The following is a 1153433-nucleotide window of genomic DNA, read 5'->3' on the forward strand; positions in this document are numbered from 1 at the left end:
ACTGTATGCTAAGGAACAACAAATAGAGAAATGTGCAAAGGGGAAGACATCCATTTTGATAAAGATGGCAACTGGGCATAAATTGAGGCCTAATTAACACGAGACATGAAAACACGCTTCTACATGTCATAGGAAATGTGGTTTTAAATGTAATATTACGACATCAGTGTCTGCGTGTAAATTTGAGTTTAAAACTACATTCTGCACGTTGTTCATAATGCTCAAAATCATAAATGGATAAAAATCCTTAACAGGTGCCACAAATCCTTCTTTCCCAGTACACAGGACATATCACAGAACTGTCAAAGTACTTCAGTAAGGACCTGGAGAACTATGATGTCAAATTACCCCAACCCTCACTTGCTGCCACATTTACATGCATGCATGGTGTACTATGAAAAGGTTGTAGCAGGGATCATACACAAACCATTTCTGCAGAAAAAGTGAATATGTATACTTCATTTTCATAGCACCTCACTTTGGTCACAGTCTAGTTCTAAGACATTTTATGCCAGGTGATACAGGACCTGGGCACAGGGAGGAGAAGGGACTTTCCCAGGATCACACAGTGTGGTGAAGAAGAGGGCATATCACTTAAAGTAACTCCCACAGTGACAGAGTGGAATGTTTGGAGGATGTACTGTGATTATCAGTGCATCTTACCAGATATCTATCACCTGTATTTGTATTTTAGATACCTTTCTCTCTATATTATTTTGTTATTGTTCCTCCAGCTGTCTGTACATTGACCGCTGTGTTAGGGCTGGGTGGCGCTTTACAAACTCTATCAATGCAAAACTTCTGTATGTCAGCGTGGGTTTATGTCATGCATGTGTCAGTGTGCATCTTTGAGGATGCAATGTGTGCTTGAAACAGTCCTACTAAGAAGTGTTTGCACTGTCCTTTTAAAAGAGTATTAGCCATGCTGAAACGGGGTTAGCATTGTGTATGAAAAGTATACACTGCCTTGTCTCAAGTGACGGTTCGAATAGTTGTGATAGGTTCCTAAACGTTATTTTAACTAGGCAACTGCCTTACATTATAAACTCCTTACGCCTGCTGCTAGATATCTCTCTTCTGCTATGGTAAGTTCTCATTATAAATGTTTTACATTTCTAAAGAGAGAAACAAACAAAGAAAGAAAATATGTCTGCCCGTATGTCCATCAGGAAGAAAAGATGGGGGGTTGTCTTTTACCAGGTGCTTGGATAGCTACACCACTTTAAGTGCTTTGACCTGTGCCTGTTCAGCCAAATTTAATGCCATGCTCTGTGAAAAGAGAGGGAGTGATAACAGCACAAAGAAGGAATCTGGACCCAACCTGCAGAACTAAAACTCACGTCCAGATCATGGCCCAGACTGCAGCCAGGCGAGCTCCTGTTTCTGTGAATGGAGGTAAAGCCATTGCTCCCAGCCTGACCACGCCCATCACCTCTGGACTGGTCACACCAGAGGGGCCTGCTCCTGGTCTGGACACTTCTCATGCTGTTGGCAGTATGGCCCAGGCCTCACCATACACAGCTCTTGCTGCTCTGGCTGATGAGAGTATTGTATTGTATTGTATCCCGTATTTATATAGCGCTAAACTGTCACCCAAAGGGTGTCCTGGCGCTTTAACTCCTTGAAACCATGCGCGATGAAACACTGCCACAATGTCTACACTATCCTGGGAAAAAGGAAAGTTTTTAGCCCTTTCTTAAAAGAGAATTCCCCGACGCTTCTTAGGAACAGAGGAAGAGAATTCCATAGTTTGGCTGCCGAAAATCCAAAGGAGCGTCCACCCATCCGGGTCCTCAAGATCTTGGGAACTACCACCAGGCACACCAGAGTGTGAGGCTGTCATCCTTGAGTCTGTATCCATTGCTGGAACCACATGTTCTCGGTGCACCTTAAAAACGTATTTGTTTGTTTTATTTGTTTATAGTTTGATCAAATGCCAAACGAGCAACACAATCACATGTATATTATTCATAAAATACTACAATACACTTCATAATAACACGAAAAAGAACACTTTGAACGCAGCTATACCATTGTCAGAAAAAGCCCCTTCGTACCATCATACGACTTAAGCATATATAAAGTGCAAGCGATACTCAGACACACAGTACTAAAGTGCTACTTAAATGTTTCTAACGATACTGATTGGGACCCACCCAATAACTAGCCAGAATATTTAAAATCTCTCATATAACCCTTTTCGCTTATCCAAGACTTTACCTCATAACTACTATCCTTTCTACTTAGTTCGCTCTTCCCCTTACACCTATAAAGCATCTACGCTTCCATCTAATTATAACAAGCATTTGCAATGCAATAGGTCTCGCATTAGGAAAGTTTGAGCTATTGGTCTTGTAAATGACAATTTTTTGATTTATGTGTTGTTTTTGAAAATAGCTAAATTGATAGCTTTGTCATTTACAATGCCAATAGTTATAACTTTCTCAAATGTGACACCTATAGCATTTGTAATGCAACATGTTTTGTATTTACGTGACTTAGATGTACTGATATTACAAATAACAATGGCTTTTAATTTTTTTAAATAATTAATACTTAAATAAAAGTGATTGGAATTTATAATGGCAATAGCTTAAACTTTTGTAAATAACTTTTGTGAAGATTATGTTCAGTGTATTTTATTGTGACGAAAATCCAAGAACAGAAGTGAAATATTAACATCTTTTCTGATATTTGTAATAAAGCTTGAAACATTGAGAGAACATATTTGAACCAGTGATGCTGTGGTTGCGCTGAGTGATGCTGTGGTTGCACTGAGTGATGCTGTGGTTGCACTGAGTGATGCTGTGGTTGCGTTGAGTGATACTGTGGTTGCGCTGAGTGATGCTGTGGTTGCGCTGAGTGATGCTGTGGTGGTACTGAGTGGTGCTGTGGTGGTGCTGAGTGGTGCTGTGGGGGTGCTGAGTGATACTGTGGTGGTGCTGAGTGGTGCTGTGGTGGTGCTGAGTGGTGCTGTGGTAGTGCTGAGTGATAATGTGGTGGTGCTGAGTGATAATGTGGGGGTGCTGAGTGGTGCTGCTGAGTGATGTTGTGGTGGTGCTGAGTGGTGCTGTGGTGGTGCTGGGTGGTGCTCTGGTGGTGCTGAGTGATAATGTGGTGGTGCTGAGTGATAATTAACGAACTTTGTTTTATTAATTAAATTGTTTACTTACCTTCAATTATCCATATTCCGGTTTTTAGCACCCCCCCCACCCTGCCCCTCCCCCGCCCCTCCGCCCCACCGAAACTCCCTCCACGGGCCGTGGCTGAGTGCGAAGTAACAAAAATGCAATGCAAAGCACTCTTCAAAACCTTTTAAAATATGTCACTATACATTTCCGAACTGCTAAAATAGGAACGGAAATTACTGTGTGGTCTAAAGTCTATCACAAGTCTTAAAATTCCACGGAATTCAGAGCTACAATGTCACAAAGATTAAATGAACTTATATTCATTTCAAAATGAAAATGAAAATATTGTGTTAGATGTTTCCTCATGAGACTGGCCAAGTGCACGTGCAGTGAATTTTCAGGCCTTACCACATTTTTCCTTTGTTTGTTATTTTGATTGCATGTAATAGGTTTAGTTGACGTGCATCAACCTTTAGATTGTTTAAAAGCAGAAGCTGAAAGAAGATTTGGTTTTGGAGCAGTTCAAACAAAACGACGGGCTTTCTAATACCAACATTCTTGTGGTTACATGCACAGAGCAACTCTGGGCTAACATTCTATTTTGCCGGTCAGTGATTTATTATACTTGAGATTAGCGCAGAATCCCTTGTACTAGTGTGACAGCTGCCATAGGCCGGCCAGGTCACAGTGACTTGTTAAGTGCACTGCAACCCTCGCGTCAATACATCCTGAGGACCTCCGAGCATATTAGGGCAATTGTGGGCAGTTCTGTTTTATCGCTATATTTTTTTTCCTGCAGAGACACTGGTAGGATGGGTGCTGTCAGCCTCTTGCAATCAGCCTGTGGTGTCCTGCTCTGCTGCAGCGCCGGCTCCCCTTCAGGAAACATGTAATTGCTGCTGAATAAGGAAGGAAGGGGGCAGGAAAACACACCTATAATACATATATATTTATAGGCCCCCATTTTTGTGTATTAATCTGAGGACTCTAGGGTTCGGAAGATGAAGAAACAGTTTAACCGTATAAGGCAGCTCCCCAACCAGACAGTGGGCATGTAAGAGAGCCGAACGCAGCATTGTTTTGTACTTGTGGTATTTATTAATAGTGTCCTGTTGGTTGCAGAATTGCAATATGGAATGTGGTGTGCTCGAGCCTCCGCAAGGGTTGGCTGTTTACCTCCTAACACACTCAGCGACGCTTTTCAAAAGAAAAAACAAAAAACGAAATATTGCTGAGACCCAGGGATGAAATGAAATGAAAAAATGAAAAAAAAGAACTTGGTTAAGCGCACTGCGGCCAAGCGGCTTCCTGGCGCTGGGGGTTTGACCAGACTCACAGAGGGGGCCCGGGAAAGCTAACAGGGAAATGCCTGGGAGAACAGGAAACTTTTAAGAGCTTTTCGGAAGTGAGTAAAGATGGGGATAGAACGGATGAAAAGAGGAAGACTGTTCCAGAACCGGGGGGCCAGAACCGAGAATCGGGTGCCCCCCGTTCTGGATTTACGGAAACAGGGGACGTGCAAAAGAGAAAGAGAGGAGGAACGGCGAGTGCGACTGGGGGCATGGGGAGTGATGAGAGAACTGATAAAGAGAGGAGCAGAGTGAGTGATGTCTGTTGAAATAGAATGTAGGTGGGAGAGGAATCCCGAGGTTCCATTTTTTTCTGGGTGAGGTGGGCACTGGCAATTTCCTCGGCCCATCTTTGGGTCATAATAACACCCATCGCTCAGTGGCGTGAGTAGGTGTGTGCGCTGGGAAGCCGAGGCAGGGACACGCTTCTGGCAGATTGCTGCACAAGAGAAACTAGGGTTTGCACCATTGAAGCGCTGTGTAGATATACCCCGGAAGTCCACTCCCGCCCGACATTAGGATTCTGGCTGAGTGGGCGGCTGTCGAAACGGTAACGTAGGGAACACTGTCTGTGCAGCAGGGGGTGGCCCCCAGCTGAATGCGTGGGATGTTTACATCGCTAAAGCAGACGAGAGACTCCCCGAGAGCTAGCTTTGTGACAGTATGGAGTGCTAGCAGAAGGGAACAGCACGAGCAATATGGCCGCATACATGCAGCAATCGTAGTGCGTAGCGTACGCCACTCTTGTGTACATGCCGGAGCAACAGGTCAGCAGTTTCAGTGGGTGAGGGGTAAAGCACTCACTTGGATATAGCCTTTCTCTTTACGTAATGTGACTTCGTGCGAGTTAAACTGACAGCACTTAGTAGCAGAATAAGGGTGGCAGAATAAGACTGTTTAGAAAGTCTTAAGGGCATTCTTGTTTAAAGCAAGGTCATTGAGGAAAATTGTATTTTTTCGTTTGAGCGGTGATATTCTAGAGTGGGGGCGAACTTTATCGGTCCTCGTACTTAAAATAAAGCAGTGCGGACTCCTTGTTGATCGGCCAAGAGAGCATTCTGTACACGGTCCTTGCAAATTCATTTTATTTTGCATGTTTCATTCCCAACTGAGCTCTGGAGCAATTAGAGTCACACAGTCACCAATGCCGAATCCACAAAAAAACCAAAACAAGTGGGTGATGGGAGGAGAATGGAGGCTGTAAGGAGCTGCATGCTCGGTCACTCAAAGAGCCTGTCCATTATCAGGCAACCAGACTACAACAAGGCGCTGCCGGTGCCCAACACCAAAGTCACACACAGCCCACTGAACTGGACAAAGGCAACTCCATGCAGACCAGGGAGCCTTAACACCGCACGCAACTCCCACAAGTGTCTGTGCAAGAATGTGCAGTCTACTATTAGAAAGCAAGCATGCTTTGAGCGTGGTGTCTGTGGCAGTTCAAAACAACAAGCTCTTGGCATTGCTGTGGGGAGGGGGGGAGGAGAAATGCGAGACACGGCCTGGCGGCCGTGAAAAGTGTGAAGCAGGGGGCAGGGGAGCGGATCCCTTTGAAGTGAAGCTCTCGGAGGCAGGCGGGAGCAAATGGCAAGCGCATGCATGAGCACATGCACTCGACGAAATCCACGATGGTTTAGACCTTGGTTTGCCCCCAATACTCTCGTCTATTTATTCCTTGTGGAATAAAATAGACGAGACCTAAAAATCACTTTCAAATCTAAATAAAAGCTAGAATTTAAAAAAAATCTTAATTGATAACATAATATCATATTTTCACCGTTCCTCATCCTCAACAGTGCTTTACTTACTTTTCGTGTTTGACAATGCCTTACAACATGAATTCAAGTGCTTTTCGTTTCCTCAATAAAATTTGATCAGAAAGACCAGTCTCCTATTTTACAAAATCTACACTGATCTGTAGCCCTATTACTCTTGTTCTCCCCTGTGTTCCACTCTAAGTATTTCTGCATTTTATGTCCGTTAGAAAGGGTTGCATTTTACCTAAAACTTGAGGTGGCACAAAGAACAAGGTTGCTGGTCTGCACTAACAGGGGCATATTTACAAGCCCCTAGCGCCACCATAGCGTGACTTTTTTTTACCCTCCGGTGGCGTTCTATGCTAGCCCATATTTACAAGGCCGACTTTGTGTGGCTTAACACAGCCTTGTAAATACGGCCCTCTGAAACGCAGTTTTCTGCGGCAAAGGGGAGTGCAATGGGTGTTGCTGGGGGCGTTCCCAGCAACACCCATGGCTTTTTGACACTGCTTCAGATTTACAAGGATCTGAAAATCTGACGCAGCGCCAAAAAATAATGCCTTTCAAAAGGAGGTGTTAATGTGGCACAAAGAGGAGAAATACTTTAATTTCTCCTCGTTTTTTGCTCTTTCTATGTGTGCAGCATTCTGCAGCACATATAGAAGGAGCAAAATGCCATTAATGAAGGTGTCACTTCCTGCATAAACACATTTATCATGGTTCAAGACTGCCTGCTCTGGCGCTAGGCCGAATTTTTAGCGCCGGCGCAGTGGTGATCAGAGGGTTGCGCCATATTCTTGTTAATACAGCACATCCCTGCATTTTGAAAATGACGCAGCTCTGCGCAGCAAAATTGCTTACGGCACCATGCTGCTCCATTTTCATGTAAATATGCCTAATAATCTTTAGCATCACTAAAAAAAGGCCAACTTGCTCCACCTATCTTTTGATCAATTTCTCCTTACACAATCTTGAAATTTCCCTAGTTTTAGGTATGTGGCCTACCTTCCTCTAGTCTTGTTATTACGCTGTGTAAATTCTTCTGCCAATGGAATATCTTTTGCTCCTTCCAAAGTGAGTTCATTACTTGTCTTAGGTTACCTCCAATTTATCTTTACAACTCATCGGCCTCTGATACTATTTAAATAATAAACTCATCTGTCCCAATTCCAATTGTACACCACCCTCAGGAACTGCTGGGTTAATTTTTCCTCTAGGATTTCGCACCCATACAGCATCAGTCTTGCAACTTCTAGGTCATAGGCTTCTTTCAGTACTTCGACTGACTTATAGCACAGCTCACCATCCACCTCTGGAGGGCACTCCCTACGGCTCTTGCTTTCTGTGACACTATTTCTACATGGGACCTAAAATTTCCATTATTTATTTTAAAAACAACTCTCAACCACTTATATTCCTGAACTACTTCTATTTGTCTGCCAGCCCGCCACCACCCGAAATCTTGCTTTTACACCCGACCTTAGAAAACATAATTATTTTTGTATTTTCTATATTAACAACTAAATCATTATACCCACAGTATCCACCAAATTCATTGATTTATCACTGTAATCCTGTAATCCTACTGGCATCAAATCTAGCAATACTATATCATCAGCATAAAAAAGATGAGCTAAAGCAACATCTGACAATTTGGGGGGAATGCCCGGACTGCCCTCAGAGTCTCTGGGATAGCTGATAAATAAGTAGAAAACAAAAACGGTGCCAGAATTCAGCCCTGACGCAGTCCGTTTGGTGTATAGTCCAGGATACAGCCCCTGTGGTTCCTATTTCAACCTATAACCTATGCCCAGGAACATATGCGTAATCTAATAAACAGATTTAATAAATCTGGTAGAGGGGGAGGAGCCAAGCTCGCGACCGTGATGGCCGCGTTGTAGCTCGGCTCCGTCGACCTTCTCGCCTGTTTTCTTAATCCTGTGCCCTATCCTGCCCCGAGACGATGTATTCGAGGAAATATGGAAACATGACAGATTGCTGATACTTACCATCTGCTCCGGATGCTCCTGGGTGCGGCGGATCCTGAGCTGTGCCCTTGTTCGCTTCGGAGCCTGCGAGGCGGGTGGGCCTGGACTTGCCTGCGGCTCCCGACTGGAACGAAGTCCCTGCGCCGGCCCCTGGTGGAGGAGAGGGGTCGACCAAAGAGGCCACTGTGTGGTTGGACCGGTGGCGACTGACCGGACCCGGACTGGTGGTCCGGGGACCTGGTGGGACCTGGTGGCGGGGTGCCGCATCCCACGGACGGGGGTTGACCGCATGGGAGACGCGTCTCCCCTTTGTCTCCCAACCGGCCATTTTGAAATCCTCCGCCCGGACTCGGCGGGCGGCGCCCATGAGCCAGAGGCGCCGACTACCTCCAATGTTTTGGTGGCCCGCTTCCCTGCACCACTGGTGCGGTTGACTGTCCCCGGCTGGCTCTCGCTGAACCCCGCTGGCCACTGGATCGGGGCTGGAGCGTACAGTCTCCTCGCCGTGCTGACAAGATGGTGGCCAGCGCCCTGTATCTCAGACCCGTCATCGACGGGAACACTGGCCTGTCGCACGGCACGTTTGCTGAATACTGTAGGGGTGATCCTACGATTGGCGACGTCCTCGCTGCCTTGAGTTCCTGGCGCGAGGCCATGATGTTGAATGCCGCTGGACCGGATGATGATTTTCTTGACGGGCTCGCTGAGCCGCCCCCCACGGGTGCGGACCAACCGCTGAACTGTGCTGCACGAACCTTCTCCGAGGTTGATGAGATTACGGCTGTCACTTGTCTGGAGGTCTGGATGCCCGTTGCTCTGTTTTGTCGGGAGCGCTTCCAAGGAGTGGAAATGGCGGTGGGACTCCGGCCGGGGTCCATCCGGGCCTGCCTTGCCGTGACTCCCGGCGATTGTTCGCCTCGCCCTGCTGAGCCGGGATCCGATGTCTGTCCTAGCGGAGCGAGTGCCCCTTCTTGGTCAGCGGGGCGTTGTTCGTGTTGCCTGCTGTTGCTGTTGCTTTTTCTTGCTGGTCCGATCCGAGGCCATCATGACTGGTGCCGTGTTTCGTGGCCTGGAGTTCTTGCGTTTCACTCCTGGCCCGTCCGCTTCTGGTTCAATGTGCACTCAGTGTCTATGGCCCTGGACAGACAGGGACAGGGTTGAGATAACTTGCATCGGCGGACTACTACTTCGTGCATGGATAAATGGCGTACTTTCGATTGTACAAGTATGATCGCTTCCTCATCATGTTCCTGTATTTGACTTTGCAGTGACTTCCTCTTCTCGTAGGCTCCAATTGTACACAGGTGGAGGGTGGGAGCAGATCATTTTGATTGCATGTCTCCTCTCCCATCAGGTCTTAGTTCCTTTTTCTCCCTTCCCCTTTCTTCTTTTTCCTTTCCTTTTTCTCTTTTCTGAGTCTATATTTCGGGACTCGGTTTTTGGGCGACAGGCACACTGCTAGGGGGGGGGTAGGCCGTAGCCTCTGCATGCGTGCTGGGTGGGGGGTTTGGGGGTGGGTCTTTTGTTTCGTCTTGGTTCTATGGGCCTTATTGTTCTCCTTTCTCTCTTGACTCTTCTTACTCTTTCCTTTTTCCTTTGGGTCAGGTTGGTGGTTAGGTGTAGCGCTGCTTATTGTTTCTGCTGTTGGTCTCTCCACTACCGTTAGTCAAGATGTTCCACGATCATGGGGCGGGTACTGACCAGTATGTATTGTACTGTTTGTTCTTATCCTCAAGTTCTTCTGATGATCCTCTAATTATTGCCTAGTTTGTTGCTGATTCGCTGGGATCATTGCCCGCCATGTGTTCTCGATGAAGTGACTGCGTCTGATCCTTCTTACCTATACCTTTAAAAATTAACCTCACTTATCCTGTACTCAGTGGTCCCCCCTTTTCTTCAGTATGTGATGCATCGGATAATTGCTGTTCCTCGTCTCAGGGACTGCTGAGCTGTCTTGATTTTGCCTAGAGTGCTACCACTTGATTTCGCGGCCGGCCTGCATGGTTGTGGGCCCGTACCTGTAAGCTTTTGTTGCACAATAAAGGTTTCCAAAAATGTTAAAAAAAAAAAAAATCTGGTGGAATATTCCTATCTGATAGTTTTTTTGCAGTAATTTGGCTCTATTTATTGAATCAAAACCTGCTAAGTCAATACACACACTACAAACTTGGCAGCATATTATTCTACTATCAGTTTTAGAGCCATCCACTGTTGAGTGTCCTGCACTCATACATCAATTGGGCCATTGGCAGGATATGTTCCTTCACCACCCATTCCTCCACACTCTTCAATAAATGTTTAGCGTAATATTTTTGGGGTATATCCAAGAGGGTGATCATCCTATAGTTACCAGGAATATCTAATTTTCCTTTTTTTATAGAGGTACTCCCCATCCAGAAAGCCGGAATTGTATTATCCTCAGTAACAGTTTCAAATAGCGGGGCCAAAACTTGGGTCCACAAATTGGGTCTAATTTAAGAATTTCAGTCGACAGTCCATCTTGTCCTTGGGATCTTGATGGCTTCAATTTCTTTATTAGTTCTCAAATTGTCTGTGGGTTCACAGCATAGGCAACGTTTTCCACTTTTGTATTAACATGTTGAACAGGGACACTTGGAATTTCATCAGCTTCACCCTACCATTTTATATCATACAGATCCATAATATACAGGGCCCAAGCTTCATCGCCCACTGGGTGTGACACAGATAGTTTTACGCTTCCTATTCCTATTATAGAATAGTTTCATTTTACCATTTTATAAGGCAGCAGTTAATTTCCTCCATCTCTGTTCTTTCTCAAGTCACACAACTCTCCTAGCTTCTTTTCTATATTCTTATTCAAATGCACTTTAACGACTTGTCAAACGGTTTCCCGAGAATTCCCAAAAGAGACATCATTTAAGTCCTCTGTTTGCATATATTCTAACTATTCATAAGTTATCTTTCTGGCTAATTGTACTGCTCTTTTCTTAACAAATTGATTTTCCCACATTTGGTCTTTAGAATTTCCCACTCATTTTCCCCAAAATTCCCTGCATCAGAAACCAGAACAGCTCTTCAAAGTTATCTTTTTAGTTTCATTAAATTTGACCAAAGGTTCTGTTCCTGTGAGCTCTACATTGTATGCTTTGTCACCAATTTCCTATTGATTCCAAAGTGAACAAAATAATATCTAATTTCAAACAGCTCATTGTTCTTCAAAACACATAACCAATCTTTTACTGATCATAACAAAGCTACACCAAAAACAATGTACCTGCTTTAAAATCTTGTCATAGTGTGCCATCCTATACCTTATTACCATGGAGAATCAATCCCTGGACCTTTTGTTGTAATTATGGGGGCCCTTCTCAAAACATACACTTTTGGCTACAATCGTGGTTCCGTACACTGCATAGAAAAGTGCACTCACAAATATCTTGTTGCCGCACAAAGAGGAAAATAATTAAGGGAATATTGGCCGCTAAGAAAAGAAAAATCTTTCTGAAGACGTCTCCAGGCAACTTCTTCAATTACGCAAAGGGTCAAAAACAGAGAATTTAATTATCGTTTTGGGGCAACAAAAGTCTTTACACAGCCTCAGTTGGTATCCACATTATCAACAAGGAATGCCCAGGTTTCACTTCAAGGCATTTGTTGGAAATGGCACTTTCTGCAGGGACACCCCAAACTTTTTTTGCCTTCCTCTTCTTCTATTTCTGACCTGGTTTTAGCTAGCTTTAGGACTCTGTGCACTTTTACCACTGCTAAGCAGTGCTACCGTGCTTGTGCTCTCTCCCCTAACCATGGTAACATTGGCTCATACCCAATTGGCATATTTAATTTACTTATAAGTCCCTAGTAAAGTGCACTACATGTGCTGAGGGACTGTAAATTAAATACTACTAGTGGGCCTGCAGCACTGATTGTCCCACCCACATAAGTAGCCCCTTAACCATGTCTCGGGCTTGCCACTGCATAGCTGTGCATGCAGTTTCACACTGCCATCGACCTGGCAAGTAAACCTCTTACCAGGCCTAAACCTTCCCTTTTTATACACATTAGTCACCCCTATGGTAAGCCCTGTATAACCCACAGAGCAGGATACAGTGTATTTAAAAGGCAGGACATGTTCATTTTAACTTTACATTTCTTGGTAGTGAAGAAACTCCCAAACTCAAATGTCACTACTGCAAGGCCTAGCTCTCCCATAGGCTAACAATGGGATTACTGTATTACATCTTTTAAGTGTAACTCCCAATTGTGAAGAGATAGACGTTTCAAGTTTAGTGTCACTGAACTCACAATTTAAAATCACAATTTATAGTGAAGTTGGATTTTAAATTCCAATTTAGCAAATGGAATTTTCAGAAAGTTGGCATTTATTTACTTTAGCCAATTGGTGCCTTCAGCCTGTCTCTGTAATACACGTCTGGGGGTGGGTGATAGCTGGCTTCCTGCATTCCATTTAGACAGTCACACACAAAGGAAGGATAGGTGTGCCTGAGGGTATACAACTGTTACAACGCATCTTTTACCACGCAATACCATTACCACACATCTTTTACAACGCAAAGACTTTTACCACGCATACATTTACAACGCATACTATTACAACGCAAGTACCTTTACAACGCATGTACCTTTACAACGCATTATAAGGAAAAATTAATACTTGAGTATTTTTTGTAAATAATTTTTATTTCATTCTATTTAGTTTAAATATTATTACTAGAGAATTTTTTGAAGTATTATTATTTTAATGATAATAAATAATTATACCTTTACAACGCATTTTATTGAAAAATTAATACTTGAGTATTATTTGTAAATAATTTTTATTTCATTATATTTTGTTTAAATATTATTACTAGAGTATTTTTTGAAGTATTATTATTTTAATGATAATAAATAATTATAAAAAAAATTGAACATTTTGAAAAATTTTAAAGGATTTTTTTTAAAAAATGTGATCATTTTTAAAAAATTTAAAGGGATTTAATAAACTTTATTATTTGGTGAAAAATTAATTCTAGAGTATTAATTGAAATGTATGTTTTTTTTTCCTTAAATATTTATACTAGAGTATTATTTGATGTATTATTATTTAAAATATATGAATTCTAAAATATTATTAAATTTTGATGATACTAAAGATTACCAAAACATACTTTGGTAATTTAAAAAAAATATAAGGCATTTAATACATTTTAGTATGTGCAGATAATTTAATATTAGTGTATTATCTCTTATTAATTATTTTTATTTTGCTTCAATATTTATACTAGAGTATTTTTTAAAGTATTTTTAAATATTAGTATTAATGTATTGAAGATCAATAATTGTATATCATTATGAAATTTATGTATAACTATTATTATTTTTGAAATAATTATAATTATATATATTTATTTTTTCAAATAAATATATTATATTAAATAAACATAAATATTTAAAAAAGGCAATGTGCAAAATAATTAAAGAGTTATTTAAAACAGTTTTTTAGACAATATTTTTAAGACATTAATTAATAATCTTATTATTATTAATAAATTTATCAATTTATTTAAAAGATTATTTTGGGTTTAATTAACATTAAAAAAATGGTTCAATTAAATAGTTTAAAATGTATACATATTTATGTAAATGGATCATTTAAGTTGTTAAAAAATATAATTACATTTTTACAAAAAAGAATGTTATAGATAAAATTAATGAAAGATTTGGTTCCCACGTTTTAACATTGAATCCAATGGCTAACATTGTCCTTCTTTTATTTTCAGGTTAGTTGCTATGAGTCCCGCGGAACAGGAAAAGAATGTTGGAAAGATGAAGAAAGAAGATATAAAGAAGGGAACAGGAAACAGAAAACAGGTAAGGAGACAAACATATAAATTTACAAAATATATAATAAAAAAAATAAGTAATGCATGTTTAAATGAATACAATAAAAAGACAATAACATTGTTTTCAAATTTTTTTTATTTTAAACACATAGAAAATTTGTAGGTATTATTTATATTTTATTACATATTTTTCCATATTTTTTATATAAGGGAAACATTATGAAAAAAATCAAAAACATGTATTAAATATTAATAAATAAAGTAGTCCCTTTTTTATCGTAGCAGCATTCAATTACGTAACGACGTAAACGTGAGCGTAAGCGGCCATTTTGAAGAGTATCCAAGGTGGAAGCAGCTGGAAGCTGATCTGCGTCCAGGTAGGAAACATTTTAAACTTTATTTTAAGAAGTTAATTAAAAAAGGTATACATATATTGTAAGGGAAGGATAAGGAGAGGTTGCTATATACGTAAATGATGTAATGTACGTTAAAAATCATGTCGCTAATCTTATAGCTAGAGTATGCCTATGTCGGGTCTGGGGGAAAAAAGTTAGAAAAGTTTATCCTGTTTTGAAAAAGGTGTGTTTATTTCAAAAATTGTGCAAAGATGTTTATGTTTTTAACATTTTGTTATCGCTACGGAAGAAATGTAAAAAAATGCATTTTTGATTTTATCGACTGTTTTTGTTTCAGTTAAGAAAGAGAAAAATGAGGTTAGATAATTGTTGAAAAAAGCTTCTTTGAAAGTAAACAGTTGTATTATAAATGTTTTTGGGTAAGGATGATTTTTTTGGAATTGTTGTGTTGTTGAACACAGAACAGAGAGATCACGTGGTTTGAAAGGGATTTGTCGGTTTTTTGACTTAAGGTTTACCAAAAAAATGTGTTCGTATTTTGTTGGAAATATTTTGGCGAGTTATCCTTTTTGTATTTTGATGACAATAGTATAATTGTATAAGCAGAGTTCAGATTGAAATGTTAATAATTTGATGTAATGTACAGAGTAGGACTATAAAGATTGTTTACATTATAGTACTGTTATAACGTTGGATTTTGATAAATGAATTATTGAAGATACAAGATCATTTTTGTTTACACATGGAGTGCTTTTAGAAAAAAAATCTTGTACAAGTGGACTATGAAAATGGTATGTGATTTTTTTGGCATAATTTAAACCAAAAATATATGGTTGTTTGCATTTTAGTAAGATATGTTTGATAAAATAGTAATGTCGTGGAGTGAAGGAAGATGCATAAGGTATTGTGTTTTAAATAAAATTTTGTTTCAAAAAGGAAAAGGATCTTGTTTCACTTTTTGAAAATTTTTGATGTTTTGGAAAATAAATGCATGAAAATGCAAATGGAATGTGATTTATTGGTAAAAGAAAAGTAAAGAAAAAAAATCTCTCTTTTTTTTACAACATTTTTTGGATTAAAAAATATGTTGTGGCCTTCTAGAATATGCTAAAGGAGATGGGTGAATTTAAAACAATTCCATCTGAAAAATGATGGATTACTGTTTTGCTTTTGTAATGAAATTAACTTTGGAAAAAAAATAATTTCTGTAAAGAAAATATTTTTAAAAGTCATGCTCACTCATTTGAAGAAGCTTATTTTTAACAATTTTAGTGAAAAGAGAAGAACAGAAGATTTTTACTATTTTTCAAAAATGCATTTCTTTATGAATCAAAAATTAGAATTTTTTAAAAAAAAACAGTGGATTATTTGTAATACAAAAGGGAAAGAAGAAATAACTTGGAATATTTGGATGTTTGGATTGATTTGCAACTAAGGGTTTTTTAAAGTTGCATAAAGAAGAAAAAAATAAAATAGAAGACAACTAAAGGTAAGGAGACCCGACTGTATTTTTTTAAATTTAAAAATTTTGAAAAATGGCATAGCCAATTAAATTTAGAGAGGATATACATTTGGAGCAAAGCAGGAAAGTAATGTGTAAAAAATAATTAAAAACTAAGAATGTTAGCAAGATTTTCCAGGTAATCTAGAGCCACACACAACGTAAACTGTTGTAAAAGTGCCAATAGTCTCTCGGACATTTCCTTTGTTTTTTGGGTTATTCGTGAGTTTAAACTACCTGTAAGAGTTTGGGAAATTCTCATTTCCTGAAAACTTTGCTCCTTCTTCAAAGTTTCCAAAAAAGAGTAGAAATTAGGGTGGGGTTTACCAATTAGATGGTTGAAGGAGTTATGCATCCCTCAATGGCATTATTTGTTTTTGCCTCTCCCTGTAAGCAACTCGAATAACAGTTCCACCACTCCACATGGAAACGTGGCTTCCTCCTGCGACCCGATCTGCTTAGGTGTCCAATCCATGTGTCTTCCATATAATTTAGAATGGGTGCCAATTTTTCCTCATTTGCAATGTAATAATCAGACTCTGTAATGGCAGTGTAGTACTCGTCTACACTTTCAGGAGGGACAAAACAAAGAGCAGTCCGTTTTTTTAATTCAACTTGTAGTTTGCTGTCTGAGGAGTATTCTGTAACTAGGGGTGTTTTTTGTAACTTACGCCAGAATGCCTGGGAAAAATGGAAAAAACACCCCTGAATTTGGGTATCCGTGTACGTTTTGGTGATCACATTGATCATGCTCAATTCAAAATCAATAATAATTTTCCTAGGGCTTTGGTTTGCTTTTGATTTTATTACTGATAAAAGTTCAGTGTAGGTTGCAGAAGTCTTATCAGGCAGCAAACTATAAACTAGGGGGATCACACTATTGTTAATTTTAGCATGTATAGTATAAATTTGGGTGAATGGATGGGGTGTACTTTTAAACGTCCCATCCATCATCCAAATTTCACTAGTTTCAAGTTTTAAAAGGTTGCGGGGTGTACTAAAAATTAATATACGTTTTTGAGGGTTTTCATTATCATGCAGAAGGAAAGGTTCATCAGCAAAAGAAATAGTGAGTTTGTGAGGAATAACTATGTCAGAAAAGGTATGAGGTGTATTTGTTTGTGTATTACTTGCCTGCTTTTGACGTTCATTAATTCTTCTCAAATTATGGATGGTAGGCATATTACTAGCTACATGACTAGGGACATGCTGAGCAACCTCTTGTAAAATGGATCCTGTAGAATCATTGGAGGTGCTTGCAAGTACTTTCATTTCATTTACCGTTTCTCTGACATCAACCTCCATTGCAGAGGCAGAGTGGTTATGGTCAGTTGTTTTTATAATGATATCATCAACCGTAACCGCTCTGCCGCTGCAACGGGTTGAAAAGTATTGCACGCACCTCCAATGATTTCTAGGGAAACTTATCCTTTCCTTACAATAAATGTAACCTGCATGATTTAAAAGTCTGTTTCCTTTTCTGGATTTGATGTATTTAGCAGTTGGTTGAGTAGACATTATCTGCAAGGAAAAAAATTATTTTATTAAGTCTGTGCATATGTTTACTTTAAGTTTATAAATATAAACTTACACTTTCCCTACTGCAGCACTTTCCTGGAGTTAGAATAGTAATTGATACCCCCACACTATCCAGCACTTTCCCTACTGCAGCACTTTCCTGGAGTTAGAATAGTAATTGATACCCCCACACTATCCAGCACTTTCCCTACTGCAGCACTTTCCTGGAGTTAGAATAGTAATTGATACCCCCACACTATCCAGCACTTTCCCTACTGCAGCACTTTCCTAGAGTTAGAATAGTAATTGATACCCCCACACTATCCAGCACTTTCCCTACTGCAGCGCTTTCCTGGAGTTAGAATAGTTAGTGATACCCCCACACTATCCAGCACTTTCCCTACTGCAGCACTTTCCTGGAGTTAGAATAGTAATTGATACCCCCACACTATCCAGCACTTTCCCTACTGCAGCACTTTCCTGGAGTTAGAATAGTAATTGATACCCCCACACTATCCAGCACTTTCCCTACTGCAGCACTTTCCTGGAGTTAGAATAGTAATTGATACCCCCACACTATCCTGCACTTTCCCTACTGCAGCACTTTCTTGGAGTTAGAATAGTAATTGATACCCCCACACTATCCCGCACTTTCCCTACTGCAGCACTTTCCTGGAGTTAGAATAGTAATTGATACCCCCACACTATCCAGCACTTTCCCTACTGCAGCAGTTTCCTGGAGTTAGAATAGTAATTGATACCCCCACACTATCCAGCACTTTCGCTGCTGCAGCACCTTCCTGGAGTTAGAATAGAGATTGATACCTCCACACTATCTTGCACTTTCCCTACTGCAGTACTTACCTTGAGTTATAACAGTAAATGCTACCTCAACACTATCTAGAACTTTCCCTACTGCAGCACTTTCCTGGAGTTAGAATAGTAATTGATACCCCTACACTATCCAGCACTTTCCCTACTGCAGCAGTTTCTTGGAGTTCAAATAGTAATTGATACCCCCACACTATCCAGTACTTTCCCTACTGCAGCAATTTATCTTGCACTTTAGAAAATGTGTTTTTCGTGTAATGTTCTTTATTTACCTTTAAGATTGCTGTTTTTATTTGTGGTCTTCTTTTTATTGCTGGTCTTTGTGTTTGTTGGCTTCCTTAGATGTGGAGTTTGGTTTTCTTAAAAGATTGCTTTGAGTTTCTAAAACAAGGAAATAAGAAATGAAAATGTTTAATTTGCTTTCTGTTGAATTTTTCTGGATTTTGATTTGAAAATTACAGATTATATTTCTTCATCACTTTTCTTACAGCTGCACATTACTGGAGTAGGAAAAGATAATTATAACCTTATACTATTTATCACTTTCCTTACTGTTGCACTTTCCAGGAGTGGGAATAGTAAATTATACCCCTATACTATCCATTACTTTCTTTACTGCTGCACCTTACTTGAGTAGGAATACTAAATAATCGTATTATACTATCCATCATTTTCACTACCGATGCACCTTCCTGGAGTGGTAATAAGAAATTTTTGCATTTTACTATCCATCACTTTTTTTCATGCTGTACTTTCCTGGAGTGGGAATAGTGTATTTTACCCTTACACTATCCATTACTTACCTTACTGTTGCACCTTCCTGGAGTGGGAAATGTAAATTATTCCTTTACACTATCCATCATTTTTATTAATGCTGTACATTTCTGGAGTTGGAATAGTGCATTTTACCCTTACACTATCCATCATTTATCATATTTCTTTATCATTCAAATGTTTTCATTTTGCTTCAGGCAACAAAAGTGTAAACAGTATTCAAATTCTTGCACTTTAGAAAATGTGTTTTTCGTTTCATGTATTTTATTTACCTTTCAGATTGCTGTATTTATATGTGGTCTTCTTTTTTTTACAGGCTTTTGTGTTTGTTGGATTCCTTAGATGTGGAGTTTGGTTTTTTTAAATGATTGCTTTGAGATTCTAAAACAAGGAAATAAGAAATGTAAATGTTTAAATTGCTTTCTGCTGCATTTAGCTGGACTTTGATTAGTAAATTACACCTTATATTTTACTGCTGCACATTCTTGGAGTGGGAATTTTACATTATACTTTTATATTATCCATCACTTTCCTTACTGTTGCACCTTACTGGAGTGGGAATAGTAAATTATACCCTTACACTATCTTTCACTTTCCTTTCTGATGCACCTTCCTGGAGTTACAATAGAAAATAACACCCTTTTACCATCGAACACGTACCGTACTGCTGCAACAACCTGGAGTTGGATTATAAATTGATACCTCTATACCATGCCACACTTTCCCTACTGCAACACCTACCTGGAGTTGGAATAGAAAATAATACACTTTTACCATCCTGCACTTACCTTACTGCTGCACCAACCTCGAGTTTGAATATAAATTGATACCTTTATACCATCCCACACTTTCCTTACTGCAGTACATATCTGGAGTTAGAATAGAAAATAATACATTTTTCCCATCCAGCACTTAGCATACTGCTGCACCAACCTGGAGTTTGAATAGAAAGTAATACCCCTACACTATCCCACCTTTTTCCTACTGCAGCACGTACCTGGAGTTAGAATATAAAATAATAACCTATTATCATTCTACACACTTGCTCTACTGCTGTACGTATCTGGAGGTAGAAAAGTCTATAATTTTAATGCATAATAGAACAATTTCATTTGCAGTATTAATTTTATATACCTTTTTGTTCGTATTTTCTCTTTGTCGTCTGGTTTCTGATTTGATGGTGTGTTGGTTGGTTGGATTTTGGGTTGTTGTTTTCTTTGAAAATCAATATTTGTTTGAGGCTCTGGAGATGATTGTTATTTTTTATAACTAAGGAAAAGGAAAAGGTAATGTTATTTATATGTGAAATGTTTATGATGTAGAAAAACATATCAATAATTTGGTTTACAATAGCCTTTTACCATTCTAAACATTATATAGTGCTGTATATACATGGAGTTATAATACAAATTGATATCTCTACACCATCCCACACTTTCCCTACTGCAGCATCTACCTGGAATTAGAATAGAAATGTATACCCTTTTACCATCCAACACTTATCCTACTGCTGCACTAACCTAGAGTTTGGTTACAAATTGGTAACCCTACACCATCCCACAATTTCCCTACTGCAGCACCTACCTGGAGTTGGAATTGAAAATAATACACTTTTACCATCCTGCACCTACCTTACTGCTGCACTAATCTGGGGTTTGAATAGAAATTGGTATCCCTACACCATTCCACACTTTTTTTTACTGCATTACCTATCTGGAGTTAGAATAGAAAATAATACCTTTTTTCCATCCAGCACTTACCATACTTTTGCACCAACCTGGAGTTTGAATAGAAAGTAATACCCCTACACCATCCCACCTTTTTTCTACTGCAGCACCTACCTGGAGTTAGAATATAAAATAATAACCTATTATCATTCTACACACTTGCTCTACTGCTGTACGTATCTGGAGGTAGAAAAGTCTATAATTTTAATGGATCATAGAACAATTTCACTTGCAGTATTAATTTTATATACCTTTTTGGTTTTTTTTTCTCTTTGTCGTCTGGTTTCTGATTTGATGGTGTGTTGGTTGGTTGGTTGGATTTTGGGTTGTCGCACTCTTTGAAAAACAATCCTTGTTTGATGATCTGGAGATTATTGTGATTTTTTTAAAAACTGAAAAAGGAAAAGGTAATGTTATTTTAATGTGAAATGTTTCTGCTGTAGAAAATAATGTTAGCAAATCTGTTTATAATAGCCTTTACATATGTTACAGTTTCTATTCTGCTGTATATACCTTTATTTTGAATATGAATTGATACCTCTACACTATCCCACACTTTCCCTACAGCAGCACCTATCTGGAGTAAGAATACCTGGATTATTGTTTGAAAATAATACTCTTCTACCATCCTACACTTTCCTTCCTGCTGCACTGACCTGGAGTTAATTTTAAATTGATACTTCTACACTATCCTCCATTTTACATACTCCAGCACTTTCCTGGAGTAAGAATAGAAAATAATACCCTTTTAACATCCTACAATTACTATATTGCTGCCCCATTAGGAAATTTGAAAAGAAATTGTGACCACTACATTATTCAGGACTTTCCTTACTGCAGCATCTATCTGGTGTATGAAAAGAAAATAATGCCCTTTTACCTTTGTACACTTTTTTTCATGCTGCACCTACCTGGAGTCTGAATAGACATATTTATTTGTTACTCTACACTATTTCACTCTTTCCTTACTGCTGTACCTTTAGTGATTACTATAAATAAATGTTATCTCTACAGTTTAAATTTTTAATAAATCAATACAGTATTATTAATTAAATGTAAACATACAGTATTGTAAATAATAATATAATTACCTTTTTAATAAGTTGACGTTTCAATTTTCAAAGTAGAAAAAATTAAATAAATTTCTCCAAAATGAATTTCTCTGTAAAAAATAGATTAAATATATGTGTATTAATAAATTTATTTGCGTTTCGTGTGTTTTGAATTGTCGATTAAAATATTGAAAAGTACCTTCAAATTATTATTGAAGAGGAGTGTTGGCTCTGTAGCAAAATTCAATTTTTTTATACTGGTCTTTTGCGGCGTTGTTTTTAGTAGTTCGACTAATTAAAAAAAAAACATTTTGACATGTTAGAAAAATATTTTATGTTTATTTATTTGATTTCATTTTAAAATATTAAACAAAATTTATAATATGTATTTCTCAGCTTTTAAAATGTAGGGTTTTGTATATATGGATATATGTATAAATAATTGTAGTAATATTTTGGTGGTATAATATTTTCTTTAAATAGCAAACATCAACATATTAGGTGCAGCGTTGTAAATGTTTTAGAATATTATTCTGAAAAGAATTTAACTAACTCACTTGTATTCCGAAAAATATTACTCCTGAGATTCGATATGGTTTTCGTTTAGGTGAAGAGGTCAGAGGGTCAGCTTTGGCGTCTGGTCACTCTGGGAGTTGAGAATCAACTGTTTTAAAAATGGTGTCTGTCTCATATTTATAAGTTTTGGTCAGTGTCACTGTTTTTTTTGTAAACACAGCGTTGGTATGATTGTTTTATATACGTTTTATTTCTGTGTAAAGTTATAATTTAAAAGTTTGTTAAAAGATATGTTATTTGCGTTTTTCATGTGCCGTTTTGGCATCCATTTTGATAGTAGTGTTGTGGTATTATTTCATGGAAAGAGTTGTAGGACTAACGTTTGAACTACATATTTTAAAATGGCGACTATGTGTATGTATGAATTTGTTGGTTATAAATAATTATTTTCATTCATTCTAATATATGTTTAGTATATTTGTATGTAAATTCGTCGCGTGTGTTAAAATTTCTACAATTTAGATCACATGAGTATTATTTTTTTAATACTCGAGTATTAATTTTAATACACGAGTATTCAATTTAAAAAATGGTAGCATTTATTTCCCTTACGTTATAGTTTTTCTCATCATTTTTAATACACTTCCCCACCCAAAACCCCTAGTTTCCCTGCATCCCGTTCTAGGTTTTATTTTACAAAAAAATATATATATACTATATTTGCGTTGTAATGGTATGCGTAGTAAATGTTTTCGTTGTAATAGCACTTTACTATTATTAACACTATCTTGAGTTGTAATAGTAATCGTTGTAAAAGCATGCGTTGTAAAAGTATTTGCGTTGTAAAAAATGCGTTGTAAAGTACTGCGTTGTAATAGTATGCGTTGTAACGTCATATATCCGTGCCTGAGGGGTCATCTGCATGCATATGGGCCATCCTGAGCAGAATGGGAGGGAGGGGCTGACACTTACACCTGAAAGGGCTGTGTCCTGTTCCCACACAAAGGATTGATTACCCCCCTGTAGTGTGTCTGGAGCCAGGGCAGGAAGGGAGAACCTCTGTGCGCACCAAAGCTTTCTTTGAAGTCCCCCCCACTTCAAAGGCACCACTTGGTATAAGTACTGGACCTCTGGCATTACCAAATCAGTACACTTCTGGACCGATTACTCCTCTGCCAAGAAGAACTGCTGTGCAGCTGAAAGGACTGCCACTGTGCTAGACTGCTGCTCTGCTGGACTCTTCCTTGCTGTATTCTTGCCTTGCTGAGCTGCCCTGCTGTCTGCTGTTCCTCTGCCTGGGTGAGAAGGATTGGACCTGTATCACATGACCCCAGAGTGACTCCAAGGGCTTTCTGGATTGTCTCCTGTTGCCTAAGTCTCAGGGACGCAAAAGACTTAGAACCCTCCTGTTCCAACACTTGTGCTCATCTGCTTGCGAGTTCATCCTGCCAAATGGTACCACCCCAGTCCTGGACCCTTGGAAGTCGACCTAGAGGAACCAACTCCAGTGGAACTGACACATCCAGTGCTGCGAGATCAGAACTGACGCATCACTGCTGTTGCAAGAATTAGACCAGCGTACTGCACTTAGAACCGCCTCGTTGCATCAGGAACCACTGCTTCACAATCAACGCTTTGTCGCCACTGCGGGGAGAAAATCGAAGCATCGCTCCTCCTGTGTAAATTAGCTTGGGTCATCACCTTCAGAACTGCCGTACTCGGAACTAGCGCTTCACTCAATGGAATTGACACATCACCGCAGTTGCATGGAGAACTCCGGCGCATTGCATTCTGCGACAAGAATCAGGGTACTTTTGCTATGGGGGACCTGTGTGGGTCCTGTGGCTGGCCTGCGCTCCATTGTGGGCGGCCTGAACTCTTGACTTTGTCCCAGTCCTTGCGCGACCAATTAACTCTTTGAGCGCTATTTGCTTTTGAGCACCTTTTTTGCATTTAATCGTTACAAATTTATATTTTGACTTCTACACCTGGATTTTTGTTGTTTTAGTCTTGTTTTATTTATAAAATCATAATCTATTTTTCTAACCTGGTGTGGGGTCTTTGTTTTCACTGTGTTGTTGCATGAAGTGTTGCACAAATACTTTACACATTGCCTCGTACATTAAGCCTAACTGCTCTTTGCTAAGCTACCAGAGGGTGAGACAGGATAATTTAGGTTGTGTTGTGACCTACCCTGAATGGGATTGTGGTTCCGGCTTGGATATTGCGCATACCTCTGCGAACCAGAAACCCAATTTCTAAGACATTCTAAATATATTGAAAAGAATTGGTGATTATTTAACCCTTTCCATGCTGATGACGAGCTCAGCTCGTCATGATGCACGGTTGAGCTGTGCTGATGACGAGCTGAGCTCGTCATGAACAGTGGGGAATCTGAGATCCCAGCACCGGGGGGGAAAATGCACAGCAGCGATGTGGTTAAAAGCTTTGAGGAATGCTTATCTAGCCGACAGAGACATTTTTAAATGAAACACATAAAAGGTGATGGGAGGAGTGCTTGCATTAGATCTAACCACTGGCAATCGCTTGGGGTAGCACTCCAACCCATTGTTCTTTTCCCCACTATGCCACCTTAGTTTGGCCTCCGCCATTTGTAAAACAATTGTGACTCTGTTCCAGTAGGAACAGTTGAGCCCTAACTACCAGGGCAGGCCCTCCCTGAACCAGAACACAAGTAACTCGAGACCGGTTTTACCCTGAATGGGGCTCGTAAGTTGGGTGTAGCTTAGAGCTAGTGCCTTTATTGGGTGTAGTTTGGTTCCAGTGGCACAATAAGCACGAGGCCTATGTCTGGGAACACCCTGGCCACTTAAAGTGGTACGTCAACACATGAAAGGTGACAGGAGGAACACTTGCAAAAAGTATAACTACTGGCAATCGCTCAAGGTGTTACTGGTCCTGGGTTGCTTATGTTCCGGCTCAGGGATGACCTCGCTTGGCAGTTCAGCAAACAAAGCAACATTCTGGGATGTCTGTTATTGTTGGGTGTAAAGAAGCAGGCATGGGTAAAGAGGAGTGTCTTTAGATAATACATTATTTTAGCTATTTGCTCTGAATATCTGCAGCTAAAAGTGATATGTCTAAAATGTGCTGAGCCATTTCGTTGTTAATGTTGGGGTATCTGGCGTAGCAACAACTTTACCATGAATGGAGAGCTTCACTTGAGATCAAGAAAAACATATTTCGAGAGAGGAGCTTTAAATAGACGAAAGGAGAATCATTACAGTTGGCCGGGGTATGTGGTAAGTCATGCATATGCATTCAACATTTGTCTAAATTTGGTAATTGCGGATTTAACAGCACACAGGTTGTGGTTTCCGACTTTCCGTATAGTTCTGCACCGCATACACCCCTACATAAAGAGAGATGTGCGGGAATGGGGCTTTGTCTTTAGTGGATTGTAAGGTTAGGATAATCTCGGGGGCCTCTGCAGTGGGGGTTGAGAGAGCTTTACAACCTCTCTCCGTCCAAAGAAAATAAAAATAATTGTTTTTGTTGTGCATTTTTGCACCGGCTATTGTGTGCCATTTTCTCTCCATGCCATTAGAAGGTAAGAGGCATCAGGGATGTTACGGGACAACCTGGTTTACCAGACGCTGTTGCTGCGTCACTGGCCTCTGGGGCCAGGGACCACCTCAGAGTCCGCCGGAAGAGTGACCAGATGGCCTCATTTGAACCCTCGACCCGGGGCTGACCGTGGGAGCTCCCTTTGTCTGGGACAGCGACCCTTGGTGTGTTGTTCGCCCCTCTCTTTAATTACAGAGTTGGGGCTGCAGGAGCCGTGGCGTGCTTCACACGCGGTGCAGCCCGCCCGCTCCCTGAATGAAGCCCGCCTGACGCGGAGGCGAGCCCCCTCACCTTCCAGAGGCGCGAAGACGGCACTAATGTCCAACATAAAGGCCGGCCCGGGGAGGGGGGCCAGGAGAAGGAGGGGCGCGCCTCCCCTGAGATTAGAGCCCTGCCACTCGGGGAAGGTGTTCCGCGGGAGGGAGGGGCTAAGGAGCAGGGAGGGGGGCTGGATGTCAGTGCCTGCCTAACCATGCCTTCTTCCCCCTTCTTAAACCTGCTGCTGTGTAGTCCGCCGCCGCCTCCTCCCTTTCTTGCTCCTTTCTTGTCCTTATCGGGCGTAGAGCTGCTCCGGATGGAGGGGAGGTAGAGGCTGCCGGGCTCCAACTCCTCACCGCTTCTGCACCCACAGGCCAGGGCTTGGACCCCACAAGCAGGACCCCTCCCAGCACCCCCACCCTCCACTGCTGCAAAGGTCAGTTTCATTCTGCTTTGTTTTGAGTTTATTCGCTGCTGCTAAGGAGCAGCTCTGCAGCCCCCCTCTTCCTGCGCTCAACCTCTTCACACGATATAACCTGTCGGATCCCGTGCACTGTGTGATGGTCACTAACATTAGTAAATTATACATTCTTCATGACTTTCTTTAATATTTCTAAATACTCTGTTACTTACTGTAATGTAAAAAGTAATGCTACTTGAGAGTGCACTATGTATTTATATGTACACAACACACGCAGGTAGAGTGTAGCGCATACTAGCATGTGTACACACCTGCAAGACCACAGGAGATGCATACATGTGTAGATACACACATACAGAGAGCCACGCGCACGGGGCGTGAGTCTAGAACATAAGTAGCATATCCATGACTAAGAAATACAATATGCCTTTATGTGTGTAAACAAGACGCAGGCAATCTGTTGATGTAAGATATACATTTGTGTACACAGCACACGCACAGCCCACGGCCATATATATATATACATATATATGTACAGAGCACACACATCTTGAGTGTAGAACATGTATACATGTGTACACAGAGCCCAGGAGAGTAAACTATGTATACGTGTACATATACATATACACCAATACTGGTAAAACGGATACATATGTACATAAATAAATGCATTTCTTAAAAAATGGTTAAAGAACAGCACTTACTGTCCAAAATAGCAAGGCACGCTAAATTTTACAAAGAACACACTGAATAGAAAAATAAATGTTTTATTGTTATCATTTTACGTTTGTTGTTGTTAGCACCCACTTACAAAGTTTGGCTCCAAAGATAAAACTTTCCAAAACTCCTCCAACGCTTCTGCGTTTGCTCACAGTGGATTTCCAGTGAAACGGCGTGCCCAGGTTGCATTATGTAAAATGTTTATTTATTTGTCCAGACTTGCTTCCTTTATGCGTGCGTCTCTCGCCGTTTTCAGTGATGTGCTGCGCCGGTAATTGCCTCTTTTGGTCCCGTTTTTTTGTGTGTTTTATCGTGGGGGAGATTAGAGCGGATTATTAGCAGTGATTGCTGTAAACAGCTTTCCTCTCCCCCTCATTGTGCGAGGGCCGCCCGAGCAGCACCCCGGGCCGCACGCAGCCTTCTCACAGATTCAAAAGTTTGTAGCCCCGGGCCGCGCATTCACGGCCGAGCTGCGAGCAGGCTGGGAGCCCGGCCCCTGCTCCCGCCTCCTGTAAGCCGGTGCCAGACCCTCCCCATTCCTGAGGGGTCAGGTGGACGCGCAGGTGGAGGCGCGCACGGGAGGCGAGAGCGCGTGCATAGCGCGAGCCCCGCCGCGGCTCTCGCAGTTTCGCGTGTTATGCCTCATTCTGGAATCCAGTGCTTGAGATGCAGAATTAAAAGTGGAAAGTATTCACAATTGTTGACTTGACGCACACGCATATAATTATAAATCACAGTATAGTAATGTATCACAAACAGAACACAAATAAGTTGGGCTTCTGTTCTTTCTTTTATTTTCAAAGGATCTTCCACTGCCAAAAAAAAAAAAAAAAAAAGGGAGTGGGAGATCCTTTGAAAATAAAAGAAAGAACAGAAGCCCAACTTAGTAGTGTTCTGTTTGTGATACATTACTAAACTGTGATTTATAATAATATGCGTCTGCGTCAAGTCAACAATTGTGAATAGTCTAATCAATATCTGATTGAGTTCTTTTGGGGATTTGGGTGTTATACCCATAGTTGAAGGGCAGGCACCGCAGGACATGGAGTGTTAATTTGCATATTGAAAAAAGAAATTAGTCTGAAAGTTGTAGGAGCGATTGACTACCCTTTACACCCAATTTGGGTAAAAGTGGAGAGTACCTGCATATTTCAGAGAAGTGCCGGTACTCTTGAATTAAAAGTGTTATGTTTTTCTTGAGAAGGGCTGGTACTCTCCTACTCGAAATAAAAAAGGGCTGGCACTCAGTACTGGACAGTACCGCCCATTTAAAGCACTGGATATCAAACTAGGAGTAGGAGCAGGGCTTTAAGTGGGCCGGGTCTCACCGGTGCTGAGCACTGGCAGTTTTTTAACCCTTTGAGTGCTCATGACGAGGTCAGCTCGTCATGAGCTCCGGCGCTCCGGTGCTCATGACGAGCTGAGCTCGTCATGACCTCGCCCGTTCCGTGGAACGCTCGCATGCTGGGCTGATTCCCCTGCTGTGCTGAGCTTTCCATTGGAACGGGTGTGGCCGTCATGAGCACCGGAGCGCCGTAGCTCATGACGAGCTGACCTCGTCATGAGCATGGGGGCGCTGTACGCCCCCCCCCGCTCCCAGCACAGCGGGGGAAACAGCCCTGCACGGAAGGGGTTAAAGGGGGTTTTGAAACGGGTCTCTATCGGGCTCTGTTTTGTGCCCTGGCACAGGCGGTCTGTTTTTTCCGGACTCCAGTGACAGCAGATACATGAGGTGCACGTGCTCACACTGGTCCCTTCTCACTAGTGGAGGAGATAAGGCATGACGTCATGCCAGTAGAGGGTTTTAATGAAATCATTTAAAGAGAGTCATTTTTTCTCTGGATTTCCCATCTCTATATGAAACTCAGGAGCAGCAACATTGTTGTGGTCTCACCAGGGCTTTAAGTGGAAGCTTTTTCAATATTATATACAAGACATAGTTGCTGCTTATTTATCTTATGCAACTAACAACCATTGACAACGCCAATAGTACTGACTTATTGTAGGTATGATGTTACTTGTATCACAGGCACACAATGCCCATTGGGCTCAAAGGGCTTCAGCCCCCATAAACAGCAAAATACAAGTCTGGCGGCACACTATGCTAAGCGCAGATTTTTAGCTTAGGTGTTTTAAGCAAACCCTTAATTACATTGGCCACGCTCCTTTGAGGGACCCCCCAGTTTTTTCATCCCACTTAAAGCCCTGAATAGGAGGTAGTTACTGCTTGAGGTCAGATATGATTGGTCGTATGTATGTGGTATGCATTACCTCTTCGTAAGTCTTCCTCGCCACACGAGTAAAAAAGTGAGCTTCAGCTCCACCCCAGTACCCTCCAAAGCAAAGTTAGCATCCCATCCCTCCCTAAGATGGCCGACTCTCGTCACCTATGACCCACCATAAGAGGAGAGTCGGCCCATCCCACTATCTGTTTTTTTTTTTGTTCTTCTGGACTCTCCAAGTGCTCTTGCAGGTAAGTTGAGGTTCTGCTCTAGCAGGATCCACGACCCTAGGGTGGAGGCCCTGTTCAAGTGGGCCCATTTACTGGGGTCTGCCCCTCCTCTCTCCCTCTATCTGTGGGGGTGGGCTAGGCTCTGCAATAGCAAGCCATGGGGGTGCATAGGCAAGCGCACTGTAGTATTTTGGGTACGAAAACTGCCTGGGATCACCAGGTGCTGTAGGCTTCATTTCTGGAGCCGGGACGGGGAGTTTTTCTCCCTTCGCGTCTTGGCTCCTGCTCGCACTTGGGTCGGGTGCATCTGAGAGGTCCGCCACGATCGAGTGCGTACCTGTTGCAGGTCCGGATATTCCAACTCGCATGACGAGACGTGAGAGGTAGGGCGCTGCAGGGATAGTGGCCCCAGCGCTCCATGTTCCCCATGCGCACCTGAGGCCCGGTAGCTGTAGTGTCTGTCTCGATGCGAGCAATACACTGTTGAGGGCTCCGCTAACCTCCCTGCGCCGGCTCAGTCTGCGTATGCAGCGGGGGGCATGGGTCCCATTTCTTGTACGGGAAGCGGCAGGGAATACTATGACGGCCCGTCTCCCGGACCTATCTAGGAGGGCGGAGTCGCCCAAAGCTGGCTTCCCGCTTCTGATGGTTGCCTGGGTACGGTGTAACCGTAAGTTTTTTGCTTGATCACCTCATGATTATGACAGATACTATTATTTAAGGTGAAAGGCATCAAGCCTCTACTGTCTAGTGGTTGTTTTTTGCTCTGCTTCACTTCTCTCCCTGCATTTAGTGTCTGTTATTGCCCTGCATGGGACAGGGTGCGGATCCTCCTGTGGTGGGGGGCCCAGCTCCAAGCCTCCAGCCGAGTCCTTGTCTCTGCAAACCATTCAATTCATGATACAGGCTGGGGTGGCTGCAGCTTTCCTCTCTTCCCCTATTCAACAACAGCTGTACACCCCTCCATGCACTGCGGGTGAAGGTGAAGAGGAGGACCTCAGGGGTCATTATGTGCAGGGCCAGGAGTTGAGTGAAGTCCTTCAGCACTTCAAGGATAATATGGCCTTCCCTGTTTCTCCTGTCGATTAGATATCAGATGATTTCTTTTTGCAATATCAGCGCAAGGAGCCTGAGTCCATACCTCTGCGTCCTTCGGTGAAGAAGGTGATTGGCAATGAATGGCAGGAGGTGGACAAACAGGCTTTCCAGCGTTATCTGTCCAAATGCTACGCCATCCAGGACTTCGCGAAGGAATTTCCGTACTCCGTGAAAATTGGGATCCATCATTTCTGAGGATGCGTCTCCACTGGACCTGGTCGATAAGAAGGGTGGAAGCTGCTGCTAAGCATTCGTATGTGGCAGCCAACTTCTCCATCCGAGCTTCTGCCTATTTGTCTTAAATAGTCCAATCTCTGTTAAAAGACTTCCAATCATTAGCTGAGCTATTGGAACAGGGGGCTGACGTCTTTCCTACTCTGGCATCATGGAGCAGCAGATGCGGCTGTTGTCTGATATCCAGTAGCAGCTTCTCTTCAACGGCTAAGGGGCTCTGCCCCTTTACTTTTAATTGTCAAAATTAAAGCAATATTAAAACTGTTTTTTAAAACCACATACACACACATAAGCTATCTTGCTGCACGCTGCCACTCACAGTTATTGTTGCTGGGCAGGGCCCAAAGTGTAAAGTATTTGCTGGGCTGACGATCTCACAGCCCTGAGGTCAGTAAGGTCATCAGCTCTGCAAAGACAAAGCCTTGTAGACAAGTCTCCACCCCCTGATGACATTGGGGTAAAATGAATTCCGGGCGCTTTAAACTGAAGCCCTGTAGTGCTGGGGCTTCACGTCAGTCAGGGAGTGGGGAGCATGGTCACCTCACCCTTTCCCAACTCGTCACAGGGTGGTGGATGGGTCCCATCCTATGACGAGTTGGGAAAGGGTGGGGTAGAGGCTGAAGGCAGGAAGCTGAGGCTTCCAGTCTGCGCAGTCTGTCACACACTGCGCAGAGTTGAGGTGTCTGCTTCCCGTGCTGCAGTTAATGTAGGATGTCATTTGAGCCCAGGTGTGTGTTAAGTTTCAGTGCCAGCCAGCAGACTCCTAGCAATGGTGTTGCACACTTGCAGATTTGTGTATCTGTTTCAGTGGAGGCTCACATAGGGTGTGCTGCGGGGTGGTGGGACGGGCGGGCAGGGGAGGGGCAGAGTGGGGGGTAGTAAACTCGACATACGACGGAACGGAGGAACGTAATAATTACGTTCCTCCGTCCCGTCATATGTCCGAGTTTACTACCCCCGACACTGCCCCTCACCCGCTCGCAGCACGCCCTATGCGAGCCGCCACTGATCTGTTTGAAGTAATTATCTCTTTCATGCTGCCTTAAGGGTTTTTGCAAAACAGCAGCTGCTCTGTATATTCTTCTTTTGACTCTGCTGCATTCCTTTAAAAAATAATCAATTATTGCCAATAATCAATCTCTTTTTCTTTCCTCTCTCTTTAAAAACATCTATCTGAAAACCTCTCATTTACTGGCACCTCCAGTGCGCGACTTCTTTAAACACGCGGTTACGGTTCATGCAATAGCGGGGTACCACTACTCTTATCCAGGTGTCTCTTCCTGACCATAATTATGTGGTGGCAGCAGGTGAGCTCGCCAGTCAGTGAGAGAAGGCCTTCTGCAACTACAGGGCCTCGTTATAACCAATGGTTATCAACTCCCAGGACAGTGCCCGAGTTGACCTAAAACTAGCGCTCAACACATTTTCCCCATTGCGTGCCAAATGCCAAACAGAAAAGACCTGAAATGGCAAAGCCAGTCCATCTGCACATCAGTGAGCCAAAGGCCTGTCTGGTGAGGGTCGCATGCTTTCCTGGTGGTCCAACGATTTCTCCCTCTTTCCTGCCTCATGATGTCTCTGTCAAGGAAGCCTGGTGGCAAGTACAACCGGCTTCAGTGCTGTGAGGTAGATGTGCACAGCTGAGTAATAGCAAAATGATCAGTGGGAGTTAGTGTAATTAAAATCAGGAAAGGAATATGGCATTGGCCTGTGACTAGAGGATGTACTGAAATTTTACATCAGGCTTTTCCAACGAGTAGCTCAGGAGCTACAGGTAACTCTCCAGCTACCTATAAACAGATCTCCTGTTTGCAGCTGAGCCCACTAAATTAGAAACTTTTGTTTGTTTAAATTAATGTAGGTATACCAAAAGAGAAAGGCATGTAGTTGAAACTTAAAAGTGTGTTTTTTCAGAACTTCTAAACTAATGTTTGGGGAAAAAATGGTTGAATTTCCAAAGATTATTGGATATTGCAGAGATAAATCAGGCAGGATTTGGGAAACTTATATTAATAATATTACTAACATGGCACCAGAGGCTGTTAAATGTTACCACCCTAGAGGCATTCCACATTGACAAACACTTTTTCACAATACTGCTGGCATCCCTGCCTGGTGAACTGAAATGAAAACTGAGGAATTTCATGAATATGGTTTTCATTAATGTAATTGTCTGATGTGGTCACTATCACAACACTATATTAGTAACTTGGGATGATTTTCATTGAATATAAGTAGCTCTTGCTAAAGGGAAGGTTGGAGACCCCTAATTAAATAAACCAGTGCATTGATATATGAAAGAATAGGTGCTGGGGCACAAGGTTTTATTCAGAGGCCAGCCATTGGCACAAGAATGCTGGGGCTGCATTGTCTTGGTTCTGCCTCATGCCTCTTTGGTTTTCTGCGAGACACTCTTTGCATTTTTGGCTTGGTCTTGCAGTTTCCTTTTCCTTTTGGTGCTGTTTCTCATTCTTTCTCTTCTTCAATCTGTACCCCAAAATTCTTAGCCTGCTGCAGACATTGCTAAAGAAGGAAGCCAGGCTTGCCTACTAAGCTAGTACTTTTGCAAGATATTTTGAGCATTCTTGTTACTGCTTTTTTTTCTCCGTTTTTTTCAAATTTGTGCTGGAAAACGCATCATTTTATCCCATAAAAAAAAAAAAAAAAGTGCGGTGGAAATGGCAACTAGCTATCCACAAATAGTGGGGCTCCCCCCCCCACCTAGCCCCTCAAGGAAAAGCCTAGCCTTATCACTCTCAAACTTCACCAGCCGCCACTGCTATCTCTTTTGACACCTTGGGGGCTGTTGCCACGGCTGGTGGTGCAGCTATTCAGGCCCATAGACAGTTATGGCTCCGTCACTGTGAAGCAGATGCTGCCCAGAAGGCGATCTTGATGAGGATTCCTTTTTCAGGGACAGAACTGCTTAGTACTTCCATGGAGGAGATGGTTAAGAAGTCCCCAGAGAACAGGAAGCTATTGGCTCCCATCTGTAATCTAGTGACTCTTTTTTGGTCCTAAAAGGTCTTTTGCGCCCATTTCTACCCCCAGGGGAAGCCTGTCCTTTTGAGGTCGGGGTCGCGGTCAGGTCACCCCAATCTTCAACAAATCCCATTCTCAGCCAGCTACCTCGACATCCACATCTAAATCCTGACTATCCTCGGATCCCGGCTGTCGGGGCTCCCGTGGGAGGACGGCTGCTGAATTTCATTGCTGCCTGGGGTCCTCTGTCTTGGACCAGTGGGCCCTGCAGATTGTCCGGGATGGCTACTCGACTCTGTTTGACTCCCTCCCTCAGGACACTTTCCTTACCACCCCTCTGCCTTCAGCATCACGGAAACGGGAGGCTCTGCTGGACGGTGTCCAGGACCTCCTTGCAAAAGGGGCCATTCAGCCTGTTCCAGCTTCTCAGAGAGGTGTTTATTCCATCCTGTTTCTGGTGAGGAAGGTGTTGGGGAACTTCCGGCCAGTGTTGGATTTGAACCGGGTTAATTCTTTCATTCCCCATGTAAAATGTAAGATGCTCTTGTTGCAGGAGATCCTCCCACTGCTGGTTCAGGGGGAGGTGGTGGCTTCCCTGGATGCCTACCGCCATGTGTCCATCCACCGCCTTCCCAGTGTTTCCTCCAGTTTTGCGTGGGCGGCACCCTCTTCCAGTTCTAGGTACCTCCCTTTGGTTTGTCTTCAACCCCTAGGGTCTTCACGAAGGTTTTGACCCCCTTGGTTGGGATCCACCACAGGGAGCGGATTAGGGGTTTTCCCTACCTGGATCTCTTTCTAAGGGAGCTCTTCACATCCAGAGCGTCTGCGAAGTCCTGTCCATTCATGGATTCCTGATCAACCTCAAGAAGTCTCACCTGTTACCGTTCCAGGACTTGGTATTCATCAGGGGTCGCCTGGACGTGGTCTGGGGATGGTCTTTTTGCCTGTGGAGCAGACGAATACCTTATGGAGGGACCTGCGTTGTCTCCTGGATCAGGACTACGCCCCTGTCCATCAGTGGTTGAGGGTTCAGAGTTGATGTTGGCAACCATCAATGTGCTGCCATGGGCTCGCCTCCATTTGTACCCGTTGGTGAACCATCTCCTGTCCCGGTGGGCTCCCTGTTTGGAGAATTAGGATTTCCCGGTGGTCGTGTCCCCGCAGATACGTGCTGATCTGGGCTGGTGGTTGGTGGAGTCCCATCTCTCCAGGGGTCTTCAGTTCCTGGTGGTCATGACCGATGCCAGCCTCCTGTGCCGGGGGCGACCTTAGATTCCTGGTCTGTTCAGGGTCGGTGGGATCATCTACAGGCGGGTTGCTCCTCCAACTTTCGGGAGTTGAAGGCCATTCACCTGGCTTGCCTGGAGTTTGCCCCAGTTCTCCATGGTCCTCATGTTCGAGTACGGACGGACAATCAGGTGTGATGGGGTACATCAATCATCAGGGGGGGTGCAGGGTTCGCTCTCTTTGGCTCCTGTTTCAGGAACTCCTGTCTTAGGGGGAGACATCAGTCTTGTCCCTCAGGGCTGTTTAGCTCCCAGGGAGGGAGAACTGCGTGGCGGATCGCCTGAGCAGGGTGTTTCCTCCGATGGCTGCCATTTCCCTGAGGGCGTCTGTGTTCCGTTAGCTGTAGGTCCGATTTGGGTGCCCAACTGTAGATTTGTTCGCGGACAAGTTCAGTGCTCTCCTGCCTCGCTTCTGAACTCTTCCCTCGTGCCTCGGAAATGCCCGCTGGATGCCTTGTTGTTCCGTTGGCCGGACTCCCTGCTGTACGCATTTCCCCTGATTCCCTTGGTTCCATGCATCCTGTGCAAGATTCGCTAGTAGAAGGTGTTTGTTCTGCTGGTGGTTCCCGCTGGGTTCGCCTTCCTTGGTTTCCTCTTCTGAGGGAATTGGCTGTACAGGAGTGCTGAGCAATTCTGGATCTTTTTTTACCCCTTGCGGGCCTCCCCCCCAGCAAGCCCCCCCCCCACCTGCAGGTGCAGGTGGGGGGGGGGGGGGCTTGCTTTGTCTACTTCTTCAGGCCTGGCTCTTGAAAGGGTGAACTTGCTGGCGCAGGGTTGTTACCTAGAGGTGTTGGATTTGCTTCAGGGCTCCCGCCGTCCAGCTACTCTACTTTCTTATTCCCGCCATTGGGCTTCCTTTTCTCGGTGGTGTGTGTTGAAGGGAGTTGACCCTGTGTCTGTGGATCCCAGAAGGGTTCTCGATTTCCTTGCTGAGGGGTTTTCCCTGGACCTGGCACCTTCTACTCTGCGGGCTCAGTGGGCAGTCTTGCAGGCTTTTCGCAGTTCGTTGCTGGACGGTCTAGATCCTTTGGTGGCTAGTTTGCTTTGGAGTTGCTTTTTGCAGCGTCCTCGGGCTATATGCCAGGCTCCTTCCTGGGACCTTCCGTTGGTATTACGGGCCCTTCAGGGTGTTCCATTTGAGCCCCTGTGTTCAGTGGATTTGAAGTCCCTCACCTTGAAGTTGGTGTTTTTGGTGGTTACTGTCTCGGCTGGTCGGATCGGTCTTGGGTGGTCCGATTGGGGAGCTGGGCTCTTTCCACCATTCTTGTGGGTCCTACCGGATCATCTGGTAATACGACCAAACCCAAGATTTCTGCCCTAGGTTCCTTAGGTTATCAACCACTCCCGTGAGGTAGCGTTACCTTCTTCCCTTCCGGTTTCGGAGTCTGGGGCGGAATCTTCCTTCTCTCTTTTGGATGGCCATAGGGCGGTCTTGTTGTATTTGGACCGCACTGCACCTTTCTGTTGTTGTAACAGTTTGTTGTTGAATTTTGGTCCAGTACGGTCTTGTCACAAGCCTTCTCTCTCCACTTTAATTCAAGCAGGCTATCTTGCTGGCCTATGCTTCTCAGGGGTCTGAGTTGTCCACCATGAGTCTCTCTGTCTCTTGAGCCTCTTTCAAGGGTGTGTCTACCGAGGATATCAGTCAGGTTGCAACTTGCTCCTCCTCGCACATGTTCATGGATCATTACCGGGTGGTTTTGGGTGGTTCTTCTGCAGGGGTTGTGCTGAGGCAGTTCTCGGGGCTGGTTCTTCTAGCTTGTGATTTGCTGTCTGTTGTTATTTCTCCTGGGTGGTTTTGTCCATTTTGGTGTGCTGTTTTGGAATAAACCTGGTTATTTTGCATCTCCTACTTGTCAGTGGTTTCTCGTGTGTGACATGAAGTCGCTTGGCTTGGGTATGTGCTGACTTTATTACTCATGTGGCGAGGAAGACTTACGAGGAGGTAATGCCCCAGCTACTTGCTGTTTATCTTCATTACTTCTTGTCTTGTCTTCCTCGCCACATGAGTTATGTTCCCCTCCTCCCTGTTGTGTTATCGGCTTCATTGGTTCTTGGGGCTTGGTAGTTCTTTGGGTAGTGGATGGGCCGACTCTCCTCTTATTGTGGGTTAGAGGTGACAAGTTTCGGCCATGTTGGGGTGGGATGGGAGGCATGGATGCTAACTTTTCTTTGGAGGGTTCTGGTGTGGAGCTGAAGCTCACTTTGTTACTCATGTGGCGAGGAAGACAATACTCGGAGTAATGAAGATTACTGGTAAGTAACCGGGGCATATATGTGACCTAGGTCCTTCATGCTCACTCTTTGAACTCTGCATTGAGAGTTTGCCAGAGTCCTAAGCTGATGGCATTTCCATCATTGGCATCGTCAGTGTGTCATGGACCACAGTGCAGGGAAGGAGATGGACTAACCTGGCCGCGGTTTCAACACTGACATACATTGATAATCTGGGTCCAGAGTGTCCTTCAGGCCTCTGTGACCCAGTGCTGCTGCACCTGCTGCACCAATTGAAGCTATGCTCGTGAATACCATAGTCTTTGGTGGAGATTGAACAGGCTTTTTACAAAAGCAGAGTTCAGACACACTTACAACTAAAAATATGATTTAAATAAACTATTACATATGGAATGTTTCTCATCGCTTGAGCTGATCACCTGTGTTATGTGTGGAAGCTCTTGACTGGCCTTAAAGGCATACAATTGAAGCCTTTATAATACCCCTAGATTTACTTGTGATTCCATGGTAATACCGTGTGTGATTACCACCTGTAAACACTTGTAATGAGGATCGAAGTAGATGGGAAAAAAGAGTCTAGCCTGGCGGACTGTCATACGAGAAAAGGCAATATATTTTATTACAAATTACAAAATTAATTAAATTCAGTGCAATTCATTACATTATAAATTCAGCCAACACGTCTTGGGCTCAAAAAGCCTAATGTCTGTGCTACCATCATGATCAGTTAGTTTAGACTTCTCTTTTAGTTTGCGTTTCCTCGTCTGTCATTTCGCTTTGGTGTTGCTTCACTGCACACCTCTCAACACATGTTATGTCTGTAATGTAGACTGTAATCACTTGTGAATAACTGGGGGTGAAACAAATCTGGTAGAATTGGAGCCAACTATTTGTATTTTGTGCTTTGTATGCACAATAAGGAATCAACAAGCAGATGCATACATTGAGCAAACATTGCGCAGTGTTTTTAAACTTTTTAACCAAATGCAACTTTGTATCTAACATGACCCTTTGTAGAAACGATTCTTCTAACCATTGGTAATAAACAAGCGCAACATAGATTTAGTGCTATTAATTGCTGAGAGACATAATATAGTGGGGGAAAAACCCAAAAAGTAAAATAATTTCCTTAGACCAGCAGCAGAAAAAGACCAACATTAGAACTTTTACTGACTTTTTTGTTGAAATTGAACCTTGTCTGGCTTATGAGCGCTGTATGTAAAAAAAAGTTTATGGGTGTTAAGTATTCGCCAACCAATAAACTGTATCGAACCATCTTCGTGGGAGGACGACCACCTCCAGTACACCCGCCCACCTGGACTCACGATAACTGATCTTCTCACATACAGTAGTTGGTGTTTTATTTAACTGCCTCTGTCTGTGCTGCAACTTCCCTTTCATTTATTTCTTCACAAGTGACATACTTGGCTCTATGTATAAAGTACATTAAATGCATTCTTATTCCGGCTTTTCCATCGCACACATCACTTAATGTCCCTGGGTCTCGAATCTCTTATCTGCTAAAAGTGGAAACAATTGGAGAGCACTTAATCTTATGTAGCGTGTGAACGAATGGTTGAATGAGTGAAATGTCTAAAAGTGCTGCTCTTACCCTGGGATAAGGTTTCACGGGTAACTGACTGGAGAAAGAGTGTGTAAAAAGTTGATATATTTAATTCTTTCCTGAAACTTCAAGTAATGAATAAAAATACCTTTCATGGTGCAGAATGGGCCTCTTGCCACTTGCTCTACAGAATGAATTTTCTTGAATAGCACACCTACAACCTGAATCTAGGAACTCCCGGTTTTTATCCAATGGGGTACAGAGACAATGGAGATAAAGTAATGTGTACAAGATCATATCAATTAGTTTAGGGAGGAAGCCAGGATCGGAACATCGGTTTCCCTGCTTCAAAGTCACTAGGTTTGTTTACCTTGAACCTGTTTCTCCTTAGTAGTTCAGAGCAGTGAGCTCCACTCCCCCACCATACACAAACGTGAACACACAGACACTACTAAATCTGTCCCTCAGGGCTCATTATGTGCCAAAGAAAGGCCCTTGGATACGTATGAGGGATGTGAATAGGGCAGGTCATGCTAACATTTCCTAGAGGATCTCACTAACAACCCAAGAGGGGCCCAGCCTCCACTATTCATTCCACAGTTGTCCTCAAAGAGCTTGATGGGCGTCCATGAGCCGTGTCAAGCGCCTAGATTCATGGCAACACATTGTGCAGACAACACACAAGATAATGCTTATCCTTAGATGAGTGGACTCTCGTTCCATCTGACAACCCTACTAATGGACTTAGATGTGTTAGAGTATTTTGAGGCCATGGTGCAGGCTGTAGCCTGAGACACAGAATGCTCAGAATGTCTTCCAGGGCTTGTCCTCTGATGCAGATGCTCACTGTGGTATCGGTGACGTCCTTCATCCAGCTTTTGTTTTTGTTATCTTTGCCTCTGGTGCCTCACAGCACTCCGAAGCTGCAGAAAGCCAACATGATAGTGTAAGCAAAATACCGCAAATAGACACACTTTGCAACGTAATTATTTTTCCTAATCGACTCTACTGCCCTCACAAGTTACAAACAACATATACCTCTGGCAAAGCAGAACCACTATTCTAAATATATCATCCATGCACCCAGTCCACCCAAGGAGCTGTTTAGCGTAATCGAGGATTTACATGCGCCACTGGGAGAGAGAATCAGGTCACGCCTTCCCAGGATGGCTGTGATAACCATTAATCTTTTTTATTGCTAAGATATTATTGCAATATTACTAAAATAGAAAGTATCAGATGAAGCGCAAACAAGACCCTGCTGTTGATACCAATCTACCAGGTACACCCAAACTTATTCCACCAAAGCTAGATAAAGGTATTTTCAATTTCAAAATTCAGTCTCTGAGTCTGAGGTGGTGGACATTCTCATCACCTCACACTCGCTGCTTGCTCCTCTGCAGGCCTCTGATAGGTTCTCTCTGTCCAACCAAACCCTCGGCCAGGAAGTGCCACCAGATCAATGGAAATCAGATGAGATCAAATCTTCACTGAAAAAAAGTCTTCTCTTTCCAGGACGATCCCAGCAACTGTTGTCCCCTCTCTCTGCTTCCTCATATCACTAAAACTCAGGAGAAACGATCTTTTGTTTGAGTTGCAATTGTTTGTGGAATTTAATAAACTTCTCCACTCTCTTCAGACACACATGAGGCTACTCAGAGCTGAAAAGGAGGTTTGGTTGTGCATTTGTTGTGAGTGGGCTCCTTTGTGGTCCACTCTGGCTCTGGACTACCCTGCCTTTTGTCGTAAATGCGTTTTCAGTCATTAGGGCTACTTCACAAACGTTGGTTGAAGACAGTCAGTTATGTCAGAACATTGCCAGGAAACAACCCCCAAAGATTTTTTGTTTGTTTGTAGGTTTTATATAGCGCAAGCTTGAGCCAAAGACAACAGTGCACTTCACAGTGTTTACATAGTAGTAATTATGTGGTGTACATAATACATATTAGGGTAGACATACAGGCAAAATGGCAGCACATAGGCGTCTGGTCTGGTCGACTGGTGAGACAGAAATAGTTGTGCGGGAACCAGGGATGTGGCCATACAGGACTGTGTGTGCAAGGCAGAGTGGTATATTTTACCTTTACTTGACTGCGCACCAATGTAGTATCACAAAAGGCAAAGTGAGTGGGTCGTTGGCTTCAGTCTGAGTGAGGATGCTTGGATTTGTGTTTGTGCAATTGTTGTTTGATGGACTAAATTGCAGAAGTCTGGCAACAAAATGTAAGTCTTAGTACATATAATAACTATTAAGAAAAATACGTACTTTTGGCACTCTCTGAAACGCCTTGTTTTTCCATTTATATGAAGGTTAGGCACAAATATTGTCTTAAAAATGGTTTCCGACCTTCATAACACTTCCATGCATGTAAGCGCCCAGGAAAATGACTCAAAATTCATATATCTGCTTTAGCTAATTAGATCACGATTTTAATCTACATGTGCTATATTTTAATCTACTTGTGTTATGTTATTTAGAGTTTAACGCTATTTCGAATTAAAAACGTAGCTCTCTTCTAAATGATGTTTCAGGGCATCAAAAAAAGAAAAAGTTATTCCAAGACTTCTGCAGCGGGTAGGTAGAATTTCCAAGTGATATATGACTCGCTTTCTGACGTGCTTAGGAGCATTTTGACAGTGAAAATCAATATTTTTTCAGTAATTCGCCGCGTGAAAATTCCAGGCTGTCAAGTGTGAATCACTACCCGCCCTAGGAGACGGCGTTCCACGTCAGATAAGAAAGACACTCCTCACGTGTGTGTTCTTTCATAAGATTGCTTGGGGGCAAAGGCAGCGTGCTTCTTAAGGTGGCCCGACATCTGGTCCAGTCACCGTGGAGACATTACAGAGCTCGGCCCGTGCCACCTTAACTGGGGAGTTCTCCCATACACGACTACAGAGCTAATAATGAGTTGCGAAGGAGCGAAGGGGATATTGGTAGTTAGTACTTCTTCCAAACTACAAATATTGTGAAAGGAAACACAGTTCACTTTCTTTAACCTCATAACACTTATTTACCCACATGTATGTTTATTACAATACCTTATATTATTTTGCTATTGGCCATTTCTGAGTGGAGAATTGCACCGAAGTGTAGACTTACGTCTTCACTTCCTACTATTGTATTTATGGCCGTAAAGTTACTACATATAACTATACAACTGTATTTTATATGCCACCTACTAGGCGGACATCACTACCTACAGAGAACGTGAGCTCCTTAAGTGAAAGTTTATGGGAATTTAATAGGGTTTCTTATTTGTAAAAAAACAATAATAATATTTAATGTATAATCTATCTAAAATAATGTAAAACATTTATTATTAACTTGGTAATAACAAAGTAACATTTTGTAAAATGTTGACTCCTTAAGTTAGTTGTGCATTAAATAGTAAATACAATTAAATATATTGTTGTATTAAATGGCACTCACCCTCACTGATATTTTTTTATTATTTAGTAAACATGTGTGCAATGTATATATTTAACTAATTTAAAAACTGAATACATTTTTTAAATAAATTGAAACGTTGAAGGTATTTTAAAAAAAAGTTTATTATTTAATGTAATCATAATAATTATTTTAAGCACTTAAAAGTACATGTATAATACATTTTGAACGGATTAGTTTAACTTAATAATTGTTCCTGTGGTGTGTTTCATTAATTTCCTGCCTCCATTGGTTTCTTTGGGAGTGTATGGCAGTATCAGTTGTTCAAAGGTAGGGTTGGAGTACATTTACAACTGTTTTAACTCCATTAGGATTGTATTACATTTAGAAGTGTATTTTATGAGCTGCAATTGTGTTACTGTTTGCAGGTGTGTTTTGTATTAGCATGTCCCTCCCCACCCTTTTCTTTTTTTTAGTTTTAGCATAGTGCAAACTCGACTCAAAGGTGTTGGGGCACTTCACATGTGTACCAGATACATTATAAAAGGACATCTTCATTTTTGTAGGCCCTGGGAGATTACTTTACTTGCCCAAAATTGCAGGATGTTGAGCCGATGCAGAGACTTGAACCTGGGTTCTCAGTTTTCAAAGTCAGCAGCTCTGGCCATTGCGAATTTCCCTAAACCGCTCCCTTTTAGAAGTAAGTATTTCTCATTTTCCAGCCACACTCCTTTGTTTTTCTCACATTTACTTCAGAAACAAATACTTATGTGTGTGAGATCTGTGCATATATGGCAGAGAAACCTCCGTACAGAAAAGTAAGGAGAGTGGCAGGCATAGGTCTCCAGACGTAGGTTTGTGAAATTGCATTTTGTAGTATGTGAGCAGTAATACTGTAGTACTACTCAGTGCTAATTTTGAGCCGGTGGGTTCCGATGCTCGGCACCAGCACTGAATTGTCAACAGGGGTACTTATGACAGTCGCCACACGGTGGCGCTGGTAGTCTAATTCGAAATGACTAATACCTGCTGTCGGATCCATACTAAAAGCTTTGGGGGCCTGGAATAATCTGAATAGTCACACTTATAGGAATGTGATGGTTAGTAGTTCTGTTGGTACTGTAATTAGCAGCGCTGGTAGGGGCACTAGGTGATGCAAGATGCAGTGGCCTCCTGACGAGGGCCCTGGCACTTATTTTGTGGCAAATTAAGCACTGCTACTACTTTACGTACTACAAAATGCAGTTTGTGAATCTGACCCACAGTAGGTAGCAGTGAGTATTAACTGAGAAGACTAGATGGTTGTGCAGATGTGGCATAATTAAACAAAACAGGCATTGCTAAAATAAACCCATGGGCCGCACTCTCGGCAGGGTACAAGTGGCATTGAAAGTTTGTCAGTTGGCTGTTCATTTGGATTAGTCTCTCTCAGCAAGAACGATTTTTACATTGGCTGTAATTTTGCTTAATATATTCTTGCACACTTGTAGCATCACTCACAGGAATTGACTATCATTATATTTTGCCGTCCTAAATCATAGGCCGATCAAGGGTCCAGAGCATTTAACATCGATTAAATCACCATATTGCGTTAATACTGTCAACCCACTAGTGGGAGGTGTTCAAGTTAAAGCAAGCAGTCACCAAAGAGAAATAATGGAATGTTAGTCGGAAGCATCTTAATCGTTTATTCTAGCCCCTCCACCACACCATTGTATTCGATTGAGCTCCCACATTTCAATATTCCCAAAAAAGTTAATGAATGGTATGTTGGGCATTAGCAAGAAAACTGCCTGCCCTTAAGTTATGTATCCGAAGTTGAAGGAAAGAGTTTATAACAAAGGCAAATCAGTTTTCCTCATGATTATTTTCTCTGGAATGTGTTACTGAACCATGCTCCCTAGGACTAATAAGGTTTAAAAAACATTTCTTGAGAATTTCTACTGAAAAAAACCCACAAACAGTGTGCCTTTGTTGAATGTACTTTATAGTTTCAATTAATTTTCATTGCATTTTCCACAGAAAAAAGAGAACTTTCAAAACTATTTGATGGATGCAGCCACACATAAACTCCTCCCTACTGAAACCCATCAAAACCCATCACCTCCCACACCGGGTCACCCGTGTTTGTCTTAAAGAAGAAATGTACCATTAGTCCTTTGACGGCACTTGAGAGCGGAAGGGTGGGGTGACAGAGCGATCAGCCAGTCCCAGGGTGCGCAACAATTGAGGGAATTTTAGGTCTCTGTAGTCCTTGTTGAGATAGGGGAGAATTGGGTTCCACTGCTTGAGGAAAATGTTGGATTTATTGGCTAGCACATAAGCCAATTTCTCATGCCCCAAGAGATGCCAGAATTTAAGGATCCATTGATCATAGGCCGGGGTTAACGGTCTTGCCCCAAAGGGAGAGGATTGTGTGTTTCGCTGCCAGCAGAAGGTGGGAGATTCGTTTATCTGAAGTGGAGCCACCGGCATACAATCCCCCTGAGGTTCTGCCTGGGATTTTGTCGAGGGGGGAACCCTGTCCCTCAGAAATGGCAAGAAAGATTTTGTCATAGAAGTACCCCAAGACGGTGTAACATGCAACAGAGAAAAATGCACTAAAGTGCTTTTTTCTATTTTTTCGCAATTTACCACGAAGTCAGACTTCGTGGTAAATAGCGACCAAATATTGCGAATTCGCGATTTCAAATTGGTTGATGAATTGCATGTAAGGAATCTCTATTAGAGATTCCTTAAATCCAATTCCTCGCAAATATGCGATTTCGCAAATAGCGATTTTTGCATTTGGGATGATGAATCCCAAATGCAAAAATTGCACTCGCAAAGGGCCAGATTCTCAGAATCTGGCCCTTTGCGAGCGCAATTTAGCTTGATGAATCTACCTGAAAGTGTTTAGTGGAAGATAAAATGCAAGACAGTTAACTGCAAGCATTGCCCGGCTGGTCCTGAACATGACATGGACATCACATTTCTGTATATTAATGCAGCATAAATTCCAGACCAATAAAGGATATAAATCAGGTGCAATGAATCTTAGAAATACCTAGCGACTGAGAACTCAATGTAGAGGCCAGACTCTTTAAGTATGTTCGACTGTGGGGGGATAGACTAGGGTACACCCACATAGAGCTTTATGCACAACCTCATCACAGGGAACCACCAGGGAGCAAGAAAATAGCCCATGGTGAGCAGAGGAGGGATAAAAGGTGATGGAGATAATGCAGGTAGCTGCGGGATGGTCCTATGGGGCTGTCACAAGGAGGCAGGACAGTTCCTTGTACCTTTGCTGATGGCAATTCCAGAAGCTCAAAGGGATTATCTTAACAAACCACAAGAATTTTAAAACAACAACCCTCACACAGTTTGTGTCAATGTGTTGCAGAACTGGTGTAAATACACACTACGATTTAGGCTTAAGTGGCAGAGTTGTGAGTGCCTGGAATTGTCCTGTTCAGTTGGCAGGGACAACAGACAAAGACACTCTACAAATTACTCTCACCCAATTCTGGAAAAGTCCAAGAGAATGAGCCGCTCCTTCTTGTGCTAAGCACCGAGATTCTGGAACTGTGTTTTTTGAGACGGTCTAAGACTCAGCACCAACCTGCTATCCTTAACCCCTTCCAGGCTCATGACGAGCTGGGCTCGTCATGGTGTAGCCTCCTCGCACACTGATGACGAGCCCAGCTCGTCATGAATAAGGGGCTTTTAGAAATCTCAGCACAGGAGGAGAATTCAACTAGCGCGGATGTGGTTAACCCAGAAAGACACATCTTTCCAGAATGTACTGTAACATATAACCAGTTACCCGATATCTAAAAAACTCAAACACCAACTTGTACCAGTTTTAAAGATTCATCTGTCCAAAATGTCCTTCGCGCTTCCTCAAGCTTTCTTGCATTGTAATTTCACATATGTGAATACATAAACACCGCACAGGGCTGTCTAGAAGCGTCAATGTGTCGCCAACCTACTAACAATGTAAATCCTAACCTATGTTTCAGCCGAGGGGCATTGCATCTGTCTAGCTGCCCTTCTTCAGGGTTTTAGTTATATTGACAATGCACAAGTTACTACTTGTGTAACGATATATCTGTAAAAGACATTAGTTAGTGATAGATTCCTTACCCTAGAATATCCCCAGGCGTCAGACTGGATCCGGAAAGTTTTGCTAGTAGTACCCCTGCGCATCAGTAGGTGGCGTCCTGCGGCTCCGCGTCGGTCGCTGTTGTCGTAAGCGCCAGGATGACGTCACGGAGACTACTTAGGTGCCACCCATGCGCGCTGATGTCAGTTCTGTACAAGGCTTTCTGCGCCAGGAACGCAGAACCATGCAATAAACGGACCACTGGTGCCAAGAAACTGGGGCCCTGAAAGGGGATGACCTTAACCCTAGAAATCAGTTTGCAGAACGGGGAGGACGGGTGGGGCAGTAAGGAATCTATCACTAACTAATGTCTCTTACAGAGATATCGTTACACAAGTAGTAACTTGTGCATCTGAAAGAGACACATTAGTGATAGATTCCTTACTTTAGAATAAATACCCCAGCAATACCAACCCCGGTGGTGGGTCTGCAAACAAGATTACACCAGAAAGTCACAGAGAACACAACAGCCAAAGAAGCCGTCTCTCCGGACTTCACTGTCAAGGCAGTAATGCTTGGTAAGCGTGTGCAGCGAGGCCCACGTAGCTGCCTGACAAAAGTCCTGCAACGGAACGCCGCGGCCCAAGGCAGTAGTGGCTGCTGTTGCCCTGGTACATTGGGCACGCAGCCCCACAGCAGGCTCCTTCTTAGCCAACGAGTAACACGCTTTGATGCACAGAATGACCCACTGAGAGATGGTTCATTTGTGCACGGCCCGACCTTTTTTGGCGCCCACGTAGCCAACAAGGAGCTGGTCATCCACCCGGAACTGTTGTGTGCGCATCAGATAAAATGAGAGCGCACGTTTTGGGTCCAGACGTGGAGCCTCTCTTCCTCTCTGGAAGGATGCGGAGGCGGAAAGAAGGTGAGCAAAGTGATGGTCTGCCCGATGTGGAAGGGCGTGACAACCTTTGGCAACAAAGAAGGTCGGGTCCTTAGAACCACCTTGTCCGGATAAACAGAAAGGAAAGGAGGTTTGGAAGAAAGAGCCTGGAGCTCACTCACTCTTCTGGCAGAGGTAATAGCTACCAGGAAAGCAATCTTGAGAGTGAGAAGACGTAAAGGACAGTTATGAAGGAGCTCAAAGGGAGCGCACATCAGATATGTCAAGACAAGATTCAAGTCCCATTGAGGCATTATGAACGGCACGGGAAGAAACGTGTGCGTTATGCCTTTCAGAAAACAGTTAACAACCGGAGACTTAAAAAGAGAAGGTTGACCAGGGAGCCTTAGAAAGGCTGAGATGGCAGAAAGGTAACCTTTGATAATGTCCAGAGCAGAGTCCAGCTGGGCCAAAGAAAGAAGGAACAGAAGGACCTCAGAAAGAGGGGCAGGAAGGGGATCCACAGCTTTAGCTGCGCACCATGCCACAAACTTGTTCCACCTGCAGGCGTATACCGTTTTAGTGGAGGGACGCCTGGCTGCCAGGGTGACATCACAGCTTCAGGGGGAAGATCGAAAGCCGTCAACTGTCACCGCTCAATCTCCACGCATGGAGGTGGAGGCTGGACAGGTTCAGGTGGAGGACCCTCCCCTGCTGCTCCGACAGAAGATCCTCCTGAAGAGACAGCCGGATCGAGGGATCGATCGCCATGCTGAGTACTCTGGATACCAGTATCACTGTGTCCAATCGGGAGCCACAAGGATGACTTGGGCCCAGTCGCGTGAATCTTCTTCAGCACTCTGGGCAGAAGTGGTATAGGCGGTAAGGCGTACAATAGACCACAACTCCACTTGCGACAAAAAGCGTCGCTGAGCGAGTGCCGCCTTGGAAATTCCAAAGCGCAGAACTGATGACATTGCGTTTTCTCTTCGGTGGTGAATAGATCTAACCAAGACTCTTCCCACTGCAGAAAGAGACCTAGCACCACGTCCAAGTTCAGACGCCATTCGTGATCCATCAAGCACCGGTGGCTGAGTTCGTCCGCCCTGGCGTTCAGTGAACCTGCCAGGTGTTGAACCACCAAGGTAATGCCTTGATGTTCCAGCCAAGTCCAGAGACGCAGAGCCTCTTGACATAGGGTCTAGGACCCCACCCGCCCTGTTTGCTGCAATACTACATGGCGGTGGTGTTGTCCGTGAAGACCTGCACCACACTTCTCTGGACAGAGGGAAGGAATGCCTTCAGTGCAAGTCGGATCGCCCAAAGCTCCAAAAGGTTGATATGGAGTCGGTACTCCGTCAGAGACCAGAGGCCTCTGATCTCCACCTCTCCCAAGTGACCTTCCTATCCCAGGAGGGATGCATCCGTCACCACTGTGTGCTCCGGTTGGGGAAGGGAGAGGGATCTGCCATTGACCCAATCGCGATTCGTGAGCCACCAATGCAGTTGTCGTGCAGTGCCCTCCGAGATCTGGATATGACCGGACTGGTTGCCCTGATGTTGTGCCCACTAGAACTTCAGGTCCCACTGCAGCGCCTGCATATGCCATCTGCCATGTGTCACTTGCAGGATGCAGGAGACCATCAGGCCCAGAAGCCGGAAGCCCGGGACAGAGGCTAAAGGATCGGAATCCTAGCCTGAATATCCCGGACTCGCTGTTCAGGAGGATAAACCCAAAACAGCGTTGAATCCAGAACCGCTCCGATGAAGGGGAGCTTCTGAGAGGGACTCAGGTGTGACTTAAGCACGTTGATGTAGAACCCCAGCAAATGCAGGAGGTCGGCCGTAGTCTGAAGGTGGTTGACGACCGCCTGGGGCGAGCCCGCCTTCAACATCCAGTTGTCGAGGTACGGGAGGACTGACATCCCCAACCTGCTCAGGTGAGCTGCGACCACCGCCATCACCTTTGTGAACACCCGAGGGGCGCTGGAAAGGGCAAAGGGGAGCACGGCAAACTGAAAATGCTCCTGGCCTACCGTGAACCGCAGGTAACGCCGGTGGGACGGCAGTACGGGGATGTGAAAATATGCGTCCTGCAAGTTCAACCTTACCATCCAGTTTCCAGGGTTGAGGGCAGCCAGGAGCTGAGCCAGAGTCAGCATTTTGAATTTCTCCTTCTGGAGGAAGCGATTGATGTTCCGGAGGTCCAACATGGGGCGCAGGCCCCCCTTGTCCTTCTTGGGACCAGAAAGTAGTGGCAATAACAACCACACCCTACTTCCGGCCCGGGAACGCACTCGATGGCCCCCTTGGCCAAGAGGGCCGTCACCTCCTGCTGGAGAAGCATCAAGTGATCCCCCGACATGCGGTGGCACAGAGGTGGCATGGCTGGAGGGAAGGACTGAAAGGGATGGGAGTAAACCCCGCAGATGATCTGCAACACCCACTTGTCCGATGTCATATCACACCAGTGGGGGAGGTGGTGGCAGATCCTCCCACCCACCGGCATGGGGTACTCCACATAGCTCGGATTAGGAAGGTTTGGAGGTAGAAGCAGTAGGGGCGGAGGTGGACTGACCCCCACGTTGATTCCCAGACCTGCCCCTGCGGAAGCCGCATCCGTGGCCGCGCTGAGGCTGGTTCTGTACAGGCTTGCTGGAGGAATGTGCCTTGGCGCCCCTGCTGAGGCAACGAAAGGAACGAAAAGCAGGAGTGGCTGGGCTCTTTGCAGAAAGACCCAAGGACCTGGCCGTGGCCTGCGAGTACTTAAAAGGCTCCAGTGCACTGTCGGCCTTATCACCAAACAGGCGAGTGCCATCAAAGGGCATGTCCATGAGCTAGTTCTGGACATCGGGCGAGAACCCAGTAGAACGCAGCCAGGCGTGGCGACGCAGCGCCACAGTCGTAGAAGTCACCCTGCCCAACGAGTCAGCGGTGTCCAAACCACACCGAATAGCAAACTTAGCCGTATCCTTACCCTCAGCAACCGCTTGGGAAAGAACAGCCTGAACCTCCTGAGGACACTGTGGCAACACCTGAGCAACGGTATTCCACACTGCGTGGGAATAGCGGCCTAATAAGCAGGCAGTGTTCACTGACCGCAGCCCCAAGCTGGCTAAAGAGAACAACCACTTACTGAACTGTTCCAGCTTCTTAGAGTCCTTATCCGTCAGAGCCATGGGGAAGGCACTCTGCGAAGTCGAGGCTTGGATGACCAAGCTCTCAGGCGTCGGATGAGTGGCGAGAAAGGTGGGGTCACCAGGTGCCGGGTGGTGACGCCTGGCGACCTTCTTATCCACAGGGGCCCCCATGGACGGCCGCGACCAAGTGCCCAACAGGAGGTCGGTGAGGACGTCATTGAAGGGAAGCAGGGGGTCCGAGGAAGTAGACGCCGTTTGGATAACCTCGGTGAGGAGGTTAGTTTTGAGGGCCACTGTAGAAAGGTCGAGGTTGAGGACCTCAGCAGCCCGACGGAGCACCATTGTGTAGGAAGCGCCCTCCTCCATCGTAGGTGGACGAGAGGCAAACCCCGGGTCAGAAGAGACATCGAGTTCGTCTGCATCCTCGAGATTGTCCACCCAGTCCTGCTCGGAGTCACACTGACGGGCAAGAGGTTCCTCTGACCCCGCCCAATCATCTTCCACCTCCATCGCAGGAGGAATTGGCCACGGCAGCAGAGCCGGAGAAGGGACAAACGGCGCTGTGAACGGCGCCGGCCGGGGTCGGGCTGGTGCCATGTCCCAATGCGGATCCCAGGCAGGAATAAAATGGTCCTGGAACCAGGGCAAGGGCGGAACGAACGGCACCCACTGCTGGGGTCGGAGCCGGCAGCGCCGGACCCCGTGGGGCCGGAGCCAACGGCGTAGGATCCTGTGGTGCCGAAGCTGAATCTACCGGCGGTGCCTTCGGGCCAACAGGATCTGGACACGAGACCGCGGGGCCCGAAGGCGCGCCGGCGGGAGCCCGAGGACTAAAAAGGCGGTCCATGGTGGCAAGAAACTCTTGCAACTGTTCGGGAGTCACCAACGGATCCGGGTAAGGCGGGTAGGCCGTGGGATTTCCTGGCTTCAAGGGAGCCGCAGGGGCAGAACCTCTGACCCCCTCGTCCACATCCGAGGACCGACGAGGGGACGTCGGAGGGCGAACACGCTTCTTCGACTTTATTTCGTCGCTTACCGGAGTCCGAGGGCGAAGATTTGGATCCCGAGGAGCGACGACTGCGGCCCCACGAGCGGTCCCGGGAGTGGTCCCTAGACCCGGAGCGGCATCAGGACGAGTGCCGGGCCTCCAGCAGTTTCCTGCGCGGCTCCCTCAAGGCCTTCGGGCCATGGCTCGGCAGTCCCGGGAGTTGTGGTCGGCCTCCAGGCAGTAGAGGCAAACATCCTAGGGGTCCGCCACCGACATATTACGATCGGAGGCCCCACAGGACTTAAAACCAGGCATCCCTACGTGTACCAGTAGAAAAAAACGGGAGACAAAAGTCTCAAAAGAGCAGTCAAAAAGTGACTAAGGTATGTGCTCTATCCGGATCTGCGCTTGCTGGCTCGGAAAAAGAAAGAACTGACATCAGCGCGCATTGGTGGTGCCTAAGTAGTCTCTGTGACGTCATCTCGGCGCTGACAACGCCAGTGACGGACGCGGAGCCGCAGGACACCACCTACTGATGCGCAGTGGTACTGCTAGTAAAACATTCTGGATCCAGTCTGACTCCTGGGTATATTCTAATGTAAGGAATCTCTCACTAACGTGTCTCTTTCAGATATGAACATGCACAGTCACAAATGATTTAACATCTGTTCTCAATGTTTTCACTGCCCAAGGTAAAAAACGTAGATACCTAGTTGTAGTTTCACAGATATATTGACTGTTGTTGACAATATTTCGGTGAAGAAAATTCATTTCTATGTGAGCCCTAGAATTTGAGATATATTTAATAAAGTATAACGTGTGTCGCCAAAATCGAAGATATAACTGCAGAAGTACATCACGTGCAGGTGTTATATCTATGCAGTTCTATAGTTACTGGGAGGCACTATAATTACATTTTGTACCCTCCGCACTAGGGGACATAGGCAGATCTGCGCTTCCACGTTTCTTACAAAACTTAGTACATAATATTTTTCATGTTTTAATCTTGTAAGTTGGTACATTTTGTAAGAATAAAAATACCAAAAAGTGCTTTGGTTTTCTGTCACTGGTGTAAACCTTGACTGCCGTTTCTGTTTCTCTCTTAAATGAAGGTTATTTTGCTAGGCCCGCATTTTAAACTTTGATTTAACCTGATCAAAGTGAAATAAACAGCAGCTGCATAAATGTATACAAGATCATCCTATTTCGTATGAAGTAAGATTAGTCTGGTGCGCACACCTGTCTGTTGTGGGCTGCACGAGAGGGGTGGGTTTCTAGGCGCATGTGCATGTCTGCGTCCTTAGAAAGGGATTTGTTAATTCCATTACATCTGGGTGTGACGTAGTCGTAGGTGGAAGGTCAGGTTTCAATGGGTGTTTGAAGATAAGTGAGACTGTGCTATGCATAGTGAGGATGTCTCGGTAGTAGGAAAAGCCTGCTGTTAAGTGTACGCTGAGTGTGTGTGAGTTGACCCGGAGGTGTAAGGTGCAGTGTCATCATCTCAAGGGTGATTACAGCTGCTTTATGCTTAGTGATGAGCCACAGGGCCACTTGGAGAGGCTGCAGAAGAAGCAAGAGCAGGGATAAGGGCTCAGAACATCCATGGCCACTGTAGATAAAGTGCCTGAAAAGGGCATCTAAGAGGTCACCCTGTTAAAGGAAGACATTGAAGGTGCTCCATGAATGTAAACCTTTACCACAGTTAACTGAACTATCCTATTCCTCACGCAAGCGACACAGAAAGAGGGTGGTCATGTGTGTCGCGCAGCATTGTGCAGAGTAGCTGTATGTCACTATGTGGAGGTCAGCGAAATCGACCTATAATAATATTGTATCCACAACATCGACCTGCCACTGCTTTGTAAATTAAGTATATCATTACCCGTCTAACCTCACCTATACCTAGCTTAGGAGGTAAGTATAAGTAACATTAGGAATAGTAATTATATACATGTAGAGGATATGGTATTACTGAGATGCCATAAATCACACTTGATATAGTGAGTGTGTAAATGTGTACAATATTAGGATTGTACACATTTTGACTTGTATAGATTATAGATTTGAAGACAATGGTGTTTGAAGATTTCCTCCTCATCCAAAAACCGATTTATGAGACCTGTACACCCAGGTCATTTCCCAAGTATTGCTTTGGGTTAGAATCAGTTGGGATACCTCGGGAATTCTTTAACCGCTTCACCTGCTTATTTTTTTTTTTTACTGAGTTTTATATAGTGCAAACTTGACCAGAACCAGGTATGAGAGGCTTTCCATAGCACCAGTTGCTTTAAATGAGGACACATTCATTTCTGTTAGGCACGGGGGGGATTACGTGATTTGCACAGAATCTCAGGATGTTCAGCGTCATTGCCGAGACTCGAACCCAGTTCCCCAGATTCGAGGTCAGACGCCCCAGCCGTTAGGCCAACTCCTCTCCCAACGCTTATGATTAACCCGGTGGAAATAGGCAGAACACAAAACTCTCCAGTAACAGAGTTGTCTGTTTTTTTTCTCCTCTGCGCTATTAACAATCTATATCAGTTGATGACTTGGTAATTACATGCATACCCCACCAGTATTTTTCACAGTATCTCTGGCTTCTCTGTGGTGCCAGAGAAAGTTCTACAATGTGTGCCCGCCTTATTAATCTGGTGTGGAAAAGTCAGCTGGTAATGGCTTTACTGCCTCAGACCTTTCTGCTAAAATGCCTTTTCAGGAGTATAATCGGGTCTAGATCTCTGAAGTAATTGTCTATGCTAGGAAGAGTGCAAGGCTTCTTTAATGGAGCGTGGACCATTAAAGTATATAAGTGATGAAATTAAGATTACTCATAGAACTTGTAGAATGATAAAGTAAAATGCAAATAACTCATTAAGAAAGGTTGAGCAAGAATAAATGGGAGGTGACTAAGTGTTGCGTTGCTTGATGTGGATCAGGCTTAATGCCAAACCCTGTGGCATAAACAAGTCGAATTTCACAATCTAAAATAGCTGTTTTAAATCAAATTTATGAAGTCATACTTCTAGCTCTGCTTGAGAAAAAATATGGAATTTCGCAATTCTCAGAAACCAAGGATCTCCCTGTCTAGATAAGGCAAAAATGGGTACATATGCAGATATTAGGCACCAAAATACGATTTAAAAGTCCTTTGGTTCAAATTCTGCTCCCAATAGAAAGGTATCTGGTCCTGTCTTGATAGAAATTATAAATTCTGTGAACTTTTGTCTAATGGGTTACTTGAAAGGGGCACATATCTGGTTCCCTGGACACCTCAATATAGCTAAAGCCTGACTTCTCCACCAATGCTGTCACCATTCTAAATTGTTGCCTGAAAACATCAAGAAGAACGCAGGATCTCTGCCGCTTGGTTGTGTTAATACCTGGGGAAATTATGGTCTTCCATGTTTTATTAATGTTCAATCGTAGAAGCGTGTGAAAGTGATTTTGAGCTGTCATTTGACCAGGATATCTCACTGCTGTTGCTTTTGTAAAGGACTGGTGGAAAGGAAATCCTTTTGACCACCTCGCCTTTCATATGGAGCCTGTGCAGAGATGGCGGCATGCCACCCTGGGTCAGTCTTCTGCCTGATATTTGCCTCGGTGGTTTTAGGTCTGCCTAGATAATAGCTCATTGTACCTTGTTATCCTGTCAACTGCCCATGTTTATATAAAGTTGGCTAGGACCCCTCAACCAAATCCTTCTGAGGGTAGTCTTCCCAGGGATGGTTCTCTGCAAGACTTTACGTAGCGCATCAAGAGGTTAGCTGCACTCAGTGGTCAACTCCGAGCACTGCACGGAGATAAAGGTTGAAAGAAAAGACAATGCCTAGAAAGAGGGTGTTAAGGGGCTGGAATACAGTACTAAATTACCTGCATTGCACACCTCCATATTGTAATTCTCACACACTGATACTGACAGGTGATGCGCGGACATTATCATCCATCTTTTGGATCCATGGACCATCCACAAATGCCCTTCCTTTTAAGAGGGTCAATAATGAATGAGAGGGATTTGTCTGTGTTTTCTGTAGTTTTGCAACAGGATGTTGAAAAAGGAACTCAGGCCAGGCGAACAATGGTAAGCGCAAATACCCCACACATTTTCTAACATTGGATGCATCCATAGTTATCATCTCAAAATATATGATCCATTCCGCAACTGCAAATTAACAAATTTGAGCTAAATGTTGACAAGCTTAGAGCAGGCCAGAAATGTTACCGCAACCGCATGGTTACCTTCTTGGTTGCTCAAAACTCGTCACTCAAGGGAAGAAGATGGATCAACTGCCAGTGCTCCTTGACTTTCTCATTGTATAGTATGCACGGCAGGTATGCGGTAACTACAATGTAAACACCCAGGCAAACTCAGCATCTGTTTTAGAGGTTTGCAGGTGTTAGCCCCATTCTCCCTCTGGGCAGCAGTGGATAGATTACAAGGGCACAGGTATGCAATATGTTACGATACAACAGCATGGAGTATAAGGCCAGTAGACAAGTAGGTGTTCAGAGCATGATAAGCTCATCTAGTGAAGGCATGCCTTCCAACATGAATTATGAAGCAGGAAACCATAGGAGTGTTTAAAGTAGCTTGTTATCTGTTGCCAGAGTAGTGTCGAAGAGAGTTGCCAAGTGCTTTACTTGTAAAAGAACAAGTGCTGCTGGCTTCTGAGCACTATCGAAGGTCAGGGTGCAGAATACCAGGACTGTGTAGCCTTAATCGATGACCAGACACTCCCTGCCTATCGATTCCACTCTTGGAGGTTGTATGTTGGCTTTGAAATGTATCTTTGGAACCAAATATTCACAGTTGTTTCTAGATGCATGTTCAGTGAGTATATATTGTTAAAAAAGTAGCAGAGTCTTTTCTAATTCCATGTAATTGTCAGTATAGCAGTACTATTTCATATATCAATGAGTGCTAACACATTTTCATTAAGTAATATTGGTGTTCAGAATTTAGAAAAGGATTAAAATGATTACAAATTATTTATTAAAAATTAACTATCGTTTTCGGTGTTGTGGAACTGCATACTTGTGACTTTGTAATAATTCAAACTGTGTCTGATAATGATGTGCTGGGCTGTACTGCATGTTTATGCTTCAGATTGTTTTATCGTGTTATCAGCATAAAAACAAATAAAAAGTAAAAAAAAAAAAATAACTATCGCAGATTTAGAAATTCCCATTTTCAATGTACAAACTGGCCCCTAAACCATATTGTCGTACTGTGAGAAGAGGCAATGGTATGTGTTGACATGTTTGTATTTCCTTTAGAGCTTCCAAGGGTGGATAGTATTCGAATATTTTAATGATTGAGCAAATAATTAAGACGTGATCTAATATACTTGATGTGATTTTAATTGATTTCTAAACGCTGTCTTACTTAATGAGTGTCTTAGCGGTAATTCTCTATTCTCTTTTTCCATCATTTGAAAGTCTCATTATGATATTTCAGATAGATTCACTATCTATTTTATCAACATTATTGTTAAGTCAATGCGGTATGTTAACCCATTTGTGCTTTTTTATACTATTTCAGATATTTCTATTTATTTAATGCGTGTTTGATATTTTTACATAAACCACTTTACCGACTGACTGGCTCATATCAGAAAGGTGGATCTAAGGACGCAGATCTCTGTACATGTAGATTTACGTATATGGCCAGGTGTAAGGCTCCACCTACAATAAATGTAGGTACTCGGGCGGAGATTTATGTCTTGTAATACGAGCAAATGTCCACGCCCCTTTGAATGTGATTGTGGGGACATATATAACTAAAAATATGACTGTAAAGTTACTATTACTAACTTTGCAGGTGTAGTTAGGAGTACATCTGCCAAATGTTCTACATAGCTTAAGTGGACCTCTCTAGTGAAGCTATTTGCTTTAGAACTACAAATTGAAAGAACAGGGACACAGGCAACACTTGAGGAAAATAATGCACACCTGACAAACATTACTGCTGTCAGCACATAACCAGAGCAAACACCCTGGTCTCTGTCCTCGTTCCCTTGTGCTGCGAGACATCAGCTACAGTTGTGTTGTGTGTCATTGTGTGATTGCGTTTGCTTGACACATACAATGTGCTATGATCTGTTTATAAGTGTGTAGAGCAGTGTCAGATGTGAGAAATTGTGTTTTTCGTATAATTCATTAACAATTTACATATTTATAATTTTCTTTGACTGCATCTCAATTTATTTTTATAATGTGACTAGTACGGGTGTATGCAATGTCTAAAGTTGTATCGCAAATTTATTGCATTTCGTCTATTTATTAAACATTTATTCAACATGATTTATAAGGGTTTCTGCAGTGTCTAACGTTAAAATAACATGTTTTCTTTTCGCTTATTTTTATTAGTGCTGGGCTTGAGACAGTTTTACCTGCGTTGCCAAGTTGGCTCATGTTTAAAAAAAAAAACAACTTCTGTTATTCCTCCAACATTATGAAAGCTATTCCCTTTTTTCCCGATACTCGTCCGACTCTCACATTTACACCTCAAATGTAGTAAGTACCCCATGTGTGGATTTCTACTAACTCGATATGGAGACTCCGCACATACGAGATTAGACCGACTTTGGATTTATGAGTATGTGAAGCTTTATTACAGGAGTATTACTGCACATATTTATAAATGCCTTTGTTGATTGCCCCTGATATATTATTATTGGATGTATATTACGCTGGCTGTCAAAATATTCATTTCTGCTGTACCGTGTGAAATGAGATGGGGAGTGGTATTTAGAAATCCAGTACCAAAAAATGTAGAACAATTCCACAGCAACATAATTCAGGAGGCAGTGGTCCCTAAATGCAAACCTTCATGTGGGCATTTGCTATATGAGATATGTTTTATGATATAGGCAGTGCTTCAGAATCAGAATACGCTTTATTCGATTTAAGGGAAATATTAAACCATAAAAGCACAATACATCTTAAAAAGACATATATTACATCAAGATAATTTGAATAAAATAGATTAAAAAACACTCACAGTTTAAAAAAGGGGGGTACCTTAGATTAGATTAGATTAGATTGGGATTTATAGAGCGCGTAGCTACCCAAGGGCGTCCCTGCGCTATAGTATCAGCTTAAAGAGCACCTGAGGTGGAAATATTGGGGGAAGAGCCAGGTCTTCAGTAGCCTGCGGAATGACAGCAGGTTGGTTTCTCTACGGATGTTGAGGGGGAGGCTATTCCAGAGTTTAGGGGCGTTGTATGCAAAGCGGCGACCACCCGTGCGCGCTTTCCTTATTCTGGGGATGCTGGCAAGAAAAAGGGAGTCTGACCTGAGCTGTCTGGTGGATTTATGGGGTTTGATAAGTGGTTTTAGTATGGGTGGGCCTTTACCTTGTAAAATTTTATGGGAGATGCATAAGGTCTTAAAGGCGATACGCTCCTGGATGGGGAGCCAGTGAAGAGCTTTGAGAGAGGGCTTAGCCAAGCATCTTGATTTCGTTCCCGTGAGGAGTCTTGCTGCGGAATTCTGAGCGTGCTGAAGTTTTTTGATGACAGCTACTGGGGCACCCAGGTAAAGGGCGTTACCATAATCCAGTCTAGAGATGATAAGGCCTTGGATGAAAATTTTTCTAGACTGGGGGGGGATGAGAGGGAGGATCTTCCGGGCAGCTCGCATGAGACCGAAGCAAGTGCCGGCTGTCTTTCTCGCTTGGGATCTGAAGCTGAGGTCCTGGTCAAGCCAAAATCCCAGGCTCTTGATTTCATTTTTTGGAGTGGGGGGGGGGGGGTGCCCATGCTGGATGGCCAGGCGAGGGATTTGGGGAGTCTGTGTGGGTCACCTAGGAGCATAATCTCCGATTTCTCACCATTGAGTTTTAATCGGGAGTCACTCATCCATTTGGATATGTTATGCAGGCAGGTAGCTAGATTCTCCATGGATTGGTCGGCCTGGTTGATGGAGACGACTAGTTGGGTGTCGTCGGCGTACATGACCACCTTTAGGCCAAATGGTGAGAATATGTCGTCTAAAGGGGCCATGTAAACGTTAAAAAGTGTGGGGCTCAGGGACGAACCACCCCTTTCAGATATTAGGCGATATGATCGGTCACAGGTCCATCACTCAAATATTGCAGCTTTTCGGAAGGCAGGTAGGCATTGTCTCAGGCCATACCTCTTTAAAATATGCAAAATCCATTTTTTCCTTGGCATAGAGTAAAATTTGTAAAAAAAACATAACATGAATTGTCGACTGGACGGAGATGTTATCACACGGACTTAAGCATAAAGAGCGGAACCAATCGTTAAGCTTTGGGAAGGTGACCCTGATGTGAAAAATACCAAGGCGTAAATGGGTCAATAATAACCTATCATAACCTCCTATGGTATTTAATAGGTATAGTTGTATTTCTGGGTGAGTCAGAAGTAGTTGGTGTGCTCTCACTGATGGTTTTGCAATATTACTAGCTAAATTAATGGACTACAGGTGATTTAGACATTATGATTTTAAATTATTTCTAGTAACATTGTTCAAACTGTCAGGGTTGGAAAAATACTCAGGATGCCCTAAACCCTCTAGGAAGTTTTTAACGTAGATCAACCTGGGACTGCGTTCTGCCACATCAAGGGACAGGCAATCATTGATCAAATCCCTGTTCAGGCCAGTAGAAGTGCCGGTCCAAGCCTTATGCCACAGAAGGATAGGCTGCAGTTTGATCAAATCCGAAAGATAGGGCAAGCCCAGCTCCGCGTGGCATATGGAAATGGCTGTACTGTTAGGAACAGCTAGGAGGTATCTTAAAAAACTATTTTCTACTAGCTGCATGCACTCGACATTGGCATAACCCCAAATGCCTTCTCCATACATGACAATGGGTATACATTTAGCTTTGTAGATTGTTAATAGATCAGCGATTGGGCATCTCCCTAACTTCCTGGCAAAGTGAATCAGTGCACCAGTTGCTTTGCAAAATTTACATTTTCTAGATTCTATAGCTTTAACCCATAAACCCCTTCTTTCAAGTACAATGCCAGGTATGAAAAGTGAGCTGTAAACTCTAGTTTCCTGTTATCGATGAAGAATTCTCGGCACCTGGTACTGGGCTTGCAGAATTTTATAGCAAATGTTTTGTTTATGTTTACACGGAGATCAAGATTTGACATGTAAGCAGAAAAACTAGAGATCACTTTTTGTAAGCCAAGGTGGGTACGGGCTATTAGGACGGTTGCATATAACAATGCTCCGATTGGTCGTCTATTTATACATGGTAAGTCCTGACAGTCACTACTTAGTTTTGCTCCCAGGCTGTTGATATAAAGAGTGAACAGGAGGGGTGCTAGCATGCACCCCTGCCTCACCCCTTCTGTACAGGGAAACTGTGGCTGAGCTCGCCACCTCTTCCATAGCGCACCCGGGCCCTAGCATCTAGGTAGGACATTTTTAAGAAGTTCAGGATAGGTGGATCAACCCCCATGGTCTCTAGAATGCTCCATAGCTTTTGGTGGTTAACACAATCAAAAGCTGAACTCAAATCAACAAAACATAAGAATAGACTCCCCTTTCCCCAACAGCAAGTTCAGATTCAGGCTCTGTTCGACGGTTCCCACGCCTTGACGGAAAACCAACTGTAAATTCAGATATGATGCTCTTTTGCTCCTCCCATAGGCAATTTAGGATGATGCGCCCGGCCACCTTTGCAAAATAATCCAATAATGATATTGGACTGTAATAGGACGGGCTGTCACGATTACATTTCTTGTAAATAGGGACAGGTATCGACTCCGTCCAGGTGGCTGTGAATTCCAAGGTGAAGCAGGCCTTTAAGACCAGGGCTCACAAGGGTCCCCAGAGCGCTGAACTTGATTTAAATAAATCCACTGGTATGCTGTCTGGACCCGGGGCCTTACATTCTACGCTTTCATTTATAGCTAAAATCACTTCCTGGGCCTCAAAATCAATCTTGATTGGGAGATAATTTAGGGAAGTTGTGCTTAAGGCCTCTTCGTTTTGGGGATCCACCGGATTACTATAAAGACCAGAAAAGTGGGCCACCCATTTATCCTCCCCTATTGTGATTTCGATGCTGGACGAATTACCTGAGGAAAAAAAGGGGGCATTCACTGCCTTCCAAAAACCTTTCATGTCTTTCATATCTGAAGCTCGTTTTAGATTTTGCCATAATTCAAGCTTAATGGCCGACTTACGTTCCTTAAGGGACGTTTTGTAAGCTAGTCTAGCCCTTTTTATTGCTCCTCGATCTTTTATGGGCTTATGTAAGGCGGTTATCAAGGTTGCATGAGCTCGTGAACATTTAGAATCAAACCAACCGCTCCTCTTATCAGACCGTATTTTGCATTTTGCCCTTAATCTATTTTGTATTCTATTTGTTTTATAAACATATCTGTTAACGTCAGATTTTTTAGCAGTTTCAGCGAGGCAGACCATAAAGTCATCTTTACAAGTGATGAAAAGGTGCTTGCATAGTTCAAATAAATTTCCGCCTGCCCATTTGACTCTATAGCCATTTTGTCTGTTAATGCCAATATCTTCCGCCAGGTGGGTTGCCATTGTTTTACTAGTTAACACATTGGCAGGAAGATCTAGAAGAACGCTCATGGGGTAATGGTCACTAAAAGCAATGGGGTGTACTTTAAAATGGTGTATTCTGTCTGCGTATCTATTTGATACTGATATGTGGTCTATAACTGAAGACAGACCACATCCATTAAAAGTGCTACTAAAAGGAGTTGGGAGTGAACACACATTGTTAGCAAATCCTAAATCCAGGGTATATTTTAACAAATTAAATAGGTCACCGGGAGCGGAGTGTGAAAAGTGGTACGAATCATTGACATCATCTAGTTCTATACCACGAACATCTCCTATGGTGTAGGCAGGGTCCACAATTGAAGTCCCCACCCCTGATTATGCAGTAGTCTTTGCCAGTACTTCTTTGGATCTTATCCAAGTCTCTCTGGAGGTGCATTAAAGTTTGTTGGCTATCCACAACATGTTTATTGTTATAAACATTTATTAAAACTAGTAATTAATGTTGTCTATGTTAATTTTGAGCACCTGATAATCAATCTTGGACTCCGCAAAGTCTATCTTCCATACATTTAACCTACAGGACACATGAGTACAAAGGCCACCCTTGTTCCTCCCCTGGCTCGAGGAGACTGCTGGGCTGAAGAAAGTTTTGTAACCATTAATATGTAATATAGTATCAGTCCAGGTTTCTTGAGTGCATATGATGTTGAATTTATAAAAAGATTCCAGCCGGGCAGGTTTGGTCAATTTAGTTTTAAGGCCTGCCACATTCCAAAACAGGATTTCCATTTCTTTAGTTCTAGGCCCATGCTGAGATGTGCAATTAATAGGGGAGGGGCGGCATGGGAGCCATCAAGGCTGTTTGGTATTTCACTATGAGTGATGCTTATAGTGGATTGAAATAATCCATCCTGAGTATTGCAATTATTAGCAATATCTCTTGTCTCGGTGTCGACTTGCTCAATATTGACTGTAGGGACTATGCATGGCAAGGATATTCCCGTGGTTTGACATAGGGCCGCATTGTTGCTACTATTGCTGAGTAAATCGATGTCTTCGAGGGATTAAATCACCTAAATCTATTAAACAGGGGTATGCTGGGTTGGGAATGATTCATGGGATAAGCCAGGGTCTGCGTCAGCTTTTTTGCATAAGGAGGATGGTTAGTAGGAGGATAGAAGTAACCCAGGGGCAGTACATTTATATCATGATAGGTCACATTAATGGAACCCTGTTGGCGCAAAATCTCCTGTATTAGGCTTGGTGTTCTAAATGTAAGGACAATGCAGTCCCTGGGACTGATGGTAAGATATCTACCGAAGGGTGGTTGACTGTCCTACCATCATTTAGTGTGCTCACTGGGCGATTATGCAGTGTGTTGTTTAAGCCTGCACCCTGGATTTTACTCAGCAGGTCCTCGATGGTTGATGCCTTAGCCCACAATTTCTCTAGTGGAACCAAGGCTGAGTTTTGATGATCAAAAGCATTAACAGAGGCCTGACCCTCCCTAGGCACCTGGGGGTACACAGGGGTAGAACACAACTCTAAGCGCCCCAACAGGTTAGTCAATATGCCATCCAAATGCTCTAGACAACCGTCCAATAGGGCAAAGTTTCTATCTATGGATTCCTTAATCCGTTCAATGACAGTGTCCAGCACGATCACACCAGCAGCAGTGGTGGCAGTGTTATTCTCCAAGGGCCAGGGTTGCATTGATGATGAAGCATCTATGGTCTGTGTGCCTATAGAACAGGTCCTCACCACAGATTTAGACTGAGTGTTATGCTGAGGCTCCTTTTGGTGTATTTGTTTTAGTGGACCCGCACCCTTCTTGCGGTTCGCGGATGCCTTCGTCTTAACCCTTATGCCCTCTGTAGGGAAGTGGGAAGTCCGGGTCCTAGAGGCTATACCGGGCCCATTAGAGGTGTCCATATGTGGTGATAAGTCATCAAATGCGAGGGCCGGGGTATCCGGTGCTGCCCCCGGGTTGAGTGGTGATGAACAGGAGTGAGATTGGATTTGATTTAAAGGAATACCAGTCAGGTTATGAGTTCCTAGTGAGGATCGTCTCGGGAGAAATTAGGGGTCTAAAGACAGCCGTCTCTCTGTTAGTTCTAATTCGTGGCAGAGCAGTGATTCTGCCCTCATTATAAAGGCTTCCAAAGACCCCTTGGCCCCCTTACTCATAGTCGCTGCGGGATTGCTCTTTTTTTTTTTTTTTTAAACGTCGATGTAATTCGCTCTGCCACAACTGTACATACCAGACACACTGCACTCAGAACGAAGGCGGCAGTAAATGTAATAAAAAAACAGTATCTGTAGATCAATGAAAGTTTGTTGGGGGCCTGTTGTTAGAGGGGGGGCCCAGCTCAGCCTCCTCCGGGCTCCGACGGGCGTGAACGGGCCCGCCCTTGGCCCGGGCTTTGCCCGCGCGCGTCCCGTGCTGCGGGAGGCCAACCACACTTTTATGCGTCTCCTGGCGCGTTGGGCCGATGCTGGCAGTGCAGGCGCCCTCAGGCTGCTGGGTATTGAAGTCCTGGCAGCCCTGGGGGATGGGTCTCCACTTGCGAGACCGGGAGGACTGTTAGTAGCAGGGCAGAGCGGTGGTACCAGCAAGGCAGGGCAGAAAAGCAGGTACTCCTTTTCTTGGACTAAAAACTCCATTGGCATCAGTACTCTTCTTTAGATATGAACAGTTGCCACGCAGTTCTGTCAGAGTGGTTGCAGTGGAGAGTGATTGGCAAGGAATTTCAGCATAAAATATGAGATCTGAGATAAATATATGGCCTCAGGCAAATACATTTGTTAAATCAAGACACGACTTGAATGTAGGAATATCACATCGAATTGTTTCAGCAAAATAAAGGGCATCAAAGGTAAAGATAAATACGTTGTATGACCTCAAAATTCCTGTAGTAAATCATAAACCCTGCATTACAAATTAGCCTCACGTTTTTCTAAAATAATATCATTTTTTTCTGTACTTTTATTGCTAATTGGTGGGTGATCGTCACTGATTGTCTTATGGGCCAATTTTGAGCAACAATGTCAGAGTCCTTATTTGAATACATAAAACGAATAACACCAGTATGAGGAAATTCAACAATGACAACTATAATATGAATCCATGATGAAAAAATCTTAATTGTATATTAAATGGACAAGTACCTACAATATCAGTTTCATTATGGCAAAATATTGCATTAACCCAAACCCTGTCTCTACCCTATCCATAATTCTTAACCCCTGCCGTTACCATTACCCTTAATCTTACCAATACCAATCCACTCACACTTACCTTTACTCCCACCTACAGTCTTACCCCTCTTCCTATCCTCACCTATACTCTCCCCTCAGCATTAGCTTTTAGGTAACCTGTATTTACACCCTTATCCTAGCTTTCTTATTACCCTTCACCTTACCCTACCTTTGCGCTTATCCTTTTTCCAACTGTAACCCTAAATCTAAACCTATTTATAATCCTTAACATAAATCTAAATTCAACCATTACCATTTATAACAAATGTCATATTTGACAGTTTTAGAACTTTGAAAATTGTAACTGTTTGTTTTTTCAAATAAAGAAGCAGTGTATTCAATTTTATAAAGAATGAAACAAAAAATATAGCAGTACAAATGTACAATACAGTTATAATCTAGAGGGTGTCCAGCACAGGTGGGCAGTTTTGGGACTTATATCTGTTATAGTCGGCTTTAGGGGGTGCTGCGTCCCAGGCCCTGTATGTGCTCCCCGTCTTTATATCATCAGTAAAAGGAGAAGTGCTTTGAACAAGTTGCTCTCATGCTGGGAGATCGTATTTCAGTAGTCGTGAAAATATTACGTTTATCTGCGCAGTTCCTAGCTCCCTCGCCTCTGAAGGTAAGTCATTTACTGGCGAATACTTCCTGCCTTACTTGTGTAGGCTTCTGCAGTCATTCCAGGACTTCCCATCTCGTTGCGGTTCTTTGCAGGTATGGGCCGCCATCTTGGGGCGATTAGGTCTTGGACATCTTGGGGCTATCGAGTCTTGGATTCAAGAGGCCTCAAGGGAGACCTCAAGGCCTGATCGTTAGCAAGTCAATGAATTGGATGCCGAGACTCTGGCATTGTTGAATCAGGGTTAACAGGCAGTCAGTCCTAAGGGTGGGAGTAAAATCCGTTTCGCGGGCGAATTTGCGGATTTTCCGCGATTTCGCGATCCGTGAATCTCACGAAATCGCGGTAAAATCCGCGAATCAGCGGGGACGAATTTTCAGCCAAGCAAGGGTTACAGCAGCAGGTGCAAAAGTTGAACCTAATTTCTTTGTAACCTTTTACAAAAGGGTTACAGACAAATTAACTTCAACTTGGACTCCTGCTGCTAATTGCTTCCTGGCGCCTCGTTGCCTACTTGCAACTATTCTCTGACCCTGCTCTGACCCTTGAAGCAGGGTCAGAGAATAGTTACAAGTAGGCAACGAGGCACCTGTCCAAGGAATTAAACCTCATCAGGAAGCACTTACAGATATAAAAAATAGGAAGAAGGGAGAGGATGGCAAATACACCCATTTTGAGTTGTCAGGAGGGGTTAATCTAAAAGAGACCTTTACAGCACAATTTTCATATGCATTTTGCTAAAAATAAAAAGCTGTATGTTCTGTAGGGGCAACTCAGGAATCTGGCCCTTCAGAGATCCGGCCTCTCTTTCTTTCTCTCGTTCTCTCTCTCCCTCTCTCTTTCTCTCTCTTTCTCTCTATCTATCTATCTATCTATCTATCTATCTATCTATCTATCTATCTACCTCTCCCTCTCCCATAAACGACTGCATGGGTAACTTCGCTATGCAAGCGGCTCGCGAAGACGCAAAAATCCCAGCGAACACGCAAAAAACCCCGCGAACACGCAAAAAACCCCGCGAACACGCAAAAAAACAAAAATCCGCAAATTCGCACAAATTCGCGAATTTTGCGGATCGCGAGTTCGCAAATCCGCAAATTCGCGGATCGCGAATTCGCAAAATTCGCCCATGCTTAGTCAGTCCCCACTTGCCATATGGAAAGCTCCGAAGTGGACAGATCAGGTGTGGAGCTCCGGGGTCAGGCGGCCATCATGATCGAGTGTTAGAAACGCTCCCCACACTTTAGGCTATTACTTGGTTTAAAATTGTAATTGCCCTACACAATTTCTTTCAATGTGTTGGTTCCATAGGTAATATTTAAATCAAACATCCTCAATTCCGGTTGCTCAGGAGGACATGTTACTTTTCCTTTCACTCCCTACATGCATGACAGAGGTTGTTGCAAGATTCGCAGGAAGCTATCACTTTCTTTGATGACTTGAGCTACCAATCGCTCCACTGCATTGGCATAAAGCAATCTGAGGATCAAATTCATTTTAACAACTGCAGAGCAGCCTAACCTATATAGATGTATCCACTTTTTGATGTTTGTTGGCCTGATACCATCCCGATAGACAATGTATCAAATGTATTCTCAGATATTGTATCATCCCAGTGGTTATTTGGAAATAAACTATATGCCTGAGGGTTTTGGTGTTTGCTTCTATCAATCCCACGTATGTCATTATTTTTTGTTATATATTCCTCTTACCAGTCAGTCAAATTAAGTCACTTTGCTCATGTGTGTTATTCATTCGAGTCCCAATTAGGTGATAGCAAATTTCATGATTTTCATTTAAAACAAATGTTGCATAATTATGTGGAAAAAAACTGGTTGAGTTTTTCTTTTATTTCATCTTCATATCTTAAACACCTGGAAGTGAGTTGTACACGTTGAGTTTATATATCACAGTACTTAGTGAGACCAAATGTGTTAAATTAATCCATCAACAAACTTTATTCAGTTTATTCAGTCATAACAATAAAAGTACAAGATACATTTAAAAGCATCTCAGTGAAATAAAAAAAACATTCCAGAATTCATCACAAACCAATAAAAAATGTAAGAAGATAAAAAGATGCAATCACGCAGGTTAAGGTCAATAATTTTCTTACTTTAACAGTAGTAGCTAAAAAACTAGCACCAGCATAATAAACATGGATTTCCGGTAAAAGTTGTAAATACATCAACGCTGACCTGAATTTAATACAATTCCGTCTCTTTAACAAAGAGACAAAAAGAGCTTGTCTAAGTTTCTTATAACCTCTACAAAACATAAAGTGCATTGCATCTTGCGATGAGGTGCAGTCATACCCCAAGGACAGGGTGGTCTAGTCGGTTCCATGGGCTTTGTAAACCACAGAAGGCAGTGGAACATAAAGCAAGTTAACAAAAACTTATGGTGGACACTTGAGACTGCCCCAAATACGGCTCCATGTAAAAATATGTTTTCAAAATGATTTAGGCTCTTACTGTAGGTTTAATCAGTTCATTCTGTTCCCCTTATTGAATCTCTCCACTTGATGTAGATGGTAGTAGTCTTATCTAGGTTTGCAAACCACTTTCTCTGCTACTGAGGACAACAATAGCTCACATACCTCAACCATGGGATCAGGTGCCATCTATCTTGGGAGAGGCAGTTTTACAGGACCAACCTATTTAATTTGCACTCTGACCTGGTCCAGATAGTAAGCCATATATTAAGGGGCCCCAGACCAATAATGTTGTTCGAGTAAGGTACACCCAGGTCCGGGTGGGCAATATAAGAAGGTGTACATTGTGGGATGCCCAGCAATCTTGTGCAAAATTTATCTTCAATAACCCAGAGAAGGCCAGCTCCAAAATAACCCCTTACATTACCTCCATATATGGCAACTGCAACACATTTGGCTTTGTGCAGTTTTATCATGGTACCTAAAGTTTTTTTGCCCAACCTGGAGGAAAATCCCAAAACATCCCTAACTGTTCTCCTCAAAGTGAGTTTCTTGTTCATCAGGGAAGACCAGGTACTGTTACTGTCCAATTTTACCCCAAGGTATGGCAAAGAGGGGACACCTTCCAAAATATATGGCCACTGGCAGAAAACAACACAGATTTCGTAGACTTGGAGCCCATTTTCTTAACATGATTTACTATAATTTGCAGACAAGTCTAAATCATTCATAAAGGCAATAAAAGAATCTATTAATTGCTGAAATCCTGGCGTGGTCCTAGAAAACAGGACAGCATCATCAGCATACAATAGGGTTGGTACAGAACATAAACCCACCCGCGGGGAGTCCTGTATTTTTCAGTTATAAGAAGGATTCCAACTTATTAATTTACAAGGTAAAAAGAAAGGGGGCCAGGGTGCAACCCTGGCTCACTTCTCAAATGACTTTGAACGACTTGGTACAAAAGCCGTCCATGTTGTATCTTACCATTGTGGACATATTCTGACAGAGATCACTCACAAAAGTAGACTACCTCAGGATTCACTCCCATTGACAGCATGATTGTCCATAACTTGGCCCAGTTCACTCTGTCGAATGCAGAGGTGAGGTCCATGAATGCAAGATGAAGAGGCCCTGACCTTGTGTTCACGTATTTACTTGCAATCAAATACAAGTTCAAACATTGGTCACTACTGCTAAGACCCGGTCTAAAACCAGACTTTAACCGTTTTCATTTGTCCAAACTGAGAGTCTTTAAAGGATCACCCTCCCCACTACTTTAACAACTGCATCTAACAAATAAATGGGGCAATAGAAGCGAGGGGCTGCTCTATCACCCTTTTTAAAAATAGGGACAATGATGGAGGTGGGGCAAGATTTAGAGGGGCCCACTGCTACTGCTGCATTGATGCAGTGAGCCTGGATTGGGGACCAAAATTCTGGATCAGTCAAAAAGACTTCAGCCGAAATCCTACCTGAACCTGGAGCCTTATTTCTCGAGAGGTTTAAAATGGCATTATTTACCTCCTCCGTACTCACAGGCAAGGTAGAGACACCGACTCTGCCTGTTAGTACTTCTGATGAGACATCATCACCTAAGTTATAAATCACTTTAAAATAGGTGTCCCATAAGTCTAGTAGACTGTGAGAAGAAAATGAACTCTTATATGAGGTATTAAAAAGAGGGTGAATAAGAACGGCACAAAACTCAGCACAATATTTTGATACAGAGGCTGATATTAGATCCTGCCAGACCACTGCTTTGATTTCCTTTTTCCCTTTAAGGATTTGGCCTTTATAATCCCTACTACCTAAAGGCTCTGTGGACCCTGCTGCAATACTTGTCAAGCCATCTATAAGAAGCGGGGCGACCCTCCCGGAAAGGAGTAACAAACAAGCAATAGACCACCTTCACAATCATGGGGCAGGCCCCTAAAGCCTCCTAATGATTGTTGGAGCCTCTTTGACACTGTTCAAATTCAAAGGTGCAGTTTTCCCTTATGTGTGCATATCAATCTACAGAGGCCACGTTAGACCATCTTAATCTTCAAACTTGGTTACTAGTAATGATATCTAAGGTATTGGACTTGCCGGTGGCCCCTTCAGACTGGAGAAGTCACCATCAGTCTCAAAGTGATGGGATTATGATCACTAAAATCCAGGGGCTGTACCTTCGCATCCTCCTTGTCACCCAACAAATGAAACAATACCTGTCATGCAGCCCCTGCCCGTAAAGGTGGGAAGAAGAGATTTAGGTCCCTGTAAATCAAACACATCAAATAAGCAGATCAAGTTAAATTCAAAAGACAACCCATTTAAAAATTCCACCAAATTTGAATGCTCAAAATGAAGCTTGCCATCCTGCATGTTAAAAGACTGGGGCCAAAAACCACAACAGTGACCATGGAATGGATGATGATTGAAGTCCCCCATTAGTATTGTCCAACATTGAAACAAGTCTTTGCTACCTTGTTTGTGAAGAAGCCTACATATTACGGTCAAGTGCTGTAATGAAAAACAACCAGAAAGGGAGTTAGAAAATGAATAACTAATTGTTCTAGTTTATTTGGGAACCGCAATGCCATAGCCTACAAATTTGGTGAATACGTCTTTAAAAGCCTGGTCTTACATGATACAGATAGGGTTATCAACATTAGCAATTCACCCGTGACTTTCTCGGCACTGGAGTGTACTTCAAGGAGAAAAATGCATGGAAACCCCCTAGGGCAAAGGAACTGCAAGTATCCCATGTCTCTTGAAAAGCAATAATTTTATTGGAGGATACAAACTACATACACTCCGAATTAGTTTAAAAAAAATGTAAACCAGCCACAATCCAACTTAAAAAATATAATCCATGATTACAGGGCTCAAAGGTGGACTTCAAATGAAAAGGAAGGAACTGGGCAGGGACAGTAGTTGGCGGGTCAGCCTCTAGCCATTCAAGATCTCCCAACAGGCTCAATACACCAAAATGATTAAAAGTCTGTATGGTATTACTGTCCAAAGTAGATGGTGGTTGGACAGGATCAGGAGTAGAGATCACAAACCCAGGTGGATTTGTTATGTGACGATTGCTTGTTTCCAAATAGGGAGGATACAAGAAACCTAATTGTAAAAGCCTGATGGACGATGTCGAATGATGGTAGCCATGAGTGTCACCCAGCAGGTGAGTCACCACCCTCTCTGAACCTAAAATTCACCACCACACAAACCCCATCCCACCTTTTATGGGTGTAACCAATCCAGGGAATTCATCGAGCCATGATGATATGATTCCTAATTGATACATCTGCTTTTGTGTGGGTACTAAGCCAGAAACCTTATTCTTTAAGTGAATAAAATCTTCTGTCTCTCCTTCCAGAAAGAATTTAACATTCTCCAATAACACTACGAAAGGTGTTGCCTCAGGTGTCAAACTGAAGATATTGCTTGTTGAGTGAGGCCTCTAGTCACTTTGCCTCCTTACCCCGGGCCCAAGTGCTCTTACCAATCCACAGTGCGTTGTTGAGGCTTCACAAAGAGATCCCTGGACTGAGGTTGAGGGAGCTGTAGGGCAACTTGAACCAGGCAGTCCGAGTACTAGCGCCTAAGAGGGAGGGGGGCGAGGCACATTTGGGAGGCCGGTAGGTTCTGAAATACTTTGCTCTGCAACCTCAGTTGCCAAAAGCATATTTTGTTTTCTCCCTTCGTCCACCCCACTCATCCTTTGATTCGTAGCATGATAAGGCTATATGATTAAACCAGAGTTTGAAGAATCCGAAGACTCTGAGTGCATAAGATTAGTAACCACTTTTTCAGTCACTTTGAGCCTAGGAAGGCATTCATCCAAATGTAGATTTATTAAAGCCTCAATCCTGCCCAGCAGATTATCCATTAGGGTCTCAAGGTTTATAGTATCCGTTGGGTTGGGCTCCCCAACATATTTCGTCCATTGTCTTAATACACCTTTTGATGTACATAGGGCACCCTTGGGTCTGACCTCCACACATAAAGGCTTTGATAACTATTCCTTTCTTTTTAGGTTGAGCTTGGCAGTACGTACGCTGTCTCTTCGAGACATGCTGTACTTACTCTGTGGGCTTACAGCCTGCCCATTGCCTTTTTATTCATCTCTTTAATTGTCGTTCAAAAAATCTTGCTGGCTAATGGTTAATCCTTCCTCTTTGTCCCTACTTTTTGTGTTTGGTTTCCTCCCACAGAGCACCACCCAAACGCTGTTAACATGCTTTTGTGTTTATGTGTTCATATGGGGGGAATTTTTGGGGGGGATTCCTGCTCATGTCACTGTTTCCCCGTATTCTGTGGTTCAGCTTCGGCGCCCGTCACTTAATCTTCCCATCCCGTTCAAATACTGAGATAAAATGTCAGAAGCTTCAGACTCTGTTTTCAAGGGAACCTCTTTCATTTTCTCAGACTTCGCTACTTGTTGCTTTAGCGGACCTCAGTCATCTGACCTTCAGCAGTCCAACCTTGCAGCACAGTTAAGGGCAAGGCATGGGCAACTCCCGTAGCATTTCCTCTGATGCTTGTTTATGTAATGTGAACTCTAGCGCCCCAAATGTGTGGGAGCATTTTACGTGAGCAGTAGCTACATCACACGTCAGATTAGTTTTTGGGGGCATTTTTATAGAACACAAACTTGACTGACCCAAAGGTATTGAAGCGCTTTACAAAAGAGTCAGTTACATTACACAAGGTCATGTTCACTTTTTTGATTTTAGGTACGCGGAGATTAAGTGATGCAGACGTCATCCATATTTACTCATTATTTCCCCTCTACCTGACAAATGAGACCAGCATTTGTCCCTCCCACCTCCCCCCATGTCGCTGCATGCCCGCCTCGCTGCTTCTTCTTGTCGTCTCCTTGTCACAGAACTCTAATTTTAAAGCACATTCACAGCAGCTTTCCACGGTCTGTGAGACATTTATTATTATTTAATGTGAACTCAAGTGACCCGAAGGTGTTGCAGTGCTTTACATGAGCGTTAGTTACATTACACAAGTTCAGATTAATTTTTGAAGGCAGTTTTGAAGAGCGTAAACTCGACTGACCTGAAGGTATTGGAGCGCTTTAAAAAAGTGCCAGTGACATTTCACAAGTTGAGATAAATATTTTTGTTTTTGGGTGCATGGAGATTAAGTGATGCCAACATCGTCCCTATTTATTTATTATTTACCCTCTACTAGACAAATAGGAGCATTTTGTTGTTGTAGCTGCTTCCAGTGCTCCTATACCGAGGGGGCTGGGACAGACGGCTGCGCCGGGGACTTGCTTGTAAATGGATGGTGCAAGTAGTCTTTTGAATGGAAAACTCTGGAGAAGGGTGCCTGGTGAATAGAGGACTGGGGAAGGAGAATTGTGACATCTCCCCCATTGGAAAGTACTTCACTGCTTATTTTCATAGCCTGTTTAATACTCTAGGGATGCAGTCAAAATATTATAGTGCTGTTGTCTTGCATCGAGGCACTTGTCTTTCTGCCTGTGCTATAAAATAGAATGTGCCCAAAAATGTTTCCTGAGGCAAGCATGTATTCCTGAATCAGACCGCATGACCCAGTGTGTAGTAATTGTATAGCTCTTTAATCCTTGCCGGCACAGCACGCAGGATAATGTGCTGCATGGCTAAACACTTATAAGGGCCCAAGGGCGAGATCTATTAGCTATGCCAATGCTTGTTTTCTTAGATGCTGATGGGTCTGGGTCACAAGACAGAATTGTACCCAAACACCCTTCCTCCTCTTGGAATCGTTGCACCATTATACAGGTTGTTGTGCCCTCCTTTAAACAAACAATGGTCCATATGTATGATCATCCAGTTTTGCGATTCTGAAATAGCGATTTTTTAGAAATCGCTATTTCAGAATTGCAAATTGGTATGTATGTAGAAAATTGCAATTTTTTTGCGAATCCTTAGTATTCCTTAATTGCGATTAGCCAATTGCGAATGGCAATTAAGGAATACTTTCCTATTCATTTCTATGGGCCAGGAATTTCTTTGGGCCAGCAATTTGCGATTCGCAATTTGCTAATCGCAAATTGAGAATAATTTCAAGGGTGCATGGGTGTCCAAAGGAAACCCTGTTGCACCCCTGAAATATATATGGGTGCACATGTGGCACACATACATGCCCTAAGGGCATGTATATGCGTCACATGGCACTTTGAAAAATGCAAACATTTGCATTTTTCAAGGAATTCGCAACTTACCACCAACTAGAAGTTGGTGGTAATTTGCGATTCCTTAAGGACATTTTGCAATTTTGTTTTGCTTCATACATTGCATTTAAGGAATCGCAAAATGTGTGATTCCTTAAATGCAATTGCAAAATAAGGAATCGCAAATTTTGTGATTCCTTGTTTTGCACCAGATTTTGCTTTATACATACCATTTAGCAAATTTGCATTAGCAAAGGCCGAAATTCTGCGAATTTCGGCCATTGCAAATGCGAATTTGCTTGATACATATATTCGGACCTGACCCTGGTCCACCTGCATCCAGTCTAGTCACAAGGTCTCCTGCATAAGATAGCAACGCTGTTTTTGAGTCTGTGGGAGTTGCAATTACATGCGGCCCAAGTTCTTTTTCTACTGACATAATCTCTTCAGTGATAGCCGCCACCACTGATGTAAAAAATCCCATGATTTAATTTTTGTTACGGTTGTCTTTGCGTATGGGTAAAGAGGAGGTACAAGGGGCAGGTGACTTACGTTACCCCATTTCAGGTCACAATGTCAGGTCTTCAAGCCCCTTTCAAAAGGATCAAAAGGAAAGAGCCTCAAAGGGGGTGGCCAGTCGTTTTTTTTGCAGCTGTGGATGGGCGCAGACGGGCCTGCTCTTGGTAGGTATTCCCACGGGCACCCGCCTTGGCTCACTTGCGACACAGAGATTTCTCTTGGGGTTAAGTACCGCTGCCCGGCACACTGTCCAAGACACCCCACCTTCTCCAGAGCAGGGCGTTGTGGGCTAAGCAATCCCTGCCCATCTTGCAGCACTGCTTGATTAAAACTTTATTTTCCGTCAGAGCAATATTTCTTGTGCAATCTTCTGACGGTTGAGTAGAATTGGGGTAGCAAAAGGCTGTTTTAAGTGGAGCAGGTGTTTTATTTTGGGTTTAATCATTGACGGACATGCAGTATCCTACACACTCCTTTGATTAGCATTTTCCCTTTTCAAATATTTATATAACTGGAAACTGTTGTGCAAGCAGTGGTTATCTTTAATCTGCTGTGAACTGTGAAAGTGGCTGATTTTATGTTATCCTGCTTGCGTAGCACCCTTCTTGTATCACATGAGCTGCTGAAGAGCCCAGATTAAAACGTGAAATTCATTTTCGCACATGGCTCCTGGGATTTCTGACAGTGGAACCATTTACTTCTACTGTTAAATTCTAAAACGACAAGATTTCTGTAATTTATTTTACACTGACCCTAAAATTTTGTTGAGTGCAAATCTGTATGGCTGGTCTGGCCTAATGTTAGATAGTCATTTGCCTTTTTGAGGTGAATCAGATGTGGAGTCCAGGACATCAGTAGTGAGAGAACTTTCAAACCTTCACATCTCAGAGACGTTCAGACTGGTAAAATAGGGGAAACAGCCTCGACAACAAGGTTTTTACCAAGTTGTGCCTTTACCATGCATTTTTTACCACGCATGTTTTTAGAATACATATGTGTTTACAACGTATGCCTTTACCACGCATGTAACGTAAGTTCAGGGATTTGGGGGGTCTCCCCCCATAAATACATTGTTTATTACCTACTGGCGATAGCCAGTAGGTATATATAGTTAGGACCTACTTACCATAGGAAATTCCGAACATTCTATTGGGAGTAACTTTGGCGCCGATTGAGGGATCTGCCTGTAATTTTCCTTAAATTTGCCTCGCTGCGCTCCGCTCCTTCCCTAAAGTTTCGGGGGGATTTGTCAAGCGGGGGCCGAGAAAAAAGGTTTTCCCCATGTTAATTTCCATAGGAACATTCTGACAAGGCTACAGCTCGAACGGCTGAACGGAATTACACCAGATTTGGCAAAATGGTAGGGACTGGTATGCAGCTGTGCCTTTTGTTTGTTTGGTGAAAATCCCTCCAGTAGTTCTTGAGAAAATTGAATTTGAAGCTTTTCAAATGGCATTTTCTATGGGACCTTTAGACACGGCTACAGCCCGAACGGCTGAACGGAATTACACCAAACTTAGCAAAATGGTAGGGACAGGTATGCAGTAGTGCCTTTTCTACATTTGGTGAAAATTCCTCCAGTAGTTGTTGAGAAATTGAATTTGAGCAAATTATATATCTATATGCGCTCAACATTCTATTGGGAATAACTTTGGCGCCGATTGAGGAATCTGTGTGTAATTTTCCAGAATTTTGGCCAGCTCCTCTCCGCTCCTTCCCTGAAAGTGTTTGGGGGATTCGTCAAAACGAGTTTTTCCATGTTAATTTCCATAGGGACCTTTAGACACGGCTACAGCCCGAACGGCTGAAAGAATTACACCAAACTTGGGGAAATGGTAGGGCATGGTATGCAGATGTGCCTTCTCTACGTTTGGTGAAAATCCCTCCAGTAGTTCTTGAGAAAATTGAATTTGAAAATTTTCAAATAGCATTTTTTATGGGACCTTCAGACACGACTACAGCCCAAACGGCTGTACGGAATTACACCAAACTTGGCAAAATGGTAGGGACAGGTATGCAGTAGTGCCTTTTCTATATTCTGTAAAAATCCCTACAGTAGTTGTTGAGAAAATTTTAATTTGAGCAAATTATATATCTATATGCGCTCACCGTATGCGCAACTTACGTGCGTGAGCGAGTTTCTGATTAGCTGGCAGTCGACTGTCAACATTCCAAACTGTCCAAACCAGGAAGTGTTGGCCACCATCTTGTTTTTTCAGGAGAACTGAGGCACAAGAGAGCCCCAAAAAAGAGTGGAAAACACGAAAAGGGGGCAGGGTAGAGACCCCCAACCCTCTAGCCCTTCTCATGGGGTCCCAAAAGGACCCCCAAGGGCAAAAAAAAATATATAATTTTTTTTTGCACTTGGTGGTCCTTCTGGGACCCCTGCGAAGGGCTAAGGGGTCAGGGGGTCTCAACCCTGCCCCCTTTTCGCGTTTTCCACTCTTGTTTTGTGCTCTCTTGTGCCTCACTTCTCCTGAGAAACAAGATGGCTGCTCAGGTGGTCCCAGAAGGATAATAACATATAAAAACGTTATCCGCTAATAGAATTAGCATTTACAAAATCTTTGAAATTTATTGAAAAAAAATATAGGTTTCACGCCTGATATAGTTAGGAATTAGCATTTAAAAAACCTTGCAAATTCACTGAAAAAACAATAGGTTTCAAGCCTTATATAGTTAGGAATTAGCATTTAAAAAACCTTGCAAATTCACTTAAAAAACCATAGGTTTCAGGCCTTATATAGTTAGGAATTAGCATTTAAAAAACCATTGAAATTGCTCCTATATAGTTAGTTGTACTAACTATATTTCGCGCACCAGCAATCCACTGCTGATGATGTCACATATTACATCATTCATGACATGGTCAGTGACATCACTGATGACATCACTGATGACATCTCAAATGACATCACTGATGACATCACTGATGACATCTCATTTGACACCACTGATCACATCACTGATGACATCACTGATGACATCATCCAGTGACTGTGTGTTTCTGTAAAGTTTAAATATGTTTTACATATTGAAGAATGAGTGGATGTATAAGTGTCTGAATTAAGGATTTAGTACTCTAAATAATTTTCTGACAGCAGCCTCTTTTATCCTTATGGACACAGGAAAAAGTTGCCTCCTCTGAACTAGCCTCTCTTAACAAATGAGTGTTTCTATTAATTGTGTATAACCCTTATATGTGGGGGAACTCATTTAAACGTACTTTTAACTCGATACACAAACTTGTGGGTTTAACGTCAGAAATACATTTAGGTAGGCTTTGAAAGGTGTCAATTTCCAAATGTTTTCTGCCTGGAAAAACTGCTTGCAAACAATTTGTGAATGAATGCCCACAATCCTGTCAGTAGGCTGGTGCTCATCTACTTTTCCCCTCAAATCCACCCTAGCTAATGCCCAAACACTCACCTCTGTGATCAGAAAGACTCAAACTTAAATTCCACCAGAAAATCTCACAGAGGGGTTTAGCCTACACAAATGTTTTAGGAGTTGAATAAATGCATACACGGCTATCATTATCCCAAACCTATGCACAGCCTTGGCAAATGGCACGCATCAGATATTAGACTAACATATTTTAATATGTTGGTCCGCATTACCTCATTAAAATGCATTAATCAAGCATTTTGACCACCTGCATGCTGAGGGTGAAGGAGGTAAGTAACCGCAACAGTGGAAACTGCATTTGCAGCAGTGCAGAGAGCACAAGTTTAAAAGTTTTATTTATTTAATTACTTACCTTACTCCTGTCTGTCGTATGTCCAAGTCCACAATCCACCCGCCCTGCACCTCCCCGCCAAAGCGCCTCGCAGAACTTCCTCGGCAAGCCGCCACTGCACACGTGTTTATCATCCACTGTGCCCCTCTTACCTCAAACTCAGTTGTTATATTGCTAGACACAACTTTTTCCCAGGTGAATCCTTTTTGTGAAATATGGCGCTATGTAAGTATGCACTTTCCAAGACCTTGGGAAAACAGTTTTAAATTATAGTGTAATGCTGTAATTTATATGCATCTTGAATATAGACATCAAAGTCTTATTGATTCATCTGTGCCATTATAATTAATGAACCTCGCTCTGCAGTAACCTACAACAAGACAAATTGAAACTAAACTGGGTAGAATCACTAAGGCGATAATGATTATGAAGATAAAGTATTCTCTAGTACAACGGGGAGCTACTAAAACAGAATGTTGATGACAGACATTAGTGGTGGTATTGATACCTGAGGACTACGTGGTGATGAAGGTGTGTCTGTGGATCTTGAACTAGATATTTTCTCTTTAACCCCTTCCGTTCTCCCGTCGGCACTCCCTCCCTGGTGCTGCGAACGACCGTTGGGCGTCATAGCCCCGCCCACCCTTTAGTACGCCCGCACCGCGGCGCAATTGCCGCCGTGGTTAAGGCGTTAAGCTCTCATACTTATCAGGGGCCTATTACCAGTGTTAAAAATATATTTTACAAAGGATAGCTCGGGCATGCATGCATGCCTACACACACACACACACATTCTCTCACATGCACAACATACACATGCACACTTATGTTGCAAATAACTTTGGATGTCTGTAGACGAACCACATGTTCGAAGCCAGGAATATATGTTTTGATTGGGCAGAAGTTGTGCTTCCACAAAAAGAGCAGGGATCATTTTGTTTACTTATTCATCTGCCTGAGCTTGAATTTTTAGGAGCACACAGTGTAATACTATTAAAGGGTCTGAGATAACTATATTACATATTGGTGTTTTTCTCAGACAGCAGCACAGATAGGGGAAGGGCAGTCATTAACCTACATGGATGTTTGGATCTGTCTTAACAGGGAAACTGTCACCTACACCAATATTATTCTACAGTTCTTTGCGTCAAAATAAATACATCTTCATTCCCATGCTATTCATTTATAATGCTTCACATTATCATACAACATTCCTTTTAAGACTGACCTATTGGCATTGCCCTGAATTGTAGCTAGTGAGCAAAACAAGTGAACCTGACATCTTCTATTGAAAACAATGGGTCAAATACTGCATTTTAAGATACACTTCTCGCATACATTTGCTAAACCTGCATAGGCTCTGAACGGCCACTTATTAAATATTCAAGTTCTTTCTTGGCATACCAAGACATTCAAACATGTTGCTCCCCAGGAAGTGTCAGAAATTACCTCCATTGTGTTTGGGAAAGCATTTTGTTATGAGTAACCAATATGCCTGGGGTGCTACCTTGGAACAATAACCTCTGGTATGCCAGTACCAGCGTTTTGCCATGGTTGCCCATTATGCCAAGAAATACCCCCTGCCTGCTAGAATTCTGAGTGTTGCGTTACACTACACTTGCGGTAGTTGTCAGTCACACGTTCTTTTGAATATACCCCTAGGTTGCTTATTAAAGTCTAGTCGTGTTTAAACAGGTGCTAAATTGCTGAATGAATTCTTGTCCTCGGAGTTCGACCATTTGGGATATATTGTGTTCCACAGGTGAAAGAGAGTAATTGTTAGCTAAATAGTAGTGTAATGGTAACCTCCCTGATCGAGTATTTCTTTGAGTTCCTCAGTAACCATCGACCGAGCTGATTCCGTGCTATGCTGCAGCCTAAATCCCATTTGTGTTTGATGTAGGACATTATTCTCTTCCAGAAACTGCGAAAGGGTGTGATTGACGTGCTTTTCCACTATTTTTCCGAGAATAGGTAGTAGTGAAATGGGGCGGAAATTCCCCAGATCTGTAGAGTCTAATTGGGGCTTCTTCAGTAAAGGTCGAACTATGGTATGTTTCCACTTTTTGGGTACTATCCCTTTTGGGAGAGATAGCGATAGAAGCTCAGCTGTGATGGACAGTGTGGTGTCCCCTCCCTGAAGTAGGATATGTGGGGGCACAGGGTCTTGGGGAGAACCTGATTTATTATTCTGTAGGATCAAGCTGGTGGCTTCTTTACTTAACACAGGAAAGTAGTCTAGTACTAGCCCTGTGGCCTGTCCCATGAAGTCGTCTGTCCCTAGAGGGATGTTTGGCATATCTAGGTGACTGTTCCCTTGTAGAAAATTGTAGATGTTTTCCACCTTGTTTTTAAACAATTTGGCCAGCTTGTTACATCTCTCATTTGAGGATTGGTAAGGAGAGGTCTCTTGCTCTATAGTGGTAAGGGATTTGACGGTCTTGAAGAGTTCTTTAGGAGAGTTGAGAGCTGAATTAATTTTCTCCCCGAAGTGTTTGGTTTGAGCTTGTTTGATTTCATTATGGCAATGTCTGATGGCTTCTTATACTGACACCTGAGGATAGGATCATGTTTTCCTCCAGTTCCTTTCAATTTTCTTGCAGATTTTTTTCTGGGAGGCTAAGTGGCAGTTGAACCATGCCAGCTTTTTACCAGTGCGGTATTTACTTGGTCAGTCTTTCTGAATACAATGTTCAGGCATTTGGTTGAACCAATCAGACCACGTCATATCAGCCTCATCTAAATTTCCTGTTAAGACGGGAATGTGAGATTCTAGGGAATTAACCATGCTGTCTGATATGAGTAGACCATTTCCTGCCTACTTTCATAATGCTATGAGCTACTATTTGTGTAGGTGTTTATATCAAGGCAAATGGGATAAAATGGTGGTCCGACCATGTAACTGGGATGGGTATATCAACCTTGATTTTGGGGTCATTGGAAAAGATAGAGTCGAGTGTGTGCCCTTTTTCATGTGTTTCAAATCCCACATGTTGATTGAGTTGCATCGCTTCCATGTCTTGTGAAAGTCTATTGGTGGATGCATTATTATGTTCATCTAAGTGAAAGTTAAGGTCCCTGAGCACGGTCACACATCCTTTACTAGCAATGGTATTAGCTATAAGGTCAGTGAATTTCTCTAGAAATGTGCTATATAGTCCTGGTGGCCTGTAGACAAGATTCCCTGAAAACGTACAGGTGGGTGAGGGCGCAATACTAAATTGTATAATGTCGCAATTGGTTGCCGTCACAAGTGAGACAATGAATCTGAATTCTTCTTTATAGATAATAGCCACTCCACCTCCCACCTTTCCTTCCCGATCAAGTCTACAAATAACATAGCCCGGAGGAAGGGCCGTGACTAAATCCAGTGTGGAACTGTTCTCCAGCCAGGTCTCTGTTACAAATAGTACATCTAGGAGTTCTTCCTCAGTTAAAAGCCTACTCTCTATTTTGTGTCCTGGGGGGACCTGCAATTTATTAGCCCCATTTTCCATTGTGCTTTCCCTTCTGGCCTTAGCGGCTGTGTGTTTTTGTCATCTATATCCTTGCTGAAGGTAACATTGCAGTGGCAACAGACAGTCTTCATACCTATCATGTTTTCGACATAAACTTGTGTGCACACTGAGGAGTAGGTGTCGGCCTAATCTGCAACAGATTTCTCGTATTGTAGCTAACTCAACTCTGGTAGCCTGGGGTGGAACGGGCAGGGTTACTGGCCCCTGGCGGACACTGAAGAATGCAGATGGGCTTGACGCTGCCACCATAAATAGATGGCAATTACACCATATGTTAGGGAGAGAGCACAAACACCTTACCACTGGTTACAAGGGAAAAAGTGCTAATGCCACCAAAAATGTGTTTAGCAACAGAAGGCACAAATCTGTGGGGTGACCCTCCAAAAGGGCCAGGTCCAACACTTACATTCACTCAGACTCATTTCACACAAATTTTCACTCACTCATTCATTGATCCTCACTTGCACTCACTCGGTCATTCTTACTCTCATACTCATTCTTACTCTCTCTCACTCATTAGCACTCACTCTCATTCTGACACTAATTCACTCATACTCACTCTAACTCTCTTTTACTCTCATTTTGTTGTACTCGCCTACTTTAACTCATTGTCGCTCACTGTGGCCCACTCATTTTGACTCCTTTATTCACACTCATTATTGTTCATACTCTGACACTCCCTCAGTTTCTTACTCAATCATTCTAATTCACTCAGCTGCAGTCATACTTCGTTTAACTCACTCATTCTCACTCTTACTAATACTCACTATCTGATACTCATTTCACTTATTCTCACTCACTACCTATCATTTTAACCCACACACATGCTTACCCAGGTACACACTCTCTCTTTCATATAAACACTCCCATCCCCAAGCACACCCTCAACACACATTTAAATGCATTTTTTATTCTTACTTCAACTTTGACAACCAGTTCATCTGTTTGAGCTGCACTTTCTATTGAACTAATAGTGAATAATTCTGTATTACTCACTATTATTATAATAAGTGTAATTGTGTGTGTGTGTGTGGGTGTAGTTAGGTCAGAATTTCTATATGAAGAGCTTTTTTGTACACTAATAATTTTAGCACGAGTCAACAAATCAGCAACCTCTGTTCCTTCATGCAAAGTTTCGGGCTGATCCATCAAGCAAATGCTAAGAAAAAGGGGTGTCCCAAAACATTGATTTCCATTTAAATTCCCACCGTAAACTTTGCTATCCTATACAAACAAAAGTAACTGAATGGAGTTACACCAAATTAGGCAAAAATATATAACTTTACTCAGAAAGCATGCTTTTTGTGATTTGCTCTGAATCAGTTTTGCAGTTTTCAAGAAATTAGTGTTCAAAGTGGGGCTCTGCTTGGGCATGTCCCCAAAATGTTTGACGTATCTAGCTGGTTGGTCTCACGGGAGTCCCGCCGTAGTCCCATGGTAACAAAAATTCTAACGATATGGTACTCTGGTGCTTTGTCTCTTGTCTGCCCATTCTGTACTGCAGTATCAGTTTGCTGGCTGTGAAGGTTTGGAAGCAGGGCTTGACCAGAGAGCAGACTCTGCGGCCATCCCGTTCTGTACACAGCCAAAAGCAAAGGTCCTTTGCAGCTAGGGGTAGGCGACTGCAGAGGGGTTTGGTGTAGGGCCTAGCCAAAGGCCGTGGGCTGCAGCTGTTGGCTGCCCATAGGGTGGTCGGGCAGAGGTCATGTCAACTGTGAGCAGTACATGGCGAGGGTGTAAGTTATAGCTAGCTCAGTAAACTAAAACTTCTCAATTTCAGTGGCTTTAGCTTTTTTCCCCGCATTTTTTTAAACATAAGCTATGAATTTTTTTAATCATATTTTATCTTCACTTTAACCTTTGTTTTTATGTATCGAGAAAGAGAGAGAGAGATGCCAGTCACAACCACTAAAGTCTACTACCTTTGCAAGCAGGGAGTCACATGTACAATCTGCTCTCTCCTGTATTTCAGACCCCTCCTTATCTCAAGATATTAATAGTTTGTATTGCCTCATACACAGAAGGGAGGCACGCATGTCCACACTTTTTACTGACGGTGGCTACTCAAATGTATAAATATTTACAGCTCTTTCTCGAGAAATCCCATCACATTTGACTTTAACTTCCAAACCACATCTCTAACCTCAGCTAGGCCTTATTCAGACAAACCGCAGCCCAGGCCTGTGTGACATATGATGAAAGGTTAAAACATAATGCCTAAAGACTTCTTAGATCTTTTTGCAAAATGATCTAGAGGCATAAATGTAATCTTTTCCGAAAATGTTTTCTTTTGAGGAAGCCATTGGTAATCTAAGATCAGAAGTGAATCCTGATGCATGTCATGGTGGTTTGATACCAACATCCTTGCAAGAGAGTCAGTGAAGTTTTCCATGAGTAAGTGCGTCCTTCCCCCTAGAAATACATGAGTGAGCCTGGAGTAAATACACCTGTTCACAGAAAATGCCTTGTAAATCAGGCCTGGATATTAATGTGAAAATCATATTTAATAAAGGAGTAACCCACAACTACTGATAGAAAAAAGACTGTGAGTTGGGTCTACAGTGTCTACCCGTATGTTTATTTCTGTTGCTTTCTGCTTATGATGTTTACGGATTTATAAACATGACTGCTATTTTTTTTCTTTGCATCCTCTTATAATATGTTAGATATACTTCATCAGTGTTCTGCATCCGATATTTAAAGTTTTTAATATGAAATCAATTGTTTATACTTTGTATGGATGTCTTTTAGTTTTACTGATGTATTTGAAAAAGTCTAAATTAAGCACAAAAAATGCAATGAGGATTGATATTTTACTATGGGCCATTGTATTTAAAGGCGAAAATGAGCTGCATTTTGTGTCATGTGTGCGCGGGTAAACCATTGCTAGATGTTTGTCTGCATTCGATTGCCTATTTTTTTTCTTTTATTTTCAGGTTTGATAACAACCCATAATGATGAAGATTAGACACAAACTGCAGGCCTGTTTCCTGCTGTCCTTTGTAGCTGTGATCATACACTTCTCCACAGAAGTGCATGGCCAAGGTATGTGAGATCTTTTTAAAAATGATTCACCCCTTCATTTCTGATAAACAAGCACATTGACACACATGTACCCACCAGACACACACACACATTGCACATACAATCATACATGTACACACACCCACCACAAACACAAATGCACATAAAAGATTATTTACAGAAGCACATGGACAGACATTCACAGATGTGCACACACGCATGTGAAATACATATGTGAACACATAGGTATACAGCGGTGTGCACATGAGAACATATACACACAAGAACGGGAACATTCATACGCATACATATTTAAATATGTATTTAGGCACCCAAAACCCACATTAGCACCCGCACACAAACATAAATGTATATAAATCATGCGGAGAAGTACATGTACAGACATAAACAGATGTACACACAGGTATAGGGTTTGAATATGTACCCACATGCACGCATGCACTAGCACTTGCATATTGACACATGGATTCATGCACCCAGGCACCCATCTCACACTCGTACTCATACACACAGAAACTCCCATACATCATGCTCATAAATAATTATATTACAAGAACCTGAATTTGTCGCCGAGTGTGGCAATATCGAAACATGTACATAAGCTTTTCCCAGGTAAAACAATACACCATCGCTTATCTAGAGTGACTGTGCAGGGCTGGAAGACTGAGTAACAGAGAAGAACTATTGTGTAAGAAAAGGAAATGTAATACGTTTTGCTCTTTGGCATGCTGTCAGTATTTATACTACAGCGGATTACGGGGATTAGACACGTATGAGCGCTTTATCCTGACAGGGTGTGGATGATACCCTGAGTGGGATGAAGCATGCGCCCTGCCAGCGAGTGAGTCTAGGGTGGTTTTATGTCACAATATAGAGTAAAAGACAATTTAACTCATCGAAAAACACCTGGAAGTGATTGTGTCTTGGCACGCCCACAGTCTCCTTGTATGAGTGACATGCACGACAAGTACAAGTATTCGCATGCACCAATGGCATGGTGAAATACAAGAAGGTACATTTCTCAGTCACACTTAAGTGGTGCTATTTTCGTACACTTCTCCTAGGTGCACAGTATGGAATTCATTCAAATGTGCTTAGATCATGTATACTGCAGGCTCCCTGTACATGTTTGTTTTAAAAAAAAATCCTCCACCTATTCCTATGCTCAATTCACATCCATTCTGGTGAAGTGAGCCAGAAGCCGACCATGACACAAGATCCTGTGCAGTATTCATAGCTGGCAACAGTTTGAGAAAAAAATCTAAAATTTACTCCAATAGATTTACTTATAGCCTTCTAGCAAATTTCTGACTTTTCGGTAGGACTGGAAAAATTCCAGGAGTACTTTTATATATACACACGTGAGTAATGGATATCTAGGAGTACTCAAATACGTAAGTATTTCCATCTGTAGAATTATAACTGGTGTACAATGGCGAACCTTGATTCAAATGAGTATTTGCATTTACATTTTTATTTATGGGGAAGATCATTTCCTCTTGATGTGGCGACTGACTCCAGAATCTGGGGATCACGGTTCGATCCCCGGTGCCGGCGGCAGATTAGTCCAGCACCATGTGACTCTGGGCAATAGCTTGCTTAATCTTCCCGACAGCCCCCAGGGCCTAGAGACCCTTACGGGTGATTGTTCGCGCTTTATAAATGTGTATTTGAAAAAGCATTTAATGTGACCATGCCTAGGGTAATACTGTATGTATTTCCAGAGTGGCAAACTAACTGCAAAATAGTGTTAAATACCTACAAACATACAGGTTTGTCACAACTCATGAAACATTGCTGCTGGGCCCATTTAAATGAGTTAAAAAAAACTCTCCCCTAAACATGTAAATGCGCACACCTAAATACCTTCACACTAAAGAATTTTCTATGTGAGCAAATCGCATTTTCAATGCCAATACTGTAATTTCGAGATTTGTGTTCACCCCCACAAATATTTATTTGCACTATAGTTAAACGTATGTACACAAACACTGTTTAATCTGTATTCGGCCAAAATATTGAAAACTCAGAAATATAGTGGGACAGAAAATAAAAGTTAACAACACCTTTTTTTAGTTATATATTGTTGTTGTATTAACTATTGTTGTATATAATATCTTTTTATTTAAGATAGTTGTATAAAATATCACGTTCTTATACATTTAATTTATTAGTTATTGTATTGATAAGATGTTTGCTTATTATTTTTTTATATAGTTCGTGTTTTTTAATGTGAAATTTAAATGTTTTAAATGTAATTAGTAAATTTAGTAGCAGGTTGTTTGATTTGTATTGGATTAGGGTGGAACGTTATTTAAAATATTAATGATTATTTTTTCATTTTATTTTATTTACCAATTAAATTATTAATTGATAATTAAATATGTACGTGCTTTAATGTATTGATTGTTATTTTAATTTGTTTATCTTTGTAATTGTTACTTTGTTGATCAGGTAATTTACATATAACAGTTTGAAAACTATTTTTTTCAATATAGTTTTTTCAATAATTAATTTAATGTTTAATTTAACACTTTTATTAGAATAATCTAGTTGTTTGTGTTTTAATTTTTGGGTTGTAAGGAGGGAACTCTATTTATTTTTAATATGCTTAACTTTTTAATATATTTTGTTTATTTAGTTTGCATTATAAATATTTTATTATTTCATTTTAATCAAACTGTTTATCTTTAATTAATATATGTTGTATTTGAAATAGGTTTAAATAGTTTTGTTTTTATTTGATCATTAAATGATTTTTAAAATAATAAGGTAAGCCTAATACCTTTAAAGTCCAACACTTTCCTTCCTATTTTACAATTTGGAACTGAAATAATAAATCTAACCCTTCCGAAGTCCAACACTTTCACAGCCTTTTTGTACGCTTGAGTGGGATTAGTACATTTGACAACTCCAGCGTCCAACACTTTCCCTACTGTTGTTTAGCTTGTATTGAGAAAAACACGTCCTCTACTGTTAAGATTGGTGTGGGTATAGTAAATCCAAGCCCTTATAAATCCAAAGTTTTCCCTGTTTTGCTTATGTTGGATGAGGATAGTAAATTTGACTCATCCAAAGTTTTACCCTTTCCCTAATATTTTTATCTTAGAGTGGGAATATCAAACATGATACCCTCAAAGTCCAATACTTTCCCTACTGTTGCTTACGTTGGAGTTTAAATAGTAAATCTGACTCCTTCAAAGTCCAATATTTTCTCCACTAGTGTTTAGTTAGGATTGTTAATATTTGTTGTTGTTTTTTTTATTCATGAATTATTTTACAAAATGGATGTAATATGTTATTTATTTTTCAATTTTATTTGGTTTTGTAATAATTCTTTTTAAATTAAATGTGATATACATTTTTGTTTTCGATATTTTGACACAATATATCGGTGTTACAATATTTATTTTGCCTATATTTTGTCATACGCCTTTTTAATCATCAGGGCTTTAGTGGGTAGACGAACAAGAACAATACAACACCACAATCCACTGAACAATTCACTCCCTGATATTGAAGTGGAAGTGAACGGGGCTCTATCAGATATCAAAAACACAAACAACCTAAATTCTGTATATTACAGTTCCTTGATTTATGGCTGCAGCACAACTGCTTGGTATACACTGGGCACTTGATTCTGAAAAGACTTTATATTTGTCATATGTTTGCACATCTGCGTTTTTAAATTTTTTGAGGTGGCAAAACATGGTATGGTGAAATGATGAGTGTCCTCTGAGGGATGGCGCTTAACATTTACTAATATGACAGATTTCACTCTGCTTGTGCAAGCTGCAGAGATGGAAAGTGAAGACAGTATTCCGATGGAAAGTCTGCTGTCCCATGCAGGACTGTATCACAACACCTGGAACAGGTGCTAGGAGTTACAAGCCAATCCCGTCCCCAGCAGGGGTGTGCCTCTCAATGATGCCGCATATGCAATGGCACTGGAGCCCAGGCATCTCAGGGGACTGCCACATTCTGATTATGGCTGTCCTGCACTGCACAGACATGCGCCAAAGTCCCATTTTCTTGTTTTTCCTTTGTACAGTATGAAGTAAGGGGCTGACCATGTTTAAAGAAGTAAATGTCTTCATTGAGATACAAACACAAGTACCCACGGCAGTTTAAGGCAAACACTGACAGCAAACCACCACTCTCTGGAACACGAACAATGCAGTGTTTCAAGAGAGAATGAGCAGAATTAAAGCAACACAGCTATAAACAATTAGTATTAAAGCAGGAGAATACTACATTGAGTTTCCCTTTTTGATTAAACATTTGTCTAATACAACCCAAAAGGCAATGTGCAAAAGAAAGACATTGGAAAATGTGCTGCATTGAGTTTTCCTTTTGTATTTTTTTTAAGATGTGTTTATTATGACAAAGATCATAGCAGTCACATGTATATCAATAATCAGTACATATTCATACAAATATTGTCCATAAAGCATATATACATATATATACATAATATATAAAGCCACCTTTTTGAATCAAACCTTTGGTGTTTTGGAGATCTGTTCCTGGTGATCATGTGAGGAGTCGCATTGCAGGACTTTGTTTCTATACATATATATACATGTATATATATGTTCAAACAATGGCTCAGCAAATGAAGAGGCACTCACAGCAGGTAGGTTCTAACACCTTTATTCGTGCGCGTGATGGTGACATTTCGTCCGTGATTAAATCCTTTTCCCAACGCGTTTCAGAGCTGTACGCTCTTTCTTCAGGGGATTGAAAGCTGCTGCAGCCATTCACGAGTCTCACTGCTGTTTTATGGCATTCCATATGCCTGCTTGGTAGCGTGCATTGTGGGACTTGTATTGTTAATTACCCATAGTGGATTCCACAGCGTAACTTCCAGATTTAAAAGGTCGCAGTGATTTATCTTGATCTCACTACGATAAAAGAGACCCCAGTAGGACTAATCTCCTTAAAAACCTATTTTAAGGAGATTACATCGACAAGTTACATGCTTGCACCGAATCGAATCACCATATACTTGTATACAATTGAGGATGACCAGGTTAACCCAACATACAAAATATCAGGTAGCAACAATCCATAAAGCATATATAATAACCGTTCACTGTCTATCAGCCATTTGTTCCTTTTGTATTTTTTGATTAACCACTGAACCCCTGCAAGAGAAAAACAACAAGAGAAGAAGAAAAAAACAGCAAAAAAGTATAACAAGAGGTGGGGGGCACAATGGAAGGAAGAGAGGCAGGGGTGTACAAGAAAAAGAGAAACAGAGACAGAGTGTAAAAACAACCAGCATCACTACTGAATAAATGTATTAACGGTATCTGCTAGGAGTTTTTTGGCCCTGAGGCTCCTCCATAGAGGTCAACAGGAGCCAAATCAATTTCAACATTTCCAGAAGAAACACCAGGAGACTCGTTAGGGAACGTGAGCAATTGTGACAAACCCAAACCAGGATTGAAGGATTTATCAAAACTGCACTTAACAGACTGAGACATCAACTCAGCATGTACAACAACCTTGACGAGTTCGGCAGTGTTCCACCAATTGCGACCTTGCACCCTAACAGCATTACTACATACTTTGTCAATGATCAAAGTTTCAGAAAACTTCGGCCCATCTTTCTTCACAAACTCCGGTGTTTTGATGCGTGCAGACTCACCTACCCAAAAAGGGTACACTTTCACTTTTTTCCTTGCATCATAGTACATTTTCTGTTTGTGCTCTGCACATTCAACACTGTGTTGAATCAACTCATCACGACATTGATGTGACATTTCACTTTTTAAAAACATACTCATCCAAGCCGGCCTAAACTTCGTTGCAAGTTTCCTTCCTTTAAGAGCCTCAAAAGGGGAAAACCAGTGGTGCAATGCAGAGTGGTTCTATGAAACCACAACACTGATTGGACTGCATTGTAAACATCACGTTTATTAGCTGACGCCTACCTCACGCACTCACCAAGAACACTGTTGAAACATTCCACAAGGCCATTGGTTTGTGGTTGGTAAAGTGAACTCTTGAGATGCCGAATAGATCAAACACTCAAAAATGTCTCCATCTCACCAGAGACAAATTGCACCCCATTGTCTGAGATGATCTCCTCAGGTAGCCCCTCACTCAAGAAAATATCTTTCAGGAAGAGAATCACAGCTTTGGAGTCTGGTTCACCGATAAATTTGACAAAAGGCCATTTAGAATAGTAGTCCATAAGGACTAATGCAAAATGAAAATTGTGTTACAATACATTAAATGGTCCCACCAAATAAATGCCTCGTTTCTTCAAGGGTCCGGAGGGACAATCAATAGGTTTCAATGGTGCAGTGGACGTTTTAAAAGATTTATCAGAAGTGGAACACACAACACAACTCTTGACTAAGTAGTCGATGTCGCCATCCGTTTGTGGCCACCAAAATGACTCACGCACCCTGCGTTTAGTCAACGTAGACCCCAAGTGACCTTCATGCACTTTGGATAAAATAATGTCCCTTAGCTCAATCAAATACAAAGACTTTTCTCTAAGCCAACCAGAAGTAACATTTTCCATTACTTTTTTCATTACCCAATCATCAGCCAAATTTTTTCTTCACACTTCTTCAGTGAATTGACATGAATTCTCAACTTCCATGGCAGCAATGAAACAACATTCATCTTCCCATTCACTTGTCAACTCATCTTTCTCGACAATAGGATTTTCAGACAAATAATCCGCCCTCACATTTCTCCCTCCAGAAATATGTACAACTTCAAAATTGAATTGTAGCAATCTGGCAGCAAATCTTGCAATCCTGGGAGTGCTACTTTTGCAATTGGTGCCATTAGGAATAAAAACAAAAGGTTTGTGATCAGTTTGTAAGGTGAAACTTCCCCCCCCAGAGATAGCACTTACATTTTTCTATGGCCCACCAACACACCACAACCTATTTTTCTATTACTGTATAGTAAACTTCAGCATCTCTTAGGACTCTGGACGCAAACCCAATAGTATTCTCCATGTCAGCATCCCTCTACGTCAACACTGCACCAACACCAACCATTCTCGCTTCCACAGTCAAACAACATTTGAGATTTTGATCAAAAGGTTTGAGTACACTCACACCGACCAACTGATATTTGATGTTAGAAAATGCAGCAGAGCACTCATCATCCCACACAAAATCGGACCAGTCTTTCAATAGCAGAGAAATGACCCTTCATCTAGTTGCGAAATCCGGTATGAACCGTGAATAAAATTCACAAAGGCCCAAAAAAGATTTCACTACTGCTTTATCTACAGGGGGAGGGGCATCCAGAATGGCTTCAATTAATTCAGGCTTGGGACTCACATCCTCCTCAGATACAATATGACCTAGATACTCTACAGAAAGTTTTACAAATTGGCATTTTTCCCTCTTCAGCACAAACCCTGCTTTGTCAAACGCCATAAACACTTGCTTCATGATCTGGTCATGTTCCGAGCAAGAACTGTCATGAATTAATACATCATCCTGAAAAACAGAGACATTTGAGATTCCCTGGAGCAATTCAGACATCAGTCCCTCGAAGACGGAAGCTGCTGACGGAAAGCCAAAAGGCATGCGGCAGTACTGGAATGTCCCCAAAGGGGAAACAAATGCCGTAAGATGACGTGATTCTTGGGCCAATTCTACCTGATGATAGGCAGACCCTAAATCCAGTTTGTGAAAAACTTGGCACACGAGATTGTTGACAATAATTCACTAATCTTAGGAAGGGGACATGAATCTACCCATATTTCTTTGTTGAGGGCTCTGAGATTAACACAAACCCTCAACTCACCATTCTTTTTCTTGGCAACAACCAGGGGAGAAAGCCACAAAGAGGACTCAGCAGGCTCAATTATCCCTTTCATCCATAAACCCTCCAATTCCTTTTCTAAATAACTGCGTACGCTGAAAGGGACACCCCTCAACTTATGCTTCACCAGTATTGCATTACTCTTTGTCTTTATTTTGTGTTGAAATCCCACAATTTCCCCAAGCTCACCTGAAAATACCCTGGGGAACGCATTTAACAAATGCTCTATGTCATTCAAATCTCTAATGACAGAGACATGTTCCTTTGTACCAGGACGTAGGATCATCTCAAAGAGCCCTTGGTGGAACCATCCCAAGATGTTCAACCCCTTAAAAGCAACATACATTTTTCCACAGATACATTTCCCTTTAAAGACCATGGTTTCTTCAAAGAAACACTGGAGGTCGATCTTTCTGCCCTCATAGGAAATTGGAGATCTATCAGGTGGGGACAGTTTTGGAAAAGCTCCTGGGTGATCATGGTGTTCCTGGCCCGTGAATCCACCAAAAGATAAAGCTGTCTACCTCCCACCTGAACGTGAGGATAAGGGTCGACCCACACGTCTTACTCAGCCTTGCCCAGGTTGTCTTCGCCCACCACCAAAACCATATCATGGACTTCACTCAATAAATTCTCAACATCAACTTCGCAATCATTACTCACAGCTGATACTCTGGTTCCTTTGCGTCTGGCACTTTGACACACCTTGGCAAAATGCCCAGATTGCCCACAAAGTCTATATTGTGCATTTTTAGCTGGGCAAGCCCGACCCCCGTTTTAATGTGGATGATCACCACACCTGAAGCACATGTTACTTTGTTTAAAAAAAGAGTTCTGCTGCTTCGGGGTGACAGGTGATGGAAATGACAAAGAAGGCACTTTAAATACTCTTCCCTTGTCAACTTTGGAGAGCACAGCATTAACTTGTTCAGTGGTTTTGTCCTCTAGTTCTCGTGCCGACTTGATCAACGTCTCTATGCTCTTAGCAATCCTGATGGTTTCTGTTAAAGAAAGGCTGCCTAAAGGAAGCTAATTCTGCTTGATGGACTTGTCAGTAGAGTGGCAGATGAACTGATCATAAATGAGCTGCTCTGCAAAATTCTTGAATTGACATTCCGCTGCCAACTTGCGCAGAGCAGAGATGTGTGTATCAACGTCTTCTGTCGGTTTTTGCTCTCTTTTGAAAAACTTCTGTCTGAACACCACCAGACTGGGAGCGACATCAAATCTTTGAACTAGTTTCTTTACGGCTTCTTCATAGACATCCAGCTCATCCTCCCCCTCGATTTGATCATCAGGCAGATGTTTAAAGGTGGATCTGCCCTCAAAGCCCAAAGAGTGTAAAAGTAGATACCTTTTCCTCTCAGGTCTGAATCTTGAGGCACCAATTGCCCCCAGGTAGGTTTCAAAGGCATCATGCCACTGCCTCCATTTAATAGGTGGATCTCCTGGTGTCTCAAAAAAGGTGGTGGAGGATTTACAGACTGCATTGTATTTTGATGCACAAAACCCAGTGTAAAACATAACTAACCTAAATGCAAATTTCCTTTTTTGAGAAAAAAACATATTTTTTTTTTAAATAAATGTATCTTCTTATATGTAGAGATGAACATGCATTATTGTTGAAATAATGGCACTAACATTCCTGAAAAAATATTGCTACTGAAACTTGTGAAGATGCCTGAAGAGTAGACTAGAAGAAAGTAGTGCTTCAGTGCAATTGTTCCTGAGCTATCCCAATTGCACAAGATGGCCACCAATTTTTCCTTTTATTTCTAAATATATTAGGCACTTTTCTTCAGGATACAATGCTTAAGTATCCTTCCCAACAAGTTAGGATGGCCGCCGTATTTTATTTCTTGTTTTTGCATGCAATCGCGCTTAAATGCTAAGAAGCGTGTCCTCGACACATGGGCAGATGCCCTTACCTGGGCTAAAACGAGCATTCCACCTCCCGCAAATGATTGCTAGATTCCCCACAGTTTGAATGGGAGGCTGCTGAATTCAGGAGCACACGGTGCCAATACTCTGTGTTCCCCACAGCAGACAGAAATGGTGTGTGGTACCACACCGCAGGGGCAGCTCTAGGCTCATGGCGGCCCTGGGCAGGGAGCGTAGGTGGGGGCCCCGGAAGAGGGGGTCCGGGCAGGGCGGAGCGCTGAGGCCAGTGAAGGGGGAGGGGGGTCAGGGTGTTTAGAAGTGGAGCAGAGCCGGAGGCCACCAAATCCCTGCCAGGGGCCGCCACGCAAATATGTATCCATCCTCAGAGGATTATATTAAGGACATATATTGGCGTGGTGGCCCCTGTGGTTTGGTGGCCCTGTGCAGGTGCACAGCTTACACATGCCTAAGGCCGCACCTGCACACCAACACCTCCTTGAATGTTGCAGTAGAAAACATGACGAGTCACAGCCCTTCTGTGCGCTGATCCATGCCGACATCCAGCATTCATCACAACGAAGCCAGATTGCGCCCGGCATCACACCGACACCTTCCAGGAAGTCTCAGTACACAACAGGAATGGCGCAGCTGTGGCGATTGATAAACCCACACCCGATGCAGGTAAGTGCCTTCCATCTGGACAGTATTTCTACGTGATGATGAAGGGTTCTCTGCTCGGAGGTACAACAGTCCAGCTCATCGCAACATGGAGTAAGTGGCTGACATTTAAAGAAGCAAATGTCTTTCTTTAGAACAAATACAAGTACCCCCGGCAGCTTCGGACAAACAGTGACAGCAAACCTCCTCTCTCTGGAACACCAACAATGCAGTGTTCCAAGAGAGAATGAGCAGAATTAAAGCAACGCTACTATAAACGATAAGTATTAAAGAAGGACAATACTACACAGTGCTGTGCCGCAGTGCTGTTGATGCGGTACATGGAGTTGCAGCCTTTTGCCAATGGCTCATTGGTGCAGTGGGTGTGAACACACCCCGCAGAGCTTGGAAGAGGCAAACTCTGAGCTGCAACCATCCTCCTTTTAGAATCAGGCCCTGGATTTCTTGTCAACGGAATGATACCAACAAAGATACCCCAAACAACCATTTTAAGGTTAAAGAAGAGAGAGGATGGAATACGCATTTTTTTTTTTTACTTCAGAACGGTTTAAATTGAGGTAGATTAAATTGTTAAGTTCAACAATGCATCCCCAGGTGTGCCATAATCAGACGAATTTCCTTGCTAAGTTTATAACTAAATTCCTAACTACAGTGTTCTGTGCACAGTTAGTGCTATGCATGAGTGCGTCAGAAACTTAGGGTGGAAGACTCCAAAGTAAAAAAAGAAAGATCACGTTGCAAAATGGAAATGACATGTTTCTCATCACTAAAACCATCTTGATCAAAGGGTTACATACCTCAGATGTTTGAGCTGCCTTTTACTTGTCTCATTTTCCAAGCAAGCACATGAGCCAAGAGCTTAGAGGTTGTCAGAAGTGAAAATTCCTGCAGTTGTTATCACAGAGGCCATATCACGAAGAATTGTTCGCACCTACATTGCGAGTTTGAGGTAACCCACTCACAGAGACACTGGGAGAGGGTGTTCCAGAGTGGATATGCCTCAAAAAGTTGGTGAAATTTCATAAACTTGCAAGTTTGTGGATGTTCACAAATATTTCAAAGGCACATTTTCACTCTGGCTAAAGTAGGAGCTTTACTACTGTCAATAGCAGGAGTAAATATTTCTGCAGATTGGGGATGGGGAGGGAACACCCTCAAAATCGGTAGGGGTGTAGAGTAAGGGATATCTCTGCAGGAAACGTATATCTCCTTGTAAGTGAGGGAGCAGGAGAAGTTTTATTTTGTATCTGCAAGCATGTAGGAACGTAATTCCAAGTACTATTTCTCAGTGTCAGAAAACACCTTTTTTATTGCCATCAGAGAGTGGATTTTCGGGTCTCCCACTTTTATTGAATTTGCAAAGAATCATTGGATTACTCAAGGAATTCTATAAAGGTTGTAGGCTTTCACAAGTTCTTAATTTCACAAAATGTACTCAAATAAATGAACAATCCTCATGAACAAATCATGCTATATTGAGCAGTTTAACAATACACTTTCAGAAAAACATTTCCGCAAAGGAAATACTTTTTACCTTTGGAGAAAGTAGTTCCTCTACCCCCTCATATACTACTGTGGTCTTCACTTGGGTTTTCTATACCATGAAAAGGAATTTACATTGCTTTGCAGATTTGGAAGCTACTTGGAAGATATTTGTGAATACGCACAAATGAATACATTTGTAGCTGTTCACCTACTTTCGCAGGGTGATCTTGCTGTACCGTAAATTTACAACAGCGGAAAATCTTAGCAATATCAGATTTTCAACACAAAAAAGTTTGAATATTGGTGCAAACATATGTAAGGGAAATTCAAAGGGTAGAGTAATGCACTGACTGGCCCTTGTTGCTGCCAAAGAAGTCAAAGTGAAGAATTCTGTCTGGTGAGGTGAGTGGATAAAGAGTGGAAAGTAAAGTTCTAACAGGTTGGTCCACAAAGTGTACAATAATTCTGACCACTGTTTCTTGCATTTTCCTTGTGTGACATTTAAGCACCAGGTGACAGACTCAACACATTCTGACATTTCTGCTTAAGATATCTTTTGTTCATTAATCCAGACACTTTAGTTTTTTTTATTTTACTCTGTTGCATAGAGTATTACATTGAAATCATATAACCACCATCTCAAATGAGAACATGGTAACCTCATAACTTATTCACTGCTGTTTCCCTTGTTGTAGTTGCCCATGGCTGCAAAGGCCATAGATTTGTTTACTAAGCCAAAGGTGACTTGTTCTTTCCTATAGTTACTGTGACATGGACTGATGGCTGAAGGGTGTTAAATATTCCCTTTCAAAATGTGTCATCACTTTAAAGATCTCGATTGAAGATTCTAGGAATATTCCTAGAAGCTCTGGCTGCAACAGTTTCATCAAAACCTGTTGATATTGCAGAGATGTGAATTCACTGAACAATATTAGTACAGCTGTGGTTAAATTAAACATCTTTGTAGCTATCTATAGCCACTGCATGTTATTACCACAAAGTGTAACTGATTACATAAGTCTTGAACAACAAAATTTGGCTAGGTAAACTAGGTGCACTCTACCACTTGTTAGAAAAATGAAACATCATCAAATGTTTTGAACACAAAATGATCAGGCTGGTGCTTCAAGATGAGGGGAAGCCAACAATCCCCCTCATTGAAGATCAAGTCCTACAATAGTCCATCAAATACTCCAAGCACACAGAATCTTCCAAGCTGAGGTTGTGGTTTCAGAGGTTATTTATTCCACCGTCTTTACAGATGCCCTTTTGCCAACACGTGTTTCTTCTATAGCTGACAGGTACAGCAGACTTCATCAGGGATCACTGACAGAATATCGACAGTCAAAATATCGACTTGCCAAAATATCAAGGTAAAAATATAGAATGCCAGAATATCGACTTCCTATCTACAAACAGGTAAATACAAAAATATCGACTCCAAAATATCGATAGGAAAAAATATAGACAGTCAAAATATCGAATTTTTTAAATATCTTAAAAGTAATTTAAAAGTAATATAATAATAAATATAATTAATTTAAACATACTTAAAATACTTAAATAACCTTAAAATTAATAAATAATTCATGTAACTTAAAATTCTTTTTTTTAAAACACACATATATATGTGTATATATATATATATATATATATATATATATATATATATATATATATATATATATATATATATATATATATATATATATATATTATTAACAAAACACATAAAATATTTTTTCCGTAGGATAGCAAGAGGGTTAAATTTACTATTCACACTCCAGAGAGTGCAACAGTAGGGAAAGTGTTGGATAGCGTAGGAGTAAAAATTACTATTCCCACTCCAGTGAGTGCAACAGTAGGGAAAGCGTTGGATAGCGTAGGGATAAAAATTACTATTCCTACTCCAGAGAGTGCAACAGTAGGGAAAGCATTGAATAAATGACTATTCCCACTCCAGTGAGTGCAACTGTAGGGAAAGCGTTGGATAGCGTAGGAGTAAAAATTACTATTCCTACTCCAGAGAGTGCAACAGTAGGGAAAGCGTTGGATAGCGTAGGGGTAAAAATTACTATTCCAACTCCATAGAGTGCAACAGTAGGTAAAGCGTTGGATAGCGTAGGGGTAAAAATTACTATTCCCACTCCAGTGAGTGCAACAGTAGGGAAAGCGTTGGATAGCGTAGGGGTAAAAATTACTATTCCCACTCCAGTGAGTGCAATAGTAGGAAAAGTAAATACTTCATATATTTTTTTTTATATTTCTTTTTATTGAAATAAAACAAGCAAGTCAAACACAATATACATAGCGCTTAGTTCAAATTAGGTCAGATATACAGCGTTATCAAATAATAAGCAATCATTGTAGGGAAGGAGGAGCACAGGGGAGAGACAGATAGCAAACGAAATTACAAACAGTGAATGTGGGGTCAGGGGAAAAGTGGGATATCGATGTCATCCATTGCCGGTGGTATGCATATGTCACCTCGAAACCTGTTCAATTGTCCCCAGATTTTCCCCCATTTTCGGGGGCGACCCCGGGCCAGATACACAGTTTTTTCCCAAAACATGCACCAATCCATGTTTTCCTTCCACATCTCGACCGTAGGCGTCCTTTGGGACCCCCACAGTTGTGCAATATCACATTCAGCAATCATGGCCCCTAGGGTCGCCCACTGGGTTTGGGCCACGTTATAATCTGTGAGTTCCCAAACATTTAGCAAACAGCGTCTGGCCTCCGGTAGGAGGGGGACACCCGTAACTTCTTCCATTACATCAAATACCCCATTCCAATAGGCCATCACGTCAGGACATTCCCAAATAATTTGTAGAAACGTCCCCACCAGACCACACCCCCGCTTCCACAAACCCTCATCAGAGAAGCCCATATGGACCAGGCGAGGGCCCGTAACGTACACCCTATGAAGGATCTTAAGCTGGACCAGCCGAAGTCTTGCTGGGATCGCGACCTCCTTGGGAGAGGAGATCGCCGATTGCCTGTCCTCATCATCTAATTCAAGACCGTCTCGGACCCATAGATCCCGCAAAGGTAACAGGAGATCCGATCTATCATTAATCAACTTTTTATATACTAGGGATATTGTACTATCCGGAACATGGCCATCTAGAAATCTATCTTCCAGTGGGGAAGACTCGGGTATCGCCTCCCCCACCGAGAAGACAGACAACAAAGCATGGCGGACTTGAACGTAGCGGAAATTTTCAGAGTTCCCCAATTCAAACTCCTTCTGTAACGTATCAAATGACTTCACTTGCCCTTTGACCCATAGATCTCCCACCTTGCTAATGCCAATGAGGTCCCATCTATCAAACCCTTTTGTCTTCCACAGAGTACCAAGCCTGGCTGAGTCAAAAAGTGGGGTCGTTAAAGTCAGGCGGTCCTTCCAGCCCATAGAGGCAGTTGCATCATGCCATACATTAACCGCCATCCTAGTAGGCCCGGACAATGACCTGATTGCTGATTTCGAGTACAGTGCCCTATAGTAACTGCCCCCCGGCAACAACCATTTGTCCAGTTCAGGACCATACATACCATGATTAATGGCCCCCAACTGAGACGCCCAATAATATCGCTTGATGTCCAGGAGGCGATACCCCCATCGTACCACGGGAGTGTTAGTTTGGACAGTGCAATGCGAGGTCTACCGTCCCATATCAATTTCCTCTGGAGACCCTCGATGCTTCGAAAATAACTGGTGGGGACTATATCGAGGGTGTTTTGGAGGGCATATAATAAGCGAGGCAAAGACATCATCTTAAAAAGAGCCGTGCGTCCCAACGGCGAGAGTGGAAGTCTACGCCATTCCGCGACATCCTGTCGTAATCGAGTTAACGGCGGGAGAAGATTAAGCTCATATCGGGCTACCGGGTCTATGGAGACCCAAATACCCAGATATTTAAATCGCGATTTTGTCACCTGTATGGGGCAGTTACGTGGGGGAGGGGTGCATCGCCGGAAAGGACATAAAAATATGATTTTGCCCAGTTGATAATTAAACCGGAGTTTCTACCGAAAGAGGCCAGGACATCACAGAAAACCATCAACGACTTCCAGGGCGAGGTGAGATATAGCAATATATCGTCCGTGTAGAGCGAGATGCGGTCTTCATAATCATGGGACCACCGAATACCCCTTATCGAGGGCCCCCAGCGGATCCAGGCGGCGAGGGGCTCCAGGGCCAGGGCAAACAGGAGCGGTGATAGGGGGCATACCTGACGGGTACCACGCCCAAGACTAAACGGCACCGAAACTCGACCATTGACTACAATCTGAGCAAGCGGGTCTTCATAAAGAAGCCGGACCCAACCGATAAAACCGGGACTGAAACCAAATTTAGCTAATGCAGCCCACAAATAAGGCCACTCAATGGTGTCAAAAGCCATCGTGGCATCCAAGGAAGCCAAGATGGCCGGCTCACGTAACGTCCCAGCCCTCGCAAGAACTCCATGCAGACGCCTAAGATTCAACGCAGTGTTACGATGGGGAATAAAACCGGACTGATCCGGATGGACCAGGTCACTAATGACAGTGATCAAGTGATTAGCCAGCACCTTTGCAAGAATCTTAGGCTCAGCGTTCAGAAGAGATACAGGACGATACGACCCACACTTTTCCCTTGGTTTCCCTTCTTTATGTATAACAACAATCGTCGTAAGTCGCTGGTCTCGGGGGAGAGAACCACACTCACGAGACTCCAAGAACATATCTATCAAATAGGGGGCTATCTTATCGGGTCGCAACTTGTATAGCTCTATCGGCAGCCCATTAGGACCCATGGCCTTACCGGACCGCAAGGAGCGGATCGCAAGAGCAACCTCATCGGCGGTTAATGCACTGTCCATTCGCTCTCTATCAACGTCCGAGAGACTCGGTAATGCAATGTCACGTAGCAACAGATGAGAGTCCTCCTCCGGCCTATCCGACACGGGGGAGTAAACCACACGAAAGTGATCAGCAAAGCACTCAACTATCTCAACCGGGTCCGAGACCCGCACACCATTCACACTCTCAATCTCAGGCACGACCCGACTAGCCCTGTCCTTCTTGTCTAACCATGCTATCAATTTACCTGCCTTATCTCCTACGTCATATAGCCGACCCTGTTGCTCTCGACTCATGGCCTTAGCAGCATCTGTAACTAGAGCCCTATATTCCAACTGCTTCAATCTTAACATGTGTGTCTTCGCACGGATTACCTCATGTTCCAGGTCTAACTCAAGGTCTGCTATTTCAGTTTCAACATTCACCACCGCCTCATTGTTCAATTTTTTGACGCCAGCAATGAAAGACAGGGCATGACCCCTGAGAACTGTTTTAAAGGCCTTCCAAAGCGACACTGCGGACGAAACAGAGCCCTCAATATAGATCAAGTGACTTTATCAAATTGTTACGAGTTTTGGGATTACGAAGATACCAAGGGTTGATCGGGGCCACCCGTCCCTCGGTCCCAGACGACAATTCAATTCGAAGCCACAGAGGAGAGTGATCAGAAATTCCTCGGGCCATATGCTTAACCTCAGCGACAGATGCCGCCTGTTCAGCAGACACCAGAACGTAATCAATCCTCGAAAGGCTACCGTGGGCACCGGAGTGGAACGTGTATTGCCGCTGAGCGGGATGCAACAGTCTCCAACAATCTACAAGGCCTAAGGTATCTATGAGACCACAAAGCCAGTTCTGTGCCCCCTTAAGGTCTCTGGGTGGATGTCTATCAAAAACACCAGACACACCGCATTAAAATCGCCACCCAATATCAACGACCCTTCGGGGAGAGCCAGGAGAACCTGCCCCAGATTTGCGAAGGTAGTGGACTGCAGACCGGGAGGTACATATACGGATACCAGGGACAGGGTCCTACCCTCCCAGCGACCAGTAATGACAACATAGCGCCATCTATCATCTAAAACCATTGCATCTACCTCCAACGGAAGAGAATTCTTAATAAGAATACCAACTCCTCGGGAACCTGAGGAAAACCCTGCATGAGCAGCCAAACGATACCCCTTCCTATTCATAGCATAGCATGTATTTCCTATCAAGTGAGTTTCCTGTAGTAGAACTACATCAGGGGAATGACGTTTTAACTGCTGCAGTACCACCCCACACTTTATCCTATCCCCCAGCCCATTCACATTCCAGCTCAGAAGTCTCAATCCCCTACCCCCCATCCCACACAAGAAGTAAATTCCAACCCCAAGAGGAACCCATCGCTCTAATCAGAAAGTCTCACAATACATTGCCTTGCAGAAAACGAAACTGAAAAAACAACACAACCTCCCTCCTCCCCACCAAACAACCCGTTACAACACCCCCCACCCTGCACCCCTGCATAAGACTAGAAAGCCACCCCAACGTGCAGTGTGCCTGTCGCCCCAACATCTAAACTAATCTACAGAAAGTCAAGCAGAGGAGGAAAAAGACCCCCCAATAGCCCCGCAGCCCCCCGAGATGTCTCATAAAATCAAATTACACAGTTAGTACGCCAGAGTTCGAAACTTCCAGTATACCCCAGGAACCAGTCAATGACCAAGCTTATTCCTGGTCCATCGATTCGGCCTCTGCGCCATCCACTCCGCCCGTCCTGCGGATGATGGGCCGGAAGAGTATCAAGCCAGTCGGACACTACGTCTGGTCTATGGAAAAAAATAAGTCCACTCTGCATGTTCAATACGCAGCTTGGCCGGAAAAATCATGGCGTATTTGAGGCCCATCTCTCGAAGTCTCCTTTTCACCCCAAGAAAACCAAGTCTCTGCTTCTGCACGGCTTGGGTAAAGTCTGGATAAAAACTAATGGTAGTGTTCTCAAACTTTATGGGACCGCCTGTTCGCTAAGCCTGCAGGATAGCATCTCTGTCGCGGAAATTGAAAATGCGAGCTATTATAGGCTGCGGCGGGACACCCGTCTTGGGTTGTCCACCCGGAACTCTGTGAGCTCGTTCCACAGTGAAGAATTTGCTCAGTCCCTTGGGTGCAAGGTGATTCATGATCAGGTTTTCCACAAAAAGATCAGTTGCTGCATCCTCCGCCTTTTCCGGAACTCCTATAATACAGACGTTATTACGCCTAGACCTTCCTTCAAAATCCTCCAGCCGATGTGCGAGAAAGTCATTAGAAGCCCTTAAGTTACGAACCTCCGTCTGTATCTCGACGACGTCGTCCGTCAGGCTTGTAGTCTTAATATCCATCAATTTAACCTTTTCATTGGTTTTCGCTAGCTCCGTGCGGATCAAATTCACGTCAATCGCCACAGTGTCAAGTTTGTGGGCAAGAGTCTCCATTTGTCCCCCGAGGGACGACCCGATCCCATCAATAGCGGCCATGACGTCTTGTAGGTTAGGCTCCGTCGCCGAGGTCAGCGGATCTTTCGCTCCTTCCAGCGACCTACCCGGTCCACTGGGCGACACCTTAGCCTGGGCATAGCGGTCCATGATGTTGGTTTGGGTATAGCTGCCCCGCCGAGTAGCCTTCGATCTCTGCTTGTCCACCTCCGGCTTCCCCGCCATCGTGGAGACAGTGAAAATGAATCCAAATTGGGGCGGGGGGATAAAAGCGCAATCAAGAGGCTGCGTGGAAGGCCATGCCCGGCAACGGCCGACCTTGGTAGAAAGATGGAGATCTCTGAGGTCCCTCGAGCAACAATGCAGAATCTGCAGCGTTTGGTCCGCCCAACAGACGAAAACGAAAGTGAAAGTAGGCCAGACCGGTCGTCTCCGCTGCCTCAGGCTGATGTTGTTCAATTACAACTCGGGCACCATGCCAACTCCACAGCCGGGCATCACGGAGGCGCAGGCTGCGTTCTTCAAATCGCCATAACTCCGGCTCCCGGGGTCCGATCTGGATTCTGGTTGCAGTATTCGCCTCACCAGCGGTTCATCTTCACGGAGACGTATATAAAAGGCAGGATAAGCTACAGGATATATGCGGGAGGTTGCGAGGGTCTCGGGAGCCCTGTGCTCACGCGGCCATCTTGGTTGCGCGCGAAGCTCCTCCCAAAATACTTCATATATAAATATAAATAACATAAATATTAATACCAATTACAAAATAATTAAAATATTTTACAATTTTATAAAATGTATTAATTAATCAATTAACTTTACAAATAAAAATTAACTAATAATAGAATTGACCTACTAATACTAATTATTTACCAATTACCAATAAATTAATTTACAATATAAAATAAATAAAAGTTAGACACCCAAAAAATATTTAAAAAATATAATTACTTACAATTAAATTACTTCCCAAGCTATTCTCCTATAAACACACAACCCACTACAGAAAATACTTTAATAAAAGTAACATATTAATCAATTACAATAAATTACAAATTATATTTTAATTAATTACCAATTAATAATTAATTAACAATTAATTCTAAATAAATACCAATAAATAAAATAACATTATTAATTAATTATAATTAAATTACTTCCCATCCTATTCCCCTATAAACCCACAACCCACTACGGAAAATAAATTACTAAAATTAACATATTTATCAATTAATCAATTAAAATTAATTACCAATTATATTTTAATTAATTACCAATTAATAATTAATTAACAATTAATTCTAAATAAATACCAATAAATAAAATAAATATTTAATTAATTATAATTAAATTACTTCCCACCCTATTCCTCTATAAACCCACAACCCGCTACAGAAAATAAATTACTAAAATTTACATATTTATCAATGAATCAATTAAAATTAATTACCAATTATATCTAATTAAATACCATTAAAAAAGAACATATTTAATTAATTATAATTAAATTACTTCCCACCCTATTCCCCTATAAACCCACAACCCGCTACAGAAAATAAAATACTAAAATTAACATATTTATCAGTTAATCAATTAAAATTCATTACCAATTATATTTTAATTAATTACCAATTAATAATTAATTAACAATTAATTCTACATAATTAACAATAATTAAAATACCATATTTAATTAATTATAATTAAATTACTTCCCACCCTATTCCCATATAAACCCACAACCCGCTACAGAATTATATTACACAAAAAATTTAAATTAATATTATCTTACCTTAAAATCGATATTTTTGTTGTCTATATTATGTCTAGTCGATATTATGTCCATTCTATATTTTTGCTTCAATATTATGTCCATTCTATTCGATATTAAAATTTTCTAGCAGATATTTTGGTAGTCTATATTATGTCTAGTCGATATTATATCCCTTCTATATTTTTTACTCGATATTATGTCTAGTCGATAATAAAAACTCGATATTTTGACTCTATACCATATATTAAATCAATTAGCGTCAGTACCATCTGGTTCAAATTATACACATCAGTGTAGATTCTAATTCTGTCTGTTTAAGTCCAAATCCAAATGATTGTTTGTAGCTGGCTGTGAAGCATGGTATGCTCCATCGTCCGCCGAGTAAGCGAAAACGACTTCTGGCGTGGACCACGCCAGAAGTCGTTTTCGCTTACTCTGTGGACGACGGAGCATACAATTCTTCACAGCCAGCTACAAACAATCTCCTGGATTTGGGATTTGGACTTAAACCAACAGAATTAGATTCTACGCTGATGTGTATAATTTGGAACAGGTGCTACTGACGCTAATTGATTTAATATATTGCCCTGATGAAGTTTACATAAGTCTTATTCATCTTGATCAAACATACTTTATGACTGGGAGCATTCCCAGGTTTGATGTTCCAAGGTGACTGCTGTCCAACATCTATTACAGGAGTTGAAAGAGCAACGATTCACCATTTATTTATTGCCCATTTCTCATCTTTTTGAAAATGCCTGGGTAGTTTCTTTGACAAAGCTTCATGGGCTGGATCACAGTGAGAAATAGAATGTGGTCTTATGTGATGATGGATCATGATTTGTGGGTAGTTTACAGCCTGCACTCAATGTTCTTTGCTTTAGTCGATTAGTACGTGAACATAATCCTCACCAGCATTTGAGCATAATTTTAGTGGTTACATTTGTGATTGGCATTTTCTATAACACCTTATGGTTTGTATCAGTAGTGAAAACATGCACCATTACCTACTTCAATGCAGGCCATGGGGGGGCTGGGGGGGCTTTTCAGACACAGGTCTCCATTTTACTTGATCTCATTCAGTATGGTTAAAGGAGACTGCACCGGAAAAGGAGTTGATATGGCCCATGGCTTTATTTAAAGTTTGCTGCAGTACCACATATAACGAAATGCATGAAAGAAATATTAACTTCACAACTTCAGGCCCTCTAACCAATGTGGATTCAAAATACACGTTTGCGCATTGTTGGTTGCAGCTTTCGGATTGAGGTGGATGAGTCTATGGGGCAGACCTTCAAGGTCCACTAAAACGATGGTCTCCATTCTTCTTCCACACTGTTGTTTCCCCTCTATTTATGCTAGAAAAAATGCCATCTTGCATCCGTTGGAAATTTGGTGTGGGAGCACACTGCTGCACCTCCCAGCAGGGTCGCCCCTAAGCATCATGGTAGATGCAGACAGACAAGCGAGTACAGTTGCAAAGTCTTTAGAGTGTTTCACCAGGTGGGTGCAGATTAGTGCTGGCCATCTCTGGACACGTGTTTCTAGATTATTATCTGTCATCAGCAGTGTGAGATCTTTATTGCATTTATTATGTAATTATACTGTCACCGCCTAAGTTATGTTCATCGAATGCCCTGTGTTGAAACTTACCCTCTTGCTTTTTTGATATTGTCTCCTCTTAAATACCAATAAAATATGTTTTTTTTATCCTTATCCGTGGTGAGATATTTTAAAGCAGTACTGGCAGAGCTGCTCTCTTGAATCACCCAATTATTGCACAAAACATAGACTCACTATCACCAGAGCCAAAAGAACTGTATTTCTTGTCGCATCCACTTGACTGATATAACACAATTCAGCCACTTTGTCAGGTTGCAAATGTCCCTAAAAAGAACACACCTCCCTTGGCTGTTAAACTGACACATTGACTCTAACTCATAGGGCTTAGGCTGAGAATATATCTTATTTTCATAGGGTGAGAATATACATGCCAACTTGAGTCCTTCTCTCATGATTAGATCCCCTAATGTTCGAAGAATTCAGAGTATCCGCAGGCAGAAACGCCTTTGTTATCCATACTATTTGCTTATGGAGAACCATGACTATATGATGTGCAGCCTGCCAGTCATCGCATGCTCTCCAAGAAAGCATTTAAGACCTACCTCTTTTGATACTTCCCATCTGAACTATGCTATGTGAATTCTTGGGTACCTAGGATGTGCAGAACTTTATAGGCTTAATGAAGATGATGATGATGATGATGATGATGATGATGAGAAATGTCTGGTGGGCTATGGTTCCCAGGAGCACCACAGGTGCCACTCACACTGCCCATAGCTCTCCCTGCATACAGCAGGGTCCATGGGAAGGCTGTTTTAAGTCTAGATTCGCCCATTGCTGTTATCTGACCCCATGACCTGTCCCATTCCCCTGCTTCCCATCACTTTACCTCTGGGATGGGTGAGCTGCCGATTAGGGTCATACCTCTTTTGCTATAAAGAAGCGTGATCCATTAGGATTCAGATCTCCACATGCATTCCTCTTTTTGCTATCTCACCTGACAAATCCACTATCCAGAAAAGGTGCTCAACCAATGCTGTGGCTTTTCCTCTCCCTGAAGTCCACCTCACTCACATCCATAACCAATGTACAATCTAGATGACAGAACACACATATGCGCTCAATCCAGGAGCCCTGGTCGGTTCTGTTTGGCCACTGGATAAACATTACTGCTGGACATCAATCTAAGTTTTCCCATAAACCAATCTGACACCTCGGTAAACAGCATTTTCGTCTGTCAGCTACGTGCCCCACTGCAGATTATTATTCATTTTTTTTCGAAGAAGGGAGATTTTGTTCCGGAGAAAAATACAGTCTGCAGAAAGAAAACAATCTGAACAGGTTGGTGTCCATCAAAACTATCCATCTGATGTTGTGTTGTGTATGTCCAGATGTTAGGTTTAACAGTCTTAGAGATGTATTGCTTCTGTGCCAATCATGTTTTTTCACATGTTGAACTTGCTGTGCTTGATGTATTATTTATTCAGTTAGTTCTTTTGACATGCAAATGATGTCCCAGTACAATGTCAAAGTGTAAAGAAGGCAGGTGTTTGTAACCTTTTGGCAGCAAACATACACAAGTGCATGTACAAACCATATTGGCACAGAATAGGCTCTTTTTTGTGGTGTACATACCCCCTTTGGTGATTGATGTTCATCTTTATTTATGTTGGACTAATTAATTCTTTGATGGTTTATGGGTTCAGAAAGTTTAGGGCTTTATCTGAACTGGTGATGGTTCTTGGTTGCATGTGGTGTCTCCCAGGGCTCTGAACGGTGTCATTTTGGACTTCTGCAACTTTAAAAAGAATTAGACTCCAAACGGTTTGCAATGTGTGAAATTCCATAAGGTTATCTTTTAAAGCCTGAATCCTACAAATTTTCAGAGAAAGAAATCCCCACCACGTCGTTCTGGAATTCAAGAGTTTAATACTTGCAGCATTTGATCTGACATTATAAGTTATAAACCAGTTTATCCTTGAGATAGGATATGAGTTCATGTTACCTCATGTTACAATGTGTTGAATACATTTAATGCATCTCTTGCTAAAGAACATGTATGCAATAGTGAACAATTTGTAATTATCCCATCTAACAATTGCCAACCCAGAATGCTGCTGTCCTGATTCATTGCTAAGACGGCTACTGCCTAAATGATATGACAGGATGCTGAAGCATGGATGAGGGCCCAACCCCCTAACACATGCTTGTCGTGCTACTGTTCTTATTGGGCCCGATTTACAGAACTAATTTAAGACAAAATCCTAAACTTATTACTTTTGGTATTCACAGAAGTTAGGATTTTGTCTTAAAACAGACTTAAGACAGACTTAAGAAAGACTCCTAACTTAAGTCTGCCTTAAGTCTGCCTTAAGTCTGTTTTAAGACAAAATCCTAACTTCTATGAATACCAACAGTAGTAAGTTTAGGATTTTGTCTTAAGTTAGTTCTGTGAATCGGGCCCTTAATCTGTATCTTCGACCATGTTCGGAATAGAATATAAATTATGCTGAAATAGCTAACATTTTCTACGCATCCAAAGTATCTTCATAAAATATAATACCTCACTCCTACTAATTCACAAAGCATTACAATGTGCTTGAAATAATAACTTTTGTGTGGCTTTATTAATCTTCAATATCAGGTGAGGACAGAAAGCCAACTTTAAGTCCCTATTTCCACAATCACAACAAAAAATTGAGACTTCTACTAGGTTAAATTCTAATATGTATATATGCCTGGCCCCTTATACTCAACCAAACAGACAACCTGTCTCACCGCCCTCACCCCTCCCTCTGTGATCTTCGTCTATACATGATGTAGAATTGTTCCCTACACTCTTGTGTGGGGCATCTTTGCTTCCCAATCAGGTTTGCAGTATATAAATACCATCACTTGCGCACACACACATTGGTACAGCTTAGTTACCAGAACTTCTATTCTAGAGGAATTGTAAGTGACGTGGGGCCTATTTAGAGTTATAGTTGGGTTGTATTTAAAATAATATGGGGCATATTTACAAGACAAATGATGGAGCGCGGTGTTAGCCTTCTTGGATTAACGCTGCGCTCCGCCACTTTTCAAAAGCAGGGCTGCACCGCAGGGTGCCTGCATTGTGGGAATGATTGTTTATATGCGGGAAGGTGTCCCTTCCTGCACATAAACAATCATGCATGGCGCTTTGCTATTTTTATGTGGCTGAACAATGCAGCACACATAGAAACCGCAAAAAGGAGGAGGAATAAAACATTTCTCCTTATTGCACCATGTTAAGACCAGGTTTTTTTTGGTCTTATTTGTGGCGCTGCCGCATATTTACGTCACCCTTGTAAATATGGGCCAATGTTAAAATCAATCGGTGTTGCAGCGGAACGCCTACCGCAACACCCATTGCTCACCCTTTCACGCTAAGTATAGCGTGAAAGGGTGCCTTATTTACAAGGCAGATTTAAGCCACATTAAGTGACTTAACACTGCCTTATAAATAAGGAGAAGCCTGCATCGCTACTGGAACACTGAAAAAAAAACGTTCCTGTGGCGACAGGGGCTTGTAAATATGCCCTAGGAGTTCTAGAACAATTGTTGAATAAGAAGTGGAATCAACCAGTGTTAAGGATTTCCCCCTAACATAAGAGGATTTTTTTTATTACCGCCCAACTCTCAATTTGGCCTTTACACAAGTATCCCTTTCAAAGCAACAGGGGAGAGTATGTCCTTAACCTATAGTAACACATACACATGAGAACTCCCAACTCCTAAACCTTGCTTTTAGTGTTTTATTGGTTAGATTTGATTATTATCCAACAATAAGAACATTTAGCCTTTGTGATCAAAAACATATACTACTTATACATTTCAAACAATATCCTCATGTACTAACAAATAAAAAAACACCTTATATGTGTCGGTTTGCCTTATAGTATTCCTAACAGCTAACAACATATTGTGTCTTGTTCAATGGTGTTGTTTCTTTGGTTGTCTAAAATTGTATCAGCATGACAGTGAATGCCTTTGGTTTTTATTGTTGTGTCAATAACCAATATAACAATGTGCTGTCTTCCATATTTTGAATAACTCATATTTTGCTAACATCATAGCATTTTGGGGATGTATCTGTGTTGTTACCATTTTTATTCTCCATTTTACTGTTATTGGATATGAAATAATGCAGTGTATTCTTCTTTATAGTACCAGCACCAACAAGATTGAAATTTAATGTTTTATCACAAGACAGAATCCAAATTTCATGGAAAGCTCCGAAAGGGAAATTTGAGGGCATTAAGCTTCTGATTACACCGAAAGAAGGTATGGGCTTTATTTTTGATATTTTCATGAAATCTAACCTTTTGCTCTATAAACTCTATTCATTGCTAGCTAAAACTTTAATAAAGTACTACTTTTTAGGTCGAGCCTGGGCAGCGCATGCGCTGCGCTTCCTCCTTAGTCCCACCTTATCTTCATTTGTAACCTCCCATGAGGACTGGCCCATTTACTTCTGTTGTTACCCAGTAGGTCTTACTTTGTCTGTATATCATACTACAATGTCTCAAAGGGTATCAGTTAATAGTCAATTTCAACAGTAGCACAATTAACTACTGGGAGCAAAGGAAAAAGACCAAGGAGACACAACTAAATTCAACAAAAACTCATATATATTTCTTACTGTTAACTCCATATATTTAGACACGTATAAGTGCAGCACTGTGTTACATTAATCTGCTTGTAACCTGTGGGATACTGTGCACAAGCGCTCAGGAAATGGTGACGGCGAGAGTGACACGTGAGAAAGTATGTACAGCAACAGTGGAAGGCGCGAACAAAAGACAATTGGTGACGAAGTTTACATGGTAAGGATACCCATACAATGAATGTTAACATATACAAGTTAAGTCAAGGTGGGTATCCTCGAAGAATAAGTGCCGAAATTTCGCTGTAAGACTCGACGGGGTTTCGGCCTGTAGAAGAGGTTAGGCCATCATCAGGACCAGGTTACTCTTTTATTTAATTACAGTGGCGTAGAGTAACGTAGGGCTCCCAATCGTGGGGGTGAGGAATACCCAAATAAATCTGGTAATGCAAGCGTCTGTTAGTTCGTAAGGGTCCAGGTCTTGGCACGCTGGGAGGTCTCTGGTTGAGTTACAGAGAGTCCATTGGCAACTTGATGGGTCCACAGAGAGGATGCGCTGCTGCCTGTATATGATTTGTAAGCAGTGGAGAACTGCGCTGTAAGGAGTCACAGGCGTTTAACATAGTAACAATACAAGTTCATTCAACTACCGTAAATGACAATTCTAAACAAAAAGAGAGACGTCAGTCGAGCGAGTGTGTGTGTTTCAAGTGCCTAGAGTGCCTTCCGGGTGTAGGTATCGCTAGACCAGCGTGTGAGCATGGTGTGTGAGCTGTGTTTCTAATTATCTGTATGATTTCGTGGTCGTGGGAGCAATTTTTAAATTTTTATTTTTTCCTCCCCCTTTTTTTCCCCTTTGTTCTCCCTGAGGGAGTGTGAGGTTCCTGCCCAGCTCAATGATAGTAGTCGGGGCAGCATGTAAGCACAGCGCAGTGATGGCGGTTAGGTGGCACATCAAGTATCCAGTCTCGTTTGTTACGTTGGAGGTGTCTGCTGTGCAGCGTTAGAACATGTAAGCTTTCCTAGCATTTCGCCCCAGGTCTGCGTGATGGGATATTTTCGCAAACCCTGCCGTCTCCTCCTTGTGTAGGGTGGTGCCTTCCGCCCGCGCCGAGGTTTCAAATGATGTCACCCAATGTGATATCTCTGGTGGATCTTTATGTTTCCACCTCCTAGTTATGAGGCGTTTCGCAGTGATGAGGCCCAGGTCCCGGAACCTGGAGCCGGCGCGTCACCATTTCATGAGCACTTGTGCACAGTATCCCACAGGTTACATGCAGATTAATATAACACAGTGCTGCTCTTATCCGTGTCTAACTATATGAAGTTTACTATAACAAATATATGACTTTTTGTTGAATTTAGTTTTTTCTCCTTGATCTTTTTTCTTTGCAACCCAGTAATTAATTGTACTACTGTTGAAATTGACTATTAACTGATAGCCTTTGTGACATTGTAGTATGATGTAAATGTTTTCTCTGGTCTCTATACGGTATATGGGCTACCTCCTGTAGTCTGATATTGTTTATTTAAACCCGATTCTTTATAATGAGTTTCTCCTACTGCAGGCATGGCATGCTTTCCTGCAACATTCAGCACTCCATACACAATTTCACTTTCCAAGCAGCCCGGGACAATGGCGCCGCTTATTTGAAATAAAATTACCTCACATTTACATGAGTTTGAGCTATTGTCATTTTAAATGACAATGCCTTTTTTATTCATGTGTTAATTACCAAAACAAATAAATAAAAGGCATTGTCATTTACAATGCCAATAGTTTAAACTCTCGCAAATACGATACCTATTGCATTGCAAATGCTTTTTATATGTCTTATCGCCCTTAATTCAACTTTACTAGAAATTCATTCTCTTTAAGCTATTTAGAGATCATGTTAACCAACTGGTAAAGTAGAAGGCTCAATAATGTTGCTGAATTATCTGACCTAAGCATGACACTAAGGTCCTAGTATGAGGTTGGTGGTGTGGGTGCGGGGCGGCACGCCACAGTCCTGCTCCCACACTGCCAAACACCACCGCCGCCCGCCCGCTAGATTACAAGTTGTAATACGGGCAGGACAACTGTGGTTTTCCCACCAAACTCATAACCAGGCCCCAAATCCTCATTAACAAACCAGTGGGTGATTCTCTAAAGCCACTGACGGCCTATCAGCCATTGAGGAAAGACAAACTGAGTGGTTTGATCCATTGGCTGGTTTCACATTACAGTGGAGTATACTGGTCAGCAGCACTAAGCGGGCTGGATCACATCTGCATGGGGTTGTTACCCACACAAATGCAGCCCGGCCATCGACTCTGACAGATCGGAATGCCAAATTGATATTACGAAGGTGGCACATACAGGGTGCTGGATCCCTTGCTGGTTTAAGTAATGGTGGTTGTATGAGTATGGGGCACAAATGGAAGCCCCCACTGCCCCCTCCACCGAGTGGTGGGATTTTTGTCCAGTGTTGCAGAATGGGTTCCTACTTGCTGCCAATGCAATTAAATGGGGCAAATAATATATTATTTTGGATTTCTTTTCATGTAAAAATGTCTGAAAAAAGCAATATGACATGGAAAAAGTATGGTGACATTAAGAACAAAGGCTGTTTATATTTTCCCGCATTTGCTGGACTTAACCTATGACGTGGCTTTTAGGTACAGCACTCTGGGGTTTATTTAAACTTTATGAATAAACCAAGTGTTTATTTGAAAATGTTATGACAATAGCTTTGCGAATGGCAGAGAGAACCATCAGCTCATAGACAAATGATGCTTGCCATCAAAATAAATGAAATTTCAGTACCTCTATGCAAGCACTAGACATTACAAAAATCACATAACGTACTCACTAGTGCACTTTGAGGGCTGCAAGCTTTTCTGGCTCGTTTCTACTGCGTTTCGTGAATAGGGGAAAATCTTGAGGAATAGCACATCTACAGATGCCGATGCATGATTTGCTTTATGAATTCTGCCTAAGAACCTTAAATCAGTTTAGTTCATCACAGGAAGTCATTTACTTAAAAAACAAATCCAGGGTAATTGCTATTTGTTCTAAGAAAGCGGAATTACTTGTCTCTGAGCTGAGTGTAGTAATGGTTTCATTCTCTCTCAACTGGAATTTTCATCTTATACATAAGGATGTACTTTTAAGGCTAGAACATCGACCTCGAAGCTGGAGATCTAGGCTCGAGTCTCGGCAACGACGCTCAGCATCCTGTGATTCTGGGCAAATCACTTAATCTCCCCGTGCCTAACAAAAAATGAATGTGTCCTTCTGTAACGAAACTGGTGCTCATGTAAAGCGCTCTGATACCCGATTCGGTTCTAGTTTGGCTATATAAAACTCTATTAAAAAAAATTCAAAAGCCTTCCAGGCCCAAAATCCTGCACCACAGGATTCACAAACAGTGCTTTATCCATTGCAACCCTTCAAATTTCAGATTGGCTAAAACACTCCACTACCTTCCTCTGAACGTGAGGCCTTGGGTGTGTCTTGACAGGAAGATCGCAATTGTGGCAACTAAAATATGAACTTCCTGGGGTGGACAACACACAACAATACGGGTAGACCCATCCATTTCACACTCCACTAAAACTCTTCGCCAACCACTAGTCCTTATCGATCGTTCAACTATACTGTGGGTCCTAAAGAGACAAGGGTGGTATCTTTGCCTAAGAGAATGCTCTTGGGAATGATTGGAAATGTCGACACTGCTGATCTGTCCAGACTTCAGATTCTTCGCCTAGCCTTTTAGATTTGGGTCGTTGCTAAATAGTGATTTAACGAAGATGGGAGCATTAGATATTTTTTTAACTAATGGGAATAATAGAATCAATGTACCCTTTTTAATAGTGAGCAGTAGGGACCACTGTCCCATACAATATTATTATCTGTCAGACTTATATTTATTTTTGCTTCTTTTTTTATAAAGTGCTAAGCACCCAGTGGTGGTCTTCAGATCACTATGAGCCCTGGAACATTGTGGATAATGCCAGGTGGCCTGGTTATACTTACGAAACCCTGGCAGTGCACAGCGCGCAATGAAAGGAATACTAGGGACCCGTGCCAGAGTAAGATTGTGAAGATGGCAGAGCCTAGAGAGATGCAAGCTCTGGGCCAGGTGGAAGCTTGCCAGTCTTAGGCATCTGACCACTGTGATGAAATACTTAGACATTTAGGCATTTAGAAATGTCTCTTTGTGGAGCTGGAGTAGATAGATTGCACCAGGTATGCGGATCCCTTTCTGTTTCATGCCTGTCGTTTTTGATTGTTTTAAATTACAATGTCCTCTCTTGCTTTTTAGGTGGAAAAACAAACCAACTTACTCTCAAACCGAGCGCAACCAGGGCAATTATTCAAGACCTTGACCCCGACCAGAGCTACCTCGTGAAAGTTCTGGCCTTTAATGACAACGGAGAGAGCCGGCAGACCCAGGGGCATTTCCGAAGTAGGTGGAAGTTGCTTGTGTGTTGGTTTGTGTGGGTTTTGTAGGTCGGTGTGCATGTGGTTTAGCGGCCCTGGTGTCTATTTGCATGTATCTGTGGTTTTTATCTGTCACCCAAGTCAATGTATCCACATAAAGTTTTAAAACAATGATAATATATTAAGGTTAGATATTTGGAACAAAATGTTCTAATAATTTAACAAATTATTGATTATAAATCACGTGAAATAACATATTTAAGAAAAACCTAGATCAATTCATGAGTATTACAGTATATCAATCAGCACCGGATGAATTTCTACTCATTCTAAATAAAATACACAGCCTCAGTTGGCCCTAGTTCCTGGTGCTAAAGTGACACTTTTCTGAGGACAATATTATATTTGATGGGTAGACTGCATTAAACTTAACGAGAGGTGCTATAAGACTGCGGCAAAGCGATGGTGGGGCTGTGCAGTGGGATTCATAGTCTGACACAGAGGTAGTGTGGAGGAGATTTGGACACAGGGCTGCAGCAGAGTAGATGAAGATGGAGCAAGTAAAAATGAAGAGATCATAAGACAGCTTGTTTGTGTGACTATTTTTGAAAGAAATAAATAAAAACAATATTAGTCACGTGCAACAGAGGCTGTACTCGGTCCCTTATCATTCCGTGGTCACTATAACCCGGTGGGTCGTGTTATGTATAATATGTGTTAGCATACTTTACAATACATAATTGATGAACTCGTTTCTTTTGTTAGTCAGGGATTTGGAAGACAAAAGAAAAGAGACGGCTCCAAAGAAACTGAAGGTTGATGAAACGGAACGAGGGAACAAGAGCCAACCACAAGAAGGTCAGGTCTTTACTGATTACATGTCCAGGTTAAACCACTAAGGGCTGCCTCTCGTATGGACAGTCACACTTTTTCTTTGAGAGCTGGTTATCAAAAACACATTGCTGATATATTACAATGATCATGGCTAAGCATATGTTGGTGCGCACGTTGATGTATGTGACGTTATGTTGGCAGCATCTGTAATGCTCGGTTCTGCCATTTATAAGACCTTATTGGGCTCGATTTCTACGTGCTTCTGAAATTTCCCATTGACCAGTCATCTGGGGTCAATGTGTTTTGTCAGTGTCGATGGGTTTGTCCTGTGTAGACTTTATTGATGGTTCGTATTTTTTTGGTAGAAGGGTCATAATGTTCTGCTCTTGCAAGATATCTTTGCAGTGTTTGATGTCTGTCGGTGGGCTTGCTGCAATAATTGGCCACTTATTTCATTGAATGAAGGTGTGTGGTCGCCCAGTGCCTGCCCTCAGTTGCCTGTGTTTTTGTCAGCCAAGTTGCTTCTGTACCAAATAGTCCACATTTGGCATGCTATATTCTCATTAACATTTTCTGTTGGTTCTAGATGTGTGATTGGCTAAAAGGTGGGGTGTGCTGATGGAGCAGCAACGCTTAGCCAGCTATATGATGTTGGTGCAATGCCAAGAACATGAGGGTTTGGTATGCTCTAAGATGTTCTCTTCACTGTGTAAGGGATGAGTGTCTCAGGAGAGCGATGAGCAACATATGGGCGTTGATGCCCTGTTGTGTGCATCAGGGTGCCGTGAGGGCTGTCTCTTCTAATATTTTGAGCCGAGATTATTGTGATTACTTGTATGTCAGCAATGCTGTTGTACACACTGTGACATCCTGCTATGTTATATATTTGTTTTCAATTTATGTCATATGTATTGTCTAATGTATCGTATTGGATAGTGCACTGTCCAATGTAAACAAGGGAAGACAAGACCCTATTACCCTAATAAGGTGTATGTGTTAAATTGCTCATTTGCTTATTTCTCCTCAGTACAATTTCTTGCAGTATATTTGATGGTTTGCGTGTTTGGTTATTGCATTGCACCATGGTATTACTTTAAAATGTTGTTGTTTAGCATGGAAAAACTAGAGTGGCTAAATGGTTCAGGGATTTATAGATACATTTCCATGTTCCATGTCTCATGCGTGATAGTACACTGCGAACTCGAAGCTTATTAATTGGCCAGCACACTCTTGTGATGGTAAAATGTACTGCAGTATCAAAGCCATAGTGATATATTCGGATATCTAAGAGATAGTCAAGTCCCAGGAATCAAATTGTTATTTTACTGAATAGTGATTCCATGTAGGGTCAGCCCAGATACTAATAAATGGAGCACAGAGAGAATATGAGATTCTAGAAGAAATCTAATGAGATATGTAAAGTGAATTAAGGAAATTACCCAGATTTCAGGTATAAGGTTACAACATTAATAGAAAAAATATGTATGTGAACTTCACCCTGCTCAAACTATACCAAAGACAGGTTTTCATGCAGGCTCCACACTGATGCTTACATGTTATTCCTGTAGTTCCAGGCCTTTTTCTAGAGGCAGATTCCTTCAAGATTGACTCGGAGGATTGGTCCCCTGAAAATGGTATAGTTTCACATTGGAACTCCAGTTTCCACCCAAATTTGTATTATGAGGCCTTTCTGATCGAGCGCCTTAGTAATGTTTATACAAGTACTTCCACCGTGAGTCCGTATTTATGTCTTCATTTCAAGCTGGTTAGCTTTGAATTTCATGGGGAGCTGGCTGAATTCTTTCCTAGTTGGAAAATATCCACTTCCGGGGGAAAGGTTATAGCGGGCTCGTGGGCACTTAGGGGCTTACTTACAAGCTCCTTGCACCGCCGGTGTGTATTTTTAATATGGGAAAAAGTGACGTAAAGACTGCGCAAGGGGCCTGTAAATAGTTCTTCTGTAAGCTTCCTTGTTGTTGTTTACAACCTCACACTGCTGCCTTTTCCCTCAATATCATTCTTCCTTGTAGGCTTTTTCCTGACGCCTTATTTTGTTGTTTGGGTCTGTAGAGAGCCCAGTCCCACACGTGCAGCCATTTGGAAAGGTGTAAATAGTGCTGGGATTGTGTGTTGGTGTTAAGACAGCCATTTGAAGTTAAACAGAGCAATTGAAGTTGAAAGTTCTGCTGGTAGGGAAATGTTCTATACAAATATGTTTCCAAATGTTTCGTAATGAACCTGACAGTGTATTGACCCCTTGCCCGCGGCCGGAATTCCGCTCCTCTGCTGGACATTCAGAACGCGGGCGTGGTCATGACGGCTCCCAGCCGTCATCAGCACAGGAGCACTGTAATGCATGACGGACGGGAGCCGTCATCAGCACGCAAGGGGTTAAGAACGAATGGAAACCCTTGAAGGCTGCCAGTGAGTCTCTTCTCCACTATGCTGCAGTATTCGTCCCTCTGTTTTCATAATGGGCAGCATTTTACAGGGCTGTGGCAATTGACCAACCTTCGATTGTAAAAAAACAGAAGGACATACATTCTGTTGAACAGATGACAGTGTCAGTCCAAGAATAAGAGGAGACAGGTTGACATTCATTGTGACAAACTTGTAATTTTTGCTGGCAAATGCTTTTTGTACCTTAAGAAAAGACTAATTTATTTTTGCAATTTTATATAGCTTGGACATGACCCGAAGGCATCAGAGCGCCTTACAACTGTAGAATGATACAAAGGTACAGCAAGTTATAGTTACAATAAATACGTTCAGACATTTGCATCAGTAGCTGTGATCAGGACACATGCAGCCATTGGAAAAGGGACATACACGGCTCAAGCATCCATTACGATGGTGGGGGCACACAATGAAAGTAGTTTGTCTCCTGGATAAAGTGTTAGGTATGGTCGAGGGTGATTAACCCAGGAGTCTGTAAAATAGAAGGAGCTTGAGGTCCTTTTTGCAGGTTGTTGGGCGAAGGGAAGGGGGTAAGGAGTTCCGGATTCTTGTGGCACTACCAGAGAATGACTGGCTCATGTATTGTTCTCGACTGAAGGGGTGGGTTCCAGGAGCAGGGACTGGGCATTTCTGGAACCCCTATTTGCTCCAGAGATACCCCCTAATGGAGGGGACTTTCGATTGTGACATGTAACTATTGTAGATTACAGTTTCCATTTCACACTTCTTCACACGTTAAATGTTTACTCTGTTGGGCGTCCTTCTATAAGTCATATATTGCCCTAAAAATGAAGCAGATTCAGAATTTGTGTATTTATGTTGCTTTCAACATCCAAGAATGAAAATGTTTATGTGTGAGTAACGCTGTATCTTTCTTAGTTGCTCAGCCAAACTCCTCTTTCGGAGTAGATGCATGTCACAGAGAAACATGGTGTCAAGGTGTGCGCTGCATGGGAGGGTACTGCACACTGGCTTTCCCACACTGAGAGTGCATGCTACCATATCACAGCCGAAGTGGTGCTCAGCAAGAGTCCTAGTCAGTAAACCTTGCACCATCCGTATTGAGAGCTCCAGTTGGTACTGGTCTGAAAGCTAGTACTGGTCTTAAAGCTTTTTATTCAGGAAGAGACATTAGAAACTTGCTAGCCGAATTTGAGGCGTGTGTCAGATCTTTATGGCATTATTGATTGTTTTAGGGACTATGTGAAAATAGTGTAGTTTTCATGTTATATATACTAGGTGCATGGGGGCGTGGCTAACTGCCAAATATTGCAGCTACAGATTAGGGGAGATCGTGCTGCAAGCCCTGACTATCGGATTACATCAGCCCCAGGGAGCCCTGCACTGAAGGTCTTAGGTGCATTCAATATGATGTTTGACATTAGTAAAGGTTTTTGCAAGTAAAGAACGCATACAGTTCCTTCAATAACCCCATAATACACAGGTGTTAGTTTAGAACATAATCCTCATTATCATAGTTTTAGCTTACTAGTTGATTTGTGTTGGCAATGCATAACATCTTTCACTTCTTCTACATGCTCTTTTTCCCGATCTTATTATGAAAATTCACTGTTTCCAAAAAAGAGACATGCATAGTTGAAACAGCGAGGGACATGATACTGAATTCAGCGAAGCAAGAGGAGCAGAATTCTGCTGGGGAACAACCTAGTGCTCCCCCCCTAACCCCCCCCCCCCCCCCCCCCCCCAGCTAGGAGCCTTTGCAAGCTTTCCCTTTCTAGCCAAAATATTGGTACTGCCTGGTGGCAAACCTTACATCTTCTGGCACTCTGAGGATGCAATAACTCTTCTAAAGTCCATGCATAAAAATGAGGCTAGCATTGCCAGCCACAAGCTAAACCCCACACCAGCATGAGTTATCGATTGAATGATCTCACGGACTCCTGAGAAGCCCTATCAAGGGAGCTGACAGATACAGACTCATCTTCTAGTTACGCTGTTTTTGACTTATAATCCTTGTAGGAAAATTATAATGATTATATTCTAGCTGTTGGGAGCCAGACAATTCCAATGCCTTAGTCTTGCTGTTGTCTCCTTTATGGAAAATTGGAATGCTGTTTCTCTCTCCCGGCACCAGCGTCTTTCAAACCACTTTTCTCTAGCCTGCTACTCTAATCGGCCCATTCGACTTTCTCTACCCACATTCTGGTGCCAGTTTGAACTCCACTAACGGCACGTTTCATGACGCTTCCTGCTTATAGGGGTAAGGGACTGGAGATGCAAGGATTTGCATTGAACAGCTGTAATCACCTACAAAACAGAATAGTTGACTGCAATTGTGAAGGTGGATGGGGATCCATTGCCATGCGGATGCATCGATCTCTTGCCATGTTATGGAAATGTAATGCTTCTGGACCCCTCCCACCTTATCCCCAAGTGGTTTCGCTGAGCGTGATGTTTTCAAAATCTCATTAAGATTTGAGTTAATCAATTTTTATTTTTATTTGGGAGGAAAATAGTTTTTTTGCGTGTCATGAAACATCCTAAAATTCTGTTCACACTAACCACAGGATTCATGGTCTTCATGTTCCTTTAAATAGTATAACTTTCAGACACTTATAATGTAAAACTGTGCTACCATGAAAAGGAATGAAGCACTTGGCCTGAAGGACATTGTTCATGCCTGCAAAATATTTCTCATAACTCATCCCCTCCCTTCAAATGATTTGAACGCGGATTATGTGCGCAATACCTACAGGCTAGCAGGTGTTGATTTTCAACTAGCTAATAGTTTATGGCTTTGAAATCCTATTTATAAATAAATCAGAGTTTTTGCAACATCAGTAATGAACATCAAGTGACTAGCAAGCTACTGAGAAGAGAATTGTGGAGCGTTAGAAAGGCTGAGTATCAGCATGTTGGACTATACAACTCTCCTTGCCGCTTGCCTCTGTAATGCTACATGTTAGGCCGCAGACCACATATAAACAGATTCGACAAATAAAGCAGGCAGCACAGGTCACTGGGAGTACAGTCATGTTCTTAGATCTTTCCTGAAGGGTAAAGATTAGAAAGAGATTTTAGGATTAAGTTGAGGGTGTTCTGCCAGATGGACCCCCGGATTGAACATTATCACCACAAGTATAAACTTTGTAATCTGGGAGACACAAAAAAGAGATTTCTGTGCAGAGTGTCAGGGAGCATAATACTCCCCAAACATGAGGCAAAAGCCATGGAACTAGACAGAAGAATTAAAAAAGGGTCAATTGGCAGACTGGAGACATATGTAAGAATCTCAAGTAGAAACAACTCTCCCTTTCTAGAAATCTCCTACCTAGTGCAGCACAAAGCTTCTAAATACCATTCTGTTTTATTTTTTTTGCATTTTTATGCATATTTATATAGTGTGGCCATTACCCAAAGGTAGTAGAGTGCTTTACAAGAGATATTTTTTTACATGGTACAAATACAACTATAAGTAGTTACAAAGATTGAAAATATAACATGGTAGATCATTACAGGAAACAGAATGAACAAGAAGTATAAGGGGATTGAGGTAGTGTAGGTGTCTGTGACAAGCTGATTACAGTGTCTTAGTTAAAATGATGTTGGAAGAGAAGGGCTTTCACATCCGTTTTGAGGGTAGTCAGTGAGGTAGTTGTGTGTAGATTTGGAAGTAATGAATTCCAGATTCCGGTTGTGCTGCGTGGGAAGGATTATGCCATAAGATGTTCATTTTTAAAGGACGGGGTTTCAAGCAGCATTGCTTCGGTGTTTCGCAATGGTCTAGAAATGCCCAACAGCTTGAGTTTGTCCACCAGCTGGCACCAATGAATGGTAGTCTCTTCTGAGCAGAGTTGCTATGAGTATTCATATCTATGTTTCTGGTGTCACAAAACCAGGTAGTTGCTCTTTTTGGTTGACCCACTATCACAGTATGAGAAAGTCGCAGGGTGAAGGGAATAAGGAAGTGATCGGACCAATCTATGGGGATGGGAGCTTTCACTGAGAGCGTGTCATCTTTAGACATTACTTGGTCTAGAATGGAGCCTTTAGGGTGTGTCAGCTCAAGGTTATGTTGGATCAGACCACTGAAGATTCAAATCACCCAGAAAAATCACTTTGTCGGATCGAGAAGTTTGGCCAGTCGTGAGGTCCGTGCATTCCTCGACAAAGGCCATGTTACCACGGGGTGGGAGGTAGACTGCATTTACTCTGAGGGGAGAATTGTGTATGTCCAGAGTGAGGCATTGGAAAGGGGAGTAGGGGCCCTTGGTATCTCCTTCCATTGCAGAGTATCTTTGTAAATGGCTGTGATGCCACCCCTGACTCTGCCTACTTGGTCCTTTTTGATGATGGAGTCGTTTGGAGGAAGAAGAAGATCAAAAGTGTTTTGAGGTGTGTTGTTGAACCAGGTCTCTGTCAGGATTAAGAGGTCAAAATTGTATTCAGAGGTGGTGTTGGAGATTTCCAGTTAGTACTTCATAGCAAATCTACAGTTGTGAAGAATGACTCGTAGAGTTGAGGTAATTGATTTGATGTGAAGGGTGCCGAGGGTTTTCGTTACTATATGTGTTAGAACTGGCAATCTCTAGTTGGCAGAAATAGTGACCCTTGCTTCTAGTCAGGGTAAGAAGGATACACTCTTCAGAGAACCATTGCTCGCCCCCTTGGTAGCTTGGCACGAGCATTCAGGCTTATCGAAGGCACTATGCAAAGTATTTGTACCAACACTCACAGTAACACAGTGAAAACACCACAAACTGACTCCACAACAGTATAGAAAAAGAAAGGTATTTAATCTAAACTACACAAGACCAAAACGACAAAAATGTAACATACACAGTTCAAGAATATGGTTTCAAATGAGTTCTTAAGGTTGCGTTAAAATTGTTCACAGTTGCGTCACTTTTTAGCCAACAGTACCTTTAGTTGCAACAAAAGTTCCAAGTGAAACTTGTAGCGGTGAAAACCAAGCGATGCGTCACTCCTGAGACCCTAGGGAGGCGATGTGACAACCCCGCTGGATGTAGCGGGTGTGTTGCGGTGACTCCGGTCTGCATGAGGAGGTATGCGAAACCTTGCGTGGATTCCGGTGCACAGGTTTCGGTGGAGGCGGCTCGAAAAAGGTACGATGCGACGATCTTCGGTGCGGCGATGATGCGCAGCTCAGCGTCGATCTTCTCCTCCTGTGGCCCCTCGATGCGATGGCTCTGCGACGATTCTCGCAGCGACGTGATGCGATCCGCAAGCAAGCGGTGCGACGATCTCACCCAGTGACGACAGGCTCTGCGACGATACTCACAGCGATGGTATTCTTCCCGCACCGGACTGGGGCATTCCGCAAGAGAAGGATGCAACGACTCTGTCAGCGGCAACAGGCGCTGCGACAATCTCGGCCTTTGCGGCGGTGGGAATTTCCTCACACTGACGGGGATACGCTCCGCAAGCGAGCGATGCGTTAAAACTTGCAGAAAGTTTTTTAAATCTTGGTTTCCAGCTTCCCGACACAGAGACAACTTCCAGAGGCACCACAACTGGTCCAAGCACTCTAGGAAGAACAGAACTCTCTCAGCAAAGTTCAGGCAAGCTGGGGGTGAAGTCCTTTTGTTCCTGGGACTTCTTAACAGGGAGCCAGCTCTTCTTCAGGCAAGGGGACACAGCACAAAGCAAAGTCCCTCCCCTCTCCTTGGCAGCAAAGCAACTGCAGGTCCGTCCAGCAAAGCAACACCAGGACAGTCTTCCTTCTTCAGTCTTCCAGCTTTCTCCTTGGCAGAGGTTCCTTCTTGATTCCAGGATGATCTAATTTCTTAGGATCAGAGTCCCAATATTTATACCCCAAAATCCTTTGTCCTCTGAGGGCAGAGGGGAATTTGCCCAGTCCAAACCAGTTCTGGAGCACTCTGTTGACATGACTCCTTCTTTCCTTTCACAGTGCAGGGCAGAAACATCAGACGCCCCACAGGAGGTGGAGCCAGCATTGTGGAGGGATAGCACAGCCCTGGAGCACTTTGTTGACATGATTCCTTCTCTCCTTTCACAGTGCAGGGCAGAGACATCAGACGCACCACATGGGATGGAGCCAGCACTGTGGGGGGGCAGGCACAGTCCTATTCAGGTCCCAGATGCAACTCCTCCCTCCCATCTAGATGCAGATCTCTCTATTCACCACTGGGCAGACTCATTCTGTCTCCTGGAATCCCCCAGCCCTGTCACTTAAACTCCAGACAAGGAATACACAACCTAGCAGAGGCAGGCTTGGCTAGTTAGGCAAGTAAATACCTACTTTCTAAAAGTGGTATTTTCAAACACACAATGTTAAAACCAACTTCACTAAAATATGTATTTGATCATTCTGAGTTCAGGCATACTAAACTCGAATTTCTACCATGTTCCCTGAGTCCGTTAGGATTATAAAATGTAATATTCTAACTGCCCATTCTGGCCTATTGAGAACAGGTAGCCTTGCAATAGTGAAACACTAAAATGGCTGTAATTCACTATTAGGACATGTCACCTACATCAGGACATGCTCTACCTTTCACATACACTGCACCCTGCCCAGAGGGATACCTAGGGCCTTCCATAGGGGTGTCCAATGTGTACAGAAAGGGAAGGGTTAGGCCTGGCCAGTGTGGACACTGGTCAGGTCAGCATGGCAGTTAACAACTGCACACAGGCACTGTGGTGGCAGGCCTGAGACACCATTTTAGGGCTACTCATTTGGGTGGCACAATCAGTGCTGCTGGCCCACTAGTAGCATTTGAATCACCAGCCTAGCACACTTAGTGCACTTTACTAGGGACTTCCTGGTAACACAAATATGCCAATCATGGATAACCAATTTTATAACAATTTAGACAGAGAGCATATGCACTTTAGCACTGATCAGCAGTGGTAAAGTGCCCAGAGCCCTGTTGCCAACAACCACGGGTCAGGAAAAACAAAGGAGGAAGAAGCAAAAAGTTTGGGGATAACCCTGCAAAAAGGGCAATTTCCAACAATTTGGATATTATTTATGATAGCAGGTGATTACATTGGATGTGATTTGTGGTTTAATCGGGTAAAAGAGATAGTTGGGATTCTGTGCTAGTTGGAGTTGTCTAGAGTTGAGGTGGTAGTAGGGGGAGAAGAAGTAGAGGAGGCTGGGGGAAGTTAGCTGCTGTAGCTTGTAAGTAGGTCCCCAATGTCATCTTGAGAGAGTGGGCGGGGATCTTATAGGACGAGGTCAATGACTACTCCTATAGATTGAATGCCGAGGAAAGTGTGTCTCCAGCCGAGGGGAGGATAGTCTGGAGTTTAGCTGGGCTATAGTCTCATCAAGCAGAAAGAGTTTTATGCTGAGGAGATCAAGTTTGTGCTCTAGGTGGTTGGTTTGGGTGGTCCTGATATGGGGGAGAGGAGTTTGTAGGATGGGTGGGGGTAGAGTGGTGTTATGTGTTAACATATGGGAGGAAAGTACATTGTGTGGGTGATCGAGGTTAAAAGGAGTGCAAGGAAGCGCAGCAGAGTGAGATGATGTGTGTCGTGTGGCCTCAGTGTGGTTGTGGAAGCTGGTCTTATTTGTGGTAATTAAGTGTGGTAAGGCTGGTTACCAATTACTGTATGCTGTTCTCATGTCAGGGTAGTAGTGAAGTGAGCAATAGAGAGTATACAAATTTACCCAAACATAGTTCTCGTCTGCTACTTTTGTTTGTGATTTTCTATTTTATCAGTTTGAAGAAAATACATTATTCTGCAAACAGTACATGCACATACGGTGCACATATATATTACAGAGTCTGCAGACGTTTGTACTTGTGATTGGGATTCTCACTCTATAAGATGTTCATTTAGATCTGATTATAACTTGGCTCCATATGACGAATTTTAACAGAATCTCTCAGTGCTTTAGCATATACACCCAAAGTTCAATCTTCTACATTTCGTACAGATGCGTCAAAGCAAGCACAAATGTATTTGGCGGATCCCAAAATGTAATTTCCCCTTTTAACTTCTCTACACACTTCTGCTCTCCCATACAGCAATATCGGCTCAACAGACTTCCGTCACATTTGACATGAATATTGCCTTCGTTTTTGAGAAAGCTATATTGCAAAATGGTTTTCAGCGAGTTTTGAAGGGTTCAATTTATTGATATTGTGAGTGTTTTTTGCAGAACCAATTCAATAAGTGCAATTTCAAAAATGTGGGTTGCTGGGAAAACTTGAAAATGTTCTAGCTGCCATAACATGACAAACCCATGTTACAGACAACAGATAGGGGCTGGGGCACAATGAGCTAATGGGGGTCATATGACCACACCATTCTCGTGTGAGAATCCTTGTATGTCATATATTGTGAGAGTTTTGGGATGTGGGGAATTGTTTGAGGCAATTGGGAGGCAGAGTTTGTTCTGTGCAGTCGTGGGTTTTATCTTTGGAATACATTTGGAGTTTTTTTTAATATGCATTGACTCCCGACGATTATTTGGAATTTTCATTCAGTTCCTGAGAACCACATACTACAGTTTGTTAGCGTTTGAGGACTACAGTAGGTTCTTGTCTTCCCGCACCAGGGAAGTCCTCTTGGCTGGAGGATAACAATATGTCTCATCCAGGAAGAAAGGATAATGCATGAGCCCATTAGGTGATGGGTTCTTGTATGTATGAAGGGGGCTGTGCTTAGTGATTGGATGATAGTGCAATAATTAATGGGTATGACTACAACATTCGCGTTAACTAGAGTACGTCGAGTTATGATCTGGTCCCAGGAGAGAGACGAGCAGATCTTGTGGGCCCTACCGATGGGGATTGTACTTGAAGATGCAATTATTATTCCGGATTCTATGCCAAGGTTATGGGATGCTGTAGTTATCTTGAAAAACAATCAGGTCTCTAAAACTCTTCTGAAGTAAATATACCCCTGAATGCTTTGAATCTTGCTGATAGTGAGTTCCAGAGTGTAGTGGCTTGTACTGAAAAAGCAGTGCCTGCCTCCTATGAATTTCCTATAGTAAAGTGGTATGATGATCCATGGTGCCAGCCTGGAGGGCAGTATCCTATGTTGTTTGTAATACTTTTCTTCAACTTGTTGATATAGTGATGCTTTTCCTTATCATCTCTGTGAACAGAGCAGAGTGCCTTGGACATTGCCATTCCAGCTATAGGTAGCCAGACGAATGATTGCAGAACGGGAGTCATGCGTTTGTGTATGCCTGTAAACCCTAAAATTACAAAGGGTTCCACGAATATAGCACATCCATCACCTGCAATGGGAATGGACTCCCTGCAGCTGGCAATCCCAGTCTAGTAAGGAATCTGGCAGCCATGGAAGGTGACCTAAACAGAGAACTGATGTGCAGTTTCAGAGACACAAAACATATGTAGCGTGCCGTGTTTGTATGTAATGCCAAGAAAATTCAGCCAGAGTGGGAAGATGTGTATGCGGGTCACGATGGGGCCATTAAATCGGGTGTATAGTATTTTTTACACAGATAATATTTAAGTAATACACACTGGCAGTTTTGGGCTACGATTTTGGTCAACAACCATTTCAAGTAAAATGTTTCTTTCTGCAAGTGATGCCCTATTCTGTCTGCTCAAGGGCCTTCGTTCTGCAACAGTCTTGAAGGACTGGATAACAGTAAAATACTTTCAAGCCAAGCCAGAAAATGATGTAAATGTTCACAGTTCCAGGAAAAGTGTTATTCTAGCTTTTGCGTTACCAAAATACCATCAACCTGACCTGGAAAAAGTGAAAACAGCTCCTGACAGGTAGGCATAATAAAAATCGAACAGCTCTAATACTTCCTGGTGATTGGTGCCTAGTGAATACTCATGTGACATAAGTGTGATATGACTGATAAGATGCTACAATAGTGCAAAACGCCTTTATCAGACTGCAGGCAATGGAAAGGCAATATAGAATGCTCTTGCATCATTGATGCATTTCTCTGAAAATACCGGCAGCCTAATATATGCAAGCTTACTGTGGAGCATGGTATAGAAAGTAGGCACTGGTGCAAAAATGGGAAGTTCATCCAGCATGTTTCATGGACTCCATCACCACATGTTTTGGCGCACTGATGCCCCTGATCTTTGATGGCCCTAATTCATGTTTCATAGGTGTACCTTTTAGATTACTTTCAGGTGCTCTAGGCCAGCCTCCTTCAGCGTGTAGCTCCTTTTTCTCCAGAACCTTCAGCCTTTGTCTCGAGACATTGTCAATCACTTCTTGGCTCAGCCCACAGGAGTATGTCAGTCTCACCATGTTCCTATTAGCTGCTTGTGTGTCATTCTACCTCATAGTAAGCAATGGAAACCATTTTAGAGCCAGTGAGAGGCTCCAGGCAGTTTGGAGCGAATACTCACAAAAGCATCTGAAAAAATAGATGCTAAAGAATGAAGTGTTGTTCAATATTCCATTGAAAGCGTTCGTTTTTCCTCCTCTCTCAGGACTGCTGCTTGAGCTTCAGTCCTGCAACTCATCCTCATCTCGTCTGTTGCTTCCCCCATCTCTCACTTTACCACTCACTTTTTTTTAAAGAATTCACAAGGCTCCTCCATTGCCCAACCCAGCCCTCCCTGCTCACCTCTGCTCTTCAGCTGTGTTGAGTTCTTTGCACTACTTCCTTGCCCCTCAGTGTCCTGTTTCTTTTTTTGTTTTTTTTTGTTTTCAGAAGTGCCCTGCAGCTGGCATTTCCTGTCGGGCTGATCTTGTCTCTAAATGGTCTTTTGTGCACATATTATTATTTTTTTTTCTTAATGTTCCTCTCCACAAGAAGGGTCTGCCTTTTTACAATGGTAAATTTGAAAAAAAGCCAAAATGGCTGCCACACCATGACGTATGCGCATAGATGCTTGTTGATACAATCACAAGCATAAGTCATCACGCTTGGGATGGATTTTTTTTTTTTTATGGCCAGTGCTGGCCAGCAATGTCAACAAGCATTGTCAAAGCACTAAGCAGAAGGGTAAACATCCTTTACAACAAGTGCTGTACAACGCAAGTCCTTACCTCGTATTTTTACCCCGCAAAATCTTTTACAACGCAGTGCTGTACACAGGGGCGGCTCTAGGCTCATGGCGGCCCTGGGCAGGGAGCGTAGGTAGGGGGCCCCAGAAGAGGGGGTCCAGGCGGGGCGGAGCACGGAGGCCAGTGAAGAGGGGGGGTCAGGGTGTTTGGAAATGAAACAGAGCCGGAGGCCGCCAAATGCCTGCCAGGGGCCGCCACGCAAATATGTATCCATCCTCAGAGGATTATTATATTAAGGATATATATTGGTGTGGTGGCCCCTGGGGTTTGGTGGCCCTGTGCAGGTGCACAGCTTGCACATGCCTAAGGCCGCCCCTGCTGTACACCGCAAACCATTACAACTCATTCCCCATTAGAACGCCCTGGTGGAGTTAGAATAGTAAATTGCGTTGTAATGGATTGCGTTGTAAAGCCCTGCATTGTAAAAGATTTTGCGGAGTAAAAAATGTTGGGTAATGGCACGCAATGTAAAGGCGTGCGGGGTAAAGTGCCATATTCGAGCAGAAGGTAGGCTAATACCTTGCAAATCGTGACCTCTTGGCTTTGCCAACGCTTTTTGAGGAAAGAATCGCTCGAACAACTATAGCTCCTTAGTGTATAATAAACACCTGTTTCTTTCAGTACAGCCAGGAGGTAGCCTAACACAAAGCCTGTAAAGCAATCTAGTTTCATTGGTCGTTAGCTGGCGGAGAAGTCCACCTAATGTGACAGAGTCGACACATTTCAATCCACACTTTAGTAATGTAAAATGCCTTTTTTAAATGCGAGGTTAGATACTGAAGGCAGCTGTGGGCAAAGGGCCCACCACAAACCACAGAGGTGATGTTTTTCCTGTCTCTGTGTGTGGCTCTAGTTTATTTGAAATCAAATACCCACGTAGCTTCTGTATTGAACACATTTTGTTGTTCCCTTTCTTTCTGTACAGCCGGTCTTTCGTGTGCCAAGTAATTCCGTGAAGGATGCACCGTATATTAAATGCGACCGAATAAAGAGGTGTTAATTCTAGAAAGAAAGACTCGAGGATGCGAGATGTTAATTGCAGCTGCGATACATTCCCGCTCCTGCCGCATTACAGCGAAAGTTCTTGGAATGAAGTGTTATAAAATAGAAAATAAGTCATCTGCAAGTGAGCGTTCTTACGCGCCTATTACATCAACCGCCATGGTGTTAATTTACAACAAGATGCTATTTAGCACTACGTTGAGTATTGTAAGGGCGGGAAATCAAATAGTTTCATTTCTTATTGCACCTGTGAGTTCCATTTTGCGTTAGCAAAAATGAATGCCTTTATCAATACAAATGAAATTGCAGTTTCAAAAGGAAATACATGAAAACAGCATACCCTTCCACATTAAAGCCTCGTCGGAAGCAGTAAGCGCTATATAAATGCAATTAAATGTAATAGGGTAATAGCTATTCGATGCCACCCGCAGGATTTATGCACTCTGCCCCCAAAGACACGTTTTAATGGAAAAAGTACAGCATTATTTTGTATCCACAAAGCAGAAAATCTTTTGTATTTAGCCATTGAACCGTGGCTCAGTTACAACAGGTTCAGCCAGAGGCTCCCGTATGAGGTATTATTCACATGTGGCCAAACTATCAAAGCATTCATAAAAAAAGACTCATAAAACTCAGTGAAAGACGCCGCTACTCGCAGGAATGGTATTTCTGCCCAAGGCCCGTTGACATGACAATTATAGTTTGGTACGTTTTCTTTTTTTGAAATACAGCTAAAAACAGTGAACCTGAAGGGAAGAAAGAGTAGAGTCGGCCTGGGCTGGGATGCCGCGCGCGGACAGCCGGATGAGTCTCACAGAATGCACCACGCAGGCCCGGGCCTGCCTGGAGATGGCGGCGGTGCCCGCGAGACGTGGCGCGCTCGTGGCAAGCCGCAATTCAGAATGTGTGAAGTACACTCCGGATAGGGATGCATCCCTCTGCAAAGTAGCCTCCAGGGCCCTGGGGTGAGGATTTGAAGGGTGAACCTCCCTCTCTGTATTTACAAGGCTCTAAAGAGGAACTTCACTTGTAGGAAACCGTGCTTGGTGGGCAATCAAGAGAGGTTTTTGTGAGTTCAGCCGGAGCCGAGCAAGGCTTGGCCCTGACAGACTCTAAAAAATGTAAATACTTGTTTGAATCATAGAAAGGGCATACGTGGTGCTAAATAGTTGCGCAAATATGCCAAAATACGCCAATCCTTTAAAAAAAGATAGAAAATGCAGGACGTTGAGAAATACATTGGGAAGTAATTTGTTTTATTTCACATTTAATAATAGATTGCAAAAAAGAATACACGTTCGGTTTTTCACTCCCGTACTGTAATCAGAACTTGAAAAATATTCAAAATGTTGCCGGATCTGCAGGTGTGGAAAGTTAAGTTATATCATTGATTGAAGAGTAATGTATCAATTACCTGGATGCATTTGTGTTAAATTAATATAAGCATCAGTGCCTGAGGTACTGTTTTTTCGTAAAAGTGGCTTTGAATGAGTCTCTTGCAGCTTTACAGTTACACCCGTATACTGCGCTCACTTGAAGTATCTCCAGTAGGGAGATAGGATCCTTTTAGCATGGTTACGCCCACTGTTTGCCTGGGGTCAATGTGTTTTTGACCTGCTCTAACTTGGATCCTTCTAACCAGGACCCCAGTCACTGTGCTTTCTCCCTAAATTGACCATGGTAAGCAGTTTTGTACCTCCACAATTACCTACTGGTGTACCCATGTAAGTCCCTAGTATATGGTACGCAGGTACCCAGGGCCCAGGTACACCAGGGGTCTCCCATTGCCTGCAGCATGTATTGTGCCACTCATAGGAGTCCAAATAAACTGTGACTACAGGTCTGCCATTGCAGCATGTGTGTGTGGGTGTTTGCACCTCTCACGACAGATAAGTCTCCTTTTATCTGGGTCAATACACTTAAAACCTATAAGTCACCCTCTGGCAAGCTCTTCAGTCCTGAGGGCAGGGTGCTTGGTTATAAATGTGAGGGTGCCCCGGCATGAGCAGGACACCCCTACAAACCCCAGAGTTGATCCTCCTGGCTTTGTAAGTCGGTGAGCCATTTTAATACGTAAAGTGGACATCAAGTCAATAACGAGATGTCTAACTATATAGTGGCTGCACCAAACCCAGTCATGTTTGGTATCAAACATGTTGGAATCATACTCTAACACCAATTCAAGTGCTGGAAGTATGATCCCATGTACTGGGAGGCTTCCGGTAACAGCCTTTCAGGGTTTGACAGCAAGATAGGGTTGCTGCCGACCACATACACAATTCTGCCCTACTGCTGCTGAGCCAAGCTTGAGCAAGGGAAGGTAGAACAATAAATTTCCTGTCACAGGAAGGTGTGACCACCTCCCAGATGGGACTTAGTGTATTGGGCTGGGGTGGAGGTGCTTGCCTGCGCCACCAGACTGCTTTGAAGGGCACATTTGGTGCTCTCCTTGTATACTCTAGTTTGTGCCAGTTCGGGGAGCCTTTTGCTCTTCCGCTCTGGCGTGAAACTGGACAAAGCAAGAATAAGGGGACCACCTCTATAGCAATAATAGGTCAGGGAAAAGAGAGGAGGACAGCATATATATACATATCAAAATTTCCCTCATTGACCAACATATCTACTTCTAATATTTGAAAATATGCCAGTGACACAAAGTGATCATCTCAAAGTCTTTTAATTTTATCAAAACATTATATTTCTTTAAAAAAAAAGATTTTTATCATAGTATTTTTATAAATATTCAAAGAGTTAGAACTTCATCATAAATGGACTTAGATGCATATAATCATTGGCAAATTTCTTTTACAGCCACGATTATTGCAAGAAATTATATAAATATGACGTAAAACTATACAACACATCTATAATTAAAAAAGGTCCTCCTGATTTAATAAAGCAAACACAAACCACACTCCAATTATACACTGTCATTCATTCTCACACACTTGAAAACAAACAATATCTGTCAATGGTAGAGTTTTGGATCAGACAGAAAATAAAATAGTACTTTTCGTCTCTGCCAACAAATCGGGTCTCAAAAAGAAAATATGAGACTCGGCAGTGGGTCGACGCGCGTTTCGGTGGTCTGAAGGCTGTTGGAACCACCTTCCTCAGGACCACTTCAGATACAACGCTTTCATTTCATTTATGGTGAAGCTATAACTCTTTGAATATTTATAAAAATACTATGATGAAAATCTTTTTTAAAAAAAGAACGAAAAGAAATTAAACGTTTTGATAAAATATTAGAAGTAGATATGTTGGTCAATGAGGGAAATTTTGATATGTATATATGTGAAACTGGACGAAGGACATGGGAGTATCCTCCCCTTTGTCCTGCCCGCATTTGGGACACACGTCTGAGTCATTCCTAGCCTTCCCCTGGGGTACTTAAGGGCTTATCTTTAGGTGGTTCCTTAGATTTGTTGTGGGACAAGACTAAAGCCTGAAACCACGTCACTCTTTGACCGTCTGGACACTTTGATTAAATTGGATTTTGGAATCGAGACTGCACGAAGGAAGAATCCTCCTGCTCCTGCTTTTGCAGTTCTGCAAGTCTTCTTCGTCGTCTGTGCTTCTTCCACGATCTTCTCCAGATCTGTGAGCATTAAGGACACCCAAAGTAAGCTCCCTTGGAGTGAAGGAGTGACTCCCCTGCATCTGCAGGCACCGCTACAAAGCTGACCGGTCTGCTGCTCCTGAAGTCCCACAGACTCCCCGAGGCTCAGTAACACGTTTGATAGTTTTGCAACTCACTCAAGGCCTGACCTGTCCTCTCTGCAATTTTCAGGCTAGTATCCCTCGTTGGAATCGCTGGGACCGTACCTCTGTGCACTGCGTTGACTTGCTATTGCCAAGGCTTGTTGACTCTGCACTCCTGAGGTCTTCATGCTACAAGACTCTCCTGCCTCCAGCATCTCTTCCTCCCAAGTACAGCATCCTCACCGCATCCTCTGCCCCGTGGGCCTTCCTTCTTGGTGAGCTGCTCGAGGTCCTCTGGTGACTCCTGTGCCTTTGGCCTGCGGATCCTCCTGAGGGTTTTCTCCTGTTTCAGTAGGCTCTCCTGCTTGCTCAGGATCCGTTCTCACTCTCCTGCTGTTGGTGAGTACCTTGGACCTTTCTGCTCCCAACGTTGCTCCTTCTTCTTCCTCCTCGCCAGTTGCGGCTACCAAGGCTTGTTGGTGCTCCTCTGGACACCGACCACCTTGTCATTGACATTCGACTTTGGACAGCTCGTGCATGGCTCCTGGTCTTTCTTAGTGTTGCCTGGTCCTCACAGCTGCAGCGACAAGGTCGCCATCAAAACTCAAGAACCGTTTTACATTGGTGGCCATTGCTCTTCTGTGTCTCCTGGTCACTTCTGAGTGGCATAGTCTGTGTCCCCTCTGCTTGCAGCTTGTCACTTCCAGAATCTACCCTTGGATTCCATCGGATGTCTTCACCTTTCTCTCCAGTGGCACTTTTCTCCAAGTCTTCCATTATCATCTACAGAGGTTTCCAACATCGTTTCACCCCTATGCACCTGGCTTCTGGTGTAGGTAAGCTGATTCCCGGGACATCCACAGATGGGGTGACTCTCCAACCTTCCATCTTCCAAGGGAATTCTTCAGGGTCCTCTGGGAAAGGTCCTTCTTCTACAAAACTGCAAACACAACTTCTCCATTGACTTCCATTGGGCACGCGGCTGTGCTCCCACTCTGCACACAGCCTACCTGGGATTTCTGGGTACGTACCTTGGGTAGTTCCTTTTGTCCCCAGCTCCTTTGGGGCTTCTGGTCCAAGTCCCGTCCTCCTTTGCAGTTTGCATTTCACTTTCTTAATACATGGTTTGGTCTCCCTGGCGACCACTGTATTTTATGCTACTTACCTTATTGTAATTAAAGTATTTGTAGGAGATATACTAATGTGTTAGTGAGTGTTGTGTAATAAATAGAAGGATTTTTATATAAATACTGTTATGGTTCTTTTCTCATTTAACCTACAATACCTGATTAAACTGGTAAAACAAGCTGCTTAACACTCTTTCAGGATAAGCCTGAATGCTGCTTTCCACAGCTACCAATTTGAGAGATTTCTATGGTTATCAAAGCCCATAAAAGCACCATAAGGGTTGCCTGGATTAGTGCAAGGTGCATCACTTAAATAAATGTGCACCATATACTAAGCAAATACATATTTTTACTTCACATACCTTACTTCGCATGCCTTTACAACGCAGTTGTTACAACGACTTCGTTGTTACAACACAAACTATTACATCGCAAGTCGTTTCAACGGCTGGTTGTAGGGAGCGTGCTGGACTTAGGAATAGTATAATTTACTATTCCTACTCTAGTTTGTGTAACAGTAGGGAAGATGTTGGATTGTAAATCCGAATTGCCAGTAGTGCTCAATGACTTCTGGAAACTTGCCAAAACAATGAATTAAACAATTGTCTTGTATAGACCAATAATACAGTCTTGACTAAATCATCAAATCAAATTGATTTATTTTCACTTTTCAACTCTTCATGTGTTTTTAGAATTTTTCATTTATTCATTTTATGATACAGAACATTAGATTTTGGACCAGACTGAAAATCAGAGGGGGGAAGATGGCGGCCGAGTAGGAAGCTCGGTCGGAGAGCTCCCGGTGCACCCGTGATTTACCGCAACAGCGGTTGGAAAAAAAGCTCAAGCAAGCATGCAGCAGTGAAATAAGATGCACGGAATATATTGCGGTGCATAGCAGAGATCTACCTCAAACCGAGACAAATAATAAACAACAAACAAATAAGTGTCTAAGACGGAGCTTCTTACCTGCGAACTGTGCCTGGTATGGTGCTTTTTTTGGGACTTCCCTCTCTCTCTTTGAACGGTGGAGAGAAGGGTGAGGCTTGGTGTTCCACTCGTGGTGCCTTGAAGGCGGACGCCGCGCTTTTTGATCTGGGTCTGGACCTGGACCCGGTTTCCCTGGGAGCTGTCGTCGGAGCGGACGGGAGCCTCGGAGCGAGCCGCAGAGCGAGTGAGGCGGTGAAGGATCCCAGAGTTCGCTTCATAGCGGAGACAGGTACGGAGAAGTGGAGCGCTGCAAGGAGAGCGAAGTCGCGCTGCCGCCGTGCCTCCGGAAGACTGAGATTTCAGTTCCGGGGCACGAGCGACAGAGTCAGGGAACAGAGGCGGCAGTTCGATAAAGGCAGCAAGGGAAGTTCTGTCTCGATAGCGGGCGAACTGAGAGACACAGTGGAAAACACGACGGGGCAAAAGAGTGATTACAGGAACACGTTAAGACTCTCAAAAGAGTACAAAAGGGCAGGACTGAAAAGATTAAAGTGCGAATATGAGGGAAAAGAAACAAACAGCTTTTTCAGAGCAGAAAGTGTTTGGATATTGGAAAACTTGCATTGCAAAGATCAACAAACAAACACATGTTACAATACAGGCTATAACTTTAGCGGTGTCAATAGTCAGCTTTATCAATATTTCCTGCTCTGTCAGACATATAAACATTTTCAACCTTGCCAAGTTACAAACATAAACATAAAAGAGAAAAACTCTACAAACAATCAGCATATGAGTAAAATCACAGAATCGATACAGGAGGAAACAGAGGAAAAAACGCCTCAATATTCAAAAAATCTTCCAAAAAATCAAGCCAAATCCAAATTCGAAGTAGAACCCCTGCAATCAGAAAGTCAGCCTAGCACAGCGAAATCATTCTACAGTTTGCGGAATAGAAAGTTTTTGAGTCAGGAGCAGTTTCCGAAAGGCATTACTCCAAGAGTGAGCAGAAAAAAACAAAAAATCTCACTCAGAGGCTACCTAAAGAATAATTTAGAGAAGGAAGAAAACAACTTGGAGTCTATCCAGAAATCCAAAGTAAAAATAAAAGTTACTCCCTCTCTTAGGTCTTATTTTAAAATCCAGCATCAAGAGCTGAACTCGGAATCTTTTAGCTCCTTAGAAGCACAAAGAACATCGGAAGTTTTGGAAAGTGAGAAAGAGGATACAACAACCAAACTTACAATCAAACCACCAGATACCCACTCCCTAAGAAAAGAGAAACAACGAGCAGCCCCTATCCTAGCTGGAAAACCGAGCACAGGCAGCGTAAAGAAAGGGAGAAAACCTCGAACTAAGAAAAAGAACTTGGTAGAAAACATAAGTTTGGAAGAAATCTGGAAAATTAAAGAAAGCAGTTCAGAAGAGAGAGCGGGAATTCATATGGCGGAGGGAGGCGCTGATTCTTCTGCTGCAGCAGTAGCAAATACAACTGCAAATATAACCGAAGAGGTTGAAGATAAGGAAGATGACGACTCAAGGTCTGTACAATATAACAAGGATATAACAAAAACCCATACAGACGAACTTCTTGAAAAAATATGGGTAGAAATGAAAGAGAAATTCTCCATCTCCGAATCGAAACAAAATAAAATACAGGAAGTTTGCGAGAAATTGGACAGCAAGCTGAACGCACTAGGTGACAGAGTAACAGCAGTAGAAAATGAAGTCACCAGTTTGGACAAAAGGGTGGAGAAAAACAGAAAGGAAATAAACTCCCTGAGATTGGAAAATAAAACCATGAATGAAAAACTGGAATCCTTAGAAAATCAAGCGAGGAAAAACAACATAAGGATTCTAAATGTGCCGGAGAATCAAGAAGGTAAGGATGTAAAAGCATTTGTAGTGGTACTTTTGATGGATCATTTCCCATGGGCAGACAAAGGAACTCTAGATGAGGATATACAGAGAGTACACAGAGATCCTTATGGAAGGAATAAAGAAAGGAAAACCCCTAGAAAGATCCTAGTCAATTTCAAAACATATATGCTGAAGGATAGGATCTTGGGAGAGGCATTGTAAAAAGGGACGTACAACAAAGATAGTTGGAATTTTAAAATATGATCAGATATGTCAAAAGCCTCTCAGACCAGACAATGGGAACTGGGAAATCTAATGTCTGAACTGCAACAACTAGGTGCCACAGTGCAAATGAAATTTCCACCCTCATTACGGATTATGTGGAGAAATAAAATGCGTAATTTAAAAGAGCCTGAAGAGGTGAAAAACTTGATAGAGCTAATCAGAGATCAAATACGTTCAGAAGAACCTCTGAGTTAAATGTCCACATACAATCATATAGATAACTTGATAACTTGTAACTTCATATAATCTTGTATAAACTCTGAAATACAAAAAAAAAAAATATATAACAAGAGTATAAGGAGAAACAGATCTAAACTACACTCAAGGACAAGATATAGAATAAATATGAAGGAGCTATAAACCAACCAACTAATTCATTTTTAAATGTACATAGATAAAAATCACGGAGATGGGATCGGGAAGCCAAAAGGGTTATGAAGATAACCGAAGGAGAAGAAGATGGAGGCTTCCCCGGGGAGGGTAACTTTAAAGCACAATTTAGAAAGTATAAAACTACACGAAAAAGGGTGGGGAGCAAAATAGGGAAAAAAAACCAAAAAATTCCTCATCTGCGAACATTCAGAAAACTAAAACAACTAGGAGTGAAACATAATTCTCAACAATTGAACAGAATAAATGGGGAGTGCATGTAGGGATGTAAAAATCCTATCCTGGAATGTGAATGGGTTGAGGACAAAAAGCAGAAGGAATAAAATCTTAGAGTATATCAGAACTGGGAAAAGTGAGATAATGATATTACAAGAAACTCACCTGTTAAAAGAAGAATGGGATCAAATAATTAAGAACCTATGGTGGGTAGATACCTTAATATGCACAATACAACAGTGTAATATTAAGGGAATAGCGATAATCTTTAAAAAGTCCTTAAAAGCCACTATAACCAGTTCAGAAGTAGATAGTAAAGGAAGATGGGCCATAGCTAATGTTAGAATAGGAAATTCTCCCATTACTATCGCAGGGTACTACGGTCCGAATTTGGATGATGCTGATCCGCTGCGAAAATTGTACTCACAACTACTACTAGCTACTTCTCCCATAATATTGGGAGGTGATTTTAACCTAGTAATGGATTTAAAACTAGACAGATCACCACCGGGTAGACATACTAACTTAAAGAAAATGAGACAATGGATTGTGTCTTATAAAAGGGATCTCAATCTGGTAGACATCTGGAAAAACAAAGGAGAAAAATCACACCCGTTCACTCTGTACAACAAAAAACTGGGACATAAATCCAGGATCGACTTCTTTTTGGTCAGCAACGAACTATCAAAGAAAGTGAAAAGAGTATCTCACCTACCAGCTCACTTGTCAGATCACTCAGCAGTACAACTAGAACTACAAATCATAGAAAACATAACTGAAAGGAGATTCACAGTCGAAAGAGCTTTGCTGGAAGACGAAGAAATTATAAAGGAGCTGGAAACTGAAACAAATATCTTCTTTGAGTTAAATGCGTCAGGTACCACAGAACAGATAAGGTGGGATACTTTTAAAGCTGTCATAAGGGGTAAACTCTTGAGTTTAGGGGCACATAAAAACAAACAAGTAAAACAAGAGATCTCAGACTTGGAATCAGAGATCAGCTCCTTAGACATTGCTATACTCACAGAACAAGAGGAGGAAAAGAAACAAGATCTTCTTAATAAAAGACAGACGCAAAAAGATAAAATTGATCAAATTTTGGAAGAGAGGTTACAGAAAAAATGGGATTCTAGCAAACTGGCGAAACATGAGTTTGGTGAAGGCTGCGGAAAGTGGCTGGCATGGAAGCTTAAATCAGATCTAGCTAAAAATAAAGTGGAATGTATTATCCCGGATGATCAAACAATTCCTACCTCTGATGAAAACACTATCAAGCATGAATTCTGGAATTTTTTTAAGGATCTATACACGGAAGATATAAATCCCTCAGATCAAATGATTAATTCTTACTTGAAAGATGCAGCACTTCTAAAACTTGCAGAGAATGAAAGAGAAGCTCTGGATAAAGAAGTTCAAGAAGAAGAAGTGGCAGATGCCATTAAAAGTCTGAAAAAGGGAAAAGCAGCAGGGCCGGATGCCTTACCAAACGAATTATATATGAAACTGAAAAACTCTATACTCCCTCATATAACCAAGCTAATTAACCTAATTTTAACACAACAGAAAACTATACCAGACTCCTGGAATGATGCCATAATCACAATCATTCTGAAACCCGGCAAGAACCCTCTTAAATGCGAGTCATATCGTCCAATATCATTATTAAACGCGGACTACAAAATATTTACTAAAATAATGGCAGCTCGACTAGGGAAAGTACTATCAAAATTACTACATCAAGACCAAAAAGGTTTCATTAAAGGAAGATATTTACATGAAGTAACACAAGAGCTCCTAACTGCAATAGATATCGCAACAAATGAGAAAATTCCACTTACCATACTTGCTGTTGATGCCGCAAAGGCTTTTGATAGGGTCAATTGGGCCTTTCTTGAGAAGGTTATGGTCAAGAACAATTTCGGACCTCACTTTATCGGTATGGTAAACCAGATTTATAAAGATCCAAGATCTAAGGTCCTAATTAATGGTAGCTTAACAGAAAATATAAAGATAACCAGAGGAACGAGACAGGGTTGTCCACTCTCCCCTTTACTATTCAATTTATATATTGAACCACTGGCAAATAAGCTAAGAAACAACAACAAAATCACTCCATTCAAATATGGCACATGGGAGAAAAAAATCGCTCTTTACGCGGACGACTTAATGATTTTTACTGATGATTATCTAAAAGCTAAAGCAAGAATCGAGAAAACTTTAAAGACATTCGTGAAAATCTCAGGATATCTGGTGAATCAAACGAAGACAGAGATCATGACATGGAATTCGACCTTTCAAAGCAATTTTATAAAAAACGAAATAAGGTACTTAGGAATTCTAATAAATCATGATATAGCGAAGATTGCAAACAGAAACCTAAATAAAGTTGCCGGAGATGTAAGAAAACTGCTTGAGACATGGACCTCTCTACCGTTGAGCTTGATTGGGAGATCGAATATAATCAAGATGACCGTCTTGCCAAAGTTTACCTTCCTATTTAATGCGATACCAATGGAATTTGGAAAGACGGAATTAGCTCGAGCACAGAGAAACATAACAAGCTTCATATGGGCAGCAAAAGGATCGAGGATTGCATGGAAAAAGATCAGGAGGAGTAAGAAAGATGGTGGGTTGGCCAGCCCAGACTTGGTGGAGTATTGCAGAGCTTTCCAATTCAAAAATATTAAAGTATTACTAAAAAACCACGAATACTACCCTACCTATTTTAAAGTAATTACAAAATCAGAGGACCATGCGTTGTTTAAGTTCGGACACCCCAAATACTTCAAAAAAATAAAGCTCAAGATATTAAGAGATGCAGCAAAGATGTGGACACAAATTAGAGGCATTCTAAAAATATCGTACTATAGCAAGTGGGCTCCTATCTGGGAATCTCCTGGAACCCCAGAATGCTTAAAAGACACTCTCGCACTGGCATTAAAAAGAGCCGACATCAAATATTGGGGACAAATACTAAATGGTCCAAACTTAAAAATATGGTTAGAACTGCAAGAAATGACAAACAATACTTTATCTAAATTTAAATATTATCAAATGTTAAGCTGGTCTAGAACTTTACCCAGTATAAATAGTAACGAAAAACTGGAAGATGACATGATCAAAACAGCGCGACTACCAAAAGAAGTAGCAAAGTGGTACTGGGCTTTGATAATGGCCAATGATATTAACGTCAATATGGAAACCCAAATATGGGAGAAAGACATTGTAATTATGGATTTGGACTTAATTTGGGAAAAATCAGTAGATAAATGCTGGTCCAACTTGAAATCCGCGGCTCTGAAGAGGAATCATTTGTATACAATCCATAGGGCGTACTGGACACCAAAAAAACTCTCCAAATTTAAAAATGCTGGAATAAAGAAATGCCCCAAATGTGGGGAGGAAAAATCAGACGACATCCACATGTTTAAAAACTGCCCTGAATTGAAAGAGTTTTGGGATCAAGTCGGTAAGACCCTGAGCACTATCCTGTCCAAACAACTAACTGTGAGTATTACTCTTATTCTTTTTGGGATATTAGACTCAGGTAATGAAGGGGGGCTTACTAAGGAGCAGGAGAATCTCCTCTTTGTGTTAATAGTTCTTGCAAGGAGAGAAATTTGTATCAAATGGATAGGATCCTCTTGCCGTACTCATGCAGAATGGCTGAACTCGGCAATAAGAATCAACAAACTTGATAAGCTAAGAAATGTAAGCAAAAGATTTAAGTTCTGGGAGAGTTTTGAAACCTTCTTAAACCCCAAATAAGAATCAAACTTAAGTCCTATGATTAAAGCGATACATCTTCTGGTGGACAAGTATGGTACTTGCCGAGTAGCCAAGTTGGCTAGCACCCCTCGATCCAAGCCAGAAGCATTGATATGTAACGAGTAAAGGAAACTCCTTAAAACCAACAAGAGGTCAAAACTCCCCAGCCAAGAGAGATCAAGGGGCAGTGTCGGAAAAGAGCAAAGAGGCAGACACCTGATACTCCGTAATCATACAGTAATCGCAAGATGAGGACAATTACAAAAAAAATAATAACATTAGATTTTATTTACAAAACAAGTGGAGCCCCTATTTAATAATTTTTTCTGGGGGAGCTATCTCAAAAAAATAAGTGAATAGAAAAAAGATTATTTACATTCATTCATAATATAAAACTGCATATAAACCACTTAGTCACTCAGTGTCAAACTCATACCAACAACAAACACTTATACAGCAGTTGGAAAGAAGTGAAAGTCAAAATGAAAAAAAGAAAGGAAAAGGAAAAAGTCACACCTACGAGAAATTCTCTGTTCTTTTTTAGTAGGGGGTGTGGTACTATAATTAATTCTGTAAATCCTAAAATATCTTAATTTCTCACAAAGGCCATCTCTCCTACTCAACATTTTTCATGAAACAGTTTTACAATGAATTAATAAACAGATTAGCCATATAATCAAAGGTCGACGCGTTTCGAATTTCCCAATTGCAGAGATTATCCTCAGGACCAAAGAGGGGTACTCTCTCGGTGCTTGAATGTCCAATTCGTAGGTGTTCTGTAAAATTGGTAAAGGAGACTAATTGGTGTGTCTATAACCAACAGCCTTCGTCTCACATGGTTAAGGATTCGAAAAGATGCTTCCTTGGCAAGATTTATTTCCCGTCAAAATAAGGTGTGATTGTTGTTTGGAACGCCAAATAAGCGGAGGACCGAGTTGCTGTGCCCTCGCTCCACGAGCCCCAACAAAAATAAAAAGACTAATTGGCATACGGATTAAAAAGAAAAATTCACGCCAGCACTGGACTTGAATAAGCTCGCATCTCAAATACAGAAACAATCACACCTTATTTTGACGGGAAATACATCTTGCCTAGTAAGCATCTTTTCGAATCCTTAACCATGTGAGACAAAGGCTGTTGGTTATAGACACACCAATTAGTCTCCTTTACCAATTTTACAGAACACCTACGAATTGGACATTTAAGCACCGAGAGAGTACCCCTCTTTGGTGCTGAGGAGAATCTCCGCAATTGGGAGATTCGAAACGCGTCGACCTTTGGTTATATGGCCAATCTGTTTATTAATTCATTGTAAAAATGTTTCATGAAAAATGTTGAGTAGGTGAGATGGCCTTTGTGAGAAATTAAGATATTTTAGGATTTAAAGAATTCATTCTAGTACCACACCCCCTACTGAAAAAGAACAGAGAATTTCTCGTAGGTGTGGCTTTTTCCTTTTCCTTTCTTTTTTGGTCTCGGGCCTACCGTCCCGCTGCGTCAGCAGTGGGCGTGGCCCAGAGTCCTATTCTCAGGGCTTCGAAAAACGTACCTAGGAATTCCAGGCTGCTCGTGCTTTTTTTTTTGGTATGTGCAATGCTATTGGGCTTCGCGTGCTTGTGCTTTAGAAACAGAACACGCAATAGGCCATAGGCGGTCGAGTAGCTCCACCTATGGCCCATTGGTGTCTTTTACGCGCACCAGAAGGCCATATATCTTCAATTATCTCGGCCGTGACGTCAAAGATAATTGAAGACATATGGTGGCAGTGGCGCGCCGCGCACATCACTCACATTTTTTTTTTTTTTAGAAGAGAATTGTGAAAGCGATCGCTTGTTATTAAATGTTCGAAACAACGTGGTATAAGTCTGCATTTCCCTTTTCGGCATCTATGTTGCACATTATGTGTTTGGGGAGGGTGGCGCGCCACGCTCACCACTCACGTTTTTTTTTTTAAGAGAATTGTGAAAGCGATCGCTTGTTATTAAATGTTCGAAACAACGTGGTATGAGTCTGCATTTCCCTTTTCGGCATCTGTGTTGCACATTATGTGTTTGGGGAGGGGGCTGCGAGAGGGGGAAATATGCTATCCAGACACAGAGGGGCGCTGGGCTGGGGCATTGTCAGTCTGCTCGCAGGGCATGGTTCTTGTGACACTGAGGGGCGCTGGGCTGGGGCAGGGTCAGTCTGCTTCTAGGACCTGTTAAACTGCAGCATGAAAGCGTATAATAAGTAATAAATAAATACAATGCCACATTTTCGGTATTAAAAATGCTTCTTTTCTTAATCTTTGTTGTTAGTGTTGTTTATTTCCATTTTAGTTTGCAGTTTAAAACTGTTTTAAGTAGAGATTTCGAGTATAAGCGCATTTTATATCGACAATCATCGTTCATCGGACAGTCACAACTAGCATTACACAACACAATCACAGCTCATGAGACACCTACCACGATTACACTTTTTAAGCAAGTTTGAAGAATATGGCAAATCATTTATAGACTCAAATTGCCCAGGGACATATCTATACTTGGCATTTAAAAAAGGAAGGGTTAATTCGGTTTCATTCAACTCTGCTCCTCCAGTTCCTAAAAACCCCTGGTGCCAGCTGAGAAAGATTCTGCGCTCTACTCTGTTGTCAGTATGTCCAGTTGGTTCAGGTTGCAGAGATTGTTCCCATGATATGCCTCCTCAAAGGAGTTTCTTTTCACTGTGCTGTTCATATGAAGTCGCAGGGGGAAAGTAAACTGAGGCTAAGCACAATTTCCTCATTTGGTACCGAGTTAAATACAAATCTTCTCAAGCTCATATTTGTTAAACAAGTTCAGATAAGTCTTCTGAAAACCGTGAGTGCAGAGTGAGTGCCATACTGTGACTGCTGAGTGAGTGCGAGAGTGACTTGATTGCAGAGTGAGTGCAAGAGTGACTGTGAGTGCAGTGAGTGCAGAGTGAGTGTAAAGTGAGTACGAGAGTGACTGAGTGCATGGTTCTTGCGACACAGAGGGGTGCTGGGCTGGGGCAGTGTCAGTCTGCTTGCAGAGCATGGGTCTTGTAAAACAGAGGGGCGCTGGGCTGAGGCAGGGTCAGTCTGCTTCTAGGACCTGTTAAACTAGGAACAGTCGCGTCCGACTTAGAAAGCTCTCTGCAGCATGAACGCATATAATAAGTAATAAATAAATTCAATGCCACATTTTCGGTATTAAAAACGCTTCTTTTCTTAATCTTTGTTGTTAGTGCGGAACCACAGCTCTCTCCCACCCCGCCTCTGTTTCTTTTTTTAAAACATTTAGCTAGGGACGAAATGGGAGGCCACAGTGAAAGGGTCAAAAGGTTGGGGGACTGGAAGTGAGAGAAAAAAAACTGATGGTTCATGCTGTTTTCAAGAGGTGCATACAAGGATCCCTTCTATATGTGAATTGTGTATCTTTTATTTCCATTTTAGTTTGCAGTTTAAAACTGTATTAAGTAGAGATTTCGAGTATAATCGCATTTCATATCCACAGACGGGCGCTGGGCTGGGGCAGTGTCAGTGTGCTTCCAGGGCATGGTTCTTGCGACACAGAGGGGCGCTGGGCTGGGGCAGAGTCAGTCTGCTCCCAGGGCATGGTTCTTGCGACACAGAGGGGCGCTGGGCTGGGGCAGAGTCAGTCTGCTCCCAGGGCATGGTTCTTGCGACACAGAGGGGCGCCGGGCTAGGGCAGAGTCAGTCTGCTCCCAGGACATGGTTCTTGCGACACAGAGGGGCGCTGGGCTGGGGCAGGGTCAGTGTGCTCCCAGTGTATGGTTCTGGCGTTACAGAGGGACGATGGGCTGGGGCAGAGTCAGTCTGCTTTTACCACTCTCGAGTTTTCTTTTTTTGAATCCATTTGATGGAGCTCTCCCTGTCAGCGCGTCTTCTCTGTGAACACGCTTTCGCCATCACGTGCAGCACTCTCGGTTCTTTTCATGCCTAGCCTGGTAGTGCTAGGGATCATGGAGAGAAACGGGGGCTTTGCGGTCGAGCTGGGGAGCTTAACATTTGGGGGCAGTGGCAAGGAGCAGAGGGGGGCTATTTTCGCAAGCAGTACTTAATTGTTTCTCAGCGTTGTCACTTACTTGTAGCGATGAGGCTGGCCGAGTCGCGCATGAATGCACAACAAGTGTGCTATATGAAGTAATATGGACATGAACTCTGTCCGTACGCATGATAGTGAGAGAGAGAGTGCAGAGTGAGAGTGAGTGCAGAGTGAGAGTGAGTGCAGAGTGAGAGTGAATGCAGAGTGAGAGTGAGTGCAGAGTGAGAGTGAGTGCAGAGTGAATGCAGAATGAGTGCAGAATGAGTGCAGAGTGTGAGTGAGTGCAGAATGAGTGCAGAATGAGAGTGAGTGCAGAATAACTGCAGAGTGAGTGCAGACTGAGTGCAGAATGACTGCAGAGTAAGAGTGAGTGCGCAGGACAAGACCAAACACATAAGAACACACACATAAGACCACACACATAAGACCACACACATAAGACCGCACACATAAGACCACACACACACAAACACACACTACTCTCACCACCACACACACCACCATGCACTCACCACCACACACTCACCACCACACAAACAACCACACACACACACACACCACCAACTGTCACTGCACACTTTCACCGGGCACAAACACCACCCGCCGTCAGTGCACGCTTTCACCAGGCACAAACACCATCAGCTGTCAGTGCAGGCTTTCACCAGGCACACAACACTAGACATCAGTGCACGCTTTCACCAGGCACACACACCTCCAGCCGTCTGTGCACGCTTTTACCAGGCACACACACCACCAGCCATCAGTGCACGATTCCACCAGGCACACACCTCCAGCTGGCAGTGCACGCTTCCACCAAGCACACACACCGCCAGCCATCAGTGCACACACATCAATTGTTAACACATCCACAATTAACTATTGTAGCAATCGCAGTCTGGTGCATTTTACTTTTAAACATATTCATCTAATGCGCAGCATGCCACCATTGCTACAATTCCAATCCAACCCATATAATTCCACTACACACCACATGCATACACTCCATAACACATGGCTAAATGACATTGCCATTTACAATGCCATTAGCTCTACTCAAATAAATCCGAGACTTATTGCATTTCTAATGCTTGTTTCATTTTGACTTTCACTTCTTTCCAACTGCTGTATGAGTGTTTGTTGTTGGTATGAGTTTGCCTATATCACTGAGTGACTGAGTGGTTTATATGCAGTTTTATAGTATGAATGAATGTAAATAATCTTTTTTCTATTCACTTATTTTTTTGAGATAGCTCCCCCAGAAAAAAGTAGTAAATAGTGGCTCCACTTGTTTTGTAAATAGAATCTAATGTTTTGTATCATAAAATGAATACATGAAAAATTCTAAAAACACATGAGGCTTTGAAAAGTGAAAATAAATCAATTTGATTTGACGATTTAGTCAAGACTGTATTATTGGTCTATACAAGACAATTGTTTAATTCATTGTTTTGGCAAGTTTCCAGAAGTCATTGAGCACTACTGGCAATTTGTTTTGTTGTATACCATAGTGGCGTGGCCTTGCTGCGCTTTAGCCAAACCCTTGTTGTTCCATGGTTTTGTAAATCCAACACCAGTGCGCCCCCTACAGTAAGTTGTTGAAATGACTTGCGATGTAATGGTTCGCTTTGTAACAACGCAGTCGTTGTAACGACCGCGTTGTAAAGGCATGCAATGTTATGGCTGTTTCCCATACTAAGACAACCTCCTACACCTCCTGATAGATATGAGCTCATTTTATAATTGGGTTGAAGTCCGTTTTAGTGTGGAGAGATGGTGAAGCATAAACTATAATCAAATGCACTGTCTCTGAATGTTTACAGTGGGTCACAATGTACAATATCTGTCAAAATTGTTCATTTGAGGGACAAAAATCTGTTTACACAATTTTTTGGAAAAACAACCAAAACGTCAACTGAAATGGCAGTGACTGAGGGGCAATGTGAAATAATTTTGAAAGTAATATAGCTTGCAATTAAAGTCCAGTATTAATGAGTAGACTTAATAGAAAATAAATGTGTTTAATTGCAAAAACAAATTGTACAAAGAAGGCATATTTTCTCAACTAAAAACTTGAAGAGGCATCACTTACCCTAAAAGTGACTTGACTAGAGAATGCTGATGAAGTGTAAAATTATTTCTTTCTTGACTTTTCTGTCAATATGCTTTTCATAACAAATAGATGGCTGTATAAAATGGATCAAAACCATCCTCTTCCTAAAAATGTTTCTACTTAAGCAAAGCACACTGTTAACAAACAAGTGTTTGTCATTCAATTGGGAAATGAAGTATTCATACATGTAGAATCAGAATTTAAACTTGATCCTTTTCGACTAGCAAGTAATTTACTTTTCAGTAAGAGTTTACATATTGGTGTTTCTTTACTTATATTGGTGTTTCAACTTTTACATAGAGCATTGTTAATAAATCTGAGATTAGAATATTAGAAATGTGATTAAAACATGGGTAAAGTAGTCCAGAATGAAGGAAATTTCCCCGAGCTCTAGAATAGCTAAACATTAGATTTCAACTTATCATTTTGGTTTAAGGATTATTTTATTCTTGGTGAGAAGACAACGAGGGTTCCTTGGAGAGCATTGAATGCTGATTGGCTAATGGAAGAATTAAAACCAAAATGGTGCAAAGCTTTGTGGAATGTGATATTTATATAAGTGCATGTTCTAGAGTAGGTTGTCGCTCATTCTGCCATACTTTTCCGGACATTTGTCCTGACCATTTATCCTTATTTCACATTGCTTTGTGATTCAAGAGGCTCTTGAACCTTTCTTTATGGGAAGTTCTGCTTTATATTTGAATTGTCAAGCTGATTTGATGCTGAAGCTTTCAATCAATAATCTTTTTTCAACAGCTCGTGCCATAAAAGCAATTTTACAATAGATACATACAATATAGTTAAAATGAAAAAACATTCCATAAAATACATACCAGTTCTCACTTGTATCAGATCCAAAGTATCGCAGCATATAGGGGCTAGACAGATTACAATCCATCAACCGGATTCCACAAAAAATATCAATTGTCATCAATTAAATCAACTATTTGGTACATTAGATTAAAATAGAGCTGGTGCCTGTGTTAAAATAACACACAGACAGATTTCGTAGAGAATGGGAGCCTGGGAAACACATCAAACGACAAGTGGCAAATGCTTTGCTAGTAAACGTTCCAATGTCTCAAAATGTCACCACAGGGGACACTTTTAGATGTTAATCGTTGCACAAATCTGTAATTAAGCCGCAAAATGAGTTAGGGGACATCGATGAAGCCAGAATCACAGACTTGGGGTGGACGTCCTCGATCTTAGTACCCACATCTAAACCCAGAAACAAAGCAACGTAGCTTGCAAACAATAGTCAAGGGTAAGATCTGAAAATTCCAAGTACAGTAGCACTACTTCTGGTCCCCAATATCTTACAAACAGGTTTGATCCATTTCAAACTCAGGTCCCACATAATCGGGGTAGGCAAACAAAATATGGGCAACAGTTTCTGCAGAGCCAATGGAAAAAGGACACAACACGCCTGCACCTGGGGCACACTTTTTGGTAAAGGTTTTCAATGGCAAGGTGCCAACCCTGAATTGAAAGTATAGCTTTCTATCTAGTAGCACCGTAATAGTGTCCCAGTAGGGTTCTAAAAAACGGTACCACTTAAAATCTAAGAGCCTTCCTGTCAATGAAAAGTTTGTCACCTCATGTGCCTCACATTCTGAGATTTATATCCAGTAACAGTTCTTCAATGATTTTAGAGCTGGGGTGGAAATACGAGATGGGTTTTCCCAAAGTTCCTTTATAACTATGATCAATTAATAGCTTTTTAGTTTGCTGTAGCCACTTAATTTTGTGAAATCTATCTGCATCTATAATGTTCCTTAGGGCTATGGCGTAGTTGGCTAATTCAGGTGTAGACCATAGCCTTCTCCAGAATAATAATGGACGCAGTCTAACTTTACTGGCTAGCGCTTTCCTACCCAAGTCGAGCATCAGGGATTTCAACATGGTATTAGGGGGCAGATATGTCACACTTCTCAGAAACTTATTCTCTGAGAGGGTTACAGCTAAAATATTAGAGAACCCTCAAAGTTCTGAGCCATATAAAGCTGACCCTAAAGCTTTAGCATCGTAAACCTGTAAAGCTGGGTCAATTGGTTTGGAGATGAGCGACTGTGTGCCTTCACTAGGGCCCCAGTGATCTGTCTGTGTTTAAGAGACATAACATCCACTTGAGGCTTCTATGACATGTTTGAGGACAGGGTGACACAAAGGTAGTTAAAAACATCTGCCCTCTCAAGTGGTTTGCCCCCAGCATTGGTCTTCCTTATATGACCTATGTTGCTTGAACGACATGTATTTCGTTTTTGTGGCATTGATCTCAAGACCTTGCGTTCTGCAGACCTCCTCAAAGCGGTACAATGCGCGCTGCAAACCACCAGGTGTTTTTGAGAACAGCAGAGTATCCTTCATAAACAACTATATGGGTGTTTTAGCGCCAGCCATAGTAGGGGCATCGGTAGGAAAACGAGAATGGAAGTGAACAATATCATTAAGAAACAAGGAGAATAAGGTACAGACAAAAACGCAACCTTGGCGAACACATTGGTCAATGGAGAACTGATTGGTGAGTTCGCCCTGACCACCTTAGCGAACGTGGGCGTTGATGCAGGCGAATTACTAATGATAATAATATGAAAATTGATCACTAGCACAACTTGTTTTATCAGTTGAACCTTTTGCTAATAATGTGACACTTGTAATGTTTTCCGACTCTAGCGTGCTGTTAGGTGTCATAGGGCGGCTTATCCCTAAGTGTGTTCAATTTTAGAATGGAAGGTACGAGACAGATTGTCACGACCTGACCTAACGCACAGTTGAATCAATGTTAACTCCTATTCACAGTTACATTTTTAGTCTCTAAATCAACATATGACTCATTATCCTTTTGTCATTAAATGCTTGCATGTAAAAAAAAAATTCCTTTGATTGGTATACAAACATAGTATAAACCAGAATATACATAAATACTGTATTTACATTATACAGTCATTTCTTAATAACATAGTACTTCAAGGTTTACTTGTCATTAACATTTTGTGAAAATGCAACTCATTGGTGATAATCCATCACAGAGTACGATGGTTTCTGACTGGCCCGATGCATTTCGGGACATACAGTCCCTTCCTCGGGGGCCACTGTAGGTACAAAACATTGTAAAAACCATATCAATGCCATTGCTTATTCACATGAAATATAAATACAGTCAATATCGCCACGGACTGTCGAATCTCATACAGAGTACAGAAGTAATGTGGGTTTAGCACATGCATTCATTCATTTGTACATTAAAAGTGACATATCATTTGTGTCAAAAAGAAAAAAAGTGAGGGTCATAAACATGCCCTAAGTCTGATACTGTGTGCTTATGGTGCTCGTGAGCACGCAATGGTCGGATTAATAAATGCCGATATTGAGTGCTAACGGTGCTCGTGTGTCCAAAAACAAGCATAAGTGAAATCGGCGTGGTGAGCGGTTCTGAAATATATATAAATCTCGGCAGGCTAACCTGTGTCACGACAACAGGTAAACAGGAAAGAGTTACGTTGAGAGAAGATGCAAGCTGCCAAATTCTGCAAAATATAAGGTAAGCAGTTCTCAAAATTGGGAACCTTATCGTCAATAAAGAAGTAGCACACCCAAATTACATTGAACTGTACCTGCAGGAACTTTCTTGTACACTGATATCAAAGAATGCAACAAAAACGCGCTGCGTTATACCCCTGTCGGACACTGAAAACTGATGTAAAACACCAATACCACTATGTTTCTATATCTAATGGAAGCTTGCTCACCTTAGCCCTGTAGGTTACTGCCGATAATTTTTCTGCCCGATAAGTACCGACGCAAACTTAATGGTGAGTGCAGCAAACTCCTGCCGCTGACTATTTAGCGGTTCGAAAATGGCGATCACGTAACTTGTGACTCATGATTCAAAATAAACGTAGGACTGACAAAGGCGACGTTTGAACACCAAGCTTGATAACGTGGGGGCCATTTTAAACGGTGCTAATTGTACTTAGCAACGTCAGAGGCCTATTTAAGAGTGTTTTGCTTCCGCAATTGCGGTTGCAAAACACTCGCAATTCACTGCCCTCTTCAAGAGGGTGGTAATGCACTCGCAAATGGGAATGGGTCCTCAGGGGACCCCCCTTCCCCTTTGTGAATGCAGGAGAACATATTGGGGCAGGTAGTAGTCACAGGGACCACTATCTGCTCTTAAAAAATGAAACAAAAACGTTTTTAATTATTCTTTTTTTAAATGCACCCCATTTTCCTTTAAGGAAAAAGGGATGCATAAAAAAAACAGCTTGATTTAAAAGTAGTTCCAGACATGGAGGTCTGCCGAGCCCAGCAGGCCACCATACCTAGGAGGGCCAGCCATTTGTAAAGGGGTCGCAAATTGCGAGTGCCTCATGAATATTGATGAGGCATGCAATTTGCTACCCCATTAGGAATCGAAAACAGTGTCTCTGACACTGTTGTACATGGCAATTAGCGACTCGCAATTGAGCGCAATTTGTGAGTCGCTGAAAACCTTGGTCGTACATCTGGCCCATAGTTCCTATTGTCGCCTCTACTCCCGCTGAAAACCTCACTATCAGTTGTATAATACATAACAAATGCCTATTCACTAACAAACATACAACGTCTGGATATTTAAAGCATCTGCAATGGAAAAAAAAACATCTTGTGCAAGACAACAGCTTAACATGAAAAATAGACCTTTCAATGTTAGCATATAAATCTCTGTTAATATGGCATTGACCGTTAGGATAACTTAAATCAGCACATTATTATTTATTTTACATGCTTATAATGCCTAATTATGGTTACTTACTGCAAAAGGTTTATACATAATATGAGTGTTATTTAGTATGAACTTTTACACTTTTTATTTAAATGTAGTTTTTGTTGACAATATGAAGAAATTCGCTCCAGCATGTTCAAAGACCAAGGTCAAAGGTCAAGCTATGTTTCTGACATATTGCTACTTATTTCGAAACTGGTGCTTAAATGTATTTCTCTGACAGCAAAGTTAGAAGATTTTGTAAAAGTGACATTGGTGACAATCTTGCTGGGTTACAGGAAGTGAAAATAAAGGGTGTGGATGTCAGATTTGTTTCTAACATACAACAACATTTACATACTTGTTAGTGAACTATACGTTATGGAACTGTGTTCTAAAACGTTTCACCAGCTGCATACTATACCTCTACTGCTGAATTGGCGTGGCTCATTTTCTACACTTGTTCTTTGTGAAAAGCTTGGATTTTCCACATTCCCTATGGCTTCTTCGATGTAATATTGATAGCAGCACCCCCTCTCTGATAATTGTTTCAGCACCACTGTTTTCCAAAGACTCACCTACTTGCACAATTGGTTTTTCAATAGGCAATGCATTTGAGGGTGCTAACCCCAGAAGACGTAATATTTATAAAATGTGATGGCAGTAAAAATAGGCCCTCATCTTTTTCTTGCTCCCATCTGCCGATTTCTGTCCATTGAATTTGAATGTCTGTTGAGGAGAGGAAAGACTGCCAGGGTTCAAAGGAGCTTATCTCCTTCCTTCTCCATTAAATTAAATAACAATCACAGTTGACTTCAGGCTTCACTTACAGTTAGGGTGGCTAACTTTACATGATCACTTTCCAGGGCACCTTGTGCATGTAAAGAAACACTGTGCATGAGCAAAAATCAAAATATGATTGTTGGGGAGTAGGGAGCTGTGGGTGGGTTGCATTTATTGGTGGTTCATTCTAAATTCTCCTTCTCTAAATCAGGCCACGGAGGTGGAGGGGGAGGCTGTTTCAGGTCTTGGCGGACTGGTAGGAGAAACTGCAACTGCTGCTCTTGCTTCAATGTGTGCGGGGGTCTGGGCGAGAGAGAGAGGGAGACGGAGTGCAGTTGTCTGGGGGACTGGTGGTATTTCCCACTGTGGCTGAAGTAGGCTTGTCCCTGATTGTGCAGGGCCTTGTAGGATTGGGTTAGCAGCTTGAACTGGCACCTCTTGTGGATGGGGAGCCAGTGGAGTTTCCTGAGGTGTGGGGTGATGTGGGCCCATATTGGGAGATCGAGGACAAGTCTGGCATTTGAGTTCTGAATGGTCTGTAGTCTTTTTAGCAGGTTTGAAGTGATTCCTACGTAGAGAGAGTTGCCATAGTCCAGGCGACTGGTGATGAGGGCCTGGGTGATGGTGCCTCTGGTGCTGGCTGAGAGCCACTTGAAGACTTTCTAGAGCATGGGGAGAGTGAGAAAGCAGGCTGAGGATGCTACGGTGATCTGGTTTTTCATGGTGAGTTTGCTGTCCAGTATGATGCCGAGGTTCCTGGCGTGTTCTGTGGTTGTGGGTGAAGGTCTCAGTTCTGCTTTCCACCAGGAGTCATCCAATGGGGATGTGTTGCTCCCGATGATGAGTATCTCTGCTTCGTCGGTTTTCAGTTTGAGGCAGTTGGTTGCATCCAGTGGGTGATACTGGTCATTCACAGGTGGAAGCTGACCTTGGTGGTGGAGGTGTCTGCGGACCGAGAGAGGATGAGCTGGGTGTCCTCTGCATATGATATGGCAATCAGTCCATAGGTCCTGACCAAATTGACCAGTGGGGTCATATATGCGTGAAATAGGGTAGGGCTGAGGGAAGACCCTTGGGGGATGCCTCGCATGATGATCTTGGCATCCGAGGTGTAGGGTGGAATGCATATGCTATGGGTTCTTCCGGTGAGGAAGGATGCAATCCACTTGAGGGCATCCCATAAATCCCCAGCTGATGGAGCCTTTTTGTGAGGGTTTTGTGGGACACAGTGTCTAAGGATGCCAGGAGTTCGAGCAGGATCAGAGCGGCAGTTTCTACCTGCTCTAGAAAAGTCCTGATGTCGTCGTGGCTGTCATTAGGACAGTTTCTGTGCTATGGTTCGAGCGAAACCCAGATGTTATGGGTCAAGGAGGTCGTTGGTCTGTAGGTAGTTGGTGAGTTTGAAGTTGATGGCTTTTACCACCACTTTGGCAGGTAACAGGGAGATGGCCTGGTAGTTATTGAGTTCTTTTGGGTGTGCAAATGGTTTTTTGAGGAGTGGTTCGACTTCCACGTATTTCCATTCCTCTGGGTAAGTGGCAGAGGTTAGTGTTGAACATGGTGGTGAGTTCTTTGCTGATGGTATTGTTCCCCCGGATGAATATGTGGGGGGACAGGGGTCCTTGGATGCTCCTGAGTGGATGTAGCTCATATCGGCAGAAGTGGTCTGCCCTGTGAGTTGGTCCCATGTTGTGATCTTGAGCTCCGGGTGGGAGTCGGTGAGGTTGAGGAGGCTGTAGATGATGGCTTCAGGCAGTTGTGGGGGGGTCGAAGTGTTCATAGATGGTGGTGATCTAGTTGTGAAAGAAGTCTGCTAGTGTGTTGCAGAGATCTTGGGAGGGTGTGACAGTGTTCTCGGATGCTGAGGGGTTGGAGAACTCTTTGACAATGTTGAATAGTTCTTTGCTGTGGTAAGAGCTGGCTCTGAGGCAGGCAGCCAGGGCGCCCCTTTTCCAATTGCTGCTGGTAGTTGTTGAGTGCCAGTTTGATGGTGGCTCGGTCGTTTGGCTCTTTGCGAGAGCACCAAATCCTTTCCAGCTACTTACCATTGCGTTAGGTGTTTTTTATTTCCAGAGTGTACCAGCTGATGTGCTTGGTGGGCCTCCCTGGTTTGGAGGGTTTGATGGGGGAGATTTTGTTGGCGCAGTTGGTAATCCATGCTTTGAAGTTTTTGACAACCTCTTCGAGGTTGGAAGTGCTGTCCAGAGAGAAGGAGCTGAGTATGTTGGTTTATTGGTTTTTGGGTATCTTGCTCCACCTCCTGTAGGAGGAGCGGGGCTAATTGGTGGAGCCGGCCGGGGCAACTGTGATGGGGAAGTGGACGATTGAGTGGTCTGACCATGTGAGTTTGATAACATGGCTATACCGGACTCTATTTCTGGCTGTAAAGATGGGATCGAGCGCACAGCGATGTGAGTGTGTACGGTGACAAGCTGGGAGAGGCAGAGGTTGTTCATGCTCTCGAGGAGGTCGGTGTTGTTGGGGTCATTGAGGTGAAGTTGAGGTCTCGGAGGAAGAAGTTTTCGGAGTTGATGGACCAGTGGGGCGATGAAGTCAGGAATGGCCTCGCAGAAGGCGGGAGGTGGAGGTGGTCCTGGTGGTCTGTAGGCGAAGGTGCCTCTGATAGTGGTCTTGCTGTCTATGTTGAGTTGGAAGTTGAGGTAATCCATGTTGGGGGTCATGTCATCGGTGTCGGAGGGATACTTTGTGGATAATGGCAAATGCCACCTCCGTGATTGATGTTGCGATCCTGGTGTATAATCTCATATCCGTTGGGTGTGGCGGTGGCGATGTCAAGCGCGGATGACAGTTTGAGCCAAGTCACAGTGAGGAAGATGATGTCAGGGGTGATTGAGTTGATGGTGTCCCAGATCTCAGTGGCATGTTTGTGGAGTGATCGGGTGTTGATCATGAGGCAGTGCAGTTAAACCTGGTTCAGTATTGGCGGGCGCAGAGCCACAAGAGGGGGTTTTGACATCACAGGAATAGAGGCGGTGTTGGCAGGAGAAAGGTCCTGCTGTCGAGCGTGGGGATTCCCAGCTGCAGTTGTTGTTTCCTGATTCAGGGTTCAGGGCTGATATCTCAGTGTTGGTGTAGCTGTGGGTGGGCAGAGATACAGGGCTCCTAGTCCTTGGCACGGTTCAGACGCAGACAGGCTTGCCTTTGGCATGCCAGCAGCATGGCCACGCTGTGGCCTCGATTAAGTAGGTCGAACAATTAAAAACCAAAGTTGATGATGGACGGAGCGTTGACAATATAAACAGTCAACTGATCTGGGTTTAATCCATCACCGTTCTTTAGCTCACTCTGCCACCCCAGTTCAGAAATGGCCATATGCAAATCAGTCTGACCCTGTGCCTCATGGGAACAGTCCAGCTCAAACTCGATTAAGTAGGTTCCTGGGAAGAGCGCTGGGAGGGGTCATTGAGAGGTGCGAAGCAGAAGGGAGAGTGGTTCTAAAGGCACGAAAAACAGTGGGGGAAACAATTAAATTGTGCTTAGGAGGAGGCAAAATGTTGGAAAAGGGGGAAAGGGAAGGAAAGAACAAATTTAGAAGGAGGCAAAATACTGGGAGAAAGAAACCAGTTAGAAGGAGGCAAATACTGGAGGCAGTGCTGTGGCCTCCATTAAGTAGGAGGATGGGAGCTGGGCAGGGTCAGCGAGAGGCGGGAAGCAGGAGGGAGAGTGGTGCTGAAGGTGTGAAAACAAGCTGGGAAAATGTGGGGAAACAATAAAAATGTGGGTATGAGGAGGCCAAATATTGGAAAAGGGTTAGGAGGAGGGAAGAATGAATTTAGAATGAGTTAAAATACTGGAGGAAACAAACAAGTTAGAAAGAGGTAAAATGCTGGAGGAACTAAATGAGTTAAGAAGCAAAATACTGGAGTAAAGAAACAAGTTAGTCAGAGGCAAAATACTGGGAAAAAGAAACCAAACGAATTTAGAAGGATGCAAACTACTGGGAAAAAGAAACAAAACGAATTTAGGAGGAGCCAAAATACTGGAGGAAATAAATAAGTTAGAAGGAGGCACAATACTGGAGGAAAGAAACAAAGTTAGAAGGAGGCAAAAATACTGGAGAAAAGAAACTAGTTAGAAGGAGTTAGGGTGGAGCGCTGGAGCTGGCAGCAGCAGTGGGGAGCTGGCCTGGGGCCATGCACAAGGGGGTCACACTGCAGCCTCCATTAAGTAGGTTCCTGGGCGGGGTGCTGGGCGGGGTCAGCAAGAGGCTAGAAGCGGGGCGAGAGCGGCACTAAAGGGGCGAAAATCAGCAGTGAAAACTTGGGAAAGCATTACAAAGGTGGTTAGGAGGAGGCAACATGTTGGAAAAGGGTTAGGAGGAGGCAAGAACAAAGTTAGAAGGAGATAAAATACTGGAGGAAAGAAGCAAGTTTGATGAAGGCAAAATACCTGGGAAAAGAAACTAAATAAAGTTAGAAGGAGGCAAAATACTGGAGGAACCAAATTAATTAAGTAGGAAGCAAAATACTGTAGGAAAGAAACGAGTTAGACAGAGGCAAAGTGATGGGAAAAAGAAACTAAACAAAGTTAGAGAAAGGCAAAATACTGGAGGAAAGAAATGAGCTACAAGAAGGCAAAATAATCCAGGAAAGAAATGAGTTCAAAGAAGTCAGAGCGGAGCTCTCGAGCTGGTAGCAGCAGTGGGGAGCTGGCCAGGGGAAACATATGGTAAATACAAAATGTAGTGAAAGGAAAGAAAGAGTAGTTTGACAACCGGGCGTACAAAAAAAACAGAAACATTTTACTGATACAACAAATGTAGAAGAAAACACTCATATGATGACAAGCATAGCAGGGAGACGTCGACGTTTCGGTCTCAGTTATAACTATTATGTGAGACCATCCTCAGGACAATGCGTAGAGTAAATTTAACCCCAACGGTTTGATGTATACAGAATAAAAAGAACAGAAACCAACTTCAACTTAAATGTACTCCTTGGGAAACCCAAAAAATACAAATGAACACATTTGTTACACACGTGACCGTACAACCATATATTTGTGTAGCAAACTGGGGATACAGAATCCAAAGTGGTCAAGACCATACAAAGAGACTATGGTCTAGGTGTACAAAGATCAGTATAACGATTTCCTAATTGAGATTTTCTGCAAATCACAATTAGGAAATCGCTATTCCTTATGTATGAAACTCATTGAGTTTCATTTAGTGATTCGGAGTGGGTCGCAAATAGACCTACCTCGTGCATATTAATGAGGTGAATCTCAATTTGCGACCCACTTTGATTCGCTGCCATCACAGGAATGGCGGCCTGCTGGGGTCAGCAGTCCTCCATGTCTGTGACTGCTTTTAAATAAAGCATTATTTTTTGAAAAATGCAAAACGTTTTCCTCCTTAAAGGAAAATTGGCTGCGTTTAAAAATTAAAAAATACAACTTTGAAGTTTCATTTTTTTTTTTAGAGTAGGCAGTGGTCCGTGGGACCACTGTCTGCTCTTAAAAAATATTTGCCCACCATTCTCAAAGGGTAAGGGGTCCCTTAGGTACGGACACCCTCAACATGTCCCTTCCAAATACCGAATCATAATGCCCAAGTTACTGTATCGCAATTTGGGCTTTGTACATCCCAAAAACCATTTTTCGCAGTCGCAAATGGCCTGATTCTGCGAATCAGGATTTTTGCGAATGCAAAAATGCTTTGTTCTTCTAGTCCTATATCACATGAAAGCTATTTTAATGGTGTCTCGCTGAACCTATTTTAATGGTGTCTCACTGAACAAGCACAAGAGTGTGTTATATTTAAGTACAACCAAAATCATATGATTACATCGTTCAGTATTATATAGAAGCTGTGGGATTTCTCCAGGAACTGCGTATCTATCTGTAGAAATATATTTCACATTATTTAATGAAACAAACTTACAGAAAGCCACAGACCCACATAATAATTTTTTTATAGAGAAACTCACCATAATATTACTTTGAATTGTATTGAATGCTGAAACATGCACACAAATCCTAAATATAGTAAATATAACTTGTTAGGGAGAAAAAGACTTTGAACAACAAAGAACAGGTGACTATATTGCTTACTGGTGAGAATGGATTAGTCATTGAAAGCTACGGTTCCGGGAGCTGGTCGTGAATACTGGCAGTTGCTGAACTCAGCGCTGAGCGCGGCCAAACGGAAGCCATTAACAAGGCGTGCTCATATCTAATCAACCAAACCTCGATGTAAGGCCATATAGGGAGTGAAGTTAAATCACTTATTGGGTTATTTATTTGTAGAAATTCCAAGGTCGAAAGAATTTTTTAGCAAAAAAAGCCATTTAATGGAATGTAAACAGTGTAACCAATTAGCTTTCGACATTCCATCTACAAGGAATTAATGGAGTCATTTTCTAGCATTTATATACCATTGATTCGGCCATCTTTGAGTGTTGACAACAAATTCAATCTAACATTATATAAATGAACTAACTACCCTACATATTTTTGAAAAGGAGATATACCAGACCGAAAATTATGCTGGGTTAATAACAAATGAGTAGAGGCTGATGTATGCATCAAATACAATATACAACGGTTATTTCTGTTAATGGCTATACTCCATTTGATAATAGGGAAAAAATAAGGTGAATCGAATGTCTAACAGCATTTGTGACAAATAAGTTGGACATGCACCAAAGCCATAGTTACAGTCAAGTAAAATAGAGAAAATTTCTTATTTTAGAAAGATTTTTTCTATTGAGTCGCCATAGTCTAATTAACTACAATAGACCGAATTACTCGAAGCACAGAAATCTACACACATAGTTTGTTGAATCCAGGTTAAATGTTTCTTACAATGCTCAGCTGAAACAAGTATATCCATGTGTATCAAAGATGCAATATAAAAATGAGCAGAAGTGGTGGAGGAAAAATACTATGATGATTAATGGAATGATAGAATCACTAACCACCTGCAGAGGTGACCCCCTAAGCTTTCTGGTCAAGTAGTGGCATCATTGCTTTTTGCCGATGATACCCTACTTATTTCCAGGACCCCGATGGGGCTCCAAAATCTTGTGGGCCGGTTTGCAGCAGCCTGTGGGGAATTTGGGCTGGAAATCAATACCATCAAAACTAAATTCATGGTATTTAACCCACCTAAGTCTTTTAGGGGCGTGATAAAGTTGCGTTCCACTTTACTAGAGCAGGTGAAGCAATTCGACTATCTAGGGGTTAGGCTGACAAATTCATTATCATGGGGCCCACAAATCGTGAAAAGCCAACTCTCACTCCAACATGTAAGCTGTACTTTAGTTAATAAAAATGAGAAATTAAATTTATAGACCAGTTACCCCAGTAATCCAAGTGTATGAGTAGGGCATTCGATACGCATTGTATGGCGCAGCATTATGGGGCCAGAATAATGTAGGAACCATTGAAAAAATGAACATTATTTTATGAGATCAGTCCTAGAACTTCCTCAAAATGCCCCCCCTGACCCTTATGCGCTTGGACCTGGACCAAAAAAATATAGCACACATGATTGCTTTCAGGCCCCTCGCATATCGGATTTGAGTCTGGTAAAATAATTCACCACTTCCCATGCGAGAATCACTACTTGACACTAGATACTAAGGGAGCATACCAGGCTCAATTTTATAAAAAGTTGATTGTATAGATTGGGTATGAGTGAGGTTTGGACTAATCCCAGTAGTATATAAAAAAACCTTGCCCAACCTTAAAAAAGAGATGTTGGCTCTATGTTAATGAAATGTGGCTAAATAAAGAAGCTTCAGGGGAATTAACAAGGAGGTTTCCGAATTTTAAAGACAACATGCACTCAAATGAATTTTTGAACGGTATAGAACCTCCTCTAGCAAAATCTTTATATTTGAAGTTTAGGTACAGCATTCTGCCAGTCAATGCATTCTGTAGCAAATGGAAGGGTATTAACATCTTGTCCATCTGCCCCTCATGCATGGGTGAACATGAAACCAAAGAACATTTTTTGTTCTTCTGTCCAAAGAAGACTCAGATTAGAAGAATTTGGTTAATTACGATATGACGAATTCTAACTGCAAACCGCTTAAAAGATATTATTAGGATTTTAAAAAGTGACTGCACTGAGTGGTTAATTTTTACTGTGTCAAGATATCTGTACATGCCTGGAGACTAAGAACCAGGATGTTGAAATTATCCATTAGCCACTGAAATGAGTATTGATGCACTGAAATTTCTCTGATTCTAGATTATGCTAATCATTGTGAAATAATTTTAATAGACTTGACACTTTACTTAGTAACTTCTTTAGTGAAAATAAAATAATGTTGACATCAGCTGTGGCATAACACTGGCAAGGTGCCCTGCACTTTGCACTTTTCTTAGGGGTTAGGGGAATTCCAATCAAATTGTATGTGGAACAATTTATGTACATGAGCACTATCAATATCACTTTCAGAACGGGTGACTTGATACTATTGTTTATGCCTGTATAATTTGATGAGCTTTTATGGTTTTTATAAAATCGAATAAAGATATTTCTACTACTACTACTATGAGAAATGGGATGTGGTTACAGGAAAACATGTGATCTTGTGTGTACTTATTTTATCTATTTACTTGTACATTGCTAAATTCTGCCATTCAACTGAGACATTTAGACCAGAATTCACAATATCCACATTCCATATCAATCGATTTTCACATAAAGTTGGTGATCCAACTTGCGGTTCCTGAATGAGTCTGTAATTCCCTGATTTACCCTCCATTCCATGTCAATTGGAACATGTTTTTATTGTTCTGTGTAGTGGTCCACAAGTGGGGTGGGGGCAACATGACGTCTTGTTCTAGATTGATGTTGATATATAATTGTCTTATTTCTTGTGTGGTCTTAAATATGTTTGCCAACCCACACAGACATTTAATACAGTATACCACATTCTTTGTATTACAATCGGAATAACATTTGAGGGGGAAAGTCTTGTTATTTAGAGTAAACTGTTTTGTCACTTTGGTGGAATAGATGCCATCCAGGTCCGACGTTGGAACTGACGTATAATGGGTTGTAGGCAGAGGCTTTGTGTCACAGAGTTCTTTTTTGGTTTCATATATGCTTAAATCATTCTGTCCTTCAGGTTCTTTCCACGTTTGAATGCAAACATAGGTTTCATTGATAATGGTTTACGATTGTTAAGGAGAAGCCATTGTTTGAGAATTTTTATTTTTTATTTTGTAAGATTCCATCTCAAAAGTGTAAACAAATACAATTCTGGACTCATAACTTTAATAAAGACTCAAACTTTGTCTTGCTAGAGGTCTTCATGATTGTTGCACCATGATGTTTTCATCAATCGCCTTATTAATCTTTTTGGGCAACCACGAGTACTAATGTTTTGGCTTCCTATAAATTATCTGTATTTTTACTGCAGTAGTGTCTGAAATGTAAGAACTAGCCAAAGTGTAAGTTGTCCTTTATGTTTTTGGCTTGATGGCTGTCATATTTAAGTAATGTATTGTGAGCAGTTGGTTTAGTGAATAAGGAGGTATATAGTGAGCCATTTTTATCAAGAAAGGTTAAGGCCAGATATCATAGTGAGTGTTTGTCAAATTGCATTGTAAAGGAAAGATTGTCGTTAAGAGAATTCAACCAGTGAAAGAATTGTCTTAACAACTCAGTAGTGCTTTGCCAAACCAAGCAGACATCATCTATGTATAGAATCCATTTCTTGATGTTGTTTGTAAATGGATTTTGGAAATTAAAAATGGAATTGGATACAAAGTAAGCTGCATACAGGTTAGCGATGTCTGGAGCGAAGATGGCCCCTATTGCTACACTCTTAGACTCTTCATCTGTTAAAAAAATGAATGTTAAAAAATTTAACAGTTATTGCAATACAATTACATGGAACTAAAGTGCAAAACAAAAAGGAAATTAGTAGTGTATTGATGAACGTTGGAATGCTAGTGGTAAAAAAATAAGATGTTGACAAAGCCAATAGGCATTGGCAAGCTCGTCCAATGAGCATTATTTTTTCAAGAAACGTAGGACACAACTAGCTATTTTAGTTTCGATGGTTACAGGTCGTTTTATGTGCCTTCTACCTCTTTTTCTTCCAGTCGTGCCAAGGGTGGTCTGATGATATTTCACTTCTCAGTAAGGGGAAATGGTCGGAGATACAAACTAGTTCTCCAAATATACAGGCTTATTTTTTATTAATTTCTACAATTCCAATGGAACCTGGAATAGCTACGATATCTATGTGGTTTCTTGGAGCAGTATAGAGAGAAGTGTGAAACATTTACCTCCTATGTTTTATTGGGTGATTTTAATACCTATCTATATAGGGGCACAGCCCAAGGCCATAACACCTATTAATTGCACACCAGATGGACATTACACATGGAACATATAGGTTTTTTAAATAACATCATTCATGATTTTAACCTTGATTTTTCTTTGGATAGAATAGTTTTACATTCTCAGTCTTCTATTCACTCCACTTTTATTGGCCGAGGAAGTTCATCTATTATTGATTTTATTTTTGTTTCAGCATCACTTAACAGCCAACAAATCCCTTGTATTGGCTTTAGTGATCATAACCATCATTTCCTCCCCTTGGTTGGGGCAATGTAACCTGAACCTTACAAAGGGAAAGCCGTTTATTTAAAACCAACACACCGGCCATTCAAATGGTCCATGGTGGTTCCAGAAGATTTTAAAGGCAAATTATTCTCCTCTTGTGCACATGCGCTCCAGACCTGACCTGTCTTGGAAAGGATTCTAATGGGACACATATACTTAGTGACTTCAGAGCCATCTCACAAAAGATATGTGATCTTCTAGCAGTAATTAGAACTTCTAGTCCTAATTTCTCACCCAGGGAGTTTGATGATGATTGTTCTAGGTCTCACTGTAAATTGATGAAGGATTTAAAACCATCTCCTAGGTTACTTTCTGCACATCCACATCAAACCAGAGGTTAAATTACATTAACACACTTCTGAAAGAGAAAGCTTGGGACCAGCTTTTACAAGCTAGTTTCATCTCAAATAGTTCTCAAATAGTTCAGTGTTCTGGGAGGTTGTTAATTGCCGCTATTTGCCCAAACTGATGAAAGTTCTTTTTGTTCCAACATTTCCCTACACTCTTTGGTTAACCATTAATCTGGGATCTATATTGATGCCTATCTACCTCTCCCTGTTGGAGAGAACAAGCTAGGTGGAGAATCCAATTTCCGATTAAAATTATGAATGCGTCAGTTAAAGTAGCGAGTCCAACATCATGGTCTCAATATATCATCATCTCGGTTTTTAAAAAGCACGATAGAAGCAAACCTCATTGTTATTTACCCATCTCTCTTATCCACTCTGTAGTCAAGGTCCTTGGTGGGTAATCTTGAACAGACTATTGACCTTGGTTGAAGACACTGAAACATTGTCAGAACTGTGATATGGGTTTAGACCGGAATTGGGCACTAATGATCAGTGTCTTAATCAGTAACTTCTTGTTAATATTTATACATTGGGAAAAAAGGGCCCATCCACATTGCCTTCATGGACCTTACCTCTGCCTTCGATTGAGTTAACCTGGGTTCACTTTGAAAAATCTTATTGACTATGGGAGTGGACCCGCATATTGTGCACTTTTTAAGGGACTTGCATTCCAACATGTCAACTGTTGATATAACACCGATGACTCTTGTACCTAGGCCTTTACAATCAAACTTGGTGTAAGAAAAGGATGTATCCTTGCACCTTTTTTGTTCATGTTATATATAAAAAAAATTGAAACAATCTTACTATCCAACATCATTGATTTGCAGTGGGTGGGAAACCGTATTATTCAACAGAATTGTTTACGGGTTGCAACGACTGTGGAACCGTTTGGTCACCTTCATGGACACTTTCATGAAACTCTCCACCAGACTGCTCTAAATCATTTGTAATGGTGGTTGGTTCCAGATCTACTAACACATATACATTTTGGATACAAGGCAGAAAAATGAGTAGGGTAGCTTCCCTTGCATATGTGGGAATCTTGTTTGAATGGCAGAAATTGGTCCCCTTTATTAGCAGCTAAACACAATCTTTTTTCAATGTCTATATGTGGCGGTTCAGAAGGAGGGACTCGTACAACAGAACTAGGTAAGTGGGGTTATATTTTTATAAGCGTTTTTTTCTTTCTTTGAGACTGTCTTTCGCGTGCTCATGTGGCAGAGTCCAATGTATCAGCAAGAGCACGAAATCTGTGAGGACTGGTCCGCCTTCTCTCTTCTTCTGGGTTTTCCAGGCTTCTGTCTCGGGCCGGGTCCCAGCGCCACATGCGGGAGAGAAAGAAAGGCTTTAAGACTCTGCTCTGTGGTCTTTCGACAGCACCCTAGGACCCGTCGGGGAGTGAGGACACCGGTGACTTAGGTGCTCGATATTTTAGATATGAAGGGCAGGTGAAGGGAAAACGGTGTGAGGTTCGGAGGGTACGGGAGGGGTTTGGGAGTGACAGGGACGGAAAGAAGGATGGGTTTCTTTACAGTATTTACACGGCGTTGCCACACCGTCCCAGCCAACCCGCTACCCGGTCACGCACCTGTGTGAGCCACACTCCTCCGTGGGTGTGGCTGGGCGGTTTTTGGGAACGGTGGCCTCCAGGCACAGCTACTCTCGCTCTCCGCTCGTCTGTAAAGTCCTCCCTCGTACCTTCTTCATCCTCTGCAGTTTCCCTTCGCTCTCCTCTCTTCCTCCAGGTGTCGAGACACACCTCCTTCTTGACTTCCTCCTTTTTCTTCGCTCCTCCGGACGACACGTCAGTTGGGGGCGTGTATGGCTCCTCCAAAGGGCTCACTTGGCAGATCAGCGCGTCATACGGGGTTGTGCTTTCTCTTTCCTCCTCGGCGTCCTTAAAGGCACAGTACTCCTCAGGTTCTTGAACTTGCCTCCACCACGCTTCGGACTCTGTGTCCCATGGGGCCTGAGGCAATGAAAGAGAGGAGTGATCATTGTTAACTGACCACCAGTTAGTGTCGGTCCTTGCCACCCCGCTACACTCCTCCCCCCTTAGATTCTCCCATTCGGGGAGAGTACAAAGTCTAGAAAGATAATCAGCATTGCCATGGTCTTTGCATTTCTTATGTTGGATGGTGAAAGAGTATGGCTGCAAAAAGATGAACTACCTGAGGACTCTTTGATTGTGGGACTTCTGCCTGTACATCCACTGTAGTAGGGCGTGGTCTGTAAACAGGGTGAAGTGTTTTCCTTCGAGGTAGTATTTGAGTTTCTCAACAGGCCAGCGAATTGCTAAACATTCTGCTCAATGGTTGGGTATTTGGTTTCTCTGGGGTGGAGTTTCCGGCTTAATGTACAACAGTGGGTGTTCAAGTCCATCTTTTCCTGTTTGAGAGAGGACTGCCCCGATCCCTTTGTCAGAGGCGTCCGTGGCAACAAAAAAAGGTTTGTCAAAATCTGGGGCTATTAAGATGGGACTGGTGGTAAGGGCTTCTTTCAGCTTTTGGAACGCCGCCTTAGCCTCCTCAGGGGGACACTGTATTTGTTTTGGACTTACCCCCTTCTGGAGGAGATTAGTCAACGGAGTAGCTAACTCTGCGAAATTGGCGAGAAATTTACGATAGTGTCCTATAAGGCCTAAAAATGCCCTCAGTTCTTTCTCTGTACTGGGAAAGGGTGTGTTTCGTATGGCTTTCACCTTCTCCTCTTGTGGTGCTATAGCTCCCTCACCTAATATGTACCCCAAATACTTGACCTTTGAGTAGGCGGAACGGGAGTTCTTGGCATTAATGTGCAAACCGGCCTCTCTTAAGGCCAGCAGTATGGTCTGCAGATGTTTCAGGTGGTTCTGCCAGGTATCGCTGAATATCACGATGTCATCCAGATACACCGAACAGAACCCCCGAAAAGGAAGGAGGACCTTGTGCATTAACCTCTGAAACGTGGCTGGTGCTCCATGGAGGCCGAACGGCAGCACGTTGAACTCAAAGAGCCCTTCATCTGTAGAAAAGGCCGTTTTGTGTCTGTCCTCCTCTCGTAGAGGTACTTGCCAATAGCCCTTTGTCAGGTCTAGTGTTGTTATGAAACGGGCTTCACCGATGCGCTCGATTAACTCATTTACCCTCGGGATGGGGTACGCATCAAAGGAGGAAATAGCATCGAGCGCCCTGAAGTCCATGCAGAACCTTGTGGACCCATCAGGCTTTGGCACCATTACAATCGGGGAAGACCAGCTGCTCCGTGACGGTCTGATTACTCCCAGGCGCAGCATGTCCTGTACCTCTTTTCTTACGGCCTCTCTCCTAGCGCTGGAATCCTACAGGGTCGTAACTTTACCATCTTCCCTGGCTCTGTGTCTATTCTATGTTCGATCAACGAGGTACACCCGGGTTGATCCGAGAATAGATCAGCGAAGGGTTGCAGGATCTCATGTAGTTCCTGTTTCCTGACGGCACTTAACTCCTCATTAATAGGAAGCTCTGCTAGGGTGGAGGCATTCACAGGTGATGGTAAACTGAATTGAGCATTTCGGGGTATAGGCCCTATCCACTTCTTTAACATGTTTATGTGAAAACATTGTTTTCTGGCTGGGGATATCTGGAGCCGATAAGTTGTGGTCCCAAGTACCTCCACCACCTGATAAGGCCCCTTCCACTCCCTCTGGAATTTATGAGCTGTGGTTGGCAGCAGTACCAACGCCCAATCTCCTAAAGTCAAGGTTCTCCACCTTTTCCCTTGGTCATAGGTTTCTTTCTGTCGTATCTGGCTATGTTCGATGTTTGAATATGCGAGGTCCCTCAGTTTTCCTATTTTGCTACGCAATAACTGCGTATATTCCAGAAGTGACCTAGTTTCTTCCTATTCCTCCTTTTCCCAGGCATCCCGAGTTATTTCTAGCAGAGACCTGGGTTGTCTCCCGTAGAGAAGTTCAAATGCGGAATATCCGGTGGAACTCTGCATTTGTGCTCGCAAGACATACAAAGCCAAGGGAAGTAAACGGTCCCAATCTTGGTTTTCTAGGGACAACATTTTTCTCAGGGTGGATTTGAGGGTTCGGTTATACCGCTCGACCAAACCGTCAGTCTGTGGGTGATATGCAGACGTCTGGATTTGCTGGATATTCAGGGACTTGGTAACCTCCCGCATCAATTTGGATACGAAGGGGGTCCCTTGGTCCGTTATGACCTCCTTGGGGAAGCCTACCCTAGAAAACAACTCCAAAAACATTTCGGCCACGCTCTTAGTGGTTGGTGATTTTAAGGCGAAGGCTTCTGGGAAGCGGGTAGCGTAATCAACGATTACTAATGCGTAGGTGTTCCCTTTGGAAGTACGTGGAAGGGGTCCAATGAGGTCCATACCCACCCTTTCGAATGGTTGGCCTATTATTGGCATTGGCTGTAAAGGAACAGCCGGGGGTCTCTGTAGGTTTTTCTTCTGGCACACCTCACACGTCCTGCAAAAGGAGGTTGCCTCTTTGTACAGGCCAGGCCAAAAAAACCACTTCAATAAGTTCTGCAAGGTTTTTTCTGCCCCAATGTGGCCTGCCGTCAAGTGGGTGTGTGCATAATAGAGGACCTGTTCTCGAAACTCTTTAGGGACTACCAACTGTTTGGGATCTCCTTTTTTCCTTCCCTGTACAACCAGTCTTTCTCTATGATGAACCTGGGATATGGTATAAGAGGGTTCCCCTGACCTGAGTGGGGCGCGTCCCAAGCATTGAAGAGTGTGGCATCGTTTGCTTGGGTGAACCTGAAGTTCTGATCCAGGGCCCACGGTTCGGCGGTTAAGAGCGTATTTGCTGTTGTTTTCTGGGCCTGTTTAGAGAACATAGCTAGGAAATCTGGGTTGTCAACCCCAAAGATCCGATCTTCAGGAAGTGTCTCGATGGCTCCTAACCTCACCTTACAGGGACTCCTACCTATTGGGTGTATCACCAACTCTGCCACATCATAGGGTTTCACGTCCCCATGGACACATCAGATAAAGACCTGGGATCCTGTCACATACTGATGAGGTAAAACCAGGGATTTTTGAAGTACCGATTGTCGGCACCCCGAATCCAGTAATGCCCTAACCCACCTCTGGTTCACCTTGACTATTACATAAAAGGAGGGGCCCATTTTAGCTGTATACATGACGGCTCTAGGTGCGTAGCCCACTTCCATAGGTTCTTCAGTAGATTTTTTTTTCGGTCACAACCGGGCTATATGGCCCCACTTTCCACAATCGAAACACTGGGGCCCCCTCATCATAGGAAAGTCAACTTGGGGTGGTTTTTGCTTTAGGAGCTCTCAAACAGGCTTCCCTCTTCTCTCTGTTTTGTTTGTTATCGCAGGTTTTGGTTTTTCAGTTTCCCAGGGGTGAGTCTTTGGTTGGGCCCTGTTATAAGTAGAGGCCATTTCAATCGCCTGAGCCGGTGTTAACCCTGCATGTTGTTTCAACCACCTTTGTGTACCATAGGGTAACGCCTCCATAAACTGCTCTAGGTATATACAGTCCATAATCTCTTCTTTGGTTTTACTCTCAGGCTGAATCCACTTATCTGCCGCATGTTTTAGGCGAAAATACAATGTCTTAGGGTTTTCACCAGTCACTCCCTTCTCCTTTCGGAAGCGGACTCGGTAGGCCTCCGAGTCCAGACCTAAGTGATCCAAGATTATGTGTTTTATTTGCGCATAAGGTGTTGTCCCGCTGGCATTTGCTACTTGATACGCCGCCTGCGCTTCCCCGGATAACAGAGGAGACAAGAAGAAAGGCCACTTGTCTTCCGGCCACCCGCAGGCTCTGGCTGCCCTCTCGAAGTTTGTCATGAAGGCATCAGGGTCCTCTCCAGGGCTATTTTTCTGTAGCGACACCCCAGAGGGATGTGGCAATGGTGTTCTCCTGTCTATCATGGGGACACTACCTGGTTCCTTCAGAGCTCTTTGTAGTCCCTCCATCTGGGCGGGCATAGCTGCCTTGAACGTTTCCCGGTCGGCTTGCGCCGATGTCATTTGGCGTTCAACCCCCCATTCAAGCTTCTCTTGTCCTTTGACTATATGGTTTATCAATTGATCCATCTCTGCAGACGGGATGGACGGCTCTGATCCCACTTCTGACACCAGTTGTGGCGGTTCAGAAGGAGGGACTCGTACATCAGAACTAGGTAAAGTGGGGTTTTATTTTTATAAACCTTTTTTTCTTTATTTGAGACTGTCTTTCGCGTGCTAATGTGGCAGGTCCAATGTATCAGCAAGAGCACGAAATCTGTCAGGACTGGTCCGCCTTCTCTCTTCTTCTGGTTTTTCCAGGCTTCTGTCTCGGGCCGGGTCCCAGCGCCACATGCGGGAGAGAAAGAAAGGCTTTAAGACTCTACTCTGTGGTCTTTCGACAGCCCCCTAGGACCTGTCGGGGAGTGAGGACACCGGTGACTTAGGTGCTCGATATTTTAGATAGTGAAGGGCAGGTGAAGGGAAAACGGTGTGAGGTTCGGAGGGTACGGGAGGGGTTTGGGAGTGACAGGGACGGAAAGAAGGATGGGTTTCTTTACAGTATTTACACGGCGTTGCCACGCCGTCCCAGCCAACCCGCTACCCGGTCACGCACTTGTGTGAGCCACACTCCTCCGTGAGTGTGGCTGGGCGGTGCTTGGGAACGGTGGCCTCCAGGCACAGCTACTCTCGCTCTCCGCTCGTCTGTAACGTCCACGCTTGTACCTTCTTCATCCTCTGCAGTCTCCCTTCGCTCTCCTCCAGATGTCGAGACATACCTCCTTCTTGACTTCCTCCTTTTTCTTCGCTCCTCCGGACGACACGTCAGTTGGGGGCATGTACGACTCCTCCAATGGGCCCACTTGGCAGATCAGCGCATCATACGGGGTTGTGCTTTCTCTTTCCTCCTCGGTGTCCTTAAAGGCACAGTACTCCTCAGGTTCTTGAACTTGCCTCCACCACGCTTCGGACTCCGTGTCCCATGGGGCCTGAGGCGATGAAAGAGAGGAGTGATCATCGTTAACTGACCACCAGTTAGTGTCGGTCCCTGCCACCCCGCTACACTATAGCATCCATTTGACTGTGCCTCTAAGCTAAGAAATAGATCTGTTAATGAGATGGTCCAGTTATATCAGTCGAACTTTCTTTAGCCTTTAGCTGCCTATCGCTCTGACATTTGGGGGTATGTGGACCATTCCATCTTGTAAACGGTGGAACATCATTTCACCAGGCCTCTGTTGAGCCTAAGAGCACTTCATCCTACATAACCCATCAAGAATTTGGCCAAACCTCTTAGTCTTACATTCTTGACCCTCGTCCTTTATTAAGATGAATTGTGGTCTGGTCAACAAAAGAAACAGGTTTAAACTGGACAGTCTTAAGGGACTGCTTAAGCCCAGACATAGCGATCTATAGCCCATTTCTGAAATATATTAAGTCCTCGTTAACAGCAATGAGTCACCCAGAACATTTTGATCTTTCTGAGTCAATAACAAGAAGTAACACTGCGTTAGCAGGAAAAGCTTTTTCCTCCCTCAGACAGCAGGACACTCAGGAACGCTGCGAATTGTTTAAACCCTCTGTCCGTGGGTAGATAGGCTTAAAGATGATTCTGTTTGCCGACCCATAGGTTTCTTTTACTACCAATGACTTTCAGTGGTATTTGTTAACAAGGTTCTGGCTATAAAAGTTACACTGATTATTGGTTTCACCTAAATTGTGTAACCAAGTTAAAAACTTAGGTCCCGGTAACTGCTATTCTGTTTTCACAGGACACTCTCCATTTTACTATGTTTGTGGGTTTTACAGCAAACCTTGATTAAATTATATGAACGCCCTGCTGCAGACCCAGCGTTGTTGTAATTACAATTGTTGTGCAATAAATATGTTTGCTTTTCCAAAGTATGTGTTTTTAAAGGGAGCTATTAACCAAAGAGGATAATAAATTAGTTTTAGTAATGCACAATAATTACTTGATTATAAGGTTTTACAGTTGTTTATTGCTATTTTGGGATCCTTAGCTGGTTTTAACTTTGACGCATTTATATAATAATTGCTGTATTTTGTGACTTGTTTGTACTTGTGTGTGTTGTTTTCCAAAATTCGTATAAAGCATGATGCAAGGGCGCGACGTGATGCTTGTTGCCAATATATTATAGGGATATGTATTTATCTCTGTTTGCTATGACGAAAATAAATTAAGCCACACCTTTTCAAGGATCACCTCATTCTTCATTGAGCAGCCACCAGCTCTCTCCCCCGACCCGGCCCGGAACAGAAAGTCCAGCCCCTCCCACTACTACCTGCTACATTGTAGATTCTGCACCTGGTAGTAGTCCATGAGGCATTTATCCTGGGTGCATCTCCAGCTGACAGCAGGGAGCAGGAGCAGGTGGGAATGCACTCGCCTGACATGTAAGAAGAACTATCTCTCCACCCTGTGGCTGGAAGTTTGAAATGTGGTGTAGTACACATAGCCTTTACTTTTAAGAATGTTAGATACATTTCTCTTTAACAGTATTTTGCCCCATTTTTCCTAGTCCTCTGCATAAGGCACTTATCTTTTTTAATATAAAATAAGATTGAAGATTAATTAGAGTGCATCAATTTCAAAGTGTGGTTGTGAAAGGTGGAAGTAAAGCACAATATTTAGAGCTTCACTTTGTCTCAAGTTGGAAGTGTTTACAAATATCTACCCCAAACGCCATAGATCATGCAGAATCTGTCGCGAACGCAGGGTGGGCTTTAGCGCTGGTGGCGGCTGTTGCGACAATCATTTTTGGTGCCCACACCCCATGACTGCTTCCTCGGATTTTCTCACTACGACCGGACAAAAGTGCCCATCTCTCGAATAATAAGTTATTGCTAAACACAGCACCCCACCCCCTGAGGTCAGCGCCCCGTCCACAGGTCTGCGCCAGTGTGGCCGCACCGGCTGTACTGTCCGAAAGCTGGCCCTGCGAGAAAGTATTCTTAAGTCTTGCTGCAGTGTCGTGGTTCATCTCACACAGGGCTCTACAGCCACAATGTGCGGCCTACAGATGTTATTTTATACACATTACCTTCTATCATTTGTATGGAGCTGTAAGGCCTTAGGAATCTGGGCGCCTTTTGTTGGTCTGAGGGGTTCATTAAGTAGAGTCAGTGTGGTCTGTTGACAACGTATTTAGGTGTGCTCTGTGTTGTTTATAGGTAATAGTGGTTTGCGAGGGTAGACAGGCTTGATTCTTACTTAGTTAAGGATAAAATGTATAATGGATCTGTTTAGAATAATATATACATAGTGTACTGTTGTCCATTGTTATGCTTCAAGTTGCTAATATGTTTTGAGATATCTTTACCCATTATATTGCTCTAAATCAATTCTGTTTGGATGTGGCATGTTTTACCCTTTTTGGATGCCTGTTATGTAGACTTCTGAGAGGATGTAGATGTCTTATTGTGCAATAAACAACTTTAGCTTGGAGCCATGTTGTGCGCATGATGGTTAGAGAAATACCGTTTAATGTGTGCTGTTGGGGTGGTTCATGGGTGAGTATAACTAGATTAGATGTGCAGCCAATGGTTCAACAACTATATGGCTTAAAGTTTTGTTGTGTGCATGATGGTTCAAGGGGGTGTGTATAAAATGTACTGTTGGTGTAGGGCAGAGTTAGAGTTTAACGTCTTATAGATGTGCCATCAAAGGGGCAGATGCCTAGTCAGCTGTATGGCTTGTAGCTGGGTAGTGTGTGAAATAAAATTCATCATTTTTCTAGCCAAAGGCGCACCGGGACCTTCGTGCGTTTCTCTAAAATATCTTGCCATTTGTTTTTAAGATATTTGACTTGTGACAGAGTTGAGGTCATCACCCTCGCCCCACTAAACAATATATAGATGAATCGTTTGGTCTGCGAATAAAGAGATAGTTACTTTTAAGGAAACCCCCTGCATCAAATGGAATAGCGTTATCAATTACATTTGAGCCTCAAGTGTATACTGAGCACCACCAAGACAAGGAATCCATTACAACATTACTTTTATACCTGATATCAATTGACCTATACTGGTGGTTAGAGTGGGACGTTCGCCGTGTGCGCCTTTCCTATTCGTTTTCCCCTTTTGAACAAGAGTCAGGATCATATCGTTTCCTAAACCTCCCTATTCTATTAACGGACTGAAATTGAAAATATCGTCAAAACCCAGTGACTTCTTGTATTTATATTATAAAACTGTGTGGCTCCTGAAGAAGGCGTTGTGTACGCCGAAACGCGCGTCGATAGTTCAATCGCCACTGGGTTTTTTTTGGACAGCATTTATATATTTTTTATTTGGTTGTCCACGATTTTATGATTAGTGTCTTTTTATTAAATGTATGAATTTGTATGAAAATATGTATTTATTTGTTATCATATAGTATTTACTTTTTGTTCTACTATATGATTTTTAAACTTGTTAATTAAAATTCAGTCCTTTTTAATTTTCCTTGGGTTCTTCCTTACTGTCATTGTTTGCCACTTGTTTTTCCAATATATGACTGCCTAGGAATTTTATTTCACACATTATTTCCCTGTCCTAGGAGTTGTTCTTATGCTACTACTCAAGGGGTCCTTGTTTTTTTACAATCCTTGTAGCTGGGTAGTGCCTGTGGTGGTGCTAAGGGGTCTGTCTAACAGGTGTATTATTGTGGTATGTGTTATGAGGATAACTTGGTTTGTCAAGAGCCTGGACTGGTTCCTCAGGCGTACCATGCCTCCCCGAAGCCAGTCTCTGGGCAGATCCGACTCTGTATTGCTAGTAAGCAAAGAGGCTCTAAGTGGACCCGCGAGGGAATGGTTAATGGGGAGCGTAAAACATGGTGGAGATCTGGGATAGAAATATTAATGGAGGTAAATAACGATCCCCAATACCGCACCTCCAGCATTAACACGCAAGGTAGCCTGGAGCTTTCATTAAGTCATCATTATGACAGAAAGAACGTATGTACCTGTAAAGAAGATATCTTCAATCCAAGGTAGATAGTTGAAGTAAGTCTTTATTAGTTAGAAGTAAAGAGACCTCCAGCTCCTTCTACAGCTTCCTCTGTACTGTCTGCTATTCATATCACAACATTCCAACCACCTAGCAACATGCCCACAGTTCTAAGAAGCAGAGATCCCAACACATCTCCCCCCATTGCAACATCAGAAAAAATGTACAAATGAAACATATAAAGAAAATAAAGCATACAGGAACAAATAAAAATCTATGGAGCATTACACTTTGCAACATTGCCACAGCTCCAAGCAGAACCATCATTTAGGATGAGAACATTTTTCTTCACAAACTTTACTTGTTTAGGTTGAGAATATTTACTTTCTCCCTTAGTTACAATACCACATTTCTTTGTCACCACCCAATCACCAACACATATCATCGGATCTTTCACCCTCATCCTGAGATTGTATAAGTGTGTAGAATCACGCTGCCTACTGACAACACAATCTTTCACACCTGATCGGTCAACCCACACACATTCTTTGTTCTTCAGCCAACCCGGAACTTCCTTCAAACCTGGCTCACGCCCTTTTAGAGAGACAAAAAGAGAGATACCAGTGACCGAATGTGGAGTTATCCTGTAAGACCAGACCATCTCCTTAAGCTCCTCAGCCCACACTAAACCATTCGCTAATGACAACTGAATGTTCTCCATCAACAATCTATTGATCCTTTCCACAAGGCCATTGGCTTGTGGCCTAAACAATGCAACCTTCTCATGACAAATCCCCATGCCATCCAAAAATTCCTTCATTTGTCTTGACACCAGCTGCACACCATTATCCGATACCAAAGTTTTTGGAATACCTTCATTTAAAAATGTTCTTTCCAAAAAGTTTATCACTCTCTTTGTGTCAATACTTTCAGTGGACTCCATTACGAACCACTTAGAATGATAGTCCACAAGAACCATTATGAATCTATTCCGAGTACCCAATTTGGAAATTGGTCCCAAGAAATCAATCGCTAATTTCTCCCAGGGCCATACCGGAAATTCAACGCAGGAAAGAGAAGGCTGCCTAATGACTTTCGTTTTATCGCTAGCAGCACACGCATGACAATTCCTAACCAACTCATCAATCTCACCATCCATCCCTGGCCACCAATAGGATTCGCGAATCCTTCTCTTGGTCATGTTCCTCCCTAAATGGCCTTCATGAGCTATATTCATGATCTTTGATCTAAGATTGCACGGTGGCACCAATCGGTTTCTCCTCCACAACTTGCCTTCAGATACACTCAATTCAGCTTCTACATTAGAAAAACCCTTCAAGCGAGTGTCATTAGAGGATTCCCTAGACCATCCCCCAGAAACATGTTTCATAACCAAAGGAATTATTTGATCATCAGCCATGGCAGACTCCCAATCACTCTTATCAAAAGCAAGAATCTCATCACAACTAATTACAGGGTCTTCAACTTCTACCAGTTCTACTGAGTCTACAGGCATCCTGGATAAACAATCCGCAATAACATTTTTCTCTCCTCTTACATATTCCATCTGAAAGTTGTAATCAAGCACTGATAAAATCCATTTCGATATTCTAGGGGTGACATTACCCTCCAAACCTCTACCTCCTTTAAATAAATGCACGCGAGGCTTATGATCTGTACGCACTCTGAAGGGCAATCCCCAAAGAAAATATCTAAAGTGTTTAATTCCCCACGTGCAAGCAAGAGCCTCCCTCTCAATAACCGAGTAAGATACTTCTGCACCCTGTAATCTTCTAGAGGCAAAACCTATAATTCTTTCCACACCATCAGATATCTGAGAGAGCACAGCCCCAAGTCCCACAGCACTAGCATCAGTGGTAACCAAAGTCTTGGCCTTAACGTCAAAATGACCTAAAGTAGGTGCATGAATAATTCCTACTTTCACGCGCTTGAAAGCATCCTCACATACTTGATCCCATTCAAAAACCACACCATTCTTCATCAAACGCCTTAAGGGCTCAACCACATCCGAAAAACTTCTAATAAACTTAGAACAATATTCAGCTAACCCTAAAAAAGATCTTAGCTGATCTTTAGTTGTTGGTGTAGGAGCATCATTAATTGCAGAAATTATACTTTTTTTTGGCTTAATACCTAAACCTGATATCTCATGACCTAGATACGTCACACAATCTCTCTTCAATTGACATTTTTCTTTTTTTATGGTCAAACCATTAACCTCCATACGCTCTAAAACTTGTGTTAAAATCCTATCATGATGTTGACAATCCTTCCCAACTACTAATACGTCATCCTGAAAACATAATACATTCTCAATACCTCCCAAAACTCTCTCCATCACTCTCTGAAACACCGCTGACGCTGAAGCCAACCCAAACGGCATCCTGCAATAGCGAAATGCCCCCAGTGGTGTTACAAATGAGGTAAGGTGTCTTGATTTCTCGTCTAAGTCAATTTGGTGGTAGGCTGCAGACATGTCAATTACACTGAATATCACACCACCACCCATGGCACTTAACATTTCAGAAATATTAGGCAATGGTTGCCTATCAACCCATATATTCTTATTTAGATCGCGTAAGTCTACACAGAGACGAATTTTGGTTCCACCATCCTTGGGCGCAACTACAATGGGGGCGAGCCACTCAGATGCCTCAATAGGCTCTATAATCTTCAGATCTAACAATTTGTCCAATTCTACTTTCAGGGGTTCTCTCATCAAGTGTGGTAAATTTCTTACTTTATGAACCACAGCCACCGCATTTTTCTTAAGAATGATCTTATGAGAAAATCCCTTCAATTTTCCTAACTTTTCCATAAAAACATTAGGAAACTTCTTCATCACATCTGTTTCAAAAGTATCAATACTAAGAACAGAGAATGAAGAAACAGGTTCAGAAGCATTGGGATTTAGTACAATTCCTAGATCTTTCTGGTGACGCCAGCCAAGCAAGTTAGACCCTTGCTTAGTGAGATACACTCTCCCAAATACTTTTTTGTTTTGAAATGTGATTACCATCCATTTGAGACCTAAGATGTCAATGGTCTTTCCACCATATCCTACAGCCCTTATATCTGGAGGGGTCCAAGAGTTGAGATCCACATCACCGTCCCAAATTTCAACATACATATCTTTGGACAACAAAGTATAAAGGCTTCCAGAATCTACCAGCATGTTAACATTCCTAGTTTGAGAATGCATAGGATCTCTAGAATCAAAATTGATTAAACAATGTGGCTTCTCAAGCTTATCAGTACTCTCAGTAGTCACATCAACAAGACAAATAGGATTTTGTGCGCAAAGACAATTTTCACTCAAAATCAGCCCATCTACACACAGCATTAAATTCTCAACATTTTCGCAAGAGTCATCAATTTCATTAACATATTGTGTCTTAGCATTGCAAGCCTTAACTACATGACCCCTCTTTCCACATCCTCTGCAAATGGCATTTCTAGCTGTACAACGAGGACTTGATTCAATATGTCCTGGAGATCCGCATCTATAACATTTCACAAGACGTGAATTGCCTTGCTGCACAAAATTAGGAGGACGATAATTTGGAGGATGGTAATTTGACAACTTATTGTTTTTAGAATCAAACTTCCCAACATTCTTAACAACTTTAGTTTCATCAACAAATGCTTGTGTTTGAGATTTTACACTGGACTCTGATTCTTTTGTCACATTATCTTTTGATATTATAGAACCAGAACATTTATCCATTTCTTTTATCCATAAGTCAGTATTTTCTATTGCTTTAACGATCTTGATAGCTTCTTCTAAGTTACAATCCTCACTAAGTAACTTCTCTCGCACTCTTTTATTATTAGTGCACCTAACGATTTGATCACGGATCAGAGAATCTGTCAAATCTTTGAATTGACAATTAAGTGACAATCCCCGCAAGGCTGCCACATAAGTTGCAACATCTTCATCTATTTTTTGAACACGACAAAAGAACTTATGCCTTTCTAAGAGAGTATTAATTTTTGTAATGAACCTTTTCTCTAACATCAACATACTCATATCATAGACATTAGCAGCATGACCATCTCCCACACCTAAAGATATCTCGGGCAAATCTTCGTATAATCTTCTACCTTCCAACCCCAAATTATGAAGAAGAATGGCTTGTTTGCGAACAGGACCATATTTGTCCGCACCAGATGCTAAAACATATGTGAGGAACAATTTCTTCCATTCTTTCCAAGGTATTGGGGGTTCACCAGGAGTAGGGAGGAAGGAAGGGGGAGTAGAAAAGGTTTGATCACCCATGGTAAATAATCAATAGCACCTTTGTAAACAATCAACAGCACCTTTTTTCCTTTTCTTAAATCAAGGAAGATTAATACAGCAAATAAGTAAATACTCAAGGTAGAAGTAATTGTAATCCAATCAGGGAAGAGATCGGCAGTTCAGCAGTTCAAATTCAGTTCAACCGGCAAGCAGGACGATAACGCACTAAAGGGAAAACAGCCTTAAATACTAGACAGCCGGTATACACATCGGATTGGGCAAACGAAGCTTCCTGGACAACCAAGATGGCCGCCGCGCTGAATCACGCAATGACGCTCCCACGTAGACGCTTGCGAAGAATCCCAAACAAAGATGGCCGCCACGTTGGACTACGCAAGTGACGTCTTCAACATCACGCAGGTACGTAATCAAGCCGGTGATGTCCAAAGGTTAGGAAGCGGCAGCGGCTTCTGAGGCTTCTTAAGGCGGCGGTTTTGAAATCGCGCGAGCAAGTAAGCAGGCACAGCTTAAAAGATGCGATTTGTGAAAAATGTAGACGATCATAGAAATCCTTAAAATCTTTCTTGAACATTCAGCGTTACCAATTTAGAGATGGAAAATGCTTTAGAAATGTTCAAAGATAAAGCGCAAAGGTGGCAAGAATAATGAAATGAAAATTCTTGTCGCACAGCTGCCAGTCAAAGGATCCGAAGTTTAAATAAAACTCAATCTATCTATCTACTTCCAGGATTTAGATAGAGAGCAGTATATAGGGTAAAATGTACATACCACAAGGTTGCTGCTGCCTTGAGAAGAAAAGTAAGAAACAAAGTTGGAGGAGTAAATTGTATACCACGTCCAATCCAGTAGTAGTATCATCCAGGGGTGGAGGTCAATTCTAATCTCTGCCCCTGCCAGAGTATAGGGTTCCCTCGTCGCCAATGTAAAGAAGATATCTTCAATCCAAGGTAGATAGTCGAAGTAAGTCTTTATTAGTTAGAAGTAAAGAGACCTCCAGCTCCTTCCACAGCTTCCTCTGTACTGTCTGCTATTCATATCACAACATTCCAACCACCTAGCAACATGCCCACAGTTCTAAGAAGCAGAGATCCCAACAGTACCCTTCCTACTAACACCTTATCTTCTGCCCATTGCTGTAACAGGAAGGAAAAGACACAGAGCATGAACCTGTCTTCACTAACTGTGCTCTTATGGAAATATGTTTCGTTCTCTTATACTCACTTAGGGAGTTTTCACAAAGTTCGAAACATCCAGGATCTTTCCACCAACTTCTAAAACTGTTCTCAAAGAAATGTTCTCTCCACAAAGAAACATTCTTGGCTACTTCACCGTAAAACACTTTGGCAGGCCCTCTTCAATGTTATTCTCCATTTAAACTATCTGACAGTTCACTATATCCCAAACAAATAATGCTGGTAGGTTCAAAGAGTACATCTCAATTCTGTATTATCCTCAATCAATTAATCAATCAGGATTCTTTTAAAGCATGACTACTCACCTGTAAGGGTCTCAAGGCGCAAGGTATGAAAGGGGAGATTGGTAGTTCTTTCGAAGAGCCAGGTCTTGAGATCCTTTTTGAATTGCGGCATTGACGGTCACTGCCTGAGATGCATAGGTAGAGAGTTCCAGGTCTTCGCAGCGAGAAAGGACTTTCCTCCAGCCTATTTTTTTCAGATCCATGGGAGAGTGGCCAAGGACAGATGGGCAGAGCGGAGGTGTCTGGTCAGCCACCAATATTGACAAGTAAAACAAGCATGTGCAATGCAATAGGTCTCGCATTAGGAACGTGTGAGCTATTGGTATTGTAATTGACACTTTTTTTTAATATGTGTTGGCTTTGAAAATATATAAGTTAACAGCATTGTTATTCACAAAGCCAATAGCTTACACTTTCCTAATGCGAGTCCTATTGGCTATGGCAATGCTTGTTGGTAGCAAGCAAGGACAGTGCTGTTGTGGTGCTGAGTGATGATGTGGTTGGGCTGAGTGATGTGGTGGTGTATTAGAGGGATGTGGTGGTGTATTAGAGTGATGTGGTGGTGTATTAGAGTGATGTGGTGGTGTCCCCGAGTGATGTCCCCGAGTGATGTGGTGGTGTCCCTGAGTGATGTGGTGGTGTTCCTGAGTGATGTGGTGGTGCCCCTGAGTGATGCCCCTGAGTGATGTGGTGGTGTCCCTGAGTGATGTGGTGGTGCCCCTGAGTGGTGTCCTTGAGTGATGTGGTGGTTGTTGTAGCTGTTTTTGACATTGGAGCCTATGCTAAGCATACTTTTTATATTTGGAGCGAATGTCTTCCCTGTCCTTTAAGAAAAGATGCGTGAATCAGTGATATTGATTATCTCTCGTTTTTGCAAGCAAAGCATTACTCCCTCTTTTACTTGCATTTTATCGGCCATCACATAGAGCATCTGCTCAAAGAAAATCAGGTCACTCTTAGTGTGTGTTAGAAGACGACCTACCCAACGAGGCATTGTAAATCACCAAAATATCCAAAGAATCCTGCATTTTATCTCTACAGAATAGTCTTCTGATATGGACACTATAGAGAATTCATCAAATAAATTAATATCATGCAAAGTACATATACCACACTGTATCACTATTTGGAATATCTTGTTTTATATGACATTTAGAATAGCAGTTTTTGCGTTTACAGCTCTTGAACTGCATCGTGACCCGAATAGACCTGAGATTCTTGGCACCCTGACTCTACTGCTGATTCTTCTACTCTTGGAAACTTTTTATTGGGTTTTTTTGGGACCAAGAAGGACTTTTTTTTTACTGTTTGGGACCACTGAACCAGGTGTTGTGGTTTCAGCCTGCCGAGTTGTTCAGCATGAACTCCGAGTCAGAGGTCATTGATTAAGACAGCCAGACACATCATAGCACAGCAAGGCTGCTACACAGTAGACTGTTACAATATCTACAAAACCATGTAGTGAAAACAAAGAGGTTCAAGTCATGAGTGCTCGTAAAGTAAACCCAAAGAGATGCACCCTGGATTTATGCTGATGGCTGTTGGAGGCACGTTTGCCTCCATGCCCTGCCCCCATCAACCTCCTTCCCCCTCCCATACAACAAAAAAGCATAAGGTTGCTGGTGCTGCAGACGATGGCCTGGGGTGATTTCACACCTCCTAATGGACAGTGGCTGCTTGCACTGCTCTAACAATTTACCTTGCGTGAGCACCTCAGCGATGGGTGCTGGAGGGTCTCTGCAGACACGGTGCTCCGGATGCACTTGTTCACCCCTCTGCAGGGCGGCAGGTTGAGGGCAGCAGTTTCAGATTTCTTTCCGCAGACGACCCAGTGCACCTCAGAGACGGATTTTGTAGAGGAGCACACAGGCGAAAGGAGCATTTGCTTTATCAGTATTTTTCCATTTCTGTAATTAAATACAAAAGAACAAAAGGTTTTCCATCTGTATTTCTATGTAAAAATCTGTTTAAACGGAAAACCGGGAGCCTTATTTACAAACAATGCACAGTAGGAATTTTGTTGTGGCCAGGGTGAGTTTTAGGTAGGCGCTGGACTTCCAGGTCTGAATGTGACTGAAGCCGGATTTTAATCAGTGCATGAGACAAGAAGTTCGGCTTATTGATGCTTCTTGATTCTGCTGCCGCTAAGTAGGGTTCCAGGTGGTTTGTTCTAGAGGCTGAATTTAGTTCTTATTCCAAGTCCTCTAGGCAGTGCTGCTACCGGCTACACTGCTAGCTGCCTCTCTGGTCTCAGTGGTAATTCCTCATTCTAAGTCCTCTAGACAGTGCTGCAGCTGCTTCTCTGTCCCAGTGATAATTATTCATTCTCTGCCATCTATGCTGTGCTGCTAGCTGCTTCTCTGGTGCCGTCGGTAATTCCTCATTGTAGACCCTCTAGGAAATGCTGCTAGCTGCTACTGTGGTTCCGTCACTAATTCCTCATTTTTAGTTCTCTAGGCAGTGCTGCAACTGTGTCTCTGGTCACAATGGTAACCCCTCATTCGCAGTCCTCTAGACAGAGCTGCAGCTGCTTCTCTGGACCCAGTGGTAATTTCTCATTCTGAGTCTTCTAAACAGTGCATCAGATTCTTCTCTGATCCCAGAGATAATTCCTCATTCAGCCACGTCTTTGTTCCCAGTGGTAACTCTTCATTCTTAGTCCTCTAGCCAGCGCTGCTAGCTGCTTCTCTGGTCTCAGTGGTAATTCCTCATTCTAAGTCCTCTAGGCAGTGCTGCTAGCTGCTTCTCAGGTCATAATGGTATTTATTTATTTTATTTATTTAGATTTATATGTCAGCGCACAGCTACCCAAAAAGGGTTTCCCGGCGCTATCAGGGAACAGCAGAGAAGAGAGAGAAGCCTACAGGCTAAAAAGCCAGGTTTTGAGTGACTTTCGGAGCAATAGGAGATTGGATTGAGTGCGGAGTGACTAAGGGAGAGCATTCCACAGTACAGGACCTAAATACGAAAAGGAACAACCACCTGTGCGAGAGAGTCTAACCTTTGGGACCTGGAATATGGCTTGTGTAGAGGACCGAAGAGTGCGAGAGGGTACCTAGAGACAAGCTAAGTGTTGTAAGTAGCGAGAGGCTCTGTCGTGCTTGCTACGAACATGTAGGTCAGGGCTTTAAACATAACCCGTTTCTCGACCGAAAGTCAGTGTAAGTTCCGCAGCAAACTAGATATCAAGGTGGTTCTGGAGGCCCGACACAGGAATCTGGTGGCTGAGTTATGTACTTGCTGCAGCTTGCGCGTTACATCTTTATTAGCTCCCAGATAGAGGATGTTCCCATAATCCAGCCTAGATGTAAGGAGGGCCAGGACTACAGTTGGGTGGAGTCAGGTAGCATCCACGCAATCTTCCTCAGCCATTTCAAAATGATGAAGCATGTTGCCGCAACCTTGGTAGCTTGTTGACGCATAGATAATGAATTGTCAATGATGAAGCCAAGGTTACGAACCTGAGTGGAAGGTTGCGGGAACGTAGCCATTTCTGTGGGCCAATGTTGGGGGCCCCAGAGGACTCTATCTTTGCCAAAAACCAGAACCTCAGTTTTTTCGCCATTAAGTTTTAAAAAGTTGGCGTTCATCCAGGATGTCACTCTGCTGAGCCCCGTTCTAAGAGCAGAAGGCTCTGTGGTCTTACCAGTTGAAAGAGAGAAGATAATCTCGGTGTGGTCAGCATTAGAGAATAGCGACAAACCAGATTCCTCTACAATAGCTGCCAAATGTCTAACATAAATGTTAAATAACAGGGGGATGAGAATGGATCCCTGTGGAACCCCATATGGTGAAGAACTAATTCCAATTGAGTTGCCGGGTCCAGAGGTTCGGCCACAAATTACACGCACAACATCAACAAATTGTCCAAAGTGACAAGTGAGTGAAACCCCACGGATCACCTCACTTGTTCAAGGACAAACTAAACTCTGCATTTGGAACATTAACGGCCTGGGCGCTAATCTAGACGACCAGGAAGTAGCCAACTATTTGAAAACATTTGACTTAATACTTCTCCAGGAAACCTGGGAAGAGAACGCCAAGGATCTCCAAGGTTACTGCTCAGACTTTGTCCCTGCAACAAAGGGATCAAACTTTGGTCGCTGTTCTGGGGGACTAATGATGTTGACTTCAATTAATACAGTGGGCTCCACAAAGCCCATTGAGGTAAAAATTACATCACCCAATGCTGTTCATGCAATACTGATAAGGCTCAAAATTAACAACGCGATTCATGAAGTAATAATAATTAACACCTACGTGCATCCAAGACATAAAGAACTGGTTGTAAATGAGCTGTCAAATGAAATAAAACAGATTATGGATGAGCAGGAAACTGACCATATTATCGTTTCTGGCGATTTCAACCTACACCTCCTTGGGTCAAGCCAAGATGACGGCCCTGTGCACGAACTCACTTCACGTTGGGGGATACCGACTCAGGGTAAAGTAAACAATAGCAAACCCTCAAGATTGGCTAGACACCTGTTACAAGAACTAGAACATCTAAATTTAAGAGCACGGAATGGGCGCTTTCCTGAGGATATTTCACCAGTTGCCACTTTTCACTCGTCAAAAACATCCTCCTATCTGGATTACACGTTTGTAACATTAGCCATGTTTGATAAAATATCAACTTTCAAAATAGGTGACATGGCCCAGAGTGATCACCTTCCGCAGGAAATAACATTGAAAGCAACCTCAGCCGCTACACTAGACATCTGGAAACAAATTGCCATCGAAGAAGTCTCTAATTTAACGCGTTTAAGGTGCAATGTCAACAATTTTGAAGCCCTTTCAGCCTCTGCAAAAACCTTGTTTGAGAGGGAAAAAGAAAATGGTATCCCAATTGTAACAGCATGGGAAAACTTTATTAAGACCTTCAGTTGTAATTTTGCAACTAGGACAGGGGTCAACTCAAGACAACTTGAAGACGGATTAAAAAAAGTAAATTCCAGTCCAGAAACTAAGAGCCTCAAACGCACCATAAACCGAACCCTTCGTCAACTGCGAAAAACACCGGGGAACTTGGAGATGCAGTCATCCCTTAGACAAACGAAGGCACTACTTAGACGGAGGAAGTGGAGAAAAATAAGGCAAAAGAACGACGACGAAACGTGGGCTAAATTATTGCACGATGCCAAGCAACACAATAGTGCCAAGTTCTGGCAAACAACTCATAAGATAGATCGTCCGAACCACCCTGGAATCTGCTCCAATATAGCAGAGAACACCTGGGTTGATTACCTTTCCGCTCACTTTAATAACAAGGGAGCAGATACTGTGACACCTGTCATCGAATCCCCCAACAAGAGAAAAGTGACACACTTGGTCAGCAGCACCAACTTCCACAAGCAACAAGGGAACCCCGATGGCTGGGGATGCAGACCCCACAGACCCTATAGCAGAGGAAGGGTACGCCCCCACAGAAAAACAGATAAAAGGCCTAATAACCAAGGGCAGAGATATGGGAGCGCCTGGCGGCCCTAACGGGATACTGCAGAAACTGTATAAATATGATGCCAACTTTTGGAGCAAAGCTCTATTACCAGTTTTCAAGAGCTTAAAAAACACGGTTACCATTCCGGAATCTTGGAAAGGATCTATTATTAGCCCAATATTCAAGCAAGGCAAAAGAAATGATCCAAATAACTACCGATTGATCGCCCTCCTCGACGTAGATGCCAAATACTATGCTGGTACAATCTTAGACGAGCTAACTTCTTGGGCTTCAGCTCATTCAATCATCCCCATCAATCAAACCGGGTTTCGTAGCGGCCAAGGAACTACAACAAACATACTGGCTCTCACACTGCTAATGGATGCATCCAAAACTTTCCTTTGTTTTATTGACTATACAGCCGCTTTCGACCATGTCGACCGTTCCAAACTCTGGGTAAAACTGGACAATTGGGGTATTCCAACTACTCTTTTGGATCGGGTAAAACAGCTGCACACAGACACATGGATCAGGGTTAAACTAGGTGAAGGGGCATACATCTCAAAATGCATCAAGACCTCTAAGGGCCTCAAGCAGGGGTGCGTCCTGGCCCGACCCTCTTTAATCTTTTTTTGGCCGACCTTCCTGGGGAGTTGGACAGTTGTGTATCCCATGCTCCCAACTTGGGGAACAAGCTAATGTCAAACTTGCTATATGCGGACGACCTGGTTTTAATTAGTAGGACACCAATTGGCCTTCAGCATTTGATAAATACGACTAGCAGTTTTTCTAAGCGGAACTCCTTAAAAATAAACCTCAAGAAGATGAAAATTATGTCAGTCAACTATCATAAAAAGAAGACCCATAGTTGGTTCCTTGACGGCCAACGCTTGGACCAAGTACAAAGCTATAAATACCTGGGAATCCTAATGAATAATAAAAACACATTTAAACCCCAGCAAGAGTCCATCCGAAGAAAGGGGACCACCACGTATCTAGCCCTGAAATCATTGAAGAGACATCTCCCCGACCTCACGCTTGAACCCTTCTTACAGGTCTTGAGGGCTAAACTGCTGCCGTCACTGTCATATGGGAGTGAGGCTCTAAAAGGTAAAGATGCAGCAGTTTTAGATGTCTTAATGGCTAACGCCTACAGAGCAATTTTCCACCTCCCAAAATATGTCTCCCCGGCTCAAATCCAGTTAGAATTTGGGATTCAAAGACAAACGGTGTAAAGGAGGAGCACATAAGTTAAAAGTTGGCACAAAATCCGAAGCGCTGAGGCAGGAACCTTAAATTTCCATCTTTGGAAAGCCCTGGTCAGCCAAGAAAAATGCACAGCCAGGGATTACTTGCTCGATTCAATTGAGTTACTGGGCCTGTCTGATCTCTGGGCCGTTCCAACGGACCATCTTTCTTTCAAAAAAGCAGCACGAAAAACATCATCAATGCTATCTGTCTTAGAAGACAAAGCAATTCTCACTAATAAGGCAGACGGCTGGATAGTGCTCAGTGACTATGTAAGGCTGAAACCCCAGGCCTATTTGAGTACCGGAATCAAGATAAGTAAGAAGGAAAACTTTTTGAGGTTGCGGCTGGGGGTAATTGCGATTAAGCCCCATCTTCCACCATGGGAAAGGAAAGGTGGCTCTCCGACTTGTCGCCTATGTGGAAGTGGGAAGGAATGACTCAAAATTATTTGTAAGATGGTGCACACCCTTGTTATTTTTATCGGACTAGTTCAGGTTGCTTAAACAGTTTTATGGGTTGGTTGCTCCTTCAGGTAGTGTGTCCGTCCTTAACACGTCAGTTTTAAATGTAACAAGAAAGTGTTACCATCAGAATGATGATAGCAACCCTAAACTTGGGCACACCTTTGTGTTCTTGAAAATCAAGACTCCTTGTTGACTTCATCAAAGTTAAGATATATTTCTTAAAGTTCATTGTAAATTTATCATCATTTATCCATAGAGTTAATTCCACTCATATCGAGCTTATGGCTGATCCATTCTGCTCCAATGCATTTCGGGCTTGTTAGCCCTTAATCTGGAAGCTGAAGTAGTCTATTTTCGTTTGTGGACTTACAGGGCTGACCGCCCCCGGTCAGCCCTGTAAGCCCGAAATGCATTGGAGCAGAATTGATCAGCCATAAGTTCGATATGAGTGGAATTAACTCTATGGATAAATGATGATAAATTTACAATGAACTTTAAGAAATAAATCTTAACTTTGATGAAGTGGGAAGGAAGACATCATCCACGCTATCTGCAACTGCCCCAACTTAAAGGATATAAGATGCACCTTGTTGCGCCCTTTTTTCAGGCATTACGGCATCCGGTCCTGTAGGCAGGCAGTGAAGCTATGCTTCAAACCCACTGATGTTCAGCTCAACTGTCGGCTAACAAAATGTTTTGAGACTGTAACAAAGAGACTTAAAACCCTGCCGCTTTCCGATCCATGGGGATAAACTTTATAAGTATACTATTAACTCAATACTTTATCTTAGCTGTATCAGTATTTTACAGTGGTCTTAATCAAGCTGTGCCACTCGATCTGGGAAGTTGTTGTAGATATTGGTAGATAGCACCACATGAGATGCAAGAGCCTATGTGAATAATGTATAAATATAGAACATGAACTTGATTACTTTTAGATTACGCATATTTTAACTGTTTTAATTGTATTTAATTGTGTATAATGGGAATAATTCTAGCTATGTATTTGCAACAATTTTTATTAGTCAAGCAAAATAAAATATCTTATATGGTGAAGAATAGACTTTAGAGTTACGGTAATGGTAATTCCTCACTCTCAGTCCTCTAGACAGTGCTGCAGCTGCTTCTCTGGTCCCAGTTGTAATTTCTTATTGTAAGTCCTCTTGGCACTGCTGTTAGCTGCTTCTCTGATCCCGTCAGTAAATCCTCATTCTAAGTCTTCTAGACAGTGCTGATAACTGTTTCTCTGGTCTCATTGGTAATTCCTCATTCTCAGTCCTCTAAACAATGCTGCTAGCTGCTTCTCTGGTCCTGTTGGTAATTCCAATAGTTTAAGTCCCCTAGACAGTGCTGCAGCTGTGTCTCTGTTCCCAGTGCTAAATCCTCATTGTAAGTCCTCTTGGCACTGCTAATAACTGCTTCTCTGATCCCGTCAGTAAATCCTCATTGATATTCCTCTAGACAGTGCTGCTAGCTGCATTCTAAGTCTTCTAGATAGTGCTGTTAGCTGTTTCTCTGGTCCCGTCGGTAAATCCCCATTCTAAGTCCTCTAGACAGTGCTGCTACCTGCTTCTCTGGTCCCTGTGGTAATCCCTCATTGTAAGATTCTAAGGCCTTGAGGTAATGCTGCAGCTGTGTCTCTGTTCCCAGTGGTAATTCCTCATTGTAAGATTCTAAGTCCTTCAGTCCTTCAGGGAGTGCTGCTAGCTGCTTCTCTGTTCTAATCTATAATTCCCCCATTCTAAGTCCTCTAGACAGTGCTATTAACTGCTTCTCTGGTCCTGTCGGTAAGTCATACAATCTATGTCCTCTAGGCCGCGCTGCAGCTGCGTCTCTGTTCCCAGTGGCAATTCCCAATTCCTAGTCCTCTAGCCTGAGCTGTTAGCTGATTCTCTGTTCCCAGTGGAAATTCCTCATTCTTGGTCCTCTAGAAGGTGCTGCAGCTGCTTCTCTGTTCCCATGGGTAATTCCTCATTGCCCGTCCTCAAGACAGTGCTACTAGCTGTTATACTGGTCCCGGCGGAAATTCCCACGTTTTAAGTCCTCATGGCAGTGCTGCTACTGTGTCTGTTTCCAGTGGAAATTCCTCATTCTTAGTTCTATAGGCAGTACTACAGCTGTGTCTCTGGTCACAGTGGTAATTCCTCATTCTTAGTCCTATAGGCAGTGCTGCTAGCTGCTACGCTGATCTCATTGGTAATTCCTCATTTTAAGTCCTCTGAACAGTACTACCGCTGCTTCTCTGGTCCAAGTGGCAATTTCTCATTTTAAGTCCTCTGGCCAGTGCTGCTAGCTGCTTCTCTGGTCCAAGTGGTAATCCCTCATTCTAAGTCCTTTAGGCAGTGCTGCAGCTGCATTTCTGTTCATACATCCACTACACTTCAAACCAAAACACATAGATAAAAGACATTGTCATTTACAACGCCAAAAGGTCTAACTCTGACAAATGCAAGACCTTTTGCATTACAAATGCTTGTTCGATTCAGCTTTCATGTTCACATATTTTTGCTAACCTTTGCTTTTCTATGAAGATGTGACCAAATGCATTCCTAAAGTTTAAATTAGTAACAAAACACTTCAAGAAAATACTTACTTATTTCTTTCTTTCTTTCTTTATTTATAAAGCACCAATACACCCCAGGGGCATCTTGGAGCTAGTAAGGGAAGAGCCTAAAACTACAGAACACAACAGAATTTGGAGAAAAGATGGAGTGTCAGGCATTTGTGAAAAAAAGAGAATCTGATTGGACTAGGTGCGTAGAGAAGAAGGGAGAGCATTCCGTAGTTTAGGTTCAAGATGTAAATGAGATCAACCCCTCCATCCTTGAATGTTTGGTGAGCAGTTGGAAAGGGCACTGAACTCCACACCTAATAATTCTCATGGGAGCGCGTTTCCAAAATAGTTGCCTGAGTCCTTAGTTCTTCATGTGTTTTCCTCTGCTCAATGAGTGGGTGGAATTGTTTGCTGGCTTTGGAAATCTGTTTTAATGTTCTCATCCCAGTGACTATTCCTAAACTGAACGAGGGAGCTGTAGATCCCAGTCCATGCTCCTTTTCTGTAAAGGACCTCACTTTTCTCTCGCCGGGGACACCCCCCCACCCATTCTTCCCTCCTACTCTTCCTCTGCTGCCCCAACTGTAGCGCCCACTCTTCCTCTTTCCCCTCTGCGCCCACTTACTGACACCCATACCCACCCACCCAGACCATCCCTTTCTCTTTTTTCCAAGGAGAGGCCCCCACCGCTGCTCCAACAACACTCATCAGTGGCGGTAGCTGTACTGCCAACCTAGAGCACTAAGGATGTCTGTTAGGACCCTACCACCCTTCATGTCTGTCTCCTCCCACCCTTCATGTCTGTCTCCTCCCACCCTTCATGTCTGTCTTCTACATTTTTAACCAGTACTGTCATGCTTTGCAGGACATAACTTTTTGCACTATATTTGTACCCACAACTGTTTTTTCTTTAACTTTTTCTGACTTTTGTTTAATTTAAATTTTAAATCACAATTCTTTACTGCAAACGGATCCAGCCATAGATAGAGAGATATTTGTTGAACCAGACCACTACAGGATTTACTTTTAGGGTTACTTGAGATGGGATGATTAGTGAGATAGGCCAGGTGGGTTGTTCCCATTTCTGCATGTGACTTCTAACGAGTCGGAGCTTGGTCCTGTTACCATTTACTCTAAACAATGTCCTCCCATCCTAGCTTGGGTACCAGAAAGACAGTTACTGAGCCTGGATGAAGAGTAGGGAGCATCTTTATCAAGTTAAACCAGAAGCTGAGCGTGCATAGGTTACTTCCTTGCAACTGGGTGTTAAATCAGTTGGAGGAGCAAAGCCACATAGACTTTGAATAGTAACGGGCAAAGTGAGAATCCGTGTGGTACACCACACTCTGTTGTTGGAACCATGGTGGGCCAAGCACTGATGTTGGGTGTGGTTTGTCTAGAAAGATTCTAACTAAATTCTATCAGCACCCTCAATCCATTGGTCTTATCTAGCCTTCCGTTAAAGATGGTGTGGTCCACTGTGTCAAAAGTTAGAATAGTAAACCTCCAGACTCTGAAATCGCTCAGTCCTACTCTCATCATAGTTTACTGAAGCCAGAAGTTCTCACGCTTGAACTGTGGGCTGTTGAATTTAAGCCAATAAGTGTCACAAACGTGGGTGTAGGAATAAAAATTAGCACCTAACGAAAACTTAGATCTGTGTATAAATTGTTTGCATCACGGCCAATCACCACATGTAAAACATGTTATGGGTATCTGTTAAAATAACTAATTGGGTTAATCTCATGCCACAGAGATCTCTTCATAAGCTGTCTGTTGCCCTTGTAGGTTGCTATATATATGCTGTCCGTGTGTTGCAGAATAAACTAAACTTACTCACGGAAACCTTTGGGTCTGCTGTTTTCTGATGGCGTTGTTGTGATACGATACTTTGGCGCTGTTTGGTGAGAACCCGTGTGGATATATATATATATATAAACAATTATTAGCTTAATTACTCAACTGGAACCTATTCGAGCAAATTCAGACTTCCATTTCCTTATTGTTGATCACATTCAATGTGATATGTTTTAGCTGAAAGCCTGATTTCATCTCGGCTTCTACAATTCTTTGTTAAATGTTTTCCTAAAAACTCATGTGGTTTCTATGCAAGTGATCTTAAAAAGATACAGGGCATCATTTTGAGTTTGGCAGATGTGTGTTACTGCCAAATTTGCAGTTCCTCTAACCATTTAGAAGCGGTGGACTGCAGAATTTCTGATGACAGAGGGTCATCTTGCTCTTCCATTGGATACACTTGATATGGCTGTCAGGTCACATTGACAGTGGCTCCATCCTACATAGGGCAAGTCACACGTCACTGGACTTCCCTGACTGCAACTTCCATGCGAAGTATGACTGTCCTAGCTAGGTATATCAGTCATTAATTTGCCATGCTGCATTTTAGTACTGACTCTTGTAGTATCCAAACCGAAACCTGGGTCAAATGGTTTTATCAAATACAATGGTCCTGTGGGCTAAATTCATCCACAGACCTATCCACTCAGGACAAACAATCACATTGCGGTGTGTTACTATATTACTTAATGAATCACAGCACATCAGCACATTACCTCCCAGAGGTCTCCTGGTGCTGCCAGAAAGAGACAGAAAAGAAATCCCTGAATAGAAAGAACTAGTTGCTGTACAGGTAGATTTTCAAAGTCTTCTTAAATTGGAACAGGTCAGGAATGGAACGTAGGGAAAGAGCACAGCTGTTCCACAGACAAGCAGCTTGTACAATGAAAGCTGTGCTGCCAGCCTGAACAAATTGAAACTTCGTGAATCAAAAGGTTGGCTTCTGATGAACAGCGATTATAGGGTGGAAATTAGTGCCCGGGCTTAGATTGCAGGTCAGTGCCACGAAGGCCCTGTAGAGGATACATAAGGATGTAAAAAGAATCCTTTTTGGTTAAGCTAGCCAATACAATTTGGCTGACGCCTTCGTGGCCGATGAGCAGCGAAGGAGTGAAAATGCCTGCCGGGCTATACAAGTATTTGATCAAGGAGTCAGGGCACCTAGAAATATATAATTTTCATATACATCTGATGCTAGCTTGGAAGTATGGGGTGAAACCTGGCACCTTACTAACTAGTGGGTTAAAAGTTCTCATGACCTGACCTACCTACTTGTTCCAGGGCCGTTCGAATCCTCAGGGTTGGTTCGATGCTCAAATAGTATCCATCTCTAAACCGCCCTCAAATCTGCTATACATAATACGCAGACTAAAGGATGGTTAAGCGAGGGAAAGATGGATAAAGCCAGGAAGGAAAGGATGGGAACAGCGGGGAGGGAGACCTTAGAAGACACAAGAAGAGAGAAGAACAAACAATTACTAACCACTATATACGTTCCTCTACCCTATAACAATGCATATAGGTAAACACTACCACTAACCTGTAAAGAAAAATAAATAGGCATTCAAATGGGAGTTGTGTATAAGGAGTCTTCCTACTTCTGGAGGCTGTAACAACAATGAGGGATATCAGACAGTTCTCCACGTACACTTATATTCACTTCAACAATAGGTAAAGCACACTACCTGTCTAGTATAGACGAACCCCTTCATTCATACACAACTCCTGTAAAGAAAAGAACAGCATGTATTTCATAAAGGTTTTTCTTGAGCAGTATGCCTTCCGTGATCATTTGCAAGCGACACTATTAGACCATTCAATCGTCATGTGCCAGTCCTGGAGTTACGTCACTCCTCAACATGAAATATTATAGAAGCAATAAATGTAGCAAGGTTCCTTATCAATGATGAACGCAAATGAGGCTTTGTACATTCCGAGTCATCAAGGGCAATATGAGACTCCTTGTACCCAGATTACTAACTTGGCAACCACTAGCCATAAAGTACCCAATGAAGAATCTTGTTCCCCCTCACAAGGAAACGCATAAACCACCAAGTAGTCACATACGAGTATACAGTTCCAGAAATGAATGATCCAGAGAAAACAAAGAAAACGCCGTCTGTTAGCTTCACAAACGGACGTACTAGTTGCTCCGAAAAGCACTCAGAGAACGGTGCCGATGGCACCCTTTCCAGCCGCAGTACACCTCCGGTCCAAACACCTCCAGACGCCAGTAACACAAAATAATCGGCAGCGTCCTGCCCAGTCGCCGTGTAGATATGCGCTGCACCCACGTGACCCGGAAGTAATCCGATCACGGCCGCGCATGGCGCTGCTGCCTCTGGGTAATGTAGTTCGTGACGGGCTGTGCCCTCGTACAGCCTAGTGCCCCCTAACACTACTTTTGCAGTAGTTCCTGTTTGCCTTACTGCAAACAGTCTGAAATGCTAAGTTTCATGGCATTTTCAAGATGGTGAAAGTTTTCGAGCCTACCTAAACTTGGCCGTGAGGACTGAGGGAGTGGGTGCGGGCAGAGTACTATAATAATCCTTGTGTCCTCTCACATTTAACTCTAAAATCCAGTCTGAGACAGGCACTGTACTCACAAAAAAACTCAGAGACAGAAGTCTGGTAGATCAAAGCAGGGTTCTTCAGCAAAAAGACAGGGGATCCACAAGAATTATCTTAGCATCCTGTACTCTCTCTGTGAAATGCACCCCAAGTGTTACATGTGGCTCAACAGACCTGCAAAGCTGGATCGGAGAGTGTGCTATTAAAAGGGGGGCTACACCCTGCATATACTGTTGAGTTGAGAGTAGTCATCTCTGCCCATTCAGGTCAGCCTATTGTTTGCTCCTGGTAGGCCTTACATACCTATTTCACACCAATTCATGGCAGAGTGCTGGCAGGGACTTATGCAAATTAGTGTCCTAACAGTTCAGGCAGGTAAAGGGTAACTTACTAGATGTCTCTTTTCCTTAATATTTATTAAACATCTGACTTCAACTTGGATTTCTAATAATTATTAATCTATTTTCTTCATAAGACAGATAGGCCTGCCATAGTGAAAATAGCTTTTAGGGCAGTGTCACTGTAGGAGCATGGTAATATTCATTTTCCACATGTCCCACTTTTAAATAGCATGCACTTTACCTTGTGGCCTACAATGCCTGTATAGGGATAACTTACTAATATTTAAAGGGAAGCGTTTTATTTGTCAAAATTGTTATTTTCACAAGTTACTCTGCATCAGACAGACTACACAGATTAGGCCCGAGTCCTTTTTTCGCCATTGTAGTGTCTGGTGCAATAAGTCTACTATTGACACTTATCTTCCGGTCCCTGGGTACACTTTCTATACCTATATTAGAGACTTACAGACAAGTTAAATATACCAATTAGAAATAGACCACTTCATCCGTGTTTAAAGTGCCAGCATTTGCACTTTACTTCTGGTTAGGAGGGCTAAAGTGCACAGAATTCTAAAATCAGCAAAGATATAGGTTCCAGCAAAATGCGAAAAAACAGGGTAACCATTTAGAATAGGTGGATTTACTACATCTGTGAAATGCTAGTTGGCCAATAGTCGCTTGTATTGAAATCCCCTTGCACACTCCTACTTGTCAGTTCATTGGTGCTCTTTATTGTACATAAAATGTTAAATTGTTAAAACTGGGTAGGCTTTTATTTATTTATTAATTTTACAACACCGATGCACAGTAAAAGGGTCCTATGCAAGGGTGCAGGCAGTGATTGTTTGAGGTTCACATACAACCGTAACTCTCTACACCAAGCACAGATACCTGTTCAGTTTATTTTCTATTTATCCCATTTCTAACTCTGCCACTTATCCCAGCACCTCTCTTCATAAACAGCACTGGAAAAAGAACAGCTATGCTTTCTTGGTGCAGTATTTACTCAACCAAAGCATTTTCTACAATTTTTGCAAATCTGTGTGTTTTAAACTTATTCGTGGTTACCTTGGAGGTAGTCAAGCGGTCACCATGCCTGTAGTCAGTATTTACACACATTTACTCTCGGAAGTGATCATGGCTGTGCTCAGAGGCATCATGAATAATGCATAAGCGCTATAAGAAGACTGGAATGCTCTTTAACATGTTGGGGCAATGTAAACCAGCAAAAGAATGCAGCTCCTTATATTAAGAGCCTTACAGGGAAGGCGGTAACAAAGCAGGCGCTTTAACTAATGTGCTGAGGCCTCATTTCAGCCCAGCAACACTGAAGCTTTCATCATGAAATCGAGAGAAAATTAACAGTTCCTTTGTTGTTGCACTTACTCTGTTGGTGATGCACAATCAGTTCAAGTGTGCTTTCCCCGGGCAGTGTTACAGGTGGCGCACTTGTCGCCTGTGCCCATTTTGCACCCTTCCAGTCGATTTCTATTTTTCAAAAAGTGCCGCAGTTGTTTGTGGGGCTCTTTCTGTATTACCAGTCGCACAGGTGCACATTTTCTGCTTGCACGAGGACAAGGGGGCGCAGAATCAAAGAATGTTAAGACTTCATCAGGCACAGCCTCTCACTGAATTCCATCTGAGAGAACTTGGAACTGCAAGAAAGAAAGAGGCAACTTTATTCTTAAAGCCAAAAACTCATGCTATGCCATCTCGGTGCTCTCTTGGCACAGACTGGCACCTCAATCATGTCCTACTGGAAGGCCTACGTGAAAACCCAGCTGTGTTATGCGTATTTTCTGTCACAGGCTTTAACTTACCTACAGTATAAATAGTTGTTGTCAACTAACTATTAAACCTATTATAGGGTTAAGACTACTTATTTGTGTTTGGGTGCATATTGTTTCTTTTCGCTCTTTTTACTTAAGTAGCTTACACATTTTATTACAGATTTATTTTACTTTGTGTTTCCATAAAACGCTGCAAAACACTTTGCAAATAATGTATTTTTTTTTTCAAAAAAAAACCTAGGTCTATATTCTCTTAGTTCCTTCACTGGTTTGTTGTGTTTATGTTGTTTCTTGCACCACAATGTCTTCTTGTAAGGGTAACCATTGAGGTGAGCTAAGGTACCAAAGCATGTCCAGGGATACCAACGAGAGCTTTTACCTCACTTTTGTTTATCATTATCTGTGAGTAGCTTTGCTGACAGTTCAGGACACTTAGGGTAAAGTATAGAAGTTGTTACCTTCTCTTCCTCTGTCTGGCCTCTGACTTTGCCTCACTATGCCCAGAAATGGGTTTCACACTCGCTTTGCTACTGGAACCACTACACAAGGCTGAAGAGGCCCAAACAGGCCAAAACCGGTCTTGGATTGTTTGTGTTCTGGTTTAGAGAGAACCTGGCGTGACAGCTCGGCTGTTCATGTTGACCACAAATGTACATATTGCTGGGTCTCATCTGAGGTGGCATAGTGGGCAGAAAAACACAAGGCATTGGGATGCAGCCCTGCAAATTACCGGTGGCTGGGATTACTTGAAGCCTTCCTTCCATCATGATTTTGTATTCTGCACTTTCAGGGTAAATCAGGGTGAAAGTATTCTTAACCTCCTCTTCTCTGTTTCACTCACAGACCTAGCATGGGCATAATCCCCTTGACAAACCTGAGTGGAATAAGCTAATGAAAAAAGATCTTTACAACTTTTTAGGTGGATTTGTCAGACATATGTCTGACTAAAAAATCTCTTAAGGCAGCAGACAACATAATCAATCTCTGCTCAGAGGTTTAATAATGATGTTTCAGGAAGTCTTACACCTAGCAGTCGTTTTCTGCCAAGAAGCTTTTGGCCATACAGCCCCCATCCTGTTCTTTATATTTTCAGGTCTGGCATTAGCTAAGACACTCTAATTTACTAAAATTATATTTATGATGTACTTACTTTAGCCCACTTTATGCATTGGTCTTTTTTTGTCATTCACACTTTTATTCCACCCACTGCAGCACATGGCATGAGGCTATGGGTCAGCCCTCTTCAGTCATTAGTGAACTTCACTGTGCCAAAATTAATCAGTTCCCTTCAGTGCCAAGGATGCAGTGCGTTTTTGAGATCAAAACATATTTTTGCTTTTAGCCAAGTTGTTCTTTAGATGGACGAGGGCCTGGCAGTTCCTCAACAATAATGTTTTGCAAACAGCTTGACAAAACAAGCATTGACAAAGTCAAATGGCTGGCAGCAAGCACCAGACTTATTGGCTTTGCCAGGGCTTATTTCTGTAGTGACAGAGTAGCAGCCTCGGGGAGACAAGTCATCTACCTATAGTCATTTTTACTGAATCCCGCCATGGCGTCTAAATTAGAATGCAAACACAGTAAGATGATGGATGGAGTGTTGAAACTTTTTAGACAATTCATTGACAATTATTTCTAAGTGAAATTCATTATCGTTATTTAGCTTACTTTACCACCCGAGCCATATGCAAATCAGTCTTGACCCTGTCCCTCATGGGAACAGTCCAACCCAAACCACCAGGCCAAGTCCTCCCTGGACCGGAAACAAGCATCCTGGGACCGGTTTCTGGGTAACTCCCTTCATCAACCAGGCTAGTTTGAATACAGTGGCACAGTGAGCAAGGGACTCATTTATGGGACAATATTTGAACACTTCATTTTATGGCACCTTGTGCTATTGAAATAGACACTATAAATTAATTTAACAATGATGTGCTAGCTAAATCCACTCTACTCTATTTTACTTACTGGTCTTTTTAAGGCTTGAGTGATCGTTTGGGTTAATTGAGGGAAAACTGTTGTTGCCTAATGTGTTATGCTTGCATTATGCATAGGGCTTAACCCCTTCAGCGCGGCGCAAATTTTCGCGCTGTGCTGAAGGTTCTAATGAGCCTATCAGCTCATGACGGAACGGTTCCCTCATGAGCACAGCTCAACCGACGCTCATGACGGAACCGTTCCGCCATGAGCATGGAAGGGGTTAAATAAACGGAATCATGTCTCTCTCAGAAGCCTTTAATCGCAGGGTGATTGACGATTCTTGCGTAGACAAATTACGAAGCCGCAAAAGATATAAAAATGTGTATTCATGCTTAAGAGTATGCATGGAAGACAAGCCATCCTCAATCTTGCTTCATTTGTACGACTCCCTGTATCTTCTGAGCTTCTGTGTACATGCCGTTTCTCAAGGCGAGTGAGTGATTGAACAAGGAGAGAGCCATCTTACAAGTACACAATGCTCATTTAGGCGTACCTTGCAACCAGCAAAGATGTGTCAGTTTTAATTTGATTCTTTATTCCAGTGAGATTGATTGTAGGGTTTTCAAGAGTGGCATCAAGTGAACCACCTCACAGCTGAACAGAATCTTGGATCTGTGCTCCACCGGTTTTCTCAGGTAAATATACTGCATGCATTCAGTGATTTTTCTCTGGTGCTCAGTGCGATCACTCAGCAGAAATGGATCTGAGTGTCATGCGCATAGATTGGTAGTTGTAAGCACTGGCTACAAGAACTGTGTAAATGTTAAAAAGCATCGGCCAATAAAATAAGTATTGCTATTTAAAAAAATATATATTTTTTTCATTACAACCATAACACAATACAAATAAACATTGCACTTTCTTATTTTCCATATCTCGTTTAACTCGTTATGATTGTCAACCAATTGCCCCTCCCCTCCCTATGATGTACCCATAAGGCAATGTTCAGTTAATATTTTATCTGGTAAGCAGTATCTCTGTAGCTGTGTGACCAGCACCAGTCCCTGTACAATACACTTGCTCAACTTTTTAATCAGCTCATAAATCCCAGGAGTACAGCGTTAAGTATGTTCAAGACTTTCAACCTGAACCATGTACCCGAAATTAAAGAAGCGTGACACTTCCGCCCACACTTCTAGGTCCTCTAACAGCTTTTCAGCCCTCCTGCTATGTCTGAGATTTTCCTTTTCTGCCAGGGCCCACTCTATCACATCCCTGATCCTCATCTCTACATGAGAATTTTTCGCACCTATCCACTCAATTGCTATTTGCCAGCAATCGGGCCAATTGCAGAAACTTATATTTCATTTTTGTCCTCTTTGGCCTAATTATAAATAATACCAATTAGACAATGCTGAGGCGAGAGAGTCATCTGTAATCCAGTAACCTCCCTCCGCATGTTGGTAACCTCACCCAAGAAATCCACCACCCTCGGGCAAGACCCTACACTTAGGGCACTCAGCCCACCTACTCGTCTTGCTATTTTATAAGTGGAATGGCTTCTTCATTGATTGGTGACTTTTGTTTGGGTGAATGAAGGGTGAATGAAGGGGTGAATGTGAGAATGAATCAACGGCTAGATGGATGGGTTAGTGCATGGATGGATATACCAGTGAGTGAGCGCATGGTTCATAAATGTGGATGTTGGATGTAAAGACTTGGCTGATTGAAGAAGTGAGTGGGTTAGTGCAGTGTGCTACCTATGAGTGAGGTTAGTGTGAGGATAAGAGGCATAAGCTACCTAAAGTGGATAGTTGCATGTGGAAGGAGAAACCGCTTGTGAGTGTTGATAGTATCAGGTTTATAGGGACAAGCAACTTGTGAGTGCTAATAGGGTACATAGAGACGGCTGGTTACGTTGCTGTGAATGAGGATAGTGTTAGGGTAGTTTTGGCATTGCCTTCTTTGAGGATAATGTGGGAATGTGCTGGGGCCAGCTGTCCCTGGCTAACAAAAGTGTGAGGGAGCAGAGAGTCAGGATAGTATGATAGGGACAGAAGCCTGTGAGTAAGGAGCAGGGGAGTATTTGTGAGAAAGGTGAGAGTAATGTGTGCCTTATATTGGAATAATGTGAATCTGGGATAGGTGCCTGTCAGTGCTTGTGATGATGAGCGGGTTAGGCAGTGAATGATGGAAGTGTGTGGATTAGTGGAGTGGGTGCCTGAGGGCGAGGATCGCGTGTGAGGCTTCGGCTGTCTCTGAGAGGAGGTGAGAAGGGTCAGGTATCAGCGAGTGCATGAAGTGTTAGATTTACTCGGCTCACCCATCAGCATTGTTAGGACAACTCCTAGAAACCCAGCTCAGCCACTGCTTCTTCTCTGTGCATTCATATGGTATTTTCATGATATCTGAATACTAACAGTCCTTTGCAAATTCAAGCTTACTTACTTGAGAAGTATATAAAAGCACTCCCGTTATCATTGTGCAGCAAGCTAAAGAAATAGGTCATTGGTTCAAAGTGCTTTTTTAAGTGTTATGTGCACCTATGCAGGTATCCATAGAGTTCTGTGTGTGTTTGGCAGGGCAACCATCTACCAGCAGCTGCAGGCTCCTACTTAAACTGTGCAGGTCATAACACGCCTTTATATTTTGAAATAGAGGCAGGTGAATGTATCTAATTTAAATATGTTGTTTGCAACAGATGAGCACTGTGATCATATTTTTCAATCTGCTATATCTTCCAACGGTCTCTGTCCTGCAGTTTCTAAACATTGCAATCGTGCCACGATGTGACATGCCTGCGACATCTATAGGAGTCTGAACTTACGTTGAACTGTAGCCAACCCGCGCTCTGACCCATAAATGGTGGTTGTGGGCAAGTGCTGCTGCTTGATGCTGTGCCATGAGTGTGGAACGTGGTGTAGAGCGTCAGTAAATGCTGTAATTTTTCTGGGCATCAATTAAGATTTTGTGGTCACTGATGGGTTGAGTGGAATCATGAAAAACAATCATTTTATTTCAGTGAGGAGGGAATCTCTAATCTCGGCCACGATGTATTTCTTGGGAGGATGGAAATTGAATGATACTTGGATGACTCATTGGGAGTCATTGCAAGCTTCAGTAAGAAGTAGGCTAATTCCTGTATGCTTGAGTGAGCATGGAATGGTGTTATGTTAGAGCTTTTTGATGCATGGCTTGGGTATGCGCTGGTGGGTGGGTTGGATATCTTCTCGGTATTGGCTGATGTGAATCCCAGAATTGTTGATGTTGACTTTGATAATGGAAGAGGCTGAGGCTATCTCCATAAGTTCGGGAGCAAAGGAATCTGGTTCAGTGATATTTTTATGCATGTGTCAAAGTACAACATTTTGACATCCCATATTGCTTTGTGGTTCCCCCATCTAAATTTAATATTTAAAAATAATGTACAGCCCTTTTGTACTGTTGTTTGCCCTATATATTTTTTATATCCTTTGCATGTTCTCCAGGTCCATTTTGAACCATCTCTTAACCACCTTGAGTCCTAGCTTGGGTTAAAGAAGTTGATTCCATTGTCTCTTGATCTTGTTTGCTATGTTCTCTCTTTGCTTTTCCAAGATAATTCTTTGACGTAGTAATTGAAAGAAGAAGGTTAAAGTCAGGATCACCTGTAGAAGACTGAGTTACACTTTGGCTTCACGTGAAAGGAGCTGTTTAATCTAAGAGAGCAATGAAAAATCACTCTTTCTAAGGAGACGTGAGGTAGAGAATTCTGTGCATGAAAAATTCTCCATGTGGATCTCATATACTTCTTTCTCTCTACTCCAGCTATGTCATTGTGAATGACTGACGCTGTCTAAGAGGAACTCATTGAAAGACGCAGTAACAGTGGGTCTCTGCTAGTCTCATTTTATCCAACACATTGAGGCTCCCATATGCTTGATGAATGTTTTTGTTAAATTGTTGACTACTGAGTACCATTAATCAGTGTTTTCATTAGATAATCCTCAAAACACATTATGTTATTGTAAACAAAGATAGATATAGACATGCACATATTTCCACCATAGCATGTCCTGTCCCTTTGTATTTTGGTTTCATGTTTTAAAAAGTGTTTGAAAAGTGCTTTGGAATCTATCTGGACACTAAGAAATTTTGGAGAGGTGTGCTACTACTTGGCAAACTCCAGAGTCCCAGTAAAACATGACAATTTGTCTCTCTCTAAGAGCACTCTAATTGAACTGTTTCACAAGATATCTAAAAGTTGGGAGTCTTCAGGAACTCTAGAGGAGATTACCTCTAAAAAATGACACATCATTTTTTGTTATGCAATAAAAACCTGAACAAGTGTTCTACAGTAACCACGATCAAAGGTCATGAGAGGACGTCGCAGTCAACCACGTTATATGCTGCTGACACAATTGTGATGTCTTCGGGCAATGTCCAAGAAGAACTGTGTCTGTCCTGCAGTTGAGAGGAACAATACTCCAAGCTTCTTCATGGAATTTGCACATAAATATCTTCAGACCAGTTGTCTTTTCTTTCAAACCCACTACAGTTCGACAAATCCAGATGGTTTTCAGCAGAAGAGGAAAGTAGATTAGAGAGTACAAAAAATTGGCTAACTCGTTCAAAGGCGAGACCTAAAGGCTTTGTCAATGCCTTTTTTATTGGTTGCTTACCCAAAACAGTTAAGACAAGCAGTTATGATCATTCAGAAAGATTCAGGTTTTTTTATTTCTACCCAATTAATCAGATTTGGTGTTACCGTTTCACAGAATATCTTTGAATCAGGTTTATGAATATTATAGTATCCAATATCAAAACATTCCTTAAGGTGCAGGCTCTCCCAGCTCAGATGAGAGCTAATACTATAATATTCACTGCACTCTAGAATCTCGCCCCATAATGCTTTGCTGGACCTTTGGTTGGCATTGTATTTTTGACCATAACTTTGCTTGGGGTGGTCCTAGGAGGATGGGACCACCACCGGATTGTTCAGCATGATATGCTCTTTGTCATCAAGCCATCTGCTTGGTCCTCCCCCTAGGTTAGGGGGGGACCCCAAAATTATCACCTCTCTCATTGCCTGAGGCATGATTTAGTGTACTGAGGCTGGGTGGGTGCACTTCCAAAGTGCCTGAAAGTCTGCGTCTGGGGCACACTTGGTATTCTCGTGCATAGTCCAGTTCAAACCCGTTCTGGGAGCCGTTGGCTCCTGCTCTGGCGCGAAACTGGACATAGGACAGGGGAGTTTCCTCCCCATTGTCCAGACCCTCCTCTGGGAGGGTCCCCTGAATCTGTCCAACCCTCTCCCGTGGGTACTTATGGGCTTACCTGGCTGTAGAACCTTAGATTTGAAGTGGACAAGATTCTGATCAAGAAATCACCGTTCTTCGACCGTATAGACTTTGCTGGACATCGAGTGGGCCCAACTTCATCCCCCTCGCTGTCCAAAACATCGTCTGTGCCTGTGCACCATACAGGCTACGTGCAGGAACTGTGGAGCATCAAGGACATCTGAATAATCTCCCTTGGGGTGAAGGAGTCACTCCCCTGCATTCGCAGGCACCGTAACGGAACTGATCGGTCTTCTGACCCTGATCTCCTGAGGACTCCAAAGGCTTTAGCAACACAAGAGGTAGGTTCCGATGTTCCTTGTGGTTGATTTGCCCTCTCACTGAGTTTGAGGCCAGCATTCCTCGTGGGGACCACATAACCGGAACCCCTGTGCACCGCATACTTTTGGAAGTGCATATGCTTGTTGACAATTCCCGAGCTTGTGCATTGGACTCCGTATTGTCCTGATCCCAAGCAGTATTTCCACCAAAGAACTATGTGGGCTTGTACTTTGTGGTCTTGCTCGAGGTCCCCTCGCAACCCCAGGTCATTCGGCCTGTGGGTCTTCCTGAGGGTCATCTTGAATTCTATTGGGCTTCTCTGGTTGCTCCAGACATGCCCTGACTCCCCATTGCTTGTGGAGTCCCCTGGACCTTGCTGGTACACAGCGTAACCTGCTTGACCTTCCTGTGTGGGTTGTTGTTGCCAAGGCTTGTTGATGTTCCAGCCGGATCCCGACTCCTCAGCACTTGCCATCCTTTGTGGGACAGCTCGCATCCGACTCCTGGTCATTCTTGACATCTCCTGGTCCCCGTGGCTGCAGAGTCAAGCATCCCCTCTTCGCACTTGAAGCACCGGTGGGCATCCGTCTACTGAGCCCCTAGTCACCCTGAAGTGACCCAGATGCTGTCCCCTCTGCTTTTAGGTTCCTTACATCATAAATTCACCCTTGGATTCCAACTGACACTTTCTTCCTTCCAGGCTGCAGCTCTTCTTGGAAGTCCTCCATTGAGAACGACGGCGGTTTCCGACACCAGTTCAGACCTATACACCCAGGCTTCCCTGGGATCGGTAACTTGGGTACTCCGGTATCCACGGGTGGGGTGGCTATCCAACCTCATAAGTTCCAAAGGGTTTCTTTCGAAGTCCCCTGAAAAGGGTCCTTAAACTTTCAAACTGCGACTCTCCAATTGAATTGAATGTAGCAAGTGGTCGTGTTCTCGCACTGCACCCGTCCTCCGTGGGCTCCCTGCTTACTCACCTTGGGTGGTTTATTGGGGTCCCAGCGATTCTACAGCCTCTAGACACTGTCTTGACTCCAGTCGTGATTCTTGTACCACTATTTTAGTATATGGTTTAGTCTCCCCTGGAAGCCCACTGTGTATTGTGCTACTTAACAACTGTTTCTTGTCTGAAGTATTGTGTGCTTTGTGTTGTAGCCTCGTGTAGAGGATACTAGAGAGTGTTATACAAATGAATACATATTTTTATAATTACTATGTGTTTCTCCTTTCATTTAACCCCTTCGCCATGGGGCTAATTCCCCCGCGGTGCTGGGGGGAGGATGGGCGCGCGATGCGCCACAGTGCTTGTGAGGAGCTCAGCTCGTCACGCTGCACGATGCCGCTGTGCTCATGACGAGCTGAGCTCGTCATGACCACGCCTGTTTTTCAGAACGTTCAGCATTAGCCCCGCGTGTGAGCGCTGCGCGTGTCATGACGAGCTCAGCTCGTCATCAGCACATCGCAACTGTGCCTCGTCATGAGGGGTTAATTAATACTAAAGGTGATACTCTGGTAAAACAAGCTGCTTTACATTCCTTCAGGATTATGTCTGAAGGCTACTCTCCACAGCTACCACTAGGATAGCTTTCTAAAGGGTATCTTTCACCTCATACATCATCATGGTTGTTTGGACTGGTGCAAGGTGCTCACTTTAATTAGTGGACACCATATACCAGGCCAACTTCTCACAGTGGATTAGACAGATGATCTGGGAATAAGTAAGAACCTATAGTAATGCAGAGTATTGATTAAAAGAAACTTAGGCTGTTGTACCAACTCAACATGCAGAAGTCTAGAAAAAGAAACTATGTAAAGGTAAGTAATAAACAACAAAGTGATAGAATGAATGCTTGAATTAACCTGAGTAAATGTCAATGTCGTGTCATTCTTTTATCAACTTTCATAAAAGCTATGTTTAGTCATAACAAATTCTTCAATATTATAATTGGTTAACTCACATAGTTAAAAATTGTAACACTGTTTTATCCTTTATTTCCATAGTTGAATCTTATCGTTCACTGTTGTCTATTTCATTTTAGGGAAACTCCAGCAAATGTACGTAATATTCAAGTGAGACAAACACAAGTGAGGGCGATTGAAATAGAAAGAACCAAACTTTGTAATGTAAAGCAAAGTCTTCCACCAATGCCTTGCAGCCTTGAGAAGTTAACATGTCTTAACATTTTACAGCGCTGTAATGAAGAGCTGGCTCAAGTCACAATCATGAAACTCCCCGGGGAATTCCATAAAACACGACTCCTATTGGTCGCAACGAAGAAAATATGCGATAGAGCAAAAAGAAGATTTTCTGTACAAGCCAGCACTATTTCTTCTGTAGATGAAGTATGCGCCTACATGTCTGCAGACCGGTTATATTAAACTTTGAAGAGTAGGATTGTAAAAGCACTGTGGCTCTGATTTTGTATTTTGTTGAAATTGATATATCATAATAAAAACCTAACCATCCTGTCGCCTATGTGATGTTTTGTATCAATGGGCTGCCAGTCATTGCTCTTTTTTGTACCAATATCCAAAAGACTAGCATTACAGCTACTTCTCTAAGAATAACATCATCATGTGATGAGCCACTGATAATCTAAAAAAAAGTCGGATTTAATGACATTGAGGACGTTTTTAATGCCCATTTTAGTCTTTTTTTCTTTTTTTCTTTAAATAATACTAGACCTATACATAGTTGAACCAGTGCAGATGATAGATTTCATATGTAGCAGCTTTAATGTTGGTTGTATTACGATTTTTATAAATATAAAAAAAAAATCAAGAATCAGTTTTGGGTCACTAATAATTCTGATTTGTATGCACTTTACACGCAGACTGCAACACTGACCAGTGCAAAAGGCAGATGGATTTAGATGGTCCTTCGTGTTTCTAGGTTATTGTACCAAAGCTGCATACTGACTTCACTAAGAAGGATTGCAAAGAACATTGCTTCTGAGCTTTTGCAAGCTGATAGATCCAGGCATTCCTTATTGGAAGCAGCTTAATATCCATATACAATTGGTGGGAATTCCAGTGGATTTCCCTATTTCCATAAGGACCTTTTTATTTTCATTGCCCATGTTTCTTACATTTCTTGCTAAGAAGTTTTTTCCTACATCTGTCTTTTGATAGACCGTGTAGAACAAGCCTAAATCTTGGTGGTCCTCCTTGCGACTGTCCTTAAGTCTGCAACTCCTATGATAGCAAAAAACAATAGTATTACCATTGGTTTTATTTCTCTTAAAGATCCTTGCAAAACAGTGACTTATGCAAAAAACAAAAAAAAATCACATATAATATGATAAAGGATGTTTAGAGTTCACCCCAGCTAGATGCAGAAATTGAGGGGTACATTTACTATTATTTTACACAACGCTGTGCAGCAAGGGAAGTTGCTGCACTGTGTTGCGTGAAAGGGAGAATGCAGACATGCTTAATATTTACATAGGTATGGAGCATTTCTGCTCTCTCCTTGCACTGGTGCACTGTGTGCTGCCTAGCATCGATTCAGGCACGTGCAAGGGTGTGTGGGTTACAGATTGTTTTTGTGCAGGAAGGCACCCTTTAGAGGCATATTCCTCTTCCAATGTGTGCTGTGGAATGCTGCACCTAAAACGAGGAAATAACAAGGGGAAATGAAGACATTTCTCCTTGTTATGTCTCATAATGCTACCTTGTGTTTCAAGAATTGGAAATGTATGAAAACAATGTGAAGAACTTTGGAAAAGAGTAGCCCTTGCAATAAGTTGATACCGACACACCTATTTACACTAAGATGTTATGAAAGGCATTTTTTTTATTGGAAAATGACATGCGCAAATAGTATGTGTGCCAGTTTTATTTCTACTATTGCCCTTTGTAAAAGAAGTTCACATTCCCCAGTTTTAAGCACAGGCGCCCCTGGTCTAAATGACCTTTCCTCTATGAAAGGGCTTGACGAGACTTCTAATACAGAGAGAAGACTCTTCCTATAATAAAATTAGAGCTCTATTATTTAGAATAGAAAACTAGAACATGTTCACTTATGATTGACAGATGGTCAATGCAAACCTGTATTTTAGAGAAACTAAATGCCTATACTATGCGTGTTAAATAAAGTATTATTTCAAGTAAGCACAGTGAATTGTCTTTTTTTTGCGTCAAACATACTGATGTCTTGAAATTTATTGCATGACGAAGATCACAGTAGAAATGTTTTGCTTTGTAATGAAAAGGGAATTGTAATGTATAATGTTTATACTAATTGACTATACATGGACAGTTGTTAAAGTGTTTTACCCTGTGAGTCTCTGGCATTTTGCATACATAATGACCTTGAAAACACAAATTTCCAGCTTATAATCAATATTGTGTTACTTTGTATGATAATGTAGAACTGCAAGTAGTGACATGTCCTATCAGGTGTACGCCTGGTGTTGGCTAGGCCATCCCAGTGTTTGCGGTCTGCTTACAATTCTGTTCTAATGTTGTGATTTCCAGAACTCCAGTTCACGTGCAAAACACCAGCAATCGCCGATATTGTTATCCTGGTGGACGGTTCATGGAGCATTGGGAGATTCAACTTTAGACTGGTCCGAAATTTCTTAGAAGCCCTGGTTTCTGCGTTCAATGTGGGAAGCGATAAAACAAGAATTGGTAAGTATTGTGCGGTGACAATAATACTATTGATTATACACACTAATGCCAACTGGCGGGCCTTTATAGAGGCAGTCAGCACTGTGAGTCGGGAGCTTGTCACCACACACGGTGAAAGACAGGAGCGGAGTGAGGTCCGGAAAGAAATACACGGAGGTAAGACTGTAAGCTTGGAGATGGGCTGATTTGGCTTATAGATTGTTAGGGGCCGATTAGCAGTGCAGCGAGTTCGGTTATGGTGTTAGATTATTTATTTACAGTGAGAGTAGATTGTTTACTGGTATTTATTAATAAAACAACCGGGACATGTACAGGGTTCATGCGCAGTCAGGATTGATAAACCGAGATCTGTACCACCTTTTCCAATGGAGTGATAACTGATTCTTATGCTGTTTACACACGCGAAGCAGTGTCCAGTATATCATAAGTGGGCTGGTAATGTAAAACTAGCTCTGGGATGTGCATATGCCGTAAGAGGCGTGACACGTACTTAAGTGGTGATATAACAGGACTACATGTGGAGAAGTGTGGCTCACTGGTTAGAAGCGGCAGACCCTGAAGCAGAGGTCTGTTCGGGACCAGGGTTCAATTCCCTTCTTGGGTCAATGTCCGCAGACTCGATAATTCTCGCCTCGGTGCCTATTCCGATCATGGAGTCCCACTCTGCAACCCCAGTGGTATAGGACACCACGTAACGAGGTAACAGTGCGCTTTACAAGTATACATACTGCGCTTTACAAGTATACATACATTACATGAAGGTCTTATTTCGCCAACCGCAGTGAAGTCCAGTTGTTACTCTGTTGTAGACTCCATTAAAAGAGCTACACTGGCTCCCTGTAAGGCAGAGAGTGCTTTTTAAGGCTCTCTGCATTGTCTACAAGGCCCTGCATAACCAAGGTCCTGAATTCTTTAAGACAGTTTTAGCTGGTTTTTCCCTTCTAGATCCTTAAGATCTGCCTCTGCCAAAGTTGGATCGGTACTCAGGTATAGGTGTGCCTCCTGGGGTGGCAGAGGCTTTGTCGTTGGTGCTTCTAAATCCTGGAGTACACTTCCTCTCAAATCAAAGCCAAATTTGCTGGCTTTTAGGAAATCACTAAAAACCTGGCTCCTCAGGTCCTGCTAATCTCTTCAGGGATATCTCTCATATGATCTTTCAGCTAACGCCAAGACGCTTTGGGCATTTGAGCACTTAATAAGAGTTCCTAACAGAACATAAGTAGTACTCACTTGTCTCCACACCACCATCAGGACTCTGCCCCAGGATGCCCCAAAACACCACCTTCACCACGGAAACATCTTAATCAGCTTGATCTAAGACCGCTGGCCTGACAGTGATGGAGTGCTGTTAGCCAGCATAGAAGACCGCTATCACCCCGGAGACCTGTCTGTTGCTGCAACCTCTAAATACGACAAGCAGACCACTGTCAGCTTCACTGAGTTCTTGGAGCCGCCTCCACGGGGAACGACAGACGTGTTGCCAAGATCTAACGCAGGCCCTAAGGCACCAATGACAAGGCAAAATAAAGCTTTAGCCCCTGCATTCATTTTAGGCAGAAAATGTTGAGGGCAGATAGGCCTTTGAGCTCAAAGTCTAGGGGCCTGGAAGCAGGCAGTATCGGCTCCTGTGCCAGTTGTACTTGTGATCTTTGCCCCTGGTTCGATTGTCCACATTGTGAAAAATGAAAACAGGGGATTGTCTTTTTTGTGTATAAAATGATAAAATAAAACAATAGAGCGTAAATGGTATTTCACGAAAACTTTGAACAACTGGGTTTCTTCTTTGTCTCATAGAGCCAAAGGCGCACCATAATTTAGAGGACGATTCCTTCAAGCCTGTCACATTGTGGGTGATACAAGAGATCCAGTGGCCAAACCCTTGGCAGCCCCCTTAACTTTAATTCTCTGTAGTAAACCAACCAGACATGCAAAGATCACAGTCCTGAGTGACAACTATCCTTTGTTTACTTCAGTCGTTAATTGACCATAGACCTTAAATTGCTACCATACTGAACTGGCTGCATTCTGAAATGACTGCGTAAATTAATCAGCACTAATCCTGATTTGACTACAATACTCCAATAATTATGTTCCTGAAACTATAGACTTGAAGGGACACCAGACCCTAATTGGCAGCTGTCCTAAAAGACTGCAATCCTGAAATGAATGCAATTCTAAAACAATTGCTGTCCTGAAATAGCTGTAAGCCGGAAAGTACTGTAGGGCAGAAACGACACCAGCCAAACCGTCCTGAAATAACTCGAGTCATGCAATAGTGGCCACTGTGAAATTATGGTCACCCAGAAAGGACCTTTGTTCCGAAGCATAGCCGCAGCCCTGAATTGACTGCAGGCCTAAAATGAGTGTAGTATTGAAATCACTGTACTCCTGGAACTACTAAAGCCTAAAGATGAGTATGCTTGTGAAAAACCTACTCGCTTCTCAGACATTAGCCTCATAGCCTAAACTCTTGTTTTAACTGAGCTCGCATTACTATTTTACATGGTCTGAAGTAAACCTGGTTGGAACAACTCACATCCTTTCGTAGACAAGATACTTCCTTCATGCAAAAACTCATTGGCTGAAAAAAGATAGATTATCCACCGGAGTGACTGCAGTTTACTCCAAAATGTTGCTTTGCAGGAAGATTCAGGTCAAGTCATTCATGTGATTTGTGCATTGGTTTCTAACTTTTTGATTAATTCCACCACTTTCTAGCCTACAGAGGTAATGCATTGCATCCCAGGAAATGACACCTCTTTTTAATGTGAACTCTTCAGCTGACCACTGTGCCCACAGACCGCTTGCAAACAAACCCTGTCGATAGTTGATCGCATTATATAGGGTGTCAACTCAGAGAATAGGGGTGGATTAGTAGAGAATCAGAAGAAAAGTTATAAATATCCAGATTATATTTATTATTTGGTTTTTTTGTCAGTGTTCTTTAAATGGCCACATGTTGACTTGAAGCGACGTCTGATCACTGTGAAATAGTAGTAGAAGTTCCATTCTAGAAGATGCGTGAAAGGTTCAAGCATAGGTAGGGTGTGGCCAAATGTGAAGTGTGGTCCATGATCATGAATTCCTCCTTCACTACTCCTATAATATCAAATATTCAAGAGAATGATAACTTAAAAAGTTCTATATTCATATTTTTTCAACCAGAGGTTAGTAAGTTCTGCCCACGGACATCGATTCAAGGCATACCAGAGTGTGGGGCCCTAGCTACCCCATGTTGAGCCTCCATGTTTATGTTGTTTGAATATCTGTTGGTAGGTAAGGTGGGAGGTGGCTGAATGAAGACCCTCCCATGGGTGTTGTGCGGTGCCATATTTTGTTAGTAGGCTGGCCATTGGTTCCAAGAGATGTTGTATTTTTGCAAAATGGTTTGAATTGCGATCTGGGCTCTACTGGGAACCATTAGATAGCTTCCAGGGCTAGTATTGTACTGTCTATGGAGATTCAGGCAGTGGTTGGCCACATGATTTTGTAGTCTTCGCAATCTGTTTATAACCTTTTGTTGAGCCTTGTGTAGTTTTTGTTATAGTAGTCCATATGTGCCACTACTAGTACCTGAAACCAATCCACCGGATTGTAGAATTAGATTTGTGGAAGTTTTCTAAACATGGTTAGAAGATGGTTTACACCTTTGACTGTACTGTTGGTTTGCATATCGCATGCTAGTTCTGTGTCAACTATGATTCTCCGATGTGTTGTTTGATGTAGTTGTGGGCCCATCAGGGTTTTTGATTGTTTGAACAGCTTGTTAACTGATTTCTGGTTTTACTTCATTCAGCTAAAGGAGTTAGACTGTATGTTTGCCTCTCAGATCCACCATTCAAATTGAAGTGGGGTTGTTGGGAGTCATCAGCGTGCATATGGTAGTAAGATTTATGACTTTCTAGTATTTATGCCTGGTGAGATCATGTATGAGTGACAGTGAAAGACTCTTATAGGACATTACAAGCCGGAGAAGATCCATTATAGGGGTAAGCCGTACACTGTGCCCATTTGTTGAGCGTTCTCGGTATGGGTTTGTGGTTCATTGTACTGTAGGTTCAATGGGTATTTGAGCAACTTGCTTCCCTTTGTCCAGGGTGGTGAGTTGGTCTCCCCTTATGTTCACTGGGGCAGTCTCTGCCCCCTAAATGTACCTGTACTGTAGTTTAGGGGGTGGTTGAGCTTGATGTCGGCTTGTGGTTGATTAGTCACTTCTTACTAAATCCTGGAGAAACTGGACCTGACAAAGAAGCCGCTGGGGATTCAGGTATCTGTGCCACCAGGCCATGCCTGTCCGCACTCCTGCAGCATTGGGGGTATTAGCAAGCGCTCCCTCAGCTCTTTCCTCTACTCCTAGGCCTCCTCTTGCACATACCACTCCCCCCCCCAGCTACACTACAAACCAAAATAAATCCTCAGCATTCATGTACTACCTGTTCGAAGCAGACAGCCAGGGGATGACATTTGAGCCCTATATACTACCTGGAATTGGGACAAACACAGGCAGTTGGACCCTGCACTGGTGGGTTTACCTGCGATTCACCATTCCAGGAAAAATACCCTGTAATCCCATTATTTTGGTGTAGAAATATCAACTAGAAAAAGGTGATACAAGCCCTTGTCATTGCTGCACCAAAAAAAAACGGAAAACTCATCAGCGAGGCCACCATTGTCTCCATTTGATACATTTTAACATATAAGGCAACCTCTTCGCTGCCTGTGAGAGCCAAGGGGTTGGGATGTCGGAGGCAATTAAATGTCATTAAGCTAAAGATAACAGTATCCCCATTCTCACTGGGCCTTGTAGGAACTGTAATGCAAATGTTAATAAATAGTAGAGTACCCTGCTGAGGTGACGGGTAGGTTAATTGCACCAGAAATAAATAGGAGACAGAGCCCTAGCGACAGCAAAGTCTGCACTCTCATATTTAAGAAATCAACATTAGACATTGAGGTGTTGTCAGATCTTGAGGTTTATTGTTTTTCAAAACATATACATTGGGTATGGAATCTTCGCAAGCTGTGCTTTCGTAGACTTTTCAGTTGATCAACTGGTAAGTACCTTATTCATTTTAGAGGTATATTCAAATTGTGTGCACCAGTGACAGCAACATTAAGTACAGAAGACCATAATATCGAAATTCATGCTCTGTTTCCTTGACTAGGTCTTGCGCAGTACAGCGGCGACCCCCGCATAGAATGGCACCTGAATGCATATAATACTAAAGAAGCTGTCGTGGACGCAGTCCGAAATTTACCTTACAAGGGCGGAAACACGTTAACAGGTATGTCACGTTTTTTCATATTATCTTGAAATATAGAGCTGAACTCCATAGTCACAGTAATCATTTTGTCCCTTTCCACTAATTTGTACTTTGTAGGTATTCACAAAATATTGCCAGGTTTTTTCTCACACAAAATATATGGTAACATGTGTAACAACAACATTTGAAACTCTACACATATTTTAGAGGAGACCCTCATCTCCTCTTATTTTTACAGAGGTGTAGTGGAAAACATTTCTCAGCAGAGAAAGAAATTTTCTCTGCGAAGAAAAAAAACAATAAAAATTAAAGCACAACTTTTACTCTAACTCTAGCGATATGGATTTTCCATGGTGGGCGAAAAATCAGCCTAGTGTAGGGTTTTGGTTTCTAGGCATGCTCCTGATCTCTGTTCCTGGTGAATATTGTCAGAACCTATGTCTTAAACCAAGAAAAGGCGTGTGAACTCCATAAAAGCTGGACATTTAAGATAGAAGTAGATGGAAACTCTCTTCCCTCTTTTACACTTTGCTTTCTTTAGCTAGAGATTCCACTAAATCCACTGATGAAATTATCATATGCTCTACTTCATATGGTAGTTATATTTTTAAACCTAAAAAGTTTTAAAAGACCGGCACCTCAAATGCTATGCCTGAGCCCCAGTCTTAGCCAGTTGGGAGGGGGAGAGCATATAATGCTTGGCATGGCTACTGTGGGTGGGCGATAATGTTATTAGTACCTTTAGCTCATTGAGAATACAATGTAAGAAATAACACTGTGAGAAACAGAGCAAGAGTGATATAATGTTGGGACGTACGGTCTATTTCTGTCAGTATAAAACCTCTGCCATGGCAGTGTATTCGGTAAAGACCCAAATGTGTCTATTTTCAGTCCCTTCAATAACATTTCTTTGTGAAGCAGTTAATCAATCCTGAACAGTGTGTGGGAGGAGTCTTTTGCCAGTGAGCACCAAACTACTAGATAATTGTCCCTCAGCTAGACGAGGGGTGGGTTGGGGTACCATGTGGAATATCCTTTGGGAAGATGAAACTGTAGCCCAACCCTGCTGAAGGATGGAATCCCATGGCCTCATCCACACCTAGGCAGGTCTTTGTGAGTCTCATCAATTCTCCTCCCAAAAAACAGATAGATTTATTCTGGATGTTTTGACATGTTCCCTGTTTTGGCTTGTGGCCCATTGCACTGACACAACATTCTGACCAGATGGACATTGGGAATTTCGGTTTGACCTCAGGAGATTCTGTAATGGATCCTACCTCCCTCCAGGCAGGAGCTAAAGTTCAACACCCTTAACAAGCCCATGGGACTATCGTTAACAAGGCATGTTCCTTTCTATTTTGTAGACTGTAGATCAATGACAGTCCGACATTGTGTAAAATAGCTAATCGTGTGGCATTTTACTTAACAACTATAAATAATACATTTAAAAATGTCTAATGGGCTCTTAATTTAAATGAATGTGTTCAGGCAAGTACAAAATATAAAAATCAGCCTATCAAGGAGGACACTTTTACTAGACAATATTATTTTACTATTATCTTAACTACACAGTTACTATCTGTTCTTACATTGTGTCATTCTTTCTAGGTCTGGCATTGACATATATTTTGGAAAATAGCTTCAAGCCTGAAGCAGGCCTAAGGCCTGGAATCCCAAAGATTGGCATTTTGATCACTGATGGCAAATCCCAAGATGACGTCATCCCTTCTGCCAAAAGTTTACGTGACGCTGGTATCGAATTGTTTGCTATTGGTACGTAATCAGAAGACTTAATATTTTATTCGAAATGGAAGAATAAGACTTCTTGAAATTTCTTTCATTTTATCTAGGATGTTATACTAGAAATAAAACATACATGCAGGGTTTTATCACTGAGACAAGGGCTAGTGCATACATGGGTAATTCATTGCCTATTTTGAGAATTGTTTCACTCAATAAACACTAATGTGTTTAACTCTTAGACCCTAGTGTAATGCAACTCGAGGGGTGTTTACTACACTCAGTAAATACTGATTCCCTGGGGTGGTATATTTACTGGGGTTAGAAAATTCATTAGGTTTTGAGTTTGCTAGAAGAAACATATGAAAAGAGATGTTTTCATCTTCCCCTAATAAAAGTTGTGAGCTGATATTTTGCCTTGGAAAATTGCAGTGGTGTGGACATTACAACAAAAGCGCAATTTGTACATGGATCGTAATGATCGCCTAACTCGTAGTAGCCATATTATAACCTGCTACTGAGTTTTATACTGGTTATTGAGGGGCCTAATCCTGATCCGAGTTGTAGACCTGAGATTCGGCCTATAACACAGGAGAGAGCCTTCAATAACCAACATAGCCAAGGCACAAGGGCCAAAAGGCTATTAGAACATACCATCCACTGAGGGTAGAATATTATAATTTAAAAAGGGAGAAACAAAAATACAAGCATTAGAATGTTGCAGAAGAAGGCTTATACCAGTCTTTATTAGCCCTGAGCCACTTTATTGTCTTTAACCCCTTCGACGCTGATGACGAGCTCAGCTCGTCATGAAGTACACCTCTCGTACGCTCATGACGAGCTGAGCTCGTCATGAACCGCGGGATTTTTAAATCTTCAGCTCACAGCGGGAAAATGCGCCGCACCGATAGTGTTAATGGAGCTCCCAGGATTCCAGTGTTCCAATATAGACTTATAGCTGCTGCAGGGGGCCATATTTACTTATTTATTTATTTTAAGAGTTTTATATAGCGCTGGCTAGACCCGGAGGTATCAGAGCACTTTACATGAGGTTCCACAAAATTACAAGATTACATCAGTCCCAATTTACATCAGTTGCTAGACAAACAATTACAAGAGCATAGAAAACGAAATAAGTGAAGAGTAGAGGGGAAGGGGGTTGTTTAAGGCCCTAAACCTGAGTTATAGGCCAGAGCTGCAGGCAAGGGCCTATAACGAGGGGGAGGACATTTAACAACAGATATTGGCCGAGGCAGAAGGGCTGTAAGGCTAATAGAATCGTCCACCCATTAAGAATTAAATTAGAAACAAAACAAACAAACATTGGAATGGGAATGTTGGAGCTGAAGGGTTCTACCTGCAACTATATAAGCCCAAAGCCACTCTGTTGTCTTTAATGGGACTCTCAGCATTCCAATGTTCTAATTATGCATTATAAAGGCCTTCCATGAAACAAACTTGATACTATTGATGGGTGATTGCAACTCTGGAAAAAGGATGTGTAATTTATCATGAGTCCTAAAAAATGCATTGGAGAGCTAGTCCGTGAGGCAGATGTCATCTGTGAACTGATCACTGAACTTTCCAGGTGGCAGCTCTATTATTGAAGTACGTATGAGCACTGTTCACAAAATAAACATTGGAAAAATAATAGTAATGCAGTTTCAAAGGTGAGATCACACAATCGAAAATTACCATTATTGTCCCTTGACCATTAGACTATTATTTCCGCTTGCAAGAAAATGTCCTTTTAGTTTTTGAATCAGGTTGAGATGCAGTTTTTGGATTTCTCATTTGTAACCTCTTGTGATGTTTAGTCTTTAGGACTCAGACCGATACTTGCCACCCAATTTCAACAGCATGGATAGAAATCTAACTTGAGTAAACCTTGATAAAAACTGATGGGAACTAATTAATTAGGGCAGCAAAATCAATGGAAACAAGGAGATGGTGCACCTTCTCTAGATGTCTGATTTGATATAGCTGCTTCTAAGTTTGACTGACAACTTCGTAAAGTTTGAAAGAAGGACACTTGAGGGTATGCTAGCCTGATTTAGAGTTTAGCAGATGGGTACGCTATCACTAATGTGATGGATATTCGGTCCATCTTATTACAAGTGCATTAGGATGTAACCAGGGCCACTGGAATTATGTGGCAGAGCAGGACCAAATTATAAGACAGTGTTGGCTAAATTATGCAGCAAGGTAAGGCAAATTATGCAGTGTAGTGCAGCAGATTTTGTGGCAGCATTATTGAATTAATTTGTCATTTTTACACATAGTAACACTGTCTGGAAAAAGGTGTCACCTGATTTGCACCAATTTAACACCCAAGTACAGCAATGAGCAACAGAAATATGACAGTGAACATTTGTGAATAGTCTTTGAGTGCGCAGGAACAAGTGACACCATGTTTTTAGTAACTTTTGATCTATTTGAGCTAGAAACAAATTAGTTTTATTGAAATCTGCAGATTATGCAACAGACAATGGATTAAGGGGCAAATGCAGCAAATTCATAATTATTCCAAAAATGCAGCAGCCACAGAATCACATTATTCCTGTGAACTTGGAATAAGGAGGATTGGATATACGTCATGTTTGCATCCAGATATTATGAACTTGGAATAAGGCGCATTGGATATACCTCATGTTTGCAACCAGATAGCCGTCTGCCAAACTCTAACTCAGGCCATTAGTATGTATCTGAATAGAAATGGTCTTGGAGATAAATATGAGGAAAATAAGTGCCACTTATTGTAATCATTTTGTGGCTTAAAGCTGACCGAAGCTGCCTTATATCTAAAAAACACAATTTTGTGGACCACGTTAAGATGTTCAGGAGTAGTTGTACATAAGTTGTGAAAAGGATATGGAGCCTTTAAAACAAGGAATGAGGGTCTAATTTCACCTTTTTGTAGTGTAGGTCTAGCTTTCGAGACAGCTATAACTGTTTTGCCAGACAATGATTTCTTAAAATAAAAAAATAAAAAATATATATATATATATATATTCATTTCACCAAACGCTTCAAAAAGCGAAAATGCACTCTTAGTCCAGCATAAATCACCACTTCATTAGACCAGAAGATCGTATTTCATACTCTTCAAATTTATTTCCAGCATGACAAACAGTGCATGGAACCAACCCAACACGTTTCACCGAATACTCGGCTTGATCACGGGTGAATTGTGTTCCTCAAAACCATAATTGAATAAAGTTTCACATACCACTTCCTGGTGTTGACTTAAACAAAGGACTAAGATTCGAATCAAAATAGCGCGGACATATTGGAACAGTGTCCTACTAGTGAAAATGACAACAATTCTGACATTAATAATATGCTGACAAAAATAATAAAGACCCTGAAAGGGAATTCTAGGCACCTTGTTTTTTAACCATTCAAGCTTGTTGTTATGTCAAATAATTTTCACCATAAGTCATAAACAACAGAAAAGTTCATGTTGGTAAATCCCAAGTGGGAGATTCGACAGTCCAAACTCATTATAATGCAAAGATACCCAAGTGGAGTAGTTTCTCAAAAGTATCCGTATGAGTTGCCCATTAATAAATTCCATCTTGCACATTCATTCTTCGTCAACAGATATTGCCTGTATGAAAAAAACAAGCCATTGAGTTTTGAAATTCACTATCAATTACACAACTAAATGATTCGAATCATAGCAGTGCATAACATAACAATTAAAAGATAAAGTGATAAACATAAATTGTGAGTTAAAAACTTGAGAAGCACAGACAGGAGACTACGCGAACAAATGTATTCTCCTATACGTTAAAATCTTGTTTATATCCAGTGGTTTACTCGCCCAAGTGCCATTTCGATTCCTCTTCAGAGTTCAGCCCACCTGGTATACGGGTGTCTAAGTCCAGAATGTATTTACTCTCTAGCTGTCGCAGCCTACGTATTCTATCTCCACCTCTTTTCATGGAGGGTATTTTATCAATCACAAAAAACTTCAGAAGATTGCGATTGCTGCGATGCAGTTCTTCAAAGTGTCTGGCTACTTGTGAATTCTGGTCTTTATTTTCAACTGCCCGGATATGTTCCAGAATACGTTTCTTAGCAGGAAACATCGTGCTTCCTACATATTTCTTGGAACACGGGCACACAAGAATATACACCACATGATCGGATAGACAGGTCAGATGTTGTTTAATAGTCTTTTCTCTGTCTTCAATTGGATAATAGACTGACTTGACATTCTGGCTAAATTTACACGCCTTGCATGTCATGCACGTAAAAAAACCCTGTATGTCAGATGTTCTTCCTTGTTTGATGGTAAGCAGGTGGGTCTGCGTGTTTGTGTGTGATTAGAGTTCAGTGTGTGTGCGTGTGTGCATCCCATAATGTGTGGAACAGGTGTAGTGTGTGTGGAGGGAGCACAAAGGCATAGTGCGAATGTCAATATAAGTGGTTTGTGTGTATGTGTGCGTGAGAGATGAGAGAATAAAGGAAAAGGGAGACTGCATGCATTTGTGCTAGCTGCAGGCAACGTGTGTGACAATATCCGGGAAAATACACAATAAAAATCCTCCCAGCAGGTAATAAAACAAGCCAAAAACTTTCTTACACTCTGACCTGTCAGATTAGCCCCTCAGGCACTGCCTGATTGCCCCTTAGGCCAGTCCAACCCTGGGCAGCAGGGAAAGTGTGAACATGGACAGTGTGGGTTGAGGACACACTAGGGCATCGTATATCTGTATAGAGGAGAGTGTAGATGCGGGCAGACAGGCGTGGCCTACATGTCCCTGCGGGAAGCATGTTCTAGTGTGGCCTCACACGAAGCATGTGTGCATTCAAGGGTAGTGACTGAGTGCATACAGCGAGTGTGTTTGTACAAGGAAAGTGAGTCTGTGCATATATTAAGCGTGGGTGCCTATATGCAATAAAAGTCAGTGTGCACGTGCAGAGTTTGTCTACCTACATTAAAGAGTGTGCTGTGCTTGTGCTTACTGCCATAGTGTGTGGCTGTGTGCGGGCACATAAAGGGAGCTTGGCATGGGCATGATCGTCGTGGTATTGTTTTAACAATCAGCCCAGTCTTATCAGATTGGTGTCAGACCGCACATTTACACATTTAGTTAAGGTTGGTTTGAAACATAGTGCAGCTCTTTGTCGCCCTGACTTCTCTCTATTATCCAGCAATGTTGATAGATGCGGAGCTGTCTTCATTAACATCATTTCACTCTCACCCCTACCTTCTCTCTATCAGCACTCCCTTTAAGATTGAGTTGAATGTCATTATCACACTACTGTAAAGCCATCTTTGTTCCTTTCTGCCACACTGTATATCAGCAGTCACTGAGTTGGCTTTTAATCATATCGCATTACTTCATTGGGGTTTCTTCTCGTTCCCTGTTGGGTTGGCTTTTGATAGTCTTATACCGCCCTCTTTCCTTGCTCTTTTCTCTGGTGTGGTCCATTGGCAGCTGTTGGGTCAGCCTTTGATCGTGCCTTGTGTGGTCCTCCGTGCTCCCACTCTTCTCTGGTGTGGTCCATCAGCAGCTGTTGGGTCAGCCTTTCATCGTGTCTTGTGTGATCCTCCGTGCTCCCACTCTTCTCTGGATTGGTTCATTGACCACTGTTGGGTAGGGTGTGTTGATTGAAAGATGGTGCAGAGCTCACTGGACTTTAAGGGCAGACACTGTACCCTCATTTTGCACTCGCAAGTTTTTTTCTGCACATGGCGGCCACCTACATACAGCCACCCACCCATACACAGAGCCACCTATACACACACAGAGCCACCTACACACACACAGAGCCACCCACACAACCACAGAGCCACCCACACACACGCAGAGCCCCACACACACAGAGAGCCACACACAGGGAATAGGGGGCAGGAAAGCAAGCACAACGAGGGAACAGGGGGCAGGAAAGCAAGCACAACGAGGGGGCCGTATTTTTGGGACAAGGCCACAACATATGAAGTAGATCACCTATGTTAACTTATCACAATCTCGCCAGCGCAGCGAGGCGCACTAGCACTAGGGTATTATTTGTGGAGTTTCGCCAGATGTATATACCAGTCCTACAGTAATTTAAAATGTGTTTCTTTGCCAGAAAAGTGCGGAGTGCCTCGTTTGCTCCCACCTTAGGTGTGAATATTGTTGATCTGAGATTTTCATGAAAGTCTTATAGTCTGAATTCAGCACCTGAGCGTAATAGGACAGAATGTATGAAGCTCTGTGGTTATACTGAATAAGCAGCTACCTATGTTATGCCATCTATTAATGTAATAACTGCACTTCCACAATTGCTTTATTAACCTTCCTGCTTTCTCAAATTTGCTTGAAAATGCACGATTTTTCTTCTTTTTTTTCAAACTTTTCTTGGGGGGGTTACCCCCCCAAGCCCCCCTTTTGGGGTTTCGGGCTTGCGCGCTGTGCGCACTCGCTACAGCGCTGTATGCAAATCACATTGCGCCCCACCACTTTCAAATGTCACCCACCGCCCCTGCTGGAATCAACACACACCAGATAGAACACTCTTAGGTTAGAAGATAGAAACACTAAGAAAGGACTACAGACACCAAGTAGCCATATTGAACCAAGTAAGAATATACAACATCTATCTATACCCCATGTCTTATTTTCCCTTTACTTTAGCACTGTGTCTCTACCTTACCTTTGTCTATAATTCTTGCAATTTTACCTGTCTATCTCTACCTCTGTCTATCACCACCTCTTTCTAACTCAACTATTTTTCTACATTACCTGTCTGTAATCCTCACCACTTAGTGCACCCCCTACGTTTCCTCTTTATGCATTGGCTTTTCCCTATCTCTAGCTCTTTCTGCCTCATTTTAAAACGGTACCTAGTTCTTTACCTTCCTTTCTCTACCTACTTGTTACCCTTTTTTACATCTCTGTATCTTTCTTTCTAGCTACCTCACTGTTCTACTCTCCACCTTACATCTCTCTCTCTACCTTGCCTATCTCTCTATCTCTTATCCCTACCTATCATCACCTTCTGCTTCACATCCCACTATCTATACTGTTCTTTTTACCTTTCTATAGCACCCCCTTCTTGTTTTCATTATCCAACTGTACCAGAGGTCACTGTCTAGCCAGAGAAGATCACACATAGAAAGAGAAGAGAAGGAAAAAGGCAGAGAAAAAGAAACAAGAAGAAAATATTCAAATTTCTCCCAGTGGAATGGTGAAAATCTATTTTTTTTTTCAAGTTCTAAAGTACGTGCAGATACAAATTTACATCAAAGGTCTGACGAGCCCCCCACCCCCCTGTAGCAAAAAAATACATCCTGTAATTGGAAGAAAATGCGCAAATGTGCACTACGGAAAGAATCAAGGAAGAGAAAAGTAGCTGGAGAAACAAAGAATGAGGATAAACTCGTATATATAACCACTACATTGGGAAAGAAGAAAAAAGAGAGAAAACTGCTCGAACAGACAGGCACCGAGTAATACAAAGACGGAAGTACACAAGCTAATCAGACAGAGTCAGCCAATTAGTAAGATTTTCCCACACCTCAAGGCCTTTCTTCTGGCCCCTGCGTCCCTTTTTGGTGTTTACAGCTATTTCCAAGTGATGGGTTGCCATGAATCTAGCAAGCCAATGAGAAAATGAAGGGGACTGTAGCCACATAGATCCTCCAAACAGCCATTGCTATGAAAGTTAAGCCCTCCTTTTTCAGGTGTGGTGTTTCTGTTTGCGTTCCAAGCATAATAGTGGTGGGGTTCAAGGTTATCGGCTGAGAGGTGACTTCTCTTAAAAAACCCTGTATTCGGTTCAGAGTAAGTGAGAGTTTTGTACAGGAAGCAAATATGTGTATGGAGTTGGCACCGAATTCGGCGCATCTAAGACAAAGAGTGCCTTGGCCGCTCCGCCATTTTGCAATTTTGCTAGGAGTGATAAACAAAAAAAAGATTGTTTTAAAGTGCTGAGCTTGTAGTTCAGCTGAAAGTACAATATTTTGAGAGAGGGTGAGTGAATTAAAGAAAACATTTCTAGGAGAATCAAGTTTGATATGCCATTTGCCTGCAATAGTTTGTAGGTCGTCCGGCGTCTGTCTATTTATGATGCTGTATAGGAGGCCAATTCGAGGGGTCAGAGGTTTGCGTAGAGCATTAAGAAGTTCCACCTCCATGAATCCAGAGGCACCCCTGGCCTTCCTGGAGAGAAAAACGTAGATAGACAGATATTTAAAAGCGTCCTCTTTCTTGCGGCTAAATTTAACTAAAAGGTCAGGGAAGGGTATAACTCCCTCATTGGTAATTAGGTCACCTAATTTTCTGATACCAGCCCTATACCAATCAGACAAGTAAGCCCTTCCAAAGATATCGGGGAGGTTACTATTATTTAGAATGGGAGAATAATGATTATATCTGCCTATACCGAAACATCTACGGATGCTTCGGAAAACCTTAAACGAGTTAAGCAGAGTCTTGAATCTAACCCGTTTAAGGTATCCAAAGGTAGTTTCTCTTAGCAGACACCCCCAATGGTGCTCTCCAACCAATAATTTGAAGGGAGAGGGCAGCTCTGTAGTGTAGATATCAGGATGTTCTTTTATTAGCTCAGAGCTGTACTGCATGACCGTGGCCCAATAATACAAAGTGATGTTGGGAAAGGCCCAGCCTCCTCGATCTTTTGGCAGGCATAGTTGTCTGAGTGCCCTCCTGGGTTGTGAGTATGCCCAAATAAATTGTGTATATATTTGTTGAAATTTCATAAGGTTGGCTTTACTAAATTCTAAAGGTATTGTACGGAATAGTATAAAAGTTTGGGGAAATAGGTCATTTTTACGACATTACATCTGTCAACTAAAGTGAGGTGTAGGTTATTTATTTGCTTCTGTGCTTTCCTGGTTTGTGTAGCAAGCGGAAGTAGATTGTTGGAAACAACTTCATCCAGATTAGAAGAAATAAAAACTCCTAAATATTTGGCTTTAGGCACCACCCTATGGTCAGCCCTAGAGATTTGGCTATTTGTTATTATCTGGGTCTTGTTTTTATTAAGAGCATAGCCAGAAAGCTTTCCAAATGTACTTGCCTCAATTTCCAGGCCTGCTATGGCTCTTAAGGGATCTGGTGAGGTAATAGCCAGGTCGTCTGCATATGCTAACATTTTGGTACTACAGCCTTCGTAGCTAATCGTGGGATGTTATGGTTGCTTTCGATCTGTTTAATAAAAGGGTCCAAATACCCCTGTATTTGGACCCTTCCCAGAGGGGAGCAGGGGCAGCCCTGTCTGGTGCCTCGGGAGATCTCCAGTTGCCCGGTTAATTGACCATTTATAGAGACACAGGCCGAAGGTTTTAGGTAGAGCGCTTGTACAGCATGTATAAGCTTTGGCCCAAAGTCCATCCTCTTCATGACTGCCCACAGGTATCTCCAGGAGACCCGGTCGAAGGCCTTTTCGGCGTCCAGTAGTGTTAATGACATCGGGTCTCCTGCTGCCTGTGCGGCGTCAAATAGGGTAATGACTCACCTAACATGCTCTGTTGTGCCCTTTTTCGCGATAAACCCATGCTGCCACTCTGATACGAGGGATTCCACCACTGAGGAGATTCGGCTTGCCAATACTTTAGAAAAGATATTAGAGTTGCACTTGATAAATGTTATTGGCCTATATGAACTCATTTCAAGCGGGGATTTATCTTTTTTGGGGAAGATAGCTATCCTGGCATTAGACCAGGAGGCTGGGGGCGAAACCCCGCTGAAGATGGATGTTACTAATTCCATTAATATTTTCTGGATTTGAGGTGCAAAGACCTTATAAAATTCCACAGGGATACCATCCAACCCAGAGGCTTTCCCGTCGGGAAGGCACTTAAGAGATTCCTGTATCTCTTCCCAGGTAGGAGTTAGGTCTAATACATCGCTGGTGTCGGCGGAGAGTGTTTGGAGATTGATCTCGTTCAAATATCTGGAGATGTCATTCTCAATTATATCAATCGGGTCTTTATTCTACTCAGTGTATAATTTAGCATAAAAATCCTGGAAGCCCTTACGTATCAGATCAAAATATTTAGACTCTTCTCCTGATTGGAGTTTAATTGTGTGTATCTCGTTGCTTGAGACCTGCTGTCGGGTCCTAACCGCCAAGTGGTGCCCTATGCAATCACTACATTCATAATTTTCTTGCCGTGTACCAGCCCATTTTGCAGCGGATTTTTCAGAGAAAATCGCTCCTATTCTAGCTCTGGCTAGGACAACCTCATCTTGGATAACCTCGGTGTTTAGCCCTGCTTGGATAGCTTGGGTTAGTTTAGTTTCAGCAATCTTGAGCTTCTCCTGAAGATCGCTTATCAGAAGCTTCTCCTTTTTATTTTTGCCCACGGAAAAGCCAAGAGTCTCGCCCCTGATGCCTGCTTTAAGTGTGTCCCAGACAACAGCCAAGGAAGCTGACCCCATGTTTATTTCTAGAAAATCCTGTATCCAACCCTGCATATGTGTCTGATATGTTAGATCCTGTAGTAGGGCTTTCTCAAAACTCCAGATGGAGGGCGTTCTAGGTTTTCCCAGCCTCTTGATGTTAAGAATAAGGGGGTTGTGATCGGACATAAAACGCGGGGCTATCTCAATGGTGCTGTTGTGAATGAGAGAGGACGATATAAATAAATAGTCTAGCCTGACAAGGGTGTGGTGAAGAGCAGAATAGAAAGTGTAGCAGGGGTGGGAAGGATTCAAGCTAGCCCAAACGTCTTTTGAACCATGCGTCTCAACCAGATTAGTCAAGGCCTGAAAAACCAGAGGTTTTCTGCCCTTATACTTCCAGCTGTTATCAATCGCCCAATTACTGGGCAGATGTAGGTTGAGGTCGCCACAGAGAATTATGGGGAAGGCCAGTGGGCTAGTTCCCCTGATACTAAATTGATAACTCCGGGATCATCCATATTACTACCATAGATTGAGCATAGGGTACAGGAGGGACTACCAGGAAGAAGGCATTCGGTAATAGCCCATCTACCGAGAGGGTCCGCTTTGACCCGAGGAGTGTTAAGAAGAAGCCTTTTTTCAGCCCAGATGCCCACCCCCTTGGTTTTAGAGCCTTGAGAAGTTGCCCCCAGAACTTTGAACCCTAAAGAGTCAAGTAGGTATTTCTGTGAGCCTTCAATATGTGTTTCCTGAAGACAATAGATGTCACCCTTCAAAGTTCTGAGACCCTGAGACACACTTTGCCTTTTGGAACGATCATTGAGCCCACAGATGTTTACACAAACGATTCTTAATGTGTAAATATTAGCCATTTAAAAAAGAATTGTATTAGCCATTCGGTGCCATGAAATATACAGTCTACTTGTATGTACATATGATGACTAAATAGTGAATTACAACAAATTTTTCTGCCCATTTTTTCAATAAAAGTGTGTGTGCCCCCCTTCCACTCACCCCCTTCTTTGAGCAATCAGGTAAACCCTGAATGATGGCAATCTACATGAGCCCCGGCCGTCAGCCACGCCGGAATGAGAGAAAAAGGCCCGAGTTAATTTACTCCTCTAAATGACCAGATGTCAGAGGCCCTCATATGGTTTACTGTGTGTAGGCTGACAAAAAGAAAAAAGAAAAAAGATAAGATAATGGCACAGAGGCATTGGTGTGTGTGAGAAAAAAACAGAAGTAGTCTATAGTAGTCTATAGTAGACACACTGCTGGGGCGGGCAACGTCAGCTAAACCTTAATTCATCTGTTGCTTCTTTTGGACTTCAGCTCGTCCAGGTATTCCCCTGCTTTTATTTCAGAAAGGAAGATTTTGGTTGTTCCATTGGAGATGACTTTAAGTCTGTCGGGATTCATGAGATACACGTCCGCCCCTTGTTGCTGAAAAGGTCAAATTAGTTGTCTTAGGCGCCATCTGCGCTCAACTGTCTGATGACAGAAGTCTGGCTTAGCAAAGAAAGTTATTCCATTGGCACCTTTTTTAGAGTTGAAGCGGGCTTTATCATAAATCATCTCTCTAAGAAGGAAATTTCCGAAATACACCAGAAACACCCTTGGATGTCCTCCAGCTGGGTTATGTTGTTGTTTTAAGTGAAAGGGGAAGCGATGCGCCCTCTGCACCTCACGGTCCCAATCCCAGCCTGGTTCATCAGGGAAGGACGCTTGAAGCAGCTTGACGATGAAGCGTCTTAGGTCGTCCCCCTCCTTCCCTTCAGGAATGCCAAGTAAGTGTAAGTTGTTTCGATGCTGGCGATTTTCCTGATCCTCCATCTTTGTCATTAGGTCGACCGTGCAGGCTGTGTTGGACTCCCCAAGTTGCTTGGCGGCAAGGCTTTCTGCCTAGAGGTGTTCTGTTCGTGCCTCTACCATGGTGACACGGTCGCTGATGTCGGAACAGGTTTTGTTCAGGCGCCTTAGCCCACCTTGCAGTTTCTTGGCAGCGTTTTTGGCTGCGCGGTTATCAGCCCGAACCTCTTAATGGAATTCCTTAATTGAAGCTAGAATGGAAGCTAAATAGGGTTCAGAGGAATCGGTCAGCAGATTCTTTGAGCTCCCCCACTGGGTTGAATTGTGGTTATCCTCATCTGGTTGGTATGACATTTGGGAATCTGAGTAATCCCACTTTAGCTGACTGCGCTGCTTACTCTTGCTACTGGGCTTCTTAGAGCGCTGAACAGTGCCAGTTTCCTTGTGTGAAACCTCACTATCTCCTTCGCTGGCGCCCTCGGACAATTCATCATTTGAGGACGAGGGAGTGCCGTCTGAAACAGAGTAAAAGTGTTCCATTCCTGCCTCAGGTGTTCAGGGGTTTTGAGGGCTGGAGGGCACCACCAAGTTTTGAATGACCTTATCAATCCCATCCGATTGTGGGTTGCTAATCACCTGTGGATTAGGAGTGAGAGATGGGGTCTCAGGGGGGTTTTGCTGCCATGGTCCAGTACGTGAGGTAAAGAGAGGTCACTGGAGGGCTGAATTGGCAGGGAGGTTTGAGAGAGAATGTCTGTATCCTTAGTGACTGCTGTGGGCTGAGCAGAAATGATATGAGCATTCTCTTCTGGGTCAGGTGTAGGCCCTCCTCTGAGGCTCTCTTTCCCAACATTCCCCTCTTGCTGTGAGGCTGCTTGGTTTTTAGAGTTTAGCGTGGGGTTAAGGTGAGTCTTTTTAGTGCCCAAAAAGATTTTTGCCGGGGGGGGGAGCTACATCAGAGTTTTTAGAGTCTTTAATCACAGTCCCCCCCCCCTGGTTTAGCCATCGGTTTCACCTGTTGCTTCGGCCCAGAACTAACCTCCGATCTATGACTGACAGCTCCTCCCCCTGCTCCTCCTGATGTAGCAGCTCTGACAGCCGCTATAGCTGAGTCCTTGGAGCTCTTGGATTCGTTTGCGGCGACCGGTGTCTTCGTTTTGGAGCCTCTCCGCACCCCTCTCGAGCTCATGATTCACCAGCTGTTGTGTGAGATTATGCTGCGGTACACTCTGCCTGTACCCGGGAGTTCAGCGAGGGAAAAAGTGGCTTGGAAAATACTTGCAGCCGCAAAGTATAGCAGGATCAGATGAGCCTGTGGGCCGGCAATAGTTACTGCGAGAAGAAGCAGCGCCTCCAGCACAGAATTACCAATCCTTTGACCGTCGGGTATTATTTGTGGGGGAGCCCCCACTCGAAAGAAAGTCTTCGAGATCCAGTCAATTTCTGACCTCGCCGAGCCAGAATCAGCCTCTGCATCTCTCTCGCTCTGGCATCTGACAGGTCTGCCCAGGGCTGCTGGCCGAGCGTAACGCTTCCGGCCGGAGCGGACGAGAACTCACGAAGATTCCATCTTGCTCCGGCAATCCAGCACAGCGAAATTGTGAAAATCTTTGCTGCACTATATTGATTTCCTTTAACATTATCCACTAGTCCACTAACCGTCACCAGGTCTACTTTTGCAATTCTTTTGTCCAATGAGAGGCACAGGCTGGGGTCAGGAAGTATTCTACATATGCACAAACAGGCCTAATCAGGGGCGACAGGCTTTCAGTTAAGACAGATGGCCTTATGCCCAGCATTTTCGCATTATGTCACTCTCTGTACCTTTCCGAAGATGGATACTATACTACCAGTCACTTACATTTATAGAACAGAGGTTTCTATCACCCTCTTGACCTTGATCCCTTTACATTGCAGACAGTACCTTATATTTCCACACAGTTTATTGCTCCAGTGATATGACTCAAGGGCCTTCTCCAAACAATCTTGTCTCCATCTCTTTCCAGGAACTTTAAGTGTTCTCAAGGTGGCATAAGCATTATAAAAGAATACTACTTAGAATAATGAATGCAATACATTTTATATCCTTAATACTGTCATTGCCGTAAACTGGTTGTGTTGGTTCGGCAGTAGATATTTTATCCGTCTGACTCTATAGTGCTTGAGCCCAAGATGTGATCTGAAAAATTAAGATGGATGTTTTCAACTTTATGAATCATTGACTTGTTTCCTGGGCCTTGAGGAAGAGTCCAGTGACTGTATCCTAACCTTGGTAAGACAGTAATGGATTTTTGAAGAGAAAATGGTGGCTCTGAAGGGGTTATGGGCAGTATGACAGGTATGGGATTGCAAACTGTACAAAAATTCCAAGTGATCCTTGAGACGGGTGCCTGCTGAGTATGGGCAGCATAGGTTAGGGGCAAATACTGCATTGGTAAGACCGGTAGGACGTTAACACCAGTCAATATTTCTTAGGATTTTAATATTGTTCTACAGGGCAGCTGAGGTGTTTTCACCCAAAGATTGTGTGGAGAAATGTAGTGTCAAATTGTGAGTTTGTAAGTGCATATGGTCGGTAAAATTGGTAGGAGGTTCATAGTATTGAAAGACTACTTTAAATGTGGGATAAAGAATTGCCTCAAGTCTTCTGATTGAGTTTGCAAAATATTCTCACCAGTGCGACTCAAACATTGCTAGGTACCCAGGACCTGGGAGGACTCAGTAGGAATGCTTTGCAAACTACATCACTCCAGCCATACACCTGTTAAATGCAGTGTGTATGTGCACCTTTACTACTTATTTTGGGAAGGCAGAACTAAAATGGTCCCTGTGACATACTAGCGGGAAAGTAGGCTGGCCCTTGCCCCCTTCAATTTCCCCACAAGTTTACATCATATAGTATTGGAGCATCAGACGAGCCTTGTAGACCATGCGCTAATAAGTTCACCAATGTGTGCTTTGGCTAGGCTATCTCTGAAGTTCAGGTGTATGGTATTAGTGGCCTTGCTGTGCCATGTGTTGAGTAATTGGGTACATTCATTTTCATAAATGTTTACTGTGGTGCTACCTCATTACTGAATGCACAAACCTGTCTCCTTGAGAACTGAGTGCATGTCCTGCGTTTCTTCAAAGGTGCACTACATCTACCTCCACTGGTAGACTCAATGGACCCACTTCTCTCACATACTTCCACAAAATCCTCTGACCAAATGCAGAAAGGCGAGCTTGGTATTCACCACTGGCTTACTTCTGGGATCTTTGGATTGTACTGCATCAGCACTGATGGGATGCTATAGGATGTGCAGCCATTGTGAAGCTACAAGTATGGTGGGGCAGGTTCTATTGAAGCTGTTTATGCAGGACACCACTCTCAAATCACGAGAAAGTGGAGGCGAGGGCCAGCGGCATGAGTTGAGGATGTAGTACTGGGTTTATGGCCAGTGAACACTCCTTGGGGTGTAGTGGAAATGCTATGAGTGAGATAGGATGGCTTCATTGACTGGTCTGAATATAGTGTTGGGAGTTTATGTTGACCATGGTGTCTCCAGTAAGCCACCCTGGCGGATGTCCGATCGGTGTTGGAAGGTTGACAGTGGAAATGTGGAGCACTTCCTTCAGGCCTAAGAAGGTTAAGAGAAGGAGTAAGATGGTGAAGTGAAGCTGGCACTAAAGAGGCTAGCACAGATTGCTGGTTGACAGACTGTTGACCCGAGTCTTGCCCAAATAGAATATGACTTTGAGGAAAATCTTGAACATGTTAAGCTGTCAGTGGTGGGTGAAGTGGCAGATGAAACGATGCACATCCGCCATGGTCTTGCAGTCTTGACATGGACCTTGAAATTTCTGCCCAGAGGTGAAGGGAGAAATTTGTCAGCAAGCCTTTTAAAGTCTAGAGATAAAGTAATTTTTACAGTGTGTGTTTCATGGGGTAGAGTATCTTACAGTGTATGTTTCATGGGATAGAGTATCTTACATTGTGTGTTTCATGGGATAGAGTATCTTACAGTGTGTGTTTCATGGTATAGAGTATCTTACAGTGTGTGTTTCATGGGGTAGAGTATCTTACAGTGTGCGTTTCTTGGTATAGAGTATCTTACAGTGTGTGTTTCATGGGATAGAGTATCTTACAGTGTGTGTTTCATGGGATAGAGTATCTTACAGTGTGTGTTTCATGGTATAGAGTATCTTACAGTGTCTGTTTCATGGGATAGAGTATCTTACAGTGTGTGTTTCATGGGATAGAGTATCTTACAGTGTGTGTTTCATGGTATAGAGTATCTTACAGTGTCTGTTTCATGGGATAGAGTATCTTACAGTGTGTGTTTCATGGGATAGAGTATCTTACATTGTGTGTTTCATGGGATAGAGTATCTTACAGTGTGTGTTTCATGGGATAGAGTATCTTACAGTGTGTGTTTCATGGGATAGAGTATCTTACATTGTGTGTTTCATGGGATAGAGTATCTTACAGTGTGTGTTTCATGGTATAGAGTATCTTACAGTGTGTGTTTCATGGGGTAGAGTATCTTACATTGTGTGTTTCGTGGGATAGAGTATCTTTCAGTGTGTGTTTCATGGTATAGAGTATCTTACAGTGTGTGTTTCATGGGGTAGAGTATCTTACAGTGTGTGTTTCATGGGGTAGAGTATCTTACAGTGTGTGTTTCATGGGGTAGAGTATCTTGGTTTCTCCTGGAAATGACAAGGTCTATGTTACGTATGTACTTTGGGGGTATAATGGGCCAATTTTCTGCACCACCTAGCCACTTCCACAATGCACATGGAACCACAGATGCTTCTGTGACCCCTTTTGTAATGATGATTGTGCACCCATATAATAACTACACAAACCAACCCATGAATATTAGAGAACAGCTCTATTCCTGTACCCTTGAATGGGAGTCCCCAGGATCTGCCCTGCTGGTGGGTTCAGTCTCACATGGCATCGGTCTCTGAGGAGGGAATCCTTGAGACGCCTTGAACGGTGCCACTCCACTACCTGCAGCAACAGCGTGGTGGATTAATTCGCCACACCATATGTCACTCCAATGCTTTCACTAGTGAATTTGTGCCTGCACTGGGCACACAACATTTTTTGAAAAATTGGGGGCTCTGCCCTAGTCTGTGCCAGGAGCACCCCATAGAGATGCCTTGAGGAGCAGACCGGGGGAATGTGCCTAATGTGTTGCTTAAACACTGGTAAATTCAAACCGTCCCGCCCTTTCGCCCCTCTTCTTTCTCCAACTCTTTGTCATCTCAGTTAAACAGTTCATGAGCAGTCACGGGTATTAACAGAGTGCCTTTCTGACAGGCTTTGGTGTCATTTTACAAGCTCTGTGTTGACAAGTGAGAGATATGTAGAGAGAGTGTAGCAAAAAGGAATGCCTGAATGTAAAATATTTGCCTTTTGTCACAACATCTAGTTGATGATGTGCATAATCTTTTTGTAAGCTTGTACAATCTGTGTCTGCCTGTCAGGAATGATTGTCCTGCCTTTTTTAACTTGGAAAATGTCCAAATTCTCGAGCACCCACTATTCTGTGTACATTCCTTAAGCAGTGCTTGTACTTTTTCAACTTTAACTTGCAAAACGCTTTGAAAATCGAAATAAGAAAATAATGCTAGTTGTCCTGCACTTGCATACCATGCAGCTGGTAAATACAATATGTATATCTTGCATACCAGAAAATTATTTAAAGGTACTTGAATGTTAAATATGATTATTCCTCTATCATGAGGCAACGCAAGGAAGTGGAATGCCCTGGCCCTTCAGGTGACCCTGACGAAGGGTTGGCCCCGATAATGACCCTGACGTAGGGTTGGCTCCGATAATGGGGCCAACCTATTATCGGGGCCAAGCCTTGTCCCATTGCATGAAAGTCATAAGGGCCAAAAGCTCCCCATCACTGACTTGCGGCAGCAAAATATTACTGGGTAAGGACAGCAGCTCATTAAATAAACTCATCACAAGGATATGCAAATGTGTCCTCGGGCTGCCAAGTCTTCATCCGCTGCCCAAATTAGGTTAGAACTGGGCATCTTCGACCAACGGGCAGTCACTGGTGGTGCCTACCTTAACTTGTGTCACAAGCTGCAGGGGGGGCCAGGGCTGGCTGCCTAAAAGCATTGCTATGGACCAAAATCAGCTCTAGTGCTGCACGTCAAGGGCACCATCGGTTCCTTGAGGACTGCCAACAACTTTTGAAGGTGAATGAATTTTGGGCCATCAATCCGAGTCAATCAGCATTTAAATTGGGTACCAAAAAGGTTTCTGCCTCTGGTCATATCATTCTAACAGAACCTTCTTAGCCATACGTTAGCATGCCTGGGCATTTATCAATATATACCAGTCAGCATCCCCCAACCATTCTCGCCTGTATGCACTCGAATCACCTGAAGGCAAGATTTAGGGCACTGAGGCTAGGGGAGTGGCTTTTTTAAAGCGCTTAGCCAGCTGGCGTCTACGCACGGAGGGAACATCTTACAGGGGTTGCAGCCAGTGTGCAGAAACATTTGAACACGTCATGTGCCTCTGCCCAGCCATTGTTGGATGAGCGTAAAAACAGGTTACGGTGAGAGTGGAACAAATTGGGAGCTAATACTTGCCGACAGGCCATCATTGCAACCTTCAATCCAGATAATATCTTCTTCATCCAGCTGCCCAAATTCATCTCCAATGCATCCAACAGGCTCAGTCAACTAGGGACCATGTTGGGGGGCTCTGCTCCCACTCTGGAGTACCCCGGTAGGCCAGACCTAGTTCCCTTTGCCCCTTGGGAATCCATTTAATGACCAAACTGCAGTTATCCTGATTGTACTGTCACTTTGTGAGTTATCTTATCCCCCCTTTTTAGGTCAAGCCTGGGCAGCACATGCGCTGCTCTGCGAGGCGTGCTGTATTCAGGTAGGGACTTGAAGCTCTGCCCACTCTCCGCCCATATTTTTCATTGGCTTGTATCATTGTCCATTGTAAACTGTGGCTGTTCATTTATTAAAAGGCTTAGTAGTCCCTCCTTAGTACCGCCTTATCTCATTTTGTAACCTCCCATGGCGACACCGGCTGTTTCGTGTGTTGTTGCTCAGTAGGCTTTAATTTCAGTCTCCGAGAGCTATTTTCTCAAATAGCTTTGTCCTGCCAGCTGCTGCAGGCAGAACACGCTCTCTCCTAATGCTTTATTTTTATTTGTATTTTTATAGCACGGGTGCCCAACGCATTTGCAATGCAATAGGTCTCACATCTGTGGGAGTTTAAGCTATTGGCAATGTAAATTACAATGCCTTTTATTTATCTGTTTTAAAATCAACACATAAATGAAAGACATAATCGTTTACAATGCCAAAAGCTCAAACTCTCATAAATGTAAGACCGATTGCATTGCAAATGCTTGTTTTAAGTATTGTTGGTATTTAAATAGTCTTTGTGTGTGATATAATCACAATGCTGACTGTTTTTTTAGTACTTGCTGCTATATCCTTTGCACCAGCTTTTGCGGGTCTTCTTGGCTCAATAGCAGACCACTGAGTTTTGTTTGAAACTGGCATAGTGGCTACCTGCGTTAGGCGAATGGCACTTTATCTTTTTATCTTTTTTAACCTGTATGTGTGTTCTTGCTGTTTTTTCAGGTCCTTCTTTTAACTTGCACTTGATCTCTCATGGTAAAACTGTTTCATGTTTTAATTAGGTCCCTGTCTACAAATTTGACCCGAGGGGCCACTAAGAAATGAGTAATTACCAATTTCTAGGTTCAATTTACATGGTAATTCCTCATTTTCCCCAATACTTTTACACAGAAGGGTCGGTTGTTTCACAGCAGCCAAAATCTCTGTGTGAAGGTTAAGACACTGCGGTGTTCCAGCAGATCTCATAATTCTAACTAGGTTGTTAACTGCTGTTAATGGCCCCATCGGGATTAAGAGGCTGCTTGTAAAGAGTGCCTGAACAGTTAGAAAGCACTACACAAGTAATTACTTCTTGAATATCTTGGATTTTACTCCAAATAAGGCCTTTAGGATATAGTATGTAATGACGTTATTGACATGTTTGAACTTTTTATAAAAACATTGTTATATGGTTTAAAATTCTTTGATAAACATTTTTTGTATTTGCTATAAAGAATGTTTATATTTGGGCGGTTGGGAAATAAACACATTAGTAAAATAATTTTTTTTATTAAATTCTGTTAGAAATTGTTACTTTTACCATGATTCTATGACAAAAATGTACAATATTAAGAACAAAGATATGCCACATTGAAATACTAATGGAAAAACATACAACAATGCTGTTTTTTCCTGTAAGACAAGTGTTTTACTGTCGTGTCCTTTGCTAAATGTAAGGTGTGAAAAATGCTGACATAAATGAACTGAAGGAGATCGGCTCAGAGCCTCATAGCACCCATGTCTACAATGTGGCGGATTTCAGCATCATGCACACCATCGTGGAGAGCCTGACCAAGACCGTGTGCACAAGGGTGGAGGAGCAGGAGAGAGAAATACGAGGTAAGACCTTACAACTCATGTGGAATGCCCAGTACTAGAAAACTTGACCGATTGTTGATAGTTTTCCAACTACTGCTGTTGTTGCAGGACCAGGTAATAAATTAGATAAAAGTCCCACCAAAGTTTTCAGTCTTATTGAGTTTTAAGATCTAAAATCAAATCGATTGTATCCCATCGCCTCTTTGGAGTCTGACTGTCAGAGCCATCAACTCTCACTCTGCATGAGTGACACTCACTCATTTTGCGCGTGGGTTGAGCTGTCACTTGAGGCAAGCTAAATTTCACAGTGAGAGGCTAGAACTTGAACTTCTGATTTGACCTGAGACTTCAGGAAGCCATCACATTACAGGGGAGCCCTCTTAACGATCCCTACACTTGAAAAGGGTACCACCGTAGACACATCAAAGTTCTGATGCTCTACATTTGTTAGCAATGAGGCTATTTTACTGAAGGTTTGCTTTTGTTTTACCTCTGGATAGTAAATTACTTTAAAAACTCATCAAATGTTATATATGTACACAGTGGCTGTTTTAAATTGTTGGGTTTGCTTGAGGTGATTCACTGGGTTCTTACAGGGAGTTTACCCAACAAGTGATGGGTGAAATTGCCTGCTTCTGCCACACTCTGTTCAGTGGTAGAATGTGCCATTGTGCCCTGTTGGAGATTTCCCTCCAGATCTACTAGTACTAGGCCCATTAGAAGTTGCACTGTGAGGGTCCACTAAGAAATAAGCAACTACCAGGGAAATCATTCATTCCGGGTCCGATTGCTTAGAGGAGATTGACGAGCTGGAGTCCCGCCAAATCTCTGCCCGGCACCTCACATTGGCAGACCTGCTGCCTTTTATGAATGAATGAATGAATGAATGAAAGAGTAAAACATATAAATCTCCTAATTACCCCAAAAATGGGTGTCCTGTGGCTGCACCTCAAGCTGATCTAGGATAACCCCAGTATCTGGGGGCCTGATGACCAATCAATCAGGTGGGCTTCTGTCACCTGGACATCTTTTATGTAACTAACACTGTTGATGCATAACCTGTTTGGTACCATTGTAGGTAGTTAACCAGTAGAAACTATTCAGAAACAGTTTTCTCATTTTATGCACCAGTGAAAGTAATATGTAAAATGACATCACGATGTTTAGAAATGTGACTGAAAGGAATATATTAAGGGCAACTGACGACGGTGTTGAACATGGCCTTTGAAGTTCTACAACGTTTATCCTTCAAAATGCAAAATGTGAACAATGCGTGCACAGCAAGGTGAGGCCTACTTTATATTAATATTCTGTGTAACAGTATTCATAAATACAAATATTTAATTGTGCACAGTCCAATGCAGTGTATAATACAATCACATGCTTTAATCCTTTTCAAACTGCAGTGTACACAAACCACACATATACCTGAATTGCACCCATTTTTTTCCATTATAAAGCATAACTATTTAATATTTTGGCATTTCCTTGAGGTGTTAATGTGCGCATTTTCGAAATGTTCCGGTGTTAAAATTATCTGGACTAACTATGAATATAGCCTTAAAATGAACACCGGCCGCCCTCCCAATATTGAACTTGCTTATCTTGAGGCATCTCTCGTTCCAAAAATTCCAACAGTGTGATCCCAAAATGTGCATTAAACGTCAGCCTGGCTTACTAGACATTACAGTTGTTCCTCAGTTAGTCAGTTTGTTGCTTTCTGTTTGTGCTCAACTTCATTTTTCTTTCAACATAAAGTTTATGTCGACTCTAAATTAAACTAAACTCACCAATTGCTAGTCTACATTAACTAATACACACTCTCTAAAGTAAATCACTGAAGATGAAAGCGGTTTGTACATTGCAGATCACAAACCAATTATTGAACGAACCATTTAAAAATACTTTGAAAATGAATTACTTTAAAAAAATGTTTTTGCACGGTTAGTCAACAATTCAGTGTTCAGGATGACCACGCCTTTCCCTTAACCAAAATAATGCAAAAGGTAAATCGAAAAAGAAACACTAGCAAAAGACCCCTCCTTGATGTGGGTGCAATAGAAACATAAAATGGAGGCCTGCACCGTATCCCTTGCTGTGTAGACAAAGGTCTTGTCATCATTAGCAGGAGCCGTGTCTTTATGGGGCGGCCAAGGACAGGAGGACAAGGGTCATTGAAACAGACACATGAAATACCCATTTGTCAAAGCAAGGAATGTCTGCAGTAGCGTGTGTCCAACACAAACCACTGAGAATTCAGTGGCAGCAAGACAACTTTGGGCCTGGAACTCATCCCAGAGAACACACCGTTTCATGGGATTGAAGCTACTTTTTAATGGAGCCGGACGGGCACATTTCTTTTTTATTAATTGCCAATCTTCAGCCACCTCATCTCATTCAAACAATTGGGTTGTTTCAATGTGCTAATTTATGCGCTATATTTATGGGTATTCGCTGGTATGCTAGTGGGGCCAGGTGCCAGCTCCATGGTTTCCAGTAAGATTAGAATAGCTATGATCGTTTTAGGAATATATGTAGTTGGAATCAACATCAGCAAGATTGTTCAGCAATCTGTCTGAGGAGCAGGAAGTATCCTACGCATTCATCTAGTCAAGGGTTCTGTTACGGCTGCGTTGTAGGATTGTTGTCCTGTAGGTATTCTTATATGATTTACAGGATGTTATAGAAACCACCAGGCAACGACTAAGTGGCCCATAATTTGCTTTGGAGACAAAAACCTAGTGATACCATGCAATCTATATGTATGGGGACAGTTTCTCCAGTTTGCATCACGCTGTCATGATCTGGCCAGGTAGAAAAGCGATTACAAGGATGATGGCCTGAGGGACTTGAGATTTCTTGAGAGTAAGCAGAGAGGAGGGCAGTCTGGGCTAGAGGAAATGGACAGTTGAAGAGATTAGGTGACATCGTTACTGACAGAGTCTACGTCAGCAACTCATTCCCAAGTCACAAACACCGTATAATGAAACTCTGACAGATGCCCATGTAAACCGTATGAATGAACTCAACACCAGTTATCCCTTTAGATCCGAGCAGAGACATCTCCAATAAAAAAACAGTACTACTGCAGCTGAGACTGATGCAAGTCCCAAACCCTCCAGTGGTATTCCCTTCACTGTACACCAGTGATCTGGGTAACACCTGGCTTTAGCTGTGGGGTTCTAGGATCTGCTCTCTTTTTGTAAATACCAGCATATGGAAGAGCAGGCATCTTCACCTCCCCACAGACAGCCCACACCAGGCAATTCCACAAATACACTTTACAAAACCTACCTATGAAAGCCGGGTCAAGCAATCCGAAAACTGTAAATAGTCATGATCTTTCATTAATACACAAATCACGTGGCTGGCTTGCTGGGTTGATCGCATGGTATCACTAGATTTTGGCTTTTGTTTCATAAAAATCTAAAAATAGGGAACTGGGCTTTAAGAGCTATTTTAAGCACCATAGTGTTCTCACCGAGGGAGCTGCCCTTATGGTTGGACAGGGAACCCATTGTATTTTGTGTTTTACAGGAAGAGTCCCTCCACACTCCTGCCTAAAGTAATACAGTTTGATTATTTTCCTAAAAAAACCCTGAATTAATATAATTTCTTTTTATGTTTATGATGCTATCTGTTTGCTTAGGGACATCGACAGCCACCATGGGGGCCCCTACAAATCTGGTCACATCTGAAGTAACCGCAAGAGGATTTCGAATAAGTTGGACACATGCACCTGGAAAAGTAGAGAAATACAGAGTTGTATTTTATCCCACTCGAGGAGGACAACCTGAGGAGGTAATCAGTTTGTCACTCAAATATCATCTAATCTCACATGCTTAAAAGAAATGCACCAACAAACAGCCAGCAACTCATCCTCGGCACATATAGTTTTGGGGAGCACAAGGCAGAGGTCAGATGATTAATAAAGAATATCAGTTGTTACAACACGTTATTTATAACGCATTACCTTTTCACAAACTTTTATAACACGTTATTTACAACGTGTTGTTTTACAACATGGTATTTTATAATGCATTATGGATTGTAACAACTGATATTTATATTTATATAAATTTATATATATATATGTATATGTACACGTGTATATGTAGGTATGTTTTATATATATGTATTTATATAGTCATAATTAGTTATTTCTAATTATTCGCACACACACATATATAAATATATATTATATACCAAAGTCCCTCCACCAGGAACATAACCGGAACACTCTTCCGGGTTTAATGTTCATTTTATTTGCACTGGGCATGACGTGTTTCGGCATCAAGCCTTTCTAAAATGCCCCTTGTGAAACAATTCATTTACTTGTAGGTGGTTAAATACTCTGATTGGCTCCCCTAGAGTGGAAAGAGAGAAAGGACCAACGTTACACAATCATCCTTTCAGATTGTATCGCCTCCCTCATAGAATGTCATTGATCCAAGTATATTACAAAGTGTGTTGCAATAGCTGTGAGTGATATTGTGTGGTGCATGACCTACCCCAAGGTTGTGATGGAGTACTAATTAAACTACTTTGACACCTGCAAGGCTGTAGTAACTTTAGAATTGTAGTTTGTAAATAGCAGCAGTGTTACTTTTGTGTATTTGTATTAGCGTGTCCCTCCTTATACCACTTTCCCTAAAACCCTCTGATTTAGTCGTGTTTCCAGCCAATCCCCTCAGACAATTACTATTTAAATATATACTTATGTGTGAGGAGCTCTCCACTGTTGCAATGACTTCCAAATGGAAAAGATAAGAAAGACAGAAGCAAAGGTTGCCACCTATAGGTTTGTGAATAGCCTTTTGTTGCACATGAGTTGCATACACTACATTGTTAAACAATCAACAGCTTCTTCAGATTATATCAAAGGTCCCCCAAAAAGAAATCAGCATGTAAATAATGGTACCAGCACCTCTCATTTATTCCATTAATTCTGTATTTTTTTAATATAAAGCAAATTGTCATGTAAAGCAAGTAGTGTTTACCAGTGCAACACAGGCTTCAAGTGAACGACAATATATGCACTTATTTCAAAGTGTAGACAATCTGAACTCTTCCAGCAAGAAACTGGATCCATATGGGGCTAAAACTGAGTCTCTATATATTTTATCTCAAATAGGTAGTGGTGGATGGAACGGTGTCTACTGCAGTCCTCAAGAACCTCATGTCGCTCACCGAGTACCAGCTGGCAGTGTTTGCAATATATGTCAGTGCTGCCAGTGAGGGCCTTCGCGGTACAGAAACAACATGTGAGTATCCTCTTCCAAGAAATCCACTGCATCATTTCTACATCAATGATTATTTTATTATTAATTGTGCAGTGAAAAATATGTATGAAAAAATGTTTCACTGCCTTACTTTACTTATAAAGTGTATGTTGATCGCTGAAAATATAAAGCCCCCAAATTAATGCGGAAGCAAAATAATAGCCCCATTAAGGTGTTCTTCGCTACAGCGCTATTATGCCAGCATAATAGGAATGAGTAACATAGCCTAAGGAAATAACATACTCAGCCTGCGCCTTCCTTGCTTGCATATATTCCTGGCTGCACCTCCCTCTGCCAGTATCTCTGCTTTCTCATATATGTACTCATACATTTTAAGGCCTTAACATTAGCAACAGCAACAAAATCCAAACGTGTAAGGCAAATCTATTGGTTTGTACATCATCAAGTGTATCAGGGGAACCTCTCCTTGATCATCAATCCCTCACCAAAGCTGGCTCCATAATTTGAGTATCCTCAAGGTAAACCATTCAGCATAGAAGCATTAGCAAAGCCAATAGTAGTTGCCTTTAAATGGTAAATAGTAACCTAAAAGTCAAATTGGCAGCGTGTGTGTGCACGCATGAGTGGTCATCTTTGAATATTTTTTCTTCTGTTAGATGAGAAGAAGCATTCCTAGATTGCCACTGGTGCAGCACATACATGCAGAGACACAGAGAATCTTTGAATGGCTCATCTCCCAAACACAAACATCCCATGCATGTGCATGCTTGCACATGTGTGCTAATTCATAGGTGGCCATTTTTCCTAAAGTTTCATTTACCAGTCCAACATGGCCAACAACTATTTTGGAACAGTAAATGTTGTTTAAAAAGTATGAGCAGGAGCACAAAAAGAACGAAGCAAGTAGCCCGTAGCAGTATGCAGCTACCCGGCCTGCACCAACACATTTGAATACAAAAAACACACAAATAAAAAAATATAGGAGGAAGGGTGGTTGTGGGGGAATAACAGATGAGTGGGAGTGGGGTGAGAAGCAGAAACAGAGAGCTTGGGATTGGGATGTTATGTTATGTTATGTTATAGAGTACTTGTAGAGCGCAGCTCTCACTCTGAGGAGCATCATGGCGCAGTGCGGATCCCTATTGGGCACAACAACTAGAACTAGGAGGGTCAGATGAGTGATCTACATAGAGCGTCAGGGGCAGAAAAAATCCAGGTTTTGAGAGCCTTCCTGAAGAGGGCCTCAGTTTGAATGAAACGTAGATGACTGGGGAGCAGATTCCAAGCGTTGGTACATAGTACAGCAATAGATTTCCCACCCTTTGTGGTATACCTAAAAACAGGGGCCTTCAGAAGATTTGCATTGGACGACCCGAGTGTGTTTTGTGTCACATAGCGAGCAAACCTGGCCTGAAGATCGCAGGGGCCCATAGAATTAAAAGCTCGGAAAGTAATAATCAAGATCTTGAACAGGATCCTTGTATGGATGACAAGCCAGTGAAGTGCTTTAAGGGCAGTTGATGCTGATGAGCTTCTAGGCTATTTTAATACTAATCGAGCGGCTGTATGTTGCACCACCTGTAATGTGTTTATGACTGGTTTATTAGTTCCTGCATAGAGGCTGTTGCAATAATCATGTCTGGAGGTGATTAGGGCCACTGACATTATTTTCCTAGCCGTGCAGGGGGGAATATCGAAAAACTTTTAAAGTGATTTTATCAGAAAAACATGACCCAGTCACAGCTAGCGATTGCTGGTGAAAGGAAAGTGCTGAGTGGAATTTCACACCCAGGTTTTTTTTAATACTGTCACTGTGTTAGAGGGATGGGGGGTATCTGTGGGCCACCATACACTGGGGGAGAAGGTGTTAGATGTCCCTAGTGGCATGATTTTATTTCTAATTACATTTTAAATGATTAACTTTCATTCAGTGAAAGTCCGCAGTAAGACACTGGCGGAGAATTTCTTCAGCAAGTGTGGTGTTTTCATCTAGTACCAGAATTAATTAAGTATCATCTGCATACGAAAATGTCTCAATGTTAAAAGACAATATCAGACTAATGAGGGGGACCAAGTAGGCGTTTAAGATCACATGGCTGAGGATGGAGCCCTGTGGAACCCCAAAGATCAGGGATTTTTCTGCTGACTGATATTGGCCAAGAATAACATCTTGGCTACGATTTTGTAGAAATGGCTTTAGCCAAGCCGATGCAAGATGAGAAATGCCATATGATTTGAGACGGCCCAGTAGGCTGTCATGTGAGGCCGTGTCAAAAGCGGCTGATAAGTCTAACAAGACCAGCACAGCATTTTTTCCCTGGTCTAATGAAGATTTAAGGGTTTCAGCAGTGTACAAAAGCGCTAATTCCGTTGAGTGCTGAGGCCTGAAGCCTGATTGGTTGGGGTGTAGAATGCTCGCCACTTCTAAGTAGGGCATCAGTTGAGTATTAACTAGTTTTTCCGGGATTTTACTAAGGCATGGAAGCTGGGATAGCGGATGAAGATTACTAAGAGTGGAGGGGGGATCTGCAAGTTGTTTTGTCTGGAGCGGTTTGACTGCTGCAATTTTCCATTCGTTGGGTACTTCTGCATGAAGGAGAGAGGCGGTTATTATGGTATTAATGACTGGATTAATAATGTTGATAATAGCATGCATAATCTGAGGGTGACATGGGTCAAACGGAGATCCTGATTTACATGCAAGAATGGCCTGGCGGGGTTGTTCTAGGCTAACAACTTGAAAGGCCTGAAGAGACGGTCTATCATCTCCTAAATTAAAGGGCACTCCCATAGGTGGAACCATGTGTTCTGGAAAATATTTTTGTAGCGATTGGACTTTCCGTTAAAAAAAGTCGGCAATGCGGTCGCAAAGAGACTGTGAAGTGGAAATCTATTGTTGAAGGATTATAGGGTTGGTGAAGGAATAATTTACTATCTTAAAGATAGTTTTTTGATCTGGCATGGTCACATTAAAGTAAGTTGGTGAAATTAGATTTCTTTTAAGTTTTGATCTGTTGGGGGTAATTTTAAGGGCCGCTTTAAACAAGGTTCGTTCTTCCTGTTTGTAACCTTTGCTACCTTCTGCGTTCCAGTTTCCTGCAGTGGCTCTGTAGTTCCCTCAGGGTTTGGGTGTACCAAGGTGAACAATTTTTCTGTAGGATTGAAGGGTCAAGAGTGGATAACCATTAATTAAAGCATTGATTATCTACTGATGGGTCCCTTGTCATCCTGGGACTGCAGTCTAGAGCTTCTGCACTAAGGCCTGGAGAGGCTGCCATATTGTTCCACCTGCGTCTGGTATTTAGAGTAGCGGGGGTGTGGCCAATGGGTATATTTCTGTGCCGATGCCTAATTTCAAAAGGTATAACCTTATGGTCAGACCAGGTGAGGCTAACTGGAGCATTAACTATGAGGCTCGTTGGAGACGGAATAAGCAGAAGAAGAGAGCATGGAAATCATTCACTCCCATGGAGTGCTGAAGCATAAATAAGAAGATAGTTCCTTGCTTTTAACAGTAGAAAGATCCAAGTCAACCAGCACAAACACTGTAAAGCTGCAATGCTGCAGGCGGGACTAACATAAGCGTAGGGAGGAAAGCCATTCCATAAGGAGCAAGACAAGAAAACCATCCAATGATGAGCAAGGGGCTGACCTAAAGCCCACTCTGTGTATTGGATTACAGACAACAGATCTTTGACAAGAGATAGCTGAAGTTGTATGCAGGTGAGAGCTAAAACGACTTTAGTCCACCCTCAAAAATAGAAGTTTGCACAAGTTTTCAGCAAACACTAACACTTTTTAAACTTCGGAACTAGTCTCCTTTGCGTTTTATAACATTTTAGAAAACAATCAAATGTTATCATAGTTTGTTTCTCCAGTGATCCGGCTACGACTTGAAGCATTAACTCCCTGTTGTTCACAATAGAGCATAAAAGGCGTTTCAAAAGATTAAGAACTGCCAGTATTTTAAACTACATCTCAAACATTTCCTGGTACACTCTAAACTGTGTTAATGCAGTTTTCAAATAGTTTAGCGCTGTTGAAACAGTTTAAAGCGAAAACCATCCAAATGTGCATATATTTTTTAATCCTGCATATCTGTACAGATGTGTAAATAATATACATAAAACATTTTAATGCAAAGTCACATCTGCGATTTCACTTGTTTGTTGGAATGGTTGCTTCATTCCTATTAAATGAAAGTCACTTTGTTTCTGCTTAAATAATTATTTTTTAACCCGAAATATTTTGGCAGGCATGTGCTTTCATGAGATACTTTGTCCAGCAGAAATGTTACTTTTCAAGTCCAAATATCACGAATTTAACACAAGTGAAGATTTGGCGCTTTGAAAAGTGCCACAGGCCATTTTGTGGTTAACCAATGCCATCAGAGCAGTGACCGCAGTGTCTCATTGTATGCTTTCAGTGGCTTTGCCGATGGCATCTGACCTCGAGTTGTATGATGTGACCCACAACAGCATGCGGGCTCGATGGAACGGGGTGGCAGGTGCCACCGGGTACATGATTCTCTATGCCCCTCTGACCGAAGGTCTGACAACTGACGAGAAAGAGGTAACCATCGTTTTCACAAATGTCGCTTTAATTTGAAAAAATACTGTGAAAATATATTATTTTCAACCACAAAGTTTGTGCTTACAAATGCTTCATTCATTTCTCCAGGTTTAGTGTTGTTACTAACACAGCAAGCATACGAATCGTGTGTACAGGTATCTGATAGGATATTCGTTATGAGCCTGGACTATAAGTCGTTTTCTAAATATAGACATACTTTCGTCGATTGTATAGAGAGCCTTGTTAGACGTGCCCTAGGAATGTTTACAAAGGTTATACCAGAAAACAGGTTGTTTTTTTACTGGAATGTATGTACCAAGAGCTGTGGTTGATTTATGAAAAAGGTTAAATGTGTTTCTCTCTAGTATTGATAAGTTAGGCTGTAGGATTCCCAAACCACGGTTGAAAATGGCAAAGAATGGCTTCACTGAAGAAGAATACGTTAGGATAAAGGGGTGTAAAAAATGAAGAAGTTCTCAAACAGTTCCAAAGCTATGAAGAGGCACATACTGAACCATTACAGGGTGCACCGTCCACTGAGAGAGAGAGAGAGAGAGAGAACTCTGTTCATTTAGACCTTAGTCTTTAAACTCCAAAGATCTCATAAATACATAAAATCATTCACACGAAAAATCTCGTCAACAGATAAAACCACACAATTTCTAAAATCCAGTGTAGCTTAGTACATATGTAAGGAATAAGTAATCAGCTTCTCCCCTATTTTCAATTTTATAAACAAATAATAAAAAATGTAAAATGACTTAAAAGCAGATTAAACAGTATTATTATTGAACCTTAATTAAGTAAAAAAAAAGAAGGTACTTTATCCCAATTATTCTTCAATAGCAGCAGTAATTTAAACCCATTGAATCTATAACTATTCTTTGGGTTTAAGTGTTTGTGTGCACGGAGCAGGGAGGTTTTGAGGATGAGTAAAGGTGCTGCCCTTGCTTAACTTTTCCCTTACAAAACAGTTTATACCTTTCATGTAGTTTCCTAGTGCAATAGGGATGTCACGGCTTGTCGATTCTGTCAGTAAAACAATAGCTTGGGCTCGTGACCTATTCCGTATTTTAAGAATAGTGTGCGTAAAATCAATTTTCTCAGGTCTAAAACCACAAGACAATCTAACAGTTCGTGCAGGGAATCAGATTTAGTCCCAAGCCCACATTTGCATGTTCCATCTGGATATAATATTTCAGCTTTTATTTTCCCCTCCATTAGCCATGGCTTAGTGCCAATTCGTATCTTCAAGATTTCATATCTAAGCCAATGGTTTGGCAACGTTTCTAGATATGGATACCATGCTGCATTTTCTTATGATTTTATCATGAATTGGACAGATATTTTCTTTCTCAGGTATTCTAGGTCTTGGTTCCTTGACAGCTCCATACTTTGGTACCCGAGCATGCTCTTGGTAAAATCTACCTCCAAGGGGTGCTGTTTTGTGCTCACATTTAAGCTCCCTGTTATAGCCTGAATTTGCCTTCTTTCTGGTTTTACAAGAATGTCTGGTGCGTGGCACTGTCACTTCTACACACCAATGTATTTCCTCTGTGCATGCATTCTCTCATGGTCTTTTGAGACTCAAGTTGGTCCAGCTGTGTCCCCTCTGCAGGTGAAGAGGTTTTTGAAAGACTTGTGCAATTTTGTGGATAAATTTGCAAACCAACAGCCTGATTCATGTAGGCAATAGCGCTCGCAAAAGGGCCAGATTCTGAGAATCTGGCCCTTTGCGAGTGCGATTTTTGCAATTGGTATTCATGATACCAAATGCAAAAATCGCTATTTAAGAAGTCGCAAATATGCGAGGAATAGCATTTAAGGAATCTCTATTAGAGATTCCTCAAATGCTATTCATGACACATCCTGAAATTGCGATTTAGCACTTTTGGGGCCGCTATTTACCGAGAGGTCAGACCTGTCGGTAAATAGCAGAAACTCAGAAAAATGCTTTTAAAAGCATTTTTCTAAGTTGCATGTTGCACACACACATGTCCTTTGGACATGTGTGTGCGCAACACCTGTCCAAATGTGCATTTTAGGGGTGCTACAGGGCGTCCTTTGGACACCCCTGGCACCCTTTCAGTCGCTATCTCATTTGCGAGTAGCAAATTGCTACTCGCAAATAAGGGATACTCCCCATTCATTCCTATGGGCCTCTTGGCCCATAGGAATGAATGGGGAGTATTTGCGAGTAGCAAATTGCTACTCGCAAATAAAGAACATGTAGGAATCGCTATTTTATTAGCAATTCCTACATGAATGCCGTTTTGCGTGTCCTCAATAGCGAGTCGCTATGATTCGCTATTAGGGACACGCAAAACGGATTGTACATGAATCAGGCTGCAAGTGCATGGACACATTTTGTGACTGGGCACAACCTACGTAGGGGCCACACATTCTGTCCGCAGTGGTGCCTGTGTCAAAGTCAGGTAACGAGTGCACCAGGACAGAGCAGTGATTGAATCTCATGCTCCCTGTCTTTGTGCATGTGATCTCCGATGACGCTTGCGTAGTTCCATAAAGCCCCCTTAATTGGGGGTAGGTCTTAAACTCCTCCCGTCGTTGTGGGGGGAGGGGTGGCTTCAGGGCTGGCCTGGGAGCAGGTTGCCCGTTAGCATATACCAACATAATGGCTCCTGCCACACTTTCAGTGTCTGTGCATGGATTTTCACCATCTTCCGTTTTAAGTGGCCTTTGACTCTAAAGCACCCCCTTACCACTGTTAGGGATCCAGGGCACCCTCGGTGACCATCGCTGCTCTGACGCAAAGGATGCTCCAGAGCGCAGGGGTTAAATGTGTACCACCTCCCTGGTGGTGCTGGTTCAGCCTCTACCCCTTGGCACTCTGCCTGTGCTTCCACTGTCCTAGCTTTAACACAGGCTTTGGGGTAACTAGTGTGGGGACTCAATACCATGCAGATGAGGGAATGCCCTCTTTTTGATGCACTTTAAGAGTGTTGTGGTATTCCATATTCACAAAGGACAGTGCTGCACATTTTGCCACACATTGATATGCCCCTAGTAGGACAAATGACCTGGGGGGGGGGGGTCCAGTTTATTTTATACCTACCCTTGGACTTCGCCCAGAGTGTCTTACTTTATTTAAGGGTTGGCTTTAATGGTTCATGAGTCAATCTTTCAGATAATTTAACAGTGGTTAGTCTGGTATGGAATTCTAGGTTTGTGATTGGTTCCTGGCGAAGAAAAAAGCTCCATATACAACATAAGTAGTTTCGTTTTTGCGCAATATGGCATTAACTCAAGGTATGGCGTGTGGCTTTAAATAATTGGTTCGTTCAGAGTGGTTTTGTTGGGGCCAGGAGCTGTTTTAATTGCTTGATCTGCAACACACAGCACTGCTAGGTTAGAAAAATACATAGTTTTTCTGAAGTTGCCACTTGCTGTAGAATAGCAGAGGAATTCTCTTCAAGTGGTGCCACTCTCCACATCTGCAGCAGATTCTGACTTAAAACAGGTTTTAATGTTGGTAATCTCAGGGTTAGGAGTATATGTGCCTGGTATTCACTGCAATTGTGCATTTGAATTTGATTTTCACAGTGACTTCTATCTTCTGCAATCTCGGTTCGTTTTTTATTACTCTTCATCCATCAAACCAACCACATAGCCACCACATGCACTTATCCCTCGCTTCACTCACACCCATGCCTTCATACATACATCCGCACTCACTCCTTCATCATCCATCTCCTCATTCATAGTTTCGCCATTCACCATTTATCCAGTCCCAAGAACGTATCCATCCATCCAGCTATGCATACACCCCCATCCACCTCCATGTACTAATGCATTCATTCACCCACACCCGCACAGAACACAGCTGCTTATATTGGAACTGTAGTGAACTAGGTTTGAATCCAGGTGACGTCGGCTCAGCAGCCTGTGATTTTGGGCACATCGCTTCATCTTTGGACAGAAGCAAAAACACGAAACGTGACCAAAAGTAAGACAGGCTACAAACACATGCACTCTTAATACATGCTGAAAGCAGCAGACCAAGTTTAATTGTATTAAACTGATATTTAAAAAAATAGGTAAAACAGACCCGCTGAAGGCTGCTGGTCCCCATCACAGGAAGAGGAAGCGGTGGCTGAGGGCAACAGCAGCCAGGCAGCAGCATGGGCACGGGATAAGTAAAAAATAAAAATAAAACAATCCCGAAACAATAGATTGAACTGGCTGCTGCGCATGTTTAAAAGCAGGTGAGCGGTGCTTTCAGGGAGAGCCAACCACCGGAAGAGGCTTGATGTATGTATGTCCTTGACAGTGTGGAAGGCCCACAAAGCAGATACAGCATGTCTCAGTTCGAGACAGCGCATGCGCGCCGTCTAGAGCTGACACCTAAAAATGACTGCGCCTCTTTACACACTGTGAAAGATTCCCTAAATGGTCTGAGACCTATAACCCAATTTATGATGCCCCGAGGGAGCACAGGGTAGAAGCACAAAGATTTTGCCACAAACCACAAGACATTCTGTAAATTTGCCGCAGGCGCAAAGGTCGTAACCTTTGGGTGCTAAATTCACTACCAGACTGTACTCATGTTCCGTAATGACAATGCTGCAATATTGTATCTTTAGAAGTTCCCACTATTAGCATGCCACACGATCTTGAATGCTTACTGAACTTGTAAAAAAAAAATATTATTTTTTATTATGTTGCAGTTCGCAATTTCGCTTTCAGGACATGCCAGCTGTCAGTCTGTAAATGTAATGTTGTCATTACATCTGTCAGAAGTGCAAGAATTCCGTTATTGTTTTTTTCTGTAATTCTAAAGTATACTTGGTTCACGTTATCTAATACACTCCTCTTTTCCGTCAAAAATGAACGGCAGTCTTCGAGTTTGGCCCGGAAGCATTCCTCACACTTGACCCGGCCCAAGAAGCCTATCCCTTGTGCCTACTTAAAAATAGGATTTACATGTAAGCATATGGGGCGATTGACAGAGGTATAGACTGAGAAATGTACAGCAAGTAAGTCCTAAGTTACATTTATTCATGTATGTCGTTTAAGAATGTTTAGGTACATGCATTTCAGTCACGTCGAGTACTCCTAGTTCACCGTATGTGCAATGAACTTACATACAGTGGGCATAAAATACCTTTTCCCAAGCCCACCATGTAAAGATTGTGGGCAACACCTACATTACATACACACAAGGTTAGGAACATTTTGGGATTCTATTCCTACAAAAACACGGCATGCAGGTACCCCTTCCAACATATATGTTTGAATGGAGCGCTTGCACACAATTGCAGCACTACCTACTGCTGCTTTTTTGGGTCTAATTTAGGTGCTCACATAATGGTGAGAAATGCATGCCAGAGTTTGTGAATATCCCCCCAAAAATGTTTGTTTCTGGTTACCAAACAGGCATTATTTTTCCCTGTCCATAGTTATGTGCACAGTGATTAATTTGAGCCGGTGGTTTCCAGTGCTCTGCACCAGCATTTAATTGTCAACATAGGTTCTTGTAACAGTTTGCCACAAGGTGGCGCTGTCTGAGATGACCACAACAACAGTTAATTATTAATTCCATATACATTAAAAATGACTATTTCCGTCTCCCAAGCCATTCTTATAGCTTTTGTCACATTTACAGGAGTGTGATGGTTAGTAGTTATGCTTTTACTGTCATTGGCAGCATGGAGGGGCAATGTCTGGTGCAAGCTGCACTGGCCTCCTCACGAGAGCACAGGCACCTATGTAATTACAAATTAAGGACTGCATTTGCATACAATCTAGGTCGGAATCAATCTACATGCATTATGACACCATTTCTGACATAAACTGATACACGAGGGTGTAATTCTGATTTACCCCTTCAAAAATCGCTGTGACTCCTCTTAGCGTTTTCCTATAGTGGGTAAGCTATCTGGATTATTTCACATCACAAAATAGGAGGTATGTGTACAATGGCCTGGGACCTACCTAGTGATGGCTATGACCAGCCAAGGGATTTAGTGGAATATTGATCCTGCCAACGAGGTGTCAGCATCCACTTGCTGCACTTCCTGGAGGAGTGTGGTGTGGTCTCACAAGCATTGTTAAGTCCTATACTCCAGGGTTGCCTGCACAGATGGAAGCAGATCTCCCTGTTTGTTGACAAGCAATCAAGGCAAAAGTGAGAAGTCAGATAGTCTACAGGGACAAGCTGGGTCCTGGACAACAGGGTGGCTAAAACCACACCTTGCGAAAGGAAGATTTAGAAGATACTGCTCCTGATAAGCTTTTCAAACATTGAATTAGAAGTCAGCTTCTGATACAGATCCACGTTGGAGAGATGCCAAATATTACTGATAAATATAGATTGAAACGCTGGAAGTCTGCCAGAAATCAACTGTTCGACACAGCCTGGAAGGAGCACCTTGTCCCTGCATCCAATACACATTGGCCTGGAAAAAGCAAACATCTCTTCATTGCCTTGCAACTGAAACTCTAGAGCTTAGCCTGGTGTGCATTTCATTAAAAAGCATTGGCAATGCCAATAGATCTGACTTTAAAGGAATGTTGTTTGGTAATGGGAAGCCTTACAAGTAAATATCATGGGAAAAGATATGCATTAGTGTGGAAGCAAAGAACCGTAGAAAAATATTAGTATTGGTTAAAAGGTCAGGTGACAGTTGCATTGTCAAGCCATGCCTAAAAATCCATGGGGATTAATGGCTGCCCTCCTCCCATCTGTGCTGCTGTCAATCCATACCATACAAAGAGATCATGCTTTGGTGATACAATTTGAACAGCTCGAACTGGAAAGAACAGTTGACACCCTAGACACTTTCAATGTCAAATTGGGATATTAGACACTTCAAAATATGCGCAGCCATATCTGACCAGCATGACAAACCCCAGAGAAAGGAGGCTCCCTGGACTGAAGTGGTGTACTTCTGCTAAAAGCAGTATTGCTGTGCAATCTAATCTGGCACCTACAGATAGTTGTGCATGTTGCCAGAAAGAAGAGCTGTTCTACTTCATCTTGAAATGTTCACTGTACCATGAAAGTTGAGAGTAATAACAAACAAACAGCTGGTGACAAAGGAACAAACAGTATGTCACCTGCCCATTGACATGTCTGATTTAACAACAATACTGACAGGCACATTTTTGGCCATGACGTGAGCAGTAAGAGCAAAACCTTTACCAGAGTAGAGATGCAGACTGATCAATAAAAGAACAGTAAAGTGAAGACAGTGAAAGCAACTGCTGTGACACACCAGAACATAAATGCTGCCCATAATCGAACTGCGCTACATAGCCCCCATAGGCGCTCTACAGCCTTAACTTTTGAACTCCAATGTTTACATTTTAATGCTGTTACTCTTCTCTATCATACATAGATGCATTTATGTGTGCCTGATTCTTTGTGCAAAAGGAGCTTATGCCGACAGCACCTAAATAACACTTGTCTACATTCCGAAATTACTGCATCGGGAATTCCAATGTAGTTGGAATCAGGGCTTCGCTGGGTGAACTGCTAATGGTAAACTACATTTTAGTAAGGAAGTTTGTTTAAGTTGCTCTGTTTTTTTTATTTGAGCTTATGTGAAAAATTATTCAAAAAGGCATTAAATCTTAGGGTCCAATTTAGAATGGGTCGACAGGGTACCCTGTTGCAAATGCCACAGAGTACCCTGCCCGCCAAACCCTAGGTCCATATGCCTCATTTATAGACAGGTGGACTTTAGGAATTCCGTTAACTGAGCCTCCATGGGCTTCATTAACAGAAAACTTCTACTAACAGCACAACTGAGTAGGGGCTGTTGGAGGAACGGCATTACACCATCCCCCTATGTGGGGTAAATGGTGCAATGCTTTTTATTTCCTGTGTGTCACTGCCAGGAAAAAACTTGGTGGTGAAGAATAAGCAACACCCAAAATGACTCCCATTTCCTGTGAGAAACTTTCCATGGTTTCCATTTGTTTTTTGTTTTTTTTTAAAAAAACTCCCTTTTTGGGAATTTTTTTGAAAAATAAAAAGCCTATGAAAAGCTTGACACCCGGCTATCATGGATGACGGTACCGTTAGTCAAACATTTCCTACATTGACAGAAACTGTCATGACGATGGTTCCTTTCAATGTAGAGAGTTATCGGTAAGACTGGTGGACATCTATAAATTTGACTTGCGGAGGTCCCTCGGGATGGCAGAGATAATGTCACTAACCAACATTTACTAACACCACCATTAGAGGCACCCTTGCATACAGATCACCAGGACCATGAACCAGCTTCAGAAATGCCATCACTGAATTAATCACCCCTCTCGCCATCGAATCCGAACACTACTTCTTCCTGTGAGACCTAAACTTCTACCTGGACGACAAACCAGCTCCACCGACCTCCTGAAAAAACTGGATTGCATTGGCCTCAAGCAGCTAGTCACTGCCCCACGCAAACAAATCAGGACACACCCTGGACCCCATCTTCACGTCCATTAACAGAATCAGATACAGCCACACATCAGAACTTACCTGGTAGGACCACTCCATTGTACACTTCACCATCGCCGAAGATGCCCTCATCCCCCAATGGACAAAGTGTCCCCTTCTGCAGATGATCCAAGTTCACTCAGCAACAATGGACCGACTCCTCAGAACCACACAGCCCAAAGACACACCATACTTGGATCAGGCAGTACAGAACTTCAACGACTGGTTCACCAGCGTCGCCGACCGAGTCGACCCCACTAAATGAGCCAAAACTCACAGACCCTCCAGACCAGCCAGTTGTTACACCTCAGAACTCTGCATTTCAAAAAGCAGATGCAAACAACTAGAAAGAAGATGGTGCACAAGTATGAATCTTACCGACAGACAGTTTCAAGTCAGCCCTCACGACTACCACCAACAGATCAAATCCACGAAAAAGGAGGCTTTGCCTCTCCGAATTGACACAAGTGCCAACAAAACCCAGGAACTTTTCACCATCATCAGAGAGTTTGCCTGTCCGTTTGCCACCAAAAACGCTATCACCTCATCACAGGAACTCTGCGACATCCTCTATGACCACTAAAAACTTAAATCCCCCAACCCTCCGACCTCCTCAGCCACCGGTCAACCGCCTCCACCGCCCACCACCCTCTCGCCGCATGGGAACAACTCAGCACACTGAACACAGCCATTCTGATGAACACCATCCACTCAGGAGCCCCCTCCAATCCCTGCCCCTGCAGACTCTTCAACCTCAGAAGAGACAAGATCAGCCGCCAACTCATGACCATCCTCAATGCCTCAACCATGGCCACTTTTCCGGACCGCTCCTCAAGAAACCCTAGACAGACCCCAGTGAGTTCCTGAACTACCATCCCATTTCGTTGCTCATGTACCCTGCCAATGTCCTGGAGAAGGCCATCAACATTCAACTTAATGAACACCTGGAGCAGAACAACCTACTAGACCCCTCCCTTTAAGGCTTAAGAACCAACCACAGCACCAAGACAGCTCTAATCATCGCAACAGATGACATCTGCACCCTACTCAACAGAGGAGATTCAGCCGCCCTGATCCTGCTTGACCTCTCTCCAGCTTTTGGCACTGTCATCAATCGCCTTTGCCAGAACGGCATCACAGACAACGCACTCAAATGGATTGCATCCTTTCTAGCAGGATGCACCCAGAAAGTCAGACTTTCTCCCTTCACATCTTAAGTCAAGCACAACATACATTGCAATCCCTAGGGATCATCCCTCAGCCCAACCCTCTTCAGCGTCTACAATACACCACTTGCAGACATCATCAGATTGCACGACTTCAACATCATCTCCTATGTCGAAGACACCCAGCTCGTCCTATCACTCTAAGCCAACTTCACCATGATGAAGACTAACTTACACAAATATGAAGAACTTCTCAGCCTGGTACAGACCCTAGTACAGTACCTTGACGACGTCAAGAATTAAAGACGATGTGGGGCGCAGGGGAGGTGAGGTGTCGCGGAGGAAGTTGTGTTGTCAGTCCTTACTGCTATGTAGATTGTTGGCGTGTCAGGTGTTGGTTCCTGGAGACGGTGCAGAGTCGTTGAGCTGTTGACGCCCAGGGACGATGCGAGGTGCAGGGTAGATAATGTGGCATTTACGGCAAGGCATCAGTTTCGATCGTGGTGTGGTGTTGGACGAAAAATTGAGGGTCAGGTTGTGAGCTGTTGACTTTGTGGTGTCGATGTCACACCACGGGGGCCACAGGTGCTGTGGTGGAGTCGGAGTCGAGTGTCATGGACTTCAGTGGCATGGTACTATTGACTCACACGGGGCGTTTCTTTGGAGGCACTTCAGCCATGTTAGAGCTTGCACTGTAAGTTTGCAATTATTGCGTTGAGCAGGGACCACAGCTTTGCTGTATGCAGCGGCTCTATGTTAAAGAGCGGCACCAGTCCCAATGTCACGCTCGAAGTCGATGTGCTGATTTCTTCTTCTTAGCACAGAAAACTCACTTCCAAGGTCCCAGGAGCTGGATTTGGCACCACTTGGCAGAGTAGGGTTCTCAGCAGAGGAGCACAGGTGCTGCAGGTGAAGTCTTTGTCTGATATTTCCAATAGAAGGCAAGCTCAACTCAATCCTTTAGAAAAACTTAGACAGCAGGATGCAGAGAGCAGAGTCCAGTCCTCTCACTCCCAGGAGAGAAGCAGCAGGCAGCGGGCCAACACAGCAAAGCAAACAGCAAAGTGGCAGTCCCTCCTGGCAGCATAACAGCTCTTCCTGGCAGAATGCCATCAGTCCGGAAGTGATCTGAGTAATGGTGTCAGAGGTCCCTTATACTCATGTTAGTCTTTGAGGTAGGGCGACTTCAAAGAAAGGTCTTGTAGTGCACCAGACCCTGCCCTTCCTTGCCGTGGTCCAGACCCGCTACAGGGGGTTTGGGTAGGAAGCTATTTGTGTGGGAACAGGCACAGTCCTATTCAAGAGCAAGTGTCAAGTCCTCCCCCTAACTCTAGCTCAGGAAACCGATCAGCCTGGTGAGGGGCCATCAGGACATCAGGATATGCAGGGCACACCTCAGCTCCCTTTGGGTGTGATTGTGTAGAGTGAATTCACAAAGCTCAGCTGTCACCCTGACCCAGAAGTGTATTCTAGGGATAGGAAGAGGCACAGAATGGTTCAAGTAAGAAAATGCCAACTTTCTGAAAACAAGCATTCTCAGACCTGCAATTTAAAAAACAACTTTAATAAAAGATAGGTCTGTAAATTCTGAGTTCAGAGACATCAAACTACAATTTTAAATCTGATCCCAATTGGAAGATACACTTGTAAAGCGCTACAAGGCAGCTCCAATGCTAACCTATGGAAGCGATAGGCCTTCCTGTAGTGAAAAACAAATTTAGCAGTTTTTCACTACCAGGACATGTAAAACTTAAAACCACATGTTCTACCTTTTAAATACATTGCACCCTGTCCATGGGGCTACCCAGGGCCTACCTTAGGGATGCCTTATATGTAATGAAAGTAAATCTTTGGGCCTGGTGAGTAGGTGTACTTGTCAGGTCGACATGACAGCTTAATACTACACACAGAGGCTCTGCAGTGGCAGGCCTGAGACATGTTGGAAGGCCTACTACGTGGGTGGCACAATCAATGCTGCAAGTCCAGTGGGTAAAATAAACAATTGATGCTGGACAATGCAAACATTCGCTCCCAGTCACAAGGATCTGGTTTAATCCATAATTCTTCTGCTGACCTCACCACCCCAGGTTGGACCCAGCCATATTCAAATTAGTCTTGACCCTGTTCCTTGTGGGAACACTCCAGCCCGATCTGCAAAGCCAGGTCCTCCCTGGACCGGAAACAAGCTTCCGAGGACCGGTATCAGGGCATCACCCTTCATCAGCCAGGCTAGCTTGAATCCACTGGTCTGGTAAGCAAGGGACCCATGTCTGGGCATACTGTAGTAATGAGGTCCATGTGGGTAGATGTAGTTCAAGATGTTTTATTGTAGTAAGTTACAGGATATGTAGATCAGCCCCACCAGGAGCAGCCAGCATGCTGCTCAGCCCAATCTCAACTGTGACTTCTCCTTACAGGCTCTCAACATTTCGAAGCCATCATCACTGCAACATTCCACTTGGTGAGCAAGTGGTGAAAATGGCATAACTTTTATATGGACAGGATACTAGGATACTACTTAACCCCCTTTCTTATATAACAAAAGCAGTAAAGATGGTAAACTGAGAAGGGCGAACTATAAATGAGGTAAGAAGGGAGAACCATAAAAGAGGAATACAGAAACAGCATAAACGATGCAAAGATGTGAACAACAAGGAGGGAACAGAAAGATAGGTGGGAGTAGTAAAAGAGGAAGCAACAGATAAAAAAACAGATAAATATAACCCATCCTCCCTTCTAAAAATAAAAACAGAAAAGGATGGAAAGACACAGCGAAAGAAAACGAGAAAGAGGATAGACGTGAAAGCTCCAATGACTACCCCCCTAGACACACCTACTGGCCAGACAGGCATGCGAGGAGGCATGGTATAGCACAGCACAACACAACACTGGACTACATCCTGACACACAAAGTGGTGAAAGAAAAGTAACCTCAAGAGGAAGGAAAAACAACAAACGCATGATAAGGGAAAGACAGAGGACAAAGAGAGACTAACAACAAAAAACAAGAATCTAGGGATGACAAGGAGAAAAGAAACCACAAGGAGAACAGAAAAAGCAAGAAAACCGAGACGATGAGGAGAAAACACAATAAGATCACTCATACTTCCCTGTCATAATATTGACATTGTAATATAATATAAACATAACATTCCATTGCAAAATTGACAGTGTAAAATAATGAAGGCATAACATTGAGAAAATGACAGCAAATGGGACTGGGACCCATGAAACACACCCTATGTAAGGGTAAATATGTATCCAACGTATGTGAGAATGGGACTAAAACCCATGACCTACCCCTACCCCGAGGAAAAAGGGTGTGGAGCTACTGTGAATGGGACTAAGACCCATGAAATGATAGCTCATGTAAGGACAACCCCAGTGTAGAGGTCACTGTAGTAATGGGACTATAAACCATACAACACACCTGTAAGATAACATGGGTCTGAAACCCATGACCTACCTAAGATGAAAGGGAGGATAGCTAATGTGAACTACTGTATATGGGTCTGAACCCATAACCTGTCCCTAAGAATAGGGATGGTTAACTAATGTAACAAGGACTAACACCCATGCATAGATGCCCTGAGAAAGAGTGGGAACCGTAAGTAGCCCAATGAAGGAAAGTATATAGTGAGCAAATGGGACTAGAACCCATTGCTATCCCTATGTATGGAATAAAATTTAGTCTGCATGCATGTAAAATTAAAATGATGAACCCCTGAAGGTGTGTACCCAGAGTCCATGTACCTAAAATGTTGAGCTCAGCAAAGCCCACCATACAATCCTATGAAGGATAAAAGTGGAGAAAAACAGTAACTTTGTATATCATCGCGGTGAGCGACCTCCCACTCGAGTAGTACTTGACTAGAACACAACTTGCGTAAGGGTAACTAGGCTTACTAAATAAATGGGCAGCTAAACCCATGACACAATCCCACGTGTAAGGGATGTAACAATAGATGCAGAGGTGTGACCACAAATGTACTGTGCATAGTAAGCATGACACCTTAGTGAAAATGTGAAAACCTGGGCCAGAAACGACTCCTAATACAAACCCTGTAGTGAGGACTATGTAAACATCAACGTAACGACATAGAGTAAATACAACGTAAAGTGTCAAATTATACACTGCCATGACGTCCATGCAAAGAACAACAAGTTCATGAGAGTAATCACCCCACATAGACTATAAACGAGCAAAATCAAGCTTCTATAACATTGAGCTAGAAAGAAGACTGAGGAGCCCACATAGGGTACTGACAGCAAAACTTGAAAATTGCCTCACAAGAGTGTAACTGATTCAAACCAACCCACAGTCAATATTAGAAAATAAATTGACCCAGAGACACTGCAGCTTTACCCAACTGTTCCATTGCTTGTGGAGAGCAGCTGTACCTTTAGATCTTACGATGTTCCTGGTCATCTACAAATTCTCATAGCATTGAGCAGGTACACACTGACTAGATCTAATGTACCAACACAGACAAACACCATGGCTCCTTCAAGTTTCAATTAAGCGTTTAGAAAAAACAAGTGGTTGGCATAACGTGAGAAGAGACAGTCTGGGAACTGCAAGAAATTCCCTGGCTGGGTGATGAGTCTCCTGCCGCAATATGGCGGTATTCTGACGATGTATATGCAGAGTGGCTTTCGGTGCATCAGTGCACCAAAACATCCTTGCAGGAATTTGCACATTTTATGGCGTGACAGCAGCAGCTACAGCAAGCCCTTCACGCGACCACCATAAACAGTAAGTGGCGCAGGAGTAATTTAAAAATGTGCCACGCTGCCCTTTTCAATCATGCTGCGCTGTCTTAACTGTAAAGTTGACTAACTCCCACGATGTTGCCTAGCAGCTGGTTTGAGTAGTCAAAAAAAATGTTGTCACACGCTGTAAAAACGGTGTACCACTTTATGACAAACAAACCACGCTGTAAAGAATCCAAAATTGAAGCAGCGTACTCACCGTTAGTCAGGCCCATAAGATAGCTCCTTGTCTTGTAAGGGCAAAGTGACACAGGAGCTGGGTTAAACCAAATAGCCTCTCAGAAACTGCACACAGAAGAAGGACTAACAGTAGCCTGTTCTTGTGCCAGACGACTTCTAAAACACTAATCTCTTGACACGCAGGAGTAACTGTACGGTGAACTAGGCAGTCCAAAATGGGTAATCTAGATGAGCACAGCACGCTTAGACTAGGGCTGTCAGATGGTGATGACACTGGTTGGGCCTAGAGGTATAGTGCTTCATCTTTACCTGTTTCTTGTTGTCTTCTTTACTTTTATTTGAATGACTTTTTCTTTCATGTTGACACCATTGTAGAATTTTTCGCGAGATAGGCAGGAGGAGTACACTCTTAACACCAGCCAAGAGTTCCAGGATCTCAGTAACAGTGCTTGATGGTCAGAACCCACTTCCAACAGAATCCACCAGCAACGTCCAAGGCAGGACTAGTTGTAACTATTCAGCTGGGCACTTTCAGGAAAGTGAGTTTCTTTCAGACTTTGTGTCCCTGTTTTTTAATAGGAGGTCAACCAGCTGACCATTTCTTCCTCCTGAGCACAAAAGAGAGGAGGTCAAGCCCTTAGGGGGTCTCCTCACATGTCCAAACAACAGGTGCAGTCCGTCTTCTATCTTCCACAGGTCCGGTAGTGTTCTGAAGAGGGTGATGGGAGTGCCAAATTTATGCGCAGTGCCAGCCTGTGGATGGTGAAACGCCTGGCCACTCCCTAACCTTTGGGGTAAAAGTTACCATCGGAGACCCTACACACTTTTGCAGCACTTTCTGTGTGTTTTGCTGCAAACTATCCCTCAGTGCCCCTCTACCTGATTCGAACAAGAAAAAATATTCCTTCCCCTGGTCAGAGCTCCCCTTGCCCCCCCAGAGGCGTGGCTATGACCATCAGCAAACTCTCCCTTGTGGTCACTCCAAACCAATTCTGAGGCAGCTTCCTTCTCCCACTGGGTTAGAGCCAAGCTGACTAGCAAGACAAAAGGGAGGCAGGCCCAGGTTTTAGCTACATCTGCCATTGATAGGGTTGACCCCCTTTGAAGCTCAGGACGAGGCTGGACAAAGCCCCCAGGCCATCGAGCCCAAGGAAGAAAAACACCTCTCAACACACAAGCTCTTAGTCCACTGTCTGGGAGCAATCAACATCTCACCGCAAGGTAGTGGTGAGAAACTGGGTTGTTGGTTGAAGGAGGCGTGAGCCCTTCTCAAGCAACAGCAACAATCCTTGTCAGGGTGAACCTCAAACATTCACTAAATTAACTTATGGTAGCTTGGCACATGGTCATTTGTAGATAAGTTCACAAGCTCCAAGGACCGCTAGTAGTGCTCGATATTGGAGATGCTGAATACTGGGGCAGACTAGTTTTGATTTCAACTCACTCCTCTTCAATCAATCAATCAAAAATAAGTTTATTATGACCAATTGGTCTTTAAACTACATATACCAATATAACACAGCTAAAAATACAGTTATTAAAATGTTTAAAAGAACCTAAAACCAAAATTCATTATTTCTCATAAAAACTTGTTTTTGTAGTCTCATGCTATAAGCCAAGGCCGAATGCCTAAAAGTTCAATATTAAAAAATTACATAATATAATTGCAATCATTCGATTTGACCCTGTTTGTCCATCCGTGGACCCCTCTTTCCATTTCCTTATACCATTAGAGATCTTTTAGCTTCTTGGACAAATTTTGCCAAGGCAATTGCAATGTCAAAGAACTGCATATCCGTCAGAAGCTGGATTGCTTGCTTCCTTGAACTTATTCCATATTTAAGACAAATTGGCCTTAAAATCAATCGACGTACAGAAAACAATTTTTGGAAATCCATTACAATATGAACACAAGTACATTTTAAGCCTATCACGCAGGTACATTTACCATTATCATCTATTGATATGTTTTTTATTTTCTCATTTATACATGCGGGTTAATGCTTATTCTCACCTTTAGTAATTCCAATCTCAACCAGCGATTCGGTACAGTATCTAAATACGGATACCAATTATCATTACTCCAGCTATTTAACATAAAATGCACAGACTCTTTTTGTTTCAGGTAATCCATGTCGATTTGTCTAGATTTTTCATTTCCCAAGATTTTTAGAACACTCTTTTGTTCTCCAATACATAATGACTCTGGGTCAATTTTTACTTTTAAGGTTTCACAAATGGAATGGAGATTCTTCCTAGTAGCTTTTGCCCAATTCAATTCACTCTGTTGGATCTCCCTCCTGCACCAACAAGACAATTTCTCTACCTCTCCTGATCCTAATTGTTTCCAAAATCTACAAAGATTTACCTGGACTTGTATATTCCATGCTGGCCAATCTATTTCTAACCTAATGGCCTGTAACATTGAGGAGTTGGGCAACGAGAGAAGAGTTTTTAAACATTTCCCTTCCTCCTTATCCCATGAACATTTCCCCCCCCCCCAACCACAAGAGTTCTGCCCCATATAGCCGCATTCAGTCCTCTTTGTTGAACACCCTCAAAGTTTCTTTTTCATTCCCACTTTCTTCCTTAGTCACTCTTTTCCTAGATTTTCCTCTCTTCTACATACTCCCTTGCCTGCCTCTATCCTGGTCTTGTCACAGTCTGATGAAAGAAAACAAGTCCCAATCCTCCAAAATTGGTGCTGGTGCCCACCACATGCAGTCACACACACACATGAAACACTGCCTAGCACAAGACATCTACAGCCACATACCACCTCCAACTTTAGGCAGGGCCAGACTGGGAACCAAATCGGGCCCTGGCAAAGTGCTCGGCCTCCCCCCACCCGCAGTTGGGGGTGTGACTACGCTCTTTGCCAGGGCCGGTTTTCGGCCGGTTTTGTTACAGGGCCGCATGCTGCAAAAACGGCCCTGTAACAAAAACGGCCCCCAGGGGCCCAAAACCGGCCATCACCCTTGTGGCGCATTGGGGGATTGCCCGGTTCCCACAATGGCCAGTCCGGGCCCGACTTCAGGCTTAAGTGATCATTTCGAGTTTTGCAACAAAACTGCATCAGGATTACTGCATCTAGAATTACCGGTGCCTTGTGGTACGGTAATTACCAGGTGCGATTTCACTGCAAAATCAGTTTTATACTGAGAAATAAGGAAATAAGAGTAGGAGTTATAGTTTGCCTACTGCTTTCCGTATGTATTCCCTCATCCGGCTTCCCACACTGATAACTTCAAATGGCTTTTACCAACTTTCAGCAATCTAAGGGACATATTTACTAGAAAATGTCAGAGCGCAGAGCCACTCCAAATCTGGCAGCACCGCACTGTGACATTTTCAAAACGCAGAGATGTGACATATTTACTACAATACGGTGCACACCTGTGTTTTCCCTAGTGCTAGAGTAAAAATTAGCTGCCCAGCACCAGCGCAGGAACCTTGCACCACAGTGCAAGGGTGCCTGCGTTGCAGGGAATGAATATTTATGTGTAGGAATGGGTCCCTTATTGCACATAAACAATGCATAATGGCTATTTGTTACTTCTGTGTGTGATGCATTCTGCAGCACAAAAAGAAGCAGCAAATCGTCATTATTTATTTATTTTTTGTGCATGAAGGGACATCTTCTGGCTCATAAACAATAATTAATGTTTTTTTTCTCTTTCTATGTGTGCTGCAGAATGCACCACACATAGAAAAAGCAAAAACGAGGAGAAATGAAAGTATTCTTCCTCGCTCGCCATTCTTTTTTTTTTTGTTTAAGAAATTTTTATTGAGTGCCTGCTCTTTCATGGCGTTAGTTTTTGATGCTGCCTCAGATTTACACCTCTTTGTGAATCTGCGGCAGCGTCAGAAAGCAATGGGTGTTGTAGTGGAACACCCCCAGCAACACCCCTTTGCACCAGGGGACTGCAGCAGAAAGGGGCGTATTTAAATAGTGGCATTAAGCCACACTAAGTGGCTTAGCTCCACCTTGTGAATATTGAAAATGGTGCTGGGCCAACAGAGGGTCAAAAAAAGTGATGCTCCGGTGGCAATAGGGGCTGGTAAATATGCCCCCCCAGTCACTCCTGCTACCAGTAATTTGGAGTCTCCTCCAAGCTTGGAATGAGGATGGATGTAAGTCAAGTTTGTACCTTTTGTCTCAAACTGAGATCCTGGCTGGGCTGGTAGATACGCATGCGCCAATCATAAACAAGTAGTTGGTCACACTAGTGAATGTATTGGATCCATGGATCAGCATCAATACATGTTACATAAGGTCTTTCAGGAAAAACATATGTCTGATTGCACTCCAGATAGCAGTTATCATAAACCTCAAAATGCATGCTAATACTAGCAAAGCAGCAGCTGTGCCACAGGAACATATGGAACTTCATTGGTGTAAACAGAGCTCGACCATTTAGTCGAGTTTTACAGATCGTGAAAAAAACAAAACAGTAAACTATGTTAGGTAAAACACGATTGAATGAATGCTACAACAATATGGCAATGTCAAATGTAACATATGAAATTTGGCCTAGTCCGTGCTCTTCACATGCTGGCAACAGAAGTTGACGCCTGCTTGCATGCCTTTTATGGTTTTGACTGACATTTCTCTGTTGTTGGTTGCAGATGAAGGTTGGAGAGCTTGTTACAGACGTTGAACTATCCGGACTGTCGCCCATCACGGAATATACCGTCACCGTTTACTCCATGTTCGGAGAAGAAGCAAGTGACCCTCTTACTGGCCAAGAAACTACATGTACGTGGTAAAAACCTGCAGGCCTTTACTAGCCTGTGGACACGTTTGTATGTAGTGCTTGCATAGCGCACACCTAACTCTATAGGAACTGAGAACTTTCCAGCAGGCGTGACTAGTAGGGTACCATTCCTGATGGTTTACTAGGCGGGTACCATTCCTGATGGTTTACTAAGAGGCAGGCTGTGCATGGGGTCCTCTTGTGTGAAGGATGCTCTTGTGTCTACAATATTCTTAAGTGTGCGCCATGCTGATCTTCCAGCATAGAGACTGTGTGGCATGGTGGTATGGTGCTTTGTTTACAGTCAAGTGTAGTTTCATGCTTTATTGTCAACAGTGCTGTGAGTTTACATGGACACCTATTTCTGGTCATCTGGTGTAGCATCTCAATCACGCTTGTAGTCTATAATATTCCTTGGAGAAGCAGCCAAGCATTTAGGAAGAGCTTATCCCTCTAACCCACAGCTTTCCAAACTGTGTGTCCCGACACAGTACTGTGTCGCCTGCAAAGGGTGGGTGTGTCTCGGGATGAAAGCGGTATTGAAGGGCACTTAGCACATAACTGCTGCTAATTAAGAGGCATTCCTTTGAAAGAGTGTCAGCAAACACCACTGCAGCAGCGCGGACTCCCTGAAACTCTGCTCTATAGGGGCCAGGATATTCACAACAAAGCAGTAAATGGTCTTTTAACGACCTGCGAAGTACTGGGGTGCAGCTGTGTGTTTGTCCAGGAAGTTGTCTCTGCCCAGGCTGCCACACACGCAATGTGAGGGGACAGAGGGTGACAGACCGCGGGGGATGTAGAGGGAGGAAGACAGAGAGAGACAGAGGGCGACAGAGAGAGAGGGAGACAGAGAGGGAGAGGGAGACAGAGGGAGGGAGACAGAGGGATAGAGAGAGAGAGAGGGATACAGAGGGAGGGAGGGAGACAGAGGGAGAGAGAGGAAGACAGAAGGTGACAGACAAAGGGAGACAGATAGAGGGGTAAGGGAGACAGATGGAGGGAGTGAGACAGATAGAGGGAGACAGAGGGAGACAGAGGTAGGGAGACATACAGAGGGAGACAGACAGAGGGACGGAGACAGAGAGAGAGAGAAACCGTGGGAGACAGAGAGAGAGGGATACAGAGGAAGTCCGGGTAGACAGAGGGAGGGAGTCCGGGTAGACAGAGGGAGGGAGAGGGCAATAGAGAGAGGGAGACAAAGAGAGAGAGAGGGAGACCGAGTGAGTGAGACAGTGGGAGACAGAGAGAGAGAGGCAGAGAGAGAGGGAGGGAGACAGAGAGAGAGAGAGGAAGGGAGACAGAAAGAGACAGAGAGAGGGAAGGAGACAGAGACAGACAGACAGAGATAGTTACAGAGACAGGGACAGACAGACAGGGACAGACAGATAGAGGCAGAGACAGACAGATGGAGATCGGAGACAGAGGGAGGGAGACAGAGGGAGAAGGAGACATAGAGAGAGGGATACAGAGAGAGAGACCCAGGGAGAGGGAGACCGAGAGAGGGAGACAGAGATACGGAGACAGAGGGTGACAAACAGAGGGTGACAGACAGAAGGCAACAGACAGAGGGAGACAGACAGACAGAGGGAGGAGGGTGACAGAGGGAGGAGGGTGACAGAGGGATGGAGACAGATAGAGGGAGGCAGATGGAGGGAGACAGATGGAGGGAGACAGAGGGAGAAAGACAGAGGGAGCGAGACAGAGGGAGTGAGACAGACAGAGAGAGACAGAGGGAGGTAGACAGATAGAGGAAGACAGCCGGAGACAGACAGTGGGAGACAGAGGGAGATAGAGAGAGAGGGAGACAGAGGGAGGGAGGTAGTGACAGGCAGTCAGGGAGAGGCAGAGGGAATGAGAGGGAGACTGACAGAGGGAGGGAGACTGAGGAAGACAGAGAGAGAGGGAGACAGAGAGGGAGACAGACAGAGGGAGAGGGAGACAGATGGAAGGAGGGCGACAGACAGAGGGAGGGAGACAGAAGGAGTCGGAGAGACAGGAGACAGAGAGAGACAGAGAGAGAGGGAGACAGAGAGGGAGACAGACAGAGGGAAGGAGACAGAGAAAGACAGAGCGAGAGGGAGACAGAGGGAGACAGAGAGAGGGAGACAGACAGAGGAAGGGAACAGAGGGAGACAGAGAGAGAGGGAGACAGAGGGAGACAGAGAGAGACAGATAGAGAGGAAGACAGAAAGGGAGACAGCCAGAGAGGGAAAAAGAGAGAGAGAGGACAGGGGAGACAGGGAGAGAGAAACAGGGAGAGGGAGGGTGACAGAGGGAGGGTGACAGAAGAACGGAGACAGAGGGAGGGCAACAGAGGAACGGAGACAGAGGGAGGTAGACAGAGTGACAGAAACAGAGCGAGACAGAGAGAGCGAGACAGAGAGAGGGAGACAGAGAGTGAGAGACAGAGGGAGACAGAAAGAGGGAGGTAGACAGACAGAGAGAGACCGAGGGATGTAGACTGACAGACAGAGACAAACAGAGGGAGGGAGACAGAGCGAGGGTGACAGAGGGAGAGGGAGGGAGACAAACAGAGTGAGTGAGGACCCCCCCCAGCCCCCCGAACCCCTTAGGTGGTTCGGGCTCGCTCGCTACGATCGTTCACTACACTGCCTTACTGTGTCCCAAAATGATGCATTTCCAAAAAGTGTGTCACCAACATGAAACGTTTGGAAAGCTGTGCTCTAACCTTGACAAGAGGTCTAAAGGAGCCGCCAACTCAGTAGTTGAGTGCATTTATACCGAATGCATTGTGTTGAGATGATTCACATGACTGGACAAGAGCAAGCACATTCAGATATCTTTCACACGTTTTAGGAATATAGATGTGTGTTTTTCATTTGAATCTCGGATTGCACAGGTCAAAGCTTGCTGAAGCCTCAGAGCACAAGGAAGGAGGGTTCATGCCACGGGTTGTGTGAAGGATAAGATACTGGCTGATTGCTGAACAGTCTCACTCATCTTTTACCTTTTCTGCAGCCACTTTACGTTCAAAAACCTGGAGCAGGATTGATATTTAGGTCACACTTGAAAAGCCTCGGCTTACAATAGGAAATTCTAAATCCGTGGGCGAATCCATCTGAGAAATGTCTTCCACCCAAGGGAGAGTGCATTGAAGGGTGTTCCATCAGTGGATTATCCTCTGGATATAAACATTTCTATAAAAATCTGAGGGTTTTTCATGACCAGTGAAATCTAGATCTGTTCCTTAGTAATCTCTTTACAAACTCTCAGCCTTTGCAGGAGGTTGTTTAAATGTAAGGATGAATAGGTTTCTTTTACTTATAGATCTCAGAACTATTGAACTCTTCTATCAGATATTGATGACCTTTCCCATGAAGCTTATCGTGCACACAGATCAGAAACTTAAACTAACAGTGTTGTTGCATTGGAAGCTAGCATTGCACCTTCGAAAGTAGATGTATATGCTGTCGTTTGTGGCAGCCTAAGACCATCCCTTGATTCTGAGGGCTCACACACTCAGATCTTCTCCGCTATGCTCCATGGAGGCATTCGAGGACTCCAACATCCCACACAGACCCTAAACTATACCGGCTGGACCTGCAGTCTTCAATATGCCTTATGGTGTCTGCCTTGAACCTGCACCATTAAATCACTCTTGGGCACCAGGAAGTACCTTACAAAACACCTGTTCTGCGCTATATGTAACCCCCCAAAGGGATAGCCAAGGGATCTGGGAATGGCTAGATTTAGAGTTGTCGTAGTCCATGTTGCGCTCAGGAAGCTTCTAAGGCCTTTAACCCCTTCGCCGCGGGGGTAATTCCCCCACAGCGTGGGGGGCGGCGCCACGGTGCTCGTGACGAGCCTAGCTTGTCATGAGTCACAATGGAGCTGTGCTTGTGACAAGCTGGGCTTGTCACGACTCCGCTCTCCAGCACAGGCGGGGAATCAATTGTGCGTGGGCAGCCGTGGCCATTATGACGAGATCAGCTCGTCATGAGCACAGCTCCACTGTGACTCATGACGAGCTGGGCTCGTCATTAGCATGGAAGGGGGTTGACTGGTAGTTGCATCTCAAGTGAAAACAGGCTTGAGCATCCAAATCTGCAATGAAATGTGCATAAAGCTTGCATTGCCCCAACATTTTTTCTCTACACACAAGTGAGTGGAAAAAGTCACAAGATTCTGAGCTTTGCAGCATGAGATGTGGGAATGTGTAAAGTAGAGAAGGAGGCTGTTGTATCTCATATTGTTTATTGAGATAAATGATAAAACAGGTGGAGCCAGGAAGCACAACTCACAGCTGCAGAGGAAAGCTTCAACTGACCCTTAATGGAACAAGAATGCAAGAACAGTAATAGACATTCTACAAGGTGCCACGCTCAAGAGCGAGCCTTAAAGCAATATGCAAATAATAAAGGAAAGCACAACATAACACATCCCCCTCCATCACAATAATGGGAAAAAGGAACAGCAGGGGAAAGGCAAGGGAACAAGGGAAAGGAGGAAGGGACAATGAGGGAAATAAATAATTACTTCACATAATCCTTAAGCCAACAAGGCAACACTCGTGTCCTATTAGAAACCTTAACTGTAGGTAGTGTGGGTGCTGACACAGCATCATTATTAACAGCAGGAGAAGTTACAATTGGAAGGGGAGGTACATTGTCATGTACATGACCAGTATCAACTAAGTTGGATTCCTGTTCAATACTGTCAGGTTTACGTGAGGATTTTTCGGTTTGACCATCATGAGAAACAGGAGAAACGGTTACCCCATCCCCCTCCCTTAATTGAGGCAGAGATCCATTAGGCGCAAGTTGAGACTGCAAACTGCTGCCTTGGAAGTAATCCTCAACCCAATCAAAATCAGTCAGTTTGTCTCTTACAATCTCATCTGCACCATGGTTTTGACAAATATCCAAAGCCACATCCTTCAGGTTCCAAACCTTCCCGTCACTTAACTTGACTGAGTTCCTGAGGACTTCCAGAACCTGTTTAGGCGAATCAAATTTGTTCTCCCCCTTCAAAACCCTGTACGGTTTCTTAATCCTGACCCAATCACCACTTTTAATAATGATATTTTTCACGCCATGGCGCTGATCATAGTAGGCTTTACTCTTGTCATGCACCAATTCCAAACTTTTCTTGACCTCAATAGGTGACCACTGCTGGACGTTATCTTTGAATACCCAACCAGGGTTGAATTTACACCTAGGTAATCTACCACGCATCATCACAAAAGGGGAAACACCTGTACAGTTATTTAAAGTCACCTTGTAAGACCATACAGCTTTTTGTATTTCCAGTTTCCAATCTAAACCTTTGTAATTTGCAGCTTGCAAAATCCCCTTAATAACTCTATTGAAACGCTCAACAGTTCCATTCCCACTGGGATTGTACAAAGAGGTCGTTTTGTGTGTGATACCACATTTTGCAAAATAGTTTTGGGCAACTTTGGACAAGAATTGTACACCATTGTCCGTTAGGATGTTAACAGGTAGACCTTCCACAATAAAAATTTTATCCAAAAACTTTAACACGGTCTGAGTATCCACACTGTCCACAAACTTCACTACGGGCCACTTGATAAACAGATCAATGGCAACAAGCCCGTATTCCTTTGGGTCACCTACAGGGCCAAAAATATCTACTGCGATGGTTTCCCAAGGCATGTTAGGAATGAGTCCCTCACTCATAGCTGGTCTAAGAGTCCTCAAAGACTTGTCTGCAGAATTGCAAACAGAGCAACCTCTGACAAAAATTTCCACTTCATTGTCAACTTTGGGCCACCAAAACTAATTTTTGACTGCTAGTTTAGTCCTTACTATACCGAAATGTCCCTCGTGACATAACTCTAAGACTTTTTTCCTCAGCCCAGAGGGTGGGACAATCCTGTCCCCCCTCATAAGAACTTCCTTTTCAAATGATAATTCAGAACGTACCTCCCAAAATGGCTTCACAGTGCCCGACAAAAATCTCTCTTTCGGCCAGCCGTGACAGATAAACTTTGTAACTTCCATTAAATCCTTGTCAGCATTATGTTCTCTTAACCAATCCTCCCTGCTAATGGCTGGAAAACCAGAATCATGAATAAATGCTATACTAATGTTACCCCAAGGATCATCAACGCATTCTTCCAGAGGAGAAGGGAGTCTAGATAAACAATCAGCGACAACATTGTCTTTACCAGGTACATATGTGATCCTGTAAATGTATTCCTTCATCCGCATAGAGATTCTTGCCAACCTGGCCGAAGCAGTAGCTGTGCCATCAGTGGATAAAATGTGGACCAACGGTTTGTGATCAGTCCTAATGTGAACCATTTTCCCCCAAACAAATGCACGAAAATGTTCTAAAGCCCAAGCGCAAGCCAAGGCTTCCCTTTCTATAATAGGGTATCTGCTTTCAGCAGGTGACAGAGCCCTAGATGCAAACAAAATTATTTTGTCTTTATCCTTGTCATCCACCTGTGATAAGACTGCGCCTAAACCCTTGTCACTTGCGTCTGTTGTCAGATAACAATCTAGATTAGGATCAAAGCTAGACAAGGCGCTCACTTTTTGCAAATCCCACTTGATTTCAACAAATTCATTCTCACATTCTTTAGACCATTCAAATTTTACATTTTTCTTTAAAAGGGACCTGATGTTGTATACCTTTGAAGCAAAGCCTTTGATGAACTTAGCACAATACTCAGCCATACCCAAAAAGGATTTGATTCCTTCCTTGGAATCAGGTGCAGGTGAGTTGATAATGCATTCTATTAGTGAAGTTTTTGGTCTGACGCCCTCCTCACTAATTATATGACCCAGATATGAGACATTTCTTTCTCCAAATTTGCACTTAGACAGTTCAACAGTCAAACCAGCAGAACTAAGTGTGGTAAAAACTTCCCACAACTTGGTGTCATGATCCTCTTTATCGTTGCCAGCAATTAGAATATCATCCTGAAAGAAACTAATACCATCCATGTCACCAAACAATCTGTGCATTAGGCGTTGGAAAACAGCCGCGGCTGATGCAAGGCCGAATGGCATCCTTATAAATTGGAAACAGCCAAATGGTGTGATGAAGGCTGTTAGATGCCTAGACTCAGGATCTAAAACTACCTGGTGGTATGCAGCGGAAAGGTCCACTGTGGAAAACCAAGTCGCTCCCCTTAAGGAAGAAACCATTTCGTTTATTTTGGGCAAGGGAAAACGTTCAATCACAATATTTTGATTAAGATGGCGTAAATCAATACACAAACGGATTTTTCCGTTGGGTTTCCTCGCTACGACTATTGGACTAATCCACTCCGAAGAGTCTACCTCCTCGATGACACCTTTGGCTAAAAGACCCTGAATTTCCTTCTTGACTTCATCTCTTATCAAAAGAGGAATAGGCCTAACCTTATGCACTTTAGGCTGTGCATTGTGTTTGAGCATAATTCTATGCTCAAAGCCCCTAAGCTTGCCTAGCTGACCGCTTACTACATTGGTGAATTTATGTTTTAAAATATCTTCCAATTTGCTGCCCTCATCTACGACTAGCACCTTCTCTTTGCTATTCGGATCTAAGATGATATGGAGACTTTTCTGGTCATACCACCCCAGAACAGAAGGTCCTTTTCTTGCAATGTATAATTTGCCTCTGGCCATTCTGCCTTTAAATATAAAGGTAAGCCATCTGAACCCTAAAAGTTCAATTTTACCACCAGTATAACTTACTGGACTAACATCTGAGGCATTTAATTTATCTCCTATTTTCTGTGTAAAATTCTTTTTCCATATCTCTTCGTTGACAATCGTATATGGAGACCCCGAGTCTGCATATACCTTAACTTTAACACCGCCAAAAGAGACTTCACAGATAGGTTTGCCCACCATTGCTTCATCAGTAAGGTTTAACATGTAATTGCCTTCCTCAGTAATGTTCAACATGTAATTCCCTCTTATATTCTTTACACAACCACTTTCATCATCACTACTTCCATCAACACACTCATCCTCATTCCAAATACATTTGACATTAGTACGTCTACGGCACATTTTGCTGAAATGGCCAATGAGACCACAAATACCACACTTTTTTCGTAAAGCAGGGCATGACTTGTAGTAAGCCATATGCTCTTTGCTACCACAGCGGTAACACTTTTTGTCTTCCAACTTATTATCCATTCCTTGGTTCTTGTAAGGTTGACTAAACCCTTTGTTATAAGATTGTTTGTTCTGATATTTTGGTGTCCCTTGGATTTTGAAGACAGCCGATGACGCCTTGTCAGAATCCTTAACAGTATCTTTAATCACAGTAGCACATCTTCCCGACATCTCTGATTTCCTCATTATTGCGAGTACATCGTCGAGAGGTGCATCGCCATTAACCCAAAGGCGATCTTGAATAGGAGAATTATCATTGTGCATCACAAGCTGATCTCGAATAAGTTCGTCGTGTAAATCTCCAAATTTGCAGTCAATGGCCAGTTTTTTAAGGTCATCAATCCATTCGTCTACTAATTCATCCTTTTTTTGTTTTCTTTGGAAGAATTTGTGTCTCACAACACCTATACACACTTTAGGTGCGAAATATCTATCCATATCAGCAATGGCATTATCAAATTCACTTGAATCAGCGTCAACTAATTTTTGCATACGTGAATATGTTTTTAATCCTTTAGGACCCAGTGAATGTAAAAGTATTCTTTTCTTTTGCTCTGGTTTCATTTTAGCATTTTCATCAATAGCACAGATGTAATTATTAAAATACTCCTTCCATTCTACCCACTTCATGTCTGGTTGTGATCCAGTAGCCCAAAAGGGTTGTGGGGGGCTAATGACAAAGCTTTGTTGAGCCATTACTGTTTCAGAAATATCTTCACTGTGGAGCTGATCCCCAGAATTCATATATGTATATAAACAAATGCAAGGATTTTGTGCAGTAATCCCTTTTAAACCACAACACTAGGTTGATTAATAATTAGCAAGTGCCCCGACAGTCTCACCTGTTTATCTTTATCCTCCTTGGTAGATAGAAACGTTATTCAAAGGTGTGAGCCAAAGATGGATTAGCGCTGGTTCAATAAAGTTCGTTTTCTTTTTTTTTTTTTTTTAAAACTGCCTCGGTGACTGAGCCTCGGTAATTGAGTCTTCCGAGATTCCTTCGACCAACCCAAAATGGCCGCCACGCAGGGTCACGCAACGTGACCTAGCGCGATTGTGTCATCACGCGATTACCCAGGCGCGCGTGATTGACGTAAGGCATTCCGTGTTGGTCGCGCGTAGTCAGATGGTGCTTGGAACCCGGCTACTCGATTGAAAGATGCCGGCATGCGCGACCAACCGGAGCCTGCAAGTTAGTAAATCTTCTTTAACGTAAAGAAAAACATACGAACCAGCCTTTGAATCCGTTCCGTTGAAATGTAGATGGCTCATGTGATAGTAGAAATAAAATTAAATTCTTTGCAAAGCGATTCTCTTTTTTTTCCTTGTAGACGATGAAAAAGAGAAAAAAAAATAAATCCGAGGTTTTAGGTTGCAGGGTGTCGATCCCGATCGTCGCCAATTGTAAAGTAGAGAAGGAGGCTGTTGTATCTCATATGGTTTATTGAGATAAATGATAAAACAGGTGGAGCCAGGAAGCACAACTCACAGCTGCAGAGGAAAGCTTCAACTGACCCTTAATGGAACAAGAATGCAAGAACAGTAATAGACATTCTACAAGGTGCCACGCTCAAGAGCGAGCCTTAAAGCAATATGCAAATAATAAAGGAAAGCACAACATAACAGAATGGGTGCAGTATTACTGAGTTATTCACATTTACTCCCTACTGAATTCTTAAAGAGAGAATATCGCACCGCGGTATAATCCCACCTCTCAGTACAGGCTGCTTGGAAAATGGGCCGAATAGTTCATGACACTATTTTCTTATATAAAATCCTTTAAGATATTATTTGATTAAAAAGCCTGCCATTTACCCACTAACACAACCTAATTCCCTATTTATATAAGAAACCCTATGGGATGTATGTGTGATTTTTAAAAGGTACCTAACGTAGTATAACCACAGTTTCTTAAAAATGAATGTGTATTTATACATTGAATGTAAAGTAAAAACCTGCTCACCCCTTATTAAAACTTCTACTCAAAGTGGCAGAGGTGAAATAAAGTCCCAGGGTGAATTTTCTAGCTTTTGCCTTATGTTTTTAGGTATAACGGTCAATTGTCAAAATTGCACAGACTGTGATATGCTTGAGGGTGAAGACGTAATAGGAAGTCACTGCTTTCTAAACCAGTCCCATCAATAGACTAAATCATTTGCCCAGTTTGGAAAGCACATCCGGGATATCGCTTTTCCTTCATCTTTTGGAGAAAATAACTACTTTGAGCAGAGGAACCATTTATAAATGAAGCTATTGAATTCCTACTGGCACACAGGGAAGTAAAGCCTGCAGCTTTATCATCCCATGGTATTGTGAGGACCTCCAACCCGCCTTACTAAGTCAAGATGGTACATTCCTACAGTGTCTTTGCTTATAAATGGTGGGGCCTGTTGATAAAGGCATTTTGGAGTACATATGAACGTACTCCTGTAGTACTGTTCTATGTACTCCTATATACCATTTTGAAATGGCCGCACTACATATACAAAAGGAATATTTAAGGAATATTCATATACAATGAGTATAAATAGAAAGGACTGTGACCCCCTTTGTACAATTACAATCAGCGGGCAGGACAATGAGAGAGGATTACAGGAGTACGGTTTTATGTACTCCAAAATCCCTTCATAAATTGGCCCCATTGTATTTATTGGAGCCTTTATTACATTCTGTCTTTTTCTCCTTTTCCAGTGCCTTTAATACCACCCAGAAACCTAAGGTTTTCCAACATTGAACACAGTACCGCAGTGGCCACCTGGGACCCATCTTCGAAAAAAGTCAATGGTTACCGTATAATGTATGTGAAGACCGATGGTACAGACACTAATGAGGTAAGGAGCTGAAGTTAGATATGACTCAAAAAATCTACAGTATCTCTAAATTATGAGTGACAAATTCAGGACCTCTCTTCAGCATGAAGGAGTTTCGCTTGTTGGCTATTTTGTCATAGCCCAGTAAGTTAAAACACCTGGGAATTTGTTTTATACTTTAAGTACTGGGTAAAACAGCAGTTTATTTATTTACTTATATATTGGTGAAGAAATCTGCTGAATCCTAGTTAAAAAAAAAAAGAATAATAATTTCACAATTTTATTAATTGCAAAGTGATTAATGTTGCCTATTTGTAGCTATTATTGCTTGATTTGGCGAGACAACACTAGTTTTATTCAGGATACACTAGAGTGAACATAAGTGGCCTGTTTGTGGCACCAATAATCAGGAAATATAGGGGGATATTCTCAAGAACGTGTGATAATTACCGCACAATTACCTTAATGCGACTCTTCACATCGCAGTCTATCGCGGGAAAATAATGCTGTGTCAACGATGTATTCTCAACACGGCAGTACCATGCGATAGTCTCATGATAACTCGTCAAATGACCTTGTAAAAATTAATGCGACGCCGAAAAAACACGAAAAACGAACGCGAAAATAGTAGCAATGAGGCGAATCGCGGTACAAAGATCAGCGATAACCAGCGACAGGTCTGCAATTCCCACGCGTCATGCGTGAAAATGCAACCAGAAAAGCAGAGTTGAAAAATGGTGAGATGACAATGTACAAGCACAACCCCACATCGGTGTCGTAGAACAAATGACCAGAGCCCGCATCAAATTCACACTGTGAAACCGCATCTCCCCTTCACATTGCAGTTGGACAATCAGCGCCTCCTGCGCACAGATGTGTCATGTCCATGACCAATCAATTATGAAAGCATGGATGAATGTAGGGGCAGTGACTCCCACTTATGCACGTGTTGTCCATGTTGTGGGACTTGAGTCACAGGGTGCATCCCTGCAACATGGTGGTACATATCTGACCCCAAAAGGAACCCTGTTGTCACTTGTAGGTCACAAATGACAGCCAAAATGGAATGATTTGGGACACATGTGAAACACCGAAGAGTGGGATTCCGTACTAACTGTGACACACAGAACTGGCATTTCGAATACGTGACACCCTAAACAGCCTCTCTGCACAGAGGTGACACACCCACCATCCATTAACAAATCATAAAACTGTTAGCAATACATGTCACACTTACACTTGTCTGAGTGATGTGCTTGTACAGATGAGTGACATGCACTCGGGCAATGTTTCTTGGAATGCATTTATTTGCACATGCTGTGCCTGTGGTCATTTTGTACTGTCCAATGATTGCTATGATCTGTCACAAAGTGACGTGCTCATGTGAAGACATTGCTAATGATTGTGCTCCTACGGGCTATCCTGCTGCGGCTGCACTGGGGTGTGGTCCACCTGCCTCATCTACCTCATCATCGTCCGGTGCATCTGGCACTTGTATCCATGAGGCATTGATGCGTACACATATGTTGTGCAACACACAACATGCAACGATCATCTTGCACACAATGTCTGGGCTGTACAGGAGCCTTCCACCTGTGATGTGCAGGCACCTAAAACGTGACTTCAACACGCCAAATGTGCATTCCACGATGCCCCTGGTGCGTTTGCGGGCCGCATTGTACTGCCTCTAGGCCTTTGTTTTCGGGGCTCGGAGGGGTGTCATCATCCAAGTGCAGAGTGCATATTCTTGATCACCTGTGACAGTGCAGAGAGACGTGAGTCAATAGTACGTTCTGCATGAGGTGTTGGCAGGCTCACTGGTTTATTGGTGTGTGGTATGTGTGACTCAGTGATTCCTGTAAGACATGTACTGCTTGTTGCAACTGAGCGGCCTCATTGTGTATTACGTAGCCTCACTTCTGCTCCCCCGAGCCTATTCACTAGTGTGTGCAGCGCGGTTGCATTACTTGCACCCTACGGCACACCATTGCTTGCCTGTCTGCACATGTTCACAAGCCTGACAACGACACAGTGATTTTGTGTGCTGAAGGTGGGCGGTCACGTGTGTGTAGGCCTATGGTATGGACAGGGAGGACACAGAAGTAGAGTTCATGCCTGGCTGAACTCGCCATGCAGTTGAGGGTAGACCTTTGGCTTATGCTGCAGCAATAGCGCCACACACAAAAGTTGGCATGTCTGATCCCAGACCCTGAGCGGGCTTGCGCTCCCTCATTTACCCCTTCAACCGAGCCTGCACTCCCGGGGTATGCTACATTGCAAAATTGTCCATTGCGGGACGGGTGGCGCCAACACTACACCAGAGACACACGCATTAGTTACTTCCTTGGCAAGGCCTAAACTTAACCAGGCCCAGAGCCACGTGTTGAATTACCACACCCCAACGCTGTATTGCCGTACGCCGGTCCGGTCCGCTCCACTCCGCTTACACTCACAGGGGGGTACAACACAGCTACGTGTCTCGGGTCTACCCCACTGCCTGAGGTGACAAGGTTGCGCCCACTGTACACATCACATTGTAATGTGGTATGGCCCGGGCCCTCATGCATACATAATGACAACAAGGACACACTGAGATACTTTGTGGAACTGGTTACAGGCACCTGCGCCCGGCACCTTTTATTGCCAGGGTTACATGTCCAGTGACGCCTGTGCTGGATGGGTGTTGGGTAGTGTAAGCCACCCGTCAGGGTGATGCTGGTTGGTGCTGGCAACAACTTCAACAGTGATCAGACTATCAGAAGTTCACAGTTCAAACAGCAAGGGTCCATGACTTGAGCTGCACAGTTAGTGGCCCTGTATGCACTGCGGCAGGCACAGGCACACCGCTATGGGACGGTGACTTGTGGTGCACTGAGGTAGGGCCACACGAGCTGAGCGGGTCCTCGTTGATGTCCAAGGAGAATGTCATAGAGTCTTACCGGAGACAGTGGAAGGTGTCCATCCAGGGCATAATGCTGAGGGTAGAAGCTAGCAGAAACAGGCAATATGGAGGAGTTGAATGCTACAGTCTCCTTTTCACCAACATGTCAGTATCATCTACATGATGATGAAGACAACCCCCAGGCCATAGACTCAGATGCCACCAAAGTTCAACCAGAGATTGCCCATGACTTCTGTGGCAGAGTCAGTGGCACCAGAGTTGGAAGGGGACGCAGACTACGATGAGGTCTGTACAATGATATGAACTCTGCCATGAAGAGATCAAGACTCAGTTCCAATTATGTGACGTACTCGACCACAGTGCGTGCCAGTGGTAGCGGTCAGCAGTGGCCCACACCCATGTGTTGTTGGCTTGCGATGCACAGAGTTAGTGGTCCAAGTGCATTTGTTGGTAGTGCTCGATCACCTCCGTAACGGAGATCCTTATTACCTCTGGACTGAACCATGTCTTCCTCTTTACTACTCTCCTTGCATACTGTGATATGAACTCTGCCATGACGAAATCAAGACTCAATTCCAAATGTGTGACCTACTTGACTGCAGTGTAGGCCTGAGGCAGAACTCAGCAAGGACCCACAGACACTTTTGGTTGGAATGCTATACACAGAGTTGGTGGTACCACATCGAAGGGAGTATAGTGATATAAACTCAGCCATAAATATGTACTCTGCCATTGTGTAATCAAGACTCAGTTCCAAATGTGTGACCTACTTGTCTGCCGTGTATGCCAGTGGAGTACGTCAATGAGAAAGGAGTACCACAGTTCTTACTCGCGGAGGCCGTAATCGCCTGAGGAGGCTGCCAATGTCGCGGGCCTCGTGCTTGGAGCTTGCACCAGCATGTGGTGGGTCCTCCTTGACACACGCCGGTATCGGCAGGTGAGCAGTGGGGCCTGCTTGCGCAGGGGCGGGCAAGACGGGTCTGGGGACCAGCAGCCTGGGGTGCAGCAGGCGCACAGGAGTACAGGCATCAAAGCTCACGGCGTCGGCCTCATGGCGGGGTGAGAGGCACCGCCCTGGCAGACACGTTGGCTGTTCCGGAAGAGAACCACGCCCAGGGCTACGTGCTTTTTATTCACACCACTACGCTAGCCTGGGATACGCGGGGGCAGCCCACTCTGCACACGCTTATAGGGGGGGGGAGGTAACAAGCTACATTTCTGTGATCGTCCATACTATCTGGGGTGACATGGTTGCGTCCACTGTCCACGACACTACCACCACCAGCAGTATATATAGACATGGATATGTCTGTGGTCTGTCTACTGCAATCTGTCCAGCACATCCACGCCACACTTGGCATTGTGTACATTCGCAGTCATGGGTCACTTGCCTCCTCCGCACATGCCTGGTTCCCACCTCCCCCCACATTCTGCTATTGTGTTGCTAAGGTGCCATCCCATTGTGGCTCATGTACATAGCTAGCCCAGGTTACTGCAGTAAGTTGTGCTGTCATGTCTGGTAGGTGGGCATGTTGTTGGCATGTTTTATGTGAGTTTGTAACGTGTGCATTCTCAGAGTTGTGAGTTGCATGTTTGTGGAGTTGGGGTGTGTGGTACCATTCTGGAAGCGCTGGTTGATGATGGACTGTCGGAAGATGTAGAAATCATGCACACTGCATGGGTAGTTGGCGGCAGCATTGGTGAAGAGTCCCCGGTGGACCACTATTACCTGCACATTGATGGAATGCGTGTGCTTTCTGTTGCGGTAATTGTGTGCAGTGTTGGCAGGGGGTACAAGCAGGACATGTGTGCAGTCAATTGCCCCCAACACGTGCGGGAAGCCAGCTATGGCGTAGAAGCCTTGCTTGGTCTCCAGCTGATCCTGCACAGTGTGGGGTAAGTGTAGGTACTGGGGTACCAAGCTGATGATGGCATCCAGGACAGATGTGAGGAACTTGGATAGGGCTGGCTGTGAGACTCCTCCAGCTCTGGCGGTTGTTGGATGGAAGGTACCAAAGGCCAACAGGTGGAGCACAGCCAGCAGCTTTGTCTGCGGAGGGATGTTGATTGTCCACTGTGTTGGTACCGTCAGCCTGTGGGCAATGATGTTCAGGATGCGGAGGATGGCTGTCCTTTTGTGGGCAATGACATTCACTGGTGTTAAGTCTGTAAGTCTGGTGCTTTTCCTGAAGGTCAGCTGTCTTTGTGTGCACTACCTCTGTGGTGGTCGGAGCGGGGAGGCCGGGGAGGGTGGCGGGTGTTGGGGTGGTGGCGGTGGGTGTTGTGGCACTGTTGGGGCTCCGAGCTGCATGATTAGTAGCCCTATTGCATCTGTTGTTCTTCAGGTGTGGCACTGGGCAGGGCTCCCTTTTCTGGTGCAGGCTGTCGTCCAACTTTACACCAGGTCAGAGCAGGTGTTACATTTCTGCTGCTAACACGCCTTATCGCCTGTTTTGTGGTCTTATCCCTGGACTGGCTGGTCATTCCGAATGTTGTGGAGTGGTTGTGCGGCTTTTTGCAGGGGAACGCCTACTCTACATTTCACTAGCGATAGTTGCCGGGCTCATCTGTGGTGAAGTTTTTACGGCTGCTATCGCAGGTAAACTGGTGTTATCGGCTGTTAGCTCCAGCTTGTGAATGAGGCAATACATTTATTGCCACTTTGGCTGTGATAAAGTGCTGATAACTCGGCAATAAATCCTTGAGAATATGCCCCTTAGTGTGCCATGTCCAAATTAATTCACCGATTTTTCCAGCCGCCTCCTTATGCTAGTCTGTATTTTTCAAGAGGCGTTTGCATGAGTGCGGTTGTAGTATCGTCGTAGTGATGGTGTGCATCTTTTTTCTAGAAAAGACTACAAATATTGAGCAGTCTAGAAATACGTCAGCTAATCAGTATTCCTAAATCAAAGCTCATTTATTATGCAAAATATAGGAAGCATCGTAAATTTCAGCAGAGATTTAAACTAAGTAGGTTTAAAAAGACTAAATAAATACATATTGTTCAGAGTGAATTAAAGTGTCAGCCCAATTGAAAGAAGTTAAAGTTGGGACTGTTAGTATTATACGTGGTTTGCAAAGTGTTTTGGGGAGAAGAATTGCTAGGGCTGAGGTCCCTGCTCCGGCTCTGAAGGGGAAGAACAACCATCATCCTCAGTATTTCCAGACCAGACTATTTCTGAAAGTAGGTGTTCATTGTTGGACTGGCCTTTCGGGCAGCCTGGCACTTCCAGATTGACCAGATAGAAAGACAAGTGTGCAGGCCATTGTTTTTGACCTGGGTAAAAAAATGAAATGCCCACACACTGGCATTTCAAGCGTGCCCATCTGGCAGTGCCAGACTGCCGGATAGGCCAATACAACACAAAAGGTGTTAAAAAATTGATTTGAGGGCACTGAAAGATCTTGTATTAAAAAGACAAGAAACTTTAATTTACCATGCAGCATTGTTTGGGGCTGTCTGAATCCAATGTGGCTGAACTCTGTGTAGGAATTTCTTTAAACTGGAAATGCTTGTTTATTTAGTACAAAAAAGACAAAACCTTTTAATTAGATATGTAAAGTCGAACCATATGGTGAAATGGGCTCACCCTCTCACCTTCAATGTCTTGTGTCTGTGAAATGAGTATAAATAATACACCTCTAGCACAGTGGCTTCTGCATAAAGGGGTCATCAACTTAAATTATAGCAACTGTGGCTTCAGACAAAACATAAACACCTGTACAGATAATCGTGGCGAGAGGAGACAGTCTGTCCACAGTAAAAGAGAGAGTCAAGTTTGGAAGAATCGAAAGGCCACGAGAGGAGCAACCTCAAAAATGTGCTTCTCCCTGATGAAAGGATGGGGATTAAGAAACGTGGAAATTATTTGTTATTGAAACACCTAAATTGCTAGTTATATGTTTCTAGTCCTTTCACACCTGTGTTGAAGAGCATATCATGAAGTTTTTGCTTTTGTAAACTCATTAAACTGTGCTACAGTCAAAGAAAAGTCTTGAAAGACATGCAAAATAAATAACTAAATAATGCACTTTGACGATGAGTATGTGATGCTTGGCCATTACACGGTAAATAACACCTTGGCACAGATATATTACCACTTTGCTTTGGGTTTGTAATTGTAAGTGTAATTGTAATTTATATTTATAGAGTGCGTTATCACCAACGGTCTCTAAGCGCTGACAGAGAGGGGACCTGCTTTAGATAGGTGGCGAGGAGACGGTACTTTACTGTGTGCCCCATGCTTCCTTAAAAAGGAAGGTCTTTAGTTGTTTCCTGAAAGGAAACAAGGAGTGTTCCTTTCGGGTATTATCAGGTAGTTTGTTCCAGATCTGTGGAATGATTGTGGAGAATGCTCTGCCCCCGAAGGAGACCAGGCGAGAGCGGGGCAGACAAGCATCCTAGCCTCTGAAGATCGGAGTGCTCTGGTTGGGGCATAATTGACTAGGCTATTTTTGATGTATTTCGGTGCCTGGCCAAAAATGGCTTTGTGTGCGATACAGAGGCCCTTCAATTTTATCCTTTGCCTGATCGGGAGCCAGTGAAGTGGGCGCAGGAGGGGAGAGGCATGGGTGCGACGGGAACCTTGAACACTTATCGGGCCGCGTCATTCATAATGATCTGGAGTCTCGCTAGTTGGTAGTCTGGAAGTCCTAGGTGGAGTGAGTTTCCATAGTCCAGCCTGGATATAATAAGTGCAATTACCACTCGTTTGAGGGTCTCGAAGGCAAGGAGGGGGGCCAGTTTCCGCAGCTGCCTCAGTAGGCTCGAGCAGACACCTACTATTGTTGATACTTGTAGGGCCATAGTAATCATTTATTATCAAGCTTGATGCCCAGGCTTTTAACTGCCGTGGCTGGCTCAGGGTATTTGCCCAGCCCTTGTGGCAATAAAAGGCTGTTCCAAGGGTTGGTGTCGGTGGTGACGGCCAGCACCTCAGTCTTGTCTGGATTGATTTTAAGAAAGTTGGCCGACATCCAATTGATTGTAAATTTAAGAATGTTCTGAACTCTGGTGTGGGCTGAGGGAGAGTTATCGATCTAGATGATAATTTGGGTGTCATCAGCGTAGTTATATATTTGACACTCCAGCTGGTTTAGTGCAGCTATCAGGGGTTGGAGGTATGCATTAAACAAGAGGGGAGACAATGCCGATCCCTGCAGACTCCACATGGGAGTGTGCCTGGTCTGGACACCACATCACCCAGCTGCACTCTCTGAGAGCGGTCTTTCAGGGAGGATGTAAGCCAAGTCAGAGCCATGCCCTGAACCCCAAACCCAGACAGCCTTGACAGAAGAAGCTTGTTGTTTACGGTATCAAAAGCTGCAGATAAGTCTAAAAGGATCAGGGCATGGGGTTCCTTGGAGTCGGCCCGCAGTCTCAGTCCGTCTAGTAGAGATAGCATAATTAATTCTGTACTATGGTGTGCTCAAAAACCTCCCTGGTTGAATTGTAACAGGTGATTTGCCTCCAGATGGGATGCAAGTGAGGCGAGCACATGCTGTTCGAGGACTTTAGAGAGGAATGGACGCTGGGATATTGGCCGAAAGTTCTTCAGATTTTTAATATTGGCCCCGGGTTTTTTCAAGAGAGGTATCACACGCGCCTCCTTGAAGTCTCTCGGGACCACTCCAGTTTCAAGGGAGGAGTTCAAAAGTGATAGAATCTCATCTTCAATCCCAGGGAGGGCCATCTTATAGGTCCTAGGTGGACAGGGGTCTGCTGGTAAGCCAGATACAATGTAATAAAAAATTAAAATAGCAACCCACCATATACATTAATAGGAGGTTCGCCTGAACCCTGGTGAGGCTATTCACGTTTTCCTTTCTTTTTCTTTCATTTCTTGACTCACACTTCTTTTGATTGCGAGATGAATGTGCAGGACAGTGGTGTTGATTAAATGACAGATGATGAATGTGATGTGTGATTGTAGCGTGAAACACTTCTTAATACAATTCTTCTTTTTCTTTGTGTGTCTTTAAAAAAAAACACTTTTTCACATCCAAATGGATTATAGATTTTAACATTCCCTCTCCTCTTTGGAATTGCTCCAGAATCTTTGAAATGATACTGTTTTGAATAATTGAGAATATTCAAAAAATAAAAAAAGAAAGATTAATACAGTCACAATTTGTTGTGTTATAATGCTACAATTGTTTAAGTCATTGGGCATTCGAATGTGTCAAATCAGATAGCAGTACTGGCATCTTGTTTTGTTGAGAATCATATACGGTGTGGCCTTACTGCGCTTTAGCCAAACCCTTTGTTGTTTCATGTTGATTTGATTATAGCACGAACGCCAGTTGTGAACATGAATGTAAATTCACCAAAATGCCTGGGGTAGTGGAAGTGATATTAACCGCCCTTTGACCGTCAATTTCACTCACACACACATGCTTACACAAACACACACACTTACGCACTCTCTCATGTAAACGCACACTCACAATCAAGCTCACATACAACATACATTTAAAACGATATTTTTAACTTACCTCAGCTGCCAGTGAAGGTCATAGTCCAGCTACTTATACTCCAGTTTTTTTTATTACACTAGTAGTGAATGCTGAAACATTATTGCGTATTAGTGCAATGCAAAATATTGAGAGAAAGCAAAGATAGTGGAGCCTTAACTGATATCCATAATGACAAACTGCCACTGTGTTCCTGCCACTGATTTTGCCATCTCTGAGGCCAGGGGTCGCAAAGGCAGTGGGCGAGGTCGCAAGAGGCAAGCCGAGGGTCGCAGCTGTGACCACTGTCAACTTCTAAATGAGGTCTAAGCTGGTGAAGGAGGATTTATTTGTCATTTATACATTTCTGGCAATTAAGTGAAATGTGTATGTGTCACATTTTAAAATAATGCACTAATCAACTAAACATCCATCAAGACACCCTCACTAGTTGCAAGACAAAAAAGCACCTAGATCCAAACATAAAAAGAAATGGCTTTATTAATTCTTGTTAAAGCTTCCCATCAAAATAAGACCCAAGTCTTCCAGTAAGGAGTGCCACAGTAGTACTCCTGAGTAACATCCCTCTATGGCAGCAGCTTATCAGACCTCACACCACCACGTATTGCATACAGCACGGTAAACAGTTCACCTCCTTATATACCACACAATGTGTGCTTCCTTTTGACTAAAACAGACTGCACAGAGAATGCTACATGAGAATGCATTTAGAACAGAAAGGCCTAGCATAGTTGCAGTAGGACCGACTGATTGACAGATTTGCAGGACTAATACTGTCTCTGTAAATGAGGTCCATTAGAGCTACATGGTTATCTTGAAAATCTGCCATGGATCGGGCCATCCTGGGCGCATGGTGTCTGCCCGTGACAGAGAATTATATGTTGAGGATAGCTAACTCCACAGGGATACTATATTGAGATGTGTAAAAAGATAAAAGATTAGGAGGCAATATTTAGAACAATTTGATGAGGATTCCTATTAAATGGGGGTGCCCAGTGTTGGTCCATTCGTATTGGATCCATGCCAGATTGGTGAGATGTTCACATTAGCTAAATGTACTCCTTTACATACACAGTGATTATCCTGAACATTTCACATAGATCTGGCCATTCCGGACCCCTGTTAGACACCCAGGAAATAGCAAGACATTGCAGCCTAGAAACTCTACTTCTGTAACTTCTCCTAACTGTACAAGAGACAGGACAGACAGCTTGAGGACCAGCTGCAAAGATTAACTTTGATCTTCCGGATATGATCACAAGACCTTAATTTAATTTGAGCTTGATGTATATGACGCATATTTTCATTTTATTGGAAGAATGCAGGTGGGTAATGCTCCACCCTTTATACCATTTTCCATTGTTGAAATGGACATGATAAAATGGTATAATAGCACAGATAAATGTTGAGATATGCATTCATTTAAGCACATCTCATTCAGCTGTGTAACTCCCCATGCTGCCAATTTGTACAGCTGTTGGCATGAAAGTCAATAATCTCAGCATGGTGAGTCACTCAAATAATACAGACAGGAAAGACAATGTTTTCTATCTGTATTTATCTGTAAGAATGGAAAACGGGGAGCCCTCTTTATAATTTGGTAAACATTATGCACTTAGCACCAGCAGAGAAATCCCCTGAGAGTCCCATTTCCCGGTGTCAAGCATGTACATCCCTGGAAAGATTATCCTGTTTATTACTGTAGTGTCCGGGCCCGGGATATCCCTGGGATTCCTCATGGTTGGCCAGGAATGCAGTCTAGAACACACAGAATTTCTCTGCTTGAAGGGGTGCAGGCAGTCCTGATGTGGTGTCTGCCATTCCTGCGTTCCATCTGGTTCAACTGTTATAGCTGCACTGTGGTGCTTACATCACCAGAATTCTAGCTGCCACCAGTATTCCATTCTCCCCTCCTAGTCGTCTGACCCTGTAATAAACAGATAGCAGGCAATGCCAATAGGTCTGGCTTTACAGGAATGTTGTATGGTAATGGGAAGCATTACAAGTAATTGACAAAATGGCATGGGAGTTGATATGTATTAGTGTGGAAGCAAAGAACTAGGATACAATTGATGTAGGGTAAACGATCAGGTGCCAATTACACTGTCAAGCCAGACCTGAAAGTCCATGTATGTTAATAACTTCCCCCACCCATCTGTGCTCCTACCACAGAAAAACATCACCAATTATCTAGTTATCAAAGACACTTTAATAGCATTACAATGTTAGATGTGTAACACCCTAAAAGTTCAACCTCAAACAGCTGCATAAATACACAAAATCATCACAGCTATATGGAGGGAAAGCACTTTTTTTGTGAAAGCACACAGCTTCTGCCCAATCAAAACATGTACTCCTGGCTCCAAAGATGTAGGCAGGGCCAAAGCACCTTTCTAGTGATGCTCACAGAATTGTCTGGCAGCAGCTGCACTGTCGAGCCAGCCCATAAAAATTTCAACCACAAATATAAAGTGATTTTAAGACTGCGTTTTCACCTCTTTAAGTTGATTAAAATGTCTACTTAGATTTACAACATATAGTTACAAATGTCGAAATATCTATGAAGGCAAACGTTTGGTTGGCCGTTCCACCACTGGGTCCCAAGAAAGAACCCTTTCATTATGTGTTTTGTAGCAGTTTACATTATGTTCATATAAATATTTTAAAGCTGGTACCTATTTTCTGCAGGTCGAGGTGGATCGAATTTCAACGTACCTTCTGGAGAAGCTTGCGTCGCTCACGGAATACACGGTGGCCATTTTTTCAATCTATGACGAAGGCCAGTCTGAGCCGCTGACTGGCAGCTTTACCACAAGTAAGCAGAATTATGTTATTGAAGAATATTGACTTAACCAATCTAGGTATTATCCCTACAGCTTCATGGCAGAGTTTGTTGATTTATATGTACTATTTCATTACTAGAACTGGAAGCGGATGCCACATATGGTTTGTTCAGACGATCATTTACATTAACGTCACAGACAGTGGTATCACACATGTAATAAACACATATATTTTTGTATAACCCTGACAAGAATCTAAAACATCCAGGACATCATTTGAAATTGCGAAACGTTGAGATCAGGCATTTGAAACTAAAGAAGCGAACTAGAAATCCTTCAGAGCCATAACATTACAATTCCCAATGGTCATGCCCAATAACATTTAAATGAGAATATATAATGCAGGGCTCAGGATGTGCCTCACTCTGCCTCAGTCCCCTGCAATGTGCTGCAAGTACCGGATGAGTTAGGAGTGTAAAAAAGACATTGTTGGAAGGGATGAGTATAAATCTAACATTACATTTACAAAAGGCACTGAAAATAGTCCTATAGTAGCAACTTCTTCCCTGATATTTTCCTATTGCACCTTTGGGAAAAGTGACGCAGTGCAATCTGTATATGTGTTGTAATTCAGGAGGGCTAAGTATAAATTCAAATGTTGAAGAAATAATTGTTTAGTTTATAGTTATACATGTTTCCTGATCTTTAGTGGCAGATTAGGGTGTGCCTTCCTACTGTGTGCCTCTTGCAAATGGCTGGCTGCTACCTGGGGCAGGGGAGGCTGTGGGTCCTCTTTGTGGAGGGCCACCTAGTTTTTTCTCTGTGGTGTGTATGTGTTCCTTCCAGTGAGGGTCACTGACAGGGTGAACTGTAAGGTAAATGACATCTTCATAAGGCATCCATCTTGTTGTATGACCTGTATAATGAGATAGCTTTAAATAGCACTCAGGAGGATCCAGACGTCATCACATTATTACATTATAAATCAGTTTCCTCCCATCTGGAGGAATAACAGTCTTATAGCCCATGCAGTCCCTTCGTCTTGTCGCTAAAGAAGTGAGTGGTAGTAAAACTACCCTGATCTTGGAAATTGTTCTCTGAGGAGTCCGTCATTAAGAATTCTACATTCCTGGCCAAAGCACCAATTGCTTCTTCTAGACTACCCATAAAAGGACCTCGAAGGGCTCCAAGCCGGGCCTGACTGGGCGGCTGAACTGGCCAATCCTATAGAGTCGCGTAGGCAGGACACACTCCTTCACTACATCCACGCTTGGGTGTGGGACTTCACAGACTTATTCACACACTGGTAGAAAGAGAAACCATAAAAAACAGATGGAATAAGAAAACAATTCTTTTGATACAAAGGACGATCAAGCTGTTGTCCATTTTCTTCCAGAAAGAGTTGCAGACAGCGTGAACTGCTCTCACTCTCTCAAACAGGGACCTTCTCACCGAGTAATATCTGCTATATTCGGCTTGACTCACAAATATACAAGGCAGGCAAACTTGGAATTGACAGACGCTCTGACCAATCATTCATCAAATCATCCCTCAACGACGCCAGATTTCTGGAAGCGTGGGAATTCCACAGACTTCCACCCAATCCACTCAGTTCAGTCACTGCTGCAGATAAAAATTCACTGACTGACAATGCCCTACTTGATGTGCTCTAGACAGATACCGCATGCACCACATGGTGCTCTCAATATGCATGTGTTATCTGCAGGTTTTACCTGCAGTGTAATTTGTCAATGTAATTCCAGATCCCTTCCCAGGAGGGAAAATGTAATAATGCCCTGCCCTGATTGGCTTGGAACCTCTCGCGTGCCTCATTAACAAAAGATCAGGCACTCATTCGAGTTGTAACAATTACTCACTGTATGTATTTTGGAAATGCCTTTATCGTGTGCTTTAATACATGCATCAAAACTTTTTAAATTGGGGCCCAACCCCATGGATTGCTGGTCTTCCACATCTAGGTCTTTTTAAAGAAGAAAGCGGATTTCTTTCATGCTGGTCTGTCAATCGGTGAAGTGCGGGTTGTATGTCAGAATATACCGGACATAAATATTGTCCGACCAAAATATCATGTCATAAATATTGTTTGCAAACATATCCTCTCACTGGTGTAGATTTCCCATTACTTACTACAACCGGGTGATGTGTTTACAGCATAATATTTACGTTAAATGATATTCTGATTGCGATATTCTGCTACTAGTCCCTTATCTGAGGATGTTCACAACCTCAGGGCTGGCTCCTCTCCCAGGCCTTAGTGGATTTAAAGGATTCCCTTCTGGCTGACTGATAGTGTGATCCGCTGGGGGACGGAATCTCTTGCCCAGGCGAGGGCTGGGGGATGTGGGGGGGGGGGGGGGGGGAGGGGGGCTTTGGGAGCGCCACCCACCGTCCATTTGGGAGAGAGTGACCAAAGCTACTGGAATTAGGCAACAGTGGAGGGCCAATTTATGCGGCAGGGTTGACTAAATTATGTTGCAAGAAAAGGCAAATTAATTTGCTTAAGGGGGAACATTTTGTGATAGTTCTACTTCATTATGTTGACATTTTAAACATGTTAACACTATGAGGTGTTACCTCATTAGTACTAGTTTACACCAAAGTATAGCAATAAGGTCAAGAAAGACAGCTAGTTAATCTATGTGAAGAGCCTTCCACTTTGCAATAATGGATGTCACCAAGTATTTAGTAACTTTTAAGCTATAAACATTTTTGGGGGGTGACATCTGTAGAATATGCAGCAGATGATGAATTATGTGGCAAATGTAACATATCCATAATTATGCGGAAAACATCCCATCCTCAAAATCGACTAGAACCAGTGGCCCTTAGAGTAATTTATCTCCCAAAATCTCTCGCCATGGCACTCTGGCCAGCTCTAAATTGTCTGATTTTATCTGCCTGCTTTGTAGATGTCAGGGAGACATTTTTTAGGTAAGTTGGAGACATAGCCACTGCATCCTAGATGCTGGCACCATCCGTATCAAATACCTCTTTAGTGACTCAGAGCTGCAAATGTTGCAAGTAGATGCTGATGCTGATGACTTCTCCCACCTAGTTTCAAATCAGGGCCTCGAGTTCTATATTCCTACTTGATCAAACTACTAATTTGTATGTCTTTGTCTTTTCTCTTATTACTTTCAAACAACAATAACTTTGTGGATCGGCAGAGAAAGTTCCATCCCCACAGAGCCTGAATGTCCAGGAAATCTCGACCGATAGCTTCAGAGCCATCTGGAAACCCTTCTCCAAAGACGTGGTGATATACAGACTGACGTGGACCGCACTGAATGACGGGAAACCGGAGGAGGTGAGCTGTCCGCACATCAGGTGGCTGGGATACAGGCAGGTCCAGATAGATGGCCTGTCACAGCTGTACATGGCATTTTACGTCTCATAGAAAGGGATTATTTACTGAACTGGTAAAATATAAGTGTAATTGAGTTAACAAATCCCAGAATGCTCTCTGCCTCATGATGGCGAGGGAGTGTTCTAACTCATAAATTGCCCACACCATATAAGGCCCACTCTGAACAGAAACAGAAAGTCTAGAACAGCTCTGCCTTTGTTTTATAGCAAATGGAATTCGATTTATTTCACACAGCACATCACATGCAGACAAAGAGACAACCGCAAACCCAAATCTCAACTCGAAGTATCACCCTGACGACTTGTTTGAATCTGGAATGACTTCTAACCTGTCCCATCCTCAGAAATGGTGCTTCCAAGAAACATGTGTGTGGAAATGCCAGCTCGAGTCGAAGGGCGGGTGGTGTGGCTTCCCCACCGAGTTCTCTTTCTTCTGTAGGGAGACTCGTACCTGAACGTGGGGCACAACTTGTTTCCCGCACAAGGTGTACCAGATGTACATGAAGAAATACGGCAAACTGTACTGTCCGCTGCACAGATTTTGATGACTGAGAAAACGTTTAATAAAAATAATTAAAAAGAAAATGCCATCTCAAGAAGAGTGAAAGTTGTAGGCAGAGAACGGGGAGATCATCTTTCCACGACAATTGATCAGGCAACATTTATTAGTGTTCCTATTTCCAAATTGGAAAACACCCTTTGCAGGGTCCATTGCTCAAGAACAAATCGAAACCCTCTTGTTCCACAAATTGTCATTTTCCATGTTGAACAAGGAATACCCAGTTTTATCATGTGCTGAGTCATCCACTACTTTATTGCACAGGTGAGATTTCCTTTTTGGTCACACAAATGGGTTTTTCATGTATTCCATGACACATGTGACATCACATCACAGAAAATAGGGAAACACTTTTTTTCCCACAGTCTGCACCCCCAATTATGGGTGTAGGAAGGATTTTGGTTAGGACAGAGAAATATCCTTCAAACTGGCTGTAGTAGTGATAGAGGTGATGCCCACAAAGAACGTGGGTCGTTAACGCTGGTTTAACGCGGGTACCTAGTAAAATAGCATTATCTGTGCCCAGGGCCTGTAAATTAATTGGTACTAGTGGGCCTGCAAGCACTGAATGTGCCACCCACTCATAATTCTCTCTAAACATGTCTCAGGCTGTCATTGCAGCCCATGTGCGACTTTTTAAACTACCATGTCGACCTGGCAAATTAAATAATTTCCCATGCCTAAACTTTCTTTTTTAATACATATAAGTCACCCATATGGTAGGCCCTGAACATCCCAGAGGGCAGGATGCAGTGTATATAACAAGTAGAATATATACTTTAACATTTTAAATGTCCTGGTAGTGAAAACCTCTTAAATTCATTGTAAGGCGTATTCTTGAGTTCTAGCTGCTAATCTAGCTAGTCTAGCGGATCCTTTGCCTGTCCCACCAGACAACAGTATTTTCATCAGGGATCTGTTATCCGTGCGCAACTCTAAACAAGCACCCCACAAATAAACACGATAGTACTCTGCACCCCAAGCAGCTGCTAACGCCTCCCGTTCTATTACCGAATAATTTATTTCAGCTGGCGTAAGGGTGCGTGAAGCTAAAGCAACAGTTCTCTCTTTTTTTCCATGCATCTGCAAAAAAACAACCCCCAACCCTGTGGCACTTGCATCCAGAGTTAGGATGGGCTTCAATCTACTGTCAAACAAAGCTAAGACTCCAGCATGGCAAATTTCTATTTTAATGTCCTCAAAATACACATTCTGTTCCTTGTCCCAAATAAACCTCTCCCCTTTTCGTAAAAGCTCCTCAAACTCTTCATTTTATCTGTAAACCTGTCAACAAACTATGCATAATATTCAATAAGTCCAAAGAAAGAGCGTTATTGATCCTTCTCTGTAGGATCATGTGCCTTCCTAAGGGCATCCAACAAAGAGTGTTTAGGTCTAGCACCACCACTGGATGTGGAATACCCACTATTTGCTCTGTCAAAAATGAACATTTATGTTAGGTCAGACCAAATTCCTCTAGTTTCTTGAGAACCTTCATTAAAGTGACATTATGTGGTTCTTTAGTTTCACCCATGACCAAAATGTTGTCTTGGAAGTAGATGACACCCCTTACTCCCTCCAACACTTTTGTCATCACACGCTGAAACACACTCGCAGCTGACGCTAGGCTAAATGGCATACAAGAGAATTGGTACGTCCCTTCAGTAGTAACAAAAGTTGTGAGTTTTTTGGACTCCTCTTGCAATCTGATTTGATGGTAAGCACTCATCAAATCCAACTTTGGTATCCCACCCTTCCAGGCACGCTATACCGAAATCCCCCTCCCCTCCGCCCCCCTCCCACCACCGCCCTGTTCCGATATGACAATTCCATCATCCACACACCAAGCCACGAGCCTGGGCACGCCGACAGTGAGGAACTAGAGCAGATTATAACCCTTGTTGGGGGAGATGACTTGCACGTTCACCCCACTTAAAGGTGGGCTAGTTCGGCCTAGCAGGTGCAGAGAAGTGTAGGGCTACTACACTCAATAAAAGACGAACTGCTTGCCCGCCCTGCTGTAATTGTTTGTGTGACCATGCAGCTATAGCCATAATGGGATACCTCACTCTACACTGCACTGGCTACAGGTGAAGTTGTCCTGTACTCAACACCATTTATAAACAACACGCCTTGTATTATCCCCCCAGAGACAGTGCCTCCTATTTTTTTCTGCGTACAGAGCAGAACATCCTGAGGTGAGGCAAAGCAATCTCAGAAATGATAGGCTGCTTAATAAAACCTAAATGCCACTTATAAATTCCTTTTGTATTGTTAAAGTAAAACATTATAGACACATACATCCGAAGCTGTATGCCTCACAGGTACGCTTTAACAGCTCCATCACAGTAGCCCAGCTGTACTTTGCATGGCAACAAGACCTTAAAACTTAGATATTTACTCACAAGGATTTTCTTAATGGTGTGCACACAGAGGTCTAAATGAGCACGTTTTAACCTTTTCTTTTTAGTATTGCATATTTCTTCTTAAATAATTCCACTGCTTTTGGTTCCACAGATCTGGTACTTCTCCTTTGGCAGCTAAAACTTATCTGTAGTTTACTATTATATGTAATAGTCTCTGTGAAGCTAATTGTGCGTCTTATGTGCCTGATAAACTGGAAGTCTTCTTAACGATAATCTATTTGGATCCTCCTCGACCATCTCCCAGCATGCTCTGCTGTGCCAATCGATCAACATCTGTCTCACATCTGCGCACCTCTATGTTACCAGCCACAGACACAGGTAATACTGAATTGAACCTCTTCTAACCCTAGCTTCTGTATTCTAGATTATGTTGAATGGAGAAGTCACTGACTACCTCATCGAAGGACTGGAGCAGAGGACAGAGTACGAAGTCTCTTTGTCGGCCTTTTTTACTGACGAAAGTGAAAGTGATGCTGTTGCTGTTCTCGCGACTACATGTAAGGCCCGCCCCTGGTTTTCGTTATACTGTATAGGCCAAAACTTGCTTTCTTTAATTTTCTCTTCTAACACACAGAAGATTGTACTATCTAGTTGTGTGCAGCAAGTTTCAGGGTCAGAAATAAAAACATTCTAATAATTTCGACATGAAACCCATGTGATTGTCGGTAACAGAATGGATTATTGCTCATGATGACCGGACAGCGGTGGTGGGGTCCTCCAGGCTAACTCACTGACATTAATGTGTGGATGGTTCAGATATAGGACTCTGTGTTTTAGTACTTGTTTAACATTTAGACATGTCACAGGAGGTCTTCACATTTTATTTTTTATATCCTCAGAAGTAGGTGCTTCTTTCTTTATTGAAAGAGTTATTAAGAGCCTTGCCTATACTGACAGTTAGAGCTGCTCTGGACAACTATAAACAAACTGTTGTTAATGCAAAGTAGTGAAATATGTAGCAATGAAGCAAGAGGAGCATCAAAGGGAGGATGTATTTTAAAACAACTACACCAGTCTGCCTAATGGTCTCTGCCACAGGTTCGGTGCAGAATGTTTGGAACTCAAAATGTGATGGGAGGAATGCTTGCAATAGGTCTAACCACTGGCAATCACATGGGGGTAGCAATCCAACCCGTTCCTCATTTGTCTAACTTGCCACCTCATATTAGACCCAGAAATTTGCAAATCAAGCTTGGTCTTCCTCCATTCTGAACAGTCCAGCCTGAACTGCCTAGCCATTTTTTTGTTTGTGTAACACCCTAAATGGCCATGGTTATGCCCAGACGCCAGCCCTTCGCTTACTGTGCCACTGAGACCAAGCCACACCTGACTGTCGAGCACACTGGCATAACGAAAAGTGAGAGGGCCTCCCTGCAAGGTACTTAGGGGGCCCCCTCCGGGCTCAATCAGGAGCTCTCCAGGCCAGAGTTCAGTGCCGAGGGGGCCCCTTGGAGGTAGGGGCCCCCCTCGCACCGCGTGGGCTGCGGGGGACTGTGTTACGCCCCTGGTCAAGCACCTGACTGGGCGAAACAAGTCTTGGGTTGCTTGTGTTCCGATTTTAGGGTGGACCCTGCCTAGCAGTTCGGGCTTGGACTTTTCCTGTTCGGAGCAGGGTCAAGACTGTTTTGCATATGGCTGAGTCCAAACTGAGGTGGCATACGGATCAAAAGAGCAATAGGCTGGAATGTAACCCAAGTGATTGCCAATCGTTAGACTTAGTGCAAGCATTTCTTCCATCACATTTTGTGTGTATGATGGAACTCAGATAGACCATAACTTCTTAACAGGATTACACTCCTTCCTATGGTTGATGACGTCTAGATAAATACAATAAAAAATTATGTTTTTAGCATGTGCATACTGTATACTGTTGCTATCTAATGTTTGGCCTGGACATTACAACTGCTTTTTCTTTGAAGATATTTTGAGTCACGATATGTACTGTGACTCCTCCCTAGACCAAAGTGTGAATGGGCACTGATTCCACCGTAGATTCATTATTTGCTTTGTTGGATTCAGACCAGAAATGTCCAGCAACGGCTCCAGAACTGACAGTATCCTTGCAGCTTTTTATGCTTCCTTGCTCCACTCTTCCAGATCGACAACTCCGTTAACAATCACTGTGCGGCATCTATCTGATGGTTCTCACAGCCTGCAGACTACTTGACTTCCAACAACCATGATGTCTCATTTTGACGTCCCAGCACCTACCTCTGTTGCCTTCTTGACTCGATCAAGTCCCCTTCGATTCCTGCAGAGCTAGCCACAAATAATGAATACAGGAAGGGGGTGACACACCCTCCAATTCTTTCCAAGGTCCAAAGTGAAATATCTCTGTGTAGACCAGCACAGCGAATACAACCTTTGTCTCTCCTTCAACCACAACAAGGCCTTTTGACAGTCTGCCTCATCACTTCCAGGCCCTGGTCGGCACAGAGAGAAGGCTTTGGAGACAAACAGGCTTCTGAAAATGGTCATCAAGCTGCCACTATCATTGGCTCTCTCTCGCCGAACACCCTCTTTCTGAGCCAAAATTAACACCAAAACACCACAGATACTGGGTGCGAAGTGGGCGCCACGGGCCCCTTCAACATCGAGATCGGAGAAATCTTATGCACCCAAAAGCTGGTGGAGGAGCTCAACTCCAGGCAGACGTGCAACTTCATTCACATTTAGATTGGCAAGATCACAGCTAAGACACCTCCATGACGGTTGTCAACCGGGCTGCATCCAATTCCAAAGAAACAAAGGCGGATCTTCAAGGAGGAGCTTGCCTTCAATTCATGGAGACATCCGGTGCTTAAAAGACATAAGGAGAAAGCTACAATCCCTCCATCCCAGACACCCACACTAAGGCAATTACCAATAACATCTCCTCCTACACCGCAACTACCACCACGCCCATACTCACCTCCCCTTCCGTCACCAGCAGACTCTTCTGGCAGGTCACTGTGCTCAGGCCCAGGCAACCCCTATGGGGAGGGAGCCTCTGTAAGTAGCCTCTCGGGACATTGAATGGCGACAATTTATTTATTTATTTATTTATTTTATATTCTTATAAAGCGCCAGACTAGACCCCCGAAGGGGTATCTCCGCGCTATTGCTGCAAACCGAAAAAGTTCTGATTAAATTGCATATCCAAAATAAAGGTGGAAGGCTACAGGGCGTTATTTACTGGGGAACAGGTAGGTTTTTAGAGTTTTTCGGAAAGTCAGGTGACTGGAGAGAGATCTTAATTCCGGGGGCAGAGAATTCCAGAGTATTGGTCCGGCATGGGCTAATGCCCGGCCGCCTTGTCTGGTCTTGTTTACTCTGGGTACTTGCAGTAACTGCTGATGACTAGAGCGCAAAAGGCGCCCTGGAATGTAGGGCTGGAAGATTTTGGTCATGTATTTTGGGCCCTCCCCTATCATACTCTTATGGATGGTACATAACGTTTTAAACTGGACTCGTTTCTTCACTGGAAGCCAGTGGAGTCTCATCAGCAGGGGACAGGAAGGTGTCCTTGGAGGGGCATTCAGGATAATCCTTGCAGCTGTATTTTGGATTACCTGCAGTTTGTTGAGTTGCTCCTCAATCCCTCAAATGATAATATACATGCTGACAACCCCGATTTGGAGCCAAACTCAGCTAAGTCATCTCTCACAAATGGTACCATTGCACATTATGCAGTGATTCAGAGCTCAGCCTGCCACCATCAGATAGACATGAATGCCCTGCAGGAGGAGGTTTACCTCTTAGTGAAGACCCTATCCAGACTGAACGCACCATTCAGTTCCTCCCCAAGATCAAAGGCGTGCTAAAGTCAGACCCTTATAATTTCAAGGACCCTGCTGCTGTCACTGTAAAGATAGTCACACCAAGGATCGCAAAAAGTTCTTCTTTTTCCACCGACACACTCTCATGCGTGTCCAGGACCCCACAGACGACTAGGTGGTGCAAAAAGCACAGAAGTACACCCCGCCACTAGCCACTGGCAACAGCACCCAAGCCGACAAGAAAAGTAGGTGCCTTGATGCTGCAGGCGAGCGATTGGCAGTCAGAGGAGCCAAACGCTGCAGTGTTGCCAACAAGGTTGGCATTCTGTTGAAGTGCGACAGGTTTCAGTGGGAGGAAATGGAAGTGCTGCTGCAGTACCTCTCTGAGTACTGCAGGAAGCAAGGGGAAGAGGTGGTGGCTGAGAGTAAAATAATTTCCAATGTGAATATCGGCTGTGCCATGGATGCTGTCGGAACTGCTTCCCACAGTGTTCATACCAGTTTTTTGCTATACCTGCATGCATGACTATGCACCTAGGTGTTCAAGCCAGAGGTTCAACTGCATCTCCTCAACATCCCATTCAATGGTGATCATCTCTTTGGGCCACAGGTGGATGAAATGTTGGAAAAGATTAAGAAGAACACCAAGAGAGTGCAGTCGCTGGGTGCAGTGCAATCTGCCTCTCTAAGAAGAATCTATCTCAGGCCACAACCCAAGGGCAGGACGAAGACCACACCCCTGGATATGCATAAACCTATCACAGTCAACAGCAGGCCTTTCAGGAGTAACAGCTCGGCAGACTAAATACAGTGGGTGGCTACTGGAACAACCGACTAAACAACATAAAAAGGGTGTCCCCAATATATTTAAGAGAGAGACAAAAGTTCCAAAATATAGAAAATTACACCCACAGAACTGCTCACTTGAGTTTCAATATATATTTTTCATTTTATTTTTCATTATATTCTCTTTTTTAGAAGCAAGGTGGGATACACATAGAACAGATCATTTACAGAAATCCATTTGCATAAAACTTCACAGTGACCTAGTCTCATTTAGGTGCCCCATGGTATTTCATTAGACATATGAGGAAAAGTAAAGCAACCCATAAATGACTATTTAAAAATATCTAGATAAAAGTTCACATGAATAAGGTTCAGCAGCCAAGAATTAATAACATAAAAAAACGGACACAGAGTCCGGAATTACAATCAAAGACATAAGACAGTAAAGGCAACAATCAATAAAGCAATGGACAACTGAAAAAAACACAGAAGAAAAGCGCCGACGTGCGTTTCGGAAAATACCAAGGACAATTTTATAAAAATTCCTTCATCAGGGCGTACATATTATGTTTCATAAACAATTAGTGACCCAGGCTTGAGTCATCATAATATTGAAATATGAACCAATGTGAACATCAGGGCTGACGAAGCATATCTGTGGGCGAAAAGAAGATATTATATTTTTCTAGATACCAACTAGAACTAGTACTGGAACAACAACAACAGGGATAAGGTCAAAGGCGGCTCTGGAAGGAGCCTAGGCCTCCAAACTAACTTGCCTACTCTCGCCCGATCAGACAACACCTCTCGGGGTTGACTAAAAGATCTCCACCATCCCTCGGAGGAAATCACCTAAGAGCAATGGGTTTTAACAGTAGTTCAGTAGCATCCTCAGCCAAGCCCACCGTATCCTCCACAAGGAAGACGTTCAAGCGCTTCTTCAAAAGGGAGACAAACGGCTCATGCCACCACACCTATGAGACAAAAGTGTTTACTCGCTATACTTTCTTTTCCCTAAAGAATAATGGTGGCCTTTGGCCCATACTAGACCTGAGGCCACTAAATCTGTACATCCTGTAGGAGTATTTTCATAAGACAACAATGCAGGACGTCATCCTGCTGCCCCATCCAGGGCAGTGGGTTTGCTTAAACAGTGTTGTTAAATTAAGGAGTCTGAATTTGCCTTGTTTTTTTAAGGCTACATTTTATTTGAAAGCAAACATCTTTCATCACCTCATATACTATGCCACATATAACTTGTGATAATGTTTAAGATGTGCTGTGTTTCCAGTGTTATTTGAATAACTTTTAGAAATGTACTTAACCTGCTGATATTTTCTCCTCTTGTGCACTAGTGGCCTTTTTTTAATTGGGGCTATTGCAGAGTTTAGGGTGCATAGGTTGCCCAGTGATTGCGGAGTAATCTTGCTCGGCTTCAGTGTAGGGTGTTGTTTTTAATGGATGTTGATTCTTCTTTTTAGGATGGCACAAAACATATCCCTCAGGTTGCTGCTCACACAGACACATCTCTAGTCATTAGGATTCCAACAGGTTCCACTCATACCCTAGGTCCACGTGTCTCTAAGGCATGGTTTGGGGGATTGTCCTGTGCTCGGTATCAAATTGAAAAGTTTCAGCATGGCTGACTGAATGTATGACGTTACAACGCATACATTTACAATGCATGCCTTTACAACGCAGTTTTTACATTGCAACATCCTTTACAACGCACTCCATTACACTACATCGCATTTTTAGAAACTACCTTTACAACGCATTCCATTACATCGTATTATACCGTTACAACTCATACCATTACAATGCATACCGTTACATTGCATTTAAGGTAAGTATTGGATAGTATAGGGGTACAAATTACTATTCTAACTCCAGGGGTGCAACAGTAGGGTAAGTGTTGGATAATGTAGGGGTGAAAATTACTATTCTAACTCCAGGGGGTGCAACAGTAGGGTAAGTGTTGGATAGTGTAGGGGTAAAAATTACTATTCTAACTCCAGGGGGTGTAACAGTAGGGTAAGTTTTGGATAGTGTAGGGGTACTCTGCATTGTAATTGTATGCGTTTAATCGTATGCGTTGTAATGCCTGCGTTGTAGTGACATGCGATGTAGTGTCATGTGATGTAGTGTCATGCTTTGTAATGCCTGCGTTGTAGTGACATGCGTTGTAAAGGAAGTTGCGATGTAATGACTGCGTTGTAAGTGTAGTGCGATGTAATGGTTGCGTTGTAAAGGATATTTCCCTTGCTGACTACAATCTAAGGTTTATGTTCTACCCGCCTCACTTCCTCTTCCTCTCTAACTTACTCGTCCATTTACTCTATTGTCTTTTCTATCTCTTTAATTCTCTTTTTCTATCAATGAGTTGTGTGTCTCCCTCTCTCTAGTTTGATCTAGCTCTCTCTGTCTGTCTCTTACTTTCTCTATCTCTCTTATGACTCTCTTAAGCTCTCTTGATTTCCCTCTTTTGTCGCTCACTCCATCACATTCTTTTTCATGTTATCTCTCTCTATATATAGTCTTAGAATAAATGCAGAGAATAAAGTGGAATTTATTACCGTTGTTGTATGGGCAGAGGGGCCATGCCTCACAAGAGGATAAGCCCAGAGAGGGTTCTGGCGCCAACTCCCCACATTAAGTTGAAAGCTGGTTTAATTGCATTTTATACAGCCGTTGTGTGTGAATGATGCCAATACCTAAGACAGTTAGGTGAATGTGGCACTCATTTATGCATCAGTAGTCTGTGTCAACAATTAAATATAATATGAGAAAACTAGTGCCGCAGTCAAGAAACAGGAAAGGTGATTGTGAAAATAAAGAGCCATTGTGTTGAGGTGGTGAACTTCCGGGTTGGAGGTGAACGCCTCGCACTGCATCCTGTCTGCTACCTCCTTTTGTGACAGAGAAAGAGATTCTTGTATGCCAGGTTACATCAGCCTTCGTACCTGGTTAAGGCAGTTGCTATGCCTTTAGGCGCTTGGCATGCTTTCAGAGGGAGCAGACAGAGACGATTGTGTAAACTGAAATGATGTTTGGAAGGGGATCCGTTTAATCTTGCAGCGGAAAGGCATTCAATATATTTTTGACTTCCAGAAAATAAGCTGTCTTTTTAGATTTCTGCCAAATCGCATGCCATGCCAAGACCAACACGTGTGGCTGTTCCCAGGGCTATTTATTGTAATCCCATGCCTGTTACTAGCTTGGCTCATGTGCTGTCTGCTCTTCGAGTACCTCTTGAATTCACAAATGGACTCAAAGCAAGTTAGACAAAGGACATTTAAGTGCATGCATTGATGGCTTGAAGGGGTTTGTTGCCTATAGTCTTATAATGTATGTTATTTGTTTTATAGTGGCAAGACCTGCAACAATTAGACCTACCACCACCACTACCACTACCACGACTGCCAGGCCGGTAACAGCAGGTACTTACCTCTATACGTGACCCTGAGTCATTCCTTCCTATCGCTTGATATCTTTTTTTATACCCTAATTGCTATGTAGAATGCTCTGCTCCCTTGGTCCACAGCTTGGCTTGCGGTATCGAAATAACAAAACCTATACATACAGATGTGTATATGGGCGAAAGATTAACATTGATTGAAACAAAATTTTAAAAACAGGTAACCTCTCTAGCATTTATCGGTTTCGTATTGATTCTTTAGAAGAATTTTTCAAATACATTTGTACTTTGATCTTCATTTATTTTATTTGGATACATTTATACCGCTGTATGACGCAACATGCTTGATGACAGTGATGTTAATGTACAATATTGTGAGTGTCGCAAACCACCTCTACGACTGCACTCAAACTGAGGGATTCACTATATAGATGCCTAGAAAATCTACAGGCAGATCCTATTTCACATGCCATATCAGGACATACCATCCTGGTCTTTTAAGTAAATGATTCCGGGGTTCCAATGCAGCCTAAAAAAACCTGGGATCTGTTCCATCTCACTGCTGGTGGCTCTATAGTGATTGTCTGATGTTCTTGTGACCACTGAAAGACGACCAAGGGAAAATGTGTCCGCCTCTAAGCTATAGCGTGCTATTTATGCCGCAAACTCACAGAGCCCTATAAAGCGACTTTCATGCACATTATACAAAGCCAAACTAACTTAACATAATATAAACATAACACAACACAAAACATGGTGTGACACACAGCATAACGAAATGAGGTAACACATAACATTGTATTTTGTTCTGGCCATTTGTATAGTGCATATTATGCCTCTGATATAGATAGCTGTGTAGTGTTTTCAGCCGTGGAGTGGTTTTCCACTTGCTTTGCAGGTTCATACCAAGCCAGAGACTGTTTGAGCAGTTGATGATGCATTGTGGAGTCTGTATACTTGTCTCACTGCCGGCTAGGTGGCTATTTCTTTGGTTTGTCTTTACTTTTGGTTTTAAACGGATAAATCCAGAGCGCTATGGCAATTGTGTAGGCCTCTTCTTTGCCAATATATATCCCTATTGTCTTGCTGATGAGGATGCACGCATGCATAGTTCTTTATGTGTGTCTGAATGCGGGGTGTTCCAAGGTGGCGACTGATGCTGGGTTACATGATAACCAACTCATTGCTTGCTTGTTTGGTTTATGTTAGGATCTCTGTCCAATATGTTCCAATATGTTCTGCTGGAAGTTAGGGAAATCAATAATAGCTTAAAGGTATTCTTTTCTCGAGATAAATATCATTCCATTTCTCATAGACCCAGAACCATCTATTTGTCACGGTTCCTCAAATTGTTTATGTATAAAAATACTTTAAAAAAACCTCAAAATAATGTATCTCACTCTAGAAGATTATTGTAACAGGGCGCTCGAACATCATAAAGTTAATACATTTTACTGATAGTGTTTAAAAGAATCATCAAATATTTAAAATCATTATTTTAAAAATTCACCAAAAAGTCACTAAGGATTCCTTGGAAATACTTTTGTGCCAAACCCAATCACAGTATTGTTAGTACTCTTTAATTGGCAAGTTGAGAAATATTTACTAAGAGAAAAATTAACACATTTGTATAAGAAATGACGTGACATTTACTCCCAGAAGAGAACAATGTTACACTATTATTGATTTGAGTGTTCTCTGTTCTCTTTTGGTTACAAGGTCCATGCGATGGTCGGATTCATATCACAACAGAAAGCCCTACTATGGGCAACGTTAGAGCCAACTATATGGCATATCACTGCTGTGTGGGACATATGTGACATGCTCTTTAAAATGTGCTCTGTTGGAATTTTGTGTTACATAACATATATCAAGGTTCCATAAAATAACTTACATAACAATGGGATCATGAGAAAGGGATTGAACTTACATACTATAGGAAAGAATCCATGGCTTGATTTTAGTGTGTGCTGGGAATCCCTCTAAAGTGAATTTACCATAAACACTAGAGAAGGATTAGGGGAGAATGTCAAGATTTGGCTTTGGAGGGAAGCTGGACTTGGGGAGCAGGGTGAGTAGAACAGGTGGTATTCGCCCCAATCTATGTAACGAAAATGACAAGTTCTGAAGAACTTGAGAAAAGGGAAGGAGACGGTCTGAATTTTTAGGAAGTTGTACTTGGGCCTAAAAAGCAATGGTGGTTACAGATGTGCTCAACTAGAGAATAGCCTTGAAACTGTCACAAAAAGTGAATAATAACAGGAGGTATTAGGAGATCGTGGCAAGGCCAATACAATATATTTTAAGTATTTGAATTAGAGTCAACATTTTAAAACAATTTATATTTAATTTCCTGTATTAAATTCTCTCTAGTAATCAGAACAGGAATAAGAAATCTTGTTATTGATGATGAAACAACATCAAGCCTACACTTAAAATGGCAGATTTCCGACTCGAATGTAAAGCAGTTTCGAGTGACCTATGTATCGATTCGGGGTGATCGGGGAGAAGAAGTGGTAAGCAAACTCGTCGATTTTCCTTTCTCTAGAAAGTCACTTGCATGCAGAAGTACCTAAATACAATGATATAACGTAATTGTACTACTTATCTTCTTTTTTAATGTTGCAGTGAGGTGGCCAACTATTGACTAATAATATTGTTAAAATTGCAAAATTGTAACAATGTTCATAAAAGTAATTTCTTTAAATTTATGACCTATTTCGTTTTTGGCGCATGCCACAAATGAAGAGATCCTAGTCCTCTTTTTGGCCTGATTCGTCTGATATTTAGATTTAAAATACAATTAGGCTCTGTCACAATTTATGAAACTTTATCAAATTTGTGTTGAAATGTGGTGCAGGCTAATGTATGAGAATAGCTCTTCGAACACAAATTCACAAGAGTGATATATGTCCGACTATTAATGACCTGCCAGTACACACTCTTCGCCACACACTACGATACTTCGCCAAAGTGGTGGTGAAATGCAGTGTGAACAAAAGGGATCAGTATAGCACTGTCAGCACAAATACACGTTATGTATGTCACTGTGTTAACTGACAGCCGTTCTCCTTCCAAAAATTGGATACTTTCTAAAAGCTACCATGAATTGTTGTACTGGGAAATATGACCGTTGTACAAGCTGGAAAAGATAAGGGCAACTCAATAACCCAGTGTGAGCCAGCCTGGGAATCTATAGATGCACATGCTGCCGGTATCCCTGAGCAGTGCCACAGAACTCAACTTTTTCAGTGATTGAGTCTTTCCTGGTAATTTGGTGTGACCACATCTACGGCATAAACACCGAAACGCGTTGACGCATTGTGCAATGAGAATCCAAGTAAAGCCTAGAAGGCACCAGTCATATGCCAATTTAGGAAGTCTGGTGTGATTACATTAATTGCTTAAAGGCCATTGGATCTAACTAATTTGTAGAAACATCGTTCGAACTATCTGAATACAGGGGGGTTTTTGTCTGTTTTTTTAATATATGAAATGAATTATTGTGAAATGTATTTACCATATTAGGGTTCTTTTTATGTATTGTACTTATTAGATTTTTATGTATTTTATTTGAATGTATGAGATGTCTTTACATGTATACTTTCAGAATACTTGCTTTTTCTGCAATTTTAACCAAGTATATCTTTGAATTTTTTTTTAATAAAAGAGCGTAAACGCTGCATTTTATTTTTTGGCCTATTTCCAAAGAGTATTGTATGGATCAGGTGTGCTTAAAGTGATATTTCTATATACATTGTTGTTCAAAAGTCAGTCCAGGGATATCCCTTAGACTTGTAAAATTTGGTATGAATGCCTTAAGTGTCTCTCCATTCGTTGGTTAATTGTCAGATCACGACAGTTTTTTACACCATATTCACCAGCAACAGGGTTCAAACATTGAAACTCTAAGCATTGTTCTGAGGATGGTCTCACATATTACGTATCACAAAGACCCAGTGGTGGCTGGTAGGGAACGGTGGTGGGGCGTGGGAAGTTGAGGGAGGACTGGGGGGAGGAGGGCGGGTGGGGGTAGGAAAGAGAAGAAAAAAACTTACCTGTGGTCACCTTTGCCAGCCGTCGTCTCTCCTTCAAGCAGGTACCAGAACGAAATCACACTCTCAGAATCCCCTGACCAATCACAACGCTGCCTTACAGCAGTGTTGTGATTGGTCTGGGCGTCGGAGCCCAGACACGGGCATGGAGGCTGTGCATGTTCTCCACCCAAGCTGTATAATATAGCCTGTGGAGAACATGCCCAGTTTGGCCGGTCTGAGACGGCCGGGCAAACCATCATGTGCACTTAAGGTGCAGCCGCCTCGACCTCATGCTTTGACATCAGGCGAGGTCCCCCCCCTCCCGGTCCTAACAACCTGGCTGGCTGCAGAGCAACTGCAATACTAAAAATAAAATGATAAGGACGTTTTGTTATTATCATTTTATTTTCCGTTTGAACTGCCTTAAGGTAGTGGGGCAGCGCTCCTCTGCCTTAGTGGATGAGCCGCCCCTGCAGCCTGTGTTTGTCATAGTATGCATGACTTCTTACCAACCGACTTACCACAGGACCATTTCTCTGCAAGAGTGGATCAACACTGCTGTGGCCCTTATCATAGACTTTGTTGTCTCAAACTAATCAGGGTCACATCATTGTTGTATGCTGGAATATCAACAACCCCCATTTCTACACATTGACTGTTCTGCTGTCATTTATTTTGAATGTTTCATTCATTGGGCTAGTAAAAAGTTTCTTTTTTGCAGGCCTGTTTGAAAGAATCTTACTTCTCCCTCCCTCTACCTTTTGTTTGTACTAATCATTGAATATGTTTTATATATATATTTATTTCACTAGGGTACTAGTTGGTTCTTCAAATAACGTATTGAATGATCCCCTTGTTAGCACCTTACTATTGTTGTCGATTCACAAGCTAGCAGTTTTATGGCATGCCCTTATTGACAAACTAGTACACCGTCTAATCTACAAAGTATGACATTTCTTCAAAGGTAATGTGAACAAATATGACTAATATAGAGCTTGGAACTCAAATGAAAAGGGTTTCAAGGCGAGGGGGGGGCAGCTCCGGATCAGTTGAAGAGCCAGGTCTTGATGTTCTTCCTGAACGTGTGCAAGGTCAGGGAGCGTCTGATGTTCACAGGGAGCTCGTTCCAGGTCTTGGCTGCAATGTAGGAGAAATCTCTCCCACCTGCTCTGTTTCTGCAGATGCAGGGGACCTATGCCAGGGCGAGGTCATCAGAGCAGCGGTTCCTCTTGGGTACGTGGAAGGAGACTATCTTATTAAGGTATTTGGGTCCGATGTTGTTGAGGGATTTGTAGGCGTGCGTGAAGAGTTTGAAGGTGACCCTCTTCTCGACGAGGAGCCAGTGGAGGTCTCGTAGATGTTGGGTCATGTGTTTGTGATGCGGTATCCTGAGTACAAGTCTGGCTACGGCGTTCCGGATGGTTTGGAGTTTGTATAGAAGAGTTCTGTTGATTCCGGCGTATAGGGCGTTGCCGTAGCCCAGTCTGCTGGTTATGAACGCGTGGGTGACGGTCCTTCTGCAGTCGGGGAGGATCCATTTGAAGGTCTTGCGGAGGATGCGCAGGCAGTTGAAACTGGTGGAAGCGCCAGCGTTGATCTGGTGGTTCATGGAGAGGGAGGAGTCGAGGATGATGCCGAGGTTTGGTGCATGGTTTGTCGGGGTGGGTGGGTTCCCTAGGGCAGAGAGCCATTAGGCGTTGTCCCAGGCGGAGGTGCAGGGTCCAAGGATGAGGACCTCAGTCTTCTCTGAGTTAAGCTTCATGCAGCTGTCTTTCATCCAGGCTGCGACGTTCTTTATTCTTTCATGGAAGCAGAGTCTGGTGTCTACTGGATTCTTTGTGAGTGAGAGGATGAGCTGGGTGTCGTTAGAGTATGATATTATGCTGAGCCCATGCTGTCTGATGATGGTGGCGAGGGGGGCCATGTGGATGTTGAAGAGCATGGGGCTGAGCTATGATCTTTGCGGTACTCCGCATTTGGTATCAGTGGGTTCGCAGAGGAAGGGAGGGAGTCTGATCCTCTGGGTTCTGATGGAGAGAAAGGATTGGATCCAGTCAAGGGCAGCTCCTTGTATCCCTGCGCCGTGGAGTCTGGCTGCGAGTGTGTGATGTGAAACCGTGTCGAAGGCTGCAGAGAGGTCGAGAAGGGTTAGGGCTGCAGTGTGTCCCTGGTCGAGGAGCATGCAGATGTCATCAGTGGTGGTGAGGAGTGCGGTCTCGGTGCTGTTGTTGCTGCGGAAACCAGACTGGGAGGCATCTAGGATAGAGTTCTCTTCGATGAAGGCGGTCAGCTGGGCGCTTACGAGTCTCTCAGTGACATGGGCTGTGAAGGGGAGGAGAGAGTTGGGCCGGTAGTTTTTCAGGTCCGTTGGGTCGGTCGTTGGTTTTTTGAGGAGGGGTTTAACCTCCCCCGCTTCCAGTCATTTGGGAAGATGCCGGATCCGAAGGAGGCGTCGATGGTTCATCCTAGTTTCGGTGCGATGGCGGCAGCGGCCCTGTGGAATATGTGCGGTGGGCAGTGTCCGTTGGGGCTCCTGAGTGGGTTTTCATCATGGTTGCGGTGATGTGTTCGACGGTGGCGGGATTTTAGGTCATGATGGTTGTCATATCGGTGGCGGTGTCGAGGGGGTAGTGTCTGGCGTCTGTTCACTGAAGTTGTCATAGAGGGCCTTGATGTTAAGATGGAAGTAGGAGCTGAGCTTGACGCAGAGTTCCTGGGAAGGTGTTATGTCGGTGGCCTCGCTGGGGGGTTTGGCGCACTGCTGTATAACATTGAACAGTTCCTTGGCGTTGGTCTGGACTTTGTGTGTTATGAAGGTACGTTTGGTGTTTCTTATTCGCTGGTGGTATTCCATCAGGGAGCTCCTGTGGTTGTTCAGTGCTTCTGTGGTTTTCTGGTTTCGCCAAGTTTTCTCTAGGCGTCTGCACAACCACCTGGCTTCTTGTACTTCTCTGGTGACCCAGGCGGACTTCGAGGGGGTTGTTTGGCGGGGTGTGCAAGCTTGTTGGCGCAGCAGGAGATCAAGTAGTGAAATTCTTTGGCTGCGGAGTTGGTGTCTGTCATGGCCCTGGGGGGGTTTGGTGGAGGGTGGTGTTGAGGTGTTCCTCTGTGACCTTGCTCCAGTTCCTTTGTGGCGGGCGCAGGGTGGGCTTGGGTGCGGTGGTGGTATTGAAGGTGAAGTGGACGCAGTAGTGGTCCTTCCAGAGGGGATGGGTGGTGTGGCTGAAGCGGATGTTTGTCCCTCCTGCGAAGATGGGGTGGAGGGTGTGTCCTGCTCTGTGAGAGGGTGTGTTGACCAGCTGCTTCAGTCCGAGGTTGGCAAGGTTTTCAAGGAGAGTGGTAAAGTCGGGGTTGTTGCAGTTGTCGAGGTGGAAGTTCCGGTCCCCGAGTAGCATGTAGTCCATGGAGGTGATGGCCTGGGGTGTGGCGAGCTCGGCAACGGTAGTTGTGAACTGGGTACGAGGTGGCGGTCTGTAGATGAGGGTGCCTCGTAGCGTAGTCCTGGGGCTGCTCTGGATCTGGAAGTGGAGGTGTTCTATGTTGGAGTGGGGGTCACTAGGCTGGATGTGGAGAGTCTTGTGAGCGATGGCGAATCTTCTTCCTAGGCGGTGGGAGCGGTCCTTCCTCTGGATCTTGTAGCCGTCAGGGATGGCAGTGGCGATGTCAGGGCCGGAGGTGGCGTTGGTCCAGGTTTCAGTGAAGAAGGCGACGTCGGGCGAGAGGGTGTTGATCATGTTCCAGATCTCTACGGTGGGTCGGTGCAGGGAGTGCACTTTGAGGAGAATGCATGTCAGGGTTCGGGGGTCAGTGCATCATGCGGGCCTTCGTCGGTTGTGGGGGCTTTGTCAAAGGTGGAATAGTAGCGGTGGGGTCTAGGGGAGCCAGGGTTTCTGGAGCTGGCTGCGGTCAGGTCGCAGACGGGCTCAGACAGGCTTGCCTTAGGCGCACCTTCGCCGCGCCAGCAGCCCCCTTTAACTAAGGGAGGGGCATGCAGCAGGTGGGAAGCGGGGCGAGAACAGCTGGAAAAATGCAAGGGGCACAAGAGACAAATTACAATGCAGGCAGCAAATTAAATACAAATCAAATGCAGAGGCAAAATGAATACAATTAGGTGAAATAAACTCAGACGCAGCAGCTACCGGCACCGGGTCCTGAACCCTACCAGGGTGGGGGTCTGACACGTCGCAGCGGCAGGGCACAGCGGAGCTGCTGGGGAGAAGAGTGAGCCTCAGACCCTGGGGCAGAGGTTGTGATTGGTCTTAGCATTGTAGTTTGGTGCTCAGACAGCAACAGGGAGCCTGTGCATGTTCCTCACCAGGCTGTGTTATGCTTCCTGGTGGGGAACATGCAAAGTGCACATGTACTGTTTGGTCAGCACAAGAGGGCTTAGGGGCACTTAGGGAGTGGGAACCACTCCTCTCCTGCTCTGGCCAGCCCCGCCCCACATTAAACAAGGCCACTGAATGTATGCATTAGGGAAAATAAAATGATAATAACAGCATGTTAGTGTCTTTTTCTTTTTTCTTTTTGCGCTGTGGGGAAAACGCTCCTCCGCATTAGCAGAGGAGCCTCCACTGTAGTCCAGTAAATCAGCTAGTGGGAATACCATGGTACAAACTTCTGAAAGGTTTGCTAGGTGAATTGGGAAGAAAGGAATTTAGGATAGTTGGGGGTTCCTACAGAAATGTTCCACCTAGTCTGCTTATAATTGCAAAAGTGAAACTTTCAATCCATACAACCTTAGAGGTGTTAGCTAAAAACCAGGACTGTCTGAAAGACACTCTCATTACACGGCCACTTGGCAGTATTGCTTTTCCACAAGAAAACCACAGCCACGGCCAAATACCAAGAAAAGTAACATGATTGTTGGGAGCGGAAGGCCGAGATCTTACCAGCAGAGGCTATGTATTGTGTTTTAAAACATCTCCTCCAGGATAACAAGAAGCAGTAAGGACATATATAGATAGTAGAACATTAGCGGCAATGACTTCTTGATGAAATGGTAAAACCAATAATTGGGTTAGCCGTGGAATTCGAGATTATCACATAGATTGAGGTGAGGAGTGTGAGGAGGGCTGGTTGTGAGAGGTATTAGTAAGAGTAACAGGACTGGGGTTTCCCTATGGTAGTCAAACTACTGACCGTCTTTTTAAATACACTAACAATCAGTGCGACTACAACTTGTGCCCAAACACTTTTTCACTTCCACTCAACAGTTAAAAGTCTGATTTCCTTCGACTGTGTATTTCTGTAACAGAAACACAATGTGGGAGTTTTTCATTCCTGGTCTGAACCAAAGTCTATGAACACGGACCCATGTGTTCTGAGAAACATGCTCAATTTAATTTTTGTTCTCCCTGCTTACAACACACCTTTGTGGAAAGAATAGCAGTCTTGTTATGACAGTTCTCTCTTTGGCATCCAACCAGTACAGGTTCAAAAGGGAAACTTCCCCCAATGACAGAGGTGGGCTGGGAATGATGAAGAGGAGGGTGTGCTGTGGGATCTTCACTGCTCATGAGGAGTGGGTGTGATATGAAGGTTCATTTACAACTACTTCTCCTAAGGGAAGGTCTATCTTCAAAGTCCTAAAATCCGCTCTTCGAAATTTGTTATGTATAGCCCGAGGGCAGCCTGGAAATGACAGTAAGGTAGACAATGCACTATTATTTTCTTTTTACTGCTAAAGATAATGGTGCTGATTCACAAAAACATTTATGAGTACAGGAAATTGTTCTTCCGAAGTACTCTTTCATGTAGTATTGCATGTCTTTGTGAATTGGCTCTGAATTGTCCAACTCTGTTAATTAATAATAGTACAAAAAGGCCACTGTCAATTCTACTTGTACTAATTGTATATCAGTAGTCCCATTTTATTCCAATTGGATTTCCTCTCTAGATGCTTTGGGTCCAATTCCCTAAAGAATGTAAGAACACAAACAAGAGCACCACACTAGTGCAACTTTATGTACTCGAGAGTGCTGCTGATGCTCGCTCTTGTGCCCACGGGTTGTATCCATAGGTACAGGTCCAGCTTTACATCCCTCCGTTCTGAACAAAAGAGGAAGAGACATAGAATTCGAGGGTGATCCACGCCTTACAGCCTGCCCACTCCCTGCAGAGTCTTTACTCAAAATAATCTCTATGAACTCAATTTTTAGTATCATTACTTCTTTCCTCTTTTTTTCCGCCCCATGCCTTTTGAATTTACTTGTTGCTTTTGTTTTAAACTTTAGCCACATCACCATGTTTTCTTATATTTAATTATAAATATTTTATTCAAATCTCTCACAATTGAAGAAGAGGTACAAAAAAACATTAGAAATAGACAGTGACATAGCTATTTTTAGGTCAAAATGCACATTTCATATTTCTGTAGGTGCAAAGTCTTAATCCTAATTTGGAAAACACGGTTGGCCTCAATATGGGCGCATTTACAACAAGATGATAAAATGTTACACCCGACACTTTTATACTTTATGGAAATATGTCATGCACTGACATTTTAGAGTAAAAGGGGGATCTTCAAATGTCTATTGCAGTATCATCTTAGTGCCTGGCAACAAATATGCCCCTAAATGTTCTTCGTATGTTTCTGCTCTCCATTTCCTCCATGATACATCCAGTCTCCTTAGAAAGGATATGTACCAGTTTTTTAGGTCTCGCCTGTCGATGCGCATGCGCATCGAGCAAGCGAGACTATGGGGGCTTATCCACTCTTTATCCACTGCAAGGAATCGTGGCGATTCCTTGCAGTGCCCGTGACTTTTAAGCTCAATGCGCATGCGCATTGAGCTTAAAAGCGCGTGCACGTCCGTCTTGTTTTACCCGCTCCGCCCCCTCCCCTTCCCGCCGTGTCGCATTTCTCCTCCCCCCTCCCCTCTCTTCCCTCCGTCTTGTTTGTTTATTTTACCCGCTCCGCCCCTCCCCTTCCCGCCGTGTCGCATTTCTCCTCCCCCCTCCCCTCTCTTCCCTCCGTCTTATTTGTTTATTTTACCCGCTCCGCCCCCTCCCCTGCCCGCCGTGTCGCATTCTTTTTTAAATCCCCACTTCCCCCCTTTTTGGTTTGGTGTGGGGAATTGTGGCTTGATCTTGTATTAACATAACAGCCTACTACCATGTGCGGACTGGTTAATAGCAGACTGTTGTCTATCTTCCAGTCTTGTTCCCTTACAATTTCGAACACTATTTCAAAACAGTCCGCTGTTATCCAGTAGCATCTCATAGGATTCGGCAAGAATAACATGTATAGTATTTTTTACTGTATAAATTCAATCCTTTGCACTCTATAAGATGGCGGCCGTAAACTTGATCGAAGTCCTTCGTTGTCTAATATGACCCTCTCATTAGATTCGGCAAGAAAAAAAGCGCAAAATCTCAAGAGCTTTAAATAGAGAACCTTATCCTACCCTTCGCATTATGTCGTCTAAACGGAGCACAGGGGATTGCTGACGCCCAGGAGGTTTTGCTGGAATCAAACGGAGACACGAAGGTAAATGAATATGTTAGGGATCTCTAGTGTCTTAGGCTATAGGTAGTGCCTTACATACTTAAACTCACAAAGAGGTCACAATAAATTCAATCCTTTGCACTCTATAAGATGGCGGCCGTAAACTTGATCGAAGTCCTTCGTTGTCTAATATGACCCTCTCATTAGATTCGGCGAGAAAAAAAGCGCAAAATCTCAAGAGCTTTAAATAGAGAACCTTATCCTACCCTTCGCATTATGTCGTCTAAACGGAGCACAGGGGATTGCTGACGCCCAGGAGGTTTTGCTGGAATCAAACGGAGACACGAAGGTAAATGAATATGTTAGAGATCTCTAGTGTCTTAGGCTATAGGTAGTGCCTTACATACTTAAACTCACAAAGAGGTCACTATGGGTCTTTCAGTTCTATTTATAGCTCCAGAAAGTACTGAGTTGTCCGGTTTTCATTATGTCCACTCCCAAGTCTATGACCAGAATATAGAGCCCACTGCAGGAGGGAATCATACTTCCTGTTCTAAGTAAGCACATTAGATTGATCTATTTTTCGAGTGTTACATAGTTACACTTTTGACCTAACGGCACCTAAACTAATACAGAGGTTACGATCGTGTATTTTGTTTTATACACAGCTCCAGAAAGCACTGATTCACCCTCACTCACCCTCACTCACCCTCACTCACCCACAACCCCTCACCCTCACTCACCCTCAACCCCTCACTCACCCTCACCCTCACTCACCCTCAACCCCTCACCCTCACTCACCCTCAACCCCTCACCCTCAACCCCTCACTCTCACTCATCCTCAACCCCTCACCCTCAACCCCTCACTCTCACTCATCCTCACTCACCCTCAACCCCTCACCCTCACTCACCCTCACCCACCCTCAACCCCTCACCCTCACTCACCCTCAACCCCTCACCCTCACTCACCCTCAACCCCTCACCCTCACTCACCCTCACTCACACTCACCCTCACTCACCCTCACTCACCCTCACTCACCCTCACCCACCCTCAACACCTCACCCTCACTCACCCTCACCCTCACTCACCCTCACCCACCCTCAACACCTCATCCTCACTCACCCTCACCCTCACCCACCCTCAACCCCTCACCCTCGTTTTCATTATGTCCACTCCCAAGTCTATGACCAGAATATAGAGCCCACTGCAGGAGGGAATCATACTTCCTGTTCTAAGTAAGCGCATTAGATTGATCTATTTTTCGAGTGTTACATAGTTACACTTTTGACCTAACGGCACCTAAACTAATACAGAGGTTACGATCGTGTATTTTGTTTTATACACAGCTCCAGAAAGCACTGATTCACCCTCACTCACCCTCACTCACCCTCACTCACCCTCACTCACCCTCAACCCCTCACCCTCACTCACCCTCAACCCCTCACTCACCCTCACCCTCACTCACCCTCAACCCCTCACCCTCACTCACCCTCAACACCTCACCCTCAACCCCTCACTCTCACTCATCCTCAACCCCTCACCCTCAACCCCTCACTCTCACTCATCCTCACTCACCCTCAACCCCTCACCCTCACTCACCCTCACCCACCCTCAACCCCTCACCCTCACCCTCACTCACCCTCAACCCCTCACCCTCACTCACCCTCAACCCCTCACCCTCACTCACCCTCACTCACCCTCACTCACCCTCACCCACCCTCAACACCTCATCCTCACTCACCCTCACCCTCACTCACCCTCACCCACCCTCAACACCTCATCCTCACTCACCCTCACCCTCACTCACCCTCAACCCCTCACTCACCCTCACCCTCACTCACCCTCACTCACCCTCAAACCCTCACCCTCACTCACCCTCAACCCCTCACCCTCACTCACCCTCACTCACCCTCACCCTCACCCTCCCTCACCCTCACTCACCCTCACTCACTCACCCTCACTCACCCTCACTCACCCTCACTCACCCTCACTCACCCTCACTCACCCTCACCCACCCTCAACCCCTCACCCTCACTCACCCTCAACCCCTCACTCACCCTCAACCCCTCACTCACCCTCACCCTCACTCACCCTCACTCAGCGCAACCACAGCATCTTCACTAAATATATTTAATAAACTTTAAGCTATTGGCAATATAAATTAAAATCCATTTTATTTACGTATTAATTATTAATTGTTTTTTAAACCCATTGATTTTTTTATATCAATACATATAAGTCACATATAAGTCCCGTTAATACAAAACATGTTGCTTTACAAATGCTAGAGGTGTCACATTTACAAAAATTATAACTATTGGCTTTGTAAAGAAGAAAGCTATTAATTTAGCTATTTAGAAAAAACAACACATAAATAAAAAACAAAAAAAAAATAACACCTATAGCTCAAACTTTACTACTGCGAGACCTATTGTATTTCCAATGCTTGTAACTTAATTCTTGCTGTGTTTCTCTACACTATTCCTCGTATGGTAGACAGTTTGGCTATTTCCACATCCGTAATACTTTCCATCCTAGCACTGAGCTAAGGCTTAACGGTTTAGAAACGTATTGCTAAGTTATATATCACAATTTTTAAGCCTTTCGTCACAGGATTTCTGATTTAAAGTAGGGGTAAGCAAATTGTTTTTTTTTTCTTGAGCAACAAAAGTAATTATTACACGAATGATGGCTTGCATGCATACTACTTGCTGGGGGTTGTGTGTGTGAATATCTCTCATGCGGTATCACCTCCTCTCATGAGATAACAGCTCCAGAGAATTGTCCGAATCATTTCTCGAGTCATGCTAACGCCCCACACGAAGCCAGAACACAACTCTAGTGTCACAGATCCCGGGATACATTTCAAGTCTCACACCAATGCAAATTACACGATCAACGTAAGAGGAAATACAATCACAATTACGTGTGATATGTATACCCCAAAAATCGAGGTGTTAATGAGAATAATTTTGCTTAATAAAAACAGTGAGTTGCCCTCATTAAAGCCATACGTAATGTGCTTTGTTTACCTCTGCAATGTCTCAGATCTATATACATTAGGGCTAATTCTTCGTGGTGACTGCAGATATCTGCCTTTTGGCATTACAAAAATCCACAGATGTACACCAAAATTCAATAGCGGCTTTAAAAACGTACTTGTTGCTAAGGGAGGTGGACTGCCTTGCAAAAAACATATTGGTCGGTCGGATAATCCTTGCATCAGGGAAGGTCATGAACTCTGCCCAGTATTGCAAAAGAAGAGGTACCAGTGCTTCATCAATCTATCTCCCTTGTTCTGCTGTATCTACCTCGCCCTACACACCATGCATTCTCCAAAGGAAAGCAAACCTCATCCCTGCTAAGACTTACCAAACCTCTGAAGTAGAGATCAGCAATACGCTTGTCTCAGTAGCAGCCTTAAAAAACATATTTGAGGAGCTGTTCATCAATGGGATTGGTCAATAACACTGTTTCATCAATAACACTGTCTCTCCTGCCCAAACGTGGGAGTCAGTCATGTTTTGCTGTTGCATTCATGACACAATGTACCTCTGTTCAATTATTGTCTCTCTGCTGATATACAGCCCAGTCCTGGACATGTTTTCCACATAGCTCTGTACCATGTTGTACCTGTTCCTTGTGCACTCAGCATCTGTCAGTACCACAGAAGCAGTTTCCTCCCACGTTTTTAATTCCAAACACTGGGTCATTGCACTGCTCAACTCCTGAAGTGAAGCTACCTCATTTCCATTTGGTGTTAATATTATAGACATGAGGGAATCCTGGAATTGTTATATCCAGTGTCACAAAGATTGTGTAGCAAACCCCCCATCCTTGGGAGTGTGAGTTGAGGCTGTAGTTCTCTCATAAAAGACTGCCCTGGCATACAAACAGCTGTGCTTAAGGAGTGTGCACTAGTACACCACAGCGATCACACTATTTTTGAGGGAACAATCACTTTGTGCAAAAGGAGAAAGCGAGGTAAAGCAGAGTGAGAGGGAGAAAGAGAGAAGAGATAGAAGAGAAGGAGAGAGAAAACCTGGAAGGAAGAGAAAGAAGAAGCGACAGAGGGAGGAAAAACATTGTTTAAAAGAGAGCGAAGTAATAGCCCGGAGATAATGACTAGAAGATACAGATGAAAGGTCACTAACACCAACAATCCCTGACATAAAGAAGTACATAAGACCTATTCAGGAGGGTAGCCGAAATGTACAGATTGTTTTGTAGATAAAAGGAGTAATTGTGTAATTGGCATATTAGAATAACGTCTAAGAGTAGAGAAAGTAAGAAGAAAGAAAAAGCGATCTACACAACAGAGATGGGCCACACAACAAGAAAGGACAAAGGGAGATAACCTCAGCACCGACAGCATAGGTAGTGAAGTCTTTGGGGAGACCTCACCAACTTTCATCTCACACGAATCCATCAGGAATGAATAAGACATGCAGGTCCCCTGAAAATGCCACATGTAGATAGTCGATAAATTGGGGCCAAATTCAAACTTCGTTTAATTGTGTCTAAATGCATGTTTGAAGTTCATGGTTTTACACAGTAGAGAACAGATATCAGTTGACAGTTGTTTTAATTTTTCTGACTACCTAGGCCATAGTTCCTGGAAGACAAAGTAATCTTATCCTTCAGCCTCTGCTGTCAGATATGGAGTACAAAATCACAGTCACGCCCATCTATTCTAGCGGAGAAGGAGTCACCATTTCTACCACTGGCAGAACCTGTAAGTAAGCAGTAAGCATGTGGGTATGTTATGTAATGTTTTGTCCTGTGATGCTCTGCCATGTTAAGATATGTAATGGTATGTGATGTTATGTTACAGAGTTTCTCTGTGGAATATTGAGACTCATGACCTTTAGCCCAAGCCCATACCTGTGCAGTGTGTGTTTCTGTTCCTACCATTTGCCGCTTCATTGATGGTCTTATGTATATAAAGATTCACCCACCATTGCTGGTATCTTTGGCTCAGAAGCCACGCTAGCAGGAAGACATAGGTCTATTGCGCCTTGGGAGAAATAAAGTAGCTTCTAAAATAGCCTGTGTCTCACCCTTCTTTGAAAGTCAGTGGCTTTCAAACCAATTCCAAAAGGCATGTTTCTCAGCAGAGAAAACTAGGGCACCACAGTGGTGCTGAGAATCGTGGGCCAAAAGTTGTTCTAGTGCACAGAACACAACACATGTCTAAAGTTGTGTGTCTGTTCAAGTTGCTCAACAGTAAAGGAGAGGTCCTAAGGGCTGTTCATCCAGATGAAAACCCAAGGATCTTTTTCGGGTTATCAGAGGTGACAGGACTCTTTTTTCATTGACCATATTCAAGGGTCAACCAGACATGGGCTACCTCGACCACCGTGATGTCCTCCTTTGAACTTCAACCAAACGTAGCTCATCTGGTGTCCAAGACCAGGCATACACCAGAAACAATGTCAGATGCTGAGCAGCAAACGATGGTTATTCATATGGAATCTTTCTGTCTAATATCTTAAATCAGTCCCCTACCTGCAAGGTAATTTAAAATAAAACGTGACTTTAGTCTATTACAGAGGGTTATAAACACCCTTACCTCTGGTTGTTTCAAACTGTAACAAGTACAGTTCAGTATTAAAGAAACACTATTAGAATACTCATTACTATGCTCTACCGTAACTAGTTATAATACATTGCCAAAGTTTTGGGACTGTGGCACTCAGTGTAGTAACACACTACAAGGAGTTCAGGTAGAAGTAGGTAGGTTTATTGTAGGAGACAGCTTGAACAACCACCTTCAGCAGGATACCAGTTGAGAGTGAATGTAGGCATCACATAGAATGTTACAGTAGGAATGTATCATAACAATTCTAACACAGAATACTACTCTCGCACAGCACAGAATACAACTCTACTACTCTAACATGGAATACTACACACCTTCCCTCCTTAAAACAAAAAACAAACAAAAAAAACTGAAACAAAATGAGAGAAAAAGGTAAAAGAAAACAAGAAGAAGTTCAATATAAATAATCATGTAATTTCACATTCAATATAAATAATCATGTAATTTCACATTCAATATAAACAATCATGTAATTTCACAGGAATCTGCTTGACCCGACAACTCTTCCTTGGAATAAAATCAGGGACAGCACTGTCTTGAGAAACAGGGTTTTGGGGCAAAGGAACAATCTCATGGGAGCTGGAATTGTCAAAATTACTTTCGTTAACAAGTGTAGGAGAAACATCCTGAGGGGAAACGTCAACCACAGGAACAGGAACATTTAAATCTTGACTCTCCTGCATGAAAGTGTCAACCATAGCAGAATAAGGTGCATTATCCTCAATGGTGGGGTTCTTAGATAAGTTATCCGGAGAGGAATTGTGGGTAGGGAGAGAAGATAACAAATTCGGGTTTTTACACAGAGAAACTCTTCGGAAATTCCATACTTTACCCCCTTCAACACGAACAGCTTTTGAGAAAATTTCAATAACCTTGCAAGGTTCAGACCATTTGTTCCACTTGTTCCCAACAGACTTTCCAAACTTGACACGTACAAAATCACCAACACTAATCTTCCTACTGCGATTGCTTAAGGACAAGGAATTGTTTCTCATTTTTTCTTGGTATTTCAACACCCTATTCTTAACTTCATCACAGTCAAAGGAAGATTCACCTGGGAATTTAATTTTCATCCACCAAGGAAGGAGTTTTGAACCAGGTTTCCTACCTCTGAGCATCTCAAAAGGGGACAAACCTGTATCCGAATTAGGGGAGGCTCGATAGGACAATAAAGTAGCACCCAGGGTTTTTTTCCAATCCAGGTTGCTCTTAACGGCCAATTGGATGGATTCCTTGATAACCCTGTTGAAGCGTTCCATTTGACCATTGGCCTGGGGATTGTAATTGGATACTATTTTGTGGACAATGCCACACCTTTCAAGAAAAGACCCAAACTCTTTGCTGACAAATTGTGGACCGTTATCAGATACAATTTCAGCTGGAATCCCTTCCCTACAAAAGACTTCATCCAGAAACTGAACAACCTGTGTAGAACCAATCTTATCCACGATCTTGAGTTCAGGCCATTTAGAAAAGTAGTCGATTAAGACTAAAGCAAAAACCTCTTTACTAGGAGACAAAAATAGAGGTCCAATAATGTCAATGCCTAGTTTTTTCCAGGGACAGGTGACAAACTCGATGGGAGAAATGTCCGTGGATAAAGGTTTCACAGTTTTGTCACTCTTAGCACACGGAAGACAAGAACTTACCCACTTATCAACCATACTATCAATCCCAGGCCACCAGTAAAATTCACGGATACGTCTTTTAGTGCTTGACATACCCATATGGCCTTCATGTGCCATAGAAACAATCTTTTCCCTCAATGTAAATGGAGGAACAATCTTGTCGCTTCGAATCACAAAACCTTGGTTAAACATAAGTTCATCCTTAACTTTGAAGAAAGAGAGAACATCACCAGACAGGTACCTTTCTTGGGGCCAACCATGTTGTAAATAATCCACAACGCCAGATAAGCAAGTATCATTACACATTGCTTCTCTCCAAGCAATTTCAGAGATGCCAGTAGACAAACCTGTCCTGTTACATTCATTGACATCATCGATGTTGAAAACTACATCAGAGTCAGACAAATCGGGATAGATAGAATTAACTAACGGTAACCTGGACATGCAGTCGGCATGTACATTTAAGCGACCAGGAATATATTCCACAATACACTGAAACTCTTGAGTTTCGCAGCTAGGCGGGCCAAACGCGCAGTTAAAGTTCTGCCACCACCAGCTGCTAACATATTTATCAAAGGTTTGTGGTCGGTTCTTAAGCGAAACCTGGTCCCCCAAATAAACTGCCTAAAATGCTCACAAGCCCAGGTACATGCTAGAAGCTCTTTCTCTAAGGTGGAGTAGTTATATTCAGCGCCACGCAATGTCCTGGAAGCGTAAGAAACTACATGTTCACCCCCTTTACTCCTCTGGATTAACACAGCACCCAAGCCAGTATTGCTTGCATCCACACATACTATGCATTCTTTACCCAGGTCAAATGGTCTGAGAAAAGGAGCATTCGCTACTTCTTGTTTCATAACATCAAAAGCAGATTGTTGGTCTTTACACCAAATGAATTTTACATCTTTCTTTAATAGAGATCTTAAAGAGTGTACTTTAGAGGCGTAGTTCTGAACAAACTTGCTATAAAATTCAGTTAGACCTAAAAACGAAACTAACTGTTCTTTGGTTGAAGGTGCCGGTGCTTTCAAAATGCTTTGTATATGATTAAACTTAGGTTTAATTCCTTCTGAGGAAATCTCGTGACCAAGATATTCTACTTTGCTTTGTCTAAATTTACATTTAGACAATTTCAACGTTAAACCTTTTTCCTGGACAGACATCAGAACTTTCTCTAGATTAACATCGTGCTCCTCATAATTCTTACCATAAATAAGGATGTCAACCTGAAATGCGATAGCACCCAGGCAACCCTCTAAGACAGTTTTCATAAGTCTTTGGAACACAGAGGCCGCACTGGCTAAACCAAAAGGCATTCGGCAGTATTGAAACATGCCTTCAGGAGTGATGAAAGTCGTTAAGAACTTTGACTCTTCATGCAACAAAACTTGATGGTATGCACTAGTTAGGTCTAGAGTAGAAAATACTGATGCACCTGACAGGGTAGAAATGAGTTCATGGATATGGGGTAAAGGGTGTCTATCGATCCAAATCTCCTTGTTTAAACTACGAAGGTCGACACATAGACGAAGTTCGCCATTACTCTTAAGTGACAAAACCACTGGCGAAACCCATGGAGAAGATTCAACTGGCTCAATGATTTTCTTATCAACTAAATCTGATAAAATTCCTTTTAATTTTTCGCGATATGCCAAGGGAACATTTCTTACTTTATGTCGGATGGGTATAGCTGAATCTTTGAGAATAATGCGGTATTTGAAGTTCACGAAGGTTCCCAAGTTATCTGAAAAGATGGATGAAAATGTGTTCTTCAATTGGGTAATGAAATCGTTTTCAGGAGGAACTACGTATACAGGAGGGGAAGCATTGGGATCCAGCTTAATGCCTAAATCGTGTTGATGAGGCCAACACAAAATGGATGCCCCTTTGGAAGAGACGTAGACCTTCCCTTTAGTGGTTCTATCTTTAAACTTAATATCTGCCCACATATAACCTTCAATGTCAATTTTCTTACCCGTGTACCCACCAGGATGTACATCTGGTGGTAGTAATTTGGTGGAGTGCCAGTATCGGTTAAAAACATTTTAGCCAATTATAGTGTACCAAGCGCAAGAATCAATCAACATGGAGATTTCCTTACCATTGATGGTGATGATATCAGTAGGAAATCCTTTACATTTAGAGTCACCCACACATAACAAGATGTTGATCTCAGAAGGTTGTTCGGTATCTTCATATTCTTCGTAAGACAGAAAATTTACTTTTTGAGAAGATTTACACATTTTGCTAAAGTGACCAGATCTTTTACACTTTATGCAAATCTTGCTCCAAGCAGGACAACCTCTGTAGTTACCTACGTGATCATTAGCACCACATCTATAACAAATAACCTGAGATTTTTTAACAGGAAATTTGTTTTCTCTTCCGGGGAAATCCTTTCTGGGAGGAAAAGAAGTCTTCTTAAAATTATTAAAATTTTTAACCAATGAGACTTCAGGAATAACTACCTTGGATTTAGCATATTGACTTCTGATTTCATTCACAAATAGCTCGGACTGTTCAATGCCTTTGGCAATATTTAACACGGCACTAAGGGAAGAATCAGTACCCATCCACAGACGTTCTTGGATTTTTTTACTTTTAGTGCGCATCATAATTTGGTCCCTCAAGACCTGTTCAAAATTTATGGTTTCAAAAGCACAAGACGCAGCTAAGGTGCGCAGGGAAGCTACATAGTTTTCAATAGACTCATCGTCTTTTTGTGCTCTGGAATAGAATTTAAACCTTTCCATTACGATATTAATTTTTCTTCCAAATCTAGCACTTAATTGCTTGATGACAACTTCAAAAATGTTTAAATCCCCAGCACCTATACCTTCTACGGGAGGTAAACTTTCTAATTCTTTGAGTCCTGCACCACCTAGAGAGTTCTTTAGTAACGCTAACTTTCTTTTTGGGGAACAACCATCCTCCTCAACAACATCTACATAAGCTAAAAATGTGGGGTACCAAAGATCCCATTCTACTTTTGGATCTCCGGCTGTAGGTAAAAAGTGTGGAGGGGAAGAAATATTGTTAGACATTATAAATTAGTTATACTTATAATTTTTCATAAATGAGAAAATTTGAACAAAATATAACAAGGAACAGTTGGTCAAAATAAAAAAAAGTAGTCACCGTTGTCAGTAAGGCAGTCGTCACAAGAGAAGTCCCAAGTCTTCTTTCTTCTAGCTTTTTTTTTTTTTTTTTTTGAGAAAAAAAAACGATGTTGAAAAAACTTATATATTGAGCAAAGGTAAGTTGGTACTATGGGAAATATGGAATTATATAACAAAACGAGGTGTTTTAGTGACAGAATTCACTCAGAAACGATCGTGATAGACAGTAAAAACGATCGTGATTGTTGCCATAGAAACGGGGAAAACAAAATGGCCGCTGGAACGCACACGCAAGGACGTGATGCGTGTGTGATGACGGTAGGCAGGTGACGCGTAAGATGACTCAAGATGCCGAGTTAACGTTGATGAAGCACGGGCTGCAGCGCTCGTTCGGTAAGTCTTTTAAAAGATGCAAGTAGTGTTAAACAGTTAATGGAGATAGGGAAAAAGGCAAAAAAATAGAACACGTTGGAAAAAAACGATCGCGATACAAGGGGAGAGTTAGTAAATCAGCGCTAGTCAATTTGGGAAGACAATCAGGAACACGTTTCCAATTTCAAACGAAGGAAAAAAAAATGAACAGGGAAAAGACACAACTCCCGCTGATGCAATCAAAGCACAGAAAAGAGACAAACAGCCGCTGGTGCAATCTTTGTACACATAGGAAAGAAAATACCTTAAATTTCTTTAAGCTGTAAAGGTGAACGCTGTCAGTAATCCTTAACTTCACCAAGTAGAATCCTTGAAAAGGCAGGGTTCTTTTGTTGCAGATTTAATTGCAGATCCCGATCGTCGCCAAATTTATGTAGTAACACACTACAAGGAGTTCAGGTAGAAGTAGGTAGGTTTATTGTAGGAGACAGCTTGAACAACCACCTTCAGCAGGATACCAGTTGAGAGTGAATGTAGGCATCACATAGAATGTTACAGTAGGAATGTATCATCACAATTCTAACACAGAATACTACTCTAGCACAGCACAGAATACAACTCTACTACTCTAACATGGAATACTACACTCAGTATCTTTTGTATCTCATGTACATGCTTAATTTTAAATGCCCCACCTTCATGAGCAAGTCAGTGAGCTGAGATGGCTTTCACATTGTTTAAGAGTGCGAGGGTGTGTGCGTTCTGTCAAGCGTAGGTTGCGTAGTGGTAGGCGGAGTTTCCAGTATAAAAACTAAGCTTTCATTCTATGCCATAATACTTTTTGGAAGCAAAGTGTTAGTAAATCTTGGCCTCAGAAATTTGTGGTGAGGAATGTAGCTGGGTAAAAAAAGAGTTGATGATGTGATTCCAGCTCAGAGACAGCTCCATTGGTTTCAAGTCAAACTGAGTATCCAGATGAAGGTCCTGTGCCTTATGCAGAGGATTTTTCTATAAGCTGGAAAAATAGCATCTTAAAGACTTGTTGTTTATAGTCCTGCTCCCTTCCATTGTTACATGTTCCATGCTTTAAACCTGCTATTGGACGCTCATTGAGATGTCTAAGGCCCAAACTTTGTAACGATTTTCCTGTTGACCTTAAGGCATGATGAAATCACCTTATTTTAGGAAAGTACATAAAGGTATACTTTCTGCAGGAGTAATGTCTCACCGGAATATTAGGGTGACCATTGACCAATCACTGCTGTATTCCCACACAGGGCTCCCCCGGCCTCTTCTTTTGCTGAAGCATGCTCAACCAGCCAACGAAAAGTAGAAGATGCATATTTATGTTTCAGTGTTTTTCTTTGGCTGATTGGGCTTTTCTTCAGCAGTGGAAGGGGAGGAGCCCGAACAACCGACTGTAAACAAACAGTTCTTAATAGGATTTGGAGGGAGCACTGCAGGAGAATATAACCTTTTTTCACCTAGACATTCAGAGGAGATGCTCCTATTAAGGGACTGGTGTGTCAGATAACATATTAAAATATTTGCTTTCTTCTAGTGCCGCTGTTAGCTCCTAGAAACCTGAAGGTCACCGATGAATGGTACAATAGACTGCGGATTACCTGGGATGCACCTAAATCCCCTACCATGGGCTACAGGATTGTTTATAAGCCCATCAGTGGTGAGTGGTCTTTTTGTATTCTACTTGATTTTGTTGTAATTTTTAGCTTGTATATTAATCCATGTAATTCCGAAGAGCTTGCAAATAAAGGGTACTTTTTTTAGGACTGAAATATTCACCTTAATCAGCCTTAAAGAAAAACATATTTTGAGCCAATATGAATGCGTAGACTTGGTCCATACAATTAAATGTTTCTTTAGTAATATACAATTACATATGCCAATGTGCATTAAGGTAATAGAGATGAAAGAATCAACCATAAGTTAGGTGAGGACTTACAGGTCAGCTGAGACCGCCTTCCATATTATGTGCTGTCTGCTGGCCTGGTAGGGATATCACTGCCTTACGTGCATCTTCTGATGTGGTGGATGACATTAGGCAGAGCTGAATGTGGAGCGAGCCACCGTGTTGGAGCAGCCTGCTCTGCATTCTTTTTTGCTGTGGAAAAGGAAGCCCCAAAACTGCATATTTTATTGTGCGGAAGAAAAATGCACAAGGGGTGTCAGGAATATTTACGTATTTTCTGCATTACAGCCATGCCTCATATGGCAGCCCAGGGTGGAAATAATGAGTGGAGGAGGCCCTGTACTAAATAGGTGGGGCTACCATCACCGCAGCCCAGAGGGAAGGTGGAAGACGCACTGCCAAGTCAAAGGATTCTGGCAGCGGAGACAGCTGATTATCCTCCATTAGAAACATGGGGCTTCAACATCATCTAAATATGGGGAGACTGTGAATTTTAGTGTGGCAGGAGCACATTCGATTTACAGAGGGCTAAGGGGGGATTCTCTCACTACTACACGTTAAATGAGGATTTTTTGAGTCAGATGTCGATGCAAAATCCTCCTGTTTCTGGAGTGGTAACATTGAAGGATAAGCCATTGCTTGGATTTTAATCTGTAGTGGAGATATTCTATCAAATAAATCTCCTCGAGGAATTAGCATTTCCTCCAGAAATGTTAGGACCTTTTGTTACTACCCAGCTCTAACTCTACTTGCCGCTAAACAGAATTAAGTTGGGCTGGGCTTGATATTCGGCATAAAACGGAATATTCACTGTCTGGACACTTTCATACACTAATAGGCATGAGGATGTGCAGTCATGTGTCCAAGTTGTTAGGTCTCCACATGATTAATAAGGGACACAGTGTGTGCTTTGACACTTTAGTTCGTTGCCTCCTGCTTGTACTCTTTCCCTGCTGCACTGTAGTTCATTGACAAATGTATTTGAGCACCCCATTAGCATTCCTTTAAGGAAGCAGTTTGATGGGCATCCAAAGCTATCAGGTGGTTGTGTTCCAAACTTTTTTGGTTTGGACCTTCATGGATTTTTGCCACTTTTGAAGTGTTTTAAATTGTTATAGAACATTGGAATGCGAGAGCTGCATTGAAGCCAATAACGTGTCTCAGGTATAATAAAAACTACTAAAAGCTTTCAGCTCCAACATTCTAATGTTGGTCTATCTGCTTCTCACTTTTTAATTTAGAACATTCTACCCCCAGAGGGTGAAATGTTCCAATAGTTTTCTAACCTAATGCCTATGGCGATAATGTTTGTTAAAGGCCCTCACCATTGCTGTAGTCTCTCGCATGTAACCGGGGCCTATGACTCTGGTTCAGGGCCTTTAATAACATTATTGTCTTTGACAGTGGGTTATAGTTGCTTAATTATATACCACATATATTTTTCATATTCATATTGCGACCTGTTCATTTATGTCCATAATTTATAAAATAAGTCCACCTTGTCTATCCTGTAACTGAGCACAAGTGTCTCAAGTGAAGCTTAGGCACAGGACACTTTGCCACATATCCTGTAGTCACCCGCTAGTACTGGACATCTCCTACACCCAGTTGTAATGCAGTGGGTATGGCAGCCACCATAGGAGAAATTTATGTAGCGGCTCATGGTAATTATTTCAGAACCTTCACACTTAGTCCTGCCCGCCTTCTGTAATGGGCATGATGGCTAGGCCAGCTAAGGGACGACTCACTCCGCTTCTCAATGTCTCTTTGTCTGATGGAAGTGTTCCTTGGAATAGAAACGGGCGCTAGTCACATCTAGTCTTGACCCTCTTACATGATCAAACTACAGGCCCATTTCACTTCTACCTGATCTATCCATGGTATTGGAAAAACACCTCAATTGGCAACAGACTTCATACATCAAGACTAATGGGTTATTGCACTCCTCCCAATCAGGCTTCATGGCTGGTTACAGCACTGAATCTACACTCCTTGGTGTCTTGGATTATATTAAAGGTCAATCGGATGCAGGCTGTACAGCAGCACTAATAATTTTGGATCTTAGTGCTGCATTTGATACGGTAAACCATGTCACCTTGTTGCATAAACTGGAAGGAATGCGTATTCAAGTCATAGCCCTGATGTGGTTGAGGTCCTTCTTGTAGAACCACACCTTTCTGGTGCACCCCCATCAAAACGGATCTAAACCACATTTTATAACTTTTGGGGTACCACAGGGTTCTACCCTTAGCCCACTTCGTCTCAACCTTTATGTAAGCCCTCGAGCTGAGATTGTGGAATCCCATGAGTTCACACTTTTCTCAAATTGCTGATGACACCCAAATAGTGGTATCCTTATCTACGAAGGATAACCCCACTGCAGAGACCCTTGACATTTGTCTTGCCCACGTTTCGGCATTGATGAACACCAACTCACTAAAACTTATGGGGGGCAAGACGGAGATCCTGTTAGTAGGCAATCATCTCCATCTCTTGGGCTCCCATCTTTGGCTGTCTGATTTGGGTACACCCCCTTCTCCTTCTCAGGTGGTAGAAATGATAACCTGACCATGCATTACCAGATAAACAAAGTAGCAGCCACTTGTTTTGGTGTCCTTAAATGGCTACAAAAAATCTTAAACTGCCTTCCTGGTCCATCTCAACAAACTGTAGACCAGGCTCTGGTGATTTCAGACTGGACTATGATAATGTGCTGATAATGTGCTGCACCTGGGTGTTGCTAAATACCTGCTACGTCATCTCCAAGTTGCTAAGAATGTGTCTGCTTGTCTGCTCCTTTGTTCATCTAGGCTTACTTCTTCAGCCAGTTTGCTGCACTCTGCACTGACTAACAATTGAACGGAGAACAGCCATGACAACGTGGGGATTACCCAGCACTGCCATTACACCGCAGGTATTACAACGAAAGTCGTTACAACGACTTTCGCTGGAGGGCGCTGTTGGATAGGGAATAGTTAAATTTTCTATCCAACACCTTCCCTACTGTCAACGTGGGCTGGAGTTGGAATAGAAAATTAAACTATTCCACTATCCAGCGCCCTCCAGCGAAAGTCGTTTTAACAACTTTCGTTGTAATCCCTGCGTTGTAAAGGCACGCGTGGTAATACCACACGGTGTCATGATATTCAACCCAATTGAACAGCAAATTCAGTTTAAGACTCTGTGTTATAAGCACAAATGTCTCACTAACAAAGGACCAATGTAACTAAGACCTTTGGCCCCTGGTTATCTCCCAAATCACACACTTCAATCCAGTCATCAAAACTTGGCAGGTGTGCCTAGTTTTAGGAAGTCTCACCAAGGTGACTGTTCATTTGCATACTGTGGCCCTAACTAGTGCAATGATTTGCCACATTCACTTAGAGCTTGCAAATCTAACATAGTCTTTCTAAAGCAGATGAAAACTTGGCTGTTCTCTTCTTTATAATTTATGAGATAACTGCTGACCGCCCTGGGTTTGGTGAGGAGACCAGAGCTTGGAAACCTTACTGAAGCCATACAGTCTACAAATGGCCAATAATAATAATGATAATAATAATACTAGTTGCTGATTCTCTGCTTTCTTGAGTTATAGCTAGGGGGGGGGGCGGAATTTGCATGGTCGCGCTACGTAAAGCTCTGCGAAACGGTAAAAAATCTCAGTGAGCACGCAAAAGTTCTGCGTACATGCAGAAAGGCCTGTTCCGCCCGTTCGCGAAGCTTTTTTCCTGTTCGCGAATGCTGTTTGCGTGCTCGGGGGAAATATCTTGCGAACACGCATTTTTAAAGTGCGAACAAGCAAAAAATGCCACGGATTGCAGAATTTTTGACAGTTCTGCGTTCTCCGCGGAAGGCGAAACTACCCAAATTACGTGAACGGAACAGAATTTACTGCCTAGGCCTAGTTATAGCCAAGTGTAATCTTTGGTTGGGTGTTGCGCACCTTTATGTTATGTTTATGAAATAATTGTACAACACCAAACATGGCCTCCGGAGTAGCTGCTTGAGTGTTTTTTTTCCACTTGAGAATCATTTGGAAAGAAACCATATGACCAATTTACGATACACCTTTTCATGTGTGTGATAGGGATCGCTGGTAGAACTCTGCTGGGTCACAACACAGTAAGCAAGGGGATCGAAAAACATTCTGTGGCTCCACACACCTGGAAAATGAAAGATAGTACAGAGTCTGAACTTATCATCTACGATACCCTATTTTGAGTAGAGGAAAATATACATTATGAAACGTATCCAGAAAATGCAAGTTCACATTAGGACATAATTTTGTCATGGGGCCAACATCCACAATCAGTTTCAGTGTGTCTGAACCGTTGTTTTATCATGCCCAGACCCTGCCAAGGTCTGTCACTGGATATCAGTGGCTTCTCGAAGGCTCCTGTGTGGCTAGCATTGATAAGAGCGTGCATGAAAGAACAGCAGAGGATTTGGGTTAGGGTTAAATGTCAGTTAATCATCCGTGTAACATGTACTGCTATGGAACCAATGCTAAGTTTTACTTTTCATTCAATAAACCACAGTTGTTTTCCCTCTCAGTGCCTGGTCCAGCTCTGGAGACCTTTGTGGGAGATGATGTTAACACCATTCTGATCCTGAACCTGCTCAGCGGAACCGAGTACAACCTTAAAGTGTTTGCATCCTACCCAACCGGCTTCAGTGATGCGCTGACAGGCGTGGCCAAGACGTGTAAGGGTTTCTTACCTTAAATACTACCATTGTCCATCAACTTCATATTCAATTTCAATGTGTTGCTCAAAATTCTCTAAAATCGAGTATAAATGTTTGCACGTTGGATACAGTTCTTTATATGTTTGTGCTTCAGATACAGACACGTATGCCTGAACTGTTAATAAACCATTTTGCTGATAGTTTTATTGCTAAATAATTGTGGTTCATGATACCTATGGGGTGTTAAAATGACAACGTCTGGCAAATGGCCCACTGTTGATGGTGATATTTAGATAGCCAGTACCACCTCTACTGTTAAAGTGGAACCCTATTTTTGATAAACAGATTATAGAGTGGCAGATACTATTCATGGGAAAGCGCTAGGTAGGCTTTTCCATCATATAATAAAATGAGCTGATCAGTTGTCAAGATGACTCCGTGGGTTAAAGCTCCCCACTTACATAAGCAGTCATCTGAAGGTCATGAGTTTCACTCCCAGTAAGATTGGCTCTCATCCTACTAGGTCAAATTGAGTAACATTACATTGGATAGTAGTGCATCTTTTAATGTCGACATTTAGAAATGGCCTAAGTGCATCATGCAAAAACAAGGTTAGCTACGAATGATGGTGCTGGGCCAGGCCATTTACAATACCCATATTTTGGCACCTTGCTATCTTCAGTGCAGTGGAGAATACTCATTCAATCCCAATCGTTCTCTGCACATCCAGAAGAGTCCACACTTGTTCCAGACATTTATGGCTATACAATAAAGAGTGTAATTTAGGTGCAAAAACACTTGTAGAAGTTTGAAAATACCACCATAACTATGACTTGTTGGGTGCTTACCATCTACTTAATAAACATCCCAGTGCTCCTTCCCTGAGATTCAAGATAGCCTGCTGGATGAGGATTATGAACCCGAAACCGGTCCCATGTTGCTTGTTTCCGGTCCAGAGAAGACATGGCTTGGTAGTTTTGAGCTAAAGAATGATGATGTATTAAACCCAGATCAGTTGACTGGGGGTGAGTGCTTGCAATGTTCAACACTCCATCCATCATCCCCTTTGGTTTTGCTTTATTCACTATCATGCATCTATTCATCTATTCACTTACTCATTCTTGCATTACACAAACTCAACAACATATGCAAGATAAATTAAAAGTATAAACGTAGAAAACGCAACATGCGGCTACCTAAACATGGCTGGCATAATTTCAGAAGGCTAAGCAGAAGGATTCCAAATAGCAATTTTGTTGCTCAGAAGTACAAGTTCAGTTTGTTGGCATCAATCTTTAAAAATGTACTGCCACCCAGTCCCAGATAAAACACATGACAGATTGGAAGTTTCTCTGGGATACAAGGGAGCCATTCAGTCTAAAAAGTAACTGGGAATCATCAGCATAGTTATATACTTTGTAATCCATCTTCCCCATTGATAGAACGAGGGGTTTAATATAGATGTCAAATAGGTGAGGGGAGATAGAGGAGCCTCAATGGACCCCGCAGTCCATTTGGTTCCCTATGCCCATCAAAGAGCCCAAAATGACCGACTCACTATGGTTCTTCAAAAACGATTTCCTCCAGTCAAGGGATTGTCCCTGAAGCCCTGTAGCCTCCACATAGTCCACCAGCAAACAGTGGTCAACTGTGTCGAAGACCGCTGATATGCCCATTAGGACTAATGCAGAGGTCAAACTTTCATTACCGTCTTTACACATATCATCCACAACTGAAAGAACTACCAGATCGGTGTCGTGATCAGGATGAAACCCCTGTGGGATTTCTCAAGATGTGAACAAAGAATCTGTGCCACATAATCTTCTAATAGTTTGGCAGGAAAAGGCAGCAGAGGTATAAGCCGATAGTTTTTCTGAAGTAACTGGTCATCACCATGTGTTTTTGTATGGGAATCACTTCTGCTTCTTTAAAGGGCATTGGCACACTTCCTTGGGCCAAGGAATAATTTAAAGGAGACAAGAGAGGACCTGATGAAAGATTTGAGGACCTTAGGGCAGCAGGGAGACTTTTGTGAGCCAGACTTTAATTTGACATCAACTCAAGGAAACGTTCTTCATTGAGAGCAGGAAAGTTAGAAAGCGTAATGGGGTTCATGCTGAGGAAGACATTGGAGGCTCATTGGGCTCTAGCACAGTGCTGCATTTAATTATTTTAATTTTATCAATAAAATAGGATTTAACATATTGCTGAACTCTTCTGAAGAAACTATTAACAGAGGCAATCTATCTGTTTTAGAAAGTTCGGCCACTGTTCTAAAAATATCCTTTTATTCATTCATGAAGAAGAGAGTCTTAGTATATCGTATTGGATCTTTATAGTCCCTCAAAACTTTTTTAAAAGCTTTTTGTTATCAAGAAGATAATCTCTACGCCATTTCCACTCCAACTGGCGAAGCTTCAATTTGGCAAGTTGCAGTACCTCGGAAAACCACTGGGAAGATTCTGTTCATCTGATTATTTTGGACTTACATAAGGGGCGGGTTTATTACTAGCATTTAGTAACCAAAGAGAAACCTATTTTTCCATTAAATAAACATCTTGGTAGGAATCAGGCACAGTGTCAATGAGAGTTGCACAGAAACTGTCCTTGTCTATACGCGACCAGTTACGAACATACTGACTGTTTTTAAATTTTGTGTCAAGTTCTTGTAGGCCAAATAAGTTCAATTTAATAAGAGAATGGTCACACCAAGGCCAGGAACGTATGTTTATAATTGTAAGTGGGAGATTTGCTGTAGGTGAACTCTGTTGAGTTCAATTTTTATTGATCCCATATTTCACAATAAAAGAAAACTGCTATAATGTCACATGTTTTAAAGGGATTCATGATGGGCAGTTAAAGCAATAAAACAGGCTTTAAAATTACAGAGACTATAGCATTCTGGTCTTTTTGACTTTTCAAGAGCATTGTGTGGATGGAAGCTATTACCATTCCAATCAATGAAAACATTACATTATCATACCCTGCTTCCAAGGGCCAAACCAGTGATTAAATGCTGTCGTCCTGGGTATTTGGGCAGACTGGGCATTATTCACCCTTATACACTCAATGGAACTCGCAACATTCCAATATTCTACTTAAGCTTTAAAGGCCCCTAACCCGAGTGCATATGAGGGTGAGGGGCATTAACATGTGGTATAGTCTGAGGCACTAGGATGATTATGCTATTAAAACCTTCCCCCCACTGAGGCAGAATGTCTAAATCAAAAATGAAGACAAACATTATAATGTTTAGAGTGGAGGCTGTACACCAGCAATTATTAGCCGAAGGTGTATGCCTCTTTTCCTTTTAAACTCCAATAATTTCTTTTAGAATCGTAGGCAACCTCCCTAACTCCAAACGTAGGACATTTTGCTATCACACTTTATTTATAGCGTTGCTTTTTGGATACTGCTTATGTGTTATCTTAATTTGTGTTCTACATTGCAGTGTACCTGGGAGTGACTAATTTGGAAACCTATCAAGTGCGTATGACGAGCATGTGCGCACAGTGGCAGCTTCACAGACATGCGACGGCCTATAAGATAGTTATAGAATCACTTGTCGGTAAGTGTCTTCCTATGTATCAATGCATGCCAGATGAAGTTGGTATACGGATGTTCTCCATAAACCTGGTCAACCAATAGAAAATATTATCACCCCAAATAGAATGGCGAGATAGGCTCAGTCAACCAGAATGATTAAAAAGCTCCTGTTAACTTTTCTCATTTAATTGAGTGTGTGTGTCTCTCCCTTTTTGGGTGAGATTAGGGTGACGGTTCTTGGTATTTTTATTGCCTGCATGGTTTTGGGTCTTTGCACATGGGTATTGCTCTTTTCTTTAACTAGGCACCCACCCCCTTATCTTGGACCGGTAATTGAATGGTGGATAATGATACGCAGTTGATATCTTCAGTACGGTGGGTTAACCAATGATAAGTGGAGTGTGCGAGAAGTATGGTGGGCTTGCCTAGAGCAGACGAGGGATTGGAACCCACCTATTGCTTACCACTGGTTTCAAACTGTTTATAAAAGAATACTGTGAATGATGGAACATTTGAAAATGTGCAGCTTTCTAAAACACTGGCCTTTACCAATGGGGCACACATGACAGAGCAATTAGGCCATGTTTTTCTATATCCATGTCATAAAGTCCAAAAAGTTGATGACAAGTACAATAACATCCAATTAAAAATAGTAAAATGTAGGCCTCTGGATTTGTCAAATATACATGGAGTTACATTAGCCCCATTGTAATTCCGAACTGTAGTCTCTTCTTAATACTAACTTTAATTCTTTTTGTTAAACTATAGCCATTTTACTGGCGGGATATTCCCGGTATCCCAGTACCACCTCCCGTTCCATGTTTCTGCTGCAGTTTCTCACACCATCCCTTACACCATCACGTACATCTTCCATTATTGTACCCTAATCCAATCCCTACATCCAACCTAATCTTAACCTATATCTTACCCAAATCCTAATATTTCCCACCATCCTAATACTAACCCTTCATCATTAATCATAAACCCATTCCTTTACATTTTCCCTTTTTCTAAACCTTACCCTAGCCCAACAGATAAAGTTAATCGAACTCAAACTCCAATCTCCTCCCTCAACTCTCCCCCCAAACCAATTCCTAAACCTTTCCTATACTCTAAGACGTACACCTTACCTTACTCTAACAATAACCTTAACCCTTAAATATAACTTAAACTAACATTGAACTGTGTCGCTGACCCATGCATTATTCCATGACTTACATTCTACTTTTTTGGGTCTCATTTTTTAGTGTTTTACTATTTTGCCTTTAGTCTTTGTTACTCTACTCTTTTTCTATTTGTTTAGTAACACCTCTGTAAAAGACTGAGGGAAAGTAGGAACATGTGCAAGAAGGAATAAAATAGCCCTAACTGTACATTTGAAAGATATTACAACCCACCTTGAAGGTCTGGGACTTTATGACGGCACTCAACCTGTGACCAGCTGCCATGGCTAAGTCGCGGGATGCTCATTGACAAACTATATCCTCACTGTCAATTTTGTGTACTTTATCCCATATATAATTTTTTACCATATTACCATAAAATATGAGTCTTTCATGCACTAGAAAAAATACTCCCCTTGCCTTAAATTTTGAAGGAACTTATAGCATGGCTCTGCATTTTTAATTAAAAAGTTTGCTAAGTTTAAAGAAGTAGCTCTAAAGCCATGACCTTTTTTGGGGAGTTATTGCACATTTCTTTCTAATGTAAAGGTTAACCTACCTTACACTTCCTCAGCAATGACCCCAGTAATAAATACAGCCCAGTCTTGGTTGGAGGATTGCAAACAAAAGACTGGTTCACATTGCTTCTGGGCCGCCTCTTTCATGAACGATCTCTTTGTCTAGTGCTCCTTTCATCTCTTCCAGCGGCCAATCACTTATCCGTGCGCTTAGCTAACTCATTTCACATATAATTATATTGTTTTTAGTTGGCAACAAAAATAGCTCGCTGTAGGTTTATATTCTACTGAAACGTGTTTTTAAACGGTGTTTTTCCCATTCGGATTCCAAAGCGTGTCGCTCTTTATGTGTATTATGTTTTGCCCAGAACCTTTCTTTTATAGTTTGAGTTTTCCTGATGCAGACATTCACAAGTAGAATTCCTACTTCATCGTCTAAATTGAACGATGAAGTTCATATAGTTACAAATAATTATTTATGGCATAAAGTTATAGTTAGCAATAATTATAGATTTGAAATAGCGTGCGCCTGTGTGCATTACAACCATATTGCAAGTAACTGAGAGGTTCTGTGACCAGCAGCAGACAGACTGACCTTGAGGGAAATCAGGATGAGGCCAGGTCAGATAAATGCCACAACCATGTACTAAGCAGACTCTGCCCTGTGGGAATGACCTTTCATATGCACAGTCCTGCAGACATATGCCATGATGTGCCGATAGGCCAGTTTACCTCTGTGTCAGGAGGGTGCTTACTGGTGGTAGTAATTAGTCAATCGTGGGAGGATTATGGCACAGTGTTGGCTTTTGGGTCTCTTGAACTGCAGCAAAAAGGGAAAAAATCTGAGATGAAGGGCAGCTGATGCCAGTCTTGGTGCATTAGCTGAGAAAATGTGTTTCCATTTTTAGTATTTCTGGGCATAAACCTTTAAATGCCTTCAAAGCTAACAGCAGACTCACGAGTTCATGTCCTAAATATATGTATGTAGTTGTCTTGGGTGATTTAATCAAAGACTGGGGAGGGTGAGGAGGGACATGTCCAGCCGCGGTCTGCAGTAGGAGTACCTGCAGGGCGATGACGTGGGGAGGGGCAGGGTGGGGGGTAGTAATGTATGGATTACGGAGTTTAACAGGTACGTAAACATATAAATGAATAAAACGAATTTCGTTGCGCGCACTGCATCACCAAATGCGATGCAGTGCGCTCAACGAAATTCACTTTATTTATTTATATGTTTACTTACCTGTTAAACTCCGTAATCCATACATTACTACCCCCCACCCTGCCCCTCCCCCTCCCCACGTCACCGTCCTGCAGGAACTCCTACTGCCGACCGCTGCTGGACATGTCTCTTTAATGGATAACATTTCTATGAAATTGTGGATGATACGTCAGTTAAATTTGTACCTAAGTGGAGTATACATTAATAATCATGAGTGTAAGGCACACTGCGCTAATGGGGCATACGATGAGAAGTCACGGTGTGTGTTTTTCTATTCTTTTGGTTTCTGTTTTTGAGAGTTATTTGGGTGTTTATGGAGGTGTTTTAGAAAACAGTTGAAGGACTAGAATATGTAGGGGCTTTACCCTAAGCCCTAACAAACACAAGCAGGACGTTCCTACAGGAGTCTCTGTTAATACCTTGCATAATGCTTCTTTGATGCAGAGGTAATCTGTATACAGATTGGTATTTTTTTTGTTATATTCTTGAGAAAATTGACAATATGTACTCAGGAAGTTTTGTAAAGCATTTTTTGTGAGGGAATTAAAAATATTGTTTAATTTAGTTTGGTTGTCCTTATAATGCCTACTGATGGCGCCGGGTGTCCCGATAACTAAACAAATACTATCATAATGAGATGAAATTAAATGAAAAGGTGATTTAAAGAGCGCGAAACAATCACCCGAGGGTGTCAAGGCGCTTGCTCATTGAGACCATATATGGCTAAGGGTTCGCAGGCACTTTAATGAATAAATAACCAAGTTTTTAACGCTTTTCTGAAAGCTAACAGATGTGTCTCCTGTTTCAATTTTACAGGTAGAGAGTTCCACAATTTAGCTGCGCCCAATACAAAGCTTCCCCCCCCCCAGGAAAATGTTTTCACCCTTGGAACAATAAGATCATGTGCAGAGGATGAGCGAAGATTTCGTACTGGAATGTAGGGTGTCAAATTCCGTTTTAAAAATCCTGGCCCTATGTCCTGTGTGGTCTTAAAGACAATATATAGAGCCTTAAACTCAATATGTTTGTTTATTGCCAGCCAATGTAAATCCTTGAGTGTCTTTGACACAGATTTGTGTCTTGGGATATTCAGCAAGAGCCTAGCTGCTGCATTCTGCACAACCTGCAATTTCGTTAGGCACTTTTTCCGGAGGTTGATAAAGAGCCCGTTACAGTAATCGGTCTTGGACAGGACAAGCGATGTGACCCCTAATTTACGAAGCTCAACCGGGATGAAAGGGAGGATTTTTCGTAGGAGTTTTAACGTATAGAAGGAGAGGGAGGTGACCTGGTTGACATGGTTTTCAAATGAAAGTTTGGAGTCAAAAGTGACTCCCAGGTTCTTAACTTTGGTCACTGGTGTCGGTATGGCCCAAATTCCAGGGACCATATATCAGGTGACCAGAAGTTAGTGTGTGCACCAAAGAGTAGGACCTCCGTCTTGCTGGAGTTAAGTTTTAAACAATTAGCAGTCATCCATTCCGCGACCTGACGGAGGCAGGTATGGAACTGTATCATAGTGTCAGAGAGGGATCCTGACACAGAAATGATAATTTGATTATCGTCTGCATAGGAAACAGCCAAAAAACCTAAGGCCCTGATCAATTTTGCCAATGGTGCAACATAATTATTAAAAAGAGTCGGGCTCAGGGAAGATCCCTGTGGCACCCCACATGGTAGTGTAGAATTGGGTGATCTGAGGCTATCTAAAGCCACAAATTGTTCCCTGCCCGACAGGAAGGATTCAAGTAGGGTAAGTGCAATCCCTTTGACACTGATTCCCCTTAGAACTTCCAGGAGCTTCTGATGGTTCACCGTGTCAAACGCGGCCGAGAGGTCAAGCAGCACAAGTGCTGCACGGCTCCCCGCGTCAACAGTTTGCCTAATCATGTCCGATTATGTGATCAGTGCCAGTTCGTTGCTGTGGTGTTTTCGAAACCCAAACTGATTGTCATCTAAAAGATCATTTCATTCAATGTATTCTGATAGGACATTATTCATGGCTTTCTCAGCCATTTTCACCGGTAGCGGAAGTCTGGAGATTGGGCAGTAATTATTAGGATTAGTATCATCCAGATTTGGTTTCTTTAAAAGGGGGAGCACAGAGGCCAGCTTCCAACTGGTGGGGAATATGCCAGAGGAAAACATTTGATTAAAAATAGGCATCAAGTGCGACGCAAATGTATCAGATAAGAAATCAAATTTGTTTTGCGGACACAAGTCCAGTGGAGAGCCAGATTTAATGGATCTTAGCAAGTTAATTGTTGCCTCCATTGTCAGCTTTGGAAAAGTAGATAATTCAGGGAAATCCCTGAATTCAGCGTCAGTCCTGGGAGTGGTGCCAGCAATCCGAGGTTTAACTGAAACCTCTGGAGCAACATCTATTTCTTGATCTGTGGTTTTGGCGCTACTATCGTAGACCGCCTTAACTTTATCTTGGAAAAACGTAGCCACCTTGTCGCAAAATGCCTTGGTTTTAGGTGAATCAGCAACCTCAGCGCCTTTGGCTAATCGTTTTACTGTCGAGAAAAGTTCCTTTGATGAATTTTTTGCTGTTAGTATGGCCGTAGTGAAATAACTTGTTTTTTCTTAAAAAATGAGTTTTTTTATACTCAAGTATGGCTGATTTATAATTAGCTTTATTTTCTGGGTCGAGTGATAGTCTCCACCTCCTTTCTAGAGGGTGACATTTTTGCTTTTGTCATAAAACATATAAACGATTAATAGAAAAAGCAGAAGAAGCAGTGCTGGAAGAGCTTCCACTTTAGGATGGGAACCTTTCAAGAGCACTCCGCCAATGGTACTCTATTTACCTTGCCCAAATGGCTATATTTTGGAACACTCTTTGAACACTGTCTTAGAAAACCACTTTCCATGAACAGCTAGAAAGCAACCTAATTATTCACCATTCCAGACAAAGTAATATAGAATTATCATCAAAGCTAAACTAGACTAGAGTAAAGGCAACTCTGGAGCCTTCTTTTACTCTGATGAGAGACCCTCAAAAGATGGCATCTTGGCTCAGGCATGAGGCAGCCACCGATCATAAGTGAAACTGAACTCACACAAAACGGAGGCATGAACTAGGTTCCTATTTCAGGCCAATGCATTTAAGTTAGATAGTATGAGCCTTCCAGTGGCGCTCTTTTTTTATCCAGATGTTTCCTGGCAAGGTCGTTAGACTTGGCAGCAAAATGGAGCACGAGCACAAGAAAATAAAGTTAGAAATAGAGGCTGTTTATTTTGGAGTTTGATAGAATGTTTAAAGTTGATGTTTGGTTACTTCCAACCATTACATGTCTAGTCAGTAAAAGTCTGCTCTTAGTGAATGTAAGAGACACAAAAATCTGATCAAAGAGGTGGGAACCTTGACTGATGTTTTTCAGTAGCAAACCCATCTCTGCAAGGATTACAAGCACAGCGAGTTTGAAGAGGTCGAACAGATTCTAGTGAGTCAAACTTTGGGGCCTGGACCCTCCTTCACGTTTCATTCGTCTGAGGGTGTGTAGCTTCATTATGTGAGGTTCCTGAACATAAGTTCCTCTTTGGAGTATAGTAGGCATGGCCCGGCTGGCCATTTATTTCATCAGGCATGTCACAAGGGGTCTGGAATCATTGAAGACCTTTACTGAAGGGCCAAGACCCCCGCTTGTGCCGCTCTCACTTAATCCAGCTCCCTGAAGTTAGTTGCAAGAGGCACTGTGGGGGCTTCAAGAGGGAAAGGGGCGAAAGGGCTAGAGAGATCAGAGCAGGAGAAGAAAGGGAGAGGAGTGGGACAGAGAAGGGATGGGTTGAAAGAGAAATAGAGAGATGGGAGGAGGAGAGCTGGTCTCTTTTAAGCATTTTTGCCAGGGCTGCTTTTGGTTCTGATGCACATATATAGGCCTTTTATCCAATAGGCTTTGTGAAAAGGATTTTAACCTTGATCCTGTGCAAAAGGAGCCGCTGGAACGCTTGTAGGCATGCGTTAATGTGGTCATGTTTGCAGAGGTTCAGACATATTCTAGCTGCCTTATATTACATCTTTTGCAGATTGTCAGCGAGTGTGTTTGGTGGCCCCGTCTGTATGATGTTGCAGTAAACAAAGCATGCCGAGACAAATTGTCATGGCCGATAACTCAAAAAAGTATGTGAGACTTTGGCCCTGAGCTGTATGTTTCATTAGGCAACTCTTCCCTGCTCATAGACTTCCACGTGGAATATTGGCACATCATCTAAGAGGCATGTGCTGCTGTGGCACCATATCAAACCTTCGGCTGTTGAATTTGGATGAAGAACCAGCAGACTCCATTTCTGAGTTTGGCAGGGTCTGTCATACGTGGAAGCTTGAATGATTTTCCTGGTTTAAAGCAATAAAGCTTGGCATCTGTAAAATGTTACTGGGGATTTTCTTCACATTATGCTCCCTTCTTGAACTCACACACTGTAGGACGCCAATGCATTTCTGCTGCTCTTCAAAAAGGATTTTTTATTTAGTAAATCACTCGAAATCTGTCTTATCCTGATTGTTTCTCCTCTATTCCAGTGGTTCTCAACCTTTTATGTTTAAAGTATTTTATTAAAAGAGTACACAGATAGGAAAGACATTCAAGCAATGACATTTGTGCTGTAAATGGGAGCCCATCTTCAAGATAATGCTACGTGTCCCGCAAGTGCAGTAGAGCTCCGTTTCCATCCACATCACATTAAATAACACCCTGAGGTAGAAATGAAGTCTCTGTACCCTTTCCCCTTTAAAGAAGGAGTTCCCCCCCAACTCCACCCCCACCCCCCCTTGCCCCCCTACCCCCCTCCCAGTACCCCCATCCAGTGTCTTGTCTAGCTAAACCTTCTGAGCTCAGCCCACACCCCTATCCCCCAGCCCTATCCAGCCTGTTGTTATTAAGCGGTGAAGTCCAGCGGCGGTGTCAGTCTCAAGAGCCTCAGGTACCTCGGACAGGTTAGTTCCCTGAACTCGGTGGCCAGTAGTGCATGAAAGGGCTGCCACAACTCCTCGAATTGATCTACTTCCCCGGCCATCATCAGTGATAATTTCTCCATGCCCAGGACATGCCATAATCTATGTAGCCATCCCGTGATGGATGGAACAGTGGTAGTCCGCCAGTGTATAAGAATGTTCTGAACGGCGGAGCCCAGTGCTATAGCAATTTGTCTACCCCTGCTCGATTTTAGTGGATACATCAGCCCGTTAGGCAAGCCCAACAGGACGTATGCTGGGAAGTGGGGCAACTCTATCTCAAAGTGGGTGTCGATCTCATCTAGCACCTCCTTCCAATAAAGGCCCAACAACGGGCACTCCCACAGGACATGTGTCAGTGTACCAGGTTGCCCACACTCCCGCCAACAGGTATTATCAATATGTCTATCCATCTCATGCAACCGCTCCGGAGTGTAAAACCAGTATGTAGACACTTTAGTGAATGTTTCAGTTAGTCCTATATGGTATGCAGAGTGTCGTGCGCGGTATGAAATCTGGTCCCACTCTCCATGGCTCAGTGTTCTTCCCAGCTCCCTGTTCCAGCGTTCCCTACCTGGGCTATGAAAGTGTGTGGGGGGAGGCTATAACATTTTATAAAGATCCGTAATGAGCTTAGTATCCGAGGCTCGCGTCACTAACCACTTCTCGTACGGCAATAATTTCCTGTCTGCCAGCTCACGCACCTGTGGCTGCAAAGCCCAGTGTTGCACCTGCCAGTAGCGCATCCTATCTGTCTCAGCCAAGCCATACTCCTCCTTGAGAGTCTGGAAAGGGAGAACTCCGTCCGGCCCGTACACATGGAAGAGGGTCCTGCAACCTGCAGCACGCCAGTGTGAAAAAGCTCCCTGGGTAATCCCCTGCGTGAAGTCCGGGTTGTCTGCAATAGGTGTGAACGGAGAGGGGAACGTAGTAAGCTCGTGTGCATTGCTAGTAGCATCCCACACCCTCAGCGGAACCCGCGTTACAAAAGACACGTAGAAATTCGGGGGGCGATGAGCCCTACGCAGAAAGGGCACCTCTTGTGAGGGACGGCCCGCCACCGCCTGATCCTGGAACAACCAGTGCTTGTCCGACTCCCGTCGGCTCCATTCGACCAGGTACCTCAGCTGCGCCGCTTGAAAATATTTGCGTAAATCTGGGACCCCTAGTGCCCCCGATTCCGGTGCCAACGTAGAGAGAACCCTCCTCATCCTAGGCTTGCGGCCTTGCCAAATAAAACGGGACAAAGCCGACTGTGTCTGCTGGAGCCAGCCTTTAGGCGGCTGCAACGGCAAACCCCGGAATAGATATAAGATCTGTGGGAGAACCGTCATTTTAACCGCTGCCACTCTCCCGAGCCACGATATCAAGCCCTTACTCCACCTCCCCAGTTCCTCCTTAATCTTTCCAGTCAAAGCCGTATAATTGGCTGTCACCATGGCCTGCAATGGGGGTGCCAACAGGATACCCAAGTACTGGACCTGGTGGGCCGACCAATGCATGGGGAAGAGGCCCTGCAACTCCCGTCGTGTTGCAGGAGTCAGGGAGATGTCCAGTGCTGTTGATTTACCCATATTCATTTTGAATCCAGCCACCCGTGAAAAAGCCTCCAATTCGTCAATGCACGCAGGCAGAGCACGCCTCGGCTCCTCTAAGGTCAGAATCACATCGTCCGCATAGAGGCTGACCGTGTGAATATATCCTCCCATCCTCACTCCAATCGCGTCCGGGTTCTGCCGGATTCTCTGGGCGAAGGGCTCCATGTACATAGCGAAAAGGAGTGGGGACAGTGGGCAGCCCTGTCTGGTGCCCCGTTCAATGCAAAACCTTTGAGAGCTACAGCCATTCACCCGCGCCACCGCCGACGGGAACCGGTAGCAATTAAAAACCAGGGCGCAAAATTTTTCACCTATGCCCATCCTCGCCATAACCCATTCCAAATAGGGCCAGTGCACCCGGTCGAACGCCTTTTCAGCATCAACCGATAGGAGCATTCTTTCTCCAGGAATCCGGGAAGCCTTCTCCAGAATATGTACTACCTTCTTGGTGTTATCCACCGTCTGTCTCCCGGGGACAAAGCCAGCCTGGTCCGACTCCACCAGACCCGGCAAATGGAGCGCTAGGCGCGCCGCCAGAATTCCCGTATAAAGTTTTAAATCCACGTTCAAAAGGGAGATCGGACGGTACGAGCTGCATTGGGTTCGGTCCTTCCCTGGTTTAGGTATGACCGATACTGTGGCCTGCAGGAGATCCGGTGGGATCGCCCCTGGTTCGGAGAAGGAATTAAACAATTTAGTCAGTATAGGGGCCAACGTGGCGCTGAACGTCCTTAGAAGAGCGCTGTGTAGCCGTCCGGGCCAGGGGCCTTACCATGTTTAAGCCTGGAGATGGCAGCAATCACCTCCTCGACCCGTATCTCCCTTTCGAGATATTCCGTTTGGGATGTTTCTAGGGACGGAAGGGTGACTGAGTCCAGGTGACTCCTGCGCCATCAGGCTCTCCCCAGTGTATAATTCCGCATAAAAGCGACGGAAGGCCTCGGCTATCTGGACATCCTCCGCGACCAGCCCGTCATTTCCCACAGTCTCCTTCACCCGATGGCGTTCGTGGGCCACCCTGAGTTTGTTCGCCAGAAGGCAGCCACACCTGTCCCCCCCATGTAATAAGCGTGTTTCAGTCGTAGTGCTGCATATTCCGCCCTATCCATGTCCAGGGATGACAGGAGCTTCCTCGCTGCCTTCAGCTGTTTCCAAATCCTGGGGGCCCCTGTACGGCGGTGCACCTCTTCCAGTTCCCAGACTTTTTGCGTGAGCTCGTCCCGTTTCTGTCTCCGTTCCCTGTTCTCCGCCGAGGAGACCGCGATGAATTCTCCTCTGACCACCGCCTTAAGTACGGCCCACTGCGTCGCCACCGAGGTGTCTGCGTTGTCATTATGCGTTTGGAAGTCCCTGATCGCCGCCGTAACCCTTTGCACGACTGTTTTCTTATGTAAAAGAGCGTCTCTGAGGCGCCAGACCCCACGGGGGGCCCGATCAGCCGGCAGAGAGAAACTCCCCGAGACCGGCGCGTGATCAGATAGAGAGATGACCCCCACCTCCGACGTCGTAGCTAGATCACGGACTGGGCCGGTAACTATGAGGTGATCCAGCCTCGCGTATGTTTTGAGTGCGTGAGAGTAGAAGGAGTAGTCTCGATCCGTGGGGTGCAAGTGGCGCCAAAGATCATGAAGATCCAGGTCCACCAGTTGGGATTTAACTACTTGTGACATTTCCCCTGTCTGTGGGGAACGCTGGGCCGACCTATCCACAGCCGAGTCAACCACCATATTCAAATCTCCACCCAAAATTATGTGCCTGTCCGGGGATGCTGTTATGTCCACTAATGCTGATTGAAAGAAGCTATCCTGATGTTCATTCGGACAGTAAATCGTCCCGATGGTAAATGTCAGGGCCCCTAGTTTGAATCTATGCGCTAAGAGTCTCCCCTTCTGCTCTGCAAACTTGTGTAGTACCTCCCCCCTAAAGGAGTTAGACACCAATATCGCCACCCCAGCAGTCTTGGTGGTGGACGAAGAAAAGAACTGTGTGGGAAATGTGCGGGATCGTAATCTATGGCAGTCCCGTGCAAGCAAATGAGTCTCCTGTAGAAGACAAATGTCAGCCTCTGTGTTCTCTAGCAAGGACAGGACTGCCCTCCTCTTGACAGGGTTATTAAGCCCCTTAACATTAAGGGTCACTACCTTAAGGGTCGCCATAGAGAGTCAAAACAGAATGAAACATGCATTGGATCCTTTGCAGTGAGGGAGGGTTTGTGGGCCTCAACTGCCCAGAGCTCCCCATCGGGGCAGCGTGGAAACATCAAGAACACTGAACGGACTGTACCCACCCCTTCCCCTACCCAACTCCCAACCCCCCTGTTCCCCAACTCCCCCTCCTCCCACACCCCTCTCGGTGCCCCAACTCCCCCCCACCCCTTCCCCCCAAAACCCCCAAACCTCCAACACCCTCTGAGAAATTGTCCCAGCCATGTCCTATCCGGACAAGTCCGTGGTAACGTATCGTAGTGGACGTCCAGCCACACCCTTCCTCCCTCTGCTCCCTCCCCACCCTCCATGGCCCTAAGCCAGCAAGAACAGTAATGCAAAGTCGTTCTCCCCCCGGAGCAGTCTTACGCTGTTAGCGCGACACCTTCGTGCACCATGGTGTCTCTGGAGGCTTCTTGGATGGCGCTCGCCATATCAGCCCTGATGGTAGGCGAGCTCGGACGCTGGGATGCCGCTGACGTTCTGCGCCTCGAGACCCTGCGCCACCCGTCCTCTGTGGCGCGTCTCCTGCGTGGCGTGGCTGAGACCTCCTCCTCCGCAGTGATCCCCAGTACTTCGCACGTGTCCTGTAGGGACCTCAATTGATGTAGTACACCGTTCCACCTGAAAATAAGGCGGAAAGGATGACCCCAGGAATAAGGCGTTTCATGCTGTTTCAAGAAGTCTGTTGCGATTTTGAACGCTTTCCGCTTTTGGAGGGTAATCACAGACAGGTCCTGATATAAGGCCACGGGGTGTCCTCGAAACGTCATCAAGGATTTTTTCCGGGCCTCCGCCATGATCCGTTCTTTCAGTGGAAAATCAGGAAGAAAGGCCAATATGTCCGGAGGTGGGGCTGTTGCGCGCCTCTGAGGGCCCACTCGATGAGCTCTATCAATCCGTACCGGAAAGTCCGCCGCTTCACCCAATATGTCCCTGAAGAGCACCCTTAGGTATTCCGCTACATCCGTCCCCTCTTCCGTCGATGGCACTCCCCGGACCCTGATGTTATTCCGCCGAGAGCTGTTTTCCAGGTCTTCATTGTGGGCCTGGAGGTCCATCTGTTGGTCCCTCAAACGTAACACTTCTTGTTGTAGCTGCATGATTTCCTTGTCCTGTCTCTGTGTGGAGCTGTCCACCGTGGCCACCCTCTCACCTAGACTGTCCACTTCTCTTCGGATTTCGCGGACCTCCCCGGCCACCTCCTGTTTCAGCGTTTGAAAATCGTCTCTCAGTGTGCCAAAAAGTGACTCCAAAAAGGATCTGGTGACCGGGGGTTCACCGCCTCCTGCTGTGTGGGAGCCACTCGCCGCGTTCAGCGACGGTTGATTTCTGTCTCCCCTGGTCTGAGACCTGCCAAGCATCTTGGGGAGCGTGCGGTCGTTCCGTTTATTGCCCTTCTGGCTCTGGCTCGCCATCTTGTCCTCAAGGCCGCTCTGCCGAGTATGGGCACCGCACCGGCCAGACACCCGGGCTTCGGCCCCACCTGCCTCTTCTTGCTATGATGTCTCGGTCCTCTTCCGCGGGGTGCTCCTCCCGAACCCCCCGATTCTGGGAATGAACTCTGTGGCCCGGGCACCACTATCCGCCCCGGCCCCGCAGCGAGCAAGTGCAGGAACCCTTCCGCGACCTGTGCAATCCAAGTCCTCGCGCCTGGCTTTTCCTTCGGCGACCGCTGTTGTTGTCTACGGCAAGCCGACCATCCGCACAACTTTTTACTGGTGCACTTTCAGTGCGCCTCGTAAAGGCAGGTTTGCCTCTGTGCCCACGTGCATAATATGGAGTGGGTGCAGAGGCAAATCGATTCCCTCATAAGGGAATGCCCTCTTATGATCGTGCTGGCACAACATGTGCACCAACGCTATCTGTGTTACAGAAGGGGGTGCATGAGTGTCAGCAGCCCCCTCTGTAATACCATTGTACCCCGGAGGCTCACAAAGCGGACGCACAAATGCGAGGAGCAATGTATATACTGCCCCTGGTTTCTTCAATGGAGTTCAAAGTCTCAAGGTCAGGTTCTGCTGCAATACCCTTTGAAGTACTCAGATTGCCAGTATTGCATTCACTGGCCCAAGTCCACTGGTTCACAAAAGAATCCAGTACCCACTAGTCAACTAGGACTCTTCCAGGCAGGCATTGACCCTCTATTTCTGCGACCATCAGCTTCCACTAACCAGAGGAAAGACAGTCCACCGGGATGGAGATGGATCTCTGGCAGCACCGTAACCTTTTAGCCTTGTGGATCAGAAGGAAACTGGCACCATGAGCCTTGGGACTATTCTTGGACCAACAATTCAGGCTTGAGTGTGAGTCAGTCTCCTAGTTTAGTCAGCAGTAAGCGTCAGGAACCTTCAGCACAGACTTTTCTTCCATTCTTTTTGTAGCGATTTCTGAAGAAACGGAGTTGGAAGTTCTTCATGGCCCAATTCCCAGTTTGTTCTCAGAATTTCCACTTCTGCTTTCTCAATAGTGTGACGATGCCAAAAAACTAGAAAACTTTGATTGCAGATAATCGAAGCCGCTTTGGAAGGCCATTGGTGGAACAAAGGATTGGCTTGGCCATTGTATCCAGAAACTGAGAGTCTGCTGATTATTTCCAGCCCTGCCCCATGTGACACATACTTGTCTCCCCCCGACTCCAGTCTTATGCGGAAAAAACATTTGAAGCTAGGCTGTTTACCTAAGCTGTTTGAATTTCTCTGCAGCTTAAGATGGACAATTACAGCATTAATTGTCCTCTGGCTGGCAGAGTGGCACATCTGGTATTTCGTAACAATGTATTATGTTTATGTGTTATTAAAATCATATGTATATTCCAAATTGCACCACATATTTACAGGCTCCGTCACCCTTTCACTTCCCACCAAATCACATCAATGTCCTAACAAACCACTGGCACAGAGCCTCATTTCCCAGGAAGCACTAGCCTATTGCTATAACCAGCCCCTTATTTCTGATATTATTGTCCATGGAATGCCAGATTCATAGATGATAACATAGTGTTTATTACAGAGCACTTTGCATCCTCACCTTTGTTTTGCAGGCATCACAGAAATCTGAATGGACCCCTTTGACACCACCACGTCAGCTGCAATATGCAATGACCATCCCGTAGGTTTTCTTGGTCCCTGCTCCACTAACAAGAGCGGTGGACTCTGACCCCCTCCAAGGATCACAACCTCAGTTTCCCATCCAGTTAATTCGCTCCTCCCTCCTTCAGATTAATTTCCCTAGGTATTAAGACCTCCTTTATGACAACATATTTAATTTAACACCATACGAAAACAAGTAGAGATATTCAATATTCAGGACTAGAGCCTAAGTGATAAAATATAATATATAGCTTAATTAAAAATGTATGGTTGCAAATCTTATGATATGGAACGCAGGAAAGGCTAGCTTGCATTTCGATGAAAGCAAGGTCGATGAAACAAACAAATATAAATACCTGGGCCTCTTATTCGATAACAACAGCTCATTAAGACCATACAAGGAGGAAATTAAAGGGAAAGGGATTGCCCTGGTGGCAGGGCTAGAGGTAGTGTTTCAAAATCTAAAGAGGCACTCGTTCAGTGCCATACTAGAAATCGCCATGGCGAAAGTGGTCCTAACTCTGGCCAATGGTTGCAAGGCTCTTCGGGGCAGAGGCACAAATCACAATAACTCTGGACACCACAATTACAAGAATATAGAGGCAATTTTTCCAGCTTCCCTTCCACACATCACCTGCCCAGATATGGCTTGAGTTTGGGCTGATAAAACAGTTCTATGCCCGGCGGGCAGCCTTTGCTGTCTTTCGCCAGTAGCTCAGATCCGCTGAGGAGAATTCAAAACTATCACATATGGGAGGAAATCTCTAAAAAGTCACGCTCACCAGCACAAGACTACCTTGATGAAACGATTGACCTGTTCAGGCTATGAGAACAATGGCCGACAGCAGCAACCCACGGCGTCTTCAAAAGAGCCGTCAACACAACAACTAAAATACTATCTTCATTAGAAGACGGGGCAACTCTGGAAAAACGCTCCCATGCCTGGTCAATATTAAATAGCTACGAGATCCTGAAACCACCGCAATATCTGGGAGAAGTTATAAACTGCAGGACAAAAAGCAAATACCTGCAATATAGCCTAGGAATCTTGCCCTCCAACACTCACAACTTGCCATGGCAGAGTGGCCTCGCGGCCGAAGACTTGATTCACATCATCTGCCCAGTAGTGTAACAAAACTTGAGGAAGGCCCCCCAGGTACATGGCAGGGCTCCCCTCTGGACTCACTCTGGCCCGGTTACTGTGCTGAGGGGGACCCCTGAAGCGAAGGGGCCCTTGTCTACGCCACTGCATCTGTCTCTGCAGTTCTACTCTAAGCCTAAATCGCCAATGGCTGCATCCTCAGGGTGCACTCCTGCAGACACGCCATACTGGCCTGTCTCAACTCCTCAGACCAAAAACAATCTCCGAGACTGTATAATACCTTCAAGGAGTCGAGGGGCCATGGAGAGGGCAACTGTCGCTCGGACAGAATTCAAACTATAGTCCTTTTCACAAACTGGCTTTGTGTGCAATGGACTATTTTTGCTGTACTGATACGTTTTTAAATGTTTTAACAAAATACACTCTCCTTTAAAGTGCACATTTTAAACTAATTGTTGCCTTTCTACATTTTGCACCTTGCTTACTGCACTGATTTTCTTCAAATGACAGCTCTAATTTGCACTAGCGCTCTGCCCTTTGCAATGATTTTAATTAATCTAACAATAAAGGTTGACTTGACTTGACGTGGAACGCAAATCATGAAGTCTCTAAATCTCTGAAGCAGCTTAAAGTTGAATGATGAGTGGCTGATTTTTGTTTTCAGAAGCACCTTTTATTCAGATACATGTCATTTCTTGTCCTCTGCTGGTATGGTATTTGGCAGAAGGCCCAAATCAGATTTGCAGCACCGTTTTAATATTCAGAAGCCCTACAATTACACAAAGATGTGTTCCTTTTTCCAGATGTAACTCATAATATTACAGAATATTCTCCAGGGCTTCACAGCTTTCAGTATACAGTGGGACAGTATGAACGCTCCCAGACAGATGACCCGTGTGTCGTATTCTGACACTAATCGTTTGTTGCCTGTTTTCCTTGTTTGCACTAATCTAAAGACCCTTCAAATTGAAAGTCTGGTGTTTACAGGGTGACCCCTGGGCCATGTAAGTTACAATTTGGCCTCTCAATTCCAAAACTTAAGGGGTAACACCTTTCACCCCATACTTAGTTGTGACAGCCGAATTACAGTTCTGGGGTGCAGTAACTTCCCCGATGCCTCCTGCTATTTATGTAAAATAAGTCTAAGGACCTCTTTTGCATTTGAGTTTTCTTAAATGAAAGTTGAGATCCTTTTATGAAGTGCTGCTCTCACATTAATAATTCCGACCATCAGCACATTTGAGAGTTAAAAAGCAGGCACCTGCATCTCATGTGTGGCTGATCATGAACATCTATCATGTAATCTGGAAGTACAGAATGGAGGATGGATGCTGCCATCAGAAACCACAAGGACAGCCAACCCGTGCTTCTCTCCTCTGTGGTTATCTGGGTGGGACACAGAAGGTTCAGACTTGAGCAGCCTACTTGGGGCCAATCCTTAGTGTGGGGGAACATAGCCATTGTTGCTGCAGTTCATGCAGGATAAGTCTAATCCTGGCCAGAAGAGGGAATTCCAGTCCGACCTAACGGAGAGCCTTTTAAACTTTCGAAAAGCACTCGCTGCTGCCCAATTCCCAAGGGCTGGACATCTGACCTGCAAGTTTCCTCCATCTCATCGGCCTGATGAGTCTTCTATGTATTCTTCTTTGGTGTCTTCCTGATCATGGATCTGTGCCTGTATCTTTCACTAGATTAGGACCAATCCTGATGCCCTAATGCTGCTTTGCTGTCCAGTCTACTACTGAATTAATTTGCATGGATGACCTCACCAAGCCCAGAGGATCAGGCGACATTGACCCAGATTGTCAAGAAGCCCTTTCTACCCTGCACCGGAGATTAGAAGAGGGATGCCCAATATTACCATACTAGTGAGTGCAGTTATTACTCTAGTGAGCACATTGTCCCTGTACCTGCATCTCTTCTACAAGAGTCCCCTTCCACTACGCACTTTTCCAGTTTCCATTCATTTCAGTGGTCTCGGTGCCTAAAGAAGTCACATTTCCGAGTGCTCTTATCTTCCCTGGATATGCAAAGGCCCAGCACACAACTTACCTGCTTGCTATCCAGAAGGCCATCAGTGGCAGTGACCCCGATGCATGCACATCTTTTTTGTGGTTTCACACAGGCGGGCATGGCTCGCGGGCAGGGGGCGGGCGCGTGGACGGGTGTGGAGGGCAAGTCATGTGTGTAGGGGTGGGGGTCAATAATATAAAATTAAAAAAATTTAACCTACCTTTCCGCCGGCCCGCTCCCGCATCTTCACTGCTCCTGCTGTCCTGCCTCCGACAGGAACAGAAAACTGGCACCCTCTCTCCCCTCCCCTAAGCCAATCACAAAGCTCCAGTGGAGTGTTGTGATTGGTCGGGACGCCGCCTAGCAAGGGGCTGTAAGGGATGGCATGTTCTCCAAGTAGACATGCATATTGTAATTGTGGTTAACTGGCAGTTGTAATTTGCTCTGCGGGTCCCCTTTTCAGTTTATGATTTTCGTTATTCTTTTTAGTTCATTTGTCACCCTGGCAGAGGCAGCCGCACTGACCACTCTGTAATGTCTTGGGAATGTCTTGTGAGTCTGGGAAAGAGGCAGAGGAGGAGGAGAACAGAAGTGTGTGTTGCAGAAGGCTTTTTTTCTGGATGTTTAACAAAAGTTCTAAACCATGAGTTGGCATCCAGTATAGTGCAATTAGCAGTGTATCTACTTATATCATTTAAAAACATTCTGTCCTGCCAGTCTTAAGAATAGGATGTTTATTGATACTAAAATTACCGTGCTGAGTTGAGAGGCTTTGTCAAGGAAGAACTATTTTCAGTTGGGGAAGCTTTGGTGAAAACTGTTCCTCGTTTAGAATTGGACGCAAAATCTCAGAGCTCTTTGGTGACATTGTGTAAATTAAAAGCAGGTGCAACAAACACAGTGTAAAGACAGACAGACCCACTGAGGTGAAAGGGGTCCTTCGCCCTCCCCAAACCCTGCAAGATCTTGGACAGGCTCAACAGTCCCCCCCCCCCCCATTCCCCCCCACACACACACATTGAACAAAAGTAAAGTAGAAAATCAATAGTGTGCTTTTTCATGGTATGCATCCTTTTACCACTGCCCCTTTAGTAACAATGTGGGGTTCATGTTGAGTTCCCCCATAAAGTTATGTGGTAATATCTCATCCGAAATTAAAAACAAATTGTGTTGCAGTAATGATTGTGTCATTGCTAGTTTATGTTTCCTTGCATAATGAAGCAGGACTTTAGGGATTAGTATTTTCTGTACTGATTTCTGTATTTCTTGCCTCTTCTCGAACAGTTTTCCCCCTTCACATTTCACTAGGATCCTCGTGGTCAAATGTAAACTGGAAAAATTACTCACCTTTCAGGTTTCTTTACAAAACCTATAATCCCAGTGTGGGTGAAAACTCCTGTTTTCGCCTGAGTTGAAATTTCAACGGGACTCAGAACTAGGCCAGTGATATTTGGGGTTGACCACAGAAGAGGTCGGACATCGTTTTCATGAAAATAAAGCCCACCCTGGGTAAAAAGTGATGGATGATGTCTACATCGGGGGTGATTCCACTCAGCGGACGACAGCCACAATCTTTGCTAGGCTACTTGTAATATGTAATGTTCTCCACCAGGCATACTACTGAGTGGTACACACTCTCACTTTTGTAATCTTGCCCCTAATAGCTGAACACATCACAGCCCTACAGATCTACATCCGCCTTCTTTGCATACCTCTTTAAGAAATGCATTTCTCCTCTGCAAAACAAGATCTTCTGCCAAGCCCACTTTTCTATACCTATTTTTAAACTGTCCAAAGGGGGAGAAACATCTCCCTGTACCCTCGGACCCTCCCCCTGGAACTCACTCCCACTTTGTAATAGTTGTGAATCTGCCCCCCAGATACCATTGAAATTTCAAAACATGGCTCCTCTCCACCTAAAGTCAAAGACAGATAAAATGTAATAGACTTTAAATGAGTGCGAGCGGGGTACAAATAAAGAAAGAAAGAAACACATAAATACATTCATTCTTAATTTTAGCAGCATAGTTATGAGTTTGGCCCCGAATGATGCTGGTTGACAGAATACCTCTGCTTATTTTACTCTGTGTTTTTTAAACTTTCTTCCTAATTCCCTCTGTATGTACGTGTCTTATCGACGAAGCCTCCATTATCCTTTAACCTGTACTAATAACATACATAAATTCAGCATTTTTATATTAAAAAGTGTTGCTTCTTATCAAGAAACGATGCGGGAGGGCATAGTTGTATTCGAATGCTGGTACATAAGACAATTAGGTGTGTTTTTCCCATAGGGAGCATTGTGGGCTGTAAATGCAAAATATCTATATAAAAAGTACACTGCACATTATTTTCAGATGGGAAGCGGCAAGAGTCTACCATCGGGGGAGGAACCTCAAGACACTGCTTTTATGATCTCAGACCCAACTCTGAATATAAAATCACTGTTCAGACCCAGCTGCAGGAGATCGAGGGGCCCCCAGTGAACGTCATGTCAACTACATGTGAGTAACATGGACAGCAGCTTCCTTAAAGTATGTAAGTATCTCACAAGTATGAAGTGTTCTGACAATCATTGCTTTGTGGACTCCTATTTCAAAGCATCTGCATTTCACTCAATTTAGAACCGTGCACCATACCCCTGCTTCCATCGATTTGTTACATGGCATCTTTTAATTCACCTATCCTGGGCGGCTCTTTCATAACCCGAATTAAGGCATCATCCTCAGGTGCCCACCTCATGGTGGCACCAAGGTAATCCACAAACCCCGAAAAAGAGCATTTTTTAGTGTATGGCTCACTCTCCAGCTATTTTGCAGGAGAGCTCTAGTTTTTTTTTTTGTTTGATGGACAAGTTATTCTGCCTAATTACTCTGCCACTTGGTGGAGTGCTCACTCAGACAAACTGAGGGTCCATCCGCCCTACTTAGAAAGTTGAGTGAACCGTGATATTTCTGACAGAGGCCCTTCTGCTTCCATCGGCGGGAACTTTAGACCAGCGGCTCAATGGACCTTGGATGATCTGTGAAACTACCTCAGCCCGTCCACCTCTTTAGGGCAGATGTTCTGACACACTATGTTTTTTGTTCCTGCTCTCCCCAAAAAATCTCTGAAGTCCCGAACAGAAAAAAAAATTATCCCGTACCCTGAGAGACAATTCCCTGTGGGTCAGGGTCATTATTATTATTTTTTTTTTTTTAAAACTCCCACAGGTTTTTAAAAACAAAAAGCATATGAGCGGGCGCATGAGCTTTCTTTCATAAAGCTTTATTCGATTTTTACAATCATAAAAGCATATACAACAGCAAATACATCAGAGTTAAAACAGCTATGAAATGTAAAATTTACTCTGGCTCTAGAATAAAAATATCCATTAAAACATTAAAACCAATACATACAATGATAAAATATTAAGACATGTGCACATATTGCAGTATAAAAAATTATAAATCTGATCAAGGACACTGGGCAATTAGGCGCGTCCTCAGGATCCAGACCCAGCCTAAGAATTTCGCCAGAGCTATTACAATGGGCAGTGATGTATCTGTACGCAATATACGTTCGGCCTCCGCAGCCTCTCTGAGCGGGCGCATGAGTCATTGTGTCCGCTGAGCCGACTTTCACTGCTTTTAGAGGAGCCTTTGTGGCCACTCCGCTGAAGCATAGAGACGCTGTGTCCAGTCCTGACATTTTCACTTAAACATTATTAATTTCAGCTGTGTGAATCTAGATGTCGAATAGAATTAAAACACGTGTAGAACACCCAGAATGCATGAGGCTACCACATAAAAGTCAAGAACTGGAAGCAGTGCGTAATGACGCGGATGAATCTGATGTCAAGGCCGTCCATTCAGGGTTTTGTCCTCATATGAGACTAACAGGACCACCCCATCCATCTGGTACACAAGTGCTTGGAAGTGGCTGCAAGGGACATGTGGGAGCTCAACAAGCACTTATGTTTAAGCTACATGGCAGCGACATATGGTTTCTGTTGATGGAGGTATCTATTGTATTGTGCCTGCTGCATTTATCGCCCCTTCTCTAATAAAAGGTGTTTCATGTGCACGTGTACATAGCCACTGAGATCCAAGGGTGCCGCGTTGCTCTCCTAGACTTGACAGCTGTGGTAGGCAGCTTCCCTCTGAGGTGCTTCAATGCGCTAAAGCTTTGACACTGGGTCTTGGTCAAATGGTAAAAATCTATAAGAGTCTCTGCATTTTGGTAAGTTCTTCTTGGAGGAGTAAAATCTCTACTTAAAGAAGTTACACTGGTTATCTCGCAAACCTAGGAGCGCGTGATATCACAATCGCTCCATAAGCGAGGTGCCTTCTTTCTAAGTCCTCTAGTCATATGCCCAACATGGAGTCGACTTCTGGAAACAGTTCTTTTCACGCCGGTCATATAACTTTTCATATGTTCTCTACATCTTCCTTCCTTCACTTACTGGTCCTTTTAATCAGTTGCATTTGATGTGGTGGCTGGATGTCCACCCCGAGTCACTTAGAACACTCCGTTGACAGCACGCGGTGCTGTGTAGTAATCCTAACTAAAGCCAGTCGTATTAGAAATAGCAGGCCAGTGTTCTAAACCTTCTGACTCCCTGATATGTGTTTCGCAGTTACACTTCGAAAGATTTAACATTAAACATGAAAGGAAGGAAACAGCGGAGCACTGTATTGATTGGTTCATTTTTATTAATTCATTAATTCGCCAATCTCACTAATCCTCCTCTTGTTTTTCAGTACCAGTTCCTACTTCTGCACCAACGCTACCCCCAACGACTCAAGCCCCCTCTACGATTCCGCCTGCACGAGAGGGTAAGGGACTGGACATCAGCAGTTGATTAAGAAGTTATATTTGCTTGTGATTGTTTATTGTGTGTGAATGATATGAAGAAATACTTCATGAAATCTGTTTCTTACCTGTCAGGGCCCAGTGTAGATACCGAAGGGTCATATCCATTCCAGATTTTCAAGATATCCACATATGATAAATTGACATATAATGAATGCAAAATAATTCATTTGTGTAGTCCGCGTTTATCCTAACAACCTGGTTTTAAAGTGACCATTCTGTGCCTAAACTTGGCACGCCTGGTCTTTACCATTTAATGAAATTGAGGATTTTCTTTTGGAAAATATCACAGACAAGCTAGGCCTGTCGGGGTAATACCATGGTTCATCTTTTCTTCAGTTTGCAAAGCCGCAAAGGCTGACCTGGTTTTCCTGATTGACGGGTCCTGGAGCATTGGGGATGACAACTTCAACAAAGTCATCCAGTTTGTCTACAGTACAGCCGGCGCGCTGGACCAGATCGGCACTGATGGGACTCAGGTAAGAAGATAGGCAACAGACCTCTTCCCAATGCCACAGCTGTAATGCACCACTGGCAGTCACTGTTATGTAGTGAGCGGCATGGTGTCTGCAGTGCATCTTTTTGTGAACCAATCTCTATATTACATTAGCTGTTTTATATTTATATTTGTGTGTTTCCTAAGCATAAATTACCTTAATACACACAGGTACCTCTGCTAATCTATTTGTTATTTAACCTCTCCTTCTGCACCCCGAGGCACCAAGTATCGTTTTATCCTCTTTAGACAATTTTATTCGTTCCAGATATATTTTCAGATCTCTGCCACCTTAATTGTGGAATGGCACTTTTGAAATTGACATGCCTCTGGGTGTTTGCATGAGTTAATGGTTTGTGAATGGAGCAGACAACCCGATTAAGTTGATGGGTAGTAATAAGATGCTCCATGCTCATTCATTCTATGGCATCTCACTGCTAACTGTGTCAAACCCACTAACTAACTCATGTCACATGATACAGACCAAGTCCCCTCTTGGATTTGGAACATACCAACTTTGCGATTTTAGTCGCATTAAACTGTGATGCATTTGGTCAATTTCTTTAACTTTTGGAAAAATGGTGATTGGGAAATTATCCAGTGTGTGTTAGTTGGCACCCTTGGAAATGTTGTTAGTATTTCCGTGAAAATGTTAATTAAATTGTGTTCATTTTGTTCTCAGGTTGGTATTGCCCAGTTCAGTGATGATGCCAGGACAGAATTCAAACTCAACTCATATGAAAATAAGGAAACCCTCCTTGATGCCATTCAGAAAATCGCATACAAGGGCGGAAATACGAAAACTGGTGCGTAAGTGGGGAGGAGCTTCATGTTATTGGTTTTCTTTTCTTGAATATGAACCTGTGCTTGGTGTGGATTTCAAACACCAGAATGCTTAGAATAAAACCCGGGCTGGATGATTCCTCACACATGGAGTCACAAACCGCTCTAGAATTCAAATGGCCGTGTTTAAAGCATTGTTTTAATGGTTACTTTTATGTTTAATTCACCTAGCTGTTAAATGACACTATGTCGCGTGGGAGGACTCCATGTCAGCTTTGAATTTTTAGTGCTCTGCATGCTGGGACTTGCAGTTCGCTTTTCCTGTTCTGCTTAATGGCTTTCAGCATGCACAGCGAGGAGGGCTCCAGAGCTTATCTTGCCTGAGGTTGTCACACATGACGTAAGGCCCTGGAGCAGCTGTGCTAGTTTGAGGCTGGAGGAGTTGGGGAGCGAGGACGAAGACTTTGTTGTTATGTTCTGTGCATGTGCCTCGCACTCTTCTCTTACCCTCCCCCTCCCGCTCCACGTTTGAAGCACATACTATTTTTAGACATAATAATGTCCTTAGCAGTGTTATTCTGAATAGGCAGCCATAGACCTTGAATATATTCTTAAAGGGCTTCTCTCCTGGTAACTCCCATCGAGATGGCATGAGCGTTTTAAGCCCAGTGAAAATAAAGTGTTTTTTTTAAATTAAAAAAAAGCAAGAAAAGTGTGTGCAAAAATTGAACATACCCATGCACACTGCGTATACTTGAAATGCACATAAGGCATTATCTATAAGAGCAGATTGTAATTGTATGTTATCTAGTGTGTTTCTCTTGTTTATAGGTCTTACGTTACACCATGTCAGGTATTTATATCTCCCTGCTCATTTTAATATCTGTGCTATATGTATTTTCCCATTTATAACGGGGAATCTTGTCCTGTTTATCCCATGTTAAATTATGGACAAGGACAACAATACTAAGAAACGTCCTTGAGCTATCACACATTGAATCGGGACATTCCTTTCTAAGGCCCACAGTGACTCAAATTCCAGTCATGTGCCTTCATTTAACAGCCCAGTGCATTCTGGGAGTTGTAGTCTCGGTTTATTACAACTGAATTTCTAAACCTTAAAATATTGATAGCATCTAGTGCTGCTGTTAACCTTGAGCTTTCTGGTAATCTCTATTCTGTTGTACTGTTTTGCACCCATGGTTTTAAGTGCATATGGAATAAATGTACTCTATATAAAAATATTGAGTGTCGATGTTTGAAGACCATTTGCACCCATGAACGTCAGCCCTTTACTGTACATAATTAGTCTATATCATTGTATAGTTTCACAGAGTTTCTGACCATCGGTACAACTGTGTGTGTCTTCTTTTCAAGGCAGGGCAATTAAGCATGTCCGGGATGGCATCTTCACTGCTGAATCGGGCATGAGAAAAGCCATCCCCAGGGTGCTGGTGGTCATCACTGATGGCCGGTCGCAGGATGACGTCAACAAGGTCTCCAGAGAGATGCAACTGGAAGGTAAGATGGCCCTGAGGGATGCCTATATGGCTTTCATTTTTAGGTCTTGCTATATGATTAACAGAAAAATAGCTTGAAGAGAGAGGCGTTGTCGCTTCCCACCTGTTGGTTACCCTGACTACAACATTCAGAATATGTATGATTCCACCGACAAACAGTGCTTTCTGGAATCTTATTTGCTTGAGTGGTAGACCCTCACCTAACACTGTCTTATGTTGAAACGTAATAATGCCGCACCTGACAGACACTCCCATAGCTGGACATATTCTGGAAGGTGTCTGTGATCAGGAGTGACTTGTAATGTCTAAAGTGACGTAGAATTGGAGCATAGTCTAAACCTTAGAATTCCAAAGTGCTGATTGGTGGTTATGGAGTCTGCATGAACATGTGCAGTGTGTAGATACTGTCTGGCAGCCTGAACCTTCCTCTGCTAGGCAGCAGGTTATGTAATGTTGATTTGTATCGTGCACTAATCACTTGTGAGGGTATACAGGTGTTTGATCAGGTGTGTTGGCATGTGGTCCCCGTAGAGTTAATCGAAGAGCCAGTCTTCAGCTTTTTGTGGAACTCCAGAAGTGAGGAGGAGGCTCTGATGTGTTGTGGGAGGTCGTTCCATGCTCTGGCTGCGATGTAGGTGAACAAGCCACCTCCTGCTCTGCTTTTGTGAATGTGCGATAGTGAGGCTGAGCGTACGAGACTGGCAGGCTGGTGAAAGTGTAAACAGGTGTTCAGGTGTGGGCGCCCAGTGTGGTGCAAGACTTTGTACGTATGTGTGAGGAGTTTGAATTCGCTGTGTTAGTGAATGGGGAGTCAGTGGTGCTCTCTGAAGTGGGGTGAGATATGGGTGCTGTGTAGGGTGTATTTATGATGTCAGCTTTGAAGTAGGAGAAGGTTCTGGAGGTTTTCACCCCCAGAGGTGTTTGGAGTTTCCTGCCTCCTTGCCCTAGCTTGTCTAGAGGCACAAAAGACTAGTGTGAAACCCTTTGTTAGTGTGTGGAGGCCGGGTCATTGTGATGTGTAAGTGTGGTAGGTGGGAGCTCCTCTCCCTATTAAGTCAGAGATGGCCCATGTTAGAAATGGGATTCCTGGTTGGCGAACACCTGTTCCCCCTTTATTCACTGTATGGGAGCATTACACAAAGGCCAGCTGCCAGCAACATCCTGTCAGGTAACCCAGGATACATGAACCAAATGGTTGGGACAGGAAAATGCCAACTTTCTAAAAGTGGCATTTTAAGAAATGTGACTTAAAATATGATTTTGCCATTAAAGAGTGTTTTAGATTACAACTATGTTGACACCAATCCCAACATTCCCACCCGCTCCCAATTGAAGTTATCAGTTATTAAATTTAATAAGGTAACACAATATTATCCTATCGGAGAGGCGGGCCTTACAATGGTGAAAAAAGAATTTAAGAGTTTTTCAATACCAGGACATGTAAAAGTTAAAAGTGCATGTCCAACTTTTTAAATACACTACACCCTAGTGTATGGGCTGTGTAGGACCTACCTTAGGGGTGACTTATAGTAGCATTTAATTTACAGGCTCTGGGTACATGTAGTACACTGTACTAGGGATTTAACAAATAAATAGTGTGCCAATTGGGTATAAACCAATGTTACCATGTTTTAGGGAGTGACCACACACACTTCAGCACTGGTTAGCAGGCCAACAAAAACGAGATCAGCAAAAATGGAGGAATAAGGCAAACGGTTTGGGGGGGGAGACATCTTAAGGATGACAGGTCTAACACTCACCCTCACAAATCAGTGATCCTAAAAATGAATTAAAACATGATCATAACCAATTGCAAATATTATGTTCAACCAATAAAATGTGAACCATTTACTCTCGCACCATTAGAAACTCAAACCCTGGGTGCGTAAATTGGATTGGCAGCAAGTGACGCTGAATTGTCTACACTTTCTGTCAGTGCCTGTTTAGAACAATTTAGTTTAGTTTCAGGCTATTAATGCAACTCATACCATCACACCATCAACAGTCCCATATAATTTACATGTCAATATCCAAAATATAATTATCCCTTTCATAACACCAATGCCGTGAGCTCACCAACAGCTGCTTCATCCATACATTACTGCCCCTTATTTTAGCATATACATTCCATACCTGCTGTACAAACACTCTACAAATCATTACATTTTTACGCGGATTATTTTAATGTCCCCAAATTAGCTCCAGCAGTTGATGCCTGGAAGTAGGACTCAGGAAGCAGTGAGATCTTCTGATATTCTTCCTTGTCATTAGAGCTAATGGGGTGACCCTGTGTCCCTCAGAACTTGGGTATTTATGATATAGAAAACAATTGGTCCTGTTTGGTAATACAATTGCTGTTATCTCCGTATTTAATACAATACAATTGTTGTGATCTGTGTATTTAATACAATACAATGGCTGTGATATGTGTATTTAATACAATACAATTGCTGTGATCTGTGTATTAAATACACAGATCAAAGAAATTGTATTACCCAACAGGACCAATTGTTGTCTATATTCTTCCTTATAGCTCGTGACAAACTACACATTCATATGAATAGGATCATGATTGACGCTTTGTCCAGACACTGTCTACGAGATTAACTTAGGCTATCTTTAACTATTTTCCAGGTGTTTCAGTTTGGTGTCCCACCAAGTAGTGCCAGGGCTAGTGCAAGGGTTTCTGGCATATAAGGTTGTTTGTCATTGTGCCAACCCCTCAGCTGGCTGTAGGTCTGTATTTGACACCTCAAGGAGGAATATGGCACCCCAACTGGTGATGTCGTAGACAGCTGCCTTCAACGCTTCACTCTACTGTGGCACGTCGTGATCGCCTCAAACTTATGAAAATACGTCATCCCTGTATCATGTTATACACGATCGTGAAGCGCAGCTGTCTAGAAATGTGCAATGGGAGAAAAATATCTTTTCTCTACTTTACTGGAGTGTACTCTTTTCATATAATCATGGGATGGAGAAAGTCTCTGATGGGTAAACAACAACTCATGTTCCTGTGTTGTTTTGTAGGTTTCAGTATTTTTGCTATTGGTGTAGCAGATGCCGACTACGCGGAGCTGGTGAGCATCGGCAGCAAGCCCAGCGAGAGACATGTCTTTTTTGTTGATGACTTTGACGCCTTTAAGAAGATAGAAGATGAACTCATTACATTTGTGTGTGAGGCCGCATCTGCAAGTAAGTAACCCCTCTTACAACGTGCATCTTTACTTAGTGGTCCGTTATTTGCTGTGTGCATTTTTTGCAAAATCGCTAATTTTAGCGAATTCCAAAAATGCGATTGCTTTTAAGGAATCGCAAATTTGTGATTCCTTAAAAGCAATGCCGCCCACATGCATCAACCTATTTAGGAAGTGCAAACGGTGCAAATCGGTAAATTCGGCCGTTTGCGATTCCTAAATAGGTTTTTGGGATGCATCAAACATTTTTGGCAAAATCGCTATTTTTAGCGAATTCCAAAAATGCGATTGCTTTTAAGGAATCGCAAATTTGCGATTCCTTAAAAGCAGTGCATGATTACCATGAGGGTGAACCTTGTGGTAATTTGCGAAAAAGTATTAAAATGCTCAAAATTGCATTTTACACACTGTCATGTTACAGACACACATGTCCTTCGGACATGTGTGTGTGAAACATGCACTTTAAAATACATTTCAGGGGTGCAGGGGGGGGTCCTTTGGACCCCCCCCTGCACCCATGGAATGCATTAACATTTTGCGAATCGCTAATTGAAATTTGCAAAATGTCAATGCCTTCCCATTGATTCCTATGGGTCTTTTGGCCCATAGGAATCAATGGGAATTGCGAAATCGCAAATTAGAATTCGCATAATATTTGCGATTCGGTAAAAATTGCGATTTTTACAGAATCGAAAATATTATGCGATTAAAATCATGCATCCCAATTTGCGATTCCTTATTTGCGATTCCCTAAAAATCGCAAATAAGGAATCGCAAAACCGTACTTTGATGCATGTGGCCGATTGTATTCTAAACTTACTTTAGGGGGTTTTGCCTCCACCCTCCTTGAGCCACTAGTTATTTTTCTCCCAGAATCTTCAGCTATGGGTTTAAAACATTGTCAATCACATCTTTGATCAGACCACAGGGGTATTTTAATCTCACCATTAGACTATTGACTTTTGACCATGTGTCCCTCTGTCTTCACTGGAATGCATGAAGAATGACGTTAAAACCTTCTGTGAGCAACCCAGTAGCATTGGGGATTACGCGCTGACAAAAGTGCCTGTGAAATGGATGCTACAGAGAAGAAAGCAAGCTTTTGTGTGTGCTTCATCCCCAATTGGCAGGGAATCAAACATTGGCAAAATCAATAGGTTTGAGGTTTGTATGTCCCATCTGCATGCCATGCAAACATCAAACTATTGGCTTTCCAAAGTTCATTCAATTAGGTGTTTTGTGAAGTGCCTTGAATCCACTTCACAGTGCTGGTGGCAGAATAAGGCCTGTTATGATTGCGTGGTTTACCCATAGCTATGTTGAATTTGATATTAAGATGTAGAAGGGTCATGACCCACTCCTGCTTTCCCGCCACTCCCCTGCGTGTTTGCCCTTTGTTTTTTAATTCAACTGCTATTGTTGGTGTTACCACATCCGCTGAGAAGCAATGCCCTGATTTAATTACCCTCTCAGTGAAGATACTTACCAGTACAACCCCCCCCCCCCTCCCTCCGTGAGCCTCCGACTGCAGCCAATTAAAAGCGCAGTGTGAAATACTACTTACTTGGGTAGTGGGTTAACAGCCTTTTATATATCAGAGACATGTGTCTTTCGGTGACGCCTTTAATTGTCTGGTAATGCTTCACTAGTGCTAATAACACGTTAGCATTATCTAGTCTTGCAGAGGCCAAATTTGTCTGCAATAGTTAAGCTAATATTGGTCTTACTGCGCCCAGTCAACAGTTGGTTCGCCAAATGTGTTTATGATGCAGTAATGTCCATGGAGTGCTCCTTGCAAAGTGACCTTTGACCATTTGTACAGATGATAGCTTTAAGGGTATAGGATTTATTTTGCTGATAAGCATCTGATTAACCTGCGGTATTCCACAGTGACTGACATTTGTGCTTGGATTCTAAATGTAGACATATGACTTGGCATATATTTACCCATAAGTATATTGTTATTTACTGAGCTTTTTTTATCATTTACTTCACTATTGCACATAACTGTTTTCCTCAGTTCATGTTTTATTTCATATTTTTCTCTTTTGCAGCATGTCCATTGTCTCTGATTCACGGCAACAGCTTAGCAGGTACTGTGAGCAGTCCATCTATAACTTTTTAATTTCATGGATTGCAATGCACTTTTATTTTAAAGAAATAGCAATTTGCCTGAGTCTTGTGAACAACGCCACTGTACTGTGTACCTAAATGTCACTACTCACTTTTGAAAACACTTAGTTTTCGTGTGTTTAGACAGGCAGTAGAGTCTGTGACTCACTGAATGCTGGTAAAGTAACATTACAGCCCCTTATGTATTTTAATATTGCATTCATTTCAGTGCACTTAACTTTTTATCACTTTCAATACTGTAGAGCTTATGTCATTTATTTTACCTTAGAATGGCTTATCGCTTCCAGTTTGTATAAAACATGTTCAAGCATTAAAGAGACCGCATGCCGACCGTATTTAAGTGTCAGCTAGAGAGTACGATATCATGACACCTTACAAAGTAACATTGAAGCACAGCTAGGTAGAGTAGTTAGCTATAACAGTGACATAATACTGTACCGTCATAGTACAGGGAACTGTGGAAGACCTGGAAAGCCAAGGCAATCTCTGCAACTGAATGGGTCTCTGTAGGGAGGCCAGTGTGTATCGCCTTTACTGTCCCCAAATTAATTTAACTACAGAAGCCCACAGCAGTTATTACTGAGGTAAAATTTGTGCTTTAGACCTATCAGAGCATATTCTGCCCTGTCAAGGTAAAGGCGTTTAAGTGGGAGCTCGTTCTTTCAAGCTCCTGCCATATTCCGGGGCGTCCGTCCGTTTGTGGATAGCCTCGAGCTCCGTGACAGATTTCTCTAGAAGTTGTCGCTTGTATTGACTGCGGTATTTAGCCTCAGAGATTGCTTTGAGTTCTCCCTTAACACTACTTTCAGGGCACCCAAAAGGACAACAAGGATAGCTCCCCGGTTTTATTACCATGAAGGTAGTCGGTTATGGTCTCTCGAAGAGCTGAAACATAGCAGGAGACTATAGCAAAGAGTCTCTAACTCACCAGCCTGAGGACGGTGGCTGGGTGACATCTAGCCAGAGATATATTGTGTGGGAGGCATGGTCTGAAAGCGACCACAGGGCAATGACTGCCTCTATGACAAGGGATGCAAGAGTCAAAGTTGCCAGGAAATTATCAATATCTGCATATGTTTTGTGCGCCATGCAGTAGAATGTATAGTCCGTAACCAATAGGTGCAATTGACGCCAAACGTCTTGTGGTCCACAGTCTACCATCCACTGTAAGCCTATTGTAGAGAAGGCTACTGTTTGGCTGGAGCCCTGTCCTGGGTGATCAAGGTAGGTTTTCATTACCAAATTAATGTCCCCCCCTATCAGAATGGCCACATCAGGGGATCTAAGGGCAATTGTTAGGGAGCTAATAAAGGATTCCTGCTGCTCATTAAGGGCATAACTATTTACCAGGGTGTAAAACGGAAAGTGCCCAATTTAAGTTGGACTGCGAGTTGATGTCCCTTGAACTCAATGACTGTCTTTAAAACTTCCCCTCGGAATCTTCAATAGAAAGGAATGGCCACCGTCCCCTTAGAGAGACCCGAGGACAAGAGCTGGCGTGGGAACCAGCGGGATTTCTTTCTGGGTACATCCTTATTGATCAGGTAGGTCTCTGGTAGAAGGCATATATCACTGCCAGACTGTTCTAAAAGTGAAGCACAGCAGACCATTTATCAGGATTAATTAGGTCCCCTACTTTGAGACTAGTAACCTTAACATCCTGGAATGTGGGGCAAGGGAGAGAAAAGCTGTGAAGGTATTTATACCCAATTGACTGGATATACCACGGAGAAGTATCCCCTGCAAGGGTAAGCCCAACAATCCCTCAATGGAGGGCAAGAGGTGTAAAGACGGACAAGGAGAAAAGTCCATCATGGAATGGTGCAGATTAGAGAACATGAACCAGGCAGGAGGGTGGAAGATCAATCATGATCATAAGATTAAATAACATCCCAGAGGAGGGGGAATAGAGCTGACACATAACCCAAAAAAATGTTCCAGCCCCCATCCCCGCCACCATGTTACCCCCCCTGCTGAAAGGAGCAAAGCTGTGTTGTAAGAGTCCCCATGACTTCAGGGAACTTCAGGCTTATCAGTGTCCCCCAATAATATCTCAAGGACCTGTTGTCTCTCTTTAGCCATGGTTGCGCGGTCAGGCTTTGTGCCAGCAGATGAGCCCCTAGTGCACTGCCATCGAGAGCGTGTACTTGCCATGCAGTTCTGAGAGCTGGTGTAGCAGTCATTCAGTGAGGAATCTATGATGCCAAGTACTTTGTAGGCCCCCGTAATGGATTAGAGTTGGTTGAATTTGCCATCAAGCCAGAAGATAATCCAAAAAGGGTGGCCCTAGGAGTATGATATCCCATCCTCCCTGAGGTGAGTAGTGATAGGACAAACGTTCTGGCACTTTTGAAGAGTTATAGATGCTATGTCTTGGTATAACACAGGTGTGTGCCCTCAGAATTCAATCTGGTGGACCGTTCTTTGTGTAGAATGTTTTCTTCCACTTGAAAGTCAGGTACACAGGCTAGGATGTCGGAAGGGGGGCTTTGTCTGGTTTCGGTAGACCCATACGATGGACTCAGTCCAGTTTTAAGTCTGTGTCCTCTGAGGCTCCCAGGATGTGCCATAAGGGTGTCCCAACATACTCTCTTAAGTCTGTTCCCTCCGTGTGAGTCAGGACCCTTTTTAGACGTACATCATTATGCCGAGAGCGGGTTTGGGTATCGAGGAGTTTGTTCTTCAGGCGGAGAACTTCTTGCTGGAGCCTCTCAACGCTTGACAGATATTCCTCTAGTGAAGGCTGATTTCTCTGTGCCACTCTACCAGTACTGAGCTAGGGATTTATAAGTATGAATCCAAGGGCCTATTTTGGGGTATTACACAGAAAAACCTAACTAGCCTCACTGCATAATACTCCACTTTCCTACAATTTGTATTTTGCTGTCATTTATGTAGTACAGGAACACAAACCAGGCATGCAAGGATACAGTATGGTGAGTTTAGTAGTTCTGAGATAACATGCTTACAAAAGTTCTTAGCAAGAGCCAGGGGGCAAGGAGGGGACACACAGAGAAGCCTACCTGGCCCGTTGTTCAGGGCAGTTAGGTATGCTGGAGCATGTGAGTCAGACTTTATTGGGGCCGGGGCAGTGTCAGAGAAAACTGTGAACAGGGCATTGAGACAAATAATATGTGGCTACACAAGAGCCTTTACAGTAGAGAAGAATCTTTTGGGGATGTGAAGCATTTGATTGTTGCTTGAGGTTTAACTATAGCGAGGCCATCTGGACTGTTTTTCACAGGCTTTTTGAAAATCTCATTGAGTGTATGCAGAATCATAGTACATTTGAGCAGTTAGTGGTGCAGGGACAACTCTTGGGTTAGAGGGAACTGAAGTCTATGAGTCGAGTTAGATCACATAACTGAGAACATCCATTGTTTAGATGGTCTTAATGCATCATGTAAGACAGGGATCTTTAGTTGATAACAGATATAGTTGGATGTCATTCATGCATCAATTCAGAACAATGCCTTAGGTGAAGTGGATATTTCATTTGGTTCCACATAGAGGATAACCAGTACCGGGAACAGTATTGGGATCGGAAGGAGAGCAAGCTATTCCCCTTTTAGGCACAACGTTTTCTGTCCAAAAAAACGATGTGAAAAGCACAGGACAGTGTCAGAGATGCCCATGCATGTGAATGGGATCTCTACTGGGCCTGAGTGTCAGAGATGCCCATGCAAGTGAATGGGATCTCTACTGGGCCTGAGTGTCAGATATGCCCATGCAAGTGAATTGGATCTCTACTGGGCCTGAGTGTCAGAGATGCCCATGCAAGTGAATTGGATCTCTACTGGGCCTGAGTGTAATAGATGCCCATGAAAGTGAATGGGATCTCCACTGGGCCTGAGTGTAAGAGATGCCCATGCAAGTGAATGGGATCTCCACTGGGCCTGGTGATCAACTGAATTGAATGTCACATAGAGGTCTATAAGGACTGGGAGATAGAAGTCCCAATATTCAATGATCCACCTCACGGACACCAGATTTTTTACATGGAGTAGTAGATCACAACGCTATAACAACTCTCTATAGAACTGTCCCCAGTCGCAGGAGGTGGGCGATGTCGTGGTAATTAGGGATCCTGTCACAGTCAAAATTTCAGGTGGCCTCAAACATTGCCATTTTATATAAAATATGTTAGCCTTTTTCATGTCTTACGTGATTCACCATACTTTTGCAAGTGAACGTACAGCAAACTTCAAACGTGAATTTAAAAACTGTACAAAGTAGAAAAAATGTAACTCTGCTTTTTATTAGTTAGAGCAAAACGTCATTACAGGTGGCAAAAGTACAAGCTGGACTATTCATGGCCCAAAATGACAGCAAACATTTGTCTATTATTCATTCGAGTTGCTGCCTTCGCATGAAACCCTACACAAACAGCATAAAGTATACTTTCGGATCCCTGTTTTACAGGTTTTAAAATGATGGACATGTTTGGGTTGGTTGAAAAGGAGTATTCGGCAATGGATGGTGTTTCGATGGAACCTGGTACCTTCAATAGCTTCCCATGCTACCGACTCCATAAGGATTCCTTGGTTTCTCAGCCAACCAAGTATGTACAATGTTCACAATTTACAATAACTGTTCCTTACATTTATGCTCTTCAGCCTGAGGATGTTACACGCAGACGGCGCAATTTACATAAACAGTCATATAATATTTCATGTATGATGCACACCTTTTCACAGTTTTAATTTGTGCCATGATGATTTACTTTTTCGGTCTGGCGTTAGCCACAACCTTTTGTTTTTAGGGCCATTTTAAATACCATACATGCTTTCTTACAGGGGCTTTCAGTAAGCCCTCATCTTCTATTGGTTTGGGGTAGTGTCGTTCACATTTTGCTTCTGCGCACCACAACATACAGCACTGTATAGGGGTCTTCCCACCTAAGTCATTGGCTCACCCGTCTGTGGGTGGAGCATTCTGCTCTTACCCAATAGTTCTCATTATTGCCTGGGACTACTGGTGCAAAGTTTGCTTTTACATTACGAAAATAGGTTAATTTTGGATTTTAGACAATGCATGTTTTACGGTTACCTAGGAGAGGGACTTGGAGCTCTCGCAACACGGCTACCAGGCCAGTCGAGTATGAAGGGTATTCTTATTAAGAAAAAAAGCATTGGCAAAGCCAACAGGTCTGCAGCCAATACCAATGCTTGTTTGACTTTGATGTATTTAGCTTACCTATATTGTCAAAAAGGCATTCCACTTCATGGTACTTCACAAACAATTATAATGCTAGCCTGTTTTATTAACTCTGTATATACTGAGTACATACAATTCGTATTTTCTAGAAGCATATTATTAGAAGGATCATGTTCTTTTTATTATAATTTTCATTTGTTTGCTTTTTTCCAATGAAAAACGTTTCTCCTTACAAAATCTTTTCTTCCTACTTATCCATCCTTTCTGCACTGCTTACTCCTGTTTCATTCAAGCGTAAGTTACAGGTTTATACAGATGTGAAAAGTGCATTACAGAAAGCCTGTGTACACCCTTAAAGTTACCACTGCACGGATGTTCACCTCATTTAATATTGCATGCCCCACCCGCTCGCCTGGCTCTTCCCTAAGAATGCATCTGTATATACAGCCCTGGGCAACAAACACGTGAGTAATGAATGCAGGCTTGGCGCCATTTCCACAGATATCATCTCTGCATGCTGTGTTAGGCGTAGCTGGCTTGTGGGCCAAGTTATGCATGCATACATTACATCCTACTCCAGTGCCCTCCTTACACTGACTGGATATGATGGAGATGTGTACAAGGCGAACAAGCTCTGTGCACATACGAACAGTTTGTGAATTATGCTTGTTTCTTGCGCGGCAAAAAGTCACTGCTGCCTACGTGCTCGGTCTGGCATAATATGTCACACGGCTGTGGGTGTCAAGTCAAGTCAAGTCAAGAGATTTATATAGCGCGCTACATACCCATAGGGTCTCAAGGCGCTTGAGGAAGGGTGGGGGAATTACTTGTCGAATATCCAAGTTTTAAGTTGCTTTCTGAATGCTAGGTGGTTCCGAGTAAGGCGAAGGTGAGTGGGAAGAGAGTTCCAAGTTTTAGCTGCCAGGTAGGAGAAGGATCTACCTCCCATGGTGGTTTTGTTGATGCGAGGTACAGTGGCAAGGGCTTGGTTGGAGGATCGTAGCTGACGGGAGGGGGTGTAGAAGGACAGTCGTGTGTTGAGGCATTCGGGTCCAAGTTCGTAAAGTGCTTTGTGTGCATGGGTTAGGAGGCGGAAAGTAATCCTCTTATTTACGGGGAGCCAGTGGAGGTTTTTCAGGTGACCAGAGATGTGTTCTTTACGCGGGATGTCTAGTATGAGCCTGGCTGAAGCGTTCTGGATGCGTTGGAGTTTTTTCTGGAGTTTTGCGGTGGTACCGGCGTATAGGGTGTTTCCGTAGTCCAGGCGGCTTGTGACCAGTGCGTGGGTGACCGTTTTACGAGTTTCGGCGGGGATCCAGCGAAATGTTTTTTTGAGCATGCGAAGAATGTTGAAGCAAGATGATGAAACGGCGTTGACTTGTCTGGTCATCGAGAGTGAGGAGTCCAGGATGACGCCCAGGTTCCGTGCGTGGTCTGTCGGGATGGGTGCTTTTCCAAGGGCTTCTGGCCACCAAGAGTCATCCCAGGCGGGGGGGAGGTGCCTAAGATGAGGACTTCTGTTTTGTCTGAGTTCAGTTTCAGACGGCTGTGCTTCATCCACTCGGCTACTTCTTTCATTCCTTCGTGTAAGTTGGTTTTGGCGGTGTTAGGGTCTTTGGTGAGTGAGAGGATCAGTTGAGTGTCGTCAGCGTAGGAGATGATGTTGAGGTTGTGTTGGCGAGCGATGGCCGCAAGGGGGCTCATGTATACGTTGAAGAGGGTGGGGCTGAGAGAAGATCCTTGTGGCACGCCACAGATGACTTCAGTGGCCTCTGACTTGAATGGTGGGAGGCGGACTCTCTGGGTTCTTCCGGTGAGGAACGAGGTGATCCATTCCAGTGCTTTTCCTTGGATTCCGACGTTTCTGAGGCGCTGTAGAAGGGTGCTATGGCAGACTGTGTCGAAGGCAGCGGAGAGGTCGAGGAGGATGAGGGCGACTGTGTCTCCGTTGTCCAGCAGAGTTCGAATGTTGTCTGTTGCAGCGATGAGTGCGGTCTCAGTGCTGTGTTTGGCTCGGAATCCGGACTGTGAGGAGTCGAGGGATTTGTTGGTTTCGAGGAAGGCGGCGAGCTGGTTGTTGACAGCTTTCTCGATGACTTTGGCCGGGAATGGAAGAAGCGAGATGGGGCGGTAGTTTTTGAGTTCAGTGGGGTCAGCTGTGGGTTTTTTCAGAAGGGCGCTGAGTTCTGCGTGTCTTTAATGCCTGTCTGAGGGCCTGTCGTGACGTCTTCACATGGTTCCATCCACGGTGTCTTGCGTGTCTTATATATCAATTGACATCATCCTGGCTGTATAATCAAAGTGCAGCGTAGACTTAGCAAATACAATAGCCAGGGCCACTGGAATTGTGCGCTTCTACTGCTGTAGCTTATTGCGCATAATTATGGATTTGCCTCATTTCCCACATAATCCATCGTCTGGTGCATAACCTGCAGATATTAACAAAAAAAATTTGTTTCTACCTCAAACAGATTCAAAGTTACTAAAAACATGGGCATGTGTGCGCACAGTAGAAGGCCATTTGCAAAGGTTAACTGGTCATCTTTTAGTTGCTCATTTCTGTATATGGTTGTTGTGCAGACAGTATTGACATTGTAAAAATGACAAAATAATGAAGTAATACTATCAAAAAATGTGCAGCATTATTCCACATAATTTGCCTTTTCTTACTGCATAATCTAGTCAACCGTGCTGCATAATTTGGTGCTTTCCGGTCGCATAATTTCACTGGTTCTGACCGTAGCTATGTCCTTGTCTTTAGTGTGGCACGTGACTAAAGTCATGAATTAACCTAAATTTAAGCAGATTGTTTCGGACATTAGAAAACTGTTTCCCATGACAATTTCTTGCAGCGTCACTTTAGTCTAGTCGAAACTGACTACTATGGCATTGCCCTAGAACCAGCACTGGCTTCCACCCAATTAGTACAACATACTAAACCTATGAGGGCCCAGGACTTCTGAATTTGGTTTATTAGTCTCTTGTAGCACCAGCTTACCTAAGCCTTCTAGCAGGACGCATCACTAAATAAGGAAGCCATTGGCGTCAAAATGCGGAAAACGCCTTTGTGGCACATGAGCGGTGCTGAGAATGACACGTCCATAAAACACAAACTGAGCTCTCGCCTCAGTCTGTGGCCTGCTCCTGTTTGTTGTACTGTGAAGTGCTTGTTTTCTGCTTCATTGAGTCTGTGTCTTGTCTTTTGCAGGTATATCCACCCGGAGGGGCTGCCCTCAGATTACACCATAACCTTCCTCTTCCGGATACTTCCGGACACGCCCCTGGAACCCTTTGCTCTGTGGGAGATTTTAGACAAAGCCTACGAGCCAATCGTTGGGGTTATTTTAGACAGTAAGTGTGTTCATTATTGTTTCGAAATAGCGTTCCAAGGTTCGTCCCAACTGGAGTTTTCTGAACAAAGCTTTACACTTCTTATTTCCTCATCGACTTTACCTTTGTGATTCTCTCTGCTTCTAGCTGCTATATTCTTAGATGACTGCACCTTCTATTTCTTCTCCTTGCCACTGGAGAGGAAATTAATCAGTGGTTTGTGGCTGTTTCTGCTTTCTCGCATAATTTAGTGATTGCCCACTCGGAATTAAATAACATTAAAGAATAACGAACAGCCCCAGGTGGAGATATTAGTGGGTACAAATATCGTATCGGTGCAAGCTCCCGCCAAGGTTTCTCATACATTGTGTCATTTTTTAAAACCATGTTCTACCTTCTGTCCCTGCATTGACAAACTTTTCAAGGGTTCGCAGAGGAAAACCTGCCTCCTGAGGTAAGGTATCTGTGAATTGTTTTAAATACCCCTTGTATGCTGTACTGGATTCGTACACCCAGCACAGTAACAAGAATTGGCTGGAAGAGATATGCCATAGTGGCTGGAACTGCTTTCTTTGGAACATGGAGACCTAGATTCGAATCCTGGCCACTGCACTTAACTCTAATCTACATCGTGTGATTCTGGTTAAATTCCTTTATCTCCCTGTTCCTATAAAAGTGTAATGTAGAACAGTATTTGTGAAATCCCCACTTCATGTGCACGATTTTGTAGATTGTCTCCCACTCTTCCCAAGTAATATACAGGGCTCTGTTGCTTCCTAGCTATGTTTGTGCTATAGAAAGCCCTATAGAGTAAATAAATACTCTGTGCAATCATAATGCTGTCACCTGAAACCTTGTTGCATCAATGATAGTTAAAATGGGAGTCTGATGGCTTTGCTGACTTGTGTTCCACTAACATGAAGGACCGTCCATAAAATATGACTTCTCTCTTTTGTACGGCGATCCAGCCTGGTAGTGTTTTGAGGTATGGACTAGGCTGGTGTGGTTTATCATAAGGCACATAGGCGGCATTATGAGATGCTATATTGGCACATTGGATTCTGTAATGTGATGTTATGCAGAGCAGTGGTATGTCATATGTGGTATTGTGTATGGTGGAGGGGTGGCATGTGTATTGTCTTATTGGGGGGTGTGGTGTCTTGTATGGCATCAAGCTTTCTGGAAAGTTTTTGTTAGAGTATGGTCTAAGGTAATGTGCTTGGCCATGTTGTGTAATTTTATTACTTTTATATGCATATAACTATGAAGGAAATGACCTGAAAAGCGGGTCACTTGGGTCACTCAAGAACACCGCTATGCCTTCCCAAGAATGAAGAGTCGGTCAGACAGAGGAGAATACAAACCATACATTTATTATTAATAGCACTGCAATGGAGCCCAGCCTGACCTGTCTCCTGGGAGGACAACCGAGGGACTGACTCCCCAATTCTCAGGGCTAATAATTATACTAAACTCACACCTTCAAGGGCCCACCCAGGCTGGAAAATTCCAGTTCAGGCCAGGATGAACAAAGGAGGCACACAAGGATGAGTCATGTTACAGTGTCGGCTACTGGCTATCTCGACCCCAAGGCCACTCGGCCGGGGCCTACCATTCTAAGATGTGGGAACGAACATATCCAACAGTAAAGGTATGCAAAACAGATAATACACTTGAATAGAGCAGCAGGATTTCAGCCTTGAGTTTGCACGCAGAGGGAGGGGGCAGGAGCAGTGGCTCCGCTGAGGCAAGCACCATGAGACAGAAAGCTCGATCTTTAGTTCTGACAGATAATGGCACGAATAAACATTTTGGGCAGAATAGAGAGAGGAGGAGGAACATGTTTCTGAGCAGAGGCAGTTACCCCTGACGAAGGGTTGTAATTGCCCGAAATGCTTTGGGTCAATAAAATACTGCCTCTGATGAATTTTTGCGTCTGTACTTGTTCTTGGAAAAAAGGTCTGGATTGACAAACCTGAACATGAGATGACTTTGTAAATTGGCATGATGTCTGACGTGTGGACCTACATAGAGATTTAAGAGAAAGAGAAAAAAAACATTATGAAAAGAATGAAAACGAGGATTATAATTGTATACACAGGATGAATTGTGCAAATCGCACTCTGCTGTGCCATTGGTCGTGGGGCGGAGTGTCACCCCAGCACATAGTGAACTAGTACCCAGGTGCCATTAGGGCAAGCACCTAAACCCGATGAGCACGCCATATTGGATGAATTTTGACTAACAGTGATGAACCAGTAAAAAATAAAAAATGTTACCCCTGATGAAGGGCTGGAATTGCCCGAAATGCATTCGGTCAATAAAATACTGCCTCTGATGAATTTTTGCATCTGTACTTGTCCTTGGAAAAAAGGTCCGGATGGACAAACCTGAACATGAGAAGGCTTTGTAAATTGGCATGATGTCTGATGTGTGGACCTACATAGAGATTTCAGAGAAAGAGAAAAAAAAACATTATGAAAAGAATAAAAATGAAGATTAAAATTGTATACAAAGGATGAATTGTGCAAATCGCACTCTGCTGTGCCATTGGTTGTGAGTGTCGCCCCAGCACATAACGAATAAAAATTGTACCATCAATGCTAACATAAGAAAGTATATGGTTTACATGTGCAAGGGTTAAACGTTTCAGGCCTAAGCAACATAGCAATGAAATTTCAAATCTAACATCATACATTATATATATATATATATATATATATATATATATATATATATATATATATATATATATATATATATATATATATATATATATATATATATATATATATATATATATATATATATATATATATATATTATATATATATATATATCTATATTTCACACAAAAAAGAATTTGTAGCACTCCTCTTGGTATTTCAATAAAGATTTAGGTACAACACTATCGTAATCAGGAACTATGGTTCGAAACGCGTAGGTGACAGTCTGTAATAAATCTTTATTGAAATACCAAGAGGAGTGCCACGAATTCTTTTTTGTGTGAAATTGAACACAAGACACTGTCCTGGTCTCGACGTGGGCACCAACGAGAAAGCGCTCCCTCTGAGACAGGACATCTGGTGTGGAAATTTATATATATATATCTATATATCTATATATATTACCTACTGGCGGTAGCCAGTAGGTATATATAGTTAGGACCTAGTTTCCATAGGAAATCCCCAACATTCTATTGGGAATAACTTTGGCGCTGGTTGATGAATCTTCGTAAATTTCTCAAAGAAGATGGCTCCCTCCGCTCCGCTCCTTCCCTGAAAGTTTGGGGGGAATTCGTCAAGTGGGGGCTGAGAAAAAAGGGGGGTCCCAAAACATGTTTTCCCCATGTTAATTTCCATAGGACCTTTAGACTCGGCTACAGCTTGAACCACTGAAGGGAATTACACCAAACTTGTCAAAATGGTAGTGTCTGGTACGCAGATCACGCTTTTTGTTAAATAGTGTAAATCCCTCCAGTAGTTCCTGAGAAAATTATAAGAGAAATCAATTATATATCTATAAGCGCGCACAGTGCGCGCACCCCGCGATTTTTCGCGATTTTTTTGGGGGTGGGTATGGGGGGGTGCTTGGGGGGCTTCTCTCTTTCATTAAATGTTTTTAATTAAATTTTGAGGGTGCCCACCCCTCGTTTTGCCCCCCGAGATCACCGCCGCGGCCCGAGCCGCCTCAAAATGGCCGCCGCCTGGTTGTGGGCGGGGAGGACGTGGTTTCCGCTTCCCCCTGCCTGGGGGAAGACTTCAATGTGCCCGTCCGGTCTCCCGTGCCGAGGGCGAGACCGGGTGATGTTGCCGGCTGGTGTGGGGCTCCCGGCGATCCGCGGCCTGGGTAGAGCCGGGGCCGCCCTTCCCGGAGCGGGCGAAGTGCAGATCTGTGCCCATGGAAGTGCAGCGGGGGCAGCCCGGAGGGCAGGCGCCGGCCGCCGGGGAGGGGCTGCGGGGGCAGAAGGTGCCGGCTCCCGGGGAGCTATAGGCCTTACACCCTGGGGGTCAGATTCCGGCCCCCGGGGGGGGTGGTGCAGGGGAAGAAGATACCGGTTCCCGGAGAGTTCTGGGGGCAGGCACCGAGGCTCGGGGTGGGAGACAGCGAGCATCTGGCCAGCGGGGATGGGACACCCCAGCGGAGCCCCGCAGCCCCCTCCACGCAGCCTGTCGGCACCCCTCTATCTGAGAAGAGGAGGGGGCCCCGGGCCCCGCCGCACAGGAGGTGCCCCGGCCAGAGGAAGGAGGAGACCACCCGGGGCTCGAGGCGAGGCAGGAGGACCGTCACCGTGGACAGCTCCAAAGCTAAGACCTCCCTGGAAGCGCTGAGAACCAGCATCAAGGAGCTGTGCTGGAGGGAGTTTCCCCTTGGTCGAAGGCAACCCTGTGACATCTATTGGCATGGAGTGTCCTTTCATGACAGTGATAACATCTGCTCAGGTCAAGTCAACAAGTTTAATTTTGGATGTCAGAACCAGACTGAAATGTGATTGATGAACAATTGAATACTTCATCTGCGCAGAAAAGTTGTCAGCGCTTGATAAAGTGCATGGAAGTATTTGCTTTGCTTAATGCATAAAATGGATTTCATGTCAGTTAGTACAAAGAAAGGTGTGCACAAATACTGTTAGTGTTTTTCGAGCATGGAAGAATTATTTATTTGTTTTCATCGTATTTAACAGATTCCAGGCCGGTTAGTTTAAGTAACGTTTGCTTTGCACTCTAGGAGTTGGTGTAATTTCAGGCTCACGGAGGAGTTTTTAACACGCTACAGGTGGTGATTACAATCGCAGCAAGTGGGAAGGTAATGGGAGGAGGGGCGAAAGCCTAGTTTATAATTGGGTGGTCGGAAAGGAAAGGTCATTTCGCTTTCTGATGGAGGGAGAACGAAGTTAGCTTGTTAGCAGGTAAACAGATCACTGCTTTAGAAAGTTATAGAACGGGAGTTAGGGGGAGAATAATGTCATGGTGGGATGGTCGTGGAGAGATGCTGTGAAAGTGAGTAAAAAAAGCCTATGGTGAGTTGTTTATGTAGGTAAAGTCTATGGATTACGGACTTTGCGCAGGAAGTTTTGTTAGACTGATTGGCCCATAGCTTATGTGTGAGTCATTTAAATGGCATTAACATCAATAATTATAATCATGTGCATAAACATTGTGTTTTTTTAAACTAGCGTATGAAGTTTTAATGTATATATTTTCACTTACAGTTACCCCTGACGAAAGGCCCCAGAGGCCAGAAATGCATTGGGTTACAATTAAAACTGCTTTTTAATGGATTTGGCTTCAGTCGTGTCTTTGTTAAGAGGTTCGGATGGCCCTACACAGATATGAGAAACTTGGTAAATAGCGTTTCCTGGCTTGTGGATGTAAAAAGCGACTAATGGTCGAGTGGAAAAAGCATTTAAAAAGGAGTAAAGTGCTGAAATAGTAATGAAGTATACAATTTGGCCGCAAAAGCAATTGAGCAATGCTGTGCCACAGGTTGGAGCCTGAAGGTGTTCCATTATGATGTAGTTCAGTTTGTTAATGTGCTGTACGGGCTGGGCACGTCTCCAATGAGCACGCAACAGTTAACATTGAGGATAGGAAAACATTGTGCACACAACGGTGTGCTACCCCACAATATACATTTTTTTCGTAACCGTGCCATTGAGGAGACTCCAAGGCAGGCAGCCACGGGAAATGGAATCGTTAAGCTGCAGCTGCAAACGTTGCATTTAAGGACCGGGCAGTTTTAGAAAACCCAGCAAACCAACAAGGCGAAGGTGAGCTGACAGCATCAATGACCGTATCATAGGACTTTCAGGCTCAGGTGTTATCCTTGATCTGGTGACCTTTGGGTTAGTGTAGTTTTACATTGTCAGTTCATTGCCGCCGTATCACACCTTGTAGAGAAGTGTGGCTCAATGCTTAGAGCGGCAGATCCTGATGCAGTGGTCTGGCCGGGACCAGGGTTCAATTCCTGCCTTGGCAGGTCTTGGGCTCAATTTCCTTGGACCTGATAATTCGATGTTAACAAGAAATTATTGGTCATTATATATATATATATATATATACTTTTAAAAAACAAATGAAATTCACTAAAAAAAACATAGGTTATAGACTATATATAGTTAGGAATTAGCCTTTAAAAAAACCTTGGAAATTCACTGAAAAAACCATAGGTTTTAGGCCTTATATAGTTAGGAATTCACATATAAAAAACCATTGAAATTCCTCCTATATAGTCACTGACCATGTCATGAATGATGTAATATGTGACATCATCAGCATTGGATTGCGGATGCGCGAAATATATAGTTAGTGCAACTAACTATATGTCGAATTTCATTGGTTTTATATCAATAAAATGTCCAGCTAACTATATAGGAGGAATTTCAATGGTTTTTTATATGTTAATTCCTAACTATATAAGGCCTAAAACCTATGTTTTTTTCAGTGAATTTCCAAGGTTTTTTAAAGGCTAATTCCTAACTATATATAGTCTATAACCTATGGTTTTTTTTTGTGAATATATATATATATATATATATATATATATATATATATATATAATGAAACTTGACGCTTAAGGAATGCCCCTTCTCTCAGGTTGGGGCTTGCAAGTGGGCGTCACTACCAAATATTCCAAACGAACAACACTCCTCCATCCATAAGTACAACAAGCCCACCAGCCCGTTTTTAAGCTAAAACTTCCTTTATTTTGGCCAAGCCTCAATGCTGCATAACAAGTTTCGACCCTCCTGGGTCTTAATCATATGGAAATGCTGAGTAGTTACTCATTCGTCTTTTTCAAGCACATGGTACACCAACACTGTGTAAAGACTTTCAGGTGAGTTCAAATTCCAGTCAATGATGTTTTTAAATCACATTTTTGAAGCAGACAAAAGAGGTCTGCGGCTCCTTCTGCAAATATAAAATGACTCCTTTCTCAACATTTCAGAGATATTCTCACATTTATGTCAATTTAGTCAATAGCAAGCCATACCCAGACCACAGTGTCCATAATGCATTTAGTTTGTGCTGGTCAAGAACTTACGTCTTTTGCCTCATAGTAGTCAATTTCACTTAGGGCACAGTAACCAAACTCCCAAAAGACGACACTGCTGCCTTCACGTTTGTTATTTTTTGTAAACGAAAAGGATGTTTAAAGTGCTTTAGTGCATATTCAAAGTTGCTTGCTGGTCTGCGCTGAGTTGAAGTTAACAGTTACAGGGACGTTATAGTTAGGGTGACATCATTTGAGATGTCATTAGTGATGTTATCAGTGATGTCACTGACCATGCCACGAGTTGTGTATTAAGTGAGGTCATAGGCAGTGCATTGCGCGGGCGTGAGTTATAGTTAGATGCAGGAACTATAGCTGCTGAATTTCTCTGATTTTGTATGAGTGAAATGTGAAACTACACTACTATCTCCTCAAAGGATATACCACAAGAAAAAAAGGAAGTAAAAGAAAAAGGGAAATATCAGAGGATGAGAGAACCCTTGTGTGACGCAGAGAAGGAGCCCAGGAGACAGAAGTTGGTTTGCACAACAAAGGGTCTTTTATTATCTTTGGGCAGGTTTCCTAACATAAACCATAGACTGAAAATCAGGGAAAAACAGAAAAAATGTTATTTGTGTCTCTCTTGCTGCAGAGAGCAGGCTTTAAGTAGGAGGCCTTAATTCTTCCAGTTCCTGAACTCCGTTGGATAGGTCCACTCGTCCGTGGTTCAGGCAGAGATTGGGAAAGAGGGAAGGGGGTGGAACAAAGAAAAGACCTCGTAAGGAAACGTTGTTCAGCAAAATAAGTAGAAAGTGGGAAAAGGGAGTGAGGGAGCAAAAGAACACCCGACCAACACCAGTGATGATTAGTGAGATTCAGGCGCCGGGCATAGACTAGGTGTTTTAAACAGTTTTCCCATTAGGGTGGCTTAGCGAGTGTCCCATCGCTCCCTCCCGTCTTCCGTATACCCCAGGCGGCCCCCAGGCGGCTCCGTACCTGTGTGAAGCCACAACCCTCCTGGGCCGTGGCAGGTTTCAACGTTGTGCCGGAGTGGGTCCGGCTCCCTCTTTCTTGGGTCCCCGTTCGCGGGTCCTTCCGCCTGCAGGGCTGGTTGCTCCGGTTCCCCTCCTGCGTCTGTCACGCTACGTAGTCCTCCCAGGCCGGGCGTCACGAAGAAGGTCTGGACTTCAGGTTCCACAGGTGCGGGCGGGTGCATCCAAGGCGAGCACGCCAACTCCTCCGTCGTTTCCTCTTTGAAGGAAGAAGAGTCAGCTGAGCAGGTCACGTGATCGGCCGGAGAGGCCAGGGAAGCTGATGCCTTGAAGAGATATCGCTCTTTAGATGCAGGAGTCTGTGAATAGAGGAGGGGACAGGGTGACAGGTAAGGCGGCAACTTTTCGTTGGGAGGCTGTTCCTTGACACACCTTGTTGTCGTTTGGATTCCCATCACTCACCAATGTGATCATTATCATCATTTGGGTCTCCATTCTACCAACCAATTGCTCTCTTGATCATAGAGGGAGCCTGGATGGATTGTATCCTCTCAAGGGTTCATGTAGAGGAAACAAAACCAACAAGAAGAAAACAGAGAGAGAATTGTCACTCTCAAACAACCTGAAAGGAAATCCCAAGATATAAGAGAAATGGGAAGTGCAGTGCAATAGTGTTGTTTGTTGCACTATAGAATTCGGGACTTAATCCGGATTGTGTCTTTAAATTCCCTTGGACCCTTTATTACCTTTTTGTTTATTTCCGAGTGAAATGTGAGCCTAACTATAACATCCCTGTAACCTTTGTTTTTTCAGAGAATTTCTAAGGTTTTTTTAGTTCCTAACTATATCATCCCTGTAACCTTTGGATTTTCCATTAAATATTTATATATATGGCCAAGCATACATATATATATATCTAGTGACTTTTTGGCAAAATTAAATTAATTTGAGTGGCATAAGGACTACCTATTGATAACTATGGACATAGCCGCTCTATATACAAGTATTAGCCATAAGGATGGGATGAGGGCAATACAATACTATTTGGGACAAAGACCGAATATATACAAACAGCACAACAAAATTATCTGTGATCTGACTGAATTTTTTAACAATAATATTTTTCTTTTCCAACACGTACTACACCAGCAGTTAATGGGGAGTTGCTATGGGGGCCAGTTTCTCCCCCAGCTATGCCTGTCTTCACATGGGCTGGTGGGAGGAACTGGTCCTCCCTAGGGAATATGCCAACACCCTACAACAACATGTGAAATGCTGGTGGCGTTACATAGACGATCTGTTTTTAATCTGGCATGGTTCTAAATCAGAGGAGATTAATTATATTCGTCAATTGAACAAAAAGAACATGAATCTCCAATTCACTTTTGAAATACGTGCTGACGTGTCCTCTTTTTAGACATAGAGGTTTACATAGAGGAGGGCAAAATAGAAACCAAAATACATAGGAAGCCAAGCGCAGTAAATTCTATACTACATGCTCAGAGTCACCATCCAAGACATTTGGTTCAAAGCATCCCCTATGGGGAAATGCTACATATAAAACGGATTTGCAGCACGACAAGTGAATTACGAAAAGCCCAACTAGAATGTAAAAAGAGATTTCTGGCCAGGGGTACAATGCAAAGTGCATAGATGCCACGATTATAAAAAGTCAGAAAGCAGACAGATACAAGCTTCTAAAACCATAAGGGCCAGACAGTAATGCTGATAAGAATGTTGCTGATCAACCCATTAATGAATCCTGGATGATTGTGGGCTATAATAAGCAACACAAAGAAATCAATTGCATTATCCAAAAGAACTGGCCTTTAGTTAAAATGGATACAGTCTTGCAACCAGTTTTACCAGCTAGACCAGGGGTCTCCAAACCGGTCCTGGAGGGCTGGCTCCATGCCAGATTTTTTGGATATCCCCATTGAGATTCATGTAGTAATTTTAAAAACCTGGCATGGATCCGGCCCTCCAGGACCGGTTTGGAGACCCCTGAGCTAGACCCTCAGTTACAAATAGAAGAGCGCCAAACATGAGAGATCAACTGGTGGTCAACAACCCAATTGAACGACCCAAACCAAACTGGCTAAACCAAAGAACAGGCTTTTACAGGTGTAAAACTTGCAAAGCCTGCCAGAATGGGGTAAATACCACCAGGATTCAAAAAGCATTCGGTGGGGGGGAACACAAAATCACAAAGTCCCTGTCATGCAAATCTGAATATGTTATCTATGTCCTCGAGTGCCCCTGTGGGCTTAGGTATGTGGGAAGTACCAAGCTGCCGGGGCACAAGAGGATTTTACAGCATATCAGAGCAATTAAGAATCGCGATGCAGTGTACCCTGTTGCCCGCCATTTCAATGAAGTTCACAAAGCTGACTCCAAGGTCCTAAAATACTATATAATAGACAGTGTACTGTATAATAAAAGAGGAGGCAATCGTGAAGGGATCCTACGTAACCTTGAAACTGGATATATCTTAGAGTTGGATTCTAAACACCCGAAAGGCCTCAATACCACAGCAGATTTATACACTTGCCTATAAGTAACAAAGTGAACCCAAGAAATTACAATATAATTCTATAAGCTAGATGCAAAATTAGACCATATTCCAATCATGGGCAAAGATCTTTAAAACTGATAAGACGATAAAGACATTTATCGTAGTTGATTTTTATGAATTATTTATGGGTTTTTTCACACACTAATAAAAATGGTTATCACTAAGATACACACTACCGAAGACAGAGGCTTCTGTTGAATAACAATTCCCACTGCATGTAGCAAAGGCAACCAACAAATACGACCTCTATCTCTTACTATAAAAATTATATTTTATCTTAGTAAGTATGAATACATGAGAATAGTCACCATACATATTTATACAGGGGAATTAGGTATCCATAGAAGGCAAAGGGACTCTATGGATCATTTAAAGATCATTAGTGTCTATACAAACAATAGGAAATAATAGCCCATAATGTTGTTTAAATAAGTTCTAATTGAATTTTATGTAGACTGTATCAAATTGAAGGTATTTATACCAATTACTGCACAGTTGGAAATCTCAAATTAGGACATATTTGGGTTTAACATATATATTGTTTCAAATGAAAATTTGTAAATCAATTTTTAAAAGCATAGGATTAGCAAAGTGCCATCCACTACGAGATAGAAAAGGACAAAGTCTTTTGCCATTTCTACAGCAAAGTCTTTAAGCATAGGACGAGCAAAGTGCTGACCTTGCCGAGCTGTAAAATGACAAAAAACATTTATCACTCCAGGCACAGTATTACAGCTTTGAATTGGTAAAATACCAACTCAAGCCAACCTGAAATGAGTAAAAGCAACCTTTAAGCATAGGATTAGCTGTAGAAATGGCAAAAGACTTTGTCCTTTTCTATCTCTGCGTGGATGGCACTTTGCTAATCCTATGCTTAAAGACTTTGATAGAAATGCAGACATTTGAGGTGAGCAGATCTAGAGTGTCGCTGGTGTTGAGAGTGCTCTAACAGGAGCTGCTTTCCACCTGAACTTGAGAACTACCCAGAGTTCTCTCCTTTTTTTTTTGCATATGTTATGCGTCACTCTATGCCTGAAAGGGCTTTGTTTTGACTTATACTGGGTGCTCCCTTGTGTCTGGACAAAGCTATACCTCTCTGAAGAGCTCTAATTAGAGAGAAACACTGTGTCAGGGGTTGCTTTTACTCATTTCAGGTTGTCTTCAAAAGTTCAGGCAGCTGTGTCGACTTTATTACCATAACCCCGCCCTGATGGGGCTTCTTATTTGCCAATGCATTCTGGGGTAAGTAGTTATACGAAAAACAAATGGTTGCTGTACAGTACTTGTGATGCAAAAATAATACCCAAGTGGGTCCTGTGGCAGGGGAACGCAGCGTTGTCCACTATTGTCATGTCTCACAACAACTGGTATTCATAGCTCCACGCAGCGCCACACTTCACGGCACTGCAGGTCCACTGGATACGTGGCGGGGCGTCTCCGCTGCGAGGCTCGCCTCTATTCATATTCATATACAAGTACTGTACAACAACCATTTGGTTTTCGTATGACTACTTACCCCAGAATGCATTGGCAAATAAGAAGTCCCATCAGGGCGGGGTAATGGTAATAAAGTCGACACAGCTGCCTGAACTTTTGAATGCTGCCAGTGATCAAGGGCCGTTGGCTCGAAACATGTTTGGGTCCTCTGTTGGCAGGGAGAGCGCGACTTATTTGCTGCCCACAATAAACGTAGGCAACTTGGTTCTTTTTGGAATATATATATATATATATATATATGTATATATATATATATATATGTATATATATATATATATATATATATATATATATATATATATATATATATATATATATACATACATACATATTGCCTTTTCTAACTGCTGTAAACAAAAGTTGCTATGATTGCCTAATGTAATGCTTTATAGTGTTTTGGACTGCTAATTGGTGATGTGACCAGATGATCACACAAATGCTTTCTGGCATATGCTAGTAAGTAGAGCTGTGTGGTGGTTGTGTAGTGTGGATTTACGTGGTGTATCCTGGTGTGGTGTGGAGTTTAATGGTGTGGAAGGGAGAAGAGATGATGTGATGTTATCTTCAAATTTCTACAGGTAACCATTTCAAATGGACCTCAATAATGCTAGATCCTTTCCCTAGCACACTGGTGAGCTTTTTGACATTACCCAAGAATTCCCCTTAGAGTTTTGCTTATTGCAGAATCATGGCTAAAACGAGGGATGGAACCATTAGTTACAGAAGCTACCCCATCTACCCACCACTATGTGCATGTGGACAGAGACGTACATCAGCATGGAGAAGAAGGTGTCGCTATTTTTTATCTTTAAAACGTGGCATTTCTCCATACTCAATTCCTTAAACTCTCATTAACACTAAGATCTAACCTAATTCAAAACACGATTTGACATGTATGCTTCTGTGCTGTGCTACTTAACTCGGACTACCTTCCACACTGAATTCTCTGATGCTAGCACAGATTTATTTACCTCCCAGTCCTCACCATTCGTCTTCTGAAACTTAAAAATTCAAATGGATGATCCGAAGGAACCAACCCTGAGCTATCCACATAACTTACAACAATTCATAAATACCTACACACCATTATATGTCACACCTTAGATTTAGTTATTGGTCTTTCAGATAGCATTTCTAACATACAAGTGCTTCCAACGAGGTGCTCCAGTTATTACCTATTAATTAGAAACGTCCATAATAAAATTCCGACCCATCATTTATCTCTGCTGAAGTTCCCGTACCGTCCACCTGTGTGAACTGCATCAGATTCGCCCTTACCTGTCAGTGGAAAGTATACATATGGCTGTCTCTGCTATCATTTGCTTGAGACTGGATCTTGATCTACCTGGTTGTATGACACAACTACACGTGTCTAAACCACACAGGCTTTTAGCATGCGGTCTTTACAATGCCACGTCTTTACCTTGCATGCCTTTACCATGCATACCTTTACAACAATTGTATGTATACGAAGGCATATATGTGTGAAAGATACCACCCCAGCCCCACTGCCATGAGCCCTAAAATCCGGTCCTCCTGCGTTCTAATCTATCCGCCCCAGCCCTATTAACTAACTACCCCGACATCCTACCCTGAGCTCTAAAATCCGGCCCCCTGCCCTAATACTGAGCCTGACCCCAGGCCCCCACGCTGAGCCCTAAAACTAAATCTTCCCCTAAAACCTATCCCATCCGGCCCTCCCTCCCCAGCCCTAACCCAACGTACCATGCTGCGTCCTGGTCCTTCTTGCGATAATCCTTCAGGTTCCTCTCCCCGCCTGCTCAGAGAACTAGAATGTTGACTGCCTTAACCACGCATATGCGTGGTTAAGGCATATGCATGGTTTAGGCAAGTGTTATTCAGCTTGCGTGGAAAGGGCACGCGTGGTAAAGTCTACGTTGTAAAGGCCGTTTTCTGATCTACCTTAGTATAAAATCGTCTCTTCTGTAGACTTTCCAGTCACTTCATTCCAAGGAGAAAATCTTGTTAGATGCCCCTCGCTTGTGTTCGACCAATTCTATTAGGCAGTTTTACACTGGTTGCCTAGTCAACAGTGCATTATTTTCAAACCCTTCTGCATTGTTCGTCTTTCACTCTATAGAAAAACTCCAGATTTAACTTTCAAACTCTTGTTGAGATATTATTTTGCGAGAGCTCTGTGATATTCCAAGACCTTGCTTCCCGTAGTCCCTAGATTCAAGATAGCTTGCATCAGGGGTCACTCTTTCTCAGTTTGTGCCGGAAGCTTTGGAACAATCTCCCCATAGGACGACAACTGTACACCAACGACCCCACCTTTAGAAAGTCTTTGAAAATGCTGTTGTTAGATTAATCTGCCATCTAACATTCTCTCTGCTGCTGCCTTTTCCACATAGCGCCTGGAGGTCTTTGAGTAAAAGAGTAATTTACAAATTACATGAGAACAATAAAACACTGTATAGCTGTGGCCACGGAGATACTGTGCTATGGTGTTTTTGCTGCGGGTGGCAATGTGTCATCTGCCCAAAAAGTGTTGTGTTTGGGTTATATTCACCATGGTCTGTTAAGGATGTGTTGGATTGATGGAATGCTGGGGCAAAGTGTGGTATGGAACAGTCTGGGGTCGTATGGTGAGTACAATGTAGTGCACAGTGGTATATATGGAGTGATGAGGGCCAATAAAATGTCAATTTATGTGGTTTAGTGGTATTCCTTTTGTACGGCTTGGCATGCTGTAGTATAGCGCAATGTGGTGTGGATGGTTTGTTGGTCTCTTTTGTGGTGTACGTTGTTACAGGTGTGTATCTGAGCAGTGTGAAGAGATGCAATGTTGAACAAAGGCGAGTAGGTAAGGAAACCCGACAGACAGCGCCACCCTTACAGGCCGGGGTGCCCAGAATGCTGCAGCTTTTCACTTTCTTGTTCTCCTTGATCCCTGGGTGGAGTGAAGATATAGGTTTGCGGAAAGGGGGTATGGGGAATGAGAACAGGTAGGCGAGCGTTGTGTCTGACTGCAGGGTTTTTGGCATTGGGCCCTTTGTGGCCAAACTGGGTTATGCAGATCAAAGAGGGTTGTGTCCTTAGCTCTTGTGGTCCTTACCGAGGACTCCCCCGATAAGTAGACCCTTCGATTTGATATTATGGCATGTCACATAGCTCCATGCCAGGTAACCCTTAGGGTTGTGTGACCGATAAGCAGCCCAATGAAGAGGCGGAACCGCAGGAAGCGGGAGATGGAACACCCAGAGGAGGATCAGGGAAGGTGGACCGCTCGCCGCTCGCCGCTCGCCGCCCGCTGCGTCTTTTCAGAGTCAGGGATTTTGCTCTGGAGTCAATAAAGATGTCTTTGTGTTTGTAATAATCATAGCCAAACATCTACAAATGATGTTTTTTATTACATTTCACTTGATTAATTTACTTCATTGTCCTGATTCTTTTTTAGAAAAATATGGGCTGATTGAACTGCTTTTCTGACTGTGTCATTCTTCCATGCATGAACCCATGTCCTGCCCAACCCTCACCCTCATTTACATTCATGTCTTAAACCTTTAGACATGCCTCCTGGGGCTTGGAGATTGACGTGGCTTCCAGGGAGCAACCGCAAGGAGCCATCCCTCGTGGCCTCGTGTAGTGAGGTGTGAGAGGTCAGGAAGAGTTCAGGCAGAGTTTAACGAGGATCACCCCGGCCTCGCTCGCAGGTGCACGTGCATGTACATGCCTCGCCCAGAACATGCACCCTGTGCATAAAAAATGCAGCCGCCTGGGGCAGTGTTCTCGGCCATGGAGGTCATCGTGTTTACTTTGTCAAATCAATCACCTATCTGCACTGGGATGTGGACACGCGGCGGATTCTTTCATGTCACTATCTCTGTGTCTTGAGAGATGAATTGGTCCGAGCAGGTTTCCGTAGTCAGGCAGATGCACAGGCCAGGCAAGTAATGCATGCTCTTGTCGGTAGCAAAATGACGTCATGGCCCATTACACACGGTTGAGTTTACTGACCAGAAACAAACAGGTATAGCGGGATTATAACGTGACAAGATATATTAAGAAAATACCTGACAATGCTAAATATGCAGCAAATACCTTAAAACAAAATGTATCAGAGGAAATGATGCAAGTCATACATGTGTCTCTTCTGGTACAGTAGCCCCTCCTGCTCAGACGGAGAATGAAATCCGTAGAATAAAGCTTTGGGGAGTTTTCTTGAATCATTTTACTATGAGTTCTGGTCCTACCAAAAGATCAGTGAGGAACTTGCTAAATCATAGCAAACGAGTGACGTAGACTGCGTTCGTTGCATCTCTCATTGTTCCTCCTGAGTCTCACTATGGAGCACTGCAGTCTAATATATCTCACTATCAAGCACTGCAATTAAATATATCTTACTATCAAGCACTGCAATTAAATACATCTCACTATCAAGGACTACAATCTAATACATATCATTATCTAACACTGCAATTTTATACTTCACTATCAGGCACTGCGATCAAATACATCTCACTAAATAGCACTGCAATCAAATACGACTCGCTATCAAGTACTGTAATCTGATACATCTCACTGAAAAACACTGCAATCTAATACATCTCCCATCAAGCACTGCAATCTAATACATCTCCCATCAAGCACTGCAATCAAATACATCTCACTATCAAGCACTGCAATCACATACATCTCAATATCAAGCCAGGGAAGGATTATGTAGAGCCTGGGATTCTATGAATTTGATGTTTCTGTTGTAAGTAGGGGTGGGTGTACCGTGCGTAATTCTCTCTAGCGTATTTACCACAAATTGCTTGTAAGCGTAATTACGTGAAAAGTGTAATACAGCATGTAGTGCTGTTTTCTCAATGCAAACTGCTCCCTTGCTTCCAAAATGGGCCTTAGAATGCATTTTGCGATAAGAAAATAGCACTAAATGCTACATGACGCGGGCAACAGTAGCCGCTCGTTCTCTTAGTCCATTGTTCTTGTGCCCCCGCAGCAGGATTTTTGCCCTGAATTAGTCTTAATCACTCAAGGTGGCGTAATTGATAATTTCCGAAATTTTGTATCACTAGAGCACTGTGTAATTACTGAAATTACACCAATTACTCCGGCGCAATAAGAATTTTGCCCAGGCCTAGTTGTAAGATGTCTTCGCTGCACAGTTGTCGGATGCCCCCGGAAAAAATAGCAATATATTAATAAGTATTTGATTGAAAGTCACACAACAATATCTTGTATGAGAGAAGGGGCATGTGTCTTTAGTGAAGTTGCTATTGCACTGGTTTCTGCTGCGATATTTTGCCCCATTTCGAGCTACTCCTGATTTCATAGGCACTTTCTCAGTTTCAGAACATGGCACTCACCACAAATATTACCACTCCCCTGGGTGGACAGCACTTGTCTTCCACTGAGTAAAGAGGAATTACATGAAGCGTGGGCGGATTAAACAGGTTTTCAACAGGCAGGACTTCCAGCCAGTAACAGGACCTGCTTATTACTGCTCCCCAGTCTGTGATAGGAGGAGGAACATTCTGCCTAGCAGAGCCCCGCCCACCACGGAGCGGAACGATCCGTACCTTTCTGTAATGAGGCCTTTCAAATCCCCTCCACAGTGTGTGTACCTGATGGCAAGGGAAGTCCTTCCTCTGAGCACTAGCTGCTGTACAAGGGTGCTTGCACTGGTACCTGCTTGCATCATATACTATGTCTTGTTTGATGTAAACAAAACTTGACAAAACAGACTATTTGCATTGTCTAACAATTAGGTGTGTAGGTCTGCATGTGTGCAGTTGTTTTTTGGTCCAAGGAGGCACCTGGTCTATATAGGCCTATTTTGTTTTGGGTTTGGAGTAAACTTTATTCAAATGAAAGTGATACTCATATGCAGATACATTTGTGCTTGATGAAAACCATAAAAAATTTTCGGGCCCCTCTAAGCAAAATATGATATTAAAGGGCATTTCTTTCGTATTCTTTCGAAGTGCAACAGCGGTAAGGCAAGTCTATCTGTGGCACTTACCTCTAGTGTGCTTTGACTTTTTCTCAAAAATGCCTTTTGCCTCCTATCTGAAGTTATATGCAGCCTCTAGAGAAGATAGTCCTCCCTTTTGGTGTGCGAATTGTCACCTACGCAGACGATACCCAACTTGTGGTCTCTCTGGACCACAAGGAGGGTTCGTCTAACACCTTGGGCCCTTGTCTAGAGGCTGTTGCTAAGTGGATGCAACTCTCCCACCTCAAACTCAACGGGGAGAAGACTGAGATCATGTTACTAGGTAACCCCTCCCCAACCTCCTTAGCCTCTGGATGGCCTATATGCCTCGGTGTCCCCCCCCCTCCTAAGGACCAAATAAAGAGCCTAGGAATCTGGCTTGATAGAGTGCTGGATTTCTCAGTCCAAGCTACTAAAACGGCTTCCATTTGTGTGGGACTAATGAAAATGCTCCGTAAAGTGCTCCCCCTACTTCCATTTCAGGCGAGAAGGGTCATGGTCCAGGCCCTGATACTCTCTCGCCTGGACTATGGAAACGTTCTATATCTAGGAGCCCCGGCAGCAGTGACTAAAAAACTCCAAGTCACCCAAAACTGTGCCGCCCGTCTATTGTTTAACATCCCCCGCTGGCAATCAGCAAGGAATGCCTTAAAAGAACTTCATTGGCTTCCAGTGGCTGCCAGAACACAGTTTAAGGCCATGTGCATTTTGCACAAATCTTTCCATCGAACTGGCCCGGCAGTTCTGTACCCCCTAGTGTTACCTTACTTACCATCCAGAGCTCTTCGTTCGGCCTCATTGCATCTTGCTACCATGTCAAAAATCAAGAAAGCCCGCTGGGGCGGCCGCTCTTTCTCTCATACAGCGGCGAAACTCTGGAACTCTCTGCCTCTAACCCTTAGACAAAATAACAACCGAATGTCATTTAGGAGAGATTTAAAAACCCACCTGTTTTCAAAAGCGTACTAATTCACCCAGCAGCCCGTTACAATAATCAGTCTAAAGCGCTGCGAGGCCTCCGGGTGGTTATGCGCTATATAAATGGAATTTTTCATTTCATTTCATTTCATCAGTTATTGTATATGAGAATTTCACTACATTTGTGTTTTTGTTCCATGTGTCATAAATTAAATATTAGTAGATGTTCTGCCTTAGTTAACTTGTTCTCTTCTCTTGACTGTTTTTTACCAAAGCAAATGTTGAGCTTTCAACTTTTCTTGCTGGTGCTTGAAGTCTGATGAAACTTAGCGAATGTAACACGAGTTTTGCTTTACAGATGGAGGAAAAACACTGACGTTTTTTAACTACGACTACAAGGACGAATTTCAAACTGTGACTTTCGAAGGACCTGAGATAGGAAAGATTTTCTATGGAAGTTTTCACAAAGTAAGTTGACACAACCCCCACCTTCGTGCTCGACATACATTTATATTGCAAACATTACTATGGCTTGTAAAGACATGTCCCCTGCGGTATTGTCCTAGGCTTTATTTGATACAACTTCATGTAGACATCTGCAACAAGGAATGCAAAAAGTAATGAATAATTCCATACTAATAACGCTTCAGGAAGCATAAAAAGTATGGAATATTGCCTGCGTAGCCATGGCATGGTTAACATTGTCTTCATAATGGCTCCATTGTTAAAAATTGAGCACTAAAACACATTAGACCATTCATGCGCAAGATATAACAGAAGTCCTATAGCTGTGCAACCTAAAGCTTATTGTTTACATTAAATGAGGTTAGTAAAGAAAAGATGCAGCATTGTCGCATGTCGCTGATCTTTTCAGCATCTAAGTGTCTGTTTGTTTTGAAAGCTGCAAACTAACTGAGAAAAGGCTACCAAATGTATCAACTGCACCAACTCAGACTACACAACCCTTGAAAATTCCCTGATGTGTGATGTGTTTCTCAGATTATAATGCAGTTACAAGAGTGCTTTCCAACTTCACCTCCTCCTCTCCATTTTCAGCACTGACAACACTTATTATGGTGACTTTAACCTTCCAGGTCCACAGAACATAGAAGCTGAGAGAGAATCTCAGCTGCGCTCGTCCCTCTCAGCCTTGACTCCTGTTTCTCAGAAGCTACTGACAGCCTTAGCAATACTGTATAATGTATCTTCCAGCTGTCTTAGCAATAATGTAGAATGTATCTTCCAGCTGTCTTAGCAATACTGTAGAATGTATCTTCCAGCTGTCTTAGCAATAATGTAGAATGTATCTTCCAGCTGTCTTAGCAATACTGTATAATGTATCTTCCAGCTGTCTTAGCAATACTGTATAATGTATCTTCCAGCTGTCTTAGCAATAATGTAGAATGTATCTTCCAGCTGTCTTAGCAATACTGTAGAATGTATCTTCCAGCTGTCTTAGCAATAATGTAGAATGTATCTCCCAGCTGTTTTAGCAATAATGCAGAATGTATCTTCCAGCTGTCTTAGCAATACTGTAGAATGTATCTTCCAGCTGTCTTAGCAATAATGTAGAATGTATCTCCCAGCTGTTTTAGCAATAATGTAGAATGTATCTTCCAGCTGTCTTAGCAATACTGTAGAATGTATCTTCCAGCTGTCTTAGCAATAATGTAGAATGTATCTCCCAGCTGTTTTAGCAATAATGCAGAATGTATCTTCCAGCTGTCTTAGCAATATTGTAGAATGTATCTTCCAGCTGTCTTAGCAATAATGTAGAATGTATCTTCCAGCTGTCTTAGCAATATTGTAGAATGTATCTTCCAGCTGTCTTAGCAGTACTGTAGAATGTATCTTCCAATGTCTTAGCAATACTGTGGAATGTATCTTCCAGCTGTCTTAGCAATACTGTAGAATGTATCTTCCAAAGTCTTAGCAATACTGTAGAATGTATCTTCCACCTGTCTCTTGCCTCAACCTCATCCCTCTCAACCACTAAACAACTTTGTAATACCATTCTATAGTGCATCACTAAATTATTCTCACATTTATTAACCCAAACTCTATATGATCACTTGTAGATCCGCCAATAAAAAAAACATTGATATCTGACATGAATCCTGTCTCTGTTTCTCCGACCCTTATCAACTCCCATCTTGATACTCCTAGCTTCTCCCCATCTATACTCTCACTTCATTGTACCTTTGACACACTTTTACTCCATAAAAAGAAACAAAAAACAGTGCCTCGTGGTACTCTTAAATAATAACTTTTCTAAATGCTCAATTAGGAAACCAAAGAAAACCTGGCACTTTTCCACCTCTGCAGTCCACGCCCTTTCAATTCTCAAAACTGCACACACTTCTCACAAGCTTCTCAAGCATAAAGATAAATGTGATTTCCTATATTTGAACCACCTTAGGAGCTTATAATGAAACTGAATCTCTGTCCAAAAAAAGTAAGCACTGTGTAAATCCACCCCACACCCTTCACACCACATTCTGTTGAGATATCAATCAACATCAACCTCTTTTATACCAACAAAATAGACATATTGCCCCGTAAAATGGCTCTCCAGTCGAAATAGCATTTATAGATAGCATCCCTCCATGCCGCTCCTTCAGGAAAAGATATCCTGTGGAGTCCTTCTGGCTGATGATATCACAATACAGTAAAATACCAATGGCACACAACTGTATCTTAAACTATCAATCAATTAAACCTAATTCCTGATGTGTTGTCTGCTCACCAGCCAATGCTGGATGTCTGTTGTAAAGATAAAGCTGAATCCTGACAACACTGTGCACATGTGCTCATGAGTCCCGGATAAGCACACAATCTATCAAGTTCAGTCCTCACATGTATTTTTTTGGGGACAGAGGACAGATAGAATCATGGAGCCAAATGTGATGATCGGATGCTACCCAGCAGAAGTCATGTAAAAAATGATAAACAAACACCTAGCCACCCACTTCTCAGACAAACACCTCCTCGACACCACTCATTCCGTATTCAGGTCGACCACAGTGCAGAGACTGCCCTTCTCGCTGCCAAGGACATCCAGATGGTCACGGACAGAGGTGGTACAGTGGCCCTCATCCTTCTTGATCTTTCCTCTGCCTTCAACAGTATCCCACCCCATCCCTAATTAACGGCTGCACAAAGCCGGCTTGTAAGGTCCTGCACTTTGCAGTCTGTCAGGAAGGGGCAAATCAAGCACTTAGTCCATCAGCATGGCCACGTCACTGTGAATGCCGTCAACTTCATCTCCGGAGTTCCACAAGGATCTTCACTCAACCCAACTGTGTTCAACACCTACATGACCCCACTTACCAGCATCATCCGCGTCCACAGAATCAAAATCACATCCTTTGCTAATGACACCCAGTTCATACTCTCCCTTTCTAGCTAGATGCCAAACACCCAGACAAATTTCTCTGTCTGCATGACTGAAGTTGTCGGATAGATGAAAACCAACTGCCTCTCAAGTGCAGCACAGACAAGACAGAAGTGATCTTTGCCAAAGACACCTCACTCTGGGACTCCACCTGGTAGCCTGCCGTACTCAGAGCCACAACCCTCCTGGCAACCCACAAAAAACCTTGCAATATTAATAGGCAGCCAACTCATTATGACCTGCCAAGTGAATGCAGTCTCCATCTCCTCCTCCCACACGGTCAAGAAGGTCTTCAAATGGCTAATCATCAACACTTGCTGAAGCATCACCCAAGTCCTCATCAGCAGTAAGCTGGTCCACGGCAACACACTCTATGCTGGAATGACCAGAAGATTCCACACCATGCAAAAGTCATCCTAGACCTCCTACCCCACACTCACATCACCCTGCACTTCGAAGAGCTTCACTGGCTCCCAATCCACAAATGAGTTCTTTACAAACTCCTCACGCACATATACAAAGCCATACACAACACTGACCCCCGTGTACCTCAGAAACGTCCTCAAACAGACACATCCACTCTGCTGGGCTCCTTCCAGCACACACTCTTTGCATATGCAGAACCAGATCCAGGGGTTTTGTGTTCTCCTACCTCTCTCCTTGAGTCTGGAACGACCTACCCCTGCAGATCAGAGCCACCTCCTCAGTTCTTGAATTACGCAGGAAACTGAAGGCCTACCACTTCCTCTAGGCCCGACCTTGGCTTGGCCCACTCCTGCTTCAGTGCCAAGATACCAATCAGGGTGAGTTGTGCGTTATACAAAATACACATAAAATGAGATGGATGCCCCCATGCCTATTTGCATAGCACTTTCCTGCTGCTTTTTACAGGCCTTGCAGAATTGGAAGAATGTTTCAAATGCCTCACTTGTCAGAAACGGTTTGCTTAGCTTGTATGCCAGCTAAGCCTCACATCTCCTACTGTCAGAACTGCTGCTTTTTCAAGGGGATCACAAGGTAGCTGCAAGGAGCCCCACCATCCAAGGGGCGCCAGATTTCACCTAAAAACATAAAATCTAGACCCATTGCTGTGGAAGTGGATGGCAAAATATCAGTTCAGGTAAAGCGCCAAAAAATAGTTAGCAGCCCTGTCCACACCTCACCCTTCCTCTGCTTTTGTAGTCAGTCTTGACCAGTGTTTTTCTACGCATACAGATAGGGCTTTCTGTGGCGAGCGAGGATAAAAATGTCTGATAGAAGTAAATTAATATCTTCTTCAGTGGTACAACCTTGTGGCATAATATCTTCAAAGTTAAGATGCATCCAGGCACAACTGGCGCAATATACGTGCTTATGCAGTGAGTTCTAAACAAGATGTAATCCAGTTTCATTAAAAAATAGCCATTATGGTAATTACGGCTTAATACTTAAGTTCACTATATGGTAAAGTCACTCATTTCCAATGTGCCCCTGAGCTATTTGTCTGACTCACAACATTTATTGTCAGGAAACTCTACTAAATATTTTGAATTTTTTTTCTGTCTTCTACTGTACTCTTCCCCCTGACACAATAATGCCTCATCCGTACTCTGCAATACGTACAAAGTTGTATGGTTAATTTAACCACTTACATGTTGTAGGTTTTATGCATGTTACCCAACTGAGTGTCTTTGTCTTTGTGCAGGTACATGTGGTCATCAGCAAGACTACCTCTAAAATCATTATTGACTGCAAGCAAGTTGACGAGAAACCAATCAACGCGGCTGGCAACATCAGCACGGATGGCATTGAGGTGTTGGGGAGAAGAGTTCGATCCAAGGGTCCGAACGAGAGCTCAGCTCCAGTAAGTGGGAAATCAATAGATTCATGCCAGTATTCTGGTGGTTCTGAGGCACTAAATGTGCTTTTTGTGGTAAGACGTCGGCCACTACAAGGGTTCAAGGCACCGCGCTAGTTTAATAAAGATCTCATTTTGAATCCCTCAGTAAATTTATGTGGTAACACTGCACCTCCATTGGCCGCTGCTGCCGAATTCGGATTTTATCAGGAGATTTAATAATACATCACTCTGATTTCTGCATCTCAGACTTAGGCATAACACCGCAATACTGTGTGTTTCATTTCTTTTTAAAGTGTGAGACCTGGAATGTGTAGTATTTTACAAGGTAATTCTGTTAAGCTTTGCCTGGACGAGTTGGTGAAGGGATAAAATCACAAAGTGTGATATTGTCTGTGACTTTCCACCCGAATCAGGAATTAAGCGAAATATCTAATGAAGCCCTCAGTTGTCAGAATACTAGAACAGCAGTACGAAACAGAAAACAAAACGCAGCAAATTACATTTTTGGATGAGGGTCTATTTGTTCCTTAAATGCTTCGTTTTTGGAAAAAAGGGCATTCTGTAATGACCATCTTTTCTACGCAATGGCGTGTTGCAGGAGAAGCAAACAAAATGACTACCTACAGTCTGAATATTTTGTTTATTTCTAAATATTGATGCAGTTGCCGTACTACATGCATGGAACGCTAATATCTAAACTGACATTGCCTAAAACAACTCAAATAGTGAAAACGTCAACCTGACAAGAATGCTCCCCAATAACGGCACCACTGCTGGCATAAACAAGCGGCAGTCCTCAAGCATACGGGTACAATGAGCGCGCCCGGCCCGTGACGTAGAGGAAATTGCACAGAGTGACCTCTGTGGCCGCATTCCAGTAATGTCAGACAAAGGAAACCTACCCAGGCTGCCAATTAAAGAGTTCTTTGTGGAGATAATATGTAGGAAATTGTGGCTTTTGTGAGGGACTGAAAAGCCGGCGGGGATTAGCGGGGCAGCCCCACAGCTCTCGAGACTTTCTGAAACATGCCTGCCTGGGAAAGGAGGGGGGAGGGGCCTCACAGACGCGGCATTACGACACTAACGAGAAGGGGTTTTCCTCCGTCACGTGTCAGTGATTATCAACCAACGCGTTCATTCTGTTGGAATGGTCATTGCATTGAAGGACTGCACGAGCGCACTCCGTCTCGGCGCCAGAGCCACGCGAGGGCTGCCATCACCGGCTCTGCCCTTTCTCTTGTGCATTGTCTCGTTTTCCTATAGTTTCCTCGCAATTACATGTTCAGAAGGGAAATGTACAGACAAAGAGTTTCCTCTGAGACAGTGCTGGATTTGAGCGGGTGGGGCCCACTGGTACCCATTTTTGAGGACTGGCATTTATTTTTCTTCAACAGACTTTAAATCAGCAAGAGAGAGAACAACAGAAAAGTGGGAAAAGAGGAGGAAAATGAAGAATGAAAAACAGTGCCAAAAAGAGAAAGCAGGGATAAAAAATAATGGGCAAGAGTGAGATAAAGAAGAAGGGAGTGGCTGGTGGTGGATTAAGAAGGCATGAGGTGGAATCAGAACTATGCAGCCCTCGTGGTATTTTTCACCCGACCTTCGATAGCACCAGCCGTGAGCTCCTGAACAAACTTTGGGCCCCAGCACCTATTCTTTTACAGACTAAGCACTGCTCTGAGATAATACTGCTTTGGGGGAATGGACATTACAGTCTAATTTTAAGGATTTTTGGGGACCCGGGCCAGAGGGCCAGAAATATTTTGGGGCCATCTGTTCGGAACTTTGAATTTTATCACCTATTTTGTGCTAATTCAAGTCCACTTAACCCCTTGGGCGCGGCCGCGATTCTGCGCCCGTGCTGCGTTTTTCGAAGTGGGCGGGTTCATGACAGCCCCCAGCCGTCATCAGCACACGCCCACCGCGTTGCATGACGGCCAGGGGCCGTCATCAACACACAATATTGAATTATACTTTAAACTTTCTAAAATGGGGCACACTGAAACAGCCAAACTAGGTCTTGTTCAGGGCCCAAAAAATCCTTACAATGTCACTGAATAGACAGAAAAACAAGAGTAAGAGGTCACGGTACACAAAGAGAGGGAGAGAGGCTAAGATAAAGAAATAAACAGGGGTGAGATAGAGAGACAGAAAGATTACATTTCCGGGGGATACTTGGAAGGTGGCCTGTTCAGAAATTTTAAGGTGGATTACATTGGCTTCTGATGAAATGTAAGAAGAAATTATTTGTAAAGACTTAAAAAAAGCGACTGTACAAGAAAATAATCAACAAGTGATCTGTGGTATTGTCAGGAATAATGTCTTACTGTACTCAAAGTCAACTTCTAAGGGGTCTTAAAGGGGCACCATGTGAGTGGTTTTAGAATATGTCTTCAAACCCCAGAATACGTTGTCAAACAAAGGAACATTCTGGAATGCATAATGTTGATGATTGTCAGTGATGCAGGACTGGGGAAAGAAAACTGTTCTTTTTTTCTACGCCAGATGGCCACTTTAACACCTGCTTCATTAAAGAAATCGGGTCCGTGGGAGGCAAGGCATCATGCGGCCTCACAAGAACTCAGAGGGTAGTAGGTGTTCCTTTGTTTTGGTGCATACACTGATTGGGTGCAGCCAGCTCAGACTCGAGATGTCTGCATGATTACCAAAAACATGCATTGTCAAGTGCACATGCTAACCCTCAGAATTAGTACCTATGGCGGGGATAGTGTGGTGGCGAAAACAGAACAACGGTTCAAATAGCTGCTCTGTATCTTGCTGCAAGCTGCCATTAACCTTTGAGGGTGGTACAAAAGGTTCAACGAGGATGGCTTAAGTCAGACACTGTATCCCCCAAACTAAAGGTGGCTTTTAGGGGCCCCCGGTAAGTCACTGGAGTCTGGTGTGCCTCCGCAGAGACAGTGACAGTGCAGCTGCCGCATTAAGGAGTCTCTGGAGCAATACTCCTGACCTTCTTTTGAAGAAGGGCCATGACTGAAATTCAATTAAAATGAGGAAACATCTAGTTGATTTAAAAACTTTGCTAACTCTGCACCTGGGCACTGCTGAACCTGGGTCTGCCAGCATGCTTTGCAGTGTAACAACATAAAGAGGGTGATATCTCATATTTATTTTGTTAATGCTACCATACTTTATTTGTCTATCTGCTTGAGATGTCTTTCACACGTCCGTGTGAAAAAAACACTTTTAGGTTTTCTTAAAAGACCTCTCACCCACTAACCTAGTTGGTGACATGCTTTATCATTGGGATTCCACCAGCGATACTAAGTGCATCAAGGGTGTGCTACAACACCAGATTACAGCGGAGCACGTTTTTTTGAGTGTTCCTCAAGTGAAGAAAAGGTGAATTAAGATTGCCTCCAGGTTAGCAGCCATTGAGGTATGTTTAATAGTGGTAGCCTTTGACAAAGATTAAAAGCGGTGGTGGACGTGCTCTGAGGAGGCAAGGAACTCTCACATCCTCAATTTTGGTCAACATGTTTTAGCCATAATGTCAAAAAGCCCAAAGGGTCAGAATGGCTTTCCTCAGGACGAGTATCACTTGCACGCTAGGCATGCAAAATATCACAGCTTGTAACTTACGGTTGTCTGTGTTTACCCCATTTGAGTCTTCGTTCCTCAGTATTTCCTTACAACATGGAGGCTTCCAGGGGGCAAGCCCTGTCATAGCACATTCATCAAGGGTGATCACTCGTATGAATTACAGATTTTCTGGTTTTTGGAGCTCCGTACGCTAGGTTAGCGGGTGAGGGTCTTTTAAGAAAACCTAAAAGTGTTTTTTTCACACCAACGTATGAAGGACATCTCACTGAGACAGACAAGCAAAGTATGGCAGCATGCTCGCTTTTCTTTGTTCTGTACATTTATGCGGGAAGGTGAGGGGGCATTCTTCTCACTATTTTTGTTATTATTCGAATATTTCAGTAAAGCTCTTTAAGGACGATAAGTTGGCTAATAATCGTTCAATGCAAAGTATTCAGAACTGAGAAAGGACAACCGAATAAAGAAAGAAGATCTGATAGGGCTCTACACGTGGGTCTATGTCCCTTTTTGTGTTAACAAAGATAACCACAAGCTCAAAAATTGGCTGCAAACGTTAGTTGTATAACCAGGGGCTTTTGAGAATAAGGCCTGTCCCTCATAAACAATAATACATTGTTTTTATAGTCCTTATCACAAGAATGAACGTTTCATGTCCATTCTTTACTGAAGGCAGCTGAGCACATTGTTCAGCAAGGAGACCATCTTTACAACATGTATAGGCGGTCATCCACGTGACAATTGATGCCTGGTGCAAGAATATTTTACAAATGCCCCCTGACTATGAGATTTCCCACTCACTCTCTTATTTTGTTTCAGTTCCAGCTGCAGATGTTTGACATTGTCTGCACAACTTCATGGGGAAACAGAGACAAGTGCTGTGAACTTCCAGCCCTGGTAAGGGTCTTTTGCAGTGATACTGATCTGTGTTTTAGGAAAGAATGGAATTATGGTGTGCTTAAAATCTTCTCTTTGAAAACTATCAAATGTGATGTCTGCCCATGCAGAAATTAGACAATACAGTGATAACCTTGTTTTCTTGTCATTAGAGGGATGAAGAAAGCTGCCCGACGTTGCCTCATTCTTGCTCGTGTGCCCAGGATAGTAAAGGGCCAGCGGGACCTGTCGGACCACCGGTAAGTTTTAACTTTTGAACCCACTTGAGCCCAGGTGGAAGTCAGGTGTGCCGATAGCCCACGTTATTGACTTCTTTGGCGCTGGAAACCATTGGTAATATTTTAACCTATGAAATAATGTATGCATAGGAGAGGTTCTGACATACAGGAAGAAGGGGCTAATCGATACAGCGTCCCCCTAACCTTTACCCAAACCGTCACTAACCAGTCATCTATATTCCAACAGGCATGATACTCCCTGGAAATGAAAGGAAAAGCCCTTTGTATGTTTCTCTACCTGCCCGATAGTACGTAAAAGCTGGTATTGGGGTGGGGGATCTCGGATTCTGTGACCACCAGATAATAAAATGTTGCAAATTGGTAAATCTTCAGGGCAAAACGTTTTGAAGATGGGACAAGTGTGTGGGGAAGTTTTGCCCTTTACACATGCTCAGGCAAAGTGCGACATTGTAGAGGGCTGTGCTCGATCGCTTTACAGGTCTTTACAATTTGCTGTCTCAGAAGTTCTGTTTTGAGGGTTTAAGTGGGCAGGTATCTGAAGATCTACAAATGTAGTAAGCACTCTATTGTATCTGATGAATGTTAGTAATAATATCTACTCCAGGTGGGAGGGAGGCTCACAGTTTGTTCATGGATTAGGCTGACTAGATGATTTTCATAAAAGAGTTGTGTTGGATTTGTAGTATAGGAAGCATTCAGAGTAAATGTGTGTATGGAGATGGTAAAGGCCACATATTAGGCCAGTATTAGAATGTGATGGGTGGGAGTTGCCTGTGTGTGTGAAGTGGAGAGGCTACTAACCCACGTACACTGGAGTGGGTGTATCGTGCACAGTGTAGAGTAGAACTGAATGTTTGGAGGCCTGAGACAAAATAATATGTAATGGCTCTAATTGTCAGGTCACCTCATATTTTGAAGTCTAATATGAAGATGTGAGTGGAGTGTGAGCACGCCGTGGTCGTGGCGAAGTCTGAGAATAGTTCCTTGAAGTGCTGCTGTAGGTCGGTGGCCAGTGAATGAGGCAGAAGATAGCAGTTTGGATGTGGGAAAGGGAGAAGTGGCAGGATATGGCTTGGAGCATATGGAGAGATATGTATGTATGTATGTATGTATGTATGTGTATGTTCTTATATAGCGCTCGACTTACCCTAGGGCATCTCGGCGCTTGCATTGGGAACCCGTCCTGGCTTTTCCCTGTGAGATAACCCGTACTGGGTATCCCCAAGGTGAAAGCCAGGCATCCCGCCGCGGGGGGGCCGTTGTGGAGATTAAGCAAGCTTATTGGCCAGAGCTGCATAGTGTGAACTCGTGCTTAGAGTGGGCACCGAAGCGAGAATTATCGAGTCCGTGGACAATTGGGCTCAAGACCCTGCCGCGTCGGGAATCGAGCCCTGGTCCCAGGTCTGACCTCTGCTTCAGGGTATGCCTCCTCTAACCAGTGAGCCACACTTCTCCACCATGCCTTGACGAGGGAGCAGGAAACCTACATTATCCAATATTCAAGGCTTTTTTACAAGCCACATTCACCGTGCAAGATAACACGAGATTGGCTTGTTCATTGTGATTTATTGTTTCACGTGCATGTCCCTTGTCTGAATTCTGCATAAAATAATTGGTCTTTTGGATCATATTAAGGCACTTATGGTATTGTGATAGCTGCATTAAATTATTTCCGAAAATGTCTGTTGTGTGCGTGAAGTATACAGCAAATCAACAAAGTCTACCCTCTCCAGAAGACTGATGGGCTGGCCAGTGTTTGCAACTTCATAGGTCGCTTTATATGCTCTGTGAGCTGCTTGGCCTCCAAACCGTAGTCCTCCTGTCTCTCTTCTCATTGTGATTCCCCTCCTCACAGCCCTATAAGCAATTCAGTTTAGACTGTGTGATGATAATTTTGGTTACACAATGGCTTCCAAAAATTCATCCCCATTCATTTTCCATTTAGAAATCCTCTGATATTTCCTGAAGGCTTGCCCCTCTTTTCCAGAGGTGTACTCTTCAACAAGACTATTAATTATTTTGTTTGGCCACCAAATAATTGTGTCCTTCCCGACAGTGTTTCTTGCATACAATGTCCTAACTACTCCACATGTACTCTTTACCAAGCATAATAATGTGGGACTCCTAGATCAACATAGACCTGACAGGGGCAGCTCCACCACCTCACTGCCAGGGGAACATGTGGGAATAATCACGAAAGATGTGCACAGGTGTTTGTGCGGTGTAAAACAACACAACTATTGTAGCCATTTAACATGCATTTCGGAAGCCCACGAGAACAGCACATAATCGTGCTGTGCACAAGCGCTCAGGCAATCCATGGTAAATGTACAGCCTGAACTTTTAAGGATGCTATTGAGATTGTTTAGTGTGTCCTCATCTGAACACTATAAGGGCAGGCACTCACTTGCATCTTCCTGAGAAGTAGTGCTGTGGCTGCCCTCCATTGGAGCCAGTCTGAAGTAGTGCAGCTACTCTGGCAACACCTACCCATTTAAAGCAAGTCACAGCCTGCTCGTCTGGACCGCAGTGGGCCTCATACTCAAACACAGTTGTAAATCTGGAACTACAAGTTTATTACTATGCATAGGTGCAAATTATGCCTGGAAACTTGCTCCAGTCGCAGCCTTCCAGGTGCAATCCTGGAAAAAATGTAAATTCCTTGTACTCAAGTCAAAATATACATTTCTGTATTTTAGCGTGTATGGAAAAACGGTAAACTCCCCTACTAACTAGTGTTCGCTTTTTCTGGACAAGGAAAACAGACATGGTTCCTCATAGAGTAAAGGAAATGAAAATAAACTTGTTTCCCCAAATATCCCAGCAATATTGTGGTGTTTTCTTTTGTCCTTCCCACCCTACAGACAGATTTACTCCTGTCCTTCACATGGGTAAATCTCTGACCATTGCCAGGGTGGGAAATGGTCGAAAAATGGTTTGTGAATACCCTGAAATGTGTAAGTGTGTGGGTGTTCACAAATACCTAGCTCATTCCCACACTCAGCGCTCACCCACAGGAGCAGACTTACTCACATGGAATCCGCTGTGTGAGTACATCCTTTTCCAAGTATAAAACCGACATCTGTGAATTTTAAATGTGTATATAAACTAGTGAAAAACACGTGTTTTTCATTGCTATAGAAACCTAATATATTTTTGTTCGCCGTTTTATCAAGCGAGTGTCTTTATTTCATTTATTTCTCTATTTGCTTGTGTCTTCCGGTAATTAATCATTGGCACAGTTTTCTTTAGTGAGGAGCAAGCCCTCAAGGGCCTCCGAGCTCAGGAGAGGAGATTCAACGACTGATATGCGGTGCTGAGAGAACAGAGAATAATAACAAACTTGAAAATTGTATTCCTGATAAAGTTAAAATATCGACATCCACGCAGGCCATTCAGACATATAGTACAAGTTACATATACTGACATACATACTATGCATTTTGAACAGAAATAAGTTCATAGGTGGTAACTCAGGCCTGCTCTGTCTGGGTGAGTGAGGCGGGGGAGGGGATCTGGGGGTGGGGTTATTGGGTAGTATCACAAATGAGATCTATTCTAGGCACCCGCCGAGGAAGTGGTGTCTCAGCAAACATGAATTCTTTCTAGCGTGTCTCTGTGCCCCCATCTCTTTCACACAGATATCTGCTGTTATCTCGGACTGCGCCTGTACCTCCCTACTCTGTTTCCGAAATTACTTTCTTAATTACTGCCTTCCTTTTGCTAGTAATGATTTCCTCTGCAGACATCCCAGGACCCCTTAAGGATTTCGATATGTCTGTTCCCACAGGTCTTGCTCATCGCCCAGAGCTCTCAATATGTTTCCACTTCCTACTTACGTATCCCTGGGAACCTCCCATAATGCACAGCGAAGCAAAGCAACCTGTGCTTGGAAGCAGGCCGAATACTGTTCCCCACATCTAGGCGAGAACCTGGTGTCCCATGTAAGCTTTCAAAGGGTCCGTAGTACGGAGGGAACACGGAACAGATCCAGGGAAGTTATAAGGCACGGGGCTCTGGCCTAGGGCCCCAGCCTTTCAGGGGCCCCTCTGATAGAGCCAGCCCTGTTCCTCAGAGTTCTGCCCTGATGACCTTGAATAGTTCTTAAACATATTGTTTTAAATACCATTTTCCTTTAATTTATTTAAATGTGGGTGATGTGTGAGAGTTTGTTACAGACATTTTGCAGAGAAATGTTTTGTTTTTGATTCAGGCAACCCCCCTAAAAAAAGTAATTTTAGATCAAAATAGGACCTCACATATGAGAAATGGGAGGGGGTCACAGAGATTATTTACAGTGATATTAGTGCGCTGCAGCTGTGTTACAATATTGAAAACAGATCACTATCCGTGAATATTATATGTAAACACATTTAGCATGTGGATACGCGTGCCTTTGCACTGCCAGTAAACCAGGGCTAAGACAGCATGAAAGAGCTGAACTGAATCATAAACTCAAATCTGTTCCGAACAAGGGGCCCCAAAATACGTTTGGCCAAGGGCCCACGAAATCCTCAAGATGTCCCTGAACAGATCTCTTTGTAGAATGGGGTCCTGGGGGTGGGGGCCGACCGAAGGGAGGCCTGCCCCGCCCGAGGAAATTTGGGGCCGGGGAAAGGGGGGGAAGGGGGTAGAGATGGCGCCGCCCGGGGACAGTTACAGGTTTGGTAGCTTTTGGGCTGGGGGGCGGGGCTTGGTGGGGCTTCCTCTGGGCTGGGCTGTGGTTTCCGCCCGGCCACGCGGCAGAGACACCATTTTAAGGTGAGGTGTCTCGGCCGCCGGGCGGGGGTCGGCGTTTGGGACAATTTTTTCGTTTGGGACAAATTTTTCTGGACTTTCGTTGGACTTTGTTTGGGATGACAAGACTTTATTTGGACTTTGCTTGGGATGGAAAGCCTCGCTGCAACGGTGCAAGGACTGTCACGGAGATCGCTGGTGTTTGGCAAGGCTCGAGGGCACCGTAGAGAACGCGGCAACAACAGAGGCGAACTATGGAACTGCTGCTAATGGCACCGGATTTCCCGGCAGGCCGGACACTTCGCTGGTGCAGGGACGGGCCGGAAACATCGCTGGAGGCCGGAGGAGCTCGGGTGAGCAGCATGCGGCTCCACGCGGCCGAGCGGACGGGCCTGTTCTGCCTGGTGCGGGCGGTCAGGCTCCCACGTGGGACTAGGTGAGTCCCGCTGCTCCTACCCGATGGGTCCGTACGGCCGCTGGGGTTTTAATTTGGGGCAGGGGAGAAGAAAGGCGGCGGTGCTTCTTGGGGGATTTCTGCTCTCTCTGCGCAAGGGGTATCTCGAGTTTGGCTGCATGGCATTGGGTGTGATTGTGAGGTACTGTGGTGGGTGGTAACGGGGTACTGTGGGGAGGACGATTTGGTACACTTGGCCTTGTATTTCAGTATGCAGCATGTTATAGTGGGTACCCTGTTGGAGGATAAGAGGGACTAGTGGGCTGTGGTACACGTGGTTTGTGGTATAAGCATTGTAGCGGTGCTGGTGGGTAGGGAACGTAGCATCACGGTGCAGGTAAAATAATATGGTAATGCGTTGTAGAGCATATCCTGGGGTGGGTAGCGAACACTGATGTGGATGGCGTAAGACTGTGGGTAGCATGGTGCAGTGGGGTGGTAGTGGTGTAGGCTGGCATTGCCCCGTGATGGGCACTGGTGTGTTCGGGTATCGGCGCCACGATTCTGGGTTCACCAGCTTACGTGGGGAGTTTACAGACTGCGAGGTGGCCGTTCGCGGACTTCCGGGCACTGTTTTTAGCGGGAGGGCACTGGGAACAATGTCGGGTGACACCTCGGAGCTTCGGTCAGCTCTGCGAGTATCGCAATTAAGGGGAAAATAGGCTGCAGCCGCTGAACTGCATCCTTTTAGACGGAGTCTATTGTACAGTGGTACTTACAAAATGTGGGGGGCTGTATTCTCGGGGCAGCTAATTGGCTGTGTGAACAGTACAGGACCTCATTGCTATTCAGTGTGTACATTCTGTTGATTCTACCCGAGTGCAGCAAGGCTGTCCCTGACATTAGTGGATTGTTTTGACAGTGGAGAGTCCACCTTTCGGAATGTGGTACCCAGTGACAGAGAACCATCTGTTCCCTCCGTGCATGATTTCAATATCAAATTGTAGGTATGGGACCAAAAGCCCAGCACAGAAATTGTTTCATGAATGTGCCACACACGCCGCAGGGTCTCTTGACATTTATGGAAGGAATGGGTTTGAGGGCCTTAAACTCGAGAGCTGTATTCATTTTCCCTGTTAAATAACACCCACGATCCTCAGACGATAACTAACCATTACAGAACTCGGACATTCCAGGACCAGAAAGCTGACGAGACACGTATGCAAGCCTAGGGTAAGACAGAACGTTTAAAGCACATGGGAAGTTTAAAGAAAAACTGTTTATGGCCCATGACAATCAAAGGGGATTTAAGGCCCAATTATACTGTTCTAATGTCTGAAGTATAAAGCATGGAAATCGCGAGTGAAGCAAGCATGCTAGATGATGGTTTTTCACTATAGTTAAGAGTGGCCTTTCACAACCATTGGGAATACAGGATTAGGGAATTCCAATGAGGCTTGCACCACTGAAATGTTTGTGGTTTGTGGAGACAGTGCTTAACCCGATGACCTCATGTTTGACCATATAGGTATCAATCACATTCCAAATCACCATTGTCATCTGGGTTTACGTGCCTTCGCTACACTATGCCTAGATATTTTATATCTTCATAATATTGTCTCACATACAACAGTCATCATATTTTATATTTCTAATGACCTTCACAGCACCACCTTTATAGACAATGTCTTTGGTCTCGCTGCTCCATTATTGAGTGTTCTCTCTATGCATAAGTTACCTGGACGAGTATGCCATCTCCTATGCTAAGGTAGGGAGGAGATATCTTTCATATACAGTGGGAAAGTTTGAGTGCATCTTTCCTTGATTAGTAGTGATATCTTGTGGTCATGAACACAAAATAGTGTTTTACCGACTTCTTAGTACGAGGAATATGGCTCTTTTGGGCAACTCAATTGTGTAGGCCTAGTGCGCTCATTCAGTCTGAATCGGAATATGGAGCATATGGCCTTGCATCCTTTCATCTTGCATGAGCGATGCATGTGCACTGACAGGACTAATATAATCTACTTTACCGAAGTGGTGGGGTCCACATGTTTCTGAAGTTGCGAAAGATTGGGTAAGTGGAGAGCAGAGCGGGATCATATGCTTGGCTATCCAGGTATGGTATTGTACTTACTTTTAGATGCCGCTTACTACCCCTGTCGAGGTGCCGGAGCACTTTTCAGGGGGTAGCTTGCTACTCCGGAACCTATAAAGGATTTAGTATAGTGAGATATGAAAGTGATTGATTGGTGGATAGGTTAGTGAATTCCTTTGGTTTCAGGGGGACTGCGGAAGGATGGTAGAGGGACAGGAGAAGGTTAGTGAATTTCTTTGGATTCAGGGGGACTGCGGAAGGATAGTAGAGGGACAGAAGTTTTGCGTTTATGTAGCGCACGTACAGTCTGTTAACGCGGGGGCCATCGAAGACCTGATTGAAAGGCAACTCTTGGTACAGTTGGTGCTACACGGCTTTTTCGGTAAGAGCAATGCGGAGTTGCACTTTGCGCCTCCGTTTCAGTGAAATATATTAAATTCGGGGCCCAGGTTCCTGTTCTTGCATTTTGGGTTAGAATCCCAAGCTATAAAATGTATACATACTTTTCTTTACAGCTTACATATTGCTGTTCTTTTCTATGCAAAGGTGCATTGCGGAGTACCACGCTGATATCTTCTGTAGGACCATTGTATTAGTGTGAAACAAGGAGGCAAGCGCATAGAGTTTATGACAGTGACAATTTTCACAGTTGAAGGCCTACAGTGACAACCTAACAAAATATCTGCAGATGCGCTTGTGAATACGGCAAACAAAATTAACGTTTCAATGGGCCGCGGGCATTTCGTGTCGCACGTGGGTGAGAGGTACGTTTTTTCCATTTTATTAGTATGAAACAAGGAGGCAAGCTCATGAAATTTATAAGAGTGTCACTTTTCACAGTTAAGGTCCTGGAGTGCAAAACCTTACCGAGTAGCTGCACAGGCACTTGTGAATACGGCAAACAAAATTGACGTTTCAATGGGCCGCGGGCATTTCGAGTCGCGCGGGATGAGGGGTACGTTCTTTGCAGTGGGCTTTTTCCTGGCGGACAGGCTCTGGGGGTGACGCACTGTGTGGAGGACTTCTTTCTGGGCGCCAGAGAGGAAGCACGGTCCCATGTCGGTGTGGTCATTCTACGTGGTAAGCTCGACTCCATGGCCAGGGAGCACGCCCGCCGGAGGACAGGGGGGTCGCAACGCGCAGTGGGGTCTGACGCCGAACGGTGCCGCTGCCATGTCGGGGGCTGCGGGGTATGGTAGGTGACGGGGGGGGTTGGGGGGCACTGCGGCAGGGGTTTCTTCCTGGCGGACGGGCGCAGGTGTGGGACACGCATCCGGAGGGCTTCTCTCTGGAGGGACGGCCGGCTTTGGCGGACTGCTTGCAGGCGCGGAGCGGCTTCTCAGGCCTGGTGTGGACCGGGGGGCCCTGGGCGCCAGAGAGGGGGCACGGCCCCGTTTTAGTGCGGCATACCTGTAGGGAGCTCGATTCCGTGGCCAGGAAGCACGCCCCGGGGGGTGACGTCGACTGAGGGCATGGCCCTATACAGTTAGTGACGCCCTATACATTGGTGACGAAGGGCATGGCCCTATACATTGGTGACGGAGGGCATGGCCCTATACATTGGTGACGGAGGGCATGGCCCTATACATTGGTGTCGGAGGGCATGGCCCTATACATTGGTGACGGAGGGCATGGCCCTATACATTGGTGACGGAGGGCATGGCCCTATACATTGGTGACGGAGGGCATGGCCCTATACATTGGTGATGAAGGGCATGGCCCTATACATTGGTGACGGAGGGCATGGCCCTATACATTGGTGACAGAGGGCATGGCCCTATACATTGGTGTCGGAGGGCATGGCCCTATACATTGGTGACGGAGGGCATGGCCCTATACGTGGTGACGGAGAACATGACCCTATGCAGTGGGACGGAGGACATGGCCCTGTGGGGAGGGGGAGGACCTGCCGGCGGGTCGAAGGCATGGACCGGACAGCAAGAGGCTTGAGGGGGGTCCGCGGCACTCCATATAGTTAGGGGGTGGTTCTTCCCACGGGGTCATGCGGCACGTACCGGTTTAAGGGAGGGGGAGTCCTAGGGGGGGGTCGAGGACCGTTAGCACGTCCCTCGAGTGGCGGTTCTTCCTAATATATGGGGGAAGAGCAGGAGAACTGTTTGGATTATCGGGGGTAGGTCAAGCGCAATAAAGTATTTAGCCAGGTGGAGAGGCAAATTGACGTTATGCCAATTGTTACTGTTGTGGATTGTGGTAAGCAGTTAGGGGAGGGGGTGGGGGTGAGGCAGGAAATTACATATTCATGAGGTTTAGATTGTGCGGCGCAGGCCAAGGATGTTATTGTGTAGAATGCACCTGCTTCCAATAAAGCGGCCTTTATCACACTTACATTGAGCCTCGGGTCGGTGCTTTCTTCCCCCCCCCTTTCGCCAATGGGCCCCAATGGGGTCCTGGGGGGGGGGGGCCGATCGAAGGGAGGACTGCCCCGCCCGGGGAAATTTGGGGCCGGGGAAAGGGGGGGGAAGGGGGTAGAGATGGCGCCGCCCGGGGACAGTTACAGGTTTGGTAGCTTTTGGGCTGGGGGCGGGGCTTGGTGGGGCTTCCTCTGGGCTGGGCTGTGGTTTCCGCCCGGCCACGCGGCAGAGACACCATTTTAAGGTGAGGTGTCTCGGCCGCCGGGCGGGGGGTGGCGTTTGGGACAATTTTTTCCCTCCCACCCTCCCTGGGCATGATTCGGGGGGGGGGGCCCAAGGGCCGGCATCTCTTCTTATGGGGGAGCTCCCTTTGCGGGGGAGTTTGGGGTTGACGGGGAATTTGGGCCGTGTTTTGTTGGAGGCTGGTGCATACAGGGGGTGTTTGGATTGGGTGGGGGGGGGTTTCGCATGTCGCTGGAGCAGGTGTGGGGGTGCATTCTGTATGTAGGGGCGGTTCTTCCTAATATATGGGGGAAGAGCAGGAGAACTGTTTGGATTATCGGGGGGTAGGTCAAGCACAATAAAGTATTTAGCCTGGTGGAGAGGCAAATTGACGTTATGCCAATTGTTACTGTTGTGGATTGTGGTAAGCAGTTAGGGGAGGGGTGGGGGTGAGGCAGGAAATTACATATTCATGAGGTTTAGATTGTGCGGCGCAGGCCAAGGATGTTATTGTGTAGAATGCACCTGCTTCCAATAAAGCGGCCTTTATCACACTTACATTGAGCCTCGGGTCGGTGCTTTCTTCCCCCCCCCCCCCTTTCGCCAATGGGCCCCAATGGCTCGTTGCCAGCTATAGGTGCTCCCACACTTATCTGCAACCTGCAGTTATTCATTTTTATTTGTATTTACTTTTACAGGTACCCCATTTCTGTGTACTGATCAGAGAAAGGGTAAAAACCTAATATTACCAGTTAAGGAATGCAAAAGTGTATTCTAACTGACCTTTTGTTAGCACGTTTACATTTACTTTAAGGATTTTACTGCAAGGGACCTCCCTGTGATCCGTGAATGATCATGTAGACTAACTCATGAAAGGGCAGCCATGTAGAATAGTAAAGTAAAGTAAATTCATACTTGTATAGCGCACTACTCACCCACAAGGGTCTCAAGGCGCTTGTACGAATACTGCTGTGGAACCCATCCTGGCTTTCCCTGTGAGGCGTCCACTCCTGGGCACCCCCAAGGTGGAGGCCAGGCATCCTTAGCGTTGTGGGGGCCGTTGTGGAGATTAAGCAAGCTATTGCCCAGAGTTGCAGAGTGGGACTCCATGATTGGAATAGGCACCGAGGCGAGAATTATCAGGTCCGTGGAATTTTGAGCCCAAGACCCGACGAGGCGGGGAATTGAACCCTGGTCCCGGGCTAGACCTCTGCATCAGGGTCTGCCGCTCTAACCATTGAGCCACACTTCTCCACTAGCAGTGAAAAACAAGGATGCTGGATTTGGCAAAGAAGGATTTTGCATAGAATGTTTTCATATAGTCATATTACATGTTAACATATACAGGACTGGTGTCATCTGCCCCCGTTTTAAAGTTCACTTATCGGACTGTGGATTTAAGTCTACCCAGGGTATATTATACTTTTATATCTGTGAGCTTTTGGCTATCCTATACTGTCATAAGGCTGGCAGGGGTCTCCCCACGTTATTACGGGTAGTGGGCATGCTATAAATGTAATGATTCATTTATTCTGATCCTACTGCCACATCATGCCTGGCAAGTTCGACATCAGCCTATCACATGTTTAAGCACGCCTCCTAAAGTTACATCACCCGTGTGTCTGCTATAAAGATGCCAGTCTTAGCTATGTAACCCTATTTTTACAGGGGGGTATTGTTTTTTCTTTTCTTACTGGGGACCATTCCCTACTTCTCATGAAGCATCCTGTTGTAATTAATGTACATGTCCTGCAGAGCTGAATACCCCTCTAGTGGCTAGTGATATTTTCACATACTCTGTGTCCTTTTTCTTGCACATGTAGTTCTCGCCTTTCTATGTGTATGTTAAATCTCGTCTTCGTGAATAAATCTCCCCAGTATGGCAACATTTGGCAGTTCGTAAGTAGTTTTATTACAGGCAAGATCCTTGGAAACCATGCTATGTCTTTCTTTCTTTCTTTCTTTCTTTCTTTCTTTCTTTCTTTCTTTCTTTCTTTCTTTCTTTCTTTCTTTCTTTCTTTCTTTCTTTGTTTGTTTGTTTGTTTGTTTGTTTGTTTCTTTCTTTCTCTCTTTCTTTCTTTCTTTCTTTCTTTCTTTCTTTCTTTCTTTCTTTCTTTCTTTCTTTCTTTCTTTCTTTCTTTCTTTCTTTGTTTGTTTGTTTGTTTGTTTCTTTCTCTCTTTCTCTCTTTCTTTCTTTCTTTCTTTCTTTCTTTCTTTCTTTCTTTCTTTCTTTCTTTCTTTCTTTCTTTCTTTCTTTCTTTCTTTCTTTCTTTCTTTCTCTCTTTCTCTGTTTCTTCCTGTCTCTCTTTCTTGCCTTCTTTCTTTCCTTCTTTCTTAGTTTTTTTTAAAGCACTGAACATTACTGTTCTTGTACCCCGTCGTTCTATGTTGACATGGAAAAGGTACCTCTCTGTCGACCTCGTCTCTCAGGTTTTATTTCCCTAGTTCCTTTCCTCCGTAGGGATGACCCTTAGCAACGAGTGAAACACCTTCTCTTACTTCTGCTTCCTGTCTCTGAAACCACGTATGCAATAAGTTCATTGAAGCCCTTCAGTTATATTCAAGAAGGATTTGTCACACATTTTCCAGCGTAGAATCTTTACTCCGTCATCCCAGTCAGAGGGATTCACCACAATTAGACACAGTAGAATACAATCTCAACATTCACTGGAATTTACCAGCAGTTGAGAACAATGGAAGGACTAAGGGAAGATGGGAAACATGACTGCAACGAGAAGACATTGATAAAATAAGGGTAATATAACAGAATGGCAAGATTACAGCAGATCTTCCTTCAACAGAAAGGAAGGGGTTATTTACAAGAAACTGCAGAGCATGGCGTTAAGCCAAAATTGCTAACACCGCGCTCTGACAGTTTCAAAACGCAGGGGTGCACCGTATTTACAAAAATGCGGCACAGCCCTGCATTTCCCCTTGCGCTGGTACTAAATTTAGCTGTCTAGCGCCAACGCCGGCACCCTTGCACTGTTGAGGGAATGATTGTTCATGTGCAGGAAGGTGTCCCTTCCTGTACATAAACAACCACTAATGGCGATTTGCTGTTTCTATATGTGCTGCAGAATGCAGCACACATAGAAACGCAGCACACATAGAAACGCAGCACACATAGAAACGCAGCACAAACCGAAAGAGCAAAACTAGGAGAAATTAATAATTTCTCCTTGTTATGCCTGTTTGACCCCTTCGATGCTATTGACGGAACGGTTCCGTCATGAGCGTCGGTTGGCCTGTGCTCATGACGGAACCGTTCCATCATGAGCCCGTTGGCTCATTAGAACGTTCAGCACAGCGCAGGAATCTGCGCAGCGCTGAAGGTGTTAAGAACAGGTTTTGCCTGGTGCTATTTTTGGCGCTGTCCCATATTTACATCACCCTTGTAAATAGGGTGGAGTGTTAAAAAGCAATGGGTTTTGCAGTGGAATGCCCACAGCAACACCAATTGCCCGCCCCTTTGCCGCAGCGGACTGCTGCGGTAAGAGGCATGTTTACAAGGTGGCATTAAGCCACGTTAAGTGGCTTAACACCATCTTGTAAATATGGAGCAGGGCATTGAGCCACAGGAACGCCATTAAAAGTGACTTTCCTATGGCGTAAATTCCTTGTAAATATGCCCGAAGCTTTTAATATTGGGAGAGATTCATGTATATCATACTAAATTTAATGTTAGAATGCATTGACCATTCCTTCGCTCTTTCATCAATCTTGTCACACTTTGTATGAATAGAGGCAATCCTTGCATTACTTTCTTCCTTGTGGAGTACTTGGTCACTCTATCTGTACTCTGATCAGGGGGGGAAGGATCACTTGTCCTGCATAACTTTGGGTATGCCGTAACTGTTCCGAGTAGTCCCAATGTTAACCCTCATGCACATGCTGGTGAATGGTGTGGTATTGAGCGGTATATCTTGTTTCTCCGCCGTCCCTCGCACGTGTGTGCATAATCATCGGGTTGTTTTTTCATGCAACCTCCATCCAGGAGGCATTACCCATTGTTAAAAACAGTAGTGATAAGTGATTGTGACGCGAAAAAGTGATGGAATAAAATTGACTCTCTTAATCAGAAAAATTATTTATTAGTTCTGTATTAGAGGCAATGGATTTAAAAATTAAGTCGGTGAACGTGAGTGATTATGACTCGTTCACACTATGTGAAAAAAGGTCGACAAGTTTCAGCCCTTTCTTATGCCTGGTAGGTCATGTGGGCTTTCTTCAGGACCGTGGTGTGAAATAGAGACCTCTCACGCCTCTATTGGTGGTAAGAAAAAAGGTTTAAGTAATGGAACATAACGTTATGTTGCTCCATATGAGGTCAAATTGTACCTCCGTTCTTGGCTACATTAAGCCTCTTCGGTATCAGGGTGGGTCAGGGAGGCACACTCTGGCTCTCCATTCACTCCTTGTGCTGACTCTGCCACCTCTATCTGTACTCCATATTTGACCATTCTCCAGGATGACCACTTTTCGACCAATCTGCATAACCTTATGATGTGTTGAAAAAGCACATCTTTTCTGCAATCGGGGACTTTTTTTTAAAGTACCCAGTCCCCACATTGCAAAAATGGACGTTTGACTTCATAAATATTGCCAATTCTTTGTTACTATATTGACTGGTGGATGTAAATTGTTTTACTTATTTCTTTTCTGTTTATTCCTGAGTGAATATTCCTTGTCACCATGTGGGAGTCAATTTGGTGCCAGCCTCCAAGCCCTTAAGGGAGATACATGGAGAGATCTTAGTAATAATGTTAGGTGCAGTGCGAATAGAACAGATTCGTCCTTGTAACACTCTTTCAACATGCATTCCATTCACAATTGCTCTTATACATTCTTTAACCAGACAGTTAGTCCTTTCCACCAGACCATTCACCCTAGAACAATACAATATTGTTTTCTAGTGACAAATTTCGATTTTTTTCACGAATTTCATAATCACATCAGAGGTAAATTGTACTCCATTATCAGTAACAATGATTTTGAGTATACCTTCATTGTAAAATACTTTCCTGAGAAATTCAAAAAGCACATCTGTTGTAGTATTATGCACACTTTTAATATTATTTCACTGAGAGTGATAATCTATCAAAACAAGGACATCTTTCCGATTAAAACCTTTTTGGTCTATAAGCCTTATATATCAAGTGCTAATTGAACCTGTGGTTCATTTTGTACCACTACACGAGAACGGCAAGCTTTTTTCAGTATTCTAAATGTATTACTGGCTTCACAACCAGAATGTAATTCTACTTTACCGTCCACTTGGAAGTTAAGACCCAGGCGCCAATAATCTGACCTATTTTTATTTTTTAGCAGAGTTGTGCATATGTGGACCACATGAGCAAAGCATTTTTTTCTGTGTTGCATAGGGTTGACTACTTATTTCCCCTCTAAATATTTTCTCAGTCAGTACTAAGTTCATTTCTGACATCCCAATATCCTTTTAAGATCTCCGGAAGACCTTTGCATTTAATATGCCATCCTAATGCAATTTTCTTATGAGGTTCCTTAATTTCTTCGGCTTCTCTCATATATTCTTTCCATTCATCTGTATTCAATCCAGGAACCCCCTTATCAGAACCCCTCTGAGTGGACAATGGGGCACACAGGGGCTATTGAGCCCAACTGTGTTGGAGCATTTTACTACTGTTGACCCGGGGCTCAACCTACTATGTATCGTGGGAAACTTGGCCAAGCACCCCTCCTGCACTTGACTGTCAGTGGAAACTGTGGATAAGCAGTCAAAGGCTCCATTGGGGTTGGTGGGGAGTGTAGTTATATGTAAGTGAACACAACTCATAACTCAAAGTGCAAACAGTAGGAACAATAAATCAAAGTCCAGTCAAATACTTAAAAAAAAAGAAAACGTTGTATTTTATTTTTAACTCTACACATGCAAAGGAATAACAACGTTCATTAGCAATAACACAATCCCCTTGAGGTTATAGCACTAGTTGATCTCAGGCAAATCCCTGTCCCACCCTCCTTATTATAACGTGGTCGAAGTTATTTTCCATTCACTGGTGGCCACATCTATGGAATGCTTACTATTAGGCTGTACTCAAGAGGTCACGTTTGACTCCTTAGGATTTAGTTAAACGTGTCTATGGTGCCTCTGCACTATTAGCAGTGAGTCCTCTGGGGCCCAATAGGCCCGGTTCAAGTCTTACCCACTTCTGCAGCACATAAGTGTGCAGCGCGAGCACATGCAAGTTGTGATCCTGCTTGGAGAAGTCGGGCTGCTCGTGCCCATGCAACAGCACCCTGTGTTGCAGGGTTACTCAGCGGCATGGCTGGAATCTTCCAGTTATTAGTGCAGCCCCCAGTTCACTAACAAATCTTAAGTTAACCTTCCCCGGTGGGAGGTGGGGAGCATCCTTTCTTCAGCTCCTGAATGGATCCATGCAAGGGTGCAAAGTTGCCTGCAGCTTCCTCAGCAGTCCTTGGGGTTTCATCAGTGGCAGTTCTGAAATGCAGCCTCAGCTTTCTCCTCAAGCCACAGCTTAAAACTTCTTGTCAGCATTGGTACCGGTAGCCTCTCCTGGCATACGAGGTTGCTACGGTACTTTATAGCATGGGCACAGACTCCTCTGGTGCAAACATCTCGACCGCACAATTACAAGACTCAGCTCGCTCACAGTAGCAACCTTACCTGTGTCCCCTCCTGACATATGGGTTCCCACAGCGCCGTGGTATGGGTTTTGAAAGCCCTGCACAGTCCTGTCTCATGGCTTAGTCCATGGAGGCTTTCTCATGGCATATGGGAGACACCTAACCGACACTCCTGCACATGGGCTAATGCCCGATCAGTGCACAGTGGAATCCTTGCACCTCACACTGGGAATCCTCACAGTAGTGCTCCAACTGGGCCTCGCTTCCTCCAACGCTCCCCTCTTCCACAGAGGGCACACTGGTCTTGGCAAGCAGGCAGGAACTGATTCTCCAGGCTAGATGGTCTTTGTTTTTCCAGGATGATGTGCCCTCACCCAGAAGGTAGACTAGCAGGCTTTGGCCCCCAGTCCTGCAGCGTTTCCCCTCCTCACAGTCTGTCTGGCTGTTTGGCAGAGGAAAAATATGGGGTCGCAGCTTCCCTTTCTTATAGTCAATTTCCAGACACCAAAATGTGAATTAGTATCTGAATCCTTGAAGTTTAATGTTGGTGTTCTTCTTCTTTTGAAGTGTCCACTTTTTCTTCTTTCCCCTTGAAAGGATGTCTGTCATGGCAGGCAAGAGTCCGAAGCTGATTGAACCACAACTCAATTAATGGAAATGACCAGAGTTCACACCTGTATGTCAGCCACAGTGATATGTGCATTAAAAGGTCAATCCCATGCTCCCAGCCCTGTTCTTTATAATTCCCTTATCAGCTCCATCTCCTTCCTGATATGTGTCCAGGCCCCTTCTTTGTGATCTACCACTGAATCAAAGAGAATCCTTTTGAAGTATGAAGGGAGAGTCTCTTCCTCACTTCCTCCAGGGTGTCCCACCCAGCTCACAGGAACCCAGCAATAGACAAATCTTTATGGGAGATTCCTCTTCTCACCCTGTATTCACCAGGCAGGCCTGGGCTTCCCAAAATGGCACCCATGTCCTCCATATAATGTATCATTTCAGACACACTTACTGAGTGTACATTCATAGCACACTTACTGTCCAGCACTGTTACCTCCCTGCACTGTGCCACTAGAGTCATACTTCCGTTCAGCACCCACATGCAGTCTGCCCGCACTGTTTAGTTCTGTAGCTTTTTAGTATTTTGCTAGGGTTTGCTATTTACAAACATACGCTCTGCCAGCAAACAGACTCACTATGTGCGCTCTACACAGCACTTCACCCTTCATGTATTGTGGTCCACACAAGCAAACATATTCCCACCACATGCTTTCATTACGCACTCACTGCACAGCACTACATCTCTCTTGTAATGGATTCCCAACAGGCATACATACACTCAGTACATGCACTAACCACACATATTCTGCCCAGCACTGCTCTATCCTTGTACCCTTCCCAGGCACACATACATCCAGCACAGAGTTGCGTGCACAGCAGCGGAACTTTTAAAAAGGTGAGCGAGCATGTAGGTCACACTCCAGTGATACAGGGTAAAGAGGACCTGTTCTCTACTACTGATCACTACATGGTATGCTGCCTCCACTGCGCTCGTGCTGCTTAACTCTTGGTGAAGGCGATAGCCTACCACCCCTAAGAGTGCAGCACTTTGGGTGTCCTCCCCTGTCCAGCAAGACCACAATCCCCGAGACAGGCCTCTGTCATGGCACACAAGCATGATCCATGTTCACATATGAAAAAAAAATAACATTAGGGAATTCAAGATAGGAGTACAAGTCTTTAACCATGCAGAGGACTGTTCCATCCCAACACCCTTCAACTGTTATGACACATTCATCAACCATAGTGCCCTCTTCACACTCATATTTTAATGGCATTCTGGAAAGAAAATGTGCTGTCATTTTTTGAGTACCTGGTAGATGTTTAATTTTAAAACAAAAACCTTCCAACTCGTGTATCCATTTTGAAATTCTTGGGTGGCACGTTCAAAAACGTTAGAAGTAAAAACATAAGTTAACAGTTTATGGTCAGTGCTTATGATGAATGGAATCACCCATAAGAAAACTCTAAAGTGTTTGAGTGCCCGAGAGCAAGCTTACGCTTCTCTTTTAACCACATAATAATTGCATTCAGACCCCTCTAGTACTCTGGAAGCAGAAGCTGTCGCCTGCTCATTCTCATTCACAATTTGAGTCAGGGTGGCAGCAAAGCGTTTGGTGCTGGACCCACCAAATTCAAGCCATACATTGCAGCGCAGGACTCTGTGAGGAAGCAGTAACACCGGAAGAAGTCAATCCGGAACCATAAATAGCACACCTGGACTGCTGGATCGACAGCACTTCCGTGTGGCAGACTGTGAGGGAACGTTGGTACCACTATAACTATTTGACAGCAAATTGAATGCCAATATGTTATAGAATGTGAATCTGTAAAGTGCATAAGTACCTGCGAGTGTATCCTGGCGCTGAGCAGGTGTGTGTTCCTAGCCATGGCTATGGTAGGTTGGTTACTTGAAAATACAGGTTTTCAGCTTCCTGAGGAATTCAAGAAAAGAGAAGGAGGCTTGGGTGTGGAGTGGGAGGCCTTTAACTCTTTAGGAGTTATGTAAGAGAACACCTGTCCTCCTGATCTGGTTCTGCTCATGCGTGGGAGGTGTGCGAGTGGGAGTATTGTGTTGTGGAGGTGTCTGAGAGATTGGTAGAAGGCGATGCGATGGTTTAGGTGGGTCGGGCCTAAGTTGTGCAGTGCCTTGAATGTGTGTGTGAGGAGCTTGAAGTGAGTTTTTGTATCGGGAGCCAGTGGAGGTCCCTGAGGTATGGTGTGATGTGAGTTCTGTGTGGCAGGTTGAGGATGAGTGTAGGTCCAAGCTCTGGATGGTTTGTAGTCTTCTAGCGAGTTGCTCGGTGATTCAGGAGTAGAGGGTGTTCCATTAATCCAACTTGCTGAGGACTAGGGTGTGAGTACAATTTCTTTAGTGTTGATTGGGAGACATGTGAAGATATTCCTCAGCATCTTCAATATAGCACTGTGCCTGAAACATGCTTTTAGGACTGCATATAGTACATAAGTCATGGTACACTCCATAGAGGCAACAGAGGGGTAGTGTGCAATACACAATAGTTGCCCAATGTGGTACTGTTCCCGACACATAATATATCAAAGACTTAATACAACTCCTCCAAAATGCCGCCCACTTGAGCATGCAATGTAAGTGAGACCAGCGATCAAAAAATAATTGTAAAAAAAAACAATCTCTCCTACGTCTGCGTAAAGGAACTTCTATAATTTCCAGGCACAAAAGATATCTCAGGGAGGCATAATGACCACTGCTGTCCCCTGAACAGCAAACTTGTTGTCAGTGATATATTAAGGAAAGATTGTTCACATATTTAGCAGTGTAGAATCTTTATTCCAAACAGGATCTCAAGATTCTATGGAACTTACCTACAGGTAAGAACATTGGGGGAAGAAGGAAAGGTTGGAAACACACTTGGACTGGAAAGACACAGATAAAAAAATTATCATATTAAAGGATGGCAAGATTACATCACCTACCTCTTCTATTCTATTCTATTCTGTTGGACCCGGCCCATTAGGCAGGTTCACCCCTAGACTTTTTGCGTTTTCCTAGCCTATTTATGGAACCTGGTATTTGTGATTTTAGGCCTCTGCGCACTTTTTCACTGTGGTACAGTGTAAAGTGCTTGAGCTCTCTGTGGATGAATGGTGAGTGACCTGCCCTCCCATAGGAATGAATGGGGAATATGTATGCCCATGGTAGTTCCTGATGCGTGGGGAGTGCAGGGGCGAGTTTGGTATGAGAGAACTCGTGAGAATGAATGCCGCAAAATGATGTATGCGACATGGCTGTGTCTAGTCTAGAAGTCCTACTTTTGGAAGTTGGCATATTTGTGCAAGTTGGTGCTAGTGTGTGATTGGCTGGTGAGCCTGGCCCAGAGTGCATGGGCCTGCTTGTGGATTGACTGTCTGGTTTGAGGATGACGGGTTGGAGAGCCCAGGAGGTTGTCTGAGTCAGCCCCTGGATGAAAGGCAGCATCTGCTGCCAGGGAAGTGGGAGGAGATGGCACCTGATAGTGAAGGGCTGTTCCTGTGTAACTACAAAGCTGGCTCCACCTCCCGCTGGGCGACTGACACCTCTGTCCCTGATACTGAAGGGGACTTCCCTCTAAACCAGTCCAGCTGGTTCTCACACTGCCTGCTTCAAAGGACTTCAAAGAACTTCAAAGGTTTTGCACTGTATAAAAAGGGGTTGTATCCCCTTCCAAATTGTTCTTGTTTTCAACTTGAATCTGCCAGGGGCTGCTGCTGCTTGAGCTAAGGGGAATCCCTGGCTCTGCCCAGCCCCTGGGCACCTGATGGACTTTCCTGGACTCCTGGGGGACCCCTCTGCCTTGCTGGGCTGATGGGGGGGACTTTGCTTTGCCCCCCTGGGACTCTCTGGACCTTTGTGCAGCATGGTGGAGCTGCATTGCTGGAAGGACCCTTTTTACTTTTTATTCTAGCGCTTTGGGAGCGCTGTGGTTTGCTCATAGCGCTAAGGAGCGCTTTATTTTTACTTATAGCGCTGAGCGCGCTTTTGCTGTTGCCCCTAAGCGCTTGGTAGCGCTGGTATTTGGACTTGGGGGGTGCCTAATTCGCCCTGCTGACCCTGGGCGTCATGAAGACATCAAGCCGCAGCTCACCGCCGCGACCCGGGGGCCTGAAGCCGACTGGGGGCTTCGTAAAGCTGGTGCGAAGAGATCGCTCCCTGATTGGCTGTGGAAGCCGGCTGCTCCGGAAATGCCGCGCAGGGATTGGCCGAGCGCTGTTCCAGCCTCGCCGCGTCATTGGGGGCTCGCCGCAAGAGCCGCGATGGGATTGGCCCATCGCTCGTGGCTTCCCCGGGTGACGAGAGGAGGAAGAAAGATGGCCGGTGAACAGGGCTCCCGTGTGTCGAGGGAGCCCTGCCACGAGAGGAGCGAGAGCGGAGGGGGCGCGGGGCACCTGGTCGGTTCCCGCCCCCGTCGCCGGTGAAGCTGCAGCACGAGGAGGGCGCCGAGCGAAGGCCGAGAGCAGCTGAGCTTGCAGGCGGGACTCCGTGATGGAAGAGGAGCCCCGCGCTGCACAGAAGAAGAAGCCGCCGCCTGGAGGAGCCCCGCCCAGGAGAGCCCGGTGAGTTAAAGGGCTGGGGGGCTCCGCGTGGGCCACTGTTGGTGCCTGCTGAAGGCACAGTGACTGCAACGAGCGGCCCCACTTGGCAGCGGGCCGCTCCAGCACCTGGGGGCATTTTGAGAAGTGAACAGAGACAGGGCGGCCCCGAATGGCAGTGGGTCGCCCCAACGCTGAAGAGAGCCTGTAAGGCTCCCGCGAAGGGCATTGATTGTGTTAAGCCCTGCGTGGGCTCAAGAGGCATTTCGTGAATGCAGAGTCAGGGCGGCCCCAATAGGCAGCGGGTCGCCCCAACGTTCTAGAGCCCCGAGAGGCTCCCTGACGGCATGTTTTGTGCCAGAGCCTGAGAGCTCCAACGTGGGGGCATCATTGTTTAGAGAGCCTGTGTGGCTCAGAGGGGCCATATGTGTTTTTAAGAGCCTGTGTGGCTCCAACGTTTGTTTTAGAGTCTGTGTGGCTCAGGTGGCGCAGATTTGTTCTGGGGGCTACTGAGAGCCCTGCCACAACTTTTTGATCCCAGCTGTCCAGCACTTTGTGGGCAGCTGCCACGTTTAGGCTTTTTGTACTTTGGACTGGCGCTGCATGGCAGCGCGCCCTGACTTTGGACCCAGGGCATCCTTGCCCCAACAAGGCCAGTTGGCCTAGGGACTGCCACAGGTAGTGGCTTATGTAGGGTAGGCGCAATGTGATTTCTATGCTTTTAAATAGTAATTGCCTACTGTGTGTTTTTGCGCTATTGATTTATTAGGCACCTCTGAATGTTTATGCATTATGTGTCTTCCTTTCCATGCGCTGCACCTCTGAATGTTTAGTCATCATGTGTCTTCTTGCGCTGCACCCCTGAATGTATTTTATTGCATCATGTGCCCTATTCTTAACACCTCTGAATGTGTTACTGCATCATGTGTCTTCCTTTCCATGCGCTGCACCTCTGAATGTTTAGTCATCATGTGTCTTCTTGCGCTGCACCCCTGAATGTGATTTTATTGCATCATGTGCTCTATTCTTAACACCTCTGAATGTTTAGTCATCATGTGTTTCTCCTTATTACTCCTCTGAATGTGTTCATGCATCATGGGTAAGGTGTTCTGGTTTATGCCCCTAAATGTGGTTATTCTTAGGTGGTTGTCTTTTCTACTCCTCTGAATGTAGGTTTATTGCATCATGAGTAATGTATTCTTTCTTAGACCCCTAATGCTGTGTGATACTTAGGTGGTTCTTCTTTCTTAGTACAGGTGGTCCTAGTAAGGTCCTGGTTCCTGTTACCAGTGGTTACTGGTTGTTATCTTTGTGATTACCATTTTATGTTTTATTATTTCTTATTCTAGAAGTGCTATATCTGACTATGACAGTGGCCCTTGTGGCCCTGTCTTGTGTACATAATCCCTGTGAATATTGCCCGTGCCAGTTGGCACCATGTATATGTGTGATTTTATCTGATGTGTTTTTACAATACAAAAGTTATTTTTATAATAACCTTGTGTGGAGTCTCTTCTGTGGTGTGCCTAGTATGTTGTTGCTGTTGTGCGCTGGCGCAAATGCTTTACACATTGCCTCCGAGTTTAGCCTTACTGCTTGTGCCAAGCTACCAAGGGGGTGAGCAGAGGTTATCTTGGCGTGTGACTTCCTTGCCCTGACTAGAATGGTGGTTTCTGCCTGGCTTTGGCGTCAGCCTTAGCCTACCAGAAATAGCCAGTTCTAACATTGGTGGTCAGCGGTGCGGATTTTGGACTTGTGTTTGCGCAGTGCCATAGCGACAACTGGCTACATTACAAAACTCTACAATTGTTTTTTTCAGATAGTCACATGTTTGGGATTATTGTTTTTGATTTTTTTCCTCAAGAGTGTCATTTTCAAATGTGTTTCTGCACTTTATGTTTAGTGGCAGATGAGAGAAAGTGACAGGGCGGGACGCCATTAGAGGGGGGAGGTTCCCATAGATTAGGAATCCCTTGCTGGGTCCCGTGTCCAATCCCAAATCCTGTCCCTGTGTGGGTAGATGGAAGAGAGGGAGTGTGAGGAGAAATGACTAGCTCAGGGGGGTGGTTGTTCCCTGAGTGTAGTGTGTGTGTCTGGATTCCCCAGTGTGGTAGGATCCAGTGGTGGCAGCTTAAATGTGTCCAGTGTATTAATTCCCATTCCCCGCTCCCAGAGTTTGGTACCTGTGTCACGTGTGGTCAGGTTGAGTGATCAGGGGTGGTGGAAACTGCCTTACCAGTCCGAGGGGGGGGAGTGTGCGAATGAGTGATGTGCTGAACTGGAGGAGTTGGTGTGAGTTTTCTTTTTGTTAAAGAGCTTGCATGAGAGGTGTACCTCTGGTGGTGTGCAGGAGGTCCTGCAGAGGCACTGGACAGGAAGGTGGATGTCTGGCGGTGTGCTAGATGTCTTGCAGAGGCATTAGGGAGTGGTTCCAAAAGGAGTGGCTTGTGTATCTGATGATCCTGTAAAGGGGAAGAGGTTCATGTGTAACCCAGCTTGGTCCCAGTAGTATGGTAGGGGTGTAGGGGCTCACGCCCTGTCTCAGTGGAGGCGGAGTGAGTGTGGGACGGTGTGTCCCACGTTGGCCTGAAACCCTATCTCAGGGCCTGGAGGGTTCCTTAAGGGAGCGCCAGGTCAGGGGCCTAAGCTGTACATAGGTCATTTGAGGAGGATCTTCCTGTGTCTAGAGGACGGGGAGTGTCTGTAACCAGAACTCCGGCGGTCCTAGTGTTGGGCAGTACCGCTCCTAAGTGGAGGGTGCAGAAGTCCTGGCTCGCTGAGCATTTGACCGTCTAGAGTGCTTGACCATTTGTGGGGCCTCTGGAGGTCGTTCCCCGAGGAGGGGGGAAAGCCGGGTTGGGGTGTGGCCTGACCTGATAGGGAGTACTGGAGGAGAGTGTGTCGCTGATGCGCCGCTGGCGTGTGCTCTGTCTAGCCTGAGACATACTGGAACTGGAAGGGGGTGCAGAGGGACGGTGTCCTTCCTTCTGACCCCGGTGTAACCTGAGGGTTTAGATCTTAGGTTGGGAGATTAGGAAACTTCTAGGTCAAGAGGAATCTCTACCAAAGTGGATCAGCTGAAGAGACTGAGGGGGCTGCCCTTGCTGTGTGTTCTGGGGCTCACCTGCAGTTTGTTGTTTCCACCAAGGTAGAGGAAAGGGGGCTTTGCTGTGTGCTGTGTCCCCCCACCTGCTTGAAGAGTAACTGTGCTGTGTGCTTTGTACCTCAGAAGTGAAATAGTTTCCAGGTGGTAGACCAGTGATGAAGTGAGATCCTGATCTGGTAGGAGAATTGTGTTCTGGTGAAGTGCTTTTCTGTGAGGGCGCGGAAACCCAGAAGTAGAGGTAGGGTGGGGCATTCTTGCCCGTGACCTCTGGTCAGCCTGAGGGTATGGTCCCTAGGTTGTTGGATCAGTGGTGGTTGTAGCTACACTGAGAGAGAGAGTGGAGCATGGCTATTGTGTGCCAGGGGTTACTACCCCCCACTCTGTGGATTAGTTAGGACCTGTGATTTGGATGGCCTATGGCCTGGTCTTGGCTGTGGATGACTAGTGTGTACCAGTGGGGTACCCTAGTTGAGTCAGAGAGTTATTATTTGGAGGAAACCATGTAGGTTCAGAGTGGCGAAAAACTGGACGGTGTCCCTGCTGTGCGAGGCCGTGTCCGTGGTTTTGTCGCCCAAAGCAGTGAAGCCCATCAGTGGTGTGATTGGTCTACCCTGCGTTTTGGCTGGAAGGGGGTTGTGTTGGACCCGGCCCATTAGGCAGGTTCACCCCTAGACTTTTTGCGTTTTCCTAGCCTATTTATGGAACCTGGTATTTGTGATTTTAGGCCTCTGCGCACTTTTTCACTGTGGTACAGTGTAAAGTGCTTGAGCTCTCTGTGGATGAATGGTGAGTGACCTGCCCTCCCATAGGAATGAATGGGGAATATGTATGCCCATGGTAGTTCCTGATGCGTGGGGAGTGCAGGGGCGAGTTTGGTATGAGAGAACTCGTGAGAATGAATGCCGCAAAATGATGTATGCGACATGGCTGTGTCTAGTCTAGAAGTCCTACTTTTGGAAGTTGGCATATTTGTGCAAGTTGGTGCTAGTGTGTGATTGGCTGGTGAGCCTGGCCCAGAGTGCATGGGCCTGCTTGTGGATTGACTGTCTGGTTTGAGGATGACGGGTTGGAGAGCCCAGGAGGTTGTCTGAGTCAGCCCCTGGATGAAAGGCAGCATCTGCTGCCAGGGAAGTGGGAGGAGATGGCACCTGATAGTGAAGGGCTGTTCCTGTGTAACTACAAAGCTGGCTCCACCTCCCGCTGGGCGACTGACACCTCTGTCCCTGATACTGAAGGGGACTTCCCTCTAAACCAGTCCAGCTGGTTCTCACACTGCCTGCTTCAAAGGACTTCAAAGAACTTCAAAGGTTTTGCACTGTATAAAAAGGGGTTGTATCCCCTTCCAAATTGTTCTTGTTTTCAACTTGAATCTGCCAGGGGCTGCTGCTGCTTGAGCTAAGGGGAATCCCTGGCTCTGCCCAGCCCCTGGGCACCTGATGGACTTTCCTGGACTCCTGGGGGACCCCTCTGCCTTGCTGGGCTGATGGGGGGGACTTTGCTTTGCCCCCCTGGGACTCTCTGGACCTTTGTGCAGCATGGTGGAGCTGCATTGCTGGAAGGACCCTTTTTACTTTTTATTCTAGCGCTTTGGGAGCGCTGTGGTTTGCTCATAGCGCTAAGGAGCGCTTTATTTTTACTTATAGCGCTGAGCGCGCTTTTGCTGTTGCCCCTAAGCGCTTGGTAGCGCTGGTATTTGGACTTGGGGGGTGCCTAATTCGCCCTGCTGACCCTGGGCGTCATGAAGACATCAAGCCGCAGCTCACCGCCGCGACCCGGGGGCCTGAAGCCGACTGGGGGCTTCGTAAAGCTGGTGCGAAGAGATCGCTCCCTGATTGGCTGTGGAAGCCGGCTGCTCCGGAAATGCCGCGCAGGGATTGGCCGAGCGCTGTTCCAGCCTCGCCGCGTCATTGGGGGCTCGCCGCAAGAGCCGCGATGGGATTGGCCCATCGCTCGTGGCTTCCCCGGGTGACGAGAGGAGGAAGAAAGATGGCCGGTGAACAGGGCTCCCGTGTGTCGAGGGAGCCCTGCCACGAGAGGAGCGAGAGCGGAGGGGGCGCGGGGCACCTGGTCGGTTCCCGCCCCCGTCGCCGGTGAAGCTGCAGCACGAGGAGGGCGCCGAGCGAAGGCCGAGAGCAGCTGAGCTTGCAGGCGGGACTCCGTGATGGAAGAGGAGCCCCGCGCTGCACAGAAGAAGAAGCCGCCGCCTGGAGGAGCCCCGCCCAGGAGAGCCCGGTGAGTTAAAGGGCTGGGGGGCTCCGCGTGGGCCACTGTTGGTGCCTGCTGAAGGCACAGTGACTGCAACGAGCGGCCCCACTTGGCAGCGGGCCGCTCCAGCACCTGGGGGCATTTCGAGAAGTGAACAGAGACAGGGCGGCCCCGAATGGCAGTGGGTCGCCCCAACGCTGAAGAGAGCCTGTAAGGCTCCCGCGAAGGGCATTGATTGTGTTAAGCCCTGCGTGGGCTCAAGAGGCATTTCGTGAATGCAGAGTCAGGGCGGCCCCAATAGGCAGCGGGTCGCCCCAACGTTCTAGAGCCCCGAGAGGCTCCCTGACGGCATGTTTTGTGCCAGAGCCTGAGAGCTCCAACGTGGGGGCATCATTGTTTAGAGAGCCTGTGTGGCTCAGAGGGGCCATATGTGTTTTTAAGAGCCTGTGTGGCTCCAACGTTTGTTTTAGAGTCTGTGTGGCTCAGGTGGCGCAGATTTGTTCTGGGGGCTACTGAGAGCCCTGCCACAACTTTTTGATCCCAGCTGTCCAGCACTTTGTGGGCAGCTGCCACGTTTAGGCTTTTTGTACTTTGGACTGGCGCTGCATGGCAGCGCGCCCTGACTTTGGACCCAGGGCATCCTTGCCCCAACAAGGCCAGTTGGCCTAGGGACTGCCACAGGTAGTGGCTTATGTAGGGTAGGCGCAATGTGATTTCTATGCTTTTAAATAGTAATTGCCTACTGTGTGTTTTTGCGCTATTGATTTATTAGGCACCTCTGAATGTTTATGCATTATGTGTCTTCCTTTCCATGCGCTGCACCTCTGAATGTTTAGTCATCATGTGTCTTCTTGCGCTGCACCCCTGAATGTATTTTATTGCATCATGTGCCCTATTCTTAACACCTCTGAATGTGTTACTGCATCATGTGTCTTCCTTTCCATGCGCTGCACCTCTGAATGTTTAGTCATCATGTGTCTTCTTGCGCTGCACCCCTGAATGTGATTTTATTGCATCATGTGCTCTATTCTTAACACCTCTGAATGTTTAGTCATCATGTGTTTCTCCTTATTACTCCTCTGAATGTGTTCATGCATCATGGGTAAGGTGTTCTGGTTTATGCCCCTAAATGTGGTTATTCTTAGGTGGTTGTCTTTTCTACTCCTCTGAATGTAGGTTTATTGCATCATGAGTAATGTATTCTTTCTTAGACCCCTAATGCTGTGTGATACTTAGGTGGTTCTTCTTTCTTAGTACAGGTGGTCCTAGTAAGGTCCTGGTTCCTGTTACCAGTGGTTACTGGTTGTTATCTTTGTGATTACCATTTTATGTTTTATTATTTCTTATTCTAGAAGTGCTATATCTGACTATGACAGTGGCCCTTGTGGCCCTGTCTTGTGTACATAATCCCTGTGAATATTGCCCGTGCCAGTTGGCACCATGTATATGTGTGATTTTATCTGATGTGTTTTTACAATACAAAAGTTATTTTTATAATAACCTTGTGTGGAGTCTCTTCTGTGGTGTGCCTAGTATGTTGTTGCTGTTGTGCGCTGGCGCAAATGCTTTACACATTGCCTCCGAGTTTAGCCTTACTGCTTGTGCCAAGCTACCAAGGGGGTGAGCAGAGGTTATCTTGGCGTGTGACTTCCTTGCCCTGACTAGAATGGTGGTTTCTGCCTGGCTTTGGCGTCAGCCTTAGCCTACCAGAAATAGCCAGTTCTAACATATTCTATTCTATTCTATTCTATTCTATTCTATTCTTTACAATTTTCGCTTTGCTTGTTTAAAAAAAAATCTAAATTATCACTTGCTAAGCAGTGCATACTTTTCTACATCCTATTTGTTTTGATGACTCATGGTGGCACCCATTCATGTATGTGACATTATTACGCAAACCATATTGTGTTCTGCAGCCTGATCTTTGGCCCTGTACCATCGTGTGCTGCCTGATATCCTTCAGCCTTCACTCCACTCCAATCCTGTCACTTGGCACCAGACCCTGCAGCTGTAGCCCTGGTCCATCGCTCTCACTTGGCAACAGACCCTGCAGCTGTAGCCCTGGTCCATCGCTCTCACTTGGCACCAGACCCTGCAGCTTTAGCTCTGGTCCATCGCTCTCACTTGGCAGCAGCCCCTGCAGCTGTAGCCCTGGTCCATCGCTCTCACTTGGCACCAGACCATGCAGCTTTAGCTCTGGTCCACTGCTCTCACTTGGCAGCAGCCCCTGCCGCTTTAGCTCTGGTCCATCGCTCTCAGTTGGCGCCAGAACCTGCAGCCTTAGCTCTGGTCCATCGCTCTCATTTGGCACCAGACCCTGCAGCTTTAGCTCTGGTCCATTGCTCTCACTTGGCAGCAGCCCCTGCAGCTGTAGCCCTGGTCCATCGCTCTCACTTGGCACCAGCCCCTGCAGCTGTAGCCCTGGTCCATCGCTCTCACTTGGCACCAGACCATGCAGCTTTAGCTCTGGTCCATTGCTCTCACTTGGCACCAGACCCTGCAGCTTTAGCTCTGGTCCATTGCTCTCACTTGGCAGCAGCCCCTGCAGCTGTAGCCCTGGTCCATCGCTCTCACTTGGCACCAGACCCTGCAGCTTTAGCTCTGGTCCATCGCTCTCACTTGGCACCAGACCATGCAGCTTTAGCTCTGGTCCATTGCTCTCACTTGGCAGCAGCCCCTGCAGCTGTAGCCCTGGTCCATCGCTCTCACTTGGCACCAGACCATGCAGCTTTAGCTCTGGTCCATTGCTCTCACTTGGCACCAGATCCTACATCTGTAGCTCTGGTCCATTGCTCTCACTTGGCAGCAGCCCCTGCAGCTTTAGCTCTGGTCCATCGCTCTCACTTGGCACCAGACCCTGCAGCTTTAGCTCTGGTCCATCGCTCTCACTTGGCACCAGACCATGCAGCTTTAGCTCTGGTCCATTGCTCTCACTTGGCAGCAGCCCCTGCAGCTGTAGCCCTGGTCCATCGCTCTCACTTGGCACCAGCCCCTGCAGCTGTAGCCCTGGTCCATCGCTCTCACTTGGCACCAGACCATGCAGCTTTAGCTCTGGTCCATTGCTCTCACTTGGCACCAGACCCTGCAGCTTTAGCTCTGGTCCATTGCTCTCACTTGGCAGCAGCCCCTGCAGCTGTAGCCCTGGTCCATCGCTCTCACTTGGCACCAGACCCTGCAGCTTTAGCTCTGGTCCATCGCTCTCACTTGGCACCAGACCATGCAGCTTTAGCTCTGGTCCATTGCTCTCACTTGGCAGCAGCCCCTGCAGCTGTAGCCCTGGTCCATCGCTCTCACTTGGCACCAGACCATGCAGCTTTAGCTCTGGTCCATTGCTCTCACTTGGCACCAGATCCTACATCTGTAGCTCTGGTCCATTGCTCTCACTTGGCAGCAGCCCCTGCAGCTTTAGCTCTGGTCCATCGCTCTCACTTGGCACCAGACCCTGCAGCTTTAGCTCTGGTCCATCGCTCTCACTTGGCACCAGACCATGCAGCTTTAGCTCTGGTCCATTGCTCTCACTTGGCAGCAGCCCCTGCAGCTGTAGCCCTGGTCCATTGCTCTCACTTGGCAGCAGCCCCTGCAGCTGTAGCCCTGGTCCATCGCTCTCACTTGGCACCAGACCCTGCAGCTTTAGCTCTGGTCCATCGCTCTCACTTGGCACCAGACCATGCAGCTTTAGCTCTGGTCCATTGCTCTCACTTGGCAGCAGCCCCTGCAGCTGTAGCCCTGGTCCATTGCTCTCACTTGGCAGCAGCCCCTGCAGCTGTAGCCCTGGTCCATCGCTCTCACTTGGCACCAGACCCTGCAGCTTTAGCTCTGGTCCATCGCTCTCACTTGGCACCAGACCATGCAGCTTTAGCTCTGGTCCATTGGTCTCACTTGGCACCAGATCCTACATCTGTAGCTCTGGTCCAGTGCTCCCACTTGGCACCAGACCCTGCAGCGTTAGCTCTGGTCCATGATCTCACTTGGTTGTAGGACTAAACAACTACCTACTAAATCACGAGTACCTGAACCACGAAGGCTAAACAACGACCTGTGCCAAACAACTAACTATTTATCCACGACTTACTGAACCACAGATTCCACGTTTAACCACTACAAAAAATGCACTGAAAATAATCCATCAATCATAACGTCAAAATCCTCGATAGAGTTACCAGAGGCGCGTGTTCAAGCTGCTGCAGCCTTGCCAGGTGAAAGCAAGAAGTTTCTTTAATCACCAAAATGTGTGTAGGCAAATCCGCAGCCTCTCGTGCAGATAAACTTAAAGAAGAAGAGTGCGCTGCAAGCACCGAGTAGCTAACCACTTGTTCTTCCAGTTGTCAGTAATATTGAAGCACATTAAAGCAGATTATTTATAAAAAAAAAAATGCAGTCACAAGCATCCACTCTCTCATGTCCCTACCTTAAAGTTTTATTTTTTAAAAGTAAATGTTTGCATAGAGCTACTACGATGGCTACGAAGTGAAACTGGTCAACAAGTGCTTTTACGAACCACACCAAACACTTAAAAAATGAAAAATAATCTGTGTCCTGTGATCGGTAATACTCCCTGTGAAAGTTTGCCTTAGGAGTCCATTTAATGCGTTAAAAATCAAGAAGCAAATAAGGATGAGGGAAGCGGAGCTTTCCTGTAATGGGTTTCTTCTTAAAAATCCGTAGAAACTAAATTAAAAGTATGGTCGGTAAATCTGCTTAGAGTAATGGGAGAGAAAAGCAGCACCATCCGAAAATTTCTGCTTAAGCAGCTGAACCTTGTGTGAGACATCTACTGCTGCGAAACTTTTAAAAATATTTAAAAAGGAACGCAATACTGATTTTTTTAAAGCGATCACTGAAATTATTTTTTAATGCAGCAGTTAGATTTTTATTTACCGTCACTTTGTATTCAGATCAGCGCCCCTCATCTGTCCATAGCCCCTCACTCATTTATTTTATTTCTTTATACAAATACAAACCGAAAAAACAAACTAACATGTCCCCCCCAAACCCCTAGAAACTAAACCCTCTTACCTGTTCCTGTTTTGAAGCTCCTCTGAACAACCACTTGCACGTGGTTCAGGCTAAGTCGTTGTTCGTGCAAGTCGTTGTTCAGCTTTCGTGACTCCGGAACCCGTTGTTCCAGAGTCGTTGTTGAGGATGTTTCCCCTCTCACTTAGCACCAGACCCTGCAGCTTTAGCTCTGGTCCATTGCTCTCACTTGGCAGCAGATCCTGCAGCTGTAGCTCTGGTCCAGTGCTCCCACTTGGCACCCGATCCTGCAGCTTCAGCTCTGGTCCATTGCTCTCACTTGGCACCCAATCCTGCAGCTTTAGCTCTGGTCCACTGTTTTTACTTGGAACCAGATCCTGCAGCTTTAGCTCTGGTTCACTGCTCTCACTTGGCACCAGACCCTGCAGATTTAGCTCCGGTCCACTGCTCTCACTTGGCACCAGACCCTGCAGATTTAGCTCTGGTCCATCGCTCTCATTTAGCGCCAGGCATCCTGCAGCTTTAGCTCTTGTCCATTGCTCTCACTTGGCACCAGACCCTGCAGAATTAGCTCTGGTCCACTGCTCTCACTTGGCACCAGACCCTGTAGCTTTAGCTCTGGTCCATCACTCTCATTTGGCGCCAGGAATCGTGCAGCCTTAGCTCTGGTCCATCGCTCTCATTTGGCGCCAGGAATCCTGCAGCCTTAGCTCTGGTCCACTGCTCTCACTTGGCACCAGACCCGGTAGCTTTAGCTCTGGTCCATCGCTCTCATTTGGCACCAGACCCTGAAGCTTTAGCTCTGGTCCATTGGTCTCACTTGGCACCAGATCCTGCATCTTTAGCTCTGGTCCATTGCTCTCACTTGGCACCAGACCCTGCAGCTTTAGCTCTGGTACATCGCTCTCATTTGGCGCCAGGCATCCTGCAGCTTTATCTCAGGTCCATTGCTCTCACTTGGAGCCAGATGCTAAAGCTTAAGCTCTGGTCCATTGCTTTCACTTGGAACCAGATCCTACAGCTTTAGCTCTGGTCCATTGCTCTCACTTTGCAGCAGCCCCTGCCGCTTTAGCTCTGCTCCTTCACTCTCATTTGGCGCCTGTCATCCTGTAGCTTTAGCTCTGGTCCATCGCTCTCATTTGGCGCCAGAACCTGCAGCCTTAGCTCTGGTCCATCGCTCCCATTTGGCTCCAGACCCTGCAGCTTTAGCTCTGGTCCACTGCTCTCACTTGGCACCAGACCCTGCAGCTTTAGCTCTGGTCCATTGCTCTCACTTGGCACCAGACCCTGCAGCTTTAGCTCTGGTCCATTGCTCTCACTTGCACCAGACCCTGCAGCTTTAGCTCTGGTCCATCGCTCTCACTTGGAATCAGATCCTACAGCTTTAGCTCTGGTCCATTGCTCTCACTTGGCACCAGACCCTGCAGCTTTAGCTCTGGTCCATCGCTCTCACTTGGAGCCAGATGCTGAAGCTTTAGCTCTGGTCCATTGCTTTCACTTGGAACCAGATCCTACAGCTTTAGCTCTGGTCCATTACTCTCACTTGGCACCAGACCCTGCAGCTTTAGCTCTGGTCCATCGCTCTCACTTGGAGCCAGATGCTGAAGCTTTAGCTCTGGTCCATTGCTTTCACTTGGAACCAGATCCTACAGCTTTAGCTCTGGTCCATTACTCTCACTTGGCACCAGACCCTGCAGCTTTAGCTCTGGTCCATTGCTCTCACTAGCCACCAGACCCTGCAGCTTTAGCTCTGGTCCATTGCTCTCACTTGGCAGCAGCCCCTGCCGCTTTAGCTCTGGTCCATCGCTCTCATTTGGTGCCAGAACCTGCAGCCTTAGCTCTGGTCCATCGCTCTCATTTGGCATCAGACCCTGCAGCTTTAGCTCTGGTCCATTGCTCTCACTTGGCACCAGATCCTGCAGCTTTAGCTCTGGTCCATTGCTCTCACTTGGCAGCAGCCCCTGCCGCTTTAGCTCTGCTCCTTCACTCTCACTTGGCGCCCGTCATCCTGTAGCTTTAGCTCTGGTCCATTGCTCTCACTTGGCACCAGACCCTGCAGCTTTATCTCTGGTCTATCACTCTCATTTGGCGCCAGGCATCCTGTAGCTTTAGCTCTGGTCCATTGCTTTCACTTGGAACCAGGTTCTGCAGCTTTAGCTCCGGTCCATCTCTTTCACTTGGAACCAGACCCTGCAGCTTTAGCTCTGGTCCATTGCTCTCACTTGGAACCAGATCCTACATCTTTAGCTCTGGTCCATCTCTCTCATTTGGCGCCAGGCATCCTGCAGCTTTATCTCTGGTCCATTGCTCTCACTTGGAGCCAGATCCTGCAGCTTCAGCTCTAGTTCATTGCTCTCACTTGGAGCCAGATCCTGCAGCTTTAGCTCTAGTCCATCGTTCTCACTTGGCAGCAGATCCTGCAGCTGTAGCTCTGGTCCACTGCGCTCACTTGGCAGCAGCCCCTGTCGCTTTAGCTCTGGTCCATCGCTCTCATTGGGCACCAGATCCTATAGCTTTAGCTCTGGTCCATCGCTCTCATTGGGCACCAGATCCCATAGCTTTAGCTCTGTTCCATTGCTCTCACTTGGAACTAGATCCTGCAGCTTTAGCTCTGGTCCATTGCTCTCAATTGGCACCAGACCCTGCAGCTTTAGCTCTAATCCATCCCTCTCATTAGGCCCCAGGCATCCTGTAGCTTTAGCTCTGGTCCACTGGTCTCACTTGGAACCAGATCCTGCAGCTTTAGCTCTGGTCCATTGCTCTCACTTGGCACCAGACCCTGCTGCTTTAGCTCTGGTCTATCGCTCTCATTTGGTCCCAAACCTTGCAGCTTTAGCTCTGGTCCACTGCTCTCACTTGGCACTAGACCCTGCAACTTTATCTTTGGTCCACTGCTCTCATTTGGCAGCAGCCCCTGCCGATTTAGCTCTGGTACATTGCTCTCACTTGGAACTAAATCCTGCAGCTTTAGCTCTGGTCCATTGCTCCCACCTGGTCACTTGGCACCAGACCCTACAGCTTTAGCTCTGGTCCACTGCTCTCACTTGGCAGCAGCCCCTGCCGCTTTAGCTCTGGTCCATCGCTCTCAGTTGGCGCCAGAACCTGCAGCCTTAGCTCTGGTCCATCGCTCTCATTTGGCACCAGATCCTGCCCCTTTAGCTCTGGTCCATTGCTCTCAATTGGCAGCAGCCCCTGCCACTTTAGTTCTGGTCCATCACTCTCATTTAGCGCCAGGCGTCCTGTAGCTTTAGCTCTGGTCCATTGCTCTCACTTGGAACCAAATCCTGCAGCTGTAGCTCTGGTCCTGTGCTCTCACTTGGAACCAGATCCTACAGCTTTAGCTCTGGTCCATTACTCTCACTTGGCACCAGACCCTGCAGCTTTAGCTCTGGTCCATCACTCTCACTTGGCACCAGACCCTGCCTCTTTAGCTCTGGTCTATCGCTTTCATTTGGCACCAGGCATCCTGCAGCTTTAGCTTTGGTCCATCACTCTCACTTGGCACCAGACCCTGCAGCTGTAGCTCTGGTCCATTGCTCTCACTTGGAATCAGATCCTGCATCTTTAGCTCTTGTCCATCGCTCTCAGTTGGCGCCAGGCATCCTGCAGCTTTATCTCTGGTCCATCGCTCTCATTTGGCACCAGACCCTGCAGCTTTAGCTTTGGTCCATTGCTCTCACTTGGCACCAGACCCTGCAGCTTTAGCTCTGGTCCACTGCTCTCACTTGGCAGCAGCCCCTGCCGCTTTAGCTCTGGTCCATTGCTCTCATTTGGCACCAAATCCTGCAGCTCTAGCTCTGGTCCATCGCTCTCACTTGGAGCCAGACATCCTGCAGCTTTAGCTCTGGTCTACTGCTCTCACTTTGCACCAGAACCTGCAGCTTTAGCTCTGAATGGAAAGAAAGGAGACAAGGAGAAGGCAGAAACTGCAGTATACGCAGAGGGTGGAGGGAGAGACATTTAACACCTCTGGACTTTGGGGTTAGGTAGCCTTTTTTGGATGCTGCGGTCCCCTCTTCAGCCAAGCATCTTCCAAGCTCTCCTCTGTCTATCCGTCCGTGCAACTGTCTTGGTCAAAGGTGGCTGATTGGTCGTACAGTGACACTAAGTGACAGGTATCCGGCACCTTTATCTCTCGTGCTTTACCTTCACTCAGTGACAGGAATCCCGCACTTTTATCTCTGGTGCTATGCCCTCACTCAGTGACAGGTATCCTACACCTTCACCTCTGGTTCTATACCCTCACTCAATGACAGGCATCCGACACCTTCAGCTTTGGTACTATACCCTCACTCAGTGACAGGTGTCCAACACCTTCACCTCTGGTGCTATTCCCTCACTGAGTGACAGGTATCCAACACCTTTACCTCTGGTGCTGTGCCCTCACTCAGTAACAGGTGTCCAACACCTTTATCTCTGGTGCTTTACCTTCACTCAGTGATAGGTATCCCGCACCTTCACCTCTATTGCTATGCCCTCACTCAGTGACAGGTATCCAACACCTTCACCTCTGATGCTATGTCCTCACTCAGTGACAGGTATCCGCACCTTCACCTCTGGTGCTGTGCCCTCACTCAGTGTTACAGCAAACAAATGATGGACGGAATGCTGACAATGCAAACATTCTCCCCCAGTCAAAAGATCTGGGTTAAATCCATTGTTCGTTTGCTCACCATGCCACCCCAGTTTAGACCCAGCCATATGCAAATCAGTCTTGAATCTGTGCCCCATGGGAACAGTCCAGACCGAACTGCCAGGCCAGGTCCTCCCTGGACCGGTAACAAGCATCCTGGGACCAGTTTCAGGGTATGTCACCCTTCTTCAGCCAGGCTAGCTTGAATCCAGTGGCACAGTGAGCAAGGGACACACGTCTGGGCATACCCATCCCACTTAGGGCGAAAAGTGTTACAGCAAACACATGATGGACAGGTATCCCGCACCTTAATTTCTTGTGCTGTACCTTCACTCAGTGACAGGTATCCTGCAGTTTACCTCTGGTGCTGTACCCTCACACAGTGACATGGATCCTGCACCTTCACCTCTAGTGCTGTACCCTCACTCATTGACAGGCATCCCGCACATTCACCTCTGGTGATATACCCTCACTCCATGACAGGTATTCTGCACCTTTATCTCTGGTGCTATACCCTCACTCAGTGTCAGGTATCCTGCGCCTTTATCTCTGGTGCTGTACCCTCACTCAGTGTCAGGTATCCTGCACCTTTATCTCTGGTGCTATGCCCTCACTCAGTGACAGTAATCCTGCATCTTTATCTATGGTGCTATGCCCTCACTCAGTGACAGGAATCCTGCACTTTTATCTGTATGTAATGTAATGTAATGTATGTGGTCTTGTAAAGCGCACTGCTGCCCTGAGGCGTCGTGGCGCTGTAGACCGCTGGGGAACCCGTCCTGGCTATCCCTGTGAGATGGTCCCTACTGGGTATCTCCAAGGTGAAACCAGGCATCCCCGGCGTCTGTGTGGGCCGTTGTAGAGATGAGGTAAGCTAATGCCCAGAGTTGCCGAGTGTGATCCCTGGTTAGAGTAGGCACCGAGGCGAGAATTATCGAGTCCGCTGACCCTGGTCCACGACCCTGCCGCGTCAGGAATTGAACCCTGGTCCCGGGCCGTCCTCTATTTCCGGGTCTGCCACCTCTAACCAGTGAGCCACACCACTCCATCTCTGGTGCTATGCCCTCACTCAGTGACAGGTATCCTGCACGTTTATCTCTGGTGCTATACCCTGACTCTGTGACAGGTATCCTACACCTTCACCTCTGGTTCTATACCCTCACTCAATGACAGGCATCCGACACCTTCAGCTTTGGTACTATACCCTCACCCAGTGACAGGTATCAGACACCTTTACCTCTGGTGCTGTGCCCTCACTCAATGATAGGTATCCTGCACCTTCACCTCTGGTGCTATACCCTCACTCATTGACAGGTATCCGACACCTTCACCTCTGGTGCTATACCCTCACTGAGTGACAGGTATCCAACACCTTTACCTCTGGTGCTGTGCCCTCACTCAGTAACAGGTGTCCAACACCTTTATCTCTGGTTCTTTACCTTCACTTAGTGATAGGTATCCCGCATCTTCACCTCTATTGCTATGCCCTCACTCAGTGACAGGTATCCAACACCTTCACCTCTGATGCTATGCCCTCACTCAGTGACAGGTATCCTGCACCTTTATCTCTGGTGCCATACCCTGACTCTTTGACAGGTAACCTGCTGCTTCACCTCTGGTGCTATACCCTCACTATGTAACGGGTATCCCGCACCTTCACCTCTGGTGCTATACCCTCACACAGTGACCAGTATCCTGCACCTTTATCTCTGATGCTGTACCCTCACTCAGTGACAGGTATCCTGCACCTTTATCTCTGGTGTGGTGGCCTCACTCAGTAACAGGTATTCTACACCTTTATTTTATTTATTTATAAAGTTTCATATAGCGTGAACTTGACCCTAGAGGGTATTAGAGTGCTTTACATTTAGGATTGTTGCGTTACAAGGTACATCAGATACAAAAGCATAGTAAGGAACAGTACACATAAACAATGTAACAGTAATTCGAAGGAGGGAGGGGAGGAAGGAGTAAAAGCGGGGAGACCAGGAGGAACAATGCCCAATGTCCGGCTGGGTAGGTGACGGTCAAGGGGGAAAACCAGGGCCCGACTCCTCATTAGCTGTCAAGCAGCTCCACTGGTCATCAGCTATGTTGCTCAGGTCTCAGCATTCAGGAAAAACCAGCTTTTAGTTTAATTGATTTGTGAAGGTTATAAAGTGCAATTTAGACCCGGAGGTATCAGAGGGCTTAACCAGGGGAATGTTGCATTATAAGATAGATCAAAAGGATTATAAAGTGCTGGCTAGACCCTTGGGTATCAGAGCGCTATATCAGAGGAAGATTGCGTTACGAATTACATCAGTTACAATGGCGTAGAAAGGTACAGTAAACAAATAACGAGGTTGAGAGAATTTATAGGAAAAGGAGGGGAGGAAGGAGCCATAGCAGGGAGACGAGGAAGAACTGTGTCCAAAGTCCGGAGAGAAAAATAGAGAAGGGAAGGGGAGAGGTGGAGTTAGAGGGGAGAGGACGAGGGGGAAACGGAAAGGAGATATAGGGAAGGTCAGCCCAAAGACCGTGTGGGTAGGTGACAGCCAGTGAGATAATACAAGGCCAGTTTTCTCTATAGCTTTCTAGGAAGCTCCAACGGGCATGGGTCAGAAAAATGGACAGAAAGAAGACAAGGAAAAGGCAGAAACTGCAGAATACGTAGAGGGGGAGGGAGAGACATTTAACAACTTGGGGCTTTGGGGTTAGGTAGCCTTTTTTGGATGCTGCGGTCCCCTCTTCAGCCAAGCATCTTCCAAGGTCTCCTCTGTCCATCCGGCCATGCAGCTGTCTTGGTCATGGTGGCTGATTGGTCGTACTGTGACACTAAGTGACAGGTATCCCGCACCTTTATCTCTGGTGCTTTACCTTCACTTAGTGACAGGTACCTCGCACCTTCACCTCTATTGCTATGCCCTCACTCAGTGACAGCTATCCGACACCTTCACCTCTGGTGCTGTGCCGTCACTCAATGACAGGTATCCTTCACCTTTATCTCTGGTGTTATGCCCTCACTCAGTGACAGGTATCCTTCACTTTTATCTCTGGTGCTGTGCCCTCACTCAGTGATAGGTATCCTGTACCTGTATGTATCTCCTGTGCTGTGCCCTCACTCAGTGACAACTATCCTTCACCTTTATCTCTGGTGTTATGCCCTCACTCAGTGTCAGGTATCCATCCCCTTTATTTCTGGTGCAGTGCCCTCACTCAGTGACAAGTATCCCGCACCTTCACCTCTGGTGCTGTACCTTCACACAGTGACAGGGATCATGCACCTTCACCTCTGGTGCTGTGCCCTCACTCAGTGACAGGTATCCTTCACCTTCACCTCTGGCGCTGTACCATCACACAGTGACAGGGATCATGAACCTTCACCTCTGGTGCTCTGTCCTCAGTGATAGGTATCCTGCACCTGTGTCTCCTGTGCCCTCACTCAGTGACATGTATCCTTCACCTTCACCTCTGGTGCTGTACCTTCACACAGTGACAGGTATCTTGCAGTTCACCTCTGGTGCTGTACAGTGACAGGTATCCTGCACCTTCACCTCTGGTGCTGTACCATCACAGTGGAGAAGCGTGGCTCAATCGTTAGAGCGGCAGACCCTGATGCAGATGTCTGGCCCGGGACCAGGGTTCAATTCCTGCCTCGGCGGCTCTTGGACACAATCTCCTCGGACCTGATAATTCTCGCCTCAGTGCCTGTTCAAATCATGGGTCCCACTCTGTGACTCTGGGCAATAGCTTGCTTAATCTCCACAACGGCCCCAACAGTGCTTGGATGCCTGGCTTCACCTTGGGGGTTCCCAGGAGTGGACATCTCACAGGAAAGCCAGGAAGGGTTCCACAGCGGTATGAATACAGCGCTACGAGACCTCTGGGTAGAAGGCGCTATATAAATACAAACACACACAGTGACATGGATCCCACACCTTCAACTCTGGTGCTGTACCTTCGAACTGTGACAGGTATCTTGCAGTTCACCTCTGGTGCTGTACCCTCACACAGTGACAAGTATCCCTCACCTTCACCTCTGGTGCTGTACCCTCATACAGTGACATGGATCCCGCACCTTCACCTCTGGTGCTGTACATTGACCGGTAGCCTAAACCTTCACCTCTGGTGCTGAACCCTCACACAGTGACATGGATCCCACACCTTCACTTCTGGTGCTGTACCTTCACACAGTGACAGGTATCTTGCAGTTCACCTCTGGTGCTGTACAGTGACAGGTATCCTGCACCTTCACCTCTGGTGCTGTACCATCACACAGTGACAGGGATCTTGCAGTTCACCTCTAGTTCTGTACCCTCACAGAGTGATAAGTATCCTGCACCTTCACCTCTGGTGCTGTACCCTCACACAGTGACATGGATCCTGCACCTTCACCTCTGGTGCTGTACATTGACCGGTAGCCTGCACCTTCACCTCTGGTGCTGTACCCTCACACAGTACCAAGTATCCCGCACCTTCACCTCTGGTGCTATACCCTCACACAGTGACATGGATCCTTCCCCTTCACCTCTGGTGCTGTACCTTCACACAGTGACAGGTATCTTGCAGTTCACCTCTGGTGCTGTACAGTGACAGATATCCCGCACCTTCACCTCTGGTGCTGTACCATCACACAGTGACAGGTATCTTGCAGTTCACCTCTGGTGCTGTACCCTCACACAGTGACATGGATCCTGCACCTTCACCTCTGGTGCTATACCCTCACACAGTAGCAAGTATCCTGCACCTTCACCTCTGGTGCTGTACCCTCACACAGTGACATGGATCCCGCACCTTCACCTCTGGGGCTGTGCCCTCACTCAGTGACAGGTATCTTGCAGTTTACCTCTGCTGCTGTACAGTGACAGGTATCCCGCACCTTCACCTCTGGTGCTATACCATCACACAGTGACAGGTATCTTGCAGTTCACCTCTGCTGCTGTACAGTGACAGGTATCCCGCACCTTTACCTCTGGTGCTATACCATCACACAGTGACAGGTATCTTGCAGTTCACCTCTGCTGCTGTACAGTGACAGGTATCCTGCACCTTCACCTCTGGTGCTATACCATCACACAGTGACAGGTATCTTGCAGTTCACCTCTGCTGCTGTACAGTGACAGGTATCCCGCACCTTCACCTCTGGTGCTGTACCATCACACAGTGACAGGTATCTTGCAGTTCACCTCTGGTGCTGTACCCTCACACAGTGACATGGATCCCGCACCTTCACCTCTGGTGTTATGCCCTCAAAAAATGCGTGGTATTCACTGTCTGACAGGTTTCACCCAGCAATGTTTGGATCTTTTATTTATCAGTTGTGGGTCATGAGAGGAGAACCTATGAAGCGAAATAGCACAGTAAAGAAAGATGCATGTTTCGTATTAAATATGACCCTTACGTCTCTCACTTCAGACGGGAAAGAAGAAGATGAGCTCAGATATTCCTTGCAGAGGCCTGGGTATTCCTGTTTCTCTGGTCTGTCGTATCCCACTACCCATCAGGTTTGAGCAGTTTGTAGGTCTGGCAGATGGAAGGTTCCTTACTCTCCTGGGATCATAGGTACAGCAGCATCCAGATAGTGGTGCGCAGTATGTGTAACTTTGCTCCTATTTCAGGGCAACATGGCTTCTGACCTGTAATGCGTATACAGGCGTTCATTATTTATGTAAACAGACTGCTATTGCGTCACGTCCAAGATACCCAGTGGAATAGGGTCTGTATCTGTACCACGGTGTCATGCAGGTGTGATTCAGACTAATTCCATTATAGGGTCACCCTGCTGGGGTTTGTTGGATCTCCAAATGTGCTCGCAAGCAATTTTGGTAAAAGCAGAATAATTTTTTTCTGTATTATTTATGTGTTTGTTTTTCTCTCTTTCTCTTTTTTCTTTCTCTCTCTTCCTTCTCACACTCGCTTTTCTGATTCTCACACTAACCCTCTACCTTTCTACCCCCACCCCTTCTCTCTGTCTCTGATTTGAATCTCTGTCTCACGAACCCCTCACAAAGACACATTCAGCCTTTTATAGACCAGTGCTCCTCACCAACAAAAGTAAAATAACAGATAATCATGCAGAAGATGATTGTTCTGAGTTCTTTGAAGAGACTTTGAGTTTGCTTGTTTGCATGCAGTGCGACAGAATAACAATTGTTTTTTGTGTTGTCTACCTCAGAATGATAAGCTAAATTCATGTGGTCGGTATTTCAAACCATGATTATTATAGCAAACCCGCAACATAAGCATAATTAAAATTGCTCTGAGAATTTAAATACACTCTTCCTGAAATAGATATAGCATCCTTCTACAGGCCTCAGACAACATCAAAATAAATACTGTACTTGATTCCTACAATGCTTTGACTATGTTGTGCAAGAACATCGGATTTTGGGAGAAGTAATAATGACTATTTCAGTCCATAGAGCCCCCCTGCCTGGAGGAGGCTGCCTTCAACTGCGCGCTGCTCATCGGCCTTGGGAGCAGATTTTCATTGTTACTTATATGTCTAGATTTTCTGCTATCAACTCCAATGGGGTGATATTTGTGTTAACAATATTAGGACTAGATGCTTATAGCAATCGATTTCCTGACTACAATTCAAAGGGACGAGAGAAGGGTACAAACATGAAATCAAAACTGGCAACAAATGAGGTCGTAAAACAAGAGTTTTTTCAAAGCTATTGGAAACACTCTGGTGCAAGTTTGGGGTGGGGGCGGTGGCACAGGCCATAAAATGTCTTTTAGGAAGTGCTGTTATAGGTCCCTTTTGAAAGCAGAGATGAGGCCTCTCAGATATGTTAGTATGTCCGATGCTTGGTCCATTTCCAGAGTGTGGCCCTTGGTGGAAGTCTTTCTGAGTCTGGGAGCGCCCACTTTATCGTGTACTCCAAATCTGCTCTGGGGTAGGGAATGGTCAGAAAGCCACCACAGTCTTTCTAACCTCCCAGGCAAGACTGGAGGTTTACTACCTCTCACTCTCGCGCTCTCTCGCTTCTCTCTCTCTATAAATATATATATATATATATGTATGTGTGTGTATAAATAAATATATATATATATATATATATATATATATATATATATATATATATATATTGTAATGAAATAAATGCACGCGGCTGCCCGAGCCGCGGTAACAGGCTGAGCACCATTTCAACACGCTTGGAAGGCTGCAAAGGACAACTCTCCTTTTGAATCAGCACGCAGTTCTTATGCAAAATTGAGCTCACTATCCCACCAACTCCGTCCTACTATAGGAGAAGACAAGCTGGAAAATGACATTGGGGCATGTAACCTACGAAGGGGAAATACTAGTACTCACCTGAAAGAACTACAATATCCAGCGGGCAATATAGTATGTCACGCCCACTAAAGGCCACTACACCGTAATAAAGAAAGAAGAAAAAAAACAGGTGATGTGAATTCATGCCCTTCTGTTCAGCCCATGAGGAAGAGGCGCGATTGCCTCGAAACGCGTCGGGCATGGCGGAATCAAAGGAAAAGTGACAGTGAGCAGCAACGGGGCAGAGAACACCGTATGGTGCAGAACAGCGTTGAGTGCCCGTCTGAGCGCCAGGGCTTTGTAATGAAATATATATATATATATATCCAAACGAAGTTGCTCCCAACAATGAAAGTGCCACCACACACTGTCGTTTAGCAGTCCTTTTATTGCAGCACTCGCAGGGCACGTAACATCACAGGTTTCAGCTTGGGATTAAGCCAACAATTCCAAACACCTTTCGGGTGAGCTTTCACCATTTGTCAATGGTTGTGGCTTCAGGGTAGATAAAGCAGCACGAGTTCAAATCGCACTCGCGATGGTCTTATAGTCCCGCCCATGTGGGCGTGCTCAGCTTTTGCATCTTGGTTGTCGTAGTTCGGATTACTCCATGGTGGATGCCGCAATGTTCTCCATATTAAAACAATTATTGCCATAGTGGGTAGCTGACAACACGTCAGGTCACGTCTCTGCCTCTTATAGTCCATGCAAATCGGACACGACGTTCCCGAGCACCATGTTGCTCACGACGCGGGACCCGCATAGGTAGCGGTGGGGCAACCTTCGCGACCAGAGCAGGTCGCTAAGACATCCAAACAAAGTTGCTCCCAACAATGAAGGTGCCACACACTGTTGTTTAGCAGTCCTTTTATTGCAGCATTTGCAGGGCACGTAACATCACAGGTTTCAGACAGGGATTAAGCCAACAGTTCCAAACACGTTTCGGTTGAGCTTTCACCCTTTGTCAATGGTTGTGGCTTCAGGGGAGATAAAGCAGCACGAGTTCAAATCGCACTTGCGATGGTCTTATAGTCCTGCGTGGGCGTGCTCAGCTTTTGCATCTTGGTTCTCGTAGTTCGGATTACTCCAATGTGTATGCCGCAATGTTCTCTATATATATATATATATATATATATATATATATATATATATATATATATATATATATATATATATATATATATATATATATATATATATATATATATATATATATATATATATATATATTCACCACAAGTTGTCACAGGACACACAAGTCTGCGCACTCCGGCTCATAATTCATTACATTAATTTATTCCAGAGAACACATAGAAACTTGTTTCTGCAGTACAACTGCCTTTCTCAATCAATAAAAAAAAGGACTAATTTAAGAGTTTTATGTTGAAAATTCTGAGAAGTCGTAGGAATGTGTTGTATTTATTTTTAAATGTCGTACACAGTCATACATCTTCTTTTAAGAAGCTACTGCTAACTAGTTCAGTATTTTGCCTATGTTCCCGGTTTTTAAAGTTTAAATGGCGCTTCAAGACGGTGTATCACAGATTGAGACAGGCAGTTGTAATGCCGAAACGCGTCTCTGTGCTCTTACCCTCGGTATAACCTGACCCAGTAAATCGGTTTGACTCCCTTAACTTCGAGCACGGGCTTTCATTCTCATATTGGAGTTTGGAAGCTCTTTTTATACATTAGCACTTGCTGTAGCTCTGTTTCTGAGCACCACCAGTGATCAGGCGGCACACCAGCATTCAGCACTTTTTGTCTGATTATATTTATATATATATATATATATATATATATTTATATATATATATATATATATATATATATATATATATATATGTATATATATATATATATATATATATATATATATATATATGTTCACTGAAAAAAACATAGGTTTCAGGCCTTATATAGTTAGGAATTAGCTTTAAAAAAAACTTTGAAATTCACTCAAAAAAAAGTTTAAGGGGTGTTATAGTTTGCTGGACATTTCACTCATACAAAACCATTGAAATTGCTCCTATATAGTTAGTTGGACTAACTATATTTCGCGCACCCGCAATGCACTGCTGATGATGTAACATATTAGATCATTTATTACATGGTCAGTGACATCACTGATGACATCTCAAATGACATCACGGATGACATCACTGATGACATCATCCAGTGAATTTGGTTTGCTTCTTTATTTAAGTATGCATTATATATATAGCAATTTGCATTGACGAATGAGTGGATATTTATAAATAAATATTTGGATGGAGGATTTAGTAGCAGTGTAATTGACTGTTTACTTGACCAATTTATATAGTGTCTCACTAAATATAGTGGATAGGGACTAAACTGTGCGAATATCTGTATCACTTTGTCAGTTGTTGTGTAAACTGGTTCTCCAGTTGGTTACTAGCTATGTGAAAGTATATATTAGTTATTGATTAGATAACTGAGTATTTGTATGGGAGAGTGAAAGTGTGTGTCGTTCGGTGGGGGGTGTGTGACTGCCCAAAGATTTGTGAATAGTTGATTCAGTAGATATATGAAGTTAAAATTACATGTTCTAACAATTTGGATGAGTGAATCTCTTTTCACTGTGTTTTCCACTCTTGTTTTGGGCTCTCTTGTGCCTCAGTTCTCCTGAGAAACAAGATGGTGGCCAACTCTTCCTGGTTTGGACAGTGTGGAATGTTGACAGTCGACTGCCAGCCAATCAGGATCGCGCTCGCGCACGTAAGGGTACGAGCACATACGGTACGCGTACGGTACGCGTACGGTGCGCGGACCCGTAAGCTCATATAGATTTGTGAATAGTTGATTCAGTAGATATATGAAGTTAAAATTACATGTTCTAACAATTTGGATAAGTGAATCTCTTTTCACTGTGTTTTCCACTCTTGTTTTGGGCTCTCTTGTGCCTCAGTTCTCCTGAGAAACAAGATGGTGGCCAACTCTTCCTGGTTTGGACAGTGTGGAATGTTGACAGTCGACTGCCAGCCAATCAGGATCGCGCTCGCGCACGTAAGGGTACGAGCACATACGGTACGCGTACGGTACGCGTACGGTGCGCGGACCCGTAAGCTCATATAGATATATATGTGTTTTTGAACCTAATTTTCATAAAAACCACTGGAGCAATTTTCACCAAACATAGCAAAGGCACATCTGCGTACCAGTCCCTACAATTTTGCAAAGTTTGGCGTTATTCCGTTCAGCGATTCGGGTTGTAGACTTGTCAGACCGTCCTATGGAAATTAACATGGGGAAAACACGTTTTGGGACCCCCCTTTTTTCTCAGCCCCCACTTCACGAATCCCCCTGAAACTTTCAGGGAAGGAGCGGAGCGGAGCTGGCCAAAATTTTGGAAAATTACACGCAAATTCCTCAACCGGCGCCAAAGTTATTCCCAATAGAATGTTGCGGATTTCCTATGGTAGCTAATCCTAACTATATATACCTACTATATATAATGTGTGTGTGTGTCACAGATAGTGAGGCTGGGAAACATTCCGTTTGGCCACAGGATTTCTTTTGAATTTTTTTGTGCTAGATGCAGGTGGGGGTTCGTCTAGTTGACTCACTACTTTTCACAACTTTATTGGAGAAATAGGAGGAGAGGCCTTTCCTTATGGATTTTGCGAGGGAAGATGGAGCATCCTCTGTAGCTTGATGCGGTCCAATTTGGAAGCTTTTTCAGGAGTCATTTGTGACACGGGCAAGGTTTGATCGCAAGATTGTGGTATGTGGTCCATTTATAGAATTTAATTCCCATTTTGAGTTTGATGGGATGTGCAACTGTAGATGCATTTATTCATCGCAGTGTTTGTGCTCTTAGGCTTGTCAGCATTGTGTGCAGGTTAGATAAAACTCTTATATCTTTGTAGTGAAAGAAGTTACTTTGTCCAAGGCGGCGAAAATCTACTCCAGTAATTTGGCAGGGTCGGCACCAAGCTATGCTGGTAGCATATTAAGCCTCCTGGCATGGAAATGACATGTAAATATCAGTGTAATACATTACTAATTTAATATTTGTTTTCAGCATTTGCTATAATGCACGCACAGCTAATTCTGAGCATTTCAGACATTATGAATCAGGATTACATTAATGCAGATGTGGTGTAAAGAGCAAAGGAAATATATTTCTGCCAAACCACCACACTACAGTTATTTTTTACATTACACATTTATTTTTGTTTTTTTACTATTACCAAAGAGATAAGACGTATTGCTATCACACGGTTGTGGTCAAATATCAAAATCAGAATTAGTAATTTTTTGCTGTGAAACATAGCTGCAACTAGGCCTGGGACATGTTTCTTTCACACAGAAGGTACCTTCAGTATCGGTTCCATGGTTCACTCGACATAAAAGGACTCAGACCAATCATGATCACAGAATAATGTGACGCAAAACGCCAAGAATAATGTGAGACCCCTGGAATTTTCCTGAAAAAATGGTACAATGCACACCATATTTTCTAAATGCTCAGAGGCAACTTTTGGCGGGCAACCTCGGCTCTGCCTCGAAGCACGTGAAAAATTCCAAAACTAACTAGTGCGCCATCACGCACCACCCAAGATGCACAGCCACGCAAAATGCGAGTCCAATTTCATCCAAGTAATTAAATGTAATCAATATTCAATCCGCATTCTTCAATATTTTCAAAATTCATACAGAGGCAATATGATTCCAGTCTTCAAATGCAAATGAACTGCTCATCTAGGCTTTGTTCTACAGCATGTAGGAACTCATCTTTCATCCTGAGTAACCAACTGATGTACCCAATGAATTTCAGGCAGAATGCCCTTCCTCAGGGGTAACTACAATGTGCAAAGAAACCCATCAGTAACCAACAGTAATTTTGTGTCCATAACCATACATAAAAAATGAAGTAACTATGTATTATTCATTGCATCAAAATAATGTGGAACACCACCACAAATCGTTTTTTACATGGGCCATGTTTTCTGGCATTCAGTAAAGGTGACATTTTGATCACTATCTATGTTTTGTTATTTCTCTAACTCTTTGGTGTTCACCTATCTGCGAAGGAAATTGTTCACAGCATGTGCTAGTGGTTGTGTTCTAATTATTTTGGACCTCCCGTCCTTGGCAGACTCTAGGGCAGATCACATCACCCCATTTGAGTTCGATTTCCTGAACTCTCAAGGTAGTCCGAAATGAAGTCGATAGTAAGTCACCATTTTGCAGGTACATACATACATCGTACTACTACCATGTAGTGGTGGGGGGTGTAAATTATATGATGGATCATAAATGTTATTTGGACGTTAACATTGCACAACTATTGGTAGCCACAAATGAAGGAAAGGTGTCTTCACAGCTGTTAACCGTGGTCGCGAGTTCTAGTACTCCAGGATCCTGCCTGATTGTTATAGGCAGTTAAACGCACACTAGGTAGTGCTGGCAATTGGCTGGCACGTTCAGTCGTGGGCTGTGCAGGTAAGAGAGATGGGGCTGGTGTGATGGTTTCAACATATGACGACTAGAGATAAAATAAATAAATAAATAATTTTCCCTCACCGATGTTTGTCGAAATTCCGCCCACCGCCCCACTGCTCTTACCTGTACGGGCCGCGGCTGGGCAGGTTATTTAAAATGTTATGTGCTTGGTTTGTGCTGACCACTAACCCAAGGTCTCGGTTGAGATTGCTGTTCCTCCCATGCCAGCTCTCACCTGATACCCCTCCGGAAAGGCCTGAGGTTTGCTGAGATTTGTAACTTTCACGCTCTGCAGTCAGCTGCCTACGTAGACAAGAGGCGTGCAATAACACATCCGGTGCAGGAACCTGTCCTGATGTGATGGGTATGGCTGTAGAATATGGATCTGCTGCTACCGAAACCCTCTTGAGCTGTGGAAACCTCACGGAGTACAATCTGTAAAGACCTCACCGCTGATGCAAGCCTCACACTTCCATCTAAAGCATTCCAATGCCCAGAGTCACATTAACCCATGGGTAGGCAGCTGCCTTATGGTGCTACCAGAAAACACCACATGAGGACGCCTGATTGCTATAGAAAGTCTCAAAATTGCCCTTGTGAGTCTGTGGCAAAGGAGCACCCAAATGCCAAACAGTTTTTTTCACTGAGACTCTTCACTGTAACTGCTGCTTGCCTATGGGCCTAGGTCTGTGCAATAAAAATACTACCAAAAAAAGAAATAAAAGAGTATGAATATTTAATCCAACTGAAATGAAAGAACATGAATATTACAAATGTAACTATGATATGATTTCACAGCGTATATTGTTGTGACATCATCGGTAAATGTATTACACATGTTAAATGAAGATGTGCTACCTCATGTCTGCTGTGCCTTCCACTAAAGCACTTTCCTTATGTCTTGCAGGGTGGGCCTGGTATCCGGGGTCCAAAGGGCCAGAATGGAGAGCCTGGTCAGACAGTAAGTCATCTGCATGGTATACAATCCTGGCTGATCTGCTTCATGCACAGTGCTTACTTACAGACTTTGCATGCTCATTTTGTTTCTGCAACCTTCCATCATGGGCCTTTGCTGCACAGCAATGAGTGCACGATTGTTAGCAGAGAAAGGAAAAGAAAATAACATAGGGCTGACATTGGGAAGCCGAAGGATTAAAAAGATCTGGTATGGGGAAGAGATCTTTCAGAAGAGGAGACAGCGGGGAAAGGTAGATCTGAGGGGAGGCTTCAGAACAAAGACCACAATTTTATGTCCATTCAGTCAACTGTTCTGTGTTCAACGACTGTTGCAAGCAGCTTCTCCTCCATAAGGAGTTTCACACACATAGTCTTCCCTGCCCCCCACACTTTGTATTGATCTAAATGACAAAACACAGAAACGAGGTACACACCCTCCTTCGGGGTCTTGACGGGCGGGGGTAGAAGTGCATGGCTGAATTATGTAGAATGTGCATGTTTTGGGATTCAACTCCAAACTGGTCCAAGAACGATATCCGCACCAAATCACCTGCAGAAAACAGACAGGGGCACACTACATTCCCAACTTACGAGCGCTGAAATTGCTGGTCGGGAAGTCGTAATGTATACAAAAAGTGATGGATGGAATGCTTGTATTAATCTCAGCCGTTGGGAATTACTCGGGCACATCACAGTCCATCGTTATTTTGCACACCATGCCACCTCAGTTTGGACCCAGATATTTGCAAATCAGACTTGACCCTGCTCCTTTGGGAACAGTCCATCCTGAACTGCCAACCTAGGTACTCCCTCAACCGGAACACGATCAACCCAGGACCTGTTTCGCCCTCGTCATGGCCCTCATCCGCCTGGTGTAGCTTGTTCCTGGTGACAGTGTGCACGGGACCCACATTTAGACTAACCCATCGCACTTAGGGTGACATACTAAAGTATACAAAAAGTGATGAATAGAATGCTTGAATTAATATTGGCCACTGGTAATTACTCAGGGTTGCATCCCAGTCCATTGTTATTTTGCACACATGCCATCTCAGTTTGGGATTACCGACATTGCCAGGTGGTCCAGCTAGGAAGATAGGCTGTTTTTTACTGGCCCTTTCACGGCTCACAGGACCAAGGAATATGGCCCACATATGGACCCTTTTAAACTGCACCTTTTTGCAGTGCCAGTCTGCCCGAAGGCAGGCACAACACTGAAACTTGTGCAAAAACAACATTTAGTGCTGGTTGGTGATCGATTGACATTAATATAGCATCTCTTACGAAAAGGTCCTTTTTCTGTTGGTTTAGTGAATGCCTGAGTAAAAAATAGGATTCAAATTGTTGCCTGATGCTTAGTAGTGATGTAGAGTGCTTAATGTCGAGTGACTACCATGGTCTTGGGCCCTGTAACTATTGCTCCAGTTGTCTCTGGTAACTTCCAACAGATTTGCACCTGCTACATTAAAGACCTGCTTTAGAGTTCTGTGGGTGGGTTACACAGTAACAAACGTGAGGGATATCCCGTCTGCCATAGCACAAGTGTAATTGGATATGGGGCACGCGTAATACAGCGGACGGGATATCCGTTGCATTTGTGAAGTAGTATCCCGCTCGCCAAACTCTAAATCAGGCAATACGTAACTATGCAAAACTGGCTACTCATTGAAAAAACAGAGTGCAAATGACAAAGGGCCATATGTATCATCATCCAGTTTTGCGATTCTCAAATAGCGATTTGTAAGAAATCGCTATTTGAGAATCGCAAATAGGTATATATGTACAAAATCACATTTTTTTAACGATTTCTTAAAATTCCTTAATTGCGATTAGCAAATTGCGAATCGCAATTAAGGAATACTTTCCCATTCATTTCTATGGGCCAGGAGGCCCATAGGAATGAATGGGAAGTTATTCTCAATTTGCGATTCGTAATTTGCTAATCGCAAATTGAGAATAATTTCAAGGGTGCAGGGGTGACCAAAGGACACCCTGTTGCACCCCTGAAATATACATGGGTGAACATGCGGCGCACATACATGCCCTAAGGGCATGTATGTGCGTCACATGGCACTTTGAAAAATGCAAAAATTTGCATTTTTCATGCAATTCGTAACTTACCACCAACTAGAATTTGGTGGTAATTTGCGAATCCTTAAGGACATTTTGCAATTTTTTTAGCATCATACATTGCATTTAAGGAATCGCAAATCTTGCGATTCCTTAAATGCAATTGCAAAATAAGGAATCGCAAATTTTGCTATTCCTTGTTTTGCACCAGATTTTGGTTTATACATACCATTTAGCAAATTCGCATTCGCAAAGGCCGAAATTCTGCGAATTTCAGCCTTTGCGAATGCGAATTTGCTTGATACATATGGCCCAAAGTCACCTCTGCAGTACTGTTAAACACCAGAGTGATCTATGTAAACAACCCTCTTGCTTGGAAATAACAGTGCAACAGGTGAGGGCTGTATGTCAGAATGTGACTTACTAAAATATCATGACAACAATATTGTGTCCTAAATATCATTTAAAAGTATTATCTGATTGAGTGTAGACTTCCTATTATAAATCCAAAGGGGTGATATTTCCGTACAACACCGGGGTGATCAAAGTGATAGTTTTGTTTTCAGATGAAGTGTGTGGGTCATTCCAAATATGCATATAAGGCCGTGCTGTTTAAATGTGGGCTCTACTCTGTGTCCCTCTCTGAAACTGGTTATCTCGCCACCCCAAAGGCCATCATTACATGTGGGCTTGTAATCCTGAGTGGGGCCAGTAACAGATGTTACAGGCCTGGAAATTACCGCCCCCATCGAGGGTTCCTCTGGTCGGGTATTGTTTTGATGAAAGCAGGTGAAGTATGAGGCAAACCCGTGTAGGAATAAAATCAGAAACACCTTATTCCTGCATGCTGTTCCCTAAAAATTGTAATGTGGATCAATTCCGTTCCTCTGCCCCGAATTACAGGCAGACTTGATATTATTAATTACAAGGGGGAGGGGAATCAGTAGGCCATTCTCTGGCAAACTCATAATAGATTTCATTACAGTCAAGGGGCTTGAGCTTCCATGGTATTCCTTACATGAGTTAAAACCGCCTTGTCTTCCTCGAGCAGGTTTTTGGTTGTCCCACCCTTTTTACGCGACCCTATGCAAAGCTGTGCATACAGATATCTGTTATGTTATGTTATGTTATGTTATCCTGATTTATTGAGCGCACAGCTGCCCCAGCAAAGGGGCGTCCTGGCGCTAGAGCAGAACAAAAACCGGACAGGAGGTGGGAAACACAACACAACGGCAACAGAACTAAGGGGCGATGGGGAAAAGAAAAGTTTTAACCGCCTTCCTAAAAGTAAGGAGCTCATCGATGGCACGGATGTGGACGGGCAAGGAATTCCACAGTTTGGCGGCAAGGACTCGAAAGGAGCGGCCGCCAATCCTAGATCTCTTGAAACGGGGAACAGTGGCAAGGTGGAGAACAGAAGACCGCAGAGAACGAGCTGGAACATAAGGAGAAATGAGTTGCTGCAGAATCTGAGGAGAAGAAAGCTTAAGGATTTTGAATGTCAAAATCAAAGATTTAAACTTTATTCTCTGTGCCACCGGGAGCCAATGGAGATTAAAGATGGTTCTCCTAGCTGAACAGAACTTAGGCAGACCAACCAGAGCCCTGGCGGCAGCGTTCTGGACGCGTTGGAGACGGGAGAGCTCAGCCTGATTGACTCCAAGAAAAAGAGAGCTGGCATAGTCTAATTTGGACAGAATCAGAGCTTGCACAATGAGTTGACGTGTAGGAGCGTCAAAGTATTTGAAGGTGGACCGAAGCTGACGCAAGATTCCAAAGCAAGATGCTGCGGTCTTTTTAGTGTGAGTGGAAAAGCTCAGTTGGGAGTCAAACCACACCCCAAGGTTTTTGACTTCAGTGACAGGGGTAGGGGTAGGACCGAGCTCGCGTGGCCACCAGCTGTCACCCCACAGATGAACTTGTTTCCCCACAATGAGCACCTCAGTTTTTTTAGCATTCAATTGTAGGAAATTATCATTCATCCAGTGGGCCACAGATATGAGTCCCTCACGGAACTTGGCTGCCTCGAGATCGGAAGCCCCACTAATCGCAACCGCAAGCTGCGTGTTGTCTGCGTAGGACACGATGGAGAGGTTCCCACGCATGGCGACATCAGCCAGCGGCTGGACATAAAGGTTAAAAAGAGTGGGGCTTAAGGCCGATCCCTGGGGGACGCCCTGGGCAACCGCATGAGGTTTGGATTCAAAGGGGGGAGTGATGACCCTGAAGGAGCGATCAGATAGAAAAGATCTGAACCATTCAAGGGCCAGCTTATCCACCCCTGCCTCAACCAGACGTTGGAGTAGAATGTCATGGGAGACAGTGTCGAAGGCGGCACTTAGATCGAGAAGCACAAGTGCCGCCGTGTGACCTGAATCCTCTAACATGCGGAGATGTTCGGCCATATACAGGAGCGCCGTCTCGGTGCTATGGCCGGGCCTGAACCCATTCTGCGAGGGATCTAAAATATTCGCAGAATGGAGATGTTTTGCTAGAATAGTATTAACATGGGCCTCAGTCAGCTTAGCAGCCCACGGGAGGAGAGAGATGGGGCGATAGTGTTCAGCTTTTTTAGGGTCCAAAGCAGGTTTTTTCAGGATAGGAATTACCTGCGCCTGTTTCCAGGCAGCTGGTACAGAGCCCGAGGACAGTGATAGATTAATAAGTTTACAGAGCGGAGGAAGGCAAGCGGAGGATTCTCTAAATTGTGAGGGCCGCAAGGGATCTTTCGGGGAACCTGATTTCACCCTAATCGCGAGTTTGTCAAACTCCTCCGTAGAAAGCTCCGGAAGATAAGATAGCGAGAGAGTAGTTTTAGAAGTGGCTGTGATACGCTGCCGGGAACCTGTAGAGCTGGGAAAGGCTCGATAAATTCCTTCCACTTTATTGATAAAAAAAGCGGCCAAATCCTCACAGTGGGAGGCAGAGCAGATCTCAGCGGTAGAGGCTCTACAGGCAGTAAGATCTTTCAGTGCTTTAAAGATAAGTTTGCTAGGGTTGGAACTAGCACTGAATTCACGTGAGAAGTAGGCGGCCCTGGCCCTGCAGATGGCTCTATGATAGGTCTTGATGGTGGCGAGGTACAAAGCTTTCCTAGCCGGGTCATAAGACTTGCTCCAGGCTCTTTCGGCTTGTTTGCAAGATTTTCTTAAAAGTCGAAGAGCATCATCATACCAAGGACTGGGATGGCTGCGCTGTTGTTTAGTCAAGGCATGAGGAATAAGCTTGTCCAACGCATTAGTGAGCCAGCGGCAGTATAGATTATAGCCGGACTCCACATCCGTGAAAGGAGCCAGAGGGGCTTCAGCTAAAAGCAGATGGAAATCATTGAGTTTCAACTTTTTCCACGGGCGCCTGGAAATAATAGGAGCAGGGGCAGCTACAGGAGGATCTTCAAGTAAGAGATGACATTCAATTAGGTGGTGGTCAGTCCAAGCCATAGGTCTAGGAGGCAGGACTTTGACCGATGTAAGAGAAGTAAAAAAAGGGTCAATGGTATGACCACCAATATGTGTGTCATGAAGAACTAGTTGAGAAAGTTGGAGAGCCTCCAGATCAGCACAAGTGCTACTGGCCGCCGAAGGACAGGGGGAGTCAAAGTGGAGATTGAGATCCCCAATTATGTTAAAATTGGCCGTCTTTAGGGCCAGGGAACTGACTGCCTCAGGGAGAGCAGCCCTGAAAGCAGCATCAGGGCCCGGGGGTCGGTAGATAAGTAAGCCGGAAAAAGAAAAATGCGGATTAGCGGAGACAGAGAAGTAGGCACTTTCGCAACCCACAATATCCATAGGTTTCCATGTACAGGGATACCTAGTTTTAATAGCGGCAGCAATGCCGCCCCCTCTAGAGTTGCGGTTAAGAGTATAGATGGTATACTCAGGGGGAAGAGCCAAGTTGATAGCAGCAGAGGCATCATTATGAAGCCAGGTTTCCGACATAAAAAGAATGTCAGGGGCTTCATCAAGAAGATCGTGGACCTCAAGATGATGTTTTACCAAAGAGCGAACATTGAGATGGTATATCTTGAATATTGTAGGTTCTGGAGACAAACGAGGAGCGGGGCAGTGAGTAGAAATCGGGGTAGGGGTAGGAAGCGCAAAAGCGCAGTCAGGGCATCTAAAAGGGCCACACAAAGGATGAAGAGAGTGAGCTGGGCAAGGCCCTAACGGAGAGCGAAGGCGAAGAAGGTCAAGATTAGAATACATGGGAATGGAAGGCCAGTGGGGAAGAGCAGAAAATGAAAACTACCGGCCAAGAGACAGAGCCCTGCCCTAGCGCTTCCTCAGCGCTGACGGGCGCAGACGGGCAGGACTCTGGCTCGACTCAGGCGCAGGGAAGGCGCGACCCGCTGCGCGTCACCGCTGCGCGCTAGGGCAGAGCTTAAGTAATAGAGATCACAATTCTGCCTGCCAATACACCCCCAAGTTTAAAATACAAAATGCACACAAAAAAGACGAAGCATAAGTATTTGAAAGCACACCGTGCAGCTGCAGATTATTAATCAACACAGTGCAGTTTAAAAGCAAAAAACATCACACACAGCCCAGCGCCTAGCTCGCGCTGCTCTCACCGAGCGCGGCTGATCACCGGCACCTTTGTAGGCAGTGTGTGGGAGGAGTCACGTCCCTCCGCTCAAGCGGCACGAAAGCCGTGGCGGAACAGGGACGGACCGGGTAAGTACAGAGGGGCAATAGAGATCACAATTCTGCCTGCCAATACACCCCCAAGTTTAAAATACAAAATGCACACAAAAAAGACGAAGCATAAGTATTTGAAAGCACACCGTGCAGCTGCAGATTATTAATCAACACAGTGCAGTTTAAAAGCAAAACACATCACACACAGCCCAGCGCCTAGCTCGCACTGCTCTCACCGAGCGCGGCTGATCACCGGCACCTTTGTAGGCAGTGTGTGGGAGGAGTCACGTCCCTCCGCTCAAGCGGCACGAAAGCCGTGGCGGAACAGGGACGGACCGGGTTAGTACAGAGGGGCAATAGAGATCACAATTCTGCCTGCCAATACACCCCCAAGTTTAAAATACAAAATGCACACAAAAAAGACGAAGCATAAGTATTTGAAAGCACACCGTGCAGCTGCAGATTATTAATCAACACAGTGCAGTTTAAAAGCAAAAAACATCACACACAGCCCAGCGCCTAGCTCGCGCTGCTTTCACCCTCACACTCTCACATATCTTGCAAATAGCTGTCAATTACAGAAGACATATTCTTCCTTTGGTTACCTTTATGGATAGAGTGACAAAATGAATTCAAATAAAAGCTTCCTTCAGAAGGGTTCACTCATTTTAAATCAGGCTTGGATACTCCTTTCTACTCGATTTGATATCATGAGATGTGTGAACTTTGCACCTTCCTGAGATTTTTCCTCTCACAGATTTCGTCAGGAAAGTCCTAGAGAAATTTACATCTGTAAAATATCCTGGAAATAGAGAAAATCTGCAGTAACTGGGGTGTGCAAACTCCAGTGTCACAAGTTATTCCTCATTGCGACCTCTTTAGCCGAATGGGGACTGAGGCAATGACTTGTATCCTGGGAAATACCTCACTGTGCGGTCCTGGTATTTCCCTTGGGTTAATTACTTGGTATATCTGGCGAGCTGGGAATTGCTCTCGAAGTTGTCTCTCAGCTTGACACCAGAGGCCCTGCAGGCACCAAGGCTGAGCATGATTGTTGATACATTGCATTAAATGGGGATGCTGTCTAGGAAGAGATTTAAGGCTGTTGTCAATGTCTTTACCTTAAATATATTTCAGATATGGGCTTGTTGTCTTCTTAACATGTGATTTTGTTTTAGGGACCAGAAGGGCCACGTGGGGAACCAGGCTCAAGAGGTCAACAAGGACCGCCAGGGCCTCAGGGTCCGAGCGGGCATTCGATTCAGGGACCCACCGTAAGTCTCCTCTGTGCTTTAGCGCCTTGTTTACTTATTTTTCTATTGTTTCTCAGCGCTAGCATAACGTTTAGCTTGTATTGAGCTAAACTAAACCAAACAACCGTGTGTAATCCTAGTGTTTGGAATAAATTAATAGAAGTAATTTTAAGTTATATTCCCAAAAATCCTTCTTTAATTGTTTAAAGTTCGTGGTATTACAATGCTTACTCCTGCAGGTAAGATAGTGCTGCAACCAAGTGAACCCTTCTATCCAGCGATCTGGAGCTCTTGCAGCTGAGAGTGGCTGTGCTGCAAGTTGGTGTGTCTTGGGGCGATGTGACATTAGTCACCCGAAGCGTCATATTAGCTCCTTGGTTTCAAGATACAGAAGCACTCAGTAGTGACTTTGAAGAGTGAATGATCAGTAAAGCACCTTGAGCATGAAGGTACAAGAATCCAGGAGGGCATAACGCCTGCAAGAGGTTGACAGCACAATAAATCCTGCAAGCGTGCCTTTGCAATTGATGTGTCGGTTTCTTTGCACGTAGTGTCTGCTCCAGTACATTTTATCCCATGTAAATCACAATGGCTGCAGGTCACGGTTAAAGCAGGTAGCCATGAAGATGAGGTTGCTGTCATATGGCTGGGTGAAGTGAAGGGGACTGGTGGACGGAAATGGTTCTCTGTGGTGTGTGAATGATTAGAGACCGAGGGTACCTAAAAATAAGCTTACACATGAAGCGTAAATCAAGTACCTGGACACTTGAGGTGGTACCGCAGCTGCAGGACTCACGTTCAGAGCAAGCCTGGACACTTGAGGTGGGACCGCAGCTGCAGGACTCGCGTTCAGAGCAAGCTTGGACACTTGAGGTGGTACCGTAGCTGCAGTATTCACGTTCAGAGCAAGCCTGGACACTTGAGTTGGTACCGTAGCTGCAGTACTCACATTCAGAGCAAGCCTGGACACTTGAGGTGGTACTGCAGCTGCAGGACTCACGTTTAGAGCAAGCCTGGACACTTGAGTTGGTACCGTAGCTGCCGGACTCACGTTCAGAGCAAGCCTGGACACTTGAGTTGGTACCGTAGCTGCCAGACTAACGTTCAGAGCAAGCCTGGACACTTGAGGTGGTACCACATCTGCAGGACTCACGTTCACAGCAAGCCTGGGCACTTGAAGTGGTACCGCAGCTGCAGGACTCATGTTAAGAGCAAGCCTGGACACTTGAGGTGGTACCGCAGCTGCAGGACTTGCATTCAGAGCAAGCCTGGACACTTGAGCTGGTACCGCAGCTGCAGGACTCACGTTCAGAGCAAGCCTGGACACTTGAGGAGGTACCGCAGCTGCAGGACTCAAGTTCAGAGCAAACCTGGACACTTGAGGTGGTACTGTGGCTGCAGTACTCACGTTCAGAGCAAGCCTGGACACTTGAGTTGGTACCGTAGCTGCAGTACTCACGTTCAGAGCAAGCCTGGACACTTGATGTGGTACTGCAGCTGCAGGACTCACGTTCAGAGCAAGCCTGGACACTTGAGTTGGTACCGTAGCTGCCGGACTCACGTTCAGAGCAAGCCTGGACACTTGAGTTGGTACCGTAGCTGCCAGACTAACGTTCAGAGCAAGCCTGGACACTTGAGTTTGTACCGCATCTGCAGGACTCACGTTCACAGCAAGCCTGGACACTTGAGGTGGTACCGCAGCTGCAGGACTCATGTTCAGAGCAAGCCTGGACACTTGAGGTGGTACCGCAGCTGCAGGACTCGCATTCAGAGCAAGCCTGGACACTTGAGGTGGTACCGCAGCTGCAGGACTCGCGTTCAGAGCAAGCCTGAACACTTGAGGTGGTACCGCAGCTGCAGGACTCACGTTCAGAGCAAGCCTGGACACTTGAGGTGGTACCGCAGCTGCAGGACTCAAGTTCAGAGCAAACCTAGACACTTGAGGTGGTACCGTAGCTGCAGTACTCACGTACAGAGCAAGCCTGGACACTTGAGTTGGTACCGTAGCTGCAGTACTCACGTTCAGAGCAAGTCTGGACACTTGAGGTGGTACTGCAGCTGCAGGACTCACGTTCAGAGCAAGCCTGGACACTTGAGTTGGTACCGTAGCTGCCGGACTCACGTTCAGAGCAAGCCTGGACACTTGAGTTGGTACCGTAGCTGCCAGACTAACGTTCAGAGCAAGCCTGGACACTTGAGTTGGTACCGTAGCTGCCAGACTAACGTTCAGAGCAAGCCTGGACACTTGAGGTGGTACCGCATCTGCAGGACTCGCGTTCACAGCAAGCCTGGACACTTGAGGTAGTACCGCAGCTGCAGGACTCATGTTCAGAGCAAGCCTGGACACTTGAGGTGGTACCGCAGCTGCAGGACTCACGTTCAGAGCAAGCCTGGACACTTGAGGTGGTACCACAGCTGCAGGACTCACGTTCAGAGCAAGTCTGGACACTTGAGGTGGGACCGTAGCTGCAGGACTCACGTTCAGAGCAAGCCTGCACACTTGAGGTGGGACCGCAGCTGCAGGACTCACGTTCAGAGCAAGCCTGGACACTTGAGGTGGTACCGCAGCTGCAGGACTCGCATTCAGAGCAAGCCTGGACACTTGAGGTGGTATCTCAGCTGCAGGACTCGCGTTCAGAGCAAGCCTGGACACTTGAGGTGGTACCGTGGTACCGCAGCTGCAGGACTCACGTTCAGAGCAAGTCAGGACACTCGAGGTGGTACCGCAGCTGCAGAAATCACGTTCACAGCAAGCCTGGACACTTAAGGTGGTACCGCAGCTGCAGGACTCCCGTTCAGAGCAAGCCTGGACACTCGAGGTGGTACCGTAGCTGCAGGATTCCAGTTCAGAGCAAGCCTGGACACTTGAGGAGGTACCGCAGCTGCAGGACTCAAGTTCAGAGCAAACCTGGACACTTGAGGTGGTACCGCAGCTGCAGAAATCACGTTCACAGCAAGCCTGGACACTTAAGGTGGTACTGTGGCTGCAGTACTCACGTTCAGAGCAAGCCTGGACACTCGAGGTGGTACCGTAGCTGCAGGATTCCAGTTCAGAGCAAGCCTGGACACTTGAGGAGGTACCGTGGCTGCAGGACTCACGTTCAGAGCAAGCCTGGACACTTGAGGAGGTACCGTGGCTGCAGGGCTCACATTCAGAGCAAGTCTGGACACTTGAGATGGTACTGCAGCTGCAGGACTCACATTCAGAGCAAGTCTGGACACTTGAGGGGGTACCGCAGCTGCAGGACTCACTTTCAGAGCAAGCCTGGACACTTGAGGTGGTACCGCAGCGGCAGGACTCACGTTCAGAGCAAGGCTGGACACTTGAGGTGGTACCGCAGCTGCAGGGCTCACGTTCCGAACAAGCCTGGACACTTGATTTGGTACCGTAGCTGCCAGACTAACGTTCAGAGCAAGCCTGGACACTTGAGGTGGTACCGCAGCTGCAGGACTCACGTTCAGAGCAAACTGGACACTTGAGGGGGTACCGCAGCTGCAGGACTCACATTCAGAGCAAGCCTGGACACTTGAGGTGGTACCGCAGCTGCAGGACTCACGTTCCGAACAAGCCTGGACACTTGAGGTGGTACCGTAGCTGCAGGACTCACATTCACAGCAAGCTTCAGCTTTTTCCTGGGCACATGGGGCTGGATGTGTCACTGCATTTTGTAGTTGCAGGGCCTATAATTAGCAAAATCACTGGCTTTGTGATCGCAAAGTGCAAAGATGAAATGTATGGAAGGCATTTTGAGAGCAGGAAAACCCTTTTTGACTCACAAAATACCCTTTACGACTTCCGCACCGGGACACTACTGAGTAACCGTGCGCGTTATAAATACATAATAACATAGAATAACATACAGTATTGCAATTAGGAGGTTGCATTAAAAGCGTGTCCCCTGTCAAATTGCAATTTGCAGTGACGTGTCACTGCTTTCCGACAGCAACTGTAGCCACAAATCATTGATCGGATGCTGACACCTGAATTTTAGAAGTACCTGAATGGGGGGAGGGGGCTAACACAGGAGGAGGTATGTTCCAGGGAAGCATTTTTTAAAGCAGCACCCACCCCTTCAATGGATATGGGCTGCTTTCCGATATGGGAATGCATATGCATGAACAAGTCTTCTCTTGCTGTCCCTACATTCACGGATTGCAAATTGCGACTGTCGGCCATTTCACAACATACAAATGTAAAATTTGTGAAGCAGCCTATCAGTTCATAGGTACATTCGTAAATTGCACCCCTGTTTGCAAACCAGCTGATGCGCAATTTGCAAATGCTGGTTTGTGAACAGGGATTAGTACAAAAGTCCATAGGTTTCATGGCGAATGCTACTGCTCCAAGAGTGAACAGGCACACAGTGCTGCTCCGAAGCCAAGCAGCAACGGCGGACTGTACCAACCGCACACACAGTTCCAATCAATTAGAGCCTGGTGCACTTCATATCCAGTACCAGCAGTTGTGAAGTAACACTGTCAAGTAGATCCAAATTCTAAATAAAGCAATGTGCTAGTCCACAAATCGATGGTTTTGTAAAAAATATTCTTTTATTAAATTTTCATATAATGTATAGCATCCATCAAACGAATATCCAGCCAATACGTTTCATTCAAAAAGACATTTGAACTTCATCAGGATTTTTGTGTCTTAATAACCATTAGATTCCTGGATCGTCAAATTGAATTAGCAGTACCATAGTCAATAACCATGTTCAGCAAGATACAACTCAGTGATATCAATGTTCTAGGCCACGTTTGGCAAAGAGTTGCGGTTAATCCAATATTGAAATGCGCAGTAGTGTTCCCTAATTGATACCAGTTTTCATCCAACGTAATGAGTTGCGTGTCTTGAGACTGGTTCCAGTTCAGCCACCATGGGGAAGTACTGAGTGACCTGCCAGAGTTCAGTAGCACCGCGGCAGCCGCTGTTTTTCTCATCCACACGATATGCCCCAACACCGTGATTATTAAGACACAAAAGCCCTGGTGAAGTTCTAATGTCTTTTTGAATGAAACGCGTTGGCTATATGGTCGCGTGATGGATGGATTATATGAAAATTAAAAAAAGAATATTTTTATGACACCAAGGCTTTGTAGACTTGTATATCCGTGGGTGCACCATTCTGCTTTGTTTCGAACATAGTGCTACTCCATCTGCAGATGTTGCTGAAACCACCGGGGCTTCTGTTATAGCACCCGGTCCTGAACATTGTTGGATTTCTGTCTGCTCAAGTATTGTTTAATTGCCTTGCTCTATGGTTCACTTGAAAAGTACAAAGAATCCTGTTTTACTAAAGGGATACTGTACTGGAGTATCACCTGTCCTGGTCCCACCGGTCACCGTTGGAGAAAGAGGTCACGCAAGAGAGAGGCTGCTGCAGCCTTCGGGCTTGAATGAGAGGAACACGTGTCTGCCCATTCTTACAACTGAGAGTGAGGGGAAGCCTTGAGGCTATCATTGGTGCTGACTCTCGTGGTGGAGCCTGGATTATCATTTTTGTCTGGGTACCCATAATGGACCCATCCCTTACGGGCTTGATCAGTAGCTCCTAGATGCCTAAAAGTGTTGCGTAGCTTTGCACACTGTGCATCCAAGGCATCTGAAGCGGTTAACGCTCTGCCCTTAGGCTTTATTGAGTGTGAGTGATGTTAGTGGTCATAAAGGAATATGCTATTTTGTTTTGTCCTCTTGTTTGTTTTGGTGCTGTTAATCGCATATGTTTTTGCTCTACAGCTACAGCTTTAAACTTCCCTTTGGGTGCAGCTGGCTGGCAGCCACATCGCCTTATCATACAGGTGCCCAGTTATTCCCGTTGCCACCACTGCCCTTTTTTCTGTGTTATAAGTCTTCAGTTGCCTTCACATCAGTGTCCTTGGGGCAGCGAGCAGCTGCATGTTGGGTGATCTGATTGGGAGCAGACAAAGGCTTGTGCCACTGCTGGTCTTCCCTTCACTTTAAGAAAGAAGCAGGGTTGGATGAAGAACCGGGTTTTAGAACCCAGCAGCGCCAGGGATAACGCTCGATGTCTTCGGATTCCCCTGCCTCGGCAAACAGAGACACGGGACACTTCTCGATGACGTCAAAGACCCAAGTTTATTGGTTGCAACCAGGAACAGAGGTCTACGAAGCACAACACAGGTGGTTCGCTAGAGACTGCACAATTTCAATGAGCAAAGCATGGTCTTTTATGCCAAAAATCACATTCCATAGTAGCATCGGTTACATACAAACTAACCAATCACAGTGTGACATTTCAAAAGTAGCGCATGACGACAATCCCATTTTCCGTTGTCCAGCCCACCAGAAATGACCAAGCACATTCCAATATCCTGTTCGATCAGGCTGGACAAACCCATCATAAAACCTCAACCCAAATCAGTGATTATGTCGTAAAGGAAGGAGCAGAAACAGATGAGAAGCAAGATAGAAAGTTGGGTGCAGTGTACTATAAACTTCGGCATGTCCTGCTCTTTGATCTTTATCTGACCAGCTGCTTAACAAGGAACTGGCTCAGCGAGGTCAGCCTCGGGCAAGGGAGTCAGTTCGGCCAGGTCAAACAAGAGTCAGTTAAGGTTTACGTGTCCCAAGGACTCGCTCGGCTGCAGTCATCGGCCTATGTGAGGGCAACCACACAAAATGGCTGCCGTACACAAAATGGAACCCGAGGGTTCAAACGAAATCCCTGAATACGTAGTGTTCTCATTGATCGATTATTACGGAAACACTCGTACACACCGCACTCGTGATTTGCGGTCCGCTGACACCAAAATCGTCTATATCCGACGACCTTTATTGAACGGGGTCGGAACCACCGAACCACAGACCCTCGAACTACGGAACTACATGGACTAGGTTCATATATTGCAATAGTCTGTGCATCACCCGGCCAACATAATGCTCCAGCGAAAACCTTTAGTTGACAAAAAGTTATTTACCCTTGTTGAACATATGTAGCATTTCATCTGTTAACAGAATCCTCTAGTCTTGATAAACTGTTCTTAGCTACCTGATGTAACCCATAAACACACTTTATTTTTGTCAGAGTTCCACAATAACTAGTTCTGCCCGACTGCTCCACCCATCCTTCGAAAACTGCCAGATAGGTGTTGTATCAGCCTTGGGTTTCTGAATGAGCAGAGTAATCGCTGGATATTATCTATTTGCTTTGAACCCCTTTACCGGCTCAACCAGGAGACCCTGGAGTGGTTTCACTCACACATTAAATCATATGGACCAGAGCGGGAACTCATATGGGACCACTGAGCACTGTATCACCTACTCAAGCCTGTTCATTATTAGATTATACTATAAGTCCATTTCAGAGTATTCTGAACTGCCCGTGGCTCTCTTGGGGGGCTTAGTGCAGTATGAGGTTTGTGGGGACAGTCTACAAATGAAAGATACATCTTCAGATGTGGCATATTTCACAAATTCAGACAGAATCGAGTTTAGCACTTCACTAGACATGTGGTCCTGGTGTTACATTTACCAACTTTCTTTAACTGTAAATCAGGGAAGACACACTCTTTTTTCCGTTCATGGCCACATTTGGGTAATGCTACAGGCAAAGGAGTAAGCTTTTCACACTAAATAATATATGCTCGGATATCCCTGCAATCATTCAAGCCTTACCTGCTGCTCGTATCCTAGCAACAATGTCAAAGCATCTTTGGAGATTAACTTGTCTTGGTAGATTTAGACGAAGGAGGTTAGGAATCTTCTTGAGTCATCTTTGGGCTTTTGTTCTGGAGGAGTCCCTTTGGTGGTGTCCTTTGTGATCAAGTAATCTCCCATCTTTGTAAATATAAATGTTATTCTCACTCCCGCCCATAGCTTGGTGAATAACATGGAGTGATTGACTGATACAATGTCTTCTTAGGGATGTTTAGCTGACTCCTTTCTCCCTAAGCAAGTCAAGTCTCCTAGGCTTAGAGGTGCCAAGGAAGTAACAAAAGTGCAGTGTGTCAAAGTTTAAAAAATCTAACAGCATAATTAGCCTTTTGTTCCTGCTTAACTTCCTATGAAAAGGGACAGCAACCCAACCAAGTGTCTCACTAGAACTTGGCAACACCACTCACTTTGGGACACCTATTGACCTAAATCATGTGCACAATAGTGTCGCTATTAACTCTTAATGGAGTATTCATATAAATGGGTCCAGCTTTAGCTGTGATCTAGAACAGTCAAACAAGCATTGGCAAAGCCAATGCAAGAACTATTGACTTTGCCAATGGGCTTTAGCCATGTTATAAACCATTTTAGTTGCTGTTAAACATGGCTAAAAGTTAATGGCGTAAAGGAGAGTGGTGTGGAGTGTCATAGAATTAAACACCCTCCACCTCCGGTAATCTCCCACATTGCCCCAGTTCAGGAAGGACCTCGAGACATGGCTTTTCGGGTGGCCCCAGCACTCAACGGAGCTGCCCCCTTCCACCAGCACCTTGAGACCCTCACAGGTGAGTAGTTGCGCTTTACCAACCCTAACTGATTGATTTGAGTAGTGGTGTACATTGAAGTAGTGTGTCGTAGAATAGAGTGGAGTAAAGTGGCATGAAGTGTCATAGAGGGAGTAGCATAGAGCATCACAAAGTGGAGTAGAGTGTTGTAGAGTTGCATAAGTGGAGTACAGTGTTGTAGAGTGGATTAGAGTTTAATGGAGTGGAGTGTCATAGAGTGGCCTGGAATACACTGGTGCAGATTAGATTGGCATAGAGTGCAGCGGTGTAGAGTGCGTTAGTTTTGAGTACAGTGGTGTAGAGTGTTTTGGCGTAGAGTGCAGTGGTTTAGAACTAGTGTGGGGGAGAATAGAATCGAGTGGCACAGAGAGGAGTGGTGGAGTGTAGATTGCAGTGGCATACAGTACAGTGGGGCAGAGTGGAGTTGTGCAGGGTAGAGTGGATTGGTGCGAGGTAGAGTACAGTGGTGTAGAGTAGAGTGGCATAGAATGCAGTGGTATAGAGTGCAGGGGTGCAGAGTAGATTAGAGTACAGTAGAGTGGTTTGGCGTAGAGTGCAGTGGAGTGGAGTACAGTGGTGTAAAGTGGAGAGATCCAGAGTAGAGGGGCAAAGTGTAGTGTCATAGAGTGCATTGATGTAGATGCAGTAGAGTGGCGTATAATTGAGTGGTGCAGAGTAGAATGGCACAGAGCTCTGTGTTAGAAAGTGCAGTGTTGCAGGATAGTGTCCAGGGTACAGTGGTGTAAAGAGGCGTAGAGTGAATTGGTGTAGAGCGCAGTGGCATAGAGTTGGGCAGAGTAGAGCAGAGTGGCGTAGAAAGCAGTGGCATTGACAACAGTGGTGCATAGTCTAATAGTGTGGCTTAGAGTGCAGTGATTTAGAGTAGAGTTTCATAGAGTGCAGCAGTGTAGAGTGGAGTGGTGGAGAGTGGAGAAGAGTGATGTACAGTGCAGTGCTATATAGTAGATTGTTTTAGAGTAGAGTGGAGTGGTGCTGGGTATACTGGAGTGTTGCAGGGTGGAGTGCAGTGGTGTAGAGTAGAGTGGCGTAGAGTGCAGTGGAATACAGTAGAGTGGCATAGAGTGCAGTGTTGCAGAGTAGATTAGAGTGGCGTAGAGTGGATTGGAATATAGTGCAGTGGCGTATACTGCAGTAGCATAGAGTGGAGTCTTGCAGAGTCGAGTGGCATATGGTGCATTGGCGTAGAGTGGTGCAGAGTAGAGTGAAGTGGCATAGAGGGCAGTGACATAGAGTTCAATGATGCAGGATAGAGTGGCTTAGAGTTCAATGATGTGGAGTGCAATATTGCAGAGTAGATGGTCATAGAGCACAGTGGTGTACAGTGGCGTAAAGTGCATTGGCATAAAATCGAGCAGATTAGAATGGCGTAGAGAGCTGCGGCATAAAGTGCAGTTATGCAGAGTAGAATAGAATGGCATAGAGTGCAGTGGCATAGAGATTAGTGTTTCAGAGTAGGATATAGTGGCATAGAGTGCAGTGGTGCAGATGATATTGGCAAAAAAGTCAGTGACTTAAAGTGCATTTGTTTTTAGTAAAGTGGCGTGGAATGCATTGGCGTAGAGGGCAGTGGGGCAGAGTGGAGTGGTGCAGAGTAGAGTGGCGTAAAGTGGAGTCGCACAGGGTTGAGTGAAGTGCTGTAGACTGACAGAGTGCACTGGTAGAGTAAATTGTTTCAGAGTAGAGTGAAGTGGCATAGAGTGGAGTGGTGCAGGGTAAAGTGGAGTGGTGCAGTATAGAGTGCAGTGGCAAAAAGTAGAGCAGAGTTGTATAGAGTGCAGAGGTCCAAAGTAGACTAGAGTGGAGTAGAGTGCAATGGAGTGATGCAGAGTAGAGTGGCTTAGAGTGAGGTGGCATACAGTCCATTGGCATAGAGTGCAGTACAGCGGCATAGAATAGAGTGATGCAGATTAAATTAAAGTGGTGCAGAGTGGATTGGCATAGAGTGCAATGGCATAGAGTGGAGTGGTACAGAGTAGCGTGCACTAAAGTAGACATTGAGTGCATTGTTGCAGAGTGGAGTGGCCTAGACTGGAGTGGTGTGGAGTGCAGCTGTACAGTGTAGAGTAGAGTGGTGTAGAGGGCATTGGCATAGAGTAGAGTGGTGCAGAGTAGAGTGAAGTGGCACAAAGTGAGGTGGCATAGAGTGAAGTGGTGCAGAGCAGAGTGCAGTGGCCTGGAATGGTGTAATTAGAGTGAAGTGGTGTAAAGTGGAGTGCCAGGGGGTGCCATTGCAGAGAACACATCTTCAATTGAAATGACCATTACATTTGCACAGACATCCAGTTTTATTGATCAAGTTATACAGCACACAAATGATAATGTGTGGAAATGTCATCACCTAGTGTATTGATTTGTTTTGCTCATATTTGTTTCCACCACACTTCAGAACTACCAAAATAAATTGATTGTTTTGTGCTTTCCCAATTATGATATATATTCTTAAAAATCTTCACAGTTAATTTACAAACATTTACATTTTGTTGTGTTCTAGTTAGCAGCATGATTGTCTCATAAATCCTCCCACTTTGAAGTCAGAGAAAGAAAAGTAAACATCAAGGTCCCTTAGAAGACAGAGCCTGACATTTGATCTCTGTCTTTAAATGCACAGTGAATGTGACTGGATAAGTACCAGATTTAAAGGCCTGTTTACAGAAAGTAAACTAAGGAGAAAGGATACAGTAAACAGGTTGTGATCTACGGGAAGGACTAACTCAAGCTGGACAGCCTAAAACAAATTAAACCAGCAAATGGAAACCAAGCAAATGTGAGTTGCAAACCCAGCCGCGGCCCCTGGAGGGAGTTCGGTGGGGCAGGGAGGCAGTGTGGGGGAGGGTCATGGTGGGGGGTGGTAAACAACAGAATATGGATAATTGCAGGTAAGTAAACAATTTAATAAATAAAACGAATTTCGTAGCGCACCCTGCATCGCAAAATGCGATGCAGCGCGCACTACAAAATTAGTTTTATTTTTTCAAATGTTTACTTACCTGCAATTATCCATATTCCGTCGTTTACCATCCCCCACCCTGCCCCTTCCCCGCACCGCCTCCCTGCCCCACCGAACTCCCTCCACGGGCCGCGGCTGTACAAACCACAAAGCTATTGGTAAGTAATGGGTGGAATACATTCCCAGGGAAGCTTTCCAAACCAGACAGCTTCACTCTCTGGTAGGCTTGGACCTAACAAGGGAAGTACTCTAAGCAAAGGCAAACGTTAGGCATACGAAATTATTCAACCAAAGGATCATTTTCTATAGTCTAATCACATAAAAAATAAAATGGAGAGGTGCAGACCTACCTTGTGAACATGGAAGTGTTGGTATCACTTGCAAATGAGGCCGAAATAAACTTAATTTAGCATGCTTACCCCCACATGAGCTAACAACGTGTTTATGAAGTGGCATCAGAGATTTTTCCCAACTAATCTATGCTTTAGCCAATGAGTAGAACATTGTCCCTGTTCCCTCGTCAAGTTCCCCATTTTTAAAATTCTTGAACCAACGGATGTCTTGTATCATCTGTACTTAGCTACTTCACTCACTTAATCAACAGTGTCATGAAAAATAACAATCTTTCTGCTGCAATCATCTCATTGATTTTAAATTACAAAAGAGGTGAAGCAGTTATGTTTAATAATGGTACATGTAGGCTGAACACTGATTAATGTCACCACTTTATAAATCGTTACAATTATACAGGAGTGATTGTGCAGCGTGCACAGGAAACATTTGGTAAAACTGAGAATGTTTGAGAAATTGGTGAACCAATGTGTATGGGCTAGGAACCTTCATACAGATGGATGACAAACTCAACTTTGGAACCTTACAATAGCCCTTGAAGATTTAAATGAAATCAACATTTCATAGTGTTAAGGGGGGTTTGCAAGCCTGGCACTTGTCTTGTAGACCAGTTCATTGTAGAGAACTGGATTACTTGATTTGACATGCAAACTTGTGTTAGACTGACGAGCTACTCTGTAATCTGTATACAAATACATAAATATGTATCTATGGATATATGTCTGCAAGTGTGAGAATCTGGTTACTTTTTACAGCAACTAAAGACAGTATCCCTCCCGCTTATTTATACAGATGTTTCGTTGGTGTTGACAGACGAAACCCACGTTGAATACTAGCGGTTGCATTTTACACATTTCTTTAAATAGGTTGATAAATATGATTTGCAGATGATAACACATTTTTCTTTCTAGACCCCAGGAATCTGCTTGGTGCAGAATGAATGTAATGATTAATTTCAGACGTTGAGGAAACAGTAACCTGAAGCCTGTCACTTTTCAATACCCAAATGATCTCTCTTTCTCTCCCTCTCTCTCTTTCTTTCTTCTTCCCTCTCTCTTTCTCTCCCCCTCTCTTTCTCTCTCTATCGCTTTCTCTATCCCCCTCTCTCTCTTTCTCCCTCTCTCTCTTTCTTGCTCCCTCTTTCTCTCTCTCTTTTTTCTCTGACTCTCTTTGTCTCTCTCTCTTTCTTTCTCTCCTTCTCTCTTTCTTCCCTCTCTCTTTCTCTCTCCCTTTCTCTCTCTCTCTCTGTCTGTCTCTCTCTCCCCCTCACTATCTTTCTCTCTCTCTCTCCCTCTCTCTCTTTCTCTCTCCCTCCCTCTCTTTCTCTGTCTCTCTTACTCTCTCTCTGTCTCTCCCTCTCTCTCTTGTTGTCTCTCTCCCTCTCTTTGTATCTCCCTCTATTTCACTCTTTGTCTCTCTCCCTCTCTCTTTGTCTTTCTCTCTCTCGCTCTCCCTCTGTCTCTCTCTCTTTTGTCTCTCTCTCTCTTTGCCTCTCTGTCTCTCTCGCTCTCTCCTTTCTCTCTCTCTTTTGTCTCTCTCTCTCTTTCTCTCCTTCTCGCTCTCTCTTTCTTGCTCTCTCTCCCTCTCTCTCCCTCACTTTCGTTCTCCCTCTCTCTCCCTCCCTCTCCTACTCTCTCTCTCTCATAATCTCCCTCTCTCTTTCTTTCTCTCTCTTGCTTTCTCTTTCTCCCCTTCTTTCCCTCTCTCCCCCTCTCCCCCTCTCTTTCTCTCTCTGTCTCTCTCTCTCTCTCTCCCTCCCGTGTTCACTAATTTGAGTGAACCGCACCTCGGGGGCGATGAATGCCGTGGTATGTGCCTCCTGTGTACATGGTATGTGCAGTAACTACATCCAACTCTGTCTCGACAGGGACCACAAGGAGAGAAAGGAGACAAGGGAGATCTGGGTCTTCCTGGCCAGCAGGTGTGTACCTTTATATGTTCTCCAATGTCCCAGCAGTGCATGAAGCTGTAATTCTATTTGTGCAAAAATACACGTTTTAGCGACACTCGTGGTCGAGATTTCAGCACGCGCCGCAGGCGGGCTGACATTGCGATGGGCGATTGTTTGGATATGGGCGTGTGATACGGATGTTTATTAAAGGGAGGTGCAGACTGAGGCAGTGTGATAATAAGAGTGGCCCTGGAGGGCGCGCTGCAGGGCCCTTCGCGTCATGCTTTCGCTGCAGCATGCAGTCACGCGCACGCACGTGCCTGCAGCCCGCACGTGGGAGCGCGCCCACACTGAGCAGCGTCAGTAATCAGTGAGGGAGCGACAATAAAGGAAAAGTCTCGTTTGTAACTGTGGTTTGTTTTGTTGTGTTTAGGGCATCCCAGGAGGCTCGGGATCACCTGGACGGGATGGGAGCCAAGGCCCCAGGGTAAGGAACATGCAATATTATATATTATATATTATATATTATTCAATATTCTTGACACTGGTTCTTCTCTGTTGCAGCAGCCGGCACTGCAGGGAAACACGGTGTTTCTGTCCATTGTTACTTAGACCCATAGGAGAAGGCAGATCTTAAAGCAATAAAAGAAGTGTTGTTCGGCATAAAAATGGACAAGAGACGCCCCAGATAGGGAGTTTTTCTGTACATGGAATCTATCTATCTATCTATCTATCTATCTATCTATCTATCTATCTATCTATCTATCTATCTATCTATCTATCTATCTATCTATCTGTTTGCTTGTCTTTCTATGCCAATTTAAATACTCCTCTGCTTCTCTTTTAAGTTCACCTGTCTAATAACTGTTATAGCCTTTTCCCCGCTGTTTACCTCCATTGTGTGGTTCTGTGCTACCTGTGCCATCTGTATAGGCACTCTTGGGAGAGAGGGGTGGGGGGAGAGTGAGCAGACTCAAAAACCCTTAGAGTGTGAAAAAGGCCGCTTTATTGGAACAGGTGCACATTTACAAAATACACAAACTCGGCAACCGCCTCACAATCTAAACCACAACCCAAGTTTTTGTTCGTTTTATTTCAAACCCCAAACCCCGCCCCCACCCCACACCCTCCATCACACCCACCCCCACCCGTACATACCCAACACAAAACCATACAAACCCCAATAACATTATAACATTATAACATCACCTAATAAATATAAATCTTACATCTCTGAATATAAACCAACTGAACATATCCCCCGAGCCATATTCTCCGAACCCCTACCTCAATCAGTCTGAACAATCCCCAAACAAGAACCGATACAACTAACGGGTCCAACTTGGCCCAAAACTGACGATCACATAGCAAAACCGCCACGCACCTGTCCCAAGCGACAAAAGAACAACGTAAAAACCCTATGAACACATGTTTCAAACAGCAGCCAAATAAATAAATAAATAATAGACAGGAGACCCCCGAAAAGAGGGAGGGAGGGAGGGACAAAAAATTCTAAGCTCAACCGGCCACCAGGTCACCAAGCCTAAAATGGTGCCCGGAGCGAGGAGCCCCGCCCATTTATAGGGGAGCGCACAATACAACTAAAACCAGCCCAAAAACGCCCAAAAAGAACCTGCTGGAAGAAATACCCCCACCCAGATCTCCCAAACCGCCCGGGGGAGGAGACCTCCCGGGGGTCGGCTGCCCTCCCCCAAGCCCCCCTTGGGAGAGAGGGGTGGGGGGAGAGTGAGCAGACTCAAAAACCCTTAGAGTGTGAAAAAGGCCGCTTTATTGGAACAGGTGCACATTTACAAAATACACAAACTCGGCAACCGCCTCACAATCTAAACCACAACCCAAGTTTTTGTTCGTTTTATTTCAAACCCCAAACCCCGCCCCCACCCCACACCCTCCATCACACCCACCCCCACCCGTACATACCCAACACAAAACCATACAAACCCCAATAACATTATAACATTATAACATCACCTAATAAATATAAATCTTACATCTCTGAATATAAACCAACTGAACATATCCCCCGAGCCATATTCTCCGAACCCCTACCTCAATCAGTCTGAACAATCCCCAAACAAGAACCGATACAACTAACGGGTCCAACTTGGCCCAAAACTGACGATCACATAGCAAAACCGCCATCCAGAAAGCCGTGGGGTGAAGGACTGGTCCGGAGAGAGCCCCACCTTTCTGCCCCCCACACCGACCTAAAAAAGGGGGGGGGGGGGGGAAGGGGGGGGTCGAGGGAGAGTACATAAGAAAAAAGAGGGGGAACTAAAAACAACAGCACCGATTACCACTTATTCACCAACAAACTGTTGCACAGCCAAACAGCGAGATAGAACCTCCCGCAACTCCAGCAGATATAGGTCCATACCCATACGAGACAAATGGACACCGTCTCCCCTAAAAAACTCCACCGCATCATATTTAATGTCACTATGAACGATGCGACCGAAACCCAAGTCCCTACAAAAACGGGAAACCTCCAGATTCACCTTCCTCCGAGATTTATCCACCGCCTTCGGTTTCACCGCATACCTCCAAACCCTCCGCGGCACCATTTCCGTCCAAATGACATGACAACCCGACCACTGGCTGTGCAATAAGGCCAAATCCTTCTTGATTGCCCGAAGCAGGACAACCCCTTTAACGGAACCCATGTCATTTTCACCCAAATGAAGCACCAAAACATCCGGGCAAACCCCACCTACCAACCAAGAATTCAAGGCAGGGATAAGTTCCTTCCATAACATACCCCCCCTACCCTTCCACACCACATTAAACAAACGATCATTGAAACCCAATGATGAACCAAAATAACTCTGACGAGCTTGAACTTGAGCTCTCTTAATGAAGGAATGGCCCACGATCCAAACTGTAATGTAAGCAGCCCGAGGACCAGCCACAGAACCTGTAAAAGAAAACAGAATCAGACAGGCAAAACAGATGAAGACGCCAGCGCTCCGGCAGCCTCATTACGCACATAGCGCCGAAAACAATTAGAAGTCCAGCGCCCCAGACCCATGATGTCCTCCCTCGACCAGCCCCTGTTGAAAGCTTCCGTGGCCGCCCCAATCCGAAAGGAGTGAGTACCGTATAAAGACCCATCCAAACCAATATGTCGCAGCGCTTTACGCAGCACCATGCGCAGTTGATAATTTGTCACACAAGAACCATTCGCATGGCGAAAAACTTGAAGACCCAAAGGCCCACCCGACAGTTTCCTCCAACGAATGGCCCATTTTAAAGGGCACGTTTCCGGAGGTGAAACCGACTCCAACCAGACACCCTTACCCATACTCCTCTGATCCGTTTTGGAGTGTGAGAGCCAGATGTGGACCCCCCGCTCCGATATTTGAACATCCCCCCACAGAAGGCCAGGGGAGGACCTGTTGCCAAGCAATTCAGACACACGAAAGGCTCCAAAAAACATCCACACCATCAACGTGGCAAACAAACACGCTTCCACTCGGTCAGTACACACAACCGGGAGAACAGAAATAACTTGAAACAGCCTTTGCCACGACAAAGGGGATCTCAAAGTGCGAATAGCACCACTCTCTCTAGACCACCCCTCCAACATTCTCCTACCCAACTCCCCAGCTGACGGAGAGTATCCCCACAAAAGCTTACCCATGAAGGAAACACCAGCCAGTTTACCGGAAATAGTAATTCTAGACAACTTTTTATCCATCAAAACCAAAATGAACTGTACCACATCCTCCGACCGTTGCCAATCCAGTTCCCGCCAACAAGCACCCGACTCCAAAAATTCCTTCCAGGCTAACTCATACGCTGTCCTCGTGGAAGGAGCTAAGGAACCTAAAACCAGGTGTAGGACCCGGTGTTGCCTACCGTCCACAGGTGGTCTGGCATGAGAGTCGGCTCCTCGTCTGCCTCCAAAGCAAGCCCACGGAATCTCTCCCACTGTGAACGAGACAAAGCATCCGCAATGTCATTGTCCACGCCAGGAACGTGCAGGGCCCGAAAACTAATATCATGTTTCAGACAACCTAACACAAACACTCTCAGAAGCTTCAAAATCTGGGGATCTCTGGCCGACTGTTTGTTAATCACCTGAACCACAGCCATATTATCGACCCGAAAGAGGACCTTTTTGTGGGCCAACTCCGCCCCCCACAGTGTGACCGCAACAACCACAGGAAAAAGTTCCAGAAAAGCAATACTCCTACCACCATTCTTCCATTGTATGGGCCACTGTTGAGCACACCACTTTCCCCGCCAGTAGAGACCAAAACCCTCACTACCAGCGGCATCAGAGAAAATCTGTACCTCCCAACACCAATCCACCTCCCAACACAAAGGCACACCATTGAAGGAACGTAAGAAGAAGACCCACATACGTAAGTCCTCTTTCACCCCCGCAGACAGTCTCACCCTATGATGTGGAAGGGAATGACCAGACAAAGCTCTGCCCAACCGCCTACAGAAAGTCCTACCCGCCCGAACCACTCTGCAGGCAAAATTCAGGTGTCCCAGCAAAACCTGTATCTCTCTCACAAACACCTTCTCCTTCCCCAACATAGTTCCAACCAACTCAAGCATTTTCTGTTTCTTGTCCAACGGAAGACGAGCCTGCATCAAATGAGAGTCAAGCTCGATCCCCAAAAAAGACATGGTCGCGCAAGGACCCATGGTCTTCTCCGGGGCCAATGGCACACCCAAGTAATTCATCAATGATTGAAACGATGTGAGAGCCGCTTGGCAAACCAACGAATTGGCAGCACCCACAAAAAAGAAGTCGTCCAAATAGTGAGTGACAAGGTCATGGCCACTCTGTGTAGTAAACCACCATTGAAGAAATGTGCTGAAAGATTCGAACAACGCACAAGACATGGAACAGCCCATTGGCAACGCCTTGTCCACGTACCATTTTCCAAGGAAATGGATGCCCAGAAGACACCAGTCTTCAGGATGGACTGGAAGGAGCCGAAACGCGGATTTAATGTCGCATTTTGCCATCAGAGCATCAGGGCCCGCAGAGACAACTAGCTGCATGGCTACATCCACCGATGAATAAGATACCGATGCAGCTTCCGTGTCAATGAAATCATTCACCGACCCACCTTCAGGCCACGATAGGTGTTGAATGAGCCGGAACTGACCAGGCTCCTTCTTGGGGACTACACCAATAGGGGACACAATTAGGTTCACCAGAGGCCAATCATCGAAAGGGCCCGCCATTCGACCCTCACTTACTTCCTTGTCCAATTTCGACTGTACAATGTCAGGGTGTTCACTCGCTGACCTCAAATTCTTGGACCAACGTCTTAAACGCGGTCCCTCATACCCCAAACGAAACCCCACCTGAAAACCCAGCAACAAGACCGACCGCAGCTCGGCAGGCTCGTAGTCCCGCAAAGCAGCGGCTAGTCGAGTAACATTAACCGGCGTACGAGCCTTTGGGCCCAGCACCGGATGAAGGCTTCCCTCCCCTGGGAGCTGAGGGTTGCTGTGGTGGCACGAAATTTCTTGAACTCTGTTGAGAACCCGGGGGTCCCTGAGCCCTAGGGCCCCAGCAACGGGATAACGGATGACCCTTCCTCCCACATTGTGAGCATTCGTGACGGAATTTACAGAACTGTCTAGTACAGGTCCCGGTATTAAAATCCCAACATGTGCCGGTAGGCGACTGGGAAGTAGAGATGGCCCCCACCCCTCCCCGGGTGGGACGGGACTGAAAGGGACGATATAATATAGGAAGACCACTGGCTGTAAAAATGGTTTTACCAGAGGCAGACGACCCCATCGTTTGCTGCCAAAGGTCAGAATCCAACTCCCCCCATTTCGCCTCCGGATCCCAAGCCATACGTGCCCTAAACTCCTCATCATATTGAGCCCAAGCATAATCAGTCCTAGTGAGCTGAGCCTTACGGATAACATCCATGTACTTAAATAAGGACACACAGCGCTCAGGGAACTTCTCACAGTAGACGCTGGCAAAGATTAAAAAGGCCGCCGTCCAATTCTCTATAGTCAAAGGGACCTTAGGGCGTTTCGCCAATTCAAACTCCTCCTCCTTGGAACCCTCTTTAGCACGAACCTCCCTGTGGAGCAATTTCAACAGTTCCACATACTCACCATTCCATATCTTTTCCTTCGTACTGAGCATCAAATGAGCCCCCAAAGGCTTCGTAACACCCATGTACGGCAACTTTTTGATTTTAAGCTCTTTACTGTGGAGTACATTTTTCGTAGTGCCCAAACCAACAGTGGACGTGCTACTATCCACCTTTCCACTTGTATCGACATCATCCCCGTTTGTACCTACACCTTGGTCTCGTACAACACGACCTTTATGTAATTTACCATCCTTTTCGGTAGACATTAAATCTACACCAACACCAATAGAGACCATATTGGGCCGCACGGCCTGAACCACATTCTCACCTGGACGTAAAAGAGGCGGTTGACTGGTTTCCGTCCTCCACGCCGTTCGTGCACCTTCGTCCGCCCTCCGAGGAGCCCTCACCGCGGGGCCGAGCACTCGTGGCCTTGACGATTCCACACGACTCCGAACCACTTGGTCCTGTAACATATCACAAGAAACATTAACATGCCCCCCCCGACACCAATTCACGAACCTCGCCCTCTTCAGGGCTATCCTCATCATAATCTAAAATGAGTGATTCTTCCAACTGAGGGGGGGCAGGGACAACCACTGAAGTCTGCCTTGACTCCACCGTATTTGAACGACCATGGGCCTTACCAGCCCTCACTCTGGACCTAGGCGGGGAGGACGACTGAACTCGTCTATACATCCCCCCGCCAGCACCACTGGCAACCTGTTGACTTCCAGAAAAAGATAAACCAGTATTATAACCACCACGTGGCACGAGAGAGGTCGTACGTAACCCGCTCCCATGTACAACGTTGGATTCCACCGCTGAGGACGGGAAGGTCGTGCTGGACCCGGAAGCACCGCCCATGTTGAAATCCCTCGTCGGGACCATCGAGGTCGTAGTAAACCTGCGTGTGATGGCCGCGGCGGGATCCCTCGAGGGTATGGGACGTGCCGCGCTAGGCTCCACCCGCACTTCTCCTCGGCGTACCCGGGCTGCCTGCCGCCCTGCCAAGTCTGCTGCCGAAGGTCGATCTTCTTCCTGTAAAGAAAAAGGCCGGACTGGTGTGCCGGGTCCCTCACAAAAACCAACTCTATGTGCAGAAGACAAACCGCCAACAGTAAAACCGCCACCCCTGCCAGACACCACAAAACTTCCAGAACTAACAGCACTCTTCCTTTTTAAAGCATCGCAAAGCCGAGGCGACGGCGGACAAACCTCCTCATCCGAGCTACCATCCAACACAGCCTGAATAATCCGTGAAGCATTTCCCTGAGGATCCCAATCCTGAAATCCCCCAACGGAAACCGCACCCCGAGATGCAGGCCCCGAAACCACCTTCTTACCAGGAAACTGAAACTCCCCCGCCAGCCTATAAAAAGATCCTTCTCTCTCCTCACATTGCCGAGCAACATCCTCCCCACTCACAACCCCCCCTACAGGAAGGTCTCCCACCACCTCCAACTGACAAAAAACCCCCACCGAGCCGCCCGCAGCACCCAAATCCCCACCCGGAATAAGTATGTCAGCCCGCCCAACACCCTCCCCCAAACCCATCTGGGCCCATTCCCCCTCCCCCAGCGAACTGCCACCCCCGGACACAGCTTCCCCCCCAACGGATCCCGAGGGAGAAAACAATAACGGACTCCGCATATCCCTCCCCTCCGAACGAACAAGCACACCACGGCCCACAGGCCCTCCAACTCCAGGATTCGAAACCAAAGGACGCGCGATGGGCACACCTACTGCACCATCGTCAACCGGTAACGGCACCTGAACCACATGGCGGCGTATAACGCTCAAAGGAACGACCACCTCCTGCATGCCCGAACCGGAAGCACCCCGTAACGGTAGCTGCGCCACAGAAGCCACATCCAAAATGGCCTCCGCCCGCCCCACCTGAGTGACGTCAGTCCCCACCCCCGCGGAGGCAGAAGCCGAACGCCGCGTGCAACCACGTTGCCTGGAAGCACGACGGCCCCGCAAAACGGGAGCAGAGGCTGCTCTTTCCCGCAAACCCACCTCGGAAACCACCCCCTCCACAGGAGAAAAACCACCTCCCCCAGCCACGTCCAACAAAGAGGAATCCAAAGAAACGGCCGGATCAGAAGAACTAGCATCACTCCCCCGCCGGGCCCTAGAACCCGCCCGCCGAGTCCTGGGACGACCCCGCTCACTTACCCCATCCTGCCTCCGACGTTTCGGGGAGTAACATGCTGCCACCACAGCCGACACCCTTGCAGAGGCCTCCCGCTGAGGGCGCGGGGTCTCCGTCTGACCCCGGTCGCCAATGACCAGGTCCAAACGCCCGGCCTCGCTAAGTAGGCGAATAGCCTCCAACACTCGGTAATCCTCACCAGACATGACCACGAATCAAAAAGCACAAGGAAACAAGACAAAAAATTCTAAGCTCAACCGGCCACCAGGTCACCAAGCCTAAAATGGTGCCCGGAGCGAGGAGCCCCACCCATTTATAGGGGAGCGCACAATACAACTAAAACCAGCCCAAAAACGCCCAAAAAGAACCTGCTGGAAGAAATACCCCCACCCAGATCTCCCAAACCGCCCGGGGGAGGAGACCTCCCGGGGGTCGGCTGCCCTCCCCCAAGCCCCCCTTTTGGTCTGGTGGCTAGGTTCCTGCTTTACAAATACTTCACATAGATAAATGTTTATACTAGGTGTCTGCTAGTTTGTCTGCCTGTCTTTGCTTTCATGTCTGTGCCTTCAGTTTCTCTAGATAACCCGTGGTTCATGTCTAGAAACTCAATGTGGTCTGTTGAGAATCTAGATACAGAGTTTTACATCTTGAGGATGGAGCGGGCTGGGGTCAGTATAGTATACCTAGAGCGGCAAACTAATAGTCATTGTACTAGGTCTAGAACCTATGTGGCTAACCCAGAATATCTAGCTAATCTGTGTAGTAGTTTTAAATATTTGACTTTCATAAAAAGGATAATGATATATTAATGAGTAATTTATAAAACATTCCTTTGGAGATAAGGAATCATTTGTATAACCTTATTTTATGTTTTTAAGAAGGTTTGCACATTTTTGCATCAATTTAGATGATGAAAGGAGAAAAGAATCACCTCCTTGAAAGTTCTCATTAGCACCTCATGGACGAAGAGGTGTGTGGGGGTTACATGTACATACCCGTTTCTCATCTGGGAACAATGCTATCAGTGCGCAAGTCCTATTTTTGGACATAATCTGTTTGCTTGAAACTGACTTGTGTATGTCCTGTCCTCTCTTCATGCAGGGGGTGCCTGGCAAGGACGGATCCGCCGGCCCACCTGGCCCTCCTGGACCAATGGTAAGAAATTGTCAATATTTCTGTAAAAGCCTCTATTGCCATTCCAGTTCTGCATGAATCAGAAACCTAGAAACGCATTGAAAAAACAACCAGCTGCAGGATTTTCTCAGTGTTGCCATCCCACAGCCTACAGTGGTTGACTCACGAATTTGCAAGAAAACAACCTATTGCATGACTATAAAAACATTGCATATGTATGCCTCCTATTAGAATATTGGAAATGATGCAGCAAGTCTTCAACAATCCTAGCAGTATGTAACACAATGATGGTGCGGGCACTGATAATAGTACTGAACAAAAACTGTAGAGCACCTCCAGGCTACGGCAAACCTTCTGTGCCAGCTGGGGTTCACCATAATCCATAGACACACCGACTCCCTCTCAGATGCATGGAGAGTCTGGTTTCCTGAGCTTCTGAGCATGGCCATCGATCCTCCAATCAGGCTGTCCCTTCTAGAAGATCTCTTGCAGCAGCAGGGGAGGGTTCTCCACCCAACCCTGTCCACTCTTCGCCGCCTTGCATGGAGATTGAGTGGCAACAGGTGACAGCTTTTGACCTTCCTGAAAGTATGGAATGTCAACTTGGCAGTCAAGCGGTCCTCCACCAAGACGGTGTACACCTTCCATTGGAAAAAAATGGTGGCATGGTGTTCCCTTTCTGACCCTCTTTCTGAAGTTCTGCTTTTCATTCTTTCTCTTGCCCAGCAGGGCTCTGCTCTGGGCACTCTCAAGAGCTATCTATGTGCTATTTCTGCCTTCTTGTGGTTGCCTGATCAACCCTCTTTGTTCAAGTCCCCTATTGTATATAGGTTCCTCAAAGGTCTAAGTCATCTCTTTCCTCCTTCCCCATTCATTATGTCTCAATGGGACCTTAATTGTTTTTAACATTTTTGACCTTTGCTCCTTTCAAGCCCCTACACAATTGTTCCCTCACACTTAAAACAGTTTCCTTGTGTTGATTACATCTGCCTGTAGAGTGAGTGAGCGTCAGGCCTTATCAGTTATGCCGCCTTACCTCTCAGTCTATCCTAACAAAGTAATGCTTTGCACAAGGGCCTCCTTTCTAGCAAAAGTGGTAATCCGTTTTCATGTAGGTAAATCTATTTTATTTATTTATTTATTTTATGATTTATAGAGCGCCTGGTGACCCGGAGGCATCCCCGCGCTGTATGGTTATGAGAACCCGGAGAGGGAGACCAGAGAACTATTTGGGGAAGAGGAAGGTTTTAAGTTTTTTTCGGAAGAGGGCTTGACAGGGTTCAAGACGCAGATTGCGAGGAAGCGCATTCCATTTTGAGGATCACCTTGCCTACCTTTTATGCTCCTCCACATCCTTTTAAAGAAGACGAGAGGCTGCTATATGGACTCAGAAAGGGCGTTTTGATTCTACATAGAATGCACATAAGAGCTCCAGGTGGACAACTGACTTTTCATGGGTTATGTTGGTGTAAAGAAAGGTTGGGCAGTGCAGAAGCAGACCATTTCCAGATGGGTTGTTCTCTCCATCAAAATCTGCTACACACTGGCTAAGAAGCCGCCTCCTGAAGACTTGCGAGCTCATTCCACCAGAGCTAAAGCTGAGACAACTGAGTTACCTTGTGGAGTTCCGAGTCCTGAACATCTGTCAGGCAGCAACATGGGCTTCCCTGATTGTGTTTGCCAAACACACTGCCTGGACAGTCAAGTCTGCAGGGATGGGCACTTTGTCTGTTCAGTCCTGCAGGACTTTCTTGTTTGAAATTAGTTTGCAGACCCTCCTCCGGGGATGGTATTGCTTTGTTATCTATTCTTTGTGGAGTTTTATATAGTGCGAACTTGACCTTAAGGTATCAGAGCACTTTACATGAGCACTAGTTGCGTTACAGACGGACACATTTATTTTTGTTAGGCACTGGGAGATTAAGTGAGTTGCCCAGAATTACAGGATGTCGAGCGTCATTGCAGAGACTGGAACCTGGTTCCCCAGCTCCGAAGTCGACTGCCCTAGCTGTTAGGCCATATCCTTATCTATTCAAAAGGTAAGGAATCTGTGGCTAGAAGTCTCTATCAGATGAACAAGTTACTTACCTTTGGTAACGCCTTATCTGGTAGAGATTTTATCTAGCCACAGATTCATTACCGACCCATCCATCATTCCCTCTCTGCAAACAGATTTCTAGGGACAGGGATAACTCCTTTCAGGGCCCTGGTTTTTACACACCTGTGGTCCGTGTTCTTCAAGGCTCTGCGCTTATAGCACAGAAAGTCATGAGAAAAAACTGACGTCAACCCACCTGGTTGGCACCTATATAGTTATCACGACGTCCCTTTTGGCTCGGACTTCGGCACCAACGGATGCGGGCTGATAGACGCCACCTACTGGGGTGCAGGTGTACTGCTCGTGAAAAATCTTCCGGATCCAGTCTGAGGCCTAGGGAAATTCGAAAGGTAAGGAATCAGCAGCTAGATGTAGTCTCTACCAGATAAGGCATTACCGAAGGTAAGTAACTTGTTCTTCAAGCTCATGATCAACACCTGGCAAAAGGTTGTTTCGGAGCATAGCTTACTTTTGATTTGGCAGTGCGACACTGTGATTGTGTTCTGAGCTTCTATGAGCACCAGGCAAAACAATGAAGTATCGTTACAATCCTGAAGAGAATAGTTCACTATTTTCAAAATCTTTGCCCCTATCAGTGCCAAATACACAAACGGGCTGGGGAGCATCGCACTCAGTCTTTGTTCTAAGATGTGGGAGCTGCCTAGAGCCAATGTTCTGCTGTGTGTGCCATGTGTGATGGGCAGACCCCCCCTTGACGAAGTGGAAGTATCCGCTTACATCTTAGCAGCTCTGCCTCGCTCATTGTTGAGGGGTGGTGGGGGTCTGAGGCTGGGTCTCCGCCTTAATCATGTGACGAACGGTCCCCAAGTTAATTGATACCACAAACAACGATGTATTTTGTGAAAACACGGTATGGTAAGAAAAATAACTAGTCTGTTGTGTGACGTGCAGGTTAAACACTTCAATGTCTCGGGCCAACCTCAGGTGAGTGAGCGCTTGAGAGATTTATAGGTGCGCCTTGCTTGCTTCAGTGCCTCTAGGCGCCTGTCAGTGGAATGACAGAATGCACGTAGTGCGAGGAGTTAAGCAGTTAAGGAGGAGACTTTGAGTATAGTTAAATTACAGCTTTAGCAAGAAGGGGGACTTCACATTGAATATTCAATTTTATAGACTTTACAGCAGACTCGTCACAAAATGGAGGTGTTAGAAGGTGAGCCAGCCTTGCAGTTTGGGATTGCTGCATGTGCGTATGTCTGCTACATATTTTTAAATGTTACTACTAGGGGCTAGAGTCACTCTACGTTTTAAGGTTTTTTTTAACTAACATGAAGGATGTAATGGTGCAATGACATGACACTTGTAATAAAAAACAATGGGGTTTATTTACAAGTCCCTTGCGCCGCCAGTGCGTCACTTTTAATATGATCGCTATTGTAAAAGGCTCTCTGAAAAGTGGTTCCAATCCGAGGTTTCTATAAATGAAAGTGAAGTCTCAATTGTCCGTGCGGAGGAGCAGGATTGGACTCTCATAAATGTTAAGGCCTGAGCAGGGCCTCGGTGAGACCTAACCGTTGCATTCCATAAAGAGAAGACATTGCTTTTTCACTGCCCTATTCCCCAAGCTTCAATCTCTTTAAGAGGGTACAAGTCATGTAAGCATGCATCCGATATGTCAGATTGTGAGCCAGGGGAACATTAAACGGAAAAAAAGATGGCGTTGTTTTACTCTTACAAATTGGCTGTATGTTAAAGCACGTGCACCCCGTTAGAAGAGGGAGGCTTCCCATTTTTTATTTACATCGATTTCTTGCTTGGCATTGTGACACAGGAAGTTTCGCGTTTTGCATTTTTTAAACGAAATTTCCTGGCACTCCCCTAAGGAACTTGGCAATCACAGACATTTTTAAAGCTGAGCACCACCTGCTGGCATGCAGATCTGGTAATTTCAGAAGTCAAGAACAATCATAGTTCTGCAAGGGAGAAACACCCTCAGGTTGAGGTCACCGGACCACGGAAACCCAAATTAATTCTAAGCTCATTTGACTAGGAAAGCCATGGCCACATTCCAGGGTTAGATTGGAATCAAATATCGGCCCGGGCACACCAAAAAAAAGTGGCCACATTTACGTATTGCCTTTCCGCAAAACACTGCTTCAGTTAAGATTTATGTAAAGAAAGGGATTGGGGGACATCTTTTATTAACTTCACTTTGATTAAAAAAACTGCTCAGTTTAGTTCACACTGCAGAGCCACACATGAATGCAAGTGAGGCTACCTCTGCTCAGGCCCCCTGCCCTTGCTCAATCTGCATACATTAATGGGCTGGCCCATCTGCCTCTAGAATGGCCACTCAGGCACCTACTGGGCCGCTGGCGGCATCCTAACAGCACAGACAACCCCCAGGCCGCCAAAAAGGCAGCCCACAGCTGGAACTCGGCTACCGGCCCTTCGGCCATTTCCCGAGTGCCCATGTTACCAATCTGAACCTGCCACATTCCACCTATGGCGGGCGCTCGAACTGTCAGGTGGAGATGTCGGGTACGGGAACCACGGAGGCCCAAAAAATGCCCCGGTCATGCGCTACTTTTTGTGGAGCATCTCGGCTCTGAAGTATAGCCCTGTCATACACCCCCTGCCTAATTATGCCCTGTCCACTTACTGGGACCAGCGTCAAACTGGACCAGAAAGTAGAACCTTGCACCAAAAGTAAAGTGAACCTCATTAGCGAATAGAAAAATAAATAAAGAGTGGACCTGCTCTGCAAAGTTTTGTATTTATAAACAACATGCTATATAGGTGTGAGTGCTTGCATTTGTGCTTGTTTCAGGCAATCTGTGTCTTAATATCAGAGAAATGTAAAGAAAAAACTGACCCAGTAACAGTCAAAAAAAGGCTCACCCACTGACCGGTCAGACCAGCCCTTCTGGCACTGCCAGATTGCCCTATAGGCCGCTCTGACCCTGCCTGGGACTACTGTTGCACAGTGTGTCGTGACACTGGGCCACAAATCGCAGTGTGCACCTTGATGCTGTGGGATGTCAAAATACTATGAAGAAACTGCGGAATCTCTAAAGTGGCGCCGTTCTGAAGTGCCTACAAGTGAAGGGCAGTGGCGGCCAGAGCCACCGCGTGCGATAGACAGGCCAGTGGGCAGACCGTGTGCCCCTGACAGTCCTTCTCTGCTGTCAGAGTCTGTGCAGCCACATGTCCTGAGCAGGGAGCTGGATTCCTGAGGCATGAGGCCTTCTGCTGTGGGATTCCTGTAATTCCTGCTACCTCTCACAGCCTCTCAACAACTACCTTTTTCCAACTTAGTGACATTTCACGAAGCTGAACATTTTTCTGTCTGGCTTTGTCAAAGCACACTGCTTTTTAGAGATAGGAAAACTGAACAAGTACATCTTCTTTGGAATGGCCAGAGTGAACAGTTTGTCAATAGAAATAATGCCAAATCATTATCTGGGGTTTATGAACACTGAAAACAGACTTCTTTTGAAAACGCTTTAATGTACCAGGCCCTTGGAGCTGCATTGGACCACTGTGCCTCTTAGCGCTATGTACCACTGTGCCTCTTAGCGCTATTATTTTGCATCAGCAAAGTCGCACCCTCCAGAATAATAGCGGCAACAGTGGCATCGCCATGCTTTGGCATTAATATCAGGGGCACTAACAGTGTTTACTATACAGAGCTGTGAGCTCGATGCCAAGCCTGGCCCAAGTACAATATGGGAAGCTGCGGTGAAGCTGCCCATTCATCCGTGAAGTATTGAAGGGTGTTGAAACATAAATGCACTTGAGGGTTTGAGCTAAAAAAAGGCACTTTGGTTTCAGAGGTATTGAAAAACAAAGGCACATTCAGGTTTGCAGTGATTAAAACCGATTATGCTTCAGCCTTTGTCTTAGCGTTTGTGCCCCTTGGCACCAGCGCATGGCAGTGCTTTTCCAAGCCAGAAATAGAGTGGGCACGTCTGGGGTTGTCGTGCAGCATCATGGCAGGTGCTGCAGCGCCTCCTTCTGGCTGAGTCTTGAATTGCATCCTGGGCAGGACTGGTCATGTCTCCATCACTCTCTGGGCTGACAACGGTTACCTCGACCCTAGATTGAAGATGCGGAATCTCAGGTAGATCACTTGCACCGCAAAAGGAGTAGTTTCATGAAATCCAGTATTTGTAAAGCGCACAATTACCCGAGGGTGTCAAGGCACTAGGGGCTTTCGGGAAGATTAAGCAAGCTGTTGCCCAGAGTCACATGGTGCTGGGCTAACCTGCCGCCAGCATGGGGATCGAACCGTGAACACCGGGATCCGCGGTCAGGCATCTTGGCCGCTGCGCCACACCTCTTCCACTGTGCCACACCTCTTCCATGCAGATAAAAATAACAATCTCCCAAACATTTTCTAAGTCACAGGCAGGGTCATGCACAAAGGCAGCAGGAGAGATTCCTCCCTCGCCAGGGTTGGAAAGACCTCATCAGGCATCGGTCCTTTTTGGGCAGCTGTTTTCGTATAATCCCACCACTTGGGTTTACAGTGTTAGGGTTCTCGACACTTAGATTTCTCTTTAACACCAAATATCAGGGCCTAAGCACAGTATTTGTCCCAGCACAAAAATGGTTATTGCTGTCCATCAGCTCAGTGTTCTGGCCACAGCGCTTCGAGGCCATAGCTGTTGGATTTTAAGAGCTGTTCTTCTGGTCTCCCCAAGAACCTCTCTAATCTGAATTGCCAACTTTTCGGTACCTTCTCCGCTCCATGAGGCCTATCACCATAGCTATCCGTCTCTGCTCCTTGAAGACGTCTAGCGTGTTAGACTCACATTAAAGCAACGTGGTGTTTCCAGTGTTAGCCGTGATGTCCACTGTTCCTGGTCATTCATCAGAAGATCTGCAAATTATGCTTCGAACAAGAAAGATAGCGCTTCAGGTTGGTAAGGAGATAAAAGTTGAGTGGCCCAACTTTTAGTTGTTTTACAAATCTAGACTCCTGTCCACCAAAGAACCTCTCTTCATTGTGATAAAAAAGCGCTTAAAGGCATACCTTTTCTGGCATCTTAATCTCATACCTGCCACCCTATCTCTACCAAACAGCATTATTCAGTCTTGGTAAGAAACCTCTTATAGACAACTTCATTTATTCTGTCACTCGCTTGTTTCAAAGGGCCCTAAAACCCAAGTACCATAGAAACTGGGCTGGGGAGGGTCGAGCTCTCTTGTTTTGGTGCCCGGGATGGCAAAATCTGCACCAAATCTACTCAATTAAGAATTAATGAACCCCCATCTTGTTTACTAGGAGGATAACTGCTACAAAAGCTTTCAAATAGTCACTTCAGTATTTTAATTAGATTTTCCACAGCCGAATCCACTGGAGATGCCTCTGCCATCATTTGCGACTTGACCTTTATTTTTCCCCTGTAGCTGATAAATTAGTTGCGGAATCAAAATGCCCATTTGCAGGAGTTTGCAAAACTCCTGCCTCATTAATATGTATGAGACAGGAGCCCGTTTGTTTTCTGCTTTAAATGTGTGTGAAAACAGCAATGGAGGCCACACGTGATAGCAAAAATTCATTCTTGCAGTTGTATTTAAAAATAATATCCCTTAATGCTATAGGGGCTCCTTTAAAAAATAAAAGTAATCATTAATGGTATAGCATTGGGGGATCATACAAAAGGTCAATGGGCTTTTGTGTGCACCTCTTGATGGGAGCAGCCACCGTTCACAAGGTAGATTTCCACCAGGGCTTTTGCTTGTTAGTCAGGCTTCTGGAGGAGACATTATTCAATATGTGTGGTGATGTCACCAATGGCAGGACAGCAATAAGTTCATTGGCATCCTTTGACTGGATTGACACTTGGGTGATCTTGGTGTCCAGTGGCCTGGGGTTGCTGTTTCCAGTCCAGATTGGTCCGCCCAAGTTCCACCTATGCATAGCATATCTAAAGAAAAGAGTCTACTCGATGAATTCATAATCACTTCTTAATAAGTGATAACCGATTAATGCTGCTTTCACTTGCCGACACTTAATTCACATACACATTTGATCATTTTTTAATTCTTTATAATTGTCGTACATTTTACCAATGACTTAACCATTAGAAATATTAATGTTTGGATAACTCTAAAACATTTTATTCTGACCAATTTATCTAGACAAAATTATTTTCAGCAAGAAGTGCATATTACATTTTTGAGTAAAAACATTAATAAAGTGCAATGAATCAAATTACTCAAAACCTCCTTCTTTAAACATAACAAGTAATTTTGTTGATTTACGATTGTTTATGTACATCCTTGTTTTGAAAATTGTCGATGCATTGCGGCCATAAAATTCCTCAAAGGCATCCCCAGGACAATGTTTACGGACACATGCGTGCACATTTTCAGGGAATGATGCATACCCATTCATCCCACCTGCGGTACCTCCATGTTAGCAACAAAAAAAGTTGTCCATCAGGAAGCCTGTTTGGCTGTCTTCATAATTCTGAAGGGTCTTCCTCATGCAGTGGCACATGAAGAGCCCTCCCAAGATTGTGGTGATGCCTGGCACTATTTAGACATCCTTCTGTTAGAACTTGAAAATCATCTTCGTCTGTTCACTTTCAAGTTCCAGGTGAAGTTGATCATCTTAGTGATGACCCTACTCTCCTTGTTTGCACAAGTGATATACCGAAGTACTGACAGCGTCAAACCTAGCATCTTTCCCTTGATTGTCAGCTTCCTGAATCTCCAAAGTCCCTGCTTCGGATTAGTCCAACCCAGCCTATCATCTTATGCCTTCTCCCCTGCTCTTTCCACTCCACTGCGAACGCCTAGGATCTTCTATTTTTTTCCTTCACCATACTTCCTCCTACCCTTTCCCCTTCCTTCCTCCACCTTCGCTGTCCCCAAAAACAACGGTGAGTGGTTCGCCTTCCCACTCACACCTGACATGCTTATCCTCCTCCCCCATTAAGGCTGGCACAATGACCTTGTGACAAGGTCTATCAGCCTTTCTCCTCCAGGCGTACCTCCATCAGGACATGCAACAATGAAAAAGAAAAGAAAGTAAGGAAAAAGAAGCAGGTGAAGAAAAACATAACAGAAAAAAGGACCCTATAACTACACAGATTCATCAAATTAATTGAGTATCAAAAAACAACAGGCTAATCACAGCTGAATAGTGCAGATGTAGATTAAAGGGCTATATCGCTCAATTATGACTTATTAGTAATCTGCTGCAGATGTTCCTGTGCCTCAGATACATCACAGGATAAATTAAATTGCCCCTTTATTAACACCTTCAATTTGGACTGCTGCACGGACTGCTGCACGATCATTGCCTGGGCACCCTGAGCTTTGAAAAGATAAAGCATTTTTACAAATCCCCTAACCCGTTTAGCTGCTGATGCTGACTTATCGGAAAATATGCGGCAGAGAAGCACCTCTTGTGAACTGAACTACCTCTGTTTAATGACTTCAGATAATACTTGTTCTTTCACACGGAAGTCTCCAAAGTCAACAAGAATTGTATGTGGGAATTTCTGATTTGGAAGCTGTTGAGCTGGAACGCGATGGGCTCTTGTCAATGCTCCACAGTGTCCGGGAGAACATGCTTCTTAATCGATCCATTTGAGCGTTTGATGTCCATCCAGACCTTCTAGAACTCCCACAATCTGGAGATTCGAGCAGTGTGAGTGGTTTTTCAACTCCTCCAGCTTAAACTCTATTGAGGATGTTTGCTTCTGAAATAAAGTGATCTCTTGCATAATGGCTACTTGATCTTCTAGCTGTGAAATCTGAGCCTCCGCTTCTTTGAGCCTCTCTGGAATTTGAGCCACGGTCCCCTCTATTTTTGAGAGTCTTGCACGTAGAGCTGCAATCTCTGTGGTTTGCGTGAGGCTTTGAGAACCCTTATTTCCTCCAAGGTGACATTAAGCATGGACTTAACGTCTCACTGCATAGTAGTGGCAGGCCCCTCTTGTATCCAGTTCGGGCCGGGTTAATTCTGCGCCTTGCTGCCTTGGGCAGTCTGCTTGATTTCTATCGGGCATGGGTCTTCTGGCGTCTGCGCCAATGGTTGTTCCAAAATGACGGGCACTGTACCTGGAGAGAGCAGGGTGGCTGCCAGTGGAGACTGTAACACATCTGACTGCACTTTGTCTGACTTCCGAAGCAGATCAATGCCGGAATTCCCACTGGAATTCGGACAAGTTTTTGCCTTCGTAAATAGATAGTATTCATAATTCCCTTCAGCTTTTCAGTGCTGACCTCCTGCTCCTCTCTCTCCTGAAGTATCTCTGCAGAATTTTCTTGCAATGGCTCATTAATCTCATCGGGTGAGTTTGCGTCTGTACAGCTACGCCGAGGATGTCTATTGTCTCATGATCTTCCCCTTGGGAGTTACTATGATCCTGTACTAGAACACTTGCACTTGTGCTTATGTTGTTTTCTTCTGTGTTACTGGACATTGTACAATCTTTATGTGAGAAGGCTGTACGATTAGCGCATGCTATTGCTTGTTGTCCCACTCGTCTTTTCACTCTCTGAGTCAGAACTGACGTATCAAAGTGGGTTGCAACGCCTGATGGTTTAGAATAACTTCACTTTTTTTGCGCCTGCCAATTATCTTTTTTTTTTAAACTAGGTATTTTAATAAAGATTCCGCCTATGGTGCCGCATGCTGTTTATCTGGGGAAATCTTCCCTGTAAGGATGGCTGGTAAATAATAGAAGCAACTTCTGGCTCCTAACCAGCGACCCCCAATCAGTAGTGCCTTACTGCAAACAAAGCGACTGCACTTACCCCCGATGAGAAACCTGGTGGGCACTGTGGAGGACACACCATAAACTCGCTTAATCGCCTGACTTGTCCGGCGTGGTGAGTCCAAAACAAGTGGCTTAAAGCAATTTCTGAGCGTCCCCTTTCAACTTCCTGCACAGATCTGGACGTTCATGGGTGACAGTAAAGGCAGCAAAATCTTCACTTGCGTCACACCGCTGAAGAGTGCAGCCTGGGATTTATTACCCCATCCGCTTGTAATTCATTGCATGCAAAGAATGTCGCTACCAAGGCCGAGGTTACTCCTAGCCATCGAAATCTGCCATCAGGTTCCTTTCACCACAGAATGCTAAACGTAGCGTCCTGATGTGGCAAAGGAGGAGGAGCACTGGCAAACTCAGCCCATCAGCTGCATTCCGACCCCAATTTCTCTTAGGATCTTCTTGCAGTCCTGTTTAACAGGGAATGGCAGTGGGTCTCAGTGGGAGCCTACAGGCTGAAATGTAGCATCTGTCAATAGGTGCAGCCTTAAGATGCAGCTTCAGTGAATGCTGATCTGCACAACATCACCCCTTTGATGTCCATGTACTGCCTGATGTTTTTTATTAAAAGCTCTATAACACAAACAGAAGATGTGAAGGTGGAATTCCTTGTTTAACCCCCACAACTGGACCATGAATGGTTCTGTTTCCATCCGTTAACCAAAGCAGTGGTAGAGATGTCTCTATGCATTGAGCTCACCATCAGTATTGTATAGGGGCCAGTCATGTAATATAGATGTAGTATGATAATACAATTGAAAGGAACATATATATGCAAATGTCCTGCAGTGGGCCCTTTTTTACCACTTCTGCTTTAAATTACCAAACAGCTGATGTTGTGCCTCTTGCCCAAGGATCTTTGAATCAGACCTTCCTAATTCAATTGGCATGTGTACTTTAACACAGGAGCTACCTGCTTCTTCAAAGCTAAGATGCCATGAGAAAGCTCCCGGTAACATTAACAGTACTTAGTCACACAGTTCGTTTATTGGGCTGTAAAGTGACTGATTGTGTTAAAGTTTCTAGTCACTCACTTTTTAAGCATAACAAAGGATGCATATTCCCAACACTAATGGAAAGAGGAAAGCAAAATTATATTTGACATGATAAAGAAATTTAGAGTAGCATAAAGGCACTGAAGTGCAATTCTTGGTAAATATATCCTGTTCATACAGACTTTATGAAAAGATTTCTATTGGTTGATAAATATTTTTTATGAATTATAGACATCATGGTATTTTTGGGCGGAGGCACGCAGGTTGTTCCATTCCATATGTGCAGGAAGATTTCAACGAGGACAACATTTGTTTACCATTGGTAGCCTGGCTGAAGCAACAAGGCAACTTTCAGAAAAAATGGTGCTTAGTAAACCACTATTGCAACACTGCAGTAAGAAATAAAGAACTGCATTCTCCATAAACAGTCTAAGTAAACGTGTTAAAAGGTATCAAAAAAATACGACTCAGTCAAGCATAGTGGATAATGTATTGAAAACGTATACCCAAAAGAAAAATGAATTACACAAGAATAGTTCATATGTCACATTTAAAATTAATGGAAAGCAAAAGAATTGAAAAGCATTACAAACCGAGTACTAATCTGAATGTTGTAACTTATATTACTGCTAAAACGGCAAATGAGTGTTGTATACAAAAGAGTACATATTAGAGTTTGCTTTATGTTCAGAAAGCGTATGTCTTTCTAATTAAGGTTGGGTGAGGAAAAGGGAAAGAGGGAAGAACTTGCAGTATAAATAAGTAGGAAGAACACAAGTATAGTAGCAAGGTTATTGGATAATTAATGTGTAGTTATGAAATGTAGGCATCATATTTTCAGATGTGTTATTGTATGTATAAGATTAGTTTTAAATAAACATTTTATGAATATGTATAATAAACTATAGTATGTATGTGGCATTCGTATAGCTCAAACTTACCTAAGGTTACAGTGCTCTGTACAGGGTCAGTGGTAAAGATGCAGGCAACGCGTGATTGGAGAGGATTCTAGGCCTTGGGTGCAGAAGCGGGCTGTCGCGGTTGTGATGCTGTGCACCTTAAGGTCGTTGCTATATGTGAACAGGGTTGGGGCATTTGTAGTGATTACTGTGATGTGGTTCCAGATGCAAGGCGCTTAGATGGAGAGGGCCTGTGCCCTTGGGATTTCTGTTTTAAACCATGTTGCCTTCAGTTTGATGATCTTTTGGCTGCGGGTGTGCGGGGAGCCATGCATAATGAAATAATGCATAAAAAACAGAACTAAAGAGAAAAATACATTGAAACAGTAACCACCTAATAACAAGGCTTCCATAAATTTGACTGTGAACTTTGCATCTCTCCATCCGATAGTAGCTGACTTTTCAATTCTTGTAACTCGGTGCAAAGGTTGAAATTTGCCCCACTGACAGATTTTACCTTTGTCTATAGAAACAAATATGTAAGTCAGAAATACTGACAGGGATGAAACTACAGGCTGTATTCGACATTTTCCTGCCAAATGATACTGATTTGGGGTCTCTGCCTTGCAGATAATCAAAATGCACAGTTTGCAATCTAGTGACCACGAAACAGTCCTTTTTAATGAGACCATTCTTCCCTTTGTCCCAAACAGGGTGGACCCGGAGCTCCGGGGGCCCCAGGCGTCCCAGGAACGATTGGACCACAAGGTGACATTGGGCCAACGGTAAGCAAACAAATACACTCATTAATAGCATGTCCTTATGATAATTTATATTTCCTTAGACTTTTTTCTCCTCCTAGAAAAGCACATTTTGCAAGCTTGGACCGATTTTTGAAAAGTTCTCAGAACCACCTGCCTCTTGCGAATTCCCAAAAGACTGCTGACCACAAGTAGTCACTGCAGTGATGTCAACAAACTCTCTACTGTGTTTAATTTTTTTAAATCTTTTGACTGCTATTGATTGCCTGTGTCATGCGATAAACACATTGTAAATATGCATTGTAGTTTTTTTAAGATGTACATTGACCTTTACTCTGTGGAAGCAGTATTCTGAACGTTGCCCTCCAAGTTCTCCTTGAATGCCAGGCTGTTCACAGCATCTCATTCGATTAAAGTATGTATTTATTTTTTTATTATAGGGAGAAAAGAACTCACCCTATAGGGGATTCCGAAACATTGTATAGCGTTATAGCCAGCTGCTGATGGCTGTACCATTTGTATAACGAGGTAGAGGACATTTAACAACCGGTATAGCCCGAGGAAGAATGGCTATAAGGCGATTAGAAAATTCCACCCTCTGAGGGTAGAATGTTCTAATTTAAAAATGGAGAAACAGAAACAAACATTGGAATGTTGGTACTCAATGCCATTACTAGCCCTGAGCCTCTTCATTGTCGTCAGTGGAGTTCACAACACTCCAGTGTTCTACTATAGCCTTTGAGTCCACTGTAGCGGGATCTACCGGCCAGTAAAGGTTTTCTCCAGTGTTAAAGGCCCGAGCCGAATGCGAGGTCCTTTAACAAGGGACCATGCCTTTAATGGCTGGTAGAGCCTGCTACGGAGGGCTGTAAGGCTATTAGAACATTCCGCCCCTAGAGGGCAGAATGTTCTAATTTGAAAAACAAAGGCCTCATGGAGCCCGACGGGGTTGAATTCCCCTCGGGCTCCATGAAGCCTTTTTTCACAGCTGTTGCAGTGAACAATCATTGGAATGTTGATGCTCCTTGGTTCTACCGGCCATTAGAAGCCCAGAGAACTCCATTGTCTTCAATGGAGCGCTCAACATTCCAATGTTCTAATACACATTATACTACAGAAAAACAGTTTCAGCCTTAAATAAGAGAGGTACCTGAGCCGGCATACAGATCTGTAGGGAGTTCAGAGATCGCAAGCCAGACTTCCAAAACAACACATTCCACAAGTGACAGCTGACTTGTGATAAAGGTTTGGCCACTGAAACAAAACCTGTTTACTCTTATGTTTTACTCTTAAAAACATGTCTACATAGTTCAAACATTAAAGACCTATTTGTTGATATTCTGAACACAGACAGGAAGAGCTTCCTTGGATTTGGCTCTACCAATGGTTTCGGCTAACTTAGTATTCAGGTGTCTGACCAGCATGGGAGGAGTCTCCTTGGCCTTCATCAATATACAGTTAAGACCTCTTTGAAAGCAATAGTTTGCATGCTCTTGGCAATAGCATGCTCAGTGCTCACTGTAATGGTGTGATCACTCACAGTACATGGAACAAATAATCCAGGATTGTATAAGGACATTGTAAGTAACAGATTTATTGTTAGGGGTATCTAGTTCCATATAATATATGGGATGTTCCTACTTTCCGCAACATTTATTTTTAAGTTTATTCAAAACCTCCTTCCTTTTCTATCACAAATACAAGTGGTTCTTTTATTTCCCCTTTTATGTTGGGTGATAGCTAAACCCCTGCCCTTCTCTCGATTACACTTCTCTCTTTGACTACCTCACTCACCTCTTCCTTTCACCCTCTACCTCTGTATCTCCCTCACTTATCTTTCTCTCTCATGCTTTTCTCTACTTCACCTCATCTCTTCTGCCTCACCCTTACCCTTTTCTCTCTCTCGCTATCGGTCTCTGCATCTCAGTGGATCTACCCATTTTCTCTCTTCCTCAACTCTGTCTACCTCACCTCTCTTTCAGTACAACTGTTTCTATCACCCGCACCTCTGTCTATCTGTCTCTCTCTCACTACCCTGTCCACCTCAGATCTCTCTACTTGACCCCTCTCTCTGCACATCACTGTTCTTTTTCTAGGTCACAACCCAATGTATCTCCCCTTTATCTTATCCTCATTTCTGTCTCGCCTCTCTCCACCTCTCATTCACATCTCTATACCTCAAAAATGTATACCTCACCTCTGTATGCCTTGTTTATCTTTTTCTGTCTCTACCTTACATCTCTCCCAGTACCTAATCTTTCGCTATTCAACCTCATCCCATCAGTATCTAACCTCTCAGTCTGTCTCATCATTAATTTGTTACCTCATTCCTCCACATCCCAACTCTCTCTTTCTAATTCTGTTCCCTTAACCTTATTCCTTTATATGCTATCTCACTTTCCTTGCCTCACCCTCTTTTGCTTTCACTATCTCCTCTCTCTATTCTTTCTGTGTCTACTTCTCTGTTTCCACTCATTCTCTCAACCTCACGTCTCTCTATCGCTCTCTTTATAAATGGCCCTGTACCTTGCTTACCTTTCTTTACCTGTCTCTCTACCTCACACTCACTGTATTGAATGTGCTTCTCTTGTTCTACCTCACATCTGTCTCTCATATTCAACTCCTTTCTCTCTTCACCTCTTCCATTTTTCTTTTCTTCATCCCTCTCTCTGCCATTCTCCATACCTCACTACTGTCTTTGCCTAATCTGTCTATTTACAACCTACATATTATGTTGTCCCTCTCTACATTATCACTGACCCTCTACCATGCCTTTCCCTATACTTCTGACAGTACCTCACCTATCTAGCTCTATTTCTCTTCTTCTACATTTTTTTGCAACTTACCTCTTTGTCTACCTTTACTTTCTCTTTCTGCATCCATCACCACTCGGTGCACCCCGCACTCTGCCTTTGCGCTTTACCCTATCTTTAGTGCTGTACCTCACTCTAACCATTTAACTGTATCTGTACCTCTCTTTACCCACCTCACTGTATCTTACTTTTTGGCTACCTCACCATTCTCTCTCTACCATAAACCTCCTGTTCCTCTTGCTATACTGTTCTCTTTCCCACTCTATCCGGCCCCCTTCCATTTTCTCTTACTCAAATGAGCTGGGGTCAAAGTGTAGAAAGAGAAGTATACACATAGAAAGAGGACAGGAGGGCCAAGGCAGGGGAAGAGAATTAATGTGAAAATATTTATATTTCCCCAAGGAATGGTGACAATCAACCATGCACTGCTTTGATTTTCTTTAACAGCCACTAGCCTTAACCTCTTCTTTTGTACAGAGGGAGGAAGTGGCTAGTTAGACACTCAATTATAAGTAAAATATTTTTTGTGTTGTAATACCCAAGAAATTGTAATCAATCTAAAAAACAAATAGCTTTTTCAATACTTGTTCAAGAAATTCTTTTGGCGCTATCTGACTGGTGGATGCCGAGGAGCTGGAGCTTTCAGATGGCTTTACGTGTGAACGTTTAATGGATTATTCAATATTGTTTGGCATCATGAGGGCTTGAATTAGATGAAAAAGGGACCTAACTGTACATTGTTGTTAAGCAGGGGTCCACGCAGCCCAAAATGTATTAAGATACGTTGCAGTTATAGCGTTCCAAACCCGGCCAGGTATAGTTCTCCGGGCCATTGATCTTGGTGCTTTAAAAACTTACACAGCATTAGATTTCTGACCCTCAGAGTATTATGGTTCCAGATCCTTGACCTAATACTTTTCCAAATTCTTACAGTATTGTGCCTCTAGACCTCACTGTACTAGCTTTTCAAATCCCCACATGTATATCTTTCCAGACTTAAGATTACGGTGTTGTAGGTTGAATGGTAATAGCGTTCTGGGCATTCACTGTAACATTGTTATGAACCCTCAATGTGATTCTAATTCTTATGTGGTTATCCCAGGTAAAATTAGGAAAATAGTGGTGAACCTCTCTTACTGTGACACATGTCAGCAGCTCCCCACCCTCCTCATTGGCTACCAGTCCAACCGCTTATCCATTTAAAGTGCTCTGATTTGTAGAGTGTGCTTATCACAGAATGGGCCTAATCTTTTTTTTTCATCCTATAGTCCCCACCACTCTTATAAGAGTTTTAAGATATAGCTTGCATTTTTGGTGCCTGTTCCCCGATTCACATCTATATTTGAGCTTATTGTCACAGGTTCAAATCCCGGCAGGTCCACTTATCCTTTCATCCTTCTGAAGTCCATAAAATGAGTACAATTTACTTAATAAAAATCTGTTATCCAACGACTTGATTCCCTAAGGAGTGTAGATGGGCTTTGTGAATATACATTAGATAATTTTATCTTTTCTGTTGTTGTTTTTTTTCTTGTTAGGTTGTGAGCCCACTTCTTGTTGAGACTATAACCTACTCTTAGCTTTTGTTTTCTGTTTCTGTATATTTCATCCACGGGCCACGGTGAAAGTCATGTCTAAATAAATAAATTAATAATTATTTAAGGTGAACTGACTTTCTTAGGAAGTTGCCTTGGTGGACAATGCACATTTCTTAGAAATAATTGCTTTATCACTCTCTGTGCCCGTCCCTCTGGAGAAATGTCTGGCAGGGGACTGCAGGCTGCAGTACCCAGGTGTTAGAAAGGAAAATGGGATATTTTGACAACTGTTGTGATAGTATAATACAGCAACTATCAGGGTTCATGGACCCCCCAGGTCAATGGGCTCCGGGACATTGCACTTTCGGCACCACTGTAGCCTCGCCCTAGACAGGATGCAGACAAACTACCAACAATGTACAATATCACTCAGGTGCTGCGTCACCCTAACGGTTCCCTGTAAGATACTTTGTTATGTTATGTTAGCAAATCATACACAAAGGCATATTTTAGCGCTGGGCCAGCATAAAAAACACCACAGCAGTTAAAAAAAGCCAAACTTTCAAAAGTTTTAAAAAAATCGGTAAAGTCCGAAACAGCAAAACTGATGGGGCGGAAGTTGGTTCCAGGCAGAAGGAGCGAGAAAGGAAAAAGCTGTTCTGCCAGTCTGGTGGCATAGACGCGGGGAACAATCATAAACTCCTTGCCACTAGATCTAAAGGTTCTTGCAGGACAGTAGTAATTTAATTTGTCCTTTAGATATGAAGGGGCTCAGCCCATCAGGGCCTTTTGAGTAAGGCAGCAGGTCTTTAAAATATTGCAAGGGGCGAAGCAGTGGTTGCGTTTTCTGTGTGAAGTGGGTGCCCTGCAGGCGCTTACTAACACTTGGGATCTAAAGGTTTATAGTCATATCATTTATCTATGGCCTGCTATCGGACACTTTTTATTTGTCACACAGTGATCAAGCAGTCTATGTCTATTTTATCTGACGTAATGAGAAATCTATGTTTTTAAAACATATTTCAATGGGTTTTAAACAAAAAAAGAAAAAAAACGGAAAGGCATGTTTCATCATATATTATAGCATACGATTTGGTTCATGGCAGGTGGAGATCTACTCGCTCCCAACCTACCCCCACACCAGTGATTTGGTTTTTGGGAATCAAAAATCCTCTGCCTCTGACAGGAATATATGATTCCATTCCGCAAACAAAAATCCCGCATACCATCACTCCGCATTTTTAAGTCCGCAAAAACCATTACTCCTCAAGCCATAATTCCGCAAATTTTTACAACTCATATGACTTTACTACGCATGCAATTACAACGCAAATGCATGTGTGGTGAAGTCATATACTTTGTAAAAGTACTTTATTTAAAAAAAAAAATATATATATATATATATAAATATATATATATATATATATATATACATATATACACACATATATAAATAAAATGAAATATTATTTCTTTAAAATTCCATTATATTTAGAACTATATTAATATTACACACACATATATATATATATCTATATATATATATATATATATATATATATATATATGGATATATATATATATATATATAAAAATATATATAGATATATTTAATTTTTATTAATTAATAATTACCCTATACACCCTAAAAACTAATCCCACCCTAGTCCCTTTGAAATACCCCAGCACCCTTAAACACTAACCCATCCTGACCCTAAAAATACCCCTGTACCCCAAAACCCAAACCTACCCCTGAACCCTAAAAATACCCCTGTACCCCAATACCCAAACCTACCCCTGAACCCTAATAATACCCCTGTACCCCAAAACCCAAACATACCCCTGAACCCTAAAAAATACCCCTGTACCCCAAAACCCAAACCTACCCCTGAACCCTAAAAATACCCCTGTACCCCAAAAGCTAAACCTACCACTGATCCCTAAAAATTCCCCTGTACCCGAAAACCCAAAACAACCCCTGAACCCTAAAAATACCACTGTACCCCAAAACCCAAAACAACCCCTGAACCCTAAAAATACCCCTGTACCCCATAACCCAAACCCAGCCCTGGACCCTAAAAATACCCCTGTACCCCAAAACCCAAAACAACCCCTGAACCCTAAAAATACCCCTGTACCCCAAAACCCAAAACAACCCCTGAACCCTAAAAATACCCCTGTACCCCATAACTCAAACCCAGCCCTGGACCCTAAAAATACCCCTGTACCCCAAAACCAAAAACAACCCCTGAACCCTAAAAATACCCCTGTACCCCAAAACGCAAACCTACCCCGAACCCTAAAAATACCCCTGTACCCCTTAACCCTTAAATACCCCTGCACCCCATAACCCAAACCCACCCTTAAAATATCCCTGAACCCAAAAAACATACACTCCAAAACACCAAACAAAAACCATATACTTACCTTACAACTTACCTTAAAACAAATACTTTTACCAATCATGCTTTTACAACGATTTTCGTTGTAAAAGCATGCGTGATAAAAGCATATAATATATAAAGGCATGCGTTGTAAAAAAATGCGGAGTAAAGGTACCTGCGTTATCATGGAATGAGGAGTAAAGGAATGCGGAGTAAAAAATGCGGAGTGACGGTATTTTACCCTCTGACAGGGTACAGCTGGGGAGTTCACTTGATTTATAGATGGCCAAAGATGGCAATTTGTAAGTTTTATTAAATCTCTCATGTGGGTTCAGAGATATATCACTTGCAGACATCCTTATAACATAGCTGTGTCAAGAGTTTTGAATAAATGCTAAGAAAATATGCTTACATGTGCCAACAGTGTGCTATGCCGCTGCAGCTAGGAGATACTCGTGGCTGGGTTGGTTCAACACATGTACAAGTGTCCATGTTTCATCAGGGCACATATGAGGATATATATGTGCATGCATGTCAAGAGTTACATTTTTGTGTATGTGTCAACGACCCCCATCCCTGCATTTTGATTGTGTATGGGTATGTTAGGAGGTGTTTGTCTTTGTGTATCTATCAGTGTGGGCCTCTTCTTTGTGAGTGCACGTCCGTCGTTGAAACTTTAAATGTATGTGTTGGTCATGTGAGGTGCAAAGAACTATTTGTTAGTGTGACTACGGCCATCTATGTGGCGTCTGTTGTCACAGTACATAAGTGTAGAAATATGAGTAGGAATCTCTAAATTGTTGGACCAGTCAATTTTCAGTTGGACTTGGCAGGTTAGGCAATGCACGATAGAAGTAAATGGTCACAGTTGTACCTGTGGAATCTGGTAGAACTGTGTCATCAGATTTGTGTGTGTGGAACTGTGATAGCAGATGTCTTTAAGCCCGAGGCAATAATGTAGAGAAACAAGTGTCTCATGACTTCAGTGGTACACTCCATTGGGAGGCTGAAATCACCATGAAAGTGTCGTTAGAAGAAGAGGCTGTTTGCTGTCACCGGGTGGGCGAAAGAGGAGGTGAATTGTGATGGAGAAGCTGGTGTGAAAGTTAGTCTATCAGAGAAGTCTTCTAACGTGGACAATGATGTAGAGAGACTCAAAACCTCTGCAGAGATCCTGACAGAAATCAGTTCTGAGTGGGTGTGTAGTTCATGGATGATTATATTACTATTGGGAATTATTTTTTCAAAGACAGGGGGCGATGTGGGAGTAAGCCAGGTCTTTATAAAGAATAGAATTTTTAGGTTGCTATGTGTGATCCAGCAAGGTCATTTGCTTCTCTGTGTTGTGCGAGTGTTTTTACGAGTTTGTCTGTGAAAAGGTGTAGTGGTGTGTGTATCTTGGTGTCTTTTGATATGGATGAGTTTCTTCTGGCGTGTTTGTTTGGGTACGGTTGTGCGATATGTAGAGAAGGAGGGTAGGGTAGGTGAAAAGGGAATGAAGGCTTACCAACTGTGTCGAGTGATAGCAATATGACTATGAATCTCTCCCTCACTAGGAAAAACATTTCCAAAAAACTGTTGTTGAAGGAGTTGCACTTTGCAGATTTGCCCCTAAACTGTGACACGTGGTCTGGACATCGTCAAAGCGGGATTCTTTAACTAATTCTGACTGTTTCTTAGATATTACAGAAGGGATTGTGCAAATGTTTGCATGCCCTACCAAAGTGTCTCTACAGTGCAGAAATGGGTAGGAACACGTGTTCGATTCCTAAGGCATTTTGAGTCATAGTTTTACTCATTTCTTCCTGCTTCGGCATAGTTCGCTTGATTTACAGCAGGGATCCCTATTTTCAAGGACATTATGAGTTCTTACAGGCGTAAATGTTAGAAATGTTTAGTAAAATGTACATTTTAGTTTTTTGTGCCGCTTGGAAAATTGATTCCCAAAAAGTAGAGCATACAACTCACACAAGAGTTTCTGTGTTCTTCTTTAAAAGATGTATCATCTTAATATATCATACAAATGTGACGCAAACAAATAGTCGCTGTTATTAAGAAATGCTTTGGTTTCATATTTGGTCCTGAGTACATTGTTTGTCATAGTCCCTTGTGTACTTCCAAAGCAATTATTACACATCCTTCACATTACGTGTAGATTCTCAAATAGGTAATGAATATACGCATTAGTATACGGTCCCTGATTTTATTCGGACAAACTGTCTTACTATCAAAATATTTTGAAAATCAGCAATTTTAAGCTTGCTAAGAAGTTTTCAAATTATGTTAAGTAGCTTTGGGCGGTCATTACATGTGGGCCAATACATGTCGATATGCTCAGTAAGATCTGTTGCTACTGATATCATAGTATGATTTTTGTGTTAAATATCACAAGCTCAAGCCTTTTGAAATTTTACCAGCCCAAAAGGCCCGGTAAATACCAAAACAAACCAATTTTGGTGTGATAAGCCCCAAAATCCTCATATTATTCCCCAAAACCTGGTGGTAGGTGATAATTATCACACCCGATAAATACCGAACACCTATGTGCCAGTATTTATTGGGTGTTATAACTATTGTACGCAATAACGACTAACTCATGATGTGGGCCAAGACATAATATTGAGGTTAGGATTTTTAAGTAGAGATTATGAAGAATCCCTGCTTGTCCATATAATAAGTCCAATCATTTGAAAGCCAAGCCTGGTGCTTGACATACACACAAAGTCGATATACCTCCTAGGCTGTGGGAAAATTACATTTCCAGGTTTATCAATATAACAGTGAATCTGCGTTATTGATGGGTGATGCAGCCAAATGAATCTTTACTGCTGCTATGCTGGGTATCTTCGGTGTATGGCGGAAATGGAGCTTGGGCTTTAACTATTTAGATAACCCATAAATGCTATGACACTGTAGTGTGATGTAGTATTGATAATGTATTAGTATGGAATCTAGTTCATGAATATAATGGAAAGAACTGACACTTCAGTTTGATCTGACCATTATAGTTAGGTCACAGAATGGTGTGATTTAACTATTGTTTTGGGAGACATGCACCCAGCGGTATAAAATACCCAGCGGTATAAAGTAGTCCTTCGATTTTAGCTTGGAATTAAAACCTGGAGTATTGGTTTTTAATATCTATTTTCACACACACTTTTCACAAACCTAAAATAAATTAAAAAAGGTACCCAAACATATGGCAGTTTATTAAACGGCATTACAGATCCATTATCAATTGACATATGATCAGCACCCATATGTGTTTTATTTGAAGAATTTATAGTGTACAATAATATGCACATAAATTGAAATTTTCTGTTTTTGCAGGCAGGGCAGAGTACAGTAACAAATTGAATCAACCTTTGGAGACCACAAGCTATGACCTTCAAAGCAGGGATGTCTATTGTAGTGCATGGTGGGAGGGATCTAACTTAGATTTTCATGGCAACTACGGACTATTTAAATGAGGCCAATTTAGATTTATTGTATGTTAATTTGTTTCATGTGGTTCTCGTGAAACCAAGTTCAGATGTATGTGCCTACAATAGTAATTATAGAGTTTTGACTTAATACTTCAGACGATGGTCCTGTCTTAGTTCTCGCCAGACAAGTTACTCCATCACAACAATGACGGATATCCCAGTCCGCCGAAATATAAATCCCATTATATCCTATGGGATTTATATTTTGGTGGACAGGATATCTGTAACCATTGTGACGAAGTAACCCGTCCGCCGAGATCTAAAACAAGCCCTCTGTATCTGATTTAGAAATATATTTATCAGAACAGCGTTGTTCTAACTTCGTTGGAACACTTGTGAACACCTCTTTTTGGTAATTTATTGATAAACTTGATTGAAATCATTTTACAGTTGAACTTGGAAAATGACAATCATTGTATCATAATCTAGGTTGTTCCTATTATTAATACTTGCCTTTTCTTTTTTTTCAAAGGGTGGTCAAGGTTTAAAGGGGGAAAGAGGTGAAAGAGTAAGTCATGAATCACAGTTTTATGCTCCGTATTCTGCTGTTTCAATGTTCAGTAGATTGTGAGTGAATACAATGTTGCACCTTTTATCTGTGTCTCAACTTCAGTGTTTTTACATTCCCCTCTGAAACTAGTCCCCTATATCACAACTGATTGCAAAATGTCGCTTAACTTCATGTAATTAATTCCAGGTAGGTTTTACATAAAGAGACAATAACAAGTAGATGAATAGTATAGATTCTGTACATTTAAAATTGTATAATCTTAAACTACCTCATGTTCGAGTTAGAGGAAGTGGATATTTAAACATTGAATGTCTTTGACAATATGAAACCAAGCATCCTGTGGTGTTACAGTTTGTTGTTCTGATATTTCAAAGAATGTTTTATTAATGCATCAAAACTAGGAATCTGGTGTGTGTGCATGCGCTTAAATGCACAAACGTAGTTGTAAAACATTGGAGCGCTGTAAAATAAGTGGTTGGCTATAAAAGTGGACTCCTAAAACGTACTCTCAGCTAGTCGGCTCATTTTGTAATGTCCCCATAGGGTGCAGACCTGAAGGTGTGTGCAGATGAAACCTTCCCAGAATAGTGTCTACAATTATTTTTGGAAAAGATGGGGTGATTGAGCTTATGGTATGTGTAGTTGTATTCAGTGGAGTAGGAAGGGGGTTGCAGTGGGTGCGGGCCGCCCCGGGTGTCATCACTGAGGGGGGTGACAAAATGGCAAAAATATGTGTTTTAAACACATATTTTTGCCATTTTGTCAAGTCGGGTGTGAGAAGAAATTTTCCGCCCTGGGTACCACCTGACCTTGCTACGCCACTGGTTGTATGTCAGAATATCAAGTAAAAAATACAGCCAAAATAGTGTGGACTGCCATGTTGTGCATGGAAGTGCACAAAATGCCTTTCTGACGCAGTATCTTATATAATACCAACATACATATTATAAAAATCAGAGTTATCAGCATAGTCACTAGTCCATAATAAGCGAACGGTGATAGCATATTATAATGCAAAATCTATAGAAATTCTGTATCACCTATATTTCGCGCACCCTATTTAGCATACTATATTATATCTAGGAAGGTCTCATTTGGGTTTTTAGCAGGGCGGGCCCATACCTCTAATGGGCAGTAGGAGAAGATCACATCAACAGCTACCAGCTCTCTGCATGCGAAGCATCAAGTGTGTTGATTCATTCCCTGTAACTCTATCTTAAACCCGCGTAGAGCCCAATGTTGGCAGCAACATTATTTGTGTTATGTCTAATGTAGTGCGAGGATCAGGCCTTCAGCAACCTTGTGTTAGGTTATTCTTAGAGGGTGCAGTTCTCAGTGTGCAGACAGTTGTACCAAGCACGACTGATATCAGAGCAATAACATATTATTCTCAAATAAATCACATCTTTCGTCTAGGTTGAAAGCTACAATAACAATTAGGTGTCGTGTGCAAACTGAAGCCAAAGGAAAATATGTTGTTTAAACATTTAATAAACTCATGCTAACTTAACACAATATGTAGAAACGCAGTAACCATATGACACCCCCCAATGATCCGAGGACGGTTAAAAAAGGAAAAAAAAAATAAAACAAGCCAATACTATAAGAAAGGCAAAACATGAAAGCAGAGTTCAACAATATTGAGCCACGCTAAATGTATGTAAATGTATATAAGAATTAATAATACAAAATATGTATGAATGCCTATAGTGGCCACACAAAAATATTAAAAAACTTGAATTTGAGGCCATTTATAAAATGATAGGCCCAGAACAAAAAGTCGAATGTTCGTAACAGAACAGGCACCATTCAGAATTACTAAAGAGTCACGTGCCATAATAGTGAAAGTCTCCAAAGCCACTCATGGGTGGATAGAATATGCAAAACAGGTAGCCACAGCTTCCAACATGAAATCACTGTCATCATCCGAAAACAGTTCAGCCATCCAATTAAGCAAAGGGAAAGAACATACAACATACGTGCTCCTCCAGCACCGAATCCTCTAGCAACATCAGAGGACAACTCAGTGGGTTCTCGAGAACGCTATGTGCCAGAAAGTCATGCGCTGCTGCAGATATGTCCCACTGACCCATTAGTCCATGCATCGCTGCCACGGCCATAACCCTTTCGCCAGAACAAACCAACTCGTGAGCAACTACGGGGCTCATTAGCTGATCAAAATCGACGTCAGGAGAAGTCGTCAAGCAGAGACACAAATCAATGGCCCAGTCGAAATCACAGCTCAGGCAATGAAACACAGGCTGGACACACGTGAAATAGGAAAATCGAAACGATAATCCAAAAGCCGTGCTTAAAGTCGCAAGCGGCAAGGTTCCATAGCAATCAAGAATCCGGTTGCGAAACAGTGTTAGAAGGGGCTGAGCGGCTGATTCCGGATGAGACATGCACGGTGCAAAGCCTCAGTGCCTTGTACCTGCCAATCTTTGGTACCCCAAACCGATTTAAGGTCAATTATTCCCTTCCAGAACTCGTAGCCATCTACAGCCAACTTGTCTAGAAAGGACTTCGAATACAGCAACTTTGTATCGGTAAGTCTAACTTTGGACATGGACTTTTGTGTCATTCTGAAGTAAAATGACTCAGGATTCGATTGATTAAAATCTGTAAAATAACTGTACTTTTTCAGAAATGTACTGGAGCTTCCTATTACTGGAGCTGGGCAGTGTTCCCTCTGTGTGTAATTAACAGCAACCCTCCTGGAGTTTGTCTTATGTAAAAAATGATTACCATAATTTTGAAAACAAAACAAATCACCATAATTAATAGAATCTAAATACAGATCCTCAGCATCAAAGGCAGCATAATATTTCAAATCAGAGAACAATGCTTCTACGGCCTGAATATCCCAATCATCAGAACGTATATTTTGTTTAATCACATCCCCCATGTTTACTCTAAGCACATTCGGAACATTAATCACTTCAGTGGGGCCATGTATTTGAAATCTAACCGCATCCGACACAATACCATCAAGGACAGGCCAAGCAGTAATGTTGACTGTATTCAAGTTTCGTTTCAGTCTGTGTGCTGAATGTGAAGAGGAAAGAGGGGCCAATGTTCCATTAAGGTACCGAATTCCTGTTCTTTCTTTAACATAGTGACCATCGATCAGGCGGAAAAATCAAAACACAAAACCAATTGACATAAAAAGGTAAAATGAAAATAGGATCAACCAAATGTATGTCCAAGGGGGAATTAAAAAATGTTTTTGAAATAAGGTAGCATATTTTGCAATAGTTGAGGGTTTCTTTGAAAGTTCCGAAACAGAGTCAAAAGAGAATCTGGACTGGTCGGCCAAACGAGTCTGCAAATCTGGCATAGATAAGTCAGCATGATAGGTGTAGTTCAGCTCATCAATGTCAGTAACAGGAATAGTATTTAATAAAGGACTGGATATGGCAGGCATCTCGAGGGACACCGCCTGTTCTGCACCAGAAGTTATTGCCAGCACAGAATGCCTCACCATGGTAGGACAGGAAACAGCCGGTATCATGCTATGAAGAATCGGCCACCCTGTGTGTCTTGACATTGTCAATAGAAATAAATCTGTTTTCCTTACGACCTGGAAGTGGTGGTAAAATGACTGTTCTTGTGCCCTTCAATCCAAGAACTCGAACCGGTGCACGATATGAGGGACCAAACTCTTTCTTGTTATCGATCTTCTCCCGAACCAGTTCTCCAACTTGGGGTAGCCAGCCAACTACCGGGATCAGCAACGCATCATCCGATGTGGAGGGCAAATGTTCCTTTGCTAGACTGTCTCAGGTCTTTTGTAGATCCTGTAAAACATTGCAATGTTCATCTACGTCAAAGGCCGAGGCCTGGGCCTTGCAGTCTAGACCGTCGAGGTCAGGGACGTACATCTTGATACCAAAGAGCATTTCGTATGGGGTCCGCCCACCCAGAGACCTTCTAGGGAGATTATTAAGCGCACGCTGCACGCCATTGAGGTGGGCTAACCAGTATCTGCCAGTGCCTATAACTTCGTCTGTCAAAGATTGCTTTAAGTCACGGTTCATTCCTTCCACTACACTGTTACCCTCGGGTCTGTACGGACTCGAAAACTTGACTTGAACCCCCAACGAAACCATAGCATCCTTATACGCCTTAGACGCGAAAGCCGGACCCTGATCCGAATGGAAGGTACCACAGGCAAAAATCCCTATAAAGACTAGCAAATCCTTGATGACAGTCCGTGAATCAGCGCTCCGATGTGGCCATACCCACACAAAGCGTGTGCATGAATCAACTGCTACTAAGATATACTTGTATGCAGTATCAGAAGAAAATGGACCGCAGTGATCCAAATAAACGCACCCAAGCGGTTTATTAGAGATGTACAACTGTGTCTGAGGCGGACGCGCAGCAGTTGAAGGTTTAATCTGCTGGCAAATGTCACATTGAAGGACATAATCGCGCGTCTGTTTGTACAGACCCCGCCACCAGAACCTTTGTTGTAGCTGAGTTACAGTGGCTGAGACGCCCGCATGCGCAGATGCCACACCTTCATGCGCAGCTGTAATCAAAGCAGCCCTGCGATCCGAGTTGGGAACCAGACGTTCGCCAACATCAGGAATTTTCACATAAGGAACCTTATCGGGACTTAAGTGGTATGTGTATTTAGAAGGGAACCCCGCAGGATATTTACCTCCCTTCTCGGTCGCAGCAACAGCTGCCAAGATGTCATCATCTATATTGCTTTTGGACCTTGTGACTGCTGCAACTAAGTATTTCGATACCGCTGACTTTGCTGCTTCATCAGCAAGCGAATTACCAACAGCGTGGACCCCCACGCGCTGATGACCGAGAGTAAGAATCACAAACACGAGCGGCAACTTCTCTTTAAGTTCCACCACTCGGACCCAGATCATTTTATGTTTTATTGTGCTACCTTTGGAATCACGAAATTCATTCTGAATCCAAAAGAACAAGTTTTCATTGTAAGACTGGACACAGTAGTAAGAGTCACTTATGATCAAAGTCGTCACACCAGGATCTGCGTACTCCAATGCAAGCATCAGAGCACGAAGCTCTGCTAATTGTGCGGTGCAGTCTCCAAGCGTCTGCGTGTGCACGACACTGGACTTGAACTCATCGTTCACCATGGCACCGACCACAATGGCGCATGCGGAAACGTAGGCATGTTTAGAGCCATGCGCAACCTGCGCCGAACCATCAGTGTAAATGATGCAATGGAAATCCTCCAACGGCCGCATTGCTAAAGGAGCAGGATGAACAAATTCATACTGTAAATACTCCTGCGACCGTAAAGTGGCGTCAAAAATAAACGTCTCCACCGTTACGCGGGCGGGGCTGACCACGTCCTTGCTGGCCACCCCGGCCCCTGCCGCCCCCTCCACCACCGGTTGACGGAGCCGATGAGTTCTGAAAGGAGCGAGGAGAGCGTTGGTCAGAAGCCTGAAACCTTTCAGGTGATTTAATCATCGTGCGATCGCGCAAATCATAAACTCGATCCGACTGCGCAGGCATCGGAGACGCAGGAGCAGAAACCTGTGTTTGTTGTTGTTGTTGCTTACCCTGATTCTGCTTTTTAGGCCAATTCTGTTTCTTGGACTTAGGTTGACCACTAGTTTCCGAAGACTGACCCTGGGGCTGCTTCTTCTCTTTATCAGGAAAAGCCTTAAGACCCTTTGCATTGCGGCCAACCGTTTTATAAGCAGCCACAATATTCCTTGCTAACTGACGGGGATTCTCGGCCTCGGGAATTAACGCTAAAGCGTTAGCAACCTGAAAGTTCACTGCATCCCCCTTGACATTTGCAAGGATCAGATCGCAAACTACATCAAAGGTGCCACACAGGCGCAAACCCAATTCAACCGCCGACTCCGGTCCGTGGTCGTCTTGAACACGTTTAAGGACCGCACCCAGATTGGTCACAGACGGGGTGCCATAGCACCTCGAATAGACTGCTGCAAAAGTCTTACCCCAGGTCTCACAGTCAACAAGTTCAGGGGCCAAATCTTTCGGTAAACTTAGCTTAAGAATCCGGTGTTTGTCACCAGGATTCGTATTAGGAAACACAGCTTCCAGCTGGCCGAATTTCTCCACAAGCCAGAAAGGAAAATCATCCTTATCTTGGGGCTTCTTGCCCATCACGGAATTCACCATGACAGGATTGATTTCCAAACCAGCCTTGTCTGCTCGAAGCTGCGCACCCCTAGGGGCCGCGTCCTGATCATTACGGCTTGTGTAATGAACAAGCGCTCTAATCACTGCCACTGCGACTTCATGAAGCCGCCGCAGATCAGCCACGTTACAAGTGGCGCGATTAGGGTGAGGAGTGAATCCAGCCAAAGCGGGCCAATTAGTGCCCGGAATGGACAAAGGACCCAACCTCGGAGCGGTTAAAGCGTGTGGTAGGGCGCCACCAAACCAAACTCCATGCTGCCAAGCATCAATAGGAACCTCCAGTGCCCTGTACGGAGCATACGCCGCCGGTACAGCTGAGGCAGTGTACGAGTGGAACACCCCAGAATTAGCGTCCACCGCCGGAAATGTCACCCACGAATAAAACAGTTCGTACGGGTAAGCATGTTCCGCACTCACCACCAGAACCACAGCCAAGCCTTCCACAGGGACATTAAAAGCCCACAAATGGTCACGCACCACAATGCGACTATGCTGTGGGATGTCCACGGCTTGTGCCATGTCAGCACAGGAAAGTGAAAAAACAAAGATTACTTTGTAGCACAACTGGGTAGTAATTCAAGGAAACCGTTTTAAGATAGATTCAAGCTTGAAAAAGACCTATTTCAAAAATAGGTAGGTTTTTCCGACACTGCCGTTTACCGGAAACGGGAATGAAGGTGTTAAGGTTTGAAGGATATACTACTCGAGTGTCATGATATAAGGCCAACAACGTTGGGCGCCATGTAGCAGGGTTTCCGTTCTCCCACAGAACTGTGCACAGAGATCTAGAACCTGGGTGAGTTAGGGTGACCCAAAACTCACCTTAGTATCAGAAATCCCCTTACCGAGCTAGCTACAGTGTCTCATTGGTTCTCATAAACTCCCAATGACTTAGACAATCCAGAACATGAACTTAGGGTACCTCAGGTATCGTGGAACACATGAACACTCTTTCGTTATATAATCATTACAAACCAAAACTGGGAGTCAAAGAACACACGTGCAAGTTTGAAATGTTTATTTTTCAATGCAAGGTTCTCAAACGCAGTATCTTATATAATACCAACATACATATTATAAAAATCAGAGTTATCAGCATAGTCACTAGTCCATAATAAGCGAACGGTGATAGCATATTATAATGCAAAATCTATAGAAATTCTGTATCACCTATATTTCGCGCACCCTATTTAGCATACTATATTATATCTAAGAAGGTCTCATTTGGGTTTTTAGCAGGGCGGGCCCATACCTCTAATGGTCAGTAGGAGAAGATCACATCAACAGCTACCAGCTCTCTGCATGCGAAGCATCAAGTGTGTTGATTCATTCCCTGTAACTCTATCTTAAACCCGCGTAGAGCCCAATGTTGGCAGCAACATTATTTGTGTTATGTCTAATGTGGTGCGAGGATCAGGCCTCCAGCAACCTTGTGTTAGGTTATTCTTAGAGGGTGCAGTTCTCAGTGTGCAGACAGTTGTACCAAGTGTACCAAGCACAACTGATATCAGAGCAATAACATATTATTCTCAAATAAATCACATCTTTCATCTAGGTTGAAAGCTACAATAACAATTAGGTGTCGTGTGCAAACTGAAGCCGAAGGAAAATATGTTGTTTAAACATTTAATAAACTCATGCTAACTTAACACAATATATAGAAACGCAGTAACCATATGACAAGCCATACTTCATAATAAGCTACCTCAAGCTCTCCTGTGTGTCCTACATCATTAGCTTAGAAAGAGAGAAAGAGAGGCAGGCTACCACCCTTTTGGTTACAATAAGAAGCATCTGAATAGCAGTGAATCACAACATGAAAACGTTTTAGTAAATTCTTTCGAAAATTCAATTTCACCCAGTCAGAATGAAAGAGAAGGGTGTTTCCTTCAAGTAACACATTCTTTCTGTAAGGAACCATATTGGCAATGGCAATCTAAGGCAGGAGACAGGGATAGTCTAGTTAAAAGCAGAGTCTGAGATCCAACACTGCCAAACAGTAGGCCCACAAAAGTATCCATCATTTCCTTAGAAGAAACTTTGGCTGACCTTTGGTAGACCTCAGCAACAAGGATTGATGTGTAACAATCCAAGCAAGTATGCATTTAAAGAAATAAAGAGCGTTTTAAATGAGACTGAATTAAAACATTGAAACGATAATGTGGCAAGTGCCATAACATTGTAGAAGTTAGGTAAAGGGGTAGGAGATATTAAGATTTCAAAAATGTCCCCCATCAGAAACAATCAAATCAAGAGTTTATGATAAATCAATGGCAAAATACTTAAATCATCAAAATCCAACTGTGAAATAGTTACCGGGGCCTAGGAACCATGCAAGGCTGCTTGATTTTTAATATCTTTAAAATATTTTGCTGTGGTCAAAGTGCATTGTTCACCAGTTCTTGTCTTTTGCCTACAGTTGGCTTCTAGCCTACTAGGATTCGGATTCCAATAGTTGAGGGGCATCTCTTTGCTTTATAATATAATATGATTTTTTTGTAACTTAGAAGTCAATCAAGAGAGAGCACTGCAAAACTATATTGGTATATTTCATGTAAAGATGATGGTTAATGACTTATGGATGTAGCAAACTCCAAGTTTGTTGTCGATTATTGTGTTTTCTATTCTTTAGGGAGACACTCAGTCCCAAACCATGGTGCGTGCAGTTGCTCGACAGGTGTGTGAGCAGCTCATTCAAAGTAAGTAATGTAGTAGATAACTATCCAGTGTTTGGTCAGCTGTGTCCTACCCTGTGATTTTTTTTCATGGTGATTGGTTCTTTTCATTAGGAGGGCTCACTGCATATCTGCTGGAACTAGTCACTGTAAATCTTGACATAGAATTTGCCAAAGTGAGCGAAGAACTGATTATGAGATGAGTGAGCTAATTTCAAAAGTGCGCCAAACTGTTCACTTAATATCTAGTTACTTGTTGCAATGTGAGCCAATCTAAGCTTGGAAGTAGGGGCGTGCAATGCTGGACCCAGAGGCTTGGATCCATGTCAGATTTAAAGGATAATTATACACAAATTCAATTTGTTCCATTTATTTCCATTGTCTGTAAATGTCCTATTTGTTGATATCCTTTGAATACGGCCTGGGTGCAGCGCTCCTAATCTATCTATCTATCTATCTATCTATCTATCTATCTATCTATCTATCTGTCTGTCTGTCTGTCTGTCTGTCTGTCTGTCTGTCTGTCTGTCTGTCTGTCTGTCTGTCTGTCTGTCTGTCTGTCTGTCTGCCTACCAATCCATAGGATGTGAAAATGTAACAGACTGAAGGAGTTAACATCCACCCCTGAATATATTTCATATGTGACATTATATATGAATAATTTTAAGTCTTTCAAGAATAATTTTGGAGTCTTTCAAGAATAATTTTGAAGACACAATGGAAACGGAAGTGGACTAGGATGACCAGGGAACATTTTTTAACAAAATAACATTGGCTTTGGTAAACAGGCTGCTGTGGATCCAATTCTTTTCTTCAGCAGCTTGAAGGGTCTCACTTTTTGTGACTGATGGAAACTAGTCTGTAGCACCAAGCTGGTGTTTCGAATGATGCCCAGTGAGACAATCCACGCAACGCGCATGAATATTGCATTAAATTAATTATCCCAACTCGAGGCCAATAGTGAGACTCTTGCTCAAATGGAGACAAGTGTTGGATCAGCAATCTGTCAATGTATTTGGATTGAGTATTTTTTGGCTGGGTAGTAAAATATGTTAAAAATTAGATAGTAACAAAATTAACAAGTGTACCGCAAATGTATCCAAACTGGGAGGAAACTAAGATGTACTGACATCACGCATTCTCAGAGGACTTAGGAGCCCTCTTCTTCTCTTAAAATGAAGAAATTGGACTCTGTCTGCCAAAATACTACTACTTGCCTGACAGCTACTAGGTACAAGGCCTGCCATCATCTCACAGTGCGAGATTCAGTAAAGGACTTCATAGAAAGGATGGAGGGATTGCTGTGGTGTGCTCGTTTGGCCTGCAAGTCCATAACTGCTAGTAGCCCTTGTGCTGATTCTCTTTGGGGCTCATATAATTCCTGAGGACTCTGTCTCTCTAGCATGCTGCACATGTGGCTGCACCACATGTGGTTTCCACCAGTTGCTGCAGGACTTCAGCACAGTGGTCATGGTGGTGCTTGCATGACCGTATTGATAATAGCCTCATCATTTTCCTGCCACGTCAGATGCCAATGCAATCAGTGAGAGATGTGGCAACAGGATGGCATGGTGGTAGCAGTGTTGTTGGCTGGGCAGTGGTCTAGATTGTAGCCTTCGGCTTTAATAATTCTGGACCCAATTTAGAAATGGGAGCTGATGGAAAATCCCACTATTCCTTAAGGAAGTGTTATTACCCCAGTAGATTTTTTCCACCATACTATGCCTATGGTGCAGAGGATTCCAGATGTGGATCATCCTGCATATTTATAACTTCCTCTAGAATGAGACAATTCTCCATTACAAAACAATTCCCCAAATCAGACCAATAACTAGTATTGCTAAAGTTACTTACCTTCTGTAACTATATATCTGTCAGAAGGTTAGTTATAGATTCCTTACCTTAGAATATCCCCCAGGGGTCATACTGGATCCGGAAAGTTTTTCATCAGCAGCACCCCTGTGCGTCGGTAGGTGGCGTCAGTCGACTCCGCGTCCCTCGTCGGCACCGTGGTCGCCGGGATGACATCACGGAGGTTACTTAGACACCGCCCTCACGTGCTGACGTCAGTTCTGTATACGACTTTCTGTGCCAAGAACGCAGATGCAAGACACTGACCACTGGTGCACAAAACTAGGGCCATGTAAGGATGTCCTTAACCCTAGAAATCAGTTCACAGAACAGGGAGGATGGGTGGTGCGGTACTGAATCTATAAATAATCTATGTTTCTTACAGATATATTGTTACCGAAAGTAATTAACTTGTGCATTTGAAAGAAACAGTTAGTTATAGATTCCTTACCTTAGAATAGATACCCCAGCAATACCAATCCTAGAGGTGGGTCGGCGAACCAAGATCACACCTGAAAGTCCTCGAGAACCGAACGGCCGAAGAAGCCGTCTCTCCGGACGTGGCTGTCCAGGCAGTAGTGTCCCATAAATGTGTGCAGCGATGTCCACGTAGCTGCCTCCCCGTTCCAAAGCAGTGGTAGCTGCCGTCACCCTGGTAGAATGGGCACGCCACCCCACTGGAGGTTCCTTCTTAGCCAAAGAGTAACAGGTTTTGATGCACAAAACAACCCACCGGGAAATGGTCCGTTTGTGCACGGCCCGACCTTTCTTAGTGCCCACGTAAACAACAACAACAGAGAGCTGGCCGTCCACGAAAATAGTTTGGTGCGATCCAAAAAGAAGGAGAGCGCATGTTTTGGATCCAGACAGTGGAAGCTCTCTTCCTCTTTTGAAGGATGTGGAGAAGGAAAGAAGGTGGGCAAAGTGATTATTTGGCCAATATGAAAAAAGTGACCACCTTGTCTGGATGAACCGCCAGGAAGGGAGGCTTGGAAGACAGAGCTTGTAGCTCACTCACCCTGTGTGCAGAGGTGAAGGCCACCAGAAAAGCAGTCTTAAGAGTTAAGAGTCTAAGAGGACAGTTATGTAGTGGCTCGAGAGGAGAGCACATAAGATAGGTTAACACCAAGTTCAAGTCCCACTGAGGCATTACGAAGGGAACAGGAGGAAACGGATGAGTAATGCCTTGAAAAGAGATGCCTGATCAGGAAGCCTAAGAAAGGCGGAAATGGCAGAGAGGTAGCCCTTCAGAGTGCCCAGAGCAGAGCCCTGCTGGGCCAAAGAAAGGAGGAACAAGAGGACCTCAGAAAAAGGGGCAGAAAGGGGATCCACATGCCACAAACTTATTCCATCTGCAGGCGTATACTGTCTTAGTGGAGGGACGCCTGGCTGCCAAGATCACATCACAAATTTCAGAAGGCAAGTCAATTGACGTCAACTGCTGCCACTCAATCTCCACACAAGGAGGTGGAGGCTGGACAGGTTCGGGTATAGGACCGTCCCCTGCTGCTGCGACAGAAGATCCTCCTGAAGAGGCAGTTGGTTCGGAGAATCGATGGCTATGTTGAGCAGCTCAGGATACCAGACTCTTTGCGGCCAATCCGGAGCCACAAGAATGACTTGGGCCCTGTCGTGCTTGATCTTCTTCAGCACTCTGGGCAGAAGTGGTATAGGCAGTAAGGCATGTAGATGACCGCAACTCCACTCGCGACGAAAAGTGTTGCCTAGCGAATGCTGCCTTGGAAATTCCAACGTGCAGAACTGCTAACATTGTGCATTCTCTTCGTGGTGAACCAAGGCTCTCCCCACTGCAGAAAGAGACGTTGCACCACCTCCGAGTGAAGACGCAATTCGTGATCCATCATGCACCTGCAGCTGATTTCGTTCACACTGGCATTCAGTGAACCTGCCAGGTGTTGAACCACCAGGGATATGCCCTGATGTTCCAGCCATGTCCAGAGGCGTAGGGCCTCCTAACATAGGGTCCACGACCCCACCCGCCCTGTTTGTTGCAGTACCACATGGCGCTGGTGCTGTCCGTGAACACCTGCACTACTCTTCCCCGGACAGAGGGAAGGAATGCCTTTAGTGCAAGATGGATCGCTCGAAGCTCCAGAAAGTGTGGCTGCACCATCCCAGAAGGGATGCGTCTTTCACCACTGTGTGATCTGGTTGGGTAAGGGAGGGGGATTTGCCGTTGACCCAATCCTGGTTCGTGAGCCACCACTGCAATTGTCGTGCAGTGCCCTCCGATATCTGGACGCAATCGAACAGATTTTCCTGTTGCTACGCCCACTGGAACTTCAGCTCCCATTGCAGAGCCCGCATATGCCACCTGCCATGATCGACCAGCAGGATGCAGGAGGCCATAAGGCCCAGCAGCCAAAGGCTCATCCTGACCGAAACACAGGATAGAGACTGAAAAATCCGAATCATAGCCCGAATATCCCAGACTCGCTGTTCGGGAGGATAAACCCGAAACTGCGTCATGTCCAGAACCGCTCCGATGAAGAGAAGCTTCTGAGAGGGAATCAGGTACGACTTCGGCACCATTGATGGAGAACCCAAGCAAATGCAGGAGGTCGTCCATAATCTGGAAGTGGGAGACGACTGCTTGGGGCAAGCCCACCTTCAACAACCAGTCGTCAAGATACTGGAAGACTGGAATCCCTGATCTGCGCAGATGAGCTGCGAGCACTGCCATTACTTTCATGAACACCCGAGGGGCTCTGGTGAGGCCAAAGAGGAGCATGGTAAACTGAAAGTGTTCGTGGCCTACGCCTACTGTGAACTGTAGCTAACGCCGGTGGGCTGTCAGGACGGGGATGTGAAAATAAGCGTCCTGCAATTCCAACGCTACCAACCAGTCTCCAGGTTCAAGGGCAGACAAGACCTGAGCGAGCGTCAACATTTTGAACTTCTCCTTCCGGAGGAAGCGGGTGACGTTCCTAAGATCCAAGATAGGACGCAGGCCTTTGTCCTTCTTGGGCACAAGAAAGTAGTGGGAATAGCAACCATGACCTACTTCTGAGACAGGAATGTGCTTGATTGCCCCCTTGGCCAAGAGGGATGAAACTTCCCGTTGGAGAAGGGCCAGGTGATCCTCTGACATGCGATGGTACTGAGGTGGCATGGAGGGAGGGGTTGTCTTGAAGGGGAGGAAGTAGCCCCTTCGGACTATCTGCAGCACCCACCTGTTCGACATGATGGTGCGACAGTGGGGGAGGTGATGGCGGATCCTGCCACCCACTGGTGTCTGGTGGCCCTGGGAGGTCAAACTAGGAGGGTTTGGAGGCTGATGTAGAGGAGACTTTGGTGGACTGGCCTGCTCGCTGGCCACCAGAACCAGGCCGGTAGTTCCCACGTCCCTGGCCGCGCTGGGGCTGAACAGCCTGCGCCGGCCTGTGGGTCTGGGCAGGATGTAGTGGGGCACCCCTTCAGTAGTCATGAAAGAGGCGAAAGGCAGACTGCAGAGGGCGGGTGGTGGAGAGGCCCAAATACCTGGCCGCAGCCCGAAAGTCCTTAAAGTGCTCTAGCGCGTTGTGCGCCATGTCGCTAAAAAGGCGACGGCCATCAAAGGGCATGTCCATAAGTGTGTAAAACCAGTTGCACGCAGCCAGGCGTAGCGCCAAAGGGCTACTAACGTGGCAATCGTCCTGCCAAGTGCGTCAGCGGTATCCAGCCCACAGCGCATGGTAAACTTCACTGCGTTTCTCCTCTCTGCGACGGAATTGGAGAGCACGACCTGGGCCTCCTCCGGGCACGGAGGCAGCACTTGGGCCACCGTATCCCACACAGAGTGGGAATAATGGCCCAACAAACATGAGGTGCTTACTGACTGCAGTCCCAAGCTGGAGGAAGAAAACATCTCCTTCCCAAGTTGGTCCAGGTTCTTGGATTCCCTATCAGGTGGAGCTGTAGGGAAGGCACCTTTGGATGTAGAGGCTTGGAACACCAAGCTCTCAGGGGTGGGGTGTTGGGAGAGGAAAGTGGGGTCACCCACGGCAGGGCGGTGGCATTGGGCAAGTATCCTATCCACAGGAGCCCCTGCGTTGGGCCTGGACAAGGTGCCCCTAAAGGATGTCTGCTAGGGCTTCATTAAACAGCAGCTGGAGCTCCAAAGAGCTATCTGCCGGCTGAAGCACATTCTGCCGGCTGAAGCACCTCTATCAGGAGGCTAGTCCTGACTGCCACTATAGGAAGCTCGAGGTGGAAAGCCTCGGCCGCACTATGCAACACCACTGCGTATGACGCTCCCTTCTCCGTAGCCACGGTAGGAGGAGACAACATGCATAGGTCTGGGGAGGTATCCAGACCACTGGCCTCCCCCAGTTCCTCTCTCCAGTCTGGCTCGTACTCCAGCTCATCTGTCAAGGGGTCACCAGACCCCTCCCAGTCTTCCCCACCCTTCTCGGGCTGCCAATCTGGCTGAAAAAGGCCAGGGTGGAACACACAGACAAAATTACCCATCGGAGCCTGATCCGGCATTGGTCGATGCCAGTCCAGCTCCATGTCCATATCGGGATGGAAGCTGGGGTCGACGCCAGATGGGGGTCCAACCGGCGTCAGCTGTGGACATGGTGCCGGTAGAATCGGCACCGGTGGAGGTGTTATGAGGACGACCGATCCGGATCCAGGTCTGGATCCAAGTGGCCCCCGCAGAGCCGAGGCCGGAGCCGGCAGCGTCAAAGGCCAAGGGCCCCCAGCCGAGTATACGGGGCTCCAAGGTGCGCCTGGGGAGTTGAGCTGCCCAACGATGTCATGCATCACTTCGTAAAATTTACGAAGTTGAGCAAGGGTCGCTCCCGGGCCTGGGAAGGGAGGGAAGGCAGGAGTCGACCCTGAAGGCTCCTCATGTGGAGCCGCGGGAGGGGCACCACCTGCACCCTCTGTCACGTCAGTCGACGGACGATGTGAAGTTGAAGAGCGATGATTTCTTTGACTTCTTGTGCTACGACTTACCTGACCCCGAGTGCGAAGACTTAGACGACGAGTCGGTCCCGTGACCTCCCTCGGGACCTCGATCGAGGCGGAGCCGGCTGCTGGGCCTCGAGGAGCTTTCAGGACCACTCCTGCAAAGACTTTGAGATATATGGTTCGGCAGTCTGAGCAGGACTTGGTGTCGTGGTCGTGCTCCAGACAGTAGAGGCACATGTGGTGCGGATTCGTTACCGACATCAGTCGGGTACAGGAACCGCAGGCCTTGAAACCGGGCATCTCTCGTGCACCAGGAATTAATGAAGACTCGAAAAAGAAGTCGACAAAAGTCGCAAAAACTCAAGTCAAAAAGTGACCGGGTGTACCAGTCCCTCCGGATCTACGCCTGCTGGCGCGGAAAAAGAAAGAACTGACGTCAGCGCACGAGGGCAGTGTCTAAGTAATCTCCGTGACGTCATCCCGGCAACCACAATGCCGACGATGGACGCGGAGTGGACCAACGCCACCTACCGAGGCCTAGGGGTATTGCTGACGAAAAACATTCCGGATCCAGTCTGACGCTTGGGGAATATTCTATGGTAAGGAATCTCTAACTAACTGTTACTTTCAGATGTGGATTCTGTAGCCGCAGCGTTTTCTATTCAATTGTGGATTTGCCCCATTTGCCATATAAACTCCTGCATGAGCTGCAGATTAACAAAAAAATGTATCTAGTTCAAATGGATCAAAAGTTTTAAAAAACCCAGCAACACATTGCTGCACAGTGGAAGTCCCTTTGCAAAGATTGATTGGTGATCTTTTAGTTGCTTATTGTTGTGTTTAGGTGTTAAACTTGTACATTGAGGTTAAACGTTGGCCCATACAGTGTTAACATGAGTAAAATTAACAAAATAATGAAGTAATATTGTCATAAAATATGTGCATTATGCTGCAAAATTTGCCTTTTGTTGCCTGATAATATAATCAATCCTGCTGTATAGTTTAGTCCTCTGCAAACTTGCAGTGACCCTGTCTATAAGATGGAATTTGGGGGCTGGTGAATGAAAAGAGTATGCGTCACTTCATAAAACATGTGGTGTACATTTCTATTGTTCTTAACCTATGCATGTATTTAAATATGTACTTTTTCAGGTCATATGGCTAGGTACAGCACTGTTCTTAACCAAATTCCTAGTCAACCGACATCCGTGCGCACCATCGTGGGGCCACCTGGTGAGCCGGGCCGGCAGGGTGCTACTGGTCCACAAGGTGAGCAAGGACCTCCAGGAAGATCAGGATTCCCAGGCAATCCAGGACAACCAGGAACACCAGGAGAAAGAGGTACGCTAGTTATTATTTTGCACCATTTCATGATTGTGCACATATAAAGAGGGCGTTTAGCTCGCAGCACTGCTCATTTTACTTGAAACAAGTCGCCCATTCTCCTCATTGGGAGCGACCCAGAAAAGGGCTTTATTTTCCTCAGCTTCTGGGTCCCCAATATGGAGGACCCATTGTGAGTTTGGCCAAAAGGTCCACTAAGAACTGAGGAATTACCAAGGGAACTGGAAATACCTGGTCCAATTCCCCTCAGTAATTTCTCATTTTGTTCGAGACTCTGACAAAGAAATGTTGGCTGTTTTTGCCAGCAGAAATCTTTGGGTTGAAGTAAAAATCCTACAATGCCAATGAGAAAGGTATCTACTATTTCCAACACCAGCAGTATAAATCGGCTACTCAGAATGAGCGTCATAGTCATCAGCTAACAGACTGAGTATTCCTCTTATATTTTGCTGTATAATGAAAGGCAGAATCGAAATTGTTTCTTAAAACTGCCTATCTTTAAGGTATTCGAGTTCTAACATCTATGCCTTATTTAGCGGAGGTATATATATATATATATATATAGAACTCTCTTAATTTAACTAGATAATTATTTCTGAATTAGATATTAGGTGAAAAATGAAGGACTGTGAATGATGTTGAAATTGCAACATCAGTGCAAAAGGACAAAAGCATTATACCTTTGTGAAAAAAGAGGGAAAAGGGGGGAGTTTTGATTTACATCAAAACATAGTATTTTTGTCCACTATCCATAAATGAGAGGATGTGTCAGCTTTTCTAGAGACAAGTCTAAAGAACATAAACCACCGAAGAACATCACAATCACGACACAACAAACTCTTTCTAATTTGGTGTATTTATTATCATATAAAAAAACATTGCATCCAGTTTAGCAGGTTTACAAAGTTTTTTCAATATGAACCTTGATTCTTGGGCATCAGACATTTAATGTTATCATTTTTCGTGTTTTGTATAGTGGGATTATTTCATGTTCACCATGTATGTGGCTTTTGCTTTAGTAAATGTTTTGTATATGTTATGGGACGCATATTGAAAAAACAAATAGTAAACAGAATTGTTTTACGGAATGCAATGTTGGTTATATGATAATGAATACACCAAATTAGAAAGAGTTTGTTGTGTCGTGATTGATGCTTTTTTCAGTGGTTTATGTTCTTTAGACTTGTCTTCAGAAAAGCTGACACATGTTTTTTCATTTATGGATAGGGGATGAAAATACAAAGTTTTGATGTAAATAAAAACACCCTTTTCCTCTTTTTTCACAAAGGGATAATTTAGTAACTTTTTTGCACTGATGTTGCAAGTTCAACATCATTCACAATTCTTATGGTAGGATTGTGTTACCCGACAGAACTCCTTGTAGTTTATAGCTGTATACCCAGGTTCTGAGGGACACAAGGCAACCCCATTATATTTAATGGAATAAGAAGTACAACAACAAGATTAATAATGTCTGTTGGCACCTCCTGTTTGCACGCCGTGCAACGTTGCTCCCTCTAGCCCAACAAAGCAGAGAAGCAGCTGTCAGATCCAAACAGGTATAAGAATGGAAGAAGCAATCTACCGCCAAGCGTGAGAGATCTTATCTCATAGTAGTCAGCACAGAAATATCGACCTTTCACAAATGTATACTTCACAGTATTAACTAACAATATGCTGTATAAGTATATATTGACAGGTATAGATTTACTATTCTAACTCCACATCTACTATTTAAATTGACATTATAGTGCAAGTATAAGGCATTTGAGTAGGTTGATATTAAAAACTTGATAATGTGACTTCTGTCCATATCGGTGGTGGGTTAACACATAAATGTCTAATCTTCTCTACAATAGGGTGAGTTGGAGTATATTTCTAGTTTCCTGGGGTTCAGCCTAGTATCAATGATAGATCAAGATAGTATCACTGTATGGAAGACAAGGGTCGCCTTTTGTGCACATCTTTTTCAAATGCTGTCCTGTTTTTCGAGTGTGTAATAACATTGTACACAGATCAGGAGTCTGTAACTTTTCTGGTGCGAGAGCTGCTTCTGAACAATAATATTCATCACAAGCTACTCATGGTTGTTATCACTGTTACTTTAGAGACCACATCCAATTAGATTACAACTATGACCAGTCCATGTAGGATTACTTTTAGTGACCACCCTCTGCACTCAAGCGACTCTCCTCTGACTGCTGTTGAAATTCTTCTTTCATGGCCCAGTGTTTACTCACACAGTGGAACTGATAGAGCGGGTCCTGCAACATGGAGTGGTTCCGTTCTTTTCTATCTCACAGATCATTTCAGGTTGCGGCCCTCCCTTCCTCTCCCATGCTCATGTCATCAAGCAGGGGGTTCCCCAGGGCTCGGCATGAAGCCCGGTCCTGTTTAACCTCTATGTTCAACCTCTGACGGCGGTAGCAAGGGACTGTGGTCTGACCATGATTTCATATGCCGATGATACGCAGCTGGTGGTGTCCCTCTCTGAAGACCATACTCGGGGTGCCGCACATTTTCAGGCCGGCCTCGCAGCGGTCGTGCAGTGGATGACCACCAATTGTCTGCAACGCAATGCCAACAAGTCAGAGGTGCTGCTGGTGGGGAAAGACAAGGGACTCTGGGGCAAACATTGGTGGCTGGATTCTATGGGCAGTGCCCCCACGCCTAAGTCGGCTGCAAAAAATGTAGGGGTCTGGTTCGACTCTAAGCAGGATTTCCAAGAGCATACCAAGAAGATCGCTGGCACCTGCTTCAGTCTCCTCAGGGGTCTGCGTCCTATGCTTGGTTTCTTTGACCTTCCCACCCGCCAGCTGATAATCCAAGCAACTATTTTGTCTAGGTTGGACTACGCTAATTCACTACTACTGGGAGCCAACAAGGCGGAAGTTACGCACCTCTTAAGGGTCCAGAACGCAGCTGCCCGAGTTCTTCTGCGGCTCCCCAGAACGTGCTCTGCGACGGGCGCATTGCGGCGCCTGCACTGGCTGCCTGTGCCTCAAAGCAGACCCCCCAGGATATAGCGGCATGGATTAGCAAATTTAGCGGCACAAAAATGGAAATTTAGCGGCACAAATATGGAAATTTAGCGGCAATTTTGCGGCATTTTATGTGGCCATTTTTCCTACAACAAACACAGATATCTTATTTTTATTAGTTATTTAACAACATGAAGCTATGTATATTTGGTTTCTTTACAATGTAGACACTTTGGGGCAGATTTACAAGCCCATTGCGCTGCTTTTGCGCCGCCGTTGCGTCACTTTTGTGACGCAGCGGCGGCGCAAAAGATGCACCATGGTGCGGGGTATTTACAATGTGACGCATCTCCCAGATGCGTCACGTTGCAAAGCCCTGCGCCAGAAGAGGCGTACCATTGCAGGTCAGTTTGTGTCTTGCAATAGCCTTAGAGCTTGGTGCCACTGTACCTGCTGCACTTATGATGGCTATACCTATCGCCCCTTTACAGTGTATTTTGAACACGACCTGATATCCCACCGGATGCCCGTTCGACAGATCTAAACACGAGAGAAAGAGCAGTCAAAACCGCCAAGTGGTCACTTGTTAAACAGTAGCGAACTGCATGTTGGTACTTGTAGTTTCGTTGCAAAATGTCAGCCTGCAAATCGTCTCCGATTTAAAAGCGGGGACTGGTTGAAGTTGACACCCATGACATGGGGCCACTTGACGCCCGTGTTAAATTTCTCGCCTCTAGGATTTTTCCCATGGCTCACTCCCAGGGGGAAATGGTCTGCAATAGGTGAGCTCAACCCTCTGACTTCATCCTTTGTCCAGCGCGCCTCTGCAGATACCCCGTCCCGTGTGCGCCTCAGCTCTCTCGGCTGAGTGGTTCTGTCTGTTTATCCTGAGGGACAGACATCTCTGCACGGCGCTCCGTCTCCAAGCCCGCGAATAGGGTGACCAACTGGCATTGGTGCAAATTCAGGACGGTGAGTGTACAAATTCAGGACAAAGGGTCAAAGTTCAGGACACAAATTCAGGACAGGAGGTCAAAATTCAGGACAAAACTTCAGGACAATAGGTACGTTTTAACACATCAGAGGTCGCGCAATAGTATATAAGTAAGCCCAGCCATTTCCAAACATATTCAACCGTTTGCAAACCTATCCATCATGTATCCTTCCATCTATCATTTCACTCATCCATCCCTTCATCCATCCCCTCATCCATCCTTTCACTCATCTCCATTATCCATCCACCCTTTTACCCTATCCATCTGTACACTTATCCATCCACTCCTCATCCCATCCATCCATTCACTCATCCATTCAGCCATTTACCCTTTCATCAATCCAGCCATCCTTTCACTTACTAATCCTTCCACCCATCCACTATTTTAGTCATCCATCCATCCTCCCTTTCTCTCTCCATCGACCCTTTCACTTAGCCATCCTTCCTTCCATCCATCCTTTCACCCACCCATCATCCATCCATCCATCCATCTGTCCTTCCCCTCATCATCCATCCTTCCCCTTATCACCCATCCATCCTTTTCCCTCATCATCCATCCATCCTTTTCCCTCATCATCCATCCATCCTTCTACCCACCCACTCTTCATCCATCCATCCTTCCCCTCATCATCCATCCATCCTTCCCCTCATCATTCATCGATCCATCCATCCTTTCACCCACCCCCTCATCATCCATCCATTCCCTCATCATCCATCCATCCTTTCACCCACCCCCTCATCATCCATCCATCCACCCTTCCCCTCTTCATCCATCCATCCACCCTTCCCCTCATCATCCATCCTTTCACCCACCCCCTCATCAACCATCCATCCATCCCCTCATCATCCATCCATCCATCCTTCCCCTCATCCATCCATCCTTCCCCTCCATCCATCCATCCTTCTCCTCATCCATCATCCTTCCCCTCATCCATCTTTCCCCTCATCCATCATCCAGCTACCCTTCCACCCATACATCCAGCTATTTACATTTTCTCTCCATCCGTCCCCTCTCATCAATCCATCCATCCTCTCTCATTATCCATTCATTCAATCTTTCATTCATCCATTCACCCTTTCACTAATTCATCCAGCCATTCACCCATCCCTTCACTTACTTACTCACCGACCTTTCCATATTAATCTTGAGCTGAGCCCTTTTGAGAAGAGGCCCATCAAGAACTTCACCCTCGCTGAAGGGGCCGTTCCAGGACTGGGACAGAAGCCACCCAGGGCGGAGACAGGATCCACCACAGGGGGGGACAAGAGCCATCACAGGTGTAGGTGGACTGGAGCCACAACATGGGGGGACAGGAGCCATCACAGGTGGGGGATGGACTGGAGCCACCACATGGGGGGACAGGAGCCATCACTGAGGGGAGGGCAGGAGCCATCACAGGAGAGGGAACAGGATCCACCAGGGTGGGCACAGGGGTGGGCATGCAGTATTCTAGTATCATCTTGGGCTCCTCGCCCCCTCCTGCACAATACAACGAGAAGACAGGCTCTCTGTCCAAAATGCCATCCCCCACTGTGATGTACAGTACTTACAGGAGATACTCTAAGAGAACTGATTGAACTGATTGTCCACCATACTTTGTTAATCAGTGTGGGTGCGATTGTGCCATTTCTTTATTTTCTTACATTATAGACTGCATGTTGAAGAACCGAGGTTTGCTTACAATTTAGTGACAGTAATTACGCCCTGTGAAGAGAACCACGTGCTGCCTCGGTGTAATCAGGGGTGTAATCTGGCCGAGTCTCGGATGTTTGGGGCCCTGGGTAGAAATGGAATGTGCGAGCCCCCTCCAAATAGCAGAGACATGATGCATTCAGGGCTGTTTGCATGTGAATAGATGTCGCTGCTCCTGAGCCTGCAGCCCCTCCCTCTCAGTCACCTTCGCAGCGCCTCTTAACAGGTCAGCAAGGGCTGGAGGTGTCAGGGCTGCCCCCCCCCCCTCCTCTCAGTCACCTTCGAAGCACCTCTTAACAGGTCATCAAGGGCTGGAGGTGTGAGGGTTGCCACCCCGCTGTGCCTCTCCAATGCTGCTGAGTATCTTGGCTGCTAGCCCAATTCACAGACGATAGCCACATAAAGCAGACCCCCCAGGATATAGCGAAAAATGCTGCGATTTCTACAAAAAATGCCGATTTCGCAGGCTTTTTTGTAAAAATCGCGGCATTTTTTAAAAAGTGCCGATTTCGCGGCAAATCGCGAAATCGCGATATCCTGGAGGGTCTGTCAAAGGATTCAATTTAAAGCACTCTGTCTGACCTTCAAAATTCTAAAATGGTCCTCTCCTGATATTTTGTCTAATCTGCTGATCCCCTATGTACCTACACGCCAGCTGCGCTCGGCCGAGCTTTTCCTGGCCACGGTCCCCCGGGTGAAGCGCCTTAGAGCTGGGGGTCGGTCCTTTCGGTACCTTGCTGCTAAACTATGGAACTCTCTCCCTGTGCAGATCCGCCATCTAGACTGCCTTCTGTCCTTCCGTAAAGCAATTAAAACTCTTCTATTTCCTAGGGCCTGCCTTTCCTAGGGTCTAGCTTCTGCACTCTGTTGGCCTGGCTACAAGCGCCGGGACGCCTCTTTGCTGAAGCATCTGTCGCGCTATACAAAATTTCCAAATAAAAATAAATCAAATGAGCAGTCTCTACTCAGGTTTGCTGCATTGAGATTGGAGACACTTAGTCATGTTGTAGCCCTCACGCCCCCGGGCTGCACGGTGTGTGTGTTTGTGAGCGTGAGGCCCTGCCATTGGTTTGACCATTAGCAACTCCATGGGTGTGGAAACACACAGCACCTCCTCTTCCAATGTCCCTTTGTATGGCCTACTGGGCTTGACCAAAAAGCTGTTCCAAGATACATAATGTGCAAAGACATTAAAATGACAAGAACAATGGAACTGTTTCCTATGAGGGTCTGAACATATTATGACAGCAGTGATGGTACAACAGGAGGCACTGCTTCAAGCAGTGTGTAAGTAAACGAACAGCATGAACAGGTCATAGCAGACGCTACTAGGATGCAATTACTTGCCTGAAGCAAACTCGTTTTGTAATGCAGATACTATATTTCTCCATTGTGAGTGTTGTCAACATTTTCATAAAGCTATTTGGCCAGAACTTGCTCAACGCTGCAAAGTTTACTTTGCTAGAGGTTCCCAAGAATGAATCGTGGTAATACCATTGTCGCAGGAGCAGGTCAAGCAGGTCATCATGAGGGCTGTTCTGTCTGGTTCTATATGCTGTCTGCTCCTATATGTTTAAGTGGTCTGAGGAAAATATTGTAGATAACATCACAACTTGTTCTGGACACAGCGGTATTACTTAGGCATCACTCATGTGAATCTTAAACACGATAAGCCATAAAGTGTGGGTGACGTGTGCCACCCAGAGTGACACATGAGGTCTTTGCTGTTTTCCATAGTTTCACACTACTTGGATATAAGACTCTGCATCTCATTTATGGTAGTAAATATGCAAGTTATGGGTGTGAAGAGGCACTCCCCCAATGCAACTCTCAGGTTGGCTCAGGGTCGTCACAGCTCTTACTTCTAGGGAAAGGTTATTGAGAAGGCAGCCCCAAAGGGTCAACACATTGATTCTTCTGAAGATAAACAGATGAGGCGAAGTGAGTTTGTAACCACAAACATGTTAATGATTGACGGGGAATTGCCAGAAATGTGAAGGGGACGCCCATACCAGATAAGATGGCTGATCGTGTACTGATTTGAACATTATTTAAATATTAGAATGAGTAAAGATGTGAGTTACAAGGGGGAGTGTGATTAAAGATTGGATCTGCGTTGAGTGACGAAGAAGTCTTAGAAGGCACCCGGGGTTTTGGCCAAATGGAAGGTAAAAATACTTAGAATAGAGGAGCAGCTTAAAGGAGAGACTGATGTTCAGTGGACGTCTGAGTGGACATGATTATTTAAATTGCCGTTGAAACAAAGGTATCAGAGTATTTTACAAAACAGGAGACTAATGTCTAGAGTGGTAATAGGAAAATCTACAAGGTTCTGGAGAGTAGGCAATGTACTGTTCAAAGTGAGGGAACATTTAAAAGTGGAGAGGGGAAATGGCTAAGAAATGGGCTTGTCCAGGCAGTACATATTACAACCTGTGCAGAGATTGGCATGCACGCCTCCATTTCCCAAATCAAAAAAGTGATCTTAACTTGCACAGTTGTGGATAAGGTGTTCTGTATGTAAATATTTTAAGCAAATATATCTTTATATGATGTTCAGCACACTTTATGAATCTGTAATAGTGGTGGAAGGTTTTAAAAGACATTTATTATGAATGATTAAATGTATAGTGTTATCCTTCGGGGATGTATTTTGTTTCTACTATTCTAGGTAACATTGTAGCTGTTTTCTGTATGTTGGAGCACATCCTTTAACATTCTGTTCAACACTTTAACAGGCTTGCAAGGTGAAAGGGGAGAAAAGGGTAGCCAAGGTGTTGGAACACAAGGTCCCAGAGGGCCACCCGGTCCAGCAGGTAAGCCCTTTACATCATGTAGTGATTACAGAAGCGTATGTCCCTACTATGAGCTTATGAGTAGATGGGATGGGAGGTATTATTTCCCAAATGTCTTGCTGTGCTGTACAGTTTGCATTTCTCTATGAAGCAGCTCCAGATTACATTGTGGCTGACACTGATGATGCTAACTGTTGGCCAACTTTCTATCCCCAGGACCTCAAGGTGAGAGTCGGGTAGGAAGTCCTGGCCCCCCTGGCCAACCCGGCCAGCGCGGTCCACCAGGTCACGCAGGACCTCCTGGTGCAATGGGTCCTTCTGGCGCACCTGGATACTGTGACCCTTCCTCTTGTGGTGGCTATGGTGTTGGAGGTAAATTCTATTATTTTATCAAATATAGTAAGCATTTATTAAACCACGTTGTGAATGAATGACTGAATGAATAGATTTATTGAAATGCAGTGAACGCACAGGCTTGTTTGAAGCATATTTGCAATTTTGCGTGAAACATAGTGTATGGCAATAAGTAACTCTTTTTAGTGTTTGATTAAATAAAATAAGTCTCTAGTCGCTCTAGACTGTTATTGGGAAGTGTTTTAAGTTATTTAAGGCCGGAGCTGACATTAGTGATCTCATTAAAGCACACTGACTACCCTTCAGCACCGAGCCTTTGTGGCTTTTCCATTCTCTTATTATTCTTTAATTGTTGCAAAACTATTTGGAATTGGGCTTAGCAAGGTGCTAAACGTTGACAATGCATAAGTGTTGCCGCAGAGCACTAAAACATTTTAAAAGGTATTATACCTGACAAGGTCTTCTCCTAGAAGTGTTCTAACTGAGTAGATTGTTGTCATCTACAGCGTGTTATGTGTCTGACTGTCTTATGATTGTATGTCTGCAGTTTCCTCCAGCTGTTCCGCTGTATACTCTAATACTCTACTTTGAGCTGTATTGGTTGTGTCAGTCATGTGTCCGTCATGTTTTGTTTGCAGTGGCCTTGAATCGTACCATCCAATTAATGTTGATAGCCTTACTTTCATACATCTTCTTACACTTCATCCAATAGATGAAAGTAATATTAATAATTAAGAAATACACTCAAACAATGCACCAACAGACAATTACACCAAAAACAAATAACATGTAGAAATATCATTGATTTAATCTGTACAGTACATTATAGTAGACTGCATGAAACTATAAATCTGTTAGAAATCCATCTATACAGAAATAAAGTACGGTGACTGCTACAAAGTGTGTATAATACAGGTGTTGTTTATAGTTTCGTGTACTTTGCTTGTTTACTGATCTGTTATGTTTTTTCTTTGTTGTTCATGTTATTTCTTTCCTGTTTTGCTCTCTCCGTTTGCTCCTTTCTGATGCGAAGGCATTATCCCTTACAATGGCTACCAGCCATGAAATGAGAAAAGTGTTTCAGTCTGGTACATCGGCCTCTTCCTTCGGTGGAAGGTCAGAACGGTTTACTGAACAACCCAAGAAGCTGTTCCCCAACAACAAAGACTAACCAGCTCTACCACACTTTAACAAACCAACTGTCCTCAACCAGCTCTTTTCTTGGTGGACATATGTTTTCAGGGAACCTTTCATTCTCCACTATTCTGCTCTTGTGCCTCTCGTTGACTCATTTCAAAGATGGCGGCATGAGGCACCTTGGGATCTGCCATTAGGTGCGTTAGATCAGGGGACACCAATCTGCAAATTAGATGTTATTATTCTAAGTAGGTTTAACTGTCTGTCTCGACTTCTTGTTTGTTTTCTATGTGTAGTATTTTATTGTAAATAAAATATAGTATTTAATTTTTTTACAACATTTGTTTTACCTGATAATTGCCTTGATTCTTTGCTGCCTTTTCTACCATGCTAATCTTGTGAATCCTCTTGGCGGTGGTGGTTTAAGGTGGATATGGTGATCCAACGGATCAAGACATCCCTGTAGTACAAATGCCACATTCTTCCTACCAAGTGTATGATCCAGAGGACCTTTACGACATTGGACAGAATCCATACCAAAATTCTGGACCTTATGGTCACCCAAATCCATACGTTCAACAGTCCTTTAATCAACCTGGTCTCCCTCAGCCCGAGTTCACTCCAGTACAGGAGGAAGTGGAGGAGACAGAAGTGAGATCACCGGGTATTAGCCGATACCCCAGGAGCATTTCAGAGAAAAAGCGGACAGTGCCTTTTCTACACAAGAGGAAGAATAAAAAGGAATCTTAACAAAGTGTTTTGAAATGTGGAATGTTTTTATACTTTTTATATACTGTACAGACTATAATGTTTTTAAGATTCTGCCGTGTAGTTTAAAGTATTGACTTTGGAAATATATGGAGATTCAAAATTATACAGAAGTATGTGCTTGAGTGCATTCATATATCTATTTATGCCATGCTAGTGAAAATAAATGTGGCCCATTAAAACAAGTTCTTTGGAGCAAATGTAGTCAAACACATATTCAGCTATTTATTACGACAGTGCAAAGGTCAAATCCCATGTTATCACCACGGTTGAGTTGCTACTTCTGAACCATCATACTCTTGATCTTCACTGCTTACATCATGGGCCTACTCAATGAGTTTGAGCTCTGGCTGTGCTTAAATGCCTGTATTTATAACTATCCCACGGGATAGATCAGCATGGCATACACCATACTTGCAGATCTGCAGAAAATAATATGCAATTTTTTAATTGTTAAGGGAGAGGAAATACAGTATAATCTGTGGGAGGCTTTGCCTCTCATAAGTTATAGCCTGTTTCAACACTGGCATGTTATACTTTGTGCATCTGTGTGCCCATGTGTGAATGTGTGTGTGTGTGTGTGTGTGTGTGTGTGTATGTGTGTGTGTATATATATACATATATACACAAATACGTATATATGTGTGTGTCTATATAAACGTGCTAATGTACATGTGTACATCATTGAATATCTGCATACTTATAATGCACAAGGAACAGCTGAGATGTTAAATTGTATTTGCATGACAGCTAATGAATTTAAATGGGAATGGTGCTAAAAGATCATAATACACAGTTTTGTAAATATGACGTGCCATAATGCTTCAGAGAATGGTTTTGTTTACAGGGAAGTCTACAATGGTAAGTTCTACTGAGTCAGCAAACAAATTAGTTTACTGTGTTCTGTGACCTTACATCTTCTCACGACTGCATTGGCGGCCTTGGGGGGAAGTTGAGTCTTCTCTCCAGTCTCCTAACTTGTCTTATCTTGGGAAAGTAGGTATTGGGGTCCAGTGTTTGGACTAATTAATTTTAATGGTGCATATGTATATGGGTAACTTATTCTGCACACACTTTCATTCTGTTTTGCAAACAAATTAAAGCCCTAAACGGCTCCCATCGTTTTTTGCAGTACATGTTGTTCTTTTTTTTATATTTTAAAGAGTGCAGAATTGAAGCCCCTAAGGTATTAAAATGAAAGCCAATCAGATGCCATTCCATGTGACTACCTATTTGCAAAATCCGGACGTAGATGCATTTCTTGACCAGCAGGGGGCCCGAGACTGGTCATTGGAGACTTTGAACACAGGTAAAAGGTACTCTGGAGCACACCTGGACACTGCACATAATCTTTTACTATCAGCTTGTTTACGGATCGTAATAAATGTCTGAAAAGGGCCTCATATTTGGCCTGTGAATGGTGATGGGTGGTGGAGACATAATGGCCGGGTGCAGCTTCTGTAGAAACAGAATGGTGCACAGTGGGCATCCCTTGAGCCACAGAGAGAGAGGTACTATGCATGCAATTACCTGTTCAGTCAAGCTTCTTTGTTGCCCCAAATCTTGTAGTGTAGTTCCTATTTTCCCAATAGGCTCTGCGCATTGGAATAACATGAACAGCAGTGTAGACGTAGGACTGAGGTCATCTAGGTCTCTACTGACTATGTTAAACTTAATTTAGGTTTACGCCAGCTAGCTCAGAGGTCACTGGAAACTTTCTTAAATGAATAGGGAGGGATAAACTTCCCTGGCTCAGACAAGAAGGGATTCAGTTTCTGACAACCGCATAAACATGACAACTTTGCTCCCTCAGAATAAGAGTGTATCTCTAGAGTTGTGTGAAAACAATTGACAGCTATTTCCTTCAGTCAACCGTGCATACTTAGTTTTCACCAGAGTGCAGAGAAATAGAGAGACGGGCGTTTTCAATAAAAGGTATTATTTATTGAGCAGTCTTCTTTCTCATGCAAGAGAAATGAATTGCCACAATTGCAATAATTAAAGTAAAGTAAAGTGCGTACAGTAAAAGTAGTATTATGAAATAATACTGTAAAAGCATTGATGTGGTTTCTTAGCCATATGATACTTTAAAATGATTAAAATATATACATACACAAATACATTGACTAACGTACTCAATTGGTGCTTCTAACTAAGCCTACCCCGGTCTACCTGACCTAAACCTAATACATGGGAAGGGATTAGTAAGTAGCAGTTTAAGTTAAGTTGTTTAAGATTGTTTTGCCAAGAATCTGCATCAAGAATTCTCTTAAGGGTTTAGTCAGCTCCGTACCTTGGTAATAGAATGTGGGAGGTCTGGTATCTCTTTCTTCAGGACTCGATCTCCCAGCAACCCGCAAGGGTATGCTGGAAACACCGGAGCTGGATTTTCTCGGCTGGAGAAAAAGACAGCGTCTCTCTCAGTGCGTCAAACGGGAGGGGCGGCTTCAGTGGGCTCTCGCATCAGCTGGGCTCTCTGGCAAGTAGATGGCCGCTCTGCTCCAAACCACTGTGTGTTTGCTTAAGGCAACTGTTGGTATTTTATACCTGGAAAGTGCCGGGTTTGACATAAGGTTGGACATAAGACGTCACTAAGAACTAACAGTTCTTTCTGGACTTCAGGAGTTCTTGTTCAAATCAAAACAAAAGCAGGGGGGATTTTCCCGGGCTGCTGGATGCTTGGTTTGTTTAAAGAACGTGTTGTGCTTTCTAGGAGTCGATGGGAGTAGCCGTGCTGTGCTTTGGACTGCATGGGCTATTACTGAATATGGATCTGATTCTTATGCCTTTATCAGGATATTATTGATTATAACCTCACAAGGGCATAAATCGGGAATATTGAATTAGGGTCCTAGATATAAACACGACAATCTATTCCACCTTAGATCTGTAAGGTCCAATGTATACATTGAAAACACATAAGACAGGCCATCTGTGTCTAACCTTCCAGCTTCTCTATGTTTACATCTCCATGAAGCTCTCCCTCTGTGTCTGTGCCCAGCTATCAATCAATGCTATGCATTAGACTAAGTATCCATTATCTGTTTATTTTTATATCTAGCTATGTGTATCCCTGTTCACTGTCCCTACCGAGGTGCTGCTGCTGGAGAACTGTACTACATGTAGTAATCCCTTTCATGTCTTGACAAGGCAAGCTTTCCTCACCTTTGATCCCCCAAAGACTATCTTGATGACTTACTCACAAACTCACCTACAGCGTAAGGCCAGGTAGCTGACAGAACAACAATCCTCACTACAAAGAAGTGCTGATGGCAGCCTGTGAGTCCAGCACTGTTAGCGTAAGTCATATATATGATATGATATATTTGTATAAAGCGCACTAAAATCCGCAGGCACTATTATCAGTTGCTCAGAAAATATTATGGCTCAAAAACACTTGGGGGCCATTGGTCACCCTTTTTAGAAACGTCAATATTAATATTATTAAGTACATTTAGACCTTAACCCCTTCGCTGTGGGGCAAATTCTGCTGCGGTGCGAGGGGGTGGGGCTGGGCGTGGCGCTCGAGTACTCGGGACGGCTCCTGGCCGTCATGAGTCACAGTAGGCGTGTACTCATGACGGCCATGAGCCGTCCGAACTCTGCCCACTGATTAATTCTCCTGCACAGGCCGTGAATTAACACCGCGCGCGGGCGGAACGGCAACGTTCGGACAGCTCCTGGCCGTCATGAGCACATGACTACCGCGACTCATGATGGCCGGGAGCCGTCACGAGCACTCATGGTGTTAAAAAGCACAGTCCTCGGTGGTGATGGGTGTGTATTTGGTTTTTAATAATATTTGTTCCCGGCGCTAAGAAATAGTCATACCATCTGTCTGCTAAATGTATCAATGGAATCTTACGACCCTTTCTTGATAGAGATTTGCCTGTTTGAAGGACACTACAAAACAAACTTTGTTCGGTTGACCTTCCGTCAAGGGCATGTGCATTATGTCTGTAGACAAGTTCGTAAATTCTACTATTCTGCCATTGATAGTGGTCTAGTAGAGATCACCACGGTCCAAATATTTCATATCTGAAGAATGTCCTGGATTCTTTGCTATCAACCCTTAAAGATTGAAACATATGTGTTGCATTATATATTGTTCCCTTGAGCACTGTGTAAGTTCAGTCTGTGCATAATGCACTAATCACGCACATCACTAGGGGGCATATTTATGACATTGTCCTGAAGTGCAGTAAGTCCCCTTGCTGCGTTGTGTAACAGGGAAAGGGAAGGAATACAGCATATTTAAAAAGAATTAAGCACATTCTTGTTTTTCCCCCTGGGCTGACGCCTTTTGGCTGCCTAGGGCCAACACAGGCACCCGTGCACCATGGTGCAAGTGTGTCTGTGTTGCATGCAGGATTTTTCTTGTGCAGGAAGGGGCGCCAGAATACAGCACACATAGAAAGAGGGAGAAACTAGGAGAAATAGAGCTATTTCTCCTTGTTATGCCTGCCCTGGGAAGGTGTAGGATTTTGGCGCAATCCCATATTTACAAGTTCCTGCAAATCTGGACATGCGTCAAAAACCATGAGTGCTGCATGGGAACACCCACACAACGCCCATGGAATGCCTTCCCACGGTAGAATAACGCAACGCAGCGATTTGCGCTGCGGTGAGTTACTCCACATTTTTGGAGCCACTCATAACCACGCAAAGTGGCTTTGCGTGGCTTCAAAAATATTTCTTAAGATTTGCGTTGTAGTGTAGTTCCTATTTTCCCAATAGGCCCTGCGCATTGGAATAACATAAACAGTAGTATCGACGTAGAAGTGCGGATCTTCCAGGCCTCCACTGACTATGCTAAACTTAATTGGGTTTGTTACCAACTAGCTCAGAGGTCACTGGAAACTTTCTTCTCTGAATAGGAAGTGATCAGCTTCCCTGGTACAGACAAGAAGGGATTCAGTTTTCCAACAACCGTGCAACATGACAACTTTGCTCCTCAGATAAGAGTCAATCTCTACAGTCGTGTGAACAATAGACAGTTATTTTACTCAGTCAGTGGTTGTGCAGTTTACTTTCACAATATGTAGAGAATAGAGAGACGGGCGTTTTCAATAAAGGGTAACATTTATTGAACAGTCTTTCTTCTCGTACAAGAGAAATGAATTGCCACAATTGCAAGACTTGTTATTATAAAAAGTACGTACAGTAAGATGAGTATTGCGAAATAATACTGTAAAAGCATTGATATGGTTTCTTAGCCATACAATGGTTTAAAATGAATAAAACCTATATACATTCATATATACATTAGGCTAAAATACTCAACTGGTGCTTCTAACTACGCCTACCCCAGTGTACCTGACCTAAGCCTAATACTTGGGAGGGGAGTAAGTAAGTAGCTTTTAGTTAAGTTGGTTTTGCCAAGGTTTGCTTCAAGAATTCTCTCTAAGGGTTTAGTCAACACCATACCTCTGGAATAGAATGATGGAGGTCTGGTATCTCCTTCAGGGGGTCGATATCCCAGTCACCCGCAAGGGTAGCCTGGAAACGCCAGAGCTGGATTTCTCTGCAGGAGAAAAGACAGCGTCTCTCTCAGCGCGTCGAGGAAGAGGAGGGGCATCGTCCGCGGGCAGCTTGCATCTGCTGGGCTCTTGCAGGGGGACGGCTGTTCAGCTCCTAAGTTCACCACACCATTGTTCGCTAGTTAGCAGCGATAGCAGTAGTGATAGCAGCTATGGTATCATCAGCATAACAGCAACTTCAGCAGCGTTTGCTTAAGGCAACGTTGGTAATATTTATACCTGAAAGGTGCCTTGTTTGACGTAAGTTTTTGGACATAAGACGTCAATAAAGATGTCACTAGGAAGTGATCGTCTATCAGTGCTCATTAGAGTTCTATTACTAATCAAAACATAGCAAGCGGGGCTTTCCAGGTTGCTGAGTTTTTATCTTGTTGAAGAACTCGGAGTGTTAATCTAGGAATCTTAGATAGAAGATAGTAACTTCTGCTCTGTCATTGCACTAATTAGCTGCAAAGGAAGTGGCAGAGAAAGCGATTCTGAAATGTGGCTCTGTTCGTGTGAGGCCAGAGACGAGTTTCTGAATATTGCATTTGATCGGTTATGCCAATATACGGAATAAATGGATTTATAGCCGTATAGGGGCATAAGGTCACAGTATCGATCAGGGTCCTAGATTAGAACGCTACACCCACTCCACGAATTCATGTCCATCAAATTACTACAACTAGAGCAATAAGATGCATGTGTAACATTGCCCACCCCAAAATACATATATGCATTTGAAATAGGCGTATTTGTAATACGTGAAAATATAGGTACTGTACGTTTTTGAAGCATAGAAATCATTCAAAAATTATAGCATATGAAATCAATGAAGGATTTTGCAAAAAGAATTACACATGAAAATATCTCTGAATACAGAAAGGAAAGGCGAGATAATTTCATCACATATAAATGCATTGCAGTAAAATGTGCTAGAGGCTGGTGTAAAATTATCATGTCTCTAGATGTATTTAAAAGTAGAAGCTTCTGTTCTCTATGAATAGTTCTACTTTAAGCAAAGAATTGTTCGTGCCAGAAAAAGGGTGAATATTAAAAAGTGTTCAATTCAAAAGAATTATTGCTTGAACGGGGAAAATAGAGTTCCAACGCTTTTAGCAGTTTTTGTTCAAAACTGAAGGCCGAATTCAGAGTTCATGGGAACGCTGTGTGTCAGAATGCTTCTCCAAAGTTATTGTTTCTGTTCGGGTGAGAACATCGTATCAGACAGGCTCTCAAAGAATTGGTCTACAAAATCAGGTGACAGTTCGACCAAATTCGATAGTGCTGTAACTTGGCAGGTGTGAGAATGATTGCTGTCATCAAAGGCTGGATCAGCAATGCTCACAGAAGGTCGTACCTGGGTGATGTTGCTTTTGTCACTCGCTCCACTGTTACCACCTAGTCGTAGTACAGGGGTCTCAACGAATGCCGTCATCAGCATTGGTAGCCGCTGGGGACAACACAATGCGTGAGCCGTTATCGGACTTAGCAAAGTATCGATATCCATTGGTACTGCTGATGGAAGTGCAAGACAGGTGTCCAACACGCACTCATCGCCGCATAGCATACATCGTAGTACAGGTAAGATGCAGTTTTGCCATATCGGTCTGAATGAAAGGAACCAGGTCATGTTGAGATCTCTCAGCTTGGCCAATCCAAGGACTCTAGTTATTCTGTCCCGGTAGCGGATTGCTAGGATTGTTTCTTCCATTCCCATAGGAGTCATGTCTGAGCTGTGGCTTGCCATATCGAAGCAGGAGGGTCAAAATAAAATCCCTGCTACAAGTCCCAAAAATAGGGGACAAAATTTGGAACGATTCCCAGAATTGCTTGAAATGGTGTTAGCAGTCCCGTAAAAATCGTCTTAAATATGCCTGGGATGCCTGTGGCACTAGACATGTTAAGGAGTTGGCTCAACATTTCTACGAAATGCACGGGGCAATTTGCTGATAAAAGGTCATGAACCTCCGTAGCTGTCCTTGCAACTAGGAGATCATACGTCTCTTTTTATGACGTGATGGACACTGTTGTCTGCAAAAGCACAGACTTCATTTTGCTTAAAGTATCAATTCGTATAGAAGAGAAATGCAGACGAGGCCAGATGGGAGTCTCTATGTCTCCAGGGCCGCTCGGGTACAATGCTTGCATACAGCATTTGACCATGGAAGTTACGCTTACGAGATACGCTTTTCCTGGCAAAAGGCCACAACATCTGTGATCCGTTCTTAGAATGTAACTCCCATTCGCGAGTTGCATAAAGAAGGGCTCTATCTGCGTTGCAGGTGTGACAAGCTGGTGGCATGAGAGGTTGTTAGAATTACCTTCACAGGCTCCGTGTAAATTAATACCCTGGCACAAAAGTATACCGCTTAGTGAACGTTTACAGTTTTCACCACTAAGAAATACATTTTTGTCGCTGTCACTATAGCATGAATGTGTGTATGGTCATTTCCATGCTGATTTTACATATCCTTTACCCAATCGTTCATACTGGCCAGTAGGTATGTATTCAAGGCACTTTTTAAATCGGAAAGTTGTTATCGGAATAGTGATAATTCCGTGTATTATCCATTCAATGACAGGACTTTCTGACATTGTCAATAATAATCTCTCAAGTTTTTCGATGCTCAGGATTGTATAGTCTGCTCCTTTCTGTGCCAAGCTGATTTGTTTATCAGTAAGGTTAAAAATGGAAAACAATGACGTTGTGTTGATTAAACGCCAAGGCACATAGCCTGAACGAAGATTTTGCAGCGTCCAACCTAATTGTACAATAGAACATAATTGTGACTGGCCATGCTGTAACATTAGCAAGTCTCTGTCTATTATATCAAAGGCAGAGGATACAATATTGTCCAACGAATATATTCTGGAGGACAGAGTCATTAACCCATTGTCCACTACAGAAAGTGATTTTTCCAAATTAATACGATCAATTTCCCATATTTTTTCTGCTGTTTCAATTTGTGTGACTTTCCAAGCCTCGTTGTATGCAGCATAGATGCTGGCCACTATGAAACGCTTTTGACGCTGTTTGCGTGGTCCCATAATAAAATCGCGCAAATCAGCACCATCTTTAAGTAAAGATAAGTGTTGCTTAATTTCAGCCAGTGTGGATGATCCTAGCCATTCGAGGCAGAGTTTCCCTACACTGTATGTTGTTACTATCCCTGGATGTTGTCTCTGGGAGTATCTAGGGTCTTGTCTGGTCATTTTTAACCCCTGTGTTTTATTCAGGAATCTATCTTGACAGTTGTTTGTGTCAGTAGGCCAGATTAACCACTTTTTCCAATCAGGATGTGTTCTGTTAAAATGTAAAATTTTAGTTACGTCTATCTCAATATCTGTTGTTGCATTATCAGGTATTGGCTTCGGAATAGACGGTTTGTTTAGGCCTTTGATCTCAGCTAGGCCAAGACAGGATGTTTGGTGAATTGTGTCATTTAAAAACATCATTTGTTCTGGTATCATGCAGGTTCTGAATAATGCTTCTAGGCCTTGTACCTGCCAATCTTTCGTACCCCAAATGGTTTTTGTTTCAATGTTATTTTTCCAATAATCAAAACCAAATGTCATCATTTTTTCATAAAATGCTTCTGAACATATTAATTTAGTGATTGTCAGCATTGTTTTCATTCCTGTTTTATCTAACAGTTTGTAATAAAACGTTTCTGCATCACTGGTGTTAAACTCTGAGAAGTACTTTCTCAAAGAATGTTTTAGAACTGCTTTTAGGTGGTGTAGCACAATGTTCCCATTGATTATACTTAAAAACATTTCTAGGTTGTGCAGATTTATGCAAATAATGATCGCCATAATGTGTAAAACAGAACATCTGTTCATAACTAGACGAACCTTGTAAATAATCATGTTCTGTGAATCTAGCTGACATTACTAAATCAGACATCATGTCATTAATACTGTTAAAGTCCCAATCATCAGAGAATGTACTAGGTTTTACAAAGTCACTTAAGGAAACCTTCAGTTGATGAGTATACTTCAGGATCTCGACCGGACCATAGATCTCATAGTCCGTTTTCTCCCATACTACCTCACCGGGTATTGTAATGGCTGTGACATTTACTCTTGACAGTTCTCTTTTCTTCACGTGGGATGATCTGTGTGGTTTGAGGACTAAGTTGATGTTCTGACTTGCTGTGACCATTGTACTATATTTTGCCTCAATGAATTTTCCCAAACAAAGTACCATGATGAGCCAAAGCAGGAGGAAAAATACACCTAGACCGAACCAGAACTCTAACCAAGGGGAAATAAGGTAGATTTCCTTCAGTTGATGAAAGAGTTCCGTTGCTTTTTCTTTAAAAGTCTTTTTTATTTCTGGCATCACTTTGGGGTTGCTTTGATCCTCGGAAAAGTTGTCGAAGTCGATGAAATAACCAGAGGTAGTTCTGTCAATTGTTGGGATTGTTCTTTCAATTTGTCTTTCGGTAGCACTTTCTGATGCCACATTATTGTAGACTGTGTTTCTTGACAAACTGTTTCAATCTGTGTCTCAAGAGGCACGAGTTCCATGGCATTATTGCATAGTCCTTCTCTGTGCACTACAGGCTGATCGAATGTGATTAGTCTTTCAGTTTGAACCTCTTGGATTATTGCAAGTTTGGGTATTCTGTTGTTTCTTGGGAGTCCACTGGGCCTACTGTTGATTATAGGCCTCATGCTTGTGGTTTTACCAGGTCGATTGATACAACTCTGTTCTCCTTTTTACCAGCAAGGGGCGGTAGTACTACTGATCTTGTTCCGGTGACTGCCAAGACAGGTACTGCTTTTCTGTAAGAAGGCCCAAATTCCTTCTTCACCGCTATTTTTTCTCTGACTAGATCCCCAATCTTTGGAATCCAGACAGGCCTTGCTGGGGCTGTTGCTTGTGGTGCCTCGTCAGTGGTAGCTGGCTGCTGCTTTAACTTTATGTTGCTTAAGGATTTTCTTGTTTCATTCAAGTCCTGTAAAACAGCCAAACGATCTTTGATGTCAACGTCTGTTTTCTTATCTTGTACCACTGATACTTGACTATCTAAGTCCTGAACTCTCATTCTAGTTCCGAACAATAGTTCCTATGGGCTAAAACCTTTTAGAGAATTTCTTGGCAAATTATTAAGACTGATTTGGACACTTATTAGATGTTTGACCCACCCAGCGCCTGAACCTAATACCTTCTCTGTTATAGATCGCTTTATGTCCCGGTTTTTTCTTTCTACCACACTATTCCCTTCGGGGTGTGATGGACAAGAATACCGCAACCCAACTCCCATGCTAGCCATGGCCTCCTTATAAGCTCGAGAGCTAAAAGCAGGACCCTGGTCAGAATGGAATATGGCAATTGCGTATGTGCCGATAAAGACTCGCAGATCTTTTATAACCGTTCTGGCGTCAGCCGAGCGCTGGAGGCCACATTTTTTAAGTGTGTTTAGCCTTAATGATGTACAATGGGACGCGTTTCTCTTTTGTGATAGCGCGGATAGATTGCCTAATGCTTTCTATTAGGGCTTCTGACACTACACTGGCCGGTTCTTCACTGCGATCTCTGTTGCAGTCTTCACAGTTTTTTGCAAACTCATGAATGCCTTCACGCATTTCCGGCCACCAGTACTCTGATTGCAATTCAGTCAGAGAGTCCCTGATTGTTTGGTGTCTCAGACCCAACCCCATGTGTGCTTCCTGTAATAGGAAGCCCCTCCGGTCCCTGTTTGGAATTACCCTATCCCCCACTCCATGGATTCGAGCAAAAAGGAACGGAGTTTGCATTGATTACGTATGCATAATTGAGTGGATAGTTCACGGGTAGTGCTGCACAGTCGCCTTTTACGGTCGTTTTTACTGCCAGCATGGTTTCCCCGTCTATGTATTTTTCTGCACGCTTTTTTGTGGCTACGGAAGCCGGTTTAGTTGCTTCCGCTGTGGCTGTAGTAGCCAATGATTTCCCTGCAACGTGAACGCCATCACGTTGAAGACTCTGTGCGTGTATCACGTGAGCCTTTTGTAGTTCTTTCTGTAAAAGAGCTACCTGTTTCCAGAGCAATTTATGCTTTATTGTGGCACCTGTGTCATCTTTGTAATCGTTTTCAATCCAGCTCTGCAGCTTATTATTGCAAGAGTTGACACATAAATGAGAATCACACACGATGTGTCGGGAATTCACGTTCTGCATTTTCAAGCACCATCTTTAAAGATCTGATTTCAGCTCTCTGAGCCGAACAGTTTCTTACTGGTTCAGTTTTTGTTATTTTCGGTCTGAATTTACCGCACAGCCAACGACCTTTAACAATCGCACAGGCTGAATCGTAGGATTTGCTCTCTACGTTAAAATGCTGTACAAATCTATCTGTATAGATTATACAGGCGTATTGTGGGAGAGGCAGTAGTTCGATTGGCAGAGGATATTCTTCTTCATATTCTAAATCATTCAGTTCTTCGAATTGCGGGGCGAAATAGTATTTCACCTCTTCCGCTCCTAGAGAATGTACATACTGTATCCATTTCGGATCCAGTGACACTGTAGGCAGGTTTACTGGGCTGAATAGCGCCTCGAAGGCGGATTCTGCTGTGAGGATAATAATCCGTTTACCATGTGCTAATTCTCGTTCATTTGCTAATGCAATTTGCACTGCTTTCACAGTTCTTTCTGTGTGACTGAATGTTTTTTCTGCTTGTGTGTACAAGTGAGATTTAATTGAAATTGGTACCTTTTCTCCCTCATTAGAGGTCAGGTACGTGAATCCGCATCTTCCTGGGATGACTTTGATTACAAGATCGCGTGTGTTGTCACGTGTATCTAATTTTGTTTTTGCTAACATGTTTGTTTGCAGTGATCTCAAAATTTCTGTGTGTTTTTGAGTCCAATTGATTTGTTTAAAATCAGGTTTTATTAGTTCGTAGAGAGGTTTAACCCTCTCTGCGTAATTTAGAATGTAAGTTCTTCCGAAATTCAGAAAACCTAGTATGGATTGTAAATTCTTCAGCGTTTTTGGAGCTTGGAGTACAGCGCACTTCTCTAAGAAGTTGTCCGCTAGGCTTTTTCCTTCACTTGATAATTTGTATCCTAAAAATAATACTGTCAGATGGGCAATTCGAGACTTTTTAAAGTTGAATTGTAACCCTCTGCTGCGAACCCAAGTATAATGGTGTTCACTCTTTTCAAGTGAGTATCCAAGTCGTCGTCTGTGAGATGGATATCATCTACGTAAGATAATGCCTCATCATCATATATTTGTAGTAACTCTGTTACTCTACCTGAGAATAGTCCTGGGCTGTTCTTGAACCCCTGTGGGAGCCTACAGAAATTTTTCTGAGACCCCATTACGGAGAAAGCGGTCAAATATCTGCTTTCTGGTGCAATGTTTTGACAAAAGAAACCATTAGATATGTCTAATGTCGTTTTATATTTTTTCCTAACTATGTTGTTCATTAGTGCAGCACTATGCGAGTTTTGTACTGCAAATGTTTTGCAACATGCATTAAGGTGTCTGTAGTCCAAAACTAGACGATATGAATTGTCTGGCTTGGAGACAGGAAACAAAGGATTGTTCATTTGAGAGGTGCATGTTTCAATCACCCCCTGGTATTCAAGTTGATCTAAGATCTCCCTGACTTGTTTTTTAGCTTCTTGCTTAATGGGATACTGCCTTTGGGCACTTGGTTCACTTTTTAACTGGATTTTGTGAGGAGGTGAGTCCTCATCCCATCCTACATGATTTTTATATAATGCCGGTGCCTGGGCTACTGCCCATTTCCTTGCATAAGTATATTTTTTGTGAATCGGAATGTGATTCGAGAAGGCAGGCATAATCATTTCTTCGCCACGAGGGCACTCCCTGACAAACTCTGGGGGCCAATCTTTTTCAGCTAACAGAATATCATAGCCTTTTGAGAGTTTATCCTCAAATAGACCCTTTATTTTCCTAGTCTTATCACCCTCTATATGCAATGTTATTTCGTATATCTTATGGGGCTCGCTAAGTCTGGTGTCGGCAGTTTCAACCTGAATGTATTCATTCGTGTCCACTGTCTCCAGATGACTCCTCAAGATCTTGCGGGCTATACTGATTTCTGCTGCACTGTCTAGCATTGTCTGTGCCCACTCCCCGTTTTTCAACTGTGTCCTTAGTATTCTCGGCATGGTTGATTACTCTAATACTGGCTACCTTCTTTTTCGGAAATTGAGATTTTTTACTCTGAGCAGGTTCCTTGTCTTTGGACTTGGTGTGCTCTCCTGGGTCTGACTGTCCTCTTCTTTCCGATTTCTGCGAAAAAGATCGAGAGGGACGTGTATCAATACTTTGATATCTATCAGGTTTTTTCAAATTATCCCTATTTCTAAGGTTGTATCTTTTCTCAGAGGGCTCCCTCTGGGGAGACTAGTGTTCTCGAGTCAGAGTTCTTTCCCTCCGTCGAGGAGACCTTCCTTTGGACTGGAAAACTTTTTCCTTGGGAGTTGATTGTTTATTTCCATCCCAGCTCTTTTTAGGAGTGTTTGAATTATTTTTAATAAATAATTTTTCAGGATTTTCGAGCAGTTGGGGCTTTACTGGTTTTCCACCCAAGCTGTCTCTACCTAATTCTTCATAGCATTTCTCTATGATTCTGGCAAGCTCAATTGGTTGATCTGTTATATCTGTTTCCCTCAACTTCTGGCGGATCGCCACAGATGCTGCTTCTCCTTTATTGTTGGCTAATAATATAGCCGAGACCTGCTTAAATTCTTTCAGTAATTTCATACCAAGAGTTAAAGCAGGTTCTGGACCGTATTCATTTTGAATCTGTTTTAGCACTTCTGGTATTACCGCCATAGACGGAACACCATGTGATTTTGTGTAAATGGAAGCAAAGACTGTACCCCAAGTGTCACAGTCCTCCACGTGTGGTGCGATTCCCATAGGAAGGCAGATGGTCAAGATTCTGTGTTTCTCGATAGGGGTAGTATCCGGAAATACTGCCTCTATTTCAGTGATATTTTGCGCTAACCAGAAAGGAATTTGTTCCCGTTTTATGGGTGTTTTACCAAGACATGATTGTATGTTCTGTGGTGTAATTTTATTATTGTTCCCCTGATGAGGGGTTAGCTGTGGTACATTAACAGCTGGTTGGACTGTTGCAGTCCGCATTACATATTGGACTAATTGCCTATGTATTTTAATTAATGTTTTTAGCTGTACTAACAGCTCTTCCTTTGACATTTTTGCAATGTCCGGATGTGGTGTGTAGCTGGCTAGAACCGGCCACGTTGCTCCTGGTCTACCTAGTGGACCGAGCCTGGTAATATGATCATTATGTTTTAGGGCGCCTTTAAACCAAAGTAAATGTTCTTGGTATTTTAGTGGGATTTCAGTCTCCTCGAAAGGAGCGTACTCTTCCGGTGGATCCTCTATTTTATAATAGTGGAACTCTTTTGTTCTAGCGTTTGCCGCTGGAAAGTTTATCCATGAATAGAATACCTCTGTCTGCCGATATTCGTGTGCCTCTATCACGAAAATCACTGTACCACCTTGTGGTGTCAGTCCGTTTTCTATAAGTTTTAAAGTTATAGACTTTCTTAAATGTACCGGGATGATTATTGCATCCGGTTCAGTCTGTAGGAGACTCGTGTCTTCCTCTATTAGTAGGGTTGCCAGTCTAGCTGCTTCCCTTTCTTCTTCACTGTGTGACATTTTATTGTCAGGAAGGTTTTTGCAGAGTAGGTCTCCAAGGAGACAAAGATTAGGTGCACAATATTTTGGAACACTGTATCCTTCAACGTTGAATAAACCAGAGCTTTACATAGGAATCTCTTCCTACTGAGTTCGGGCGGATTTTAACCTTTCACCCACTCCAGACGTCTATTGGAGTATTTACGGGAGAAAGGGGTCTGTGTGAAAAATGCACGACTGAGTTACTCTAACGTCTTGCGTTAGTTTATCGCCTTACCAAACGTTGGGCGCCATGTAGTGTAGTTCCTCTTTTCCCAATAGGCCCTGCACATTGGAATAACATAAACAGTAGTATCAACGTAGAAGTGCGGATCTTCCAGGCCTCCACTGACTATGCTAAACTTAATTGGGTTTGTTACCAACTAGCTCAGAGGTCACTGGAAACTTTCTTATAAGAGTCAATCTCTAGAGTCGTGTGAACAATAGACAGTTATTTTACTCAGTCAGTGGTTGTGCAGTTTACTTTCACAATATGTAGAGAATAGAGAGACGGGCGTTTTCAATAAAGGGTAACATTTATTGAACAGTCTTTCTTCTCGTACAAGAGAAATTAATTGCCACAATTGCAAGACTTGTTATTATAAAAAGTACGTACAGTAAGATGAGTATTGCGAAATAATACTGTAAAAGCATTGATATGGTTTCTTAGCCATACAATGGTTTAAAATGAATAAAACATATATACATTCATATATACATTAGGCTAAAATACTCAACTGGTGCTTCTCACTACGCCTACCCCAGTGTACCTGACCTAAGCCTAATACTTGGGAGGGGAGTAAGTAAGTAGCTTTTAGTTAAGTTGGTTTTGCCAAGGTTTGCTTCAAGAATTCTCTCTAAGGGTTTGGTCAACACCATACCTCTGGAATAGAATGATGGAGGTCTGGTATCTCCTTCAGGGGGTCGATATCCCAGTCACCCGCAAGGGTAGCCTGGAAACGCAGAAGCTGGATTTCTCTGCAGGATAAAAGACAGCGTCTCTCTCAGCGCGTCGAGGAAGAGGAGGGGCATCGTCCGCGGGCAGCTTGCATCTGCTGGGCTCTTGCAGGGGGACGGCTGTTCAGCTCCTAAGTTCACCACACCATCGTTCGCTAGTTAGCAGCAATAGCAGTAGCGATAGCAGCTATGGTATCATCAGCATAACAGCAATTTCAGCAGCGTTTGCTTAAGGCAACGTTGGTAATATTTATACCTGAAAGGTGCCTTGTTTGACGTAAGTTTTTGGACATAAGACGTCAATAAAGATGTCACTAGGAAGTGATCGTCTATCAGTGCTCATTAGAGTTCTATTACTAATCAAAACATAGCAAGCGGGGCTTTCCAGGTTGCTGAGTTTTTATCTTGTTGAAGAACTCAGAGTGTTAATCTAGGAATCTTAGATAGTAACTTCTGCTATGTCATTGCACTAATTAGCTGCAAAGGAAGTGGCAGAGAAAGCGATTCTGAAATGTGGCTCTGTTCGTGTGAGGCCAGAGACGAGTTTCTGAATATTGCATTTGATCGGTTATGCCAATATAGGGAATAAATGGATTTATAGCCGTATAGGGGCATAAGGTCACAGTATCGATCAGGGTCCTAGATTAGAAAGCTACAGCGTCGCTCTTGCACCTTGTGTGGTGCAAGAACAACTCAAACAGCCTCATGAATAGGCCCCTACATGTCCACAACCCAGCTTCCTCTACTATCACTATTTGCTTATATAAGCATTGTTGACCAAGTTCAGACCTTGGCTAGGTTTGCGCTATAGAAATAAAAATGTAATTAAAAAAGAAATACTATATACAAACTTGCATGCCATAAGTCACTCTTCAGTTTCACAGCATAAGCACAAATCCTAAACACTAATCCAGTCTGGATCATTAGTACTTAGGTATCAATGTGATGCTTGAGTGCATTAGCCTTGTGGTGGAGTTGTTGTGGTTCAAGATATTAGATGTTTCACCTTCCAAAGTGCATGGTGCTAAGTCAAGAAGCTCAGGCATGCAGTGCAAGTCAAAGAGACAAAAACTCAAGCACGGAAGAGCAAGTGGATAAGACAAAGTTAATATTTTCCAAATTTAAAGAAAGAAACAAACAAAAGTAAACGTTAGCTAACAGTGTACAGACCTTCAATAGAGTGTATCTACACATCTGTGTTTCTGGTAAATGGTGCATTATGAGCCCTCATATGTAATTCTCTGTTACTAAAAATGTGAAGAAATTTCAAACAGGGTTAGAGATAATTTATGTATCTGCTTATTAACCCAGAACAATGCACAAAGAAAATAATTTTCACAATTTGCACAGGGCTTTGATATTTTCACTGACACCACCCCTTATTTGAATGGGGTGGGAACATGCAAGTCTACACTCTTAGGGCCTCATTTATGAGGCTGTGCGTCACTTTTACGCCGCTGGTGCATCACTTTTTGTGACGCACCAGTGGCGTAAAAAATGCGCCTTGTTGCGCCATATTTACAAAGTGACGTATCTAGGTAGATGCGTCTCTTTGTAAACCCCTGCGCCACATGATACCTGCGTCAGGTATTATGTATGCAAGGGGGGCATTTTGACGCAAGAAAGGGTCATGGAAGTGACGCAGGGAAATCTATAAGATTTCACTGCGCCATTTCTTGGCCACTAATGCGTCAAAATCTTACGCCTGCTTCACGGCTGGCGTAAGAATGTCGCAGGCACTAACAACATGGGACTTGCCCATGTGAAAGTACACATTGCTGGAGTTGCAGAACTTTTGTGACACACTCCAGCAATGCATCACTTTTGCACCTACAGATATGTCAGAAATACTGACGTATCCTTAACTCCTTTCGACATTATGCGTCATATTATAAATATGACGCATCAATCATGACGCAAGGAGTGCGCCCTGAGAAGTGATGCATCGCTGCTTTCACGATGCGATGCGTCATTTCTCATAAATGAGGCTCAGAATGTGTAAAGTTACCTTTGTGAATATCTCCTTTTACTTCTTTTAGCTTTTATTCCTGGGGGGAAGCAGGGGTGAGGGGTGCATATTGCTCTGCAAATCACAAGACTTTAGGATGGCTTAGAGATACCTTAACTTATCTTAGCTTAAAAGACTCCGTATTGATCAGACGGTCACTATTGCCAATATTTACAGACCTAGGTTGAGATTTTCAAAGACTTTGCACCAGGTTTGCTTTACTTTTTTTTCGTGCAAACCAAACACCAAAGTATTTACAATCCAACGCAAATCGCAGTTTGCATTGGACTGTAACGAAGAGTAATGCAAAAATGCGCAATGCACTACCTTGGGTTACTTTGCGTCAAGGGGTCATTCCATGGGTGGTGCATCGGCGTTCCCATGCAACCACCTATAAGATTTGACACATCTTTGTCTGCAAAAAATTATAGATCGGGTCTTGCTCCAAAGTCCTGCACCTGCTTGAAGCCGGCATAACAAGGAGAAATGCTTTAATTTCTCCTCATTTTTGCATTCTACAGCACACATACAATGAGGGAAATGCCTTAAAGCATAGTTTTTGTACAGAAAGGGACCCCTTGCTGTACAGAACCTATGCTTACCACAAAGGTGACACTCTTGCTCTATGGTGCAACACGTAGCAGCATAAAGTGCACCAATGCAGTAAGAAAGCAGAACAGTGCCACTTCTTAGTAGATATGGCACTGTTCTGCTCTCTCCCATTCACTCAACGCCATGCAGCAACTTTACCTAATGTTTTGCTTTACGTGATTTCTTAGTAAAACCAGGCCCCAATGTGGACTCCCTGCCTTTTTGAAGAGATGCTAGACCTGTTAATAAAGCCAGAAATTAAACAATAGTTTGGGGTTCTGAATCTTACAATCTGGAAGTTTATAAATCGCATTGGGGTGGCCTCAACCCCAGACACTGTCAAGACACTGGGGTGGGTGATGGAGACACTGGCCTTGTATATTTGGGAGCAAAGGTTTGGAATGAAAGCAGGCATTCATTTTACTCCTTCTCGTGATTTTCTATCACAAATTACTGGTTAGTATCTAGTGAGGTTGCCAAATAAACAAGTACTGTCTCATACCTTCCTTGCCAACTCCCTGATCACTCACTAGTGTAGTTGGAGCTTCACCTTTTCAACTGGAGATTGTGGCTCCCTATCTGGAGATTCACTGCAGAGGCATTGACAGATGTGGTATTTTAAGAAGAGCTTTAACTCGGTATAGTAGAACACTTTGAGGTTAATGCTCACTCAGAGTACTCACACGCTATACTATGGGAGGCCTTTAAAGCCTTGTAAGAGGGGTGGCTATTGTGAAGCAATGTGGGATTTTGAGAGATAACAGCACTCAACTGGCATGCATAGAAAAAGACTCATACACATACGAGGCCTGGACCAGTAAAAGGACAAGCAATAAACATATTCTGGAAATAAACTCATTCCTTTGGCAAATTTCACGATATGGCTGATCGAGATTGAGCTTATTTCGGCAAATTTGTACTGGTAAGGCAAAACAGGGAAAAGGAGTGGCCTGGTAGGACAGTAGCCTGGTTACTGAATCGAGACAGAAGAAACAGGATGCAAGGAAATGCCTTGTTTTGCATGATCACCCTCAAAGTTTTGCGCTGACACTGCAGGTTTTTCAACTCTGCAAGTGCACTGCAGCCTGCTAACCAGTACTAAGTGCCAGAGCACTAACCCTTAAAAGTGTATGTTTAATTGGCATGTACACAATTGGCATAAGTTAACTTACTGATAAGTCCCTAGTATATGATTTCTTTAAAGCATTTCTATTGGGTCTTATGCAAACATTAACGTCTCCTCATGGTACATAACAGTGGCCTGTTACATGGACAACAAGACTATAGTATAGACAGGTGTGAGTGTACACAGTTAACGAGAGGAGAAGGAAAATAGGCCGGGGGGAGCAACATGAGCACATACAGCCAACACGCTAAAGCGTCCAATCCCACACCACTCACAAATGCGAACATCCATCTGTGCTAGAGGAGAAAATAAAAAAAGTATACAGTTCAGCACCAGCATTGTAGGCATGTGACAGAACCAGTGAGAGGGAAGGAAAGGAGATGGGATGGGATAGCAGCTGTCCTGGATTTAAAGGTTTCAAGAAGGGTGTCCCATTGGTGTGAGATTTGGTACTGCTGAAGTCCCTGCATTACCTCCGACTGCAAGACAGTTGTCTCTGCCATTGCCCATGCCTCCACAGATCTATCCGAGGCAGGTGAGCGCTGGAGGGCCCTTGATATCCAGATGCGGGCATCCTTCCTTTATCCACTAGGAGCGCAAGTTCAAGGGACCTGGCAACTGCTCTAATAGTCTTAGTGCGCATAAACAAGCCGAGGGCGCGCACACCCCAGAAACCTAGCGAGAGGATCTAAGTGGCGCGGGAGAGACCGGCAGCAACAGACAACGAATAATAATCGAGGGTGTGGCCGGTCCAGAACATGTGGAGAAGGATTGAGTCCTCCTAAAGGTAGAGGGGGCAGGCTGCATCTGTACAATGAAAGATCCAATTGCTCTTCACAGGAGTAAGGTATGCCCTGTGCAGTATATAAAACTATATTAGTTGAGTAAGGCATTCCGGGAGACAGTGGCGGGGTAGGCCAGAATCGCAGCCCATTCTGCATCGCTGCACTCCCTGCCCAGGTCCTTTCTCCGCTGGCCATAGAGTGTCAGAAGAGGTACACTGGTGTGCCAATGCACGCTCTGGTAAGCCATGTGACTAGGTGGCATCCCATACCCAACAGGTGCAGGTTTTATAACACCTGATGTGTGCTTCGTTCGGGTTGTAATGGCCCCCAGTGGGATTGTATTGTATATATGATTGCATTATATATGAGGAGCTGCCGGAGGGGAGACCAATATGGTCGCTCAAGTCTGCAAACAGAACGAGCGCAGTGTCAGAGAAGATTTCACCCAAGGTATGGATGCCCACTGCATGCCAAGGAGCATTAGTCGATGGCGTAAGGTATGTTTGCCCTCTAATTGTACCGAGCAGTGGAAGCAGGGGTTCGTTTGGCGGCAAAGCGTTAGTGAGGTACAAACATTGGCGGAAGCAGCACCATTCCACAGACAGGAGACGCATTGGCAGATTGGGGGCACAAGTACGCTGATGGAGTAGGAGGCGCTCCAGAGTCTTTGCCGCCACCGCCAGAGGAGTCATTTGGGTGGTATCTGGTCCCGGTTCCGGCCGCGAACGGAGGACGCCGTCCGGGACTCTAATTCCCAGCGGCGCAAAGGCCACCCACGCACGCCGGGAGGCATACAAGAACTGCGCAGGGCTCCCGCGGTGCGGGACGTGCCCGGGCAAAGTCCGGGCCCGCTTTTAGCCCGTTCGGAGGCCGGACTGGGCCCCCCCGAAACATCTTTAGCTTTTTCAAGGTTGGCTATCCGGTTTAATGTATAATAACTGATTTTGGGGAGCCGGGACAAAGTATTAGTCAAATGCCTTGTGAACCAGTAAATACACTCACGGTCCAGGAGTCTTGTCTTCGCGCAATAACCACTCCACGCATCAGTTTTGCGTAAAAGGCCATTTATTAGGACAGGCATGACAGACCATAATGAAACAATAACCTCTTTAACAGTTAACAATCCCCCCAAACATCCTGCCTTTCAACCATCATCCACACACGTATTCCACTGGGCACTCCCAATTCACACCACGACCTCTCCACGTATACCATTCCCATTCCCTTTCACTTCCAAACTTCCCGCATCTCCATCCATTGCACTCCCATCTACCACACCCCCATCCTGCACCTGTAACCCCCTCCCCGGAAGGGTGATTCTGCAGTCATGGACGCCTCACCCCTCCCAGACACGCAACCCTCCCTGTGTCAACCTGTCCTAAACTGGCACTCTGAAAACCTGTCCAACGAAACTCCCGCACCCAACTCTTAAACCAGTTTGTAGGGTGGGCGGGTGGACAAAACTAAACCTATTCCCTGAGGCACTGGGGGCAGGAAGAGGAAGTACTTCCCCTCCTGTCCCCTTATGTAGCCTCCTATCCCCCTACCCCCTAAACCCACCCCCTGACCTAGCCCTCTGCCTGCCGTCCTCTCGCGCGAACACCCCGGGGAAAAGACTGGTCTGTCGACCTGCTTTCCCCGGGGGCCGCATCGCGCAATAACCACTCCACGCATCAGTTTTGCGTAAAAGGCCATTTATTAGAACAGGCATGACAGACCATAATCAAACAATAACCTCTTTAACAGTTAACAATCCCCCCAAACATCCTGCCTTTCAACCATCATCTACACACGTAAACCACTGGGCACTCCCAATTCACACCACGACCTCTCCACGTATACCATTCCCATCCCCTTTCACTTCCAAACTCTTCCCGCATCTCCATCCATCGCACTCCCATCTACCACACCCCCATCCTGCACCTGTAACCCCCTCCCCGAAGGGTGATTCTGCCCGTCATGGATGCCGCCCAGGGAACCCCTGGAGGGCGGTTACCTGCCCCACCAATTGCGCACCTTTCGCACTCAGTCACGCCTACACCATATCGACTCATTCCACAGAAAACTAAGCAGGTCCCGCAGTTCCATAAGGTAGTACGCATTTCCTATGTGCGAAAGGTGCACGCCATCATCTCGAAAGAGAAGTGGTTCCTCCAGCCTGAGCCCGCCATGAGCCAGCACTTTAAGTCCATGATCAGCACAAAAGAGTCTCATTGCCCTATTCAACTTCCTGCGGGCCCTTTCGATGGCCGCAGGCTTAAGAGCCCCCCCCAGATCCGTCATGGTATGAACTCAGTCCACACAATACAGGCGCCAGCCAGATTGCGCTTCATTGCCTCCAAGTCCTGTTGCATCAGGTGTAACAAGGACACCCCCGATTGTCTCACCAAGTCATTTTCCCCCAAATGGATCACAAGCAAGTCCGGGCAGCCCAGTGGGAAACTTTCTTCGTAAGCCATGGTAGCAATTCTCCCCAGCGCATTCCGCTCTTACCCCACCATTGGACCTCATGGTGACTGCTCCTCAGGCCCAGGCTACGACCGTACACCTGCCTATCCGCATATTTCGAGGCCCAATGTACAAAAGAATGTCTCACAATCCAGGTAACCGTCTTGGCTCCTGGCCCCCGGACACAACCTACGAAGAGAAAGAGATTAGTACCACAGCAACAACAAGATGACAACCACAACCGCAGCCGCCAAGGCTAGCCGGCGCCCCTCGCTTCACTTGCGCACATAGCATTCACAGCAACGGGACCGCCAGCGACCAATCCGCCGAATCTCCTCACACGACCAACCTAACCCCGCCGCTGCTGTAGCTGCCCCGATCCTAAACGAGTGCGTGCCAAAACGTGACGGATCCCTGCCAATCCTCCGCAAAGCCAATCGCAACACTGCCAGCAACTGAAAAGACGTCAAACGTCTCAATGAAACATGCACAAAAACCTCACCAGCCGACCACCGTACCCGTCCACAGAGAGCCCCCCATTCACGCACCGGACACGCTCCCACACAACCGCTCTCCGACAGCCACACCCACTTGCCCCGACCAACCTGGTCCATCTTTGAACGACCCAGCCATATACCCAGACGTGACCCATCCAACCGTACATCCGCAAACGTCCTTCCCGGCGCCCCCCGGGCCCCCAACAACTCAGACACCCGGAACGCCCCAAAAAACATTCACACCATGCATAGACGAAACAATGCCACCTCATCCGCATCCGAACAGCAAAAAGGTAACTCCCCCAACAATTGTACCAACAAGTCAAACGTAATTGCCTCACGAGGCATCCCCCCTCCACCCTCAACCGTCCCCGACTTTCAACATCCAACTCAGCAGATCCATCCTAGCTGGATCAAAACCCAAGTAAACCATGCTGTAAAATGAAATGCCAGCCAACTTGCCTGCAATCGTCGTCTGAGACAAACCTCTGTCCATGCAGCCCAGCACAAAACGTACCACCCCCGCTCACACTCCTCCTTGGGCATCCTCCACGCATCTTTCTTCCAACCCAAAAAGGCTCTGAACTCAGACCACGCCAACCTGTACGCCCTCCTAGTGGACTCAGCTATCGAACTTTCCACCAACCCCACCGCTCTCACTCCCCCAAGGCCCAGATACCCTCCGGCACCTTGGTCTTGCAAGCCTCCGCTCCCGGCGCCAACTTCCTGAAGCACTGCCACTGCGAACGAGATAACGCATCCGCAATTTCGTTACTCGCGCCAGGCACATGTTGCGCGCGTAACAGCACATTAAGTCGCAGACACAGCAGCATGAAACTTCGCAGCAAGCGCAGCACACGCAGGTCTTTTGCCTTCTGATTGTTTACCAGGTCCACCACCGTCATGTTATCAACGTGGAAAAGCACCAACCTGTTCCGGAATTCCGGGCCCCACACCAACAATGCCACCAATAGAGGAAAGAATTCCAGAAAAGCGATGCTCCTGCCTGGCACAACCAATGAGCCGGCCACTGTTCCGCGCACCAACGACCGTTCCAGAAAACCCTGAAACCTGCTGCCCCCGCTGCATCGGAGTAGAGCTGCACCTGCCACACCATCCTGTCGCGGGCAAAATCCAGAGAAACGCCATTGAAGTCCTCAAGGAACACCAGCCAGACCCGCAGGTCAGCTCGTACTCCCAGCGTGACCCTGACCCTGTGGTGAGGGAGAACCGCCCCCAACATGGCCATACCGAGGCGCCTACAAAACGTCCTGCCAGCCCTCACCACCCTGCATGCAAAGTTCAACAAACCCAGCAAACGCTGCACAGTCCTCAACTCAATCTTCCGGACACCGAGCACCTCCCTCAAAACCTCCTGCATCTCATCCACCTTCCGGAGCGGCAACCGCGCCTGCCAGGCCACTGAATCCAGCTCAATCCCCAAGAAAGTCAGACAACAACTGGGCCTTTCCGGTGCCAGCAGCACCCCAAATTCCTGTGCCAACAACTGAAACTGGCCCAAAGCTTCGCCACACTCACCCGACTGACCCGCGCCAACAGAAAATCATCCAGATAGTGAGACACCAGCCGGTGCCCACTGCGATCCAAAAAGGCCCACTGCAAAAAGGAACTGAAGGTCTCGAAGAGTGCACAAGAAATCGCGCAACCCATCAGCAACACCATGTCAACGAAGATGGACCCATCAAACTGCATACCCAGCAAGGCAAAATCTGCCGGATGAATGGGGAGGAGGCGAAAGGCCGATTTGATATCACATTTGGCCAGCTCTGCCCCCTTGCCACATGCCCGCACCAGACCCACAGCATCATCCACCGACGCATACAAGACCCTGGAGTCCTCCTCCGTGATGAAATCATTCACCGAACCTCCCTCCGGCCAAGACATGTGATGTATCAACCTGAACTCGCCCGGCTCCTTCTTGAGCAATAAGATCTGACAATGGCCATTCCATGAATGGACCCGCGATCCTGCCCTCCAAAACCTCCTTTTCCAGTTTGCGCGCCACCACCTCCGGCAGCTCCTTTGCAGATCGCAAGTTCTCCGCCCAACGCCTCGCCCTCGGTCCCTGATAGCCAATCCGAAAACCTTCCACAAAGCCCCAGAACCTAGACGCGGCCTCTCTATCAGGGTACCGGGAGAGCCATGGACCCATGGCCTCGACCTTAACCGGAGTATGGGCCCTTCGGCCCAGCCTGTCCCCTGCCTCGTGCAAACTTCCACTGTTCTGAGGGCGTGGCCAGTGTGAGACATTGCAAGACCGCATGACGTCCCCCACACTTTGAGCACTCGTGTTTAAACTTACAGGCCGGTCGATTGCAGAAACCCTTGTTGAAACCCCAGCATGCCCCAGAGGGTGCCGGTTTGTACTGCTGTCCCGCAGTCCCTGTCCACACCGCCTGTGGTCCCTGCCCTCCGGCACCGCTTTGACCACCCGCCCCAGACTGGGCGGGACGCGACTGAAAAGACCGATAGGTGACCGGAAGACCACTCGCCGAATGCGTAGACGCCGCCGCCTGCGTCGAAGACATCCATTGGACCAAGAGCTCCTGGTCCACATCCCCCCATGGCTTGTCCGGGTTAACACTGATCCGCACCCTAAACTCCTCGTCGTAGCTCAACCAAGCAAATCCCCCGAAATGCAATTGCGCCTTCCTAATCACATCCATATACTTAAACAACGCAATCGCCCAATCCGCGTGCTTCTCGCAATAGATGCTCGCATAAATCAAAAAGGCCGACGTCCAATTCTCCATCGTCACCGGCACTCTCGGCCGCCTGGTCAACTCCCACTCCTCCTCCTTTGACCCCTCCTTCGCCTGAATTTCCCTGTGCAGGAGTTTAAACACATCCACGTACTCGTGCCGCCAAATCCTTTCCCTCGTCTTTTCTGACGAATGCGACCCGAGAGGCATCGCCAAACCCATGTGCGGCAAGTTTTTCCGCAACTTCTCCACACCATCATCGTTACCCCCTTGTCCTTCAGTCTTATCAGTCTGCGCGCTCGCCGCTACCACCTGTTTCTTACCATCCAGAGGAACAGGGCCCACCTCACCCGGTGGCCCGGCCTCCCTCAACAGACCCGTCCCCCACACCCACTGACCTGTAGGCCTTCTTCCTGCCCCCTTTGTCCCGTCCCCCCAGGCATCCCATCAGGTGCCCTCACCTGTTAAAGTTGCCCGGGTGTCCCGCTTCGTCCGCCGCGTCTCCGCCGGCTTCACACTCCCAGCGATGGCCCGACCGGCGCCATCTCGTGTCTCCTGTAAAACATCAAACCTGCTGGTTGCCGCTCTGCCCTTCCCCCAACTCTCATTCTCACGCACTTCACCCTCTTCCAACTCATCCTCCTCATCCTCATAATCCAACATCTCATCTTCCATAACCGGAAACTCCAACTCACGCACCTCAGTCACCACTCTCTTCGCACCCTTCCCTTTCACTCCAGGCACAAACTCGCACTCTAACATCGCTGGTGCGCGCTCCCTCGATAGAGGGCAGGCCGCCGCGGACCCACCTGCTGCTTCGTCCTGGCGTTTGGAGGCCGTCTTGCGCCCCGCCGGCCCACCCCGGCCTCTGCCAGCTGTCCCTGCTGGCTTGCACCCGCTCCGCGAGCCGTATGCGCCCGGGGAGGCCCCAGTGCCACCAGGTCTCTGTGCCGCCAAGGCAGTCCCTGACCCCTCAAACCAGACCCACTCTCCCAGGGCCCTCGGGCGCCCCTACCACGGGCACTAACCGCACCCCTACCTCGCGCGGGCGCCGGGGCCCCTTTGCCCCTAGGCACCCCACCCGCCTTCGACTCCTTGGCCGCACACAAGCGCAGCCACTCCCCCTCTGACTCCTCAATAATGCGCCGCTGGTCGCGAGCCCTCTCCTCCTCTGTCATGTGCTCCCACCTGGCGTACCACGCACTCCTGCCTTCCAGTCCCCCACGCCCAATTGCCCAGGCGGGGGTGCCGGGGGGCTCCCCGCCACCTGCCCTGTCCTTGCCTGTTGCTGGGGCTTCAAGGGGCCCTTGCCCTTGGACCCATGGGCCCTGACCACTCCCTTCTTGCACCCCGAAAGGTCCATAGGCTGCTCAATGATGGGGGCCTCCTCTTCCCCCAGACTCCCCCCGGACAATGTGAGGGCAAATTCATCCCCCACCTTCGCCTCCCACTCACCCAGGTCCTCCCCCAGCTGGCATCGCTATCTCCACTATCCCCATATGACACCAAAGGCCCCTCGCCACTCGGCCCCCCAACCGGTGAGGCAGGATTACCCTGACCCCACCCAGGGGCCCCACTATACTGATGCAGGGTCCCATCCCCCTCTCCCACACCTCCCAGCCCACCCGGCATCTCACCCCCACCTTCCAGGCCCACAGGAGGCTCCGCAGCCTCCCTCCACGCTTGGGAGGCTCCTGCTGTTTCTTTCCCCTCCCCCGCCCCGACATACCACCACGGGCCCTCAGGGGCTTGTCGATGCACGCGGCGACGTCCGCTGCCACACCCGCCGAAGTGGACCTAGGCGGTCAGGGCCGGACTGGGAACAGAAACCGGCCCTGGCACACTGCTCAGCCAGCCCCCCCTAGGGTGAGGGAGTGCAGCAAAGCAGTGTGCGAGGGCCGGTTTCGGCCGATTTTGCTACTGGGGGCCGATATTGCCGACCCCCGGTAACAAAAAAACGGCCCCCAGGGGTCCAAAATCGGCCCCTACCCTAGCGGCCCACCGGGGAAACGCCCGGTGCCCGCTATGGCCAGTCCGGCCCTGTAGGCGGTCGGGTCAACCCCACCCACGCCTGGTCCAGGACGCCGGGCGAGCACCAACAACGCTGCCCGCACCGCCTCTGCGTCGGGCTTGCTCATCGTCAGTCCGGATGGGTAAATATCCCTCCGCGGGGAAAATTCCGCACGCTCCGCTCCCTGCCTAGTCGCACACCTGGGCACCAGTGGCAACAGATTCACTAAATCAGACTCCGCCTCGCTAACTAACCTCGGCCCACACGCTACGCTAATCCCACAACAAAACTAAACCTATTCCCTGAGGCACTGGGGACAGGAAGAGGAAGTACTTCCCCTCCTGTCCCCTTATGTAGCCTCCTATCCCCCTACCCCCTAAACCCACTCCCTGACCTAGCCCTCTGCCTGCCGTCCTCTCGCGCGAACACCCCGGGGAAAAGACTGGTCTGTCGACCTGCTTTCCCCGGCTATTCTTTTGACGGATACTGATAGTGGCACTGCCACTCGCGCATCTGCAAGGCTGGCTCCCAAAATTAAGCCCCAATCAGCGGACCATGCATTGTGATTGGCGTCCAAAAGGAAGCGAGGAGGGGGAGCGCAGAAGGGAAAAAATCCCAAAATGCCTAACATGAATGAGATTCAGAATGTGGCGAATATAACGTCTACAAATATTGAAGCGCCCCTGGCAATTAACCCTGCAACAAACAGCCTGTCTATGGTCTCTGTTGACTGTTCTTTGCCTCTGTTTGAGGAGGGATTTTGGACAAAAGTAGGAGACCTCATCAAGTCAACTATGCACCCCATAATTGCGAGGTTGGCATCAATCGAGGACAGACTGGTGAAATTTGAACAGTTTACTGTAACCAATTTTGATTGTATTAAGGATAATCTGCCAAGGAGTGCCCAGGCTAAGGCAGTGACGACGAATGTAACTCAGGATCCTGTTGCTCCCAGTCCCTTACTGCCCATCCCATTGCCTACCTTAATTGCACCTAATAGGGTGGATGGACCCACCGTCCATAGCGGTGTAGTTGCACAGGGAAGAATAGACTGTTCCCAGGGTGAGAGAGCAGTACACCAACCCCTGGTAGGGAGCCTGGCCCAAAAATTACCTGGAGGGTCTAAAGAAAGATCTAATATCAACTAATCTAAGCATATCTTACCACACATTGATTTATCTCCAGATTCGTCACCCTATGTTGTCATTTTGACTGGGGTCCCTGAATTAGACAAAGGCAGTGTTGAATCTTATACCGAATTAAAAAATGAATCGATTCATTGGTTGAATAATAACAGACCCCTCCCACCAAACGTGCAAAGTCAAATTTTGTTTGCCCGCAGTGTAAGCTGGGTTGGTCACAGAGTGAAAGACGAATCGGGCGATTGCATAGTCATTAATTTTAAAGACAGACGGGCGGTTCATAATATTTGCGAGTGGTCTTATCAAAGGTCGAGAACTAGTATCCAGACATTTGATCTAAGTTATTTTTAACCCCCATCAATTTTAATGGAGATTTGACACTTAGGCAAGAATTGGGAAGGGAGGGGAGAGCTCAGCTAGGCAATGCATGCACCAGAGGAGGGAATGATGGTATTCGGTTTGTACCTAGTATCCCTCTTAGTAACAGATTTAGTGTATTAGACTTGGTGGATTGACTGACTTCAATAGATTTTTGCTCACCGACCATGGCCAAAAAGTTGGGTAATAGTACCTTGGGTTTGGGAGATGAATTGAACAAACAGCCCGTCCCAAGTAACGTGTTGGGGTTCCAGGTGACCAGTAAAGTGACTAAAGTTAGTGATTGTGAGGAGGTGGGGAAATCCTTAGATGCTGCCAAGATTAACTTCCCTATAACTAGCGAGGTGGTATTAAAATCCCAAACACTAGGGACCCCCAATGTTAACCAAGAGGCCCCAGAAGTTATAGATAGGCAAGAACCGGAGGTCTCTTCCGAGAGAGAGTTGGAAGTGAGCTCATACGGCACTAGGATTCTGTCATGGAATATCGCGGGCCTAATGGCTAGATTGGATCTTCCCGAATGGGGTGACTACATAGACTCCCATGAGATCTGCTTATTTCAAGAAACATGGGCGCTAAGATCATTACTGTGAAGTGGCAGTGAAGGGTCCAAGGGGCTGACCTTCGGGGGGTCTTTGCTTATGGGTAGGTACCCATCTGGGTTGTACGGTGAAGAGAATAGAACCGCATACACTTGATATTTTATGCATTCTTCTCACCCATAGAAACCTTCCAAAGCTGGCCATGTTTACTCACGCCCACTAAAGCACGGGCAGACATCTTCGACGCTTGATTGCCTGGGTGCCCTCCTTACCTCACTCTCTGGGAAAATGCATTTTATGATTGGTGGGGATTTTCATTGCCACTTTGAACCCCTTAATGGGCTGCAAACACCTATTACTAGCGATGAGGACTCAATATGGTCAATTCCGGTGTCTAACACCTATCCGATAAGGGGGTGGACCCCACTAGTCTTGCAAATGACCTCTCTTACCCTCTCCTACTTCTCCTACTCACTGAGGGCATGTAATGGTCGGTTCCCTGATGATAATTCTGGGCACCCTACCTTTGATAGCAATTGCCAGGTATCAATAATTGATTACATTTTAATAAGTGTTGAAATCTGGCACATGGCTGTAAAGTTTCTAGTGGACCCCCGTGAAGAAAGCGACCATAACCTACTGGTCGTAACACTAGACAGTAACCTAGAAGAAGTAGGGCAAGGCCCGGATTACTCCCCAATAGGCAATCAAATAGTGGCTGAAGGAGGGAGAGGAATTCATTGGGGGACAATAGCCCAATCTCCAGAAGTAATCCCGGATATGTATAGCTGTATTATTCCTTTACTAGAAAAGGCAAGCCTCGCTTCTGAAAATAGTGCCAACCTAGATTCTGATAAAGATCTAGGTAAAATCCACCAGGACTTGGTTGCAAGCCTGACGGATTCTTTCTATAGTAGTAAGCCCAATAGGGGCATTTATCGTACAGAAAAAAAACCCTGGTACAACAGGTCATGTAGGGATGCAAAGAGAGCCCTGCTGTTAAGCCTTAAGAGGGGAGACAGAAGGTGTATAAGGGAAGCAAGTGTTTAAAAAATATATATTTTAGCATCAAAATCAGAATGGGAAATGGAAAGATGGAAGGCCATTAAGAGTGCATTGGATCATAAAGATATAAGAGGCTTCTGGAATTTAGTCCATACTGGAAAAATAGAGGGTAGGCCTACTATTGAGCCTAACCGGCGAAGAAGCCTGGCATATTTATTTTAAGGATTTATACTCAAGCCCATCTATTGGATCCAGTGAGAGTGGGATGTTGGTTTGTTGCCAAATTTTTGATCCCCCTGAGGACATACCCCCTTGTACTCTGGCCGAGGTATTAGCTGCCCTTGCTAAGGTACTACCTAACAAAGCTCCTGGGTTAGATAGAATCCCTGGGGACCTTTACAGAAATGAGTAGTTAGTCTGGGCCCCGTATCTTCAAACACTCTTTAATGCTATCCTTTATGGCATGTCACCCCCTCCCCCCTATGTGGGCCGGTGCAGAGATTATCCCTATTTATAAAAAAGGGTCCCCCATTGAGCCAGCTAATTATAGGCCAATTAGCTTAATTGATTTAACACAAAAGATTTTCGCTAGAGTGTTACTGGGAAGACTTCAGGAATGGATGGAAGACCTTAATATTTTAACGCCCCTACAAGCAGGCTTTAGACACAAAACATCTACTATAGATCAGTTGTTTAGGCTTCAATTGATCTATTGGAAGCACATAGTTCTGGAGGGTAGTAGTCTGTACCATACATTTGTGGATCTTGAATCGGCGTTTGATATGGTGGACCATGACCAGCTGTGGGGTATCAAGCTGGATATCGGAGTACCATCATACCTTTGTTACCAGCTCAAACGCCTCCACGAGGGAACATTCGCAAGGGTAAGGTTCGGCAAGAATGGGAAACTAACGGCTCCTTTTCCTGTTGGAAAGGGGGTGAGGCAGGGTTGTGTTCTCGCGCCGACCCTTTTCTCACTCTTTCTTAACGGGCTAATAGGAGACCTTCTTGCCGTCAAGGACATTGACTCCCCAAAACCAGCCAACCGTAAATTCCCTGCATTAATGTTTGCGGATGACACCCTGCTCCTCTCGAAATCATCAATGGGGATGCAACGTGTGTTAGAGGAATTTAGCCTGTTCTGTAAAAAGAGGAATTTGGTTGTAAATATTAAAAAAACAAAGTACATGGTCTTCAATGCTGAGTCAATAAATTGTCCGCACCCAAGAATGGATGATAGACCATTGGAAAGGGTCCCAATTTTTTACTATTTGTGTCTTACATTAAATGATAAAATGGGGTGGGGACCATAAATCAAAAAAGCTAACTTAAAGTTAACCCAGGCCATTGGGGGGATTTAAAAAGTCCAAAAGAGATGTGCCCTAAATCTACAAGGTTCAGGCAAGAGGGGCATCTATGTATGGGGCCGAACGGTGGGGACATAGCTTTGCCAATGCTCTCACTGTAACAGAAAATAGTTTTCTAAGACAAATCTTGCACTTGTCTTATGGACGTGGATACCCTCCCAATTGCGACCTGATTGCTTCACTCCCTTTGCTTTACTGGCGACGGCTGTGGAGCACGCCAGAGCTGGGTCACTATAGGGAGGAGTTAAAGGTTGTAATGTCTACTATGGGGGCGGGTAGTATCCCGTGGCTGTCCTTTATCAGGGATTCATTTCGCGAAATAGGAAGGGAAGATTTATGGTTCGTGCCGGAGGAGTCATGCCTAGCGATTTCAAAAAAATCTTTGGCTAGTGCAGTGAAAGAGCACAAACTGACATGCATCCTACAGACAGTTAATCCCTCCAGTCTTACTTGTGTTTTTTTTTACATAAAGTACCAATACAAAATGGAGCAGGTGCTGGATTTTATACAACCACCATTAGCTAAGAAACTGTAGTTGCAATTTAGATATGGGACGCTCCCGCTTCACGTATTAACTAACAAGTGGTCTAGCACAGCTTCCTATCCTTGCCCGTGGTGCCTAGTAGAGGAGGAAACTGTAATTCATGTGATGTTCTTCTGCTTGGCATATAAGCAGGCCAGGTCAAAGTGGGTGATCCAACTCTGCAGAAACTTGGGCATCAGAAACTATGAAGAATTCTACAGGGTTTTAATATCTGATACTAACCCGGTTTTTGTTGCTGCAGTTTCTAAATATTTATTTGCTATGTGGTGTAAAAGAAGGTATCTATTGAAAAATCAATGTGAGAAATAGTAATACCTGCTCCCACTCCCCATATATTGTGATCTTGGTCTCTGTAAAATGATAGCCTGTATGCATAGGTACATATTGAACAAATTGATGTGAAGAATAGCAATTCCCGCTTAATTGGCCTTTAGCTTGATTTTGTTTTTTATAAGAATATAGGCTGTGAACTAGAGTTTTTTCTTAAATATCTTAAGTTTAATTTATATTTTTAATGATTACTTTGAATTGTTTACACATCCTATAGTGATGATTTTAACCTAATCTACCCTCTTCCCAATATGTGATTATTACTACTATGTATGTTGGTAACATCTTAGTAATGAGTGTTCCTATGATATCGCTCTTCTCCCTTGATAAGAATTTTAAGATGTTGTGAATTTATATGTGCTTTTATGACTGTAATGGCCGAAATAAAGTTTTAAATGATGATGATGATGAATAACACCACCTGGCCGTGGCCACCATGCCAAATGAAATGTTCCAACAGTTGCGCAAGTGCGACAAATAAGGAAAATGCACAATTTTGCATTTTTCTAAGAGCCCATACATACATGCATACAGGGTGCATCAGGGTGGCCTATTGCCCCCCTTGCACCCTTGAAATTGCATGCGCAATTTGTGAGCACCTATTAGGTACTCGCAAATTGCGCATGTATTGTATTGTATGTGTATTTGTGTTTATATAGCGCATAAATCACCCATAGGTCTCAGAGCGCTTGCAGATGCTAGAAAGGAGAACCAGTACACCAGATAGCTAAAAGAGACATGTTTTTAGGAGTCTTCGAAATCTCAAGTGGTTGGATTCGGTCCTGATGTTTAGGGGGAGGGCATTCCAGGCATCAGGGGCTAATTTGGAAAAGGACCTATCACCATTTCTGACCGTGCAAACTTTGGGAAGGGTGAGGAGACATTTGTTGGCGCACCAAAGGGATCTGACTGGACAATGGTTTACAAGTTTCCTCTCTAGGTATTTGGGACCTTGTCCATTGATGATTTTGTGGACTAGGCAGCAGACTTTGAAGTGTATGCGCTTTCTGACGGGGAGCCAGTGAAAAGTTCTAAGATCGGGCACGGATGGGGAGCGGGATGGGAGATCAAGAACCATTCTTGCTGCGGTGTTTTGTAGGACCTGGAGTTTAGCAAAGAGGCTCTCATTGATGGATGCAAGTAGAGTGTTACCATAATCCAACCGGCTGATGATAAGGCCTTGGACTAGGGGCATACGAGTGGGAAGGGGTATCCATTTGAATTTTCTTTTGAGGCTACACATCAGCCGAAGCTTGAGTGCACAATATTGTTGACATGACTGGCCATGGAAAATTTGTCATCAATTGTCACTCCGAGGTTGCAAACCGAGGTCTTAGGAGTGGGCAGGGTCCTAGTGATGGAGGTCACCATTCATCAGTCCAGTGTTTGTGGGTGTTTCCAAAAAGCACTAAGAAGTTCTTCGTCATCCAGTCCTTGATAGAGATCATGCAATTCTGGAATCTCCGTTTGGTATCGCAGGGGTCAGGGCCTAGGGTGATCAGTAGCTGCGTGTCGTCCGCATAGGATATTGTGTCGAAGCCATGCGCCCTTATTACTTGTGCTAAGGGGGATACATATAAATTAAACAGAGTGGGGCTCAAAATTGATCCCTGGGGCACCCCCTTATCGTTGACTTGGCTATTAGAGGTGAAGGGTCCAATTTGCACCTTTGAGCGCCGTTCGGTTAGGTAGCTATTGATCCAGAGTAGGGCTCGACCTTCGACATCCATCTCCAGCAGACGCTCTAAGAGAATGCTGTGAGAGATGGTGTTGAAGGCCGCCGAGAGATCGAGCAGGACCAGGATAGCAGACTGTTCAGCATCGAGTGTCAGCCTGATATTATCCACAATCTCAATCAATGCTGTTTCAATGCAATGGTGTGCCCTGAAACCAGACTGAGATGAGTCAAGCAGCTGTTTGGCCTCTAGGTGTTTACACAGTTGCTTGGTAATTACGGAATCCATGATTTTTCCAAATATTGGTAAGAGGGAGATTGGGCGGTAGTTGGATGGGAGTTTGGGGTCAGCAGAGGGTTTCTTTAGGATCGGTCTTATGATGGCCTGTTTCCAGTGAGAGGGAACAGAGGAATAGTATAGTGAGAGATTGAGGGTTTTTGTGAGATCGGTGATTAGTGCAGGCGCAATTTTAGCAAGAACTTGAGAAGAGGCAGGGTCAGTGGGGGATTCAGATTTGATTTTGTTCAGTGAGTGAGCAACTTCAATTTTTGAGAATGGCAGGAATTCTTTGAGGACAACGGCACGTGGAGGAAGGCTCGTGTCAGCCTGGTTAGGGGGTAAGTTGGTTGCCAGTGCGTTGGTTATCTTGGGGAAGGTTTCATGAATGGTGTTAATTTTATACTGAAAATAGGAAGAGAGGGTGTTGGCCCAGTCCTGGGATTCAACAGGTGGGGGCTGGCAGGCCGGAGGGTTTGTAAAATCTTTAACTATTTTGTATAGTTCTGTATGTGAGTTGGCTGCCAGGTTTATCCTGTTCCCCAAGTAGGTTCTTTTAGCTGCAGTAATCTCATTCATGTAATGTCTGTGTTCAGTTTTGTAGTTTTGTCTATCAGTTAGATCCTTAGTAAGTCGCCATTTGCGTTCGGCAACCCTTGCCTCCTTTTTGGTATTGTCTAAGTCAGGGGTGAACCATGGAGAGAGTTTGTAAGACCCTTGGATACCTTTTTGGGGGCAATTAAGTCTAAGGTGGAGGAAATAGCGTGTTCTAGGGCGGCTGCTGCTTTATTAGGATCAGAGCATATAGTGATGGACGGAGGAGAGTAGTGGGTGGTGAAGGATTCGATGTTGATCCTGCTCCAAGGCCTGCTCCATTTCACATGGTTTTTAACTGGTTGTGCTGCGTTGGTGTAAATAAAGAACCTAATGACAAAGTGGTCAGACCATAGGACGGGAGTGTTTGATCGACTACCACTTTGGATAAGTTCGTGAAAAGGAGATCTAATGTATGACCTGCTATGTGAGTGGGGCCAGTTGCTAGTATGTTTAGACCTAGTGAGTTAATACTGGTAATGAGGTTACAGGTGTGAGGATCTTGGGTTAATTCCGCGTGAAATTTAAAATCCCCTAGTAGGATAAAGTTGCCAGAGGCAAGGGTGTGAGGGGCTAATGTCTCCATGAGTTTGTTGGCGAAATTGGTTTTGGTGCCGGGGGGCCTGTAGAGAAGAGCAACTTTCCATAGCTCATTAGTCCCTGTCGCGAGGGAGACGATACACAATTCGCCCCAATTGTCCAAGAAGGTCTCAATAACATGTAGTGAGATGTTTGTCCTATAAATGATTGCAGTGCCACCTCCTCTTTTCCCATTCATTCATATGGGCCTCTAGGCCCATATAAATGAAATTGAAGCCATTCCTTACTTGCGACTCGCAATTTGCGAATCGCAAATAAGGGATGTGTGGAAATCGCAAAAACTTTGCTGAAACCTACATACATTGCATTTTGCGAGTCTATAATAGTGAATCGGTAAAATGTACTATTATAGACTCGAAAAATCCAATTTTGATACATCTGGCCCCAGATAAACTGCATACAATTACCCCTCTCAACTAGCCTTAACTTTCCCACGTGTCAAATCGCCCATGCAGACTTTTTGGATTTGGCCTGGTGGTGTCCCAAGATATATGAATCCTGGCAGCAAGTAATGCAAATTTTATCCAAATTGTAAAACTTCTAATTAGAAGTATTGCCACTTACTGCACTTTTTCAGTATGTGAATTCACTCCCCCGTTCCACTAGACGTTTTGTGGCACTGGTTCTCATAATGGCCAAACGCAGGGTCACCATGTCATGCTATAGAGGCCCAACTCTCACCACAGCTGCCTGCATTAAACACATGCACCTGGAATGAAAGAGCTGACACATAGCATTTGTGCTGCATATGAGGGACATTAAAGTCCTACCTGGCAACGGGTGAAAGTGAGATGGGATCCTCTTGAAGTGACACCGTCCAACTTTAAGAGGCATGTGAAAATAAGGTCACAACCCTTCCCTTGTGGATCAGATGTAAATGTAGACAGTCCCATTAGTCCTACAAGTTCAGTATTACTATACTCTAAACATAGGACCATCGCTGATGGTCTTCAACTATTCACCCTGTCTGATTTGCATATGATGCAGAAAATGAAATCCAAGGGATGTACAGCACACTTAAAAGTATTGTACCCTAAATTGATTTGTTATGGGATGTGGACGCAGAGCCTGGCCTGTGGTGAATTTCAGTGGTTTTGCAAGTTTGAACTTCAAACATAACTCACTTTTTAGCTGGTTTCTTTGAGTGAATTTCATTTTTTTCTAGGATTTACATATTTGTAAACCCTTGTTATGCCGCTGTGCACAGCAGGGTTATTGGGCACAGGGACAGGACTGCAGCCAAGCCCTCCACCGAACCCTCTTTGCACATGGCTTTCGTCCTGAAATTTGCAAGTTGGAAATGACTTGCGAGTCAGGCAGTAAATGGCCGTAGAATATTGTTTAAAATAGACGCTGGTGACCTTGCAAGTTGATGCTGTAAGTTGAGCTTTTTTCAAGTGTCCTGTGTGTTTTGTATGTATCTGAGTAGCCATGCCCAATGCCCTGGAGTACTCTACCTATAGGGTACACGTCCATGCAGGGCTTAAAGTGGCCGGGTCCTGCCGGTGGTCAGTTCTAAAACACAGGTGCTGAGACGCAGTGGCGTAACACAGGGCCCCGCAAACCCCACGTTGCAGGAGGGCCCCCAAACTCCAGGGGGCCCCCTTAGCACAGAACTCTGGCCAGCGAGATCCCGATTGAGTCAGGAGAGGTCCTCTCTAAGTAGCTTGCAGGCGGGCCTCAAGTTTTATTATGCCAGTGATGAGACCGGACCCTATCGGGCTCTCCATTTTTCCCCGACTCTCAGGGTGAAAAATAAATCGTAACTCTGCAGCAGTGCCACCCTTCCCTGCCTTTGATGTAACATCAAAGAGACTCGTTTTAGTTCTTTCAGAGCCCTAGAATAAAATTTGAATCTATTGAGGGTTACGCTCGATGCAGGCTTGAACCTATACTTAATTCTCATCAAGGCCTCCATGAACACATCTTCATCTTCCTTGTCTTATTGTGTCAGTACTTGTGGTAAGGTCCGAAACACCACTTGTCCCTCCGAACCCGAGCAATGGAGCAAAATGTTCTTTTAACTTTCCTATGACATTTCATCATCAGTTGCCTTCATGTATGTTAAAAAGTCCTCCTTCCAACTCATCCACGGAAGAGGTGGGTGTTCCCTTTTGTTGGAGAAATTTAGCTGGTAGCTCAAATTGCATTTTGTTACAAATATTCAATTGTGTTTTCCAGTTAGAGACACCACCCGATGTAAGCAGCATGATATAAGCACAAAATAGGATGAGGATGCCAGCAAAACCACAAAAAACAAGACATAAATCTTTTTTTTCTTCAATCTACAGTACCTTTTATCAACCGCAAATTACACCAGAGCCGTGTTCCAAAAAAATCGTTCCTCACTGTGCCTCGTTTAAACCCAAGTATCTAGTATGTTCTCAGCATACCTGTTTATGGTGTTAGAACAGGCAAAACAAAGATGGCCGCGCCGCACACCCATATAACGTGAGCGTCCTCAATCACGTGTTGATGCCATGGGTGACAAAGCCAGAAGTCACAGAACCCTGACGCGCCCAGACTGCTTGACGTGCCTGCCAGCAGCGAAGAATGAACACATGCAGCTGTCTTCAAATAATACAAGTAGCAATCGCAAGCCAACGCGGTAAGCTTCAAATGATGCCTTGAGTAAGCAAATACATATCACACCACAGCATTTCCAAAATAGTTGATGTAATACTTTACCAAGGTTTCCCTGTTACATTGTGCATGCAAATATAGGTTCTCCGGTTGTGACGCGATGCGATGCAGCGTCTGTTTACAAAGCGGTGCCACGGACTCCAAAATATTTTCCCCACATAGGTCAGCAACACTGCGTCCAATGGAGACAACACTGCGCCTGTGCTGCTAAGTAGTAGCCCCTTGCGCCTCCGGAACATCACTTTTTGTGACGTTTGGTGGCGCAGAAGCCTGCGTGATATTTATCAGGTAGCACTAAGGCACTTTTATCTGTATTAATGCTGCCTGATTAATATCCGTCCCTTTAACGCAGTGTTCTGCGTTAAAGGGGCGTGCAATGGGTGTTGCTGGGGGCGTTCCCAGCAACATCCGTGCATTTTTGACACTGCCCCATATTTACGAGGTAGCGCCAAAAGCTTAAACCTCCCCAGGGGATGCGTAAGGGAGGCACAAGCCTGTTTTCTATGTGTGCTGCATTCTGCTATTCTGTGATTATTTTTGTACAGAAAGGTTTCCCTTCCTGTACAAAAATATTCATCCCGCAGCGCAGGCACCCTTGCGCTGCAAAGGTACCTGCGTTGGGGCACGGCAGCCCATTGTGCACCGGCGCAGGGGAAAAGGACCGGAATGCGCCGTAGGGCAGCGCAGCAAGAAGGCCCTAGGGCAAAACTTCATAAATGAGGCAGGCCCTAGGTGTTTTCTCCAGGTCACCGCCACTTGTACTAGAAGATTACAGGTCCACGCCAGTTGTAGATTGGTGCAAGCTTCATTCAATGCAGCACAGTAGTCTTCGAGACAGTGATGAGCACCTAAGCATTACACACACTCGCTCCACATTCTAATTTCCAGATTTCATCAACAGTCCAAATGTAGTGCTTTAAAGGAAAACATGTCTACATATAAATAGCACATATTAAAATGCTAATGAGATATAACAAGTTCACACTGACAACTCCTCGCCCTTTTGTAAGGCAGGCTGCGATCACTGAATTTCCATGTTTCCTTGCAAGGAAATCAATTGAAGGCCCCAACATGCAGAAGGAAAACTGTCCGCCAAACTCCTCCCGACCATCCTTAATGGCCGTCCATACCATTTGTTTGTTTTGAATAGGCACGAAATGGGTACCCTGCATTATCCAACGAAACAGACTCTGGCATAATCTGTGTTTCATTCACACAGGAAAACAAGCATTGACAAAACAAATTGGTTTGACATTTGTACTCGAGCGCTGACGAGCAATATCAAAAATGCTTTGTGCTATGCTTAGTAGTAAAATACAAATGCATTGTGCATTCAACGCATGAGGGAGCTTGAGAACTGAGGAGCTTATTTACAAGCCCCTTGCACCGCCAGTGCTTCACTTTTAACATGGGGAAAAGTGACGCACTGGTGGTGCAAGGGACTTGTAAATAAGTCCCTGAATGTGTAATGGTAGACACCACTTTAAAAACCAGCCCCTCATGGATTCAAATAGAGTCGGAAGGATGCACCGAAAGAGCCAACAAAAAAGCTTCAACTACAATACTCCTGTGAGCCGTTGCAAGATGTGCTTGATAATGGCTGAATGTTTCAGAGCCAAAACAGCCAATGGCTGGTAGGCAGGATGCTCTTCAAAATATAAGGCCTTTTTACAAGAAAGTATTGCAGTGCGGTGCCCCAGGTTATTTGGCTGTGCCATGCTGCATCACTTTCAAAGCACAGGGATGCGTCATGTTTACAATAATATGACATATCTCTGAGCTCTCCCATGCACTGGCGCACAATTGGCTGCCATGCGCCAACGAGGGAACCCTTGCGCCATTGTGCAAGGGTGCCTGCATTGCGGGAATGAGTGTTTTTGTACAAGAAGGGACACGTTCCTGCACAAATACAACCACGAGAGGTGTTTTCCTCTTTCTATGGGTGCTGCAGAATGCAACACCCAAAGAAAGAGTAACAAACGTGGAGAAATAACAGTATTTTTCCTTGCTACGCCTCCCTGATAGGCGTAGGATTCTGACGCATTCCCAGGTTTACGAAACGTTGTCAGTCTGGGAATGCAGCAGAATCCATGGGTGTTGTGTGGGAAAATTGATGCTTTTTACCTGTACAAACCCAACGGTAGTAACTAATAAAACTGATGCAAATGCAGTAACTAATGAGTATAAATGACTGAATAAAAGGGTCTGTCAACATCTAGTTCAGAGTTCATTTTTATTAACCACACATTCAAAACATTTCCATAAGCCACCTATTGTATAGCACACAAAGGACTTGTGGCTGTATGGCAAACCAGTTACGTATACACAAAAGTGATGAGTGAAATGCTTGAATTATTCTAAGACACTGGTAATTTCTCGAGCTGCATCTCTGTCCATCATTATTTTGCACACCCTGCCACTTCAATGTGGACCTAGCCCTATTCAAATCAGTCTTAGCCCTGCCAGAACAGCCATGCCAGGTCCTCCCTGAACTAGAACAAAAGCAACCCAAGATCGGTTTTCCCCTGATTTGGCCTCTTCAGTCAGGTGTAGTTTAGTTCAAGTGGGACAGTGAGCACATATTCCACATCTGGACATACACGGCGAACTGAAGTATAATAAAAGAGTAATGAATGGAATGCTTGAATGAATCTCAGCCACTGGTAATTACTCATTCCAGTTCCTCGTTATTTTGCACACCGTTCCACCTCAGTTTGGACCAAGACCTAAGCAAATCAGGCTTGGCTCTCCTCCAATAGGAATACTTCAGCAGAACGGCAAGGCCAGGTCTTTCCTGAACCGGAACACAAGCAACCCAAGACCTGTTTCTCCCTGATTGAGGCAATCAGGTGTATCTTGTTTCCAGTGACAGAGTGAGCTTGTGACCCACCTCTGGGCATAGCTGTTGCACTTCTGATACTGCATTGAAGTATACAAAAAATCGATGGGCAGAATGCTTGAATAAATCTCAGCCACTGGTAATTAGTCAGAGCCACATTCCAGTTCATCGTTATTTTGCACACCGTGCAGCCTCAGGCTGGGCCTAACCGTATGCAAATCAGTTGTGACCCTACTTCATTAGAACAGTCCTACCTAAACTGCCGGGCCAAGTACTGCCTGAAGCAGAACACAAGCAAAAGACCAGTGGCAGCTTCTGATCTTCGAAAGTGGTGGTGTAATTCTTGTCCTGAGTTCCAGTTAGCGAGCGCACCTTCTTCCAGAAGAGTGAATGGTGGACTCGCTCTGTGAAAAATTGAAAAAATGTGTCTCACATACTGCTTTTTAAAGCACAAATTTCACATTAAGTTGCTACAAAATCTTTCCTTAAATGGTGTTGTAAGCCAATAAAGCCTGATGTCCCCCAGTAGTTATCCCATTTGATGTTCAAGAAATAAAGGGGGTACAATGTGCAGCAACAATGTTTCTGCGTGTTTTCTCAAATGTATTGGTGCTAAGTTTTTGCCGAAACTGAGTGGGACTATCTTGGGCAGAGTAGTGGAATTCCTGCATTTTCTCTTTAAATCTCTGTGCTCTAGATTACTTCCAAATAGTTAGATATTTTGCAATAAAAGTAGACCTGGATACTAGACGTACTGATGACAGAAAAGGGAAAACTGCTTTAATAAAAGAAGCATTATTAAAGGTAATAGGTCTGGCTTTCTCAGGAATACATCCAAATGCCTCAAACTGAACACGGTCAAGATGAAAGTTCTCATCTTCGGAAGGAACAACTCCTCATGGCATGACACATGGTGGCCCACTGCACTCGGACCCTCACCTACTCCCCACCAACTATGCCTGCACCCTTGGCATCATCTTGGACAGTGATTTTTTCCATAAAGTGCCAGATCAACGCTGTAGCCTCCTCCTGCTTCTACACCCTTTTGCATGATTCTTAAGATTTTCAGGTGGATACCTGTCAGCACCAGGAAAATGGTGACCCATGCCTTAGTCTCAAGCTGACTGGCCTACGAAAATGCACACTATGCCAAAATCACCACCCATCTCCTGAAGTGACTACAGAACATACAGAATGCAGCAGCGAGGATTATACTCCACCTCCCCAACCGAACCAACATCACTCCTCACCTCAGAAGTCTCTACTGCCTCCCCGTCTAGAAGAGATGCCAGTTCAAGCTGCTGACTCAAGCTGACAAGGCCCTCCACAATGCCGGACCCTCCTATATCAACCCACCGCCTAACCTTCCACCAGCTGACCAGAAAACTCCGAAACTCCTCCCTCGCACACATCCCCCGCATCCAGCAGAGCCGCAGTGGATGTAGTTCTTTCTCCTACCTCACCACCAAGTCCTGTGACAATCTCCCACTCCACCTCCAAACCTTCCCCTCTCTTGCCAACTTCACAAAGGGACTCAGGACCCAGCTCTTCAATTAAGGCCCTCTGGGTTGATAACCCGGGCTATATAAATATTGATTGATTGCTGCTGGTTGGATGCAGCTGCCGATGGGATGTTGGTCTTGGAGGCGCTGCTGCTGTCAGTCAGTCCGACTTCCTCACTGGTGCCTCTGCTCACTTTGTTGGTGGAAGACAGCAGACACTGACACTCCTTGTTGCTCAGCTCCAGTTGCCATTTGTTAAGTTAAGCCAAGCTCAGCTTGGTGCTGCTGTCGCAACCTTTTCCACCACAAGATTCAGCACAAAGGTTAATTTGTAAAACATTTAAGGCTATTCACATGGTGCTGGGCTAGGGTGTGTTTTTCCAACCCCCAAAATTGCCCACCAGACCACCTGGTAATTCTGATTCCCAGCATGTCCGGTGCAGCCATGTGCAGTGCTGTTCCTAATTGCTCTGTACTAGTTACTGGTTCTTGAGCTCTTCCAGGCCCAGCTCATTGCTCCTGCTGTTCCCATCTTCCCCAACCAGCACCACACCCTCAATTGTGGCGTTGGCAAGCTCTTCCCTTTGTTGGGTCTGGCTGGAAGGAGAACAAGGTCTTCAGATTCTTGCGACATTCAAAAAAGCATGAGGAGGATCTAATGTGTGGGAGGTCGTTCCACACTGCAGGAGCGATGTGTGAGATGGTACGACTCCCTCATCTGCTTTCACCTTTGTATGGGATGTGCTCTAGTGACAGTCTGACTAAAATGAGGTTCCTGGAGGGTTTGTGGAAATACATTCAGGTCTTCAGGTAGTCTGGGCCTGTGTTGTGTAGTGCTTTGTATGTGTGTGTGTGAGAGGCTTGAACTGTGAGCACTTATGTATCGGCAGTGAGTGGAGTTCTGTAGCATGTGGTGTGACTTGAACACAGCGTGGGGGGTTGAGTACCAGACCAGCCACTGCGTTCTGGAGTGCCGGACTGTCTGAAGTCTTTTTGTGAGTTGGTTGGGGAGTCCAGTGTAGACGTTGTTCCTGTAGTCCAGTCTGCTTATAATGAGTGCTTGGGTGAAGGATTTCATAGAGTTGTTGGGTAGCCAATTGAAGAACTTTTTCAGCATATTCACGGTGTGAAAGGAGGCTGTGGTGACTCTGTTGACGTGGACAGACATGCCAAGCTTGTTGTCGATAATGACCACAAAGTTTCATGTTCATTTGCCAGGGTGGGAGCAGGTTGAGGTCAGTAAGCCACCAGGCGAAGTTCTATGGCAAGGCATTTTTAACGAAGTTTTCCACTTCGTTTTCAGCTTCCCGGTAGTTGGACTTCATCCAGTTGGCCACTTCAGTCATGCACACGTTGGAATTTCTCTTGATGCTGGCTGATTTGTCCGAGGGGGACAGTATGAGTTGTGTGTCGTCAGCATTGGTGAATATGTTCATTTGTGTGCACGAATAACATTCACCTGCAGGGTCATGCATATGTTGAAGAGCGTTGAACTGAGCGAGTAATCCTGCGGAACTCTGTAGTTGATTACCCGGGAGCCTAAGAAGTTTGGTGGCAAGTTGACTGAGTGGGTTCATCCAGTGATTAAAAGTCAATTGAAGGCCAGCCTTTGGATTCCTGCCTTGTAAAATCATTTGATCAGGATAGGATGGGAGACTGGGTTGAAGGTTGCAGAGAGGTTGATTAGGATGAGGGCTGTGGTTTCTACTGTGTTGAGGATAATTTGGATACCATCTGTTGCTGTGATGAGTGCTGTCTGAACTGTGGTTTGGTCTGAAACTCAATTGTATGGTGTTAAGGATGTGGTGGTTGGTGAGGAGTCCATTGATGGCTTTTTCTCTGACCTTGGCTGGGTATAGTAGAAGAGAATGCAGGGGTCAAGAAAGTAACTTGAGAGACAAACACCTTTGCCTTGCATATTGACAGAGTAAAGAGGAAAAACTCCATACATCACAAGTACCATTTACAACGTCCAAGTACTGTTTACTGTAGCATCCAAAATGTAAATGAGACTTTCAACAAGCAATGGCTGAGGGGGCGGCTGACCCACTGCCACACTCTCTTTGTGTATTGATTACATTAGCTTTTACCTAAGACTAATGCTTTCTCTATACAAACCAAAGCAAAGCAATACATCAAAAGAGCAAGGATTTGATAGCCAGGAAATGAAATGCCACAATCCGTTGACTTTATGATACTGATTTTGGGGGTCGAAATTCCCATCATATTTCTCTGGCTCAGAACAAATGCTTTTTTACAATTTAGGTTTTCTCATTTTCTTAGCTTTAGAATTATTGAATATTGGAAGAAAAGCCTGACAACACAACAGATTTGTCAGTTCTCCAAATGTGGACTTGCGTCTATAGCTCACATATACCTCATATGTTGAGTTTTTTCTATTTAAAAAAAATCTTTCCGTGTTTTATTTATACATAACAAGATGCAATCCAAAGCATAACCAATGCACTTTTATGTGTGGGTCCTCCTTGTGCTGCAAAATGCAGCACATGTAGAAAGAGGAAATCAGGGGGATACAGGAACATATTTCTCCTTGTTACGCCTTTGTTGAGAAGGCATACCATTTTGATGGAAATCCAGGATTGCTGACTTTAGTACATCTGGCATTGTGTCAAAATCCATGGATGAATGCATGGGAATGCCAATGCTCCATTCATGGAACCCTTCCCTACGCAGAGTAATGCAAATCAGTGATTTGTGCTGCCTTGTTTTACTCAGGATTTACTAAGCCACACAGAGCCAATCAAGATCGCTTTGCTTGGCTTAGTAAACCTCACTAAAGGGCTTGCACTGCTTTGAGTCACTTTGAGTGACGCAAGGGCAATGCAAGCTCTCTGTAAAGCTGGGCCCAAGCGTTCACACCAGGTACAGAAAGGAAAGCATTTACAACATTGAGAGATGGGAGGGGTCTTTACAGTATGAGGCATGTTGAGGGGAATTGATGAGGTGAAAAAAAGATTTGGGGGTGCAGCAGAGGAGCATTCTCACTATCTGCAACCCAGGCACCATTCCCAGGATGCTTGGTTCTGGTCTGGGGAGAACCTGCCCTTCTAGTTCAGGCTGGACTGTTCCCATGAAGACCGGGGTCAAGACTGATTTGCATATGGCTGGGTCCAAACTGGGGTGGCATAGTGAGCAAAAATATGATGGATTCAACCCAGATCTCTTGACTAGGGTACGTGGTTGACAAGTTTCAGTACTCCATCCATCATCTTGCTGTGTTTACTGGGTCCAGAATGCTCAGATAAATGTATTAGCCACAAGAAACGTAATCACTTTGAAGAAATGCTTCTGGAGCGACAGGACACTGAGCATGCTGTATAAAATGTTGACGATGCCAAGGTAGGCACCCCCATTAGCTTTCCAGCACTCCTTGGAAAAGGAGCTAGGTACACAATTAGGCAAGGAAAGGTGGAATAATCTACTTACTTGTCATGGTGATAGGAGGGAGAGAAAAAATACCAGGGGCACTACCCAATTTCAAAACTACATAGCATATAATGGTCCTAGGTAAACATGTGGTGGAAGTGAAATTAACAGTAAAAAGACAGGATACTGGAGATTTTAGTATTTAACTATTTAATAATGATTTTTGGTATGCAATTCTACAAAAATAACTAACATCTTTTGGATTAGAGTTTGACAGTAAGCAACTCAAGTCAATACATGTTTCATGACTTCTTAGTCCGTTTATCGCTTCATCAGGCAAGTTGCAAGAACACACATTAGAGATATTTTTTTTATAATTGAGTGAAAAAGTAAGATCAAGCAACTGCAGAAGATCTACTATGTGATCATGCAGCATACTTCAATGTTAGTTAAAAAGACACTAGGTCAGAGTCCATCTCTGAGGATTCAAGCACAATCTGGAGTTTCAATTCTAATGCAGCATGATCGCCTGCATAGAAGAGTCCAGAGCAGCTGCTTAATGATTCACCTCAAACCAACTGTCCCTCAGGGTTCCTACTAGTGAGCCACCATCTCCATAGGCAATACCAAATCCCCTCATTAGTGGCTGTATACGGACTCCTTAGCTCACAGCATGACTTAATACACTGCTTTTACTTCTAATGGGCTTGCGTTTCCCAAACATACCACTCGCCATAATAGTGGACCTTCATTTCGCTCTGTATCTCACTTGACCTCAAATAGCCACATTGGCACCTTTAATCCATTCCTTCAATAATACTGATCACCATAATTATCTTGCTTTCTTGAGTAAGGAATTATAGGTGTTAGTTGTTATTATCCGATTCCCCTCAAGTTTGCACACCAAACTTCATACAAAAACTCGCCCAAAATGAAAAAAGTAAAATAAAGAGACTATGGGGCAGATTTACAAGCCCCTTGCCCCACTTTTGCGTCACTTTTAACATGGGAAAAGTGACGCAATAGTAGCGCAAGGGGCTTGTAAATCTGCCCCTATATGTACAAGTAATAGACTTCAGTAAGCCTGGCAACATACAGGATATATTTCACCCTTGAATACATGTTAACCAATTCTTAATAAAGCACCCCTTGTCTGTACATGGTTCTTTTTCGGAATTAGGAACTACTTCATAAGACTATAGACAGATAAGAGCGAATCCTTTTGCGAGGTAGTAATGTTTTGCATTGGGAGAGAGGGGTGGGGGGAGAGTGAGCAGACTCAAAAACCCTTTAAGTGTGAAAAAGGCCGCTTTATTGGAACAGGTGCACATTTACAAAATACACAAACTCGGCAACCGCCTCACAATCTAAACCACAACCCAAGTTTTTGTTCGTTTTATTTCAAACCCCAAACCCCGCCCCCACCCCACACCCTCCATCACACCCACCCCCACCCGTACATACCCAACACAAAACCATACAAATCCCAATAACATTATAACATTATAACATCACCTAATGAATATAAATTCTTACATCTCTGACTATAAATCAACTGAACATATCCCCCGAGCCATATTCTCCGAACCCCACCTCAATCAGTCTGAACAATCCCCAAACAAGAACCGATACACTAACGGGTCCAACTTGGCCCAAAACTGACGATCACATAGCAAAACCGCCACGCACCTGTCCCAAGCGACAAAAGAACAACGTTAAACCCCATGAACACATGTTTCAAACCGCAGCCTAAAAGAAATAAATAAATAATAGAGAAAATCCCCTAAAAAGAGGGGGGGGGGGAGGGACAAAAATTTCTAAGCTCAACCGGCCACCAGGTCACCAAGCCTAAAATGGTGCCCGGAGCGAGGAGCCCCGCCCATTTATAGGGGAGCGCACAATACAACTAAAACCAGCCCAAAAACGCCCAAAGAGAACCTGCTAGAAGAAATACCCCCACCCAGATCTCCCAAACCGCCCGGGGGAGGAGACCTCCCGGGGGTCGGCTGCCCTCCCCCAAGCCCCCCTTGGGAGAGAGGGGTGGGGGGAGAGTGAGCAGACTCAAAAACCCTTTAAGTGTGAAAAAGGCCGCTTTATTGGAACAGGTGCACATTTACAAAATACACAAACTCGGCAACCGCCTCACAATCTAAACCACAACCCAAGTTTTTGTTCGTTTTATTTCAAACCCCAAACCCCGCCCCCACCCCACACCCTCCATCACACCCACCCCCACCCGTACATACCCAACACAAAACCATACAAATCCCAATAACATTATAACATTATAACATCACCTAATGAATATAAATTCTTACATCTCTGACTATAAATCAACTGAACATATCCCCCGAGCCATATTCTCCGAACCCCACCTCAATCAGTCTGAACAATCCCCAAACAAGAACCGATACACTAACGGGTCCAACTTGGCCCAAAACTGACGATCACATAGCAAAACCGCCATCCAGAAATGTGGGGTGAAAGACTGATACGAGAGAGCCCCACCTTTCTGCCCCCCACCGACCTAAAACAGGGGGGTGGGGGGGCACGAGGGAGACCAAAGTAGAAAAAAGGAGGGGTAAACCAACTACAACACCGACCACCACTTATTCACCAACCAACTGTTGCACCGTCAAACAGCGAGATAGCACCTCCCGCAACTCCAAAAGATATAGGTCCATACCCATACGGGACAAATGTACCCCGTCCCCCCGAAAAAATTCCACCGCATCATATTTAATGTCACTATGGACGATGCAACCGAAACCCAGGTCCCTACAAAAATGAGAAACCTCCAGATTCACCTTCCTCCGGGATTTGTCCACCGCCTTCGGTTTCACCGCATACCTCCAAACCCTCCGCGGCACCATTTCCGTCCAAATGACATGACAACCCGACCACTGGCTGTGTAATAGGGCCAAATCCTTTTTAATTGCCCGGAGCAGGACAACCCCTTTAACAGAACCCATGTCATTCTCACCCAAATGAAGCACAAGAACATCCGGGCAAACTCCCCCTACTAACCAAGAATTCAAGGCAGGGATAAGTTCTTTCCACAACATACCCCCCTTACCCTTCCAAACCACATTAAACAAACGATCATTGAAACCCAATGATGAACCAAAATAACTCTGACGAGCTTGAACTTGAGCTCTCTTAATGAAGGAATGGCCCACGATCCAAACTGTAACGTAAGCAGCCCGAGGACCAGCCACAGAACCTGTAAAAGAAAACAGAATCAGACAGGCAAAACAGAAGAAGACGCCAGCGCTCCAGCAGCCTCATTACGAACATAGCGCCGGAAACAATTCGAAGTCCAGCGCCCCAGACCCATGATGTCCTCCCTCGACCAGCCCCTGTTGAAGGCTTCCGTGGCCGCCCCAATTCGAAAAGAGTGAGTACCGTAAGAAGACCCATCCAAACCAATATGTCGCAGCGCTTTACGCAGCACCATGCGCAGTTGATAATTCGTTACACTCGAACCATTGGCATGGCGAAAAACCTGAAGATCCAAAGGCCCACCCGACAGTTTCCTCCAACAAACAGCCCATTTTAAAGGGCACGTTTCCGGAGGTGAAACCGACTCCAACCAGACACCCTTGCCCAAACTCCTCTGATCCGTTTTGGAATGTGAGAGCCAGATGTGGACCCCCCGCTCCGTTATTTGAACATCCCCCCACAGAAGGCCAGAAGAGGACCTGTTGCCAAGCAATTCAGACACACGAAAAGCTCCAAAAAACATCCACACCATCAACGTGGCAAACAAACACGCTTCCACTCGATCAGTGCACACAACCGGGAGAACAGAAATAACCTGAAATAGCCTTTGCCAAGACAAAGGGGATCTCAAAGTGCGAATAGCACCACTCTCTCTAGACCACCCCTCCAACATTCTCCTACCCAACTCCCCCGCCGACGGGGAGTAACCCCACAAAAGCTTACCCATGAAAGAAACTCCAGCCAGTTTACCGGAAATAGTAATCCTAGACAACCTCTTATCCATCAAAACCAAAATGAACTGTACCACATCCTCTGACCGTTGCCAATCCAGTTCCCTCCAACAAGCACCTGACTCCAAAAATTCCTTCCAGGCTAACTCATACGCCGTCCTCGTGGAAGGGGCCAGGGAACCTAAAACCAGGTGATGGACCCGGTGTTGCCTACCGTCCACAGGTGTTCCGGCATGGGAGTCGGCTCCTCGTCTGCCTCCAAAGCAAGCCCACGGAATCTCTCCCACTGTGAACGAGACAAAGCATCCGCAATGTCATTGTCCACGCCAGGAACGTGCAGGGCCCGAAAACCAATATCATGTTTCAGACAACCCAACACAAACACTCTCAGAAGTTTCAAAATCTGGGGATCTCTGGCAGACTGTTTGTTAATCACCTGAACCACAGCCATATTATCGATCCGAAAAAGGACCTTTTTGTGTGCCAACTCCGCCCCCCACAGTGTGACCGCAACAACCACAGGAAAAAGTTCCAGAAAGGCAATACTCCTACCACCATTCTTCCATTGCATGGGCCACTGTTGAGCACACCACCGTCCTTGCCAGTAGAGACCAAAACCCTCACTACCAGCGGCATCAGAGAAGATCTGTACCTCCCAACACCAATCCACCTCCCAACACAAAGGCACACCATTGAAGGAATGTAAGAAGAAAACCCACATTCGTAAGTCCTCTTTCACACCCGCAGACAGTCTCACCCTATGATGTGGAAGGGAATGACCAAACAAGGCTCTGCCTAACCGTCTACAGAAAGTCCTACCCGCCCGAACCACTCTTCAGGCAAAATTCAGGTGTCCCAGCAAAACCTGTATCTCTCTCACAAACACCTTCTCTTTCCCCAACATAGTTCCAACCAGCTCAAGCATTTTCTGTTTCTTGTCCAATGGAAGACGAGCCTGCATCAAATGAGAGTCAAGCTCGATCCCCAAAAAAGACATGGTCGCGCAAGGACCCATGGTCTTCTCCGGAGCCAATGGCACACCCAAGTAACTCATCAATGATTGAAACGATGTGAGAGCCGCTTGGCAAACAAGCGAATTGGCAGCCCCTACAAAAAAGAAATCATCCAAATAATGAGTGACGAGGACATGGCCACTCTGTGTAGTAAACCACCATTGAAGAAATGTGCTGAAAGTTTCGAACAACGCACAAGACATGGAACAGCCCATTGGCAACGCCTTGTCCACGTACCATTTTCCAAGGAAATGGATGCCCAGAAGACACCAGTCTTCAGGATGGACTGGAAGGAGCCGAAATGCGGATTTGATGTCGCATTTTGCCATCAGAGCATCAGGGCCCGCAGAGACAACCAGCTGCATGGCTACATCCACCGATGAATAGGATACCGATGCAGCGTCAGTGTCAATGAAATCATTCACCGACCCACCTTCAGGCCACGATAGGTGTTGAATGAGCCGGAACTGACCAGGCTCCTTCTTGGGGACTACACCAATAGGGGATACAATTAGGTTCACCAGAGGCCAATCCTCAAACGGGCCCGCCATTCGACCCTCACTTACTTCCTTGTCCAATTTCGACTGTACAATATCAGGGTGTTCACTCGCTGACTTCAAATTCTTGGACCAACGTCGTAAACGCGGTCCTTCATACCCCAAACGAAACCCCATCTGAAAACCCAGCAACAAGACCGACCGCAGCTCGGCAGGCTCGTAGTCCCGTAAAGCAGCGGCCAGTCGAGTAACATTAACCGGCGTACGAGCCTTTGGGCCCAGCACCGGATGAAGACTTCCCTCCCCTGGGAGCTGAGGGTTGCTGTGGTGGCACGAAAGTTCCTGAACTCTGTTGAGAACCCTGGGGCCCTGGAGTCCTAGGACCCCAGCAACGGGATAACGGATGACTCTTCCTCCCACATTGTGAACATTCGTGCCGGAATTTACAGAACTGTCTAGTACAGGTCCCGGTGTTAAAATCCCAACACGTGCCGTTAGGCGACTGTGTAGTAGACATAGCCCCCACCCCTCCCCGGGTGGGACGGGACTGAAAGGGACGATATAATATAGGAAGACCGCTGGCTGTAAAAATGGTTTTACCAGAGGCAGACGACCCCATCGTCTGCTGCCACAGGTCAGAGTCCAACTCTCCCCATTTCGCCTCAGGATCCCAAGCCATACGTGCCCTAAACTCCTCATCATATTGAGCCCAAGCATAATCATTCCTAGTCAGCTGAGCCTTGCGGATAACATCCATGTACTTAAATAAGGACACGCTACGCTCAGGGAATTTTTCACAATAGACGCTGGCAAAAATTAAAAAGGCCGCCGTCCAATTTTCTATAGTCAGAGGCACTTTAGGGCGTTTAGCCAACTCAAACTCTTCCTCCTTGGAACCCTCCTTAGCCCGGACCTCCCTGTGGAGTAACTTCAACAGTTCCACATACTCACCGTTCCATATATTCTCCTTCGTACTGAGCATCAAATGAGCCCCCAAAGGCTTCGTAACCCCCATATACGGCAACTTTTTGATTTTAAGTTCTTTACTGTGAAGTACATTTTTCGTAGCACCCAAACCAACCGTGGACGTGCCACTATCCACTTTCTCACTCGTATTGAGATCATCCCCATTGGTACCTACACCTTGATCTCGTACAACACGTCCTTTATGTAATTTGCCATCCTTTTCAGTGGATATCAAATCAACACCAACACCAATAGACACCATATTGGGCCGCACGGCCTGAACCGCATTCTCACCTGGACGTAAAAGAGGCGGTTGACTGGTTTCCGTCCTCCACGCCGTCTGTGCACCGTCGTCCGCCCTCCGAGGAGCCCTCACCGCGGGGCCGAGCACTCGTGGCCTTGACGATTCCACACGACTCCGAACCACTTGGTCCTGTAACATGTCACGAGAAACATTAACATGCCCCCCCCCAGACACCAACTCACGAACTTCGCCCTCTTCAGGGCTATCCTCATCATAATCTAAAATGAGTGATTCCTCCAACTGAGGGGGGGGGACAACCACTGAAGTCTGCCTTGACTCCACTGTTATCGAACGACCATGGGCCTTACCAGCCCTCACTCTGGACCTAGGTGGAGAGGACGACTGAACTCGTCTATACATCCCCCCACCAGAACTACTGACAACCTGTTGACTTCCAGAAAAAGATAAACCAGTAGTATAACCACCACGTGGCACGAGAGAGGTCGCACGTAACCCGCTCCCATGTACAACGCTGGAATCCACCGCTGAGGCCGGGAAGGTCGTGCCGGACCCGGATGTACCGCCCATGTCGAAATCCCTTGTTGGGCCCATCGAGGTCGTAGTAAACCTGCGTGTGACGGCCATGGCGGGATCCCTCGAAGGTATGGGACGTGCCGCGCTAGGCTCCACCCGCACTTCTCCTCGGCGTACCCGGGCTGCCTGCCGCCCTGCCAAGTCTGCTGCCGTAGGTCGAGCTTCTTCCTGTAAAGAAAAAGGCCGGACTGGTGTGCCGGGTCCCTCACAAAAACCAACTCTATGTGCAGAAGACAGACCGCCAACAGTAAAACCGCCACCCCTGCCAGCCACCACAAAACTTCCAGAACTAACAGCACTTTTCCTTTTCAAAGCATCGCAAAGCCGAGGAGACGGCGGACAAACCTCCTCATCCGAACTACCATCCAACACAGCCTGAATAATCCGCGAAGCCGTCCCCTGAGGATCCCAATCCTGAACCCCCCCAACAGCAACAGCACCCCGAGATGCAGGCCCCGAAACCACCGTCCTACCAGGACACTGAAATTCCCCCGCCAGCCTATAAAAAGACCCCTCCCCCTCCTCACGTCGCTGAACAACCTCCTCTCCGCTCGCCACCCCCCCGATAGGAAGGTCTTCCACCACCTCCAACCGGCGGTAACCCCCCACCGACCCGACCACAGCACCCAAATCCCCACCCAATATCAGCAAGTCAGACCGCCCAACACCCTCTCCCAAACCCATCTGGGCCCATTCCCCCTCCCCCAAGGAACTGCAACCCCCGGACACAGCTTCCCCCCCAACAGAGCCCGAGGGAGAGAACAATAACGGACTCTGCACATCCCTACCCACAGAACGAACAAGCACGCCACGGCCCTCAGGCCCCCCAACATCAGCCTCCGAAAACAAAGGACGCGCTATGGGCACACCTACCGCACCACCGTCAACCGTTAAAGGGCCTTGAACCACATGGCGGCGTATAACGCTCAAAGGAGCGACCACCTCCTGCACGTCCTGACCCGAAACACCCCGTAACGGGTGCCGCGCCACAGAAACCTCATCCAAAATGGCCTCCGCCCGCGTGACGTCAGACCTCACCCCGGCGGAGGCAGAAGCCGAACGCCGCGTGCAACCACGTTGCCTGGAAGCACGACGACCCCGCAAAACGGGAGCAGAGGCTGCTCTTTCCCGCAAACCCACCTCGGAAACCTCCCCCTCCCCATGAGGAAAACCCCCTTCCCCAGCCACCTCCAACACCGAGGAATCCAAAGAAACAGCCGGATCAGAAGAACGAACATCACTCCCCCGCCGGGCCTTGGAACCCGCCCGCCGAGTCCTGGAACGACCCCGCTCACTTACCCCATCCTGCCTCCGACGTTTCGGGGAGTAACATGCTGCCACCACAGCCGACACCCTCGCAGAGGCCTCCCGCTGGGGGCGCGGGGTCTCAGTCTGACCCCGGTCGCCAATGACCAGGTCCAAACGCCCCGCCTCGCTAAGTAGGCGAATAGCCTCCAACACTCGGTAATCTTCACCAGACATGACCACGAATCAGCAATCGCAAGAGAAGAAGACAAAAGTACAAAAATTTCTAAGCTCAACCGGCCACCAGGTCACCAAGCCTAAAATGGTGCCCGGAGCGAGGAGCCCCGCCCATTTATAGGGGAGCGCACAATACAACTAAAACCAGCCCAAAAACGCCCAAAGAGAACCTGCTAGAAGAAATACCCCCACCCAGATCTCCCAAACCGCCCGGGGGAGGAGACCTCCCGGGGGTCGGCTGCCCTCCCCCAAGCCCCCCTTGTGATTAATCCTCACTCACGAGGCACACCTCCTATTTATATATTCCTAAGGCAGCCGTGCAGGACCGTGATCCAAGTGGGTCATGTTGAAACCTTAGATGACGCCAGCGAATCTGAAAAGGAATTACACGGTTGAATTATTTTAATCAGGAACAAATGCTAGATGCCTCCACTGAAGGGCGTTCAGGTTTGTAGGCTGGCGCCAACTGTTGGATGCTGTACTATGATGCATCTTCGAGACAACCTATGGATATGGAAATCTGTGAGCCTTTGAAGACGAACACCCAAATAAAGTGCAGGGGCTTCAACATCCACTCTGTGAGACAGATATAATCGGATTGCTTACTTTTAGTATTTGATAAATATTTGTTTATGTCATGTACGTTCTATAAATCTAACATGCATTCATTGATCCTTTTTTTTCGAGCTAATCATCACTTCTCTTGTCATTTTTGTACGGGCATATCTTTGTAATTTTTTTGTGTAGCAATATATATATATATTTATTACGATTTTGCGTTCCTTCATGCAAATATTAAGTGATATTTTCGAAGAACTGTGCACAATAGCCTGGGTGTAAGAGGCAGGCACTGCCAGCTGTGTCTGCCCTGTGATGCGCGTTGTTCTGCAGTGACCTGGCATCCCAGCTCGCTGTGGCCTCCACTGGATGCCAAATATATTATATTATATTATATTATAAAGTGAGCTCCCAATCCACGTCTAGTATTTTGCCATAGATGTGAACTCATTCTCAGACCTGTTTAATGTGTTTCTCCTTTATTACTTCACAAGTTCCATGTGACTGGAGTCAGCACGTGCCAGAACCTTTTGGAACCAAACTAAGCCAATAATGACTTGGATTCACTGAGCTAGAAATAAATGGAAGCGGTCTGGCAGTTGTTGACTCTGCATGGATAACATCACATCTCAGCTATCCACATGGCGTGGAGTGCGTGCGTGCGCGCGAAAAATGGCAATCCTCCAACAACGACAACAACTGGGACTCGCCATGACGACCCTCTGATTCAGTCACTCTTCTTTTCACTGTTCGCACCTAAGATGGTAGCACACTATGGTGCAGATTTACAAATCCCTTGTGACACTTTTACGCCGCAGTTGCGCCACTTTTGTGGCGCATCAGCGGCGTAAACAATGCGCCACTATGCGACATATTTACAAATTGACGCATCTAGTTAGATGTGTCACGTTGTAAAGGCCTTCGCTACATTGTACCTGCTTTCGGTATAATGTATGCAGGGTGGGCGTTCCGTCTCAAGGAAGCCCCGTAAAAGTGACGCTGTGAAATCTACAAGGTTTCACTGAGTCACTTTTAAGTCCCTGCTGCGACAAATCCTTACACCTGCTTGAAGCAGGCTTAAGGAGTGATGCAGCATATTAGGCATAGGGCACCCCAGAGCAATGCTCAATCGTTCAATCAATGAATGCATTTCTAAAGCGCGCTACGTACCCGTGAGGGTCTCAAGGCGCTAAGGGGGGACGAGGGGGGCCGCTATTGGTCGAAGAGCCAGGTCTTGAGAAGTCTTCTGAAGGCCAGCAGGTCCTGAGTCTGTCCTAGGCTGGTGGGGAGAGCGTTCCAGGTCTTGGCGTCGAGGTAGGAGAAGGATCAGCCGCCGGTGGTGGTTTTATGGATACGAAGAACTGTGGCGAGGGCGAGGTTGGCTGAGCGGAGGCTTCAGGGAGGATGTGGAAGCTGAGTCGGTTGTTGAGGTATGTTGGTCCGGCGTTGTGTAGTGCTTTGTGTGCGTGGATGAGAAGTTTGAAGGTGATCCTCTTGTTGACGGGGAGCCAGTGCAGGCCTCTCAGGTGGGGTGTGATGTGGCTGCGTCAGGGGACGTCGAGGATCAGGCGCGCCAAGGCGTTCTGGGTTCGTTGTAGTCGTCTCAGGAGCTTGGTTGTTGTTCCTGAGTAGAGAGCGTTCCAGTAGTCGAGTCTGCTGGTGACGAGGGCCTGGGTGACGGTTTTTCTTGTGTCGAGAGGGATCCACTTGAAGATCCTGCGGAGCATTCAGAGGGTGTTGAAGCAGGATGCAGAGACGGCGTTGACTTGCCTGGTCATGGAGAGGGTGGAGTAGAGGATGACCCCCAGGTTGCGTGCGCTGTATGTGGGATCCGGGGCTGTGCCTAGCGATGGGGGTGGGTCCGAGAATGAGGACCTCCGTCTTGTCTGAATTCAGCTTCAGCCTGCTGTCCTTCATCCAGTCGGCTACGGCCTTCATTCCTCTGTGGAGGTTGGCTTTGGCGGTGTGGGGGTCTTCGGTGAGGGATATGATCAGCTGCGTATCGTCGGCATATGAGAGGATGTTGAGGTTATGTTGACGTGCGACGTGGGCGAGCGGTGCCATATAGATATTGAACAGCGTCGGGCTGAGGGAGGATCCCTGTGGGACGCCGCAGATGATCTTGTTGGTTTTTGAGCGGAGGGGTGCGAGGCGGACGCTCTGTGTTCTGCCGGAGAGGAAGGATGTGGTCCAGGCCAGGGCCTTCTCTTGAATTCTGGCGTCAGGGAGACGTGCTGATAGGGTGCGGTGGCAGACTGTGTCAAAGGCTGCTGATAGGTCCAGGAGGATGAGGGTGGCTGTTTCTCCTTTGTCTATTAGGATCCTGATGTCATCAGTGGCGGCGATGAGGGCGGTCTCGGTGCTGTGGTTGCTGCGAAAACCGGATTGGGAAGGGTCCAGGATGTTGTTGTCTTCGAGGTAGCGGGTTAGCTGTTTGTTGACAATCTTCTCAGTCACTTTTGCCGGGAACGGGAGCAGGGAGATGGGCCGGAAGTTCTTGAGGTCCTTGGGGTTCGCCTTGGGCTTCTTAAGAAGGGGGTTGATCTCAGCGTGCTTCCAGCTTTCCGGGAAGGTTGCTGTCTCGAAGGAACTGTTGATTGTTTTCCGGAGGTGGGGGGAGATGGTTGTGCTGGCTTTGTTGAAGACGTGGTGAGGGCAGGGGTCGGATGGGGATCCTGAGTGGATGGAGTTCATGGTTTTGATGGTGTCTACGTCGCTGACGTTGGACCAGGCGGCTGGTGCGGTTAGTTGTTCTCGGGGTGTGGGCTCGGTGGTGGGTGTGGGGGTCTTGGAGTTGAAGCTGTCGTGAATGTCGGTGATCTTGCGGTGAAAGAAGGTGGCCAGGGAGTCGCACAGGTCTTGTGATGGTGGTATGTCATTGGTGTTGGAGCTGGGGTTGGAGGCGATGCTGAAGAGCTCTTTGGTGTTGTGTGCGTTGTTGTCTAGGCGGTCCTTGAAGGCAGTCTTCTTGGCGGTCCTGATGAGTTGGTGATGTTTGCGGGTGGCGCTCTTGTGGGCTGTGTGGCTGTCTGGTGTTCGGTCGTGGAGCCTTTTCTTCTCCAGCTTCCGACAGGTTCCCTTGGAAGTCCGGAGGTCTTCGGTGAACCACTCGGCTTTCTTGTTGGTGTGGTTGGTTGTGGAGGTCTTGAGAGGGGCGAGGGTGTTGGCGCAGTCGTTGATCCACTGTTTGAGGTTGGTTGCGGCGGTGTCGCGGTCGGTGGGGTTGGTGGGTGGTCTCAGGGCGAGGGTGGTAGTCAGTTGGTCCATGGTGGCCTTGCCCCAGCAGCGGCGTGGCAGCTTTTGGGTGTGGTGGTGTGTGGTGGGCTTCCTGAAGGTGAAGTGGACACATCTGTGGTCGGTCCAGTGGGGTTCGGTGGTGTAGTTGAAGGAGACGTGGGGGCTCGCAGAGAAGATGGAGTCCAGCGTGTGTCCGGTGGCGTGGGTGGGTGTCGTCACGAGCTGTTTGAGTCCGAGGTTGGCGAGGTTGTCTAACAGGGCGGTGGAGTTGGCGTCGTCGTTATTCTCGTGGTGGAAGTTCAGGTCCCCGAGGAGGATGTAGTCTGTGGAAGCGAGGGCGTGGGTGCTGACGAGGTCGGCTACGGTGTCGCTGAACTGTGGTCTTGGTCCGGGAGGTCTGTAGATGAGTGTTCCTCGGAGGGTCGTGTTGGGGTTGGTGTGGATTTGGAAGTGCATGTGCTCGGCTGTGGTGAGGGTGTCGTCGGTGTTGGTCGAGACTCTGAGGGTGTCCTTGTGGATGATGGCGATTCCCCCTCCATCTCCGTTGGTGCGGTCTCTGCGGGTGATCTTGTAGCCCTGTGGGATGGCTATGGCAATGTCTGGTGCTGAGGTGGCGTTCAGCCAGGTCTCCTTCAGGAAGGTGTTGAGGAGGATGCAGCGGAGGTGGTTGGGTTCTCTGGTTGGTGGTCTGGTGGGCTGGATGTTGGTGAATCTGCAGGGAATGACTTTGCCTCTGCGCCCGTGCCTTATTACAGAGACAGGCGCAGAGGCAAAGAAGCTGTCAGGAGGCACATTGACAGTGTGCCACCTAAAGGTGGCGCACTGTCACTGTGTCCAGGACAGCAGCTCTCTGCAGGAGGACAGTGACTGCACCCGCCTGCAAGGAGATCTCTAACTCCCCTTCAAAGTGCAGCTGGTTGATGCCTGCACTGTGAAAATACAAAGAGGCTTTAAAGCAGCCACTCCGTTTTTCACCTGAATACGCAGCCCCCAAGTGGCTAAAGTTTGAAGCTGCTCTGGAGGCAGAGCATTAATGATAATAGGGCACATTTTCATTGTTTGCAATGGGCACACTTTTTAAACGGTGCGCCCAGCGCAAACAATGAAATTGCGCCTTTACTGTAATATGACCCCAATTAGGCATGCCAGAATGTGTTATCGAGGGGGCTTTGGGGCAGATTTAATAATAGTCTGCGTCTGCATAATGAAAGTGACAAAAAGCAGCGCAAAGTCTTTGAAGACCTCTTTACGTCAAGGTCCGTTACATGGGTGTGAAATGGGTGGAACACTGCAAACACCAATAGTTTTTTATGCAAAGACCGATCAACTGAGATAGTTAGAGCAGGCTTGGCTCCAAAAATTAACACATACTTGAAGCAGGCACTAACTTGGAGAAATGTATTTAGTTCTCCAGATATTTCACTCATAGAATGTGTGTTGCACTGTGCAACACACATCCACTGTGCAAAATGGATTTGAATTTTCTCTAGGCTTATGCTTTTGTACTGGAAGGATATGCTTACAGTACAAAATGCTAAACAACACACACACCCCTCTGTGCCATGGTGCTAAGGCTGTGCGGGACACTAGGTAGACTGTTTGTGCACAGCCGCAGGGAACGACAGCAGCAACATGCCATTTAAATATATATATGGCTCTGCTTTGCTTCCTTCCTCATTTGGAACGTGATGCTGCAATTTTGGTACACTACTAAAATATATTTTCAAAAATAATCTAGGCACAAATATTGTATAGAAAAAATTGTGTTGAAAACATTTTCGTGGGGTAGAGTATAGGAGGTAATAATATAATTTTGTTACATCTTCTGTATCATTTTTTAACATATAGTTGTATATAATTATTTTGTATTATTTAGTTGAGTTTTACTACCTTTTGTGCTACAAATTATTATTTTAATGTCAAGTATGTTTAAATATTGTTTGTGTTTTTTAACTTGATAATATATTTTTTATTTTGTGTCATTTGTTTGCTGGGTTGTTGGGGTTGTAGGGGAATAGGGTGGTACGTTTTTTTAATATTTATAATTGATTTTAATTTTTGTTAAATTAAATTTTTAAGAAATTATTAATTATGTTTGTGTTTTCATTTAATAGATCATTAAAAAAGATAGTAGTTTTTTTATTTGTTAATTAGATGATTGGTATTGTTAATTATGTCATTGTTTTAATAGAATAAATGTTAATTAAAAATATTCTTTTTAAGGTTTTGGTATGCTCATGAATTTGATATTGTTATTATAATTTTTTTCAAAATTGTGGAATGAGATTTTTTTCTGTTTTTAATTTAATTTGAAATTGTTGTAATTTAAGGGCAATAGAGTGAGAAGTATGTTAAGTCGTTTTTAATTGCATATTTGATATTAATTCTAATATATATTTAAGTATAATTTCATTTATTAATTTTGTGTTTTTACTTTTTAATAATGTATATAAATTAGATAATTTTAACATATTTTTTATATGTTTACAGAAATATATTTTATGTTTATTTTATATATGTAATTTATTGTGTATTTACTTATAAAGCTTTATATAGCGTGAACATGGCCCATGATGGCATCAGAGCGCATTGCAGTTGAAGTAGGAGAGCAACCACAACATAATCAAGAAAGGTGCAAAGTGTGTAAATTCACAAATTGAAGAAAGTAATCTCCATAGGACAAGTCAACAGGACAACAGACATGATTCACAAACAAGCAATAATCATGGGTGAAGATCAAGAGTCAAAATGTGTGACCTAGAGCAGAAATGTATTCATAAGCATTATATTTTAACTTCTTTTTTGAAAGATGCAGTAGAGGGAATCAGTCAGATTTCAGATGGCAGGGAGTCCCACATTTTGGGACAATACCCGAGAAGGCTCTGTTGCAAATGTTCCTATTGTGGAATATCTGTGGTTTTAGCAACAAGGTGCTGGTTCTTCTAGAGGCTCTGCATCCACCAGATAATTATAGTTTGTGTGCCAAGTACAGTGGTGTGTTGCAGTGTAAAGCTTTATGAGTCATGCAAGCAAGTTTTTGTTGTATTCTTGCCACATATGGGAGCCAGTTTAGGGATTTTCGTTCCCGGGGAGATGTGTTTGAAGTTAGGAAAGGAACCATTTAGGGCCTGATTCTGATGTGGCTAGGAAGGCCTCCTAACAGAATTTGCTCCATACAAATCGGATCAGGAACCTGTCTTTCCGACCGACTCGGAAAGGTTTTCTGACCTACCGAAGAGGATGCGAGTTTGGTATTAGGAATATCCCAATCCGAACCTGACGGCATTTGGAATGACCATGCCGTACGGAGCAGAATCGTACGTCTCTACGGGCTGCGATTCCGAACAACCGAGTACGATGCTGGATTTGGACAACCTTTACAAATCGTGCTGTCCGACTCGAATTGGCAGTTGGAATCAGAATTTGGGGGCCTGTAGTGACCTCTCTGCACCCGTAGCCTTCCTAATTGGGCCCGTAGAGACGGAATAGTAAATTTAACCTCTCCAAAGTCCCACTGTTTCCCTACTGTTCCTTATGATGCAGTGGGAATAGCAAATTGGACTGCGCCAAGTCTAACAGTTTCCCAACTGTTGGTCAGATTGCAGTGGGAGTAGTGCAATTTAAAAAATGCTTTAATATAATTTTAAATGTAAATTATTTTGATAATATTTATATTTTGTATGAAAATATTGATATTGTTTTGCAATAATTTGTATTGTAACACTTTTTTGGGGATATTTTAATGTGTACTGTTTATAATTAAATATAATTTGTGTTACTTTTATTGTTTACAGATTTTTAAAATGTTATGTTGATTATTTTTTACAATTATTTTAAAGTATATATATATTAATTTTATGTTTGTAAGTTATACATTGTTTTTGATTTTTGTATAATAAAAAGTATTTTTAATGTAGTATTATTTTTAAAGTTAATACATGTTTTAAAGTTAACACAGTGTTTAATATGTAAAATTTGATACACCTACTTTTAATTTGACAATATAATAATCTAGATTATTGTTGTCGATATTTTTAACTATACATACATACAAAGTATGTAAACTCCAGGTGTGTTCTCGATATTTTTGGGTGAAATTTTTTTTGCCCATAATTTTGTTGTTGATATCTCACCATACAACCGCAACTTTGTTTGCTGCACTGCATTGCACTAAAATTAATGAATCTGTATTCTGGAGTTTTGTCGACGTAGTTTCCTCTTGCTTGCGAGAAATATGACGTCCCCACTACATGAGGGCTTCAATTGCACAGAGACATTTCACTCAATGGTTGCTGAGTAAAAACATTCATCTGCTTCTAGAAAAAGAAGTTCACATTTGGAGAATGCTAGCTCTGCAACTTCTTTCAACATCAATCATTCAATTTAATTGGTAGTGCGCCTCATTCATTTTTTTAAAACATCTTTTTATTTTAGTTTGCATTAAGTAACAAGATTACGGGCCCAATTCACAGCACTAACTTAAGACAAAATCCTAAACTTACTACCATTTTGGTATTCACAGAAGGCACTTACTCATTTTGGTATTCACAGAAGGCATTTACTCATTTCGGTATTCACAGAAGTTAGGAGTCCTAACTTTAGGACTCCTAAATGCCTTCTGTGAATACCAAAAGTCTTCAAATTAGGATTTTTCCCAGTTTAGTAGTAGTAAAGTTAGGAGTCCTCAACAATGCTGTGGGGAAGTAGGCTGGTCATGTTCTGAGCTGAAGTGGCAAGGAAATAAATATGTTTGTTATATTTGGCATCTTGCACATGGAGCGCACTTAACTTCATCCAGCCAAAGTTATTCCCATGTTTCCACAGGATACACCGTGTGCACGCTGAAACACCCATTAACGATGTAAGGTCGTCCTTTAGATTACCTGACACCCAGAAACTCCAACTGAGAAGCATCACTAAAGTGAACACAAACAAAAAGGTTGTATATATATTTTACATGTCATAACCCTATTATTTCTGCCCACTTCTAAATGATTCTCAATTTTGTTGAGTCAATCCAAGATGTTCTTTGCTACTAGTTGTAGTTATTATGTGGTCTCAATTTTCACAACTATTTTCTGCGAACCGTTTTTCAGACACAGCTCTAACACATTGCTCATTCAGTATAAAATCCACTTCCGTAGAATTTTGAGTTTCTCTGTAGGTGTTTTTCCGCTACTGCAAATATATTATGGCATTAGACAACGGAAATGGTAATGGCTCAATTGAAGACAATGCAGTGGGTCAGGGGCACTAATGTCTGGTGCTGAGCTTCTGCTCCAACATAGCAATGTTTGTCTTGCTGTTTCTCCTTTTTTAATTCATAAAAATCTATCTCCAGTTGATGGAATGTTCTAATCGGTCTGCTGCCTCGAGCTATAATGTTGTTAAAGGCCATCTTCATAATTTGGGTTCAGAGATTTAACACCCTTTTTTTGCGCTTGGTACCTGGTTACAAAGCTTTATAATAGTCCACTACTGAGGACAATAATAGTTGTTAAAGGCCCTGAAGCCCAGTAAGCTGAATACTAGAAAGACTGTCATTGGCACCCTGTTCGAAATTGGGTCTCTAGTTGGCACAGGTATGCACCCTTTCCAAGTAGGGACAACAAGCCTAGTCAGGGTAGGCTAGATAAACATTAAAAGATAACCTGAGCTCACTGTCTGGTAGCTTGCACAGGTATTTGTGCAACGCACACAGACAATAACAATATAAAAACACCACGAAAATACTCCTCACATGGGTTAGACAAATAGATTATATTTCTATTAGTAAAACAAGACCAAAATGACAAACATCCAATAAGTAGAACCGGTGTTATGAATTTTGAAAGATTAAACAAAAATAGTGCATAGAAATTAATGGTGCTAAGGGATTACATAAGGTTGTGCTAAACCGGGGCAAATCCAAAGTTTAGGCCGACCGAGATGGAGGGCAGACTGGCTACAGGACTCAGACAGGTCCCGCTGACAAAGTACCTTGGATGGGGCAAGCGGGAATGTCGAAGACTAGATACGAGGAGTCAAGGCAGTACTGCATCATTGTTGATCCCATAGATGGAGGCGAAGTGTCTGCACCGATCCACACAGTCGATGAAGGCTTCAACATCTAACCCCTTTTTGACGCAGATACTGCATCGATGTCAAGCCACACTGTCCGTCGGTGTTGAGCAACACAGTCCGTTGAGGCAATGTCGTCGATCTGCTCCAGTGTCGAAGGTCAATGAGTCAGTTCAAATGGGTCACAAACTCAGCACTGTGTCAATTCTGAAGTAAAAATAGCTTCAACACCCACTTCTGATGCCCAGGAATGGATTGGAACCATTGGCAAAGGAGGACTCACAGATGGCAGAGTCCAGCAGCAGCAGGGTTGTAGAAAGTGTTTGATGGCCCTGAGACTTCAGAACATCGAGGGGGCAAGCCCTTTGAGTCATTCTGGGTTCAAGTGGGACGGGTCCAGTCCTTGTCCTCAGGAGGGCAGAGTTCTGCCAGGCGGCTCAGCAAAGCAGAAAAGAAGTTTCATCAGAACAGTCAGTCAAGCAGAGTGGCAATACTTTAAGCACAGCAGTCTTTACTCCTGGCAGAGTTCTTCACATGTCAAATAGTGTACTGTCTTTGTAGGGTCAGAGCCCCAGTACTTACACCCAAATATGCCTTTGAAGTGGGGGTGACTTTAAAGCAAGCCCTTGAAGTGCACAGGTCCCCTTTCATCCCAGCACTGTATGCCAGGCTATCTGTGGGGGGTAATCAGCCCTTTGTATGGTACACAGGGCACTGCCTAGTCAGGTATAAGTGTCAGCTCTCTCTGCCTCTTCCTGCCCAGGAACAGCTATCAGATTGTAGATGAACGCAGATGAGTTGTCACTCTCACCCTTACTGTGTTTGTGGATGTCTTGAGGGAACCCACCCCTGACGTATAATGGAGACAGGTTGCAAGGCACACAAAGCAGCAAGAGCAGAAAAATATCCACTTTCTAAAAGTGGCATTACTAAAACAGTCATATTAATCCAACTTTACCACTAAAGAGGATTTACCACTGAAGAGGATTTATCATTACCATTCCAAAGATATGAAACACGATTCATTACTCCTTTCTAATCAGCAATTACATCTTAAAAATGTTTAAAGGAATTCCTAATGCTAGCCTATAAAAGGAGTAGGCCTCACAGTAATGAAACACACATTTAGCTGTATGTCAGTACCAAAACATGTAAAACTTATAAGTATATGTCCTAACGTTTAGTTAGATAGCACCCTTCCCTTAGAGCTACCTAGCGCCTACATTAGGGGTGAATTTTGTGTAATAAAATTGGAGTTTGCTGCTCAGTTTTAAATGCCATGTCGATGTTTGAGTAAGCTTCACCCACAGGCCTTGCAATGGCAGGTCTGAGACAGGTTTCAAAGGCTACTTGTGTGGGTGGCAAAAACCAGTGCTTCAGGTCCAGTAGTAGCATTTAGATTAAAGGCCCTGGGTATATGGTACACCAATTTACAAGAGACTTGTAAGTAAACTAAATATGGCAATCAGGTATATACCAATGTCACCATGTTTAGGGGAGAAGCACATGCACTTTAGAAATGGTCAGCAGTGGTAAAGTGTTCAGTCAAAAAGTAAAGGTAAGGAGGCAAAAAGGATGACAGGTCTAACACACTCCTAAAAGTGAAATCAGACACCGTCTCAGCCGTTTCTGTATTGGGGCTTCATATTTATTCCTCGCATTAATCCTCATCTGAAACTGTTTAGATTGGAGTTTCTGTTCAAGCCATGTGTGAGGATTTCTTTATCAGTTAAAACTGAATATGTTGTTATTTTTACAATTTGCATTGCTTCAAGTGGTGTCAGATTTTTTTATTCTGCACCCAATTAAGTTTACTTGAACCCGAGATTTATATATTTTTTAACAAAGCAGTAATAAATGAACCCCCAGAGTACTATATTCTCTACAAAAACTATTTTGGTGAACTAAACAAACACAAAAGGCATGAAATGGGCACCTCACCACTTATTACATATTCTTTAAAATTTAAGCAATACTAAACAATCAGACCATCAATTTCCAAGAATAAAGACCAAAAATCCATTAAGAAACAGCATCCCCTTGTTCTATAGAGCCAATTTCTTTAGAGCAGCTACCTTACTAAGATATTTCAGTTTTATTACGAGTTCACATTTTTTAAATGAACAATTTTGGCAATTACATTTCTTCTCAGAAGAAAAGCAGGGAGTTCAAAGGCAAGGCAAGTAGCTACAGATAAGCCGCCAACCACAGTCTATAAATGAGGTGATGAAACCTGAATTTGACATATCAAGAACAATTTTGCGAAGCGTTCGTTCCAAGATTACTGAAGTTTAAGACAAACCCACATTATATGTTTTTAAATGCCAAGTCCAATAAGACATTTCCAGTATATATTACTATCTTGATTTGTATGGGCCAAATTATCAAATTCTCCATGCAACGCAAAGCAGTACAGGAAATTGGAAACATAGCGCAGAGAGGGGGCGTGGGTTGGATAGCCAACATGGTGGACGCAGTCTAACGAAGCTCTGGCCGTCCAAGCTGATAATCTGCTAAAATCCTACAAATATCCTCTCCCCAGCAGTCCACACTCATTGCGCCAGTAATCGTAGTGAAGAGGAGCTCCCAATTGAGGTGTGACACTGGGTTGGAGGATGTCAGTGGCCATATAGCTGACAGAGGGGAAGACGCGGCCCAGGGCCTGGGTTGACGCCGGAGTAATTCTCCCTCTGTTATGGATGAGGGGCGCGTCCCCCGGGAAGGATCGAGGACTACCCAGCAGATCCACCATCGGGGTGAGGTGGACCAGATCCGCCGAGTGCTCTGTGCGGTGACGCCCGGGTGGCCGGGGTCACGCTACAGCGCCCGGTGAGATCTTCCCATCTGCCTTGGAGGACCCGGACAGTAGAGCGTCGGTTGATGCACTAGGGGCGGCCATGGTGTTGATCAGCGTGGGCCTGGTTATGGCTAGGGGCTGGGGCCGGGCTGTGCCAGACCAAGTGCAGTCCCTAGGGGGCCCGTCGTCTTTGGAGTGCAGTGTGTGCAGCAGTGCCAGTCGTGCCGGGGTGGCCTGCCCCACCCAACTGTGCAACCGGCAAGGCCTGGGAGCCGGTGGGGAGATTCTACCTGGGGATGTGCACATGCTGGCCAGTGAGCAGCAATCACTGCTGGCACTCATTCTACTACAAAAGGGTGCCCGAGTGGATGGAGTGGGCTGCGACAGGACACCGGGGCCGTTGCGGAAGCCCCAGCAAGTTGTGACTGCGCCCCCTCGATGACGATGCCGCGGCGAAGGGTGCTCAGACTGAGGGGATTATTGCTGAATAAAGGACCAGCTGAAGGATTGGTCCTGATCATATTGACCATTGCAGCTCGGGTCGTCCCCTCTGGGGAGTATGGTCCCTAGGGACTACCCCGCTGGGGGGGGACCGGCTTAGGAGCGATACAGAGGACTGCCAGTTGGGGCAATCGGAGTGGCTCATGCATACCTGGACGCAGTAGCCTTGTTCAAACCATGTTGCTATATCCTGGAGGAGCGGTGGCCCAGAGGCCCATTAGACTGGACCAGCTCAAGATGACCCACAGGCTGGAGGTCCGGCAAGTCTGATTCCATTAGGGGGTCTACTTTGCTGGTCATCTTGGGCTGCTGAAGCTGCCAACCTAGGCTTGGTGCGGCTTGTGCCCAGAGGGGGCTGGATTACGTGAGGCCCGGCCTGCAGTGCTGCAACCGGGAGAGCCTGTCGGGGCACTTTGGAGGTGGGCGCCGGATAGTGGCGCTGGATATAATCATCAAGTACAGAAACATGCACAGCCATAAGGCTGAAGCCACTTGAGGGGGGACTCGTACCATACCCCTGCTCCCCGTCTCATCCCCTTTTTCCAGCATGACCATGGATAAACTGTAGTGCTCCGGCCTCAAGCAAAACACTCTAGGCCAGTTCACAACGCTCATGGTGGCGTGAGCGCGGGGGACACTAATGGCCTGGTCCCCAACAACATAGCATTGCTGGCAGCGATACCCTCGATGCAAAGATTGGCGCTACGGGGTCAGAAGACTCATTTCTGCGCCAAGACCTCCGTAAGGCTGTGGACCGCATCACAGAAATGGAGACCCGTGTCTCGACTGTGAAGGACACAGTGGTATCTCTGCAAAAAAAGGTGAACAAGTTCGCCAATGTCATTGAAGAATTGGTGTCTCATGTTGAGGATGCCAAAGGCCCCTCCCATAACAATAATCTGCATTTCAGCGGCTTCCAAGAAGGGTGCGAGGGCCCATCCATGGATCATCTTTTACTCACGCAATAGTTGAGAGCCCTCCTGCCAGAGGACTTCTTATCCTCCTGTTTCGTAGTGTAGAGAGCCCGTAGGGTGCTGACCAAGAAGCCCCCTGGGGAACGCCCCAGGCCGGTGATCGCCAAGTCGTTGAACTACACAGACCTTCAGTATACAAGAAATCACAGGAATCAACTGCTTTTTGAGTCACAGCCCATAATGATCTTCCTGGACTACACTTGACTCATGCAACAACAGCGCCAGTCATTCACGGCCGCAAAATGCAGACTTAGAGAACTTAACATACATGTTACTATATCCCGCCCCGAATGAGAGTCACATATAACTCTAAATCACATTTCTTCGATGCACCGGAAGCTGTCTTCACCTGGGCGGACGAGACAATACACCTAAACTACATACTCCTCCGCCACTGGAATCCGACTCCTCACAGGGATCGCAGAGAAATCGGCAGAAGAGTGGTAATTCCAAGATGAGGCTTATGTCCAGATTCAACTGGCGCTCCCAGACTCAGGGTGACAAGTCATGAATATATACCGGCTGCCTCCATCTTTCCAGCCCTTGGCCTCAGCTGGTGTATGAAATCTCCCCAAAGTTGCAGGACCGCTTGGAGAGCCAATATGTCTTGGTGGACAATTCCGGGAACGACTAGGCCCCTGAACATTTATGTTTCAGTTTTGTCGGGAGTTTGGGTACAATTGGCAGAGGTTCCCTGGGATGCCATTTTGGGGTCCTGGGCATCCCTCCTCCACAACAGATACTCCTAGTTGGTGTTGGTATTGGGGTGGAGGGAGGTGGGGGAAGAATTCAGACCTACTGGGTTAGACTCATTGCAGCTCTTACACAGGCACAGGGACCTTGCCGCAGTTTCGCGTACACAACCGATTTGGCATCCTCCTTAGATGACATATTCCCCAGCTTGGGGATCTGATCATTGTATCCTGGAACGTTGGAGGGATGCTTAATACAATTAAAGGGGGTGCCATTCTTCGGCAAGCCAAGCGATGTGAGGCCAACATTCTTCTTATGCAGGAGACCCATCTTCTAAGCAGCAAAACCCCATGTCTTACTCTATTTGGGTACAATACAGTATACCACTTAAGGTTCGCATGGGGCTGCCGGGGCACAGCTATCCTAATACACCGCCGGGTTCCTTTCACTTTGCCCAAACTTTGGTTGGACCCTGGGGTCTATACACCATTGTGACAGGTACACAACATGGTGAATGCATAACCATAGGATGCATCTATGCTCCACCTCCTTTGGGGGACACATTCATTGATAGAATCACACAACTGTTGGGGGAGCTCCAGGACGGTCTGACACTATTGGACGGGGACTGTAATGATGTCATGTCACCCTTGGATTGTCGGAAAGAACTGGGTCGCAGGCCCCAGAGTGGGAGATCGAAACTTCATCATCTGGCCACTACACTGGGGTGATCAGATGCCTGGCGGGCTGACCCCCCTCTGAGATTGGTTTTATGTTCCTATCTGCCGTGCATGGCTCTCTATCAAGATAAGATTATTTCTTTTTACCACATAGGTACATACATAGAGTGTCTCATGTCTCTATTCTGCCCAGGGGACTGTCAGGCCACTCCCCGGTCTTACTCAAGCTGCACATAGGACCTCAAAAGCCTCCCATCAGGTGGCGTGTGGTACCTCCGCGACTCGAACTACTAGCACCTCCTTTGTCTGGCCATTTCCGACTATCTTTTGTCCAACACCGCCTCGGCCCTGTCCGGTGTCATCCTCTGGGAAGCTCTCAAACCAACAATCCACGGCATAGATATTAGGGTCCGTGCAGGCCAAAAGCGTAAACGTCTCACCCAAATAGTGGAATTAGAAAACCGTCAAAGGTCCCTTGAAGCCCAAACAGCTATTTCTGCCGATCCAATACCGCAGTGTAATCTCTTCCAAATACAACAACAAATACACCAACATCTCACCACAAGGCATGCGAGATCCGGTTAGCGTCACACCACAGGATCTATCAATGGGGCGATAAATCAAGTAAAATACTCCATAAGCTGTGCCAGGCTGCGATGTCCCCCGAGCCCTTTCTGGTGCGTCGTAATGCTGATGGAGACCTCTGGACCTACCCCGATGCTATGGTCCAAGTGTTCGCGGCTTACAATGCTTCCCTTTACAAGCAGAAAGAACTCATATTGAGTGCTCTAATAGAAGAATTCCTAACAGACATACCTCTCCAAAAGCTCTCAGACCATGTACCGGACCAACAAGATGCGCCCATTACTGTGGAGGAACTCGTTAATATACATCCCGGCTGGGTGCTTGGCCCCAACGGCTTCCCCTGTGACTTCTTACGGCCGCAAATGGCACAGCTAAGCCCATACTTGTTAGAAACACTTCACGAGGCTGTACAGCTGCACATTCTACCCTCAAATTGGCCCCACACCGAAATAGTGGTGTTCCTTAAACCCAGCCGCCCTCCAGAAGCCCCTCTTCCTACCGTCCCATTTCCCTTCTAAACTTTGAACCCAAACTCCTGGGCAAGGTCCTCGCTGACCGCCTCCGCCCTTCTATCCACGACTGAATTCACCCAGACCAGTCCGGCTTTGTGCCGCATCAGGGTTCCACCGGTATAACATCCGGCGAGTCCACGATGCCATTCCGAAGGCCCTAGAGCTGGGCAGTCCCGCGGCTATCCTCTTGGCTGACATAGATAAGGCGTTTGATTCCTTAAGCTGGAAATATCTCTTTCAACTCCTCCGATCCCTCAATTTTGGCCCGCGCTTTCTGGCAAATGTTCAGTTATTATACACAAATCCTTTGGCATCCGTGCGGGTAGCTGGGTACAGGTCAGCACCCTTCCCTATATGCCGTGGCACTAGGCAGGGTTGCCCCTGGTCTCCACTGCTATTTGCACTTGCCATAGAGCCCTTAGTCACATGGGTGCAGAGAGACCCATTGATTTGGGGGTTTGATTGGTCGCGGGAGAGTTCGGACAAAATTGCGCAGTAAGCAGACGATGTGTTGATCTTCTTGGCCGATCCTTGGTTCTCTGGGCCCCGAGTTCTCTAGATACTCCGGGTGTTTGGGGAAACCTCCGGCCTTTGAACCAACCCATCGAAATCGGTGTTATTTCCTGTATGCAGGGACCAGGGATGTGATGCCTGGGCCGTGCAGTTATTCCACAATACGGAATGATTCAAATATGTAGGAGTTTTTATCTCACCGTTACCCTCGACATCGTGGACACATATGTATTTAATCCGCTGCTCTCAGGTATACGTGAGAAGACCACAATATGGTCCCCTCTACCACTGTCCCTGCATGGGCATTCAGCAATTTTTAAGATGGTCTCCCTGCCTTGGATACTCTACTAGCTGCAAAATTTCCCATACACTATTCCACGCACATGGTTCATCCAAGTCAAAGCAATCCTGCACAAGTTCTTATGGGGCGGGGGAGCCATTCGAGTAGCACTGCCGACTTGCGCACAACCGGCATATTGTGGTGGGATTGCAGCGGCAGATGTATACACTTACTATACAGCATCCCACCAACTGCTCATCAATGAGTGGTGGTACAGCCCGCACACAGACCCAGCATTTGCGGTGGAGTGCCTGGTGATGGAGAGTGTACCCTTCCTGAAGCTTCCCTACAACCGCATAAACCTAGACTTCTTGCCCCCTGCCAGCAGAAGGGTTGTACAACTCTGGCGATACACCGTTAAAGAAATGGGCTTGTTTGGTTACCTGATACAGACGACCCCGCTATGGCAAATTACTTATCTACTTCCTGTTGCTGAACTTTCAGGCTTCCATGCACGGGACCTTCTCGGAATATCTACCCTAGGGGACGTTATGCAGGGCTCCACACTCAAATCTTTTCAGCAACTACAAAATGAATTTCAGCTGCACCAGATGCAGTTTTATAAATACTTGCAGTTGAGACATGCTCGGACTCCCCTGATCCACTCCCTGAGTGACTTACTCGAATTTCATCCCCTTGAAGGTCGCTTACTAATCGGTGACCTAGGGGTACACCAGATCCGGCATATCTATCAGACGTTGACCACCCATACACATACCACACTACACAAAACCAGTGGGCCATGGGAGGTGGACTTCCCAGACATAACATTTGATGGTTGGACAGAGGCCCTCACTAGCCCCCGCGGAGCCACTATTTCCACACGATATTGCCTTATTTAGTTTAAATATCTACACTGAGCATACTTCACTCACTCCTGCCTCTGGAGGATGGGCATCCCCTACATGGCTCAGATGTGGGGATGCAGAGGGAACCTTTTTTCATACTGTTTGGAGCTGAGGGGCGCTGCAGCCGTTTGACGTAAAATGTTGTCATGTCTGGACCGGATCCTGTCCTGGAGCCTCCCATTTGACCCTAAGCTGTTCCTGCTCCATAGCACAGAGGCGATCGGTTGGAACCGTTACATACAACACCTCTTGTTTTTGGGCCTTATGCTTGGCAAAAGGGACATTGCCCAAGTGTGGAATGTGTGGAATGTTTCTTGTGTTGTGTTTTCACTTTATTACTGTTTAAAGTGCTGCAGAAATACTTTACACATTGCCTCTTTGTTAAGCCTGACTGTTTTTTGCCAACCTACCAGAGAGTTAAACACAGGTTATTTTGGGGTTGCTTGTGACTTCATGCGGATACAATTTTTGTTTGCTACTTGAGTAGGGTTTCACCCCCCTCAACCATTTACTCAATTTCCTACAATCCTAATATAGGATGGGCTCAGAATGTGTCCTAGGATGTAACAATATGGTGCCATTTATTTTTGTGTCAGGTCAACAAAAGGAGTAAGAACTCCAGTCAGGATACTAAGGACTGGAGTAAATGGTAAAGAACAAAGTAAATGATAAAGAAAAAAAGAACAGAGTGTCCAAGACACATAAAATAATCTGAAAGGCTGAGTGTAATCAAGAGTTAAGAGCCAGTGAAGAAACTGAATGAACATTCTCAATGACACAGCCACTGTTTCACCATCAAAAGGGTCTATAGTATACATAGTTGCTCTATGCACCAGGTGTAGAGGGAATGTCCATCGTCCCCCGGCCCCCTGGTATACGGAAGCACTGAAACTAGAAAAAACCAAGTGTAAGGGACTTGAGAGGAAATGGCGCAAACATTATGATCCTCTTAAAAAGGAAGCATATCGTAAGGCCAGAAACCTCTATCACACGGCCTGTGCTAGAGCCAAAGCATCCTATGTAACAGAGACCATTAATACTGCAGCCAATAAAGCACGGACCCTCTTTAACACAGTTAAAGAATTAGCCGGAGCTAATTCTATGGCAGTTGCACGTCCCCTTACCCCTCAAAAATGTCAAGACCTTGCCACATATTTTGTGGAAATGATCGAGACTATTCTTGCCAACATTAATGTTCCGGTGAGGGATGACAGGAAAGTTCCTCCCCTAGAAAGCCTATCAGGAAATCGGCTTGACTCCTGGCCACCCATTTCCCTGGACATCCTGAAATCTTTAGCCACTTCTATTAAATCGGGCTCTCCATGTGACCCTCTCCCAATTAATATTCTGAGCCAACTGGACGACAGTGCTTTGGGGATTATTGCCGAGACACTAAATGCCTCCATTCATCTGGCAACCGTCCCAGCGTCCTGGAAGCACGCCATGGTCAGCCCTCTGTTGAAAAAGCCGTCAGCTGATCCAGAGGTACTGGCCAACTATCGTCCGATTTCCCTGCTGCCAGCATTCTCAAAAATACTGGAGAAGCACATCCATGGTGTACTTTCAACATACACAGAGAATAACAACCTACTCCATTTTTCTCAGTCGGGTTTTAGGGCAGGCCACTCCACCGAATCTGCCCTCCTGGGAGTCACAGAGAAGATCAGGGGACTCTTGGACGACGGGCAAACGGTTGCTCTTGTTCTGCTTGATCTAAGCGCAGCCTTCGATACCATCTCACACAACAGACTGCTTGTCAGGCTGAGTGAGGATGGTGTCGGAGGGACAGCGCTGGACTGGATTAGATCTTACTTGAGCAACAGGACGTTTCAGATCTCGTCCTCACAGGCCCAGTCGGACATTTTTCTGTCACCCCACGGCGTGCCTCAGGGCTCAATTTTGAGCCCGCTATTTTTCAACCTGTATCTCCGCCCCCTCGCCGATTTGGCAGAGCGGGTAGGTCTAGAACTTATGACCTATGCGGACGATTCGCAGATTATTTTTTCCCTTACCAACTCAGAGTCTTCATCCCCCTCTGTGCTGAAACTAGGCCTTCAGGAAATCTTCAGCTGGATGTCTACGAACCAGCTAAAGCTCAATGGGGAGAAGACGGAGATTCTTCTCCTGGGGAAAAATAAAGATCTGTGGCAGGATATCCATTGGCCACCATCTTTGGGCGCCTTCCCCACCCCGGCTACCCAGGCTAGAAATTTGGGGGTGTGCATTGATGATTCATTATCAATGAAACAGCAGGCCAACAAAGTGGCTGGTATCTGCTTCACGATCCTTAAATGGCTGCGGAAGATTATCTGGATGCTGCCTGTGGATACCCAGAAGACCGTAGTCAATGCATTAATTACATCTAGGCTTGACTACGGTAACATCTTATACCTGGGTTCCAATCTAGCCGTGACCAGGAGATTGCAGCTGGTCCAGAACTCCGCAGCCAGGTTGCTGTGCAAGATTCCCAGAACAGCAAGGATCTCGAAGCATCTGAGGAACCTGCATTGGTTGAGGGTAGAGAACCGAGTTCGGTTCAAAGCCTTGACATACATGTTCAAGATCAGGGCAGGAACTGCACCAAAATACCTGCAAAAATTGGTTAGGCCCCATGTTCCCACACGCAATCTCCGTTCTTTAAATGGAGCAAATTTCGTGGTTCCCAGGTTCAAACTGGCCCGAGTGGGGGGGAAATCTTTCTCCCATCTGGGACCAGTTCTTTGGAACTCCCTCCCCTTAGCCTTACGGAAGGAGGAGAATTTTGCCAGTTTTAAGAAAAACGTTAAAACTTGGCTTTTTAATAAATAATTGTGGTCCTTGACAGTTACTGCTCTCTATGTTTTGACCTCTTAGCCCTGGCGCCGGGAAACCCTTTGTGGGTATCTGTGCGCATTACAAATGCAAAAAATAAATAAATAAATAAATAAATAGGTTGTTGGGAGGGGATGAGCGTGTACAGTAGCAAATAAGAAGGGAGAATGGTATAGAAGAGAGGGAAAGGGAGGGGAGAAAAGAGGACAGCAAGTGCACTAATGACCAGGTTGGTGCCATTACACCATATCAAAATTCCCTGCCTAGTGCCATCCAGGAAGGATGACTAGACTTGCAGGTAGGCATCAAGCTTAACTTGCCCTTTGTGCATGCGCCTCTCATATGAGGCATCCTTACACATTGTAATGAGCCATTCGTCATGATCATGATTGGCTAAATACGGTGACCTTCGGTATCGGAAAATACAAATGTTGGCAGTAGTCAGTGCTATGAAGAGTACACGTTCATCGTGATTTGTCAGCATAGGGAAGTTAGTCGTACCATGCATCACAATTCGCTCCCGTGAATGTCTGACATAATATCGACAGACAGAATATCGAAATACAAAAATATCGGCACAAAAATATCGACATCAAAAATATCGGAGTCATATCTTCATAAAGGTAAGTACAAAAATATCGAAAAAATAATATCGTAGTACAAAAATATCGAAATTAAAAATATATTTTTTTAAATGTATTAATAATAATGTAAAAATAATTTTAAAATACATATAATTTTACAAATATTAAATAAAAATATTAAAACAAAATTAAAACTAATACATATACATTTAAAATAAATAAAACACTTAATAATTTAATGTAATTTTCTTTTTTTTAATTTCATTTAATTGATTTAATGTAATTTTTTTTATTTTTACCCTGTACGCCTGTACCCCAAAAACCCAAAACTGACCCTGAACCCTAAAAATATCCCTGTACCCCAAAAACCCAAAACTGACCCTGAACCCTAAAAATATCCCTGTACCCCAAAAACCCAAAACTGACCCTGAACCCTAAAAATATCACTGTACCCCAAAAACCCAAAACTGACCCTGAACCCTAAAAATACCCCTTTACCCAAAAACTGAAACCTGACCCTGAACCCTAAAAATACCCCTTTACCCAAAAACTGAAAACTGACCCTGAACCCTAAAAATTCCCCTTTACCCAAGAACTGAAAACTGACCCTGAACCCTAAAAATACCCCTTTACCCTAAAACTGAAAACTGACCCTGAACCCTAAAAATACCCCTTTACCCAAAAACTGAAAACTGACCCTGAACCCTAAAAATATCCCTTTACCCAAGAACTGAAAACTGACCCTGAACCCTAAAAATACCCCTTTACCCAAGAACTGAAAACTGACCCTGAACCCTAAAAATACCCCTTTACCCAAAAACTGAAAACTGACCCTGAACCCTAAAAATACCCCTTTACCCAAAAACTGAAAACTGACCCTGAACCCTAAAAATACCCCTTTACCCAAGAACTGAAAACTGACCCTGAACCCTAAAAATACCCCTTTACCCAAAAACAGAAAACTGACCCTGAACCCTAAAAATACTCCTTTACCCAAAATTAATCAATATTATTTAATTACCAATTAATTATTAATTAACAATAACAATAAAGTAAATATATTAGCACATTAGCTGTAATTAATTTAATTTAATAATTAATATTATTTTTCCCAATTAATTAATTAAGAATAACAAAAAATTATATATAAAAAATTACTCTAATTAATGTAATTAACTAATTAATATTAATTAATTACCAACTAATTAATAATTAAAAATATGTACAAAATTGTATTAATTAATTAACTAATTAATATAAATTAATTACCAATTAATTCTTAATTAAAATATGTACAAACATATAATAATTAATTAATTATTATTAAATTACTTCCCACCCTATTCCCCTATAAACCCATAACCCGCTACAGAACATATTTATCAATAAATCAATTAATTAAAATTAATTAAAAATTAATTCTCAATTAATTAATTAATTCCTACTAATTAATAATTAATTTAACATAATTAAATTACTTCCCACCCTATTCCCCTATAAACCCACAACCCGCTATAGTAGTAAAAGACAATATTTAATTAAATTACATTAAAAATAAATAATAAAACATAATAAACACAATATAATATTCACTAAATGTATTTAAAAATTGATATTAGTAACATCGAAGTTATTTATTTCGATATTATTGACATCGATATTTAAAACTTCGATATTACTGATATCATACTAATATCGATATTAAGACTGTCGATATTACTTACCTTCGATATTTTGTCCCATTGATATTTAAACTTCGATATAATTGTATATCGAAATTTAAAACTCGATATTTTGTCTGTGTACCGCTCCCGTGAGAAGTGTAGTAGGATTTCCAAGGTCTCAGTAAGAGAACATCCTATGGTTTGCCACAGTTAAAGCAGAATTTGGCAGTCATGGAGGATAAGGAATATGCCACATCCCGTTCAATCGCATTGTCAGCAATTCGAGTGATGGAGAAGGCATGATGCATGGTATTTTTCTGGAGTCCAATACCCTTCCTGAACAGTCTTAAATAAGCAAAACTTAATTTGAGATTCTCTGCCGCCCTACCCCGGTCACCCCCCACCCGGACAAAGATATTTTACATCAACTTTACGAAATCAGGAGCAAAGCAATTAGACTGAAGTCGCACAAATACAACACTTAACAATCATGTGTGGTCAGAAAAAGGAGAAACATTAATTCATCCTTGAATTTCCAAACAAATCGTTTTATTCAGATTAAACCAAAAACAGCTATTTTGAAGAGTCTTGGCAGGTCTTCTCAGGACAATCTGTAAGTCACAGCCTGCAAGACAAAATTCAAGATAAGAAGGTGTGTCATGAGCTCATCAAGGACAGAGAGAAAGAGAAAGAGAGAGAAGAGGGAAAAAGAGGGCAGAAGAGACAGTGAAAGGAAGAGAGGGAGAGGGAGAGAGAAAGAGAGAGAGAGAAAGACGGAGAAGGAGAGATAAAGAGAGGGAGAAATTGAGGGAGAGAGAGAGAAAGAGAAAGTGAGGGAGAGAGAGGGAGAGACAGTGAAAGGAAGAGAGGGAGAGAGAAAGAGAGGGAGAGAGAGAGAAAGAGAGGGAGAGAGAGAGAGAGAAGAGAGGGAGAGGGAGAGGGAGAGGGAGAGAGAGAGACGGTGAAAGGAATAGAGGAAGAGGGAGAGAGAGTTCCGACACCGCTGACCCAGGCCTCACTGCTCGCCTGCTGCCACAGGTGTGTCTCCAACCACTTGCCGGTATACACTGCAGTCCACCAGGTCCCTTATCTGAAACAGAGACCAGTTTTATGAATGGCAGAGTCCATACAATTGCACACGCTATCGCTTGCCCGCCCCTGCACACGCAGGCTGCTGCAGCCCAGCCCTGCCCGCCGCCCAGCGGTGATTGCCTGGCCCTGCGCACCCAAGCCTCACTAATCACTTTCCGCCACCGGCGTGTCTCCAAGAGGGCCCACCATGTGCCGGTTCAAGCTCCAAGTCCGGGGCCTGCAACCTTGCTAGCCTCCACGTCATGCAGCCCCACACCGCGGGCCACCAGGTCACACACTTGATTCTGGGTCTTGATTTCGCAAGGGCAGAGATCATATCAGTACACATGGCATTATCGCAGGCTGTACACCCTCTCAGCTCTTTAGGTGCCACTAACTGTGAACTGCGAGGCAACGCCACGTGGCGGAAGGCCCGCGCTGCCCTCTGGCTCGGGCCTACACTGCTGTCCAGCAGGGCTCACACATATCCTTACTAGTCCAGACCGCCAGGACGGGGCATCTTCGCAGGCTGCACACCCGCTCAGCTATTTAGGTGCCCCTACCTTTAGTGCACCGAAAGTCAGCGTCCCGTGGCGGTGTGCCTGTGCCGGCCACAGTGTATCCGGTGCCACCAATGTGCCCTATGAGGGAGAGGAAAGCACTGGAGGGCTCAAGCTCCAATGGGAAATCCTGGTGATTTGATCTCTGAAGCGAGGTGTGAGGAGAACATGTTTTGCACCAATCGGGTCATAGACTGTGTGCAGAAGGACGTTGGTGACCCTGTATGCCATGCGGAGTCACTGTGAAGATTACCACTGTGCAGAACAGGCCGTAACTAGTGCGCCCTCTAACTTGACCACCACATATCCAGGTACCAAGCTCATGGCAGCCTCACCACCCACTGTTGTGACTACCATAAACTGATGTACCATCCGAGCATTATTTTCTTAGACTGTTTCTTTATACTTAACACATATAGAGGACTTAGCTGTCCTGCACCGCATCAAAGTGCTTTCAGAGATATCTAGGTCCATGTCTACATTCTACTTCTGGGCGAAGGACTGGGTCTGTAAAGCTTGACTGCATTCAAAAGCCCATAGAGTCTAGCCTTAATAATAATAATAGCCTTAGTTATTTTCCCTTGATGGACCAGAAGTTCCAACTTAGTCAAGTCTCTGCACCCGTTCAATCTTGCCACTGTGCCCAGTGTAGTAACTCAGCTACTCTATAAAGGTCTAGAGTGGACAACAAGGAGTCATTGGTGCAACTATATCTGCTCTTAGGTGACTCCTAGTTGGATAGCTTACCTAGTCTTAGTCCACCCACCCGCATTGTGGAGCACAGTCAGAAAAGCCCAGTGGAAATTCAGGATTGCCCACTATCGGTGTAAGTGGCACTGGATAGGTCTTTGCATGGGATGACCTCACTACTTGATGCCAGTAGATTAATGTTGTTTTCGTGGAGGATAGTAGTTGGTCGTAGTGAGTGTGTGCACGCTGTGGTAGCCAAAATAAGTTGGACAGTGGCACTCTGATATAGGCCTGTTCAACCTGGCACCAAGGTTTTGCTGAAGCTGGTAGGAACCAGACTAGGGCCGGGGCCAGCTCAGCAGCAAAAATGTACATGTGAATGTCCAGTGCTCCAACCCCTCCTTCCCATAGTGAGTTGTATAGAAAAGTTACGATTTGTCTGGAGTGTCTTAGGATGGGAAAGCAGGGGGAGGCGTCTCTCCAAATATAAAAGTTTAGATGCGTCCACTGCCTGAATTGAACTATTCAAAAGTACTTGCTCAATGCCTCTCCCTTATTACAGCAATGTGAATTCTGTTGGTTACGCTAATTGCTTTATCATCACTGTACTATTTTGTAAAGTGCTCTGTTATCCTGTACCCAGGGTACTGACACACTACATCACTATAGTCTAAAATAAATATATTACCCTTTCAGAATATCCTACTGAGCTCTTCAAGGCTATTGGCCACTTGCAAGCGGATGCCCGTTTATGTGTTGGCCGTACAAATAACACAACATTTATACCAATAAGGCAGGCAGACGGACTGACTCTTACTTTCAGTCTTCTATGTCCATTAAGTCCGCCGCTTCTCAGGGGTAAAACAGTGCTATATTGTGGTATGGGACTACATAGTCCATGAAGCCCATCCTGACATTCTTCTACACAGATATAACACTCGACCACATGTACAAAAACCACTGGCTGCAATCGTGACCAGTGAACAATTTTAAGAAGTGACCTTTGTACTAATAGGCCTGGTCCTTAAAATTCCAAATCGAAGTGGGTCGCAATCCGACTAACCTAATTAAACTGATGAAGTAGGTCGCAAATTGTGACTGACTATGGGGCCGATTATGATGGCGGACGGACCAGAGTCCGTCCGCCACCATAGAGTAGGAGGGACCGTCCGCAGGGGCAGCGGCGGTCCCTCCGTGCAAATTAGGATGTGACCGCCACCCTGGCGGTCACATCCTGTATTTTTATAATTGCAGTGGGTGCTACTTGAAGCAGCACTCGCCGCAATGATAAAAATGTAAGTTGTGCATTTGCATGCACAAAGCGGCAGGCACCGCGCGGTGCCTGCCGCTTTGTGCAGGCAAATGCTGGGGGGTACCATAGGTACCCCCCATGTGCACCCCCACCCCCCCTTCACTCCTGGGGGCCCGCAACGGGCCCCCAAACAAAAATCCGTATGCCTTTGCACGGCAGAAATGCCGCTGTGTAAAGGCATGTTCCTCCAGCCATCCTAATATGGCTGGCGGTGTCTGATAGACACCGCCAGCCATTTTAGTGCTTTTCCGCCGCGGATGGGAGGCGACCGCGGCGGAAAAGCTGCAGACTGTAAAACGATCCCCCAGCCATCCTAATCTGGCGGGGGGTCTTTTTCAGTCCGCTGCGGTTTTCCCGCATCCTCCGGGCCGGCGGTAGCTTCCGCCGGCCCGGAGTATGCGGGAAAACCGCCATCATAATCAGGCCCTATGATCGGAGACCATCACAGGGATGGTGGCCTGCTGGCCACTTTTAAAAAAAGCAAACTTGTTTTTGTAAAGTAGCCCGTTTTCCATAAAGGAAACTGGGCTGAATTTCATAAGAAATATTTGTTTTGTTTGCTTGGAGTTGGCGGTGGTTTCGTGGACTGTTGCCTATTACCCAACAAAGTTTATTGTAATTCACAAAGGCGTCCCAAGTGCTCCTCCTCTCTTTGGCAAATTGTTTTCCACCTCGTGACTGGATTTCTATCTCAAAACATTGGTACTTAGTGTAACGATTCCAGATGCGGAAGGGCTGCCTATAACACGCCTCTTCCAGGAACCAAACCTGTATCTATTTACAATCCCATTATAAAAATGGGAATATCTTTTCAGACCCCTAAAGGGAATTAGTGCTTCTAAAATAGCATTTTTTTTGTGGTGTGCTGTGATTTGTCATGTTTTCCTGTTCAATGTAAGGCCATGTCAGTGAACGTGTAATGTGCACATCATGAACTTTACTGCTAAATATTCAGCATCACGGCAAGACAAGCAGATTCACGGATTCTACAGAGACACCATCTTGTCACTGTGTTGTGTCTAGTGTGGGAATACAACTTTTACTCGGTCACAGTTCCTACATTTCACTGGACCTCCCAGGCATCAAAAATCAGAAAATACCATTTTAAATAAAATGGCCCCACTCAATAATTAAGTTCTAGCTCAATAGGAAAAGTTAAAGGGTTTTTAAAAATAAACGGGACGGAGTCAAAGCCATGAAGACTCACAAAGTAGAGTTATAGAGAGAATGTAAAAATCAAAAACTAATCTAAGTCCCAAGCGGGCAGCAAAATCAAGAGAAAAACAGACAGCATCCTTAGTAGAAGGGAAAAGTCAAAAATTCTCAGTTTCACTCTTAAAATTAAGGTTTTTCTATACATTATTCTTTTTTTTTTTTTTTTGGTTCAAGACATTTATTGAGCATTGCCAGGAATACACAGCGTCTCGCCAACAACCCGGAGGCCGGCCGCTATCAGTGCATATAGAAATACACAACAGTTAGACAAGTACGTGCGCTAAAACAGTTCCGCCAACAGTACCATACATTTGACAAATGCAGCGTCTTCACAGCTAAATAAATGAGTCCCGAATTTTAAAGTTTTTATATAACCATTAACATGTGCAGTGTCTATACAACTCAGAAATACTAGGTGGGGGGGGGGGGGGCACATGGGCATCCAGGCGGGCATATCTGATCTCGGGAGGCACATGACCGGTAGAGCAGCAGAGTTATGAGACCATAACAGGTGGAAGGGTGAGTCACAGTACGGTAAGTAGCGGGCTGCCAGGCACTTGGGCGATGTCTCGGACGATGTGGTTCCTCACAGAGGGTCCTGATGTGGGGGGGGGGGGGCGGGAGGGGGGTAAAGAGGGGGGGGGGGAATGGGGGGGGGGGGAGGAGAGGAGGAAGCAGCTGACATACCATGTCCTACACATTGGTCATGTAACCGTAGTGTAAGTCCAACAAATTATCATCCCCGGATTTCAACTTCCCCACTTCAAGTGTCCTCAATCTCTGGCGTGAATGGGGGGGGGGTGGAATCAGCAACCATATCATGCCATATACAACAGCCAGGTGGTGCACTGCAAGATCAATAAACATCATCAAATGGTCTCTATACCCCAACCTCAATTGCTGTCATCCTCGGGCGGATCAGTTATCAAATAACAATGCAACGGGGCCCAGATATCAGTAGGCCTAGAAGCAAGCGGCAAGAGTTCGGAATAGGTATGCAATTGTTCCTGGCAGTACACCATGTCACTCATCCAGTCCTTAAATTTGGGTGCTCTTCCCCTCCCCCATCTACAGGCCACCCTGCGTTTAGCCAGAAGCATAGCCAGTGCCACATATTTGCGGTGAGCTGCTTGGAGAGGAGCAACATATCCCAGAAGGGCCACTAATGGGGATGGATCTACCGTCATGTGTATCATTTTGGAGAGGGCTTGGAATACTTGTGTCCAGTATGTAGTCACTTCAGGACATCCCCACGCAGGATGAAGGAAATCAGCCCCTGGTGCCCCACACCTGTCACAGTTATCTGTAGGTCGAAGGTGGAATCTGTGTAAGCGCGCCGGAGTGTGATACAGCCTATGCAGGAATTTATAGTGGATTATCCTAAAACGGCTGTTAGCTGATATGCGCTCAGTTTGCTGTAAGCAAAACTCCCACTGTGTGTCCGTGAATGTCATGTCCAGATCCTGTTCCCATTTCTGCTTAGCGGGCAGAGCGGTGTATGTCGTGTTAGCCCGTACAGATTTATAGAGTGTAGACACCAGCTTAACAGGCTGGTCTCGAAGCAGCATGGTTTGTAAAGGAGAAAGTACCTGGGGCTCGCAGGGGAACCCAGGCGTGATAGCCTGCAGTCCGTGTCTGAGCCTAACATAATAAAACAAGTCTAGAGCGGTTGGATGGATGTTCTCATATAAATGTTCCCTAGTCCGGAAGACGCCATTTAGATATAGGTCCCCCCACGTAGCGACATTCATTTTTTTTAATAACTTCCGAAAACCAGCCTCCTGGAGGAGCGGTAATTGTGGGTGATAGGCCAGCGGCAATCTCGGTGCGTATAGGAAGTGCAAGTCCAGCTTAGACACAATAGAACGCCACGCTGTCACCGTGCTTGACACAGTGGAGGGGGTCTTGTCCCTACCTTCAACCTGGGAGTAGAGCGCGCCTTCGATAGGGATCGGGTGTGCCAACCAGTGTACAGCTGCAAGTTGAGGCATATACCTCTGCTGGCGCACCCAAAAGTATGCATAGTGGGCCTGAGCAGCTCGGTAATAGAGCTCAACATCAGGGATATCAAATCCCCCTTGTGAGAAGGGCCGGATCAATATCTCCCATTTGAGTCTGGGCGATTTACCACCCCACACTAGTCGGATCAATTCCGAGCGTAACAGTCGAAAAAAATGAGATCCGGGGTGATAAGGAATGTTCAAGAATAGGTACAGAAGTTGAGGGAGTATGACCATCTTGACCAATGAGGCACGTCCCGCCATAGATAGAGGGAGCGTTATCCATCTAGATATATTGTCTCTCATCTTGTCCATCACAGTGCCATAGTTCGCGCGAATCAGTTCCTCCCTATTCTTTTCCACATATATACCTAGGTACTTAAAATCCCCTGTGCTCCAGGCAAGTGAGAACTCCAGCGGAAATGGATTCGTCGCGGCAGTGAGGGGGAAGATGCATGATTTCGTCCAGTTGATCTGAACCCCCGAAAGGGCACCAAACCGAGTGAACTCACGTAGTATAGGATGAAGATTATCACTGGGGTGGCGAACATAGAGGGTGATGTCATCAGCATACATAGAGACGAGTAACTGCCTCTGAAAGCAGCGCAACGCCTTGTCCTGATGGTGCTGTCGTAATTTAGCCGCCAGGGGTTCGGTGGCTATGGCAAAAAGAAGGGGGGACAGAGGGCACCCCTGTCTTGTCCCCCTGGTAATCGGGAAGGCAGACGACAGTTTTCCATTGATGAGTACCCTGGCAGTCGGATGCGTATACAGTAATTTAATCCAAGAAATAAATAGAGGTGGGAAACCCATGCGCTTAAGAACCTGAAACACATAGTCCCATTCGAGCGAGTCAAACGCCTTGGTGGCGTCTAAAAAAACGGCTGCCATTGGGAGATCCTCGTGGACTGAGTCGTATACCGAAAAAAAAGTACGGAGATTATGCGATGTCGCCCTACCAGGGACAAATCCGGACTGGTCCGGAAGGATAAGAGCAGGAAGGAGGAGGGCTATGCGCGTCGCAATTAGTTTCGCGAGAATTTTAACGTCGCAATTTAATAGGGACAAAGGCCTATAAGAGTCGCAGCTTGAGGCGGGTTTTCCTGGTTTAAGCAGCGAAGTAATGAGGGCAGCTCTCATGCAGGCAGGGAGATGCCCCACCTCCAATGCGTCCTCAAAGACCTCCCGCAACACCGGAGCCATGAAGTCGATGAACGTTTTGTAGAATTCTATAGGTATGCCATCTAAACCAGTGGCCTTACCCGACTTCATGCCCATGATAGCCTCCCTGACTTCATCCAACTCAAAAGGGGCGTTCAAGAAGTTTCTTTGCGCATCACTCAACCAACCTAAGGAGACATCAGCCAAATAGTCATCTAACGTGAGTTCACTATGTCTGCTGGTGGAGTATAGTGTACTATAATGCCGCACAAATTCGTTAAGGATTTGGGTGGTGTCTCTAAGTACCAGCCCCTCCGCCGTTTCAAGTTCTAATATTATCGTCGGCGATCGCATCAGTTTGACCGTCGCCGCTAGAGCCTTCCCAGGCCTCTCTCCCTCTCCATACCTCCTGGCCACCCAGTATTTGTTCCTAAACTTCACCTCACGAGCAGCCTCCTCAGAGAATTCTGACAATTTGTCGCGGATGGTAGCGAGGGTCGTATTGTCAGGATGTGTCCTAAGACGGCTTTCAGCACTGCGTAAGTCAGCTTCTATGCTGCGTAATCGAGTGAGTATGCTCTTGAGCACTCCCGAGCCCTTCGATATGCATAAGCCTCGGAGTGTGGCCTTAAAGGCATCCCATACAGTCTCTACATCCCGGACGGAGTCCTTATTGCGTTTAAAGAAATCCAGGCATTCCTCCCGGAGTTCTTCCTGGAATTCCGCATCCAACAACATAGCAGGCTGCATGCGCCACGCCGTCACTGGGGGGCCAAGCTCAGAACCAACCAATGTGATTAAGACGGGGGAGTGATCGGAGTATGTCCTGGGGAGATGAGACGCATGTATCAGTGCAGTGTATAGTTGCGAGGTTAGGAGGAAATAGTCAAGTCTCGCCCATGACCTAGCTTGCGCTGTAAAGTGTGTACCCTCCTCTCTAGTCCCGCAGTGTGACCGCCAGGCGTCAATAAGATTGCCACTAGCAATAGTCGCTCTAAGGACTTCGCGCCCATTAGTATAGTGGTGTGGGGCAGGGTGTGATCTATCCAGGGGGGGGTGCAGGGTCGTGTTGAAATCTCCTCCCCATATGAGGTGTTGGGGCCCTGTCTCAATTATCTCTGCCCACAGAGAGGAAAAGAAGTGCGGGTCATCCGTGTTGGGCCCATAACAACAGACAAGTGTCACTGACATGTGTCCCAGCCTACCCCATAGTATGCAGTACCTCCCCTGGGGGTCTACCTTGGAACCAGCTAGCCGAAAAGGTGTGGATTTCTTAACCAGTATGGCTGTACCCCGTGCATAGGAGGAGTAGTTAGAGAAGAGCGAGTGAGAAGCCCACCTGCTCCCAAAGGCTTGCGATTTGTGGGGTGCAAAATGTGTTTCCTGTAGGAAAGCAATGTGGACATTGTGGCGATCCAGGTAGCTCAATATGTGCCTCCTCTTCCTATGATCACCCAGCCCTCTCACATTCCAAGTAATCACATTCAGGCGTGTGCTACCCATGTAGACTTGTAATACCATAACTGCAGGAACAAAGCATGGAAGGCTGCCAAGCCCACCTCATCAACAAATAAAACATCACACAGTCGGACCAGTCCTATGCCCTTAATCGAGAGTGGAAATAGAAGCAGAGAGGGATCGCCTCCAACCTCTCTGCCAAGGCCCTGCCATAAGTAACGCGAAGTACACCCATCTCGCCCCCAGACCCCCCGGCCATAATCACGGAGCCCTCTGAAGGGCAAATAGATGAGTTCAGAACACAACATGCACATGTCAAAACTTGAATCCCAACAGAAACCCCAGCAGATCCCTCCCCCCATACCACCCCGATAACTCCAGGCAGCAGACCTAGTTGGAAAGAGGACCAACAGGTCCCAGCACGTGACCATAAGTAACTAAGCAGGCCAGCATTGTTAACGGAAGCTCCACATCGCCCAGTGCTAGCCCGGTCCACCTGATAGTTAGTCCACCACCCCCCACCCACTGAAGCCACCCCAACTCGCCAGTGTCCCAGTCCCGCCCCCCGTCCTTGAACCAAAACAGTGCTAAATAGCAACCAGCAAGCAAGTAACCAAGTCAATGTCATTGGGGAACACCCATCAGGGGTCATCAGAGGTGCACGGTCTACCACCCCCAGCCATCCCACTCCGCGCATGTCCATTCCTGGGGTCACCCGTGGAGCAGAGAGGGATGAGGGGGGTGGGGCCTGGCATACATTACCAACTGCAGTTCAACACCCGTCCATGGCACCCCAGGGGCAGCTGCAGTCCACTTCAAGTCGGATGACTTTCCCCCCAGCATCGAGGGGAGTTAGGACGGATCCACCACTCGCAGAAGAAGTAACTGCAGAGAGCCAGCCGTTATCTACTCAGGACCAGATGCATTTAAATCTTCAGCGTCCTCAGGTCGTCTGGACCTTTTAGGCAAGGATTTAATGTAGTCTTCGACCTGTTGTGGGTTGAGAAAAAAGTGTTGCGTACCCTGGTGCGTGACTCGCAGCTTAGCCGGGTATAGGAGGGCATAGTCAATGTTCAAATCACGAAGCTTCCTCTTAACAGCAAGGAATTTCCGTCGCTGTTCTTGGACCACCGGGGTAAAGTCAGGGTATATCGAGAAGGGTACGCCATCATACGTCAGATTCTGATTCGCTCTGGCCGCTCTCAGCGCCGCATCCCGATCTCGGTAGTTTAGTAGGCGTGCAATTATGGGTCGCGGTGGGGCTCCCGGTTGGGGTCTGGGCCCAAGGGAGCGATGTGCACGTTCCACAATAAAGTGAGCCGACAGCGCTTCTGCCCCCACTGTTGCTGACAGCAGTTTCTCGACATATAGCTCCATCCTCCCCGTGTTGGTCGATTCCGAAACGCCCGTGACTCGGATGTTATTTCGCCGGCTTCTGGCTTCCAATTCCTCGTTCTTGGCAGCGATTACCCTCAGGACGTTGTCCATCCTGGCAAGGCGAGTGTCATGAGTCGCGGTCGTGTCATCATGTGCCGATATCCTGCGTTCTGCCTCCGATATGCGTTCTTCATGGACGTCCATCTTCTGGGCTATGCCGTCCATCCTAGATGTGAGTCTATCTACTTTGTCGACCACCGTCGCAAAGCCCTGCCGCATTTCTTGCAGGATGGCAGCCATATCTGGGGTCAGCTGGGTCGATGTTGAGGCCTCCGTAGCCGGGCTTCGGGGTGGCACCACGTCTCCAGTGTGTCTTGTCGCCTTTTTTTGCACCGCAGCGTCAAACTGCAATTTGGGTTGGCGACTGTCCGGCTTCCCCATGGCGGTAAGATAAGTGTGAATTGTCTGCGTCTGTGTGCCGTTTGCACCACTGTTGGGGGGAGGTTGTCAGAAGATATAGCGATCACGCCTTATGTAGTGCTGTGCAGCACTGTTCTTTTCGCAGCTGATGTGCCCAGCACCGGGGGAAGCTTAGCTATCGTTCGCAGGGTGGGTCCCAATGAGAAGGATCACAATGCAGGAGCAGGCAGGCCCCATATAAGAGGCGCGGGAATGGCAGCTAAAGGATGCAGCGCCCAGAGGCCAGGAACATGAAAGCCAGGTAATCCGAGCCGTCCACTTGCTGGGGCACCGGCAATAGTCAGTTTCCGAGGCAGTGTATTGTGACCGTAAGGCAGGTTACCGGACTTCACAGGCCTCTCCCTGGTACCCCTCTGCCAGTTCGTTATGGCGCCAAGAAGCCTCGCCGATTAATGCAAATAAGTAGTTTGGCCGTATGGGGAGACCAGCTGGAGCGTCCAGCCTTCACAGCCCCCGCGCTTCAGTTAGTGCTTGGCGCCCGTACCTGCAGCCCATGCCTGCCGTCCGCTGCAGTGTCAGCCCCAGGCACGCCACTCATGAAGTGCAGGAGGCCTACCTGCCTCATGTCGATCCCCGGGTTCGCCTAGTCCAAGGGGCCGATAGCGGGCACCGCCGCCGCAGGGTCAGTTCAGCCAGTGGGGTTCCGCTCAGCACAACTCCGGGGTTCCTGGGGGTAGCGCCGCCAAACTTTCACCGAGTGTGAATAGTGGCTAGCTGCCCCTCCGTGGGGATTTTCACGCGGGTGTGTGCAGTAGAAAAGGATAAATATGCGGATAAAGATGCCAGGCTGCTGGAGCCTCACACAAGTGCGGCCATGCAGCAGTGCGCCCTCTAGCGCCCCCCTTTTTCTATACATTATTCTTGCATATGAAATTACAGGTTCTGCAGACTGAGTGTGGTGTGAGCAAATGTAACATTTCATCAGCAAATTAAAGCACATGAAAAATAAACATCAGATTACCTTAACCCTCAAACACTATCCCACTACAAGAATAATTATTCAGTACCCTTTATACTAATGTCGCTTGTGGGGAGAGAAAGTGGGCAGCAGAGAGAAAAAAATGAGTGACAGAGATTACTTCCATCTCGGTCAAGATTGTGTTTTTAGAAGGGGCGTTGCCAATTGCTGAGAAACATGGCCGCACTTTGAGACGGCTCCGCCGAACCACCTGTTCTGGAAATTATCCTTCACATATCGATGATTTCTGAGGTACACACGCCGGTGTTGTGCCCATGAACTCTGCGAGATTCTTTTGAGCCGACTATCGCTGAATATACAGCAAAATGGTAGAGCTTAGACCGAAGACAGGATCAGTCTGGATGAACTGACTGACAGTGGGGGAGGGGCAAGCAGGCCCCGGCGCACAGAGAAAAATGGACTCTCCGGGGCTGCACACCAAGTGTGACCCGTAGCGGGGAACGTCCCACTGTCCAGCGAATGTGAAGTGCGGAGTGGCGACCGGCTCCAGCAGGGCCCGGAGAAGGCAGAGACCCCGAAAGCGGAACGCCGGACGAGTAGGCGGATCCAATCGGGTCAGCCCTATGGAGGAAAAGACATGCAGTGTCCTGCACCAAGGCGGCCTGCCCGTAGAGTGTGCTGAAGTTGAGCGATCCGGACGCTGGTGCCGGCCTGCCCTCCCTGGGCCGGTGTAATCGGAGGCAACAAGTGACAGAGGAAGCCCCCCTTCCCCCATGCCATTCTCCCTGGAAGTGGCGGGATTACCTTGCACGACTTTCGCATTGAACGCCTGATGGGACACTGCGACCGAGCAGCGGAGACAGGACCTAGCCGGCCGCCGGGAGACAAAGAGTGCAGCACGCGTGGCGAGAGCGCATTGGCGTAGGCCGGGACTATCTCTGGGCACCTGATTGCCGCTGGGCAGCATGAGCAGTTGCGGGCGTGGGAACCTCTCGCTCTCTGACTTCTCTGGGGCAGTCCCAGCAAGGCGACACAGGCTGGGCGCCCCTATATGACCAAACAGAAAATAAGGCTTGCTATTCCTGTCTGAATAGCGATGAGGAGTGCTCTATGAACAGTGGGTTGACCGGCCCGGTGATCGTTGTGACTGCCTGTGGGTGACCTACAGCGGCCCTGCACAGACCCTCGAACCTGCGCCATAATCACAGGACTAGGCAACGACCTGAGGCCTGCAAATAATAGAAGCCACTACCTTTGACCAAAGCACGCAGGGCACTGATGGACTGACCCACAGAGTGCAGTGCAAGAACCGACAACTAGCCCAAATACTGTAGCTGCCCTAGAGTGTGGGCGTAGTCCAGCAGGACTGTCCCCAGTGGCATAGAGGCGCCACCCGGTTGTGCTCATTCACTTGAACTCAGGCGCGACCTACTTGATCATGACCAGTGGCTGAAAGACCAAGGCCTCCAGGCAGGCCAAACTGGATGAATATGCATGGGATAAGGGCCCCGGGTCCAACCAAAAGGGAGAAGACCCACCCGAGAAACAACAGACCGGGGGTACAAAAGAGTCAACTCTAGGACATCCTAACTGCCATATCGAGGATGAGAACGTCATTGGAATCCAGGATTGACTCGGTTTCATCAGAGGTCTCCTTAATCTGAGAGGATATGCGCTTAATGAACACCAGATTCAAAGACGTTGAGTCTACTGCAAGCTCCCTCATCACGGACACTACCCCCTTCAGCGAATGGTGGATGATTTGCAGACCCTGAGCGGGAGGTTATAGGCGCAGTTGGATGAATACACGTGCAAAAATGTACACATATTGGGGGACCCGCAATGCGAAGAGGCTCAAGCAGCGGACTTGTTCGTTGAGGATTTGGTCATGTCGTACCTGAAACCAACTAGACTGTCAAAACATTTACGCTGATTGAATTCCAAAACAGTAGGGTGACTTTCTTCCCAGACTTCACGCTAAAGGTACAGCGGCAAAGGCGTAGCTTCCGTGAAGTAAAGAAAAAGTTGCAGGACAAGAACGTAAAATATGCGACATTTCCAGCCAAGTTAAGGGTGGAGTCAAGAGGAAAGGTCTGGTTCTTCACTACTCCTGAAGAGGCTTGGGACTGGCTGGATGGATGGCGACAGTCTGGGAGTAGGGGTCACCAAAACCAACGAACGAGCGAGAGCAGCTGCAGGGGGCATACGATGCAGGATCCATGCCGAGTGAGCATGAGGCAGCAGAGAGAGACAAATGAGTAATGTGTTTTATCTAGGACCCCGATCAATATTGTGACCTCATGCCCTTATACGGCTTTAATCATTACATATCCCTATAAACGGCATAATAATCAGAGCCATATTTCAGTAATTCGCCTCTGCAGTCCATGACAGTCCATGACACAGCAGAAGCCACTTCCTTGGATTCCTAGATAGCACACCGAGTTCTTTCAACACACCAAACCCCCAGCAACCTGGGAAAGCCCCGCTTGCTTTGTTTTGATTAGTAATAGAACTCCTGCGAGCACTGTAAGAACGACCAGTTCTTAATGACATCTTAATTGACGTCTTATGTCCAAAAACTTACGTCAAACTCAGCACCTTTCAGGTATAAATATACCAACGCTGCCTTAAGCAAGCACACAGTGGTGGTGAATACTGGAGCAGAACAGCTGTCCCCTTGCAGAGAGCGCAGCAAATGCGAGAAGCCCACGGACGCTGCCCCTCCTCCTTGACGCACTGAGAAAGACGCTGTCTTTTCTCCTGCCGAGAACATCCAGCTCCGGCGTTTCCAGCCTACCCTTGCGGGTGACTGGGATATCGGGTCCTAAGAAGGTGATACAAGACCTCCTGCATTCTATTCCAGAGGTACGGTGCTGACTAAACCCTTAGAGAGAATTCTTGAAACAAACTCTTGGCAAAACCAACTTAACTTAAACTGCTACTTACTTACTCCCTCCCATGTATTAGGCTTAGGTCAGGTACACCGGGGTAGGCGTAGTTAGAAGCACCAGTTGAGGTCGTTAGCCAATGTATATATGAATGTATATATTTTATTCATTTTAACCATCTTATGGCTAAGAAACCATATCTATGCTTTTACAGTATTATTTCGTAATACTCCTTTTTGCAATTGTGCCAATTCATTTCTCTTGCATGAGAAGGAAGACTGCTCAATAAATAATATATTTTATTGAAAACGCCCGTCTCTCTATTCTCTGCACTCTGGTAAAAGTAAATCTGCACAACTGACTGAGTGAAATAGCGGTCTATTGTTTCACACGACTCTAGAGATTGACTCTTATTATGAGGAGCAAAGTTGTCATGTTTATGCGGTTGTCGGAAGCTGAATCCCTTCTTGTCTGGGCCAGGGAAGCTGATTACTTCCTATTCAGTCAAGAAAGTTTCCAGTGACCTCTGAGCTAGCTGGCGCAAACCTAAATTAAGTCTAACATAGTCAGTAGAGACCTAGAAGACCGCAGTCCTACGTCTACACTGCTGTTTATGTTATTCCAATGCGCAGGGCCTATAGGGAAAATAGGAACTACACTACATGGCGCCCAACATTTGGTAAGGCGATAAAACTAACGCAAGCCGTTAGAGTAACTCAGTCGTGCTTTTTCACACAGACCCTTTCTCCCGTAAATACTCCAATAGACGTCTGGAGTGGGTGAAAGGTTAAAATCCGCCGGAACTTAGTAGGAAGAAATTCCTATGTAGAGTTTCTGGTTTAGTCAACGTTGAAGGATACAGTGTTCCAAAATATTGTGCACCTAATCTTTGTTTCCTTGGAAACCTGCTCTGCAAACCTTCATTAATACAATGTCAGTAAATGGCAATAACAACGGAACCAATGAAGTCGCAGCAGACGCGAATCAACAAGGTCCCGATGTTACAGAAATTAATGAACCGGGTGCGATTATCATCCCGGCAAACATAAGAAAATCTATAACTTCAAAACGTATAGAAAACGGACTGACATCACGAGGTGGTACAGTCATTTTTGTGATAGAGGCACACGAATATCGGCAGACAGAGGTATTCTATTCTTGGATAAACTTTCCAGCGGCAGACGCTACAACACACGAGTTCCACTATTATAAAATAGAGGAACCACCGGATGAATACGCTCCTTTCGAGGAGATTGAAATCCCATTAAAATACCAAGAGCACCTGCTCTGGTTTAAAGGCGCCCTAAAACATAATGATCACATTACCAGGCTAGGTCCACTAGGTAGACCAGGAGCAACGTGGCCGGTTCTAGCCAGCTACACACCACATCCAGACATTGATAAAATGTCAAAAGAAGACTTTTAGCACAGCTAAAATTACTAATTAAAATACATAGACAGTTAGTCCAATATGTAATACGGACTGCAACAGTCCAAACAGCTGTTAATATCCCACAGCTGACCCCTCATCAGGGGAACACAAATAAAATTACACCACAGAACATACAATCATGTCTTGGAAAAACTCCCGCAAAACGGGAACAAATCCCTTTCTGGTTAGCACCGAAAATTACTCAAATAGAGGCAGTATTCCAGAATACTACCCCCATTGGGAAACACAGAATTCTGACTATCTGCCTTCCAATGGGGGTCGCACCACATGTGGAGGACTGTGACACTTGGGGTACAGTCTTTGCTTCCATTTACACAAAAACACATGGTGTTCCGTCCATGGCGGTAATACCGGATGTGCTAAAACAAATTCAGAATGAATACGGTCCAGAACCTGCTTTAACTCTTGGTATGAAATTACTGAAAGACTTCAAGCAGGTCTCGGCTATATTACTAGCCAACATAAAAGGAGAAGCAGCATCTGTGGCGATCCGCCAGAAATTGAAAGAAACAGATATAACAGATCAACCAATTGAGCTTGCCAAAATTATAGAAACATGCTATGAAGAATTAGGTAGAGATAGTTTGGGTGGGAAACCTGTAAAACCCCAACTACTCGAAAATCCTGAAAAATTATTTATTAAAAATAATCTAAACACTCCTAAAAAGAGCTGGGAAGGAAATAAACAATCCACTCCCAAAGAAAAAGTTTTCCAGTCCAGAGGAAGGTCTCCTCGGCGGAGTGAAAGAACTCCGACTCGAGAACACCAGTCTCCCCAGAGGGAACACTCTGAGAAAAGCTATAACCTCAGAAATAGGGATAACTTGAAAAAGCCTGATAGATATCAAAGTTTTGATACACGTCCCTCTCGATCTTTTTCGCAGAAATCGGAAAGAAGAGGACGGTCAGACCCAAGGGAAGAGCACACCAAGTCCAAAGACAAGGAACCTGCTCAAAGTAAAAAATTACAATTCCCAAGGAAGAAGGTAGCCAGTATTAGAGTAATCGAACATTCTGAGAATACTGAGGACACAGCTGAAAAACGGAGAGTGGGCACAGACAATGCTAGACAGTGCAGCAGAAATCAGCATAGCTCGCAAGATCCTGATGAGTCATCTGGAGACAGTGGACACGAATGAATACATTCAGGTAGAAACTGCAGACACCAGAGTTAGCGAACCTCATAAGATATACGAAATAACACTGCGTATAGAGGGAGATAAGACTGGAAAAATAAGGGGTCTATTTTGGGATAACCTCTCAAAAGGCTATGACATCCTGTTAACCGAGAAAGATTGCCCCCCAGAGTTTGTCAGGGAGTGCCCTCATGGCGAAGAAATGATTATGCCTGCCTTCTTGAATCACATTCCAATTCACGCTAAATATATATATGCAAGGAAATGGGCAGTAGTCCAGGCACCAGCATTATATAAGAATCATGTAGGATGGGATGAGGACTCTCCTCCTCACAAAATCCAGTTAAAAAGTCAACCAACTGCACAAAGGCAGTACCCAATTGAGCAAGAAGCAAAAAAACAAGTCAGGGAAATTTTAGATCAACTTGAATACCAAGGGGTAATTGAAACATGCACCTCTCAAATGAATAATACTTTGTTTCCTGTCTCCAAATCGGACGAATCGTACCGTCTAGTCTTGGACTACAGACACCTTAACTCATGTTGCAAAACATTTGCAGTACAAAATTCGCATAGTGCTGCACTAATAAATAACATAGTTCGCAAAAAGTACAAAACGACATTAGACATATCTAATGGGTTCTTTTGCCAAAATATTGCACCAGAAAGCAGGTACTTGACCGCTTTCTCAATAATGGGGTCACAGAAAAATTTCTGTAGGCTCCCACAGGGATTCAAGAACAGCCCAGGACTATTCTCAGCCAGAGTAACAGAGTTACTACAAATATATGATGATGAGGCATTATCTTATGTCGATGACATCTATCTCACAGACGACGACTTGGATACTCACTTGAAACGAGTGAACACCATAATACTTGGGTTCGCAGCAAAGGGTTACAAATTCAACTTTAAAAAGTCAAGAATTGCCCATCTAACAGTCTTATTCTTAGGATACGAATTATCAAGTGAAGGAAAAAGCCTAGCGGACAACTTCTTAGAGAAGTGCGCTGTACTCCAAGCACCGAAAACGCTGAAGAACTTACAATCGATTCTAGGCTTCCTGAATTTCGGAAGAACTTACATTTTAAACTATGCAGAAAGGATTAAACCTCTCTACGAATTAATAAAACCTGATTTTAAACCAATCAACTGGACTCAAAAACACACAGAAATGTTGAGATCACTGCAAACAGACATGTTAGCTAAAACAAAATTAGAAACACGTGACAATACACGCAACCTTGTAATCCGGGTCATCCCAGGAAGATGCGGATTCACGTACCTGACCTCTAATGAGGGAGAAACAGTACCAATAGCTTACAAATCACATTTGTACACACAAGCAGAAAAAACATTCAGTCTCACAGAAAATACTGTGAAGGCAGTGCAAACTGCTATAGCGAGAGAACGAGCACTAGCACAAGGCAAAAGAATCACTGTTCTCACAGCAGAATCAGCCTTCGAGGCACTATTCAGCCCAGTAAACCTGCCTACAGTGTCACTAGATTCAAAATGGATACAGTGGGAAAACTCTCTTGCTGCAGAAGACGTGAAATACTATTTCGCCCCGCACATGAAAAAACGGAATGATTTAAAATATGAAAAAGAATATCCTCTGCCAATCTAAATTCTCCGTCTAGAACAGTACTCCTGTATAATCTATACAGACAGATTTGTACAGCATTACAATGTAGAAGATAAATCCTACGATGCAGCCTGCGCGATTGTTAAAGGTTGCTGGCTCTGCGGTAAATTCAGACCGAAAATAACAAAAACTGAATCACTGGGAAAATGTTCGGCTCAGCGAGCTGAAATCAGATCTTTAAAGATGGCGCTTGAAAATGCCGAACGTGAATTCCCGACACGAATCGTGTGCGAGTCGCATTTTTGCGTCAATTAACTTACATGGGGCCTGTGAGGGTACTTCAAACAACCTTTCATGCCACCAGCATGGCACACCTGCAGCACAAATAGACCCATTCTTTAGGCAACTTTCTAACGGGATGTACGTTCTAATAACGGATCACAGCTGTCGTGGCTTGGTGCCAGGGAAATTGCAAAAAACACAGTTGATGGACAGAATGTAGAACAATGTCATACATTCACCCCAGTACAAGGATCTGGGCCTAAATCCATCGTTTTTTTGCACTCCACACCACCCTGGGTTAGACACTGGCTATATGCATATCAGCTCTGACCCTGTGCCTCATGGGAACAGTCCAGTCCGAACTACCAAGCCATGTCTTTCCCAGACCTAAATCAAGCATCCAAGGAGCGGTTTCTGGCTATCAGCCTTCATCAGCCTGGATAGCTTGACTCCAGTGGTGTGGAGAGCCTGGGACTCACGTCTGAGTATACCCAGCACACTCGGGGTGAAAATTGCAAAAAACACAGTTGATGGACAGAATGTAGAACAATGTCATACATTCACCCCAGTACAAGGATCTGGGCCTAGGTGCCAGGAAAAGCATATCTCTTAAGCGTGAGTTCCATGGTCACTGGCTGAATGCAAGCATTGTATCCGAATGGCCCTGGAGACTCAGTGGCTCCGATTTGGCCTAGGTTGAATATCTCTTCTATACGAATTGATACTTTAAGCAGAATGAAGTCTGTGCTTTTGCAGACAACAGTGCCCATCTCGTCATCGAAAGAGACGTATGATCTCCAAGTTGCAAGGACGGCGGCAGAGATACATACACTTTTATCAACAAATTGCCCGGTGCATTTCACAGAAATGCTCAGCCAAATCCTAAATATGTCGAATTCCAGTGGTATCTCGAGTGTATTTAAGACAATTTTTTCGGGACTGTTAACACCATTTGAAGCAGTCCTGGGTATCTTTCCAAATTTTGTACATTCGATCTTTGGCGGCCTACCACTACTTTTGGGACTCGTAGCAGGTATTTTATTTTTGACCCTCCTGCTCCGATATGGCAAACCATAACGCAGACATGGCTCCGGCACGGATGGAAGAAATTATCCTAGCAATACGCTACCGGGACCGCATAACTAAAGTCCTTGGGATAGCCCGGCTACGAGATCTGAATATGACCTGGTTTCTTTCATTCAGACCTATATGGCAGACCTGCATCTTACCTGTGCTTCGATATATGCTATGCAGAGAGGAATGCGTGTTAGACACCTGTCTTGCACTACCATCAGCAATACCAATGGACGTCGATACTTTGCTAAGTCCGGTAACGGCTCACGCATCGTGTTGTCCCCAGCGGTTACCAATCCTGATGACGGCATTCGTTGAGACTCCTGCGCTACGACTAGGTGGTGGCAGTGAAGCTAGAAATGAAAGCAACATCACCCAGGTACGACCTTCTGTGAGCATTGCTGATCCTGAAATCGATGATAGCAATCATTCTCACAACTGCCAAGTTACAGCATTATTGAACTTGGTCGAACTGTCACCTGAATATGTAGACCAATTCTTTGCAAGCCTGTCTGAAATGATGTTCTCCCCTGAACATAAACAATAACTTTTTGGAAAAACAATCCGGCACACAGCGTTCCCATGAACTCTGAATTCGGCCTTCAGCTTTGATAAACAAAAGCTAGTAAAAAGCGTTTTGAACTATTTTTTCCCCGCTCACCATGAAATTATTTTTTCCAAAATTTCCAAAATATTTACCTTTTTTCTGGCACACGTACTTTGCTTAAAGTAGAACTATTCATAAAGAACAGAGCTTCTATTTTTAGTAGATCTAGAGACGAAAAATTACCCCAGCCTCTAGCACATTTTACAGCAATTGTATTTACTATGAGATGAAATAATCTCGCCCTTCTTTTCTGTATTTAGAGACTTTTCATGTGTAATTCTTCGCAAAATCATTCAACTGAATGCATATACAATATTTTTTGAATGATTACTATGCTTGATGACGTACAGTACCTATTCATTTTCATGTATTTCATGTACACCATTTCAAATGCAAAATGTATTTTGGGGTGGGTAGGAATACATGTGCTTCTTATTGCTTTAGTTTTTAGTAATTTGATGGACATAAATTCGTGGAGTGGGTGATGTGTTTTATCTAGGACCCCGATCAATATTGTGACCTCATGCCCCTATACGGCTATAATCAATACATATCCCTATAAACGGCATAATAATCAGAGCCACATTTCAGTAACTCGCCTCTACAGTCCATGACACAGCAGAAGCCACTTCCTTAGATTCCTAGATAGCACACCGAGTTCTTTCGACATACCAAACCCCCAGCAACCTGGGAAAGCCCCACTTGCTTTGTTTTGATTAGTAAGAGAACTCCTGCGAGCACTGTAAGAACGACCAGTTCTTAGTGACATCTTTATTGACGTCTAATGTCCAAAAACTTACGTCAAACTCGGCACCTTTCAGGTATAAATATACCAACGTTGCCTTAAGCAAGCACACGGTGTTGGTGAATGCTGGAGCAGAACAGCTGTCCCATTGCAGAGAGTCCAGCAGATGCGAGAAGCCCACGGACTCTGCCCCTCCTCCTTGATGCGCTGAGAAAGATGCTGTCTTTTCTCCTGCCGAGAAAATCCAGCTCCGGCGTTTCCAGCCTACCCTTGCGGGTGACTGGGATATCGGGTCCTAAGAAGGAGATACCAGACCTCCTGCATTCTATTCCAGAGGTACAGTGCTGACTAAACCCTTAGAGAGAATTCTTGAAACAAACTCTTGGCAAAACCAACTTAACTTAAACTGCTACTTACTTACTCCCTCCCATGTATTAGGCTTAGGCCAGGTACACCGGGGTAGGTGTAGTTAGAAGCACCAGTTGAGGTCGTTAGCCAATGTATATATGAATGTATATATTTTATTCATTTTAACCATCTTATGGCTAAGAAACCATATCAATGCTTTTACAGTATTATGTCGTAATACTCCTTTTACTGTACCCACTTTTCATAATAACAAGTCTTGCAATTGTGGCAATTCATTTATCTTGCATGAGAAGGAAGACTGCTCAATAAATAATATCTTTTATTGAAAACGCCCGTCTCTCTATTCTCTGCACTGTGGTGAAAGTAAATCTGCACAACTGACTGAGTGAAATAGCTGTCTATTGTTTCACACGACTCTAGAGATTGACTCTTATTCTGAGTAGCAAAGTTGTCATGTTTATGCGGTTGTCAGAAGCTGAATCCCTTCTTGTCTGAGCCAGGGAAGCTGATCACTTCCTATTCAGTCAAGAAAGTTTCCAGTGACCTCTGAGCTAGCTGGCGCAAACTAAATTAAGCCTAACATAGTCAGTAGAGACCTAGAAGACCGCAGTCCTACGTCTACACTGCTGTTTATGTTATTCCAATGCGCAGGGCCTATAGGGAAAATAGGAACTACACTACATGAGAGCTGGTCGGTATAAATCATTGTAATTATGAAGGTCTCATAGCCACTCTATCCTGAGGCCGCAAAATGGTCGGTATCTCTAATTAGGCTGCCAGCAGGGGCACGACACGGACTAGAAAGCAGTACTGCCAATGAGAGACTGCAAGTGGTTAGTCAATGAAGTACGCGACGGCAGCACTGAGACACTGATTCTATAATTGACTCTAATGTTCTGAACGAGTGTTAGCTTGGTCACACGCACCTTAGGTTATAGGGGTGGGCGAAAGGCACTCTGCAAGTTCGAGGTGGGGGTAGGTTCCAATTCCGCCATGCCGGGAGGGAGGGAGGGGGTACAGTTAACCATGTTTATGCGGGTGGGATCCTGCACACATACACTTTCTGTAGCGCCATGTAACAATACGACAACTTGAAGACAAAACATGTTATTGCCAGGAGAGAGTGGAAGGAAAGTTTTTATGTTCAGTTAACGAAAAGTTTTAACGAGATAGACACATCAGAAGATATTAGCGACGATTCAATGACTATGCTTAATAAGGTGGCACTGATGGACAACAGGAGAGATAGGTAGCGAGTGCTGCACAGACTGAATGGCCTTGTAGGTGGCTCCCCTTGAGCCCACAGAACTGTACCCTGGGCAGGTATTGATCCAACAGTTTAGCAGGGGCTCAGATTGTTGTCTTGGAATGTGAATGGACTGGGAGACAAGATCAAGAGGGGAATAGTGCTTCAATTTCTAAAATGACACACCCCTGATGTGATTTTATTACAGGAAATGCACTTACTAGGGAATACATGTCAAGTAATGTCGTGGTGCGGGGTTTAAACTGGTAGCACATTCCGCTTTTGGGTCTGGGTCTAGGGGTTGGGAATACTGATGCGGAAATCGATTGATCGCACTTGGACGGACAACCTGTTTCTAGCGACTTCAGGAACGTGGGAGGGTTGCAAGTTAAACTTGGTCTCAGCCTATTTACCCCCGGGTCTCCAAGTCCAGGCATTCAAGGATCTTGGAGTCTCCTTCTTGAATTGCCGGAGGGTAGATTAATGATTGGGGGTCACTTTAATTCCATTGTCTCTGACTCCCTGGACCGGTGGCCCCAGAGAGTGTTGCCCCCCTCCCGGTTACAGATTCATAGCTTCTTTGGAGCATTGTGTTTAGTGGATGCTTGGAGGAGGTTGCACCCAGAGGAACAACAATACACATTTGAATCAGGGGCCCATTGTAGTATGTCAAGAATCGTCTATATATTGACACCAGCGTCCCAAATGAATAGCATCAAGGAAGTACTAAGCCAGGGGTATCTCAGATCACTCGCACATTTGGTGCCGACTAGAGATGGGGAAGCCCACGACCTGCAGGACAGCTCCTATCACTCCCTGGTATCTCTAAATCCCCCAAAAAAGGGACAAAATCACTTGAGACACTGAACTATATTTCTGTGATCCTCTTTGATCCTCAGGATCGGTGTGACTATACTAGGAAACGCCAGGGAGGGATACCTGTAATGAAAAGACAGCAAACAATACTGCGTTCCCTTAAGGTAATGAAGGAGAGGTCTGTTAGCTGCTCTATATTCCCTGTGCAGTGTTGGACCAAATAATACAAGTACAAACAAGCTTGTATTTGTGCTATCAGGCTGTTTATTGCAGGACCATAGAAAGGGTTAACTTCACCCGAATATCCCTAAAAACAAATAAAGAAAAGTCAACGATACCCATCACCATGCAGCTACTCCTTGCAGAACCCCCTCGGCCGACAATATCGAGCGATTACCAGGGACCAACCGTCCTCCGCATGAGCACCAGTCCTGGCTACTCGCCAATGGAGGACACCGTGCTAAGCAGCGGCTGAAAATGCCGCTCGAGTTCCGCCTGCTGTGGTGGGGTGTTTGCCAAGGGTGGCAGTACTACGCTAGCGGTTGACTTCACCGCTTGTGTGCCTGTCCGCTATGCTCAGCGAGCTATGCCTGTTAGGATCTCTGTTTACACAGGCTCCAACTATCCAGTCCGTACACCTTCGAGTGCTGGCAAAAGCACGGCAGTCCTTGAGTGAGCGGCTGCTCCACCCTGATGCCGAGAACAAGGAACCGCACTGCAACAGAAGGAGACAAGCGCACAGCCTTGTGCTTCTCCTGGGGAAATCCAACATCCGACTGCGTCCGGCTCAATATCCGACGCCGATCTGAGCCGCGGCCGCCATTTATGGCAGGGGTGGCCTGCGCATGCTCCGCGCACAGTCTGCTGGGACGTGTAGTTTCTGCAGAGCGGCGGCGGCATGCGCATGCTCCGCACTTAGCCCGCCGGGAAGTGGAGTTCGTAGTCGGCGGCACTCACGGACTCCGCGGAGTGCTTTGCCGCATACATACACGGCGGGGGGGGAAGGCGCGAGCCTGACAATTTCCAAGAAAATGAGGCCTCAGTAGACTCAGCCCTGATATTATGGGAGGCCTACAAAGTTGTAATCAGGGGGTTGACCTTGGCTCAAATGGTGGGGTTGAAAAAAGAGAAGCAGGCAGGAATAGTCCAATTGGAAGAAGAAATATTCCAGATGGAGGGGCGACTCCGGGATGACGACTCCGAGGAGGTAAAGCAGGCACGTCACGTGAAAACCATGGAATATACCGACCTGGCCACCGACGCACCCAGGGTATAATATAGAGCAACACTTAGCAGAATTTATGATGTTGGGGACTAAGCCGGGAAATTGCTGACCTGGCTAAACTGAAGAGAACAAGCGAATCGAGTGGTGGTGGAAATAGAGGTTGAATCGGGTAGTCGACTCCCTGAGCCGCAAGAGATCACGGATGCCTTCGGTCGATACTTTAAAACTGCCTATGCGTCTCAGACGTCGCACACGGAGGAGGAGGCAACCTCCTTTTTGAGAGACATCTCGCTGCCGGCATTAACTCCGATCTAGACCAGGATTTAAATAGTGCAGAGGTGGAAAAGGACATTCAGGACATTCGGGTAAGGCGATGGGGCCCAACTGCTTGACCATTGAGCTGTATAAACAAACCTTAAGTAAGACCTCATCCTACATGGAAAGTAAGGCAGGGGGACTGCTTCCCGCGGATCAGAGGCTGGCAACGATAGTGGTTATCCACACGGAGGCTAAACATAAAAATATTTGCTCCTCCTGACCACATCTTGCCCCACCTAAAGCTCTGAACTGGCTTCCTCTTGAGGTCAGAATCCAATTCAAACTGGCTTGTATCACCCACAAGGCTCTCTATTCCAAGTCCCCTGCTTTTCTCGCACAGAAACTTGTGTTATCCGGAGGAATCAGAAACTCCCGGTCCGCCAGAGCCCTTTTTCTCCAACCTGCACGCTTCAAGAAAAAAAGAACATACAACCGGGCTTTCTCCGGGGCCGCCCCAAGAATATGGAACTCACTCCCACCCGCCATTAGAAGAATACTGTCTCTAGCCCACTTCAAAAAGAAGACTTAAACTTTCCTAATGGGCAAATTCCTCTCCTAAAGCTCACGCTACAATCACCCCCTCAACCTGACTTTACCTATCGTCACTGCACTATTCCTTGGCTGCCTTCCCTTATGTTACCCACCCTGCACTTTGAACAATCCTTCAGGTTGATGAGACTGCTTTTCTAGTTTATTGCATCGTTTTTGCTCCTATCCCTTATAGTAGTCGGATATTATGACTGTTTGTTTTACCATATATTGTTTCTTTATGTTTCCGTATCCCTGGGCGCTCCTCCCCTTTGTTCTGTATCCCACCTGATACTACTGTAAAGCGCTCCGATACCCTCACGAGTCTGGATCGCGCTCTATAAAACGCGAAATAAATAAATAAATAAATATCGCTACTCAACGGGGAAGCCAAGATATTAGTCAAGGTCTTGGCCACCCGCCTACTAAGGGTGATCACAAAATTAGTGCACCTTGACCAATCGGGCTTCATGTCTGCTAGGAACACCTCTCTTGATATGCAAAGGCTGCATTGGGTGCTCTGCCGAGCTGGGACAAAAGGCGGCCATGGCATTCGACACAGTGGAATGGCCCTACATGTTTGCTGTGCTTAGGAAATTGGGATTTTGCCATGAATATATTGGGTGGGTCTAGCTTCTGTACCAAAAAGTGCTGGACCAAATAGTAGTCCATAATAGAAAATCCTGCACCTTTGAACTTAGTAGAGGCACTATACAAGTTTGACCTCTATCGCCGCTGCTTTTTGCCTTTACACTTGAGCCACTAGCAATGTGGACACGAAAAGACCCCGTTATCAGAGGTCTCAGGTGGGCTGAAGGCTGGGAGGGCCGCATATCATTGTACGCTGATGACATCTTACTATATTTGGCATCACCTGCGGCTTTAAATAGGACACTGCTCCTCTTCCTTGTGTTTGGCAGATTTGCCGGATACATTATCAATTGGACTAAGTCTGTGCTCTGCGTCCTAAGTGGAGTGACGCCTATGCTCCCTCAGGGATTCAAGATTACGGAAGCAAAGGAAGACTTTAAATACTTGGGAGTCAGCGGTCTCCACAGACAAGTCCTGTGTCTATGAGCAAAGCCTTCAGCCCCCTCTACAACGCCTCCAGAGCGATGTCCGACATTGGAGATCGCTCCCTCTGTCCCTGTTGGGGCATGCTGCACTTTTTAAAATGATGTCCCTCCTGAGATTCTTGTATGTACTGCAGAATGCGTCCCATCAGGTCGAGTCAGCATATTTTATAGAAATTAATAGGACTCTTAGAGACCTGTTGTGGGAGAGTAAACCACCAAGGATTGCCACTCACAAGTTAACACTAGGGTGGTTTGATGGGGGAATCGGCCTCCCAGACATTAAAAAATATTAGTGGGCATCCCAACTTGCTGCTATAAGCCAATGTACATAATAGTACACAGGGAGACCCTGGATTCCAAATGGATAGATGGCTCCTACCGGGGAGTGGTTTTGCAGGGGCACTATATTCCAGCCGAGCAAAGACGAACCTGACAGGGCCCATGGGCCATGCAGTTCAGGTGTGGAGAGCAGCCGCTAGGAGCCTAGACTGGGAGGGCAGGATCACTCTTGCTACACCACTTTGGTCCAATGACCAACTAGGCAGGTTGAGTCGCACTCGTGGATCCAACCGTTGGGACCTTACAGGTATTTCTTGTGTGGGTGATTTATGGAATGAATGAATAATGAATGAATACCTTCTTCTATAGCGCATGGCTACTCTTGAGCATCCCAGCGCTGTAAGACAAAGGAAAATAAAGACACTATTGGAAAAGGTGTGTCTTTAAGCGCTTCCTGAAAGCAAGGTGGTTTGACTCATGCCTGATGACATCTGGGAGTGCGTTCCATTCTTTAGCTGCATGCACAGAAAGCCGACGGCCACCCATCCGGGCCAGCTTCATCCTGGAAACTACCAGCAAGTTCCGCTGGTTGGATCTCAGAGATCTCACTGATTGGTGGCGACGAAAGAGGGGATCCAGAATAGGCGGGCCAGCACCATGGATGGACTTATGCGCCAGGCACATGCTCTTAAATGTAATCCTTCCCTTGATGGATAGCCAGTGCAAGGATTGAAGTGCGGCTTTCGCTGAACATCTTTTGGGGACTTTCATGAGCAGTCGAGCAGCACAATTCTGTACAGATTGCAGAATTTTTATGGTGCCGACTGGGGCCCCCATATAGACGGCGTTTGCATAATCCAGCCGTGACATAATCAGCGACTGGACTAGCAGTCTTCTGGCTTCGAATGGCAGAAGGTCTAACACTTTTTTTAAGACTCTCAGCAGCCCGTAACAGGTTGCGGCTACCTTTTTTGCCTGGTAGTGAAATCCTAGGGAGGAATCTAGCCAGATCCCCAGGCTTTTTATATGAGTCTTAGGTGCTGGGGGGGGGTCCTAGGCAGTGAGGCCACCAAGGGTCAAGATTAATTGGGGCTTTGTAACCCAGGAGCATGATGTCCGTTTTGGCCCCATTTAGCTTTAAAAAGGAGGAGGTCATCCATTCCAGAACCTTGGTGAGACACGGGGTCAGATTGTTGATCCCCTGATTTAAAACATCGTTCCTCACCAAGGAAACCACCAGCTGCGTGTCATCGGCGTAGGTAACGAGTTGGATTCCCCAGGGAAGAACCACCTCAGCCAAAGGTCTCATATAGATATTAAACAGAGTTGGGCTGAGGGAAGAGCCCTGGGGAACGCCGTGATTCAGTTGCAGCTGGCTGGGTGACACCTCTCCCTCAAAGACAGAGAAGCTTCTGTCTGATAAGAAAGAATGGAGCCAGTTGATAGCCACTCCCGAGACTCCTGTAAGATGCAGCCGATGCAGCAAAAGAGAGTGGTTTACTGTATCGAAGGCTGCGCTGAGGTCCAACAGGACCACCGCAGCACAGCCTCCTGCATCCACAATACCCCTAACTGCCTCCACTACTGCTACCAGGGCTGTCTCTGTTCCTTGTTTTGCTCTGAACCCGGTCTGGGTGGGGTGTAATCCTTCCGTGGATTCAATAAAGGAAGATAGGACCTGATTCACATATTTTTCAGCTATTTTGCTGATAGTTGGTAATAGTGAAATGGGCCTGTAGTTGTTGTTGTTGTTGTTGTTGCGGTTGGAGTGATTCCCTTTCCCCAATTACAGAAGGAATATGAGCTGGCACATACTGAACCTTTCCAAAACCTGCTGATGAGGCATGCGTTACCAACTGCGCTGCCAAAGGGGGAGTCACCGCCAGATTCCTCCCCGCTTGAGGATAGCGTCTTACATGAGGATCTTCTGGAGAAAGCCATATCGCTAATATATAAGAAGATAAACAATAACATGCCAGACCCTCTTCTCCAGCTTCGTACAAAATGGGATTATGATGTTGCTGTGCATGATGAAGAGTAGCTCGCGGCACTGGCCTCTCCTAAAGAGGTAGCCATTTCCTTGAGGCTCAGATTGATACAACTAAAGATATTACACAGAACCTACCTTACCGGTCCAATGCTGGTGAGACTGGGATATGACACCGAGGAAGGGTGCCCCAGGAACTGTGGGCAAGAGGGCACATTTATCCATACGCTATGGGAGTGTATTATTAACCAGAGGTACTGGTCAGCGGTGGTGGGATGCATGGCAGAGGTACTGGAGCAACAGATTGACTGTAACATCACGTTAGCTCTCTTGAGTGTCTGTGGCGCAACAGATCTGGATTCCAAGGAGCGCATATGGGTGCCTCGAGCTGATGGTTGCCAAAAGAAATATAGCTCGGAAATGGAAGGCACGGGAGCCACCAGAGTTAAAGGAATGGGGAAAGGATATGGATTTGTGTACGGTTACAGAAAAGGCCGTATATGAGTCTAGAGGGTGCCCACCAAGTGGACGCAGATATGGGAAAAATGGAATAACTATAGGGGAGGGATATGCAAGTCCCCACAGAATTGAGGGGGAGATGACTTACTTGGCTGCCGAATAGGGAGTCGAGATCAACGTAATGTTTGAATATGTGCTATCGTGTTTGCTGTCCACACTGCACCAATGCAATGCTGTAATTGTTCACTTATGTAAACCGACTAAATTGTTTAAACATGTCTTTAATCAAAAAACATTTTTTTAATATTGTTTCTATTAAAATGTGGCCTAGTTAACATATATCAGAATAACACACTTTTACAATTGAGATGTGTTCCAAAAGCATCAGCACTATATCTGTGTATTCAAGCTATATTGAGTGTAAAAATTGACTCTTTACACTGTTAATGATGCACAGATTTGTGGTGTATCCCTGACACAAAATCCTTTTAGTATTTTACTAAGCCATGTAAAGCAAATTTGGTTTAGTAAATACAAATTAAATCAAGGCAGCACAAGTAATACAAGGAAGCAGATTGAGCTACCTTGCGTCACCTTGCATTTGAACGGCATTCCAAGGGTGGATCACAGGCGTTCCCATGCGCTCACCCATTGACTTTGACACATTCCCAGATTTACAAAGACATGTAGATCTGGGAATGGGTCCAAATGCTAGGACTTCCCCAGTGAGGCATAACTAGGAGAAATATATTTTTTGCACCTCGTTATTTCCTCTTTCTATGTGTGATGCATTTTTGCAGTGGAAAATGTGTTTAAGGATTGTTTTTGTGCAGGAAGGTGTGCCTTCCTGCACAAAGGAAATCCTGCCTGTAACGCAGGCACCCTTGAACCATTGTGCAAGGGTCTTGTGGTGGTGCTAAACAGCACACAGTAAGCTATTGCTAAAGGCAGCAGAAATACGCAATGTCTTTGTTGATATGTCAAATTTCTGCTGTCTCCCTTTCATGCAATGCAGCGCAGCCCAGCAACTTTGCTTACTGCCCCACGTTGCATGACATTTTTTATCATTTCCCATATACCATACTCCTTCAAAGCTTGAACTTCTCAAAAAATATTAGCGATATTTTGTACATACACATTGTTATCCCCATTGTTATCAGGTATAAAGGCACAGCCTTCATTCATATTTAATACCTTGCAAACATCGCCTTCCTTTTCAAGAAGGTCATCAAGCACTAAAAGTTTCTCAAGCACATCGAGGAGTTCAGTCCACGTGCTGTGTACACCAGTGGGAAAGCATCCTCTGCTGCTGGTCTCACTGCAGCTGTTGTAAGAGACAAGGAATCTCATGAATTTGTCATTGAGGCTGGAGCTCTGATGTTGGCAGATAATGCGAGTAGCGCTTGTGCCGTGGCTTAATGGCCTTAAAAGTCAAAGCTAACCTAAACATAAAAACTTTTTTTTATTTTTTGCTTGCATGTTGTTTTATTGTTTTATTGTAACGTTTGTTTTTCTTGATTTCAAAAACATGAAATGATACACTGCGTTGAAGGCTTCACTTTCTATCTGAGGTGACAGGGCGGAATAGCCTGAACTTTCACACTGAATATTGGTTTGCTCAAACTGCATGAAAACAGCTGCTATCCGGGACTAGTGGCTTAGTGGACTAATGGGTCGACTGTAAGGGCTTGTGTTTGACCTCATGGTTGCTGGATCAAATCCCAGCGGGTCCACTCAGCCTTTCATCCATCTGAGGTTGATAAAATGAGTACTATTGAGTTGGGTTACAAACACCTGTTCAGCGCTTGATACCCTTGGGTGATAAGTGCACCGAGTGGTAGCTGATATGGAAGACGCACAGACTGCTGACAGCTCAGTATCGACTGCCAGCATCTCTGCACCTGGGTAAACAACCATATAGTGTGGAAAAAAACAATATCCACCGTGCAGCGGCTGCACAGGGTTGGGGGGGGGGTGACGTGCTCTGCTAATCTTGAGTTGTAGTACATCCTATGGAGCACTTTCAGCTGGATAAGTCTCTCAGGCTCACCTTCCTGCTACCTGCTGGGGATGCATCAGTGTAGCCTCCAATCTATATCCTCTCGCTGTCTGCAATCCAATACCCACGCAGCTTTTTTTTTTCCGAAGATTGTCAGGCCTATTGTTAAGGAGCGTGTGGTATGTGTGGGAGATGGCCTTACTAGTCCTCTCCTCCAGCACCCTTTCCAGTGGGTTGCTTACTGGAAGATTCAATCAATCCATCAACTTAGCATTGAGGGCATGGCTAATCTGTAGGCATTTATATTTTTAGGTGACAACTAAGCCATTTCCCACAGCAGGTCTTTAAATGAGATAGTTCCTTTCCCTTACCCATAGTGCACAGTGTGTAGATGCCCATCAGGTCACAACATGTAGAAACCCATCAAAAGTCTCACTTCAGCAGCTTTTCCCCTTTCCGGAGCGGTGTAGCATGAGAGAGTCTAACCTGTAATTCCATATATGATGGCTCTCCCGTGCCTCGAGAAGAAACCTGATGGGTTCTAGAAGTGTTCTCCTGAAATGTTTCTTGTATACAAAGTGCATTGCGCATTAGTGTTCATAAGAATACACTCTACACTTGTTGCTGGTTCTTACGTATGCCTACTACCTCTCCTGGGGTATAGGCTATCAACCTGGACTCTCCTGCTTTTGTCCTGGCTTTTCCTTGCAATCTAACTCCAGCTGGAACCATCAACTTGCAGTCTGCCTCGAGACCTCAGAGCTAGGTTTTTCTTAGCCTTTTGCCCTTTCCTTTTCCCTTCAGGTTTCATGGTCAGGGCTTGCCTGGTGGTGTCTGTTGTGGGGTCGCGGAGGGTTTGACTGATCCTGCCCAGCATCTTTTCAGGATTTGTTCTTTAACAGGGATTTAGTCTGCAGCTATAGGTTGTTGCTGGTTCTTATCGTCATGTAAAGCCCCATTCATAATCACCTTAAGCTGGGAATCTGATGATATGCGCTGAAGCCTGGTAGATATACTGCTGTTGTACATCTCACTGTAGTGTTTGCAGTGCTAATCTAGGCGTACACCCACCTCCAATCCCAGAGCAGTGTATGGTAATGTTGCATCTACCTTGTCATAGATTTGTTCAGGGATCGTCCAGACTTTTCTGGAGGATACACAGACATGTAAGAAATGTTATCATTTTAAAAAGTGGTGCTCTACCCATTAGTGAGTTTGGGGGTCTCTGCCACCTGCCCACATCTGCCCAGAAGTCCCTGAAGACTACCTCTAGGTGCCTTTCTAGGGACTGTGACCTGTGTGGTTATTTCACCGTGTAAGTATCAGACCCCTTTCCCTGATTATTTAATCTTGAGAGCAGCTGAGGCAACTTTGTTCCACTTTTCCCATCTAGAACAATGGAGACATGTTCCAGTTGATCTTATATTCTGTGTAGCCCTCAAAATTGCAGAGTAGATAGGATCGCTGGCCTGAAAAATGTGGGAGCTGAGAGGTATAGTAAAACAGACACAAGCACTTTCTAAGGCTCGCTATGACCTTTGGAACCTGCAATACTTCCTTGGTTCACAGCCTACACATCAGCAATCCATGAGATACTTAAATATTTGAAGGGCGATCCAACCCCAGTCAAAAATACTTTCTTGACGCAGTAGGAAAACTGGATCATCAATAGCAAATTGGCCCCTAGAGGAATTATACTATGTATCAAAGTATGTATAAAGAAGGCGTTAAACAAAAATTACAGCTGTCAAGATAAGAAGATATGGCTAGGTATAAAGCCATTGGTGTGTTGGGCCTAATGAAGGCATATGAGTCAAACATTCAACCATATCTGAACAGCGACTTAGAAAATAAATGTTTGAAAGCGATCGAAAGGGCTCGGATAGTGAATGGGCTCGGATAGTGTTACTACCAATAAAGGAATTAAATCATGTTTGGAAATTCTTGCTGAAGAGTGTTACATGCAGGATGTGCAATTACAGAGCAGAGTCCATGGAACATCTTATATGCTGCTCGCCTTACTCCAACATCGCTAGAAGTTGCTAAAACCGATGTTCACAAGGCAGGGGGTTAGAACATGCACAGAAGCAGTCTCTTGGCTCTTTACTTGTACAGTGCCCTCGGACCAGTCCAAATTTGGTACATTCATGAGCTCTTATCAAAGGGATTGAAAAGATACAACACCAAATACAAATCGCCTTCGTTAGAAGGGGTGATCCCAGGGGGGACAGAGGTCGTTCTCCTGACCACCCTGTGACCCGCCTCTCCCAGGAACGCTGCCGAGCACAGGCGTGAGGCCCTCCAGGAGAGGGCTACGTGTTTAGGATCATACACGCTGAGATTCCACCACTCTATAATGGACACCACACAGAGATTACTGAATAAAAGGTTCTTTATCAAGCAGTAGTTATGAGGTACTTTCAGGTCAAATAGTCAAGTATTTACATTTAGGTCGAGGGTTCGTAAGTTCTTGGTTTCAGGGGTGTGGGAAGCGGGACAGTCACAGTACTGGGGCCAGTATGACGCGTATCCGGCGCACGGCTCTCAATCCTCTAGCCGGGGGATACGGGCTATTGTAGGCGTCGATCGCACTAGTTGCTCCACTCACCCTCCTTGAGTTACGTTGTTTCGGTAGCGTCGTCGGTCCAGCCAGACCAGAGTACTCTTTGAGCCGCAGCCAGGTCAGCAGGGCTCGGGCACAAGTTAACGGAGTGTCCTTCAGTTCTTGGGGAGCCGCTACCACGTCAGCAGGGCTCAAGCAGAGGTTGTTGCAGCATCGTGAGGTTTCAAGGGAGCTGCGACCAAGTCAGCAGGGCTCACGCCGAAGTTGTTAAAGTTTGAGGGATTCGCGACCAAGTCAGCAGGGCTCAGGCGGAGGTCTGTAGATTTCAAGTAGATCCACGATCAAGTCAGCAGGGCTCACGCCGAGGTTGTTAAAGTTCGAGGGAGCCGCGACCAAGTCAGCAGGGCTCACGAAGGTTCCAAAGTTCGGGTAGCGATCTTTTCGGGAGATGGTTGAGCCGCGACCAGGTCAGCAGGGCTCTCTACTTACAGGATTCATCTGCCCACTAGTTCCAGAGCGGCCCTGGTTATAGTCCTGTTTCCCCTTTGAAGTCCGAGCCCGGGCAGGCGGGTATCTGCTGTCCGGGGGCTGATTGTCGGGGTTTCCTGCGATCCGGCCCTTTGATCCTTTGAAGATGGGTCCGGGGGTTTCCAGACACCCAGCAGGGAGTGGGGCCAGCTCTCGGGGAGGCCGGAGGGGCGATCGAAACAAGTCTTCAGGAGGAGGCCAGAGATGTGATCGAAACTACTCCACCCTATCTCCCTCAGAGGAAGCCCTCTATCCCCCAGCCGAGCATGGCGCGTCTGGTGCCTGTGTTTCGCTGGGGCCGGGATCATGCAGGGAGCTGTGAAGTCAGGGATCTTAGGGCTGGGTGATGGCTACCGAGGCCTTCGGGGTTGATGCGGGTTGGGGCGTCCGGTACCGGGAAGATAGATGGCGGGATATGGGGATGGTCGTCCTATCGGTAGGGTCATGGAGGGAGCTGGGGCGGACAGAAGGTGGGACGACCGGGGGTTTATGCTGTACAGAGGCAACTGTAGGGCGCTGAGGGTTGGGGGCACCACGCCACGAGGCCAGGTCTAACACGCGTCCCCCCAGCTGAAAGGCAGGGAGAACTACCCATCCCCTTGGGGGTTCTCTTTACTGAGGCGGAAAAACCTGGACAGGCCGCCAGCGTTGGCGTGGTCAGCACCGGGGCGGTGCTCTACGGTGAAATCCATCCCCTTGAAGGAAATAGACCACTGCAGCAGCTTGGGGTTCTCTCCTCTCATCTGCATTAACCATCGGAGTGGCCGATGGTCGGTTTGGACCCGGAAGTGAGTCCCGAACAGGTATGGCCATAGCTTCTTCAGGGCCCAAACCACTGCGAAGGCCTCCCGCTCGATACTGTTCCACCTTTGCCCCCGAGGTAGTAACCTCCGGCTAATGCATGCGACTGGCTGATCTAGGCCTTTCTCATTTAGCTGGGATAGGACTGCCCCGATGCCATGCTCGGAGGCATCAGCTTGGACCACAAACCCCCGAGAGTAGTCGAGGGCCTGTAGTACTGGGGCGGTGCACATGGCGATCTTTATTGCTTCGAACGCCTCCTGGCAGGAGGAGGTCCAGCGCACCTTCTTCGGCTGTTTCTTGGAGGTTAATTCCGTGAGGGGGACTACTAAGCTGCCATATCCCTTGATGAATCTCCGGTAGTAACCGGTGAGCCCCAGGAAGGCCCTCACTTCCGTCTGGGTCGTGGGGCGTTCCCAGGCCACGATTGCGTCAATCTTGGGTTGGAGGGGGGCTACCTGTCCGCTCCCGACTATGTGTCCTAAGTAGACCACTGATCCTTTCCCAATCTGGCACTTACAGGCTTTGATGGTATGGCCCGCTTGACGCAGGGCCATCAACACCTCCCAGAGGTGCCGCAGGTGCTCGGTCCAGTGGGAGCTGAACACCGCAATATCGTCCAGGTACGCGGCGCTGAATTCTTCCAGCCCTGCCAGTACCCAGTTAACCAGTCTCTGATGTTGCTGATGTTAAATGTTTATGAACGTTAATTCTGTGATTCTTTGAAGTAAATTCGAACAGTTTAAAATAAAAAAAGTTTGATTATCATTTGAAAAAAGTGTCTAAATTTAGTGGTGTTTGTTTCTGAACCACAAAAGCAACAGTGCACTGAGGTTAAGTGTGTTCCACACTTAAGATAGGAACTTGTAGGTCACCCCACATTGTTGCCACAGGGACTTCAAATATTTCAAGATGAAGTTCGTTCCGTGGTCACTCATGACCTCCCGCGGGAATCCCACCCGGGAGAATATCCCCATCAGGGCCCGCCCCACTACGGGGACCGTCACCGTTCGGAGGGGAAAGGCCTCTGGGTTTCTGGTGGCATGGTCCACCAGGACTAGGATGAATCAGTGGCCCAGGGCGGTCCGGGGATCCAGGGGTCCCACAATGTCGATTCCCACCGGTTCAAAGGGGGTACTGACTACGGGGAAGGGTTGGAGGGGAGCCTTGCGCTTCCCTCCGCTCTTCCCGCTGACCTCGCACTTCGGGCAGGACTTGCAGTGGGTCTCTACGTCGGCGCGCATTTGTGGCCAATAGAAATGGGTGACCAGCCGGTGATAGCTTTTATCCTGTCCCAGGTGTCCCGCCAAGGGCACGTCATGGGCCAGGCCCAGGAGGAAGTCTCGGAATCGTTAGGGGTACCACCAGCACCCGGGCTGACCCTGGTTTGGCAGACTTTTGCTCACTGTACAAGAGGCCATTCTCCCAGTAGACCCAATGGGATCCGGACTGGTCGCCAGCAGCCTGGGCGGTGGCCTGCTGTCGCGGTCTGACGAGGGAGGGGCAGGTGGCCTGCTCCTGGCAGAACTCCTCCCGGGAAGGTCCACCTTCTTGGCGCCACTGAGCCAACTCGGGTAGGTCGCCCAATGCAGTGATTTGTTCGACAGTAGGGCCAAGGGGGCCGGCGTCGAGGTCGCTTTCTTCTCCTGTGGGGAGACCGAGGGGCTCTGGGATCCCGCCTCCTTCCCCTTCGTCTGAGGTCTGGCCTACGCTCTATGGCTCCAACCCCCCCGGGGGTGGGTATTCTGGCGGTCATGGACCAAGTAGTGGTGCACACCCATTCGGGTAGGCCCAGCATCCCCAGGTGAGCCTTCCGCTCTACCTGCACCCACGGGGAGCTCTCCAGATCGTTGCCAAGTAAACAGTCTACCAGCATGGTGGGTCGGACGGCTACTTCTAAGGTACCGGAGACTCCCCCCCCACTCGAAGGGAATTTGAGCCATTCTGCAGAGACTTTCAGAATTGTTGGCCGAAATAACAGGGCAAAAGACGTGTGGTATCATTTGTTCTTCGGTGACCAGGTGACAGCGAACTGCTGTAACGCTCGCCCCGGTGTCGCGAAGGGCCCCTATGCCGCACCAATTGACCGTCACCCACTGCCGATATTTCTTGCCGTTGGCCGGCAGGGGGGCTCCAGGGATCATTTCTCTATCTCCTAGGGATACCAGGGACATGGCTGCAGGCTCCCACTCTTCCTGATCCTCAACCTCTTCTCCTAGGGCAACAGTGGCTATCTGGCGGGCTGGGGGGCCCGCAGAAATGGGCCTCTTGTTCATGGGACACTGGGGGTCACTGGCATAGTGGCCTGGCTGTTGGCATTTGTAACACGCTATGTTGGATCTCGACCCCTGCTTACCCGGGGGGGGGGGCCTGCACTGGACATGGAGGGAGGCAGAGAGTTTTGGGGCTGGTTCCTCGGGGGGCTACGCTGGGGTCCTGACTGGAATTCTTGTTGTCTACCTTGGCCTCCTCCCCCTCTCTGGCGGGGTGGTCCCTGACCATTCAGAGCATAGTCCCCCATGGGGTCTGTCAGCTTGCTGTCAAGGAGATGCTGGCATAGTTTTACAAACAAATTCGTGGACAGATGCTCCCAGGCTATTAAGTCAAACAATTCCTCAAACGTGGTGACCTTACTGCCCTTGATCCACCCTTCTAAGGCCCGGCTGTAAAAGGTAACATACTCCACCCACGTGGTGCCAGGGATCTTTTTTCAGTCTCGGAATTGCTGCCTGTACATCTCGGGGGTGAGCCCGTATCTAGCTAACCGGGCCTCCTTCATGTGGCTGTACGAGTTCATTACTGTGGAGGGTAGGTCCAGCAGGGTGTCTCTCCCCTCGCTCAGGAACCGCCCCCACAATCCGGCCCCCCAATCCTACTGTGGGACTCGGTGGGAGGTCATAGCTACTTCATAGGCTTTAAAGCATTGCTGAATGTCGTCATTTTTATAGTACTCTTTCACCACATCTTTGGGGATGTGGACTTTAGCCTCCACCGGGGGAGGGGTCCCTCGTTTCCCCGGGGGCCCAGTTTCCTCACTCCTCGCCTTGAGTTCGATCTCTTTCAGGCTGCGTTCATGCTCCAATTGAAGTTTCCTTCCTTCAAGTTCCCTCTGTAGTTTCTTCTCTTCCAACTCTCCTTGTAAGCGCAATTGTTCTACGGCCAACTTTTTTTCGGCTAATTTGAGCTCTCCTTCGATTTTGATTTTAGCTAGTTCTAGCTCGTGGATTCTGCTTCTCTCTCGGTCCGTCAGCTCCTCGGGGGACAGGCCCCTCTCCGAGGTGCTACTCCGTGCTGGGGGGTCGGTTCTTCCCCTCTCTAGGACGCTTGGTTTGTTCTGTTGTCCCTCCTCCACGCCGTTCCCTTCTGTTTGGGGGAGGGGGGACCCGGACTCCACCCAGGCCTTCAGGGCTGTCTGGAACTCCTCTTTGGTGCTCAAACCAGTGGTAGCGATTTTAAAGTCTTTACAGAACTGTTTTAGGTCTCTATGAGTGTATTCCTCCAGCCGGTCCTCTTGGAATGTTGGATTCACATTGGTTCCAGTGTGACTCATGGTGGTTCTTCGTTAGGTAGTGTGTCAGCCGCTCACTGTACGATCTCTAAATGTCGGCTCGGATCCTGTGGCTTGCCACCTATGTTAGAAGGGGCGATCCCAGGGGGTACAGAGGTCGTTCTCCTGACCACCCCGTGACCTGCCTCCTCCAGGAACGCTACTGAGCACAGGCGTGAGGCCCTCCGGGAGACCGGGACAGTCACAGTACTGGGGCCAGTACGACGCGTATCCAGCGCACGGCTCTCAATCCTCGAGCAGGGGGATACGGGCTGTTGTAGGCGTCGGTCGCAATGGTTGCTCCACTCACCCTCCTCGAGTTAAGTTGTTTCGGTAGCGTCGTCGGTCCAGCCGGACCAGATTACTCTTCGAGCCGTGACCAGGTCAGCAGGGCTCGGGCACTAGTGAACGGAGTGTCCTTCAGTTCTTGGGGAGCCGCAACCACGTCAGCAGGGCTCAAGCAGAGGTTGTTGCAGCGTCGTGAGGTTTCAAGGGAGCCGCGACCAAGTCAGCAGGGCTCACGCCGAAGTTGTTAAAGTTCGAGGGAGCCGCGACCAAGTCAGAAGGGCTCAGGCAGAGGTCTGTAGATTTCAAGGGAGCCGCAACCAAGTCAGCAGGGCTCACGCCGAGGTTGTTAAAGTTCGAGGGAGCCGCGACCAAGTCATCAGGGCTCACGAAGGTTCCAAAGTTCGGGTAGCCATCTTTTCGTGAGATGGTTGAGCCGCGACCAGGTCAGCAGGGCTCTCTTCTTCCAGGATTCATCTGCCTGCTAGTTCCAGAGCGGCCCTGGTTATAGTCCTGTTTCCCCTTTGAAGTCCGAGCCCCCACAGGCGGGTAGCTGGTGCCTGGGGGCTGATTGTCGGGCTTTCCTGCGATCCGGCCATTTGATTATTTGAAGATGGGTCCTTGGGTTTCCAGACACCCAGTAGGGAGTTGCGCCAGCTCTCGGGGAGGCCGGAGGGGTGATCGAAACAAGTCTTCAGGGGGAGGCCAGAGATGTGATCGAAACTACTCCACCCTATCTCCCTCAGAGGAAGCCCTCTACCCCCCAGCCGGGCATGGCGGGTCTGGTGCCTGTGTTTCGCTGGGGCTGGGGTCATGCAGGGAGCTATGGAGTCAGGGATCTTAGGGCAGAGTGATGGCTACCGGAGGCCTCCGGGGTTGATGCAGGTTGGGGCGTCCGGTACCGGCAAGATAGATGGCGGTATACGCGGATGGTCATCCTATCTGTAGGGTCATGGAGGGAGCGGGGGCAGACAGAAGAGGGGACGACCGGGGGTTTCTGCTGTACAGGGGCAACTGTCGTGCGCTGAGGGTTGGCGGGTACCACACCACGAGGCCAGGTCTAACAGCCTTGTTGAAATTTGTCAACCCTAGATCTTGATATGTGGGACTGAAGATAAACCAGTGGAAAAGCAGGGACAGAGGTGGGACTGGAGGCTGCAGGGCATACTCTGTAACAGCATACCCGAAAGCAACTCCATGGTCCACTATAATCAAACTGACATATCGGAAAGCCAAAACCAGCACTTGGGCACTTTGAAATAGCTTTATGGCCTATATTTAAGGCTCCCTGTTTTCCGTTTTTACAGATAAATACAGACAGAAAAACATTTATTTTCTTGTCTGTATGTATTTTTAAATGTGGATAAAAACTGAAATTGGGTGCTTGTTGAGTTATTGTAAATACACTTTGCTATGACTGCCAGGCAAACAACTGTGTGGATTGATAGGTAAGTGGGTTAAAAAAAGTAATTTTAGGAAAGAGGCTTAACCAGCAGTAGATATGCACAAGGCTGATACTGAAATGTGCATATTTTCATATAAGTGCATTGATTTATCTTCTGCAGGTATTCATATCACTGAAAATGGCAGGCATTAAAGCGTGACTGCATATTTATCGGTTAAATAAATGTGGAAATATGCCACAGTAGTCATTGTCTATGAATGTTGTGACATTTGTTTCCAAGCTGGCGGACTGATTCAGCACTGGCATTTTTACTGCCATTTTAACCCACTGGGCTTACAAACGTGGGGATGAATGGTCTAAAAAAATTATTTCGGCCGATTCTGCATTAGCGCCTTTAAAGCTGCAATAGAGACATCACTCATAAATGCAGGAGTGAAATATATACAATTTTACCTACGGGTTTTGCACTTGCACTTTTTTATGCCATGTTAATCTGCAAGTGGAGAGCATGGGGCCATATTTATGAAGGCCTTGAGCCGCAGTTGCATCACTTTTAAAATGGGAAAAAGTGACGCATTAATAAGGCCCATGGTCTTTTACAGCAGGTTTGGCCATCACCACATAGTTTCCCTGAAGAGGTAATCATTATGCTTCTTTTTTGCACAGTCATTGTTTATAAATTTGTCGATGGACCATATTAGTATCCCTCAGGCCGAGACAGTCAATGTTAGCTGAGGCTGAATTACTTATTCATAATGTAGGTGATTGATATTGCACTAGCACGCTCCACCCATTGTTAATCCACAAGGGGAGAGCTTGACTTTTAATGCCTCTTTAGCTTTTTAATAGAATACATTTTAAGGACTTTTTATAAGTCTCCATCCGGCCGCAAGGCTGCTCGTATAAGCGCGATTTTAATAGCAGAACTTTCTCTCAAAAGCTGAAATAAAGTGGGTCAAGGCTACTTTGGCCAATGTAGGGGCAATTTGCATGTTGTATTTTTGTACAAAGTTGTTTTACAAAATGCGTGAGGTTTGTGTTAACAGTCCTGATGCAATAGTTTGTGTATTTGCAGTGATTTTAAGTAATTATGTAATACATTTTTCTGTTATTTATTCTTAAAGTGGCAGCACCCATGAACACAAAATGGGACCGAACCCAATCATTTTTGCACTAGAAATGGTTGTCAAACTCTTTCTAAGCGTGCGCACGTCCTTCTTTTCTTTTTAGTTGTACTGTTGAATTTTGGGAGGTTTTTTATGTTTAATGGCAAGATTTCTGTAGTTCCAAAATGCACGATTTGTCCCCAGGTACTAAGTTCATGTGATCGCAAATTACATTCCATCATGAATGGTTCAACCAGAGTAGGGAAAATTATACTTTTTGGTTTTATTGTACAAATATATAGTTAAATGCAGTGATAGTTTTTCATTCTGCATCTGACCACTGCATGCATGTGCTAATTAACTCAAGTATTTGCTCACAAAGAATTGTCTATCCTCCCCCCTTCTTCCTCCCATGAGAACTCCTTTTGTAAAGGGCTCATAAAATTGCACTAATATTCACCTTGTGTAGCAAGCGTTATATAAATACAAACCTCTTTCCCTTGCAAATTTGACAATTTAAATTATTCTTCAATTTTAATCTGCTTTCTTATCCTTCTTTTATCTCTCCAATTCCTCACAATTCTGACTCTCCTCACAATGTATTCTTTAATAAACTCTCACTCCTCATTATTCAAAATACACGCATTCTCTTGGTCAGGATTTTCAGTTTTATGCTTAATTAGCGCAATTGCATTCAGAAGTTTACCATATTTAAGACCCTTATTAAAACCTTCATCTTTAGAAGTAGGGACATTTAAAGTGAGAGGTTGGTATTTGAGAGTAAGTAGTCAAAAAATAATTTTTGTTAAAAATACTAACAAACACATCACAGGACAAACCATAAGATATTTGTATATTAGTAGCGCCTTCAACAGCAGAAGAGTTAAGAAAGGTGCACACATAACATCCATAATTCCTTTTTAAAAAGAATCTTTTTATTGGATTTTGTACAACGAAAAGACAATACAACACATAAGACAAACCGCCCCTGTCCCCCCCCCCATCTGATCGGGCAGATTAGGTGTAGAACAAAAAGAGTTTCAAAAAGCTTATAGATAATAATAATACATAAAATTGAATATTTAAATTAACAGATGAATCATTGCGATATAGATAAACATTAGGGTAGATGGGTATACATTACAACTAAGCATTTTTAACCATGTTATTGTCACATGAGTGTCTAAAGTTCAGACCATTCTATTAGAGGAGACCACATTTTGAGACCTTTTATTCTACGTTTCCTACCTTTAGTTTTATATATTGCCATTTCTAAATTAAAAATTGCTAACAGTCTTGAAAACCACTGTTGATATGAGGGGACGATAGGATCTAACCAAGCCAATGTTATACAAATTCTTAATACAGCCATTGAAATAAAAATCAGTTCATGACCAGTATTCAAATTAGTACGGTTTGCCAAGCCTAATAAAACTGTTTGATCAGATAGATTAATCACAGTTTTAAGGATTAAAGAGAAGAAATGTTCAATTTTTGATTTGCGAAAAGTTAAGGCGGGACAAGATGAAAAGATATGTATACAATCCGCATCTTGTAACTTACAACGAAAGCAGCATGTTCCTCTCCCATTACCCCATTTGGCAATTCTATCTGGAGTATAGTACATGAAGAAGCATATTTTATAAAATTGTGTTTGTAATTTAGTTGACATGAGTCCAGTTTGTGATAGCTCATTTACATACTCAAATTCATCAGTTGAAATTATAAATTTCATTTGCCATTTCTGAATAATCTTCTGCCTGTCATCAGGTAAATGTGTAAGTAATAGTTGGTAAAAAAAAAACAATCCGTATTTTTTCCTGATAATGGCTAAGAGTTTCAGATATGATGTTTTTAGGCATAGTGACTTCAATCCTCACTCGTTGTAATAAAAAATCTCTAATTTGGAGATATTTAAAGAAATCTCTCCATTCTAGATGACATTTGTCTTTCAAAAATTCTAAAGAATATATCCCTTCTACGGAGAAGAAGCAACCTATATAGGTAATTCCAGCTGTGATCCATCTATCAATATAAAAATCTTTAAATATGTCTGGTAAGAGGGGGTTGTTTTGTATTGGTGTATAAAAAGATAACCGTCCCAAACCTATCATTTTCCTCACAGATTTCCAAACTTTAAACACGGCTATGAGTGTTTTTAGTTTTACTTTTTTATGATAGCTATCAAAGAGATATCTCCAAAGATAGCCGATACTTCTATGATCTAATATTATTTGATGAATGGTCGGTGAGTCTTTATCCCAAGATATCTCTGTTCCATCAAGAAGAAAAAGCTCATGATTATATAGCAAGACTGTTGTCCAATAATATAACCTAAGGTTTGGGAGACTTGACCCTCCTCTTTCTTTGGGAAGTGTGAGAAGTTTATAGGTGCAACGAGGCTGAGTATATGACCAGATAAAATCCGTAAAGATACGTTCCATTTTTTTAAACCATTGATCTGAGATTTCCAAATTAATCGCTCTAAAGAGGGGTGCGTGGGGTGACCGGCCCTCTGGGCCGGTCACCCCACGCACCGAGCTCACTCCTCCTGGTACGCGCCCGGTGTACCCCCGCTGCTGCCAAGAACCACCACTGCCCGTTTGCCGCTCCAGCCGTGCTCCAGGCCCGCTGCTGCCCCCCAGCACCAGCGGCTCCCCTGGTCCCCATCCGCTGCGCCCAGCCTGTGCCCCGCCTGCGCTGCCTGCTCCTCCCTCTGAGCGCCGCCGTACCTCCGCCTGCCTAGGCTCCCTGCCTGGGCTTCTCCCCGTCGCCTCCAGCTTCCCCCGCTGTCCCCTGGACCCCTGCTGAGGCCAGCCCCTGCCGCGTTTTCCCGCCACCTCCCCGCTGCTGCCCCCCTGCGGCCCCGCCCACTCCCCTGTGTCCCCCTCCCATTCGCCGACCCCTCCCGCCTCCCAGCTGCTCCGCCCCCCCACTCTCCTCATATGGCAGAGTGGCCAACGAGCAGCGTTGATGTGCAGCGGGCGCGCCCTAAGCGAGCCGAAGGTGCGCCAAAGGTAAGCCCCTCTGCGCCCATCCGCGCCGGGACCGCGCACAGTGCCAGGACCCCTGGCCCCCACCGACGGAAGACGACCCGACTGTCCTACGACGCCACCGAACTCATCGCACTCAACACCGGCCGGATCCCTGGATGCTACCGAGCCACTCCGAAGCGCACCCACGGACCCTTCAGCTGCCGCGTCTGCAAGTTCACCTGCATCCGGACCTGCCTCGCACCAGCACCCGCCAAGCCGAACACCAGCAGCAACCACCTCAAGTGCATCCTGCTCAACACCCGCTCCATCCACAGACACGCCATCGAACTCTGGAACCTCCTCGACACCACAACTCCTGACGTTGCCTTCCTCACGGAAACCTGGATGAACGACTCCTCAGCACCCGACATCGCCATCGCCATCCCAGAGGGATACAAGATCACCCGAAGAGACCGCGTCAAACAGAGGGGAGGAGGCATCGCCATCATCCACAGGAACACCATCCACATCACGACCAACATCGACGACACTCTGACAACCGCCGAACACCTGCACTTCCAGATCCGCACCGACCCGAACACCACCCTCAGAGGCACCCTGATCTACTGACCCCCGGGACCACGCACACAATTCAGCGAGGACATCGCCGACTTCGTCAGCCCGCATGCCCTCCCCTCCGCTGACTACATCCTCCTGGGGGACCTCAACTTCCACCTGGAGAACAACAACGACCGCAACACCATCACCCTGCTCGACAACCTCGCCAACCTCGGACTCAAGCAGCTGGTGTCCACCCCCACCCACCTCGCCGGACACACACTCAACGCCGTCTTCTCATCCAGCAAAGACATCGCCGTCAGCCACGCCACTGGACTCAACTGGACGGACCACAGCTGCGTCCACTTCAGCTTCAAAAGGACCACGATCCAACACCACCAGCAACAGGTTGCTCGTAGAAGCTGAAACAAGATCACAGCCGACCAGCTCGCCGCTTCCCTGAACCAGCAACCTCCCGCCAGCTCAGCGAACCCCAGCCAGGCCGCCGACAACCTCACGAAGTGGATCAGCAACTGCGTGGACGAACTCGCCCCACTGAGGACCCCGCCCAGCAGACCCGGCAGCAAGAAGGCCCCATGGTTCACCGACGAACTCAAGAGCTCCAAGAAGAACTGCCGAGCCCTCGAGAAAGCCTGGAGAAGGGAACCAACACCGGACAACATGACCACCCTCAAGCTTGCCACCCGGAAACACCACCAACTGATCCGCGCCACCAAGAAAACTGCATTCAAGGACCGGCTGGACAACAACGCACACAATTGCAAGGAACTCTTCAACATCGTGAAAGAGCTCTCCAACCCCAATGCCGGAAACAACGACATCACCCCATCGCAAGAACTCTGCAATTCCCTCGCCTCCTACTTCCACAACAAGATCGCGGACATACACAACAGCTTCAGCACTCAACCGACGCACGCCACGACCGAACCACCGCCCCCCACCACCACCATCCGCGCCTGGACTCCGATCAGCACCGAAGACACCATCCGCATGATGAACTCCATCCACTCCGGATCTCCGACCGACCCCTGCCCTCACCACGTCTTCAACAAGGCCGATGCTGTCATCGCACCCTACCTGCGGGACATCATCAACACCTCCTTCGACACCGCCACCTTCCCGGAGAGCTGGAAGCACGCCGAACTCAGCGCCCTACTAAAGAAACCTACAGCGGACCCCACCGAACTCAAGAATTATCGCCCCATCTCGCTCCTCCCGTTCCCAGCCAAAGTCATCGAGAAGACCGTCAACAAACAGCTGGCCGCCTTCCTCGAGACGAATGGATCCCTCGACCCCTCACAGTCTAGCTTCCGAGCCAACCACAGCACCAAGACCGCCCTCATCGCTGCCACCGATGACATCCGAGCCCTGATGGACAACGGAGAAACAGCGGCCCTCATCCTCCTAGACCTCTCCGCGGCATTCGACACTGTCTGCCACCGCACCCTAGTGAAGCGCCTCAGCAACGTCGGAATCCAGGAGAAGGCTCTGGAATGGATCATCTCCTTCCTCGACGGAAGAACACAGAGAGTCCGTCTACCACCGTACAAGTCAGGGGCCACCGAAGTCATCTGCGGCGTCCCTCAAGGATCCTCACTGAGCCCCACCCTCTTCAACGTCTACATGAGCCCCCTTGCGGCCATCGCACGCCAACACAACCTCAACATCATCTCCTACGCTGACGACACCCAGCTGATCCTCTCCCTGACCAACGACCCCGCCGCTGCCAGAGCCAACCTTCACGAAGGAATTAAAGACGTAGCCGAGTGGATGACGACCAGCCGCCTGAAACTGAACTCAGACAAGACGGAAGTCCTCATCCTGGGTTCCTCGCCTTCCGCCTGGGACGACTCCTGGTGGCCCCCCGCCCTGGGCACCGCACCCAAACCGACAGACCACGCACGCAACCTGGGCTTCATCTTGGACTCCTCCCTCACCATGACCAGACAAGTCAACGCCGTCTCCTCGTCATGCTTCAACATCCTGCGCATGCTACGGAAGATCTTCCGGTGGATCCCCACCGAGACCAGGAAGACGGTCACCCAGGCCCTCGTCACCAGCCGACTGGACTACAGCAACGCCCTCTACGCCGGAACCACCGCCAAGCTCCAGAAGAGACTCCAGCGGATCCAGAACGCCTCAGCCAGACTCATCCTCGACATCCCACGACACAGCCACATCTCCGGACATCTGAGAGACCTGCACTGGCTCCCCGTCAACAAAAGAATCACCTTCCGTCTCCTCACCCACGCACACAAAGCCCTACACGATCAAGGCCCGAGCTACCTCAACAACCGCATCAACTTCTACGCTCCCAAACGCCATCTCCGATCAGCCAGTCACGCCCTCGCCGCCGTCCCCCGCATCCGAAGAACGACAACAGGAGGAAGGTCCTTCTCCTACCTGGCGCCAGGACCTGGAACTCCCTCCCTCCCGACCTGCGCCTGACCCAGGACCACCTCTCCTTCAGGAAGAAGCTCAAAACCTGGCTGTTCGAGCAGTAGCAGCATCCCCCCCCCCCCCCCCTCCTAAGCGCCTTGAGACCCTCCGGGTAAGTAGGGCGCTCTATAAATGTCTTTGATCGATTGATTTATTGAGAGGTTGGTATTTGATAGTAAGGAGTCAAAAAATCATTTTTGTTAAAAATACTAACAAACACATCCCAGGACAAACCATAAGATATTTGTATATTAGTAGCGCCTTCAACAGCAGAAGAGTTAAGGAAGGTGCACACATAACATCCATAATTCCAATATACTAGTTTAACATTTTAGTGTAAATATGAGCATGAAATTGACCAGCTAAACGTTCCATATGTGTCAGTGCATTGTCATGATTTACTGTAGTTAATTCAGCCTTTGTGGAGACATATTCCACCGGAGAGAGGCAGGACAACAACAGGCCAACCAAGACTATTAATATCATTAGTAGGGTAATCAAACTAATAATTCAGCAATATCTGCATAATGCTTCTTTCCAGTGAGAGGAAAACCCACATCAAACAAGAGGAAAAGCACATGGCTATTTCTACCCTGTGGAAGCACATGATTTATTTAGCAAAATTGTTGGTTCCAGTCATTCTTTCAACTACTACAGAAGATTGAGGACGATAACAACAATAGAACCTCTGGTTAAGTATGGAGAGCAATACCAATCAATGGTAAAAATAAAATGTTTGAAATGGTCGCCATAGTTTGTCTTAATATCGGTTGGCAGCCCAAATCTTATTAGTTCCCTTAACAACTTTTAGGCAACTGTCAGGCTTTCTGACATCCGGATGGAATAGGCCTCAACCCATTTAGACACCAGGTAGACAATCAAAGAAATGTATTTAGGACCATGATGTACTGGCATTTCAACAAAATCTGTTTAAATGGGCCCTTTGATTTGCCAATATGAATCATTATAGCACTTTTTCGCTTTCCCTGATTATTCTTTTGCCACGTTCAACAATGAGTGCACAAATCCTCTGCAACATGTATAAAATGTTAGTTTTCCCAATACTTTTTTTAAATTCTCACCATAAAATCACTCCCCGAGTTGGATTGGTTATGCAAATACCAGGCCATAGGATGTAGCATTGAACTAGGCAATACATATTGATATTCAGGTGTGACCTACTAATCCTGAAAAAGTTTATTCTAACCTAGCATTTCCCATTTTCTTTTCTCATCCTCTGGAGTTGCTCCTGGAGATCTCTTAATTCACTTAAAGAGGTCTGAACTGGACTTAGCAAGACTTAATTGGCATGTTCTATGTTTTCTATGGAATTTATTCTTTATTCTTGCTACTTCTTGTTCTGCTATAAATGCATGCTGTGACAGTGCAAACAAAAGGAATCCACTAGGTGGACGGCGGTTGTTACCACAATGGTGGGGAGCAACCAGTGTTGTTAAAATACCCCTCACACACCAACAGGCCCCTTGGTGTCATGCTTCATCATCGGGGTCTTCGCAAACCTCTACGGAATGCGGCGTGCTACGACTTCACGACTACGCAGGAGCACTTTATGAGTGAACTATGTGTTTGGTGTGTGAAGGTACCAATAATGTGAGTGGTGAGGTGAAAAGTGAGGAATTAAAAAATACCTGGCACGTGAGTGCTGAAAAAAATTTTTATTTAGTCTCCGGCTGGTATTATTAAAAAAAGTGCTAGAGTGGTTGTGGTTTACTAATTAGGGTAACCCAACCAAATTAGTGCGTCGACATGTTTCGGAGTACTGGAACTCCTTCTTCAGGACGGGAATATGCACTACTTATCCCCACCTTACTCACATGTGTGTAGATATTAAAAATTGTGCTCTACAAAAATAGATATGGTGAATAATGTACCTATCTATGTTGGATGTACGGTCCGTTGCGCCCAGTTGGCGGTTCAGGATACTTATTAATAGAGGTCCAATGGCCTCATGAGCCACAGCGTGTTGGGGCGTGGTCCGTTCTACCCGATATGGCAACGGTTCTGCACAGGGCTGTCTGGCTTGTTCCCCCTCCACGCGGCTCCGAGGCCATTGGACCTCTATTAATAAGTATCCTGAACCGCCAACTGGGCGCAACGGACCGTACATCCAACATAGATAGGTACATTATTCACCATATCTATTTTTGTAGAGCACAATTTTTAATATCTACACACATGTGAGTAAGGTGGGGATAAGTAGTACATATTCCCGTCCTGAAGAAGGAGTTCCAGTACTCCGAAACATGTCGACGCACTAATTTGGTTGGGTTACCCTAATTAGTAAACCACAACCACTCTAGCACTTTTTTTAATAATACCAGCCGGAGACTAAATAAAAATTTTTTTCAGCACTCACGTGCCAGGTATTTTTTAATTCCTCACTTTTCACCTCACCACTCACATTATTGGTACCTTCACACACCAAACACATAGTTCACTCATAAAGTGCTCCTGCGTAGTCGTGAAGTCGTAGCACGCCGCATTCCGTAGAGGTTTGCGAAGACCCCGATGATGAAGCATGACACCAAGGGGCCTGTTGGTGTGTGAGGGGTATTTTAACAACACTGGTTGCTCCCCACCATTGTGGTAACAACCGCCGTCCACCTAGTGGATTCCTTTTGTTTATGATAGTTGCCAGGGGAGACAGAATCCACTTTTCCCTCTCCATCCCTCCTTTGTTAAAAATTATGTGACAGTGCAAACAGCAAAGGTTACACTTAAAAGCAAGTCTATAAAATATTTGTTAACATTAGTCTTAAAAACTGTATTCCCAAAGTCTGGTACCCCTTATCATGCCTACTCTAGAGATGCCATTATTTATGTTTCGATAATATAGTGAGGATACAACTCTCTTCTGAAGGATCTGGGAACCTTATGAGAGTGGACAACTTGTGGCGCCTTTTAATACTTGTTATGTACACATACTACATCGTAGGACTTTTATGTGGCCTCGACACATAGCCGTATTTATTATGCCCATATGATATATCATTGCATTTGAGACCCTGAGTCATAACAGTTTTCACCACATTTGTGCACCCCTATAAAAACGATTAAGTTAGGTACTGATGTATTTGATCCCTTCATCCATAACATAGAGTTTGTGCAGCACAAATGGATAACCTCGAATCCTGCTAGCGCCAACCTACTAGTCTGTTTCCATTTATGTTTGCACGATCACGGGGACCGCAGTCCCATACACGATCGGTTTTCAATTTCACCCAGAGATTACACTAGACCAAACTCAACTCGTGGCCATCTTGGAAAGATGCCAATGTGTCCTGTACTGGTGAATCCCTTTATCTTCAAGGAGAGGAGTGCACTTCGCTGACGTTCTGATATACTTGCGGCCGGTGGCTGTTGTAGGTGAGTTTCACTAACCACATCCCAAAGCGTTTTCCCTTTTCAAGGTGTTATGTTGAAACTAGGTTAAAAAAGATATTGACGTAGTCAAATGTTTCCACTCGTGCAGCCAACTTCAACTTTAAACTGACAGAACTATATTTGATAACTGTCTCCCTGACAGCAAGCTTGATGCTTTACACTTGCTATAGTATATTTGGGGACCTTTTCTAAACTGTGGGTTTGTCCCATCTAGTAAGGTTTACCAGTCCTATTATCTGAAGGGCTCTAATCACATATTGTGGATCCTGAGAAGGGTGCAAGGAGGTGAGTGGATTAATTTATCCTCATCCCTTCTCTGTTGTTTGTCAATTGACACTTATTGATTGATTACTGAATCACATTATTTTACATGCAGATATTAACAGGACGAGCAGGCTTGCCATCCTAGTACTACCGTATATTCTTCTTCGGAAGGTGCTGTTTCATGTAATTTAAGGATAGCCTTTGCAATAATGTAAGCACACTATCATTTTCATCACATGCCAGGCCTAGTTTTTCATCTATCCTTGCCCTATTACACAGGTTGCTCATTCCCCACGTCTTGATGAAGACACTCCCTGAAGGTTCTAAGTAACCATGCTATATATAGGGTCCAACGTCAATACTCTTTAGTTCAAGCTCAACCTCCTCCTTGGGACGTCTAAGGAATCCTCCTAGTTGCCCTCTTTGAATCTGGTTAAAGTTGAACTGGCAGGCAGCCGGCGGGTGGCAGGTGGCTTATGAACTGTGTTTCCATTATACTGTATTTTTATCTTCAGTCACTAGGGGCCATATGTATGTAAATACTATTTACCGATTCTAAAATACCAAATTTTACAGATTCGGTATTTTAGAATCGGTAAATGGTATGTAGATATTGATTCGGTAATGTTTACCGAATCGGTAAAATTTGGTAACTACAGATTCGGTATTCCCCATTCATTCCTATGGGCCTGGAGGCCTATAGGAATGAATGGGAATTACCGATTCGGTAAATACCGAATCGGTAATAGGGGGAAGACTTACAAGGGTAGCAGGGTGTCACATTTAAGGTGAGTATGGGCGAATTTTGCAGATTCGCGGTCCGCGAATTCGCGCGAAATGGCAATAAAAAAATGCAAGTTCGCGGATTTTCCCGCGAACTTGCTGATTTTTTTGCCATTTGCACAAATATGTGACATGAGTGTCTGTAACTTTGCCACTGCGCCGAAAGGCACCAAGGTCCCTCGAGTGAGCTGTCCATCATAATGAGGAAAGGGCGGGAAGACGTTGCATACCCTAGTGTGTGTGTGTTGGGGGGCCAAATGGGCGGGGCTTCTATGCAAGTTCACATGCCTCTTTTTTATAAGGGGTCAGAGACCGATCAGAGCAGCAGATGAGAAGAAAGCAGCCTCCTGGTCACAGTAAGTACACAGGGATTGCGCTCGAGAAACTCGTGGATGCAAAGACCTCCATCAAGGATTACATCTAATTGTAGGCGGTAGATATGGGGAGGAAGCACACCTGGACCGTGCTCACTAATTGTTTGGGCTGATTATAATACGCGACTGAATTAGAGCTTCAACTCGGGCACCTGCTCATATCTGTAAGTGCTTCCTGTTGAGGTTTAATTTTTGTGACTGAAGCATCGTGCCAGAATGAATCCTGCCTGCATATTTATCCACGATGATGCCACCAGTTGTGCCATACCTGTACTCAACTGGAGTACTTTCTACTCGCTAATCAGTAAGTGCTACCTCGTTGGGTAAATGTATAGTGCTTTTGCTACACTACAGCTGCGTAAAGGCCCAGAAGAGTGGTCTCCAGTGACGTGTGTCTGTAACTTTGCCACCGCGCCGACAGGCGCCGAGGTCCCTCGAGTGAGCTGTCCATCATAGTGAGGAAACGGCAGGAAAACATTGCATATCCTAGTGTGTGTGTGGCGGGGTAAAACGGGCGGGGCTTCTATGCAAGTTCACATGCCTCTTGTTTATAAAGGGTCAGAGACCGATCAGAGCAGCAGATGAGAAGAAAGCAGCCTCCTGGTCACAGTAAGTACACGGGTATTGCGCTCGAGAAACTCATGGATGCAAAGACCTCCATCAAGGATTACATCTAATTGTAGGCAGTAAATATGGGGAGGAGCACACCTGGACCGTGCTCACTAGTTGTTTGGGCTGATTATAATGCGCGACTGAATTAGAGCTTCAACTCTGGCACCTGCGTTTATCTGTAAGTGCTTCCTGTTGAGGTTTAATGTTTGTGACAGAAGCATCGTGCCAGAATGAATCCTGCCTGCATATTTATCCACGATGACGCCACCGGTTGTGCCATGCATCTACTCAACTGGAGTACTTTCTACTGGCCAATCAGTAAGTGCTACCTTGTTGGGTAAATGTATAGTGCTTTTCCTACACAGCAGCTGCGTAAAGGGCCAGAAGATTTGCCTCCAGTGACCATGTGTGCCTGTAACTTTGGTCCTTGAGTGAGCTGGCCATCAAAAAAAGAAAAAAAATCCGCCCGCGAGCGAATTTGCAAATTTTTCGGCAATTTTGCGAGATTCGCGGATCGCGAAATTGCCGAAAATTCACAAATTCCGCGAGCGGAACGGATTTTGCGCCCATACTTAGTCACATTGACACCCTATTGCACCCCTGAATAGTGCATGGGTGCACATGTGGCACACATACATGCCCTAAGGGCATGTATGTCTGCCACATGGCACGTTTGGAAAAGCACAATTTTGCTTTTTCACAGGTTTTCGATATTCAACACCAACTTGTAGTTGGTGGTAAATAACGAATCCTTAAATGACAAATGCACTCACTTGAGTGCTCCCTACATTACGGAGTTGGTAATTTACCGAATCGGTATTTAAGAATTCGGTAATTTACCGATTCCTTAAATTACCGATTCGGTAAATCGCCGAATCCTTAAATTAGGCCCCTACATCTCAAATGCCTAATACTTGTCAGTAACGGCCGAAATTCTGTTATTTCGGCCGTTACCCACTGATATTGGGCTACCTACATCTGGCCCTTTATCTTACACGTCATTCTGCCTGAGCACTTACGTCACATATCTGCACATGTTGGAACAACCTTCCTCAACATGTACATAGATTATTTCATATACCTTGGACATCACACAAATGTTGTGTGCAGTAATGTCCATCCAGGCCTTTTGTTTTTCTTCTCCCTGTCTTTTCCTTTTATCATGTATTAAGTTATGCCTTGGGTCTCTTAAAGAAATATAGGTTATCCAAAACAATTTTCTGTACCAACAGGGCTGTGTTTGGTATGTAGCATTCGTTTCCCATATCCTGAGGTTTACTTGGTTACCCCATTAGATTGTAATGGTGTTTGTGTATGAGGCAGCAAGATGTCAACAAAGTGTGGAACACACACTAGCAACGAATGTCTCATCACAATCCTTTCACTTTGTTCAATTGCAATGCAAACAGCTGCAACTGCTTCCAAACAACTATGAAGACTTACAGCTACTGGATCCAACACAGCTCATAGATAGGCCACAAGCACCAGGATTCCTGTATGTTTTTGTGTTAGGATTGCAAGTGCACACCCATCTTTCTTGTGGCAGGAAATTTCAGATTGTAATTTGGCATTCCAACTGTGGTAGCATTACAAAAATCTTCTCTCAAACATTCTTCGTCAAATGGTACCAGATCTTTAATATCACTATGCCTTTCTAAAGGCTTCTCAATCAAGGTAATGTTTGGAATCCGCTGACGACAGTGCCAACATTTTTCAGAAACAACCTCACCTCCCGCTGGGCGGTAGAAGGATTCATTTTCAGAATTGCAGAAGCACGTTCTTTTGACACTTTCGTTGTTCTTTTTTCAATGTGATGACCAAGGAAAATTGCTTCCTTTTTACAGTACTGCATTTTTGTAGGGGAATCTGTAGGACCTTTTCGGCTAAATGATTCAACATGGGAATAGTGTCAAGTTTATAGTCTTCTTTCATCTTAGATGTGACCAGTGGGTCATCAATATATTGCTCCACAACTGAGTTACAGGGTAACCTCAAATTCGCGAAATCTTTCTTAAGAATTTGACTAAAGTTATTTCAGTATACCACTGTGGAATCTGACACCAAATGAGAAATGTATTTTAAAACTGATATACAAAATGTATTGGCTGTCCTCATGGAGAGGAATGGAGAAAAACGCTTAGCAATAGGTTCATGACTGTATACCCTTCTGCATCTGATGGAATTTGAAACAAGAGTAATGCTGGATTCAGTACCACTGAACAACATAGAAACACTATTTTTTTTTTTTAATCCTGCTCTACTCTGTATTCACCACTCGGTTTTCTAACTACCTTCACTGGAGGATTGCAAGGACTACCAAGCACTTCCCAAAGACATAGTTCATTCCGTGCTCTGCCTCTCTCGAAAGTTGGTATTGTTTAGTTCTAGGGGAAACAGCATTAGGTTTACCATTTATCTTTAAAGGCTTTTCACTTTTTATTAATCCTATCACTTTACTAGCAAACTCTGATACCTCTTCTTCGACAGCATGTCTTAAATCATCTTTTGTTAGGACTAGGAATAGTTGAACTTTTGAGTTATGATTTAATTTTAGAGAAGGAATCTTCATTTTGTGTTTCAATTGCAACACTATCTCTAGTGCAATAAATAATGTGAGTCATCTGGCTATGCAAGTCTATGTCCAATACATTCACAGCACTAGAATCACAGAGAATGAACTGATGATTATTTTCCATTGGCCATATTTTAAAAGGAACATCTGCTGTAACCTGATTAACAATCCGTTTATGACTGATTCCTATAACATCTCTTCCCAAGAAGGGTAGGCTTGAGCTCCCTACAGAACGAACTGTACAGCGGGTAGCACCTGTATCTATAAAGCAAGAAATGGGGTGGCTGTGATTTCGCCGTCAATGTTTGGCCCAATCTGATCAAACTCCAAGGCTTCTCCAAGTAAGCAGTTCTCCCCCACCTCAGGCATGGTCATTGGGAATTATTTTCTGGGGAAAACTTTTAAGAAAATCATTACTCTGAATCATGGATTCTGTTTATACCCTGGATTATATGGCATTTAGTTTTTCTTATTTTGATTTAACATTGGGACGGTAGGCATATTTATACAAAACTTACTGATCATGCATACTCTGTAGAGAAGTTGAATGGACTTGGGCTAATGACTGGATCTGTGCCTGATTCACATTTCTCTGCATTTGAGAAACAAAATCATTCTGGATTCGTTCTGGAATTTGTCAACATCCATCTTTCAGTGCCCGATCTTCCCACAGAAATGACAAGCAGTGCTCTTCTTCAGCATGTCAACATTTGCATTAATTCCAATATTGTTCACAACCCCTCTTCCACGACCTTGCATCTGCATTCTTCATGTCCCATTTGCAAACCTTGCTTTGAGGACATCCCATTATTACAGCATTGTCAGAGTGTATATAGCCTAAATCAGAAACCATCAATTCATTTCTCCACCCTCTCAAAGGCTTTGTCTGGGCAACCATCAGCTTCTCCTTGATTCTTTGTACTTTGCATCAAGTCAGTCACTGCTAAATTTTGCAAATTTAAAAATGTAATCTATGCTCTTTGTTTGCCTGCACATCATATTCTGCTGTATATGAGAACCAAGCTCAGGTGGCAAACCCATGACAGAAGCAGAAACCATCAGCATCCACTTTCTCTGGACTCCAGTGTGCTTTTTCAAATTCAGCATGAGTCTCTCATAGTCAGCATGCACTGACTCCGTCATCTCTTGTGAAGACGGCTTTCTGGCTTACTAACCAATCACAGCACAACTTTTCAGTGAATGAGGAAAACAATTGATAAGCCTTTCTTAATTAGCTCACAGTAAATAAGTCAAGTTAGACTTTGTCTGCTTAACCTAAATAGGAAGAAAATCATCAAGTTAGAATAAGACAACTCTGATAAACAACATTAACAAGGGCAGCACCTTTGAAGCACTGGTTAAACTCAATTCACACTAAACAGACCATTGTTTAGTGCTAGTCCACCCTTGATTGATTAAAATACTCCTGTGCATTTAGGCAGAAAGAGACACCAACTCAGTTCCGATTCACAATCTCCTAGAAAGAAAAAAGTGTTAATCCAGCAAAAACTCTGTGAGCCTGAGGTTCCTCGCAAAACCTACTACCTTATACAGACAAGTAAAACCAGAATATCTTGAGAGCTTAGATTTTGATTATTCCGATAATCAAACCCACAATAAACATAATGCTTTCTTCAATTCAAAATCCAAAATAAGAGAACATCATCAATACAACAGTGATCAAACCACCAATGGAACCCAAGACCAGCATCACATACCCAAACACATAACATGTAGCATAACAATCTATCTCTCAACACAAAACTCAAAACCTCAACAGCACTTCAGTAGAATACCAAATGTACTCACAATTCATCAGAATCATTTTACTCTATTCATTCTGAAAATTCAAATCATTCAGGAACAACGCTATAAGTCAGTTTCTCTGTAAAATCCTCCAAAACAATACAGTCTGAAAAATCCACTATCATGAAGGGAAACAGCGTTTACAATGCTGTCATTACATCGCAGTGCTATTACAACAGGGTCGTTACAACGAGTGCGTTGTTAGTACGCAATACCTTTACATCGCAAGTCATTAGAATGACTTGCTGTAGGGGGCGCTAAGGTAATGGAAATTAATATTAACACCTTCCCTCCTGTTGCGCAAACTGGAGTAGGAATAGTAAATAATACCATTTCTAAGTCTAGCATGCCCCCTACAGCAAATCGTTCTAATGACTTGCGATGTAAAGGTATCGCGTACTAACAAGGTGGTTGTTATAACAACTGATTTGTAAAAGCACACAATGTAATAGCATGCCTTGTGACATGCTAAATTCATCATGAAGGACTCTGGAAAATGAGAAAGATGATGCTTTTTAATGTCTAACCATCTGTCGCGTTCTAATCTAGGACCCTGATCGATACTGTGACCTTATGCCCCTATACGGCTATAAATCCATTTGTTCCCCTATATTGGCATAACCGATCAAATGAAATATTCAGAAACTCGTCTCTGGCCTCACACGAACAGAGCCACATTTCAGAATCGCTTCCTCTGCAACTTCCTTTGCAGCTCATTAGTGCAATGACATAGCAGAAGTTACTATCTAAGATTCCTAGATTAAAACTCCGAGTTCTTCAACAAGATAAAAACTCAGCAACCTGGGAAAGCCACGCTTGCTATGTTTTGATTAGTAATAGAACTCTAATGAGCACTGATAGACGATCACTTCCTAGTGACATCTTTATTGACGTCTTATGTCCAAAAACTTACGTCAAACCAGGCACCTTTCAGGTATAAATATTACCAACGTTGCCTTAAGCAAATGCTGCTGTTATGCTGAAGCTATCGCTGTCAAGCTAATGCTGACGCTGTCGCTACTGCTATCGCTGCTAACGAGCGAACGATGGTGTGGTGAACACAGGAGCTGAACAGCCGTCCCCTGCAAGAGCCCAGCAGATGCAAGCTGCCCGCGGCCCTGCCCCTCCTCCTCCTCGACGCGCTGAGAGAGACGCTGTCTTTTCTCTTGCCGAGAAATCCAGCTCCGGCGTTTCCAGCCTACTCTTGCGAGTGACAGGGATATCGAGTTCCCTGAAGGAGATACCAGACCTCCAGCATTCTATTCCAGAGGTATGGTGTTGACTAAACCCTTAGAGAGAATTCTTGAAGCAAACCTTGGCAAAACTAACTTAACTTAAAGCTACTTACTTACTCACCTCCCAAGTATTAGGCTTAGGTCAGGTACACTGGGGTAGGCGTAGTTAGAAGCACCAGTTGAGTATTTTAGCCTAATGTATATATGAATGTATATATGTTTTATTCATTTTAAACCATTGTATGGCTAAGAAACCATATCAATGCTTTTACAGGATTATTTCGCAATACTCATTTTACTGTACCTACTTTTTATAATAACAAGTCTTGCAATTGTGGCAATTCATTTCTCTTGTACGAGAAGAAAGACTGTTCAATAAATGTTACCTTTTATTGAAAACGCCCGTCTCTCTATTCTCTACATATTGTGAAAGTAATCTGCACAACAACTGACTGAGTAAAATAACTGTCTATTGTTCACACGACTCTAGAGATTGACTCTTATCTGAGGAGCAAAGTTGTCATGTTGCACGGTTGTTGGAAAACTGAATCCCTTCTAGGCTGTGCCAGGGAAGCTGATCACTTCCTATTCAGTCAAGAAAGTTTCCAGTGACCTCTGAGCTAGTTGGTAATAAACCCAATTAAGTTTAGCATAGTCAGTAGAGGCCTGGAAGATCCGCACTTCTACGTCGATACTACTGTTTATGTTATTCCAATGCGCAGGGCCTATTGGGAAAATAGGAACTACACTACATGGCCCCCAAACGTTTGGTAAGGCGATAAACTAACGCAAGACGTTGGAGTAACTCAGTCGTGCATATTTCACACAGATCCCTTTCTCCCGTAAATACTCCAATAGACGTCTGGAGTGGGTGAAAGGTTAAAATCCGCCCGAACTCAGTAGGAAGAGATTTCCATGTAAAGCTCTGGTTTATTCAACGTTGAAGGATACAGTGTTCCAAAATATTGTGTACCTAATCTTTGTCTCCTTGGAGACCTGCTCTGCAAAACCTGCATTTATAAAATGGCAGTAGAAAACAACGGAGCTGATGCCGCAGTAAATGCGACTCATCAGGGTCCCGACGGGACTACTGAACCGGGTGCAATAATCATCCCGGCACATTTAAGAAAATCTATAACGTTAAAACTTATAGAAAATGGACTGACCACACAAGGTGGCACAGTTGTCTTCGTGATAGAGGCACATGAATATCGGCAGACAGAGGTATTCTATTCATGGATAAAATTTCCAGCGGCAAACGCCGCAACACACAAGTTCCACTACTATGTAGTAGGAGTTCCACCGGATGAATACGCTCCTTTCGAGGAGATTGAAATCCCATTAAAATACCAAGAACATTTACTTTGGTTTAAAGGCGCCCTAAAACATAATGATCATATTACCAGGCTGGGTCCACTAGGTAGACCAGGAGCAACGTGGCCGGTTCTAGCCAGCTACACACCACATCCGGACATTGAAAACATGTCAAAAGAAGAACTCTTAGTTAACATAAGAGAATTAACAAAAGCATATAGAGAGTTCGTAAAATTATTTATTAAAAATAATTCAAACACTCCTAAAAAGAGCTGGGATGGAAATAAACAATCCACTCCCAAGGAAAAAGTTTTCCAGTCCAGAGGAAGGTCTCCTCGACGGAGGGAAAGAACTCCGACTCGAGAACACCAGTCTCCCCAGAGGGAGCCCTCTGAGAAAAGATATAACCAGGGATAATTTGAAAAAGCCTGATAGCCTCTTGAAGCACAGATTGAAACAGTTCGTCAAGAAACACCAGTCTACAATGATGTGGCATCAGAATGTGCTACCGAAAGACAAATTGAAAGAACAATCCCAACAATTGACAGAACTGCCTCTGGCTATTTCATCAACTTCGACAACTTTTCCGAGGATCAAAGCAACCCCGAAGTGATGCCAGAAATAAAAAAGACTTTTAAAGAAAAAGCAACGGAACTCTTTCATCAACTGAAGGAAATTTACCTTATTTCCCCATGGTTAGAGTTCTGGTTCGGTTTAGGTGTATTTTTCCTCCTGATTTGGCTCATCATGGTACTTTGTTTGGGAAAATTCTTTGAGGGAAAATATAGTACAATGGACACAGCAAGTCAGAACATCAACTTAGTCCTCAAACCACACAGATCATCCCACGTGAAGAAAAGACAACTGTCAACAGTAAATGTCACAGCCATTCCAATACCCGGTGGGGTAGTATGGGAGAAAACTGACTATGAGATCTATGGTCCGGTCGAGATCCTGAAGTATCCTCATCAACTCAAGGTTTCCTTCAGTGACTTTGTAAAGCCTAGTGCATTCTCTGATGATTGGGACTTTGACAGTATTAATAACATGATGTCTGATTTTGTAATGTCAGCTAGATTCACAGATCATGATTATTTACAAGGTTCGTCTAGTTATGAACAGATGTTCTGTTTCTCACATTATGGTGACTATTACTTGCATAAATCTTCACAGCCTAGAAATGTTTTTAAGTATAATCAATGGGAACATTGTGCTACACCACCATTCTTTGAAAAATTCAAGTACTTCTCAGGGTTTAACACCAGTGATGCAGAAACGTTTTATTACAAACTGTTAGATAAAACAGGATTGAAAACAATGCTGACAAACACTAAATTGATATATTCAGAAGCATTTTATGAAAAAATGATGACATTTGGTTTTGATTATTGGAAAAATAACATTGAAACAAAAACCATCTGGGGTACGAAAGATTGGTAGGTTCAAGGCCTAGAAGCATTATTCAGAACCTGTATGATACCAGAACAAATGATGTTTTTAAATGACACAATTCATCAAACATCCTGTCTTGGCCTAGCTAAGATTAAAGACCTTAACAAACCGTCTATTCCAAAGCCAATACCTGAAAATGCAACAACAGATATTGAAATAGACGTAACTAAAATTTTACATTTAAACAGAACACATCTTGATTGGAAAAAGTGGTTAATCTGGCCTACTGACACAAACAACTGTCAAGATAGATTCCTGAATAAAACACAGGGGTTAAAAATGACCAGACAAGACCCTAGATACTCCCAGAGACAACATCCAGGGATAGTAACAACATACAGTGTAGGGAAACTCTGCCTCGAATGGCTAGGATCATCCACACTGGCTGAAATTAAGCAACACTTATCTTTACTTAAAGATGGTGCTGATTTGCGCGATTTTATTATGGGACCACGCAAACAGCGTCAAAAGCGTTTCATAGCGACCAGTATCTATGCGGTATACAACGAGGCTTGGAAAGTCACACAAATTGAAAATGCTGAAAAAATACGAGAAATTTATCGTATTAATTTGGAAAAATCACTTTCTGTAGTGGACAATGGGTTAATGACTCTGTCCTCCAGAATATATTTGTTGGACAATATTGTATCATCTGCCTTTGACATAATAGACAGAGACTTGCTAATGTTACAGCATGGCCAGTCGCAATTACGTTCTATTGTACAATTAGGCTGGACGCTGCAAAATCTTCGTTCAGGCTATGTGCCTTGGCGTTTAATCAACACAACGTCATTGTTTTCCATCTTTAACCTTACTGATAAACAAATCAGCTTGGCACAGAAAGGAGCAGACTATACAATCCTGAGCATCGAAAAACTTGAGAGATTACCTTTGACAATGTCAGAACGTCCGGTCATTGAATGGATAATACACGGGATTATCACAATTCCGATAACAACTTTCCGATTTAAAAAGTGCCTTGAATACATACCTACTGGCCAGTATGTAAGTCAACATGGAAATTACCATACACAAATTCATGCTATAGTGACAGCGACAAAAATGTATTTCTTAGTGGTGAAAACTGTAAACGTTCACTAAGCGGTATACTTTTGTGCCAGGGTATTAATTTACATGGAGCCTGTGAAGGTAATTCTATCAACCTTTCATGCCACCAGCTTGTCACACCTGCCACGCAGATAGAGCCTTTCTTTATGCAACTCGCGAATGGGAGTTACATTATAAGAACGGATCACAGATGTTGTGGCCTTTTGCCAGGGAAAGCGTATCTCGTAAGTGTAACTTCCATGGTCAAATGCTGTATGCAAGCATTGTTTCCGAGCGGCCCTGGAGACATAGAGACTCCCATCTGGCCTCGTCTGAATTTCTCTTCTATACGAATTGATACTTTAAGCAGAATGAAGTCTGTGCTTTTGCAGACAACAGTGCCCATCACGTCATCAAAAGAGACGTATGATCTCCTAGTTGCAAGGACAGCTACTGAGGTTCATGACCTTTTATCAACAAATTGCCCCGTGCATTTCGTAGAAATGCTTAGCCAACTCCTTAACATGTCTAGTGCCATAGGCATCCCAGGCATATTTAAGACGATTTTTACGGGACTGCTAACACCATTTCAAGCAATTCTGGGAATCGTTCCCAATTTTGTCCATTCAGTCTTTGGCGGCATACCCCTATTTTTGGGACTTGTAGCAGGCATTTTATTTTTGACCCTCCTGCTTCGATATGGCAAGCCAAAGCTCAAACATGACTCCTACGAGGATGGAAGAAACAATCCTAGCAGTGCGCTACCGGGACAGAATAACTAGAGTCCTTGGATTGGCCAGGCTGAGAGATCTAAACATGACCTGGTTCCTTTCATTCAGACCGATATGGCAAAACTGCATCTTACCTGTGCTACGATGTATGCTATGCGGAGATGAGTGCGTGTTGGACACCTGTCTTGCACTTCCATCAGCAGTACCAATGGATATCGATACTTTGCTAAGTCCGATAACGGCTCACGCATTGTGTTGTCCCCAGCGGCTACCAATCCTGATGACGGCATTCGTTGAGACTCCTGTGCTACGACTAGGTGGTAACAGTGGAGCGAGTGACAAAAGCAACATCACCAAGGTACGACCTTCTGTGAACATTGCTGATCCAGCCTTTGATGACAGCAATCATTCTCACACCTGCCAAGTTACAGCACTATCGAATTTGGTCGAACTGTCACCTGATTTTGTAGACCAATTCTTTGAGAGCCTGTCTGATATGATGTTCTCACCCGAACAGAAACAATAACTTTAGAGAAGCATTCCGACACACAGCGTTCCCATGAACTCTGAATGCGGCCTTCAGTTTTGAACAACAAAAAGTGCTAAAAGCGTTGGAACTCTATTCCCCCGTTCTACAAGAATTCTTTTGAATTGAACACTTTTTTAAAAGATATTCACCTTTTTCTGGCACGAAAATTCTTTGCTTAAAGTTGACCTATTCATAAAGAACAGAAGTTTCTACTTCTATTTTTAGATAAATCTAGAGACATAATAACTTTACACCAGCCTCTAGCACATTTTACTGCACTGCATTTATATGTGATGAAATTATCTCGCCCTTCTTTTCTGTATTCAGAGATATTTCATGTGTAATTCTTTTTGCAAAATCGTTCATTGATTACTTATGGTATAATATGAATGATTTCTATGCTTCAAAAACGTACAGTACCTATATTGTCACGTATTACAAATACGCCTATTTCAAATGCATATATGTATTTTGGGGTGGGCAATGTTACACATGCATCTTATTGCTCTAGTTTTAGTAATTTGATGGACATAAATTTGTGGAGTGGGTGTCGCGTTCTAATCTAGGACCCTGATCGATACTATGACCTTATGCCCCTATACGGCTATAAATCCATTTGTTCCCCTATATTGGCATAACCGATCAATTGCAATATTCAGAAACTCGTCTCTGGCCTCACACGAACAGAGCCACATTTCAGAATCGCTTCCTCTGCAACTTCCTTTGCAGCTCATTAGTGCAATGACATAGCAGAAGTTACTATCTAAGATTCCTAGATTAACACTCCGAGTTCTTCAACAAGATAAAAACTCAGCAACCTGGGAAAGCCCCGCTTGCTATGTTTTGATTAGTAATAGAATTCTAATGAGCACTGATAGACGATCACTTCCTAGTGACATCTTTATTGACGTCTTATGTCCAAAAACTTACGTCAAACCAGGCACCTTTCAGGTATAAATATTACCAACGTTGCCTTAAGCAAATGCTGCTGTTATGCTGAAGCTATCGCTGTCCAGCTAATGCTGACACAACTGCTATCTCTGCTAACGATGTATGCAAGCATTGTTTCCGAGCGGCCCTGGAGACATAGAGACTCCCATCTGGCCTCGTCTGAATTTCTCTTCTATACGAATTGATACTTTAAGCAGAATGAAGTCTGTGCTTTTGCAGACAACAGTGCCCATCACGTCATCAAAAGAGACGTATGATCTCCTAGTTGCAAGGACAGCTACTGAGGTTCATGACCTTTTATCAACAAATTGCCCCGTGCATTTCGTAGAAATGCTTAGCCAACTCCTTAACATGTCTAGTGCCATAGGCATCCCAGGCATATTTAAGACGATTTTTACGGGACTGCTAACACCATTTCAAGCAATTCTGGGAATCGTTCCCAATTTTGTCCATTCAGTCTTTGGCGGCATACCCCTATTTTTGGGACTTGTAGCAGGCATTTTATTTTTGACCCTCCTGCTTCGATATGGCAAGCCAAAGCTCAAACATGACTCCTACGAGGATGGAAGAAACAATCCTAGCAGTGCGCTACCGGGACAGAATAACTAGAGTCCTTGGATTGGCCAGGCTGAGAGATCTAAACATGACCTGGTTCCTTTCATTCAGACCGATATGGCAAAACTGCATCTTACCTGTGCTACGATGTATGCTATGCGGAGATGAGTGCGTGTTGGACACCTGTCTTGCACTTCCATCAGCAGTACCAATGGATATCGATACTTTGCTAAGTCCGATAACGGCTCACGCATTGTGTTGTCCCCAGCGGCTACCAATCCTGATGACGGCATTCGTTGAGACTCCTGTGCTACGACTAGGTGGTAACAGTGGAGCGAGTGACAAAAGCAACATCACCAAGGTACGACCTTCTGTGAACATTGCTGATCCAGCCTTTGATGACAGCAATCATTCTCACACCTGCCAAGTTACAGCACTATCGAATTTGGTCGAACTGTCACCTGATTTTGTAGACCAATTCTTTGAGAGCCTGTCTGATATGATGTTCTCACCCGAACAGAAACAATAACTTTAGAGAAGCATTCCGACACACAGCGTTCCCATGAACTCTGAATTCGGCCTTCAGTTTTGAACAACAAAAAGTGCTAAAAGCGTTGGAACTCTATTCCCCCGTTCTACAAGAATTCTTTTGAATTGAACACTTTTTTAAAAGATATTCACCTTTTTCTGGCACGAAAATTCTTTGCTTAAAGTTGACCTATTCATAAAGAACAGAAGTTTCTACTTCTATTTTTAGATAAATCTAGAGACATAATAACTTTACACCAGCCTCTAGCACATTTTACTGCACTGCATTTATATGTGATGAAATTATCTCGCCCTTCTTTTCTGTATTCAGAGATATTTCATGTGTAATTCTTTTTGCAAAATCGTTCATTGATTACTTATGGTATAATTTGAATGATTTCTATGCTTCAAAAACGTACAGTACCTATATTGTCACGTATTACAAATACGCCTATTTCAAATGCATATATGTATTTTGGGGTGGGCAATGTTACACATGCATCTTATTGCTCTAGTTTTAGTAATTTGATGGACATAAATTTGTGGAGTGGGTGTCGCGTTCTAATCTAGGACCCTGATCGATACTATGACCTTATGCCCCTATACGGCTATAAATCCATTTGTTCCCCTATATTGGCATAACCAATCAATTGCAATATTCAGAAACTCGTCTCTGGCCTCACACGAACAGAGCCACATTTCAGAATCGCTTCCTCTGCAACTTCCTTTGCAGCTCATTAGTGCAATGACATAGCAGAAGTTACTATCTAAGATTCCTAGATTAACACTCCGAGTTCTTCAACAAGATAAAAACTCAGCAACCTGGGAAAGCCCCGCTTGCTATGTTTTGATTAGTAATAGAATTCTAATGAGCACTGATAGACGATCACTTCCTAGTGACATCTTTATTGACGTCTTATGTCCAAAAACTTACGTCAAACCAGGCACCTTTCAGGTATAAATATTACCAACGTTGCCTTAAGCAAATGCTGCTGTAATGCTGAAGCTATCGCTGTCCAGCTAATGCTGACACTACTGCTATCTCTGCTAACGAGCGAACGATGGTGATGTGAACACAGGAGCTGAACAGCCATCCCCTGCAAGAGCCCAGCAGATGCAAGCTGCCCGCGGACGCTGCCCCTCCTCCTCCTCCTCGACGCGCTGAGAGAGATGCTGTCTTTTCTCTTGCCGAGAAATCCAGCTCCGGCGTTTCCAGCCTACTCTTGCGAGTGACTGGGATATCGAGTTCCCTGAAGGAGATACCAGACCTCCAGCATTCTATTCCAGAGGTATGGTGTTGACTAAACCCTTAGAGAGAATTCTTGAAGCAAACCTTGGCAAAACCAACTTAACTTAAAGCTACGTACTTACTCCCCTCCCAAGTATTAGGCTTAGGTCAGGTACACTGGGGTAGGCATAGTTAGAAGCACCAGTTGAGTATTTTAGCCTAATGTATATATGAATATATATGTTTTATTCATTTTAAACCATTGTATGGCTAAGAAACCATATCAATGCTTTTACAGTATTATTTCGCAATACTCATTTTACTGTACGTACTTTTTATAATAACAAGTCTTGCAATTGTGGCAATTCATTTCTCTTGTAGGAGAAGAAAGACTGTTCAATAAATGTTACCTTTTATTGAAAACGCCCGTCTCTCTATTCTCTACATATTGTGAAAGTAATCTGCACAACAACTGACTGAGTAAAATAACTGTCTATTGTTCACACGACTCTAGAGATTGACTCTTATCTGAGGAGCAAAGTTGTCATGTTGCACGGTTGTTGGAAAACTGAATCCCTTCTTGGCTGTGCCAGGGAAGCTGATCACTTCCTATTCAGTCAAGAAAGTTTCCAGTGACCTCTGAGCTAGTTGATAACAAACCCAATTAAGTTTAGCATAGTCAGTAGAGGCCTGGAAGATCCGCACTTCTACGTCGATACTACTGTTTATGTTATTCCAATGCGCCGGGCCTATTGGGAAAATAGGAACTACACTACACATCCATCTGCCACCTAAAATTGTGGGAGACACAATTGGTGCCTGAAAAATTTGATACCCCAAAATTTAACCTAATCAATGCTCCTACATTTTACTAGTACAGAGACGATGCAAAGCCTCAATTTTATGAGGAAATGAATTGTTGCTTTAAGACACCTCTCAAGTGTCAAAAATCAGAAAGTACAGTTTGAAGTAAAAATGATTTCTAATAAATTGAATTCTAGATCAATGGAAAAACTTTATTAAATAATTAAAAAATAAGCTGTTCTAGGTCAATGCCATGAATACTCTGAATGAAAAGTTATATAGAGAATATAAAAATTATAAACGAATCTAAGTCCTAGTGGGCAGCAAAATCAAGAGAAAAACAAACACCACCCTTAGTAAAAGAGGAAAATCTACTCAGAATCTCTCTGGCTCACCCACAAAATCAAGGGCATTTTTATAAATTCTTACATATGAAATTACAGGATCTGAAACTCAGTGTGGTGATCTGGAGATGCTTGAAAAAAATGTGATACATAAAAAATAATGCGCTATGTGAACAAATAGAACACAGAGAACAAAGGAACGGACCATGGTGAAAGTTTCGAGTTAAACTGGACTGGGAATAGTTTCTCGAGAGCAGAATAACAATAAAAGTAGAAATAAACCAGTACATTCAGACTGTGCCTGTATAAACCTGAGCTTGTGGGTAGAGAAAGTGGACAGGGGGAGAAAACAGATGTGTTACAGAGATGACTTCCATCTTGGACAAGATGCTGTTCCTATTAAAATCTGGCCCAGTTAACATATAACAGAAAAATGTGCTACTACTCTGTAGCAATCACTCCGAGGCAGGTAAGTATGAGAACAATACATTTATTGACTGTACATCTCCACACCTGAGTGACCGTCCTGAGCCTCTCAGAAGCGGTCGCTCCCCTCGCTGCTCCCTGCTCACCCACACGTGGTATCGTAGCGCTCTGATTGCCTCGCACTGCTTTAATTTGGCTCTGTCATAGTAGCGCTTTTTGCCAGACTTGATCGCACTGCTGAATATAGAATCTTTGTAGCGCTTTATTAGCAGACCGTGATTTGTCTTTTACTGTACTATTATTAATTGCTGTGCCACTCGCTTTGCATAATTGTTGCCTGACTGTGCTGCCCAGGTCATAGCGCTTAAGTAAGGTTGTGCCCCAATCTTGTCCTGTTTTCACTTTTGGCTTGCAGCCATCTTGTTGTTTGTTTGTTGTGCCTCCCAGCCCGGCTCTCCACCCCGCTCCCACCTCCCAGCTGCTCCTCCCTCCCACAGAGAGTGTAGGCTCTACCTTTGCAGCTATAGCGCTGTGACCGTCCTGAGCCTCTCAGAAGGGGTCGCTCCCCTCGCTGCTCCCTGCTCACCCACACGTGGTATCGTTGCGCTCTGATTGCCTCGCACTGCTATAATTTTGCTCTGTCATAGTAGCGCTTTTTGCCAGACTTGATCTCACTGCTGAATATAGAATCTTCGTAGCGCTTTATTAGCAGACCGTGATTTGTCTTTTACTGTACTATTATTAATTGCTGTGCATCTCACTTTGCATAATTGTTGCCTGACTGTGCTGCCCAGGTCATAGCGCTTAAGTAAGGTCGTGCCCCAATCTCGTCCTGTTTTCACTTTAGGCTTGCAGCCATCTTGTTGTTTGTTTGTTGTGCCTCCCAGCCCGGCTCTCCACCCCGCTCCTGCCTGCCAGCTGCTCCTCCCTCGCCCCTCCCCCCTCCCCTTTCCACTTATGATAGATGCTTTTGCGCGCAGCGATCGCGCCCTATGCGCGCCGAAGGTGCGCCAAAGGTAAGCACGTCTAACCCCGTCCGCAGCTGGACCGCGCCCAGCGCCAGACCCCCTGGCCCCCGCAAAACCCACTCCACCCGCATAACGTACGACGCTGCATCCCTCTCAGCACTTAACCCCGGCCGACTCCCAAACTGGTACCAAGCCGCCCCAGGACACACCCATGGACCCTTCACCTGCCACTCCTGCAAGTTCGACTGCTTCAGGACCCACACCAAATCCACAGACTCCAAGAAGAACTCCGACTCTAACCACCTAAAGTGCATCCTGCTCAACACCCGCTCGGTCCACAGACACGCCATTGAGCTTTGGAACCTACTCGACACTACTTCACCAGATGTCGCCTTTCTTACAGAAACATGGATGAACGCCTCATCTGCACCCGACATAGCCATAGCCATTCCGGACGGCTACAAGATCACCTGAAAGGACCGCACCAACCAAACAGGAGGAGGCATCGCCATCGTCCATAAAAACACCATCCGCAACACGACAAGTTTAGACAACAACCTCACATCCGCCGAACACCTTCACTTCCAGATCCACATCGACCCCAAGACCACACTCAGAGGCACCCTCATCTACAGACCACCAGGACCCCGCACACAATTCAGCGATGACATCATTGACTTCATCAGCCCACACGCCCTCCCCTCCGAAAACTACATTCTACTGGGAGACCTCAACTACCACCTGGAAAAGAAAAACAACTCCAACACCACCACCCTTCTGGACAACCTGGCCAACCTCGGACTTGAACAACTTGTCAATACCCCCACCCACTATGCCGGACACACGCTCGACCCAATCTTCACCTCCAGCAAGCACATCTCCTTCAATCACACCATAGCTCTCCACTGGACGGACCACAGCTGCGTTCACTTCATCTACAAAAAGACCACGACCCACAACCCCCCACAACCTATTCCCCGAAGAAATTAGAACAAAATTACTACCGACCAGCTCTTCAATTCGCTTCACCAAAACCCGCCTGCCAAATCATCGGACCCAAACCAAGCAGCCACCAACCTCACACAATGGATCACCCACAGCGCAGACGAATTAGCACCCTTGAAAAACCATCAAATCAAGCAAGGCAACAAAAAAGCCCCCTGGTTCAACGATGACCTTATGAAATCCAAGAAGTTATGTTGCACCCTTGAGAAAGCCTGGAGAAAAAACCCAACCACTGACAACCTGACCACCTTCAAGAACGCAACCCGCAAACACCACCAACTGATCCGATCCACCAAGAAATCAGCATTCAAGGATCGACTTGACAACAACGCCCACAACAGCAAGGAACTATTCAACATCGTCAAACAATTTACCAACCCCACCGCCGGCACCAACGACATCACTCCCTCCCAAGACCTCTGCGATTCCCTAGCTACTTTCTTCTACAACAAAATCGCCGACATACATAACAGCTTTGAAAACCAACCCGGGGACTAGTTCACTCCACCCACCTCCGAACCAACACCCCCATCTAACAACCTTTTCGCCTGGAACCCAATCACCACTGAAGACACCATCCGCCTGATGAACTCCATCCACTCAGGTTCGCCAACCGAACCATGTCCCCACCACATTTTCAACAAAGAAGACTCCATCATCGCACCCCATCCCTGAGACGTCATCAACTGCTCCCTCAACTCCGCTACCTTCCCGGAAAGCTGGAAACATGCGGAACTCAGCGCCCTTCTGAAGAAACCCACAGCAGACCCCACTGAACTCAAGAACTACCGCCCCATATCGCTCCTCCCATTCCCTGCCAAAGTCATTGAGAAAGCTGTCAACAGTCAGCTCGCCGCCTTCCTCGAAACCAACAAATCCCTCGACCCATCACAATCCGGCTTCCGATCCAAACGCAGCACCGAAACCGCACTCATTGCAGCAACAGACGACATCCGAACTCTACTGGACAACGGGGAAACAGCTGCCCTCATCCTACTCGACCTCTCCGCAGCCTTTGACACAGTCTGTCACAGCACCCTAATACAACGCCTCAGCAACATCGGAATACAAGGAAAAGCATTGGACTGGATCATCTCGTTCCTCGCCAGAAGAACCCAGAGAGTCCGCCTCCCCCCTTTTAGATCCGAGGCCACCGAAGTCATATGCGGTGTACCACAAGGATCATCACTCAGTCCCACCCTCTTCAACGTATACATGAGTCCCCTCGCATCCATCGCGCGCCAACACAACCTCAACGTCATCTCCTACGCAGACGACACCCAGCTGATCCTTTCCCTCACCAAAGACCCTACCACCGCCAAAACCAACTTACATGAAGGAATGAAAGAAGTAGCCGAGTGGATGAAGAACAGCCGTCTAAAACTGAACTCGGACAAAACGGAAGTCCTCATCTTAGGATCATCCCCCTCCGCCTGGGACGACACATGGTGGCCACCAGCCCTAGGAACGGCACCCATACCAACGGACCACGCACGTAACCTGGGCTTCATCCTGGACTCCTCCCTCTCGATGACCAGACAAGTCAACGCTGTCTCATCCTCATGCTTTAACATCCTACGTATGCTCAAAAATATCTTCTGTTGGATCCCCACCGAAACAAGAAAGACAGTCACCCATGCACTGGTCACAAGCCCACTGGACTACGGAAACACCCTCTACGGCAGAACCACAGCCAAACTACAGAAAAAACTCCAACGCATCCAAAACGCCTCAGCCAGACTCATACTTGACATCCCCCATCAAGCTCACATTTCCGGTCACCTGAAAGACCTCCACTGGCTCCCCATCAACAAGAGAATAACGTTCCGTCTCCTCACCCACGCACACAAAGCCCTCTACGACCTAGGACCCGAATGCCTCAACACGCGACTGCCCTTCTACACCACCACCCGCCAACTACGATCATCCAATCAAGCCCTCGCCGCAATCCTGCGCATCCATAGATCCACCATGGGGGGAAGAACCTTCTCCTACTTAGCGGCCAAAACCTGGAATTCTTTCCCCACCCACCTCCGCCTGGTACAGAACCACCTCTCCTTCAGAAAGCAACTTAAAACTTGGATATTCGATAAGTAATGTACCCCACCCCCCTTCTTCCCCCCCCAAGCGCCTTGAGACCCTCTGGGTGAGTAGTGCGCTATACAAATTTCCGAACTTGAACTTGAACAGCTTGCAGCGTGAATCTGTAACTAACTTTTACATTCAAACAGTCACATTCTGTAACCCAGGAAACAGTATCAGAATCACAGGGCAGTGCTGACATATTATCTACTACAACATCTCCTTCCTTTCTGTAGGAGAACAAAGAACTTAAACAGATTAGCAAAGAAGGAAGCAAGAAGGGCAGCGGAATTACAAGGAGCAGAGTGAACAAAAGAAATGTCGAAAAAGTATAGAAAACTAAACAGTAGCATACATAAAACCCTGGTGATAAACATATTCTTAGCATGGGAAGAAAAAGAAAAGAGCCAAAAGTACAAAATCACCTTCAGGAAGATTACCACTAAAATGTTTAGGTGGGAATCCCCTTTCTGCCACTTATGCGTGACTCACACCGTTTTTCCAAAGGTATAATGAGAGAATAATTTCCCTCACTTACTGTCATTCCTGTATTCATTAGCATTTCACGATGCTGTTCTGAAGGTACAGAAACATGATCGATGACCTGCCTTCTTTTGTCATCTTCAGACACGCCTTCTAAATTCATTCAACAAGATGTGGTGTCAACTTTTGTGGGTGGACCAAACTTTGACAAACCTGTAGCAACTTTATGAGGAAGTATGATCCTGATCCAGTCACCCACCTGGATCTTCGATTCCTTTCTAGTAGAATTTCCTACCCTTTAGTCAGTACATCTAGTACCAGAAGTAGGCTTCTTCTTAACTTCTCCAACACTCCCAGGCATCATCCGCAAACCCCTCACCCAAGCGGGTTGCATGTCGAAAGCTGCTTCTTTCCCTCGCAAAGGTTCAAAAAGGACTTTTGTCAACTACTTGATTGTGGGTTGTGCGATGCACCCATAAATGCTTTGCACGGCCTCCCACACCTCCATTCTGTTGCTCACAGCCCACTATATACATTCTACCAATACAAGGTTCATGCGCTCAATAAAACCATTAGTTCGTGGATGATATAAAGCCACTCTGTGATGTAAAATACTAGATTGTTGTAAGAAACCAGTAATTTCCTTCAAAGTAAATTGGACTCCATTGTCTGAAACAATTTGTTTGGGAAAACCCTCACTCGCAAACAAACCTTGAAGAATGTTGACATCCTCTTGAGTGTTGGGGTCTGCCATAAACTGAACCTCCCACCCTGTAGTAGTCGGCAACCCCCCCAGCTTATTTATACTTATTAGGAAGAATATGGAATGGCCCCACAAAATCCACAGCAAGTTTCATAGGTAATTCAACCACCTGATTGGGAGGGGTGATGGTTTTGATTACCTTAACACTAGTACAACATGTCTCACACCCCTTGAAAACATCTTCAATCTGATGATCCATAGAAGGCCACAAGTAGACTCTCCGAATCCTTTCAGTGCTCATCTGTCTAAGATGATCCTTGTGACCAGACTCAATAATGCAGACCCTTAGCTTCTTGGGGGACTGGGGAGGGGTATACATTTTTCACAATGCATTATCATCTCCCTATCTCCCACAGACAATTCCTCAAAGATCACAATCTAGATTCTTCTCCTTAGGCCATCCTTGAATGATGTTCTCCTTCACTATGTTGAGAATTCTGTCTGACTGTAAACCCTCAAACTACTCTTTTTCTGAAAACCCACTGACACTGCACACATCCATAGAAGCAATCAAACATGCCTCTTCTTCATCACCCACAAATACCGCTTCCATTTTGAAAGGCGGGGGCAGATCTAGAGTGAAATTCTGCCTTAGTGTTCTCCGTCCTCCACCTCCCCAACCTGCAATGTGCTCAATTTCAAAACAGTACTGCAATAATTTAGAACTTAGGGGCATATTATCAAGAACGGAGTTAAAATTATTGCTGCTTTAGCAGCAGGAAACTGCCGCTAAAGCGGCGATAATGGGCTTGATAATATGCCCCTGTGAATTCCCATAGAAGTCCATGTTCTGGTGTGAACTTGGGCTTTAATGGGAATTCACAAGGGCATAATATCAAGCCCATTATCGAAATTTTAGCAGCAGTTTCCTGCCACTAAAGCGGTGATAATTTTAACGCCATTCTTGATAATATGCCCCTAAGTTTTGCAATCCGTGGGGTATGATCTTTAACCAAATGACCATTCAATGTAGGAATGAGAGGTTCAGCATCAGTCAACAATGTAAAATACCTCCCCCACAAAAAAAACTTAAACCTCCCAATATCCCAACAACAAGCCCTTTCAATGACCAAATCGTTTTTTCACTCTGACATAATGCATATGAAAAAAACCCAACCGTGTGTTTGTTGCCATGTTTTACTTGGGTGATCATACCACCCAACCCACCAAGACTGGCATTCGCCGAGACTATGCATTCAAACGAAGCATCAAAAGAAGTGAGAATCTTATGCGCAAGCAGTTCCTCTTTAATCAGATAAAATTCCACACACAAACATGACCTTCCTCTTCAGCAATTCCTTCATGTGAACAGTCTTAGCTGCAAAATTAGGAATAGAAAATAGGTGTGGGAGCACACTGCTTCACCTCCCAGCAGAGTCGCCCCTAAGCATCATGGTTGATGCAGTCCGACAAGCGAGTACACTTGCAAAGTCTTTAGAGTGTTTCACCAGGTGGGTGCAGATTAGTGCTGGTCATCTCTGGACACGTGTTTCTAGATTATTATCTGTCATCAGCAGAGATTAGGCATTATTTGGGGTTGCCGAGCAGGCTGCCGTATCCTTGGAACGTAGTATCTCTCCAGGCGCGCAGGTGCCTCTCCACGAGCTCGTCAGCCCACAGCGGCTCGAGGGCAGCCTTTAAGTAGAAAATAGGTGTGGGAGCACACTGCTTCACCTCCCAGCAGAGTCGCCCCTAAGCATCATGGTTGATGCAGTCCGACAAGCGAGTACACTTGCAAAGTCTTTAGAGTGTTTCACCAGGTGGGTGCAGATTAGTGCTGGCCATCTCTGGACACGTGTTTCTAGATTATTATCTGTCATCAGCAGAGATTAGGCATTATTTGGGGTTGCCGAGCAGGCTGCCGTATCCTTGGAACGTAGTATCTCTCCAGGCGCGCAGGTGCCTCTCCACGAGCTCGTCAGCCCACAGCGGCTCGAGGGCAGCCTTTAAGTAGAAAATAGGTGTGGGAGCACACTGCTTCACCTCCCAGCAGAGTCGCCCCTAAGCATCATGGTTGATGCAGTCCGACAAGCGAGTACACTTGCAAAGTCTTTAGAGTGTTTCACCAGGTGGGTGCAGATTAGTGCTGGCCATCTCTGGACACGTGTTTCTAGATTATTATCTGTCATCAGCAGAGATTAGGCATTATTTGGGGTTGCCGAGCAGGCTGCCGTATCCTTGGAACGTAGTATCTCTCCAGGCGCGCAGGTGCCTCTCCACGAGCTCGTCAGCCCACAGCGGCTCGAGGGCAGCCTTTAAGTAGAAAATAGGTGTGGGAGCACACTGCTTCACCTCCCAGCAGAGTCGCCCCTAAGCATCATGGTTGATGCAGTCCGACAAGCGAGTACACTTGCAAAGTCTTTAGAGTGTTTCACCAGGTGGGTGCAGATTAGTGCTGGCCATCTCTGGACACGTGTTTCTAGATTATTATCTGTCATCAGCAGAGATTAGGCATTATTTGGGGTTGCCGAGCAGGCTGCCGTATCCTTGGAACGTAGTATCTCTCCAGGCGCGCAGGTGCCTCTCCATGAGCTCGTCAGCCCACAGCGGCTCGAGGGCAGCCTTTAAGTAAAAAATAGGTGTGGGAGCACACTGCTTCACCTCCCAGCAGAGTCGCCCCTAAGCATCATGGTTGATAATTTTGCCTAATCTCTGCTGATGACGGATAATAATCCAGAAACACGTGTCCAGAGATGGCCAGCACTAATCTGCACCCACCTGGTGAAACACTCAAGACTTTCCAAGTGTACTCGCTTGTCGATCTGAACTGCATCTACCATGATGCCCAGGGGCGACTCTGCTGGGAGGTGAAGCAGTGTGCTCCCACACCAGTTTCTTACTTAAAGGCTCCCTCGAGCCGCTTTGAGCTGACGAACTCGTGGAGAGGCACCTGCGCGCCTGGAGAGATACTGCGTTCCAAGAATACGGCAGCCTGCTCAGCAACCCCAAATAATTTTGCCTAATCTCTGCTGATGACGGATAATAATCCAGAAACACGTGTCCAGAGATGGCCAGCACTAATCTGCACCCACCTGGTGAAACACTCAAGACTTTCCAAGTGTACTCGATTGTCGATCTGAACTGCATCTACCATGATGCCCAGGGGCGACTCTGCTGGGAGGTGAAGCAGTGTGCTCCCACACCAGTTTCTTACTTAAAGGCTCCCTCGAGCCGCTTTGAGCTGACGAGCTCGTGGAGAGGCACCTGCGCGCCTGGAGAGATACTGCGTTCCAAGAATACGGCAGCCTGCTCAGCAACCCCAAATAATTTTGCCTAATCTCTGCTGATGACGGATAATAATCCAGAAACACGTGTCCAGAGATGGCCAGCACTAATCTGCACCCACCTGGTGAAACACTCAAGACTTTCCAAGTGTACTCGCTTGTCGATCTGAACTGCATCTACCATGATGCCCAGGGGTGACTCTGCTGGGAGGTGAAGCAGTGTGCTCCCACACCAGTTTCTTACTTAAAGGCTCCCTCGAGCCGCTTTGAGCTGACGAGCTCGTGGAGAGGCACCTGCGCGCCTGGAGAGATACTGCGTTCCAAGAATACGGCAGCCTGCTCAGCAACCCCAAATAATTTTGCCTAATCTCTGCTGATGACGGATAATAATCCAGAAACACGTGTCCAGAGATGGCCAGCACTAATCTGCACCCACCTGGTGAAACACTCAAGACTTTCCAAGTGTACTCGCTTGTTGATCTGAACTGCATCTACCATGATGCCCAGGGGCGACTCTGCTGGGAGGTGAAGCAGTGTGCTCCCACACCAGTTTCTTACTTAAAGGCTCCCTCGAGCCGCTTTGAGCTGACAAGCTCGTGAAGAGGCACCTGCGCGCCTGTAGAGATACTGCGTTCCAAGAATACGGCAGCCTGCTCAGCAACCCCAAATAATTTTGCCTAATCTCTGCTGACGACGGATAATAATCCAGAAACACGTGTCCAGAGATGGCCAGCACTAATCTGCACCCACCTGGTGAAACACTCAAGACTTTCCAAGTGTACTCGCTTGTCGATCTGAACTGCATCTACCATGATGCCCAGGGGCGACTCTGCTGGGAGGTGAAGCAGTGTGCTCCCACACCAGTCTCTTACTTAAAGGCTCCCTCGAGCCGCTTTGAGCTGACGAGCTCGTGGAGAGGCACCTGCGCGCCTGGAGAGATACTGCGTTCCAAGAATACGGCAGCCTGCTCAGCAACCCCAAATAATGTTGCCTAATCTCTGCTGATGACGGATAATAATCCAGAAACACGTGTCCAGAGATGGCCAGCACTAATCTGCACCCACCTGGTGAAACACTCAAGACTTTCCAAGTGTACTCGCCTGTCGATCTGAACTGCATCTACCATGATGCCCAGGGGCGACTCTGCTGGGAGGTGAAGCAGTGTGCTCCCACACCAGTTTCTTACTTAAAGGCTCCCTCGAGCCGCTTTGAGCTGACGAGCTCGTGGAGAGGCACCTGCGCGCCTGGAGAGATACTGCGTTCCAAGAATACGCCAGCCTGCTCAGCAACCCCAAATAATTTTGCCTAATCTCTGCTGATGACGGATAATAATCCAGAAACACGTGTCCAGAGATGGCCAGCACTAATCTGCACCCACCTGGTGAAACACTCAAGACTTTCCAAGTGTGCTCGCTTGTCGATCTGAACTGCATCTACCATGATGCCCAGGGGCGACTCTGCTGGGAGGTGAAGCAGTGTGCTCCCACACCAGTTTCTTACTTAAAGGCTCCCTCGAGCCGCTTTGAGCTGACGAGCTCGTGGAGAGGCACCTGCGCGCCTGGAGAGATACTGCGTTCCAAGAATACGGCAGCCTGCTCAGCAACCCCAAATAATTTTGCCTAATCTCTGCTGATGACGGATAATAATCCAGAAACACGTGTCCAGAGATGGCCAGCACTAATCTGCACCCACCTGGTGAAACACTCAAGACTTTCCAAGTGTACTCGCTTGTCGATCTGAACTGCATCTACCATGATGCCCAGGGGCGACTCTGCTGGGAGGTGAAGCAGTGTGCTCCCACACCAGTTTCTTACTTAAAGGCTCCCTCGAGCCGCTTTGAGCTGACGAGCTCGTGGAGAGGCACCTGCGCGCCTGGAGAGATACTGCGTTCCAAGAATACGGCAGCCTGCTCAGCAACCCCAAATAATTTTGCCTAATCTCTGCTGATGACGGATAATATTCCAGAAACACGTGTCCAGAGATGGCCAGCACTAATCTGCACCCACCTGGTGAAACACTCAAGACTTTCCAAGTGTACTCGCTTGTCGATCTGAACTGCATCTACCATGATGCCCAGGGGCGACTCTGCTGGGAGGTGAAGCAGTGTGCTCCCACACCAGTTTCTTACTTAAAGGCTCCCTCGAGCCGCTTTGAGCTGACGAGCTCGTGGAGAGGCACCTGCGCGCCTGGAGAGATACTGCGTTCCAAGAATACGGCAGCCTGCTCAGCAACCCCAAATAATTTTGCCTAATCTCTGCTGATGACGGATAATAATCCAGAAACACGTGTCCAGAGATGGCCAGCACTAATCTGCACCCACCTGGTGAAACACTCAAGACTTTCCAAGTGTACTCGCTTGTCGATCTGAACTGCATCTACCATGAGGCCCAGGGGCGACTCTGCTGGGAGGTGAAGCAGTGTGCTCCCACACCAGTTTCTTACTTAAAGGCTCCCTCGAGCCGCTTTGAGCTGACGAGCTCGTGGAGAGGCACCTGCGCGTGCGGGGAATGAGATTTTGATACTTTTTCTGATTACCTAGATACCTATCTCATTCATCCAATTTTGGATCGATTATTGACTGTCATTGAGTAAAAGGCAAACCCACATAAGATTAAATCAACCCCATAAACTGACGCAACTCTGAAGAACCACTTACGACTGATAAAGTTTAAAAAGTTTAATATAAAATCAGAGTTAATTGCATATACAATCCTCTCAGGATAAGATTCAACAAGTATACAGGAACTAAAAGGAACATAAATTCCCTAAAGAATCTTAGTCTACAAAAGAAAACGATTAAAACCAATTCCAGAATCAACAAATTGAATAGCATAGACACAAAGTGGATCTGTTGCGTCATCTAAAAAAAGAAAAAACAAGTTAAATCTGTCCCTACTCTATGCTAAGTGACATCCCTACTTCGCAAGTTCTTTACCTAAAAAGGTGTCAGCAGTTTGACTTTCAAAGAAGTTCAAACTTTCTTAGTTTCTGATGGAATTCTATGTCGAGAAGCAGTACCCTTTCTGCCTACCCATCCGCTCTCTAAGGGTCCTCGGCCTACTGCTCTCTTGCTCCCTTGCTCTCTCAGGCCATCTGCTCTAACTTCTCCCCGGGGTGCTGTCCCTAAATACAAAATCACAGTATGGGTGGAACGCCCCTTTGACGCCCACCACGTACACATTTCACGTGATCTCATTCTGGGTTTTTCCATAGCTTCATCTCTTCGCGTCGTCCGTTAAGTTGACCTCGCTTCTTAGGCGCCATCTTCGTCATCGTGCTGGTAACCTCATGACATTCCAGTTGACACTTTCAGAGCAAAGTCTATCACCTCAACAGAGTTCCATTCATTACCGTTGTGATTATAACCTCGTTTGGTCCTGTGAACAGTCACTTCGTAACAAGACCCCAAATTCCAAGCGTCCCTTATCTCACTTAGGCCATAAACTTCGTCCAGCATTGTCACTTTAAATTTAACAAGACCTTTGACTCTCGGCTCGCACGTACAGATCAAGGCTATCCCCTATTCCTGTGAGCCCACTAAATTACATGCAGCGGACTACACTCTTGCGAACCCTTGGTCCGTTAGGTTAAAATCACATATGACCACACTATTCTAAAATTCCTACAAACTCTTCTACACAGTATGACTTTTAACACACATATATATATATATATAATCGAATTAGCAAATCATTGATTATACTTGAATTCATGTTACATAAAATACAACGTTATACTCTCATTCCAACACAGTGCTATATAGTCTGCACATTTCTTTGCTTTACATTTCACCGCTTTCTCCGTCTAATGATTACATACGTATATTCAGTTTAGCACGTTCTACTGTTCTTTAAGCATTTACACGTTTCTATATTAGACCACTATATATACGGTCTTTCTAATGCATATTCTAAAGTGAATACAGATACATTTCCTATTACGTAAGTTACATCGGCTAACTTTACGCTACAAGTGCTACTTCACGTTACAACTTCTAACTTTATGCGATAGGCTTGTAAATATGGTACGGGTATACTTTTCATTCAAATTGCGCTCTCTCAGTTCCCCCCTTTGATGACCTCTAGGGGTCATCACTAATTTCAATTTGAATGACACTTTACACAGAACTAGTTACAAGGTTCCCTCTTTTTATCGTTTCGAGAGCTCTTAAACTTTTATACTGTTGATCTTGTAAAGCAGCTAATCTCCTTTCTTGCTCTCTCATGGACCTTTGTAACCGGTTTGTCCTATACCACTTGTACAGTCTCACTAAACCCAACAATGTTATTATGCAAATTAATATTATTAAAACAGGTTTCAATATGTACCAAATAACGCTTTTACCAAGATTGGCAAACCAATTTCCAACCTTTCCCATTCCATGACCTACTTTCTCCCAAACATTTACTTTTGTAAAATCTTCGATTTCTTGATGTATCTCTGTAATGTTCCGTATAACCTTCTCAAGTGGTTTTGAATTGTCTGGAATATAAGTACAACATTCCTGGACCTTCAAAGCCTTGCAAACTCCGCCCTCTTTCGCTAGCAGAACATCTAAAGCAAGACGGTTCTGAAGAACCATTGCCCTAATCGACTGCATCTTTCCTTCTACTAGCATCAATGACCTTGCAGTACTAGCAGACAATCTATCCACAACTGTAGCTAGTCTCCTGATCTTAACATCGTTAAGTATCAAACCTAAAAGAGGAAACATTGCTCCAAATATGTCTCCAACTACTTCAGCATCTCCTACTTCCCTTTTCGCTCTTTTCGAAGCCTTTCCTTCTATGATCTCTAAATCCTTTGCATGATATATTTTGGGGAAGACAATTGCCAAATAACACGAACCATACCAATTGTCAGGCAGTTTTACATAGGCATTTCTTACACATACAAAATATACATTAGGAATCGCTTGCATCCCTTTCATAACATCTTTCGTATAGTACTCTAACCGAAAAGCATGTTCGCAATTTACTTCACCTACAAATACACTCTCATAATATGTCTTGCTTCGAGTTAAACATAACTTTCCTTTCTGCGTTCTATCCAAAGCTATTGGACCATTGCTACCCTTCTTCTTGTGTGCTTTTTCCTCTTCGGTCCAATCTGTTTTCCACTGTCCTGACATTTTTAGAATCTTCTGCCTTCTGTACCGGTCATCTACTTGTCCAATGAATTTCTTCTCAACCTCCGACACTTTGCAAGTTAGATTATTTCTGCGTGCATATGAAGTATCTAATGTATCCCAAGGAAGAAAGAATTTTGATAATCTATCTTCCTTTTTGTGATAGTCCCACTTATTCATTTGTTTATAATTCGGGACTTCAGGCAGTACCGAATCATAATTTGAAAAGTAGTACTCGAACCCTTCTCTACCATAAAATATACTGAGCAATAAACTACATGTTATCCCATATGTCAGTGGGAGATGATGATATCTGATGCCTTCATCTACGGAAGCCGGCAATTGCATGCAAACATAACAATCTTTGGCCTCCATGGCATCAATATACTCATACAATAGCTTGGCATATGCGTTTGATCTAAAATTTCCCTGCGACTCGTCTACGTGTAACCTACGAGCTTCATTTGGCAGTAACGTCTTTTCACGAATTACCTTGCTCTCCTCCTTCTTCCCAACAAGAGCAGGTTTCAAAGTCGTTACAGGCTTTACATCTGTTGTCTCCTTTACGCTTGTATGTCCTACCATGTATGATGTGGTAACTACTGTAATAATGAGAAAAATTACTACTGCTATTAGTGTACCTATTATGCATTTGGCTTTTCGGTTTGGGTTGCCATTCTCCATGTTATCAAAACAGCGTAGCTCTTTCTTTTTCGAGGAAAAGTTTTCTTTTTTCAGGTCTTTGTTTTGCTTTATTTGATTTCTCAGTCTGTGAAGCGCTCTTAAGCAACAAAAGTCTCTTTTCACAACAATGTCTTTTTATCTTCAGCAATAGACAACCCTAACCCTTCTCCGTCCTCTAAATGTAATCCCTAATTTTATTCTTCTTTCCACTCGGCGCTAGGTTATCTTCTTCTTTATAGCTTAAAAGTCTTTATGCATCTACAATGATTCTCGTACCTACAGCTCTAATGACATATTCCAATAGTTCTAAACGAATGACTTTTTCTTCTTGTGCTGGTATTTGATGACCAAAAGTCGGAAACTCTAATCGATTCAGCACTAGATCTTTGATCCGACTTAGGTAAAGGGGAACGGGAAGTGTGAAAGTCAGTAACCCCTCAGTCTCGATTCCAGGCGTCAACATCCATATCTCCACTGCCACAATTGGATCGAGATTGATCACTTGCACTTCTCTCACTCTCCAGATCTCTGTCCCCAAGACATCTGCTAGATAAGTCGATTCAGGGGTGGCGTACCTCCTGCAGGGCACACATACCCTTCTTGATATTCTCGGACTCTCAGAGCCTGAATCCGGAGCTTCTTCGTCTAGATCTGAATCTTCAGAGATCGGGACAAGGGTGCTCTCTGGATTTGCTCTCAAGCTTGACCTTCTCCTTCTTTCCGGCCAACTAGCTTCTCCATTCCTTGTCCTCCTGCTCCTTGTTCTTGGACTCGTCTCTTGATCACTTACAGCTTGTTCGGTGTCTGACTCGAACTCCCAGCTGTTTTCTTCTTCTGAGGCAACTTCGGTCTCACTGGTGTCCTGACCGTCGTCAGCCTGTTCCGACAGAGGCTCAGCCTCTTCGACCACCTCTACAGCTTGACTTTCCCTCTCTGTGGCTTCTCCGCTTTCTGCTGGATTTTCATCCGAGAGAGGAGCTGTTTCTTTAGAGGTGCTGGAACTCTTCGGGTGTGTGAGGCGTGTATCCAGTTGGGCAAGCCTCCACACTTTACTGCAGTGTTCGTAACTAGTATGACTTGGAATGGTCCTCGCCAGCGCACGTCTAGACAGTTCTTCCTGACATGCTTCTTCACCAGGACCCAGTCCCCCGGACACAGGTCATGGCACAAGTCTTGTGCTGATGGAACCTCTGCAGCCTGGACCTGGAGGGACACAGAATGAATGGCATCAGATAGTCCCTTGCAGTAGTCCAAGATCAAATCGTCTGTGATGTTCAACAATGCTGCAGTCGGAACCGATGGCAGTCTCATAGCTCTTCCCATTAGCACCTCGTGTGGAGAGAGACCTGTCCTTCTATCTGGTGTGCTACGTATGCTCATAAGGACCAATGGAAGTGCATCAGGCCAACTCAGGGATGTCGATGAACAAACTTTGGCGAGTCTGGACTTTATTGTGCTGTTGATTTGTTCTACAATCCCCGAAGCTTCTGGTCGATAACTACAGTGGAGCTTCTGGTCGATGCTTAAGGCTGAACATAGCATCTTCACTATTTCGCTGTTGAAATGAGTTCCTCTGTCCGATTCCAAAGAGGCTGGCACCCCAAACCTCGGTATCAACTCTCTAAGCAACAATTTTGCTACTGTAAGTGTATCGCACCTACGTGTAGGGTAAGCTTCAACTCATCTGGAAAATATACAGACAATCACTAAGACGTATCTGAGTCGATTGCACTTGGGCATTTCAATAAAATCCAGCTGCATTCTATTGAAAGGCCCCCAGACCTCCCTATGTGACTCAATGTGACTGGTGTTCTTTTCCCTACGTTTAGTTGCTGACAGATTGCACAACGCTGACATACTGCTTCTGCCGCTACTCTAAACTTCGGATTATACCACGTTTGTCTGAATACTCTCACCATACCATCTCTACCTATGTGTGCTGGTCCATGCAATCTCCTTGCCATTGGACTAACAAGTTCGTTTGGTAAAACTGCTCTCCCATCTGCAGAAATCCAAAAATTCATCTCACTTTTGGTACACCCAGCTGTTTCCCATGCTTTTTTCTCAACATCTGGTGCATTCTCCTGGACACACTTCAATTCATCCCACGTATCTACAGTGTCTAACAACATAGTCAACTCAGTTCTTTCTTGTATTCCCCCCACTTCTACATTGGTGTGAGAATACCCCTGTTCCGCACGGTAACGTGCAACTTCGTCTGCGTATCGGTTTCCTTGTGACACAAAATCTGTATTCTTTGTGTGCGCGGCGCATTTGACAACCGCTATAGCTTCTGGACCTTGTAACGCTTCTAACAATAATCTCACGAATTCTCCATTCCTAATAGGAGAACCCGAGGAGGTCATGTAACCTCTTTGAGACCACAACTGCCCGTAGTCGTGAACTACCCCGAAACCATACTGGCTATCGGTGTATATGGTGACTCGAATTTTGTTGCCTGCCAAACAGGCACGGGTCAAAGCAATGATTTCAGCTACCTGAGCGGAATGTACTCCTTCCAGGCAGGCGGCTTCCACAACTCTGGTAATTGTACAAACTGCATATGCTGCTCTCAGCTGACCGATATCGTCTCTTACGCATGAACCATCAACAAAGAATATTTCATCGGGGTCAGTCAATGGTTCATCTACGATATCTGGTCTTGGTTTGGTGCATAGTTCAGTCACATCAAGGCAGTCATGATCTGTACAGATTTCATCATCAATATCATTAGGAAGTGGCATCAAAGTAGCAGGATTCAAGACAGAGCATCTTTTTAGGGTCACATTCTCAGCAGCCAATATGACTTGCTCATAGCGTGTGAGCCTGCTATTCGTCAAATGCTGAGTCTTGGTCCTGGTCATTAACAATTCCACAGAATGCGGTACGTACACCACTAACTGATGTCCCATTACCACATTTTCGCACCTTTCAATGCTGACACCCGTTGCAGCAACGGATTTGAGACATCCGGGCAACGCTGCGGCTACTGGATCTAATGTAGCCGAAAAATACGCAACTGGTCTACGCGCATTTCCGTGTATCTGGGCCAAAACTGCTAAAGCACAACCTTCCCTTTCGCAGCAGTAAAGCAAGAATGGTTTTTCGTAATCAGGCATTCCCAAAGCCGGGGCACGACACAAGTCCTCCCTCAGCTGCAAAAATGCCATCAAACAATCTTTGTCCCATGGTACCGGATCACTCACCCCCTTGTGCGTCAGTTTTTGTAAAGGTTTTGCCTTCAGTGAAAAGTTGGCTATCCACTGCCGACAATAACCAACCATGCCTAGAAACATCCTGACTTCTCTTTGTGTCTTAGGCGCGTTCATTTTCATGATCGCCTCTATTCTGTCTGGAGACACCTTCCGTTTTCCCTTTTCAATCCTGTGGCCCAAGTATTGCACTTCGGTCAGACAATACTGCAATTTACTTGGAGACACCTTGTGTCCGTTCTCCGCCAAGTGATTTAGTAAGGTGATGGTGTCTACTTTGCAAGCTTCCTCAGTTTCTGACGCCACTAGAAGGTCGTCTATGTACTGGACCAGAACCGAATTCATGGGCAGTACTAGACTTTCAAGATTTTTCTTCAGCAGCTGGTTACAAATCGATGGGCTTTCTGTATACCCCTGGGGAATACGACACCATGTTAAAACGCGATTTTCCAGCTTAAAAGCGAACAAATACTGGCTCTCCTCGTCTAAAGGGATTGAAAAGAAAGCCTGGCACAAGTCTATCACTGTGAACCATTCAGCTTGGAACGGTATCTGAAACAATATCACTGATGGATTCGGTACCACTGGACAACATGAAACAACGATATTATTAATCTTTCGAAGGTCCTGCACTATTCTGTATTTCCCACTAGGCTTCTGTAAACCCATAATCGGGGAGTTACATGGACTTCCCACGATCTCCTTCAGTATTCCCTGTCTAATCATGAATTCAATCACAGGCTTTATTCCTGCGATTGTCTCCGGTGTCAACTTATATTGTGGTGTTCTTGGATACTCGGCATTGGGTTTTACCATGATCTTTACCGGTTCTACCCCTTTGATCAGTCCTATTTCCTCTCCAGTAAAATCCCACACCTCAGCTGACACTGTCTCCTTCAAGTCCTGTGGAAGCTCCTCCACCGTTAGGGTAGGATATAGTTCCACGCATTCCTGCGAGTTTACAACCTTAAAATCGGCATCATCATCGTTAGTCTGCACTTCTACTCCTTCAGGTGTGCAATATATTGTGCAATTTAGTTTACACAACAGATCTCTTCCTAGCAGACATACAGGGCTAGAATCACAAATCACAAACTGATGTTCATCACTGTAATTTCCTATCTTCACTGACACTGGTTCTGTCAGAGGATTCGTCATTCTCCTATTTGCGACTCCTACCACCTGAATCGTCTCTCCCGACATTGGCAGACCTGGGACTACCGCCGATCTCAAAGTGGATCGAGTGGCACCCGTATCCACCAAAAAGGTCGTAGGACATCCAGCCACCTCAGCCTCTACGTATGGTCCTCTCTGGTCTACCTCCAGGGCTGCTCCTAGGGTACAGTCTTCTTCCCTATTCACTCGTTGCCCCGTAAGAGGATCAACGTAGTAGCATTCTTCTCCTCCTACGAACAGTGGCAGTTGTCTATAGGTTTTCCCTCCATTTGTAATCCGAGGCGGTTGAGGGAACGGGGCTCGAGGAGTCTGAGTCCCCACTTTGATAAACTTTCCCTTCGGGACTGCTGTTCCCTTTACCATGCTGGTTTGAACCTCATCCTCCTCCTGTTCTAATTCCCCCGTCTCGACATTATAGGGACACTCGCGTCTCCAGTGTCCTACCTCGTTACACTGATGGCACCTCGTTGTCTTTTTCAGTGTCGCGATATCTACCCTAGGTCTCGGTTTTTCTTCCTCATCTCTGCTTTGATTATTCTGTTTCTTCCCTAGGGTTCCTGTTCCCTGTTGCCGCTGTCCACCCTTTCCAGCTGACTGCATCTGCACCAACATCAGCTTTTCCTTAAGTTTCTATGCCTTTGAATCTATTTCATCGCTACAGTACCTTGCATACCTCAGAATCTCATCTAAAGGTTTGTTTTGCCAACAAATCAAATGCTGTTGAATCATTAAGCTTATGTCTGGTCGCAATCCCAGGACAAACTTTGACTCAAACTGTCCTATGTCTTTGGGATCCATCACATCCAATCCACTGTACTGTTTGAATGCTTTCAGCAATCTCTCATAGAACTCGTGAACGGTCTCTTTAGGTTCCTGAGTTGTTCGATCTATCTTAACCCAGTCTATGTCCTGCAACGGCACCTTCTCTTTTAACCATGCAATTACCCTCTCGTACTTTTCCATGACTCTCTCTGATGGACCATTCGTCCGGGCATCCCTCGTGGGTTCACAAATGGGCCATTCGACACTAAGCTTGCATGCCGTCCACAAATCTCCAGGTACTACAATGTCAAACAGGGTGTTCAAATCGATCCACAGCACCTTAGAGATCTTCACAAACCTCTCTACCTGTTTGTACCACTCGACAGGGTTCTCCCTTAACTTGGGGAAAGAATTGGTAAATGCCGCTAAATCCCCCCTACTCCAGGGCACATGCACGTAGCTTCCGTTCGCGATTTCTCGCAAAGGGAAAGCTTCCATTCGCATTAGCTCTCCATCCGGGGACCTCGCAAGTGTACTCCTTCTGACGGATCCCCTCTTGGACCATCTTTCCTCCCATTTATCCAAATTCCTCCACAATCTGATACTCGAGATCAGTTCCTTTATGTGTACTTTCAGCCCAATCGTCCTACGCTCATCTAGATCCTGATCCGTGCAGTTTAACCTATGGTTACCCTGTAAAGCTTTAGTTCGTGATAAGTGTATCATATACCTATCTGCCAACTCAGATAATTTTTCATGAACTGACCTCGCTTTCCGAGTAACGTCCTTAGATATAAACAGTATTTCATCCTGATCATACAGCTCTATCCTTTCTATTGGCAATGTGCCGTCTATTATTTCCTCCAAGTCTGATTTTAGACTCATTACATCGAGCCGTTTCGCTTTTATCTCAGCTCTCAGTACCTCACTCCTAGGTTGTTCGTTTACATCCCTCTCACCCCCACTACGAGTCCTACGTCTGGGCACAGGTGAGTTATGAGGCGTCCTTCTTGCTTCTCTTTGTTCCCACCTCTCTAGGTCCCAAGCTTTTCCATCTTCCCTTGGGGTATGGTGGAACAGTGTTCTATTCCCCATCACTGCATCCTGTCTTTTTAGCTCGGCCTCTCTAGATGCGAGATAGGATCCTCCGTTCTGTTCTAAATCACTGCTATTCCCTTGCTGTCTGGTGTCGCTCAATAAACGGAAAGGTCCTTCACGGTCCTCCATGTTCCCACGATCCCGTCCGTTATCACCGGATGCATGGCGAGACCCTTCGCGACTCTCCATATTCTCGTGACTCCAATGTCGCACATTTTCGTCCGGGGCATGGTGAGTGCACCTGAAGCTATTTCGGTACTCCTGCGTCTTTCGTTCTCCCTCACTAAGAATGAGGCGAGGCACTCCCCCACACCCTGTACTCTTGTCTTCACACATTTGTCTATTGCCACCGATGGTATGGCAAGTATCTCCTTTGCTTCCTTGACTCCCTCCCTCCCACTCCGGGCTGCTTTCGCCAGCTCCGCAGTGAGAGAGGATCCTGTTATCCTGATCTCTCCATTCTGCTTCTGTTTCTATTCTTTTATTCTGAGTCTCTTCGGCAGCATCCCATTCTTTCAAATACTCCCTTAATTCCTTAAAGGTTTTTGGTTTCGGTCCCCTCAGATCCATCTGTCCTCTCTGACCCCCCTGTTCTATCCAGGGACCCGTTACTGGATCCAATGGGGTACTCCGACTCCTTGGTCCTAACAACTGCCTTTGGGAATTGATCGTATTATTCCTACTTTCCATCTCTGCCCTTTCCCTGTCCCACCGTGCCTGTTCCTCCTGCTGGGCTCCCTCCGGGTTGTAGATTGACACTATAGGACCTATGGTAACAGGTACTTGTAGAGCATCTGGCAGTTGATACGACCTTGTGCACTCCGTTTCTGGCACCTTCTGGACCACGAATCTTCCTACTACTCTCTGTACGGGACTAGATTGAGGTACTTCCTCACCTTTCTTGGGATCCCACTCTGTTACTGGGAGTGGTTTATATTCCCTTCACCTAGCCCCGTCCCCTTGCTGTAGTTCGGGACTTTCGGCTTCTCTATTGTACGGAGGTGGTCTGTCCATTAATAGCCTCTCTATCAGACCATCATCCGACTCGCTGTCCTCATCTTCTTCTAGAGGCTTTTTTCCTCCCGTAGCCTCTAGCATTGGGTACAGTTTGTCTGCTTCTATTTTTTGCACCCTCCACTTTTTAGCTTCATCATCCCATTTAGCATCCTGCACTGCTTTTACCGATCGTCTCACTCTTTCCTGGCTCTTGTCGTGTGCCGCCCTGAACCATGCACTAAGGGCTTCGAACTGTGTTGGCCTCGGTAGAGGTCTCGTTGCTAGCATTACCGCTTTCAGTTGATTCAATACTTCTAACCTAAACGTCCCGTATCTCGGGAACGTCAGTTCCTCATTTCCTTCTGTTAGCTTACTCCACTCAGAGATCCATAGTACTGAGTGTAACCCTACATTCACAGCCATATAATAAGCTGGTGTGCCTTCTGGTGGGGCTTCTTCCCCTGCATACGAGCTTCCTCTATCTTTCTTAAAGATCGCCCTTAAACGCTTAAAACACTTCATTTTCAAGAATCTACGATTTTCCTTATTTCTCTTCCTTATTTACTTCTCGCTGACAAACAACCAATCCCTGCGCGGCTCTCGCTGACCAGCCTATCCCAGCGCGACTCTACGCTAACCAACCAATCCCAGCGCGGCTCTACGCTGACGTCACTCGTCCCCTCTGCAGCAGTTCCCCTCCTTTCTCAGCTCGTCTCACGGTCTTGCATGCGTTTTCATTCATACGCCGAAAAATGACTACTTCCGACCAAGCGATCACTTTTCTTGACTGTACGTCCACAGTCTAACTGTAATTGTCACCTCAACTGACGAGACGTCTTTCTTCTCACGTTCAGACGCTCGCCTTAACTGATAGGTTACTTACACACAGTAAACGTCCGACCAGCGTCCGTTACTCATACACTCACTCAGACATTCCCCCTATCACGGTCCTGCGGGCGATCAATGGTACCTCATGACCCCCTTTACAATGGTAGACAATTACTCTGGGTGTTCGATACACCCGAACCACTTAAGCCCTTCTCTGGACTTAAGATTACCTAGATACCTATCTCATTCATCCAATTTTGGATCGATTATTGACTGTCATTGAGTAAAAGGCAAACCCACATAAGATTAAATCAACCCCATAAACTGACGCAACTCTGAAGAACCACTTACGACTGATAAAGTTTAAAAAGTTTAATATAAAATCAGAGTTAATTGCATATACAATCCTCTCAGGATAAGATTCAACAAGTATACAGGAACTAAAAGGAACATAAATTCCCTAAAGAATCTTAGTCTACAAAAGAAAACGATTAAAACCAATTCCAGAATCAACAAATTGAATAGCATAGACACAAAGTGGATCTGTTGCGTCCTCTAAAAAAAGAAAAAACAAGTTAAATCTGTCCCTACTCTATGCTAAGTGACATCCCTACTTCGCAAGTTCTTTACCTAAAAAGGTGTCAGCAGTTTGACTTTCAAAGAAGTTCAAACTTTCTTAGTTTCTGATGGAATTCTATGTCGAGAAGCAGTACCCTTTCTGCCTACCCATCCGCTCTCTAAGGGTCCTCGGCCTACTGCTCTCTTGCTCCCTTGCTCTCTCAGGCCATCTGCTCTAACTTCTCCCCGGGGTGCTGTCCCTAAATACAAAATCACAGTATGGGTGGAACGCCCCTTTGACGCCCACCACGTACACATTTCACGTGATCTCATTCTGGGCTTTTCCATAGCTTCATCTCTTCGCGTCGTCCGTTAAGTTGACCTCGCTTCTTAGGCGCCATCTTCGTCATCGTGCTGGTAACCTCATGACATTCCAGTTGACACTTTCAGAGCAAAGTCTATCACCTCAACAGAGTTCCATTCATTACCGTTGTGATTATAACCTTGTTTGGTCCTGTGAACAGTCACTTCGTAACAAGACCCCAAATTCCAAGCGTCCCTTATCTCACTTAGGCCATAAACTTCGTCCAGCATTGTCACTTTAAATTTAACAAGACCTTTGACTCTCGGCTCGCACGTACAGATCAAGGCTATCCCCTATTCCTGTGAGCCCACTAAATTACATGCACCGGACTACACTCTTGCGAACCCTTGGTCCGTTAGGTTAAAATCACATATGACCACACTATTCTAAAATTCCTACAAACTCTTCTACACAGTATGACTTTTAACACATATATATATATAATCGAATTAGCAAATCATTGATTATACTTGAATTCATGTTACATAAAATACAACGTTATACTCTCATTCCTACACAGTGCTATATAGTCTGCACATTTCTTTGCTTTACATTTCACCGCTTTCTCCGTCTAATGATTACATACGTATATTCAGTTTAGCACGTTCTACTGTTCTTTAAGCATTTACACGTTTCTATATTAGACCACTATATATACGGTCTTTCTAATGCATATTCTAAAGTGAATACAGATACATTTCCTATTACGTAAGTTACATCGGCTAACTTTACGCTACAAGTGCTACTTCACGTTACAACTTCTAACTTTATGCGATATGCTTGTAAATATGGTACGGGTATACTTTTCATTCAAATTGCGCTCTCTCACGCGCCTGGAGAGATACTGCGTTCCAAGAATACGGCAGCCTGCTCAGCAACCCCAAATAATTTTGCCTAATCTCTGCTGATGACGGATAATAATCCAGAAACACGTGTCCAGAGATGGCCAGCACTAATCTGCACCCACCTGGTGAAACACTCAAGACTTTCCAAGTGTACTCGCTTCTCGATCTGAACTGCATCTACCATGATGCCCAGGGGCGACTCTGCTGGGAGGTGAAGCAGTGTGCTCCCACACCAGTTTCTTACTTAAAGGCTCCCTCGAGCCGCTTTGAGCTGACGAGCTCGTGGAGAGGCACCTGCGCGCCTGGAGAGATACTGCGTTCCAAGAATACGGCAGCCTGCTCAGCAACCCCAAATAATTTTGCCTAATCTCTGCTGGTGACGGATAATAATCCAGAAACACGTGTCCAGAGAAGGCCAGCACTAATCTGCACCCACCTGGTGAAACACTCAAGACTTTCCAAGTGTACTCGCTTGTCGATCTGAACTGAATCTACCATGATGCCCAGGGGCGACTCTGCTTGGAGGTGAAGCAGTGTGCTCCCACACCAGTTTCAAAATTAGGAATACATTTGGCATACAACTTGCGTACACCCAAAAATAAAGACAACTGGTCCCTAGAAATTGGACAAGGGGCTTTCACAATTGCCTCAATCAGACCATAATGCGGTTCAATTCCTGCACCGCAAAAATGATATGTCCTAGATATTCAATAGATTCGACACCGAAAACACACTTCTGTTTGTTGGCAACAATGCCCTTCTCCTGAAGTCTGTTTAACATCTCTGTCAAATGTTTGTCATTCAATTCTTTGATTTACCTGCCACTAGGATGTCATCCTGAAATACTACGGTTTCCTCCACACCTTCTAAGACCCTCTCCATGATGTGCTGAATAAACCGAGGCTGCCGAACCAAGCCCAATAGGCATCCTTCTAAATTGAAAAGTCCCTACAGGAGAAACAAATGCTGCGAGATGTTTGGAAATACTGTCCAACTCTACCTGATGATAGGCCAAGGATAAATTGATTCTAGAAAAATACTTGGCCTCTGCAAACTTTGACTCAATATCATCAATACGTGGTAACGGATGTGAGTCCACCCATATTTCTCTGTTCAAACTGTGCAAGTCAATTCATACCCTCAAAATACCTTTCTTTTTATGCACAGACAAGAGGAGAAAGCCCTAATGATGATTCAATTGGCTTAATGACCCCTGACTCGCACATCTTCCTAAGTTCGTCCTAAGTTCGTCAGAACACTACATTTATTGACTGTAAATCTCCACAGCTTCCAGCCAGAAACTGTAATCAACATTTACATTCAAAATGTCGCATTCTGTAACCTAGGAGACAGCTTAACAATCACTGAGAGCAATGCTGACATTATCTACTACATACTCACCACAGAAAAATCATTCGAAAATGTTAAAATGAGTGCAAAAATGCACTGTTAATGATGCACAAAAACAAACCCATGAACATCTTTCACATTAGCAAGCGGTCTTCCTGCGTAAACCAACTAATAAAACCATTAAATACACATTTATCCAACAGGCCCACAGCAAAAACACAACTGGATTACAGGAAGATGATGGATGGGGCTCGTGTTCACATTATCTCAATTAAAGGAAAATGCCAGATGTATATATCTGTTTTATAACATCTGGACAAGCATTACTTTCACACATTTTGAATATGTTAGAGCTGTCATTTCATCCATTTCATACAAAATGAAGATCCACCGTGGAAGAACAGCGCTCGTGTCACAGACGATGTGATTGATTGTATCAGGCCTCACACCGGGGATATAAGAGTCCAACTGGCAGACTTGCAAGCAGCAGCTCGCTGAAAAGTAATGAAATATCCAGTTTGGAAGCTGTAAAAGTGCCAGGAAATGCAACATAAACAGAGACGCTGGCCCATAATAACATGTGTAAATGAATTTTATTTTCAGTAAGTGAAACTTGATAAATTTGTATGCTATTGGCACAAACCCAAGGTCGTGTTCTCATGGTTGGAAATGAGAATGGCCTTTAATGACCATTTCCGTCTATTTTTGGGCAATTGTCCTCCTTTGAGGATATCAGAGACCATGATGGATGCCCCTGTACGATGATGGGTCAATAACTTCGCTCTACCCGGTCAACTGGTGCGCTCCTAAAGCAAGGGGACAGTGGGCAGCAAAGGTTTTATGTTTATTTGTTTAACTATCTATCTATATATGTAGATATATATAAAAAACGAAACATAAGATTATAAAATTGTAGTGGAAATTGATGGTGCATGAATAGAAGTCATAAATTCACATCATGTGTTTTGCAAAAATGATAACTTTAACCAATTTTAATCTCTAAACGACTGAACACGTCAGTGACATTGGCTGCAATGATTTATGATGCTTTTAACAGATGGATTATGCACATTAATAGATCAGTTGAGAACCAAGGCTTAGATGAATGTGTTTTAAGAGCACACATCAGCAGAAAATCTATTGCCTTCTGCAGCAAAGTTCAGGGCCTCTATACAGTGACCCAAACTCCTCATGGTGAGGTTTTAACAATATCATGTTCTGTTTTCTGCACAGATTGCGATGTATGTTACCTTTGATGCCCAAAACACAACGGCATTCAATGGATGTGGCTCTTAGAGCCTGATGCTCAAAGAGTGCCAACTTCACACCTATTGGCTAATCGCTATATGATGACTAAAGTCCAGACAACCTTTACGGATAGCAGTACTGTCATTTCTTTCTCTTCTGAAAGCACCTATGTGAGTTTTTGATTTGACAAGAGGTCGAAGAGGCCTTGTTCGCCCCACCTGAAGATATTTGTGCTCTCAAGGTCATTCCTTGGGTTAGCCTGGAGAGGGCAGACCCACGTTAGTATACCCTCCCTGAGTCCTAAACTGGCAGCCCTCTGTTGTCTTCTTGCATCCTTCCCTGGCCAACAGCAGCTGATTTACAGATATTGGGGTGTCAAGACATGTACTCAGTTGAGCCACCTACTGACCTTCACCATTAAGAATGAAGTCCAGACTCTCAGGATAATGGGGCTCCTTCACTAGTCAGTTTTCAATTATTAAATATAATGTTTGCGAACATTATGTACAATCAGTACCAGCATAACATTTTGCGAACATTAGCATGTACGATTTTTTGAAAATTTTGATAAAAGGTATTGCAGTCTTTGCCAGTGCACCTGCTTTTAAAGGTATCCATTAACACTTATCGTAATGTAAGAATGACATTTGCCAGATGGAGGACGAGTTCCCCCTGTAAAAAACAACTCCATCCCTGCTTTTTCTTTTCGCTCTTCTTGCCAAAGAAGCCCCTGGAAGGTGAGACCCTTGCAAGTAGGCAGTGGCGCTTGAATGCCAGGATCCTCCCTAAGGAGGGCACATTTGGCTCCAGGTGAATCTTTGAAATTGTGAGATGTGTTAGATATTTATTTGCAGTATGGCTTCAGGCAGCTGCCCAACTGCGTGTCTAAAAGCTGGAGCCGCCCAGCAGCTCATTTACCATATTCTGAGTCATGCCTTTATTGACGCTTGCTGCTGAGCCGCATCCAGCATTTAGAGGTGGCTTGCTAGCCACAAGGACTACGCCTTCGGCCCGGTTTGCCTTCCTTGCTGCTTATGATGACTCCGCCCTGTTCGGACGCCTCTGGCCCATGGGTACTCACAAACATTTGCCCATGGGCCACAAAGTACGGTCTGTGGTGTGACCGAGGGCCATTCTGATATCAGCAGGGCGGCGGTAGGAGTTCTGGGTGGTTCAGGGATTGTGTAAAGAGGTCCAAAAAATTTTAAATAAAAGGGAAAGCATTTATTCGCAGGTAAATAAATGCTTGCCTCTTTATTTTTCCTGGATATTAGTGCTCTGAAACTAAGCAGCAGCTGGTGCTGCTGTTCACCAGGGGGGCGGGTCTCCGCATGTACAGGTCAAGAGGGCCGCAAGCGGCTCCCAGGCCGTACTTTGAGTATCAGTGCTCTAGCCAGTCCAAGCAGCCCCAAGAGCCATAAAAGAGCTGAGCCCTCCGTATCCTGCCCCAGAAGCGGGCAGCTGAAGATTCAAACCTGATTCTGTTTTTTTCACAAACATCCACAGAGTCCCTCAAGCCAATCACTAAGAGACAAAGGCGAACTGTCCGAGAGAAGAACTGCTGCTACTGCAGGTGAGGTGGTGGTTACGGATTCTGGTGAACACACCCCGCTCCTTGCAGCAACCTACTCCTTTCAGTTGTTCTCTTTTGACCTGATGTGTGCGGTAGCCCAGTACCCAGTTGACTAGCCAACCAGCTGGAATGAGGCACCTTTACAGTTCACCTCTAGTCCCGGGTGCTTCCGGTGTGGCAGGTACAACCTGCATTTATTTGTAGAGGTGCAACATGACCCCCTTGCCTTTTAGGAATCTTTCACCTTGAAAGTATTGCTGTCTTTGGATTTAGTTTATCTATTTAACTGTACTCGCCGTTTCACCGAGGGCAATCGCCCTGGTAAAACCCTGGCCAACCTTCTTCGTCTGCCTTGGGCTGCTTCTTACATTAACACCCTCTGTGACGGCGGTCCTGATCGAACAACCTCACCCAAAGAAATCAAAGCGCTCTTTATTTCATTTTACACACAACCTTACATGGTCCCTTCGCACGAGGTCCTTGATAAATACTTCAACACCCTCCAACTGTTATGGCTAGGTAATCCTCACCGGGAGTTCCTTGACGAGCCTTTCTCCAAAGAAGAGATACTAGCCGAAATAAATGGTATGCCTGCCGGCCTCCTTCTACAAGGCCTTTGCCCCTGTTTTGGTTCCTCACCTTGCCGCCATGTACAATGAGTCCTTTGAAACAGGTCAGCTTCCTCCATCGCTTTGCGAGGCTTTACTCACTTTGCTCTTAAAGCCGGATAAACCACTCGAATTGTGGAACTCTTATCGCCCTGTGTCCCTTATAAATCCGGACAACAAAGTTTTTGCCAAATTGCTTGCTTGACGCCTTCTACCGCTCATCGCCCGCCCGGATCAGTCCGGTTTTATTCCTGGCTGTACCACCTCCCATAATCTTCAGACCATTTTTTCAGTTCTCCATCAAATAAATCCAGCGCTCTCGGCAGTGGTGGACACTACTAAAGCCTTTGACACCTAAGAGTGGCTCTTACTCTTTTATCTTCTCCCCCTCTTGGGCTTCAGTCCGATTTTTATACGTAAAGTGCTACTCCTTTATACTCTCCCACCGCCCGTCTTCGGGTCAATGGCCAAATTTCTGATCCCATCTCCATCAAGCGTGGCACACGGCAATGTTGTCCATGGTCACCAATGCTTTTCGCCATTTCAATGGAGCCTCTTGCGGCTCAATTGTGCCAGCATCACACCCGGAGAGGCATCGACTTTGCGGCTCGTGCTCTACTTGTTTCAATGTATGTGGATGTTGTCACACTATACGTCTGCCACCCTCAGGAGAACCTCAGCCCCCTGGTTCGTGAGGTGATACGCTTTGGCAGCTACTCCGGCATCCAGGTAAACTGAACAACTCTGTGCTATTCCCTCTTACCGATGCCACGACACCCCTGGATCCGGATTATCCCTTTGTGTGGGAGACCGTGCCTACTAGGTATCTTGGGATCTGGCTGAGTAAGGACATCAATGAACTCTGGAGGGCCAACTTCGGTCGCGCGGTCGACTGGTTGGAGTCCAAGATTCCTCTCTGGAGTCGTTTGCCACTTTCTTTAGCCGGTCGCATAGCCATTGCCAAGATGGTGGTGCTTCCGAAGTTCTTGTATTTATTTGTCAATATTCCTATCCCCCTCACCGATCATTTTTTCCCCAAACTCCGCCCTTTGGTGATTACTCTGATCTGGCTGACCGACAACCCAGGATTGCATATAATATTTTAACTCATCCTATGTCGCGCAGTGGTCTTGGCACCCCCGATCTCAAGCTCTATGCCCTCAGCGCCCAGGCCAGCTTTCTCCACTTCTGGCTCCATCCCACTCCATTTCAGCCCCATGTTGCGGTAGAGGCTGACCTGGCCGCCCCTTGTCCGCTCTCTACCACTTTGTTTGCCCCGGCACAGCCTCCGCGGGCTGAGATTGACACAGTCGAGACCCTGCGCTGGGCTTGGGAAGGGCTCCGGAAAATCTCAGGTCCAGACATGCTCTCTGCGGCTGCAATGCCCATTGCTCAACACCCAGCTTTTCCTCCTCTTCAATCTTCGGGGATGGCAAAACACGCCACTCTTCTTGGGCTTCCCACTGTGTCCGATCTCTACCCTGAGAACACATTCTATACACTAGCTGTTGACTCTGGCCTTATGGACACTTTTCTTTATTATCAGCTTTGGGTGGTCTGTAAGAAGCTCCATCCCTCTTTCCCCCAGCCTCCCCCCTCAATGGCCACTCTCAATTTCCTCTACATGCCCCCCTCTCCACAGAAATTGGTTACCAAAATCTACGCTTCCACACTGGCGCTTCATCCATCTCCACTGACAGGACGCCATGACGTGGGAGGAGGACCTAGGCATCTTAATTTCTCAGGCCGATTGACTGCATTGCTGCACCCAGATTAAACGCCTATCCCCTAAGTATCGTCTGTGCCTTATCCACTTCACAGGCTCTACCGGACCCCCGCACAATTGCACAAGATGGGACTCATTACCAGGGACAGATATCTGTGCTGCTCTGCGCCCTACTTCTCCCACCTTGCCTGGCTATGCCCCAGGGTCTCTGCTTATTGGGTGAGGTATGCGCTGTGATTTCTGAAATCACCTCATTTCAGTTCCAACCTGATCCTCTGCTTTACCTCATAGGCTTTGTCAAATGTCCAAATGCCTCCCGCAGACTGATTGCTATGCTGCTCGTCTTGCGCGGCGCAGGGTTTCCATGTGCTGGCGTAGCCGGCCCGCAACAAAGGTGGCCCTTTGACTGGAAGATGCTTCCCGTTGCCAGCCACTACTGTCCGAATTCTGGGACCTAATGCCTTCCAGATCCTGCCCACTTGATATCTGGGGCCCGCTTATCTCCTACCTCCTAAATCAAACTTCTCAGCACCCGATGAACTGTACCGCGATCCCGGTTGTCGCTCCGCCCGCGGTGGCCCCCGGTGAAGGCCAATGAGTCTCCTCCTCACTGCTCCTTTCACCCCCCACCAACTCAGTGTTCCTCCCCTTTCACATATGGTGCCTTTTATGATAACTTCTAATTCGTTTTGGTGTTTTCCCGACCTCTTTCATTGATATAATTGTTTGTGGTGCATGTACGTGGTAGCCTTCGATCTTTTATGTCGTCTCGGAGTGCATATTGTTTTGTCATGGTGCAATTCTGTAATTTTGTTGTGTTTAAATCCTCAATAAAGGTTTTTGAAAATAAAAAAAAAAGAAACTATTTAACTGTGCTCAGATATTAAGGTTTGTAAGTGTGTTGTAAGCAACAAGTACGACAAAGAGTATTCCATTTTGGCAAAAGATCTTTGTTGTAATATTGAATTTCTTGCAAAATTATTTCCTTGTGTCATTATAATAGATAATTCCTGTACCCCCTTCGCCAACGGCTCTTGAATTCATCAGTTGTGGAGAAGTGCAAGAAAGGCTGAATCTTACGAACCGTAATTGTGTCTTAATTGTAACACTGTCATCTTGGTCTGCGTAAGGGTCAGCTACGCCTTTTCCTCTTCTGCATCCTCAATACTTCAAACAAGTCTTTCTTAAATTCCTAGGGTGTCTCTAGCTGTGACAATCTTATACACTTTCTTCTTCTTCTGTAAGAATCACACAGAATGATGCAACTCTTTTGTTGCTCTCTCTGATTTTCAAGAGAGGCATAAGAGGGTTGTCTGGGTACCGAGATGATGACACTGGGCACAAGATTTGTGTATTGATGAGATATCATCTATCCGGAGGTGATTCCGAGGTTTCTTAAACCTCTTTTCAGCTTCTCCTTTGCTTTCTAGTATTTGTTGCACACACAGCATCAGTACGAGCTGTGATATCCTCAAGATAAATATCTAGAGTGTTTTTGCTTTAGTCCTGTAGGTTCTATTTTGTAAGTGAGATTTTAAGTAGCCTACGCTTTTCCAATATCCACCTTAACCTATTTACTGGGTTTCAAAGGTCACTCTGGGGCATATTTACATGAAAATGGCACAGTGTGATTCTGCAAGCAATTCTGCTGTGCCGAGCTGCATCACTTTCTAAAAGCAGGGATGCTGCATATAAACAAGAATGCAGTGCATCACGGTGCTCACCCCTGTGCTGGCACTAACAAAGCTGCCTAGTGCCAACTTATGCACCCTTGCACCATGGTGCTAGGGTGCCTGCGTTGCAGGAATGATTGTGTTTGTGCAGGAAGGGACAACTTCCTGCACAAAAACAATCATTATTGGAATGCAGAACACATAGAAAGAGCAAAAAACTAGAAATAAAAGTATTTCTCCTTGTTGCACCACAAAAACTCCTCCTATGGAAAGGAATTCATTTCCGCTGCCTCAGATTTACAGATCCTTTTGAATCTGGAGCAGTGTGAAAAAGCCATGGGTGTTGCTGGGAACACCCACAGCAAAACCCATTGCACTCCCCTTTGCAGCATAAAACTGCATTACAGAAGGCCATATTTACAAGGTTGTTTTAAGCCACGCAAAGTGGCTTAACACAGCCTTGTAAATATGGGCTAACAGAGAGCTCCACTGGGGCGTCAAAAAAAGACTCTTCAGTAACTGGAGTGTGTCGGCTGTGAAGTACTCTGCAGTCACTGTGACACGCACACCCTTCAGGAAGCGTGCCATTTTTTCTGGGCGTCTCTTTCCTGAGTGTTGGCAATTTCCGTGACATGCACACCCTTCCATCAAAATATAATTCTGGCATGTTTACAATTATTACAGTGACACGCACACCATTTATGGTTTATATCACACTTCATCAGCCATTCTTATGCCGAGTATAAGCATCAGCCATGGGCTCCAGCATAAGTTACGCAGTGACACACATACTTTTATTGGAAATACAGCGTGTCTCCTTTATTTTGTCATGTAAGCATTTATTACGCATATGGGGTCTACAAATGCACAGTGATATGCTCACATACTTGAAATTAAGGAAACTTCTGTCACACCATCAAGTGTATTACCAAGAAGGACTACACCCTTGAGACATGTCTGCCTGGATCTTCCCACTGACAAGTGCGTGTCAGCTGAATTCTAATTCACGGTGATGCCATACCTCTATTTCAGGTGATTAATTCCAGCGGTTTTTCAGTGACACGCACATCAGCAAAGTTAACTGTAATATCAGATATTTATCAATGTACTTCAATCATGTACTAGGTTTTACATTCCAGTACTTTTTCTATGGTCTTTATATGATTGCTAAAATATTTCAATACTATGTTTTTCTTCTGTATAAGTATATGGTCAGTAAGTTTTTCTTATGAATTTCGTATTTCTAATATATGACAGTATTAAATTAAAGTACTGAGTCTAAATATATACGTTGTCACATTTTTAGTGCAATTGCAAAGTACTGTATCTGCATATTATTTTTTCACAATTTTGGAAGTAGAGTAAGGCTATGTGTCTGCATAGATCTTTTTCATGGTGAGTGCAAGTAGTTTTCTGATGTTAGAAATATGGATTTTGCTATATAGTATTCTTTGTGTGATTTAGTTATCACTGCATTACTTTTTGCGGTCTTTTACCTATTTTTTAATTAAAGGGGATGTTATAGATTTTCAATTTTCCCTAGTTAGTATATCAGATAATTTCTTGTGCTACCCATTTATTCTTACTCACTCATTTGCATCGTGGCAGCTGCAGGTATGGCACAACCAACTCCATTTTTAAATGAGATTGGTGAACCAATATACCATGAAAAGAATGGCTGAAGAATTCTGAATCATACTTGATAGCTATAGGTGGAGAGAAATTTAGCCTTCCAAGGAAACAACATATTTTACTCCGTAATTTGGGCACACATAGTAGGAAAATGTATGAATCGAGCATATCTCGATGTTGATCAAAGATAAAATTACACAACACCAAACCAGATACAAGGCTTATTAGAACATTGATTAGGGCACTAAACTTCAACCTTGGAAAGCAGAAGATTGATTATATGCAAAATAAACTGTGGGAAGAGGTGATCAGGATTCTAAATATTTTGAACACATGCGCATAACAAAATGTTGCTGTAATGGACAATGCTCAGAGTTGGAGCATGGACAGACTGGTCAAACACAACCCTCCATCAACAAATCACTAGTATGGACACAACTCATAAAAGTGACAAGGGTGCCTATAATGGAACAGTACACAGAAGACAAGTCAAATCACCTGCATGGCATAAAGATTATATTTTGAGTAAGTGAGGTCATCTCATTAAGTCATCTTCTTTATTTGTATAATATGTCAATGGGCATGGAATACATTTCTTTAAGGTTTTATTGCGGTCTCTCAATGTTATGATCCGGTTTGTTTTGGGTATATTAGACCTACGTTATTTTCCAAAAATATTGGGAGTGAAGATGTGTTGCAATATTTCATTTCTTGTCAATTATTTCCTTGTTTCAATATAGTAGTATATTCCTGTACCCCTTCCCCTAAGGCTTTGGAATGTTCCTACAGTTGGTACTGCTGCTTGCATTAGAATGTTGGCATGATTCTATTCCGTGAGGAGTCAGACTGTGCAGAGTTGTGGAGAAGTGGAGACGTGCAATAAAGGCTGAACTTATAAACTGGATTTTGTCTTCATTGTAACAATTATGACCTTTTTTAAGTGACAATGTCTGTTTTCTGTACTGCTTTGCGAACATTAGCAGTTTATTGATCTTTGGTTTTCTAAATCAGTACAGTTTTATATTGGTTCTACATCCAGTCCTTTCCAGGGATGTGGCCAAGTATCACAAACTCTAGAAATGCATGAATACAGAGAGTTCACCCACGTTGTACATTATGTTTGGCCTGGGAACCAGTTTTTTAACTGTGTAGTGTTCAACGACTACTGTGTCGATTAACCTCACATAAGATTACCGTTCTTACAATGGGAGCAGGTCATACCATAACATATAGCATCGGTGTAGGTTGTACCATGATTCGTGTTGAGTTTTGAACATTTTTAATCAACACTGTGAAAATATTTTATATTATATACATATGTGCATATATCAATTATTAAAAGTTTAAAAGTCTTCCAAACATTCAACCATTGGCTAAACGTTGTGGTAAATGTTTTGCTCTGTACCGAGACTCGCCCAACACTCTTGAGTTAAGTCTTAGACCGCTCCTGTGCGTTTACCAGAATGTCAAGTACTATCCATGGGACTAATTTTGTGTTCTGACTTGGTATCTTTGAGTGCTGATAGACAGGGTCTCTAATCCTTTCCCACAGTAGAGTGCAAAGTGGCTCCTATAAATTCATGTGCCGGAGAACGCAGCCTGTCAACTTACATTTAAATTAGAATTCATAGAGGCATCCTGGAGTGCTTCTCGCAAGGCTTGACGGTCACAGTTTTGTTCTGAGATTCTTTTTTGGAATTACATTTTTCTCACATTCAAAAGAAGATTCAAATGCATAAATGTAACAGGTGTACATTTATGGAAGCACAAATACTTTGCAAATCTGCATTTGAAGTTTAAAATGCTTCTCTTTTTTTGTCTGCAGGGAAAATATATTGCCTCCTCTGACCCCAGTAAAACCACTTCGCTTATACCAGTTCCAGTTTTGGGAGACTATCCAACGTTGGGCACAAACATACACCTTCCCTTAAGAGTAAAAAACCTCTGACCATACCCGGCAATGAGCCTTGCAGTTTGTGAATACCCACTGTTAGACTGGCCATCCGAAGTGTGGTCTTACCCCAAACCTTTTACCTTTACTCTTCCTATTTTCTGAACTTCTTTTTTGTTGGCACTAGGACTCTGTGCACTTTACCACTATTAACCAGTGCTCAAGTGCCTGTGCTCTCTCCCTTAAAGATGACAAAGTTGGCTAACACCGGATTGGCACATTTAATTTACTTGTAAGTCCCAAGTAAAGTGGAACTACATGTACCCAGGGCCTGTAAATTAAATGTTGCTTGTGGGCCTGCAGCACTCATTGTGCCATCCACTAAATTAGCACTTTAAAAAGGCCTCAGGCCTGCCAGTGCAGCCCTTTTGTGCAGTTTCAAACTGCCATATCGACCTGGCATAATAAACTTTTTAGTCAACAACAAGGAGGGACAGGAGGGGGACAATATTTAAAGGGGTCCAGTGTGCACGTCCCAATAAACACTATTCAAAACAGATGCACAAAGTTCCCCTAGGGGGTAGTAGTATTAGTATACTTGGGAGTGGACTGCCTTCCTCTCTCCAGGAATGGTTGTATGTGAAAGTCAGGGGCTAGTGTCCCTTGTCGGAATTAGGGAAACCTCACACAACAGGCTGGTTTTACGACCACTATCATATCACCAACCGTTTGTTTTGTGTCATCATCGGCTCCCTGCTCCTGCGTCAAGCCGGCGCTGCAATGCCTGACGGGTAGCACTAAGTGCTACACTTTAGTGGAGATCTTTTATTCCTGGCCGATGTTTGAGTGAGTGTGAGGGGCCCAAGTGGTAAATTAGTGAAGTAGTGAGCGTGGAGTGTGGTGAATTTAAAAAAAGTTAGTATAGTCTACTCTGGGCATTTTATTCCTGTAGCTAACTACTTTGTTAAAAATAAGAGGGGTATGGGGAATCAACCAGGCTATGTGTGGGAGACCCGTTCAACCCTCATTAGTGATCAGGTCGACATGTTTCATGCCTTCACGGCAATTCATCAGGACCTAAAGGTGCTCATAAACTTGAAAAAGAGCCCAAGGTGGGCTGCAGAGTTAGGTGAATACAACCTGGGGGGTCAGGATCTGGAACAGGAGGAGTTCCTGTATCGTAGTCCGCCCTATGGGAAGATGGGAGAAAAACATGTAGTAGTGACTATTCTCCAGGGGGTTATCAAACAATCCTAGATACAAGTTGAGAACCACAGATTATGCATTCATCTGGATTGTGAATAACTATAAAGGAGGAGAGAGGTGGAGCTTTGTTTAAGACTTAAGTGAGTTTAGATCGGGAATAGCATATCAAGCGGGGTTACCGCCACACATATTCCCAATTGGTGCAATTAAAGAGTAAATCTAGTTGGCAGTTTGAGGAATTGTATGCCGAAGGAAGGTCTCTTGCGGACTGCTAAGAGATTAAAAGCAAGTCAATTTCTTTGGACTTACCCTCGGTAGCTGTAGAAGGTCACCGCAGACTGCTTGGGTGGGACCTGCGTTATCAACTGGTAATCTGGAGGGATAAGGAATGGAAGGGTCTTTTGCCAGGTCTAAGCCTTCCTTTTTAATATATGTCACCCCTAAGGTAAGCACTGAACAGCCCATATGACAGGGTGCAGTGCATTTAAATTTTTTAAAGTATGTTATATCTTTTTAGGCTTTACTTGTCCTGGTAGTAAAAAACTCCTAAATTTGTTTTTCACTACTGTAAGTCCTATCTCTCCCATTGGATAACACTGGGTTTTATTACATTTTATAAGTTCTAACTTTTGACTGGGAATAAATAGGAAAGTCAAGTTTGGACTGAAATTAATTTTAATTTAAAAACCTATTTAATAATTGAGATGGATTGTAAGACTCAATTAATAAATTGCCCTTTTGTAAAGGTGTGATTAATACCCACTCCATGACAAATGGTGTATGGTGTGTGGTTTTACTAGAGGCACAAATCTGACATGTTGGAACTTTTGATAGCACATTTTGCAGCAGACTTTGTTCAGTAGTACATCACCAAAAATGTAGCACAACTTTGGCATAAGCACTAGGTACAGGCAAGCAGACTGCCCGTTTCTGTTTTATGTTGTTTTACCTTTTGTTTATATTTCTTTTAGGTCATAGGTATAACACATTTAAATCAGGGATGTATGTTACTAAAGGAATAATTATTTCTTTCTGACACTTCCCGCAGATCACGTTTAGGTGGGATTATATAATTATTGATTTCATATAGGTCCTGACGAATTGGCACTAATCCTGGTAGGACGATGAAGGCATGAAACATGTTGACCTGATTTTGAGGACTGATTTTCTTAGGACTCCTCCAGTTTTTTAACCTTTAACAAAGGCCTCAATAATAAAGTATTCTACTAGGGTACCTTTAGTTAATTTTAAATATCATTTTACAGACCAATCTACAGCTGACAAAGATTCTCTCCCCTTATTCACGTGTGCAGGACACCGGTCTAGAACTCCAGCAACAAGCCCCCTTGAGGGGCCCATTGGGCATTGCAGTGCTAGACTGACAAGGAGCACATCCCGATGAAGTATGATGGGACAGGGCTTATGCTTCTAGAACAAGGCCCCTCTTGTTACCCAAACACCTCTGGGTACCTAAAGTGGGTGGCTGGGACTTTCACCACGGAACTGCACACCAAATGTGCGAAATACATTGCTAAGGGCCTCCAACAGGCGCAAACAGAGGATCATTGTGTAATTTTAGAAATTCACTACAATAGCTTCCCTCATGGCTACTGGTAATACCAGTTTACTCAAAGCCACTTCATATACCACCAGTAGCAACACATGTTCCTACTGGTGGTATTGCACTGTACCGGTAAATCATTGCTGTCCAGTCCCAGCCAGCCAAGCTATCTTACCACAACCCCACCTTCAGTAGGTCACAGGCACCCTGGACTTTTAATATCTTACTCTGGAAAACCCGTTGCACCCTTTTCTTATTGACAATCTCAAAACATTTGCATTTCATAGAAAGATGGAAGCCACAACAAGGCAAGACAATGATGTACACAGACATTCTTAAACACCACAGTAATCCAAGCAGAGCTTAGTTATATATGGGTTGTGTCCGCCTCTTCTTCTGGCTACAGTACTCCTTGGAAGACACTGGTCACAGAGGAGCCTATCGAAATTTAGCATTTCAGTAATGAGCAGTTGTCTGATTTTCAAACCATTTGCGACAATTTAATGTGCAGTTCTTCCAAGATTAGAAAAAGATCTGGACTTAAGAGACCTATACAGATGCATATAATCAGTCAATCAAGCTAATCCGAGTCCCATTTTTTGCTTGCCTTTTGGTCAAAAGCGCCCAAATGCTCATCCCTTTTTCAAACTGTCATCAAATGTCAATTCACACAGGAGTCTCTGCACTCCAGTTAGATTTGACATACTCCCGACAAAGAAATTGGGCTCCTGTCGGTCACAAATAAGCTCACTTCTGCTCAACACTTTAAACACTCTTCCCTCAGCACCCTGCTTGACCTGGTGTGTGCTTATAACACTGGATAACGCCTTAAACAACTTGCTATTTTTTTCTTTTTGGGAATTTGATTATAAGGGTAGTAATAATATTAATACAGACACTTATAAAGCGCGTCAGCTACCTCAGAGGTGTCCCAGCGCTAAAGCGGACAGTAGTGCAATGCTGGACAGCTCAAACGTCAGGCTCTCCGGCTCTTAGTCTGACCTAAAGAGCCAGGTTTGAACCCTTTTTCTGAAGAGGGTCTCTGTATCTATGGTGCGGAAGTTACTCGGCAGGGAGTTCCACAGATTTGCTGCCCGAGCGTAAAGCATCTGCCCCCCATTCGAGCCTTCCTGAAACAGTCAGTAATGGTCAGTTACTCAAACATACTTGGTACGCTGGACTGGCTTTCTTATATCTCTCTTGCTTGCTACAAGGTACCTTCACGGCTGGCGCCTGGTCATTTTATTTCTATCATCAGCTTTTCTAGCCTCAATCTATGCAATCTATGAAACTCTCTGTATCCCCTTAGAAAACGCGCCCTTGGGAAAAACTAACCATAACCAACTTTCTAAATGGCACACAATTACCAGTGCCATCCGTAAGCAAATGAGGAAATGCCTCCTTGACATTGCACACACTCGAAATCAGTGCCTGCACAGTGGCTATTTGAGAAGAGATTAAGCAGGACCCATCGGTAATAAGGAAATGTGCCAGGAGACAAAAGGGACCTCAATACCTGCTGCACACCTGGGGCGATTCTGCCTCTTGGTGCAAAAACAAGTGACATCGGGTTATCGCTGACATGAATCAGTATCACATCTAGGCTATATGCACGAGCATCCATGGCACCAAAGCTCTCAATGACATTTAACCAAATGGGTGACTGTGTTGTGAAAACAATCACTTGATATGCTATTGATAGAGCAAATTGTGACCTTGGATAAGATGTCAAAGAGCCATGGCTTAAGACCACCTATGAGAGGAATGCAAGGAGACGCCTCCAAGTAGCTTAACAAAACTACAAGACAAATGATCAACCACTGCAGAACATCAACCGTAGGGAAAAGGAAAGGTGTAAGAACAGGAAAACACTGAAGTCTGTACTGGGAAAGCACTGAAATAAAATATTGATTATTAAACCTATGTAAGCTCAGTGATGAAAAACACAGTTGTCAGTCTTGTACTTTCACTCGTATCACATTCACTGCCTTGGCGGTGAGGAAGGATACAGGGCTCCTCCATGAGGACAGATATTAAGTTTTATTTATTTATTTAAAAAGTTTGATATAGCGCTGGCTGGACCCAGGGGTATCAGAGCGCTTTACAAGCCATATAACAGGATCAGTAGGAATACAGCATAGGTACATTTGAAGTCATAGGATAAACAATTTACACATGTGTAGCATAAATAGGATGGAGCAAAGCATGGAAGAACAAGGTTCAACAACAGATCGAAGATAATAGAGTGGGAGTAATGGGGTGGGATGGAACTGAGAGGGAGGTAAAGGTCAGTGTTCAAGTAGTTAAGAGCCCCAGTATTTGTTTAGAAGGAGTAGTTTGTTTAAATAACAATCAAGGTTTTAAATTTAAAACAATGATTCCATATCCAAACAAAGATTTTTCAAAACAAAGTGCAGTGGGCTATGAACCAACCATGACGTGAAGAGCTCACGCAAAAAGTGATACATGTGACTTAAAGATGCAATATTTGTATCACTATTAAATCATTAAGAATACAGTCCTTCAATTTTACAATGGGTTAATTGCACAGAAGGGTCAGTATGTGATGTGGACAGCATTTTCATCCTTTTTAGGTCGAGCCTGGGCAGCGCATGCGCTGCAGCGAGGCATGCAGTTTTAGGAGTGTAGCTTTGAAGCCTGGCCCACTCTCCGCCCATATTTTTTATTGGCTTGTGTCATTGTCTTTCGTTAACGCGGACTTCAGAGTCATTAATAGGCTTGTTAGTCCCTCTTTGGTACTGCCGGTCTGCATTTGTTACCTGCCATAACGACTGGACCTTTTACTTGCCTTGTTACACGTTCGGTCTTGTTATCTTGGCTGTGAGCACTTTTTTGTTTAACGATTTGCCCCTATTCCACCCAATACATCCCAGCACGCTAACCGCTTTTATTTTATTTACTAATGGTGGTCTACTTTAACTATAGCAGCTGCATTTGTTTCTTTCTTTATTTTAGCAGCACGGTCTGCTTAATTATTAATTTTTGCTTGTTTGTGTACTAACGCCTATGCAGCGTTTTCACATTCATGGAGGCCGTGCCCCTTTCTTTAGACCAGTCGCATCTAAAGAAAGGTGTGGGGCCACTATTAAAGTGAAAGCGCAGCATGGGCGCTTTTACAAAAAAAAATATCTGTTTGACAACTTGACAAACAGATGCTTTTTTTTGTCAAAGAGCCCAATGCTGCGGTTTCCCTTTAATGTCAGCCAAGCCACTTTCTTTAGATGCAGCTTGTCTAAAGAAAGGGGCACAGCCTCCATGAATGTGTAAGCGCTGCATGGGATCCAGTAATCAAATATTTGTAATGCAGTAGTTCTTGCATTTCCGAGAGTTTAAGCTATTGCATTGCCAATAGCTCATACTCTAGCAAATGCGAGACCTATTGCATTGCAAATGCTAGTTACTTAATAGGATCCTCATCCATGCAAGCTTCTATATGAGGCCGAAGTTGTTGCATAATGCCAAGTTTAGGCGAAAGAGTCACATTGTAACTGGAATATAAGAAACCCGTTCAATCTTGAGTATAGTGGTATTAGGAAGACTGCTCAATGGCGGTTCCCAGCTTCCTATGCATTGTTCAGAGTCGCTGGTGCACAGCAACACATTCTATTCGCATTTACAGAGCCTTCTTGGCAGAATTGAGCCCCTGCTTGACAATATAAAAAACGGACACCTTTCATTGAACCAGCCACCGCCTGAGTCTACATCTCGTTACTTCTATACTCTAGATTGAACAAATGGATCTCATCCCAAGCATGCCTTCATAGTGGGCCGCGGACACTATCCATGCTTGGGTGCATCACATAAAGCGGTGGTGGCAGCTTTCCATGTTTTGTAAAATATTAGTGTGACAAGACCTTTTTCTCTGTGTCAAGGACAGGAGACTGGCTCCTCTCATGTACAGTTCCATTGTTATGTTGAACCAAGAACCTTATGATGATATCCAGGGTGTATGTGCAGAGAGAGGCTAACGCATTCCTGGTAATAGGGCTCTGTATGTTGTGGGAGCCTGTGTACTGGAGACAGTGGGATCCATTTTGGATGTCCCTGGTTTAGCAAGGCACACAATGAGGACAGCTATTTCCAGGCAACGGAAGTGCGAGGGCTGCAAAGTGGAGACCCAGACGCTGAAGTGAGGGAACCTGGGCTACCTTTAGAAATTCAACGAGGACCTTGTTAGCAACGGGCTGTTGATTAGTGCTTCCCAAGCACTGCCCTTTGGTAGATGGTAGAGATGAGGGCTGGGGGAGAGTTTCTGTTGGTCAATGTGAAGAAGATACTTTAATGCTTTATGAAGGCCGTCGGCATCCAGGTGCAGAGATACCACACTTAATTGTGCCCTGGTTAGGGATACTTCTTGGCGCCACACCCACTGCTATGTGTCCTGGAGCCATCACCTTGCACAAAGGTTGTGTCTGAGAAACTTCCAGATAATTATATTTTAAAAAGAACCAACCAAAAACAGTTAAGAAAACATACAGTGGAGTCACATCTCCTTTCTGCAAAATGTGTATTAAAGTGGGATCCAAATCAAGCCATAGTGTTCGTAATCCAAGTTCTTCTTTATGAAGAAAGTGCTATAACGAATGCTCGAACAGCTACTGACAGCCAGTGTCGGTGAGGGGACATCACCTGGAATCTGTACTTTCTGCTGGAGGGGCGGAGGATCTACCTTAAGTGCCTAGAAGTCTCTTTTTCAAAAGAGAATATCAATGGGCTGGACAATGTTATTGTATCTGTTTGTTAACTGTTGTGTTGTTCTGAGCTCTTGTCCCTCACACTGCTGCATAGAGAAGCCTTAGACTGCTCACCACGTGACTCAAGTCCAGAAAGGGTTGTACTTGACCCTCTTTGCAGAGCCATAGTAGGACAGACCCCAGGACACGAGTGGCAAACAACCTCAACCACCGAAGTTGGTGCTCCTTAGCCCCAGTCTACCTTGTACCCTCCTCCAACATCCCTCCTACCCGAATGAGGTCTGACAGTCTCAGAATGCAATGAAAAGCAAGAGTGAAATAGCTACTTACACATGATTTGTTACATCTTGTGAGCTCAGTACCAAGGAGAAAACAAAACAACAAACTTCCAATAGAATAATGTACCCCACCCATACATTAAAAGGACATTTTAGATCAGCCGAGTGTTTCATTATGTTATATAGGCACCCTGCCTGTGGCCTCATGCGTCTAAGGGATAAGAACTCTTCAATTACCTTCAATATTTTTCTAATGTACAACCGGGGTACATTACCTCATATATTTATACTGCTCTTCTCTTCATAGATGCAGTGATTTGCATATAAAAAGCTGGAAGTATGAGAGGGTACTTACCCTGGCGTGTTTCAGAGGTCAGCAGACTGAGCAACGTTAAAGTTAGTGATAACAAGCCCCGTTACTCACAGTGCTTATAAGTGAAGTGAGGAAGTGTGGTATAAGCACTATAAAACATAAGGCCTTTCCTTTCAGGTTTAACACTCTTTCATGCTTAGAATGAGTGATAACCACAGATCATGATATGCAACTAAACGCCATAAAGGGGCATGCCATCCAATTATGACTTGTTGACCACCAACCCATGTTTCGAGAGATGTTTCACAGCCTACAGTAATAATTATCAATCACCAAACTATGCCTATACTCAGGTACAACCCAATCTGCTACTACACGCTTCTGGCCGTGCTTGCTTACCTGTCGCTCAGTAGTTTGCAGCAACTCTCAGAGTGAACTCTGAAGCATTACTGAAGCACAGAACTTCCGCCCTGCACTCATCAACTACCTAGAATTTGGCAACATTTGGCAGCTTTGCAACTGCGCACCCTCTTTCTTTAATTTCAACTTCTCACCATCAGTTTGTTTCCACTAACCCAGTATACACTAAGCATTTATACTGCCTCAACATTTAGACCACTAATCTGCTCTGTCATCATCATCATGTATACACCCTTGTTGCTGCTTCTAATAATATAGATAGAAACTAGGAGGTCATTTCTCTGCGCCAAAAGACTTCTTAGCTCTTAAAACTACAACGGCTGCCAGAAAACCCACCATCCTTAATGTCAAACCACGCTTCTATATCAAGCCCATTCCGGATATTGACAGCAAGGGTACAGCACTCTTCCAGGCAATGCGTAAATTCTCTCCCACCTTCTGCCATCTAATATTACATTTTAAAAAACCACCATCAGCCAAATTTCGAATTGCATTTTCTACCTATCGCAATATTAAAAGCACCATCTTGTGCACCGACATATTTGCCTCTTCCCTGGAAATTGTCCAAAACCTTGCACACCTAAAAAAAACTCAAAAGGCAAATCTTTTTACCAACTACAGCCCCATTACCCATTTTCCATACTTTAAGCGATTATGTTATGGAAAATGCAGTGGCACTGCCACTATAAACACACAATAAGCCGCCCGCACACAAAATAATTAGGTTTCTACCTTGCAGCAGACCTGACCTTGTCACAACATAGATTGGCAGTTATAAACAAACTCGCTGGGACAAATTGGATAAAGTGAAATTTTCAATAGAAAAGTCAATGCAGAAGTGAACAGCCACTGTTTAAAGACCACGGTCTAAATAAACATGGTCTTTGACTTGACTTGACTTGAAGTGAACAGCCACTAAACGGGAAGCTGTTTTTGACATCCAAGTACTTAAGGGACTCACATTAATTTATTCACACATTGGCAAAAAAATGTACTCCATTACCTGCGAAAGAGATTAATTTATATGACCATGTGCCCAGCCAGAAAACAATTGTTTGTAAAGAGAACACAAAGAACGTCGCATATTATAGAACACACATCAGCAAACAGGACTAAAGATACAATATTTTCTATTGTACTTCATTGAGTCATAACATAATATTTCAGAGTTACCATTTTCATCTTGATGTAGGGATATATTAAAATTGATATTCAAAAGAAAACGAGTTATTGGATGGAGTTTTTCAATATACTGGATATAATAAGTCACAAAACATCTGATTTTTTTAATGTAAAGGTATTTGTATAGGTTTCTCTCAAACCATGAAAATCCAAGAATTGTCGAGGTCAAGAGTCCTGTGTACAGGTCACACATTCATTACTTTAAAAACCTGGAGAAAGTTTTCATCTTAGCCACACATTTGTAAAAAGGTGGCAGTAGCATGTTGAACAGCACAAGCACAACTGTACACTAGTCAGCGAGGACTACTGAGGTGGACGTTGCTCAATAATAATGCAACATTTATGAACTTTAATGTGTTTAATGGATATGTTTTAATGACCACTTTAACGGTCTTGATACTGCAAGGCTGTATGTATTAGTTTACAGACTGTAGCATACGCTACTATGGAATAGACTGTTGGAACGCCTGAAACGTAGAGAAAAATACACATTTTTTGGGTGGACTGATTAATTGTTGTAGAAAAGAAGTGGGTAAATGTAATTGCCTGTAATACAAATTACGTAAAGCAATGAAGTATTGTTGCCACTTATCGGTACAGGTCAGAAGCCCTGAATATTCTTGTATGTATGAACCCCATTCACCCAAGTGTGGAACACCAGGTAGCCAATTTCCTGAAGAGTAGAAATAAGTCTGACATCCTGCTGAAGCTCAGCTTGCCAACCCTGCTGCTTCTAACTTAGCCTAAGTGAAGATCCGAACCAGCCAAATGAATCCAGAGATGCAGGCACCAACATGAAATTTCCTCCCTTCACTGTCCAAAATCCAACAATTTACAAGTGCTGGTGTGCTAGTGGTGACTCTGCCTGTAACACACACTCTTGGCAAGTATTTGCTTGTGCTGTCTTTTGAGGAATCTCTCTACCCTTTTCATATCCCAGGGCCCCCCTGCTGGAGATGTATAAAGACCAGCCATTTACCAGCCTAAAAGGGCCTGAGTGCCAGAAAACCCCTGGGCGGTGGGTGTCGCTTGGGGTGTTAGTGCAGGGGTTGCTGGCCCTGCATAGCAGTGCAGAGATCCAGGACATTGCTGGCTGGATTCAGATACCTCGAAGAGGGCTTGCATAACATTCTGCATGTGGGTTCACACATTGATTGCATCTACGAGTCAGGCAACCATTTTCCCCCTTCACCATTAAGATTTCCCTCTTCCCCTTGATTGCGAAGCTTTTGACCAGTATCAAAGTGTACCACGACTCAACCCCTTAAAACCACCTTCCATGAGCCAGGACTAGACCATTCATTTACACGCAAAACTGAGGGGTAATGTGGCTTTGGGAGTCAACTTTCTGTCGCAGTGTTCTAGCTAGTGGGGAATATCTGCAAGTCCACATTTGAGATTTTTTTTTTTTCTTGCAACTTCAAGGATCAGGGGAAAAATCTGATAGTCAACATGCTGTTCTATATTCAGAACGCCTGCGCACGCTCTCTGGTCTGGTATTTGTACAGCTGTAAACTATTTTTGTAGGTTTCAGATTCAACTGTTCACTGTAGAGACACTGTTCTGGTTAAATCCAATAAATCCATCAAATTTCTTTCAGACTTTTTTCAGCTTTCCTTAAATATTTTCTTAATTGAAAGCAGAATCACATTTGATTTGAAATATTTAATTTATTGCATGGGTTTGTACAATGTGCATTAGAAGAGAACAGATAGTATCGCTACTGTAAATTTGCCCTCAATAATATAAAACTTTTGTTCAGTGTTAAAATGATCTCATAGTCATCCATTTCTACAATACTCTTCAGAGCTAGGCGAATGATGATTTGTATGATACAACTTAAACAAAGTGGCCTTTTTACAAAAATGAACTAAGATGCATGTGATGCTGCTTTTTCTCTTTTCTCCGAGAATTCCCGGTTATTTCATTCGAAAATCCTCGGGTCTGGAAAAAAACACAAAACACAGCAAAAGAATAAGCTTTAGTGCGAACTATTATATGAACAGCAAGAAATAAGTGCCCCCTCCACCGTGTCATTTCGGCCTAGGGATTAGAAAGTGGAAATAACTTAAAATAAAATAAATGATGATGGGGAAAGCCTGCATGCCTAGAGTGCAAACAAATGTAATTTTTTATTAAAGGAGACAGAAAAAAATGTGTCATGATGCAACAGTTGCATAGCTTGTACAATCCATAAAGCTAGTGACCCGGGTCATTCAGTAGGTTAGTGCACATGTGATGAAGTATGCAGGCGCATGTGTCACCCAGGATTGGACTAGGTCAAAAAATAGGCCAGGAGAACCAAAATAAAAGTCTTACCCATTAGTGATAAGCTGAGAGGTGAGATGCACACCATATCATGTTTTTGCCATTTTTATCCATGTAAACCATTCAAAATCTATCTGCATGCACACTTGTTCCGCGTTTCGTCCCATTGCGCTACAATATTACAAATCACGGGGGGGGGGGGGGGAGCCAACACTGGACCCAGAAGCACAGGTAGCGTTCCACTTGTCATGATTTATTAAAACAACCCGATGCATTTCGGGAAGACTTTCCCTTCGTCAGGGGTTAACCAGCATACCGAGGCCTGCCTATCTCATTTGAATTTTTGTGAAAGCGGTGCACATGGATATGAATGTAACGAATTGAACAACGAGTTGAAAAAGAAAAAAAAACAGATGATTAGAAAGGATAAACATGGATAAAAATGAAGATTATTGAAGTGGATTTAATTCATTGGATTCATAACCCTTGTGGCTGTGCAACTTGGTGGATCCAGTGTTGGCTCCCCCCCCTTGATTTACCCATTAGTGAAGCATACAGCGAAAAAAAAAGTGGTAATGTCAGGGAAATCAACATAAAAACCTGGCCCGCGTCCCTTTAAAACTGGCCCACAACTGCTAAAAAAACCAGCCCACAGAGTGATATGTCACACCAGCCCATCCGGCAAAGCCTGATTGCTGTATAGGTCAATCTGACCCAGACATCACCATACATATGCATACCTAAAAATATTATGCGGGTGCCATTTTATTAGTTTTTTTAGTGCAGTAAATAAAAAACATTTTTAATCGTACTATAGAACATTTGAGCAGCAGATGGGAGCTACCTGTGGGCCCTCCAAGAAATCGAACAAAAAATTGTTGTTTCAACATTTTTAAATAGGACCACGAGGGGTGGGCAAAGACCAGAGGAGTGGGTGCTGGGAGGGAGTGGAAGGAATATAAAAATAAAGCCAGGTGGTGCAGAAGGGCTACACAGGGGCAATGAATAAACAAATGAGGGGTTTTGTAAAGCACACAGCTGTTCCTGGTCGTGTCCCAGCACTAAAAGTAGCACACAAGGGAGAGAGAAACACGGAGCATGAGGAGAAAAGCACATGAAAGAGGGAGAGGGGGAAACTCACGAGGCAGAAAGTAACATGGAGTGCGGGCATGGGTATTTGGTGGACAATAATAAAAAAAAGGTAAGAGAGGAAAAACGCATGCACTCGCAAAAAATGATTGAAGAAAAAGAATGTTCTGGCACATGCATCAACAATGCCATTTGCGATTCCTTATTAGCGAAATATAAAGATTTGCTAATAAGGAAGGCCCATAGGAATGAATGGGAAGACATTCTCATTTTGCTATTCTCAATTGGAGAATCGCAAATTGAGAATCGCAAATTGAGAATACAATTTCAAGGGTGCCAGGGTGTCAAAATGACACCATATTGCACCCCTGAAATCTGCATATAAGTACATCTTGCACACACACATGCCCCAAGGGCGTGTGTGTGTGTAAAATGGAAATTTAAAAAATGCACTTTAGTGCATTTTTCAAAGTTTTTGCAAATTACCATGAAGTTCAACTTCATGGTAATTTGCTCCCCCTATTAGTGAAAACGCTCGTTTTTTTACTTTAATGCATTACAGTCAAGGAATCTCAATTTGTGACTCCTTAAAGGCAATGGAAATGTAAGTAATCGCAATTTAGAGATTACTTAAATTGCGTTTTTGCATTTGGGATGATGCATCCCAAATGCAAAAATACCGGTCGCAAAGGGGCAGATTCTGAGAATCTGCCTGTTGCGACCGGTTTTGTCTTTGATACATGTGGGCCCAAGTTTCTTAAAAGTCAGCACTGGGAGGATACAAGTAATCAATCAAAAGCATGGAAAAGTGTCAATGGTCCATGAGAGGGACAACATAAGAGGAAGGAAAACCATCAAATAAGGGAATACGATTGACAATAAAGCCATCACATGGAAGCAATGGGCTGGCTCTAAGCCCACTGTAGGTTTTTGGTATTGTCCACAAAAGGTCTTTCTCAGACCTAAAAATAAAAGATGGCTTAAACAAACAAAAAGTCATTAAGAAAACTACTATATATATCCTCTTTCATCCTTATCCTGAACAGTGAATGAATGATAATCAATTCAAATTAAAGCTCGTTCACACAAGGAACATCTTTAAATTGCGGCTTTAACTTCCACTATAGGCACACATTCTAAGTTGCTAATCCAGCTCACCGAATGATTCTTTTGTAGAAATGTTTATGTAACCCGAGGTAGTGGGCTGAAGCCGGATTGATTAATTTAGTGCTACTGGTCTTAGAAACAATTCGCCAGGTCAGACCTAGCGGCTTTGCCAGCGCTGGTTTCAATTTCTTGGCTCGATACCCTTTTCACTTTCAGCAAATCTACATTTACCACAATGTTTTCTTAAATACACAACCGTGAATTTGTGAAAAGTTGAGCTCATACGGGAATGGAAAACGTATTAAAAATTCCAATCCACATACAATGCTGCACAGGTCTGTTTCTAAGACCTTGTAATGAGCTTTCCGAGGGGCTGCATTTTAACTAAGGGTGGTAACTTCTATCATGTCTGGCTATTTGCCTTTGTCAAGATCTGTTTGTTGATTTTTAATTTGGATTGTGCAATGCACGCAGGTATGGTCTTTGCAAATGTTTGCCCAATTGTGGTGCAAACACTGCCTAAGGTAATAGGATGGCGAGAGGACATGCTGAAATTGTATTATTTTTTTTACATATGTGTAGTGTTCCATGATGGTTCTCACGTTACATATACATGTCTCATTTAGAAGTAACAAAGAGCCCACCTTGGAACAGTACAAGAATTCGAAAGTACATTTTCAAGATAGTCGCCCAGCGTGGGTACTCACAATGTGACTATTACTGCGGACTAATATAAGTACTACTGTTGTTGGAAATGCTTGTGCAATATCAACGGACGGGGAAAAATGTAAAAGCCACTAGCAGGCCTTTAGAAACTACTGGACGAGAAGTGCTCATCCATCCATCAAAGACGTGGGTATAATCCCATTTTGAAAAAAAAGTATTTCACTCTAGGAAGAAGCACGTGGGACCCTGAAGGCCTCCAAATTGTACTATCTTTACATTCTATTTTTAATTAGCCCAATAAAGGGTACCACAAGCTGCAGTACCTGCATTTAGGTGTCTTTGGAAGAGTGGAAAAGACCAAGCAAATAAGGACTTTGTTGGTCACTGCTTGCGAAAGGCACAAAAGAGGAGACCAGCACGGTTAACCAATGGGAAATGTTCATGCACTTTGAGCACACTGACACCTCGATCAATGAGGGCGTTGTATAGTTTTGTCTCCAGGCATAAGCTTAGAAGTGCCAGTAAGTTGGAAATGCATAAGAAAAGCTTGTAATTAGACAGGGTCATCAGTGTGTGGGTGTTCACCTCGTGCACTGCAAACATCTGACACCTCATTTGGCCCTCTCCTGGAAACACCCACACCTACTCATCCAAATTGTCAAACTTTGCACAATGTACACACGACAGATTAAACCTTTTATTGCTGACATACATATATACACATATATAAATCTTGCTTTACGAATCGCATCCAAAAATAACGTTTTCAAAATGCAAACCTTTTTGGGGCACAGAAAAACTTCAAGTATCGGGCCAAGATGTGAGCTCCGCTGTACAAAAGTGGACTATCTGACTACATGATCCAAGAGAGTGTAGACACAAATATGTATTTTTAAGCTTGAGACCTGTGAGACTGAGGGGCACCTAACAATCACATTCAGCAATATATCCATGTGGTTAATTTCTTTTCAAATCCAAACAAACCAAAAAGCGATATAATGACCTTTAACAATATGTTCCATGCACTGGTACAGCACACAATGAGAAACATGCTAGCAAATGCCCTTCTGGAGAGCTGATCAGTAGAAAGGTTTGTAAGACACATTTGCCAGCCCAATGAAGCCAGAGCTGCTTGTGTTCTGCTTGAGCCTCATTGCACCGACATATTCGAGTCTCGCTCTCTAGCAGACAAACCACTTCTCCAATTTGCTTTTCGGAAGTGGTTCAGAACAAGCTGTCACTGCTCATGTGGCAAAGACAAAAGGAATAAACTATGCTGGAAAGATATTACTGAAGGATAGTCAGGAAAGGTCACTTGCCTGTTAATCAGATATGATTAATTCTCAGTATTTACATACTGGTTTACTCTCTTAAATGTCCCATTAAAGTGTACACATGTTCTGCTGATATGTCTTGGGGGCTCCGGTGACACAGGTTTGCCATTCACAAGAAGACTGGCAGTGGATGGTAGTGCCAGCTATACATGCACGTGATGGACTGATTGCCCCTGGCAGGCAGGTTCATATAAGTGTAACGTTCACGCAACACTCAAAGTTAGAGATGCAACGTCTGGAACATGACGCCATGAACCACAACACTCTCAGTGGAAACTTTCCATGTCCAACCCGCTGCAACGAAGTAGAAGGCATAGCTGCTTCCACTTGGCAGTTGTAAGAAGCTTTTGTGTGGCTGCTGTGACCAGAAGTGGGGCTATCAAAGGTGCAGCAGGTGCAGTGGCACCGGGACCAAGAGAACAAAGGCCTGCTGCACGCAAATGATCGCTGTAGCTTACCTCTCAACCAGTGAACGGGGTGCCCAGTTCCTGTGCTTTCAGCAGGGTCTGTACCCTTTGAGGCAGCACCAGTCTTTTCAAAGTGAGTGGACGCCAGTCGCCTCAACAGATTAATAAGGTATTGATTAGATACCGGGTGCCTGAACTCATTTAATGGCCACGGGTCTTGGATGGCCCTGCAGGTCTCCTCATGCAATATATTCTTAAAAGGAACAATGACATCAACCAAGAGGACAATAAGGCCGATTCCAAACCTGTCTCTAGAAGTAGTGTTTGCAGCCCACACAGCATGAGATACCAATGAAACGCACAACATCCAAACTTAAATTGTGTGTTTTATACATGAACATTATTTTTTTTTAATATATAGATACCAGGCAGGAAGTTCCCCAAGTCGGACTTCCCACAATCGCCAAAATAAAAAACCCACCACTGAGTTTCCATGTCACAGAAGAAAATGGCTGCCGAGTGACAGGCAGAGGCCGGGTTAGTTCTGGACTGGAATCAGCTGCGGGTGCACAACAGACAAAACGCAAGAGAATGTTGGCCCGTGGGGGAAGTGTGGGGCGCAGACCAGTCTTCCCCCGGGGTGCTTCGTGCAGGGACTGGAAGGACAAAGGTGTCTAACATATATTGCAATATTATACCGCAAATTATAATCTATTTTCTCTTGTAGCCTGCACACTTGTCACTTTTTCCTCCTGTGCACTTTTTACTACCTCATGTATTTTTGGTAGCCCACATTTTTACTACCTCATGTATTTTGTTTGCTCACAAGTGTCACAACTACCTTGTCTACCTCATGTATTTTTGGTTTCTCACAATTTTTACTACCTCATGTATTCTTGTTTGCTCACAATTATCACTTTACCGTATGTAACGTAACGTATGCCTCTGCAATCTGTTGCTCGTGTAATGTTCTCAGTTTGTATAATTTCTGTTCCTATTGTGAAGCGCTCTGACACCTTCGGGTAAAGTCCGCGCTATATAAAATTGCATAAATAAATAAATAAATAAATAAAAGCAGGGATAGGGCTAGTTAGCGGAAGGGGAGGGTTTTAGGTAGGCTATATAGGTGTCAGGAGAGGAGGATCCGGCCTCTTCCTGATACCGCCCACGCACCCTACAGGTTACAGGAGTTGGAGTAGGTTACAGCGTTGCCAGTTTAGTACAGGTTGCAGGCTAGGCGGTACTTTGGAGGGGTGGTGAGTCACAGACTGGCTGATCCACCCCTCAGGGGTGGGGAAGGGTGCACGGGGACTGATGGCGGGGCGTGGGATACAATGAGCACCGAAGGAACTTCAAGGGTGGATGATTGGAGGACAGGTGACAGAGAGATTGGGTATATGGAATAAGGTCAGTGTGTGAAATGGGGAAGAGTGAAGCAAAGGAGATAATGACTTGCGAATAGCAAGGGGAGAGTGAGATAGTACCGGTTTATGTTTATTTTAGTATGTTGCAACCTTGTCCTAATAAATGGTCTTTTACACTCTATATGGCTTGGAGTGTGGTTTATTGCACGAACATTTGTAAACCGTCACCCAACCAAAAGCGGCTTGTTTTCACAGAGTGTGCTATAGAAGCAGCCACAAACAAGACAACTTAAGATACCGCCTTGTTTCTGCCTGCCTTCCTTCCCGCCCTCAAAATGCCGGTTTTATAATGTTTTACAACAATAAGGTGCGTTTTAATGTTGGAGTCCAATGAAAGGAAAATGATTGAACCGGTGAGCCGCGGTCTGTAATTTCCACCTCCTGCCTGCCCTTGAAGCTTACACTTGGCATGCAGGGACTCATTAGGCGTTTTATTATCTTTCCAAATGATGGTCTTTGCCGTCTGAAGCCCATGTTCAGTGCCTGGAGAGCTGCAGAGTGCGACTTTCACACGTAGGACAGAGGGAGGCTTCTTACAAACAGATGCTTTCCCAGCACAGCAGCACTCGTACAGTAAAAAGCATGAGGGCATGTGCCATAAAACACAGGCGATTAGAGGCAGAACAGAGGCGCACCACTGAAGAGCCCGTCACTAAAAAGGTCTCCTTTCAAATAACTGCTGGTATTTGAAAACTACAAGGGCACCCCTTTATTTCCCAGGTAATTACAGAAACATAAACTACTTAACACAGCTGCATTACCACAAGGTGCTTCAGAGGAAGAGAACTAACACTAGTGATTCTTGTGTTACTGCGTTTCTTCTTATGGCAATGTGCTGAACAGATTATTTTCAGAAATTAAATGTATTAAATAAAAATAAAAAAAGAAGGATCTTCAGTTGTATCAGGTTACAATTTGGGTTCTCAGTTATGGCCCCCGTGAGGTGGTAAGAAGAGAATTAGTGGGTGGCACTGAGAGTCAACAGAACAGCCATCATTGATTGGTTGGTGAGTTTTCCAAAAACGTGAGTCAGACAAAGGAATTCCGTCCTTCTTGGTAACCTATGACGTGACCACTGCAATTGAGTGCATCACTTGACTCTCCATACTGACCGACCTCACCTGAGGAGTACCCTCAGGAGTTCAGGCCCGGAACCCAAGAACTCAAGGACCGAGACGTTTCAACAGAGTCCAAGAGAAGCCGCACTAGGTACGAGGTTGGTGTAATGCTAAGTTGAGCAGTATGGGCCAATCTCCTAGGTATGGAGTCTGAATCAGTGTATCAGGAGTCTCATCGGTGACTTGCCTCGAGGCATCTTTCTAAAGAGACCCATGCTCTGAATCACCATCCAAAAAACCATTGAAGGCCACAGGACGCCAGAGGGCAAAGCCCCAAGCCATATAACTTGCCAGAGCCCCCGGATGCTAGGGGGCAAACACCCCTGGCCTTGGATGATGAGGCGGTACCATCCACTCATCATGTCCGCTCCACCAAGTAACATCAGAGGTGCATGAAACCACATGATAGGGCAGCTAATCCTTGTATTTAGCTAAGGCAGCTAGATTCAAAGAGCATCTTCTATGTGTCCGCAGGGATGAGTGATCAGCAGGAATCTGGACTCCAGCTACCCAAACATTCATAATAGTAAGGGAACATGGCACTGAAACCACAGAAGAACAAAAGTTGTGGTAAATGTGCAGTTTTATATATAGCAGAAGATAAAGAGAGCGGTCCGGGTTCTAATCAGCAGCTTGTTATCTTGTGGAAATCGTACCTAGAGTGAGAATTACTGACCTGGAGAAAAAGGCAGGACCGGGGGAACTCTCGCTTGCATCAAAACCCTACTGCATATTATAAAGAGTTGGACAGCAGGGAGGAGAGATGGACATCTTTCATACTATGTTCCTATGTATAAAAAAAATAGCTTTCTATCTATGACATTGCCTAACGTGAATGTTGATTAAACTATAAAAATGAAATGTGAAACCTTGTTCTCTAGTAGGTTCTGAGTATTCCATTCATCTCAAACATACATACCAAATCAGGTCTCCACACAATCCGAAATATAAGGTGTGTTAAAACCATCATCACTTAAGGGGTTAATCTTTCAGGATCCCCACAGATACTTACGGCGTCCAGACTCTTGGAAAGGCATTTATTTCCTCCTGTGTATATTCATCAAGCCTCTTGGGTACTATGCGTGGCTGCGGGAGCTCTTCCACCAGATTCTTGAGAATATCTTCAGGGATAATCTGATGAGAAACATACAGAGGCATTAGGCAACCTTTACATCAACCATGAACGAAGGAAACGTTCCTTCCTGTAATAAATAGAGTACTCTAAACAGCAGGCTCTTAGTACCAACACACACATTGGGAATCCTCCAGATTATCGAAAATACCCTGAATAATGTATATTGATATTTGAATTCAGCACGAGGTGGGAATTATGCATATCCATAATATGCATGTGCAGTTCCTTCCCTTTTCACCTGTGTAGATATTACAGCATTCACCTCTAATTATGATTAAGTCACAAAATGGATGTAAAAACAACAGGATAAGAGCTGAGCTAGGGAGCACTAGAGATTTGTGGACCTTTGAACAAGCCTTCTGATCATATAGAGCAAGTGTTCTGAAAAGTAACGTGTCCTTAACCTTTCGCTAACTGGACCATTATATCCACATTCAAAAAAAACTTGGCGCCATCTTGTATAAATCAGGATCCTAGAGAACCTCCTGACTGGGGGAAGGACACTAGGAAAGCAATCTTCCAGGTAAGAAGTTTAAATTCACAGGTACTTTTGAGCTGGTGTGATTTATTAAATTATTGTCCAAAAACAGATTCTGTTCTCATGTTATTGAAAATTTTCCGATTTAATGGTAATGGTACACTACTCTGTCCTAGTGATTTCTCGTCATCCTTTTAAATGAGGATACAGGGTTTCCTAGAGTGTTCTTGTAGGCTCCAGTCGCAGACAGCCTGTTTTTCAAAACAGTTACCTAGATTGCAACAGATTCTGTTCTCATGTTATTGAAAATGTTCCTATTTAATGGTAATGGTACACTACTCTGTCCTCGTGATTTCTCGTCATCCTTTTAAATGAGGATACAGGGTTTCCTAGAGTGTTCTTGTAGGCTCCAGTCGCAGACAGCCTGTTTTTCAAAACAGTTACCTAGATTGCAACAGATTCTGTTCTCATGTTATTGAAAATGTTCCTATTTAATGGAAATGGTAAACTACTCTGTCCTAGTGATTTCTCGTCATCCTTTTAAATGAGGATACAGGGTTTCCTAGAGTGTTCTTGTAGGCTCCAGTCGCAGACAGCCTGTTTTTCAAAACAGTTACCTAGATTGCAACAGATTCTGTTCTCATGTTATTGAAAATGTTCCTATTTAATGGTAATGGTACACTACTCTGTCCTAGTGATTTCTCGTCAACCTTTTAAATGAGGATACAGGGTTTCCTAGAGTGTTCTTGTAGGCTCCAGTCGCAGACAGCCTGTTTTTCAAAACAGTTACCTAGATTGCAACAGATTCTGTTCTCATGTTATTGAAAATGTTCCTATTTAATGGAAATGGTACACTACTCTGTCCTAGTGATTTCTCGTCATCCTTTTAAATGAGGATACAGGGTTTCCTAGAGTGTTCTTGTAGGCTCCAGTCGCAGACAGCCTGCTTTTCAAAACAGTTACCTAGATTGCAACAGATTCTGTTCTCATGTTATTGAAAATGTTCCTATTTATTGGAAATGGTACACTACATTGTCCTAGTGATTTCTCGTCATCCTTTTAAATGAGGATACAGGGTTTCCTAGAGTGCTCTTGTAGGCTCCAGTCGCAGACAGCCTGTTTTTCAAAACAGTTACCTAGATTGCAACAGATTCTGTTCTCATGTTATTGAAAATGTTCCTATTTAATGGTAATGGTACACTACTCTGTCCTAGTGATTTCTCGTCATCCTTTTAAATGAGGATACAGGGTTTCCTAGAGTGTTCTTGTAGGCTCCAGTCGCAGACAGCCTGTTTTTCAAAACAGTTACCTAGATTGCAACAGATTCTGTTCTCATGTTATTGAAAATGTTCCTATTTATAGGAAATGGTACACTACTCTGTCCTAGTGATTTCTCGTCATCCTTTTAAATGAGGATACAGGATTTCCTAGAGTGTTCTTGTAGGCTCCAGTCGCAGACAGCCTGTTTTTCAAAACAGTTACCTAGATTGCAACAGATTCTGTTCTCATGTTATTGAAAATGTTCCTATTTATAGGAAATGGTACACTACTCTGTCCTAGTGATTTCTCGTCATCCTTTTAAATGAGGATACAGGGTTTCCTAGAGTGTTCTTGTAGGCTCCAGTCGCAGACAGCCTGTTTTTCAAAACAGTTACCTAGATTGCAACAGATTCTGTTCTCATGTTATTGAAAATGTTCCTATTTATTGGAAATGGTACACTACTCTGTCCTAGTGATTTCTCGTCATCCTTTTAAATGAGGATACAGGGTTTCCTAGAGTGTTCTTGTAGGCTCCAGTCGCAGACAGCCTGTTTTTCAAAACAGTAACCTAGATTGCAACAGATTCTGTTCTCATGTTATTGAAAATGTTCCTATTAAATGGAAATGGTACACTACTCTGTCCTAGTGATTTCTCGTCATCCTTTTAAATGAGGATACAGGATTTCCTAGAGTGTTCTTGTAGGCTCCAGTCGCAGACAGCCTGTTTTTCAAAACAGTAACCTAGATTGCAAGCTTTGGTCCCCTTAACAATTGAGAAACATAACCGGTCAAGGAAGTGGGTACATCATCACACCCAGAACTACATAGGGTCAAGAGTAATATCAAACTCCATGTAGAAATGTCTTTGTTTAAGTAGAATACAAACACAAGAGGAGGAGGCTTTACAAATATATAGCGCAACAAATGCTTACGTTTATCATCCAACACTGATGCAGACTTTCGAGAGGGCACTTGCATGTGAAGTCTATTATCTCAGGTACAAGGGCTCCAGGTTTTGGTAATTTCAGATAGGGACAGAGAACTGTACATTCTTACTGTGACATAATACATTCTTAATGGTAAAGTGCAAACAACATGTTCTGAAATGCAGGTGATCTGGTAACTAAAAGTGACAAGGTCGTGCTGGGGTAATTAGAATCGGTGAACCGAAATTGCGCAGAATGTCTCCTGTCGCTACCATGAGAGGAAGATGTACAGAAATCTCCCTATAAATGGTGAAAATAATGAATCAGAGGGTGAAGCTCATTGTGTAGCGAGGAAGTAAGGCTATTGAGCGATTCCACCATGGGTGGGGGGTCCACATTTCAGCTATTGTCTTGCTTGGTGCCCCATTAGTACACGGGCAATACAACTAACAATTGGTTCAAGAGAGGAAGCAATATAAAATTATGCTCAGCAAACAGAGACTTGCTGAGTTTACTAAATAAAAATGTTGTGTTGCTAGCGGAATTCTTCCTGCTTCACCGATTAAATGGGCGAGTGCTAAAGTGGATTTATGACCATTTGGAGTCTATGAAGGACTGCCTACAAAAACTTGTGAATTAAGAAAGTTTTAAAAAAATGTTTTTACTGGAATCTTCCTTTATGAATTATTGCGGGTGACCTTCAATCAAAGACTGGGCCTATTGTTTTTATTCAGATTGCTATTGCTCAAGGAATCTCTCAGTCCTGAGGATGACCGCGCAGTAATCAGCAGTGTCGACGCCTGTGTGGCCTAAAAAATATATAAGGACATATTAATTTTTGTTTATGTTGTTCCTTTTTGCGTAACATGTACTGTTGTTTGTAGCCACTTGTCGGCTTTTGGAATATGTTGTTTTGTATACCAGCACCCTGTCTTGAGCATCTCTGTTTTTATCCTTTTATATTAAAAAATAATAAATTTAGATCAATTTTTGATAAATGTGTATGTTCTTAAGGCTTCTTGTGTAACTTTCTCTTTTGTACTTCTTCCTCTCTTTTTCCTTTTCCATCCCTGTTTTTCAATTACATTTCTCTTTTTTATTTAGTAAACTCAGCAAGTCTCTGTTTGCTGAGCATAATTTTATATTGCTTCCTCTCTTGAACCAATTGTTAGTTGTATTGACAGATTGTCCATGGTTCAGGTTTGCTGGACTGCCCTTGTGGTGTTTAACGCCATTAGTACACGGGGGCACCATCAATAATGTGTATCGCATTTTATGTTCTGAAAGGCCCATCGTCTTTTGGTCATTTTGTAGACGTCTTCCTTTGATCCCCGATACTGTCGTATTTTCCCTTCCGGGCCTTCTATGGGTCTCCCATTGTTACACATGTTTGCAGCTTTAGACTGCCTACGCTTTGCGCAGACACAGAATACATTTGTTTTTGGGACATGATATTATTTCAGCACGCTATGCATTTTATTTGTTATTCAGTGACTTTTCCTGGGATTTAGTGAACATTTAATTCAAGGTCGACCAACATAACGTATTGTTTCTCTTGAGCCTGGTCAACACCATCTCCTAATGTTTCTAGACAAAACACGGTAGCACAGCTGCAGGTTTTCTAACACGGCACTATAAACTGTGTCTCCACCCTTTGGGGGTTAGAGGGGAGAATTCCAGCAGAGGAACTTTGTTTTTAATAGAATCTGCTTTGGGACTGCAGGGTCGTTTTCATAAGTGGGGTTTTTGTCAGGTGATAATTTGCAGGGGATGCTGCAGCACTCCCCCAATGTAAGCACAGGGAGGGCTGTCACTGTGGTGCTCTATCTAGACCATAGGGCTAAAGCTGCATGCTAGTAGAGGCAGCAGTACGTGGAAAGGGTGGAGAAAGCAGGCTGGTTGATACTTTATGCACCTCTTGGATGCACTTAATGCAAATCGGGCTGTAAAAGCAGTTCTTATACTTTGCAGTGATGCCATTCATTTTATGCAAGGCTGGGTCTCGTAATGCACTGCAGGCAGCATGGACTTGCACTCCACCTTTTTTTTGGCCCCTCGCAGCTCTGATATGCAGTTTTTTTGTGTGCAGAAGTCCTATTCCGTTCTAGTCACCTCGCTGACACGGGCTCTGATGCTGCCGGTTGTTGGCTATGGATAATGGCGGATTTGTTACAAGTGGGAGACTGAGCGGTCTTAAGATGCAGGGTTATGTTCTGAAGCCATGGTTTGGATATGTCTCGCTATCCCATTGCTGTTCCACTTCTTGCACGGTCTTCCCCAGGGTGACACTGTTCCTCTACGTTCACAGTGCCGTGAAGGCCTCTTTATGGACAGCGCTAGGGGAGTCTTCAGACCAGCGTCGGATTGGTAATGAGGGCACTCGGACAATGCCCGAAGGGCCGGTGTCAGAGCTCCAGCTGTGGGCTGCTTTTTTGAGCAGCCTGGGGGCCGATTTGGGCGGTTTCTGAGTTGTTCCATGCCACCAACGGCCCAGTTGGGTTCTGAGTGGCCTTTCTGGAGGTAAATTGGCGTCCATTACCTCCCTTTTACCATGGGGCAGAGGTGTCACTCCTTTTGTTTTGCTGGGCCGGCCCATTAATGTATGCATATTGAGCGAGGGAGGGGGCCTGAGCAAAAGTGGCCTCCCTTGTCTTCAGGTGTGTTTCACCAGTGTTAACGAATCCTTGCATTTTCTTTTTAACACTCCCCCCCCCCCCCACCACACCTTTTTAATAACATTTCGCTGAAGCAGTGTTTTGCGGCAGCGTAGTATGCAAATGTGGGCCACTTTTTTTTTGCGTGCCCAGGCCGATTTTCAATCCCAATCCAACCCTGCTTCAGACACCTGTTAACTCTGCAGAATAGAGGCTGGTATTCTGCTAGGATGTCATTACTGCCCTTTAGCGGGTTGTGTAGTGCCAAAGCGTTCATAAGTGTTTCTTTCAGGGAGAAGTGTGGCACAGGAACATGCAGCAGAGGGCTGCTTCTTAGGGTGACCATGCGTCCTATATTTGCCAGGAGTGTCCCTGTTTTTCACCTTTTGTCTCAGCAATGTTCATTAATTCTAGTACATGTCCCGGCTATTAGAGAAGGTCAGCTGAACACAGAGGGAGACAAGGTTTTGTGTGTTTAGTGCAGAATTAGTCAGCAGGGGCCAGTGTGATGCAGTTAAGTTAACAGATGATACTGTGTGCACAAAGTGCACTGATGTCCTCCTGGTGCTTCCCAATCCGTTTTCTATGCCGGTGAGCGCTGCCAGTGACACCATACTGTACCCCTGGTGGATGAAAACTGTAGTCCTACTTCTCTGTTTATAGAATGCCCTGGTGTTCGGCTGTCACAATCCGGTCACTCTACTTCTTCGGCATGTCACTACTAGTGTCACGAATGTAAACATACTGCCATGCTGGGGCAGGAGGGAGGATTGATGTGCGTGTGGGGGGGGGGGGGGGGGGTCTGTGGGTTGTGTGTGCCCTGCCCAGTGACAGGCCGGTCAGCGCTGCAATAACCTCCTTCTGAGGGTGATTTCTCTCACTTTCCCATCTCCACCTCACGCCACTTCACTGCTGGACACCAAAACACACAGGAGACAGCTGCACTATGACAAACATGACACACGTACGATATACAACATGACCATCACTAAACACTCTTCGGAATGCTTTGAGGTGCCTACGTCTTCGGGGAAGAGGTGTAGCCTTTGCATCATGGTCCTTCGGAGGAGCGTCTTCGGGAGCATGCCGTAGATTGCCAACTTTACGACCTATAAACGGAAAAAGAAGTACACAGCGTATGAAAAAGGGAACACATATTACCAGAAAACTAGAACGGGCCCACTGAACCTTCACTGAGAACGGAAAACGTCACCTCTGACGTTTACGTCCTTGCTTCTAATGAGGTAGGCATTACAACAGCCTATGAGGAGAGTCGTTGCTGCCTGAAAGGACTAACATTGATGCGGAGCATTTTGAGAAAACAGTTGCGCGTGCATGCACGGAGTGTGCGTGGGGGACATCTTGAGGATTTTGTGGTCCCCTGTTGGGAACAGTTTTCAATTTATGATCCAAATCCAGCTCTTTCATGCGTCTTTGGCCAGGCCACTTCCAGGCACACTTGTCCAAATTCTAAATATGTTTGCATCTAATATTCAGGGATAGTGATGTGCGTTTTCAATATTGTAACATAACTGCAGGCAGCTCACTAATACTGCAGCAAATAATCTTTGTGACAGCCTCCCCATTTCTCATATGCGAGGTCTTGTTTGGACCTAAAAGAAACTTTTTTTTTAATGGATGTTGCATGAAACAAACAACATTTCTCTGCAAAATGTCTGTAATAGACTCACACATCAATCACAATAAAAATAACTTGAAGGAAAAACGGTATTTAAAACAATCTGTTTAAGAATTATTAAAGGTCATCAGGGCAATAATCTCTACAGAACAGAGCTCTATCCGGGGTCCCTGAAAGGCTGTGCCCTGGGCCAGAGGCTCATTGGCCATGCCTTAAAACGTCTCTGCTGCACGCGCACCACACACCTCAACAAGGAAAGAAAGCTCATAACTTCTGCGAGAAGACAGGCACGCTCATTACAGCTTCACTCTCCAGCGCCCTGAAACCATTTTGAATATACAGATGAGATAAATACTGCTCAATATGATTTATTTTGCCTGGGAGGCCAACAAGCAGGGCTGAGAGGGACTAAGCCTTTTCTATGCTGCTTGGTGTCGGGAGGCAAAGAAGCACAAAAGGAGCATACCAAACCGCCCAGACAGGCGGCCCTCGCATGTGTACAATGGACCCCGCGCACTGCGTCTTCGCACTGCTCGACCAACCCTTCTGTTCCTTACTTACAACAGGAAATTCAGAAAACCAGAAAACCTTCCGCTCAACGAACACTACCCTGCCTGGTCGGCACACAGGAAGTAAAAGATGGGTTGTTAGCATGTAACTTTGTATTTTTTTCCTAAGCTCTTTACTTAATAAATGGTAAAAGCTCACACTAGAAGGGGAGGCCTTGAGAAGCGAGGAAGAGGAGTTACCTAAAAGCGCAAATGACCAGGATAAAAAACAGCAGCATTTTCGGTCATTTTGAAGATTTTTTGACAAACGATTCTAGTGCTGGCAATGGGTAGGAGTAATGCTAGCACCCTTTCAGTGTGTCGGTGTATTCGGTGTGTACGGTGCTGCAGCAATGGGTTGGTCAACAAACAGTCGCCTATTGCAGGCTCTTTGCTTCTTTCTTTGTAGTCAGTTCTGTGTGAGCGCTGATGTGCAGCAGATTCTGGGGTAAGACAGTGTAGAGGCACCTATGAAGGCCTTGATGGAATCCTGGTGCTGCCAGAAGAATGTGAGACAGCTGGGACCAAGGGGGTCTGGAATTTGCTTTGAGTTAAAAATCTAAAAATCTTGGGTGTACAGAGTGGGGTTATGCTCAACCCCAAGCAAGGAATTAGAGTACATCTTAGATATGCCACAAACATTCAACTCGCCTGCTTGCTAAGGCAAGGTCGTTTCTTTTCAATCCGATAACTTTTTCAGGCTTACTGGTCCTGTTTGGAGAGGAAGCACTAGCAGCTAGAGCTGAGTAAATAGCTGCCGGCGTACTGCGGCGCAGTGAATTCAGTGCAAGTCTGGAGAGCGCAAGACTAGACTGCAGAGCCCGGTGCTGTAATCAGCCAATCAGACTTCGGCTCCCTTAGTCATGGCCCTTGGCGCTGGTCGGTGTACACACACTAGCCACTGGTGAGGCATGCACTACTGCCATGCTCTGTTCAGCGTTCTGGTGGTGACAGCAGTGAAGTTCAGTTTGGTCTGCCCTGACAGATTTTGCGCTGTAAGGCAGGGTGCCAGGCAGTACCCTCAGATTACACCTTCCACGTGTTGGAATTGCCCGCAACCCAGGTAAACTGAAAATATGAACCGTTAATGAAGTATCTTTTGTATGTTCACCATGTCTGCACTGGTGATGTGATCCTGGTTCAATTGTTTGTAACCAAACTGTATGCAGGGTGCGTGGCTGAGACACACATTATTTCAGTCTCAGATCAACTGGTTATCTCCCACACCACTATCTTGAGACATCAGGACACACCTGACGGGGCAGGCTGCGGGGTTGGTGCTGTCGGGTTAGTCGGTGATGGAGAGGATTAGCTGGGTGTCGTGGGCCACCTGCCACAAAGGTAACCTGAAAGTGTGAAACCCACGGAGGTGTGCATAACCCTTCATGTATCCATCCATTACGTCGGCACTGCGAATCTTTGTTGGTTGGTTGTTTTTTTAAACTTCTGACTTCTTACATTCTGTCAGAAAGCCACTCACCCAGCACCTGATGGGCCAGCATAAGCTAACTGCATTACTTGTGCCGCATTCAATAGAATAAAAAAAAAAAATTAAACAACAAGGGGTGGTGATGGACAGAGTTTCTGAATTAAGCATTCAATAGAATATGCATCCGGGGAAAATAAAATAAAGAGCCCATAGAGCGTCCTGGCTGTATCTGCATTATTCAAGGAAAACAAATATTGAGCTTCAAACTACAGTGAAACCTTTACACAGCAGGTTATGTCAGGACAGAAGGACTATATTGGTCTTTGCAGTCATCCACTAATGCGTAAGGCAGAACAGTCCGACAAAAAAAGAAGGTCTCAGGACACGGTTTGCTGAACGTACCCATCCTAAACAGCTTCATGATGATAGACAGGGCGAGTTTTCATCATGCCTGCCCACTTTGTCAGAACAGGGAGAATCAGTAGGTAATAAGCGATGGGTTGGGGTGCATCACTCAGCACTGAAAAGGAGGCTGGAGAACAAAATCAAACTTCTAAGTCCAGAAAGAAGGCTCTGCTTGGTCACAATCTGAAGAGTTCTCTTCTTAAACCCCGGAGGACCAACATCTGCATCACAACCAAGCCAGCCTTGTCAATCCAAGGTTGGACAACCAGTCTGGTCAGAAGAAAAAAGAAGTGGGATTCCTGTAGAAGAGCAGCTGTCACCCGCCTAGGCTGGAAAGACTGGGTAATGAAATTAAGTGAAATAATGAAATGAAATTAATTTGTACTTGTAAAGCACACTTATACCCCAACCGGGGTTTCCTGGCGCTGTACGCATACCGCTGTGGAACCCTTCCTGGCTTTTCCCTGGGAAATGTCCACTCCTGGGCACCCCCAAGGTGAAGCCGGGCATCCCAGCGCTATTGGGGCCATTGTGGAGATTAAGCAAGCTATTGACCAGAGTTGCAGAGTGGGACCCATGATTAGAATAGGCACCGAGGCGAGAATTATCAGGTCCGAGGAAATTGAGCCCAAGACCCGCCGAGGCGGGAATTAAACCCTGGTCCCAGGCCAGACCTCTGCATCAGGGTCTGCCGCTCCAACCACTTGAGCCACACTTCTCCACTAAGGGTGGGACAAACGCAGAGTATCACAGCACTCGTCTCTTAACTTGCGCAGTGCTTGACTGATGATAAAGTCGAAGCGGCACAATCAGCCACAGAACAAGCCCACGCTGCAGCAAAGCATGGTCAAAGTAAAAGATGAAATAGAATGATACTGAATAACAAAGGAATGGTCAGAAACATAACGGGGAATTATAGCTGCCAAGGTTTTCTCATTTACATCTGGGCTTTTCTACCTTTGTGGTTTGCTTATGTGTGACGTTTCAAAGACGCGTGTGATACAAAATCGACACTTTATCAGAAGGCGAACAGAGGTGGATAGTAGAGCTCTAGCTTGCTTTTTCAATCCATCCAGGAACATTTATTTAATGTTAATAAAATATCAAAAACACAGTAATGAAAAACAATACTGATAACCCTCACACCTAGCCAGGGCCAACTGGCAAGTCAAGCCCAACAAAGACATTTGTTCCAAGCTTAGTCACATCCTGATAACTGTTGACACTACATGCAATGGAGGATCCCGGCTTGCTCCAAGCCAGGTGCGGAAAGGTCAACTGGTCATGGATTTTTTTCCCTTTGTGATGTTTGTTGTGCTTGTTCTTGGGGAAAGGAACTAGATGTGCTAGAGTGCAAATATAATAGTGTGCCTAATTGATGGCTGATGTGCAGTACTGTTAGGTCGCATATGGAAAGAGCTATACAAAAAAAGATAACATTTAAAGTTAAAATGGACTGCAGTTTGTGTTTGTTTCCAGAGACTGTCGTGTTGCAGGCTCTGCACCCAAGGGGAGTGGGGGCATGGCAGTAGGCCCTGCCCAGAGACCAGAGCCTGCTGCGTCCAGCCTAACAGCATGCAGATTGGAGCCACATGAAACAGGTGCAGGTCTGCATCAAAGTATTGGTGTACTCAACCGAAGGTAGTGAGTAGTAGACACTGCAGCCAAGAAGACTGGGCGCGTCATGCCCTAATCTCAGAGACTGCTGCCCGTGAGCAAGGGCTGTGTGCAAACAAACTCTAGAAGTGCATGGAGGAGCCTAGCATCAAAGACAAGTGTGTATGTTTACACCCGGAGGGCTCTGGTACTGGGCGGAGTAGGTGCACAGTACAGCCTAGGTAATGCCCTACTCCCAGAGACTGCTGTCCATGAGCAAGGGCTATGCGAAATGGACTCGAAGCGCACGAGTGGCCTTGTGTCAAAGACCAGTGTGTAGGCTTACACCCGGCGGGCTCCGCTGCTGAGCGGAGTAGGCACACAGTGAGGCCATAGGTAATGCCCTGTGACCAGAGCCTGCCGTCCATGGGCAAGGGCTGTTTGCAAGTGCACTCTGGAAGTGCATGAGTGGCCTTGTGTCAAAGACCAGTGTGTAGGCTTACACCCGGCGGGCTCCGCTGCCAAGCGGAGTAGGCACACAGTGCGGCTATAGGTAATGCCCTGTGACCAGAGCCTGCCGTCCATGGGCAAGGGCTGTTTGCAAGTGCACTCTGGAAGTGCATGAGTGGCCTTGTGTCAAAGACCAGTGTGTAGGCTTACACCCGGCGGGCTCCGCTGCCAAGCGGAGTAGGCACACAGTGCGGCTATAGGTAATGCCCTGTGACCAGAGCCTGCTGTCCATGGGCAAGGGCTGTGTGCAAGTGCACTCTGGAAGTGCATTAGTGGCCTTGTGTCAAAGACCAGTGTGTAGGCTTACACCCGGCGGGCTCCGCTGCTGAGCGGAGTAGGCACACAGTGCGGCCATAGGTAATGCCCTGAGACCAGAGCCTGCTGTCCATGGGCAAGGGCTGTGTGCAAGTGCACTCTGGAAGTGCATTAGTGGCCTTGTGTCAAAGACCAGTGTGTAGGCTTACACCCGGCGGGCTCTGCTGCCGAGCGGAGTAGGTGCACAGTGTGGCCATAGGTAATGCCCTGTGACCAGAGCCTGCTGTCCATAGGCAAGGGCTGTGCGAAGTGCACTCTGGAAGTGCACGAGTGGCCTTGTGTTAAAGACCAGTGTATAGGCTTACAGCCGGCGGACAGTGCGGCCATAGGTAATGCCCTGCGACCAGAGCCTGCTGTACAGTGAGCTTTGTCTCAGCAACCATTAACAATCAAGGTTAATTAATGAGTGGTGGGTTCGGGGTGAGAGATAGCTGCAATGCTTCTGGCAAATGTATTCGTTTGTTTTTTCTAGATTTTGTTATACAAGAATAAAACCCCTTGTTCTGCAATTTTTTAAGGGATTTTGATGGTGTTTTATAGTAAGACATTCTCTCTCTCTCTCTGGTATTGTACGCTGCTTTAATTTGCAGTAATGTTGTACGGCTTTTCATGGTTTCTGCAGTTATATTGTGTTTAACTCTTGTGAGAACTTTTGTTACCTTAGCTCGGCTCTCTATATTTTGATCTCAGCAAGTATTTCTTCGAACGTTCATCATGATCCCTTTAGGAGTGTAAAACTATAAAGTAAACCGTTTCAAATTGTCAAGTTGGAGAACAATATACTTGAACTGAACTTCGAAAATACACAGTCAATACGCAGAAAAAACACCCACAATAATTAAAAAAAAGACAATTTGAATAAACAATCCCATAAGAATTTCTCCAAGGAAGCTGTGAAATGAGTATATAAGTGCTCCACGAAGCGTGTTCACCACCCACCCCCCTGGCGCCCCCCTCCCTCCTTTCTAATCTGTCTCCCTTATGCAGAGGACAAGGAATTGGATGTCTTAACGAGCTGACACTGGCCTCACTCAGGCGAGTCTCCTGAGGAATGTATGCCGTAGGCAGCAGATTCTCCTCCACCCCCCCGCCACAGACTGAGTGTCTCTTCCCTGAGATGCAGCTGCCCACGGACACATGATAAGCAGTCTCTGTGCTGCGGCTGTGCAGGGCAGGACGTCCCATCAGATATCACTGGAAGCTAAAGTTCTATTGTGTGCTGTGCACATTAGCTATTCACTTATGCAGACACAGCACAGCAGCTCAAGAAAGGAGGCCCACATCCGACCAAATCACCGACCGATGCACGACATGTCCTCGTGTCACCAGATAATTGGGCGAGATCACGAAGCACCGCTTGACAATCATAAAAACAAATCCCTGGTCACAGTTTTTTTTGTAATCTAGCACACAGTAAAGAAAACAGCAAAGGAGACAAATGGCAGTACTTGAGGCAAAAAAGTGTCTTAATTCGTAAAGCGTTGTTCAGTGTTATAGAGTACAGTGGAGGGCAGCGTCGTACAAGATAGTGTCGTACTGTAGAGTGTCAGAGTGGAGCGGTGTACACTGGAGTTGCTTAGAGCAAAATGGTGTGGAGTGGTATAGAGTGGCATAGAGTCAGTGGCGGCGGTCAGCTGTGGAGTGGGGTGGACAAATGGGTGCAAAAACTAAAATTCATGCCAACATGCATTAGGTTATCATTTTAAAGTTAAAATGTTTAACTTTAAAACAATAATGTAAAATGCATGTCAGCCAGTTAGGGCATAATACACATAAAATACATTTAAAAAAGAATGAAATAAAGCTCACTTCCCCTGCTGCACGTCCTCGTTCCATCCCGGTGTTCTTCTCCCCTCGGGTCCAGCCAACTCCCCTAACCAATCTAGGCATTGCTCTCATGCTGTTAACAAGCTGGTGAGCGCGTTGAAAGTCGGAGTTCTTGTGGAGTGACTGGATCGCTTGACGAGAGTTTTTGAAGTATTGAAATCACAGAATTTATTACCAATATAGCTGAGCAAGGCAGTGCCCCCCGAGAGGCGTTTTTGTCGTATTGGAGTGTCTTCACACGGCGATGTGACACAAAGGGTTCATCCAGATCTGTGTGGCATAAGTCCTTGAATCGCCCTGTCCTGAGGAGGCCAAGATTGGTCGGAAGGCCGAAACGCGACCGCGTCAACACTTTACACAAAGAGGAGTCTGCTCAAATTATAAAATCTATTTGGAATTATTCATTGACACAATCTTCACATTTAAGTTCTACATCTAACCGAACCGATTGTGTTTGACTACTTTGAAGTGCACTCCCTAGAACGAATAGGAGGGCACTCAGTCTTTGCTTACATTTTTTCTGGGTGAAAAGGAATTTTGTGATTACATTTCAATTGTATGAATTCTGCTTATTTGTTTCTTCTTGTTGTATATATTAGTGTACATATGTATTTATATATGTGTATAATGTAAATCTGAAATGTATGCAAACTTAGAGGATAAAAATTCCCTTTGATTACGATAAATAAAATATGTAATCACATCTTCAATGATATGTGGTGGTATTTCCATTTAAAAATATCATAGAATGGAGGGGCTTAGAGTTGAGTAGAGTGGAGTGGCGTGCATTAGTGTGGCATACAGTGGGGTGATGTAGAGTAGAATAGCATTGAGTGAAATACCGCAGAATGGATTGGCGTACAGTGCAATAGTGTAGTGCGGAGTGGTGTAAATTGGAGTGGTGTAGAGCAGCGTACAGTGGAGTGGCATACAGTGTAGTGGTGTACAATGGAGTGGATTAAAGTGACGTACAGGGATAGAGTGGAGTTGAGTAGAGTTGACTGGCATGCAGAAGAGTGGTGTAAACTGGAGTGCCCTAACTATAATAGTGTAGAGTGGGGTGTTGTAGAGTGGAGTGGCTTAGAGTGGAATAGCATACAGTTCAGTGGAGTAGCATGTCGTAGAGTGGAGTGAGGTACAGTGTAATGGCATACAGTGCAGATGTAATGTGGCAGGAATATAGATTATGGGTGTAAATGGTAAAACAAATTGTAGTAGGTGTAAATGCTTTAAGAAGTGTTTAAGGTGTAAGTCTCAAAACATTTTGTTATGCATTGTGCAACAATACACCGTGGTACAGCCCGATGACAAGGCAGTAAATGATTGGCTAATGGCTGTCTTTACAAAACATAAAAAAGGCAATCATGTAGTTTTCAGCACACTTTGGCTGCGTTCTCGGTAGGACCTCAGATATAGGTAAGCAGTAGGTTTTATTGTTGTTCCCTACCTTTTTAAAAGTGGTAATAGGTAGTGAAATGTATTTATTATTTAAAAAAAAAATTAAAAACACTTTAAGGAGAACCGCGCTAGTACCTACAAGGTACAACAGTAGTGACAGGAAAAATAAAAAAATACATAGAAAAAATGTAAATACACTGTAGTACATTATATTAGTGAAATATAGTGTGGTACAGTGCCTTAATAATGTTATAACAAATGTATGAAAAAAAAAATTCAAGTAGCAAGGTAATTTGTAGGTATTACTGCGGTACATCAGACTCGTTTGTAAAGAATTAAATATGTACAAAATTGAAAATCCTCTGTAGTACACTATATTTGTGAACTATAATGTAGTACAGTGTACTATTTTTTTAATATATATATATATATATAAAATAAAAAAGAAATAAGTATTACAGTACATCCTAGATCGTACCAAAGTACTATCTAGATTGTGCCGCCATACTCTGTAAGCTTTTTAAAAATATATAGAAACTTATAAATAATTTGCTCTACCTATTACCACGTTAACAAAGTGGTAATAGGTAGTGAATATATAAAACCTAATACATATATCGAAGGCGCTAACCAAGAACACAGGCAAAGTGTGCTTAAAGTATCATGGGTATCTTGAACTTTTGTAAAGGCAGCCATTAGTCAATCACCTAATGCCTAGTCATAGGTATGTACTGCAGTACTTCCGCGATATTTCGAAGAACTACTGTGGCCACAGATATCTCTAAGTTAAAATGCCTTATAACTTTCAAAATACTTACCCTACTTACTTGTACTACAAAAAGGACCATCAGCACACAATATATAACCCTGCCACATTTCATGGACATCAGACTCTCTGTTTTGGCGCTATGACGAATACAAAAGTCTATGTAAAATGCATTGGGAGAAAAAAGCGTTTTGGGACACACCTTTTTTCTTTGCGTACCCTTGACAAATCACTATGAACCTTTGCATCATCCACCAAGGTAGGACAAGCAATACGTTTGCAAAGTTCTGTGGCCATTCATCAAGCAGGCTCAAAGTTATTGGGGTTAGTTAGTGTTCCTCGTTCACAGGTCTGTTCAAGTGTTATTCACATTTTGGAGGCGATTTTGATTGCTTCCGCCTGACACCGACTCGGTCCTGAGACAAGCCGATACAGGGTCGGCGGTCCCGACTGCCTAATTAGGATGCAACCGAACACTGTTCGGTCACATTCCTACATTTCGCTATGAGAGCATGCATTACGGCAGTAAACCGGCAAGAATACATGCTCCCATAGGGAAATGGGAGGTGTGGCTCATCACTGCACCCCGTGACAGACACCTAAAGGTGCCTGCCACGGGGTGCAGGGATCAACAGGGGGACATCATAGGTGCCCCCTCAACCAGAGGCCGCAGACTCAAGAGGGCCACCAAACATGCTTTCAACAGGCCGGCATGGAAACCATGATGGAAACCAGGCATTATTATTATTTGCACTTATAATGCACAGCTACCCAAAAAGGGTTTCCCGGCGCAATTTGTAGATTCACGGAGGCTGGGGAGATTGTAAATGTCTAGGTGTTAAAAAGCCATGTTTTTAAGGCTTTGCGAAATGTTGTATAATCAGTCTTGGTTCGTAGTGAAAAAGGCAGTGAATTCCACAGAGAAGGACCTAAATAGGATAAAGATCTTCCGCCCATCCGGGAAAGCTTGATTTTAGGAACAACAAACTTCTCTTGCTTGGAGGAGCGGAGAATACGAGAGGGAGAGTAAGGGCAGACAAGGGATTGAAGGTATTTCAGTGCACTACCTACTTTAATGTTTTGCATGAAACGGAGCGCTTTGAATTTGACTCGGTTTTCAACCCTGAGCCAATGCAGGTTTCGAAGGTGTTGGGAAGTGGGAGTAGTTCTAGGGAGCTTGCATAACAGCCTAGCTGCAGAGTTTTGTACCATCTGCAATCTACGTGTTGTGGCTTTATTTGAACCCAGATAAAGCACATTATCGTAGTCAAGCCTAGAAGTAATCAAGGCGTTGACTACGGTTTTTCGAGTGGACTCTGGCAACATCCAGCAGATTTTATTTTAGCCATTTGAGGATGGCAAAACACATGACAGTGGATTTTACTGCTTGCAGGTGCATATTAAGAGATTCATCAATAATGATGCCCAAGTTAAGCGCTTGGGAGAAGGTGAAGGGAGAGTACCCATTTCGCATGGCCAGTGTTGGTGACCCCACAAATTTTTGTTTTTACCAAATATGAGCACTTAGGTTTTTTCTCCATTTAGTTTAAGAAAGTTCTCCTGCATCCATGATGCTATTTTGATTAGACCCACTTTAAGGGGAGAGGAGACATTTGTATTCTTGGAGGAGAGAGAAACAATAAGTTGGGAATCATCAGCATAAGAATATAGCGTCAGCCCAGAATTTTCTACTACTTCGGCTAAAGGACTCATACAGATTAAACAGTAGGGGACTAAGTACGGAGCCCTGTGGCACACCATGAGCAAAAACATGCATATTGGAGCAAGCTGTTCGGGAGAAAACTTGAAATGTGCGCTTAGTCAGAAATGAGGCAAGCCAGTTGAGAGCTGTGCCGCGGATGTCCAGGGAGCCAATACAGTGTGAGATACCGTATCAAATGCGGCGCTTAAATCCAGTAGGATAAGTGCCACTGTGTCTCCCTTATCCAAGTGACAGCGTATGTTTTCTGTGACTCCTAACAAGGTGGTTTCTGTAGAAAATCCAGCTCTAAAACCCGATTGACTAGGATGCAATACATTTTGAGTGGTTACAAATTGAGCTAAATTCTGGTGAACATGCTTTTCTAGAATTTTTGAGAGCACTGGCAGTAGAGAAATAAGCCAATAGTTTGAGGGTTGGTCAGGATCGGCTCCTGCTTTTTTCAGGAGTGGATGTATCATTGCATGCTTACAATCAGGTGGAACGGTTCCTTCCAGTAAGGAAGTATTGAGGAGATCTGTGATAACATCCAGCCACGGGGAATCAAGCTGCTTGAGTACAGAGATGGGTAAAGGATCTTTTGGGGATCCAGATTTGATATTATTGAGAAGTTTTATTAAAGTGACTGAGTTCAGCTTAGGCCAAAAATCAATACCATCAGAGGTCTCGGTAAGCACCATATAGTTATTGCATTTTTTGTGGGCAGTAAGAGGTGTAGATGATTATATCGGAGTAGAGACATTTATCTTGCGCCAATATAATTTGTTGATAGATTTTATCAACTTTTTGTGTAAAGAAAGTGGCCAATGTTTCACATTGCTGCTCATTTAGGGACGGAGGCGTAACTATAGTTTTAGAGCCTGCAAGCTCCTTCACCATATTAAATAGCGTTTTGGAGCAATTTAGAGCATCAGAAATAGTAGAGGACACATAATCAGCTAGAGCCTTTCTGCAAAGGGTATGGTATTTTTTTTTACTTGATTTTTTAAGCATTTTTTGCTTCAGATGTGTCATTTTTTCTCCACCTTCGCTCTGATGCTTTGCATTCCGATTTTTATTTTTTCAGCAGTTCCGTAAACCAGGGTGCTGGGGGGTGGTGACTATTAACTTTTTTATTAGTAAGTGGTAGACAAATGTCTATTGCAGTAAGAAGCCATTTCTGCACCGTGGCATCATAACCCCAAGCGCGGAAAGGCCTGCTCTTTGGGATTACAAGCGGTTCCGACGGGCCTGTCGGAATCCAGCCACAATGACTGGCCTGTTTCAATTCCGACCGGCTGCATTTTTATCAGACGGTCAAAATTGAAATAGGCGATGGCGGTCGGAAAAACTCTGACCGATGGTCAAAGGCTTTCTGACCGCCATCGTAATAGGCCCCTTTGTCTCCACCCACCAGAGCCTGCAGCATGGAGCAATAGGTCAGCCCACGTCAACATTCAGCATTTTGCTCTTGCACATCCACCTATGCCGTAGTCCACTTCAGTGCAAGGGCTGGTCGGCCAATCTCTACTTTCATTTTATGTTTTTAGTTATGCTTGTGATGGGTCATGGTTTGCTTATTTGTTTGGTAACTTATGCACGCCGCCAATACATTTAATTTTTTAATTCTTTTCAAATGTTCATGGCTACGGAATATGTTTTCAAAAATATCCAACCACCCCCAAAAAGTTGGTGCCATACTAAGTTTGCCACTGCTGATCTCTCTTGGTGTAGCACACTAATGATGGCCAGGGAAATTACTCTCAGTTATAGAAACTTTTGCTTGACGGTGGGTGGGTCCGGTGAGAGATTGCACAAAAAGACGCAATGTTCTACATGCAAGAATATTAGTCAATGCTGTGGGTCATCATGGATACACACATGTTGTTACAGATCCTGGATGCATAGATGTAAAAGGCCTGCTTTCCTACATTTTGCTTTTTCCACTTCTTAATTTGCAGTCTGATGGTGTCATGGCAGCGAGTATCCTGATAACCAACAGATGGCGAGCTTGTCTGCAAGATAAGAGGGAGTTCTGGTCATGATGGATTTGTAAAAGATGCAGCTTGCTTCAAAGATGGTGTGGGCTGGAAAGGTAAGCCAATGGAGTTCCATCAGGATGGGGGTTATGTGATCATGTTATTTCAGGCGCTGGATAAGACCTACTGCGGTGAGCAGGATGCCCTTAAGGGGTGTGCAGTATCCTACTGTTGTGCCAGTTTGGAGTCTCGGAGATGATGAAGCAAAGCATTATCACCTTCCAGATGCAAGAATATGAGGACTTGAACATCAATTCTGAAGACGCTTTCTGGAAGAAACAGTTTGACTTTCTTTTGAAGAGAGAGCTGGTAATGGACCATTTTCTTTTTTTGGCAATGTTTTCCTTGAGGGTAAGTTGGTGTCTAGGGTGAATCCAAGTGACTTGGCAGTCAGGTTTGTGCTGTTGTTTTTTTGTTCTGGGCAAATACCGGGAACACCATATTGGTTAGGTTGAGCTTCAGGCATGCACAGACACACAAGCTTGGGTGATATGCAGGCACTGTTTGAAGTGTTGGATGGCTGAAGAAAAGGAGACTTTAGAGTAGAGTTGTGCATCCTCTGCCTTTTGGTATGTTTTGGTCTGTGATTAGAGCACCAATCTGCTTAGCGTAGAGGTTGAAGATGACCGGAACCAGTCTGGGACCCTGCGGGACTCTGCAGGTGATGGGACTCTTTGGGACCTGAAGTTGGCCATGTGAACAAGCTGGGGTTTCATGGGTACAAAGGAATACAGCCAGTGAAGAGCACAGTAGGTGAATCCAACATGAGGGTCCAGTGTGTATGAGGGTGGGAAGATCAACACAGTCAAAGGCAGCTGGGAGGTCCACTAATATCAGGAGGTGGGGGTGATCTTCATATGCGGTCAAGAGGGCATGGTCTACGATGTGCAAGGTAGAGGCATCCATGCTGTAGAATGATCCGTAGTCAGACTGGTAGCCGTGCAGGGGATGGTTGCACAGATGTGATCTGGGAGTTGAACATAGACTGTGTTTTCAATGAGTTTGCTGCTGATTGGAAGGTGAACTATAATGTAAATATCTCAATCTATCCATCAGACAGGGCCGGCAATTCTGGTGCAGGAAACAACCAGGCAGCTGCCGTGGGCCACCAGCAAACGTGTGCTCTTCGCCTAGAATAAGCAATTGTATCCCATTTTCCTATAATGTACGATCAGGGAAGAGGTATCTGTGTCACTGCATCCAAGGTGCCAAAACACACCAGCCGTGGGATGTTTGTTTTACGCTTTATACTCTTAGTCATCTTTCTGTTGCATTTCTCGCCTAGATGTATCCCCGCTGTCCTCTTGTGCATGTGGACGAATTACCGATAGCTGTAACATGTTATGAACTCGCAGTATTTTGGTGGAAAGTAGGAGTATTTGCATCGCCATAACTTTATAACATAGCTTTATGGACATAGGATTACTTATTATGCGCTCGTTGTTTCGTGATACAGAGGAGGTTTACAACTGTTCGCGACGTGCCCAAATGTGTAAAACTACGCGGTGATATTTACATCGACATAAAACGATCTACTTTGGTATAAATTGGCACTTTTTAAAATATCAAACCTTGTAACAGACAACGAAAGAAAGCACCAATGCCGAACAATACAGGGAGAAACATGAACAAAGTACTCAAAATCAGGTTAGGTTACGCTGCCCTCTAGTGTCCATTTCAAAGCATACACTGCTACCTGAACTAAATTCGACCTAAGTTACACAGAAAAAAGCAACTTTATATTTTGTAGCATATCTTGAGTAGTGTAGAGCTTTGTGTACAATACAGGCCACCCTGTAGAGGTTATTCATTTCAATAGGTTGCCAGTGGAATGTGAAACTCACAGGCGGAACACGTTCGGACATTTGTTCTTGCGAGCTGCCTAGCTGTGGCATCTGAAGGCACATTTAGGGGCGACAGGTGAAACTTCGGACCACCACAACGAAGGAGATAATGCAGTCAAGCCTTGAGAGTAGCCAGAATTGCAGTACTGCTTTGAAATCGGATTCCGGGGTATAGTATGTAATGCCACGTGGCAGTCCGAGCTGGTGAAGGGTGCTTTTCGCTCGTATGTAACGCGAGCTTGAAGTGGGAGCTTTCTGTCCACGGTGACAGCCTGGGAGTTATTTAAATTAACTAGTGATGGCCTGCACTCAATTCAAGAGAGTTCAGACCAGCGTGGCCGGAATGGAGAACACAGGGGATATCACGAGAGAAACTATTTTTGAGGGTTCATACAGGTGGTGGAAGTCAACCGGGAATGGATACCTTGAGAATCAGGAGTTCAGAGACGGCATCACATGCAGCTGAATAGCATCAGAGGGTAAGTGATAAAAGAGGAGGGTGCCTGAGCACCAAGGGGCTCAATGCAAAGACTGAAGAGTGTGCGGATATAATGGGTCCATGGGGAGTATCTTGTTTTGAAGAGTGTGTTGTTTACTTTTATTTGACGGTGTTCATCCTCCAAGTGAGAGGAAATCCAGCTGATGACAGTTCTGTCCACTCCCATAAGGTCAAAGAGATGGAGAAAGATCTAGCAGGCTAAGGAGGCATCCGCAATACAGGGGAATTCAGGATGCACAGGTTATCATCAGTTATTGGCAGTCTGGCTGCCTCTATACTACAGCCATCTCCAACACCTAAAAGGAGGTTGTCGAATGGATAATTTTCCAATACACATTGGTTACTTTGTGAGGCAACACAGCTTTGTGCCACTGCTCACGGTATCCCACTTCACCTTCTCACTCTATCCTCTCTTCTGCTTCACTTTCTATATTATTTTCTCATTTTCCCCATATTTTTACTTCAGTATTCCAAAGTCTAGATTTCGCTCCCCCGATCTTCTCTAACTTTTTATGAGTCCTCTGGGTGTGAGGGTCATATATGACTTTATTTTCTGTCCCTCGCCTCTAGGTTGAACATGACAGAAAAAAGGACATCAAACTATCGCCCTAAATAGTGCAGGGGGCGGTGTGCCCTTTCTCAGATGGCACCCACTCTGTCGGGCTCTCAGACGAAGCTTTACATCGAGAGTGCAAAATGGGGCTCTGTTGTAAAGTTGACTGTCCTCCTGACCCTACATAGGCCGAGCCGACCATCGGTTTGGCGGACAGGGTACGCTCACATTCGTGATCGTACCCTGCACGCCAAAATCTCAGATCTACCCGCAGTTATTTCGCCAAGGGGCACCCATTAATGAGCTGAGAATACACCTGTCCATTGAGAGGTCTGAAGCTCAGCCCCTATATCATATATTTTCCATAGAATTACCCCGCCTCCCTAACCTGACTAAGAGCCACTAATGCTATATCACAGTATTCAGCATTCTATACGTCAGTTTTGGATCCTTTGGAAATTCACAAAAAGATCGCTACACAGGCTTACTCTGCCATTTTGTGAAAGTTAGGCGTTGCTGATAACAATATGAACTATAAGTCTCAAGAAAGATTTTATGGAAACAGTTATACCTCTTTTTATTTAACAATTGCTATCACATTGTGCTGTTTTAGAGAGTAGGAATATATTTTAGCAGCAAATTTTCACTTTACAGGAGAACTTTTTTCTTACATAAGAAGTGCTTCTTTGTTAGGTGAATATTCAAAAAAGAGAAGTACTTATTTGCCACATTGGTTTCATGTCTTATCTACAACTGATGTTCTCTTGAACCTTTTTGGTAGATGGATTCTTGATAAATGAAGTGTCTGAGTTTATTGAGAGGGAAACATTAAAAGCATAGCTAAAACAGTTGATATCAGTTAATATAAAAACCAAGCAATTAATACTAACATCCAAGAAGGATAAAAAAACAGGGAATAAGGATACAAAAAACGGGGAATCTTCTAATGGGAGCTGTCCAGGCCTACAGACTCAAAATAAGAAACTGTTACAAAGTCTGACTGCAAATTTCAAGACAAGCCCATTCTAAAACAAACTTTGGGGAAGTTTACCAGCCTGCATCTCTTAAATTGCAACCGTTTAACAACGGGCACCAAGAAATTGTGGCACAAAAAAAAAAGAGAAAGACTTAGAATGTTATCCGGTGATACTTCATCACAAGGACAGTTAGAGATGCTCGTGTTATCATATTGCCCTAATGGAAAACATAATTGACATCAGATCCTAATCCTAACCTGGCCACCCCACCAAACAACGCCCCTTGAAGGCCGCCTGGTTCACCGCAGAACTACAAGAAACCAGACGCTCCTGCAGATGCCTAGAGAAAACCTTGCAAAACCAGAAAACCTCGGAAACACGGAACAATCACTGGAGCGCCCTGAAGGAATACCACCAGCGAATAAGAGACATTAAACGAACCTTCATAAGAGACAAAGTCCAGACCAACGCAACCAATGCCAAGAAACTGTTCAAATTCATTCATTCACATTTCCAAGAACTCTGCGACAGGCTCAGCTCCTACTTCCATCTGAAGATCAAGGTTCTCTACGACAACTTCAACGAACAGACGCCAGATACCACCCCCCCCCCCCCCCCCCCCACCCTCGCCGCTGATAAGCCATTCATCATGACCTGGAATCCCACCACCATAGAACACATCACCACGACCATGAAGAAAACCCACTCAGGAGCCCCAGCGGACCCCTGCCCACTGCACATATTCCACAGGGCCGCCGCTGCCATCGCACCCTGTGTGTCTGTCTTTCACCTTGGTCTCTTCCAACTCTACAGAATTTAAGGTTAAAAGAATAGGACTTCAGTGCTATGACTCTCCCTATCAGGTGGACATATTCATCTTAGTGTACCACTAAGTGGGTGTGATCCACAGCGGATTCTGAAATTTGTCAGTGAGGGTTTCCTGATAGATGTATCAGTCTCTAACCTTCAGAATCAGTGGGAAGCTAGCACAATCTTAGGGAGTCCTTGAGGTGTTTGGATTGGTGGCACACCTTTGAATGAAGTCTTCCAGATATTCTTCTTTGGTTAATTCCTCTTTCACCCCACTGGTATTACAAGTACTTGCAACTTTTAGTTCCCTTTAACCCCTTCGAGGCTGATGACGAGCTGGGCTCGTCATGGTGTAGCCTCCTCAAACACTGATGACGAGCCCAGCTCGTCATGAACAATGGGTTTTTTAAAAAGTCAGCATATCAGCAGAATAAGAGGAGCGCGCATGTGGTTAAGTCCCCACAGGGGCTGTTTCTTGTAGTGACACTTACAGAAGCTCGTAGTGCTGCAAGCTTTGTAACTTCACCAGATAGGCCCATCGTTCTGTCCTATATTCTTGATCCTTGCAACTAAAAACAGAACAATGGGATTCTCTCCTTTCCACTGGAGCCCGGGCAAGAAGCAGGAGATACATTTTAATGAGCTGTGTGGAACTTAAACTGATTAAGAGCACAGGACTGCTTTATAAACAATGTCCAGATGATATCAATTGGATTAGGCTAGCCATTTCTGCAGCGTTTAATATGGCTAGGGTTGAGCCATCGTGGCCAGCACCAAGAGGGGGTAATGAGCTGCGTTTGTCAGGAAACCTGTGTTCAATACAGAGGAGACATGTGCTTTTACCTTCTAATTGCTTGGGGGAGGGAGGGGTAAGTTAATTGAAAATCTTCAGCTTTTAAAGAAGGAGCTCATACGGGTAAAACATTTTTATGCAAAAACCGTAACATGCCACTTAAGCTTTCTTTACTTAACAAGTTTTTAATAATCACTGACATTTACTTCTCAGAAGCTTAAGAATGCAATCAATATATCAATTTCTTTTGTGATGAATCACACGAGAAGGTCTCAAAATGAGAAAGCCCATGCCCATGCTGTTCACTCCAGTGAGTCAAGTCTTCCGGTTGCAGAAGTGATGCTCAAACCTCAGATACTAAAGGGAGGCTTTGAAGATAAAAGAAAGCATTATTCTGAGTCATAATACACATAGGCAGCCTGGTGCTCTGTGTCAATATTCAAAAGGTTGAATATGACAGAAAAGGGTTTCAAGGATAGCAAGATGTGCATGGATGGTTTTGATTTCTAATGTAATGTTCAGAAAGTGTGGAACTCTAGTATACTACGCATTCACAACTCTTTGAAACCCTACAAACATCTATATATATATATATATAAAAACAAAAGTATGTCTGTCTGTGTGTTTGGCCTTTATGCATTACTACACCATTCATCTGATCACCATGAAACTTTGGGAAGCTGTTGAGTACACTCCCGCAAAGGTTTCGGTCAATGTTTTTTTTTTTTTTTTTGTTTTTTTAATCGGCCCCCCAGGGCCCTCATAATCTTTCGAATACTGAAATTGACAGCGAATTTGCGAGCATCGTCACAGTTATGACCCCCACACGGATATCGATTGGTCAATCTACATCAGAAGCACGAAAGAAAAAGGCATTACGAGCTTCAGACACAGACGAGCAATGGGAAGCAAGATTAGAAGCTGTTCAAATACAAACTGCTCAAGCCCGTAATTATCAAATCAACAAGCAACGAGAATCAAGATTGGAAAACGATCAATTACGCACTGCTCAAGCCCACTCGAATGAAACAGGAGAGCAAGCAGAATCAAGATTGGAAGCCAATCGAGGACGCACTGCTCAAGCCACACTTAGAAATGTTTTCAAAAATAAAATGAATATGTTTCAATAACAATGACACAATGTAAATTTAATTTTATCATAACGAGTTTACTTGAATTTCCTTTCTTCCGAGATCGCAGCAATGCGCGACGGGTAAGCTAGTCATTATTAATGAACCTACGGCACAAGACAAATTCTTATACTTACTGCTGTTGGATCGCTGCGGTGTAAGGAAGCTGCAGTCACTTGTTTAAAACCACCAGGGTACCTGTCAACCAAAAATAGAAACGTAAACATTTTCCACTGGATAAAATGTGCAAATGAGAAAGACAGTAGGTGTGAAACAAATGTTTGGCTAAAGAAGAAATAGAAATATGTAATTTAGTCACTGTGAATTGCACGCAGCACACAAAAGTTAAACTAAAGAGGTATTTACATCTACATTGGAAAGCTCCTACAATGGATCTTCATTACAGCCAGCTACAGGAGCACACTCTATTGAATTGTAACCCCTTAGAGGCAGGTGGAAAATATATTATGGCTAAAGGAAGCTAAATAAGGGAAAAACCGAAATCCTGCTCATCGTGCAGAAAGATGGAAACAAAGGTCATGCTACCACCAAATCTTGGTGGTTCAGAATACCAGCTCTCCTGCGATAATGATATACGTCTTGGAGTAGTCCTGAAACTGACTGGTCACTGCATACTAATGCAACCCCCAGTGCTGCATCCGCTCATTACTACATCAAACGTCTGCAACAACAACCACTAATGCAACCACCAGTGCTGCATCCGCTCATTACTACATCAAACGTCTGCAACAACAAACACTAATGCAACCACCAGTGCTGCATCAGCTCATTACTACATTAAACGTCTGCAACAACAACCACTAATGCAACCATGTGATGGGACCGCGGCACCGTCAGCCCGGATATCACGTCTCCCCTCCCGATCACCACCACAATCCCCTGTTGCCCGGACTACCAAAACAACCCGGACTCCACCCCTTTCTCTTTCCCTGCAGGAACCAGTACCAACGCGGGACACAGCGGAAGTGCATCCCCACGACCCCGGAAGTCCCTCCCCCTTTCCGGAGCCGGATCACAGAAAAGCCGGAAGAACCAACAAAACAGCGTTCAAGCAGGAAGACTCGTGGCAGGAGACGGCGTGCGAAGAACCCCCGGAGAAGAGAGACGATCCCGAACCAGGAGACGAGGTCTGGACGGAGGACTGGTGGAGTCCAGAGGAGGACGCTGGAGAGCGGCCGCAACTCAAGGACGGAGTTGCGGCGGGCCAAGTGAGTACCAGTTCCGTGTGTGTGTAGATAGTAGGCGGTACGAGTGTCTGTAAATAAGTAGGCTGTAAATATCTCTTTGTACAAAATAGTCCCTTCCTCACGATTCACCGTGCACTGTGACTAGAGTGTATATACGTGTGAGAGTGGCACAATCACGACTGTAGATAAATACCTCCCACACGTCCGGACACCAACGTCACCCTATTCCCTGTCCGCGCTCTCTCTTCTCCTCTCTTACCTTCCCCTCCCTTTCCCCACAGTCGTTCTAACCCCAACACTCTGGTGAAGGAACAGGATCTTACCTTCGGTTCCACCGACAGAGCTAACGGCCCTCTTTTCTCTCTCCTTTCCCCCCCCTCCGAGGAACCACCGTCCGGGAGCTGAACCTATTGACACCTCGAGGATCGGCCCCGACTACAGTCAAGACCAACAGCTGTCCCTGGAAGATCAACACAGGAAGACTCCTCACCTCGGACCCGGAACCTGCAATCCTTTGGAACTCTCTATTCCCGTGTACCTTACCCTTGCACCACTGTATAATAATAAACACCGGCTACGAGATAGCCCACTACATACGGCCTCCACGCTTGTTATTCCGGTCTGCTTCCCCCACCAGCCCACAAACCACCAGTGCTGCACCCGCTCATTACTACATCAAAGGTGTGCAACAACAACCACTAATGGAACCACCAGTGCTGCATTCACTCATTACCACAGCAAAAGTCTTAGGGAAAGACAACCTGTCCTTTCCCAGGCATAGAGAGCTGTTATCGCTAGAGTCATAAGAAGGTGCACAACTAGGCTATGGTAGTGCGACAACAACCACTAATGCAACCACCAGTGCTACATCTGCTCATTACCAAGTCAGAAGTCAGCGACAACAACCACTAATGAAACCACCGGTGCTGCATCCGCTCATTACTACATCAAATGTGTGCGACAACAACAACTAATGCAACCACCAATGCTGCATCCGCTCATTACTACATCAAATGCCTGCGAAAACAACCACTAATGCAACCACCAGTACTGCATCCGCTCATTACTACAGCAAAAGTCTTAGGCAAAGACAACCTGTCCTTTCCCAGGCATAGAGAGCTGTTATCGCTAGAGTCATAAGAAGGTGAAAAATTAGGCTATGATAGTGCAGTTTTGAAAAGCACTTCTAATAAAAACTTGCATAAACTGAAGTTATTCAGAGCTTGGCAGATAGAGCAGTTCTTAAATTGCCTAGGAGAGAGCATATGAAATGTCTCTAAGGATACCGCACTGGCCATCTCTTGAGGCTGAAATCAGGTTTAAGGCTCTCATAGTATGTGGGGACAGAAGTTGGCCTAACGGCTAGGGCGGTCGACCTCAAATCTGGGTAACTGGGTCAGAGTCTCAGCAATGACGCTGAACATTCTGTGATTCTGGGAAATCACTTAATCTTCCCGTGCCTAACAAAAATTAATGTGTCCTCATGTAATGCAACTGGTGCTATGTGAAGTGCTCCGATACCCGATTTGGGTCAAGTTCGAGGTATATAATACTCTGTAAAAAATAAAATGCCATAAACCCTTATACATCACGTCTTCTACCTTTTACCTAAAACATGCTTTAGGCTCAGAGGGCAAATGTCTCCTAGCTGTGACTTATTTTGTGAGATCTTGTATGAAGGGGTCATTCTTTTGGGATTCTTGCTGGTGCTCCTTGGATGCCTTTCAACCGCACATCTATTGAATAAAGTCCCTGGGTTGTGCTCCAAAATGCTAAAGCGTGATATATTCCAGATACTTTTTTACGGAGTTCCACAAGGTATAGCCTGTTCCTTCCCTTGCTTTATTCATTGGCACTGGTTTTAGAGCTGAATATAGTCAATTATAGCCTAAACAGTTGCACCCTTTAGTGTTCCTGCAAACAATTTATGGCGATAACCATGTCATCTCTATAGGGTTCAGAATTTCACCAATTTTGTTGTCGTGAACCACTGCATCAAGGTTATGGGGCGGCAGAAGTAGTAGAGGTGATGATGTGGTAACCACACAACCAAGTCATTAAGCAATCCTGCGCATTACAATGAAGTGTGTCCAGTTGCTCTACAATGCATGTCAATACACAAATGATCAGCATAAAAAAGGATGAACATGTTTTTCTTTAAACATTCCAATCTATCCTCAGTTTATTTTTGTTACATTTGTAGGAGCCACAAGGTAAAATTGAGAATGTAGGCTAAAGGACAGCCACATTTGTTAACGGGGGTGGGTTAGGAGAAAGCAAATACTACAAGAAGCGTGAAAGGCCTGAAAGAGTAAGAATGCCTGGAAGAATAAGAAGTGGTGTGTTTAGTTTTAAGGTTTAGATGTTTCAGGCCTTCTTGAGGCTGAACCCTTGGAAAATGGAGCTTGCCCCAATTGCCAATGGCAACAGACTAACACGAGAATAGTTCATATTAATACACTTTAACATATTCATGCCTTAAATTTTGAGTGGGCAGAGTGAAGATGAGCCTTTCAGACTTCGACACCAATAAGCTCATTGTTCTAACTAGACGGTGGGATTAACCTGCTCGCAGGTATCCCTGGTACTTATTCAACACCAATCAAGAGTATTCTTCATTCAGTCGCATGACTTATCAACTGAAAGTCATCATAGCATGACTGACTCGCACACACACACACGCTTTAGTAATCCCACTTGTTTTACCTTCAAGACACAAAATATTTCTGGAAGACAACATCCCGAATGGTCGATACAACGCATGCAGCTTCAAAGTTCAAAGTTACCTGGCATGTATGTAAATAGTGAACCTGTAACCCCCACACAAACTTGCATCCCCTTCATTACTTCATCCTATCCCTCTCCATTGTACGGCAATCGAGTCATTAACAGTTTGATCCACGCTCTATGTACATAGAGCTTGAGTGAGAGATCAAGAAAGACCGAGCTGTGCAGAGTGAGAAAGACACGCCATCTTCATTGCTGTGACAGGACTGGGTGTGGCTCTTACTACAGCAAGAAGACATTGGCTTCAGAAGCAGCATTCGTGGAGAAGGGCATTTCACACAGTGCTCTGGCAAACGAAGAATGGCGAGGAAGAAGCATAACTCGGACACCTAAGTGAGGTAGGGGACTTCTTCAAGGCTTGAACCTTCTGTTCTATTTTGAAAATCAAATCCTTTCAGACACTTCTCTTCAATCGATGTAGTGGTACTATTAAATAAGCACTTCCAAACTATCAGAATGTTGTTCAAACATCAATGTAATGTAGACACCACAGACAAACACGCGATCTTGAAATGTTTTACGGATTAAACTCAAAAGGCAAGCCATTATTAAATATAATTGAAGGTCACATTAGAAAACGATATGTTTTAATGAATTAATAATATAAATATATTTTCACAAGTCAAAACTGATGCTCCAGGGAGCTTAAGGAATAATTGAAATATATTAAGAGGCACAAGGTAATCGTGGTTATGGTTATCGTAATCTTACCCTGTGTGCGAAGAATATACTTTTTGTTCCCATTTGTTGCCGGAGAAAGCGATATGTCTTGTGTTCATTACAACAACGTGGTCTCCACAGTCACCTGCAAATTTGAAAGTACACAGGACGTTACAAGTCTCTATACATAATTTCTGAAACCCTCCAACTAGGTTTTGCTTAATAGTGAGTGCGCGTCTGCAAGATTACAGCGTATTTTAAGTTAAATAAGCCCCAACAAGAGGTGAAGAGTCAAAGTGTGAAGTTCTACCCACATTCATTATGTTGCAGTGCTTGGGATGAAAAGACTCATTCTGTGACACAGATTAAATGAGTTATGCACTTTATTGAAGGAATGGAGTTCTACAAACCAAACAGATCACAAGGCTGGCAGCAGCTACAAACCAAAGAATCCCCAAGTGAATACCACATAACCACCCTACAAGCCTAGACACATACACCACAAAGATAAACCCAACACAGGTACCAACAACATTTGAACTTAGATACTTGATGGGTAAGCCAGAACCAAGGAATCAGTGATGACCCTTTCACATGGATAACCTGGGCCTGACCAGCGGAAGAAGCCTGTAGCACCCTCCTTTAATGTGCGAGAGGAGAGAATGGAACACCCGAAGAAACAAGCATTGGCAAAGCCAACAGGTTTGGCCAATCCAAGAGCTACTGGCGTTGTCAATGTCAAAATCTTTTAGCCATGCTCAATAGCAGCACTGCTGGTGTTCAGCCTGGCTGAAAGACATGTAAAAAAGTGTTGTGACCCAGCCCGCGCTGTATAATGCAAATAGAATGTAATGAAGGATCATGTGTGATATTTCACTTTCAGACACTAGAGGGTCCCACCTCACTGTAAAACAATGCTAGAATTGAAATGCATTATGCTGCTTCATGCAAGTATCGTGTTTGTTTTCGTGCAAAGCATGAACTGATATTGCTAAATAACGATGATCCGGTTACTTTTGTTGGCTACAGTGAAACCCAGCCGCTGTTTAAGAAAGAACACAAAGAAAAAAAAAAACAGGAGCAGCTCAAAATGAAGCGGAGTAGACAGTTTGTAAAACCACGAGCAGGAGTGCTCAAACACAAACAAAAAAGTAGCTCCTGAAAAGGGAGAACTAGATGGACACAAGTACTTGGTCCATGCTCTAGGGGAGGGCTATACACAAGAAAAGGCATGACGCGTGCATGCCATGGACAAATGGGGACAAAGTATATGAGACTGGCGATATAGCAACCAAAGGGTAATCTTATGGGCGAGCTGAAGTCCACAGATTGAACACAAAACAACTCTTTGAGACCGCGCATGTGCTGTCTAGCTAAGACCTAAAAACAAAACTTTGAAATGCTTTGATTTCTGGCTCGATGGACTTTCTGTTCTCTGAAGCAATATGTAAAGTGGTAATTAGCAAAGCTACAGGCTGTGATTGAGTCACATTCCCCACTCTTTCTGAGTGTTCACAACAGAATATAATTAAACAAAAAAAGATATTCAGTACACTGAATTTACTAGCTGCAAACAGATTGGGTCAGGAGATAGAAGTAAATAGTTAATGGAGATGGCTGCAAGTGATGTTGCGTAAAAGTCTGGAGAGAGTGAGCCATGTTAACAACAACATTCAACTCCTGTTCTTTCAGCATTTTTGTTCCCCGAAAAATACAGAATCTCACCTGATAAAACCGCAGCTTTTTTATAGATATCTAGGAAGGAAAAGCTTGGGCGACAACCTCTGTTGCCAAATAGAACAACGTAAAATTAAATATGTGGTTATAATTCCTAAATCTTGATTTCAGAAATCCTGTTTTGCTGAGAAGACAGACTGTAAATTGCACACAATGCTGCAGAAATGCTGGCAGTACTGTGCATTATCTGCATTTGTAGATTTATATTAGGAGGGAAGTGATGGTGGCTGTTGATAATATGGGGAACACCTATACTGCATTTTCTTTGTAGTTATTCAGAAACACTTGCAATTTGCAAACTTAACTTTAGAACTAAAAAGACAGAAGTAAATGTGTAAATTAATTGAAGACTGCTCCAAAACATCCCCATGTTTTAATGCAGTGCAGGAAAGGGGATATTTCCAAATGGAAAACTATTGTGTGAAGAAATAAAGGAGGAATAAAGATAGAAAATATGAAAATGGGCAGGTGCATCCTTCCACCATAATTGCTCCACAAGGCTGCACTCAGTGTCTCGTGGTTGCTGATGAGTGTGTCTAAGAAAAAAGCACTAGCGGATTGAATTGAAGGAAGCTCTAACAGCTGCAAGGAGATCTTCTTGAATATCAAGAACTTCACCTTGCACTCAGCTTCCATTAACATCATCATCTCCAAACAACTCTGCGATTACCTATTCAACTTCTTTCAGAGCGAAATCCCAAGCATCTACAGCAACTTCCCACCCCAACCCAACCCCTGCGAATCATTGCCAACCTACCCACCACCAACTAAAGCAGCCACTAGACTGAATGGCCAACGCTCACCAGAAACAACACAGCTTCAATCATGGGGGCCATCCTCTCAGGGGGCCCAACAAATCAATGCCATCTACAACCTAGAAACATCAGCTGGACCACCTTGACCCACATCATCAACACCTCCATCATGTCAGCCAGTTTCCTGGATGAATGGAAACTTGCAGAAATCAATGCCCTTCTCAAAAAGCCTTCAGGAGGTACAGGGGCAGACTGATTTGCATTTGGCCATGTCTGAACAGGGGTGGTGTAGTGAGCTAAGGAATGATGATGGATCAAACCCAGATCAGTTGACTGAGGGTGAGTGTTTGATTGGCTCAAACGCTCCGCCCATCATCCCCTTTGGTATCAATTTGTCCCACAACACCCTCATCAGAAGACTCCACAAGATTGGCATACATGGGTCACATTTAACTGGATCTTCTTCTTCCTTATGGGATGAACCCAAAGGGTCAGACTACCACCCTTCACATCAGGGTCTAAGGACCTGAGGGGAGTCCCCACAGGGATCATCCCTCAGCCCCACCCTTTTAACATATACATGACACCACAACATCATCTGCTCACAAGGAGTCACCATCATCTCATACACTGAGGACACCCAACTCATTCTCTACCTGATAGACAAGACAACCAGAATCAACTTCACACGCTGAATGCCCATGGTAGCAGACAGGAGGTGAACAAACTGCCAGAAGTTCATCTCCGACTCGATGGAAGTACTGGTCTTCGGTAACAAGACCTCCCCATGAGACTTCACATGGTGGCCATCAGACTAGGACCAACACCCACCGACCAAGCAAGAAATCTGGGGATTATCCTAAACGACCATCTCAACCGGACGGCACAAGTCAACGCAGTGAGCACCTCCTGCTTACACATTCTTACACATGCTGTGAAAGACCTTCAAATGGCTGCCACAGAACACAAGCAGGACTGTCACACAAGCACTCATCACTAGCAGTCTTGACTACGGCAACTCTCTATATGCCAGCATCTTCAAATAACTCCTACACAGACTCCAGACTGTCCAGAACACCGCTGCAAGACTTACACTTGCCCTCCCAGCTGTGCTGCACCTCAAGGAGTTTCACTGGCTACTCATTCAAAAGTGCAGCCAATTAAAACTTTTCACACACACAGCGCCCTATACAACACAGGACCAGCATACCGGAACAGCCGCATACACTTTCATCAATCCGCCACACACCTATGCTCGCGCCTCACTCGTACACACCCCCGCATCCGCAAAAGCAAAGCTGGTCGCTCATTCTCCTACATCACATCCAGCACATGGAACTACCTCCCTCAAAGCATCAGAGCCTGCTCCACAATCCTTGAGTTCCGCAAGAAGCTGAGGACCTGGCTCTTCAAATAACACAGTAGAGACCACACACTTACACACCTGTCCAAGCGTCTGGATACCCTCATGGGTGATTAGTGGACTATACAAATCTACATTACATAACAAAACAAAGAAGGCAGCAGGACAATATATGGAAATCTCCCACAAGGCCAATTTCTAGGAGAATTTGTGAGAAAGGATTTTGTCAATCAACAAAAATGCACAAATCTACAAATTGTAAGCCTTCATCTATGTTGGATAGATGGGCCGGTTTAATTTTTTTTTAGAGTCCCGCATACAGCATGAAGCAAAGACAAATGGAGACTGGAGTGGAATGAGGACAGGTGAGAACATTTGGCAGCAACTCATCAGAGTGCTATTTGCCATTCCCAAAACAAACATCAGCATGCAGCATAAGCTAATGCAGGTAACATATGCTGTGGGCTGCCCTCAATTCCAGATAAATTGTGAAAACTGAAGTCATTCGGTTCAGATAAGTGCTATCATTGCAATAAATAAAAGTGCACAAATAAACATATGTTGGTAGATGGTCCAGAATAAACTGAACTACAAGTCGGACGCTCCCAAAAAACAACCCAAAAACATTTAAATTACATTTTTATTTTAAATAAGTTACATCTGTAGCCTCCGAGCTTCGGGACTACATGCAGAACGGTATGCTTTTTAACGCCAAAGGCATTTGTAATCCATAGTGCCCGAAAACCGGAAGCCAGCCGGGAAGTTTAAAATGTAGGATTGGATCCTTAGATTGAAGAGATGGGAAAGTTACCAACAAGGGTAAGAGGGAAAGGGAGAACCAGTTCCAGAACATTCAGTAGCAAAATATTCCAGACCGATAGATTCTGATTCAGAGTGAATGGCTATACTATTATAAAGTATTTTTGTTGAAAAATATACCAAATTATTATTAATAATATTAAGCATTATTATTCGTTATTTTGATTAAAATAGAATATAATTTATTTTAAAAAATATGGAACAACATTAAAGAACCTTACTGCACACTGTTTTGGTCCGTTTAAGAAACTGCTATGGGCTCTACCATAATAAACTCAAAAGCAACCGTCCAGGCCAATATCGTGTTGAGCTTCGACTACGGGAATGTTTTAGAATTGGGCAGATCACAGACACTACTAAGGCGTCTTCAAATAAAATGTTGGGGCACATCTGCTGATGCACATTCCTCAACATTATCCATGTCGCCCACCTGAATGACCTGCATTGGTTATCAATTGTAAAGCATGTTAATTTCAAAGGTATTTGCTTTGCTTTCCACGCTTCTGCTGCCACAGGCCCCCACTAATTGCAACACCACATTCATACTCCTTCCTGGACACTTGGGTCTTCAGACTTAAGGTCAGTCTAGAACTCTAGACTGAAAAGAGCCAGACAGGAAGGGTGTTCCTTCAGGTACCTGACCCTTAAACTCTGCTGCTCTCTACCGCTTTAGCTGCGTCAGACCTTAGCGAGTCTTTGGGAACCAACAGAGGACGTGGTTGTTTTAATGCCGCTCCCCTGATTGCTATCTGAGTTTTTTGTTGCCCAATCTTCAGCAATGGGGCACTGTGCTTGGGGAGCCATTCACTTTACAAATCCAAAACAGAAATATAATTCTACCAATATTTGATTAGTAATCGGCATTATTAATAATTTACTGTTAACTACTTAAGAAATGGTAAGTATTTATTATTATTTTTTTATCGTTAATACTAATAACAATTTTGAAGTAGAAGTCTACATTATGTGTCCCAAGGTGTAAACAAATTTGGCTCCCGGATGGACCACCGCAATTTTCTCAACAACAGCAAGGGTGTACGTTTAAAACGTCGAAAAATGCCAAGGTTTTTAAACTACAGCGCTACTCAGAACAAATTAAATTTTTTGTCCTGCAGATAGATTTAGAAGAACATTTAAACTAGAAAATGAGAGCGTTTTTCAAGCACACTCATCATGGCCTCGACTGACAATTAAAACCCCCAACAAGAGAAATTTCAAGCAATATATAAGATCGCTACACAAGGCAATGAGACAGCCACACTCTGGCTCACTTGTTCAGAACTAATTTTTCTTTTGTCCTTTCACACTGCAAAGACCAGAAGAAAGCAGTCTCAATCTGAGGTGACATGCTCAATAATCTCTCTCCAAATTTGATTTGTAGCCACATTCCACTTTTTCGAAAAGCATAACTTGGAGTCCCTTTCAAAACAACATATTCAAATTAAGTAGAGCTTCTAGTAGCATTTTCTTTTCTCTTTGCCTCAGGAACATGCGCACTTTAAGCACTGAGAACATTTCGGGTGTTGTGAAGGATATATGTATGTTCAATCTGTCAATTCGGCTTTCAAATGGCATTTACGCAAATCTAGAAAAAATGGCTTTTTGATCAGGCATCCTCTGCATGTCTCAATTGCAGCAGGATGACTACTAAAATTTACCCTGCTTAAGCCCTGTGGATGGACTAGCAGCGACCTGCTAGCAGAATAGTCAATTTACAACAAAAGCTAGAATTGTTCAGTAATACTGCGCCATTTATTTCTACAGACTCGATAACCCGTTCACCCATTTCTGTCCTAATGCTTCTAAATTTCTGGTTCTTTATACACACATGTGCATAACCAAATTTTCATAAAAGTATGAAAATTACTCTACCGATCAATGACTAGTGCTGCTGCCTAATCTGGTACTAAAAATATTATCTGAATACATTCACATTAAGGATGTGACTCTTGACACACACACAGACACACACACAGACACACTAATCAGTAAAGACCAGTGTGATTGCGATGGGGTGAATTTTAGTAGGTTGGGTGCGTCTTTGGGTGTCTGGCACAGATACCCCTACATGCAGAACATCATCAGCCAGGCTAACTTGAATCCAGTATGCCCAGACGTAGGCCCCTTGCTCACGTTGCTACTCAGCCTGGCTGATGACGGGTAGATATGGCTTGGCAGTTCGGGCTGGACTGTTTCCATGAGACACAGGGTCAGACTGATTTGCATATGGCCATATCTGAACTGGGGTTGCGGAGTGAGCTAAAGAATGATGATGGATTAAACCCAGATCAGTTGAATTGAGGTGAGTGCTTGCAATGTTCAACACTCCGTCCATCATCCCCTTTGGTTTTGTCATATAAACCGCCTTGCATGATGGTTAAAGCCTCATGACGCAGTGAGGAAAGAAGAATAGCTCACGAGGTGAGAGCACAGCAAAACTGATTCAAATCTCAAGAGGTCAGCACCGTTAACCACAACTGCCATTCCGAGGATTACCTCACCTGCGTCAGATTCCAGGTGCGCAGCGAGGACAGAACTAACAGTGAAACTGAGAGTTAACTTGTTTACATGCTAATAACAAATGAAATGACAAACATGCCTGTATCACAAAACACTTCTCTTTTGCTCAACAAACACAAAAAACACAAAAAAGTGGCATTTAGTCAAACAAAAGGATCCTCGAGGGAATCCTTAATCTTGGCATGCATGTCACTCAATCTATAGCAGTTCCATCACTACACTCGTCCCGGTCAGATTCACTGACTGTGGGAACAGTTACAAATGTTACAGTATCATTTCTTACCGAACTCTTACTTTGCACTCTTGGAACATCCTGCAACACATCAAATTCAGTTTCCTGACTGAGATTCTCACCCCCAATGTTTCCATCTCTAATGTCCTGTTGAGATATACCAGTAAATTTGGGGCCTTCGCATTTTGATCTACGCTTACAACTCCAACACTTTCCATCCTGGGTGATAACACTATTTTTAATGTAACCACTTTGTTGGATTTCGTAAATTGACTTTTGCACTTTTCAAACAGACTAGGAAGCCGTATCATGACAAAATCACCCACAGCTATAGCAGGTTGTCTGCGCCATGTTTTGGTCATATCTTTCTGTTCATGTAGACTGACATTTATGTAGTTTTATTCTTAATTTTTCAAGGTCTGGCTTATGTCTTGTGCCCACATTTTTTTCATATTTAATCTTCAGCCACCTTGGACCGATACAAGATGATGGATTTCTTCATTTAAGTAAAAGGAAAGGTGAAACTCCTGTTACGGAGTTAGGTGTGATCCTGTATGCCCAAAATGTGTTAAGCACAGCCAAGGTGAAAGGTATATTACCCATCATGGCCAAATGAATACTTTCTTTTAAATACCTATTAAAGCGCTCAACGTGGCCATTGCACTATGGGTCATAAAGTGCAGTTCTGAAATGTCTGATGTTGTGTGATAGTAAAAAACGTATAATTTTATTTACGTAAACTGGACCCCATTGTCGTGGACAATGGTTTCAGGAAACCTTTGTTTGCTAAAACCTTCCCTAAGGAACTCCAGCAAAACTGAGGACTAACATATTCAATAAACATTACTTGAGGCCATTTGGAATAATTATCTACAAGAACAATAGCAAATCTCATGTTGTCTGGATATATATATATATATATATATATATATATATATATATATATATATATATATATATATATATATATATATATATTTGAGGTGCCACAAAAAGAAGAAGCAAAAATAATTATAAGAGCTGTTTCCAATTATGATAAATCAGTAGGCGTGTGCAGAGCACAGAGGATCATTGAAAAAAAAGAGAAAGAAACAGGGGAGGAAGAAGGAAAAAAAGAAAACAAAGGAAGAAAAGGGGACACATTCAATCCTTAATCCCATTGAAGACCGGACCAAACCCTGCGTAGTTTTAGCAGGGATCGGGGGCCTCTAGCTTTAGCGAATACAGTTTCCATTTCGAAGATCTCCCTCATCAGAGTCCAAAATTCATTAATGTCGGGAGGAATTGTATGAATCCAAGAGCGGGCTAACACAGACAAGCACAAGAAGTGATAATAGAGGCTAAAGGTTTTGTAAGACACCCGGACTCGGAGAATAGCCCCAATTAGCAGGTCTTTCACTGAAACCGTTCTGCCGTAGCCAACCCAAGTTGCTAAAGCCAGAGCGATATTAGACCAGAAGTCCTTCAGCCAGAGGCATGTAAAGAACATGTGGTGTAAATCGGCAGAATATTCCTGATATTTGGGGCAGTTGGTTTTAGCAGTAGTTGAGTTGTTAGCCCATTTAGAAATTCGCTCGGGGGTATAATAGAGCATAAAGATAATTCTATGCTGTGGTAGTTTTAAATTGACAGATGTTACGGCTAAATCGATAGTTTGGAGAGATTCTTGTATTTCCTCCCTTGAAAAATCAGAGCAAAAAAGCTTTGCTGCAATTTGTACACCATCATCACCCACCACCCGATACATTTTTGTTATATTTTGCCTATGGCTCCTCGCCCTCTAGTACCAACAAGTGTAGACAGGATCTCGGATGGATTAGATAACCCTAAAAATCCCCGACCACGAGTAAAATAGTCCCTAACTTGTAGGTATTTAAAAAAATAGGTTTGTGAAAGATCGAATTCTACTTTTCAAGATGAGAAAGTTCACAAACCCTGATCATCATATAGCTGACCCATCTGCGTTATGCCCTTAAATTGCCATTCTTTCCCAATCTGATCGTGAAATATATTAGGAAACAAAGGATTCCCCCATAGCACTGTATAGTAGTGTAAATCGACTATTGCATACGTTTTGCAGATTTCGTCCCATATTTTTGGTGATATCTCCGATTACCTTGAAGCGAACCCGCTTAAAATAGTTAGGATCAGATGTTTGATATAGTAAAAACCCAGTATGTGGTCCACATGCCAAATGATATAAAAACCAACTGGGATATATATCAGTTCCTCTAAGTACACTCTGTAGCCGTCCGGTAAATGCTGCCCAGAAGTAGAACTTAAAAACAGGGAGGTTAATTACGCCCTGCATATATGATAGTTTTAGATGTCGAATAGCTCTTCTAGCCCGTCCATATCCCCAGATAAAGCTACCCAGGACACCATCTAGACGTTTAAAAAAAGAAGATGGTACTTTTAGTGGAATTGTACGGAAAAAATATAGAAACTTTGGTAAAATATTCAGTTTAACCACGTTGCCCCTCCCGTAGATACTGAGAGGTAGCCGGTGCCAGCTTCGCAGCTTCACCGCCACTTTCTTCAGTGGTAAATCGTAGTTTAGTGGGATGATTCGATTGACTTGGCTGCTGAGACATACCCCCAAGATAAGTAGCCGTACTCGTCACCACTTTAATATCGTCTGTGTTTTATACACATTTAACTTGTAGCCGGAAAAGGAGCCGAATTGTTGTGCTTCATACGTGATTGCGGCCATAGCTTTGACGGGATTGGCCGAAAAAAATTGAGATGGCGTCCCCATATGCAGTTCATTTTAAATTTGTCCCATTTAGAATAACTGGATCAATATTTTCATTTATCAATAGATGCTGGATAAAGGGCTCAATATAAATAGCAAACAATAAAGGGGACAAAGGACAACCCTGATGGGTCCCCCTTTAAACTAAAAAAGAAAGAGGAAAGCCCATTGAGTTTGATTGTAGCTGTTGGATGATTATATAGTTTCTGTACCGCCGAGATAAGCCATTTGAGACATAGATATCCCTAGTGCTTCCCATGTCACCCGGTCAATGGTCTTCTCGGCGTCTAACATCAGCATCCCCATCTGTTGGCCTATCTGCCCAGAAACATCGAATGCAGCTATTGCTGTGTTAATGTGGGTGGCAGTGTCTCTTCCGGGGACAAAACTGTGCTGCTGCTCTGAGACGATTGTATGAATTACAGGAGCCAGACGAGCTGCAAGAATTTTAGAAAAAAACTTTGTGTCGGCATTAATCAACGCTATTGGTCGATATGAACTCAGGAAAAATGACGATGTTTGAGGTGTTCCAAGAAGGAGGGACCTCTTCTCCCTGTACAATAGAGTTGCGTACCTTAAGAAAGATAGGAACCAGTATATCTTTAAAGATTTAAAAAAATTCAAATGGGATATCTTATCCTCGCCGACTGCTTTGCCAGCTGGCAAGGCATTTATAGCTTCCTCCACTTCGCTTGCATCAATGTCTTCATCCAATGACTCGGATACCATCGGACTCAAGCTTGACATCTGACATTCCTGCAGATAATCCAAGATAATCTGCTCACCCGGACTACCTGGGCTACTATAAACATTAGCATAAAACAGCCCAAATTGTTCAACTATAACAGCAGACCTAGTATATATCTAACCGCCCACCCTTTAATAATTTTTACGTGGGTTTTAGAATTTGGATCTGCTATTTGAAGGGCCAATAACCGACCGACTCTTTCGCCGTACTCGTATTGTTTAGTCCGGAGCTTATGATAATTATTAGCAACTTTATCTTTTAGCCGTCTTTTAAGCTTAGCACGCGATTCTACAACCTTTTGGTATATCGAATGTTCAGCGGCGCTCTTTGTGACAATAGCCGTAGAGTGCGGGCGCTCCAGATCCAAGCACAGTTTTTGCTCCTGGTCCCACTGCCGAAGGCCCAGCCTATCTTGCTTTATAATATATTGCAAGGTGACTCCTCTGACATAAACCTTTAAACAGTCCCAGACAATTGCGATTGATGCAGAGCCCACATTGGAGTCGATATAATCCCTGAGTGCCTTACGCATCACCTCCATATATTCTGAATTGCTAAGAAGATGCTTAGGAAAAGTAAAATCCCTGATTGTGCTTGTTTGACTGTAACTGTGCTATTAACATAACCCGGTTGTGATCGGAAGTGATTTTAGGACATACTACCACCAGTGCGTTTTCCAAGATAGAGTAGTTAGCGAAAATCAAATCAATTCTGGAATAGTGCTTATGAGGAGAAGAAGAAAAAAGTGTGACCTGGGATATTGGGGAATAACCTCTTCCAGGAATCTTCCAACTGATGCAAATGGAGAAGCTCAAGTATAGCAGTTCTAGTTTTACACATTCTAGCATGGGCAGAAGTATTAGTGATGTCAATCCTCCTATTCATTACGCAATTAAAATTCACCAATAACTATCTTATCGCCAGACCATTCCAACAGCTCGGATCTTAAATGATAAATAACATCTGAGCAGTCTGTATTAGGGCCATAAACCATACATATTGTAACCTTACACCCGTAAATCAGGATTTGTGAGATTGACCACCTCTCCTTAGTATCTGCAAGTGAGCGGACAACAGTAGCCAGGCACAGTCTGGATTTTATCAGAGCCACCCCACGAATAGAAACAGTTTGTGACGTACACTCCATAAGAACCTGCTCTGTCTTTATACGCAATATGCATCTCTGTCAACCTTAGTATATGAGGCTTAAAAGTGCGTAGCTCGTCCATTACTAGCCGTTGTTTCCCCGCCTGATTCAATTCTGCTACATTCCAGCACATACACTTAAGTTCCGACATTGAAACATATTTAAAAACCAAACCAAGTTATCAGTACCCAAGATGACATACTCCTCTGACTGCTGCTCTGCACAGATAAGAATGTTTGAACTGTTAAAGCTGTGGCTCCCCCCCTTCCCAAGGCAACCATCCCTACCCAACCCTTTGCCTACCCCCCTCCCAGTTACTAGAAAAAGGAATCGCCCCTTTCCCTGCTGTCCCATAATGACAGCATTGCGGAGACGCCCTCCCTAAACCCCCCCACCCTCGTCCCCAGTGACCCCCACTATCTCCAACACCATTCATCAATCACTCCACTTAACCTTGTGCCTATGAAACAAAAACATGGGTGCTTATCGAAGAAAAAGACAAGAATAATAAAGAGAGGAGTTTCCTTAGGAGCGTTCGTTATAGTGTCCAAAATAGAAGTCTCTTTCCACGGAAACAACCTCTCTTATAACTACTACCATAGGATTAAGACTATAGTTCATTACTTGCTGGCTGATTGACATTTAAACAAAGCTTGTAGTCTGCCATCCTTTATTACTTTCAAGCATGCAGGCTCTTGTAAGAACACCTGCGAGGAGACCGTTTTAAAGGGATCCATATGTTGGCGAAGCCTCCACCTCTTGTCCATGGTCGCCTTGCATAAATCAGAACACGCAAAAATAGTTTGAGTTTTTTAGGAGTAATAAAAATTTTATTTTTCAGAGCCTTCGCCCCATTGGGGATATTGCATCCATTCTTTGCACTGTTCATGGAACCACAGACCAAGTTGTGCTGCTCTAAATCTGGCTCCGGCTCTGTTGGGGTCGGAGCCATTGAAGTTTTGACTAGGGCATTTCCAATTGGTTCGCTAAGGGCCTCTGTATGTTTAGTGCTTCAGTGTTTAACACCTTGGTCATTACAAAACCTGAGATGGAGTTTTCAGAGTACATGTACGAAGGATTTCAGGTGCACTGCCAGATTGTAGTGATTTCCCAAGTTGTGACCCAGACCCAGGCCGAGCCTCCTCTTAAGCCCACTAGTGCGATCAACGACTGTTTTTAAAGTACATAGACTGTGGCTCATCAGATGTAGAGGGAGTGGTGCTGCTTACCCAGTTATTCCCTGTGGTCCCAAAAGCCTGCTCCTTCTCCTTACCCCCGGCAGAGTGTTTCGCTTGCTCCCGCCAGTGTGAAAGTATTGTTGCGCCTGGTTTTTGCGTTCCGTGGCGGGCCCATTTCTGGTGCGGACGCTTTCTGTGACAAAATAGCGGCATCAAAACAGGGTGCAAGAGCAGTTGGGAAAATTGTGGCGTGTGAGAGAGCTGGAGCGGGTCTAACCAAGAGAACCACCGAGCACGGCGGCTTTGAAAAACCCTTCGGTTTATAGTTGAGATGCGACACATCCGCGGGTCTTACAGTAGAGAGTAGAGAGTGGAGAGCGGAGGGCGAGCGTCTGGTGTAGATGAGCTGAGGCAAAGACTAGACCGGAGCCCAGCAAGAACAAGACAAGAACAAAAGCCGGGATATAACGTCTACGACGTCTACAAAGCTTCATGGACCCAGCTCCAGCGGCTTCACTACACCAACAAGTGGGCAGACAACAAGCAAAGCCAGTGAGATCAAAGCTGGCCTCCGGGGGGGGGGCGTCCCACAGCCTCATGGTTCCCACTGCTCCACGGTCGTCAATGGCAGGGGAGTATCAAAGTAGACAGGCCATGGGGCAGCTCATCGAAGGCAAACCTCAGAGGACCTCAGATGAGGTGTTTCACCACTACACAGCTGCCCGGCCCCAGACAAAGATGCATTGAGGTAGAAACGGAGAGTGAACAGGAGCAGAGCCCAACGGTAACAGGCCCAGACCAAAGCAGAGCAGACCTCGGGGGAGAGATGCCACACGTCTCCACAGCTTCGCCGCTCCCACAGTCACACCACCCCAGTAAGCGGCAGGCAATGATGCAGCTTCACAAAATCGGCAGGCAAACAGCGGGACCAAAGGAGACCTCAGGAAGAAGCTCCTGCAGCCTCACGATTCCCACAGCTGTGCGACCCTCAGCTGGGGTGTGAGTAGTGGGGCCAGATGAGCAGGCAGGCAGACAGCGAAGTGGCATCACAGCGGCTTAAGCGTCAGAAGCAGGCAGCGTCTTTGCGGCTCCAGCGGCTCCGCAGCACCAGCAGGCGCGCAGGTAGGCGGTGAAATCAGCGGGGTCGACCCACCTCCACGGCCCTAGGATAGAACTTAAAAAGTTATGTTTTAAGCTTAGCAGCAAGCTATCTGTTGGGAGCACAAAACATGCTGTCTGTAGGGAGCATAGGTGGAGGATCATTGAGGCACTAGCGGTGGAGCAGGGAGAGCGTCAGCGCATATGCTGCTTCACACCGCCATCTTCCTTTTCCCCCGTGCCATTGTCTGGATATTTTTAAATTGTCATTAAATATCCACCCGATCTTTAGCCATGCAAACTTGGGCCCTGTTACATATTGCATCTGTGTTTTTTGGTATTAAAATTCTTGTCAGCTGCAGAAAATACTGTGCATTGCCTTACCATTCGGTCTGCATCAGCGTCCATACCCGACCATCAAAAATTCTCACACAATACATCTTTTAATGTAGACATTCCTATATGCCACCAACGACACAATTTCAACAACCGTTCCCTTATACCTGCCGGAGGAATGCATTTGTCATGTCTAAACATCGCCAATTACGCTCAATTCAGAAGCCACTTGAGCAAAAAAAATGTAGAGCACCTTTCATACTTTTAATGGATGGCTAACCAACACGTATGTAGTTCGTTATCAGCTTAAGTTCATTATCCTTGAAAAATGTTTCAATCCATGCTTCCTCCCTCAATGCTTCTCCTAGTGCCGCAAACACTTCAGTCATACAGGCCACTACGTCTAAATCTTCACTTCCAAAGGCATTCTCTTCTACGTCACCACATGGTGATCTCGATAAACATCAGCAGCGCTATTTTGTTTACCAGACACAAAAGAGACATAAAAGTTATATCCTTACAATATTGAACACAGACATGCAATACAAGCATAAGAATTTTTCCCACTTCCTGGTGACATCATATTGACTAAAAGTTTGTTGTCTGTGTGTAAAGAAAAATTGGCGCCCCACACAAAATGTCAAAAATGGTTGACTGCCCAAACACAAGAAAGAAGTTCCCTCTCTATAACCGAGTATTTTCTCTCAGTCTCACTTAAAGTCTTTGAGGCCCACCGATTCTGAGTTCATAGCCTTCTGAGACAAAACTATGCCAAGCCCATATCTGCAGGCATCCACAGAAATTATGTAATGTTTTCCATAGTTGATTGGTTGCAAAGCAGGTGTATCAGCAGCATACGTAATGGTTCCATTACCGGTGTGAAATTCTTCACAGATTTTCCATAATATTTGCATGGCCCTATTAAGGACGTCAACTTTTCCTTGTCATCTGGTGCTGGGGCATCACTTATTGCTTTTACCAGGGATTTGTTACAATACATACCTTTATCAGATATTGTGTGACCCAAATAATCCACCTGGTAGACAAAAGGTTTACATTTGTCAGCACTAAAAACAAGCCCCCTGTCCGATAGTCTTTTGCATACTTCTGACATAAGTTTAACATGGTGACTTTTATATTTTGAAAAAACGAAAAAGTAATCTTGAAATCAACAAACCTGATCCTCCATATCCTTAAATAGACGAAACATTATCCTGTGGAGCATGGAGGACACTGACGCAAGTTCAACTGGCATTCTTTTAAATTGGTACACATCAACCGGAGTAATGAATGCAATCAACAGTTGTGAAGCAGAAGACACCACCACCTGGTGATAAGCATTTTACAGATTCAGAGTAAAAACCATATTGGCCCCATTTAGAACAGATTATTATTATTATTATTATTATTATAGGCTTTTATAGCGCGCTCTGTTACTAAAAAAATAGTATCCTGGCGCGAAAGGGGTGAGAGGCAAGGCAGAGGGGAACCCTAAACAATGATGTTAAAAAGGTGGGTCTTCAGTCCCTTCTTGAACAGTGAGATGGAGGGAGCTGTTCTTAGCTGCTGCGGGAGGGTGTTCCATGCTCTCGCCGCTCTAACTGAGATGGATTGGCCACCGAGCCTGCTGTATTTGAATTTTGGGACAGTCATTTGGTGCAGATTAGCTGATCTGAGGGGGCGGTTGGGAGCATATAGGGAGAATCTTTTCCTCAGGTAAACTGGACCAGCTTGATGGACAGCTCGATAGGCAAGGACAAGGATTTTAAATAAAATCCTGTGGGCAACCGGGAGCCAATGTAGGGTGCGGAGAGGTTGACGGACACTTGAGCTTTTTGGAATATTAAACAAAAGCAGTACAGCGGCATTTTGTATAACTTGGAGGCGATGGATCAGATAGGCAGGAAGGCCGCAAAAGAGGCCATTAGCATAATCCAGTCTGGATAATATAAGGGCACGAATGATCGTTAATCTTGGAGGAGGATGTCTATTGATCTAAAGGTTATTATTTAATGCATTTAACTCCACACGAAGCCGGACAACACCATTGCTTTTCTTTGCTAGTACCACCACAGACACCCAATCTGAAGATTACCATTTCCTCAATAAAATAATCTGCCTGGATGTTATTCAATAATTTCTAAAGTTCTTTAGGAATTAAAGAACATTTCTTACTTTCTGCCTTACTAGTTCAATATTGATCTTCAGTTTTATTTCATGCTCAAATCCTATTAGCTTTCCCATAAGATTTGTGAACACTTGAGGAAAAGCAGCAATGAAATGGTCTTTCATATTACCTTCCTTTACTACCAAAACTGGATCTGCCATGTTGGGATTCAAAGTGATTTTTAATCGCTTTTGATCTCTCCATCCCAATATGTTGGCTCCTTTGCATGCCAGATATATCTTGATCATGGCAGACCTTCCGTTGAAATTGGTTTTGGCCATAAAATATTTATCAAAATGAATATTCTGCCCATCAGAAGTAAATGCCCATATGTGTGAAGGCAACGTCTCAATAGAGATTTCACTTTATTATCAATATACTTTTGGAAGACTTTATTATCAATATACTTTTGGAAGACTAACGGGAACGGTGATCCTGAGTTGGCCATGACAGGCAAGTCTACTCCACGAACTTATATGGTCGACACTGGAGTTCTTAGTACTTCTTCTTTATCTTCAACATCTTCTACTTGCACAATCAGGGTCATGTTTCTTCTCATCATATCCTTAAATTCTTCGCCCTCTTCATCCACCACACAATTATTTCGCCCGGTTAGATATTCTGTTAAAGTTTAGTGTTTAATGGTCTTGACATACCTTGGCAAAATGCTCTTTTTTCTTACATATGCTGGTGACAGAGCAGAACTTTCATGAGGCTAAATGAGATGGACTACCACATCTATAGCAGAAAGATTTGTTCTCAAAACGTTCGTTTTATAACGTCTTTCGCACCCTGTTTTTCTTTTAATAACACACCTCATTCTCTTCAGTTGAGGGCAGATTTTTATTCACCCCTTCATCCCAAATCATTGAGTTTTCAATTGCCTTTGCTGCTGGAATCACTTCTTCAAAAGTGAGGTGACCCATGACACACAATCTTTCTTGAATTCTTTTATTGTTTGTGTTCATTATGAGATGGTCAAGTATAATCTCATTTGTATTGACACCAAAATAAAAAGTATTTGAAAGACTTCGTAATAAGATTAAAAAATCATCAAAAGCTTTACTTTCTTTCTACCGTCCTGTGTAAAAGTGATACCTTTGGGAGTGCTAATGGTAGGTTTACACCTAATCTCCAATGTCAACATTGTTTCTTCAAACTCATCATATTCACCTTCCCCTGCAGGGCGTAAACTTTCTGTAGAGATCTACATATATCTTTTCCTTCGGAACTAAGTGAATGCAACAAAATACATTTTCTTCTTTCCGCAGGCATCCTTTTCCCTTCAATCGCCACTGGCTAAGTACTAAATTCCTCTTATTTTTTCCAGGGTATACGTGGTTACTCTTTCACTTGTAATTTTTTTTTGTGGAGGATCAAGGTGCATTTTAATGTACAATAGGGGTCAATAATGTGTTAGAACAATGCTATATAAATGTACTGCTAAAACAATCTGTAACCTTGGCTGATATACAATAATCCAGTCACTTTTCAATAAGATATTGGCAGCTCACAAACACCACAAAATGGTTCCTTTTCGCCATTCAAGCAACACCTTAATAAGAACATTACTGACACGCAAGATGTTGCCTATATAATGTGAAGCCGGACATGCTGGTTCTCTACTTCCGATCACCCTCAGGTAAATTTCCCTTAACCTCGGAAAACAGTAACACACGGGAGTGTCACAGAGTTAACATTGGCAGCAGAGTGGGGGTGGTCTCATAGCGTATAGCGCTTGGTGCAGGTGAAATTAATACGTTTCATCAAGTATATTGAGCAACAAGACACATCCATGCAAGGTTCACTATTAAACAGATTTCACTTTGTGCAGCTCGGAGACATTTTCCAAACATCTCCACAAGATGGCACTATTAGCAAACATTTCTAAAGGAGAACGGCAATTGAAATCCTGGACAGGGAATACTTACAAGAGATAGTTTGTTCTGATTTAGTAACTCCTCTAGCTGCTAGATTCACTACTCATGCCAGGCTGCAACTCCTTGTCCAACTGAGACTGGCCTCAGTGGGTGGATGATCCTGGCTGGCGTGGAGTCCACAGCCCTCACCCCCCCCCCCCCCCCGAGAGAAAAAGGTGACCAACTGGCATTGGTGCAAATTCAGGAGGGCGAGTGTAAAAATTCAGGACAAAGGGTCAAGATTCAGCACACAAATTCAGGACAGGAGGTCAAAATTCAGGACAATTGGATACGTTTTACATACACGTCAGAGGACGCGCAATAGTATAGAAGTAAGCCCAGCCATATCCAAACATATTAAACCGTTTGCAAACCTATCCATCATGTATCCTTCCATCTATCATTTCACTCATCCATCCCTTCATCCATTAATCCACTCTTTCACCATATCCATCTGTACACCCATCCATCCATTCTTCTCCCTATCCATCCACTCATCCATCCAGCCATTTACCCTTTCACCCATCCATCCTTTCACTTACTATCCAACCACCCAGTCACTCATCCTTCCACACTTTCAGTCATCCATTCTCCCTTTCTCTCTCCATCAACACTTTCACTTAGCAATCCTTCCTTCCATCCATCCACCCACCCATCTACTCATCCACTCATGAATTCATCCATTGACCCTACACTCATCCATCCTTTCTCTCGTCCATTTATGCTTTCACTCCACTTATCTATTCATCATTTTGTCCATCTACCCTCCCTTTCACTCACTCACTCATCCATCCATCCATCCATCCATCCATCCATCCATCCATCCAGCCATCCATCCATCCTTAAATCCACCCTTTCACTCATTTGTCCATCCATTCACCCTTGCACTTCTCAATTCATCAATCCATCCATCCATCCATCATTTTACTCATCCATCCAACCACTCAATCATCCACCTTTTCACTCATCCATCCACACTTTTACCCACCAAGCTACCCTTCCACCCATACATCCAGCTATTTACCTTTTCTCTCTTCCATCCTTCCACTCACTCATCAATCCATCCATCCTCTCTCATTACCCATCTATTCAATCTTTCATTCACCCTTTCACTAATTCATCCAGCCATCCACCCATCCCTTCACTTACTCACTCGCCCACCTTTTCATATTAATTTTGAGCTGAGCCTTTTTGAGAAGAGGCCCATCAAGAACTTCACCCACGCTGCAGAAGCCATTCCAGGACTGGGACAGAAGCCACACAGGGCAGAGACAGGATCCACCACAGGAGGGGGACAGGAGCCATCACAGGCGGGGGAGGGGAGATAGGAGCCACCACATGGGGGACAGGAGCCATCACTGGTGGAGGGCAGGAGCAATCACAGGAGGGGGAACAGGATCCACCAGGGTGGGCACAGGGGTGGGCGTGCAGTATTCTAGTATCTCTTCCAGGGTGGGGTAGTCTCCTCACCCCCTCCTGGACAAGACAACTAGAAGACCGTCTCACTTTCCAAAATGTTAGTTTTGCCATCCCCCACTGTGATGTACAGTACTTAAAGGAGATACTCCAAGAGAACTGATTTAACGGATTGTCCTCCATACTTTGTTCATCAGTGTGCGTGCGATTGTGCCATTTCTTTATTTCATTACATTATAGACTGCATGTTTGAATAATCGAGGTTTGTTTACAAATTAGGGACAGTAATTAAGCTCTGTGAAGAGAACCACGTGCTGCCTCGGTGTAATCAGGACCGGTTCTAGGATGTTTGGGGCCCTGGGCAGAAAAGGAATGTCTCACACAAATTGCAGAGACATGACACATTCAGGGCTGTTTGCATCTGAATAGATGCCCCTGTTCCTGAAGCTGAAGCCCCGCACTCTCAGTCCCCTTCAAGCACCTCTTAACAGCTCATCAAAGGCTGAAGGTGTGAGGGTTGTCATCCCGCTGTGCCTCTCCAATGCTTCTAGGTATCTGAGCTTTGGTACTGCATCGGAGTCTGTTACACCCGACCTCAACAGCATCGGAGTCAAGAAGGGAGGTGGGTGGAAGCTGTGCTGGCTTTAGGGTGGTGCGACCGGTGCCCGGTTAAAATTACGGACAAATGGCGTCCGTTAAAGAACCCTTCACGGACAACGGACAGATGGCCGAAATTACGGACTGTCCTTGAAATTTACAGACGGTTGGCCACCCTATGAGAGAAGGGCAGCAGGTGGAAATTCCGCTGCATAAAGAGGCAACAAAGCGCTGGCACTGGGGTGGATTCTAGGAAGCCCAATGGCTGTGTGGAGGAAGTAAGCACCAAGTCCTGCTCCTCTAGTGAGTAAACAACCAGAGCAGGTGACCTGTAGGTGAGCTGGTAACTGAATATCTGTAGGATGTGCCTCTGGAGGTGGGAGACCTCCAATTAGCACTGGTGCTACTGGGCGTCCAGGTGATCCAGCTTGGCCGGGACCAGCGCTCCTGCTTTGTATACCCAGCTACTTTTGTTAATTGGTAAATGTGCTACGGTTAAGGCATCCGTGAGAGGGTTCTGGAAACAAACGAACACTAGGGGATGCCCGTCTACGGCACTAATCGTCTCCAGTCTATGCCTGGGTGGCTCTCCCCTTCTCAACAGTCACTATGCTGGAGTCATGCTCAGTCGGAGGATCGCAGGAGGCGTCAGGAGAAAGGGTTTATCCGGTCAGCTTATTTGACTCTGATGCTACAAGGGAACGTTGGAGTGTTTGGGACTGTAATAACCTGCATACGTAAGGCGCACAGTGGCTGGGGATGTGCTAATTCTTCCTATACAGGTCCTATGTGGCTGGGGCATCCTCAGATGCAAGACTTTCCAAAACTCAATGGCCGTCTTGAAGGGTCATCTCTGTGGAGGTCTCGATGTTTTGAATAGAGACTTCTTAAAGGGCAGTGGGTTCCGGTCTCGGCTACTTGTGCCTTCAGATATGTTATGTTGATTTGCATAGCACAGTAATCATCTGCAAGAGCATCCAGGTGCTTGAGAAGGTGTGTAGTCCATGCCGTGTTATTCAACGAGCCAGGTCTTCAGCTTCTTGTGAACCTCAAGTAGTGAGGAGGGGGCTCTTATGTGGTGAGGGATGCTGTTTTAGGTTTTCGATACTGTGTAAGAGAACAAGTGCCCTCCAGTTCTGTATTTGTAAATGTGAGGGATGTGTGCAAGTGAGCACAAGGCAGAGTGTAGGTGTCTTGATGGGTTGTGAAAGGTCATGTGGATGTTGAGGTATGTGGGTCCCATGTTGTGTAGGGCTTTGTAGGTGAGGGAGGAGTTTTATTTGGCTGAGTTTGTGAATGGAGAGCCAGTGGAGCTCCCAGAGGGGAGTAAGATGCCGGTGCGGTGAGGACGGTTGAGTAGGAGTCTTGTGGCAATATTCTGGATAGTCTGAAGTAGATTCAGGAATTGTTTGGAATTTGGGCATACAGTGCGTTTCTGTAGTCGAGTCGGCTTGTGACGAGTGACTGTGTGATGCTGCATCTGGTTTTCCGTGGAAGCCCCAAGAACATTTTTTGTAGCATTCATAGGAAGTGGAAGCATGCAGCAGAGCTTACTGCATTGACCTGTGCCGTCATATCAAGCTTGTTTTCTAGCATGACCCCCAGGTGTCTGGCACAGTAGGTGGGTGTTCGTTTGGGTCCAAGTTCTGTTGGCCACCATGTTTCATCCCATGAGAAGTTCTTGTTTCCAAAGACCAGGTCAGTCTGGTCGAAGTTCAGTTTCAAGCAGTTAGTTCTCATCCATTCTGCCACCATGATCATGCAGTTGCTGAAGTTGGTTCTGGTAGTGGGTGTCTTTTCTGTCAGGGAGAGGATGAGTTGGGTGTCGTCCATGTAGGCGATGATGGGGAGGTCTTGGGAGCTGATGAGGTTAGCTAGTGACGTTGAACAGAGTTGGGCTGACGGAAGAACCTAGTAGCACACCGCATACCAGTTCCTTGGCTTCGATTGTGAAAGTTGGCATTCCAACTCTTTGGGTTCTTCCTGTGAGGAAGGAGAAGATCCAGTTGAGTGCTGGTCTTCGGATATCGCACTTGTGTAGTCTCCTGATGAGTTATGTTATGTTATAAATGGTTTGTAAAGCGCACATACAACAGATTGGTTTCCTGGCGCTACTCTAAGGGGTGCTTTAGTGCTGGGATGTTACTCTTATGCCTGTCTAAATAACCATGTCTTTAGGAGCTCATGAGGTCTGTGCAGGATCTGATTTCTAGAGGCAATGACACAGTCAAGGAAGCTCAGCCCTTGACCTTGTCCTGCTTCCATGACACGGTTGACGGGATATTATGGTCGAACATGTCAAATGCTGCGGAGTTGAAGCGGGGATTCAAGGAATTTGGCCAGGAAAGGCAACAAGGAAATAGTACGGTAGTTGGTCAGAGTTTTAGGGTCCGCCCCTGGCTTCTTCAGGAGGAAAATGACAATAGCCTCCTTGAAGGGGTTAGGTACATAGCCCTGGGACAAGGACTCATTCAGAAGGGACATAGCTGGACCAGGGAGAACAGAAAAGGCTTCCCTTAGGAGCCAAAGGGGGAAGCAGTCCCTAGGTGAGCCAGATTTTTCCTTTTATCAGCAGATCCAAAAATACTTCTTGACTTATTACTGGAATCTGTTCCAAGGTACAGAAATTCTTAGGTACTATTGGACATACAGGGCTCGAACATATGGGCATACTGGGCTTGATGGCTTTAATTTTATCAATAAAAAGGTTATATCAGAATGTCACATAGTGTCTGAGAGGGCGTAGGTTTTAGTGTCACTTTCGTCGGGGTTAGATAGTTAATTTTCTATCGAAAAGATTTCTTTAGACCGATTTGTGGAGGTTACAATTTTTGAGGAGAAAAATGCAGCTTTTTTGGTCAGGATAGTTTTTTGTAATTTCTAAGTACCGCTAAGTAGATGTTTTTATCATCAGGCAGATATTTACTTCTCCACCTCCTTTCAGTTTGTCTCAGAACTAATTTTAATTTCTTTAAATCAGAGGAAAACCATCTATGGGCCTCATGGCGATGTGCTCGATGTACTCTCCTAAGTGGGGCATGTTGTTGCCAACAGCCAATCTGATAAGTCTCTCTCACTATGGTTGATAGAGGATTGAGCAGGCGGAACTGTGTTGGTCAGTGTCCCAAGGAATTCACTTTTGTTAATAGTGTTCCAACTCCCAGCTGATTCAACATCAGAAAAGGGTATCTTGGACCTGGTGAGATTATTAATAACAAATGTAATTAAATGATGGTCAGACCATATACAAGGAGTAACCACCGGGTTAGTCATAGCCAAATGCGGCCTAAATGACAAGCAGGATGAGGGCGGTTGTTTCTTCACTGTCAAGGATTGTAAGTTTCTGTGCAGTGTTTTTTTCTAACTTCTGATTGTGTATTGTCCAGTAGGTGGTGGAGCTTGAGATGGCTAGTGAGCACTTTGTTGATTGCCTTTTCGATTATTTGTGCTGTGTAGGAAAGAAGTTGGCAAATTGGCTTGAGCCAGCTGAAGATTTCTTGAGGAGGGAGTTTACTGCTGCATGCTTTCAGGCTTCCGTGAAGATGGCAGAGGCATTCAGGTTGCGGGTTAGTGCTTTGGTGATTCATGGAGGTTCAAGTTGCGGTGGGATTAGGGGTCCGATGGGGCACCAGTGTGGATGGTCCACATGATTGAGGCAGTAGCTATGCTGGTGAGGGTCTCCCACCATCTGGTCAGGTGGTTGTGTTGATTGGTGACAGGCAGGTTGGTGATGAGTTTGCTGGATTTGGTAATGTGCGAAGTTGTGTAGATGTTTATGATTTTGCTGTGGAAGAAGCTGGATAGGTTGTCACAGAGTTCTTGTGAGGGAGTGACGCTGCTGGCAGAGATCATGGGTATGATTCAATGTTTGCTTAGTTTCAAACTCCCTTCGATGTATTCAGCTAGTGCTTTTTTCTTGGTTTCTCTTAGTTGTTGGTGATATTTTCTGAGTAAAGTAAGGTGGTTCGGTCAGCATCTTCGCTGCTGACTCTCCACTTTCTTTCTAGCGGTTTGCAATGTCTTTTGCTGTTAGGAAGGTCCTTTGTGTACCAACTGGCTTGCTTGTTGGATCTCCTTTGTTTGTTGAGTTTGATAGGTGCGGGGGGAGGGCAGGACTGGAAACCGAAACCAGCCCTGGCAAACTGCTCGGCTGGCCCCTCTGGGGGGAAGGAGGGATGCGGCCGTGCTGTTAGCTTGGGCCAGTTTCGGCCGATTTAGTTACAGGGGGCCGATATTGCTGGCCCCCCGGTAACAAAACCGGCCGCCACCCTTGCGGCTGACCGAGGAAACACCCAGTGCCTGTTACGGCCAGACCGGCCCTGGGTCTGAGCAGTTCTTGATCCAGGTGTTAAAGATGTTGACGTCCATGCTGATGTTGTCAGTAGGGTTGGGTAGTTCTCCATGGAGGGCACTGAGCCATTCTGGCTACTGCACCTAAGGAAATATCCAGTCATCAACCAGATAAGTGGTCAAGGGTTAAAATTCAAATTTGAATTTGCTCAATGTGAACAATTCTGCGTGTCTAGAAACATTTGAACCATACTTGTGGGAGCTCATAGTGCTCATCACTCATTGCTTTGCAGTTATAACAACAAGCCTGCCGTGGTTTGCAAAAGCAACTACTACTAACTTTGCATAAATACAGTGTGGGCTTCTGGTTATCTTCCTCAACTACATAAACAGATCTAGAGACTTAACCTGGCAAGGGCATTTCTGTTTGTTACAAGTAATTTTTTAGATGTGAAAATATTGATGAATGTTTAAATCTACAAGATTATACATTTGAATCAATACATTATTCTGGAACAGAATTAATGCATGATGAAAACAGACAGACCTGTCCAATTTTTAGAAGCCGACATATTTAGTATTGAGCCAAGTTAGGTATCAGTACAAAGTCATAATCAACTTTCTGACTGAGATTACAAGCCATGATTTCTTGCCCATACGGCCACATGAGTATATTCCAACTGATGACTGAATGTCAATTGTGTTCTCTGAAGTCTCTCTAGGGTTTCCAAACTTTCTTGAATCTCCAGGAGCAGCCACACACTAGTGCAATGTTTTTCGGACTACATACACCCGTTCATATTTTGTGCCCAATGTCACATCTGAGGCAGTGTTGCACCACCCCATAGTCTATTACTCTATAGGCCACCATCACTGAGTCATTGCAAAACAATAGGGTTTATTTTGACAGAGTCTTGTTACCCCCAAATCCCCAGGCAAATTACCTGTACATTGAGATCCAGTGCGTATTCTAGGGCCTTTGTGTGGTGATATCGTTCGACTATCCAGAAGTCCCGTAATCATGGGTCAGACCACAAAGTGTGTATAAATGAGCTCTCCAGCTAGCATCCTCATAGACACCTATGGTGTCCAACTTCCCCATGTGGTGTAATCTAGTCCGCATGTAATACGTCTGGTGCAGAATTTTCAGTTGCACTTTAGAAAGCCAGCCCTGATGGCAACTTCCTGTGAGTATTTACTTGCTTCACCCCAGTCTGAGTCTCCCATCCATCCCAGCTCTTGCTCCCACCTTTCTCTAAGGTTGGTCAGGGGACCCTGACAATTATTCAATAGAGTTTTGTAGATGCGCGAGATTGTCTGTGAGTATAGTGGGGACAGCAATACCCTGTAGTCTTGCGGGAAGTCTTCAACCAAGTCCAGTAGTTGACTTGAATATTTGGTCAGTGCATGTCAGACTTGCAGATATTTGTATCTTTGTGACTCCGACAGTGCATACTGCTTTTGAAGTTCTAGATACTGAATCATTTCCTGTGCTTTCCACACATCACCTAACCTATTAAACTCTATTAGATACCATTTCTGAAAGCCTTCTAGTTTTTTAGGTCTGTCAGGAAATTGGAGTTCCACAGAGGAGTCTCTATGGTCAGTCTCCAGTGCCATCCCATCACCCCGGTTGTTCTTTTCCATGTTTTGATGACAGTAGCTGCTGGCACTTGTGTCACCCCTGACTGCCCCGCATTGTATAGTTCTCCAACATATCCTCTGTGTGGCATTGCCCTCCTATCTGCCATCAGTGCAGGCTCTCGCTCGTCTGCGATCATCTAATCATTCACTACCAGCAACTTGGTTGCCCAAAGGTAGAGTCTAAAGTTGGGCAGCGCGTTTGCCCCCTTTTACTGATTTCTGGTAAATGTGGCTAATGGTTCTCAATATCCCCATCCCACAGTAGTGATCATGTGGCTGCATTAATTGTACTAAAAAGGTATTGGGGGATCTCATATGGGGTGTTCTTCAGCATGTAGAGGAATTTTGGCAGTGTTATTTCATACAGCACAGCTTGCCCCAGTAGAGACAGCAGTTGTTTCCTGCTGTGTTCCATATCCAACTTGTACTTGTCCATCACACGCCGGATATTACAGCGCATACATTGTTTGGGATCAACCGTTAAAAATATGTCCGGGCATTTGAAGACCAGGTTCGTCTATTCTAGGCTACAGTCCGAGGTCTATGGGGGCTACCAATCTACTAGCGGGTAGTCCACCGATATACACCCTAGCAAAGCTGGCAAATACGTAGGATATTTCTAGTATCTGTGGGATCGCAATCTCAGGCTCAGCCAAGTAAATCAGCATAGCATCTGCATATCGAGTGCTTATATCTCTCTAATCTCTGTCCCAGCACCAGCGTGTCACCTCTTATCTACTCTGCCAGAGGTCACACTCCAAAAGCGAACAGTAGGAGGCACAGGGGACATCCCTGCCTCATCCTGCGCTCCAGCCGGAACTCCCGGGACAATGTTCCATTGACTCGTACCTTCGCGGTACGAAGGTTATAGAGCAACTGCAAACATGCCATGAAATCTGTTCCACATCTCATCTTCTCGAGGGCTACTATTAAAAAAGGCCCTTCCTAAGAGTCAAATGCCTTAGTGGCATCTAGAAATAGGAATACCATTGGCTCCCTCAGCCTGCCTCCCCAGAACACCATACAGGCCTTGCAAATTGTGGCGAGTAGACCTAAGGGGTTTAAAGTCTGCTTAATGTGCTCCAATCAGTTTGTCAATTACTTGAAACAGATGGCTGGCAAGCATTTTTGCCAGAATTTTAGCCTCAATGTTAGGCTGTGAAATATGCCTGTGTGATGCACAATCCTCTACAGGCTTTCCTTTTTTATGAAACAGCACAATAGTGGCTTGGCGGACATCACTCTACAGGCTCCCTCAGCCTGCCTCCCCAGAACACCATACAGGCCTTGCAAATTGTGGCGAGTAGACCTAAGGGGTTTAAAGTCTGCTTAATGTGCTCCAATCAGTTTGTCAATTACTTGAAACAGATGGCTGGCAAGCATTTTTGCCAGAATTTTAGCCTCAATGTTAGGCTGTGAAATATGCCTGTATGATGCACAATCCTCTACAGGCTTTCCTTTCCTATGAAACAGCACAATAGTGGCTTGGCGGACATCACTCTACAGGCAACCCACACTTTGTGCCTCAGAGTAGATCCGGATCAGTGTTTTGCTCAATTTGCCACCCAAACATTTAAAGAAATCTAACGGGGGACATCCGGCCCCGGGATTTTCCGACTCTTTGCCTGCTTGATGGCCTTTCCAATTTCAGTTGCCTCTATTTTCCTGTCCAATCAGTCCGGTCTTCTTCATTCAAATTAGGGGCAGGAATATCACCGATAAGCCTCTCAGCTTCTTCCATCAAGCACTGATGCCCTGGTTGGTACACCTGCTCTAGGTATGTAGCTAAGGCTTTTGCAATTTCTGGTGTGACCTCAACCAGTTCTGCCTCTGTTTTATCCACCTTACCCATCGCTGTCCCTCCTTCCAATGGCCCTACCACACCAGGAGTTTCCCCCGCCTTATTGCCCACTTCATACAGTCTGCAGTGTGTCGGGTGCATGATTGTTTTGGCATCTTACCCCTATATCGGTCTACAGTCTTCTCTAGCTGGTGTAGGCTCTTGGTGTAACACATATCCCCCCTCCCATTTGCTCAGTCTTGTCTCAAGCTCCCTGTACGCATGTAGCTTTTTTCTACCCTTACCCGCTGTTCGAGATGAGCTAGTGATTCTGGATAGCACAAGTGCACGTTTTCTGTAAGAGATTGATCTGTCGCTTGTCAGAGATGTTGTTTACTGTTCCAGTCTCTGATTTCCCAGGGATCCAACTGCCACCCGACCATGGAGATCCTGGTTATAGTCCAAGTGTAGTACATTAAAGAGAGGTGTTCAATATGCCTTGTGAGATGGTGTGTGTCCCCAAATCTGCCCCTTGGACCTCTGGCACCAGAAAGTAATCTAGTTGGGACATTGTCCTCATCCTACTGAGCACATAGTAGTGCTGTTCCTTCTGAGGCGACTCCTGACAGAAGTCCATCAGACCCATCGACTTTGTAAAATTATGCAGTCTAGTGTTGGTTCGCCGTAGGTGCATTGTTGATGTGAATCTGTCCATCTCGGGCCTCATCGTCAGAATCAAGTCTCTCCCTATGACGAGCACAGACAGCCGACTGTAGCATCCATTTGCCTATCTTGGACAATGCCCTAGTTTACAACCCTGGGGGATGGGGATATACCAGGATAGCACCATCACCTGCTCGCTGTTCCACTCACCTCGAATAGCAACCCACTGAGTCCGTCAATGTCTGTGTGACAGTGAGTGAAAGTGATCGATGAGCAAAATAATTCATGCCCGTGAGCCGGATATAAACACAGGATGTGCCAAAACCTTCAACCTACCCCTACCTATGAAGTCCCATTTAATGCCCCCAGATGTGTTTCATGCAGAAGTATGGAGTCCGGATCCAGCCAGTATAAGTATTTCTGCGAGATTTCCCCATTAATTGTCTGGCCTAGAGCATTGACATCTCACAATAAAATCCTAAGGGTCAGATTAGTGGATACTGAGGCCATCTTCGCTGTTTTGATCGATCTTTTCCGGTTGCCCCTTCTGCCTTCCTTTCCTCTTTCCTCACATGCCTCTGGTCAACCAACCTCATGCTACCATCGCCCTCCCCGCTCCCCACCCTACAGCCCAATGCTGTGAGCTTTGAACTGCCCATCACCCCAAAGTCAGAGGCATCTGTCGCCCCCCCCCGCCCAAAACACATGAAACTTAGAAAACCGGTGTAAAATCAAGTCCCACTCAGAGGAGTAGGAGAATATCACCTTGCAACATGGATGTGATTTGAAACTCGCCTCCAGGTATCTCCGGCTCTCAGCAGTATAAGGTAATTCAGTGACTACGTTCGAACCTCTATGATCCTCCTCCGTCCTACCCCACTGTGGTCAAGCTCTTGCCGGTCTCTGGCCTAGGTGTGCACAGCTCTCCATTTCTTGTACCCTGTTGGTTGCCAGCCCTTCTGCCACTCCCAGGCCTCCTGTAGGGTTGCGAAGAACCAGGTGCCAGAGTTTCACTAGGAACAATATTGTATAGGGAATGTTGTGTTTGTGTAGCTCTATTTTTGTTTTATCAAATGACCATCTCTTGGCCTGCCCGTCTGGTATGTAGTCCGGGAAGACCACGACTTGGGCGTTGTCAATAGTTATAGGGCATTTTTGACATGCCGCCCTCAAGATAATGTCCCAGTCTCTATAGCTCAGTATCACTTGCTATTAGTGTTTGGGTCTTGCCCCCGGTTTCAGAGGCAGTCCCGGGACGCTGTGTGCCTTCTCTATAGCAAAATAGTTTGATAGATTGTCTGGATCCACCTTCGTTTTGATCAAACCCTCCAGGAACTGCTTGACCACTTTACATTTGGCTTTTTTGGGTAGGCCCACAAATCGGAAGTTGGTGCACATAGATCTTCCCTCTGTGCCGTCAGCTCAGGTACAGAGTTTATGGGTGGAGTCCGGGAGGCGACTGACATCTGTTCTCAGGTGCTTTTTGGCTATTGTGTGTTCTTCTAGTGTGTCGCCCCTCCTGCGTCCACCAGACCTAGGCTCAGGTGTAGCTCCATTTACCCAAGTAAGCTAAGTCTTAGTCCCAGTCATGAGCGTCTTATGGAGGGGGTTTATAAAGAATGTTCCCAATCAGTAGGCATCAGTGCTGCACCTCTCCCAGGCAGTTTCCATTGGCGATGGACTGTTAGGCCATACTTTCACCTCCTTTCAGTGTCAGGGCCAGCTCTTGATTTCACCCGGGTTGTAGTTCCCCTTACAGCACCTTTGACTTGCCTTCTTCCCTTGTCCGGACATTGCCACTCGCGGGAAACTAGATTGTGGGGAGGACCGGCCCAGGCATCCCCCATCCCCTATTAGGGACTACCTTGTGTTCCACAGCCAAGAGATCACTCAACCACGGGCAGAGCGTGTCCCGTAGCACCGGGATTGTCAAGGAGGTTCGTCGACAGGGAGGTTATCGCTGCTACGCCAGTGTATTTAGAGGTATAAGGGAATCAACAGGCCCAGTAGGTTACCACGAAGAAGCTAATCTTCCAAGTAATGGAGGATGTTCTAAACCTGTAAAATGTAATAATGCGACCAAAGATGCCATCATTTTTGTAAATAACCGTGGGACAGACCGGATGTCAAAAGACAGGTCCTGGAATTGAAAATGCTTTTCTAGGCAACACAATCCGTAAAACCTCGGACAAGATCTTGAGATCGAAATGGAAGGGCCCATTGAAGATAATGTCATCATGGATGCACCCTCTAATCAACTGAATAATCTTCAAGATCCATTTGTTGGCCTTCCTGAAGTCTCTGATCAATCTTAATCCTCCCATTATAGTACACTCCCTATCACGGATACTCTTTTTGGCATATGAAAAATGGCTTTCTTCACCAACACACAATAAATTGCAGACATCATTCTTGACGGGGTTCTGTGTGCAATGCAGCATTATGGTCCGATACCCTGGAGGTTAGGCAGAAAACCTGATTGGACGTCTCTCTTTGATGATCTTTAGCACATATCTTAAGTGGATTTCTCTCAGGCAGACTTGAAATGCTGTATCTGCCCACCATTTAGCCACTCTAAGCTACTTCGAGTGTTGTGATTTTGCTGGCGATGACAGCCTGGTTTGTCCATCTGCTCAAACTGACTTCATTTTTTTACTCCATTGTCTCCTTGAATTATCAGATTGCTGCTACAAAGGTCTTCATAAAGGCTGTCCGAGTGAAGACTTGCTAGAACTTTGCAAGAAAAGAAAAATTGTAGAACCTGAAAACTGGCTACAAATATGCTTTTTTTCCTATACAAAAACAATGGAGCTACTCATCCCATTCTGCCCCGAAGAGCTCAACTCCTTCAAATGGCAAACACAGAGCTGCTGATTTCTGTGCAGAGTGTGCATGCCAATCCCGCAGATATAAGTTCCTTCTTGAAGCTATAGTAGCACCTTCCGCTAACGCACAAAAGTCATCACAAGATATGTCGGACAAAGGCTTAAGTTGTATCTCCACGGGTTCCAGCAAATTTAAACATTTCAAACCCTCCTGAATAATCTTGGTGAAGTCTTTGAAATCAAAGATTGACTAGTACAAGAATGGTAAACCCCTGCTCCCATGCTCAGATGTGCACCAGCATATTCTTTTTCAGGGCAGAGTAATTTGGTCTTCAAAGATGTTCTCTTCCACGATAGAGGAGCGGCCATAGACAGATTCAGGAATGGACTTGCCCATATTCTCAAAAGGATATTGTTTAGATATACATCTGTTGACGCAGGTCTTCTCTGGATTTTTGCATCCATTTAGTATCACATCCAATGGATGCTGATGCAAAGGAAAACCTAGTGATGGAGCATGTTGGAACTGCCTTATTACAGGTTCAGAAGATGTGCTGGGGAATTCTTCAACTAGAAATCCTAATTTCTGGAATATTATATTATTATAGTCAGGATTTCCAGCAAAATATCACTACTGATATACTTTCCACTTTGGTATTAAGGAACAAAATTGGCTTCCTTGTCACCCTGATCCGATGTTTCCGCTCAGACTGCGTGGGAGCGATAAAAGGACAATGAGGTAGAGCATGCAAAGGAACTGCTGACTACCTGCTCGATGAACTTCCGTGTACACCAACAGAGGAGTCACAAAAAGGATGCTACTTTGCATGCACCATGAGGATCACTTACCTTAGCCAACTGCTGGGAAACCATCACTGCATTATCTTTTCCACTTCTCATCTGATGCCACCTGCTCTGGTGAGACTGCCAACCCAAGACATTATTATGATTGGTACCCCATCACTCATCTCAACAATCGATAATGTGTAGTGCTGCCCTTTTCCCCTTGTGTCCAACACGTGAAATCCTTGGACATGTCCCAGAGAATCCAAATTTGGAATGGATCCCACTTGATCAACTCAAAAGTATTGATAAGGACGAGTGACGCAGGGGTAATACCACAACCTCATACATAGCAGACACTTCACAAACTGTATTTTCCAGCTGAAGTATTACTGGTTACTTAAGGTTTAAGGCTGTGAGGAAAGGGGGCCTTAGTGTGAAGAAAACCAAACACTGTTTAGATCTTTAAAAAACAATTAATTAAAAGTCTAGTTGTGAAGCATATAACCAGGCAAAAGCCCTAGATTATCAGAAACATAACCTCACGTTTGTGCAACAAACATCTATTCATGTTAAGAAATGCACTTCCCTTCCATTCTGCATTTGCAAGCAAAACGATCTACAGGAGTCATGCCAAATGATGCATGTAGTAAACTACTTTGCATTCCAGAAAAACACTTACCAACCCCTATTTCCAGAAATAAATGCTGGTATGAAGTTCGAGAAATAGCTCAAAGGACAACAGTGTGTTAATGAATTCCAGCTGTAAAAGGTCTCAGTGGTAAAACTTTGATGTACATTTGCTTACAGCCACAAACTAGATGGTTACAAAAAAACAAGGTGCTGTTACTTACTGAGCGCATGGTAAATTGGCTTATGCTTTCCTTGCAGTCGGATCGCACACATTGTTGCTATTTTCCCTGGAGGCTGCATCTTCGCATCTATGAGATACCACACCTTGGAAAAGGTGGCCCATTGCTAAAACAACAAAACACATGAATAATGGTTATTGTAATTGCTGTTATTTGTGTAGGGCCCGCTTGGCTATAATACATTGGAGTGCTTTGGGCAGTCTTTGGACTACTTTCCAAAGAGTTTGAGGTTTCCATTGCAGATTGGCGTGCCCATAGTTTTGCAAACTTGTTTTGTTACTATTATGCAATAGCTGTGGGCCCGATTTACAAACGGTTTGTACTTCAATAGAGCGCACTCAGTAGGGGTGAGCACAGCCAATGGAATTAGTGCCAGGAAACTCACACCATTCTAGTAGGAGAAAGAACCAGACACACACACACATTTCAAAGCAATGATGGCGAAAAATTGGCCAAATGTTTAAAGACAAACAGTTAGGGAAGAGCCAAAAAAACAAAGAATTAAAGTTGGAAATATCACAGTCTAGACTAGAATTTATTCTTCTTTCGGGTGGTTGCTGCATGATTGAGAAAGGGACATGCATATGCATTTTAGCAAGCGGGTAGGGAACATGTCATCTGAGACTTCTATTATTTGTTTTTCCATTTAACTTTTTAACTGGAAATATGGAAAGCTTGTTGTGGTAAGTGCACCAGTGCGGATTTATTTTTGTTTTAACAGTTTCCATTGACATTTTCTATGTACACAGGAAGAAGAAAATGTGAACTATGCTTAAACAGAACATTACAATCAAACAGAAGGATGGTTACTGCCATCGTCTTCACCCAAACATTAGAATTAATACCTATGTTGAAATTATAACATCATAAAAGTGAGAGTGAGACATGTGGATACATTTGGATCAAAGCACTTTTTGAAAGGTTCAAGGTTGCTTACTGAAGAAAGGTTTTTAAGTTGTTCTACTCTTGAAGCCTTTCTAAAGTGACTGTGACGAGGATACAAGTTTTAGGAAGTGGAAAAACTATGGCAGAAGCATCACAATACCTTAATCTTCCTCTGAAGTTCCCATTCAAGCATTACATAAATTCCACCATTATGAATAGAGCGAATGGATACACAATTAAATACTATTCACTTGACCGATTTGTACATTTTCTATTGATATACTATGTAGCTTTTTTTAAATTAATGAATTTTCGGTGAACGGTTATTTATTGAACTTCATACGTTAACTAGTAGTACAATTTAAATTTGAAAAAATGCCTTAGCGGCACAGTTATAGAGCAACCCGCTTAAAACATTGCACAACATAACTACACTAGGAGGAATTTACATATTTGAATTCCTTCCAGGACCGGACTGGGAACAGATACCGGCTCTGCACACTGCTCAGCCAGCCCCCCCCTGGGGTGAGGGGGAGTGCAGCAAAGCAGTGTGCGAGGGCCGGTTTCGGCCGATTTTGTTACTGGGGCCGATATTGCCGACCCCCGGTAACAAAAAAACGGCCACCAGGGGTCCAAAATCGGCCCCCACCCTAGCGGCCCTCCGGGGAAACGCCCGGTGCCCGCTATGGCCAGTCCGGCCCTGATTCCTTCAAAGCTTTTATTAATCAAGGTGCAAAGATACCAAATTATTTTCTTAGTGCCCATTTTTAGGTCGAGTTCTCTCGACCTATTGTGCCCGAGTTGCTCCTCAAGGGACTTCGAGCGGTGCACGCACGGCGATTCTGGTCTTTGGACGAGCACGTACAGGCACGCCCACGTGCACATCTCCTGTCCCGCAGGCAAACCAGCATTCAGACAAGAGATGGCCACGCGCAGCACACTGTTCACAACACACACACACAGACACAGACACAGACACAGACACAGACACAGACACACACACACACACACGCACGCCCTCCCTCTCTGCCCCCCCTCTCTCGCTCCCCACCCCCCCACTCACCGGGCTCTTTCAGTGGTTCGTTTCAAAGAAGGCGTGCATGCAAGCCCTACCGGCTGAACGCCGGCAGCTTCCCTGCCTGCTGGGAGACAACCACTGCGCTAGGGCCTCGCCTACATCCTCCCTGCCCGCTCCTCCAAGCTCTTAAGGTATGCTCTACTTGGCTCCTGCCCTGAGGTCCGTCCGTCGTCTTGCCCTCGGGGAATACGGACCAGGGACTAGGAAGCGGGAGACGAGTCCGTGGAATAGTCTCTTCAGCAGGGAATCGGCGTGTGACGTCAGTGCGCCGGCGTCCGCTTCAAACCACGTAGTTCTGTTCCTGGGTCACTTTTTGCATTTCACTGCATCTCGTCAGTGGCGTTGTTTTTAAATATGCCGTGCAGTCCTTCGTTTACTACTTCCTTTATTGTGTGGGAGGTAAGCTGTGAATGTTCGCTACAAAAGCAATATGCCCACATTGCCGCGTTTTATTTTGAGTTTGTAGCTTTGAATTGCGCATGCCCACTGTTACGTGCCGTGCCGTTGTGATAATGGATCGGAGCAATTCGTTTTCGGGTCAACGAGGCCGAGAGTCACGGGAGGCTGTACAGTGGAGCGGAAACCGGTGCATTATCGGCACCAGCAGTACTTGTGGGGAAGCGAGAGTTACCGGAGCAGGAGCATCTGCACTTCTAAACAGGATTGCGCCACTTTCTGACAGGGCAGTGTCAGGGGGCAGTACCAGCACTTCTCGGAGGGGTTTTAATGGGGCAGTCCCAACCGTTTTTTTGGGCGGGGGAGAGTAGTGCCCTGTATTTCACACCCCAAGCCTCCCGTATCAGCTGTGAATGTGAGCGCTCTTTTGTTCCTGCACTTTCCCCCTCCTACGCGAGAGCCCTTCGCAGCGCTTCACCTCTTCCAACGGAGGGCACGCCCGGCTGCTTTCTCCCTCCTCGAGTGCATTGACCCCTCCGGCTGCCACGGCGCCAGCCGCTACACAGCGCTAGGAAGCGGACACTGCTCACCCCCCACAGCCCCAGAGTCTGGTGCAGACACCATCGGCCTGCCAAATAGGGCTCCAAGGGGCGGGGCACGCACCGTGTGCGAGCACCGTGTGCGAGCACACAGATAAGGGACGGGTGGGAATTATGCAAAACACTCCAAACAGTATTACGTATGCGGTACTCTTTATGTCGACCCTGCGAGGATAAAGGGCTGAGTTAAGTAGCATCAAAACTTTCGCCTGCATGTTTTGCCCATCTCTGCACGGACAAAGGACCCATGCAGCTGCCTTACCATCGAGAAGGGGGTCCGCGGAGACCCGCGGCTCCTGTCCTTTTAGCCCCTGTTCTCCTGCCCGATTCTACTGGATCACTTTAAAGGTTGCTGCCTGCTCTGCAGATCTCCTCCACTCGGGCCTTTTATAAGCATTGCCCTCCAGGAAAGGCGTGCCCTGATGGTCACAGCAAGTAACAATCGACAGGGTTAGTTACCCTGTGTCCATCAGAACCTCGGCGTATTACACTATACAAATACATCTGCTTCTGTTGGATCGGGTAGTAATGTTGCACAATCTCAGATGGAACCACCTGTCGAGCAAACGGTCATGAGTAGGTTATGTTATGTTGACACTTTTAGTCAATCCATCCGGAGTGTCCCGCGCTAAGTCAATTGCTTTCAAAAGTGAATTCACACTCACGCATAGATCGTTCTTGCTATAGTTACCGCCCCAACACCACTTCATAAGTAATATAGCTCAAACGAGCGTTCCATGTGCAATGAAAGATGGAGGGAGTGCTTGTGCAGTGTGTAGACGCACGTGAAAGAATACAACAAAAATTAAACACAGTTGATACAGCCTGGCTGCACAGCACATACATGTATTTCATTGGTCAGTACTAGGGTCAATTTGTTTTGCCTCATTCCAGTCATGTAGTGCAGGTGAGTTCATATAGTTTGTTAACATTTCGACACATATATATATATATCTCTTTACGACATTCAATCATCTAGTCAGAGGCCTCTTTATGTGAGCATCTACAATTAATCAAACTGAGGCGCTCAGCGGGAGCTTCTTTTATGATTTCAGAGCAACCACCCGGAGCCCCGATAAGACTCCCTTTGACTTTGTCATTTTACACTCCCAAACAATAGGGCGTCTCCTTAATGCTGTCTTGAGGACGACATGACTAGATGACTGAATATCACATCTCCTGTACTGCACGACTATATTGGGCCAAAGCACTGTGCACTGTGTAACCAGGGAGTTAAGATTATGCTTTAATTTTTATCATATTATTTCACACTGCACGAGCACCTATTCCCCTGCGCACAGACCGCCTTGTTTGAGCTATATTCCTTATGAAGTGTTGTTAACTTACCTAGGACAATATATATATATATTCCTTCTCTGAAAATGCAATCGATGCTTGTGTGTGAATTAACTTCTGAATGTCATTGATTTACTTTATGATAAATTGCTATTCATCCACATTTGAGTGTGTAAAGCATTACTACTCGACTCAACAGGACCTCACCGCCTCACAGTGCCCGCAGAAACACACAGCTACTCTTTCCACATGTAACCTTGCAGCTGAAGCAACAGCAGCCTTAACAAGCACTGGCAAAGTGAGTAGCTCTGGCTTGTATTTTCTCTCATAAACCAAAAAGAAACGTTGCCAATGTTTGTTTTATCACTGCACACAGTGGTGGTGGTGGAATTGGGGTTGGTGTTAAAGGTGGTGAATGGAATGGTAGTGGTGGTAATGATGGTAGTCCTAGTGGTGGTGGTAATGGGGGAGGTGCTGATAGTCGTGATTGTGGAAATGCTGTTGGAGGTATTAATAGAGGTAGTAATGGTAGTGGTTTGTGGGGATATGATTAATGGTGGTGGTAACTGTGGTAGGCGTAATGTTAGTTGTGATCAAGATAATTATGGTGGTAATGATCATGTAGTGGGAAAATTGTATAGCTGCATTGCAATGAAGTACGCCTTAAGAGGTGGAACAATACACTACATAGATAATAGCATGAGGTGAGCAAGAAGAGCTTCTCTGTGGTTGACCCAGAGCCCACTATGCATGTTTTAAAGTACTGATAACATGAGGACTGGCAAGTAGGCAATGCGGTCTGTAGCCGAATTGGAAAATGCAGCCACTAGGCCGCTCCATTCAGATCAGTCTCTGTAATGCACCCCAGGGGGTGGAGTCATAATTCACTGTAGGTGAACCCACTGGACTGACTTAGAATGGCTTGCAGAAGAGGAACAGCCAGACCCTGGTGTCCTGGTAACTTGGAGTCTGTGGCGACAGAACCTGTAGAAGGGTTCTTTGTACAGGCAGGAGGTCCTTATTCAACACCATTGGTTTGGGTAATCGCATCACCTGCTTTTTATAGCACTATGTATGCCAATTCTGAGGAGTTTGAACTAGAGGTCCAAACAGAGAAGATGTGTTTACATACAGTAACAAGCCCTTGGCCACCACCGTTACCTTTCAATGCAGAACATCTGAGAGTCTGTCCCTTTAACCCCTTCCATGCTCATGACGAGCTCAGCTCGTCATGAGGCACAGTTGAGCTGTGCTGATGACGAGCTGAGCTCGTAATGAATATAGGAGAATTCCAATTTCCAGCACAGGGGAAAAATAACCACAGCAGCGATGTGGTTAATAGTGCTTGTGTTACTGCAGTAGGCAGCCCCGCACTCAGAGAATCGTAGGGTTCCTGTGGCAGGGATCCTCAGACGTCACTGTGGGTGTTGTGGTTGGTATATCTATAAAAGTTCTAACATTTCTCCACATTCAGGATCAGAAAGACCTCTGCCTGAGTGAAGGAGAACTAACTAGTCTGCTGATCGAGCCCCACAGAGGTTTGAATGCTGTACCTTCAAAAGCACTTACGTCTCTTAGAGTACAGCTCAGCAGTGGTTCCTACCTTTGGCCGTAGGAGCCTCGCCCCACCTGCTGCAAGTGCAACAGTAAACCAACTATTCAATATGATCTGCATCAGTGTGTGCCACTGGGTTCGTGAGGGCGGGGCTGACTCCTTCCTGCTGAATGATTAGCAGCAGTACTGCAGCAGGGATGACACCTAAAGTGCGGAGTGCACATGTTAGATTGGCCGGCTGTCTTGCGTCGGCCAGCACCGCATGCGCACCTTGCCCACTGCATCAATTCAGCATCTGTGATAACAGCGGTGGATTGCAGACACAGGCTCCCAGTCGCACAAGGAGCGCTGGGTTAACTTGCTCCGTGCAATCATGGAGGTTCTCTCATCATGCTGAAAACATCATAAGAGAAGCTGCGGGATAGGTTAGATTCACGTCGTTAGCGTCACATAATCCCGTCCAAAAACTGCCCCTGAGGTAGCATGGAGCTCGGGCCCTCAGGGTGAAGGACTAAATGCATGATGGAACTGAAACTGCTTTGCTGAAGATAAGGCCAACTGGACAATGGAACAGATGAACCATGGTTCTTTTTAGGTCTCGGCATCGAGACCTATTGTCGCCAAGTTCGCTCTCAAGGGACACAGAGCGGTGCACGCGTAGCGATTCTGGTCTTTGGACGAGCACGTACAGGCACGCCCGCGTGCCCAACTCCTATCCCGCAGGCAAACCAGCATTCAGACAAGAGATGGCCACGCGCAGCACACTGTTCACATGCGTTTTGACATGCGAGCTTTGTGTTGACTTTAAATAACCAGCGGGGTTGGTTATACAAGTGATGAGTCTTGCTTCTTCTTCCCGTTTGGCATCAAACGTTTGGAAAGCAGATACCCATGGACAGTTTTGCAGAATTGCGCCCCTCTGAGCAAAATAATGGATAGCCTGCAAATGATGGAAACATTATTTGGGGGGAGTGGGGTGGCAGTTTGTAGGCTTTCGTATTCACATAGCACGTTGCTACCGCTGGTCTTCAAGCACTGCGCAGATGTTGTGCACTTGTTTCTACAGCGCTCATTTATAGTGCGTCCTTTGTGAGCTCACCATTGTCACCGCATACTTGGCACCGTGCTTAATTTCTACAGATCTGGTATTGTAGGGTAGGTTGTTGACAATAGACATCTAAAACGATCTGTAGGTCTAGACCTATTGTGGAGCTACTGGTGAAAGCTGAGAAACCAGGCTGTTTTGTATATTATGCCTTTCACATTTCCTTGGAAATTACTTACATTTTTTTAAGCTTTCCCATTTGGCCCAGGCTTGTGACTTGAGACATCAAATTGTTGGGGGCAGGGAGCATGGTAGCCTCATTTGTAATTTTGAAAAACTTAGTACATTTGAAAGGCTGTGGAGATCTTTGTACACATTCCCTTTCTCCCCAACCACACTCGTACTGTACATTCAGCTCTCTTCCAGTAATGATGTTCACCTTGCTTAAACACTCCACCTACATAGTTTTCCATTTCCTGTTCTTCACTTTCTACAGCAAAACGGTGAATCAAATTATCATTCTAGTAGACCAGTCTGTATCGAACCTTTAGCCAGTGAAGTCCACCAAACCTATGGTATTCCCCTTTTCCTGATCACAACTGTCGTTAATTGGATCCTCAGCTCGGTTTGCTTCATAAAATGCGCCTACCTCGAGACTCAATTGGCCATTGTTTGTGTCTACATATCCGTCTACCAACAAATGCTAGTGCACACTTTTCCATCAGGCAAACACACCACCAGCCTTCAGTGCATGCTTCCAGACACACACACCATCAGCTGTCAGGGCACGCTTTGCCACCAGGCATACACACCACCGGCCGTCAGTACACACTCACCAGGCACAGACACCATCAGTCATCAGTGCACGCTTTCACCGGGCACAAACCCCACCAGCCGTCAGTGCACGCTTCCACCACACACACACCTCCCGACGTCAGTGCATGCTTTCACCAGGCACACACACACCTCCAGCCGTCAGTGCATGCTTTCACCAGGCGCACACACACCACCAGCCGTCAGTGCACGCTTTCACCAGGCACACACCACCAGCCGTCAGTGCACGCTTTCAGCAGGCACACAAACAGCACCAGCCGTCAGTGCACGCTTTCACCAGGCATACACACCACCAGCCGTCAGTGCATACTCACCTGGCACAGACACCATTAGTCATCAGTGCACGCTTTCACCGGGCACAAACCCCACCAGCCGTCAGTGCACGCTTTCACCAAGCACAAACGCCACAAGCCGTCAGTGCATGCTTCCACCACACACGCACCACCAGACATCAGTGCACGCTTTCACCAGGTGCACACACACACCACCAGCCATCAGTGCAGGCTTTTACCAGGCACACACACCACCAGCCGCATGCTTTCACCAGGCATACACCCCATTGGCCGTCAGTGTACACTCACCAGGCACAGACACCATCAGCCTTCAGTGCATGCTTTCACCGGGCACAAACATCACCAGCCGTCAGTGCACGCTTTCACCGGGCACAAACACCACCAGCCATCAGTGCATGCTTCCACCACACACACACCACCAGCCGTAAGTGCACGCTTTCACCAGGCACACACACACACTCCACCAGCCATCAGTGCACGCTTTCACCAGGCACACTCCACCAGCCGCCAGTGCACGCTTTCACCAGGCATACACACCACTAGCCGTCAGTGCACACCCACCAGGCACAGACACCATTAGTCATCAGTGCACGCTTTCACCAGGCACAAACACCACCAGCCGTCGGTGCACGCTTTCACCGGGCACACACCACCAGATGTCAGTGCATGCTTTCACCAGGCACACACACATACCACCAGCCGTCAGTGCACGCTTTCAGCAGGCACACACCACCAGCTGCCAGTGCACGCTTTCACCAGGCACACACACCCCCAGCCGTCAGTGCACGCTTCCACCAGGCACGCACACCACCAGTCATCCGTGCACGCGTCAATTGTTAAGGCATCCACAATTAACTATTGAAGCAATCACAGTATGGTGCACTTTACTTTTAAACATGTCAGTGCACTATTTCCCACCAGGCGCACACACCACCAGCCTTTAGTGTAAGCTTCCAGACACACACACCACCAGACGTCAGTGCACGCTTTGCCACCAGGCACACACACACACACACAACACCAGCCGTTAGTTCATGCTTTCAGCAGGCACACACCACCAGCCGTCAGTGCACGCTTTCCCCAGGCACACACACCACCAGCCGCCAGTTCACGCTTCCACCAGGCACACACACCACCAGCTGTCAGTGCACACTTCCACCAGGCACACACACCACCAGCCATCAGTGCACAATTTCTGCAGGCACACACACCACCAGCCATCAGTGCACACATCAATTGTTAACGCATCCACAATTAACTATTGTAGCAATCGCAGTATGGCACACTTTACTTTTAAAAAACATATTCATCTAAAGCGCAGCATGTCACCATTGCTACAAAAATGAATATACATTTTTTTGCCTTACAATTTATAGACTTTTGTTGCAATTGGTGTAGCAATATTTCGCAATGCCAATAGCTCAAACTTAATTAATGCGATACCTATTGCATTGCAAATGCTTGGTGTGTGTGGGTGGGTGCAAATGCAATAGGTGTCGCATTTGCGAGAGATTAGGCTATTGGCATTGTAAATGACAATGCCATTTATTTATCTGTTTTCAAAGCCAACACAAATAAAAATGTTGTCATTTAAAATGCCAATAGCTCTAACTTTTGCAAAGGCGAGACCGTTGCATTGTAAATGCTTGTCTTAGTCAGAGATGAGCTAATAGTTGCTATATTATTTCTGTATAGCACTGGTTACTTCAGAGTGCTTCGTAATCCATGACAGGAGGAGGGTTAAAACTTTATACATAAATAAATAAATAAATATGGTAGGTCAGATTTTGTCATGGCAAGCTATTTTTAGGCCCTACTGGCAAATTCTGGCATGAGTTGAACTGGTGAACAGATGTTCGGTTCATTCGGAATGTAAATGACCAATAAATAAGTTTTTATCTTGTAGCATTTGCTGTCTGTTCAAAGACAGAGGTCAAATGTCAGCTTATTTTTTTTTAACAAATTGCTTTTTATTTATCCTGGAGATTAGCGTTTACTTTGCTTACTAGAGGATTTTGTAAACTGATTTAGCTGTAAGATAACAGTTTTTTTCTAACACACAACATTTAAAAAGCTTGTAAAGAAATGGTACAAATATTTCAAAGTATATCAGCAATTATATTTTTATTCAGATGTGTCATGGAAACAATGATTTTAGTAGGATCAAAACAAATCAGAACACTTTACTTGGCGATGTGCAAAATGAGAATTATTTGCAGAAACCTTATTATTTCCAAACATGTACGCTATATAGTTTTAAACAGGAAGACTGGATGTCAGTAGGAACTTTTGTGGACATTTCAATGTAAAATGTGCAGACTGTAAATCACAATGTGCTACCCTGCGCCAGCTCTGGTAAAAATGCTGTTAATAAACTAAGATGCAAGTCAGGGTGTCATGTAGTTCCAACAAATCTATATAGGTTCTGTGCGTTATGACAGCATAAAGTAAGGTATTGGTGTCCAGAACAATTCCAGGCACCCCCAAAGGATATGCTAGTCTGTAGACCAGCTAGCTCACAGTGCCACTATAAGCCCACTATCTTGCCAAGGAGCGAATAGTTTCTAGCAACTATTGAACATGACAAACCTGACCCTTCAGGGATCGTGGAAACAGTAGAGTGCTTTTCACTCAGTCACTCGTGCTCACTCAGTCCCAGAGAGATATACAGAATAAACGGTGGGGACGTTTTCAATAAGCATTTAATGAACCAGCGTCATTCTAGTATAAAATACGTATGCTGCAACAACCATTAGACAGAAACAGGTGTATATAGTTATATGAACCAATAGAGTAAATAAAAGGTAGAATTCTCCCATGGCGCTAAAACAATATGTAGGCATATAGATACATGCCAGTATTCATGAGAACTACGATGCAAACCCTAACTAGATGTACCCAAGTGCATCTAGCAGGTATGTAGGTGTATAGCCAAGAATCCTCATAGGAAAGAACCAACCCCTTTACCTGATGGGAGAGAACGAAAGACCCCATCTTGGTCTCGAGTTGGACATTTATGAGGGATGTTAGAGCACTGCGTAATGGAGTGTCTACGAGCAGGGACTTCAGCATCTTGTGTCAGCATGGAAGCTTCTCCTCTGGGTTGCCCAGTGAAGATGTGGTACTTATATACCCAAAAGGTACCCTCGGGGTGCTACCAGATGTGTCATGGTACTGTGGGCTTGTCGGCTAAGGATGATGATGGTGGTAACTTTTGTACAGTTATGATGCAGAAGATGGTAATCCTGCTGTGATATCAAGAATCCTCATGCATATTAAAGGAGGCTAGTTTTCTAAGAAAACCACACAACATTTATTCAGCGCATAACTAGGCAAAAGGGCAGTGCAAGAGCAGTTATGTAGAACAAGGTAGGACAAATGTAGGTAAACGTTTGTGCAACTACCTAGACCTATATTGGGGTACACTGGTGCTCATAACAAGGGGTCATGTGTATCCTATATGTGGCCTAGATTTTATTATATATGGAGCAAATGTTCTTCATACAGCAGACATGCTGAACTCGCATATTTGATGGTGATCTCAATTGTGAAAATGAAGGAAAAGGGCGCAGAGTGAAACAAAATATTTGCCCAGGATCATATAATTTGAGATCAGTTTATGGGTCAAGACCATAACAATTAGGTCAAGTACATTATTTAGGGCAGTAGACCTGCAGGTCTGATAATATTTTAATGATTTTTCAATGACTGGTAGGGAAGAATAAAAGCTGGGGATGAACAGTCAGATTATTTTAGGCTATCCGCTTTAGACATTTACATATTATAATGGATGCGTGAATGAATGCACTTATAGAGTACGTGGAAAATAAAGCCTTCTTGGGCTACACAGGATACCAGTGGGGTAGAATCTACTGGGTATGCAAGTTGTAAGAGTTCAGCCTTCAGGTCTGTGCAGTCCTTTTTATAAGGCCACTTTAGAGCAAAGTAGCACAGTTCAAAGCACTTCTATCTCACCCGGTGGAACAAAAGAGAATGCTTTAGGAGGACGACCCTGACAATTCTTGTACAGGTAATTCTTCAGAGTCGAGACAACACTTTGGTGATGCTTAGACTGCAATGTTTAACAGTGAATTTTAGACTGATGAATACCCAGCTGCACCTCAAATCAAATTTAGGCTGGAAAAGTTTTTATCACCAATAAGGTTCCTAATTGTTGCACTTTGCCAGAGCAAAATTTATTTTTCATTTTACATGATAATCTCCAGCTCATAGTGAGACCATTTTCACTTCAGTCAAATCCAGCCAAGCAGGAAAATCCATTAAATATTGTTCTCTGAAACTTTATTTTTTATGAGACTCATATGTGCAATGGCACTCAGCAGGATAAAGACATCAACTGTTTTCTGCAATGTAAAGCTAGTTGAAGACCCCAAGGTGTTGAAAAATTAGACCTAAATCCTTACTTCTGCTCCCAGGAAACCTTCTGGGGACCCACTGTGGTAACGCAGTAAACACGTTCAAACGTGCAGTACTGTTGACGATGTTTATTAAAACACAAGTAACATAGCCTATGAGCAAAGAGCATATAGCATGCCTCCTTGCTCTCCATTTCCCGACACCAACTGCTGCCCTCTGCCTCCCGCTCACCCAGTTACTGCATTCCAAACCCATTAAAACTTCTGATCCAACTCACTTCAGACTCAAAGGAATCTAACTTAGGAGAACATGCAGCCTCCTTTCTCACTTCATGAGCATCACACTCATTAATGGGGGTTTTAGACAACACTTCCTCTGTCCATTTAAATACAGTGTTTGTGATAGCACACAAATGACAACTACAAGATAAAAATGTGTGCATCATTGATGTAGATCAGCTTTTCCAAGATGCCAATTAAATACAGTGTGAGGATCATTAAAGTCAATTTGCTTTGTTCAAGTGCACAATAGTAATCCAAATAACAGTGTGAGCATCACCGAGGCCGATACGCTTTAAGCCAATACAATAGTGTAGTATCCTGTTCATGTTAATGTCATACCATTTTCACCATCTGCTCAGCCAGTGGAATGTTGCAGTGATGATGCGCTTAGGAATGTTGGGCGTCTAAGAGGAAAAGTAATAGTTGAGATTGGGCTTAGCAGCATGCTGGCTGCTCCTGGTGGGGCTCATCTACATATCTTGTAAACTACTAAAATAAATCATCCTGAACTACATCAACCTGCTTGGACCTCGTTACCACATTTATTTGGCGATGAATAGGTGACTACCTACGTGGTACCTACGTGCTACAAGTGGATCTCAGGGACCTGGAGAACATAAGAGGACCTGAAGAGGACACTATCTACTGGACAGTCACAGGCAACACAATGAAGAAGAGAAGGTATCCACAGGTTAAGATTAACCACGAAAAAGTACAAGGATGTTTTACATAGAACTACCAAGATGTCAACATGAAAGAAAGAAGTCTTTCAATTAAAAGCATAGAAGACAACAAGAAACTGGTAAAGATGAAGCACTACGCCTCTCAGCCCCACCAGTGTCATCACCATCTGACAGCCCTAGTCCAAGCGTGCTGTGCTCATCTAGTTTACCCATTTTGGACTTCTAAATTACCAGTGTTTCAGTCTTAAGTCTCAGTGAATTGACTTCACAAGCATCACTCAGCATCAAAGAGGCTCTACCTATTTTTGTGTGTATGTGCACTATTTTGGATATTTGTTTGCACACTGCCTTTTCGTACCTCCTATATTCACATGGTCAGCTTTAGTTTTGCAGGTATATGTAACAATATGGTTCTTTTTTGGGGGGGTACACTGTCTGCATGGACCCATCTGCAGTTCGACTTAATTGGACTTTCAACCATTCGTTCTGTTGAGCCTAATCTAAGGAATTCTGCCTGTGTATCTGCTGTCGGATATGGGCATATTTGGTGAGACGTTGCACAACGGGTGGCACTTTCAGTGTTTTATTTTCACGATGCCGGTGGAAGTACCGAAACATGTGTTGAGACATTACTTTGCTCTTATCTTCATGTTGTGATGCTGGACGCGGAGACTAATGCCCAAACTGTGACTATTGAGGACTTGTGAGGTGAGCCAATTAAATGTTGTTATTTGTCACTGGAAGCCCTTTATTTATGCCAGTTCAACTGCTGCGTAGTGGTTTGAAAATGATGGCGGGTGCTATCCCCAGTTCGCGCGCTGGATTACCTGCATCTATTTAATCTACGTCACCATAGATTCTTTCTTACGTTCTGGGATGTCTGAGGAGGATTGCTGCTTTTGGACGTTTCCATGCATGGTCTTGCCGTGAGCCCTCTGGCACTGCGTCAAGGACGTGCCGCCATTTTATGGTTGGCAGCAGCTTGCATTCTCCGAGTCCTTAATAGGTCCACCAATGACTTTGCGTGTGCACATTCAATTGTCCTTTGAATTTTGTAATGATAGCGCTTGTCGTGGAATCACAAATTTGCAAGCATTCGCGACAAGAATTTGCAATTCTATTAAGGACACGGAGGCGAGGATTATGCTTCTCCATCTTTAATGAAGCTCACAGCAGCCAATGAAAATGCTTGCTTTTCATAGTAAACCGTTAAACAAACTACACATCCCATCAGGACTAGCCCAAGGCACGCCCCCCTAGTCCATAAGAGGCCTCTGCCTGCCGCCATCTTCCTCTTTCTTGAAGGCGAACAGCTCCAACAACTTAGATAACTTGATAACTCCTCCAACGTGGAAGAAACTTATTCGGTCGCATTATCCTTGCAGTCGTCGACTTTCAGTCACTCTTCTTATCTGGCCCTGCAACAAAGGATATGAGACCGTAACCACCATAACCATTGGGTGGGCAAGCATTTAATACATAACATGCCGGGTGGGATAATCCTCGCCTCCGTGTCCTTAATAGAATTGCAAATTCTTGTCGCGAATGCTTGCAAATTTGTGATTCTATTGCAGGACCGGAGGCTTCAGATTATGCATGTTTAACGCTTACTAAAAACAACAGAGGTAATATCCCCCACCGGCTTATAATAGTATGTCTTGAAGGTCGATTCTGATGACCAATCTGCGCTACGCATTATATCCTGTATGCTGGAACCCAACATAAATGATTTAGATGCCATGGCTCCTCTGACTGAATGAGCCCCGAAAATGGTGATATCTACACCTGCCTCTTCCATAATATAACGAAGCCATCTGGCAATGGTGGCAGCTGCCACCGCTTTGAATGGTTTCTGAATGGCAATCAACAACTGAGAACAGCCCTGCGGTCTATTAGCCGCTGTACATTCCTCATATGTTTTCAGACATTTTACAACACATAATTTATCGTTCTCATGAAAAGCATTATAAGAAATATGACGAGATAATGTCTTAGTGCGTCCTGAAATGGAAAAAGAAACTCCCTCTGGAGTAAATACTCTACCTGTAATTTCCAGCGCCCGTACGTCCGATGACCTCCTGCATGCCGAGAGGCAGAGTAGCATGGCTAACTTAGCTGACAACTGTTTTCTGGATAAAAGCGAGTTAACCGGCCATTTGTTAAAGAGCTCCAAAACCAAAGACACGTCCCACAACCCAGTGTACTTGGGTTTCGGTGGGTTCTCCACCCTAATTCCCTTGAGCAATTTGCATACCAGTGGATGCATGCCTACTGGTTTACCATCCAGCCGAGCGTGGCCTGCTGAGATGGCTGACCTAAAGTTATTGACCGACCTATAGGCCAAACCCTCGGAAGCCTTGTCCGTTAAGAAATTCAGCACGTGGGATAATTCTGCCCCCACGGGATCCAGATGTCGTTCCATGCACCAACCCATCCAGTTCTTCCAGGCCGAGGAGTATCGCTTCCGCGTGGATGGTGCCCAGGCTTGCTTGATGAAATCACAAGTCCTGCTCGAAAGGCCTGGCAGCTGCCACTGTTCCCTGAAAGCCTCCAAGCCATCAGCTGGAGCCTGCCTTCCATTACCAAGGGATGCTGTTCCTGATGAGGGCCCAGCAATAGCGTTGTCGACTCCGGGAGGAGTCTGGGACGGTCGCAGCTCCACTGCATCAGTTTGGGGAACCATGACTGTGACGTCCACCAAGGCGTCACCATCACTACTTCCGCCCGTTGCTTGATCACCTGAGACATTGCCCTCGGGATCAGCAGGAAGGGTGGGAAAGCGTACTGCGTCCCTTCCGTCCAATTCTGGAGAAAAGCATCCGTTGCCAGAGCCACGGGATCCGGTCTCCAGCTGAAGAATCTGGGTACCTGATATGTTAGTCTGGATGCAAACAAGTCCGTCTCGAACGGACCCCAAATCTCCTGCAGCCATTGGAACACCTTCGGTAGCAACTTCCAGTCGCTGTAGTCCCTGAGGTACCTCGAATTCCAGTCCGCCACCTGATTGGACTGGCCCGGCAGGTATTCTGCTATTACTGATATCTGATTCTCCAGACAGTAATGCCAAAAGTCCTTGGCTATCTGCACAAGCATTGACGACCTCGTGCCGCCCAACTTGTTGATGTATCTCACCGCTGACACATTGTCCAAACGCAGGAGGATACAGCAAGATGTCTGCCTCGGGGACAGCGTCCGCACCGCGAACGATCCCGCGAGCAGTTCGAGACAATTTATGTGAAGCGAAAGCTCGTCTGGAGACCATCTGCCACCTGTGGAGATATCTTCGCAACGAGCCCCCCAGCCCCAACGGCTGGCGTCCGACTCTATTGTTACCTCCGGAAGAGAGCCGAAGATTGCTCGACCGTTCCAGGCGTCTACATGACCGAGCCACCATTGCATTTCCGTCCTCACCTCTTCTGTGAGGGGAATGTTGTCCGAGTACGACAGACCCTTCCGTAGGTGTCTGATCTTCAGCTGTTGAAGGGCCCTGTAATGAAGAGGGCCCGGGAATATCGCTTGCACCGATGATGCCAAAACTCCTACTACTCTCGCAATTGCCCTGAGCGAAACTGTCTGACTGTTCAACAGTCTCCTGATCTCCTTCTTCAGGTCTTTCAGCTTGTCCTTCGGGAGGCTTAGCTGTGCTATCTTGGAATCGATCGTGAAACCCAGGAAGTCTATCACCTGAGTGGGCATCATGACTGATTTCCTGGTGTTGACTACAAAGCCCAGGCTTTGAAGCAAGGTTGTCGTCAGAGTAAGGTGTCTCAAGAGTGCCTGACAACACTGATCCACAATCAGGATGTCATCCAGATAGATTATGAGGCGAATGCCGCGTTCCCTGAGGTACGCCACCACTGGTTTCATCACCTTGGTGAAGCACCAAGGTGCCGAGGAGAGCCCGAAAGGCAGAACCAAATATTCGTACCACTGGCCTTTCCACCGAAATTGGAGATATCTGCGATGCGGGGGAAATATCGGCACAGACAGATAAGCGTCCTTCAAGTCCAGTCGGACCATCCAGTCTCCCATCTGCAGTAGATCCGTCAAAAGATGGATGCCTTCCATCTTGAAATGATTGTACGTTATAAACTGGTTGAAATCCCTGAGGTTCAAAACTAATCTGTTTCCGCCTCCCTTCTTTTGGATAACAAAGATATTGCTGCAGAAACCGCGAGGACTTTGACAGACCGGTGCTATCGCGCGCTTCTGCAGCAATTCTGAGATCTCCTCGTCTATAAAACTGAGATCTTGTTGGGAAAAATGGAGATCCGCCGGGAGCTCCGATTGAACGGGGTGAGAATAGAACTCCAAGCGGAAACCCTGCACAGTTTGTAGCACCCATGCGTCCTGTGTCAGTGCCCGCCACTGCTCTAGGCAGTGCCGAGTCCGTCCCCCCAAAGGTAGACATGTAAACTCTGTTACTCTCACCTGCGGTCTGCTGATGCTTGAAGGTCCCCCTGTTGTTATTGGAGTGATAGCGGCTCCTGTCGAACCTCCTGCGGGAGGGGTAGAAGGTTCCACCACGGGTGGAGTCGTATTCATTTCTTCCCCTGCCAAAATCGCCTCTTTGGGAACCTTGCTGACCTCCACGGCCCGACGAGCGGCCCCCGCCTCGTCCGGCCCTGTTAAAAACTCTCTGGCTGAGAGCTCTCTTTATCCCTGACTGCGCCTTGTCCAGCGCCGTAAATGTCCCTACATATTTGGACACGTCTTTGACAAACTTGTCTCCAAATAGTTGGCCCGCTGCTAGGGGTCCCGGCTCAGCATCCGCTAGCTCGGTAAGGTTGCTGTCCATTTTCATCAGCAGGGATTTCCTCCTCTCTGACGAAATGGCGCAGTTGGCGTTGCCCAGCAAGCAAATGGCACGCTGGGTCCAGCCAGCCAATACATCCGGGTCTACAGGGGTGTAACTCTCCTTCGCCTTTAGAGCCATCTCTAAGATCTTCGCCAGAGGACCGATCGTGTCCAACATCTTGTCCTGACAGCCTGACCATGCCCTATCCAAACCTCGTTTGGGGTCTTTTGAGAACTTCCGAAGGAAGGTCAAGAGGCTTGCGTCGATCTCTGGGGTCTCCGCCACCTTGTCTGGGATGTCCGGGCGAGGGCATTCTGATTTGAGGCGGTTTCTGACGTCCCTCGGGAAGCTCTTCCTCAGATTATCGTGTATGTATGCCGTCACCGCCTGAGGCGGGACCCAGTCCTGTGACCTGGGGTGTATGATCTCCGTAGGATCGAATGTGAAAGGAGTATGTACCTGGGCCATCTCCACTTGAACCTTCTTCGGAGGAGGCTGCTCCTCCGATGTATCGGTATCCGTGCCTGTGGTAGCGTCCGTGTCCGTGTCAGTATCTGTATGGACCCTGCGCTTGGACTTGGCCTTGGCGCCAAAATAGCAATGATCCGCTGTGTCCGGTAGGGTAGCGAGGGCCTGTGCATGAGGCCATGTGGCAGTGTCAACAGCCTGTTGACTGGAAGTGGAAGCTTCCGCTTTCTTCTTTTGCGGTTTGGTATAGCCATGCCTCTTGGCAAAGCCCTCCAATTGCTTCCGGATTGGGCGAAGGGCTGTGGCTAGGGCTTGCTGCACTGTTTGTGGGACCGTGGTCTCCATAGCCCTATTGACGGACGACTGCACAGATGCGTCCAATGCAATGACAATATTGTCCTCAAGGACAGCCTCCTGCTGTCCGTCATAAACCTCCTCCTCCGCATATTCTTCATTGTACTGACCCCACTGCGACATTTCCACGGGTGGTCGGTCCTGCACGTCAATGAAGAATTGCCAAAGCACTGTTTAGCCACCAGGAGGGTCAAGGGGGGGGTTAGCCCTGTAAGCACACTGGATTCCACAAAGTACAAACCCCCTCAGCAAAGCTGTATTCACAAGGGGCCAAAGACCCAGGCCAAAACACTGTCCACAGAGCGTGTGCGCACTCCAATCACTGGCCTCAATATTTTACAACCTTCACAGGCGTTTGTAAGAGCAGAGGGGCCACCGGTAACTCTTCGTGTTCAAAAACGCTATGTTTGACAGTTTGGGGATCGCGCCGTGACGTGCAGCCCAAACGCGACTGAAATCCTACTAAAAACAAGCCCAAATTCAGCGCGTTTGGACGCACGCCACGGCCGAGAGCCACCCGGACCCTACACGCGTCATCGGCCTATGAGGGACGCCGATGCGCATGCGCGAGACGCGCCTGCTGGAAAACAGCCGGGACAAGGCCCTAATTGTAAACCCCGGTGTCCGTCTACTCCCGGTCAACGACCGCTGCTACCACACGCCACGAGGCGTAATCATCAAGCCACTGAGGAATAAATCAGAACACGCTAGGCGCCGCAACGCTAGCTAAACCTGCACAACACTCTCCCTGAAGTATCGATCCCCCACACGAAGGTAACTCGATATATTATTAAATTGCGCTTTAAGCCTATGACAATCGCCACACTTAGCAAATCAATCAATTAACACAACATCATTCACATTTGACATGTGCAATCGTAGCTAACAGCTAGAGGGAGTAAACAATGTGCACTTAGCTCTTGCTGTGAGCAGCAAAGAAAGAGGAAGATGGCGGCAGGCAGAGGCCTCTTATGGACTAGGGGGGCGTGCCTTGGGCTAGTCCTGATGGGATGTGTAGTTTGTTTAACGGTTTACTATGAAAAGCAAGCATTTTCATTGGCTGCTGTGAGCTTCATTAAAGATGGAGAAGCATAATCTGAAGCCTCCGGTCCTGCAATAGAATCCAACGTTCTTCTTTGATGATCGATTTATGGGACGGATTGCGTTGGTTTTACTTCAGTATGGAGAAAACTTACCACGTCGCAAGATCCAAGTGCACTTCTGCTCAGTATTTCACCCCGAGTTTACATTCTATGTGTGTTTTTTCAAACACTGCTGTGTGCCACAAGGATACAGTGACACGTACACACATAGTAGTAACGGTCTGCAAATGTATGCAGAGTTTTCTGCCCTTTACCTCATATGTTTTTTATGTCTATTGACAGTGCACGGCCAGATCCTTTCTCGTATAGCACACCGGCTTTTATAACTTCTCTGTGAACTCACCATAAAGGAGGTAAGCGGGTGTTCTGGTGATACCTTCTCATGACCACGTTCCAAGTTGAAGTGAAGACCACTAACATATATTCTTTTGTCCTATTGACAGTGCACATTAGAACCTGGGGCATCTTACCTATGGACTTCGTATTTTATTTTATTTATTTATTTTCAAAATAGCAGAATGCAGTACATACAGAGCTGACCGCCTACAACCCATCTCGGGCCGGCATTACTTTACACTGGCATACATGCTGATTGGCAAGAGGAGCAAGGAGTATACAAAGCATATGCTCAGCGAGAAAAGAATCAACAAAGGCGAAATTTCTCTGGTGGCAGACGTAGGCCCGCTCTGTGCATGTGCATACAAAACAGTACATTTTTTACTTTTACTCCCCCCACCTTCCCCCCAAACACCTATCCCGCCCCTCCAACTCCCCAATTGCAGCTCCGAATGTGTAATGGTGTGTGGACAATGAGTGTAGTGCGGACCACGCCGCATGACCTGTCCGATAGCCCAAAGGACCATGGACATAGTATTTTTCTGTCTGAATATAGTGCTAGATAAGAGGTGAGATTGTGTGGACATGATTGACATTCGGTTACTTAATTTGTGACTTCCAGTCAAGATTCGTCTTTTTCATTTGGGAAAGATAACAGTGATCTGTATCTTGTTGACAGTTTGTCCATGCACTTGGACTTCTTCCTGGGATTTTATGAACATTGAGCAATCCAGCTCCAAATCCATAGTTTTCGGACCTGAATTTGTATTGGAGGAGGTGTGTAATATAAATTATTTCTTGCACACTTATAATTGTCCAGGAGTTACTGTTTGTCTCTATTAATCAGCTTGTCCTCTCTCTGTCCCTATACATAGGAGGACCACTTTATCAGGAGGGTTTTATCGTTTGATTATCGAATAACTACGGGTGCTTTTCGATGCATGTCCCACCTTTCTGCTGCACACCTTGTGTCAAAAACAGAGGAGCCTGGCAATCTCACCGTGATATGCTATGCATTTTAAACACAATTAACCAGAGGCTGAGAAAGGGTAAGACCCCAATCCCCGGTCTGCGGGCAGACCCCGAGGAAATGAAACCGTAAGCTCTTACCTGCTCCTTACTTGTGAGGTTTCTACTAGGCCAAAATTCAGTGTGGGAGAGGGACATGCCTAACGCCAGCTACCCAGGATTGGGGTAACCAGGGAACACCCCAATTCTCTCCAGTGAATGTATTCAGGAGCTCTGGTCCAGAGCTTTTGCCTGGACAGACTCCAGCAGGGTCGAAGGTCAGCCTGGCCCATCCTCTCTGGGTGGGGCCGTGCAGGGAGGCCTTGGCAGTCCAGGTGTGTAAGCGTACGTGTAGGGCTATAAAGGAGGGCATCCCCTGCTTCCTAAATAGAGTAGCCTAAATGTGGAATGCAAGAAATGTGCTTCATTCTATGGTAATTTCTTTATTTGATTTTAAATTCCATCGGTACACATGGCCTACAGTTAGCCGGGGAGGGGGTTGGTAAAACGCTACAAAACGAGTCTAAATGAACGGATGCCCCACTGTTCATACCCTTACGGACAGACGTTTTGAGGCATGGCCAAAGTGGGAAGTTTCCCAGGACCGCCACTTTCCATGGGGCCCTGGAACAGTGAACTTTATTTCTTACCAGAACCCCCCCCCCTTTTTTTTTTTACTTAATTTCAACCCTTAGTAAAAAAATCAATATTGTTTAGCCATCACAGCTCTTGAATTAGCGATAAAATGGCTAATACAATTTGTTCCAAAAATATTTATTGCCTAGTGCCCCCCAAATCCTTAAGAGGACACTGTTCACGGACAGTTAAGTGAAGTCCAGATGCTTGTTTTGGGGGTGCCAGCAGCAGCCTAAAGCTCCTGATATTTAACAGGGTACGTGCCCAGACATTCATTACACTTCCAACCCCTGAGGTGATCAGCGTCTGTCTTGTCAACGGTTATTCCGCCCCATGTCTCTGTTCCTGGGTCCTCTGGCCGGTCGCCATCCCTCGAGCCAGTCTCTTGCGTCCCCTGGTGACTCGAAGAACCATGTCTTCCCTTCTGATTCTACGTGTAATCTTGCTGGAAAAATCATTGAGTACTTTAATTCTTTGACGCGTAATTCTTTTTTCACTTCTGCAAAACTTCGCCTTTGCTGTGCGAGTGCCGCCGTGTAGTCAGGATAGAAGGTCTCCAAAGAAGAGAGTTCCCCAAGTAAACCAGAAAGGACTGGGTAATACAAGTTAACAAAAATAGATTCCTTTCTGTGTTGTTCAATTGAATAGAGATGAATCCCCACAAACTATGTTAATGACCGTCAACAATCTAAGTAACCTAATCACATGCTATTTTGACACACGTAGGTTCATATTTCACTGTTTATTTTTTTTAACTTTTTTTTATCAAGCTCATAAGAATATTCTATACATTCAATAACATTAAAATCACCTCCATTTACAATATTTCTTACAGTCCAGAAATTTATGGCTAGCCTAGAGATAGCCTATTTGAACCTAAAGCGAGGACAACAAATCCGGCACAAGGAATAGTTATGGAGTCGAATTTCAATGAGATGAGCCATAAAATCTGATTAATAAGAATTGGTCGATACTGAATAAGACAGGTATTATTTTTTGGAAAGAAGAGAGTGAGCACACCGGGTTATGTGTACTGGTGCTTCATGAGTAACCTAGACATGCATGTTTTAGTAAATCATTTTCCACCCATTGATATCTGATATGTGTTATTTATTTTTAGTATATTTGATATTTGTTATTTTTTTCAATTTTCTATCTCTTTTTTTCACATATATAAACACATTTTTTTGGTACAAAAGATATTTTTACATATAATACATTGCAGTGATTTCACATTAAATAATTTTTAAAAAATCATCACAGATTATAACTTAATCTTTAAACACAGAAATTAATTCCTTCAACGCGTTTCGGCCGTTCGCCTTCCTCAGGAAATCTGCTTTGTTCTTTTCTACATTGACAGTGGCTTATTTAATGCTACGCTGTGCCTCCGTTAGGTATGCTTGTTAACTTGTAGCAGAACGACAGAGGCCCGATTCTTCCTTCCTGTGGAGATGCGTGACTGTCCTGCTGTCAGGTTAATGAGATGCTTCTATTGGGATAATTGGCGTGCAACGCTGCAACGGTTTAGCCTGAAGTAAATCTTTAAGGTCTTTCAATATCGAGTGAGTAGCTGTTTCAGAAATCTTACGTTATGATACGGTCATCTATGGGTTGCCGCCTCCTTAAGTTTGACTACGTTTCTGATGTCTTAACGGGGGAGCTTCTACACTTGCCACTGGATCTGTTGTATATCGTCCGTTTGAAGGACGATATACAACAGATACTGAAACTGAAACGGCTACTCACGCGCCGACATAAGGACTTAATTTTTATTGTATACATTTTTCATTGTAACTTTTATTGTACTTGCTTAGTATATTAGTACTGTTTATTGTCACATATGAAAGAAGGTATCTACCGTATTGTATTCGAATGAAATGCTTGTTGCCATAATTTTCTGGACAGTAAGAAATAAGGTAAATTAAGGTGATTTTAATGTTATTGAATGTGTAGAATATTCTTATGGGCTTGATAAAAAAAAGTTTTAAAAAAATAAACAGTGAAATATGAACCTACGTTTGTCAAAATAGTATGTGATTAGGTTACTTAGATTGTTGATGGTCATTAACATAGTTTGTGGGGATTCATCTCTATTCAATTGAACAACACTGAAATGAATCTATTTTTGTTGACTTGTCAGGATAGAAGGTGACTTCAGGGTTGTCAATTTTTATCGGTGGGGCAATACGTGCCGCCTGCAAAATGGCGTCTCGGTCTCGAAAGTTGAAGATGCGTGCCAAAATTGGACGCGGCGGCGCTCCTGGACGCAGCCTGCCTCCAGGCACTCTATGAGCCCTTTCCACCGAAAAATAGTTAGATAGGCCCTTCGGTTGGAGTTGGTTCTGGATGAGTTCTTCTACAAAAAGATCTAAGGCTGGGCCCCCGGTCGTCTCCGGCACCCCCACTAGGCGTACGTTATTGCGCCTGGACCGACCTTCTTGCTTATCAAGCTTAGCCTTTAGCAGGGTATTATCTTCTTCCAGCTTTTGTACTTTTTCCTTTAGGTCCGCCGTATCTGCCGTTAGTCCTGTTGTTGTTTTCTCAACGTCGATCAATCAGTCCGACATTTTTGCGAAGTCCGCCCTTATAAGAGAAATGTCTGTGGATATTGTGCCCATTGAGGACTGCATTGTTTTCAGGGCTGCCATTACATCTTGTAGGGTGACCCCTTCAGCCTCCGCAGGTTGGTCGGTCGGGGTTATCGATTGGTACATATTGCCTTTGGGGTTGTCCGGAGGGTCTTTAGTATATGCGAATTTGTCCAATCTGGGGGCCTGTTGCACTCTCGGCTCTCTCCCACTCATTATTCCTTACTGCGGGTGATCCCCGATATGTGCTGCGCAGTGTTAGTGGGTCCTCGTGTTGCCCCCGTGGCACCCTGGGGATCTATCTCCTGTGGGCGCTGCGTTGTTAATCTGAGCCGTCCAGCCGGGCCCACGTCGCTGCCACTGCACCCCTTCCCTGGTATTCCCAGATAGTGTAGGTTGGTGACCGTCTTCTTCTTAGGCTGGTCTGTTTCTTTTACCTGCCAGTAGTACCCACTGTTAAAGTCTGTGTGTGGTCCATTTGGGCCCTGCAGCGCCGGGGCCTCTCTCAGTTCCCAGGGGCTGGTGGGCGGGTATGGCCAGTCCAGGAATCGCACCACTCGCGTGCCTCTCTCTTCTGAAGGGCCCACACGCCGCACCCCGCTAGCCGGTAGTCTGAGGCCGTAGTTCAGTCTCGTAATTCCTGAGGTGCAGTTGCTCGCGGAATTCTCCTCACCGCCGTCAGAATCAATATTTGTTTCACCAGTTACGTGCAGGAGCCACCACCGCACAGAAGCAGTATATTTAAGACCTGGTAGAACGGCCAGTCACTGATAAGGCTGTATCCCCGGCAATCGGCGATCTTACCGCCTTGCTTCGTGTCGCACTCCCGGGTCCGCTGCAAACTTGAGGCCCTGGCTCCGGCGCCCGCTGTAGGCCGCAATGTTCTCGGCGGTCTAACTCGGCGATTTCGGGGAGTTCAGTGTTCCGGATCGGCTCTTCCTGTGTTGGAGTCTTCCTTACAGGAGATTCTGATAAGCAGCACTGCCTTTGGTCAGGATAAGTGTCCGGATATCGAAGGGAAGGCCCCTTTGGCCACAGAGCTCCGTTAAGCTGCGACCATCTTGGCATGTCGCTAGTCACGCGCCCCCCTTCAAGATTACTTAAGCAAATTGTATAAATATGTTTATGATGATGATTAAATTAATGGATCTCCGAGGCCCCCTCCCTTTCCTACCAACATAGCGGACCTTAAAATTGAGGTTTTTGTTTGTTAGGTTTTGTTAGGATGAGTCTCCTTATAGTTCACTCACAACCACTTGTGTCGTAGTATTAGATCTTTCTCCTTTTTACTTAATTGTAATGTATGCTTCTATTCATCTAGATTTTAGAAGGGGTTTTTAGGTCTCGCAATGCGAACCGGATCGCGAAAGCGATCCGTCGCTGCGAGACTTATTGTGATCATTTCATCTTTCAAGGGCTCAAGGGGAACAGACAGCGGACAAGCAATGAACGCGCAGCTCCTTGACTGGGATTAGGTCGCGCGCGTCAACTGTGACAGTTTCAGTTTTACACGCGACCCTCTACAGTTTGTGCCTCATGCACTTCTCGCATACACACACACAGCCACAGCTTTTCGCACAAGCACGCACACACACACACGAGCACACACACAGAGAGACACACGAGCGCACATGCACGCAGACACACACACATACCGCCCGCCTGCCTGCCTGCCGCCACCCCCACCCGCCCAGGGGTGAGATGTCTCCCCCCCCCCTCTTTCCTCACACTCACCGGAGAGGTCGGCGCGGGCCCCGCCGGGCAGCAGGAGGCAGGCGGTGAGCAGCAGCGGCGGCTCCATGGCGCTCGGTCCGTCAGTCTGTCTGACTGGCTGCCGGCGCGTGCCCCCTCTCGGCCTCCTATACAGCTGCGAAAGCTCCTACGCACTGAGTGAGCGCGCGCGTGCCCGCCCGCCGCGGAAAGAGAGACCCGGGTCTAATATCAGCTGCGCCTGCGCCCGACCGAGCCCGAGGACAGCGGGCAGACCAGGGCCATGGAAGTACAAGGTACAAGGGCCGCAGGCCCGCCTGCGCTCTTTTGAATCTGGGGTTGGTTGCCATGTTAGTTGTGCGACTGGTTCTGTGAGCTTTTGTTCAGCAATGACGCTCACTCTCTCACCGCTTCTGGCTTTCTGTTAAGAAATTCAGGCATAGGGTCCTAGCCGCCATGTCCTATATCACACAGTTTGCGAGCAATGAGTAGAAACGAGTGCCCAGAACGATAGGTCGGGAACTAGACGTCTGACCAGGCCTCCCTTCTCGCGCGGCCCCTCCCACACCTGGAAAATGGTGCTGACTCCCCAGCCCACAGCAACCGCGCTCTGACTGGAGCATGTCCTGCTCCACAGGAAACAACGCGGCACGCAGCTGCTTACTGCGGCGTCCATCATGCTCAGCACTGCAATACTGAAGGCATCAGTGGATAGTCTTGCGGGGACTGGCAAACAATGGAATTCACACAAAACACGGTTCCCGCGCCTCTGAAAGGAACGGAGGTTTACTTGATGGAATGTCTGACGGGTCATAACTTGTGTCACCGGAGCAGTTTGGTGCTCTGAGGTTCATGTTAGGAGAACACAGCGCAGCCAGTGTGTCACAGGCCCTAGTGCAAGGAACGAATTGCATCGGACTGTTGTTTCAATTATAAACTATAGCAATAATCACGGCGCCCTGGGCCCCACAGGCATCTAGAACCCGGTGCCACTGCACCTGTTGCAATGAAACCTACGTCCCTGGTCTGGTGCCTATATCAGGAGTTACAGCGCAAGTCAGGTAATCTCCTGCCTGCAGAGCACCGACTTATCCCATAAGTACGAGGGGGTGATTAAAAGAAAGCGGGTACTGTGGCTTCAGTCTATGCAGCGCTGCGCCTTCGGACTCTATTGTCAGGGCTGGCAACGTGCTCTTCATTAACTGCAGCTTCTTAGGGACAGCTAATGTGAAGCTGTGGCCAAGGGAAATACTATGTGTTTAAAAAACGACGATGGACACAGGGCTTTCAGTGGGACAGGCCTCACTGGTGCTGAGCACCGGCAGTTTTTTTTTTAAAGGGGGCCTCATAACGGCTCTCCATTGGGCTGTGTCCCATTTTTTCCCCACACTGCAGTGACAGCAGGCACATGAATGTGCCCGCGCTCACACTTCCCACTTCTCACTAGTACACAAGTTACGGCATGATGTCATGCCAGTTGAGCGCTGCAGGGGGAAGGGAAATCCTTTAAAGAGAGTCATTTTCTCTCTGGAATTCCCTTCTGTTTTTGAATCTCGGGAGCAGCAACATTGTCGTGGTGTCACCAGGGCTTTAAGAGGAAGCTTTTTCAATATTATACACAAGCCATAGTTGCTGCTTATTTATCTTATGCAACTAACAACCTGTGACAAAGCCAATAGTCCTGACTTGTTGTATTTATGATGTTACTTGTTGTATCATATATCTGGATGCAATGACAGAAACAGCAAAATTCAAGACCAGCGGCACACTATGCTAAACACAGATTTTTTAGCTTACATGTTTTAAGCCACGCCCCTAATTACATTGACCACGCCCCTTCGAGAAACCCCCCCAATATTTCCATCTCACTTAAAGCCCTGGATGGATGTAAACCTCAGTCTTCATGCATGACAGTGCTTGACTGAAGGGGCAGTTTGCATGCAGTATCGTGAAGGGCAGAAGAGGCAGTGTGAATGCCTTGAAATGTATGGCAGAGCAGGTCATTGCATCTTGATGTTTCTGAATTAGCAGACGAGAACACATTTCAAACTTTTGTGGAACTGTCCAAAGTGTTAAATGCAGTGCAGTTCAAAAGGTAACAAGTTGCATAATAGGCGAAATGGGGGTTTCTAGTTGGCAGAGGTTTGCACCTTGTCCAAGTAGGGACCCTTATTTTAGTCAGGGTAAGGGGATTACACCGCTAATATAACACCTTCTCACCCCCTGGTAGCTTAGCACAAGCAGTCAGGCTTATCTCAGAGGAAATGTGTAAAGTATTTGTGCATACCCAGACAGTAACACAGTAAAAACACTATAAAAGGAGTCCACACCAGTTTAGAGCAAGCATTTGCAATGCAATAAGTCTCGCATTATTAAAGTTTGAGCTTTTGCCATTGCTAAATAATGCAACACCAATAGCTCAAACTTTAATAATGCGAGACCTATTGCATTGAAAATGCTTGTTTATGCTTATATATGAATTTGTAGATTCTGGGAAGCCTATGGGATTCCTAAAGATCTATAGCTATTGTAATTATTTATACTGTGCTTTCATGATTGCTATTGCAAACCAAATAAAGAAAATCTGAAGCACTGTAGGTTTCACAAGTAGCGCTGTGAAAAAGCTCAAACTATTGCTGAGTGCAAATTATCACATTTAAAATAATAATCATAATAATAATAGTAATAATAATCATGCTTCTGATAAGGCCCAGAAAGCTGGTGGACATTTTGCAATGGCCAGTGCTGCATGCACGGTTGAGTTTCAAGTGGGGATGGTAGCTCGTCACAGAAAGGGGGCGGTGCAGTGAAGCTGGCGTCATATGCTGTGTCCAGGACATATAAATGTTTGATCACTATACTTGCAGGCAACGTTCTCAGCTTGGATATAACTACAGCGTTTTACAGCATGCCCTGCTGCCTCTGGCAAGATGTGGCCTTTCCAGAAGAGTGCAAGTGTCACAGTTTCAGGCAGTCAAGCTGTTCACAGTAATTGTGTCAATAGTCACAGCAATGCAAATCAGATGCCCAGCACGCAACCTGGTCCAGACACAGGACCAGCAGAATAAACATCTGAAGGCGCTCCTTTAGTCGTTCATCACTGATTGAATGGTCGAGGCATCATTGTGGACAGTGTTCTCCACAAAAAAGCAGAGCACTACTGAAGACATCTTACTGAACTGGTGCCTGACATTGAAGTAAGTGGAGTGAAAGTTCTATTCCTGGTATACACTGGTGTCAGTACAAGTGTTATAACAGAGGAATGTGCCTGCATGCCTTCGAAACATTAAACTGCAGCTATCAAATGTGCATATGTAACCTCAGGTTCCAACCTCTTCCAGCATTTGTGATGTCAGACCTGCTCTTTCCAGTGGAGGGTATGATGGCGTGATTTTGATGTCTATGTCATGGACTTTGCTGGTCACATCACATACCAGGTAGGTCTTATATGTGGCTGTGTAAACTAATGTTAATCATTTGTATAGTACATAATATACACTGACTTCTAAACACGCAAGTGTCTATGGCTATTTATTAGCACTCAAGTTTAACCAACCGCAGAGTAACGAAAGATAGAGTAAGTAACTGCCAGGTTTCAAACACATGCCTTGCAGATTTCATGGAGCATTTGAAATAGATGCATAATTAACTGAGCTAATCAACTAAGATGGTAACTTACAATTTTTCATGTATAATAATTATCTCGCCAAGAAAAGCATTAAAACACAACTATGCGACATGAAATGCAAATCTGTGACCTATACTTGCATGCACTGCAGCAGGAACATTAACCTTCTGATCAATGTTATGGTGTTTCAAATTTGTGACCAGAAACTGATCACAGACATCTTCAGAAAATGCATTAAGCACTCGTTATCTTCCCAGCATTATTCTTCGAACTTTACAATCTATAAATATTTTTCAACTGCAGGGGACCCCCTAAAAGAGCTTAAATTGTCATATGCCAGTGACCAATTAAATAAGCCAAACAGACCGCTTTCCTATCACAATTCCAATTTCTTTGAGAATTGGGGGGTGAGGGCAGAAAATAAGTATTGGAAAATCCAAAAGGTCCCACCTTTTCAACATATTTATTGGCTTTGCCAATGGTTTAGGCCGATGTTGCAGAATTGGCAAAAACAATAAAGACTATATATATATATATATATATATATATATATATATATATAATGTTATGTTACATGGGAATTTATAAAGCGCAACGTACACCAACAGGTTCCTTGGCACTGTGAAAGTGAGTAAATGAATAAATGAATGCAACGTTATGCCAGGGACAGCTAGTTGTAGGCCGAAGTGAAGAGCCAAGTCTTTAACAGTTTTCTCAACCGCAGATAATCTCCTTCAAGCCTGAGGGAAGCAGGGAAAGCATTCCAGATCATAGGACTCAGGAAAAAAAACCTAGTCCCGCCGATACGTTTGCGACATGTTTCTAGCCACCGTCAGAAGGTTCTGGTGCGAGGATCTCAAAGTTCGCTTGGGTAGATGTTTATTGATCAAAGATACAATAAATCTTGGGCCAGTATCTTGAATGGCTTTAAAGAGTGCGCAACCGGCTTTGAACAAGGCTCGTTGCTCCACTTGGAGCCAGTGGAGGTCTCTAAGCAGAGGGGTGATATGGCATTGCCTGTCCTTAAGAAAGATGATTCTAGCCACTTGATTCTGAATCATCTGCAAGCGATGTCTCTGGAATTGTGGGAGTCCAATGTAGAGGACATTCCCATAATCAATTTTAGAAAGGATTAGGGCTATGGCGATTTGAATGATGGCCTCCTTGCTGAAAAAACGTCTGATTTTGCGCAATTGGACAAAACATCCCGAAGTCACTGAGCCAATTTGGGTGCTCAGAGAGGTCAGCATCAATATGAAGACCAAGGCTTTTTATAACGGATTTAGGGGTGGGTGCCTCACCTAAATCAGGGGGCCAATAAGAGGGAGTCCAACAGTCAGGTTTACAGTGGGGGACAATGATCTTGTTTTTTTCTGAGGTCAGCCTTAGTTGGTTTTCATTCATCCAAGTTTTGACATACAGCATGGATCTCTTGACGAAGTCCTTGGATTCTACAGAGTTGTCAAGGGTGAAAACAAGCTGCATGTCATCTGCATAGTTGAAGATTTTTACACCAATCTGACGTAGACCTGAGATCAAGGGGCGGATATAGATATTGAATAGAATAGCCGAAAGGGAGGAGCCCTGAGGAACGCCACAGTTCAGGTCTACCATTGTGGATTTGAAGGGTGATAGCCACACTGACTGTTTACGATCTTCCAGAAATGAACTGAACCAGGCTTGGCCATAAAAAATAATAATTAAAACAAATGGTGTTTGGTGGGCTACAATTTATTGTACTTTGTTTTGCTGGGTCGCAGGGACTGGCCTTTATCCTTTTACCTGGAAGAGGTCCACAGTGAAACCTATTTTAAAAAGGGGGAGTGATTCAGACCCAATGCACTATAGGCTTATAAGCCTCTTGGATATTTCATTAAAGATATTCTCCAAGGGAGGAGCCAGGCCGGCGACCGCGATGGCCGCTTAGGCGCCCGGCTCTGTAGACCTCTCCGCCCCGCGATGATATCCTGACCGAGATCCTATGCCTGCACCGCAGATCTGATGAGATGAATGGTTGTACTCACCGATCGTGCTCCTCCGGAGTTTCTGCCTGCCGTACTGCCGGAGATATGCCCAGTCTTTGATCGCGGCCTGAGATGGGGCCGGGGCTTTGAGTGAGGCGCTGAACCGACCGCCGATGCACAATGGCGGCCACCAGCTGCGATGCCAGATCGATCACCCGGAGCGGGAGACTGACTTGCCACGCTCCACCGGCTGCGACTCATCCTTGCCGCTGAAGGGGTTTAGACCATCGCCTTTCGACCGCAGCTTTCGGAACCGGATTGTTTGCCGGTGCGATAATCGGATGTCGAGCCTGCCTCTCCCGACGACTGCGGGAGTCTCCCGAATGGAGTACGGGGGCTTCCTTTGTTAACGGCGAGGTACACCTGGGGGTGCCGGTGGTTCCGACTGCTGAACCCGACCTTACAGTCTCCTACGTGGCGCCATGCACTCTTCCTCTCCTTTGTTTGGAACTAGCTCCTGATCCTACATGGACCTGAGTGCAGACCGAGCTGCAGCTCTGGACAGCGATACCCTGCGTCAGGTCTCCCAGGGCGATCGTGATCTCAGATCAGGGAGACGCGCTGGAATTGGGATGCATCGTGATGGGATGGCGCTTGGTCGTCTTGCTATGGCCCTCGGCGCCCTCCGCAGTGCCCTGGATTGTAATGCACGGAACCTAGGGGACAAGCTGGACGCCATTGTTGCCACCCTCAGGAAGGAGTCGCCAGTCTGACCTTTCATTAATGGAACCCTGCCTGATCTCGCATCAGTGGGATGTGCTTCTGATTCCCCGTCAACAAGCGAGGCTCTGAGGGACCCGACCGCTATAACTCCTGGCCGGCCAACGAAAGGTTCGCAGGAAGCGGGAGACATTGGACGTGTACCACCGGAGGAGCCGGCGGATCGCGCAGCGCCCCTGAACGAACTGGCACCGCTCCGACAGCGGAATGGGACGGTGATTCTTCCCCGCTTGCTAAGGGCCCCATTCTCAGTCCTATTGCGATCCTTGGTGCACGTATTGGGTTGGATTGATCCCCGCAGTGACTCCTTTTTAAATGGCCGACTGTTCTTGCCACTCGGAGTGCCTGAGCCCTTCGACACGATCTTCTTCGAGGCTGACTGGCTGCTGTGTGTGGAAGAGCTCGATAGGGTGGGCCAAGGTTAGGGATGGTGTCATTGTACCGGGACTGCTAATGGGCTGCTGGAGGAAGAGAGACTCGGAAACGTTCTGTGACTTTGTAGCTTTGAGGGCGAACAAAGTATCTCATTCCCTTCTGTGAACTGGTTATAGTCGATCTCACATTGTTTACTGTACTGAGTGTTTAATGCGGGCGGAGAAGGGCTGGGAGGTCCTCCTCCGCTTTACTAGTATCTATTTCTTTTCATTTCTTATAGATTAGTTCTTTTAGTGGGTTTTACAGGGAGACAGGCACAATGCTAGGGGGGGTAGGCCGTAGCCATCTACAGGAGTGCAGGGTGGGGGGTTGGGGGGGATGGGCTTCTTTTTAGTTTTGTCCTTTTATTGTTTCTATGGCCCTTTTTTCTCCTTCTTTTCTCCTTTTGTCGGGGGCGGGGTAGGGTATTTCCATATTTCCTGTTAGCTTCTTCCACTGGGGAGGGTGCTTTTACGATGTTCACAGGCATGCCGGTGGACAGTTTTAACGATACTACGTGTATTGTTTCTTTTTGATGATCCTGTTTAATGTGTACCGGCGCCCAGAATTTCAATTACAAGTGATCCTATTTGTTAATATCCTGTAATATTGCGATTCCTTACTTTCTCACTGATTGATTATACTGACCCGGATCCTGCTTTTCCTTATATCTTTTAAAAGAAACCTTTCTTAATCCTGATACACATGTGTTATGCCTAATGCTAATGTTATCTAGCTTTGACGCGGGACCTGCGGGTGGCGGATTACTGTTCTTCACGAGATGCTTTATTGAGTTGACTTCACCGTACTAGCGGCCAGCCATGTGGGTTGTAGGCCCATACTTGTATCTGATTAATGTAACAATAAAGGTTTACCAAAAAAACAAACAAAAAAAAAAAAAACAGATATTCTCCAAGATTATCCTAGCCAAACTCGAAGATTGGGTCACTGAAACTAAGCGAATCCCACTAGAACAAAGGGGCTTTCGGGAGGGTCATTCCACCATAGACCACTGTTTTGCTCTGTGGGCTATTACTCGAAAGGCTCTGGAGGAAAATCAAAGACTGGGCAGTTGTTTTGTAGATTTCCGGACAGTCTTTGATTCTGTTGACAGAGATATTCTGTGGGGAAAACTTGCTGTGTGGAACCTACCACCAAACCTTCTTGAGGCTCTTCAGTCCTTGCACTCCGGTAACTGGGCTCAGGTCCAGTTAGACAAGTTGGGTCGGTTGTCCCTAAGAATCCCTATCGACAACGGCCTGCGCCAGGGGTGCGTTTTAGCACCCTTACTTTTTAGACTATTCTTGGCCGACCTCCCAACTGTTACTTCCCAATCAAAGTCTTTTTCGCCTGAAAGTGGGGACCAGCATATTGCTTGTCTGCTTTATGCAGACGATTTGGTATTATTGATTTATACCCCATTTGGTCTACAGAGGAAATTCAATCCTTTGGCAGAATAAGCGCCGCATGAATCTGGAAAAGACCAAGATTATGATAATCCGAAAAAACTTGCTGAGTTTTTCCTGGTATTTAGGTTCACAGGTGGTGTAGCAAGTGGATCAATTTAAATACCTGGTGTGACGGGGTGCTGGGTGAACCCCGTAATGATCTGGAGTGGTGGTCCGCCGCTCCCCTCTCACCTTGCACATTGTCCCCACAGCTGCCCGAGACCGAGTGGAGCGAGAAAAAAGACGAATACTGGACCCCTCCTGAAATGGGACCTGGCTCCTGTAATTGGAACGAGCCGAGTATGTCAGCCACGCCCCTTCTCTACGGAGCAACGTCAAAAAGCGGAAGCACTGTTTCCTCGGCGGACGGCGTTTCCCTGGAGGAGGACTGTTTGCGGACCGGAAGGAGCAACGCGAGTGAGACCGGGAAGGAGGACGAGCTACAGACGAGCCCTGCTGTGTTCGACAAGCCGGGAGGCCAACGTTCCGGTGCTTCGCCCTGCCACGGTCCCGAGGGAGGAACGTGGCTTGACAAGGTACAGGGCCGGGTAGCGGGGTGGGTTGGACGTAGTAGCGTCCATACTGAATAGTTACCGCCTCGGAGTGTACCTTGTATCCCTTGTGCCCTTACCCTCACGAGCACTGAGAGCACTGCGCCACGTTAGCGGATTCACTTGCACTTGGTTTCCTTCACCCCCCCTTCCTTAAACTGTACATATTGGACGTCCCAGTAACCTTAGTCTTCTTGCCTGTCTTTTTGCTTTTGGGTGCCGGCGGACCTGTCGTGCAACGCCTTGCTGCTACGGGCAGAAGAGACCAGTCCGAAGCCCTCCTCATATTGGTCCTTTGGTGTAAATGACGGATGTGTCCCAAACCCCACCTTTATTTTGCTGAACTCTTTGAAAGACTGATTTCCAATACCGGATTGCTAGTTCTGTTATGCAGAAGAAGACTTACATCCCAATAAAACCTTCTTTAAAGTCCTTACTCAAAGCCCCTATCTTTGCCTTTACTCCTAACTCAGACAGAATTGAAGGGCTGGAACAAAACGAGGAACCCCCCCTGGGACAACTGGTGTCAGAAGTGGGATCAGAAACATCATCCATCTGCCAAAAAGAGATGGAAGCCCTCATAGATCATATCATTAAAGGCCAAGAGATGCTTGAGTGGGCAGTACAGCAACAGATCCAATGTGCGCAAGCAGACAGGGAATTGATTAAGTCCACAGTATCGGCCCAACTCGAAGGCCTTAAGACAATACCGCCTCCCACCCAAATCATATCAGGGGAAGTGCGTCAGATCACCCCTCATCATACCGGGGTGGCTCTACAAAAATACATATCAGGAGAGGATCCCGATGCTTTTTTACTCAATTTCGAGAGGGTGGCCCGGGCTATGGGATGGCCTGAAGAGAAGTGGCCGTTTTTCCTTGCTCCTCTTCTCACTGGGGAGGCCCAATCATCAGGCCGCAAACCCCTTGGGGAGTACAGCCTACACAACCATTAAAGAAGTCATTCTTGACCATTTGGGTCTAGACCAGGAGGCATACCGAGTAAAATTCCGAAAAGAGAGAGGAGCCCCTGGAGAGAATCCAAAGACCCTTTTCTTTAGACTGAGAATGGCCGCCAACAAGTGGCTAAGACCGGTGATGTGTACGAAGGAAGAAATCCTAAACAAAATATACCTTGAGCAGTTCATGGAGGCTCTGCCTTATGCCACCCAACGATGGTTACGTCAACATGCTGATCTGGACGTAAACCGAGCAATTGAAATGGCGTCACACTTCTCCAGAGCACAACCTCGGACTGTAGTTTGGGATACTGACAAAACAGAAAAATCTCAAAAAACTGATGGTACCGTCAAAACCCGACAAGAAACCCCAAGTAAAGACCGAAGCATTTCGGTCCCGCCCGGCTGGAATGATCTCCCCCTTGAACAGGGGACCCCAGTGTTTTGAATGTGGAGAGTGGGGCCACATCGCCAGGATGTGCCCGCGGAAAAAACCTCCAGAAGAACCCATGGAAGTGGGCTATCTACCAAGGACCGTGATGTATTCGGCGGAGCTTGGTAACGCCTTTTATGTGAGTATGAAGTTGAACGGTCTCATAGTGAAAGCTCTACTAGACTCCGGGTGCCGACAGTCGGTGGTCCAGGACCGCTTTGTTAAACCGGAACAAATCTCTACCCCAGCCACAGTGTATATACGCTGCGTACATGGCGACGTGAAACCCTACCCTGTAGCTGAATTAACCCTATACTTGCCCCAAAGAGATCCCTGTAAGGTCCGGGTGGGGGTGGTGGACTCTCTACCCGAGGACATGATACTTGGTACCGATAATCCTGAATTCCTTTCCCTTTTCAAGGAAACCCTGAACACGAATCAATCTCCTAAAAACGTTAGTCTCTCTCCCGACCCATGGGTTGCGGACAAAAGTTTCCGCTTTGCACAGGCTGAAGACCGAACATTGTATAATGCCTGGGAATCCGCTCACGCTAATGAAGGGAACCCCAACCAGACATTCCCCAGGTTCTTGATAAAAAAAGAATTGCTGTATCGACAAGCCCAGAATGAGGGGGATCTACAGTTGCTAGTACCGACGTCCTTTAGAGAGCAGGTGTTGTTCTTTGCCCATGCCCATCTAACAGCCGGTCACACAGGCAAGGAAAAAACCACAGATGTTATTCTCCGTCATTTCTTTTGGCCCGGCATTTATAAGGACGTACAGAACTACTGTGCAAAGTGTGAGATATGTCAAAGGAGGAACACGCAACGACCAACGGCCGCCCCCCTCCAGAGGATGCCAATCATAGGGACGCCGTTCGAAAGAGTGGGGATGGACCTTATCGGTCCTCTGCCGAAAACTCCCCAAGGCCATCTCTATGCTTTGGTTGTGGTCGATTATGCCACCAGGTTTGTGGAAGCATTTCCATTACGTACCACTACGACGTCAGCCATTGCAGAGAAGTTTGTAGAACTGTTTTCCCGGGTGGGTTTTCCAAAAGAGGTCCTCACAGACCAGGGGACCCCCTTTACGTCTAAGTTAATGAAGGAGGTGTGCCAGCTCTTAAAAGTCAAACACCTGAAAACCTCGGTTTACCACCCCCAGACGGATGGCCTCGTAGAAAGATACAATCAGACACTTAAAGTAACCCTGAAAAAAATGCTGTCTGCAGAAGGTCCATCCTGGGACAGGCTACTACCCTTAGCCCTTTTTGTGATTAGGTCCCAAAAACAGAGCAGCCTAGGCTGCTCGTCGTTTGAATTGCTGTATGGCCGGGTTCCCCGGTCGCTGTTGGAAATGACTAAAGAACTGTGGGAAACAGAGGAAGAGATGGAGAAGAAAGGAATGTTGGAGTATACCACACAACTAAGAAACAAGCTGGGGAAATTGAGGGAGTTGGCTCACTCCTCCCTCGACCGGCAACAAGAGCGAATCAAAACGAACTACGACAAGGGGAAGAAGCTCCGCAAGATAGCGGTAGGAAAATGGGCTCTGGTACTTCTTCCATCCATCGGTAACAGTTCCAAAAATGAATGGCAAGGACCCTATCAAGTGATTGAAGCCATTGGACAAACCACCTACAGGTTACAGATATCTGCGAAGAAAACACAAACATACCATATCAACCTACTCAAGGAGTGGTTGGGGGCTCCGCCTCAAGACAGCCATGTGGTCGTACCCGCAGAACCTGTACCGTCATCGTTACCACAGTTGGTTGTGAATAACGACCTATCCCAAAGACAGAAAGAAGAGCTACAGGAAGTGTTGACCCCCCTTTTCAGACGTGTTTTCGGATACTCCTGGAAGAACCACTCTCGTGGAACATAAGATCGAAACATTACCAGGGAAGATAGTGAAGCAACGGCCCTATCGAATTCCAGCCGCTCGCCGTGAAGCCGTTCGGAAGGAAGTCTCCGAGATGCTCCACTTGGGGGTAATACGACCATCCCAGAGTCCTTGGTCTTCTCCGATCGTCATGATCCCCAAGCCTGATGGCACGAAGAGATTCTGCATGGATTTCAGGGCCCTAAACTCGGTGTCCCACTTCGACACTTACCCGATACCCAGGGTGGATGAGTTGGTGGAGAAGATAGGAGACGCCCGTTATATCACTACTATTGACCTCACGAAGGGGTATTGGCAGGTGCCTCTTCGTGAGGAAGATCGGAAGAAGACCGCCTTTGTGACAGATGAAGGATCATTTGAATTTACGGTCCTCCCCTTTGGCCTACATGGAGCACCAGCGACGTTTCAACGTCTCATGAACCAAGTACTGCGGCCATATACCAATTTCAGCTCAGCGTACTTAGATGACATTGTCATATACAGCACTAGTTGGCACGAACACTTGAGACACTTGCAGACTATCCTGTCAGCATTACGGGGAGCAGGGTTGCATATTAATGCAAAGAAGTCAAGGGCAGCCTTCACCAAAGTCAACTACCTAGGATACGTTCTGGGGGACGGGGCCATCGCTCCTCAAACTGAGAAAATCAGGGCAATAGAGAGGGTGCCTTTCCCAGCTACAAAAAGAGACCTGAGGGCGTTCCTAGGACTGGTGGGTTACTACCGTAGGTTCATTCCTAACTTTGCAGAGACCGCGGCTCCCCTAACAGATCTCCTGCGGAAAGAAGTAGCAAACAAGAAGTTCACGCAGCCATCCCAGGATGCTCTGAATGCCTTCCACTCCCTAAAAACCTCATTGACTACTACCCCAGTCCTACTGTCCCCTGACTATACAAAACCCTTCATTCTAGCAACGGACGCCTCAAATGTGGGGATAGGGGCGGTGTTGTCCCAGTTGGGTGAGGATGGGATTGAACACCCGATACTATATGTGAGCCGGAAATTGTTTCCTCGTGAATGCCACTATTCCACTATCGAGAAGGAGGCACTGGCCATCAAGTGGGCCGTAGACAAGTTAAAATACTATTTAGAGGGGACCCACTTTTTTCTACATACTGACCATGCCCCTTTGAGATGGATCCACCAGAACAGTAGCCAGAACTCTAGAGTGTTGCGGTGGTTCCTGTCACTACAGCCCTACTCATTCACTGTGCAGCATCGCAAGGGCAAAGACAATGGGAACGCAGACTTTTTGTCCAGGGTCTTTCCTCTCCCCGATCGGGAGATGCCAGGGGGGGAGATATGTGACGGGGTGCTGGGTGAACCCCGTAATGATCTGGAGTGGTGGTCCGCCGCTCCCCTCTCACCTTGCACATTGTCCCCGCAGCTGCCCGAGACCAAGTGGAGCGAGAAAAAAGACGAATACTGGACCCCTCCTGAAATGGGACCTGGCTCCTTTAATTGGAACGAGCCGAGTATGTCAGCCACGCCCCTTCTCTACGGAGCAACGTCAAAAAGCGGAAGCACTGTTTCCTCGGCGGACGGCGTTTCCCTGGAGGAGGACTGTTTGCGGACCGGAAGGAGCAACGCGAGTGAGACCGGGAAGGAGGACGAGCTACAGACGAGCCCTGCTGTGTTCGACAAGCCGGGAGGCCAACGTTCCGGTGCTTCGCCCTGCCACGGTCCCGAGGGAGGAACGTGGCTTGACAAGGTACGGGGCCGGGTAGCGGGGTGGGTTGGACGTAGTAGCGTCCATACTGAATAGTTACCGCCTCGGAGTGTACCTTGTATCCCTTGTGCCCTTACCCTCACGAGCACTGAGAGCACTGCGCCACGTTAGCGGATTCACTTGCACTTGGTTTCCTTCACCCCCCCTTCCTTAAACTGTACATATTGGACGTCCCAGTAACCTTAGTCTTCTTGCCAGTCTTTTTGCTTTTGAGTGCCGGCGGACCTGTCGTGCAACGCCTTGCTGCTACGGGCAGAAGAGACCAGTCCGAAGCCCTCCTCATATTGGACCTTGGTGTAAATGACGGATGTGTCCCAAACCCCACCTTTATTTTGCTGAACTCTTTGAAAGACTGATTTCCAATACCGGATTGCTAGTTCTGTTATGCAGAAGAAGACTTACATCCCAATAAAACCTTCTTTAAAGTCCTTACTCAAAGCCCCTACCTTTGTCTTTACTCCTAACTCAGACAGAATTGAAGGGCTGGAACAAAACGAGGAACCCCCCCTGGGACACCTGGGTTTACTTTTTAGGAGAAATTTGAATTGTACTGCGCTTTGGGATGTCATTAAGCAGAAAGCACTATTGCAGGCAAGCTGTCTGTCCAGATTCAATGGTATTTTTGGGGGACTATCCCATATACCATTACTAAAGGCCTATGAAGGGAAGATACTACTCTTAGGTTTGTATGGGGGATTCTTGATCCAACCTACGAATATGTAAGACTGGAATGGGTAGTGCTTAAAAGACTACTTCCACTCCCTCAAGGTACCATGGTTCAGGCTATAAGGAGAGAGTGCAATCTGCTCTCTTGGAATGTGGCGGCCTCTACTCGGGCCCTAGGATACTATAACACACTGCTGGAGGATGATGAGGTGGTTAAAGTTTCCAAATTGTGTTGCGAAGAGATCCACAGTAGTGAGAGGATGTCGGCAAAGGCTGTCAGAAGCAGAATAATTGCAATTAAGAACCTCCATTTGAAAAGGGGCACCATTACATCTTGGCTTCCTTTTCCAGGCAAACAAGCACTGAAAGAGTTTGCTGGTATGGCGTCAGAATCAATCGATCTATTGTATTTAGAGAATAAATCATCCATTAGTTTCTCGTTTGCCACATTCGGCCAGGATAGTGTATTCCCTTATTTATTACGGTTACCAGACCTAGGCTTAAGAAACGAAATCTTAAGGGTTAGGGTGGGATGTAATCTAATTTACTCATCCCACCCACATAAGACTAGGTTGCACAATAATAGTAGTCTCCGTCCCTCCCCTTTGAAAAGCATATCCTTATGGACTGCATATTTTATCTCACAAATCAAATCAAGTTTTTAAGACCTCTGTTTTTTAAATATTATGTTCTTCTTAGGAATAAAGAGGCGGTGTTATTTTCTGAGATGCAACATATAAATGTGGCAGTTGGGATTGCTCGGTTTTTACGATCTGCCAAACAGAATTTCAAAGGTGAAATGTAATGGGTTGGCGGGCGGACAGCTAAGAGGGGGGCTCTTTTAAAGGTTTTAATTGTTAAGTGTGTTTTTTTAGAATGTTTAAAGGACAAATGTCCAAATAAACGTATTTCTGATCCTGAACCTAAAAAATAATAATGTGTGTGCTTGTGCCATTGTAAACTTTTTTTTCATAATGAAAACTCATAAATACCTATCCCTTTTGATCCATTCACCCGTTTACCTTGTCAACACTTAATTATTACATTTAACTGGTTTAGACCCAGGGCTATGGCACTGTGCGACTCATAAGACGACGGCCCTTGTGCAAATAAAATAAACCTTCACAGGACACATTTCAAAGGCAAAACCAGAATGTTTTCTTCAAATGTATGAATCATTACAGAAGGCAAAATATAGATTGTCAAATTCAACATCAATAATTAATCAGATGATGGAAATACAAGATCAACATGAAGTATTTTCCCCAAAGCAGCCAGAACACAAGCATAGTTCAGCAAGAAGACTAGCATAACATCTGCTCAGCCAAGGAACGTCTAGATATAATAAATAGACTGGAGCAGTCTGTAGAGTTAGGAAAGCAACAAAGGTCTGAATATATCAAAGAGAAAGTAAGCAAAAAAGACTGGCACCTCTCCCAAAAAGGGCACATTTTATAGGACCGAGTAGTGAAACCAACACACTCGTCATGGTGAGATCTGACATAATAGGGCTATACTAATAAGGTTAAATACACATTAATAAAGAAAATTTGATACAACAAAGAAGAAACACCTACTTTCATACGTATTTACAATATGGATAACATTAAACAAGAAATGATCATGGTGACTGAGCATTTATAGAACACTAAAATTATAACATCCGGAATGAAATAATAGTCTTTTCATGACCCAAGGAAGAGGCCTTGAATTCTTTCCGTCGGTGTATAATTAATGTCAATGCAGGTTGATTAGGCTGTCATGTTAACTGAGCACGCTTAATTTAAGTAATGTTTTCGAATAATGAACCATACCCGCAACCTCGTCATATTACGTAGATGTCTATGGGTCAAAGGTGCTTGATAAGTGAGGGCGTTGATGCTGAACTTGACAAACAAGTTGGATTTTTTTTTACAAAACTGAAGACTAAGTGGGACATCACTTGAAACTATGTGGGAATCTAATACATACACGTGGGCTGGAGGAGGGTGGAAAACTCAGAAAAGAAGCACAGAAGGGGGGTGGGGTTTGTCCAGTCAGTGAATTGCTGAAATAGTAATATACATAAACGGGCAGGGAAGCGCAGAGTTGGTCGGGAGGGGGTGGGGAAGAGTTGAAGGCACAGGCGAATACCAAAAAAGTATTAAACTTTCAATAAAAAGGTGACACATGCACACGAATCAGAAATTGAGCCTGTGCCGTAGAGGAAACTTAATATGTAGGCATGGCTTAGTGCCATAAATCTTTGTCAGGTTATGTTTTATGTTAATAAAACTGTACTTTATGGGACTTACAGTAGTCGTTCATTTCAAATGGAGAAGCAATCAATCAACTGGGAAAATGAGTGAGAGACAGGCACAACAGAGGTGGGCTAGGCGAAATGGGAGACTGACACAAAAGACAGGTGTGCTGGAAAAGCGCATACAGCCCTAGTATGAGACCTACCTGTGCAGTTCTAGTGACCCCGGCCATCCTTACATGCTTCGATTCCTTAGGCTCAATGTGAATGGAGTGTCACGCAAAAACTGCTCCGGTCGGAAACAGCATGCGATCCTTTAATAGAAACTGACCTAATCCGGAACTAGAAATTATGCGATAATATAACACTCGCCGACGGAGCAATTTGGTCAACGCACAAAAGCACACGGCGGCGGAGCGCTGTCATCGTAAGGCTCGTGGATGTTCTAACATGGAAGAAGCCATGTTTGAGCTGTCCTTTTTTTTGAAAATGTACCCGTATGGTTCCATGCTTTACCGATTTTTCTCTAGGATGAACGTTTATTTTGATGCAAATAATTTTCCTAAATAAATATTTTATGCAGATGTGGCTGCACACTTTTACTGCAATTTTTTTTATTGCCTGCGTTTAGTAATTTATGTTTATAAGCACACCTGAATTTTTATAGTTATTTTTTTAATGTAAAATACGAGGTTACAAGATAAAAGATCCTTGCAATACGGACTCTTTCCAAACAAAAGTTGTCCTGGCCCCGTTGTCCGCCCTCGCTGTTGCTGCTCGCAGCTGGGCGGAAGTGCGTCGGGTTGCAGCGGGTTTTTCGGATGCTGCAGCGCTTTGTAGCTCTGCTCGGATAGAGCAGCGTCTGCTCTCTAGCTGAGCACTGTCAGGTGGAGCAATTGTTGCCAAGGTTATGGATCGGTATCTGCTGTTCCTCACTTGGGAGAGTAGACCAGAGCCCGGGATTGTCACCAGTGGAGGTCTGTTTAGGAAATGTTTTTTTATACTGCATGAACTGCACGTTCGATAAACTACGGAAACCTAATTTAAAGTTAAGCCTAAGCTGTGGTGGAGGCGTGCCCTTACCATTTTAATTTCACGAAAACAGTACCCCTACTTGTTGACAAAAGTCAACCGTCCAGAGATGGTTAATTGTGGGTATTCAGCTGAAGTGTCATTCAGGGAGCCTTCTGAGCTGTGAAACCGAGGGAAGCCTTCTTAGCAGTGCGCCTTATACTGTGTGTGTAAGTTTAAAATTACTTGCATATTCACAGTGCTTTTTCTGCCACAGACTGGGACTTTGTACCACTAAACATACACAAGTCACTAAACTGCATCAACCAGGATTTGGTGCTGTGGATTAACTAATAGAGGTTTCATAATGTACAAAATTGTATTTCCGACTGATTGACATATTCATTTTCATTTAAGCTGTTATTTTATATGCAGTTACCGAAAGGTGAAAGTAAAAAACCATACAGAATATTTAGATTTTTAGCCACACCCAAACTCTCACTTACCCCGCCCTTGCACACAGCATCAGAGTTCCCATACTTTTTGTTAATGCACTGCGATCACTGAGTAGCAGACACCAGCGGTAGAAATGCATTACAAAAGTACTGTGCGCAATAGAGGTGGGGGTGAGTGAGCATAGGGTCAATGTCAAAGGTGTGGCTATAAATGATATATTATGTCACTTTTTCGGTCTTTCAACTTCAATCAATCAGGGGTTTATGAAGCGTGCTACTAACCTGTGAGGGTCTCAAGGCGCTGGGGGAGGTGTGGGGGGAACTATTGTATGTTATGAAACCTGAATTAGTTAATGCACTGCAAAAGTCTGTGTGTGTGTGTAACCAGAGGGCCACAGAATGGAACTCTGCAGTGGAGGTACAGTGGAGAATGGTGACTTGTGAAAGTTTAGTGGTACGAGGTCAGTCTGTGACAGAAAGCACTGTGAATATGGAAGTCATTAATTTAAACTTTCATTACAAACAATTTAGGAGAGGCTGCTACAAAATGCACAAACCAGTTTAGATAAAAAAAGTGATTCCAAAATATAGATTTCAGTAATACCCAGATTGTGCAGTGCAATTTTTTAGGTCTCACCTAGCGTTTCTGCGCATATGCACAGTTCGCTCGGCGAGATTTAATGCAGATGAGCACTTTTAGAAAAGGGCTTTCCATTGGCTGTCGTCACCGTTTATGCTAAACGGTGGCCAGCCATTGGAAATAAGCTATCTGTGTTGCCTCTCCTTGGCTTTTTGGTCCGGCCCCTCAGGACTCAGTGGCTTGCTTTACGTCTGTCGCGAAGACTTTTCTTATCTGATTGTTAATTTAACAAGCAGATAAGAAAAGTGTCTACAACAGCTGTGAAGCAGGCACGGAGCTCAGCGGCGCTTGGGGTCACGGGGAGGACAATGGATTCCGACTCTCTGTACCCTGGCATCGATGTTTAGTGTCTGTGCCCTTGCTACTAGCTTTCAGTCTATATATCTAATTACCGGTCTCATTTATCTCCATATCTCACTCGATCTGGAGGCTTCAATTATTGTTTTTGGGTATCTGTTTTCATTTCAAGATGTTTTGGAGTTTGTTGTGTGTGTGTGTGTGTGTGTGTCTGTGCTTCATTGTCTGTCTCTACATGTGTCTGTGTTTGTTGATCTTTCTCGCTGTAACTTTCCTGGTGACTTTATCTCGATGTTTCGCTTAATAGTTGAGTCTCGGAGTTTATGAGCTGGTATCTGTCTTGATATTGCAGTTCTAATATCCATGCATGTCCAGTCCTGTGCTTCTGTGTCGGTGCCAGTGTCTCGGTGGCCGTCTGTGCATCTCTCGATCTCTCGATCTCTCGATCTCTATATCTACATCTGTTTCAGCGCCTGACTTTGGTTTCTGTCCCCAGTTATTCGCTATGGTTCCTTGTCCGTCCCCAGGTGCTTCAGAGTTTCAGTATCTGTCTGCTTCTGTATACTCAGCTACCCCTGTCTGAACCTCTCTGCATCCCCCCCTCGCCTGGCCTGTGCACATGCGTGCAGCGTGCCCTCGGTCCGCCTCCTTCACATATGCAGCATGACGTCAGCGTCAAAGCAGCCTCAGTCGCCCCCCAACCCTACCCGCCGACTGCCGAGCGGTGCCGGAGTCCTCAGTGCTCATCCACATGTAAGCACGGGCTGTGAGGGAAGCGGGCCTGCACTGCGGTGAATGGACAGCAGCCCCCTCTCTCCCTGGACAGCCTCTTCCGCCCACCACAATCCTTTCCTGGAGGGGCTCCGATCGCCTGTGCCGAGCAGGGAGCTCAAGGAGTGGGAGCATCACTGTGCACACACCACCAGCACAGGCACCTTTCTCCCTGGAGCTCAGGATGAACACGGTACTATTGACTGGTGTTCACAGCCCCCCCACGCTGTCGTAACCCTCCATTGTATACCCCCAACCCGTGCATATCCAGATTGTGCCCGTTCCGCATACCCTCCTCTGTCAGTTCTGTACACCCCTTCCGCGTTCACTAAATAGACTATTTCTGTTCCCACTCTGCTTTCCTCTTCTGTGCCAACTCTATATGCCCTTCCAGTCCCGACCCATGCATACCCTTCCCATGTCTGTTCTGCACATCCTGCTGTTTCCTCTACATGGCTCTCTTGTACCTACCATTCATACCCTCTCTGAGTCATTTGCATAGCCCCTTTTTGCCCATCCTCACATGCACATGTATCTATTTTCAACTTTCTCCGGTGGCAATCTTGCATACACCGTTGCGCCACAGTGCATGCCCCTTGTGCGACCAGCATGTGTGTCTCCCTATTCCACTTGTCCACTGCATTTCACACTACTGTACTCTGGTATGCCACTTGTATTCCCATGCACATCCCTGACCACTGTATGACCCATGCTTGGACCCTCCTTAAACCGATGTGTGGCTTTCCTTCATATCCCTGTGGTCTTGCACACACACCTCTGTGCCAACTTGGATATCCAGACTGTCTCCGCTGTGCTTCACCCTCTGCAACCACCTGTTTCACACTGGATTTCCCCGTGTTCCCTGCCTAACCCTTCTATCCATGCCCGGTTCTAGGGGGTGGGCCAGGCCCACTCAAACAGGCGCCTTGGCCCTTGCAGTGAGGGCTTGAATGCAGGCGCGCAAAGGCATTGGGCTCAAAGGGTTGTCTGTGTGTGCGCACGCCTGGGCTGAGACAGCTTTTTTTTTTTCAAAGTTTTATATAACTCGAACAAGATCCTTACAGATATCAGAGCACTTTACATAAATATGAGATATGAAGACAAAAAGAATACTTAACAAGGCATTTTGTGCAAATAGAGAACAGTGCAAGGTAACAAAATGTGAATGGGTGGTCGGTTCAGATAATGTATTACAAAGGAGAGATAAAGAGTCACAGTATTTCCACAGCTTATATTCATGTGAATTTAGCCAAGAGGATAGATTTGACTTCTTTTTTGAAGGATGCTGTGGATGAAAAAAGTCTTGTTTCTGGAGGGAGGGCATTCCAGGTCCTGGGTGCCATCCCTGAGAAGGAGCGTTTATGTTTTTTTCTTGTGGAATCTTTGTGGTTTCAAAAGGAGAGTTTCTGCGCTTCTTGTGGCTCTTGAGCCTCCTGAAATTGTCAATTTCTGAGCGATGTAACTGGGCGAATTGTGGTATAAGGAAGGCTCAATGAGTAATGCACACGATTATCAGGTGTATTCTGGCTTCGTATGGTAGCCAATTCAGAGATTTTAAGTCAGGAGAGGTGTGTGAGCGTTTTTATGATCCAGTGATGAGTCTCGCTGCAGCATTAATAGAGGCTCTTAAGGGTGCGGTTGTTGATAAGGGGAGGCCACAGAGGGCGGCACTTTCATAATCAATCCGAGGGATAACTAGCGCTTGGACTGCAGTCCTAAAGTCGTTAGCTGGGAGGAAGGGTTTCAGCTTCCTCAAGGTATTGATTTGAAAATTAGCTCCCTTCGTTGCGTTGCTAATATGATGTTGCATATTGAGATTGCAGTTGAGGGTTATACTTAAAGATTTTGCTGAGTCTACAATGATAGGTTGAACGTTGAATGCAGTGAGGTGTTTAAGCCAATCCTGAGCGATGGGGATTTTTGGAGGGGGGTGCTATTAGGAGGAATTCTGTTTTTAGAGCATTAAGTTTGAGATGGTTCTCTGCCTTTGTCACAGAGATCCTTGTGTTACTTGCAGTTCAGAACAAAAAATCCTAACATAGGACAGTGACCAATGAACTGTCACCAAAGAGCTGCATACAAACATGAATGGTATAGTTAGAACTTCGCTTTTTTTGTTTTGTGATATAGTTAGAACTTCCTTTGTCTTTCATTATTCTAATGTTGCTAAAATGAGTATTTTAAGGCAGATATACACTTTTATCAGTAAAGCTGACCCCCATGGGATACTCTTTAAATACTATGGTTGTGTTTCCACAGACCAAACCCTCTTAAAATATACTGCCCACCAGTATGGATAACATGTGATTCATACACCTTGTAATCCTCATTGGCTTATTTGACATTCCCTGTAGACTGATTTACATACTTGTATGATTCATTGTCTCTGTATAAACTGTGCGTGGGATAAAGTACTGACACACACTACACTGATATGAGTAGTGCTATACAACACATTAAATGCATATGAGAGAGGGGCTACGTAAAGATGAGGGGCACTGTTGGAGGGTGGCAGTGACGTAAGCTGAGGAAGAGGTAATGGGAGGGGCTATGGAGCGCTGAGGGGCACTGTTGGAGGGTGGCAGTGAGGGAATCGGAGGAAGAGGTCATGGGGTGAAGGGGGTGCTAGGGAGAGATAAGGGGCTCTGGTAGAGGTGGTAGTGAGGGAGTCTGAGGAGGAGGTCAATAGGCAGAGGGGCTATGGAGCGATGAGGGGCACTGTTGGAGGGTGCTAGTGAGGGAATCCAATGAGGAGGTCAATAGGGGGGGCATCGCGGGATCTTGGCACTGTTGGAGGTTGGCAGTGAGGAAATCAGAGGTAGAGGTCATGGGGTGGAGGGGGGAGCTAGGGAGAGATAAGGGGCACTGGGGAGGGTGGTAGAAAAGGTATTTACGGAGAAAGAGGCTATTGTTGTGGCGCCAAAAAAGACTTTCGCATCAGCGCTAAAGCGGGCCCTGTCATGGCCTTTCTGTTTTTTGTTTTTGTTTATTTAATTAGCATTCGGGTCATAAGGGCTACTGTGGAACATACTTTAAAAGTGCGTGCTAATGATATTTACTGCTATATTCAATGTTTTAAGGTGATTTTACTAATGTTTTTACTGGGAAAAATGAAAGGGGAGCCCGATGGTGCCTGATATGGGGCTGGGCCCAAGGCCAGCTGTGAGATAAGGTGTACTGGAGAGGAGTAGTGGAAAATCAAGCCTGTAAAGGAGTGCGTTGCAGAGTCCGGGTCAGGTGGAGTTAGTAATGAAGAGGGATTCTCCCTGAAGGCTACACAGAGGGAGCTAGAGAAGTGTCACTTGCCTGATACTCCGACCTCAGAAACCTCCTCTTCCCATCAAAGGAACATGACATGGAAAAAAACCACTTTTGAGAGTGATAATATTTAGAAAGAGACTTAGAAAAGAGTGTATTTTACTGGGCCTTGTAAGACTTAGAAGAGATAAAGGAGGGCCCTGACGCAGGCCTGCCCAGACACATATGCGACAAATCGAGCCCGCAGTGGCCCACCCAAATGCACCCTTGGCCCACCCAAATAAAAATTCCTGGAGCCGGGCTTGCTTCTATCCCTGTATAATCTCCTTTCCTTACCCTGCATAGCCAGATTCTTACTCTGTAAATCTCCCTCTGCTCCCCTGCATATCTCCTCAGCATACCCATGCCATAACCAACTTGCATATTCCCCATTTACCCCTAAATATCTTATTTGCACCCCTTGCGATGCTGACTATGCATAACTCTGCCTCTTACTCCTGATTCTCTCATCTGTGACCCTTCTAACTTTCTTCCGGCCCTACTGTGTTGGGGCCACTGTGCAATTTCCCGTGTGATCCTGCGTACCTCCTTCCTGCACCCTAGGCTGTAATTTGCCCTCCACACATGCGTATCTCGCTGTGTCCCCCCTGAGTTCCTACTGTACACCCGTACGCCTCCTTCCCACATGCCTCTCAGTGTCCCTCTCTGCATGTTTCCTCAACTTCCACCCCGCTCCCCCCACCCCCGCACATCCACCAGTGAACCTGCTGCCTTCGCCTGTCCCAGAAGCGCCGTTGTTCACAGTCCTGCGTGCTCGGCCGTCGTCCGTGTCTGTCAGGGGCTTGCTCCAAACTCCAGACAGACCGGGCCTCTGGGGTGCCAGACTCTGCTCGGAGCGTGATCTGCTCGGAGCCTGATCTGCTGATTCCGGCCCCTTTTAGATCACCATCGGCTCTGCTCTGTTTTCCAAACTTGAAAGCTCATCTTTTGCTGGCTGTTCTCTCTGAAAAAGTCATCCGGGAGCTGCAGGTGGGAGATGTACAGCCAGGCGAGTGTGTGGCTGATAGGACACCAAGGGCATAGGCAGTGCATGGTTGGATGTGGCACAAGGATCTTGGCCAGCCTTGGTATCTAGGCCAGAGGTGGGCAACATTCAATGAGCCATGCATGCTTTTACTGTCTAAGCAGCCCTGGACAATGGCGGGCGCTTCTTAAAAATGAAATAGGTCTCTCATTTTCAAGCGTTTGAGCTATTGGCATTGTAATTAACAATGCTTTTTATTTGTGTTAATTATCAAAACAGATAAATCAAAAGCATTGTCATTTGCAATGCCAAAAGCTTAAACTCTCGCAAATGCGAGACCTATTGCATTGCAAATGCTTGTTTTAATAGTGGTCTTAAAAGCACGCATATTACAGCTCAGATGATAACTCCCTTGCACTACCACTTAACACAAATAAATCTGTGTCAGGAAGCTTCACGTGATTCTGTTAATTAAAGCCAATACTGGTGGTGTTTCACAAAGCCAATGTGTCATTATTCTAAGGTTTCTAAATAAGGTTCTTTTCGGCACCAATAACGACTTATTAGTACAGACAACCTCAACTGCATTAAGTTTTAAATCCTGACTTTGTGTTTCTCACGACATAGAACCCTTCACATATAATGACTCAAGTAAGGATGATATGCGACCCCTACACCTTGTACCCCTCATTGTCTTATGTTCCTGTATATTGATTTACACCCTTGTGTGTTTAATGTAAAGTGCTCCAACACCCTATATTAGGGTGAGTAGCAGTATAAAATTATAATTTCAATTGCTATTTAAATCGTTATTTGAATAATTACTCATACAGAATTTGGGTTTCCTACTACCCACTGCTCTGAGTCTATTCTTTGACTATCTTGGAGCACCTGAAGAACATCTTGTGTAATGATGGAATGGCCGTTTTGGTCCTTTTGGACCTGTCAGCATCTTTTGACAGCATATCGCCCTGATTCAGATGTTTGGAGAACTTTGGATCAAGGGTTCTGCAGTGGTGTGGTTAACCGATTAACTCACAAATAGATCTCAGGCTATTTGTCTTCCATCTTTTACCTAGAATCTGACTCTACTAATCTAGGAAACACAGTGGCCATCCTTGAGTGCTACACTCTTTAACACACACACACACACACACACACACACACATATATATATATATATATATATATATATATATATATATATATATATATTTTTTTTTCTCCCCTCTGGTATCCATAATCCGTAACATTGGAGTGTAAGTCCTCTCTTACATGGACCATACCCATATAGTAGTTTAATTGTCCAATGAACTTGGGAGGAAAGGTTTAAAAACTGCCTAATGAAGGCCTTTTGTGGTTAATTGAAAACCATTCAAAACGTAAAGCAGATAAAAAAGAAAGTTATTTTTGGTAATGGTCAGGAAGTTTGTAACAATATCTGGTTGCCTACTGAATTGGGTACTCCATTTATACCAATTGAAGTTGTCCGAAACCCCAGAGTAAGATTTGATAATTAACTATCCTTTAAACTGCAAATCAAAGATGTATTGGTGTCCTGCTTTGGTATCAATAAAACTTGAGAAAGGTCACAGGGTTAATGAATGAATGAATGGATGGATCGGTTTGGTATTGCGCACAGCTACTCAAACTAGAGCGTCCTGGCGCTGAAAGCGGACAATTGGCAGGTCACTGGAGCATGAGTTAGTTCCTAAAAAGCTAGATTTTTAGTTTTTCCTGAAGGTTGCAGTGTCCGTAGAAGCTCTCAGCGTAGCCAGTAGACTATTCCATACTTTTGCTCCTAGGAATGTCGATGGCTGTGTGAAACTGTAGTACATGCCCTGGTACTTCGAGATTAGATTATTCAAAGAGTTAGAATAATCTTATATGGAAGTTATCAGGGCATTTACTACAGTCTCCCTGCTAATCTCATACATGATTAAAAATCATTGATGGTGTAACAGCAAGACTTATGCTTAACTCTCCCATGCAGGACTCTCTTTTGGCTGCTGATTGAAAAACGATTTCAATTTAAATTCCTGCAGACCTCGGAAAAACCTAAACATGTTATTAGATCTGCAGCTCTAGTTACTTGAATAATCTACTCAACCTATTTGTAAAGCTCCTGACCCATAAACTGGTTTTAAATGATGTGATAGTGAGCAAATATTTCGATTCATTGAGCCTCCATTTTCTTCATTATCACATATGAGAGCACCTTCAAATGGGCGAGTTCAGCATGTCTGCTGTACAAAAACTTTTATTTGATTTAATAGGATAATCTTTTTTTTATTTTTTATTTATATATATATATATATATATATATATAATATATAAAATCACATATAGAATACCCCTGATTTGCCTCAAGTTCATTAACAGCATTGTCATTAGGGCAGGAGCAGGAATGCTTCTCAAATCATGGTTAAAAACTATCACTTTTAATAAATACATAACCAAAGCATTAAGTGGTAGCACACTGTCATTTGTAATCAGCAGATTTTACATATAAATGGCCAAACAATTTTCCACTGACATGTGGTTTACGGATTAAACTATATAGTGTACAAACAATAATGGTTGGAAATGGTGATGTGCAAATGACAAATATTTGCAGAAACTAAGTAAAGTGTTCTGGTTTGTTTTGCTCCTATTTAACTCTTTGTTTGCATCACACTTAATTACAAAATAATGTGCTTTTGTAATTCCTGATATATTTTGAAATATTTGTAACATTAATTTACAGTCTATTTATATAAATGTTATAGGATAGTGATGATAATGCCCTGAGTTTGGTTCTGAAGTCATTGAATGTGGGTCCGACCAACTACCAGCCTACTTCGGTACCTGTGAATAGTGCGTTAAGTCTAACAAACAATAGAAGGAATGTTAGGTGGGAGCAATTCCAAGTCACCCCACGAGCTGGCAACTGTTTACCAATTAATAATTCCATCTATGGTAAAAATGTGGGAGGTAATATCTGTACGGGGTTTGATGTTGGTTGCTGGGGAATTTGCCATAATACATCAAGAGTTATCATCAAAACTGGCAGATATATTCTTCCCAATAGTATGCCGTAGACCAAATACTCAGTTTAAATGTACCTGGTTCAATTCCAAATGCTGTAAAGCCAAGCAGGCCCTATTGGGCACTGTGAAGGCAAAGTACAAGCCACATATTAAACTAAACCGGGTGCTGTGCAAAGATACCTTTCAGCAGGAGGGGAAAAATTGGGAATTGGATAGATGGGACAATCTCAAACTTGAATTATCGGGCCATTGTGAGCTCGGGTGACACTCCAGGGAAACCAGCAATTGAGCCAAATATTGCCTCTGAAGTGTAGGAGAAACATTTTCTTACTCTTCTACACCAGTTATGAAAATGTAACTGGAGCTGCTGTACCTCAAAGTATAAGTAAACAAAGTGGAATCCACTAAGGAGGTGGTGGTGGTCCCTACTGTGGTGGGGAGCACACCGTGTTGCACTCCGAAACATGTTCATGTCGACGCACTACAGAGGTTATTGTACATAATTATACATCAGTAACCTCACACTGCACCCTTTTTAATAATACCAGCCAGGGGCTTAATTAAAGTCTTTTTTTTCCCCCACGAGCCAGGTGTTTTAACTATCACCTTCACCACTCCACCACTCACATAGAATACCCCACACACATCCACACATAGTCCACAGCAAGTGCTCCCACTTAGTCGTCGGTTGTAGCACGCGGCATCCCGTAGAGGGGTGCGAAGACCCCAATGATGTGAAGCATGACAGAAAGGGGCCTGTTGGTGTGGGAGGGGTATTTTAAACAACACAGTGTGCTCCTCACCACAGTAGGGACCACCACCACCTCCTTAGTGGATTCCACTTTGTTTACTTATAACGTTCAGGGAGACTGAATCCACTGTTTCTCTCCCTCCCCCCTATGTTATATAGATGTACCTCAAAAAGTAACCACCGAGTCTTGTCAGGGGGTGGCGGTGAAGATTACTTTATCTGAAGCTGCAAATGCTATAAATAAGCTCCAAAGCAACAAAGCACCAGGCTTAGATAAACTGCCAGGGGACTTATTTCGGGAGGAACCAACAATCTGGGGACCATTTTGAATGGCATGGATCGCTGCAATAATCAGTGAAGTCCGCTAGTTGCCTCAGTTTTTGTTTTTGCTTCCACCTTGGCGACGGTCATCTTCCTGTTCTCCATTGATTGTCCTTTTTTGTGCCAGTGGGTAATCCTTTCTAGGGGACGTCAACCTTGCTTTGTTTTGATGGTGATGCAGTGCTTTTTACTTGATGTGACACTATCTTCTTGGCATTAATCGTTTTATAGCGAAAGTAAGTTGCATTTGAACATCTTTTCTTACTGCAGCTTTTTACAGAGTGAGCCAATAAGTCAGTGTCCACTCTTTTCCATTTTTAGGTCGAGCATTCAAGACCTCTTTAGTATATACTTATATTTGTGAGTACTTTTTGGGCTCTTGAGTTCAGTCCTAGAACTTGTCTGCATCCACGTAGGGACTTTTTTTCTGTTCAACTGCCTCTATTTAGCTGTCTTGATAGAAAACGACCAGTAGAGGTCAGTAAAATACCAGAAGTGCTTTCTGCGGAGGTACTTTCTCTTTTTTAATTTTTTTTCTGGCAAGTGCTTCTATTTAACTTTCTTTTTTTTTTGATCAAATTTATTTTATTGAGTTCCACAAAGCGATACCATACATACATTGAACAAAATGAGCAAAGCTACAGCGCCTGCACCAAGGGCGTTACACTTCTCATCCATCTATCTGTTTAACGAGGGGTAACCAGGTGTCCATGTATGCTCGTATGATGGTAGACAAACCCCGCAATGTCCGCAAGAACTCTTTTCCACCAACCTCCCCAGAAACCCCACCCGCCCCAACCTACCCCAACTGTATCCAACCCTCGACCCCTACCAACCCTCCCCACTCTGTGTGTTCCTTGTAGCGCCTAGAGGTGACTATACGGGGTTCAGGCTAAACCTTGTGTTCTGCTCTGGTCGTCTCGTCGCGGAATCCCTCCGCCAGTTTCTGAACCCTGAGATACTTCGGACAGGTGAGCTCCGTGAATTCTTGGGAAAGCAGGGAGATGAGTGGTTGCCATACTTCTCTAAACGTTTCTGATGTCTGTGTGAGCGAGGCTTGTATCCTTTCCATCCCCATGATCTACCATAATCTGTGTAGCCACCCCGTGTGCGTGGGCTTCCTTGTGGTGCCCCATAACGACAGGATGTGTTGGGTCGCTGCCCCCATCGCCAGTCCCATCTGTTTCCCCCGTATTGATTTGAGTGGGAACATAAGTCTGTTGGGGAGCCCCAGGATCGCATAAGCAGGGAAAAGGGGAATGTCGGTGTCGAAGTGGGTATCTATGTCCTTAAGCACTACCTCCCAATATTCCTGTACCTCGATACACTCCCACAGAATGTGTAGCATGGTCCCCGTATGTCCACACCCTCTCCAGCATTTGGGGTCTTTGCTCGGGTTCCCCTGGTGCAGGCGTTCCGGAGTCAAATGCCAATAATAGGCGATCTTCACTGCCGCCTCTTTGCCAGCTGTGTTTCTGGCTGTGTGGTGAGCCCGGTAGTATATGTCATGCCATTCTTTGTCAGAGAGAGCTCGCCCTAGTTCCCTCTCCCAGCGTTTCTGCCCGGCGGATCTATCCGTAGGGGGAGGCGGGGACAGCATTAGATATAGTTCTGTGATGGACCGTGAGTCCGATGTTTTAGTCATGATCCACCTCTCATAGGGGGTGAGAGGACGACTGGCCAGAGGCGCCACGTGGGCGTGCGTCAGCCAATTAAGTTGGAAGTACTGGTAGCGGTGTGGCTTAGCAAGAGTGTAGTCCGCTGTCACTATGTCCCATGTCAAAAAGCCTTCTGTATCAATCAAGTGGCCTGCGGAGCGGCACTCAGACTGTCGCCACTGGGGGAACGAGCCCGGTGGTCTGCCCGTGGGAAACGCTGGGTTATCTAACAGAGGTGTCATAGGGGAGGGAAAAGTCGTTGGGCCCTTCGGGACCGCAGTTGCGTCCCATACTTGTAAAAGAGTCCTGGTGATAGGGGATTTCTTGAGGTATGCCGGTCTGTCGGTCGTGCCAGAAAGGGGACTTTCCAGAGGGGCAGGCCCGCCATGGCCCTGTCCTGAAATAACCAATGCTTTTCTAAAGTCGGCCTGGACCACTCCAGAAGGAATCTGAGCTGCGCTGCCTGAAAGTAGCGCCGCAAGTCTGGGATGCCAAAGCCCCCCTCCGCTGTTACCCTCGTGACCAAGTCGCGCCGCAGCCTGGGTTTCTTGTTAGCCCACACATAGTGGTTCAGGATGTCCTGCAATTTCTTCAGCATCCCCAGTGGGGGGGTGACCGGGATAATCTGGAATAGGTAGAGGATCTTGGGCAGAAGGGACATTTTGATGGCCGCCACTCGTCCCAGCCACGAGAGCGGCTGTTGTTTCCACCTCCCGATGTACCCCTGAACGCGCGACAAGAGTTTAGTGTAGTTGAGGTCGACCGTCTGGGCAGTCGCTGGCGTCAGGTCTATCCCCAGGTATTGTATTGTGGTGCTGACCTCGAGTCCCCCTATGTGCAACGATTCTCTGTTAGCTGGCCGGGTGTTGCTACCTAACGGGAGGACAACAGACTTTTGTATATTCATTTTGAAGCCCGACACCGCCTTGGACTATCCACCGCCACAAGGATGTCGTCCGCGTATAGGCTCATAGTCTGCTCCACTCCCCCAAACTTGATCCCCGTGATGGTGCTATTGTCACGAACACACTGGGCAAATGGCTCAATGTAGAGAACGAACAGGAGCGGCGAGAGCGGGCAGCCCTGCCGCGTGCCTCTTTGGATGTCGAATGGCTTGGAGCTAATCCCATTTACTTTGATTGTCTCCCGTGGTGACGTATAGCAACCTGCCACCCAGGAGCGGAAACGGGGACCCACGCCGAATTTCGTCAGCGTGTTGTCCAAAAATCTCCAGTCCACCCTGTCGAACGCCTTCTCGGCGTCGACCGAAAGTAGTGCTGCATCAGAGGCGTTGAAATTAGCTTTGTCTATGACATGCATTATGCGTTTAGTGTTGTCTGCGCACTGCCGGGAGGGGACGAAGACTGCCTGGTCCGGTTCGATTATGCCAGGCAGGCAGGGGCCCAGGCGAGAGGCCAAAATGCCCGTGAAGAGCTTGAGGTCAAGATTGAGGAGTGATATCGGCCTGTATGCCGCACACCGCGAAGGGTCCTTGCCCGGCTTTGGCAGGACAATGACCTCTACCTCTAGCATCTCCTTCGGGATCGAGCCTGGTACCCCAAAAGAGTTAAATAGTTTCGTAAGGACCTGCGCCAAGAGAGGGCAAAAGGACTTGTAAAAGCCCGCAGAGAAGCCATCTGGGCCCAGGGCTTTCAGGGGCTTGAGTCGGGCAATGGCCGATATAACTTCCTCCAGGCGGATAGGGGCGTCCAACGCACTGGCGTTAGTTTCATTGATAGCAGTGACATCCATGGTCTCCAAGTAGGCCCTCCCCGCCTCTTCCCCCAGGGCCGGATCCGCAGCTTAGAACTGTGCATAGAAGGCTCAAAATGCCTCCGCTATGCGGTCATCCTCTCGGACTTCGTCGCCGTCGTCTCCTCGTATAACGGGGATCTGGGAGCGGACAGTTTTAGCCTTAAGCTTGCTGGCCAGCAGGCGACCAGTCTTGTCTCCCCCTACATAGTACGTGTGGCGAAGGCGGAGTGCCGCATATTCCGCCCTATCCAGGTCCAGACTCGCCAGTTGTGCCCTGGCCGCTTTCAATTTGCGCCAGTTCCAGGGGGCGTCCGTCCGGCAGTGAACCCGCTCCAGCACCTGCGTCTCTAATTTCTGCCTCCGTTCCTTTCGCTCCTTATTATCCGCTGCGCGATCGCCATGATGTCGCCCCTAATGACCGCCTTGAGCGCCCCCCACAGTGTCGCCTGGGCCACCTCCCCGGTGTCGTTTTGGTCCAGGTAACTGGTGATGCTTTGGGACAGTTGTTGTACCACCCCCTTGCGGGAGAGCAGGCTTTCTCTGAGTCGCCACCTGCCCCTGTGTGGAGGTGTGCGCGGGACTGTCAGTTGGAAGACTACCGCTTTGTGGTCTGAAAGCGCCGCTGGTGTAATGTCTATGTCCTGGATCATGGGGATCATGTCTGTAGAGCCCAGAAAGTGGTCTATCCTGGCGTCTGTGTGGTGCACATGTGAATAAAAGGTGTATCCTGGGGCGGTATGATGTATTTCCCACCAGATGTCAATCAGCCCTCTGTCCCTCAGCCACTGCCTCCCCGTCGCCGAAAGTGCCCCTGTGTCCCCAAACCTCTTCCCGGACCTATCCATCTCATTGTCCATGACTAGATTTATGTTCCCCCTCCCCCCCCCCTACCAGAACAAGCCTCATGTCTCCTGACAGCGCCTCGGACAGCGCCCCCCTCAAAAAGGCCTCCTGTTTAGTGTTGGGTGCGTAGATAGAGCCTAATGTGAAGGAAGAAGGGCCTATATGAACTGTGTGCGCTAAGAGTCTGCCCTTGATCTCAGCCACCTTGCTCCCCACCCGCCCCCTAAAATGCCTGGCTACCAGTATAGCTACTCCCGCTTTTTTCTCAGTGGTTGTGGAGTAAAATTGATGAGGGAAGGCTCTGGCATTCATGCGGTGCCAGTCTTTTGCTAACAAATGTGTCTCTTGTAACAGACAGATTTCCGCCCCAGAGCGTTCGAGGAATGAGAGAACTGCCCTCCTTTTGATAGGATTATTAAGTCCCCTCACATTAAGGGAGAGGATACGAATGCTGTCAACGGCCATGAGAATGTGAGCATTCTGCCTGCACTAGACTTAGCCCGAGCCACCCCTCCCTAGGTCGCCTGTCATCAGTTCGAATTGAACACAGAGTTCCCAACCCCAACCCCTCCCAACCCCTCCCGCCCCCCCCCCCCCTCCACCCCGAACCCCAACCTGCAAACCCCAACCTGTGAACATAGACCAGGGCCTATCCGGCAACAGTCCAGGCCCTTGGTGTAGTCTCTGGGTGCGGGAGAACGTGGCAACGGCGAACCTGGAGCCCCCCGTCCCGCCCCCCCACGGCGTGTGCTAAGTTGTGATCAACCCCTGCGCTCATGTCTCTTCAAGGACCTGCCGTGGTATCGGTGGAAACTTTCTGAATCGCTGCTGCATGTTCAGTCGCTACCGTCTCTGGGTCCGGTCGGAACCCCTTCTTGGGTGTGCGGCGGCCTCATCGTCTGCCAGCCGTCTGCCAGTGGGCGCGGGGAGCGCGACTGGGAGGGCCTGAAGTCGGATATGTCCTCCGTTCCTCCCTCCTCCGTGGGAAGGCCCAAGACGGCGCAGGTATATTTCAGGGACCTGAGTTGATGGAGCGTTCCATTCCACTTAAAGATCAGTCTAAAGGGGTGTCCCCACGAGTAGGGGACTCCCTTATCTCGTAGGTAGGTGGTCGCCACTTTAAACTCCCGCCACTTCTGTAGAGTGATCGTGGATAAGTCCTGAAAGAGTTCGACAGTGTGCTCCCTGAAGCGGATAGGTAGTTTCTGGCGCGCCGCGTTCAGGATGCGTTCTCTGAAGGGATAATCGGGCAAGAAGGCTAGGATGTCCGGGGGGAGGAGAGGAGGGGGGCAGGTCCCTGTCGATTCTTATCTCAAGGTCCTCATTTTCGCCTAGGACTTCTCGGAACAGATCCTGCAAGTACGCGGTGATGTCTCCCCCTTCCGACTTGAGTGGCACGTTCCGTACCCTGATGTTGTTCCTCCGAGAGCGGTTCTCCAGGTCCTTAGCATGGGCCTGGAGGTCAGTCTGTTGATCGTGCAGCCGGAGGATTTCTTGCTGCAACTGTTCCACCTCTGCACTTCGAGCTTGGTCCGAGGTCTCCACAGCTGCCACCCTCTCCCCTATGTCGTCCACGTCGCGGCGGAGCTCTTTGTCCCCGCCATATCCTGCCTGAGGGTTTGGATGTCTTCCTTGAGAGATGAGAATAGTGCCTCCATGAATGATTTAGTGGCTGGGGCGTCCCCTTCATTGCGCTCCCTTTCCTTGGGCTGGGTCGCCGGCAGCGGCTTGTCCGGGCTTTTGTCTCCCTTCGAAGCCCCTTTTGCCAGCATGTCGGGGATGGTACACCCCCCCTGCGATTAGTAGAGGTCATGTCCCTCTCGGCCTTGGGGGCGCCCTCGCTGTGTTTGCGTCCCCCGTCGGGCCCCTCGGCACGTCCAAACTGGCCTCTCACCTCCGATTATTATGAGGAACGTCTAATGTTTGTGGTGGAGGTGTGTTACCAATTCTGGGTTGGTTCATTGTGAGTGGGTGTTCTGTGGTGTTACCAGAGAGAACAGGTGTTTTAATATGAGCGGAGCACAGTGCATTACCTCCTTATAATGTTTATAAGAGTATAGTGGGGAGAAGGTTTCCAAAAATACTCACCTGTTTGTCACTGTTATAGCAGCACGCGATTGGACTGGGTCTTTATTTTGAAATATAGTTTGAGTGGAGGGCGACACTTTCCATTTTCCCTCTTAGCTCCTGTGTGGTTTGGACATGTCCAGACGAGCCTTGTGCAGTCAGTATTGAAAGGTAAGGTTAGGCATGTAGTAGATGAAAAAACAGGTCCTCCCCTCTCTGGGATGGTAATGGGACAACAGAAAAAGGAGCGTCAAGGGTCAAGATAATTGAGGGCTTCACCTTACAGTGGGACCCTGAAATCTCCATGTGAGGGACCACAGGGAATGAATCTCAATTATGAAATCTAGTGCAGATGTGAGGATCACCTAGATGAAGTATAGAACGATTACTAAAAATTCTCTGAACCAGTATCCCATCCAGTTGAAAGCAATGAGTGATTTCTAGTTACACTGGAGCAACTTCTCTTGCACCAAACCATGAACGTTAAACGCACGTGCTGGTTGGAGTGAAGAAAATGGACCCAGGAACCCCAATCTCATTGTGAAATGTATTGTCAGTCCTGTCCTGCCAGATCCCTGATGGATATTGAACCCCACAGGAGTGCTCGGAGTCACCCAAAAGCGTGGAAAAATTGGGTTGTTTGTGCAGAAATTGTAGTCTTGCAGCCATCATTTTGTGAATAGCAAAAAAGCTATCATTGTGTGTCTGGAAAATTGTGATTTGGCCCAAGGTTAGCCCCTTTGCTAACCACAGCGGGCAGATTTGAGTGGTCTTGGGCATTTGCACCATAACCATAACTTAGTTTTTAACTGTGGATTTTCACTGGAAAAATATATAAATATTATGTTCTACAATCTTCTGACATATTTTAGCTCTACTTCCTTGTTGCTACATTCTGCCATATTGAGAAGTGAGATCGACACTGGGATATCTAGACCAGGTTAGAGACAATCTTCGGTCTGCAGAGCTGATAGACCTACCCGGGCTATGTCTGGGGTGATGCCAGACATCCTTGGGGTGCACAGCTTTCTGGATGCTTCTTGTCCTCACTTTTCCCAAATCTCCGTTCCCAGATTACCAATCACATCTTGGACGATTTGTGAGAAGGTATCCTTCTTGAAAGTGACGTGTAGCCAAAATATGTCGTAAGACTGCCCTTGTGATGGGCTCGGTAGCCTATTGTATTTGTATATTCTTTTCAGGAAGAACTGTTTTATTGGTAACTTATCACACCATACATATTGTCTATACATCGAATATCAGCATTGTATTGTGAATAAGAGTAGCTTGCAATAATGATCATGCACATAGCAATTTAACATTAAATGGGCCTTATTCATGGCTTTACAGGCAGTAGAAAGGGTCACAAGTTAAAAACAAGGTTCTACTTCACAGGACAGAGGCATAAAGGACAAACATATTGAAATAATGGTAGGTGTCAAGATGGCGAGCTGACTTACGGTGTCTTATGTAGACTGGATTGTTCAGTTCAGCTGCTAATTCGGGTAAGAATTGATTTGGTTATAAACTATGACTGTATGCTAATGAAGTTGTAGCAATGCAAATTTGCAAGCGGGATAGATTATTAATGCTGAAAATTTGGTATTCCTTATGCCTCGATGTGGGAAAGATGTCCGTATAAGGTTATTTATTGAAGAACATGCGAGTTCAACCTTAAAATATCGTTTTAATCTCATCTTTCCATTCTTCCTTGATGCTTCACTAAATAGTTTTCTCATTTTCTCAACTACATTTGCTTTGTTTCTATTAAAACATCTCTAATAATTTAAGTGACAACTTTAATTTAATTTTCAGGTCTTGCGATTGCCAGTGAGGTTTACAACTTAATTAAGGGCAACTGCAGCTCCTCATCTTATGTAGATGAAAACACGTTTCCAGGTATGTTAATTTTTCTGGATAATGCAGATGCGACCATTCATGCATTACCCTATTGATTATTTTTTATAATTTTATATTGTTCTATTTCGGTGTGCATGCAACTTTAATAGGTTCCCCAGCTTCCCTCAGTACATTTGACATGTCTCATCCCTTTTCTCAGAGATCTTCAGGACTAGGGGGCTGCCCTCAATACCATTTGTGTTAAAAGATACCAGAGTAAATTATGACAGAACAAGGAGAACCAGACATGAAACTGAGAAGCAAGTAGAACTGGTTGGAGTTAATCTCACCGTACAAAAACAGGAGGAAACCCCTATCATGCATACGCTATCTCGCCATACCAGCCCAAGGAGAACACCCCATGGTGTTTAAATGTCTCTCGTCCTCTAGAATTCCAAGTGGCATGCTTCATCATAGAGTCCTCGTCCAGATAACTAGTGTATCTGGACTGGTAATCAAACTTGGTAATCAAGGGAGTTCTTTGGTTATTGGGTGGGATCATAGATTTAAAATAGTCTAGGGTGTCCTGAGGGTTAATTTTATTTTCGAAGGACACCCGGCTACTTCTAGGATCCCACCCAATACCCAAACAGCTACCATGGTGGAGTCCGTCCACATATACTAGGTATCTGGCTGAGGACTCCTATGAAGAGGTATGCTGCTTGGAATCTTCATGGGTGAGAGTTCTTTTAATACCATATGGTGATCCCCCCCCCCCATTGACTGATCTAGAGAGCTAGGCCAAGCATAGTAGGGGCCTGTTGTTTTTGTATAGTTAAATATTTGGGAAGGTGAGCAAACCCTGTATCACTTTTCACTCCCTCCTCCTTGGAATATAGTATTGTTCATCCTATACAGAAAACTGGCAAAGAAAGACTGTACCAGTTGGCCAAGAAAATATTGCTGGCACAGGCAACACAGGACCGCTGGATAGCTTGCTGCAAAACTGCAGACAAAGCTTCAGGATGACTACCTACAAGAAAAAACACCATACCAAAACTTTTTAGGAAGGATATTCTTGATCTACAGCCTTTTAAGTGCTGGGAGGACAAGCCATTCTAGGTTTGCTTTTCACTGAGTTCGCTCACTTTCTTAAACCTTGAATTTACAAATTCTTTCTCATAAGAAGTTTTTAAAATCATTCTGCATGTGTGCAATGGGTTAAGTTATAGCTAAAAGGTATGATCCTTGCAGTGTTGCTTTTTTATTAGATCAGGAGTTGAGCAATTATTTGTTTTAATCTAGGTGTGGGTCTTAAACTTATCATTTTTCTAAGTATGATGCATGGCTTTCTGTTTTGCCATCCTAGGAGAGACTTGTTATCTGTGATTTCAAGGGTTAGGTTTAAAGAAAAAAGTGTCACTTGCTTTCAAAATGTCTTCAGCTTATGTTGATAACCTCCATCTACAACTAATATAAACCTTTTTGTTGGTTTTTGTAAATTGTATTGCCTTTCAGGAATTCTGACCTAGAAGTTAGAATTGTGTTAATTCCAATTTTTAAGCTCTACACTATTGAAGTTTGTACAATAATAAATCAATGTACACCGTCTACCTTTTTTCCTCTTTTTACAATATATGATGGAAAAGGCCTTTGCTGTGGTTTTATTTCTAAGGCTGTGCACTTCCTACAAAGTGGTATTATTAATTGAAGCTTGTGACCAAGAAGCATTAATCCTTGTATTTCCATTCCAGCATGCTCAGTGGCAGGTGCTCCAGGCCCAAGAAAGTGGTTCTTTGCTGTTCAAGGAATTTATGGCACCTTCCAGGTAGGTGTGAAATGTCAGCAAATCAGTATTTCATTCTCAATTCTGGTTGAACATTTTTTATTACCATTATTCCTTTTCTGTATTGTTGTAGTTCTCGAACCCTGTTTGGGAAGAGGTTTCTTTGAGCAACGAACAAGATGGTAGTGAGGAGGGAGTGCAATCATCAGTTGAAGAATGCTTGACTGCCATTCAAAGTGTCGATGAAGACGAAAGCAGCGAAAAACATATGCCATCGCAAACTGAGTATGCTTATTTTATATGTATTCTGTGTTATGGACATCACAAGATGGAGCAGCAGTTTTTTAAATGTGTCGATTAAAGCGTCGGTGGTAATCACCACTACTATTTTTAAATCTGCGTTTTTCGTTTATGGCCCTGTGCTGACCGTAAATGGTTGTTTGTCCCCGTGCCAGGTTTTCTAAAATTCAAACTTTTAAAATCCATCGACAATTTGTCATGGGTGCATGCAAAGAACACTACCTAAGACATAAAAAGCCTAAGAATGCTCGATTTATTATACATCAAACATGGAAACCTAGAGGTCAAATTAATTTGTTTTGACTTTCAGGTTCTCTTGTTGGATATTTTAAATTCCTCTAATCTTTGAGATCTAAATTTTAGTTTCAACACACGTCTGCATAATGGTCTTTGCTACTTTCCCCTTCATAAGCTGCCATGTTGCTCTTCATGGCGTTTGAGGGATATACAGATTTATAGATATTCAGATACTACTAGTCCTTAACACAGTTACGTAAGTTCCAGGTTCTCCAATAAATTAAGGAGAGCAAATTGATTTATTTCTGAAGCTTCTGGCTGCTTCATTGTTTCACGTGTGAAGTGCACTTTTGTTTGCCAGTTTCATTATTTCTTATGTTCTCTTTATAGATTATTTGAGGAGTCTGCAGAGAGTATACATCTCTTATCAGATCAACTTCCTGCTCCAGGTAAGTATTCCTGGTATTTCCTAGGAGCTTCATGGAATGTTGGTTACATTAGCTTTACTGCAAAATGTGTGCTTTCTGCTGGTGCACGAGCCAAACATGTCCTAATGGCTTTCTTTTATGAGAAGAGCAGTTGAACTGACTGTTATATACCATAGCAGCATATGGTATGCTTAGACACTCCAAGTGAAATTACATTTACTCCCATTGTTTAGTACATCTAGGGCAATCTACTCATGACTATTCTGCAATGGTAATAAATAACTTATTACACTTGGCAGATCTGCATAAATAGATTATGCAGCACCTTTTTTTCACGTAAAGAATTTATGAACACATGTATTTAACCAGAACCCGAGTATAAGAGATTATATCAATGAAGTGAGACACGTTCTTGTTAAATGGCCTCGTTGGTGTTAGCAAATTTGTTTTTCTCTATCAGCTGATAGTAACATGGAGCCTGAGAGTCAGAGAGCAGCGATTTCTGGAGTTATTGGTATGGCAGTGACACCGTAAATAACCCTGTAGTGAAATAATGAACATTTCCTCAGTATTTACCAAACCAGCTCACTAATTATTATGCATAGAACTATTGCACACCATGTCTGTTATTCTGTTGAAATAACTAGAACCTTTGTTATACAAGCTTACCGGCAGTATCTATAAACGAAGTGTCTCCTGCTGAACCATTTACCATTCCCTCAGTTTTGGACTAAATTGAGATGGCCATTGTCCGCATTCACATATGTATAAACTTCTTTGATTTGTTTTGCCTCCCTGGACAGGAAAAGCAATGATTGACGTGATTCTCCTGGCACTGGACAAAGATGCTCCCAAATTCAAAGACTGTCTTCCTGCTGTAGGAGCCTTAAAACACTTGACGGAGTGGCATTCTGCTAAGATCACTATTGCAACAAAAGATAGAAAAGGGTAAGCACATCTTTATCCTGTTGGGTAACTCTGAAATGACCCTATGTGTTGAGCACGCGACTGGGTTGAACGCTTTTGCCAGGGCTGCTTTTTTCCCCAGTCAGACTCTGGCCTTTGGGTTAGCCACATGCTTATGATTGGATGAATTTCTTGCCTATTTCACTTCCTGAAGAACAAAAGACTGAGTTCTTTCTGGCAATTGAATGCATGACTTTCAGGTTACCACATATGGCATGGAGCTTTCAGCTTACTAAGCCATGCTGCCAGCTTAATTTAGTGCCTGGAAATTGTTTTCTGAGACAGACTTGACAATCCGTCATCCTCTTCTTTAGTAAGTAATTATTAAACAAATCTTTTATAATCGCTATGCTCATTACTAACAGTGTTTTTGGACAAACTCCATGCCATGCTTACATGTGCATGGACAAAAGGCAATCAGTTTTTGTGTAATATTTCTAGACAAGCTACAACTGCTAAATCCCTGCCACAGTGTTAGACGTTCATTTAAAACATATGCCTCTTAACACTATGTACCAATATCAACAAATGACAAAGCAAACTGTAGCATGGAGTAAGGGCTTTCAAAACATATTGCATAACTAACTTGACAATTACTTTATTGGGATTTTCCCCATAATGTGACACATCTCTGTTCAGGGACATGATATTCCTCGGCCAATTTTCAAGGAGCCACAAAGGCAAACTTGTCTGCCCAGCTGAACCAAGAGACCAGCGATGCTATCCGTCAATGCTTCTATTCCGGTGACCACAGATTGTGTACTCCAGAATAGAACTTTTCAATCTCTGGTATAGTTATATTGGCTTACCCACTCATGCTATGTCTCGCATTGCCTCTTTGGCTATTGAGGGCCTTTGCTCCTCATACTCCAAGTGGGAGGCCTGCTTACTGAACAAACTGTAAAGGAAATTGCCTTTTGTCACAGAGTACTGATTCTGTGGTGATTGAAGCAATTCTGGCAAATTATAGTCTTTTCTGCTCAGATAGCATATGCGTCAAATACGGTGGGGGTGTTGTATTCTGTGAATTGACATTTGCGGTTTCTGTCCTTTTACCCCCTTTGTCTTGCAAATTCAAAAGTTTTGACAATCAACTTTGCAGCAAACACATAAGTCACTTTTTATCATGTTAGTATATCCTGTCCAAGGCAATCAATTCTTCTGCTTTTTCATCAACTTTGTAGAAGCTATTTCCCCCTTATGCACAATGCCCTAAATTCTAATGAATGTGGGAGACTTAAATCTACACAGATACACCTTCCGGACCCTCTTGTGCGTAATTTTCTCAAAGTATTCACATACATGCATTATTCCAGTTATCAAGTCAGCGAACCATGTTGATGGGCACATCCTGTACCTTGCCATTGCACCCAAGGCTTCTAGAGATTGTTTTTTTACTAAGCTCAGTTTACTACCCACTGAAAAATCTTTGTTTTCAGATATGTCACAGACAAGTGAGATACTGAAGGAAATTAATACCAGCTGCCTTAGGCCCCTTACCTCAGTCCCACTAGTAAACAGTTTGCTTGTAGATAAGCCTGATTACTAATTATATGGGATATTGTACTCCCATTTTGTCTGCATGGAATTCTGCAGCACCCTCCACTAATAAATTCATCAAGGTTCAATACCAAAGCTCTCCAAAATTCAACAATTTGCTGGCCAAGCTTAAACGTCATTTGAAACTCACTGAATGCATATGGAGATGGTAGGATGACGACAATAGAACTTGTGAATACAAAATGCTGCTTAAGAAATGTAACACCTCCATTAGGGAAACCTAGTTTCAAACTTTTTATTCAAGGATTCTCTAAGGTGACAGTAAACAAATTGTTCAAAATCCCTATTAGATTGTCCACAGCTACCCATGTTGCCTCTGTCCTTTTGCCAAAAAATCAAAAATGTTTGTGTAAAAAACATAGCACCATTAAAGAAAACATAGGAGAGGAATTTGGTCTCGCCACCTCTTCCTTTATACCCTCAACATTTCCAACTTCGTATGGACTTATATTGATTCACAAGAGCAGCCCGCTATATCTCTCCTAATAGACACCTGCAGTTCAGTTACACCCTCCTATCCAATTTCTATGATGTTTCCCCCTCGGTTGAAAGATGTATATACTGATTACTTCTCCCTTAGACATCTTGAATTAATCTTTATTTTCATGTAGTGTGCTGGCTTCTTTTAAGGCTAGAATTGTTCTTTTTCAACTAAAGAAACAGCCATTGCATCCTTTCAGTACACTCAACCACCTACCTGTGGCTCTTTATGGCAGCAGCTAAAATCCTAGAAGGCTTTGTGTGTACGTTTTTAGACTTTTTGATGATGTGGCCTAAGGGGGGGGGATATAATCTGTTACCCTTGCAGTTGTAGATCATCCCTGCCTTGCTGAAGATGTCTAGGGTATCAATGCCATGATCCTCTTGGCTCAGTCAGCTGCATTTGTCACTGCCCCCATTCTTTTCTGTTTAATGAATGCTGCTTACCTGGTATTGGAGGAACCGTACTGGAGTAGTTACACTCCTTTCTCTTGGATATGACTCACTGTGGCACTTGTTCCCTTCCTCTCGTCAATCAATTATGTCAGTGGCACATCAAAGAGCATCACCACTTTTATTCAACATATACCTTGGGCCCCTTGCTGAGCTCATTCACTCCTTGCTTACCCAACTGTGCTATTATGCAGATGACACTCCACTATTATTTATATTTGATTGAGACGCTGTGCCTACCCTACCCTGCTGTGCGTTGCGGGCACCTGCAAGGTGGCTGCCTGGTTGCTGCTGCAAGGAATACATCATCAGTGTGACCATAAGCAGTCCGAGGCGGGATTGGCCTCTTTGGCAGCTGTGGCGATTGGACACCCCCTCACAGAAGCCTCTCTTCCAGTACAATGGTGTCAGGGGTTTGGTTCAAGCAGTTTTTGTTTGTTCATTGTTTTGGTCGGGGCGTTGCTTCTCTGACCTGGGGTATTTGAATTGAGGTTTATTTCTATGTTCACGTCCAGACTTGCTACATGCACTCAATGTTTTGGTCTGCCTCTAACGATGAAGCTGAGTATCGACCATCAGATGCCTGGTACGTGTGTGCCTGAGTCGGATGGGGGTGACTGGCTGCTAGGCCTGGGTGGAGACTCTGGAGAATGATTTACCCGTCTAGAATGGCAGGATTTGGAATGCCATATACATTCATCTCCTGGAATGTTTGGGGGCTGAGATCCATTACTTAACGATAAAAAGTACTGTCCTCCTTGCGACGCAGAGGGGTGGATGTGATGCTCCTTCAGGAGACTCATTTAGTGTGAGCAGAGGGGACTACACTGCAAAGGAAATGGAGAGGATGAATATATGTCACTGGGTACTCTGTGTTTTCCAGGGCGTGTTGATTTGGGTGCAGGCTTGGGTCCCCTTCGAGGTCAAGAAGACCTACATCAATTAGGAAGGACGCTATGTCCTCCTGATGGGACGACTCCATGGGTTTCGGTTACTGCTGGATAGTGTCTGTGCCCTAAATGTAGGGCAGGCCTACTTCTTTGATGCTGTTAATGCAGCGGAAATAGGGGTAATATTTTTCAAATAAAGACTTAATTCATAACAACCTGTCTTTCCCCGCATAATCTAAATGTAGCCCATACCTTTCGCAATTAGGTCCTCCGATGAATCTTTTAAGTAGAGTTACAGGGATTGACTATTGACACGACGGATTATATCCCCCTTATGAGGACTTACAACAAAGGGAATATTTCCACGAACAAAGCAAAACCAATACAAAATTCACAATGTATTAACAGTATTCATTAATAATGACAAACTCCAAATATTTATCAAATTACCTTTATCCATTTCTTGGTATATGAATTGTCAATCAAACGATACAACATCGAATCACAGATCATCTCACAAGAGAAAGTAAGCAATTTACAATAACATCTCTTTTAACGAGCATGAGTGAGTGGATAGGAGTACAAACCTAGAGAAACTATTGCACACCGTACTAATAGAAGAGCTAACCTTCCGGCTGGAAGGGAATAGCTGGGACAACCTCTTAGGCTCAAAGTTAGAGAGTCCGGATCAGAGAGCAGCCAGCTCACTAGAGAAGCTCGAAGGAAAAAAACAACAAAGCTCTCACCTCCCAGGAAACAGCTTCACTCTTGCCTCAACACTCAAACACGCTTCTCAAAGACACACCGAAGTTGATCTTTTTGACACTAGTAGTTATACCCTAAATGTTCAAGTCCATCCCTAATTTTCTTTCAAAATCTCGGACATCCACAGTTCTCATTGGTCAATAATCACAGGGTGTTCGGTGTCTCCACTTCCATTGCACCTAATTTTCATAAGTCCTTTGTTAGAGCCAGTGTAGGAGAGTAGGGTCTGCTTCCTATGGTTACCCCCACTTTTTGCTGTGATTCTCTGTTTTTTTTACTTTAGTGTGGCAGTGGACCTGCTAATCGGGCCCACAGCCCAGCTGTTCTCTCTCTAAATTGATACCATGTTCTTTAGGTACATATCAGATTGGTTACTGGGTCACCCTTGTGAGCACCTGTAAGGTGTTCCATAGGTACCCAGGGCATAGGTGCACCCTAGGCCTACCAGGGGCTGCAGCATGTATTGTGCCACCCCTGGCTTGACTTCCAAACTGACACCACAGGTCTGTTCACACAGCCGGGGTAAGGTGGTGTAATCACCCCTTACTTAGATATAGTATACCTATATCTATATATTCATATATCAATCAATCAAAGCATTTATATAGCGCACTACTCACCCAGAGGGTCTCAAGGCGCTAGGGGGGGGGGGTCCGCTACTGCTCGAACAGCCAGGTCTTGAGTTGCTTCCTGAAGGCGAGGTGGTCCTGGGTCAGGCGGAGGTGGGCCAATCTTGACATCCTGCATGGGTTGCGTTTGCCAAGGCTTGTTGGGTCCAGTCCAGATACCGACACCGCTGTCAACTAGATCCATCGTGGGAGAGCTTGAATCCAGCTCCTGGTCGTCGTCGACGCCTCCTGGTCCTCGTGGCTTAAGAGACACTTCACATCTTCACCTGAAATCGCCCGACATCTGGTGGCATCTTTCTGGTCACTGAGTGGGCTAAAGAACGGTGATGGATTAAACCTAGATCTTTTGACTGGGTGTGAGTGTTTGATTGGTTCAGATGCTCCGTCCATTATCACCCCCTTTTGTACCATCTTTCTGGTCACTGGCAAGTGACCCAGACTCTGTCCCTTCTGCTTTCAGGTTACTACAGATCTTTGATCCACCCTTGGATCCACCCGGACACTTTTCCTCTGGTCGCCTGCAGCACTTCTTTGCAGCTCTCCAGTGAAAACGACGATTAAACCAGACACAAAAAGGCACCTATGCACCCGGCTTTCCTGGGTGAGGTACTCCGGTGCTGCCATGGGTCTTGACTCTCGAAGTGTCCTAGTTTAAAAGGGTTCCATCGCAGTCCATCCGGAAGTGTCCTTAAATTGTAAATTTGTAACTTATTTGTTTCCCATAGAAAGTCAATTTTAACCTGCGGCTGTGTTTAGACACTGCACGCGTCTCCCGTGGGCCTCCTACTTCCTAACCTTTGGTTGTTTAGAGTAGTCCCAGCGATTCCACAGGCCCCAGGCCTGCTTTCTAATTCTCCACTGGTTCTTATACCACTATTTTAGTATATGGTTTGTGAGACCCCTAAGGCATAACGTATACTGTGCAACTTATCCTATGCTAGTTGAGTAACTTGTATTGTACTTTTACCTCTGACCTCATAAAGAGTGCAGAGGGGTTGTGTTTAGAATAAATACATATATATTTGATATATACCTTGTGTGGTGTCCTTTCATTTGGTACTCAAGGGATTATAATTGGTAAAACAACTTGCTTAATACGCTCTCTGAAGTCTTAGCCTGATGACTGCTGGTCCATGCTACCACTAGGATAGCTTTCTATAAGTGTTTGACTTTACAACCACCATCAAAAAGGGTCGATTAGACGGGTGCAAGGTGCCCACTAGAACTAGTGGATATCATATGCCAGGCTAACTTCTCACAGCCAGGCTGTCGTCACTGTACTTCAGCAGGAGGAAATCATGATATTCTTCTTCCGATGCTGGTGCACATTTTCTCCAGACATTTGCAACATTTACTAGGACCGTTATCCACAAAGCTAAACAATTTCCCCAGACAGTAAAGAAAATTTTGCTGATATCCCTTCGACACCACAGTCGACAAGAAAACATTCATTCTAGATGAAGTACAAAATATATTTCTCTTGCGCCTACATTCTAGAAGCAAATTATTCTAACAGTGATTTAAGGCCTTCTCTGCAAGTTTGTCATTTCTCTAGGAAAATGAAACCGATTTCCGTTATTTGTTCCCAAGAAAATTTTACATTACATTATTCTATTATTGTGTAGGTGGAGACCACCACTACAGGACTCCACAATGGTGCAATCCAAAAAAAGCGAACACAACCTCCTCCTACCCTGATAATGCAGACAGCACAGAGTTTCAGGGGTCCTTAGGACCACTGGCACTTAAGATGTGTGGAGGTCACCGAATGTAGGACGCAAAAAATACTAATTTTAGTCTCCAGTGCATGCATATATCCCTGGCCAAAATATTGTGCTCCCTTGACTTGACGGTGCCGATCACCACTACGGAGTACTTGTGCCCACAATATGTGGCCATAACCCACTGTTGGTCACCCTCTGTTAGGGTAGGCAAGTAGTGCTCTTTCCAACTTGGTGCCTTTCACCTGGTTACTTACATGAGTTCACCTTTCGAGACCCTCCCCCCCCCCCCCCCCCCCCCCCCTCGGGAAAAACAATCTCCGTACTTTAGGACAGCTTCCCACATTAACTTTGAGAGGGATGCCTTTAAGGCAGTAATTCTGGGCTACTGTCTGTCAGTCGGTGGGGATAAAGCATGCGTTCCGGACTGAGTTGACCACCCTAGCAGATGGCATTTGCAGATGTGAGAGCATAATCCCTGACTGCCCCTGTGCTAGAACAGCACTTCAGGAAAAAATAGGGAACCATGCTGCAGTGTTGGATCAGTTAAAGCTGCACAAATAACAGAAAAGCATGCATGCAGAGTTAAACTGTTGGCGTGGTTGGTTTTCCTCGGGGATCATCCGAATTTTGGACCCGAGGTGTAACCCGGTATACATGCAGCAAGATCTTCACACTGTTTTCGCTGACCAAAGCCAGGAGTTATTTGAGACCCCTGACTACATCTAGGATACCACACTCGACACATTCCTAGCCAGGATGTCATTGCCCTGGCAGACTGCTGAAGGCCCTGGCTCGAGGTAAGACTCCCGGGACTGATGGTTTACTGGTCGTGTTTTATCAGACCTTTGCCTCACAACTGATCCCGAGTATAGCTGTCATGTATGCACACATTGAACTGCTGGTCGTTACTTGAAACTACTGGAGAGGCCCTGGTGGTGTCTGTGCCTAAGTTGTCAGGAGAACCTACGGATGTATGCGCCTACTGCCCCCTGTCAATTCTGAATCTAGATTAAAAGATTCTCAGTAAAGTATTGTCTCTACTTTGGTACACAATAACTAAAATTGATTAATTCCTAGACAGAATACCTCTTATACCCTGTGACGTCTGTACCACATGTTGTTCATAACCCCAGTGAACTACCAGGCCAGAGCAACGTTCCTTTCCTTAGACATACCGAAAGCATTTGACACCTTACGTTGGAATTACCTACAAGCGGTTATGGGCAGCATGTCCCTGCAGTAAATGGGCTACACTGCTGAGCAGGGTATGTACTGAACGCTGCATCTCGGACCCTTTCGGGATGTTCAGGGGCACCAGGCAGGGCTTCCCCTCTAACCCATGCTCTTTGCCTTTACCATTGAGCTCTTTGCTTGCATACTGCAGACTGAGGAGCAGCAGAGGGATCCCATTACATAACAGAGAGCATGTGGTCTCGCTGTATGCAGAGAGCATGCTCTTCTATCAGCGAAGCACCCAGACAGGTGTCCCATGATGTATGGAGCTGCTAGAGGTTTTTGGGTGGGTCTCTGGACTTTGTCCTAACTGTTTGAAAACCTATGCCTTCCCAAAATCACCAGATTATGTAGACTGCCTCCCCCTGGCCACAATGCGACTACTGGAGATCCAGTGGGTACCCAAGGTCTTTAAAATACTTAGGTATGCCATGCGGATAAGGATCTGATCAAGGGCAACCTATGTTGAACAATATGTGATCTGAGAGGCAGTGTGGCATTCTGGCGAACACCCCGGCTCTCCATAATGGCAAAGGCCAGCCCTGAACAAAATGGTAATGCTCCCTATAGTTCTTTATTACTTTGCGAACCAGCTGATTTGGATTCCGAAGATTTGGTTTCGGACTCTGAATGCATTGCTCCGGGACCTGATCTCGGATGGACGGCTCACCCGGGTGTTGCTCTGTACTCTTCAGGGACCAACAGGCAAGCGTGGGCTGGGCATTCAAATTTACTACTATGTGTCACAGCTGCAGTGGTTGGCGGGAATACATTTGGCGGTGTTGGTGAGTTTGGAGTCATGCGCAGGGAGGGAGCGATAACTGCAAAGGTTTTAGAAGTAAGGGTGACACTGGCACGAAAGCTGTTGGAGAGGAGCGCTTGCTAGGATTGGCCCTGCTCCCCTTATGTGCTGCTCTAGGTGGATTGCGGAGGGGTGGGGGGAGGTTCATGATGACGTAGCTCATGGCTACCAGAACAGAAGCAAATTTGGCGCCCTTAAATGACTGTTACAATGAACACCTGAAGAACCCTCTGAACACCTTATGAACACCTGATGGGCCCTCTGAACACCTGATGAACTGACAATGGGAGATGGGCCCAGAGATGGTCGATTTCTTATACATGGAGCAGTGATGCAGGTGCGGCAAGGCCTCCATGGGGACTCCGACCTGGGACCACCCATGTGTGACTTCTTGCAGACATTAGTAACGGTTGGACAGGGAAAACACCAAATCTAATGGCCTATACATTATGTCACAGGCAATGATAGCCGACCTCCTGCTGGCACTGTCGGACAGATGGGAGACTTATGTCAGACGGCAATTGACAGGGAAGGAATGGGAAAAGACTCTATCATGCACATACACGTCCACCCATAACACGTAATTTAAATTCACGCAGTTAAACTACCTACACTGCACCTTTCTCTCGTCTCATAGCTGATTGTGATGCAGCACATCGTGTACACCTGATGCGCCCTTGTTGATTCAGATTTCATGGACATGGTGTGGGATTGCCCACTGATCGTATGCTTCTGGACACCAAGTATTCCGAGCAGAGACATGCCTTTTAGGCTTATACCACAGACAGCTGGGAAAAAAAAGCAGGTAATAGATTCATAGTCTTTGCATTGAAAGCTGCCCGCAGGGATATTGCACACCATTGGAAATCCCCAACCTGGTCCACCGTACAATAGGTAGAGAAAAGAGGTTGGGAGTTAGACATGGGCAGGGGGAGATGCACTTTGGGATGAGCTGCGGTGAGGGATTCGTAGGCCCCCATTTACAAAGGGCAGAGGTAATGTCCAGCTTTGTGCATGTAGAGGACGCGTAGATAGGCAGCACCCTGACATTCCTGTGGATAGTAGCACCCGGTATTGTATTGCTGGAAGAGAGTCCCCAGGGCTTACAATGCCTTGCCACCCTTTTATTCCCCACCCCCAGGCTCTCCTACTTCCACCCCACCCTCTGACCAGACTTGATTTCACTCTGCAGACCCGCATGGACACCAACTGAGTAAGCATCAGAACGACTACACACCTAATCTAGACTGGGAATGTTACAAGTTCTAGTTGATCACTATTTATTGTTCACCCTTAAGCATAATGTGCGCTATACCCTAGTCGTACATGGTGAATCGAGACTGATTCATTAGAGTTATAAAGGATAAGTGTAGATAGCTTTTGGAAGGCTTGACTGTACCATGGATCAACTGAGGAGTGGAAACACTATACACCGGGTATAATACTCTTTACTTCCTGCCACAATTTGTGTTGCAATGCCTGAATGTCACTATGTGAAATGTTACCAAAAGCTAAAACCAATCAAAAATGTATTTCAAAAACTCTATTATTTAAATTTAATGTCCGTGCCTCAGTTGATGTTTCTTATTGCTGTTGTCACTTAAGACGTCAAATCTTGGAGGGGCCAACACTGGCTGAAATTAACAACTGACCAAACTGAAATTTTGGTAACTGGAAGTGTGACTGAGTCTTTGGCACCCCTTCTTATGGCATCGAACTTCAGGACTAGTGTCCTCATGTGGTGCCGAAAGTCTTTGCAAAATCCATCGGCGAAAAAATATCCTTGGCACTTTACTTACTCCACTCCTATTCGGAAAGCCTTAAATTGGCAGCCTAGAACAGTCAACATTACTTTTTGCTGTTCTATGGATCAATCTTTGTATGTGGCTCTCTTCTTGTCACCTCTGATTGTTTAGTCAAATACGAGCTTACCAGAGTGCTTTGCTCTGCCAAGCAACTTCTATTAATGGTACTCCGATTCTTCAATGTCCTTCTTGGGGAGTAGGGGGGAGGAGGTGGTTACTTCTCAGTACAGGCCTGTACAGTCTGTCAATTCTTTGCTGCTCGCACTGTGTCCACTTTGTTAAGAAACAAGTTAACATTTACAACCTTTTTTTTTTCCAACAATATGAATGTATTTTATTCAGAATTCTTTTCTCTCCCTCTTCCATTCTCAGGTTAATTCCTTATTGGTGTTGAAACCTTGTGCAAACTGTCCTTGGCTCCAGGTGATTTGTCTAGGGGCAGTATGTTTTATCAAACACTAATAACAATGTCACTGTAATAAATTACTGCCTGAAAGAAATTTGATTTTCATTTCCTGGTAGAGATCTGTCACATTAAATGGGCGTGGATTTATTCACTTAAGACATCACTTCTTAAATGCAGTATGTCAGTCTGTCCATTTGTTTTATTGCAAAAGATTCCTTCCAGCTCAGCTAAAATGTATTGAACAACGTCATAAAAATGGGAAATATAAAATAAGACTTGACCAACATGGGCGACAGTGGCTTGTTGAAACTATGTACATGAAAACACAAAATATAAAAAGATGATGTTTAAACAACTGCCCAGAAGATGAGCAACAACAAGGCAAACCAGAACAACAAAAGAAAGAAAACCTACAAGTATGAACAAATGACAGTAAATATACAGGAATAGTATCAATGGCAATATAAGAAATGCATGTAGGAGTAAAAACAGTAATAAATTATAGTAACTTCCAAGGAACATGTTTAACTCGCCTGGACCTCCTTAGTGCTTCACTTGGCACAGAGGATTCTTAAGTTGGGTAAGAGGACACATCAACATTTCTCCAAGAACAGTTCGAAGAGCCAAGGTCTCTATCGGCTGCTGCTTGAACTCTCACTACTTTGGATGCATTCCACCAGTGCCCACCTTTTACCATAAGTACACCCCCAGAAACGTTTTCAACACAAACAGGATCACCAAAGGACGCATCCCCCTTTTTTTACAAAATTGGTATTTCTGATATGAACCTTGTCACCAGGGTGCCAATCAACAGGCTTTGCCGACTTCTTTTGATTATACCTGCCGAACATCTTCCTCTGTGCAACTTCAACCCTGGATTCCAAGTCAGGATCAACCCAGTAAGACACTTTGTCACAAACAGTTAACAGCCAAGCCGGGTATAAAGCAGAAGTGGGTACCCTACCTCTGAGTGACTCATAGGGTGCCACTTTTGTGAGAGAATGTGGCATTGTGCAGTAAAACCACAGCATAGATCTGACTGCACCTTCCACATTGTATCCATTGTGTTTTGCCCACTTAATACATTCCACAACAACCCTGTCCATCCTCCCAACCTAACCATTGGTTTGAGGATGTCCAACCGAGCTTCTTAAATGCTTTACACCAGATTCATTCAAAAACCCACTCATTTCCTAATGCACAAACTGCACACAATTATCGGAAACAAGTGCTTCTGAAAAACCTTCCCTCCTAAAAATCTCTTTAAGGAAGTGAATCGCACTGCTTGCTATGGGAAAAGCACAAAATCTGACTTATGGCCACTTGCTGTGAAAGTCCATCAACACAAAAGCAAAGCGTAAGTTGTAAGGAAGAAAATTAAACGGACCCACCAAATCAATCCCCACCTTAAGCCATGGCTTTTCTGTAAAAGGCTGTAAAGGAGGTGTGACAACTTTAAAACCCTTTTCAGCTCCACAACAGACAACTCGTTCCTTGACTCTTAACTCGATGTCTTTGTCCATAGAAGGCCACCAATAGTGCAGGCTGACACGCCTTTTTTATCATGGTTGCGCCTAAATGTCCATCATGTGCATAGTCAACCAACTTTGTACGTACATTAAGAGGAGGAATGCACCTGCCATCCCTCATGATGACCCCATCTTCAATGGACAGTTTGTTTGCAACTTTCCAGAAAGGTTGAATTTCAGGGGACACACACCTCTCTCTAGGCCAACCTTTCACAATATATTCTTTTACTCTTGCTAGAAAAGAATCTTTACTCAACGCCTTTTTCCATTCACTCTCACTGCAAGCCTTATTTTCAACCGTATCGATAAAGGCAATATAACAGTCCTCCTTGTCTTCATCCACATCAAGTTCATCATCCTCACATATAGGAAGTCTGGACAGCAAATCAGCTCTGACATTTTCCGTTCCTGGGATGTGCTTAACAACAAAATCGTACTGTAGAAGTGTAGTAGTCAGCCGTGCAATACGAGTCGTGGCATATTTGAGAAGTCACCCGCCCCCCTCCCTGGAATGTATGCAAGGGGCTTATGGTCAGTTTGGATGACACATTTTCTGCCCCAAATGTAAGTCTTGAACTTTTCACATGCCCAGTAGCACGCCAAAAGCTCCTTTTCAATCGCAGAGTAATTTAGCTCTGGATCACGCTGTACTCTGGAAGTGTAGCTGATGGTAACTTCACTCACACCAGAAGACTGAGTCAAAACAGCCCCTAAACCATAGTTACTAGCATCAACTGTAATGGGGCAGGAAACAGTCAGGCCATATGCACTAAGGCTTTTTACAGTAACCATTTCTGACTTGATCAAGTCAAATGTCTCCTGACAGTTCACATCCTACTCAAAAGGGACATTCGTCCTCAACATATTTGAAAGAACCTTCGTTTTACTGGCATACTCGGGTATGAAATGTGAGTAGAACTCACACAGCCCCAAAAAATAACGTAACTCATCCTTCTTTTTTGGACATGGGCATTCAAAAGCTTTCACTAGACCTGGCCTTGGGCTGACATCATTAGCAGAAACAAGATGTCCCAGAAATTCTATTTCTCTCTTTCAGAACCCACATTTTTTTTACCAACAATTCACTTATCAAAAATGCCAAGCACTGTCCTCATGTCCTTAAGCACATCATCTTGAACAATGACGACACCCCTTACATCCTGAAGCACTGTCTGCTTCATACGCTGGAGCACTGAAGCCGCAGAGGCAAGGCCAAAGGGCATCCTATAAAATTGAAAAGTGCCAAAAGGGGAGTTAAAAGCTGTATAATGTCGAGATTCATCATCCAACAAAACTTGATGTTCCTCAGAGGCAAGATCTATCTGTGAAAACCATTCTGCGTCCCTCAGTTCTTCCAACAGTTCCCCAATTTTAGGAAGAGGATGTGAGTCTACCCAAATTTCTTTAAGACTTCTCAGGTCGATGCACAAAGGTATATCGACCGTGCGTACGGAGCCCAATAAATTCGCAGGTTCAGATCCAGAGGCTCAGGTCGAGGCATCGCCGGAAGGCCTTAGCCAAGATCAGCACGATGATTCTATAGCCCCGCAGTTGAGCCCGGCTACGAATATATCACAAGAGCCATCGGTACGACTTTTCAAAAATCTGGAGAAATCAAAACCGAAAGTGATAGCTAGCAAACAGAAACCGAAACTTGGCGACATCCCGTTCTTCGGACCCAAAATGGCGGATCCGTCGAAGCCGACCAAGCAAAAACAGGTCGTCGAGGCCAGATCCACTACTCCCACGTTCATGATTAGGCGTAAGGCGGTCGACCCAACGCAATAGACATCGACGCCTGGCAACACTAAAAAGGGGCTCGAACGGACAACGGTTGTCGATCCAAAGTTAGGCGTGGAACAACCGAAGCAAGTACCCTCAAAGACACTTAAGCCAAAGTCAAGTCGAAGCCCTCCGTCGAACCCAGGGACCAAAGCATCGCTTAGAAGCAATATGCTCCAAAGTCGACAACGGGCCACAAAATGGGTATCGAACAAGCAAAAACTGTCGGATCGATCACCACGGCGCCAAGACAAATCATACAAACTACTAAAACGGTCCAACAACCAAAACCTCTCGGACCGATGAAATTCGGACTCCCTCCGCATGTCGAGCCAAAGGTGCTCCAGAAACATAGCGGATCCCAACCGACCCAGCCAAAGAGGCCGAGATTGGGGGGAAAAGCTCTAGTAGCAGAGGAACAAGATCCCTCAACTGAAGAACAGTCTAAACTCTATGTCGACCCCGGCACTAATAAGTAATAATAAGGGAGTTTTATAGAGCGCGCGGTTACGCTAGCTAGCGTGTCCCTGCGCTAAGACAGATAGAAACTCATAAAAACGGGCCGCAGAGTCAGCTAGGTTTATCGTACATAAAGGTATGTTTTTAGCCTCTTCCTAAAGTCGGCTTCAGACAGTCCAAGGGTAATGCATTCCAACCCTTCGCCACCAAGTAGCGAAAGGATCTGCCTCCCATGCGAGCCCTTCTCGTCCTGGGTACCTTTAATAGGCCACCATGGGAGGAGCGCAGCGCTCGCGTAGGTTCGTATCTGGAGACCAAACTCTGGAGTGGTGCTGGTGCCCTCCCATTAAGAATACGGTGACAGGTACAGAGGGCCTTAAACTCCACCCTGCTCTTCACTGGAAGCCAGTGAAGAGTCTGAAGGGCTGCTTTGGATGCCGATCTTTTGGGAAGCTTCAGAATGAGGCGAGCTGCTGCATTCTGCAGTACCTGGAGACGATTTAACACCCTACTGGTAGCTCCGAGGTACAGTAGGTTGCCGTAGTCCAGGCGCGATGTGACGAGGGCATGCACCAGCGTCCTGCGGGCCGACATGGGAAGTAGATCAAGTACCTTCCGCAGACCTCTTAGGACGCTGAAACAGACACCCACCACACGGCCAATCTGAGGTCCAAAGGACAAATCAGCGTCAAGCCAGACTCCAAGATTCTTGGCTTCCCGGCAGGGGGTTGGAACCTCACCTAGACAAGAGGGCCACCATGCCGACGACCACACAGATGGACCACCCCTCACCACGAGTACCTCGGTCTTATTGCCATTCAATTTGACATCCAGGTTGCCAACTCCTGCATACATGTTCTAAATTGGTCCGCCGCAAGACCGGGTGCGCGCGAGAGGGAGATCGCCAGCTGCGTATCGTCGGCGTAGGATACTATATTCAGGCCATGGCCCTCCACAATAGCGGCCACCGGGGAGACATATAAATTAAACTAGGTCGGACTCGGGGACGATCCCTGGGGCACGCCCTGTCCCAAACAGATCTCCCCGGAATAGCATTCACCCTGGCGGACCGGAAAGCCTCTCCCCGTCAGGAAGGACTGGAACCATCTAAGAGCAGTAGCCGATATTCCTCCATTATTCAGACACTGTAGCAAGGTGGTATGTGCCACAGTGTCGAATGCCGCACTTAGATCCAGTAGGATGAGGGCCATGGTCTGTCCCTCATCCACCCCCTGGCGAAGGGTCTCCACTGCCATCAGAAGCGCCGATTCCGTGGAGTGACGGGGACGAAAGCCAAACTGGGTGTCATGCAGAAGGGCAGCCTCCTCCACGAAATCCATCAGTTGTACATTAATCGCTTTCTCCGCAATTTTGGCCAGGTAGGGTAAAAGGGAGATAGGTCGGAGGTTCTCTAATTTTTAAAAACTAATGTTGGATTTCTTCCTCAAGGGTAGAACCACCGCCTGCTTCCAGTCTCTGGGCACTATCCCAGTCATAAATGACAGGTCTAACAGGTGCCTGATGTAGGGTTCCAGCACTGGCAAGCTATCAACTAGCCTTTTAGGCGTAGTAGGGTCCCGAGGGGATCCGGACTTGATAGGTTTACATATCTTTAGGAGGTCCTCCGGGGGCGGGGTAACGAAGCTGGTCAATCTGTGTCTATTCCCCCAATCCCTCCGGATTTCTACGAACTCAGTCTCTGCCATGAGATGACTAGAAAAAGACGAATAGATTTTAGTTACCTTCTCAGCGAAAAAATTCGCGATCTTATCACAGGATTCCGCCGAGCACTCATCTGGGGCAGTAGCTGGTGTCCCCCTGGAGAGAGATTTATAAAGCAGAAAAAGCTCTCACGTGGAGTTGCCAGCCTCACTGATTCTGGTGGCATAGTGTGCAGCTTTGGACTTCCTAATTAGTCCATGATAAAGTCGCCTCTCAGTTAGATAAGTCTCCCTGATTTCCGTTGAAAAAGCTACTCGCCATTGCCTTTCCACTCGCTTTAGTACTGACTTTGCAGCCCGGAGCTCATCACTGTACCACGGTGCAGTTTTCTGCGTGCAACCACCTACTTTGGCACGCGAGAGTGGAGCCGTGCAATCAAGCGCCTCGGTTATACGATTGCAGAGGTTGGAGTTAGCGGTATCCGCATCATCCCCCCCTGGACTCCCCCCTTTGATGAGTGCGCACAGAACTTTATGTGGGAGAAGTTTGCCCATCTCCTCCTAGAGTAGTATCGTGGTGCTGGCACCAGTGCTCTTGCCCCGGGTATGCGTATGGAGAATGGTACCAGATAGTGGTCCGACCATGGGATAGGGATAGGAGTCATTGCTTCTACATCCCCCCAGTTGACAAATATGGGGTCCAACAAATGTCCCAGCTGGTGAGTGGGACCACCTACTATCTGCTTGAATTGGAGGTTTACTAGCGCCTGGCAGAGGTCCTTGGTAGCGTTGTCAGTGGGGCTAACCAAATGAAGATTAAGATCCCCTAGTACCAAGATTTTATCTCTGCACAGCGCAGCCTCCATAATGCCTTCTATTAGACTCTCTCCAAACCGAGCCATAGGGCCTGGGGGTCTATAGATAAGGAAACCCTTCTACGTACAGCCTTCTTTTACTTTAACGGTGAAGCTCCCCGTCTCACTATCTAAGATGGGGGAGGTATCCAGTTGACATCGTAGGCTATGCTTAGCTATAATGGCAATACCCCCTCCTCTACCAGTGGGTCTATCCTGCCTATGCATGGTATAGCCCTCTGGTAGTGCTTCTAAAGCATCAGGAGTCGAACCTTCGTCCAGCCAAGTCTCAGTGAGAAACAAAAGCTCCCACGGTGTTTCCGTGATTAGGTCGTAAAGGTCTAGTCTGTGCTTCCGCAGGGAGCGAGCATTGAGCAGACCACAGGTAAGAGTTAGGTCTCCCGATGCCAGCTTTCTATCTAAATCATAGGAGAAGTGGCAGTATTCACAGGCTATATTGTCCTCCACTCGCATTGTATGTAAGCATGTGTTGGCAGTGGTACTGCGGAAGTTCAACAGCTCTTGTCTACTCCACCGTATTAGTCCCACCGGATGGACATAGGGTCTGGCCCTGGTCCGCGCCCGATCGCAGACGGGCTTGCCTTCGGCACGCCGCCGGCTCGCCCGCTGCGCTTGTCCGCTGCGCGGCCGGAAAAGGCACATGCCCTAAGTAGGAAACCTATAGGGCGTGGCCTGGCGCAGAGTGGGCATGGCCTGGCCGGGGGGGGCTTCCCCGGAATGGCGTCGGTGTCAATAGCTGCCCCGCAGCAGCGTTAAGATCGGCTGCACGGGGGGGTAAAGTGGCGAGAGTGGGAAGTAAAGTGCTACTGCATTCAAGGTAAAAACACAAGAAATGATTAAAACCTCGTTGCTCCCGGCTTTCCGCCTCAGGAGTTCGTGCTGTCTGGCTGTACAATGTGTTTGAGTGCGCTAAGAAGACTCGGGGCGTGGCCTGGCGCAGAGTGGGCGTGGCCTGGCTGGGGGGGGGGGGAGGGGTCTTCCCCGGAATGGCGTCGGTGTCAATAGCGGCCCCGCAGCAGCATTAAGATCGGCTGCACGGGGGGTAAAGTGGCAAGAGTGGGAAATAAAGTGCTACTGCATTCAAGGTAAAAACACAAGAAATGATTAAAACCTTGTTGCTCCCGGCTTTCCGCCTAAGGAGTTCGTGCTGTCTGGGAAGGTTACCCTGTTAAAGAGGAAAATCAGGCCTGAACCTGAGTCCTTCAAAATACCTCTAAAAAGGAAAAGAGACACTTCAACATCTCCAGTGCTCTTTGAACCTATCACTCCATATGTGCAGGAAACATATACGTACTCGCCCACACGCACAGATAACTATGGGGAGTATGAAGACAATGACCAATACAATTATCCAACAGAGGATGACCAGGACATACAAACTCGGGCATGGACTGAGCCTGCGGATCCTGGAGATTCTCAAACAATTCCTGATAACTCTGCATACCCTGTAAAGACATCGCCTACAGAGGACACAGCTGCCTTTAACGCGCTGATAGAAAGGGCTGCATATAATCACCACATGGAGATGCACGCAGATCCCATTGATGAAGACTTCCTCTTTGACACTTTTAGTACCTCTGAAAAAAGTGTCAAAACATTGCCAATGCTAAAAGGGATGCTTAAACATGCAGGGGACATATTCAAAGACACCACCAGGGCACGGGTCATTAAGCCCAGGATAGAAAAAAAATATAGACCAGCCCCAGTTGACCCTACATACATTAAGGGACATCTGTCTTTGGACTCTCTAGTTGTCTCCAATGCACGTAAACGTGCTAATTCTCAAACATCTGACGAAGCCCCACCTCCAGACAAAGAGTCCAAAATTCTGGAGGCATCAGGGAAAAGGGTCGCTGCTCAAGCAGCTAACATCTGGAGAATTGCAAACACGCAAGCCATGTTAGATAGATAGAACAGGGCGCACTACGACACTCTGGAACAAATCTTTCAACACCTACCTGACCTTTACAAAGAACAGGCAGAATTCCTGATACAGGAGGGCAAGCTCCTATCTAATGCATCCATAAAATGTGCCTTAGATGCAGCAGACACAGCAGCCAGAGCTATCAACACCTGCGTCCTGCTTAGACGACATGCATGGCTACGCATCTCAGGGTTTAAAAATGAAGTTCAAACCACTTTGCTTAATCAACCCGTTAACCCTGACTATTTATTTGGTCCTGATGTGGCCACCATACTGGACAAAATGAAGGACACCGAGACAGCCAAGTCTATGGGTGCCATGCAGTTACAACAATATAGAGGCGGTTCCTTTCGTCGCTCCAGTAACAGAGGAGCTCTTAGAGGAGCCTCAACACAGCAAACCTCTTATAATGAAAGCAACACGCAAAACACCTACAACAAAAACAGTAGAGGTGGATACCGTGGCAATAGCGCCAAGGGTAGAGGACGAGGAAATAACCGCTCCAGGTCCTCCACCAACACCAAACAGTGACTTCTTGTCACTGCCCCCAGACCATTTAACACCGGTCGGGGGAAGACTACAGCAGTTCCTGCCAGTCTGGGAATCCATAACTACAGACAGGTGGGTGAGGCAAAGTATACAGCATGGCTAATGCCTAGAATTAATGTCCACACCGCCCAACATACCCCCAACACAACGTCCTATGTCCGCAGAACACCTACACTTATTGCAGCAGGTGGTCATCAGCATGCTACAAAAAGGGGCCATAGAACTAGTACCCTTAGAACACCAAGGTACAGGGGTGTACTCTCTATACTTTCTAATCCCCAAAAAGGACGGGTCTCTGAGACCAATTTTAGACCTCAGGCCCCTAAACCAATACATCTTGTCAGAGCATTTCCACATGATCACTCTGCAGCAGGTGTTGCCACTGTTGCGTCAAGGAGACTTCCTCGCAACATTGGACCTCAAGGACGCATATTTCCATATACCTATACACCCGGCACACAGGAAATATCCCAGGTTCACAATTCAAAACCAGCACTACCAATTCAAGGTCCTCCCTTTTGGGGTCACAACAGCCCCAAGGGTGTTCACAAAGTGCTTAGCAACAGTAGCTGCACACCTCAGAAGACAGCACATACACGTCTATCCATATCTAGACGACTGGCTCATACAAGCACAGTCAGCCCAGCACTGTGCCAGCCACGTGTCGCGCACAATTCACCTCCTGCACGACCTGGGTTTCTTGCTGAACTACAACAAATCCCATCTCCAGCCTGCCCACGTCCAGCAGTATCTGGGAGCAACAATAGACACTCTGGCAGCAAAAGCACAGCCACATCCTGCCATAATAAACAGCATCCAAACGCTCATCCAGAAGTTCGGGCCACAACACTCTCTCCCAGCCCGAGTGTTTATGCAACTGATTGGCATGATGGCCTCGTGCATCTTCATAGTCCCTCATGCCAGACTTCACATGCATCTGCTGCAAGAGTACCTGGCACGGCAGTGGAACCAGGCTCAGGGCCAATTAAACGACCTAGTGTTGGTGACCAGTCGCGCATACAACTCTCTGCATTGGTGGAAACCACAAAACCTTTGCAAGGGACGACTGTTCCAGGACCCTGTACCACAAATTGTGCTCACAACGGACGCATTCCTGATAGGGTGGGTAGCCCATGTTCTCCACCACACAATACAGGGCCTATGGACCACGCAGCAGAAACAATTGCACATCAACCTGCTAGAACTGATGGCAATTTTCATGGCAATGAAAGCTTTCAAAGTACATCTCTGCAACAAGACCGTGTTGATCCGGACGGACAACATGACTGCGATGTACTACCTACAGAAACAGGGAGGAACACACTCTCCACAGCTGTCGCATCTGGCGCAAACAGTGTGGAAGTGGGCCATCCAGAGAAACAATTTTCTCCTGGCGGAACACCTCCCAGGCAGGGACAATCGGATAGCGGATCTGCTCAGCAGACACAGCCAGCAAGTGCACGAGTGGGAGATTCACCCCTCAGTGCTTCACCCATACTTCCAGCAGTGGGGACAGCCGGAAATAGACCTGTTCGCCACAAAGGAAAACGCAAAATGCCGGTCCTTCGCCGCAAGGTTCCCACACCCGCAGTCTCAGGGGAATGCGATATGGATGAACTGGTCAGGCAAATTTGCATACGCTTTTCCACCAGCACCGCTGATACCGCTGGTGGCACGCAAACTGCGCCAGCATTCCATGACGCTAATCCTAGTTGCTCCTACATGGGCGAGGCAACCGTGGTACACCACGTTCCTAGAACTTTCCGTGGTGCCTCATCAAAGGCTACACCTAACACCCAGCCTCCTAACGCAGAGCCAGATATTCAGCACCCAGATCCGCAGCAGCTGAACCTTGCAATCTGGCTCCTGAGGTCTTAGAGTTCGGCTACCTCAACTTACCTCCTGACTGCATGAACATTATCAAGGAGGCAAGAAAGCCTACCACAAGAGCTTGCTATGCGTCAAAGTGGAAGTGTTTTGTCATTTATTGTAACAATAACGACATAAAGCCACTGGACGCGTCCATTCAAAAGATCATATGCTATCTTTTGCACTTACACCACTGCAATTTAGCCTACATGTCCATACGGATACACTTAGCAGCCATAGCTGCTTACCTTCAAAACAGACAGCATCTTTCGCTGTTCAGAGTGCCTGCAATTAAGGCATTCATGGAGGGCCTCAAACGAGTGATTCCACCAAGACACCCACCTTCCCCTGTCTGGAACCTAAACATCGTTTTAACCAGACTTATGGGACCTCCTTTTGAGCCATTACACTCCTGTGAGATACAATTTTTAACATGGAAGGTGGCTTTTCTCGTAGCCATTACTTTGCTTCGAAGAGTTAGCGAGCTGCAAGCCCTAACTATTCAAGAGCCATTCATTCAAATTCACGCAAATAGGGTCATGCTTGGGACAAACCCTAAATTCATGCCAAAAGTGGTATCACAATTCCACATAAATCAAACAATAGAACTGCCAGTGTTCTTCCCAAATCCACAGTCAGTACCTGAAAGAGCCCTACACACACACTGGATGTTAAAAGAACTCTGCTGTATTACATAGACAGAACAAAAGATTTCAGGAAGACAAAACCGTTGTTTGTTGCCTTTTCACCACAGCACAAAGGTAACCCTATTTCAAAGAATGGCTTAGCTAGATGGATAGTTAAATGGGTCCTAATATGTTACATTAAAGCTAATCGTACTTTAACAGTGTCCCCAAGGGCGCATTCCACACGCAAAATGGGGGCTTCTATGGCTTTCCTAGGAAACATCCCTCTAGAGGAAATTTGTAGAGCAGCCACATAGACAACCATACGTACATTTACCAAACACTACTGCGTAGATGTACACTCCAAGCAGCTGTAGCACAGGCAGCCACCGCTAGGGGAGAGACTGCTATACATTCTATGCACAGATATGAATCGAAATTTGCCTAGCTTACGTAACGGTAAGTTTCAATTCTATTAAGGACACGGAGGCGAGGATTATGCTATATCTTCCTTCGCTTTATTAACATAAAGAAACCACAGCAGCTTAGGAAAAGATATAATAAGAACAAAAAATGCTTTAAACATAAAGCATTGATGTAATGTTCAACAAAAAATCAACAACAACTCCCAAGAGTCTCTTTGTTATAATCATAGTCCACAGTCCTTTGTCACTGTTCATCATCCCTATATAACCGGACTTCCCATCATCTTCCTCCTCTTTCTTCGCGCAGATCACGCTAAGCCTCATTGGTCCTGTTTAGCACCGTCGTTGCCTGCCAAAAAAGGAACAGCATCAGCGAGGTGGCCCAGGAAAAAGTTACAACAAGGCGAGGAGCATTCAGTGAACAACACAGTACAGACAACGTAAAGGAAAACGCTTTACTTACTGCCATACGGGTGGGTAGAGACACCACCGTAGTCCGGGTGGGATAATCCTCGCCTCCGTGTCCTTAATAGAATTGAAACTTACCGTTACGTAAGCTAGGCAAATTTCGATTCTATGTCAGGACCGGAGGCTTCAGATTATGCTAGTTTAAAGCTTACTTACCACCAACTGAGCTAAATCCACCACCGGCTTAAAATAAAACCTCTTGAAGGTGGAATCCGAGGACCAGTCCGCCGCTCGCATAAGGTCCTCCAGACGAGCACCCACCGAGAATGCCTTAGAGGCCATGGCCCCCCTGGCGGAGTGTGCTCCAAAGAGAGAAGTATTGATGCCCGCTTCTTGCATGACCCAACGCACCCACCTAGCGATAGTGGGGGAGGAGACAGCTTTGTGTGGCTTCCGCAGGGCAATCAACAACTGACGCTCGCCCGGAGGGCGAAGATCCAATGTCAGGTCCTCATATGCTTTGAGGCATTGCACAACACACAACTTAGGAGTGTCAGTAAAGGCTGGATAAGAAATGGAACGCGACGACGTCTTAGTGCGTCGACCCACCGTAAAAGTAACCCCCTCCGGGGAAAAAATGCGTGCAGAAACATCCAGCGCGCGCACGTCCGAGACGCGCCTACAAGAGACCAGACATAACAACATGGCTAATTTCGCCGAAAGCTCCTTCAGAGACAGATAAGAATTCGCTGGCCACGATAGGAACAGGTTCAGGACCAAGTTGACGTCCCAAAGGACGGAGTACCTGGGCTCTGGCGGCAGCGCGAGGCGAACCGCTCGCAGAAGCCGGCACACAAAAGGGTGTTCCCCTACCGGATGGCCATCGATGTTATCATGGCCCGCAGAAATCGCCGACCGGATAGCATTGATCGTTCTATACGCCAAACCCTTGTCGGCCAAATGAGCCAGGAAATTCAGCACGGGAACAAGGCCGGCGACCATGGGATCCAAATCCCTTCGTAAACACCAACGCATCCACTTAAGCCAAGCGGATCTGTAACGCTTCGTCGTACTATCGGCCCATGCTTTGGAGAGCAAGTGCTCAGCCGACCCCGAAAGGCCCGGGAGCGTCCAGCGTCTCCTGAGAGCCTCCACGCCACGAGGCGGAGAGTGTTCTGCATGACGAGAGGGTGAGGTTCCCGATCCGGGCTCGTCAGGAGCAGAGGAAACAGGGGGAGTAGGATTGGAAAATCCCAGGAAAGTTCCAGAAGAACCGGAAACCACACTTGAGACCTCCACAGCGGTGTAACCAACACCAGGTCCGCACCCTGGCGGCGTATTTGAGCCGCCGTTCGCATGATCATGGAGAACGGGGGAAACGCAAACGGCTGTTCCCGACTCAAATCCTGCAAGAACGCGTCCGTGGCCTCCGCCAGAGGGTCCGGCCTCCAGCTGTAAAACCGCGGCAGCTGGTGGTCGAGACGGGACGCGAAGAGGTCCACCGAGAAGGGGCCCCAAAGGGAGTGTAGCCACCGGAAGACTCCCGGATCCAGTTTCCACTGGCTGGCATCCCTGAGATGTCGAGAGTGCCAATCCGCTACCTGATCGGACTGGCCTGGCAGATACTCCGCCGTCACCGCAATGTGACGAGACAGGCAATAATCCCAGAAGTCCTTCGCTAAATCCGCCAAGGCGCGGGACCGAGGACCCCCCAGGTGGTTCACATATCGGACCGCCGAAACATTGTCCATCCGGAGCAGGACACAAGCCCTGACCGAATCCTTGGTCCAACAGCGAACCGCGAAGGAGCCCGCAAGGAGCTCCAAACAATTGATATGCAATTGTTGTTCTTCTGACGACCAGGCGCCGCCGGTGAAAAAATCCCCGCACCGGGCGCCCCAGCCCGACCTGCTGGCGTCGGACTCTATAATTAAGTCCGGAGCCGACCCGAAGATCGCTCGCCCATTCCATGCCTCCATGTGAGACAGCCACCATGACATCTCCTCCTTCACTTCGTCCGTGAGGGGAACCCACTGATCGTAACACATCCCACGGCGCAAATGCTGCACTTTCAGGCGCTGAAGAGCCCTGTAGTGCAGCGGGCCCGGGAAAATCGCCTGGATGGAGGACGACAGAAGACCCACCACCTTGGCGACATGGCGCAGTGACGTCCGATCCCTCGCGATCGTCTGCCGAAGCAGGTGCCGTATCTTTGCGACCTTCCGGCTCGGTAGGCTCAAGATCGCCTGCACCGAGTCCACCACGAAACCTAAAAAGGTGATCTGCTGAGTGGGAACCAGGACCGACTTGGAGCCGTTGACGACGAACCCCAGTCTCTGAAGCAGGCCGACCGCTTGACGCAGTTGTCCTGCCAGCACCTCCGGGCACTGCCCCATGAGGAGGATGTCGTCTAGGTAAACTATCATACGGACCCCCTGGCTTCTGAGAAACTCCACTACCGGGTGAAGGACCTTCGTGAAGCACCACGGGGCCGAAGAAAGGCCGAACGGCAGGGCGGTGAATTCGAACACCTGGCCGTCCCACAGGAATTGTAGGAAACGACGATGAGGGGGGTGGATGGGAACGACCAAGTAGGCATCCTTGAGATCCAGTCGAACCATCCAATCCCGAGGGAGGAGCACGTCCCGAAGGAGGTGGATCCCCTCCATCTTGAAGTGACGGTAGACCAACCACCCATTGAATTCCTTGAGGTTGATCACAGGCCTCTTGCCCCCATCCGTCTTGTCTACCAAGAAGACGTTGCTGAGGAACCCATGCGGATGGCGCGTTGATAGGCGGATGGCTCCCTTGCGCAGCAAGTCCGAGACCTCCCCGTCTATCAATCGCGCGTCGGAATCTGAGAAAACCATTGGGCGCGGGGGCCTCACCTGAGTTGGCTGGTCGTGAAACTCTATATGGAAACCTCTCACAGTTTGCAAAACCCAAGCATCGGCAGTGAGCAACTCCCACTCCCCGTAAAAGCTTGCCAGCCGCCCCCCAATCGGAACTTGATCCAAGCAAAGTACACTTACCGGGGGCATTTCCTTGTCCGGACTTCTTTTGGAATCCTCTTCCACCATAGCGTTGTCCCCTCGTGGGGTAGAAATTGGTGTAGTTGGCCGAGGTCTGGTACTGACCTCTTCCGGAGCCTTGTCCACGGTTGTTGGTCTGCTGACCACGGCCGATCGCGCGGCCCCTGCCGCGACCGGCCCCTCCAGAAAAACGCTGGTGAAACACCCTCTTGATGCTGGACTGGGCCTTGTCCAGCGACGTGAACGTGTTCACGAACTTTCCAAGCTCGCGGATGAAAGGTTCACCGAAGAGGCCACCCTGGGCCACTGCACCTGCCTCCGACGAGGCCAGGTCCCCCAGCTTCGGGTCCAGTTTAATAAGGAGCGACCGCCGCCGCTCCGTGGACAGGGCACAGTTGGCGTTGCCCAAGAAGACGATCACCCTCTGGGCCCAGTTGGAGAGCACCTCCGGTGAAATGGCGGTGCCATTCGCTCGAGCTTCCTCCGCCATATCGAGGATCTTCGTGGCGGGCCCGACCGCATCCAACAGCTTGTCCTGGCAGGCCCGCCAGGACCGATCGATCCCCTTCCTGGGGTCCTTCATGAAGTTCGCCAGGAAGGTGGCCATCTTGGGGTCCAATTCTGGGGTCATAGCCACCTTCCCCTCCAAAGTAGGCCGAGGGCATTCCCCGCGCAGGCAACCCCTCGCCTCCTTCTCCAGGGGCTTGCGCAGCCGGCCCGCGACAAACTTCGCCACCGTCTCCCCCGGGGCCCAGGCCGCGGATCGGGGGTGGACGATCTCGTCCGGGTCCAGCATGCCCGACTCATCTCGGGGCATCTCCTTTCCCGAAGGCGCCGGGAGCCAAGACCGGGTCGACTCCCCGTCGTCATCCGTGTCCGGAGAGTCGTAGATCGGGGAAGCGGGCGCCGTTGACAGACCGCCCGAGGTGCCAGGGTCCACCAAGGGCGTCGGAGGCACCGCCGTCGCCTTGGCCAGGAAGGCGTCACGAAGACGCTCGAAGGCGCCCTTATCCACGCCTTGGGCCTCCGACGAAGGCCCCTCACCCCGGGGTCTCTTCGGAGCGGGCGGCAACCCGCCGGACGTCCCCGGGAGCTCGGGGGGCGGCGGCACCTGCGCCGCTGCCAGCTTGGCACACTCCTCTACGATGCGGGCCGAAAGGCGGTCCTCCATGGGCCCTACCACCTCCGTCACACAACGATAGATGGAGCTGTCCACCGCCTGATAAAACTCATCATCCTGCAGATAGGGGCAGGCCTCCTCATCATACTCCCCTTCCATGTCGGAACCAAGGGCAAATGCGGGGCACCCAAGAGGGCGGCAACCGAGAAAGTTCTCGAATGTGGGCAGGCCCAGCGGCTGCGATCACGTTTTGGGCCAGCTGACGTGGCAGGTGGGCTGCACCAACCCCCAAGCGCGCAGACCCTCCTCGCCGGGACCGGGTCTACGTACCCCTCAAGCGCGCTAGGCCACACACGAATAAAGGGGTGCACAGATCTCGCCCGAAGGCGATTCACGCGGTCAAACCGCCATACAGACCCCAAAGGGCGTCAATTTGTGAAGTACAGACCCGGAGCACCAGGTGTCAGAGGGGTACGCGAGGGTCGGCCCCTGCGCAAGCAGACCCCACGGCGCGGCTCCGCGCACCGCGGAGGCGCGCCGGAGGGTCGGCGAGGCGACAGGCCGCCCCCTTGCGGTCTATGTACACACCGCACACAAGTGGGAAAAAAAGTCGCGTAGGAACGGCAGAACGTTCCCGCAACTAGGGGACTCTGAAAGGAAATAAACCATGCAAGGAGTCCCCAAAGACCGCAAGACACAAGTACAATACAAGAAGACAAATAGAAAAGCACTTATCTGGCTGCGGGAGCAGCGAAGAAAGAGGAGGAAGATGATGGGAAGTCCGGTTATATAGGGATGATGAACAGTGACAAAGGACTGTGGACTATGATTATAACAAAGAGACTCTTGGGAGTTGTTGTTGATTTTTTGTTGAACATTACATCAATGCTTTATGTTTAAAGCATTTTTTGTTCTTATTATATCTTTTCCTAAGCTGCTGTGGTTTCTTTATGTTAATAAAGCGAAGGAAGATATAGCATAATCTGAAGCCTCCGGTCCTGACATAGAATTCAGCAGCCCACATGCCTCGAACGGAATATGCTACTTACCAGTATGCATCTGTTCTTGGCATGTAGGGCTGCTGACATTCATATCAACTGGAAACCCTACCCACTCTCGCATCACTTCCTGTGGGGTATGCACTAAACAATCCCACAGTGCATCTCTCTGCCCAAATCCAAGATGTCTGAATCCTTCTTTCCTGTGTGTGAGCTATCGGCACAACCCTGAGGTGTGTCAAGTAAAATGAGCAGCTCTCCCTGGAAAATCAGTTCTGCAACAGGTTTTCCACCTGTGGAAGATATACCAGCTTGTCTACTTATGCAAAAAAGCGGGCAAGCTAAGGTGTGACTTGCATTTGCCTGGCCCTTTGAACCTTGGCCATCTGCGGCCACAGCCCTCTGGGCATCCTGTCAAGAGGAGTGCACACCTCCTTCCACCAACAAGCTTTTTGTTCTTCTTCACTTGGAGCTATTCACACCTGGCCGGAGGGCAGCAGGCTGTCTTGGATGACAACTGGTGTAGTGAATCAGAAACCACTATTAGAACTTTGGGGCAGGAAAGTACTGGCTTTAAGTCATCTTAACAAAATTTACTTTAAATTAGTCTTCAGCAAAACGTTTGGTTAAATGTAGCAAATCATTTGATACCTTGAAGTACTATATTTGGTGGTCCCAAATAGGAGTTAGCACATTGTGGGTGTACTACTGTAACCCCATGTTAGCCAATCGGACTACCAGCCTCATTGCAGTGAAACTGACAGTAGGGGGTGTTCTCTGTTAAGACATGTAAAGCATAGAAGAAATGTCCTTGGTTTTTAATATTCTGTTGCCGCCTTATGGGCTTCTGAGGCCCGCCTTATAGGTAACTTATAAATAATAAAAAGGAAGGTTTTGGACTTTGCAGAATGGTTTATTTTGCCATGTCGGGTTGGTATTTTAAAAGTCCATAGCAATGTAGGTAAAAAGGCAAGTCCCTTGGACAGTGTTTTTGCTTCTAGCACTGCCAGTCACCACATAGCTTGGGTGCCTCACCCTGAATGTTTCCCTGACATCGGAGCAGTGCTCTCATATTTGCAAAGCGAAGAACATGAATAACTTAAAATGAGCTTGCATGGCTGTTGCGCTTACTACAGGGTGATGGATACTTGTTTACCAAAAATATGTTGCACATCTTTGGAGTGAAAGTATTATTGAGCTAAATTGATGGTGCATCTAAGTTAGTTGTGCTGAATACAGAGTAATGTTCTGTTTTTTGCTTAATACACGCATGATGATATATCGTTTTTTCTATAAGATGCATAATGTGCAGATTCTGGTAGCAATTATTTTCTTGTTATCCAGTACAATATTGTGCAGGAATACAATAATTTTTTTTCTTATTTAGTTGGCAGAAGATGGCAGACTACCTTTTGGCTAACATTATTGCCCCAGATGATCTTGGAACAATAATCGACTTTAAGGAATTGTGGAGAGGGAAGATTCAAATATACGAGAGAAAGGTAATCTTTTTGTGTGCCCACAACTCCATGGTATTATTCCACCCAAAGGTGATTTGGGATTGCCGGGCCAAGCTATAAGGCGGCGAGCACTGAAGGAAGCAGCGTAAGGGTCTCTCCCACTTTAAGTCTAGGACACAGGGCCGGTACCACAAGAGGTCATTATTGTGTTCCAAGTTTTTTATAAAATCAAAGTCCAAGAAGAAACACAAAACGTCCAAGCTTCTCTCTTTCTATCCTCACCACTCTACTCTTGATAAGTCATAAGGGTGTCCAGATGTCCCACGGTCTCTCTCCCTGCCCCCTATTAAGGGTCTGATTCTGATGCACCCTGTTATTCCGGGTTTGTGCAACACATCCACAGATTAAGGCATTTAAAGAGGCCATGCTCTGCATTTTAGGAATCATACTAGCTCCAGCTCCCTCTGGTGCACCTGGTGCCCACGGATTGGTGAAGGCCACCATCTTTGCTTCCTAAAGGCTGTTTTGGGTTCAGCGCCGACTCCATGCCATGCACTATGATCTATGCAGATTAATGCCACATGAACGCCAGAGGAGGACATAAATTCCACGGTAGACCTCAATCTCAAATGCCCAGCCCCTATATACCCTGACTGATAAAACAACACCTTTGCCTAGGAGCCGCCACCGAGTGCTACAAGAATTGTTTGGATCAGAGTCTGACCAGAGCCTGTCACCTTTGGGTGATGATGGTGGGGGACAAATTCTCCCTGCAATATGATGATGACAATTAGTTGATGGACCTAGAATGTGTCCAGATATTTAGCCACTTACCCTGGCACTGGGCTGGTCTCTCCCCTGGCCCTTCCACAGAGGAATTTGCTTAATTTGACATGGTGAGTAAATTAGCAGTTGAAGTCTTGGTTCTACAATTGCCCTTCGTTGAGATAAAAACCAATGTCATCACAGAAGTGCTAAAACCAGGACAATCCATATCAGTACCCCTACGTTTGCTCAATGAGGATCTGACTGACACTTTCATGGACACTTGGACCAAACCCTGCACATACCCACCCATAAACAGTAATTTTTCATGTTGCCATAGACCCACTCCAGGTGACCCTGCTTTAACACACATCCCATATCTGAGAGCCTGGTAGTACAGGCCTCCACTAACAGGATTAACCCCAATTTCTTACTTATGAATCCCCTCCACACCCTGGACCGAGAGGCAAAGAAAAGTGAGAGGCATTTGGGAAGAGGATGTTTTCTTCCTCTCACCCTCAGTTCAGTCAAGAGTAGCTGTTTTCCTGGAGGGTACTGCAGTGCATTATATGATTTGGTTGCTAAGATCTTACCAACCATCCTGGCTCAATTTTGTTCCAATTTGGTACATACCATTCAAGATGGCCAGGATACAGGCTAGCATGTCATCCGTTTCATGTATTCACCCTAAACCTCAAAATGCCGTTCACAATCGACAATACATAGACTTTCTGACCCTTAAAGGCAAATAATCTTCGGGTGTCAAGAGTCATGCCTTGTTATGTATACACACATCACCTATTAACTTTTTCCGCAGTGTTTTGGGTAATTCTAATATTTAGATAGTTGTCATAAACTGTTTTTATTATTGCTTCTCATCTCTGGATGGATTATGCATCCTAATACTTACAAATATTATTTTTCAATTGAGTCTGCAGTAAACTACTGCCTCATAATAATGCTTTCTTGGTGGGAAATCCGTCACTCACCTAATATTCGTTGGCCCTCATCTCTTACCCCTTGAAAGAGAAAGTGAGGCTTCATCTTTGGCACATCAAGAGTGCCTTGCTTTTACATCTATCCTATCAAAGACCCACTGGGGCAAAGAAAGGCAGTGCAGTGCAGAAATGGAAGCCTGGAAGCAATCTATAGTAATGAGGAGGACGCATTCCACCACGGCCAAGTATCCCCCACCGTGTTAGCACGGGAAGTGCCCGCCCTGGATACTTGTCATGCTGCAATGTGGGCATCTGTGCACACACTCATGAAGCATTACTTCCTTGACCGCAAGGTACAACTGGAGGAGCATTTTGGCAGTTCGGTCCTGTAGGACTTGTTGGTATGAGTCCGGCCCATCCCCATGGATAGGCATTGCTTTGGTATCTATTATAAGGAGGAATAATCTGCAGTATCCAAGAAAAAAGTTACATCTCTAATAATGGATTCCTCACTGCCCTCCCACCTCCCCTCTATGTGGAATGGTATCTTTTCATCTCAAAGGTTCCAAATTGGAAAGTTAGACACTGGCAGAAGCAATTCGTTCTTGGGCTTGGTATCCAAGGTTGATTATGTTGTCGGGAAAGAAACTGACACCAGCACACTCGAGTGGGTCCTATATGCGGCTCCAGTCATCACTTCGGGGCAGGGCAGAGTCGGCGCTGATCTGCATGATGCGTAGGGACTAGGTTGAAGAATCTTCTGCATCCAGTCTGGCACCTGGGGATATTCTAAAGGTGAGGAATCTACGGTTAGAGTATCTACCAGAATGAGCGTTACAGAAGGGAAGTAATTTGTTATTTTGGAATGTTTTCACATCAGTATAAAACATGGCAGCGTTTGAGCAGCTGAATTTGCTGACCTGTGACTTATTTCCCCATATTGATTTTTTGTTATATGTGATCCTCCTGCCTCCACCTTTTGTAGTGATCATTGCAGTTTTTGGGTAATCCTTCAAAAAGAAATGTTAATGTATCCGGCAGATGCCTTATGGACTCTTTGTGATTGGGACTGTAGCTGTTTAGAGTATTTTTAAGTCCTCACCATATATAAATTGAGGAAATCTACGTTAACGGAAGAGCTTATACAAGTCCGTAAACTTTATTTTTCATTGTAGGTGTACAAAGCACATATTGCATGTTCTTGATTTGTCAGAATAACAAAGTGATGTATTTTAAGTGTTTACTTTTTCTCTTTCTTCTTGAGTTTGGATCTGAAATTAAGTTTCCAGAATTCTGCTTAAGAAGATCAATAAAGAACAATTATAGCACATTACATGAAATTATAAGATCATTTACCAAGGAAGGTAAACAGCCAAAGAAGTTGAGCACATTACCAGAGGTAAGGGGCTGATGATTTTGCTTTTGTTGGGTACTTCTACTTTAAATTTGTCTATAAGACCCTCACAAAACTTTGCAATGGCTTCTACTTTGTCTGCGATCCCTTTAAATCATCCTGCATGTTAAAATGCTTACTGATAGTGTGCACACGGTTTAATTGAGTTTCATACTTTTGTTTTTTCTTTTTGTTTTAGCCTAAAAAAACACAAATGTAGTGAGTCTTAAGTTATCAATTTAAGGCATGGATTGGCATGAGTGGTCCAAGCTATTTCTACATGTTATGGTGCTTATTGCAGTAGCATGTCTTCCATATTCTCTGCATAACTTTGTCATTGTTCATTTATTTAAAATTTGTCTGTGGCACTATTCTACCCAAAAGGAGTGCCCGTGCTCTTAACAAACAACAAATATTTAAAAGATCGTAGACTCAGGGATGCAGTTAAACTATATTTAACTTTCAGAAATATAAACAAATGCTAGATGAGGGAGAAGTTGGTAGTCTGGCGTTGGTTCAGACAGACATTAATTACCATGTACTAGGGCTTCTGTTGAAAATTCATGTTTGTTGAGGTCAAACGTTAAGAGAAAATACCAAAGACTTGTTAAATACATTCATTCTTTTTATTTCAAATTGAATTTAAGTAATGCCAATCTATCTATCTATTTAGATTTCTTATTGATTTGTATGTATTCTAAAATATCCCCATAAACAAAGTGGTCTCACTCATGAGGCTTAGGTTGGATTTTTGATTTTGGGGATGGTTTCTAAGCTAAATATTCATGTGGAGGACTGTGTTTGGCAGTGGCTGGTGATGGCATTAACCCTTTCGCTGAGGCGGCAATTCCGCCGCAGCGTTAAGGGGCGGGGGGGGACGCACCGCGCTCCGACGCTTGTGACGGAACCGCTCCGTCACGCCCCTCGGGTGGGCTGTACTTGTGACGGACTGGTTCCGTCACGGCCCGCCCGCTCAATAGACCGTGCCGCGCAGGCGCGAAATCAGCTGAGCAGCAGGCACGGCGAGCGTGCCGTGGCGGAACCGCTCCGTCACCAGCACAGCCCACCCGAGGGGCGTGACGGAGTGGTTCCGTCACAAGCGTGGGAGGGGTTAAGTTAGTCATTGATAAAGCTCCATGACTGCATAACTTTCAGACAAGCGGACCTTAAAGTATATTGAACAATCATGGCTTGTGACCTAGGCTGAAGAAAAGTGCACCAGAGATTTAAAAAAAAGAAAATTCAATATTATAGAAGCAGGGAGTCTGTGACCAATTATTAGTGTGTAGTTATTATGGAGATTACTGTTATATTCCTGCAAACCTGTTTCTGTTTTTGCACTGGGCTGAGCATTTAACAGGAATTTGAGTGCAAGTATTATGTATGACCCACTGTATGTTAGTTTGTATGTTGGAGAGGACCAATATGAAACTAAATGGGCACTACTATTACAATAAAATGAGACATAAATACATAAATGAGAACTAATTAAGTTGTTACTTTGATTCCATCTTTAATGGACATTGAATATAGAAATTCAGAAGCTTTAGAATTTTTATAGACTATAGGTACCGCAACCGTTTAATGTTCTCTTGACATAAATGCCGTCATTTCTGGTTTGCAGTGAATGTGTTATACGTTTAGTTTCATGGTGTTGGGAAAACCATCAACATGATAAGTATGAATAAATGAAATTTGTTTAGACCATTCTAATTGATTTATTGTTTGTCTTTGCAGGCATTCCATTATTACAGTCCTGTTTTACAGTTTGTTCAGATGGTGGTTGTTCAAGATCTCCCTCACTACATCATTTCGGATCTTGAATTTGAACTGTATCCTTTAATTTCAAAGCATATTTTACCTACATAAATGCAATGGGTTAAAGCAAAATGGGGGTGGGGTACCTGTCCACCAAAATGTATTGTGGAAAAGATAAGTTCTGATGTTGTGTACACCACGGTTTCCTCTCAACCTCTTCCTCACGGATTGTTTTGTGGCTTAAAGCTCTCAACAGAGGCCCAGGAAGGTGTGGATGTCCAAGCACGTATCTTTTCACTTAAAAACCTACGACTGTCATAATGTGAACAGCTGTTTCTTTAACACAAATAACACCAACAGAGAGAAAAAAGGCCACCACACCTAACCTCAAAAGTCTGGAGTAAAAAATATATTCTGTCAATTTTGTGGTCTTGATTAAAGGTAGTTAGATTTAAAGTAGTATTCAAAACTGTAAAGGGCAGATATTGCAGTAATAGAATATGCAATCCTGAACAGTGTAATACTGTATTATGTGAAATGCTAGTAAGTACACAATGTGAATATAAGCTTTTCTTTAACAAGTTTCACAGCACCTTAACGAGAAACAGCCACAAAGAAAAATCCAAGCTGTTATTGGACCAGCTGTCTTCTCTTTGTGGGAAGGTTTGTACATTGACAACATTCTGCATTTTGTCTATGGTTCTGCATATCTTGAGAAACTGCCGTCCATGTTTCAACTTTGCATAAGTTCAGTTTTGGTTGTACGTTCATCAGCTTCACATGACGGGCTGTCAGGAACCTTTGCCGTCATCAGACTTTCAACCTTTGGACTTATTGTCTATCCTCTTTTACTTTTGTTTAGTTTATGACCTTCAGGGGTAACAAGTCTTATTCAATCCCTGCAGCTGCCTTGCTTCTCTCACCAGACTACCAGATATCAATTGGTCATATCCTAGTCCTCCGTGCTCATATAAGGTCCTGGCGACTAGGCAAGGCAACAGAACACCTGCTGTACAGCAGAGTTACATTGGTTGAGAACATATGTACATGTATACCTGCCAGATATGCAACTTTATGCACCCACACCTCAGTTTTTAGGTCGAGCCTAGAGCAGCGCATGTGCTGCTTGCTCGACTTTTAGTAAGGGGGTTTTCAAAGTGCTACCCGCAAGCTTTTCCTGGCCTCAAGCTTGCGTGCTCGCTCGTGTGCAGCCGCCATCTGCCTTCCTTATCTCTTCCCTCTGTCACTTTCATGGCCGCGCGGCCATTGCTTGTTATAGAAGCGAATTGTAGTGACATTTGTTCAGGCTCGCAGGACAATGGCAGCAATCCGCGCGCATAAAAGAACTTCATGCAGGCTGCACTAAAAGAAGGCAGCACCAGGCGTTCGCCCCCGAACCAGCGTCCGCCATTGTTTGATTCCCGATAGCTTTGCAGAAGCAAGATACGACTTACACACAATTATTGAGCAACTTCCAGTTCCTTATTAATTAAACACGCAAAATTATCGAGGGAGACGGCAAAATAGGCTTACCAAAACTATTGAAAGCGAACCGCGAGCTCTCCGTGCCCGTTTCCTTAGTAACAGCTGCTTCGGTTTGCATTTTTTTTGCTTTGAAGGAGCTTCTTTGTGTGAGAGGGAAAAGTGCTGTCGATAGGAGTACGAATAAACAGCTGTCGGGTCTGGGCAGATACACAGATGTACAGTGACACCACTTATTTTCTGTTTGTGCTTTGCCCAGGAATAATCATTGTCAACGCTTGGCCAGTTATAAATTGTGCCGTATCCTTTTTACCTGCTGTGTATTTCGGCAGCTTGGAAATGCACAGGGAATAATGATACCCCAGTATAACACTCCATTTATTTTTGTAGTATTATGTTGTGCGAACTGGGACCAGTTGCAGTTGAGCGCTTTACTTGAGAGCCAGACCTCGGACATTATTTTATTTGTAAAAAAAATGTGTCACAGTTCGATTAAGTGATTTTCCCAGAATCACAGGAAGATTAGCCGTGCCCGGGATTCTAACTTGGTTCCCTAGTTTCAAGTCGGCAGCTCTAGCCTTTCTGAAGACAGGTCTTCTCCCCAAACCTTGACGACCCATTTTGTTTAGGCCATTGTAAGGTTAATATATATTCTTTTTTTAAAGTGAATTTTAAACGTATTTAACAATATTTAAACAATACTGATTTTTATTCACACTTAGCTGAAACTAGCTCTCCTGTTTCGCAATTTTATCTTTCATCTGGGTTATTTACAAAGAGAAGTTACACTTGTGAGTAATTTACATATGTACATTTATTTTAACACTTTTTAGTAACTTTACTACTTTGGGTTTTTCACAAAATGTACTCAAAAGTGTAGACTTACATGTCTACACTGCCTGGAAAAGGGTGTGGAGCCTAACTTACAAGTGTAAGTTACTACTAAAAAAGCAAGCATTTGCAATGCAATAGGTCTGGCATTTGCGAAATTTTGAGCTATTGGCATTGTAAATGACAATGCCTTCAATTTATGTGTTTAAAAAACCTCAATAATAAAATGCATTGACCTTTACAATACCAATAGGTCAACGTTTTGAAAATGTAAGACCTATTGCATTGCAGATGCTTTTTTCCATCTGTTTCCTGCCCCGTGCATTTCCTTCCACTATTTTTTTCCTGCTTGCAGTACTTTTTGTAAATGGATAAAGTCCTGAAATAAACCAGCATTGGCGTAGCCAATAGGTCTCGCTTTTGGGACCTTAAAAGTATTTAGTTATGCAGCACAATATCCTTGGTGCATCAACAACTGTTGCATAGCTAAACACTTATAAGGTCCCAAAGGCAAGACCTATTGACTATGCCAATGCTTGTTATTTTTCACTCCAAAGGCTCTGCACTGTTACTCTTGCTGATCCTGTTCATTTAATCTTCTTTAGTCTCTTCTGCCAGTTTTCCTGTGTCTGGCCCTGGCTTCTTTCTGATTCTATATGACTGACTAAAAGAGATGCCAACTTTTATTTGGTTGCACCAGACTGGGACAAAGTCAAAGTTCAGGTTAACTGCGATGGAGCGTTGGCAGGCTACAGGGACCGAGTTAGCCCAGCTCAACAAAGTTCCTTGAATACAGGTTTGCGAAACGTTGCCAGATCCCATGTTGGGGATGTGTCGCACATCAGCAGTACAGAGGAGCTGCGGGCTGAGAGTCCTGTGTCATCGAGTATGCAGACCATAAGGGGCTTGAGATGCAAAGGCGTCGCTCTACGTTGGTTCTGCTTAAAAAGACTACAGCTTGACTTGCAGAGCTCCTTCAGGCTTACATCCAAGGAACCAGGACTGGGGTGGCACCAGCTGGGGGGTAGGACTCACAGCAGAGAGAGTCTAGGTGCTGGGTTCAAGGTGGGTGAGCCTTTTCTTAACTGAGGCTTTGATCAGGAGGCCAGCCAACTAGTGCATGGAGGCACTATGGAGGTCCTGCGTTCAAGATACTGGTCCAGTCCTTTTTCTTAGACAGAATTGTGACATAAAAACAACTTTACCATTAAAGAGGATTTTAACTTAAAATTCTTTAGCCACCAAACTCTACATTCCAACCTGCTCCCAATTGAAAGCTTTAATTTATTACACGTAATAGGTTAACCTAATGCTCTCCTAAGGGAGAGGTAGGCCTCAATTATTAAAAACAAATGTTTTTTTCATTCCCAGGACATGTAAGATTTAAAAGTGCATGTCCAACTTTTTTTTAAATTTTTGTTTTTTTGTTTTTATTCATCAGATAATAAAATTTCAGCAATTGATCAATATATATATATATATATATATATATATATATATATATATATATATATATATATATATATATATATATATAATACAACGTATGTTCTACATTTGGAACTTAATATCTCAAATCAGACAACAAGATACCAAAAATAATATAAAGGGATATTCAAGAGAGAAGAGTTGTAAAGACTAGATAAATAACAGAGAGAGAACATAGGGGTGGGAATCAAACAATATTAGCAAGATCAGCTATTATCCTGTCTATATAAACATTAATCATCTAGTCTTGATTTGCATTTTTCAACCGGGGCCCAAGCCCTTTTACCAAGCTGCTTTGCTTTCAAACCTTTTTTCTCGTACAGAGCTTTCTCCAGAGTATAAATAGCTAACAGCTTCGAGAGCCATTGATGGAATGACTGAGGATTAGGGTCTTTCCATACCGTTGCAATACATAGCCGGCTCAACGTCATTGCAATAAACATAAATTCTTGTTGGGGTATCACCTGCCCCTCTTTCGCTACCCCAAGGACCATAACCTCATTGGTGAGCTTGACAAAAATCCCCAATTCCTCCTGAATTTTTTTTCTATTGCTTGTTTAAAGGGGTCTAGGTTAGGATAAGATGCAAACATATGTATTGTGTCTGCCTGTGAACTTTGGCATCTTGAACAGAGTATCCCACTCGTTCCCCCCCCCCAAACGGGCTATTCTGTGCTGTGTATAATACAATTCATACATAGTCTTATAGTACTGTGCCTGCAAATTTGCAACTTTTAAAATAGTGTTTGCAAGCTTAAGTGATTTTTCACCCTCATTTCCAGCTAGATTTAATTTAGTTCTCCATTTATCAAATATCTTTACCCTGTCATCATTGTTATACTGACATATTGTCCCATAAAGTTGTGAGATTGAGCAGCCCTCCTCATCTCCAACAAACTCCATCAACTCTGCCCTTTTAAATTTGCAATTCCCCGCTTGTTTTCTTTGTAAGACTGATCTTATCTGTAAGTATTTAAAAAAAATCCCTACGATTTAGACCGTATAGCTGCTGCGCCCTTCAAATGAAATTAAGCCAGATTCGTCCGTTACATCTCCTATTGTCCCAACGCCGAGATTATCCCAACGCTTCATCACTTGATCATGGAACACCTCTGGAAGTAACTCATTCATATACAAAGGAGTATAAAAATTCATTCTTCCTAGTTTGATTTTTTTCCTGACAATAGACCAAACTGAGATGGGAGCGCTCAAAACCTTGAACTTCGTTCTTTTATAGTAATTTAATTCCTAAAATGTAAGAAGTCCCTTATTAGAATCCAGGACCAGCAAATCATATATATCCGGAATGCCAGCACTACCCCTCCAAATATCATTCGTGTTCTCGCCTAGAAGTCCTCTAAAATATTGTAGGGCTGCAGGAAGATAATAGGCCTTGAAGTCGGGTACTGCTAGGCCCCCCCGGTCTTTAGAAAGTGCTAACAGTTTTATAGCCCTTCGAGTTTTACCCTTAGCCCATATAAATCGATTGCAAAGCCCCTCAATTTCCTTAAACCAATTGTTACTAAATATTAATGGGATTGTGCGAAAAAAATATAAAATCTTGGGCAAAAACGACATCTTTATAACGTTGCATTGTCCGATAATAGTTAGGTGTAAATTGTCCATCCTATCTAAATCTTATTTAGCCTTTCTGATCACGGGGGTCAAGTCTTTCTCCACAAACTTAGACAAATCTGACATTATAGTAATACCCAGATATATAGCAGCCTTTGTGACCCTCTCGTCATTTATCGTAACAAATTGATTTACGACAACTTGTGTTTTCCCTTGGTTTAGTTTATACCCTGACAGGCGCCCATATCTTTTTGCCTCTTTCTCAATTTCCCCTAGCGCTATGACAGGTACTAATGATGTGACTGCTTAATCATCCGCGTATCCCAGGATTTTGGTCTCATATTCATTCAGAACAATTGGGAAGATATTCTTATTCATTTCTATGCGTCTTATAAATGAGTATGTAAAGAGCAAAAAGTAACGGGGAGCAGGGGCACCCTTGCCTAGTTCCGCGTTCAATTTGATTACCTCACTCTGCTCCCCCCGCTACTCTCAGCCTGATACCCGGGCTCCTATATAGGGCTTTTAGCGCTCCTATACATATTTTCCCGAAATTGATTTTACTCATTGTTGCCCACAAAAATCCCCACGAGACCCTATCAAAGGCTTTTGCAGCATCCAACAATATTAAGGACATAGGGTCTCGTGAGGCTGCCGTGCCATCAAACAGAGTAAATACCCTTCTAATATGATCAGCGGTGCCCCTCCCCGGGATAAACCCATGCTGCCAAGGTGAAACTACCTTGCCAATTACCAAACTCAATCGATTAGCCATGGCTTTAGAATAAGCCTTGGTGTCACTGTTCATCAGGTTAATTGGTCTGTATGAGCCAGGATCAGTAGAAATTTTGTGTTTCTTAAGAAAAACCACCATTGACGCTTCTCCCCAAGACTCCGGCGGTGCAGCTCCATTTTGTATTGAAACCATAAGTATATTAATATCTGCTTCTAAAATAAAAACATTTTTTTATAAAATTCGAGCGGTATTAAGTCGGGTCCCACTGCTTTCCCCGAGGGGTGATCCTTAAAAGCCCTTTGTATTTCTTCTGGGGTCAAATTTACCTCCAAGATATTTTTATCATCCTCTGTAAGCCAATCTACTGCGGCAGCCTCTAAATACTCTTCGATTTCCGCTACGTTTGGCCTTGCCCCACTTTCCTGGCGGTATAATTTCTTATAAAAATTATGAAAAACTGAGCAGATTTCCTTTGGTGTTTTTACTGCTATCCCTGCCTCCGTGATCATTTCAGTTATCTGCCCCCTAGTAGCTGCCTGTCGTGTTCTTATTGCTAGGATTCGTCCGACTTGTTCGCTATACTCCTATTGCTCTTCCCTCCTGGCTAGGTATTTTTCTGCTGCCTTTAAAGCGTATATTTCGCCTACTGCCGCCTTAGCTATGTTTTGCGTAGCTCTTGTTACGTCCCTTTGACTCTTATAATATTAACCAGCTCTTCCTCTAACTTCGCTACTAAATTTATCTTCTTCTCTGTAGCTTCCTTTTCCAACTTACTCCGTCTAAGAGAATAACTTATGGTTTCCCCCCTTATACCTGCCTTCAGGGCATCCCACACTCGTGCTGGTATTGCCGTACCCCTATTAATCTCCAAGAATTCCCTGAGCCAGCATTCCATGTGGGTAATATAATTTGCATCCTGCAGTAAAGCTCTCTCAAATGTCCAACTAGTTGTGCCTTTCCGTGAATTTAATGTAGAGATTTCCATAGAGAGTGGATTGTGATCTGACATCAGTCTGGGCATTTTTTTAATCCTCACCATCGGTATCGGTGAGGGAGAAACCAAAAAATAATCCAAACGCGCCAAAATTTTGTGGGGAGCCGAATATTATGTGCTGCCTCCCCCTCCGACTATCTGTTCCCAAATATCTATCAGCCCATTATCCTGCATAAGCTGTATCAGAGCTCTTTGACTTTTTTCTTTTTGCCATTAAACCTGCCGGGATCATTTTTCCACAGCCCATTAGGGCCATTTATATTCAGATCGCCACACAATATAATGGGGAGAGACCAATTGGGCAACTGAGAGTTTATGTGGTTAAGGGTCTCCAGATCATCCGCTGTGGGTGCATAAATAGAGCATAATGTGAAGTTAAAATCTTGCATTTGGCACTCTGCTATGACCCATCTGCCATATTTATCTGCCTGTTGTTTTTTCAATATAACGGTATTTCCTCTTGCCAATATCGCTACCCCACGAGTTTTAGTCCCCTGAGTCGTACAGGTCAATAATTTATACCCCAGTAGTTCCAGTAAAAATTTCTGTGAGATCTCAACATGCGTTTCCTGAACACAAATTAAATCAGCTTGCAGTGTCTTAAAATATTCTTTCAAATCTCTTCTTTTTCTTGCATCATTTAAACCACACACATTAATTGTGACTATACGCATACATTTTCTTTGCTTCTATGTTCCACTTCCTATATGTCCGATTTGTCTTCTGCGCTCCCCTCCCCTTATATCCATATCTGAGTTCTTTTCTTTTCTGATGAGTTTTTCCCCCTTTTTTCCCAAGTGACCCACCCAACCCCCCCACCTCTCATCCATCCCCCCACCCCCCCTCCACCCAATGAGGCAAGCAGGCTTAGGGCTTCTGTGCTAGTGTCCGGCAGTCGACCTCCCTCCGTCACCCTAACATCATCTAATATATATCTGTGCTTTTTAACCACCTAACCTAATATTGTTCCCGGCTTTTTAGCCCCCTACCCAGTGATATTCACACCAATTGTATTACAGAGAGGAAAACCATTAATTAATAATCCATATCGAAGTCTATACCTTTCTCCCTTCGTGCTCCAATTACATATTATTAGAGAGAGATAACGAGAGTCACCAGATCAAGAGACACACAAAGGCAGAAGAGAAGAAAATATTCCTGGTCAGAAGTTCTTCAGGTTCTTGCAACCGGAATTCCTGGTTTTAATGAGTCCATATATTCTCTAGCTTGTATTTCCGAAGGTGAAAACTCTGGTAATGTTTTTGTAAATAATTTTGAGCCTTGCAGGGTTCATTAAATAGGCTTGAAGTCCCATCTGTTGACATGACTCTATCAATTCTTGTAGTCTCCACCGCCTTTCAACCGTTGAGTGACAGAAATCCGGAGTTGTAAAGAAAGTTTGGGACTCAAATGAGCGTTTTGAGTAAGGCCGTTCCTTGGAATATACCCCTTCCTTTAATAAAAAGTTACCGAAGTATATTGAAATCGCTCTCGGTCTAGGGGTTCCATCTTGCGATGTGGGTGGATTCTTTTTTGTCATCATGGGAAATCTGTGAACCCTCTGGATTTTCTTTCTCCCAGTCCCAGTGGCTCAGCTCTGGGAATGCCCCTTTCATCAGTTTTACTACATAGGCCTTGATATCCTCTCCTTCGGCCTTTTCATCAATACCCAGAATCCTCAAGTTGTTGCGGCGTTGCCGATTTTCTAACTCTTCCAGCTTCCATTGGACATCTGTCATCAATTTCACGCCGCCACTCCTGGATGTTGTTTCTTTATCCCGGCTATCTTCTAGGATGCTGACCCATTCCTCTAGCTGGGCCACCCTTGCATTTGTGTCCGTACATATTTTAGCCACTTTCCTGATTGCACCCTGCAGGTTCTTATTTGCCAGTCTATTCTTTTTACCCTCCGCCTTAATTTCATCTTGCACCTGCTTAATTGACCCCAAGATGAGCTGTAGTGAGGAGGTCTCTCTTGAACCTTCCCCCCTGTTGTGGCTGCTCCGGATATACATTTCGTGTGGCCGAGTAATCCCATCTCAGAACAGGTTCAGGATTCAAACCACTAGTCAACTTTTGTCCAACACCCGCTCTTTCCTGGGAATGCGTGTCCCTTTGTCAGCGTGATAGCCTTTTCTTTCTTGTGGCTGTCGCCCTTTCCCGCGAAGGACCTCTCTTAGCCTCGGAGCTTGAAATTAAGCTTAGATCTGATGTGTCGCCTCTTTCACTCTCCTCTAGCCACGAGGGAGTGCCTTTTGATCCTGAGAAAAAATTGTCGATAGTTTCTTCGGGACCACTAGGACCACTGCTTGCTGTAGCCTCTTGGGACCAGAATCTCAGTTGTTATTTGGTCAGCTCTTTTATCCAATTGTGTATGTATATGTTCTGGCATCTCTTTCTGCGTCTCCATCAGTTTTCTCTGGCTTTCCGTCATTAGAGGTAATAGAAGAAACAGGTATATTTTAAACTATTAGGCTATCCGGGTTTTTTTGATTATTGATAGCCTCTGCTTCTATCTCTGTCTCTACCAGCTCGCTCCACTGTACAGTGTCTACAGGTGTGACTGTCTGGGCTGTCTGAGGCAAAATTACTATTGGGTCCCCTGGGTGTGCCGTGTAGACCTCTCCTAGACTTATACTAATACTACCCCCAGGTTCCTCCATTGATGTGCCTTTCTTAGCTGCTTCACTCTGGTTTACTGGAGAAAAAAAACAACTATACTATTTCTCTGCATACAGGAACTTACTGCCACAGTTTTTTTTACCTCTAGTGTTGTTCCAAGTTCCAGTGTTAGCCTTTGGTTTTTTTGCCACACCACCATCGTCACCTGTTTTTTTTTTCCCCCGGTTCTCTTCTGCTGTCTTTACCTCCATCTCTGCTCAGATCTTTCACCTGTGCGGGAGTCTGCATGTCCAACTTTTTAATGCGCTGCGCCCTGCCTTGTGGGCTGTTTAGGGCCTACCTTAGGTATGACATAAATGTACTAAAAAGGGAGGTTTGGTTCCTGGCAATAAGTTTATCATGTCAGGTTGAAATGGCATTTAAAACTGCACAGGCTGCAATGGCAGGTTTATCATGCCAGGTCGAAATGGCATTTAAAACTGCACACTCAGCAATGGCAGGCCTGTGACCTGTTTAAAAGGGCTACTTAAGTGGGTGGCACAATGAGCGCTGCAGGCCCACTAGTAGCATTTAATTTACAGGCCCTTGGTACTAATAGTACCACTTTACTAGGGAGTCACTGGTAAATCCAATGTGACAATTGGGTGTAAGCTAATGTTACCATGTTTAAAGGACAGAGCATGCACTTTAGCACTGCTTAGCAGTGGTAAAGTGTGCAGAGTCCTACTGCCAGCAAAAACGAGGTTGGAAAAACAGGAGGATGGAGGCACAAAAGGTGGGGAAAACCATGCCAAGGATGTTGGGTCCAGCACAGGCATTTTCCACTTAGCTACAATCAAAGCAGGCATTCTCCTAGAGCCCTAGGAATGGTCTTTGGCTATAACTTTGCTGGAAACCACTCATTGTGTGAGTCTATGGCTATCTATCTCCTTGTGCCCTACGCCATGTACCCCACATCTTGGGTATCATATGATCAGGTTTCAAAGACCATTCAAATCTCATCAGGACTGTTTTTCCTATGTTGTTGAGGTAAATACTACCCCATAATAAACCATGTTCTTTGCTCTTAATTGTCGCCTCTGACAATTCAACAGTGCCTATCTTCAGTATTAGACAACTAGGACAGAACCATGGTCTATGCTTGTGTGAGGTTTATGCAAGGAACTCATTATGTAGAACCTGCTTCTACCCTGATTTTACTATACTTGTTAACTCCACCCCCAGTACTGACTCCATGAGGTTAACTTACTGCATTGCCTGGATGCCTTCCCATTTTCCTCTTTCTTTCATCCAAGTTTGTCAGTGGATTCTTAATGACGCTGTATGGATAGGAAGGTAGGACCTCCCTCCCTACTTAAGGGTATCACTGTGGTCCATATTCTGCCTTCCACTGAAAGTGAATTCTGGCTAATGCCACGTTGTGCCCATTTGGTGAATAGGAGCGTTCGTATGAGATTGTGCTCCAAGGAAGAAATATTTAACCCATCCTACATAGTGTCTGGTGGCATTGCATCAGAGAAGACCTCCACATCATCTTGCATGATTCCTCTAGAAAACGATGCTAAATTACTGTACCAAAAGTAGGTGTCTCCTCTGGATCGAACATTCAAAGCATTGTTTATGGCCTGGACTTTGGGACTTTGTAAATGTGCTGAAGAAAGTTTGTGGGACCTCATTGAAGCTACATAGCACTAGTGAATCTATTAGGTTTTTCACCCTACCCCCCTCCCCACCCCCGTCCCCCTCACCCCATCCCCTCAAGCGAATGCAGATGTTAGCCTTAATATTCACATTTATCTGAATTGATTAATTATGGCCTGGAACACAGATACATTTTCAGTGTCTTAAGTCTGCCTGATGTATGAGAACAGTGGATTTCTGCATTAACACCTGGATCACTGTGCATCGGATTGTAAATGTGATTTAAATGCATAATTGTTTAATGTAAATTTAGGTCTCTCACTGCCGTAAACTAACATTCCACATCCAAACAGCATATAGGCAAAATAATATCTAATCAAAATTGTGCATTCCTAATGCTCCTTTTCAAGATTTACCTTCATTTTGCTTTACTCAATTATTCAGTTTTGTATAAAACTAAACACATGTTTTTGGCATTGATTTCTTTACTATTTAAATACTAAGGCATTGGCAGTGTTTTTCATTTTTGCAACTTGTAGGGCATGTCTTAAGGAGCCCTCCTTTCTGTTCACGTTCCTATGCCAAGGTGGCAAATTTTTGAAATATATGTTCAACATACTTGCCTAAGAACTTGGGCCGAGGCAGCCTATCTCACTTGAAGGTATCCCCTGGCAGAGATCCATCACACTGTTATACAGTTTATTAAGCGCAAAGCTTCCCCAGCAGAACGGCGTCCTGGCGCCGACGGTAGAAAACTTGTAACGCCCCCAACAACGCAAGAGGCCTACAACGGAGGGAAGAGGTATGTTTAATTGCTTTCCAAAAAGCCAGATAATTCTTCAAATTGCGGATGGAGAAGGGAAGGGTGTTCCAAAGTTGGAAGCCAATGTGCGGAAGGAACGCCCCCAGCGCGTATCCTCCTCACTCTAGGGATGACTGCCAGATGTTGTCCCGTTGACCGAAGTTGACGGAGAGGAGTGTATGGTACAAGCAAGTTGGCCAGGACAACTGGGGAGGAAGAGTTCATGAATTTAAAGGCGATAGAGAGGGACTTAAACTCTATACGTTTGGCCATAGGCAACCAATGAAGCCGACAAATGGCACTAGACGCAGAGCAAGGCAGGCGAAGAAGAGTTCTTGCCGCAACATTCTGAACACTTTGCAGTTGCAAGATTTCAGTTTTATTAGACCCCAAGATAAACTGAGCTGGCATAGTCCAGTCTTGACAACATAGAAGCCTGAACAATAACCTGGCTGATGGAGGGGTCAAAAAACCCTAACAGAGGTTTGAGCCCACGCAATATACCGAAACCGGTCCCTGCCACCTTCTTGGTTTGTGTCTGGAAGCTGAGGGCAGTGTCTAACCAGACGCCCAGGATTTTTACCACCTTTTTGGTGGCGGGTGCATGCCCCAAAGTGGCAGGCCACCAGTGCTCACTCCACAGCTCAGTGTCTTTACTTACCAGCAAAACCTCTGACTTGCTAGCGTTGAACTGGAGACAGTTGGCAGTCATCCACTCCCCAATGGCCTCCCGGGCGCTCCTTAACTCAGATGCGTCCCTGGTTGGATCGTCCGGGAGTGTTGCTACCAACTGAGTGTCATCTGCATAGGACACAGCTGTGAGCCCTCTGCTCTTTGCCAGCGTAGCTAGCGGTTGTACATAATGATTAAAGAGGGTTGGGCTCAAGGCTGAGCCCTGCGGCACGCCCGTCAAGATAGAATTAATATAGGCCTTTTAGAGACCCAGGGTAGGAGGGAGATGGGACCGAAACTCTCTGGTTTGCTGCATCAAGATTAGTTTTTTTTAGCAGGGGGACCTCCCTGGCTTTCCTCCATGAGCTGGGGACAACTGCCATAGATAGACAGATTGATCACCTGGCTCAAGGGAGAAAGGAGCACAGGTAGGATCTTCATAAGTTGGTCCGGCTTCAGTGGATCGGTGACCAGACTTCATCTTGCTACAGAGCACAGACAACTCCTTTTGTGAGATTTGCGGGAAGCCAGACAGAGTATGCATAGACGGGGTTCTAGTCACACAATCGGAACATAACACTGTCTGAGGGAAGGACTTATACTTAGTTTCTACCTTCTCAACAAAGGAGGCAAGCGCCTCAAATTGCTTATCTGACAACATTACGGTCGTATTTCGGGCTGTTGATGATTTAAGAGCTATCAGTATCGAAAAGATACTTTAGGAGGGGTTATTACTGCTCCTGATCTTGGCCGCATAGTAGGATGCCCGTTCAGTCTGGATAGCCCTGTGGTATTTCTTAATGGCTTCCTGATAACACCCCTTCAAATTAGGGTTGTAGTCCCTTCACTAAGCTCTCTCCAGCTTTTTGTACACCTTCCACAGGGATGTAAGCTTGGCATTGTACCGAGGATTGGATTTCTTAGTACGACTTTTTGACCCGGTTTACCGGGATGAGAGTCCAAAGAATGGAGAATCCAGTCCGACAATTATCTATCGGCCATGTTTGAGATATAGGGGTGTGGATGCTCAGGAGCGAAAAGTTGGAAAAAACTGTGTTCAGTAAATGACCCGCAGAGTGCGTGGGGCCCCGTACCAGTTGAGATAACTGACATGCCGCAAGATTAGCCAGAAAGTTGACCCTATCAATATCCTGAGAGTTATCCAAGTGAAGATTCAGATCACCCACAATGCTAAAGTTAGCTGCTCTCCTAGCTAAGGGGCACACAGCCTCAATAAGTGCAGCCCTAAACTCCTTAGAGGGCCTTGGCCGGAGACAGATCAATAGGCCAGACATGGTGTAGCTAGCATTGAAGGTGATCCCAAAGCGTGCAGATTCGCACCTAGCCAGGGGCTCCTTGACAAAGGTGCATGGGTAGCAAGATTTAAAGATAACTGCTATCCCACCCCCCCAGACTCTCTATTGAGAATCCGAATACTAAAACCCGTGTGAAGTGCTAGGCCTGGTACAGCCACCATATCAGCTGACAACCATGTCTCAGTTAGGTAGAGGACGTCTGGGCCTTCATCCTGTAGCAGGTCGTATACTTCTGCGAAATGCTTGGCTAAAGAACGGCAATTCAGGCTGAAAAGTTTGATCTCAGGACTAGAGCTAGGAGGGAGGCAGAAGGGTACTATGGACGCCCAAGAGTTAAAACCACAATTCAAGCAGCAAAACAGACCCTCCAATGGAAAATCAGGGAGGTGACTGCAAGGCCTCAGACTATTCTTAATATCGAGGATATCATTCCGAGGGTAAGGGACCCTGCTGTTAATGAAATCGTCAGCGGGTCTGGCGTCGGCCAGGCACGGATGGGCACAGACTGGCTTGCCTTTGGCGTGCCAGCAGTGTGTCTGCTGCACGACCGCCACGGCATGGGTTGAAATAGATGGCCGATAGCGCGCCCCTGCCTGGCAGAATGTCGTCACGCCCTCCGCTCAATCGGCACACAGCAGCGGCGGAATGGGCCACAGTTCAGGAGGAGGCGAGATAGCCCCCACCAGGGAAATAGAGTATAGGTAGGTGCGTGTTTTTAAAAATAAAATTAATAAAGTATGCCCCCCCACAAAGTGCAGAATATAAAGTACACAGTGGCAGCAACACTATAATGCAAAGCTAGTAAGTTAGCTCAGTAAAGTAACACAACCCTTACAAAAATGCTCTGCAGCTTGAAGGAAGTACTGACTGTGCATCCCTGGAGGTCCATGCAGACTCTCACCCTTACGAGGTTGGTAAGATTATATAATTCTGTATTAGTAAAACCTAGTTCGAGGCATGTGGGCTGCTGAATTCATATCTGTGCATAGATCGCCGCCTAGTGTTGGGTCCGAATGAGTGCACATTGTTGTCCTGGAAGAGTCTTCGAAGTATCACGAGATAGGTGGCTCCTCCCCTGGACTACAGTGCGCATGGGCATCCTCTCCATCCCCAGATTGTTTTTTTCCGCCATTGGGTTCGGATGAACTTTCTCGACTCCAGTTCGGAAACTTTGTTATAACTCTTTACTAAGGCCAAAAGGCCTTCGGGGCGTCGTATTGTCTCGTTCGGTGCCTATTTTTCTCCAGTTCTTCGAACAGGACGTCGAAAGCAGCTTTGACTTTCGACACCAGAGGCCCAAACTACGACGACGATGGACAGGAGTCCGTTCAAACTATGCCCCGTCTGCAACTCTAAATACCCTCACATTGATGTGCACCCAGTGTGCAATAAATGTTTATCCCCGGACCACGACGAGGCCAGCTGTATGGCCTGCTCAAAGTTCCGGTCGAAGAAAACGCTTCGAGTTCGACGCGCAGCAAGACTATCAGCGCAGAAGTCGGCGCCCGAGCCCGATAACATCTTCGAGGCCGGTGACGTGGAAGGCGCCGACGAAGAAGATCCTGACCAGCAGTCGGACCCAGCGTCGGAGCATGACTCCAACTTCGATGTGGACGAAGACTATGATGACTACGTCCATGAAGAAGACGTCGTCGAGGTAGGGGATGACGCAGAGGCTATCGGGGCCGTCGATGACGACTCCAGTGATGAGCCAGGCCCAACCGCAGTAGCAGGGCCTAATAATGACAATACGCTCCCTACGGCTCAGGTCGAGGCATCGCCGGAAGGCCTTAGCCAAGATCTTACTCCACATTCTATAGCCCCGCGTCCAGGCCCGGCTAAGAATACTTCAAAGGAGCCATCGGTCGATCTTTCAAAATCGAAACCGAAACCTACAGAGCCAAAACCGAAACCGAAACTGCTAAAAGTGGTCATCGGATCGACGCCATCAAACACATTGACGCCAGTCAAGTCGAAGAGTGTGGGCAGCCCTTCGGGGTCGCAAGGGGGCGCCGCCTCAAAGGCCGGAGCGCCGAAGCCAGGCTCTACAGTCAAGCACGTCACCTCGACGCAGTCGACGTCGACGCCCAAGCATGGCGACAAGACCAAAAGTCTCCGGGCCAAAAAGGCTGTCGAACCGAAGATTTCAACGTTCAAACCGCTACTGAGCAAAGCTCTCGAGTCGAAGACCAAACCCGACCCGAAACAGCAGATTGCATCAACGCCCAAGGCCGTACATGTTACGCACCGTAAGCTCGAGTCGACGCAAGGAAACAAGCATGCTAGTGAGCCGCCGAAGCAGCTCGGATCGAACACTATGGCAAGCTCTAAGAAGGTCGGGTCGTCCACGGGTCACCCTCCACTTAAATACGGTCTGCCACCAACGGCTCGACCCAAACATCTTGAGCAGCACAAAAGCACTGACACATCCAAAAGAGTGTCCGCGCCTTCGAAGTCCACTCCTGAGGGGGTTATGTTCCAAGAACCCTCATATGACAACCAGTCGAAGCTCTTCATCGACTCGGAATCTGGCAGGCTCACCATCCAGAAAACGGAAAATCGCACCAGAACATCCCTTGGAGGCGTACCAAATCCCTCTTAAAAGGAAAAAAGACTCAACCACCTCACCAGTTCTCTTTGAACATGTTGACAGTTATTCACAACTAGTTGCATATTCTCCAACGCAAAGCGAGGAAGACGTGAGTGATGAATACGGTCAGATGGCATTCACTTATCATACTGACACTGACCAGGAAGACCCTCAGCAATGGACTGATGCTGCAGACCTTGATGATCCACAAGCTGCACCGGACATTCAGTCTTACAATGTCAAAACCTCGCCTACTGAAGACACGGCGGCGTTTAACGCTTTAATAGAAAGGGCAGCCCTCAACCATGACGTGGAAATGCACGCAGAACCATTGGAAGAAGATTTCCTATTTGATACTTTCTCCACCTATGAAAAATCAGCAAAAACATTGCCTATGCTGAAAGGAGTCCTCAAACATGCTGCGGACATTTTCAAAGAGCCCACAAAAGCAAGGGTTGTCAACCCAAGGATGGAAAAAAAGTATAGACCTTCGCCTGTGGACCCTACCTACATCAAGGGCCAGCTCCCATTGGACTCCCTCGTAGTGGCCTATGCTCGCAAGAGGGCAATCTCGCAAACTAGTGGTGATGCTCCTCCTCCGGACAAAGAATCAAAGATCTTGGAGGCTTCAGAAAAGCGGGTGGCAGCACAGGCTGCTAATATTTGGAGGATTTCAAATACACAGGCCCTATTGGCTAGATACGATAGGGCTCACTACAACACATTAGAACAGCTGTTGCAACACCTGCCTGATGTTTACAAAGAGGGAGCAGAAATGATCATACAGGAGGGGAAGTTAATTTCTAATGCATCCATCAAATGTGCACTGGATGCAGCAGACACGGCAGCTAGGGCCATTAACACTAGTGTAATGTTAAGACATTACGCCTGGCTCCGCATCTCTGGGTTTAAACCAGAGATTCAAACAACTTTGCTCAAACAGCCAGTTAACCCTGACTTCGTTTTTGGTCCCGATGTAGACTCGACCCTCGAAAAAATTAAAAAGGACACCGAGATGGCAAAATCCATGGGGGCTCTGCAGTCACAGCAGTTTCGGGGCAGTTCCTTTCGCCGCTCCGGTAATAGGGGAGCCTCTAGAGGACAAGCTTTACAGCAAACCCAATACAACAAAGGGAGCACGCAAACCACCTATAACAAGAATAACAGGGGTGGATATCGTGGGAACAGCACCAAGGGCAGAGGACGTGGAAATAACAATGCCAGATCCTCCGCTCCCAACAAACAGTGACGCCTTGTCACTGCCCCCGAACATTTAACACCTGTCGGGGGAAGACTCCAGCAGTTCCTGCCGGTCTGGGAAGGCATTACCACAGACAGGTGGGTGAGACAACTTATCCAATACGGCTATGGTCTAGAACTAACCTCCACCCCCCCAACATACCCCCAAGGCCCCGTCCTATGTCTGCAGAGCACATGCACTTATTGCAGCAATAAGTACTCTCCATGCTGCAAAAAGGGGCAATAGAACTCATGCCTGTAAAAGAGCAAGGTACAGGGGTGTACTCTCAAGGATGCATATTTCCACATTCCCATTCACCCAAGTCACAGGAAATATCTCAGATTCACCATCAACTACCAGCATTACCAATTAAAGGTCCTGCCTTTCGGGGTCACCACTGCCCCCAGAGTGTTCACCAAGTGCTTAGCAACTGTGGCTGCGCACCTTCGGAGACAGCACATCCATGTCTATCCCTACCTGGACGACTGGCTTGTTCAAGCAAAGTCAGCCCAGCAGTGTGCCAGCCACATGTCACGCACAATTCACCTCCTACACAGTCTAGGATTCTCACTAAACTACCAAAAGTCACACCTTCAGCCCGCTCATGTGCAACAGTACCTAGGGGCGACAATAAACACTCAAACGGCAACAGCGCAGCCAAACTCTGCCAGAGTCAACAGCATGCAGCTGCTAATTCAGAAATTCAGGCCACAATGAACTCTATAACAAGAGGAAAGTCCAGCCGGACTTAGAATTTAATTCAATGTATTGAAAATGTACTTAATTAGACGAACAAACAATAAAGCAGTGGGACACAGTCCTGCATCCACGATGCTACACATATAATCAAAACATACAATTACAGTGGTATTTCAGGCAATTAGAGGGCGTGAGCAAAGAGTATTTAGCGTACACTTGCTTCACATATGCGGGAAACATACAATTTTGGCACATAATAGTACACTCATTGTTTAACCCACATATTGTGTCGACGGCGTTTCGATCCAATTGTATTAATGGATCATCATCAGGACTTCCAATGTTAGCCTGAATGCAGAAAGCCTCAAGGAGTGGTTATCAGAGTGATGTTTAGACGGTGAATTAAAAGGTTTATCAGGAGAATGTACCAAATGAAGATAAGGGTAGGAAGGAATTTGCGGGCAGTGGTTGACGTCTGTAGTATAAGTCTAGTTTCAGGACTTAACCCAAGGAGACAATGGTGGGTCAGGAATACAACCGGTAATTTAGCCGATGCCAGGGTGGATGGTCATCTCGCCTAAGTAGGAGTCTTTGCCGGGATGCCGATAAATGGATTCCTAAGGTTCACAGTGGAACCGCGTTCAACCGTACCGGTGCTCAGTCGCGGCTAAATTATCGGTTGTATTCCTGACCCACCATTGTCTCCTTGGGTTGCGTCCTGAAACTAGACTTATACTACAGACGTCAACCACTGCCCGCAAATTCCTGCCTACCCTTATCTTCATTTGGTACATTCTCCAGATAAACCTTTTAATTCATCGTCTAAACATCACTCTGATAACCACTCCTTGAGGCTTTCTGCATTCAGGCTAAGATTGGAAGTCCTGATGATGATCCATTAATACAATTGGATCGAAACGCCGTCGACACAATATGTGGGTTAAACAATGAGTGTACTATTATATGCCAAAATTGTATGTTTCCCGCATATGTGAAGCAAGTGTACGCTAAATACTCTCTTTGCTCACGCCCTCTAATTGCCTGAAATACCACTGTAATTGTATGTTTTGATTATATGTGTAGCATCGTGGATGCAGGACTGTGTCCCACTGCTTTATTGTTTGTTCGTCTAAGTACATTTTCAATACATTGAATTAAATTCTAAGTCCGGCTGGACTTTCCTCTTGTTATAGAGTTCATTGTGGCCTATAATTATTACAACATCATATTCTTTGTTGTCAAGGACCAATTGTTCATAGGTTAATTGATACCCCAGGTCCTTGGTTACCTAGTGGGTTCCCTTGTTTTTTATTAATAAATTCAGAAATTCAGGCCTCAACAATCGCTCCCAGCGCAAGTATTCATGCAGCTGATCGGTATGATGGCTCCTGCATATTCATAGTCCCGCACGCGAGGCTACACATGCGTCCCCTTCAAGAATGCTTGGCACGACAGTGGAACCAGGCTCATGGGCATCTGAAAGACCTAGTGTTGGTGACCGGTCGTGCATACAACTCTCTGCATTGGTGGAACACACAAAACCTGTGCAGTGGACGACCGTTCCACGAGCCTGTCCCACAAGTAGTGCCGACAACGGACGCATCTCTCCAGGGCTGGGGGGTGCATGTCCTCCATTATACTGTGCAAGGACTATGGACGGTACAGCAGCAAAAGATGCATATCAATCTTTTGGAGCTGATGGTAATCTTCATGGCAATGAAAGCGTTCAAATTGCACCTGTGCAACAAGGTCGCGTTGATCCGGACGGACAACATGACTGCCATGTATTACATCCAGAAACAGGGAGGCACACACTCCCCGCAGCTAGCTATCTCACCTAGCCCAGAGCATGTGGAAGTGGGCCATCCAAAGGAACATCTTCCTCATGGCGGAACATCTCCCAGGCAAGGACAACCAGATGGCTGACCTGCTCAGCAGGCACAGTCATCAGATGCACGAGTGGGAGATTCACCCCTCAGTGCTCCAACCATATTTCCAGCAGTGGGGTCATCCAGAGATCGACCTCTTCTCCACAAAGGAGAACGCAAAATGCCAAAACTTCGCCGTCAGGTTCCCACTCCCGCAAAACAGTCTCAGGGCAATGCGATATGGATGAACTGGTCAGGCAGATTTGCGTACGCTTTTCCCCCAGCTCCGCTCATACCGCTAGTGGCGCGCAAACTGCGGCAGCACTCCATGACGCTCATCCTGGTTGCTCCAACGTGGGCACGGCAGGCTTGGTACACCACGTTCCTGGAACTTTCAGTGGTGCCTCACCAACTGCTGCGCCTCACGCCCAGTCTCCTCACTCAGAGCCATGGAGACATTCAGCACCCAGATCCGCAACAGTTGAGCCTTGCGATTTGGCTCCTGAGGTCATAGAGTTTGGCTACCTAAACTTGCTCCCTGACTGTATGAACATCATCAAAGAGGCAAGCGACCTACAACTAGGGCGTGCTATGCAGCCAAATGGAAACGTTTTGTCATCTACTGTTCCAATAATGACATTAATCCGCTAGATGCGTCCACACAAAACATCATATGTTACTTGCTGCATCTATATCGATGCAATCTAGCGTATAGTTCCATTAGGATACATTTGGCCGCCATGGCAGCTTATGTTCAAAACAGGCAGCATCATTCCCTCTTGAAAGTGCCTGCCATTAAAGCCTTCTTGGAAGGACTCAAAAGAGTGATCACTCCCAGACACCCTCCTTCACCTGTCTAGAATCTAAACATCGTTCACACCAGGCTCATGGGGCCACCCTTTGAGCCTCTTCATTCTTGTGAGATACAGTTTCTTACATGGAAAGTGGCTTTTCTGATAGCCATCACATCGCTACGAAGAGTTAGTGAGCTTCAAGCTCTAACAATTCAAGAGCCCTTCCTACAAATTTATGCTAATAGGGTAGTGCTGCACACCAACCCCAAATTCATGCCTATGGTGGTCTCGCAGTTCCACATTAATCAAACCATAGAACTGCCAGTTTTCTTTCCAAACCCAGATTCAGTGGCAGACGGAGCACTGCACACCGTAGATGTTTAAAGAGCTCTCCTGTATTACATCGACAGGACAAAAGACTTTAGAAAGACTAAACAACTGTTTGTTGCCTTCTCTCCACAACACAAAGGCAACCCTATTTCCAAATCAGGTATAGCCAGATGGATTGTTAAGTCCATACAAATCTGTTATCAAAAAGCTAAACGCACTTTAACAGTTCCCCCAAGAGCGCATTCCACACGCAAGCTAGGGGTATCCGTGGCTTTCCTAGGTAACATTCCTCTAGAGGACATATGTAGAGCAGCCACATGGTCCACCATACATACATTTACCAAACACTACTGCGTAGATGTACACTCCAAGCAGCAAGCCGTTGTGGGACAGGCTGTTCTCAGAACTCTCTTTCAGACTGCTGCAGCTGGCACTGGCAACTGCCGCTAGGGAGGTAACTGCTATTTATTCTATGCACAGATATGAATTCAGCAGCCCACATGCCTCGAACGGAATATGCTACTTACCAGTATGCATCTGTTCTTGGCATGTAGGGCTGCTGACATTCATATCGCCCTCCCTCCTCCCCGGTGCCTGTAGCAGCTGTAGCACTCAGAATCATTTTCAGGCATGGTCATCACTTTCAGTATTACACTCCACCTCTGCCACAATGGCGAAAAACAATCTGGGGATGGAGAGGATGCCCATGCGCACTGTAGTCCAGGGGAGGAGCCACCTATCTCGTGATACTTCGAAGACTCTTCCAGGACAACAATGTGCAATCATCCGGACCCAACACTAGGCGGCGATCTATGCACAGATATGAATGTCAGCAGCCCTACATGCCAAGAACAGATGCATACTGGTAAGTAGCATATTCCTTACAGCATTTTGAGGTGTAAGTGATTAAGTGCTATATATAAATATTCAACCACTTATTCTGTAAAATGTGATAGATTCGTAGTAATTATCCTACTTTTATTTCTTATAGGTCGGAGCATTGTTTATTTTGCATTGTAATGTTAGCAACATCTACTTTACTTCAGCCAATCAGCTGAGCACAAAAAAATGGAAGGAATACATGATCAGAAAACCAAAAGTGATTAATGGTAATATTAACCAACCGTTTATTTTTTAGTGGTTTTTTTGTTCTCATTTCTCATTTCCTGTTCTATATTTTTTTCCTTCTTTTTATTTTGAGGCTTGAAAATAATGGAACTATAGACATAAGTCGTGATACAATAAAAAGGTTTTGAATTGTTTTTATTCCTCTTGAACTGGAGATTGAGTGGAGTGGTGTCTAAAGAGTGAGTTTAGGGCCCAACCCCTTCGGGGGTTCAGAAATTGCTAGTAAATAAACCCATTCTCCTTCTAATCTGGCTACAAAACTCCTTCTGTTCTCTCCGTGCTTCGCATAATAGCATTCATAAAGGCATTCAGGGAAAATAGCCCAGGCTTCAAGGCCCCTTAATTAGCAGTAAAGCTCTATTCTATTCTTGAGAGCAGTTGCCTAGTTCAGAAATGATTGATCTATGAGCCATGTGGTCTTCCTGAAAAAGAACCAGAGTATCAAGAGGTACGCCACAAGGAATTGTTATCCGATTAAATCTTTTCTTTATGATAGTCTGACATAATGTTGAACTATTTTGTCATTGTGTTGAATGTTTACTTTATAAGCTTTTGAATCCTTTGCTGCATGTGCCTTTACACTGGTAGTTATGTCGGATTTCCCACTGTCGACCCAGCCAAAAGAGGAATGTTTTTTGTCTCCAGGAAATCCCTCAAAGTAATTCTTTGAGATTACCATTTAAACCAATAGATTTTCCTCTCAAGTTTCTGTTTGCGGGCAATAGCGACCCTCTGTTAGTGTGGTAAGAGGAAAATGATCCATTCCTACTTACTATCCTCTGAAAGATTGGTGCTTATGTACGCCCTAATCCAAACAAGGCAATATGAATTTACCCTTTCCCACTGGATTACCTCATGCATTCTACGGTGTTTTTCAGTTTGTGAAAATCCTACAGGTATTCATACTGTCCCTCTAGCATTAAATAGCTTCAGTAAGGTTTCATAAAAGTTCTCAATTTGATCTTTGGAGCAGTGGTTTAGACCATGCCCTTTATAATGCTTTGAATGTTGGCTCCTACATGAATGTTAGTAGGATCGAGCAGTGCTAAGAACACATATTCACAGTTTTGCGGTTACCTCCTTCTGTAGCAGATGTGATGCATGGGAAAAGAAAGCTGGCGTTGAATGAAAGTACAGGTTATTAACAGAGTACTTTGGACACTCTTAGTCCCTCCATTCTTCCGTCTGTGTATCATTCTATCTGATCCATGACTTTGTGCGGGCATCATCCCTGTAGCCCCAAGGTTAATTATGTTGAAGTAGTAACACCAAGTAAGTGGGGATGGATCCCCAAACGTATTCAAGTCCTTTTTGTGGTGGTACTAGAGTACTGTAGGTAAGTGGCCAAAAACAATTGACTCGCCGATTTATGTCTGATTTGCAGATAGCTGGCCTCTTTTCAGAATGCTGTTGTGGGCAAAAAGCGGTGGATTGGACTGCGACCTGAGTTATTATCAGTGGCTTAGGTTAATTCAAGCATTCACCAATTACTTGTTTGGCTTCAATAAACTGACACAACTTCCATATATTTGTAACAAATAAAGTTGCGCTTGTCGTAAGATTTGACCACAGATCCATCTGCATATCAAAAAGTAGGCCTATTCAGGTTAGGTTGAAGTGTGGACTACAGAAATTACTAATCTTGTATGCATCGTATGATCCTATTTTTCCCAAAAATCATGTTTATGCTGTTTTTTTTTTTTTTAGTTCCGGACGTGGATTTGAAAGGAGAGACGTGTAGTTATTATTTTTTGGTTCAGAGAGACGATGGAGGTGGTTGTAAAGCTGTCATGGTTCATTCAGCCAGCCAGATCAATGGTGCAGCTGCGCTTTCAATAGTAAATGGGAGGCTCAAGGAGAAATCTGAGCTGACCGCTTCAGGTAAGATAGCTATCACATCTATTATTAAGGCAGATCATCTTTTTATTCACGTTTTTAAATTTTTAAACGAAGTTGAACACTAACAATTCAAATTATGTTCAAGAAATTACTTCAAGTTTGTGCTCTTTTATATCCATTTATTATACTTTTAGTGATGGATAATACTTGAGTCCACTAGCTGAGATTTTCATTTTATCATTTTTCTGTAACTTGCCCTTGTTTGAAGTACCAAAAAGGTGGATGTAGAGTTGCACAAATGTATGCAAAGCGACAATCGAAACAATTGCAGAGGCATATTGTATAGAGGCCTCTTCTCAAGGATGTAGGGAGAAGCAGGAAAAGTGGACAGTATCGCAAAGCTGCTGCCTCTGTACATATCGGACAATAAAGTGTCAGTTGAGAGTGGAGTTGGAAATGCTTTTGTTTTGATTTGGGCCAATGCTCAAAACCAGGACAATTATATATATATATATATATATATATATATATATATATATATATATATATATATATATATATATATATATATATATATATATATATATATATATATATATATATATATATATATATATATATGTATTTGTATGTATATATATATATATATATATATATATATATATATATATATATATATATAATCTCTCTAGGTAAATATACAGAAATATCTATATTAATGGGACTGAAAATAAATGTGGCCCACCAAAACATACTTGTAGCAAGGTAGTAGTAATAGCTGTATCCTGTGGATTTTCTGTACATGGCCAATGCACCATATCACTGCTTCCCAATATGAACTTCATAAAGGGAAAAAGACCAGTATTTCTCCACCCCCAGAGTTACCTATGCCTGGAGGTACCAGTAACTCCTGGAGCAGGGGAAAAACCACATGCTGAACACTTAAGGTATCTGTAAAGTCAACCATATTTAATTGATGTTACCTTCTTTTTTACTGGTATTCACCCATCTAACAAACAAAATGCCTCCGTAGAATTTAATGGGGGTCTCAGTTTTAGACAATGAACACCTTCCAATAAAGAGTACATACCCAATTCAGCTAACCCAGATCACCAGTCGAAAGACTTCACATGATCCACAATTTAAAGTCAAAAAGTCGACGGTATGCTTTTACCATGGATAAGACTGCTTCGGCCAGGCCCTAACTCTCTGTAGATTGCTAAAATACTCTATACACATTCCCGAGGTGAGCACAACGGCTTGCCACCATAGAGCCATGCTTGCAACCCTAGTGAGCTAAACCACCTCGAAGTGTGCCACCCTTACATTCTGCAACAATCTGCTATGATTCAAAATATTCTGCATATTTCTGTAAATATACATCCAAACCTTCTAAACATGCTTGTTACATAGAGTTTGTCTATAGCACTATATTAAACCAACAACTGGAATGCATCCAAATATGCACAGGTGGGTAATGTATTGTAAATAGAAGCTTTGTTTTTTATGCAACAGGCTGTGGCTTTAAGCCACAACCTACTTTAGAACATGCTTTGCAGCCTCATTGGGTGCACTCAACCTTAACCTAGTTTAAAACGAAATACTTCTTGCACCCTAAACTTTACTGGTATGTAAGCGGTGCATATGCAACTTTCAATATGCACAACCTCACTTGCCTCCAGGTCTGATGTTGTTTCTATTCTCTTCACCCACACATGTAGACACTGGAACTCTTTGCTGTAAAGAACTATGATGTTATCGGAGATGTTATCAAAGGTGCCATCAGTGCTGTTATTTCACATTTCATGCTGGATGTAGTATGTGAGGTCAAAACCAGTGTAGGGCCGGGGCAAAGGTTATAGTTGATTCATTAAACACTGGTGAATTTCAGTGTTTTAAAAAAAAAAGTTTAGTGCCCGATGTAGAAGTTGGCTGGAGGGAATACTCCGTCAGAAATGTGACCGATATCCTGTATACCATGTTACGAGCCACATAGCATAAAATGTGATCATAATACGGCGGACGGGATATCGGTCATGTTTGTGAGGAAGTGTTCCACTCAGCCAACTTCTAAATCAGGGCCTTAGTTCTTAACTAATTTCCACACTTAACTATAATGTCTCTTTAAAATGTTGTTTTTGTTTTCAGAGATCAACAACCCACCCTCCCAAAAAAACCAGCCTGGATGAAAGGGAAAATAGTTAGCTATCCAACAAAGGGCACAGTCTGAGGAGGCAAATGTCCACATGGCCCCAAAATGTGTGGATATAGCAATAAAATCCATAGTCATGGTGGTTGTGATTGTCCAGTTTGTGGCTAGGTCCCTTCTCCTTCCTATTTTTAGTAGAGGTTCTGCTCTCTCCAGTTTAGAATGCAGTTTCTTGACGTTTAGCATTCCCACAGTATTAACTTGTAAATTCTAATTTGTTTTAGAGATTGAGCCTAAAGCATGGCACTTAAATGTTTTCTTGTAATGTAATGACCATGACGAGGAAGGGGGTAAGGAGATAATGGTCTGATTATGTACTGGTAATCTTCATTTCAACTATTCAAACATTTTGTTGCAGTATTTATGAAGAATGCTCTTTTGTCCCAATCACATTTTGGCTTGGTACTCTGCCGGTTTAGTGAGTGTGGGCTCCCTTTATGCTTTTATCCAGAATAGAAGATGGGCCTAGTCAAGTGGTACTTTGGCTACACGGTATCTGTCTTGGGAGGTGGACACAATATATAAAATACAAGAAATTGAGAAACTGTGTCATGAACTTCACTGATAAGTTATCCAAAATGTATTTAGCAGCCTTTAGAGATATCTAAAATGTCTGTCTGGGCTTGTGTAAGAGCGTATTTGTTAACACACTTCGATTTATTTCTCTAGAGACCATGGTAACTGATATCATCACTTCTCTTCCATGTTTTAATGGAGAGCAAATAATTCAAAGGGAGAAAAGGTTGGTTCAAGCTCAGGCCTCTGCGTTGAAAGAATTTCTGAGTAAGTATCAAGTGAAAAGTTGCAACACACAATAGTAGACATTTTTAAACAATGTTCTAGTAAGTTTGCAATAGTGTTTAGTAGAACAGTATGAATCCTGATGCCTTTTTAGGACTGGCTTGACAGAGCGGACTGACTGAGCATTCGTCAATATGTTTCAAAGAAAAATATACATACAGTGAGCTTCATAGGAGGATTATTCATTACATTCTATTTGCTGATTAGTGTATCATTTGTCTTCCAATGGACTGCTTTCATTGCAATTCTAAAGGGACTATTTCACATATTCATAGTATAAACTATCACCACAATTCCTTTTACATTCTGTTGGTCTCATAAATGTATTTTATATAGAAAGCAATCCTTTTAAGGTTTTTCACTTCAGCTAGCTTTTTATAAATGTGTTTGTCAAAACTTAAGTGGGAGCTTGACCTTAAGAGGCCATAATATTAAGCTGTCTGTTTGCAGATTGAGGCATTCTAACTCTAAGATGACTGTACAAAGTTTTGGATGGCCATTGAGTGGTCAGACTTTACTGATATCCAAAAAGAAAGCCAACCACATCTCTGCACAGTTACCCTTTGAGTGCCTAGTAGCTCCTCGGGTGTGATGCCAACTGTTCTGCATTTGCTACGGTTGTTTGGTAGAAACTAAAGGAACAAAAAAATGTTTAACTGCCTTGGGGGCCACAACTCAAACTAACTGCAAAAATTGAGATGCTTTCATTTGCAGCTATGCTTTCTACATTTGTATTAGTTTTGATGCACACTTTAGAATGAGCAGATTTCTTTCTCATGCTGTGGCTGCTTATTCTGGACAATTGACTAAGCCAAACTATTTCCATAAAATGGCAAATAAAGCTTAGCCAACAAACATCTATCCATGTTTATTCATGCATGCCTTTGCATCAGATAAAAAACCTTAATGACAGAACCATTAGCATTCTAAGTGGTTGTTTTTGTTAACTACAAGCATACATGTTCATTCATTTATATCCCGTTGAGATCCATGATCCTATTTGAGCAGCATTATTGCCTGACTTCAGTTCTCTGTAAATCCATTATATTTTCAATCAAGTAATGGTTTGAAGCCAATGGGAAGTTGAGTCAGCCATGTATATTCAGAGTCAGAACCAAGGTAACCCAAGACTCTTAAGTTGTTTTTTCTATATCCGAGATTAATAATTTGTCCAGTCCTGCTATTACTTTTGTGCATTCTGGTACTTGCAGACTTGATCTTCCATTAATAAAATAGGGGACAGCTTTCAGAATCCAAAGACCGAAAAGCATCTGCTCCCGCTTGCCGTAAATCACATCGCCAACCACCACCAGAATTATACAAGCGGATCGTACCTAAACTGGCTACCACTTACTACAATGAACAGAAAACCTGATCTGGTGGGTTGTGGAGCCTCACTCAGGCTGGTCCTGGTCAGGAGTGACTGTGGTTGTCACTCTTGTCACCAAGAGGTGAAGCAAGACTGTGAGCGAATGGTGGTGCACTTACTGGAGCATGATGGTGCGTGTGAGATAGCATCTGCAAGCATAACTGGCACTCGTCCAATGTCAGTCAATGTTAGTCCAAGTGTTCTGATATTTCTCCCTTTCAGACGTGTGTAGCTTACACACTCGGTTTTATTCTTAACGTATGGAACTTGCAGTTTTGTTTTGCCAATTTTAAGTGCAGGGTTACACCAGCCAGAACTCAGTAAAGAATACGGGACTGGATAACCTACTCATGGTGCCTGACATACATTATCTTCAGCTTTCTTCAGAACTGCTGCACAACTTTGATGGGTATTTCTCTGGCCAGAGTATAGACTCCGAAGCCCCGCAGGGGGTGGCATTACCTAATGCTTCTGAGCACTGCCATCAATGTCTGTAGCCTGAGTCCAGTCAGCCTGCCTGAGCCAGCATCCAACAGTGCATGAACCATAGCCCAGGTCTGAGAAACAAGTAGCTAAAAATAAACAAGCACATCATGTTAGAAAAAAGCACAATATTCGGGCACAATACAACTCATTTTCTAGGTGTTGTACGGCCTTTGAGACCACTCCAGCTCTTTATCTCATAAAATTATTTCTCCAAAATAGGTCATAAATGCATACAGAGATGGGCCTCTTTTCAGCGTACTTCATCCATTGGTCTGGTAAATTGTGATTCACATTTTGCTTCTGCCCTCAACCGCAATACAGCGAGAGGGACAGTGGATCAGCCTACTTTGCCAATTGGCTCCATTCATGTTGAGCGACTATTGCATTTTTTCACATCCACTTAAAATAGTTCCCTTCTCCTCTCCGAAAAGATGATCACATTTTTACTTAAATAACTGTTTATTTTGCCTGCACTTAGGATGCTCAATTATCCTGTAATTTGTTAAACATCTCCGTTTGAAAGTTGCTGTTAAATAGTGTTTAAGTGACATTGCCTATTGTAGCTTCTTGTAATTTGGGTGCTTGGTTAAGTGCTTGTCTTCTTCGGAAATAACTTTCGCATATATCTCATAGTAATAAAACGGCCAGAACAGTGATTGTTTATTAAATGTTTATTGCAAGCATATAGCAACACCCTTTAGTCATGTTTATTAATAAGCTTTCATTTTAGTCGCATGTGTTTGCTTTAAAAATAAAACAATTTAACTATTGTACCATCTTACCAAGCTCAGACTTATTCACTTTGGCTCTTATTAGGGCAGATGATGCACAACGCAAACATGAATTTATATCTCTGTGAGACTCTTGCTAAGTGATGCTGTGAAGGCTGAGCCAAAGCCATGGTTGTAAATGTGTAGAATTTTTAATAGGTTGGAGGTCTGCATGCAACAGCCATATTGGAGTTTTCCAATTGGTGGCTGTTACTAACCAGGACTGAAGTTTTAAATCCAGGCATCTGTTTTTTTAGGGTAATACTGACACATTGTGTTGTCTTTAATTTTCTTTCAGGTTTAGTGTGAATCACTTTCCTGTTGTACGGATGAAATGTTATTATATTTTTCCTTGATAAGTGGGAAACGTAAATTTTACTGTAAGGTGACAGGGATTATTTAATTATAGGCCTGCTCTGACATTCGAACGTGCCTCTAATGAGAACATGTCATTGATAACTACACACGAGTAGTGAACTCACAGATTTTTGTGTTATGGTTGTGATATAATTCCTCTGCAACCTCCCTCATGGCAGCAAAGTGATGTTAAAGCAGATGCATGCCCGTCCTGCCTGTTGCCATGTAATACTACATTTCAGGACTCTTCCCTCTCCCTACTCAACGGCACCCAAGATAGTAGAAAATCCAGTCTGCTTCCTCAATGCCCATACGTCTGCCTTCGTATCACCTGGCATTTTGTCCCACCGTCTCACTTGCAAAGAGTCTAAATTCCATCAGTACTGAAACGTGAAAGTGATGCAGTCAAGACACCAATGCCAGTCCTGTACAGCTTGTAAATGAGTTGTTTTTGGGCAGTAAACTTATTTCTTCTGAGTATGAGCCAGAAATTGGGCACACGTGTATGCCCGTTTCAACTGAGGGGAGGAGCTACTACTCCCAAGTTAACCTGGAAGCCTTGGAGTTAAAGTTCAAACATTCGAAGTTAAGTTGCAAACTGCTTTCAGTTATCCCAACCTCGCCCTCAAGGAACATATTGGCAAAAAAAGGACGACGGCCTGATACTAGCTTTCTCAACTTAAAAAGAAAAAAAAGTGAAAACATTTCTTCCAGAAAGCAATTTCAGAGCTACTATTCAAGCTCATACTTGTATCTGAATGGTGGTAACTCTCCACTCCATTGCCCCCCAGACTCCACATTTGCCTCTCTTAAGGGCATCCTCATACTGTATCACGTTTATCAATTTCCTGAAGAAATATGATCACATAACCATTTTCCTGATGGAGCTCTATTGGCTACTGTTACCTGTCCGCACCAGCAGGTTTCACTGAGCCTGGCTGCATAATTTCCAAAGTCATCATGACCAGCACCCCTGAGACTTGCGGCAAAGTGTAGGATGACCCTAAGTGGTGCCAGTTATCCCGTATCAACAGTTTGAAATCTGGCAGGCTATGGCGTAGGGCGTTGCCATCCAGATGCAAGAGCACGTGGTCTTGAACAGCAGTTCTGAAGTTGCTTTCTGGAAGAAAATGACTGACTCTCTGTACCAGGAAGACTTTCTTTTTTTGGCAGTGTGTGTTTCTTGAGGGTGAGGTGGGTGTCCAGGGTGAATCCAAGTGACTTGGCAGTCCGTGAAAGTTGGGAAGCTGTCAAGTTTCTTGTAATTGATGCAGGTTTGTTCTGTATCTTGTTTGTTGTTCTTGGCAAATAACATGATTTCTGTCTTGGTTGAGCTGAGCTAAAGATAGGCACTGGGCATCCACGATGATGTGCAAGAAGTGTATGGGGCCTTGGATGTCTGAATCAGAGGAGACTTTCAAGTAGAGCGGTGTATCACTGACATATTGATGAATCTTGATGCTGCTATCTATGAGTAGGGCACCAAGCTCTCCATGTTAAGGTTGAAGATGACAGGAGACAGTATGGAACCCAGGGGACCTCCACAGGTGATAGGGATCTTTTGTGACCTGACTATGAACAAACTGGTCTTGATTGGAAAAGTAGGAAGGGAACCAGTGAAGAAAGATTTACCTACCTATTTACTACTCGAAGCCACAGTCCTATTAGTGTGTTAACTTCGATGAATGTAAAGTCCTATCTTGTATCCTTCCTTGATGTAAAACTCAGTTGCCATGTATTTAAGTTTATATTTTATCAGCTGTATAAATAAATCTTCTGCAATGCTTACAGCTAACCTATAGCTTTTGGGTGTTTATGAAAGCAAGCTGCAGAGCATGCTGAGGACCTCCCTTCAGGATTATCAATATTGTTGTAGTGGGGCCCAATGAGCAGTAGATTAAGGAAGTTTCAGACACCGCTTCCTGCTGGGTAGACAGCAGAACTCCCGGTTCTCTTGACCTTACAGTATGAGAGAATAGTGCCCGCTCCAATTTATCAGGCAGCGCTGTAATCTGGATAGAAAGGGTGATATGCCAGGAAAAGAGACTTTGGGTCCAATTCATAAAAAAACACTGCACTCTTGGCAGAGGCCCCGCAGTTGTCGCGGGGTGCTCCACTCGTGGCAGGACCTCTTCAATGAGAAACTGCCTTTCGCATGCACCGCCACGAGTGCAGGCCCCTGGCATGAGTTCGGAAGCCCTTTGTGAATCTGACCCTATGCAGTGTTTGTATTTTATCATAGCCCCTTATGGTCTCCAAGACCACACGGCACATTGCACAGGCGTTGGGAGTTGTCTTGTGCATAGTGACGTAAATGCCCCAAGAAGGACAAACTTAGCCTGGGGAGATTTTCCATCTGCACACCATTTATTACAAATTTAATAGGATTTGAGTTTTAGGAACCTAGATGGATTTCTATCCGTTTTCTTATAAATCCACAAACTAACCTCTTCTGAGATGTGTTTACTATTTTTGTAATTTTTCGTAACTCGTTTAATTTTTCTTTCCAGTATGTTTTGTATTTCTGTGTTAGCAAGGAAAATGTAATTGTAACACATGCCCAGCCATTGCTATTTGAATCATGAGCTGCCACATAATGGGTCACACACACACATATATATATATTATATATATATATATATATATATATTATATATATATATATATATATATATATATATATATATATATATATATATATATATATATATATATATATATATATATATATATATATATTTTTTTTTTTTTTTTTTTTCACGGCGAAACGCGTTTGTCTTTTTATGGGGTAGGGGGTCTGTCAATAAATTCAATGAAACATCACCAGCTTGGAGTGCCGTCTGCTTTCTTCTGAAAAAGCGAGCGCGTATCAATTATTTATATATATATATATTTATATATATATATATATATATATATATATATATATATATATATATATATATATATATATATATATATATATATATATATATATATATATATATATATATATATATATATATTGACAGGACTCAGAAACCCCAAAACTCCCGGGTTTCGAACAATGAGAGCACTCAAAGCAGGTATAGCGTAGGTCAGCCAAGCTTTATTCGATGAACCCCTCGATAGTCAGCTAGCAAACGCGTTTCGGCGTTTCCGCCTTCGTCAGTGTAACTGACATTATTTACACATCAAATTTAAATCAGATAACAACGTGGTCGTCATAGGTCACGTGTCAATTCATTAACATAAACATAAACGATGGTACCTTAAAGCAATACATTCTCTACTCCTGCGGCGGCCATCTTTCAATATGCAATAATATACATTACATTACATATATACAAATTAAACATGGACCCAGAGAGGTAATACTTAATTCTCTGTCTGGTCCATTTCAAAATTCCGAAAGAGAACATTCATTAAAAATGCTCAATCCAATTTTTAGCACATAAATTCATACATTCTAATGGCCGATATACCGCACGTACCAAAAAAAAAAAAAAAAAAAAAAAAAAAAAAAAATATATATATATATGTATATATATATATATGTATATATATATATATATATATATATATATATATATATATATATATATATATATATATATATATATATATATATAACCTACTGGCGGTTGCCAGTAGGTATATATAGTTAGGATTTTTTCTCTATGGGATTTTTGAAAATTCTATGTCTATGTCTAATAACTTTGGCGTTTGTGGACGGAATTGGCTGAAATTGTCAGGAAAATGGAACATTTTTTTTCTGAGCAGCCCCTGACAATTTGGGGGGGTTTCATCAAGGGGGGGCCGAGAAAAAAGGGGGGTCCCAAAACGCGTTTTTCCCATGTTAATTTCCATAGGGCGGTTGGCCTCACTTTTAGCTCGAACGGCTGAATGGATTTGCACGAAACTTGGCAAAATTGTAGGGACTGTTAGCCCGATGTGCCTTTGCTAGGTCTCAATATATGTGCTCCAGTGGATTTTGAGTAATTTAGGTTCAAAAAAAGAAATATATCTGGGCGGAGCCTAACCACACATCTGATCTGATTGGCTGTCAGCACTTCATCCAAGAAGTGTTGGCAGCCATCTTGGGACCAATATACATGATAGCACCTCATTAAAAAGAATTGTAGTTAATAGAGGATTTTAGGACTTTAGTTACATTATAAATCATTTGTTGATGGTACCATACTCGTTTTAGGAATTGTGGTGGGTTCTAAGGTGATTTTACCATGTGAAAAAACCTTCTGCTGTGATATCATGAATATTGTTTGAAAGAAAATTAATATCTCATGATTTTCCCACAGTGGTTTGGAAGGGGATCTATAAGCTAAACTGAAAGCATATTTTCTGTAAATTCACATTATCTTTCTCAGTCATGTGAAAATGAAGTCTGACATTCTCAGTAAAACATGTACATCCAACAAGGACAGAGACTGTCAGTTGATTCCTTTGTGTTCTACTGCATCCTCCTAGAGTGTTCTAAAGAACAACTAGAGCGCTAACAGTCCTACTTATTACAAAGGTATGGCTCACCTGAAGCCATCTTGATTGGAATAAAGTGGTAACTCTTAAAACATTTAATTTAAAAAGAAACAACATGAGGGGGTATATTTTGCCATAGAAAGTATGATTAGTGCTGCAGAATGAAAAATTAGGGCACATTTTGAGTGACTTCTCAAATCCTTTTCTATTTCATTAAAACATTCTGACATGCAGTCTCCCAAAATGGCAACCAGAGACAAAAGAGCCCAAATGTAGCCCAAATATCACCCAGATGTAGCCCAAGTATAGCCCAATGACAGAATGTCCCAGAGTGTTTTAAAGAACAACTAGAGCGCTAACAGTCCTACTTATTACAAAGGTATGGCACACCTGAAGCCTTCTTGATTGGAATAAAGTGGTAACTCTTAAAACATTTAATTTAAAAAGAAACAACATGAGGGGGTTAATTTTGCCATAGAAAGTATGATTAGTGCTTCAGAAAGAAAAATTAGGGATCATTTTGAGTGACTTCTCAAATCCTCTTCTATTTCATTAAAAAAATTCTGACATGCAGACTGAAACATGCACTTTGAATACCAGCAGCAGACGTCCCTGGTGAGCAGTAGCTTTACTACAGTGATCTAATGTGCAACTAGAGTGCTAACATTCAGAATTTATGGCAAATGTGTGACACATCTGAATGCCTTCTTGATGGAACCAAAGTAAACAAGCATTGAAAATGCAATAGATCTCGCCCTCGTTTAAGTTAAAGCCATTCTGTTTGTAATGAGGTGGCTTTTTAGCTTTGCTTTTATTAGTGTTTTTTCAACTTTCATGTGAATAACATGCATCTGTATGCATATAAGTATATGTATGCATGCATTTATGTTTGTATTTATATAGATATACAGATGATATATGTTTATATATGTATGTATATATATATATTCACTGAAAAAACCATAGGTTATAGACCATATATAGTTAGGAATTAGCATTTACAAAACCTTGAAAATTCACTGAAAAAACTATAGGTTATAGACCATATATAGTTAGGAATTCGCATTTACAAAACCTTATTTTACTCACACAAAACCATTGAAATTCGCATATATAGTTAGTTGCACTAACTATATATCGCGCACCCGCAATCCACTGCTGATGATGTCACATATTACATCATTCATGACATGGTCAGTGACATCACTGATGACATCACTGATGACATCTCAAATATATATATATATATATATATATATATATATATATATATATATATATATATATATATATATATATATATATATATATATATATATATATATATATATATATATATATATATATATATATAATAAAAATGTTATTCGGCAATCCCCTCAAAATATTCATCATACACACTGGTTTCCTTGGTTGAGCAGTGAGTTCCAAATTATCATCTATCTAATGGATTAAGTCTTGCCTGCTGGACTCCGTTCACTCAGGCAATGGTAAAAGTGAAGTAACTTGAATCAAGTACATTAGTAACCGAGGCCACAGGAAACCAGTTTGAGATAGACTTGACTTCTCAAGGATATTGCCTTATCTGCTACAAAATGCAACAAAAGGTCTGACTGTGCCCACCACACTCTAATTCCTGCTAGTATATCTGACTTCAAAATGTACTGCAATATTAAGGGGCTGTTAACATGTTTATTATAAAATAATCCATAAAAGAGGGTATTAAACTTTAAAAGTTTAAATCTTTCTACTGATTCCCTAAAACATCCTTTTGACTGACATAAAGCAGTATTTAGTGGAAGTTGCCATGCCTAAGACTAGACTTACTGTGTCTGAATGTAGAGCTAAACCAGATTAACAAATAGCAGGTGCTAAATCCTCTTTCCAGAACTCTTAAGCCCCCCTTACCATGCTCATGCAACTCCGATATGAGGATACATTTGAATATATTGTGTTGGAATGTTCTGGTACATGAAAATGTGGGCAATATTGTTTACCTTTCGTCATACCCAAAGCTACATGGATTAAGGCCCAGCCTTGGCACAGATGAAGGTGGTGTTTGTAACCGGCATTGTTATCACCTTGAAAGACTAACTGCGATAATTATGGACATGTGCTTCCTGCGAGGTATATTTAAAAGTATGTTCTAAATATTATGGAAAGTGTTGCATTATCAGTCATTTGAAAATAATGAGTTTTTAGGGGAGGAATATGATCGTTGTTTGTTGATCAAAATATGTTTAGCACATAGTCCTTTTCTGCTATTTGGAATGAATTTTAGTCTGATGAAATCAATTTTTATGGGTTATTGGTTGATAACGTTCACAAATGATATTAAAAAGAAAAAATGAAGTGGCAGTGCAGGGGTACTATAAGTTAGGTTGTCAATTCATGTATTCGTCTCAATTCAAGTAAAATCTTGTTTCACACATTCCTTTAAAAGTTGTTTTCTTTCAGGAAGGCAAGAAACTGCCAACGGCCCACCAACGTTTTCTGTCGCTAACCTCAAGGCTCTACTAAACATGACTAGGGAGCAGTTTCTGGCATTGTATAGTGATCACGCAACTAAAACTGTGCTAAACAGCAAAAGCGACAAAGTGAACACAAACATGGTAATCTCTGGTAGGTGACTTATTTTTGTTTTAGAGTTGGTTGTTGTGAAGTCTATATTCTTTCAGCAGCCACGCAGCAGATTATTCTGCGTAGAGCTGTAAGCATGTGATGTATTTTGCATGCTATTTAAATGTGCATCTTCTCTTACATGCATTACATGTCAAGACATGCAAACGGTTCCGAATAAGGTTTTGACTGTCATCTCTCTATTTACATGGTTAAGGCACCTGGGCTAGGGACATGACCTTTGATGTTTTTCATTTTATAAAAACCCAAACTGTGTTTTCAGTTATATGCACAAGAAACAGGTACCAACTATGGCCTTTTATGCTTCCCTTTCCATTGTCCGATTGAAACCTGGCCTGTCTGGTAAACTGCTAGGAAGTCTGACTTCATTAAGTGGCTTTATAAGCTTATGCCCATGACCACCAGATGTCTCATGGATTTGTATCCATGGTTACAGGCTCAGTTAGGCAGCATAGGTTGTGTTTTTCAAGCCGTGTACCTCATTTATTATCTCATGCGCTGGGGCGCGCCAACAAAGATAGCAAATGAAACCCAGTACCTGCGCAGCACCAGAGTGTTCGGATTACTCCTATTTCTCTGGTATGCATGAGCTGCACGTTTGACTCAACGCGGTGTTGTGTTCCCCGACGGTACTACCCACGATTTTGCGAACTGAGTATCTTACTAGAACGATCTCAGATCATAACCCCCTATTATTCACCATGGACTGGATGGTTGTGAGCTCATGTGTCCCCACTTGGAGGCTACGGCCCGAAACGTTAGACGACCCTTTTTTCCACCCGGCGTTAGAAGAGGGGATTACACAATACTTTGCAGTGAACGCGGGTACGGCCACGTTGAGAGCGACAGAATGGGACGCCTTTAAGGTGGTCACCAGAGGGCTCTGTATAGGTAAGCACGCAGAGGTACGTAAGGTGCTCCGGGAAGACCTGGATAAAGCTGACACTGAACTGCGGGAGATAGAAATAATGATACCTTGCCACCCAAACCTACAGGAAGAACTTCGGGCAGCCAAGGAAGCAGCAGCGGTCGAAGTGGAGCGTTTGCGGTGGTTTGACCACAGGGCCTACACGGTGAGGGTGCATGCGGAGGGAGACTAGCTAGCTAGCCTGGCTGGCTGGCTAACCCCACAAGGCGAAGTTCCCCCCATTCTGATTTTGAATAATGAGGAGGGAGAGTCGATTTACACCCAAAGCAAAATCATGCAACGCTTCCGCCGCTATTATGAAGAGCTCTATAAAAGCAAATTTGAGATCGGAGATACCGCTATCGACACTTTCCTAGCCGAGCTGGACTTGCCGGGCATGGACCAAGAACAGGCGGAGGCCCTGGGAAAAGAAATCGAACTGGGGGAAATTCGGGCCGCCATTAATCGAATGGCCCGTAATAAAACGCCGGGACTGGGTGGATTACCCACAGAGTTTTATGGGAAATATGCCGAGGCTCCAGGAAGTCTATAAAGAGGCCAAAGAGCCTGCCCGAGTCAATGCGCGAAGCGCTGGTGATCCCACTGTTGAAACCTGGAAGGGAGAGTGAGAACACGACCTCATATAGACCGCTGTCAATGTTGACCACAGACTATAAGATACTGAGTAGCATCTTGGCGGCCCGTCTCCTGCAGCACATGACTGCGCTGGTCCATGAGGATCAGGCCGGTTTTATACCAACGCGGAACACAACAGCAAACATCAGGAGATTGATACGACTTTTTAGATGACGACCACCTAGACACACAAACGCCGCTAGTAATGTCGATAGACATTGAGAAAGCTTTTGATAGCTTGGAGTGGGAGTACTTATATAAAGTTTTGAGACGGTTCGGTCTAGGTGAGGGATACTTACAGTGGACGAAAGTACTTTATGCCTCCGCGGTGGCTAGAGTAAGAGTAGGATCACTGATATCACCCCAGTATCCGGTAGAGCGTGAGACGAGGCAAGGGTGCTCGCTATCTCCACTATTATTCGCCCTGGGGATCGAACCCCTTGCGGCTGAGATCCGAACAGGGAAACACTATGGAGGCCTGGGCAGCAGGGTCGGACGGCAGTACATATCTCTGTACGCGGACGACTTGTTACTGTTCCTTGAGGATGCGGAAAGGGCACTGACTGGATCGAAGAGGCTACTCTCACGGTTTGGAGCAATGTCGGGCCTGCAGGTGAATTGGTCCAAGACATGCTTATTCCCAGTGTGACGGGGAGAAGTTAAGCCATGTATGTGTCAGGAAATGAGCTAGGTGCCTACTTGCTTGAAGTACCTGGGGGTATATGTCTACCACACAGCGACGGACATGTTGGAAGGCAATGTGGGCCGCGGCATGAGGGCTTTGAAAGGCAGTATGGCCTTTTGGGCCACCCTCCCCCTGTCTGTGACAAGCCGCATTTCCCTCTTGAAGATGATAGCACTTCCAAGACTACTATATTACTTCAAGACGCTTCCGGTGTGGATACCCAGCGCTACCTTTAAACTATTGAAATCATTGATAATATCGTTTCTCTGGGGATCGGGCAGCTGCAGGGTGGCGCAGACGACGCTCTTGTGACCTAAAGATGAGGGTGGGTTGGCAGTCCCGGACTTTGAGATATACTATCTAGCTGCCCAACTGCAAGAGGTTGCGAGAGTATTCCGGGGCCCGGAGCACCAACGGGAGAAGGGAACGACATGCCACATCCTTGCATCCATAGCTCTGCAGCAGAGGCTGGACCTCCGAGACCTTCTCACTGAAGAGAAGACGTTTAGGCTCTGTTGGAATCGCTCCCAGCGCAGAGCGGGGGTGATTCACCCATACGCGCCCGAAATACCGCTCGACATAACGGCACTTCTGCACAGCGGCGATTGGTCGCAGCTACAAACGTGGGAAGAGGCTGGGTTGCAAGTCTTGGGTGATCTATACGAAGACTAGAGGCTGCTGCCCTACTGCACCTTACAGGAGAGATTCGGGTTGCCGAGGGGGGGGATTTTTGTTACATGCTGCTCTTACTAGAGCGCTACAGGCGCACTGGAAGGCTCGGTTGCTTGAACCCAAGACAACTATGACCTGCCAGTACACCATGATGGCGGCAGGGACGTATAAAGCAATCACATGCCTGTACGCTAGGATGCTCCACGAAAACTTGCCTTCCCTGACGGCACTCAAGGGCAAGAGGGAAACTGATCTAGGTAAGGACATCCCTGAGACGGCCTGAAAGCAGATAGTGCAGCGAGCCCGGAAGAGCACGAGGAACGCACGATTCCAGTTCGTGCACTTCCACATTCTCCACAGGGCGTACTTAACACCTGGGAAGATCCAACGATACTTTGGAGCGGATAAAGCGGCGTGCCCCAGGTGCTTGAGGGTAGGGGTGGAACTAGACCACATGCTTTGGACATGCCCCGCAATGGAACGCTACTGTACGGAGGTTGCTGACGTCTTGAATGGGATAACAGAGAGGCTACTGCAGTTTGACATGGCTGCACTGCACTGGTTTCCACACACGCCCAAGAACAAGATCACAAGCAAGTTCATAGACATGGGGCTCCTGTTGGCAAAGCGGGAAATCACGAAACGTTGGAAAGCAACCATAGGTCCCACCACTACTAGATGGAAGAACGAGCTTCTAAGATGGGCTGCCAGCGAAAGCACATTATGATTTCAAATGGCACGCAGGCGTAATGATGATAAGGCATTAGAGGCAGCAGCGGCCTGGGAAGCTCTAGTACAAGCACTTCGAGACTATGAGCCACATGACGCAGGGGAGGGACACGACGCTGATGGGGGGGGGAGATGAGCTGTGAATAAACCGGCACTTCACGTACTCTGACACAGAGCTATTCCTAAGGAGGCATACTACTAAAATTTGGATTTGGCTAGCTGCGTAGGTGGTGGGTCATGTGGGAGGGGGGGAGGAGAGTTCTAGTTTCATAAGGATAAACGTGGGCTTCGCTAATATGGGCCCAGTTTCACTTGGAGCATTGACTGTAGCAGACAACACATTGTCATGCCATGTAATGTATATCTAGTGGGGGGGCTATTGCTCTCTCCTTTTGGGGGGTTTAACGATATGCATTGCACAAGGTTCCATGTATGTTTTGTGGAAAAAAAACAATAAATTACGTTAAAAAAAATGAAACCCAGTGCCTTTTGTTCTCTGTGCACACCCGACTTTAAGTTGGAGTCAGTGCTAATTGCGCTAGACTTCCAAAAACAGCCGCCACCTTCCGCATTCTCCAGTCTAACAGACAGAATTCAGTATTTGATTTCAGTTCAACTCGTGGCACTGGTAGATGTTGGTTAGATGATCATCATTGTTAATATCTACACTTCAGATTTCACCAGTCTACCCACAATACTGCATTCTTTGTTCATCTGTGAAAAGTCAAGTAGACCCCTGTGTCAGTCTGCAGGCTGTCTGATGGGTTAAAACACTGGCGTCAAACGAATATTACTGTTGCATGATGCAGAGGACGACGACTGCTAGGCTTCATCATAAAAACAAATGGTTTCACATTTTCTACTGGGCTCTTGGGAATTACCGAAACCCCTAATGAGCCTGGACTTTCAGGTTAAGACTAATATCAGACTCCTTGCTGACTCCTACAAATTCCTTGCGGACTCTTTGCTGATGCTGCCTGTCTCACCAGACCTGGAGACATACGCAAACTTAAAACATATGCAGTTAGGAAATACTTTTTTGGTCTCATCTATGTACACCCTTCTATGCACAGGGGAACCTCAATTCATCATTCTCACCTAAATGAATACACTATTTTAACTAAAACAGTTAAAGTGACAGGATTGATTGGAAACATTTTATTTTTCTTACTTGTGTTTTCATTTCCCAACTACTTCTGAAAGAAGAACACCCCAGTTGTAGAGTACATAATCACCATACAGTTGAATTTTTGTATGGTCTCCATGAGAAAATGTCTATTGATGACAAATGGCTTGTTTTTCTTACGATAATTCTAATAGAAGTTATAGATTTCCTTTTAAAGTACAGGCTTCTTTTTTTGCATGGTGGGTTACCTTTTCCAAACATAGGCTCTTTGGAATTGTGTGTTGAATTGTAGTTTACATTTTTCAGTATAGTCTATGATTAAACAAAAACCTAATGTTCATATTTCCTTTGTATAAATAGAAGTGTTCGTTTTCCTCGTGTATTGACTTTAAAACGCGAACGTGCTGTAATTTCATTATTGTCTGTTTAGATTGATGACGTTTCCCTTTTGTTACCAGAACCTGACTCAAGGTCAAATCCATTAGAGTGGCCAGAAAGATATGTTCTTCAGAACTTGGAGAATTTTGAAAAAATAAAGCATAGAATGAGGTAAGAAGCTACTTGGCCCGCTTGGTAGTCCAAATTGCTTGGCGATGGGTGCTACTGTTTTGTTTTAGTGATTGCAGGCTTAATGAATCCTGAATTTAAATTTCTCCCATTTAGAGTTGCAATACTTACAGGGTCATCCGAGCAATTGTTAGGACGGAAGGATAGCCAGAGGGAATCCATGACACAACTGGATGCTAAAGAGCTGCTAAAATATTTCACACCACAAGGCCTGCCATGTGGGGAGCTCCAGCCATTGCAAGTTCAACGAGGGTAAGCTGTGATGCGCAATGTTAAATTGTGTTTTGAAAAACTAGTGATTGAAAACAGCAAGGAACCAAACACTGAAGTAGAAACTGAACAACCTGCATGGCACTAAGCCAGTTGAGAGTACTGGAAACAGGGAGGGTGTTTTTAGAATGATGCAGAAGCAATACCAAATCACAAAAAGCACAATCTTTGGACCAAGATCTAGCGTTTTGCCAAATTTAGTGTAATTCCGTTCAGCGGTTTTTGCTGTAATCTGCCTTAAAGAAGTTTTTGGTAAATGCATGGGGATTTCGCGTTTTGATATCCCCTTTTTTCACAGCCCCACTTGACGGATCACACTGAAACTTTCCATGCACAACATAGTAAAAAACCAGCACCTTTTCGAAATTTTCGTGGAGATTCGTTGAACGGGCCAAAGTTATTAGCAACACAAAAAACGCTTTTGCCATGGACAGCTGATCACTTATTTTTTTTTAAACAAACTTTATTGGTTTTTCAATGTACACTCAGCAGGCACTGTTAGACGACAATTCTTAATTACATAAATCACAATTCCCCTTGCATCCAAACAAGTTTCGAAACTGAGGTGAGATCTTCTCTGCTCGGCACCCACTCTCCCTGGGTCTAACAAGCAAGTTGAAGAGATTACTATGATCCAACCCAACATGGCTCTGTCCATCGCATTGTGCAATATCTGTACTGTATAAGTCAACAGTAAAAAATACTAATTCAGGCTAACCCAATAACTCTTTTAAATATCCCCCTCTTCCCCTCCCCCCCTCCCCTGACCACCCCCAGGCATGTCGCTCCTAGCATTGCACCTTACTTTTGTTAATCTAGAACATCACATAAATTGAAATAAACCCATGACCCAATACTATGGACATGTGCATGTCCCTGACCCCGTCTACCAGCCATGGTAGTTACAAGTGCATCCCTTTTACTATTGTGGTGAACCAACGTGGCGGTGCTCTAGGTCCTGAACGATCAGCGCTGTATCATCATCACTATAAGTGTCTGGGTCCTTTAGCATTCCCACCAGACGCTCCCATGCCCTTGCTATCTCCAGTGCCCTCTTATTTCCGGAACTTTTTGCCAATTGGAGCCGCACTACCCTATCGTACTCCGCCCATTTAAGAAACTCTTTACCGACGGCATTTGGAGATTTCTATTTCCATGAACAGGACCCATCTATTGAACCTATATTACAGGAGATGGGTGACAAGGGTTATTGGGAGGGGTCTGAAGACCCTCTGGCACGGGAGTGCCAGTCACCACAGGACTGCACATATGAGCTTGGGGAGGCCAGTGGCATTGAGATTTCGTCAGACACTGGATTTGTCTCCCCTCCCACCGTGGCTACGGAGGAGGGGGCTGCTTATAGTGTAGTGTTGACACAGGCGGCCAAGGCCTTAAACCTTGAACTCTCTGTCGCGGGCGTGAGGACTAAACTCCTCACTGAGGTCCTTAAACCGCAGGCAAGCTCCATTGAGCCTCTGCTGCCGTTTAATGAGGCCTTGTGTGACGTTCTTGTGGGCACTTGGTCCAAGCCTGCCACAGGTCCGCCTGTGGATAGGACCGTGGCCAGACGCTACCGCCCGGCCCCGGGCGACCCTTGCTTTTTGTCCACCCACCCCACCCCGAGAACCTGGTCATCCAGGCCTCCACTTCCCAGACCGCATTCCCGACGGCTCCGCCCGATCGGGAATCCAAGAGGTATGAGCAGTTCAGGAAGAAGGTGTTCTCGTCCCTGAGTTTGGGACTGCGGTCAGTTAATACCGCATGCCTCTTGGGCCGCTACACCCACACCCTGTGTGACACGGTCGAGGACGTGCTGACACAATGTCCGGAGGAGGTCCGGGCAAAACTCACCCAAATCCTTGAGGAGGGTCGAGATGCAGAGCGGTATTCCATCCGGTGTGGGCTGGATACCACGGACTTACTGGGCAGGGCGATGGCAACGACGGTGGCGGTTCGACGCCATGCCTTGTGGAGGTCCGCCAACTTTTCGGCCGATGTCCAGGCCACTCTTCTGGACATGCCGTTTGATGGCCGTCGCCTCTTTGGCAACAAGGCAGACCATGCGCTTGAGCGATTTAAGGACTCCAGGGCTACGGCCAAGTCCTTGGGCCTCTCGGCCCCTCGCCAGCAAACGGGTGCCTTTCGCTCCTTTCGTGGCCAAGGAAGGGGCGCCCCCACACGTGCTGCCAGCCACGCGCCGCAGAATGTCCAACAGCGCGGTGGCGGCCGTGGAAACCGCTGTGGCGTCGGTCGGGGACAACGGCGCGGCCAGCCCACACCTTCCCCCGCAGCACCTGCCTCAAAACCCTCCTAGTCCGTGCTTTCAGGCCCATGTGACACCAGTGGGGGGCAGGGTTCGCCATCACCTCTTCCACTGGCGCACCGTCACTTCGGACAGGTGGGTGTTGCAAATCGTCCGAAGGGGCTACTCCCTCCCCTTCGAGGCGATCCCTCCAGCCATGCCACCGCAATTCCACCGCGTGTCGGGGGATCACTTGCAACTTCTGCAAGAGGAAGTCATGGCCCTCTTGGCCAAGGGGGCCATTGAGCGTGTTACTGGGCCAGAAGTAGGGTGTGGTTGTTACTCCCACTACTTTCTGGTACCCAAGAAGGGCAAAGAGGGCCTGCGCCCTATCTTGGACCTACGGAACGTCAACGGCTTCCTCCGGAAGGAGAAGTTCAAGATGCTGACTCTGGGTCAGGTCTTAGCTGCCCTGGACCCAGGAGACTGGATGGTAGCGTTGGGCTTGCAGGACGCCTATTTTCACATCCCCGTCCTGCCGGCCCACCGGCGTTACCTCAGGTTCACAGTAAGCCACGAGCACTTTCAATTTACCGTGCTCCCCTTCGGCCTTACCAGCGCCCCACGGGTGTTCACCAAAGTGATGGCGGTGGTCGCAGCCCATCTGCGCAGGTTAGGGGTTTGTCTTCCCCTACCTCGACGACTGGTTGTTGAAGGCGGGCTCGCCCCAGACAGTAGTCAGCCACCTCAAGACTATGGCCGATCTCCTGCATCTGCTGGGGTTCTCCATCAACGTGCCGAAGTCACACCTGTGTCCCTCTCAGAAGCTCCTCTTCATCAGAGCGGTTCTGGACTCAGCGCAGTTTCGGGTTTATCCACCAGAACAGCGGGTTCGGGATATTCAGGCTCTGATTCCGATCTTTCAGCCTTTATCCCGGGTCTCGGTCAGGTTGACGCTGCGGGTTCTGGGGCTGATGCCCTCCTGCATCCTTCTGGTGCATCACGCCCGGTGGGGGATGCAGGCTCTGCAGTGGGACCTGAAGTTTCAGTGGGCCCAGCATCAGGGCAACTTGTCCGACCATGTTTTGATCTCGGGGGTCACTGCAAAACAGCTGCAGTGGTGGCTCACGGACCGCGATTGGGTCAGTGGCAGATCCCTCTCCCTACCCCACCCGGAGCACGTAGTTGTGACGGACACGTCCCTCCTGGGTTGGGGGGGGCCACATGGGAGAGGCGGAGATCAGAGGTCTCTGGTCTCCGGCGGAGTCCCAGCTCCACATCAACCTTCTGGAGCTGCGGGCGATCCGACTTGCACTGAAGGCATTCCTCCCCTCTGTCCGGGGAGAGTGTAGTGCAGATGTTCATGGACAACACCACCGCCATGTGGTGCTGCAACAAACAGGGCGGGGTGGGGTCCTGGACCCTATGCCAGGAGGCTCTGCGCCTCTGGCAATGTCTGGAACATCAGGGCGTGACCCTGGTGGTTCAAAACCTGGCAGGTTCCCTGAACGCCAGGGCGGACTAACTCAGCCATCGGTGCATGATGGATCACGAATGGCGTCTGAACTCTAACGTGGGCGCAAGGCCTCTTTCAGCAGTGGGGAGAGCCTTGGTTCGATCTATTCGCCACAGAAGAGAACGTGCAATGTCCTGCACGTTGGAGTTTCCAAGGCGGCACTCGCTCGGAGACGCTTTTCGTCGTGAGTGGAGTTGCGGTCTATTGTACGCCTTTCCGCCTATAAAACTTCTGCCCAGAGTGCTGAAGAAGATCAGGCGCGACCGGGCCCAGGTTATCCTTGTGGCTCCGGACTGGGCACGAAGATACTGGTATCCTGAGCTACTCAGCATGTCAGTCGATCCCCCGATTCGTCTGCCTCTTCGGGAGGACCTTCTGTCGCAGCAGCAGGGGACGATCCTCCACCCGAACCTGTCCAGTCTCCACCTACAAGCTTGGAGATTGAGCGGCGACAGTTGAGGCCATTTCACTTGCCTCCCGAAGTCTGTAATGTCATTCTGGTAGCCAGGCGTCCCTCCACAAAGTCTGTATACGCCTGCAGGTGGAACAGATTTGTGGCATGGTGCACAGCAAAGGCTGTGGATCCACTCTCTGCACCCCTTTCTGAGGTTCTTCTCTTCCTTTCTCTTGCCCAGCAGGGCTCTGCTCTGGGCACTATCAAGGGCTACCTTTCTGCCCTTTCCGCCTTCTTAAGGCTCCCTGATCAGCCTTCCTTGTTCAAGTCCCCGATTGTAAATAGGTTTTTGAAGGGCATCACACACACATGTTCCCTCCTGTTCCTTTAGTGATGCCCTAGTGGGACTTGAATCTTGTACTTACCTATCTAATGTGTGCTCCCTTTGAGCCGCTCCATAACTGTCCTCTCCGTCTTCTTACCTTGAAGACTGCTTTCCTGGTTGCCATTACCTCTGCCAGGAGAGTGAGTGAGCTCCAGGCTCTTTCTTCTACACCTCCTTTCCTCTCTGTTCATCCGGACAAGGTTGTGTTGCGGACAAGACCTTCGTTCCTGCCCAAGGTTGTCACGGCTTTCCACATTGGGCAGTCCATTACCTTGCCCACCTTCTTTCCGCCTCTGCATCCCTCGAAAGAGGAAGAGAGGCTCCACCGTCTGGACCCAAAATGTGCGCTCTCTTACTATCTGGATTGCACACGCCAGTTCCGGGTGGATGATCAACTCTTTGTTGGTTACGTGGGCGCTAAGAAGGGAAAGGCGGTGCACAAGCGGACCATCTCGCTGTGGATCATCTTGTGTATCCAGGCGCGTTACTCCTTGGCAAAGAAGGAACCCCCCTGTGGGACTACGGGCTCATTCTACCCGGGCCACGGCGACTACCACTGCCCTGGGCCGAGGAGTGCCCTTACTGGATATTTGCCAGGCAGCTACGTGGGCCTCTCTGCACATGTTTGCAAGACATTATTGCCTGGACAGCCAAGTCCGGAGGGATGGCTTCTTTGGCCGTTCTGTCCTCCAGGACTTTCTGGTGTGATTATTGGTTCGCAGACCCACCACCGGGGTTGGTATTGCTGGGGTATCTATTCTAAGGTAAGGAATCTATCACTAACGTGTCTCTTTCAGATGCACAAGTTACTACTTGTGTAACAATATATCTGTAAGAGACATTAGTTAGTGATAGATTCCTTACCGACCCACCCATCCTCCCCGTTCTGCGAACCGATATCTAGGGATAAGGTCATCCCCTTTCAGGGCCTTGTTTCATGGCACCAGTGTTGGCTCTGCGTATCTGGCGCGGAAAAGCTGTGTATCAAAACTGCCGTCAGCGCGCATGGGCGGCGTTTAAGTACTCCAATGTCATTCCAGCGCTAACGACTCGCGGACGACGCCTGCCGGCGCGCAGGGGTATTGCTACGCTATATTTTCCGGATCCAGTCTGACCCCTGGAGATATTCTAAGGTAAGGAATCTATCACTAACTAATGTCTCTTACAGATATATCGTTACACAAGTAGTAACTCGTGCATAAGGCTTATCTTGCCCGTACCCATGTAGAGGGGGATAAATCGGGAACACTATTGGCCTGGTTAGCTAGCCCGTCCCGAAGAGGGACGCCAATTTTGGAGATTAGGGATGATCGGGGAAGCCTTTTTAACTCGAGGGCATTAATGGGTTGTTCTATGAGTTTTACAAGGAGCTCTATAGGAGCAAGACTCCCACTACAGGAGATAATTTGGTTGAGTTTACGCGCAGGCTTCAGTTCCTGTGATTAGACGCCAAGCAAGCAGAGGCATTGGGGGGAGATATTGAATTGGGAGAGGAGCGGGCAGCGATTAAACACATGGCACGGAATAAGATGACTGGTTCGGGTGGCCTCCCGATTGAATTTTATTTAGCCTCCTCTGCGCCGGCTCCGTGTAGGAACATCGAGGCCACACCAAACTCTGAACGAGTCACCTGCACAGGCAGGGGGGCACCGGGCTGGAACAGATACCTACACAGTTAATGGGGGTATTATTCCACCATCGGGCAGAGCTCTAGTCCCTCATGGCCATCTTAGGTGTTGCTGGCCACGCCCCCCATGTACAGCTGATCACTTATGACAGTGGTTCCCAAACTATTTTAACCCACGGCTTCTTTGACACATTGCCCATTACCCGCAGGTCCCTGTTATGTTAATATTTTTAGGGCAGGTTGAGGGATGTAAGGCCGGCCTCTGGAGTACTTCTATTTTTCTCCCTGAAAATAATTGGGATGAAGTCAATGAAGGTATTAAAATCATAGATGTAATAAAAATATAACCATTGTTTAATATAAAAAACAAATTACTTAAGTCAGAAACCATACAAAGGAAACTCTTCAGCACTGGCGTCTGCATATGGAATCATAGGTGTAGAAAATACTAAACAGTACTACAGGAATCAAAATTGGCACTGTTTTACAATTGGGTACAAAACCCGGAAATCCAGGAGTCAAAAACTCTAACAAAATGCGAGTCATCTTCGAAAAGAGGCACTAAGCCTATGAACAAGGAATGCATAAAGTTTGTTCAAAATTGAAGGAAACACTGATATTCGAGGTATATCGCTAAAAATATTCGCAAAGAGGTACTGAACTTGTGCATAATATATAGGCGTATACAAACAAAGAGCTACAGCTTGAGAATAAAAACACCACTTAGGATACAATCACGCGAACCATTCTCGAACTCTGGTACTAAACCTACAATTAAACAGACCTATAAATATAATCTGTTAAATAAGACTCACATAACACCATATAAACGAACTCCAATAGTGCCATTATACAAAGACATGTATATAATGTGTAATCATTAAATGTGACTCGTTTGGCAATACAAAGACCAGAATGCAGGGTTGGACTTGCCACGCTGAAGCTGGAATGGGATACGGGAGGTAGGGAAGTACCTAACTTCAAACTCAATCAATCAATCAATCAGTGACACTTATAAAGCGCGCTACATACCCGTAGGGTCTCAAGGCGCTGGGGGAGGGGGGGGGGGGGGGGAGGGGGGGGGGGGGGAGGTGCCGCTACTGCTCGAACAGCCAGGTCTTCAGCTTCTTCCTGAAGGAGAGGTGGTCTTGGGTCAGGTGCAGGTCGGTCGGGAGGGAGTTCCAGGTCTTGGCGGCCAGGTAGGAGAAGGACCTTCCTCCTGTAGTCGCTCTTCGGATGCGGGGGACGGTGGCGAGGGCGTGGTTGGCTGATCGGAGGTGGCGTTTGGGAGCGTAGAAGTTGATCCGGCTGTTGAGGTAGCTCGGGCCTTGGTCGTGTAGGGCTTTGTGTGCGTGGGTGAGGAGGCGGAAGGTGATTCTTTTGTTGACGGGGAGCCAGTGAAGGTCTCTCAGATGTCCGGAGATGTGGCTGGTTCGTGGGATGTCGAGGATGAGTCTGGCTGAGGCGTTCTGGATCCGCTGGAGTCTCTTCTGGAGCTTGGCGGTGGTACCGGCGTAGAGGGCGTTGCCGTAGTCCAGTCGGCTGGTGACGAGGGCCTGGGTGACGGTCTTCCTGGTCTCGGTGGGGATCCACCAGAAGATCTTCCGTAGCATGCGTAGGATGTTGAAGCACGCCGAGGAGACGTTGTTGACTTGCCTGGTCATGGAGAGGGAGGAGTCCAGGATGAAGCCCAGGTTGCGTGCATGGTCTGTCGGTTTGGGTGCGGTGCCCAGGGCGGGAGGCCACCAGGAGTCGTCCCAGGCGGAGGGTGAGGGGCCCAGGATGAGGACCTCCGTCTTGTCCGAGTTCAGTTTCAGGCGGCTGGTCGTCATCCACTCGGCTACCTCTTTCATCCCTTCGTGCAGGTTGGCTCTGGCGGCGGCGGGGTCGTTGGTCAGGGAGAGGATCAGCTGGGTGTCGTCGGCGTAGGAGGTTATGCTGAGGTTGTGTTTGCGTACGATGGCCGCGAGGGGGCTCATGTAGACGTTGAAGAGGGTGGGGCTCAGAGATGATCCTTGAGGGACGCCGCAGATGACTTCGGAGGCCTCTGACTTGAACGGTGGTAGGCGGACTCTCTGTGTTCTTCCGTTGAGGAAGGAGATGATCCATTCCAGCGCCTTGTCCTGGATTCCGATGTTGCTGAGGCGCCGTACTAGGGTGCGGTGGCAGACCGTGTCGAATGCCGCGGAGAGGTCTAGGAGGATGAGGTGCATTATCTTGCACTGCACTTACAACATGCTGTACACTGGTTCGATAATGAACCTAATTGGGATAAATCCCTATTGACCAGTACACTAGGGGAGACACCTAGCATCCCTAAGGCCTAAGAACACCTGGGACAATGCCACACATACTGCGACTGGTGTGCAGGCTCTGGGAATGGGTAGTGCTCTGCATGGCGCCTTATGCGCTGGAACTGGAGGTGTAGAAAATCTGACCCTTTGCACAAATAGCTTGGACCATGCCCATAACCTGCTGGCGGAGAGATTTGTCACCTTAGATGATTTATATCTATCTGGCCGGTTTATCATCCTACAGGTAGCAACAGAGACATTTAGTTTGGGTATTGGTCAGTTTTCCCACGATCAAATAACAAATTGGAGAGATGGAGAAGGAAGCACTGGTGCTTGTTCGTCTCCCCTAGTCATAGATCTATATAAACAAAGAACGAGCTTAGAGCTGAGCTCTAGGTAACTCAATCATCAGGGTTATTGAGAATAAGCCTCCTTGGCTGGGAAACCAGTAGGTTTTTTAGAGGAGGTGCCTACCAACGCACAGTTTACACTCGCTCATAGTACACAATACATACCTTTCACCCAAGTATCTGCATGATATACCTCTATAGGGACGCAAGCTGTACTTGCTGTAGACAAACACCGGTGGACTGCTTTCATGTTCTTGGGAGCCTTTCGCAGATTGTAAGTTATTGTGATTGTGTCCTGGGGCACTTCCATAACACTACTGGATGGGCAATACCTTGACCTGAAATAATGCCTACTGGGGTTGATACCTGCTAAATCAAAAAAGCAAAAAATCCCAGGAGGAAATGTTCACTTCTTGGATTGACTGGCCAAATTACATTTAGTCATTAGATGGGCAAACCTTACCGCTGCTGAATGGCTCCCGGATATGAAGGAATGGGCTGGGGCAGAGGAGGCACACATGAAAGAAAGTGTGGCGCAATGATAGACTGGTGGATGACCTGTTATGGGGAGCCATGGTACAGGACCTTACTGGTGTGGCCGCTGCTGCCTTTACAGCTGTGGTGAGCGGCAGTGACGAGTGATACTCAGACGTTGTGCTCCCAGACTATATAGCTCAACAGAGAGGTTTAGCTTTGTCCAAACATAAGGGAGCACCCAGTATAAGTCAAAACAATACCCTTTCAGGCATAGAGTGCCGTATAAATTATGCAAAACAGAAGCAAAGAACTCTGGGTAGTTCCTAAGTTTAGGTGGTGAGTAGCTCCTGTAGAGATCATCCTACAACACCAATGACACTTTAAGTTAGCTCAACTCAAATGTCTGCTTTTCAATCCAAGTTTGTAAGCATAGGAATAGCACGGTGCCAACCACGGTGAGATAGAAAGGGGCAAAGTCTTTAGCCTCTCTGAAGAGCTATAATGATGGCAAAACACATGTCAGTGGTTGCTTTTATTCATTCCAGGTGGGCTTACAAGGTATTTTACCAATCCAAAGCTGTAATACTGTGCCTAGAGTGGTAAAAGGCTTTTGTCATTGTACAGCTCTGCGTGGATGGCACTGTGCTAATCCTATGCTGAAAGACATGCTGTAGAAATGGCAAAAGATTTTGTCCCTTTCTATCTCGACCTATGTCATTGGTGATGTAATATGTGAGGTCATAAGCAGTGTATTGGGGGGTGTAAGATATAGTTAGCTCATGTAACTCTAGCTGCTGAATTTGTATGGTTTTATACAAATAAAATCTGAGCTTAACTATAACATCTCTGGAATAATTTTTTTTTTTCAGTAAATTTCTACGGTGTTATTTTAATTCTGTTTCGGAATTATAACATCACCTTTGTTTTTTTAAGTGAAAATTTATATATTTCCCTGCTTTTCACCAAGAATCCTGGATTATTTATTCTCCTTGCACAGTAAATGTCTGTGCTACATTTTAAACGTAATTTTCTCTCTGCATGCTCGACCTGATAACTCGACAAGCAGAGAAAAGTTACTGGCGCGTATCTCTAAACTACTTATAGATATTTTTGTTGTAAGGTCCTGTACGTTATGGTGACTTATGATGTAAATGTGGGAAAACTTACCTACAGGCTTATAAATTGCCCTGTAATACCTACATGGTAATGACTCTCATAGTAATGGGGCTGCTTATATATAAATACAATACTGTTATCTTCCTATACTTGCATGTCTTCCATGTTCTTTCTAGCTATATGCATTCTTGTTCTGAATATAACTGCTTTCTTCACCTTTTTTCAGCGAAAATGCGTTCCTGCTGACCCCGGAACTTACTCCAAGGAAAGTGAAGCAGTTATCGTTTGAAAAGGCGGCCGGGAGCTATTATCATGGGCTTGAGTAGGTTTTGCTCCAGTTTGCTTTGATATGAAGGATCATACATGCTGATTCTGCTCCAGACCTGCTACAATGATTCACAGCTCTCAAGTTTCTGAAAGAGGAGTAGCTCATTCAGACCAAATTTCTAGGTGTGGCTTAGGGGCAGCTCCAGCAATCCAAATTAGGTTTGCCTCCTTTCAACTGTCATTTTTACTGATCCGATTTTAAGATTTTGATTTCCGTTGCATGTATTGGCAAAAGAAAATGAAATGAATGAAAAAAATTATGGTGCGCTTTCAAGGAACTAGACCTTCTGGCTTTGCCAGTGCTTGTTTTTTGTGTGCTGACACTTGTAGAACTAGTACCAAAATGAATTAAATAACCCCGGATTAGATGAGCTTCCCAAGCATGAACCTAGGAAACATGAAAACTCTGGTAACGCTGGGTACTCATACAAAGCAGTAACTTTTCTGTAGTGACTCTGACTCTTGATACCTTTATGTACAGTCAGTGACATTCCTTTAACACTTTGATTTTCAAAAGATTCCTGAATTTTTTTTTAAACAATTTTTATTGTCATAAAAAGTTAACAATGGGCATTTTCTAGGTTTACATTGTACATAGCAATAGCACACAATTAGTAAGGCAAAACATAGTGGACACAGCATATTATTTCAGGGAGACGACAGTAATGCAATCATGACATCAATTCAATATAGACACCCCGTTCCTCGTTTATCTCGTCCCCTCTCTTTGTCATTCCGAATCAGTATCACTATCCGTCTGGGGTGGTGCACAAATGTTCCCTCTATATTCATTCCAAGCTCCTCAAATTTTGGCCCACTTTGGCGGGCACTTCCGATTCAAATACACCGCCTTTTCGGCAACCATCGCTGAGTCTAGTTCTGTACTCCAGGCACTAAGCGCCAGTAACACGGGAGACCCCCGGCCCTAGCCACATTTCGTTTAGCGTACATAATACCAAGCGTGGCCCAATCTTGTAGGGGGTTACTAAGTTCATTAGGCTCCCAAATGTTCAACAAACAGCGGCGTGGTTCAGGGAGTAGCATAATGCGAACCACTTGTGATCTAGTTCACATCACCTTAGACCAGAAACAAACAATCAATGGGCAATCCCAGATAGTGTGGTAGAATGTCCCCACCTCCCCGCAGCCTCTCAAACAGTACTGATGTGTGATGGCACAGAAAAATTATTTTTTAATTTGGATGGATGGAAATCCACCTCAATAATGTCGCTACCTTGCCAAGTGCGGTCAAAGCTTTTATTAATGTAAACCCGAGTTCAACCTCTGGTTACAATGGCACACAGCAGACCAGCCTAATTCAACGAAAATGTGTAAATCTTTTAGACGTTTACCAAAATAGTTAAAAAGTCAGATGCAACAAAGTCAAAATCCTGTTCAAATTTATAAAATACAAAATAGTGGAGAAAAAGTAATAGGCAAACCCACCCAAAATGACAAAAATACAATAGGAAGAATTGGAGATATGATCTTTGAAGGATTTTAGTGGAAAATGTGCAGAGAAAAATAAAGCTGATTGGACACTGCTGAACGAGACCAAAGTCCAATTTCAGGCCAACCTTGATGGAGCCTGGATTGGATACAACAAATGGATTGGTTTCTGTGAATTGTCGAAGTCCAAATGTTGAAAAGTAGGTCCCATTTTAGAAAGTCACTGTTTGAGAAGAAAAATCCTCTCTGCGTCAGCTGCTGCTGAATTTGTGGCCACCACTGTGGATCTAGTCTCGGTTGGTCTCTACAAAGCTCTAGAGGTTTGGCGATTTCTCACTGAATACTTTTCAAGTCCCAATGCAGATTGAGAGGTGAAAACAACAAGGACCCCCTGGGTAGTATATAGACTCCTAGGGCAGGGTAGCAACTGGTGTGAAAAAATTCCTAGGACGTCTAAGTGGACAGTGTGAACAATCAGGTAAGGTCAGACCTCTGACCTTACCTGATTGTTCACACTGTCCACTTAGACGTCCTAGGAACTTTTTCACACCAATGCAGATTGAGACCTGGTCATTTTTTCGAGTATTCAGTGATCTCTGAGCAGAATGAAGCTGAACTCCAGTCCGATGTTGTGGAACTGCCAGTCCGATACTTTTTACAGCACGTCCCGCAAATGTTTTGGAGGTCTGCAGGAAAGTTTTCTAAAGTTTTTTAACTTCTGTTGACAAAACAACCACAGGAGTACACTTCTAAGGCCCCCAAAACATTAGGGGAGGTACTTAAGAACTTTCAGGGTCAAGCAGGATGCAGTCCAGGGCCAGTTGCTACTGGTCAGTTGAGCACTTTAGTAAAAAGACCTCTTGAACTTTGTCCCTCTAGCCACACAGGAGGTAAGCAAACTGACCCTTGGGATCACTTCTTTTGTCCTGGGAACAAGCAGGAGCAGGTCCAGCTCTTCAGGTCTCCACACAGGTCTGCAACAAGGGGTGCAATACTTTTCTGTTCTTCCATAGGTCCAGAGAATGTTCAGCGGATGGTGCCTGGGGTGCCATATTTATATTTGGCACCAACTAGTGGCTTGCGACTCTGGGTTCTTCCATAACCCATAAGGGGTAACCGAGTGATAACCAAACCCATTTGTGCAGCAGTTCCTGTTTGCCTTACTACAAACAATCCCACGATGTGTCCTGCCACTCTTCTCCCCCTGTTCAGAGCCTGGGTGTAAATTCGGAGGTCAATCAAAACCAGTACTGGGGTTGTTAGCTTTCCTCCCACTGGGTTTTGTGCCAGCCTGACTTTGTGACACATAGGCTGTGCCTTTCCAGGTATCACCTGTTAATTACGTTCCTGGGCCCACCCCAATTGGTCTTCCTGCCAGGAAAAGATAGCACCTCACTATTTCCAAGCAATTGTCTCTGCTCTGGACCCAATGTTTAGGCCTCATTAAGGTGAAATACTTAATTGATAGCTTCTGCGGAGCTACTGTAAATTACCCTCTAAGAGATTCAGGTAGGGCAAAGGTAGGTTTCTAAAAGTTACTTTTCTTTCGAAAAGTTCCTTTTTCTAAATAGTTAATAAAACTCCAATTTCTCAGTTAGATGGGGGCGTTTAATGAATTCTAAAGAGCGATTGAGATACAGCACTTTAGGACAGCCAGAGCCTTCTACAGTGAAAATAGCTTTTGGGGCTTGTCACTGCAGTACTTGTTAACTTCACATTTCTGCATGTCTCATTTTTAAATGCTATGCAGCCTACCTCATGGGTGATTTATTAGCATGTAAAAGGAAGGTCCCCTGTCAAAAGGGTTATTTTGTGGGGCTGCTGGTGGAAACTGCAACAATTAGGCTACAATAGTAGGCCTGATGCACTAGGTTTATTTTCTGCACCACATACAATGGCCTTATAAGAAAGTGTAATAAGCCAATATGGAATTATCCAATTTGTACATGTTTTATGGGGCACAACACGTACACCTGGCACTGGACAGCAATGACCCAGTGTGCAGAGTTTGGCAAAAAGGGGCATTTTCTTGCAACTCTTGTTACCTAATCAGTGTAGTTATGAGGTTCATAATTTAGCTTACTGTCTTAATCACCAAACCAACTTAGAAAAGATGCGCAGAAATATAGGTAGGGAAGAGAGCACATTTATAGAGCGACACAGTCAAGTTGACTGACTGGTTTTGTTCAAAGAACCGTTCTACAAGCACAGCACTTAGAAGCATTAGCATGTAAATATTTTAAATCTATTTCTTTAACAGTTGCAACAGTTTTAATTTAGTACATTAAAATGTTTTTGCCTGGAATAACCTTATTAAACTTCTCAGTCGTTGAAGGAACATGGTTCGGTCTCCATGTGAATTCCTGCTCAACTGGTATATTTTTCTTTGCAGGAGATTTGCAGCCGGTATGCCTCCTGTTTATAGATGTTCCTCTCCAACAGGGTTTTAGACTCTATAAGGTAACCATGAGTACACTCTAAGTGGTACTATTTTAAAATTTCTAGAGCGCGCAAATACCTTCCGGTGTCTCAGCGCTTTTATGTGACAGAACCATGGCAAGACTAATAAGTGGTGTCAGCTGATCTGTAAATGTACAGGCCTTTTTACTTGCACCCCGTGGGAGATGGCCTACTGGCACTCCCTGTGTTAATCTTATCCATGTCCTTATTTCGTCCTGTGTTTATTAGGTGCGCTTGTTGTAGCGCTTGCACACATGAAGGGTTGTTGTGTCTCTTGTCCTGTAACCCTGAAAGTTGCAAGATGGTTTAGCTGCAAACAGACGTTTGCAACATCCTCTTCCCTGCATGCCCCTTGTGCTACTCCTCCACTGGCCTCTCTGCTGCAGCTTTTGTGAAGCCAAAAAGGAGTCTAATTTGAATTCCCATAACTCTCAATAGGACAAACAAAGCTCTTAGTATCCAACTTTGAAAGAAGGTATGGTTGCTGCTGCACACATGAGCAAAGATGGATCCTCCTATCTTGTACCAAAAGCCAAAGCAGCAAGAACCCAGAAACAAATGCCAATTGGCTAGCATGTTGCCTGATTCGAATAAACACAAACGTTATTGCCCTAGGTCATTCGGGTTCTCCCCAAAGATACCACAGTGATGGTGCTTCATTGGCTGTTAATTGACTCTTAACTTCAAGAAAAGCGTTGCCTTTCGAATGATTAGTTCCTTCCAGGTATTAGATATTTCTGAAGCGGAGTGTCCATTGGGCTTGGACACAACTCTTGCTGTACCCAGATATAAACTGGAACTGTGGATCACCTGAGAGTAAACCATTTGACTTGAGACACTGAACACCTGTTCAAAGAAAATGCCTGCATCAGAGGCAGTAAAACGTGGTTGTGCCCCATAAAGGAGTAGGGCATATCCTCCTCCAAGGCTGAACCCTGAAAGGAGAATGCGTAGATTGCCTGGCATATAGGCTTTCAGCAGATTCCTGACTGGGCATGACCGCAGGTCAGCCAGGAGGGATTAACAAATGCGACAGGGGAGACTGTCATTTGAAGACAGCGCCAGATTTGCTGACAGAGGCCTTGGTCCCGGCCTGATCACTCGCCAGCCACATGTGCTCCAGTTGATTGGCCTCCACCTCTTGCCATCCCCTCATTGAATCCATCTGGCTGTATCTCACGAGCGGGAACAAAAAGGGAGAGACTGGGGCTTGAGACTGGTCCAGCATGCGTGCCCCTAGGTAAGAATCGAAAAAACAAGGGTATGCAGTTCCTAATGGGAAGGAGGAGGGTCCAGGTGTGAAGAATAGATGGGGAAAGGGGGGATTGCTCCTTTAGGAGCAAAGACCCTCACACACCCTAAGGGGTGTCATGCTTCTTTATCGGGCAGCTCCTAGTTGGGCCGGAGCTGTAATGCCCAGTGGGCCCGCAGTGGGGCTCTTTGCTGTTGGTCTTTTCTTTTTGCCGATGTTAGATGGATGGGGTGGAGGGGAGTCTGCTTAGAAGAGGTATGAGTAGATGAGGAGGAAAAGTGTGTGCAGGATTAAGAGAACTACAGGAATCCCAAAAGAGTCTTTATTAGCCGGGTTTCCATGCTATGGTTAAAAAAAGGAGACTAAAGAGTCAAAGCAAGAGCAGGTTATTCTGAACCTCTCAAGCTCAAGATAGTGTATGTGAAGTGAGAGGTGTCATCATTTTTCATGCCTTTCCTAGTCCAAAGGATGGTGGCATTTTATCAGGACTTGGAGATTCTCGTCTACTCGCGTAGGGATGGTGAAAGTGTGTGTCTGTGATATCATACCCTAAGATACTATATTTGTAGTGCCGTATAACTTGTACTGACCTACTTTGTACCTTCTGGATGATCCTAATGGGGTGGATTAATCGCCTCTCTCGTTATGGTCAGGCCAGTTGCACACTGGCATACCCAGGAGCAGTAGGTGAGACTCCGTTTGCTGGCTGACCTATCCCACGTCCTGCCCTCACGGGGTATCACCCGAGCACATGCCTCTCCAAGCTGTACATGCTCTGCTGGTACCCTACTGAAAACATCAAGAGTGCCTTGATTCCCCTTTGCTTCATGCCCTCTGCTGCTGTAACCCTACTGGACTGTTCCCACTAAAGCCACAGGCGTCCTCAGTGCTGTGCAACATGGTTACCCTGGCAGACATCACTATTGACTGTGCCGAAAAGAGCTTAGAATCAGACTCTCCAGACACATCTTTATTATTGCCAGGTTAAATTGCTATTCCTATGCTGGTTTGCCTGATGATGTAACACATCTTCCTGGCAAAGCTGCCCTAGATCCCTCTTTCTCAAGCTTCTAACTTGACAATATATGGTTGGGCGATCCACAGTCTAAGCACTGAAAGATAAACTAGCCGTAAGATTGGTTGGTACATTGTAAGTATGTTTAGAGACTGATTCTTAACCACAATATCTATGTAACAATGCCTGTAAATTTAAATTATTGTGTGAAAAACATGTGCTATTTGAGCAATGTGTAACCCTGCAGCCGAAAAAGAAGGCAATTGGTATTTCAGGAAGTTCTCAGAAGTGTCTGACTCTGATTCCATTGAATAACATAAACCCCAAGAACTAGCCTGGCATTTCTAAACATACTCTTGGAAAGATTCAAGAAAAAAATCCCACTCTCTCCTAAAAAAGAGACTGTTTTTGGTGAGCTAAAACGCAATTTGGTTTGTGATGTGCAGATACAAATTGGCCATTTTTGTATAATTCATGGAGCAGCATTTTGTTCTTTCAAACCATACCGCTTTTAATATTTTGTTTTTGCTTAATTGACACCCTAAAATGTATTTTGTTCTTGTCATACAGTGAAGCATGGTGATCTGTCTATGCGTACTTAGCATGGTCAAGTGAGGACGACCGGATATGGCCACTGGTTTGACCAGTTACACAGTCTGCATTTCAGTCGCTGGAAAACGGCCATCTCACTCCAGCTTTACTCAAAAGAATGTATTGCGCTCTCTTTCAGGTTCTAATTTAGTACAATGTGTTCAATAAAACAGACTTAGCAATTTCCTTTTGTTACATGCTGAATCCATCTCACTCTATAAGAAATATGTTAGTGAAACGGACTATTATTCAGTTTTAAAAAATGGCGAAGAGAATGGTGAATGGAACATATGAAGCAACACAACAAAATGCACATATTAAAATGCATATGTGTTATTTTCACAAAAAATGTCCAGTTTAAAGCAGAGCACTCTATCTGTTAAGGTACCAGTGGCCTCTCTTGACCTATCAAACCGAAGTACTCCAGGAGAAGCCAAGAGGTTAATGGATGCTTCCCAGGATGGCTGACTGCATCAAAGTGTTTGAGCCGTCCCATGAAAGAAGGGTTGAGTCAAACCAGATATTTGACTCGTGCCAGGCTCAAGCATTCGTTGGCCCAACCAGATATATTAAGAAGCACATAATATGCACATCCCTCTGCCAGACATTTAGATTACCCTCTTCAGCCAAAAGATAATGCTTCAGGATATACCAACAAGATTGAACTCAAAGAAGCAGAAACCTCCCTATGGTTTGGTTTTTGAGTCTTAGTACTAAATTAAAATGCTTCTTCATAATCCTCATAGTAAAGTGCATATATTGTCTGATATTTTGGCGTGTCAGGTGTATAGAACATAATTCATATTGTATTTGTATCCATATGTGATTGCAAGATCTGCAAAATGATTTAATTGCTAATTGTTGGGGTGTTACATTATTTTACCTCAAAGAAATTCAACTTGCATTGAAGCTAATATTAAAGCAGGTGAAAGACAGTATGATAAATGAGAAACCTGACACACTCAAACCGGCTTTGATTCCTATCTTTGCTTGTTCTAGATACTGCCTGGATAACCGAAGAGCTCTAGAAAGGGACTCCGGATTTGTTGAGCTTCAATCTCGACTTATCCGCTATGAAACCCAGACAACCTGCACAAGGGAAGGCTGCCCCATTCCGTTTGTTCTAAGCCCTCTGCCCTCTCCTGCTGTATTATCAGAACCTGGAAGTGTGCCTGATGGGGAATCCGTACAGAGTGATGTCAGATCAGAAAGCCTAAGACTGAAGCGTAGATCCAAGGATATGGATGGACCTTTACCAAGCAAAAGGTAACAAGGCAAACAGTGGAAACCTCGATTGTTAAACACGTCTGCTTTATACATTAGTTTTTGCGTATTCCCACAATGGTGAAGCAGTTAATTAAACCTTGTTGGAAGTACATTTTTCATACACATCTACTGTGCGAATGGTCCTTCAAATTGCTTGCAGGTACTTTACATCATCTTTACCCTGGACACTCCCAATTCTCTGCTACACTCCTAAAGCTACGATGGCACAAACTGCCAAATTGTTGCTTTTTTTACCACAATGACTGACATTTACAATTGCAGAATTTCTCTTATCCTTACAAATTCTTTATTTTTATACACCTAAACCTCTGCCTAGCTAAGCAAAATAGGATGTGAATCTCACCCAATGTGATCTGTTTGTTATTACTTCACTGTTAGGGACCCTTACAATCTGATTACTCAGCATAGTTTTTTGATGCTAGTCGACTTTTTCTCTAGAGTCTGTTACTGTAGAACCTGCTTCTCTATTCCAGTTCTTAAGGTTAGGATTTTTTATTACACAATTGATGAATGATCTTCTTAAATTTGTTAAGAAATTGCCTCTTTTCCCAGTAGTGCAAACAGTTGCAGTTTATTTATTTATTTATTTATTTATTTTGAAAGTTTTATATAGCGCGAACAAGATCTATGCAGATATCAGAGCGCTTTACAAAGCAGGGGATACAAACAGGAGAGTGAATAACAGGCCATTCGGTATAGCGTAGTTGTAGGTAATAAGTGGGGTGGGGAAGGTACATGAGGGAGCATAGTAAAACAGGCACATCAATGATGCAAATACAGTAAGTGTGAGCATAGACAGTCAAGTAGGTCAATAATACAAGTAGTACAAATAATCGAAGGGATCGAACAGAAAATACAGATCGGTGCAGAGTCTTTAAAAATCCACGTTAATATTTCAAGTGTATTTAGCCATGAGGATAGCTTATACTTCTTTCTTAAAAAGTGTGATGGAGGAGATGAGCCTGGTTTCAGGAGGGAGTGAGTTCCAGATCCTGGGTGCCATTCCTGAGAAGGAGCGTTTATAAGTTTTTTCCTTCCGGAATCTTTGAGGTTTTAGCAGAAGATTGTTTGTGCCTCTAGTGTTTCTAGAGCCGCCAGAGATTGTCAGCTTCTGGGTGAGGTATCCGGGTGAGCTCAGGTGTACAGCCTTGTGTGTCATGCAGGCGATTTTCAGATGTATTCTGGCTTCTAAAGGCAGCCAGTTCAGGGATTTCAAGTCAGGGGAGATATGGGAGTGTTTTTTTGACCCAGTGATGAGTCTCGCTGCAGCGTTTAGAGAAGCTCTTAGGGGTGCAGTAGTAGTTAGAGGGAGACCGCAGAGGGCGATGCTGCCGTATTCTATTCGAGGGATGACTAGTGCTTGTACTGCAGTTTGGAAGTCTTTGGCTGGGAGGAAGGGTTTAAGTTTCCTCAGGGTGTTGATTTGGTAGTTCGCTCCCTTAGTTGCCTTGCTGATATGTTGCTGCATGTTGAGATTGGTGTCGAGTGTTATGCCTAAAAATTTTGCTGAGTCCATGATGGTGGGTTTGACTTTGAGTGCAGTTAGGTGTTTAAGCCAAATTTGAGTAGTAGAGATCTTCGCGGGAGGTGAGATCAGAAGGAACTCTGTTTTCAGAGCATTGAGTTTGAGATGATTATCGGCAAGCCAGGATTGGGTGCTTCTGATCGTTGAGTTCAGGAGTAGAATGTCTTTGGGGGATTGTAATTTGAGATATAGTTGGGTGTCATCGGCGTACATGTGAAAGAGTACATTGGATGCTTGTAGCAAGGTGGTGAGAGGTTCCATAACTAGGTTGAACAAGGTTGGGGATAGGGAAGATCCTTGGGGGACGCCTAACGATACAAGTATTGGCGAGGACATCAGGTTGTTGCTCTTGAATTTCTGCGACCTGTTGTGCAGAAAGGAAGTGAACCACTTGAGAACAGTCCCAGATAGACCCATTCTTGTGTTTAAAAGTTCGAGTAAATTCTCATGTTTAACGGTGTTGAATGCTTAAGAGAGATCAAGAAGGATGAGGAGGCAGGTATCATTTTGATCTAAGATCTGAAGGGCGTCGTCAATTATGTGAGTCATAGCAGTTTTTGTAATGTGTCCTGCTCGGAAGCCTGATTGATGAGGGTTGAGGAGATCAAACTGATCAATGTGTTTAGTCAATTGTAGTTGTGCGCATTTTTCCAAGAGTTTGGCGAGGGTGGGAATATTGGTAATGGGACGGTAATTGTTTAGATCAGATGGGTCGTCTGTAGGTTTCTTTTAGTAGAGGTGTGACTTGTCCCACTTTGAGGGAGTCAGGGATGGTTCCTTGTTGAAGTGAGCTGTTGATAATTTTAGTCCAGAGTGGAAGGAGCAACGGGGTGAAGTCTTTGACAGCGTTAGCAGGGAGGGGGTCCGTGAGGTGATTGGATGGTTTCAAGGTGCTGAGCAGTTTGCCAATTTCTTCTTCAGAGTAGGTGTCGAAGGATGACCATGTAGCATTGTTTTTTGGTTCAGTGGGTGCTATGCAGTGGGGTTTGGAGTAAAAGCTTGCGTCAATGAGGAGATCACTCCTTATGTTGTCAGTTATTTGGATAAAGAAAGCAGCGAAGTCTTCACAGGAGGGTGCTTCGCACATTTTGCTGAGTGGTTGGGGTTGTTCCTTGGATTGTGTTCTGATTAGCTCAAACAGTTTTCTCGGACGGTTTTTTGCTTGGTTGAGCTGGAGGCTGAAGAAGTCTGATTTGTGCGCTTTATTTTCCTGAAGTAGGCGTTTCTCTTTTTCTTCAGTGTTATTAGGTGCAGTGCAGAGGGAGCTGATCTCCAGGTGCGCTCTGCCATTCGCATGGCTCGTCTATCCTCATTGAGACTCCCGTCGTACCATGGATTGGAGATTTTAGCGGAGACTCTTTTCAGCTGCATGGGTGCAGCCTCATTAATTATTTAGGTCATGGCGTTGAGATAGTGGTCAGTCAAGGATTGGACGTCCGTATCGCCGGTAGGAGGGAGTAGGAGGTCGCAGCTGTTCGAGGGTAGGGAGTTTGGGTTGAGTTTTTTTAGATCTCTTTTCCAGACTTTAGGCTTGGAGGATTGAACCGTGTTGAGTTTGACTTTTTCATTGATGAAGAATGTGACGATATGATGATCTGACCAGTCACAGGGTTGGATAGACTCAAGTTGGATAGCGTCCTCTTTGGAGATGATAAGGTCGAGGATAGAGCCTTTCTCGTGGGTCGGGCTGTTGCATAATTGTGTGAGGTCAAGGGCGTTGGGGAAATTTTTAAGACTATTTACCACCGCATCATTGTGATCGTTCCAGTGGAGGTTGAAGTCACCAAGGTATATTTGGGTGAGCTGTCGTCCGGAATTGGTTGAGATCATATCCATGATTTGTTGGGCGAAGGTGAGGTTGTCCCTGGGTGGGTGGTAAATGCTGTGAAGAGAGCATATCGGTTTGCCCTCACTGATAATATCGAGGCAGATGTATTCACAGGAAGTTGGGGAGGGTAGGGAAGGTGCGGTGACTTTCAGAACAGAAAGGTTGTTCCTGTATATGCATGCAATTTCACCACCTATCTTGCCAGACCTGTCAAGTCTAGTGATGTGGTAGTTGGGGGGAACCAGAATGTCCATTATAGGTGTAGAAGATTCGGTTAGCCAGGTTTCAGTCATGATGATTAGGTCAAGGTCCAATGATAAGATGAGATCAGCGATGGCGGAGGAGTGTTTAGAGGCCGATCTGCAGTTGAGGAGAGTGCATTTGAGACGGGGTGTGTCTGGGGAGGTAGAGGGTTCTAAAGAGAGGGGGACTTTTCTAAGGTTATTAGGGACAGATTCTGTTGTTTAGTATGGGGTCTACGGGGATATCGTGGGAATGGAGAGGTGTGTGGCGGTTCTGTGGTTTAGGGGAGCTGGGTCATAGGAGCGGTGGAGGGTGAGCGTGTCGAGGTCCGAAAGAGGGTTGCATGGGCGACGGGGCGGTTATTGCGATTGTGGACAGGGATCGCGGTCCAGAGTGGGGGGTGTAGAGTGGGAGAGTCATCCGGAAGTGTGGGGGGCAAGTTGGGAGGGGGGTGGTGGTGAGTGAGGGGTGTCTGGGGTGTGTGAGGAGTAGTTCTTTGATGGTGTGAATGTCTTCTTTGATGGTGTGAATGTCTTCTTTGAGCTGGAGGAGGGTGGACATAATCTTGTCCAGCGTGGGATAAGTGTTGGTGTTGGGGATGGAAATCATGGGTGAGTAACTGACCTGAGAATTAGCGTGCGGGTGGGGGTGGTGGGTTGGTGTTCGTGGAGGGCTCCGTGGCGTCGGTGTATGGGTTGGTGTTAGAGAGGAGAGAGGGTTTGGGAGGGATGGGTGTGGATCAAGTAGGGAGGAGGTTGGTGGTGTAGATGAGGGCATTGGTGGCAGGCGGAGAGAGCCGGGTGGAGGTTGAGTGTATGTTAGTGGTGATGGGGGGGCAGGTAGGGTAGTAGGGGCTGAGAGTGGGGGGGGGGGGGAATGGGATTGGAGATGGTCCTGTTGTGGGAAGGAGGAGTTAAATTAATAGATGTGGTGTGCTCTGCGTGGTTAGTTAGAGGGCGGTAGTGGGGACTGAGAATGGGGGGGGATAAAGGGTGGGATTTGTCGTTATGCGTGTCGTTCTGGTGCTGAACTAGGTTAGAGGGGTTGTGGGTGGGAGCTGTGATGTCAGCGGAGAGAGGAATGGGAGTGGTATGAGGGGGGTCCAAGGGTTGGTGGTTGGGGGCGGCTGGTGTATGAGGGGGAGAGATTTGTGTCTGTGATTGAGGAGTGTGGGGTGGTTACAGCAGGTGGGTGATTGGCTAGGGTGCTGGGGGTAGAGGTGAGGTGCGTGTCATTCTGGTGCTGAGCTAGGCTAGAAGGGTTGTGGGTGGGGGCTGTGAAGTCGGGGGTGAAGGTGCTGGAGGAGATATGAGTGGAGGTCCGAGGATTGGAGAGGTGCTCTTTGAAAGTGGGGAACAGGTTGTCTAGTAGTTCCAGGTTCCTGTCTGTGGATTGAAGTAGGACAATCCCGTTATTGTAGATAGTAATGGTGGATCTGCCTGGGAAGAATTGGGATGGTGTGATGGGGAGAGTTAGGCCATGAGCGGATTTCCTGGTGGTGGAGACGATGAGTAAGGAGTGGAACGCTTTTCTCCATTGAGCTCTGCGTGTGGTGTGGAAGATGATATCGATGTTCAGGGAACCATTGACCGGTGAGAAGTAGGTGTCGGCAAAGGGGGTTTCAGGGTGGGACTTCAGGAAGTTGTGCTTAAAGCGTTTAGCGGCTTTTTTGGTGAGTGTGGATGGGTAGTTGATTTTATATGTGTGCTTGCCGATGGGATCCATATTGGGATGGCGGTATAGGTGGGTATGGGAGGGTGAGCGATATGGATACACATGTGCAAAAAACAAATGCAAAACAGTAAGTTACATGGGACAAAAGTGACACTGGTGAGTAGCCAAAATAATCAAAATATAAGAGGTAGCAATCGGTGCAATCCAGGAATAAAAAGTGAAATGGGTGCAGCTTACAAAAGTGTACAAAAATATATGAGGTAGCAATCAGTGCATCACAGGAATAAAAGTGAAATGGGTGCAGCTTACAAAAATGTACAGTATACAAGTAGAAGTATAAAACTGATGAAATACTGGAACAAAATACAGGTGCAAACAAATAGCTACATGAGTCAAAAATGACACTAGTGAGCAGCCAGAACTATATGAGGTATGAATTGAATTGGTTACAATGTATTAACACCTGTAAAATGTTGATTATTTAAGTATTTTTATGTTTAACTAGCTGTACCTGGCCACGTGTTGCTGTGGCTCAGTCTGGTCAAGTGGAAGAGAAAGAAAAGAGTAAGCGCACGTTTCTAATATGTTTAATTTCACAAGGCTTGTGGGTATACAATATGTTTTTGTGACTATTGTCTCTATGCGTCCCTTGTAGTTGTTGCGCAGCAATCAAATCGATAGGGTCTGTTCTGCCTTTCAATTAAAAACACGTGTGTATTGTACAAGCGCGTATTCGATTCCAGCGTTGTGTGTATATATAAACACGCGCTAATGTTGCAAAGTGAACCAACTCCTCCCCCCTCCCTCCACCCACTTCCCGGTCTGCCATCCTGATGCCAACTGTCCATCCTAATATATGTAGACTATTGTCTCTATGCGTCCCTTGTAGTTGTTGCGCAGCAACCAAATCGATAGGGTCTGTTTGGCCTTTTGATTAAAAAAGTTCATATTGGACACGCTCTTAATCGAATCCAACGTTGTGCCAAAATCGGTGAACTTCCTGAGATTTAAGATTTTGAACAAACTAACATTGACATTTGTATGTGTCCAGGCTTTCGATTAAAAACACGCGTGTATTCGACACGCGCGTATTGGAATCCAACATTGTGTATATAAAAACACGCAAGTATTCTAATCCAACGTTGTGTCAAAATTTCAAAGCAATCGTTGAAGAACTTCCAGAGATATAAGATTTTGAACAAACTAACATTGACATTTGTATGTGTCTGTTCAGGCTTTCGATTAAAAACACACGTGTATTCGACACGCGCGTATTGGAGTCCAACATTGTGTATAAAAAACACGCGAGTATTCTAATCCACGTTGTGTCAAAATTTCAAAGCAATCGGTGAAGAACTTTCGGAGATTTGCGATTTTGAACAAACAAACATTTACATTTTTATTTATATAGATATTTGTTCATATTGGTATTACTGCTTTCCAAAACACTTGGGCTGCTATGGCACCATATGTCTGCATAAACAGCAATGGCCACAATTCCACTAATGTAGTTCCTTGTGTAGGGGCAATGTGGGCTGCAAGTGTTACAGAGGCAGGTGCAACCTGTGGTATAGATGAGATATATCAGTAGCAGATAAAGACTTTTGCACAGAAATGATCATTGTATTGATCACTGTGCCAAACGTATACCTACCAGCCTGCCAATGAGATAGGACTCAAAAGACATAGAGGAGAGACTTACCCAAAGATCTACAATAGTAAAATCAAGTTTGAGGCATTATGATCTGGCTCATTGGCGACTCTTGCATTCAGTGTCTGTGGAATGAGGGCAACTTTTCTGCTGTCACTTCTGTCAGCGAATGCAACCAAGAACATAAGCTTTGCATTGCCTGCGTGAAGAAGATGAAGCTCCTTCAAGATCTAGGTCTAGATCTTGCTCTAGATACAGATCTTCATTTTTGTAGTGGAGACATAAGAAGAATAAAAACGAGCACTGCTTCTCTCTTGAGCAGAGTGTGAAGGCTACATGCATCAACCAGCCCAAGGACCTCTTGTCTTTGAATTGGAGGGTACCCGTAAACACCATGGCAGTGTATAGTACGAGTAAGCCGTTACTGTCTTAACCCTAAATTAATGCTGCTTATATATTGCAAAGTTACTTTGAAGACATATGATCTACCTCTATTCTACACTAGCAGCCCGTCCCGACGTTGTCCGGGTATGAAATAGAATCAGTGCAATGTGTGTAATAGGCAATTCAAAATTATTTTAAAATCTCCCGGTATACAACATGTTTTATTTTATTTGAATCTGGACGGAGAATAAATAGGTTATGGACATTGCCGGATCTAGAGATGAAATCCTGTTAGTTACACTGTGTCCAGAAATGTAAGTCGTTATGTATGCAGAATTTGGCAAGTTTGACAAAAGGTAGTATGCAGCATTCGGTAAGTATCAGAACAGATAAGATGAGTGAGATGCCTTCTGTAACAATTGCCGTGCAGTGTGTGCGCTGTGTAGTCTGTTAGTTATGGTAATGGCATTCCCCCCCAGTACGTCTGACACGCCCCTAGCCCCAATGAAAATGCGAAGTGTGTGACCCTGTAACGTGTGTGCCCGGTATTTTGCCATCCGCTATTTTGCCATTTAGACAACCCACATGGCGTGAACGCCGAACGCACCAGAATTTTCTTAACGCACCGCCCAGTGTTATTGTAAAGGCTTTCGCCCCCAGTACGTCTGACACGGCCCCAGCACAACGCACAAGCGCATAGTACGTCTGACACGCCCCCAGCACAAATGAAAATGTGAAGTGTGTGACCCTGTAACGTGTGTGTCCGCGCCCCCAGCTGAACGCTTACGGCCACTTTGTGTGTGACCCTGTAACGTGTGTGTCCGCGCCCCCAGCCGAACGCATACCTCCACTTTTTGCATAACTTGTCCGCTCCAGGATTTACGAATGCCGCGTGATTGCTGGCGCGCGATTGCCACTCCCATTGGCCACGCCCCCCGCACAACGCACACGTTGTGTTTCCCCACGCCCACAAGGAACGCTTCTCTGTCGGAATGCCGCATTGGCCACGCCCCCAGCACAACGCACACGTTTGGTTTCCCCACGCCCACTTTTTGTCGGAATGCCACGGCCCGCCCACGCCCACAAGGGACTACTTTGCCGGTAAGATTCTTTTACGTTTCTAATGTATATGGTGGGCATCTGTATAGCCTATGCTGCAACTGTCCTTTCCAATGATGTGGTTCCTAAGCTTACCCGCTTCAAAGGTTTGGGTTCTCTCTTTATTATATTAGTATAGATTTGCAGCTGTTTCAGGTATAATTTAGTAAGCATCACTCAGCATATATTAGTAATTGAATTAAAATTGTTAACTTAAATAACCATCCATGTGTTCTGTTTGCTTTTATTTCAGACTATCAAAATCGGAAAGTTCAGATTCCCTTGTGTCTCTTGCCAGTGGCAGCAGCGGACATCATCATTCAGCAGTCTCCTCGCAACCTCGCCCAGAGAGATCTTTGTCTGCATCTTGTAATCCTGGTCAGCAGCCCAGTGCCCAAGATTTTAAAAGTAAATGTGAGACCAAAGGAAATCCAAAACCAGAAGAGTCTTCTAAACAGACGAAGGAATCCAGATCGCAAAAGCATTCACGGGTACAATGATCTAATGTTATTTATTTTCAATTCCTTCCTCTGAACTTGCACTTCTACATGGCAGAGTCTATATTATTGTGCATCATGAACTATCAAACAAAGTGGCTAGCCTCACTTCTGCTGTAGCAGAATACTGTATACTTCATTGTGGGAAGGTGTATTCCCCTCTGGCTATGCATCAATGGACGGAAGCCATGTCAACTACTGCTACTTCTAAAAGATTGATGTACAAGTTGAATGATCAGACACTAATTGGGTGTATTGAGAATTAAGGTGTGCTTATTTAGAAGTATAGCCATCAGATCTTCATATGCAAATTAACTACTTGCCAAATACACACAGTGTGTGGAAATTCAGTCAGACTTTGATACAGTTGATGAGGTGGCATGATCAATAGGATCTGGAGTTGTCCTGCGCTGGCACACATGGTTTCGAATGACTGAATTCAATGTTGGTGTACATTCTCAACTTATTGAAATGCCCACCGAAGGCCAGCACCCATTCATTGAGAAAGCGTGCGCTTCTCTAGACCATGTTAAGCAAAGCCATACGGCTGCTTTGGCTTCGTGACTGTCATCTGCTTTGTGGAAATTCCATAAACATTATCGTATAGCAAATTTAGATAGACTAGTAATCATTTTGGTGGGCAAGAGCCTCAAGCTCCCGAGCATTTCTTTCAAAGGTAAGGGATTGGGTAGAGTCAGACATAGTTAGGCCTCTTCGTTATCCTCTTCAGTTCACTGCTAAACCACTGATCCCATTCCTAAATTGAAGCATACCACACGTGTTGGTAGTAGAGTGGTATCTTTTTTCAAAGCAAATGCAAAAAAACAAGATTACTTTGATCTTGTTGGTCTTACAGATTGACAAAAAAGGTTATAGCACGCCATTGACCACAAGACCTCCACTCTTTCCCCCTAAGAAATATGAAGAGGTTGTTCCACTCTCGTAGAAATGGAAATGTTGCTGTTCAAAATATTTAATTGTTTAAATTGTTCTTTATTGCCTTTATTCATATACATAAGAAACACTTGTGATACTACATTGGCATTCATTGACAGTGACCCACGCAAGGAGATCATTGTGGGGGCGAATGAGGTCAGCACAGAGAGCAGCAAAAATGAAACAAAAGACAAGCAAACTAGTGAGACACAATAGACTTTGCTGGAAGCTTGTTGAGCAGCACATAAGACACATGTTATGTATCACAGATGGAACTGAGGGGTAAACATATAAGGTGTGTCTGTAGAGCATGAATAGCCTTTTAGTGCTGGTGGGGGAGGATGTGTACCAGAGAGTCAAGTACCAGTTTTGTTGACCCACCACGAGCCTGCCTGCTGCGGTTTCGCATCAGACTTGGGGCCTTGTGGCAGGAGAATGAAGTCCCACCCATTATTGTTGTGCTTTTCACAGCACTTGATACATTTATATTCAGACTATGCCATTTGGCACCTCCAAATTGTGCCAAAGGGAGGAAAAGAGTATTCACCTTTCTGCACCCAGTGAGAATATTAGTGATTTTAGCTCCTCTGCAAAGGAATCAGTTTGCAGGGTCTCCCATGGGTCAGTCTGTGTTCTTCAATCATTACATCTAGCTATGTGGCCTGGAAACCTTCGTAGTTGCCTTTAACCAATAAGCGGATGGGACCCAAATTATGCTTTCAATTTTCAAACATAAAAGATGCTTCCATCCTAAGAAACCTTATCTCCATGTTTATCACCCTCTGTTAAATTTGTGGGGTTCATGATTGTCTTGTTGCTCACAGTGGCCTCCCATTTTCTTGAAGTGCAAAAGCTACTAACTTTCATCTCTGTGCCTTAAAGAAAGTCTGACTCTCTGCTTTGAAGAAGTTCTTGGAACAGCCACCCACACTAGACTTTAGGAATGCCAACTTGCTGGTGTGCCTTTCACAGACACTGTACCACTCAAATGCCACCTTTTATTCTGCAGCTAGGCTCGTTAAGGCAGCAAGGGAATATGACCATGTCCCTACCATAATTCATGACCTAACCAGTCTACTCATAACAGCCATAGTTATAATCAGAATATGCAGTTTAACCAACAAGGCCATCTATAACCACAGCTCATCCTATCCATCGGTTCTTCTTGCCTTTCCAGTGATTAAGGGGTTCAGGAGGTCCAGTGAAAATTAGAGCCCCTTTCCTAGAAGTCTTGCATTCAAATCTTCAATTGCACTGATGCAGTCCTTATCTAGGGCTTCTATTTACGACCAGTACTTTCTTCCAGCTGTACTGAGGTGTAACTTACCACACTCTCTGCCTTGAAACCCATTTTTTCACACAGTTTCCAAAAATTAGGTTAGCAATGCCTAGAACTGGAGAAACTTGAATTGTTTGTTGCATTGAAACTTGTGCTTTGCTAGTTGGCCATTTCAATCCCTACCACATCTGAATTTTAATCCTGTTAGTTTATGTTCTCTGCAAAGCACCACAACAAATTTCTGGTCCGGGCTTTCTATATAAATGGCACAAATGATGGCAAAAAGGACTTTGGCAACGGTTCTCTCTGGAGTTCCCTGTAGAGAGCTATCTGGAAGATGCTTTCTCGCTGGAATGGAGGTACAAACTCCACTAGGAGTTTCATCCAGTGCCTGCAATGCAGAGAGTAGTTCACAAGATTCAAGCCACAAGACTCCTGATCAGACTCATCGCCTGTACACTCTTACATTTCCCCCTAAGCTCCTTCTTTGATACATAACACGTGTCTTATGTGCTGCTCAACAAGGTTCCAGCAAAGTCTATTGTATCCCAATAGTTTGCTTGTCTTTTGTTTGATTTGTGCTGCTCTCTGTGATGGCCTCATTCACCCCAAAATGACTTATTTCACCGTCCGTGAATACTAATGTAATATTACATATGTTTTATTTCTCAACTGTTCACCTCCTTGGCATTTTTTGCTTAAGATGAAGGTCCAATACCAGAGTCTTCAAATTATATGCCTTTAACTTCTTGAGGTTAGTATTCTTCTTCTTCTTCTTAGCTTCCTCATCAGGTTCTGGGTATTTTTAGAAGGCGGCACTGCACAAAATGTTTAAGAAAGGTGAACATCACACCCGGTAACATTGATAGAATTTTAATGGCTCTGTTTTGCTTTTCAATGGGGACTGGCACCATACAAGCAATCCACAAGTTATTTCCTCCGGAGCCAAAAGACACTACTGAAAACTCCATACTGCATCTTTTGATGCTGGGAAAAGGAGAGAACTAAAGATATTTTTAAAAATCCAGATCCAGTGTTGCACCTTGAAAAGGGATTCAAATTAGGACTATGCACGAGGATTCATCTCCTTTTAAAGAGAGCATTACTAAAAGTAAGTGGCTGGTTCTTTGCCACAGAACATTTAGTTAACTAGTCTCTGCAGTTGTTAAATTGAGGCAGTGGATGATGTGGGAGGGGGGGCGTTACTTCAGGGCAGCTAGTCTAGAAAGCTTTTGAATTATCCTCTATTACCTTTGAGTAAAAAGTTATAGCCACTATTCAATACTAATCAGTCCTGGTCATGCTGTTACTGTAAGATTCCTCACCAAATAAGTGGATTTGATTTATGGTGCTCAAGATCTTCCGTAGGTTTGTTCACTCGCGTTCTAATGGCAGTCCATCTAGAAACCTATTTTCAAGACTATGTGCCAGGGAGCAAATACAGCCAAACTGTTTACATGAGCAATTTCTTTACTCAGTTTTGAGGTAACATCCATGGAAATGTACTGTAGATTTGTGAAACATACAATACTCGTGGGTTTGGTATTCTGCACGTTTACTATTTTATGGTATTGTAATTCTTTTAACAGTACTAAATGTTCACATGTCATAGAGGTGCTCTCATGGTGCCACAATACCCGCCCACTTTGGTATAAGTCCATTCGAACTGTGCAAACAGTTCAAAATCAAAGGCCAGCAAGTACACCGAAGCACACCACTTTTAAGTTACTGTTATCCTTTGAAAGTAATCCGAGGCACAGTCATTCATGAGGGTTTCCTTGGAAGAAGCAACTGCTGTTTTTGTCTGTAATGGAATTAATTAAAACATCAACAGTGACCTGATTCATAAATTATGGTGCATTTCTACCAAGGAAACCCTCATGACTGACTGCGCCTTGGATTATTTTCAAAGGATAAGAGTAATTTAAAAGTGGTGTGCTTCGGTTTAATTGCTGGATACTGTAGATTTGCTCTGGGGTGCCTCCACCCTTTGAGTAAATATATTGTGTGGTATACCAGTTGCTGAAAGAGGTTGTTGGAAGTGATCTCTTATCACATTCTTGGGGTTATATCTGTGTGAATCTTTGGTATGGTGATACTATAGTAAAAATCCTCTTTGATCTTACAGATGCTGAGAGAGGTTGTTTCTCAAACACTCAAGAAGCATGGCATTGGAGAAGATCACAAGTGCTTTGCTGCCTGTTCTCAGCGTCTTTTTGAAATATCGAAATTCTACTTGAAGGTATATTTTTAACCTAAGGAATCTAATACCTAATGCTTCCTCAAATGAATCCTTTCTGTAAATGTACACCCTAAATGGCCTTGTTTGCGCTCTCTCTTTATCTATCTATATACATATGGATATAGATATATATGGAAAGAGAGGGACAGAGAGAAAGAGAGAATAAACCTGTGTGTGTGTATATAACCCCCCGGTCCGAATAAACGACATTTTAGCGTTCTGTTATATTTAGGAGTTAAAAAAACCTGAAATTTACCAGTTCTAATTTAATAAGCCGACTATAACTTGCCCCCACCATTACATCACTCATGGCATCTTAAATGACATCACTGATGACATCTCAAAGGACATTTTGGATTACATCACTGATGACCCCAAAGTCATATACAGTATAGCAATAGAGTGTACATATACATGTGCGGATCCATAGCATGGTAAGAGCATACGTCCTTGCTGCAATTATGGTTGCGCATGTTCAAAATTATATGGTGCACCACGTGCAGATCACTTTTTGGGATGCTGGAGGTACACCATGTGTGTTTCAAATTAGAATATGCCTAAATGCCAACTCATATTGCAAATAATCTGTAAGGTTAAAGCTTCTGTTCACAAATGATTATCGACCACTGGCTATCTGGACATGTGCCCATTTTGAAGTATTATAATACAGTGCTATAGAAAATTCTAGGTATCAATGAGATTTATACTGTATTTTGGTTTATTTCCAGAGATTAGCTGAAGAGTTTAAAGCATTGCACATTGTTGAATAATGTAGAATGTAAAGGTGATTCACTTTGAGGTGGTTTAAGGCTCAATGGTTAGTAAGCATGGCTCTAAGTTTGTATGCCGTCATGCACCAAATGTGGGCGACTGAACAGATGTATCCAGCATGTGGTATCCATTATCATATGATCGGTGATAGAAAATTCGCCACAGCTGTACATGTGGAATTACTTCATGTCTACAAATTCTATATGAAACCATCACATTGACTGGATGATGTCATCAGTGATGGCATTAATTATGTCATTAATGATGTCATTAAGATGTCACTGTGAATGTCATTTTACTTGTCATGAGCATTGTAATATGTAAGATCATAAGTCTTGCATGTTTGATGTATAAGTTATAGTTAGTGCAGTAAGCTATAAGTGGTAAATATCAGTGGGTTTTTAGGGTTTTTAAACATTAGGTTTTTTCTACAATACAGTACCTAGCTATAATGCCACTTTACCCTTTTTAATTCCAGTGAAATTCTAGTTTTTTTTCTTTTTTTTTTTTTTTAACAAAAGCAAACCTCTTACTACCATACCGAGCTATACGTCACTTTAAGCTTTGGGAGTGTTTTTTCTTCATTTTAATTTTTTTAAATCCTATTTAGCCTATGCCCCTTCTTTGCAGTACCTACAGGGGCATGTAGCAGGGTGGCTGGCCGGCGGTGGCGGAGTTGGGTGCCAGGCTCTGTACCCAATTTCTCCTTCACAGGCCTCTGGCATTTCGCAGCAGGAGGTTAGGCCACACGTCCTGGCAGAGGTCCTGCACAGCAGAGACTTGCAGGCCAACCTTCTTTCTCTTAATTTTTTTTTCTTTTTTACATTTTCTCAGAACTAGGGTACTGTAAGGGTATCTGCCACACAAGATACTCTTCTCCTGAAAGTCCTTTTCAATTTTTGGCACCTGGGAGTCGTCCCTCTGGGTCACCTTCACAAATTCAAGGTGGTCAGGCTGATGGAGCCGAGGTGGATGAACTTTATTTTAGGGAGAGTTTCATGAAGATTTGTTAAAAGGTACCATTGTTATTAAGAAAACGGCAAACAACTTTGGAAACTCTGACCTTACTATACCTGGGGCACACACACAAGTAAAAAAAGAAATTGTGGCCGGCACCCACACACACCCAGCATTAGGAAAGTGTGAGCTATTGGTATTGTAAATGACAAACTATTTAAATATGTAGTGGCTTTGAAAATATATAAATCTGAAAGAAACACGTTAGTGTTAGATTCCTTACCTTAGAATATCCCCAGGCGTCAGTCTGGATCCGGAAACTTTTGCGTAGCAGTACCCCTGCGCGTCGGTAGGCGTCGTCTGCAGGCGTCGTCTGCAGGCGTCCCCAGCGGCTCCACGTCCGTCGTCGGCGTCGTGCGCCGTGATGACGTCGCTGGAGTATATAGACGCCGCCTCCGCGCGCTGACGTCAGTTCTTCTTTTTTCCGCGCCAGTAAGCGCAGATCCGAAGAGCAGTACTCCGGTCTTTTGACCAACTTTGTTTAACTTCTAATCTCTTTTGGTGCCTGGTAGGATGCCCGGTTTCAAGAATTGTGACGGTTGTGACCGCACGATGTCGGTCACGGACCATCACCGACTCTGTCTCCGGTGCCTGGGCCCCGACCACGACGTGGACGCCTGCGTCGACTGCCGGGCTCTCACTAACAAGGCTAGGCGGGAGCGGTCCCGCAAGCTACTTGAGCTCCGGGTGTGGTCCCGGTCCGGCCGGAGGTCCAGGGAGCGTTCGAGGGAGCGGTCGCGGAGCCGCTCCGGAAGTCGTCACCATTCGTCGGGCTCATCAGGTAAGAAATACAAGAAGTCGGGCGTCGTCATCGTACCCCCAACTCCCCCCGACGTTCGCGCGACGCGGCCGGGGGTTCGGGTGACCCCAACCCCGCGGCTCCGCGAGAGTCGCCGGCGCGGCCTGCCCCATACCCTCCGGTCCCTGGGCAAGGTGCGACGCCTGAGGAGATTGAGGCGTTCCTCATGGCCATGAGGGCGCTCAGTTCTCCGACGTGGCCTACGGCGCCTTCGGGCCCAGTGCTACCGTCTGGGGGCCCTGGCGGGTCGGGTGTCCCTGGCTCGACGCCATCGGGTGCTCCGGCCCCGGTGCCGCCGACGGCTCCGACCCCGGCGCCGCAAGGGCCTTCGGGGTCGACGCCGGCTGGCCTGCCGGGTGGTCCGGCGCCGCTCCCATCGGGGTTACCCCCGATGCCGTCCCCGCGCGGCGCCGGTTCTCCTGTGCCGGCTTCGGGGCCCCGGCGCCGGCTCCGGGCGGCGCCGTCCCCATACCCTCCCCGAATCCGGACGCGGAGTCGGACCGGCGTCGATCGACGCCGGGCTCGACGCCGATGGGGCCTGTAAACCCCGAGGAGCCGGTCTACATCGTTGACTCCGAATATGGAGATGATGAAGAGTACGGGGAAGGTTGGGAGGGGTCTGAGGATCCTCTGTCACGTGAGTGCCAGTATGACCCGGACTGGACAGGTGATTTGGGGGATGCCAGTGATCTGGACGACTCTCCTAACCCTGGGTTTGTCTCTCCTCCTTCCGTGGCGTCGGAGGAGGGAGCTGCATATTCTGTGGTGCTGATGAGGGCTGCCAAGGCCTTACACCTTGAGCTCCCCGTCGCGGCCGTGCGGCCTAACATCCTCACTGAGGTCTTCAAACCGCAGTCATGCCCACAGGAGCCACTGTTGCCGTTTAACGAAGCCTTGTCAGACGTTCTGTTGGGCACGTGGTCCAGGCCCGCTTCAGGTTCGCCTGTTGATCGGAACGTGGCCAGACGCCACCGTCCTTGTCCGGACGACCCCAAGTTCCTGTCCACCCACCCCACCCCCGAGAGTCTGGTGATCCAGGCCTCAACCTCCCAGACCGCATTCCCGTTGGCTCCACCCGACCGGGAATCTAAGAGGTATGACCAATATGGCAAGAAGGTCTTCTCGTCCCTGAGTTTGGGACTGCGGTCTTGCAACACCGCTTGCCTCTTAGGCCGCTACACCCACTCTGTGTGGGATACGGTCGCGGACCTGCTGCCAGAATGCCCCATGGAGGTGAGGGCTAAACTCGGTAAAGCTGTGGCTGAGGGCCGAGATGCAGCTGAATACTCTATACGGTGTGGTCTTGATACGACCGACTCGCTAGGCAGAGCGATGTCCACGACGGTGGCGATTCGTCGCCACGCCTGGCTGAGATCCGCCAACTTCTCGGCAGATGTCCAGAATGCCTTGATGGACATGCCGTTCGATGGCTGTCGCCTGTTTGGCGACATGGCGGACCACGCGCTGGAATGCTTCAAGGACTCCAGGGTCACGGCCAAGTCCTTGGGTCTCTCGACCCAGCGCCAGCAAACGGGTTCGTTTCGCTCCTTTCGTGGCCAAGGAAGGGGCGTCCCCACACGTGCTGCCAGCCACGCGCCGCAACAATCCATTCAACACGGTGGCGGCCGTGGAAACCGCCGTGGCGGCGGTCGGGGTCAACGGCGGGGTCAGGCCACACCTCCCCCCGCAGCATCTGCCTCCAAGTCCTCCTAGTCCGTGCTTTCGGCCCCATGTGACGCCAGTGGGTGGCAGGGTTCGCCATCACCACGCTCACTGGCGCACGATTACATCGGACAGGTGGGTGCTGCAACTCGTCCGAAGGGGCTACTCCCTCTCCTTCGAGACCACTCCTCCAGCCATGCCACCGCAGAACCACCGTGTGTCGGGGGACCACTTGACACTTCTGCAGGAGGAAGTTACGGCCCTCTTGGCCAAGGGGGCCATCGAGCGCGTTCCTGGGCCAGAAGTAGGGCGTGGTTGCTATTCCCACTACTTTCTGGTGCCCAAGAAGGACAAGGGGGGCCTACGTCCTATCTTGGATCTACGGAACGTCAACGGCTTCCTCCGGAAGGAGAAGTTCAAGATGTTGACTTTAGCTCAGGTCTTGGCTGCTCTAGACCCGCAAGACTGGATGGTAGCGTTGGACTTGCAGGATGCGTATTTTCATATCCCCGTCCTGCCGGCCCACCGGCGTTACCTGCGGTGCACGGTAGGCCAGGAGCATTTTCAGTTTGTCGTGCTCCCCTTCGGCCTTACCAGCGCCCCACGGGTGTTCACAAAGGTGATGGCGGTGGTCGCAGCTCATCTGCGCAGGTTAGGGGTTTCTGTCTTCCCCTACCTAGACGACTGGTTGTTGAAGGCGGGCTCGCCCCAGACAGTCGTCCACCTCCTTCAGATGACGGCAGACCTCTTGCACGACCTGGGGTTCTCCATCAATGTGCCGAAATCACACCTGTGTCCCTCTCAAAAGCTCCTTTTCATCGGAGCGGTTCTGGACTCTGCGCAGTTTCGGGTTTATCCTCCGGAACGGCGGGTCCGGGATATACAGGCTTTGATCCCCATCTTTCAGCCGCTATCCCGGGTTTCGGTCAGGTTGACGCTGGGGCTGCTGGGACTGATGGCTTCCTGCATCCTTCTGGTGCATCACGCCCGGTGGCGGATGCGGGCTCTGCAGTGGGACCTGAAGTTTCAGTGGGCCCAGCATCAGGGCAACTTGTCCGACCACGTCTTGATCTCAGAGGGCACTGCGAGACAACTGCAGTGGTGGCTTACGGACTGCGATTGGGTCAGAGGCAGATCCCTCTCCCTTCCCCAACCAGAGCACGTAGTCGTGACGGACGCGTCCCTCCAGGGCTGGGGTGGCCACTTGGGAGAGGCAGAGATCAGAGGCATCTGGTCTCCGGCGGAGTCCCGGCTCCATATCAACCTGTTGGAGCTACGGGCGATTCGTCTAGCACTGAAGGCATTCCTCCCCTTTGTCAACGGGAGTGTGGTGCAGGTGTTCACGGACAACACCACCGCCATGTGGTACTGCAACAAACAAGGCGGGGTGGGGTCGTGGACTCTTGACAAGAAAAATTTATTCTCGTTCGCACACCATATCTTATTCTGATTTCAAATGCTGTAGCGTGCCCCAGGGTGTATCCTCCTTCAGGATACTCTTTGAAACAAACTGATAGCGTGGCCCTTAGCATGAGCAACGTCCCCTGGTCACAGCATGAAACCCATTCGGGGCTATGCAGGTTAAGTCATTAATTGAAACAAATGTTCGTATTCTTTGACGAAATCTAAGTATTTATTTTTTCTTTCATGAAAGTTATATCATCACATTCATCAATCCAGCCTTGTGAATTCCTAAATTATAATGTCCATATCCAATGCATTTCGGCTAGGGACTAGCCTTCATCAGGGACTGGGATCTATAAACAAACAGATATGGGGACATATCAGGGACCTAGGTCATAATACAACAGTACTTCCTAACTTAACATCGTGCAAGCCAGGTGTAGCCAAAGTCAGAGTCAAACAGGTAGCGTTATGTAGAAAGAGAAATGAAAAAAGCTTCCACCCGAAATGCTCATGTGAAAACGAAAACCGAGTAAGTCGTGCATTTGTAAAATAACGTTCCAAAAGTATCCATCCGGGAAGGTTATAAAGCGTAGAAGAGAGTAATCAATTTGCCTCCACCAAACATGCTCGACATTATAGCAAAACCACTGTGCAAGAAAACGTAACGTTAAAGTTTTTAAAGTGCTCGTAAATTGCGAGGTAAAGAAATATAGAACGTGAGGAAGAATAGTTTGTGCCGCTTACCAGTAAAGTTGATTAGCGTGCCCGTGAGCCGCTTCACGAAGGGTGTTTAAGCTCGTACGCAAAGCTCTTGTTTTATCGAGTGTTTAGAATTAAAACATAGACAAAGGACCAAGTTCCGATGAGAGTCATGGAAATGGAAAACGGAAAACGGAAATGTAGGCAGAAAAGCGGTGCCATGTTGGAAAAGTATATAGAATGAATTAAAACGGGGAAGAAACCAGAAATTACATGAATCGGCAGAAAATTAGAATTGAAGGTGAATCATACAAAATAAAGGTAGCTACAATAGTACTGAAAAAAGTAATAATAATAAACAGAATCAAATAAATGTCCATACTACATGGTTAAACTTTTGAAAAAGCAAAACTTTTGAAAAAGCAAAACAGGCAATTATAAGACAACATGCAGAGACCATGTTAGTGGCAAGGTATGCCATTCTCATTAAAGGTAACATCTAAATTCAGTTCTTTCATTCATTCCGGTCGGCTTCAGTGTTTCAAGTTTGAAAATCCAGAAGTTTTCTCTACGAAGCATGTTGTTGCGGTTATCAACACCTTCACATTTTCGGACAATCTCAAGGATAGTGAATCTGAGTTGGCTTACATTATGTGAAGCTTCACAAAAATGTGTTGCAACTGTGGATTTTGTCTGTTTGTTCCGAATGTTTGATTTGTGCTCATTCAGCCTTACTTTCATTTTTCTCTCAGTTTTACCCACGTAACCTTGTCCACAGGGACACTTCAATAGGTATATAACATTCGCCGAATCACATGTTGCTGAAACACGTAGCTTGATGTTGTGGCCTTTGCTGGGATGTGTGATTACATTCCCTCTGATAATGTTGTTGCAGTGACTGCAGTTGTGGCAAGGCAGGGTGCCATTGAAAACTTCCTCTGTGTTCTTGGTGCCAGATTTAATCATGTTCCCCAAATTCGTGCCCCTCTGATATGCAAAAAGAGGTAGTTCTTTGAATATATTGTTGAAATCAACTTCTTGGGCCAATATCGCCCAATGTTTTATGATGATTTTTTTGAAGACTTTACTCTTGGTCGAGTATTTCGAGACCACCACAGTTCTTGTGTTCTCTTTCTTTGGAGCTTGAATCAACAAACTATTCCTATCCTTTTGTGCACATCTCTTTTGCTTCATCCAATATTTTCTGAGGGTATCCTCTTTTTTTAAATCTCTCTTCCATTTCATGGATTCTGATGTCTGATGTTACTGGGGAAGAGACAATCCGTTTCACTCGCAACATTTGCGAGTAGGGCAAATGCGTTTTCAGAGGATCATTGTGAAAACTGTTGTAGTGCAACAAATTGTTGCGGTCAGTCTGTTTTCTGTAGATGTCCGTTTCAAATAGTGGCCCATTTCTACGTATTTCCACATCTAGAAACGTGATTTTGTGTGCACTCATTTCAAAAGTAAATTGGATACGTTCATCCCGTGAGTTGAGTTCGGCAATGGCATTCCTTAAATCTGGTACAGAACCGGACCAGATCACAAACATGTCATCTATATACCTCAGTATCATTTTGGCACGAGATTTCCATGGTTCTCTATTGAGAATGTATTTATTCTCGAAGTGCTCCATAAATAGATTCGCGTAGACCGGAGCCGCCGAGTTTCGCATGGCCGTCCCGGTCAACTGCAAAAAATATTTACCTTGCCATTCAAAATAACAGTGAAAAAGAGTAAAATGAAGGAGCTCCATAAGGAACACTTTAAAGTCTGAATCCATTTCTGTGTTGAGCAGTGTCTGTTCTATCGCCTCAATTCCATCCTGGTGAGGAATAGAAGTATACAGGGACCTGACGTCCATGCTACATAGTATAACTTCTTCGTTCTCTACTAGTGGTACTGTGCCTAACCTTTCCAAAAAATGGGTCGTGTCCTTTACAAATGTTCTCATCCTCATTACATTTGCCTGCAAGTGTCTATCCAATAGTTGACCGATGGGTTGGTGAATACTCCCAACAGTGGATACGATGGGTCGAAAGGGAGGTTGAGTCAAATCTTTATGTATTTTAGGCAACATATGTATTGCCGGACTCCTTGGGTGTTCAGTGATCAGGAACTTCTTAGTTCTCTCATTTATAATTCCGTCATCAAAAGCTTTATTGACAATGTTATTTATAATCTTGGCAAATTGGTCGGTTGGATTATATCCCAAAGGCACATAGGTATGTATGTCCCCCAAATGTTTCTCCACCTCTTGTTCATAATGAGTAGTGTTCATCACCACGATAGCTCCCCCTTTGTCAGCTTTCTGACAAGTGATGAGTGGATTGTTCGCAATTCTTTGAAGTATTTGAATCTGTTTCTGCGTCAGATTGTGTTGTCTAGTCTTCCCCTTGAAACTTAGTTTAGATAGTTCAGCTCTCACTAGGTTTTCAAAGGAATCCAATGTTTTATGAGTCATGGGTGCCTCATAGTTGCTGTGCGGCGTCAATCCTAATAGTTGGTCCTCTTTCATGTCTTTTTTATCAGTAACCACGTTCTCAAAGAAGTGCCTCAATCACAATTTCCTCATTAGCTTATATAATGAGACCTCCAGCTCCAATTTACTTGTTTCAGTGGTGGGAACAAATGACATACCTCTCTGTAGGGTTTCAATAGTGATATGGTCAAGCTTAACGTTAGAAATATTGATGACAAGATTATTCAGGTCCCTTTGAAGAGAAAAAGAACCGCCTACCACCAGGAGTGTAACGGCAGAAAAGAAGAAGGAGAAACCGAAGAAAATCGGGACCTGAATAATCTTGTCATCAATATTTCTAACGTTAAGCTTGACCATATCACTATTGAAACCCTACAGAGAGGTATGTCATTTGTTCCCACCACTGAAACAAGTAAATTGGAGCTGGAGGTCTCATTATATAAGCTAATGAGGAAATTGCGATTGAGGCACTTCTTTGAGAACGTGGTTACTGATAAAAAAGACATGAAAGAGGACCAACTATTAGGATTGACGCCGCACAGCAACTATGAGGCACCCATGACTCATAAAACATTGGATTCCTTTGAAAACCTAGTGAGAGCTGAACTATCTAAACTAAGTTTCAAGGGGAAGACTAGACAACACAATCTGACGCAGAAACAGATTCAAATACTTCAAAGAATTGCGAACAATCCACTCATCACTTGTCAGAAAGCTGACAAAGGGGGAGCTATCGTGGTGATGAACACTACTCATTATGAACAAGAGGTGGAGAAACATTTGGGGGACATACATACCTATGTGCCTTTGGGATATAATCCAACCGACCAATTTGCCAAGATTATAAATAACATTGTCAATAAAGCTTTTGATGACGGAATTATAAATGAGAGAACTAAGAAGTTCCTGATCACTGAACACCCAAGGAGTCCGGCAATACATATGTTGCCTAAAATACATAAAGATTTGACTCAACCTCCCTTTCGACCCATCGTATCCACTGTTGGGAGTATTCACCAACCCATCGGTCAACTATTGGATAGACACTTGCAGGCAAATGTAATGAGGATGAGAACATTTGTAAAGGACACGACCCATTTTTTGGAAAGGTTAGGCACAGTACCACTAGTAGAGAACGAAGAAGTTATACTATGTAGCATGGACGTCAGGTCCCTGTATACTTCTATTCCTCACCAGGATGGAATTGAGGCGATAGAACAGACACTGCTCAACACAGAAATGGATTCAGACTTTAAAGTGTTCCTTATGGAGCTCCTTCATTTTACTCTTTTTCACAGTTATTTTGAATGGCAAGGTAAATATTTTTTGCAGTTGACCGGGACGGCCATGCGAAACTCGGCGGCTCCGGTCTACGCGAATCTATTTATGGAGCACTTCGAGAATAAATACATTCTCAATAGAGAACCATGGAAATCTCGTGCCAAAATGATACTGAGGTATATAGATGACATGTTTGTGATCTGGTCCGGTTCTGTACCAGATTTAAGGAATGCCATTGCCGAACTCAACTCACGGGATGAACGTATCCAATTTACTTTTGAAATGAGTGCACACAAAATCACGTTTCTAGATGTGGAAATACGTAGAAATGGGCCACTATTTGAAACGGACATCTACAGAAAACAGACTGACCGCAACAATTTGTTGCACTACAACAGTTTTCACAATGATCCTCTGAAAACGCATTTGCCCTACTCGCAAATGTTGCGAGTGAAACGGATTGTCTCTTCCCCAGTAACATCAGACATCAGAATCCATGAAATGGAAGAGAGATTTAAAAAAAGAGGATACCCTCAGAAAATATTGGATGAAGCAAAAGAGAGATGTGCACAAAAGGATAGGAATAGTTTGTTGATTCAAGCTCCAAAGAAAGAGAACACAAGAACTGTGGTGGTCTCGAAATACTCGACCAAGAGTAAAGTCTTCAAAAAACTCATCATAAAACATTGGGCGATATTGGCCCAAGAAGTTGATTTCAACAATATATTCAAAGAACTACCTCTTTTTGCATATCAGAGGGGCACGAATTTGGGGAACATGATTAAATCTGGCACCAAGAACACAGAGGAAGTTTTCAATGGCACCCTGCCTTGCCACAACTGCAGTCACTGCAACAACATTATCAGAGGGAATGTAATCACACATCCCAGCAAAGGCCACAACATCAAGCTACGTGTTTCAGCAACATGTGATTCGGCGAATGTTATATACCTATTGAAGTGTCCCTGTGGACAAGGTTACGTGGGTAAAACTGAGAGAAAAATGAAAGTAAGGCTGAATGAGCACAAATCAAACATTCGGAACAAACAGACAAAATCCACAGTTGCAACACATTTTTGTGAAGCTTCACATAATGTAAGCCAACTCAGATTCACTATCCTTGAGATTGTCCGAAAATGTGAAGGTGTTGATAACCGCAACAACATGCTTCGTAGAGAAAACTTCTGGATTTTCAAACTTGAAACACTGAAGCCGACCGGAATGAATGAAAGAACTGAATTTAGATGTTACCTTTAATGAGAATGGCATACCTTGCCACTAACATGGTCTCTGCATGTTGTCTTATAATTGCCTGTTTTGCTTTTTCAAAAGTTTTGCTTTTTCAAAAGTTTAACCATGTAGTATGGACATTTATTTGATTCTGTTTATTATTATTACTTTTTTCAGTACTATTGTAGCTACCTTTATTTTGTATGATTCACCTTCAATTCTAATTTTCTGCCGATTCATGTAATTTCTGGTTTCTTCCCCGTTTTAATTCATTCTATATACTTTTCCAACATGGCACCGCTTTTCTGCCTACATTTCCGTTTTCCGTTTTCCATTTCCATGACTCTCATCGGAACTTGGTCCTTTGTCTATGTTTTAATTCTAAACACTCGATAAAACAAGAGCTTTGCGTACGAGCTTAAACACCCTTCGTGAAGCGGCTCACGGGCACGCTAATCAACTTTACTGGTAAGCGGCACAAACTATTCTTCCTCACGTTCTATATTTCTTTACCTCGCAATTTACGAGCACTTTAAAAACTTTAACGTTACGTTTTCTTGCACAGTGGTTTTGCTATAATGTCGAGCATGTTTGGTGGAGGCAAATTGATTACTCTCTTCTACGCTTTATAACCTTCCCGGATGGATACTTTTGGAACGTTATTTTACAAATGCACGACTTACTCGGTTTTCGTTTTCACATGAGCATTTCGGGTGGAAGCTTTTTTCATTTCTCTTTCTACATAACGCTACCTGTTTGACTCTGACTTTGGCTACACCTGGCTTGCACGATGTTAAGTTAGGAAGTACTGTTGTATTATGACCTAGGTCCCTGATATGTCCCCATATCTGTTTGTTTATAGATCCCAGTCCCTGATGAAGGCTAGTCCCTAGCCGAAATGCATTGGATATGGACATTATAATTTAGGAATTCACAAGGCTGGATTGATGAATGTGATGATATAACTTTCATGAAAGAAAAAATAAATACTTAGATTTCTTCAAAGAATACGAACATTTGTTTCAATTAATGACTTAACCTGCATAGCCCCGAATGGGTTTCATGCTGTGACCAGGGGACGTTGCTCATGCTAAGGGCCACGCTATCAGTTTGTAGTGGACTCTTTGCCAGGAGGCTCTGCGCCTCTGGCAATGGCTGGAACGTCAGGGCGTGACTCTGACGGTTCAACACTTGGCAGGTTCTCTGAACGCCAGGGCGGACGAACTCAGCCGTCGGTGCTCGATGGATCACGAATGGCGTCTGAACTCGGACGTGGCGCAAGGCATCTTTCTGCAATGGGGAGAGCCTTGGTTAGATCTATTCGCCACAGAAGAGAACGCGCAATGTCATCAGTTCTGCGCGTTGGAGTTTCCAAGACGGCACTCGCACGGTGACGCCTTTTTCGGCGCGAGTGGAGTTGCGGTCTGTTATACGCCTTTCCGCCTATACCACTTCTGCCCAGAGTGCTGAAGAAGATCAGGCGCGACCGGGCCCAAGTTATCCTTGTGGCTCCGGACTGGGCACGAAGGTACTGGTATCCCGAGCTACTCAGCATGTCAGTCGGTCCCCCGATCCGCCTGCCCCTTCAGGAGGACCTTCTGTCGCAGCAGCAGGGGACGGTCCTCCACCCGAACCTGTCCAGTCTCCACCTCCATGCTTGGAGATTGAGCGGCGGCAGTTGAGGCCATTTGACTTGCCTCCTGAAGTCTGTGACGTAATTCTGGCAGCCAGGCGTCCCTCCACAAAGTCGGTATATGCCTGTCGGTGGAACAGATTTGTGGCATGGTGCACAGCAAAGGCTGTGGATCCTCTTTCTGCCCCTCTTTCCGAGGTTCTTCTGTTTCTTCTCTCTCTTGCCCAGCAGGGCTCTGCTCTGGGCACTATCAAGGGCTACCTTTCGGCCATTTCAGCCTTTCTAAGGCTTCCTGATCAGCCTTCTTTGTTCAAGTCCCCAATTGTAACGAGATTCTTGAAGGGCATCACACACATGTATCCACCTGTTCCGTTTGTGATGCCTCAGTGGGACTTGAACCTGGTTCTAACCTTTTTGATGTGTGCTCCCTTTGAGCCCCTTCATTCTTGTCCTCTCCGTCTCCTGACTTTAAAGACGGCTTTCCTGGTTGCCATCACCTCTGCCAGGAGAGTGAGTGAGCTCCAGGCTCTTTCTGTCCAACCTCCTTTCCTGTCCATTCATCCTGACAAGGTGGTTCTCAGGACAAAACCCTCTTTCCTGCCCAAAGTAGTTTCTGCTTTTCACATTGGGCAGTCTATCACCCTCCCCTCCTTCTTCCCGCCTCCGCATCCTTCAAAGGATGAAGAGCGGCTCAATCGTCTGGACCCAAAACGTGCGCTCTCATTTTATGTGGATCGCACACGCCAGTTCCGGGTGGATGACCAACTGTTTGTTGGCTACGTGGGTGCGAAGAAGGGACGGGCGGTACATAAACGGACCATCTCTCGGTGGGTCGTTCTGTGCATCAAAGCGTGCTACACTTTGGCTCGGAAGGAGCCTCCTGTTGGGCTGAGGGCCCATTCCACTCGGGCCACGGCGGCTACTACTGCCCTGGGCCGGGGAGTCCCTTTGCAGGACATTTGCCAGGCGGCTATGTGGGCCTCGCTGCACACCTTTGCGAGGCACTACTGCCTGGACAGTCAAGTCCGGAGGGATGGCTTCTTTGGCCGTTCTGTCCTCCAGGACTTTCTGGTGTAGGAGTGTATTGGTTCGCAGACCCACCACCGGGGTTGGTATTGCTGGGGTATCTATTCTAAGGTAAGGAATCTAACACTAACGTGTTTCTTTCAGATGAACAAGTTACTTACCTTCGGTAACGATATATCTGTAAGAAACATTAGTTAGTGTTAGATTCCTTACCAAACCCACCCTTCCTCCCCGTTCTGCGTCATCCCTTTCAGGGCCCTAGTTTCAAATGGCACCAGTGTTGGTTCTCACATGGCTCTGCGTTTTCTGGCGCGGAAAAGCTGTGTACAAAGAACTGACGTCAGCGCGCGGAGGCGGCGTCTATATACTCCAGCGACGTCATCACGGCGCACGACGACTGACGCGGAGCCGCAGGGGACGCCTGCAGACGACGCCTACTGACGCGCAGGGGTACTGCTACGCAAAAGTTTCCGGATCCAGACTGACGCCTGGGGATATTCTAAGGTAAGGAATCTAACACTAACTAATGTTTCTTACAGATATATCGTTACCGAAGGTAAGTAACTTGTTCATTAATAGCATTGTTATTCACAAAGCCAATAGCTTACACTTTCCTAATGCGAGTCCTATTGGCTATGGGAATGCTTATTGGTAGCAAGCAAGGACAGTGCTGTTGTGGTGCTGAGTGATGATGTCGTTGGGCTGAGTGATGTGGTGGTGTCCCCGGGTGATGTGGTGGTGTCCCCGGGTGATGTGGTGGTGTCCCCGAGTGATGTGGTGGTGTCCCCGAGTGATGTGGTGGTGTCCCCGAGTGATGTGGTGGTGTCCCCGAGTGATGTGGTGGTGTCCCCGAGTGATGTGGTGGTGTCCCCGAGTGATGTGGTGGTGTCCCCGAGTGATGTGGTGGTGCCCCCGAGTGATGTGGTGGTGCCCCCGAGTGATGTGGTGGTGCCCCCGAGTGATGTGGTGGTGCCCCCGAGTGATGTGGTGGTGCCCCCGAGTGATGTGGTGGTGCCCCCGAGTGATGTGGTGGTGCCCCCGAGTGATGTGGTGGTGCCCCCGAGTGATGTGGTGGTGCCCCTGAGTGATGTGATGTGGTGGTGTCCCCGAGTGATGTGATGTGGTGGTGTCCCCGAGTGATGTGATGTCGTGGTGTCCCCGAGTGATGTGATGTGGTGGTGTCCCTGAGTGATGTGATGTGGTGGTGTCCCCGAGTGATGTGATGTCGTGGTGTCCCCGAGTGATGTGATGTCGTGGTGTCCCTGAGTGATGTGGTGGTGTCCCTGAGTGATGTGGTGGTGTCCCTGAGTGATGTGGTGGTGTCCCCGAGTGGTGTGGTGGTGTCCCCGAGTGATGTGGTGGTGTCCCCGAGTGATGTGGTGGTGCCCCTGGGTGATGTGGTGGTGCCAGTGAGTGGTGCCCCTGGGTGATGTGCGGTGCCCCTGGGTGATGTGGTGGTGCCCCTGAGTGATGCCCCTGGGTGATGTGGTGGTGTCCCTGAGTGATGTGGTGGTGCCCCTGAGTGATGTGGTGGTGCCCCTGAGTGATGTGGTGGTGCCCCTGAGTGATGTGGTGGTGCCAGTGAGTGGTGCCCCTGGGTGATGGGGTGGTGCCCCTGGGTGATGGGGTGGTGCCCCTGGGTGATGGGGTGGTGCCCCTGGGTGATGGGGGGGTGCCCCTGGGTGATGGGGGGGGTGCCCCTGAGTCATGTGGTGGTGCCCTTGAGTCATGTGGTGGTGCCCCTGAGTCATGTGGTGGTGCCCGTGAGTGGTGCCCCTGAGTCATGTGGTGGTGCCCCTGATTCATGTGGTGCAGCAGCACAGAGACTGAAGCTAAGAACACGCAGGGTTGAGCGCTACAAAGCGCGTTCAGTTTATCAAAGACGGAGCCGGAAAAAAAGCAAGGGGAAACAGGAAAACACAGGGAGAGTGTATAATGATAGAGGCAGTGAGGGCTGGGGCTTGTACAGCAATCAAGTACGGGGTCGAGAAGGCACTGAATGGGAGAACACGGAAAACACCCAGGGCCAAGGAAGAAAGATGCAAGCACACGGGAGAGCAGGTGGAGACAAGCTCTTGGCATTGCTGTGGCGGGGGGGGGGAGCGGGAGCGCCTTCATTTGAAGTCTGATGCGGGGGGAGCGGCAGCCTTTGAAGTCTGATTGGGGGGGAAGCGGCAGCATTTGAAGTCTGATGCGAGGCACAGACAAATGGTGGTATGTGACGTGGCTGGTTTGTGCACGCGCATAAATCACATGAACTGTGTCTAATCCGCCGTTTTGTTAGACTGTTCTTTTCCCTTTACTATAATCTCGCCGGAGCAATGCGCAAGCGCATTTGCTCAGGCGAGACCTAAAAACAAATTGTGGCCGGCATTCACACACACCCCAGGATAGGTGCACGCTAGGGGTGCCTTGTGGTCCTTGAAGTTCCCCCCCCCCCCGCTTCCCCCAACAATATGGCAAGCTGTGGGTGTCCTGGGTGGGACTGTGACACTCCCAAAAATGTAAAGCGTTTGAAAGAAATAATAAATGACTGACTGTAGATACTCATTTATTATTCACTACTCCTCGCATGGAGTGCCCCATAATGCCCTTTGTGGGCTAATTTGCACCGATATTTATGTTGTACTGAAATTGTCACAGATTTAATACTTTATACGTTATTGAGTTAGTTTGCAGTGTTTTACATGTACAGTGTTTCAAATATTGCACATTGTATACATGGGCTAGACATTCTCCAAAGTGAGATGCTCATACATTGATTATAAGTGTTAAACAAGAAGTTCTTCGGCCTAGCATTGAAAGGGGCAAGAGTATCCAGTGTTCTATTGCTTCAGTTAAGCACTACACTGCCTTCCCATAGTTCTCCCTCATTACTGTGTCAGGGTCCGAGTGCACCGGTGTTCCTAAATATCTTACTGGTTCGCTAGTCCATAGCAGAGGGATTTCAGTTGTGACAGGAGTGGTAGCTGTTGTAAGTGGGAATATTAACGATTTTTCCCAATTGTTTTTCAGTCCAGAGAGACCACCGAATCCTACTACCTCTCGCAGCACTGGGGTTTAGTGTTGTTCTTGGTTCCTGACTTATAACAGGGTAGCATCAGCATAGGCCAAGATAAGTAATTTATAGCTATGGAAACGTTTTCTCCGATGTGAGTGATACTTGCGCAGGGCGCATGCCAGGGGTTCTGCTACTAGTGCATATAAATTGCGATTCTCCTATTTACATGACCAGAGAATCTGGATTTCATTAAAGACACGGAGGCTGACATTATGCATTATCCTTTAATAGCAACTCACAGCAGCCGCACTACATCATAAAGGATAAAGTTCTAGAGTTAACAACACTAAACAAAGGATGTATCTTGGAGATGATCTGCCTCTTTTAAAAGAATCGCAGCAGGAAAGAACTTCATAAACGGAGAGATCCAAGTAGAACTTGAAAAACATCATGGAAGAAACTTCAGCAAGTCAAAGCAACTTGAAAAACATCATGGAAGAAACTTCAGCAAGTCAAAGGCCAGTCGGTTAAACGGAATTGCCTGAAAGAAAGAAATGATTAAGAATCAAGAGCCTAGAGAGCTAAAGATCTCATCACAATTAGAAGATAACAGAAGCATAGGCATAATTCATAGAATAAAAACAATTGAAGCGATCAATAAATTCATAAAATACATATTAAAAGATGTAATAAGTTCATAAAAGACATGTCAAAAGTTGTAAAAGGGAGGAGGGAGGGATAATGTCAGCCTCAGTGTCTTTAATGAAATCCAGATTCTCTGGTCATGTAAATAGGAGAATCGCAATTTCATTACAAGACCGGAGGCTACATTATGCATGTTCGGTGCCCCGAAGGACAACATCAGACATATGATTGATAGGCTTGCAATAATGACGAGCAAAAGTGTTAGCATTTGACCAGTCAGCAGCTTTTAGGATATCATCCAACTTACCACCTGACCAGAAGGATTTACTTGCCATAGCTCCTCTGATAGAATGTGCTTGAAACTTAGAGAGGTCGATACCAGCAAGGCTCATGGTAGATTTAACCCACCTAGCTATGGAGGTGGATGAGACAGGTTTAAAAGGTTTAACAAAAGAAACTAAAAGTTGATTTGCATCAACAGGGCGTAGGAGAGGCATCCTAGCGTCATACTCTTTCATACAAGCAACCACACAAAGTTTAGGGAAACTGTCGAACCGAGGATAAAAGATAAAACCTGACATGGTTTTAGTTCTTCTTAGTAATTCAAACTTAACACCAAAAATATCATAACATCTATTAGAAATGTCTAAGCTTTTGATGTCAGATACTCTCCTACAGGAGACTAAACACAAGAGAGTGGCGAGTTTGAAGGAGAGAAATTTTCTATTAAGGGAAGAGTTATCTGGCCAAGAACAAAAAAGGTCTAGAATACACTTGACATCCCAAAGGGTCTGATACTTAGGTCTAGGGGGTCTCCTTAGCCTTCTACTCTTGAGGACTCTACAAATGATAGAATTTTTACCTACCGATTTACCGTTGATAGAGGAATGGCCCGCGGAGATTGCGGATCTAAAGCAATTATTAATACGATAGGATAGGCCTCTGTCAAATTGTTCAACCAGAAAATGTACAATATTGACGACAGGAGCCTCCACGGGATCCAGACTCCTTTCCAGGCACCAATGAAACCATTTTGTCCAAATGCTGTTATACCTAAAGGGTGTTCCGGGTGCCCAAGATTCTCCGAGAAGAGAGAGGGCTGTCGACGAAAGTCCAGACAACTCGTTAGATTGCCTGACACTTTCCAGGCAAGAAGGTTCAAATTCCCCTCGAGAATAAGATGATTATCTTCCCCGTCTGCGTTTGAGACCAGGCCTGGAGACGCTGGGATCAGAAAGGGAATGTCCCATGCTAGTTCCAGGGCTGTCGGGAACCAAGCTTGGGATGGCCAAAAGGGAGTTATTAGGATCAGAAGGCATTGTTCCGATCTGACTTTCTGAAGGACCCTCTGAATCATGGCGAAAGGAGGGAAGGCATAACCCAGGAAGTGAGACCATGGTTGGAGAAAGGCGTTCACAGCAAGAGCGCCCGGGTCTGGCATCCAACTGAAGTAGTTGGGAAGTTGGAAGGTAAGCCTGCTGGCAAATAAGTCGACGTCTATGGGACCCCAAAAGTGGGAGAGGGTATTAAAGACGTTCACATTGAGTTTCCAGTCCGACAAGTCTGGAAGGAATCTTGAATTCCAATCTGCAGAAATGTTTGATTTCCCGGGAAGATATTCCGCCCTGAGGGAAATTTTGTGTTTCAGACAGAACTTCCAAAATTTCTTGGCAAGATTGGAGAGATCTGCAGATCTCGTTCCACCAAGACGGTTGATATAGGCCATAGCGGAAATGTTGTCCATTTTCAAAACAGACCTCCCTTGAATGGAGTGTTTCAAGCTCATAAGAGCGTATAAACCGGCTGTCAATTCCAGAAAATGTATGTGTTGATAAGATTCCTATAGGGTCCAAACCCCACCGGTATTTGGTCTTCCAAACGTGCACCCCAGCCATGAAGACTGGCATCTGATTCTAGGACAAAATCCGGGGAAGAGCCAAAGATAGCTTTCCCGTTCCAGGCGTCTAAGTTCTCCAGCCACCAAGAGAGTTCTGCTCTGGCATCTGGGTCCAGAGAGACAAGCTCCCCATACCATAGACCTGAATTGAGCGCTTTTCTCTTTATTCTCTGAAGCGCGCGGTAATTCAGAGGACCGGGGAAAATGGCCTGGATGGAAGAAGAAAGAAGCCCAAGAAGTCTGGCTAGTTCGCGGAGCGTTAAAGACTCTTCTTTCAAGACGGACCTGATCTCCTTCCGGATCTTGGCAATCTTCTTGGCAGGAAGAAGAAGGCATTACACGGTGTCTAGAGAGAAGCCAAGGAATTCTATGGTCTTGCAGGGAGAGAGAATGGACTTCTCTCTGTTGATGATGAATCCTAGACTCTCTATTAAGTTCATGTAAGTTTTTAGATCTCTTAGGAGTTCTGAATGATAAGAATATCGTCCAGGTAGATGATGAGACGGATACCCCTTTCTCTTAGAATTGTAACGATACACTTCATGATCTTGGTAAAACACCAAGGGGCCGAAGAGAGGCCGAAGGGAAGAACTTGAAACTGGTAAAGACGTTCTTTCCAAGCAAATTGAAGGAAAGCTTGATGTTCTTTGTACATAGGGATGGTGAAGTAGGCATCCTTCAGGTCTAACTTGACCATCCAATCTCTTTCGAGAAGGAGATCCCTTAGGAGGTGGATACCCTCCATTTTAAAATGACAATAAACCAGAAATTTGTTGACTTCTCGAAGGTTTATTACGGGTCTCCACCCTTTGTCCTTTTTCTGAACAAGAAACGGTGTGCTTAGGAACCTTGCATCGGACCAGGGAACCTCTACTATTGCGCCCTTTTTGAGCATAGAAATAATTTCTTCATCCACGATCTTTTCCTGATCTTGTGAAAGGACAAAGGGTTGGGGTAAGCGTGATTGGAAGGGGATCTGTAAAAAGTCTATCTTGAAGCCCATAACAGTTTCTAGAACCCATGGATCTTGGGTGATTGAATCCCTAACATGATAGAACTGTTTTAGTCTTCCCCCTACTATGGGAGGGAAAGAAGAAGAAGGAGTAGTACTTACTTGTAGAATTGGAGGTGTTGGGAGTACCACGACCTCTGGAACCACGGTTTCTTGGACCCCTTCCTCTTTGGGGAAAGAAGGGTTGTCTAGGGGGGTAGAAGCCCCTTCCAGTTCCTCTGATAGATGAATAGGGTCGTTGGTTGCCTCGGCCGGAAGAGCGACCCCTTCTTCCGGCCTGACCAAAAAGGTAGGTGTTAAATACCCGTCTTAGGTTATTTTGAGCCCTATCGAGAGCAGTGAAGGTAGACACATTTACCAATCTCCTTGATAATATCTTCCCCGAAAAGGAGGCCCTTAGGGTTTTGAGAGGGTTCTCTCTCTGCTATGTCTCCTAATTTGAGGTTAATTTTATTCAAAATAGATCTCCTCCTTTCAACGTTTAAACTGGAATTAGCGTTGCCAAGGAGAACAAAGGCTCTTTGGCTCCACCCTCGAATGAGATCGACATCCAAAGGGGTAGAGGAGAGGTGGGATTGTTCGGCCATGTCCAGGATTCTAACAAGGGGTCCTAAGACATCTAAAAGACGGTCTTGGCAGCCTTTAAGAGCTCTCTCCAGCCCTTTCCTAGGGTCTCGCCCTAACTTAAATAGGAATTTGATAAGGTCTGGATCTAGGTTTGGAGTTTGACAGACCCTCTTTTCAATGGTAGGTCGGGGGGATTCAGATCTCATTGTGTTTCTAGTATTTCTATCTAAAAGGTTTCTCAACCAACGTGTGACAAACTGGGAAACGTGATCCTGTGGGAATCACTTCAAACTATTAGGGTGAGAGATGTTTAGGGGAGAAAACATCTCTTCTCCGATAGGGTTCAAAATAGTATTTTTAGAGTTCGGTTCCGGATCAGGTTGAGAATTAAGGTCATGTTGGACCTCATCTAGGTCAAAGATCAATTCGTCTGAGGGGTCTTTGGAGGAGTTGTCATCAAAGGAGGAGAAAGAGAGTCAAAACCAATATTCTTTTTTTGGTTAGCACTATTCCAAAGTGTGCCGCGAGGGACACCGTACATATTTGTGCCGCCATGAGCACCGGTCAAGGGAGTGTCCCGAGGGACATCAGGTTCAAGTGGGGCGCAGTGGCCTCCCATCCAAAGTGAGGTGCTAGGACCTCCCGTACTATGAAAGGCGCTAGGGCCTGTAGTGCTTTCACAATGTTTAGTCTTTTTGGGTCTCTTACTGTGTAAGGGAAGATCTTGGGAATCACACGGTCTTTTAGAGAGCATGACTTCTTTGAGAGAGGACATCATACAGGGCTTAATTTCCTGTTGAAGGAATTTTTTAAGTGAATTGCCGATAGGGGCAGGTGAACTTGCAGTGGCGTCATCAGAATCCATGTCAGACATGGTGTAGAAAGAATTCAGAGGAAATTAGAATGATATTAATGAAGTAAAGTAATAAAGACTTCTCCTCTCTTTCTCCTCCTTTTTTTTTTTTTTTTTATTAAATAAGCTCAGAATATAAAAAATACCCTTTTTTATGTAAGGTAAGGGTGGGTAGGTTATAGTAAGGGAAGTTGGAGTATTATTATCAGTATCTATTAGGGAAGTAATATAACTATTCAAATCCTTATTAATATTATTGGCAAAATCCTTGTTAATATTATTGGCTAAATAGCGTATTTTGATGGTAACAAAAGCGTTTGTATCGTTATTAGAAAGGTATCGGTGAAAATCGCAATGGGCAGAGTGTCACCGACGGCTGAAGCAGAGCAACTGACAAAATACCGAGGAGTGCTCGAGCTCAGCCGCCGGAGAAGAGGAAAGTCGCTTCGGAAAGGAGGCACGCAACGCGGGTGTTGCTAATGTCCTTTCCTTTAAAGTGAAGCGTATTTCAGGGCAATGCGTTAAAAAATTAGATAGGAGCGTGGAACAAGGGCAGAAAAACGGCGGACATCGGCGAAGTTGTTGCGCGATCGCGCTGGGGAAAAGGGAAGGTCATTACAAAGGTGAGGGACAACCGAAAATTGGAAGTCCATGGGAGGGGGGTTGGAGTGGTATCGAGAAACCAGCGCCACCCACGAGTAGGGAATCAAGCCAATGAGGCACAGGTCAGGAATAGTAACGCAAGGTAGTCGGAAAACGGCTAAGAGGGCAGAGTTAAGGCGTCACAGGATGAAGAAAGAAGCATGAAGGCGTAGTAAGGCATCATATTGGCATTGAAACGTTTAGAAATTATCAATATACACGAAATATAACCCAAATTGTTCAAAATTAAGGAGAAATAAGAAGTAATGACTTATCTGCTGGCGAGCCGCTTTTAAAAGAGGCAGATCCGCTCCAAGATACATCCTTTGTTTAGTGTTAACTCTAGAACTTTATCCTTTATGATGTAGTGCGGCTGCTGTGAGTTGCTATTAAAGGATAATGCATAATGTAGCGTCCGGTCTTGTAATGAAATCAAGGGAAAGGGGGCAACCCTGACGGGTGCCGCGCATTATTGCTAGAGGAGCGGAGAACATCCGATTCGCAGATATGCGTCTCGTTAGGTTTGAATACAGGACTTGTATTAATTTAGTATAGACCTCCCCTTCTCACCCACCTGCCGAAACACCGCCAACATAAAGAGCCATTCCACAGAATCAAGAACTTTTTCATTATCTAAACATACTGCTAACACCTGCGTTGTCAGCTCAGTGAGGGGTATAGCACCGAATAGTGCTCTAAGGTTGCTGGTCAAGGTTTGTCCTGGGACGAATAGTTTTGTGTCCGTATTTAATAATAATAGTGGACAATTGGAGAAGCAGTGCTCCCCAGGAATCCCTGTTTTTTTTGATTATCAGCAAAACATTGTGCATAGTGGCTGGCATAATACCCTCTCAGGCAATTTTCTCGAGATATTAACAAGGTGGGTAATCCGTTTTACTTGAAATGTCTCGTAGAGGGCTAATGAGAGGCCGTTGGTTCCAGGGGATTTCTCACTGGGCATCTTCTTGAGCGCTGCCATAATTTCTATATGGTGAAGAGGGGCTATCAGCCTCTCTCTATTCTCGTTTGTGAGGCATTCCATTTTAATAGGGGCTAAATGTTATGTTATGTTATGTTATGTTATGTTATGTTATGTTATGTTACATACATTTGTAATGCGCACTGCTGCCCCAGCTAAGGGGCGTCCAGGCGCATGGCAGGTAAAAATGCAACACCACAGGAAACACAACAGAAGGGAGGAAAGTGAATTTATTAAAACAAGAAGGTTTTTAAGGCTTTACGAAAGACTAAAAGATCATCTAGCAGTCGCAACTCTACAGGAAGGGAGTTCCAGAGCTCGGCTGCTCTGACCCGGAAGGAACGGCCACCAACCCGACACAGCCTGTATCGGGGAATCACAGTAAGTGCATGACCCAAGGATCTCAGGGGCCGAGTAGGCACATACCACGACAAAAGGTCCGCAAGAATAGGGGGACCTACTCCCCTCAAAATCTTGAACGCCATACACAGCACTTTAAACTGAATTCTGGCCCTGATAGGCAACCAGTGCAGTGATCTCAAAGTGCTGGAGGCAGAACAAGTACGGGGAAGGCCAACAATAGCTCTCGCCGCAGCGTTCTGGACGCGTTGGAGGCGGGTAACCTCAGCCACGTTGGACCCTACCAGAAGAGAGCTGGCATAGTCCAGGCGAGATAACACTGTAGCCTGGACTATCAGCTGCCTGGTGCGATGGTCAAAGAACTTCAAAACCGGGCGAAGCGACCGTATGATACCAAAGCAACAGGCCGCGATTTTCTTCGTGTGGCCAACGTAGCTGAGGGAGGGATCCATCCATACTCCTAAGTTCTTTAATTCCGTGACCGGGAGGGGGGCCGGCCCCAGCTCCGTAGGCCACCATCTGTCCCCCCATAGCTCCGATCTCTTGCCTACGATCATGATCTCTGTTTTCTTAGCGTTGAGCTGGAGACAGTTGTTCTTCATCCAGCTCGCCACCGCCCTAAGTCCACTCTGAAACCTGGGGGCATCCCGGTCCGCATCCCCGCTGATCGTAACCGCTAGCTGAGTGTCGTCAGCATATGAGACCATAGTCATGCCCCATTGCTTGACGACCTCAGCCAGCGGTCTCACGTAGAGATTAAACAACGTGGGACTCAGCGAGGATCCTTGCGGCACCCCCTGTTTCAACGGATGGAATTGGGACTGGAACGGTGGGACTGCAACGCTAAAGAAACGATCGTCTAGAAAAGACCGGAACCACTGGAGGGCAGGTCCACCCAGCCCAATCTCCTCCAGGCGATGCAACAGGATAGGATGCGAAACAGTATCAAACGCAGCGCTCAAGTCCAATAAGACGAGCGCTGCTGTCTGGCCCGCATCCATCACCGTGCGAAGGTGTTCAGCCATGGAGAGGAGGGCGGTCTCCGTGCTGTGTCCAGCACGGAACCCATTCTGGGTGGGATCCAAGATGTTAGCATGGATAAGGTGAGCCGAAAGAACTTTGTTGACATGGGCCTCCAACACTTTGGTCGGCCACGGGAGTAAGGAGATGGGCCGATAGTTTTCAGGCTTATCTGGATCCAGAGACGGCTTCTTCAAAATGGGAGAGACCACTGCCCGCTTCCAGCTAGCGGGTACCGTGCTTGATTCCAATGAGATGTTAATCAGGGAGTGAACCACGGCCCGTCCCACAAACGACTGCTCTCTAAAGAGAGTCGCTGTAAGCGGATCAGCGGGGGACCCTGATTTGACCTGCAGAGCCAGGAGGTCAAACCCCTCTGATGTCAGCGGGGGCAGCACGTGCAGGGTGGAATCACCATAGATGTTGATCGGGGGCTCAGCCGGAGGCCCTGTACAAGGGAACGTCCGATAGATGTTTTGGACCTTTTCCAAAAAGAAACAAGCGAGAGCCTCACAGTGAGTGGTGGAACCAGTCGTCGTAGTACAGGCACGCTTTGCCAAAAGATCCTTCATCACTTTAAAGATGGTTTTAGAGGGGTTGGAGCTGTTGCCGAATTCAGTAGCGTAGTAAGCTGCCCGAGCTTGGCAAACAGCCCGATGGTAAACTTTGACGGAGGCGAGATAAATAGCCTTTTTCCCGGTATCGTACGCCTTCCGCCAAGCCCTCTCTGCTCGCCTACAACTACCCTTGAGTGAACGTAGGGCGCCATCGTACCACGGACTGGAGTCCCTGGAGCTGACTTTACAAGCGGTAAGTGGAATAAGGGCGTCAAGCGCCTTGGAGATCCAGGAGCAGAACTTCTCGTAACCTGAGTCAACCAGCAACGGAGGTTCTAAAGGCTCCTCGGCGAGGACACAGTGTAAGTCCTCCAGCCGTAATTTAGTCCATTGCCGCCTTATAACCAGCTTTGCCGGGGGAACAGTAATCATTCCCGGCAAAGGGGTACAGATGGTAACCAAAGAGTGGTCCGTCCAGCCAAGAGGTGTGACGGCGGAGACAGCAGCGTCTGCCAAATTGGTGAAAAAAGGATCTAAGGTATGGCCGCCTGTATGAGTAGGCTGTCGGACCAATTGCACCAGTTGAAGGGCCTCCAGGTCAGCAAGAATACCGCTAACCGAGGGGGAGGTAAGGTTCTCAAAGTGTAAGTTGAGGTCTCCCAAAATCGAGAAATTGGGGCAGCCTACCGCCAAGGAACTAACCATGTCGGGGAGGGCCGCTCTAAACGCCACATCACTCCCAGGGGGGCGATAGACCACCATCCCCGAGAGTGTGAAATGTGGGGTGACCGAGATTTTAAACACCGCACTTTCACATCCCGCAATGGTCAGACCAGACCAACTACCAGTGAGGCCAGGTCGCAAGGCCAACGCAATACCCCCTCCCCTGGTAGATCGATTAAGGGTAAAAACCGAAAAATCAGAGGGAAATGCCAAGTTGATAATGGCCACATCGTCATCCTTCAACCACGTCTCGGTGATGGCTACGATGTCCGGGGCCTCTTCCTGTATCAGGTCAAACACGGCCTGATAATGCAGCACCAGAGACCTGGCATTCAGGCTGAAGATGCGAAGGGAATGCTCGGCGAGGTTCCTACTAAGGGAAACCGCAGGATTTTCGTGTGAGCTCAGGGTAGGGGGATCCAAAGACCACCTTCCACACGCACAGTGAAAGGGGCCCGCTAGTGGGTGTATTGGGGGAAGGGTACAACTCACATTTGAACGACCTATACCCCGCAGAGTGTCGCCAGAGTACACCAGCATGGTAACGAGAGCCGAGACCAACTCTCAAGGACCCCAGATGCCCGCAGCGCCCTGCGCGTCCGTAGCGCGGACGGGCGCAGACGGGCAGGACTCGGGCACGACTCCGGCTAAGCGACGGCGTCCCACTGCGCGTTCCCGCTGCGCGGGAAAGGACGACTTTAAATAGGCGTTCCTTGGAGCCGAGCGAGCGTCAAAACGCTCCAAGATGGCGCCCGCAAACAAACCACAAAGCCCAAAGCAAGATGGCGCCTAAAGCTGCAACCCAGGGCCACCCACGGAACCCGGACCCGCCAAGTGACGGTGCTTTAGTAAATTTTACGTGCGGTAAGAGGGAGGGGGGGATCTATACCCATGTCCTGCCAAAAGTAAGGGAACAGTAAAAGCTCAGCCAACAAAAGAACAAAACTGAAGTTAAAAGTGCAGAGCGAGCAGAGCGCACGTGCCAGCGCGCTAAGGGTAGAAGCAGTACCTGACCAGAGTCCAGATACCGAGTCCGCCTTAAATAGGCGTTCCTTGGAGCCGAGCGAGCGTCAAAACGCTCCAAGATGGCGCCCGCAAACAAACCACAAAGCCCAAAGCAAGATGGCGCCTAAAGCTGCAACCCAGGGCCACCCACGGAACCCAGACCCGCCAAGTGACGGTGCTTTAGTAAATTTTACGTGCGGTAAGAGGGAGGGGGGGATCTATACCCATGTCCTGCCAAAAGTAAGGGAACAGTAAAAGCTCAGCCAACAAAAGAACAAAACTGAAGTTAAAAGTGCAGAGCGAGCAGAGCGCACGTGCCAGCGCGCTAAGGGTAGAAGCAGTACCTGACCAGAGTCCAGATACCGAGTCCGCCTTAAATAGGCGTTCCTTGGAGCCGAGCGAGCGTCAAAACGCTCCAAGATGGCGCCCGCAAACAAACCACAAAGCCCAAAGCAAGATGGCGCCTAAAGCTGCAACCCAGGGCCACCCACGGAACCCGGACCCGCCAAGTGACGGTGCTTTAGTAAATTTTACGTGCGGTAAGAGGGAGGGGGGGATCTATACCCATGTCCTGCCAAAAGTAAGGGAACAGTAAAAGCTCAGCCAACAAAAGAACAAAACTGAAGTTAAAAGTGCAGAGCGAGCAGAGCGCACGTGCCAGCGCGCTAAGGGTAGAAGCAATGTCAGCAATATTCAGCAATGTCTTCAAAAATGTCATTGTGGGGTGGGATGTGTAATGATCAGAGTAATACTTACAGAATCTATCAACTACTGTGCTCCCTGAATAGGCTTGCCTTGTTTTACCTGTAAGCTGAGCACATTGTTCGCCATTTTACTTGGCCTGGTCAGGGCTGCTAATGTGGTGCTAGGTCTTTCTTGCCTTACACTCTGGCAGTGGCGTACTTTCCCAAGTGTGTGATATCTGATTGGGCTAGCTTGGCATATTCTTCTAAGGCGGCTTTAATCTGTGCCTGTATTACCCGACTAGGCTGTTGCGTCTGTACCAGCTCCTTTGCTTTCAAAACCCCCTCCAGCCTATGCAACCAGCCCATAATTGCACGCAAAACTCCTGCACGCTTAGAGATGGTGATACCACAAATGTATTCCTGAAAAGCCTCCCAGAGCATGAGCATTTGAGCCACGCTTCCTTTGTTTGTCCCTTAATACTCCTCTTTGGCTTGCTCGATTTCCTTATGGAACACTGGGTCAAGGAGCGAATTTTGCGGTAATCGCCATGTGTTCATTTGAGGACATATATCTGCAATTCGCAGGGTGAGCTGTATAGGAGAGTGGTCTGTGTAGGTTCTGGTTGTTGTTCGCAGTCTTCCGACCAGCGAGAGGGATGTTAGCCAATAATCAATGCACGTGTGGGTGTCGTGAATAGAGGAGTAATGTGTGTACTCTCTGCCTTCAGTGTTAATGTGCCGTCAGGCATCCATGAGCCCACCCGCCTCAGCCATAGCAGCAATGGTGCAGGCTGCAGCAGAGGGCCTGCCTGGAAAGCCTTTGGACCTATGTAACTCTGGAGATAGCACGCAATTAAAGTCCCCCTCCCAACATATCTGGGGTATGTGACTGTATGTGATAGTTTTACTGTGTAGCGCTTTATAAAACTGTGGGTCGACATAGTTGGGGCTGGACACCCCTATCAGCAGAGCCTCAAACCCTCTGCCTGCAGTGAGAGATTGCATATTGCCATCTGTCTAGGTGTACCATTTTAAGTGTAACACCAGAGTTACGTCTTGCCCACGCAGTACTCCACACGCATGAGAAGTAACCCCTGCTGCCAGACACCCCCCCTTCATTCTCCACTGTGATATTAGACAGGTCTGAGGAGTCAGTTGAATCTCCTGCAGTATTGCCACATCAATATTGTGTCTTTGGAGATATGCGACTATTTTGCTATTGTTAATAGATTTACACATGACACTCCCTCCTTTCTGATCAGAAGCTCACTACCTATTATTGGACCCTTTAAAACGTGTGCTATAATATAAAGTCTGCCCTATGGTAGACTCTAGTGGGAAGCGGAGAGCACAGCAATTTCCCCTCATTGACTGAAACGTGGTTGTTTCGAATTATGTGAACTAAACAAAACTGGGTGTGTGGCCATAGTAGTGTTTATTGCTATCCTGAAAATGCAGCGAATTTCCAGTCTGATGATGGGGAATGATTCAAGCAGGTGACTCTATGAAAGGTGCCTACAATGGAGAACTAGTATTACAGATAAGTAACTAATTTCACATAGAAAGCAGCCATGTATTGTAGGCTAGGAGATGCGAAGCGCTAAGTGGCCTGTGTACGGTGGAAGCATCTTTTATTACAAAGTGTAACATCATAAATCCACTTTTTTTTCTTGCAACAATTTCACGAGTCACTGCTTCATTTTTAGGATCTGAAAACTTCTAGAGGTTTGTTTGACGAAATGAAGAAAACTGCAAACAACAATGTCAAACAGGTAATATTTTGCACTTTACAAACTGTTTCCTTGCATCCAACCTTCTGCTTGGATTGCGTGGATTCAGCAATGAGAGATAATAACATTTGATCTCCTCAGTAGTCTACTGTAATTCCAATACCAGACATTTGTCGTTTGATTATTATTGTGCATGAACTAGAACTGTATAATCAAACTTCAAGGCTTCAAGTATGTACATGTTAACTTTGGTATGCAAGGACCATAAACTTAAAAGTAGACCAAGTACAATATTCAAAAGTAAGTGAAAGAGAGCTGCTTCTTAGTTGTATTTTGTAATTATAGTTACACCTCACCAGAATTGGCATATGGTTATTTGATTTAATATAGTCATTCATGTTTTGAGCAAGAGGGTCATCTACCAAAATTCAGCAATATAGCAGAAATAGGTCCCTTGCTGCTTTCATACGTCCCCACAGGCAGTGAGTTTTAGGCTGAAGAAAGATTGTGGTAAATTGAAGAATTAGCAGTATTCAAATAGCATGCCTGTTATCAGTTAATGGGCTCCTAAAACATGCTCTCAAATTTGCATTTGCTTCTCTTGTCCCTTAGGGTGCGCTTTTTATTACCATTTTGCTATTTTTTTCTGTGCAATTTTTTCTGTGCATTTTGTGTAGACTTCATTGACTTGTTTGAAATTATGTATCAAGAAGCATGTTTAATTTTTCTATAGGCATTTGACAAGTCAGATTTGCTTTAAATCTGCCACAAAATGAAAAATCCCTTTTGCGCAAATCTGCCATCTGTTAACTGTGATTGTGTTTGAATGGGCAGTGAGTGTATTGACCAAATGACCGGACTGGGAGAATCATAACGCACTTTAGATTATAACACACCTAAGTGTTTCAGTGGGCAATGTGTTACCTAGCTAGAGAGTAACACTTCAGCAAGAACTGTGACCTGAAAGCATGTCCAGAGGCTCACCTCTTGCAGAAAGGCTTGTGCAGGTTGCAGATCCACTGTATCCTCTGTTCTTTATGCTGAGTGCAGAAATTACCTGGAATCCCAACAAGCATTTACAATGCAATGGTCTCGGCATTGTTAAAGATAGAGCTATTGGCATTGCTCATGACGGGGACGGGTCAATAGATACTTTTATAGATACAGCAAAGCCCACATTTACTAAAGGTTTGTGCAAGAGATCTTGAGACACAAGTATCAGAGTAAATCAATTTTTGCATGAAAAACGCCAATGCAGTGAGGCACAGGCAATCAGTATTATGGTATATTGCCTGAAGTACCTATTTGTACTGGGGGGTTTACCCTGAATGTTCTCTGCAACCTGCTTTGGTGCTCTTTAGAGATCACGTGACATGGGATACATAGTATCAACCAAAATTACAAATAAAATTAAACTTGGGGAGAGAAAGAAATACAGATTTGTCCAGCAGCTGGATTAACCCATCAAGTTATCGTAGGGCAGTGGAACATGTAACCTGCTTTTTATACACAGATCACTGTCGCTAATACCAACCTCTTCTCATTGGAACTGTAGTCAGGACACTCGAGGCGCTATCCTCTTTTACCATGGTCATACAACTCGTCACTCTCCCTTTTTCGGGTACACAGCAGTAGTTGTTGGGAAGTGTTAGACTCAAGTCCTACAAATCTCACTTAAACAGATACACCCTTGACTCTTGGATGCGGTCAATGGCACATGACTTTGTTCTCCCAGGTGCCGTGGGCACCATAGAGAAGAAAGCGTTAGTGATTTCGGAAGCAAACACTACTCGCTTAGGATTTGCTTGGAACTGTCCTACTTCTGGTCACCCGCTGGATGGTAAGGGTGCCATGGGGACTAATGCAGGCAAGGAAATGGCTTCCCCGACACCCTCTTGGGTAGTAAATTATAGGTACACCGCAGTGCAGTGGGTACCTTGCACGGCTTTACCCTGGTGCGGTTTCATCTGCTGCACTAGTAATAGCTAACTCCCTGAGAACCAGACCTGTCTACCATCAGGGACACTAGAATTATTCAGCAGCAGAGGGCTAAATTATGTGGTTGGGTTGAGTAAATTATACGGCAAGAAAAAGGCAAATTATGCTGCATAATGCGTAACATATTGTAAAACTATTACTTCGTTATTTTGTCATTTATTTAACTTGACAACCCTATCTGGGCATGGTTGCAACTCAATAGTACCAGTTCAACACCCAAATATAGCAATAACCAACAGAATGGTGACCAGTCTAGTTTTGAAAAGAGCAGTCCAACACGTGGCAACACTTGTCACTGCATTTTTAGTAACTTTTGCGCGGTTTAAGGTAGATGTTTTCGCTAAAATCTGCAGGTTATGCGGCTGATGGTGGATGTATGTGGCAAATGCGAAAATCGCAGAGGCGGCACAATTGCATATTTCCAGTGGCCCTGGCTATTAGGCCGCATAGGCCTTCTCCTTAAAGCCGGTCAGCAGAGAAGCAATCACATAGTGCAGAATGGGTTTCTACACGATTGACTGAACATCGGAAATCAGGAGCAAAGACTGAAGAAACTCCAAGTACTAGTGTAGCACCAATGCAATCGCCCTGCACGCGCTGCCACGACAAGTACTTTTATATTAATAAAGGATAAACCAGGGAGAGAAAAGGAAGCCCCAAGTAATTGAGGAGCTGGTCGCACTGGCACGAGCGGGCATCACGGCCCTGCAGCCCTTTGCGCTTTACCCCTCGCGCTTCTAGTCTGCGTCACCCCTCGCGCCTCTATTCTGCAGCGCACGCAGCGCCCTCTGGAGCTTTCCCAAAACGGGCCTAACCCTCTGTCCTTCCGTTCCACCGAGCCTGCCTCGGGAAAGTGCGCGCTTTTCCAGATCTCACATGACAAATCACTTCTCTCGCACAAAGCAGGGGAAAAACGAAATTGGACCGCCCTGCAGAAATGAAGCCAACAGAAGAAAATGCTGACTTTTCAAGCCCTGCAAATCCCGCTAACCATGGAACATTCTGGACAGCAAACTTTCCAAGTACAGATGTACTCACAATGCCGGAGCCTTAAAGGCTGAGGAAGAGAACGACGGACATGCGAGTTTGCCTGCCTCCGCCTCTCCCGCACTCAGTCTCCTCTTTAGCAGCGCCGCGTGCTGGTATGCAGACTCCCCCTGCATTCCACCAGGCGCACGTCCTGATCCGTCCTGCATTAGAAGCTGTGGAGACAAGACCTGGCCGCGCGCACAACGTTATCCTATGGGGAAACGCGCGCGGCCAGGTCTTGTCTCACTTCGGCGTCTCAGACTGCTGAGAAGCCGACAATAGTTCTCTGGCGAGAACGCGCTTTCAGCGCGTTATAGCCGAGACCTAAAAAGAAAGGTTACAATTTAACGTTCTAGTGATTGCCATGGAGCTCTGGTCAACTTAAAGGGAAATATACTTTGCTCTAATTCCTTCCACCTAAGCAATTAGGACTAAATTTTAACTTAATTGGACTGAGCAGCTTTCTTCAGGACAGGGTATAATCCAGCCCAGCCAACATATCTGGGGCTCCCCTTCTTACTCGTAGAAGCTCTGCACATGGATGTAGGATGAATAAGATCAGAAAAAGAAGCCTTATCTGCCTTCATTTTAATGTGTAAGGTCTACTTCTCTAGCGTTGTGGGGATCTCTACTGTCAAGTCCATCTAAGAGTGCAGGCTGCCCTGTGGGATTAGTTCTTGCCTTGCACTATCGAACAGACCCTGAAATCTGTTGTGCTAGCACTACAGTGAAGCACTGCTAAATCAGACCAAGACGGAAAGCAGTGCCGTATTGCCAACCTGACCCAAAGCTGGTCGTTTTGAGCCATCTGCTTGAAGAGTAAACTTCTGAAAAGTCATTTGAGTTGTAAACATCTGGAGAGAAAATGGAGAACAGAGTATAAGGATAGCGACAAAGAGGAGTATAAACAAGGTCTTGCCATATATAAACAGGAGATCCATCAGGCAAAGCTTCTATTTTATTCCATAAAGATCAATAGAGCTACCAACTCTGCTAGGGAATTATTCAATACAGTCACCAGCTTGGCCAATTCAGTGGCTATTACAATTACACCTAGTCAGGTGCTCTGTGAAACTCTGCCCAGTTTCTTTTATGAGAAAGTGAATACCATCTTTTCCGTTTTCACCAATGCAATTCCAAAAACTTTGGCGGACCAAGCAGATAACCTGTATGTAGAAAAAAAGGGTTGTTGGACAATTTTCCTAAGCTTACTTCCACAGATACTGTCAACCTCCTGATGCAGGTGAAATCTGGTTCCCCTTCGGATCCCTGTCCGATAGCGATTTTAAAGTTAGCAGCAGAGCCGGTCGTTCAAGTCTTGACACCCATTTTTAATGCGTTGTATAAAGAAGGCTATTACCCGTTGGACTGGAAAAAAAACTCCATTCTGCCTTTATTAAAGAAACCGAACCTCGACACTAAAAATCCTAATAATTTCATGCCAAAATCAAGACTTCCGATACCGGCGGAAATTGTCGAGAGACATATCAATATGCAGCTTAGCCAATTTCTGGAATTCACGCAAGCTCTTGACCAAACGCAGTATGGCTTTCAAGGGGGTCACAGTACTGAAGCTGCACTTTTGAAATCCACAGAAGAGGTTTGGACTAATTTAGATCAAGGTGGCAAGGCAGCTCTGATTAAGCTAGATCTCTGTGCAGCATTCGACGCGGTCCATCACGATTTGTTGATGGACCGGCTGCAGGAGATTGGCATACGCGGGCAGCAGGGAGACTTCTTAGGATCGCTCGTGTCGAATCGGAGTCAGCAGGTGGCGCTGGACTAATTTGTATCAGACCCTTTATCTTTGCCATGTGGGGTCCCGCAAGGGTCCTCACTGAGTCCGACATTATTTAACATATATGTATCCTCGCTGGCACCTCTTATTCGTTCATTTGGCTTTAGTTTGACTATGTATGCGGATGATATGCAAATTGGAGTGTCTCTTCTTCCATCAGAGGCAAAAGGCACAGCTCGCCGTCTTAAAGAGTGTATGAATTCCATAGGGATTTGGATGGCCCAAAATTGCCTTAAATTCAACTCTAGCAAGACAGAGGTGTTGTGCTTTGGCATTAATCCTAATTTCAGGACACCAGAATGGTGGCAACATACCCTTGGCCCTCTCCCCGACCCGAACAGGAAGGTTAAAAACCTAGGTGTATGGGTGGACCAGAAGCTCCATTTTAAAGACCATATTTACCCACAGAATGCCGAAAAATAGTTATCACTTCCCTCAGACTGGTGTTGGGCATCCCAAAATACGCCCCAATAGCGAAAGAGTTACGGAAGTTGAACTTGCTGACAGGAAGCGTACCTGGTTCAAGGCATTGTGTCTGGTTCATAAGGCACTGTACGGAGCAGGACCGGCCTATCTAAAAGAGCGGCTGCACTGGTACATTCCTAACAGACCTTTCGTTCCTCTGATGCCAAACTGGTTCATGTGCCATCTGTAGAAAAAAGCCACATGTGGAGGCAAAAGCTTTGTAGTCAATGCAGCTAGAGCCTGGAATCTGCTCCCCCTGTATTTGAGAGGTATGTTGAACCTTATGGCTTTTCGAAAAGCCTTAAAAACTTGGTTGTTTGCGGACTAGCATTACTCTGGGCTCATTCCGAAGGATGTTTCACATAGCGCCAGGAACCTACGGCTAACAGTGCGCTCAATAAATGCTATAACCTAACATAACAACATGTAACCTTGTGAGCAGCACCCCACGTGGTAGCTTATCACCTTAATCAGCCCCAGTCACGAGCTCAGAGCTAACTCCCTAAACCAATAATAAAAAGGGCAAAAACCTATCTCCACTATGACATGCCCGAAGGCCACTTCTGTGATGCATGACTTTGTGACTGCAACCCGCTGGTACTTGCCTTTCAACTCCACGACCACCAAAGTAGCTTCCACCACGGAGGGGTGCTCCGACAACACCCGTTCCGAAGCAAACAGCTTTGCAACAGAGCCACATACTGTGGTCCCCCGCCTATACGTGAACTAATGGCCCTGTCACAAATATTGCACACTTGTAAAAGATGCCAAACACCCATAAGAGGATACTTGCACAAGTATGATATACACTCATACCCTGGGGAAACGGAGAAAACATCACACTTGGCTAATTTATACCAGCGTTGTGATTGTTCAATTCTTACATCATTTGTAAGTTACAAAATACTTAATTGATATAATACTTATACATGTTGTGCATTAACTAGTCTTTCAGCCCCTTACCACTCTTCAAGAGCAAGCTTCACTTCTTAACCTTGCTAAACCTGAAAGCTATATTTGGAAATTTAGTGATTTGGCACTAGTACATGGTTCCTGTATTTCGAAGTAGAGTGGCAAAACTTGTCACAAGGATTGCCAAACTGCTTTTGAGTCCTGCAGGCCCGGGAGAACTTGCCAAAAGATGAGTGTAAGGAATTTGGTTATTAGTTGAGAAGGGTGAATACCCTACTCGCATATTAAACACAATCCTTGTCAGGGTGAGCCACAAATGATACTAAATGAACCTGATCTTAACCCTCTGGTAGCTTGGAAATTTTAGACTGGAAAAAAGGATTATTTTACCTGGTCGAAATGGCAGTTCAAAAGTACTACAGCCTTCAGTGGCAGGCTGGAGACCTGATTTGCAGTGCTACTTTAGTAGGTGGCACAATAAGTGCTCCAGCCCACGTGTAGCATTTAATTTATAGGCCCTAGGTACAACTAGTACCATCTACTAGGGACTTGTAAGTAAATTAAATGTGCCAATTTGGTGTATACCAATGTAACCATGCTTGGAAGAGAGAGCACAGGTGTGCAGAGTCCAAATACTTACAAGACCAGGTTCAGCAAAAAATAGGGTCTTTAAGGCAAACATCTGAGGGAATACCATGCAAAAGATGGTTATTTCCAACATGTACCCCCAACCCACCACTAGGAAGAACTTATCAACGTCATGAAAGTTCTCAACACTAAGGCTGAAAACCCTGGTAAGACCATCAACATTGGTGTAGTCAATGCCAGGGTTATATTCCACTGTAAAGTCTGCTCCCTGTAGGGAGATAGATCACCTCAGCCGTTTTGTATTCTTCTAGAGGGTGGTCACATTTAGAACCCTTAAGGGGTTCCTTGATGTTTTGAGTTACACCAATTAGGTGACCTCCCCTTTTCGCTCCTTGACCTCATAAAGCCTGGCACACTGGTCGTTTAAGACCCAGGGCTCCATAGCCATCACCCACAGTTCTGGCCATGTTAATATTCCACCAGCGAGGCCTTCTGGCCGTATCAATGTTTCATCACTTTGTAGCTGGCTTCTAGGTTTTCAGTGACCTCTTTCCTTTCTCCTTCATCTGAGACCGCAGAGCAAACATGTAGCTCACTTAATCTTTAGGGGGTTTCTTGGAAGCTTCCTCCCACCCCTCCTTTACAAGATTGAGATGCCCACATACAGGGTGTCCAAACAGAATTTCAAAGTAACTGAGCCCCATTCTCTTTTGAGACATTTCTTGGTACATAAAGACAATGCATGGCAAGACGATGGCCTCATTGGTTCTGGTAGGTCATTGTTCTGGAGGTGGTATGGGGTTGGAGAACTAATAGCATATTCGATACATGTGTGGCTGTAGATACACATGCTTTGTATAACCCCACCATCTAGTGTTAGGCTCGGATAATTACACGTTGTTTATGTTTGTGGAAATGTTTCGAGTGACGAGGCTGTGTGATGCCTACTTTTAGTGATACTTAACATTGTTAGATTGTTTCTTTTAGCCTACTGGTTTGGATGTATTCTCTCTCTCTCCAGTATGAGATCCTTTCGGGCTTCCTTCAGTTCCCAAGTAGATCACTTTCTCAACGGTATTGTCTTGATTACGTAGTCAATCTTTCATTTTGAGAAAAAGAACGGTTTTATGCGTCTGGTTCTTTGACTCACCTTGATGGCCTAAAGGCAACGCCGAGCTGGACCCTTTCCAAATTCACAGATCTCACCATAAAAAAAGCTGCGGATTGAATGCACTCCATTCTGCTTCTGTCTGAATTACCATTCCAAATATCCTCACACCGACCTACATTCGATCTGTAATTTGTCTGTCGTCCAACCATAGGAAAGGTACCAGTGAGCACTGCAGATCATTCTGATCTAAAAAGACTCTTCGTGATCGGCACGCACGGCAACTTGAAATGCAGCTAGACAAAAGGACAACACTCCCGACATATTTTGCCAACAGGATGAGGAAGAAGAGGAAGCCTCAGCAGCCCAGAAGGATTCCTTCTCCAACCACAAAACCTATTCAGAGTCGGAGACTGAGCAAAATCAAGTCCTACTGGAGTCTTCCGAAAGGTGTCAGACCGTGAGTACACTTACCCCGGATCCAAAAGCCAAAAAATCAGCTTGACCAATAAACCTGCTCACAGGCCGTAACGACAGAAAAGCCATGGTGCGCACCCAAGTACCGTCTCAGACGCACCTCCCTTGGGCTCAGTGCCGAAACACCGAGCAACAGCCGGGGCCTCCACCAAATCAGACTTGGCATTGTACATTAGGTTCGGTACCAAAAGATAAAAGTCACAGTGCTTTGGCACCAACTACACCCACACAGAATACTAAGCATCTACTGGCACTGAAATGCTTTACATTCTGTTAGAAAACACCACCAGAGCCAAATCTTGAAAACATGCAAGAGCGGCTCGATAAGAGTAAAAAAAAAAATTACAAACACAGCCTGGGACAAAGAAGATGACTCTCCAATTGACAACGTCTCGGCCCTCTAGGAGACCTTTGTTCTTTGAAGATGCTATTTGTGCTCTAGCTCCATCTCTCAAAATGAAGAAAATGGACATTGCCACTAGCCCTTTACACACTACACTTTCTAACTCTCCAATTCCACCAAAACCAGCCCCACCATCCAGTTTACCACCCACTTCACCACACCAATCTGAAGCAGGCGATTTCTCACAACATTCACCAATATTAGATGACAATGATACTATAGGAGAGGGCAAACACCCTGGGGAGCCATGGAACGGCTATTATATAGAACTAAAAGGGGATACAGATCCAGATCGCCCATCCCCACCAAATGATGCTTCACCATATCAGGACTAGATAGCCAGAGCTGCGGCATACCACCTGGTGCCCCTACATAAGGGCCCTATAGAGGATAACTTCCTCTTTGAGACCCTCACAACTACTCAACAAGGATCTCAATATTTGCCAATTCTCAAAGGAGTACTGTGTCATGCAGATGACATTTTTATATATCCGGTGAAATCACAAAACACCACGGGTTGACAAAAAGTATATTGCCGCACCGCGTCATGGCGATGGTGCGGGGCGTTATTCCAGAATAAAATAGCATTGCACCAATATCTCTCTAGGTAAATATACAGAAATATCTATATTAATGGGACTGAAAATAAACGTGGCCCAACAAAACATACTTGTAGCAAGGTAGTAGTAATTACACAGTCGGCCATTTATTACTACAGTGCTAGCTGTATCCTCTGGCTTTTCTATACCTGGCCAATGCACCATATCATCACTGCTTCCCAATATGAACTTCATTAAGAGACATAGACCAGTATTTCTCCACCCACAGAGTTACCTATGCCTGGAGGTACCAGCAACTCCTGGAGCAGGGGAAAAACCACATGATGAACACTCTAGGTATCTATAAAGTCAACCTCATTTAATTGAGGTTAACTTCTTTTTTTACTGGTATTCACCCATCTAACAAACAAAATGCCTCCGTATAATTTAATGGGGGTCTCCCCCTTTTTAAACATTGAGCACCTTCCAATAAAGAGTACATACTCCATTCAACCTAACCAGATCACCCGTCGGAAGACTTCACATGATCCACAATTTAAAGCCAAAAAGTCGACCGGTATGCTTTTACCAATGATAAGACTGCTTCTGCCAGGCCCTATGGACAACTCTCTGTAGTTTGCTAAAATATACTATACACATTCCCGAGGGGAGCACAATGGCTTGCCACCGTAGAGCCATGCTTACAGCCCTAGTGAGCTAAACCACCTCTAAGTGTGCCACCCTTACATTCTGCAACAATCTGCTATGATTCAAAATATTCAGCATATTTCTGTAAATATACATCCAAACCTTATGAACATGCTTGTTACATAAAATTTGTCTATAGCACTATATATATTTATTAAAGGACAGTTAAATACGGACTCCTTGTTAGTAGCCAAGGAGTCCTAAGTAGATACAGCCCTTGAAAAGATAAAAAAAGACAGAGGTAGCCAAATCTATGGGGGCCTCCAAGCTCACCCTATTGTGGGTCTTTTCGTTGCCCAACTTTCAAACTGGGTGCCAGGTGTGCTTCCACGGACACTGCAGGGTCCTCCTACAAAAGCAAAGGACAATCCTCCACCTCTAAAAGCTTCTATAGAAGATCATATAGAGGCAACAATTCCAAAGGCCGCGTCTCAGAAATTCTACCAATACCGCAAATACAAACACTAAACATTAACTTCTTCAACATTCCCCTTGAACATCTAACACCTGTTGAGGGATGTCTTCAAAGCTTTTACACTGCATGGAAATCCATCACAACAGATCAATGGTTTTTGGACATTATCCAACATGATTACTGTTGGGAGCTCCAAATACCCCACCCGCAAGCACAAACTAGCCATACACCACCAAGCCTTCCTCAAACAATAGATTTCATCTCTTACTCAAAGGAGCCATAGAGCCAGTTCAACTTCATCGAATAGCAGTATGCTCACTATACTTTCCCATTCCCAAATAGGATGGCTTACTTTCACCAATTCTAAACTTCAGTCCCCTAAATGACTACATCCTTTTGGAACATTTCCACAATGGTCACCCTTTAGGAAGATATACTATTGCTGCAAAAGGGTGACTTCATGGCTGCATTAGACCTAAATGTCACCTACTTTCATATACCCATCCATCCTTCACATCGGATATACCTGTGTTTGTCATCCAAGGAAAGCACTATCAATTCAAAGTTCTTCCCTTCGAAGTCCACTCCGCACCACGGGTATTCACAAAATGCCTAGCAGTAGTGGCTGCACATCTGCACAGACAAAACATTCATCTATTTCCTTACTTAGACGATTGGCTTGTAAAGGCACACAGCTCTCATGTTTGCAGCCAACATACACAGGAAACACTCGTCCTACTACAACTAGAGTTCACTATCAACCTGCAAAAATCCCACCTAAAACCATCCCAAATACTACTGTATTTAGGAGCCACACTCAATGTGCACTTGGGATTAGCATACCCACATACGGCCAGAATACAAAACATTCTGTCCCTAGTCCAACGGTCTCAAACCACTTTCAAGTCAGTCAGAACAGTAATGTGCCTTTGGACACAGTCACATGGTCAGCCATACAATCTAATGTTGGTAGACAGCCACACACATCACTTTCTGCAGTGGTGGAACTCCCAAAACCTGTCCAAGGGACGGCTGTTTCTAGACCCAGTTTCCCAAGCCATTCTAACAGTAGATGTTTCACTAAAAGGATGGTGGAGCTCGCCTTCAAAATCTTACAATTCAGCGTGTATGGGACTTCAAATACCAGGGTCTACATATAAATTACCTAGAGCTTCAAGCTGTTCACCTGTCATTGAAAGAATTCCTGCCTCACTTGAAAAACAAGGTTGTCCTAGTCCAGACAGTCATGACAACCATGTACTGTCTACAAAAACAGGGGTGGGGGGGGCTCACTCTGCAATTATCGCACCTAGCCCAGACCATATGGCACTTAGTAGGTCATCACAACATTAATCTCCTGGCAGAGCATATACCAGGGGCAAACCATCAAGTTGCAGACCTCCTCAGCAGGACGCAGCAACAAGCCCATGATGAATGGGAACTCCACCGCAGAGTCCACTACCATACTTTCACAAGTGGAGATTTCCACAAATAAACTTATTCGCAACCCCAGAAAACGCAAAATGGCTAAACTTCACAACCAGGTTTCCACACCCACTGTCCAGGGGCCGTGCTCCATGGACGAACTTGTCAGGGATATTTGCCTACGCTTTTCCACCTCCCCCACTACTTCCGTTTGTAGACCGAAAACTCAGGAAGACCATCCTCAGCCTAATTCTCATAACTCCAACTTGGGCTTGTCAACCATGGTTAACCACACTACTGGAAGTCTCAGGTTCCCCGTGAGAAACTTCCCCTCAACCTGGACCTTCTCACACAGAACCATGGCAAAATCAGGTATCCTAAAGAAATGAGCCTTGCCATATGGTTTCTCAAGTGATAGAATGTGGCCCTACAACTAGAAATGCTACACTGCTAAACGGAAAAAAATGTGTTCTATACTGCCAGCATCAAAAAATAAACTCTTTAGATGCACAGGTTCAAACAATTATTTATTTAGAAAGTTTTGTATAGCGCAAACGTGGCCCTCGTGGGTATCAGAGCGTTTTACATGGATGTAACACAATTAGCACTTGGTCTGATCAACAAGCAAACATATGCATGAGGGGGATCTGCTGCATCTTCGAACCTCAGGTTTAGCCTACATGTCAATACGCCTAGACCTTGCTGCAATTGCAGTCTAGCTACAAAACGGACAACGTGTATCTTTATTCAAAATACCTGTCATTAAAGAGTTCATGTAGGGACTTAAGAGTAATTCCCCCTACACTTCCACCAGCGCCAGTATGGAATCTCAACATTGTACTAACAAGGCTCATGGGGCCTCCATTTTGAACCACTACATTCCTGCCAACTCCAATACTTATGTTGGAAAGTAGCTTTTCTAATAGCTACCACTTCACTCAGACGTGTCAATAAGCTCCAAGCACTAACCTTAGAAGAACCCTTCTACCAACTCCACCAAGACAAAGTGGTGCTCGGAACAAGCCCAAAGTTTTTTCCCAAAGTAGTCTCTCCTTTCCATATTAATCAATCAATAGAATTACCTGTATTCCTTCAGCAAACTGATTCTATTGCGTAAAGAGCTCTTCATACTCTTGACTTTAAAAGAGCGTTAATGTATTATATCGACGGAACCAAAGTACTCAGAAAAACTAAGCAATTATTTGTTGCTTTCTCACCTCCTCACACGTCGAACCTATTTTAAAAAATGTAATTTGTAGGTGGATAGTCAAATTTATTCAAACTTGTTATGCTAAAGCTAAAAATGCATTTACCTGTACCCCATAGGGCTCACTCAACCTGTAAAATCGTAGCCTCTATGGCATTTTTAGGGAACATTCCTAATGCTGACATTTACAAAGCAGCAACATGGTCCACACCACACATCTTCACAAAACATTACTGTGTGGATTTTTCAGCATGTCAACAAACCAATGTTGGACAAGGAGTACTTTGCAGAAAGCCCTTAAAACTTATTCATGCTTCATGGATAACTTAGGACTGAAGTTAAATGCTAAAAAAAACATTTGTAATGGCATGTGGGAAGGGGAGAAAGAAATGTAACTGCATTCCTCTGGGGGTTAATAGGGTAGACTCCACAAACATTTTTACATATCTAGGTGTTTTATTTGCAAATTCAGGCTCATGGGCCCGGCGGTGAGGAGTAGGAGCCTGTTATTTATGAAGTCAACTACTACCCCCGTTAATTTCTCTAAGAAAATGGGAAATAGGCCACCTGCTATACTTCTTAAGATTTATCTGGCCAAATGTATTAGCATTGCGATTTTTGAGCCGGGCGTGTGGGGCTGCCTTGATGTTTCTCTAATCCAACGAGTGGAAAATTCTTTTTTAAGATTTATTTTAGCTGTTCCGGCTAGTTTTCCGGTTTTTAACTGTCACAGCGAGCTGGGTATTTCGTATGTCTCTGAAATTATAAAAATGCAACCTGTATTATGGCATTGTGTATGGGCCACTAGCAGCGCAAGTTTAAATAGAGAAATAATCAGGGACGCAATGAATCTGGATCATGCTGGTAAAATTACGTGGTTGAGCTATGTTAAAAAATTTCTTTATGACATAGGATATCCTGACTACTATTTTTCACCAGAGAAAATGTGTACCATCCCTAGAAAGGAACTCAAAATAATTTGCCTATCCCACTTAGTCTCTCAGAGCTGGCTTGGAGATTAATAAAGGGTCGGTAATCCAACATCAAATGACCCTGATTACGTTCAACATTCAACCCTACCCTGTATGCTGTATCAATGGATACAATAGATATCTCCTGACTCGATTTAGGTTTAATAGCTTTCACCGACTTGTCAGTTATCCAAAAGTTAACGATTGATCCAGAGAACTTAACCCTTGCCCTTGCGATAAAGTGTCACCCCAATATACCATTCATGTGATACTGTTCTGTACATTTTATGCAAGGGAAAGAATTAAATGGATTCTTCCATTACTAAAACAAGCAGGTTTGAGACAATGTAGACCAGCTTTTTTATATTTACAATGTTTAGATAGTTTGTTTACTATTTTTGCTATGTCTGGTTTTCTGAAAAATATTTTTAGAGTTCGGAAAAGCCCAAATGAATTAAATGGATGTGATTATTGCTCCGCCACTATTACTATGTAAGCTTACTGAATGCACAATATGCACTTTGCACTAGATAACGTATAAAGATCATATCAAATGTTTTTAATGCTTGTGTATGCTTTTGTGATTTTAACCCCTTCGCTGCTGGCCCGTTTCCGCCGCTGTGCGGTAAACAAATGAACAGGGGCGGGCCATGACGAACCCCAGCCGTCATCAGCACACGAGCACCGTAGTGCATGACGGCTGGGGTTCGTCATCAGCATGCAAGGGGTTAAACGCCCAAAATCGAATAAAGCTACATTTGAATTGAATTGAGTATTTTTTTACTCTCTTTCAAACAACTGCAACCGCCACAGGCTAGCCACCGCTTTGGGAGAGGGACTGCTTTACAGTCTATGCAAATCATGTGTATATACGGCCACACATGCCATGAACTAAATGTCACTTACCCTCTAAGCATCTGTTCTTGGTATGTAGTGCTGTAGGTTCACATGTGCCCACCCTCCTCCCCGGAGGCCTGTATAGGTCACAGTTTACTGCTTCATTTTACCTTAATTCACATTACTGGCATGGACATCACATTACTAATACTTACTCTAACTCCATTCTTATCCGCCTGCTGCAAAACAATCTAACAGTGGAGTCTATGCCCATGCGCGGTATCACCAAAAGGATGAGTCACACACCTTGTGACTCAAAAAACTTCTTCGGACATAAAAAACATATAATCATCTGAGCCCAGCACTAGATGGTGGGCTTATGCAAATCATGTGAATCTACAGCACTAAATGCTAAGAACAGCTGCTTACAAGATAAGCAGCATAATCCATCCCACACTCCTACCTACTGGACTTAATATAGGCACACATGAAGTTGATGCCCTGTCAAACACAACCTCCTTGCGGAAACCCACCGGGTTAATCACCATCAGTGAACTGACGGTCTCCCTGAGAGCCTCCAACCTCTGCCCATTGTTGGTCACCCAATGCCTATACGTCTTAGTATTTTCAGGCATGGGAGTCTTTGGATTCATCTCCTTGACACTAGCAAAACGTTTACACTCCCCCCACAGCACTAACAAGGTCAGTCTCCTCCCGGGCACTACACTTGCCATTACAGGCATAGGCAAACCAATGGGGTCTGCTTCCTTCACTTTTGTTGAGGACTGGATGGGGAATGCATTTCCAGGAAACTTTTAGGTGCCTTTTGACAGCTCTAGGTTTTTTCTTGCCTCGCCCTTAGTCCTCCTGGTGGGGACCCTGTTCATCCTTCTGTTTAGCCCCACCAGTAACCTTCTTATGAACCCTGCTGCTAAACCAGAGGTCTGCTTCCTTGGCAAGCTCTCTGGATACAGTGAACTTGGAGTTTTGTATGTGTTGGCACAGCTCTTGGAAACAATGACTGAATATGTGCTCTTTCAAAACAATATTGCCCTGTGCATTAGAATGACTCACTTTACTTCCCTTCAGTTAACCATCCAGTGCTTTACTGGAGTACCCCATGAAATCCACCCAAGACTTGTAAGGCAGTGTCTGACTCTCTAAATTGTATTCTGTACTTTTCTATGGTAAGACCATATTTCACAACCAGGACTTCTTTCATTAGGGTATGCTTCATCCGGCACCTCTTTTCCAAATGGCAAATTGGGAATGTGTTTCCACAGACAAGACATACCCAATTCTCTTCGGGGACTCTGTGCCTTTCTGAGGCCACCTCATAGGCCTCAAACCACATGTGGATCCTAATACCTCCTCTAAGAACTTCTGTATCACTGACAACACTGCTTAATTTGGAAAAATATAATGGCCTGGGCTCTCGTCAGAAGGCCACTACAGCTTGCACCACACATTGCCCCAGCTATGCTTCCAATGATAGTAACAAAACAAGTACTAACCATCAGACTTCTACAAGTGTGACAATTCGGATTACTTCAGGCCCCTAACGCTACAAGAATGGCTTTGGCGGTAGGTAATAGTCATTTTTTATGTATATAGAATTAATAATAAACTGTTGTTCTGATCATCTCTAAATTATCCAGACAGTGCTACGTTGTGGCAGACTGCGGGAGCTCAGTCGGTAGAGCATGAGTGGCTGAACGAAAGAGCGTCTGGCTCCCGCGATTCCCAAGATAGGGTTACGTGTTCTGGGTTGTCTAATCATTGGTAGGTTTGCTGCAGACAGAATGAATGAGACACAATAGCTAGTCAGTAAGGGATTTTGGGTACCGATGTGATAGGTCAGTACACCACCTATTCCCTAAGGTACTGTTTTCGTGTGCATAGTTCTGTGTATGTGCAGAATCCCCGCAACTGGGAAGGCTGATAACTGCAGGCGTCGGAGTTGTGGTGCAGGCGTGGCGGTGCATCATGCACTTCACAAACGGTGCCCCGATCTTGGTGCATGTCCCGGCGTCACTGGCAGCATCGTTGTTATGCTTTGCAGCACCAACCGCACACTTCTCAGAGCTCAGGAACTGGAATTGGCACACTTTTGAATGCAGTAGTCTAGAGAGGATCCAGGTGCTGGTCATCGGGTGCAGGCGAAGTCTGTGTCCTTGACTTCAGAACAGGAGGGCAAGCTCACAAAAGCCTTTAGAGATTCTTCTTCAAGCCGGTTCACAGCAAAGTTCCAGTCTTTGTCCTCTCTTAGCAGAAGCAGCAACTGCAGGCAAACCCAACAAAGCAACACTGCAATGCGGCAGTACTTCTTCTTTCGACTCTTCTCCTTGGTAGAGGTTCCTCTTGAGTCCAGAAGTAATCTAAGTCTCTTGGGTTTAAGGTCCAATACTTATTCCCCATTTTCTCTTTGTGGCAAGGGTTTCTGAGCCAGTCCAAACCAGTTACTGTCCTCTCTGGTCTAGCATTCCTACAGGAGGTGGAGACCGCATTGTGCAAGGGAGACCAAGCCTATTTAGGTGCTAGGAAACTCCTCCCACTATTCTAAATGCAGCCAAGGTCTTCTCAGCCCAACTATGAGTCACCCAGGAAAGGCAGGGCAAACCCCAACCCCCCTTTGGGACTGTCTAGAATGAATGCACATCCCTAGCTCCTGTCACTCCAAAACCAGACAGTGAATACACCAACCGACAGAGAGACACAGAATGGTTAAACAAGAAAATGCCCATTTTCTAAAAGTGGTATTTTGAAACACACAATTTAAAAAACACTTTTACTAAGAAGTGGGTTATTAAATTCCAAGTTAAGAGAGTCTAAACTTAATTTCTCTATCTTGTCCCAATGGCAACTTACACTTGTAAGATGTTACAGTGCAGCTCCCATGTCATCCTATGGGACAGGCAGCCTTTCAATAGTGAAAAACGACATTGGCAGTATTTTACTATCAGAAAATGTACAATATACCAATGTATGTCCTATCTTTCACATATACTGTACCCTACCCACGGGGTTACCTCGGGCCTACCTTGAGGGGGACTTGCATGTAAGAAAATGCAAAATTAGAGCCTGGCAAGTGGGTGCATTTGCAAGGTCAACACTGCGGTGGCAGGTCTGAGACACATTTACAGAGCTACTCCTGTGGGTGGCATAATCAGTGCTGCAAGCCTACTAATGGCATTTGATATACAGGCCCTGGCACACTTAGTGCACTTTACTAGGGATTTACCAGTAAATCAAATGTGTTAATCGGGGAAAATCAATCATAACTACAGTTTACACCGGGAGCACATGCACTTTGACACTGATCAGCAATGGCAAAGTGCCTAAAGCACCTTAGCCATCAAAAATTAAATCTATCACACAGTCAAAAATGCAGGAGGTAAAGGCAAACATTCAGGGGAAACCACAGCAAGGATGCCAAGTGTATGTATGTATATATATATATGTGTGTATGTGTGTGTGTATATATATATAGATATATATATATATTTTTTGCAGGTGTGCTGTAACTTATTAAAATCTATAATGTGCTTTAGACAAACAGATAACCTATTTATCTTCATTCAATTTTTCTGAATGTTTTTCCCCATCTTTTTCAGGTGATTCATTGGGAAATGGAAAAGATCAACAGGAAGTGATAAAGAATGTATTCTTGTGCTGGTTTATGAACTTTGTACAAAATGTATCTACAAAGCATATTGGATATAAGCGATCTTTCGTTTTATGCATAAATGAACTCCCACTGCACTAGCACCGTCTGTATTTTTACCGTTTATTTAAATTGTACTGTTTATTTAATTTCTATCACAAATGCTGAAAATGAATTGGTATTTGTTTATAATTTTCAGCTGCCACCCTCTTTGTTGAAATGTTGTATTTGTCTTATTAATGCAAAGCACCTGTCACTCCTAGAGTATATGCAAGACTGTTGAAAACCTACTCTTTGGTTTATCTGTTGTGTTCTGAGAATGTCCTGTCACCAAGGCTTTTTTGTGTCTTTTTGTAGATATGATTGTAACAGTTTTTCAGATATCTATTAAATCTAATTTTATTTATTAAACTGAATTTTGGTACTCCTGTGCAGTATTGGTAGTAGATAATAGCTGACTCTGGAGAACAGCCTGCAAAACGCTTGCTGGGCTAATACAACTAAAAAATACTGTCATTTTGTAATAAAATACTGCATTTTTGATATCCTTGTACCCTGTCTATCAACTTAAAGCCATTTGTGACTGTAATTCTTTGTAAGAGAAGCATTTAATAACAACTAAAGAGTTGGCAACCATTCGGAAAGCCTTCTCTGATTTTAGTTCCCTGGTTTCTTCGGTGGTAGACTGGAGAGGGAAGGGGGAGGGAGTGTCATGGTAGCGGGACTGCAGATGTGGGTTAAGGGAAAGGGTCACAATAAGTCTGTCTGCAGAAGCCTTAATCAGAATCTAAAATATTGCTGCTTCCTGATTGTCTGTGCCGTGGTAAGGAGCCATGTTCTCTATGTTCTTTCTACTTTTAAATATTTTATTTTTATCTTCAGGAGGGATTCTCTGTGCCTCAATTCTAGTGTAACTAAAGGAGAACTCACTATATTTGCTGCAGTAAATTAGAAACAGGACTCCATGTGGCTGCTAACATGGCTAAAAATACTTACAGCAAAAAAGAAACAACCAAAAACCATATGGATTTAGGGTCAGATCTCTGTACTGGGGCTGAGTGTTCGACATTGTTCAGCATTTCTTCCATCATTTGTTCTATTTTTATTTGTCACCCTAAGTGGTACAGGTATGCCCATACCTGGGCCCGGTCCTCACCATGCCACCGGAGTCCAGCTATCCTGGCTGATGAGGGGTTATACCCCAAAAGCGATTCTAGAATGCTGGTTTACGGGGCTGGACTGTTCCCACGGGGAGCAGGGTCAATACTGATATACATATTGTTAGGTCCTAACTCAAATGGTGTGGTGAGCAAAAAAAATGTGTTGGCAGGCCACAACATCGCACACGTCATGCCAATTTTTAGGAGGGGGCATACCCTACACTTTTTCACACGGCTGCACCTTCCACAGTCAGTAACAACTGAGAACCATCTGTCCTTTTTGCAGGAGGAAGTGCAAACCCTTTTGGCCAAAGGGGCTATCAAGTGGGTGCCTGGGCCAGAAGTAGAACATGGCTGTTATTCCCATTACTTTTTTAGTGCCAAAGGAAGGAGGCCTCTGTCCTATTTTAGACCTACACCCTCTCAACTTTTCTTAACAAGTAAAGATTCTGAATGCACATGCTGGCTCAGGTCTGGTCTAAACTTGACCCCAGAGTCTGGATGGTGGCGTTGGGTCTACAGGATGTCGATTTCCCTATATAGTCCTGCAACCCCATCAGCAATACCTGCAGTTTGTGGTGGGGCAGGAGTATTTCAAGTTCTTAGTGCTCCCTGTTGAGCTCACCAGTGTCCCTCGGGTTTTCATGAAAATGCTTGCGGTGGTAGCATCACAACTTTGGAGGTCTGGAGTCTGTCTTTTCCTACCTCAACAACTGGCTGTTGAGGGTGTGGTCGCCCCAGGCAGTCGTCCACCACCTCCACACTATGGCGAACCTCATGTTTTCCTTTTGGGTTCACAGTCAATGTGCTATAGTCAAACCTGACTCCTTCTCAGACACTTCTCTATATTAGAGCTATTGTGGTCATGGTTCAGTTTCCTGCATTTCTTGAAGTGCTTTGTATGTTACCTAGTGCCTAATCTGCAGATAACTCCTTCTTTTAGACCCTGACACCCCTAAAGTCAGCCTTAATTTGGTCAAAGGTTTTGCCTAGTTTTTCAAGTGGAATTATGTCTGGATTACTTATAAACGATGTGACCATAGATGGACGGGATTAAAAGCCTTTATTCATAATCACTTAATCCCACAAAGCTAATGTTCCCCTTGCAACATGAAACGAATAAAGATCCCATGATCTGTGTTTTGGGGAAGCCAAGCTGCTTTCCAGACCTAGTAGCCAGCAATTAGTTGATCAGTTAAACACCAATACTTTTAACTTTCTGCACAGATGTATTAATTAGTTTTGGGATTTTTTCCAACTCATCCTTTGGGGGTTATAGTGGCAGAGTCTGCAGTTCTGCCCAATATTTAAAAAGTCTAGGTAAAGGTGGGGGCAGCATTGTTGGAGACCTATACCCTGGGGTGAGATTTATAATGTTCCCGAAGGCTTGCGAAACGTTAGCAGTGGCGACAGGCCCGTTTTTGCAGTATACAATGATAGCAAGGGTTGCTAGGGAAATATGGACCGGATTTTCAGAGGCTCCACCACAGACGGTGACCCTCCAAATGATGGTGACACTGGGTGGAGCCCAACACCTTGTGTGACTTTTCTACAGGGAACCTAGGAGAGCTAGAATGAGTAGGAGACCCAGAGCGAGACCGACCTTGGACCAGGATTTGGAGGAACAACTCACAGTGAGTGGAGACAGACATGCGCAATGTGTCTAGTAACGCCAGATTTAAACGTATATATTTTAACTACTTTCATTGCACGTATTAAACCCAGATGAAGCTGAACACAATATACGTAGGGAGAACAACAGCGTGTCATTCCTGCAGTATGGATGGTGCCTCCTTGCACATGCATGATAGTGCCGCAGGATGCAGGAGTACTGGACATTGGTTGTAAAACAGCTGAGGGGAGCATCTGGAATTACACTTGAGTGCACTCCGCAGCACTGTATAATAGGCATAAATTAAGAGACCCAAGGCGAAAAGTTTATACAACTTGCTCTGGTATTGGCCGGTAGCCATGGGGGTGGATGGGAGACAGAAGCCCATCGATACATCTCTGGAGACGTGACATGGTGCAGTGGGCACTAGCTGAGGAAACACACACCCGCCTCTCCAGAAGAGATGATGAGGTCCTAGAGGATCTGCACACCTGTGCGACTTTACAAGTGTTTCAGGAAATTGAGATGGGAGGTGATTACAGGCGGGGCCGGACACAGGACTGTTGCAACGAGGTCAGTTAATACAGGATGAGAAGGGCTGGGACAGTAGGGGTAAAAGGACTGTCATTGATTGTTGGGAGTGGGGATGGGGAGAGAGCTGGGAAGGGAGAGTTGAAGAGTACCCTTGATTGAATAAGGGACAAAATTAGTGTATATGTGGCCCTGAGCAGGAAGTGGGAGACCCGTAGTATGATATCTCCTGGCTGTTATATGCTACATGCTGTGCCTGTTAACAAAAAACAATAGTTATTAAAAAAAGTTTAGGTAAAGTCGTTGTTTTGACAGCTGTAGTTCTGCTTAGCTGGGACAGGCTCCCATGTGCCACGCTCGGAGAGCTGTCATTAAGAAACATAGGTTTCACCTGCTGTTTTCTCCAGTGAAGGAATTATTTTAACTCCTAGATAAGGGAAATACCAGTCATCCTATTTCACTTAAAACCTATTCTACAAGAGAACTTTCTGAACTACAGGAGTAGACCAGTTCAGAATCTGGGACTTCTGCAAATTGATTTTGAATCTTGATGCTAGGCTGAACCTCCCAAGCGGCTCCAGGAGGGGTGGCAGCGAGGTGACCGGATCTGTTAAGACCACCAACACATCAGCCACATAAATGCAAATTTTGAGTTTGTCTCTCCCCATCATTACTCCCTTGTTATCTTCGGCTCTCACTCTGTTCACCAGAGGTTCCATACACAAGACAAAGACGAAGGTCGACGGGACAGCCCTGCCTGAGTCCCCTAAATCTGGAACAAGACTGAAACCTCTCCATTGATGGAGACCCTGGAGATTGGATCCCTTTAGCAGCTGAGAATCCAAGTGCAGAGTCTAGGGCCAAAGCCAAACACCACCAGTGCATTCTTGAGGAATGGCCAATGTACCCTGTTGAATGATTTTCAGATCAACCAATAGGAGTAAGGCTCCCTTATGTATCCTAACATTATCAATTACATGGAGGATGTTTACTGTTTACTATTGTGTGAGCAGTTCCCACAAGCTGGTTCCATTTCCGTTAAGAGGTTTAATCTGTTTGCTCAGATCTCTGACATACTAGCCTGAAGGAGGAACACAAAGTTAAATCTTTTTCCTGTTTGGGAAAGATTACTATCAATGACTACTATCAATGTCTCTGTCATAAAATTATCTATTAATCTGGATTTAGAATGGAGCCAACGAGTGACGAATGGTTTTATTGAATATCCCTATGAATATCCCTATGAAACCGTCGGGCACAGGAACTTTATAAAGTTGTAATTTGGAAATACAGGCTATCACTTCACCAGTGGTAACCTAGGTATCTGTGAGTTGGTGCTACCACCATGCTCCAAAGGTATTAAGAAGCCACCTCCTGTGTCTCTTTGCTCCACTGTGTACAACTCATTATAGAAATCCCTGAATGCTAATGTGATTTCTGTATCCTTATTGGTCATTATCCTGCTTGAGTTTCGACTGTCATTACTCTTTCCTTTGTTTGTTTTTTTTGTGTCCTCATTCGCCTCTGACCACTATAGACAAACAAGCCGTCCGTACCGCACATCGATACTAGAGAAAGAGATGTAGGCAATAAAGGATCGAGGGGGAACGCCCAGCCTACCCGTAACAAGACAGGCTCAGATGACACTGACCCCAAACTGGTGGGGGTGGTCGCTCTTCCGATCAACCAGGGAAAGGAACCTGGTGAACTATTTACGTTGGCCTGTCGAAAGCTGGAGTATGCCCAACACAGTCAGAAGAGTACAAAAGAGGCATAATCATAGGACCCGCCAAACCCCGAAAAAAAAAAAAGTTTAAGTTAAGTGATTAAATGGATGGCTACATAAATTGCGAAGGATATGGGGGAGAAACAATATGGAATTTACAGGACTAAGCGTCGGACCAACACTACACGCTTTCTTTTGTTGTTTTGGTCTTGAGCTTATAGGCAAGTAGCGTTCCTGCTTTGTTCCACTTTATAAAATATTTGATGGGGCCTGAGCAGCGCTATGTCAGTATCTCGTGCTTTAAGTTAGGCCCTGCCCCCTCTAGTTTGCTCTAATTAGTTCTACCCTCTTCCTTTTATGAAACTCCTTAGTTCTCTGACCTGGATCTCAAGCTCCTCCTGCTTATCTTTTCTATCTCTATTAGTCTTAGCCGATAGTAACATCCAAAACCCTCATACAAATGCCTTTAACGTGTTCCAAGTGCGTTTATCCTTGTTTCATCCAGATCGTTTTCATTAAGGAATGACGCCTTTGACTCTACAATGTAAGACTCATTTCTATCTCCGCCAGGAGGCTCCCTCTAACACCACCTCTCCATTGACACCTGATCCCAAAGCATCCGAATGGCCAGGTGAATCAGATAATGGTCTGAAATTGTCCTGACCCCAATTTATATCCTCTCCAAAAAGGTGGGAGGATCCAAGCAATGTCTAGCCTAGCATATGAATTGTGCACTGCCGTGAAAAATAAAAAGTCTCTTCACTGCAGACATTCGTTAGCCCAGTGTCCTTCAGCTGGACTTTGCAACCCTGGGACACCTCACCTGTGTGCCCAGATCTCATGATTGGAAAGACTAATTTACTATACATGACCAGGATGAGTTTACCCCCCCCCCCTCCCACCCCAGTATAAGGTCCTTGTCTGGGGTTTGTATAGAATGGAGAAACTCCAACCTCAGGAACTTTCCTTGGCATTCGTAGGGACACCTAAGGAAGCTGCTGTGTTGGCAACTGGTTAGAACGTGGCCATGCAGGACGTTCCCTGCGTGGAACTGTGCATGTTCAAACATCGGCAGTTGCTGCCGGGGAGCTTCCACGACTGGTCTCAATAAACTCCGCTCTTACCTTACTACGTTTTTGGCCTCTTTTCAATGGCGACGAGGTGGTCCAGTCCTTGGTCTTCCCACTCCGATGAGTTCCGGTGCACTCCTCTCCACTGCTATCCAGTCAGGTATCCCGCTGTCTCTCAAGTTTTCATGGTACCTGTGCTTATGCTGTTCTGAAGGTGACCTGCCACGCATTCACCCGACCTTGGCTGTCTTCTGGATCGGAAGGTACTCTCCTTTTGATTTGGTCGCGTTTCCTTGCATTGCTGTTCCTTGTTGGTGACGTTAGGAAAGCGCCGTCATCATGCAGCGCATGCCACTTTGCCTGCTTGTCTGACTTCCTTGTCAACTAACACGCAACGTACTGATGTTGCGTGCGTCCATCTTGAACTTCTCCTCTATTGTTGACGTTTCCTTGGAAATGCCGTGCTGCGCACATCGCTCAAGAGCTCAGCTGTTGTTACGAAGCTCAGCCCAGCCTATTGTTGATGTTTCCTTGGCAACACCGTGCAGCGCACATCGCTGATGCGCTCAGCTGTTATACTATAACCATCAAGCGCTCAGTTCTCATTGTTTGCCTCTTTCGCTGATATGCACAGCATACTTCTAACAACAAGCATTATTGCCTGCTTTCCCCGCTGATGCGCACAGCAGATCTTCATCAACACCCACCATTTCTGCCATTACTATGCACACCATATACTCCTAACAACGCGCATTAATGCCTGCTTTCCCCGCTGATGGCACAGCACATTTTCAGTGACGCGTATCATTTCTACCATAACAACCAAGCTCTCAGTGCTGTTTTCATTGTTTGCCTCTTTCGCTGATGCGCACAGCATACTTTCAGCAACGAGCATTACTTCAAATATGTTTGCCATCGTTGTGTTCACCGCTGATGCGCTCAGCTATCACTTCTAAGTTCTCAGTGCCATTTCTCCATTAGTGCATCATTCTTCTTGTTATGTACATTCATCTTTAATTCATATCTGTGTGGCAGCAACTCACCCACGCTCAAATATGGATCGCGTCTTAGCACCTCCACCATTTTTGCAAACTGCAGGTACTCCACCTGTTAAGTGGGACGACTGGAAAGATATGTTTGAAATGTATCTGGAAGCCATAGATGGTGAAACTTTTACTTAAAAAAAAAAGAAAGCTCTTTTAATTTACAACCTTGGTTCTGAAGCTATAAACATCCTAAAAACGTTACCTCCGGAAATAGTCAGTACTGTAGTGATTGGTGGAGACAGTGGTGATTCTCTACTTGTCGACGAATATGCTTCAGTTATTAAAACTTTGGACAAACGTTTTTGCCCCAAAAGGAACATTGTTCTTGAACGCCACAAATTTCTTCAACATGCTCAAACTCCTGGTGAGTCTATTGATGATTTTGTCGCGGCCCTTAGAATTCTAGCAGTCAACTGTAATTACAGAGAATTCAGAGATGAGATCATACGTGATCAGCTGGTTGAAAAAACTTCTAATAAAAAAATTCAAGAAAAGTTGCTTGCCTCTGATGATCCCGATTTGGAAACTGCTCTTACGTTGGCCAGAAGTATTGAACATTCTCAATTTTGTGTTAAACAAATGGGTAGCACTTCTTCTACTTCCGAAATTAAACTGTTAAACACAATCCGTTTCTAATCCGGTAAAGTCATCATCTGCCAACATTTCTAAACCGTCACCTATCAGTTTTCCTCGTTCTCCTTCGATTCTGTCAAAGAGTAAACCTGAACAGAACGACGTAATGTGCTTCCGTTGTGGTAGCAAGTCTCATCTGAGCAATGCCAAATTTTGCTTTGCTCTCAATGAAACTTGTTACAAGTGTGGAAAGAAGGGCCACTATTGTAGAATGTGTAAAGCCGTTTCCGTCAAGAAAAACCCAACTCAAATGGTGAAAGCCATCGCTGATCAATCTGATGAGGAGTGTTATGACTTGCTGATGTTGTCCTCTTCATCATCTCAAATTGAAGGTGTAGTCTAATTCTCTTCTTTGGGTGGTGGCCATAGGAGGAAATCTCATTCTTGCAAAATTATTGTGAATACCATATGTCTGAACTTTCTAGCTGACTCTGGTTCCCCATTTACCTTAATCAATGTTGCAGATTTTGGTAAAATAGACGGCGTTCAACTTGAACAATCCAACACCAAAATTTTTGCTTATGGGGTAAGAGGGTTGAAGTGTTGGGAAAATTCACCGCCAATCTCGTTTTCAATACTGATCACGCCACTGGTACTGTATTTGTAGTCAAGGATGGTGCAAATCTGTTTGGATGGGATGAGCAAGGAGCGTTGAATATCATCCTGGATCCAAACCATCCTGACATGATAATTTCCCGCACAGCGCTCTATCAGTTTTACAGATCTTCTGCCAACGCGTCCTCTGCGTGCACTGTTACTCAATTATCCAATGTCCATTGGGAACACTTGTTTCCTGATGTCTTCGAAAGTAAACTTGGAAAGCTCAAGGGGTTCCAGCATCGCATTATTCTGAAAGATGATGCTAAGGCTGTTGCGCATAAGGTCCGCAAGGTGCCTTTGAGTCTCTGTTCTGAACTCAAGAAAGAATTGGAACGACTTTGTGCTGCAGGGGTCATTGAAGCCATTGAGGGTTCCGAATGGCTCGCCCCCATTGTTTTGGCCCGAAAATCTGACAACTGTCTCAGGATGTGTGTTGACCTAAGAGGCCTCAATGCCAACATCTGGGTTGATCGTCAACCATTTCCCAACATCAATGAACTGTTAAGCACTCTTGAAGGTGCCAAATCTTTCACGACTCTTGACATCTCCTCTGCTTACCATTAAATTGAGTTATGCAAAGAGTCCAGGCATTTAACATCTTTTGTTACTCCGGAAGGTGCATACCGTTGCATCCGTATGCCTTTCGGACTCGCCTCTGCGTCAGCAGTGTTTCAGAGACTGATGAACAATTTATTCAAGGACATTCCTAGTGTCGATTTTTTTTCAAGATGACATTCTTATTCATGGCAAGTCTGAGTTGGAGCATGATACCAGAGTTAAACATGTTCTAGGTATTATACAAGCAAGTGGTTTAACTCTAAGAGCTGACAGATGCACTAGATTGCGTTGACTACTTGGGTCATCATATTTCCCAGAACGGCATAGTCGAAACTTAAAATCATAGGGGCCATTCAAAATGCACCCACACCTACGAACAAAGATCAACTCCGTTCCTATTTAGGTTTGGTGGAATATTATGCAAAGTTTATTAGCAACTTCTTCGCTAAAACCGCTTCTATGCTTAATCTTCTCAAGAAAAATGCCAAATTTGTGTGGGATGATGATTGTTGCAACAATTTTTATTCCATCAAACAAGAAATTGTTAAAGCCCGGCCTCTTAAACTTTTTAATATCAATGACTTATGTATTGTTTCTACTGATGCAAGTAATGTTGGTTTGGGGGCTGTTCTTCTCCAGAAGAGGTGTGATGGTCGAGAAGAAACCATAGCTTTCGCATCGAGAACCTTGAGGGGTACTGAAAGTACCTACTCAACTATAGAGAAGGAAGCCCTTGGGTGGTGGGGTGTACAACATTTTAAAAATTTTCTCTGGGGGAAGGAATTCATCCTGAGGACAGATCACAAACATTTGGTTGACTTATTCACAACTAAGGGTGGTGGTAGGGCCACGCTACGTATTGCGAAATGGCAATTCAGGTTGCAGGAATTGTGTTATCGACTTGAGTATGTGGCTGGGGTTAAGAATCGCGTTGCTGATTGCCTGTCCAGGTTACCTTTTGCAGCTGAGAATGATGTTCCTGAATGTGATGATTTAGAAATTGTCTGTGCTGTGTGCTCACTAGAAAACACGATTGGTCATGCTCTTTTGGAGAGTGAATGGTTGAATAGTATGTCTGACGATAGTGTTGTTGTGAAGGTCATTGACTTCCTTACTAACGTGTGGCCTATCGACAAGGATTGCCCTTCTGATTTGGTGCCCTACAAAAGAGTAAAGGATGAGTTGTATGTGGTAGATGGTGTGTTACGTATGGGCGGGTTGTTAGTGGTTCCCTTTTCTCTGCGAGGCAGAATTTTTAACTTTGCTCACGAAGGTCATCCTGGAATTCGTGCCATGAAGCGTATAATTAGGCAGGATTTTTGGTGGTCAGCCCTAGATAAGGATATTGAACATTTTGTAAGGGACTGTTGTGCATGTGTCACAAGTGACAAGTCCCAAGTGACTCGACCTTCTCCGGTTGAACCAGTGGTTGTAAAAAACACTCCATGGACCTAGCTAGCTTTTGATATTGCTGGTCCATTTGAACTTATTGGGTGTTACCCCAAATATGCTCTGGTCTTGATCGATTACATGTCTAAATGGCCTGAAGTGAGGTTTGTTGATAATGTCAACTCCTCTTCTATCATCAATTTTTTTTAGGACGTTTTCCTTAGGGAGGGTTTTCCAGAAGAGTTGGTATCAGACAACGGTACCCAATTAACTTCAGTTGAAATGCAAAATGTTCTCAAGGAGGCTGGCATCAAACATATTCTTACGTCCCTTTACCACCCCCGTAGCAACGGTCTGTTTGAACGTTTCAACTGGGTTGTCAAAGAACACATGCAACTTGCTTTGGTGAATGGGTTTTTTGGCGCAAGGCTCTGTGCGATATGTTGTGGGCGGTGAGAACCACTCCTCATATCAGTACTGGAGTTGCCCCATTTACTTTGCTTCGGGGAAGGGTGACGGGTTCCAAACTTAATAAGGAGTGGATGTCCAGAAGAATGGTTGATGCCAAGAAACTATCTTCTGTAACTGGTGTTGGAACTGCTGTTCAATCCAAGTATGATACCAGGTCTGTTGTGCGTCACCCTTTAAATGTAAAGGTGGGAGATTGGGTTAGAATACAAAAAACTGGGTTTTTTCGCAAGGGAGAGTCTCGGTTCTCATCTCCTATAAGAGTGACTGCTGTAAAAGACCGTGTTATGATATTAACGGATGGAAGAGTCTGGAACAAATCTGCCATATCAATTGTACCCCAACCTATGGTAGATATAGTGAACAAAAATCTGGGTGCGCATTTTCCTTCTGTCATTGTACCTTCGGGTATCCACGGGAAGGGAAGTGTTGTTCATTCTGATCATGTTCCTTTGAGGCGTGCGTCTTCCAGATTGAATTTTGTTCCCATGAAATTTCGGGATTACAAAATGTCATAATTTGGTTCTTACAAATGTCATTATATTCCTTTTCTCGCATTTTGTTACATTGGTTTCCTATTTTCAACTTTTGCCTCTATTTTCATCTATTTTTCTCTTTCTCTCTCTGTTTCTTTCTCTTCTTTTTTTTCATTGTGTAGAGAGGGAGGTGTATTGGGAACTAGTTAGAACGTGGCCATGCAGGACATTCCCTGCGTGGAACTGTGCATGTTCAAATATCGGCAGTTGCTGCCAGGGAGTTTCCACGACTGGTCTCAATAAACTCCGCTCTTACCTTACTACGTTTTTGGCCTCTTTTCACACTGTAAATGTGTAGTTTCTCCCTAAAGAAACAAATTACAAGCGGTTCTGTTTCCGATAATTGATTTTTACATGCAGGCTCTTCCAATTGACTCAATCCGTTCGATTTACTGTGAGGTCCTTTTTCTGGGCTGCCGCTCTGGTCACCATCTCCTTCAAGAAGACTTCTTCATTGCTTCTATTGTAAGACATAGTTGAGATTGCCTGCCCGACTACCGGGATATTTTGCATTTCCTGCTGCGAAAGGCCATTTTGCCCCCAGGAGGAAGTAGGTCTGTCCGCCCACCCTGTGTATTATCTGCAACAACCCTCTGGCTAGTAACTGATGCAGCTGGGGTGGTTCCTGACCATCCCCTTGGCAGGGCTGGACAACACAGCGACTCTAGAGTGATTCACTTGACAGACGTTTTTCCTGGGTTGGCCATGCAGCAGTTTCTAGCTTCTAAATGAGTATCCAGGTCTAGTGTGAGTTCTTTGCATTGCATACAGCACATTTAATTTGACAACTGTTGCTGGTCTCACCTGACCCCACTTGGCGGGGTGCCCCCTCATTCTTAGGCGTGGCTACGAAACCCCAAATCAACTGCCAGATGCCACTCTGCTCTTCAGTGTCCCTCCCATTCTCCAGCTCTCAAATAGGCCAAGCCTTCATGGTCACTAGACATAGCTGAATCCACCTCCCAGCCGTACTCCGCACAGTTTAGTAGGCTGCCATGCAGGGCTCCACCTGACTACCTTATTGCGGACCACTCCATTATTGCTGGCTGTGGAATGGGCATCCTCTGCTGAGACAAGCCCTCTCTGCAGCCGCTCTCGTCTCCTATGCATGCGATATAGAACAAATGTATGCCCTGAGAGTCTCCATGCGTATTCTCTTCCACTCCCATCGCTGATCAGGTCGCCTCCACCATCTTGTGTGTGCCACTCTGCCTGCGTCCCATCATGTGGAGACACTTGTTGAAATTACAGTTCCAGTGTCCACAGCTACATCAGGCGAGTTTCAGGCTATCGCCCGCCGCCACCACCACCCTAACTGTGGCATTGCTGCAGTCAGAGGCAACACTTCATTTGGTGGACCTGGCCAGAGTAGAGACCGAAACATCTCACCATGCCCTCATCTTGGCTCCGCTACTCCACCAATTGCCTCTGATAAGAACCATCTTCACTTGGGCCATTGGGTTTTTGGATGTTTGAACTCCTGTGTATTTCCTGCTTAGTGGTAAAGGAGCGGTGTAACTTATCTGTACTGTGTTCATATTTCATAAATAGACAAAGTTTATGGTTCTCTCCATTCCTCCACATCGCTATCACCACAACATTCCTGATTCAATCATCTCTTAGACCTAGAAATGTGAACCTCTTGGTATCCTGTGATCTTATCAAGATATCTGGTCGTATGTGTGTTTTCCCCGCTTCGTGGTATACAAATGAAATATTAGTTGAAAGTTCTCGTCTATTTAAAATACTAAAATGTTTACTGATGGCTCCGCCATATAACAAATGGGGAGCAAGTTACTGACCATGCGTGTCTTCAGTAATATGCATGGATTCATCCTGAGAGCCTGAGATTGTTTTTATGTGGGCTAAATGTTTTCCCTCTCAGATCAGAATTCGGTAGTGGATAAGGATGAGGAGGTAAGACTGTGTTCGCTTTGTTATAAACATAGTTCTGGTGGATAGTATGATTTCTGCAATTCTTTCTTTATGATATTCGAAGCATAGGCCGGGACATAAAGAATCTGAACAGAATCCATCACAACTATTGTTCAGAGGATGCATACATTGTCTACCTTCCATAGTCTGCAATCTGAAATAGACAGAAATCATATTTTACCTGTTGTATGCAAACAGTGCTCTTGTTCTGTTCTAAACCAACCTACTTAAATATTCTTTGAAATGACTGAACTTTCCTTGGTGTAATACAACAGTCAGAAGACATAGCTTTGATATCCGGCTGACTGATGATTGGTAAATATATGCAGCATGAGCCGCAGTTTGTTCCTGCCAAGGAGGTGTCTGGGAGAAAAGCCATGCCCCCAGAACTTGAGCACATGGTATATCGGTTCTATAAGCTGTCGAGGATATAATGAGTTCAGTTTATTTTCCTCTGTTAAGACAATTCATACTTTCTTGAAGATTTACATGTAGGAAAAACCCTCGAACTATAAAAAAATATATATATTACATCACAGCTGAAGAGTGACTGATTAATCTGTTCTGCTTGAGTGCAAAAGCTACTATTCCTAATACTATCTGTTTTAAAAGCGTCCGATGAAGTTGTTTTGGAACATATTTGATACTCTATGCCATTTAAATCCTATATGTTAGTAGATCACCCCACTACCAGACAGTTTTGAAGGTCTGTAGGGTTTCCTAGGTTAATATAGTGATACACTTAAAATGTGAATAAAATAGCCAGTACTTACAGATCACGAAATCAAAGGTCTTTCCAGACGATAGATATTTGGACCCCTAGTTATTTTTAGGATTCTTTTTTTGTTACTTTCAGAATGTAAATACCACAGAGAGACTGAATTGTGAATTAGTGTGGCTCACTGGTTAGAGGCGGCAGACCCGAGAGCAGAGGACGGCCCGGGACCAGGGTTCGATTCCCGGCGCGGCAGGTTTCTGGACCAGGGTCAGCGGACTCGATAATTCTCTCGCCTTGGTGCCCACTCTGATCAGCGTTCACACTCGGCAACTCTGGGCATTAGCTTGCCTCATCTTCACTAACGGCCCCACCAGACCGCCGGGGATGCCTGGTCTCACCCTGGAGATACCCATTAAGGGACCATCTCTCAGGGAAGCCAGGAAGGGTTCCGCAGCGGTCGAAGCGCCTTGGGACCCTCCGGGTAAGTAGTGCGCTATATAAATGCCAATACATTTACATTTACATTTACAATTGCTGATTGGATGTCAAGTAGCCCTGCGTATATACGCTTTGGAAACTTGAACAGTGCTCGAGGATCTTTGTAACTGGATAATTATGTGGTTAGCAGCTTTGCTTTGACTTCTGTTTCCAATGAAATGATTAGCCCGCATTTGTTCACATTAAACTACACTGTGTCTAAAGTGATGCATGTGTGTCTAACCTTTGTCTCGCTAAAGTCTTTGTTGTGTAATGGTAACATTTAGGGGCCGATTCCGATGTCGGACGGACTCCGGTCCGTCAGGCATCGGTCAGAAGCCATAACCGACCGACCTGCTGTGGTCGGTTACGGCCCTGCAAGTACTATGCGACCGAACCCTGTTCGGTCACACTCGTATACTTCACAATGGGAGAATGCATTCCGAGCGGAATGCATGCCTCCATTGTGAAATGCAGGGGTTCAGTTCTCCCCTGCACCCCGTGGCCGGCACCCCAAGGTGCCTGCTACCGGGTGCAGGGATCAACGGAGGGGCACCATAGGTGCCGCCATTTGGCGGCCTCACACCCATGTGGTCCCTGCTGGGGGCCCCCAGAGACAGTTCCCAACACTGGCACGAAGAGGCGGTGAAAAGCTGCCATCGTATTCCCTCGGTCGTAAAGAGGCGACCGGAGGAGTACTGACGGATTTCCGGATGGCAGAAGGATTCCATTCCGACCGAGCCCATCGGAATGGCTCGGTCGGAAGGGAATCCAGCCGGCACATTATGATGCGGTCGGAAGGGCTCCAAACATCGTTCGGAGCCCTTCCGACCGGAATCGGCCCCATAGAGGTTGGTGAATGCCCTGCCTGCCAACCTTGCGGTTCCCTGACCCCCACCCTAAGGGTCAGATGTAGCAAAGGGTTTTATCCATTCTGTGTATGTGGGTAAATGGGTCCGTACATATGGCCCTAGAGACGAGAAATCTGCTGCAAACTCTCCTTGCTTTTGGGCCACTAAGTGTGTCTTTTTAAAAAATAAACCCCATTCCCTTGAGTGGACTAAAACATATCCTGGTGTCTTTGGCATTGACAAACTTGCCTTCGCCGTACTAGCACTTGCACTTTGTGATTTAAGTTCTTGCGTTCACTGCTGCATTAAACTTGAGGACAGCAAAATCTGAACCAAAAGGGAAAGTTCTTTACGAGACGAGCTGGTTCCCGTGATCTGTACGGGGTTACCTTGACAACCGTTTTATCACGGGCTCCTATAGATGCAGCCTGGGCTGCAACACTATTGTTTCTAAACTAACATTAAGAGTTCGTTGTTCTTTAATAGGAAAAAAACAATTACCACTTGCCACTCAAGCGCACGCCTTTCAACCAGATCGAACAAAGCAACCCGAGCGACAGACGAGCTTTATTACTGGTAAGAGTTTTCTAGTGGCTGTAGGGAATTGAAGCTTTGTGTGTCTTTGAAATTACTGTTCTCGAGTACATGCTGCAAAGTGCTTTCCGTCTGCAGTGCGCCTATCTTTAGCGCGGCAACAACGATTCTGCTTTTTCATACACTTTGCTTCAATCCGCAGCCTCCAGTGGGAGGCTTGGTTCCTGCTGCTCTCCCTACAGCGGTGACTTGCAGCTGGAACCTCACTTCAAAAGAGCTTTCTAGGATTCATGTGCAAATGTGGCTCGCAAATTGCATATTTTGCCTAGTTTTTTTTCTGAGAAAGGGTGCAACTCTTCCTTGATATTGTCATGGCAATGATATGAACAGGTAGTGCTTTTTCATGCATAGTTGGAAATTATCTTCTTGTTCGCACTTTTCTCTCTTTACCTCACGGCGGGAAGCAGTTCTCTTTGATACATGCACCTGCAAGATTTCCTGAGACCCTGTCTATATGTGCACAGAATTGTACCGGGTACTCACTGCAAATAGTCCCTTAATCATTCGGACTCTGTCCCTGCAAGCTTCGCTGCCTTGCTTAGTTAAGTAAAATGTTTATTTCTCTGAAAGTGCATCCACTGTGCTCAAGTCACTGGGTCTGCGAAAATATTTCCAATAAACTGATGACAGATAAGTAACATTTCCATGTTTCCTCATCATTCATTAATGAACGTTGCTGTTAGGTCAAGGTCATTGTTCAAGCAAAGGCGTTTGTCTTGATTTCATTGCAAGACCGGAGGCTATCATTATGCATAAACCTTTTATTGCAGCCCCAACATGCAGACCTTAAAGAACGTTCAATAGAATACACCATAAAACATATTTCAAACTGGAATCCGGAAGCAGAGTTAATAAGCTCCTGCTACACAAACACGTTCCTCCTTTATTGGTTGACCCTAACAAGATAAGTAATGTTTTCTCTATTCATCATTGTTTACTTTGTATTCCGGTTTTTATCGCTCTTGTCTGTGTTCTTTGACCCTTCCAATTTATGGTTTGGTCATGTCATGTTTTCTTTCTTCATTTAGATTTACTTTTCCTTTAAAGTGGAGGTCGTATGATGTGTTGCTTAGCTATAGGTTTTGATAGTCCTTCTGTTCATGAGTCCTTGCTCGCACTGCAGGGTGCTGTCTAAACTCAACACGGAATTTCGGGACGTGACTCGCTGCTTTTGGACGAGCACACACCCATTTGTCCATGTGGGTGATCGGAGGGGGAGGTGCTTTTAAGGCGTGGTCGTTTTTTCACCTACTTCCCGGTTGCTGGAGGTGAAGGGAGAAAGGCACCGTGGTGGTTCGGGCATATCCCCCATCTCCTACCTCCCCCCCCCCCCCCCGCCCCAACCTCCGTCCTCCCCCTAGACTCAGTGCTCCACCACACACCTGATGAGTCATGGCAATATAAAGCGAACTGAGGCCTGACAAACTGCGGTCTCCATTTTCCTTTGGAAACATTAGACTTGGGCCGTTTTGTTTATCGTGTCGGCATGCTGTAGTATCCTATACCTTGTTGTTTGGTATCTTGTTCTTGCATTACAGCTAACACTAAAACTTTATAAACCTACCTGTACCCTACAAATAATGCCCTGTAGTTTCCTTTTAGGTTGGACACACAATTTATTCAGAACTCTCCCTGTTGCAGCAATAGCGCGGAGATACCCCTTCGGGGGTCTAGTCTGGCGCTTTACAAGAATATAAAATAAAAAATAAACACTGATGTGCATTGTAAATCAGTGTTAGCTTAATTAGAATGTCAGGACTGTATCTTGGTTGTCCCTAGTGATAGATTGTGGATGTTTGAAGAGGAGCAGTTGAGAGAAGCCTGGCCGGCCTGCTGGTGGCTGCACTGCTGAGGCTGGTGTCTGCACTGCTGAGGCTGGTGTTACCATCAAGCGCTCAGAGTTGCAGGGACAAAGCAATCTTGTAGATACAGCGCATTGGGAGGGAGGGGGGCAAGCCAGACCGAGACCCATTCTGTGTGTGAAACAGGCCGCTTTATTGAAACAGGTGCATATTACAAAATAACCAACTGGCAACTGTCTTACAAAACTAAAGCCTCGCTATACATCGAATAGCTGACCCCTCATTCCACCCCCCTTACGATCCCCTCAAAAGTTCCCCCGCCCTGGCATTAACTTAGCAACATTACACAGTATGGCAGTTAAAACGTTTTGCCCCAATGATACCCTGTTCCCTACCTGCCTTCCCCCAATGATACCCTGTTCCCTACCTGCCTTCCTGCAACTGTAACTAACAAACGTCTATCCTGAAACTTCCTGCCTACCCTATTCCTGCCCACAAACAAACTTCCAATACTTAACCAAAAACCTGTGCCAACCCTGGCCAACTTTTCAAAACCCTGCAAGCACCTATTCCAAGCGACAACCTCCATAAGATCCCTTAAGGGCCTGTCTCCACAAACCTGGCCTAAACCAAAGAACAAACCCCAAAGACTCCTCCCAGCTAAAATTCTTAAAAAGAGAGATGGGAGGGCGGGGCCAAGAAAACTATTACTAGCTACCCTGCTGCCATCTACCAGGTCACCAAAACCTAAAATGGTGGCTGGCAAATCCCCTCATAGGATGATATAAGCTTTGGGCTACGCCGTAAAAAGCCCCAAACCACAAAATGGCCGATCCGCCAGCCGAAACCGCCCGGTGAATAAACCTCACTACGTTCGGCTGCCCCCCAAATCACCCTGGAGAGGGAGGGGGAAAGCCAAACCGAGACCCATTTTGTGTGTGAAACAGGCAGCTTTATTGAAACAGGTGCATATTAAAAAATAACCAACTGGCAACTGCCTTACAAAGCTAAAGCCTCGCTATACATCGAATAGCTGACCCCTGATTCCCCCCGCCTCTACGATCCCCTCAAAGGTTCCCCCACCCTGGCATTAACATAACAACATTACACAGCATTGCAGTTAAAACTTTTTCACCCAATGACACCCCGTTCCCTACCTGCCTTTCTGCAACTGTAACTAACATACATCTATCCTGAAACTTAGACTACCTGCCTACCCTTTTCCTGCACCTGCTCACAAACTTCCAATACTTAACCAAAAACCTGTGCCAAACCTGGCCAACTTTTCAAAACCCCGCCACCCAGGATAAAGGGGATGACGGCCACTACTGCCTAGCCCCCTTCCCTCCCCCCCCCCCCCACTGTCCTATAGGCCTCTTACTTTCTAGGGTGGCTCTGAACATTTAACGTTCTGGCTAACACCTCCCTAATTTCCAACAAATAAAGGTCCATCACCAGCCTTGACAAGTGGATCCTGTCTCCTCCCAAAAATTCCACTGAATCAAAACGAATGTCCCTGTGCACAATTCTACCAAAACTCAATAACCTGCAAAACCGAGACCTCTACGAATTAAGCTTCCTCCTGGCTCTGACCACTGCTTCTGGATTAACTGCCCCCGCCAGACCCAGCGGGGTACAAACTCAGTCCATACCACAAAACATCCTGACCACTGTTGTTTAATAAGTGCTAAGTCCTTCTTCATGCTTCTCCTCTGGACGATGCAATTCTCTTTACACAAATTGTTTCCACCCAAATGTACGACCAAAATGTTGGGACACCGTCCCCCAACTAGCAGACTGTTAAGGCATGGAATCAGCTCCTTTGTATGAACTTATGCATTGTTAACAACTGCGCTAAATTAATTATCGCTGCTGCGCAAGTATCGCTTATAGCAATCTGAGGACTACCTCCCCAAGCGCATGATATCACCCTGTCCCCACACTCTATTGCTTGCCTCAGATGCTGCCCCAATACGGAAAGAGTGTGTCCCAAAACTTGCACTGTGTATGCCCAATTCCTTTAGTGCTTTCCTCAGCACTGCTAGCAGTTGGAAGGCTGTAACTCTTTCCCATTTGCATGCACAAAAACTGACTCTCCGATATCCTTGGATGCTGCTCGCCAGTGAAGCCCCCTTCTATAAGGGCAAGTAAGCTTAGGCAATGGAGCCTGTAACAACACCCATTTTCCCTTGCCCTTCTGATCAGTTTTGGACTTTTTTAACCATCTATGTAGACCTGCATCGCGCAAGACCACATCTTCCCACCCGATCCCCCCACCCCTTCTGTCCCCTAACAACTCAGACACTCTAAATGCACCAAAAAACATCCACCATCAATGTAGAAAACAGGCATGACTCGAAGGCGTCCGTGCAAATCCTAGACAAAATCTGTATTACGCTGCTCAGCAACTGCCACAACAAGGATCTCCTGACCAGATTCAGCTGGCCACGCTCACTGGCCCACCCTTCTAGCATCCTTGCGCCCAAATCACCCACCAAAGGCATGTAACCCCAGAGCAATTTACCCATGAATGCAATTCCTGCTAATTTCCTTGCAATTGACACCCTGGATAAGCCTTTTCCAATCATATCCAGGATAAACTGAATCACATTGTCCCTTCGCTGTAACTCATTCAAACGCCGCTGGACGCCTAACAGCAAAAACTCCTTCCATGCTAGATTATAGGTAGGGCTCCCGGTTTTATGGTATTTATTTTTCTGCCATTTCAGTCTGTATTTATCCATATTTATTTTATGCCATTTTTTTCTGTATTTATCCATATTTATTTTGGGATTTGTGGAAAAATGTTGCAGAAATTAGTATATTTCCACATTTATTTAACCAATAAATATGCGCTCATGTTTGAATGTCTACCAGGTTTCAGTGCTGTGAACACCCGCAGAAGATAAATCGGTGCACTTATAAGAAAATATGCAAATTTCAGTATCAAACTTGTGCAGTTCTACTGCTGTTAAAGCCTCTTTACTAAAATTCATTTATTTTTTAACCCCCTTACCTATGAATCCACACAGCTTTAGGCCTGGCAGACAGTATTTAGAATGACTCTAAAAGCTACCCAATTTCCGTTTTTATCCACATTTAAAAATAAATACAGACAAGAAAATGAATGTTTTCTGTCTGTATTTATCAGTCAAAATCAGTAAAAACGGACAACAGGGAGCCTTAATTATAGGCTATCCTAGTAGACTTAGCCAGTGATCCTACCACCGGTTGTAGCATCTTGTGTTGCCTACGTACCACAACTGCTGCGGCATGGGCATCGGGATCCTGTTGGCATCCTTGGCCAACCCACGGAACCTCCCCCACTGCGAACGAGAGCATTCGCTATGTCATTGTCCACAACTGGGACGTGCAGTGTTCCAAACGCTATATCATGACGCAAACAACCTAGGACAAAAACCCTCAGCAACTGTAACACTTGTTCGTCCCTTGCTGACTGACGGTTCATAATCTCTACAACCGGCATATTATCAACACTAAAAAGCTGATTTCCCAATAGTGTCACTGCCACAACTAAGGGGAAGAACTCCAGAAATGCAATGGACCTACCCCCTTCCCTCCATTCTGCCGCTACTCGGCACACCACTTCCCCTGCCAGTAGAGGCCAAAACCTTTACTGCCTGCTGCATCTGAAAATAACTGCACATCCCAAATAAGATCCCCCTCCTGTGCCAGTGGAATGCCATTGAAAGTTTGCAAAAAAACTCGCCACATTCTTAAATCTTCTTTCACTCCTGCAGAGAGACACCCATGATGATGAGGCAATATTTTCCATGCTAATGCCCTCACCAGCCTCCTGCAAAAGGTTCTCCCTACTCACTACCCTACATGCAAAATTGAGGTGCCCTAGCAAAGCCTGTATCTCTTTGACCATTACGTTTCTTTTGCCAGCATGGCGTTAAGCAATTCAAGCATTTTATCCCTTTTATGATCCAGCAACCAGGCTTGCATTTTTCTGGAGTCAATCTCAATTCCAAGAAAAGACAGTGCCGTGCTGGGCCCATCGTCTTTTCGGGTGCCAATGGCACTCCCAAATCCTCTGTCAGCTCTTTGAAGTTTTACAGGGCCTTCTGGCACTCCGTGAAGCCGGAGGTTCCAACTAAGAAAAATCATCCAAGTAATGGGTCACTAACATGTGCCCCGTCTTTTTGTAAAACAACCACTGCAGAAAGGTGCTTAAACACTCAAACAATGCGCTTGACATAGAACAGCCCATTGGTAATGCCATGTCAATGTACCATTTATCATTGACATGGATACACAGAAGATCCCAATCATCTGGATGGACCGTAAGCAAACGGAAGGCCGCTTGTATATCGCAATTTGCCATTTCCGCCGTTGCGCCCGCCATCACTACCAGTGACATGGCCACGTCAACTGACGAGTAAGAAACAGTAGCTTCCTTTTCATCAATAAAATCATTCACCGAGCACCCTACTGGCCATGATAAATGCTGAATGCGCCTGAATTGTCCAGGTTCTTTCTTGGGCACCAGTACAATTGGTGACACAACCAAGTTGTCCAGAGGACCTTCCTCCTCCGTACCCACACCTCTGTGTAAAACAGACTTGCCCTTGTGCAACCTGCCCTCTTCCTCCCCCCTGAGTCTCCCTCTTCTCCTGTCCCCACGGAGACCATTACTGGCCCCTCCCTATTTCCATATGTTTTACCTAGCTCTAAGGAGGTTGCCCGTGTTGCTGCAGTCTGTCTTGCCAGTGGCCCTGTGATCGATCCCGACTTGGTTGGCCTTGCCGTAGGCTCTGACTCCCTTCAGGAAACCTGAAAAACACTCCGAGAGACATTACTCTGATCCCCCCCACATCGAAATCTCTCAGCTCGCCTTCCTTCCTCCCTCACCGAAATGTAACTCCGCCCGACCCCACATGGGGGTCCCTCATGGGCCCATAACTCTGCGTCTCCGTTGGCGCCGACTGCACCCTCCGATATACCGCTGAGTCCTTGGATTGCGTTCTCCTGATGGTTTTCCGTCCTGCGGACTGCTGAGGTCTGTCAGGTGTTGGGGCCAGCGAGACTGCTCGGGCCTACATCTGCTGGCCGCGCCGGGATCTCCCGATGGTAATGGGTACGCCACTCGAGGCTCCACCCTCCCTTCTCCTTGGCGCCAGTAAGCCGCACCCAGCTCTGCCAAATGTGCACCCGGACGTGAGTCCTCACCTCATTCCATTAGGTGAAAATATCTGGCCCTTCCCAGGCATTGCTACCCCCAGCCTTCTCCCAATCACCGGGAATCCTCTCCCCCCCTCCCCAATCCATTTAAGCCCAGGCCTTGCCCAAACTCCCTCTATCTTCCTCCCCGCTCCACTCCCCAAAACCAAGTTCCCCTCCTAAATCCTTCAGGCCCTTACCCTGCCTAACCCAACCCGGGTATGCCCCCTCCACCTACCAAACACCAAAACCGCCCGGCCTCCCTCCTCTGTGTCCCAGAGTCTCTGGGTTCATGTTCTGTGGGTAGCCCCCTTACCCTGCTCCCCCCGAAAGGCTTCTGTCACGCCATATTCACCCCTTTCCCTGCTCTCCTTCCCCCGCCTCCTGCTCTTCCTTTACTAACTCTGCCGTGACCTCGGCCTCATTCGGCCCAAGGCCCCGAGCAGGAAAGATCTAAATCGAGGCCCTACTGGAGCGAGTGATAGACCTGCTCCTCAGACCACGGGCCCCCCTCACTTCCTCTCGCCAGAGCCTCAGAATGCGCACAAGGGTCCGGTGCAGCTGGGGACAAAGGGGCCACTCTTTAGGCATAAGAGCGGCCCCCAAGACTCACCGCCCACTTAGGGGATGTGCAGGCCTCGATGGCAGCCGCCACCCCCGCAGAAGCGTGCCAAGGAGGGCGCAAAAGCTCTGCAGCTGAAGGGATCGATAAATCAAGGCGGCCTGCCTCACTCAGCAGGGGCACCGTCTCCATGACCATATAATCCTGCATAACTATGTCTAACTCCCCAAACACAGCTAATTAAACAGCAAAGAAAACAGATAATAAAACAGCCAAGAAAACTATTACTAGCTACTCTGCTGCCAGCCACCAGGTCACCAAAACCTAAAATGGTGGCTGACGAATCCCCTCATAGGATTATATAAGCATTGGGCTACTTGGTCTATAATTGGGCTACGCCCTAAAAAGCCCCAAACCACAAAATGGCCAATCCGACCAGCCAAACCCCTTCCAAACTGCCCGGGGGTAGACCTCACTACGTTTGGCTGCCCCCCAACCCCGCCTTCCTGCCTTTTTATTTTGACGCATGGCAGCGCAGCCGGAAGGCTTCGGCTTGCTGGGCTGTCGTGCTTCAAAATATAATAAATGAGGCCAAAGGGTTTAGTGTGGTTTTTCTCAGTAGGCTCCATATCACCCCCACTTCCCATCTTTGCCTACATTTAAGAAAACAAAAGTCACTTTTTCTTTATACGCTTGAGTTGGTTTCACTCGAGTAAATTATGAGGCGCTAGGTCTTTCACAAGAAATGTTCCTGTTAGGCTGAATCCAAATCGAAAACAAAATTAAACGAGAAAAGCTTCTGACTGCGATGTATAAGTCTGTACTTCGCATCCAATCCATTCCAGAAGTATTTCCACTTAATCGTTTTACCTATTAAAAGTTTCCAACTAAATGTTTCTTCCCTTCTTTACAGATTTTCTACCCCTCAAGAAAAGAAAACCAGTCTATCGGGAATGCACTTCAAATGCCGTAAACAACATGCTTCCAGTACATGGTTAATTGTTTTCTTCTTGCTGTTATTGATTTATAAGCTTCCATGAAGAGTCCTTCAGTTAAGAATAGCTTTTCAAAATATAAGAGTCTGCGCCTTACTTTAAAGATCGCGCAAGATTTCAGAGTTCTTACTTTCAGTTCGATTGCCTGTGGCTATAGATAGGCTGCTCCGAAGACAGAGTCTGCAGAAACTCTGGAACAGCTCTTGGGAACGTTTCAAGGGCTTTTTCTTGAGCGCAGTAACATGTAGCTCACACTCTCCCAGGGAACTTGTGAGAGTGGCGCAGATGGGAGTTTAGGTGTAGCACCCAACTTACCCCTGCTGCTTACAAACACTGTGAGCCCATGTGACTTTACCTAAAGCCCCAGTCCTTTCACTGAGACATGAGCAGTAACAACTGCAAAATATAACAAGCATTTACAATGCAACGGTTTCGCCTTTGTAAAAGTTAGAGCTATTGGCATTGTAAATGACAAATTGTGTATTTATGTGTTGGTTTTGAAAACCGATAAATAAATGGCATTGTCATTTACAATGCCAATAGCTTAATCTCTCACAAATGCGAGACCTATTGCATTTGCACACACACACAGAGCACAAACACACACACAGAAAGGGGGGGGGGGACGAGGAGCAAAACCAAGGCCCAAGTGATTGGTTCTTTCTGAAATGATAGTGATGAGTTAAAACGATAGGATGGAATGCACTGCTAGTGATTTAGAGTAATTCAAGCATTTCCACGTGTCACTTTTATTCTCTCCCAGAAATTTGCTGCCATCATGCTCACATAAGATCCCATTACTTGTTAGACATGAGGGCTGATAATCGAAAAAACAGGTGTAAGAGCTCATATGTTGAGTAGTTCTTCTTTTTCAATATGCATTGCTGTGAGTGTATGCGTGTTTGTGCTCACATCAATAAAGAAGGGAGAATTTCGAAAATATTTGTAAATTAATCCACCTGCTCTGGCCACTCCCCACTCCTCTCCCATCCTACATTGTTATGGTGGGCGAGAGGGTTTAGTATTTAACTGACAGGGGAAAAATTGGTCAGCAGACGCCATGAGAGTCAAAGTAGATGCAATGCCCCCATGACTCTCCAGCCGCACTCTGGGACTGCATACCTTTGCTTTGCCCACTCGGGCGACCTCATAGACAGTGGTCATTAGTAACAATACTGTTTGCCAGAAATATCATGACCAAGTTATCATTTATAAAGGAATTGTCCAGGCTGCCTGACAAGAGGGTCAACCCCCCCCCCCCTACTACCCCCCCCCCCTCTGCAGCACTGGCCTTTAAGAGCCAACATAATTTCCCCAGAAGTACTCCTATAAGTGTCTGACTTTGCCCCAGCAAAATTAGCTTTTGAAAATATATGGCATGTCAGCAATACTCCTGACTTCATAATGCAGAGCACTTACATGACAACTATGCCACCAGCCTAACCAAAGATTCTGTGTCTTGAGGTGTTTACAAAGAATCCAGAAGTTAGCAACAGCTCCTGCACATAAACCTATAAGAGAACATCTTGCTGCTTTGAAGGCCTTTCACTGGTTGCCCATTACAAAGGGAGCCACCTTCAAAACCCTGTTTATGCCACACAAAGCCATGAATAGAACAGCACCAACCTTCCATCAAAAGATCAACACACACTACCTGAAAAGATTACCTCGCTGTAGATTGACACCACAACTGGTTTTTCTGACTTACAAAAAGAAAACCATTGGTTGCACATCTTTCTCTGTGCAAGCAGCAAAACGATGGTGCTCACTCCCAGTGGATGAAGGGTGCGTTGAAGCTCACCTGACATTCAGGAGGGCAGAAAATACCTGGTTCTTCCTCTCTGGAATCAACTGACTGTACAACTCACGCCACAGAGCACCAGAATCAGAAATAAACTCATACAAGATCAACCAACCAAACCTTCCCCAACTACGTCCGGGTTATTTCAGAGGCACCACCACCAACATGCATCCTAAACAAGCGCCGCATTCACTCAAGCAAAGGTGTAACAAACAAACTAAAAACACATATTAGCCGGTTGCATAAACCCAACCTAATAGTCGGCGCACAGCCAATACTGTAAGCAGCTCGCTCTTCTAATTTCTACCTAACATAACTAATCACTAAACAAAAACAAAACACTAATCACTCCCCCCTAACAGTGAAACTGACTGAGGCAATACACCATTAACTACTAAGCACCTTTCCCTAATAACAATGAGTCCCAGTGGAATAGCATGCTGTCTGTCTGTCTGTGGTTGTGTTATAATATAAACAAAAGGCATTGTGATGTACCAGTAAACACAATTCATTCAACATGGGGTATAAAATAAGGGTACTGCGATGTACTAGAGAACAATGCACCCAGATTGTGGTATACTTCATACAAAGACAATGGGAATTGCTCTAAACACATTGCATTGCGATATACTAAAGAACATTGTACAGTTTGATGTGGAGCAAAATAAATCAAGACTAGTCTGATGTACTACCATTCACAAGGCAACGTCATTGAGTTATACTAAGAATAAAGGGTATTGTGAGGACCTGAAGACTCAATGTACCTTGCTTGATACTGTAAGGAAAAAATCACAATGATGTACCAGCGTACACAATGAACCCTGATTCTGGTATCCAAGGGGCGAACTGAAGAGACCCGTCTGTGAGGGAAGACAGAGTGGGACACGAGACGGCGGGCAGAAAGAGAGTGGAGATAGGCAGAGAATCAGAGGGGGGTAGAGTAGGATTGAGGTAAAAAGCACCTGAGAGAGGTGTGAACCCCTAAAGAAGAGGAAAAACAAAAGAAGGGGCTAGGGCTGCAGAGTGTTCTCCTGCTATACGGGGGTGGGTGGGGAGGAATCCCTTGGGCGCAAAGTTTAAACTGCATAGCTGTGTGTGTGCAGGGGGAGGGTAAAGTATGGAGTAAAGGGGGGGGGGTGTCAGATCCATGTAATAGTGGAGAAGGGAGCGTGAGAACAAAGACCCAATAGGATAAGGGGTGAGAAGCATTGCTGGTGAGAAGTTATGGGAAACACAGAAGGGGTAGGGAAGTAAACAGTAATGCCCCGAGAGTGCAAGAGGGGTCACTCACACAAGTGTGAGAAACAAAAGGAAAGCTAGAGATAATCCTGTGTGTGTGAGAGGGGCTGGGTGTAGTGAATCGTCCACAAACGAGAAGCAGAAAGGAGAGAGTAAAGCGGAGAGAGAAACAGATGGTCGAGAGGAGAGAGAACCCGAAGAGAGATGAACTCTACACAGAAGGTAGAGGCTTAAGAGAGAGTTTTCATTACAACATTGGAGGAGAGAGAAACAGGATACGAGATTACAGAAACAGAGGGGGGATCTGTAGGGGAGAGAGAAAGACGAGAGAAGCAGGAATGCGAAGCAGATTGTAGAGAACAGGTGACACAATGAGAGGGACTGGAGAGAAACACATGGAAAGTGCAACGTGTCGGGGGTGGCGAGGTAGAAACGCACGCGAGGGAAGTACAAGAGGGTTTTACAGTGGGAACAAAACAGGGGAAGCCGCGAGGAGAGAGTGGAGTTACCGGAAGTGTTACTGGGAGGGTGGGGTAGACAAGGGACAAATACCCACAAGGCTAGAGGGAAGGCAGTTCCACCGGGCATCGACCATGTTGCTCGGTCTCATCATACATGGAAATGTGTTGCATTGTTGAATAGGATGAGGCTTTCTTTTAGTCTGTAAATTAGCAACTCACCCCGCGCTTAGTAGTTCGTGCAAGATTTCTGACCCTTTGCTTCCTTCTACTGCTGCTCATGATCAGCACCTTGGGATCGCCTGTGTGTTTTAGGACAACAGACCAAGGCACCTCGAGAAAGTCGTTTTTGTGACCGTGAGTCTGCATAGCAGGGCAGATCTCCTGGACACACCGTCGATCCATGGATCAGCCTCGGCCCAAGTCAGGGAAAAAGATGAGTGAAGTAGAGGGAGCCCAACTCAGCAAGACAAGTGGGAGAGAGTAGCCTTACCTCCGGGCAGCACCAGTGATAGGCGCACTAGGCAGGAGGTTTGTCGGCAGGGTACGGCGGCAGCCAGTGAAACAGCGCAAAGCATGTGGGGGATTTCCAGCCCGGGCAGACAGCGGGAGGAATTTTAATAAGCCTTTAACTTTTTACCCCCACAGTGAAATAAACCGGACTGCGTGGAGAAATGCCAGAAGGCATGGTTCACAGAGAAAGCGGCAGACTTGACAAGGGAAAAAACAAGCACATTCAAAGCAATGGAGGGGGGGTGGGAACGGAGACACGGACAGCGGGAGGGGGGCGGGGGAAGGCAGGACAGCAAGACAGCCACGAGCCACGCAAAGACGGAAAACAAAGACAGACACGAAAACGCACAACAATACAAGGAGACAACAGAACACCAGAACACGGAGGCAAAGACGAAGACTGAAACTGAAAACAACATATACACACACGCATAATATATATATATATATATATATATATATATATATATATATATATATATATATATATGTGTGTTTGCTCAGCTTTCCCAAAAATAATCCCAGCCGGGTTTGGAAAAAGATACAGCACTCTCGGGGTTCCTGTTACTCAGCAGCAAGGATTTATTAGTCCAAACAGACGCGTTTCGGGAGAAACTCCCTTCGTCAGTGTTTACATGAAAACGCGCGAACATGGCAACGTTATATCACATTTTTTCATTGGTGACAGACATAAACATAAACATAGGACTGACGTAAGTGTTTGTCAGCGCCATCTTGTAATGTGTAATGTCCTGTATACCGGTGGGGATGTTAAATTACATCAGCCTACATTAACCTTGATGGAAAATGTTCGCAATTGTTGAACATGGATATGGTGCATCTGGTACTTCACTATTTTATGTGGGAAATACCTTTATTTTAAAGCACAAGAAATTGTGCATAACAACTTGAAGACCAAATGGTCTAATCGTAATCTTGCCGTGGATCGGCAATTGCAGCCTGAGGCTGCTAGTTACCAGGAAATACATCATATCCATGAACCTTCACATACTCATATTGTTAAGGCTAGCTCCCAACACCCATCCAGACAATTTCAAATCCCCTCATCCAATACATTACTTCTCCAGATTCAGTTAAATGAAGTTCAGTTCAAATTGGCCAAAGCCAGAAAATTTAGAAAATTTACAAAGGTCATGCAAGTACAATTACACGGAAACCAACAAATAAAGTTCAGCCCAGGTGAGATGATAATTCTTCCCCCATATTCAGCCCTCCAGGGGCCTTAGTCTCCAGATCTATTATATATCGGGATTCTAATCTCCCGAGCATCTGTAACTTGTTGCCTCCTCTTGGATTTTCGGATATACAGTCCACACAGAAAAATCTCAACAGGTCCCTGTTGCTATTGTGCTTTATGGCAAAATGCCGAGCGACCGGATAAGAGAAATCCCTATTTGCGATCGCTCGCATGTGCTCAAGCACTCTTAGTTTTACCGGATTGATTGTGCTGCCAATATATCTCATTTGGCAAGGACACATCAAACAGTAAATCGCATAGTCTGTGTGGCATGACATAAATTTGTTTATCCTCTTTCCACCCTTGCAGCCTCTCACCTCAAATGATAATGTTCGTTTACTAGATGCGCAGGCCTTACATCTCCCACAAGGGAAGAAGCCCTTTGCATCATTCAATGTACCCTGACTTTTACGTGTGGGGTTTAGATGACTCTGAACCATATAATCACGCAAGCTTCTAGCCTTGCTAAAGGTGATTAGTGGAACGATTGGCATATCTGGACCAATGATATGGTCAGTCTTTAGAATATGCCAATGTTTTTGCATTATTGATCTCAATTTCCATGAGTTGGCTGAATAGGGAGTGATCAAGCGGAATTGGCCATTAATGTTTTGGCGTGATATTTTCTCAAAGAGAGAGTGTCTCAGAAGTTTTCTTACTCTACTGAGGGCATTGTTCAAGAGGTTGCGTTTGTATCCTCTCTCAGAGAATCTGTCCATACTCTCCCTAGCTGCCTGTTCAAAATCTTTCTCCAAGGTACAGTTACGTCTTAACCTGAGTAGTTCTCCGTAAGGAATGCTGTTAATGAGTTTCTTGGGGTGACTGCTAGTAGCGTGCAACACGCTGTTACCCGCAGTTGGCTTGCGGTACAGTGAGGTACATATCTTATCGTCTCTCACAGTAACTTGGAGGTCTAAGTAGTTGACCTGCTCTTGACTAATATCCCCCGTAAATCTCAGGTTACAATCATTGTTATTCAATAATTGAATATACTGTTTTGCCTCGTCTACCGACCCATCCCAGATTAGAAAAAGGTCGTCGATATACCTATACCAGGCAACCACCTTGTTGTTAGATGTTTCATGTTCCGGGGCCCAGGCTACCTGCTCCTCCCACCAGCCCACGAACAAGTTCGCGTAACTGGGGGCGAATCAGGAGCCCATCGCTGTGCCAGACAATTGTTTGTATATTTGACCCTGAAATAGAAAGATGTTATAATATAAACAAAATTGGATCAACTCCAACAACATTTTGTTGTGCATAGCAAATTTCAATGGTTTCTTATCCAAGAAATATTTCACAGCATTCAGGCCCTTCTCGTGTTCAATACACGTATAGAGACTCATAATGTCTAATGTCAAAAGTACATAGGTGGAATGCCATTGTAGGTTCTCAATTTTTTCAATGAAGTCTGATGTATCCCTTATGTATGACTTCAGAGAGAGCACAAATTCAAACAAGTAGTGGTCTAGGAATTTGGACAAGTTCTCAGTTAAGCCCCCCATAGACGAAATGATTGGTCTTCCCGGTGGGTTGTTAATGTTCTTATGGACCTTGGGGAGGTGATAGAACGTTGGTAAGATGGGATGTATAGTTTTTAAAAACAAATATTCCTCCAATTCTATCATTTGCTTCCCATGCCACTTCTTCAGAAGGTCGTATAGCATATCCACGCTTTCAAGATAATCCCTTTTTGATATTGTGGCATAGCAGGTCCCATCCTGTAATTGACGCATGGCTTCTGTTATGTATTGCTCTTTCGACATAATCACAATATTTCCTCCCTTATCAGAAGGTTTGCATATAATTGACTGATCCTGTGATAAGTTAGTTATTGCCATTCTCTGTTCCTTTGAGATGTTGAAAGAATTATTTTGAGAGGTATGTTCTGTCCTTAGTTGCATCAAATCCCTGATGACTGCATCAGAGAATGTATCGATCGCATCTATGGCAGTTTGCGGTACAAATTTAGATGGTAATTTTAACACGCTTTTGGGAACCTCTTGATCAATTTCTACATTCATTAATCTCTGAGTCAGAGTATGAGTGACTTCATTAACTTCAACGCTCCCTTCTGAGCGGAGGTTTTGTAACATTTCGCATGCGGTTAAATCATTTACTGTGAGGAGATCAGTATTCTTTTTATTAAGCCTCAGATGTTTAGTCTCTAGGGCCGTAGGTTTCACTTTGAAGAATTTATGTAGTTTGACCTTCCGAATGAACTTATAGAGATCTATTCTGGTCTGTGTGTATTCCATATTCACATTCGGGCAGAATTCGCACTGCGCTTGCATTTATCGCGTTACAGCTTTTAAATTATCCTTTCTGTCTTTTTAGTTGTTTTGTTGAATACAAGTAGTTCCCTGTTTTTTAAAATTGTCACCGCCGCATTGCTGCACTATAATTGTGCCCCTCACCGCTATTTGAGCGGGCCAGACCCTCGCGCCAGTATTTTGGCGGGCGCCATCTTGGGTGGGTGCTAGGGAGCTCTAACATTCGCCGCGCTCTAGCAGTCAGGTGGACTGGCTAGAGGCAGCGCGTGGTTCGCTAGTATAAAGGGGCTGAGGTAAGAGCAAGCTCGGTCTATGCCGCACTGCGCTTGCATTTATCGCGCTACAGCTTTTAAATTATCCTTTCTGTCTTTTTAGTTGTTTTGTTGAATACAGGTAGTTCCCTGTTTTTTAAAATTGTCACCGCCGCATTGCTGCACTATAATTGTGCCCCTCACCGCTATTTGAGCGGGCCGGACCCTCGCGCCAGTATTTTGGCGGGCGCCATCTTGGGTGGGTGCTAGGGAGCTCTAACATTCGCCGCGCTCTAGCAGTCAGGTGGACTGTCTAGAGGCAGCGCGTGGTTCGCTAGTATAAAGGGGCTGAGGTAAGAGCAAGCTCGGTCTATGCCGCACTGCGCTTGCATTTATCGCGCTACAGCTTTTAAATTATCCTTTCTGTCTTTTTAGTTGTTTTGTTGAATACAGGTAGTTCCCTGTTTTTTAAAATTGTCACCGCCGCATTGCTGCACTATAATTGTGCCCCTCACCGCTATTTGAGCGGGCCGGACCCTCGTGCCAGTATTTTGGCGGGCGCCATCTTGGGTGGGTGCTAGGGAGCTCTAACATTCGCCGCGCTCTAGCAGTCAGGTGGACTGGCTAGAGGCAGCGCGTGGTTCGCTAGTATAAAGGGGTTGAGGTAAGAGCAAGCTCGGTCTATGCCGCACTGCGCTTGCATTTATCGCGCTACAGCTTTTAAATTATCCTTTCTGTCTTTTTAGTTGTTTTGTTGAATACAGGTAGTTCCCTGTTTTTTAAAATTGTCACCGCCGCATTGCTGCACTATAATTGTGCCCCTCACCGCTATTTGAGCGGGCCGGACCCTCGCGCCAGTATTTTGGAGGGCGCCATCTTGGGTGGGTGCTAGGGAGCTCTAACATTCGCCGCGCTCTAGCAGTCAGGTGGACTGGCTAGAGCCCTATATTAATCAGTGGAAATGACGCGCAGAGTGTGCGCGCAGCGTGTAAGCCGTCGCTACGCCGGAGTCACGCCTGAGTCCAGCCCGTCTGCGCCCGTCCGCGCTGAGGACAGGCTGGACGGCGGGACCTATAGGTCGGACACTGTGGGCCACGGAATATTGAAATATTCCTTACTGGATATGCTACGCCTTCGACCTAAAACTGCTCCATGCTTCCACAGATTCACTCCGGAGGACCTCCTTGTGCCCAAGGGATGTGGGTGCTTCCAGACAGACTCGGTCGGTATGAATTCCGCCTTGTCCCTCACCTCCCGGGATCTCCGCTCGCCGGTTTCTCCTAGTGAACTGTGTATAGAATGCTTGCTCCTTAATGCGCGCTCACTTATTAAAAATAATATTATTTTTAAAGAGCTTATTTTGGAGAAGAATCCTATCTGGGCTTTTATTACGGAGACATGGGCTAAGGACTCCTCGGGTCCAGACCTTATTGAAGCAGTCCCTGAAGGGTACTGCCTGACTCGGCTGGACAGAGTAGGCCGGGTCGGTGGTGGCTTAGCCATCCTGCATAGGGACAGCTTTCAATGTCATACTACGCCTTTATCTGACCCCAAGGGTGCTATTCAGGTGTTGTATTTTTCTTTACATGATTCCCATATCTCCCCATTTAATGGGATTCTGGTCTATCGTCCGCCCGGTCCCAGAGCAGACTTTAGCTTAAAACTGCTTCAGCTCCTGGAGCCCTACTTTGGTCGGGAGAATCTTACAATTCTGGGTGATTTTCATTTTCACTTAGAGCTATTGGAATCACATGACACCTCCGTGTTGCTGGAAGCACTGACAGCATGTGGATTCACTCAACTGGTGAAAGGACCCACCCACCGAGCTGGTCATACGCTCGATGGGATTTTCTCTAATGACCAGAGACTCTCAGTTACGGTTCCTTTCTTCCTCTCCTGGTCAGACCACTTGGCCGTTCCTTTCAATGTGACCTTCCCTAGTCAGGAAAGTCTCAGGAAAGTCCCGAGCACTTTTGAAGTACGCAGGAATTTTAAAAACATCGGGGAACATTCTTTTGACCCATGGACTTCCAGTTTATCTTCTATTCGGGAGATGGATCCCTCTTCAGCGGTGCCGCATTATGATAACATTCTTAAAGAGGCCCTGGACGAACTGGCGCCAGCTCGATCCTGTTATTCAGCAAGGAAAAGACCATCAGCCCCTTGGTTCTCTGAACAACTCAGACTCCTTAGGCAGGAAGTAAGGAGACAGGAGCGTCGATGGCATGCCAGTTGGGATCTCAAAGACAGGGAAGCTCACAAAACCCTGCTCAAGAGATATAAGTCGGAAATTATCACGACCAAACAAGACTACTTTGTGGCCCTGACTTCCTCCCTCTCATCTCCCAAAGAGCTCTTCAGGATCGTGGACTCTCTTACATCTCTTCAGGTCCCCGACCCAGTTGTTCCATCTCAGGAGCTCTGTAATGACATTGCTCGCTTCTTTCAGTCCAAAATAGCGGACATTTACACTGCTCTGGAGTCTCAGAGGCTTTCAACGGCTGAGCCACCAGTTACTGTAGTCCCGGTTATTCCCTCGGCAGAGCCTCCCCTGGCCGGCTTTCTGGAATCTTTCCCCCCGCTCTTCCTACAAGATCTCGACACGCTGCTTGACAAAACCAAGTCGGGGTCTCCACTAGATGCTTGCCCTCTTAAGATCTTGAAGCAGTGTAGGGGATCTCTTCTACCCCCCCTACTTGAGATCATGAACGGGGCTATGAGGGAGGGTGTCTTTCCACAGCAGTGGAAAAATGCTGTGGTTAAACCTCTTCTTAAGAAACCCTCCCTAGACCCTGGGGTTTTAAAAAACTTCCGCCCCATTTCACTGCTTCCGGCCCCTGCAAAGATGCTCGAGTCCCATCTAAATGAGCATCTAGCTGCCTTTGTGGAGAATTCAGGCTGCCTGGACCCTTCCCAGCATGGTTTCAGGAGGGAACATAGCACCGAGTCCGCCCTCACCCTGGTTCTCGACTCCATCCGCATGAGTGCCGGACATCCCTCCTGATCCTTCTGGATCTCACAGCTGCCTTCGATACCCTATCTCCCCGGGTCTTAACATCTCGACTTGGTGAGATTGGGGTCCGGGGGGCAGCCCTGGGTTTGCTCTCTTCCTTTCTCGATCATAGGGAGCAGAGGGTAATGCTGGGAAAATTTCTATCTCCATCCCTGTCTGTGCAATGTGGGGTCCCTCAAGGGTCGGCGATCAGTCCCACCCTTTTTAACATCTATGTGACCCCCCTTGCCAGACTTATTAGATCTTTTGGGATGGAGGTAGTTTCCTACGCGGACGACACTCAGATCCTCGTGTCTCTCTCCCAGTCAATTGAGCTGACCGCCTCCAGATTTAGATCCTGTATGGAGGCCGTCGGCCAGTGGATGATTTACAATTCACTCAAATTGAATGGGGAGAAGACCGAGGTGATGGTGTTCGGCGGAAGGGAAGATATTTGGTCCATGGAGTGGTGGCCTGACTCGCTCGGTCTTTGCCCTAAGCCTACTTCTTCGGCTAAAAATCTCGGGGTGATGATTGACCCTACCCTGGACATGCGCCAACAAGTCAATAGGATGGTATCGACCTGTTGGGGTATAATCCATGTTCTTAGGAAAATTAGGAACTACCTTTCCCAGCAGGCAAGAAGGCAACTTGCTGTCGCCCTTTTGGGATCACGTCTGGACTACTGTAATGCGCTGTATGCTGGACTGAATAAGAGTCAGATGTAGCGCTTGCAGGTAGTCCAGAATGCGGCAGCCAGATTTGTCCTCGATCTTCCCCGTCGCTCTTCGGCCACGCTGGCCAGGAAGCAGCTGCACTGGCTCCCGATAAAGGAGCGGATCGTTTTTAAATCCATGTGTATGGTCTACAAAGCCCTGGCTAAAAGCAGCCCCACAGGGATTAGAGCCATCTTGACCTATTATAACCCTGGCAGGAGCCTCCGCTCCTCCAATCATTCTCTCCTCCACATCCCTCGCATTCGGAAAGCCAGATGGGGTGGTAGGGCATTCTCCCTCTTAGCCCCTAAATGGTGGAACGATCTTCCATTAGAACTTAGGTCCCTCCCCTCCCTCCAAACTTTCAGAGCTGCCCTTAAAACACGCCTCTTTGTCCAAGCGTACATGTAAGTGCATGAGTGCTCGCTTTCTGATCTTTTTGTTAGGCGCCTTGATACCTTCGGGTTTTAGTTTGCGCGTTACAAGATGCAAAATAAATAAATAAATAAATAAATGTAAGTCCCAGTTTCAGAACAGATTCCTCTATTGTTGTCAATTTTCTTTGGGACAAATTCACGATGGTAAGGTGGTTAGTCTGTGTTACCACCTTCCTCTGCGTTGACTTCTTGTTACTCTTGAGGATGTATTGGCTTTTCCTCTGCCTCTTCCTTTTCCACCCACCACGTCTAGTTCGTCTGTGTGTTCCGGTGGTTTGTTTTTGCCACCTCTCAGCCAGCTTTCTCTTATGACTTTGAACTCCTGTTGAAAAGGAGACTTCGATGTCGAGGAGCCTGCTGCTTCATCACCTGATGCTTCGCTGACAGTGAGGTCTGAATCAGAGGTTTCCACACTTTCCTCTGATGCTGTTCCCAGTGTCTGATTTTTCTTCGCCAGATCTTTACGTGGTTGGTCATATTTTTTAGAGAAAGTCAGGACCCTACCCATCATATAGTCCCGTTCATCTCGGTCAAACTTTTCTTGTTTCCTCATTTTGATCTTAGTTTCGTATTTCTCCAATCTTTTCTTCATGGATGCCCTTAATTGTTCTTGTTCGTCTTTTTCCGGATTTTTGGAAAGTTCTTCTTCCAATTCTTCTATCTCCTTCACCACCTTATCCCGATCACTCCAAGCAAATTGGACTAGGATTTCAAGCATCCCTTTGCACGAAGATGCTATATGTGCAGCCCATGTCTCTAGTAGGAGGGGGTCTGGATTTTCATAAGCAGGGACAGTAAAAATGCGAAGTCCTCTTGGTACCCTCTGTACCTCAATATATCCCTGTAACGATGTCCCCTCCCACCACTTTCGCAGTTCTCTCTCATATAATTTTTCCAATTTTCTATACTGGATCGTTAAAGTACTGGTTGTCTCCGTGTTAATCTTAGTAGGTGGTTTAGAGATGTCTGGGTTCTTATTTTTGAAAATGTCTACTGCCGCTCCTTTGCGTTCAGACATGTTAAACATTTCATTTTCTTGAGTGATATTCCGGTCCGGGAATGTCACTACCCTTGTTTGCTGAGTTTACTAAGGATCCCCTCGCTGCGCCGTCTACACAACTCTCTACTTCGTGTGGTACCGTTATGGAAAAAGTTTGTATAAATGGAAAGGCAGGCTTACCGCAGGCTTCTCACGGTCTGTCCGCCTCCACTTCTCAACGTTTCCCAGTTCCTCCAAGGTAAAAGTGTATTTGGCAGAAGAGGACAAACCTTTTCCAAATTCCCTCCTCGACTTCGGCGGCGGTGCGCTCGTTCTAATTCATGAAAGCTCCTTGTAGCACCAAATGACGAGTCACTCAAGCAGCGGGTGTCGTTTTTCGCGGTGGTGCTCGGCGATATTCAATGTTTGCTCAGCTTTCCCAAAAATAATCCCAGCCGGGTTTGGAAAAAGATACAGCACTCTTGGGGTTCCTGTTACTCAGCAGCAAGGATTTATTAGTCCAAACAGACGCGTTTCGGGAGAAACTCCCTTCGTCAGTGTTTACATGAAAACGTGCGAAGCGGCAACATTATATCACATTTTTTCATTGGTGACAGACATAAACATAAACATAGGACTGACGTAAGTGTTTGTCAGCGCCATCTTGTAATGTGTAATGTCCTGTATACCGGTGTGGATGTTAAATTACATGGACATTACACATTACAAGATGGACTAATAAAAGGTTCATCCTCTTCTGCCAAATACACTTTTACCTTGGAGGAACTGGGAAACGTTGAGAAGTGGAGGCGGACAGACCGTGAGAAGCCTGCGGTAAGCCTGCCTTTCCATTTATACAAACTTTTTCCATAACGGTACCACACGAAGTAGAGAGTTGTGTAGACGGCGCAGCGAGGGGATCCTTAGTAAACTCAGCAAACAAGGGTAGTGACATTCCGGGACCGGAATATCACGCAAGAAAATAAAATGTTTAACATGTCTGAACGCAAAGGAGCGGCAGTAGACATTTTCAAAAATAAGAACCCAGACATCTCTAAACCACCTACTAAGATTAATTAACACGGAGACAACCAGTACTTTAACGATCCAGTATAGAAAATTGGAAAAATTATGAGAGAGAGAACTGCGAAAGTGGTGGGAGGGGACATCGTTACAGGGATATATTGAGGTACAGAGGGTACCAAGAGGACTTCGCATTTTTACTGTCCCTGCTTATGAAAATCCCGACCCCCTCCTACTAGAGACATGGGCTGCACATATAGCATCTTCGTGCAAAGGGATGCTTGAAATCCTAGTCCAATTTGCTTGGAGTGATCGGGATAAGGTGGTGAAGGAGATAGAAGAATTGGAAGAAGAACTTTCCAAAAATCCGGAAAAAGACGAACAAGAACAATTAAGGGCATCCATGAAGAAAAGATTGGAGAAATACGAAACTAAGATCAAAATGAGGAAACAAGAAAAGTTTGACCGAGATGAACGGGACTATATGATGGGTAGGGTCCTGACTTTCTCTAAAAAATATGACCAACCACGTAAAGATCTGGCGAAGAAAAATCAGACACCGGGAACAGCATCAGAGGAAAGAGTGGAAACCTCTGACTCAGACCTCACTGTCAGCGAAGCATCAGGTGATGAAGCAGCAGGCTCCTCGACATCGAAGACTCCTTTTCAACAGGAGTTCAAAGTCATAAGAGAAAGCTGGCTGAGAGGTGGCAAAAACAAACCACCGGAACACGCAGACGAACTAGACGTGGTGGGTGGAAAAGGAAGAGGCAGAGGAAAAGCCAATACATCCTCAAGAGTGACAAGAAGTCAACGCAGAGGAAGGTGGTAACACAGACTAACCACCTTACCATCGTGAATTTGTCCCAAAGAAAATTGACAACAATAGAGGAATCTGTTCTGAAACTGGGACTTACATTCTGCCCGAATGTGAATATGGAATACACACAGACCAGAATAGATCTCTATAAGTTCATTCGGAAGGTCAAACTACATAAATTCTTCAAAGTGAAACCTACGGCCCTAGAGACTAAACATCTGAGGCTTAATAAAAAGAATACTGATCTCCTCACAGTAAATGATTTAACCGCATGCGAAATGTTACAAAACCTCCGCTCAGAAGGGAGCGTTGAAGTTAATGAAGTCACTCATACTCTGACTCAGAGATTAATGAATGTTGAAATTGATCAAGAGGTTCCCAAAAGCGGGTTAAAATTACCATCCAAATTTGTACCGCAAACTGCCATAGATGCGATCGATACATTCTCTGATGCAGTCATCAGGGATTTGATGCAACTAAGGACAGAACATACCTCTCAAAAGAATTCTTTCAACATCTCAAAGGAACAGAGAATGGCAATAACTAACTTATCACAGGATCAGTCAATTATATGCAAACCTTCTGATATGGGAGGAAATATTGTGATTATGTCGAAAGAGCAATACATAACAGAAGCCATGCGGCAATTACAGGATGGGACCTGCTATGCCACAATATCAAAAAGGGATTATCTTGAAAGCGTGGATATGCTATACGACCTTCTGAAGAAGTGGCATGGGAAGCAAATGATAGAATTGGAGGAATATTTGTTTTTAAAAACTATACATCCCATCTTACCAACGTTCTATCACCTCCCCAAGGTCCATAAGAACATTAACAACCCACCGGGAAGACCAATCATTTCGTCTATGGGGGGCTTAACTGAGAACTTGTCCAAATTCCTAGACCACTACTTGTTTGAATTTGTGCTCTCTCTGAAGTCATACATAAGGGATACATCAGACTTCATTGAAAAAATTGAGAACCTACAATGGCATTCCACCTATGTACTTTTGACATTAGACATTACGAGTCTCTATACGTGTATTGAACACGAGAAGGGCCTGAATGCTGTGAAATATTTTTTGGATAAGAAACCATTGAAATTTGCTATGCACAACAAAATGTTGTTGGAGTTGATCCAATTTTGTTTATATTATAACATCTTTCTATTTCAGGATCAAATATACAAACAATTGTCTGGCACAGCGATGGGCTCCTGATTCGCCCCCAGTTACGCGAACTTGTTCGTGGGCTGGTGGGAGGAGCAGGTAGCCTGGGCCCCGGAACATGAAACATCTAACAACAAGGTGGTTGCCTGGTATAGGTATATCGACGACCTTTTCCTAATCTGGGATGGGTCGGTAGACGAGGCAAAACAGTATATTCAATTATTGAATAACAATGATTGTAACCTGAGATTTACGGGGGATATTAGTCAAGAGCAGGTCAACTACTTAGACCTCCAAGTTACTGTGAGAGACGATAAGATATGTACCTCACTGTACTGCAAGCCAACTGCGGGTAACAGCGTGTTGCACGCTACTAGCAGTCACCCCAAGAAACTCATTAACAGCATTCCTTACGGAGAACTACTCAGGTTAAGACGTAACTGTACCTTGGAGAAAGATTTTGAACAGGCAGCTAGGGAGAGTATGGACAGATTCTCTGAGAGAGGATACAAACGCAACCTCTTGAACAATGCCCTCAGTAGAGTAAGAAAACTTCCGAGACACTCTCTCTTTGAGAAAAAATTACGCCAAAACATTAATGGCCAATTCCGCTTGATCACTCCCTATTCAGCCAACTCATGGAAATTGAGATCGATAATGCAAAAACATTGGCATATTCTAAAGACTGACCATATCATTGGTCCAGATATGCCAATCGTTCCACTAATCACCTTTAGCAAGGCTAGAAGCTTGCGTGATTATATGGTTCAGAGTCATCTAAACCCCACACGTAAAAGTCAGGGTACATTGAATGATGCAAAGGGCTTCTTCTCTTGTGGGAGATGTAAGGCCTGCGCATCTAGTAAACGAACATTATCATTTGAGGTGAGAGGCTGCAAGGATGGAAAGAGGATAAACAAATTTATGTCATGCCACACAGACTATGCGTTTTACTGTTTGATGTGTCCTTGCCAAATGAGATATATTGGCAGCACAATCAATCCGGTAAAACTAAGAGTGCTTGAGCACATGCGAGCGATCGCAAATAAGGATTTCTCTTATCCGGTCGCTCGGCATTTTGCCATAAAGCACAATAGCAACAGGGACCTGTTGAGATTTTTCTGTGTGGACTGTATATCCGAAAATCCAAGAGGAGGCAACAAGTTACAGATGCTCAGGAGATTAGAATCCCGATATATAATAGATCTGGAGACTAAGGCCCCTGGAGGGCTGAATATGGGGGAAGAATTATCATCTCACCTGGGCTGAACTTTATTGGTTGGTTTCCGTGTAATTGTACTTGCATGACCTTTGTAAATTTTCTGGCTTTGGCCAATTTGAACTGAACTTCATTTAACTGAATCTGGAGAAGTATTGTATTGGATGAGGGGATTTGAAATTGTCTGGATGGGTGTTGGGAGCTAGCCTTAACAATATGAGTATGTGAAGGTTCATGGATATGCTGTATTTCCTGGTAACTAGCAGCCTCAGGCTGCAATCGCCGATCCACGGCAAGATTACGACGATTAGACCATTTGGTCTTCAAGTTGTTATGCACAATTTCTTGTGCTTTAAAATAAAGGTATTTCCCACATAAAATAGTGAAGTACCAGATGCACCATATCCATGTTCAACAATTGCGAACATTTTCCATCAAGGTTAATGTAGGCTGATGTAATTTAACATCCACACCGGTATACAGGACATTACACATTACAAGATGGCGCTGACAAACACTTACGTCAGTCCTATGTTTATGTTTATGTCTGTCACCAATGAAAAAATGTGATATAATGTTGCCGCTTCGCGCGTTTTCATGTAAACACTGACGAAGGGAGTTTCTCCCGGAATGCGTCTGTTTGGACTAATAAATCCTTGCTGCTGAGTAACAGGAACCCCGAGAGTGCTGTATCTTTTTCCAAACCCGGCTGGGATTATTTTTGGGAAAGCTGAGCAAACATTGAATATCGCGGAGCACCACCGCGAAAAACGGCACCCGCTGCTTGAGTGACTCGTCATTTGGTGCTTCAAGGAGCTTTCATATATATATATATATATATATATATATTTTGTTTTGCAGTTTTATATAGCGCCCACTCGACCCGAAGGTATGGCTATGGGCAGGGTGTTTACTTCCATGTAGTCAGCTTCAAGCACGACTTGCTTGGAGTGCACACACTTAATACGCGCTGTACCAACCGGACATCATGAAACTGGAACGTGAGCAACAACAGTAAGACCAAGTGTTCCTATTTAACCAGCACGTTCATTAGAAGGGCACGTCAGACCTACACTGAAAGATCCAAAATAGCGCAAAAGGTTACAGGAAGGACAATAAAAAACAAGTCCAGCGGGCTGTTTTTACTTACAGCTGCCCAACATAAAAACTCGGTTGCGTCAAGGCGCTTTAGAAAGGAAGCAGCAAACGAAGTACTGGAAAGAGGGAAGCTTGCCTTCTTCCCGACACTCCTTTCTAAGTGCGCGTGCGTTGAGGATTTTCCAGTCACAGTCCTTTCCACACGCTGAGCAGAGAGTCGCCCTCTTGTTGCCCTGCTCAAGTCTGTAGTGCCTGGTGCCCTTACTTCCAGCGTGAGGTTAAGGATCTCAAGCTCCCCCGAACCGAGGCTTTTAGTGTGCGCGTGCATGGGATCTACTTTCTTCCTTCTGCCCCTTCTTCCCAAAAATGCGTGCAGGAGGGACGCCTTACCCTAAGGTCAGTCTTCCCAAGCGACTTCCGGTTTGTGTTCCCTTACACCCCCATCACCTTCCACAACGAGTCAGGGAAAAAGATGAGTGAAGTAGAGGGAGCCCAACCAGGGAAAAAACAAGCACATGCAAAGCAATGGAGGGGGGGTGGGAACGGAGACACGGACAGCAGGAGGGAGGGGGCGGGGGAAGGCAGGACAGCAAGACAGCCACGAGCCACGCAAAGACGGAAAACAAAGACGACAGACACGAAAACGCACAACAATACAAGGAGACAACAGAACACCAGAACACGGAGGCAAAGACGAAGACGGAGGCAAAGACGAAGACGGAAACGGAAAACAATGCTGCTTACCTGATCGCAAATACAAAGTACTTCCTGGCAACTTAAATCTCGCAGCCCACTCTGGCAAAAGACACTTCGAAAAAGACCAAAACATGACAAAAAAAAAAAAAAAAACATCCGCGAAAAAATCGCCGGAACACCCACGAATCTGCTCGGACAATGACTGACGCATCTCTGTTCCAATGGCTAGCCTCCATTTATGGAGCTAGCCAATGGAACAGAGAGGCGGGTTAAAGCCCCATACTGAAACTCAAAAGATTTCGCCTGCACGAACACTGCTGCGCAGTGGACGCCAGGCGAAACCTAAAAACGAATAATTTTTAGCACCAATTCAGCACTCACATTAATTTAATTAATCCTTCATTTAAAGGCGCAACTAGACCAACCGCCTCCTCTGGGATCAGGATCACGACACACATTGAGAGAATCTGCAAGGTCAGCCACTACCATGAAACTCTCCCACTGCCACAGTTGACTCTCCTGCCAACACAGGTTCCAAGATTTCATGCCGCACTGTCGGATACAGTGGACAGTGTGGAACAGTTTTCCAGCACAATAAAATGGAAGGGGATAGATGCCTTCATGGCAGGGCAGTTCATGCAGATTTCCGTACAGACACTGCTCTGGCAAAGATCAAGGGCCTTACGCAATCATGTTGCCCAGATAGACAACCCAGTCTAGCAAAGAGATTTCCATGACCACAGTGGCTGGTGCCAATTGAGGACTGAAAGGATGTTCCATCATGAGTTTGCAGCTCCCAGCCGCTAGTTCAGTGAAAGTATTGTCAGCTGCACTGAGAGCTTCCAGTGATTTAGGAGCCTCTGCCATTTCTGACACCACTGAAGAGCCTTCAATTGCCATCTGGTGTGAGGCAACAACATGATTCCCACCTTGAGACCTAGGAGCCATAACTGCTGAGCCAGGAGTTGTGCCTGAGTCAGGCATCTAAGCAGCATCTCTTGAATATTCACAATCCTCTTTGGAGCAAAATAGGTTTCTTATGGGTTGTGTCCAGTACTGCCTCTACCAAGGTTAACCTCTGTGTTGTAGTTAGGTCAACATTTTGAGCATTGATACTAAAGCCCAAGTCTTGGCGGTGAATCCTCATGCGCTGAAGGTGTTCCTCGGCCAGAGCCTAGGACTCGACTTTTACTCGCCGGTCATCCAAGTATGGACATACATTGACTTTGGCAGTCGAAGCTGTTACAGCTGCCAGCACTTTTATCAAAACGTGCGGCGGAATCATCTGCCCAAATGGCAAGACTGTGAACGGAGACTGTTAGGCTTTCACGGTGAACCTCAAATCATGTCTGAGAGCAGGAAGAAATGGACAATGAAATAAGCTTCTTAGAGATCCAGAGACACCAACTAGTCTCTGGCATTCAGGGGCAGTAAGACGTGGCCCAGGGACACCATCCTGAATGTGACCTGCGAAATGAACAAGTTCAGAAGTTGGAGACATTGGATGGGTCTCAGACCTCTGTCAGTCTCCGGGTCCAGGAAGTAAACAGAGTAAAATTCTGATGGGTACTTCTATCTGCAGATTCCTCACCTTAAAATAAATTCTCTAGCTACCCTTCTGTATGCCACTAGGTGCCACCATGTGAGTGTGTATACTCCATACTGCCCCAGAATTGATGGAGAGGAGCTGCATATAACCACCACCTCCGCACATTGATGCCAGTGCGGCTCCAGAGCTCTGCTCCTAATTTCAACCACCCTCTGATGACTCCTAAAAATCAAACACGATCTAGTGTCCAATCTTAAGACTACAGGTATCAAACCATGCTGTGACTTTACAAAATGGATACTGGTCACAGACCTGCCCAAGGTGTGTCTCTGGTGCTTGGGCTCAGGACATGACACACAGTCATATGACATGCGTGCCCTCATGTACCCAAACACGTTTCAAGGCAGAGATGCAAAGCTATAAATTGCTGAACACAAGAAGAAATTGTAGATCTTGTGTATGTCTCGCTCCAAGTAGAGGGCATGGACTTGCTCCCACTCCTGGTGCTGCTCCTGCAAAAAGTCAGCTTAATGGCCTAAGAACTCTGGTAAGTCAAAATCGAGGTTCAAACACAATCTCAAGAAAGCGACTGCAGAGCGAAATCCACAGTTGATCCAGGTGCACCCAGAACTTCCCAAGCCTTCAGCGATACTACAGCAAATGGACAGCTTAGTCATGTGGCAGATGTTTGGTGTTCTTTTGGCTCCCTCCAGTGTGCCTTCAGGCCCCAAGGACCTACAAGGGCCTCCAGTTAGGATCCCACTAACAGATTCATCCTTGGCCCGTCTGATCCCTTAGGACCCATTACTGCCCTGAATCAACTTTGGTACAAGTTTCCACCCCGTACCATGAACTATGCTGGTCTCTTCTATCGTCAACACTGGTGCTGGTGCCACTGATGCTGGAAAAGGATCCAATCCTGATTCAGACGTCTGACCACCAAACCGACTTTAGCCTGATCCCAAACAATATCACTAAAGTGTAACCAGTCACCTTACATCCTGACTAATCCAGTGCCTCTACCAGGACAAGCACTCTTTTTGACTCTTTTTCTGACCAACGATAACCACCTCCCGGAGAAGGGCAAGGTGGTCATTTCCTTTGTCGTCATGGTCAGGCATGGGTGGCACATACCAAGAATAATTTTCCTCCCAATTTCCCACTGCCAAAGTACCAGAAATGGCACCCAGTGTTCAGGAGGCAGATCGGGCGTGACTCTTATTAAGAGACTGGAAACATCTAAAAATGTTAGAAACCCTAGAAAATGTCATAGTAGTGGGAGTGCTGACATACAGAATGTGTGTAGCTTATCTTTACTAAAAAATATAACCAGAAAAGATATGATAGGTTGATGAGTTTGAACGTGACGTCTGATTCAGGAGAAGCGTCTGTGATTAAAAATTCACAAAAACACGCTAGTCTTAGAATTTGGAAAGATAAAGAAAGGAATGTGTGAGTGATTCAAATTTAGACTAGTGAGTGTAATAAACCAGTTTTGATAGGGAACAGAGTGTGTGTTTTATAATGATATTATACAAAAGTTTTCTAAGCAAGGCACTGTTGATCATATGTCTAGAAAGCATATTTGGAACAAAATTGCTTATTTTATTCTTCCACAAGGTTGGGTAGGTTCTTGATATATAGCTTTAGTGTTTCGTAAATTGTATCATATAAATAGTTTGAGTGATGTTCATTATGGGAGAGTGAAAAGTGAAAGCGTAGGTATGAGTGTGAGAAAGTGCCTCATTGTGAGTGGCCACCCCCATTTTTTGTGCGTAATGCTGCTGGTGTTGTATGGCGTTTTATGATCCGAGTGAATTTTGCAGATTCATGCCCTTATATAGGTACAATCCACATTGCGCTAATATAGGCATAGAAATCATTCCCTTATTTAGACATAGCCAATGCAGACCAAATACAGGCATGGCTACTTCCACCCGTACCAAAACGTCACAACGATTTCTTGGAAAATCAGCTTAAGCAGTCAGGGACCTTCCCTTGCTTGAATATTGATTTGTCCAAGAACTCATGTACTTTACAAAGAACTACTATTCCCTTGGGGTTCTTTCCTGACATTATTATGCCCGACTTTACGTCAAACTAGACACCTTCAAGGTATAAATATGCCTTCACTTGCTCTAGCAAGACACAGTGGTTTGGAGCTTGCCCAACGCAGCTCGCTACAGCAAGTGCTGAAGGAAGCTGACCCTCCAGCTGACGCACTGATCGAGAGGCTGCATTTCTCTCGGTGAGAATCCAGCTCCAGTGTTTCCAAGCTCCCCTTGCGGGGTGTTGGGAAATCGAGTCCCGAGACTGAGATACCAGACCTCCTTCATTCTAAACTAAAGGTATGGAGCTTATCAGAACCTAGAGAAACCTTGGATAGATTCTTGGCAAAAAAAAACTAAACCTATGCTACACCACACTTACTCCTTCCCGCGTACTAGACTTAGGTTAGGTACATTGGGATAGGCGTATAGTTTGGATGCACCAGTTGAGTACTTATAGCCATTGTTATTTATGTATGTATTTATATATGGTTTAGAAACCATACAATGCTCTTACAGTATTATTTTATAATATTGTTCTCGCTGTACCCATTATACTTTGCAGTCTGCATTACGATTGTAGCTGTTCACTTTACTTGCATGAGAAAGAACATTGTTCAATAAAACCTTTTATTGAAAACGCCTGTCTCTCTATTTCTCTGCACCTCTGTAGAAACATAGCATGCATGAGTGACTTGTATGAAATTCCTTACCTATTGTTTCCGCGACTCCATAGATACATTTCTTATTCTTGGGAAACAAAGTTGTCATGTTTATGCGGTTGTCAGAAACTAATCCCCTAGCTGGCACTCACTATTAAGTTTAGTATATTCGATAGAGACCTAGTTGACCTCAGTCCTACGTCTAATCTATAGGTTATATTATTCCAATGCGCAGAGCCTATTGGGAATATAGGAACTACGCTACATGGCGCCCAACGTTTGGTAAAGGCACTAATTTAACGCTAGATATTAAAGTAACTCAGTCGTGCTTTTCTCAGAGACCCCTTTTTCCCTTAAAATACTCCAATAGATGTCTGGAGAGGGTAAAAGGATAAAATATTCGCCAGAACTGAGTAGGACGAAAATCCTATGTTTTGGGTTTTTTCAAGGGTTTTTTCAACGTTGAAGGATACAGTGTTCCAAAATATTGTGCACCTTATCTTTGTTTCCTTGAAACTTGCTCTGCAACTTTCATTAAACAATGTCGATTAACGGCGACAACAACGCAACTGGTGGCGCTACCAGGCTTAGACGTTACAGGTTTCCAACAAGATGACCTGGATGCTATAATCATCCCAGAAAATTTAAGGAAAACTATCACTATAAAACTTATAACAAATGGCCTATCATCAAGAGGTGGTAGGGTCATTTTTGTGATTGAGGCACACGAATATCAGCAGACAGAGGTATTCTATTCATAGATTATCTTTCCCGAAGCAAATTCAGTAACACATGTTTCACTTCTACAAAGTAGAGGAACATCCAACGGAATACGTTCCTTTCGAGGACATTGAAATTCCACTAACTTACCAAGAGCATGCACTCTGGTTTAAAGGCGCCCTACAACATCAACATCACATTACCAGGCTCGGTCCACTAGGTAGACCAGGAGCAACATGGCCAGTACTAGCCAGCTATACACCACATCCTGACCTTCAAGAAATTACAGGTGCGGAACTATTAGTTCAACTAAAACAACTAATCAAAATACATAGACAATTGGTTCAATATGTCATGCGGACTCCAATAGTCCAACCTCCTATAAGGATTCCACAACACACCCCTTACCAGGGGAACACAAATAAAATCACACCACAGACTATACAATCAGTCATTGGTAAATTACCCGCAAAAAGGGAACAAATTCCATTCTGGTTAGCTCAAAAAATTACTGAAATCGAGGCAGTATTTCCTGATACTACCCCTCATGAGAAACACAGGATTTTAAAAATCTGTTTACCAATGGGGATCGCACCACACCTGGAGGACTGCGACACTTGGGGTACAGTCTTTTCTGCAATCTACACAAAAACACATGGTGTTCCGTCTATGGCGGTAATACCAGATTTCCTGAAACATTCAAAATGAATACGGGGCAGAGCCTGCTTTAAATCTAGGTATGAAATTACTGAAAGATTTCAAACAGGTCTCAACAATAATATTAGCTAATATTAAAGGTGAAGCCGCATCCGTGGCGAAGTTAAGAGAATTTGATGTAACTGAGCAACCTCAAGAACTAGCCAGAATAATCGAGAAATCCTATGAAGAACTAGGTAGAGACAGTTTGGGTGGTAAACCAGTAAAACCCCAGTTTACTGAAAGTCCTGAAAAGGTCTTTATTAAAAACACTCCCACTGTTCCTAAAAAGAAGTGGGAGAACACTAAACAATCTTCTAAAAAGAAGCGTTCTCAATCCCGAGGTAGGTGTCCTCAAAAGGAGCCCTCTGAAAGGAGGTGTAACCTCAGGAATAGGGATAATTTGAGAAAACCTGATAGATATCAAGATACTGATACACGTTCCTCTCGTACCTTTCAGACTTCATCACAGAAAATGGAAAGAAGAGGACGATCAGAACAAAAGGAAGAACGCGTGAAGTCCAAAGACGATCAACACATTCCAAAAAATAAGAAAACTCAATTCACCAAAAAGAAGGTAGCAGGTCTAAAAATCAGACATGCCGAGGATCTTGAGGACACAACTCAAGAACGGGGAGTAGGCTCAGACAATGTTGGACAGCGCAGCAGAAGTAACTGTAGCTCGCAATGTCTTGGAGGATCATCTGGAGACAGTGGACTTGAATGAGTACATCCAAATTAAAACTGCTGATACCAGGGTTAGTGTCCCACACAAGTTATATGAAGTAACACTCCAGATGGAGGGGGACATAACTAGAAAAATAAGAGCACTCTTTTGGGAGAAGCTCTCTAAGGGTAATGACATTCTTCTAGCTGAACAAGACTGGCCACCTAAATTTGTCATGGAGTGCCCACATGGCGAAGAAATCATTATGCCATCCTTCTCCAACCATATTCCAATTCATAAAAAATACACATATGCCAGGAAATGCGCAGTCGCTCAGGCGCCTGCATTATATAAAAAATCATGTGGGATGGGATGAGGATTCTCCTCAACATAAAATCCAAATAAAAACTCAACCAACTGCACAAAGGCAGTATCCTGTTAAGCAAGAAGCTAAACAACAAGTCTGGGATATCTTAGATCAACTTGAATACCAAGAGGTGATTGAAACATGCACATCGTCAATGAACAATCCTTTGTTTCCTGTATCCAAACCAGACAATACATATCGTCTAGTCTTCGATTACAGACATTTAAACTCCTGTTGCAAAACTTTTGCAGTACAAAATGCACACAGTGCAGCACTAATGAATAACATGCGTAAAAAATATAAAACTACATTAGATATTTCTAACGGTTTCTTCTGTCAAAAATATTGCACCGGAAAGCAGGTATTTGACCGCTTTCTCAAGTATGGGGACACAGCGTCAATTCTGTTGTCTCTCCCAGGGATTCAAGAATAGTCCAGCGTTATTTTCAGCCAGAGTAACAGAGTTACTACAAACCTATGATAATGAAGCATTATCATATGTCGATGACATCTATCTAACAGACGATGACTTGGATAGGCACTTGAACAGGGTGAACACCATAATATTGGGCTTTGCCTCCTGAGGGCTACAAATTCAATTTTGAAAAAATCACGAATCGCCCACCTCAACGTCCTGTTTCTAGGATATTAATTATCAAGTGAAGACAAAAGCCTGGCAGCAAACTTTCTAGAGAAATGTGTGCTGCTCCAACCTCCAAAACGCTGAAAAACGTAGTCAATTCTAGGTTTCCTAAATTTCGGAAGAACTTACATTCTAAATTACGCAGAAAGGGTTAGAACTCTCTATGAATTACTCAAACCAGATTCAAACAAATTAATTGGACTCAAAAACATACAGAAACTTAGCATTCAGTGCAAACAGACATGTTAGCAACCACACATTTACAAACACGCGTAAACATACAAACTTAGTAATCCGAATCATTCCAGGAAGATGCGGATTCACGTACTTAACCTTTAATGAAGGGGAAAAAGTACCAATTGCTTATAAATCACACTTGTACACACAAGCAGAAATGAAATTCACTTTTACAGAAAAAATTCTGACAGCGGTTCAAACTGCAGTAGCAAAAGAGAGAGCCCTCGCACAGGGAAAACGCTTGATGGTCGTTACTCCTGTACCTGCCTTAGAAGCAGTGACAAAAGCAAGCATTCCAAATGCAAAGGCTTTAAATCCAAGATGGATACAATGGGTTAATTCTTTTGCTGCAACAGACGTTGAATACGTTTTTGACCCGTATTTGAAAACACAAGAATTTCTACAATATGAACAAGAATGTCCTCTGCCTACTGAGATTCTGCCTCTAGAACAGTATGAATGTATAATTTATACTGACTAATCAGCTCAACCCTCAATTGGGGTAAACCAGCTTATAGTGCTGCGAGTGCGATCGTTAAAGGTCGCTGGCGCGATGGTGAATTCCGCCCTATGGTCACAAAAACACAATCTCTCGAAGATTGTACAGCTCAGCGAGCTGAACTACAGGCATTCAAGATGGCGCTCGAAAATACAGATCGCGAATTCCTCACACTCATAGTGTGCGATTCCTATTATTGCGTTCAATCTTATAATGAATATTTGCAGAACTGGATTGAAAACGGTTTTAAAGATGCAAACAGTGGCACACTCAAGCTTAAATTACTTTGGGAACAAGTAGTTCAGTTACTAAAAGAACTACAAAAAGCTCACGTGATCCATACACTGAGTCAACAACGTGATGGGGTTCACGTTGAAGGGAATTCATTGGCTGATGAAGCTGCGAAGGCAGCTGTGCAAACGGCTTACGTAGCTGCAATCACTCGTTCAAAAACGAAAATAGACGGCGAAATAATGCTAGCTGTCAATGTGACAAGCAAAGGCAGCGGTGCAGCGTTACATCAAAACTATCCACTCGAATATTCATACATAATTGATGCCAACTCCGTTCCTTTTGCTCGAATCCCTGGAGTGGGGGATAGAGTAATTCCAAACAGGAAACGTAGAGTAGCTTTGAAAGACCGCTTGGATAACAACGCACACGACAGCAAGGAGCTCTTCAGCATCGTAAAGGAACTCTCCAACCCCAGCGCCAACGCCATCGACATCCCGCTCTCACAAGAACTGTGCGACTCACTAGCCATCTTCTTCCACCGCAGGATCGCTGACATCCACTACAGCTTCAACACCACGACCACCCTGACTCCACCTCCCCTGTAAACACTACCAGCGCCAACCGCCTGATCTCCTGGTCCAATGTCAACGACGACGAGACACGCAAGGTCATGAACTCCATCCACTCAGGATCTCCGTCAGACCCGTGCCCACACCACGTATTCAACAAAGCAGACGCAGCCATCGCACCCCAACTACGGAAGGTCATCAACATCTCCTTTGAAACCGCGACATTCCCGGAAAGCTGGAAGCACGCCGAAATCAACGCCCTCCTCAAGAAGCCCAAGGCGGACCCCAAGGACCTCAAAAACTCCCGGCCCATCTCCCTGCTCCCGTTCCCGGCAAAGGTCATCGAGAAAATCGTCAACATGCAATTTGCCCACCACCTGGAAGACAACAACTTCTTGGACCCGTCCCAGTCCGGATTCAGACGAAACCACAGCACCGAGACAGCCCTCACTGTAGGAGAGTAGGGTCTGCTATCCTATGGTCACCCCAAATTTTTGCTTTTTGCTTCACTGGTTTCTGACTTAATGTGGCTGTGGGCCTGCTAATCAGACCCACAGCCTGCTGTTCTCTCTCTAAATCACTGCCAATGCACTCTAGGTGCATTACGAATTGGAACTGGTTCACCTTATGAGCCCCTGTATTAGTGCACCCTAGGTGCCCAGGGCATAGGTGTATCCAAGGCCTACCAGGGGCTGCAGCATGTATTGTGCCACCCCTGGCCTGGCCTCCATATTTGACACAACTGGCTGATCACTCAGCTGGGGTAAGTCGGTGTAACCACCTCTTACTTAGGTACAGTATGTCTGTGCCTAACCCTAAACTGGACACATATGTTCCTATCAGCCACTCCTATGGAAGGCCTCATCAATCCTGGAGGCAGAGTGCTTGGAAATATGTGAGATGGTGCTCTAGCATGAGCTGAGCCTGTCTGCAGCTGTCGGGAACCACTCCCTAAGCTGTTCCGGGATATTGCCATACCATATACTCTTAAGTGCATTATAATCCTCGCGGTTATTTGCTATCTTTGGTTTGGCTTTATCAAAACATGTCGAGTAAGGTGTCATACGAATTGGAATACTATCCCCTCGCCAATTCTGGCGACGGGGATAGCATTCCACCCTTCTAGAGGGACACGACATGTGTGTAGCCTTAACCCCGGTTAAAGTTAAACAGAGCCTCAGCATCACAAAATGGATGCTGCCACCACAGACACGAGTCTGGCCTCCTGCTGCTGACCGAAACTCGGCAGATGGTGGCCTGGACAAAGGGTGTCCTGCCTTGGGAGGTGCGAGCACCACCCCAGACAGGATTTTGTGTATTGGGTAGGACAGGGCTGAATAGAATCAGACATGCCCGGGGCACACAAGGTGTCCCCGTGCATAGGCCAGTCCAAACCGGTTCTGAGGCTTTCCAGCCCCAGTCCTGGCGAGGAGCTGGACAAAGGAAAGGGGGTGTAACCGCCCCCCTTCCTGGTTCCTCCCAGAGGAGGGACCTAGTAGGTGATCCACCCCTCAGATTGGGAATAAGAGTGGGAGCAGTGCCATTGCACAGCAGATCATCCTGAATCAACTTTACACGAAGAAGAAGACTGGACTTCGACATTCTGCTGCACAGAAGACTGAAGAGAATCTCCCTTGTGGCCTAGGAGTGGCCACCCTGTGAACACAGGTACCAACCAGCAACTCGACGTCTGCTTTGCCGCCGCCTCCCGCCGGAGACCGAGCCCAGAGCCCGACAAGAACCAGACTCCCAGACCTCTCAGAGCCCGATCCACAGTCCCTGCAAAGAAGGGACCCGTGGAGGCACCGAGTGACGTGGGACCGGACCTCTTGGAAGACACTCGAAAAGCTGACTGCGCAGCTTCTGAGGCATCCTCGACGTTGTGCTTTGGGGACTGAAAACCCCCACCACCGAGCAGACCTTGCACCGAAGAGCAGCCCTCCAGCATCTCCACGATCTGCGTGGGGCCCTTTTGCATTGTGCCACTCGACGCGCCATCCCGGCCACTAGCCACGTGGACAGCGGCCATCTTGGCGACGAAACCGACGATTTACACAGCAGGTCTGGTTGCTCCAGACCTACCCAAGCTCCTGTAAAAAGGAGCACCCGCTCTGACCTTGCTGGTCCGAGTGTTAAGCATCTTTCAACTTCTGCCTGGCTTGCCTTTGCCAAGGCCTGTTTGCTCCGATCAAGTTGCCGACACCGCCAACAGCGAGAAGCCTGCGTGGGACAGCTCGTGACTGACTCCTGGACGTCCTTGACCCCGGGTATCCACGTGGCTGCAGAAAGAAGCTACCCGACAACGCCTGTTTGCACCCGACATCGCCTGGTTCCAATCTGGTTCCACGGTAGTCACTGGCTAGTGACTTTGAACACTGTCCCCTCTGCTTTCAGGTCTTCACATCTTCAGATCCACCCTTGGATCCACCGGAACTCTTCTCATCGAGCCGCCTGCAGCATCTTCAGCTCCAAGCACCATCGACCGGCGTGACGAAACCCGACACTACTTCGACCCTGTGCACCCGCTTCCTGTGGGTGAGGTAACTCAGCTCCGCCAGGGCTCCTGCATTGGTACACATCTCAAGGGCCTGTGTCTTAAGTTTTAACTCCGTAGGTCACTCGGAAGGTTCCTAACTTTTTAACTTTGTACTTTTTACGCACCATAGACTTTACATTGGAAAGTGCGTGCACTTTGAACACTGCACCCGAGTCCCGTGGGCCTCTCCCGACTTAGTCACAGCTAGTCTCGAATAGCTCCAGCGATTCCCAAGGCCCTGGGCCTCTTCACTTTCCTCTTGGTATCTCTTATACCACTTTCTTAGTATATGGTTTAGGTGGCCCCTAGGGCTCATCCATATTGTGCAACTTTTGTGTATTTTAAACTGTCTTGTGATTTAACGCTTGTGCTTCTGTGCTCATAAAGAGTCCAGGGGATTTTATAGTTAATAAATCAATATATATTTTCAATATATATCTGTGTGGTGTCCCTTTCATTTGGTATTCAAGGGGGTTGTGTATGGTATAACAGCTGGCTTCACATGCCTTTCAGAGTTTAGCCTAAGACTGCTTTGTCCACGTTACCACTAGGATAACTGGTCTACAAGGTTGAATTACAACCATCATCATAAGGGTTGCTTGGCATGGTACAAAGTGATGACTAAGAATTAGTGAGCATTATATACCAGGCCAACTTCTCACACTCGCCACAGACGACATCAGGCGCAAACTAGACAACGGCAAAACATCGGCCCTCCTCCTCCTGGACCTGTCAGCTGCCTTCAACACGGTCTGCCATCGCACTCTAAAGACACGCCTCCTAGAAGCCGGAATCCAAGAGAAGGCCCTTGACTGGACCACATCCTTCCTCTCTGGCAGAACCCAGAGCGTCCGCCTCCCACCCTTCCGATCCGAAGCCACCGACGACAAATGCGGCGTCGCCCCGGGCTCATCTTTCAGCCCAACGCTGTTCAACGTCTACATGGCCCCCCTCGCACAAGTGGCCCGCCATCACGACCTCAACATCATCTCCTACGCCGATGACACCTAGCTCATCCTCTCTCTCACCAAGGACCCACACACTGCCAAAACCAACCTCCACGAGGGAATGAAGGCCGTCGCCGACTGGCTGAGGATCAGCCGTCTGAAGCTGAACTCGGACAAGACGGAGGTCCTCATCCTCGGACCCACCCCCTCAGCCTGGGATGACTCCTGGTGGCCGACCACACTGGGAACAGCACCAACACCCACTGATCATGCACGCAACCTAGGATTCATCCTCGACTCCTCCCTCTCCATGTCTAAGTATGTCAACGCCGTCTCCTCCTCCTGCTACAACACCCTCCGCATGCTCCACAGGATCTACAAGTGGATCCCGACCGAAACAAAAGAACGGTGACACAGGCCCTCGTCAGCACAAGACTGGACTACGGCAGCGCACACTCAACGAAGGAATCCCAGCCGAACACCTACGACGACTACAACTCATCCAAAACGCCTCCGACCGACTGATCGTCAACGTCCCCCGCCTCAGCCACATCACCCCCCACCTGAGAGACCTACACTGGCTCCCCTTCGACAAGAGGATCACCTTCAAGCTCCAAACCCACGCACACAAAGCACTCCACAGCGCCGGACCAGCCTACCTGAACAGCAGACTCAGCTTCCACCCCCCCACCCGCCAGCTCCGCTCCACCAGCCTCGCCCTCGCCACTGTCCCCCGCATTCAACGAACGCCCTCCGGCGGCAGATCCTTCTCCTACCTCGCCGCCAGGACCTGGAACACCCTCCCTACCCACATACGGCAGACCCAAGACCTACTCGCCTTCAGAAGACTCCTCAAAACCTGGCTCTTCGAGCAGTAGCAGCACCCCCGCACCCCCCCCCCTCCCCATAGCACCTCGAGACCCTCACGGGTAAGTAGCGTGCTTTACAAGTTCTCTGATTAATTGATTGATTGATTGATACACAAAGCTCATTTGGGAGAGGGTCTGATGCATCAGGGGATCTCTAAATCTATACTAGAATTAAGAGACGTGCTGGTGGCCAGGGATGAATAGTCACATTTACACATCTGCAATTAATTGCCATGACCGCAACAGAGATCGCAGAATAGAACGCCACCAGATACCAGACTACGGCATAGCCAGCCCAGTACAGACACAATTGTTAGACAGCATTAGACTATCTACACTTAGATGTCCCTATGGACAAATGCGGTCCCACAAATATTAAGACTAGATTCATTTGGATGTAACCCCAGCGCTTGGCTGATGCTCGAACTGTTATACAAGATTTGCGAGTCTTTATCGGCACATATGCACTCGGCATGCTACATTCTGACCAGGGTCCTGCGTTTAGCTCAAAAGCTTACAATGAGGCCATGGCCAATCTGGGCGTTGCATTGCGGTATTCTAGTCCATTCCATCCTGAGGGAAATTCGGTTGGGGAGAGAAAAAAAGGGACATAAAGCAATCTATAACAGCTAGGGTACTAGGCTCGGGTGACAGGTGGGTCAAACATCTAATAAGTGTCCAACGTAGTCTTAACAATCTGCCAAGAAGTTCTCTAGGGGGAATCACTCCATATGAAATCCTCTTTTTGGAACTAGAAAGATTGTCCAGGACCTTGATCGTCACACTTCAGTGGTACAACAAAAACCTTTTGATATCAAAGACCGTTTGGCTGTTTTGCAGGACTTAAATGAAACAAGAAAAAGTCAAAGCAACGTATTCCTGAAGCCAACGACCACTGAAGGAAAACCACCCGTCCCAGCAAGGCCTGCCTGCATTCCAAAGATTGGGGATCTAGTCAGAGAAAAGATCGCGGATAAGAAGGAATTTGGGCCTTCATATAGACAACCAGTACCTGTTTTAGCAATTCACGGATCAAGAACAGTATTACTGCCGCCCCTTGCTGGAAGAAAGGAGAACAGGTGCGTATCCATCGACCTGGTAAAACCACATCATGTGGCCAATCATAAGTAGTAGGCCGAGTAGACTCCAAAGATGCAGCAGACGCCCGAATCTGGCTACAATCCAAGAGGTTCAGACTGAGAGACTGATAACATTTGAAGACTCTGCAGCACAGAACAAAGGACTATGAAACAAAGCCATGGCACTTGTGCCTCTTGAGACCCAAATAACAGTTCGTCAAGAAACACCTGTCTACAATGAAATAGCATCCGAGTATGCTAAAATGACATCTGATCAAGTGATTCCAGCGATTTCATCGAATCCGGAAGCAATCCCTACAATTGACAGAACTGCCTCTGGCTATTTCATTAATTTTGATACATTTTCCGAGGATCCGAGTGAACCTATACGCCGCCAGCTAAAAAAACTTTCAAAAAACAAATAACGGATCTCTTTCAACAACTGGAAAAGATATCTGATTTCACCATGGTTTGAAGTATGGATTGTTTTAGGTGTACTTTTTATTCTACTATGGTTGACTCTGGTATTTACCTTGGTTATGCGGATTAGTGGGAAATATAGTACAAGGGACACAGTAAGAAAGAACATCAACTTACTCCTCAAGCCGCATAAATCATCCCATCGTGAACAAAGAGACTTGTCAGCATTAAACATCACAGCCATTCCTATACCAGGTGGTATAGCTTGGGACAGAACTGAATATGACATTCTTGGTCCGGCAGAGCTGTTGAAGATTCCACACCCGTTCAAGGTTTCCTTGAGTGATTTTGTTTCACCCAGCACATTTTCTGATGATTGGGACTTTGAGACTGTTAATAATATGATGTCAGACTTAGAAATGTCTGCAAAATTTACAAATCATGAATACTTAGAAGGTTCATCAGATTATGAACAAATGTACTGTTATAATCACTATGGTCATCATTCCTTGCATAGATCTGATAACCCTAGAAATGTTTTTACTTATAACCAATGGGAACATTGTCCAACGCCACCAAAAGGTAGCTCAAAAACATTTTATGACAAATATCTGTACTTTTCAGGCTTTAATATTTCCAATCCAGAATCATTTTATTTTAAAAATGTTAATAGGACAGGAATGAAAAGTATGTTGACAAATACAAAGCAAATTTATTCTGCAGCCTTTTATGCTCAGCTGTCTACATTAGGTTTTGACTTTTGGAAAGACACCACTGAGACAAAAACTGTCTGGGGCACAAAAGACTGGCATGTGCAGGGCTTAGAAGCTTTATTTAGAGCCTGCATTATCCCAGAACAAATAATGTTTTTTGAATGACACTGTTCAACAGACATCTTGTCTTGGTTTAGCTAAGATAAAAGATTTAAACAAACCGTCAATACCTACACCTACACCTGAAAGCAGCAACACTTGAGAGGGGGTGGTCGACGTAAAAACTATTTTACTTAACAACAGAACAGATCCTGATTGGAAAAAATGGTTAATCTGGCCCACGGACACAAACAACTGTCAAAATAGATTCCTGAATAAAACACACAGGTTCACATTCACTAGGCTAGATCCAAGATGTGTCCAGAGACCACATCCAGGGATAGTAACATCATACAGTGTGGCAAAACTGTGCCTTGAGTGGCTACAAAAATCTACACTAAAAGAAGTAAAACAACACTTATCTATACTTAAAGATATCATTGATTTAAGGGACTTCTTACAAGGACCTGCGAAACCGCATCATAAACGTTTTATATACGTCGGTATCTATGCCATGTATAATGAAGCATGGAAAGCAACACAAGCAGAGACTGCAGAACGGATACGAGAAATTGATCGTATTAATTTAGAGAAATCTCTCTCTGTAGTTGACAATGGGTTAACGACTGTAATCCAGAATATATTCTTTGGACAGCATAGTATCCTCTGCCATTGACATAATAGAACAGGACTTGGTCATGTTACAGCATGGTCAGTCACAATTGCGTTCTATAATGCTTTTGGGCTGGACGTTGCAAAACCTTCGTTCTGGCTATGTGCCATGGCGTCTAATCAACACCACGTCATTGTTTTCTGAGTTTCACCTTACAGATAAACAAATCACTTTGGCACAGCGAGGGGCAGGCTATACGGTGCTGAGCATTGAAAAACTGGAAAGATTACCATTAACTGTTTCTGAGAAGCCAGCGACAGAATTGATAATACATGGTACAATCACTCTGCCTGTGACGATTTCCCATTTTCAGTATTGTTTAAAACATATACCAGCGGGCGTATATGAACGGTTGCAGTATTGTTTAAAACATATACCAGCGGGCGTATATGAACGGTTGGGTAGAGAATACATCAAGACATCCTGGGATTTACCTTATACACACAAATGTTGGAGTGGGGGAAAAGAAGTGTTTCTTAGTGGTACGAATTGTGAAAACACACTAAGTGGTTCACTCTTATGTCAGGGTATTAACTTACACGGGGCCTGCGATGGTTCCTCGAACAACTTATCCTGCCACCTGTAAGGTTCTCCAGCTGCAGTGATAGATCCAATTTTTAGGCAGCTTTCAAATGAGTTACATTATGTTGAATGATCACAGCTGTAGTGGCATGTTGCCAGGAACCCCCTATCTCGTAAGCGTGTCAGCCAGGGTCACTTGCTGTATGCAAGTATTGCTTCCTAAAACTAAGACAGACGGGGAGTCGCCATTATGGACTTCACTGAACATCTATTCTATTCGAATTGATACTTTAAGCAGACTGAAAGCCATTCTTTTACAAAAAACTGTGCCACTGACCTCGGCCAAAGAGACGTATGATCTGCAAGTTGAAAGGACTTCTGCAGAGATACATGCGCTTTCATATACAAACTGCCCCATACATTTCTCAGAAATGTTAGGTCGTATCTTAAACATGTCTTATACGAGTGGTATTTTACATATATTTAAGACTATTTTTTCGGGACTGTTAGCACCCTTTAAAGCAGTCCTAGGCATATTTCCAAACTTCTTGCACTCTGTGTTTGGTGGCCTGCCTCTCGTTTTGGGTCTCGTAGCAGGATTACTATTTTTACTCATTATGCTCCGATATGGCAAGTCAAGTCACCATCGACACCCAGATCACCTTGGAGAACACCCTCCTGCCAATGAAGTGTCGTGAGCGCATGATACAAATTCTGGGCTTGGCTCGTTTAAGAGATCTAATTACCACGTGGTTTCTATCATTCCGACCAATCTGGCAAGATTGCATCTTACCTGTTCCACGATGCCTGCTATGTGGAGAAGAATGCGTGCTAGACATCTGTCTGACACTCCCATCAGGCCTGTCAACGGATGTTGATGCTTTGCTTGAACCAGTAATGGCTCATGCACTGTGTTGTCGCCAGCGGCTACCAATCCTGATGACGGCGGTGAGATACGTGGAGCAACAGGCACACAGGTACCATCTACTTCAAACATTGCTAATGCAACTGACACTGGTGGCGATGCTTCTCATATATGTGCAATTGATCTGCTTAACGAGGTAGTCCAACTTTCACCTACAGTAGTAGACAAATTCTTTACCAGCTTAGAAGATTTGATGTTTTCTCCAAACAATGTCACTTACTTTTGAAGTTAGCACACAGTGTTCTGTGAGACTCTGAATTCGACCTTCACTTTCCAAAACAAACTCCTAACTTTGGAACTCTATTTTTCTATGATTTTACTTTTTTCCAAAATTGAACCTTTTTTTTGGCACACAGTAATCTGCTTAAAGTAGAACAATTCCTAGAGAACAAGAATTCTTTGAATACTTGCAAGGGCAATATTTGACCTTGTCCACAACCAAACAATTTATACATTGTCATGGAATGGTCTCAACTTTTTTCTTCTGTATTTAAGAGCCATTTCATAAATGTATTTTCATGGTTCATTTGGATAGAGTTTGTAAAATGTGCTTTTAAATGCGTACAGCACAAATGCTCTTTTTGTGTACAACCATTTTTCGAATGCATTTTTTGGGATTTAGGATGGGGGTTTTAACACATCATGTTTTAGATATGTTTTATGTGTTTAGAACGTAGTAATATCGCACATAATAAAGTGGAGTGGGTGTTGTATGGCATTTTAGGATCCGAGTGAATGTTGCCGATTCATGCCCTTATATAGGTACAATTCACATTGCCGTAATATAGGCATAGAAATCATTCCCTTATTTAGACATAACCAAATACAGGCATGGCTACTTCTACCCGTACCAAAACGTCACAACGATTTCTTGGAAAATCAGCTTAAGCAGTCAGGGACCTTCCCTTGCTTGAATATTGATTTGTCCAAGAACTCATGTACTTTACAAAGAACTACTATTCCCTTGGGGTTCTTTCCTGACGTTATTATGCCCGACTTTACGTCAAACTAGACACCTTCAAGGTATAAATATGCCTTCACTTGCTCTAGCAAGACACAGTGATTTGGAGCAGTTTGACTATCTACTTGCCCGACTCGGCTCGCTACAGTAAGTGCCGAAGGAAGCCGACCCTCCAGCTGACGCACTGATCGTGAGGCTGCATTTCTCTCGGCGAGAATCCAGCTCCAGTGTTTCCAAGCTCCCTTTGCAGGGTGTTGGGAAATCGAGTCCTGAGACTGAGATACCAGACCTCCTTCTTTCTAAATTAAAGGTATGGAGCTGATTAGAACCTAGAGAAACCTTGGATAGATTCCTGGCAAAGAAAAACTAAACCTATGCTACACCACATTTACTCCTTCTTGCGTACTAGACTTAGGTTAGGTACATTGGGGTAGGCGTATTTTAGAAGCACCAGTTGAATACTTTTAGCCATTGTTTTTTATGTATGTATTTATATAGGTTTAGAAACCATACAATTCTCTTATAGTATTATTTTACAATATTGTTCTCGCTGTACGCATTATACTTTGCAGTCTGCATTACGATTGTAGCAGTTCACTTTACTTGCTTGAGAAAGAAGACTGTTCAATAAAACCTTTTATTGAAAACGCCAGTCTCTCTATTTCTCTGCACCTCTGTAGAAACAAAGCATGCACGAGTCAATGAGTGAAATACTTATCTATTGTTTCTGTGACTCTAGAGATACATTTCTTATTCTTGGGAAACAAAGTTGTCATGTTTAAGCGGTTGTCAGAAACTAATCCCTTCTTGTGAATTTGAGAAAGTTTCTAGTGACCTCTGAGCTAGCTGCCACTCACTATTAAGTTTTTAGTATATTCGATAGAGACCTAGTTGACCTCAGTCCTACGTCTAATCCATAGGATATATTATTCCAATGCGCAGAGCCTATTGGGAATATAGGAACTACACTACACTGGATTGATGTGGACTCTGCAATGGAGCAAAGCTAACCAGGCCCCAAGTGCATGTGCCCCGACCCCTAAGAGGTGTTGAATTGTTTCACACATGATTGGCATGTTTTACTTTCCTGAAAAAAAGTCAATAGTATATAGTGTCAAGATTACACCAATGGCCAGTGCCATCCTCTAGTGTGACCAGGCAACCATGACTACAGGCTTGCCACAGCAGCCTGGCAGCTTCATTTTAATATTAATAAGGCACTCCTAAGTAGGCCTTGTGGCTCACAAGGCAGAGTTCATCGTATTTAAAAGTAGGATATGTAGAAATGTAAAGTTAACATGTTCTCACAGTGACTAACACCTAAAAGCTTTTTCACTATATCAAGACTAAGCCTCTGCGAGAAACTCCGCTCCACTTGCGGAGTTTCCTGCACTCCATGTTACGTGCAGCTTGCGAAGTTCCGGACGCAGAGCAGAGTTTTTTTCCTCGCTCGCGATCCTCATCGTCAAGTTGGTGACCGCGGGAGAGGAAAATCAACCTCCTGGCGAGATTTTTCCCCATTCGCGATCATCAACATCAACTTGGTGAGCACGAGCATGGAAAATAAACTTCCACGTGAGATTTCTCAATGCGGGGTGGTCAGGTTTGTCATTGCGAGTGGTTGTGTATGCTTGCGATGAGAAACTGCTTGTTCGCGTTGAGAAAGCTGCTGCTCGATTAAAAATCTACTCGAGTGGCAGAAAAGGGAAAGAAGGGACCGCTTGCGCTGTGCAAGGTGCTGTTCGCGATGATTGCACAGTGCGGACAAGCATCTGCACTGTGCAATCACTGGGAACTGATTTTTCTATGGAACTCCGCCGCTTGCGGAGCTCCGCGTAGCGCGGCAGACTTTTTTTTGCCACTTCGGGGAGTTCCACATAGCGCAACTCTGCGAACTCCGCCCAGGGTTAATCAAGACTGACTGTTTCATATGGAAACACTGAGGCGCACTATTACATTAAACAATGCTATCTGCAGTTAGGAAACAGCTAGAAATGTCATTCTTTGTAATATATATTAAAAGCCAAAGTCACTGGTGATGTTGGTTCTTAATACATTTTAAGGAAAAGGCACTCTTACAAAGTTACCTGTTTTCTTATCAAAAATCTCTGGAGGCTAATTAACATTAGCATCCAGCTGACGCCCTCTGAATGCTCAAGCCCCAAATAAGGTGATAAAACTGCTACCAGAGCAGAAGCAAAGGCCTAGGTGAAGGGGATGTGTTTATGTTCCTATGGCAGGATGATTATTTGGGCAGCACCCAGGAACTTGATTAACTTCAAAGGGGCCTCTTCTGTCACATTCAGATGTTAGATGACACATGCACAGGCTCCTTCAATATCTTCCCAGTGGGAAGGGAGCTTCCCCCCAGAACTGGTTTGAGGTGATCACATGGCAGGAGTTGCTCATTTTCCTTTGGAGTGGTAGCCCAGGCTCCGCACAAGGGGAGAAGGGTTTCGCCATTTTGGATTTAGGCACTTTGAGATTTATTGCAGTAGGACACACAGGAACTGCTGAAAAAATGGGTAGAGTTACTCCTGGACACCTTTTCCATATTGGTTAGGAAAAGGCCCCACTCACAAGCTGGTGCTAAGCATAAATGTGGCATCCTCCTCAGAACACTCTGGACCTATGGAAGAACAGGAGAAGGACTGCACCTGCTGTTTGAGACCTGTGAGGAGACCGGAAGGGCTGGACCTACTCCTACTTGCACCAGAAAAAAGAAGTGATTACCACGGCCCAGTTGGCTGACCTTCTGTCAAGCTATAGAGCCTCGACATGGTGCAAAAAAAACCTTTTCCTGAAGAGCCCAGTCGACCAATTCCAACTGGAACTTGCTGGTGACTTGTACCACAGTGAGTCTTGAACCTCAACTGCTGTTCCTGAGGTCTCAGGCCCTAGGCTGTGTCAAATTATGTTCCAGCTAACATCCTGAAAAACCTGGGACTTAAAAATGTCTGTTCTCCAAAGACTTCTGGATCACTAGGACAAACCAGCTAAATCGATCTGACCAAGGTGCTTTGGTGATGGAATGCATATTCAGGTTGCTCCCGCTCGGAGCATTTTCACAGCAGCAAATCTGTTTCAGCGGTAGCTCACAGAGATGGTATCTGGCCTCATAGACCCCCCCTGCAGCTATATTCTGTGGCTTTGTCCTTTTGGAGGAATCCAAGATCCAAAAAAGTGACTATGACCTCACGTAAAAAAGCTTGACGGGCAAAGGTGCCAAAAGTATGCAGCCAGTGAGTACGCCCTTACATTTTTAATTTTCTACTCAGAGCTTTTCCCACCTAAACCAGCAACTACACCAGGACCTTGTCCAATGCCTATCTGATGTTGTAGACCCCATCTCAGATGCAGCTTGGTGCCTTAACTCGCTTAAAGACTTTGAATTACATTTTCAGGACTAGATCCAAAGGTAAAATCTCTGATCAGGTTGAACCTGGTTGGTGTATTCGACCTGGGCTTCATCGATGCCGGCCTCAAATAGCACTTAGGTCCCGGTCTACCACGACCAGTTGACCTGCATTGGTGCTGAACTCTTTTTGGGGCTATTCTCATAAAAAAAAAAAATCATATCTTCGGATTCGCCTGCTAGATTTCTATTGTTTTGGAGTCATTTTGTTCATTAAAAGATTCTCTTTTATTAAATTATAGAGGGATTTCTATTGTGTTTGGTTTTGATATTTTAACTGTTTTGGTACTTCAAAATGCCTCACACATTTTCTCAAGTTATGCCTATCTGCTCTTTGCCATAGCTACCAGGGGTTGATCCGTGGTTTTAACTACTGAAACCTTTACTGGACAGGATAATTGACTTATTGCCTGCGATGAATTCCCATTCACCCCAACTAATAATTCACTTTCTCGCAGTAGTGTTTTGGTTCCTCCCATAAGGATTGCTTTGAATAATGCAAAGATTAGAAAATTGTCCACTTCAGTAGAGTATTTGGCGGATAACACAGCAGATGCTTTTACTAAGATTAATGAAGAGATGCTTGTGATTAGATTGATTATTATTTAAAACAGAATGACTATAGATATGCTTTACGATTATGCCTTGTAATAAAGACACAGTGCTGCACTTATATTCCAGATAATAGTGAAAGTATTCATAATTATGTGGATAACCTGAGAAAGATTGTGAGTGAGATTTACCCATTAGAAGAATCTTGAATCTTTGAAAAGACAGGTTAATGGATTTGTGGAATAGACAACGATTTATTAGTAAAAATTGCTGCTTCAATGGCAATAATATTTAAAATTGTAATGAGTGTTTTTGTAATGTTTAGGTTTTGTGGATCAAATTATGTTAGGGGTTTTAGATGTAATTGTAGGAAGAAAATTCATTCATTCATAGCAATCTTTATTTCGACAAAGGTTGTCATAAAAGATACAAAGCAGCACAGTAAAATCGTAAATAGTACATTAAGAACACGCGTCTGCGAAAGATTATAAAACGAGCAAATAGATATTAAAAGGTATCGTAGCAAACAAACATCAACAGAATGGCATTTATAAAATCAATGAATGGTTCAGACTTGGCAGTTTGCAGCGTCACAAATTAATTGAAGAAAAAGAAGACGATGATGAGACCATTAATGGAGGAAAACGTTGCACCTGAATAAAAGAAAGCGGTTTTCTATGATAACCCGAGAACATTGCAGAGGGAAGATTCTTTAACATAATGAATGATGACTGAGTTTGATGGTGTGATATTTTTCAATTATCATAGGATCGAGTAACAACGGTTTGGTTTGCTTAGCATAACCAGGCCGCATTACTGAACATACTTGTTTACGTCTTGTGTACAAGCATTTATTTTCCTTTGCTTTTCAGAAAATCATCAAAATGAAGCTGCAGCCACGTCTTTCTCTGCATGTGGGAAAGTATAGTTTAGCTTCCTTTGCTGAGGGGATGTATTTGTACTAAATTACATTTTAATGTTTTCTGTCCAGTGAAAATAATTTTCAAGTAGGTGTTTTGGAAATTGACAGTCTGCGTGGTTTACTGTGCAGTTAACATTTGAGTACCTCGTCTATGTGGGATATCCTGCTATGAAACTGTGTGCTGTATTTGTATAAACATCTGCAAACAATATGTAATGTTTTTGCCTTAGACATTTAATGATCATTGATGCTACTTTTATTTAGAGCGAGCTTGTCGCCAGACGTTTTTACACTGGACTTTTTGCACTGCAGCACTTCACGTTTAATAGCTTTGCTTGTTGTTTTAGAGAAGCACTTCTCATTTTGATGCTGTTTTAGCATTAGGCGTTTTGCTTCAGTTCTCTCTTGCTCGCACATGTAGTCTTTTTCTGTTTAGGGATTAATATTTTAATTGATAATTTGCTAATGTGCTGTGGCTAATTAACTTCTTAATGACAATTGGCATTTTGCACATTTTTAATAATTGGCTGATTCTAACTAACATTTACCTTCTGTAATGATAACTGATTTGAATAACTCTACGGAACTGAGAACGGGGGTAGCCTAATTGTGAACAATTTTTAAATGGTTTTGGGAAAGTAAACCGGCAGAACATTTCCTTCTATTACTCAATGGACTCGTGCTCAGTTGAACAAACTTGGAAGGGTGTCGGGCAGAGTTGGAAGTCCACGATTCGAAAAAGGCGACTTTACTGAGATGTTTGACGAGCGTCCCAGGTGACACTACAATCTCAATGTATTCCGCTGTTTCCGTGCATCGACGGCATTCACTTAAGTAAACAGGTTGCAGAGGGCTGGAGGTGATCTGCATGGCGTTGTTGAGGCAATAGGTCTCACTGACTCGCACAGTGTGATCTGTCACCGGGACTGGGGTGTCACCTCACGACATGCGCGTGTATCATCCCCTGGGGCATTTCCATTGGTCCCCTAAACTATCTCCTTAAGCCAGTTATTAGCATATCATTGCGGCGCTGTAGGCAGTCGTGGGGTGGGGGCTGCCAGCAGCTAAACTGCCCAAGCCACATTTCAGAAGACGGGGGAGAGGCCATGGAGGGGACCAGTGGAGGTAGAATGAATCCACGAACTTGAAATTGTCACATGACATATTGTCAATATGTGATATTGTTTACAAAAAGTAAGAAGGAACAAATGGGTGGCGTATGAATGAACTGGGATTACAACTTTCCACCTATGCAAAAAGCGATCGAGTGTGAGCGCGAGTTATTTGTATGTATAGCGCACACACCCCGCCCCACGAGGCTTCTTAGCGCTTGTGTGTGGCCTCTGTGCAATGCGAGCGAATGTGTATTTTTTCTTTTGAGCGTGTAGGCAAGAGTGATGTATTTTAGGTTACATGTGCATTTGCTTTTGTGTGTGTTCATTATGAGGGCAGTCCGCTAACTAGGGGAGATCAAAAGTAATGGAAACGTCATTTTCCGGAAAATCCACAAGTGTATCTGGTGAAACTGTAAAACTGCCTGCAATAGGGGGAGGAGAGACTGCATGTGAACCAAGCGCGCCCATGCTGATGAAAAACAGATGGTTCCTTGGGCGCCCCTGCTGGCTCCCGAGAGCAAACGCTCTGGGAGTAAACCTTTGAAAAGAAGCTGGGACATCCACACGCCTTTGACCAATTGAGTTCTGAAGCCAGGGGCAAAGGTCGTTACCATGTGAACACAACATGCACGCTGGGACATCCACACGCCTTTGGCCAATTGAGTTCTGAAGCCAGGCGCAAAGGCCGTTACCATGTGAACACAACATGCACGCGCTTTGAAGAAAGCTGAAGTGATTCCAAGAGGTCGATTTCCTATACAGCGCATGCATACTGCCATAGGCTCGACCTAAAAATAAGGTACAGCTACTCGATAAAAATTTGAGTGGCTAAGAATAATCAGTGGTCCAAGTAAGGAGTTGCTTAGAAGTGTTGGCAATAGAATTAACCACTAAGAATACAGAAAACAAAGGTTCTTGGGTAATCCTTTTAAAAGTTACATTTTCTTGTACTACTGAATGAACACGCTTATGTATGAAATAGAGGTAATCCAATATATATTCAAAAATAAATGTTAGCAGCTATTGAACAATTCAACAATTATTTCACAAAAATGTATCCCACTGCCAAATAACTCCTTTTCAAAGCACACAATTCTGCAGACAAAATCGAACCAAGATTATTCATTTGTACTAAAATAAAAACATTAGAAAAATGTCCCAATAAAGGTTTTGGGTAGGTTAATGTTTATCCGCTTTAGTCCTGGGTAAGAGGTAATAGATATGGCATGGATCTGTTCACTTGGACTATCTCTCCATGAAGTGAGGTTGGATTGTAATTACTTCCTTCTTGCGTTTCCACCCCACATTGAAATGTGTCCATCTAGCCTCAGATACCTTTTCCTGCAAAGACCACCATATTTCTGTTCTCACTGCCCTTTCTTCTTCAATTAGCCCTTCCAAAGTCATGAAGTCCTTCAGAGAAAGGAACCAACCATCACATATTTTTGTCTGTCCTCACAACAGACATCCTTTGGATCCCTGTAAGTCGGGGGCATGGTTGATTTAAGAAACAACATGTAGTTTACTATTTCTATAAGATGCGTGCTACCCCTTTTGCTGTCTAGAGTGGGTTTTAAGGTATGAGGGGAGGGGTGGATACAGGGAGCTGGGATGAAGACTTCTGGACTATATCGTGGACTTAGAGCAGTGGTACAAGATGCTTCCACATGTCGTCTGGTGTGGGTGGCAGCTCCTGGGCACTGCCAATGCCTGCATGCTTAAGCACCATGGGGAGAAGGACTATTCATAAAGATCAAGAGATAGGCTTCTCATATGTGGGAGCAAAAAAGTGGTGTTTGCTTCCCTGTAACTCCAGGGGTCAGAGCCAGCCGCAGCCCGTGCTGGTAAAAGTGGTGGGCCTTGTGGGGGGGATTTTGACAGACGAGGGGAAATTATTTATTTATTTCATTTTCCCTCGTGGTCCTCTGTCAAATTTCCTCCCACCGCTCTTACCTGCACGGGCCACGGCTGGTCACAGCCTGTAACTGTAAGGACAGCACAGGAGCTGTCATGTGGAGCCACTTGGAAGAGGTGCTTGTTCAAGTCCTGTTGAGAAGTGGCTTGAGTGCCTGCAGGCAGGGCCTTGATCTCATGATGCTGTGTGTCTTCTGAGGACTTTCGGTCTCGTGGTGGGGCTGCAGGGCTGACATTTTTCAGGATCTTGTTTCAATGACAAATGGGGACGGGGCAGTTATAGTGTCCCCTGGGGACACTATAATTGCCCCGTCCCCTCCTGCAAAGAACCCCTGTTGCCTTTTCGCATTTTCTCTACATGTGGAAAGAACAGCATGCGTGGGGATCAATACAAGTATGATTTTTTTATTTTTATTTTTCAAAACATTTTAACCCAGAAACTACAAAGTATACAAAATCAGCCAATGATGTCCAAAAGTCAGAGGGGCAGATTTATGAGGCCCTTGCGCCACGTTTACGCCGCTGTTGCGTCACGTAAGGCGGCGTAAACGTGGCGCATGCCTACGAACGATTTACAACGTGACGCATCTAGGCAGATGCGTCACGTTGTAAAGCCCTGCGCCGCTTGTGGGCGTTCCGGCGCAGGGTGGTCGTTCCGGGGCAGGTGCGCCTCGCAAAAGTGGCTGAGTGAAATCTATGAGATTTCACTCAGTCACTTTTAAGCCAATGCTGCGTCAAAACCCTGCGCCTGCTTGAAGCAGGCGTAGGTCTTGACGCAGCTTTGTTAAAATGGGGCACCCCCGAGCCTTGCTGGAGCTGCGTCGCGCTTGCGACGCAACTCCAGCAATGCGACACATTTCCGGCACAGATGCGTGACGCATCTGTGCCGTTTTTGCACCATGGTGCGCTGCATTATAAATGCGGCGCACCATGGCTGGCGGAGCTGTGGCGCACTGTGGCGCATGTTAACTGGCGCATCCCTGGGGATGCGCCAGTTAACATAAATCTACCCCACTATGTTTAAACCTGCTTCATCTACCTTAAACTGTCTTTACTGGCTCCCTGTATAGCAAAGGATCAAATTTAAGGCACTATGGAGGAGATTTACTAAGATTTTCCGCCGTATTTGTGTCTCAAAAGTGATGCGAAATGTCATAATTCTTTTTCCGATTTACTTTCCAGTGCTAAACTTGTTTAGCGCTGGAAACAACGTGAAAGTAAAGCAAAGCAGCGCATAGCACTGCTTTGCATTACTTACTGCCAAGGGGACCTACTATGGGCGTTCCAAGGCAGCCACCCAAGGTTTCCGACTCTAAACCCAATTTACTAATTAAAGTAGCCAGGGTTTAGCGGCAGAAAACTGTCACCCATTTGAAGTAGACGCGTCGAAGGAGAAATGCTTTTAATTTCTCCTTCCTTTTTCGACTTTGTACCTATGCTGCTCTTTACAGCACACATGCAAAGAGGGAAATGGGTTAGAGTCAGTCTGTGCATAGCATTTCACAGTGGAAGGGTTCCTCAGTGCAAAACCTATGCTAGACTCATGGAGACCCCACTGTTCTATGGCGCAGCGGTGTCTCCGTGGTGCAGGGCAGCTGATTTCAGCATCGCACTAGGGAAAGGGGAGGAGAGTGCCATATGTCTGTAAATACGGCGCTCTCCTCCTATCTCCTTTTCACGCAGCGCCGCATTTGTGGCTGGAGCACTGCGCTGTGTGAATAAGTGGGAAATCTCACCCTAAGTATCATGTCCAATGCACTCCATGGCAAGGGAACTATCTCCCTTCAAAATTTGGCCATATCGTACAGGCCCATGAGGAACTTTATATATATATAATACAATGCACCACAGCTTATTCCACAATAGCCAAAAAGACTTAAGCGACAAACTCTTAGCGATCTTGATCCCTCATTTTGGCGACGAAATTGACTGCTTTTAAGAACCCTTGAGAACTAATTCTAATTCTGGAAAGTCATTAAAATCTTGCTTTTCAGAGTTACTTTCACCACACCTCTTTGCTCTTAGTCATATCGAAGTAAAGCCCCCAGCCGAGTTCCACTAAGTTCTTACTCGGTGATATGTACAATTATTTCTAATTTAAAGCTCATCCTTTTCCCATTGCTGCTCATGTTGATCCTATGTTCTGTCTTCTTCTCTTATTTCTGGTCCCTTGGCGCCCCCTATCCCCCAGTACTCTCAAATAGCCATCAGCGGCATGCAGGAGCTTCATGAAACTTCTTAAACAAATAATGCAGCTGATTGCAAATGAGATCCTTGCATCGATTGACTGCCAAGGTAGGATTCAAGGATTGTGATCAGAACGTCAAAAGTTCCTGTTCCCTATACCTTAAGCAGGGCGGAGGGGCAATCCCTAGTACAGCATTGCCATGGGCCTGGCAAGAGAGGACCAAGGGGCTGGGGCAGGAGGCAGCAAGTGTTAAAGGTGTTGATCTTAAGAATCTGAAAGGAAGACTTGGCTGCTTGAGGTCATCTGTTCACCTGGGGGGGTCATCAGTGGCATCAAGCGCGGGGCCCAGTGATTCTAATGGAAGGTCTTAACACTAATTAATGGACTACTTAGTTACTCAGTACTTGCGTGAGTTATTCATGGCTAACCTGGGTGTTTTCCACTTTACTCCTGGGTCAGTTGGCTGAATCGTGTGTGAGGTATCCATGCATAAACTGCGACTTTTGACTGGAGTAGGTCATACTCTGGTTTATTTTATATAATCCAGGAGCGGTTTTTAGTTTTCACCACCAGGTGGAACTGTTCCCAAAAGTTAGTAGTAGATAGCCACAAGCGTAAGGTATTGTTTTTAAACTAATAATGTTCCATTGTTGCATATTAAGGTCATGCACAAAACTGTTGCAGCTTTGGAACGACATAAGTCACAGCCGTTCACCAGCGAGTCTGATGTGTTTACATGCTATTGGGAGGTCTTTAAAATGGCTGGAAACACAGAATGCGATTACCAAAAAGTCACTAGTGCCTGGATGGGTAGCAAGAGAATGCTCCCATGTTTTATGAAAGTTACTAGCCAACCATATCTACTGGAGTACACTTGAGTATTGGCATCGCTGCAAACTCTTAAAAAGGTCCCTGCAAGCCCAAACCTTAAAAGACCGCAAATTCAACAACTAAGATAGTAGGATGTTAAAAAAAAAAAGCATTCACATTTCAATAATCCCCTGGTGTAAGGTAGAGAGAGGGCTTCTAGATCCTTGCTGGCCCCTTTTGCAAGACCGGGGAGGGGATACAAAATAATTACCCCCACCGCAGCTCTTGGAACAGAGAATGTGCTTTTATGAGGATTATTGGGGAATGTCACCACAGACTTTTTTTCTGTATGGGCCCGCATTACAAAAAGGGTGCACTTTTCCTGTTTGCGCCACGGTACACCTTAAAACAGGCGCAAGGAGCACAAACAGGGAAAGTGCGCCCTGTTATGGAGAATGCTCTGATCTCAGAGCGGCTGCGAACACGCACTACCCCGGGGGCAGCACATTCAAGTGAAATAAAGAGAGGCTGCTTAAAAGCTGCTCCGTGTTCCACATTGCAGGCAGCACCTGGACTTTTAAGAGGGATTAGGGATCCCCTTGCTGGCGGGAGCAATGAATGACTGCACCCGCCTCCAAGGGAATGTTCAGGGCATCAATAGGAGTGCCTTACTCCTCCAGAGAGCGACCTTCAGGAGGTGCATATAAAGTGTGCCACCGTTTTGTGGTGCACTTTCAGTGCACCTCCTAAAGACATGTTTGTCTCTGTGCTAGCATCCATAATATGGTGCGGTGTTCAGAGGCAAAGTGATTCCCTCATTTGCATGGGGTCACACCCCCATGCAAATAAAGGAAGGCCATCGTCCGATAGCACTGGCTCTACATATGTGACCCTGCTATCAGTATTACAGAAGGGGCCGCACAAGCATCTACATCCCTTTCTATAATACCAAAGTGCCCAAGGGGTGCGCATGTCCATTGCATCCTAGAGGCACTCTCTGTAATCCGGCCACTGGTTTGTTTGCAACCCCCTCTGGTACTAAACACATTAGACAAGTCAGGGGATTTGGGCTGCAGTACCATTTTTATTGTATCACTCTATAGCATGTTTGACGGCCAGGGAGAGGTCTGCGTCATTGTGGCAGTTTTTTCACCACCCAACTGCCCAGGTGAATCTTCAGGTCAAAGATCTGATTGTGGTGATCATGGTGGGTGTGAAGATATGCTTCCTGCTAGGGAACAGCTTCATTGAATTGGAGGTGGTGGATGCCGTTCTAACTCAGACGTAGACCACCTGCCTTAAACCACCGCAAGGGGAGACTCCTGAAGGGAAACTTCTGCAAAAACACAGTTGTAAGATTTACCATTCTTTCATACAACGCATTAAAGCAGCTTGCTACTTTACATTGCCTAAAAGGAAGAGGGCAGAAATGCTCCCATGTGCTGGCACACTGGTTGCTGCTTAAAGGCAGCAAAGATACCCTTGCACCATAGTGCAATGGTGTATTTGTTATAGGCAGGATTGTTTTTGCGCAGGATAGGACACCCCCTGCACAAAAATAGTCCGTAGAGGCAAATCCGTCTTCCACGTGTGCTGCACAATGCAGCACACGTGGAACGAGGAATTAACCAGGAGGAATAAAATGGGTCAGCGCACCATTTTGGAGTAAACTCAGGTTTGCAACTCTTTGTAAATCTGTGTTTGCGTGAGAATTTATTGGCGATTCATGGGAACGCCCATGCTCCGCCCATGTATTGCATACCCTTCACAAAGAAACACAAGACAGCATTATGTGCTGCGTTGCGTTACTTTGTATTTACTAAAGCAGGCAGAGTGGGTTAGTCAATCTCAATTAAGGTCTTGTGTTGCCTTGCGACAGCCTGCGTCATGCAAGGACAATGCAAGTCCTTAGTAAATCTGCCCCACAGTATCAACTATATGTTTGGAAGTGGACACAGTCTCACCGGTGCATGGTCCAGAGCTCTCAGGTCCTACAAAAGAGTCTGAGCACCCTGCAGCTAATCCGGTGATGGAGTCAGAAAGCAACAGTGATTTTTCTCTACCACAACATAACATAACATAACGTGTATTTGTAAAGCTCATGTTCACCCAGAAGAGCATCTTGGCTCTGGATAACAGATGTTTATTGTTACTCAACTCAGTGGCCCATAATACTTGATGAGTGTTTTTTGTCTGCCAAAGCAGTGTGACGTACACTGATCGGACTGTGCAGGGGGGCACTGATGCAGTCCAAAGCTAAAGCGTCTGGAAGCATCAAGGTTGCAAAGGAAAGCAGGCTGCTCTATAGAGAGCTCTCTGATTCCCCTGCAGTTGACTCTTCAATAACCCTGATGCAGAGTACTTTAGAGACAAAAAAATACCAATTTCCATTTGGATTCTGGCTCAGAATCAGAGTAGCTACAGGGAAGTTTTACCTTTGGAAAGGGTGGAAATGGACTATTGTTCTCCGGCACCACTCTATGAACTCTATCCTCAATGTACAATGCCAAGAGGCACCCTGAAGCCTCTGCTGCCTCAGTTGAGACTAAAGGTCATTTTGCGATATTTGTCTGAGTCAAGTTCCCAGGGTGATCCCCGACCACGGGTGAAGCTTCAAGTCTGCCTTCCTAAAGACCATTTCCCCAATCCGATGCTTGGTGAAACATTTCAACAAATTTGAGATGGATTACTGCTTGCCTGTTGAGAGGTGGCACAGAAAGGAGTGGGCTTCAGTCCGTTTGAGTTTCATTGCTGTGGAGTGGTCGTTGTGGTAAAGGAGTATTGAAGAAGGAACCAGAGGTTTCCATTCATTACATGAGCAGGTGCTCTAGGAGAAAAATAGCCCTGTTTATTTCACAAGGTAAGAGATAACTTTCTGGTCAGCCAGGAGCTGCCTAAGAAGTGCTGTGGCCAGAAGGCAACCCATATGGTTTAGCGTGATTTTCAGGAGGTTCTGATCCTCAAGCCAATTACATAGCAGAACCAGCATTGGGATTTGTAAAGACAACGACATTTCAATGCGTGGAAGTTTAATCCTGATCTCCATTGCGGCTCTAGGTACCCTTTGCCATCCTCAACCCACTACCCCAAGGGCCTTGAGGTTAACTGCGTAACGGCAAAGATGTGATTGATTTCTGCTGAGCTTTGAGCTAACTTGTGAAATGAAGATGCTACGGTGTGTGGAAAAGGCACACATCCTTCCTTTCTCTAAGAAGGAGGAAGTTCATTGTTGATTAACCAGAGTAACCAAGGGGCATATCAACAAGCGGCAGCGATAATTATCGCTGGCCGCCCTTAACGTGAGGATTTTATCACCTGCTAACTCAAATAATCATCGCCATGCTAGCGCCGTATTACCAACGCATAGCGCAATGCGATAATTATTTCTGAGATAGTGATGTTTTCCATGGAATATCGCTGGTTTTCCAGCGATGTTCCATGGCAAGCGGTGATATCCTTGTTGATAGGGCTGGTTGGTCTCAGCCCTATAATCCACCACCCATTGACTAACATTGTTTAGTCAAAGGAAAAGCAGGCGTAAGGGAAGTAGCGATAACCAAGGTTAGCGCTACTTTTCTTATCGCTATGCTTGTTAGTGTGCCCATTGATAATTGGAGACATTTCTCTAGTTATTTTGAGCTGGAACGCCCACTTTGCATCTCATTAGAGATGCAAAGGGGGCATTACAGGAAAGGGCTCTAAAGCAAGGATTCATGCGTTAGTGTGACCTTGCTAATATTGCGATAAAATTATCGCCGCTTTTCGGCTGAAAATGGCCGCAAAAGCGGCGATAATTTTTTACCACTGCCTTGTTGATATGCACCCAAGTGAGTTATACCTACCTGAAGGCTGTCTGTCTTAATCACACATTGTAGACATATAACCTTCCTATACTATTTAAACTTCAGGAATGTGAACATGAGCCTGTAATTCTTGATGGAGACTGGGATGCATAGAGTGAACCAGCATTTTGGTATCTGGGAGTAATGATGTACTTGGTGTTGAGCATCCTATGGTTTATAGAACCTCTTTTTGATCTTTGGTCTATAAATCTGAAGGGGTGCTTAGCTGACTTCCAAATCACAACTCTGAAACAGCTGACTTTAGCTGTAAGTAAGGGGGTAGTATACCGGGACAACAGAAACAAGCATTTGCAATGCAATAGGTCTTGCATTAATCAAGTTTGAGCTATTGGCATTGCTAAATATTGCAACACCAATTGCAACAAAAGTCTATAAATTGTAGGCTCAAAAAATGTGTATGTATTTTTGTAGCAATGGTGGCATGCTGCGCTTTAGATGAATATGTTTAAAAGTAAAGTGCGCCATACTGCGATTGCTACAATAGTTAATTGTGGATGTGTTAACAATTGATGTGTGCACTGATGGCTGGTGGTGTGTGTGCCTGGTGGAAACGTGCACTGCCGGCTGGTGCTGTGTGTACCTGGTGGACGCGTGCACTGCCGACTGGTTGTGTGTGTGCCTGGTAGACCCGCGTGCACTGATGGCTGGTGGTGTTTGTGCCAGGTGAAAGCGTGCACTGACGGCTGGTGTTGTTTGTGCCCGGTGAAAGCTTGCACTGACTGAGGGTGTCTGTGCCTGGTGAAAGTGTGCAATGATGGTGTGGTTGTGTGTGTGTGGTTGTGTTTGTGTGTGTGGTTGTGTGTGTGTTGTGTTTCTGGTTGTTTGAGCGGTTGGGTGTGGTTGTGGGTGTGCGCTTGTGGTTGTGTGTGCGCGCTTGTGGTTGTGTGTGTTGGGTGTGGTTGTGTGTGTGGTTGTGTGTGTGTGGTTGTGCTTGTGTAGTGTGTGTTGTGGTTGTGTGTGTGGTTGTGTGTGTTGTGTTTCTGGTTGTGAGTGTGGTTGGGTGTGGTTGTGTGTATGTGTGGTTGTGTGTGTGAGTGCTTGTGTGTGCTTGTGTGGTTGTGTGTGTGTGGTTGTGTGTGTGTGGTTGTGTGTGTGTGGTTGTGTGTGGTGTGTGTTGTGGTTGTGTGTGTGGTTGGGTGTATGTGTGATTGTGTGTGATTGTGGTTGTGTGGTTGTGTGTGTATGTGGCTGTGTGTGTGATTGTGTGTGTGTGCTTGTGGCTGTTTGTGTGTGCTTGTGGCTGTTTGCGTGTGCTTGTGGCTGTTTGTGTGTGTGTTTGTGTTTGTGTGTGTGGTTGTGTGAGTGTGGTTATGTGTGTGTGGTTATGTGTGTGTGGTTGTGTGTGTTTGTGTGTGTGGTTGTGTGTGTTTGTGTGTGTGGTTGTGTGTGCATGTGGTTGGGTGTGTTATTGGCCTAAGACTAAAAGTACAATTAAAAGATAGATAGATAGATAGATAGATAGATAGATTAGATTAGGTAGATAGATTCGATAGATTCAATAGATAGATAGATTCAATAGATAGATAGATAGATTTAATAGACAGATAGATAGATTCAATAGATAGATAGATAGATTCAATAGATAGTACATCTTGCCAGTTAAATGAAGAACCTTGCAACCTAGTACAAAGAAGTAAAGGACCGTGTTCCAGGGTATAGACACTCGTAAACTAGGTATGCTCTGAAGACTAGACATTTCATTTCCACCCGATTGAACCAACAGCAACCACCAATTAACACTACATTAAACATGCCTGATGCCATATCAGCAGTATGCACTGTTTTTCAGGATGCTCTGTGCGCATGATTTACTGTAACATGTAATGTCATAGGATGGAGTCACCACTAATGTAGGATTCCATGTGTCGGATCTGGCAGTGATGCATAAAGCTGTAGAGGGTATACGCGCTTCATTGTAGTAATTGGCCCTTTGGGCTGGACTGGGGTTCAAAAGCAGCCCTGACAAAAATGCTGAAACTGGACTGCTCGTTTGCGCACCAGGGTGACAGAGGAGCTCGCTGTTCCCCAAGCTGCTGCCGCGGAAGGTACAGTCACTTCATAGCTTGTGCTGCTCGCGCACTGCCACCTCATTACACATATGGACACAAATGTCTTCTGATCTGCTGAGGAAAAGGCATGTGTTGTTTGTGCCAAGCCTTAGCCACATGGAAAGCGGTCACAAATGAATAACATGGCAGAGAGATGGAGCCGAGGGAGGGGGCAGGGATCGGAGAAGGGATCATGACAGAGGAGAAGAATGTGCTGTGGAGTGAGAGAAGTGGGAAAGTGGAGGGAGAGAGAAGGAACAAAACAAGAGGCGTGAAGGGAAAGAGATGGGGCAACAGGATGCCAGAGAAACAAGGCAACAGGCATTGCCGGACACTCTAAAATGGCATTAAAGATGTATTTCCTGGAACGCAAGAGTGGAGAGCGGTTAAAAAGGGTATGCTGAGATGAGCAATGTCGTGGGTGAGGTGAGAGCAAGAGAGACTCACAAAAAAACTTTTTTACTGTGGCGTGGCAGGCACCAAATGGCAGTTGCCTCCCAAAAAAATGCAAGCACGTGCTGTGACTACGAGGTGTAAGGGAGCAACAGAAGAGCTGCTGGGGCGGGTATTTGAGGGAGGGTGCAGCCTACAAGACGGAACACGAAATACATGCACTTTCATGGAGTGCTCGATGAAAAAGAAGTAGTTCCTATAGTATCAGCAGAGGAAGGATACAAGTCAGCTAATCAAAAGGATGGTAAGGAGGATATGCTCTAGGGTAAGATATAAACAAGAATAAAGCAAACACCCATATGTAAGCCAAGAGCTGGCTCTAAGCCCACTGTAAGTTTCAGTTGCGGTCCACAAGAGGTCTTTCACAGAGAGACCGCTATGAGCGTTATACCCGAGTCCTTAAAATCGCTGCTAAAAGTTAAAATAACATATTTCTTTCAACACTGATTCAGTGAGATAAACTGTAAGCATATGACAAATATATATCTGTGAAAAAGTAAAGAAGGTGCAATGCTCTAATTAACCTTTCATCTGATACAGTCAATTAAAAAGGCTCCTATTCAGGTTAATTTCTTGCAGGATTATCCCAAATGTCAGACAACATTCCCTCGCGGATTGGCCCAGAAATTCATTAGCTTCAATTAACAAAGGCGTTAAGGGGTAATCACACTCTGTGGGTCGTGCAGTGTCCTGCAGTGACAGCAGGGGATACTATTATGTCACCAAACTAATCCTCTGGGCTGAGGGATAAATCAATGGTGAGTCACAGAGAGAAAGAAAGCTGTGTCCAGTGCCAGGGAAGTAAGATGTTTTCACAGCTATAAAAATAAATGCAGTGGCTTCATGTTTACAGCCCAAAAGCGTACTTGTTTCGGAATAATGCTGAAAAACAGTTTCAAAATGTAAATGAAGTACACGTTTTTTCTATTCCGCCTGCATAAATAAATGTGTGTACATTTAACATAAAATTCCACAATACAAATAAATAAAAATCTGAAAAAAGGAAAATCTAACGCTCTCAAATATATTTTGTGATCAGTAGTGAGAGTAGAAACGACAATTAAAGAACTATTTTGCTATGTTACCAGTGGAGTTTTATTTCTTTAGCACTCACTAATTGTGGGAAACGGAAATAAAACAAGAAAAACAAGGACTGGGCGAGAAGAGAGGGGGGAATGCCAGCAGGGAAAGTGATGGGGGAGGGGTGGAAGCACGAGTGGTGCACGCGCAAATGGTGATCACTTTCGCGGCTGCTTTGATGTTCTTAGTGGCCGCGCGGCTCACTGAGAACTTCAAAGCGGCTGCGAAAGTGCCCCCAAAGGCTGCAGGCGGACAAATGGTGCGAGCGCCCGGCGCACATGCACTGTACCCAATCCGCCTGCAGACTTTGGGAGCATTTTTGAAAGCCCCCTAACTTAATATCTCGCCATGGCTTAGGCGAGACCTACGAACGATTATCAGCAGGCTAACCCAGTTGGGGAAAAGACTCGAAGCAGCATGTTCAGAAGCCTAGGAAGAATAGCAGTGGGACCTTCCAGGCGTTCTAGATAGAGAAGTCCATGGAGAAGAGTTCCTTTCATGAGGGCCGGAAAACCGAGCAAGAATGCACCAACCAAACCTCTTTAAGAAAAGACTGCAAAATCCCTCAAGTCAGAATCAGCATATTTCTGATCTGTTTCCACCTACAAAGGGGTGCACGCCATTGCCCCTATCAGTGGACAACTCAAAGGCTGACCTGCAGGTTCTCTTATTAGCGCCATTACCTCCACATGGGCCACGTGGATGGCATGAAGATTGCTGCTTTCCAGAATTTAGGAACAAGAATGCCCATAATTCAACACATGTTTATGGTCCCAAAGAAATACATTGAAGGGTTTGTCTGATCTACAAGATCAGCAGTACAGACCATTTTATGTTTCATGTGTAATGGAGCTTGCACCATTCATGACAACCATATTGGACCTGATTATGAGTGAGTCAGTGTTTTCCACCAACCTAGTAATTCCAAACCCCTGCACAAGTAGAAGTTTGAGCAGGGGTCGGAATACCAAGTTGTGCATTATTTACCACATCCCGTAAAGACAGGGTGTGGTAAATACTGCATCCTTCATTAAATTTCGGAGTCAAACCTACCAGACATTAACAGGAGAAAACAGTACTGTATTTACAGTTACATGCAGATTTCAGCGAATTAAATACCAAAATCCACGTTAGTCTCCAAAAACTCTCAATAAGTGCTATTGCACTTGATCAATTCCCACCCCAACTGTGTCGTATTTTATCAGGTGAGATAAATAACACCTACTCCTCTGACACTCTCATATGTAGGGCCATTGTTTTGTATATTTACTGTAAGGGGATTTGGGTCAGCTTCCTTCAGCTATTGGCTTCTTTGGCTCTGGAACCTTCAGCCATTGGCCTGAGGTATTGTCGGTCTTACTTAGCCCACATGAAAAGTTTAGACACATTTTTTCCCCCGAATGGCCGTTTAGGAGATTGTGAGGGTAAAACCTATTGACTTATCCAATGCTTGTTTCACTACCCAACTGCTGAGGTCAGTTATGCATTGTAAATCTTAATGAAATGCTCAAGGCCAGTGTGAGAACCGGTATCAGAGTAGACTGCCTGCTGGGGTATGACCTTGTTGAGTTTGGTCATGGTGGAGGTGGTTCTGTCTCGCTCTTAACACCTTCGCTGTGGCGGCTATTCCACCGCAGTGCTAAGGGGGCGGGGAGGCCGCGCGCCGCGCCCATGCTGGTGACGGAACCACTCCGTCACCAGCCTCGGTTGAGCTGTGCTCATGACGGAGCAGTTCCGTCATGGCCTCGCCCGCTCAATGTAACGCCCAGCGAAGGCGCGGGATCCGCCCCACGCAGGCGCGTCGGGCGGGCCATGACGGAACCGCTCTGTCATCAGCACAGCGCTACCGCGGATGATGACGGAGCGGTTCCCTCATCAGCACGGAAGTGGTTAAATCCTGAGGAGAGGACTCTAGGCAACCTGCAGGTAAAGAGGGGCTAGCAGAGGTGTAGTACTTTGTCTCTCCTTGAGATCCTTATAGGGTTGCAGGGTGTCAGGTGCTGGCCAAATGTCCTACTGTGGAGCGACTGTGCAGGAAGGCAAAGGTGCAGTACAAAGAGGAGGATGTAGCAGGTTTCACGTTTGCATGGGAAGATGGGTTGCTTCATAGTGAGTCCCCTGTGCCTGAAACGGGTGCTAGCTTGAGATGAATAATCCTCCAGGTCACTAGGAACTTTATCCTGCAGTTGGCCCATGTGGTATCCTTGGCAGAGCACTACAAGTTCAAGATAAAAATAAAATCTATGTATTCGCTATTCTACTGTCTCAGGAAGGAAGTAGATACAGGGAATGATTGCCACACCTATTTCGCTTTCCAGCTGAGTGGGAGGTCAGGAAGGTAGACAAGGGCTCCCTTGCACCATTGCCAGTAGTTCAAGCTACCTTTGAAAGGGTGGAAATAGACATGTTGGTCCCCTAGGCCGCCTTCGGTCTCATAACGCAAGAAGATTATTTTTGTCATGAATCATGCTTTTACACATGTTGGCACCTGGCCCTAGAGAGTTGCTGCAGCCTCTTTTGCCACACAGGTTCTAATTGCGATCTTTCCTGGAGTCACATTCCTCAGAACTGTAATATCTGAACATTTTTCCATTTTCATGCCCACCTACATGTAATTGTGTACACAAATTACCATATCCCCACAGCTTACAGTACAATGAGCTGCTGGATTATTTCAGGCATTAGAACCATGATAGATAGGTGTCCTAGATCAGATTGTTTTTGATAATCAACTTTATTAGTTTCATAAGAACAGAGAAAATTCATTGGTTGCAGTTCAATAAGCAGTAAAGGGAGCATGACAGGAGTGATTGATGACAAAAATAGGGTCGGTCCATCAGAGTCTAACACAACAGTCTATACAATAGTTAAAGTGTGACTTGGATTAAAAGGAAGACAAATCATCATGGTGGCAGCATATTAAACCTTTTACCCCACACATTGGTGAATGGGTCAGGGCATCCCCGAGCTTCAAATAGGGCCTCTTCCTGGATCCCACACCAGTCCACTCCCCTCCTCCATCCCCGTACAGTAGGTGCCTTGGCCTGTGACCAATGCGCTGCTATGTCCCTCTTGGCCACCGCCACAGTTGTCCCCAAGAGGCGCTTGTCCATCCTAGAGCCATCCAGGCCATCAAAGACCCCCAACAGCATACGCTTTGGATCGTGTGGAACCTCCCACCCCAAGGCCTGCTTAAGCTCAAGCTCCACCCCCGTCCAAAACGGCACCAGCGCTGGACAACACCACACCATGTGATAAAAATCGGCAGGGGCTGAGGGACATCGCGCACATGCTGGAGAGGGCTTCAACCGGGCCTGGAATAGGCGTGCCGGGGAGAGGTATGCCGCGTGGAGGTAGTACAATTGGACCAGGCGCAGCTTGGAGGACGTGGTCAAGGTTTTGGGCGCCAGGAGGGCCCTCCAGTCTGCCTCTTCTAGGGGGCCCAGCCAACCCTCCAAGTGGGCCATGAGCCGATCTAGGGAAGCAGAGCCATTATTCACCAGGGATCGATATATGCGGGACACTCCCCCTCTGTCCAAGTTTCCCATCATCACCTGAGCCTCCAATGGGCTAAACTCTGGAAGGGAGACAGGAGGTGAGACATGCGTGTAGAGGGCGTGTCTGAGTTGCAAGTATCAATAGAGTTGGGAGTGAGGAAGAGCGTGGCGCTGCAAAGAAACGGATGTGATCCCCCACCCAGACATCTCCGAGCACTGAAACTCCAATGAGGTCCCACCTGCGGAACACCTGCAGGGACGAGACCTCCCGCATCCAGGACCCATGCCAAAGGGGTGTCTGTTGAGTGAGTTTCCGGACCCACCCCACGTGATGTAGGGACGTGGGCCAGGCCAGAAACACCATCCTGGTGACCGGGCCATCGCCTGTGGCACTGGACTACTATACAGAAACGCCTGGACCTGTGTGAAGTCCAACACAGTGAGTTCCACACGATAGGCAGGGTTGGACCAGCCACCCGCATACCAGTCGTGGATGACGATAAGTTTTGTTGCCAGGTAGTAGAGGTGGAGATTGGTCACCCCCATACCTCTGTCAAAGGGGGAATGCGACAGTGTGCCAGGGATAGGCGTGGTCTCCCGCCTCCCCAAAAGAAACAGAGCGAGGGTGCCGTCAAGCTTGCGAAACCAACTACCCGAAGGCGGACCGTGATGTTCTGCAGTATGTAAAGGAAACGGGGGAGGACCATCATTTTGAAGAGCGCACTTTTTCCCAGGCGGTTTAGGGGAGGGTCTGCCACTTTTTGAGGTCCGCCTTCATCCTGATGACCAAGGGCGTTGACGTTCAAGGCCCAGTCAAGCTCCGGTAGAAGAGCTACCCAGACACCAAGGTATTTGACCGAGTGCCTCCTAAGGGGGATAACCGACTGCCAGTCGAAGCACTCTCTGGAGGGATGCAGTGGGACCAGAGTGGATTTTGCCGCGTTGAGACGAAGTCCATAAACTTTCTCAAAATCCGAGAGGACCTTCAGGCACCTGGGGCCAGAACTTTCGGGATCCGCCAGATAGAGCAGCACGTCGTCCGCTTATAGGGCTATCTTGTCCACCTGGCTTGAGTCCCAGGCCCTGCCCCGAATAAGTGGGTCCTGAAGGATGAGCGCCACCAGGGGCTCCATTGCCAACGCGAACAAGTGTGGCGAGAGAGGGCACCCCTGACGTGTGCCCCTCCGGATCGGGAAGGCCCCGGAGAGCTCTCCGTTAATGAGTACACAGGCTCGGGGGTTAGTGTAGAGAACTTTAATGAGATAGCGGAACGAGGGACCGAAACCCATCCTGTCAAGCACATCTTGCAGGTGATCCCAATTCACCGTGTCAAAGGCCTTTTCGAAGTCTATGAGAAGGAGGGCTAGGTACGGGGTTAGCCGATCACGGTGGGTCAGAGCCAGGTATAGGTGACAAATGCAGTGGCGGGTGCCTCTAGCCGGCATGAACCCGCATTGGTCGGGGTGGACCAGGTCCTACAGGAGGGGTTGGAGTCCCTGAGCCAAGACGGTGGCAAAGAGCTTGATTTCCGTGTTGATCAGCAAGATTGGGCGGTTTGTCCGCACAACTCAAGGATGGCGGCTGCATCTTCGGAATAAGCACTATCGTGGCCAAATCCGACTCCGGTGGGAATGTGCCAGTCTTTGCCACATGGCGGAAGAGATCCAGCAAGTGGGGGGTCAAAATATCTCGAAAGGCCGCGTAGTACTCCTGAGAGTACCCGTAGGGACCAGGCGTTTTACCGGGGTGTAGAAGCCAGATTGCGTCCTGGACCTCCTCCAGGGTGAAGGGGCGTTCCAGAGTGTTCGCAGTCTCTTGAGAGAGAGAAGGCAGTCTGGTACCAGTTCCGTACAGCAGAGCGGCCAGAGGAGCGCCCGAGGGACAATCAGCGTAGAGGTGCGCGTACAAGGTAGCAAATGTTTGTGCTATTGCTGCGGAAGTCACTTGGGGGGTTCCATCGTTTGAGCGGACCTCAGGAATAATACGGTTAACTTTGGGATAAGACACAAGGTTGTGGAGGAGCTTGCCGCTATTATCCCCCCATCCATAAACGCGAGCTACCGCCGAGCGCCAGAGCATTTTGGCCGACTCCAGCAAGATCCGGCGGATCTCCTCGTGAACCACTGCCAGTTGCCGGGAAGAATCCCCCCGATCGCCAGAAAGTTGGGCAGCTTCCAGCTGTGTCACCCGGGATTCCAGCTGTACGAGCTGGGCCATTTGTTCCGACCGCTTTGCGTGGACCAATCCTCTGGCCACTCCTTTGACAACGGCCTTGTCTGCCTCCCACAGCGTCCCCGGTGAGGGAACCCAGCCCCCATTGGTGGAAAAATAGTGACAGAGTTCCTGGCCGAGTGATTCCACCAACTCTGAGTCCTGCAAGAACCAGGCGTTCAGCCGCCAGACCGATCGTGAACCCATCGGAGAAAATCCCAGCTGGAGGGAGATGAGAGAATGATCCGAAAACCCTCTGGGCAGGATCGCCGTGCCAGAGACCAGCTGGCAGTCGGTAGCCCGGCATCAGGAGAAGGTCAATGCTGGAGTGAGTATGGTGGGCTGCCGACGGGTGGGTGTAATGATCCTCGGGGGGTGTTCCAAACCTGCCACATGTCACAGAGACCCAGGGCCGAGGTCCATCTTTGACAGGAACTTAGCGGAGGTAACACGGGCCTCAGACGGGGTCCCCGTCGTATCACGCAGGGGCTGCAGAACGGCATTAAAGTCCCCCCCAACCACCGTAAGTCCCTGCCGGAGGGAGGAAATCACTTGTGTAAGGTAGCGGAGTGTTGGAGGCAGGAGTGCAGGGGGAATGTAAAGGCTCAGGAGGTTTAAGGGGCGTCCTTCCATAGTACAGGAGACCACCACATAACGGCCCTGCACATCTGTCTCGGCGGCAGCCAGGGTAAAGGGAAGGCCTTTCGTAAGTAAGCTAGCCAACCCCCCGGGAGCCCTGTGTGAAACCGGAGTGCCAGACCCTTTCAAAGCCATAACAGGCTAGGAAGTTACATTGTGTACCCAGGAGGTGCGTCTCTTGGAGGAAAAGAATGTCCGGTGTGTGGCGGTGGGCAGCGCGGAGGACAGCCGTACTTTTGATGCGATCTAAGAGGCCATTGACATTCCAGGAAAGGATGTGGATGGATCTAGTGAGAGTGTATGTCATCGGAAGAGATGGGATGGGGAGGGACGGATAGCCACAGGGGACCACACCCAGTCGGAGGAGGGTTTCCACCCAGATATAGGCTCAGAGAGGGGGCAATGGAAATGGTGATCTGTTCGTCAATTGTGAAGGTCCAAAGAGAGGAGGGGGAATGACTGCCTGCAGCCGTTCCCGATGGCGGCCCGTAGGGGGCCAAAAATAACAAACTGGAGGAGGCAGTGAGCTGCGTGTCAGCTGCGGACCTACCCGTGAGACAAGGCTACTAAGGAGAACTGCAACCAGCGGCCAGTAGGCGGCAGAACAAAACAAACTGTCAAGGGATAACAGTCCCCCGTCCCTCCCAATTCCCCCAACCCTACACTACTGAAGTGGAAGCATCTGTTGCCCCAAAACCCGAAGACAAAAAACGAACTACCCCACTAAGAAGTGATACGCTATTCTAAAACGATTAGCAACAGTCAACCAGGAGCATGGCTGTGTAGGTCCCCCCTCCATGTATACGGATGTATGCCCACATTAACAAACATAGAATGGATAACAACAAGTCACTGGTAGGTCAGAGTCCGGCTGGCAACGTGAAGGTACCCCCCGTCCGGGTCATCCAGAGGAACCAGGGAGGAGCTCCGTCCGCGGGGCCTCGGACAGTTCATTACCCCCAGCTTCAAAAGGTAATCCGTTAATGAGTCACTCCTCATCCTCCCCCGCAGAGCCCCGGATCACAGGGCTGCAAGACAAGTCCGAGTCCGACATGGCCCTTCGTCGGGTGTCGTCCGGTTGCGGGGCGCTGCCCATGTCGATGAGGGAAGACACCAGGGTCGGGGAAGAGGCCCCCCGGTTCGAAGCCCGAGACGGGGAGCGTCGGGTCATCGCCTCCGGCGACCAGGAGCCCCCTCCCTGGCGGTTGCCCCGTCTTCTGGATCCAGTTCAGCATCGCTGCGCCCTGGGTGCCCCTTGGCCCGGTTCCGTCGTCGTTTTCAGAACAGGAGAAAGGGCCGCACGAGGAAGGAGGGGCTGCTCTTCCGTAAGCCAGGTCCAGGCCGCCTGTAGGGTGTCAAAGAAGAAGTTCTTGTCTTGGAAAAATACCTTAAGGCGAGCCGGGAAGAAGAGTCCATAGCAGAGGCCCAAGGCCCTGAGCTTTTGTTTAACCTCGTCGTTGAGTTTGCACCTCTCTGGAGTAATCCGGAAAGACCATAATCTTGGAGTTTTGGAAGTGCAGTGGACCCTGCGCCCTGGCGGCCTTCTGAATTGCGTCTTGATCGCAAAAGTTAAAGATACGGAGGCTAATGGGGCGAGCGGGGGCACCAGGAGGGGGTTTGGGAGCGAGGGAGCGGTGAGCACGCTCAACAGCGAACTAAGGGGAAAGTTTCTCTTTGGGGATCCAAGACCGGACCCACTCCTCGATAAAAACATAAGTGCGTCCCTTCTCCACTCCCTCCGGAAAACCCAGGAGGCGCAGGTTGTTTCTCCGGGCCTTGTTTTCGGCGTCCTTGGCCCTTCAATAGAGCTCCGCGGTTTGCGTCTGCAGGTGGGTTACTTGAGACCGGAGAGTACTCACATCATCCTCCACCATGGAAATACAGGACTCCGCCTCTGTAATGCGGGCTGTAGCGTTGCGAAGGTCTTGCTGAATCAGCGCCACATCGACCCGCACCTCCCCGATCTTGGTTTCCACCAAGGTTTGTGAGGCACTGATCGCCTGCAGGATAGTAGTGAGATCTCCTCCAGCCGCTCCAGGCGCGGCCCCAGACCCGACCGCCGGGTTGCGATCAGGCCTGGTGTATTGGTCCATTGTTGTTTGGGTGGAGGAGGTGGTGGCCGGGCCCGCGCGATTTCTTCCCATGGTCCCAAAGAGGCAGGCGCGGGGGGACCCGATGAGGGGGAGGAGGGGGGATGCACCAGTGCCGCCTGTAGCAGTCCCCCGCCACCCGATACGGTGGCCGGCCCTCCTCCCAACCCCCTACAGCAAAGGAAAAAGGAGGGGGGGCGGGCACTGTCCAAGGCAACGGAGGTCCTCTGAGAGCCTCGGGGGGGCCCACGGCCCCAGGGCCTCCTACAGGCCGCAACCGCGAGCTCACAGGTCCCCAAAGAAGAGGAAGGGGAGGGACAGGCACACCCATGCGCCACCCGCCCTGGCAGACGATCTGCCCCTCCCCCAGCCATAGTACACCCACCGGCCTGCAGCCGCCAGGCAAAGGAAGGCCCTCCAGACCACGGGGCAAAGTGGAGCAGGAAGCCAGCCGGGCCTCCAGAGTCGGGCAGCCCGTCTCCCCGGTCCCATGGCAGGCAAGGATGGTGGGCAACGGTATCCCAGTCTGCGTTGCCAGTGGTCAGATGTCTCCACCGCCCCAATAGTAGGGCCCGGGCCAGTTATTTCCCCCGTCACGGGTTTCCCAACACCCGCTGCCCCGGCCGCAGGGAGGGGCTGCGAGCCACCGCAGGCAGAGGGAGGGGAAGCACCGAGGTCCGATGGGGGGGGGGGGGGGCCCACACCGAGTCCACAACCAGGCCAGGCCTCAGGGCAATCCAACCAGCCCAGCAGTCGCGCGGTAGGCAAGCTCGCCCCCGGCTGCTGCCCCACCAGCCCGCGTCACCGTGGCCCGACAAGGCCGCCAAGGGGTTCAGGGGAGCGGGGCCTGCACATCACATCCCCCACCTCCTCACCTCCAGTCAGTGTAGCGTCAGACGCCTCCAGCCGCAAGCCTCCTCACGGCCCTCTGTCTGCTCCACCACCAGCCGGGCCCCAGCAGTCACTCCAGGGCCCCCAGGTGGCCAGGCTCAGGTCCGTTCTCCCAGGGAAGCCAGCTCCAGCCGTGGCTCGGGTGAGCAGGAGACACCGCATCCAGTGCCGTCCACCCGCACCCACTCTCGCGGGTGTCTCCGTCGCGGGGGGCGCAAGCATCGCTTCGCTTTCCACACACCTCCACTCCAATCGGAGCCGGTTCAGTAGGGCAGACCTCACGCCCAGTCCGCCACCGCAGGGGCTGAAGGGGCGGACGATACCCGCCTGTGCTCCTGGCCGCAAGTTCAGGCCTAGGGAGCCGCCATGTTGTGGGATGCAGGCCGCACAGGGCAGAGGGCCGGCGAGGGCGCCCTACGATCTTGGCAGGGCCCCTGAGGGATCAAGGTAGTGCAGGTGGGATATAGGAGGCAGTCCCGGGACTTTGGGGCTTAGGTTGTTGAAAAGAGTGGGCCGATGCAAGGCGGATGACGGAGGGGGTCCGGAGCGCTCTTAGAGTGCGACCGTCATCTTGACGCCTCAAGCCACGCCCCCCCCCTAGATGAGATTTAGAGAAGAAATTGAGATATAGTTCGACTTCTACACATTTCTTTTGCCAAAGGGAATGTGCAGCAGAAAGTCAGGGTTTCAGCTCATATAACATTCAGTTTGGACACCCCACCCATGGCCCTTCACTATGGTGAAACGTGAGAGGGAGGGCACACGAGGGCTCCCAAACATAATCTGATGGGCAGCGCGGGGATAAGGAAAAGATAACCCACTTGATGCTCTAGTGAAAATTCGATGTTCAGACCATCAAAAGCAACTGAACGAGTGGTACAACCAGAGGGCATACTGTGAAATTCAAGAGGCAGGTACTCAGAAGTTTTAATTTCAATCCAGGTTTATTCTTGAAAGCAAATCCCATCCAACCTGTCAGATACAGCAGCTTCAACTGCTGCTTTCTTTCAGATCAGCACACTATGACCCCACAACCTTCTAGAACCTTATACATTCCAACATGACATACTAGGCTAAAACACATATTGAATTGGAGAGAAATACCACACATCTCCCTCCCCCCAAAAAAACATACAAATAATAAAAGCAACAAAGGGAAGAACACACTAAACATAATCCTTCAGATAACTCAGCGAGTTTGTAGACCTTGAAGAACTTCGCAAATCAGACTCACAGGTGGAAGATGTAGATTGCGTTTTCCTTGATTTTTTTTTAAAAGGCTCTTGACTTTGCTCAACACCAGGGCTAGAAGACATATTCTCCAAGTTCACTTGTCCATTTCTGACCACAACAATTCTGTTAAGGTTCCAAACTCTATGATCTTCATTTAGGAGGAACCAGTTTACTAACACGAAACAAAACACCCTTGTCCACAGAAAGTTCCTCTCTCACACACCAGAAAGGCTTAGATGCTTCAGATCCATATTTAGAACTAAGCCATACGCTCTGAATCAAAGTCATCACTTCCTTGAGAGTATCATCCTGAACTACCTCACAATGCCATTTTTCCTCTGAAATGTGATTAAGTTCCACCGCACACACAGACTCATATAGCTCCTCGCCAATATCATCCAGATCCTCATCACATTGATCTGAAACCAATCTTGAAAACACATCAGCAACCAAATTGTCTACACCAGGAATGTATCTTATGGAAAAAGAATACTCCTGAAGGGCAATAATCCACTTACTAATGCGGCTAGAAACCATGTCCAAACCTTTACTCTCAAAAATTTCTACCAGAGGCTTATGATCTGATCTAATCTTAAAATCAACCCCCCACAGGAACTTCTTTAATTTTTTCACAGCCCAGAAAATGGCCAAAGATTCCCGCTCCACAACAGAATACCTAGTCTCTGGTTCTCTTAAACTGCGCGAAAGAAACAAAATAGTTCTCATACCATTGGGACCAACCTGTTGCAAAACAGCCCCAAGTCCTTTAACACTTGCGTCAGTAGTCAAGATAGACTTAAGTTTGGTATCAAAACTCTGTAAAAATGGAGCAGTAGACAACTTATCCTTGATATTTGAAAATTCTTCTTCACATAATTTAGACCAATCAAAATTGCAACCCTTTTTTAAGAGAGAGCTCATGTTTGTGGTCAAACTAGCAAAATCTTTGATGAACTTTGCGTAATATTCTACCATTCCAAGCAAACTCATCAACTCTTCTTTGAAACTAGGAGAGGACAAATTGCGAATAGCACTCACCAAATCCTCCTTCAGTCTAACACCACTACCCGAGAATTTATGTCCAAGATAATTTAACGATTCAAACCTAAGTTTACACTTTTCAATCTTTACGGTCAAATTCCCACTGCTTAACCTTTTAAGCACAGATCTAAGACAAGATTCATGCTGATTTACGTCATCACCGAAAACCAGATTGTCGTCTTGATAGATGCACACGCCCTCAATACCCTTAAGCAAACTCTCCATCACTCTCTGAAAAACAGAGGATGCGGAAACACGTCCAAATGGCATCCTTATGAAACGGAATGTACCAAAAGGCGTTATGAAAGCAGTGAAATCCCTGCAAGAAGGTTCAAGCTCAATTTGATGATATGCTGAAGTCAAATCGATGGTGCTTAAGACCTTAGCACCACCCAACCTGACCAACAAATCATTTATGTTCGGGAGGGGATATCTATCCACGATAACACATTTATTTAACTGGCGCAAATCAATACATAAGCGCAAGTCTCCGTTAGCTTTTCTAGCAGCGACCACCGGAGAAAGCCATTCCGTACCTGCCACAACCTCAATAATTCCAATACTTATCAGTTTGTTGATCTCATTTTCCATTTCATCTTTGACCGTTTAGAGGTACACCCCTGACCTTGCTAGAAACGGGAATGCAATTGTTTTTGAGTTTAATCCTATGCTGATAACCTTTCAAACATCCTAGACCCTCTCTAAATACCTTTGGAAATTCTTCTTTCAAATCTTTAACAAATGTATCCTCATCTTTATTTTCAATAACACACACTGTGCCCCTTAGTAAAATTTGAGGTTCAGAATTAGGATCTAAATAAACACCCAGTTCACCCTGGTGTATCCAACTTATTAAACTGTCACCTTTTTTTGATACATAAACTTTTCCTGAAATCATCCTATTTCGAAACTCAATTAAGCCCAGAGAGTATCCATGCAGCTTAATAGGTTCCCCACCATATGCTAATGGAATGATGTCCGGTTTGAACAATTCCACCTTATGCTTTAACTTTTTCATGAAAAAATCATTGGAGATTATAGTAATTTTCGCCCCTGAGTCGAATAATACTCTAGTAGAAGCACCTTCGACCACTATTTCATCAAAAAGAAAAGATTTTTTTTCAGAATTACAAACAGCTTCCGATATGATCTGTCCGCATTCTACCTCATCCAAACTAGAATCATCTTTTTCATTCTCTTGAACACACACCTTTTTCACCCTCGAGGAAATTTTAGACTTACATAGCGAAGGATAATGACCCTTCTTACACTTGCTACAGATATTGCCAAGAGCAGGGCATCTTTTATCATTGGCTAAATGTCCACTCCTATCACACCTGAAACACCTTAAAGCCATGGTGGAATTAGCAAACTTGTTCTTGATGTTCTCAGGAACTCTCTCTTTATCCTTTGTTTTCACTATGGATTTCTTTTCACTTACACTTTGTACTTTCGTGTTCCCCATTTTATCTTTATTGATAATAGCAACAGATTTCAAAGAATGTTCCATTCTTTTGGCCACAGCAATTACCTCATCTAGAGTAGGCTCATCCATGAGCCACAATTCCTACCTAACGTTATCCATGTTGCAACCCAACATGATTTGGTCTCTAATATGTTCATCAGTTAACCCTTCAAATTTGCATGACTAAGCTAATTTTCTTAAGTCCGTTAAATAACCCTCAACAGACTCTTCCTCTCGTTGCATTCTTTTCCCCTAATGGTATCTTTCTAATATCGTACTTATCTTTGGGAGGTAATGTTCGTGTAGCTTAAATATACAGATTTCGTAATCATTAATACCATCAGCTTCAGCAGAAGACAAATCAGGCAAATGATCAAAAACATCCTGCCCTTCAGAGCCAAGACAATGAAGTAACAAGGATGTTTTTCTTTCCGCACTCAATGAAGCACCACTTACCCTTGCATATCTTTCAAAAACCTTCTTCCATTTTTTCCATTTTATTGGAGGCTCGCCAGGGGAATCTAAAAAAAATTAAGCTGAAGTAACGTTCTGCATTGCACCAAACATAAAAGTACTGAAATCTAATAAAAGTTATGTGGTTATCAAACAAAATGTTAAACATTTTCACATGAGAATTTTTTTTAAGCCATATGTAAATGAGTGATACCATAAAATCAGAACAATTTGAAATAAAGATTTTACAATAAAAATAATATGCAACAAGTTGATGCAAATGTCAAATACCCTTGGGTGTACAGAATAACAAGCTGAAATTTCAATTTATAGAGTTAGCATGCGTATCACTGTATAAAAATTATGACACGCAAATAAAAATCCTTGAACATCAAAGCGTGCGCATCGCTGTTTTTTTTTTAAAAAACAGCGTGCGTATCACTGTGATCAAATACTGATGTGCAAGAAAGGATGAAAAATCAAAGCGCGTGCATCGCTGAACAAAGCGCGCGTGCCGCTGAAGTCAACACGAACACACACACAGCTGACACGCGTTGAAAACTGCAGAAAACCAAAGCGTGCGTGTCGCTGTAATGAAAACCAAGTCCAATCAAAGCGTGTGCATCGCTGAACAAAGCCTGCATGCCGCTGAAGTCAACACGAACACACACACAGCTGACACGCGATGAAAACTGCAGAAAACCAAAGCGTGCGTGTCGCTGTAATGAAAACCAAGTCCATCGGTTTAATGCTTGACAGCGTCGCTAGGCAACAAAACTCTATGTAGCTGAATCAATGAAGCTTCCGTGGGGCAATGCGTTGCTAGGCAACAGAAGTAGATCCGGAAGAACAATGGAGCAACCAGAGTTCACGCCGAGATTACGCCATGACGCAAGAGCGCTCCCACTGCACCTCGCCTGTTGTGACGTTGTCTTAAAATAGATTGGAATACAGAGAACGAGCTGTGGAGTGCGTGAGTAGCTTTTGCCGTTAAAGTTAATTTACGTTTAAACTTTAACTTGAATGCGCATAACAAAGATCAAACGTACAGCGCACCTTCAATTTAAAATAGTGACGATTAAATGAATTTCAGACATTCACTATTTGTTTAGATGCGATGCAAAGGCTCAAATTGCCACTGGAAATCAGAACGCAGAATCAAACGATCATCATGCCAAGCTCCCTTCAAACTGCCGCTGAACTCCACACACACATTTCCAAAGAGTCAACAATTGTGGTAGTAACGCTTGCAGCAATGTGGTACATTCAAGAAATAAATACACACCGATCGCTCCCAGCGATAATTAAAAATTAAAGCGAGCATATGTGTGCCGAGTTTTTAAAAATAAATAAAAACCTAACGTTTCCTTCATAAGTTAATTAATTCTCCTTGAGATGTATATTCAAGGGTAGAAATCCTTTAAAATTTTTGAAGCGCAGATTGAAAGTCAAAGAAAATGTGAAAGGTTTCAGATTCAAAAGGTGTTAGGATCTTCCTTCGTCAACTTATCCTGCCGACTACACCAGTGTGAAATTCAAGAGACAGGTCCTCAGAAGTTGTAATTTTAATCCAGGTTTATTCTTGAACGAAAATCTAATCCAACCTGTCAGATACAGCAGCTTCAACTGCTGCTTTCTTTCATATCACACTATGACCCCATAACCTTCTAGAACCTTATACATTCCAACATGACATACTAGGCTAAAACACCTATTGAATTGGATAGAAATACCACACATACCTTGCTGGTGACCAGGAGTATCAGATAGTTCTTATCCTCAAGCCGATTAGTTTTCAGGATTCGAGGACTCGAGGAACAGAATTGAATGTTAATCTTTAACTTACCTCCAGAAGGAATGTGGGGTATCCACCTTTGCAACAGGATGGAGCAAACTCCTTCCTGACCTGTTGTATGTATCTGAGTATGGTGTCTTAGTAGAGGGAGTTAGCATTGCCTGTCAACTAGAGGAGTGCATTGTTCAGCCTCTTGTGATCCATGAGTTGAATGATTTGCATCCATGACATTGACACAGGGACAGTTTGCTTGTCAATAACGTGGTGCTCAAAAACAGAAGAAGGACCTTGCTGCATCAAGGCAGATGTTATCAAGATGTTCACTCTGGCAGTTTACGTCATCTTTTACCACCCTCCAATGAAAATGCTGCTAATGAACCAAAATGTAAAGCAAATATACTTCCTCTTTCACTTTCAACTCCCTTTCCACGGTGCCTTTTCCTTCCTTTCACCACTCTCTTTGAAACCCCACCCCGAATGAAGTGTTGACATTACAGGCTATGTTTGCTGCATCAATAGACATCTCTTTTCTGTTTTAATTTTCGACATTGTTAAACAGTTGTTTTGTATTTAAGATGTTTTCAATATTCGGTTTCTGTCTCAATTACATTTTAAACAAATTATTTTGGTAACTCCACTGCCGTAGGACTGTGATGTGCTAATATTCCGGGGAGGAGTGCTGGATGGGTTTGCATAATTAGAACGTCCCTGTGCTTCTATAAACCATAATTTGGAAATTGTGTAGTTTTTTTTCCTAAACCCTTACGACTCAACATCTGCCTGTTGTTTAGTATAAACTGAATTGTTTGGCTCCAATTATTATATCCTAAATTTAAAATCAAATTGTTTTCTGTAAAAAAATTGAATATGAATGACTCTAAAATACCTTGGCTTAGTTATGTTTGTTGTATGGGCCAGTGTGCTCAAGTTAGGAGATGTAGCCAGGACTACTTTTGAAAAAGCCACATTTTTAGAGATGTCCTGAAATTTAGATGGGGTTATTCGTTACTCACTCCACCAGAAAAAGAACTCCACACATGTGCTCACTGTTTAATCTGTAATACAAAAAACTGTGGAGGTCCTACATTTTTCTGGGTGCTGGCTGACAGAGCTCCCAAATTCCAGGGGTGCCAAATTCTGAGACCGCCTAGTGTGCATTCAACCACCACCCTATCCTTTCTGTCTCTTCATCTCACTCTTGCAGATTGATTCCCTTTGCAATCAATCGGGGAATTGTAAGCACGCTACTCCCCGTGAGGGTCTCAAGGTGCTGGAGTGGTGGGGGGGGCGGGGCCATCAGTTCCGTTCAGCTAAAGAGCCAGGTCTTGAGAGTCTTCCTGAAGGTGTTCAAGGAGGGGGCACGTCTGATGTTGATCGGAAGCTCGTTCCAGGTCTTGGCCACGATGTAGGAGGAGGATCTTCCCCCTGCTTTGGCTCTTCGGATGCGTGGAGTTTCAGCGAATTGGAGGTTGGCTGAGCAGAGGTATCTTTTAGGTACGTGGAGGATGATTCTGTCGTTGAGGTATTGTGGGCCGGTGTTGTGTAGGCATTTGTAGGCTTGGGTGAGAATCTTGAAGGTGACTCTCTTCTCAACGGGGAGCCAGTGGAGCTTCCGTAGGTGTTGGCTGATGTGCTCCTGTCAGGGGATGCAGAGGACGAGTCTGGCGGCGGTGTTCTGTATCGTCTGAAGTTTGCGGAGTAGAGAGACTTGTTTATGCCGGCGTACAGGGCGTTTCCATAGTCCAGCCTGCTGGTGATGAGTGCGTGGGTGACTGTCTTCCTTGACTCTGGAGGGATCCTTTTGAAAGTCTTACGGAGGATGCAGTGGGTGTTGAAACAGCTGGAGGCGACATCGTTGACCTGTCGGTTCATGGAGAGGGAGGAGTCAAGTACGATGCTGAGGTTTCTAGCGTGGTCCGTGGGAGTTGGTGGGCTGCCGAGGGCGGTTAGCCACCAGGTCCTGTCTCTGTCCCATGTTGATGGGGAGGTTCCGAGGACTAGGACTTCTGTCTTTTCAGTGTTGAGCTTTAAGCAGCTCTTTTTCATTGAGGCTCCGACGCCCTGCATTCCTTCTTGGAAGTTGAGACTGGTGGTGGCCGGGTCCTTGGTGAGGAAGAGGATGACCTGGGTGTCGTTGCGTAGGATACAATGCTGAGGCCGTGTTGTCAGTAATAGGGGGCACGGGTTAGCCATGTAGATGATGAAGAGGGTTGGGCTGAGTGATGATCCTGCGGGACTCCGTAGTTGATTTCCATGGGTGTGGAGAGGAAGGTGTAGTCTGATCCTTTGGTTTCTGTCGGTAAGGAATGATCGGATCCAGCTGAGGTCGGTTCCTTGTATGCCGGCGTCGTGTAGTCTGGCTAAAAGGGTGCGATGGGAGACGGGGTCGAATGCTGCACATAGGTTGAGTAGAATTAGGGCTGAAGTGTGGCCTTGGTCAAGGAGGGTGCTGATGTTGTCTGTGGCGGCGAGTAGGGTGGTCTCGGTGCTGTGGTTGCTTCGGATTCCGGATTGAGAAAGGTCAAGGACGGCGTTGTCTTCGATGAACTTTGTCAGTTCTGAGTTGACGTTTTCTCAGTGACTTTTGCCGCACAGGGGAGTAGAGAGATGGGCGGGTAGTTTTTGAGTTCCGTGGGATAAGCTGAGAGCTTTTTGAGCAGGGTGACTTCTGTACATTTCCAGTCGTTGGGGAAGTTGCGGGTCTCGAAGGTGGTGTTGATGGTGCGTTATAATTCGGGTGCCAAGGCGGCTCTGGGTTCCATTTTACAAGACCCAGGGATGATTGGAGGAGCAGGAGGAGGTAGAGGAATCCCCGTAGATAGATGTTTGGATGTTGCATTGTTGTGATTTCGGTGGGACACACTGGAGGAATGGGGAGCAGTATATTTCAAAGAGAGCCCACTGATTCAGAAAGAGGTCACTGGAAAGGGATACAAATATCACTGTGGCTGACATCCAGGTGGGAACCTCTAATCACTCCATTAACCAGTGTTGTAAGGCTATCAGATTTGGAGTCAATCTTGCTGTTAAGGGTAGGGAAAAGGGGAGGGTACTTCAAAAGGAAGCAGACCTCCAACCTAAACGTCAGAAATTCAGGCCCTAAATTACATTTGGTGTCTGGAAATGGACTATAAGAAGGGGAGCTCAAGACCCCAAACATTGTCAACTGTCAAGCAGCCATTTGGGATGTGTGAGAAGAAGAAGCTCTGAAAGACTTCCGCCGGAGACCAAGACTGATTGCTGAGGCCTGCCAGTCTCCCAGATGGATGAGGGGACACCAAGACCACCTCCCCTGGAGCATCAGTGCCTGCCTGCTTGCCATGACCAGTGTGTTCTGTGAGGAAGAGTAGAGCGTTGGAGGGAGCGAGGTCCGGTGGGAGATCCTTGCAATTGGATCTCGGAAGAGAGGTGAGAAGAGACAGCTCCTGCACCTATTGAGTTGTAGCGTGTGTGCAGAGGGAATTTGGTGCCCCCGAAGGACCAGTGGGGTTGCTGTGAACATTATTACAGTGCAGATCAAGCCCTAGACCGTGTGCTAAATGATGTTGGCAATCACGGATGCAAGGTGGGGCCGCAGTGAAGATTACTCCTATGTCGATCGGGTCATAGCCTGTGCGCAGAGTGGTGACAGTGACCCCGCATGCCAGGTGAGGCCATTGGGAAAAAGGCAAGGAGCATTGTCTAGTCAAGACCATCAAGTGGAAGAGGCCACCGTAGTAACCCGGGCGGCCCGAGCCCACACCGAGGATCTGCACCAGGAGTGTTAAATACCCCTCCCCACCCCACCTGTGGAGGGGATCCAGGAAAACTTACTAGCATCGGGGGAGTACCAAGGACACCTGGTCGCTGACCTTGCAGGACCCAGGTGTGAGGAATTCAAAGACACCTGACTGTTGCCCCTGTAGAGCCGCGTGTGTGGTACTCAAACAAGACTGCCACTGCAACTTCAGTGCCCATGAGGAGGTTGTTGTATCTTATATCTTCCTGCTGCTCAGCTAGAATGCATGTGATGTGGAATGTTGGATGAATGGAATGTTAGTGGTTTGTGTATGTCAGTTGGGTGAGGGCTGACAAACCACTAAAATTCCATGGAGAAGTGTGGCTCAAGTGGTTGGAGCGGCAGACCCTGATGCAGAGGTCTGGCCTGGACCAGGGTTCAATTCCCCGCCTCGGCGGGTCTTGGGCTCAAATTTCCCCAGACCTGACAATTCTCGCCTCGGTGCCTATTCCAATCATGGAGCCCCACTCTGTAACTCTGGGCAATAGCTTGCTTAATCTCCACAACGGCCCCTCGCAGCGGGATGCCTGGCTTTCCCCTTGGGGATGCCCAGTAATGGGTTATCTCGCAGGGGAATACCAGGACGGGTTCCCTAAGCAAGCGCTGGGACGCTTTCGGGCAGCCATGCGCTCTACAAATCAAATTTCATTTCATTCATTCATTCATCCAACATTCCACATCACATGCATTCTAGCTGAGCAGCAGGAAGATATAAGATACAACAGAGGTCCACACTCGGTTGTGCAGGTCCTGCTGGTGCGGGTAAGATTGATTAGCATACTGGAATGCCCCGTTGGAACTTGAGTGCTATATAGCACCTCGCATTGGAACACTCCTGACTTTAATTAGAGTCGGAGTGGGGCTCCTGAGACTCAGACTACTAGTGGGGCTTAACCTGAATGTCACCCATATTGAATAGGGAATAGTCACTACTGCATGCGAGAGTGGAGTGGGACTCAGGATTTGCCGATTAAAACACTAGAACTGTGACCTCAGGGCACTGTGTGTAATGTTTGTAAATGACATATTTTACTTTGTGTTGGTAAATAAATAAAATTTTTTTCATGAAAGCAAGTATTTCACTGGACAATCATTTATTACTGCTAATGAACGTATTTTGAGTTGTGAGCCTGTGTTCACACCCCTGTGCCTACCTTACCGTCCCCAGCACCCCCGCCTCCCCGAGAATCCTGGCCCAGTGGCCCTGCTTGACCCGTGCTAACACTGAGAGTTAAGTGCAGAAGGGGTACGTGGCCCAGTTGCTCAGAGTCCTTGGTCGGTCGGGCCCGGGACATCAGGAGCAACAGGCTTCAACCTCCACGGCTGCCCAGTACCTCCTGCTTGCCCCATTACCCTCTGAGCGGGGTTCTGACAAATGCATTATGCACTAAACCTGCTGCCTGAAACGTCGCCCACTTCACAGGAGATATCAGGCGCAGCTCTGGCAGTTGCTGCTGAGTGAGATGTCATCTATACTCTTCCAAGTATGTGTAGTCATATTAGAGCCAACCAGGAATCTTGGGTCACAAATTATTTTTTCTGGAAACTTTACTAGAAGATTCTGCGGATTGTGCTTGGACCTTTAATCTTGACAGAAAATGTGCACACCCCCTGTAGGGTATGCTTAACCCGTCAGTGATGCTTGGCAACACAACTCAAAAGATATGTTATCAGTACAACATGCAGTCTTTCCCCCGAAAGAAACCTGGCATCCGCACAGTTCTTTTCTATTGAGGTAGACGGTTTGTCATGCTTTTTTATGTTCAATCTCGTGAAAGTATGTTAAACTCATAAACTTTAAAATAAATCTACTTTTTATCTAATACATCTCGCCTTCTACAAAAAGTACTTGAAGATCTCATAAATGTGTAGAGGTTAATTTACGATTATGTCAACAAATTCGAATCTCTGAAAAGCAAAGTGTTTTTTGGGTGGTTAAGTGGAAAGGCTTTTGCGTTTTGTTTTAATACTTTCTTAATCCTGGCACTGGCTGATAGTATATCATTTTAAATGATGTTATTTCATGCTTCATGAAGACAACTGTGTTTCAGCATGTCCTTTTGAAGAAATAGTTAATGCAATAACCAAAGATTAAATTGTCTCCTTCTTCAAATCGGAATGTATTATTAGTACCTGATGTAACTAAAAAGAATATGCAATAGAAAATATGCTTTTAAATTTACAATTAACTGCCAAGAGAAACATGATAAAGTATCTCTTTTCCCCCCCACAAACTTTATTGGGTTTTATAAGGTTTATGCAGTTCTCTCAATTATGATAAGTATACAAGCTGATACTATCCAGGCATTTAAGCATTGCACAGTTAAGCATTCATGGCGAGGTAATTGTGCAGTAGTGACATTAGTATCTCAGAGAACAGAATAATCCCCTAAACATTCACTGCCCCCCCCCCCTTGCTGGCAGGTATAAACATACAGTGCTGAATTCTTGAGGACAATCAGTCATGGATAAATCTCCCGCTACAAATGCCTGCGTACAAACAGTAAATGCAATATATTATTATGCGGTGGAATGTCCTGGGTGTAATTCGGTATGCTAGGGTGTGCACACGGTGTCAGGCCCATTCTATGCAAATGGTGTTGGCAGAGCACACAAGACTTTCCCAAACCGGGATTTATTGTGTATTGGTGTTTGTAGATGTGTCTGGGGTGTCCAGAGTTCTATGGGCCTTTAGGAGAGTGTCCCACTCCGTTGCAATCTGTATTTACCTCAAGCCCCTATACTCTTCTCTGTGAAGTGTGCCTCCCTCCGCCATAATAAAATATCTCTTATACAGAGTTATATCAAGAAAAAACATGAAAAATGCTCCCACACCAATATAGGGTACATAACGGGTAACAATGATAAAACCCTATATTCAGCGCCTACTGGAATTATGCAACTCTGCAGCCATGGCTTTTTTCCACATAATTGTGGATTTGTCACATCATTCATCATCTGCTGCATAATATGCAGATTTAAAAACAAAACAAAAAATTCTAGTTGAAACTGATAAAAAATGACTAAAAACATGGCGGCATGGGTTTGCACGCTTTGCCAGACCCTTTGAAAAGGTAAATGATCATCTTTCAGTTGCTTATTTATGTATTTTTATTGTTAAACTGTTACTAATGAGGTTTGATCTTTACCCAGACAGTGTTCCAATGTCTACAAATGGCAAAAAAATGAAGTAATACTATCAAAAAATGTGCCGCATTATGCTGCATAATTTATTCAGCCCTGCCGCATGATTTGGTGCTCTCTTGCCACATTATTCCAGTGGCCCTGCCTATATTGCCATCAAGGATTAATGGTGACGTCGGAAACTATGAGTCTGAATGTTTGTAAAAGTAACCAGAACCCAGAAATGGCAAGATAGGACAGCATTAAACGTTACCCATTATTTGTTTTGTAGGTTTCACCCACAGACAGCCTTATCTGTCTGGCAATAGCTATTGCCCTTACACAACACCCACCATAACATACATACACATGCATTTAGAAAAAAAGACTTTTGGAGAGCACCTTTCAGCCATTGGCTACTGTGATTCAGCTTGTTTTAGGCATCGTCTAAGAGGCTGTCCATCAGCATTGGACTCATTCCATTCCATTTGATGGTTGGAAACATCATAAATTTAGATCAATCAATCTTTAATTATAACTCCCTCAAATCCTTAATCTCCACTCTTTTTCTTTTTATTCCCATGCCACCTGCTTGCTCATCCATTGCTCTTCACCTCTCACCATCATGCCCCGCATTATTAGGTCGAAGCCTACCATACAGCAAAGCTGTCTGGTTTGCTAACAACTTCTTGGCGACATTCTGAAAGCTTCCCTGGGAATGCATTCCACCTATTGCTTAACATTGGCTTTGTGGTTTGTAAATCACATTTTATGGCTTTCTATTTGCTAGCCTTATTTGTTTTAGGTTGTCCAGCATGAGTTCATCCCTGCCAAGAAGCAAAGCCTTTTCACACTACCTCTCCTTGCATTCATCCATGAGTGCTCCTTTCTATAAACAGGCCTGTAAATCATGTTCTTATCTTGTCACATTTGCTGTGCATTCAAAGACAGAGGTCAAATGTCAGGCTCTATCTTCCAAGGGAGCTTAGTGTTTACTTTTCTTTCTCTGACTCAAAGTGAGAGAATTTATGTGACAATCTTACTTGATACTGGGGGTAGGAAAGGATTATTTTCTAGCACACAACATTTAAATGAAGTTTGCAAGTATTTCAGAATATATCAGAATTATAAAAGCATAAATGTAGCACATTTTTTGTTACCTCTGAAATTTGTTGTTAACAACTACTTTAATATGATCAAAATAAATCAATACACCAGGCACTGCCATTTCCACTCATTATTGTTAGTGTGCGATACAGTTTTATCAGGAAAACTGTATGTGCCAATGGAATGATCATTTCAATTGAAAATGTGTTCTCTGTAATGGCAGTTTGCTACCACACCATGCATACTCCACTCTACACCACTTTACTCTGCACCACTCCACTCTACTCTGCACCACTCCATGCACTGCACTCTGCATCATTGCACTCTACTCCACTGAACTCTACTGCACTCTACGCCTCTCTACTCTGCACCACTCTACTCCATGCCAATGCACTCTACGCCCCTCTACTCTACACTACTGCACTCTGTCATTGCATTCCTGTCTAAGCCATTGCACTCTATTCGGCACAACTCCACTCTATTGTATTGTAATTGCTATTATATAGCATAGCTCCTCCCACCAGAAACTCCCAAGCAACTTGAAACCCATACCTTCCCTCCAGGCCACACCCACACCCATACCCTGAGGCAATGCCAATCAACAACCTGTACCTAACAAGCACAAGAAGCCGAAACAGGGAGGGAGGGATGGGAACCTGGACTGGGACGGGGAGGGCTACGACTCGGAGTAATGAATATTACCGGTGAGTAACCGGTCATTACCTCCTCGTCAGCCCTCCCCGTCCCAGTCCTAACTACATGAGCAGATACCAAAGCAATAATCGGCTTCACTCAGTAGCAAAAAGCAGACTTTATTAAAGCACATAAAAGTCACACCACCGGAGTAGAACGCAACACAGCGTCCCCAAATCCAGCAGAATCAGTCCCCCCAACCACCAAACGATAATGGGACATAAAGGTGTGTGGAGAACTCCAGGTAGCAGCCCTGCAGATTTCAGCCATGGAAGCCCCCTGAAAACAAGCCCAGGAAGCCGCCACCCCCCGAGTCGACCTTCCCTGAACAGACCCCGGCACCAACACACCACAGGCCTCATACGCAGCACCCACAGCCCATCGCAGCCAACGACTGAGGGTAGCCCCAGAAGGCTTAAGACCCTGACCAGCCAGGCCAAAGGTCACAAAAAGGGATTCCACCTTACGAAACGGCTCAGTACGCAACAAATAGATCTCAAGAGCCCTCCGAACATCCAAACAGTGCAGCCGCACCTCAACCTCTGAAAGAAGATCAGGACATAAAACAGGCAAAACTAGATCCGCAGAGCAGTGAAAAGAGGAAGGGACCTTGGGAACAAAGGAAGGATCAGGCCGCAGCACCACCCGATCAGGAAAGAAACGTAAAAAAGGGGCCGAACAAAGCAAGGAGCCCAGCTCCCCAATCCGCCTAGCCGACGTAATAGCCACAAGGAACAGCACCTTGATCGTCAGAAACCTCAAAGACACCTCCAGCAGAGGCTCAAAGGGAGCCCCCTGCAAAGCCCCCAAAACCAGAGGCAGATCCCAACTAGGAGCAACTCCGCAACAAACGGGACACCAGGGGAACCACCGAGTCACAGACCGAACCCCGAAAGGCCCGAACAGCAGCCCACTGAGCCCTCAGGGAGGACACAGCCAGACCCAAGTCAAAGCCGTCCTTCAAAAAGTCCAAGACCAGTACCGGATCCACCTCCAACGCAGACCACCCACGCGCCGTACACCAAGACTGAAAAGAAACCCAATGCCGGGCATAGGAGTTGAGAGTCGAAGGGCGCCTGGACCTCTGAATAAATTCGGCCACAGAATGAGAACACCCCAACGCCACAAGGTTCATCCTCTCAACAGCCAACCCGCCAGCCGCAGGCGCACCAGACACTCCCGAGACAGAGGGGGAAATGACAAGGGACAAGGGACCACCAGCAACCTCCAGCAAGGCCCCACTGCCAACTTCAATAACAGAGGGAACCAAGGCCGCCTGGACCAATCCGGAGCCACCAGGATCCCCAAAGCCCGATCCAGTTTGACCTTCAGCAGAACATGCGGCAGCAGGGCAATAGGGGGAAAGGCATACATCAGGCCCCCCTCCCACCGGAAGGACAGGGCATCCACCCTCCAAACCGCGGCAGAGCGAACCAGAGAACAAAACATCTCCCTCAAGGCGTTCCCCGGGGCTGCAAACAGGTCCACCACCGGGACCCCGAACCGGGCCATCAGGCAACGAAAGACTTCCTGAGACAGGCACATGTCCGACAGGGAGGGAAACACCCTGCTCTGGCGATCCGCCTCCGAGTTAAAAATCCAGGCAGATGTAAAGCCCTCAGAGACAACAAGTGCGACTCCGCCCACAGACCTATACATTGAGCCAACAAATTGAGGGAAGCCACCCTCGCGTTCCCCTGGCGGTTGATATAACACACCACCACCGTGTTGTCCGACCACACCATCACATCCCTCTGGAGGATCCAAGGCAGAAAATGAGACAACGCCTGGAGACACATGACCCGTTTTTTCTAAAACTACGCGTAGTGTCAACGCCTTTCTGCTTTAGCGCTCGTCAATCCTTTGGATGGCGTCTTGAGATCGACTGCCCTAATCGCATGGGACGTATTTAGCAGGTCTAACTCGTCTGGCCCACGCTCTAAGGAGCATTACCCCACTGAAGTGACTCTTGGGAATTAAGCGCTTTGCTCTCCGATAGTCCCAGACTACAACACGTGGCGTAACAAACAGCAGCAAAGGTGCACCACAAAACATAGAACAGTAAGTGCAAACGACGTTTAAGCACAATAAGAAGATATTCCTCAGAGATGTTGGAGTTCTTCTTTGAATCTTTATTTTCAAAAGGCAATAAAACACATACAGCCGACGCGTTTCGTCCCAAACTGGGACTTCTTCAGGGCTTTAAGTCAGTTGGACGTCGCATGTGGGGAAGAAAATGTGAGGAAGCGGGGTCCAGGGGTCACCTTCCCGGCTACTGTAATCCTGTTCTATAGTTGTTCTTTCAGAGGTTGATTTTACAAGAAGAGATCTTGATATAAGTTTGCTAGCGGGTAACAGAGGAAAAAAGTATCCTTGGAGTTCTTGGGTGGTATAGAAAATCATGCCACCTTGCTCACATATATGGCTCAGTCCGTATGCTGAGTCAAAAATAGAACTGGTGTTGGACTGAAGGTCCTGTTAGTCCAATGGAAGAGGGAGTGGGCACTGTATCCCAGTAGGCCGTTCTTGATAAAACGGCCGGCACCCATCCACAGCCCTCGTCCTGATGAAACACCTGCAGCGACGTCGCTGCAGGTGTTTCATCAGGACGAGGGCTGTGGATGGGTGCCGGCCGTTTTATCAAGAACGGCCTACTGGGATACAGTGCCCACTCCCTCTTCCATTGGACTAACAGGACCTTCAGTCCAACACCAGTTCTATTTATGACTCAGCATACGGACTGAGCCATTTATGTGAGCAAGGTGGCATGATTTTCTATACCACCCAAGAACTCCAAGGATACTTTTTTCCTCTGTTACCCGCTAGCAAACTTATATCAAGATCTCTTCTTGTAAAATCAACCTCTGAAAGAACAACTATAGAACAGGATTACAGTAGCCGGGAAGGTGACCCCTGGACCCCGCTTCCTCACATTTTCTTCCCCACATGCGACGTCCAACTGACTTAAAGCCCTGAAGAAGTCCCAGTTTGGGACGAAACGCGTCGGCTGTATGTGTTTTATTGCCTTTTGAAAATAAAGATTCAAAGAAGAACTCCAACATCTCTGAGGAATATCTTCTTATTGTGCTTAAACGTCGTTTGCACTTACTGTTCTATGTTTTGTGGTGCACCTTTGCTGCTGTTTGTTCTGAATTAAAATTCCCTAGGGAATAGGCACGGTGATGATGGGTGCCATTCAGTGTGCACACAACCCCCTTGATTAAACTTAAGGGTTAAGATACCTCACGGGGGAAAGTTAGTCAGGTGCTTATTCTAGGCAGGGTCCATCATTTATTCAGTTTTTACAACACGTGGCGTGTCTGAAGTGAATTCCTTCTGCAATAATGTGCCATTGATATACCTGAGCCGTGTGTAGGAATCCTGTAATCCTACGAAGCTATTCGGTTTATCTAGATGTCCAAATCCTTTTAAAACAAGGTTGCGAATTTGTTGTCGCGGCGGCTATCCACTACGACTGAGTGGTTTACCCGAGTTCCTCCACCAGAGCCTTTTGGGGCCTGTTGACCATGATAATTGTGCCCCATCACCTCCTTCCCTGTTGTGTCCTGATGAAGACCCCGCTAAAGGACCTTATCTGACCTATAATACAGGGGTCGAAACGTCGACGGCTTGTGTTTATTTTTGACATCCGGTCCCAATCCCTGAGTTTCCCTTGATAGGCTGTGACCGTAGAATGTCTTTCTAAGATCTATTAATGTTGGCCACAAATTTCAGTTTGTTGCATTTGAAATGTTTGATTCTGTTTTGTCAATTTTTGATTGTTCTGATTAAATATGCCTAATTCTTTTTGCACTTCACATCTTTAAGCACCCCCCTTTCTTTTCCCTTCCGCCCTCTCCCTGGGGCTTTCCAGTAGATACCAATTAATATTAAGTATTTGTCACCAGTTTAGGTGCTCAGTGTTGTTAATAAACCACAATACTTTGCAAGTTTCATAAATATGTGTATTTCTTTAATTTTGCTCCAGTACTAGCATACCTAGTACAACATATTTTCCTTGCGGGGACCCCCCACCTATATGTACCACATAGCGCCCAGGTCCCCGTGACTGCATGGGTAAAACCCCTTTTTGTGTAATGCAACCTCACTTGGGACACAAAGGGCGAGCCCTGTAAGAGGTTCCGATCCACCAGCCACCAGGACAACTCCCGGGCGATGGACACACTCCCCGGAACAAACAGCTCGTAATTCAGAGAGGCCGGATCCCAATGCTCCAGAAGATGATTCACAAGGGGGTATAAGTGTAAACGGGCCCAAGTAACAATCATTACAGTTGCTGACATCAGCCCCTGAACACGCAACCACTGGCAAGCCGTGGAAGACCGAGCCCCCAACACCTTCTTCAGTTCGTGCACAAGAGTCAGTCTGTGGGGCTCCGACAGGATGATCTTCCCCAACCTGGTGTTGGCCTCAAGCTCTTTTTCAGTGAGTAGCACGGTACTCTAGAACCCAAAAATGATTAGTGTTGAAATAGTACACTAAAATTTGAAATTAATTTGAGCAGTGGATATGTTAGTCTGTTATTTCGGTTGAGAAGGATAGTGGAGAAATAGAAGAGTAAAAGGTTTTCATTTAAATAGCACTTGCTACGCCTGATGAGGTTTTGAAGCGCTTTTCGGCGAGTATCACGCTACTTCGGAACCAGAAAAGGATTAGTAGTGAATAAGTATAGAGAAATATGAAATGTATTTGTTGGTGGACATGTTAGTCTGTTATTTGGATGGAAAAGGATAGTGGAAGTATGGATGAGGGAAGTGTTTGGATTTATAAAGCGCTTGCTCCCCTAATGAGGTGTTGTAGCACTTTTCGGTGAGTAGCAGGCTACTCTGGAACCCAAAAAGGAATAGTGGTGAATCAGTGTAGGGAAATATGAAATTAATTTGATTTGAGCAGAAGACATGTTAGTCTGCTATTTGGATTGTAACAGGAATAGTGCAGGGATAGAAGAAAGAAGGATCTAAAAAGTATTATTTTTTTGGGAGTTTGTAGCAGTAGGAGGGTGTTTGGCATGAGTGAAAGAGAGGTGGAGGGAGAAATGTCAGGCGGAAAGTTTAGAAAAACTTGTGTGGGAGAGCTGAATAGTAAAAGAGGTATGAGATGATGCAAGGAGGGGTAGAGGAGGGAAGAGTCTAGAAAGGGTTATTTTGGGGATCCTAGTAGTGGTTTGGGGCTTGGGATGAATAGGAGAGTGGAGGTAGAGGATATCTTGTGAGAAATATAGGGTAGTGCATTGGATATGCAGAATTAGAAGTAAAGTAATATATAGAAAGATACATAAGTACATGGAAGGTATATCCTAAGTTCATGTAAGGGATGTATGTATAAGGAAGGTAATATATATAGATTAAAGTTGCATTTAATAAACTCGGACTTTCAAGTGTTGCTGTACTTTAAATTAATTTGTTTTTGTAATTCAATAGTGAAGCATTTGTAGATAGATAGTTATGATAAAAGATGTACTTATTTATGCAATCACTTATATACATGTTAAACATAGAATAATGTAACTATAAGTAATATGTACATTTGTTAAGCAGAACTAACAAATATTGATATCTTTAAAAACCTAATTATGATTAATGTTTATTCAAAGCAATATGGATATGTAGGTAGAGATCTACTTATATATAGAGGGATATGCTTCATATTTATGTTCGTATATAGTGGTATTGTGGGGAAGAGCCAATTCTTGAGTAGTCTTCTGAAGATAAGGTGGTTATCTGTGAATCTTATGTTTGGGGGTAAAGAGTTCCATAGTTTGGCTACTTGAACAAAAAAAGGTTTGCCAACCGTGTTTTGTTCTTGTACGGTGGGATTTTGAGGCGATGTGTCACTCTAGAGTGGAGGGTCCTTTGTTGATTGTATTTTGTGATTATCCAGTATTAGGGGTGTCTTTCATAGATTCACATGCCTGAATCATTCCCCGTCGTCGAGACGGGAGCCTCCGGTACATAAAAAAGTAATGTCCTATAGACATACATAGAGAAAATAGGCCTAAGGGTCTCCCCTTAGTAGCCTTTCTTTGTCCTTATGTAAAAAGGACCAAACTCTCACAGTCAGCCAATCAGCTCCGACCTCCCTCTAGAACCTTCCTGGGAGGAGCCTCAGTCCCTCAGATTTTCTACCGCACGTTGTGCTAAGGGAGTCTCCTCTGAGCTCTGCTCAGATTCTGTGTTTTTTCACTTCATTATATGACTTTGTTGTCAAGGATTCTTTTCTATTATGGATTATCTTCAAATACATTCTTTAAAGAAGGTCTGGTAAGGAAGAGGTTGCTCTGCTCGGATCCTCACACCGACTGCATTGACTGCCTGTACTGCAGGCCAAGGACTGAAAGTCTGTCGCACTTTCTCAAGTAAGTTTTTGAGACACTAAGACCAGAAAGGAGGTTTTTTATTTTCTCCAGTGACCGAGATGAGGCGTTGTCCTCAACGTCTAGGAGACCTCAAAAGAGAAGAGAATCTCCTCAGACTCATTCCTCAGGGGAACGTCCTGAGAAGGCCCTCAAAAAGACCACTCATGGGTCTTCTGGGCACAGTCCTTCAAAATCTCCTCACTCTGTGGAAAAGGAGAGTAAAGGACTGGCTTTTGGAGAAAAATAATGTAAAAAAGACGACTTCTGAGCCGTCAAAATCACCTCCTCTGGTCATAGGACCCTTCAGAAGGGCGTCTTCTATACCGTCTGAGGTAAAGACTAACAGCCTGATTCATGTAGCTAAATTGCACTCGCAGAGGGCCAGATTCTCAGAATCTGGCCCTTTGCGAGCGCAATTTTTGCATTTGGTATTCATGATACCAAATGCAAAAATCGCTATTTAAGAATTCGCATATTTGCGTGGAATGGCATTTAAGGAATCTCTAATAGAGATTCCTTAAATGCTATTCATGACACACAACAAAATAGCGATATTGGACATTTGGGGCCGCTATTTACCGACAGGTCAGACCTGTCGGTAAATAGCAAAAACTCAGAAAAATGCTTTTAAAAGCATTTTTCAAAGTTGCATGTAGCACACACACATGTCCTTTGGACATGTGTGTGCGCAACACCTGTCCAAAAGTGCATTTTAGGGGTGCTACAGGGCGTCCTTTGGACACCCCTGTCACCCTTAAAATCGCTATCTCAGTTGCGAGTAGCAAATTGCTACTCGCAAATCCCCATTCATTCCAATGGGCCTCTTGGCCCATAGGAATGAATGGGGAGTATTTGCGAGTAGCAAATTGCTACTCGCAAATAAAGAACATGTAGGAATCGCTATTTAAGTAGCAATTCCTACATGAATGCCGTTTTGCGTGTCCTCAATAGCGAATCGCTATGATTCGCTATTAGGGACACGCAAAACGGCCCGTACATGAATCAGGCTGTAAGAAGCCAACCTCGTCTACGATGGCCTCGTCTACGATGGTCTTGTCTACGACGGCTCATCTACAATGGCTCGTCTACGACGGCTCATCTACGATGGCTCGTCTACGAGCCTCGTCTACGACGGCTCGTCTACGACAGCTCGTCTACGACGGCTCGTCTACGACGGCTCGTCTACGACGGCTCGTCTACGACGGCCTAGTCTATGGCGTCGACGATGGCCTCATCTATGAGGGCCTCATCTACGATGGCCTCATCTACGATGGCCTCGTCTACGGTGGCCTCGTCTACGATGGCCTCGTCTACGATGGCCTCGTCTACGACGGCTCGTCTACGACTGCTCGTCTACGACGGCTCGTCTACGACGGCTCGTCTACGAAGGCTCGTTTACGACGGCTCGTCTACGACGGCTCGTCTATGGCGTCGACGATGGCCTCATCTATGATGGCCTCATCTATGATGGCCTCATCTACGATGGCCTCGTCTACGATGGCCTCGTCTACGATGGCTCGTCTACGATGGCTCGTCTACGACGGCTCGTCGACGATGAGAGCGTCAACGACGAGAGCGTCAACGACGAGAGCGTCGACGACGGCCTCGTCTATGACTGCTCGTCTATGAGGGCCTCATCTATGATGGCCTCATCTACGATGGCTTGTCTACTATGGCCTCATCTACGATGGCTTGTCTACGATGGCCTCATCTACGATGGCTTGTCTACGATGGCTCGTCTATGACTGCTCGTCTACGACGGCCTGTCTACGGCGTTGACGTTGGCCTCGTCTACGTTGGCCTCGTCTACGATGGCCTCATCTATGATGGATTCATCTACGAGGGCTCGTCTTCGATGGCTCGTCTACGACGGCATCGCCATCGACGACCTCGTCTAAGACTGCTCGGCTATGACGGCCTGTCTACGGCGTCGACGAGGCCCTCGTCTATGATGGCCTCGTCTATGATGGCCTCGTCTATGATGGCCTCGTCTATGATGGCCTCGTCTATGGTGGCCTCGTCTATGGTGGCCTCGTCTATGGTGGCCTCGTCTATGGTGGCCTCGTCTATGGTGGCCTCGTCTATGATGGCCTAGTCTACGATGGCCTAGTCTACGATGGCCTCGTCTATGATGGCCTCGTCTATGATGGCCTCGTCTATGATGGCCTCGTCTATGATGGCCTCGTCTATGATGGCCTCGTCTATGATGGCCTCGTCTATGACGGCCTCGTCTATGACGGCCTCGTCTATGACGGCCTCGTCTATGACGGCCTCGTCTATGATGGCCTCGTCTATGACGGCCTCGTCTATGACGGCCTCGTCTATGATGGCCTCGTCTATGTTGGCCTCGTCTATGATGGCCTCGTCTACGACGGCCTCATCTACGATGGATCGTCTATGGCGTCGTCAACGACGGCCTCGTCTATGACTGCTCGTCTACGACGGCATAGTCTATGACTGCGATCTCGTCGACTGGCTCGTCGATGAGGGAAATTCTGACAATTCTGGAATCTCTTACAAGGTGGTAGGGAAGGCTGCTCAACGTTTTAAGATCTCAATTGCCTCTCGAGAACAGGACTGCTTCTGGTATGACTTCATAGAACCTCCCAAGAAAGCATTAAGGTCATTACCGATTATCGATTACCTATAGTCAGAAGGGGTATAGGGCGCCAGATACAGCACTGGCGTGTTTAACAGGATATCCTAAGCTGGACGGCGTAGTGACATAGGCGACCCAGAAGAACTCCAGGAATCCTTCGGCCCCTTTGTCGCTTCCTCCTGATAAGGGGGGAAAAAGAGTGGACAACATTGGGAACAGGTTTTCCTCAATGTCGGTAAAGGTCGCGAACGCCCTAGCGCTCTTGGGACGCTATCATGGACAATTGTGGGCACACATAGCCCCATACCTGTCGGAATTGCCAGATTCATCCACAGAGGATTCTGCTAGATGGTGAAGGATCGGCGTCAGAAACTATAGATTGCGCGATGGATATCTCAATGACAAGGTTCCGCCAGTTGGCTGGAGCAACCCCTCCCTGCAGGCTTCCGCACAAACATCTACGCCTGCTGCTCCAGGAAATATATGCGATGCTGAAGAAAGGAGCGATCGAGCAAGTTCATTCGTCTCAAAGAGGGAAAGGATTCTATTCCCGCTTCTTTCTTATACGCAAGAAGGAGAAAGAGTGGAGGCCCATACTAGACCTCAGGGCACTAAACTCTTTCCTGAAGAGTCAGTCGTTCAGGATGGTGACGATCCAAGAAATACTAGGCATACTGGAAAAAGGAGATTTTATGACATCTTTGGATCTCCAGGATGCCTACTACCACATCCCGATTCTCAAGGGGCACAGAAAATTCCTGAGATTCGAGGTGGCAGGGCAGCACTACCAATTCAAAGTCCTACCGTTTGGCCTCAAATCGGCACCGCGGATTTTCACCAAGTACCTTTCACCTGTGGCAGCTTTCCTGCGTCAAATGGGTCACCAAGTCTTCCCCTACCTCGACGACTGGCTGGTAACGGCACCTTCAGCTGCAGGCGCGACCAAATCCTCCAACGCCTGCACCAATCTCTTTCACCAGCTAGGATTGACTCTCAATCACGAGAAATCCTGCATGATCCCAACAAGAAACATCACCTTCCTCGGGGCGACCTTGAACACGGAATGCGCAAGGGCATTTCCTTCAAAGGACAGGAAAAACAGGATAATATCTCTGGCCACGGCTGTGGCATCAAGGAAGTCCCTAAGAGTTCGAACCTACAAATCACTCCTAGGAATGATGTCTTCTTGTATACTCATCATCCCTCACTGCAGACTCAGGATGCGCCCATTGCAAGACGCCCTCACGAATCAATGGACACAGAGTACAGGTTCTTTCGAGGACATTGTGAAGATAACACCACAAATATCCAAGAGCCTGGAATGGTGGAGAAATCACAGGAATTTGTCTATAGGACTGCCATTCCTACTTCCAGCAGCACCTCTGGTGATCACCACGGATGCACCCCTGGAAGGCTGGGGAGCTGTCCTCCAGGATCTCCAAATAAGCGGCAAATGGACAATTCAGGAGAAGCAACTCCATATCAATCTTCGGGAACTAAGGGCTGTGTATCTAGCACTACATGCCTTTTTACCACGCATCCAGAACTCCCAGGTGCTCGTCAGAACGGACAACACCACGACGATGCACTATCTCAACAAACAGGGAGGAACGCGTTCGCTCACTCTAGTCGCAAAAGATCTGGAACTGGCTTGTACTCCATGGGATCACGCTCAGGGCGGACTATGTCCCGGGCGAGAACAACACCATTGCCGACGCCCTAAGCCGACAGAAATCCCTCTCCCACGAATGGGAGCTCGACAAGAGTACGCTGGATCACATCTTCTCAGAATGGGGGGCCCCAGGAATCGACCTGTTTGTCACCAAGGAGAACGCCAAATGCCCAAACTACGCAAGCTGGCATCCCCAACCAAGGTCACTCGGAAATGCTTTTTCCATCGGTTGGTTCAGCGTATTTGCGTACGCTTTTCCACCATTTCTGATGATTCCCAGGGTTCTCAGGAAGATGAAGGCGGAGCATTGTACCCTGATCCTAATTGCCCCGTTCTGGCCGAGGCAGGACTGGTTCTCGGATCTTCATCGCCTCTCCATCAGGACACCGATTCCTCTGAAGCGGCACCCGAACCTGCTGACAATGTCCAACGGGCAGGTGCAACACCCGAACCTGCAATCGCTCAGGTTACCGGCCGGGCTCCTGAGCACAGAGTTCTGTCATCTAAACATCCCGCAGGAATGCAGGGACGTGCTGGCAAAAGCAAGAGCGGACAGTACCAACAAAACGTACTCTCTAAAATGGAAACTATTCTGCATATGGTGTTTAGAGAAAAGCCTGAGACCACTCCATATCACACCCGAACAGATATTACCATACCACCTGCATTTGGCACAGTCAGGACTGGCACATGCATCCATAAAGGTTCACCTGGCAGCTATCTCAAGGTTCACCAGAACTTTCACAAGACCTTCTCTGTGGTCCAGTAGGCTAGTCAAGCAATTCCTAAAGGGGCTCTTCAGATCCTTTCCGAGGCCTCGGAAAGCCCCTCCGACATGGCAGCTGAATCTGGTACTCAACCAACTCATGAGACCTCCTTTTGAACCTATTCATCGAGCATCTATCAAATACATCTCATGGAAAACGGCGCTCTTGCTCGCTTTAACATCAGCCTGGAGAGTTAGCGAGCTACAGCTCTGTCCATCCAGGAACCATATATGCAGTTCAGACAGGACAGGGTGGTGCTGAGACCCAACCCTAAATTCATACCAAAGGTGCCTTCGGACTTTCATCTCAATGAACCGATTGTCCTTCGGTCCTTCTTCGCGAACCCTTCCACTGCAACAGAGAGAGCACTACATTCTCTAGATCTCAAGAGATGCCTAAAGTTCTACCTGGATAAAACAAAGACTCTCAGGAAATCTCCGCAACGGTTCGTGGCATACAGCAGACCAAGAATGGGCATGCCTCTCACGAAACAAAGCATCTCGAGATGGATCTCCTCGGCGATTGCATTCTGCCATGACAAGGCCGGACGGCCTTTAACCGATCATGTTACTGCCCATTCCACCAGGGCGATGTCCACGTCAGCAGCACTGTTCGCTGGAGTGCCAATCTTGGACATATGCAGAGCGGCGACCTGGAAGTCACCGCACACCTTCTCCAGACACTACTGCCTGGATATCGAACTTCAGAAGGATGCAGCAGTGGGCCAGGCGGTGCTTCGCCATCTCTTTCAGTGAGGTGAGCCTTCCTACTTCCCGCCATCCAGGTATGCACATTCTTTGCTCTTGTGGTATTCTAATTATGCTATCATTCTATGTTATGTGATGATATATGCATTGTCTAACATGACTGCAGAGCGACATTACATCACAAATGTGCATATCTGATTGCTAGCTATTCTGATTCAGGCATGTGAATCTATGAAAGACACCCCTAATACTGGATAAGAAATGCGTTACTTAACTGTAACAGCAGTTATCCAGTATTGGTGTCTTTCATAGATTCACATGCAACCCTCCCACCTCCCCTGGAAGGACTCACATCCCTCTCTAACCATATTACGCCAACCTAGCTGGGTGCGTACGAAAATCTGAGGGACTGAGGCTCCTCCCAGGAAGGTTCTAGAGGGAGGTCGGAGCTGATTGGCTGACTGTGAGAGTTTGGTCCTTTTTACATAAGGACAAAGAAAGGCTACTAAGGGGAGACCCTTAGGCCTATTTTCTCTATGTATGTCTATAGGACATCACTTTTTTATGTACCGGAGGCTCCCGTCTCGACGACGGGGAATGATTCAGGCATGTGAATCTATGAAAGACACCAATACTGGATAACTGCTGTTACAGGTAAGTAACGCATTTCTTTTATTCCTAATGAAGAGCAGTCCTGCTCCATGTGTCGCTTTGTGGGTAATATAAAGCAGCTTGAATGTGGATCTTCTGGGGCCGGTAACCAATGCAGGACTCTCAAGGCAGGTGAGATGTGGGTTTGCAGTTTTATATGTAAGAGTAGTCTGACAGCTGATTTCTGAATCTGTTGTAGTCTTTTCATAGTTGTTAGAGGTGATCCGTGGTAGAGGCTTTTGGCGTAATCGAGTTTAAACAGAACAAGAGAGATGGTAGCCTGGACTTTGTGCTGTGGGAATCCCAGGTAGGGGAAGATGCGCCACAGAGTTTTTATAGTAAGAAAGCTTGATCTTGCTAGTTTGTCCACTTGGGTATTCATTGATAGCTTGGAGTCCATGGTCATTCCAAGGTTTCTTATTTCCTTTGATACTTAAGTGGTGTTCCCAGATAATCAGGCCATGCGGCGAATTGATCATCATTTTTCCAACCACCACACAGGAGTATTTCCGTTTTGCAAGCCTTCACTTTGAGATGGCTCCATGTCATCCATTGATCCATGGCTCTGAGACAACCGAAAATTGGTGAGTTTCCAATGTTTTTGGGGCATTCCAGTTGAACAAGTATTTGTGTGTCATCTGTATAGTTATAGCACGTGAGGTGAAATTGATTGATCAGTGCCGGTAATAACTTCATGTAGATGTTGAAAAGCATGGGTGAGATGATAGAGCCTTGCCCCTGGAAATATTCCTTTACTTAAGGAATTGTTGATGATTATTCTTACTGGTGTGGCAGCAGAGCTTGTTAAAAGATTTGTCTTGAATGTTTGTGGTAGACAGGGGTCAGAAGGGCTGCTTGCTTTGACCAGGTCTATAAATTAATTGTGTGAAATTTGTTGGAAGGAAAGGAGAAGCTGGGTTAGCGTATTCTTGAATTGTTGTTTTGGAAAAGGGTTGGTGCTGGTAGTTTTACTTTGTTTTGAATATGAGTCCAACGTGTCTGCTTTGGTCATCCATGGATCCATGGCTCTGAGACAACCGAAAATTGGTGAGTTTCCAATGTCTTTGGGGCATTCCAGTTGAACAATTATTTGTGTGTAATCTGTATAGTTATAGCACGTGAGGTGAAATTGATTGATCAGTGCCGGTAATGACTTCATGTAGATGTTGAAAAGCATGGGTGAGATGATAGAGCCTTGAAGGACCCCTGTATTGTGAAGTATTGCTTGGAAGAGAAAGGACGGGGTATGGATTACATTATTGATGCTGTGAAGGTAGGATGTGATGCAGTCGATAGCAGTCCCCTCGTCTTCGTAGAGTTTTTGTATCAGAGTGTCATGGTCAACTGTGTCAAAGGCAGCTGAGAGGTCTAAGAAAAGTAGTGCAGTAACCCCGCTCCGGTCAACCGTGTTCTTAAGGTCACCCCAGATGGCAACTATGGCAGATTCTGTGCCACTTCCTGGCCGGAATCTGGTTTGGAAGTCTGAAAGTATGGCATTATCTTCAATGAATTGTGACATCTGGGCGAATGCTGCTCTTTTATCGGTTTGCCCAGGAAATGTAAAAATGTAAATGTAAAAAAATGTAAATGTGTTTGTATTTATATAGCACCTTCTACCCAGAGGTCTCGTAGCGCTGTATTCATACCGCTGTGGAACCCTTCCTGGCTTTCCTGTGAGATGTCCACTCCTGGGCACCCCCAAGGGGAAGCCAGGCATCCAAGCGCTGCTGGGGCCGTTGTGGAGATTAAGCAAGCTATTGCCCAGAGTCACAGAGTGGGACCCATGATTAGACTAGGCACCGAGGCGAGAATATCAGGTCCGGGGAGATTGAGTCCAAGAGCTGCCGAGGCGGAAATTGAACCATGGTCCCAGGCCAGACCTCTGCATCAGGGTCTGCCTCTCTAACCATTGAGCCACGCTTCTCCACTGTCCATCTATAATCGGCCTGTACTTGTCGAGGTTCACCGGTCCGGGTTTGTTTTCTTTAGTAATGGGCGTATGTGTAACTTTTTTAGTTCCCCTGGAAATTACTGTAGTTAAGGAATTATTGATGATTATTCTTACTGGTGTGGCAGCAGAGCTTGTTAGAAGATTTGTCTTGAATGTTTGTGGTAGACAGGGGTCAGAAGGACTGCTGGCAGGCCTGCTTGCTTTGACCAGGTCTATAAATTCATTTTGTGAAATTTGTTGGAAGGAAAGGAGAAGCTGGGTTAGCGTGTTCTTGAATTGTTGTTTTGGAAAAGGGTTGG

General features: G+C 44.9%; 3 protein-coding genes across 4 annotated transcripts; 2 read left to right on the forward strand and 1 right to left on the reverse strand.

Annotated features, from left to right (window-relative positions):
* The first annotated feature begins 26418 nt into the window (after positions 1 to 26418).
* COL14A1 (collagen type XIV alpha 1 chain) lies at positions 26419 to 540761 on the forward strand. The gene is made up of 48 exons (XM_086966163.1): positions 26419 to 26607; positions 85348 to 85456; positions 112132 to 112248; positions 116881 to 117024; positions 117765 to 117857; positions 212153 to 212308; positions 217474 to 217593; positions 219181 to 219345; positions 239826 to 239987; positions 243616 to 243767; positions 245101 to 245230; positions 249636 to 249781; positions 268982 to 269111; positions 279906 to 280045; positions 292089 to 292215; positions 295372 to 295511; positions 298920 to 299052; positions 306468 to 306539; positions 308891 to 309033; positions 322611 to 322740; positions 330288 to 330410; positions 335211 to 335360; positions 338794 to 338910; positions 359115 to 359261; positions 361500 to 361574; positions 361951 to 362090; positions 362790 to 362913; positions 364268 to 364411; positions 367441 to 367605; positions 369662 to 369700; positions 374163 to 374301; positions 378106 to 378248; positions 397526 to 397635; positions 402246 to 402404; positions 406782 to 406859; positions 407012 to 407098; positions 457213 to 457266; positions 465148 to 465243; positions 478869 to 478922; positions 479326 to 479379; positions 488259 to 488312; positions 501753 to 501824; positions 512493 to 512528; positions 521335 to 521401; positions 529298 to 529486; positions 537896 to 537973; positions 538169 to 538324; positions 539871 to 540761. The coding sequence occupies exons 2-48, from the start codon at positions 85366 to 85368 to the stop codon at positions 540191 to 540193; spliced, it is 5664 nt and encodes a 1887-aa protein (XP_086822289.1). The 5' UTR covers positions 26419 to 26607; positions 85348 to 85365; the 3' UTR covers positions 540194 to 540761.
* A 195441-nt stretch (positions 540762 to 736202) lies between these two features.
* On the reverse strand, positions 736203 to 852871 carry MRPL13 (mitochondrial ribosomal protein L13). Of its 2 annotated transcripts, XM_086967037.1 has the most exons (7): positions 852745 to 852871; positions 809479 to 809602; positions 775904 to 775997; positions 771335 to 771395; positions 751443 to 751529; positions 744980 to 745101; positions 736203 to 736498 (listed from the first exon to the last, which is right to left on the reverse strand). In XM_086967037.1, exons 1-7 carry the CDS (start codon positions 852769 to 852771, stop codon positions 736474 to 736476), a joined length of 540 nt encoding a protein of 179 aa, XP_086823163.1. In that variant the 5' UTR covers positions 852772 to 852871; the 3' UTR covers positions 736203 to 736473. The 2 variants fall into 2 exon arrangements, with proteins under 2 accessions (XP_086823163.1, XP_086823164.1); XM_086967038.1 differs by lacking the exon at positions 751443 to 751529 and having other exon boundaries at positions 852745 to 852870.
* A 490-nt stretch (positions 852872 to 853361) lies between these two features.
* On the forward strand, positions 853362 to 1034421 carry MTBP (MDM2 binding protein). The gene is made up of 22 exons (XM_086966165.1): positions 853362 to 853515; positions 872234 to 872317; positions 874012 to 874085; positions 874177 to 874328; positions 874971 to 875029; positions 875812 to 875956; positions 905366 to 905480; positions 908406 to 908540; positions 910272 to 910366; positions 910883 to 910955; positions 932963 to 933080; positions 934807 to 934980; positions 937817 to 937930; positions 947864 to 948028; positions 953260 to 953350; positions 953465 to 953620; positions 964266 to 964361; positions 972133 to 972399; positions 981077 to 981314; positions 985664 to 985777; positions 1015438 to 1015503; positions 1033956 to 1034421. The coding sequence occupies exons 1-22, from the start codon at positions 853449 to 853451 to the stop codon at positions 1033992 to 1033994; spliced, it is 2637 nt and encodes an 878-aa protein (XP_086822291.1). The 5' UTR covers positions 853362 to 853448; the 3' UTR covers positions 1033995 to 1034421.
* Positions 1034422 to 1153433: the final 119012 nt, after the last annotated feature.

This window comes from Lissotriton vulgaris, chromosome 4_1 (assembly GCF_964263255.1).
Source record: "Lissotriton vulgaris chromosome 4_1, aLisVul1.2, whole genome shotgun sequence".
NCBI lineage: Eukaryota > Metazoa > Chordata > Amphibia > Caudata > Salamandridae > Lissotriton > Lissotriton vulgaris.

What these genes read in the sequence shown, in the direction of transcription:
- COL14A1 (XM_086966163.1), top strand. Translation starts at nt 85,366, where the DNA reads ATGATGAAGATTAGACACAAACTGCAGGCCTGTTTCCTGCTGTCCTTT. An exon ending in AGTTATAGAATCACTTGTCG is followed by an intron (nt 338,911 to 359,114) that starts GTAAGTGTCTTC and finishes CATTATTTTCAG; the next exon opens with ATGGGAAGCGGCAAGAGTCT. An exon ending in GTGTGAGGCCGCATCTGCAA is followed by an intron (nt 367,606 to 369,661) that starts GTAAGTAACCCC and finishes TCTCTTTTGCAG; the next exon opens with CATGTCCATTGTCTCTGATT.
- MRPL13 (XM_086967037.1), bottom strand. Translation starts at nt 852,771, where the DNA reads ATGGCCGGGGTCACTAGAACTGCACAG. An exon ending in GGGTCACTAGAACTGCACAG is followed by an intron (nt 809,603 to 852,744) that starts GTAGGTCTCATA and finishes TTGTTGTTTTAG; the next exon opens with CAATGGGCCACCTTTTCCAA. An exon ending in TACACCTCTTCCCCGAAGAC is followed by an intron (nt 745,102 to 751,442) that starts GTAGGCACCTCA and finishes GTTTCTCATCAG; the next exon opens with ATTATCCCTGAAGATATTCT.
- MTBP (XM_086966165.1), top strand. Translation starts at nt 853,449, where the DNA reads ATGGATCGGTATCTGCTGTTCCTCACTTGGGAGAGTAGACCAGAGCCC. An exon ending in CCATTGCAAGTTCAACGAGG is followed by an intron (nt 953,621 to 964,265) that starts GTAAGCTGTGAT and finishes ACCTTTTTTCAG; the next exon opens with CGAAAATGCGTTCCTGCTGA. An exon ending in GATCGCAAAAGCATTCACGG is followed by an intron (nt 981,315 to 985,663) that starts GTACAATGATCT and finishes TTGATCTTACAG; the next exon opens with ATGCTGAGAGAGGTTGTTTC.